This window comes from Siniperca chuatsi, linkage group LG16, assembly GCF_020085105.1.
Source record: "Siniperca chuatsi isolate FFG_IHB_CAS linkage group LG16, ASM2008510v1, whole genome shotgun sequence".
NCBI lineage: Eukaryota > Metazoa > Chordata > Actinopteri > Centrarchiformes > Sinipercidae > Siniperca > Siniperca chuatsi.
This window is the reverse complement of record NC_058057.1, coordinates 11,292,736-12,378,714: the sequence shown is the minus strand read 5'-3', so window position 1 is coordinate 12,378,714 and position 1,085,979 is coordinate 11,292,736. Positions and strand designations below refer to the sequence as shown.

General features: G+C 40.0%; 43 protein-coding genes, 8 long non-coding RNA genes and 10 other non-coding genes across 120 annotated transcripts; 42 read left to right on the top strand and 19 right to left on the bottom strand.

Annotated features, from left to right (window-relative positions):
- Nucleotides 1-21,633: 21,633 nt before the first annotated feature.
- On the top strand, nucleotides 21,634-38,140 carry LOC122863400 (triadin-like). Of its 8 annotated transcripts, none has more exons than XM_044169874.1 (7): nucleotides 21,639-22,100; nucleotides 28,334-28,532; nucleotides 31,627-31,680; nucleotides 33,259-33,276; nucleotides 36,554-36,601; nucleotides 36,898-37,059; nucleotides 37,904-38,140. In XM_044169874.1, the coding sequence occupies exons 2-7, from the start codon at nucleotides 28,346-28,348 to the stop codon at nucleotides 37,924-37,926; spliced, it is 492 nt and encodes a 163-aa protein (XP_044025809.1). In that variant the 5' UTR covers nucleotides 21,639-22,100; nucleotides 28,334-28,345; the 3' UTR covers nucleotides 37,927-38,140. The 8 variants fall into 8 exon arrangements, with proteins under 8 accessions (XP_044025810.1, XP_044025808.1, XP_044025809.1 ...); XM_044169876.1 differs by lacking the exon at nucleotides 31,627-31,680 and adding an exon at nucleotides 30,719-30,760 and having other exon boundaries at nucleotides 21,640-22,100; XM_044169875.1 differs by lacking the exon at nucleotides 33,259-33,276 and having other exon boundaries at nucleotides 21,634-22,100; nucleotides 31,627-31,722; nucleotides 36,898-37,029.
- A 15,208-nt stretch (nucleotides 38,141-53,348) lies between these two features.
- On the top strand, nucleotides 53,349-58,166 carry LOC122862851. 2 transcript variants are annotated; one of them, XM_044168652.1, is made up of 10 exons: nucleotides 53,349-53,556; nucleotides 53,681-53,749; nucleotides 53,956-54,077; nucleotides 54,223-54,283; nucleotides 54,446-54,598; nucleotides 55,315-55,404; nucleotides 55,523-55,591; nucleotides 56,117-56,158; nucleotides 56,437-56,640; nucleotides 56,938-58,166. In XM_044168652.1, the coding sequence occupies exons 2-10, from the start codon at nucleotides 53,689-53,691 to the stop codon at nucleotides 57,282-57,284; spliced, it is 1,149 nt and encodes a 382-aa protein (XP_044024587.1). In that variant the 5' UTR covers nucleotides 53,349-53,556; nucleotides 53,681-53,688; the 3' UTR covers nucleotides 57,285-58,166. The 2 variants fall into 2 exon arrangements, with proteins under 2 accessions (XP_044024587.1, XP_044024588.1); XM_044168653.1 differs by lacking the exon at nucleotides 55,523-55,591 and having other exon boundaries at nucleotides 53,362-53,556.
- A 612-nt stretch (nucleotides 58,167-58,778) lies between these two features.
- Nucleotides 58,779-105,535, top strand: LOC122862850 (A-kinase anchor protein 7-like). Of its 5 annotated transcripts, none has more exons than XM_044168651.1 (11): nucleotides 58,779-59,404; nucleotides 59,636-59,747; nucleotides 61,066-61,224; nucleotides 61,560-61,714; nucleotides 62,257-62,393; nucleotides 64,466-64,626; nucleotides 68,358-68,467; nucleotides 69,662-69,708; nucleotides 70,145-70,245; nucleotides 97,084-97,119; nucleotides 102,406-105,535. In XM_044168651.1, the coding sequence occupies exons 1-11, from the start codon at nucleotides 59,228-59,230 to the stop codon at nucleotides 102,624-102,626; spliced, it is 1,416 nt and encodes a 471-aa protein (XP_044024586.1). In that variant the 5' UTR covers nucleotides 58,779-59,227; the 3' UTR covers nucleotides 102,627-105,535. The 5 variants fall into 5 exon arrangements, with proteins under 5 accessions (XP_044024586.1, XP_044024585.1, XP_044024583.1 ...); XM_044168650.1 differs by having other exon boundaries at nucleotides 61,063-61,224; XM_044168648.1 differs by having other exon boundaries at nucleotides 59,519-59,747.
- A 9,428-nt stretch (nucleotides 105,536-114,963) lies between these two features.
- Nucleotides 114,964-115,036, top strand: trnav-cac. The gene has a single exon. It is a non-coding gene; the product is annotated as a tRNA-Val (tRNA).
- A 1,359-nt stretch (nucleotides 115,037-116,395) lies between these two features.
- trnav-aac lies at nucleotides 116,396-116,468 on the top strand. Its single transcript has one exon. It is a non-coding gene; the product is annotated as a tRNA-Val (tRNA).
- A 1,078-nt stretch (nucleotides 116,469-117,546) lies between these two features.
- On the top strand, nucleotides 117,547-117,619 carry trnav-cac. Its single transcript has one exon. It is a non-coding gene; the product is annotated as a tRNA-Val (tRNA).
- A 1,077-nt stretch (nucleotides 117,620-118,696) lies between these two features.
- Nucleotides 118,697-118,772, top strand: trnav-cac. Its single transcript has one exon. It is a non-coding gene; the product is annotated as a tRNA-Val (tRNA).
- Nucleotides 118,773-120,087: 1,315 nt separating this feature from the next.
- trnav-aac lies at nucleotides 120,088-120,160 on the top strand. Its single transcript has one exon. It is a non-coding gene; the product is annotated as a tRNA-Val (tRNA).
- A 1,076-nt stretch (nucleotides 120,161-121,236) lies between these two features.
- On the top strand, nucleotides 121,237-121,309 carry trnav-aac. Its single transcript has one exon. It is a non-coding gene; the product is annotated as a tRNA-Val (tRNA).
- A 1,077-nt stretch (nucleotides 121,310-122,386) lies between these two features.
- trnav-cac lies at nucleotides 122,387-122,459 on the top strand. Its single transcript has one exon. It is a non-coding gene; the product is annotated as a tRNA-Val (tRNA).
- Nucleotides 122,460-123,534: 1,075 nt separating this feature from the next.
- On the top strand, nucleotides 123,535-123,607 carry trnav-aac. The gene has a single exon. It is a non-coding gene; the product is annotated as a tRNA-Val (tRNA).
- Nucleotides 123,608-124,684: 1,077 nt separating this feature from the next.
- trnav-aac lies at nucleotides 124,685-124,757 on the top strand. Its single transcript has one exon. It is a non-coding gene; the product is annotated as a tRNA-Val (tRNA).
- A 1,077-nt stretch (nucleotides 124,758-125,834) lies between these two features.
- trnav-cac lies at nucleotides 125,835-125,907 on the top strand. The gene has a single exon. It is a non-coding gene; the product is annotated as a tRNA-Val (tRNA).
- A 7,873-nt stretch (nucleotides 125,908-133,780) lies between these two features.
- On the bottom strand, nucleotides 133,781-152,983 carry med23 (mediator complex subunit 23). 3 transcript variants are annotated; one of them, XM_044168350.1, is made up of 31 exons: nucleotides 152,799-152,982; nucleotides 152,229-152,260; nucleotides 152,006-152,093; nucleotides 151,797-151,921; nucleotides 151,315-151,426; nucleotides 150,990-151,088; nucleotides 150,740-150,841; nucleotides 150,551-150,620; nucleotides 150,067-150,179; nucleotides 149,883-149,978; nucleotides 148,971-148,988; nucleotides 144,743-144,949; nucleotides 142,828-142,971; nucleotides 142,465-142,610; nucleotides 142,046-142,291; nucleotides 141,695-141,837; nucleotides 140,222-140,396; nucleotides 139,351-139,514; nucleotides 139,032-139,156; nucleotides 138,709-138,914; nucleotides 138,180-138,360; nucleotides 137,925-138,095; nucleotides 137,539-137,755; nucleotides 137,243-137,352; nucleotides 136,899-137,025; nucleotides 136,354-136,519; nucleotides 136,074-136,146; nucleotides 135,761-135,975; nucleotides 135,526-135,646; nucleotides 135,266-135,397; nucleotides 133,781-134,527 (listed from the first exon to the last, which is right to left on the bottom strand). In XM_044168350.1, the coding sequence occupies exons 1-31, from the start codon at nucleotides 152,847-152,849 to the stop codon at nucleotides 134,321-134,323; spliced, it is 4,182 nt and encodes a 1,393-aa protein (XP_044024285.1). In that variant the 5' UTR covers nucleotides 152,850-152,982; the 3' UTR covers nucleotides 133,781-134,320. The 3 variants fall into 3 exon arrangements, with proteins under 3 accessions (XP_044024285.1, XP_044024286.1, XP_044024287.1); XM_044168352.1 differs by having other exon boundaries at nucleotides 134,305-134,527; nucleotides 135,533-135,646; nucleotides 152,799-152,983; XM_044168351.1 differs by lacking the exon at nucleotides 148,971-148,988.
- Nucleotides 152,984-153,696: 713 nt separating this feature from the next.
- il20ra (interleukin 20 receptor, alpha) lies at nucleotides 153,697-161,447 on the top strand. 2 transcript variants are annotated; one of them, XM_044168348.1, is made up of 7 exons: nucleotides 153,697-154,076; nucleotides 155,110-155,233; nucleotides 155,677-155,885; nucleotides 156,221-156,396; nucleotides 156,493-156,637; nucleotides 156,958-157,094; nucleotides 158,374-161,447. In XM_044168348.1, exons 1-7 carry the CDS (start codon nucleotides 154,028-154,030, stop codon nucleotides 159,550-159,552), a joined length of 2,019 nt encoding a protein of 672 aa, XP_044024283.1. In that variant the 5' UTR covers nucleotides 153,697-154,027; the 3' UTR covers nucleotides 159,553-161,447. The 2 variants fall into 2 exon arrangements, with proteins under 2 accessions (XP_044024283.1, XP_044024284.1); XM_044168349.1 differs by having other exon boundaries at nucleotides 153,698-153,988.
- Nucleotides 161,448-162,395: 948 nt separating this feature from the next.
- Nucleotides 162,396-179,027, top strand: ehd3 (EH-domain containing 3). Of its 2 annotated transcripts, XM_044168346.1 has the most exons (9): nucleotides 162,396-163,796; nucleotides 166,959-167,135; nucleotides 167,800-167,897; nucleotides 170,595-170,642; nucleotides 172,749-172,890; nucleotides 173,064-173,163; nucleotides 173,856-174,026; nucleotides 175,952-176,116; nucleotides 176,224-179,027. In XM_044168346.1, exons 1-9 carry the CDS (start codon nucleotides 163,570-163,572, stop codon nucleotides 176,749-176,751), a joined length of 1,656 nt encoding a protein of 551 aa, XP_044024281.1. In that variant the 5' UTR covers nucleotides 162,396-163,569; the 3' UTR covers nucleotides 176,752-179,027. The 2 variants fall into 2 exon arrangements, with proteins under 2 accessions (XP_044024281.1, XP_044024282.1); XM_044168347.1 differs by lacking the exon at nucleotides 170,595-170,642 and having other exon boundaries at nucleotides 162,403-163,796.
- Nucleotides 179,028-188,390: 9,363 nt separating this feature from the next.
- LOC122863592 (C-C motif chemokine 4-like) lies at nucleotides 188,391-190,260 on the top strand. The gene is made up of 3 exons (XM_044170203.1): nucleotides 188,391-188,828; nucleotides 189,409-189,520; nucleotides 189,889-190,260. The coding sequence occupies exons 1-3, from the start codon at nucleotides 188,744-188,746 to the stop codon at nucleotides 189,992-189,994; spliced, it is 303 nt and encodes a 100-aa protein (XP_044026138.1). The 5' UTR covers nucleotides 188,391-188,743; the 3' UTR covers nucleotides 189,995-190,260.
- Nucleotides 190,261-192,780: 2,520 nt separating this feature from the next.
- On the top strand, nucleotides 192,781-196,279 carry LOC122863590 (piggyBac transposable element-derived protein 3-like). The gene is made up of 2 exons (XM_044170200.1): nucleotides 192,781-193,282; nucleotides 193,747-196,279. Exon 2 carries the CDS (start codon nucleotides 194,345-194,347, stop codon nucleotides 195,329-195,331), a length of 987 nt encoding a protein of 328 aa, XP_044026135.1. The 5' UTR covers nucleotides 192,781-193,282; nucleotides 193,747-194,344; the 3' UTR covers nucleotides 195,332-196,279.
- A 7,668-nt stretch (nucleotides 196,280-203,947) lies between these two features.
- Nucleotides 203,948-206,386, top strand: LOC122863591 (monocyte chemotactic protein 1B-like). 2 transcript variants are annotated; one of them, XM_044170202.1, is made up of 3 exons: nucleotides 203,948-204,176; nucleotides 205,508-205,616; nucleotides 205,984-206,386. In XM_044170202.1, exons 1-3 carry the CDS (start codon nucleotides 204,092-204,094, stop codon nucleotides 206,102-206,104), a joined length of 315 nt encoding a protein of 104 aa, XP_044026137.1. In that variant the 5' UTR covers nucleotides 203,948-204,091; the 3' UTR covers nucleotides 206,105-206,386. The 2 variants fall into 2 exon arrangements, with proteins under 2 accessions (XP_044026137.1, XP_044026136.1); XM_044170201.1 differs by having other exon boundaries at nucleotides 203,958-204,176; nucleotides 205,966-206,386.
- A 2,814-nt stretch (nucleotides 206,387-209,200) lies between these two features.
- On the top strand, nucleotides 209,201-210,918 carry LOC122863589 (C-C motif chemokine 4-like). The gene is made up of 3 exons (XM_044170199.1): nucleotides 209,201-209,426; nucleotides 209,987-210,098; nucleotides 210,504-210,918. Exons 1-3 carry the CDS (start codon nucleotides 209,345-209,347, stop codon nucleotides 210,622-210,624), a joined length of 315 nt encoding a protein of 104 aa, XP_044026134.1. The 5' UTR covers nucleotides 209,201-209,344; the 3' UTR covers nucleotides 210,625-210,918.
- A 4,174-nt stretch (nucleotides 210,919-215,092) lies between these two features.
- LOC122863588 (monocyte chemotactic protein 1B-like) lies at nucleotides 215,093-216,624 on the top strand. The gene is made up of 3 exons (XM_044170198.1): nucleotides 215,093-215,256; nucleotides 215,837-215,948; nucleotides 216,354-216,624. Exons 1-3 carry the CDS (start codon nucleotides 215,175-215,177, stop codon nucleotides 216,472-216,474), a joined length of 315 nt encoding a protein of 104 aa, XP_044026133.1. The 5' UTR covers nucleotides 215,093-215,174; the 3' UTR covers nucleotides 216,475-216,624.
- An 18,891-nt stretch (nucleotides 216,625-235,515) lies between these two features.
- LOC122863585 (collagenase 3-like) lies at nucleotides 235,516-244,458 on the top strand. 3 transcript variants are annotated; one of them, XM_044170195.1, is made up of 8 exons: nucleotides 235,517-235,762; nucleotides 237,577-237,692; nucleotides 237,873-238,000; nucleotides 238,136-238,284; nucleotides 238,515-238,640; nucleotides 238,945-239,106; nucleotides 243,614-243,800; nucleotides 244,088-244,458. In XM_044170195.1, exons 2-8 carry the CDS (start codon nucleotides 237,609-237,611, stop codon nucleotides 244,206-244,208), a joined length of 957 nt encoding a protein of 318 aa, XP_044026130.1. In that variant the 5' UTR covers nucleotides 235,517-235,762; nucleotides 237,577-237,608; the 3' UTR covers nucleotides 244,209-244,458. The 3 variants fall into 3 exon arrangements, with proteins under 3 accessions (XP_044026131.1, XP_044026130.1, XP_044026129.1); XM_044170194.1 differs by having other exon boundaries at nucleotides 235,518-235,762; nucleotides 243,599-243,800; XM_044170196.1 differs by lacking the exon at nucleotides 238,945-239,106 and having other exon boundaries at nucleotides 235,516-235,762; nucleotides 243,599-243,800.
- Nucleotides 244,459-248,245: 3,787 nt separating this feature from the next.
- LOC122863586 lies at nucleotides 248,246-250,028 on the top strand. The gene is made up of 2 exons (XR_006375042.1): nucleotides 248,246-248,661; nucleotides 249,242-250,028. It is a non-coding gene; the product is annotated as an uncharacterized LOC122863586 (long non-coding RNA).
- LOC122863587 lies at nucleotides 249,759-253,217 on the bottom strand. Its single transcript, XR_006375043.1, has 2 exons — nucleotides 251,344-253,217; nucleotides 249,759-251,196 (listed from the first exon to the last, which is right to left on the bottom strand). It is a non-coding gene; the product is annotated as an uncharacterized LOC122863587 (long non-coding RNA).
- A 51-nt stretch (nucleotides 253,218-253,268) lies between these two features.
- Nucleotides 253,269-272,448, top strand: stum (stum, mechanosensory transduction mediator homolog). 2 transcript variants are annotated; one of them, XM_044170192.1, is made up of 4 exons: nucleotides 253,275-255,043; nucleotides 266,181-266,363; nucleotides 268,895-268,903; nucleotides 269,632-272,448. In XM_044170192.1, exons 1-4 carry the CDS (start codon nucleotides 254,833-254,835, stop codon nucleotides 269,664-269,666), a joined length of 438 nt encoding a protein of 145 aa, XP_044026127.1. In that variant the 5' UTR covers nucleotides 253,275-254,832; the 3' UTR covers nucleotides 269,667-272,448. The 2 variants fall into 2 exon arrangements, with proteins under 2 accessions (XP_044026128.1, XP_044026127.1); XM_044170193.1 differs by lacking the exon at nucleotides 268,895-268,903 and having other exon boundaries at nucleotides 253,269-255,043.
- Nucleotides 272,449-275,407: 2,959 nt separating this feature from the next.
- On the bottom strand, nucleotides 275,408-295,782 carry coq8aa (coenzyme Q8A, genome duplicate a). 3 transcript variants are annotated; one of them, XM_044170190.1, is made up of 17 exons: nucleotides 295,215-295,782; nucleotides 289,807-289,906; nucleotides 288,875-288,957; nucleotides 288,459-288,724; nucleotides 288,166-288,361; nucleotides 287,969-288,035; nucleotides 284,489-284,563; nucleotides 283,302-283,430; nucleotides 281,574-281,659; nucleotides 281,154-281,294; nucleotides 280,257-280,338; nucleotides 279,892-279,985; nucleotides 278,731-278,872; nucleotides 278,245-278,352; nucleotides 278,033-278,098; nucleotides 277,667-277,753; nucleotides 275,408-277,504 (listed from the first exon to the last, which is right to left on the bottom strand). In XM_044170190.1, the coding sequence occupies exons 2-17, from the start codon at nucleotides 289,898-289,900 to the stop codon at nucleotides 277,208-277,210; spliced, it is 2,013 nt and encodes a 670-aa protein (XP_044026125.1). In that variant the 5' UTR covers nucleotides 289,901-289,906; nucleotides 295,215-295,782; the 3' UTR covers nucleotides 275,408-277,207. The 3 variants fall into 3 exon arrangements, with proteins under 3 accessions (XP_044026125.1, XP_044026124.1, XP_044026123.1); XM_044170189.1 differs by having other exon boundaries at nucleotides 283,302-283,433; nucleotides 289,807-290,877; nucleotides 295,215-295,781; XM_044170188.1 differs by having other exon boundaries at nucleotides 283,302-283,433; nucleotides 295,215-295,781.
- LOC122863583 lies at nucleotides 284,570-287,863 on the top strand. The gene is made up of 2 exons (XR_006375041.1): nucleotides 284,570-286,183; nucleotides 286,295-287,863. It is a non-coding gene; the product is annotated as an uncharacterized LOC122863583 (long non-coding RNA).
- Nucleotides 295,783-297,940: 2,158 nt separating the features above from the next.
- itpkb (inositol-trisphosphate 3-kinase B) lies at nucleotides 297,941-326,586 on the bottom strand. Of its 4 annotated transcripts, none has more exons than XM_044169832.1 (12): nucleotides 326,079-326,586; nucleotides 321,350-321,549; nucleotides 320,623-320,824; nucleotides 319,795-320,037; nucleotides 317,757-318,704; nucleotides 305,915-306,014; nucleotides 305,051-305,088; nucleotides 304,725-304,900; nucleotides 303,605-303,809; nucleotides 301,779-301,880; nucleotides 301,153-301,224; nucleotides 297,941-300,227 (listed from the first exon to the last, which is right to left on the bottom strand). In XM_044169832.1, exons 2-12 carry the CDS (start codon nucleotides 321,394-321,396, stop codon nucleotides 300,018-300,020), a joined length of 2,343 nt encoding a protein of 780 aa, XP_044025767.1. In that variant the 5' UTR covers nucleotides 321,397-321,549; nucleotides 326,079-326,586; the 3' UTR covers nucleotides 297,941-300,017. The 4 variants fall into 4 exon arrangements, with proteins under 4 accessions (XP_044025767.1, XP_044025764.1, XP_044025766.1 ...); XM_044169829.1 differs by having other exon boundaries at nucleotides 319,753-320,037; nucleotides 326,079-326,585; XM_044169831.1 differs by having other exon boundaries at nucleotides 319,753-320,037; nucleotides 320,623-320,785; nucleotides 326,079-326,585.
- A 7,110-nt stretch (nucleotides 326,587-333,696) lies between these two features.
- On the top strand, nucleotides 333,697-393,345 carry epb41l2 (erythrocyte membrane protein band 4.1 like 2). Of its 15 annotated transcripts, XM_044169806.1 has the most exons (26): nucleotides 349,752-349,986; nucleotides 353,632-353,864; nucleotides 354,000-354,185; nucleotides 357,322-357,579; nucleotides 360,902-361,006; nucleotides 361,180-361,222; nucleotides 365,689-365,764; nucleotides 367,563-367,659; nucleotides 367,825-367,949; nucleotides 368,150-368,237; nucleotides 370,126-370,278; nucleotides 370,420-370,517; nucleotides 371,039-371,211; nucleotides 372,349-372,422; nucleotides 377,630-377,680; nucleotides 378,591-378,623; nucleotides 379,475-379,534; nucleotides 381,858-382,025; nucleotides 382,733-382,948; nucleotides 383,974-384,042; nucleotides 384,444-385,100; nucleotides 386,350-386,478; nucleotides 386,784-386,882; nucleotides 387,345-387,425; nucleotides 389,046-389,160; nucleotides 389,505-393,345. In XM_044169806.1, exons 2-25 carry the CDS (start codon nucleotides 353,646-353,648, stop codon nucleotides 389,148-389,150), a joined length of 3,363 nt encoding a protein of 1,120 aa, XP_044025741.1. In that variant the 5' UTR covers nucleotides 349,752-349,986; nucleotides 353,632-353,645; the 3' UTR covers nucleotides 389,151-389,160; nucleotides 389,505-393,345. The 15 variants fall into 15 exon arrangements, with proteins under 15 accessions (XP_044025753.1, XP_044025742.1, XP_044025743.1 ...); XM_044169807.1 differs by lacking the exons at nucleotides 349,752-349,986; nucleotides 377,630-377,680 and adding an exon at nucleotides 333,923-334,094; XM_044169808.1 differs by lacking the exons at nucleotides 349,752-349,986; nucleotides 379,475-379,534 and adding an exon at nucleotides 333,923-334,094.
- On the bottom strand, nucleotides 390,238-398,280 carry LOC122863378. Its single transcript, XR_006374994.1, has 3 exons — nucleotides 397,683-398,280; nucleotides 396,434-396,621; nucleotides 390,238-393,958 (listed from the first exon to the last, which is right to left on the bottom strand). It is a non-coding gene; the product is annotated as an uncharacterized LOC122863378 (long non-coding RNA).
- Nucleotides 393,975-457,535, top strand: tmem244 (transmembrane protein 244). 2 transcript variants are annotated; one of them, XM_044169828.1, is made up of 8 exons: nucleotides 393,975-394,427; nucleotides 394,765-394,855; nucleotides 452,579-453,083; nucleotides 454,778-454,863; nucleotides 455,035-455,111; nucleotides 455,910-456,035; nucleotides 456,353-456,397; nucleotides 456,668-457,535. In XM_044169828.1, the coding sequence occupies exons 3-8, from the start codon at nucleotides 452,991-452,993 to the stop codon at nucleotides 456,763-456,765; spliced, it is 525 nt and encodes a 174-aa protein (XP_044025763.1). In that variant the 5' UTR covers nucleotides 393,975-394,427; nucleotides 394,765-394,855; nucleotides 452,579-452,990; the 3' UTR covers nucleotides 456,766-457,535. The 2 variants fall into 2 exon arrangements, with proteins under 2 accessions (XP_044025763.1, XP_044025762.1); XM_044169827.1 differs by lacking the exons at nucleotides 393,975-394,427; nucleotides 394,765-394,855; nucleotides 452,579-453,083 and adding an exon at nucleotides 454,103-454,314.
- tmem200a (transmembrane protein 200A) lies at nucleotides 432,099-448,572 on the bottom strand. The gene is made up of 5 exons (XM_044169826.1): nucleotides 447,777-448,572; nucleotides 438,652-438,789; nucleotides 437,407-437,705; nucleotides 437,031-437,194; nucleotides 432,099-435,808 (listed from the first exon to the last, which is right to left on the bottom strand). Exons 2-5 carry the CDS (start codon nucleotides 438,780-438,782, stop codon nucleotides 434,696-434,698), a joined length of 1,707 nt encoding a protein of 568 aa, XP_044025761.1. The 5' UTR covers nucleotides 438,783-438,789; nucleotides 447,777-448,572; the 3' UTR covers nucleotides 432,099-434,695.
- A 603-nt stretch (nucleotides 457,536-458,138) lies between the features above and the next one.
- Nucleotides 458,139-485,706, top strand: LOC122863375 (rho GTPase-activating protein 18-like). 3 transcript variants are annotated; one of them, XM_044169822.1, is made up of 25 exons: nucleotides 458,152-458,549; nucleotides 459,451-459,568; nucleotides 459,686-459,775; nucleotides 459,862-460,064; nucleotides 460,402-460,521; nucleotides 462,070-462,267; nucleotides 462,719-462,828; nucleotides 463,033-463,095; nucleotides 473,459-473,711; nucleotides 474,955-475,093; nucleotides 476,298-476,380; nucleotides 476,640-476,792; nucleotides 478,123-478,186; nucleotides 478,814-478,932; nucleotides 479,754-479,825; nucleotides 480,007-480,100; nucleotides 480,400-480,491; nucleotides 480,765-480,842; nucleotides 480,994-481,153; nucleotides 481,274-481,356; nucleotides 481,467-481,673; nucleotides 481,893-482,027; nucleotides 483,293-483,414; nucleotides 483,547-483,602; nucleotides 483,756-485,706. In XM_044169822.1, exons 1-25 carry the CDS (start codon nucleotides 458,481-458,483, stop codon nucleotides 483,845-483,847), a joined length of 2,973 nt encoding a protein of 990 aa, XP_044025757.1. In that variant the 5' UTR covers nucleotides 458,152-458,480; the 3' UTR covers nucleotides 483,848-485,706. The 3 variants fall into 3 exon arrangements, with proteins under 3 accessions (XP_044025759.1, XP_044025758.1, XP_044025757.1); XM_044169824.1 differs by lacking the exons at nucleotides 473,459-473,711; nucleotides 474,955-475,093; nucleotides 476,298-476,380; ... (12 more) ...; nucleotides 483,547-483,602; nucleotides 483,756-485,706 and adding an exon at nucleotides 463,256-463,553 and having other exon boundaries at nucleotides 458,139-458,549; XM_044169823.1 differs by lacking the exons at nucleotides 473,459-473,711; nucleotides 474,955-475,093; nucleotides 476,298-476,380; ... (12 more) ...; nucleotides 483,547-483,602; nucleotides 483,756-485,706 and adding an exon at nucleotides 463,256-463,553 and having other exon boundaries at nucleotides 458,139-458,549; nucleotides 463,033-463,111.
- Nucleotides 485,707-486,987: 1,281 nt separating this feature from the next.
- On the top strand, nucleotides 486,988-499,261 carry sel1l (SEL1L adaptor subunit of ERAD E3 ubiquitin ligase). The gene is made up of 21 exons (XM_044169563.1): nucleotides 486,988-487,534; nucleotides 487,702-487,739; nucleotides 488,451-488,646; nucleotides 490,674-490,841; nucleotides 491,264-491,369; nucleotides 492,049-492,211; nucleotides 492,353-492,406; nucleotides 492,558-492,617; nucleotides 492,710-492,791; nucleotides 492,919-493,073; nucleotides 493,777-493,833; nucleotides 493,931-493,999; nucleotides 494,410-494,487; nucleotides 494,635-494,697; nucleotides 494,943-495,030; nucleotides 495,324-495,472; nucleotides 495,808-495,973; nucleotides 496,473-496,547; nucleotides 496,733-496,905; nucleotides 497,014-497,142; nucleotides 497,304-499,261. The coding sequence occupies exons 1-21, from the start codon at nucleotides 487,447-487,449 to the stop codon at nucleotides 497,574-497,576; spliced, it is 2,430 nt and encodes an 809-aa protein (XP_044025498.1). The 5' UTR covers nucleotides 486,988-487,446; the 3' UTR covers nucleotides 497,577-499,261.
- A 117-nt stretch (nucleotides 499,262-499,378) lies between these two features.
- LOC122863253 (phospholipase B1, membrane-associated-like) lies at nucleotides 499,379-506,444 on the top strand. The gene is made up of 16 exons (XM_044169564.1): nucleotides 499,379-499,646; nucleotides 499,976-500,040; nucleotides 500,605-500,695; nucleotides 500,812-500,870; nucleotides 501,164-501,231; nucleotides 502,058-502,101; nucleotides 502,256-502,376; nucleotides 502,522-502,573; nucleotides 502,690-502,770; nucleotides 502,876-502,941; nucleotides 503,044-503,135; nucleotides 503,795-503,876; nucleotides 504,099-504,200; nucleotides 504,405-504,500; nucleotides 504,908-504,979; nucleotides 505,720-506,444. The coding sequence occupies exons 1-16, from the start codon at nucleotides 499,589-499,591 to the stop codon at nucleotides 505,855-505,857; spliced, it is 1,287 nt and encodes a 428-aa protein (XP_044025499.1). The 5' UTR covers nucleotides 499,379-499,588; the 3' UTR covers nucleotides 505,858-506,444.
- A 3,411-nt stretch (nucleotides 506,445-509,855) lies between these two features.
- Nucleotides 509,856-519,915, top strand: chga (chromogranin A). The gene is made up of 8 exons (XM_044170165.1): nucleotides 509,856-510,113; nucleotides 510,393-510,442; nucleotides 511,285-511,378; nucleotides 513,089-513,157; nucleotides 513,283-513,369; nucleotides 515,064-515,390; nucleotides 516,207-516,634; nucleotides 519,135-519,915. The coding sequence occupies exons 1-8, from the start codon at nucleotides 510,068-510,070 to the stop codon at nucleotides 519,216-519,218; spliced, it is 1,185 nt and encodes a 394-aa protein (XP_044026100.1). The 5' UTR covers nucleotides 509,856-510,067; the 3' UTR covers nucleotides 519,219-519,915.
- A 1,303-nt stretch (nucleotides 519,916-521,218) lies between these two features.
- ccn2a (cellular communication network factor 2a) lies at nucleotides 521,219-524,296 on the bottom strand. Its single transcript, XM_044170166.1, has 5 exons — nucleotides 523,814-524,296; nucleotides 523,363-523,579; nucleotides 522,983-523,234; nucleotides 522,633-522,844; nucleotides 521,219-522,517 (listed from the first exon to the last, which is right to left on the bottom strand). Exons 1-5 carry the CDS (start codon nucleotides 523,871-523,873, stop codon nucleotides 522,221-522,223), a joined length of 1,038 nt encoding a protein of 345 aa, XP_044026101.1. The 5' UTR covers nucleotides 523,874-524,296; the 3' UTR covers nucleotides 521,219-522,220.
- LOC122863574 lies at nucleotides 524,248-538,024 on the top strand. The gene is made up of 3 exons (XR_006375039.1): nucleotides 524,248-524,385; nucleotides 525,957-535,372; nucleotides 535,800-538,024. It is a non-coding gene; the product is annotated as an uncharacterized LOC122863574 (long non-coding RNA).
- Nucleotides 538,025-538,095: 71 nt separating this feature from the next.
- Nucleotides 538,096-548,321, top strand: LOC122863576. The gene is made up of 4 exons (XR_006375040.1): nucleotides 538,096-544,827; nucleotides 546,205-546,454; nucleotides 547,824-547,901; nucleotides 548,136-548,321. It is a non-coding gene; the product is annotated as an uncharacterized LOC122863576 (long non-coding RNA).
- Nucleotides 548,322-551,176: 2,855 nt separating this feature from the next.
- Nucleotides 551,177-557,243, bottom strand: stx7l (syntaxin 7-like). The gene is made up of 10 exons (XM_044170167.1): nucleotides 557,088-557,243; nucleotides 555,964-556,057; nucleotides 555,717-555,786; nucleotides 555,438-555,528; nucleotides 555,158-555,295; nucleotides 554,017-554,063; nucleotides 553,803-553,893; nucleotides 553,602-553,674; nucleotides 553,083-553,165; nucleotides 551,177-552,593 (listed from the first exon to the last, which is right to left on the bottom strand). Exons 2-10 carry the CDS (start codon nucleotides 556,046-556,048, stop codon nucleotides 552,498-552,500), a joined length of 774 nt encoding a protein of 257 aa, XP_044026102.1. The 5' UTR covers nucleotides 556,049-556,057; nucleotides 557,088-557,243; the 3' UTR covers nucleotides 551,177-552,497.
- Nucleotides 557,244-559,129: 1,886 nt separating this feature from the next.
- LOC122863570 (protein LEG1 homolog) lies at nucleotides 559,130-564,908 on the top strand. The gene is made up of 8 exons (XM_044170164.1): nucleotides 559,130-559,555; nucleotides 559,919-560,005; nucleotides 560,103-560,176; nucleotides 560,936-561,040; nucleotides 561,461-561,579; nucleotides 561,982-562,123; nucleotides 562,221-562,317; nucleotides 562,455-564,908. Exons 1-8 carry the CDS (start codon nucleotides 559,258-559,260, stop codon nucleotides 562,604-562,606), a joined length of 1,074 nt encoding a protein of 357 aa, XP_044026099.1. The 5' UTR covers nucleotides 559,130-559,257; the 3' UTR covers nucleotides 562,607-564,908.
- dpf3 (D4, zinc and double PHD fingers, family 3) lies at nucleotides 564,631-592,989 on the bottom strand. Of its 4 annotated transcripts, none has more exons than XM_044170162.1 (12): nucleotides 592,835-592,989; nucleotides 583,707-583,867; nucleotides 582,026-582,133; nucleotides 575,053-575,186; nucleotides 574,688-574,783; nucleotides 574,476-574,548; nucleotides 573,930-573,971; nucleotides 572,316-572,453; nucleotides 571,967-572,095; nucleotides 568,267-568,379; nucleotides 567,721-567,802; nucleotides 564,631-567,556 (listed from the first exon to the last, which is right to left on the bottom strand). In XM_044170162.1, the coding sequence occupies exons 1-12, from the start codon at nucleotides 592,864-592,866 to the stop codon at nucleotides 567,489-567,491; spliced, it is 1,176 nt and encodes a 391-aa protein (XP_044026097.1). In that variant the 5' UTR covers nucleotides 592,867-592,989; the 3' UTR covers nucleotides 564,631-567,488. The 4 variants fall into 4 exon arrangements, 2 of the variants coding, with proteins under 2 accessions (XP_044026097.1, XP_044026098.1); XR_006375037.1 differs by lacking the exon at nucleotides 564,631-567,556 and adding an exon at nucleotides 569,561-570,283 and having other exon boundaries at nucleotides 567,779-567,802; XM_044170163.1 differs by lacking the exon at nucleotides 573,930-573,971.
- Nucleotides 592,990-593,430: 441 nt separating this feature from the next.
- On the top strand, nucleotides 593,431-598,869 carry wdr21 (WD repeat domain 21). The gene is made up of 13 exons (XM_044168783.1): nucleotides 593,431-593,930; nucleotides 594,059-594,195; nucleotides 594,497-594,654; nucleotides 594,848-594,930; nucleotides 595,358-595,460; nucleotides 595,660-595,803; nucleotides 596,089-596,138; nucleotides 596,245-596,324; nucleotides 596,480-596,572; nucleotides 596,930-597,027; nucleotides 597,167-597,343; nucleotides 597,790-597,904; nucleotides 598,235-598,869. Exons 1-13 carry the CDS (start codon nucleotides 593,818-593,820, stop codon nucleotides 598,465-598,467), a joined length of 1,584 nt encoding a protein of 527 aa, XP_044024718.1. The 5' UTR covers nucleotides 593,431-593,817; the 3' UTR covers nucleotides 598,468-598,869.
- Nucleotides 598,870-598,902: 33 nt separating this feature from the next.
- On the bottom strand, nucleotides 598,903-606,500 carry zfyve1 (zinc finger, FYVE domain containing 1). The gene is made up of 12 exons (XM_044168782.1): nucleotides 605,296-606,500; nucleotides 604,960-605,203; nucleotides 604,592-604,852; nucleotides 604,226-604,440; nucleotides 603,916-604,022; nucleotides 603,442-603,550; nucleotides 603,256-603,353; nucleotides 602,908-603,025; nucleotides 602,396-602,566; nucleotides 601,606-601,786; nucleotides 601,371-601,484; nucleotides 598,903-600,616 (listed from the first exon to the last, which is right to left on the bottom strand). Exons 1-12 carry the CDS (start codon nucleotides 605,782-605,784, stop codon nucleotides 600,384-600,386), a joined length of 2,340 nt encoding a protein of 779 aa, XP_044024717.1. The 5' UTR covers nucleotides 605,785-606,500; the 3' UTR covers nucleotides 598,903-600,383.
- Nucleotides 606,501-606,794: 294 nt separating this feature from the next.
- pigh (phosphatidylinositol glycan anchor biosynthesis, class H) lies at nucleotides 606,795-609,666 on the top strand. Its single transcript, XM_044168784.1, has 4 exons — nucleotides 606,795-607,521; nucleotides 608,118-608,327; nucleotides 608,466-608,549; nucleotides 608,717-609,666. The coding sequence occupies exons 1-4, from the start codon at nucleotides 607,342-607,344 to the stop codon at nucleotides 608,786-608,788; spliced, it is 546 nt and encodes a 181-aa protein (XP_044024719.1). The 5' UTR covers nucleotides 606,795-607,341; the 3' UTR covers nucleotides 608,789-609,666.
- A 12,173-nt stretch (nucleotides 609,667-621,839) lies between these two features.
- On the bottom strand, nucleotides 621,840-624,968 carry rhov (ras homolog family member V). The gene is made up of 3 exons (XM_044170444.1): nucleotides 624,629-624,968; nucleotides 624,215-624,273; nucleotides 621,840-623,829 (listed from the first exon to the last, which is right to left on the bottom strand). The coding sequence occupies exons 1-3, from the start codon at nucleotides 624,831-624,833 to the stop codon at nucleotides 623,383-623,385; spliced, it is 711 nt and encodes a 236-aa protein (XP_044026379.1). The 5' UTR covers nucleotides 624,834-624,968; the 3' UTR covers nucleotides 621,840-623,382.
- A 464-nt stretch (nucleotides 624,969-625,432) lies between these two features.
- On the top strand, nucleotides 625,433-631,284 carry vps18 (VPS18 core subunit of CORVET and HOPS complexes). Its single transcript, XM_044170443.1, has 9 exons — nucleotides 625,433-625,884; nucleotides 626,049-626,190; nucleotides 626,407-626,498; nucleotides 626,981-627,231; nucleotides 627,474-627,827; nucleotides 627,996-629,258; nucleotides 629,425-629,634; nucleotides 629,919-630,155; nucleotides 630,373-631,284. Exons 1-9 carry the CDS (start codon nucleotides 625,782-625,784, stop codon nucleotides 630,667-630,669), a joined length of 2,949 nt encoding a protein of 982 aa, XP_044026378.1. The 5' UTR covers nucleotides 625,433-625,781; the 3' UTR covers nucleotides 630,670-631,284.
- A 705-nt stretch (nucleotides 631,285-631,989) lies between these two features.
- ino80 (INO80 complex ATPase subunit) lies at nucleotides 631,990-671,485 on the top strand. Of its 6 annotated transcripts, none has more exons than XM_044170437.1 (37): nucleotides 631,990-632,142; nucleotides 633,574-633,637; nucleotides 634,022-634,213; nucleotides 634,418-634,569; nucleotides 634,727-634,794; nucleotides 635,051-635,197; nucleotides 635,304-635,424; nucleotides 635,582-635,787; nucleotides 635,920-635,973; nucleotides 636,186-636,389; nucleotides 636,550-636,754; nucleotides 637,175-637,242; nucleotides 637,351-637,572; nucleotides 638,018-638,098; nucleotides 638,532-638,627; nucleotides 639,473-639,532; nucleotides 639,720-639,862; nucleotides 640,513-640,597; nucleotides 640,700-640,817; nucleotides 641,011-641,096; nucleotides 642,401-642,568; nucleotides 642,948-643,081; nucleotides 643,424-643,491; nucleotides 643,704-643,797; nucleotides 644,095-644,311; nucleotides 648,215-648,355; nucleotides 649,002-649,227; nucleotides 657,237-657,364; nucleotides 662,813-662,907; nucleotides 663,512-663,584; nucleotides 663,997-664,155; nucleotides 664,300-664,402; nucleotides 664,513-664,601; nucleotides 665,365-665,520; nucleotides 665,885-666,128; nucleotides 668,323-668,538; nucleotides 669,820-671,485. In XM_044170437.1, exons 3-37 carry the CDS (start codon nucleotides 634,062-634,064, stop codon nucleotides 670,026-670,028), a joined length of 4,788 nt encoding a protein of 1,595 aa, XP_044026372.1. In that variant the 5' UTR covers nucleotides 631,990-632,142; nucleotides 633,574-633,637; nucleotides 634,022-634,061; the 3' UTR covers nucleotides 670,029-671,485. The 6 variants fall into 6 exon arrangements, with proteins under 6 accessions (XP_044026372.1, XP_044026374.1, XP_044026371.1 ...); XM_044170439.1 differs by having other exon boundaries at nucleotides 634,418-634,575; nucleotides 665,957-666,128; nucleotides 669,823-671,485; XM_044170436.1 differs by having other exon boundaries at nucleotides 634,418-634,575; nucleotides 669,823-671,485.
- Nucleotides 671,486-673,736: 2,251 nt separating this feature from the next.
- On the bottom strand, nucleotides 673,737-675,616 carry chac1 (ChaC, cation transport regulator homolog 1 (E. coli)). The gene is made up of 3 exons (XM_044170445.1): nucleotides 674,969-675,616; nucleotides 674,790-674,825; nucleotides 673,737-674,672 (listed from the first exon to the last, which is right to left on the bottom strand). Exons 1-3 carry the CDS (start codon nucleotides 675,137-675,139, stop codon nucleotides 674,268-674,270), a joined length of 612 nt encoding a protein of 203 aa, XP_044026380.1. The 5' UTR covers nucleotides 675,140-675,616; the 3' UTR covers nucleotides 673,737-674,267.
- Nucleotides 675,617-679,491: 3,875 nt separating this feature from the next.
- Nucleotides 679,492-689,446, bottom strand: dll4 (delta-like 4 (Drosophila)). The gene is made up of 11 exons (XM_044169741.1): nucleotides 688,962-689,446; nucleotides 688,537-688,797; nucleotides 688,057-688,114; nucleotides 687,135-687,398; nucleotides 684,975-685,035; nucleotides 683,527-683,657; nucleotides 683,147-683,316; nucleotides 682,816-683,035; nucleotides 681,617-682,355; nucleotides 681,151-681,259; nucleotides 679,492-680,645 (listed from the first exon to the last, which is right to left on the bottom strand). Exons 1-11 carry the CDS (start codon nucleotides 689,013-689,015, stop codon nucleotides 680,640-680,642), a joined length of 2,073 nt encoding a protein of 690 aa, XP_044025676.1. The 5' UTR covers nucleotides 689,016-689,446; the 3' UTR covers nucleotides 679,492-680,639.
- A 162,061-nt stretch (nucleotides 689,447-851,507) lies between these two features.
- On the top strand, nucleotides 851,508-886,540 carry syndig1l (synapse differentiation inducing 1-like). 2 transcript variants are annotated; one of them, XM_044169883.1, is made up of 4 exons: nucleotides 851,508-851,728; nucleotides 858,585-859,281; nucleotides 875,331-875,468; nucleotides 883,606-886,540. In XM_044169883.1, the coding sequence occupies exons 2-4, from the start codon at nucleotides 858,754-858,756 to the stop codon at nucleotides 883,762-883,764; spliced, it is 825 nt and encodes a 274-aa protein (XP_044025818.1). In that variant the 5' UTR covers nucleotides 851,508-851,728; nucleotides 858,585-858,753; the 3' UTR covers nucleotides 883,765-886,540. The 2 variants fall into 2 exon arrangements, with proteins under 2 accessions (XP_044025818.1, XP_044025817.1); XM_044169882.1 differs by having other exon boundaries at nucleotides 851,508-851,951.
- Nucleotides 886,541-926,480: 39,940 nt separating this feature from the next.
- Nucleotides 926,481-930,196, bottom strand: vrtn (vertebrae development associated). The gene is made up of 3 exons (XM_044169886.1): nucleotides 929,965-930,196; nucleotides 928,922-929,253; nucleotides 926,481-928,799 (listed from the first exon to the last, which is right to left on the bottom strand). The coding sequence occupies exons 2-3, from the start codon at nucleotides 929,231-929,233 to the stop codon at nucleotides 927,036-927,038; spliced, it is 2,076 nt and encodes a 691-aa protein (XP_044025821.1). The 5' UTR covers nucleotides 929,234-929,253; nucleotides 929,965-930,196; the 3' UTR covers nucleotides 926,481-927,035.
- A 5,932-nt stretch (nucleotides 930,197-936,128) lies between these two features.
- On the bottom strand, nucleotides 936,129-944,583 carry slc25a29 (solute carrier family 25 member 29). 2 transcript variants are annotated; one of them, XM_044169339.1, is made up of 4 exons: nucleotides 944,108-944,582; nucleotides 941,250-941,293; nucleotides 940,799-940,882; nucleotides 936,129-939,375 (listed from the first exon to the last, which is right to left on the bottom strand). In XM_044169339.1, the coding sequence occupies exons 1-4, from the start codon at nucleotides 944,133-944,135 to the stop codon at nucleotides 938,605-938,607; spliced, it is 927 nt and encodes a 308-aa protein (XP_044025274.1). In that variant the 5' UTR covers nucleotides 944,136-944,582; the 3' UTR covers nucleotides 936,129-938,604. The 2 variants fall into 2 exon arrangements, with proteins under 2 accessions (XP_044025274.1, XP_044025275.1); XM_044169340.1 differs by lacking the exon at nucleotides 940,799-940,882 and having other exon boundaries at nucleotides 944,108-944,583.
- A 511-nt stretch (nucleotides 944,584-945,094) lies between these two features.
- Nucleotides 945,095-950,714, top strand: slc25a47a (solute carrier family 25 member 47a). 3 transcript variants are annotated; one of them, XM_044169335.1, is made up of 6 exons: nucleotides 945,095-945,263; nucleotides 947,515-947,558; nucleotides 947,648-947,719; nucleotides 948,160-948,339; nucleotides 948,627-948,891; nucleotides 949,389-950,714. In XM_044169335.1, exons 1-6 carry the CDS (start codon nucleotides 945,110-945,112, stop codon nucleotides 949,691-949,693), a joined length of 1,020 nt encoding a protein of 339 aa, XP_044025270.1. In that variant the 5' UTR covers nucleotides 945,095-945,109; the 3' UTR covers nucleotides 949,694-950,714. The 3 variants fall into 3 exon arrangements, with proteins under 3 accessions (XP_044025270.1, XP_044025271.1, XP_044025272.1); XM_044169336.1 differs by lacking the exon at nucleotides 945,095-945,263 and adding an exon at nucleotides 945,372-946,897; XM_044169337.1 differs by lacking the exon at nucleotides 945,095-945,263 and having other exon boundaries at nucleotides 947,648-947,726.
- Nucleotides 950,715-985,764: 35,050 nt separating this feature from the next.
- On the bottom strand, nucleotides 985,765-1,003,682 carry LOC122863649. The gene is made up of 3 exons (XR_006375056.1): nucleotides 1,003,281-1,003,682; nucleotides 993,618-993,779; nucleotides 985,765-986,872 (listed from the first exon to the last, which is right to left on the bottom strand). It is a non-coding gene; the product is annotated as an uncharacterized LOC122863649 (long non-coding RNA).
- LOC122863646 (thyroxine 5-deiodinase-like) lies at nucleotides 997,937-999,424 on the top strand. The gene has a single exon (XM_044170321.1). It carries the CDS (start codon nucleotides 998,048-998,050, stop codon nucleotides 998,852-998,854), a length of 807 nt encoding a protein of 268 aa, XP_044026256.1. The 5' UTR covers nucleotides 997,937-998,047; the 3' UTR covers nucleotides 998,855-999,424.
- An 18,888-nt stretch (nucleotides 1,003,683-1,022,570) lies between the features above and the next one.
- Nucleotides 1,022,571-1,055,494, bottom strand: ppp2r5cb (protein phosphatase 2, regulatory subunit B', gamma b). 3 transcript variants are annotated; one of them, XM_044170317.1, is made up of 16 exons: nucleotides 1,055,339-1,055,494; nucleotides 1,054,718-1,054,768; nucleotides 1,051,145-1,051,310; nucleotides 1,035,225-1,035,424; nucleotides 1,029,946-1,030,056; nucleotides 1,029,726-1,029,818; nucleotides 1,029,426-1,029,556; nucleotides 1,029,256-1,029,315; nucleotides 1,028,918-1,029,026; nucleotides 1,028,732-1,028,785; nucleotides 1,027,951-1,028,121; nucleotides 1,027,670-1,027,797; nucleotides 1,027,470-1,027,571; nucleotides 1,027,166-1,027,238; nucleotides 1,026,635-1,026,751; nucleotides 1,022,571-1,025,407 (listed from the first exon to the last, which is right to left on the bottom strand). In XM_044170317.1, exons 1-16 carry the CDS (start codon nucleotides 1,055,363-1,055,365, stop codon nucleotides 1,025,273-1,025,275), a joined length of 1,728 nt encoding a protein of 575 aa, XP_044026252.1. In that variant the 5' UTR covers nucleotides 1,055,366-1,055,494; the 3' UTR covers nucleotides 1,022,571-1,025,272. The 3 variants fall into 3 exon arrangements, with proteins under 3 accessions (XP_044026252.1, XP_044026253.1, XP_044026254.1); XM_044170318.1 differs by having other exon boundaries at nucleotides 1,051,145-1,051,307; XM_044170319.1 differs by lacking the exons at nucleotides 1,051,145-1,051,310; nucleotides 1,054,718-1,054,768; nucleotides 1,055,339-1,055,494 and adding an exon at nucleotides 1,043,798-1,044,018.
- LOC122863648 lies at nucleotides 1,053,711-1,064,277 on the top strand. 2 transcript variants are annotated; one of them, XR_006375055.1, is made up of 6 exons: nucleotides 1,053,899-1,054,549; nucleotides 1,057,891-1,058,097; nucleotides 1,059,251-1,059,347; nucleotides 1,060,248-1,060,374; nucleotides 1,061,054-1,061,183; nucleotides 1,064,110-1,064,277. It is a non-coding gene; the product is annotated as an uncharacterized LOC122863648 (long non-coding RNA). The 2 variants fall into 2 exon arrangements; XR_006375054.1 differs by lacking the exons at nucleotides 1,057,891-1,058,097; nucleotides 1,059,251-1,059,347; nucleotides 1,060,248-1,060,374; nucleotides 1,064,110-1,064,277 and having other exon boundaries at nucleotides 1,053,711-1,054,549; nucleotides 1,061,054-1,062,022.
- Nucleotides 1,056,714-1,067,844, bottom strand: hsp90aa1.2 (heat shock protein 90, alpha (cytosolic), class A member 1, tandem duplicate 2). Of its 3 annotated transcripts, XM_044170312.1 has the most exons (12): nucleotides 1,067,575-1,067,769; nucleotides 1,066,450-1,066,599; nucleotides 1,066,166-1,066,338; nucleotides 1,060,152-1,060,345; nucleotides 1,059,897-1,060,030; nucleotides 1,059,457-1,059,777; nucleotides 1,059,156-1,059,321; nucleotides 1,058,839-1,059,029; nucleotides 1,058,189-1,058,336; nucleotides 1,057,790-1,058,058; nucleotides 1,057,324-1,057,657; nucleotides 1,056,714-1,057,164 (listed from the first exon to the last, which is right to left on the bottom strand). In XM_044170312.1, the coding sequence occupies exons 2-12, from the start codon at nucleotides 1,066,597-1,066,599 to the stop codon at nucleotides 1,057,052-1,057,054; spliced, it is 2,193 nt and encodes a 730-aa protein (XP_044026247.1). In that variant the 5' UTR covers nucleotides 1,067,575-1,067,769; the 3' UTR covers nucleotides 1,056,714-1,057,051. The 3 variants fall into 3 exon arrangements, with proteins under 3 accessions (XP_044026247.1, XP_044026246.1, XP_044026248.1); XM_044170311.1 differs by lacking the exons at nucleotides 1,066,166-1,066,338; nucleotides 1,066,450-1,066,599; nucleotides 1,067,575-1,067,769 and adding exons at nucleotides 1,060,669-1,060,818; nucleotides 1,062,528-1,062,695 and having other exon boundaries at nucleotides 1,060,152-1,060,518; XM_044170313.1 differs by lacking the exons at nucleotides 1,056,714-1,057,164; nucleotides 1,057,324-1,057,657; nucleotides 1,057,790-1,058,058; ... (4 more) ...; nucleotides 1,059,897-1,060,030; nucleotides 1,060,152-1,060,345 and adding exons at nucleotides 1,063,007-1,063,439; nucleotides 1,063,553-1,063,886; nucleotides 1,064,009-1,064,277; ... (3 more) ...; nucleotides 1,065,300-1,065,605; nucleotides 1,065,720-1,065,853 and having other exon boundaries at nucleotides 1,065,972-1,066,338; nucleotides 1,067,575-1,067,844.
- Nucleotides 1,067,845-1,069,428: 1,584 nt separating this feature from the next.
- On the top strand, nucleotides 1,069,429-1,076,453 carry wdr20b (WD repeat domain 20b). Its single transcript, XM_044170316.1, has 4 exons — nucleotides 1,069,429-1,069,951; nucleotides 1,072,605-1,072,787; nucleotides 1,072,943-1,074,376; nucleotides 1,074,660-1,076,453. Exons 1-4 carry the CDS (start codon nucleotides 1,069,703-1,069,705, stop codon nucleotides 1,074,714-1,074,716), a joined length of 1,923 nt encoding a protein of 640 aa, XP_044026251.1. The 5' UTR covers nucleotides 1,069,429-1,069,702; the 3' UTR covers nucleotides 1,074,717-1,076,453.
- Nucleotides 1,076,454-1,081,426: 4,973 nt separating this feature from the next.
- On the bottom strand, nucleotides 1,081,427-1,085,225 carry mgat2 (alpha-1,6-mannosyl-glycoprotein 2-beta-N-acetylglucosaminyltransferase). The gene is made up of 2 exons (XM_044170320.1): nucleotides 1,084,941-1,085,225; nucleotides 1,081,427-1,083,256 (listed from the first exon to the last, which is right to left on the bottom strand). Exon 2 carries the CDS (start codon nucleotides 1,083,000-1,083,002, stop codon nucleotides 1,081,584-1,081,586), a length of 1,419 nt encoding a protein of 472 aa, XP_044026255.1. The 5' UTR covers nucleotides 1,083,003-1,083,256; nucleotides 1,084,941-1,085,225; the 3' UTR covers nucleotides 1,081,427-1,081,583.
- Nucleotides 1,085,226-1,085,979: the final 754 nt, after the last annotated feature.

The window sequence follows — 1,085,979 nt, the reverse complement described above, 5'->3', positions numbered from 1 at the left end:
AAGTTGGCTTGGATCCAATAAACTTTATTCAGTCTAATTGGGTCTGGGTGAGGGTCCTATTGTATTACAGTGGGTCTCTGGTCTATATGTATGTCTGATCAACCTACCCAAGGATTCAAACCACGCTTGCTGCCAGTTCTGATCTTAATCATCACAAGAGAAAAAAAGGATTTTTAACCCAAGATGGCGATTCCGAACTATGAAGTCCAGAGAAAATGTGTTGCATACTCTTTTGGACTGCAGTTGCTTGTCCATTGGTGGTGGTGGTCTCTATTTCTCTTTGTTCAGGTCGACCCTATTTGGACCAGGTCTGACTGTCCTCTGGTCCCCGGTTGAACAGTCACCAGGAGACAGAAGGTACCACAACAGGCTTATTATTTCTTCTTATTTTATAGGTATTTTTCATTCCCATTTTAAGACCAATTTCAGAATATTTCATTCTTTGGACTCTTTTAGGCTGTTATTTTGAAGGCTAAAAGATCTTACTTCCGTCCGTGTTGTAGCTGCCTCTGGCTGACTTGATGAGGCTGATGTTCCGCTCGGCAGGGGAGCGGCGGGGCTCTTTTCACTCACTGAGACACACAAACATAGACAGAGAGATATGTAGCTTTGGTCGGCGTGCAGCTGCTCAAGAACATGGCCTTCAACCATTATTCTGAATGAGTTTCTCTCTCTCTCTCTCTCTCTCTCTCTCTCTCTCTCTCTCTCTCTCTCAGTGGGGAGTCCTGTCAGAGTTGTCAAGATAATCATTTTATCCTCATTTCTCATTCACTTAATAGAAGGCTGAAGGGTTTCCTGATAACCTGCTATTAAGGCTGAATATTGTTTTCTAAATCAAGGGACATAGTGTTTAAAAATTTTATGTAGCATATTAAAATTGCTCACAACTATCCATTCATTATTGGAAAGAGCCTTGGGTTAACACTTCACAGGGTGATTGCCTCATTTATGAATGTCACTTAATTTAGCTCACTTGCTCTGTGTTGTTACCAAAGTGGCCGGAAAACAGCGAAGGTAACAAGGCCGCAGCGAAATTAAGCAACAAAATGCTCCTGAAAACAAGCAGTTTCCCCCCAAATTAAAGGTGGGGAATCTGTGTGTGTGTGTGTGTGTGTGTGTGGTCACTTGTGCCACACCTATAAAATGGCCAGCAGTTTAAACAGACACAGAGGTGTAGAGGCTATCACTGCTTTAGCTATACAACATAATGGCCTGCTTTCCCCTCACCATCAATCTCTGTCACAGTCTATCCCTCCCACACGCACCCAGGAAAACAACACATGCATTCAGATACACACAAACAAATGCATGTACACACACACTCACACATTTGAACCACACGCAGTGCAAAAGGAGTTTAATTATGCCGCTAATCTTGAGTGACAGTGGCATGTATAATGGCTGATTCCCCAGGGGCATGTGTCAAAGCATCCACCCATTCATCCATCCATCCCTTCTTCTATTTATCATCTTACCCACTTAGTCAGCCATCCCATATTTCCACTCAACTTCTCCCTTTCTATCTTCAACTTCCCTCCACCTCTCTTTTTATATAATTTCCTGCTCCTCTTCTTTCTTTCTGTCCCCTTTTTTTGCATTGTCTGTGGCCTTTGTAATAGTCAGCCTCTCTAATTTTCTCTTTGTCACACATCATCTGCTCTCTCACAAAGGTTACTGACCAGGCCAACTGGGTCTGTGCCCGGGGGCCTCTGACCACTGGGGCCTAGGCCTTGGTTTCACCTGAGGGCGAGGCCCCTGGTGGTTAGGGGTTTGTCATCTCAGGGGTGAATATATCACAAAAGCTAATGGCACAATATGAAGTCGGTAGTACTGAGACGATTGAATTAATCACTGTGACAGAAAATGAATCAGCAACAATTCGGCATTTTTTAAAAGGAATATTCGCAACAGTTCACTGGTTCCAGACTCTCTGATTGTTTTCTGTTTTTCTTTGTCTGTCTTTTATGATAGTAAACTTAATATTTTTGTGTTTCGGACTGTTGGTTGGACAAAACAAGACATTTTAAAATGTTACTTTCTGCTCTGGGATCTTGTAATGCGCATTTTTCACTAATTTCTGACATTTTCTACACCAAATGATTAATTGTTTGATCAGGCATTATTTTTAAGAGAAAATATACGGAAAATAATCATTTGTGCTCTTTCAAGAAAGGCACTCAAATATATAGAGAAGCCCCTTTTCTTATGGTCATTGGACTGCGTGTTTGGTTGGTTACTGATCAATTTCAGTTTTATTGGTATAATTAAGCAGTACTGTGTTTAGGTTGTGGAGGGGGGGGGGCTTCAAGGATCCTGTGGCCATCTGTTGGCCTCCTCACCTTTTAATCCATGCATGCACATTCCATCCACCTGTTAGTCCATCCATTTAACGATCCATCCAGTTGTAATTTTGAATTCAGCTGAAACTACAGATTGAATTGGAGGGACAGTGAAAAGAAAAAGAAAGAAATGAGAAAGACAGTATAGAAGACAGGAGGGAAGGAAGCACTTAAGTGAAGTAAGGGCGAAGTCGCAGAAATGAAATATAGCACATTGTATTGTCTATATAATTGTTGATATATGTTAGGTTACTATTTATTCCTTGTTATTAGCTGTTGTTGCAGTCTCTTACCTCATTTGAAAACCTGTACTGCTTTGCCAACATATGCTGCTTTCCTGTCATGTCAATAAACCTTATCTGAATTTGATTTTGACAGAGAGAGAAAGTGACAAAGAGGGAGAGAAGGAGAGAGAGAGAGAGATAGGCTACACCTTCCAGATAGTGAGATAGTACGTGTTTATTACTTTATCTGTCTGAACCAGATGTCACCAGATGCCTGCTGCTGCCAGCCCATCTCAGCCCACACACACATACACGCATACACAAGGGAAACACACAGACCTGCCACTCTTCCATGCTATACCTCCTACACCCTGTCCTATCTGAAAACAATCCAACTGCAGACCCAGGTAGTTGAAAATAGCCTATATGAATATCAGTTACAATGAGTGAACCACTGACGACTCATATTTACTGTTTACGCCAGGCAAAATTGAGGATGGATAGGATTTAGATACGATTTGACATGGACAAAGAGAGAGAGAGTGAGGGGAAACAAGACACAGAAAGAGATGGAGGGAGAAGCAAAATGTCAGAGAGAGAAAAGAGGGGTTAGGAGAGAAAAGAGGAGACATAAGAGCCTACGAGAGGATAATGCGCTGGTGAGAAAAGGGTAACCTCCATGTTGAGGGGTTTTGATGGCAAAATAGAAGAAAAATACAGATCATAGCAACAAAAGTACATACTGAGTTATATTAAAGTGACTAAGGAGCTGTCTGCACACAACTGCAGTAAACAGACCAAATGAAAATACAGTAGAATGTCACACACATTTTGCGTTAAAATGGCTTTGCATCATTGAAACAATGATGAAAATAAATATCAAACAGAGGTGTGGATAAGAATATGAATATTAATAAGAATATTGGACTAAAACAGACTTAAATATTATTATAGATGACTTTTTTTGTATTTCCTTACACCTGCAATAACTGATTTTCTGGCCACTTGGGGGCAGTGCAAACAAGCTGTGAACGGAACACTGACATGCTACTACCTTTTAAGTTGATATGGTGAATTTGTTAGCATACAGTTGCTTATTTACACATCCAACAAGCATGGAGAAACATTAGCGTTAATTTAGAGAGTAGCTGCTAAAAAGTTAGCGGCTAGCTCCACTAGATAGCCTCTAACTTTATCTGTCTGCCGTTTGGTGCTGGTCAGGTAGTGTACTGTGGGTTTATCAGAGCATTTAGCTGAAAACTGGCTGTTGCGGCTGAAAATGACGCTGATGAGAGCTCGGATACTGAACCAAAACAGTAAAGTTGTGTACCAGAAAACCAAAACAATGAGCTGAAAGAAGCTAAAACACTTCGTAGAGCTGAGGGGAACTGCAGAGTTAGGTGATAATTTTCTGTGGGTTCATCACTACAAACAATAACTTTCACTTTACACATCATCATTTGATCCATTGTTATTATAGAGATGGGTATTATAGCAGCTTTAAATAAAAATGCAAAAGTAGCTGCTAAAGGGCCAATAGTGCATCCTGACTGTGACCACTTCAATAATCCAACCAGTTCCTCTCCAATTCACTAATGCCCTCCAGAGTGGAAAACCTTTTCTTCATAAGAAAGAGATTACATCTCACGAGAAAAATGGGGTACAGAGCATTTCAGTGAAATATCCTGCTGACTGGCTGATTGTGGCATAACGGCATAAATGTGGCTACTCTGTAACTCCTGCCTTTTCATAAGCAGCAAAATACTTGAGCACAAATCAATGTAGAACATGCTCAAAAAGTACATTGAAAGGCTACTCAATTACAGTTACAAGACTGCTTGCCTCTGGCTTTCCTCTCCTGATAGATTTACATTCATTTTCATGACTTGCACCCATAAACAAAAATGGGTAGTCATAATGAAATCACAGAAAAGTGTATATCAAAGCAGAGAGAAATGTATTGTTTAGCTGTTTTTGTTTGTTTTGTTTTTTTTTTTGCCTGTGTACAACACTTAAATTCATCTTTGGGATACACTTCCACCTGTCATATGTATATGGATTTCATAATTATGTGATATCAGCTCATCCAATTAATTCAAAGACATAATTGCTTTTTTAAAGGAATAGCAAAACATTTTGGGGAATATGCTTATTTTCTTTCTTGCAGAGAGTTTGATGAGAAGATTGATCCTACGCTTACATCTGAACAGTAAATATGAATCTAACGCCAGCAGCTGGTTAGCTTAGCTTACTTCTGCTGGTTGCCTTGCAATCTTACTTTGACTACAAGACTCCAGGAAGTTACTACGCCCAGCCACAAGCCCCCGTAAAATGGCTTTCTGTTGTTTTTACACATTGGTTTTCGTACAAATGAAACAAAAAATATAACTTGTAAGCTTTAGAGGTGGTGGGACGATTTGGGTACCTTTGGACAGAGCCAGGCTAGCTGTTTCCCCCTGTTTTCAGTCTTTATGCTAAGCTAAGCTAACTGGCTGCTAGTGGTAGCTTCAGATTTACTATACAGACATTATTACTATTGATCTTCTCGTCTAACTGTCACTAAGAAAACTAATAAGTGTATTTCCCAAAATTGTTGAACTTCCTTTAATATGAAAAGAAATGTATTATTTTGACATTGTATGTTTAGTTAGTTTTTTTTTACATGTGCACAGTAAACAACTTGAGTCATCTTTGAGATACACCTCCACATGTCATATTTGGATTTCTCAATCACGTGATATCAGCTTCATATTCAGAATAAAGTGTTTTATTGAAGTGCAATGGTTGTTTGACCTGGTAAATTGAAAATAGTTTTTTTTTTACAGCACATTTAAATAAACTGATTTGCTGTTGCACCTGTTGTTGTAGCGCCCACATTTTAAAAATATTTTGGGGGGAATTTTAATGACTTTGATTTGTTTATGGGGGGTATTCGTAAGTTTAAGAAAGCACAGTTAAGAAGTCTGGTGGAGAGCTTCATTGTTTGGTAACAGCTGAACCATTTGCAGCTTAGTGTCAGCAAGATAAAGACACAGATTTCAGACAGAGCAGGAAGACAGACACCTGTCACCATCTGGGGTGAGGAGGTGGCACAGACACAAACCTTTTCACAGATTCACATCAGCAGTATCAGGTCTGACAGGTCTACATTAGTTCACTGTTCTGCTGTTGTGTACAGGGAGGAGACATAAATATACAGATACATTTAACTACAAATTTTGCATTATTACTAGGCTGACCCAGGACCAACATGGAACTAGTGACAGAAGGAAGAATGAGGTCCAAACTGAGCAACATCTTGGCAGATTTCTCCTAATCTCTTGATGCACTTGTGCAGCAAGAGAGCAGCTTTTATCCGTTGGCTCAGCACCTCCAAGACAGTTTTCAGCATCACAGTCTCCTTGCCAGCAAGCACCTTCAAGTTCATCATGCTTCCCAGCAGAATATAAAAGAAACCCCCTGCACAACTCATGTGCAGATATACATTTTCTGACCATGTACGCCCTTGGGATTAAAGACAATGTTCTTTAAAGATTGATGGTGGATCTATGCAAATTGAAACATGCTTAACTTGTAAAGGACTTCAAAGTCAATACACATCCATGTTAACCATTCAACAACAGAGATCACATTAACTGTGACCACAAAATAAAAGTCCTCCTTGAAATATACAATTGTGTTCTCTAAGAACATGTCCTGATCCCACTAGTACCAACATGAATGCATACATGCTTTTGTGTGCAGCTCAGAAAACAAAGATGCTCCCAACAGATAATGTGCACATGTAGGAACATCTGAGGTATCATTACACCCAGTGTCATTTTAATTAAAACAACAACAACTAGCCTTTATGGCTAATTTGTTGGTGTCCATGCCACTTATGAGTGACATGTCCATCAATTTGTACAAACTAATCACTAATACTGGGATCAATTGAGTAAACAAACGGGAAAAAATAAAAGATAATGGTTAGGTGTTGTAATTTTCTTAAATCATCTTTAAGGGAAGCATCTTTACCTTTTCAGGTTAGAGAAAGATAGTAATATATATATAAATTTCCCCCATCTTTGATTTCCAGACTTGAAATAGTAAATCCATCTGATTAGCATTCCATTTAAATCATTTTAAGGAATTTAATCTACAATGGTAGTGAAGCATTGCTTCAGGCTTTGTGAAATGATTGTCATTAATTTCACAATTAAAGAATTATTTAATTTGCCGTCAAGCATATTCTTGAGTGATCCGACAGCCAAGGTAGCTTTACCCCCTGTAATTGTTTTAGCATAGGGTGATTACAGTAAGCATATTACCACCAACTGTGCTTATGCTAGACTTTTTAACAGTAACAGAGAGAATTTAATTCACTTAAATAATATGGCCCTCAACATTTCATTCAGTTTACGTTGTTCAAGGTAATCAAGGACATGAACATACAACAGAAAACACAACACAATCACCAGCACTAAACACAACTACTACAGAGGTGTCCTTAAGAAACCCATTTTAATGAAGCTCAGCGGTCTTATGCTCACTCATTCATTCACATTTTCTCTCTCTCTCTCTCCCTCTTTTCTGCCTCCAACTCAATCAGCTGACTATGGGCGTCCTCTCTTTCAATTAAACCAACCAGATTATGCTGCGATCTCTGTGAGCCAATCATATTGTTGCTGTCAAACATTAAATCTGTTTTCTCTTCCGTTATTTCACTGTGGAATCGAAGCGACTCTCCCACACCCCATGCACCTCCAGTTCTCAACACATCCATTATGACTCTAAACATTTCTAAACTTTATTATGCACCATGTAAATAATTGTCTTATCATTCTGAAATGAAGTCTCTCCTGACTGAAATCCTCTTACAACACAAATTTGGGTCATCAGCAAGCATACAAAAAAAAAAAAACATGGGTTAGTAGAATGCTTCTACAGGTTACCATGCAAAAAAATAGGCAGCCATACAGTGTGTGTGTGTGTTTTTCTCTGCAGTGTGGATATAGACATGTATGCCATCAATCACACACTAATTCAGCTTTATTTGTGCTCCTTGTCTGAGGAAGAGTTTTTCCTCCTTAACAGGCTGGGCTCAACTCTGTGTGTGTGTGTGTGTGTGTGTGTGTGTGCGAGGGCTCATGTGAGTGCATGTACTCAGTCATGTGTGTGTGTGCCTGGAGGGAGAACTGTAAGTGCTATTAGACCTGGATATTGCAGCAGTAGCTCACGGGAGCTTAATACAATTCACTGTGTTTGTCATTTTTATCAAGAGCGGAGTCTAAATGTATAATATAAATCACAACGAGCTTTGAGTCCCATTATGGAATCCAGCTCCAGGTCAATTTCTGTTCAATGCATTTAATTCTGCAGCTTCTGCATTTTATTTCTAACGACACAAAATATTCTCAAGGGCAGCCTTCCCTCTTACATCCACATCTGTTACCTTCTGTACCTCCACTTTGAAACAAAGCAGAAATTACAGTGGCCGATAAGGGCAAACGCAGTGCAACTTAAGAAAACACGTGCAAATATACAAAGCACAAGCAAATTAAGAAAATGTCTTCATTAATTTGACAACACTTGCACAGCATTTAGAAAACAAGCTGCAAATACAGAAATGCGCTGAAAAAACACACAACACAACCAAATACAGAAACGAGCTGCAAACACAAAACGACAACAGAACAGGTTCATGATAGTATCATCTGTTTATTGTTTTTCCTTTATTTTGTTTTGTACTGTTTCTCCACTGTGCATGCACAGTCTGTTTTGCAGCATGCACTTACCTTGTGGGAGCACGAGGTAAGTGCATTTTTGAAACTGACAATTAAGGTAAATTTCAAGGGATTTGAAGAAAAATGTTGCTAAACTGCTGTTAATCAGAGATAATAACCAGGTTCATCACTGATGACAGACGGACAGTAGCTTGTTAACGTTGAAGCGACCAAGTGCACATAAATAGCATTTCCTTCAGTCTGCAAGGTTTCCTGCATCAAACCCAACGGTGAAATTTGTTGTTTTTAAGCATGGGAGATTAGACAGTTACCCCGTGATGCACTATGAGGAAACAATAAAGCTCCTTGATTTGGCATGCTCAGGTCGTACAGCGGCATCTTGTGAACACGTCGTCAAAGAAGCTTCATTAGTGATTTAAGACCTGTAAGATAACTTGGGGATGTATCCCTCCCCCCTTAAAAAATGTGATACTGTGTGATGTGTAACTTTTTGAACAGTGAAGCTGAGGTTATCTCTTTATCATTACAGTGCTTGGCCTTCTGTAGCCTATATCTTGGGATATTTCAGGTCTAATAATGCCTATATGATTATGATGCAGGCTACTGTCGTCTGTCAACACTGGTGGTAGGATAGTAAAGGTTAATATCTGTAATAAACCCTAAATCTCCTCACAGATCAGTAAAATTAATGATAGAATTCCACTTTTTCGCTCTGCAAGATTTTGCGAGGCACATGCAGCGGTCACTTTCAGCGCATGCAAAGAGTAGTAGCAGTAGCAGAAGTCAGAAACCTACAACCCACATGAACATGAATGGATGATACACGGACCCAACTTCAGTAACTTCATGAGTCACAAACTGTGGCAACTAACTTGACAACAAATGTGTCCAAGCCGTGTTCAGCACTTTTTCCTCTGGAAACACTTCCTTTGTCATTTTGTGTTTTTGCAGCGTATTAAGATGTTTTTTTCAATTTGCTTGTATTTTTTCTATTTGCATGTGTTTTTTTAAGCTGCAGTGCGTTGCCCTGGTCGGCCACCGTAAGACATAACTCTAAGAATACTTCTTAGAGGATGGCCACAAGAAGTCATTCCTGCCTGTGGCCATCAAATGCTTTAACACCTCCCTCTATATGACCTAAGTCATTAAACTGGACATTGATCATTAACATCACTGCAATACTTGACATAACTGTGCAGTATTCTGTATTAACACTGCTGTGCAATATACTCTTTTCAGTTTGATTTATTTTCATACTTCTATTACTACTGTGCAATATCCCCCGTCTCATTATAATCTTAATAGGCTACACTTAATTTGACAGTTCATGCACTATTACTTACTACTTGTATTATTACATTGTATTATTATACCGTACATACTTATCATCAATCGGTAAATCTACTTTGTACTTTACACTTATTTTAAATTTATACTTATACCCACTTGGTAGTTAATTTATCTTGCCTGTATTATAGTGTATTATAAGGTGAGCTGCTGTAACAAAAGAGTTTCCCCTCGGGGATCAATAAAGTATTTCTGATTCTGATTCTGATTCTATCATACCTCCTGCTTCTCTGGTTTGTTAGACAAAGATTTCCCCTGTTAATACATAGTAACCACTAAATTACCCCCAAATGGATATGGCTTTGAGTTCAATAAATCACTGGGTAGTTTTAGCTTTCAGGAGTTTCACCTCTGCGAAAATAAGTACGTCCCTAATAGGCTGACTGAAAGTGTTTGTGTGTCCAAGCCTTATGGAGTATTATACTTTTGTGTGTGCACACAGTGGTGTGTTTCTGCTTGCAAATGCAAACATGCACACTGTGCTACAATGTGTTTAGGGTTAAAAGGTACATTCACCCAAATTAGAGGGGAAAAAATATTTTCCCACTCACTCTTAGTGGCATGTAGGCATGCAGATAGCTGTTTGGTGTGATTTTGAGAAACATCTCAGGATAATGACAGCAGGAAATATAAGTGAGCATGTTTGAGAGGAGTGAATGGCAGAATGGTATGAAAATAATTACACCTTAAGCATGCAGAAGTCGAATCTTCCTGACTGAACCTATGCTAGAGCTTCATTAGTTCCAATAAAAACTGTTCACAGTGTGGGCAGATTGATCCCCAAAGTATCGATACCATCGATGCTAGCGTCACTCAGTTCACATTCTAGGCACTTAAACACTCTTCTTAATGCTCTTTCCTTCTCTGCTGCTGTTGGGCTGCGATCATCTTGTTAGTTCAGAGAAATTACCACAAAAAAACATTTGTTATTTACCATTAAAAGCTGTCTCGCATTATGACATGCATGTGATTCAGTAATGAACAGAGAACAGTAAAAAGAAATGTCTAATGTTTATCAAATTATTCAGTGGTAATTAAAATATATTCAGAAGTTGCCTAGAAATGATGCATTCACCTCGTTAATCGTGACACAATCTTTCTCCCCTGCATGATATTACATTAGCTGCTTTTAAAATGCATTGATATTATAACTGATTTCAGTGATCCTGGCCCTCGCATTACTTGGTGTTGGATCGAAACATCCTTAGTGAATTAGAGTGCACAAGACATTGTTTCAGGGAAGAAGAAAGGTTACTGTGTCTGACTGAGTTTTTTAAATGTCATTTTCAACCTCGCGAGCACCACAAACAGAATCCCATTCCATTTGTATTGCAGTGGCAGAAGAAATTGACCAATATCTTAAAACTTGGACAAATGAAGCCAGAACTATCTGCATGGATAGATACGAGTAGAGGAAAGTGAAAAAATATTTTGTGTTAATGTCTTTGAAATGGTAGCTGTGTGAGTCCCTGCATCTCTCCATGTCTACTCGCTCACTCTGGGGTCTGTGCTGTGACGCTCAGACAGACTCTGTTCTTATTCTAATTAAGACAAAGTAAACTGGGACAGATCATTTCCAAAGTTAGTCAAATGGGGCACGGCATTTACAACCCTAGTCTTTAATAAGGTAATGAAGGAAACAAGACAGGGAGTATGAAGACAGAGAGAACATAGTGATTGGAGCAAAGAAAAACAAAGAGCAATAGAGAGAGAAAGAGTAGCGACTGACTGAGATGAGAAAGATATTGTGGCTAGAGATGGACTGAGAGTACAGACTGAGTGAGATGAGAGAGACAAGACAAATGAATAAACTCGGCAGCAGTTTAAAAAGAAAAGGCAACAGAGAGAGAAGGAAGAAAACAGTTACAGTACATAGAAAAAGTGAGAAAAAGAAGCAAAGAACAGAGAGAGGCAGAGAAAACTGGAGAGATGGAGAAGGAGAAAGAGATGTAGAAAAGAGGATATTGATTGGTTAAAAATGCATGAGGTGTCTGGTGCGCAGCTCTTCATTTCTAATGCCTTCTGACCAGACAGTCTGAAGCAAAAGCATCATCTCCCAGAATAACTGTATTTAATGGCTGTTTTTATATCATTTATCAGTGAGTCAGTAAATCAGTCAGCGAGCTACTCAGACAGCTGAAACGCAGTGGATAATTTGGTTTGTTAGTTTATCAGTGTCTAACACAATCAGTCAGTGAAGAAACGAGTCACACCAAAACCTTCGACTTTACATTCCGAAATGGAAAGTAAACTGTTGCGTATAGACGAGGTTGAAAATGTCAACTCCATGTTTACCTTCTTTGTCTCTGTTGCTGTAGATGGACTGAAAGAGAATCTGGAAATAGGTAAGTAAAGATGTATGCCTGTCTGGCTAAGAGTTCCTTCTAATAGTACCAAGGCCAAAACTGAGGTATTGGACTGACAGAGAGGTCTGTCGTCCTCTTAGGCACCAGGTCAGTGAGTCAGTCACTAAATTGGTTCTTTAAACTATTACTCAGTGAGGTTCTTTACTTCATTCTCCTGTGGTGGTTTCTATTTTTGTTCCTTTGCTCTTTTTTTATATAGGTTTGCTATTAATATCATTGTCACTGACTTATATCAGCTTTGGTCAGACCGTCTTTCACTTTTTTCAACCTATGACCTATCTTTTACTTTCCTGTCTCTGGAAATAAAAGCATTTTATAATACCTTTTAAACAAGACTAAGAGTCTACAGCCATGCTAGTTGCCCTCAGAAATGACTGTATTTCTTAAAGAAACTTCTTGTTAACTTTTACAGAGGAGCAACAGAAAGCATCCTGACTGGAAACATCACAAACTGGCATGGGATGTGCATGGCCCAGGACTGGAGGGCTCTGCAGCAGGTGATTAAAACCGCTCAGAAGATCATTGGTACCAACCTACTGAGCAGCCAGTGATATCAGAGAGGTGAGGTGCCTGCGCAGAGCCCAAAGGATACTAAAAGACAGTACCCACCCCAGCCACAGCCCATTCACCCTGCTGCTGTCTGACAAGAGATACAGAAGTACCCGCTGCCGTACCACCAGACTACAGAGCAGCTTATTCCCTCACGCTGTGAGACTCCTCAACTCCACCTCATCCTCCACACTCCACCATAAATAAATGACATGGAACTTTCTGTTATACTGGTTTTGCATATTACCATACCTATATAACCTGTAATACATATATATAAGTAACTTGGATGTTTTATTAGTCTGCGGTGGCCAGTGCTATCCTGTATGCTGTTGCATGCTGGGGCAGCAGGTTGAGGGTAGCGGATGCTAACAGGCTCAACAAACTGATGTGTAAGGCCTGCGACATTGTGGGGGTGGAGCTGGACTCTCTGTCTGTGGTGTCAGAGAGGAGGATGCTGGCAAAACTACATGCCATCTTGGACAATGTCTCCTAGCTTTTATACTTTATCCACTTTGTACTTAATTTATCTTACCTGTATTATAGTGTAATATGTTTTGATTTGCTTAGAACTTCTATTCCTGTGTGCACTGACGTGATAGTGAGCAGCTGGAACGAAAGAGTTTCCCCTCGGGGATCAATAAAGTATTTCTGATTCTGATTCTGATGTATTATTTTAAATTTTTTCATTCTATTCTAATTTTAAATATTTGTATATATGTTATGTGTGTATAGCGTGAAGGGGGCTACAACTTTAATTTCATTGTGCAGCCTTGTGTTGTAGTAGAATGACAATAAATCTGACATGAATCTTGAACCTAAACTAAGCACAATCCCAGCATGCTAACATGCTCACAATGACAATGCTAACATACTGATGTTTAGGCGGTATGTTTACCATGTTTGCCATCTTAGTTTAGTGTGTTATCATGCTAACACTTGCTGATAGTGCTAGAACAATTACAGCTGAGGCTGATGGGAATGTCATCAGTTTTGCATTTATTTGGTCATAAACTAAAGTATTGGATAGAGGGAAATTTTGACCTGATGATGAAAAGTTAAGCAATCAATCCAACTTGTTGATACTGTATATGCTTTAACACATATATTTATGCCATAGAAATGTATGATTACAAAGACATTAGCCAAAAATAAAACAAAACAAAAGCAAGAGAGCCAAATTTAGTTAAAGCTGGCCGGTGAGATAGCCAAGGCTAGCTGTGGCTAAAGCTAAATTTAGATTTTTACACCCTAGCTGTTTCCTGTAATTGAAATATGACAATTTTGATAAACTAATATGTTGTGGTCAGCTATAATGGCAACTTAACTATTCATGCTAAAAGGCAGGGCAACCAACCTAGCTTAGCAGAGTGGCAGTAACTGCCATCTCAGCTTTGTGGTGTGGATAAGCTACATTTAAATCACATATTTTAATGTATTAAATTGTAAATTAATAAATTGAAATGATTTCAGGGTAATTATTAACAAATGGTAGATGGAAAGCTGAAAGAACACATTTTGTTTGCTAATACTGTTTTTTCCCCCTCACACTCCTTTTAGAGTGCAGTTTTTAGGTCGTATCTCTCATCATCTCGGTCGTCTGTCTATGGCAATTCTTTTTGTTGTAAAATAATCAGTCCAAAAAGACATAAAATTAAGGTAATACATCATATTCCTCTGTTACACAGTTTACCCAGTCAGCCTGAAAACCTTAAACCATTTTTCTCAGCTTCAGCTTCTCTGTAGTTCCTGCTCTCTGCCATGTAGGGCAGAATAAAATACAAGATTTTATTCCAGTCCATGTAGTAGATGTAGAGTTATTTCACTGGATAGGGAAAACTTTGACCTGATGATGGTGCTAGATGAAAAGTCAGGGGATCACCAAAGTCAATAGGCTTCATCATCTTGAAACCATGAATGTCTGTATAAAATTTTGTGCCAATCCATTTAGTAGTTGAAATATTTCAGTCTGGACCAAAATGGTGGAGCGAACAACAGACCAACTTAAAAAATATAGCAGAAATGACATTACATTGTTAATATGATAACTGACCTCATAGTTATTTCCTCTGGTTAATATTCAGTCAGTTGGTTTGCATAAAATAATTCTCCCTGAGCTCTAATTGTCCTTCCTGACACTGTGACTTTAATTTCCACTTCCTCCCTGCTCTCTGCTGTCTTTCCATCTGTCTGGCCTACCTCTGCCAATACTGTTTGAGTGTGTGTGTGCACATGTATGTGCATGTGTGTTTACTGTGTACCCTCCAGTACGTTTCCAGATATGTGATGACAGAAAGAACCGTGCATTTGGCAGATCAGAGTTAAGATGAGAGGAATTTCACTTCCTGGCCAAGCCAAAAAGCCAAAATTACTTCAGAAGCACACACGGGCCGTTCAGGTACTTGTTGGGTACATCCACCTGACCTGCATTCCCATCAGTCTGTTTGCTGTGAAGAGTTGTTCACAGCCAAATATGTTTGTTAAAGCTGGTGTTGAAAACAAAGTGAAGAGCCAACACAAATGTGAATTAGGCTTTTTAGATTTGGGTGGCCAGAAATCTCAAAATGTGTGAATGAAACATTCTGTCTCTATACACTCTTTGCTGTCTGATATGATAAAAATGCATCTGTTAAAATGAACCCCCCCCCCGTCCACTTTGACAAGAGGAGGCGGATATCAAACCACCAAACCTTTGATTACAGGATGCTTAGGTAGAGAGAGTCTTCAAAAATCAATTGTAATTTTATATTTTTGTTTTTAAAAAGTACCTGAAGTGGTAAAAATTTGCATTGTGGGCATTCATTTTCCATTCTATTCTTTTCTTTTCTATTCTGTACTAACGCACTGTCACTCCAAGACAGATATAATAAGCCCCCGGCCTGTTGGATTTAGCAGATTTCATGCTAATATAAAAATCAGCTCCACTGGTTGACATAATTATCTGAAACAGCAAGAAATTTTTCCTGGCCAGCACGCTCGGCCTACAAACAGTGTGTGTGTGTGTGTGTGTGTGTGTGTGTATGTATGTCTTATCCCATCAGTAGTATAGCTTTGGGCTGGTTTACATTTGCATAATGAAGTCAATAACACTGGCCTCTTGGGAGGGAGCATGGTGACATTATTACTAATTTAATATGAAGCTTTGAGTGTGTGTGCTTATGTGTGTGTGTGTGTGTTCGTGTGTTCGGGGAGGGAGAGAAACAAAGATGGCGTGGGAAAGTGTGAGGTAGACAGAGATAGAGATAGATGAGTGCAGGAGGTGAAAAGAGAAAGGAAGATGGAAGGGAAGGAAGAAATTTCAGGTATGGATGAGAGATTAGGGGAGTAGTGTAACTATGATAGGTTGGATAAAAGTAAGGGAAAGGAGGACAAAACAGATGAAAAGGAGACCAAGAGAAAGGAAGAGGGAGATAGAGAGGACCAAGAGGTGAGGGTGAAAGGAGGACATAAAGTTAGAGAGGCAGAGAGGAGGGAGGGAGGAAGGTAAAAGGTGAAAGTAGAGAGAAAGAAAACAGGAAGACAAAACATGTGGGTAGGTGAAGGAGTCAGACAGTAATGAAGAAGAGTGTTATGGAGAGACAGAGATGTATGGTTGATGTGTGACTGTTGTGTTCTTCACTTGTGTTTTAATCACAGACTCGCAGTCCTCTGCTGGTTAAAAGGTTTGCGGGTGTCTGCAAGTCCCAAAACAGGTAACTGTAGCCCTGTGGCAGCATTACTAACAGAACACACAGAGCCAGCCTGTGGGCCCAAAATACATTTGTAATTGAAAGTCACGAAGCAACTGTGCATTTTTAGTCTTTTACAGCTTACTTTATAATATATGTCTTCATTTGAAAAGTAAGGACAAAAAAAGATCTCATCACTGTAAGTGACACTTCATCGTGTACCTGTAGGTTATTACATATTTTTGAATAATCTCACCAGATAATTAATGATACACCAAATTCATTCCCTTATTCTCATGTTACTGTGAAAAAGACAGCTGTAAATGTATACTTGTATGCTTATTGCCTCTTCTGTCTTCTTGCATTTTGACTTGTAATAGCAGGAAAAGCACAGGTGTAACTCATAACATTAATCATGGCTCTATTCCATTGAAAGGCTCTGAAAACCCACACAGGTGTTATTTATTCTGTTTAATTAGACTTGAAGTTGGGTAGAGCTACACTGGAATTACAGCAAACTTCACGAGGCAATAAGAATGATAAATGTGTAATCTCTCCTACTCTAACAGGTACAAGAAAATTAATAGGAGGGTCAGGCAGATGTCAATCATTTACTATCTCTACACACACACACACATGCGCGCGCACACACAAATCCTTGTACTTCTATCTTTGTGAGGACCGTCATTGACATAATGCATTCCCTAGGCCTTTACCCAAACCTTAACCATCACAACTGAATGCCTAACCCTTACTCTCACCCTAACCATAACCTAATTTTAACCTAACCCTGAAAACCAAGTCTTAACCTTCAAACAGCCTTTTGAAGTTGCGAGGACCGGCCAAAATGTGCTCACTTTCAAAAAATGTCCTCAGTGTGTAGGTAAAAAACGTGTTTCAGTCCTCACTATGTAGCAAGTACAAGTACACAAACACACACACACAAACACTCCTACGACAAGCTGTTATCCAACAAAAAAGTGAAAACACGTGTGTTGGTGGACCATGGGTGTTTGAGGCCTTGAAGTGTGCCACTAAGCCTTGCCAGTGTGAAAACATGCACAATACCAGGACCCTGGAGTTGGGACACCTAAGGAATGCATTTGTTGTTAATGTTATTAATTACACCTCATGTCAAAATATGAGCCATTTTAAAGGCCTATATGAAGAAAGGCGAGCCAAATATTGAGAGTTTTGCGTAAATAGTAAATTCTCAATAGATAATAATTATGTAATCTTGTCTGAGAACTATCATTTGGTTGAAAATGTGTTTTCAACCAGTTTTTAATAAATGATTACAGGATGAGTCTGGTGATATTCTATATTTTTTCTTATTGCCAATAAATTCCACGAAAAGACCAAAACCAACAGTGATATGAATCGACTAGTATTGCCTGTGAAGCCAAAGCATGATATGTCCTTTGTGTCTGAGACCTACATTGTTTGCCAAAAACTATTTAAAACACATCAATGAGCCACACTGTTGCACTGGGTGATATGTTCCATCATTATCATAAACATGGGCACTGAAGTTTATTTTGAACCAATTACATGTACACAATCCCTCTTCCATAAATTATCACTAGAGCACCAAATGTGTCGTCATCTGCGGCTGAAAGTAATCCATAACAAATCAACTGAACCATTTACTCCTGTCGGAGTCATTTGCTAAAAACTAGTGTCCAGCTGTTTCAGGAAATTACTTAGCCTTTTTAAAAAATGAAAATATACATTTGTGACCTATTTTTAAAGATTTATGTTAGTTGGAACGAATGGGCTGAATGTCACAGACTATTGAGAGACGGACTAACACTTTGTTGGTTTTGGTCTTTTCATGGGGATTTGTTGACAATAATAAAAATATAGAACAACACCAGCCTCATTCTTTAAAAAGGGCAAGTAAAGGCAAAGTGATTAATTTATATAGCACATTTCATACACAGTGGCAATTCGAAGGGCTTTACAAATTGCATAAAATAAGTGAGACAGGATACGATAAAAATAAAATGACACACAATTAAAATATTACTATGAGATAAATAGTAAATGGTAAAATCAAAGAGGGAACAAAAGTTCAATTATAAACAGTGAACATGTAAGTTCTAAATTTCAAATTAAACATGGCACCATTTGGACAGTACCTAAGTTCTAAGTATGTGTTGCTTAAATGTAGTTTCTCTATGTTTTGTGTTGACCTTGTGTGGGAAGACCCAGCACGCTCAAGTCAGCAGGCCTAGCCTTGTGAGTGAGCGTTGTAGACCAGTATCTGTATTTTAAAATTGATTCTCTGACTTACTAACCAACAAAAGAGCTTTCAATGGACTCAGACCTTCGGACACGACAGTAATTGGAGTCTTGAAGGTATGACTCAAGGTCGTACTATACTGGTAGTGAAAGATAAGTGCAAGGACTTGTGTAACACTAGAACCTTCAAGCTTAACTGTGCTGAATGGCATGAAGGAAGTAGCAGTCAAAAAATGCAGAGCCTTAGGGGTTTGGGTCTACATCAGAACTGAACAGTTCTGCTTCGGGTGTTGGAGTGACGTCTTGGTCCCGATCAGCTCCAGCTGTGTCTCCCAGCCGCCACAGGTGTGTGCTTGTCCTTGTTCACTGTCAGAGGACAGAACACCTCCGTCGCTGTCTGAGGTTCTGAACCTCAGCCGGAGCCCGAGGAACAGAGCAAGCGAGTGTGCTTTGTCCCTGAGAATTTCAAAGAGCCAAAAATATCTTTCAATTTGGAGTGTGATGCTCAGAAGAATAGACTCATAAAACCTTTCAAACTCTCTGTATCTGTGTGTTGTATCTTCAATATGAGTTACAGATGGAAGGAATGTATCTCTCTGTCAAACAAACACACACACTCATGCAGCACACAGTGTGCCGTAGAGGAGACATGAGCGTTGTTCTTGTTGATTGCTGTTAGTTTCATCAGAATGACTTTGGAATTTTTGGTTTCATCAGAACATCTCTCATGGGTGTGCACACTTGTGTGTGCATATAGCAGCTACTGACAAAAAATAAAGGAAATGACAAATAAATAATTAAACCTCAAGACTAAAAATCTAATTTGGCCAACAGTAAACATTTAGGTGGCTGAGATGAAGCCACATAATCAGTACCTGAATTGAGGCTGAATTAACATTAGAGCAACTTGGAACTGTGTGGCTGTCTGTCTTTGTTAGTTTATCTTTCTACATGGCTGATATGCAATATATTGTTTTTGAACTTTGTGTAACAAGGAAACTAACCTTTCGGTGTTTATCAGGAAGCACATTGGATTGTAGTTTAAACACGCTATTTGCTTGTTTAGACAGAAAGCTGGGCTGATAATGGACTGTGTGAAAATTAATGGGGGGGGGGCAGAAACGGAGAGGGATATGTTTTTTTTTCTTTTGGCTGTCTAAGTTTTTCTGGAGAGCAGAGAAGGGTCTTATCATTTTGTGAGATTAATTGTAAAAAAAAAAATTTATAAATAAAAGGTGCACTTTGCCATATGCAGAGGACAACAATCCTGTCTCTGTTTCAGGGCTCTACCCACATCTCCCTCACATGCGTTGTTAGATCAGGGGGTGGAGCACGATAGAGAATTGAATAAATTACACCTCAAACACATCCTTGGGAAATACAAATGTTTTTGCCAACTGAGATCCAAACACACACCTCCTTTTATAATATCACCCTGCTAGCTACTACGACCCACAAGCTAACAATGTGGTTTTATATGAAGGGCACCCCAAGTCACATTTGATTGGATAAATGTATGTATACGCCGCATTTCACTGTGTCTTTAAATGTAATCTCTACCACCAACATTCCCGCCTTCACTTTATTATGCAATACATGGACAAAAGTTAAATGTGTGACATAAAGTTAGCCTATATAATTCAAGTTCTTTTTCTTGTTTAACATATGGAAGTTTCTTGTTATAACAACATACCAACAAATCATGTAATAACAAGAAATGTTTGTTGTTTCACGTTGATTTTGCGAAATAACCAGGAAGTTTAAGATATAATGAGATAAAATCTTAAATTGAAAAGTTTCTTGTAAAAAAATGAATTACAATAATTAGGTATGTAGTAAGAACGAGAACATACTGAAAAGGATCTTGTTAAAATGAGATACATTACAACATGACACTGAGCAGTGATATGCTGTTGTAAAGCACCACACGATACCAACTTATGCTATTTTATTAACATATTAAGATTTAAATTAGGGTACACCATCTTAAATTCTTCATCTTTTGTCTCTTTGAGTTATTGATGGTGAAACGAGTTGTACCAATTCAGTAGTGTTTTGTTATTTAGAGATATGAGGGTGTTGTAGCTGTTTTGTAAGTCAAGGGGAGGGTCCAAAGAAAAAAATAACAATGCTGGGGAAGGTCTTGCTTTTTTAAAAAGTGAAACGTAAAGTTCAACCCCCTCCCCACCCAAATAATTTTCATACAGTCCCTAACTTTTTCTTGTGTATGGTCTTACAGAGGATAGGACCAGAATTTTGTGTGTGTGTGTATGTGTATGTGTGCGTGTGTGTGTGTGTGTTGTGCCCCCCCCCAGTCCTCAGTGCGCCCTACATATAAAGCAGTCCAGTCCAATGTTAACACCAGCTGCTGTCTGTATCTCTAATTATAGCCTCTGCATTGCAGGCTCCCAGGGCAAGACTGGGGGTCAGGTTACTCCTTCCCACTGCTCTCTCACATAGGCACACACACCCTCATTTAAAATGGGCCTCAAAAACAGCTTCTGACGCGGCTTAAGAACATATATGGGGCTCAACTAGATATTTATTCACTTATTTACTCTTCCCTTTGACCTCTGTTTGACAAGGCAGGGCACTTAGGAGGAACTATGTTTCCTGGAGGACTTTTAGGACTGAGTATTTTATTTTTTAAGTGGGTACAAGGGTACAAAATGAATACGTTTGGTCTCCTTTTGTGTTAAAACTACTGGTGCTGGTGTTAGTGGATGATGCATCATTTAATAAGTCATATCAACAATAAAATAAAGCAAAATCAGTGATAGTACTACTTTATTCACATAACAGGTGTAAGGGAATTGTCTTGATATTTTGCAGTGAACAGGTCAGTACAGGGCAGGAACGGGATGGAGTAATTGGCCTCTCAGAGGAGAAAACACAGATGTAACATCAGCTGATAGCTGCCTCTGGCTGCTTCCATCATTATAACATGATTAATAAGCTCCGTGTTTCCGAGACACATATCACAGGAGGACTTTTAGACCTTTATCTCTTTGCTTTATTCTTTCCTCCTCTCTTGTTCTCCTCTCCATCCCTTGATCTTTTGCTCCTACACATCCTGTTTTCTTCCTCTCCACTCTCTCTTCACTCCTCCTCTCCTTCTGAAATCTCCCCTTCCATCTCGTCCTCCCTCCCTCCACCTCCTCTATCTCTCTATTTTGGACCCTCAGAGGGGGCAGGGTGACTCAGTGGGTCAGCCCCTTCCCCCTGCTTCTCTTTATGGCTCACTCTCTCCAGCATTTAACCAGCTAGAAACTCAATCTCAGAAACTTTGACTCAAGAATTTCTTGGACACGAACTGAAACCTTCAAGAGGAACTTTGAAACTAACAAGAACAATAAAACAAACAAAGAATAGTTCACTGAATGTCCTTCCATTTTCTCCTGTGGGGAAGGTTTTAGTGTATTTTTAGACCCGCTGTGATCCAGGTTAACACAATTGCTGTGCGTTTTTTGCTGCCGAATTCGAGTGTTGCCTCCATAGTCTTTTTCTCACAATCAACTGGGGCCAAGGAGGATTTAACGAAGGAGATACATGCATGTTTCTATGGTAACAGTACATTTTCCAAGCCTTTCAAGGACTGAAGGTTATCCCTGAACATCCAGCAAATTCAAAGTCCAAGGTACTGTGAAAATCCATTTCACTCTGGCTGAACTTTATAATAATGATCTGATACTGACGTTACTGAATGCTGGAGGTCTATGCACAGTCCACGCAGTTATTCTTTCTCATCGTCATTTAAAATATCTACTAAAGGTTAGCTGCTACTAAGGATATTCTGTCAAACTTTATAAGGTGGAGCACTGCAACTATAATGGTGTTTAAGGAATTGTGATGTTATGGTCAAATAAGCCAAAATAATGACCATTTGTGTTGTATTTTATAGTACATGTAAGCTACATTTTGAGCTATTACCTCCTGTTAATGTTTCATAATTTCCTCCCTTTGCTTTCCTGACACTTGCCACTTGCAGGTACAATAATAGTAATAGTGCACTTTTTTATTACATTAAATATATGACTACTAACATCTCGAAATTGTACACAAGCGATCAACAAAAAAATGTTTAAATGAGCAGTTTAAAAAGTTGGTTAACTCCCACACACTGTCAGTACAACCTTTTTTGAAAAAGCAACATTTCGCTCATAGACCCTCATCTGGAACTCACAATTCACTCTTCATTCTCCTATACTTATCTGTCAAACCAGTGGTTCCAAACCTGTTTGGCTTGTGACCCCTTAAACGTGTACAGTACTTTAATACAGATTAGGGCCTCATATGAGCAGTTCAACCAAAGAGTAATGCTTTCATGTGAAGGATCTTTAGAGGCTTTAGAGAGTTGAACATATTCAGTATTTCATGAGAACATGATATATTTTTGTCTTTTCCTTTATATCATCATTTTGATCTCTCAGATGTGGCTTGGGATCCGGGGGCTCCAACCCCCAGGTGGGAACAACTGCATTATAAAATATTTGCTTTGATGTTGAAATGATCAATTACCTTTTCTCTCTCTCGTTTTCCTTTTCCCCTCTTCTGACAGTGCCATCATGTGCTAAAATGTAACCAAGAGGAATGGTTGACATGTAAATCACTGCTTTCATGCATGCTATCTGTGCACAAAAGCTGCACATAACACATACAATTCTTTTATCAGCTTATTCTGTTACAAGAAACTTAGTATGCTTCTGTGCTTTTACTCTTAAGTTGATGCCACACTGATATAGATCATAGATTAGTGGCGGTAGAAATATTTTTATCCTTTACTTAAGAAAAACAATGCAAAAATACTCCATTACAAATAAGTCCTGCATTCAAAATCCTACTTCATTACAAGTACATATGTATTATCAGCAAAATATACTTGAAGTATCAAAAGTAAAAGTACTCATTCAACATAGAAACGGCCCCTGTGACTGTTATTTTACTATATATGACATTATTATATTGATGCATCAATGAGTAAGCAGCATTTTACTGTTGTAGCGGGTCAAGGTGGAGCACTTTTTAACTGCTTTACATACTGTTTACACATACATACATACATACATACTGTTTGCAGTTCGGTCCAGTGGTTCCCAACCTAGGGGTTGGACCGCTCAAAAGGATCACAAGATAAAATCTAAGGGGTCATGACATGATTAATGGGAAAGGAAAGGGAAAAAAGGCTTCTGCTAGAGTTCTGCAACACAAATTTATATTTATTATTTGGTTTTCTCTCAACTTTGGTTTTGTGAGATATCAGACAATTTTACCTTTTGGGGCCTTGAAACAGTTATTTAAATGAAGCCATCTGAGAAGTTTCGAGGGGAAATCACTCTGTGATTCACAACGTACACACATCTGAAACACGAAAAGGGCCCCAACTAGACCCAATGTTTTTGTTAGGTGTCACAAGCCAAAAATGTTGGGAACCACTGGTTTAATCTATCACAATGTGATCTATTTTATAAGCTTATCATATGTTTTCTATCATATGTAAAATCTTAATCTGAAAAGTAACTAGGTAACTCTAGGCAGATAAATGTAGTGGAGTGAAAAGTGCAATATTTCCTACTGAAATGTAGCAAAGCAGAAGTATCTCAAAATTGTACTTAGGTTGTAGGTAGTTACTTCTTACCACTGGTAATGACACCAGCAAGATTACTTTATAAGCACTACCATTTGTCATAAAGTTGGTAACAAGGGGGATGCATTTAATGACTCACACTCTCATAAGTGCCTTTGTCGCCCTTCATTTGCCTTCAAATACCGGTTAGTTTCCTGCATGCACATCATTCTAATTCTGTTCATTCCTTTGGTGTAGAGGTGTCTTTGTGTGTGTGTGTGTGTGTGTGTGTGTGTGTGTGTGTGTGTGTGTGTGTGTGTGTGTGTGTGTGTGTGTGTGTGAACATCAGCTCAACACTTGGTGGTAACAACAGGTGGGCTGGGTCATCTGGTTTTGAAAAGAGGACAGACACATACGTACTGTAAAAGGAAAAATGTTTTCAGACTGTGACTCACACTTTGACATAAACTATAAAAGACGGCTATATAAAAGAACTATACTGTAATTGCATGGTTTGGAGGAGAGTGGTGAAGTGGATGATTGCAGAGTGCAGATTTATCTGCTGTAGGATATTTAGACTGTGCTCCAGCCTTCTGTCATTGTAAGATTGTGACTGTTTTACCTGCTGTAGATCAATATGTTGGCCTGACCAGCTGTTGCCAGGGCTTCACTAGATCAATGGTCAGCTTTATATCACACACACTCTCAGCTCTACTTCTGAAATGACACACACACACGCCAGCTGTTGTACACCAGATCAATGGTTAGCTTTCTTGAATCAGACACACACACAAATGCACATTTGAGTGTGTGTGGGCAGAATTATGTTTAATTGATTTTGTAGTTTGTTATCTGAATGCAGCAACCGAAAGGTCAGCCTGAGACCAGCTACTGAATCAAAGCCCATAAATTCTTCACATTACACAACCCGTCCTGGATGACATGTATACATTGTACAGTAGATAGATAAAATAGGTTTCAGCAGTTAGTATACAAGAAATCAACATACTTTACTGTGTTAAACTAACAGGAAATAATACAATACATGTGTCGGTTTTTGATATGCATACAGACTTTCTTGAGTACGTTTTGTCATTTTCTTAAAATTAGTATGTATGGAATTGGGACACGAGTATTGAAAGACATAGGCGTTTACTAGGCAGAGAATGAAAATGAAAGTGAATTGCATTATGGTACATGTAGGATCCAGCGTTTTTGAAACTTGACCCATAAAGCACTAAATGTCTGAATATCCCGACCTTTGCTGCATTCATTTTGTCCATTCTTTCTCTCTCTCTCTCACAAGTCCCCACCTTTATGAAGGTACAAAACTAAACTGCCAGAATAACACTTAAAAATTCAGCCATCATGTAACCTGATAAAGGATAAAGTGATTACTTTCAGCTATATCATTATCAATGAACATCAGTGATGCTGTGAAGAATCTCAGTCTTATGTCAAAATCTTGTTTTAAGACTCTTAATTATTTTAGTTTATATCATGCTCGTATGGTCCATATTCCTAAATAAAGTTGTGTTTGATAAAATTACCACAAACTAATGTACACACAGAAAATCTGGGGCCAGGTAGTATTATTCCAGCATAGGCATACTGGTCTCAGGGCATATCATTTAGCTGCCATGTACAGTATAGTGTGATGCGTGCACTGCCATTGATGGGAACTTGGAGGCAACCAGATACAGGTGCACAGAGGGCGTGTGGTGGGTGGATGGAGGGTTTAATAGGGGCCCAACGTGCTCTTGCTTTTTGCATCAAGCTGTAATCCTTGTCGTTTATTTTAATAGTCCTATGCAGTCGAACACGTCATCTTCTGGGCTTGAGTGCACATGCTACATAATAGGCTACAATGTGGACCAATTTACTCAAGTGATTGGGTTTAACTCAGAAGCAGAAGCATATATATGGAGAAAAGGCCTGAATTGTGCCTTGAGGTGCATTTATGATATAATGAGGAGACAGGGGAACATTGTCACCAATCTACACTCAGCTTTTACTAATTGACAGTGAAGATGAGAACCATTAGAGTCCACACCGCCACATAATTGTGTCAACGGGACTGTCATAATGAATGGTGTTAAATGCTTCAGTTGGACCAACACAGACCCTACAGGACTCACGTGGATCCACATTCTTCAGGGCCTTATTAATAACCTTGAGAAGGGCATATTTCTTCCAAATGAGTCAGTCCTATTTTAATTCACATCTCCACCACAGTGTAACTATCACTTTATATTTGCAGATAAGCTGTGTGAGAGGCAGGCAGAGAAACAGAGGGAAAAATAAATCATCTCAGGCGTTCCTCGCAGCACGCCACATAATGAACACAAACAACCTAACGCGGGTGCGTAATCATGTTATGGCACACAGTCCAAATACCATACAATGATGAAAACTTTCTTTAGAGAAGTAATTTGTCTTGTAGAGCGGATTTTTCAAAGTGAGATGGAATTTAATCTCATCACCTCGGGCGATCTCTGTCTCTCTCTCTCTCTCTCTCTCTCTCTCTCTCTCTCTCTCGTTGCTCTCTCCCACTCTTTCCCTTCCTCATATCTGTCATTATTCATCCTCGCACAAAGAAAAACAGAACATACTTGAATGATTCACTGACATCCATTTGAATAAACAGCTGCTGTGTGCATTAATCAAAAGAACTGGTAACATGAACTCATGTCAAGCACAGATTAAAATTGGGCTCAGTAGTGAATTCATGGTGGGAAGATGTCAACACCGTGCCATATGCTTATAGTACCAACACCAACATGGGCCGCAACCCTGTGTTTTCATACCAATGGCCTCAAGGCAAAGAGGACCCTCCGCCCCCCACAATACTCCCAAGATATCTGTAATTTATTTTGAAGTTTTGTCACAGGTTTGTTTAATTTTAATTTTAATTGTCTTCATTTGTGTCCTCATGGTACAGAAATCTACCACCAAAGCCAGACAATTTGTTGCTTCACCCAGACATCTCTTTTCACCACAGTCTTCTAAACCAGATACTAATTGCATTGCCTTCTAATTCTTATAGATGTTTATAGATACTGACAATTTTAAGGCTTAGGTCAGCAATTCTAGAGACCTTGAAAAAAATACTGTCTGCAAAAAAAGTGGTTACACTGTGAGATCTATATTGTTCCTTGGACAACAGGGACAAGATGATGTTAAAAGGGCATATTGTGGAAATCTGATTTCAAGAGAACACACTCTCCCCACACTTTGAAGCTGCTATAATCAATATTTTATATTAACAACAGCTCAAATAGCTCAAATGCTCCTAGTGACGAACCCACAGAAAACTATCACCAAACTCTGCAGTTCCCTTCAGCTCTACGTAACTTTTTTATGTATCTTTCAACTCATTGTTTTGGTTTTCCGGCCCACAACTTATCTGTGTTGGTTAGCTCCCACGGCTCTCATAAGCGTAGCTTTAAAACACAGTCGACAGTTGTTTTCAGCAAAAAACTCACTGTACGCTACCTGCTCAGCAACAAACATCAGACAGACACAGTTAATGGCTAGCTGGTGAGCATTTAGCAGCTAAAGAGCCAAATATTTTCCTCAGGAGTTGGTGGGCCCCCAAGTGGCCAGAAAATCAGTGAATGCATGTTGAAAGGGGTACTCCACCAATTTTACACATAAAGGTCAATTTACTAACCAATGGGAGTCCCACTTAGCTTATAAAAACAATTGTATGCCTTCTGTGGCTGTGGAGGCGCTTTTGTCAAGTCTGAGAAAATAACGCTGCTGCTGATGTCATCAGGGTCTAATGAAAAGACGTTGCAGTTGGCACAATAGGGAATGTGGGATCGAGGGATTTTTGGAAGCTGACTTTTGGAGCTTGACAGAAAGTTCTGAATATTTCGGCCTCTGCTGCTGCTATTTTTGCCATTCTTTTTAAATTCTGTCCCTTGTGAGTCCTTTATGTACGACTTTAAACATGCTAATCAAAACAAACAAAATTATTATATTCACATTGCTGTAATTTACTTAAATAGGCTTTTAGCTAAGTTAGCTAAGATATTTTATTTTGATGTTATCTCACTCCATTAGCAGACCCTTTTACTGTTCTTTGTCATAGTTTCAACTTGATCTGTTGTTGCATTTTTTTTCTGGCATTTTTTATTGTGATTTGAAAGTATACAATTTCCCTCAGTCATCCAAAAACTGAGCCTCCTACACTCTTCTTCCATACTTCTCTTTATGTCTCGCTTCCTTGCTCTCTTCATTTTGTTCCTTTCCTTTTCATAATTATGTCTTCCTATTTCCAACTTGTCTCTCTCTGCTCTCAGCTCTCTTCCCCAATGAGCAGTCAAACCAACAGCGGGGAGGCGGTCCCTCCAGCTCGGACCAATCAGAGGACATTTTTGGATGATGTCATTTTGACCTTTACTTCACCGATGGCCTGGCTGCTGGTTGTGGCTCTGATCATCACATGGGCGGGAGTTGCCATTGTTCTCTTTGATCTGCTTGACTATAAAACTCTGGCAGGTAACAAGACTTGTTGATTATTTGTTTTAATTGTTGTTTTTAATCTTTTAAGAGATTTTTTTTTTGCCTTTTTTGCATTTTAAGTAAAGCTATCAATTTTACCACTCAACAATGATTGTAATTCCATCATAACGTGATTATAATGTGCTTGTAATGTTTTGTTATACTTTATGACACTTTCCTTCAATTCATTTATACCCATTTTTCACATATCATTTACATATCCATATTTCATCCAAGCATTTTTCAACAACCTTTCAGACATTTTTGAAGCAGACTTCAAAAGTGGATGTGCTCTCATGAAGGTCATCATTTTCAACAACGTCCATATGTCAAGTTAGAGGACACACACCATCTAATTTTTTCTTTCACCACATGTTTATAACAACAGAATTTCTCAGCCTCTGCTGCTTTAAAGTAACACATGGTCTGCTGTGTGTTTCCCTTCACTCGGCAGACAGACGTATTGAAAATGACACACTGTTTTCAGGAGTGCATTTTCTCACACTCACATGTTCACATAGATGCTAACATTAATTAGTCCACCAGCTGACAGTTTATGTACCAGTGTAGTGATACAGCTGTGTACAAACTGAGGTATACCCACTCCTTCTCATTTTCACTTAAACGTCTGACTCATACACTCGTAGAATGGATTGAAAGGGCACTTCTTGGTGTTAACATGTATACTAATAACACAGTCGCAGGGCATAATCAGTCTTCATTTTGATTAAAACATCTAGTTTTTTAAATTAAGGATTTCTCTGGTTTACATGTACTTTTTAAAAATGCTATACATTTCCTGCTGCTGCGCTACAGAAACTGAGAGGCTTTGTTTCCTCACATTCTTAATCCTGTTATCTCCAGCTCATGACTTAATTGTCTTGCGTGATCAAATTTAGTTTCCTGTCATTGCACTTTAATTACTTCATTGTCATGAGATAACAGAAAATGAATTTCCCTGAGATCTCAGCTATGTTACTGATTGATTAAAGTAAATGCAGCAGTCAAGATCTCTCCTTCAAACATTTTCAGTTCTGCTTAAGACTGTGATTCACTGGCACCATGATCAAGCTTGCAAGACTCTGCACACCCATTCATTTATATCTTGAGGTAATGAGAAATGTCTGATTGCAGCATAACAGGAGAAATCAAGAAAGAGCAATCGTGCCACACTCTGCTGCATGTTGTTTTATTTTTGTAAACATAGAATCTGGGTTGTTAACCCCCAGAAATCAAAATACTGAACAAAAAGGTAGCTATGCTAATGTGATTATACTCCAGTTATTATTTACTTTATATGGAAAGCAAAGGTTTGACACTTTGGGAAAAACTGTACAATTATTCACTCATATCTGTCTGTTAAACATAAGGCTACAATGCCCCCTTCAGCTCTTCATGCTAAGCTAAGCTAACAAGCTGCTGGCTGTAGCTTCATACTTAGTGTACAGATACAGGAGTTGTTTCAATCTCGGCAACAAACCAAATATGTGCATTTCCCAAAATGTCTTTAATTTAAAACTGTAATGACATTAATACTGTATATTCCAATGACAATTTAAACGGTTGCTTTAATTGAATTAGGATCAATATATTAGAGTACATGTTAACATTCTCATGATAAACTTGTTGATTAAATTTAAACCATACAATATTAATGCTGATGTGGAAATTAACATTGTTTCAGTTACAATGAGACTTAGAAAGCTTAATGTTGAATTGCATATAATAGTATAACTGAAGTGTTTAGTACAATTATACATTTTCAAATCTCATGTACAGAATCAGTGTTACTTTTGATGGCGACATTTTGATGTATGAAGCATTAGCATTAGAATGCACTGTAGTGATCTAAATAGACCTAACACACAAAGGTCAAACTGCCTCCAATCCTCCAACCACACAACAGGAAGTCAATCACTTTGATTTTGTCACAGGTGTATTCCAGTGTGCAGTTAATTTACTATGATAATGACCTTTCTATCAATTCTACTCATATCTGCTCCTTATCACTCCCACCACTCGCACAGCTACTACACATCACCATGTATTTGGACTATCCTACAGTGTAAGGATAGTCCTGCTACACACTCATCTTTAACTCCTCTCCTCAATCTCCTCCTTCCTTTACCCCTTCACCTTTTCTCCATCGTCATGCTGTTAATCATCTGCCATCCCATCCAAAGAGTACACATCATACTGTGACGACCCCGTGTGTTTATCTCCTGGTAAAAACAATACACAACAAAAACACTAACAGTTTGGCTGCACTGCTTGCTTGTACTAGAGTGCTGCCTGTGACAGACCAGAGAACATCAAAATATACATGATCCCTGTCTAGTATCTGTCCAGTATTTCTAAACGTGGGACTCTGGGTTTGACATGTAAAGGGTAAATCAACACTAAATCAGCACAAAAACTGGTACTCGCTATTGGTTGAAACTTACCCACCAGCAGGTGTTTACCACAAGCTGACAAAAGCTAAACATCTGTTGACCCATGGCACCTCTGATATGGGTGAAGCCACTGGGCTTGAAAGTTTCAAAGAGATAGTTTTCTGCCCTAAGGGGTAATGTCACACATTTGCTGAGGTTTTCAGATATTTCCCACTGAGACTGTGGACAGTTTTTTACTATTTTGTTCCTTTGGTAGAAAATGGTTCTCAAAGAAAACTGTCCACAGCAATGTCTGTGGATTATCCTGAGAAAAACCCTGTAAACAACTTCTGCTGTTTACTCCCTCATGGCATTTTGTTCTCCAGGCTGTACATTTCAAAGAAAGAATTTTATTGAAGAGGGAAAAAACCTCTCAGAGCTAACAAGCTTGCTAACTTATTGTCCCATTAGCAACTGAGCTAACATGCTTGCTAACTGACATTTAGCAAGCACGTTAGTGGGACAATAAGTTAGCAAGCTTGTTTCGCAGTTTATTCAAAAGACGTATTTTGTTCCTTTAACTCCTGTCTCATAACTGTCTGCCAACTATTTCCTTTTTGGGGAGCAGTTTATACTACGACAGAGGAGGGTTAAATAAAAGTTGGTTGTGCAACACAGTTAATAAGCTACATTAGCTTCCTCCATTTTGGACTCTCCAGCTCTCCGTCCAGTCGAAGGTCAGCACTGTCAAGACGGCTTGCTGTTGATCAACGGTACAAATTCGCAGGTCAAAGTTTCTGAAAAGCGACATTTGGGTGACTATTTAAGTAATTGACTGATTTGAGCATGGAAGATCATTCTTGACCTTGGGAATATACAGTAGTGTGTGCTTTCTAGCTATGCAAGCTTAAGTGATTCAGGGTTGATTCGCCCTTTGATTTCCTGATGTAAAACTTTTGTTAACTTATTTGTTGACAAGAATGTATTCTTGTTCTGGTCTACAATCAAATGCAAACAGCCTGTATTTACCAAGCTACGGATGGATGGCAAATTAAAGGAAAAAAACAACATCAAGTCTAGAAAGGTGTTTGGCCACAGCGAGCCTCCAGAACAGCTTCAGTGCTACATCAGTGCTTGTCATAAATTCTCACAAATCTCTGGAACTCTACCAGAGGGATGAACACCATTCTTCCAAATGATATTCCCTCATTTGGTGTTTTTATGATCATGGTGGAGAGCACTGTCTAGTGCTGAGATTTGGTGATTGGAAATGCCATAGTTTGTGATGCTCATCATTTTAATACTAATCAGACCACTCAATGATTCCCTATGTCCTGTGGGGAAACATCTGCATTTGTTATGTTTCACTCATTTATTCAGGTTTTTCTTTAATTTGTCACCAGTCTGTGTATTCTCAATCCCTGTCTTTAGGTGCATGACATCTCAGCACGTGTGCCTGCGTTACTAGTGTGGAATTGCACGTGTACTTGTGTTTCCTCTGGAACTGCTAACAGTTCTCAATGACTAAGAAGCCGTGTGACACACAGGCTTAAAATATACATCTAGGTATAAATCTGTAGGCCTGTTGGGATTTCAAATTGAATCATTTGTGCAATTTAGCAGATTTATTTTCTTGTGACAGCTGACATTGAAAAATATGTTCAAGTCGATGTGGCTAGCATAATAATCCCAGAAAACTTGGAATACAGAGTCCCTGAATGAGACTGATTCATTTATCTCCCATATTTCATGCAGAGTTATCAATAAAAGTTACAAATCTTTTCTCCAAGTCAAGGAAACATTTCTCCAAGGGCTAAGGATAGTCCTGAGCTGAAGAGGAAATGCACACGAGAAGCACGTGTCCCCTGTACGTTGTAGTTATCTTCTATTCTGTGAAGCAAATATTTGCAAGTTGACAAAATGCTGGGTTACATTTTCAATCACAAGGCTTTTCTCCCACCATGACATTTTAGTAAAGGCCAGTGTGTGTAAATGAAACAGCAAGAAGACATTTTTGGACAATAAAGAAGAAATGCAATTCTCCCTGTTGTGAAAGAGCAGAGATAGAGGTGTGTGTATGTGTGTGTGTGTGTGTGTGTGTGTGTGTGTGTGTGTGTGTAGAAAATAGACAAACAAAGTAGCAACAGAAAAGGATACAGATATAAAAAAGGGGAGACAGAGACACACACAGACTTGCATGGACGTATACCATATAGAAAGATACAGTAATTCAGAAGAGATAAAGGCAGAGTATAGAGCAGGAGAGAAGGTGGAGGAGAGACAAAGAAGCAGCACTGCCAACAGTTTAATCAGTCATCTTATCAAAATCCTGTTCTTTCTTTCTCTGACAGAGAGGCAGAGGCAAAAAAGTGAGTAATTCTTAGTGTATGTGATTATTTTTGAAAACGAAAACAATTTAGATTAAGACAGATGGAAATGTTACAAACCTCCAGTGTTATTGATGTGGGTTTTAAACTGTAAAAACTTAAGCATGTTATGTGTCAACAATATCACTCTCCTATGCAATGTCAGTGTCACACCTGTAAAGCAAGCAAGAAAGAAATCAGAATCAGAATCAAAATCAGAAATACTTTATTGATCCCTGAGGGGAAACTCTTTCATTAAAGCTGCTCACTATCACGTCAATGCACACTTGAGAATAGAAGGAATAGAAGTACTAAGCAAATCAAAATCTAATATAAAGAGCTATAAAGAGTTTCCCCTCAGGGATCAATAAATTTTTCGGATTCGGATTCGGATTCTGATAATACAGGTAAGATAAATTAAGTACAAAGTGGATATAAGTATAAAAGCTAAAATGTGTAAAAAAGTGTAAGTACCAAAGTGGAAAGAAAGGCAGAAAGAAAGGAAGGAAGCAAGAATGAAAACAGAAAGAAAGATAGAAAGGATGGTAGGAAGCAGGAATGCAAAAAGGAAAGATTTAAAAAAACTGAGGAGGGAAGGAAAAAGGAAAGAAAGAAGGAAAGAAAAAAGAAACAAACAAAGCTCTGTATCATTTAGCTTTCCTTATCCAGCTCAGATGTGTCTCTTCCAGCTACTTTATGCTCTTTTCTTCTGAGAGATGTTTCAGAGCCCCTTGGGTTTCTTTGTTTTTTTATCTCTGCAGCACAATTTGTATTTTTATTCTCTTTGTGTTTTATCATTTTGATGTGTCTGCTAAACTACACAAAACTAAAAAACAAAGGCAGAAAGGTAGACAGAAGTAGAGAGAAGAAAAGACACACAGGATGAGAACATGAAAGTAAGACAGAGAGAATAAATAGAATAGATTTAAAGAAAGAGTGAGAAAGAAAGAAAGAAAGAAAGAAAGAAAGAAAGAAAGAAAGAAAGAAAGAAAGAAAGAAAGAAAGAAAGAAAGAAAGACAGACAGAGGGTGGAAAAGCAAAGTAGAAGAGAGACTGAAGGAATAAGTAACGTCAATAAAAGGACAACAGAGAGTTAGCAGGAGGGGGGAAATGCTAGCCTTCTATTCCTGGTGTCTCTAGCACTGTGTCTGGAGTGCCAATCAAAGAAATGTCAGTGCATTAATCAGTTGTTTATGAGGCTCCATTATACGACTCCTGCACACTGGGCAACAAACAAAGCTTCTTCCACCTGGGAGAGGGAAAAGTAAAGAGATCCACAGAGAAAATAAAAACAATACATTTAGCACTTTAGAGCCCCCTGTTATCATAATACACACATAGCAGCCATGAATGTGCTAATTCACATCTGCCTCTGACAGACAAATGCAAAACACCTGCACTGCAGCAGCGGCTATATGAGCATGGATTGTTTTAACACCACTAGCGGCCTGAGAACAGAGTCATTATTACAGCCAGAGGAGCTTATACCAAAGTAAAATGATTATCTCGCTTGTTACAGATACAGAGGAGCAGCTAAACATTTTGGCAGCACAACCCGTTACTGTATACTGTACTGTGTGCACAGTAAATCAACTAAATATAAAACCAAAACACTTTGCAAATTAATACAACATGTAACTGATGCAGCAGCAATTCGTTTTTAATGAATTGTTTGAGAAGCTGTGTGACACACAGGCAGACTATTAAGCAAATGACAAAGCATGTATTTCAGAGGCACTGAGAGCAGCCTGAGCCGGGACAAAGCAGTCGTGATTAGCACAGAAAGGTCAATGTACGAAAAAGAAAACTGAAAATAATTAGAGTGAATTTTGGTATAATTGACTAGCTGCATTCCTTTGAAATGCCTTCTGTGCAACATTTGGTACCAAATGATCACTTTTACCAGCTTTGTTAGCAGTTGAACCCTGACATTACCTGTCTCCTGCAGTGTGTGGTCAACACCTGAGGTCACTAATAAGTGTGCAAAATGACCTGTGGAAGAAGCCATCCAAAAAAAAATAAAGAAAATAATAAAAATGTCTGAGTTAGTATGCTGGTACCACTCTCTCATAAGTCACCCTTTATAAAGGGTTTATAAATTGTATTTATAGCATTATTACCAGTTAATAAAGCATTTATTAATGCTGTATAGACGAGTTCCAAACCATTAATTGTAAGAAATTCTGGGTTGCCAGTTTGTTAAAAATCTCTATGTCTGGTGAGACATTAATTGTAAAGTTATTAATAAATCATTAAGGGTAATGAGTGTAACTTTCTAATAAGCCATCAAGTCTGCATTTGTTAATGGTGTTAATAAGTCATCAATGAACATCACAGGTTTCTCACTGTCTAATAAGCCAACAGCAAAAGTTAGTAGTCATTTATAAGTATAAATGTTAAGTTAATAAATTATCTGTATAATTATCCACTAAATCTGCACTTTCAAATTGTTAGAATTTGTTAATAAATGTGTTTTGTTCCGATGTTCTGCCATTGTTTCCCAGAAGGTCAGAGGTCAAACTGTCCATTGAAGTGGTTTACCTAATTATTTAAAGAGCTAAACAGACAAAGCAAAGATCCTGCTGGAGGAGGATAAACACAAACCTGGCAACCCCAAATGAGTTCTTATTATTGGCTTATAGCTGGTCTATAAAGCATTACTAAATGTTTTATTAACCATTAATAAAGGCACTAGTTATCTATGAGCCCTATACAAAGGGTGCCTTTTTAGAAACTGGTACTAATATGTTTTTTGGCTGTGTGTGGAAGTGCCAACTTCAGACTACTGGAGTGGAAACCAAAAGTTAGTGAGTGACATTTCTATATACTGGGACAGTTGATGTCAGCGGTGGAAATACTGATAAAACTGTGTCAGGAATGTTGAAACGCTTTGTTTGTGTTGTTGCTGTTTCTTGCTGTCCTCTCATTCAGCATGTCCTCTGCATGGTCGAGAAACAATTCCTAACATGTTCTGTATGATGTAAAGTTTGTTTTGTGTGTGATGTTTTTATTCCTTTTAATCATGTTTTCCATTATAGCAGCAAAACGATAAATCTAAAGCTGTATGTGGCTGTGAATGACTGAAAACGAAAAATATGCAGTGCAATGAAGGCCACTTATCATTGTTCTTCTGTGTGATTTTATCTCTGTGTAGCTTCTCTCTTCTGTTGTCTCTTTGTTCTTGTCAACGTCTCTTTTTCTTTGTCTCTCTGCAACCTTTTTTTCACTTCACATCATGCTGTCTCTGTTAACTTCATGTTCGTGTGTCTCTCCCCCTCAGGTCTCCCTCCTCCTTCTGCCATCGCTAAGAGAGGTTTGAAGGCTAGAGGCAAGCAGAAACTAAATATATATACAGTATATAGATGCTATACTACCTTTGTGAAGCTTCTTATGTTCATTTTCTGTTAAAACTGTGTGGTTTGTGAAGTGATTTCAACTCTATGGTCATTATTGAGTTTGCAGGTAAGGGTTCCTGATATTTTGTCCACCCCCTGTTTAAGTTTTGTTCAAGTTCAATTTTACTCTTATTTAAAATATCTTAGGTGTAAATATTTCACAATATCTCACTCTACTCTGCTTTACAAGGTGTTGTTCTATTCTATTCCTTTACTCTATTCTATTAAGGTGGCGTTCGTCCAATAAGATCAAGCCCTGCTGGAGTCCCTGGTGAGGTCACAGCTCAGGAGAGCACTGATTGGTTGGCGATGGTATGGACTTTTGCAGCCAGTTTGGTAGCTCCTGATGAGGAGGAGGAAGGTATTCACCAGCTAACTGAAACCCTCACATGTAAGAAAGCATCACCTGACACTAATAAACCATTTAATGACGGAGATGATCAATGACTAATATTGTGAATAAGATGCTCACCCCACCTAACATCTTATTCAGGACATTGCATTTACATGCGCCAGATCATGAATGAAACATTCTAATATTCTGAGTATAGAAGGACTATTAATCAAAATGTAAATGTATTGGAAAATACATCCTGTGTCAAACTCTTCTCATGTACAGTATTTGCTGAAACGAGATGTTTTTAGCTCAAATGCTCATCATGATAATCCAGGTCGTGCAGATAATAGTAATGATGGAGCTGTCAGAACATAATCACTGACTTACTATGATGTCCTTTTAACTTGCTAAATTGTGGAAATACATTAGGCGTAAAATAAACTTCCCGTCTAATCTTCTTTATTCGATTAAAAGAACCAACTGCCCATTATAGATCCTGTTAATTAACTGTACTGAAAACTTGAACTCAAGCACTTGTGTATTTCACAATACTTCAACGACCACGGATGCTCTCATTCAGACTGATAGCGAGTAACAGAAGGATATGTTTGTCAGAGTTATTGTAACATGAACATAAGAAGCAGTTCATTTGGCCAAAACAACAGCAGACAGACAGAAGAATAAGAAAAAATAATTCCTTTAGGCAGCCTAATATTTATTGCTTGCTAGGCAGTCAAGAAACTGCTGTTTTGTTTTTTGTTTGCATGTAAAGAGCTATTCTCTGTGAGAAATACTTACAATCAGTATTTTCATTTTCCTCCCCTAATATTTATAACTGCAATAACTGGGTTTGATCAACTTACTGGGACCGATGAACACTTCTCTTCTTGTCATTCAGCCTTCCACTCTGAGGAGCTCTGAACAAGAGGAGTGGGGAGAGAGGACAAGAATGGACAAGTATGAAGAGCTGGATAGAGGAAGAAAAGGCAAAAAGAGATGGGTGTCTGTCTGAAGTGGAAGAGAGAATGCAAAGAAACAGAAGGAGGAGGAGGACGTACAGTTTATCACAGTTATGTTTATTTCTGTCTGTCTGTTGTTAACTGGAATTCTATGAATAAAAACTGTCAATTTGAAACCTTGGTTTTGGTTTCTTTTCTGAGCGTAATTAAAACGCCATTGTAGTCTTTACCCATAGCTCCATTCTGCACAGTAAATGTAAATCAGTAAATGTAGGTGAGCCTATTTGTGAAAAAAGTACCCATCCTTTAAATCAATAGTGTAATAACATAACATTACAATGTTTCTTTAAGTTCTTCATACTTTTGACAAGCTGTATCCTACACTGTGGAGCCCCAAAGCTGACAAAAGTGAAAATGTCAAAACTGTAACTAAATACATTAGTAAATACTATTCTTAGTTAAATAATTAAAATGGAATGTTATTCTTCACAACCAGCCAGTTAATAAAACTAATTAAAACTTAATTTACATTAGTCGCCTTTTTATGTCTTTCACTCCTTCATTTTCTTTAGTTTTTTTGTTGGCACACATTTAAATTTATATCTATCCCCATGCACCATTTTACATTTTCATCACCTCATTTCCGATTTTCCTAATGGGAAATGAGTATAAAAGAAAATTCTTTATATTTAATATATATATATATATATATATATAATTATATATAATTATTTAACAAAGAGTATCATTTGTTGATGTATTCAGTTACATTTTTGACTTGTCTGATAACTTTTACTGCATTTTGCCAGTTCAGGGGCTCCATACACTACACTGAACTTAACGGTGATATTCATAATGTATATACATTAACCATGTTTTTTTTGCGTGTACAGAAAATATTTCCATATAAACCACCGAACATACAAACACACAAAGTCACAAATACACACACAACTTATTTTTGTTACTTTAGGAGGACTTTGCATTGACTTACATTCACCCCCTGGAGAATTACTCTAACCTCAACCAAACTACAACACTTCCAACCCCAACCCTGACCATACATTTAACCAAGTCTTCACCCTAAAATGTAAATTGTTGCCAGGTTTTTGTCCCTGTACACTTGATTTGATACATCATTTGGAGATAGGCCTTTCCATGAAGTCCCGTTTTGTAATAGAAATACAGTGCACACTGTTAAGCAATGTGGCAGTCAAAAAAAGGCAAATCGTATTGCCCTTCATTTAACTTCCTCCCTCCCTCTCTCGCTCCATCTCCAGTTTCTACCTGTCTGCACAGCAGGTGGTCTGAGTTGGAGATGACCAATGACTAACAAGCCCCCAAATCGACACTAGGCAAGTGATGAGGTACGGTAACAGCAACAATGTGCCAGACAGAAAAATTAACAGTTGTGCCAGGAGGAAGATGACATGGAAGAGATAAGGATCAACTTGCCTGCAGTGGACCCCTCTAGTATCACTGGGTGACTCCAACAGGGCGCTTGAACATCAGATGAAGACGATGGTGGGCGACAGAGAGAAAACACCAGGCTGCAAATTCATAATTCTTCTTGAGATAAAGAGGCCAGACAGTATGACCCACAGTTAAAGAAAACAGGACTGAATAAAGGAGGTGAGAAAATAAGAAAAATGGACTGTAAGCCAGAGCATGAGATCACCAGCAAGATATACCTCATATAGCCTCATACAACCTTAGCAATTCAATATGCAACTGGAGCAAAACCAGGCATTAGAAATACTATGAAGACTTCAAATAATGAGAGGAGGAAATACTGCATTCTGAAACACTGATATGCTTGTTGAAAAGTGCTATTCCTTAAATTGAAATTGTTAAAAATAGATTTTCATAGTTATTTTTGAGTCCACAGAGCAAGGACGAGTACAGTAAATACTTCATAACAAGCAGTTCATACAGTAGTCCCGTATGAAAAATTTTACTTTTAAAAGTACAGAAGTACAGTACTATCAGAAAAATGTGCTTAAAGTAGCAAAAGTAAAAATATTCATTATCCAGAATGGTCTCTGTCAGTGTTGTATTATTATTATATTGTTGGATCATTATTATTGATGCATTAACATGTAAGCAGTACTTCGCTGTTGTATTTTAACTACTTTGTATACTTTTGGGTAGTTTGCTCTATAACAGTGCATCATATTTTAAAAACTGGTCATATGTTTTGTATGTAAAATCTACATGTGAGAAGTAACTGGTGAATATAGCTGTGAAATAAATTTAGTGGATATATAGTACTGTAAGTACAGTACTGGAGTAAATGCACATAGTTACTTTCTACTGCTGTACAAAACATGGGTAGCTTGTGACACATCAAGTTGTGTGCAAAACCAAAGACCATGTCTGAGTTATGTATTCAAGTCTACCCACACACTAATGGAGGCACAGCAGCAAATCAACCAAGAAAAAGACAAAGCCATCCTGACTCAGCTCAGGTCAATGTCTACCGGACGATTGTTGCTCTTCTACAATACATCAGCAAAGATTTCCTATAATTTTAATACTTATCCTCAGTGCTGGAGATGAGAAACCTTCTTCTCAATATTGAAAGGTTCAAACTTCTGCTACCTTTCCAGAGGACGTCTGTGTGAATGACACACAGCAAAACAGACGGAGGAACAGACGGAGAGGAAAGATTTTAAATAGCTTAATTTCAAATTAAATTTCCTCATACATTTGCATATTTAGGGAGGTAGTTTACATGTCTAAACCATAATTGTGGTTGGGATCTTGTACTTATCATTTTCATTATAAGGTTGATATTGTGACGCTAACAGGTGCTTTGCAGTGTAACTTTTTTGCATACAGCTTACATTAAACAGCAGTATTTTTGTCATCTTGTTATTTGATAAAGTGGTCACATAGAGAAAATAAAGCTTTTTGCCATTTTGCAGCAGTGAATTGTTTAATAAACCTTGTTAAAGTTTGAGTTAAGCAGTTGATCCCGCTGAATGTTGAACATTATCGCTCATTCATGTCATTTCCTAGACAAATACATATATCTGCCTGGCTGCTTGTTGTCTACACCCTCAAATGGAATCATTTGTACAATACTTTACAAAATGTAAGTAGGGTACCTTAATGTTTAATTAGAATGAGTCGGCTTGCAATCGGTTTTGTGGGAATGTGTTTCTGGCATAATGAAATTGTCATGAAATTAAAATGAAACCTTAATGAAATCATAACTTTATTACAGCACTAATGGAGCTTTAACCACACTGTAGTGAACATATCAGTGTAGCAGAAAATCTCTATGACTGTACAGGGAGTTGATTCGGTAAATTACATTATCATCTATTCAGATCCTGTTAGCAAGACATTTTAATAAAAATCATATCAGACATTTTTTCTTTTCCAGAACATGTCATTTGTCTCATGACATTAATGGGCTGCTTATAAGAGGTAAAAGTCAAGGTAAAACATAAACCTTAGAACAAGTAAAGTGTAGGCAATTTATTTGTTTTTCTTGATGCAGCCTGAACGGTCTGATAACATGACTGAAAACCTCATAAAACAATACACAGCAGCTCAGATTTTAACATGAAATCACTTTACATGAGCTTATTTTTCCTCTGTGGAGATGTTAATGAAAAGGGCCTTTGATTTGTCAAAGCAAACACTTCATGCTCTCCAACACACACTTACACCACCTCATCACCGTTTAAGTAAATGAACAGCAAATGAACACCGCTTCCACTCTGGTAATGGTTTGTTTGGGAGCTGAGCAGCATCCAGACGATGATTTAGCACAGAATTATAGGTAAAATGATGAACAATCTTTAATTAAACTGTGTGGTTTGATTGTACAAACAAAATTAAACAAAGAGATGCACTATGGGAAATGGGATTGCGTTTTTATACTGTAATGATTACAATTCTATTACTTTAGAATAGAAGAATAGTTTGACATTTTGGGAAATACCAAAATGAATTTTTTTTTAGAGTTTCATGAGAAGAACGATACCACTTGGTACCAGTCTCATGTCTGTAAAGAAGCTACTTTCAGCAGCTTAGCTTAGCACAAAGACTGGGAGCAGCAGCAAACAGTTAGCAATTTCCTGGACTATTGTTGTCATCATGTTTTCTGCACGTTTCTGCACAGATTAAACCCATGAGTTGTAACGCAGATTTTGTTACCTACAGACAGAGCCAGGCTAGCTGTTTCCCCCTGTTTCCAGTTGTTAGCTAAGCTAAGGTAGCCGGCATGACAGACATGAGAGTGGTATTGATCTTCTCATGTAACTCTTTGCAAAAAAGCAAGTAAATGTATTTCCCAAAATGTAGAAGTAATGTTACTAGTAGCAGCAGTAGCAGTAATAGAAGCAAACAGCAGTAATGTCAGAAGCACTTATTTTAAAGCAGTTTACATATTTTTCCATTTCAATATTGGATCTACCACAGACTCACAGTAGAGAAGAGAGAAGCCAGGACGGTGTGGTCATGTGTAAAGAAGGTTACTGTTGGAGATGTACTAACTACATGCTGGGGGAGATCCTTGTACTGCCCAGGACGTGCTGGTAGAATTATAAGTCAGCTGACCTGGAAAAGACTGCTGAAGCTCTCCTGTGCAGAGCTTTTCCCCCAATTACTCATCTCAAATACATGATTTTTGCTTAGAATTTCAACAAAGCATTTAACCTCCAGAAAAATCTTCAAATAAGATTTTAAAGAGAATATATCCACACATGTGCATCATGGTTTTTCAAAGCTTTAAATCATATTCTGCCAGAAATTAAAAAAAATGTAATCACGTAGATAAACAGAGTCCTCCATTCTGTCTTCCTCTGTTAACTGAAAGGTGACTGCTGATGAAAAGGAAAAATGCTGTGTCAGCTTTCAAATGTTTCTTGTACCAGATTGCAACAAGAATCTCTCCATTTGCAGCATGAAGAAACGCGAATCAACATCCATCGTTGTGGTTTTCATTACTGGTATCAAAATGTAAATGGTATTCAATTTCATCAACGAGATAATGTGATGGTGTAAGGTCGGTTAATCTTTGAATAATTGACAAAAAAATACCGACACACACACACACACAGCCTTTCGATTCCCAGCAGTAAAAGCCATGAATAATGGATCTTAGTTTTCCCTGGCCTGAGGGAGAAGCTTTTAAACATAATTTGTTGCTTTAATTTATTTACACAACCTGGCAACCCTGGCCCTCAGGCTAGGTGCATTACACAGAAGTGAACTGCACCAGGAGGGGTGCATGCACACATGTACACACACACACACACGATGAAAAGGTGCATATGACACACACACACACACACACCTGCACCAGGTATGACACATATTCTTGTATGTCTTTTATGCAAATTCCATCTCAGAGACAATCTGTCTGTTTCACACATTCACAAAGAAAAAAGTGTTAATATTTATTAATGGTGCAGTGATAACAGATGTCACCATCAGTCTGCTAGCATCCCATCGAAGCCACCCATCTCCAAGAAGTTTATTTTTCAGAAGTTAATTTTCAGTTGTCACTTAAAAATGGTCAATACTTTTCCAAGAAAAGACAGTGTTTAAGGGGAACATTGTATCTAGAACGCAGCTGCTCTTTACTGCAGGTGTCAGAATGCAACTTTGATTTAATGTAGTTTGACAATATTTAACACTTTCAGTGTTTTATTATGACTGCACAAGAATATGACTATTTATGGATTATACTCAGCAAGTGAAGGAAGAGGTACAAAACTTTGATGGAAGCTGTACTAATGATCCAAAAAACGACCAGTATACTTCCTCCTCTACTTCTTCTGGGTTGCCAGATTTAGTTCTTAAACCCTCCCCCATGCTGACAACATCGGCCATCACCAACTGTAAAGGGTTGGTAGGGATGCCAGGTCCAAACTGTTGTTACAGCAGTGTAATATATGACAACTTCTGATGGGGTTTGTGTGTGGCAGAGTCATCACTGAACTCTGTGAACTCTCTACTAGACACATCATTCATGATTTCCCATCCTTACATGTACATAAAATAACAATTTTACATAAAGGACATTATCATGTAACCCCATAGATCTCTAGTTATGTTTTGATTTCAGATGGCAGCCTTTTGATATATTCTATCCCAGGCATCCTATAAATCCAAAACAGATTTCAGGATCAGCAGTGCCACCAACCTTTGATCACACTCACCCCATGATGAGTTTCATGCTGCCAAAAATCCAGAGTGTGTTTACAGACGGTGTTTACAGCACTCTGGTTAGTCGCCCACGATCCCGCTGAGTAATAATCATAATCACAATAAGCAGTTTAGTCTTCTGCAACATGCATCTTCAGATCCCCATCATTAATAATTCTTGAAGCCGTAATATTAGATAGAAATAAACGCTAAGCACAAAAGCCAACATTTGACTGGATTATGAGTTTGCAGGAGCCTATACACTGGCCAGTGTTACAGTAGCACACTGCTGCTACTGTTATTATTGTCCCAGCAGGTATTTGGGTGCTTTTCAAAACTCAATATTAAACCATTCAATAGAATTATTTAATATTAATGTAAGTGTGAATGGACCCATGGTAATTTGTGCACATTTTTTGCACATGCTTCATGGTAGGGCTTTTTTAAATGGCATGCAAGGGCTTGTGTCCATATAGCGCTTTTTCTGAGTGGCAGCGTCTTTTTGCAATTGTTCCCAATGAGGAGAGCACGTATGCATTCGCCTAGAGAAAAAGCACGGCAACTAGTGTCTTTTTTCAGAGCGCTCTGACTTTTTGGTGCGACCGGTCCGGGCCCTTCTAGTTGAAAATCTCTGAACTTTTCAGAAAGGCGCTTGTGTCGTCACTGTCGCTCCTTTTCAGGCACCCAATTATACATTAGATGGTGAGGGACTCATCACCCTGGTAACCAAGAAAATGGAGGAGAAGCTTGTTCTGGCCATGTCTGTCCAGCCTGAGCTTTAGGATATATCACACAGAAACTACCATGACAGAAACAGAAAAGTGGGAGCAGATACTGAATGTTGCTGGTGAGTGCTTTTATCACCCTACGCGTTGTAGCTCGTTGTTAGCTGTGTAGTCAACCCTCTGTTAACGTTTTTCTCTCACTGCACAAGCGCTTCATCCCAGCACTTTCCTGCCAGGACAAATTGCCAAGCCCTAAGGTCAGTGAAGGTGTAGCTAGTTAAATAAGCACCTTCATTGCTCTAATTGCAATGTAAAAGGAGAGGTTGTGTAAGTTATGAGTAGTGTCTGTTCTAACAGTTCTTTTCAATGTTTTTCTCAAGGTGCTACGGCAGCCAGCATTTGACCGGTATATGGAAGTCTGATAGGTGATTGGTACCAACAAAACCAGTTGTATCAAAGGTTGTAAGTCACTAATTATTGTTCTTACAGGAACTGCAATATGGTTCAATCATTAATGATTCCATAGTTTGACATTTTGGGAAATATGTTCATTTGCTTTCTTGCTGAGAGTTAGATGAGAAGAACGAAACCACTGATGTCTGTACAGTAAATATAGAACTAGAGCTAACAGCCGGTTAGCTTAGCATAAAGACTGGAAACAGCTAGCCTGACTCTGTCTGAAGAATCCACATACCAGCACCTCTAAAGCATTTGTTTAATCTATACAAAAATGTTGTGTAAAAATGACACTTGGTGGTTTTACGGGAGGTTAGTTGCAGGACAGCTTCTTGGCTGAAGTTACTGTGCCAGGCTGAGACATAGTCTGGCACCCCATGTGTGTTAAATGTGTCATTTTACACTCAGGTTTTTGTACAGGTTAAACACGATAAAATGTGTTTAAGTGGCAATATCGAACATTTTCATTTAAATAAATGTCTGTTAAGTCACTTTCTATCTCCAAATGAGGTAGCACAATGGTGATTGAGCCTATGGCCCACTGATGAAAGCCCTTGCATTGGCAGTATTATCGAACTGGGTGTCTGTGGCGACATTCTCAGAAAAAATGCTGTATTAAGTTACTGCTAATGCAAACCAAACATTTCCTACAGCTGCAGCTTCACATTAAAAGCATTTAACTGGCGAAACATGAGTTGGCTTTTATTATAAAGTAGTCACAGGAAATGCAATGTGTTTGTGAGTGAGCTTAGTACTTACTGCAATCGTTCATCAAAAATGCGTCTACAAAACAAGACAACCATCATTTTCGGCATTTTTTGACAGCGGATCAGTTTGAAAAATTGCAGGGAGTAATGGAACAAGAATGAGCAGCCTCAGTGAGCTGTTAGATGAAGAGCTGCAGGCGACAGGTTTGCACACCTCCAACTCCTCAACGAGGTGACCAACTCCTTTCACTGTGCCCTGCTGTTCACAGACTCATACCATGTGCAGCATAAAATGAGATCACGGTTGCTCATAGAATGAGGGAAAATGATCAATTATTGCCTGACTTCTTTATTAAAGCAACAATAGTTTGTTTTGCTGCACTCTGTGACCAGTGCTAAGAAAATTCCACATTTTCAAAAAAGGTTTCTTTGTTCCAACTAGCTCCTGTGAAAGCTTTAATTTAAACTATTCTATCTGTTTCTGTCACGTACCATGTTATTTTAATTTGAAAAGACTGGCAATGCATTGGTAGTATCATATAACCAGCATATTTGTAGGTAATTATATTTTTCCAGCCAACAATATTTGTGCTATACCAATAGTTCCATTTTAATCTTCTCACAGCAAGACAGCCCAGCGCAACACTGCGCCGTACTCTTTATTTTCCAGAAATGGAATGATAAGACAGATATTGTCACACTATTTAGCATTATATTCACAAACAAATTCAATTCAGCTCCCCATACAACTTCTTGTTGCTTGGTGTTTGTCGGTGAAATGAGAAGGATATTAAATTTGCTGGTGAGGTTTGTCAACCTGAAAGCGCTTTTCTGTCATCGCGGCACTGAAAGGTAATCTGTTTCTCCATGCTGCTGTCGTGATCAAAGGAATCACACTCCCATGACTATCACGCACAACAACAACCCACACAGACACATGCACATAGACAGAATGAGGCACATGGATACACCCTGACACATACTGTATGTGCACACACCAACTTACACACCTACAGACATGCAAAGGTACACACTGCATTCAAACACATGTGGACTTACAGTACACTGCGACTTACATTCACACATACAAAGCAAATCTCACCACCGCTTGATGCTGTGTGTTTTCTTTAAGAAGCCTGGCTCCTGCTGTGAGGACGGCAGTGGGAGAATGGACACACACACACACACACACACACACACACACACACATTAGAACATACTCACGCACCAATACTCAAAGCAGCTGCACAGCAGAATCCAACAAGAGAGTAAATGATCAGTCGAAGCTCCCACGCCATTTGAGACTGCAGAGAGAGAGAAATAGTTTTCACTTTCCAACATTTTAGATGTTTCTGTAACCATCCCACATTTAATACAGTACCATAAGACATTTAGTGGCAAGACTTGTAACTCTAATGGTGCTTTTAGTTTCTTTTACTTTGAATAAATGAAGATGTGGCTCATGCTGTGGCTTCAGTACGGTTATAAAATGTGCACAGTTGCAATATTCATTATTTCTACAAATGCTGGATTTTTTGAAGGCATTTTATTCACCAGAGAGGCATTTGAATGATCTGAAGGCGGCAGGTAAGCCATAGAAAATATGAGTCAAATACAGAAGGTGGTTGTTTCATGGATTCTTCTAAAGATGTTCTGTACCACAGTTTATCGTAGATGTGCTGCTGCAGGTTTGCAATCTACACCATCCACTGTATCAGACCCCCTCCCTCACAAGGGACTCTACCCAACCCTCCTTTCATGCTTTAGTCATCTTGCCTAGGCTGCTGCAACATCCCTCCTGGCTCGACTCCCAAAGCACTCTTTAGCCCTTACATCCAGAAGAATCCCCCCCCACCCAAACACACACACACATTCTGCAGTCCCAGCGCTGGCTCCACGAGACTGTTTGTGCCGAATACAAAACTCTGTTGCTCAAACCTCCAGGCCACAGTAAGTGTGCATGTCGGCCTGTGATCTGCATTCTGTCGTTAGCTGCCACTTAGCTTTACTCTCCCTGCGGCAGGTTGGTTATCGCCCCCCCCCCAACTTTACTCCAGTCAGATCAGCAGTCACTCCCTATTTTCCATCATAACTCCAAAATCTGTCTCTTCAGTAAATATATAACAACACCTCTGACTTATATCTCCTATATATATATATATGTAGACAGAGGAGAGAGTAGGTATGATAAATACTGTAGGCAGAACTACAGACTGAACAGTTTGATGTTTTCTGTTCCACTTTGTTTGGATCACAGACAGTCTATGGTTTGGATTTGTTTGGAATGAAATCCATGCTCCTTCTATAAACATAGTTAAACATGATTAAAAAGTATTGCTGGATTGTGTATTTACAGAGCCCCCAAAAGGTCACGGTGAGAATTGCATTGAACCTCATACATCAGGAATTGAGACCGATGCTAGTTGGAAAGCTTTTTGTGTTTTTGCACAGGGTCCTTTGTACTTTACACAAAACATATTAAAGTAACCTTCAATGCTGAAACAGGTTTTGGTAGAAGGCCTGTTACTGTAAGTGTGAAGCAATAATTGATGTTCCTTAAACATACAGCTCCTATCCAGACGTTTGATAATGTTATATCTGATAACTTCTTTGCAATGGACATCAAATAAGGTGTCCATAAACAATGCTTAATGCATTAACTAGAGAATCTCACTACCTTCCATTACAAACAGACATATGGCTCAGAAGGAATGGAAGAAGAAAAATATTGTGAGGGTAGCAGTAAGTAGTCCTCCAAAAAATTCTCGCCATGACCTTTAGGGGGCTCCGTATGTATTACCCTGTGGAGAAATGACAACAGGAAAAAAACAGAGTTAGAATGAGCCGCCTCTGTTTATCTGCTGTTGCCTACTCCACCTCACCCTTCAGGCCCAACTCAGTAAGCGGGGGGGGCTGTTTAATCAAAAAAAGTGTCACATTAATTCAGACAAATTCAAGCAATCTAGTTTTCTAATAAAGCTGTCATATTTGCATCCGGTGACTTACACTCACCATCGTTTTTGATTAATTCCCGTCACAACCTTTTGATTTATGAATGCATAATAACTGAGGACGATGTCTGTGACTGTGAGCAAGAGTGTGTGTGTGTGTGTGTGTGTGTGTGTGTGTGTGTGTGTGTGTGTGTGAGAATTTGTGTCTACAAAACCCTGACTTTTAATCTAACATGTTGCTTGTGCCTAGATGAGAGAAAATCACATTTTGCGATAATTGAGCGTGTTAAGAGGGAAAGATCAGACTCCTGGTGTGAAGGAGCGTGAGTTGCATCATTGGGTCCATGTTTTACAGCAGCGTCTCATCTTGCCTTATCTCACTTCCATTCATATCAAAGGACCAAATGCATAAGAATTTCTCCACTTGACATTGTCTTTCCGTATCCAGTAAAAAATCCACAGGTCAACATCTGCTCTTCCCAGTATGCACAGACAGGAAGAGGCATTTTTTTTTCTGTGATTGTTGCTTAATAGTATTTTTTCTTTTTTTGGCAGCTTTGTGTGGAAATTGCAAGTTCATCTCTAATTTGCATAACTGTGGAGAATGGCAATGTTATTCACAACATTTCTGATTATCTTTTGAAGTTCCTTGACTGTTACAGTGGAATTTCTTTGATATTTTCTTCCAGTTATAAGGATTTTATGCAATAAATGACAGCAAAACAAAATTCCTCCAGTATAGCAACTGGTATGGTTGCCATGGTTCAATAACCAGTCCATTTTATCCTCTATTCCTGTAGCTCCAGTTGTTTTACTGTCTTGCAACTCAATTCCATCTCCCTGAAGGAATATTATATGGTAAACATTTGTCTACTCCATTTTGTCATCTCAGTTGTTGCCAAAAGACTGGAGGTATTGCCTGTATCGAAGGCTGTCACAGAAAAACACCCACACCTGTTACATTATTTGCCTAGATGCTACTGTTTTCACTTCACTGCTGTTGAGTAAAGTAACTGAAGTGCACACAAGAGGCTTCACAATACATACAATCCTGCACTCATGACTCCAAACTAAACAAGAGTCTGATATTTCTGATCATACTGTCGAATTCTGAGCTCATCCACAAACATTTCTGTCAGTGTCAATTTGCTTTGTATTCACCTTTGTGTTCCAGCATCCAAAATCAACTCTGCACTGTAGAATAGGCAATGGCAACAAACAAACAGTGATCCCAAAAGAAGTTTTGCCAGCAGATCTGTGCTCTCAGATGTACGTTGCTGTTTATGTCACTTCATGAAAGTCTTGGCAGATTTGATCGAATGCAAGACTATTTTAATCAGGCACTATACGGGGAAGCCCCTGAGTACATTTATGAATTGTTGTGCCCATATACAGAAGTAAATTAAAGTTTCCCTGTTCAGTGTCTAACTAGATGTTTCCAGAGATCCTAGAGGTCGTACATTTGCTGTCTTTTCCCTGCAAGAAATCTTGGCGTTTTGTTCGATAGTAATTGAGGTTTTGAGCAGCATACCACAAAGCTTGTTCAATTCTGTTTTCATCATCTTAGAAATAGTTCCAAAAATTTGATCTTTTTAAAGTTTTAAAGACGCAGAGACTATTTTACATGCTTTTATCTCCTCATGCTTTGATTATGGCAGCAGCCATAAATCTTAACGTCAGCTGCCTGGCTTTTCAGCAGAACCAAGAACCATGACCACATCAAATCAGACCACCTTAAATCTCTTCTTAAAACTTACTTTTATCAGGGAGCTTATCTGGATTTTACATGAGTTTTTTTTATTTGACCCAAATAGTCTTTGTATTTATTTTTCTTGCATTACTGGAATTGTTTTTTTAAAATCTGTTTTAGCTGCCTTGTGTGGAGCACTTTGAAACTTGAGTTTGGAAAACTGCTGTATAAATTTTGGACCTCTCTCTATTAGATCATCTCAAATGGCTTTTTTTAACTTGTCAAGATTCCTTCAATCTCTTTTCTTTGATGTTATTTCTGTTTTTGTTCAATTTTATTTGTGTTACTGCTTTTTATTGTGAAGCACTAGTTTTGAAAAAGTGCTCTATAAATAAATCTCTACTCACTTATTCAGAATCAAACATGTTTGATATAATCTTGATAGTCGTAAATGAGACCAGCAAGTAAGACCGAGACATCTGTTTGTGTTAACTGTTGGCTCCATCCTTAAATCTGCTGATGCACCGCAGAGTTGGCATGATCTGAAAGTTAGGCTGGAGGCCAAATCATCCCCTGAAACTTCTCTATTAAGATTCCTGCATTTGCTGAATCAAACAGATGGACTTCTGATACCTGATTACCATCTTCTGGCTAAAGTTTGCCACTGCTTGTGAAAATAGGGAAGACCACTGAACCTGCCATTATATGTATGGTTAAGTAATTATTTATTTATTCATTCATTAAAGCTGAAAAGACTGAAAATATCAAAACACTTCAGCTGTACACATTGCAAATAAAGCTTTAATCCTTCTATTGACATAATTAATGTTTGTGTTCTGTTCAAAGATGCCACTGAAGAGGCTTCAAAAAACTGAAGCTAATATCTAAACCAGCTCAGCTGCCCCTCTTAAGCTGTTGGAGTAGTCTCACATTTTCACAGTCTCCAACAGACTTTGCATGTCATTACACAGAGAGCGCTATGTTACACAGTCAGATCCGCAAAAAACTGTCTTTTATTCCACCACCATACATGAAGGAGACTAAGCAAAGCCACCAGGAGCTGTCTCGCCCCCCGCGGAAAGGCACAGGAGAGAAAAACACTTCACCTACTGCCGCTGTCTGCCAACAGGGCTCAGCTTCCAACACCTGCAGACACACACTGGCAAATGGCACTGGACGCACCAGACAAACACAGATCTGCTTTTGGTTTCAAGGGCTCTTATTTCTCAGCTCTCAACGCTATGGCTGACTGTAAAGACAGAACATACAGCTTGTTAGCGTCATGTAAATTCGGAACTGAAGTACCGTGTTGATAGTGTCACTCCCTCTGAGAGGCCCAAAGTTTCTGGTGAGACTGTGGCTGTCCAAACCTGCAGACAAGCAAGCGAGAAACAGATGAATACACACACACACACACACACACACACACTATATACTGTGTCTGTGGAGCAAGGCAATGTGCTTTTACCGTTGTGGACATGTTAACATAATATTGGCAAATATAATGTAATGACAATGTAATCAGTGCTGACTTTAGCCTAGATGGGCCAAAAAGTGGGTTTAAAAAAAAAAAAAAAAGATGATATTAAGCATAACAGCAATTGGAGTTGGGGTGAGCTTCAGTAATACCCAATCACGTCCTGTCATCCTCTTTAACCCTTTAAAAGCAGCAGAAAGTTTAATGAGCAGAGAGAAGATGTTTAAAATGCCCAAAAAGATTCTTATACAATACAGCAACCCAAATTAATCAGCTGGCTTTGGTCCTCTGATTCTTATTTCAGATGATGTCTTGGTTTTTGAAACTGAGGACTGCTGGTGTCCGGCACCCAAAATATTGATACACCCATACAGAGCAGAGAATATCATTTTTCAAAACGCCAACAAGTATGTTGTATGTTGTTGTATGTCACTGAAGTGCATATGACATTGAATTATTTCATCAGGTTAAGAGATGTTGCAGTGTGGTGAGAAAAGCTGTACAGTGCTGCACCCTGCTGGCTTTACATGCTGTGTTACTGAAACATGATGCCACTTTTAGGCTGTGACGCACAGCTGGAAGAATCTATAGTGATAAAGCACTGCTCTAATTAGCAGCAGCCTGGAGCTCAAAAGGAACCGGACTGAACCAACTGGGGAAATCTTGGTCGGATCTGGCAGGCAATAGACAAAATAGTTTCTCCAGCCTATAAAACGATGATGTGAATGTGTTGCTGAGTAAATGTACAGTATAGTATGCTATGCCACTTTTTCTGGGATAAATAAAGATAGCTTAAGATAGATTAACATAGATGAATACTTTATTGATCCCCGAGGGGAAACTCTTTTGCTACAGCAGCTCACTATCACGTCAGTGCACACAGGAATAGAAGTACTAAGCAAAAAATATAATACACTATAATACAGGTAGAAAAAGTAAGACGACGAGACGGAGCTACGGCAACTGGCAGCATGCACGTTGGCGCATGCGCACTAATGTAGGCTATATATTATGCTGAAAAATATAATTTAATATATGTAATGATTAAAATCATATTTTGTACTTTACAATGCATAGCAACACACATTTTTCTTCGTATATCATAGTTTTATTCAGTTTCTTTTTTTTTAAGTCTCAGAGCCGCTTGACGTGGGCGGGACGTCAGATGTGTCACTCTACTCCAGCGACCAATGATCGTTTGAAGCGTCCTCCATGTCACGAAGTGAGGAAACAGTCACTTTCTTTAGCTTTCGCTTTCTGTTGACTGTAAACGGTGAGTATCATTTTTACGAAGGTAGAGTGAAAATATGATCTAGGATATTTTGTTTTGGTTAAATTGACGGCTGACTTAAGCAACGGTGGACACTTTACACCAAATTATTTCAGTCAATCATCTATCGTGTGAATCGACCAGTTCAAAGGTTTGTCTTTATCTTTCTCTTTCCTCCCACCGCATTCTCTCTTGTATATTTATATACACGATATACACTGAAATCCATGTGATAAATCTGCCTTTTTCTGTTTTTATGTCTTCTTTTTCTACAGGTAAAGTCATGTCAGTTTTACTGAAGGAAATAAGGAGCACCGACCCAGAAGCAGCCCGTGTGTTGAAAGGTAAGTGACTATTTTTTAGAGAGGGTGATTGGTCTAACAAATAAACCATGAACATAGTTACAGTATGTGGGTGCAGTTTTATGAGCACAGTTAAGCTTTCCGTCCTCAGAGATACCTGGTGCACATTGGTGCTGGAAACAAAAAAACAACTAGAAAATTAAATGTGGTAAACTGAATATAAATCTGTTATCATTAACCACAATTAGAGGCAGACTTGCACACTGACTCGGATATCCAGTCACTGACTCGAGAAGACCTGCATGAGCTGTTTCCTGGACCTAAGAAACTTAAAATGAGAAGGACCATCTTTGAAATAATTCACAAGCAGGTGAGCTAACAAGTTGAAATGTGTAGGACTGATAAAAGAGATTTGAAAAGAGGTAAATAACTTGGATAGAAACTGGTTACTAGGAATTGTACAATGTACAAGTCAAATGCTCCATTGGGATTTTTCTGTAATATAATATTTTCAGAAGCCAATTGATGTGCTGATAAGAGATCTGAAAGGTTTCATCCCACATGAATCTTTCAGGGGTATGTACTGTACAGCCTTGCCAGCAGTTGCTTTCATTTTCACATGTTACTGCTATTTATTATTTGTGTTTATTGGACCATGTTGGTGGAGGGAACATATGTAACTGTGTGTTATATAGTCATCCAAATTCCAACACGTGCAACCTGATTCTCTCCCTCCAGCTGCTCTAACTAACAGTGGGGTCTTGGTTGATTACCTCCGTATCCTGAAGGACATGAAGACCCAGATGAATTGTGTCCAGAGTTTCCTTGATGCTCATATTGGTCTTCTGGAAGAATTCAGCCAAAATCAGCCAGCTCAGGAATCTGACAAAGGTTATAATGCAGTTTTTGTTTTTGTTTTATTCTAATATCATTATATCTTAAGTGTATAAGAAACCTCATCATTATCATGGAGAAACTGAAACTCAAACAATTTTACAGTCAGTTGTATTTAATCTGATAAATCAAAGCTGATTAAAAGCTTTGACGGAAGGGATTTAGGTGATGTTTTATCCTTTCATTAGAGTACAGTGAGTGCACAGGTTGGCTTTCACTCATGCTGTTGATAGACACACAGTAAAATGCAGAGATCAAATATAAGCATGGAGGTTCATTCTTGACTGGAAGCAAATATCTGTAATAAAATATTCCAAATTCAGGGTTCACTCACTAGCTTCTTTTCCAGAGCATTTGACTGTATCCCACTGCCTTATTCAACGAATGTAACTTGCTCAGGTGTCATCTCAAAATCCACTGCTGTGAGAACATCTAGCACTTACCACAAACATTCACCACCTACGACCACCTGTGCTTTGCTGAAGAAGGCTGTTGGATACAGTCAAAAGCCCTGGAAAAAGCTAGTCAGTGAATCTTGAGTTTAGAATGTGTCATCACAGATTGTGGCCTTCTGGTTGCAGGGTAAACATCTGTCCACCCTGCACCAATTTAGTCTGTTCCTTCTATATTCACAAATAGGTGTTAAGCTAATCAATTTTATTTCATTATTTTATTTGGAGTCAGTAATTTCATTATGCCATTGTACCTAACAGGCTCTTTGTCAGGTACAAGTACCTCAGACAACTGTCGTCCAGGGGAGCCCTACAATTTCCAAACTGGTGGCCATCCACACGGATCTCAAAGTAAATCTAACTTTTTTCCTCCTCACACTTTCATGACATGTTTAATGAGTAGTATTCGCTTAGAGTTATTAGAGTCTTAGAGTCACTAAGTGCATTTATGCTTTTTAATGTGACACAGACACAGATACCTCAGACGCCAGTGGTCCAAAGGTGCCCTATTCTACTGGCCCAACTGGTGGCCATCAAAGTAAATCTAACTTTCTTCCTCTTCATACTTTCATTACACATAATATTATCTCATGTTAATGTTTGTTAATGTCTACAACAGCAGCCCCATTAATGCGCTTCATTTGGTTGAGTACTGTAATTGTCTGACTGAATCTGGTGTCACATATACTGTATGTAATTTGTAGTATTGACTTTTCGATTCTGTTTTAACTCAAAATAAAGCTCTCTATTGCACTATTAAAGCTGAAAATATTTTGAGCTTCAAATGTTTAGTGACCATGTCTGTCAGGCCATTTATCAACAAATTTAAAAACACTTTATCCTACTATTTACTATATCCTTGAATCCAGTAGAGTGAATCATAGACAAAGCCCATAGTGGGGTTAAAGTGTGTGTTGGGGAATCATATCTGACTTTGGACCTTTGCACAACAGCTGCTTGAAGTCAAATTCCAGATTTCTTTTCGTAAACATAAATTAATCTACACTCTGATTGATAAAAAGGTTAAAAGTATGCCATTGACGGTGAATGTCTTTCTCATTAGGAGGTTTCTCCACCGTGTTGTCTACACAGGACCTTTGGGAAGGTGAGTGTTGATAATTAGACAGTTAAAAGTTAGGTTGTGTTAGCTTTGCAGGCTGTCAGTACAGTATCCTAAGAAGAAGGGTTAACTAATAACCTTCCTTATAGCAATATTGTACTCAGTCTATTTCAGTGTGATGATAGTGGGTCTTATGAGATATTGTCACTGTTTGTTTGAAACAGGAGTTGAAATGTATCATTGAACTGGCACAATGAACATGCCTTCAGTTTATGAAAAGATTTTTTTAAAGCCTCATAATTTTTTTCTTTATAAAACTGCAGCGAGGTACCAGATGTTTATTAGCGGTCAAACCTTTGGTGCCCATCAACAGCTGATGGACAAAGTGAAAGATCAAGGTCAGGCTTGGTTTTCTCACCGCTGTAAGTTCACTGAAAGCAGTGAGGATTACCAGATCACTATTGTCTTCTGCCCAATCAGTTCACGCATTGGCTCAGATGTTGAAGCAGCCATGACTGATGTTAAAGGTATGGGAAGGATTTTTCTTATTGAAATGGAACTTGTATATAATTAGTTTGCGATTTGGTTTTTATCTTCAGTTATCATTCTGTGAGTTTGTAATTACATGTTTCTTTCTGACTTAAGTCATTGACATATTGATTTATGGGTAAAAGTGAATCTTTAGGTACCTACAATTTAAAGAAATATAAACCTTTTGATTATGATTTGTGGCCAGTCTCTCAGAATTGCATTCCACACTGCTCTATGCTGCAATTTTCCATCCTCACTATCTCATACTCCTTCCTCTCTTTTGGTGTCCACAGGAGATAAACCTGTCATTCTGGTGTTGATGCACCACACACATGAGGTCAAGTATACAACATCTAGGAGAACATGGAATTATGACACTAAAGTTGTGTTGCATGTCAACGTTTTCTACCACGAGACCGTGCGTGGATTACTGAAGTGTCCAGAAAATGATCATGCTGTCTCTGAGATACGAAACAAATTACTGGAGTACAATGTTAGACGTAAAGATACCAGTGGAAATGCTGTGGGTGTGACTGGTTGGAGTGGTAGTACTGGTAGTACACATGTCAGTGGTGATGGTAACAACAAGGGTTCTAACCATGACAGTAGTGGCGGTTTATTTAATTTCTTCCGAAAGTAGAGTTGGCAGTGTTGTTGGTGGTCATGATGGTATTATTTCAGTTCACATCACAAGTAAACAATATGTAATGGATTGAATCAACAGCAAAAATATAACAGCAAATTTGATTGATTTAGACCATTTACAGATTGCAGAAAACTTTTTATCCTCCATGGTAAAATTAGATCAGCTACTGATAGTGGTTGATTGATGTTAATATTCATGTTAATCATGGGTGTAAATAACTAAACACAGAGTTCTCTACACATGTCAAGCTATTGAATTTCTAAAGCTACATTATGTGACTTGTGTTTTGGCAATTTTGGTGCAATTTTTTGATCTGACTGATAAAATATCAGTCAGACTTTATAGATCAAAGAAAAAAATGTTTTTAATTGCATTGCATTTGAGCTGCCATTGGGCATCAGACTTTATGGAGAGTGTTGGTTTAGTTTAAATGGGACCATCTTATAATAAAACACAATTCTTATAAATGTCCAGTGTTCAGTTCTCCAGTTGCTTCAAACACATCAAGTATATATACTGTTGATAGTGTGCAATGGGTTTGTGCTTTGTAATGAAAACAAGGAATAGAAAACTAAGACGCAAAGCCAGTGTGGTTGTGTACTCACAGCCTTGACTGCTGTGCTGCTGTTTGATCTTTGTAATTTTGTTATTGCTAGTGAGGCTAATATTTACCATTTCTGTATGTTTCTGTATATATTAAGACTTGCAAAGGCCACAAAGCTCATTGTGTATTTATCTAGGATGGCTACTAAACAATTAATTCAAAAATAAATATTAGAAATAAAGATAATATTTGCTTTTTAGCATGAATGTTAAAATCGTGTTGCAGAACGTGTATAAGGCGTGATGATTAATAAACCTAAAACATTCATTAAACTGCAAGTATGGGTGTAATCATTGTGTCTGTGGTCCTTTTTTAATAGCGTTGAATATATTTTTTTTGATGGCATATGTATGACCAAACACCATGAACCTGGCTCATTTATCATTAATTACTCAATGATAATAATAATAATAATAACACTGATAATTAAAGCTTTGAAATTTTAAGTTCACCTCACCACACATAATGTATATTTTATGTCAAACTGCTTTTATACACATAGTAGCCTTTAGACCAAAACATTTGAGGAACAATGAATTATCAAAATAGAAAATAACAACTTGAAATGTTTTTTTTTTTCCTGTGTGGCTGACTGCAAGGGCCTACAATGATATCTCTTACTCAACTTGGATAAACTAGGATAAACTCTGTCATCTCCAAGTTGTTAAATACAGGTGTAGGAAGCTGAACTGTTCAATGTTGAATTTGTGTAAATAAAGTTTGAGTCCAACCGAGTGGGTTACATTTATTAGACACATTTACCAAACTTAATTGAATTATTCAAGTTAATAATTTATTTTGTGCAAGGTTTTTGAATAGGTTAAGTGCCCGATGTTTTTATTCTGGAAAGAGAAAAGCTGTTTTGCTCTGAAAAACCAGGCCGGAAGCTTGACATTGTTTACAAACAGAAACTGCTTCCAGTCGGCATTCCAAGTTAGCGCGTGCCGTGGAGCTAAATGTTATTTTCCGTTATTTGTGTGGACTGTTTTCTGACAAAGATTGCCACCAACGAGCTTTCTGCACCAACAACATAATGACAATGAGAAAAATGATATTCCGGTTAGTTTTGCTAATTAACTACGTTAGAGACAGTTAGCTAACAGTTAGCTAGCCCAACAGATGTTCTGCAGCATGGCTGTGATTCATTTCAACAGGTGTTAGCCACAGGGAGCCACAATATCTCTCGAGGTTTCTCATCGGAAACTATCATGAAGAGAGTTGTAGGTTAATGTCGGCGGCTAGGTTAGCTATAACGTTAATATCTGTTCAACTATAGCCAGCTGTTAATGTCAGTTGAACGTTAGCTAGTTTGTCACACTTGGTTGTGTGTGTCATGCTCCTCGGCCGCTTCTTGTTGAGCCCGGTCAGACCGACGTGTTCAAAAATAGTTGGTTTGCAGAGTGTTTTTGTTGTTAGCGGACTATCAGATCAGAGGCTGTATCCCACATCTACCAGTCACTGTCATAACGTCAGCGCGCTGAAGCCATCCGCACACCGGTTCCGACTGAAGGTAATGAAATGAAAGTATTGAAAAGAAAAGACTCATGCTGTCCTCACCTCAGTTTACAAAAAATACAATATGATGATGGTTGTGACCTGGATATATGATTCCTCTCTGTTTTAGGCACAGTCCTGTCTCTATCAGCTAACACTGTGTGATATGCAGCCAGACAATATCTCGTATGCGGTTGCCTCAGATGATGATGATGATGATGATGATGGTGGTGGTGTGGTTGGACAGGAGAGTCGGACAGAACATGAGAAGTTGAAGAAGATGATTCCTGGTCAGATGCATGCAGTCAGCATGGAGGTCCAGCAAGATGAGACTGACACTGTAGCCTCTACAGTGTCAGGTGAGTACAACTGACTGCCTGAGATGCTGACTGGGTTTGACAAAATTTAATTCAGCACCTGTTTAGCTCTTTGATTGGGTACACTCGAAAACCCAAAGAGCCAGTGCCACTTTCTGCTGGATGGATGCGCCGGATGGAGTACACACTAGTGATGGGGGGATGAAGCCTTATGATGCTTTGGGGATTTCTTTCAAAAACACAAAGCAAGCACAGTGATATTTGGTGTCTTACAAAACTTATAGCAGCCCTTCAAGACTGGGGTCAAAGCACTACAACACCTCTCAAGAAGCCTTCGTGTTACTGTTAAATCTGTGATACTCTTGTTCTGCATTATATGTAGATGTTGCAGCGCCATATATTACAGTAAAATAATTGATACATGTGTTGTCCAAAAAGCCTACATATAAAATATTTTTTTGTGGACACGAAATGTTAATGTACCTTATTGGTGTAGTTTAGGCCCTGTGTAACTGTGGGCTCATGTTTGAACTTCATAGTTGATATTTATGTAAAATTTTGTCACAATGTGATGTGATTGGAGAATACTGATATACATTAAATTATCATTTTACTTTTATTACATTATTAGTTTGTATCAGATGGAAATCTTCTCATACTTATGATTATGTCTTGAATGTACATCACCATATTTCTCAATTATTCTCCTCTCTTTTTTCCCACTGTCTATCACATAATTGAATTTTGAATAAAGATAGAGAGTTGCAAAACTTTCAAAACTCTCTATCTCAATGAAGCGCCTTCTGAAGCACCGGTGACGTTTGAAGCTTTGCACGTCATCACTCACGTGGTATTCTTTTGACACGAGCTCTGATAAAATGTATTGAAACAGCGCGCTTCACAGGAGTAAAACAAGATTCAGAGTTTCGGTATCATCCGCCCATCTTTACACACAATTTAAAATTGGCATACAGAGTTGCACTTGCTGCTCATGTGGCAACAAAACTAATTTCCAGGTGTACCAACAGCATGATAAACAGTAGAGACTGGCAAACACATCTTTCTTATGGATTGGCACGGTTGAATCCAAAATAAAAAAGATATTGTGCTGTCTTTGCCAGCACTTGAAACCTGACCCAAGCTTACATTTTGGCTGGAATAATATTTGCGCGTACCTTAATATGTTTATTATGTTGCGAGTTAGGAGGTTTACTGTGTTCTTGAACCATGCCCATCACCTGTGCATGTACCCCATGTGTATGGGTGCTCTCCTTTGTGTGTATTTAAATTCATATCCATACATATGGATGTATACAGTATGTGTGTTTCTTGTTGTAGTGTAATTTCTTTTTCTTAGCAGCTCCAGCAGGATCAAGTGAGAAGAAGGAAAAGAGGAAGATGAGGAGGGAGAAGAGGAAATTGATGAAGAAGAAGCTCAAGTTAGCTGATACTTCGGACAATTTAATGTCAGAGCTTCCGTTTTCTCTGACCAGCCCCACCACATGGAAAGAGCTAGGATGTGTGTACATTCTTAATATTATTTTTGAATGATTCTTTGAATTACAAGTTAGGGATTTTTTAGAATCTACTGTACAAGGTTAAAGGTAGCAGGTCGGATTTACTGATTTATCGCAGACTGGCCAGATGCCTGTGTTATTTACTCTCTGACTACGACGTGCCTAAGGATTGTGTCGTAAATGTATACTTTCATGATGGTAGGATTTGTTACGGGACTGTTGTATCAGACTGCATTAGTTTTAGCAAGGTTGACCTAATAAACTGGCATCTGAGTGTAGGTCACTAGGGCGAGCTAGCTTTTTTTAAATGTCAAGTATGCTCGTCCTTTCTCTCTAGTCCCCAGCCCAGAGTCAACCCAGAAGAAGAGAAAGAGGAAGAGAGGAGACAGTGTAGAGCAAGTGGGCAGTGAAGAGGATGCAGAGAAGAAGAAAAAAAAGAAAGAGAACCAGCGACCCAACTACTTCGTCTCCATCCCGATCACTAACACAGAGGTAAGGAATTGCTGTACTATTCACTCACGTGTACTTTAAGGGTCATTCTGGAGCAGAGAAGAGAACCTGTTTCAGAAATCCTTTGATTTCTCCTTTTGTGGAGAAGACTTTAACCTTTTCTCCAGGCTATTAATAAATGTAGTAGTAAATTTGGTCATAGTCAGTGTAGCTCAATCTATACTGGGAGAAAATCTCTTACAGGAAAAACGTTCAAGATTCAATTACCTGACAGATGATGACACTGAAATCTTAATTCTTATTGACCAAAAAGCTCCTGTGATTTGACATTGATTAACCCCATGGTCATCATCTATTGACGCCTCATCTGTGATGTTAAACTGCAGAGGTTGCCCCAGTTTCTCCTCCTATCAGTCTCCTCCCCTCACCTCCTTTCCTCTGCTCATCCATACCAAGGTAGTTCTTAGAAAGAGAGGAGTGGTGGTGAAAGGCGAGAGAGAATAAGCAGTCACAGTACGTGACAGCATCTACCTTATCGTAACTGACGGCTGCAGATGATAGAAAGTAAATTTCTCCAATGACAGATCACTTCAGCTGTGATCGAGGTCCAAGAGGCGGTGCTTCAGCAGGAGCCCCGATTGGCCAAAGCCATGATCCCTGTCCCAACTCTCCACATCACGCTATTAGTCACTCATCTCGCCAATCAGGAGCAAGTAGATCTGTGAGTGGATGCACGTGCCCACATAAACACAAACATACAGTTTATCGATGCACTTGTCAGTCACTTATTAACTTAATAATATTTATAAACACTATCACACCCCAAGAAATGTCTGAAGCTACCTGTGCCTATTAACTAATTAAACACAAGCTACAGTTTAAATGCACAACATGAATAACTCAAAAAACATTTTAAATAACTGCAATCAGTAATTGTGCCTTCAACAATTTTGTGTTTAAAAGGTACGATACATTAAATCAAATCCCAAATAATAAAACTTTTTTACAGGAGACATTTTTAATTGTCAGAGGTGTTACTAATAACATTAATGACAAGTCTGTATGGTGACAGTGAGCCTGCATGCACAATACCAGGACCCTGGGACTGGCTCATCTAAAAGGAATGCAGCCATTATAAATGTTAATAATTACACCTGTGCTTTTCCTGCTATGACATGTCAAAAGGTCTGCTGTGAAAAAGGTCTATAAGCCAGAAAATTATCTTTTATTATTATTATAGAGATAATTTTCTCATACTATCACAATATTTTGCACATGATACCAATAACATCACAACACGGGTAATTCCTTTACACACAATACATTGTAAGACCATTGTATACAACACATCACAATATCTGTGTAACCAAAGAGAGAAATGTATCCTGTAATTTGCCAAATTATGTTTTTTCAAAAATCCATTATGAAGAGCTTTCGGTTTTACTGATTTTTCAAGTCAGCTAAGATTAAACCGTGCTTACCAAATTGCATACAATTTGAGCCATACATAAGACACAACAACTTGGACATGTGTCATTATTTGAATTCCAGACAGCCCATTAACTGGTAAAGGCTGAGCTGCCAGAAAGCAGAACAGTTCAAAGTTCAAATATTCAAACAAAACATATGCCAGTTCTGGTGCTAGTGTATCAATAAAAGTGATTGCAGAAGACCATGTGTATTGCAATAATGATTTGTCCCTCCCCTAATGTACACACAGTCATCCATGCAGATGCAGATGAATACTGATCAGCTTTTTGACGTACATGCACACACACAGACCTGTACTGAAACTGCAGTCAGTGATAGTCTCTAATCTGTGATTTAGAGATAAAACAGAATAAAATCTCTCTTTTGTCCTGGTTTCACCATTTTCCTCATTGCTCCCCCAGAATATAACACACTACAGCTAAAATACTGAAACTTCAATCAAACAGAGTACCCCTCAAATTAGATTACTGCCGCAATCATATTTTCTCATGCTATCCCATTCAGTCTCTGTGATGCTGTACCTCATCACAGCATCAGATAGATCAGATAGCCCGATAGTCTCGCTCATGTTTGTTGCAGTAGTGAATGTGCAGACTAAAGACGGGGGATGCAGTGTTCTGCAGTGACTAATTAGCAGCATGTCACGTTAGATGCTGCTTCTGTCTTATCTCTTCCTCTCCGCACTTCCAGGAAAACTGGTTGATAGGTCTATAAATATTTTAGGTTTAGATTCCAATAATGAGGACAGTCACTGAGGCTAGAATGTAGTCTGAGCCTTATATCGCAATTAATAATCACAATAAGACGTCAGTCAGAATAAACATACTCATTCTGACATTAAATATCATCCCATTCCATTGCAATATCTTTGTCATGTGAATGGACATATTGTCTCACTTAAGTTATCATCAGATCGTTTTCGTTCATAATGGTAAAATGGCCCATGTAACGACAGACATTGCTAACTAAGCTAGTGTTATCAATTTGTATTATTTTAGGTAAACTATAAAATACATGAAAAAAAACTCTTAACTGCATTGCTTCCAAAAAGTACATTTCACATTCTTAAGTTATCATTCTAACATTTCATCAGAAAGTGTTACAAATGATCAGGGCTTTTTAGTGACACAATGCGATCCAACTCTGGAGCGCGCCATGTTATGTGATGATATTGATGCTTAATCTTCATCGAGTAGAAGATTGTGTCATTAGTAATCACTAGATTCTTCACTAGGTAGAGAGGGGATTAAGTCGTGAATTTGTGTGTGTGTTGTGCATATTCATGTGTATATTTCCTTTTAGGGCGGCAACCGTGCTGGCTCAGGTCGAGCAGTCATTGGACGAGCTGCTGGGTGGGCGGGATCTGGTTCTGCCCTTCTCTGGGATCGGTCATTTCAGGAAGGAGGTGGTGTTTGTCGGGCTGGCCCCCGGACAGCACAGACACACACTGGACAGTCTGGCAGGTCAGTGACAAACGTTTAGCTCTTCACTCTGTCATTTTGTCCTTCTTTCTTCTTCTGTTCTCCAACACTTCTTTCTGTCTGTCACTGTGTATATATAGAATTCCATTTTTGTTCATCATGTATATGTGTTTCTCGTGCTGTATTTTACTAGGAGATACATTTCATTAGAGGATGTTAATGTGATACTGTACCTTTTGTGTCCCTGTGGAGGGATGTCTGAACTTGGGGTAAGCTGAGGAGCCCTGCAGCTGGTTGGAGGATTTGTTGTCTTTTTTTAAAGACCCTTTAACAGGGTGGATGCTTGCTGTCGTGGGGGCTTCAGTATGGGAGGTCAGAGATTAGACAGCCTTAGGAGAATGTAGGGTATATTCTGGGGGTTGTTATTGTCTTGTTGTTGTTGGTATTGGTGAATATGAGTTGTCACCATCAGGATGGAAGTACAGGGTACCGTCTTTGCGGACTTCCCGCGCCCAGAGATCCTTCATACCTTCCAGTATAGCTCTGTTAAATAAATCCTTGTGATATAAGTGTGTCACTTGCATTTTGTTGTACTTTATTCTTGATTGTTGGTGAGGTTGTTGTGGAGCACTCTGCTGTTTGCTGTCTGTCTTTAACAGCAATGTCTTTTGTTGTGTTTGTATTGAAGTGACAGTGCCACACAAAGGGAATTTCCGAAAGGATAATAAACAAAACTAACTAAGCTGAGTGGGCTGACTCTCACATTCAAAGTTCATAGATGGTCTAAGCCTGACTTTTGACTTGGAGGATATCCTGGGGTGCAGGTTAAACAGTAGAATTCTTGAAATAAATGGCAACTAGTTATCAATAACACTGACTAAAATCTGCCAAAAGTTGGGTGAGCATTTCTACCCAGTATTCATGTTAAATGATGTTTTGACCTGCCATTAGGCCCTGCACTACATGTAGTGTGTAAAATTCGGTTTTGATTAAAACTCATGAACATGTAGTGTGCTGATGGATGTAAACTCTAGTTCTTGAATAGTCAACCACTTGCACTGATTTGATATTCAGTGCAACGACATCCACATCCTCTTTCTTAAAGCAATTTAAGTGGATTTGGTCAAATAATTCGGTATTTGTGATTGATTTTTTTTTTCTTTCTTTCTTTTCTGTTCACTGCAACATGTGTGTGGGTGGGTATTACTTATGTTATGGGGACATAAATCTGTTTAAACAGTCACATTGTGGGAACTCTCCTTCCTTATGGGGACAAAATGCAAGTCCCCATAGCGTAAATCATGAAATTTTAGGGTGAAGACTTGGTTTAAGGTTAGGGTAAGGGTTAGGTTTGGGCAAGTAGTGGTCAACGTAATGTCCCCGAAAGTGATGGAAACATTACTGTGTGTGTGTGTGTGTGTGTGGACGTGCATACTGTATTCACACATGCATCTAGGTTTGTGCATGTCTTCATTTGTCTTCTTACATTTGTCCCTTTGCATCTGTGTACATGTGTGGGGGTGTGTGCAGGAGCATTTGCTTGTATGTTTTGTGTTGTGCCTTTTGGCAACAACATTAATCCAACATTTCTAAGAGGATTCCCGCTCCATTGCTCTTGCGACACCAACACACACACACACACACATTCACAAAGTAAATGAGCTCACATATGCTTAATACCATCCATTTACACTGTAAAATATCAGAAATATGCAGTGATTTCTAAAAGTACATACATTTGTGCACACTCACACAACAGGAAATGAGGGACATTTTGCCTATTAATGTGTATGTGATCCACAAAGGGCTGATTCTTTGTTTCTAGCTCTGGAAGAGTTGTTATATATATCCAGCATGTGCATGCATGTATGCACAGTATTGGAGCAGCATGTTTGGAGTCTGCTTTAGTGTGGATTTCCTAGCTGCTCATCCGGTGTATTAACTGCTCAGATCCAATCAAATACTACATTTGACACATTAGTGATGGCCAAGCTGAGACAAATTCCAAAAGGCATTTCATCTGGGGCGGATTAATAAATGAGAAATGCAATAAATTAGTCTTTTAGAGAGAGCGTGTGACAAGGGCTCAGGTTCTACATAATTACCTCGGCTATCAGGTTTTGCTGTATCTTAAAAAGTTACCTATTGGAATTGCATGAAAGTTTTTTTGTCAATCAGTAAATGAGGAAGTAGTGATGAGTTTTTCATACCAAATGACCAGAAGAGGGCATGGTAGTGATGGAGGGTGTGTCTTCTTACTTAAAGACATATAACATGCAAAAAGTTTTAAATCTGGATTTACATAACTCCATCAAACTGTGCCTCTTGCTGACATAAAAAGAGGCAGACCCTCCATACTTGACCCAGTGAAACACAACCAACCCTAACCCATGAGTGATTGAGTGTGTGCTAAAGCGAGTGTGTGCTTCAGCAAGTGTGTTGAGAAAGTATTAATAGAAACAGTTTTGCTCAATTACTCTTTTAATTGTGACATTTGGGTATGACAGTAGTTAGGCTTTAAAACAGCCAAAAACAACAGAAACACAGCAATACTTCTGTATAGTCTAAACACTTGTGTGACGTGTTAAATAGAGGCAGGCAGGCAGCAGGTCAACACTTGCAGCAAAACACCCTAGAAAGTTAGAGTGTGCTAGTCAAGTCCCTGTGTGCATATATGTTTGAAACAAGCAAATAAGTTGTCAAAACATTACAATGCATGTCAGGTCCATAACGTCTGTATAAAGGAACTTTTATTTGTGAAACATTAGCCTACGGTATGCCATTACCTATTCCCACATAATGAAAAACTCATTTTGCTAGCTGTGATATCTAACACACTAGTTTTGACCCCTTGCTATGGCACTTTTTAAAAAGATTAGAAAAGCCCTGCTTCAATGTATTTTATGTATTGTTCTTAAACTCTGTTCAAAGTGTGACCTTATATGACTATTATTAAATGTTTTAAAATAAAGGACAGTGGTGGCTTTTCAGTATAGAATATAAAGTATAGTTTTGATATTCATGACTTCATATTAGTACCACAACCAAAATGCTGGTGTCACAGTAAAATCTGCTTGTAGATGTGGACTTAAGCTCTTTGTAAGGCCTTACAAGTGGGCCATTTACACAAGTTTCAGAGCGTTTATAAAGAATGGTGCCAAGTAGTTTCATCCTTTCCCAGAGTCAAATATTTTCCTAAGTTTCATTTATAGTTCTGACATGAAAAATGGAACCACAACAACAGAAGATTACAAATAGAAAGTCCATATTGTTATTGTTGGAAAAGCAGGATAAGGCAGGAAGTCAGACTCTTGTGTCTTCTTGTCTGCTCCCTCCCCCACTTTTATTGATTTATATACTAACCTTTCTCTCCCTGTAGAGCTCCGCTTCTAAAAATACCTCTGTGGTTTCCCTTTTAAACCTAATCAGTTGGTGTGTGTGTGTCTTTGTCTGCGAGTGTCCTTGCAGGTTGTCCATGTGTGCCCTTGTTCATGTATCTGCCTTTATCTGCGTGGTCAAATGAAACGCGAGTAAAATGCTTTTTTCCATCTTTTGACACACAGTGGAGACGCAGATGGCAGAGAATATTTGTGTCCTCCGTTAAGGCTTTTACGGAAGTCCATTAAGGGGATTTGGGATGGTTCATTGGGAGGAAATAAAGGTGGAGGTACAGCATACACATGATGTTGTGGGTTTGAATCCATCTAATGAGCTTTGTCACATCTCTCCTTTCTGTATATGATAACATTGTCAACATTGTGTGTGTGTTGCAGAGTTGTTGCAGAGTCGTTTTGTGGAGCAGGGTCTGCAAATTGACAGTTGTGGGTTTGAACCCCACCTCACTATTATGAAGCTGTCCAGAGCATCAAAACTACGATCCCAGGTTTAGACACACGTGCACTCACAAACACACACACATACACACATTCTGGGAAGAGTTAGGTAATTAAAATAGCATATATAGTGTGTGGAGATGCTTTAAAAACACATGATCATCAGTCGAAGATACGTTTTACTGCCAATATTTGACTAATTGTAAATGTGTTTTTATTATCTTCTACAAGTATTGGCAGCGTAATTAATTTATCAAGCTATAGGTGTAGGCAGGTCAGAAGCCTAACACATTAAGTACTTCAGGTTGTACTAAGACCTAACTTTCTAAGTGTAAGGGAAATACAGTGTGTCCCTCCACACTGGGGTGCTAAAAAATTTCCACTAACCTAAAGTTATTGCATTCTGCATACGCATATGTGAAAATAGTTAATTGATTTTCTAACACAAAGCCCAACTAGTGTTTAAGTCACCATATTTATTGAACATTATGTCAACAATTGCTGTAGTTACATAATAAATATATTTAAAAAACAAATAAAAACAGACAACAAAGTTACTCTGGCACATCATGGTTTTGTTTTTGGAGACTGTCAGTATAGATTTGCGTTGTATTACTCACTCCAATTGTGCTTTCATATGCAGTCCCAAGATTGCTTTCTTGTAACAACTGACTCTGAGAGAACTGCCAAACAGCAGCAGTGTTACTCCTCTGTTGCCAGCCATTCTTTTTATTGCCCTCACCTTCCTCTCAGTGGCTGTAAAATGTGTCATCCAATAGGTAAATGCCAAATTATTGCTCTAGCCAGAGCTACTAATGGGAATAACATGCCTGCTGTGGTATTTTAAAAGAAAATGTAATGTGTTTAATTTTATAGTTTATGAACCTTTTATATTGGAATGGATTAGGGGGAGGAATTACCAAGGATTAAGAGAAAGGTATCTGAGGAACGGAAAGAGAAAATGGTGGAGTGATTGTTGGGATTCTTGAAATGGATAAAGATGTAAATAAGAGGGATAAGGGGTTGAAGGGGGGAAAAATAGGCAGAGGTGAGCAGTGGTCAGGAGGGAGGAAACGGAGGAAGGACAGCATCTATCTTTTTTTCCTTTGACACCTGGTGACATCTTATCCTGCCTGCCGTCTGCCAGACGGCATTCTTGTCTTCCCCCAGTCTCTGTGTGTGTCTGTGTCCTAAAAAGTGGGATAAACATAATATAAACAGTGATTTACATTTGTGTTTCTCAGGGTGTAAAGCGTGTGGACCCAGCCCTCTACTCCAGCTATACAAACAGGTAGGTGCTTGGTTTTTCATATAACAGGCAAAGTATTTGGGCAACCAAGTATACTAGGCAATATATAGGCACAGGAAAGAACTACTGCACAGATCCAATTCTAGCTCTTCAGATTTTTGTGACTCACTGGTGTTTTGAAATTGTTCAAGACCCCATAATTTTCTTTGCACTTTAAATGAACATCAGTTTTATTTGAACAGCACCATATTGCATTAGGTTTTGTTTCCAGTTTTGAGGATGAAAATGGACACATTGGACGAGTGTATATAGAACCATGAAGCTTCATTTGGTTGTCACTTTTAATTTGAGTGATCATTGCTGTCAAATGGCTATAATGACTGACATCGGCCTTTACCATCTGCTGGAGGCTTCAACACTCTCTTCTCTGTCTTACACTTTCTCACTGTCACTTTGTCTATCTCACTGCAACACTCAGGTTTTTTGGAGACCAGACAGTTGAGCGGGTGGACCTTTGTTCCATGTTGAAAAAGAAGCAACAAGACGGATATTACCACAGTGAGACTTCACTACAACTTGGTTAGTATGTACATGCACGCACAACCAGAGCCTTGTTGTGTTTTTGTATTCTGTGTATTTGGCTATCAGGTGCAATATTGAGCCACCAGAGGGCACTGTCTGCTCACATACAGGACAATGAGTTTCTCCAATTAGTTGGTTTCCATAGCTGTGGCAGTGGGGCAACATTTGCTTGCAGCAGCATATTTTGGGGTAATAAATTGCTGTAATTGTTGTTTAATTTATTTTTATCTCTGCCAGTGATGTTGGATGAGAGTTGTCTTTTCATTCCGTTCTGTTTGGGACTTTGTCATTCAGTAAGATATCTAAAAGTTGTGTAGATTTGGAAATAACCTTGGAAAGGTTGTTCACGTGGCAAAGATTGCTATTGGTAACTATATTTCATACCAGTTAAGTGTGGTAGTGCTGGTGGTGTGACTGGGAGGTCATTTTTTTGAGTATGTTTATGTAAAGTAACAACATCAAACTTTATGTGCTTGAAGCTAAAAGAGAGGCAAACTGGCCTAATCAAACACTATGTGGCTACTCAAGAGCTAATTTCCATTTTAGACATGGCTGCCCAATTTAGACATTACCACCCTGCCAGTTCTGTTATAAGTTGGCAGCATTGTAGAATAGCAGCTCTAATGGCTGCTGAATGAATGCAATGCTGATTAGCCTGAAGAGGTAGCAGTAATTGGTTGATGTGAGTGGAACATGTATATCTTCTGATGTCCTGAGGTGTAGTGGTGAAGCGTGGAGAAAATAGTTAACTTTTTGTAACAATTTGATGTGGACCTAGTAGATTCATTCTGTCTTTTTTGTGACTGTGTTGACAGAAGTACACATGTTCTGGTTGTCTTAGTTTACAGTTGTTCACTGGATAGAGGAAATGCTCAGTTTAATAGAAAATTCACTGCACAGTGGTTTAAAATATGGAACCAATCAGATTAGTATGTTTGATGAACAGGTTTTTATACTGTGTCATCTGTGCTGCCAAGGCTTGTTATTGAGCAGTTTATGTTACTGTGTAGCCCCACATGAACTCCAGATGGCACTGTTGACCACTGTAGCACTTGGGTTGAAGCCAGACAGGCTGTATCGATGTGCTCCTAGTGTCTATCAGATGCTGGAAGCTTGTAACAGCATGCTAGGAGCTAACAGAGAATTTGATCTCAGAAAACATGATTATTTTATGAATGTATCAGTTTTGTATGTCCACAGATAAAACAATTAGTCAGAATCCGATTTTGAGCAGCCCCTCTTTGTTACACAGCATCTGATCCAGTTTTGCCACAGCAAACAGACCTCACAGGGATGTGAGATGCAATAAGTATGGAGCTTTGTGACTCTTTTAAGCCAAGATCGATTGGCAGTGATAATGGCAAATGCAGTGTCTACTGTTTCCTAATGGCAACTGTCTGGAAGAGATGTAAAAATAATTGTTTGTAATTTCATTTAATCATTTAAACTGCTTTGTTATGATTCGGAGAGGCATACAGGGGAAACGACCTAGGTAGAATTTTGAAGGTAAGAAGGATGCACTGTACAGCAACATAATATAATCAAACCTAATGCATTTCTGCTCCCAGTAAAATAGCCTATTACTTCTGACATAGCTTACCAGTAGTGTAACATGGTTAATCTAGAATGGAGGCTAGTGGTGGCTTTTTCAGGGTCTGTTATGGAGCTTTTTTGCAAAAATGTTAGAAAACAGGAGCTATGTTATCTATTTCAAATTGAGCGTAATGACATGAAATCAGCGATTGCATCTGCCCCCAAAAAAGCCCAACTTGAAGAATCCTGTTTTGAACAACTAGCTAGCGTGGTCTGTGGTTATATTGAAACCAGTCTTCTGATGATCACAACCCTATAAGCCAACAGACAGACCAAAACAAGATTTTTATGCCAGCTTGAGCCAAAAGATAGCTTCTGCATCTAGTGCATCTGCATTTGTCTTTCAGGATCACCAATAACCTTGTATATATTAATTATCACATTGTTACCATGGAATTTACAGAATTAGTGCATGTCTCCAATTACACATAAGCACATGGACACATGCACATATACAGTGATGTTGCTAGGTACGCGTCCTGCGTCTCTGATGCATTAAAATCCGAAAGGACGCAATAAACTCATTATTGATGTGTCCAGGGGATGCACCCTGTTTTTTCCTTGACAATGCTACATTGTGAACAACAAATACATGTTGAAATCATAGAAATAAACTAAAGAAACCTCGCTGTCAAAAAACTTTGTGTAATTTATTATCAGTCTGCAGCCTCTCACCTGCTCTCTGTGTCGGGGCTGAGCACACACGCGCGCGCACACACACACGGAGCGCAGTCAGAACAGCAGAGATGCGGTGGAGACGACAACTACACTCATTACAGTAAATGCAATAAAACCTTTACGAGTAAAAAGCCAATACTTTATCAATACACCTGGTCAACAAGCATAAACACGTAGAAAGCAATATTTTAATCTGCTCTGTCCGCAGTCTGATCCACCAAGGCTAGGTTTACACAAGCACAGTGCACTAGCTCGGCTAATAGCGAATTGTTGCAAACAAGCTAAAACGACAGATGTCTGTATGTAGTCTAACTGTTTAGCTTAGTTTGTCACATATCTTAAAATTTGTAAATTTTTGTAAACTTACTGCTGGCAGAGACAAACCAGCCCGTCCTCTCTCTACCAGCGGTAACTTACCTGCAGTGAATCACAGCAGCAGCAGAGGGAGGAGGACAGAGGACAGGAGGAAGCACTGATACTGACTGACGTCTGTGTTCTTCATTCTTTCTAAACTTTACTCATTATTTTGATGTCAGGAATATGATTTATTGACATTTTAGATTTGTTTTCAGTGAAATATTATTGAGTTTATATAGTGACTTTGCTGTTGGTGCTCTAGAAACAACATTTTGTTATATTTAAAATACTAAATTCTAATCCTTTTCTGAATTGATTCTTTTTTTAAAGAGTATATTTTTTAAAAAGCAATTATTTAGTAATGAAAAGTAACCGATAAGAGTATACTGTAGATATGAGTAGTAGCATCGATAAAATCCTAATGATACCCATCCCTAACATGAGTTTAACACTACAATTTGTCAAAAAACACACATTTTATTAGGGACCCACTCAGTTTTCCTGGGACCCACTCAAATGACCACCTGTGGGTCCCGGGGACTCACTGCATTGAAAACCTATCAACATCACTGTGTATATGATGGATTGACAGGTACTCCCCAAGTCCCACTGTCAAGTAGCTATACTAATTGCTTCGTGTGTGTGCGAGAGTGTGAGTGAGAGAGAGAGCCTGTCAGAGTGGAACTAGGCTGTCACAATGTTTTGTGGATCACTGGGCTGTCTGTGAGAGACAAAGAGCGACAGTGTGTGTGTGGGAGTAAGAGACAGAGCAGGGGGATGTTTACCTCACACTTCTCATCGAAAAGCTTGTGTTTTTGTCAAGTGTTTTTCACAACAATACATACATATTTAAAATGCACTGCACTGAGCACTGCATCCAGTTCTCTGGTATGATAGTGCACTTTCCGCACCACATTGTTGCAGTGTGGAGGGTTTAAATGCTAAAGTTATAATGCTTGCTGTCTGTGAGTGAAGTTGTTGGAATTAAGTGTCTGTCTCCCTCAAGCTTATAAGTTACATAAGCTTTTTAAATCAAGACTATGTAAATATTAAAAGAAGACATAACACAATCGTCTTACAAATGAAAAGTTGAATTCATAAGAAATAAGTAGCTTATGATTGCTAATGTTTGCAACCTCAGATAGATATTGTTGTGTAACTGATGTTCCTGAGTCAGTTTGCTAACTTTGACTCTTCACTGCTTGTGCTTTTGTTACACTATGTTTTAACATGTCCCAGATTTTAAATGGTTTAATCACAAAATAAAAGAAAGTGAACTCAGTGTACATCTCCAGGAAACATGTTTGTTGTTTCCTGCATGTGGTCTAATTCCACTCGCTCTCAGTCAGGTCACCTAATGATGATGTCTTTTAAAGCAAATGACTCAAGAGAGTCTTGGGAAATTAAAGGAAAGTCAATGTGAGATTATCCTGCAGTTGCTACCACAGTGGTTACTGTCCAGCAAAAGTCACATGGTTTTGGTTTAAACATCTTACTTCTCTTTTAGCTTGTTTTGTTTTGTTTATTTGACAATTCATATTAAAAGGACAATTACATGGAAACACCAATGTACATGCACAATTAAAAGAGCATCAAGGATAATAGGTCACAGGACTTATTTCCATTATAGTCCTTGTTGTAGTACTCTAATAGCTCTTTAATAGAGCAATGATTCTCAAAATCACCACCAGGACATTCCTTAAAATATGTAAAAGTTAGTTTTTACACCTCAACTTTTGAAGAAAAAACTATTCAGAGAGATGCTTTTTTTTTTTCCTAAAGATTTTTCTTGGAGGCAGCACCTACTGACCATCAATGGAACTGCAGCTTAAGGCACATGGTGGCTGCTGAACTTAGGTAATTTTGTTACCAGGTCATAGTTGATGTGAAATAAGAAACTGGCTCCTCCAAGGCATTGACATGCACACACAGCATGTTACTAAATCGATGCAGAATAAATTGAGTCTTAGAGGTGTTACCTGGGACATATTGCACTCTCACACACACAGGTGTGGCCACAGCATCAGAGCTAGACCTTTCTGACATGAGACAGAAATCTATATGAAGAGGCGAGGCGATGTGGGGAAAAAACACACCAGCAGGATAGACTTTCACATGCCAATCTCATAGACCTAGATGTATTTTTAGATCATCAATTAACTGACTTCATACAACACTGACTAACAACTTGAAGAGAAACTGGTAGCATCAGTGTGGCCAGTTTAGTCAGATTTACTGGACAGGTTACCTACTATAGATGTTGACTGAGTATGTCAACACACTAGCCTGGACAACTACCAGAGCATACAGAAGTTTTTTACATTTTCAGTTTTACAACTGAAAACAGCAGCTTAATGGAAAACACAATCAATCCAAAAACCTATGGTTTAAGAATGGTAGAGTTGTACATTTCTGTAGTACAAAGCCACGATGAGCAGTAAGTAGCTACTCTAACATTTAGTTCGGTGGCATTGCTTCTTCCATATAAGCAATTACTCAGCCAGCACTCAGCAATCTTATTTCTCAGTGTAGACAATGATGCAGCAGTACATAAAGAATTTACTCCTTACCCAACAATTTAACAGATTCAGAGATCACTAATAATATGAATAATTGAAATTAGGGGACATGAAATATATAGACTGCGTGTGTGGTTGGTAAACAAAATAGTAAATAGAAAATAGTTTAATTTATCGTCTAGATAATACCACTGAGTTTTATATTGCCAAATTGTGTAAATTACACTAGAGAAAGTGATATCTCCCATTAAACTGATTCTTGCTCGGTTTATCGTCTTCTAGATCCCTGTTCCTCACAGGGTGCCACTGACGATAGTGTGCTTTTTCTGGTGGTGTACAGGGGTCAGTGTCTGATTGTGTGTGTATATGTTAATCCCATAATCCACAGTACAACATAATCCACAACACAGCCTGTGATAATAGGGTGTGATTGTGTTTGGGGATGGGGGAGGGGCCAGATACCGTATATAGACAGTGAGAGAAGTGTGAAAAGACAAGAAGGGAGTTTTCGTTGGATGTATGTGATCCTCTCATTGAAGTTATAATCCTTAAAATTTCTATACTGGTGTATTTTGTGACAACTGTGGTTACTGTGGTAACAGCAAGTGCGGTGTATTACTACAGGTCCCACAATTCTGGGGGCAGCAAACACTTATTAAGCAGCTGCTTTGTCAGAAGTACAACAGAGGAGCAACTGGTGTGTTTGTTAACAGCTCAGCCAAACAAACTGATGTTGTTTTTAACATGAACAGCAAAGTGGAAAGCAAAGAGTGAGGCTGATATCAATGATATAGCATCACCTTTTAAGTTCATATGATAACTTGTTAGCAAACTAGTGCTAATTTACACATCCAGCAGTTACCAAGCAACATTAGCATCCATTTGGTGTTGTTTCTGGGCACATGGAAATTTAGGTCCAATATTCACTTATTTAGCTCTGGGTTTGGTCACTACCAACTCCTGAGGGAAATATCTGGCTCTTTAGCTGCTGAATGCTCCACTATGTTCACCAGCTGGTCACTAAATGTGTCTATCTGCTGTTTGGTGCTGAGCAGGAAGTGTACTGTGGGTTTTTAGAGCTTTTTCACTGAAAACAGCTGCTTGCTACTCCTGAAAGCGACGCTATGAGAGCGGAGAGAATCAAAAACAGTAAAGTTGTGAGTCAGACAGCTAAACAATGAGCTGAAACTCACTAAAAAGCTCAGTAAAGGTGAAGGGAGCCGCAGATTTAAGTGATAATTCTCTATAGGTTCATCACTACAAGTGACCCCTTTCACATCGTCTGATACATTGTTATTTGAAAAATATTAATTATAGCTGCTTTAAGGATTGTAACTTTAAGGTGCAATAACTATAACACTGTGGTTGTGAATTAGGATTACAACCATTGTCACACGTTGCTCTCCTTGCTCACTGCATTCAAGTCTTTTCTCTCTCCTCTGAAGAAATGGCATGAAATATTGTGTGATTATTATGTGTCCACTTCTGTTTAGACAGATGGATGAAAGTTTATAACTCAGAGCACGAGTGCTGAAACACACACTTAAACCTCTTCTCATTCTTTTTCCACACTGCTCTGTTGGAACGTGATGTTAATGTAAGCAAAAGAATGGATGTAATTTAAAGAAGTGCGTGTTTGTGAGATAGAAAATGGGACCATGCTGTGGTGACAAGTCTCCTCATCACTCGTCAAGTCACTTCAGAAGATACTTGTTGGGAAAAAGTGAGTAATGTTTAAACTCCTTTCAATTAGCCTGAAAAGATATTTTCCGTGAAAACCCAGTTTGCAGCAAGTGGGTAGTTGAAAGGACAAACAAAGAGAGAGAAATTCCAAAATGTTGTGGCTTTAGTAACACCTTACTTGTTTGTGTACATAAGAACACAAACAAATGGTCAGTGTGACATTTCCAGTTGATCTGTAAAGTGGAGATAATACTCTTTCAGTAGACTGGTAGGTATAGCTCCTTTCATGGCCTTTTGGTATTTACAGTGTAACACACTCACCCACAGCTTTACATACAGAAACGCATCTATACAGGCATAAATATATGCATACAGAAGCCCACAGACACAAACACACACCAACACAAATACACAGCCTTCAAACAGCATGCACTCATAGACAGATGAAGGTGGTTTGTTGCTCTGTGACCTTTCGGTATTTCATTGAGATAAAGTCACTCACTTTTGTACGGACTGTGCTGCTTGGCTTTTCCCTATAAAACGAGTCTTTGGCGGTTCTCATTTCCAGATGGCAGCAATTTGCTAATTTGCATGTAAGTGGGCTAATTTCTTTCTGGAGAAAATTTAATCAGGAAACTGCAGCATTTGAAACACAAATATTTAGGAGTTAAGGGTTCATTGATGCCTTAAATGTAAGGTGTAGTGTAAAGACTGGTAGACACTGTCAAGTCTTGTTGGAGATCGTTGAATTTGTTCAGAGTAAATATACACTAGAGCACAGCAAATGGTCTTAAAATGTAAACCGTAGTATTGATGCCAAACATTGTCAATGTCAACAGTGAAACAGCATTTTCACTTGAATTATGAACATGAACCATGAAGTTGCATGGATAGTTTTGTAGGTTGGAGGGTTTTTTGTACACCTATAGTGTAGTATAGATAACAAGTAAAGATAGATCTACTCTGTTTTTCTAACAATAATAATAAAAAAATTGCTGCTTTGCTTTTAATTTTGAAAGAATCATGGCCAGGAGAAAATTGGATTTAAAAAAAAAATATATCAATTTTATAAAAATCTGCGTGACAAATTGTTTTTAAAATACCATTTTGTAGCGCAAACACTGTCGTGTAACTGTTAATAATTTCGTGGGACTGAGCAGCTCATTTGCAGTTTCCCTTTTTTCTCATTACTTTGTGTTTCCAATAGCATTTTCTAAGCTGTTATATTGTTATATAAGGACCTCTTTTATTGTCAGCAGTGATCGGTGTCCTCTTTCAGCAGGAAGTACAACAACTTTTGTGTGCATGGGAACAAAATTTGGTAAAAAAAAGTCAGCCTGTTTCTGTTTCCCAGCTCTGTTTCTAATAATTAATTGTACTGAATACACTCTGAAACTCCCTCATCCCTTTTCCTTTCCCTCCCTCTCACACTCTCTCCCTCTTCTTTCTAATTCATTATACTGAGACGGCATCTGAATTCCAAATTCATTAGAGTATCTAAATAAGGCCTTTGTTGTAGTATTGCATATATCCATCTCATACCGCAAACCATTACCAAAGTTTGTTTGGTTATAGCAGCATAGCATTTTAACATGCTTGGGCCTTTAGTAATTTCATAACTTCAAAAACACTGCAGAGCATAATAACACAATTAAAGAAAGTGTTCTTTGAGGGGAAGAAATATTAATGGTAATCCAACAGCCAGAGAGCTATTCTTAGATAGAAATTAAAAAGGCTTGATGATGTAGGGTGTCCTGCTTATGCCACATTCACGTCATAATGTTTGGACTGTAATTACAAGCAACCAAGTCGGGAAAATTCAATCAATTATTGAGTCATCTCAGACTCAATAATTGAGTCTGAGATGACTTACAACCTGGAGGCTTTGTGAAAAGAACAGAGGTCTCAACAAACCGTTGGAAAATGGCTGCAAAGCTTCCATCACTGGCATGTTCATCTGCTGCACCAATACAATTGATTTAGCTAATTTAAAAGGATCTATACACTGTTTGTTTGGTTTTACTGGTTAATGAACTGCTCCAAATATATAACAATGCCAAAGTTACAAATTTAGGCTATTTCAATGATGTGACTACGAGGCTAGCATTGGAGGTAACCATGCGTAAACACTCCCCACGTTGGAATAACATGTTTTTATCCCCTGTCGTTTCTATTCTGAAGAAATTGTGTGAATGCTGCATTACAATTAAAACTGTTCAGACTTCGACTGCATTGACCAAGATGTTTCACATTATGCTGCAGTCCGACTGCACGATAATGGCCCGACAGATGTGATTGCATCTTTTATCCCGTGTCATGTGTCATAGTGGACGACAACTGCCACAGCATCTAAAACACTTCAAAATGTCTTGACAAAAACACCTGCATGCCTTTGACAACTTCTTTAAGATGCTACAGAATTCTGACAAGTAAGAGAATAGGGTGCTCTGTCACACACAACTGGAAATATGGCAAAGAAGAAGAACAATGTTGTTGGTGCTGCTAGGTGAACGGTGATGTCGGCCCCTGGCACCTCCTTCCCGATCACCTATGTACTTCACACAGGCCATGAAAGATGGCAAGCTATGATTGGTCTGGGTCCAACGTGTTCTATATCTCTTGACCAAGTCATGACACACTGTCTGAAAAGACACAACTGTCATGTAGTCTGATCCCGGCATTACATGTTGAACGAGAGAACTTGGTTGATGCAGCTGCCAACAGCATCTGCAACAAGGCCCTGCTAGTGCAGGGGCTAGTGCAAATATTGGTAAAGCAAGAACAGTAAAGCTTATGCAGAGTAGTCTAGTATGTTATCTCATGTTGATATCTACAGTAAATCTACACTGAGTACAGCAAACAGGGTAAGCACCTTACAACTTAGTTCTTGCAATAGTGAATGTTAAGAGGATAGAAGAAGGGCTGGACTGTGATTAAGCAGATGAGAGAATAAAGGACAGAAGGGAAAATGAGGTAGGCCAGAGAAGAAGGAGAGAGGAAAAATAAAGCAACAGTGAAGGGAGAGACAATTGTCCCTCAGGTTTTCTGTGTCTGATGCAATGAGAATCAATCAAAACCCACTAAAATATTGTCTGGTTGTCTCTAAACAGTTTTATTCTAGTGTTGATCATTTTGAAGATTTATTTAGGTGAGTATGTCAAACATTTGAATAGAAACTAATTATCCAGGAGTCTAACTTGTTGTGCTGCAGCACATGAAAACTGTAACTTTGAAAAGCAACCAGTTCTATTAGTTCTGTGCAAACTAGATGTTCAAAAACTTAAAAATAATCCAAAATTACCATAGGTTTCTCTTTTCTGATTCAAATAAAATTGCCACAGTGCCACACATTTAATTTTTATTAGCAAATATAATTAAGAAGGCTTTATAAATAATGAAAACAACCTCAAGATGTCATAGAAATACAAACCCACATCAGTGAACGTAACAGAAAAATCCCACAGCCATAAACTATGATAGATTCAGAGAAGCTTTAACAACCAGAACAGTCTGGATGAGCAAATAAAAAATACCACAGAGCAGTCACAATCAACCCAACAACTAATTGAATGGTCAGTTTGTTTGCTGGAGTGTGAGTGAACGCAGACGGAGCATGAATGCATGTAAAAAATGCAACTTTACATTAGGTTAATCAAATAGATTCAACACAATAAACCATGTGTTAATTTAGAGAAGTACAAGAACTTTTAAATGATATTTTTCCACCCAAAGCTACAACGATAACTAAAATATGAATGGCGTTCTAGTTGTCCGGGTACTTTAATGGTAGAGAAGAGCATATATAAGATTTGCACCTCTGTGATAAACAATTGTCAACTGCTCAGAGCGGAATGTTTGAACCAGAAACTAAAGATGAAAAAAAGAAAGTAAAAGAAGAGCAGGGGAGCAATAACACTGGGAGTTTCTTACAGCTTTAACACACATACGTTTCGTACGATACGTGTGTATTGTATGTTCATGTTTGCATGTCTATAGTTAATTATTATAAGTATTATGATAAACAGTAAGCTATATCACCGGAACAGACTGAAGTCCCTGTTATCTGCATGCAGCTGTCTTATTCTCTTTGTCTGTATAACCTGTCTTGTGACTAAGCACTAAGGCACCATGAGTCGACCTTCAGCTAAACAAAGTCAACACTGTTGCAGTGTTTTCTTTAGCCGTCTCTCTCTCTCTCTCTCTCTCTCTCTCTCTCTCTCTCTCTCTCTCTCTCTCTCTCTCTCTCTCTCTCTCTCTCTCTCTCTCTCTCTGCATTGTAAAGCCTTAACGAAAGTGTGCTTTATATGGCTCTTCAACAAGTACTCACGCACATTACAGCATATTGCTGGGTTCTACTGTGTTGATTACTCCCCAAGCTTCATAGCTACGTTTTTATAGTTGAACTTACAGGAAAGAAATGTGTACAAGAGAGTTAAAATATCCATAGGGATATTGGATAATAACAATAACCCTGATTTGTACCTACCATTTAAAAGCACAGATCAATTATATAATGTCTGTGTTCATGGGGGTGATGTGTTCATGTACACATATGGGAACAATAACTGACTTGTAATAGAAATGTGGCCTCGTCAAAGACAACACTTAAGCCCCACAAATAGCGGTCATCACAGTTGCGCGCGCGCGTGCGTGTGTGTGTGAGTGTTTGTGTGTAATGTGGCAGCTGTGAGTTGAATGCTGCTGTTGGAGACAGGGCTCCACTGTCTACTCACACAGCTGAGCTCAGTGCATAATGCAGTACAATGTATGTGGTGTGTGTGTGTGTTTATTTGCCTTAACATCCCCCCTTGCTCTTCACACCCGCATCCCCTTAACCCTCGTTTGTAATCCTCCACGGGTGATGCACTATAAAAAAGCATGCCTGGAAGTGGTGGCAATTCATTGTTTTACTCAAGGGCTTATCAATAGATTGGCTGAAGAGGGGCCTGTTGAGAAAGGCCTTTTGGTTGAAAAGCACTGTCTTTAATCACCTTTCTACCAACCTCATCATTTCATGTAGTACTACATATTGCAACAAAATAAGTATCTTGTAAATGACTGATTTTTAAAGATTTTAAAATATATCTGTAATTTGAGTTGGATGTTATTTTCTTCATATAACAGCTGTTCCAACATTTACTCACAATGGTATTATAGCCCAATCGATACAGGATTTTTGAGGCCGATATTGATTTTTGAGAGTTTTGGCAGATATTAATTTTCTTTACAAAACCTAAAAACAAATAAACATTTAACAAGAAATACACTGGGCGGGACATTTTACAGTTGAAAAAGAATGGTGACACGTTTTTTTTAAAACATATCTTTGACGTTTCTGTACTTCAGTTTCTTGTCAATTGTTGGCTGACATATACGACGATACTGATATATCTGGAGTGAGCTAATATCGAACTGGGATCATTCTTTTATTAATTATTTTGACATAAGACAAAAAAAAAAATCATACTTTGAATATGGCTATGCATGACCTCTCATGCAATTGATAATACATTAATGACCAGCACTGCTTGTACATTTAATATAGTTGACCCATCATTTTTGGAAGAACAAATACACTCCATTTTACTCCCTTACATTAAGCTACAACTGCATTAAATACTGAGTTGCCAGGTGTCCGATCTTACTCTGGTCCTGCTGTCAGGCTCAGTTCGCCTCAGGATGTAAATGCCACACTGGAGTATCTATTATCTATTTGCAGCATTTTCATGACTACAACATACAAAATACTATGAAATATACTGAATATAAATGTGAAACTGCTCTATATTCCCTTGACCCTCCCCTTGGGATATCCATCTTTACTCCTGGCCATCACCTTATCTGTAATCCATACTTAACCTTGAAATTGATCTATTTTTAACAATGAATTTTAATAGCTTTTTTACTATTATTTGGGGATATTTCGCTGGCACAAAATACCATTACAGGTCTCATAAATAACACAGATACATGCAGTAGCATGCCAGCTACTCGACAACCATTTTTCAAGCTACAGTGACGAGGGGAGGTGGAGCCAGGAGTGTGCCCCCCCACACACACACCCACCCACACACACACACACTCAGTAGGGTCTGCTGTCTCCTCATATATACCGCTCCCTTTTCCTCTTCCACACACTTGCCACACTCGTAAGCATGCTCACTCTGTTTCTGTCTTGAATATACACTTACTCAAGCTTACTCACACAACACACCCCTCCTCCTCTGTCCCTTTTCAGACAAACATGCACACACACTTTCTATCTTATACATATCCCTCCTCTGCTTTCCCCACCCCACACACATTTATAAAATTACACTCTTTTTGTCTTTTTGTCTCCTACACACACACTCCAGCTTTCCCATTCTCTCTCCCTCTCCCACTCTCTCTCTCTCTCTCTCTCTGATACACACACGCACACACCCCTCCTCTCTGTGTCAGTGCAAAGTAGAGCAAAAGCAAGGAGCCACTCGTTCATTTTTTTTCCATCGTCTGCTGACTTGTTTGGTCTTTGGGCTGCGTGGAGGGAACGGGAGGGGTTTTTGTTGCCTCCATCCTCACTGGGTCCATTTGTCCTTCGAGGGGGGAGAAAGAGTGACAAAGACGGGGAGGCAGGGAGATAAAGAGTGGGAGAGACAGAGAAAGAAGCAGGACTCTCGCTCCTTCTGTCTGTGTTAGAACAAGGGGAAGAGGAAAAAGACGGGTAACAGCGGGGAGAGGGGAATTGGAGGAGAGGGAAGGAGGCGCCATGGGTCAACTGTGCTGCTTCCCGTTCTCCCAAGCAGAGGAGAAAATCAGTAAGTGTCTCCTGCTCCTGTCTCCATGCGTGGGTGTATGTTGTTGGAGAAACCAATTTGAATTGATATACTCAATGGTGCTGTCTATTGGGAGAGACTGTATGCATGTAGTATAGGAATATACTGTACTGTGTGTGTCGCTTTGTGTCAGCTGTGTGCGCTAAGCTACATCCATTATTGTCTGTGACCTATAGATGGGCAAGGAGTATTTGTGTGAGAGTGTGACCATCGTGTGCAATCTAGTATTGTATATGTGCATGTACTTGTAGAGTAACGGTCATTTTCTAGCTGTGTAATTCATCTCCCATTGCTTAGTGGCTCTGTCTGGCTTATGATTTATGAGCTTCTGCAACAAGATGAAATAGTTGCCTTGTTAAGAGTTACTGATAAATCTCCTTATAGTCATCTTACTGCAAATATCAATATAAGTGTCAGTAATAAACTTAAAAGTATGTTCTTAAACTTTGTACTGATTTAGATCTGATTGATACCTCCAGACAATAAAAACTTAAAGGTGCTCTTTGGAGTTTTCTTGAAAACAAATGACAAAAAGTCATGTTTACATTCAGTGTTCCTCACCAAAACACATTGTGTGTATCCATGAGATTTAACAAACCCTGTTCAATGCATTTCTTTCGTCATAAAACATTTGGCAAACAGAGAAGCGTGAAACCAGCGACTTGTTGTGGATTGCATGTACATGCACGTAGATGCACGTCCTTGTGTGCACAATACATACAAAACAGGGATTCTCGTAAAAACGTTACTCCATAGTAGGGCTGGGCAATATAGCTGAAAAATCTATTCCAATAAAATGTTTCATTTCAGTCTATCGATAATTATTGATCATTTTAATGACCTATTTTTAAAGGTGCAATGTGTAAGAATTTAAGACTTAAGAGTTTAAAACATTCAAAAACAGAAAAATACAACCATACACCTTTTGAATTCAAGATTCTCTATTTTACCGAACTAAGACCAGCTTAATTGCCTTGTTAACTCATTGTAAAACACACTTTGTTCAAGCTCCGACAGAAAGTAAAACTCAATAAAACTGTCTTAGTCTTTCCACTGTTCCAACAATCACCAACTCTGGTTTGGTGGAAATAAATCACAGAGTTTGATGTGAAAAATGTGACTTTTGTTGTCCCCGGAGTCAGAGTCCACTTCAAATCACCTCATTACTGTATTCCATCGTCAAACTGGCCTCGGTCTGTACCCGTGTTCACTGGGAGGCTGCCCGCTCGCTCAGCTCCAGTTTGGGTGCCCATTCACATTCCCCACTGTGTCCCCCATGCCCTGCTCCTGAAAACCTCTTCCTCTCGGCTGTCCAAAGCACCTGTGCTAGAATCGCTAAGTTGGCTGCACAGCTAACTTAGCTAATTTCAACAACAATTTCCTTACCGTCTGCACTCACTTTTTCACTCCACGCTATTTCTGTTGTTGTTGTCATGTGTCGATGGTGCAACTGAACAAGACCTGTTAAATGATTGGCTGTTTGCATGTCACTCATAGCACACTCCATAATAAAAGGATATGATAGGCTGTTCATGAGCTGGGGCGTATTTGTTATGTGCTTTCATGGCGGTTTGCATTTAATACATTTAAGTGAAACTATCGAACATTCTGTTGAACAATTTTCGTATTGCTATTGATGAAGTGTACATATCGCATTAGTTTTATCGCCCAGGTCTTCTCCATACCACTGCTGGTGGTCAAAAACTTCACAGGGTACTTTTTTAAATCATACATCAGTTTTTAAAGAAAAACGATTAATGGAGAACTAAACAAGGGAAGTTGCAAAGTAACTTTCTGTTTTTAGTTTGATGCATTTTGATGCGGTGTAAGTGTTCTTAGCCTGGTTAACAGTATGATAAAGTAGTTCTTTATTGGTAGTAATTATTATTGGTATATTTTTGTGTATGTTTGGAGAACCACTTCCACTTTGTTTATTAGTTCTTTGCTGGATTGCTTCAGCATAAATACTGAATGGCCTGAAAGTTTTAAGATCCCCTCAAGACATATTTTAAGACATATAAAAATTTGTTTGTTTTCAAAACTAATTTGTGTCTGATATGGTTTTCCCACAAAAATGTTGAATCACTTAGCTATACATTTTTTACATCTACTCCTTCTCTGTCATTGGAAAATCCAGAATCTATGAATATACAAATATTTTTCATTTCAAAAGTTTAACTACTGGACACAAGATGTCTCCTACTTCACTGAAGTGCTGTAAGCTTCAAGTTTTCACATCGCACTTGTTTCTAAGTTTCATATCAGACAATGATTAAATTAATCACTTGAAACAGAATGAAACTAGTTGTGATGTCACGAAATCATGCTCATACGAACATGTCTTAAACTCAGACTTATAGTAGACAAAGACAAACTTTCCTCCTTTAACAGATGATTGGGAAAGCATCATTCTTCTTCTTGTCCAAGTGAAGTGGCAATAAGCAAAGCACATTTTTGTGTGGAGGGGGACTTTAAAATGACTATAAACGGCTCCTCATGGGTTATTGTACCACTTTCCTTTTGTACATGACCATGTGCCCCAGATTAGCCAGATATCTCCACATCTCCACAACCACAACCTTTTCTGGATGAGTGTTTAAGCACTGATGTTATCTAACACGTGTTGTTACACAACATCAACGGTCAGTTAAAGGAAAATTAAAATGGATAAATGAAGTAAAGGCACACATTTTCCATGAGATGGCAGTGATAGTGGAAAGTGGCTCCTCTGCTTCATGCTCATATGATGTGATATGAAATGAAATGAAATGAAATGAAGTGAGCCCTAGAGGATAATTACTGATGCAGCTTGTGGTTTGATTACAGCTTTAAACAGCGATTTCTCTCTCATTGTTCTGTAGCAGTGTGGATTAATTTGGGTTTTGGGTGAATCAGTTTTGATGCTAATACATGTTGATGAAGTAGAACTACTCTTACTACTCTATTATTATTTACTTACTACTCTGATATTATCGTAAAAAAGATACACAATCTCTTTAGAGAGGATGATTGTCTTTACTTCCATTGTGTAAGTTAGAACAATTAACAATTTAGAAATTTTATTTCCTAACAACTTGTCTACTACAACCTATTATTATTATTATTATTACAGGGCTCGACAGTAACGCTTGCCAGGTTGCCATTGGCAACCATTCTGAGAAATTGGCAACCAGTTCTTGGCCTTTTCGATTTTGAAATCTCTATCACCGCCTACTTGTACGAGCGTCCGAAGAAAAAACACTTCAAAGAGACAGCCTAGCTTACTGCCGCCTCATCAGGACCGGAGTACAGGAGGTAACGCCAGACTTTCTGGGGCAAATTACAAAGCTGCAACTCTGAAGAGAGCTTTCACTCTGTCTAAATTCTCAGAACTCCAATTCTGCAGAGTAATTGTGGAAACCAAGAAAGTCTCGACTGAGCAGAGAACTTTTGTACATACGGTCAATGGCATAGCCATCAGTGCAGGGGAAAAAAAGTTTAAATCGAATCTTGGATTTGGAGAATTGTGAAACCCTACTTTTTAACATATACAAAAATAGGGACAGCAACAGCAAAACATACACCCCAAAATAAATCATTTTTTAGTGATATTAAAATTTTGCTGTTATAGGCGTAACTGGAACCAGACAATGCTGCACGTGCATTGGTGTGTTTACTCACTTCAGAGAGAGAGAAATAAAATACCACAGTGAATGCTGAAATACATGAAGGGCAAAAACAAAATAAGAGATAATAACAATAAATTAAAAACCGATAAAATAAACAGATAGCTCAGATAAGAAAAATGCATTTTGAGAACAGACTTAAAAGAAGACACTGATTTCCTGATTTCTTCGGGCAGGTCGTTCCAGGGCCTTGGGGCCCTGATGGCAAAAGCTCTGTCCCCCTTAGTTTTCATCCTGGACTCAGCAACAGACAGGACCTCTGCCCGCAGATCTCAAACTACATAAACAACAACAACAATAATAATAACTTTATTTATAGCACCTTTCAAAACAAAGTTAGAATGTGTTTTACAATAAAGGTTCATAAGGGATTAAAATGTCTAAAATATAATCTAGAGCCAGGTCATGAAGAGCCTAAAGTAATTAAAAAGATCTTAAAATCAATCCTAAAACAAACAGGGAGCCATTGTAAAGAGGCTTGGTCCTGGTTAACAGCCTAGCAGCTGAGTTCTGTACAGTCTGCAGTTGTTTCAAAGTTTTTTGATTAAGACAAGTGAACAGGCTGTTACAATAGTCAAGGCGTGAGCAGATAAAAGCATGTACAACAGTTTCTGCATCACTAAGATTTAAAATAGATTGTATTTTTGCAGTATTTCTGAGGTAATTAAAAACATCATTGGATAAGCTTAGTGATATGTTGCTCAAAACATAAATTGCTATCAAACAGGGCACCAAGATTTCTTGCAACAGGCTTGATATGTTGAGACAGGTTACCAGTAGATGCAGTATTTGTTTTGTGATATATAGCTAACATCACAACAACAGCATATCTTGGCAAACTAGAAACTAAGCTGAATGTCCGTGGGCAAGTAATTTAATGTTACCTGACACACAAATCATGGCTGAAATAGTGTTGTGTGGCCCGGTCCGAGCCACTTTGTTTTGCATTTACAGAGCCAAGGCTGTATACAAACACCAGTTTGGTTTTTCAGCGCACACACTGAACAGATAGCTAGCAGACCGTGAGGATATTCGCTGAATTTGACAAAAAGACGTGTAATGGATTAGAATCGCATACCCCACCTTTTAAACCAATAGAAAATCTGCCCAGCACGCAACTGCCAGGAAACAATTGTTAGTAGTAGTAGTTTTCTAATCACTTTTCTGTTTATTAGAGGTAGAAAAGTACAGTATCTTCATATTATCACTGCTGCTAACCTGTTGGTTGGATTAATCATTAAACAGTAATAAAATGATCCAATGATTTACAATGTGTGTTTCTGTGTTCTTGATCATGCTGATCATCCTGTCATAAATGCAGACTTTGACACTGGCTGAAATGGCGATTCTGAAAATACGTGGTGTGTGCGTGGGCACATGTATGCTCTTTAGTAGTACTGTATTGGTAAAGACAGAAATATTAAACTGGGTTGCCTGTACACACATTACCATGTGCCTTCTCTTCCTGTTTCTCTTCTTCCCTCCTGTGTTTTCCCCTATGTGTCCCTCTCTCTCTCCCCACTTGCAGCTGCATTGCTATAAACAGTCGAGCCACTGTGCCCTACTTCTGAGTGGAGAGAGATGGAGGGAGAAGGAGGAAAGAATGATGCAGTGAATGAAGACTAATGAGTGGAAAAGGAGGGAATGAGCTTAAAGGGAAATGGTGATATTGAGACAATGCAGAGGAGAGGGAGGCGGACAGAGGGGGAGTGTGTGTAGGTCAGATGCTACCCCTGTGATGTGATCACCCTCGTGAGCACAGCAAGCAAGGTGTGTGTGTGTGTGTGTGTGTGTGTGTGTGTGTGTGAGAGAATTCAACCATGACCAATATGACAAGGTGTCACAGTGGTGTTTGCAGTCACTGCGGGTGAAAAACATACTCACACACACTACCTCTCACAACCAAGTACTTGATATGCACACAAACAAAATATAGGCAATTGTTTCATTATTTTATCTATTTGTAATTGTTATCTCTGTCAAAGCCACCTAAACAGCTAAACTTATACTGTAAAACTGAAAAGAATTGAAGGGAATACTTACATCCTGGGAACATTAGAGCTTTATGCAAGGATGAATTGTTTAAAATTTCAAGTACGACTCATGACCACTGAGTTACAGCCATGAATGTATCACACTGGTGTAGCATAGTTTTATTGAAGAAATGCCCTGAAATTTTATTGTCTCATACACAGTGAAACTGTGAAATCCGTTCTCTGCATTTAACCCATCCTAAGTGTTAGGAGCATTGGGCAGCCACTGTGCAGCGCCCGGGGACCAACACCAGTTCTACATCAGTGCATCAAGGGCACTGACAAGAATTAATAGAATTATTTTGATGGTTGGGAAGAAACCCATGCAAACACGGAGAGACACAAACACCACACACTTCCGACCAGAAATTGAGCCCAGGACCTTCTTGCTGTGAGGCTACAGTGCTAACCACTGAGCTACCATTCACTGTTGGAGTTGATATGTGCACAAGAATATTACAATTTACTGTAAGTTGAATTAACTTTATTGTCACTACAACAAAAGTTGGCAAGTCAAGGCAAAAAAACTTGGTGGACAGTTATAGGAAAACAGTACAGAATATCAAAAACCAAATACATTTTTTTAAATTATCCAAATATATGACAAACTAGTTGAAGATTGCATTACAGTTGTGGGTTTGGTGTTTGTTGGAATATCTGAGTTTTTTTTTTTTTTTTTAGAGAGAGAGAGAGTGAGTTTTGCTTCTCATGTAGGGCTACAGCTAACAATTATTTTCATTATCAATTAATAATATGAATATGTCAATTATTTTTTGATTAATTTTTTAGTCTATAAAATGTCCAAAAAATTAAAAATGTCCATCACAAGTTCTGAAATCCCCAGGTGTGACATCTTCAGATATTACATTACATTCCATTTGTTTAGCTGATGCTTTTACCCAAAGCGACTTACAGTAAGTGCATTTAACAGATAATGCGTTTACAACCCAAAATCATTTGTTTAAGGTCCAGTCTGAACAGATGACAAATATCTTGTCTATTTCAGCCGACAGCCTAGAAATCCAAAGAGATTCAGTTTAAAATGATATAAAACACATAAAAGCAAGAAATCATCGCATTTGAGAAGCTGAGACCAGAGAATATTTGCCTTTTTTTTTTTTGCTTGATTACACAGCTGTTTACGATTAATCTATTTTTAAAATGGCTGCTGATTGATTATCTGTTGATTGACTAATCAATTAATAGAAGAATTGCTTTTGCTTTTTCCTCTTAACAGTTGAGGAGAAAAACACAAAGCGCTTAATAAAAGACCACATGGGAGTGTGATCTGCACCAAAATCTAATCGGTTTCCACCAAATTTAATTGAAATATGTTTAGGACTTTTTGAGACTTGATACATTATAATTATTCTGTTCCATCATAAAGCTGCTTAAACAGTCCAGTCACTAAATTGTGCTGCAATGAGCAGTTGTCGTTTCACTCACTGCTGCTTTTTGAGAGGTCTTGATTGTTTATGCTCTCTTTTATTGGTAATCACTTCTATTGCCTCAGTCAGTCGGTTCGCAGTTGACTGAACAGATTTTAAACATTTTTGTTTTGAAGGAGTTATTTCTTTGTGCTAATGCACATGGATAGTGTGCAATGTTGCTATTTGTGATCTTTTTAAATGAATGTACAACCAAACAGCACCACTCCTTTCATACTAGTGGTTTGTTTTTTTCTTAACCTTTACGCTTATCATTATGTATTTTCCCCTTCTAATAGCAGTCAAATAAAGGCAGCTTTACCCCTCACAGAGTGACACAGCTTGCTTGGAATAAGCAAATGAAGGGCTCAGCCTCTGGTTGGATGCATGAGCTGTTCACCTGCATTAACAGTGTAGCAACAGAACAGAAATGACCTTGGTCAGATGGGAAGAATGTTAGCTGTCAAGGTTTTCACAACTGTGGTATCACAAAATGAAAATTGTTTTTAAAAAAATCTGCTACTCATATTTAATTTGTATTTGTGGAAGGTTCACAAATACACATAGAAGAGAGAGGGTGATGCACAAAGAAAGGGAGTAACAACCGAGAGCACATGTGAGGAAGAGGGGGGAGAAAGAAGAGAGCAGAATAGGGAGGAGTAGAAAGTCACAAGGAAGGAGCAGAGCGAGGGGAAGAGATGCACACAGCACTGCTTAATTCATCCTTTTTTCTCCCATTCAGTCCTCTCTGCCAAGTTTTCCACTTTCATTCGGGTGCCTCTCTGTATTATTTCTTTCTCGTTGCATTACCATGCAGTCTTTTCTTTCCTACAAAATGTACGAACACTGAAATATTCACCTTCTTTGTTCATGCTCTAACATTCCAGAGGTCTGCGTGTGTCTGTATAAGTGTGTGTGAGTCTGACAGCCAACTACAGCTCAGTGAGTTGGGTCACTGAGCAGAAAACGCCAAACCTGAATACTGACTGACTGCTTTCGCCCCAAGTCAGGTCCTGACACACAGCAGGGAGGCACAGCTGGGTTTGAATTACGGCACACATGCCCTGAATCTTGGCCAGGGGGGAATAAGGGACTCAGGTTTTGTTATGTGAAGACAAATGGAAACAGCGCTGGTTCTGCTTTTTTTAAGGTGCAATCAATAAGAGACATTCACTTCTTCAATGCTGTTTGATTGTGCCAAGGTCTGACTGGATCACAGCCAGTGTCTCTCTTCCAGCTAGACATGTTTCAGAATAATGCCAGACACAGCCAGTGCTCTTTTATAAAGGTGTCCAGCACAAAGCTGCAGTAGGTAGCATTTATGTATTTAAGTAATAAAAATAAGCCAGTTTGGTGTCTAAGACAAGACGTGGATACAGGGGTGATGCTAAGAGGGAGAGGCATGTGATTCCTTGTGTTGCTTTGATTTTCTGAAATGATTAAGAAATGAAAACCCACTGAACCCCCCTACAGAAACCACACCATATCACATTTAGTCACAGTGGGGCTGTGCTGAGCTGATAGAACCAAGACATGCCTTGTTATGCTTTTGTAAGTTAGCTAACGGACTAGGTTGTGATCCTTTGTGCTGTGACACCAGGCTAGAGGACCAAAAGATGTCAAATCAAAGCATATTATGTTTTTTATTGTCCATTTACACTAGAAAGGCCAGGCTGTTTATTTGATCTACAGTCAAGCAGTGTTCACAGGCGACACATCTGTCCAGCTGCACAGCTTTAATGTCTGCATCCACTTTCAAACCTCTGAGCCAAATGTTAAGAGATTCTGTGTCAGTTATTTTCTTGATTTAAAAGAAGCAATGGTGAAACTGTTATTTTTAGCCATTCTAGCCACATGGATCCAGGGATGGCAGTATTGGTTGATCGGTCCACCACTTTGGTCCAAACTGAAATATTTCAACATCTATTTTATGGGTTGCCTTGAAATATTGTAAAGACATTCATGTTTCCCAAAGGAAGAATCCTAATGACTTTGGTGATCCCCTGACTTCCCCTGTAGCACCTCCATCAAGTTGATCTTTATGTAGTTTAGGAGGTAGAGCAGGTCGTCCACTAATCACAGGGTTGGCGGTATATAAGTGCAGTCCTTTTGGTTCAGAAATTTGGCACACACATTCATGTTTTCCTCAGGATACTTTGTAATCATTTTTGTAATCCTCTGACTTTGCATCTTGCGCCACCATCAGATCAAAATTTTATTTGTCCAATACTTGATTATGTTACCAAATTCTTGTGAAATTGTCGATCAGTGCACTGGTGGATGGGGTTGGGTATTGTTTGAATTTTATTCATTCCGGTTCTTATCGATTCCCAGTTTCAGTTCCATAATGGTAAAAAAAAAAGGGGGGGGTCAAATGTATTTTTTTCAACGTTTACTTTGACTTTTATTGTTTCATTAAAATAAGAAATTCTTTGTAAAGTCTTTTTAACTGAACATTCACAAAGTAAATACATACAATAACATAACCTATGATCCACAGTCAGTACACACATTTTTTTGTGGATGCTGTGGTAGCTTTCTCTTTGGTCACCTTTCCCTTTATTGCCAAAGAGAACGGTGTGCTTGGTATCCCTGGCTCTACTGGAGGTGCTAGCGCTGGCTGATGACATACCCTGCATCCCATTCTTCTGGCACATGGGAGACATTGTCAGAAATTTAATAATTTTCCTCTGATGTGGAATTCAAAAAATGCAGGCAAATTAGACCCCATTTTAGGAAGTTGTAGAAAGAGGAGTCTGTTACAGAGCTGCTGAATTCTACTCCTTGAAGCTCAGAGTAATTTTCTTTCTGTAAATAATTCGTTATATGCATTAATAGAGTTCAGTGCAGTTGTGGCTTTAGTGCCTTGCTCAAAGGCCTTTTGATGAGGACAGGGGCACCGTAGGTCTGTCAGCCATTCTCCAGTTTGGTAATGTACACATGTTTTCCTGATCTAAATGAGGTTGGTTTCTTTGATAATGTTAAGTAATGTTTTGTAACCTGAGTATGAGCTTTCTAGAATACAGTGTGAATAACTGTGTGAATATAAATGTGTTGAACTGGGCTGCAGTCAGTACAGTATCTCGTGTCTGAGAGTCTCTGGTATTTCCTCAGGAAACCACTACACCATCAGTACTCTTTACCCCCCAGCTGCACTGCCTCTATGTACCCCCACCGTCCTTGTCTTTTACTTCTTTTTCCAGGTCCATTCTTCCTCATTTCTCCTCCTCCTCATCCCTCCCTTTCTGTCCTTAAATGCACCCTCTCCCTTATTTTTTCCTTGTCATGTTCCTTCTCATTTTTCTGCTTTGAACCTCAAGGAGGTCTTCATGTTGTGCAAATACACCCTCCTCTTCCTTACATCACACACTGTAATGTAGTCTTCCTCCTCCTCTTTGTCCCCATTTCCCCCGGCTTCTCCTCCTCCTCCCATATGCTTTATCCTCGTCTTCTTACCAGATATGCTGCATTAATTTTCTGCCTAAACCCTTGCTAGATCTTTCAGGAAATCAGTTCATTTGGAGTAAGAAGACATCAGTCATAGGAGCAGATTATTATGCTGGATGTAAATATAATCAGTTAGGCTGCTGTATCCAGTGAATTTGATTCAGGTCTTTAATGGGATTATTATGGGTCCTTTTGATACTGCATGTAGATTTGAAGTGCTTGCGTATGGGGAGCATCAACAGAGAGGCTACCCTCAGCTGGAACTGAACATTATGAAGTGGTCCCTTCATCATGGAAAGTACGAAGTATCGTCATTTTGGCAGACTACAGCAGAATGTCAGCTCTGATCCAACCAGGAAGTGGACTCTATTAGTTATCTGGAGGAAGGGGCTGCTAAAGAACAAGATAAATAAGTGTGTAAGGGAGTTTAAAGTAATGGTGTTAAAAGGTTTTTACATGGCACAAAATAAATCATAGCAGAGCAGTGCCCAGGAGAAGAGAGCAGAGCCAAGTAAAGCAGAGCAGAGCGGTGATGCTGGGAATGAAATAAGAACAAAGCAGACACACAGTAGTTGTCACTTGACATTGTACAGTCGTAGCTCGCTGACAGTACAGTCATAATCATAAACACAGCATCCGTATCTGCATCTGCCATGCTAGCATCTCTTTGAGACTGGTAAACATTGACATGAGCTAAGTGATGGACTTTTTTTTTTTTTTTTTTTGGTACTATTTCTGACATTTTATCGACCAAACAACTAATTGATATGTCAAGGGAAATAATCAGCAGATTATTGCAGCCCTAATTGAGATATTTTTGTCTGGACCAAAGTGGTAGACCAACCGACAGACCGACATTGCCATCTCTAGAGCCTTACTGCTAGCATGGCTAAAAAATGTAAGAGAACAATGAAAACACAGTCTGGCATGCTGTTGCTGTTGGACAGAAGACCGCATATCCTGGACTAATCGCATTTCCACTACAGGTTTAACCAGAATCTACTAAGTAGCTTGGTTTGCACCATATGGGCTAAGAGGTTTAGTCTGGCTGTATACAAGTATGAATTAACATCACAGTGAAAGAGGCAGATACTGTGTTTAATGTAATGCATACTGATAAAGAAAGGAAATGCATATGAAATCTGCTACTGCTTATAAATTTTAATGCTTTGGGTTTTCAGTTTGCTCACAACATTTGTTCCACTGTTTTCTGCTTTTCCTTTTCTTATGTCACTGTAAATATACAGCCATGGCTTTTAGAGGGAAAAAAACTCTCAGAGAGACATCAGAAGTGATATTCGAAAACAGGTCTTGAGACACGCCAGTCAATAAATAAGGGAAAGATGAGCCTGAAAGAGAAAGGCAGCGGGGCAAAGAAGAAAGTAAGTCAGATGCTGAGAAAGAGACAAAAAGGTTGAGGAAGAAGAAAAGTCAAACAGATGTAAGAAAAGAGGATACTTGGAGACAAGAGAGAGTGAAACCTGCCAAAAAACAGGTGGAAGTCAGTACAACCTCCTGTGTTGTTTAGAGCTGAAGTGCCTGTCTGGTTCTCATCCCGTCACCATGACAACACTGGCAGCACGAAAAAGTAGATAGAGTGTGGAAAAAAAGGTTTCTAGAGAGAGTGGTTAGGAAAGGTAAAAGCTGAGAAGAAGTTGGAGGCAGAGTCATAGAGATGGAGGGAGTATATAAGCTTAGGAGGAGGATATAAGCTTTGAGAAAATTGTGGGTCTACTGTGTGAGAAAGTGTGTGTGAGATACTGTTGAACATTTGTGTGTGTGAGACAGAGATAAGTTGAGTTGTCCTTGTGTCTGCCAGCCTTGTTGCTGTGGAATTAGTCTATCCGCAGTGAAAAAAGGCTTATCTGTGTCTCTGTTACTGTGTGTGTGTGTGTGTGTGTGTGTATAACAGGTACAGAGGGCAGCTTTACTGCCATCATAAAGGCCTTCAATTTGTCAAGCCAAGATTGAATAGGCAGATAAGAACTGTTTCTCACAAACACGCAACTCTTTAAAAGATACAGACGCAGAACAGACCTTTGACAAGCGAGCAGAAGTCTGTTTTACGTAGGGTCAAAACTACAAGCTAATATTTTCTGGATATTCATAACATGGAGACAAGATGAGGGATTTAGTCCTCATATGTCATTTATCTTCCTAAAATCATCCAACAAAGTGCTGCGTCATCTGAAACACGTTCAGACGTTTGTTCATGTTTGCATTTTATGAAGTTATTTTTTACAATGTACAGACTTGTGAAATAAATTATGCTCTGTTGTTTGGTGTTCTTGCCTTGCAGCCAGACCCAAAAAGTGCACACCTGGGCCCTATTGCCCCTTTTGGCAGTATGACAGTCAGTGGATCTGGATAACTATATTTCTTCAGACTATTTGTGCATCTGTTTTAGTTCTCATGTAGCCCAGGGGTCCAAACCTAATCTTTAAAATCACTGCTGTCTAGCACCAAAAGTATCTCCCTTGTGACAGACAAAGAGGCTTTTATGTGCTGCACTACTTCGTGAGTGTATGAAATCCACGAGACAGTGGATTTCATACAGATGTCTAGTTTTTTTATTTGTGTCTTTATTTCAATATTTGATGTTTGTGCTTGTGTTGCAGATTTGGTTCAGAACCCACTCCGTGCCAGACGCTCAAGTATGTGTCCCTGCTCATATCATATGTCTACAATCAGAGTCAGCAAGGCTCATTTAAAACCTAATCTACATCTGATTACGGGCTAAAATTTCACTCCGTAAAGTAATCCCTCAGAACAATCATATTTGGGATGATTAATGATTCATTTCAGCAACCTCTAGGTTACTGTGATTATATTGATTACAAAAGATCACAATCTAAATGTCTGCTTCTGAGATCACCTGGAGCATATGTAATCACAGTAATGTTTTTTCCAGAAACTAGGACTAATCATCATCAGTTTTTACTCATATTGGGGTAATCCCTTTGCAGCTGATGCGGTGTTCAACAGCCTTTTTATAAGCATTTCCTTTCAGCTGATATTCATATTTCTCATCTATGATGATTTCTTGTCCCTCATCAGTTTAAATTCAGTTAACCTAAATGATCCAAGCAAAAGATGTCTTGTCTGGTTTAAGGAAGCAGGACAGGAAGACATTAAGGAGACTCTACATTAACCATGCTGCCTGCCTTGTGTTAGCAAGCATCCCCCCACCCTACCATAGTAGTTTCCTTGAGCAAGTAGCTGATCAAATACAAGGATATTCTTAGAGATCGCATTATTTCTACTTTAATAAGAAACTATATCCATAAACTTGTATCTACAGCCCTAAAAGTTTTGAGATTGTGATATTTGCCTTTCACATGCTTTGGTATTTGCATACACAGATTTTATTACAGACATTCCTCCGTTTTATGCTGTAATAACTTCCTCCACCAGAGAATGAGTTATGCGTAAATAAAGTATAACTCATGCAAACAGGGTTGAGGCCTTCAGCAACCTTTGCACTTGAAATGTGTTTAGCACATGCACATATTGCTGTGCTCTCATCCTTATGGGAGTTCCCATTGCACTCAGACACAACCTCACAAGAAAGTTACTCGTAATGTAAAACCATTTAAAGCGGCAGATTCCTGTGCACTGTGGTACTGTTTAAATAATCACACCTGCGTTCAATACACTACTTATCTTGACAGCATTCACAGAAATGGAAAAAGACTCTAAACCACAATTTAACCAGCATATATCTTGATGTTTTTTTTTTTTTAAATATTTCCTATAGTGGAACTTCAAATTGCCACCCTCTGGAAAGAAGATAAAGCAACATCAAAATCGTGTTCAAAATTGTTGGTTACACAGACCAGGAGCCAATCATAAATAATCAGCCGCATGCAGTCTAAACAAACAAACTAACTTTCAAATTATGAAAGACGCGTGCTGGGTCCACACCCCAACCGCAATTCCTTAATTGCATAGGTTTGTGACTGTGCGTGCAAGAGCGTGAAGACCGGTGCAAAAACCATTTACACCTGGCATTAACATACTGGATATCCTACCTTGATAAGGAAAAACACATGTTAATGCAGGTGTACATGCACGCAGAACACATTGTGATCGGAATGGGATCGATTCGGCCAGACCGCATCTGGAAAGGTCACAGAACTCCAACTCTTCCTGCTAGCTTAAGGTGTCCGGCAAAACCCACAAATAGTAGCAGTATGGCTAGCGAGCTAATGTATCCAGATAGATGTTAATACCAGGTGTAAATGGGGATATAATTTAAATTAGTCTGAAATGATCTGATAATGCCGGAAGCGCCAGTTTCAGTTGACTCAACTTAATTATAAATGACCAACATCCTTGGAGTTGCACACACTAGTGTCTACAGTTTACTGAGAAAGGCACATTTAAAATCAATTCAGTCAGCTGTAGTCCTGAGGGCAAAAATACCTTATCAAACAGCAGTCAGAGGTGTGAGTCATTCAAACTGACAGGCAGGCTGCAGGTAATCAAATAGCATCTCAGTACAACAGCAGCAGGGCTTCTCAGAAAGCACAACTCAGTAAACCATGAGTTTAGATGTACAACAACAGAACACCGTGTTATGTTCAAATCAGTTCAGCAAAAAATAAGAAAGTGAAGCTGATGTGACCACATGGTGACCATAATTGAATGAGTAACGAGTGTGCATATGCCGGCTGGTCTGACAAAGCCTGGTTTCTGTTTGGCATGCTGTTTAGCAGGCTGAGTATTTGGCATAAATAACACAAATCCATGGATACATAATGCATGTGCCAACAGCTGGTAGTGATGGTGAAATGCTGCGATGACATGCACGTGACAGTGACTGTAATTCATTCCAGTGGCCTGTATAGTAGATATCAACCCACAAGAACACCTGGAGGCTAAAAGGGGGGATGTATAAAATGTCCTCAGCATGGATGTGACAACAATCAATCATCAGTGACTGACACTTTCGTAGCAAGTCGTCATGGACTGAGATCCCTGCAGAGCATTTGTACACCTTATTAAATTCATACCTAGCAGTAGTCTACCCTGTACTGTGTCTTAAAGGTGCCCTATGGAGTTTTGTCTTAAACAAAGTTGCTGTTTACATTCAGTGTGACTCACCAGAACGCATTGTGCCCATTGGCAGGATTGTGTAACGCATGCCCATGTGCTCTCTTGTGTGCACATGAACAAAGAAAACGGGGGCCCACTCATAAAAACATTGCTCCATAGCGCTTCTAGTAAAAACAACTAATAAAAAAATAAAAGGTAACATTAACAGTAACACTAGGTTGGTAAGAAAACTTCTACAGAAAAGAAAAAAAACTATACATTACACTTTATTGATGTGATTCTGACCTCAGCAAACCTTTTCATCCTCATTCGCTGTCTCACTCCTAATGTATGTCCTGTCTCTTCCTATAATGAATAATATAGCACCACTCTGCTTTCAAATATACACAAACCATTTGGGCCCAGTGGGATTTTGTGATATAGAAGATTAGCTTGGGGATTTTACGCTTGGCCTTGATAATCAAATGTTGTGGTGGTTATAGTGTGTTTTTGAATCACTGCAGTAATCTGTAATTTGTGTGTGTTTCAGACCGACTGGATGGTTGAGTGATATTACTCTCTTTTTGAATGGCTCAGGGCAGGCTGTCCATGTTACAGCCTGCCTGCCTAACTGTCATTCTATATGAATTATTGACTTTCTGGCCGTCTTACTTTTTTTTTCTATCTGGCTTTATGTCTGCCTGACTCCTCATGTCTTTTTGTCTGCCATTTTGTCCGCAACTAAAGCAGAACCAACAGTGTGGAAAGAGCTTTGCTTGTTAAATGAATTCTCTTTTCATTCGCTCCAGGAGGTAGATTAAATTCAAAATGCATGTGTGGGAGATGGTTGTTCACTCATCTGTTATTATCTGTTATTAACTCTAACTGTCACATATTGTCCATTGTCGTCACATCCACTCTATTGTTGCTGGATTCAGTCTATGATGAATAGGTGTATACGCGTTTATTATTGTCTGATTAATAGTCATTTTTTATTTTCATTTTGAACATGCTGGAATAAGAATGAAATCAAGACACCCAAACACCACAGGAGGCTTAGAGTTACAATCAAATTCATTGTGGAGTGTAAATGTCATTATAGCTACGATTCTGAATATGTCATTCCTGTCACATACAGTGGAGTAGACCACCAGCTAGTGGCATAATAGTGGGAAATCCACAGTTTGATTAAGGATTTGAAATTCAAAATGTATATTGTTATATTATTGGAAATGGATTACTGTTCCATTGAAGATGCCCTCAGAATTGCTTTTTACAGCAAGTGTTAGGGGCATCAGTACATGACAAGACAGATAAATCTGATTTGGAGTGTAATAACAGCAGTGTCTACAAACACTGTAATACCATAAAGATGTATTGTTCTAGAAACTCTGAAACACAATATGTGACTTAAACCTAAATTAATTAATTTAGTCTAATACGTCATTCAGTATTTAGGTAGAATATTACATATAGCTAATTTCCCAGAGCACTATTATAGGGGAATATTACTTAATTTAATTTAAAGCTGCACTAATCAATATTTTTATATTAATAATGGTAAAAAATAACTAATAAGTAATTTGAAAAGGTGTCACTTGTAGTGATGAACCCACAAAGAATTATCACCCAACCCTACAGGTTCCTTCAGCTCATTGTTTTGGTTTTACAGCCCACAACTTTACTGTTTTGGTTCACTCTCACCGCTCTCATTTTGAGCAGAAAAGCTATGATAAACAGACTGTACACGACCTGCTCAGGACCAAACGGCAGACAAAGTTAGCGACTAGCTGGTGAACATAGTAGAGCATTTAGCAGCTAAAGAGCCAGATATTTCACCCTGAGACCAAAAAAGTGAAAGTTGGACCAGATACACAACTCCAAATAATTGCTAACATTGCTCCATAACTGCTGGATGTGTAAATAGGCAACTGTTTGCTAACACATTATCCATAGCAACTTTAATGGGCAATAATATGTCAATGTTTTGTTTACAGCTTGTTGCTCTTCCCCTAAGTGGAGTTGTTCTTTTTTTTGTTTTTAAATAAACTAACTAAGGGAGGATGATTATGAGCCTGTTGCAAGAAATCTTGGTTTCCTGTTTGATAGCAATTTATGTTTTAAGCTTGTCCAATCATGTTTTTATCACCTCAGAAATATTGCAAAAATACGATCTATTTTAAATCTTAGTGATGCAGAAACTGTTGTACATGCTTTTATCTCCTCACGCCTTGATTATTGTAACAGCCTGTTCACTTGTCTTAATCAAAGAACTCTGAAACGACTGCAGACTGTACAAAACTCAGCTGCTTTGCTGTTAACCAGGACCAAGAAGTACGACCAAATAACACCTGTTTTAGCCTCTTTGCATTGGCTCCCTGTTGGTTTTAGGATTGATTTTAAGATCTTATTGATTACTTTTAAGGCTCTTCATGGCCTGGCCCCAGATTATATTTTAGACCTTGTAATCTCTTATGAACCCTCACGTAGTTTGAGATCTTCAGGCAGGGGTCTCCTGTCTGTTCCTGAGTCCAGGATGAAAACTAAGGGGGACAGAGCTTTTGCTATCAGGGCCCCGAGGCTCTGGAACAACTTGTCCAAAGAAATTAGGTTGTCTGAGTCAGTGTCTTCATTTAAGTCTCATCTCAAAACACATTTTTATCTGAAAGCATATCCTGATTTTATCTGAACTGGTTGTTTATTTTACTGTTTATCTTATTGCTTCTGTGTATTTTATGTATTTTATGTCTTTATATTTCGCCATTCACTGTGGTAGCTTATTTCTCTTGTTGTGAAGCACTTTGTACTCTGTTTTGATCAGTGCTTTATAAATAAAGTTTTATTATTATTATTATTATATTATAATGTATATAATACACTTTTGTTGTGCTTGTTCTAACCAGGCGGGCGTCGCCGGTCTGAGCCCGACGAGGCGGAGCTGCTGAGGGTCAGCAGGCGATTGGTCGAGGATGCTGTCAATCGCGCCTTGCAACAGTACAAACAGGAAACGCTTCAAAATGGGGGTGGGCCTAATGCTACAGCAGTGCAGCCCCCTGGAAACACTGAGGAAACTGCAACAAAGACGGACGCTACAGCTAACTCAACCACAGACAACAGGAAGTGACATCATCAGACTGAGGTACAGAGACTGAAAAACCAGCTGCCCAGAAAACATCAACCTGGCTAACCAGGAGAAGAGTCAGTAAGCCCTGGGCACAAAGCCTGAACCAGCCAACCAGTCAGCCCAGTTTGCTGACTAGCTAACCCAGCTAGCCCAGTCATGCTTGCTACCTGCCCAACTGACCTAGCTTGACACAGTGCTAGTTAAATAGATAATGTAGCTTGAGTTCAGTGCTAGGTGACCGTCTTAACAGGCCAGCTAGCTAAGCCTGTTAGTTAACTCACTAACTCTGGTGTCCTACATCTAACAGCAAAGATATCAACCGTCACTCAACTGTGGGCCTCTGCACGTCAAACCCAGACAACATATGTGAAGCACTCCTCTAGAGACACATGTAGGGTTCACTTTTACCTGTCACTCACAAACTGCCCTTTTAGAATAAGATAAATCACGTTTTGGACAGTTTCGGTTTACCATCACCTGCACTTAAAATGGAACACAATATCCTCAATTTCCCTTTGAAAAAAACTTTTTTCTCCTTCACTTCATTGTTTCAGGTGAAGAAAATATTTTACTTTTCTTTTAGCATACGTTTGTAAAATCAGTGCTGACTTTATTGACAAAGGATTACTCATGGGCTCATCTTTGTGGCTGAAGAGGATATATGAAGAGAGCTGGTTTGACTGACAGAGTCTTCAAACTTAAGTGTGAAATACAGTATGTTGGACTTGGTCTGTGCAAGTTTTTGTTGTATTGTAAATCTGGGTTCAAAGCACTTTCAATTCAGTTTCAGGAAATGGATCTTCTTTAAACTTCCAGCATTTCATTTCACTTTTTCCATAAGATGTCTGTCTGCATTTTTGTCTTTATTCTAAGTTGTTTATAGAAAATGATCTGGCCCCAGCTGTGCTTTAAGTATTATACATTACTGTTGTATTAACCAAGTGTGTCCTAGGCAGTCCCGCGGCAGGACTGAGACAATCATCAATTTAAGATCGGTTATAAGCATTTTATGAAAGCTAAACTAAGTGATACCAGCTTTTCGAAACCCAATCTGGACTCTTCTGTTGAGTCCACAAACACTATGGGAGCATATAGACTGGTATCCCTCTGTCACATTAATTTATTCATACTAATAGCACTCACTTTACAGAAGATGTCAGGTGAATTGGAGAGACTTCATTGGGGATGCTACAAATACAATAACACTCCTACAATACACTACAAGTTGCCAAGAATGCATTTTTACTCCATTAATGCCAAAACCTCCATTAATGACCTGAGTGCTTGTCTCAGTAAGTAATTTTTCTGTTCATTTCATAACTCAGCTTCCTGCCTGATCATATATAAATGTAATCATTTTTTGTTCGTTGTTCACATACTATTGTTCACATGCTAAAATATTTTCAGTTTTTTTCTGTGAAATGTATTTGTAGCAGCAGCAGAGCACACGCAGGATTGATTTTGTGTTTGTCCTTTAAATCCTCCATTCATAAATTACGTGGGTAATAGTCTATAATCACTCAAGTCTATAATACAGACAGAAGCCTGGCTGTTTGAGGCTCCAAGTATATTGGGAGTATTTATGCTGATCTGAGGAGCTTTCATCCTGTTATACTGTACATGTAAGAGCCGTTATGCTGATGTTGGGAAGGTTAACTCAGACAATCGCTGCTGTCAGCTGAAAACCCTCCAGCTCTTAATTTCACTGTCTTCCATCCTTTTTATTTATTTTTTTTCATCTTGTAAATGAAATTGGCCTTTCATGCTCTGCATTTGACCCCACAGCTCATGACATCCATTCAGAAGATGACGATGATGATGATGAAACAGCTATGATAAAGATGATTGGTTTACTCTCTAACATTATATATCTTATTTTATCCTTTTTAACTATTATTTATAATGCTTTGCTGCTGCAGCAGAATAGCTGGCTTCCCTGTTAGAGAAATTAATTTCATGTGAAAAAATTAAGAGACTTAATTTTGAAGCACTCAGAAGGTGCATTCAAAGGTGAAAAAAGCACAAAATTATTAATTAGTTTTTTTGATTGTCTTTGGTTTCACTTTTTAAAGAGCAGGCAAATATATACATGCTGTTAAATCAAATCACCTCTGTTCAAAGTGGCCTTAAGTCACTAAAATAAATTTATGTGATTTTTTAGTTTTACTGGAAGTGATTAAGATGAGAATGCATAGGTAATATTTTTAGCCATTGTCAGTGATGATTGCTCATTTTGCTGTGAGCTTGAGTCTCTTAAGTGTCAACCTGTGGCTAAAGAATTGGATTCTTGAATTAAATGTCAACATCGTCCACCATGAAACACAATTCATGTTTCTATTAGAAAGCAAATCAATATCTTTGTATGTGGATACAGAGAAACTTTTCCAGCTCAGATTTTCAGCCGTATGACGTTTTATTTCCCTCCAGTGCGAACAGGTGTGAGCTGGAAAATATGCTCTCATCCCTGTGAAATCCACTTTAAGTCCTGTCACTGTGGGCTCATTGAAACAACGATAACGGAATGAATTCTGTCTTAAGGTGGACTTTAAACGTTTTCCTTTTGATCTTTTATTGTCACCGGATCCTTAATCTCCTTAACATCCCCTTTAATACACAAGTTGTCCTGTTGGCCTAAATGGTTAGTCTGTTCATCTGTGTGTGTGTGTGTGTGTGTGTGTGTGCGTGTGCGTGCGTGCGTGCGCGTTCACACGTGACTGTAGGATGGTTGATCAATGGTTCCCCAGAGAAATTCTTGTCTCTATCAATCATGGCAACTCGGAACTGTGTGTGTGTGTGTGTGTGTGTGAACGTCTTTCCATTTGTCCATAGGTGTGTTGTTTGTACTGTGTTGTGTATATATTGTTCTGTCATATTTGAACAATAAAACAGGATATGAGATTCAAAACCAATATCCTTCTCTTCTGATTTCAGTCTGGGTGTACGCAGTGGTTAAAGGTTGTGTATGTTGCTATACATCGCAAAAGGATTGTGTTGCCCCCATAAGTCTTCTAACGCAGTAGTATAGGGCTTTGTAAGAAGTGTTGTTGTGGATTTTTGTGGAAGCATTTGGTTCCTAAATGTCATATCCAGTAGGCGATTTGTTCATTTTTAACAGGGGGACAGAGGCTTTCCCGTTTGGTTTTGTTCACCCGCGACTAGTGAACCGACTCATGACCCCAAGATGAAACTGACAGAAGGGCGGGACTCAGAGAAAAAGTCACAATTACAAATCCGTCTGCTACTTCAGCACCATGGACAGCGCCGTGGATTTATTTACACTATCTACATAGTTAGGCTACTGATATTTCAGAGCCATGGTCGGGACCATAGATTCTAACTTGCACAAACCTCAGTCAGATAAAGGATCAATGAATCAGACGGACTAGACTAACATACTCAACTAAACAACTTCTGCCTCTGACATCTCTGTTACTAGGGGATGGAGAGGGGGGATGGCAGGTTAACAAGGGGGATGCATTTTGGTCATTTTGCTAACAAGGGGGATGGCATCCCCCCTCAAATCGCCTACTGGTCATATCCATTTTGGGGGGAAATAGCAGACAGTAAATTCACCAGGCAGTATTTGAAAAACATATTATTGTCCTCAAAAATGTTATGTGATTTTATAAGGTTTTATAAGCAAATGTTTTAAGGTGGATCCTAACTTCAACACTTAGCCACAATGTACACTACTTTAATGCCAGAGAGAGTGCACATTCTGAATATCCCGTTGTTTTTTTACCAAACCTCCTCAAATGAAGAGCAACTAGTGTATTTAATAAAGGAATTTTATCACGATTTTAAAGATTGTAAAACCCACTCCTTTACTTGGAACAGGCTTATATTAGTCTTTTATTTCTAACTGGTTAATGTAAACTCAGCACTTCCTCCATATTTACCCTTTTAATGTTAAATATCTGCAGGTCAATAGGTTAAATTGACATTCTCTTGTGGTCATATTATGCTCATTTTCAGGTTAATAATTTTATTTTGGGGTTGTACCAGAATAGGTTTACATGGTTTAATTTTCAAAAAACACCATGTTTTTTCTCATACTGCACATTGCTGCGGCATCTCTTTTTACCCTGTATCTTGAACACTGTTTTAGCTACTGAGTGAGGCATCTCAGTTCTATTCGATCTTTGTTGGGAGTTGCATGCACAGTACCTAGGTAAGGACTACTAGCCAATCAGAAGCAGAGTAGGGCGGGTCCTGAGAGCTAGGTAGCATGATCCAAAACAAAGCCGCGTCAGCCGGTAAGTATTATTTCATTTCCCAACCAGCTTTCCACCAAGTCCTGCCCCTACTCTGCTTTTGATTGACTATCCCTAACCCTAACCTTAACCAACCTAACCAACAGACACAACGCGTACTAGCCAATCAGAGGGATTGCTGCCGGAAAGCTGGTGGGGAAAAAAATAACGTAACCAGTAATTATGGCTTCTGTTCAGCTATACAACCCGAACCAGCTTCACAACCTAGACTGGAGCAAGACGTTTCAGAGCAGTAAGTTATTAATTTGTAACTAATTTATCTCTCATAGGTGACGTTTTAATTGTGCACTGTCTCTACATCACAGTAACATCTTTATGCCCATTGACTGCCTGGAGGGTATCTAACATTATTTTAATTTCATATTTAGATGTACTTGTGGAAACTGCTCAATTGGTGCATTATAACGTGTGTTACATAGTGATGTAGATACGTTACGGAAGTAAGGGCTGGACTACAATTGAGCTGTTTTCAGGCAGTGGGAGAGGGTAACACCCATTGAGCCTTTTCACTTTGCAAACCTATTACATGCACAAAAAAGATATATAACACAGTAAAGAAAAGGGGGAAAAGCCAAAAAAAAGTATAATATGACCACTTTAACATTAATAGAGAAAATGGCCAAGTGTGAATGAATGGAATTAATTGGTGAATTGAACTAGTATGAAGAGGTGTTTTTACACACAGGTGATATCACTTTGCCTGATTAGACCTGTTGACTGTCCTTGACTGACATCTTCCTCACGCTTCTGCTGTCCAGAATAACTGAAAACACCTGTGTATGCGTGCACTGCAGATCCTTTAATGCCTTGAAGGCCACAGTGTTGCAGTTTTTGTATCTTTCCTTGAGCTTTCTTCCCAATACCCAGATCACCTTTAAATAAATGAAGTAAAAGTCTGTGTGAAACGGGGTCATCAGAACGTTACCAACTTGAAACCCTGCAAGCTCTTTTATTTCACAGCTTCCCTCATAATATGAGAATCTGTTGAATCACGTCGAGTGATGCTGCATAGCTGATACTGTGATTTAGTCATTGGCTGACCTGCCTGTGATACAGTGCCGTGGTATATGCAGATTCGGTGTAATTCATCAGAACTCATAGATAATTAACAGCTTGCCAACTGTGACCGTCAAAGGCATTGTGATTTAATCAGAGACTATAGGCTGAGGATGGGCAGAGGGCAAATTTGTAATCACCTGTCCAACACGATTGAAATGATAGATAGCATCATCTTGATGCTTGTCCTCTTGGAATTTGCTCTCCAGCCATCGCCCATTTACAGCCCTGTCACAGATAGGCCTACATCTCTTGTTCTGCTGCGTTCATGTCACATGGTAGAGTTGGATATTAAATTTCAACCATAAACATTACGTCAGATTTCATGTCAAAGACAGCACTCCACCTTACAAATTCTTGCATCACCTAGTAACAATATCTGCATTTGAGTGTAGATTTATCACATTTGCTAAGCAATCCTAGAAATTTTTAGGGCAGATAAATCAGTTTGTGTGTTAAAATTTCATCACATAATGCATTTTTTGACTATGACTTTTGAAATTGCTTTGAGTTGTCAGATTCATGGTTGACAATGCAACTGCTTTGCTGTAAAATATTAATTAATCAATTTGAGCATTTTATGGGAGTTGTTAGCTTATGTTGTCTCATGATGAGACGCAGCAGGTATGATAGGGTCCACAGACAGTATGACTATTCTTCAGAGAAAACTGTGACTTGGAATAGTATTTATTAAAGCAGAATATTTCAGGTGTTTACTGTCCATTTAACCTTGAATATTTTTATCATAAGAGCCTCCTCTGGTTCACATGCAGAGCATGCCGCCTCAAACTTCAAACATCACAGTGCTTAGTATGTAAAATTCATCTACAAAATGAGGACGCCAGAGTACAATTTAAGGTGCACTTAGTTTATTACTATTCAAGCTTGTGAAAACAGCTGTTTAATGGCATCTGTAGTTCTGCAGGGAGCAGCAGTCTAACAAAATAGCCTTCATGATGTCATCAGGGTCATCTCAATTTACCAAGCAGGAAGACGCTATTGAGGTGCATTGCGGGAAGTGTAGGATCCAGGGTTTTTGGGGATGTGGCCCATACTAGAGAACCATTTAATTTGCACGCAATCTGATATTTACACAGCACAAGAACTTATTTCTATTTTATAGCTTACTTTTATCATACTACACATTAAGAAGCAGACACACTGCTTGTTTGAGGGAACGTGGACAGGACTACATTGTGGCTAGCTGTCAAAATTCAGACCAACTAATGTGATTATTTTAAGCTTTTTTAGAGTAAAAACAACAAAGTAACAAAACTTGGCCAGCGTCCGTATACAACCATGTTGTGTGTGTGTGTGTGTGTGTGTGTGTGTGTGTGCTCTTTGAAGCCCACAGGGTTGTTCTCTGCTTTTGCTCTGAAAGACAAAATATTCTCTTTCCTTTTTACCCTCTTTTCTCTTTCTATTTTAGTCTCAGCTCATGGCACCATCTGCCTTACAGAACGTGTGTGTGTGTCTGTGAGATAGAGAGAGCGCAAGTGAGTAAGTAGGCTCTATATTCTTCATATGTGTGTCTGTCCAGCTTACTATACTTATCACCTCCATGGATCTCACTTTTTTGTCCTGTAAGTGCCAAATCTGCACAATGCGTGCACATACACACTGTAATAATAATACAATTAGAAAATAGAAACCATCTCACTAAGGCTGTGGGCTGAAAGCTGGCAATTATCACAATAATAATTTGAAGAAATTAAAGGGCAGACAGAGAAATCCTTTGTGGTGAAGAGTCTTGGTTGCAAGGTGACTCAAACATGACTGGAATATGAACATGAGCTAACAAGCCCCCCCGCCACCACCACCACCACTCACCCACATACAGATACACAGAATCTATTCAGAAGAACTATTCTCTCTCTCTCTCTCTCTCTCTCTCTCTCTCTCTCTCTCTCTCTCTCTCTCTCTCTCTCTCTCTCTGTGTGTGTGTTACAATTACAGCTCTTTCAACCCCAGCAAAAACCTACATTATTTTCAACTGAAGCTACTCAGCTGGAGTTGTGTACAGTACTTAAAGTAATTTATCTGAGTAATAAGTGTTTCTCACTGGAGAAATGTTTATTAAATGTGTATTTTAACAATAAAAAGTGACAAAACCAACTAATGTGCCTTTCGACTACTTTTTGTGTTTTTCCTGTCCAATACTAACTATTTTTCTCTGTACTGTACATAACCAATGGTGGAATGAGTTTAACCCTTTCATGCATGAATTATGACAACCGCAGTCAGGATCAAGTCTTTTTATTACTCTTTAGGCATGAAGATTTTTTAACTTCATTTTGTTTGAACATGAGTTTTTCACATGTCCACTTGAGTGGACAGCATGTGTTGGGGTTTTCAACTGTATTTTAAAAAACAATGAATAAAATGACATTAATGACATTATGTAAAACATTATAAAATAATATATATTTTTAATGCTGCAAACTAATGTGTTCACATGTTTTATTGTTCAAAAGCATTGAATATACATATATATGTGTATATATATATATATATATATATATATATATGTGTGTATATATTTATATATGTACAGTATATATGTACATGTATGTATGTGTATATATGTATATATATATATATATGTGTATGTGTGTATATATATGTATATCAGAATCAGAAATACTTTATTGATCCCCGTAGGGAAACTCTTTGTTACAGTAGCTCGTCTTTACATCAGTGCACACAGGAGAAAGTACTAGAAAAAATAAACACTATAAAACAGGTCAGAAATAAATTAAGTATCCTGTCGGTATAAGTATAAGATAAACTAAGTGTCAAGTACCAAGTGGGTTTACTGGTTGGTGATGAAAGTACAGTCTAAAATACAATGTAACTCCTTATGTAATAAATAATATTAATAAGCGGAGGTGCATGTACTGTCGAAGAGTAATTGAGGTATATAGTTTCAGTAGCAATAAATAAGAAAAACTAACAAGGGAAAACTAATATTGCACGGAGGTATTACACAGAATATTGCACAATTTATTAATTATGACGGAGATGTAATGCTCAATGTCCAGTTTAGTGACCTAGGGTCAAACAGACTAACCCTTAGAGGGAGGAGTTAAATAGTTTGATGGCCACAGGCAGGAATGACTTCCTGTGGCGCTCTGTGGTGCTTTTTGGTGGGATGAGTCTTCCGCTGAAGGTGCTCCTTTGCTTGGCCAGCACGTCATGGAGCGGGTGGGAGACACTGTCCAAGATGGCATGTAGTTTGGCCAGCATCCTCCTCTCTGACACCACTGCCAGAGAGTCCAGCTCCACCCCCACAATGTCACTGGCCTTGCGGATCAGTTTATTGAGTCTGTTGGCGTCCGCTACCTTTAGCCTGCTGCCCCAGCATGCAACAGCATACAGGATAGCACTGGCCACCACAGACTCATAGAACATCTTCAGCATCGTCCGGCAGATGTTGAAGGACCTCAGCCTCCTCAGAAAATAGAGGCGGCTCTGGCCCTTCCTATAAACAGTGTTCTTGGTCCAGTCCAGTTTGTTGTCTAAGTGTACTCCCAGGTACTTGTAGTCCTCCACAATGTCCACACTGACCCCCTGGATGGAAATCGGGGTCATTGGTGCCTTGGCCCTCCGTAGATCTACAACCAGCTCCTTTGACTTTGTCGCATTGAGCTGCAGATGGTTCTGCTCGCACCATGAAACAAAGTTACCCACCACAGCCCTGTACTCCGTCTCATCACCACCGCTGACACATCCCACCACAGCAGAGTCATCAGAAAACTTCTGAAGGTGGCAGGACTCTGTGTGGTAGCTGAAGTCTGTGGTGTAGATGGTGAAGAGGAAGGGAGAGAGGACGGTCCCCTGAGGGGCCCCAGTATTGCTGACCACGCTGTCTGACACACAGTGCTGCAGGCGCACGTGCTGTGGTCTGCCAGTCAGGTAGTCCACAATCCAGGACACAAGGGGGGCATCCACCAGGCCGGATGGTGTTGAAAGCACTGGAGAAGTCAAAAAACATGATCCTCACCGTGCTTGCCGGCCTGTCCAGGTGGGTGTGGATGCGGTTAAGCAGGTAGATGATGGCGTCCTCAACTCCCAGCCGGGGCTGGTAGGCGAACTGAAGGGGATCCAGGAGGGGTCTGACCATGGGAGTGGTATATATATATATGAGATATATATATATATATGAGATAGATATAGATATATATCTATATCTATATAGATATAGATATATAACTTTTACTCATGGAACTAATCTGCACAAAATATTGTTTACACTACAAAAACTGCAAGTTACATTCTAATAACATAAATCAATTGATTTACAGCCAAAAAGTAACAGCAGATGAGGCATTTTCAAAAACAACAAAGTTGCAGTAATAGTATGAATTGTAGTTGAAATATAGTGAGCAATGCATGATGTCCGATTTAGTGGACAGATGATTATACGTAATTTCCTCTCAATATAAAATCAATACTTGGAAATTTTAACAATTATATTACTCCTTAGTTGTTACTTGAGGTTACCAAATTTTATTTACTTGGAAGGGTCTCCTACTCTATAAGGACTGGCAAGATATTCCTGAGCTGCTCAGCGTTTCTGGCCGTCCGTTGGCCATTGTGGTTTTGAGAAAATTGTGTTGCACTTACAAGAGCTGGCCAGTGGGTGGCAGTGTATGGGATGACACACTAGCGTCCACTGTGGTGGCTGATGTGCAACTATACCATGAAAACCCATGTATATACAAGAAAACGGATTTTGAATAGCTATCCACTGTAGTGACCACTATGCGTGAAAGGGTTAAGTACATTTACTCAGGTTCTGTAAAATATTGAGGTTAGGTGTACTTGAGTATTTCCATTTTATTCTACTTTACACTTCAACTTCATTTTAGAGGCAAATATTGTACTTTTTACATCACTACATTTATCATTTATTAATATCTACCTCTATAGTTGCTATAGATGCTGTTTACCCACTGCTTTCAGTCTTTATGCTAAAGCTAACCAGCTGCTGGCTCACAAGCATACAAACATGAGAGTGGTATTGATCATCTCATTTAACTCGAATAAGCGAATAAGTGTATTTCTTCAAATGTCGAACTATTCAGTTAAAAAATAAGATGCATTGCATAGGTTAAAATACCCAACAAAAAGTTAGCTCCACCTCAACCAGCTACAACAAACCGCTTCCACATGAATGCATCAGGAATAAAAATCTAATAATAACACTATCACGAGTCATTCTGCTGCATAATGTGTACTTTTACTTTTGATACTTTAAATACATTTTGCTGATAGCATAATACTTCTGTACTTAAGTAACATTTTAAAAGCAGGACATTTACTTGTAATGGAGTATTTTTACACTGTGGTGTCCTATTTGCTTATGACAAATGCACAGTACTACAGACAAAGTGGTGGAACAATTTCTCTCACAGCTGCAACTACTCTGTCACCTCACATACAGCACAGCACTGTAAACAATTGACTGAAAAACTGTAATAACACTTTTCTAAATTACCTCAAAAGCCATTTTCTGTTAATTTGCTGTGATGAACACCTGCTGTCAGGTGGGTCTAAAACACAAGCACTGATTCATGGTTTGTAATTCATGTGTTAAATAATGTATCTGGGTAGTTAACATGGGTAGCAAGAGCTACAATGGCTGGGCAAACCAAAAAAGGAGTGGTAGTTAGAAAACATTCAACTCTGCATGTCAACTCCAACCAAATTTTTTACTATCTGAGTTCCCTGACTCTGCTGGATTTACTCTTTCTGGTTTTCTTATCACAGCAGAGGCAGTTTGGTCTATCACACTTCGGAGTATATGTTGTTAAACTGTAACTTGCATTGTGTCTGACACTCCTTTCCAGCAGTTTCCGTAGTGTAGTGGTTATCACGTTCGCGCCTCACGCACGCGAAAGGTCCCCGGCTCGAAACCGGGCGGAAACATCATCGTTTGCTGTTCACTCCGCTAAATACATTACAGTTACTTAGCTGATACTTTTACTGAATAGATCAGTTTCATGTCTAGAGTCATGTGTAGAGTTTCTGCCTTCCTGGTGTCAATGAGGAGCTCATTCCACTATTATAGAGCCAGACTTGATGTTGTTGAACAGTTGCTAGGCCCCCCTCATAGTGATGGATTGGCAAGCTGATTGGCAATAGCAGAGCCTAGTGGATGGGCTCGGGTGTATGCTGTGACTATGTCCTGGATGTAGGATGGGCCTGAGGATGTAGGATGGGCCTCTGTTTCCGCTGGTCTACATCCCAATTCATTTGATACCCGTAAATGCATTTCTTTAGTGCCAATTTTTCAAGAAACTGAGGTGGACTCCTATTTCGGTGCTTTTGAGCATTTTGCTGCTGCTCTCCATTGGCCTCCAGATGTTTGGTCAGTGCTTTTACGGTGTGAAATACATGGCAAAGCTCAAGGGGCAGTATCGGCCCTCCCTCTAGAGTATAGCTTACAGTATGACAGTGTTAAAGCTGCAATCCTGCGTGCTTATGAATTGGTCCCAGAGGCTTCTAGGCAAAAGCTTAGAGGCCACAAGAAAACTTCTACCTAAACCTATGTGGAGGTTGCAAGGGACAAGGAAAGTTTATTTGACAAGCGGTGTACTGCTTGTAAAGTTGAGGGTTTTTCTTCTCTCCGTGGTGGACTATGTATGCCAATTCCGGGAGTATCTGAATCATGCCAGATGCACAGCAAGGAGGCGCTCACTAGTTCCCAGTGTGAAATGAAACGCCAGTTTGATCGTTCCACCCTGTTGTCTGACATTTTGAAGTCGGAGAGAAAGCGTTGGCTCTGTTGCCTATTCCCAATTCTGCCCTCTCTGCTCCTTTTCCCGGTCCATACGATGTGCAACAAAAACGTAGCATTTCAGACTACGTAATCTGTACCCCTAACAGGAAGCGAAAAACACGGGTCTGTCACATCAATACTGCTGAAACTGTATAACAACGAGCGCTGCGGTGATAAACAAACGCAGGAAGGGGTGCATTGTGTCTGACACTCCTTTCCAGCAGTTTCCGTAGTGTAGTGGTTATCACGTTCGCCTCACACGCGAAAGGTCCCCGGCTCGAAACCGGGCGGAAACATCATCGTTTGCTGTTCACTCCGCTAAATACATTACAGTTACTTAGCTGATACTTTTACTGAATAGATCAGTTTCATGTCTAGAGTCATGTGTAGAGTTTCTGCCTTCCTGGTGTCAATGAGGAGCTCATTCCACTATTATAGAGCCAGACTTGATGTTGTTGAACAGTTGCTAGGCCCCCCTCATAGTGATGGATTGGCAAGCTGATTGGCAATAGCAGAGCCTAGTGGATGGGCTCGGGTGTATGCTGTGACTATGTCCTGGATGTAGGATGGGCCTGAGCCATTCGCAGCCACCGGTAGCCAGTGCAGGGTGCGGTGGAACGGTGTAGTGTGGGAGAACTTGGTTCGTTTGAAGAACAGCCAAGCTGCTGGACTCTGGATGTTACCCTGTAGGCCCTATTGAAAGTGCGCTTGGCATGTCTCTAAACGGAGGCCAGAGAAAAGGCACAGGTCAGACAGGCACGTCAAAAGGCTGGAGATAGAAGCAGACAAGGCTGTCAGGCTGCGTCACCTTGAGCTTGACTCACAAAGAGAAGCTCATACACTAGAGGCATCCTCTACATCAGCAAGCGCGCCCTCTGTTTCCGCTGGTCTACATCCCAATTCATTTGATACCCGTAAATGCATTTCTTTAGTGCCAATTTTTCAAGAAACTGAGGTGGACTCCTATTTCGGTGCTTTTGAGCATTTTGCTGCTGCTCTCCATTGGCCTCCAGATGTTTGGTCAGTGCTTTTACGGTGTGAAATACATGGCAAAGCTCAAGGGGCAGTATCGGCCCTCCCTCTAGAGTATAGCTTACAGTATGACAGTGTTAAAGCTGCAATCCTGCGTGCTTATGAATTGGTCCCAGAGGCTTCTAGGCAAAAGCTTAGAGGCCACAAGAAAACTTCTACCTAAACCTATGTGGAGGTTGCAAGGGACAAGGAAAGTTTATTTGACAAGCGGTGTACTGCTTGTAAAGTTGAGGGTTTTTCTTCTCTCCGTGGTGGACTATGTATGCCAATTCCGGGAGTATCTGAATCATGCCAGATGCACAGCAAGGGAGGCGCTCACTAGTTCCCAGTGTGAAATGAAACGCCAGTTTGATCGTTCCACCCTGTTGTCTGACATTTTGAAGTCGGAGAGAAAGCGTTGGCTCTGTTGCCTATTCCTAATTCTGCCCTCTCTGCTCCTTTTCCCGGTCCATACGATGTGCAACAAAAACGTAGCATTTCAGACTACGTAATCTGTACCCCTAACAGGAAGCGAAAAACACGGGTCTGTCACATCAATACTGCTGAAACTGTATAACAACGAGCTCTGCGGTGATAAACAAACGCAGGAACGCGTGCATTGTGTCTGACACTCCTTTCCAGCACTTTCCGTAGTGTAGTGGTTATCACGTTCGCCTAACACGCGAAAGGTCCCCGGCTCGAAACCGGGCGGAAACATCATCGTCTGCTTTTCACTCCGCTAAATACATTACAGTTATTTAGCTGATATTTTTACTGAATAGATCAGTTTCATGTCTAGAGTCATGTGTAGAGTTTCTGCCTTCCTGGTGTCAATGAGGAGCTCATTCCACTATTATAGAGCCAGACTTGATGTTGTTGAACAGTTGCTAGGCCCCCCTCATAGTGATGGATTGGCAAGCTGATTGGCAATAGCAGAGCCTAGTGGATGGGCTCGGGTGTATGCTGTGACTATGTCCTGGATGTAGGATGGGCCTGAGGATGTAGGATGGGCCTCTGTTTCCGCTGGTCTACATCCCAATTCATTTGATACCCGTAAATGCATTTCTTTAGTGCCAATTTTTCAAGAAACTGAGGTGGACTCCTATTTCGGTGCTTTTGAGCATTTTGCTGCTGCTCTCCATTGGCCTCCAGATGTTTGGTCAGTGCTTTTACGGTGTGAAATACATGGCAAAGCTCAAGGGGCAGTATCGGCCCTCCCTCTAGAGTATAGCTTACAGTATGACAGTGTTAAAGCTGCAATCCTGCGTGCTTATGAATTGGTCCCAGAGGCTTCTAGGCAAAAGCTTAGAGGCCACAAGAAAACTTCTACCTAAACCTATGTGGAGGTTGCAAGGGACAAGGAAAGTTTATTTGACAAGCGGTGTACTGCTTGTAAAGTTGAGGGTTTTTCTTCTCTCCGTGGTGGACTATGTATGCCAATTCCGGGAGTATCTGAATCATGCCAGATGCACAGCAAGGGAGGCGCTCACTAGTTCCCAGTGTGAAATGAAACGCCAGTTTGATCGTTCCACCCTGTTGTCTGACATTTTGAAGTCGGAGAGAAAGCGTTGGCTCTGTTGCCTATTCCCAATTCTGCCCTCTCTGCTCCTTTTCCCGGTCCATACGATGTGCAACAAAAAACGTAGCATTTCAGACTACGTAATCTGTACCCCTAACAGGAAGCGAAAAACACGGGTCTGTCACATCAATACTGCTGAAACTGTATAACAACGAGCGCTGCGGTGATAAACAACGCGCAGGAGGGGTGCATTGTGTCTGACGCTCCTTTCCAGCAGTTTCCGTAGTGTAGTGGTTATCACGTTCGCCTCACACGCGAAAGGTCCCCGGCTCGAAACCGGGCGGAAACATCATCGTTTGCTGTTCACTCCGCTAAATACATTACAGTTACTTAGCTGATACTTTTACTGAATAGATCAGTTTCATGTCTAGAGTCATGTGTAGAGTTTCTGCCTTCCTGGTGTCAATGAGGAGCTCATTCCACTATTATAGAGCCAGACTTGATGTTGTTGAACAGTTGCTAGGCCCCCCTCATAGTGATGGATTGGCAAGCTGATTGGCAATAGCAGAGCCTAGTGGATGGGCTCGGGTGTATGCTGTGACTATGTCCTGGATGTAGGATGGGCCTGAGGATGTAGGATGGGCCTCTGTTTCCGCTGGTCTACATCCCAATTCATTTGATACCCGTAAATGCATTTCTTTAGTGCCAATTTTTCAAGAAACTGAGGTGGACTCCTATTTCGGTGCTTTTGAGCATATTGCTGCTGCTCTCCATTGGCCTCCAGATGTTTGGTCAGTGCTTTTACGGTGTGAAATACATGGCAAAGCTCAAGGGGCAGTATCGGCCCTCCCTCTAGAGTATAGCTTACAGTATGACAGTGTTAAAGCTGCAATCCTGCGTGCTTATGAATTGGTCCCAGAGGCTTCTAGGCAAAAGCTTAGAGGCCACAAGAAAACTTCTACCTAAACCTATGTGGAGGTTGCAAGGGACAAGGAAAGTTTATTTGACAAGCGGTGTACTGCTTGTAAAGTTGAGGGTTTTTCTTCTCTCCGTGGTGGACTATGTATGCCAATTCCGGGAGTATCTGAATCATGCCAGATGCACAGCAAGGGAGGCGCTCACTAGTTCCCAGTGTGAAATGAAACGCCAGTTTGATCGTTCCACCCTGTTGTCTGACATTTTGAAGTCGGAGAGAAAGCGTTGGCTCTGTTGCCTATTCCCAATTCTGCCCTCTCTGCTCCTTTTCCCGGTCCATACGATGTGCAACAAAAACGTAGCATTTCAGACTACGTAATCTGTACCCCTAACAGGAAGCGAAAAACACGGGTCTGTCACATCAATACTGCTGAAACTGTATAACAACGAGCGCTGCGGTGATAAACAAACGCAGGAAGGGGTGCATTGTGTCTGACACTCCTTTCCAGCAGTTTCCGTAGTGTAGTGGTTATCACGTTCGCCTCACACGCGAAAGGAAGGTCCCGGCTCGAAACCGGGCGGAAACATCATCGTTTGCTGTTCACTCCGCTAAATACATTACAGTTACTTAGCTGATACTTTTACTGAATAGATCAGTTTCATGTCTAGAGTCATGTGTAGAGTTTCTGCCTTCCTGGTGTCAATGAGGAGCTCATTCCACTATTATAGAGCCAGACTTGATGTTGTTGAACAGTTGCTAGGCCCCCCTCATAGTGATGGATTGGCAAGCTGATTGGCAATAGCAGAGCCTAGTGGATGGGCTCGGGTGTATGCTGTGACTATGTCCTGGAGTAGGATGGGCCTGAGCCATTCGCAGCCACCGGTAGAGTGCAGGGTGGGCGGTGTAGTGTGGGAGAACTTGTTCGTTTGAAGAACAGAGCTGCTGGACTCTGGATGTTACCCTGTAGGCCCTATTGAAAGTGCGCTGGCATGTCTCTAAACGGAGGCCAGAGAAAAGGCACAGGTCAGACAGGCACGTCAAAAGGCTGGAGATAGAAGCCAAGGCTGTCAGGCTGCGTCACCTTGAGCTTGACTCACAAAGAGAAGCTCATACACTAGAGGCATCCTCTACATCAAATGGTCTACATCCCAATTCATTTGATTAAATGCATTTCTTTAGTGCCAATTTTTCAAGAAACTGAGGTGGACTCCTATTTCGGTGCTTTTGAGCATTTGCTGCTGCTCTCCATTGGCCTCCAGATGTTTGGTCGGTGCTTTTTACGGTGTGAAATACATGGCAAAGCTCAAGGGGCAGTATCGGCCCTCCTCTAGAGTATAGCTTACAGTATGACAGTGTTAAAGCTGCAATCCTGCGTGCTTATGAATTGGTCCCAGAGGCTTCTAGGCAAAAGCTTAGAGGCCACAAGAAAACTTCTACCTAAACCTATGTGGAGGTTGCAAGGGACAAGGAAAGTTTATTTGACAAGCGGTGTACTGCTTGTAAAGTTGAGGGTTTTTCTTCTCTCCGTGGTGGACTATGTATGCCAATTCCGGGAGTATCTGAATCATGCCAGATGCACAGCAAGGGAGGCGCTCACTAGTTCCCAGTGTGAAATGAAACGCCAGTTTGATCGTTCCACCCTGTTGTCTGACATTTTGAAGTCGGAGAGAAAGCGTTGGCTCTGTTGCCTATTCCCAATTCTGCCCTCTCTGCTCCTTTTCCCGGTCCATACGATGTGCAACAAAAACGTAGCATTTCAGACTACGTAATCTGTACCCCTAACAGGAAGCGAAAAACACGGGTCTGTCACATCAATACTGCTGAAACTGTATAACAACGAGCTCTGCGGTGATAAACAAACGCAGGAACGCGTGCATTGTGTCTGACGCTCCTTTCCAACAGTTTCCGTAGTGTAGTGGTTATCACGTTCGCCTAACACGCGAAAGGTCCCCGGCTCGAAACCGGGCGGAAACATCATCGTCTGCTGTTCACTCCGCTAAATACATTACAGTTATTTAGCTGATATTTTTACTGAATAGATCAGTTTCATGTCTAGAGTCATGTGTAGAGTTTCTGCCTTCCTGGTGTCAATGAGGAGCTCATTCCACTATTATAGAGCCAGACTTGATGTTGTTGAACAGTTGCTAGGCCCCCCTCATAGTGATGGATTGGCAAGCTGATTGGCAATAGCAGAGCCTAGTGGATGGGCTCGGGTGTATGCTGTGACTATGTCCTGGATGTAGGATGGGCCTGAGGATGTAGGATGGGCCTCTGTTTCCGCTGGTCTACATCCCAATTCATTTGATACCCGTAAATGCATTTCTTTAGTGCCAATTTTTCAAGAAACTGAGGTGGACTCCTATTTCGGTGCTTTTGAGCATATTGCTGCTGCTCTCCATTGGCCTCCAGATGTTTGGTCAGTGCTTTTACGGTGTGAAATACATGGCAAAGCTCAAGGGGCAGTATCGGCCCTCCCTCTAGAGTATAGCTTACAGTATGACAGTGTTAAAGCTGCAATCCTGCGTGCTTATGAATTGGTCCCAGAGGCTTCTAGGCAAAAGCTTAGAGGCCACAAGAAAACTTCTACCTAAACCTATGTGGAGGTTGCAAGGGACAAGGAAAGTTTATTTGACAAGCGGTGTACTGCTTGTAAAGTTGAGGGTTTTTCTTCTCTCCGTGGTGGACTATGTATGCCAATTCGGGAGTATCTGAATCATGCCAGATGCACAGCAAGGGAGGCGCTCACTAGTTCCCAGTGTGAAATGAAACGCCAGTTTGATCGTTCCACCCTGTTGTCTGACATTTTGAAGTCGGAGAGAAAGCGTTGGCTCTGTTGCCTATTCCCAATTCTGCCCTCTCTGCTCCTTTTCCCGGTCCATACGATGTGCAACAAAAACGTAGCATTTCAGACTACGTAATCTGTACCCCTAACAGGAAGCGAAAAACACGGGTCTGTCACATCAATACTGCTGAAACTGTATAACAACGAGCGCTGCGGTGATAAACAAACGCAGGAAGGGGTGCATTGTGTCTGACACTCCTTTCCAGCAGTTTCCGTAGTGTAGTGGTTATCACGTTCGCCTAACACGCGAAAGGTCCCCGGCTCGAAACCGGGCGGAAACATCATCGTCTGCTGTTCACTCCGCTAAATACATTACAGTTATTTAGCTGATACTTTTACTGAATAGATCAGTTTCATGTCTAGAGTCATGTGTAGAGTTTCTGCCTTCCTGGTGTCAATGAGGAGCTCATTCCACTATTATAGAGCCAGACTTGATGTTGTTGAACAGTTGCTAGGCCCCCCTCATAGTGATGGATTGGCAAGCTGATTGGCAATAGCAGAGCCTAGTGGATGGGCTCGGGTGTATGCTGTGACTATGTCCTGGATGTAGGATGGGCCTGAGGATGTAGGATGGGCCTCTGTTTCCGCTGGTCTACATCCCAATTCATTTGATACCCGTAAATGCATTTCTTTAGTGCCAATTTTTCAAGAAACTGAGGTGGACTCCTATTTCGGTGCTTTTGAGCATATTGCTGCTGCTCTCCATTGGCCTCCAGATGTTTGGTCAGTGCTTTTACGGTGTGAAATACATGGCAAAGCTCAAGGGGCAGTATCGGCCCTCCCTCTAGAGTATAGCTTACAGTATGACAGTGTTAAAGCTGCAATCCTGCGTGCTTATGAATTGGTCCCAGAGGCTTCTAGGCAAAAGCTTAGAGGCCACAAGAAAACTTCTACCTAAACCTATGTGGAGGTTGCAAGGGACAAGGAAAGTTTATTTGACAAGCGGTGTACTGCTTGTAAAGTTGAGGGTTTTTCTTCTCTCCGTGGTGGACTATGTATGCCAATTCCGGGAGTATCTGAATCATGCCAGATGCACAGCAAGGGAGGCGCTCACTAGTTCCCAGTGTGAAATGAAACGCCAGTTTGATCGTTCCACCCTGTTGTCTGACATTTTGAAGTCGGAGAGAAAGCGTTGGCTCTGTTGCCTATTCCCAATTCTGCCCTCTCTGCTCCTTTTCCCGGTCCATACGATGTGCAACAAAAACGTAGCATTTCAGACTACGTAATCTGTACCCCTAACAGGAAGCGAAAAACACGGGTCTGTCACATCAATACTGCTGAAACTGTATAACAACGAGCGCTGCGGTGATAAACAAACGCAGGAAGGGGTGCATTGTGTCTGACACTCCTTTCCAGCAGTTTCCGTAGTGTAGTGGTTATCACGTTCGCCTCACACGCGAAAGGTCCCCGGCTCGAAACCGGGCGGAAACATCATCGTTTGCTGTTCACTCCGCTAAATACATTATAGTTACTTAGCTGATACTTTTACTGAATAGATCAGTTTCATGTCTAGAGTCATGTGTAGAGTTTCTGCCTTCCTGGTGTCAATGAGGAGCTCATTCCACTATTATAGAGCCAGACTTGATGTTGTTGAACAGTTGCTAGGCCCCCCTCATAGTGATGGATTGGCAAGCTGATTGGCAATAGCAGAGCCTAGTGGATGGGCTCGGGTGTATGCTGTGACTATGTCCTGGATGTAGGATGGGCCTGAGGATGTAGGATGGGCCTCTGTTTCCGCTGGTCTACATCCCAATTCATTTGATACCCGTAAATGCATTTCTTTAGTGCCAATTTTTCAAGAAACTGAGGTGGACTCCTATTTCGGTGCTTTTGAGCATTTTGCTGCTGCTCTCCATTGGCCTCCAGATGTTTGGTCGGTGCTTTTACGGTGTGAAATACATGGCAAAGCTCAAGGGGCAGTATCGGCCCTCCCTCTAGAGTATAGCTTACAGTATGACAGTGTTAAAGCTGCAATCCTGCGTGCTTATGAATTGGTCCCAGAGGCTTCTAGGCAAAAGCTTAGAGGCCACAAGAAAACTTCTACCTAAACCTATGTGGAGGTTGCAAGGGACAAGGAAAGTTTATTTGACAAGCGGTGTACTGCTTGTAAAGTTGAGGTTTTTCTTCTCTCCGTGGTGGACTATGTATGCCAATTCGGGAGTATCTGAATCATGCCAGATGCACAGCAAGGGAGGCGCTCACTAGTTCCCAGTGTGAAATGAAACGCCAGTTTGATCGTTCCACCCTGTTGTCTGACATTTTGAAGTCGGAGAGAAAGCGTTGGCTCTGTTGCCTATTCCCAATTCTGCCCTCTCTGCTCCTTTTCCCGGTCCATACGATGTGCAACAAAAACGTAGCATTTCAGACTACGTAATCTGTACCCCTAACAGGAAGCGAAAAACACGGGTCTGTCACATCAATACTGCTGAAACTGAATAACAACGAGCTCTGCGGTGATAAACAAACGCAGGAACGGGTGCATTGTGTCTGACGCTCCTTTCCAGCAGTTTCCGTAGTGTAGTGGTTATCACGTTCGCCTAACACGCGAAAGGTCCCCGGCTCGAAACCGGGCGGAAACATCATCGTCTGCTGTTCACTCCGCTAAATACATTACAGTTATTTAGCTGATATTTTTACTGAATAGATCAGTTTCATGTCTAGAGTCATGTGTAGAGTTTCTGCCTTCCTGGTGTCAATGAGGAGCTCATTCCACTATTATAGAGCCAGACTTGATGTTGTTGAACAGTTGCTAGGCCCCCCTCATAGTGATGGATTGGCAAGCTGATTGGCAATAGCAGAGCCTAGTGGATGGGCTCGGGTGTATGCTGTGACTATGTCCTGGATGTAGGATGGGCCTGAGGATGTAGGATGGGCCTCTGTTTCCGCTGGTCTACATCCCAATTCATTTGATACCCGTAAATGCATTTCTTTAGTGCCAATTTTTCAAGAAACTGAGGTGGACTCCTATTTCGGTGCTTTTGAGCATATTGCTGCTGCTCTCCATTGGCCTCCAGATGTTTGGTCAGTGCTTTTACGGTGTGAAATACATGGCAAAGCTCAAGGGGCAGTATTGGCCCTCCCTCTAGAGTATAGCTTACAGTATGACAGTGTTAAAGCTGCAATCCTGCGTGCTTATGAATTGGTCCCAGAGGCTTCTAGGCAAAAGCTTAGAGGCCACAAGAAAACTTCTACCTAAACCTATGTGGAGGTAGCAAGGGACAAGGAAAGTTTATTTGACAAGCGGTGTACTGCTTGTAAAGTTGAGGGTTTTTCTTCTCTCCGTGGTGGACTATGTATGCCAATTCCGGGAGTATCTGAATCATGCCAGATGCACAGCAAGTGAGGCGCTCACTAGTTCCCAGTGTGAAATGAAACGCCAGTTTGATCGTTCCACCCTGTTGTCTGACATTTTGAAGTCGGAGAGAAAGCGTTGGCTCTGTTGCCTATTCCCAATTCTGCCCTCTCTGCTCCTTTTCCCGGTCCATACGATGTGCAACAAAAACGTAGCATTTCAGACTACGTAATCTGTACCCCTAACAGGAAGCGAAAAACACGGGTCTGTCACATCAATACTGCTGAAACTGAATAACAACGAGCTCTGCGGTGATAAACAAACGCAGGAACGCGTGCATTGTGTCTGACGCTCCTTTCCAACAGTTTCCGTAGTGTAGTGGTTATCACGTTCGCCTAACACGCGAAAGGTCCCCGGCTCGAAACCGGGCGGAAACATCATCGTCTGCTTTTCACTCCGCTAAATACATTACAGTTATTTAGCTGATACTTTTACTGAATAGATCAGTTTCATGTCTAGAGTCATGTGTAGAGTTTCTGCCTTCCTGGTGTCAATGAGGAGCTCATTCCACTATTATAGAGCCAGACTTGATGTTGTTGAACAGTTGCTAGGCCCCCCTCATAGTGATGGATTGGCAAGCTGATTGGCAATAGCAGAGCCTAGTGGATGGGCTCGGGTGTATGCTGTGACTATGTCCTGGATGTAGGATGGGCCTGAGGATGTAGGATGGGCCTCTGTTTCCGCTGGTCTACATCCCAATTCATTTGATACCCGTAAATGCATTTCTTTAGTGCCAATTTTTCAAGAAACTGAGGTGGACTCCTATTTCGGTGCTTTTGAGCATATTGCTGCTGCTCTCCATTGGCCTCCAGATGTTTGGTCAGTGCTTTTACGGTGTGAAATACATGGCAAAGCTCAAGGGGCAGTATCGGCCCTCCCTCTAGAGTATAGCTTACAGTATGACAGTGTTAAAGCTGCAATCCTGCGTGCTTATGAATTGGTCCCAGAGGCTTCTAGGCAAAAGCTTAGAGGCCACAAGAAAACTTCTACCTAAACCTATGTGGAGGTTGCAAGGGACAAGGAAAGTTTATTTGACAAGCGGTGTACTGCTTGTAAAGTTGAGGATTTTTCTTCTCTCCGTGGTGGACTATGTATGCCAATTCCGGGAGTATCTGAATCATGCCAGATGCACAGCAAGTGAGGCGCTCACTAGTTCCCAGTGTGAAATGAAACGCCAGTTTGATCGTTCCACCCTGTTGTCTGACATTTTGAAGTCGGAGAGAAAGCGTTGGCTCTGTTGCCTATTCCCAATTCTGCCCTCTCTGCTCCTTTTCCCGGTCCATACGATGTGCAACAAAAACGTAGCATTTCAGACTACGTAATCTGTACCCCTAACAGGAAGCGAAAAACACGGGTCTGTCACATCAATACTGCTGAAACTGTATAACAACGAGCGCTGCGGTGATAAACAAACGCAGGAACGCGTGCATTGTGTCTGACGTGCCTTTCCAGCAGTTTCCGTAGTGTAGTGGTTATCACGTTCGCCTCACACGTGAAAGGTCCCCGGCTCGAAACCTGGCGGAAACATCATTGTTTGCTGTTCACTCTGCTAAATACATTACAGTTATTTAGCTGATACTTTTACTGAAGAGATCAGTTTCATGTCTAGAGTCATGTGTAGAGTTTCTGTCTTCCTGGTGTCAATGAGGAGCTCATTCCACCATTATGGAGCCAGACTTGATGTTGTTGAACAGTTGCTAGGCCCCCCTCATAGTGATGGATTGGCAAGCTGATTGGCAATAGCAGAGCCTAGTGGATGGGCTCGGGTGTATGCTGTGACTATGTCCTGGATGTAGGATGGGCCTGAGCCATTCGCAGCCATCGGTAGCCAGTGCAGGGTGCGGTGGAACGGTGTAGTGTGGGAGAACTTGGTTAGGTTGAAGAACAGCCAAGCTGCTGGATTCTGGATGTTACCCTGTAAGTGCGGTATTAAAATCAACCTGTACTCAGTTAGATTATCAGACAACTGCACAATGTATAGCACTGTATACACAATAGAACAGGACTTGATAATAATAGAGACAAGATACAGGGACTAACACCTTCACTCAGACAGTCACAGTGTGTCACTCAGCCTCTTTTGTTTCTTCTTCTTAATATGGAAGCTAAGCATATCCTCTCTCGGACAGCAGGAACTTGCTCGATGCTGCTATGTTACTTTTGTCCTTCTTGGTGAATTATCAGCAGCTGCTAGAAAACACAACACTCCCTGTCAGGGAATCGAATCCCGGTCTTCCACGTGACAGGCAGAGATACTGTCTTCTATACTAACAAGGACTGTGCCACAATAGCCGTTGGCACGTTTGGGGGAGAGCGCCCCAGTGCTTTAGCCGCACAGGTAGCTCAGGGTGTTGACTTCAAGTTAGAGGGCCGGGTGAAAACGCCCGTCACTCTTCCTCGATATGACCCTTTTTCCACTGCTTCTTTGAGATCCCGCGATGAGGCCCGATTGAAAGTGCGCTTGGCATGTCTCTAAACGGAGGCCAGAGAAAAGGCACAGGTCAGACAGGCACGTCAAAAGGCTGGAGATAGAAGCAGACAAGGCTGTCAGGCTGCGTCACCTTGAGCTTGACTCACAAAGAGAAGCTCATACACTAGAGGCATCCTCTACATCAGCAAGCGCGCCCTCTGTTTCCGCTGGTCTACATCCCAATTCATTTGATACCAGTAAATGCATTTCTTTAGTGCCAATATTTCTCCTATTTCTCCTAGGATCAGCTTCAGGTCAGGTCAGAGTCATGTGTAGAGTTTCTCCCTTCCTGGTGTCAATGGGGAGCTCGTTCCACCATTATGGAGCCAGGGCCGTAAACAGTTGTGATTTTAGCGGTACTGATTACGTAGCCTGTATTACTAAATTTCTGACATGCCTCGTATCGACCGGGAAAACGAGCAGAGAGTGCAGAACTGGGATTAGGCAACAAACCCGACCCTTTCTCTTCAACTTCGAAGCATTGGCTCTGTTCCCTATTCCCAGTTGTGCAGTTTCTGCTCGTTTTCCCGGTATTAGGTTGGATCACAGAATAAACTGAACAATTGATATTTGTGTCCAATTATGTCCATTTCTAATTCATTTATGTAATTTAATTCTGGGTATTTACTCACTAAAGTTTAGATTGGATAATTAGTGTGAATGTTAACACAGTGAGCAAAACCAGACTCCATGTGGTTTCTCATTGAGCCGCAACAACAAATTAAAGGACCATAATGAAGGTTTTGTTTTAGCCCATTAACTACAACTTGAGTATACTTAACATTATTGAATAGATATTCTACCATCAGGGTAGCCTCGGTTTCAGTCCATGCCAGGACAACATTAAGATCAACTTGCAGACAATTGAAATTTGTGCTAGATACAAATATAATCCATCAAAGTGAACATATAACTGCCTTTATTTTTGGTCAAAATTAATCCAGGAGCTGTTTTGAAAACACTTCTTTGTTGGAGTGTTCAGGTGCTCAAGGGAAGCTCTGATATTCAAATTCAAGTGGTAGCAAGATTCCTTCATGACCTAATCAAACCTATTAAACAAACCACAAGTTTTGAGTGTTTGAGTTTCCTATGACCACTGAATTCACAAAGATATAGTTTTGAAACAATCCCTTCAGCTACATCAACAAATCATGATAATGTAACTCACAAAACAACCAAAAACCTGTGCTGTGCTTTGGAAAAAGGTTGGTATTGATGTAAAGTATAAGCGATTTATAATTTACTATCTAAGAAATGTAAAACTACTAGTATGTTCTGCACAGTCATTAGAAACAGGAAGATGGTGACATACAAAGAGGATGCAGAGGATTTACTGATGGTTCACTTTCATGTCTTGTTCTCTGTTGAAGATTGTGTATCTGACAGCCTCGTCTTTGTCCTTCCAGCCTCAAACAGATTTACTGTCTTTGACTGTGTTAATAACCGCTGCAATTTACACTGCAGGGAAATGACACCAGCAAAATGCTCTGTGGACATCCTGTTACTGAACAGGCATGTCTATGGGCAACTGGGTGATACATGTGAATGAGCAAAATAAACACCACAAGTTAAAACAACTGAAAGCAAGAAAAGCTGTGTTGTCCGTCACTCAATTAACACAAAAATTATTTGTGAAAAAATCTTTTTGATGTCGTTTGATCCTGTTAAGAGCTGAAAGTCTGATGTTTTGTTTTCTGTGTAAAACGCAGTTTGCACCATGTTACATTTCCTTTACTTTATGCAGGTGTGTAAGAATGGATTTGAAATAATAATCCTTCCTTTGCTCTGCTTTGCCTCAATCAGGAAAAAGTCACATATTTATAAAAGCTTCTCAAAGAGTTTGTCCTTATTAGCGAGACACACACTTGCAAATGTACCCAAACATTCCCACACACGCAGACTATGCACACGCTTGATCAAGTATCAGCAGATATTAGCTGCTGTCTAACTGTTGACACTGTAGAAGAAACTTCCAAAGCCACAAATAGGCAGAGTGCACCCACAAAGAAGTGTTTACCAGAGTCCAGGCTGCTTCACACACACACCAGCGGCACTGAGGCTCCAACAGACCCAAACCTTTTCTGAACACACCCCGCTCAGGCTGTGGCATGTGTTTCAAGTTTTGTTTTGGCCAGAGAGCAGCTCAGCACCAAAGAACCTCAGGGCAGAGAAGCTGGTGTTTTTTTTTTATCTGCATGTCTGTCTTTGTCATTTCCCACTGTACATACATTCTGACAAATAATCACCATTTCTTCAGAGCAATGTTGCTCATTTCCATTGTTGAAAATGTTCAGCTTTTAACCTAAAAACTCACCTAGCAACAGTAGATGATCGAGGAGGATGTTGTTTTTCCGCTCCCTTAATGATCAGTGATGAAGGTGAGGATGTTGTCCACTCCCTTCATCGTCACAATACAGAGCACCATCTGGCCACACACATACACACATGCTGCTAAGCAGGTGGGACTCCTTCAAAGTGAATTTAAAATGTTTTACAGTCACAGAAATGAGTCACCGGAACTGAGTGAGCCCTGACTAAGCACTGAAAATAAAACAGTTTTAATTCACTTTTAGTATCTGCTCAGCAGAGTGTGTGTATGTGTGTGTCCAGATGGAAATGTGCAGTGAGATGATTAAGGCATTGCGTCAGTCCAACACAAAAATAAAGCTTTCCTTTTGTTCTTGAATCCCTATTCTACTGTATTCATCCTTCGTATTTGTAATTGGGAACATTTAATTCAACATGTTTCAATGTTTTTCAGCAGCATCTACTACTGATAACTGCACGAAGTTATTCTGTGCGTAATGGATTTAAAGTTTTGGAAAACAGCAGCTCAAATCAGCAATCTGCAGAGCACTGAGCAGTTTACACTAGAATACAGCTGCAAAGTGCATTTGCATGGAAATTATAGATTTCAGTCGCTGCTTTGCATATTTAGTGTTTGCACAGGCGAAAACAGTGAAATGGAATCTGTACTAGTGCTGATTGAGAGTTATTCAAATGGAGACCAAAATTTAAAGCCTTATGACTAATCCTTTTGCATTTAGTAAAACATTAAAGGCCCTGAAACCCTGTTTTCAGCGTCTTACTCTGAGTGATGTTGTCCTGCATGAAGACAAATGATGCTGCCAAAGTTTAAACAGTTTTGGTTATTTCACATTAGAGATTTCTGTATTCTGATGTCTTCTATGTACCCATCAGGATTTAGCAAAATTTGAATCAAAATGTGTTGACAGTTGTGGGGTCGTTTGCTCATGTTGCCGGCACAAATCTGATCAAGCCACACTCGTAGTCATGATGAAGCAGAGTTTTTGAGTGTTAAACTGTTAATAGATACAAACTTTTTTTGTTTTGTTATTGTTGCTTATTTAGTCATAAACATTTGTTGTTATACAGGATTTAAAACAAAGTTTTCAGGGGCTTTAATGTAACAAACAACAAAATTAAAAGTCATTCTATGATAAAATCTATTCTCTCTTCCTTTCCTTTCAGGTTCTGCAATTACTTTCAGTCATCTTCATTGCCTGATTATCTTTTTGCAGGACATGCAGGACTCCTGAAGAGTAATGCAGTTAACATTTTCCTCTGAATAAAATGATCAAAATCAGTGGCTTCCATTTGTGTACAGGTAGCATGATGCTTTACGGTGTATAAATGCATTTATTATCCATATATATATATATTTTGATTATTCTCTTTATACAGACAATGTCTATATATTCGTGTCATTTGAGTGCAGTGAAACTAGTGAAACAACCTGATGCTGCTCTCTTTGTCCTTCTCCATCTGTCTCTGTCCTCCACAGTCCTAATTACTGTGCGGTTAATGACAGTTATGTCAGTAATTGCTTCCTCTCTGGCACCATTATACTCCATACTGCATTCTCCAAACACACACACACCTGTCTGCTTGATTTTAAGATGAACCCCATCTTAACCTTATTTCTGCTTTGATTTGAGTGCACCTCCAACATAGAACAGGTGTGTTGTTTCAATTATGTGCCAGGAAGGACAACATTCAACACCAAACAGTGAGAAGAACACCTTCCGCTGTCACTTTTACCAATCTCTTGTCACTCCTCTCTGCTTTTCTCCCATTCCCTTCTCACCTGTTCTTCCCTCATCACCCTCTCTCATCCTTTCCTCTGTCTCTCCGCTCCTTGTCAAATAAATAAGATCATCAAACAAGATTCAGGATGATAGGATTAGGAGATCATCACGCGTGCACACACACTGCTACACTTCAAGTCAGAGAAACAGGCAAACGCTGGGGACACACTCAAGCCCCCCCCCTATGTACCCGGTTACCATGGAAACTCCAGATGAGGAAATGGTGTGCTCTGTGTTTGTGCATGTGTGTTTAGCTCAGAGCTTCCCATTTAGCAATAATTGAATGTGAAGGAAGGAGGGGAGGAAATACTTGAGTGTGCTTACTGTTTGTGACTGTGGTATTGAGTTTACAAGGTAGTGTGTGCATGTGTGTGTGACTTGTTGTGTCCGAGGAGGAAATAAACAAAAAGGGCAAAGATGCTGTTTTTTTTCTTTTTTTGTTCTGTTTTTTTCTTTTTTGCCTTTATTTGATAGTGTAGCTGAAGATAGGAAAGGGGGAGACACCTTACATTTATGATCAATTGCTTACTGATAAGACCACAGTAAACTTTAAATATAACTGGAGCTAGATTTTGGCGTTCACCTAGAAAACAAGACTTGGTGCAAAGTTTTAGATTATGCTAAATGCTTATTGCTTGGAGCTGTGTTGTCTGCCACGTCTTTCCATCCTGCATGTTTGGCTTGATGTATATCTATCTACTTTAACAATGTGGTATGATGAATTACTATCAATTTGTCCTTATAAAAGATTATTGAATGTGTGGCAAGGAACCTACCTAGATGAGTTTGTAAAATAATCGTCTGCTCTTCGCATATATATTATAAATAAAGTGTTGTTTCTAAATAAAAAAAAGGGGAAAAAAACATAACAATAAAACTAAGAGCAGTTCTGTGACTGAAAACAATGAAGATGAGGAGGTTGAGATTACAGGAATGGAGCAAAAGTGATTTTGTGAGTCCACAATCAATACAAGATGACACATTCATGCTGTATACCAGTCCATCTACAGGTCATAAGCCTTACGTATACCACCATGCTATATATAAATCCGGCCTTCCCACACAACGCCAGCAGAGCTGAAACAGAAACACACGTGTGACAACAGCTTTACTTGACCATGCTGTGATATGAAACTCCTGTGCGTCCGCATCCCACAGGCCTACGTGTTGCCACATTACATGTAGGGCCAGAGTTCAATGTGTAAGCCACAGGCCCAACAGCATACGAGGTGACCTACATCTCAGCCGGGCCTTATAGAGCGATCATGTGATGACTCATACACACACAGAAAGCAGACTGGGATTAAATGCCCAGAGTACATGGCATTAGTTGTGATGTGATTACGTCACGGTTGGCCTAGTATACATGAAACTTTAATGAAGAGGATTAATGATATCAAGCTTCATGTCCATAAAACTGAAATAAATATTTCTCAACATGAAGCCGCTCTCCTCTAAAGCCACAAGCGAGGATGACTAGGAGTTAAATTTGCACTGTCATCACAATAAAAATCACAAGAGATGTTCAGGTCTCTAATGTATTTAAGTAACAGCGTGCGTAATGTTCATGTTATTCAGTTACAGCTGACCCGCTGATGATGTAATGTAATTGAGAATGGATGAGTAGGAATGATTATTGGTCTTAACCTTATTGTTTTTCTTCTCAACAAACACTAGCGTTTTATCAGGATTCAAATACTGTGCTGAAGGGAAAAAGAACATGAGGCGAAGGGCTCACAGAGAGACTTCAGCCTCAGGGAAGGGGTTTGCCCTCACATGGGAACCTAACAATGAAATGAGTCTCTCATTCTGGCACCTAGAAGCAGTGAAACATACTTAATCTTGCCTTATCAGAGAACACCAGAAACTGGCATTTAACCTTTTTTGGGCCCCTACTTGAAGTCTACACCTTGATGATTGATGGTGTTAAAACAACTTAAAGCCACAATGCCTGATTTTTGACTGACATTCTAACAGGTTATGGAAAAATAACCAGTTTTGAATACTGACTATACATGGCAGAATGAGACTGCATCATCAATGCCTCAATTCTACAGCTTGCTACAACACCCAAAGGCACCGCTTTAATTATAATTTGATTTAATGACCCAACAAATATACCCCCAGGATTTGGAATCAAGTTGTTCTCTCACCATTAGTTTCATTGCCAATTGTCAAATGGCTAAAATCCCAGATCCAACTCACTGCCAAAATCCTAAGTGTTCTTGGCTCAAAGCTGGGCTTTCCACCAAATATAATCGATATCTGTTTGGATGTTTTAGAGATATCCCTCTGGCAGAAAGACAGGGAAACAATCTAATGGGACCAATAGGGTCAATAATGTCTCTCTTTCTGTGTTCCAATGACAAAGGCTTTATCTGTGAGGAGGAGTGACTGAAGGCATCCATAAATGTTGGACTCCCCCTACTGGTGTCAGGCTACTATGTTATTATATTGTATTTTGTATGACAGCAGCTTAGCTCAGTGTTCTAAGAAATTAGGTTGTCTAGGTCAGGACCTGCCTGAGTGTGGCTCACCAAAAGAAAAGGTGTTTCTCCAGAGTGAGAGATGAGGGTTCGCTGACATGACAGAGACAGTGTGGTATTCACACCCAGCAGGGTAAAGTTATCATGAGTCCAGGGCAACAAGGACAAAATAGCATTTTGAAATGACATAACGAGCCAAGAAAAGACAATTGTGTTAAACAAATTAATAGATTTTGGGTAGATAATTCAAAGACGAAGAAGTGCTTTGCAAAATGCTAACATGGAATGAGTCCACTAGCGGTAGAAAGAAGCATCAATAAAAAGCTAAACCCAGATTACGAAAATCTTTTTTTAATGAAGTAATAATAATGTACAATATAAAAATTGACTGCAAACAAAAATAAAAAAGCCATGATAGTAATAAGAAATGCTGTGTCCTTGTGACACTCCTGAATGCAGCAGTTACTGAGAGCTGCATGTTATTATACAGTTTGATAGAGATGCCTGTTCCGATAACACGCTACATTTTTTGCTACAGATTCTTCACTTCAGTGATACTTTCTAATATATCAGTACCTCTGAATTCTGTCAAAATCAGCCTAGGTTTTTCACATTCCGTTTGCACAAGTTGAGATTTTGGAAATAGGTTTTTTGGGCACGGCTCAGGCTCAAACAATCAGCTCTCCAGGGTTCTTGTTTATAAAAGTACAATAAACATTTTTAATCCTTTGAGCAAAATCCAAGTCAAGGGGAACAACTAATGGCAAAAATGTTTCAAAAACTCTGAAACAAAATATTTAGGTTTATGATGTGGTTATGTGTGTGAAAGTCCATTGTCATGATTGTACCTGTGTGTTTGATTTTGTCTAGGCCACCTACATAGGTGTGTGTGCGTGCTGTGTGGAGGATGGCGAGGCGGCGGCAGAGGATGATGAGAGCGAGGAGGTGGGGGGCTGAGGGGCGGAGGAGGAGGCAGAGGCGACGGTGGCAGCTGATGACGAAGTCTCTATCTTGCTGCTGTGTGTGACGAAGCGCAGTCGCAGCTTCATGGCGGGACGCAAAGTCATGATGATTTTCTCCACCTACAAGAAAGAGAAACAGAAAGATGAAGATGTATAAACCGAAAAACAGACATAAATACATACATTTAGACAGATAGAAAGGCAGTAAAAGTTGGGGAGAAAGAGACTAGATCAGTTTAAGAAAAACAACTAAATGCTACCAACAATATTCTGTTTTGGGTTTAAACAGACATGTACAGTTAATTTTCTGAAGCAGTAGAATGATTACGGTACAGTGTAATTACCAGGTCAACACGTATCACATTCATTTATGTAACAACACTTGTTTTGAATAACAACACCCCCAAAAAAAACCCCACATACAGCTCAGATAAAGACTACTCTGTATTCAATGGCGGCTTTGTCAATTAAATTAATTACTTGAAAAGTAAATTTAAGTACACTTGTCTAAGCCTCAAGCACAAAGCAGAGCTACAGTTCCATCTCTAATTAACTCTGGTGTCAGGTCTGGACACTGGTGGGGAGTCGTCTTGCTGCACAGGAGGTGACAGTTTCAAACTAAAAATGGAAACTGGAAACACAAAACTATATCCTGAGGAGCTGTGAGTTCACAGATGTCATCTTACTTAAGTCTGGGTGACAAAGGTCTTCATTTGTCTTCATTTTTAGATTTTCCTCAGTTTGTTATTTTGTTGTATTATCTTGTTACTGTTTACTGTAGTTTTACAAAAAGCTTAAAAGTCATGTATGGTGAGGTTTATGGTTAATTCTCCATTTTAACAAAAGACAAAATCTCACCTGCTCCTTCACACTGTCTCCAGTGTACATGTATTTAATGTGATAGAGGAAGTCACAGATTGGGTCCATGTAGCTGAGATGTTGGCAGTGTTGGTCCACCGCCTGAAGCATCTCATAGAAGGCCACGCCAATCTGAAATACACACAGATATATTTTAAAAAGTGAACTTAAAACTAAACAAACAAATAAAACTTAAGTTAAAGGAAACATTAATGTGCATAATTTTGTTGCACTTGTCATCTCATAATCTATGGTCAAACCTCTAACATGCATCGTGTCCTCTCTTGCTGGAAGCGCTGCAGGAATGGCCCCACCAGGTGATACACGTAGAGTAACTGGAACTCTGTCTGGACGACGGGCTTCAGTGTCTCTGACAGGAATCTACACACACACACACATTATGATGACATGACAACCGTAAATGATAGAGTGTAAAGAAAGACAGAGAGCGAGAGAAAAGGGTAACAAGACTGAGACTGAGGAAGACTTCCTTACTTGGGAATCAGAGACAGCTGTCCGATGGATGAGTGATGCCAGACAGCGTGCGCTAATGCTAGCACATAACTGCAGTTCATTTCGCTGTAGCTCTGGTGGCAGGCTGTGAAGTCCAGTAAGGCGAAGGGATAACCTGCCCACTCTGTCTCTGAAGTCAGTGCTGGAGAGCCAATCACAGACACGATGCGGTCGTGGAGGACGATCCAGTAGGGCTCCTGGAAGAGGGGAGACGGAGGCAGTCATGGTGAACAAACTATGTGAATTCATCAAATAGTGAAGGACTGTGATGATCTTTTGTAAGTGTTTTTCTTACAGGAAGTGCAGTTATCACAAGTCCAATGGCATTCATCCAAGCTGTGATGTTCTCTCTGGGAACCAGGGGCTGGCTAAAAGGTGAAAGAAAACATGGTCTGACTCATCAGTAATTCACATCAAACAACAAATATGACTATGAACTGAAACATTACTACAACACACTACTCCCAAATGATTATCATTACAAAAAACAGGGTTTTACAGTCATTTATCGAACATCAATCAGAGCCATTAACTGTAAAGAAGATTAAAGATGACACTGTGTTTGTCTATTGTACCTCTTCAACACGACATTGAGCAGAGCGTTGCCGACATCTTTTCCCGGCACGGCCAAAGCCATCAGCTCCACACAGGTGACGTGCAGGGCGTGAGCTGCAGGGTTGGGGAACTCATTGAACCTCCAGTCACAGTTGGGGAAGGGACCGGGTGACTTGCCAGCCATGGGTGAGAGAGAGTTAAGGAGGGTAAAGATCACTGGAGGAGGAAACGAGGTTCGATAGGGACATGAATGTGTGATGGTACTGGTATGCCATAACCTTCAACAGCCACTTCCATCTTGTTTTCAATAACTCTTCTCTGCTGTAACAGCTACATTGTCTGCAATAAAATTACCTCAGATTAAATTAACTACAAATGTAAACGCAATTACTATCTGCCTTTAAAGCAAAGAGACATTAAGGGAGACTAGAAGTATTGGCAGTGAGGTAAATATATTATTCAGGTACCCCAGAGGCCCATGACTTTTTATTAGCCAGTATCAGGGTCAGTTAGAGAGAACAGTGACGGACCCATCTACCAACAGGGGGAGATTAATGAAGGATATTGTCCACCAGGCGTCCAATCAGTTTGCAGTAGTAAGTGTCATCAGGGATCCACACGTTGTCCTCTCTGGGGTTCATGCCACACTTCAGATAGGTTTCACTGAGGCACCAACCTGGGGTACGGTTGTCCTATAAAAAAAAAAAAGAGACAAAAAACACGCTCAATATAACTAATAAAAATAAATAACAGCTGTAATTACACATACAAATGAGAGACCAACAAGGAGTATGACTGCATGCCATAGACATGTATGGTTTTAATAAATAATAAATCCTACAAGTTGTTACATAATGAGGTATTGTCTGGGGTGTGTCTCTTTCTACCACTCCTTCTCCCTCTGCCTACCTTCAGTGAAGACATGATGGCATGCACCAGTTTTCTCTTCAGATTGGTTCTGTCTCTCAGATGTCGTTCGTAGTAGTGAAGTGTGTTGTACAGGTAGGTGACTGGGCGGTCTACTCACAAACAGCAGTAAATACACTTCAGTGTGCACAAACAATGGCCTACACATTTCATTCACATCCAAGGAGATGGCCCTTCTTCTCCGTTTCATCCATTTAATTTACTGCTATTGCTCTTTTTCTTATTCTAAACCTATTTCATCCACACAGTCTTCTTACATTTTAAGATACCTTACTCACCATGGAACTTGTACAGCCCTCCCAGATGGTCCAGCAGCGTTTCCAGTGACTTAGAGACAGGAAGAAGCTCCAGGAAGCGGTGGATGACGATGTCAAAGACAGGCAGGAAGCGCAGGCACACATTGCCAAAGTAGATGGGCAGGTACTGAGGCTGGAGCTGCATGGGAGGGTTGACTTGGTCTGCAAGTCCCTCAAAGTACAGCTTCTCGGGGTATTTCTTGTAAAGGAACAACAAAAATTAAAAGGAATATTGTATCTTCAGACCTGGGTTTCTGTCTTCATTTCAGATTTAGATTGAGGTGTTGTCCCAATCAGATGGATCTACTGTGGTAAGGACGTTAACGTTTTAACTTAACAGCACAAGCCAGTTTTTGTTAAATGTGTACCTTGTGGTAGCTCATGTGCTTGTTGTGCCAGTCACTCTGCAGCCAGTGCTCAGGAGCGTTCTCCTTGACAAAATCGTTGACTCGGTTCCTGAAGTCGTTGGGCTTCAGCAGCAACAGCTGGATTATGAAGTAACAAACCTGAGCCTCGTTTCCCTCATGGCTACGCATCGCCTGGACGTAGAGAAGCAGACAAGTGAGACACACAGACCTTGTCATACAATAGATCTATTTCTCTATATGCAAGTCTATCCTCACCAGACACAGGATGAGTCTGTCCAGGGTGACGATGTTGTATTTCCAGACCATGTCGTTGAGTATTTCGATGCACTTGTTGAGCTGCTGTCCGCCAGCTGATGTTGAGAACTCGTAGACAAGGAAGTCTGCAAATGTTCGCACGTGAGCCACCAGTGCACGAGCCCCGATACGCTCCAAGACCCTGAGGGGCACAAAAATCTGGCTCAAGTTAGCTCATCATCCCACAACACTGTCTTCTCCCACTGGATCAATTAGCTACAGATGCGGTTTAGAGACTTGGGAACACCCCCCTCAGGCCAATTAGTGTAAATTTGGTGAGATGCATCATTACCACATGCTTCATCAAACACACTCAATGGTGAGGTGATGTAAAGAGGTGATGTAAACAAACTTTCACTGGTGTTCAAAAATAAAAGTACACTTTTTTATGCACTGTATGTACAGTGTGTGTGCCTGTACATAGCAAATAAATGTTTGTGTGGATTCTGTAAAAGTGTATCTGTAGAGACACAAAATAATGACACCAAACCTGAAGCCTATCTGGTTAATATGGTCCGTCTCCAGCAGCATCTTCCACAGCAGACAGAGGAACAGTGGGGGTGAGCCCTGCATGGAAAAGTGGGTAATGATGTCATTCTCATTGGCCATGGACTTCCACTTCCTATACTCCTCTTCCACGTTCTTCTTCAGGTTGAATCGAGACTCCTGAGGAACGTTGTTCTGTTTGAAGAACGCCTGAGAGGAAGAGAGAGAGAGAGGTGGGAGTTATTACGACAGGATTAATGCTTCTGATTTGAGATCAAATAAAATTGCCACTCAGTCACTCATGCCTAAATGACCATAGAAGAGCACCTGTAGTGGAGCAGGGAAGCAGGACAGTGTGTGTGAGGCCCAGTTATGAGGCGTGAAGTTCATGATAGTCTGGAGGATGTCTTTACACCAAGTCCCATGTATGGAGTCAGATCCTGTGAAAAAATCTACACACAGACACGAAACTTAAAAAATATATAGTTAAGAGGATATAGGAAACAGGAGCAATTCAATTTACAGGTAACTGGCAGGAAGAAAGGAAGGAAAGAAACCAACAAACAAAGAGAATAGAAATGGAGAATAAGTGAGAGCAACTAAGACCTCAAGAAAATTAAGTAAATCCAGAAAAATGCTACAGTACCAGTGACGTGTGTGGCTCTCGCCAGGGTGAGGATCAAGGCTCGGTTCAGCTCTTCAGACTCAGCTGACAGAACCGTCTTTGGATCGTTGAGGAAGCGGGTGAACTGAGGCTGCACCTCTGAGCTGCCCAAGGCTGTGATCAACCGCAAAGCTGTGCTCTCAACACTGGATGAAGAGACACGAAGACAGCAGCATAGACAACCAAAGACCATTATCATCCTGATATTTTCTTTTTGTGTTTTTTAATTACCTTCAGTTGAGTAGAACACAATAAAAACAATACATGTGCAATTTCATCCAATAACTCTGCAGTGACTAATGGTGTGAAGTTTATAATGTTTGGCTTTTATTCAGACTGTGCTAGTGAGATGTTGATTCAATTGTGTGGTAGTTTCTATGTAGTGTAGGCCAATAACTCTTGAATATGAATTCATATCAGTCCACATAATTATCATTTTCATTATTTGTAGTTGCAGAGACTAACAATAGTAGCTGAAATAATTATATAGTTTATTGCAGAAACAAATGTAAAAGTCTAGCATTCTGTGACTGTGCACAGCTAAAGTTTTACTCCATGCAGATGATGAAAGGAATCCAGAAGCAATATCATTCAAATCAAAGTTAACTGCACACAAGGAGAAGGTGGTTGTTTTAGTTGTTAGAGCAAACAATCTGCTTGTGAATTCCTGTCATCACCAACGTCTTGGAGTGAAACTTAAGCTGCACACACTGCAGTACTGGAGTGGTTGTTTACTTATACAATCCTGTGTGCTGTGAAGTTTGATTTGAGTTTTTTAGTAGTAATAGTAGTGACAGTATCAATAATCTTGTAGTGAGTTATAGTAAGTATGTTGAATATATGTCCACATTACCATAGATGCAGCTGGTTCTGGTTGGTCTGGGGTACAGCAGCCAGACTGTGCAGATGACTCAGTAGCTGGACTCTGTAGTGTGGCTGGATGTGGTGCATCCTGTAGCTGAACATCTCCAGTAACGTGTGAAGGATTCCCCACGCATGAGACTTAAACACGTTAGGCAGCAACTGGCCTGAACAGACGGAGAGTGTCACATTATTCAACATGTGTCTGCTGGCCCCCGAAGAGACAGATTAACATTAAACACAAATGTTCTGAGTTAGTCTGCCCAAAATGCAACCCCAGTGGACAAGCAGCGATGAGTGAATACAAATCGGACTAGGACATGCTGAAAGAGTTTGTAACACTATTACAAATTCTGAAAACGTACTAGATCCCTCATAAAGACAGATGTTTCTTTTTATTGTTTCTTAATCGTGCTCATGTTCATTAGAGACAAGGGTGGGGTATTAGAAACTTAAAGGTCCAGTGTGTAACATTTAGGAGGAGCTATTGGTAGAAATGGAATATAATAATTATAAAGTATCTTTTCATTAGTGTATAATCGCCTGAAAATAAGAATAGTTGTGTTATCCTTACCTTAGAATAAGCCCTTTATAGCTACAGAGGGAGCGGGTCCCCTTCCATGGAGGTCGCCATGTTGCACTGCCATGTTTCTACAGTAGCCCAGAACAGACAAACCAAACACTGGCTCTAGATAGGGCTGTTCGCGTTTTTCACAAGTTTCGCGGCCACTGTAGTTTTTCCTACACGTTTGGAAGGGAGGGTGAGGCGAGCGGTATTCAAATGGTTGCAATCTGCAATTTCACTGCTAGATGCCACTAAATCCTACATACTGGACCTTTAACAGCATAACTGAAGTTATCCTGCTGCACCCTTAAAGACCTCGAAGTGAATTTACATGTATAAATATGCACATTGATGCATGTACACACTGGGAAAACAAATAATCAGGGTAAAATAAACTCAATTAAATTTTAATTGATGGGACCTGAAGTAGGTATATATTATTATTAGTTGAGGTTTTAATAAATAACTTCTAAGGCTTTTTGATCTATTATCTATTTTTCTATTAATGGTGTAGCAGAGTTCCTTTTTAAATAGTTTTTCTCACTGATTTGTTGTCTGACTACTGTTTTGTTGCTGGAGCTTGTCTCAGTAAATATGGGTTCATATTTAATTCTGTGACTGTTTTATCTTAAAGTAGTCTTTAATCTTATGTGTCTGTTATCCTGCTTTATACTGGTTAAAGCTATGAAGGCTAACTGTATACTATATAAATAAGACACTGTGGTTGTGTGTTTCTAAATGCTTAATACTGTGACAGTCAACAATTATCCTTCAGGCAACATAATGATGTGACACTGAAATAAGGTATACTAATCATACTTTGTGCTTTCTGCGTCTGAAGTTAACAACTTTTCAACACAGTGGACATTTTCAGTGAATTAAAATGTTTCTGTAACTTACTGATAAATCCTTTGATACCCAGTGACTCGATCTCCATATAGACCAACAGTCTGCTGTATGTTTCTACCAGTGCAGGGGCCAGGGCAATGCTGGATTTGGCGTGGGCCAACTTTATTACCCGTGTGGCAATACTGTGGATCAGGCTGGAGGCAGGTAGGCAGACAGACATACAGGGACAAAGAAACAGAGTGAGTGAGTGACAGTTAAATGTATTTTTAATAAAAGTATCTGTGTAGCTCTGTGTATAATCCATTGTCTATCATTCTTAAAATCAACAATACATAATTTTTCAAACAAAGCACCTGCTCTATTTGCTATTATTTCATCTATACATCCTTTGCTTTCCCCTACCTCATCTTTGCATGCACTGTGAGTGAATCCAGCAGGTTCATAGGCAGTGGGGTGACAGATCCTGATGCCATACAGTTGGTGCCAGGTAGGTTGATCCTCATAGATCCGTTTCCATAGATGGTCTCTACCAGGACGCCCATTGGCAGAGTGAAACACTCTGAGTTAGTGCTGTAGGCATTACACAGCAGGGCGATCTTGTAGTCGGACATGCCCAGAGTCTTGTTACGCAGCGACTGCTGGAGAAACCTGACAGACAAGAGGGAGGGAAGCAGGAAGATGTTGTATGTTTGCTTGGGTGTTATTTAACTATAACTGGGTGCAGTATTTTGGTGTACAGTTGTTTGGAAGCATGCACAGTTTTGAGGTATTTATTGACCTATAGTACATATTTCAGGGTCCAGGATTTTTAAGATACATACTCATGGTGTAGTTTCAGAGAGTGTGGTATGGGTATCTGTAGTTTGGAGTTGTCGTTCTGCGCTTTACGGTTCAGGTGGATCCAGATGCAGGTCATTGCAAATGAATGAGTCGACTGGGGCTTGTTAATGTCAGGAACTGGAATGCACTGGAGTGAGAGAGAAAACACGGTTAAATCTGATGGTACTACCTATAAGTTACTTGTAGAACAAATTATGATCCCTAGCATAACCACTTCTACTACTGCCAATAAAAAGCTAGATACACAGCAAGATACACATTGCAAAACACAAGAATTAATAAAATAAAATGGAGCACTAGTACTAATCGTAGTCAACCAAAATAATTTCTTGGCAGACATGTACCTCTTTTTCTGGGTAAAGCAGGTCAAAGAGCTTCATAACAGGCAGGAAGTCGGCTAAGGCGTTCTTCTGAATGCTTCCTGATATGAACTGCAGCAAGACCCACATCAAGTGGTCTCTCCCTTTAATGAGACCTCTACCTGCAAGCTAGAGAGAGAGAGAGAGAGAGAGAGAGAGAGAGAGAGACCAACTCAACAACAAGGGTCACAGCAGTTGATTTTGAATTTTGATTCACTAGTTTTAACCTACATTTCCAAGGAGCCACGAAGACCAGAGAGGTGGTATTAACTTATCCCTTTTAGTAGAGGGTTGTACATATGTCTTTAATGGATCCCAACAATTTGTTTTTGACAAGTATGTTACTGCCTAAGCTACCCTCCAATTGCTTGATTTGCATGTGTTTAATTTCACCCTGAAAATGTATTTCCTATGAGCTGTTACATATGTTAGCAAGGGCAAATGCATCATTTGGATTTGACATGACATGGATTTTATGCATTTCTGATTTATGTGACTGCAACTAAATATGGCTTATAAGATTTTCCATGGAAGTGCTGCCAGCTATTTTTACAATTATTTTAAGAAGGGTGAAGAAATTCATAGTCATAACATCAGAGCCAGTGTAGCAAACTTACCCTAAGACGGGTAAGGATTTCTTTCTGCATGTTGGTGCCATGGAATGGAATAAGGAACCTCCTTTAATTAAGGAGGAGTCGAATTCTCCTGCCTTTAAGGCAAAGGCTAAACAATGGCTGCTAGATAGTATTACCATATAGAATGTGGAGATCTTCATGTTTTATATGTTTTACTTCTTAAATCACAAGTTTTTGGACCACCGTTTGAGTTGGTTCAGTCAAACCCGTCGCTGATTGTTTGCCACAGCATGCTTTGGCTGTCAATCACAGTCTGTCAATCCACACAGGAGTCTGGCTGTTTACAAAGGTGAGAAACATGCCATTTAGCTTAACTGTGATCATGGACTGAAAAAAGAACATAGGAAAAGATAGGCTAGCGTATGTTGAATGAACCTGCTTGGCCCACTGACTCCAGCCAAATTTTAAATTAGCTAAAAGTAGGACTGTACTGTTGCCAAAATGCCAAACTCATTTGCGATCGGATAGGATTCGGCTGTGGAGATGGGACATTCGCGAAGGAGCCAAATCAAAGAGTGGGCTCTTTTAAGTGTAACGAGGCTATTAATATTTTGCATTAGCCCTGTTGATTTTATTATTTGGGATGTAGAGGAGGGTAAACGCTCATAAACACAGTTTACCCACCTTTTTCCAATGCAACATAGGGTTTACTCACCTTTTTAGTTTACCATTACCTAACATTGGACAATTATAGTTTACCCACCTTTTATTTCTCCACTACATCCCCTCTGTGATTTCGTCCAATTACTGTTAATATCTCCTGATATATCCTAGAATAGTGTTTCCCAAACCTCTATTAGAACACGCACCCCCTGTCCAGCATGTTTTCCATCCAACCCTGCTTCACCACAACTGGCTCAAATGGGATTTTATGAGTCATGCAGTTACATTCAACAAAGTGGGGAACACACAATCTCATAATGTGTCATTATTATTCATTTAACTAAGACTGAGTAGGGCCTATAAAAAATAATGATTATTTTATGTTTAGGAAATTGTTATTGTTACCATAAGTCAGGTTAGGTGGTGTAGAAATGTAGGAAATAAATGTTTTCAGAATGCCCATTCTCCATTGAGGTTGGTAGACTGTCAGCGAAAAATAAAGTTATGGACTTATTTCCGTCGTTTTAACAAAGCCTGATATGTTGTATTTTATAAATATATTTACGAATATTGTCAACAAACCAAATCTATCAAGCCAAAATCTAATTACCCATTATTAGGATCGTAAACTCTTCCTTCCTCTGCTGTCTCCCTCCTCTTACCTTTTGATGTAATGACAGCACCATGTGCGGGAAGCTTGCAAACTGAAACAATACAAAGAAGATGAGCTGGGAGGAGAGGTGCTGCCACAGCAACTGGCTAGTTCCTCCAATATCAGCGTCAAAGTGTTCCTCGGTCTCAGAGCGCTCCATGGCGTACACCACGAGGTCCACCAGCTGCTCCTCTAACACTGGGCAACGCTGCTTATGCTGGCAGGGGAGGAGGGGAGTGTTAAAGGATAAAGAAAATAGTGGGCAGGAGAGAGGAAGTTAAACAGAGAAAGGGAGGGAAAGACATCCAACGACAGACAGAGACAGAAAAAGAAAAGGGGTGAAGGAAACATGGACAGACATGGGGAAAGGAAGGGAGAAGAAAGACAGAGGGAGGGAGAGAATGAGGGGAAGATCATCATTAAATTACTTCACATACACATTCTCATGTTAATAGATACTCCAACAATTGTTAGAAATTGACTCATAATACATTTTCCCATCCCTTGCATGCAGGACGGCATCTCCTTCCTGCCTGTCAGCTGGGTAAACCTTCCTCTGGCCCCTTTTCCACATTTAATTTTCTCCCCAAATGTTCTGGTAATTGTCCTGTTTTTACATGGAGTGAGAGAACCAATCACAAAAGAAGGTTCATGTGATTGTGGGTAGTTGTGACATTTGAGACTCAAAATACAGCAGCCTATTAGCACTTCTCATAAGCTAATCTGAACAAATCATGAGTAAACATGGACATTATGGGAGGGTAACTGGTTTTAGAACATCCTGCCAAAGGACTGGAGTTGAAAATTAGCCAGCTAGCTGACATCAGCACACTTATGGAATTGGTGATTACTGTGCATTGTCCTTATAAATAAATAAATTAAATTAAAAGAAAACATATTGTAATGTTGATAAAAGTAAAACTGAGCTCAGCAGAAGCCGTGTGCAAGTGTTATCTGTTTTTCTGGAATGATCACATCATGTAGGAACAAAATGTTTCAATATATTTCTGAACCCGAAATGGTGAGACTTTCATATATAAAAGGGGACTTTGATGAAAGACGAGAGAGGGAAAGTGGGAAGGGAATCAAGAAAAAGTCAGAAAAATGGCAGGGAAGGCAGGTTAACAAGATCATGTGGATGACTGTGTAGACATGGCACTATTAAACCAATAATGGATTGAAGCATTATCCTCGGAACTTAATTGATGAGTTTCATGAAAAACATTGACCTGACTATTTCAGACTATATGAAGAACTATTTACAAATAGATATGGAAATATTAAAATCTCCTAATACTGACATTTTCCTATTAAACCAGGGCGGGAAACATAACTTCACCCACTGGTGACAGAGCAGAAGGAGTGTGGATTTCTGCAGGGGCTGTAGGACTTAACAGAGCCCTTTTCACACAACTGGGACACAACATAGCAAGGAACTAAACAGCACAGCACAGCACAGAGCAGTACAATATGACACAGCACAGCACTAAACACCAAACCAAACCAAACAGCGCAACACACATGCAGGCTAACGGGTTTGGGAGAGTTGGGAAGTGGTGTGATTGGGAAGAAGAAGAGGAGCTGTGAGACTGACCATCACTTCTCTTCCTCTGCCACCAAACAAACGCACACACACACACACACACAGAGAAAGAGAGAGGGCAAAAAAAAACTAAGAAAAAGAGAGAGAAAGAGACAGGGATCCACAGGAATATCTTCCTTCTACTGTAGAAAGAAATCAGCCCAATGGCTTACCTAGTTACATCCAACACCGAAACAGTAAAACCATACCAGTGGCTGTGCTACAATCCACCCACAAACATACCTACCTACCAACAACTCAACCAATGGCATACTGATGTGTATCTATAGCAAAAACATTTTAAGGTCATTTCCACCACAATACATTGGGAAGCAATTCAACTGTCAAACCCATGTTTTTCCCCAAATTAGTACAGATCCACCACTGATAGTGATCACTGCTGGTCAACTGTACAAGTAAGCATGTCACTTATCTGTCACTGATTGTTCATTTCAGACCAATATATAAATATAATTAATATACTGGTCAAAGAGTTAAACTTCATCCTTTTCAAGTGGCAATACTAAACAACTCAGTCATTCAGTTCAAACTCTATCAGTCAGTACAAAGTCTATGATTTATTTTTGAGTGTCTGGGTGAAATGTTAATTTCAGCCTGAACTGCTAGAAATAAATGTAATTTCAACATTTTAATTCATTCTCTTAAAAATGGAGAGCTTTCAATTTAGGTCCTCTTCAATAATTCTGATCATTTAAATGATTGGCATATAAAAGTCTAGTTTAAAATAAATGGACACAGAAGCTGTTGCTTGTAGTTCGTTAGGCACTGCAGCTTAGCACCATTAACCAATATTGTTAAACTACGATGCAAAGGTACAAACTGGAGGAGGAAAAACAAAAAGATAAAGTCATCAACCACGCGCATTATCAACCAATGAACACCACACAACACAGGTCAGAGTTCACTCATCCAGTCATATAGCCAATCAGAATCACTCATCAGCCAACCTGGGCCAAACACTGATCAAAAAAGAAAATCAAAAAATTAGAGTATGGAGCATTTGGCCTCGTAGTCCACACTTTGCCATGTCTTCTATATTTGAAGCTGCCAGTGCAATTTAAAGTTATACACTGCTGTCCAAGCTTGGAACTTTGTAATTACAAAAATATCATTCCATCTCTAACCTGGAGAAACAAGAGGTACTCTTTGGAGAATAGAGAGCTTCATGAAGGAATGACAAGGGAAGTTAGCAGAGCATGAACATTACAAATTACAATCTACTAATTTAAGAAGCCTTTGTCATTGACTGGATGGCACAAGTTGCATAGGAATAAGGTTCACTGATGTACTGCAGCTTCAAAGCATCAAAAGTTAGTTTAGACTGGAAGTAGAAGACATGACAATGAGAATATTATTAAGATCCAACTCACAATGCCTATAATGATAAATTGACCTTCTTGATATATAAGTAGAGCTGTTCTTCCTGTGATTATTGCCTGGCTATTGCAGTGCACTTATTCAGTTTTGCTGCTTGGGGTAGCCTTATTTGTTCTTTGCCACTTGGCTAGTAGTCACTTGATTTGCAAAGCATGATAAACTATATTGCTGTATGAGTCAAGATCACTATTCAGTCAAAATGGAGTAGTTTTGCCCAGGTCAGCACCACAGAAAGCAGCAAAAAGTCAGACACGAGAGGACCTCACTAACAACAGGCAAGGACCAGACTACATTCATACATGCAGTGCAGCAGGACTTGAAATGTCAACAGCAGGGTTTTAATCAGAAATACTTAATGTCAGCTTGTTAGCTGGAACCACAGACTGTATATAATGGCTGGGACTAAATACACAGTTTTCTGATGACAAAAACTGCAGTGCAGAGAATCTATAACTGTCTCAGTCTGGAAGGCAAACTCTATGATCAGCATCAGTTAGCTCAGCTGACATTAAGGATAATTCAGGGTTGTAAAATACAATCTTAAATGATGTATGGAAGTAACAAATGAGGTGTATTAAAAATTAACATAACAACCAATGTTGCAAAAACATTACTGAGTATTAATTTAAGCAGTAAAACATCAAGAGGGCTGACTTACTACTCCCTCTCTCTGAGCATTAGTGTTGACCAGTTAGTCAACTGGTCAGTAATGGCTAATGGCTTATTTTCATTAAAAAAAACCTGCACTATTACAACAAGCCAGGAATTTTATTTTGCCGAGAAAATCGTCTAATAAAGAGACTGAGTACTGAATATTAAAAGAAAATATTGGCCATCTGTGGCTTCAATCAATACATTTTATTGCTACTGTATTTATTCTGCTGTATTAACAGCAGAGATAAGGTAGCATGTGAAGCAAATGATGTTACTGAAAATGTGCCACCCTATTAATTGAAAAAAACATCCATGGTTAATGATCCATAAACAGCCTGCCTGTCCATCGATCAACCTTCTGCTGCCTATCTATCATACCAGCATTTATTTGGCCACATCTGTCTCTTTCTACTGAGTATATCTCTACGTAGCCCTGCTGTGACCATCTCAAGCTCTGTAGCATTTCTCTTTACTCCATCTCAAGTTTTCTTTTCTTTTTAGTTTTGTCCACTTTCCCATGGCATCATGTGCCTAAAAAGCTAAGCGTCCACATGGGCTGGTTAGTTGGTAGGTCAGGCGACCAGGAAGAGGAACAACGACATACCTGGGCAATGTTCAGAGTCTAGAGAGTGCATGGCAGAGAAACAGACAAACACAACACACAACCAGAGGACAAAAGAGAGAGAAACAACGAAAGAAGGAGGAAGAAACAGAGAAGGGAAAAAAGAGAGACAGAGAGAGAGAAAGTGGTGACTAAAGAGCTAGGTTGTTCACTGTCCGTTCAGCACAGTTAGCATCAACTCAGCCAATTCAGACAAACTGGATTCTGGGTTATTTGTTCATATTCAAAATATGAAGAAAAATAAAAATCAGAGCTCTTGCCAGTGTTGATTATTGCTTTCTGTTAGCAAGAAACTGTCTGGACAGAAGGAGAGCTCATCAAACTGTGTCTATGGTGCTCAGTGAGCTGGGCTGAGTTGAAACTGCATGAACCCAACAGGAAAAACTAACACCATAGCATTATGGGTCAAGCTCACAGCATTGGCTTGCTTTACATATGGTCTTATATAGATGTATTACCAGGGCAAAAAGGGAAAAAAGGGAGGAGAGGGGTGTCAAAATATTAAAAGGTGGGGAGGAGGAGGAGAAACAAGAAATAAAAATGAAAGAAATATGAAGAAAAGAACCAGGTAAAGATGATCAAAACAAACAAAAAGAGCAGGATGACAAAGAGGACAAACTAAGACATGAACAGGATGAGGCAGAGGAATAAGTCAACGAGAAAAAGAACAACAGACAAGGAGCAGCAGAGAGGAGACAATAATGAAAATGAAGGGATAGAGGAACAGCGAGAGCAGGTAAGGGAAAGAAGGGAGCAGAGAGAGTGAGGTGGCAAAAATTAAAAAGAAAGGGGAGATTCAATGAAGAGAATCAAAAGGTACAGGAAAAGGTGAGGGCAGGTGGAGGGCCTGGTACAGAAGTAAAGGAGCAAAAGTAGAAGAAGAGATTGGTGTACCTGTTTGTTGAGTCCTAACATGTTGCACACCATTTCTCTTGAATATGGCTGTTCTAACACATAGCGCAGCAAGCCCGTCTGTGGCTCAAAGAGGTCCTACATACAAAAAACATACAATTTATTACTGCTTTTGCGTTTACGTGTTTGTGTAAATGTTTGTGTAGTGTATATGTTAATATGTTACCTTGTCAAATGGCAGCATGCCTCTCAGAGGAAAGCGGAGAGTAGTGGGGTCTAATTTCCAGGAGTTGCAGATGGCCCCGCTGTTATTCACTACTGGTAACAAGCTGCAACGACCTGTGGACACACACATTTACACTTGAAATGGCTAAACAGTATAAGTCAGTAATCTGTGGTGTGCAATGTAGCATACATGCATGTGTTGAGTTAGCCACGGAGTGCTCAATAGAAAAAGCTTAAATCTTTATTTGTGTCTTTATAGTTGTACATTTTCTACTGCTTTTCCTCCCTTTAGATCAGACTTCCCCTTTCCTCCTTATGATTATATTGTGGTTTCAAAAAGGAATTGACTTTATTAAAGCTTTGGCAAAGCATGAAGAAGAGAAGCAGTTTGTCAAAAACAAGAAACCTTGAGAACAACAAAACTTGATTTCTTTTTATCGATATTTTGTAAGCTTCCAGTGTGGGTGTGTTTATGTGTCTCTTACCACAGATGGAGTTGATTCTGGCTGTAGGTCTGAAACTGTCCACAAAGTCTGATATCAAACTGCCTAGAAGCTACAGAGACCAAATAAAAGAGAAAATAAAACAGAAAGATTTGTTAGATACACATGACACAGCTGCACACACACACACACACACACACACACACACACACATAAGAAACCCACACTTACCCAGTGTGACAGCTGTCCCTCTGGATACAGTTTTCTGATTTCTGTGACGGCAAAGTAGGCTGGCAGAAGGCAGGCATTTCTGTCCAGGATATACTCTACCACCTGGAATACATATAGAATAAAAAATTTAGAATAAAAAGTGATAGATTTGGTATGCTTAAAAATATCTATTCAAACAAGCCAACAGAGTGAAAAATAAAGAAATAACAAATAATAACATTTACGAAGTGAAAGATGAACAGAAAAATACCTCTCTGGCAGCCAGAAGCTGCTGGACTATAGCTGAGCTCACAGTTGTAGGAATTGTTTGAATTTTATCCAGTACAGCTTTCAACAGGTCTCGAACACCCTGAAACACAAACTTTACATGAAAACATATCCGGGTAACCACTGTCTGCTAAGAGATGAGAAATGCAGAGAAAAAACTGCAATGGTTAAAATGAGGTTGATGTTCTAACAAAAAGTAAACAAATACGGATCATATTAAAAACAATAACGCATAACGTATAATTTTTCTTTCAAGAGCTTCTTATGATTAAGCTTGTTGATGAGCTGTGCTTGTGTGCGTGTAAGACCTTGTAGTCCACCCCTCCAATGATCTTGCGAATCAGTTTGAAAGTTAATGCCCACAGCTGAGTCCTCTCCCACTCCAAACTGTCCGAGCTTATCAGAGCTACACACACCATCCTTCAGACACGCAAAGAGATTCATTAGATGGATGATTAAGACAAATAACAGACATAGTAGATAAGAGTGACAGCACTCAATAGATTAACAGATTAACTACAGATACATTTAATAAGACTTCATGTATCATATAAATGAAAAGCAATACATTTAATAATGGAATTATCATAAACCATAAGGATGATTAATCTATTCTAATTTTATCTTAAGGCAAGAGCTGACAGTGATATTGCGGCCTAAACCAAAATCTCAATAAATCTTAACAAATGAACTAGATAGTATTAGATTCTGTCAAGCCCCAGAGTGTAAATGAATGGATACATTATGTCTGTAGGTAAGTGCGTACAAGAGTGAATGTGTGTGTGTGTACCTGGGCGGTAACAGACTGGTCTCCACAGCCATTGCTAGACAGTCGTATAGGAAGGAGATCCTTTTGGGACTGTGCTGGCTGTGTATAAATCGCACTATCCACTGCACACACTGCTCATGGGACTCCTGCAGAAAGACATGGAGGTAAATGAAAACATCCAGCAAATCAGTTGTCATCTTACGTGTGAGCGTGCGTCTATGTTTAGTGACCTGTGGTAGTGTTCCCCAGTATTGTCTGAAGGCTCCAAGACAACTGATCAGTTTAGTCCTCTCATCCTCTGGAGTATCCATAAACATCCTAAAACACAACACAAGTGATAAAGTGCGTAACAAATCAACATTACATCTTCTACTGTACAAATAGTCAGACCTGTTTAAACTACATAATAACAAAACAACGGGAGGTGTGAGTGTGCGTTTGGAGCAATCTTACCCAGCAAAGGCCTCTTCTATCATCTCAGTTTTCTGAGGAAATGGATAAGAAAAATTGAGAAAAGATTATGTGGTTGGACATAAAATTATATAATTCTTTATCTCTCTTCTGAGGTTTCATCTCACAGCCTTCCACTTCTTTCCTAACAATAGTAATCCCAATAATAACACATATCTGCTCAGTTGCCTCAGTACACACAGAGGTCAGATGACAGAATTTGTTACAGAACAAGTCAAGTCAATTTTATTTATACAGCCCAATATCACAAACCACATTTGTCTCAAGGGGCACAACACCTGATGTTGATAGAGATTAGCTTGTTGTTTTGAAATGTTAACGTACCATTAGAGATGAAAACATTACAGTCTTAACTGTTAGGTCATATATTTATAGTTAGCTATAACGTAAGCGTATTACGCTATCTATCTATCTATCTATCTATCTATCTATCTATCTATCTTGTTGGAATTATTCATTTGCAAAACCACAGCAGGTTCATGAGATGGAAAAGGCTAACGTCTGAAATGCTAACTACTAGCTTTAAAACAAGTAAATAAAAATGCAAATTACCACAACATCTTCAAAGATGCTCTGGAGCTGCGTTTCCATCGAGAGCGCCATGTTTGCATCAAAAAGTGTCAATTTTTAGCGAACCATCACACAAATCAATCCGTTTATTCCTCAGTGGGCGCAGACAAGGCTATCAACAAGCTACATGCTAACAGGTTATGGCGCCGCGAAACGCGCAACTGCAAAAACAATCCGGAGACATATCAGAGACACAAGCTGCACAGTTCCGCTTCATTTTGTCATCACGAGTAATTATAACGTATGATAATTATAATATGATTGTCAGTTTTTACAAATATATACCATACAATTAACAGTCTGCATGTCTTTTTAAAATCTTTATTTAGAAGTCTGACCTTTTTGCTATAATATAGGCTGAATGAATATGAAACAATAAACATGTTGTCCACCAGATGTCACCATTTTTACTGTTTTTATTGGAAAGGTTTCGTGGTTTCAGATTTTATAGCCTATTAGTGAGTTGCAGTGGTGGAAAGTACCTCAATTTACCCAAGTAGGCCATTGTATGATGTACTTGTATTTTCAATTTATGTTATTATACCTGTACTCCAGGTTTGGGAGAAATACTGAACTTTTTCTGCACTACAATTATCTGACAGCTGTAGCTACCTTAAGAATTAAGATTTTACTGTTTATTTATGCATTTGCAGGCAATGATTGTAAAAGATATATTATGTACACAAAGACAGTCACATATATACATACACATCTTTATCTACATATACTCAAATATGCATGAATTTAAAATAAACAAAAGCTTGTGCAGGAGAGGTAGGAAACTGAAAGCTTATACAAAGACTTCTAAAAACCCACACACACACACACACACGCGCGGCCTGTATTAACAAAACACCTGTGCAGGTGTTATGTGAATACAAGTAAGGTCACATTCCTTCCTCATACACGGAAACCTGTCGCAGGGTTTGTTTTACTTTAACTTTAAATCGTTGAGGTTTTACCGGTTGGCGGTCACCCGATATCCAACCACTTCGACTTAATCCACACTTCTTTTTTTTTACTTCCTCCTTGAACATGTATTTGTTTGCTTTTTAGCTGATTTATTTTAATCGTGTCGAGAAATGTCGGGTCGCTGACAGGTGAAAGCTACTGTCGGATCAGCTGACGGAGCCTACAGAGCCGACAAGAGGAGCTGCCGGAAGGTTTAAAATGTTGGTGTTTCTTTTTAAACATGACCACTTCATACAGAGATGTGGACAGTGTTAATTTTTCTCAACCTTGGGGCTCTGCACTGCGCAGGTATGACTGCATCAAACTAACATTACGAGTAGGCTACTATAGTTCTTCTTTCTTTACTCATTCTTTACCTTAGGCATATTACTACAAGTTACGTTATATTAGGCATGTATTACAGTTGTATTAGGCTACTTTTGAGGCTATTTGGTTTTCATGAACGATTGATTCCACCTGTACCTGTGTGTGTGTGTGTGTGTGTGTGTGTGTGTTTAATCACTGGCAACTCTGACACAACCTAAACACTATTTTCAATATGTCATCAAGTGAAATGTTTGCAGATTCATTCAATCACTGCCTTGATCATTGATTTGACTCTCACTGTGGAGCAGATCTGATTTAATATTGTTCCTTGTAAAACAGAGGATCTCTGTTTGTCCAGTTAGTTTTATGATGTGTATCAAAGTTAAATATGCTACCATAACACAAACTGTTTCATCATTGCAACCTGCATTGGAACCATTATGCAAATATTATTAAAAACAAATGAATTGATGGTATCTTCTAGCATAGTTGTATGCATGACACAGTAGCCCAATAAAAACTTCATATATTGATATTAAGTAAACATTAAGTATCAAATGGCAAAGGTTATTATGCACACAGGCTTTGATCACCTTAGTTCTGTACATGGCTTGTCCCTGTGATGGTGTGTCGTGGCCTCTGTAAGGTAGGACCAAGAATGGGTCACAGCCCTATTATTTGGGTGTGTACATGGCATGAAAATGAGTAATGTGTGGAGCTCTACTTTAAGTTCAATTTATCATAGGTTCAGATGTCTGTACGAAACTGGTTCTCAGGACTGTCATCAATGTGTGTGCCACACAGAAACTGTTTAATGAACTCTGGTTTTCCTTTTTAATAACATGTCATGTACAGTATATAGATAACTGTAACAAATTAGTTGACTTGTAATACTTTAGTTATATTATATTGTGTTTTATGACCAGCCAATAGTCTCACAGCAACAAACATACATTCATATTAAATGTCTCTTATCTTTCTCAATCTCAACTTTCTCAATTCTCTTTCTCTTCAGTCTCCTCCGCTCCTCCCAGCCCCATCAATGTCAGCTTCTCCTCAGAGAATCTCAGGAATATTCTGCAGTGGTTACCAGGAAATGGCACACCGGATGACACACTCTTTACAGTGCAGTATGCCATGTAAGTAAAGATTTTAGAGTTTAAATTTTTAAACATGAATTAATAAAATATGTTCTTTTAACAACAGTGGCCCTGAGAACAAAGTTATTGTCTTCAAGTTGCAAATAATTTAAGTTCTTTCCTTTTTGGTGCATTGGTCATGCTGTAACTACTGTGGACTTTACCTAGTTAAAGCGGAAGTTAATGTATTTATATAGGCCTTTTTTCAGCAAGTCTCAAATGAATTTACAGGCAAAAAGAAGCACAGAAAGGAGAGGGGGACAGAAACAAAAGAAAAACATAACTCTAACGAACAGTAAGCTGAAGTTACTTGCTTGAGGGGGAATTGAACAAGGAGAGGGTTGTGTTTCAAGTTCACTCCCTCCATTCTTATTGTCCCAGCTTGTGCAGGGATTCAGAGCAGTCATTGTCTGATGTGTGTGGGTCTATTCTGTCTTTCCCAGCTACGGGGACAGTGCTGAGGGCAGCAAAGGAAGACGGGTGCGCTGGATGGCGGTGCGGCAGTGTACAAAAATAATGCGGAGCTGGTGCGATCTGAGCAATGAGACAAGGGATCTGGAGCAGGGATACTATGCCAGGGTTCGTGCTGCGAGCAGGACAGCATCCTCCACATGGGCCTTGACAGGGAGAAGATTCGATCCAATTTTGGACAGTAAGTTAAAGTGACATTCTGTCTAAAAATGTGAGACATAAATACTAACAGACACACAGGGGGAGGCTGGACAAAAAGAAAAGACATGTTGACATGTCCCTACTTTTAATCATAAGAAATACACTCCCAGTTGGCTTAACTTGAACTTTTTGGTAGCAGAATCTTTTCGGCTTCTTTTAATTTCAGTTTCAAATATTTAAAATCTATCTATCTATCTATCTATCTATCTATCTATCTATCTATCTATCTATCTATCTATCTATCTATCTATCTATCTATCTATCTATCTATCTATCTATCTATCTATCTATCTATCTATCTATCTATCTCTATAGCTTCTTTTGGCCCTCCACTGGTGTCTGTGGAAAGAGAGGACAACACTGCCATCATCACTCTGAAGGGACCAATGAGGTATCAGCCTAACAACCACACCCCAGGGGTTCCCATGGCAACACTCTACCCTCAGATGACTTACAACCTCTCTATCCACAATACCCGTCGCGGCCAGACGGTGAGTAAAAATATATTTAAAGTCCCACCCTCCTGGCAAGGATAGGCTATTAAATCAAGCACACACTGACTAATCTGTGAGCGTGTATGTTTGTAGAGCCATTTCCCAGTGGGCTCCAGTCCGTACATTTATCGCCTGATGGAGTACGATACAGACTACTGCTTCTCTGCCAAGACAAGATTCCTCTCCATGCCTGTCCAATGCCAGTCCTCAGGATGGCACTGCATAACCACTCCTCCAGGTACAACCACATTGCGTGTGTGTGTGAGAGAGTATTTCCTGCCTGATAGATAGAAAGGAATGTGACTAAACCTGATACAGAAGCAAAAAAGAGATTGATGTTTGTACCCGAGACGTCTTTTATTGTTTTTGTATGAGTTTGTACCTTTCCAAAATGTCAGTCAAGAAAAATAGTTTGTTTTCAGCTTGATAACATTTTAAATTTATATTTTATACAATGAGTTCTGATATAGCTTGGTGCTCAGATAGTGTTCTCTATATGTACCTTTATGCACATGTATGTATTTGTGTGACATGTTCCTGATTCCCGTCTCCCTCCAGACCCTGTGATTGGCCAGCTGAAGACGGTGGTTGTGGGTATTGTTGTTTCATCTGTGTGCGTGTGTATGCTGGTGGTGGTTGGCTACCTTCTCTATCACTACCTGACGGGGAAAGGACAGAAGAGCCCATATATACTGGTAATGCAAACACACATATACACTTTTACACACACTGGCTAATTTTGGTCTTTAATGTAATGAATTGTCGACTTGGATTTTTAACCTATTACACCCACTGCTCCACCAGCAGGATGCTAGCACTATGTAGAACTTTCACTGACTGCATTTTTAAGGGAAAGCCTGCATTACAAACTTGGAAATATGTGGGTCTTTACCAGGCATGGTCCAACAAAAGACGGTATTGCGGTGCATTACAGGAAAAGTGGGATGCAGTGATTTTGGAGTTTGACCCATGCCAAGGATGAAAAGTCATGATATCGCTGTCTCTGCTGATACAATTTTGACCCTTTTTTTGCAATATTAATTTTAGTGTCTAACAGTGGTGGAGGACGTATTCAGATCCTTTACTTAGGTAAAAGTACTAATACCACACTGTAAAAATACTCAACTTGTATACTCAAATACAAGTAAAAGTACTGCATGTTACTTAAGTAAAAATGTATAATCAGGAAAATTTAACTATTAAAAGTAAAAGTACTCAGTGTGGAAAAATGTCTGCTCTGACTGTTATATTATTATATATTATATCATCAGATTATTATTACTCATGCATTAATTTAAAAGCAGGATTTTACTGTTATAGTTGTGTATCAGACTGCAACTAATGATTATTTTCAATATGGATTAATCTGCTGATAATTTCCTCCAATACTCGATTGATTGTTTGGTTTGTAAAAATTCAGAAAATAGTGAGAAATGCTGTCACAATTACCCAGAGCCCAAAGTGATACCTTCACAGTGCTTGTTTTGTCCAACCAACAGTCCAAACCTCAAAATTATTAAAAAATATTAAAAGGAAAAGCAGCAAATCCTCATAATTGAGAAGCTGAAACCATGAAATGTTTATTGATGTCAATCGATTAATCAACTACTCGTTTTGGCCGTACATTTTCCTATGTTTTGTGTGCAAAAATCTTAATTTGTAAAGTAACTAGTAACTAAAGATGTCAAATAAATGTAGTGAATAAAAAGTACAATATTTCCCTTTGAAATATAGTGAAGTAGAAGTATAAAGTGGCATGAGAAGAAAATACTCAAGTAAAATACTAGTAATTCAAATTTGTATAAGTATAGTACTCGAGTAGGCTAAATGTATTTAGTTACATTCCACCACTAGTGTCTAAATAAATAATACAGTTTTTCCTGTTGCATGGCATCTCAGAATGTCAAGTTTATTTCAAAAATGTTTCAAAAGCTAACGGTCAGTCTTATAATGCCACACTCCTTCAACTTCCAGAACCCGCCTTCTTTTCATCCGAACACTCTGATCATCCCCCCTGAGAATGTCAGCATCATCCTCTTCACCGTCATTAAGCCATCTGACATCGAAAGCATCATATCAGACCCTACATGCCCAAACCCGTGGCCACACAACGCAGATCCCCCACCAAGCTATGCCCCTCAGAGATCTGAAACACCTGAGCCCGAGGAACCCTGGGATGATTTGTCCATTGACTATGGGTTTATTGGCGTAGCTCCTAAAATAGATGTCAGAGGAGAAGAAGAAAAAAGAGAGAGGAGGCATGACAGAGGAGAAGATGGGAATAATCTGAATCTTGAGGATGGTCACTCTGCTGGAGTTTATGCTCCTCAGGCAAAGTCAACCCACACATGCTCACAAACACACATGCTGATACACACACAGACAGAGATGAGCACACTTGTACAGGCGCACGCATGTTCACAGGTAAATTCAGTGACTCAAACTCAGGCACCATCACTGTCTCTTCAGGGAACAACCAAAGGAGAGGTGGACAGAAAGAAGGAGGATAAAGAGTTTCCAGGTTTATTTATAAATAAAACCCCACAAACTGGCCTCTTCCATATTTCTTTAAATCTACAAACAAAGAAGGAGGGAGGAATGGGGGAAGAGATGGATGGAAAGGTGGGAGTAAGAACAGATGGAAAGATAGATGGAGGTGTGGAGGAAGGAAGCGAGAATGAGGAAGTACCCCTTCTTTCTGCTTATGCCACTCAGAACATCAAAGACATGTTTACCTCCCACGCTGACCAATCAGATTTCTTACCAGATGACTATGGTGTCCTGAGACTGGCTATAGCACATAAAATAGAGGAAGATAAGGATGATGAGGAGGAAGAGGAGGAAACTATTTGTATTAATTGGGATCCCAAGACCAGGAAACTAGTGTTGCCAGAGATGGCGATGGAGTTCAACAAGGAGGGAGGGTTGGATGGGTGGATGCAGGGAAAGAAAGGGAGGGAGAACAGGGTGGGAGGAGAGGAGGAGTATGTGATGAAGGGTGAGTTGAGGTTGGAAAATGTGATTGTCAGACAAACGTCCGAGGAAGAGGAAGAGGCAGAGGCGCAGAGGGAGATGGAGAGAGGTGGGGAAACAATGTGGGAGGCGGATGATATTTTGACCAAATGGAACTTGGTAATCTCGATGGATCAGTAGATGATATTCATCAATATATTTACCCCATTATTACAAAAAATGCTCTTTGTCTGCACTTATACTGTACACTTTACATATTTAACACCATGATAGAAATAAAAATCATGAAAATGTCATTGTACAAAATCAGTTTTATTTAAAATACACGTCAAAATATGAAATTCTTAGGAGCACTTAGTACTGTAGTAGGGTTACTTTTACATCTGTGAATGTTGCTGCTTTATTTTTATTATCATGACTTATGGTTTATTTGATTAACAAATCATGCTAATCAGCATGAACACTTACAAAATAATCAAACTGTGATCAACAAGGAAATGATCTTGCCAATCTTGCCACCTTAATTTTGAGCAAAATGTCCTTTGGAATGCAATTCCTTAATTGATGTATTGTATATTTATTTGTGCTTCATATGAAGTCAAAGTTCTTCTTAGAGATAACCTGCAGCAAAGTATTTCTTCCTGATTAAACGTTGTGTGATGTAAGTGTAAACCATGCACGCCATGGTCACCACCGCATCAGATCTCAACCCAACAAGGCACTAATGGACTGTTTTGGACTGGTGTCTGACACATGGTTTTCCAAAACCATCATCAAAATACCAAATTATAGATTTTTTTGTGGACAGATTGCCAAATCTTTGTGATTGTGATCTTTGTGAGTCTCGCGATTTAGTGGTAGTACAAAAAGCTTTTTCTTTTACTTTTGCAGTTTGTTTTGATATTCTATGTGACCACTGTTTACTGTAGATATTCTGTGACTGTACATATCCGTGTTTATTTGATAATGTTGTCAAACAGTAGTAGTTGTAAGTACTTTTGGTTTTGGTTTAGCATCAGTCTGTTCCTGTTTTAGTTCCTGGTGAAGCACTTAAACTGTTCTTGTTGAGAGACTGTGGGACATTATTTGTTTATATTTTGGTAAATTGGGCTGAATCATAATGTAATTAATTCCTCATTCTGTTCAGTCCGTAATTGCAGCATGCTTTTTAATAATACTAATTAGAAATTTAATTTCATTAACTTAGAAATGCTAATGTTCAGAGGAAAAGGACATGTATGTTTGTTCAAATATGATGAAGTCAAAGCTATAGCACTTTACTCTTGACCTACAGTATGTGTCAATATTATCTGTGCCATTGTACTAAAAAAAGTCATCATTTTGCAATCATCATTTCCTTTCTTTTCTGTTATAATTACTGTCAGCAGTATCACTTTGTCTTGTTTTTTTTTAAGTGAGATGTTCAGAAGCTTGTCAGGATACTTTATGCTGTCTCATCTACAAATGATTAGACTTCATTATTTGCTACTGTCGTAATTATGTAATGATTAAAGCACCTTGAGTAAATATCTTCACTTGCACTTTTGTACCTTTGTTTGTTATTCAGAAGAATGCTACATACATTATTTTCATTAGTTTCATTATGTAATAATCATTACGCTCTTTTGTTAATGTTGTTTCTCTTGCTCTTTGTTTGTTTTCCTGCCAGCATGAAGTCATAACTACTCAAAATGTTATATGAAGGAAATTTTAATGATACATTTTGTACGCTAACCTTCTCCACACAACAGCTACCGGCATTGTGCTATCTCATGGTCTCATTTTGGAAATTTCTGGCAGTGAATTACTGTGACCTGCATGTCTCCCAAGCCACAGTAAGGGGGAATTATGAAACTCCACAGTTACATTTAATTACCGATTCATGTATTTACAAAATATATTATTTAAATATAATATATATATATATTTTGTTGCTGTGCATGAAGTTGTATCCATTTTGTTACAATGGTTTTACTCTGGGAAAGAAGTCAGTGATATTTTTGTCATAGTTTTGTAAGTTGCAAGACATAATTATTGTATATTCAAAATAAATAATAAAGTGAACTTGTTAACTATTCTGCTCTTCTATGGTTCAAAATTTTATTTTATATCACTGCTATAGAGATCAAGACTATAAAAACAAATTAATGTAATAATAATAAAATATTTTTTTCTAATTTACATTTGTGATGTGTAATTGTACCTAATGCATCTTTAGAACCATATTGGTTCTCAAACTGACCACCACCTAGGTTTGACACTGACATCTCCAGCAAAATATGTAAAATTTGACACGTCCATGACACTACAATATACAGTAAATACAGTATATCACCACTCTGACACTAATCTGGCCTAACTGCAGTGTAAACAGTCATGTATGGCAGCCAATACTTCCAAGTTTGATCTAAACTTTAGCAAATGTACCAGGGGCAGTGGTGGAAGAAGTATTCAGACATTTTACTGAAGTAAAAGTAGCAATACCACGCTGTAGAAATACTTTATTACAAGTAAAAGTCCTGCATTGAAAATCTTACTTAAGTAAACGTCTACAAGTATTAATTTACTCAAAGTATCACAAGTAAAAGTACTTCTTATGCAGAAACATTGCCCCTGTGAGTGTTTGATGATTATATGTCACAATATTGGATTGTTGATAATAAAGCATTAAAGTAGCATTTCACTGCTGTAGCAGGTTGAGGTGAAGCTAATACTACCTACATTATATACTGATGGGTGGTTAATCTGTATGCATAATATTTGTTAAGTCATGTTTTGTATGTAAAATCTTAATCTTAAAAGAAACAAAATATATATATTAAATATAGCTGTCAAATGCCGTAGAGCAAAAAGTTAAATATTTGCCTCTGAAATGTAGTGAATTCGAAGTAAAAAGTTGCACCAAATGGAAATATTATAAAATAATAACATAATACCATTAGGTGGCGCGCTGTCATACCACGGCGGGTCCTCCATCTCTCCTCATCCATCATGGCGTCGTCCTGCCCGGCTTCAGCTCCCGCATCACTGGGCGGGACCACGGTTGGTCGGACTGCCAGGCGTTGGGCACTTCCGCCGGGCTCGGGTTTCCTTCGACTCGGCATTTAAATTGAGCTGCAGGCCATCAGCTGCTGCTACATTCAGCGCCGCGCTGTGACAGAAAATAACCCTTAGCGCTAGCAAAACAGGCTACTCATAATTTTTGACACTAAAACCACATAGGTAATTGCTGGTCCTGAAGAGGTTTGGGTTGTTTCGAGGGCAGGAGAGCGGGAGCAGTTGAACAATAACGGTGGTTGCGCTTTGACAGCAGATCGGTGCATCATTTTTGGGATTCCTCTGATAGCTTTTGGACGAAATTGAATAGCGGTAACGTGGTGCGTCGTGCATGAGCAGAATAATTTAGGCTTTTCTGGTCAGTGTTTGTTTACTGAAATAGATTGGTAAACAAAAACAAACGCATTGAATGCAGTGGGGGTTTTTGGCCCAGGAGCAGAAGTGGCCTGGACTTGGGAGGACCGATGGACTCGATGATGAGAGTGCATTTGAAGGGTCAGGTTTAAATTCTGATAAAAACATAACAACAATTTTTTTTTAGTTCTAGACATTACTAGATACAAAATCTTAAAATAACCTTCAACTGGGTTGAATATAGCATCAGGCCAAACCTCCGTATTATCATCAATAACAACAACAGTCACCACCCAGTCAGCTTAGCAGGACAGTCAGACTTTAAATGTTATTTCATCTGTATATATGACTGATGTGAGATAAAATATCTTAGATTTTCAAGATACTTTCATAATTTTTGTTCTCCCAAAACAGACTTTTAAGGAGATTTTATCTCTTGAGAAGATTTCCAGTAAAATAAAACCCAGAGAAAACAACAATATAGATTATTTTTAGTGTGTATATGTCACTAATCATTTTTGTTTAGATTTAAAGCTGGAAGGCAAGTTATTTGTTTTTTTTCTGAAACTGAGTTTTAATTAGCTCTTCTTGTCTTATATGTGAGGAAATCTCACTTTCCGTTTGACTTTAAGACAAGTATTGGATTCCTCAAGGGCATAACAAATTTGTATAGATAACCTGTCAGTCAACACCAGAATAAGCTGACAATAAGCGTCCATCTTATCAGCGTCTTTGACCACTTATATGTGTTGGAGGCTTTACTAGTATAACAATAAGCAACCAACAATGTTCAGCTGGCTTGGAACCGACGACAGAAGGAAGAAGGACCCAGAAGTCTTTCAGACCGTCAGTGAAGGACTTAAGAAGCTCTACAAGACCAAACTCCTGCCGCTGGAGGAGAGCTACAAGTTCCATGAGTTCCACTCTCCGGCTCTGGAGGATGCAGACTTTGACAACAAGCCCATGGTGTTACTGGTGGGACAGTACTCCACTGGCAAGACGAGCTTCATACGGTGAGAAAAACAGCACACACACACTCATACACACACATAAAGACCTTCATATGGAAGGGGGAATCACACACAAACAAGAGGCAGAGGCCACCAGAAAGATAGACAGGGTGAGGTTGACCCAAACTGACTTTTCCCTCTCTCAACTTCACCTGTGAAGCAGTTTGTCATTAAGAGTGTGGAAGAAGAGTTCATGGTCATGCAATGAACTAGAACTGAACCAAACACAACTGACATAAAACGCAGTGCAATGAGATAGAAAGCAATCCAAAAAAAAAGACAGAGAGTAATATGAAAAGAGTAACAAAAAGATCATCCATCACACACACAAATACCCTTGCAGCCTAACTGCTAGGAGCCACTCCTCTGCAAGCTTTATTGAATCCATAAAAAAAGTTTATATGACAGCCAGCATAACACACACTCATGCCAACTTAATACATATGGAGGCAGCACTGCCTGGCACTCCAGCCCTCCCTGACGAGGTGTGTGTATTTCATCAATCATATAAACTCATTTTGGACAAGGGTGCCAAATACATGCCTAACTTTACATAAGTTTGTTTAAGATGTATTACTGCCTTTAATAATTACTCTCTTCTTACGCAAACGTCTTGAGTATAAAAATAATGTTGTATATTCAGAGTTGTGTGAGAGTGAATGACCTGGAGTATCTCTGGTATTGGTATGTGTGACAGCGGGAGATATTAGCAGCTGGGTGTTGGGCCTCTTTTGAACTGCAGGGCAGCTACTAACGACTTGCCCCTCTCACAAACACACACACACTCACAAACACACACACACTTGCAGAGCATAGTAGGTAATTGTGGGGTAAGCCTTCGAACGCCAGAGAGAGGATGCTGTTAGTGACTTCCTGTTTTAGGACAGGACCGTGAAGACATCCCTGCTCTCCCTTCCTCCTCTTCTGTCTCTGATTCTCACTGTCTCTCTCTCTCTCTCTTTTTTACTCTTTCAGAGCTGCTGCACAGCATCTTTTTAAATTTCATATCGCAGGGTCTCAGACTCTGGATGTGGGAGCAGTGCAGGTCTTTTTCAAAACGTTACAAGGAAATAACGTTTTGTTTTTTTAAAATCATATCATTCCTGGATGTGAATTAGAAAAGCTGTCCAGCAGCTAAAAGAAAGAGACAAGAGATGCTGGTGGAGGGTAATATAAGTCCCTCTTCTTGGGCGGTTATTCAGAGGTCAGTAGTCTGACCCTGTCTTCATTTTAGGGCTGAAATGTACTTCCAATTTGTACTTTCTGGGTCTTGGAGCAAATCATCACCTTGAAGTTTTCCTTCAAGGTGATATGAGCTGATATGTGTATGTGAATTGCACATGCATACACACAGTATGTATATAATATCGTACATACAATCTGCTAGGTGCACATGGCTGTGCATATGCACTGCACAACCTCCCCACAGACCGACAGACAGACAGGAGGACTCACACTGCACAGACACGTGTGCAGAGAGATGGCTCTACCAGGCACTGCTGGCTCGTCTGACAAGGTGTGTGTGTGTGTGTTTGTGGAGAAGATGTATAAGGGAATCATCCTTACATCTGGTAGCAGTTAAAACACATCCCACACTCACACTTAAAATTCATGGTCCTTTTTTAGCTATAAATCTTTTGCCTAAATCTTATAATTTATGGCCTGCGTTCATATTTTCGGGGTTGTGAAACTCAAAAGAAACACACTAATCTTCATTTGCAACTCGTGTGATGTCACTGAATTAACAGATGAGGATTTAACCTTTCACACCTAAAACATATGAGTTGTAAGTCAGCTGTGTTGCCATAGCGACGGTTACAGATGAGGTCAAAAGTTTGTCAGTCTGTTGTAAGTTGAACGTGATACCTATTTGCAGCAAAACACATTCACAAATTTGAATTCTTTGGGAGATTTATTGGGGTCTCCTGAAAAATGTGCCTAGTCAAAACCATACATGCATAAAATCTAATGTTTGGTTCTCTGTCCCTTAACCTTTTTCACCCCAGTCAGCTGTTTGTCAACATCAGTAAGCAAAACAAGCATCTGGCAGCTGGTATATTTGACCACTCTTCTTGTCAGCACCAGAAGAGCTCAACCAAATTCTTGTACAGATTTGCCTTCGTAGTTCAGTCTGAATATTCTCTACGTGGTCAACACTTTGAGAATGCCATACCAACATTTTTAGGCACAAGATCAAGTCCAAGAATTACAGCTGTGGCTTGAGAACAATGATGTAATATTTCTTCTTTATTATTATTATTATTATTATTATTATTATTATTATTATTATTATTGTTGTTATTATTATTATTATTAAGACCATTTTGTGCAGTTTCATCAGTTTGCAGCATGTCAGTCCCAGAGTGTGACTGTGTGCTGTCATTGCTACTACAGACAGTAGTCACCATGCTCTTGGGGTTGAATACCTTACTATCTCTCCTGCCAACAGATATTTGGTAATTTAACTCCACTTTGGGCAAAATACCTATGCTTACATTGTCTCAACTAACAATGCAACTCTCATTCAGAAACCTTTGCCTTGCTCCATGTGGGTCAGCAACAAACTGAAATCAAACTTTATGCTGCTGAGTTTGGAGCGGTGGCTTCTTTTGTGCTCTGCAGCTATCCACCCTAAGATGATGTGAAATCCCCCAAATCTTTGTTCCAACAGCTTCTAATTCAAGGCAGACCTGTTTTCTGGTGATTTCTGAACTGCTTCTTACCATCCAGACCAATTTCCTTTCAGCATAATCTCTTTGAAAAGGCCTTGCAGCACTAAGTCAACTCATTGGAATGATATAACTGATACAAGGCCTTTTTAAAAAACCTACAAGCAGTTGTGGAAGTGGTACTCTGTCATGAATGCTTAATATATCTACAGAAACTAATTTTCCCCCCAGACAAATACTTTAAAAAGTGTATGTAATACTTATGCTAATGTTTTATAAAATTATATTAACCTCTTGTAATGTCGCCTTACAGTATGCTAGCTACACAATGTCCTCTACACTATTGTTCATTGTCTCAGGTAGCATCTTCTGAAAGGATTATTCCAATTATAAAGGCCTTTATGTACGGCTGATTTATTCTTACACAGCATGTAGATCAGAAACATCTCGTCTCTTGCCTTGTTTTGTTTAATGCTATGTCGTATCTCACCTAAAGCTACCTGTTGGAGCAGGATTTTCCTGGAATGCGGATTGGCCCTGAACCCACCACAGATTCCTTTATCGCGGTGATGCACGGCGACACAGAAGGAGTCGTCCCCGGCAACGCTTTGGTGGTTGACCCCAAGAAGCCCTTCAGAAAGCTGAACGCATTTGGAAACGCATTCCTCAACAGGTAAATGCGCCCACACACGCACACACACACACACACTAACACCCTTTCACAAAGTGCTAGATGAAATGCACTGATGACAGATGCTGTCAGATATCTTTTTTTTGGGGGGGGGTTCTCAAAATACAAAGTGGTGTACCAAGGTGAAGTATGTGGATTGAGAGGGTGAGAGTACTAGTGAGAGAATCCACACCACAGCTCTACATTCCTGTGTGATTGAATTTCCCTCTGCTCACTGGTCAGGCTTTTCTCTTTTAATGAGAGAGAGAGAGAGAGAGAGAGAGAGAGAGAGAGAGAGAGAGAGAGAGAGAGAGAGAGAGAGAGAGAGAGAGAGAGAGAGACTTTGCAGAGTCAGAGAGAGAGAGAGAGAGAGAGAGAGAGAAAGAGAAAAGTGAGAGAAAACTCTCGCTCTGAGAGGCCCACCACTGAGAGAGAGAGAGAGAGAGGAAGAAACGTTGACTGTCAATGGGGATTAGGCGGGTTCAAAGTGAGGGCGACCGCTAACCTGTTAGTATTTATACAGCTGGAGATAGAGGAGAAGGAGGAGAGAGGGAGAGAGAGGTATGGGATGATGTTTGTTGTTAAACTGTTTTACACTTCTGTCCGGTTTCTTTAACTCGCCTTTCCTTGTGTATGTATGTATGTGTGTGTGCGTGCGTGTTTATAGGTTTGTGTGTGCCCAGCTGCCTAACCCAGTGCTGGAAAGCATCAGTGTGATTGACACACCAGGAATTCTGTCAGGAGAGAAACAGAGAATTAGTCGAGGTAAGACACAAGCTCATGTGCTCACACTTTTAACTTCCTCTGTTTATGTCAGTGAATGAATGAATGTGTGTGTGTGTTGGTGTGTGTGTCAGTGTTCATTCACTGGACCCATTCAGCTGCAGCCCCCTCGTCCCACTGAACTACCATGTCAGCATTTCCTTTGGGGGTGTGTGGGTGTGGGGGTGTGTGTGTGTGTGTTGATTTTAGCTTTTAGCTATCAGGAGGATTATGCTTCATTCATTTCAAAGAGCAGGAAGCAGCGACAAAAAGATGAGTGTGTGTGCTCTCTCACACACACACACACACACACACACACACGCATGCACACAGTTCAGATTTAACATTTTTAACACCGTATAGTTCCGTACTGATTTTAAAACATGAAAAACACAATGTACATTTGCTTGTTCATGCATTAAACGTGTATAGTCAACAAAGATAGCTGCACGTTTAAGAGGACTTGCAGTTTAGTTGAAGTAGTTACATTTGCTTGTTCCTTTGTTTACACTTCATTCTTTTTACGTTTACCGTGGTGAGACTTCCACATACTTAGTGGCTTTATTGATTAAAAAAAATATTATTTGCTATGTATGTCGTTTGCACATTTCAGACAACATTTTGGAAACCCCCCTGCAGCATCACTGGAGACGTGATGCATTAATCATGTTAACTACACTTACTCCTGTTTTTGTGAACAAATGAAGGTAACCTAGATAATATTGGAAAGACAAATAGAAACTGAATCATTTTATAAAATGATGGCAAAGGATACCAGAGGAATGTCTCTGACTGTGATACAGGTGTTTATCTATTGCGCTAGGAGGGGAAATACAGATGTTTTTGGTGACTTGTGTCTTAGCTATTCTTTTAAGTCTAGTATCTCAATATGAATGAAGATGGCACAATATAAGAAGAAGAATTACTTTTAATTATTAATCCCTCGGTTGAAATTCAATTTTTGCACTCCATCGTACAGTTTACACACATAGGCCCAAAATACAGACATGCACACACAGGACCCATAGACATGCAGTTGTGGGGAGAGATGTTAGTTTTGTTTTGAAGAAGTATGTATGTTGAATGTAAAAGAGAGTGTTACATGGCCATTTAATTTGATAATGACACTTTTTCTTGATTCATGTACACAAAAACCCATTCATCTCAACTGCATGTTGCTCTTTGCTTATCTATCACTGCTTAACTCTTGCCACCCAGGTCAGCACATGGGAATGGTCTAAAACTGAAAAGAAATTGCAAGTAAAACACTCTTCAATCCAAAATTGAAAGGCGAGATAATCAAATAAAGTTATATGATTCTTAATTATACTTCTTATCTACATTTAGAAACGAGTGAACCAACAGTGGACAGATCCCACTCGTGGTATTGATCTGAATGTAGAGACTACAGTGTGAAGAGAAGGTGTGAAGGGCTTACAAGAATTCTTCCCAGCTTTCTTACAGTTTGATATGTGTCCGGCATGGCTGGCATTCCCAAAGCGAAATGCTGGCATTGCCATACCAACCGCCAACATTAACAAAAGAGCTGGGATAATTGAAGACCGCTATAATTTAGTCTTTCCCACATTCACTCAGTCCCTCTTTCTCCATTCATCTTTGAATTTCTTTCTTTCCTTTTGTCTGTCTCATTCTTTACTTTTGTTTGTTCACTATTAAAACAACCAGTTAATCTTGCACTGTTTAATGCTTTATGTTGAGTAAGGCCCACATGGTTTGTTTCTCTTTTACCAAAACTCTGTAATATTGACTGTCATCACAGTACATTTAGCATCACACCTCACAGTATCACAAAAAAAGAGATTAGGTAGGGTAGTGAGCTTGAAAAAACATCTTGTTTGTTGAATTCTTGATTAGTAGGGGTTCATCAGCATTCATCATTTTTCACGATAATTTAAGGATGTCCCTATGATGTGATAATGTTATTTTTTCATATATCTTTTTGTATCCCCACCCCTGCTCTAGGCAGTATTTCCTTTGTGTCTCCAAAAAGTTTTCCATGGACTAGATCATGAAATTCAGAGTGCTGACATGATAAAATATATAAACATACTTATGAGGTTCCAAAGGCTAAATAGGAACAAGGAGCATAATCTGGTCATTGAGTTCAGCACATTACTTCATAGCAGGGTTGGGTCTGGATTAATGTTTGTCATGAGAATGTTGATGTCTGCAGCTTTTCTGTTGAGAAACAACAGAGTGTGGACACTCTGTCAGGGCCAACACAATTTCCGATTTTGTTTACAAGTGGAAGTAATTTAATTGAATCAGACCCACATCAGCTCTGTTCTACTTTCTGTTTGTTCAGTCAAAGTGTCTTCTGAATGTGTTGTCAAACCAATTAAACAGCACAGTGAGGTGGGAACCTGCTTTTGTCTGTTGGATATAAAAAAAATTACAGGCTAACATTAACCTCTACTGAGTCAGCACAGCTGTGTTGTCTCTAGGGACAGAGTGTGAGTGAGTGTGCATGGTTGAGCTTTTGTTTGTGTGTCTGTGTGTGTGTGTGTCCATTTTCTTTTCATCCAATTCCATCCATTTGTTTATTACATGTCATGTATATGTTTTCATGTTTCATTTGTATGTATGATATCTGTACGTTGTGTGTCTCATTCTTAATATTGTTACTTTTCTTTCACCGTTTTGCATTGTTTTATCAATGTCGTGTGTGTGTGTGTCCAGATGAGCAGTTGTCAGGCTATAGCTGCCTACATAGATGTCCTTATGGAGGTATTGTAGATGATAAACTAGGCATCACCCATGTGCAAAAATGCTTATTAAAGCAATACTTTGAAGAATTTATGGACTGTTACATGTTCTTCACCAGACTCTTGTCACATGGTTTGGGGGAAAAATATATTTATCCTGGAGTTTACCTTGTTAGCTAGCCAAATTAATATTTTAGTCATATTTATCACATGGACAAACTTAGCCTTAGTGTCTCAAGAACTAATGGATGTATTTTAGTGACATGTTTTGTTGGATACTCATGTTCTCCAGAGGATGAATGATGAAGTTTTTGGCCCTGAGCGTTCTTCTGCCACCAAACTGTAAAGAAAATATACTAATTTGGTTGACTATTTGAAACAAATATTCTTAGTAAGTTCATGCTAACCATGACCTCTTCATTTTTGATACTCGAGCATTACTCTGGTGCGATCCTCAGGCGAAATATTAGCTTTGTACACAAGTTATAAGAAACTGACAGGAGTATCTCTGTAATTGTTTTCTGTGACCTTTACTCTACCGCCACTGTCAGGTAAGGCTCTAAGGATAGTAAAATCATCAGAACACTGCAGGTCCATGGTTGCAATAGTGGAGCTTTAGATTTACAGTCCTGTTTTTCCCCAGACCATGTGAAAAGTGCTTTGTGTAAAGAATAATCCCCTAAAATTCAAAATATCAAAGTATCTCTCTCTTAACCCTTCCATAGCTTTGCTCAAGCAGCAGTGGCCAGCTAAAACCAATTGCCATGTTTTACCTACTTATTGCTACAACTGCTAAACTTTTGCTCCCATCCCAGTGAGGAATGAATGAATATTCAACAACATTAATTTGTTCTGAAAGATGTCCTTTTTTTTTTTACGTTCGCTGGTAAAGTAGTCTTTGAGGCATCATGTCAGTGTTATTATTTCAATCGTTCACCTTGAGTATAAACTATTCCTCTACTGGGAGGAGCAACAGTGCAGCCATAGTAGCAATAGCAGCAGTATGTAAAAAGGGGGATTTTTATCACAGCTATGTCTGTATAGTGAGTCTGCCTCCCTGTAAGCGATGAAGGAGGACCAGTGTGAATCAAATTTAGATACATTCAAAGTGATAACATATGCAAAGCTTGTAGATTTAGTTTGTAATTTGAAGGGAGAACATTTTTCACAAACATAGCTCTTCAGAAAATCCATTTGTCATTCACTTTATTAACATAAAGCTACTATCTACTACCAATTGACAGCAAATGCCTCCGAGTTACTATCCCATAATCTCAGCTCTAACAGGTTCACCATTGACTCTGCATCTCTTGTGTGTCCTTCAGTGTTGGTTGGAAATTTTATCCCACTAATCCTTCGTTCTGTCCTCTGTTCTTTGTTCTCCTCTCATATACTGTGGAATTTCTCCAGGTAAGAGTCAGTTTTGTCCTTGAGTAGGATAGAAAGTCAAAGGAGGCAATGATGTACTCCTGCTGACAGATTTCATCATTGATCCATTTATTCATGCATTATGGAGGCTTTAACTCATTCATTCACTCATCCATGCATTCATGACTGCCTTAATTTAATTAGGGCATGATTGCATTTTACGCATAAAAGGCTCTAAAATGGTTAATTTAGGATGCTGAAAAAGACAATAAATGATCAGTTTTTTACAGTCCAGATGCTTATGAGGTTTTTGGTTAGTTTTAAAACGCCACGTAGTTGAACCCTGGCAGGGCTGCCTTCATCTGTAAACAGACATTCTTCTCTCTCAGCATGTTGTAATATGGGCGTCCTTCTTATTGCCTCCTCTATGACCTGAAGCCATTGTAATTGTTTCCTTTTGCGAATATTGCAACATCACAGTTGAGGTTAATGGCTCAGTTCATGGATTATACATGTGGATTATCAGCATAAAATCTCAGTGGACTGACCTGTACCTCAGCAGTTGCATGAACTGTTTCATTAATGTTCACCACCAATTCAAATGCCTCTCTTTAATGCTATTTTGACAACGGAATGGGATGGGAGCAAAGAAACAAGAAGTAAATGGATGCACTATTAACTATCTCTATTTCTTACATTCTTAATTTCACCTTTTATTTCACACCCCGACCACTTTTTTGGATCCTCCTCCTCCTCTCAGGCTATGACTTTGCGGCTGTCTTGGAGTGGTTTGCAGAGCGAGTGGACAGGATCATATTACTGTTTGATGCCCACAAACTGGACATCTCTGATGAGTTCTCAGAAGTGATAAAGGCCCTGAAGAACCACGAGGACAAGATCAGGTAATGTAGGGTTGCTTGATTTACAGATATCCAATTCTAGACAACAGACACATGAATAGTTGTTCTCTTTGAACATGTATATCAACATGATAGGATGTTTATGCAGTGTTACTGTCAGCACCTCTTTGCTTTCACACAGTCAACGCTGTTCTCTTGTGTCATTTTTTTCACAGGGTTGTGCTGAACAAGGCTGACCAGATAGAGACCCAGCAGTTGATGAGAGTTTATGGTGCTCTGATGTGGTCACTGGGAAAAATAGTCAACACCCCCGAGGTATAGTAAACATGAAGTGTGAAAAACAAACAATGAACTTAGCACTGGTCACCAATCAAAGCCTGGAGTTTGGAGTTTAAAGCTTTCCACCTTGTCTGGTGTTTGTAGTAATGCTAGATGGTGCCTGAGTAAAACTGAGATAGGAAGAGCATGTGGCAATCGACAAGTGTAGTTGTGTCCAGGACACCTTGATGGAGTTGATGTTGAATAAAAATATCAATGAAAATGCAATCTATAGATACCTGAACACTGGAATCACAGCTCCCTCAGGCTTTATTAGCCAAGTTTCAACACCACACTTGTCATCCTGTGGCTTGTTGTGGGTATAATGCACCTCTCTTTATGCCTTTTTATATCTTTATGAAACAATACATTTTAAAATTGACACCTCGGAAATTATCTACTAAAATTGCTCGTAGAAGTTTGTGTTTTTCCCTTTTATGTAAACTTGAGTTTTCTTGGAGTTGGCCTCTAGCTGTCATCTAAAGGCCCATTACATGCTCATGTATATTACGCACATTTGTATTATTGGTTATTCACTAACAAACAGATCAATGCGGTTGCTCTCTTGTTGCCTTAAATTGTCAAAAATGAGATGCTATTAGCTAGATTGTGCCTGTTTTATGTCTTTTCTTTTATCTTGTTTTGGTCCCACCCGCTGTTGATTTTTCGTCTGTCTCCCTCTCTGACAGGTGATCCGCGTCTACATCGGTTCATTCTGGTCCCACCCTCTGTTGATTCCAGACAACAGGAAGCTGTTTGAAGCAGAGGAGCAGGATCTATTTAAGGACATTCAGTCTTTACCGAGAAATGCGGCACTTAGAAAACTCAATGATCTGATCAAGAGGGCTAGACTAGCCAAGGTAAGGTACACACACACACACACACTCACTGATGGAGATTCTAGTTATGGCACAGCTGTAGCTAACAGTAGCAAGAGGTGATGCGTTGTCTGGGGATGTTTTTAATGGTGGATGTGGATATTATAAGCACTGTTATATATTTGTAACCAACATTTCTTACTTCTGCAGAAGGATTATCAGTCTGGTACCTATTCCATATTAAATCCATTTGCCCAAACTGATTTACAATTTTATTATCACCTGCAACTGGCAGAAAAAGCCATTTACAATTATTTTTTGTGATGATTAGAAAAAAAAAAGAAAAAAAAACCCTAATGAAAGTGCATTTCACATCCATCCACAACCCTGAACATGTGCAATAAGCTAAAACAATGCAGCTCTTGCTGTTATTTGACAATGACATGTTTATGGGTGTTTGTGTGTGTGTGTGTGTGTGTGTGTGTGTGTGTGTGTGTGTGTGTGTGTTTCCTTTTTATACTTCCCATCACTCACTTGCTCTCCCCACCCCATCCAGCTGTTAACCTTGACAGAAAAAGCTGTCGCTGTCACATAACCAATAGTATCAGACAAATGTGGCTATTCTCCTCTGAGTGAATTGTTTCCTGTTTCCTCTCTGGACAGGAAGTCAAGTATGAGAAGCGACACTCCGCTGCCTGTTGTAGTTCGAGGAAAAACAGAGGATGTACACGTGCATACACTCAAACACGCACACACACAGATTTATTAAACTGAGAGTAGGACGCTATAGGGTGTGTGTGTGTTTTGTGATGAGCTTCAAGGACACGAGGTGGATTCAGGGAAACACACACACACACACATCACCACAGCAACATAACAAATATGGGTTTTCCCATGTTTACTTTCTGTTGAATATTAAAAACAAATGACAACAAAGGTAATCTGAGAGATTTACTGTATGACTAATCTGGTTAAAGGAGTCTTTAGTGTCCCCAGACTCCAGGGTTGCAACAGTTTTCTGCTTATGATGTTACATTTCAGCCATTTATCAAAAGCTCTTATGCCAAAATTTTTTTATATGAGAATCATAAGAAGGAAAGTGGAGAACGGGACAATGATGAAACACAAATAACCTGCAAGTACAAGTGCAATTGGTCCTAAATTAATTTAATTTCTTCATAAATACTTAATTGATTGTTGAAGAAATTATATGTTTTGCCGCATGTAAAGATGGTTAGCGCAGATATCGGTGTTTGTCTCCTTGCATGTTGTGGTCCAAACATCATATCATATGATTATAAAAAATATTTAAAATACTAGTCATAGTGATAAACTCCTCTAATTAGCTTTTTATTCGCAAAGCTACACAAGTAACAAGATTTTTCTCACCGGGGATGGGGGGCTTTTAAGTTACAATGGTAGTGGGCTCTGCGGTCCATGGCTGTCAGCCATCAGCGATGAACGGTGGAATCGTTCATCGGCCCAACCCTGGTTTGCATTCAGTGGTGGAGTCCGCCATTCCTGTGCTGGATTCAAATGACATGCACAAGGGATTCACAGAAAATGATGCGTGCATGTATTGTATGAAATTTGGAAGACGAGCATATGATACGTAATGACGTAATCCGTAACAGCCGGTCCTGGACATTTTGAAGAGTAAACATATTTGCATGTAAACTGATACACGTGTTGCTTGTCTTTTTCTGTTGTATTTCTGACAGAGTAGCTGCTCAAAGTGTGTTTCCTGCCCCCAGTGATTAATAATTGTCATTTCAAATGGAACTCTGGGACTTGTATTAATAAGACTTTCTCAGCATTACCACCAGTGACCACAGGTGTTGCCAAATAAACCACAACTGAAATCTTAAGGATTATGACTTTAAATACTAGAGCTTTAAAGAGACCGACTTGTTGTTCCAGTAAGTGTGCTGTGTAGTACCTGAGCATCTTTCACTCTCACAATGCAGGTCCATGCCTACATCATCAGCTCACTGAAGAAAGAGATGCCCTCGGTGTTTGGGAAGGAGAACAAGAAGAAAGAACTGATTGGCAGTCTGGGAGATATTTATAAACGCATAGAAAGAGAGCATCAGATATCACCTGGAGATTTTCCTAATCTGAAGAAGATGCAGGTAAACAGGAAAGAGCAAATGAATGTAGATTTACAGATAGAGGTTTAGATAGATAAAATCTAAACTTGTGATGTGGGGGATTTTGTTTTCTGTATTATCTCTTCCAGGACCAACTTCAAGCTCAGGATCTCAACAAATTCCAGCCTCTGAAACCCAAACTCCTGGAGGCAGTGGATGACATGCTGGCCAATGACATTGCTGGCTTAATGGTACTGGTCCGCCAAGAGGAAAACCAGCGTCCCAACGCAGTTGTGAAGGGTGGTGCGTTCGATGGCACTTTGGACGGTCCATTTGGCCACGGGTACGGCGAAGGAGCCGGTGAAGGTATCGACGAAGCAGAGTGGGTCGTTGCACGTGACAAACCTGCTTACGATGAGATTTTCTACACATTATCTCCCGTCAACGGGAAGGTGACGGGAGCCAATGCCAAGAAGGAGATGGTGAAGTCAAAACTGCCCAATACAGTCCTGGGAAAGATTTGGAAGCTGGCAGATATCGATAAGGATGGGATGCTAGATGATGAGGAGTTTGCTTTGGCCAATCACCTGATAAAAGTGAAACTGGAGGGACATGAACTACCATCGGACCTGCCTGCACACCTGGTGCCTCCTTCCAAGAGGAAAATACCTGAGTAAATATAAGATTAGATTACACCATCCCCTGTCCCCCAAAACCTGTAAGTAGCCCTCCCCCCTCCTCCAAACAGAGAAAAATATCCCAATTAAAATAGGAATATTCCTGTAGCATTATAGCAAAAAAAAAAACTAAAAATGAAAAGTATTTCAGCAAAATTAGACCCCATTTCCAACTCCCAGTCCCACTATGTTGCCGCCCTCCCCACATCTGCAGCCTTTCCTTACCTTCAAGAGGCAAATATTAAAGCAAAATATTTAGTTACATTCAAATAAGAATCAAGTTAATGAATGCATAGGCAACCGATACAAATGCTACATTGCTAGTGTGCTGAAATGGCTTTTAATGGAGTAGAAAAACTGGATCTTGATGAGTCCTCCGATTTAAAGTCAGGTCTTTAGTCCAGTGTCCTGATTTGCAGTTGAGTTGTTAGGCAGGACAGGTGTTAGAGATGTTACGACAACTGATATGATAATTATTTAAAAAAATAATAATAATAAGTCTAAAACAAGAAACACTGGAATACAGCAAAATGTAAGTTGATCCAAACTACTGGAAGAAAATGGGAGAGATGCAACAATGTGAAGAAAGAAAATGTTTTTGGAAGGATCATTTTGGATGAAGGAAGACTGGGATATAAAAATACAAATAAACAGTTTACCCCCATTAAAACTTGATCTACAATAGGAACTATTATTGTATTATAATCTGTAAACTGTAGTGTTCAACACGATACTAAAACATTTCACAGTTCTTGTATCTCGAGGTCCTGCATTATTCTTTTGTCTCCTGGCACGGCTGAGTATTGTGTCTTTTGTTTCATGGCGACATATTAAACAGCTACAAAGACTTCCTGGCAAGTGGCTTGAGAATACACACAAACGCATACAAATGTATAGAAGCACATGCACAGAAAATGAACACAATTCTGGTTACATGGTTTGCAACCAGAGGAGAGAATGGAAAGTGTGGAGCACCAATTATCATAAAAAGAAAATGGCCTACATCAACTTTTTTAAAATTTTAAATGTGATATACAGATATTGATGTGTGTGTGTGGGGGGGTAACATCACCATCATTTACTGTAGCACCTGGACTGACCTCCTTTACTGCAGTGAAGGAGGAAGATGTTTCTCTATGATTTTGACATAGTTCTAAATACCATTAACATGTTTGGAAATACTGTGTCTATAATATGAAAACTATATAATGGGTATTGTTTGGACACATGAGTGTGCTGACATTCTCAATATAAAAGTATTGTAAGGACTTTGAATGTTAAATGTGCAGACGTTCATGGTTCTGTGTGGGCACATCCTGATTATTGTATGTATGCATATGACCACATGTATCAGTGTTGTTATTATTTGTAACATATATTTTTATTAAGTCTTAAGCATTTCACAGGCTACTGTGTCGGGAGTATTCCAGTGGGTTATTAATTGAAACGTGATGAATCAGTTATTGCTAATCTAACCTAACCTGGCAGTCCAGAGAGTGAACACACAGCTGTTTGCTTATTTTGTGACGATAACGAAACACTAATCGACACATTTTACAAATGTTTCTTTTTGTTTCTGAATGGAAGTTTGGCTTTGAATTTCATGTGTTTAAATTGTATACATGTAATAAATGTAATCCCTCTTTACAATGATTTACTGTAGCGATATGCCACTATGTATGTATATATACTTAACGTTAGGACCATGTTTGTGGTTTGTTACCAGTGAGAGTTGCTAAACATAAGATGAAACACTAAGCTAACTAATTTTGGGTTCCCATATGATGTTCACTATGTGTTTTATGACTGAGACAGTCTTACCCCAGTTTTAGCTACAGAATTGACTTAAATATTTCCAGTTTATGGCCCTTTTGTGCCCCTCTGTGCGTTACTGTGAATCTACTGTACAGAAAGACTGTTTGCATTCCATGAACACCGATTGGGAAATCATCCGCATCATCTGGGCTGCTTTACGCATCACTAGCTCATATTTCATAAAAGAGCCAGGTCAGATCAACCGAATAATGTTAAAAAGGATGCTTATTGAATGTGGATTCTCTGCAGAACAAAGTCCTTCAGAATCATAAGTTGTTTTCATTTCCTGACGGATTGCAACATGAAGTCCTGTCGATTGGTAGATACACTAAGTGGAAACACTGGCGTTATGGTATTTTTTTCTGTTTAAAGGTGGTTATGCATTGTGAGATCTGTATTTCACTTGTTTTCTGTCAACATAAACAACAGTCCAAAAGTGTAATAAAGCGTCATTTACTCAACTTTTTTGTTGCCCTGTTTGGTTTGTGTTAGGAGCAATCGAAGTGTGTGTGTGTGTGTGTGTGTGTGACTTACCTCACTCACTCTCTTGACTCGTGGGCCGCTAAACCAGTGCCGTAAAGGCCAGAAAAGCTGCGCCAGTTAAAATAGAAACGCTCCGTCAATATATTGAATATTTCTCAACAATTTATCGATATTCTCTACAGCAGACGGGGGGAAAGACAAAGTGCGGCAGTAGCAATGAACAGAGGACGGGACAGAAATTAACAGAACTTGGACCAAACGTGCCTTTGAATGCTCATAATATTTTTTTGTTGATGTTCTCACTTATTTTTTCAAACAAAACAAATCTTTGTGGCACAAAGGAAAAAAAAAAAGAAAGGCACAAGGGAGCCCTTCTCAGCATAATCCTTCATTCCCCCCCCGATTTTTCATTTGGAGAATAATACAGCGGTTATGTGTGAGCATTGTGGTGGTCAGTGTTCAGGAAATGTCCCTAGATCTTAAAACGGACAAAATAAACTAAAATCAAGTAAGCAATAAAAAGTAAGCAGTAAAAAACAGGAAAACTATTTTAAATTTTAGTATTTCCTGGAAATTGTTTAAAAATAAGACAGAGCGATGGAGAGAGACCGGAGACAGACTTGAGAGAAAGACGAATTTGGAGTCAGAGACGTGGAGCCGAAACGTGTTTGTCTCTGGTTTTGGTTGGAATCTTATCTTTTCGGGAGGAAACACGGTATATCTTGAACTGGTTGTCAGTGGTAATAAATGTGGGACGTCTGTCAACAGTGATATATGAACGCGTGTGTGTGATAGATGTGTGTGTTTGTCTGGTGGAGAGGCGCGCATGAGGAAGTTATACATCAGGATTAAACGTATACACCCAGACACGCAGGGAACTGGTATCTCAGAGCTCTGGGTGGGGATGATGCTCTCAAAACACACACGCACGTCACCGCCATCACTGTTGGAAACACAAGCTAACATCATCCTCCAACCACAGCTAAAATATAAGAGAGAGACAATGTTTGACAAAATAATTTGAACTCAATGTCCACTTATTAGCTTTTTTGGAGCTTTCAGCTGCATCTCACATCAAAGGGAGTTGTCATGGACGAGAGAAGAAGAGAAAGTCATTAACAAACTGATTGTATTATAATAAATATATATAATATATGCATTTGCAGTCCTCTAATATACATACACATATACTAGTTTAATTGCTCTTGTATAGTTTTTATTTCTATTCTTGTTTTATATACTTCTAATTATTTCTATTTTTTTATTTTCTCTATTTGTCTGTACTTGTGTCTGTCCTTCTGCACACCTGAACACCTGAATATTTCTTGTGTTCATGTTTTCAATTGATCTTTCTTTTTAAAATGAATTCAAACTTTGGTACCTGTGCAATAAAGTCTTGACCTCTTGAACCCTTGACATCAAAGGCCTGTTTATATGTTAGAGTTAGACAGATTTCAAAGTTAAATGTGGCTCTTCTTCCCAATATTTCCTCCTTTTTTTAAATCACCAGTTCTGTTCATTTCTAAAGCAGTGCAGTTCGACCTGAGAAGGCCTGCAGACAGACACGTGTTACCTCTGGGACAGTTATTGTCGTCAGCTGCTTCTATTCACCTGCCAGCGATGAGCTTCACCAGGAGGACATTACGTTTGGGAAATTGACACTATCGCCCCCAGATTTATCCCCACTGTGCAAGCAGCTCAACCAACCAATAGAAGTCTCCAGTGCAGTGACATGGACATGATCCCTCACCTGCTTCCCATCAGCAAACACTGCCGATTTTGTTTGTTTGAACACACGGCCAAACCAAGGCGGCTCCTCTGCCAGGGAGTGAACCCGACTCAAACCATAGTAGTTAAGTACACTGACACATCTACTTGTGACTCTCTGAGTCACAACTTATCGCTGCTTTGATGAGTGTGTGCGCGACTGAGGGTGAAGTGGTCATAAGGTCGGCTGAGTGGTGACACCCTACTGTTAATTTCCCTCTGTCTCCATGGTGACAGAAAGTGCTAGAGCAGGGCATGATAACAAAACAAAATACAAATTTGAAAAAAATATAGAGGTAGGGCATTCATTGTCTTACTTAAAAATGTGTTATTAGATACAATTATTAGATGCAAGATACAATTCACTCACTTCGCTCAGGACTGTGACTGTACTTACATTTCAACAATGACAACAACAACCTATTAAGTGTCTACCAGCGTTCATTCAAATTAACTCTGAATTTAGTCAGTTAATTTTACGTTAAGTGTTGTTACAAGTATGAATCTGGTAGTAATCTAGTAGTAATTACAAACTGCTACCTGCAATTAGTGAGTGATAATCATTAATGAAAAATGTTCTGTGTTCTGCAAAAATAAACGTTATTTGAGATAACTGTAGGTGACTCAGATCCTGGTACAAACCATCAAAAATAAAGATAATGAATGACATTTCACATGCTGTTTGAACTGGTGTCAGGTCAGCTCTCTCGGCCATGTTTGTATCGTGTGACTGAAGGAAAAAACTAGTGTGTAAAGTGTCTGTAAAAGTAACCCAAAGTCGTTCAAGTTGTTCATTTCTCAGAGAATCTCTTGTGGCTTTTGAGTTCTCTTGCCAAACAAATCTGACCTTTGATCTTTAAAATAACAAGCAGCATTGTTTGGAAACCAGGAAATATTTCAGAAATACACCAACTTTTGACCCGAGAGTGAATTTAACCAAACACTTTTATGATGTTATTTCTGACTATTAGGGGGGACAAATAAAGTTCATTGTTGTTTTAAATTAAGAATTTCTTCCCTAAAGTAATGCTCAACATCTCAAAATACCCTAACATCTCATCATACGCTGCTGTTGTTTCATTTGTCCTAAAGTCTCCTGCCTGTATGTAGATATATCTGGGAAAGAAAACAACTACTAATACTTCCCATTCTTGTTACACAGTATGGTAAGACAACATATCACACTATTGTAGTCTGATATTTCCTCTAATGTATTATGGTATTATGGCACCTGAAAGACCTGGCAGTTAACCTTCAGGATATTGCTGCATGAGAATTTTAGATAAAACGTCAAGCTTTGTTTTTTTTTTTCATTTTTGATTTTTTTTTGTCAAAACAAGACACACCTCAGATATTCTACATTCTCATGAAGCATTTTTTCTTCTTGACACTATCATAAGTCCCGTGACAGTCGCTCTTTACTGTGCTGGTCAAATACGAATTCAAGAAACGGATTTTAATGTTAATGTCCATCAGTTTCTGTACTGTGTCTATTAAGTCAGTTAATGGATGAGAGGAGCTGTACAAACTAATTTAAAGGTATTATTGTGTTAAAACAAACAACACATTTCTATAACACAGGCGTTTATGAAAAGTTTTTAACTCCATTCTCTTCAGGTCATGCCACATTTGGTGATTTTCCTGTATATTTTACATGGGTGGCTACATGTATGTGTGCGCATGCATGTGAGTGGAAGTGTGTGTGCACGGCATGCAGGAACAGAGTTTTCCTCATTGTTGTGTAAGAGTTGTCCAAATGAGGAATTCTCTGATACCTTATCAAGGAACATTCTGTTTTTTAGGGAGAACAGGCACCAGACTGACTCAGCTGTAGACGGCAGAACTCATTTATTCAGGCGCGGACAGTAACAAATCATCACTATTTTTCTTACTGAAGGTGAGTACAGTGAGTTCAAGATACCACTTTGAGTACGTCAGTATTCTGCTGTCACTTAAAGGGGCACTTTACCGATTATATAAATCAAGTTCAGTTCAAATGTGATAATGTAGTACTACTGAACCAGTGGAAACAGTGATGACGTCATCAGAGTTACCTTGGCTTGGGCTTGTAGATAGCACATTTTTAACAGAAAACCTGTTACAAACTAGGGTTGGTGCATTTAAAACGGCTCTCATGAAAGACTCTATCAAGTTGCATCATGGGAAGTGTAGTATCCAGTGTCTTGTCTCATACTAGGGGCTAAGAGTTGGAATACTGTCCTCTGAAGCTTCGATTTTGACCATTCTTGATTTAATTTGTCTCTTGTGAGTTCCCCAACGTAATATAAGTGCAATAGTAAATCGCTGGAATACCCCTTTGGGTGGATTTTGATGCAGTACTGTACTCAAATGCATTTAATTACAGAGTTCCTTACAGTTGTTGCTGTTATAGCACAACCAGTTTTACTTTTTTCAACATTTGATGAAGCATAATTGTAGACGGACTGGCCAAAAAGGAGTTTTTATATTAAAATGGTTGCTGTCAGGATGCTCTTAACCCTAACACGAACTGGGTCTTTAAAAATGTTTGGTAGTAATTTCCAACACAAGTGATCTCACTTATACTTGTAGCTTTTCCTGTCTCCTGAATCTGTATCACTCTTAGATCCTGAATAACCTCTGGATCACTTCCCACCATCAATTCCTGCTCCACTTGTTGTTTAAGTCTGCTTTTATTGAGACTTTTATATGGACGTGTTGTACTGTAATTGTCTAATTTTGCTTTGTTGCCTGTTTGTGTAAGGGCTGAGCATTTTTCCGGCAGGCAGGGTAGTTGTCCCGGAGAGCCAGCACACTGATAGAAAACGCAGGGAACACTGTATCACTTGATGAATGAGCGTCTGTTATCTGAACGGGTCAAGGGCCAGGATGAGGAGAGGATGTGCAGAGAGGAGATGGTGGTTATTGTTTGCTAAAACATTTTCCTCTTTAACAGACGGACAGGATGTATTCTCAGAAAACACAAAGCTTAAATATAAACACGCTGGTAATAAATGCCCAACAGCATTTTTGAAGTTTATAGTCCACTTAAAAAATGACAAAAGCACTTTTACACTCTCTTCATTTCTGACATTTAGAAATTATTTCCCATCCTATTCCAAATCTCCAAAATGATCACTGTGGAATCCACATTTGACACACCCCATCTACACATTTCTGTGAGTGAAAGTACCTGAGCTTTCAAATGTCCCCCTATGATTTATCTAAGACACAATCAGCCTAATCTATTGGCCTTTCTGGTGTTCAGCTTAACACAAATGCAGATACACAAACAAAAATAAGACAAATATACAAAGATCATAAATAAACAGAAAAAAGAGAATCAGCAAAGACTAAATTCCTCTTCACTCTCCTCTCTGTATGTCTCTGCTGCCACCCTGTGGTCACTCACTTACTGTGATGTTTCAGGTGTCATGTTCAAAAATCTACAGCACTTTAGATTGTGATCATTATAGGGTGGATTGATGTTAATATAGTGTAAATCAAGTACCACAAAATTTGCTCTCATTTGTTTGAAGAGATTAATTTTGTATAGTCATATTAGGACAGGACACATTTGAATTTCTATCAATAACATGCAACATTTGTACCTTTATTCGTGATCAAAGTTGATTTTCTGTCATTAGGAAAATATTTAAAATAATTGCAGCTCTCCTTGAGTCCTTTTGAACCAACTTATTGTGTTAACCACCCTGGTGTCACCCTGGGTGAGGTGTCTTCACTGCATGCTGTGGTTAAAGGCACTGGGACACACACTCAATCTTCCTGTTTATATGTGATATGTGCATATATGGAGCCACCCAAGTGTATAGTGTGTTATAATCACGGCCGTATTAACCTACAGTCCCTTTGGGGATCCTGGGGCAAATATGAGCTGTTGGCCCCTAATCTTTTTGCTAACTAGATTAAGCATCAATTTATTTTGTAAAATGCATCATGTAAGAACAATATATATAAAAAATAATAAAGGTCCAAGTGAAGACACATTTTCATCATGAGACCAGAAACCTTCAGGGCGCCCCAGTAGCTCACCTGGTGGAGCGCGTATCATGTACTTTCTTTCTTTCCTGTCTCTATTCAAATAAAGCAGAAATGCCCAAAAAATATATCTTAAAAAAATTAGACCATGAACCTTTATTGACTGAATAACAAGCTGATGAAGAAGAGGATGATAGCAGTCAGTAGCCAGGTCAGTCCCACCAGGGTCGCTGACATTGGCTGTTTGTCAAAATAACACAATCACTGTTTTCAGTGAGTACTTGAATAAGCATGGCAAGAGACTGACCAGGAGAGCAAGTAGCTGATACACGAGGTCAACAAGTAACTGGCCGATCGGTGTGACCACAGGGTGGCTGCTCCAGCTTGCACCATGGTAAACACAGAGAAAACTACAGCTTGCCCTACATCAAGAACAGTAAGAGTTCCTGCATGTGCCGTTGCAAAAACACAGTTAATTAGTGTCCGTGCCATGGTGAAAAGAGAACAAATACCTGCTAGCAAAATGTCAAAAACAAAAAAAAAAAAAAAAAAAAAAAAAAAAAAAAGGCCTGCTCCTGCCATGGATAAAACACCTCCTGTTTTTGATTGTGCTTTAACAGCAGCCACATGTCCACAGCAGCAGCAACCTCCAGCAGATGATGACCTGAGAAGACCTCCCAGTCCTACTGTGAACACCTGCTCCAGGGATGAAGAAGAAGAAACTGTTCCAACTGTAGACTCTACCTTTCCACAATACTCTCAACAAAGGTGGGTGTTGGTGACTCTTAACTCTCTTCATGCTTGACAACAAACGGAATCTGACTGAACAACTTGGTGGTATTTGGTGAAATGAGAGACTGGTTAGTGTATATTATCGTGTTATTAAGATTTTTTCAACATTGACAAACACCACAGAGAATTCCACATTCTAAAATTCTACATTCTCTGAAATGCATGTCAGTAGTTAAAATTTGTCAGTAGTTTGTCTGAAGAAGCCTGTCACTAAAATGAATCTTATTTCTTTTACTTATTTTTTGAACTGGTATGACTGATTGATTCTTATAACTAAATTTAAAAATAAAGAATTCTAGGTTCTAACAGGTACATCAACAGCTATTTGTGCTGATTTATATGATGCAGACGCAATTAGGGATATTTTGTGCAGGTTTGACACATTTTAAACCATTAAAAACACAGAGAGAGCTCAGAGATGAGACTCGTAAATCTTTTTCAGTTGTGATTTTGGCTAGCTAGATATGTCAGTCTATATATCTATCTACCTAGTTGATGTAGAAATAACTTATTTTTACTTTGGAGGTACTTGTACTTTACTTGAGTAGGCTTGCTTAGCTCAGCATAAAGACTGGAAGCAGAGGGAAACCCCTAGCCTGGCTCCAACGGTAACAAAATCCACCTACCAGCAGCTATAAAGCTCATTAATACGTTATATCTAACGCTGAAGCTAAGATTAGCTAATTTGCCGTGAGCCTTGATCAGTGATGCTGGCAGATAACGCCCTCCTCTTCCCACCCCCACCCCCACCGCACCACCCAAATTTGTAAGGCGGACTTTCCATGTCACTTCTTCCAAACCAAACCTCAGTTTACTCAGGTGATGTCATGTGAGCAAATTTCCTAGTCTTTGCAACGATTCTTTGTGAGCCACAGAAGGCTTCATACTACTTTTTATTACATTTTTAGCTCTCCTACCCAAGATCAGTAAACAGACGTTGATTTGTAAAATTGGCAAACTTCCCCTTTGAGAATATTTGGTTTGGTTGGATTTGACACACCTTGAGATTATCTAAGGGTGTTTTCTGTTCATGTTCACTTTTATCTTTGGTCACAAGGTCCTACTAGACATTTTCCTAAAGCTTATAGTTGTAATGAAGCAGTTGTATCTACAGTAAGTATAGTAAACCACGTCTAAACCATGTCTGTGCTAATATAAGGTATAAATAAGTGAAATTTGCTTGCTGAAGGAGATTTTTTACTCTGTTGGTTTTCACACGTCCATATAAGTGCAGTCTTGTTGCATTATACTCCTGCCTCTGTTACAAACCACAGGTTTCAGTGTGAGTTAGCAGAGGGTGGATTTCTGCAGTAGTCAGCCTCCGGGGGTTTTGTGTTTGTGTGTCTGTTTTATTAATATGTATGTCTCCTTAATGTATATCTACAACCAATGACTCATAACCAGAAGAAAATATATTAAAGTTTTTCTTCTCAGTATTTTAGTAGCAGAAGTAACTTTGCACATATATATTCCATTCTGTGAAATTTAAATGCACACTGCAAGCGGTGGTGGAATGTAACTAAGTACATTTACTCAAGTACGGTACTTGAGTACAAGTCTGAGGTATTTCCATTTCATGCTACTTTATACTTCTACTCCACTTCATTTTGGAGACAAATATTGTTCTTTTACTCCACTACATTTATTTGATAGCTTTAGTTACTAGCTACTTTGCAGATTTAGATTATTAATACAATATGTAAATCAACTAATAGATTATGGTATATTATGTTAAGATACCCAGCAGTATATAAAGCAGTTCAAATTATCCCCACCTTTACCAGCTGCAACATTAAAGTGATGTGCACATTAACATCACTAATTAGTATTTTAGGTATATTTTTATGCTAATACTTTTTTACTTTTACTTATGTAAGATTTTGAATGCAGGACTTTTATATGTAACAAAGTAAAAGATGTGAATACTGATTGCAAAACACAGTAACAAATACTGAAAATGATTTCACTATGTGGTAAGTTATGTGTGTTATGCTATGTGGTTGAGAAAATGAAACTATTTTTATTAGAGTACATCTGATTCGAGTGTGTGTCTCACTGTATTCAAATTTAACTGGTGCACAGAGGCGTCCCTGTGGTTTACAGGTTAAGGTGTTGACCATGAACCGCAGCGTGCCCCATTCAAGTCCAGCTGAGGGTCTTCCCCATCTCCGTCCCCTCATTTCCTGTCCTCTCTCGACTGTCAAAAATCTCTAAGATGATGTTTTCATACAAAAAACAAACACATACGTAATATATTTAATGGCATGCGGATCCCCTTAAATTTTATATGCCTGTGTGATTCATGCATAAATGCAGCTTTTGTCCCTCGTTATCCACCACAGATGCAGATTGTTTTTCATTCCACATGCTAACTCCACAAAAACTGCTGTGGAAATATATATACATACAGTAAATAAAAAAACATTTTCATAAAACTCACCAGTCACAGAGCAGATCATAGACTTGTTGTGAACAGACAGTTTTTTGTTTGGCCCCTTGAGCTTCAATGAGTACGCAAGAAGATTTGAAAATAAAACTAATAAAAGTTGAGTTCCTAACCTGCTCTATGTACAGGGTACTTTAAAGTTTGAGAAGAGGGACAGAATTTAATCAGGTTTAGCAACTTCTTCTTAAAATAGACCTTATTTTTGCCAATTTGTTTATACACATTACTCACATTTAAGATAATATAATTTCATTTATCATGTTTCATCATTTTAAACCATATCCTTTAAAAGACCACATGAACCAGCAGCAGGGGGAGGAGCTGAAAACCACAGTGCATCTGCACATTGCACAAACACACATAAAGTGATGTGATGTTTTCATTTTTACGTCCTCTGTCCTTTACCCCTCACTCTTCTTTCCGCTACCTGTCTTTTTACTGAGAAGTGTTGACCACATGACCGCAGTTTCATTGCATGCTGGGTAGTTTCAGGTTATGGTCTTTATTTTGTCATGGAACCTGCAACCCATGCTCACACATGCACACACACACACACACACACACACACACACACACACACACACACACAAACACACACACACAACTAGCAGCATAATAAAAGTGAGGGACTGTGAGTGAAGTGGACAGAAAGAAGACAGACACCTTCAAGACAACAAGATAGACAAGCAGGTCAGATAGACAACAATCAAGATGATGATGATGATGATGAAGAACCCCATCATTCTGGTGACCTGTATCTTGCTTTTCACGTCTCTCACCGTCATGGCATCTCCAAGTAAGCTGACTGCATTCCACCTATTTATTCTCTTAAAGGGCAAATCTATCTTTAGGTTTCTGTAATCATTTCTTAATATCCCTCTTGAGGATCAATTAGGTGTCATCTGATAAAAGGTCAAAATAATTAATAATAATACGGTTCCATCATTTAAAAAGAGATTGGGTTGAAAATAAACAAAAGCTGCTCATTAAAGACGGAGTCGGCCTAACAAGGTTTATACTGTCTCATTTCTGAAAGTTTGGGAGGGAAAAAGACTGAAAGCTTCTCATAAATGAAGCATTATTAACAGTCACTGATTTAAAAAGAATGAAAATATGAAACATTTGCAGTAGATGTATGTGTTTTAATAAATACTGGTAAGTTAAGAGCACTTAAATAAATGATTTAATAGTTTTTGTTATTTAGTAAAATGTTGAATCAGATCAGAATCAAACCAAACCACGGCCTTCTTCAGCAGCTTATCTGTGTTCTCTAAAGGGTACAAAGTGAAATGAGACAACTTTATGCTGATGTAATGGTTTTGTGTTGAATACCACTTTATGTCCATAACATTTCTCTTTCTTTCTTGGTTTCCCAGCCAGCTTTGGTCCAAATGAGTGCTGTTTTGAGTTTTTCTCCAGAAGGTTGCCTAAGAACAGGGTGGTGAGGTACAAACACACAGACAAGCAGTGTCCAAAGACAGCTGTGATGTGAGTGTCTTATCTCCTGCTATTAAACTTCAACCTTACAAGCTCACAATCAACTTTATTGGCCATGTATGTTTAATTATACAAACAAATTGACTCAGGTTTTAATGTATTCATACACAGGAAGATTCACGTATACACATGCTGCTAAACAAAGACAACAAAGCTACACAAAGTTTATCAAACCTAAACATACTGTATAGTTATTATGTACAGGCATGTACGTATGAATATAGATTTACTTATAAACAACAAATGGTAACAAATGCACAGTATCTACATAAGTTCAAATGTTAATATAAATTTATTGGAAACAGACTCTCAATGTTCATTTTTTTAATGAAAACTGACAGTCTTTGTCTCTGTTTCAGTTTTACGATGATGAATGGTGCTGAACTCTGTACCAACCCGTCTGAGCCGTGGGTCCAGAACATCATCGTCGCCAAAGAAAAAGCTCTGGGTGTACAATCTAACTGACCCAACGTGTGTTTTAACACCACACTTTAAAGCTTGCTGAGCCAAGCAGAAGTGGTGGTGTAGTGGTAACCTGTGATATATTTTATACAGAATATTTTTCTATTAGCTTAAAAATAAATGCAAAATAACTTTTTTTATTATCTGTTCTTTTTCCTGTTTTAATGTGGTTTCAAGTGATGTATTGAAAGATTAGATATAAGCTATTTTCCAATAAATCACGTGCTTAAAATGTTTTCTGATATATTATTAAAAAATCATATATGATATTTATTTTCTCTTTGTTTTGATTTACCATGAAAGCCTTTAAGACTTTGATCAGAAAGAATGAAAGTCCACGTTGCTGTCCTCATGAAGTTCAAACACATCATATTTCTGTCAAACAATAGTTAAACATCAGAGCTGATGTGGTTTCTGACAGAGAAAGCCACAGGAAATTCAGATCTGCACCACAAAGGCTTGATAGTCTGGCACAAACAATCAAATTGAACTCTTTAGACAAGCATGAGTAAAACAGGCTTTTGTGAATTAGTTAAAAAATAACATCACTTTCTTTCAATTCTGTGTAAATTAGCGACAGTCTCTACTTCAGCTGCCCTTTATTTGCAGTTTAGTGTGTGATGTACCTCTGTGACCAGCAGATGTGGCTCTTCTCTCTTTTTCACATTCTCTGAGGTCCAAATGCAATGTCACAATCTGCTCCTCAGTGCCCCTTGGTCCGTTTGTTTCCTGTTATATTTTTAAATACTCACCTCTCTTATTGTTTCAGTAACTTCACTTCTGCCTTTGTGTGTTTTCCCACCTGTGTGATTGTCTGCCTCGCCCTGATTAGTTTCACCTGTCCCTGGTACATAACTCCATAACTGACTACACTGCGGTTTAGCTGACAGAAAAAAAGTTGAGTTGAGATACTTCAAACACCATCTCACTGCGCTACTGTTCTCAAGAGTGGAATCACAAATTAGATTAAACAATTCCTCATTTTGCTGCAGTCGACCAAGAGTAATAAAAACCTGGCTTTGGAAACCACTGTGAAACAATCAGTGGTGGAAGAAGTATTCACATGTTTGGCTTTGTTACATATAAAATTTGCATTCAAAATCTTATAATTTAAAAAGTATTAGCATCAAAATATACGTAAGTGATATTTGACTAAACTGTGGCATGGAAAGTCCACTTTACAAATCTGGGTGGTGCGGTGGGGGTGTGGGTGGGAAGAGGAGGACGTTATTTGCCAGCATCACAGATCAAGGCTCACGGCAAATTAGCTAATCTTAGCTTCTGCGTTAGATATAACGTATTAATGAGCTTTATAGCTGCTGGTAGGTGGATTTTGTTACCGTTGGAGCCAGGCTAGGTGTTTTCCCCTGCTTCCAGTCTTTATGCTGAGCTAAGCTAACTGGCTGCTGGCTGTAGCCTTATATTTAGCGTAAACATGAGAGTGGTAGTGGAGGGGCTCCTTGTCACGTTTCAGATGTCTATGAGTTGTTAGCAGTTCCACCAAAGAGAGATTTCCCCTCTAAACTACTGATAGTTTCATTTAAATAATTGTTCAAGGCCCAAACAGGTTAAATGACCCATTATTTCACAAAAAAAGCAAAGATTAGCAAAATCCTTTTTCTTCTTTCCTCCCTCATTAATTAATTATGTCACGACCCCTCAGATTTATCTTGGGACCCTTTGCTGGGGCCTGACCCCGAGGTTGGGAGCCATTGGAGTAAACTACCTAACTATCTATAAAGTAGTAGCTTCACATCAACTGTCTACAACATTAAAATGCTAACAATGCTTTTACTTTTGATACTTAAACTACATTTTGCTGATGAAACTTCTGTACTTTTACTGAAGTAGGATTTTAATGAGGGACTTGTACTTCTAATGGAGTATTTTTACACTAACATGTTGGTACTTTTACCTAAGTAAAGGATCTGAATACTTTGTGGTAGCTGTAAAACCTCAGGCTGCTTGCTTGTGTCCTCATTTCATTCTGCTACAGGTAGGTCTCGCTGACAGACATGCTCAGGGCTCTAGCTAACTTTTCCCCCAAGGAGTACATGTACATGTGCTCCTAAATGAAAAAAAATAGGAGCACACAAAGAAATTTAACAGCACAGTGAAAAATGTTCAAGTAACACAGAGTTTATTAACAAACATTTTATTGCATATATATTTATACTGTGTGTGTGTGTGGTCCTTCTCAAACATTGAAACAGATTGTCTCGAAAATTTGACCAATTGAAAAAACTTTTTAAAACATGGATCACTCATCAGAGTGATGAGACCCCTTTAAGGTCTTTTTGTTTAAGGTCTTAGTATGTGTGCACCGAATTAACATTAACTACAAGTACTGTTAACTTAGTCGTCTGCTTTTTATTATATGTGTGTTGCAGCTAGCTCTCTAGCTAGTTGTCCACCGTATTTCATCAAACAGTGCCCGGGGCCTTTATTGACCTCAAATGCAGAAGGTAACAGGTCTTTATTTCCAATTCCCTCTGTTTGATATGTGTAATTGGTCATATTTTAGTATGACGCCTCGTTTTGATCCGCTCCCGTTTGCCCTGTTAAAGTTACTGCATTGCGCGGTTAATACAAACTCAACACTTCCTGTATTCTTTTCAAATTAAAAGCCCTCTAGCGTTTCAGTGGACACAAACCCTTCATTTCTTAACAAGGCTTTTATTGTGAAACATTTGCAGAAATGTTTGTGGAAAACTCATCGACCTGCAAGGTTCCCACAGCAATTGAAATGTAGCTTCTGCCATCTTGTGACGCTTGTACGTTACTACAAAATACAGTTTGGCTGAGACATTAACACACATACACCCACAGGGGCTGAAATCGGATAATAACACTTAATGGTGGGATATGCGATTCTGGAGAAATCCAACACCATGACAAAGGCCTTGTTATAGAGGGAACAATAACACAGCAAGTAACGTAACTAACGTTAGCTAGGCTGTGGGTTAGCAAACTGTCCCTACAGATGCAGCTGCGAAGCAAACAGCCAGAGAGGAGGAGACGGTTTCCCAGAGCAGCACAGCAGCTGCAGACAGCGATACTCACAACTGTCCTCCTGAGACCCTGCGACCTCATATGAGGACATTACATTTTTGCCTCTTGACACAATGATAGTCAATTTTGTAAATCTTAGACCTGTTGGTCACATTTAGGGACACTGCCCACACCATCTTGTGGTGATATCACAACATTACACCACTGTCAGTGAGAGCAAAATGTCTGGAATATCAGCAAAAAACTTCTACCCCAGTTCCCGAAAGAAAAATGACCCAGGTAAAAAATCTATTCAAATTATATGAATGAAACAAATGTATTTATGTACAATACTGTCTCTATCATCATATGGGGATTAAAATTTTACATATTTTAGTAATAGTATCACTCTAGGACATCAGTAAATGTGAAGCACTCGTTTGAGGACATTGGGACTATATAACGTTATTTTTTCTACCATGTGGTTAGCAAAACATGGGAATATTTAGATGGATCACATTAGCATTGAAAAAACAACAACATTTGTCTGTGTGTGTGTGTGTGTGCGTGTGTGTGTGTGTGTGTGTGTGTGTGTGTGTGAGCAGAGTAAATCATGGTAAATCATAGTAAATAATACTACAATATGGTTTATCAAGGTGAATCATGCTAGAATCCTGGTAAATCATTCTAGTAAATATCAGCTATCGGCAGATAGGCCTACTCAAACCCCAGCTGGATCTCTAATTTTTTTCACGTTATTACAGCGAAACTTTCATTGTCAAGAGCAGAACAATTGCTCATGGCAATTGCAAACAACTCTGAGGTGGAGGACCTCTCAGATGGGGAAGATAATGATCCTGCTGTGGACGAAGTCATTTTACAAGATGTTGACCTCATGGATGAGCATCCTGATTTTTCGCCACCTGATTCAGGAGATGATTCCGGTGAAGAGTACACACCACCTGATGCAGCTGAAGATACTGACTCTGAGAATGAAAGTCAGCCAAATCATCCACAAGTGCACAGACGTGGACGTAAACAACAGCATATTGAGAATGATGAGCTGGATGAGGAAGATCAGAGACATGGAGAGCCCAGACCAGAACCAAGGAATGCTGGACGTGGAGAACGCTGGCGGTCTGCTCCATTTAGACCAAATTTGGTCCAGTTTCAGGATGGAGATGATGGACTGAAAGATGAGCGAACAGGTTGGCAGCCACTGGATTATGTGGAGCAGTACATTGACTCAGACCTGATGAAACTCATTGCTGACTGCACAAATGCCATGTCACTGGGTAACAGTGGGAGATCTCTCTCAACTTCGGTAGATGAGATTTATCACTTTTTGGAGCAGCAATCTTGATGTCTTGCGTGCCTTATCCACAGATAAGGATGTTTTGGTCCAATGCCCTACAAATCCCCGCCATTAGTAACACAATGTCACGTGATCGCTTCTTCAAACTTAGGAGCCATCTGAAAGTAGTTATCGACTATGATGTATCAGAAGATAAGAGGGAAACCGACAAATTCTGGAAGGTGAGGCCTTTTATGGACCGTATACTTACCGGCTGCCGCCTTCAGGTTCGTCCAAAATGCGTCTCAATAGACGAGCAGATGATCCCGTTTACAGGGGCCTGTCCATTCCGACAATACGTGCCACTAAAGCCAAATCCAGTGGGAATGAAGAACTTTGTGCTGGCATCTGTGGATGGACTCGTGCTAGACTTTGAAGTCTATCAAGGTTCAAAAACCCTGGCTTCGAAGGTTCAGGACTCAGATGGATTGGGTCTAGGAACACTAGTCATCAAACGTCTTTCCGAAACCCTCACTGCTGGCACACAAGTGTATTGTGATCGCTTCTTTACCACCATACAAGCAGTTGACCACATGCTGAAGGATGATATTTATCTTACTGGTACAGTGATGAAGGGCCGAGTCAAACAAGCAATGAACAAGTTACCCGATGACAAAACCCTGAAACACCAAGGGAGAGGTGCCGTCTCCACAGTAACCAGGGCAGATGGGAAACTATGCGTGGTCAAGTGGTACGACAACAAGCCAGTTGTGATGCTCTCCACTGTTCACTCAGAGCAGCCAGAAGATACTTGCCAGCGGTGGTCCAAGAAGGGAAAAAAGTATGTGACCGTGACAAGACCAAGCATCGTGCGCGAGTACAACTCAAAGATGGGAGGTGTAGACATGTCAGATAGAATGATGAGCTACTACCGAATGTCTGTGCGGACGAAGAAGTGGACAATTCGCATGCTGATGCATTTCATGGATCTTGCCCTTGCCAACAGCTGGCTGCTGTATCGCAGAGATAACCAGGAAAATGGCACCCCAATTTAGCCATGTTTCTGGCTGTTTACATTTTATGTAGGCTTTACACTCTGATGTTTACATTTTCAAATAAACTGTGAAAATGTGTCAAATTAACTTTTTGTACCAATGGAGTCTATGTGTGTCATACAGTAAGATAGACCCACTGTACTCGTATGAGGACATTCATTTTTGAGAGAACTACTTATTGTATTAAGCTGAAATTTTGAATTTTGACTAATTAGGACCTTCTGGCCCCAACAGCAAATAATATTTCAAAAAGTTATGATAGACCCACTGTCCTCACATGAGGACATCTTTTTCTGCAAAAACTACTTCCTGTACAAAAACAAATTTTAGGTATTATACTTATTAGGTCCTACATATCCCAAATAGCAAGAACAATTATAAAATGCACACCAGGCAAACTCTCGGGTCTCAGGAGGATAACTAACATCACAACAACAGCATAGCTTGGCAAACTAGAAAGTAAGCTGAATGACCGTGGGCAAGTCATTTAACTTTACCTGACACACAAATTATGGCTGGAATAGTGTTAGTTTCCCATTCACAGAAACAGGGCTGTGTACAAACACCGGATTATTTTTCAGCACATACAGAACAGACAGTTAGGGACCATGAGGAGATATTCGCTGAGTTTGACAAAAAAACTTGTATTGGATTAGATTCGCATACCTCACCTTTAAGATGAGTAATTCAGAACAACAAGGTGTTGAAAATAGCATGATTATATATATTGTTGAATTTATTAAATTAAAGCGATGGAAATATATATTATGCTTAGTAGTTGGCATGCACATAATATGACAGCCACCGGGAGTTTGTTTTTTCCCCGGTCTGTATTTGGGCCCCAACAATTATTTTCATAATTTGACTACCTTTGTTCATTTAAGGAAATATGATCATTTTATGGGCAACTAAGCTTACCCAAGTGTTTGTTGTTTTACATCAAGTCAACATTAAACGTCAAGGGAATTATCATATTCAACCACTTAAATTGAAGTTGAATAGCTTTGTACGTGTTCTGTGTGTTGTATTGTATGTATGTATGTTCTTAAGGTAGACTTAACTAACAATTAAACGGAGAAAAGGAGATATTCAATACTTTTTCATGAAGAAGAAACCTCAGGCTCAGTACAGGGACAGTGCAGGTCAGGCTGAGAGCACTGAAAGCAACAGTGAAGGTCAGGGTCAGCCTGAATGCAGCCAGGGACCATCACGTGTTGAACAAAACTTCCAGGGCCAGGCCAGCACCCATGGACCTCCAGGTGAAAATACAGATATGAATAAAATTATTTAAAATGTTGTCATAGTAGGAAAATAGATCATATTTCTCCAATATTAGCCTCTCCTTGTAAAATCCAGAATCAAATTCAAAATGTTCTCACCTACAAAGCTCTTAATGGTCAGGCACCATCGTATCTTAAAGATCTCATAATACCATATTATCCGACTAGAACACTGGGTTCCCAGGATGCAGGGTTACTTGTGGTTTCTAGAGTCTCCAAAAGTAGAACGGAAGCCAGAGCCTTCAGTTATCAAGCTCCTCTCCTGTGGAATCAGGTCCCAGTTTGGGTTCGGGAGGCAGACACCATCTCCACATTTAAGAGTAGGCTTACTTTCCTCTTTGATAAAGCTTATAGTTAGGGCTTGCTCAGGTGAGTCCTGAACCATCCCTTAGTTATGCTGCTATAGGCCTAGACTGCTGGGACACTTCCCATGATGCACCTCTCTCCTCCTTTCTATCTGTATGCATTCTTATCCCATTAATGCATGTTACTAATGCAACATCTTCTCTCTCCCGTAGTTCTGTGCTTTCTGGTTTCTCTCCTCTCTCCTTCTGTCGCTTTCAGCAGGTATTTCTGCCTCCAGAGCTGTAGAGACTGGATCTGTGGTTGTGGGCCGCCTGCTGCCCCCGTGTTCCTGCTCGACAACTGCTACTCCAGTTGTTGTTATTGGCTCTGTTATTAATAGTGTCATTATTCTTCCTATAGCTGTCATTCCTATTATTATTAATTTATTAATATTACCACTACAATTACAATTCTACTATTTTAAAAATTCTAGGTGGTATTTGCATTGTGCCAAAGTAGAATATTAATCAACTCAAAATGTTATTAACCCACCATGTAGCAATATGTGAATTGCTCTTTTGTTTTGCAGTTGTCTCTTAGTACAGTTTGGATGAAAACAGGTAAAGTTTGAACACCTCAGTATGTTATTTCATAATTGTCATTGCTTACCAATGACCTAGTCCTAGACAATTTCAGCATTGACCATGAGTATTAGTTTCCACAGACTCATTTCGAAACTTTATATTTCCAGACATTTCTTAAGCAAGAGCTGCAGGCACTGCAAAACACACTCAGCGTGGATAGGGTGGGATGAGAGCCTTTAACGCCTCCTGGTACGAAGAGTACACTTGGCTGGAGTATTCTCAATGCCAGGATACTGCACATTGTTTCGATTATAGAATTTATTGACTGCTGCTTATTCTGCTTAAGACTGATTACTATACAGAAGAGCTGAGCACTAATTATGGATTAAGAGTGTAGAATATTGTTATGGTTCTCAATTTCCCTGTGAGAATGTATTGAGTGCTGCTTATTATGTGAGAGTTCATATCATAAAGAAGGGAACATGTCCATCAGAATTTTGTCCATAAATATACTGTGTAACTGTAGAATTTAAGAAACGTAATTGTTTCCACTTAGTAGTTTAAATGTTTTAAAGAGAGGTCGGTGGTGGCCTTGATTTTTTGTTTGTTTGTTCCCCCCTGTAACCCCCACCTGAAAATAGTCTGGAACTGCCCCTGCCCTCATTATCCTTCCCTAGTGTATTTAGTCTGTTTGTTCCCTTGTCTCAGTGCCAGTTTGTTTTTTTCCGTGAGTCAAGCATACCAGCCATTTCCCTCGTGTTTGTTTGGACTTCTACTTTGTTTTCTTGGACATCGCCTATTTTAAGAACCTTGGATTTTGCCTGTTCCCTTTGATTTGTTTACCTGTGTTGGACTGCTTCCCGGTATTGACGTTTGCCTGCCTCATCATTCCCGTAAGCCTGCTTGTACATTCACTTTTGTAATAATTCCTTTGAACTGCACAGCTCTGCTCAGTTGTCTGCATTTGGGTCCAATTCCTTGTGTTCCTGGTTACCCTGCTTGAACATTATGACATGCAGGATATTTCACACCTAAAATGCAACAAATGCACAAAAATCCACATCTGTACTGAGCTTAAAGGTCAGACACATATCGATCAGGCTCAATCTACAGTTTGAAATGAAGTGGATGTATAATCACTAAACATTTAGATAAGAATTAAACTATGTAGTGAACTTATTGGTTCAGGATAATCCCACATTTAGGAAGGCATTTCTGTCACAAATTAACCAACTGTCATTATGATCTTTTCTCATGTGAAAATTATTTCACCTACTATGTGGTAAGTTATGTGTGTTATGCTATACAGTATGGTTGAGAAAATGTAACTATTTTATTAGAGTACATCTGATTCTACGAGTGTGTCTCACTGTATTAGAATTTAACTGGTGCACAGGTGCGTCCCTGTGGTTTACAGGTTAAGGTGCTGACCATGAACCACAGCATGCCCCATTCAAGTCCAGCTGGGGGTCCTCCCCATCTCCGTCCCCTCATTTCCTGTCCTCTCTCGACTGTCAAAAATCTCTAAGATGATGTTTTCTTACAAATAATAATAATGTAATATATTTAATGACATGCAGCTCTTTCAGACCCCAAAAATCCCTCTTAATCCTGCATCCCTAAGCCATACCCCAAAATCCTCACAAGGTTAAATTCAGGATTCAAACAATCAATGTAGTCAGTATTAATAACATCAATATAGTCGAAATGCCCTTAAATTTTCTTAAAATGCCTGTGCAGCAACAACTGAAATCAAGCGTTTGCGAAGTCAAAGTCCTGACCTGAATCCTACTGAGATGCTGTGGCATGACTTTAAAAAGGCAGTTCATGCTCGAAAACCCTCCAATGTGGCTGAATTACAACAATTCTGCAAAGATGAGTGAGCCAAAACTCCTCCACAGCGCTGTAAAAGACTCATTGCAAGTTATCGCAAATGCTTGATTGCAGTTGTTGCTGTTAAGGGTGGCCCAACCACTTATTAGGTTTAGGGGGCAATCACTTTTTCACACAGGGCCATGTAAGTTTGGATTTTGTTTTCCCTTAATAATAACAACTGTCATTTAAAAACTGTATTTTGCATTTACTTGTGTTATCTTTGACTAATACTTAAATTTGTTTGACGATCTGAAACATTTAAGTTTGACAAACATGCAAAAAAAATAAGAAATTAGGAGGGGGGCAAACATTTTTGCACACCACTGTATATATACATACAGTAAATAAAAAAACATTGTCATAAAACTCACCAGTCACAGAGCAGATCATTTGTTTGGCCCCTTGAGTTTTAATGAGTACGAAAGAAGATTTGAAAATAAAACTAATAAAAGTTTAAAGTTTGAGAAGAGTGACAGATTTTAATCAGGCTTTGTAACTGCTTCTTAAAATAGGCCTTGTTTTTGCCAGTTTGTTTACACACATTACTCACATTAAAGATAACATCATTTCATTTATCATGTTCAATCATTTCAAACCATATCCTTTAAAAGACCACATGAACCAGCACCAACACACACGGCGCGGGACACAAGGCTGAGCGGGCTGGCTCCCGGAGAGGATAGGCGGTGGCACAACCGGGCTGTGAATGGAGAGGAGATGGCAGAGGGAAGTGACGGATCAAGAAGTGAGTTAGGTGGAATGGAAGTAGGTGGCGGGGAAAATTAAGGTTGGGATACTGTGCAGAGGATTGACGGTAGGCAAAAGCGTAAAAAACAGAGGCAGCAAAATGAAGGTTCACTCTCAGAAGAGACTGATAATGAGCAAAATACAGTAGTAACAGGAGATCGAAATGAAGACTGCAAAGCAATCATTAAACTGGTCCAAGAAGGTTCTTCATTTGGTGAGTGGAACCCGGTTCAACTACCTAAATCAATAAACAAATTGATAGGTGAGGTGAAAAGTGCAAGAGTGCTGCGTAATGGATCACTGTTGGGTCTCTGCAGGGACAGTACTCAACAAGGCAAGGCTATCAGATTAAATAAGATTGATGTTAAGAGAGTGCAAGGAACACTGATTAATGATAAGATGGTTCGAGGCGTAATTTTGGGAATACCCATAAGTGTGCCAACAGATCAGATTAAAGAAAATGTGACAGGAGTAAAAGTGATGCTGTCAGTTATGCTGATTTCTGATGAGGAAAGACTACTGTCCAAAGTATATGTTGGGTTTATGAGCTACGAGGTCAGGCCTTATATCCCCCCACCACTGAGATGTAGTGGCAGTGTGCAAAGGCAAACAAAGATGTGGGAGATGTGCCGGTGAACATGAATACGGAAATTGTGAAAGAGGAACTAAGCTTAAGTGCTGCAACTGTGGAGGGGAACACAGCTCTGCTTACTGGGGGTGCAAGGTCAGTAAGAGAGCAGCAGAAGTACAGCTACTGAAAATTTCTCAAGGAATTACAGGCAGAAGCAGCCAAGAAAGTAGCCGTGCAGACAGACAAATCCAACACTAGGCCAGTTAGTACAGAGGGCAGCAAAATGTTACGTTATGAGTGATGTAGTAAAGTAAAGGAAGACACACTGATTGTGGGGAAAAACGAGTTTATATGGTTCATGGTTGATGTTATAAACTGTTCTGCACAAACAGATAAAGAGACAGAAAAGATCAAAATAATAGTTAAATCAGCAGAAGAATATCTGGGAATCAATGAACTTGGATGGGAAGAAGTTAAGGAAATGTTAAATGGAGGAACATCCAGCTCACAATCACAATCATGGGGTGGTGGATCATCATGGCATTAACTATATTACAATGGAATGCAAGAAGCCTTATTGCAAATGGTCAGGAATTTAAAACAACTGTTTCAAATCTACAAGATAAACCTAATATAATATGCATACAAGAAACATGGCTAAGGCCACAGTGGGATTTCATAATACAGGGTTATGTAGCAATTAGGAATTATTGGAAGACTGTGAAAGGTGGTGGGGTGGCAACATTTGTGCAGGATGGGACAAGGTTTAATCTGATTAATTTAGGGAAGGAACACAAATCAACAGTGGTTAAGATTTGGGCAGGAAAGGATGAATTAGCAATAATTAATTACTGTAACCCATGTAATAGGCTGCGCCCTGATACATTGGACATTGTGGGTGGGCAGGTACAGGGTATGGTGGTATGGAGACTTCAACATGCATAACACTGTGGGGGAGTAAGAAAACTGATGCAAATGGTTTAATCATAGAGGAATTCATAGAGGATAAGGGATTAGTATGTGTGAATGATGGGAGAGGTACCAGGTGTAACAGTGCTCAAAAAAAGGAAAGTGCAATCGATCTAACACTAGCGTCAAATGGAATAGCAGGTATCACAACCTGGGAGGTGTTTAGTAAGTCACCAGCGGGAAGTGATCATTATCCTATAAGCATTAAGGATGGAGTAGAAGTACACCAATAAGAGGAACTGGAGATACCAAGATGGAAATTAGACAAAGCAAATTGGGACACATTGCAAACACTTAGTAAGGGAAGGTGTGAAATTTTACTTAGAGAAGATATATCAGATTGGGATGAATTAAATAAAAAGTTGGTTGCAGTCATTATACAGTCGGCAAAATAAATAATACCTAAGGGTGCAGGGAACAGAGGTAAAGAGAGTTAAAAAACATCATTCATTAGAAACATTAATTCAGTACAAAAGATCACAGGCAGTAGTTCGGAAAACTATAAGAACAACTTAACATGCATACTAGAGGCAATATTGTAATAGGATAGGGAGAGAGAGACAGCTGTCTGGTATATGGGGAATGATCAGAAGAATGAGTGGAATTAGGAGAAGCAAAATAATACCGGTGTTGCTAAACAGCAGTCAGCGATATAGAAAAAGCAGAACTTCTGGCAGAAACATTAGCAAACGTTCACAGTTCAGAAAATATATCAGTAAGCACTAAACAGTGTAGGGACAATATTCTTGCGCAGAATACAAGTGTCAATGTTAAAAAAAAAACTACCACAGGAGAAAGTTTAGACTTACCTTTCAGTTTGTTTGAATTAAAGAGGGCCATTTCAAATACGCAGCAATCAGCACCAGGAAAATATGGCATTTGCTACAGGATGTTAGCTCATATGGAAGACAGTGCACTCCTTGTATTATTAAGATTATTTAATAAAGTTTGGGAAACAGGAAAAATTCCCGTTGCATGGAAACAGTCAATCATTGTACCAATTTTGAAACCCGGTAAAGACCCATCAGACCCTTCAAACTATAGAGCAATAGCACTTAGTTCACAACTAGAGAAAACTATGGAGCGAATGGTAACGGAGAGGCTAATATATTTTCTAGAAAGTAGAGAATTGTTTTCTCCTTTTCAAAGTGGGTTTTGTGAAGGAAGAAATACAATGGACTCTATCTCACGCCTAGAGTCAGAAATTAGGAAAGCCCAAACAATTAAGGAAATGGTGGTAACCATCCTTGTTGATGAAAAGCATACGATATGTTGTGGAAGGAAGGATTACTCATCAAATGAAGTAAGCTAGGGGTGAGTGGCAGGTTCTATGACTGGGTACTGCACTTCTTATTTGGCAGGACAATAGAGGTAAGAGTAGGTACAGAGTACTCAAGAGTATATAGAGTTGAGTGTGGAACACCGCAGTTTTATTTAACATCATGGTTAATGATATCTTTGATCAAGTCGAGAAAGGGACAGGGAAATCGCTGTTTGTGGATGACGGGGGCCTTATGGATAAGGGGTCTAAATCTAAGATATATACAGAAGAAAATGCAGGCTGCAGTTGAGATGGTGGAGCAGTGGGCAAATAAGTGGGGTTTTAAGTTAAAAGTGATTAGGCTTTCCAGCAGTATTGTTTGATGAAAAGCTGACTTGGAGGCAGCACATTGATAAAGTAAAAGACAAGTGTAAAAAGGTCAACAATCTCTTAAGGTGCCTGTCAGGACGAGACTGAGGAGCAACCAGAGCATCGCTGTTGAATGTATACCAGGCCCTTATGAGCGCTACATTAGATTATGGATGTGTATCTTATATGTCACCTTAATAAACTGGATGTGTAGCAGGAGCAAGGACTAAGAATATGCAGGGGAGCATTTAAATCTTCTCCAGTAGCTGCCATACAAGTTGAAATGGGGGAAATGTCATTATGGATAAGAAGAGTGAAACTTCTGCTGGCACACTGGGTTAATCTGCAGGGGCATAGTAGCTCTCACCCTGCTAAGGCCATCCTGCAGGACTGTTGGGAGCACAATGAAACCACTTTTAGAAGCTTTGGATGGATAGGAGATATAAAAGCACAAAGTGTAGGTTAATGCAACATACAATACAGTCCAACAGTCCCATCTTCAGCTATTCCTTCCTGGCTATTTGTGATGCCAAGAGTAGATTTTAATATACAGCAACAACTGAGGGAAAAATCTGATCTGCAAAAATGCAAAAAGTATGGCAAGAATACTGGGACATAAACGATACAGGAAAACGTCGTTATAATATCCAGAAACAGGTTGGGTTGGGAAGAAGGCTGGGCAGGAACCCGTACCCGTACACACACACACACACACACACACACACACACACATACACAGACTGTGAGTGAAGCGGACAGAAAGAAGACAGACACCTTCAAGACAAGATAGACAAGCAGGCCAGATAGACAACAATCAAGATGATGATGATGATGATGAAGAAGCCCATCATTCTGGTGACCTGTATCTTGCTTTTCTCATCTCTCGCTGTTGTGGCATCTGAAAGTAAGCTGACTGCATTCCACCTATTTATTCTCTCAAAACACGGAAATTATTAGTATTGTAGATACTTTAAGTTGTCGCCAATAACTGGAACCGGAAATATAATCGTGACGTTGAGATCTCTGATTTGTTTTGCGGATTTCCACCCGGTTTCCACTTGTAGGCTAAAAAGCTAAACTAAGCGTCCCCGTCTTTATAATCTTATGGATTCCGTGAGATTGTGTTGTGGGAGAGATCCTGACCCCCAGTGCGTTGTGGAAAGCCACACAGACATTGCGAGTTCAAGTTTGTTGCTCAAAATCCCATCACATAATCACCGTCAGTCAACAGCGGGACCTACCCAGCTCTCACTGCCGGAGACGGACGCTGTTTCTGGGGGCCAGTGCTCCGAAGAGCCGGTAGGGAGGACCGAGCGGGTCGCGGCGACTTTTCCACATATTAATTTGTTCTTATATAAGTTGCCAAAGACACTACCTACTACCACATATCTGTTGTTTGCTCGTAACATTGCTGTGTAGGTTGAAGTGTGGGACATTTCTATTGTATTTTGAAAGCCTAGTGTTATCCAGTGAGGCATCTGTTTTGTTGTCAGACACAGAGCAAACGGAGAGAAATGTTGTGGATCACATATTCATTATAAAATTGAGCTGAAGTTACTTTCTCTTCTTTTAAGTAGACTGAGATGCATTTCTCATTGATTATTTTGATTATTTGGCAAAATTATATATTAATTTCATCTGTATCTAAGTAAAAATAGGGTGTGATTATAGCTATGATTTGTTGACAGCAGATGGGGAGAAATGTTGTGGATCACATTCTTGTTGTAAAATTGATCTGAAGTTACTTTATCTTCGTTTATAATCCATTGCATCTCTTATTGATTATTTTGATTGTTTGGCATCATTACAGTTATTCAATTAAATATATTGTAGGATACACCTAAGTAAAAATAGCCTAAATAGGATGTTATTATAGGCTATTATTGGCTCACTTTCAGTACAGTTTGTAGTGACTTGCAGTTTGGATAATCTTCACTGTCACTGATTTAAAAAGAATGTAAATATGAAACATTTGCAGTATGTTTATGTATTTTAATAAATACTGGTCATTTATTTAAGTTAAGAGCACTTAAATAAATGATTTAATAGTTTTTGTTATTTATCAAAATATTGATAGATCAGATCAGAATCAAACCAAATCACGGCCTTCTTCAGCAGCTTATTTGTGTTCTCTAAAGGGTACAAAGTGAAATGAGACAACTTTATGTTGATGTAATGGTTTTATGTTGAATACCACTTGTCCATAACATTCCTGTTTCTTTCTTGGTTTCCCAGCCAGCTCTGGTCCAGAGTGCTGTTTTCAGTTTTTCTCCAGAAGGTTGCCTATGAGGATGGTGGTGAGGTACAAATACACAGACCCGCGGTGTTCAAAGAAAGCTGTGATGTGAGTGTCTTATCTCCTGTTATTAAACTTCAACCTTACAAGTTCACAATCAACTTTATTGGCCATGTATGTTTAATTATACAAACAAATTGACTCAGGTTTGAATGTATTCATACACAGGAAGATTCACGTATACACATGCTGCTAAACAAAGACAACAAAGCTACACAAAGTTTATTAAACCTAAACATACTGTATAGTTATTATGTACAGGCATGTACTTATGAATATAGATGTACATATAAACAACAAATGGTAACAAATGCACAGTATCTACATAAGTTCAAATGTTAATATAAATTTATTGGAAACAGACTCTCAGTGTTAATTTTTTAATGAAAACTGACAGTCTTTGTCTCTGTTTCAGTTTTACGATGATCAGTGGTGCTGAACTCTGTACCAACCCGTCTGAGCCGTGGGTCCAGAATATCATCACCGCCAAAGAGTGGGACCATACCAACACAGCTCTGGGTGTACAATCCAACTGACCCAACGTGTGTTTTAACACCACACTTTAAAGCTCGCTGAGCCAAGCAGAAGTGGTGGTGTAGTGGTAACCTGTGATTTATCTTCAGCTTTCTCTATTTTTATACAGAATATTTTTCTATTAGCTTAAAAATAAATGCCAAATAACTTTTTTTATTATCCATTCTTTTGTCTGTTTTAATGTGGTTTCAAGTGATGCATTGAAAGATTAGATATAAGCTATTTTCCAATAAATCATATGCTTAAAATGTTTTCTGATATATTATTAAAAATCATATATGATATTTATTTTCTCTTTGTTTTGATTTACCATGAAAGCCTTTAAGACTTTGATCAGAAAGAATGAAAGTCCACGTTGCTGTCCTCATGAAGTTCAAACGCATCATATTTCTGTCAAACAATAGTTAAACATCAGAGCTGATGTGGTTTCTGGCAGAGAAAGCCACAGGAAATTCAGATCTGCACCACAAAGGCTTGATAGTCTGGCACAAACAATCAAATTGAACTCTTTAGACAAGCATGAGTAAAACAGGCTTTTGTGAATTAGTTAAAAAATAACATCACTTTCTTTTATTTCTGTGTAAATTAGCGACAATCTCTACTTCAGCTGCCCTTTATTTGCAGTTTAGTGTGTGATGTACCTCTGTGACCAGCAGATGTCGATCTTCTCTCTTTTTCACATTCTCTGAAATCCGAAAATGTTTCACAGTGGTTTCCAAAGCCAGGTTTTTATTGCTCTTGGTCGACTGCAGCAAAATGAGGAATTGTTTAATCTAATTTGTGATTCCACTCTTGAGAACAGCTCAGTGAGATGGTGTCTGAAGTATCTCAACTCTGTTTTAAACCACAGTGTAATCAGTTATGGAGTTATGTACCAAGTCAAACCTTCAAAGCTTATAGTTGTAATGAAGCAGTTGTATCTACAGTAAGTATAGTAAACCATGTCAAAACCATGTCTGTGCTAATATAAGGTATAAATAAGTGAAATTTGTTGGTTATTACATGTCTGTATAAGTGCAGTCTTGTTGCATTATACTCCTGCCTCTGTTACAAACCACAGGTTTCAGTGTGAGTTAGCAGAGGGTGGATTTCCGCAGTAGTCAGCCTCCGGGGGTTTTGTGTTTGTGTGTCTGTTTTATTAATATGTATGTCTCCTTAATGTATATCTACAACCAATGACTCATAACCAGAAGAAAATATATTAAAGTTTTTCTTCTCAGTATTTTAGTAGCAGAAGTAACTTTGCACATATATATTCCATTCTGTGAAATTTAAATGCACACTGCAAGCGGTGGTGGAATGTAACTAAGTACATTTACTCAAGTACGGTACTTGAGTACAAGTCTGAGGTATTTCCATTTCATGCTACTTTATACTTCTACTCCACTTCATTTTGGAGACAAATATTGTTCTTTTTACTCCACTACATTTATTTGATAGCTTTAGTTACTAGCTACTTTGCAGATTTAGATTATTAATACAATATGTAAATCAACTAATAGATTATGGTATATTATGTTAAGATACCCAGCAGTATATAAAGCAGATCAAATTATCCCCACCTTTACCAGCTGCAACATTAAAGTGATGTGCACATTAACATCACTAATTATAATCCAGCAATATAATATTTATGATTCTGAAATGGGCCATTCTGCATAACAAGTACTTTTACTTTTGGCACTTTAAGTATATTTTGATGCTAATATGTTTTTACTTTTATTCAAATAATATTTTCAATGCAGGACTTTTATATGTAACAAAGTAAAAGATCTGAATACTGATTGCAAGACAGTAAAAAACTATTACACACCTTAAATGCAACAAATACACAACCATCCACATCTGTACTGAGCTTATAGGTCAGACACAGATCATTCAGGCCCAGTCTACAGTTTAACATGAAGTGGACGTGTAATCACTAAACATTTAGGTAAGAATTAAACTATGTAGTGAACTTATTGGTTCTGGATAATCAGACATACAGGAAGACATTTCTGTCACAAATGAACCAACTGTCATCTATGGTAAGTTGTGGTAAGTTATGTGTGTTATGCTATGTGGTTGAGAAAATGAAACAATTTTTATTAGAGTACATCTGATTCTACGAGTGTGCATCTCACTGTATTCAAATTTAACTGGTGCACAGAGGCGTCCCTGTGGTTTACAGGTTAAGATGCTGACCATGAACCGCAGCGTGCCCCATTCAAGTCCAGCTGGGATCCTTCTCCATCTCCGTCCCCTCATTTCCTGTCCTCTCTCGACTGTCAAAAATCTCTAAGATGATGTTTTCATACAAAAAACAAACACATACACAATATCCCTAACCTATACCCCAAAATCCTCACATGGTTAAATTCAGGATTCAAACAGAAAAACAATGTATTAATATTGTCAATATAGTCGAAAATGCCCTTAAATTTTCTTAAATTGCCTGTGTGATTCATGTGTAAATGCAGCTTTTGTCCCTCGTTATCCACCACAGATGCAGATTTTTTTTCATTCCACATTTCAACTCCACAAAAACTGCTGTGGACATATATATACATACAGTAAATAAAAAACCATTGTCATAAAACTCACCAGTCAGAGCAGATCATAGACATGTTGTGGACAGACAGTTTTTTGTTTGGCCCACTGAGCTTCAATGAGTACGAAAGAAGAATTGAAAATAAAATTAATAAAAGTTGAGTTCCTAACCTGCTCTATGTACAGGGTACTTTAAAGTTTGAGAAGAGGGACAGAATTTAATCAGGCTTTGTAACTTCTTCTTAAAATAGACCTTATTTTTGCCAATTTGTTTATACACATTACTCACATTTAAGATAATATCATCTCATTTATCATGTTTCATTATTTTAAACCATATCCTTTAAAAGACCACATGAACCAGCAGCAGGGGGAGAAACCACAGGGCGTCTGCAAACTGCACAAACACACATAAAGTGACTGAGGTATAGATGTGATGTTTTCATTTTCACGTCCTCTGTCCTCAACCCTCACTCTTCTTTCCGCTACCTGTCTTTTTACTGACAAGTGTTGACCACATGACTGCAGTTTGATTGCATGCTGGGTAGTTTCAGGTTATGGTCTTATTTTGTCATGGAACCTGCAACCCATGCTCACACATGCACGCACACACACACACACTCACAACTAGCAGCATAATAAAAGTGAGTGAAACGGACAGAAAGAAGACAGACACCTTCAAGACAACAAGATAGGCAAGCAGGTCAATCAAGATGATGATGATGATGAAGAACCCCATCATTCTGGTGACCTGTATCTTGCTTTTCTCATCTCTCACCGTCATGGCATCTCAGGGTAAGCTGACTGCATTCCACCGATTTATTTTCTTAAACGGCAAATCTATCTTTAGGTATCCCTCTTGAGGATCAATTAGGTGTCATCTGATAAAAGGTCAAAATAATTAATAATAATACGGTTCCATCATTTAAAAAGAGATTGGGTTGAAAATAAACAAAAGCTGCTCATTAAAGACGGAGTCGGCATAACAAGGTTTATACTGTCTCATTTCTGAAGGTTTGGGAGGGAAAAAGTCTGAAAGCTTCTCATAAATGAAGCATTATTAACAGTCACTGATTTAAAAAGAATGAAAATATGAAACATTTGCAGTAGATGTATGTGTTTTAATAAATACTGGTAAGTTAAGAGCACTTAAATAAATGATTTAATAGTTTTTGTTATTTAGTAAAATGTTGAATCAGATCAGAATCAAACCAAACCATGGCCTTCTTCAGTAGCTTATTTGTGTTCTCTAAAGGGTACAAATAGAAATGATACAACTTTATGCTGATGTAATGGTTTTGTGTTGAATACCACTTTATGTCCATAACATTTCTCTTTCTTTCTTGGTTTCCCAGCCAGCTCTGGTCCAGATGACTGCTGTTTTGAGTTTTACCCCAAAAGGTTGCCTAAGAACAGGGTGGTGAGGTACAAATACACAGACCCGCGGTGTTCAAAGGAAGCTGTGATGTGAGTGTCTTATCTCCTGCTATTAAACTTCAACCTTACAAGCTCACAATCAACTTTATTGGCCTCGTATGTTTAATTATACAAACAAATTGACTCAGGTTTGAATGTATTCATACACAGGAAGATTCACGTATACACATGCTGCTAAACAAAGACAACAAAGCTACACAAAGTTTATTAAACCTAAACATACTGTATAGTTATTATGTACAGGCATGTACGTATGAATATAGATGTACATATAAACAACAAATGGTAACAAATGCACAGTATCTACATAAGTTCAAATGTTAATATAAATTTATTGGAAACAGACTCTCAGTGTTCATTTTTTAATGAAAAAGAGTATCTGTCACCAAAAACTGACACTGAAAACGGCATCAACAGTCTTTGTCTCTGTTTCAGTTTTACGATGATCAGTGGTGCTAAACTCTGTACCAACCCGTCTGAGCCGTGGGTCCAGAATATCATCACCGCCAAAGAGTGGGACCATACCAACACAGCTCTGGGTGTAAAATCTAACTGACCCAACGTGTGTTTTAACACCACACTTTAAAGCTCGCTGAGCCAAGCAGAAGTGGTGGTGTAGTGGTAACCTGTGATTTATCTACAGCTTTCTCTATTTTTATACAGAATATTTTTCTATTAGCTTAAAAATAAATGCAAAATAACTCAAATAACTTAATTTTTACTATCTGTTCTTTTGCCTGTTTTAATGTGGTTTCAAGTGATGTATTGAAAGATTAGATATAAGCTATTTTCCAATAAATCACGTGCTTAAAATGTTTTCTGATATATTATTAAAAAATCATATATGATATTTATTTTCTCTTTGTTTTGATTTACCATGAAAGCCTTTAAGACTTTGATCAGAAAGAATGAAAGTCCACGTTGCTGTCCTCATGAAGTTCAAACACATCATATTTCTGTCAAACAATAGTTAAACATCAGAGCTGATGTGGTTTCTGGCAGAGAAAGCCACAGGAAATTCAGATCTGCACCACAAAGGCTTGATAGTCTGGCACAAACAATCAAATTGAACTCTTTAGACAAGCATGAGTAAAACAGGCTTTTGTGAATTAGTTAAAAAATAACATCACTTTCTTTTATTTCTGTGTAAATTAGCGACAATCTCTACTTCAGCTGCCCTTTATTTGCAGTTTAGTGTGTGATGTACCTCTGTGACCAGCAGATGTGGCTCTTCTCTCTTTTTCACATTCTCTGAAATCCGAAAATGTTTCACAGTGGTTTCCAAAGCCAGGTTTTTATTGCTCTTGGTAGACTGCAGCAAAATGAGGAATTGTTTAATCTAATTTGTGATTGCACTCTTGAGAACAGCTCAGTGAGATGGTGTCTGAAGTATCTCAACTCAACTTTTCTGTCAGCTAAACCACAGTGTAGTCAGTTATGGAGTTATGTACCAAATCAAACCTCTCAGACGGCTACTGTCTGGGGTCAATGCTGAAATGAAACACACTTGAGGAAAAGTATATGATGAACAAGACCAGACTGTAGGTGGCAAGTTTAACTCCCAGTGCTCTTACTTTGTTAGACTTCCTAGACATTTCTAGATAAAGTGACCTCCTGCTCCAGAACCACACCTCAAATGATGTCAGTGCGGTGACATCATCACCCAGTTTTTCTTTAAATAGTTTCAGACCCATATTTGTATTTTGATGTCCTGCCACCCTCCATGCTACTTCATATGCGTGTCTGTGTGTGTGCGTGTGTGTGTGTACGTATACATACATAGTCTTGTGAGCACAATTACTCAATGAACATGATTTACTGTTGGTTCGGTGAAAATACTCATTCATGGCACAACGAAGGGAGTCTTGGAGATGTCCTATTACATTTGCATATAAGCATGTCTGTCAGCGAGACCTACCTGTAGCAGAAAGAAATAAGGACACAAGCAAGCAGCCTGAGGTTTTACAGCTACCACAAAGTATTCAGATCCTTTACATAGGTAAAAGTACCAACATGTTAGTGTAAAAATACTCCATTAGAAGTACAAGTCCCTCATTAAAATCCTACTTCAGTAAAAATACAGAAGTATTATCAGCAAAATGTAGTTTAAGTATCAAAAGTAAAAGCATTGTTAGCATTTGAATGTTGTAGACAGTTGATGTGAAGCTACTACTTTATAGATAGTTAGGTAGTTTACTCCAATGGCTCCCAACCTCGGGGTCAGGCCCCAGCAAAGGGTCCCAAGATAAATCTGAGGGGTCGTGACATAATTAATTAATGAGGGAGGAAAGAAGAAAAAGGATTTTGCTAATCTTTGCTTTTTTTGTGAAATAATGGGTCATTTAACCTGTTTGGGCCTTGAACAATTATTTAAATGAAACTATCAGAAGTTTAGAGGGGAAATCTCTCTTTGGTGGAACTGCTAACAACTCATAGACATCTGAAACATGACAAGGAGCCCTCCACTACCACTCTCATGTTTACGCTAAATATAAGGCTACAGCCAGCCACCAGTTAGCTTAGCTCAGCATAAAGACTGGAAGCAGAGGAAAACCCATAGCCTGGCTCCAACGGTAACAAAATCCACCTACCAGCAGTCATAAAGCTCATTAATACGTTATATATAACGCAGAAGCTAAGATTAGCTAATTTGCCGTGAGCCTTGATCTGTGATGCTGGCAAATAACGTCCTCCTCTTCCCACCCACACCCCACCGCACCGCCCAAATTTGAAGGCGGACTTTCCATGTCACTTCTTCCAAACCAAACCTTAATTTACTCAGGTGATGTCATTTGAATACATTTCCTAGTCTTTGCAACGATCCTTTGTGAGCCACAGAAGGCTTCATACTACTTTTTATTAAATTTTTAGCTCTCCTACCCAACTTTGTTGGTTATTATTACATGTCCGTATAAGTGCAGTCTTGTTGCATTATACTCCTGCCTCTGTTACAAACCACAGGTTTCAGTGTGAGTTAGCAGAGGGTGGATTTCGCAGTAGTCAGCCTCCGGGGTTTTGTGTTTGTGTGTCTGTTTTATTAATATGTATGTCTCCTTAATGTATATCTACAACCAATGACTCATAACCAGAAGAAAATATATTAAAGTTTTTCTTCTCAGTATTTTAGTAGCAGAAGTAACTTTGCACATATATATTCCATTCTGTGAAATTTAAATGCACACTGCAAGCGGTGGTGGAATGTAACTAAGTACATTTACTCAAGTACGGTACTTGAGTACAAGTCTGAGGTATTTCCATTTCATGCTACTTTATACTTCTACTCCACTTCATTTTGGAGACAAATATTGTTCTTTTTACTCCACTACATTTATTTGATAGCTTTAGTTACTAGCTACTTTGCAGATTTAGATTATTAATACAATATGTAAATCAACTAATAGATTATGGTATATTATGTTAAGATACCCAGCAGTATATAAAGCAGATCAAATTATCCCCACCTTTACCAGCTGCAACATTAAAGTGATGTGCACATTAACATCACTAATTAGTATTTTAGGTATATTTTTATGCTAATACTTTTTTACTTTTACTTATGTAAGATTTTGAATGCAGGACTTTTATATGTAACAAAGTAAAAGATCTGAATGCTGATTGCAAGACAGTAAAAAACTATTACACACCTTAAATGTAACAAATGCAAAACCATCCACATCTGTACTGAGCTTAGAGGTCAGACACAGATCATTCAGGCCCAGTCTACAGTTTAACATGAAGTGGACGTGTAATCACTAAACATTTAGGTAAGAATTAAACTATGTAGTGAACTTATTGGTTCTGGATAATCAGACATACAGGAAGACATTTCTGTCACAAATGAACCAACTGTCATCTATGGTAAGTTGTGGTAAGTTATGTGCGTTATGCTATGTGGTTAAGAAATTGAAACAATTTTTATTAGAGTACATCTGATTCTACGAGTGTGTGTCTCACTGTATTCAAATTTAACTGGTGCACAGAGGCGTCCCTGTGGTTTACAGGTTAAGATGCTGACCCCTCATTTCCTGTCCTCTCTCGACTGTCAAAAATCTCTAAGATGATGTTTTCATACAAAAAACAAACACATACACAATATCCCTAACCTATACCCCAAAATCCTCACATGGTTAAATTCAGGATTCAAACAGAAAAACAATGTAGTCAGTATTAATATTGTCAATATAGTCGAAAATGCCCTTAAATTTTCTTAAATTGCCTGTGTGATTCATGTGTAAATGCAGCTTTTGTCCCTCGTTATCCACCACAGATGCAGATTTTTTTTTCATTCCACATGCTAACTCCACAAAAACTGCTGTGGAAATATATATACATACAGTAAATAAAAAACCATTGTCATAAAACTCACCAGTCACAAGGCAGATCATAGACATGTTGTGAACAGACAGTTTTTTGTTTGGCCCCTTGAGCTTCAATGAGTACGAAAGAAGATTTGAAAATAAAACTAATAAAAGTTGAGTTCCTAACCTGCTCTATGTACAGGGTACTTTAAAGTTTGAGAAGAGGGACAGAATTTAATCAGGCTTTGTAACTTCTTCTTAAAATAGACCTTATTTTTGCCAACATGTTTACACACATTACTCACATTAAAGATAATATCATCTCATTTATCATGTTTCATTATTTTAAACCATATCCTTTAAAAGACCACATGAACCAGCAGCAGGGGGAGAAACCACAGGGCGTCTGCAAACTGCACAAACACACATAAAGTGACTGAGGTATAGATGTGATATTTTAAATTTCGCGGAATCTGCTCTCACCCACAACGTCCTCTGTCCTCCACCCTCACTCTTCTTTCCGCTACCTGTCTTTTTACTGACAAGTGTTGACCACATGACTGCAGTTGGTTTGCATGCTGGGCAGTTTCAGGTTATGGTCTTATTTTGTCATGGAACCTGCAACCCATGCTCACACATGCGCGCACGCACACACACACACACACACACACACATGCACACACAAACAAACACACACACGACTAGCAGGATAATAAAAGTGAGGGACTGTGAGTGAAGCGGACAGAAAGAAGACAGACACCTTCAAGACAACAAGATAGGCAAGCAGGCCAGATAGACAACAATCAAGATGATGATGATGATGAAGAAGCCCATCATTCTGGTGACCTGTATCTTGCTTTTCTCATCTCTCACCATTGTGGCATCTGAAAGTAAGCTGACTGCATTCCACCGATTTATTCTCTTAAAGGGCAAATCTATCTTTAGGTTTCTGTAATCATTTCTAAATATCCCTCTTGAGGATCAATTAGGTGTCATCTGATAAAAGGTCAAAATAATTAATAATAATACGGTTCCATCATTTAAAAAGAGATTGGGTTGAAAATAAACAAAAGCTGCTCATTAAAGACGGAGTCGGCCTAACAAGGTTTATACTGTCTCATTTCTGAAAGTTTGGGAGGGAAAAAGACTGAAAGCTTCTCATAAATGAAGCATTATTAACAGTCACCGATTTAAAAAGAATGAAAATATGAAACATTTGCAGTAGATGTATGTGTTTTAATAAATACTGGTAAGTTAAGAGCACTTAAATAAATGATTTAATAGTTTTTGTTATTTAGTAAAATGTTGAATCAGATCAGAATCAAACCAAACCACGGCCTTCTTCAGCAGCTTATCTGTGTTCTCTAAAGGGTACAAAGTGAAATGAGACAACTTTATGTTGACGTAAAGGTTTTGTGTTGAATACCACTTTATGTCCATAACATTTCTGTTTCTTTCTTGGTTTCCCAGACAGCTCTGGTCCAGATGACTGCTGTTTTCAGTTTTACCCCAAAAGGTTGCCTATAAGGAGGGTGGTGAGCTACAAATACACAGACCCGCGGTGTTCAAAGAAAGCTGTGATGTGAGTGTCTTATCTCCTGTTATTAAACTTCAACCTTACAAGTTCACAATCAACTTTATTGGCCATGTATGTTTAATTATACAAACAAATTGACTCAGGTTTGAATGTATTCATACACAGGAAGATTCACGTATACACATGCTGCTAAACAAAGACAACAAAGCTACACAAAGTTTATTAAACCTAAACATACTGTATAGTTATTATGTACAGGCATGTACTTATGAATATAGATGTACATATAAACAACAAATGGTAACAAATGCACAGTATCTACATAAGTTCAAATGTTAATATAAATTTATTGGAAACAGACTCTCAGTGTTAATTTTTTAATGAAAAAGAGTATCTGTCACCAAAAACTGACACTGAAAACGGCATCAACAGTCTTTGTCTCTGTTTCAGTTTTACGATGATCAGTGGTGCTGAACTCTGTACCAACCCGTCTGAGCCGTGGGTCCAGAATATCATCACCGCCAAAGAGTGGGACCATACCAACACAGCTCTGGGTGTAAAATCTAACTGACCCAACGTGTGTTTTAACACCACACTTTAAAGCTCGCTGAGCCAAGCAGAAGGGGTGGTGTAGTGGTAACCTGCAATCTATCTTCAGCTTTCTCTACTTTTATACAGAATATTTTTCTATTAGCTTAAAAATAAATGCAAAATAACTTTTTTTGTTATCTGTTCTTTTTCCTGTTTTAATGTGGTTTCAAGTGATGCATTGAAAGATTAGATATAAGCTATTTTCCAATAAATCACGTGCTTAAAATGTTTTCCGATATTTTATTAAAAAATCATATAGGATATTTATTTTCTCTTTGTTGATCAAAGGCTTGATAGTCCGGCACAAACAATCAAATTGAACTCTTTAGACAAGCATGAGTAAAACAGGATTTTGTGAATTAGTTAAAAAATAACATCACTTTCTTTTATTTCTGTGTAAATTAGCGACAATCTCTACTTCAGCTGCCCTTTATTTGCAGTTTAGTGTGTGATGTACCTCTGTGACCAGCAGATGTGGCTCTTCTCTCTTTTTCACATTCTCTGAAATCCGAAAATGTTTCACAGTGGTTTCCAAAGCCAGGTTTTTATTGCTCTTGGTCGACTGCAGCAAAATGAGGAATTGTTTAATCTAATTGGTGATTGCACTCTTGAGAACAGCTCAGTGAGATGGTGTCTGAAGTATCTCAACTCAACTTTTCTGTCAGCTAAACCACAGTGTAGTCAGTTATGGAGTTATGTACCAAATCAAACCTCTCAGACGGCTACTGTCTGGGGTCAATGCTGAAATGAAACACACTTGAGGAAAAGTATATGATGAACAAGACCAGACTGTAGGTGGCAAGTTTAACTCCCAATGCTCTTACTTTGTTAGACTTCCTGGACATTTCTAGATAAAGTGAAATCCTGCTCCAGAACCACACCTCAAATGACGTCAGTGCGGTAACATCATCACCCAGTTTTTCTTTAAATAGTTTCAGACCCATATTTGTATTTTGATGTCCTGCCACCCTCCATGCTACTTCATATGTGTGTGTGCGTGTGTGTGTGTGTACATACGCAATCTTGTGAACAAAATTACTCAATGAAAGCTCATGACAAAGGCTTTATACTCACACCACAGAGGAGATGGTCTGATTAGATTTTGGAGGACCTTGCTGCATAGAATCAGGCAGGAGATGGGGCATCTCTTGATGATCAGCAACAATCATGTTAATGAATACAAATGATTAAAGGCCACCACATCTCACTTCAACACTCTGGATTTGCTGTTGGTTCGGTGAAAATACTCATTCATGGCACAATGAAGTTTGCATATAAGCATGTCTGTCAGCGAGACCTACCTGTAGCAGAAAGAAATGAGTACAGCTGTCAGATAAACGTAGTAAAGTACAATATTTCCCACTGAAATGTAGTTTAAAGTACCATAAAATAGAAATTAAGTACAAGAACCTCAAAATTGTAGTATAGTACTTAATAATTTTACTTACTTACTACAGTAAATCTACTTTGTTACTTTCCACCGCTGACAGTCACATTCCTGAAGTATTTCAACCAGCATCACATTGAATTCATTCGTTTTAGCAATCGAAAGACTATTACTTCCTGTACAGAAAGGTGTTAACAATGAGTGTTATATATTTGGTATTTTACACATATATAAGCACATGTAATGATCACTGAATATATAAAATATCTGTGACCTTGCACTGAAAGAGCTCCAGTGTTGGTGAGCACAAAGAACGTTTCTGTCTTTACTGCGTGTTCCTGCTGCTTTATCCTAACAATGAAAGAATGTTTGTTCATAAAAAGCTGAATGAAAACACAATCCGCTGTGATACACTGGTGCAGGGACTTCATGTGGCATTACAGGAGACTGAGAGAAATGAAGAGAAGGGAGAACAAAGATAAAGAAAAGAGAGTGTGTGAACGATACAGTCACTGTGGCGATGATACAGTCTGAGGTGAGGACACAATGGGATGTCATCAGGAGCACACACACACACACACACACCATAAACACACATACGTATATAAATAACCGGTGTGTGATGTCAGCTTTTCCTGACAGATGGGATCAACATAAATTAAACCCTGACAGAACGAGAGAGAGAGAGAGAGAGAGAGAGAAAGTGTGTGTGTGTGTGTGTGTGCTGAAGCAATAAGACAGGCCGGATGGAGAAAAAGTAAAAGAGGTTCACGCAGTCGAATGTACAAGAATATTTTTAGCAACAAAAGTGTGACAGCATGTGGCAAGAAAGACCACTGCCTGTCACTCACTGACACACACACACATACAGACACACACGCATGCACTCCAGGCTCTGCTGCAGGTACCCAAAACAAAAGACAGGCAATGATAGCCGACAGTCAACAAACAAAAGCAAACAACTGACTCCAGAGCAACAGCTACATGTCATATCACATCCTGCTGAGCATTGCCTGTTGACACACAAACACACGCACACGCACACAATTAGAAGGTTATTACGATTCTCATCATTAAGTGCAGATGGGGAAATTAGACTGTAAATCACCTGTCTAATGCTGGTCATTTATCACCAGCCTAACAGACGTAGAGTCACTGGTGTAACTCTCAAAGCCAAAATGTCACTTTAAGATGGCTGCCGTATAACTTTTCCTGTCACGTTGTCATGGTAATAAGCGCATTACACTGCATGCCTTTGGCTGAACAATCCAATGATGATTGAGTTCAGAGTCCAGATTTCACAGAGTCCTGCGCTGTCAGACACATGATACTGTCGCTTTGCATGACAAAAAGTAAAGTAAAGCCACCTTCTATAGCGGCTATCTTGTGTTTTTCAAAGAAGATTAAAAGGAAATTAAAATTGGGAATTGAATAGAAATTAAGAGAGAGAGAGGTACGGGGAGATGAGAAAGAGAAGGGAGCCAAAACCTACAGATCAATATCTTCCGTATAATTACCTACAGCTTCCTGGGTTGCTTGGAGACCAAATAGAGATGAGAGAGAGAGACACACACACATAAAGGCTGAGAATAATCTCAAGGTTGCACTGATTTTCATTGTGTTTTTTGCCACTTGTGTTTAAAGTCATTCTGACAGAGTGGAGAAGATGTGAGGAAGACAAGGGGGTGAAAAAGTGAAATAGAGGGAATGAAATGAAAGTCAGAGATATAGTTGAGAGGGTGGGCAGAAAGATGTGTCTGATCTTTAGGGGACTGGGTTGTATGAATAATCACTGAGATATTGACACTGTGTCTTCATCCCCCCTCCCTACCATTTTCTGTCGTCCATCGCCCTGACCACCCTCAGCTCGTTTCTATCTTTTCTAATCCCACGTCCACTTTGTGTCCTGGCTTCCTTCTACTTCTCCCTTCTTCCTGTCCTGATTTTTTTAAATATGCTTTACAGTATTACATTATCATTAACATCAGCTGTAATTAACTATCATTATAGACATTTGCTAATGTTTCTTTTCACTAGGCCATCATCCCTCTCTGCTCACTTAAATCTCTTGTGACTGTATAAATTAATTAAATAAATGTAAACAAACAGAGCTATAAGCTATTAGCATTAAGCTATAGCAAACATTTTCAAGGAACTTCTTTACGTTCATCCTGTTTAGCATTGTCAAGCATTTAGTCATTCAGTGCATCAACTTTAATCACTTATTCAGTCCAGATGCACTGAATAAAGGCTTGTTAAATGTGATCTCATTAAAACGGTAACACTAGATCGGTGCACTGTTCCTTTAAATGGAGGGAGAGGATGGCGAGTGGAGGGAGGAGGAGACAGGGAGAGAGAAGGAGAGAGGGAGCGAGAGAGAGAGGGAGATGTAGTAGAAAAAGGGGGTTGTTGTGCTTTGTCTTTGTCTTGGAGAGGTGTGTGGGTTGAGCGTAATTTGACTGAAAGAAAGAAAAAAAAGAAAGAAAGACTTCAAAGGAAATCACTGAAAAGAGCTGCACATCTTTCAAGGATTTTTTTTCTGAAGATATTCAAACAATTTTAAGGAGGAACTGTCACTGATTCAACCCTCCTAAAGAACTTGTTGGACATGGAAACAAATGGCTGATATCACTGACCTCTGACGAGACAGTGTGGTCACTTTTAAGGGATTTTAAATGAGGATAAGTCAACAGTCTTGATGAGATTCCTCCAAGAAAAATTCTTGCTTTACTTCAGACTTGTTTCTTGGTGGGACTTGAACAGCTGTGAGGTGACTTTGAAACGCATTTCAGAATCTATCAGAGAAATTACTGGAGATAACTGATCTCCAGGGAAGACTGAAAGTCCGTTGAATATTGCTGAAAAGCTTTTAGGCAGGAGGATATTCCTCGAATAAGCCTGAAGGTTTTTTAAGTTGACTTTGGCAAAATATTGCAGAATTGAATTAAACATTTCAGATTATTCTATTGACATTTGTTTTTTTTTTTTGTTTTTTTTTTACCAATTTACCATAGATTTACGCTACTTTTAGACAACTTGTTTATCTTGTTATTCATAGTGAATGTGACTTGTGAGCCAACTGTTGAGATGTCCTGCTGAATATTTGGTCTAAATCTCAAAGGATACAATCAATCAACATAGATTTTTTTTACCTGTTTATCACCAACTATTTAGTCTTAAGACATAAACCAGAAAGAGGAAAAGACAGAAAGAGAGATGGCACAGAAAGAAGGTGGAACAGAGCAGGGGCGTGTTAAGACCGGAGACAATCTTGGGGCCAAAGCCATGGCCAGGGCCCCTACAGCAGGTGGAGGAGTGGTGGTGGAGGTCAGGAGAAGAAGGGACCTCTGCGGGCTGCGATACCCACAATGCCTTTCCCTCTGGCTGTCATCTGTCTGTTTCTGAACACCTTCATACCCGGACTCGGTAAGTTGGGAATCACACTTTGCTCTTCTCCCCATCAATCAATAATTCATTCTGAACTCATTGTTTCTGCGTAAAGAGGAAGTGAGAAAAAGACAAACAAAGTTAAGAACCAAAGAGAGCAAACGTGAGACACGTGGGCAGTTTAACAGGGGGGGGCAGAGGGTTTCCCGGTTTGTTTCATTCACCTGCGACAAAGAACCGACTCATAATCAATCTGCCTATGTGTGTGGGTGTCTGTGTATTTGTGTGTGGGAAAAAGAAAAATCGTCAGAGACCCCATTCTCACCTTATGTTAAATTAAGAGTGCCGTGGTGTAAATACACACAGCCTGCAGTCTGACAGGTGTTAATGCATACAGTAAATGTGGTGTCTAGATGTCATCACTGCAGGTACAGACATCATCACTGTGGGTGTAAAATCCATCGCAGGTGTCTTCACCACTGTGGGTTGATACATCCACACAGCAGGTAGAGACATCACTGTGGGTAGACTCAACATTTGCATCATTATCACAGGTAGAAACCTTGACACTGTAGTTTTAAGATGTAGCTTAGTAGCTTGTAGCTTATTTTAGATGACATTTTAACAGTATCAGGAAATGTGAATATATAATTCTTCTGACATTTCAGGCATCACTGTTTCCCGCCTATTTCCGTCTCAAAATGATACCCGACATTCTGCTTGTAACTAAGTAAGTTGAACCGAGCCATTTCACTGAATCAGAAGAAACACCCACAACATATACAATATACACAGTGTATACATGTACATGTCATCAAGATCTGGATTGCATTTTACTATATGCTCAGTGTAAATAAGTTGTAGGGAGTGACATGTAAAATTCCCAAGAGACTCTGATTATTATTATCTCTGTGAAGGAAGTTATGTTTTCTGTCTCATTTGTCAAATATTTAGCAGAATATCTCAAAAACAGATTTCAAAGCTATCTAGTAGAAAGCAGCAGAAAGAAAGAACTGATCAGTTGTTGGTTGCAACCACCCCTGCTACCATGTGACCAATTATTACAATTAAAACACTTTTTCTCTTAGGTTTTTTCAAACTAAATATTTGATCCATAACGTACACTCGGTGGCCACTTTATTAGGGACACCTATAAGTTCTAATGCAATCCAATACAAGAGCTCAGCCATAAATTTTACCTTTACAAAGATAATAATGAGAATGACTTCCGGATGGGAGCCGAAACGTCTTGATTCTGAAAACAGTGTCCAGATGACTACGACTGAAACCTTTTCTACGATAATAATGTTCTGTTTTGATTGACACTGTCAGAGAATTTAACTATATGTTTATTACTGAGGTTGTACTTTGCAGTGGTGTTGAATTGGACTGCATTATATTAAGAGGTGTTACTAATGCTTTGCCCACCCCATTTACAAACATGAGGGGAGAAGAATATTAATAATATATTCATCTAAAAATATTAATAATAATAACCTATAAGAATGAATGGCTGAGCTCTTGTTTTGGACTGCATTAGATTTTACAGGTGTACTTAATAAAGTAAGTAAAGTAGTATAAAGTGACCCTGAAAAAAAGTTATTAATTTGCTTTTGTATAACTAACCAAATTTTTGTTGCCAATTTAAAGTTGTGTGTCTTGTGAAGTAAAACCACAAGACACACAAGGAGAGGAACACACTACACAATAAAACAAGAAGTGACAAAACCTTAAACTACAACAATAAGTGGAACAAATTTAGGCTGTTAACTGTTAACTTTTTTGTCCACCTGCCACTGTGGCTGGTGGATTACAAAATCTACTTGCCATTTTCTTCTTTTAACTGGTCTCTGTCAATATGTGCTACCTATTGAGAAGATATTGAGAAATCTTAAATAGAGATATTATAATATAGTATTTCAACACATTCTTACAGTATACATGGAGTGAGTAGTGGTGTAATATAAAATGATTCTGTAGTGGGAGCATCTGCTAGGGGATATTGGTCTATTGTAATACGCTACCCCTGAAATCTTAAAGATATTATAGTAGAGAAATATGCTCCCCATAAATAAAGACGTCATAATACTGTGTGAATTATATATTTATGGGATATAGGCTACACATCTGGAAACATAAGGTAAAATTTTTTGACAAGGCAGCATAAATCGTCAGAACACCGGCAGTCTCTAACTGTATGTGAAAAATAACAACACAAGATCTACTATATTCAAGCAATAGGCTTTTTTTATTTCATAAGGTAAATATTTAAACTCTTAAGGAAAATACTGTCTCTCTCTCTCTCTCTCAGTTCAAATGGGCTTTATTGGTATGGGAAACAAATGTTAACATTTCCAAAGCAAGTGTGAAATAAAAACATAAACAGAAACAATGTGCTATTAGAATATATACAGATAAGTAAGATAATATAGTAATAACAATAATAAATATTGACTTGCAGTTAAAAATACAAATACAAGTGAAAACTACATAAACATTGCAACTTTATTTTAAGTGTGTGTGTGTGTGTGTGGCATGTTGATACATACTGAGCATCAAGCTATGCCCTGTCTCCTTCTCATAGGAGTATTTTTAATTTTGAGAGCTCATTTAGCTCTTTGAAATCTGAGATTACAGAGTTAAACTTGTTAAAGTAAATGTTTTATTTTATTGAATGTTTTACATTGTAGGAGGAAGTGCATCTCTGTCTAAACCTCACCTGTCAAGCAGTAACCACATATTGTTTTCTTTTGGTTGCTATGATTTCTTGTGTATTCCTTTTTCGATTGCCAGTTTGTGGTCCCTGAGCCTGTACTTGGTTAGGATCTGTCTCTGCTTTCTATCTCTGACAGCAGAGAGATATTCTGCCAATTCATAATCTTTTTAGGGCCAGATAACATTCTGATCTACTTTGGTTTTTAGTTTCTTCTCTCCAATGTTCCAAACAGGTTTCTTTACATTGTGTTATAATTTGGTTTACTCTGACTGGTGTTTGGAAAGCAGTGCTGTTGTGGGACTGGTCAGAGTGTGTCTGAGGAGGGGCAGTTAGTCTCATCACCAACTGACATAGGGGACTCTTTTCTTGGCTCTGCTCTTGGGTTTGGATGGCTTTGGAATAAAGGATGTCTATGGGGCTAGACTTAAGGTGATAAAAAAATTTGAGCACTCTCTTTTGAATGTTAATTATCAGTGGGTATCTGCCTAATTCTGCTCTACATGCATTTGTTGGTGTTTTTCTGTGTACGTGTAAAATGTATCTGAAGAATTCTGCATGTAACGATTCTGTTGGATGTTTGTCCCAACGGGTATAGCTATGATAACTGTGGGAGAGGCACATTAATCCAACTTTACAGCAAGTTCATTTATACACACATTAAATAAAGTCAGGCTTAAGTTGCAGCCCTGACGAACACCTCTTCTCTGGGTGAATCTATGTTCCAAATACATTGATTTAACCAGATCATACATTTTTCCCCCTATACCACAATGTAAAAGTCTGTAATAGAGCCCTTCATGCTAAATAGAGTCGAAAGCTTTCTTGAAGTCAATAAAACAGACAAATATCTTACCATCTTTTGTTTGCTGTACATGTTTGCTAATTAAAGTGTGAAGGGTGGTGCAGTGTTTTGGGAGGAAGCCAATTTGATTTTTACTCAAGGTGGTGTGTTTTTCAAGAAAATCTAGTTTTATTTTTTATTTTTTTAATTACTACAGAATAGTTTACGTAGACAACTGCTGACATTGATGCCACGGGAGTTACCAGGGTCTAATTTGTCCCCACTCTTATGAATGGGGGAAATGAGCCCTTTGCACTAGATGTTGGGAAAACATCCTGACTGTAGTACGATATTGAACAACTTCAACACTGCACCCTGCATCTCTGGGGTGCTGCATTTGAACATTTTGTTTTTAATGCTGTCTGGACCACAAGCTTTCTTTGGCTGGAGAGACTTTATCTGTGTGGTCAATTCTTCCCAAGTCATTGGAAGAATTGACCACACAGACAAAGTCTAAATTGTTTCTTCTAAAGTTTGGAGTTTTTTTCTATAATACATTGATCTGAATTAATTAGATTATTTTTGCTTGATAAGGTTAGCTTTAATAGCTTCCTTATGAAATATCATATTGATATCATCAATAGCCTTTTTTACACCATCTCTGGTAGGGACATATTGATTTTGGTTATATACTGATATGTCATTCATCAGATCAGGTGAGTTCAAGGCCACGATGAATTTGTCTCCACTGTCTCCACTGTCATCTATAAGTAAGGTTTAATTTATACAGCTTACTGGGTTCCCTTTTTGTGTCACTCATTTGACCTGAGAGTTTAAAGAATACATTTATTTGGTTGTGGTCTGAAAGGGGCGATTGCTGTCTGACATTGAAAGTGTTATCACTGTCAGTGATAGATGTCAGTGATTGCATATACTAGACCCAAGAGTTGAGGAGTATGTGACTCTCCCTAAAGAATCCCCTCTGAACCTACCGTTAACTATGTACAAGCCTAAGGTCCAACACAGTTGCAGAACCTCCCTGCCACCTTGGTTTATTTCAGAGTCAAGGTTGTTCCGAGGGGTGATGGTTGGTGTGGTAAACAGGGGAGACTGACCAAACACATAGTTGTTGCCCTGTGGGTCGATGACATCAAGTTCAATTCCTGTTTGTCCATTCAGATCTCCAGTTAGAAGCATGTTTCCCTGGGCCTGGAAACAGGTGATTTTTGAGTGGAGAGTTTCAATAATGTCTTCTTCGAAATAAGGAGAATCTACTGGAGGTATGTAAATAGCACCAAGATATAGGTCTCTATCAGTTATGCCCAGGCTTTGATCTAAACTTAACCAAATGTGTGATTTACCCTGTTTAACTGGTGAGATCTTACGGCAAAGGTCTCCTTTATACCACACCAAGATCCCCCCGATGTTCTGCCCTTGCGTATGTTTTTAAATTTTATATAGAGGGCACCATGACTTCATTATATCCTGGAGGACAGTGAGTCAGCAGATCATTTTGACACCATGTTTCTGTTTACACAATTACATCAACATCTTTGATAGATTTCATGAATTCAGGGTTTCCACTCTTCAGCTCAAAGGTTGAGGAGTGGAGACCCTGAATATTCCAGGAGCTTATATAAAAAGAACGCATTAAAACAATCAAAATGAACCTGTATAGTGAGACAAATATAAAAACACCTACAATTATCCATACATTCACAATACTGAATAATAATTTTACATGGATTACAAGGAGGCATGTACTATTTTCACTAATATTATCATTGTACTGACTACTACTATTGCTATCGTTCTGTTTCTCAAGTGAGAAGGAGTATGTGTCTTAGCTGAACAGAAGCCGGGTGCACAGGGTGTGCAGCATGGTGAATGGTAGGACCCGGGAGAGCTGTCGTGTCTCCTCATAGCAGGGGGGGAATGATGATCATGGGATCATCCTCTCTCACACTCACACACAGTAGGTGTAATGCTATTTGTTCAAGTACCAGAGCGCACCTATGACACATGCGTGCAAGGTTAAGTTGTGGCTCGTTTCGAAGGTTATGTAACCGCTGTTCCTAGGGTGGCAACATACATTAGTCAACTCTTACTGACCACACGACTGACTTTATGAATAGTTTCATCATGTTGAGAATATTAGGCCGCATCTAGTAGTTTTAGGCGATACCATGGTAGGTTGTAATTAGCGGAATTAAGCAATAACTTGTAGGCGAATTAACAAAAGTAGTTTGTATTTTGAATGATTTAATTTACTTACTTGTGCCGAGCAAAGGAAGCTGCATTGGAAACATCCATTCTGAGGAAAAGTTGCAGTGTATGCAGAGGTAAGCTCATCTAATAGGCTAGGCTATGAAAATGGAGCTACCGGTAAGCAGGCTTTCATTTCCTGCAGGCGTTGTGGATGCAACACAAGCTGGCAAAGTTGATTCCGTGCAAATGCATTACAAATAAAATGTCAGAAGAATGAATCATGGATGTTTTGCTGTCTTTTCATCTTTCTTAGTAAACGTTAGCTAGCTACAGAGTGCCGCTCAAAGGCTACCACCATCTCCCGACAACTTTTAAGGTGGCATGTTTTCTTGCATGTTACTCAGTGGATGAGTTGACGCTGTTAATCAAATCAACACACCTTAAAATGTAAAACCCTGAGATAAAACACCACATTGTTATTCTGTGTCTCCTTGTTAAAGTGTCCGAGTGAAACAAGCAGACTCGCGATTCAATCTGCGTTGTGGAATGTCACAAATCGCTCTCTTACGCTACTTTCGTTCACCCGCCATCGTGGCTGGTAGGTCGAGCAAATTCACCCGCCACTACACAAAATCACCCACATTTGGCAGGTGGCGGGTGTTAATTTCCAACCCTGATGTAATCTTAAGGTTGGAACAGATGGCAAAACAATATAATCACAGGGCCTCGAGGCCTCCTTTGTAAAACCATACATCACTAATTATACCCATAAACTCCTTAGTCACCCCTAAAATTCTCAAACAGAATTGAGGCAGGCAAAGGTCAAAACCGGGAAACCAGTCCAACAAATCCAAGGGAGCAGGCAGAAAATCCAAAGACCATTAAATAAGCAAAGTCCAAGAAAACACTAGAAACAAACACTGGGGAAATGGTTGGAATGCTTGACATTTGGGACGAGGATGAACTGGCACTGAGACAAAGGAACACACAGACTAAATACACTAGTGAGGAGAGGATAACTAAGGACAGGTAAAACGAATCAGGGTGGGGCAGACAATCACACAGGCCAAACACACAAAGGCAGGAAGTGTAGTTATTCAAGACACAAGAGGAGATGGACTCTTTGAACATAAAACGGGAAATAACTAAACTAAAACCCATGACTATTAACATTAGACATTTGACCAGAAGGAAGTTCACTATATAGCAAACTGTTGTACCCAAGCAACAAATACATTTTAGTATGGAAAAATAATTGGACTGGTGAACAACATTATACATAAGAGTGCTGTATGCACTGTGGAAAACTGACATTTCCACACTGAAAAAGGCATTGAAACTGAATTTATTTGAATGATCCAACCTCAGGTCAACCTCAGGAGCCTGCCGCTCAGGTGGATCAGGAGAGTGCTGCTGTGGGAGGACATGGCGGCTGCAACACAGCAGCACAGAGAGTTCGGGGGATGGTTGCGGCTCAAGCAGGACGTGGCTGCTGCGGCCCAAGGGGGGTGGGACGTGGCTGCTGTGGCCCAGCAGAGGCAGGAATGTGCTGCAGCACAGAGAGTTCAGGGGGCTGTTGCGGCCCAATAGGGAGTTCAGACCGCCATGGCGCAGGAACTGGTGTCGGCCAGGCTGCCGACCGGGAACCAGGCAGGACTGCTGATGGCTCTGGGACGCTGGGCAGCGGTGAAGACGAGCAGCTGGGCAGCGGTGAAGATGAGGAGCGGTGAGGAACGACCTCGCCGGGAGCCATGCTTCCTTCTGGGGGGTTTCCCAGAAGGTGCAATGACAGGAACGGGCTGAGTTTCAAGCTGGTTGGCAGGCTGAGACACAGACTGGAGGCTGGCAGAGGTCCAAATCAGGAAGACAGTCCAAGACAGGCAAACAAATCAAACAAGGAGCAGTCAAGGTATAAAATCCAAAAATCCATGCAAGGTACAAATGGAACAGAAGAAAGGTCCAAGCTGAACATATGGGTAACCACATGCAATGTTCAAATGTGAATGACAAATTGACACTGAACAAAGGAATAACTTAGACTAAATACACTTAGGTAGGGGAAACAACGAGACACAGGTGCAATTAATTAGGGCAGGGTAAACAATCAAAGCTAGAGGGAAAAGCAAACAAAGACAGGAAGTAAAACAGCAAGACATGCGGAGAGGAGAAGACTTCAAAATAAAACAGGTAACAGGACAAAAACCCAAAACTATGGCAGCAGGGGGAAAGGAACCTGCGACAAAAGAAAAACAGACGCAAACAATTGTATGGGTGAAAAAGGAGTTTCCGCCCCAGCCCATGAGTAACCTCAAAAAAATGTTTCTACCGTTCAAGCTGCCAGGTGTCCGTAGGAGAGGAACCCTCGGATTAATTTTTCTTGGAATATTTCAATTCTGAATGGGGGGTGTTTCAGACATCATTAAGTGTGAAACAGCTTTGGACAGATTGTTTTATTCCTACCATTCAACGGTTGCTTCAGTCATGCCATATCCACATGTCTGCATCCACGGCGCTTCCAAGGCCTTACTTCTCAACCTCAAACTGACCAGACTCATTGGAAACAAACTCCTCAGACTGTACGGTTCGCTGATCGAAGAAGACGTTTCCAAGGACGAGGTGATGGAAGCAGCTGTGGACTTTTGAAAGGGAAGTGAAAATTAAGTGAAAATTGATAATTACTGTAGAAAACTTGTCACTTATGTAGAAGAAAATGTAGTCATCTGTCAATTAATTGATGTTTTGGATCAGCTGATTAAATATAGAGTGAGTAATGTCTGTGTAAAGCAATAATAAATATGTGTTCTGGCCTATTAGGTGATACTGCTTTCCGCTTAAGTGGAGTTGAAGAACAGAGCGGAAGAATCTTGGATGTGGTGTTGCCCACAGCAACACTCCTCGTGGCTACCGTAGCTTAAGAACCTGGATAATGTATATGCAAATAATAAATAATAATAATAATAAAACTTTATTTATAGAGCACTTATCAAAACAAAGTGCTTCACAACAAGAGAAATAAAATACCACGAAATAAAGATAGTAATAAGAGTTCTTTATGTATAGTGTTTATATGTGAAAGAGAGGTGGAGCTATGTAAATAGAACAGACTTGTTCAAAAAATGTCTGTACTTCAACCATTTCAGTTGCAAGATTTCATACAGGATGCATTACATTCTGTCTTCAGAACGTTAGCGTACTGAAAGTCTAAATTTAACGCTTACTGTCTGTCTTCAGTGACTAATGAAAGGGTTTAGGTTCTTACCACAGCAGTAACATCAGTGAGGTGCATTCCATGAGTGTGACAGTAGTGTTTTCTTTGAACAACTATATTGTGCATACCTAGAATCGGTCTGTTACCATCACAGACATTCACAAAGACAAACTAAGAACTTGACTTCTCAACCTGTATTCCTTCTGTTGATTAGTGTTCTTTTAGACAATTGTGTGGCCACAGTCCTTTTCCCCACAAAGCAGTCCGTCTGACATCCAACTTCTCTGGTGACTTTCAGCATGTTGTCACATTGGCACTCTGTCTCTCTTGTGGTTGGAAGGGACTGCTTTGTAAACAGGTAACAGTTGTAATTACTTGTCTAATGAGTAAAACATACTGATACATATAAACAAAAGACCTGGTAAAAATGGATACCATTTTTCCAATTATTCATAACCCACCTCCCTTTTCCATTGTGGGGGATAATAACAGCTGAGGAGTAGCTTTAGTTTTGAAATGACTAAAACATGTATGCATGCATAAAATTACATGATAACTCAAATTTTTAACCTGCTTTGGGCAAGTTAAATTAAACTCTCTCTCTCCATGTCTTTCTCTCTCTGTCTCAATTGATTGAATATTTTCACTTCGCGGCTGATGGTCTGGTGCATTTTCTTTTCTTCTACTTTTCCCTATTAAATACTAACTTTACCTGCCAATGTGGCTGGAAGGTTCTTAATTCGACATTCCAAAGCAAAATAATCACCTACTTTTGTTTAGCTAATTTTACACCCTCCCGGGAAGGCACGTCTCCCTTGGTCAATGTTTGCCATCCCGATCTACATATAATTCCTTGCCATAGCTATATTGATGCACATAAAATATTACCCATCATTATTGGATTAGCAGTGTATTTTCCGGTGGATTAACATTACATGCAGTAACATTAGCTAGTTTACATGAAAATTATGTTAGGCTAACGTTACACCATCTAAAATCCTGAGATGAAGGCCGGGGTGGGAAATAGTCGGTCCTGACCGACTATCTCCCACCCAGGCTTTCATCCACCTGTCCTGGTGACATCATGGGCAATAAATTGTCTTGTGTGCTTATGTTATAACTATAGTAGGTAGTCCACAGTAACTCTACTAAGTCCTCGGCGGGAGATAGTCGGTTCGGCCCCATTCACCGGTAACTGCGGATTATCAGTGAATCCCAGTTGTCTCTGATGAAAGTTTGTAAAACTATCAGGTGAAAAATGTTCACTGCAGAGGCAGGTGTTGGTGGTGATCCTCAGCTCTCCATCAAGGTGGCTCTTCACAAAATCCACCTCTTCTTAATCTCATCATTCTTTGGAAATTTAAATAAGGAGACCGAGCTGTTTTGTAAATTCTCGCATCCAGGAAATATGCATTGGCGGGACAAAGACATAGCTAGCCAGCAAACTGGCTAGGCTGTAACTAATGGCCATAACTGTAACTCGCTATTGAGCGGGCAAATCACTGATACTAATGCACTCTAGTTATTATAGTTATTATATAGTGTTAAGGGAGGGGCCATGCTTGGTGGCTCTAGTGCATCATCGAGCCATGATTTCAGCCCCGCCCAAAAAATCCTGAACACAAAAATGGTGAAAAACTGTATAACGCTCTAACTCCACAATTCAGTACGACATAGTTAACAGTCTTTGTAACATGTTTTAAGCAATACATTTCTAACATTTATAATGTGTAAACAAATTTCTGAATTTCCTTTACACAGACTTTAAGTACATTGCAAAGATGATGAGAACTTGTGTAGTGAAGATAGATATATAGAATGATTTTTCCTATCGGGTATTTTGATGAAAGCTAATAATCAAAATAAACTGGTATAAAGAAACTTGTGTCTCACTGTTGTTTAAAAAAAAACCCAGAGTGGGCAGCAGGAAGCATGTCTGAGAAACGTTTCATGAAAAAAGTGTATTATGACACATCTCATCCGGGTATTTTTGGAGAAGTGGATCAACTCAGCAGAGCTGTGGAGGATGAAACGTTGGAAAAAGTCAACGTCGAACAAGTCAAAGGTTTTTTATCTGAGTAGGACGCTTATACCTACCAGGATACATTTTGTCAGAAAGGTTTTTGTATAACGACCTTTAAATTAGTTTCAGACAGATCTTTGCGGTATGCAGGCCTTGGCCGAACACAATGACGGGCTTAATTATTTATTATTAAATAATTATTAATTATTTAACAGTTATCAACGTAGACCCAGACTTGGAGGGTGAGGTCTACCGTCAAAGGTTTAGAGGGTGTTATTACACTACCCTGAATCACCTCAGGGTGTGAGAGAGTGTGAGAATCAAAAACTTAAATTATTAGACTATTATATTAATACCATGTTGAAACTTTTGTACACACATACACACACGCAGGGCATGAGGTTTAACAATTCAAAGTGTTGTCCTGCAGACTTGCTGACTGCAAGGGAAAGTTGATTAGCTGTTGCAAACAGGCTTACATTTATACAAAGAAACAGGGATATCAGAAAGAACATCATGTATTGAAGACAGTATGTATTATAATGGCCCTGAGAGGAGAAGTAGCAGTTGTGAGGAACGAAGCAGAGACTTAGAACAACTTAGAAACAGAGGAAGTGTAGGAATCCTCCACTAGGGCGCTGTCTCCACACAAAGGGTGGAATCGTGTGCCAAGAGGCTGGGACCAGCCTGTGCACCAACGAAGGGAGAGCTCAGTCTAAACCACCACCTCTGTAGAAACCGTAGAAATCAGATAGTTGCACACTCTCATTTAAAACTATGTGTAATGCTAAGGAGAGGATTCTTTTTTAGAATGTTGAAAACAGACTAACAGCTTGCTGACTGTGGTTTTCTGAGTAGAAAATATCCTTGTACAAGATATGTTTTGATCCTGCAATGTTTTAATTAATGCCAAATTAAGGAATAGCTTCTCTCCAGACTTTTCTTTTGCAAATAAACGAACGTGCTGACAATAGCTGGACTCCTTTCTTAGAAAAGTTGACACTGATGTATTTATATACTTTAGCGCCATTCAAAAGAGATTAGAATTTTGGGTGGGAAGTCAATATTATCTACATTTTTCCCGCCCACGGCTTACATGTTGGGCTTCGAACCGGGAAAATTGTTCAAGTTCGAGGACAGGATGGCTCCCTATCCAGCAGACATAAAGGCAGGCGTTTATCACCTCTACAACTATAGTGACGTAGTGCGACATCAGCTTGTTGGCAACGCTAACGCTCCGCTCTTGGTAACCATCGATATACAAGGCATGTACGATGACATCGTCACAAAGTATTTTAACCCCGCCTATTATGTACCTGTGATCAAGAAATACATTGAAAACATTCAGATAGAATTAAAGATGGATCAAAACATGCCTGTGAACTTTACCTTCGGGAGAACTATTCTGAAGCTCCATTTTTGATCTTCAAAAAGCTTTACCTCCTCCGTGAAAACATGATGCACCAGCAGAAGCTTGATCCTCACCAATTTGTGAGTTATTATGAAAATTAAACGGGGTGCTCTCCCAGGTTTTTATGGGGCACCTGTCATGTATGGGAGAGGCATAGGGTCTATATTCTCAAGATTATTTCATTTTGTATCACCTTTGATGAAAAAAGGTTTTGCCATCGCTAGGCCTCATCTTAAATTGGCCACCTAAAACATTGCCTCAGAGGTGATAAGCCACGCTGTTGATAAACAAAGCCGTCAACCGGACCAGGTCAAACCCACCCCATTCTGTATCTCTGTACCGCGCTCAACAGCTTCTATATCGGTGAGATTGGGATGCATCAGATGAACCAAACAGATGGCAAAACACAATTGAATGTCAGGGTTTTGTACGACGTACAGAAAGTGCTTTTTCTTTTTAACAATTTTGCTGTTTAACATTTTTTCCAACATTCTTTTACTGCAGCCACCCTGCTCAATCAGTTTTAGTTCATTGGCTGACATAACGGTCAAGTTGGATTGTACGATGCGAAGCAGGAGATTTTCAAAACCAGACAGATTTGTGATCATCGGTCTGTAAGATGACTGAGACGTTACCATGCAGTTGCTCACCCCTCAACTCCAGTTGTATCACGTCTTCACGTCTTTCCTGTGAGAAGGCTTTTTGTAACAACTCATCTACACGTTGGAATGTACCATTATAATATAAGGCATAGTTATCTACGAAGAAGAGGAGGGAATCTCAAAACTTATTTCGCCGTTGTTAAATCAACTTGACACCACCCTCTGTTGGGAGGAATCGTTGTTGGTGTTTTGATCCGCATCGCGATGGGACCAAGAAGTACGACCACATAACACCTGTTTAAGCCTCTTTACATTGGCTCCCTGTTGGTTTTAGGATAGATTTTAAGATCTTGTTGATTACTTTTAAGGCTCTTCATGGCCTGGCCCCAGATTATATTTTAGACCTTGTAATCCCTTATGAACCCTCACGTAGTTTGAGATCTTCGGGCAGGGGTCTCCTGTCTGCTCCTGAGTCCAGGATGAAAACTAAGGGGGACAGAGCTTTTGCTATCAGGGCCCCGAGGCTCTGGAACAACTTGCCCGAAGAAATTAGGTTGTCTTCGTTTAACACATTTTTATCTGAAAGCATATCCTGATTTTACCTGAACTGGCTATTTATTTTACTGTTTATTTTATTGCTTTTGTGTATTTTATGTATATTATTTCTTTATATTTCATCATTCACTGTGGTATTTTATATCTCTTGTTGTGAAGCACTTTGTACTCTGTTTTGATAAGTGCTCTATAAATAAAGTTTTATTATTATTATTATTATTGTTATTGTTTAAATCTGTGCAAGGCAACTTTGGCAACACTGGTGTCCCAAAACAGCAACAAGAGGTAGCTCCAGCCTCAGTCAGTGGACTTCAGTGTCTAGAAATAAAGTCATGTGACATGAGTTAACTGCCCACACCAAACTCATGTTTACCCACCAAGCTGAACTATGGTCACTGTACATCAAAGGTTAAAAAGCACAAGAGCAAGAATACTGAAAACAACATCCTATCTTCTAGTTGTTCGCTGTTGAGGTAACAGTTTTGTATTTTGTCCTCCCTGTTTTAATTTGCTCAGTACTCTTGCCTAGTTTACTACACTGTGTGCATGTGACAAATGATACAAACATATCAGAAGGTAAATCCTAAAGGTGGAATGAAACACATGAAAACATCTTGTTATAAGAAACACTAAGGTGAGAATAGAACAAAACACAATTAAACTGCTTCACAAATGCTTCATCAGTGAAGTTAAACTCCTCCCACTGTGTTATCAGAGGGGCTCTGTTTACCCCCTCTGGCACAGGGGCTTGTCTAAACTGGAATGCATAAGAGGACTCTGCGTACTCTTATTCAGCTTTTATCAGAACAATACATACCTCAGGTTGTCAATGCTGCCTTCATAAGAGGAGAGTGGATGGAGAGAAGAAAACATTTTAACAAGATGTCTCTCGCTGATTTTTGGATTGTGCTGCTGGGTTGTTTAGCCCTGTGTCACGCAGCACCTACCATTGCTCCAACAGTTTCCCCAGAGGACGAAGACCTGGTTGAGGTAATGCAGTACATATTCTGCATAAATATTAGCAACTAGGAACTGTCTGGACTACGCAGGTGAATACAGGAGAACATCTTGCATTTAAAGCCACTGAAGTGATTAGGAAAGTCATAGGTGAGACAGGTTGCAAAATGAGTGAACTCTTTGAATTCAGATTGTGTAAATAGGAAATAAGCACTGCCATAATCTGATGGAATTAAACATTCAATTAAATTCAATTATATTTATATAGCGCCAATTCATAACAGAAGTTATCTCATTGCACTTTTCCTATAGAGCAGGTCTAAACCGTACTCTTTATAATATTATTTACAGAGACCCAACAAATCCCACCATGAGCAAGCATTTGGTGACAGTGGCAAGAAAAAACTTCCTTTAAGAGGCAGAAACCTTGGACAGAACCAGGCTCAATGGTGGGCGGCCGTCCGCCGCTGCCGTGTTAGGTTTTGAGAGAGAGAGAGAGAGAGAGAGAGAGAGAGAGGCACAATGCAAATACCACCTATAATTATTATTATTATTTTAATAGTAGAATAGTAATTGTAGTGTTAATATTAATAAATTAATAATAATAGGAATGCCAGCTATAGGAAAAATAATGTCAGTATTAGTAACAGAGCCAATAACAACTGTAGTAGCAGATGTCGAGCAGGAACACCAGGGCAGCAGGTGGCCCACAACCACAGATCCAGTCTCTGCAGAGGCAGAAATACCTGCTGAAAGCAACAGAAGGAGAGATGAGAGAAAGCACAAAACTACAGGAGAGAGAAGATGTCGAGTTAGTAACATGCAGTAATGGGATAAAAATGCATACAGATGGAGAGGGAGAGAAGGAAAGAGGAAAGAGGTGCATCATGGGAAGTCTCCCAGCAGTCTAGGCCTATAGCAGCATAACTAAGGGATGGTTCAGGACTCACCCAAGCCAGCCCTAACTATAAGCTTTATCAAAGAGGAAAGTCTTAAGCCTACTCTTAAATGTGGAGATGGTGTCTGCCTCCCGAACCCAAACTGGGATCTGATTCCACAGGAGAGGAGCTTGATAACTGAAGACTCTGGCTCCCATTCTACTTTTGGACATTCTAGGAATCATAAGTAACCCTGCATCCTGGGAGCACAGTGTTCTAGTCAGATAATACGGTATTATGCGATCTTTAAGATACGATGGTGCCAGACCATTAAGAGCTTTGTAGGTGAGGAGAAGGATTATAAATTCTATTCTGGATTTTACAGGGAGCCAGTACAGAGAAGCTAATATTGGAGAAATACAATCTCTTTTCCCAGTTCTTGTCAGTACAGGTGCCGCAGCATTCTGGATAAACTGGAGAGTCTTAAAGGACTTAGTCAGGCAGCCGGATAATAAGGAATCGCAGTAGTCCAACCTAGAACTAACAAATGCATGCACTAATTTTTCGGCATCATTTTGAGACAGGATGTACCTGATTTTTGCAATGGATACGAAAAAATCCTGATCAAAGATAACACCGAGGTTCCGTTCGGTGCTGCTGGAGGCCAGGACAATGCCATCTAGAGTAACTATATCTTTAGATAATGTGTCTCGGAGGTATTTGGGACCAAGTACAATAACTTCAGTTTTGTCTGAGTTTAACATCAGAAAGTTGCAGGTCATCCAGGTCTTTATGTCCTTAAGGAATGCTTGAAGTTTAGTTAACTGGTTAGTTTCATCTGGCTTGATTGATAATTGGGTATCATCTGCATAGCAATGAAAGTTTATGTAGTGTTTCCTAATAATATTGCCTAGAGGAAGCATATATAATCACTTGCCTAATAAAATCATCTTTCTTCTCCTGGTATCAGGATACCTTTTCAGTTCTATGCTGATGTTGGGATGAAAAACTCCTCAATGCGAAGCATCACTGAGAACTCCTTCAGCCAGGATCTACAGGCCATGCAGGCTTTCTTTGGCCTGGAGGTAATTACAGTGAATGAAAGATTTTACTTAAGCTTGCCTTTTTGTAATCATTGGAATTATTAATGCTAATAACTTCAACTCTGACAAAGGATTTATACTAGAAATCATATGGCAAATGGCAAAATGTTAACATTGTTCTAACCTCACTTGGTTTTGTTTGTGATATCATCTGATCACCAGGTGACTGGTGTCTTGAATGAGGAGACTGTTGAGGTGGTGAAGGCACCTAGGTGTGGTGTGCCAGACATCAACCGATATGAACACTTTCCTTTTAAACCCAAATGGGGGAAAAGGCTGATTACATACAGGTAACTGGACGTCACATACATGTTAATATTGTCAATACTTTTGTCACATAATTTTATGTTTGGTGGTTAAATATATAAACATCACCCAAAGATGATTATGATAACAACATAGAGTATATAATATTATTTGAACAGGATCACTCAGTATACTCCAGATCTGACCCAGAGACAGGTGGATGCAACCATTGCTCAGGCCTTCCAGCTCTACAGCGATGTGATCCCATTGGACTTTAAACAGATCTACAACGATACTGCGGACATCATGATCCTCTTCACGGTCAAATGTGAGTCTGGATTAAACAAGAGGTATTTAAACACATCCTAAACATCTACTGGTAAATAAAATAACAAGACAAGACTCTACAGCCATACTAGCGGCTCTGTGAGACAAAGTGGTGGACTGACTGACAAACAGACAGACAATGCCCTTAAACATGGCTACATTAGTGATGCCAGCTATGGGAATCATTTTCTCTGCATTCAATTATAGACTTACACCCTGAAACTATTGCAGATCATGGGGACTTTCAGTCTTTTGACGGACAGGGTGGAGTTTTGGCTCATGCTTACGCTCCTGGAGAGGATGAGGGAGGGGACACACACTTCGATGATGATGAAACCTGGACTCTCACCCAAGGAGGTAAATATATTCTACGTTTTAGTAAAGCTGAAGCTGCCCTGTGTACTGGGGAAGAAGTATATAATCTGTGCAGTCCCATGTATAGCAGTTCAGTTCTGAGTGTGAGGAAGAAATGAAGCCTATATATATTCAGCAGAATTGCCCTAATGATTTAGTTTTTACTTCCTTTTCAACAAGTAGCCTATTTTCTCTAATGCTGTAAATCACATGAATTTGCCCATTGATGAAAATAAATACCTGCATGAAAAAGCAAATGTACTGTAAATAAAATAAAATACATCTGATTAGTAATTGTTTTGTTGAGGTGTGAACCTATTGCTGGTGGCGGCTCATGAGTTTGGCCACGCTCTGGGCCTGGATCACTCCAGGGACAGACATGCACTAATGTACCCCATTTATAAATACGTCAACACAAGCGGATACAGGCTGCCAGATGATGACAGGCATGGGATTCAAGCCCTTTATGGTAAGCAAAAACATCAGATTCTTTATAATGATTCACATTAAAGTTAGAGTAACTTTTTGGCATTTGCTGAAATTGTCACTATATTCCTGACAGTAGTACATGAAATAATCTGTGAAAAAAATCAGGTTGCTCTGGCTCCTCCTAGTACTCCTAATGTAATTTGCAATAATCCGAACCCGAACTAAAACAACCGATAAGAGCCAGGAGTCTCTAACGCAGTGTCAATCACTGCTTGTGCATGTGCACACACTGCGCAGCCCCCGCACACTCTGTGCATGTGCACACACTGCGCAGCCCCCGCACACTCAATCTCAATATCTTCAGCACGCAGCTTCAAGAGAACCTTTGCAAACACAGAATCAACCAGCAATGAAAAGACTGCCCATCCTTCTTTTGCCTACAACAGCGTTTAGTACAAAACACTTGTTTGAACATATCCCGGCTCCGCACGGAGCTTCGGTCTCATTATAGATGCCATGGCGCTCATTTCGACAAGAGGCATGTTGACAAATAGTGGGGGAAAACTTCTGAGGTAGGACTATGGTGTGTGGTGTAACGTTAGCTACTAGCCTTGCAACTTTCACTGGCACAAATCATGCCCAATTTCTTTCTCCGTGTCATTAGAGGTTGGTGTGACAGTCCAATGATACGGCGCTCCACTCCTATAGAAATCTCTGCTGATTCTTGCCCCTTACCTAAGCTTTCCAGCATCAGGATTCAAACCGTTGCCACAGAGTGTGTTAACTCGCACCATGTACTCTAACCACTCTGCTACTGACCATAATGGTAATTGAAATCATTGACAGTTAAAAAGGAGATGTGTGTTAAACACATCTTAAAACAAATCAGACACTGCTGCAGGTGTAATCAATCATCCAATCTAACATGTGGAACTGTATGCAGTTTGGAAAAAAAACTATTCTAAAAGGAATACAGCCAGATACAAACCCCACACCATGTGGTTTTGTACCACATTCAATTAACCATTCTGCCACTAAGCAGCAGCAGCAGCAACTGTGCTGCTGCAAAGCTAACAGCCAGAGAGGACGAGACTGTTTCCCAGAGCCAGCAAACCAGCTCCAGACAGCGATACTCACAACTCTCCTGCTACTTTGACAAAAAGATGTGTATTGGATTAGAATTACATACCCTACCTTTAAGGCAAGTCCTTTGTTTGTTTGTGCCATCCATCCATCCAGCCCACCTCCTCCAGAAGCAGACTTTCTCGTTCTTTATACTAAGTCACCTGACTTCCTCCTTTGCTCCTGTCATAATTACCACGACCACTAGAGGTTGCATCCTACAATAAACGTAAACATGAGTTGTAATAAGCTGCTTGCACAACCTATGTGGACATTTTCTGGTAAGGACAGTCTGAGTAGTAGTAGTAGCAGAAGTAGATGTACAGAAAGCCCTTTGAGCATTTATTCAATATCCTTGATATCAGACGTTGGTTTCCTCCACTAGTTCAGTCTTTGTCAGCACTAGTTGGACATTTGGTCTCACTAGTGGCACACTGGACTGTACTAGTAATGTTGAAAGTCTTACTAGTGAGGCTCAAAATCTTTACTAGTTAACTAGTGAGATCCACAATATCTACTAGTTACACTAGTGAGAGACATTTTAACTTAAATAATAGCTAGCGAGGTCCAAAATGCTCACTAGTTGAACTAGTTAAAGTCTCTTTTGACCTTACTAGTTAACTATTGAGGCTCAAAATGTTTACTAGTTGAACAAGTGAATGTCAAAATGTTAACTAGTTACACTAGTGAAGGCCAAAATGCTGACTAGTTAACTAGGTCACCGTGACAAAGATGGCACATGTAGATGTGGCTGCCAATACCTCCCTCAAACTTTGCTACATTTTTGTTTTAATTTGTTATCTTCTCGCCTTCATTACTGAAGCACGTATTACTTATGACAGTAATACACTCATCAACATCGGAAAAGGAAGTGCAGGGATTGGATTAAGTGCAGTGGACCTTGAGATGATCACTGCTCACAGCAGCTCCTGTCCAGACAACAAGACCAGCCGAGCCAAATGTTATCGCAAGCTTTGTGATCGAACCAGGAAGAGAGGAAAAAGAGCTGGAATAAGAGCTAGACTAACCCAGGTTGGACCTAAGGCTATTCCACTACCCAGCCTACTCCTGGCTAACGTCCGGTCTCAGGAAAATAAAATGGATGAGATAAGACTCAGCAAAAAGGAAATCAGAGACTGCTGTGCCCTCATCTTTGCTGAGACCTTGTTCCACCACAATATCCTGGATCAAGCTATTGCACTCGACGGGCGGAGCGTGTTCCACACTGACAGAACACAAGACTCGAGTAAGACGAGAGGTGGCAGAGTCTGTGTTTACATAAATAATGCTAGTTGCTCAAACACAGTCAAAGTATATGGACAATGTTTGCCAGATGTGGAATTTTTATTGGTAAAATGTCAACCATATTATCTGCCCAGAGAACCACCAGTGTTTTTGTTGCTGCTGTTTCTCCAGATGCAAATTCAAAAAATGCATTACAGGAACTGTATGAGGTCATCAGTAGTCACAAGGCAAAATATGTAAATTTTTATTGTAGCTGGTGATTTTAATCAAACAGACCTCAGAACTATTTTACCTAAATTCCACCAGCATGTCCGCATACCCACCAGGGGAACAAATACACTGGACCATGTGTACACGAACATTCCTGGCCGCTACAAAGCCCTCCCTCACCCCCATTTTAGTCAGTTAGACCATATTTCCCTGCTTCTACTGTCTACTTACACCTAGCTGATAAAATGGTCAAACCATCAGTAAAAACAGTTAAAGTGTGGACAGATGAAGCTACAGCTCTACAGGACTGTTTTGAGTGCACAGACTGGCTCATGTTCAGAGATGCCGGCGTCCAGGGGAACCACATCAACCTTGAGGAATACATACATCATCAGTGACATCATACATCAGCAAATGTGTTGATGATGTGGTGATCACAAAGACAATAAAATCATTCCCCAACCAGAAAGCCTGGATGAATGGAGAGGTGAGGGCTCTACTCAGAGCCAAAAAAGCTGCTTTTCGGTCAGGAGACAAGGAACACCGCCAGAGCAAGACTGAAAGCTGGCATCAAAGAGGCAAAGTTGAGACATCAGGAGAGACTGGAGAGAGACCTCATCACCAACAGCACCAAAGATATGTGGCAGGTGATCAAAAACATCACAGGCTACAAAAGCAGGAGCGCCTTCATCATGTGTGAGGCCACATTACCAGCTGACCTTAACACATTTTATGCTCATTTTGATCTCCCCAACAAAGAGTCAGCTATAAAGTCTACTCTGCGTCCAGAAGGCCGGCCATTGTCAGTATCCACAGCGGATGTGAGAAGAATCCTGCTGAGAGTGAATATAAGTAAAGTTGCTGGGCCTGATAACATCCCTGGCCGTGTACTAAGAACATGTGCCAATCAGCTCGTTGATGTTATTACCACCATGTAAAATATTTTTATTTCTATGACTTATTATTTATTCACTCATCTACTGTATACAATTTTTGTATATAACATTTGTTTTTGAGTAGCAGCAGTAAAGGGAAATACAACTCAAATTGTTATTATCATTATACAACCCTGTGTTGTTAAATGATTAATCAATCCACCTTATACCTTGTAGTTAAGGCCTTTTGGTATTTGTTATGGTATTGGATTTCTCCAGAATCGTATACACCAACTTTAACTAGTAAGAGCCAAAATGTCCACTAGTTAACTAGTTAAATACTTTTTTGACCTTACTAGTTAACTACTGAGGCTCAAATGTTTTACTATTTAACTAGTGACAGTGATGTGTTCTTTACTCCAAACTGTTTCAGTGTATGAACCTGGACTGTGTGTGACCTCTTGGATGTGTAGAAGAACACAGAATATTAATTAACATTAGATCCTGACTGATCATGAGAGATTTAAATAATCAATTAAGTTACTTTGCTGTGCCTTGTGTGTAAATGGGGAAATGTTAATAGGGAGAGCGTCACCCTATTTCACCTACCCGCATCCACTATTAATCAGAATGTTCATTTTTATGATCCGGCCCACCCTATCCGCGGATTATCCACGGTGCCCGTGGATATAACTGTGATCCAGAACATCAAAACATATCAAGCTGTGTGCGTAAACTGTCAAAGTCAAAATCCCTCTCGTAGAGATCCACTGTGGAGGACAGGAAACTGACCGTTTGCCTTTTCAGCTGCTGATACAATGAGGCACTCCAGGGCAGTAGATTTATGTATTTTAATGAATACTTGTAAAGTAAGAGCAATAAATGATTTAATAGTTTTTGTTATTTAGCAAAATGTTGAATCAGATCAGAATCAAACCAAACCACGGCCTTCTTCAGCAGCTTATTTGTGTTCTCTAAAGGGTACAAAGTGAAATGAGACAACTTTATGTTGATGTAAAGGTTTTGTGTTGAATACCACTTTATGTCCATAACATTTCTGTTTCTTTCTTGGTTTCCCAGACAGCTCTGATCCAGTCAGCTCTGATCCAGTCAGCTCTGATCCAGTCAGCTCTGATCCAGGCAGCTCTGATCCAGGCAGCTCTGGTCCAGCCAGCTCTGGTCCAGATGACTGCTGTTTTCAGTTTTACCCCAAAAGGTTGCCTATAAGGAGGGTGGTGAGGTACAGATACACAGACCCGCGGTGTTCAAAGGAAGCTGTGATGTGAGTGTCTTATCTCCTGCTATTAAACTTCAACCTTACAAGTTCACAATCAACTTTATTGGCCATGTATGTTTAATTATACAAACATACTTCCTGTGTATTCATACACAGGAAGATTCACATATAAACAACAAATGGTAACAAATGCACAGTATCTACATAAGTTCAAATGTTAATATAAATTTATTGGAAACAGACTCTCAGTGTTAATTTTTTAATGAAAAAGAGTATCTGTCACCAAAAACTGACACTGAAAACGGCATCAACAGTCTTTGTCTCTGTTTCAGTTTTACGATGATCAGTGGTGCTGAACTCTGTACCAACCCGTCTGAGCCGTGGGTCCAGAATATCATCACCGCCAAAGAGTGGGACCATACCAACACAGCTCTGGGTGTAAAATCTAACTGACCCAACGTGTGTTTTAACACCACACTTTAAAGCTCGCTGAGCCACGCAGAAGGGGTGGTGTAGTGGTAACCTGCAATCTATCTTCAGCTTTCTCTACTTTTATACAGAATATTTTTCTATTAGCTTAAAAATAAATGCAAAATAACTTTTTTTGTTATCTGTTCTTTTGCCTGTTTTAATGTGGTTTCAAGTGATGCATTGAAAGATTAGATATAAGCTATTTTCCAATAAATCACGTGCTTAAAATGTTTTCCGATATTTTATTAAAAATCATATAGGATATTTATTTTCTCTTTGTTGATCAAAGGCTTGATAGTCCGGCACAAACAATCAAATTGAACTCTTTAGACAAGCATGAGTAAAACAGGATTTTGTGAATTAGTTAAAAATAACATCACTTTCTTTTATTTCTGTGTAAATTAGCGACAATCTCTACTTCAGCTGCCCTTTATTTGCAGTTTAGTGTGTGATGTACCTCTGTGACCAGCAGATGTGGCTCTTCTCTCTTTTCACATTCTCTGAAATCCGAAAATGTTTCACAGTGGTTTCCAAAGCCAGGTTTTTATTGCTCTTGGTAGACTGCAGCAAAATGAGGAATTGTTTAATCTAATTGGTGATTGCACTCTTGAGAACAGCTCAGTGAGATGGTGTCTGAAGTATCTCAACTCAACTTTTCTGTCAGCTAAACCACAGTGTAGTCAGTTATGGAGTTATGTACCAAATCAAACCTCTCAGATGGCTACTGTCTGGGGTCAATGCTGAAATGAAACACACTTGAGGAAAAGTATATGATGAACAAGACCAGACTGTAGGTGGCAAGTTTAACTCCCAGTGCTCTTACTTTGTTAGACTTCCTAGACATTTCTAGATAAAGTGACCTCCTGCTCCAGAACCACACCTCAAATGATGTCAGTGCGGTGACATCATCACCCAGTTTTTCTTTAAATAGTTTCAGACCCATATTTGTATTTTGATGTCCTGCCACCCTCCATGCTACTTCATATGCGTGTCTGTGTGTGTGTGTGTGTGTGTGTACGTATACATACATAGTCTTGTGAGCACAATTACTCAATGAACATGATTTACTGTTGGTTCGGTGAAAATACTCATTCATGGCACAACGAAGGGAGTCTTGGAGATGTCCTATTACATTTGCATATAAGCATGTCTGTCAGCGAGACCTACCTGTAGCAGAAAGAAATAAGGACACAAGCAAGCAGCCTGAGGTTTTACAGCTACCACAAAGTATTCAGATCCTTTACATAGGTAAAAGTACCAACATGTTAGTGTAAAAATACTCCATTAGAAGTACAAGTCCCTCATTAAAATCCTACTTCAGTAAAAATACAGAAGTATTATCAGCAAAATGTAGTTTAAGTATCAAAAGTAAAAGCATTGTTAGCATTTGAATGTTGTAGACAGTTGATGTGAAGCTACTACTTTATAGATAGTTAGGTAGTTTACTCCAATGGCTCCCAACCTCGGGGTCAGGCCCCAGCAAAGGGTCCCAAGATAAATCTGAGGGGTCGTGACATAATTAATTAATGAGGGAGGAAAGAAGAAAAAGGATTTTGCTAATCTTTGCTTTTTTGTGAAATAATGGGTCATTTAACCTGTTTGGGCCTTGAACAATTATTTAAATGAAACTATCAGAAGTTTAGAGGGGAAATCTCTCTTTGGTGGAACTGCTAACAACTCATAGACATCTGAAACATGACAAGGAGCCCCTCCACTACCACTCTCATGTTTACGCTAAATATAAGGCTACAGCCAGCCACCAGTTAGCTTAGCTCAGCATAAAGACTGGAAGCAGAGGAAAACCCATAGCCTGGCTCCAACGGTAACAAAATCCACCTACCAGCAGTCATAAAGCTCATTAATACGTTATATATAACGCAGAAGCTAAGATTAGCTAATTTGCCGTGAGCCTTGATCTGTGATGCTGGCAAATAACGTCCTCCTCTTCCCACCCACACCCCACCGCACCGCCCAAATTTGAAGGCGGACTTTCCATGTCACTTCTTCCAAACCAAACCTTAATTTACTCAGGTGATGTCATTTGAATACATTTCCTAGTCTTTGCAACGATCCTTTGTGAGCCACAGAAGGCTTCATACTACTTTTTATTAAATTTTTAGCTCTCCTACCCAACTTTGTTGGTTATTACATGTCCGTATAAGTGCAGTCTTGTTGCATTATACTCCTGCCTCTGTTACAAACCACAGGTTTCAGTGTGAGTTAGCAGAGGGTGGATTTCCGCAGTAGTCAGCCTCCGGGGGTTTTGTGTTTGTGTGTCTGTTTTATTAATATGTATGTCTCCTTAATGTATATCTACAACCAATGACTCATAACCAGAAGAAAATATATTAAAGTTTTTCTTCTCAGTATTTTAGTAGCAGAAGTAACTTTGCACATATATATTCCATTCTGTGAAATTTAAATGCACACTGCAAGCGGTGGTGGAATGTAACTAAGTACATTTACTCAAGTACGGTACTTGAGTACAAGTCTGAGGTATTTCCATTTCATGCTACTTTATACTTCTACTCCACTTCATTTTGGAGACAAATATTGTTCTTTTACTCCACTACATTTATTTGATAGCTTTAGTTACTAGCTACTTTGCAGATTTAGATTATTAATACAATATGTAAATCAACTAATAGATTATGGTATATTATGTTAAGATACCCAGCAGTATATAAAGCAGTTCAAATTATCCCCACCTTTACCAGCTGCAACATTAAAGTGATGTGCACATTAACATCACTAATTAGTATTTTAGGTATATTTTTATGCTAATACTTTTTTACTTTTACTTATGTAAGATTTTGAATGCAGGACTTTTATATGTAACAAAGTAAAAGATCTGAATGCTGATTGCAAGACAGTAAAAAACTATTACACACCTTAAATGTAACAAATGCAAAACCATCCACATCTGTACTGAGCTTAGAGGTCAGACACAGATCATTCAGGCCCAGTCTACAGTTTAACATGAAGTGGACGTGTAATCACTAAACATTTAGGTAAGAATTAAACTATGTAGTGAATTTATTGGTTCTGGATAATCAGACATACAGGAAGACATTTCTGTCACAAATGAACCAACTGTCATCTATGGTAAGTTGTGGTAAGTTATGTGCGTTATGCTATGTGGTTAAGAAATTGAAACAATTTTTATTAGAGTACATCTGATTCTACGAGTGTGTGTCTCACTGTATTCAAATTTAACTGGTGCACAGAGGCGTCCCTGTGGTTTACAGGTTAAGATGCTGACCCCTCATTTCCTGTCCTCTCTCGACTGTCAAAAATCTCTAAGATGATGTTTTCATACAAAAAACAAACACATACACAATATCCCTAACCTATACCCCAAAATCCTCACATGGTTAAATTCAGGATTCAAACAGAAAAACAATGTAGTCAGTATTAATATTGTCAATATAGTTGAAAATGCCCTTAAATTTTCTTAAATTGCCTGTGTGATTCATGTGTAAATGCAGCTTTTGTCCTCGTTATCCACCACAGATGCAGATTTTTTTTTCATTCCACATGCTAACTCCACAAAAACTGCTGTGGAAATATATATACATACAGTAAATAAAAAACCATTGTCATAAAACTCACCAGTCACAGAGCAGATCATAGACATGTTGTGAACAGACAGTTTTTTGTTTGGCCCCTTGAGCTTCAATGAGTACGAAAGAAGATTTGAAAATAAAACTAATAAAAGTTGAGTTCCTAACCTGCTCTATGTACAGGGTACTTTAAAGTTTGAGAAGAGGGACAGAATTTAATCAGGCTTTGTAACTTCTTCTTAAAATAGACCTTATTTTTGCCAACATGTTTACACACATTACTCACATTAAAGATAATATCATCTCATTTATCATGTTTCATTATTTTAAACCATATCCTTTAAAAGACCACATGAACCAGCAGCAGGGGGAGAAACCACAGGGCGTCTGCAAACTGCACAAACACACATAAAGTGACTGAGGTATAGATGTGATATTTTAAATTTCGGAATCTGCTCTCACCCACAACGTCCTCTGTCCTCCACCCTCACTCTTCTTTCCGCTACCTGTCTTTTTACTGACAAGTGTTGACCACATGACTGCAGTTGGTTTGCATGCTGGGCAGTTTCAGGTTATGGTCTTATTTTGTCATGGAACCTGCAACCCATGCTCACACATGCGCACGCACGCACACACACACACACACACACACATGCACACACACAAACAAACACACACACGACTAGCAGGATAATAAAAGTGAGGGACTGTGAGTGAAGCGGACAGAAAGAAGACAGACACCTTCAAGACAACAAGATAGGCAAGCAGGCCAGATAGACAACAATCAAGATGATGATGATGATGATGAAAGCCCATCATTCTGGTGACCTGTATCTTGCTTTTCTCATCTCTCACCATTGTGGCATCTGAAAGTAAGCTGACTGCATTCCACCGATTTATTCTCTTAAAGGGCAAATCTATCTTTAGGTTTCTGTAATCATTTCTAAATATCCCTCTTGAGGATCAATTAGGTGTCATCTGATAAAAGGTCAAAATAATTCATAATAATACGGTTCCATCATTTAAAAAGAGATTGGGTTGAAAATAAACAAAAGCTGCTCATTAAAGACGGAGTCGGCATAACAAGGTTTATACTGTCTCATTTCTGAAAGTTTGGGAGGGAAAAAGACTGAAAGCTTCTCATAAATGAAGCATTATTAACAGTCACCGATTTAAAAAGAATGAAAATATGAAACATTTGCAGTAGATGTATGTGTTTTAATAAATACTGGTAAGTTAAGAGCACTTAAATAAATGATTTAATAGTTTTTGTTATTTAGTAAAATGTTGAATCAGATCAGAATCAAACCAAACCACGGCCTTCTTCAGCAGCTTATCTGTGTTCTCTAAAGGGTACAAAGTGAAATGAGACAACTTTATGTTGACGTAATGGTTTTGTGTTGAATACCACTTTATGTCCATAACATTTCTGTTTCTTTCTTGGTTTCCCAGACAGCTCTGGTCCAGATGACTGCTGTTTTCAGTTTTACCCCAAAAGGTTGCCTATAAGGAGGGTGGTGAGCTACAAATACACAGACCCGCGGTGTTCAAAGAAAGCTGTGATGTGAGTGTCTTATCTCCTGTTATTAAACTTCAACCTTACAAGTTCACAATCAACTTTATTGGCCATGTATGTTTAATTATACAAACAAATTGACTCAGGTTTGAATGTATTCATACACAGGAAGATTCACGTATACACATGCTGCTAAACAAAGACAACAAAGCTACACAAAGTTTATTAAACCTAAACATACTGTATAGTTATTATGTACAGGCATGTACTTATGAATATAGATGTACATATAAACAACAAATGGTAACAAATGCACAGTATCTACATAAGTTCAAATGTTAATATAAATTTATTGGAAACAGACTCTCAGTGTTAATTTTTTAATGAAAAAGAGTATCTGTCACCAAAAACTGACACTGAAAACGGCATCAACAGTCTTTGTCTCTGTTTCAGTTTACGATGATCAGTGGTGCTGAACTCTGTACCAACCCGTCTGAGCCGTGGGTCCAGAATATCATCACCGCCAAAGAGTGGGACCATACCAACACAGCTCTGGGTGTAAAATCTAACTGACCCAACGTGTGTTTTAACACCACACTTTAAAGCTCGCTGAGCCACGCAGAAGGGGTGGTGTAGTGGTAACCTGCAATCTATCTTCAGCTTTCTCTACTTTTATACAGAATATTTTTCTATTAGCTTAAAAATAAATGCAAAATAACTTTTTTGTTATCTGTTCTTTTGCCTGTTTTAATGTGGTTTCAAGTGATGCATTGAAAGATTAGATATAAGCTATTTTCCAATAAATCACGTGCTTAAAATGTTTTCCGATATTTTATTAAAAAATCATATAGGATATTTATTTTCTCTTTGTTGATCAAAGGCTTGATAGTCCGGCACAAACAATCAAATTGAACTCTTTAGACAAGCATGAGTAAAACAGGATTTTGTGAATTAGTTAAAAAATAACATCACTTTCTTTTATTTCTGTGTAAATTAGCGACAGTCTCTACTTCAGCTGCCCTTTATTTGCAGTTTAGTGTGTGATGTACCTCTGTGACCAGCAGATGTGGCTCTTCTCTCTTTTTCACATTCTCTGAAATCCGAAAATGTTTCACAGTGGTTTCCAAAGCCAGGTTTTTATTGCTCTTGGTAGACTGCAGCAAAATGAGGAATTGTTTAATCTAATTGGTGATTGCACTCTTGAGAACAGCTCAGTGAGATGGTGTCTGAAGTATCTCAACTCAACTTTTCTGTCAGCTAAACCACAGTGTAGTCAGTTATGGAGTTATGTACCAAATCAAACCTCTCAGACGGCTACTGTCTGGGGTCAATGCTGAAATGAAACACACTTGAGGAAAAGTATATGATGAACAAGACCAGACTGTAGGTGGCAAGTTTAACTCCCAATGCTCTTACTTTGTTAGACTTCCTGGACATTTCTAGATAAAGTGACCTCCTGCCCCAGAACCACACCTCAAATGACGTCAGTGCGGTAACATCATCACCCAGTTTTTCTTTAAATAGTTTCAGACCCATATTTGTATTTTGATGTCCTGCCACCCTCCATGCTACTTCATATGTGTGTGTGCGTGTGTGTGTGTACATACGCAATCTTGCGAGCAAAATTACTCAATGAAAGCTCATGACAAAGGCTTTATACTCACACCACAGAGGAGATGGTCTGATTAGATTTTGGAGGACCTTGCTGCATAGAATCAGGCAGGAGATGGGGCATCTCTTGATGATCAGCAACAATCATGTTAATGAATACAAATGATTAAAGGCCACCACATCTCACTTCAACACTCTGGATTTGCTGTTGGTTCGGTGAAAATACTCATTCATGGCACAATGAAGTTTGCATATAAGCATGTCTGTCAGCGAGACCTACCTGTAGCAGAAAGAAATGAGTACAGCTGTCAGATAAACGTAGTAAAGTACAATATTTCCCACTGAAATGTAGTTTAAAGTACCATAAAATAGAAATTAAGTACAAGAACCTCAAAATTGTAGTATAGTACTTAATAATTTTACTTACTTACTACAGTAAATCTACTTTGTTACTTTCCACCGCTGACAGTCACATTCCTGAAGTATTTCAACCAGCATCACATTGAATTCATTCGTTTTAGCAATCGAAAGACTATTACTTCCTGTACAGAAAGGTGTTAACAATGAGTGTTATATATTTGGTATTTTACACATATATAAGCACATGTAATGATCACTGAATATATAAAATATCTGTGACCTTGCACTGAAAGAGCTCCAGTGTTGGTGAGCACAAAGAACGTTTCTGTCTTTACTGCGTGTTCCTGCTGCTTTATCCTAACAATGAAAGAATGTTTGTTCATAAAAAGCTGAATGAAAACACAATCCGCTGTGATACACTGGTGCAGGGACTTCATGTGGCATTACAGGAGACTGAGAGAAATGAAGAGAAGGGAGAACAAAGATAAAGAAAAGAGAGTGTGTGAACGATACAGTCACTGTGGCGATGATACAGTCTGAGGTGAGGGACACAATGGGATGTCATCAGGAGCACACACACACACACACACACACATAAACACACATACGTATATAAATAACCGGTGTGTGATGTCAGCTTTTCCTGACAGATGGGATCAACATAAATTAAACCCTGACAGAGCGAGAGAGAGAGAGAGAGAGAGAGAGAAAGAGTGTGTGTGTGTGTGTGCTGAAGCAATAAGACAGGCCGGATGGAGAAAAAGTAAAAGAGGTTCACGCAGTCGAATGTACAAGAATATTTTTAGCAACAAAAGTGTGACAGCATGTGGCAAGAAAGACCACCGCCTGTCACTCACTCACACACACACACACATACACACACACACACACTTTTGTGTTTCTGTACTTGTGAGGACCCTCATTGACATAATGCATTCCCTAGCTCCTTACCCTAACCTTAACCATCACAACTAAATACCTAACTCTAATCCCAACCTAAACCTAATTCTAACCTGAACCTGAAAACCAAGTCCCTCAACCAGAACCCTCAAACACTCCTTTAAACATCTGTCCGAAACTCAGGACCGGCCAAAATGTTCTCACTCTCAAAAAATGTTCTCACACCCAAGGTCTAAAACTCAAATTGGTCCTCACAAAGATAACAGTGTGTGTACGAGTACACACACACACACACACACACACATACAGACACACACGCATACACTCCAGGCTCTGCTGCAGGTACCCAAAACAAAAGACAGGCAATGATAGCCGACAGTCAACAAACAAAAGCAAACAACTGACTCCAGAGCAACAGCTACATGTCATATCACATCCTGCTGAACATTGCCTGTTGACACACAAACACACGCACACAATTAGAAGGTTATTACGATTCTCATCATTAAGTGCAGATGGGGAAATTAGACTGTAAATCACCTGTCTAATGCTGGTCATTTATCACCAGCCTAACAGACGTAGAGTCACTGGTGTAACTCTCAAAGCCAAAATGTCACTTTAAGATGGCTGCCGTGTAACTTTTCCTGTCACGTTGTCATGGTAATAAGCATTAGCGCATTACACTGCATGCCTTTGGCTGAACAATCCAATGATGATTGAGTTCAGAGTCCAGATTTCACAGAGTCCTGCGCTGTCAGACACATGATACTGTCGCTTTGCATGACAAAAAGTAAAGTAAAGCCACCTTCTATAGCGGCTATCTTGTGTTTTTCAAAGAAGATTAAAAGGAAATTAAAATTGGGAATTGAATAGAAATTAAGAGAGAGAGAGGTACGGGGAGATGAGAAAGAGAAGGGAGCCAAAACCTACAGATCAATATCTTCCGTATAATTACCTACAGCTTCCTGGGTTGCTTGGAGACCAAATAGAGATGAGAGAGAGAGACACACACACATAAAGGCTGAGAATAATCTCAAGGTTGCACTGATTTTCATTGTGTTTTTGCCACTTGTGTTTAAAGTCATTCTGACAGAGTGGAGAAGATGTGAGGAAGACAAGGGGGTGAAAAAGTGAAATAGAGGGAATGAAATGAAAGTCAGAGATATAGTTGAGAGGGTGGGCAGAAAGATGTGTCTGATCTTTAGGGGACTGGGTTGTATGAATAATCACTGAGATATTGACACTGTGTCTTCATCCCCCCTCCCTACCATTTTCTGTCGTCCATCGCCCTGACCACCCTCAGCTCGTTTCTATCTTTTCTAATCCCACGTCCACTTTGTGTCCTGGCTTCCTTCTACTTCTCCCTTCTTCCTGTCCTGATTTTTTTAAATATGCTTTACAGTATTACATTATCATTAACATCAGCTGTAATTAACTATCATTATAGACATTTGCTAATGTTTCTTTTCACTAGGCCATCATCCCTCTCTGCTCACTTAAATCTCTTGTGACTGTATAAATTAATTAAATAAATGTAAACAAACAGAGCTATAAGCTATTAGCATTAAGCTATAGCAAACATTTTCAAGGAACTTCTTTACGTTCATCCTGTTTAGCATTGTCAAGCATTTAGTCATTCAGTGCATCAACTTTAATCACTTATTCAGTCCAGATGCACTGAATAAAGGCTTGTTAAATGTGATCTCATTAAAACGGTAACACTAGATCGGTGCACTGTTCCTTTAAATGGAGGGAGAGGATGGCGAGTGGAGGGAGGAGGAGACAGGGAGAGAGAGAAGGAGAGAGGGAGCGAGAGAGAGAGGGAGATGTAGTAGAAAAAGGGGGGTTGTTGTGCTTTGTCTTTGTCTTGGAGAGGTGTGTGGGTTGAGCGTAATTTGACTGAAAGAAAGAAAAAAAAGAAAGAAAGACTTCAAAGGAAATCACTGAAAAGAGCTGCACATCTTTCAAGGATTTTTTTTCTGAAGATATTCAAACAATTTTAAGGAGGAACTGTCACTGATTCAACCCTCCTAAAGAACTTGTTGGACATGGAAACAAATGGCTGATATCACTGACCTCTGACGAGACAGTGTGGTCACTTTTAAGGGATTTTAAATGAGGATAAGTCAACAGTCTTGATGAGATTCCTCCAAGAAAAATTCTTGCTTTACTTCAGACTTGTTTCTTGGTGGGACTTGAACAGCTGTGAGGTGACTTTGAAACGCATTTCAGAATCTATCAGAGAAATTACTGGAGATAACTGATCTCCAGGGAAGACTGAAAGTCCGTTGAATATTGCTGAAAAGCTTTTAGGCAGGAGGATATTCCTCGAATAAGCCTGAAGGTTTTTTAAGTTGACTTTGGCAAAATATTGCAGAATTGAATTAAACATTTCAGATTATTCTATTGACATTTGTTTGGTTTTTTTTGTTTTTTTTTACCAATTTACCATAGATTTACGCTACTTTTAGACAACTTGTTTATCTTGTTATTCATAGTGAATGTGACTTGTGAGCCAACTGTTGAGATGTCCTGCTGAATATTTGGTCTAAATCTCAAAGGATACAATCAATCAATATAGATTTTTTTTACCTGTTTATCACCAACTATTTAGTCTTAAGACATAAACCAGAAAGAGGAAAAGACAGAAAGAGAGATGGCACAGAAAGAAGGTGGAACAGAGCAGGGGCGTGTTAAGACCGGAGACAATCTTGGGGCCAAAGCCATGGCCGGGGCCCCTACAGCAGGTGGAGGAGTGGTGGTGGAGGTCAGGGAGAAGAAGGGACCTCTGCGGGCTGCGATACCCACAATGCCTTTCCCTCTGGCTGTCATCTGTCTGTTTCTGAACACCTTCATACCCGGACTCGGTAAGTTGGGAATCACACTTTGCTCTTCTCCCCATCAATCAATAATTCATTCTGAACTCATTGTTTCTGCGTAAAGAGGAAGTGAGAAAAAGACAAACAAAGTTAAGAACCAAAGAGAGCAAACGTGAGACACGTGGGCAGTTTAACAGGGGGGGGCAGAGGGTTTCCCGGTTTGTTTCATTCACCTGCGACAAAGAACCGACTCATAATCAATCTGCCTATGTGTGTGGGTGTCTGTGTATTTGTGTGTGGGAAAAAGAAAGATCGTCAGAGACCCCATTCTCACCTTATGTTAAATTAAGAGTGCCGTGGTGTAAATACACACAGCCTGCAGTCTGACAGGTGTTAATGCATACAGTAAATGTGGTGTCTAGATGTCATCACTGCAGGTACAGACATCATCACTGTGGGTGTAAAAATCCATCACAGGTGTCTTCACCACTGTGGGTTGATACATCCACACAGCAGGTAGAGACATCACTGTGGGTAGACTCAACATTTGCATCATTATCACAGGTAGAAACCTTGACACTGTAGTTTTAAGATGTAGCTTAGTAGCTTGTAGCTTATTTTAGATGACATTTTAACAGTATCAGGAAATGTGAATATATAATTCTTCTGACATTTCAGGCATCACTGTTTTCCGCCTATTTCCGTCTCAAAATGATACCCGACATTCTGCTTGTAACTAAGTAAGTTGAACCGAGCCATTTCACTGAATCAGAAGAAACACCCACGACATATACAATATACACAGTGTATACATGTACATGTCATCAAGATCTGGATTGCATTTTACTATATGCTCAGTGTAAATAAGTTGTAGGGAGTCACATGTAAAATTTCCAAGAGACTCTGATTATTATTATCTCTGTGAAGGAAGTTATGTTTTCTGTCTCATTTGTCAAATATTTAGCAGAATATCTCAAAAACAGATTTCAAAGCTATCTAGTAGAAAGCAGCAGAAAGAAAGAACTGATCAGTTGTTGGTTGCAACCACCCCTGCTACCATGTGACCAATTATTACAATTAAAACACTTTTTCTCTTAGGTTTTTTCAAACTAAATATTTGATCCATAACGTACACTCGGTGGCCACTTTATTAGGGACACCTATAAGTTCTAATGCAATCCAATACAAGAGCTCAGCCATAAATTCTACCTTTACAAAGATAATAATGTTCTGTTTTGATTGACACTGTCAGAGAATTTAACTATGTTTATTACTGAGGTTGTACTTTGCAGTGGTGTTGAACTGGACTGCATTATACTGAGAGGTGTTACTAATGCTTTGCCCACCCCATTTACAAACATGAGGGGAGAAGAAAATTAATAATATATTCATATATAGTGTATTTTGATGACCCTGAAAAAAAGTTATTAATTTGCTTTTGTATAACTAACCACATTTTTGTTGCCAATTTGAAATTTTTTACCTATAGTGGCACTCCAGCAAGATGATGAATTCAAATGCTACAACTCAAGAGTGCTGAGTCTGACTCACTTTAAACTTTGCACAATTCACCCATGTATAAAGCTCTAATAATCTAAAGAAAATCTGTCTCATTCTTTCACTATGTGTATTTTGATGCAGATCCGGCTGCTACTGCCTTCAGTCCTACCCCTTCCATCTAATTTCCAGCGCTTAATCCTCCACTTGGTTTGAGTCTGTGCATGCATGTCTGTGTATAATAAGATTATGTAACAACATCTGTTAGCTAAAGACACACACAAACAAACACACACACACACAGAATGCAGCATCAGCCTCATCAATTTGTTGATCTTCACTTTGTACATGACAAAGCCTGTGGAGCCAGACTGACACACACACACTGTATACTGTACTGAATGTCCACTGTCACTAAATAACACACATGTTGGTATATAAAATCACTCACATGTAATCAAATCAAGTTTTTATTGTTACCTGCACAATCATACAGAGTATGAAATCCATTCTCTGCATTTAACCATCCTAAGTATTAGGAGCAGTGGGCAGCCACTGTGCACCAGTGCTAAGCCAGTTCTAAGGGCACTGACAGGAGAATTGACCTAAAATACATGTTTTTAATGGTGTATGTAAGTAACACATAGAGGTCAGGCTTATTTAACACTCACACACAGTCATTCACTAATCTAGGTTAGTTCAGTGGTTCAGTTCAAAAGCAGCAGCACTTGATAATAAAGAGGAATTTATTTTAGGAATAGCATATGAATATGGAGTAATTAATGAAATAAAAATCACATTGTGTGAAAGAAGGAACACTGTGTGAAGAGAAAACAGAGAAGAAGAAGAAGAAACAAATACAAAGGGCACAAATCAACAGAGAGAGATACACAAACTCTTTTCTCTGAAGGAATTATGAGACGGATGTCTCCATAGCGATCACTCATAGCTGAGTCCATCACCAAATAACCTATGATGTGTCTTCACCGCCCCTCACCTCGGATCTATTGGCCATAGCTCTCTGGAGACTTATTATGCGTGTGTGTGTGTGTATTTGTGTTTGTCCTTTCCTTTTCATCTCTTTCCCTGATGATGAAGGCTTTAGATACCAAATTCTGAATCTTTTCTCTTGTTCATTCATCCTTTTTCTCACACTTTTACACACATTCAACAGGCTCAACATTTGTTGCAACCTTTCTACAGTAAATGTCGAATCATTGACTGCTTGAAAATGTCACAAACCTGAGTAAGAAAACAAGAAAACAAGGTCAGCAAATACCATGACCCAAATAATCCCTCCCGGCAGGAATATTACCCTCACATTTTGCCTTAAAAATTGTCCCAAACATGGAGGAAAAGCATGGTAACACCTCATCTAGGTGTGTGTGTGTGTACAGTAGGAGTGTGTATGTAGGTTGGCCTGAATGCCTTGACATTTCATTGAATAGCTGTGGCTAGTTGCCATGACAACACTGACTGAAATGCACGTGTGTGTGTGTGTGTGTCAATGCCATTTGGGTCTAATTGACTGAGACTAAAAACAGCAGCTTATTCTATTCATCCTCCAGCCAAAATGAAATTTAGAAATGTGTAATTGAATTTGGACAAGAGTCAGAGCAGAACACAACCTCCTGCAGACATGCACACACAGGTGTATGAATTAATACACACACACAAATGCAAGTACACACACATTAGTAGGGCCTACTGTAAAATGACAAATAATGAAAGAAAACTTTTATAGCACAACTGATCTACAAAGTCAATTCAAGGCATTTTGTGTAACAGCACCTGGCTGCTTGGTATTGTTTTATGTCTGCTACTGTAACATCACAGTGAAAAAGAACCTGTTTTTACTGGATCACTGACACTTAAAAACTCACCTGAACTGGAAATAGTAATTTTCAAAACTCAAGTCACATTTTCTGAAGATAACATTGATAAAATGACATACATGTGTTTGTAATATAACACACTCATTCATGTTTCAGATTGCTCAACATTTGTTCGCTATCATACTTCTTTGCAGCTGCGTCGGAGATACTATATATCTAATAGCCAACAAGTCCTCCAAATTAAATGACAAAGTACGTCGTTGGTCCATGCAGAATGATACATATAAGTGTTTTCTGATTTGACGCCACTATATAGCATCAGGACGACTGTAGAAAACTGTTTCAAAAATAAAACTGATTTCTGATCTTACAACGCTATGGTTAAAGTTTGGTTAGGTTTAGGCACAGAAATGACTTGGTTAGGGTTAGGGATAGATCACGGTTTGGGTTAAAACATCTACTTGGTTAAGATTAGGGGACCATATATTCATGGTTAAAGCAACAGGGTGAAACAGCTAGCCTGGCTCTTTACAAAGGTGACAAAATCGACCTAATAGCACCTTTAAAGTTCACTAATTAAGTTATGTTTCATTTTATAAATCAGTACAAAAACCAAAGTGTAAAAGACAGACCTTGTGGATTTACAGCTAGCCTGCTCCGTCTAAAGTTAAAAAATATTCCTACCAGCACCTCCAAAGTCCATTACCCACATATCTTGTTTGTTTAATCCATACACAGAACAGAATGACAAGTTGAGGTTGTGGGAGTTAAGTGCTACTATTTTTTGGTGAACAACAGCCTAAAGCAGCCAGGAAACCAGAGGAGAGGTACAGAGTCCTGCACAAAGGTCCATGGATGAACAGATAAACTGTTGTTTGACAAGAAGTAGTTAGTGGTAAGCATGTTTTTGAACTTTGGACAGAGCCAGGCTTGCAGTTTCCCCTGATTCCAGTCTTAATGCTAAGCTAAATCAACTCCTAGCTCTATCTCCATACATAAATCACAGACATGAGAGTGGTATCGATCTTCTCATCTAACTCTCAACAAGAAAGCAAATCAGAATATTCCCCCAAATGTCAAATTATTCCTTTAAGATTAGACAACTAAAAGTACTTGATTGGGGTTAGGAAAAGATCGTGGTTATGATTAAAAGAAACACATGTTGACTGTTGAGTTCAGATTACATTTCACATGTTAAAGCAAGAAAAATTCTCCTCCAAACAAACAAAAAACACGGGTACATAAATTTATAATGTATAATCAACAAACAGGTTGGATTTTTCTTAAATGAGCCTCAAATGTGAGAAAAAAAGTGTGTATTTCTACACCATCTATATAAAGAGTCTATGTTCTACACCCAGAGCTCTGCAGCGAGTTGGAGGACTGAATCTGACAACCTCCTTCTCTCAGGTCCGCTTGTTTTAACTTTACATTAATCCTGCCGGACGTTAGGTTGCCTGAACCTTAGACTGTCCCCGCAATGTGATGAAGACAGAGTAAAAATCTATTGGTGAGCACCACAGAAGCTGTTAGTCAGTGCAGTGTAAACTGATTAAAGAGCAGTTGGGTTGTAAATAATTACACATACTTATTGTGAAGGAAATTTCCAGCTCACTATTCTAGTTGTGTTACGATCTTTGCCATAAGAGGATTGGAAAGTGTGAGGCTTTGACACAGAGAGCTAAAGTGAATATATGATTTAACCCTTTTAAGTGTGTGGGTGCGCACGTGTATGTGATACTGGAGACACTGCATCAGTTTACATGCTGATGTTGACATCCTGCCTCTGGATGTTTGTGAGTTTGTGTGTGTGCTTCGGGGACTTCTATCTTTATGAGGACCAAATGGGCTCACCACGAAAGTAAGATGAGGAAGAAACGCCAAAGTGAGGACATTCCTTGACTTTATGGTACCCTGGAAATCACCAACCATATTGTGTATTCTGACTCTAATCAACACTTACATGAATGGCTGTATGGCTTATAAAGGGCTCTACAGCACGACATGACCATATCGTTAATTGAATTGCTGCTGCTGAGAGGCGTCACCAAGACATGCAATCATGTACAAACATTCCCATGTGATGGCAGGATGTGTCTCTCATGACCTGTTCTGTAACATCTCCCACCCTCCATAAACAGATCAAGTACCAGTCCCTGTTTGCAAATATCAGTGAACAAGGATATGAATATAGATTATTGATACTGATATTTGGCAGCCTTGGACACTTTACAATTGGCAGGCTTACCAAAAAATTAAAGAGCTAAACAGCTGGTGAAGTTTTATTCCATCTCTTCCATCTAGGTAGTTGTGTGTTGCTGGTGGTGTTTTCTTTACCCTTCAGTGAATGTAGAAGACCTCTGTAAATATTTAAGTCGTGTAGACAATTGTAGTGTAATTGGTGGATTCAAATAAAACAGCAGTGTAGGGCAGTAACACTTCTTATTATCACTCTATTTCTACAGGTGTTAAATACAGAAGATGCGTGTCTGTAAAGCGAGCACCAGGAACAGTGCTGGGCTGTGAGGCGATTTTGGCGAAGCAGTCACAGTTGTTATTGCTGGACGTGTGACGTACACTTGCCCAATGATTTTTTGCTGTGCACAATTATTACAAAAGGCTAGGCTCAGAGGACGGAGACGGTGAGTGTAGGTTCTGGGCTCGGCTCGTGTAGCGTGATAGGCAGAACTGGCAAGGCAGCTGGCTCGTGTAGCGTGGCAGGCAGGACAGGAAAGCAGTTTTGCAGAGATCAGGGAGGATACGGTGGCTGTTATCACCAGCAGGGAGTAGCTTGGTGTACAGAGACGATCTGGCGCTGGCAGTATGGTAGAGCCAGGTAGATTTACTGGGGAGACTGATTGGATGATGAATGTTACGACTATATGACTATATTATCAGAATTTGATCCTTCTGGTCTAATTTTATTTATTTATTTCAAGTAACTGCCTCATAGTACACCATCATTCTCCTTCAATTTCTCCTTTTTTTTCCATTGCCCCTGCTGTTTTTTTTTGTCTCCTTAAATGTCTCCTTCTCTTTCTTTCTTTCTGTCTTTCACACTCTTACACTCCATCATTAACCTCCCACACTGCCAGTGGGTGCTTTGTAGAGTTCTCTGTGTAATTATAGTCATTAGTCTGGGTAATATCTAGGCACACACACACACACACACACACGCGCAATCTCCCACATGTGACATACAGAGGATCCAAGAGCTTTTCACACATGGAAGATTGTTAGAGTAGTTCTCTCAAACCGAGATGATAAAAGATTCATTAATTAATACATTAATTGTACATTAACAGAAGATTTCCTTCAAATGATTTTGGATATTTCCCTTAACATCCAACAGCTGGCATGCCATGCCATGAACGGCCGGGAGCAGTGGAGCTGTGCTGGCATGGTGTGAGTGTTTTTCCACTGCACAGCAAATCAAGGTAAAGTTGTTTACCTTGATGACGTGTTTGAGGTGTGCTAGTCACGAATCACAGTACGCCCTTTTTCGTTCACTGTGGCTGTTTCTGTTTGTAATATTCCTCCCTGCAACATTTAAACCTGATCCGCCAACCAAATAGCACAGAATACGACAATATTTGGTTGATTAGACCTGTTTTTATTGAGGAATAGCACGCTTGGTGACATTTCCTATAACTTCTTCACAGTAGAAGCAGCCCGCCGGTTTGGAAAGCTTTTAATGTGAAACAGCAACATCACTGCTGATGATAACAATATGGATGAAAGCGGTCAGTAAACAGTAAAACAAGGCAGATATCTGAAAGTACAAACAGGAACACAGGAGTGAAACTAACCACAGAGATGCAGGTAGAAACTACAAAAGTACTGAGAGTTAGAAAAAGAGCTTTCTCTCTGGTCTCCAGCACAGACACAGAGTTAATCTGCTGAGGACACAGCTAAAGGGAGGAGATTGTGGTTGGCCCTGCTATCAAGCAGGACCACAGCAGTGTAATTTGTTGTTATTGTGAATTGCGCCTGTGCAACTTGTATAGGCTTCCATAGTTAGCCTCCGTGTATCTCTTCCAAGTTACCATAGGCCTACTGGAGTGTTAGCAGTGTGTTAGTTGTATGCTAAGAGGCATTAAAGCACCATGGATCAGCATTACTTCAGTCTCTGTCTTTTTCTCAGTCTCTCACACACTCTGTATCTTACAAGCTACGTGTTTGCAGCCCTAATGGACGTGTATGTTGACCATGTTGGCAGTGCATTTCTTCCAACACTAATGATAGAATGATGGGTACCTGAAAAACTGAAAGTAGCCAGACCGTATAAATCCCATGCCAAAGATGGAAGTGATGTGTAACCATTCAGCCACCAGCTTGCTGTCAATCATGGCTCATATCTGGAGGTGGGCAGCTCCATCAGCAGCCAGAGCATCTGCTGGTGGGTGTGGCCTCTGCGACCTGAACGTTTTCTGTCTGATCAGACCATATCGGCTTTGGGTGGAATCTCATTTTAGCCGACTGTTGCTTTTTCTGGGAGATGCTTTGAAATGAGCATCGACTAAAAGCTTGAAAGGAAAAGTAAATATCTAATTCATCTCTCCTCTTCCACATGTAATTTATTGCCTTTTTTTTTTACTTTTCCAGGGCTGCATACTATTCTGGGATTGTGCTTGTACCAGAGTTTGACTTTTTGGAAACCATTCCACATAAGGCCAGTGTAGGCCATGTGAAAGTAAATATTATGGCACACATTCAGATTTGTCAGATTATGGGACAATTTGAGTATATCTGGTATATCTGTGTTTCTATAGAAAGATTAATTATGACAGAGCTCTGCATTTTTAGTTTGCCTGCTAATTTATGGTTAATCAGAAAGAGAGATATGTAAACAGAGAAGCAGGAAGTAAGAAACACAGAGAAGCAGGAAGAGAGAGCAAAAGTGATAAGAAACTAACTGTTACATGAGTCGACTTTGGCCTTTCCTTGCTCCAAGAAACAAGATGCAGCTGGCAGCCCGGCCGTTCTTGTTCCGCCCTCCCCCCACCTGCTTGGCTTGCTCTGTTATTTGAATTCCTCCAATGTGACAAGAAATGGAGCTAGCAGAAAGAGAAGGGCCAAGGCCATGATGCAATGACGCCCACCAGGCATTTCTTGTGTCGCATTCAGTATTCGCAGAATTCAGTTCAGTATTTGCAAAAGGGTGCAAAACGCCTGCAGAGAGAAATTCTAAGCAGCTGATCAGCATCAGCTGATTCTGTGAATAATTTATGAGGATTTAGGATGTAGGATTTAGTGGCATCTAGCAGTGAAATTGCAGTTTGCAACCATTTGAAGACTGCTCGCATCACCCTCCCCTTCCAAGCATGTAAGAGCAAGTACAGTGGCCGCGAAACTCGCAAAAAATGTGAACGGCCCTATCTAGAGCCAGTGTTTGATTTGTCCATTCTGGGCTACTGTGGAAACATGGCGGTGCAACATGGCAACCTCCGAGGAAGGGGACCCACTCCCTCTGTAGATAAAAACGGCTTATTCTAAGGTAATGAAAACACAATGATTCTTTTATTTTCAGGTGATTATACATTAATGAAAACATACTTATTTCTGCCAATAGCTCCTCCTAAATGTTACACACTGGACCTTTAATGACTTCATCACTAAGAAAACTACTTTATACTTAATGGGACTTTCTGGATGAGTACTGACTTAATAAAGACAAGTAGAAATGCTACAGAACCAAAAGACAGACTAATGTCAATCTGTTTAGTGACACTTTTATCAACAATAATTGCTGTAATGCAGTTGAATCACTCTGATAAGGCTGTTTATACAGTTCAACTCCTAGAGATGTTAAATGTAAACTGGCATGCCTCACAAATATGCACAATTATACAAGCACAAGGTCAGTAGATAAGTAACGTAAACTTTGGGGGATGGGAAATGAAGGACGTGAAGTAAAATGACTAGATATTACAGAATGCTGTTGGAATATAAGGTGAATAAAACTGCTGCAGCACCTAAAGATTTGGGTGCATAATTTCATGAACATGATAAATGGGAGAAAATCTAAAACATTTTGTAGCCTGCTGGATAATCAAGGGGAGATGAGGATACATTAGTACATGCATTGTGGACTTTCCCAAAATTCATCAATTCTGGATAATGATTCACTATTATGTTTGTGAACATCACAAGTGTGCAGCTTGTATTCTGTCCAAAACTTTATATTTTAGGAGGTACTGTCTGTTTTTCTGCAATCATTGAAAGACTGGACCCAGATGGCAAAAATGACTGGATGGCAAACAGCCTTGAGAGAGTTAGGAAAAGTTGCTGCATATGAATGAATATCATATAGGATGAATGACAGGATAGAATTGATTTCCATGTGGGAATTATGCTTTTGAACGTCTCTCAGAATTATATTGTTTATTTTCCCTTTTTCTCTTCATTTATAATAAAAATTGTTTATATATCCTATTCCTGAGAGAAATGTTGTCATGGAAACATCCTGTAATTAAATAATCTGATTTGACTGTACAATGAACGGGGCCTGGGAAGGTCCAGGTCTACCGATAACAAGATAAGGAGTGATATTGGATTTCATTCAGGCAGACGCGGATTGTCCACAGAGATAATTCTGTTTTCAGCTCAGCAGATGTGAGCGTCACTATGTCTGCGTCTTTCTGTGCTCTCTTCTAAGGCATAGATCCACTGCTGCCATGGACATAACCCTAACCAATGGCAGCCTCTTAAATACTGACTCACCTTCTCAGGGTCACTGAGTGGACAGTGTGAGATATCACTGTGTCAAGCAGCTTCAGTCTACAATCTGCCTCACTGTGCTGAACCTGTTATTTCTTCTAGGCAGAGGAATTTTGTAGTTTCCCATATTTGTATTTTAGCTCATTTTTAGCTTAAAGCAACTCTCCCATTGTGACTGGCTATGATTGACCATAATTCTTATACTACATACATAGATATCACCTTGTCTAGTGACTCCTCCGGTCATTCACATCGCTATCTACTGTATGATGCCACCTAGGGCTAGGCAACAAAGCGGACAACTTTTCATGAGGTAGATATATTTGGTTTTTAGTGCAATATCTTGACAACTATTGAATGGATTGTCATGAAATTTGGTACAGATATCCATGGTGTCAGGAAGGTGAACCTTTGGTGATCCAATACTTTGGTTATGACCAAATAACTGCAAAACTAATGACTTCCCATGAGTCATTGTGTTTAGTGCTAATTAGCAAATGCTAACACGCTATAAGATGGTGTACATGGTAAACATATCCTGCTAAACACCAGCATGCATATGGTCATTGTGAGCATATTAGCATGCTGACATTAGCTTTTAGCTCAAAGTACTACTGTGAAGTTCACTGGAATTTACTTGTGTCATGTTTTCAGTCGAGGCAAGCATGCATCTCTTCTGGTTTATTTCATTGGAAGGTCTGGTGTCTGGTATACTTTATTAGAAATTAACCAGAGTGGAAAAGCCCTTCAAAGTCTTTGCGTCATGTTGGGCTAAACACATCATGGAGCCAAATACACTGTTGTAACTGCAAAGTGCCACATCAGGTCTGTTAAAAATCAAACCTTTTTAATAAACTGTGTAGTTTTTGTTTATTGCAGAGTGCATAGACACAGAACAGAGGTAGAGACATCAAGTGACAAAATATGACTAGACTATTACCCAACAAAACCCTAAAATCAAAACTAACAAAAACAAAAAAATAATAATAGTGCAAAAATCACCATACTAATAACAAAAATGATAATATATAATAATAATAATATAATAACACCCGGCAGTTACCGCTGCTCCCGGTTGGCTGTTCGGGGCACGTGTGTGTGTAACAGGATGTTTTGCTGTTTTTGTCCCACAGGTACCTTCATCTCAGCGTTCACAGTGCTGTGTGGAGCTCGCAGTGAGCTGATCTCAGAGCGAGGTGTTTGTTGTGTGTTCTGGCTCAACGTGGCAGCAGCCCTCATCCAGATACTGACAGCTGTTATCATGGTTGGATGGATCATGAGCATCTTCTGGGGAATGGACATGGTCATCCTGGCAAGTCAGTACTGCGTTTATCTTTCTGTCTGAGAGTCTTCTCTTCACCTCTCTTTTTTATTTTAGTCTTGTCTTTTGTTTGTCTTTCTCACACGTGACATGCAGTAGGTGGCTGACTTCACAGTCCATCCAAACAACTATACAATTTTCACAACATGAAAATCTAATTACAGTACTTGTGTAACAACTCAGTCTGTAGATTTCCAGTGACACGGTTAGTGAGGGTTCACATTGGTGTCACACAGTGGTCATGGTTAGGGTTACCACAGCCTGTAGAGATGTGGGAAATAGGTCAATGAAACTGTTCACTTTCTCTGACCTACTTTTTCCTCACATGACAATTAAATATGTAAAGTTCACTTTCCAAGTTGGTGTTCTATATTGTTTTAAGTTGATGGTCTATATTTTTCTAGTTTTCAATACATCCCGTGAAAAACCAGCAATTAACTGATCCTACTAACAAGTATTTTCTGTTTAGCCAAAGTTGGATATAAATCTGTGCCATAGAGCTCTACTGTTGTCCAAAAACTATTAAAAACACATCAATCATCCTGGGTGACAAGTTCCTTTATTACAATGAACATGGGCACTGTAGTTTATTTTGACTCAGTCCCACACACACTGTTCTGCAGCCGTAAATACTTACTATGCACCAAAATTAATCCACAGCTGAAAATAGTCCCCAACAAATGCACTATTTACTCCTGTTTAAGTAACATTTGCTGAAAGCTACAGTATCCAGCTGTTTTAGGAAAGGTCAAACCCTGGCTCCTTCCTTACCTCCCCACAGCTGGCCAATCACGGCGTGAAGTGGGTGTGAATGTCGGATTGTCATGTTTTCATTGGATTTGTTGACAGTAAGAAAAATACAGAATAACGCCAGCCTTATCCTAGCAGCTCTGCACAATACAAATTTGTTTAGAGGTTTATATTTTTCTGCTATAAGAAAGAAAGGGAAAGAAAGAAGCAGATGTAGATGTAGAGAGTAACAGAGATGGAGAGGTTGGGTAATTTTACCGCCTTCTCTGTCAGAAAGTAGTGTCTTCCTCAGGCATTGATGCATGAACAAGTGTGGACACACACACAGACACACACACACACACGTTTGTTTCACTATCCCAGTGGGGGACAGTCATTGACATAATGCCCCATGTGTGCATCCAAGTCCTCACCGGGATATAAGAACATGAAACACACACACACACAAAGATTCACTATTCACTCATTGCACTGAGGCAGCCTTTGAATTACCACAGCGCTGTCTCCTTTTTTGTGTATATGTGTTCCTATGTGAGGTAATTGCTGCCTGCGTGTGCAACCAAATGTGTGTTAGTACGTAAACGCCTGCAAGAATCTGTGTGTTTGTGTGTGCGTGTGTGTGTGTGTGTGTGTGTGTGTGAGGTACAGTAATTGTGTGTGTGGGAGTGAGCAGCCCCCCTGTGTGTTTTTGTTCACTGCTCCCCACTGTTTTTCAGGCCTCTGGCACACGTTTTATTCAATTGTTGCTGCTAAAATCTACACTGCTGTTAGCGCTCGCGGCTAGCAGCGTATTGAATATTTATATTGAATATGAGAGCCATTTTCCTGTTAGCACTAAAGGCCAGATTCTCAGGCTGAAATCATGCATGTCTTTTTGCTTCTAAGACCAATTATTATTCAACTATTCATCACCATAATGCATGTCTTTGTAGCTGTAGGGAGTTATGCTCTTATTCAGTTATTCCCTTCTTTCTTCCTCCATGCAATGAATCACTCTGATATGTGGCATATTTATCAGTTCCCTCTCTAATGAGCCTGTGGTGCATATGATCAATGTATTCTTTCTTTCCATATCTCCATCTCTACAAACACCGCTCCTTTCTCTTCTTTCTTCCCTATCTTCTCTTTCTCCATCTATCTAATGATCGTGGTATTATCTTCCTCCCACTGATCGCCTTCCTTCTCTATGTAATGATTGTTCCTATTTGATCTTGCCATATCCTTGCTCCCCTCTCTCTCTCTCTCTCTCTCTCTCTCTCTCTCTCTCTCACATTATTCCTCCCACTCTCTGCCCGCCCCATGCCTCAGTTTCTTCTTCAGTTTTTGCAGTTTTTACTCTGTCCGTCTCTGTATTTCTGCTTATCGATCTGGCAAACCAGGGTTCAGTAATTGTGTTTGTGTTCATTTGATCATGTAATGTATCTGAATTAAAGTGAGGCTTGAAAGTTGCTAGAATGATCTTTGGAAATAGGTCCAAGGAGCCTGCTTATTTAACACTTAACACTTATTTTAGCTTTTATACTTATATCCACTTTGTACTTAATTTATCTTACCTGTATTATAGTGTATTATATTTTGATTTGCTTAGTACTATTATTCCTGTGTGCATTGATGTGATAGTGAGCAGCTGTAACATAAGAGTTTCCCCTCAGGGATCAATAAAGTATTTCTGATTCTGTTTCTGAAATTATTTAACAAAGAAGCTCATGGTTTTCATCTAACTGCCTCTCTCGTCTCTTCTCTCCTCCCTCTGTTCTCCTTCTTCACGAACCAAAGTTTCTGATGGTAGGTGTTTCTCTTTTACTCACTCACTAACAGTCCCACAGCAAGTTGATAAAATTGTGGAGTGACGTAGAAGCATGTCACAGACATAGTGAATAGTCAGCTTGACTTAATTTAACATAGATATCAAGTGAGCCAATACAAAAAACCACATTTCCCAGACTTAGAAATATTTTCAAGCATTCATTTTGAACTTTCCCATGATCTTTCCTAGTTCCTAGTAGTCAAAAACTCCACATGGTAACTTTAAAAACAGGATCTATTGATGGGAGAGATTGCTCTTAATGTTTCCGTAACAGGAGGAGTTGTGCATTTTCTACTTTGCTTTGTGACGCCGTTACACTTACACTGTGTTTTTTAATAAGAGAAGTTTCTTATTTGTCACTGAAAAACCAGACTAGTACTGTTTGCCTCTTTGAGGAAGCTGGCCAAACCTTGTCAGCCAATACTTGATAAAGCGTTGGCTCCTAATGCTGCAGCCTAGCTCCTTTTTGGTTGTTGCCAACCTCTTTGCTTTCAATTAAATGAAATGGAGAAAGGCAATTATTGTCAAACGTTCAAAATAACTGTTTAGTAATTTCATGTAGCTCTTTACACCCTCTTAACTGGGGCCATAAAAGCCAGATAATAGATTTTACAATTGTTATTTCTACAAGCTTTCAAAAGTCTCTCTCTCTCTCTTTTCTTCATCTCCACACCCCCCCTTGTCTGCCTTCCGCACACTTCCTCAGGCTATAGAGACCAGGGTCTTCCTCAGGACGTCTGAGAGAGGTCGCTCCCATGTTTGCTGATTGTTCACACCTGATGGTGACCTTTACCTTTATGACCTGTAGCTGTCTTTCAAATGACAGAGACATGAAAATAAATTAGCTACATGGAGAAAGAAAGAATCAGCTGACTGCTCTGTGAGAAAACCACGGATTGCACGCTGCTGATTGGTTGAGACCAGGCCACGTATACATTTGAAGTTAAAGGAACCGGATGGGCAAAAAGAGACAAAAACTGTACAGTCACAAGAAATACAACAGATAAAAAAAAACCCCAATGTGTTTGTATTTTGTTGAGTAATCATAACAGTGATTTTTGAATTCTGAATTTTGATATTTTTTATTTGATCCACTTGACAAAAACCATAAATCTGTAAAAACATGTTTCCTACATGACAGGATGGAGTATTGGCATGACGGTGTGAGAAAATTAAGATATTGATTTGCAAACTTTATTTCTGTATTTTTGGCTTGTGAATTTTGCCAGCCAAATGAAAAAACAAACAAGCAAAAAAACCTTCAGCAAATGCTGTATATAATATTGTTGCTGTAAAAGGTGTATTCAACTCAATGATGCATTAGATGTTTTTGGGTTCATAACAGTGTAACCAGAGTTTCCACTGCCCCTGAATTGGCTGCCTGGTGCAGCTGCAGTTTATTTCAGTGTTTGATGTCAATGGATTTATTGTCACATGGTCTGTTTCAAAGACCGACTTTAGCGTTAACCTCTAGTGTGCTTTAGTGGCCTTTGCATTGTGATACTGACGCCACATCGCTGCTCTGAAAAGGTACAATATGTTTAACTTTCAGTGTTCAGAATTTTCACAATAAAACATGTTCCACCTTCTCTAAATTCTTCGGAAAAATTGGGTTTACTCATAAAACAGCCAGTACTGTAAAGTAAGATTCACATTAAACAAAATCATGGTGACTTGCCACTAAACCTGACAATCACTGAGCATAGAATCAGCAGTTATTCAAGCAACGACAGTGGAGCAAATGTGTCTTCCACTGGAACGTGTGATCAAACTATAAATGGCTCTGATACTTGATGTTCAGTAGGTACAGATTCAGGTATAGTACTTTTCTGACAATGTTTTACTGTAATGGCAAACACATCTTTAACACACTGTATCTCACTGCTGGTCACAAGATGTCTGTCACCCTAAAATTACAGGGCTGTGTTGAAAATGACTCATGCCTCCTGATAATTATTTGATTTAAATTTTCCACACCTCTTAAATGTGTAAATCAGTGTCAAAGGGATATTACACAATATTAGAACATTATATCTAATTAACAGTTCTCAAAATAGCAGCTCTTAATATTGGCCACTCTGGGGAACCATAGATACAAAGATACAGCTATAGTAATGTCATTTAAGTTTGTGAATGGGGTCCTGAACAGCTATTCTTGACTTCCATTGTAAGTCAAACATTCCCATGAGCAGTCCAAAACACCAGCAGAGATTAATATTAAAATCTGAACATTTTTAGGTTGTTGAATTCACTGTTTTGTGTGTACATTGTGTGTACATTAATGTGTGGGTTATAACGTGCAATATTGGAAATGGAGATTGGAGAATATATGGTATAACTATGTGGGAGGGTCTGCAGGGCATAAGTAAAGATAGACAATTCTATCATGTACAAAACTCAAAAGTTTGAATATTTAACACAACTGCCTTGGAAGTGTGGATGTAAACAAAGCCTTTCCCATGACATCACATCAGCTTCCTCATGCACTGTATCATTGGCTCACTTCCCTGAAACATATCCAAGAGTATCAAAAGTCAAAGAGCCTTAAACAAAAAGAATTAAACCATCCAGCCTTAGCCCCAGCACTAATGGAAAGTGGTGCACTTGAAAACACTGCGAGTGCGTTTGCAGCAAATGAGTGCTTGGCTCAGTTACTGCTGAACAAATTGAATGGGTTCCAACTAATTTGACAAAATGCTTCTTACAGTACACCTGAAAAACAGAAATGCAGATTATTACCTCTCTCATAATATGGGACAAATTCAGCAAATGTCATGCAGCATTTCTGGAAATGTTTTTATTTATGGTGAAATCCCAGTATTAGTTGTGCCACTACAGAAATTCATGTGCATAATTCAAGATGTGATTTTACCCTCTTCTTCTTTTGATTTTCTACTGGTGACGTATTGCTTAGATTTTTTTTTTAATTATCCCTGTAAGTTTTGGTTATCTTCATTATCTTAGCCAGTTGCCTTCATAAAGAGTACTACTGTACTGTGGATGACAACAACAATGTTTCTATGTTTTGACTGTGTATATGTTTTATAGCATTTGTATGTGTGTAAGACAGATGATGATGATGGTGATGATGTATTATGCCTCACTAATGACCAGTGTTCTCCCATAAGTGTTTTTGTAGCAGTGGTGCTGGAGTATATTTGCTTTGTTTGGGTTTGGGTGTAATTTATAGATCTGAAATAATTGTTATTTGGACTATTTATTAACTTTCACCCCTAAACACTGATTCTGCTTTATGTTTCAGGAGGAATATTGACTAATTGTAATGTGTGTTTTTTTTTTATGATGGTGGTGTTGTGCTAGCTTTTGTGATACATACTGCTTTGTACAGTTTTCTGCATGCATAGCATTGGTGTGAAGTCACTGTATAGAGTAACACGCACACACAGACTAACATTACTATTTTAAAATGGTAGCGTAGTTCTGTGACTTTGCATTTATTTTGAGCTGTTTGAGGTGACAAAATCTTGCAATTAAAAAAGTTTTGGTTCTAATTACTGAATAATTGTGACTGAAATGTTTTTGATTTAATAGGAATCAGTATTAGCCTTAATCATTAAGTACAATCAATTTTAAACTAGAGCAGCAGTTTTAGTGCCCTGCTCAAGGACTCCTCAGAAGTCGCTGTGGCAGGAGGGGACAGTATTTCCAGCTAGTTGAGGGATTCAACTCTGAGCCACGCAGACATGAGCAGATTGTTTACCCCGTGGAACTGAGGAATTCTCCACTCACAGTTTTTCATAGCGAAATCACAGAGTAGCGCTTTGGTCAAAACTGAAATATCTCAGCAACTACTGAATGGACTGTCGTGGTCCCCAGAGGAAAAATCTGATTGACATTGGGGATTCCCTGACTTTTAATCTAGCGCCACCATGAGATGGACCTTTGTGGTTTTGAGTGAAATGTCTCAACAGCTGTAGACATTTTTTATAGACATTTTTTACAGACATTCAGACCCCCCCCCCCTAGGCTAAACTGTAAACACTTTGGTGGTCCCTTAGTTTTCCTCTAGTGTCATCATGAGGACAAAATTTTTATTTGTCCAATGCTTTGGTTTATAACCAAACACATGCAAAACTAATGACATTCCCATTAGCATCAGCTGTACTTTGTGTTTAGTTCTAATTAGCAAATGTTAGCATGCTAACATGCTAAACTATGGTGGTAACCTAAACATTATACTAAATATCAGCATGTTAGCATTGTCATTGTGAGCATGTTAGCATGCCGACGTTAGGATTTAGCTCAAAGCACCACCTCACAGTTCCGCTAGCATGTGGTTTTAGTCTTATCAAATGAGGTACATATTTATAATATAACCATTTCTTGGGATGTAATTTATTATCTTTTCATAAAATTGGTAAAATTGGCCTAAGGCTTCTCACTAAAAGACATACAGTAAGATCAACATTCTTCCATCAAACTTGACTAACATCAGAAATGAGAAAAAGTAACACTCCACTGTTTGCAAAATCAAAATCAGACACTTCAGGTTAGACACAATCGCCTGGTCAATTTCCCACAAATAAAGAGGTAGAGGGAAAGCCTCAATGACCACCATTCCAGAAACAATCAGAAGAATGTGTGAAACTCTAGTTAGTCATGAAGCACTGAAAAAAAAAATGCATTTGGTGACACATCTCTCAAGTAAAACTGCCATATTTTGACAATCCCGCAGCTCAGCTGAGAGCCACCTTGTTCAGGTTAGGATGTCAGATTATCTGATTTAGCTTAAAGGCTCAGAAGTCTCTTCTTGAGTACTCCACACTAAAACTGTATAAAATCAGTTTCCATGGCAATAATAAAAATAGTCTCATTAACCATCTTCACGGGGATGCTGGTGATGAGGATAGAAAAGATGCAAATCACACTGAATGAAACTGGTAAAGTTAGTGTTGTGAGAGTGTTTGCCTTTAAGGATTGTGCCCAGGCTTGTTGACTGTCCTCTCTAACCAAATAAGGATTTCTCACTGCTTGCTCTTTCTGACCAGACTAGGTGCACCACATCCCCCTAACACTCCCACCATCCCCTCCGTAGTGTAAACACAACCAGAGTCGAGTTGTTTCCATCTCAGCCCATCAAGTTGCAAGTCAAAACACATTCAGGTCATTAAGATGTAACGCAGTGACAACACCGGTTAGCAAACCCAAACTGGATTAAATGCAGCCATCCACCTTTAAACTATCTCGGGTCCTGACGTTGTGGTTAAGATACTCTGAGGCCAGTGTGTGTTTCTGTCTGGGAGTCAAATGTGGTTTCTAGAATGCAGTTTTGGGAAAACAGCAGATGGTATTTGACTGGAATTAATGAAAGTTCATGAATCTCTTGGAAAGTTAATGCTTCCATAAGTGAATCCTTGCAGTACAAAATATACTTAATAAATGCTGTAGATTAGGTTGGCGGCCACAAAATGAGAGCATTTTGTTTAATTAGCTTGTTCATCCTGAAATATATTGTTTTACCCTGAAGGGTATGTGAGTATACATGTGAAAGCTCTGGTGGCTTAGACACATACTATCCTACAGTATTATCAATATCATATATGAGTCTACATGCACCTAATGCTTTGTGTAATTATTTCTCACTCTTAATTTCTCCCACCTCAGCTTACAGGATATTGTCTAATAAGGCAGAAATTACATATTAGACATCTTAACAGTAAATGCAGCCAGCTGAGATTCATAGCATCCTCTGGCTGGCTTCAGGCTGGTTATGTTTTGTTCTTTTATTGGGATAAAGTCAGTATTTCAGGAATTGCTGGAGCTAAATTCCACGCGACCTGTTAAAGTCAGTGTGTGGAAACACAACAGTGCCACATGCTGGACACTGAGGCAAATTACAACAGGCTGCGAGTTTAACACTGAATTACAATAGTGTTGAATAATAGGGAAAAAGTGTGAATACAGGATTTTCCAAGCACAAACAAAATGTATCCTAGTCGAGAGGGTGACTCAGAGAGGAAAAGGTGGGGAGGGACATGTGTGTCTACGTGTCTATCTACATGCACTCACCCTAAACCACTCGCTCTTCTGTGTATGAGTACTGGCATGATTCATTTGCCAGGATATTTGAGTGCACATGTGTATTTTGTGAATATTTGTGTGTGTGTGTTCTCATTTCCCAGGCTCTCTGCCAGGTCCTTTATTGCTGGCCAAGACATTGCTAAATAAGGAAGACAACCTCTCCCTACTGTATTTTCACACATTTTTTCTCTTCTAAACACACACGACAATATACTGTGTGATAGAGATAGATAGATTATATATACACACACATATATATATACATACACATATATATATATACACATATATACACACACACACACACACACACACACATACATTGAGATCCATGTTTTTTTCACAGACCCACTGCTTGATGTTTCTCTGAAGAGCTACAGTCCTTTGAAATGGACTGAAAGTATCAAGATCACACACACAAAACCACACAGAGCCACATGACAAGTATAGATCAAACATTTAATCTTTTCATACAATGTCTTTATCACAACTTTCAGTAAAGAATGCATTTCTGAGTCTTGATATGAAATATAAAGTCGAGATTTCTAGCTAAAAACCTCCCACTAGAAACTACAGGCACCTCGTTCTCACCCCCCCCCCCCCATTTTTTCAGCTTCACACCAGACTGTTGCAACTATATTCACACAGCAGAGTGGAGAGAACACACACCAGCCAGGTGACGGAGGATTTCACACCTGAGAAGTGCGTGGAGAGATTACCGACACGTGGAAGCAAGGTGAGCCCACGAGCCGAGCTTGTGCGATATCGGGATGAGCTTCTTCCATCCCGGTAGTTCATTAACGTTCATCAACATGACTGAGCACAGGCCCAGTGTTGATGTGGGATGTGCTCAGTCTTTCTGTCAGACCTCATCTCCTTACAGTGAGCAACATGGATCCATACGGTTTCATTTCTATACTTTTTTGATTTTTTTTTTTAAATTTCTTTTTTTTTTTTACAATCTCTTACTAACAGTTGAATAGAAAAAAAATCATGCTTTGGTACTACAAATTCTGAGCCACAATGTTAACACTTTTGTTAGTAATTAACTGGAATTCATGAGCTAAATCTGACTGATATGGACATCGTTTGAAGACAAATCATCAGATGGGACATTAAGGATAAAAATGTAATGCAGAAGCTCTACAGACTTTCATCCCCAGACACAAACTGAGTAAAATCATACTTTAACCCCGAGGTTCATTAACACACATTGATCCTGAATGCCATGTCAATGGTTACTTGAAACAGACTGATAAGTTTAAATCAATGATCTGTCCACAGAATTTCTCCCTAAAAAGCTAAAAGCCATAAACAGCAATTGGAATCTGGGTGGCTACACTGATACACAAAGCACACTACATATACATGAGTTAAAAGTCAGACCTTCTTGTGTGTAAATGCTGACAAATTCCACTTTGTAACATTTTATACAAATGTCAAAATTAATCTTAACTTGATCACTTGGTGACATCTTGACTTGAACACTGAATCTGTCTCCAACAAATGTTCTTATCAAAATTGCTACATTTATTTTGCTGTCTACATTTACACCAATTCTAGTTACTCATATCCAGACAATCTAATCAAACTTGAAAAGCAATAGGAACAGAAATAATTGTGACCCAGACGTGTTGGTCCTGGTCAATACTGCGACTGTGATACTGCCAATATACTGTATTAACCCCATTACTTTGTGACTGTGGGTTTACATTTACAACAAGAGTTCGGTCTCTTCCTTAATACAATCAATGTTCCTTAATACAAGCAACATTTCTGGCAGATAGTGTGAACTGGACAGTTAGTGTGATTTTCCAAAAGTTCAACAAAACACAGCAATACAAAACACAAGAAAACAAGAGATAAAATTCCAACCTTTTTACAGTAATTTTACACCTGAACTACTACACGCAAGGCTGTTTGTCTCCCTCCTTCCATCCACCTCCCACCTCTTCTCAGTCTGTCCTCTCAGGGCCATATATAGAGATTGGCCTTAAAGTACTCCAGATGCCATGTTGCTGCTCCCTCTCAAACTAATGATGGCTGTATGTATGAGTGCTTTTCAAAAATCCATAGTGGGTTGCCCAAAATGGGAAAGATAAGCTGGTGCTCGATGACCAGTTAAGGGCGGATAACCTGGCCTCCGCTCTGCATCTTCACACCCAGACCTCACCATTGACTTGCACTTTGCCATTGGTCCCAGGATCTGTCCATTAAATTGCCTGACACTTGGGATTGGCTTAGGCTGAGTGAGAGGGCGGTGTGCGGCCTTTCCAGTACTTCTGATATGCTGTATGGAACATGTCCTTACACTGCAGCTTTGCATTCAGCCGGGAGCAGATAAGGAACGAGCCGCCCATCTTACGGTGGAGCGAGTACGTCTCTTCAGGAGGCGGGGTGAGCCGGTGTTTGAGCATCACCGGGATGAGGTTGTGGATTCTCTCAGTGGTGGACTGGGAGCCAAATTCGAAAGTGTCTGTGGAGGTGAAGGCCTCACCGAGGATCATCACCGCATCCACATGGGCATTTACCATTGCCTAGGACACAGAGAGGGAAAAACACACAACATATTTAGTCTCCGCTAATGACACTTAAACTTCTGCGAACCAAAAAGGAACATTTGCTGCAGAAACAAATTTTCTCAGATTGGTGCCGATATATTTGCATATTTGTGATGCAGAGTAGACAGAGATATTTACCTTGGACTCATACCCAGTCAGGAACTTCATCTCAATAGATTTCTTCAGCACTCCCTCTCTGTCCCCCTCAGCAGCTGAACGGATTACCTACAATCACAAACAGCTTATGAATTTTACCACCATCACTTCAGTGTCTTTCTCCATCTCGGACACATGTTATATATATATTATGCATGGCAAAAAAAAAAGTATAAAATTCTGTATAATTGGGGTATTTTCACAAATTTTGACTTGACATGAAGTTTACATGAATCTTATGCAAATAAGAACTTTGACGATTCACTGCAAGTATAACCACAGCATACAACATAAATCAACTTTGATTATATAGTAATGAAAAGTAAGAATGAGCCTGACTTGTCTTACCTCTATGTAGACATCTGTAAAACTCTGATCAAATCCTCTTGTGGCTCCAAAGTCCAACAGCGCCACCTAGAGAGACACAATCCAATGATCATTTATCATTTTCATTACTCTCAAATCTCACTGTCAATGCTGTATTATTATTATTGTTGTTATTATTATTATTATTATTAATTGTAGTAGAAGTAACTCTAGTAGCCTGTAGACAGACTCACCCTGTGTGTCTGTGGATCATAGAGGAAGTTGGACCAGTTTGGATCTGTCTGCATGTACCTGAACTCAAACAGCTCTCTGAGGCACAATATCAGGATGTTCTCACAGATCTGAAATAGAAACAACCATATATAAATTCTACTGTTGTTCACTGGTATAATGAATGTCATATTATGTATATTCATTTTTGCGTGTCTTAATACTTGGCCGTGTCTTGCAAATTAAGTTCACTGCACTGAGGTCAACTAAGTGAGGAAAGCAGGGACTTGCAGGAGGAAATAAAAGGAGAGGGGATAAAACTGGGTATAAGGGAAACAGGTGGGGGCAGAAGCAGTTTCCTTTCCTGCCACCAGAGAACCATTCATCTATTTATGTATTTATTGAGAAACTACTCTCCCTCAAACACACACATTAAGTAACGCTTTTCTCCCCAGATGAATGCACACATTAGTCAACTAAATATCATCTGTCTGGTTTGAATGCTGTACCTCGTTCTTCAGCTCCTGAGTAAGGCTCTCAGCCTGGTCCAGGGGAAACCCAGGGACAAGCTCTGTGGTTAGGACATGGCTACTGCTCAGCTCCTCTATCACCTCTGGTACATAGAAGAACGGATGGTCCTTCAATAGCTCCCTGGGTCAGACAGATAAATAGATGCAAAGACACAAAAATTGGTTAAGTAGGCAGGTAGAACATATAGAGTTTAAATCTACGTATAGTAGTCTGGCAGTTGTAGCTGTTCTGACCTTGAACCAAAGAGATGCAAGCTGAATGAGGAAATGGAATAAGCTTACTATAGACTTTTAGATATGAACCTATCTTTGTTTATGTAATGTGAGTGTAACACGAGTCTCTGTACTGCCATGTGTTCTATGAGAGAGACAGAGAGACAGCACATTGCAGTGACCGCAGCAATGGTGCTAGAGTTACATCAAGCCATGGTTTTAACAAGGGTTACAAACCACTAAGTAAAGTTCAAATACTTGGTAAGTGTATCGGGTAGTCAGATTTCTAGAATGCAGTAAGCCCTGCAGATACAGTTGGAGTTCTAGAATTCAGTTGACCCTGGATTTAAGGTAGTTCTAATATGCAACAAGCCCTGGTTTTCTAGAAGAGTTCTAGAACATGACTAGGTAAGGAATCTAGTTATTCTTCTTAAATATAGTTATCGCTAATTTTAAAATGGTTCCAGAAAGTTTATATGCCTGCTTTTAGAAGTGCTCTAGAACACAGCCAACCATGCTTTTAATGGTTTTGGAATGCATTTAATCCAACACAAGACAAAGAATAATCAAGCTACATTCATTTTACAATAATTTTTAATCTTGAATTTCTATCCCTTATATTTCATTTTTGTAGTCCTTATTTTCCATACTCGTATTTTAGCACAACCTTACGATCATGCAACAAGCACTGCATCAATTGCATTTAACTACACATATTAATTTTGTCTATGTCTGAGCTGGCATTGTTCTAGGAATTTCATTTTAAAACATAAACAGTAAGCAATCTCCTTTTCAGCAGTTACAACTGAATATTTGTAAACATTGTATGATATGAATCAATGTGATGGAAAGAAAGGTTTTGTGGGGGCTGACTGTCTAGATTGTGTCAAATACACTTAGATATACTGTATGCTACATACAACTCACCTGAATTTCTTTGCACACTGGGCTTCTCTAATATAATCGCACTCTAGCGCTAGCTCTCTTCTCATCACATCTATCAGGTGCTCTGGAAACAGACCTAAAGAGAGTCAAAGACACCAACAAAAAGGGAGACACTGTAAGAGGAGCCTTCACATGCCAATAAAAATATATATAAAGAGTCAGAAACTCAAAAGTGAAACAGGAGAAAAGATATAGAGGAGCATACAATGTTATAGGAGCAGATAGAGAAGCAAAGAGTGAAGATGCAGAGTAAAGATGAGTGCAATCTTACGTGTGTGTTTGTGTATGAATTAGAAGGTGTGCATGCTTGTGTATACATGCATGACAGAGTTTCTTTACGTGTGTACCTTCAGGCAGGGCGTTGCTCATATTCAGCACAGTCATCAAGTTGTTGACATCACTGTTGATACTCTGAGCCACACCGGGGTACTGGGAAGAAACAGACACAGAGGAAGAAAATTAATTCGTTTTTAAATTTAATTTGATCATAAAATGAGGGTAACTTTTCTGTGGTGTTTTTATTCATAATCTCACTTTAAAAACACTGTAATGCCCCTGTATCATGTTTATGAGTAATCCAAAGATTATTTTTTGGGCTTTTTGCCTATATTTGACAGAACAGCTGAAGAGAGACAGGAAATGTGGGCAAGAGAGAGAGAGGGGGGATGACACGCAGTAAGGGCAGCGGGTTGGATTCAAACCTGGGCCGCTGCAGTAAGGACTCAGCATTGTACATGGGGTGCGCGCTCTACCAGGTGAGCTTCTGGGGCTCCCTCAATAACTATTTTTTAAATATATCTTTATAGTATAATGTAACTGCAGCTTTCACTGGGATTGCAATTATTATAAATTATAAAATTATAATAATACTGTTACGTTTTAATTATTACTGGCAAATCCTCCATAACTTTTTTGAACTTTTTTAAAGACGTCAATTAGACAGATAATCTGTAAATACTGTAAAGGCATAAAATAACTCAGATGTATCAGAGCATAGCTCAGATGTTTCTCGATAAGAAACCACATGCCAAAGTCTGATATCAGATTCTGTATTGTTTCTTTCTGAATGCATGTTTGAGATGCGTTGTTTCTTTCTGAATGCATGTCTGAATGCATGTTTGAGAGAAGTAGAGAGGGCAAACAAATGTGAGACACACGCTCCAGTTACAGTGTTTATCTTAATAACATGAAAATGTACCGTGTACACACACACACACACACACACACACATGTTCACAGCCTACCTGTATTTTCATGGCCACCTCCCTGCCATCCTTCATCTTCGCCAGGTGAACTTGGCCGATGGACGCTGCCGCAAACGGACGCTCCTCAAAAGATTCCAGCTTGTCTCTCCAGTTAGGACCCAAGTCACTGTTCAACGCTTTCTATAGACAGACATCTCAGCTTCACAGCTTGTCATATTCAACTTAAATATATTGTCATTAAAAATTGTCCATATTTAATAAAAGATTTGCAGTTTCCAATCTAATTTTTCCACTGGTGGGGTTAAAAGTGAATTTACAGTGGGCTTGATAATAATAATGTAATACTACCAAAAGTGGAACTGATATTGTTATACTTATTACATCATCAGTTAAAATGTGCGACAGCACTTATCCAATTATAACTGCCAGTCAATGTAAAAAAAATGAAAAGACCCTTACTGTCATTTGTTTAATTGGCATGAAGTCAGCACTCTGTCTTACACGATCAAAGATCTTGGCGAGTTGAGGGTTGATGAATGCATCATCTGAAATACAGAAACACACATGGGTTTGTCTAAACTGGACAGAAATGCAGGTCTGGATCCAGACAGGCCAGCAGATTCACAACAACGAATTTGGTGCATTTCCAATGGCTGTCAAACTGCTGACAAATACAGCTATACAAGCAAATGCCAGTATCTTCACTCCAGGTGTCATTAGAGTTAGAAACTCAAATGACTAATCCTTTAAGAGCTCATGCAGCAACTACTTTTGTTTTTCTTCAGGCACAAATGCACAGTTACAGTAAATCTCTGACCGATCACATTGCTTGAGTACAAAAAACCACAGAGCACAAATATGAAGACCTGTGCATTTTCCCACCTAAAACATCAATATGCAACTGAGCTGTGTTAAACCAGACTTGACTATATAAGCCAGAGAATCTATCTAAAGTCAAGTGAAATCACAAAGATCCCTGGTTTAATTACTATCAATAAGACTTTAATACAATAAAAAGCTAATACTGCTTGGCGGCTACAAAGATGACATTGGCTGACATTACTGATGATATGAGGATCTCATATGAGGATATCAGTATCATAAACTTTATTATCAGTTTTAAAATAGTTTCAGACCCCTCAAGGTTAACACTATTTTGGACTGGTGCTAAAGGGTACAATGGTTGGACGCACAATCATCCGGCCACAACTGCATTCCTGCCCTGACAGATAAATGTCAGCAGCGGGCAAAGACCACTGCAGTGTTTTTTATCCTCCAGATTTACTTGACTCCAGTCGTGTTGTAGTTGTCTCAGTTGACTAACACTGTAAATCTTTTCCAACCTTTTTCATTCTCTGTGGGAAGAGCAATGATGTTACACTATAGAAAACTACTGTGACCTTTTTGTCCATGATTAACAATCAACTTGTCAACACCTCAGAGATAAGAGTAACTAGCTGTGCCAATAAAATAACCACACACATGCACAAAAGGTCAATCCACTGTGATGAAAACACGATTAGCAAACGCCAGGCAGCCAATGTCCTTTGCTCTCCTACTAGTGTTTTATGGCTTATTACATTTACTACACTGTACTGTCAATAAAGTTTACCCTAACATGTTATGAACTCAGTATATGAATGCCAAAGGACAAAGATCACCAGCCAAGGTTAGGCAGCGGGGGCAACAGAAATAAACAAAATTAATAATGTGTTTACCCGACCCGGCTGCACTTGCTCTGTGCAAGGACGTTTACTGCTGCTGGCCTTCCAGTCTTAAACTTTGTCTGGCATATGTGTGCAAAACACAAACCAGCATTAACATACATTATAACTTATTCTCAGCTGCTGCTACCTGTATGTTTGTGTCCACCAGTTGTACATGACTGCAGCATGCCAACAGTTGACCTAAACTGAACTCTTGGCAGTCACTGATCAACAACAACAATCAGATTTATGTGCCAGCTTTCTTTGCTGACAGTTGTCTGTGATCCAGGGTTTCTTGTGCTGTATAATTTTACGTTTAAAAGAAAGGCACAGGAAAGGTATACATCCTAAACATGGATGGCGATCTGCGGCTGGTGGAAAGACTAAATGTGTGTATTTTTTCCTCATCAGATAGTTTGCATTTTAACGCTGTTGCTGCACAGTATCAAAGTGAATGGACGCGTGTTAGTGTGTCGCACACCTTGAATGCTGAGCATCTGTCCCAGTTTTAATGCAGCTCCTCTGACTTTACACAGAGTTCTGACGATGCGTTCAGCATTGGCCTCGGACAGGAAGGGGCTGGAGTCCAGAACACCTTTTTTATTTTCACCTGCTGAAGCACAAAACAGAGAGGACTTTGGTTTCATAGAAAAATGTTTCTTGTTACATACAATGCCTCCTTTTACACCAGTGTCTCAACACTAAAGTCAAACTTTAGAGCCAAAGTTTTATCTACATGTGTTAATTAAGGATCAGTATCAGTAGTTTAAGGTTCAGATTTATATAGAATATGTGCATGTGCTTGTGTACACACCCCAGCAGATGTGTGTGTCTGTGTGTGTGTGTGTGTGTGTGTGTGTGTATATATATATATATGTGTCAGTAGGTCATACCTAGTGTGTTTTACTGTCTCTGAAGCTGTCTTCAAAGGCTTTAAAAGAGATTTACCACACACACACACACACACACACACGTGTGTTCAATGTGATCAACGCACACAGAGATAAACACCCACAAACAGCCGCACAAATGCCACTGATTTACGCCCATATGCTGTCTCAGCTTAGCTCCGTTTTAGGATATGCAGGCTCACGGCGCAGAGCAGGAATGTCTGTTTAAGTGGCAGGTTGGTGAGGGAGGCGGCCCAATTGTGCTCTGTTGGCATACAAAAAGTGTGCGGCATGTAAAAACATGCATGAAGGATTGGTGCTGAAAAATTACGTCAGCTTTTACAGTGGTGCCTCTCAACAGGAACGCAGTCGCAAAATCACAGTATGTTCTTACCACGAGCCAAAGATAGACAGAAACAGACATACCTGTCCTTATAGGCACAAAACTCTGACACATTAATAATTACTTTGTTTGAGCATTTATATTCTACATGTTTCTGTAGACACAAACCCATAGTAGAATGCATTCAGAAAGAAGCAGCTGGTGAAACTGGCCATGTGCATGATTCAGTGTCCCAGACAGTAATGACATATACCTGCTATCAGACTTAAATATTTCAGAATTTCAACACAAAATTTGAAAATCTGATTATCACAAAAATACCTGAATAACAATGCAAAAGCAAACATAACTGTTTACATGTACATCTTAGCTGTTTGGTAAGAAGGCTAACTGTAGATAGTATGTAGAACAAGCGTGGGCGTTAGTCTGTGTTACCTGCCGCACCACTGTGTCTGATGGTCTTCTTGGCAACTTCTGCCAGTGCTCCAATACCCAAACCTACAGCTAGACCTGGTGGAAACACACAGACAGACAGAAACAGACAGAACAACAACACAATGAATGTGGACTGGCTTAATATACAAACAAACACTAATGTAACGGAACATAAAAAGTTGTAAATGATGTTAAACCATAAACTATGTCACACAAAATGAAAGTTGTTCATCATACAGACAAACACACACCCAAACCAACAGAGACATAAAAGCGCAGAGTCATGTAGTGATGCTGTAAAAACACTCTTTCAGTGAGTCAATCGGTGTATTAATGGCACCTTTACCATAAACCTGTCCAATTATTTCACTAGTGTTGAGTGATGTCTCTGTGTCTGTAAATAAACTGACTATATGAAGCCATCTGCTGAATGTTATTCCCATCAAAATAACACATGCAACAGAACATATGACACAAATAAAACAGGGCAGATAAGCCCTTTGATCGACTCAGCAGTGTGCAATGACAGAACTGTAACAGCTGCACTTCTGCCATCCCAACAGAGCACATGGAAATTATATCAGATCACCTAATCATATGAACAATTAAGCTGCTAAAATATTTAATCCTCTAAAAAAGTTTTTTTTTAAGCAGATAATGAAAAGAAAAAAGCAGGCCTGCACGAGTTAGGGACTGTTTATGAGTTCCTCCAAGCCTGGTCTCTACCTTACATAACTCAGCATTGCATAACCAGTTAGTCAGCGGTCTCTGAAGTGGCAAATCCGAGATCCAACAGTAGATAGACAAATCAGGGCACAGTGTGCTTCGGTGTCTTGTATACAAGTTGAATGGGCATTTCTTCATCGGTCAAAAACCTGTCATGACCTCTATTGTTGGAGATAGGTTGGACCAGTGGGAATGAAGATGTGCACCACACTTTGAGAAAATATGGTGAGCTTTGTACTGCATGTGTGTGTGCGTGTTACCTTGTGTAACCTGATGAAGTATTATCTTACTCCCCCCCTGGACGTACTCTGTCATCTAACTGTTTTCGTCTTCCTGCTAAAATAAACCTGAACACATAAATACACTTAGACAGCAGATGCATGCATGTATATATCTGTCTGATCATCTCAATGTGTGCAACTCCCAGCCAAACAGAGATCAGCACTTCCTGCAGCATCGCTGAGTGATGAGCACAAGTGTCTGTCAATCATCTGAATCAGTTTACAGACTGACTGCTGTATACTACTTACAAGCTTTAAAAGATGATTCCTGTTCCTACATTTGGTAATTAGAACCAGCGAAACTCAAATATATAGTCCTGTTTCCTCACAAACCTTAGCAAAATTAGTGATATGCATGGCAACAGCAAGGCGACGTCTAAGCAAGGTTGCTATGATTACTGTTGCCAGGAAACATGCCAACAAATTTATGAAACTATAAATCACTTTGCTACTTGTTCTCAACCTAAACTGCCTAAAACCTGCATTCTTTATCTCTACTTGCTGCTGTGAGTAAAACATGACGAGCTGAAAGAAAATTAATAACTTGTACAACTTTATGTTGTTGCAGGAGAGTGAAGGCCACATTCCTCCACGCTCTCCCCTCCCCTCTCCGACACCTTCTAAATGTTACCACCGTCAACATGCTAAATCAACTCGGCTCTGCCTTTTGCGTCTCGTTGTAGCCTGTGTAAGTCCCATTTGTTTTATATGAGCTGCGGCTAAATTCTGCTGCATATATTTGTGTTGGCAGTCCAGTCTGACTCATCTAACATTCTTTTTTGTACACTTTTGTACACAGGTCTCCCTCACTCTGCACTTCTAAAGCTTCTCTGTCCAACTTTATGCCACCTGTTAACTTATCCATCAGCCATATGAAGAGAAGTTACAAGCTACTGATCTACAAGCTCTCATCTCTCATGTTAAACTACGTCTGAGGCTAGTTGTGAGCTTTTCCCTATCCTTGTGTGAACATTTTAGCCTATCGCTGAAAGAACATCCTGTCTAAATATGAGTTTGAGAATAGAAGAGCCACATTTCTGTACCTGCCTTTATCTGCTATGTCAATATTACATTCAATATTTTACAGTGCTGGTTGACATATAAATAAGACCAAAAATAATAACACATGTACAGTACAACTTTTCAGCAATGTTTACAACTGCTAGAATTTTGGTTTAATAACCATTTGGAGCTTTGCTGTATATTTAAATGTCATTTTCCTCTCACTCCTTTTTAGATTTAATTTTATCGGATTGGCAGTAAATGTGATGTGTTTAAACATGCTACAGCATGTTGCCTGAGAGAACAGGCAACATGGTCAAACATAAGATTAACTAACAACAACAATGTGCAGTGCAAACTCACTCAAATTTTTATTACAACTATGGCTGAAGTGCTGCTGTAATCTCACAATCTGTAGCTGATTATCAAGGAGTGTTTTTATCTGAACAGGAACATGGGTCCGTTAATAAAGGCTAGATACGCTTGACCTAATTTCTAGACGTGTTTGTTTAAGTGCAAGTCCAGGGTCGCAGACTTGACAAACACTTTACGTCACATTACTGTATGTTATGTTTCTCTTATTTCCTTTTACCTGTTTGTTTTTTGTGTTTGTTTGGCATGTACAGTATACACAGGGCTCCAGACTGCGACCATTTAGTTGCATTTTGCAACAGCGCTACTAAATTTTATAACTAGGAGCACCAGTGCAACTTGCAAATATTTCCTCCGTTTTTGTTTTGTTTTTTAAAATCATCATCGTATATCATGTGAAAGAAGCCGTAAGACAGACGACAAGAGGGATAAGATAAGCAAGGTTTGTGTTTGGTTAGTGGGCTATTTAGCTATATCGTCACAGACTTTTGTGGAAACATGTAGGGAGCACTAGTGCTACTAATGAAAAAAGTCTGAGCCCTGATACTTGTCTGTACATCCTGTATATACATTCAGTGGTGGTGTCTTGACAGTATATGTAATACGTTAATCACTGTATAGACCTTGAGAAGTTTGACACCAAGTGCCCTGAACCCAGTGACCCCAGCTTATTGAGGGAGTGGTAGGTTCCAGTTAGACTAAAGATTATAAGGTTAAGACAAGTTTCCAGAACTTTACCAACTCAATTTAATGTCACATTACTAGCACAAACATTTTTTTTTTTTTTTTACACTTTGTGGCATCATGTAGCTAACTAACCAAAGAGATGATTTTCTCTTGTGTTCTCTATTCACAAATATTAACTTAGGGGTAGGTTCAATTAAGACTCATTTGCTCTATATACTAGAATGAGTTTTTTTTTTTTTTATTTACTGACTTTTGCTGAGAAACTGCACAGACTAAACTGAATGTATCCACAGAAAAAGACAGAAAAGTGTACTTGCAGACTTGCACGCAGACACACATACCTACAGATACACTCAGACACACAGCCAATGAATCATCCAAGATTCAGTAACAAAGGGTTGTATTACTGTACCTCCAAAGTTGGCCAGTCTGCCAAGCCGAGTCACTGGCACTTTCCTCTCTCTGGCTCTCTCACTCAACTAAAAAAGACAGACCAGTAAAGATACCTTTCCATTAAAATGTAGAGGTGTTTATGTGGAAAGGTACATGTTTACATCAATATCTATGTGTGTTTGTATTTAAGAATAGGGACTGAGGAGCAGGTATCACCATCTGTTTGTGTGGTTTGATCTCAGCCCTCTTGCTCTGTCTTGCTTTCTCGATGTCTTCGGCCGTCAGCCCTCCAACTGTGGACGGGTCCTGATGGTAGCTCCTGAGCTGACTGACCTGATCTTGACAGTATAGCTGTCTCCACAAATGCCTGTTCAGACTGTGGTTGTAGAGATGATGATGTCCAATGAAACGTCTGCCACAGCCAAAGCAAAAGTGATTATCTATATCCGCCAAAAAGCAGCAAAAACATATATACTGTAGATTGCAATTGAGTAAGAGACTATTTATACCTGACATCTTGGTGGTAAGATCTGGTGTGTCCACTAAACTGTTTGCTGGGATCTTTGTATCCCTCAAACAACGACTGTTTCCCACTGACATGACTTGCTCCTGCTGCTGCGCTGTGATGGGCTCCTGCGTCATCACCACTTCTTGTGTGATTCACTGTAAAGTCCACACCTTCCTCCCTGAACTCTGAAGCTGCGAATGCACTGTCATCCTGAGGGAAGTCAAATTCTGACTCTGATGAAGAGGTCTGCTGTTGGCCAGACAACTCCTGGACAGACACGTACATTAAGTATATTACAAAATGAAATAGTTTTCATAGTTTTTTACATTTTGACATTAAATGTATGCAGTTCTTTATTTAATGCTTAACTATGCTGCTAATTTGCACACTAGTATTTACACATACACCTACACACACCTGGATTTTCATCATAGCGGCAGAGAGGCCTTGCTCAGCAGCCGATTGGACACTTTGGACTGCAGCACCAACTCCTGGGACTCCTAGGTTACAGATAACAAAAAAATACTATTATTAGCTTCATTAGCTCTTCAATACACTACAAATGAACCATACAGCAAAATGATCGATGTTATTGCCCATAATAAGTGCCTGGTAATAAACACATATGATAAGTCACACTCTGTTTAAAACACGCTAAATGATATCTACCAGGAAATCACAATAATGTGGAAGCAAATGTTGTATTACCATTTCTGTATATGTAACTATGGCTTACTAGCTGTGTCACAATTCCTTTTCAAAATCCAATGTGACACTTACAATTTATTCAATAATTTATGGAATAATGGCTTTAATGTACAGTCGAAACGAATTCCTAAATTATCAAGTCTTAAAGCTGAAAAACCGCTTACTAGCATTTTTGCTAACATTACTTTTCAAATCAATGGGTTACGCTAGCTAAATGTTAATGTATTGTATTGGAGTTAGCAGGTTAGCTGCTACTCCTTTTCAAAAACTAATAGCTTACTGTAACATTATTTTTTTTTAATTAAAGCCTTGTATTTGTCTAATAGGCGACAATGTAGAAAAAAATACTGTATTATCACTTCTTTCCGATTGTTATTATTTTTGCAAACATTACTTTTCCACCAATGTGTAAAGCATAGACTTTACAAAAGAAGGTGTAAATCTAATCACAAGTTAGCCTATCATCATGTGAGCTAGTGAGCAATTTAGCTAAACATTTTAATGCAGAACACTGTGAATGCTAACATGGCAGTTAAGGGTAGCGTCATCATATCACAGTGTGTCAGAGAAATAACTAACGAGGAGTGACGGAGTATTTTTCAAATTTAGGAACTAGCGTTAAATGGATATGTTAAACTTACCTGTTCCACTGCGCAGGGTGCTGCTCTGAGTCTCTACAACCGCCTGGCTCAACTTCGCCAAGCCTCGCATCAGTAACATCATATCGCCTGCCATGATGGACTACAGACAGAGACAGAGGGAAGGACAGGAAAATAATAAAAATGAGACAAAATACAAAGAAATGAAGGGTTAATATTCCCTTTAGTTATGCTACATCTCCTTCCATACATAGTAGGTACATACTGTTCACTGACAATAAAAGAGACAAAATGAGAGGTCAGATATTTGTAACATCAACTTGTCTGTAAAGATGAGAGGAACAGAGACAAAGACATACACATGGACAAGGAGGCAAACGGAAAGAGAAATATAACCTGTCGTCAACACACATTCTGCTGCCAAACAGAAACATGCACACACACAGCTGTCACATCTTGAGATGACTCTAATACTTTGTCTAAAAATACTCATGACCTGCAATACCTGTGTGAGGACCACACACACAAGAAAGGGAAGGGGAATGCCGTGCACACATGTATGCTGTGAAGATGTGTATATGTGGTCAGGAACTGGATCTGAAAATGTCACTGGAGGGAGAAGTTGGAGAGCTGCAGGCTGTTGCCTCTTCCAGCTATTTCTGTGCATGAGTGAATGCGGGTGCACGTCTTTGGTTCATGTACAAAGTTTGCGTCACACTTTACCTCTCCCCATTTCTCTCTGCAACTGATAGGACTGCGAGATTGTTTTCTATTAAAAGGCCAAAATATTACACCATTTCTTTCCAAGAATCAATCTGGTGTTTCTTTTACAAATAGTTATGACACGCTGAAACACTTTTACCACACATTTAGCTTAAACTGGGATTTGATAATGCTTGTGAATGTAACTCAAGGTCCATTTAGGACACAAATACAAGTTAAATTCACTCCTCTCATCTCTCCGACTCTTATGTAAACAACAGAGCTCCTGCTGCATTCCTCTCTGTTACAGTCTGGTGTGTTTGTTAGTGTGTTACAGGTGCTGTTTTGTGGGTGTGCCAACATGCTTGAACACAGCTCAGCTGGGATTTGGGCCAATGGAAAAAGCTGTTCCTGAAAGAGAAGAAGCAATATGTGAGCTGTGCTGACTGACACACAAACACACACATACACACACACACACAGAGTCAGTAAGTGGGTCATCCGTACTCCTTTAGGGCTGCTATGTGTGTGCTGGACTGAAGACCAGGGGTGGGCATACTTTGTGACACAAGGAACAGGAACAGCCAGAGCCCCACCAAAAAAAATACTAACAGACATGCAGAAAAGCGAGAGTGGCCACAAACCAGGAAGTCATTTCAAAGCAATACTCTAATGGAATTTGTGTTGAGCTGTATTCTCAAACATCTACAGGTCACCTAAATATCGTGCAATCTTTTTTTGATGACTTTGCTGAGCTGCTGTCTGTCATCTGCATTGACTTTGACTGCGTGGTTATTGTTGGTGATTTTAAGATTCATGTTTACAACCCCCGGTTCAGCAGCACTGAAGAACTGTGTTGTACTGTGGATAACACAGTATAACACACACACACACACACACAGGACTTAAATCATCTCCAAGGGTCTTGACATGTCTAAGGTTGTGATGACTGAAGTTGCTCTTTCTGATCATTACCAGGGAATTATTCAGTCACTGATATTTTCAGTTCTAAAATCACGATATGTTATTGGTGCCATTGCTCCCACTAAGGTGAACGTGTTCTCTGGTAAAAGAAGAGCACCATGCAGAAAAGCCACACTGGTAAAAATGTAAAAAAAACAGTGTCGAAAAGCAGAACCCAGGTGGGGAAAAACAAATCTCCAGGTTTGATAAGACTTCTATAGAGAGAGACTTTGTATTTATAATTTAGAACTGAGAAATGCACAGCAGTCCTGTTGCCTTGATATTCTGCCTACAGACTTTTTAACTGCATGGCATCAGATCTTCTGCAAGCACTTCTCTACTCTCAAGCTATTTCCCACAGGCCTGAAAACTGCTGTTATTAAGGCACTCTTAAAATAGAAAACAATCTAGACAACTCAATAATGAACAATTATAGGCCCATATCAAACCTCGCCTTTTTAAGTAAAAACATTGAAATGGCTGTTTTTCCAACAGCTTAACGCCTTCCTAGCCCTAAACAATTGTTTTGATGTTTTCAAGTCAGGATTTCAACCACAACATATTACTAGACAGACTGGTTCGGACTTTCTGGCACAGTGCTAAACTGGTTTGAATCCCATTTGAAGGACAGGGATTACTTTGTGTTGATCTGTAATGAATTATTAATTATTATTATTATTATTATTATTTATTTATTATTATTTTTAATAGCCTTATAATTATTATTATTCATCTGACACCGGTATGCTTACTGTCCACTGACTAAACAGAGAGGCAGCAGTTAGATTTTACGGATCTCATATCTGGAACAAACGCACAGAAAACTTTAGGTCTGCTCCAACTCTCAGTTCTTTTGAATCAGGGCTTAATCAAACGCAGTGGTAAACAGAAGTCTTAAGTTAAATTTGGGACTATTTATTCATATCTTGCACTGCACTGTAGCTGTACTATACATTTTATTCTACTGTTTAATATGACATTCCATTTTAGCTGTTTTTTACTTTGTTTTAATCATTTTCAATCCTAATTATGAATTTTTATATTGTCTTTTTATATTGCCATGTGTTTATTTTATATCTTGTCTTAATACATTTATGTCTTATGTAAAGCACTTTGAATTGCCTTGTTGTTGGATGGTGCTTTACAACTACTTTTGCCTCATCTTTCCTTTTGTATGCGTCTAAATGCAAACTGAACTATTTGTATAAAGGTTTGCCAACACACAGACTACAGTGTATGACTACAGTAATACTGCAGGTATCTGCATGTTTCAAATATCAAGATAATGAAAGACTGTTCTTCGTACTTCATTGTCATAACATTTATCACAGTACTATGCTGAGTCAACTCAGCAGCAAGATCCTGCAAGACCTTCTAGTAGGCCGGGAATTTAGGTAGAAAGGTTGTACTGAGGCAAAGAAACCTACAAACAACAAAGCTGCACTCAGAGCTGCAGAATGCAAATGTTCACTTATGTTGTTGTTGAGTTGTGAACACTGGTTGAATAAATTTCACTTGCAAAGAGAGACATTACTGTTTATTGCTAAACATAATCTATTGAGAAACTTCCCATTTGTCAATTAGGGTGTGTTGCCTCAGTACGTGCATACAAGCTGCTTTCTTCCTCTGCGTCTGTGCTAACAAGTCAACTACCAGAAACAGAGGAGAGGACACTATAGACATATTAAAACTTGAATAAAAATGTTATGAGGTGAAGAGGAGAGGAAAACTAAGAGGTCAGTTTTGATGCCCAGTGGGCGAGAGGTCACTACAAGGTGTTTATGAAAGCACTGACTGGGATTACACAAGGTATTGTATGGTGAATACACACATACACACCTAAGCCTCAGTTGTTGTCTGGGCTTTGCTGCTGTCCCCATAAACTGTTGACTCACTGCTATGAAAATAGCCAGGCATCGCAGCCTGAGTGCGTGTCTATATCTGAATGCAGTTCAGTACACTTCATGGCTTACTGACAGCCTCCCGTCACAGCCTGTAACTACCGATCCTGAGCCAAAAGTGGGAAATGTTTCCCCCATTACTGTGCAGTGGTGATCCACCGCAGCAGCAGCTTCACCACCACCAGCAGGGGAAACGTGACTAAAACCATGTTTCCTGCATGACTACTTAACAGGAGAGTCTGTGCTTTATATCAATAAACTACCCAATTAAAAACAGTTCTTGTGATGAAGCCTGTACTAAAACCCCAACGAATAACATATAAGGTAGGGATGCAGGATACAGTGTGACAGTGACCGTCCGATCCATTATCCTTCAATGAATAAGAGAACTCAAACAAGTTCCAACAATTGACTTTTTGTCGATAATTGCATCTGATAACATGAAGCCTTAATAACTGAGATTCTTCTGTGACTATAAACACGGAAAGTATAATTTGTCATAAGAAGATAGATTAATTTATATTAATTGCATTGCTGCCTGTTAGCACTAATAAAAATATATATATATATATATATATATATATATATATATATATATATATATATATATATATATATAAGAACGTCAGTAAAAATGGCCTTTCTTGCCCTACTATAATTACTTACAGCAGAGAAGGACTTATTGTCCTTATGCTTTTGCAAGAATGTTGTCAGTTATCATGTCAGTATTGGCCACAACAGAGTGACAATTAGCAGTTTTTGAGGCCAATATCAATATTTGAGAGTTTAAAAAAACCCAATGACAATATCTCGGCCAACAATTGTTTTTTTTGCAATCACATAACATAAACAAACCTTTTTGATATGGAGCCCTGATGACATTACCTCAAACATACTGTGTCTTTGGCAAAACATTCAACCATACTGATACATCTGTGATAAACTTATATCAGCCAATATGTCAGTCAGGCTCCAACACCTGTAGATGTTATACTACACACCAAGATCTCAAGTCATTCATTCACACACACTCTATACATACATGCTGGGTAAATGTACACATGCAGATGTTTAATTACTGCATGTTTATTTAAAAGATATAGTTCACATTAATAAATGTGATTAATTAATAAATGATTTTACACACTCAACTTAAAAGATTGTGCCAATACGCTATGTAAAGGTGAATATACTATTTGTTTACATTTGATTAGTCCTTGAAACTATTACCAATGTTTCCAGGTGAAGATGAATTTAAATTAAATCGAAATGTTAAGATGAATACGAATATTTGATTATCATTTATGCCACAAGGCAAAACATTAGTTTCCAGTAGGACATAGTTTACAAAACAGGTTAGCTAGCTTCTCAGTATATATAGCTAGCTCCTTTCAGACAAAACGTCTTTAATACACCTTCAGTGTAGTTAGGTAGAACAGTTTCCCTTCACTTTATGAGGGTTATGCCACATAAACTCTTCAAACTAACGACAGTGGCCCATTTAAAATCTGTTATTATCAACTTAATCGTGGGCTTGTAGCCACGAGCCTCTACAATAACAAACGCGTGGCACGTTTTTACCTGGTAATTACTTACACCTACAACATCGCAGCTGCTTTAAACGACTGAGATTGAGAAAAAAAAGTAAGCAGCTTTAATAAAAGAGTTTTGAATAAAATGACCGCCATGTTTGTCCTTCGGTAAAGTTTGCAAAATTAGCCATGGGCGGCAGGCACGTCAGCACGCTGCAGAGGATTTCTCATGTTGAACCAGTTGGAGGTCGAAGCAACGGTGAACGGGTTATAAACAGGAAGAAATACCACTTTACTGAGCATATTTATTAGCTAATGCATGTTAATATGTGACAGCATGTCAGATACTCACCAGCAGCTGTCGAGCAACGTCTCCGCTTGTTTCTCCAACTCTGTCAGACGAGGTCAAACTAATCACTCTTTATTTATTTGAGATATAACAGCGGGTTCCTGGGTTTTTTTTCCCTTTTCACAGGACGCTGTTTGCTGGCAGCAGGTATTTCAGGTTGCTTGTTGGTCGCCCTCCTCCTTCTTTAAATCCAGTTTGTCTCTCTCTCTCCACCACGAGGTCAAGCCTTATTTATCAACTTCTCAGCGCAGCCAGAGCCGTGCATTGACGCAACCCTTTCAAACCTGACCCTCACTGTTGTTCAGCACACACAGGCTCTCATGTTCAGACAAACATGCACATTTTGCACAACATCCTGCATAAAGGCTTTATAATAGAGCATTCATTTGAATGATTGAGCTATAATGTTTGTTTTGTTCTGTTTTTTTGCAGATATACATGTAATCATCAGCACTGTTTGTACTCTATTTTATCTTTCAATTTCCTTTCAGTTTCCCCTCTAATCTGACCTAATTTCACCACGTTTAATGAGGCAGTACAGCTTCTCTCTCCGCACAAACATGCACCAAGCTGCCCTGCGTAACTTTATTTATGCACGGCTCTGGTCTTTCATTTCTCTCCCGCCTGTCCTCTGCTCCTATTGGTCCTCGTCGTCTGTTGACAGGAGGTGGGACTGAAACGTGGCTCGTCATTGGCTCGTCACGCGAGAAAAACAAAGTTGTGCTGCGTTGCAAAGCCAACGCCTGACACCGTATTATTGAGAATAAATGTCAGTTTTACAAGGGACACGCGGCCAGTAAAAACTGACACATTTAAACCATAGATTGAATGATTTAAACACGAACGTCACACACAAAAATAGGTGTAAACTCGGCGGTGAAATGGGCCTCTGCTGCCATCTGCTGTTGTTGGCAGGACAGCACCCCAACACTGTTCGATCATTACTAATCAATTGAAAGAAGAAATTATCACATGAAAAATGTACTGATTTGACAATTAAACTGAAATATTAGTCATTACTCTGCTTCCAAATCAAGCAGTTAACGTAAAAAAAATTACAAATAAAAAGCACAACTGCAATAAATATAAATAATTACAAGTTAAAAGTCATCTCCCCAGAAAATTATTAAAAGTATCTTCTAAAACCCTGTCATAATGCAAATTTGGGTCCTGACATTAACTTTTTGAGATGATCGTCTCTGTGCAGTGTCAGTAAAGTGACAGCAGAGTGCGCCACATATCCACACAGCGTGTGTTATATTGTGTTATGTAAAGGTTTTAACTTTTCCCCCAGACTAAATGAACTCACTCGTCCTCTTAAGTGAATACATTTTCTGTCAAACTGAGTGTGGACATAGTCAAATGTGGGTCTATAACAACCCAGTTTTCACGTAAGGGATCTAAACTAGGGGAAATAAACTCAGAAAAAAAGACCCCTCGCTGTAAGGCTCGAGCATACTAAAGCTTATGTCATATATGTCAAATATGTATACCAGATACCAAATGCAAAGAGGATTGTGTGAAGGACATTTGAATGTATAAAAAATGATCACTTCAACAAAGAGGTCCATGTATATGATGATAAAAGTGAGTAAAGCAAAACATTTGTAGGAGCTGCACGTTCAAAAAGACCCTAAAGGGTTCACCTTCCCTGCCACCCTCCATGAAATGAAATCACATCTCTGCCGTGTTTCCCCTTTCACAACCTCTCTGCTCCTGAATCATGTCCTTTCTTTCCCACCAGCTCCGGATGCTGCTGCTGTTGTGGGCAGGTGTGATTTGAATGGCAAATGAGCCCCCATGCAAACACAGCAATTAATGTGGCCAAGGAGCAGCAGCAGCAACATGGGGTCACTGTGGGCTTTCTCAGGTCAGGACGAGAGGTTTTGTCCTTGCGGGTGAAATACATACTCTGAGCTGCGTCGATTCGCTGACTGCAACTGTGATGCCATTTTCCTACAAAGTTTTAGTATCGATTGCTCAAACTCTTGACCAATTATTTGATATTTCCTTGACATATGGCAGATAGATAGATTCACAGAAATCACACATGGAAACAGGATTTTTTTGTTCACCAAATACACACTTTTTTAAAGGAACAATCCAAATAAATACACAAGCCGGCAAAACCAGAACAATATGATACCTACTAACAAACAACCGTAAGTGCACATTGGGGAGCATAAGCAATAGCTAAGACAGTTGGTCTTAAAGGAATAGTTTTACATTTTAGGAAATACGCCATTTGCTTTCTTTTCGAGAGTTAAAAATGACGCTTCAGCCAGCAGCTGGTTACCTTAGCTTAGCATAAAGACTGAAAATAGGGGGAAACAGCTGGCCTCTGTCCAAAGGTAACAAAATCTGCGTACCTAAATCTCACTAATTAACACGTTAAATTCCCCCCCTTTCCAGTCTTTATGCTAAGCTAAGATAACCAGCTGCTGGCAGATGCTTCGTTTTTAGCATACTTACATGACAGTGGTATCGATCTTCTCATCTAACTTTTGGCAAAAAAGCTAATAAGCGTATTTCCCAAAATGTCACACTACTTTTTTAAGAAGGCACTGCATGGAATTACAATCAGTCTCTTTCTCTGTCTACTGTCACTGCAAACATCAACTGAAAACCAAATTACTTTAAATATATGGTAGAGTGGAACTACATACTGTTAAGTTTGTATTGTTCATCAAGAACCTGTTACATTATGAGACATTTTTTTCTCCCTCATCTGCCCAACCAGTTTCTAAGTGACTGTTTGCTTTCCCCATTGAAATAAATGGGTGTCATTATCTAAACATCATCAATCTTTTCTACAGCCATATCCAATGGTTTGAATATGGGATGTCCACAATGTCAGCGACCTGCCCCACATTTTGACTTTCACTCATACTGTAACACATGCTTGAAGACAAAACAACATAACCCAAAATTCAAAATGTCACAGTATCCCATTGACTAAAAAAACAAAACATAATATAATGTTATAAATAAAAACATAATGAAGTTAATCCCAAACTTTAAGAGGATAATAAACATGCACCCATGTAAGGCTAAGCACAGAAACCGACAGTTAAGACTAAGAGAAAATTCCATCATAACATTTAAAAGTAAGAACATATTTTCAGTTGTCTGACTTGGCTTTGTAATGTCAAGGCACTGTATAGCTTAAATATGATTGTTCATGGCTGTAAGTGTTCCACAGGATTTGAGTACACTGAAATAATGTTACAAAAACTACATCAAACATAATAAATCTTACTGTACATTGTGAACAATCCCAATAAAGTGTGAGAAGGGTGATAAGTGTTTGGCCGAAAATATGTTACATATGAAACAATGCCCTACATAACATGCTGAAACTACTGTGAGATGTATAATTTAGCTCCACATAATTGCCAGTTATTGACAGATTACTGTGGAGCAAAGATGGCTGCCACTGAAAACCTCACTGACCAACTCACAGTATCAAAATTCTGTCTACAGCTCTGAGCGTGACTGGTTAAAGATAGGTGAAAAACTGCTAAAAGACTAGTTTTGTTTGCCACTGCAAAACACACCTAAAATCATGTTCTCATGAGTAAAAACACACTCAACTGTACAATCTCTAACAGTGGAAATGTAATTAAGTGCAGTGTAAGTAAGGGCATTTGATGTCAAATATGGGAGTTTCAGACTTTTTTCAAATTAGGCTTATGCTGTATAAGTGCTGGTTTATAGGAAAAGTTAGACAATTACAGTGTCTTATTTGATACTACCACCAGAGAGCGCCAAAGTCAGAAATGTTCAAATTCCACACATAGTGGCTTTAAATCAACAACACATCAATGAGCCACACATTGCACTGGGTGACATATTCATTCATTACAATGAACATGGACACTGTTTTTTTTAATTGATGCCACATACTCATTAGAGCACCAAATGTGTATTAATCTGCCACTGAAAATAGTCCCCAACAAATGCACTATTTCCTCCTGTTTGAGTAATGTTTGCTTAAAAGGTCAGTGCCCAGCTGTTTTAGAAAATGATTTACCCTCTTTAAAAAATTAAACTATATATCCATGATCTGTTTTTAAAGATTTATGTCTTCAGCAGGAACAAATGGGCTTGGGGCTGACAGCCACAGACAGGCTAGGCAAATATTGAAAGACAGACTAACACATTATTGTTTTGGTCTTTTTATAGGATTTGTTTATGATAACATAAATATAGAATACCACCTGCCTTAGCCTTGGATTAGGCAATCTATATTTTTTGCTTTTAATTGGAGAATTCCAATAGTAAAAAAAGTTTGTCTTTCAGGTATAATGCATGTAAAAATAGACCTTTTTTCACAGCAGACATTTCGACATGTCATAGCATAAGAAGCACAGGTGTAACGAATAACAGTAATAGTGCAGATATTGTGCATGCTGGCTCACAGGGATGACTTACTGGGACACTTAATGGAACTGAGTCATCATTAGTGTCATTAGTTCCACCTATGTTTTTCCTGCTATGACAAGTTAACATGTCTGCTGTGAAAAAGGGCTATTACAGCAGGCCCTTGAGGGTATAAGGATCACATTAAAACGGCTATGGATGAAGAAGAGCAAGATACTGAAATCCACTGGATATGAATAGAAATGTTGCACCCATGAATGGATTTGGCCACGCATTGTTATGGGATTCCATCATGAGGACAAATGTCTGTGAAGGAATCTTTGAGGAAGTCCAAAGTGTTCCCCAGAGAAGGGAAGAATGAATGGAAGTGGTTGTTGTGTGTCCAAATGTTCACTTGGATTTTTTTTTCAAATCCTTCAGACTTCAAGTCTCAGAGTCCACCATTGATGAAATGATGTCCACCAAACTATCAAGTCCAAACAGGTAACCATCTTCTCTGTTGCCCTCTACCCACGATGCTCGGTGGGTTAGTTCCTCCCCGTCAGGAAGAGGCGTGGTTTTCCCAAAGTCGATCATCCAGACTTTGGCCCGTCCCTTACTGTCGTGAACGAATAACAAGGAGCTGCCAATCACCTGCAGAGACACAGAAAGACAATGGGATGATTAAGAAAACAGGAAATAATTATTAAAACAGTTTAATTTCTTTTTTTACTCAACATTACGTATTTGGTTGTGTCCCTCAAAAACATTTCACTTCCTGTTTTGTTACACCAACTTCTTATTTATATTTGTGTCTGGTATATTAGTTTGTGTGTTTGTGTGTGTGTGTGTGTGTGAGTGTGAAACTGAATGTGTGGTCAGGGCTGTTGCTGTCCAATTTCCATGACGAGACCTGCTAGGTCTGTGTGTGTACTGGTGTGTTTGCTCGAGTGAGTTAGTGTCACTAAATTACACTTACTTAATTACAATAAATTACAATTTGGATGTACAGTGACACAAAATACATGTTAACCAGGACTGGAACTAATTCACCAATTCAAAATATGTGCTGTTTAATTAAGTTAATATGACTCAAGAACCTCTAGAGAACATGGAATTTCACACATTCTGAACTGAGCCCAGTACTACAAGATAAAGTATTTGCAGCACAAACATGTAAACCCTATCAGGTCCAAATACGCTTAAGGATTTTTCTAAAAAAGATGTGAAAATGCTCAAATATTGGTAAAGATTTGGCAGTAATTTATGGGACATTCCAATAGCTTGACTTGACACAGGCATTATGAAGCCTTAAAATGTGTGTTAACATTTTGTGTACTCACTTTACATGCTAGTAGACAATATATTAACAAATACCCAGTGCAGAAAAAAAAGAAACAAAGGTCAAAATAACCTTGCATTCACTAAAAAACCCCCACACACACAGACTTAGAAGGTCAGAATGCATTTTTCGCATATTTTTCTACAGAATATACATGCTATTACATATTAGATCAGTTTTATGTTAATTATGTATGTCTTGGAGTTGCAGTTTCCGTCACCGGACGTGTGTCTTTACCTCGTGGGTTTTGAAGAATGGGGAGACCTCCAGAGTGTCTCTGATTTCCTCCAGCCTTCTTAGATAACCATTCTGGGGGAAAAACACAAGCTTTTATATTTTGTTCACACAGTTCTGCCCACTTCTGGTGCAGCCAGTTGTTGTCTGTATTAGAACTAGGCTGCTGACGGGCACAAAGTAAACTCCACTCGACATGTATAGCTTTTATAAGCAATTTTTACAATCAAAATTATGGGTGTTGGATTAATTTCAAAATTTAAAGCATCTTGATGTATTTAAATAAAAAAAACAATAAATACACTCACAAGCATACACATGCACAATGCTGTCAAATACTATGAGCGTATGTGTAAAGAGGCCCAAGGAGTTCCAAAGGACTTCCCTTTTCTTCTGACCCAAGAAGCTTAAGGTCACATTGTGTACGTGTGCATCTGTGTGTGTGTACACGTGTGTGTGTGTGTGTGTTTCCCATGGGGTGAAAACAGCACAGAAAAGTTCAACTTAAAATTCCATTCCTTATCTATTTTTTTGTCCCATACAGTGGTCAAGACTATTGACACACACACACACACACACACACACACACACACACACACACACACACAGTTAACTACAAACACACTCACCAGTATGTCCTTATTTCCTTTGACAAAGTCATGGAAGGCTGCAGTAACTTGGTCTCTCGTCTTAGTTTTCTTAAAATCTCTGTTCACTGTCCCGTCCTCCTTCTACAGATGAGAGGGGAGGAGAGGAGGAGAGGGTAGTATAAGACAAAATATCATTTTAGGAATCATTAGGGTGTAAATATATATATAGTACATCTACTCTGTCCTCATAAACTACAACTTCCAGGCTTCTTGTAGAGATGGGAGGGATGGGAGCGTAGCGGAGGACAGGAAGAGAGAAGGGAGGAGCAGCAGAGGAGAGGATGGACAAGAAAAGCAGAACAAACAATGAGGGGAGGAAAGGGAGCTTTAAGATTTAGCCTTAAAGCAGGGAAGGGTCTTTGCCTCTGCTACTGACCAGAGCCATATACAGAAACACTTTCTTTACGCTCACGAACTTCTGTGGCTATTTGACAAATTTCGATACAGCAACTAACACGTATTTTCATAATAAATTTATCTATTGATTATTTTTAATTATTGTTAGTGAATTTATTCATTGTTTAATCTATAAATTTTCAGAAAGTAGTGAAATATGTCCATCCCAGTTTCCCAGAGTCCATGGTGACATACTATGTTTTGTCTGTCCAACAGTCCAAAAGCTAAAGATATTCTTTTTTTTTTAATTAACCAAAAAAATAAAAAATACAATTAATCGATAATCAAAATAGTTTGCTGTCGATTGACTGATTAAGAAATCATTTCAGCCTTTTTGGGTCTGATGGCAGAATTTGACCAGCAGTTCTGACTTTTGCCAATACATGTACATCGATTCGATGCACAGTTCTGTCTCTGGGTTCCTGAGCTTTTAGTTATTTTCTTGTAAAATGTCGTGGAAAATATAAAATCTCATAAACAAGAAATAATCAAGCAAAGTAGCATAGCAAAGCATATTTAATTTACTATGCACCTCTGGCTATAGCAAAGAAAGTGTAAGCACTAGTAGTTACGGTAGCACTAGTTGAAGTAGTGCTGGAACAATATTAGTTGTGGTTGCAGTTGTAGCATTAATATCAGTAGTGCATGTACAGTAGTAACAGAGGTAAAGCAGATTAGTATCAGAAGCAGTACCAGCAGTGATAAACAGCTAGTTGGTTGGTTCAGAGTGGAATAAATGAGCTTTTCTTATTCTGCTGGCTGCTAGGCAACAAGGTACTATTTGGAGCTAAAACAATTTTTCCCTTTATGGTTCAGGTCTGAGTACAGCTAGGGCTCTCACTCTTTCACACATACACACACATCATATCTGATTACCACACACTTTTCACATCCATCAGATCTTATACAATCTATATAATATAGTTACACAGATGCACATTCACATTTACAAAAACAGGTTAAAAGAGGTTAAACTGCACATGAACTGCACATCCACACTTTATATTTCCCCACACACACACACACACACACACACACATCTCTGTTTCTGGGGATAACCCTCAGTGTCATGGCAACAGACCACCGGGAGGCCATGAATGTCCTTATATAGCCACAACCCTCAAATAAATACAACTGAGACAGAGAGATTTGTGTGTGTGTGTGTGTGCAATGTCAGTGCCAGATGCTGAGGCATATAGAGCTGCCACGGACAGGCCGCATGTATGACAAAGAAACTCATGCACAAACATATACTTCAGAGGAAGTTTTTGTTCTAAACAGGAAGTGAGATCATGCCCCTGAAGGACCCGCCGCCCAAACACAGACACACACAAACACACACTGAATACTGGAAGAAAGGCGGGAAGGAAGGCCGAACACACACACACACTTCTCTTTGTGAGTCTTACCTTGACTCCCTCTATCCTAAATCCCAGGGTGGCTGTTGAGCTTATGGTCTCCCTCCACTGCATGTATCTGGGTTTGGTCACCACTTTCTGGTGGTTTTCCTCCAGCGTAGGTGCCTCGGGATCAACCTCGATCATTTTCTGATACATGTCGGGCCTTGGAGAGGGCTTCTTACGAGCCTTGGTCAGCTCTTCCTCAAGGTAGGTCCTGAAGCGTGAGAAAAAAACAAGTGGTGGGTGGTGAAGAAGCCAGAGACGACAGAATCGAGCACAGAGAGGTAGGAGGACGAGGTAGAGATGAGCAGAGAGGGTGAAAGAGTGTGAAGAAGACATCTCTTTCCAAACAGTATGACACAGCTGCTCACAGTAGCCTTCAGTTTGCTATTTGCTGCTTAATGCCTTAATGCCAGGATCATTCTCATTTATTGCAACTTAGGTCTAATTTTTGTAGTTTTGGACACTTTTTCTATTGGTAAATCCATTCTATTCACAAAAATAAGTACTAAGATCTGGGAACACAGCAACATCGTTAAAAAGAAGTGTGGCCGGGCAAGAAACATGAGCAGTGACGATCATGCGGGTTTAAAAGAAAGCAAACTTATTTGGAAGAGAAAACAAAGGTGAATGGTAAAATCATTCGTTTTAAACAGTTTACAGACCGAATTCCTGGCTCAACTTTGACCTGAAGGACTTGCCGTAGTTCACACAGTCTTTGTATGCACTGAGATTACAGACATTTTGGGTGCTCACACTTTCGTTTTTAACTCTGAATAAAGCAGTGAAAGCTTGGGTTTGTTGTAACTTTGTTGGAGCGTTGTCGCCCTATTTCTACATCTTAGCAATTATTTTTCTGAGTACAATTATCAATAGAAATTATGCCAAAACTATGAAAATAAGACCTTAAAATGCACCTTTATTTGTTTATCTCCTTGCAGATTAAAGAAACATATAATTGTTTGTAGTTTGTTATGAAAGTCTGTGGGAGATCACAGCAAAGTACATGAAAGTTAATCTATCATTGTTTTCTGAGGTTAAGTGGCAGTATGCAAAAACCCACCACCCTGCTAGCTAAAGATGTGATGTGATGTGATGTGATGTGATGTCATGTAATGTGTCTTCTCACCTCACTCCCATCTTACAGTCCATCACACACGGGAAGTCAAACTCAGCCAGCAGATCCTCCATCTGGTTGTATTTCTGGCCGTCCTTCTCTACGTCTCCATGGTAACCAGGGACGTACGGGCGCAACACGTCCCTCATCAGGAGGGACAAACAGCGCTGCTCACAATCACAGTGTTTCTAAATGATATCAACAACAAGTTACTGTCATTCTAAACCCTTGACTACGTTGATTCAGTATTAACAAGATGTGGAACCTCTCAAAACCAGAATGTATCAAAGCAACTTTCTGTGCAAAGAAGGTGTGAGTGATGTGAAAGTGCGTCTTACTTTTAGTATACGGCCGTTGGCTCCCGCCTTGAAGCTCCCTGAAAAAGACACACTTTTACTGTGAGCAGCTGCAGAAAGTGTTAAGATACAGTGATTGGGAGTAACTTGGCTTAAGTTAGTCAGGGTTAAAATGAGGTTAGAAGTTGGTCTAAACCACTTCTTTTTTGTCAGTAAACCTTACACTTTACACAAGTGAATTGGTTAAGCGAGGAAGAGCTGCAGGCTCTTATTTTTATTTGGCTGAGCCTCCAACCTCCAAGACACCTATTCGAAGGATAGGTTTCCCAATCCCGTTGCAATCCATCCCCACACACACTTCCCCGTTAGGGCCCTGATCGCAAAGAACTAAGGCCAACAAAGACCGACTAATGTGTTGACTCACATCTTCTTTACAAAATTGCACAAAGATGACGCCGTTTGGCCAGCTGACCATCAACATGCATGTATGTTATGAGCCTGTGTGAGAAGAAATACTTTGCGTTTTCTAAATCCTAAAAACATCCCAGAAATACAAACTAAATCTAGCAAACCATTTTAGGCTACTGTAATCTGATTGGTCTCATCATACTGTAGGCCCAGAAAAGAAATTGAGAATATGAAAAAAAAGTTGCAACTAGGACCAGAAAAACAGCCCCCAATGCTGATTCCATATACTCAATCAGCCAAACAGCTGCTGCCGGACACACCACAAGAACTACAGGACAAGGATATTTAACCACGGTCCAAGTGCCCGCTTGGTGTGTCAGGGCCCCTAGAGTACTGTCTTAGCCACAAGTTCAGCCAGGAAAACCTCTGTTGTGTGACTGAGAGAAACGGAGGCATTCATGTTTTTATTCTTATGAACCATGTAATGTGTCCACATACCTGCGTGCCCAGCCAGTTGTATCCAGGGATATTTCTTCTTGAAGGACATGACGAACGGTGACCAGTGGACCATGTTCTTAATCTTCTTCCAAGACTTGTGCTACAGACACACAAACACACACAACATAAGTGATCATCCTTCAGAATGATGTTTGACCAACAATTCTGAACAAGGAATTTAACAATCATATGCTCCATCAGAATATGCGTTACCGTAATAATGACTTGTTTATTTCAGTAAAGATATTCATGGTCACTGGTCAAAGGTTCACCATCCATAAACATGTTTAAACCAACATTGATGTGAGTCAATGTAATATTAATGTTTGTTTTTACAGGTTATGCAAACTATTTGGACCCTTTTGAAGACATGACATATGGTGATGGTATGAAGCAGAGTTTACCAACTCCGTGCAAACTTTCTAAAACATGAACTTACCAGTCTACTAAATGCTCAATGCCTCAGATAGCAGCATGCAGTCAACTTAAAATCACCCAGGAAACAACAGTATCAGTAGTTTAAGTTCTCCTCTGTAACTTTTGGCTGATCCAGCGCTTTTTTACGGTTTCATTTAGTGGCCATGAGCAAAACAACTCTTTAAAACACGCACGCTCACATTCATGCATACACACACTGTAGGGCATCCCTGACCCTTGAGGAGCTGTTCTCAATCTCTCTCTCACTGCCAGGTTCTCCCACATTTTCCTTTTTTCTTATTTAGCTGTTTTAGAACACTTAAACTAAACTCTGGAGGATCAAGCTGGAGTTTCCCCTGGTAACACACACAAACACACACACACACACACAGTTTGTCAAAGGGCTCTCTCCCTGTCCCTGGCAAGGATACATTAAACTGTGGGACTCCTGCCACACGCACAAACTCATTCACAAACTGAGACATATGCTGTCTCCGACACACAGACAAACACAGCAAGTTGTTTTCAACATCAACAGCTTTTATCTCAGTGACCACAGATGGATTGAAGTCTAGTCCTCCCTTTCTCCAGCTCTCCAGTCCAGTTCTCTGTCTTTGTGATGGAAAGACTTTCCTTCTACAGATAGATCAATATTTAACTGTAGAAGAAAGACAAACTCAAAAACAATTACTGTTATGTTTACTGGATAAATATGTGACAAGTTAAAAAAACATTTGAAGAACAAGAAGTGTGACATATTGAGTTGTGGACCACTCACTATTGTCCCTTAAAGTTTCCACAAAAACTAAATCCCTCTTTTCCCTATGAGCCCTAATATTCTCCTAAATTATCCTGTTAGTAGATTCAAATCTATTATGTGCAAATTTTGCTTCATGTTGCAACACCTCATTTAAGCTACAGTAAATCACACTCTTATTGAATAAAATATTCAAACCAAAGACACCGGTTTTTATGCCTGCAGCATTACATCAGATGGAAAAACTCCAGATGTCTTGTTCTGTGGGTTTAAACAATGCTTGGCTGTGCAACATTGTGACCAAGCTACCAGTGGATGCAGCAGCACAAAAAAATGAGAAATGTTTTGAGGAGTTTTCCCTTAAAAACACATTAAAAATGCTTCATACAGCTTTCATAATTGACTTGAGTACAAAACAGACACTTCAATACAATTCACATTACAATAGATGTAAAATTCACCATTAAATGATCACATCTGGTCAGTAATTGCATCTATAATATTTCTTCTGAAATTTCCTATTTTACACAGGTGCAAAAGATCTGTTCTCTTCATGTTAATGGTGTGATCTCACACACACAGAAGATTTCCTCTGGTCTGCAAATACCAGGAGGAATAATATTATGTCTACAAATAACCAGAGAAAAGAAGAAGAGAGAGGAGAGGATAAGATAAGAGAGAGGAGTACCATAGAAGGAGATATATAACCCATGTCACATAATCTGGACCTGATGAAAATTCATCAGCCAATAACATGACTATCTATGGTTAGATGCACACACACACACACACACACACACACCTTCAGACACACAGTTTCTCATCTCTATCTCTCTCTCGCTGTCTGAAGGAGTGAAGAGTCACATGAAGGGTATTTCTCTGCACCACTGAAGGAGAAAAAGAAACTCACCCTCTACAAAAAGTTAAACACAGACACACACACACACACACATGCACGTGTACAGATCACATGGTGGAAACTAACTGCAAGGTGGGTCAGCTGAAATCGGTCTCAGGGAGAGGCAAGACTCTGGGATATCATAAGGATTATTAGCATTTGCCTTTTGAAAATGCAACAACAGCAAGTTTGGTAGCAAAGTTTAATATTTCTAGAAGTCAACTGAATTGATTTCTTGGATACAAAGCCTCTGAAATGATTCTGTGCTTCAGCTCATGTAAGAACAGAATGCTTTCTAATGGAAAGATTCAACGTGATTTAAAGTAAGATGACAGTGGCCTGGAGGCAAAAGGTAACATCCAGTAGAACTTTGCACTGGGAATCTCCACGTGTCAATGTGTAGGTATTACTAGAAACTAGGGATGAACAATTGTGAAATTCTTGGCCGATACCGATGTTTTTTTGTTGTTGTTTATTTTGTTTTTGTTGTTATTTATTCTCATTTTTGTGCCAAACAAACAAAGAAATCTTCATTATAAGACATAACTGAACTGTTATCAGCCCTTCATTACACTATATTTGAATGAGCATAAATTCAATCATAAAAATGTATGAAACAAACTTTAATATAACCTTCTTTCACATGAAAAAGATTCTTCTTTTTTTAACTGCTTCCAAAGCCTTTTTAGCCTGCTATACAACAAATACAAATAACCTACACAACATTTAGCCAGCGCAAAATTGACGCGACACAATAGATAAACATTGGCTACTGCCATCGGTGAACGTCATCTTATTTGCAGATAGGCCGATAGCAGTCAACAAGGCAAATATCAGCCAATACTGATGTTCGGCCGATATATCAGTGCATCCCTACTAGAAACATATGCACTGTCAGCTTTCTCTGAATAAATAAAGGTTGAAGGTTGAAACAAAAAGGCAAAAACTCAAACACTCTTGCTATTTGAATTTGCCCTTTGATCTATTGTCAGTAGATCTACATTTTGAACAGCAGACAGATTTCAATCATTGTTTCAGGCTTCTAGTGATAGGAAATACAACACTGATTAAGCTTTTTAGACCATCAGAAAGGAACTAATAGGTTAAACTGAATGGTATTCCCCTTCTCATTTTTTCCACCATCTTTAGCCAGTTAGCAAGAGATCAGGCTACAGCTTGGTAAGTAGCCAGGGTCTGCACTTTATCTGTCAACTCAGACTGCCATTCATCTACCATGTTGCCCACTTACAGCCGGTGTGTGTGTGTGCGTGTGTGTGAGCTGTGGAGGGCAAGACAGAGAGAGTGAGAGAAAAAAGAAAGTCTGGACTATCTCAAGTGTGAGTAATAACAGACGTTGTCAGTGTGTAGATTTAGGAGCTTGAGACATTAAAATGCAATCAGAGGAGAGGAGAAGGTTGGTTTATGTGTAATGAAAAGAAAGACCACAACTATTACCAGCGTTATTATTGCTCAATAAAATCTACCTCCAACGGGAGAGCTGTCAAACATCCCTAAACAAGGACTAAATCCAGGTATGAAAAGCATTCTGCGACAGCAAATGCAAGCCTGAAATAAAAGTACCTGAGTGCGGAGGTGGATGATGGTAATGATAAAGATGGCTCCGACTGACACAACAACACTCCACACTGAACACAGCCATGCAGACCACATCATGGCCGATGGGCTTTCTGTTTGACAAGTTGACAAACTGACAAGGCTGGTTATCTGTCTAGCTCTCCTGCAAACGCACCCAAACTCTCTGCCTCTCTCTGCTTTAAAGACTACCACCTCGGGCTCGCATGCTCCTCTTTCTATGTCCCTACAAGATTTACACGCGTGTGTGTCTGAGTGTGTGCAGTGATAAACAATTGTGGATCATTTGATTAGCAAAACAGAGGACAGACATAATCTGGACATGCAAATCTTCACACAGGTCACAACATTTGAAAGACACAGATGGAGCTAAGTGTGCGTGAGTGGGTGTGTAAGTGTGAATGCACACCAAGTACTGGGAAAATGTAGAGGCTTCGTGGAAAAACGAAACCTGTACGTTCATACACGTTTTTCTGCTTATATATGTTTGAGTGTGCATGTATGTTCATGTACGTATATATGTAAACATCTATGTGTTTGTCTTCAGTATGGCTCTCCGTATGTGCGGCAGATTGTGACAGAAGTTGCAACACAAGCTAAAATAGACAAAAGGAAACATTCTAAACAGCAGCTCCCACACACTCTATGGCGGTGCACCTTCAGCCTAGGTGCAACAGTGTACAGTAAACTACATCTGAGGTTTTATGAAGTATAATCTAGCTGCACACATAAAAACAGATAATTTCACAGCTGGCAGATGGCATTCGTCTGTTGTGAGTCTGTAAAAAATATAATTTGCATAAATATTTCCAAATGTGTGACATGTAGGTAAAAAAACTGCTCATGGAAAGTCTAGTTTAAAAAGACTTATCAGAGACGATTTGTGTAGAAAATATTTGCACATGTAGAAACATTATAAGAATGTGTAAATGTATTTTTTTGCCCATGTTATTTCAAGGATACACAAAAGTTTAAACATACACTTTTATAAATATCTGAGTACAGAGTCAAAGCAGGAAACCATGTGTGAAAATCAACAATCCAGAATTTTGCTGAATCCAGCCAGCCAATGAGAGCACTACATATTAAATATCCCATCTGAAGTCAAGTTTTACTATCCAGTTAAAGTAAATCTGTCCAGTCTAATCTTATTATTAGATTATTATACTGCTGTTTTTTAAAATAATCTTCTAGACTGGTGGTTCTGGTGGTCTATGCAGTATAGTCTTGTTGGAGATATTCCTACCTTTACAGGGGTCATTTGCTGCATTTGATTCTTGTACAGTATGAAAACTAACTTTGAGTGACTTGAAAATTGCCTTTCCTCGATGATCCATCTAAATAAACACAAAGCCTTAATTTGGTATTGTCAGTGTCTCTGTTTTAGTGTTTTTCCATATCAGTGCATGCATTATTTTACACTGTGCTGACTGTCAATCATCGGACACCCACAGGAAGAAATGGATGTCTCCAGCAGGAAATAATTCCCTCGAAACATGCTGCTCTGCTCTAAACTCTGCAGCTTTATGGGGTTTAATGTCAGTGTTTAATACTCAGACGCATGTCTTATTATTCAGGCACCTTTGGTTTCTAGCTATTTTTTTAAATGTTATTTGTTATAATGAGTGTTTTAAAATTATGGAAGATTACCAGCTTTCTTAAATGAGCAAAGCTGGACAGGAACCTGAAACTGGAATACAATTCAAGGTGTTTGAACTGGCAAATGTCCACACTCTCTCTGCCTAAAACTTCCCTCAAAGTCGGCCTCTCTGACTCATCTTTTTCTGGCTCATTGCTCTCCAGCGGTCTCTCGGTCTCTCCTATCTCTATCCCCAGACCAGCTGGATGACAAGCGGAGAGCAGGAAAAACAGTAAAGTTTCCATTGAGAGAGAGAGGAAATGGTAAGACAAGGAACTTCTTGCAGACAGGAAGTGGGGGGGGGTTGCCGCTTGCCTCAGCGACAGTATTTTCCACATCCGCCGCTGACTACAAACAAAAGAAAGAAAAAAAAAAGGCCTTGCCCTCTGTAAACAACAGAATGAGCACGGGCGAAAAAGAAGCACCGAAGCAAAGAGTTTCTATTGGTCCCTTCATTATTATCTTCTCAAAATGTACATCATGTTTTTCAACATCTGCAAATGTGTTTTAACGCAACATACATTACATCATACATTACATTGTGCAATTATCACAAGTAGTATTGAAAAGGATGTTGCCCCAGAAAATATGCATAGAGTTAAGGAAATTTAAAGATGTCTTTTTTTCTTTGACCAAGAGAACTAAGGTTACATAGGGCAACCAGATATCATTTGCATGCAGAGAGGAATGACAAGAGGTGGAGAGTGGTGAGAATGGTAAAAAAAAAACTTGGGGCAAAGGGTAACTCTGGGTTACAAATGTGTAATGTGAAGAAGGAGGGGAAACACTGATGCATGCTGATGTTTTCAACGGAGAAGCACTGAGGAAACAACAAGGCTGATATTGCTCACCACAAGGTCCCCTTGCAGATACAAATATTGCAACTGTCTGAGTCTGCAAAGTTTAGACTGAGAGGCACACACACACACACTTCACACACAGACTAAACAACATGCAGTAGATGCTTAGAGAGTGCATGATAAATCTCTTAGCAACCAAGGCTGGCCAGTGGAAAAAAAGCTTAGCAAAAATGATGTGTGCTATATAAAGGCGAGAAAAAGGGACACCTAAACGAAAAAAAGGGTTAGATGTTTGGTTAGATGTGGCTGTTCAGTTATGTTATAACTAAATACTGAAGTCTGATAAGGAAGACTTGTTTCCAAATTGAGGTCACTGTGGAACATTAAAGAGCATATCTGACTAGATCTAGCCTCTACTCTGAATTCAATTAAATTGTACTTTTTTGTACTTTGTACTAAAAAAAAAAAAAAAATATATATATATATATATATATATATATATATATATATATATATATATATATATATGCACATAGTAGCTTAATGTTTGTTTATCTAGTTGAGCTTGTTGTCCTTGTCCTTGTTTTTAACTATATTTATGTCTATTTCTGTGTATGTACATAGAGAGCAACGAAAAACCGGAGTCAAATTCCTTGTATGTGGACACATACCTGGCCAATAAAGCTGATTCTGACAAGCAGAAGTGTTTTTTGGGGGGTTTCTTCGCTCGCTCACTAACCAGCAGAATAACCTATAAAAGCATGGTCATGTTAATATGCAACTATCAAATCTGACATTAAAAACCGCACAGAAATTAACCAAAAATTCTACACAAATGTTGTTAATATAGCCACTACATCTAGAAGTCCAACCTGTGGATCTCCAGTCTATAAGGATTACTATACATCCCTTTTTCTGCACAAACACTTGCATTCATGTTTCACATCCAACAGGGTTTCCCCTGTGTGTGTCTCACAGCTCTGAAACCATGTGAAACCACACTTCACTTCTACACTGGATCCAACAGTAGATACTCTGTCAACCAAAATGGCAGCTTCACTAACTGCAGGACGGCCTGACTCCTCCATGGCCCGGGACTACTTGAACAAGCACACGCATGCACTCTTACCAGCAAGCTCGCACAGAGACACCAAATTAAGGATTGACCGGTGTTTCCCCTCTCACATGTAAACACACACACACACACAAACGGGTTGGACACACACCTATAAACTTACAGACTGTCTGTCACACACACACATACAGCTGTGAGAGGGAAACTCGGTTTGACGTCACACGGTTGCTAGGCAACCGGCCGCCGTGGTAGTGAAGATTTTCCACTGCAGTACAAACACAGTGTGTGTGCGTGTCAGAGTGTGTGTTGTATGCTGATATTTCGTGCCGACCCACTTGACAGTTACAGAACATAAAAATTTGCTTTTGCCCAGTCCAGTCCACCACAAAAAACTTTTTTTTTTTCGTTATTGGAAATTAGGTTCAATACACGGTTGGATAAACAAGAAGAGGTGAAGATTAATGCTTGGGTCAGAGTGTGGCCGCATTTCAAAGCATCATAAAAAAGGGGATGTGAGTCAATGTGACATATGTGACAGTGTGTTTGTGAGAGCAAAACTGTTTCTGTGTGTGTACTGTATTGTGTTGTTGTGCAAAGGGCAACTAGCAAAAGTTGTGTGTGCAGAGGGTGTGTCAGTGTTAGCATGTGAGTGTGTGCTTTACAGTTGAGCAGTATGGGTGCAGTCTGCATTCCCAAAAAAAAAACACATCTGCTTATATAATGGATGTATCTTTTCAAGAACCTCAGGTGTATCGAAATGTGTCCCAAGCTGTAATTACAGTACAGAGAGCGTAACAAACCACCTCCTGCATCATGTATCGTGAGATTTTCATAAGTCCTGCCCCACGTCTTCCGTTCTACTGTAGCTTCTGCTCCACTAGCTTTAGCTTGGTTCATCTTTCTGAAAAGCTGAAACATGATGCTGGGGTTTTCTATACATGGTACAAGTTTAAACACAGCTCCCACAGCTCACAATTTTTTTGTCAGTACAACAGTCCATCCACATGTTATTGTGATATATAACAGAGAATAGCAGTAAATCTTCATATTTAAGGGGAAGAACCTGCAAATATTTGGCATTTCTGCTTAATAAATAAGTTAAACGATTAATTGATTCTTGTTGTTTATTGTTGATTTTTCCATCCCGTTAATGCACATAACCTTCAGTTTCAGTGCTGTTCGGCAGCTGTTTTGATAACGTGGTCGTTTTGCAGTCAAACATTTTTTAACTGTCTTAAATCCTGCAATTGCAAGACACTGGATATGTTATTATGAATGTTAATGTCCAAGTAGTTTGCATTTACATGTATCTCTATCAGGTTTCATCTGTAGCTGTTTAGTTTGAAACTACCCTGATGGGTGTGGAGCTGATTCTTAAAAGTAAATTACACAGTAAAGCAAACAACTGGGTGTCAGCTCACCAAAGATACAACTTTGCTGCAGGCAGATTCTTCTCTTTTCATTCCCCAGATCTCAACAGAAAGTTTGTAGGAAGAAAAAAATACACAGATGCCAATCAAGTGCAGGTGTCCTTTGCTGCCAATTTACTAGAACTAAGAAAACACTGGCAGCACATATGTGCCTTCTAACCTTGGAGAGATGTCCAACAGTCAAAAGATCAGTCAAATAGTGTCTATATTTGGATCTGTTCAGATTCCAGCCATTACCATTTAAGCGTGTACACTCTTAAAAAAACAAGTTGACATAATCCAAAAGCTAATAACCATAACAAAGCAAATGTATTTAACTGTGTTTATACAAAAAATGAAAATGTCATGCTTACTTGGGTGAATAATACAAAGGAGCATTAATTAAAACTACTGTGAAGGGAGAATTCAGTCATCAGAATGGCAAATGCATCCACAATGACCCAGAACTCTTTAACACAAAATATAAAACTATAACTGTGATAAATGTATTCTGCAGAAAGCACTGGTCTTATTCTTTTTTATTTTTCACCAAGCATCCAAGAAATTGTCCTTTCCTGGCACATTTATTTTCTATCTTTCTCTGCAACCTCAGTGTGTGCACTTCTTTAAATGTCCCATAGTATGAGAAATGTTATTAAAGTGTTCTGGATCTGATGTTCATTGTTATATGCCAAATAAAGCCAAGTTCATCCTGCAATAAATAGCCACGAGAAGAGGAGATATGTTTCCCTTAATGTCAGTTTAAAACACCATGGATAATATATAGTAAATATTGTACAACGTTCCCTCTCCTGCTCTCTTTTGTCTCTTTCTGCCAGTCTTAGTCTCAAGCTCACTCTGTTTTTCTCTCTTTCTACCTCTCTCAGTATCACTCCTCTTCTCTCTCTCCCTCTCCTCTTTCCTACATACCTCCCACACAAGCAAGCATGCTTTATGTGTATCTGCATGTTTGCCTCTTGCACACATACACCAGGTTTCCTTAAACTGCGGATCAGGAACTGTGACAGGCTACAGACAAGAACATGAATTACCCACGTGTTTGACATCTTTGTGCTACGATGGGGGGAAATTCAGACTTTTACTAGTAACTATAATCCTTCAGTCAGCTGCAACCGCCAGCAGGAGCGTCGGTCTCTTTCTTTACCAGGATAAAGCAAAAAACAATGTTGGGAAATATGCAAAGAGCAAAACAAACACTATTCAAATCCATCAGCCAAATTCATTTAAACAAATAGTTTGTAATTCGTGTCATCTCCTGGGAGAGCTGGGACTTTGGTTTAGGGATGGGTCATTCGATTATATATGCAAGAAAACTTGCACTGCCATATGTCATTAACAAGAATATTTCATTTTCATCTGTTGCTGCTGCCTCTCATAATGAAAGCAAACATGGAAAATTAGGTTTTAATCGTTAGAGGGACCACAGCTCCAAATTATGTATGGAAATAAGCAGCCACCGTATTGACTGCAGGGTGATGAGTATTCAAATGTTTGCATGGTCAGTAGTCTTGTACACTCACAGAGGGGACACTGCTCAGTTTTAAAGCTTATATATGATTCATGATAGTTCAACTGAAAATAAGTGATTATGAGCACTTCCCTACTTAAGCCACAAACCCAAAAAGAAAAGATTTTTGCAGTGTGAAGTCCTAAAAAAGGGACACTTTTGGGACTGGCGCATTGTTTAAGAAACATGGGTAAAAATCAGTTATACAATCCTTCGTTAAATCGTGTTTCAAAGCAGAAGTGAGATGGCCTCGTGAACTTATCCTGGCTACAAATAAAAACATATCCACCCACCCACCTACACACACACACACACACACACACACATACCCAAACAGGCCTCAGCCTCCTCTTTGAACGGCGTCCAAATGCAGGCAGAGCCTAAGTGTGTGTGACTGGCAAATTCTCATTGCTTTCCCTTTTTCTATCACCCGTGCTCTCTCTCACACACACCCTCACATTACCCACACACTAACAACACACCTACACACACACACCCAGGTCGGGGCACAGAGCTAGCTTTGTTATTGTGAATGTCAACCATTACTCAGGCAGCGAGCTTGGCCAATTTGACACTAGAGCACCCAGCAACATGCACAGGCACATTCAAACACAAATACACTGAAAAACACACATTTTGAGGCACAATCTTCAACAGAGACCCACGTCAAGACAGACTGTTCTCCAGATCTGGCAAGATTAGTTTCAAAATCACCAGTTCTGTACTAGCTAGGTTTTGAGTTTTGATACATGAGCTTTGTCAAACTCCTCAGATTATTTAAATTCATCAAAAATATCATGGTTCCTACAAAGAAAGTTACAGGACTTTTCACTTTTTTTCGCAAACATGAATACTTTGAATGGTTGTCTGTCCTTGTCCTTGTCTGTGTCTGTGTTAGCCCTGCGACGAGTTGGCCACTGTCCAGGGTGTACCCTGCCTAAGGCCCAAAGTCACTGGGATAGGCTTCAGTCACCCGCGACCTCTAACGGGACCAAGCGGTAGAAAATGGATGGATGGATGGATGAATACTTCTGTGACATAAAGTGTTCCTGTTTGTTTTCCAATACAGCTGAAAACTATAATCTAAGGCAATAAATTGATGCAATGAAAAGGAACAAGACTAAGACTCTACAACCATGCTACTGGCCCTGTGTGGCTGTACTTATGGACAGTGGTGCTTTGAGAATGCTAGTATGCTCACAATGACAATGCTAACATGTTGATGTTTATCAGGTATGTTTACCTTTTCACCATCTTACTTTAGCGTGTTAGCACGCTAACATAATGCTAGCATATTTAGTACTGTACCAAAAGCCACGTGATTACCAAAGTAGGCTTCATCCTCTGGGGACCATGAATGTCTGTACAAAATTCCAAGGCAATCTATCTAATAGTTGTTGAGATATTTCAGTATCGAAGTGGTGGACCCACCGACCGACCGACCGACAGACCATTCCTAGAGTCATGTCACTAGCATGGCTTAAAAAATGTTGGTATATTCCTGTAAAGTGACACTGTAAAATTCTCAGATATCCTTTGACTTTCCAGGATAATCCATCTATTTCTCTGACTTTTCCCATGTGGATGATATGTGGCAATCCCGGCGAATGCAGTTTCCAAAGGTCACTGCCAATTAAACCAACAACAAAAGGTCTACAGAATCGCTTGCAGGTTGTAGATACAGGCACACACACTAGCAGACACACTCTCACTTGGCTCTACTTACCGCTTTTTGTTTGGAAGTGAGGAGTGCAGGGTTGAGAAGCTGCTCTCCTTTCTCCGTATCACTGGAAACATCCTCCTCTGACTCTTCCCAAGACGAGGAGAAACCAGCCGAGGAGGCAGAGGAGGACGACAGCTTCCTGAGGGAGCGGTTGGAGGAGTTCGGCCCAGGGACAGGGCTAGAACTGGGGCTAGGGGTGCAGCATAGTCCCTGGTCTGAGCAGGGGCCTTCAGAAGTTTGAGGCTGGCTTTCCAAACCGTGGTCAGTTATTATGACTGCAGGGATGGAGGGAGGGATGGAGGGAGAGTGGTTGGAGGTGTGATCAGTGATGTCCAGCAACCAAGGGAAGCTGTCACTGCTTTGTGTCCGAGGAAAAGCAGGGGTTTCAGGGTTAACCGCCAACCTGTTTGCCTCTGTCTGGAGCAGCATCTCAAGACACAACCGGCCCTCTTTCTCGTCTGTCACTTCTTTCTCTGTCCATTGTCTTTTGTCTCCTAGCATTTGTTTGTTTTCTACCTCCCCTTCGTCTTTTTCTCCCTCCTTATTTCTCAGTCTTTCTCCCTCTTTTTTTTCTCTGTCTGTTGCATCTAGGTTTAATGTCTCAAAGGAGCCCTGAACGACAAACAGTCCATCTAAACAGGGAGTTTGCATTGTTTCTGAATGCTGGCCATTTTGACCAATTGGTGTCTTGTTCTCAGTGTTTGTTTTAGTAGCACTGCTGTCCATCTCACCTTCATTCCTTCCTCCTTCTCTCCTTTCTCCTTCCATTGTTTCTTCCTCCCTTTCTCTTCCATTTTGGACAACAGGGGGAACTTTCCGCTGCTGTGAGTGGGTCATTGGGCATTCAAAGGTTCGTCTTGGAGACCGAGGGCTGCGCTGGAGCTCACTGTTAAGCACCTGGGCACGAATTCCAGAAATGTGGGCCTCGAAAATGCCCACTTTTCCCCTGACCTGAAAGACACAGAGAAAATAAGGATCTAAATGCAGCTACAGTTTGGTTTCCTTGGTCTAACTGTAAAGAAGTATACTTTGATGCATTTTTTCACATTTGGTTTAGGCTGCTTATCATTTCACAGGTGCACTGCTATCAGCAAAACCTTTACTGATGTGACAGATAAACTGACAAAAAATGGCAAAATATCAACATAATATAATGGCAATATTAAGAAAATAAAAAGGAAATGAGCCTCGACCCATGTTTGGCAATAAACAGACTGTCTTGAAAAATGAACTGTTGGCAAGCTACAAATCCATTGTGTGACTGTCTGCAGTTTCAAACTGAGTACAAATGTAGGTTGGCGTTCAACTAAATACAAAGAAGAGAAGGAGTACAAACATTAAACCAATAAACAGTGCTTATGTAAATTCCTGATTAAATTCATGGAGATAACGCAATATTGTAATGCACTATACTGTATATTGATCGTCAAATTTAGTTCCAAATAATCTGTATTGATAATAAACCAGAGAATCACATTTTGGTCTATCATTAGTTTAATTAATGCATATTTATTTACACTTTACAAGTACAAACAGTCCAAGGCAAGTAAACAAAAGATGATGATGGTAAGAAAAGATGACTGGATATGAATTATTATTAAGTATGAAACCGTATGAACCTGAGAAACATTCTTTAAGTTGAAAATATCAAAATAATAGCCTTTCTCAGAATTCCTATCATTAAAAAATAAAAGAAACAGCTGAATGAGCATCAGTCCAAACACTTGTGGTTTACCCGCTTTTCCTTTTGTTCTGCTCAGCTTTCAAAGCTTGAGTAACTGTTGCATTTTTGGATTATCACAGCTGGGTGAGAGTAGTTCTTACTGGCATTGTTCTGACTGACACTGAGTTTGAATACATTGCTCTATATTGCTTAATGATTGCATTCCTAGATAACGACAGACAGAGGGGTAGATGTAGCGAGTAATATAGAGACAAAAAGGACACAGAGGAAGACAGAGATACAGTTAAAGAGACAAAGAAGACAGGCACAAATCACCTCAACGTTCTGCAGCTCTCTGTGTATCTGCAGCTGCTGTACCTGGCGTCTCCTCTCCTCTCGCCCCTCTCCGCCTCTTGTCTCTCCTCCCCTCTCCTCCTGCCCTTCTCTTTCCCCTCTCTCCTCACCGCCGGGTGAGCTCAATCGTCGGACCCGCTGGCCCACATTGACTCCTAGGAGCTCCGGGCTTCGTGGGGAGGGGGAGTGAGCACGAGGGGTGGGGCTGGGGGAGGGCGAGGATGAAGGGGGGAAGACAAAGGTTCGACCCAGGGTCTGAGGGCTCGTCTAGGAGCAGACACACAAGACAGGATTAGGGGAGCCCCCAAAAATGACTCACTCATATTAGCTGATGTTAATATACCGGTTGAGAGACAATGATTTTCAGTTATTTGGCAGAATACTGCAAAACCTACCAGTACAAACGAAAGCAATTACTCATTTTTCTTTCCTTTATTTTTCCAGTTATTTCAGTATTTTCTTTAAAGCGCAGTTATGTAACTTTTACTGAACAGTGGCCACTGTAGCCACACGAGGAAATTACAGCATCATGGTAAATGCTAAAACATAGTGAAACAGTAGCACAAGTGGACAAGAGTTGTATTGTCAGTGAACTGACTCAGTAATGTAAGTTACACAACAAAGTTTGCTGACATTAGCTAATATTAGCCACCATAAGGAAAGCAACCAAGTAAAGCCGTAGCAGCAAAACCACTGAGTGAATTGAATTGAGCAACGGTGCGTTTTATTGCTTATGAGCTCAACTTCAGTCATGACATGGAAAACTGAATGGATTTAAGTCTGTTGTTTTGGTATGTCAGTGTACATGGTGAACTTTTAGAAAACAGAGGTTGGATATGGCAACTGAGTTACCTTAGGGCTGGTTGGGCTGTAGAGACCTCCACCCAAAGCTCCCCCACCCAGTAACTGACAGTAGGTGCTCCGATCTGGAACCGGCAGCACAGGTCGACCGACTGGACTGGTTCTAGCTCCAGAGGTGGTGCTAGAGGAACCTGGCTGGGTGTGAAACTGATTACTGCTGCAGAGAGGAGAGGGTTGGTTGGTTTGTGTGTATCTAATAAAAAAACAAGTGTTACATTTTGTTGCCTCTTTACAGAAAAAAACACCTAAAAATGTCATACTGTAGAAGGTTATATATTAAAAACTTAAGTAATGTTAGTATCATATAATAAAACAACCTACACATTAGGACTGGGAAATAATTACATGGGTAATCTGTAATCTGATTACAACAAACCAATCAATACATTCATAGTGTGGAGCTTGTAAAGCTTAGATTACAGATACAAAGGAATAGAGAAATGGCCTGCTGAATAAAGGGATATTTTATGCATCACTACAAGTGATTTGACAATATTTTCATGTAAATCATCAAAATGTTCGGCAGCAGGATGGCTTTATAAATTGTTCTGTAATGTATTATGAATAAATAGTAATCTTACCAGTCCGGTTTAACAGCTTCTTAGCTGCACTAAACCATACTAACCAAACATGTTTGAAGTATGCAATCTCTCCAGCAAAACGGTGCAGTCTTACAACAATAAAATGTGTGACATGCACTGTAGGAAAAAAAACGGACCTGTTCATGACTCCGAGGCCGTTCAGGTTCAGGGCAGAGGCTGCCATCCCCGCGGCCAGGCCTGGGGCTTTGAGAGCTGGGTACACATCTGACAATCTCCCCTGAAGCAGCAGGGAAGGTCTGGAGAACAGCTTTCAGTGTTTCCTCTGCATTCAGCCAGCAGCAGCAGCTCCACACTGCAGGAAAATCTGCACCCACCACTGAAAAAAGAGGAAAGCTCACTTTACTCTGTCCGACCTTTCTAATTATTAAAAAGCAGAGTACGTATCAAAATGAGAAACATTCAAATCGAAAATAAACACCCTTTTTCAAAAAGGAGAGACGCCGGAAGTTAAATTTTCCATTCCTGGAAAGTGATCCCTAACTGCGTCATGGACAAAGAACATTATTCATGTCATTCTGTTGTCAACTTAAAATAAAAGATAGCATTGTTCGTGCTGGGATTATAACTAATAAATAGAAAAATAAATAGAAAGTAAAAGGGGGAGAAAGGGGGACAGACAGAGAGATAGAAATTAATATTGGAAGAAAATGAGAAAGGCACATGTTTCTCCTGGTAATGTTTCATAGAAGCTGAGATTTGTATAATGCTCATTTGAATCAAACAGCTGTTTTATTACAGGGTACAATGTTTGTCTTGGTTTGTTTGCAATCGTTTTCCTTCTCTCCAACTAAGTAACTAGTAATTCTACACCAGACTGTCTTTAAAACCCTCTTAGAGTTGTACATATTCAACTATATGAACCTTTTCATGCTCTTGTTTCATAGTTGTACCCAACTTTGTTCTAAAAGGAGCAGCAACACGATGGCCAAAGTTCAGGCTTTTGCTCTGCTCGGTCCTGTAGCTCCATACTATCTGTTTGAAATTTGCATCGGTCTAAAACTAAAATAACATTAAGGTAACATTCTTGCAGGGAGAAAATGAGGGAGGCACATGGAAAAGGACAGAAAGATGGAGATATAGAGAAACATGCAGAGAGGGAGAATGAGAAAGGGCAGGAGGCAGAGGGGAAAGTGAGGCAGGGAGGTAGAGAGCAACAGTTCAGCTATGGAATCTCTTCGATTAGAAGTGACGCAGTTAAGATGTGTAGAGACTAGTGTATATAGAGAATTTTTGCTGCAAACGTTTTCGGTCTTGTATTCAGATTTACCAAGATTGTTTCAAGAAACTGTAAGCCATTATCATGCCACTGGAGACTCATTTGATATCTTCTTATGTTCAGATATTTTTATGGATGTCTTGAAACAGGCTTGTCACTAATGGCATGGAACGAGATGGAATTAAAAACATCTGACTGTGTCTGAGGATCATTTGATGTAAAATAAACGTGTTGAGTTTGATTTCAAGAAAGGTCATGTACTGGTCTTTCTATTTTAGCTGTGCAACAGCACAAGTGTCTGGTGCAGCTGTAAGAAACAGGCCTTCGGGAACCAAAACCGGTCATTTTAGTTTCTGAATCAAGACGGTTTGGAGGTGAACCACAGGAAGGGAATCTACTCTAGAATCGTCTTTTTGCCAAGTGAATTAGATGGACACACTCATCATTTTAGTGCTTTATGTGGTCTGAGGCAAAATTATTTTTAAGCTTAAAAATACCAACTGTAGTGATGTCCACAACTCCAGCACTGTGTGTTTGATTCAGACAGATGAGCTGCATGATTATGCAGAGCTGGTTGACTTACTGCTTTGTATAACATGTGAGATAAGCATAAGCACATTACTGGTGTGAAGGACTGTGAACAATAAGTCTGGGCTTCAAATATTTCAGTAAACTGGCAGTGAAATGGGACGTGTGTGTTGCAGAGTAGCACGGCCTAACAGAGGCAGATATTTTTCCCACCATGTAATCGCTTCTGTCTTGCACAACAGTCAGCAAAACTAAACTGAAGCTCCAACATTAAGAAAACAAATCCTTTTCAGTCCGGTTCTGGGGGCTCGTTCAAGCACACCGGTATTTTTGTCACGTGCTGAGCTGCCAGAAACTGCCTTGGGATGTGTTTTGATTCCAGATAACTTAAGACAACAGGTCATGAATACAGGGTAAACATAGGATTTCCTTGTTGCAGAGTGACGCAGTTAGAGAGAGGCAGGAAACAATCTGAATGGCTTGTCACTTGAGTAGCTTACTAACCACCAGTGCAGCTTTTTTCACACTCTTTAATCACTTCTCTCTGCTTATTGGACCCCAACATCCACTAAGTTTCAGTGAAAACAACAGGATTCAGGCCTAGAGTAGATAAAGAGAGAAAGAGGGCGGAAAGGAGACAGTGCAGAACAAGGGCTCAGAGAGCTGGATGAAATGAAAGAGGTGTTTACAGGCTATTTTGGTTTAGTCTATTCTAAATCTTTCATGCAGAAGTAGCGGATTTACTTTCTGTGAAACGGCTCAGTTGCTGTAATGAAGCAGCACTGGGCACCGGGAACCATTTTCACACTACGATGTTGCACATGGTTAACTGCATCCCAAAGACCTTCTTTTCTCATTGCACTAAAGGACAGCTCTGGATTCTCTGAATTCTGTCATCGCCAAAAGGTCCGATTTCCAAACAGGGATCATCAAAGTTTCATGAAAAAGTACAAAAAAGAAAATGGCTCACATTTTAAACCCTGGGTTCAACTCTTAGCTGTGGTCTATCTAACATTTAAAGTTGCTTCACAAGAGAAATGACCTTAACAGTAGGACGACATAAAACCGAGGACATCCTAACCGGGAGAAAACATTCAGCAAAAAAGAAAGCCACTAGCCATAACACAACATATATTTTGTCTCCTCAATCCCACTCTGAGACCCACTTGTCTCCACCTCCCTTACAGATAAAAAAAGATACACATATCTGCAGAAAATATGCTAGACTATCCATGAGCACTATGTTGACATTCCAAACATTTTCAGATATCATATTAGTACCAATTAACAACAGCCAAGAAGCTGGAGAGTGAAGCAAACCATGACCCTGACCCTGACTTTGCACTGTGCTGATATACCACCATCATCATATAAAAAATGCAGCCTTTAGCACACCAAACCTGGCTACTGCAATAAAAGGGGAACAAAATGTAGACAAATACTGGTTGTGATGGTTCTGGTATAACAGCACATGTAAACTACCTCCGAATGTTGTTTGTGTTTCAGCGCAGCCTAATGTCACATTGAGTGGGTCTGTATGAGTATTCAAAGTGTCCACTTGCCTACACAAGTGGGCAATAAACCTACATACAGTGCACTAAAAACAACTCAGCAGACAAAAAGTTTAGAAGATGCTGATAAGCAGATGGTAGGCTGGGGCGATATGACGATATAATACGAGATGACATACGGTCAGATATTTGACGTATTGTTAATATTATTTCAATCCCTTTTATATCTCCGGGTGTATTAGGCCATTGTGGGCAATGTTACACATGAATGAGCATGACTAATTTATGGTAATATTGGATTTTTATATGATTTTTGCATCAATGTGAAGATGTAACTTTATTTGTCAGGTATTTAACCCACTAGATTAGTCCAAAACACACATTCCTATTGTTTTTTTAATCTATAAACAGTTCTCCGATCTAAAATTACTTCACCACAATAGAAGATTTTATCTGCATCAGCCACTCCTAGCAGATAGGACACTCCATGCACACACTTAAAGCTTAATGGCCACCAGAGGGGAAAAGGGCCTTGAGCGGGACCCAAACTGAATTAGAAATATCTACAACTGCAACAATTAATTAATCAGCAACTATTTTGATGATTGATCATTTGTTGAATTCACTTTCTAAGCAAAAATGCCAAACATTTGAAGTTCCATCTTCTCCAATTAATCTCCGATTGTTGGTCGGACAAAACAAGCTGACATTTGATGGCATATAGAAAAATGTGATGGCATTTTCCACTATTTTCTGAAATTTTATAGACCAAACAATGAATTGATTAATCGAGAAAATAATTGGCAGATTAATCAATAATGAAAATAATCATTAGATGCAGCACCAGAAATAACCTCTAATCTAATAATCCAATGCCAATATAAAGTAAGTGTTGGGTTCCTATAGCTTGTCCCATTTTGGATCTGTTTGCCAGCTGGTAAAATAATTTGTTACGCCCCAAGTTTGACAGAGTCTTGTCACACATCTATCTCCTGCAGCTCTCTTTTTATAAGTAAATAGCGATGTACAAAACATTCACATAGTTGTTGAGCTTCAGTTATTTGGATGTCAATATTAAGAGTTTCAGTTCTTCAGCATATGTAAATTTTGTTACATACAGTTGTTGAAAGCTAAACAAATGTATTTTAATAAGGTGTTTGAAATTGATGGATTCAGATGCCACAAAATGCTGTCCAACTCCAACCTTATCCAAGTAATATTGTGGCTGAAAATGAGTATACAGTATTATATAGTGGTGTATATCATTGTAAAGCAGCTGTTATCTAAAAATGAGTGCATCTGTAGTCACAAAACATATATTAAAGGGGAAATGAATAATTCTCAAGAAGACTAAATCAGTTTTAACTTAAACATAAGGATGGAATTGTTTTAAAACTACTAAAATAATAGGGTTTCCCCATTTCCCTATTTACTAAAAAGATTACTAGGCCTATAATCCTGCCAACTTTCACTGTTACCTCTCCAGCTACACTAGAGGTGGTGGTATTAAAGTGTAATAAACTCTATCCAACAACAATAATCTCCTCTAATGGAGGTGCTGACATGACAACAGGCCCTGTGTTATCTTACCTCGGCGCAGTCCCGTCCTCTCTAAGGCTTCTCCGGGACACTTTTATTATCTGAGTAATATTACAACCAGATACCAATAGTTATAGACCGAAGATGATTCTTCTCTGTCTGTGTGTCAGACACTTGGAACACAAAACATGCAAAGATGCCGCTCCTTGTGCACCAAAACAACTCGTTATCTACTCTTTGTGTGTGTTTGCGGTGTCTTCCACAGACGAACTTGTTCGACGCCGCCGCCGGTCCCTTTTGCTTCTTCAGATTTTCACCAAAAAATCCTCCTCCACAGAAGAAGATCTCAAAATGTCTTTTTTCTTCCACGAGTGTTTTCTCTCTGGTTATTTCAGGAAAACTTCAAAGCATTTCACCGGTGAAATCCTCTCACAGTTTGCTCTCAGAATAAATAGTTTCTTTGGAGGTTTCTGTTGTCATGCGTGCTGCTCGAGACCTCTGTGTTCGTAGTAAAGCGCTGTATATCTGTGTGTTTGAAGCCGGAAGCGACAAGACAGCCTCTCTCTCTCTCTCTCTCTCTCTCTCTCTCTCTCTCTCGGTTCACTGGAGGGATAAAAAACTAAAAAGCTGTGCGCTAGCCACCACCTTGTACACGCACGTGGAGTGCGCCACTTTGTACACGCACGTGGAGTGCGGGGAAACCCTCAGAGAAACATAAAGTGTGCGTGCACAAGCGCGTGAGTAAACACTGAGTTAGTATCAAATACTACCGAAACTTCCCATTAACAGTGATAGAGGTTCTCCAGACTTTAAGTGGTGGCCTACTACTAGGTAGAGGTAGCTTTTCCATATAATTCAAATTTTATTGGAACGACGATGATTACGCACATGTAGCTTTTGCCAACACTAGGAATGCAGTGGTGGATGAAGTACATAGATTCTTTATAAAGGTAGTTAATTCCCCAATGTAAAAATACCTAATTACAAGTAAAAGTCCTGCATTCACAATTTCACTTAAGAAAATGTACAGAGGTTATTATCAGTAAAATGTACTTTTGTATGTAATGTAAGTAGGCTATATGTAAGTAAGTAAAGTACTCAGTATGCAGAATGGCCTCCTTCAGAGTGTTGTATTACAATAAATATAATGTAATTATTGTAATGTAGCAGGTTGAGGAAAAGCTGATTTTTACTACATTACTGTGGCAAGTAGTTTGTGAGGGGCCCCTTGTCAAAAATCCAGTTTTAATACCTTTAATATTCCATTTGATGTTATGATTACTATATTCTTAAATAAGTTTGTGTTTAAGCAGCAGTTGCCCACTTTTTGCCTCATGGCTTGAGTGAAATGAGTATAATGAAAGAAAAATCATCACAATCAAGTAATTAAAAAATTCTGAATAACAGAAAATATACGATAGGATGAGATATAGTTTAATAAATTAATGTAATAGTAATGGTGAGAACCATAGAAGAAAATAGATCAAATACAATTCAGAAGGAGGGGGCAGATTTGGAAGGAGCTCAGTACAGTTTCATGTTTTCCTCTGCTGTTTTTTTCCCTCACGTTTTCCTTTATCTGTTAATCCAATAGATACTTGTTATACAGATTTTTTTTTTGTGACAATATATATATCTTCCAAACCAGAAAATGTACTCTCATGGTAAGCTAAAAGACAGCACTTTAATAACACAAGCACAAATCAGTTGTTGTATCATAAAACATAATAAACAAATACAAGTTCCCTCAAAGATATTAATGTAAGGGAAAGCCGTTGAATTTATGTACCTGTGTGTGTTTGTTTTCGTGTGTCCATGAATGACCATCTGTTTACACAGTGTTTGTATGCTGGTATAAAGTACTGCTGGAAATTGTTTTGGAAGCCCACATAATAGGACTTTGGCCTTAAAGAGGTCCTGGTACTGTTTTTATTAGGGTTGGAGAAATGTTGACCACAGGTGTGGATGTAGTCCTCTGGTTCAAGGAACTATCAAGGGCTATCAGGGTTGACACACCTCGTCAATATTGTGCACTGTATATGCGGGATAGTGATTGGTATAGTTGTAGTAGTTCAAATTTTCTTTTAAAGGATGACAAGTAATGTCCTAATCACACTGCAACCAGGCTGTGGTAGATATTAAAACTGCCAGAATCAAGATTCAGTCCTGGTTGTGGAACAATGGATCAGCTTGTTACCATGGATACTGGTGGATGAGATTCTTTCCAGTGTTTCCACTTGAGACAGGAAACACTCACGTCAAGTTTGTCTGAGATGTGTGGGGGCAGAGTCTGGACAACATGATAGGTTGCTGGAAAAATCTGGAGAGCTCCTCCTCAACCTCTAAGATGATTTGGAATAAAACTGATGTGAAACTAAAACGAAACTACTGCTGGAAATATCTTCCCGCTGAAATAAACAGCATTGCACAATTCTCTTACTCTGTTCATCCAAGTATAGTTGGCAATCAGAACAGTTATGTCTACCCTAGTATTGCCTCTGTTTGCAGAATACAAATAAAGCAATCGTAGTGAAACTGAAATCAAACTGAAAGTGATGGAAACTTAAAGAGAAACTCAATTTTTTACTGTAACCAATGTCATCAGAATGAAGGTATAGAAAAGGGAATTTTAAAGATGCCAGTTTAAATTGGTCAGAAAGTTAGAAAGTTGGAAAGTAAAATCTGTTTACCCAGAATTGCCAGATAATGTATTAGCATCCATTACAAAATTGGCAAATACTATGTAATAGAGTCTGCAATGTTTGAACTCATGATATACTGATCATTTTTTTCTTCTCACAATGTGATGTGTGAAGTGTTATACATCACACACAGTGGTGTTATTACATCAAGAGTCAAAGAAGTGTCAAACCCTTATGAAGTAATAATAAGTAACGAATCACTGTAATGTTATGATGTTATTAACAACATTAATGTTTCAAAGATTCCGTTTCGTCACATTTGAAGTCTGTAACAGGGACATTTTATGACATTCATCGGGGTCTCCTATGAGCATAATCAGCTACAGTATTTAGCTGGGGTGAGATGCTTTTCCTCTCATTCCTCTTGGTATGAAATACACAAAATTCCTCAAATTTTTCCAGGAAGTTTTCAGTATGACTGCGTGACTTTGTGTAGAGAGCAAATGAGTGAAAAAAACCAAACAAGACCACATCCAGTGGTCTAGCACTTGAGGAAAACGGGACTCTTCTCACAGACAAATGAATTCCAATTCTTAAATAAAGATCATCTGCTTTGCATTCCTGACATACATCACTATGTTTTCAAGATTATACTTATCACACTTGGCCCTGTGGCGGGGGGCGAGGGGTGGTTGTTCCCCCCACCCACTTTTCTATCATGGATTCAGACGAGACTCTGGTGATGCAAAGAGGAGCTGCTGTCCTCTAGTGGTCTGTCAGTGACGCATCACCACCATTCTTCTTAACCACTGCACAGGGCTTTTGGAAAATTGAGTTAAAAAGTCATGTGAGGAAACAGAAAGAAACTAAGACTTTTTTTTAATTTATTTATTTTTTTTACAGTTTTACAGTCAAAAATCAACATTATACATATAAACATACCATGTAAAATGTAAAGTAGTATGAGTAGGTGTTATTCACCATCAAATAACACTAACCCATTTTAGGAATACGTTAAAGAGAGTCTACCCTTCTCAGACGGCCTATTTACAGAGACAATTTGCATGTCACAGACTATTCTTAAAGTGAACACAACATCTGTTCAGCTCATTTGCTTTAAAGACAGCTTTCAGTGAAGTTTATCAGTCATGTGATGCAAACCTGTCTGTTGTGGTTCATTCAGGTACCAGGACACAACTGGACTATATGTTTACAGCCAGTAAGGCTCACAAAGATACTAGATAGTGAAACCCCTCCAGCTTTCTATAGGCTGTGTTTTATTGTATTTTAGTTGGTGCTTAATTTATTTGTAATGTAGTGTACTATGGTTCTGACTGCTGATTGAGTGCCAGTTCATAGTTTGTGGGTGTGAGGTGCTAGATATTTGCCATTTTCACACACGTGGACATACGAAACAAACACAAACTTTTGTGTATATTCCTGTTTAAGCTTTCTTAATTCAAGACACACCTATGACTGTTAGCTCCATCACACACACACACACACACACTTGTTTTTGTCACTTAGGAGCACACACACACACACACACACACACACACACACACAGAGCTGAAACCTTAAATGAAATGGATACTCTTGTAGCACACGCGTAATGACAACTGAAGAACAAGTTTCAGAGTAAACTAACATTTTATTATCCTGTCCACCTAAGGTAGAGGTGTCACCCATGGGTGCACCCTGCATAAAAGCTCTCTCTCTCTATTTCTTGCCTACTCTTCTCTCAGTATACTGTATTCTTTGCCTTTCTGTCCATCAGGTTATTTCTCTTTAATAATCTTTCTCTCTCTTCCTCTCCTCCTTAGCTGACACTTGATCCTGGAGTTTAGAGTTACCACACACACACACACACACACACACACAAAGAAGTGTAAGAGGAAGAGAGAGAGAGAGAGAGAGCTGGCTGCTGACATTACATAAAACAAACCGATGTATTTGTTCACTGTCTTGGTATTTGTTTGACACATGTGAAGATAGGGAGAGCGAGAGAAGTGGAGTCATACAAAGAAAGAAATACTCAGTCCAGTCAAGCAGCTTCTCCCAGCTGATTGTCAACTGGTTGTCAGGTAAAATACAGTTTGATGTGGGTGTATGCGTGCTCTATTAGTGTGCATTATTTAGTGTTATCATGTTTTTAGCACAGGGGTTAAAGCCTGGGGTGTGTACATTTGTGCTTGTGTATCTATGCATACTGTAGGCATCAGTGTAACATGATATTTTCATTATTATTTCTAAAAATATGTTCAGATAATAGCAGACACTGGCCTTGTCCATACAATTATACTAAATACCACTGAGTTTGCAATTTGTATGATTATTGGCAGTAAAATTACAGAAAAATGAACACCCCCTTCATTGCTGACAACAAATGGTGGTTTGCATTATGAATACTGAGGTATGTGGTGAGAGTTTCAGTGGATTTCTGATGAGCATGATGAACCAGATATGGTTTCCTCCAGCTTAGTGGTGTCTGTTTAAAACTGAAGAATCTTTTTTTAAAGAGATTTACACAATATATTGGTTTTCTAATAATTGCAACCTTCTTCCATGCACATGACATTACTTTGTTTAAAAAAAACAAAACAAAAAAAACAGGCTTCACACACGTGAACTGGCTGATGGGTAGTGAGGATGTGGTGGCGTTTATGTACAGTAGAGTTGTCTAATTGCACTTTAACTTTTTGGCTACAATCAACATAAAACTTTACAAAAATAGTGCAAATCACGCATGACATGCAGCTTTAAGCCATTTAATTTAAGCACGCTTTCATTCACTGTGTAGCTACTGAATGGATAGTTTACAGTTTTAAACATCAGGGTGTAGGGTTGCCTGAGCCATAGTTTACTGTTTTCTTAAACCAGGGTACAGAGTTTCTGTTTCTCAGGGTAGAAAGATGACTGGGCGATGGCTGACTGCACCTCAGATCAGGGCACAGAGTTGGCTGGACTATAGTTAGTCTAGTGGGCAATGTCCAGATGGCTGTGTCAGGGTAATTCCCCTCAGAAGGACTGGCCGCTAATCCTCCAGAGAATCTGTACTGGCTTGATCTCATGCCTGTATGGCAAACCGAACAGCTAACCTACTGTAGCTCCCTGGCTGTAGGACACTGTGTTTCTGCCAAGCCTGTTAGCTTATCGACACTAGCACAATCTGTTGGTATACAGCGGGGACACTGCAAGCGTATAGTTGATCAGCTCCACACTGACTTACTGAGAGCACTGAGAGGTTTCTGCAGGGCAGGAGGTGAGAGAGCGATAGAGAGACCTTCCATCAGGTCAGGCTGATTAGGTGCAGAGTCACTTAGACTCAGTGTGGGAACTATTTCTGCAATATGGAACCTTTGACAATCAGGTACACTTTTCTGACTTTTTTTGTGTGTCATTAGAGATCTAGAAAAACATGGAGGAGTAGCTAATTGCAGCTAATTGTCTTCATTGTGACCTTATCTGTGTTCTAAATGTTATACCTTGGGAACAGGTGGGTAAAATAAACTGCCAGAGAACCGAGAAAACCATCAGAAACGTTCACATCAGGACTGGTGAGTCAAAAGGGTTGAAGACTTCAAGGACAGAGGGAGGTGACTTAAACTCACTGTATTATTTGTGTAATTAAATGTCCCAGTGTGGGTGTGTTTCGTGGGTGAACAAGAATCAGCTGTGTCCCTTTTTGCCTCCCCTCTCACTCTCACCATACTGTAGGGATCATGTAACTATAACTTACCAAATAGCCAGTGAAATCAATTTTATATGTGTAATGCAATCGCATGAAACTCTATTATAAGCTCTCATTATTTGACCTTGATTTTCAACTAAATCAGAGGTATGCAGATGTGGCAGATGCAGCTCATGAAATAAACATGATGACGTGATGTGAAATAAGGCCAAAGCAATGTCTGATTTTCTGTTCTTCTGCTCTTCATTCCTGTGTGTATGTGTGTGTGTGTGCGTGCGCTCTACTCGGCTTGCTGTGCTTCTCTACTCGATACATGCTCTACTAATGGTGAGTCCACTGAAACACACCCCACCTGCCTACTAACTACTAAATTTGGACTCAAAATCAAGCTGCATAATGTGATGACTGACTATCATTCTTTTTGCTGAAAGTCAAATTGTTCTTTTCTGTTGCCAGTTTTTGTCACAAAATATATTAATTAGTTAGTATTATTCACTCATTCAGCTTTCTCTGATTATTATAATTCTACTATACATTGATGTTGTTCTTATGTGGTTGTTTATTCCTCCTCTTTTGTAGATGTTAAATCTCCACGCTGTGTTACACTATAAGCCAATTACTTGACCTTCTCTAATCTGGGTGTGGGTATATATGTAAGAGGTGTAAGTGTGTTTGTGTGTGCAGTGGCAGTAGCCATGCCATTATGTTATGCATTGACAAGTGTGTCCTTTGTGTGTGTGTGTGTGTGAGAGAGAGAGAGAGAGAGAGAGAGAGAGTAAGAATGAGTTGAGAAGAGAAAAAATAACTGTGTGGAGGAAGAAATCAACATAATCAAATCATCAATTATTGTGTCTATCATCGTCATCATAATCAGTTAAGCATCAGTTGTAATTTTCTAAACTATAATCAAACAGTTTTATACTCTGTGACTTACAGAACACCTACCAGTTACAAAAGGTAGCTTCATCAACGGGTTACTGACGACTGACCATAAATATTCATATTACTGCAGTGCGGTGTTTCTCAAACAATGAGTTGGGATCAGGTTAAGATTAAACTGCTTGTGTTAGTGCAATGAAAGCAAGTACTGTAGATAAATCACCAATGTGCCTAATGTGAATTCTGTTAGAGGAATTTGAATTTCTGAAGTGGCTGATAAAATAAGGTTAGCAGAGTCAAAGCAGGCAAAACAATAGATGAGATGAGACTCATCAATTTCTATCAGTAATAAATAAGTAAGATATACAAACTTTTTGTATAAACATACATTCATATTCCAATGGTAGCTACAACAATCGTGGTCTCGAAAAAAAATAATTCTGCACTGAAAAATGTGGACAAAAAGAAAAACAGTGAACTACGTCATCAACATAGTGCAGTGATCCTATTCGTCCTCTAGAGGGAGCTGCCTCGCCACACTAGCACTGACACATCTGGATCGAACGTCCCTCCAAAGCGAATGGACAGCGTGGGCGGCCAATCACATCTCCAGCTCGAATACAGTAACCCATCTGAGCCAATGAGAGACAGCTAAAAGATGTTTTCACTGTATGGGGCGGGTCTTGAGGATGATGGACACGTCTGCGTTGAGCCCTGTCCAGATTTTCGGTGTGGTCTGAAGTGGAGATTTCTGCAGGCTGAGATAGTGGGACATACGTTATTTTTTGGAGGAGAACAGAGTAAGCGGCCACGTTTGGAAAAGTTCTCCATACGCATCGTTGGAAATTACAACAGGTAACGTTTAATTTGACCACCTTTTAAATCACATGATTTATTCATTAGCGACTGTGGTTGGTCCAATGCTTTTCGGGTATTTAGCGTTTTCTGTTGTCGATTTTGTTGCGGTAAATATATAGGTACTCAACCTGCACTAACGACCGCAGTAACCAGAAGCAGTCTTCTGAAATGGCCAAGCAAACAGCACGCTTCTCACTCAAATCCGTTATCTGGAGTTGTAGTCATTACGTTACCTTCGATGTAAGGCGTTTCATGGCGCCTATCTTCTTCCACGTTATCCCTGTTATCATCACCTAAACTACTTTCATGCTCCGCTGTATCTCGCGCGGATGTGTTTGATGTGGTTAGCATCAAAGGTTTCATGGAAACATTTAGCGTATGTAAAACCAGCGTAACTGACATGTCTAAAAGTCATTTTCTAAATGAATAGACCCCGTTAGGATACTGTTGGTGGTTGTATTTCCTGGTGTAGGTGAAGTCTCCCGCTACGTTAAAGGCGAGTTAAGTTAACGTTGGCGGTTGGTTCTTCTAATCATGCTAACGTAATCGTTACGTTTAAAGACTATTCAAACATCCATCTCATCTTTCGTGTAGCTGCTTTTATACCACTAAGTTAACAAGTAGTAGATGGTTGTTTGAAAGCATCACGCGGTTGAGAACAACGACAGCATTTTATTTTATGCCGTTTTATCTGTTGTTGTGTAGCGAAGTTATTCGTGCGTCCGTGCCCTTGTGTTTGGGCACTGCTTCTTCCAGCGGTAGCAACACTAGAACACGTTGTTTCACTATTTCCAAAAAACTCGTCTCATATGGTTTCATGCTGGTTTACAAGGAAGTTTGGGAAATGCAGTCCCGCTTGTTTACGGAATTCAAAAGATGGGTTTAGTCCCATGATGCAGTGGTAAAATAAATAGATAATTAGAGCATCTACTGAAACTGAGGGATAATAGTATTTGTGGAATAGTGTTATCCATTAGCAATTAGTCGGTTATGGCGGACATCGACCATATGAATTATCAGACTTATCAAACTGATGTTATAAAATAGCTTTTAGTCTGACCAACATCCACAAAAGATAGTATTCAGTTTATAAAGATATGAAACAGAGAAAAGGAAGCAAGTCTTTCTTTTTTCAGCTTGTCATCAGCAAATATTCTCCCATTTTTTACTTGACAAGTGGCTCTGTTGTTTAAGCTCTAATTTGATCATGTAACTAGAAGATTATGTTTACCATAACATGCATGGCACATTTCTGCAGTAAAGGTTAATTTTATTGACTTAAAGTGGATTTTAAACACTCAAAAGTTAAGATTTTGTTTCAGTTTTGATGGGTCTGCCCATGACTGCATCACAGTCTCTGTTTTACTTTCTCATCATACTCTTACTACTATTTGTCTCCAGACAGAACTGTGTGTGCGTACAGTACTTAACATGAATGTGTGTTTCCCAGGCAGAGCCTTAAGTCATACTTTGTTTGACAGATGCCAATGGCTCAACTTGTTCATAGACAGAATAGGCAGGCAGGCAGACCGACACACGGACTGACAGACTGGACTCAGCTGAGATTGTGCTGACGTGTAAAGTCAGTGGCAACTGGCAAACATATCTATTACATCAACCTAATTTAATTTTGATGAATGAAATCAATGTCTGTATTGTGCCACAATCAGACGCAATGCAGTTGGCTCCTTCTCAAGCAATTTCTGTTATATTTGGCTCTTTTTGAACAGACATACCTGGCTTTATCAAAAACTATCTAATAGGTGCCTTTTGAAATTCATTGTTTGATGTGTGCTGCAGCATTACCATGACTGAGAACAACACAGTAAGACACTTAGAATGAGGTTTAAGGGTGATTGTTAGTAGCATAGCCTTTATATTAGTCTGCCTAAGTGTCTTCGTGTGTGTCTTCGTGTGTGTGTGTGTGTGTGGCCCACTACTCGTCACCTTAAGCAGCACAACTCAGCTTTGGTGCATACCGCCTTCTTGTCTCTTCTCCTCTAAGGGAAAGGAAAGTAGGTTAGATAGAAATAGAGGACACCAGGGCAAGAACAATATCATGGACAGTAGTAGTGTACAGTATGTGGGTCTTCAGAACTATGTAATATATATGTATTCATGCTTTATTATGTGTCATTGTAACAATTTGCATTGGATTTTTTTCCATGAAGAATGATACACGATAAAATACCCGAGAATGCCTGCTGAAGACTTGACTTTGCATAACTGCTCATTCTAATGTGATGGGCATAAACTAGACTACTGATTTTCCATACATACGTAGGTGTCGTGCCAAATTCTCCCTCTATCATGGTCTTTGTTTTCCATGTTAACCCATATCTCTGTTGGTTAGAAAATGGAGGACACGACTAAAATCTTTGTGCACAAACCTGGTACCACCTGAACCTAAGAGGCGAGTGGAAACCCTGTGGAAATGAACAAATTACATAACAGAGTCATCATCCGTCCAGCCGCACAGCCCGCCAGCTACAGTGCATTAACGAGAGAATGAGTTTCAGAGCTACCCACCCAATCATTTTCTATGGAGACTTCTGTTTTATTGTCTTTAACATATTTCATCTCTTTGTTTTTTATGGTGTATGGATTACTGACTTAGGCATATATTTAACAAACAGGCTTTCTAAGATTTCTATCTATATTTTCTTTTGGCATTACAAATGTGTTCCAACCGATCAGTTTGAAGGTGGAGACAAATAATCCAATCCAATACAACAACAGCCCGGAACGAGGAACCCAAAAAATTACCCTGTTAATTTAACACCTCTTTCAACATAGTCTTAGCAGCTATTGAACATCACATGCTTCACTAAAGTATTACTTTCTGCAGTGCCATTGTGTGGTATTGTATTGTGTTACGGGTGTTGAGGTTATTTAGTACAGCAGCACATGTAGGTGCACTTGCAGTTAAGTACAAGAAAATCCACATCAAGTTAAAGCTTTCATGATATATAGTCACACAGAATAACAAATATGCATTGGAACATTTTTTACTCAACATCAGTGTAAGAAGGAAGGACTCTTGGTTTGGTAAGCTGTAAGGGAAATCCAGCAGTGAGCACGTCTGTCACTTTGGTGTGCTTTTCCTGTCAGGCCCCTCTCTGTGTGTATAGTTTATCTATAATCATCGGGGCCATGTTCATTCTCAGACTCTCAGGATGTGTGGAACAGTGGCGGCTCTGTCAGTCCCACTAATGAGAGAAGCCTTAATTGGTTGTTCTGGTGGGAGAATCTGCTCATTAAAGGTAGCTGGAACTAACTCTGGGTTAGCTGGAATGAGTGCACGATTCCTTTTTTCCTCTCAATATTGCCGTTGTCAGGCAAAAGCTTTTTTGGGATGTGTGTATTTTATGAAATTATGTTACTGAATGTATTTTCAGTGGCTTGTTTCTTCCAGATGTCACAAAACTTGGGTGTCAGAGCTGTAGAAATTAAAATTAAAAGACACATTTCTCACTTTGTCTTAAGGGGGACAGTAAAACTGAATGCTTCTTTTATTTTCCTCTCCTATATATTTTCTAACTTCTTAACAGTTTTTGATGTGTTGTCACTGCTGCATTAGTTTAGAGTACAGACTCACATACTGTACTTTTTTCTCTCTCACCTTGTGAGTGGTAGAAAGGCAAGTTGGAGAGACACAAGGAGACAAAAATAGGAAAATGGGAAAATAGAGATGTAGTGACAAAAGCTAGCAGAGAGGAAGAGAGACTGAGTGAGAGCGACAGAGAGAGTGAGAGACATTGCTTAACCATTCGGAAGGGCTATGGGAACATCTCTGCGAGCATGTATTTGTGTGTGTGTATGTGTGTTTTCATCCTGACCCTGTCGGTTCAACAGGAGGAAAACACTTCACATCAACTCAGGCACACAGAGATAGCCCTACTGTCCCACATCGGATTGAATGACTCAAACTGACTGTGTTTTTAGAAAATGAACCATATACAGAGAACACTTCACTCTCCCTTAAAGTGTCACAAATGTTTCTTTCTTTATAATAATCAGCTAAAAATCAAAATACCAAGATTTCCACTTGGTTACAGTGGAGATTAGCATGTTTTACCACCCTCATCTAGTCTGTCAAAGGGGTTTAATACTGTAAGTCCAAATCGCAATTGAAGGCTTTTATCTCATCCATGATTGTTGCGACATTGGGACAGTCACAACAATTACTAAGGTGGACATATTCTACAGTGTAGCAGTCAGCCATGACCGGCGAGTATTAGCCTCTAGCTCGGCCAGCGGGCACCGCAGGACTCGTATTCACACAGAGAAGATCAGAGAGGCATGGTTGAATGGAAACTGTAATGCAATGTTCAGCTTATTACCGCTACAGAGACAGTGAGGGTAGGAGGGCGGGTGAGGTGGGGAGAGTGAAAGAAGGATAGAGATGTAGAGGATGTGTGTGTGATGGAGGGGACAAAAAGGGAAAGGGAGGTGGGGTAGTTTCTCTGGGTGAAAGGGTCAGCTAAATGCTAAAACATGTAATGTGAAAACTAGAGTGTATAATAGTGAAAAACTGTCACTGTAATTGTAATAGCCTTTAAGTTAAGCATTGATGTTATCTTAATTGTGTTGAACCAACAAGCTTAATAGAGTTAAATAGATTAGAGTTTATATTATTTGACTTGTGGAGATTAGTAGAGTCATTTTTTGTTAAATAAGAGGGTCTATTAGAGGAGAATAGAAAATCCTTGTGTTGAAGGGGAACGTTTTACATCAGAGGCAGAGAAAGAGGGGGCAAACTGCCTTCCCCAGCAAGTGTCCAGCTCTGAAAGAAGCAATAGAATAAAAACCAGTGAGAGAGCATGGGCCTGTGGCTTTGGCAGGGGGCCAAACATAGTTAAAAACAGATTAATCAGCATAGGGTCACATTCTCACAGAGAGAGGCTGAACAGAGCATGGCAGGACGGGGCCCTCATCTTTTAGAAGCCACAACTTAGGGAGCAACAGCAGGAAATGTTGGCACTGAGGTTTATATGAGCAGAAAAATGGATAATATTGTGCTTTAAATACTGATATCTGATCTTAAAACATCCTATATAGTGTGGTGACAAGTCCTTGACACAAGTTCAGAAAATCAAGCAAATTGAGAAAGTTGACATAGTCATAAAGCTTATTTCTTTCCATGCGATCAACAAAGTTAATTTTTCTTAGCAATCACATCATTAATTTTGCCCCCTTATATAATATATTTCATTATCGATTAATCTGCAGGTTATTTCATTTAATTGATAAATCATTTTGTCTATAAAATGACAGAAAATAGTGGAAAATACCCATTATAAATTCCTGTAGCCCAAACCAAAGTATTTCTATAGCTAGTGCTATTTGACCAACAGACCAAAGCCCAAAGATATTCAGATATGACATGAAAAGGCATTAAATCTGTGTATGTATGTTTGGCATTTTTGCTTTAAACAAACAATTAGGCTATTTGCTTATCAAATTAGTTGCTGTCCTGCTGATTAATTTTCAGTCGATCAACATTAGCCTAATTCGCTCATCGTTGCAGCTCTACAAATCCCAAATTCCGCCATATATCTTCAGTAAAAATTTAAGTGATACTATTATTGCATTTTTATATGTGCAGTCAGTCATTGTTTAATCCATATAATGTACAGGTTTATTTGTGTATAATTCCAGTTCGATTTTTAGATTAAATAATAAATATTTTCTACGTTAACCAGCTGTTCATAATTAAGAATATAGGCTTGTTTTACAGTTGTGTTCAAAAATATTACTTATTCATCATCAGAAAACATTAACAGTTTAAATTGAATTCCTAGCCTAATTTTAGTATTAAAATACCTGTCCACCACTTTGGAAGGGATAGTTTCAAATCTGTTTTCATTTTTTGTGGTGGATTGTGTCTTTAAGTCTGCTATCAGCTGGTATTGATAAAGAGTAGAATGAAATGGAATTGTTTTTATTTTCCATCTGGATGTTTTGAGAACCCGTGTTCTGATTAAATAATCTGAAAAGATTAAAACAAGATTTTCTCATTCATTCATTTATTCAGTCATTCATTCTTTGATGGATTCATTCATCATTTAATTCATTTAGCCATTCATTAATTTACGTCATTCATCATGTGTTGATTATATATTCATTCGGGCCGTCAAAAAAGTCAGGGAAGGGCTTGAGAAGAGAGGAGGTGGGATACCAGGGCAGAGCGATAATGAGGACGGGATGAGGGGAGGAAAAGGAAGTGAGAGGAGTGTCTGGGGCAAGAAGGTTGAGAGGGAGTGCAGACCCGCTAACTTGTTCTCATTAGTAGCCTTTGAGAAGCTCTGAAGTTTGTAAAACATTTTGGAAAGAGTGTAAAGAACCCAGTGAACTGTGTATTTGTCTGTGAGGGGGAGATTCAGACAGACGGAAAGCACGGTCAATAGACAGTCTTTCCGACAGGTCAAAAATATACACGTGCAAGGGGGTGGGCTGAGACGAAGGGAGATCCAGGGGGGTGTAGACATCTGTGTAGTATTTCAAATAGATATATTTTACAAATTGATATGACTCAATTTTAACTATCCAGTACAGGAGAAGTTGTCCTTCTAGCTTAGAATATGGAAGGAAAATCCCAGGAGCACATTTCAGCCTTTCAGACAGACTGAATAAAGAAATCCAGTTTCTGTAAGTTACAGGAGTTAGTTGAACAGAAGTTAACTAGGAGAGGGGGTGGGACTGTGGCTCTCTGTGTGGTTGTTCGGCATACCGCAGTATAGCATATGCGTGGGAGAAACTCAAAGATGTGTGAGTTGTCCTTCTGATCAGTCAGAGAACACAAATGTTCAGAGAGAGATACAAAAACATGACTGTATGGATGCTTTGCATTCTGGTCAATTCCTGTTTTTATGTTGATGGGTTCCCAATGAGAGAGACACAGACAGTGATACACAGACATACGTGTGGCTAAAAATACAAATTGAAGATAAAGATGGCGGGATGGTAGATTAACCGAGTGAAACAGGAGAAGGGTTTGAAGTTGCTCCTTTGCCATACTTCCTGTTTCCTGGTTAGGGGTCAGAGGTCACTGGTCTGGGATTAACTGATACTAGGCGCCTAAATAATCTGTCTGGCCATGTCATTGACCTAACACTGATGCCCGAGAAAAGCCAAATTTCACATAATGATGTGTGAGCGTGTGTATGGACTTTAGAGGCAGTAATCGAGAAAACAGGATGATGTCCGAAAAATGAGGACATCTTATGGTGTTCACAAGGGGAATGTCTCATTTTAGGTAGGGCTCAAGGTTAGTAGTTGTGAAATTAATGGCAGACAGCTGTGAGTTGGTGTGTGTGTGAGTCGGCTTTACATACACAAAATTGCATCATTGCAGAATATGTGCTACTGACCAAGCTTGCTACATTATGCATTATATTTACTGATGCGGCTAGTATAGATGCATGGTCACACCCAACAACAACTTCCAAGTCTTTCATATGAATATTCAAGAAATTACATGTGCACAGCTGTTGTGTTAAGAAAAGACTGTCACATAGGACTGCAAAGTATCCAGTTTGCTCTTAGGACAGAAAAATAGCATGTTTTGACAGTGTGCTAACAGATTTCAAAGCTTTCATATTATATTTTAATTCTAATCCACACATATCTATTTCAGCTCTGTGCCAGAGGAGTAGGATGTTATTCACTTCATGTGCATTAACTTGCCACACTAGGCAGCTGTAATAATGAGCCTTGATGCCCATGAAGTCATTTGTTTTGCCAAAGCACCTGTTGTTACCACCCTCTATGGGATGTACGTTGCCCTAGTAACACCACACCCTGCTACTCGGGAGAGACTACATGGAGCTGTGCGTTTTCACCACGAGTTTCGCTGTCTTTCTTTTCCTTTCACTCACTCACCCTTTCTCCCCTCCCAGCTAATGCTTTCTTCCTCTCTCCTTTCCCGTGTTTTTCACTCCCTCTCACAGACACAGTGAACTGCATCTCCTCTCATGTGCACCCGTGTGACCCACCCATACTTTCACTCTTTGTCTCTCTCACACACGCACGATGCATGCGCACACACACACAGTCACTCACACATTCACACAGACAGGACACTTGTGCTTGACTGCTTTAATCGCTGAATAGGGGAGTTTAGCAGCCAACAATAGTAGTTATGAGCTGACCCATTATTCTCACACATACAGAAAGAGAGAGAGAGACTTGCACTAGAAGATAAAATATATATAGATTTTATTTATTATGTTAGTAGTTGCTAATACATTTCTTTTCTTACATCAACAGCCAATTTTTGTTCTTTTTTCAGCATTTCCACCATATAACATTTCCCACATTGTGTGTCTATTTTACATTTCTTACAAATAATGCAAAATGGTGGAATATTATCTCTACTTTGCAAAAAAAGCATTAGCAAAATACCAAAAATGCTAAGTCAAATGGTTATACAGTATAATAGTACCACATAGCATCCATACATCATCATTAAATCAGTGCTTAGTGGGGAAGGACATGCTTGAGTACGCATGCGCCAACGTGCATGCTGCCTGTTGCCATTGCTCCATCTCGTCATCTTACTTTTTTCAACCTTTAGCTTTCCTTTTTCTTTAAAACTTGAGTAACTTTTGTGTAAGTGTAATTTAAACTACGCTCTTTACGAAAATGAGAGTAGAGAGTGTTTTGGTATTTTTTTTCGTCGTGAAACTTCTTCTCCTGCTACTCGGTCAGGGCACTGCTGCAGAACAGCTTTTTGGCCGCATTGTTTACACCAGGGAACAGCTGATCACACTGAAGCCGAGTGGCATATCGCCCAAGACAACTGATGTCCCCACTGAGATCTGGAGGAGGACACACCGAGGATGCAGAGGTGGAACGAAGCGGCGAGGGAAGAGAGAGGGGTCTAGACAAAAGAGACTTAAGAACAAGAGATTTAAGCAGTGTCTGCCTTCTCTTGTCATGGGCAACGTGAGATCACTGGCGAATAAAATGGACGAGCTAATGGCGTTAGCCCGGAGTCAGACGGAGTTCCGTGAGTGTAGTTTGATGTGCTTCTCTGAGACATGGCTGCACCAGGATATCCCGGATCATAACGTTTCCATCGACAGCTTTCAGACTGTTCGGGGTGACAGGGATCACACCGGGAGCGGTAAGCGGAAAGGTGGCAGGCTTGCTGTTCTGGTCAACAACAGATGGTGTAACCCTGGTCACGTTGGTCATATTATTTGCCACGTGAATTCTCACATGCCATTGTTGTGGCTGTTTACATCCCCCCTCTGCATACCCGGCGTCGGCATACAACGTCATTCACATCGCCATAGCGCAATTCCAGACTCAACACCTGAGTGCACTCATATTAATCTCGGGTGACTTCAACCATGTCAGTGTTTCGACAACACTGACTAATTTCACCCAGTATGTGAGTTATCCTACTAGAGAGGAGATGACTCTGGACCTGCTGTATGCTAACGTTAAGGACACATACAGCTCTTCCCCCCTCCCTCGTTGGGTAGGTCAGACCACATCGTCATTCACCTCAAACCCTGCTATGTGCCTCTGGTTAAAAGGCAGCCTGCGACCACAAGGACAGTGAGGAGATGGTCAGAGGAGGCCTATGAGACACTTCAGGGATGTTTTGAGGTGACAAACTGGGATGCACTCAGTGAGCCTAATGGAGAGGACATTGACGGGCTCACTGAGTGCATCACTGGCTACATTAACTTCTGTGTGGACTGCAATGTCCCAACTAAGATGGTCCATTGTTATCCAAATAACAAACCGTGGGTAACAAAGGACATCAAAGACATCCTGAATGCCAAGAGGAGGGCCTTTACCGATGGTAATAGGGAGGAGGTGAGGGCAATCCGGGTTGACCTGAAGGTGAAGATCAGGGAGGCCAAGGAGAAGTACAGGAGGCTGCTGGAGTGGAAACTCCAGCAGAACAACATGAGAGAGGTCTGGAGCGGCATGAAGAGCATCACTGGCTTCAGACCGACTGGCAGCAGAGGAGTTGAAGGCAGCTTGGACAATCTGTTAATCTGTTCTTTAACAGATTTGACACACCGGCTCCTGCTCATCCCCCCTCTAACTCAGCTGCTGTCTGCCCTCAGACTCCTCTGAGTCCACTGCTTCCCCCTCCTCCATCTTCCTGGGAGACTCCTACTCCACCCTCAACTGGCTAACGGCCCTCTCCAGACTGACGACTCCCCCCCTCCCCCGCCTGTAACCTCTGCTGTGTGCCTGACTGCTGACCAGGTGAGAGGACAGCTGATGAAACAAGCCTGCAGGCCCCACTGGTCTTTGCCCTGGGGTTCTAAAAGCCTGTGCTCCCCAGCTATGTGGAGTCCTTCACCATGTCTTCAACCTGAGCCTTCAAATGGTCCTGTGCCGAAGACGCCGCATCCCAGTGGCTCCAAGGACTACAGACCGGTGGCACTGACATAATGAAGACCCTGGAGAGACTGGTGCTGGAACAGCTGCGGCCCATGGTCAGACCCCTCCTGGACCCACTTCAGTTCACCTACCAGCCCCGGCTGGGAGTTGAGGACACCATCATCTTCCTGCTGAACCGCATCTACACCCACCTGGACAAGCTGGCAAGCAGGGTGAGGATCATGTTTTTTGACTTCTCCAGTGCTTTCAACACCATCCGACCAGCCCTGCTGGGTGAGAAGCTGGCAGCGATGCAGGTGGATGCCCCCCTCGTGTCCTGGATTGTTGACTACCTGACTGGCAGACCACAGCATGTGCGTCTGCAGCACTGTGTGTCAGACAGTGTGGTCAGCAACACTGGGGCCCCTCAGGGGACTGTCCTCTCTCCCTTCTTCTTCACCATCTACAGCACAGACTTCAGCTACCACACAGAGTCCTGCCACCTTCAGAAGTTTTCTGATGACTCTGTTGTGGTGGGATGTATCAGCGGTGGTAATGAGACTGAGTGCAAGGCTGTGGTGGGAAACTTTGTCTCATGGTGTGAGCAGAACCATCTGCACCTCAGTGCGACAAAGTCTAAGGAGCTGGTTGTAGATCTACGAAGGCCCAAGGCACCAGTGACCCCAGTTTCCATCCAGGGGGTCAGTGTGGACATTGTAGAGGATTACAAGTACCTGGGGGTACACATGGACAATAAACTAGACTGGGCTAAGAACACTCAAGCTCTTTACAGGAAGGGCCAGAGCCGCCTCTATTATCTGAGGAGGCTGAGGTCCTTCAACATCTGCCGGACAATGCAGTTTTATGAGTCTGTGGTGGCCAGTGCTATCCTGTATGCTGTTGCATACTGGGGCAGCAGGTTGAGGGTAGCGGACGCTAACAGGCTCAACAAACTGATCCGTGAGGCAAGTGACGCTGTGGGGGTGGAGCTGGACTCTGTTGGTGGTGTCAGAGAGGAGGATGCTGGCCAAACTACATGCCATCTTGGACAATGTCTCCCACCCACTCCATGACGTGCTGGTCAAACAAAGGAGTACTTTCAGCAAAAGACTCATCCCCCCAAAATGCACCACAGAGCGCCACAGGAAGTCATTCCTGCCCGTGGCCATCAAACTCTTTAACTACTCCCTCTAACATCACTGCAATACTTGAAATATTGTGCAATATTCTCTGTTCAATACTCCTGTGCAATATTCTCTGTTTTCAGTTTAATATTCCGTATTTATTGATATTTATTCATACTTATATTACTGCTGTGCAATATCCACCGTCTAATAATCTGGTTAATCTGCTACACTTAACTTGACAGTACTCATTATTGCACTATAACTTGTTACTTATATTATTACATTGTATTATACCGTACATACTTATCAACCTGTAAATCTACTTTTTTACTTAAACTCATTTTAGCTTTTATTCTTATATCCACTTAGTACTTAATTTAGCTTAGCAGTATTATAGTGTATTATATTTTGATTTGCTTAGTACTTTTCCTGTGTGCATTGACGTGATACAGCAGCTGTAACGAAAGGGTTTCCCCTCGGTGATCAATAAAGTATTTCTGATTCTGATTGTACAGTTGAATGAGGCAGAACCTGCAGTGTTATTCATTTTGTAAAATGATAGTTATAGTAGCATAGAGCTGAATAGAGTGTTTTGGTGTTGAAGAGTAAAACTCAATGGTTTTACTGCCATATAGTTTGGGAACTGACAATAGCAGTTATGAGCTGACAGTAATAATACGGTAACAAAAGTAATGACATAGTGTTGGTCATTTAAGCATACCGTATGAGCTGACCATTCATTTGCTAAGCTCAAACTGAAGGCAGCAAGGAGACACTAAGGCAGCATTTGTGTCATTGCATGTGTTCCTCGAGGGCAGTGAAATGTTGATATCAGTTGAAGCTGGGAGTAGAAAAGACAGAGAGTAAGATGACGGGATGAATGGACAGACAGGCAGGCAGACAGGCAGACAGACAAACATACACAGGGATTATCCTTTGTGTAATCCTCAGTTTGAGGGTCAGAGTGCAGTGTAAAGGCACAGGCATGTTCCGAATTTTCACACCAGCAGTTGTGTCTGAATGTGTCTGAATGTGTGTGTGTGTGTGTGTGTGTGTGTGTGTGTGTGTGTGTGTGTGTGTGAGTCAGTGATTCTGTGAGTATGTGTTTCCATATGTTTTAGAATGCGTTTATGTGTGTGTGCCTCTGTGTGTTTGGTGTATCCGTGTGTGTATGCATGTGTCATTGCGTGACAGATGGACAGATCGTACAAGAGAACAGCACAGATTAGGATTCTGCACTCTGTGTGTATGTGTGTGGTTATTTCAAAACCAAACTGGGGCTCAGTAACTGTCAGCTGTTGGGCCTGGTGGAATAGTTTGAAAAGCTGTTAGCTTGTTGCACCAGTGCTCAGCATTTGGGATGTCCCAGTGCGATCACACTGCTGCATTGGATTTTTAATTCATTAGTCCCAGCTGTATGATGGCCAATTGATTTCCAGTGCTTAGTTTATTGGAAGCCATTGCACTCAGTATACAGCAGCTGTCTGAAACAGGGTTTCTTAACAAATAGCCATTCGAGCAAGTGACAAACAAACAGCAATTAATGATAATTTCCCAGACAGCAAGCAATGCATCTTTCGGGATAAAATGGTTGTTTTGCACCTATTTCAACTAAATTTAACAGGTAGATTACACCTCTGAAGTACTGCTGTTGTTGGTTAAAAACTGTGATTGAAGTTTAATACAGTTTGCTGTTTTTAGGGTTGGTTGGTCTGTTGGTCCAGACTGAAATATTTCAGCAACCATTTCATGGATTGCCATGACATTTTGTACAAACATTCATGGTCCCCAGATGATGTATCCTACTGACTTTGGTGATCTCAAATTTTTCATGTAGCACCACCAGGAGCCCACATTTTCAATTCAGTTAATTATCTCAACATTGACTTGATGGATTGGCAAACATTTTGTACAAACATTCAAGGTTTCCAGACAATCAATTCAAATGACTCCTCCAGTGCCACCATAAGGTTGACATTTGTGTTTTTGAGTGAAATGTCTGCTATTGGATGGATTGGACGTTTGGTACACAGATTCATGTCCCCCTCAGGATGAATTGTAATAACTTATAAGATAATAAGATGGTAACAAATGATGCCTAAGTATTATTGTCCTAAGTACAACCTCACAGAGCTGGCATGGCTGTAGACTCCATAGAAACACCACAGGGAACAAATAATGAAAAGCTTTGATGCAGGCTATATTGAGGTGGAACTATTCAGTCTTTTTATATCTTGACATAATTGTGTAGTGTCTAAAGTGTGCTATTGTCTAAAATTGTGCAATGTTTATCTTAATTGTGAAAGAAAAAAAACACAATCCCACTTTGTACTGGCAGGTATTTCAATCAGTATTGGGACTGTGGGCATTAAAACTTTAGCAGTACACCCATATTCATTCAGCATTACTATGCTATTATATCATATAAGATGTGATATAATTACAGTACATCTTCAATGTGGGCGGTGTTGTGTGGGTGTGTGTGTGTGACATAAGGTTGAAACCAGCTGGCTCTGACAGCTAATACACTGGATCCACACTGCACACCACCCATGCACACATGTGTACACACACACATGCCTGGATAAGATTTATAATGTTATGATATAATAACACCTGTTACTACTTTCAAACACAGGCTGGTTAGCCTGGTTCCAGACCTCTGAATCACTGCCCACATCTCTGATTTTATGAAATGATACAGAGGTTTGTGTTGCTCTCATTAATGACACCCAAGCCAATCAGAGCCTTTATAGGTGGGACTGAGGTTGGAAATGACATCTAACTGCGCCAGAGCCAGAATCTTTGCCCATTGGCTGTGTGAATATTTTAGCAGTTGGCCCCTCTGGTACTTTGTGAAGTGGGTTGGAAGGATGCAATGATTATAGTTGTTCCTCCCTTGATTGCCTTGATGAAGGATCAAGTAATAGAAGCTAAGAGGCTTGGTTTGATGGTTGTGTATCAACAACTCCCAGTAGTTGCAGCTAACACAGTGTCTCGGTTGGTCGAAAAATGACATAGAGCAGATGGATACAAGTATTATAAGTATCATTAATATGACTGCTGTAAGCGAAGCACCCTTTTTCTAGTGGGTGTGTTGCATCAGCAAGGATGAGAGGAGGGAGGGGAAAGTAGCTCTTGCAGTTCCTGTAGGTCTGTGTAGGCATGTAATATCTGCTGTAAATCTGATGTGGTTTGAAATGGGTTTATGCACGGTAATAATCTCTATTGTCACTTCTATGCTCGTCCACTAATCTGTATTTTTGCTGTGGTAATCTCTTTTCTCCATGGGGATTTTTTGTTGTAGTCCATGAATGTTGTTGCCATGGAAACCAGTTCCTCCCCTCTGCCCCCATTCTGCCCCTTAGAGTTGGGTGTCTGGGTATGTATATGTTTTTTATGTTTTTAATTAGACTGAGAGTTGTCACTTCTGCTTTATCAGATAGTAAAAGATCACAAATGTGAAAACCATTGAAGCCAGAAAGTTAACTCTGTCTTTTCTCTCTCTTGACTTTTGCACTCATTCCGCCTGTCTCTCAAAACTAAAAACCCAGACAGACAGCAACAAAGTAGTAGTCTTAGTGGGAGAGCTGCATTGTTTGTATTTGTGTGACTTGTGCTGCAATATGGTGTTTGTGACAGTGTGAAGGGTAAAAACAGCCACACTCTAAATGTGGAAATGAGGATATGGTCTCATTTGGGGAATCTGGTCAGTAAAAGTGTATATAAAAGTCACCACAGGGATTTTTAGCCAAAATAAAAAAATGTGGTGGGCGGAGCGTCTTCCCTGGTGTTATTGTCTGAGAGGTCTCTGTTCAACTCTTTATTTATTTAGTAACGTTTTCTTTCCTTAGAACGTAATATGTAATTTTGTAAAATATTGCAGGCCAAGAACATAGAACGAGAAGTAATGGCTCGGTGTTGTAGAGATTCTCTGAGAGATTGTCCATGCTAGTATCCAGTTGTAATCTGGCACAGTAGGCATGCACAGTTCTGCTCTCTCCCTCTCTCTCACCCCCTCCTTTCTCCTTCATCCATCCATCGTTCACCTCTCTCCATCTCTCTGTCTTCCTCCAGCACTCCCATTTGCCTCTGCTCTGCTTCTCTCTCTCACACACTCTTCTTCACCATCTCCACCCCCCACCCTCCCTGTTCTCTCTCGTTTTCTGCCCTTGTTTCTCCAAGCGATAGTCTCGAGGGAAGCAGATGCAGAGCTCTGAGGGAGAGAGGAGAGGATGGAGAAGAGAAAATGGCAATGATCCTTTTGTAGGGCAGGCATTTGAACGAAAGTTAAGGAAAGGAAGACAAATAGAAAGATATAGGCAAAAAGAAAGAGGAAAAGGAGGAGGTGAGAAGAGACAAAAGGAAAGGAGTTACAGGGAAAAAGAGAGCAACAGAAGCAGCGATAGGTAAGGCCATTAGTTGTGTCCATCAATTAATTTAACCATTGATTCACCCATTCATTTGAAAAACAGAAACTAACACGACAGGTGTTGGAATGATGGATTTAGTGCCTTGTGTAGTACAGCAGTAAAGCTATTTACTGAGATAAAGGTTAAAGGCTCCAGTCAGCGTCATTGTCAATCCCTTTAAGTTAATTTTTCATCTCTGCTGTGACAGTCATGTGCAACAGCTGTTCATTGAATACTCACAGTTGGCGTAATTTGTGTCAAGAAAATCATATTCTAATCTAATTCAGTCAAGCAAATAATAAGATCAAAAAATACATACTGAAATAAATACTGATAAACTGCTTTCAACAGCAAGAAGCCAGCAAATATGTAAGCTTATATAGATAATGTTTTGAGGAGTAAGAGAGGATAAGTTTAAATATGCTAAGTGAGTGTTAAAGAGAAACAGAACATATGTGCACAAACACAGAAATACCTCGTCTAATTCAACTGGCAAGACTATCTGTGTGTCTTAGTTTGTGTTTATCATGAATCCGCAGGCTTTTCTCTTGCCTATTTGGACAACTGGGTTACTTGAACGCTGCTAATTGACTGTGAAATGAAAAGTTGTACAGTACTTGACTCTAGACCAATTATGCGTGAAGAGATACTTTCTTGATGAAACAACAAAACACATAGCATCTGACAATAGTTCAACTCCTTTCATACAGGAGATGAGTCTATGATGCAGGTCTGCTAAAAGCACGTTTAACCCACGTTTGACCCCATTCATATGAAACTGCAGTCACAGCTCAGTCATATACAATAATACTGTACCATGATGACTGCCAGCTTCCTAATACTAACTTACATTAGATACTATACAGATGGTTTTACTGCCATAAACCATTCAGTGTGTGTATATGTGTATATATGAACAGAGGCTGTAATAATGTCACTGCTATTGTTTATATGGACTGTGGGAAGAAGAGAGAAAGAGAGGGGTTTTGGGGGAGATAATGCGAGTGGACGATTGGAGGGAGTTGAAAGGGGGCCCGGAAGGGATTGAGAGAGGAGAGAGATGTGGTGCAGAGATTTAGTGGAAAAGAGAAAGAGGCACCCTGGGCCGGAGAGTGGAAGAGAAAGATAGAAAGAGATGGAGAGAGGGAGAGGGTGAGTTAGAAAGTTGTGAGAGAGGTAGAACAAGGTTCCCGGTGTTAAACAGTTGTCGAGAGAGAGGGCCAGTTTAAAGCAGGCCTAAGTGGCCGTGACGAACATCTTGCAAAAAGCTGCACTCTCATGCCAACTCACACAAACACACATACCCACACTGCTAGCTATTCCTTTGAGAAACACAGTGTATCAGAGGAGTGGGAACACCAGTAAGTAGGTAGTAACAGACCTGTTTTGATGACTGAAGGAGCAAATTGGGCATGGACTAAATCCCTTGCCTCTTACACAGGGAAAAAAATATGCTTACGTTTGTTCAAAATTTATTTGCACAGATGGCGGCCCGCACACTTCAAACATTTCACAAATTCCTCTTCCTTCCTTGCACATTTAAAACCCACAGTGCATGCATGCATGGTACACAGCTACACTTGGTCAGTGCCAAGGTGCCAAGTGCCAGAGACTGGCTGTACACATACATGTTGTTGATAGCTTTACAGTGTACACTGACCACACCCTGCTTCAGCTAACACAGGTCTGTCTAATGACACTGCCCATGCCTGATATTTTCAGTGAGGAACTGAAATAGCTCTCCCCCATGTTGTAACAAAAGTCAGGTGACTGTTTTTCTTTGAAAACTGATTTATTGACTTAAACTGATATGTCATTTACATAGAATATGCTCCATATTACATCCAAATGACATCCCAATTGTCAGATGTTTTGATAAACAATCTCTCGTATTCTTACTAACCACTATAACTTTGGAGATGCTGGGTTTTTTGAAAATTACTAAGCCTTTTTTTTTTTTTTTACAACACTAGAGTCTCCATCCATGAGCGTCGTCAGCATTCTAACATGTTCAAAATGACAATGTTAACATGCTGATGTTTAGCAGGTATAATGTTTACCATGTTCATCATCTTAGTTTAGCGTGCTAACATTTGCACTAAACATAAAGTGCAGCTGAAGCTGGGACTGCTGGACTGAATGATCCTCTGACCGATATTGCCATCTCTACAGCCACGCCGATAGCATGGCTAAAAAATGGATATGTGACCTGATTTAAAGATTTATGTCTTTTAATAGGAACCAATGGGCTTGGGGCTAAGCTCTGTTTGTTGTGTAATTTCACTGCGATTCCCTCTTCTGAGATATAAGCCAGTTGTATTTGTCTTTTTTCTCCTTATCTGCACAAGCAGTGTTATATTGCATCCCTGCCATTTGCACACACCTACATACACACCTCTGTCTGTCCATCTTCCCTCTTCCTCTCCCTACCTCATTAGCCGATCATGCGTAAGGAGACCTGTTCTATTTTTACTCCCGCCCCCTCCCTACACACCACTGCTGCACTGTGTGTGTGTGTCCTCTCTTATTGAAGGTGGCAGGGCAGAAAAGAGAGTCAGAACTGGTAAGATGGTCAAAAAGTAAAATGAAGACGACTTAATAAATGGAATTGGAGGGAGAGGGACAGAGAAACATAGTGAATGACAATGACTTAATAGTGTATGAATCATGCTTAACCCTCAGCCTGAAGCTGCTCGTGTACAAACACTCCAAAACACACAAACACCAGACCAAAGCAGACTGTATGCAGGTAGACACCCTTAGTGGGTAGGTTTGCACATTCTGACCTTAACTTCCCCTCAAGACCAATGTCATGGTCATCTAGTGTTATCAACAAATTAGTGTCATGCTGAATAACTGTCTGTTGCCGTGATAGGGTGTGTGTGGACAGTGCTGCCAAAGATATTTGGGTTGAAGAGTGTGTGTGTGTGTGTTGACCACAGCTGCAGGGTAAAAACAATGACTCAGATATTAAGACTTAAGTAATTCTCCCTCCTTCACTGTGTGTGTGTGTGTGTGTGTGTGTGTGTGTGTGTGTGCGCACGCAACAGCTTGTAACCAGCTGTTAAGCTGTTGACCCAGATGAAACTCCTTGTGTGACATAATGACATCCTCAACTCTTGTGTTTTTGTGTACTTGTGTAAAAGAGACTTAGATGACTCCAATCCAAAAGCTAATGTTTCAAACAGCTATGAGCTCATGTGCTAACAGCTGTGAGCCAAAGGGCCAGAATCAGCTGACTTGTATAACCCTAATATATTTAATTTTGGTTATGTTTTGTACATGACATGACTAAAGTACCTCATAGCTTTATATTTCGAGAGATATTTTCTTTGTCTATCATTCTGTCTTACTCCGATTGTAAAGAGAAACATTGATCCCTCTCAAAGAAAAAACCATGGGACCATGTGGCTCATTTATAAAAGATACACCAGACTAAAATCCAAGTTGCGTGCCATGAAAAATGTATATTTGTGCCAAATTGAATGAGGTCTGATTTTTTCACCAGTAGCCAGAAAAAATGAATACTACAGAATATCATTTTAATTTGTTTTTTTGGCACATCCTTTAAGATGATCCAATGAAATATGCTCTAAATAAAATCTGTGTATCATATTCATAATAAAAATACTTGCTCTGCAGGTTGACGTGTCACCATGACAACGGAAGCAGGCTCTGAGACAGAGGTGAAGGAGAAAGCAGAGGAGTCAGCCGCTCAGCCGGACCAATTGGAGAAGACTACGGAAAAAACTCAGGAAGTAGCAAACGCTGAGGGAGAGGAGAAGGAAAAGGAGAAGGAGAAAGAGGGGAAAGAGGGAAAAGGAATATCTCGATACCTGCCAACATGGCTTAAGAAGCAGAAGTCTCAGAGCCAGGTAAAATTCTTCTTATAGACTTCTAATATTGTCATAGCTGATTAGAAAACCTTGCTTAGATTATTAAGCAGCAGTCATTTTATGCATAACTGTTTTTAATATCTGTTTTATTTTCATTTTTCCTGACCCATGAAGACCTCCCCGACCAAGGAGGCCCCGCCCACAGAGGAAGCTGTTAGCAAGGTGACACAGGAGGAGGAAGGGCCTGCCCCAGAAGTGAACGGTCACGCAGAGGAAGTGGAAGAGGAGGAGGCAGTGAAGTCGGAGCAAGTGAAGGAAAAAGAAGCAGAATATCATTCCAACGCCAGTGCAGACACAGAGGTATTTTGGGTTATACGTAGCGAAATTTCTCTCCACACCCCATCAGTGCACATGCTGGAAGATAAAGTACACAGGGGGTTTCCTATTAGTCTGCTTGCAGCTTCACATGCAGGTTCACAAATGATGTAAGTTTTGGTTGAGGCGTGATCTCTCCATTTAACACATCCTTTGAGAGAGTATAAAAGAAAGTGTGCAAGCATAAAAACAAACTTAACTTAATTTACTTTGGAAACCTCTGAACTATAGGCATCCACTACCTGGGGCTGACAATACTCAATGCATAAATAAAAAAAGCACCCACCCCTTAAAGCAGTAGTTAAGTAGTTTTTTGGAATGTACCTCTATGCACTTTCTTGCTGAGAGTTTGATGAGATGATTTATGTCACTCTCATATCTATCCGTATGAAGCTACTGGCTAGCTTAGCTTAGCATAAAGACTGGAAGCAGGGGGAAACAGCTAGCCTGGCTTTGTCCAAATGTAACAAAATCCACCAGCACCTCTAAAGCTTTCTTATTTACATGTATTTACATGTAAGTTGTGGCTTTAAGGGGGGTTAGTGCTGGACTGTTTCTTGGCCGTGCGCAGTCACTTCCTGGATTCTTGTCATCACCGTGAGGCAGGGGCGGATCTAGCACTATAAGTTTCAAATGCCTTGCCACCCCAGTTTTGGACAATCTCATATATATATATATATATATATATATATATATATATGAATGAAAAGTTGTGGCTGGCCCGGAAATTTACAAGGGTGAAATTCCAATGTCCGAGTGCAAGTGAATGCAGCAAGAGATGATGCTCTGGTAGACTTCTGGGTTCTACCCAAGGGGCAGCCTTCCTGAAAAATGAAGCCAACGCTGAAGTGCCAAAAACTGAAGTTCCTCGAATGGCCACTTGAGGCTGGCTCCAAAAGCGAGCCAGTCTCCATAAGCCCCCATGTTAAAATGCCCAACTTCACAGCAGAAATAAACATGTTAACAGCCTGGTACAAAAAATGGTTTTGGTCTCTATAGCTAATTTCCCCGATCATGACATCTGTGAAGGAAGGGAGATGTGGAATAGACAGAAGGTCAAAAACAGATTTTATCTCCATAAAATAAGAAACAAACAAACAGCCTTGCCACAGTGTGGTGCCAGGAGCTGCGAGAGCACACAGGGTTGGTAACAGGCCAATTTCACCCAGCTGCCGCTAGCCGTCCCTGCAGCAGGCAGCAGCTCCGTTTTCTCCCGTCCCTGGCAGCTTTCTGTGCAGCTTCTCTTGGTCCCGGCCACACACGACGACTGCTGATGGCTTTTTTTTCCTGCTAAATGTGTGTGTAGCGTTGCCAACTTCCACTAGTAGAAATACAGGACGGGCGCAGATGGATAGTGGCGGGGTTGTTTTGTTGAAGCGTGTTTCGTTTAGTAATAGTAACTCGTGTTTGATTGTGTGAGGGATGGATTAAACCTGACTAAACCCAAATATTCACCGGTGCTTCCGAGTGTCTCCAGGTTTCCTGCCGCTACCAACATCTCTAAAACTGCTCATTCTGCAGGCAAACATGTCCAAATTTCAGATCAGTCATGCAAGTGCAACATACAAAAGCACCCAGTTTAAAAAGCACTAAAATCACTCGCTCCAAGCCCCAAACAAAAAGCCACATTAGTCAGCAGTTCATTCAACGCTTAGTACCTGAGAGTTTGCACTTTCACCACATTTTCAAATTGAAAAAAATAACTTTTGCTGTTTAATCAGCTTTAACGACTGGATATCTTGGATTGTTGGCAACACTAAATGTGTGGCTTCACAAAGTATATGTGACACAATTGGTGAATATCGTCTTTATGTGTAGGTCTCTACCTAGGAGCCAATTTAAACCCTTTAAAGAAAGCTTGCATTGACATAATTACTGATCACTTTGAATCTTATTTAAGAAATCTGTTGGGAATCATTGATGGGCATGCAGGAGGTTGAAACTGTGTGTGTGCGTGTGTGTATATATAATTAATTTAAAAAATGTAAAGTAACGCATGTAATGTAACGATCTGTTCTGGCCACGTTTTGTGATGGGCTTATGTTCAATGAAAAAATGAAGAAAGTATTTGGAAGAATGTCTGTCTGAAGATTTGGAAATAAAACAATTCATTGATTTCTAATGCCACCTTTAGATATTTCTATTCAATGCTTTACTCATGTGCCACGATAATGTAATGTTTTTGAGTTAAAAATCTTCATTTGGGGGCTTTTCCAAGCAAATGTTGATATATGTAATTGTTTACGATTAAATTAGCATATATATATTTCTGCCACCCCTTAAAGTCTCCATGCCACCCTCTTGCCACCCCATGAATATTTCTCTAGATCCGCCCCTGCCGTGAGGTTGCCAGGCAAGCAGCGGAGACTCCAGGAAGTTACTGCTCCCGGCCAAGAAATAGTCCAGCAAACATTAATGTGGTATCGACCTTCTCATCTAACTCTAGGCAAGAAAGGCGAAGAAGTGAATTTCCCAAAATGTCAAACTATTCCTTTAACATAATCATTTGAGTAAGAAGAGGAGCATGACACCTGTGAAAGTATACTACAGTAGTTTGGATCACCTATAATGGCACTGTAAACTTGTCCCTCAACAGTAGTGAAAAGTATTTTGCCTAAACAAATTTCCTCCTTTGCCAGCGACAATGCTCAAACAGTGTAAAGGTACACTGACAATTTACAGCAGTACATGCAGACTGTTGCTGCTGCTCAGCCAAGAGAGAGCAATAGACACACACACAAAGCCATTCTCCCTCATGCACATGCACACACATACACTGTTCTATCCAGTGATCACTGATCACATTAAGCCATCGAGGCACACCCAGTGACATCAACATTTCAGTAAACAGGCCAAAAGAAACGCCTGCCGTTTCTAAGATCAAATGTAGACTAAAAGGGGAATTACAAAAGCACAGTGAACGAAAGAAAGCAGTGTTCCCTCTTAGTTAAGTTGGACAAGTCAGATTTTAGGTTGTTTCTGTCATGTTATTGAACAAATGATGACTTTTTAAAGAAGATCATAAGTTTTTACCCTGACTGCCACAGTGGGGAACACCGTGTGTAACTGTGGTTTGACATAATCTTTCTCCTTTTTTCTGGCACCTCGCAAACTCTGTCAGCCCGCCAAGGAGGAGAAGGTGGAGGAGAGCGCTGAGAAAAGTCCTGAGGTGGCCAAGGTGACAACAGAGGGAGAAGGAGCAGAGGAGCAGAAGAAGGAGCAGGAAGGAGAGGTAGAACGTGAAGAGGAGGGAGGAGGAGGAGAAGGCCAGACCTCCATTTTCCAGTCTCCTCTTCGCCTGGTGAGGAAGACCAAGATGAAGCTGGTGGTGTGTCACGTGACCCTCCTGGATGGGTCCGACTTCACCTGTGAGGTGGAGGTAAGCCTTCGACAAAACAGACGCACACTCCATCGTAGAGTGTGAACATGGGTGTGGAGGGGAAAAGAAGGTGGGGAGAGTAAACAATGAATGCAGGAACATCTGCAGATCCTGAGGTTTTAAATGTCTCAAATGATATTACTTAAATTTAATAAGATACATTTATTTTCATCATGTTTGTAAATTTATTTTATTGACACCCCTATGTTCCAATGTTCTGTCATGCTGCTGCTAATTGTTAAAGCAGCCCTCCCACATTTCCTTTAAATCTGTTTAGATAAGAAAAATAAGTGGATAGAGGTTAGTTCTGTTCTGATCACATGGGATCATACCAATGTGTTAAGTCTGATGTGTACAAAATTACAGAATGCAATAAAACATAGAGAATGTTTGGCGCTTTCCACTGTAATGTTTTCCTGGAAAAGTATCATGGTGCAAGATATCAGCATTTCAGTATTTAATGTGACTACTTCAGTGATTAGACACTGACATACACCATACATGATAATGGGAGAATCAACAAGTTGTTGTCTTTTTGAAAGAGAGAAGTTTCAACTAGCTACTGACGCAGAGGATCGACACATTGTCCGTCTTATGTTCTTCTTCAAGTAGGCCACACGTGCCAGTGTGTCAATGATGTAATCGCTAATAGGATCAGATCTAGTGTGTGTATGTCTGTCTGTGTGTGTGTGTGTGTGTGTGTGTGTGTGTGAGCGTAGGGGTGTTTAACTTTCTGACTCAAAGTGCAGTTATGGCAGAAGCACCCGCTCACATTGTTCGGGCGTGGTTTAGGGGATACGCTACAGGGGCTTGTCTTGTGACCAGAACACACACACGTGCGCGCACACACACACACACACAAAGCTGGCAAATTATGGGGGTCCCACCAGATTAGTTTTCTGCCTCTGCTACTCCCTAATAAGCACGTTCCCTAGATCCCCCCCCCCACACACACTCAACATCACACTTCCTTCGTGCGGGTGTCACAGGCTCTGTTGTAACAACTTATTAGCAATAGTGATTGAAACTATTTCTCTAGTAGAATGTCTATGATTTCTGAGGTCCCTAAAGTAAGTGTGAATGATTTGGTATTTACTTTACTAGAAATTAGTAATTTAGTGTGAGAGAAGTATAAATAATTTGACCAGAAATGTCTCTCCATTGTTGCTTATTATCTGATCGTCCTTTTTATATGTGTGTTTTTCTCATTATTACCACAGCTCATGGTTAAAAACTTGTTTCCCAAGCAGCATGCACTTTTTTAGCAATACCCCTCCTCACATTCCCACACTCACTCACATTCAGTGGGAAGCTGCCCAGAATAGCCACCGTGCAGGTCCACTGGAGCTGTTTACAGTTAAGTGCCTGGTTCAAGGGCCCCTCAACAGAATAGTGAGCATTTTCCATATCTAGATTTTCCCATTTGGTCTGGGGATTTCAACTGGCATCTTTACCATGGCGAGCCCTTATCTACGGTATGCCAACGCCCATCGGCGTGCCTGTGAGTGTCTACGGTAGTTTGAATAGTAGCTGCTTTGTCTCGCAACAGAAAACGCTGATACTGCAACTAACTGCTATTGTCACATTGTGCGCACACACACACACTCACACACATAGCCATCTATCCCTCCCTCCACACACTGGCATAGTTAGGTCGCGAGAGGGAGAGATGCACAATGCATTCCAGAGATTAAATTTTCTGTTTTGCCCAGGAGGCCACACACACACAAACACACACACATACCAGTTTCTACTCTAACTCCATGTCCAGTCTTCTATCATCCTCCTGTCCTATTTATGAACCGATGGCATCACATTTATTCCAGTGTAATAACCTTAATGCATATTTTATTAGTTGTAGTGCCTTGAATGAAAATCTAGTCCAGACCTTTTCTGACTCTCTTTAATAGTGGGTTTCAAAGGAGAGTCTTAGTGTCACATGGTCTTAATGCTGTTTCTAAGAATTTCATTAGTATTGGTTTCAGCAGGATTTTAGTGTCACACGGTTTAAGTACTGTTTCATAGAATTTCATTAGGTTTCAGTCAGACATGAGTTAAGTAGTATTTGCAAATATTAGGTACAGATGCCTTGGGTTTGACACATAGAGCAGTGCATTTACTGCCTCAGAAAAACAAGATACAAGAACACTTTACCTCTCTAGCTCTTATATGATCATTATATGGTTTCATTCTTCCCCATGAGTCATATTTATATGACTCCATTCATCTGACTCTTGCAATTATAACAGTTTGGTACTTGGTGATGTAAGAATTTAAGGTCATTCAACTTTTACAGTCACTTATGTTGCTGGGGATACAAGCTGTAAAATGGGAATGTATTTAAAAGCCATTTTTTGTATATTGCCCATGATCAACAGTTGGCACTATGTAAATAGTCCTTAAAAGGCCTCTCACATCATAATGTCTGTCACATAACATTGTGTGACAGACGTACAGAAATTTGTGGATAAAAGTAAGGTCTGTAACTGTCTGCAGCCATTAGACAATTATTCTTAGGTAGTGCCTTGCTTGGAGGCACGCCGGCACCAACACAGAAAACCTGAAAGGTCACATTCTCACATTCTTTGGGCGTTCAGAATGCAACTACACTGTGCGTGTGTGTATGCGGCGCATGTGCTTGACCAAGTATAGGAAAATACCGCAGATGTTTTCAGCTGTCCCAGGACAAGAAGAAAAAAGCACTCTTTCATCCTCTTTCCTTCTACTTTCACCACGCTCCCTGCCTTGTCTGCGGGCCTGTCTGCGGGCCTGTCTGCATAATGCCACTGCCATTTGGTGTCATAGACTGAGGCTGCGCTGACTAACTGAGAAGAAATGAATATTATTTAATTACTTCATTCTTTCTCGTCTTTTTCCCCCTTTTTCCACCCTCTGTCTGACCTTCTGTCTGTCTAAAGGACACTGTCGTGTGTGTGTGCGCGTGCACGCTCGTGCTTGCATGCATGGATGTGTGCTAAATGTCATTGTCATAGTTGAGTGTGGAGGATTTTATGACTAAGAATCCCATCAGGCCTATGAAGGAATGTGTTGCCCAGAGACAGATGGAGGGACTGAGAAAGAGAGCAAGAGCATAATGGAACAGATGTAGATGAAACAGATGCATTGATAGAAAGGATGGAACAGGGACTTTATAAGTGTCTCACTAGACAACCCAAAATTTGTTTTTAAACTTAAAAATGACATTTGAAGCTTGACCACTGGAAACTGTTTAGCATCTTTTAGTATTGTTTTCCTGTCAAAATTTACAGTAATGTACAAACTTTGATCTTTTGAATCTCTCTCTCACTCTCTCCCGCTGCAGAAACGTGCTAAGGGCCAGTACTTATTCTTTAAGGTGTGTGAGCACCTTAATCTACTGGAAAAAGACTACTTTGGTCTGACATACACGGACAGCCATGAACAGAAGGTATGTATCCATACACACACACAGGGATGTACTGTATGTCAATAAGTCAGTAATGCACACATATAGAAACTCCAGACATGGACATCTGTATAGTGTCTTGTGACACTGTTTCATGATAGAGGTTAACTTTCGTCCTGCTCTGTGTCTCACTACCTCTCACTTGCTCACTCCAGTGTTGGTTGGATCCCACTAAGGAAATCAAGAGACAGATGCGCAGTAAGTTTTATTTTTCAATTCACACACTGCCTTTTGCAAGTCCATCCTTCCATCCATCTCTGTCTCCCTCAGCCTGCCTCCACAAGATGTTTCACGCGATACAAGGGCCCCAACCTCTCAGCCAAAAGGCTATGAATTAAATATAAATATTGAATTAATAAAATAGTTCAAGTATCCCCATATCAAAGGAAAAACTAACAACATCACAATTAAGTCAAACAAAGCAGGAGACATTTGAAACCGAATGACAGCAGTCTTGCCAGAGCTGGCGATGTGGAAGAGGTTACCAAAGTGTGATCACTCTGCTTCATTATTCATCGATCTCTTTATTAACTGTTGTTCATTTATAAATGCGGGGCGAGGCACGGCATCTCATCTTTTGTTGACAGACAGCTATCAAGCGTGTGGAGCAACCAAGCATAGTTAAAGCTTTATTTTATTTTTGAATGCACGCAGGTGCCTGTAACAATTAAAAAGATATCCTAATGTGACGACGTCCGTAATCTGTACGTTTGACATCAGTACAGAGTACGATGACAAACGGGATCTTGTTAGAATTTAGATTAATCAGGTTGCATTTTCTCCAGTTTGTCATTTCATTTGTTGAGGATTTCATTGGAGTTTGTTGTATTTGAGGTTGGGCTGTTTTTTTAAAATTATTTGTTAGTATTAATATTTTTGAAGAATATGCTCATCACATCTTTCATGACAGTCAGCTAGAGTCTTTCTTTCTTTACTTCTTTACATCTAAGTCAAAACAGGCTTTAATACACCGCCTTAAATTTCAAGTTGCACTTTTAAGAGGAAGGCTTAGTAAAAACATATCATTTTGGCTCATAAAGTGTTATTTTAGAATTAGTATGTGTGAGGTAGTTATGTCTGGGTGTGTGCAGACTGTATGTGGTTCCATGTGTATGTTTAAGCAGCACAGTGTGTGTGGTGAACATGCATGCCTGTGTTTTTGTGGCTGTGTTGCTGTGTGTGCCTGTGGTTCATGGATGAGTGGTACGCAACTGGCCGCATGTGTTCATTTGTGTGTGTGTGTGTGTGTGTGTGTGTGTGTGTGTGTGTGTGTGTGTGAATGTTTGTAGTGCGAGAGAGAGACTATCATGTGGGCCTGTGTTCATGTGAGTTGGATACTTCTAACTGTGTGTGTACAGATACAGCGCCACACAAATGACAGGTTTAACACCATTCTGTTCTAAACTACCATCAGTGTATGCTCGGCCATCACAACTCTAGATCACGACATACTGGGCTTGGACCTTGACATTTGTAATTGAAAGTTTTTTAATGGGTCCTTGATTTATTTTGAATAGATCAAAGCTGCTGCATGTGCTGTGCTTTTAAAGCCTTGCTAAACCACCCTGTGATATATAGATCTAAAATAGAGCTGTTGCAATCGTCAACTGTAAGAAGAGGACTTTGACAGGCAAAAAATAACATATGTTCTAACAAAGGTTGGACAACATGTTGTTTGTAGTGTAGTGTGTTGTTGTTTAGTGGTGTGGGTATGAAGGTTCTGTCTATGCTCTCACATCTGGAGAGACTCCTGCCCACAATGCAGCTTATTTTTACCAAAGCTGTGTGGGCGTGTCTGCTTATTGTGTCTGTGGCATCATGGTTTGAGGGTGGGCTACAAAAATGGAGAAAAATCATGTAAAAAATGAGGTAAATCTGGTAAGAATTAAAAAAGATTATGAGCGGCATAGAGGGAAGATGAAGAATAACTTGTTGATTGAAAGTTGGGAAAATGTGACAGCACTTAAGCAAAAAAGCACTTAAGATGGAACATTTACTCCAAGAAGCTGAAGTATTGGTGGAGAGCCAATAACTTTGTAACCAAAAATGGATCTGTCTGCAATCAAATCCATTGTAAAAAACAGCACAAACAAATCAGCCCAGCAATGAAGCCGTCAGTCCTTGAGACCAAAGTAAGTAAAACAAGTGAGCTCCTTCTTAGTTTTCACTTTGACAGATAAAGAGAACAAGATTTCGTCTTACTCTCGAAGTTGACCTGAATGTCACTGGAAGAAAGGCAGAAAGGCTGAAGAGTCTGGATTTAGTCCAGTCAGTAGACCTCTCCGGTGTGGGCGGTTGTTGTTAATATTTAACAGCAACATGGTCTCGCCATAATCAAACAAACTTTTAGAGTGTTTGGTGTCTCACCATGCTGATTCTGTCAGTGCACTGTTATAGTACATTTGCAGCCAATCCAATTTAGATGATGACAACAAACAACAGTTGCCTATGGCCCTGTTTATACCTGGCATTAACATGCGTCTTGGGTGATCTGATCACAAGCGGACAGCTCCAAGCGCGTCAGTTCACACCTGGCATTAGAATGCGTCTCCACATGCCACTCGGATCTCACTTCCCCGCTCTATATGCAAATCAACACGTACATCATTTCCGTTTGCAAAGACCAAATGCGTTGTTGTTGTTTTTAACCTGAATTTGGTGAATTTATTGTTTATCAGACCACAAATAAGACAAGAATTAGGTTGGAAAAACGATAGATGATTCACTGATTACTGTACAAAAACACAACTTTATAACTTTATTCACTGTTGAAGCGATATGGCCCTAAAATAATATCACCACTAGCTAATCGATCGCAGATAGTGCCGTTAATATACCTGTGCGGCCCGAGCAAGTAAAGTCTGTGTGTGGGAAACACTGCTTGATCTTTTGTAACCAAACCACTTCCACTACTGAAGTAGCTCCCCTTTTTGGAACCAACTCCTCCACCGTGGAGCCGGTAGCAATGTTACTTTCGCTTTCAGAGATGCTTGATGTTGCTGCGCATACCAGTACGATGTCAACACGTCACATATCACGTACTTCCACTTAACGCAGATGACGTCATCTGAGTAGGCGGTCCTTCAGTGTGACCCAGGACACATTCGCGTACACACTGCTAAAAGCATGTGGCCATATGCCATACCTCCGAATGTGGTCTGAGTGATCGGATCTCAATGCGTCCTCAATATGTCTTAGATACAGTCACACCTGTACTTAGAGCTGTCCACTTGTGATTGGATCACCCAGGACACATGTTAATGCCAGGTGTAGGGCCTGTGTTAAAGTGATAGGATCATAAGGGCAAGCATATTTTATATTTTATGGTCACATTCCTACATTCCTCTAAGTCATCAATTTACTGTATTACTGTATGTATTTTTGATATCATATAGAAAAATATCCTTTAAAGGAATTGGGTGGGAAAGATCTGTGGACGATGTAGGAAGGAGGAAGGCGGGGGGGCGGGTGCTAATATGAAGGGAGTGGAGGAGAAGTGAGGGATTGTTGCCAGGAAGAATGTAGTGGACCTAGGGAGGTGATAGGATGTGTATATGTATCAGCATATACATATTCTATGTGTCATGGGGCGGCACGTGGTTGTGTAGAAAGATGAAATGGTCAGGAGAGAGTCCCAAAGCACTTAGTGCTGCCAACAACCCATACAAACTCAAGACTTTCTATTTCTGTATGTTAAGTGACAAAAATGAAATCTGTGGAAAGAATAAGAAAAAAACACCTTATCAGCATTAAATGGAAAATTAATGTTTCACCTTGTTTTCACCTCACGTTGCATCTTTTCCTCAGTTAGTTGCAGTGAGAGAGTGTCATTGTTGAGTTTCCTCATGTCATTTCACAGTGTCCCTCATTCTTCCTTCTCCTCTGGGATGCAGCTGCGAAGCCTCTGTGTCTGCACGTGTGTGTTTCTTTCTGTGAGGACTTGTTGCTGCATGTGCGCATGTGCATGTATATGTGGATGTGTATATGACCTTGGAGGAGGAAATGCTCTTGATGTGATGTCAGCTTTTCCCAGATGGAATTTTCCAGACGATGTGATCTCCATCTTATATTGAGTGTGTGTGCATGCGTACGTGTGTGTTGTTGGGTGGAGCCAAGCAATACAGAAGGGGTGGAGATGGAGAAGGTTGCAGGCATGGCCATATGGCCTCCTGTGGGAATGAGAATAGGAAATTGGAGCCAAATGAAGATTGATATAAAATTTGAGCTATCCTAAAGCAAACCATATTATGACACATTGATGAAAATATTATGGTGATATTGCTGGTGTCTTTGTTTCTGATGATGATGATTACAGTTTGGTATTTGGTGAAGCCAGAATGAGGTTACGCAATACCAGATCTGCTGCTGTATTTGTGTGTGTATGCATGCTTGCAAGATGTACCAGGCTTAGTACTGTTTAAAAGCTGTTCTGCATTAGTCACACCCACTTCTCTCACCCTGTCTCTCAAACACACTCACAGATGGGTGAGATGGGCAGAGGGATGGATGGAATTGCATAAAAATACAGACCGCCCTTCTTATAATGCTGATGCAAAAATCAGAGATTCCCATGTTAGACTCTGTTTTGCAATTCTCATATATACATATGTAACTTATAATACATATGCAATGTTATTGTGCTGTAAATCACTCTCTTTCTCCAGGTAACAACTGGCAGTTTGCATTCAATGTCAAGTTCTACCCTCCCGACCCCTCACTGCTCACTGAAGACATTACCAGGTACGCACGCACGCACGCACGCACGCACGCACGCACGCACGCACGCACGCACGCACACACACACACACCCACAGTTGTTAAACAAGTACCAATGTTTACTTAAACCTTCATTAATTGATTTTTTTTATAGCCATTTGGGACAATGGAACAAACAGTTCACACAAAATTGAGATATTATTACCTTTTCAAGTTGTCATAGTGAATTTGTTAGCAAACAGTTAACACATTCAGCAGTCGCAGAGTAACATTTATTTGGAGTTATGTTTCTGTCCACCTAATGAATATAAATCCAGTATTCACTCTTTCTTTTAGCTCCCTTTTTAGTCTTCACTAACTCCTGAGAACAATATCGGACTCTTTCGCTGCTAAATGCCGCGCTATGTTCACCACCTAGTCGCCACCTTTCTCTGCTTTTTGGTGCTGGGCAGGTAGCGTCAATTTATCAGAGTTGGGGTTTTTTTGCGGAAAACAGCTGACAACTGCTGCTGGAAATGCGGTTGATGAGAGCACTGAGAGTGAACTGAAACATTCAAGTTGTTATATCTAAAACCAAAACAACGAGCTGAAAGATGTAGAACTGTGGGGAACTGCAAAACTGGATGATAATTCGCTCTGGGGTCGTTACTATAAGCGATCCCCTTCACATTACACATAATCATGTGACCCATTTTTAATATACAAATATTGATTAGTGCAGCTTTAAAATTAGTTTCACTTTTGAAAATTATTTGCATGTCTAAGGCCTACAATACACAGCACAAATAAAATAACAAAAATAGAATCAAGTTGGCATTTTGCACATTGTTAATTCATTTGTATTTGTACATATGCATGCACACACACACATGGGCATGCTCCAAGCACACAGCATTTAGGTGTGTATGTGTAATGGAGCGAACAACTTCTCTGATGGTTGTAACTAAAGGCTAATCGAGGACACACAAACACTCACTAACATGCATACACTCACATAGACAAGTACCAACAACCGATCTGCATTGAGTGGCTACAGTAACTGCTATGTCTCCTCCAACACTATCGGTGTGTAATTTTGCCTTTTCATTTTCACAGGGTTTGCCACAGACTGTATTATTATGTATATTCATATATAAATAGAAAGAAATAGGTTTAATTTAAGATTTTTTCAATTCTGTAGTTACCCATATTAACACATTACCACATGGTAAAATACAATATTGTGTTGGGGCACTATGTTTGACCAGTGAAGAGAAGCCCTGTAACTGGATGACTGGGGTTTAAGCCTCCATGTCAGCAAGTGTCCTTCCCACTAAAGTGACTTTGAATGACATTTTTCAGCAGCCAGGATGATATATTTACCAGCACCCTGAGGTGTCTGAATTAGTCATCCACACAGAAGCTCCATTCACATAATGAATCCTTCCATAAGGATTTACTGCAGAGGACAGCTTACACTGTCGTAAATCCACACAACCACTGGACAGTTCACTAACTGCAAACGCACATTATGCAGCTGAGTTTGGGTATGTCATGGTGAGGATTAGACATATGGTCATCCCAACAAACCAGCATATCGACATACTAAGAAAATTATACAACAAGCACAGCGCCAACAAAGACATTTAATCCGCAGCTGAGCCTGTGCTTGGGCCTCACAAGAGAAGAGACAATTTGGCTACTGGGATCGCTTTATTGTTATCATGAACAATGGAGCCGGTTCCAATTCAAAGAAGGGTTTATCCTAGTTTGTTTTGTGTTTTTTGTGAGTAGACTTAGTTTCAACTAAAACCCTGCCTGGTTCCCTTTTTCTCTCCCGCAGGTACCTGTTGTGTCTGCAGCTCCGTGAAGATGTGGCTTCGGGTCGACTGCCTTGCTCGTTTGTCACCCACGCTCTGCTGGGGTCATACACATTGCAGGTAGAATATACTATGTGTGGCTATGTACTGTATGTCTGTTCTTGTGTCTGCGCAGGTGGGCAAGGGGCTTGCATGTGTGCAGTTTCCACATGTGACTTTGCCTGCTAATGTGTCTCTGTTTATGTATCCGTATGTATGAATCGGCTGTCTCCTTTTGGTTTACAGGCAGAATTTGGTGACTATGAACCTGACCAGCCTCGCCCTCTCGACTACATCAGTCAGCGGACCTTTGCGCCCAATCAGAACAAAGAGATGGAGGAGAAGATTCTTGAACTCCACAAGTCTCACAGGTCAGATAGAACAGGGTCATGTAGTCAAAGACGAGTATTTGTCTTTTTCTTGTCATTAAAAGCTGTTGATAGATTTGTTTACTTATGTTTGTAACCCTTGTAGTAAAGGAACCATGACTTGATCTTTTTCATGTATAATTCAAACATTATGGATTTCTGCAACTATACTATCGTTAATCTGAGTGTTTCTGTGTGTTTAGGGGAATGACACCAGCACAGGCTGACGCCCAGTTTCTAGAAAATGCCAAGAAACTGTCCATGTATGGGGTGGACCTGCACCATGCTAAGGTCATAATAAATTAATGTCTCCTCTCCTCTCCTCTCCTCTCCATTGTTGTTGACATCTGGGGATTAGCACAGTTTCTTTGATGTGGGAAGAGTGTGTGTCTGCATGTTCATGTCATTGTATCTGTGTGTGTGTGTGTGTGTGTGTGTGTCAGCTGTACAAACACTCAGGGAGGCCATTGCCATGGGAACAGCCGGTCTCTCTCATTGGGATAGCAGGTCATCAGCAGAGTGCGTGCATGTTTCCATGTGTGTCTAGGAACGTTTGTGTGTCTTTGTGCAAGATGGGCAGAAAAAAATGGGGGAAATATGCATGAGAAGGGGGGGGGGTCTGAAAATAGAAAGAGAGGATGTGAGATTGAGGATATAGAGAAGACAAAGACATGACGGACAGAGATAAGGTTAGAGTGAGATGGGGACAGATCCTTGAAAGAGAGAAAGAGGCAAGTCCCCTTTAAGGGCATGCTCCACTTGTTTGCAACACAGTGCGAGAACCAGGGGAAAAGATGAGAGTGTTTCAAAATGTTGAAAATCTCTCTCTTTTTTTTCTGGCATACCAAAGTTGTGGGAATTCAAGGGGCAGATCTATTTCTGTCTTGTGCCATTAATTTGTTGTGCAAGTTTCATGACCCCAAGGCCCACAAAGGCCCCTTTCAAATACTATATGTCAAATTTTAAGAACGCTGAATTATCAGAATCATATTGAACAAACACAAATACACTTTTCTATGTTTAATAAAAATCTAATTTGACACATTTGAACCATTCTGCTAAAATTTGAAAATAAGACTTGTAATGATAAAATGTATATTTCACCCAATAAATCTTGTTCTATATGGCAATATTGGTTTTGCTGGTGGATACATTTGTTGCACAGCAAGAACAAAGTTACTTGTAAAGTATGTGTCTAACAGTGCAAAGACAGTACTGTTATATACAGTTGTAGTGTCATTAACTTATAGTCCACTGGTTATTTTGCTCCTCTGAGAATTGAATTTGAGATTGATAATTCTGACAGCAGCAGGGACAAAAATACCTGAATACAATAGGTGCATTAATAAAGACTTTACTACAGAATCATTGACTGCACTGAATATTGACATCTAACAGTATTCTATGTCTGTATGTCTATTCTTGGATGTTTCAATTCATTTCAGTTGCATTTTTTAAATATTATTTATTAATATAATTTAATATATTAGTATTTATTCAAAGTCAACCTGGATTGTTACACCATAGCTTGCTGCCATCTTTTATTCAGTGTGTCTCACTTGCAAAAGTAATGCCAAATAATTGAACAGAGTGAGTGACTGAGTGATAGCGATCACAAGTAATCCTAGCATCAAACACTTCTTGTTTGCTGCAGTCACTGAAGATTCATTGGTTTCTCACGGAAACCACAAAAAGCAAATGGAAAATTGTTTTCCTTCTACATCCATTTTGTCAGTGTGTCCAAGCCAAAGTGCTAAAGTGTATCTCTACCAGGAGCACAGAGATCGATGACCAGCTGATAGCACGGCAAGGCCATGTGACGTGTTTGCGCCTCCCAGTAAAACTGTCCATTATCAATATATTGCATCCTCCATTAGTCCAACAGATTTTTCCTGTTAATTTACTACTGTAATCAATATGCCCTTACCATTACCAGATGGCCTTGGACTTAAAAGCTTTGCTAGTGAATTAGTCTGTCAGCTAACCATGTTAGAGTTGGTGTTTGTGTGTGTGTGTGTGGTAATTGAGTTTCCTTTAGCAGACTACTTTGGAAATCAGTTGATGTACAGTATGATCTAATTTAGACAGACAGGCAGCATATATAGATGTTTCACAGAGATTAATGAATTATTTCATAATAAAATATATTATTATGTACATTTGAATGTGACTGTTACAGGATTCTGAGGGTGTGGACATCATGCTAGGTGTGTGCGCCAACGGACTCCTGGTTTACAAAGACAGACTTCGGATAAATCGTTTTGCTTGGCCCAAAATACTCAAGATTTCATACAAGAGGAACAACTTCTACATAAAGATCAGACCTGGAGAGGTATGTACCCCCCCCACACACACAAGATATAAATACTGAGACTTACTCAGTCCTACACAAAAGAATGAAACTTATTCTCTATAGTGTTAACAGAGTACTCATAACATACTGTACGTTGTTGCTTATATGTTTCTTTGATAGACGGAGCAGTTTGAGAGCACGGTGGGATTCAAACTCCAGAATCATCGATCTGCCAAAAGGCTGTGGAAAGTCTGTGTGGAGAATCACAGTTTCTTCAGGTAGAAATGCACACACTCAAATACACACCATGAAACAAACATTTACTTGTGTATGCACACGGGTTTCAGAGTTTTCCAGTCTGGAGTTTAGGTTAATTGTAACAGCTTGTTAGATAACGTTCAATGAAGAAATGTGTGCTTTATCAGGCTCAACAAAAAGGCTGGGTCACTTTCCAGACAATAAGTCAAGAGAGTGCAGCTTGTGGTTTTTTAACCAGCCTGATGCCCAGGGCAATACAGACACACACTTATATACACACACACAAAGATGAACCAGGTGCGCATCATTGTTGCATTTGTAGTTGTTGCGAGTGTGTTCTGTGTCTGCATGTTTGTATGTGTGTAAGAGAAGAGAGGAATAAGCTTTAATATCCTGTTGAGGTAAGAGTTGCCTGGAAACATTTTTGCCTCTCTTGCACGTGCACAGTAATAGTTGTGAATACCCCTGAATAAGTTTAAAAATTCACGTCCCCCATTTCCCCACCTTTCTCTCCCTCCCTCCCTCTATCACTTGTCTCTAGGTTAAATGCACCAGAACCTCCTACCAAGCCCCGCTTCTTGACTCTGGGCTCCAAGTTCCGTTACAGCGGGCGGACCCAGGCCCAGACCCGCGTGGCCAGCTCCCTCATAGACCGACCTGCACCAAACTTTGAACGCACCTCATCCAAACGCATCAGCCGCAGTCTGGATGGAGGTAACACACACACACTCACAAAGATACACAGAAAGATGACATTCCAGCTTCACTCTAAACAATATTTAATGAATGGATAAGACAGACGAAAAGAGGAGTGGAAGTAATGACAAGCACATGGAAGTGGGGTCGTGGATGGAGGGTTTGCATGTGGTTGTGTCTGTGTTTCTGCGTGTGTTTGGATGTAAAATGTTAGCGTCTGACCAGATACAGGAAATAGCTGCAGCATATGTTTCCTGTCATACAGTGAGAGACAGACAGGGAGAAAGAACGAAATGGAAAGAAAGAATGTTATGTGTGTCTAAAAGAAAAAAACTGACAATGAAAGAAATACAGCATGTTGATACTTTGCATACATTGTATACAATATATACTCTCATGTAATTTGCATGTCATGACAGAGAAGAAAATGTAAAACTAAACCACAGATCACAGAAATAACTGAGCACTGATCGCATTTAATAATTTAACTATCTTCTTAATTTCTTCATAACCTTGTTGCTTATTCAAATTCTAAATGAGCCATGTTCACATCAGATATACATTTCACTGTCTTTGGAAAACAGTATACACAGTTTTTTTTTGTGGTTTTCCGGATTTGGCTTACAGATCCCATTTCATATGCAGCTGTGCACTTCTGTGCCACATGTGTCAGGTCATTCCACTGTCTTACATTGTCCCCTGCTGGACACATTATCCCACTGCAAGCCAGCATCCTGTTTAAGTTGATGTTGTCTTGTACCTCAGATCAAGTCTTTTTACTATAATACACTTTTTTTTTTTTTTTTTTTTTTTTTTTTTGCAAAACGTCTACTTTACTACAAGACCAAAGTGTGAAAAGTTGAACTGACAATAAAAGCTTTAAAATTTATATCCTGTCCTGCCTAAAGTAGAAGTGACAGTAACTGCAAATTAAAGTTTTCCTTTTTATGGGATTGAATTGAGAGTCGGCTCTGACCTTCATGTGCAGAAAGTGTTTCATGTCTCATGGAGAAAAACAAACCAGTGATCTTGAACCGATCGAGTACAGCTCTCAGCGGAAGAATCAGACAGTTTTTATTGTGTGTTAAAATGTAGAGAAGTTGAAAGTTATGTTTTTATTAATTTATTTTTGTTTGTGTGTTTCTCATTCCTTAGCACCAGTGATCAGCATAACTGAAGCCGGCCGGGACGCAGCTGAGAACGGGCGTGAGCTCCACTCTGACTCTAAGGTGTGTGTGTATCATGTTTTCATCCTGTGTGGTTACGTGTGTTTGTGGAAGGAAAGAGAAAACAAGACAGAAAGAAGAATGCAAGAGCAAGTCTTTTTGTTTCTTTGTTGACATTATATTATCACCTGAGGGTTGTACTACGAAGCAAGTTCAACATAGCCAGGCTTCCTTTGCGTGAGCTGGCTCAGCAAACCCTAAAGCCCCAATCAGACATAACGGGTATCACGGCGGTAGTTATCAATGTAATTTGTTAACCCAGGCTTGAGGCTCTGTGCCAGTTTCCATAAACGAGGGCGTTTGAGCGTCATTTTGACAAAATGGACCAGCCCTGTCTCCTAGAAATTACATTTATATGCATCTAATTTGCAACTATAAATTTGTTTTGAGGGAAACGTAACCGCTGCATTGATTATACCGATCGCGTGCCGCCTACACCGTTTCTCTTGTTGTTATAATGGAGAGCTATGAAGAATAGGCCTATAAAAACTGTTGTTCCAAATAAGAGGAATGCTAGCAGATAAGTTAATATATTTATTTTACCACTCAGTGCACTCTCAATGCCTCAGTTTATTTCTGACGTGGCTGCTGCACATTCAGAGCTCTAAAACTTGATACAACAGATTTAAACATTATATTCAAGAAGTGCATTTAGGTCTTACACTGTCCCAGAATGAAGGAGACATGGAAATTACTTCAGGTTTTAGCCAAATCAAAGTGAAATTAATTTTATTGATTGAATCTTATTTGTGATAAATACCAATAGACTAATAATACATTTTCTAACCGGTATTCTATTAGCTGCATTAGTGTAAAACGGCCCTGGCAGCTGATCAGGACCAAGCATAAAAACATAATCCAAAGCTCTGTAGTTTCTGAGCCTTCATCATTCTTTTTAGTGTAGGGATGATCTGCTGTGCAACATTTGTTAGTGTATGTAAATATTACCAATTTTCTGCATCACCAACTGAATGCATGTAGGTTCCCATGACAACACGATGCATACAGTTTGGGATAGGCCGACTGTAACTGCACGGCTTCGTCCGGTGGCATTACTAACGTACGGCTCAACAAGTTTGCATGATGTATTCCCTCAGCTGAGAATCTATATTGCTCAGAGAGAATATCGTCAGGAAAATAATTAGTGAAAGGGCGGTGCTTTTTACAGCCGATTTGAGCCGAAACTCTGAACATAACGTCCTCCAGAGCAGGTTATGTGTGCAGCATAAGTTACCATGGTGATCTAGCCAGGTTAAAAGAGAGCCACCTTAGTGACACTGAAAACTCTGGCTTAAGGCTCAACATAGCTGGCTAAACCACTAATCTCGCTTCAGTGTACATCCCTCTGGTTGTCCCACAGGAACTTTTTTATGTGTTTGTGTATCAAAGACAGAGACATTATATACGTGGGTGATGAAAAAATCAACACGTTTCTAACTGACATTTTTTAGCTTGTCCCAGTGTGTGTATATATAAGTATCTCTTAAGTTTAATTTTGCATTGTGTCCTTAGTGTGTGTGTGTGTGTGTGTGTGTGTATAAAAGTCAATGTTTTATTCATTATATAACAACATGCATTTTTCCTTGGTTGTTATACTAATATTATAATATATGGAAAACACATATTAAGCCTCATATTAAGCCACTACTATTGGGCCGTGCATAGTACCGGGGTTTTGGGGAGGCTTAAAGTGCTTTTATCTGGTTACTACTGAGACTTAAAATCACCTGTAGATGTAGACGATAAGAGTCCCATGCTAATGTCATTTCTGTTTTCACAGGATCATTTAGATACTTAACTTTGCTTCCTATATGACCCGGAGGCAGCCACATTTTTGCCCCCTTAAGCTGTGTATATGTGTGTGAGTGAGAGACTGACAGAGCGAGTTTCACGTCTTCATTTAATGCTTACCTGATATATATGATTCTATTCATTTTAACGGTTTTCTTTGGATTGTGCTTAGTACTGGAGTATATAGTATATAGAGTATTGCTGTATGTTATGCATGCCTCCTGTCCCCCCCCCCTCACTTTCCCTTTTCTCTCCCTAACCCTCGCTCACACCCCAGCACTGTGGAATTGACCACTGTGTTAGCCTTCGTTCAGTGGTGGCCCCCTGTTGACACTGTTTCCGCTCACAACTGTACTCTGCACTATGCTCAACCCTGCTATGTTCACTGTTAACCTATTTTGGTGTGTTGTTCACTGACTAATGTTATGTCTCTTTCCCTTTCTTTTTTCCTTCACACCCTGCCCCCTTTTTTATGCTTTTATCACTCTCCTCTTGCATGCTCTCATTTTTGTCATCATTTGATGAAATGAAATGATATTTTGAATGCACATTGCGTCGGTTGTTTTGGTTTTTTGTTTAACTTATTTCTTCACTGCTCGCTCCTACACTTTGTGAATGTGTGCGCGCCGGTCTCTCCTTTCTTTTCCCACCCACTCTGTCTCTGTCTCTACTACTACTTGTTTTGTCCTCTATTTTGTTGGGTCTTTCTTTCCATCCTCTTCCTCCTCTTCCCTGTTCTTCTCTCCTGCATTCCACCTCCATCAGTCAATCTTCATGTTTCCTCTCTCCTTCTCCTCCTCATCCTCACTCTCCTCCATCCCCCCTTCCCTCGACTCTATCTCTGAGCTCGACCACGGCCTGTCAGACATTTCTGAAGACGACGACCTTATCGACGACACCACCGCCTCACACACACCGTTGGCCCTTCCCTCAAACACCTCTTCTCCTTTCTCTGATCAGCAGCTGGGCGATCTAGAAAACCTTGCACAAAATCCTCCAGTGTCTTACCCAGTCACAAGCCCCCAAACATACAGTTCAGAGCTTTTGGGAGTTGAGGAGGGCTGCGAGGCTGAAACCAGAGCAACAGCTGGATTACCAAATTGGTGGAGCTGGTTGTCTCTGAGGGGTGTGGTTAAATGTTTTTCTTTCATCCTGTGTTTTCTCTCCCTTTTGGGGAAGAATGGAAACAGGTGTCTGCCCACAAAGCTACTTTCAGGATTAGCGAAGAAACTGAGCTTTTTTACTCCCACTGTGTCCAAGCTCACTTCCACATCTGCAGGGAAATTAAAGATTTTCACTATCAGTGCCCCCAAATTTATCGTTTCCAATATGACTACACCCGGATTACGTCAAATTCTTAACAGTTTGGCATCAAAATGTACTAATTTTAATTTTATTACCAACTATCTGCCAACTAAATGTATTAGTGTGGTTCCTGCTGTTCTTTGGCACCCAACACGACTACATTTACCCTCGGTTTCTTCTCTTACCTGTCCTCCAATTGTTTCCTCCTTTTCCTCCCTGCCCTCTCTCTTTTCTCTGCGCCCTTATTTCTTTTCTATCCTATCTTGCTCCTCTCTCATGACTCTCTCCTCCCTCTCTTGCTCTACCCTAACCCCATCCATACATCGCTACCTCCTAAACCCTTCCCCTCTGTTCCTGCCCTGCCTGCTAGTTGTCTTCCTATTGGTTGTGATGCTGACAGCGAGCCAGTCATTGGTCTTAGCCCTGATTTTAGCCACACCCCTGGGCCTGACCCTGTGTTACCTAGAGAACGTGGTCTCCAGTCAACGGAAGGCAGTTTTGCCAATGTTCATCACTGAAATGGCAAACGATCGGCCTGAGGATCAGTTAAGCTCTGGTTTTAACAAGCAAGCTTCTCCTCTCACACCGACACACACACCTCCACGCGTCAGGCACCACACTCACACGAGTGTTACCTGGACGCAAGAGATGTGCGATCCTGCTGCATAAATACACACAGTACACCTACTCCTCTCTCCTTTTGACCTCATCTATTCACCCCCGCCGCCACCACCTCCTTTACCTAATATTTTCTTTTTCTCACCATCCCTGCCCCCTGCCAACCCCTCTGTATTGTTTATAATAAAGAACAGAGATTAGAATAAGTAAGATTAAACAAAGTATTTAAACTTCAGAGTTGATAAAGTATAAACACGGAGAAAATATTATTATATTATTAGTATAGAAATAGTATATTAAAATATAGGTATATTAAGAGATGTAAATGCTGTACAGAGACTTGGGAAGGAGAATGTTGCAGAATTTAACATTTAGTGATGGGCATTATTAGTTGTCATCCCCTCTGTGCAGTTGCTCTGTGTTTAACACTCAGCAGATTAATGTCACACTCATCAAATGAAGTTACATAATGGTATCAATTCGTAAAATGCGACATAAATAAGCACTAGCGACACAGCAATAAACAATTTTTATTTTTTTAAATAAAACTAACGCTGACTACATTTTCAGTTGCTGCATTTTGCCTTTGTAGTGCAGAGAAAGAACGGCACTGAAGAAATGGTTGTAGATTAGATTGTTATAACTGTACATACAGATAGATGCCCAAGATAGATGTAGTAACCCCCTCAACCCTATAGCACTTAAAGCATATTGGTTTGTATCTTATTGCTAAGGAATGTTAAGAGTAAACAGTGTTACACTTGCCCTGATCCCTGAGGTTCAGGACTCTCTCCTCAACCCCTGTCCCTTGTTCGCTTTGTTTTAAGTCAAACTGTAACTGCATTCTTGTGGTGGCCCTTTGGTGTTTTCTTGGTTGAATGAAGCTGTGGATGCAGATGGAAACAGATATGTGATCAAAAGAAGTCGGAAAGAATACTGGCATATTCTGCTTATTGCCAGAGTAACTAGAAGTCTACTAAAGCAAAAGCTGGCCTCGGGTGGAAAATATCATAGTACCCAGAGAATAGTTCCATAATCTTCCTGTTTGAATAAAAAGATACAGTGAATCTGACTTTGTTTTGGACACATTATAAACAAAGTATTATAGACTCGTTAGCAGTAACACAGTTAACTAGGTCTACTGATTTCCAGAAAGGAATGCTGCACATAAAAAGCTGTTTAGAACGAACATAAATGTATGTGCATCATGTGATAGAAAAATACTTTGACACAGACTGTGAATCTTTTTTTAATATAGGACGAGAGCAGTCAGTAGCACCTGCTGCCTCCCTTTATTAACCGTCTCAGACTCCTTTTATGTTACTGCTGCTGCAGCTTTGGTGCAAAGGTCACATGACCAGTAGCGCTCCCTAACACCATTGGTTGCTGGGGAAGAAACTAGCTTTTCCCATCATCCATTTCACATTTTTCTTTCTTCGTGCCCCTACCCTCCTCATTTTGTCATGACTGCCATCACCATGGCTACGACATTGAAGGTTAAGGAGGTGGACTTAAGCCCTGGTAATGTGGAAGCCACGCCCACCCAGGTCTGTAGGGTCTGTCTTTACCCAGCATGGTTTTCAAATTCTTGGGAGAATAATGTAGGAATAATAAAATATGATATTTAGGGATGGGACGGTATACAATATTATCGCCGATCAGGATAAAAAATAATCAAGAAAAGTTGATCGTGGTGAATTTCCATTATTGTGATAATGGACAATATCCTCACATAAGTGACTTGAAAAAGCTGTCTACCTCACTAACGTACAGTCCTATATTGATTTCTTGATTTATTTTGAATTGCTATGGTTTGGCACGTCTCACATTCTAGGCTGCAATTCTAGCAACACTGGTTCAGGTTTTTGTTTTTTTTTTACTTAAAAGGAGGACAGTTTGACTCTATGCCACAATGCCAGTATTTTTGTTAAAGGATAATTCCTTTATTTCAGGGGTAAATTATATATACTGATGCAACTGATGAAATTGTTGTCTGTATCATTTGACATTATGGTAGAGAAGTGAAAAATAGAGCCTGATTTATAAAATACAGGAATTATTATCAGAACAGACTCACACAATGTTGCTATTTTGTAGTTATTATTTATTTATTCTTTATTTATGCATGGGGACCTTCTGATTTATGATTACCTTATTTACGTTTCTTAACAAAATGTATGATAAAGTAATTCCAGTATGTTTTAGTGCCATTTTAAGAGTTTTAAGCATATTTTGAGGAATTATGGGGATAATATCGTGAATCGCAATTATTTTGGCCAGGACAATTGTGACATGAAATTTTTTATATCGTCCCATGCCTAATGATATTACTTTGCTAAGGACTAATGTAAAGATGGTTTTGGATATTGAATGGAAATGGTTTTATGGTGTAGTGGAGAGCACATGCAGTAAACCTAACCTGTCTTTACTTTCTCCCTGAATTTACACCTACAACAGTCACTTGGAGCCAGTGAGCTTGCCCCCTCTCAGGTTCACACACTGTTATTGGTTATTTGATTGTGTATTTGGTCTGTCAATCATTTGCTCTGCCCGTGTTGGTTGGTTTGTTGGTTTGGTACACTCTTTTAGGGTGAAGTTGCCCTAGCATGATTATACAGAGTCAGTTTTGTCAGCTACTACAGACCCAATCTGGAATTTGTATGAACAAAAAAATAGCTGAATATTTACATCAACAACAGATGATATTTAGTTATCAGTATGTCGCCAATTATACCCTTTGTTTTCAAATTGGGCCTGAGTGTAAAAACTGATCCTGAATGGGCACTTTCACCCAAAATCTTCACTTTCGGTTGCTCTGCTGTGGGTTATGGTTTCACAGTTTCAGTTTGGTTTCTGGGTCTGTGGTTCATCATTCCTTTTGGGTTTCGCTGAAAGCCCATTGGGGGTTTGTTGGTTTTTGTAAGTGTCTGCTGGTGTTGTGATGTTTTGAATGCTTTGAATTTTGTATGTGTTAACATGGGTACGAGTGCTGTTATCATAACATTCAATGCATATTACCAGAATGTTTTTAATTTGTGCTTGTACCCATCTTCCAGCCTTCATCACAGTTTGAGACTTTTGGCCGTGTCACCACATGCCAGTTTTTCTTCTCATTTTTTCCCTGTTTTTTTTTTTTTTTTTTTTAAGTTTTTATTTGATTATAATTTATTTAATGCTTTATCTTTTATTTCATTCAATGGTTATTATTTTTGTTGCAGATTTTGTTTTATTTTGTAGAGTTCAAACAAAGCACATTCATTTAATTTTATTTTTGGTAACTTTATTTAAATTTTTTAATTAATTTTCTCCACTTGATTTTTTGCTGTATGTCTGCCTTACAGAGTCCAATGAGAGTGTATGGGGACAATATTTATGTGAGGCACAGTAATTTAATGTTGGAGGTTGGTACTGGCATCAGCTGATGGCTGAAAATAAGAACTACATGTTTCTGTGTACTCTGACGCCATCAGAACTACAACTTCCTCTGTACTGTACTGTACAAGACTGCTGCCCTCTCGCACTCTCAGGCTCTGTGTGCATGCCTACGTGTATTTATGTGTGTTTAAGCTATTTCAAGAGTAATTCTAGTATTATTGAAAATGTTTTGGTATGAAAAGGTGTCGGTGCTAATTGTCCTAATTCACATGGCAGCCATTTTGAACACATGGGCTAGGAAACTGAGAATGTTGTCATAAATGATATATAAAACAAATGTCACTTAAAGTTGCACTAATCAATATTTTTATGTGAACAATGGATCAAATGACTATGTGTAATGTGAAAGGTATGGTTTTGTATGACGAACCCACAGATAATTATCACCTAATTCTGCTGTTCCCCTCAGCTCTGCAAAGATTTCAGTGTCTTTCAGTTCATTGTTTTGGTTTCACGGCCCGTAACTTGACTGTTTCAATTCAGTCTCACCCTCCTCATCAGCCTTGTTTTCAGCTTTTCAGCAAAAACGCTTTAATAAATCCACCGTACGCTTCCTGCCCAGCACCAAACAGCAGACAGACAAAGTTAGCGAAAGTTAGAATTGGTGGAGACCAAAATAGAGCCAGAAGTAGAGTGAATATTGGATTTAAATTTGTTGGGTACAACAAATGCTAATGTAACATGTTAGCCATATCAACTTTACAAGGCCTTAATATGTCAAACATGGGATTTTTAGCTTGAAGATTAACGCAGCTTTAAACACATTAATTAGAAGGTCTGCTACACTTAACATTACGTTATTAAATGAGCAGCAATCCCAGGAACGACAACCACAGCAACTGCTTGAATTGATTAGATCAGGAAAGTTAACTGAAGGTTGTGCATATAACTGATGTTCCTTGAGGCACTGAAAGTTTTTTACAGAGTGTACTGACCAAAAGAATCTATGAAATGCAAAATATTTATTTGATGTCTATCTTGCTACACAACAGCACAGTAGAGACTTCCAGGAAATTTCCCAAGCTGAGTGTTCAAAATGGCTGCTTTGTGAATAGGGTCCGCGGTGTGTGTGTGTGACTTTTATGCATGCTCCGTGCATGTTGAATGCTGTTTTGTGACCCTTTTTATCGTGTAACATTTCCAATCCTTGATTGATCAAAGAGTTTGATTATTGCCAGGCAGCTGCGTCTAATCTGACTAATCCTGCCTCCCTAACCCATACAAGGAGCTTTCTTCCTGTTTTCTGGTGATTGGCTGCCAGCGTTGAGTGATGCGTGGTTTGATAACGTACTAAAACAACAACAACACATCTTTTTATGAAACATGGGACTGATAGTGATGCATTGCCAGCGAGTATTTGTAGCAGTACAGTAGTCTACATAGCATGATTGTATCCTGTAATATTTGTGAGCGAAAGAGAAGAAGAAAGATAGATGGAGATGAAATGGAAAGACAGACTGAGAAAATGGCAAAGAGATGAGAAAGAAAAAGATAAGAAGAGAAAGAAAAGGACAGAAGTGTTGAATGAGAAAGTGAAGCAAATAGATACTAACTGAAAACAGTTATGTGGGAATGCAGTGAAGGAGGGAGAAAGAGAGCAGGTTAGTGTGATCACCGCTATCAGCTCCATGTTCTGCACTCTGTCCTGCTGTTCCTGGCCTGATTTAAGGAAAAACTCCTCAACAAGATGGAGAAGCCTTGTTTCACTGCAGCCTGTTTAAAAATACACAACTTTACACACACGCACGCACGCTTGAACAAAATACAAGTGATAAACCAAATGCAAGATTTCAGACCCCTTAAACGAGGCTCCAGTGACGCATGGCATCCATCTTGTCTTTCTCCTGATTGACACACTAATGTTCCTGTAACCTGTTGAACCAAATTTTTCCCACCCCCCCATCCCTCTCTCCTTTTATCCTCCTTCCTTCCCTCTTTCTTCCCTCTCTCCTTCCCTTCCTCTACTCTCATTACATTACATTTATCTGTCTTCATCCTGCCATCCGTCCTTTTAACCCTCCTTTTACTTCGGCCTTTACTTCCCTCTATTATCAATCTTTATTTTTTCTTCCTCCTATCTATTTATTTGTCTTTCATCTCTTTCTTCTCACCCTTCCTTCACTCTCCCCTCATCTATCCTGTGTTCAAACCTTCTTGCCCTCCCCACCTCCCATATTTTTATCCCACCTCTCTTATTCCTACTACCCATCATCCCTCATTTATCCATACTTATCTCATTTACTCTCCACCCCGCCCTCCCCCTTCCTCTCCCCTCCACTCCCTCATTAGGACCATGATAAGACCCAAGAAGAGGTTCTGAAACACCAAGCTAGCATTAGCCAGCTAAAACGCTCCTTTATGGAGGCGCCACCTCCCTCTCCTCCTCAACCCAACCAGTGGGAGAAACGTCTCACCTCCTCTCCCGCTACAACAATACGTGTTCAACAGCAACAAGTGGTACGTCTGTCTGGATGTTTCTGTGTCAGCAACTTGAGAAAAGAAGCATGAGTTACAGGTCATTTTACTTACAAAAATGTTCTGGGGAATGCCCTCTTTGCAGAAATTGCAGTGCTTCTGAATTGTTTTACACATTTACTGCAAAGGAACAAAAATGTAGTTTTGATAGCAAGGAAGTACACCTGTTATCACATGTGTGTGCACCTGATTTAAAACTCGAAGTCCTCTCCTCTGCTCCCTTACTCATTTTCATGTGATGCTTTTGCCATGGTGGGGTTGTCATGACCTGTTGTTGTTGTTTAGAGCTCACTTGATGGACTATATGGGTTTTTTTTCTTCTTCTGTTGTTCTGGAGTTCTTCCTACAAAACTGACTTGTCGCTGTTGCACTGCTCCAATTCTTTATCCCTTTTCAGCTGGACTCACATCACATTGTACATTGTATACATTTCCCTGCAGTACAAGGGTTTTATTCTTTTATCTGTCTATTCAAATCTGTTTCATTCTGCTCTGGTTCATATAATCATTACAAGAGGTGGGGATGGCTGTTTATTTAATTTGCGCTATGCTTCCTCTGTATGTGTGTTTTTGTGTCTTGTGTTAATACTATGTTTTGTGCTTAGAGGGATGTCTTTTGTCTCTGTCTTCTCTCAAATGTTCCCATCTTTTCTCTACTGCTCTGTGTTCTGTGTTTGTGTGTTGCTGTAGAGCCTTGAAGAGGAGATAGCTTCTGTACTTTTCAGTCGACACTCTGGCACTGGCTTTGGTTTGGCTGCTGCGTCTGCCTGCAGTGTTCCTGAACCAACACTAGATGCTGTTATAACCACATTCTCATCTACTTCTACTACTTCCACTGCTGTCTGCGGTCCTGCTGCACCGCATGGGCTTCTTATTTCCCCAACTGCTACACTCTCTGTCACTGAGGTGCTGCTGCTACTACTGAACATTTAGGAGTCAGTTTACTTTCAATTCAGTCCAATTTGCATCTGCCTTTTTATTGGTTAACCAGTGATATAGCCATTGTTGCACTGACAGAATATAGGAAACTTTCTGTGGAGAGTTTTCTCCCTCCATAAGTTGGTCATCTTGAAAGTAACCTGACTCTTTTAATGCCTCAGTTAATTAAAGATGCTTGCCAGATGTGTTCACAAACACATGCGATGCGAGCTGTCCATAATGCCTGCTGTGGATGCTGGATGAATGGTAGTAATCCTTGTTTTGTATCAGGGACCATTCATCCTGAATGACGGGCATGTTAAATCTAATCTAAAACAACTAACAGCTGTGAGTGCCATGGATGTCTTTGTGATAATAATGTGTAATAATGTAACAATCATGGAAATCTGCTCTTTACCTGCTCCTTTTAGGAAAAATATTTCTCTGTAAAAAGCAGCAGGTATTGAAGCAGCAGTTTGCATCATGTTTTTAGAAAACAAACAAAACAAAAGCTGTAAGGTGTTGACTTTGTAGCTTTTAAAATGGCACACAAGACATTTAAAGGTCTGGACTTTGAACTAAATTTATTATGGTATGCCATGTTTTCTGTGGTCATCAACATCTCAAAGAAACTGCTGACTTCAATACCATGTTTCTTTTGTCTGTTTATTTTAGTAAAGCTAAGCTTCTGTGTTCATTGATGGGATATTCTCTTTAATCCATCTTCCGTGGATCTTTTTTATTTTCTATTCTTCTTTCAACGCTTTCATCCCATCTCTTTTTACTGCCTGCGGCAATGAACTTGATACTTCATTTTGAAATTATTTTGATTGTGCATGAAAGACCACCAGGGACAGAGAGGGAGAATCAGAGAGGCAGAAAAAAACAAACAAGTAACAAATTCAACCCTTTCCCCTGTGCTGTGGTAACAAGCATCACTGTATTGCTAACAATGATGATGTCGCTACTGGTGTGTGATTGATGACTGTCATGGTAACTTCTCTGTCACGCAGGAGAGTGTGCCCCAAATGGAAGCAGATGCTGCTGATACCGCGATCTCTGATACCAAAGAACCTGCAAAGGTGGTCCTAACTTCCCTCTATTAATCCATCCAGCCTTCCATTCATGACGCCATCGTTTCCTTCATACCTCCAGCTTCAAATTTTGTGTTCTAACTACAGCCATCCATTCTTTGACTGTTCATTTGTTTGTCTTCCTAGCTGTTCTGCTCACTTTCTTACATCTTGGTACCTCTTTGTCCACAGTTGAACATCTTCATGTTCTTTTTATTCCAAATCTTTTGATGTGTATTGTTTTAATTTCATTTAAGGTAGTTTAATTTTTTGATTTATGTTCAATGATCATGTTATGCTTCTTTTTTTTGTCCCCATGCGTTTGTTGTGTATGTGCGTGTACCTCATTGTGTGTGTCTGTGCACTATGTGTGCACGCGTGCGTGTGTGTGTATGTGCGTGTGTGTATAGACAACCGAAGTTGAAATTGAAGAAACTGTTGTCGTCCAAGAGGTTTCCAAAGCACCCAAACCTGGACTTGTCACAGTTACAATCAGCCCCCCTGCTGACTCACCTGCAGAGCAGGAAACGAGAGAGCAGGAAGTGAAAGTCGAAGAGGAAGTAGTGGAGGAAGCAAAAGTGGCGAAGCAGGAGAGCATTTCATCTGAGAGCGAGAGTGAAGAAGAAGCGGAGTACCATCCAAATGTCTCCGTATCCATCTCACATACACAAATACCGGAGGAGAAGGAAGAGGAGGAAGAGCAGGAGAAGAAACAGGAGGATAAGACGGCCGAGCAGGACGTGTCGGCTCCAGATGCTCTTTCCCTTCCAGCTGAAGTCAGCCAACCTGTAGAGGCAACCAGTCGAGAGGGAGAGGAGTCCAGGCAAGAGGATGCAGAGGCAGAGAAGAAGTATGCAGAAGAGGAGAAAGAAGGTGAGAGGGAGACAGAGGAAAGTGCCGATGATCCAATGGGGACACCCGATGAAGCTCCTAATGGTCTCCCCTTGCCTGAGGAGAGCGTGACCGGGATGGTCGCCCCTGCAGAGGAAGAGGAAAAGCCCAAATTGAACGGAGAAGCCTCTCTGGTTGAAGCAGAACCACGGCCACAGGTTATTTGTTGCTCTGAGGTAAAGTCTTCACTGGGCCGACTGCGGAGCTTCCCTGGGCTTTGATCCCTCCCATCAACAGTAGAAACACCCACTTTTTTTCTCCTTCCTGCTTACCACAGTGCCGGTTTCCTTCCTGCTTGTGTGAATATTTAAGCCCCATGTACATCCTCACACTCATGTTTGTCCTGTGAAAACTAGCCTAAATTGAAAGTTAAAACAGACAGAAGAGTCTTTTAATGATACAATTCACCACCAGTGTTTTGGTGTGCTGGTGTCATGTTACCATCCCCTACATAATTAATTTCAGTCTTTATTTTGATTTTCACCATATTAATACATTTTTAATTTCTGTCTTAAATACTATAATCATACTTCATACCATGATCGACATGCACCTTCCCCAACACCTGCCCCAGATAGTGTGGTGTGTTGCTGTCGCTGCCTCCTACTCTGTATTGTAGTGTTGTGAAGTAAATGGGGCCTAAGTGGGAAATGCATGATGCTTTTAGGTGTATATTTGCTTTTTGCGACGCATGCCGTATTTCACCTTTGGTGTGTGTGTGTTTGTGTGTCCTCCATGTGTTTGGCAGTGATGCTTCTCTTTCTGTTAGTGTTTAATTGGCTCGTCACGGTCACCATGGTAACGGTATTGTGGAAATCATCATTGCCAAGCACTTCGGAAAATGCCACCCGCTCATCTGAATGTCATCTTTGCATGCTGTTTACATATCAATTGCCGTTTTGTTTGCCAGTCATTCGAGTGCTGCCTGTTTTATTGGCTCATGTTTTATGCATGTTCGTCCTGTGTGTCGTACTTTGAGTTGCACGTTGACACCAAAGATGTGTTTGTAGTAGTGCTGCTGTTGTAGCTGTTGCTTGTACATTGTCATATTGTGGGTTTCGTGATGTTGACTCGCATGAATTTGGAAGCTCTTGATTTTTTTCCATGAATTTTGCTGCATTTACTCGCATATATTGTTTTTATACATCTACAACTACTGCTATGGGTACCACTGTGTCTGAATCACTTCCCTTTCAATACAATAATGTCATTGGAATCTGCAGTTAATTGGATAATTATTTAGCACACATTTACAGTCACATTTTTTCTGTTAAAAAAACAACTATATAAACTGATTGACTGAATTGAATTTCCAAAGCTAGTGCATAGATACCTACATGTTTCTTTATATTTCCCTAACTGTCTCAGGTTTAATGTATTAACCCTCTTTCCTCCCCCTCACTTCTCTCTCTCCTCCCTCCCCAGCCACCTGTGGTAAAGACAGAAATGGTGACTATATCAGACACGTTTGCAGCCCAGAAAACTGAGATAGCTACAAAAGAAGTGCCCATCGTACATACGGAAACCAAGACCATCACATACGAAGCCGCACAGGTGCACACTTAAGAAACACAGGGAGCTTTTTATTTTTCCGTGTATCAGCATTCGTATTGTATGCGTGAAACATTTAGATTTTATCATTATTTCAAAGCTTATTAGTGTTAATGTTTTGTTTGAAAGCATGTTCCAAAAAGCTTCCTTTCTAGCAACAGTGCATGTCGCCGTGATTCACTCCTTCTTCCCCAGAGAAATCATTTTTTAGAAGACAAAAGAGTTTATTTAGAACATTAAACATCTAACGGGGATATTCTAGTGGTAATGCACAGTTACATTTCTTTTTTTGTCACCTCTGTTATCAGTTGGATGGTAATGGTGACGGCGAGCCTGGAGTGTTGATGACTGCTCAGACAATCACCTCTGAATCTCTGTGTACTACTACAACCACACACATCACCAAGGTACAGACACCCACAAACACATGCTTGTTAATGCATTATGGCATTACATTATGACTGCTCAAGCAATCAACCCCTACTGTTTTTATGTAATATAACTGCCATACACATTAATCTGTAAAATCTGTGCAAACAGAAACACATTTGCTCTGTTTAAAATTGTATTTGTACTATCAGACATTTTATCATGGTTCATACTGTGCATGTGATATCATGGTACCCTACTACAGTATTTGTAATTTGTGTTCCTTGTCCAGATTTACATGTGTTGCACTCTTCTGTCACTTGACTTTTTATGTCAGTCTCTCTCTTGTTGATGTTTCTTTCTAATCTGCGTTGACACGTTGGACTGTCATGACAATGCCAGCCACTTAGCAGTATCCAGCACCCAGGAGGGCCTTAATAGTTCATAATTAACCCAATATAACAGGCATCAAAGCATCGTTGTTGTATATTTTGTTGCAGACATTAAAGGGCGGCCTATCAGAGACAAGGATTGAGAAGCGCATCGTCATTACTGGCGACTGTGACATCGACCACGACGAGGTCAGTTTTCCACCCCTACGCCTTATGTGTTTAAGCAACTTGGTTGATGGGTTGCTTTATTCTGATCAAATGTAGGTATTGTGAAAGTCTCTCCGAGTATCATTTTGCAGTTTTCTGAACTGAAAAACATTGTTAGGGAAATGATGAAGGTCGCTGCTGACGACTGCTGACAGCAAAATCTTCGGCCCCAGCTTACTTTAATTTAGCTTTTTTTTTTTTTTTCTCGTTGCTTAGACTTAAGGGAACAAACAGACGTCTGGTGACATGTCTGTTATGTTGCTCACAGACTGAATGCACAATTTGATTTATTAATCACTTATTAGAGAAGCCCACATGCCATTAGTTAACACTCAGATTCCACTCATTGGCTGTGATCTGCTACATCCGTCTCTTCACTTATTCATTCATACATTTAGAAAATGGTGTCTTAACCTTTTTATTTTTGCCACACTGTGTCTGATTTTGTTGCTCGTCTTGGTTAGTGACTTTTTCTGTCTTTGTCTTTGCTTGTCAAATTTCCACACTGACAGAAAATCAAATTTGTACTTTTTGGTCCCCCAGATGTGACAAATACTACATGCTAAAGCAACACGGAGGAGGTCACATCTGAGTTAGCGCGGTCCAAATGCATATGGACAATGACACTGACATTTTTTGTTGTTGTTGTGTACACAAGCATATTGGATTTTAAATGAAAAAATTACCATCTGGTTTAAGTGCAGACTTGAAGGATTTCTACATCCTGATGAGTTCCCCTATTGGTCCCTTAGTCCTCCAATTTTAGGGGACCGAAGGTAATTGGACCATTCTGCCAGCCCGGTTTTGCAACCATCATCACTGATGCATTGCCCTAAAATTTGAAGAGTTGGTATAAAATGGGGTACAATTCCTACACTGTTCACCCAATATGGGTGCGAACACTCTCAAAACAATATAAAATGTCCGATTGTCCATATACATTCAGATTGCTCTGTAAAATTTGATTTATAAACCCCAGCCTGCAATTGTACGTTTGTTTGAAGACCTGATAAAATACATTTAAAGACATTTTAGATGTTTGAAAGTGATGGGTGATAGATATTTATTTCTCAAATGGGACTCTCTCTGCTGATACTTTCTAATGGGTGGCTTTCACTCGGGCCACAAACTCTACCACAAGTAAAACTAGAGGAAATTTGTAGTTGAAAGGCATGTAGCGCCGTCAAAATATCTCAGATATCTGACAAAGAAAAAAAATCTATTTTGCTCAGGTCTGGATTTTTATGCACGATTCCTCGTCCATTGTTTTTTTTGTCTTTGTCTTGTTTGATACGCTGGATTTACACAAAAGCAAAAGCTTTGTGTCACATTGAGCTGGAAATGGGATTTATTTTTAATATTTTTTTTCCACTTGATGTGTCTGCTCCATCTGAGGCCATTTTACTTAATCTCGTTTACATTCAGTTAACCCAAAGAAGTAAAATAGCACATTGATTGTAAATCCAGCATTATTGTCATTTTCTTTATGCTTCTTATTTAATTTTTCATTTAACTCCTCCCTCCACCTCTCCTCCCTCCACTTTCCCCACCGCCTGCTGTGCTCGGTGTTGCCACTGTGTGGTTGCCCCTCGCTACTGGCAGGCACTGGCCCAGGCCATTAAGGAGGCCAAAGAGCAACATCCTGACATGTCTGTTACCAGAGTGGTGGTTCATAAAGAAACTGAACTGGCTGAGGAGGAGGATTGACTGAACTCAGGTAATAATAATAATAGTAACTCATTATTATTATTATTATTCATGGTGAAAGTAATGTTGGAGGTCTTTATTAACAGTGGGGGGTGCATATAGTGGTTAATTTACCAAAGACAAAAACTGAAAATCAATGAGATGAAGCTCCCACATGTGAAGCTGTTAAAACCAGAAGCCATCATCACACATGCAAAGTTGAAGGAAGAGAAAGGAATATTAAATTTAGGAAGGTAGGCAGTGACTGATGGAGGACTGTGTGGAGTACAAAGGAAGTATTTTGAGTAGGAAACTAATGTTGAGTGCCAATCATCACACCACCCAGGCTGACTGCCTTCACCTCTATTTTCCCAGAGTTGAAGGGTCCATCGTGACTGTTTTCTCTGTTGACGTTGAACGACCTCCATCACCCTACAACAACCCACCCTGACTGACTGAAGAGGAGGAGAACTGAAACACAGGAGGGGAAGGGGTAGACAAATGAATAGAAGTTGCCAATCTTTTCAAAGTCGGTCTCTCTTACATGTCTGTGGTGCATCTAAATCCCTCACTCCAAAACCAAGAAAAAGAAAAATAATATCCTCACTCTTCCTGAGGGAACAAAAAGAACCACTTTGTTAGCTTAACATTTGTAGCGTGTTTTTATTTTATAATAGTGCTTTTTTTCCTTTAACTGTTTGTTTTACAAAAAGAAAGAAGATAGTGTATCTGTCATGTATTGCAAAAATAAATGCTGTAGGGATGCACTGATAACCAATCCTGATGAGATACAAGGCTGAAAATGATTATTGTTTCATTGTACCAGTGACCTTCAAAGCAAATTCTGCTTTTTTCATACGTAGATCTCAACCAGAGAAAGCTTTTATCTTCATAATTTTTGTCAAAAAGTAATTAATTTCAAGTTTTGTACTTTGAATCTGCATCAGCAGCAGTATTGGTGCATTCCTTAAAAAAAAAGGAAAAAAAAAAGTTAAATTACAGCTCCCTCCCTTACTTCATTATGGTGTAAATGGAGAGAAACACAATGTAACAGTAATTTCTATAGTAACAAGCAGGACTGCAGGAAACAGGGAGACACAACTTGGTCTTTTTTTTTTTCTTCTTTTTTTTTTACTTTTCGAAGTGTAATAAAATCAGTCTCACTCATTAAAACTCAGTCAGATGAATGGTAGAACCAACCTTGTGACATTATCATATTTTAATACTAATGATTACAGGAAATAGGGAGCTGTAACTTAAAATATTGCAGTAAAAACCAATCAACCAGGTTTATGAATTGTTATGATTCTGTCTTTTTTTCTCTGTAAGTATAGTTATTAATCATCCACAGTGCTTGTGTGTTGACTAGCGGCTGAGTGAGTTCGTTTTCAGTTCAATTCACTTTTTACTCACCTCTAAGCAGAGAAGACATTTTGCCATTCACAGTAGGTGGCAATGGAAGGAATCCTAATTGGGTCAGTGGGTTTGACATTAATTAAGCTCGAGAAGCCAAATGGTGCAGGTGGAATTAATTCCTTGTGATATATTTGAAAGTTTTACTGTGTTCTTAGAATTTTTACGAAATGGAAATTAATTTGAACTGAAAATGGACTGACTTTAAAGCTGGAGTATACGACTTTCTGTACAGTAAAACATTAAGGTTATTAGATGGGAGCAGTAATGCCGCTTTTCATTAGCTAAATGCTCTCCCTTGGCCCGCCCACTATACGACACTAGCCATTCCTATAGGGCCACAGGGAAGCAAGGGAGCAGACTTTTGATTTAAAAAAAAAAACAACTGAAGGATAATTGGGAGATAGAGGTGGCGCTGTGTGGTGCCAAACTAACAATTTGGGAGTTAAAAAGAATTTGAACATCGATGTATGTTGGCCTATTTTGCATCCTGCAGTGAGTTAAAGCCATTTTAACATTCTTAAGACAATGCTTAATACATAATCTGCAATTTAAATTATTCAAAAAGAGTTTTGTGCTACAACCAGCACAGGTACCAAAACAAGGACATACACTTGAAACCAGGTCTGTCCAAAATTCAGAATAATGGAACTTCTACCAGTTTGCTAACTCTGCATCAGAGCCTGTTTATCGCCATAGTTCAGCACTTAATTTCACTCCCAGCTTCTTTTCATACCAGACTACAGACTAGACTACTAACAAAACCTGCTAGATATAATGAGATCTGGGATTAAATTCAGCATGTCTTCACACATTTTTATCTTGCAAGAGTATCTTGAGCGAATCTAGATAGAAGGCTACTGTGTTGATTGGTTTGAGAGTGTGTAGAGAGCAGATTATCTCGGCTCATACAGTACGTCTAGAGAAGATTATCTTTGACCTGACGCTGGCTTCGTTGTAACTGTTTCACTGCAACCAAATGTTCTTCAGCATTAAAGTGATTTTATATGTTTTTGACCCGTTTCAGTTTCAAAATTACATTCAGTTGTATTCTACATTATTCTACTACACAAAAACCTGTCAGTACACTACGAACAGGCATGGAAACAGTTACAACATAGCAGTAAAATGCAGCTTAAAGGGAAGTGTATCCGAGGGTTTGAAGTGCTCTTGAAACCCCTAAATGGAATATTGTGATGTTATTATTCATTTTCTGTGTCCTTTTATCCAAATGTTCAGCAGAATTCCACAAAAATGTGACTTTGTTTAAAAATTGGTGTCATTAAATGGATTAGAACAAGGAGCAATGGTCTAATGCATTTAGTAGACACAAAAAAACAACCACATTTTCCTGAAATTTAACTGATTGTAAGCAAAGTGCCACAGATTAATATAAAAAACATTCCATCTGTACCTGCCTAGATTTGTCTTAACCCTCCAGTCTGACTGGACATAGTGGCATTTTGAATGGACTCAATATAATTTTTTATTTTATTTTAAGGTAGAAATATTGACACACATTCTCCACATTTGAAATAGTATGTGCCTCTTAATTTAACCCCTGTTTAAAACTTTTCTTTCTGGACTGAGGCATGTCCAGACGATGGAGTGGTAATGACTGTCTAGACTTTCTATTGGGAAATACTGGTCTGACCTCTACTATGCAGTTAAAAGACATTCCAGATGAGGGGGAAGCTTTAACCTCTAACCCTCTTGCAAAGAGACAAAGCAGCAGAAAAACATGAAAAACAAACAAACCGTGCAACACTAGGCAGCTTTGGAAGCTTTCACTGTTCAAAAAAAAAAAAAGAAAAGAAAAGAAAAATCTTTTAAACAACATCGGTTATATCACAACAGCTATATTTGTAGATTTTCTCATCATTTGTTGTCTTTTCTCTGTGAAACTGATCTAGTTGTTGAAAGATGGGATTTTTTGTGTGCCCTCTTTGATATTTTTAATATTGTCACACTTTTTGACTTTGAAGGAACACCACTACAAATCAAAATTTCTGCCACCATTTCCCTTTTGTACTTTTAGCCCCAGGTTTAACCTCTTTTCCGGGGGTCTGTGCTCTGTTTGAACCAATCACAGGAGCTTTGGGGGCTGCGAGGTCTGGTTTTCCAAAATGTTGGCAGCGCTTTTCTCGTGAATTTTATTTGAGGCTATTCAAAAAAAAAAAAAAAATGCTACCACAAAAGAATGTCTTGCCATCAGGAACTTTTATTATATATAAAAAATCAACACAGACAAGTGAAAGTGTTCAGTGGTTACCATAGCAACTCCATAATGTCACTCCAAGCAACTGGTGATGATGATTCAACGCCAGCTGATTTTTTAGAAAGTGTCAGGGATCTCAAGATTGTAACATTATGGAGGGCAATGTTACACAGAAAAACCAACAATATACTGCCATTAGATTAGATTTAATTCATACAATAACGTCTCTTTCTGTATGAGGCTGATGAAGCAGATGTTTTAAAAGACAAATGATAATTGGACTACGTTCTTTAGTTATATCTCAGGCTTTGTATTACAGTTTGGACAGATGAGACAGTGTACGGTCAATTAATACCAGCACAATTTTGTATTTTAACTACTTAAAACTCACATTCAACAAAACTTTTTAAAGAAACAAATTTTGGAGAACCAACCACAGCTGCCTCATCGTTCCCTGTTAGCCAAACAGTGATCACCGGTAGGGTTTTTCTGTCTAGCAGCTTAATTGTTTTGTGTCTCCCCACACACACAGCCACTCCTCCCCTGTGTAACACTGTTTAAATAAAGGATTGTTATACTCTGAAATCTGTTGGTCATATCATTTCTGCATTCATCCATTGGTTAATTTATTAAAATTTAAGTCCTGTATGTTGATGTACATAAAACTAAAATTCTGGTCATGTAGTATACTAATAATGAATAATAAGTGTATAATTACAACCCAATATGAAAAATAATAAATACAGCTCTAAAAGACGCCTTTAGCTTCATGATGATGTCAATAGTCTCTTCAGATAATGTGGTAACGTCCAGATTTCCGTGGGTGTTTTAAAGATGTATAACAGACAAGTAATTTTGACAGATCTTCTATGGCAGTTGATGATTTTCTTTACAGGCTTCAACATTCATCTTCTTAAGGCACCTTCATTTTGCCTGAGATATGTCCCTCCCAGGTCCCTTCTGGTGTTGACATTGGTCACATTGCACTGCAGAGATACTCTGAACTTATTTTGACTGGCAGGACTGCCCGAAACAATCAGGAAAGTGTCCAGTTTAGCAGGTTTGAAGTGTCTGGGCTGTTGATGAAGTCAGGTGTGCGAGTGCTACCCAACACTCCTCCTCCTCAGGTGTGTACCTCTGTATATCTGCCTGTAGATGGCGCTTCTGTTTTGCGGAACCTCCGACAGATCAGCTTCAACTGTGGATGAAAGAAAAAATGCAGAGCAATGTTTGAAACATTGTCTGGATGAAATGGGCCACAAAATACAAACTACATGGATAATAGTCTTAACACTACACTTGTTGCCAGGTTTTTTTGTTGTTGGTCGTTAAGCTAGCCAAGATTTGGGAACATAGGCAACATGGAAGTATTAACCGCCTTAGTTATATAGTATGTTTTAGCTGTTTTTATGCCACTTTTGCCAATTAATTTAGACTTTTTAAAATGACTAATTAGGAGCGATTTAGGTGGTCATCGTCATAGTATATATGCAGTCACCTTTTAGGTCTGCAACGATGTTTACAGTAATTTGGTTTTAATTACTTAGGAAAGCCCTAAATACAACGGTGAAAAATAGCTTTAATTTACTGTGTGCGCATGCGCCGTGAGAGCCATCACTCGACTCGCCCTCCTCCAGCTTTAGTGACGGTTACAGGTGTGACAGCAGGTATGCTAATGAAATGTTTAAACCTTCTTTTGTAGCGTTAGGTAAAAAACAAAAAAGACATAGGAATGGCTCCCCTTTGAAAGCTTCCACAGAAGCTCGAGCTACCTAACTTACTTTAATAGATATAACTGTTGGCATTGATAGCAGACGTCCACAACTAGCTCATAAACTAGCTACTCTAAACAATATTGAATATAGTAATTAATTTGTCGTATACAACCTATTGTTTTTTTACTTTGCACATTTTACTAAAATTCTGTCACTTTTTGTTGCTAGAATTAGGCATGTTTTATTAACGTTAGAAACATGAAAGAATGGCTTAATGTTTTACAAGCAGTAGAGTTGCCCCTGTGGTTTGGTGAAGGTTGGATGTCTCCTCACAAAAATCAACCGGGGAAAAGCCGCAAGGAGGACCACCACATCACTGAGTGAGTTTATTCTTATTTTCAGGTGATTATACACAAATGAAAACATACTTATAAATATTATATTCCGTTTCTGCCAATAGCTCCTCCTAAATGTTACACGCTGGACCTTTAAAGGTGCATTATTGTGGTAGTGAACACATCAGTTACCCACCTAAAATGCAACTCTAGCATCTGTTTTCTACTGATTTAATCACTGGAGGACCGATGCAGATAGAAGTATTTCTCATCAAGTCAGTAAAACACCGAAACTCTTAAATAGAAAGTAATTTTCTTTAGTTTGAGTACCAGTGACAAACAGTAAACTGCAGGTGTACTGTAAGTATAGTCGTGATTGATCATAATTAGCCTCAGAATAAACAGCAGATGATGCAAACCGCATATTGACACACACACACACACACACACACAGGCTTTTCAACCTTGTCCATTGATTCAGGCCCATTCATTCCACAAAGTAATTGTTATTTTTGAAAAATGCTAAGTCATTTCTTAAAACAGTGGGGCACTGTAGTTTTTAGCAAATATTACTCAAACAGGAGTAAATTCATGTTACTCAACGGTGTTTCTCATTGATGTGTTTTTAATAGTTTGTGGACAACAATGGAGGTCTGTGGTACAGAGAAGCTATATCAGGCTTTGGATACACAGATGATACTTGTGAAGACCAATTCATTTACTGGTTTTGTAAATGGTTTCTTTTTATGAGATTTGTTGACAGTAACAAAAATATATATCACCAGACTCGTCCTTTAAGTTTAGATTTAAATTGCCAGCTTGTCTTGATAATGACCTCATCCCAAAATCAAAAATGTCGTCACACATCGAACTGTGAATTGAAGGCTGTAATTAGTTTTTAATCACAAATTGGGACTAAAGAAAGAGTAATCCACTAAGAGTGGGGGTAGATGATGAAAGTGGATCCATGATCTTTGCTGGATGTGTGTATGACTGTGTCTGTCTATAAGGGTCAGGTTCACCAGAGCACACACACACATTCACAGATGAAAGTAAAGCCATGTTTCCAAGGTTTTCATGCTTTGAGGCCACTAAAACCTGCAGTAACCTTCTCTAACACACACTGTATCTCTCACACATTCACATATGAACACATACACACCAACTAAGCCAGCATACTTAATCATCTCAGTAATCAGTATCTTCACAGTCAAATGTAGTTTCATCCTAAAAATGTCACTTTGCCAAGTTTTTAGTATTTTTTTTTTCTTGTAGCCTCTTTTGGATGTTTTTCATTATTTAGAGTGTAGCTTAGCTTCGGGGCCCATAGTAATTTTTTCTACCTGGGTGTGGCATGAGCCGTCAGGTATTGTTTAAAAGACAATGTGAATATGAGACTTGTGGTAGCTTTAGCGATTGATAGCATTGAGATGCAGTAAAATCTTCCCTTTGGTGTACAGTTTTTGCAGAAATCCTTACAGTGTGGTGGTGAGTGTATGTATTTATAGTATGTGTGGCCCTGGAGAAAGGCATCTACAGTATCCACCACAGCACCACAGTAAATAAAACACCGCAAAAGGTTCTGGACATGGGCTGGACATGAAAAGTTAATAACATGCCTACCCTGTCTGAGTTTCCAGCTGAGGTAGATAATCAGTTGCAGCAGCAGCAGACAGACAGACAAGAACAGCAGCAGACCGAACAGCCAGAGAGGAAGAAAGCTGTCTGTCTCTCTGTCTGTCTGCGTGATGGTCTGTCGAAGGAGCAGAGCCAGATCAGCCCAGGGGCCACTCAGCACCTCCATACTGCTCCTGCATGGGAGGAAGCAAATGGTGAAATCAGGATTAATGTAATAATAGTAATAGAGATGTGTTCAAAAGACATCTAGACACCAAGATTAAAACTGGGTTAAAAATGATTGAAAAGTAGAACTTTTTTAGACTTCTATGTTACATGTAACAGTTGTTTTAATAGCATACAAATGACTATATTTCAAAGTGAAGCAGGTCCTTCCTACATGTTGAGATATCATAATTGAAAAGGTCAATAGGTAACTTCAGTCAAGTAAACTTAATACAAAGTGTTTGGAAGAATATACTGTAGCAAGAGGTTACTAAGCAAACACTTTTGAGTGTATTTTATGATTCAGATTTGTGAGGCAGGGGAAATAATGTAGTAGTAGTAGTTTCACTTTAGCATACAATTAAGTGTAGAAAAATCTAGGTGCCATCTCTATTATGTTGATCTGAATTATAGTGAATAATTTATGTGGAATCCAGGTAGGAATTGACAAAAAATCATCAGGTGATTGGTTTTCAGTGGTGATGGCACGTATTTTTTATGTCTTTTAAAATGTGTAGTAATTTTCATTTTTGTTTTGAAGTCACCTAAAATCAACATGCAGTTCAGTACAATGAACATCAGTTTGATGTTACTATGTGGTTTTCCATACATGAAACATATTGTGACATTGCTTTTGAGTAAAGATGTTTATCATGATATTCATTTCAACCATTTCACCCAGCCCTAATTCAAACAGCAAGTCAGATTTTGAGGACGAAGCACTGTAGTAGTCGTTGTTGTAGTTTTTGTTAATGGTAAAGACATGTGTGTAATTTCCAAATTGTTTGAATGGCAGCACGCATTAAAATGTAGTCAGCTAGCCTGTGAGACTTTGTGTGCAATTTCGTACATATGCAAAATCTGTTGACCTGCTAAATTTCTTAATACCAGCCACTAAAGCTAAAAGCAGAGTAAATACAGAGGAAGAATCATATAGAAATAACACACAGAAAATAATCAGGCTGGTGCAGGGTGTTCCAAAACAACTACCTACACTCACAGGAAACAAAGTTTCAAAACATTTACTTACAGTTTTTCAGGTTCCCCAAAAAGGCAGGTTTGAATAGATGCAGGTGGAAATGACTTGCAGATGGCTGCCAAATATTATCAGTGAGCTAAAACATTGTCCTGACAGTTTTCCTTACTGATGAGAAGTTGTCTTCAGTGGCCAGGATTTGAGTAAAAAAAAAAAAAAGAAAATTCAGAAAGTGTCAGTGTGTCACATCAGTTCAGGTTTCACTGCCGAAGGTTGTGAGATAATCCGCAGAATAATTCATCAAGGAGAAAACATGGTCAGTTCAGTCCAGAGGTAAAAGTTGTGATTCTGTTTATGTTCTCTCTGTCTCTTCTTATGTTTTGTCTTTTTCTTTTTTATCTGTCTCTGTAGGTTTTCTTTTTCTCCCCGTCTCTCTCTCATTGGTAGCAATACCACCTCTGTTGTTGTTGACGATGTGAACTTTGTTCTGTTCCAACAGTCAAGCCTTGCAATTGCTAAGAAGATTAGCTATACAGGCTAGGCCTGTGTGTGTGTGTGTGTGTGTGTGTGTGTGTGTGTTTGTCTGTGTCTGTATGTGTGTGAGATATGGAGTGTAGTGTTGGGGGAGGGGGGTTACTGCAGGTTTCAGTGTCCTCAAAACATGAAAATGGGGAAAAACTGTTCCTCTTTTATGCTGTTTGCATGTGTGCATTGGGGCCTCCAGTAATGTTTTGATCACTGAACCTTAGACCTTTGTGCTCACTGTGTCATAAAACACACACTACTCACTGACACACACACCTTTTTTTTAAGTTGCTCCCTCTCAACAGACACTTGTAACAGAACTGATAGCATCAACCTTGACTGTATTGTTATAACAAAAGAGGAGAGACAACAGTCAGTTTAAAACAAAAGCTTAACTCAAACTGTAGTATAGCGCCCCCTGTTGGAAGGACACACACATGTCTGTTTTTAGTTTGATAAACACATGACTTTCAAGGTGGGTGACAATATTTTGTTAATGCATGCAGATATGAGATGGCTCTAAATGTGAGTTTTACACATTTTACACATTTTACACAACAGACATTGAGCAACATTAGCATTCATTTGGAGTCATGTTTCTGTCCAATATTCACTCTCCTTTTCTGGCTCTTCTCCACTATGTTTACCAGATAGTTGCTAACTTTGTCTGTCTACCATTTGGTACTATACAGTGAGTTTTAGATGTTTTTTTGTCGAAAACAGCTGCCTGCTGCGGCTGAAAGTGATGCTATGAGAGCGGTGAGAGAGAACCTAAACAGTAAATTTGCGGGCCGGCAAACCAAAACAGTGAGCTGAAAGACGCTATAAAGGTCTGTAGAGCTGAGGGGAATTGCATTGTAGGGTGATAATTCTCTGTAGCTCGTCACTATGAGCGACCCTTTTCACATTACACATAGTCAATTGAGGCATTGTTTTAAAAAAGTTGTGCAGCTGTAACCTAAGTGTATGAACACTGATGTAAATTTCAGCTGTATTTTATTTCAATCTTAAAGATTTTATAAAGCTAATTAAAAAAAATGTTTCATTGCACGTTTGCATTGCACTTTTCATTTTTCGTTTGCACAGTAACTTCTTTGAACAGGCTAAGACCTTAATGTTAAAATGTAGCTAAAAGTCTCTGGATATGTGTTTGCTCTGAAGTCCCCAGGAACGTCAGGAGACTGTTGTTTAATATTTGCAGCAAACACATATTGTTCTTATTTGGAAAAGCAGCATGTATCCTTGCCCTTGGTGTAGTTTGATACTCTCTTACTCAGATCTCAGCATCAGTACTCTTGTCATGTGGAGACTCATTTAAACACACCAGTACTCTTGTCTCATGGTAGGCTTTAGGTGATAAAATCACAAGCGTAATGTGGCTCTGGCCGGTGAGAAGTGCTGACTTATTGAGTGATGCTGTCATCAACATCAATAGAATTGATCAGCTTTGTTGTTTCTCTGATTGATCAGGAGATAATGGATTTATTTTTGGAGAAGTGTATGTGTGTTTTAGCCTTTTTGTGTGTTTATGTGCCTGAGTGCTTGTTTTCTGATTGACTGGGGCACAACGGAGCTATTTCTGGAGAGTTCACACACAATGCTCTGTTTGTGTGTGTGTGTGTGTGTGTCTGCTCTCTTATTGATCAGTTTGTGTAGGCATGTGAGAGAAAGACAGAGGCATCTTTGATGTTTTTATGTATTGATTTGATTTGAAGATTTATTTATTTATTTAGTTTACTTTATATTCCAAAATGGCACGTTTACTTAAAAAAAGAAAGAAAAGGAAAAAGAATAAGAAACACACAAAAAGACAAACTGCAACTGTTCATTATTTATTCTACATGACTGATTAAACATTTAAGTGGCTCTTGTGGAAAGAGGAAGTGAAACTCTGGTTTAAAATCTCTTGGAAAATCTCCCGTGAGCAGCCATAACTCTGACTAAATGTTTCCTCTAGATCCGATTAGACCGCTCCCCTGATGCCCAGAAGGAATTTTGGATCATTTTGCAACCGTCCTCTAGTTAGGGGTGGGTCTATGAAATTTTTGATGGGGGGTCCAGGCTGGGGCACAGACTCAGAGAAGGGTGGCGCATTTAAATATAATGTAAAAAGCAAAACAGTAAAAAATTATAGCCCTAGATTCTAGGTAATAATAAACTATACATTATATTAATAACAGAATTGTTTATTTTGTGTAAAAGGGAATGCAAAATAAGCAAGTTGACGTGATATGAAGTAGCAATAACAAATAGCTTATATTTGTAGAAGCACATTGCATATGGTAGATGCAATGCAACAAGCATAGAATAGAACAACTTCATTGATAATGGTAGAAATTGGCTCTTGAGCCCAGTAAGAAGCTGTAGCAGAGTGTTTATTCCTCATTTCTACAGCTAAACTAGCAGCCAAATTGTTTGAAACACTACTACTAATAGGTACCTTGTACAAATTTATATGATAGGCAGCATTCATAATTTAACATAATAGAGGCAAAAAATTACTGTTAATCTTAAAGGATAAGTTGACCATTTTTAAAGTGTTGATTTTTTCTTATTAACCCTTCAAACGTTCATATTTATGACAGGTTTTTCTAAACCTAAAGAATTTGTCCATTATGATGCATCTTTCCTCATTATAGGATCAGGGTTTAAAAGGTAATTTATTTTTATTATTTTTATAAAACACTATAATACCGATACACTTGTTAACTTCTCTTTTTGTGTTCACATCATGTGAATACTGCATGAACATTTTTTTACAGGTTTACAAAGTCAGATTTGAAACATTGACCAATGAAATATTATTTTTTATTAAATGGCAGGCAGCTTTTAAAATTATGTGTTATATATTACATTTCAAGATGAACAGTATGGCATACACAGTGTTTAGAAATTGTAAAAAAAAAAAAAAAGAATAACCTTTGAGCCTGCCTGACGTCAGTGCCTAGAACATTTGTTGTTAACACAAGTTGTTAGTCAATAAGATTTACATCACAATAACATTAAGGAGTTATAAAGCTGGATACGCCTGTTATGGTGACGGCGGGCAAAGCATCCAACAAAATCATCCAGGTTCAGTGATCTTGCTCTCCTCCTCCCCTCAATTCTCAGTACTCCAATATTACTAAACCTCTCATCGCTCATAGTTATAAATGATTGTTTTTAAGCTTAAGCACTGAGAGGCTGCACTCACAACTATCACTGCTAACAGGGCAAGGATATAGCTATTCGACACGAGCGGAAAAGCTGAAAAAACACTTCTGTATGGTTCAATAAAAGTGGTAGTAACTCCACGGCACTGGACAGTTTTCCTTTTTTTTTTTTTACCTTCCTTGCCTGATACAGCTCATGTTTGATATTTTCATGATCACATTAATACAGACTGGCCAAACTTAAAACTGTTTCTTCTACCAAAAAGCTTTTAGTCTTGGGGTTCAGTGCTTGTATACCCCTCATAAGATCACAGTTTGTTTTGCTGAAAAGCCTCTTCTGGCTTGCCGCCGCTATCATGCTATCTTTTTACTTAACTGCTGGCGTTAGCTGCCCCAGGACTGTCTCCTGAGCAATGTTAGACAGTCACAGTGGGGCTTTCATGCTGCATGCATTCATTAAAATAATTTGGCCAACATCAAAGCACTATAAAATGTTAGTTTTGGTTAAGAAAAATTCAACTACTACTACTTGTAGACAATTAATACTGTTTAGAGCCCGACCGATATGGGATTTTTGAGGCCGATACAGATTTTAGAGGGGAAACGTTCACTGATTACTGATATGGCAGCCGATATAGTGAATTTTTGAGTTGGAATGAAAATAGACCTTTTCTATGTGCATCGATTTTGCACCAACATGCCTATGCAAAGGTATTCAGAAGGCTGCTTTCTCAAACAAATAACTTTATTAAAGAATATTTAATTTAAATATTCTTTAAGGTGTTAAAAAAAACATATACATTGTCAACCACTTCTAAAAAATGAACACTGATAAAATAAAGAGTAAGAATAAGTAAAATAAATAGCACATAAACATCAGTACTTTTCAGTATCAGTGAGTTGCTGAAGTAGCAGTAAATGCCATGGAAACAATCAAGTAAAGTACAAGTACCTCTAAACTGTACTAAAGTACAGTACTACTAAATGTGCTTAGTTACATTCCACCACTGCTCTCTACTAAACCACATATCACCATCCATGGCAATGGCTGCGGCAAGTAGCTCCCTCAAACTTCGCTACATTTTTGTTTTAATTTGTTATTTTCTCGCCTTCATTACTGAAGCACGTATTACTTATGACAGTAATACACTCATCAACATCGGAAAAGGAAGTGCAGGGATTGGATTAAGTGCAGTGGACCTTGAGATGATCACTGCTCACAGCATCTCTCGTCCAGACAACCAGACCAGCTGGGCCAAACTTCACTGCAAGCGTTGTGATCAAAACAGGAAGAGAGGAAAGAGAGCCGGGTTAAAAACTAAGCTAACCCAGATCTCAATGTGGAATTTTTATTGGTAAGATGTCGACCATATTATCTGCCCAGAGAATTCACCAATGTTTTTGTTGCTGCTGTTTACATTCCTCGAGATACAAATTCAAAAAACGCACTTCAGGAACTATATGAGGTCATCAGCAGTCACATGTCAAAACAACCTGATGGTGTTTTTATTGTAGCTGGTGATTTTAATCAAACAGACCTCAGAACTATTTTACCTAAATTTCACCAACATGTCCGCATACCCACCAGGGGAACAAATACACTGGACCATGTGTACACGAACATTCCTGGCCGCTACAAAGCCCTCCCTCACCCCCATTTTAGTAAGTTAGACCATATTTCCCTGCTTCTACTGTCTACTTACACCTAGCTGATAAAATGGTCAAACCATCAGTAAAAACAGTTAAAGTGTGGACAGATGAAGCTACAGCTCTACAGGACTGTTTTGAGTGCACAGACTGGCTCATGTTCAGAGATGCCGGCGTCCAGGGGAACCACATCAACCTTGAGGAATACATACATCATCAGTGACATCATACATCAGCAAATGTGTTGATGATGTGGTGATCACAAAAACAATAAAATCATTCCCCAACCAGAAAGCCTGGATGAATGGAGAGGTGAGGGCTCTACTCAGAGCCAAAAAAAGCTGCTTTTCGGTCAGGAGACAAGGAAGCTTACAACACCGCCAGAGCAAGACTGACAGCTGGCATCAAAGAGGCAAAGTTGAGACATCAGGAGAGACTGGAGAGAGACCTCATCACCAACAGCACCAAAGATATGTGGCAGGTGATCAGAAACATCACAGGCTACAAAAGCAGTAGTATTAGTGGTACGATGCAAGGGCTTGAGAGCTGATTCATCTCTGTCATTTTACACTGCTTGCCACTGTAGTGACAGTGTACTCTGCTGGACTTTATAGTGATATCAATATATTAACAAAGGTCATGTTTTCTGCTTATAATTCTGAAAAGGAAGCAGTTTTATATTGGCTCATATTAGATAACATATGCGCTGATACCAATGTATCTGCAATAGTCCGATATTGGATGATAATATCGGCTGTAATACTGTCATGCCCAACAACCTATCGCATTCCAACTATGATGGGAGTGGCACTTGGGGTGGCCATTTAATATTCTAGGGTGGCCAGTGCCAACCCTGGACACCCCTCTGGCCCCACCCCTGCCTCTAGTCTGGGACAAACTACAAAATAGAAAAAAATGGGATTGTTTTTAGGTTCTTTGCAGCACCAGCGCGTCTGTCGGGCTAACAGGCCCTTCAGTCAGTTTACTTTCTCTCTCATTATCTCTCATTTTCTCATGTGTACTGTTGCTGCCAAAGCGCTCATGGATATTTGTAAGAATTACAGAAAAGGTATACAAGCACAAAACAGGAACAAAGTTGAATCAATACAAGCAGTCAGGAAGCTGCTGCATCAGGGTTGCCTGGTTATGATTATGAGGCAGCATCCACTTTGATAAGTGTAGTTGTCTGTATGTGTGTGTGTGTTTCTGTGGTCTGACGTGTGGGTGTGTGGTTGTCTGTGTGTGTCGTCAGTACTGTGGGAACGGATCCTGTGTTTCATTGATTGTACAGTGAGATGAAACCAACTCAACTCTCTCTGCTTCTTTCTCATAGTACCAAGTAAAGAGAAACCTCCTTGTTGCAAATACATATCTATCAGAAGATGGGACAATCCATAAGCCTTTCTGACCTGGGTTATGTTAGATGTTTGTGTGTGTGTTTGAAAATGATTTTTGTTAGTGATATGTAGCTTCCAAAACCACAAATGCACATTATTGCACTAAACAAATTGTCTGTTTAAGAAATATGTTTAGAATGCTGTTTAATCGTGTGAGAAATGTCACATTTTATCTCCCACAGGACTTGTTCTTTTGTTCTTTCTTACATTCTGAAAAGTACAACATTTCTAACCCAAACTTGCTTTACATAGAGTACAGAGGAATTCCCACTTTGACTTATTCTCTGTACTATCTGTACTTGATGACAAGCCAATTTGGACTCAAAATGTTGTACTTGTCCTAATGTAATAAAGGAAATTTTAAAGGGAGCAGATAACAGTGTTGCGAGTCCTTTGGGAGATAGAAATCACAGTTTTTTGGACTCAGCCCATGGACAAGATAGATGTGCATGTGCTTTTCACACAGATTGTTTAGAAATATTACATTTTCCTTTTGCAGACTCCAGCCACCTGTAAATACTATTTACTTGGAGAAGGCGGCAGTACGTTGCAGGAAAAGTTATGGATTTCAGCTTTAAAGTGCAAATAAGTTCTGTGTTTAGTAGCTTTAGTAATTTTTTCCATGCCTCTGGCTATTGTTTCAATAAATAGTCTAGTCATTTAGTATTCCTATTAAGAATCAAGTATTTATTTATCATGAGACAGTAGAACAGTTTGTTTTTGAAAAAGGCAGAAGTGCGATATTTTGGTTAGCAGTCTCTGTCTTACTGCCTGTCTTTCCATCCATTTGTCTATCTATTCAACTATTGAGCTGAAACAATTAGTTGATTAATCAATTAGTTGATTAGTCGATCAACAAAAAAGTAATTTGCAACTATTTTGATGATTGATTAATAATTGCTTTTCTCTGTGATGCTGTGAATTAAATCTTTGAGGACTGGACTGTTGGTCGGACAAAACAAACAATTTATAAATGTCACCTTTAGCATAGGGGAAAAAATACTGGGCATTTTTACTGCTTTTGAAAAAATTATTGGCAGATTAATCAGTAATGACTAATCATTTGGTGCTGGCCTTTATTGATCCATCCATCCATATAATATTATATTTTGAAAAAGGAGAAAAAGGAGCAAAACTACACTTTCAGTGCTTGAGACTATGAGGTCACCCCACCAATTGTAAACTGAATGTACAAAGATAAGATTTGCAACAAAGGATTTATCTAAGAAGTTCTGAAAGTTGTTGAGTTGAATACATTGGATGCTTCTGTATATACCTGTATGTATACACATGCAGTAAAACACAGGGGAAAGTGTCTAATTGTAATTAGACTCTAATAATGTTTGACCTCAAATGACCTCTCTCTTATCCGTGTATCTATTATTTTTATTTGAGACTGAATCAATTAATTTACATCCAGCCATCCATTTTCTAAATTCACTTATCCTAATTCATTTACATCTCTTAGTCTCTTAACTTGATATCATCTGTTTTTATAAGAGGAGCCTCTCCTGGGTTTTGGCTTGTGCCTGGTTTATGTCCTCCTCTGCAGCAAATTTGAATTATTTTTCTCTTTAGTTGTGCATATGCCTCACATGTATTTGAATTCATGCTTGAGCAGCTAAAGTTAGTGTTGTTGGTTTCATTGGGTAGTTGTTTCAGTCTGGATATAACAATATAATACCTTGCTCTATGGCAGTCCGTTATTAAAAGATGAGGGGAGACACTCCTCTCACCGCTTTATCTTCTAATTAGCACACACGGTTGGCAGGAGGCTGTCAGATGTTTAAGCACAGACAGGCCGAAGGGAAAAGACAGTCTCCTGGATGGTCTATGATACATGCAATAAAAAACAGGTGAAGCACAGACATTACAGAGAGCACAAGTCAAGTCACACATTGCAGTGCATTTTTGCTCAGTAGAAAACATCAACCATAAAGATGTTAGAGATGGAGTGCTATACAGATGGCACAGAAATCAAAAGAGGAAATTAAACCTCCACTTTCTGAAATGACAGGATGGAACATGTTCTTTCACAGCAGAACAAAATGTTCAGATATTCCTAATCAACATTCATGTGAATTTGCTCTAACAAGCTGTCACTACAGTTTGTGTGTGTGACAGTATACATGCTGAGGGATGGACCTAGAGCAGAGATGATGATGATAGAAAGGGAATGGAAGTAGAAAACTAACATGTTAATTGTCTTTTTTTTTTCTTTACATAAATTAATATCTGCCTATTGTTTTGTTTTTGTGCCTAGAGGTGTTTTTGTGAGTGTGTGTGTGTGTGTGTAAATGTTTGCAGGCTTCAAGAAACCAGCTCCAACTTTCTCCCTCTCTGTCTTGTTTTCCTTCCAGTTGTCATAGCAACCTCTTGGCCTTTTTAGCATAAGTTACATCAGGGGTCGCCAAATAATGCTCATTGCCATGGTTACGGGGGCTTTGTTAATGAGATTTGGTGCTTACAGCATTATGTAAGATGTGTGACATTTACCTACAATCACAGACACTCTACTTGAGTGTACATTCACAAAGATATTGATGGGTATTGATGCACACACAAAGGAGAGCTGGGTGGACACTACAAATACCTACAGTATAGCTGCTGTCAGTAAATGCCTCAGAGGTTTAAGGTGGATTTATGCTTCTGCGTCAGGGTGTTATGGTGGTCTCTCTGTGGAAGCTTCCGGCGTAGGAACTGATTTATAGATCAGAATTTAACCTGTTGACTGTTGTATTATCACTGCAGAATGTGACATTATATATTCTAAATAATTATTTTGTATTCATTTTCTCTTACATCACAGGAAATATAGCAGATTACTGAGCCTTTCTTTAGCTTGCTCCATAGAGTTAGATTAAATGATGATATATGCTGTGGCAATATAAATTTGTCAACCAATCAGAGATTTTGCCATACTGTCTATCTGGTTGTGTCATTGTGAGCAATGTTGCAAATCAATGAGCAGGACTGAAGACTCTTGCATCAATTTGATGAATTTGTGCCTTGATTTCTCAGGTTTTTAGTGTGCTGGTTTAACCAAAAACAGACAATCCTGTTTGTTATTTTATCCATAAAAAGTTCCTCAGTTGATTCTCCAGACAATGTACTACATCACAATATATATCTATTGCAATTACCTATACTGTGATTTTTCCATTATCCTTTTTGTCCACTCGTATTGCTCCATGTTGTCTATCAACAGTCTCTTCTGGCATCAGAAATTTCTTGATGAAAATACAAAGTGCCCACACTGATCAATCACAGTTCTTGCTGTCTCCATTTTGTATCTCGGTGTTACCTCCAAACCTTGATTACATTTTTGAGGAATTGAACATCAGCTCCAGTATATCTATAGAGCCTTGAATTGCTTCTGCATCATAATGTTACCGAGGCTACATAGAAGACAGTGTGTAGACACTGAGGATATTGCAGCTATGAAATGTCTTTTATTGAGTGTTGTTTTCTTGTTGTCAAGCGATCAAATTACATCAAAGTAAGTATATTTATTTCAGTACTTAGAGATGGTGATATATTCTCTCTATACTAGACATGTTGTAATCACTTAAAGTTTCATCATCCATGGAGGGTTCAACTTTTTTCGGAGCTGACTGCAGGCGTGCTAACACGGCTGCTGCGGGGGACTTGGCTTTCATGCTATCAAACGCGGTACACTCTTCAGCTTTTAGATATATTTTGTGTTTGACCAGGTGTTTCCACAGGTTAGACGTGTTGCCCTGGCCAGGTTTACATTTCACATTACAGCGAGTGTTGTCTGTGTCTCTCAGGTACCGAAATTTGGCACCGATTGATTTAACATAAATCAGTACTCGGTAGTACAGACGTAATTTGGTCCGAGTTTGGTACCCAACTGCGTAGTGTACTAAATACCTCTTTACTGTAAGAAATTAAATTGGCACAGACTTGCTTCTTTCACTTGTGAGAAATGGTCAAAATTTAGTTTTTTCCATCATTATTCTTTGTTCTTTTTTATTCTGGCATTCATCGGAAGTCTCTCTCATCCCAAACGTGTTAAACTGCCAACAGCAAGAGTTTTAAGTGCTACAAACAGCTCTTAGTACATTTTCACCTGTTTACATGTAAGTGTAGTGATCAGAATGACTAAATCTATAATGACAAATTGTTGTTTTTTTCAAGGTCTCTATTATAGCAAATACAGTGGCTCTCTCTCAGTTTGCTCTTGTCCAAGCTATTTCTGCCTAACTTCTGTAGAGCATAACAAAGGAAAGAGCAGAGGCGAGAAGAGCAAATTTCAGGACTGAAAAGAGCAAAATGGAAAAGAACAGTGAGGAGAGTAAGCGGTCAGACAAAGACAAGCAGTGAGAGGAGAGTAACAGAAAGCAGAAAATCAGTACATACTGTTCATTACTGCTCAGTTGCTCTTTCTCTCAGACAGGCATCCACGTCCTGATGCTTGAAGTTAAAGTTGGCATGAAGGAGAGATACAAAAGACAGTGAGATAATGACAAATTAAATTGAATGGTAATTAGCCTGCAGTTAGTGAGATATGAGATTGGCAGGTCCGAGGGTGAGGGAAAGAGGAATGCAAAATAGGAAAAGGAAGAAAATTAGGAAAATCATCTATTATATATTAACCTGTCCATGATTGATCTATTGGTAATGGCAAAGAAGAAAGAGAAGGTGTGTTCAGAGAAATTAGAGCTGCTGAGAGACTAATAGCGAGACAAAAAACAAGAAAGTATGGTGGGTGGAAGTGTGAGACAGAGGGAGAGGAAAAAGTGATGGAAGTAAAGAAAGACAGAATTGAAAACTGGCAGAAAAATATTTGGCATTTTGTGTCCTGTTAATTAAATGTATCACATTGTCAGTCAGGGAGATTGAGAGAGGGATTGACAGGGACGGGGGAAAGAGAGAGCTGAGAAGAGGCAAAAACTGTTAGAAATAATTAATCTGTTAATTACGCTGTTGTTCAAAGAGAGATGGATTGACAGGGAGGAGACAGACAAGCAACAGGGAAAGAGAGGACCAGACAGTGAGAGAGGACGGGGAACATGAGTGGTAGAGAGACCTGGTGGGCGGATGTGAGAGAGAGAGAGAGAGAGAGAGATGTGATGAAAGAGACCTGAGGGTATGAGACATGGGGGAGGAGAGAGAAAGCAGTTGGACAACAGGAAAGTACTGGAGGGGAAGAAAAGAGGGAGAGAATGTACTTGCATATTTAATTTCAGCGAAGCCCATTTATATTGAATTTAAACCAAGAGGGAAGGAGGACAGGGTGAGGAACAAAGGTGAGGACAGAGAATAATAATGCAGATAGAGAGAGAAAAAGGCAGAGAGAGACTGACGGGGGTGGGGTGGGGGGTGGGCCTTGCAGTAGCTAATTCTGTTGCTATGGCGACGATTTAGCATCAGGGCTGACAGAGTTGTTACATAAGAGTGGCCAGTAGCGTCCTTTATTATGTTTACACACACAGACATGCACACAGCAAGGGCCCTCATCAGCCAGTCACTGCTGTGTGTGTGTGCGTGTGTGTATGAGTTGTAACTGTGGAGGCATTTAAACACACTGCACACACACACGCTCCCTCACTGCAGAGATGAAGGTAAAAATTTCATAACGCAGGTTTCATCCTTTAATCTCCAGTTCCCAGACACAGATCTGCTTGCAGTAATCCCTGTGATTAATTACAGTCGTGGTGGAGATGAACAGTAATAATATTCCAGCTGGAAATGTGAAAATTTGAAGTACACAATATTGCCCTAAGCAGAGATATGGATGAGCCGGTGTCTTAAATGGATCAACACGGGCTGATATGAGAAACAAAAATTTGATTAAAAATGACTGTTTGTCTTAAAGCCTGTTGATGACATGATGCAGGACATAAAGGCATTTATCACATAAATCACTGTGTGACTTTTCTTAATTGGTAACAGGTCATCACTCATGTTGCTCCAGAAATGTCTCCCAGTATACATAATATAATTATTGACTAAACTGCCCATTTTCAGTGATTTTTAATATCTACTAGTAACTAACGATGAGGCACAACTCACTCTGTAGAGGAAGAGATCTGTTAATCAGGAGTGAGCGATATGGATTCAATTTTCTATCACGGTTTATGTCATTTTTAATCATAATATTGATACATATCATGACAGTATATTTCTGAAAAGTCCATTGAGGAACCATTTATAGATTAAATTGCCAGATGGGAATGTTTATTTCTGGATAATCCATCACATTGATCGATTGATTGATTACAACAATCCTGTAAATCCAATATTATCATAAGAGATATTAAATAGATATCTACCTGGGTATAAACAATATAGAAAAATCATGACAGCTGAATCATGATGTATATTGTTATTTTGTCCAATTTTATTGTTGATCATTGTTCTGTATATTTCATTAAAACCTGATGTTTTGGCAAAACAAGATGCTTCATCAGGTCATGGTAATAGCATGGCAGGGCTTTAAAATGGTGTATGCTCTCTTAATTTCTGTCACTTAAATCGTCTGTTCAAGACTTGTAACACTGGCACGCTGGCAGCCTGCCAGCTGTCAATCAAGCATAGACATGCCCCTCCAGCTGTCACAGTCTGTCTTGTTCTCTCCAGTCACTCCCTTTCACTCTGCACTCCCTCACCTGAGTATTAATTCCCAGCACCTGTCACCCATCGCACACCTGCACGTAATCAGCCACTCCACTCACCTATATAACCCAGCTCCTCACTACAGTCAGTGTCTGGTCTCGTTAATGCCACAGGACAGAACGCTAGTTCCTCTGACTTTGTTAACGCCTTGGACTCTATCTACCTGTACGGATTATACCACATACCCCCAGTACCCAGTATCTCTTCTCCGGTTCCTACGTGCTCCTGTCCTCCGAGTCATTCTCTTCGGCTCCAGTCTCCGTGTGTCTCCAGGCCTCCGTGAGTTCTTCTCTCCAGCTCTGGGTCCCTTGTGTCTCTCTTCAGCCGTGAGTGTTTCTCCAGTCTCCAAACCCATGTGGATCTTCTCCTCTGTGCTCCGCCACCTCCATTCAAGAGACTGTATACTTCCCTCCATTCCCGATCTTCGCACCTGTGTTAAAACGCAACAATGCTACATCTCATCAGCACTCAATTCAATGCATACAGCTGAGGCTCAGAAAATGAGTTTTGACTGATGAAAGGTGAGCCAAGTCTGACAATGCCGAGCCTGACAAACTGACAATTTGTCCTTAGATGCCCACTGTACAGAAAATAAATGTTGCTTTCTTTATCACACCACCCTCAGGCCAGACATTTTTGCCCCACTAGTGGAAAGATCTAAGGAGTGTGAAGTTGTCAGTTCATTTTACATCCATCCATCAATTTAGTTTTCTGGTGTATAAAGATATTTACACAGCCACTGGTGTGGCTTCAGACTAGGGCTGCACAATATGGTAAAAAAAAATATCATATTGCGGTTATTTTGACAGATATTATTATGATTGTGATATGATTCACGATTAGTGGGAATGATCATTTTTGCATCACAATTTTCATTTTCTCTGAAAGTAAGGTGGAGTTATATTGCAATCTTTTGTGTCACCATGAGGGGAATAGTTGCAGGAGAACAGAGTGGTGCATGAATGAGTGTGTGTGTCCAATGGGGAGAGGGGGGCGTTGAACTGTGCACACTGATCACACCAGGGAGCTGACCCAACAGTCCAGCAGAACAACCACAGTCTTGTACTGCTGCCCAGAGACGAGCAGATGATGAGCTCCAACAAGGATCGCAATAATTCAAATATTTTTCTGACACAAGCCCTTTGCTGAGGCACCTCGCACCTGCGTGACCAGGAGCTACAATCTCTTTGAGGAGGAGAGGGAGAATGCAGGGAGAGGAGGTGAAGGAAAAAAGCTTTTACTTACAAGTTTAATGTAATATTCACGAACAATAATTTGTCTCAAAGAGAGAGAGAGCAGAGGTGTGAAAGGGTGGCTTGTAATTGAAGTCTCTTCTATTAGTTTGAAATTTAAATCTGCTGCACAACCACACACAGGCCGGCAGGGACTGGAGAGACTGATGGAGAAGAGAGAGGGATGGCGGGAGACAGAAATACATACATACATACAAAGAGGATGTGTGTGTGGGAGAGAGATTAAAAGGATGGACTAAAAGGTTATCTATTCCACCGGATGATGCTCTTGTACTGAGTGGGGTCATTTAACCTCAGACAAAAGGGAGGACAGGGGGGTGTTAAGAGAGAGGGGGAGAAATGGGAGAGAGAGGAAGGGTTTGATGGCTAGGCTGGGGAGGTTACATTGAAAAAGAGTATAGATAGAAGGGAGTGAGGAAGAGATGGAAAATGGGATTATTTCTCCCTGGTCTCAGTTTCCCCCTCTTATCCACATTCTGAATCCTCTCTTCTTTTTTTTTTGTCCTTTCATCTCCCTAGTCCGCATGACACTTTGAAATTCACAGACAAGTGCTACGCTTACTGCATGGATTTTTATGGAAGCTGTAATGTCAAGTTTCAGCCAGGATTTTAACAATACTATACAGTATACAGCCACACCAGCAGCTCTTTGAGGATGTATTTATGTACAGCGGTGCTTTGAGCTAAATGCTAAGATTAGCATGCTGACAATGCTAACAAGCTAATACTACGAAGACAATCATTTGGTCCATAGTGTGTTTCATTTCAAGTGACCTGCGCCTGTACAATGTTGTGGATAACAATGGGTTTCACTGGTACTCTCATTGCAGCAGAGAGGCTGTTTTCCACTGCTGGAGACGTGAAGTTAGTAACAGCACAGCAGAGCGCTCTGCTTCTTTCCCCACTTACTCCACAACACATAGACCAACTTCTGTTTTACAAAAGACCTTTAGCCAGTGATGTTGGTCAGTGAATTACATTTTCATTTCATTATTCTCGTACAGGCAGAAGACTAAACGATTGCATCTAACTTAAAAAAAAAAGAAGCTGCATAGCTACTCTCACACACCTTTCTCAGTGACCTTCATCTAGACCAGTTAGGTTAACTGCAATTCATAGTGCAGTTAAGTGAGCAAAACACACAAGTGAATGGTTTGGCACATTGACTTGGAGTAAGAGTCTGAAAATAGTATCCCCACTAAATCATGAGATTCCCAACGATTCCCCATATAATGTCATTCGGTTTGCAGGTATGGTATGGTTTCGTCATAAACCAAAGTATTAAACAAATTAAAATTTTTACCTCATGATGGCACAAAATGAAACGTTAAAACTCATTACAATTTATCCCATGGGGGACATTTATGTCTGTACAAAACTTCATAGCAATCCATCCAATAGTTGTTGAGAGTTCAGTGTGGACCAACCGACCGACATTGCCATCCATACACCCAAAAGCTTAATAACAAAACACACGCTGCCTCCTAAACAGTAGCAAGTGAAGGCTGAGGCCAGATGCACAAATCTCTATTGATCAAAAGTAAAGCCTGTGAAACTGCAACATCCACGAGCCATAAATAGATGTTGGTGTGGGCCTGTTTAACCTCATTTGCTTGTAGAAGCAATCATTCGATTGTAGAACAAATGTCATTAGTCTAATAAATAAAAGTTTCTGTGTGGAAAGTGCACATGAGTTCTTTTTGTGTGTGCGTCATCTTGCCTCTAGACTGTTACAGTACATTTGTTGCCTCTCTCATCCCTTTGGTATCTTTAAATCATCACAGACCAGGCAGTTTTCCAAGTTATTTCTTGCTGCTATTTGGAGCAGTGTGTATGAAAAGCTTTGTGTAGTTTTACAGCAAACAGTTGCTTGTGTCTGGCCAATGATGAAGGTATCCAGTGAAAGAATGACTTTGAGTTTAAGCCATCTCACACACACACACACACTGAGAAATTTACAGTTGTCCTTTTATTTTTGGAAAATGGTTTGCTTGCATTTAGTTTCTCTTTGATGAAAAGTGAATGAAAATATATGAAGGTATCCCCGTAATGGATGGAATACCTTCTGTTGAGGCCTGTGTGGTCCCTTTAAGAATAAACTGAGGATTAAAGAGTAGATCACAGTGTCTCTAATCCTCTGTTTCATTTATTAGTAATTTGGGAGAGGACTTACATAGGAGTGATAGAGAATTTTTAGGAAGGAAAGAGATGAGAGGAGCAGACCCAGTGGGATGGAGATAAAGTGAAAAGGAGAGAAGCAAAGAAGAGAAGAAAGAAATTCTTTGAAGGTGAATATGTTGAAAAAACTAACAAAATGTACAGGGAACAAGGTGCAGAGGCAGATGTGATGGAGATGGTGGGGACTGCAGAGGAAAGATGAAGGAAGAAATGCAAAGGGAAAAAAAAAAGACGATATTTGCACTTTTAAGTAAAATGTTGATTATTGGATGGATTGTCATAAAATTTGGTACACACATTTATGGTGTCCTCAGGTGGATTGTTATTACTTTGGCGATTCTCTGACTTTTCATCTAGTGCCCTCATCAGGTCAAAATTTTAATTTCACAAATACTTTGTTTTGTTTATGATTATATACTTCCCATCAGCCTCAGCTGTACTTTGAGTTTAGTGCTAATTAGCAAATGTTAGCATACTAACATGCTGACAACATATTGTAGCTCCACTAACAGCTACAATAATGTCATTGGCATAGGCAGAGAGATGCATGGGGACACATTTTGCTGCTAGCCTAATGCCTCTTAACTCCCTTCTGATTTTACACAACTTAGGTTCAACAGCTAGAGAATAAAGCTTGCCAGACAATGCACATCCTTGCCTAATTCCCCGCTTAAGCACTTAAGCCACTATAGACTTTCAGAATGCTTTCAGTATCCCTATAGAGGACTTTGATCATGGCTAGAAAACCAGAGGGGAAACCAAAAGCACCAAAAACATTGGAGAGGTACTGATGTCCCACGTGGTAAAAAGCCTTTCATGGTCCAGAGAAATAAGACCAAGTTTAAGACCCAGTGAACTAGAGACTTCCAAATAATCAAAAATCATGGATAAATTATCCCTCATAGATCTGACAGGAATACAGTAAGTTTGACCAAAATGTACGATTTGGTCCATACTTTTTTATTTGTTCAGAGTCCCTTATTGGGCAGCAAGGCGAGTACGTGTCTCCTGCAGCTCTCCTGCAGCTCAGTGGTAAGCTTCCTCTTTTCACAATGTCATTAAGAACAATAAGTACATCCTCCCCCAATGAGGACCAAAAAGCTTTATAAAAATCCACGGGGAGACCATTAATGCCAGGAGCTTTTGCATTCCCTATACATGAGAGGGCCACCTATAATTCTTCAAGAGATAGTGAGCGTTCCTATTTGGAGCAGGAATATTTACAAAAACTATAGTTGATCACTCATATTTTGCAGTAACCTTAAGCATGTGTCCTTTATTGACCTCTTCAAACTAGTAATACGTTGGTGAAAAGTTCTTAGAGAATAAAATTGCAACTCCTCCACTAATTGTGATTGTTATGACTCAAAATAACATTACCTTCCCATTTCCTCTGCCACTCAACTTCATTATCAACACTACAAGTCTCTTGAGCAAAAGCACACACATTTGGTTTTATCTTCTCATAGTGCATCATTCTTTTTTAACATCTCTTGCACCATTGAGATTTAAGGGAAAAATTTTAAAACGATGAATAGAAAGCTAATAACAAATAAACATACACTGCAACCAAAAAAAAAAAAACAGTTTTGTAATTATTGGACGCTTCTCTTGTATCTTGGGCTTGTAGCTTTTGTACTGTTTTCCTGAGCCTATACACCTCTGTGTGTAATCAATGGCCAACCCGTTCCTCATTCCCTTTAGCGTTTGTATGTGACATCTTCAGAAACTACTTGGTTAGGTAGTAGGAAGTTAACGTTGAGTTAACTTTCTCGCTCTTTATGTTGCTTGTTATACTGTGTCACCTGACTTCCTTTAAGCTTTCTGGCAGCTCTGCGTCTCCTACAGACACTAAAGGGTACCTTGTGGGTCTGTATACAACGCCGAGGGTGGGGAAAAAACGTCGGTATTTGACACCCTGGGAATGAGAACGGGCTGGGGTGGATGGATGGATGGGTCAAACAACACAGTACTTTCACCCAGGAGACCGGGATTTGTGTCAGGTGTGACACCAAAAGTTGAGTTACTTAAAGTTTTGAGTCATCTTACGTGACTTCCTACTACCTAACCAAGGCGTCTCATACAAACGCTAAAGGGTGTCTGTATACAACGCCGAGGGGGCGTCAAAACATCATGATTGACAGCTGAGGTCGGCTCGCGGTGTATTGGCGGGACCTTGATTTAACTGCACAGACTCCAAATGACGTCACCAGCGCAAGATGGCAGTGCCATCAGTGGGAGGAAGTGGAGACGCGTCGTCCATCTATAATATACAGTCTATGGTCATAGCTTACTGGGACACTTGAATAGAACAGAGCCATTGTTAATGTTATTAGAAACACCCATGCTTTTCCTATCACAAGTCAAAATGTCTGCTGTGAAAAAAGCGTGTTGTCACAACAGGAACCTGGACATCGTTAACGTCATTAGTAACACCTGTCCTTCTGGGTGCTTGTTTAAGTTATGAAATGGGATTTCCCTAGTTTGATCTGAAAAAATACAGACATAACCTTGTGCTGGGCTACTGCTGCAACTACTGACTACTACAACAGTATAGCTACTAGCATATTACTGTTAGATACAGTAAATTACTACCTGTGGGTTATTTGTCTGCTGTTGTCTTCATTTGTTTTGCCCCGTTTCCACACTCCCTTACCGAAGGAAATATTACCTTCTTATCTTTTTTATCCTTCTGTCTTTATTGCCTAAACTTGTTCCTGAACCCCTGTTTCATCATGATGCCTAATAATATCATTGTCCTGCAGAAACCTTATTCTGTATGTACAAAGAGCTTTCACTTGTCTCGCATTAGATTGAGGAACATTTTGCTTATGGGTGCCTTATGCACAATTCAAGCTTTGTCAGGGTTGTTGATCATTATCATGGAGCTTGTTCACTCAATTTCTTGTTATTGCTTTTCACTGAAGGGGCAGCAGAGGCAGGGAAGGAAGCAACAGTCAGCTAATGGGAGGATTATCAGCCTGGCTTTTCTTTAAATGAGGAAAGCTTATTTGAATCGTTATTTATTTTTTAATTTGCAATATAACTCTTTTGAATTTTGTAATTGGCAAATAAATAACTGGTATATATGTTTTCCATTAATAAACAGTATTCCAAAGCCTCAGTGGAACCTTTTATACAGTCTATGAGTGGAACAGTACCAACACAGCATACTCATTGATTTCTACTCTTCATGTCTATAAACATCAGTTTTCATTTACAGTAAATTAAGTTTTAATTCCTTTATTGGATAGTTCACAGTGACGCTAGTGTGAGCTTGGAGTCAGAGGGATGGATGACATGCTGGGATTTGAACCTGGACATTTTGCTTCTACAGTATGCTGTTCACCTGAACCAGCTGAGCCAACAGGGCACAAACTCTGTCCATCAGTTGTCAGAATCAAAGACTTTAGCCTGCTGTGTATATGTCAGTTTCTTTCTCTGTTCCCTTTTTTCTCCCTCACACACACACAGCTTTTAGGTTCTGTGTAGGCTGCTCTGTGTATAATTCATAACTCTGTTACTTCAGATCAAATATACATTATTTTACCAGTGGAAATTTAATGGTGTGTTTGCTTGTGTGTGTGTGTGTGTGTGTGTGTGTGTGAAAGTTGAGTGTATGGAAAGGGATGTAGACAGAGAGAGCATGCAGAGGGAGAAAGGGAAGAAAGGACAGGATTACAGTTAGCGTGTGCTGGACAGGTGGCGTACAGTGGGTTTTTAGAGCTTTTCGCTGAAGACAGCTGCCTGCTGTGGTTGGAAACAGCACTAAGAGCATTCAGAGTGAACCAAAACAGTAGGTGTTGCGGGCCGTAAAACCAAAACAATGAGCTCAAACACGCTGAAAAGCTATGCAGCTGAAGGGAACTGCAGATGGGTGATAATTCTCTGTGGGTTCTTCATTACAAGCGACCCTTTTCACATACACAAAGTCATGTCATCCATTGTTAATATAAAAATATTGATTATAGCTGTAGCTTATAGCTTTTAATATCTTTTTTGCCATTGGAAATCCACATTAGATCATTTTTGTGAAAGGGTTACCAACTGCTGAAAGAAAACAGGAAAGCAATGCATACTTAATTCTCTCTAAAGCTTCGGTCATCTTTTATGGTTAGATGTGTAGCAAATACAAGAAATCCATGGATCCACTTCCTAATTTTATATATGGAGAATGTCTTGTGTTTTCAGAGATCATCGTGTTTAGAACAGGAGAGGAATCACAAAAGAAGGTTATTTCTCAGCAGTGTTTTATAATAAATGCCTCTCTGGTGTAACCTTATGTCTGTTCTTTTCAAAAGAAATTAGAAATGTAGTCTGTTATATAGCTTATATAACTGTATGCACTGTATGTTTGTGTGTATATGTATGTCCATGTTCCCCATATGTTTTGTATTGGGTTTTCTGTTCCACATCTGTTCCCACTTTGCTGCACCTCTCTGATGTAGATCAAAGTGCAAATTATCATGATTGCATCCCATTGTAAACACTTGGAATGAGCCGTTGTTATTTTTCCTTGTACATAATGTTGTAGCTGTGGTAACTAATGCTGCTGAATGACTATTGAGCAAACATGGGATGGATATACTCTGTGTGTGGATGTGGATGCGAGAGGCATGTTGCAGAAATCTAACTGTAGCTTTCCACCTAAGGACATCTCTGTTAACATTTAGAGGCACTTGTGGTTATTGTAATGTGTGTGTGTGTGTGTGTGTGTATGTGTGTGCATACCATTGGGTGAACAGTCATTGTCCCAAGTGAACCAATTATTGCAGACAGCTGGAGACATTACTGATGTCTCTCGCTCTCTCACTGTTTAACTAATTGAGACTAATTCAATCCAGTCTCGTCCTCTAACTCTCCCTGCCTTTTTCTGTCAGCTCAAAGACAAACTTGGCTTCAGCTCTACATCCATGCTAAATCATATCACATATTCAATATTTTTATTTCCATGCATTATCGTCACACTCTGATGAAGTTATATTGAACTCCCTCTGATTTTTGAAAGAAAAGAACTATTCCATGGAGCTCGCTTGCCTCTCAAATTCTAAATGTGGTCAAGAACAGGGTGACAAACCGTATAATATTTAAAAACCTTTTCCTTATTTTCTTTTAGCTTCTTGAACAGCATTGCAAAGTGCCATTGCTTTCGCATGTCCTCCTTTCTAAACAGCTGTGATTTGTGTATGATAGAGTAATGATATGCCTGAGTCATCGTTGGTCGTTCGCTTGCTATGTTGGTTTAAAAGTCCAGTTGGGAATAAGGAGCAGCACAGCCTCTAGGAGTCCCCCATGAAGCTTTTAGACTAGTCCTCATTAAATATATATAATGGCTCCTCTCTGATCTGGAGCACAACATTTGATCTGGATTCCTAGTGACAAAATCAGATGTTGTGTAGTTTCTTCCACAAGAAACACTACAGATGTTTTTTGCATGTAGAATGGAAACTAATTTACTGGCAAATTGTTTGGTAATTTGCTAAACATAGTTTGTCATAATTGTTTGTCATCATGAGCTGAGATACTTAACAAAAGCTTTCAAATATACATAAACCAAGCATAATATCCTCCCTGTCCTCAGTCATTGACTGACTTGAAATCATGGTTCAGTTTCTGCAGATTTTGGTGGCTCATGTTTCAAAGATCATGTCCATGTTCCTATCCTAATGTGCTCTGTTCTGTTGACATCTAACTGCTGAAGACACTGGAGGAGTTGCTGTCATGTTCCTTTGCCTGGTCAGCAACAATCTTTAGGTACGCTGTGGTGTTCAAATGATATTGCCAGGCCTAGTGTGTGTCAGTACATGTTATTTATGCCAATTTCTCAACCCACTATCAGCATGTTAGGATTCGTCAGTCAGTGTGGACCTTCAGTCATCTGATTCTTTGTTTTTGTCTCATTATCTTATTCTTAGTTGTCAAGCTTGGTCTTCTACTGCTGTCCATCTGCTTCAATATGCGAAGAGATGATCTGTTCAATGTCACTGAGAGATGTTGTTTGCAGACTTGTTCCCCACCTGTTGGGCGGAATAAATCTTGCCCTTCTTCTCTGATCTCCCTCATTACGAAAGCATTTTTGCCCTTATGGTGGAAGCTGACTGGCTGTTTTTTGGCTCTTTGCACGGTTGTAGGTGAACACCAGGCATTGTGGTCAGTGATAATTCCAGATTGAATGTCTCTCAGATGCTTGAACCAATATGTCTCCAACAATTCTGTAAACCTTACAGGTGACATATTGAAGGAGAAACCAGAATGTAGATACAAGGCACGAGGGGTGACTGAATGAGCATAAAAAGGAAATTAATTTATGACCATCATAGTCACCAGATCTGAACCCAACTGAACACCTAAGGGGTAGACGGCTCTCTCCACCACCATTATCAGGGACTGTCTCTTGGAAGAATGGTGTTTCATCCCTCAAGCAGGGTTTTAGAGACTTGAACAATCTGTGCCAGGAAGCCTTGAAGCTGCTCTGGCAGCGTTTTTCATTTAATTTCATCTATATATATCATACATGAAACCACACTCAAAGTTGAGGAATTCATCTTACCTTTTTTTTAACTTAGTTGAAAAGTAAAAGAACTTCTTGACCAACAGCGGGGTGTACCCAGTCATCAGAATCAGAAATACTTTATTGATCCCTGAGGGGAAACTCTTTTGTAACAGCAGCTCGCCTTTACGTCAGTGCACACAGGAATAGAAGATACTGTAATAGCCACCTAATGTACTTCATGTGCAGTACATACACAAGCAGAGGTTGAAATACAATTTAAAAAATGTGGTTAGAAAGATAGATATCCACCACCTTGTGCAGGTGAGCACCCACAAATTCTCTATTCATAATGACACACTTCATAACATGCTGTGTTCAAACACTTTATTCCTTGAAGAAACCACAAATTTGTTTTCACAAAATTGATTCTTTGTTCAGTTGTTTAGACCAGTTCAGTCACATTAGATCAATGGTTTCTTCCAGAAAGGAAAATTAGGAAGGATGCAATTTAATGACATCCAAACAGATTCCCAGTATGTACATATTATATATTTTTTCTTTTTTTTTGAGGCTTATACTATACTGATTTTAGGGGAGAACAATTTAACTATTTGAGATATGGTGGTAGATATATTAAATTTCTGAGCTGTATTTCTGAGTACAAAGGTACTTAGTTTTGCTGTGCTTTCCCACCTCACATCACTCTACATCAATGTTGTAAACAATGGGGTCAGAGCACTTTCGACTGGACAATGTAATTTTAAACTACTTTAAACACATTTTCTGTACTGCAGATTATTTTTTACATATATGCCAATACCAATATCAATATCCCTCCTCTCCCTCTCTTTCTTTTTCTTAAACCTTTCCTTTCTGTGCATTGCACTACAATCAGCAGATAATCAAAATGAATTATGGACATGTTTATCATTAGGTCTCTCAAATACAAATGAAAAGCCTAGACCTGGACCAAAATACCAGCAACGAGATTATATTATCCATATTATCCATACCCATCATTCATACAATAACAGTGAAGTTGCAGCAAACTTTGTAGCATAGTAAACCTTGTTTCCATCATTTTGTTGGTAATTTATTTTCCTTAAACAATTTTAATTATATTAAATAAATAACTGAATGAAAATATTATTAATTAAATTGCATTTAATTAGTCAAAACTAAATGTAAATGCTTGTAATGAAGCAACAATAAAAAATGTGAGTAAAGCAATAATCTTTTAAGCTGTTTAGCTACATGATGGTTTAAACTGTTAACTCCTCATTATTCTGACTTCAGTAGACTAACCTATTATTCACATTTCCAGAGAGAAATGCACGCTTGTTTCCGGTCCGCTACAATCACATTTAACCAAAACAATGACAGCCATGTATCTGCTCTACCACACCGTATTTATCACAGCCACAGGCCTTTCTCTGTTGGAAATAAAAGCATCATGCTTCAAGAGCTACTTTTAGGAGACCTGTTAGAAAGGAGAGGACGTTTTTGGATGAAGATGCAGAGTGACGTCTGATGATGTTTAAACTTCAAGTTACAGCTGACCAGTTTGGTGTGTACAAAATCAAAGAAGTCTGTGTACAACTACAAGAACCTGGTGCTGGTGGCATATGATTGAATTTAAGTATCCACTCTGGATAACGCGTACATAATTGCACATTGCTTTGAAAATGCGCACCACTTCCTCAAACAAGATAGAATGACATACCAGTCCTGCTGCCTTCAGATGGCTGTAGAAATGTAATTAACCATAAGAGAAGGCTGTCATACATCCTACAGGCAGCTGTGGATGACAGATATAGGTAAGCCCTTAATCTAACCCAGTACAGACTCAAATTCACATATTATTTTTGATATTTTCGATGGAATATTTTTGACGTTTCTACTGTCTGAAGAATACAGTATCTGTGTGAAATAAGCACGCAAAACATTAAAGAAGGCATTCATGTGATTTTGAAGAGGTGTGTGCCTGGGTGCAACCGTCAAATAATGGCAAGAAAATAACACAGCGCACATCGCTTTCCCTAAGACCGGCTTTTGGCAAAAGCGATATTTAACACCAGAATGGTACCAAAATTGCACAGAGCCACTGATATGCATGACAAACACACCCAGCTGAGCCACTTCACCCGGCACTGGCAAGTTCAGTTTAGACCACAAAAATCCCAACCCGGCAAAAATGTCCCAAAGCTCGTTTAATGACAAATAAAAGTTGCAAGGAGCAAGGACCCTAGTTTTGAGTTTTGTTGATACTAGTGTACCTTTCCCTCATTATATTCATTGAAAAATAACAATAGTAGCCTAATACAATTAACTCCAGTCAAGAGGGCACTTGTCAAGTCAAAAGGACAGGTGCACAAGCCCCCTTTGGGGTCAATCTGTGCATGTCCCAGGTCCTGATGATGTAGATTAGATGTGCATTTACTCATGGAGTCTGTCCAGCTGACATATCTAAGTCATATTCAGTCTGCTTTTAGTTCTCTTTTGGTTTCCAGAAACTCCTGAGGGAAATAGCTGTCTTTTTAACAGCTAAACGCTCCACGATGTTCACCAGCTAGCTGCTAACTTTGTCTGCTGTATGTTGCTGGGCAGGTAACGTACACTGGGTTTTTAGAGCTTTTTTGCTGAAAACTGCTGCCAGATACGCTGCTAATGAAAGCAGTGACCCCAAACGGTAAAGTTTCCTGACATCCAAAACAATGAGCTGCAAGATGTTGAAAAGCTCTGTAGAGCAGAGGGGAACTATAGCGTTTGGCGATAATTATGTGTGGGTTCGTCACAACAAACAACTTCTTTCACATTAGACATAATCATTTGATCCATCATTCATTTTAGAATATTGATCAGAGCAGCTTTACATCTGTAACTACCACTTTGTGACCAACTGGTCCTTTTATTTTGATCACATAAAAGAGCACTTTGTAAAATCTGTGTGTGTGTGTGTGTTTGCATCTCATATTTCCAATCTATAATATATCTCTTTAACGAGATAGATGACTGATGAGCCTAATTAAACTGGTCAAAGTAAGAATGGATGAGGGACACAAGGGCAGAATAACTTGAGAGAAAAGGAGAGAAACAAAGAATGAAGGACAGAGACAAGACGAAAGGAAGGAAAGACAAACAGCTAGAGAGCCACAGATGGGAAGATGCTAGAGAGAGGGGGAATAGCAATTAAAGAGAGAGAGAAGGCTAGAGAAAAGCAGAAAGAGGAGGGGGAGCGTTAGTGCCCTGAGGTCGTTCCTTTCAGCAGCACTAATTTAATTGGTTCGTTAAGAGAGATGTGGGATGCTTCCTCTTGATTGGTTGAGTAGGCAGATGATGCCTGCAGAGACAGGAGGGGGGCGTTTAAACTTTTAACACACGCACACACACACACACACGCAGAGGGACATGCACACACAGAGTTGTACTTGTTCTTAATAGAGATACAGTAAATTTGCTCAGTTGCACACACACACATAGGCATACACATACAAGTTCATATGCACATGTATGAATGTGTATGTGTGCGCACACACACACACACACACACACACACACACACACACACACACACACACACACACACACACAGATTAGCTCATTCATGCATTCACTGTAGTTTATTAATGAGGATAGAGACCAACCATCTTCCTGCAGCGACTATAACATGAGCTGTGAGTGTATGTTTGCGTGTGTGTGTGTGTGCTGCACACTACAGTGTACAGTACTTATGTACACTGTGTGTCATAAAGAAATGCAGACATGAAGGTGTGTGTGTTGTGAAAAAGCTTTTAGTTTGCTGACTCTTAAGAGTCAGATAAGTCCCAGTTGGAGACCACAAACACGCACACAAAGCACAAAACACACACACACAGCTAGTTGTGTAACTTGTGTGACCTCTCTGTCAATCTACCCACACTCGCTCACTCTCTACCCATGGATGCATCCATCCACAAACCTCCAGAATGTCTTAATTTCCCACGAGTCTGTCTTTCTCCCTGTCTGTCTCTCTGCTCCTCCTGTCCTCCACTTTCCATCGCCTGCAAACACTTGAACATCTAATGCTACTGAATGTATTGTTATTTCCCTCCTTATCCATTTAATATTTATACTCATGTATGCTTGATTGAAACTGAAACGTGGCCACACAAAGTACTTCTAGGAGACCTCATAAAATAAATATTATTTGTAGAGCACACCTGATTGTACCTAAACATTTCTGTCTAGCACAAGAATCCTATAAAATCTCTAATTGAACTGATTAAAATTCTGCTACCAATCTTAAAATGGAATGAAATGATAATGTTGTGATATCATGATGAATATCTGTCAACACCAAGCTAATTCTATTTTGAAACTGATTAAAATGATTATACCATGCAGTTAATGGCCACATAATGATATCACATCATGTAGTTAATGATACTGTATATACTGTATACTGCTATAAAAAACATACTAAATGCCTCCATGTGTTTATTGGTGTCTTTATCTTTGGTATGTTATCTGGATATTAACATTTTACATGGGCCTTAGCATTTACACCTGCTAGAAATAAGCTTTTTTGTCATCTCGATTATGCCCGTGTTGTGATTAGATCTCAGTTTGCAAAATTAGGTAGGCAGACCTTGCAGACTTGTCAAAAAACATGTTGTGTGTTTAACAGATCACACCTTGCATTAAAGGGGAACGCCACTGAAAACAGCTGTATAATGTGTCCTGTGGCTCTGGGGGGCTTTCTAAATTCTGAAAAAAAACCCAACCTTGTCATCAGGGTTATCTCAGATTAGGTTGGGAGACTACGTGTTACAAACTGGAGGCGTGGAGTTTGAAAGACGTGCACATTTACCAGGCATGGAGGGACTAAGGAAAGATGCTGTTGAGATGCATTATTGGAAATGTAGGATCCAGCATTTTTGGAGCTTGAGCAATCCAAGAGACTAAAAGTCAGGACATCTCGGCCTTTGCTGCATCGATTTTGATCATTTCCCTCTAAAAGTTTTGGAAGTGCAATACTGACAAATAGCAGGTATAAATGGGGTCTTTAATTTGATTAGATAAAATTGATATCATTTGCCTGAACAGAGATGTAGCAGTGGCAGATAAACAAGAGAAAACACTAACATGAACAACAAATAACTGAGATGGTATTGCACTGACAGTTTTATCTATTTCTCTCAGAACATTTTAAACTTATAAAGTGTCTCACATTAGCAGCTCTCTCCACCTGCATGTCTGAGTAGCACTCACTGAAGAGCGTGTGAAATATTAACACAGTCGGCCTCTTAGCTCACAGTTCGTGTCAGAGCTATCTGTGTCTACTGTAATGTTCTTACAAAGGAGGGAGAGTACAGAGAGACAGGAGGATACTAGTGGGGGAGAAGGAGGGGATCAGAGATGTACAGTAGAGGGAGAAGACAGAAACCGGGGCAAGGGAGCAGGCAGGACATGGAGAGAGGAACTAAAAGGCAGAGAGGAAGAGAGGAGATGGGATGATGAAGGTGGTGACTGAGCATGGGGAGAATAAGAAGGAAAGAAAGAAGAGACCATGAGAGAGAAAAGAAACTGAAGGGTGGAGAAATAGAGAGACAGAGACTGTATTTAGAAAGGAATATGGAGCAGATGCAAAGCCCACTGGTGACTCACCTGGTGCTGGCTGTGTGTCTGTGTGTGTGTGTGTGTGTGTGTGTGTGTGTGTGTCTAATGAGTATCGCTGCAGAGGCCTTGGGTTTCCTACTAAGCACCATTAAAGCATTTTTAGACATCCCTATATCACTGTCAAATTAATTTGATACTCAGGCATAAAAGACCATTAAACAGTAGGTAGCCTCCACCTCACTCCAGTGTTACTGTTTCATATATTTAAGTCCTGATGCAAAGGGGATATCCGCTTTAATGATCAATGTTTGCTTTTTACTGAAGAGAACAAACGAGTTGGTGGTGGTTTTTTTCTCCTGGCATTTCACTTGTTCCAGCCTCTGCCATCTTGAAAAGTTTTGGCTTGTTTGCACAGCAAGAGCAGGCGCCTTTTTCCTGTTTTGTACCATGAAGCAATCCAGTAGATCTCCCATAAAATTCAGTGAAGAAAACACAGTGTAGGTGCTAGTAGGGGTAGCCGCTACTAGCATAACACACCCAAATTATGACTAATGTAGGCGCCAGGTTTTAACAAGGAAGAAGAATGTGTGAAATCAGTTAGATCGATTTCGTCGCTTTTTTTGTGAGGTCGATAACGTTTTAGGAGTGCAATGCTAATTTGGTGGAGTACTCTTTATACTCCATACCTCCAGTTTTTAGCGTAGGCTTTCTGTTAAAAATGTGTCAAACTAAATCCCAAATGACATCACATTTGAGTAATTTTCTCAGACTAGCAGACTACTGCACAGAATACAGTATAGGACTGTGTAGAGCACACAGGCCGCGTTGTTCTCCCTGTTAGTAATTTTACATGTAAAAGCACTTATCGAGTCACCAGGAATCCTGCACCAAAAAGCCCATAATTCTCTTGGAAAGTTGCTAGAATATGGCACATAAAACAAACACAATGTAATGAGCCTTTTCTAAGTTTAGACACTAAATGTCAGGGTTCAGCAGTATCTCTCTCACTGGTTCCTAGTGTCTCCGTTGTATTTTCCCCATTCCCTGTGTTTCTTTTCGGTCCCCTGTCTACCTGTCTTTGGGAGTGTGCACGTGTGTGTGTGTGTGTGTGGTTGTGGGCGTGGCGTTCCAGTCTCCCTCCTGCTGCTGTGATCACCGGCACACCTGCTGCTCATCTACAAGACGCACAGTATATCTACCCGGCTCACCTCTCCAGTCTTCTCGTCGCACTTGTTTGTTCACAGTGATTGTTTTTCGCCGGTGATCTCAGCCAGCTCTACTCTCCGGTTCCCATTCAGTCTTCAGCCTCCTGTTCCTCACTTCATGCCGACCACGTTGAGACTACCAACTCTGCCTGCTCTGCTCTCCCAGGAACCTAGTTACCTACCGGGGAACCCACCTGCTAGTCACCACGCTTGGATCCTCGCAGAAAGGACTTCACTCACCAGGACTCTCAGATCTGGACTTCTGGTTTTGCTTTGAACTTTGTAAAACTCCCTGTGTTGTAAACTGTCAAATCCTGCTCTGTGTGCTGCTTTTGGGTCCTAAGATCATACATTATAACACTAAAAGCCTTGAAGATGATGCTGAAAAGGTCAAAGCCACTTTTAGAACTTGAAAGCTGTGATTAATACAACAGGCTTATTTGCATATTGCTGTTATCACTGAGTACATGTTGATCTCCTCTGCACTTCTGCTTCCACCATCACATCACCACAATGCCAGTGGAAGGAGTCTCCAGGCCTACATTACGTCTTACATTATTACTACAGCCTGCACTGTATCATTCTTTACTGCTGTAGCTTTTTCAGAACAGTTCCTCTTGAAACTGATGGCAGCGGTGGAGCAGGTATGGAAGAGAGAGGCCTCCCCTTTGCCTATATTTAGAACAGAATGCATTTCTTTAATATATTCATACAGTACGCTACAACGTTTTTACTCCCCGCCAGCAGAGACTGGACAAATCTAGGTCAAGTGCATCAGATAAATTGTGCTGACCTTACCTGATCTGTTCATTATCACTGTTGGACAGAGCAGCAGCCAATTGGATTAACCCCAGGATTACAGCTCTATTTTACTGTTTAGATTTGGGGTTTTTTGGCTTCATTTAATGTCTTGCTGTTAGGGAGTTATTTTGTTTTTAAAAGCTCAGTTTGTGTGTGTGTACGTGTGTGAGTGCGTTTACTCCTCAGGCAGAGGTCCAGAGCACATCTCAGGCTGCTATGGCAACGAGGCTGGCACCCCCACTGCTGCCTCATGGCAAGTGCACAAACACACTCGCACACTGGAACTATCGGCACAAGGCTCTTTCAGTGACACACACTGCAGGGAGACTCAGTTTTTTGCTTAATTACACAGAAGTCAGTGCAAAGGGATGTGGAAAGACTGGGAGAGGGGTCAACATGACATAATGACAACATGGCAGTAACTGAGGGCACCTTCAGTCAGCTGAACCTGTAGCCATGTTTGGAAAGGAAATGACCTTTGATGCTACAGATTCCCCTCTAGCAGTGATTATGGAAACACATAAAGGCACTTCCTCCTCAATATCTGTTGATATGAGCTGAGTCTGAAAGTGATTTAGACTAATCTACTATTTCAATCAGTACTGTACAACTTGCAGTACAATATGCTGTAAGGTAATAAGAAATCCAGTTTGTTAAAATAAACATTTAATGTTCTTTTCCTTATCAGAAAAAAATACATAATAGAGCATTCACCGCTCTAGAAACCAATATGTTACTGACTGGATGACTCACTTCCATTACTAATTCAGCACTGCTCATCTCAAACCACGATGCGTTGTTATTATCCGTGGCAGCTGTGCTAATGCAGTTCGCCCTCCTGTCAGCCATTCTCCTCGGCTAATCTGCAAACCGTTCAGTTTACCCTCCAGATGTGTCACAGTAATTAGTCTGTTTATTAGCTGATTATGTCAGTAAACTGCCCACATCTCTGCTGTTGTTACTGGCAAAAACACAAGGGCATAATATACACACACACGCACACACAATGTTGTCGTCCCTGTTTTTCACAATCTCCAAACACACATGCACAAAAGCTTAGAAAAAAACACAAACAAACAAAATGAACTCTTGTTATTACCGTGAGAGAAGAAAGAAATTAATGAATGTATGAAAAATCACTCCTCAGTCTGTCTCCTCTAACCAGGGAGAGCTCACCTGTGCCTCAGGTCTTAAAAGTCATTCTTTTCTATTGATGTGGATATAAATATGTGATCTGCAGCAGGTGGATTTAGTGATGGTCATTTTCATCTGTGTGCCTGTGTGTATGCACTTTTCTGCACATGTGCCAGCCACATTGGTGTGGCTTTCACTGCTCAGTGTACTACCCAGTTCTTATTCTGGTTATTGCCAACTGCTGCTGCTGCTCTGGGAAATATGAAAAGAGTCACTCTGTGCATGTTTTCTTGGAGAAAGACACTCGAAAGCAGGTGTCTAGAATAACAAGAGCTCTCATGACATGAGTAAAGGTTGAATAACAAATGGCCTTTTGCAAGTTAAAAGGTAAGGCTGCTGTTATTCTATATTTGTCATATTGCCAACAAATCCCATGAAAAAAACAAAACCAACAATGTGTTAGTCTATCTCTCTATACTTTCCGACCTCCATACCCTGTCTTTGGCATTCAGCTACAAGCGCATTCATTCCTACTGAAGACATAAATCTTTAAAAACTGGACACAAATATAAAGTTTCACTTTTAGCCAAACTAGCGGCGTAGCTCTAGGGATGGCAATGTCAGTCTGTTGGTCTGTTGATTGGTTGGTTGGGCCACCACTTTGATCCAGACTGAAATAGATCAATAACTATTGGATGGATTTTGTACAGATATTCATGATGCCCAGAGGATGAATCTTACTGACTTTGGTGATTCCCTTACATGCCCTCTAGCACCACCAGCAGGTCAAGGTTTTCACTTATCCAGTCATTTGGTCGGTCAGTCTGATTTAGTCCAGGCTGAACTATCTCAACATCTGCTTGATGGATTGGCTTTTTTTCTTTTTTCTTTTTTTTACAATATCCCCAGACAATGAATTATGACTTTGGTGTTCCATAAATTCATTGTTGGTTTTGATTATATCATATTAACAATAGGAAAAATATATCTTAGTGCCAGCCTTATCCTTTAATAGATGTTACAGTCCATCAATAGAATATGTTAAGACATATCTGTAGCCTCATGCACATCATGTAAATTTAGAGCAAGACTGTGAGTCTCTCCTAAACAGACTCACAGTCCCTCAGCTAGCTGATATGCGTGACACAGCCGAGGAGGTGAGAACGAGCGAGCTGTCTCTCCGTAACACATCGGCTCGGGATTGAACAAATACCCAGATGATCCACAGTGATGGAGCACATGCCCTGCTCTGTTTGGTCACAATGTCCTCAGAAAGAGGAAATTGAGATTTGGATAAACCGCCTGTCAAGGCATCAAGGATTACAGAGAGAAGGAACTTGCATTTAGAGTCTCTGGATTTATTTTGGTGCACAGAGTAAAACAGTTGGAACATTTAATTCAGTTGCTTTAGCCATCTGTCTAAATGGGAAATGCACTTAGCAACCAAAATGTAGTTACAGGAAGTTCTGTATCCCAATTGCCTTTGTGCTCTTGCTAATTTGACTTCAATGCTACTTTCAGGGAAACAAGTCTTGTTTTCGATCAAACATGTAAGGTCTATATGGTCACACTTCAGCCTTTAATTTCATATTCACATTAAAATAGAAAAAAAAGATAGTGAAGGAAAGTCTCAACAGGACAAGGATTTCTTTTGTTTACTTGCTTAATGTTAATTGGATGCGACATCATCCATCTCTGCTGCCTAAATATGTTTCTTGCCTTCAGAAAGGGTTAGGATTATCATCTGTGCCCTCGGTAACACAGAGGATGAGACAGCATCATCAGACTTCTGCTTTTGAATTGCATCGTAACTTTGTTTGTGTGTGTGTTTCGTGTTCTTTTATTTTGGTGGGGACTTTAACCTGAATGCACAACAATTGAGGTCTCCACAGGTAGAGACTGCTTTTTGAGGGTTAAGACTTGGTTTTAGGGTACAGGTTACCACGGGGACGTGAAACAAACGTGTGTGTGTGTGTGTGCATATTTATGCTTTTGTGTGTCTATTTGCATTTGAGGAGGAATATGTATCCATGCTTTCATGTAAGTAAAATCGTTGGTCCTTGCATGTGTGCATGTTTGTTTCTGTGTGTGTGTGTGTGTGTGTGTTGTTCCCACAGAGCTGCAGAGCATATGATAATTGATGGTGACTCATCCAGACCTTTGCTTATTTCATATGCAGGAGACGACGAGAGAAGGAGAAAGAAAGAGAGAGAAAAATAGGAATTTGAAGATTGTATTTGGGAAGTTGTGTTAAGGTGTGGAGTCAGACGGTGTGTTGGTACGTTTTGTGTGTGTGTGTGTGTGTGTGTGTGTGTGTGTGTACATGTACCCAAGAGATGCTGTTGCCTCCAACTGACCCCTGAGAAAGGCTCTAGAAGAGCTCCTATGTGTGAATCCATGTGTAGGAAGCATATGGGTTAAACACACTCATTAGGACAAAACACCTTTCAGTGAAAATACTGTTTATTTTGAGAGAGGATAAAATTGGACATTGACTCATAAACTGCAGGGAACCAGTTAATGAAGCTCTGGCAAGATTCCTGCACTCTTAAAAAGGGCTCTGTCTATTTCAACACACATGTGGTGTTGATGTTTTATTGTTCACATGTGTTGCATTAAAAGTAGCACAGAAGATGTTTTGATGACATTAATAAATGTGTTACGGTATTGTTATGGTAGCTGAGAAACCAAACAAAACCTGAAACAGAAATACTGAGCAATATGGAGGCAACATATCAGCTCATATACTGACGACAGACAAGAGCAATGTCTTGTCACCTTGTCAACATGTTAATAACAAAATATGCTGAGACATTATTACTATGTTGCTCAGTGGCTGAATTCCTGAAACCTGCAATCATCATCACATGGCGAATATTGTCAAATATTCACCATGTGAAATAAATAAATAAATAAAAAACAACACAGAATGTGTCGTCAACGGGGACTGTAGCAGAAAACAGCATGGCTCACATTTTAAAGTCCAACTGAAATCACGTTTTGTCATCCCTTTTTGTAGTCAAAAAAAATATCAACATGTTTTTTAAATGTATTGTTAATAGTTTTTTATTATTAAAAGTAAGAAATAAGGTCTTTGGGAAAAGATCATAAATGTGGTTTTGAAGAGTAAGGAGCACACCAGTTTCTAACCAGGCTGAAGTGATATTTGCGGGTATGTTTACATGCTGTTTAATGTGCTGCAGCTGAATAGCTAGTTGGCGATATAGCCTGCAAGCTGATGTTAGCAGTCCACTTTTCGAATGTTTGTTTGGTCGCTCGTTCAACAAGCTTGACAATACGTGTGTTCATGTTTGCAGATAACAAGGAGACTTTAGCAGGAAAGCTAATGTGGGTTGTTGTTCAGAGTCTGTGGCTCTTGTGTTGCGTAGCTGCTGTCTGGCTCAGTTTGACCATGTGCTCTGTCTGTGATAGAACGCTGACGTTAACTGCTTTATTCAAGATTAGATTGGCTGTATCGAAATAAGGTCTACGTACAGTAGAGGGGCACTATCATGAAACCAGAAAATATGAAAAAGGCATTTCTTCCTTTTGGTTTCTGATTTTTTTCTCAAAGAACACAAGACAAGTGATTTACAGAGCAGATATGTATGCTGTAGCAGATAAAAAAAAATGCTATTTAATTTCAGATGGACTTTAATATTACAGCTCCCATAGTACAAGATAAGTCTGTACATGGTGATTTACTCGATTGGCTCGAGTGCAATGTCAGTACATCACGCTCTCTTTTATACTGATTTTTGTTTCAAATATTGTTTTTTCAATAGTCCAGAGCCAAAATATGATGACAGACTGCATATCCTGAGTGAAGTCAATGTTTTCTAGTAAAAAATAAACTTAAATGCCTGTAGCAGAGCCAGAGACAGAGATTGTTACTTATGGTTTACAGTAGCGGACACACAAAACTTCTCACTATAGTTCTTGGGAAAGGGCAGCAATATTGTGACTGCAGGGCAATATGGACTCCATTATTGTATTTCACAGCCTAGCATCTTGATTTAACTCATTCTGTGCTGTAGCGTATTGACATTAATAGTAACTGAGTTGGTCTGACTTTGCTCTTTGTGTGGATCTCTACATCTGCTACAATCTGAGGATCAGACAGACACACAAACACACATAAACCACCTTTAAAACAAATACTTTACCACTAATATCTATAACTTTTGGATTTTAGAGCCTTGTCGCTGCAGTATGCCATTACGTATTCTTATATAGGTTTACACCAAGGCTATAAGTTACAAGCTGATTCTGGATGAGTTTAATTTTCATATGTTTTTGTGTCAAGACCGGTAGATTAGCCTCTATACAACCCTATTGAACACTTTGTAACTTTGTTTTCAAAGGTGCCATACAAGCTAAAATCATTAATATTACTATTATTGTATTGTAATATTGTCTATGAAGCTTCTTCTCTTGCTCATTTCTCGGGTTGTGTCTACACCTTTTTATTAAAGATTTGACTTTGTGTCACTGCTAACCTGAGGAAGAAACATGCTCAAAGTGCTTCCAGTGTGTCCTTGATTTCACCAGCAGAAAAGCAAGTTTCAAAACCTGTTATATTGAAACAGTATCGCTCCTAAAGCGTTGTCTCAGGGTTGAGATCCTGTTAAAACTTTATTAGAACTATGTATGTATAAAGCAGACAGATAATGTAATGTGATTTATTTTTTATTGATCCCTGTAGGGAACTTCTTTTTTCAATTGTCTCCCTCCACAGAGGTCAGAGGTCAGGGTCAGCTACAGCACCCCTGGACCTGGTACAGTAGGCATTTAGTGTCTTGCTGACATGAGACCTGAACCTTTTACCTTGCAAGATGGTCCATTACTAACTTCTCTCCAGCCTGCTGCTCAAAAAAGTAAAGTGTCTTTGAAACCACATTTGAGCTTCCTCTCTTCAGGGTGCAGCTGTTAAACTCATCAGTTTCCGTCTGACACAAACGCACTGTACGCTCTGTCACTACTGTCTGGAAAGGATACTACAGAACAGGACAGAACTGTCTTCAACCTTTAGTTCATGGTCTTCAGAATCGAGTCTCAGAGCTGCCCCTCTTCAGTGTGCTGCTGTTAAACTCGTCATGCTCAAAGCTCAGATTATTATGCGACCTCGATATCATTAGCAGCTTCTCCCGCTTACTGTAGTCGCGCCTCACTGTCACGGACGGTGACACATCTAACAGCCGCTCCCCTTGCTCTTCCCTGTCCTCCAGCCGCATGTAGCCTTTGCTGCTGCCCCGGTTGCCACCGGTACTGCGGCTGCTGTTGCTACGGTCGAGGCGGGGCCAGCTGGGGTGCTTCCGCTGCTCCGGGTGCACACTGAGCATGCTCGGTCTGCGCTCCAGGTCCAGAGATTTGGAGTGGCTGCTGAGCATGTGCAGAGAGGAGTTGGAGCCAAAGTCACTCCTTGCTGCTCCCGGGGAGAGCCAGCAGCCTGAGGTAGAGGAGGGAGCTGGGGAGAGGGAGGAAGAGGAGACCGAGGAGCAGTGGGAAGAGGAGGAGGCAGAGTTACTCCGTTGTAAGCCCGGTGGTTTGGAGGCCTTAGCAACAGATGCTACAGGAACAACCAGAGACTCCATGGAGCTGAGAGGCTGTGACCTTTCTCCGTCTCTTCTGCCTCCTCCTCTGTCCTCCTCAGTAATCGCCTCCATCTCTGGTTCATCAATAACGCAGTTGTTGAGTTTTATAACAGGGAGAGTAAATGCAGAGATAGAGGAGGAGACAATAAAGCGTGCATGGTGTCCTCCCTTCTCCCCATCTCCGTCCACCGACCACTGGTGGCGCACCGAATCCGAGCGAGCCAACCCGAGCCCCGGGCCGCAGAAAGGGCGATCCTTGTAGAGCGGCGCCAGCAGCCCCGCAAAGTTACAATCCAACTTAGCCTGCTCCCTGTGTCTGTGAAACTCCTCGTCCCCTAACAGCACCTCCTCCTCCTCTGTGGACCCTCCACCTCCGGCCCGAGAGGAGAACGCGAGGAGGGAGTTGCTGGCCAACCGTGCTGCGTTATCAGCTCCAAAGGCTCGAAGATCCCCAACTTCTCTTGCATAGGTGCTGTTGCGGTGATGGTGTTGTTTGTGCTCTCTCTGCCTGAGGCGATGGATGTCAATGACTGTGGAGTACATGTCTCTCATATGGATTATCTAGTGCAGCAGAGAAATATATTATTAGTAGTAGCAGTAGTATTCATATTTGGATTACCAGAGAATATGTTTAATTTTCCATAATAACATATTATTCTATAGTTTCACATTTGTGTGGATGTTTGTGACCTTGGAATTAGGGCTGAGCGATATATCGAATATATTCGATATATTCGAATATTAATGTCATATTCGAGTTTTCAGTGTTTCTGCTGCTCGCTGCTGAGGGGTAGTTATGTTACTTTAGTCAGTCATAAAGTGTGTAGATTAGCTCAAGTTGCAATATAATAGTTAGTGAAATGCTGTGTGTTGTGTTTGCTAGCACAGAAAATAAATAAAAAGTCCCTGTTTATGTAACATTACTAAAGCGTCTTCTGCTCTTTACAGCAGCTGGTCCAGACTGCGAATAACTAGCTAGTCTGATCGCTCTGATTACTATTTTACTATTATATATGATAATATTACTGTTGCATTAATGTGTATGTTGCATTTTACTGCTGTAGATGTTTAAGGTTAAGCTAATTTTAACTACTTAATATACAGCAATGCATCATATTCTACAAGATCATCATATGTTTGCACTATTTGAGAATTTATTTTAGAGAAAATGTGTATATCGAGATATATATCGTACATCGCGGCATAGACTAAAACTATCGAGATATTATTTATAAGCCACATCGCCCAGCCCTACTTGGAATACATGTTTCTCACATGGATTACCTGGAAGGGGGGAGGAGAGGAAGCAAAGGAGAGGGCATAAAAGCAGAGGAAATGTGATCAGAGGAAAATTGCCGAGATAATAATGGAAGGAGGTTGGCAGAAATATGATTTGCATGTTAGCTATGTTGATGAATATGGATGACTGCAGTATGCATGCCCTTCATTTTGTAGAGAATGTAGGAAGAACAGAAATGAGAATACAGGGTTGGGAAGGAATATTAAATACATATTCTATCAACTAAGGTTTTGTGTCTTAGAATTTAAATATCTGTTTGAAATATTCCTTCATAATCTTTTCTAGAACCAATTTCTGCACAAATCAGTTTCAAACCTTGCAAGGCAATATCATTTCTGTTTATATTTCCTGTTACAGCTTGTTGGCTAGCATCTAGACCTTAAACATCCACCCGCAACTCTAGTTTTAATTTCTCCGGTGCAAGGTAGACATTGATGCATGATCCAGTATTTGAGTGTGTGGATTTGCTGATTTCAGCCCTACCTTAGTTTCCCTGTCTCTGTTTTCATGAAGAATGGCATTAGCACAGATGAAGATGAAAATCCCAATGCCCATGGTGAAGGGCCCGAGCATCTTCATCCTCTCAGAGTGAAGATGCTGTTCCAGGAACCGCGTCAGAGCGCCCCCAGTCTGCTTGGAGGGTGTATCTACATGCAGAACACATGGAGGGTGTGAGCCATTTCATATTAGGAGTTTGAGTTTACAAACCATGGAGCAGAAAAAAGGAGTTGTTTAGAGACAGTCCAGAGAAACTGACTCCAGTTCCCATCTCAGGTATTTCTGGAACAGATACAACAGTTTCTTTAGTGTTTCAATTTAAGAAAATCCTGGTTAACTTTTCTGTCCTTTGTTCACTTACCTTGCACATTATGACTCGTGCTGGAGTTACCCACGTCCACCTCTGTGACGGCCATCTTGGCTTCATTTCCTTCGCCTGTGGCAGATGTTTTAGCTCCTCCAGCAGTTGCTGTCTTAGATCCTCCTCCAGTCGGCAATTTGGCCGAGGGCATTGTTTCACCGTGCGGCCAGTAACCCAGTGTTGCCATGCCGATCCCGATGGCCAAGATGACTAGTCCCAGGAGGAGAAAAAACCCAGAGGCGGAGTAGAGGCGGAGCCTACCGCGTACTACCACAACATCGGTGCGTCGTTTGCGCTTTCTAAATGAAAAGTATGGAAAGAAAACAGAATTCATAGTTTTTGGAGACATATATTTAGTGTATGGAAACCCTGAGAGACAAGTGAGAAAAAACAATGTTGGTGATCCATTTTCTAAGTCTGATCTAAATTCTTTTCTCTCCTGTGTTTATGACTTAAGAACAGGTGAAAAAAAAGACTGTTCCTTATTTTTTTTTCCATCTGTGGGGGAAAAGTTTTGCCAGGATAATTAGCTGTACTTTTTAGTAGTTACTTTTTATTCATCTTTTTATTTTTGTCAAGATCATTTTTCTGTTTGTTGCTATAATACTCATTTTGGCTGAAGTGCACCACTACCCCATGTTCTAATAGGACTAAAAGCATTCATGTTTTCTTCCAGGTGAAGCGCAGATTAAAATACATTTCTAGCCAAAAGAAAGACATGACAGTAATGTTACATAACTTGCTAAAACATAATATATGTACCTTGTGTTTAGAGTGCATGGAGAAATTAAAACTCACCTGGAAGAAAACATGAATGCTTTTAATCCTTTTTATAACAACAAAACGTTTTTTTCACCTGTTCTTAAGTCATAAACACAGGAGAGAAAACAATTTAAATCAGACTTTTTCTCACTTGCCTCACAGGGCTTCCATATTAGAGACATCTACAATGATGTAAAGCCAGCTTACATCATTACAGCCACCATACAAAAAAGAAGAGAGAGCATAGAGCGTAACACTTGGCCACATTATGTTTTTTGTGAAGTGTCAATGCTGGCTTTTTGTAACATTAAATCCAGTGTCGCTCATGAATCACATAGAAATTAAACTGCCACCAGCTTCCTGTTGCCCAATGTAGTTGATGAAAAAGCTCATTTACAATTACAGGTCCTAGGCATCTTTGTATTAATCTTGGTATTAGTCTTCTTTTCATTGAATTTATGAAAAGAAGACTAAGATAATCACCTGGGGGCAGCCTCTGGGGTGGGGTTTCCCAGGCCTGGCGATGTAGGTGGTATGGGCCGGTGCTGAGAGCGGGCAGAGTCTTGGCGTTTTAGCTTAGCCAAGCCAGTTAGCACACCTGCTGCTGCAGTCATACTTAACCTGCAGAAACAAATTAGTAATGAGTTTAACAGGTACCATGTGTCCAGCATGTGTCGTGTGTGTGTGTTTGTACTGCCATGTCGCTAAACAACCACTGATGTAGAGCTGTTTCCTGCCAGTTAGTTTGGTCTTTCGTACATACTCTCAAAAAGATGCAACTGGAAAAAAAAACAACTGTAAACATCGATTAGGTAGAGGCACAGATGCACATGAAAAAAAAACATTACTAACAGCCATATTTAGGAACAGGTCTAGGGATGCACATATGTATTTCTGCATAGCCAAAGTCTCCCAGATGCTCTGAATATAGGAGGCGTGAGACACTTAATATTCAGAGTGCAGCATTACTCACAATAGAGCAGATTGAACCAGTCCCAGGGATCACAGCTCTGTTAGTCTTATTTGAAGCAGGTGTCTCACCTCACGTACAGCAGTCACTTTTGAAAAGCTGCAGGTGACAGTTTTTATCTAAGCAGTTTTTAGTTAGTTATATTTAATGTTTGACTACGTACAGTATCTTAGCTGTCAATGACGCTTAGATACTGTACGTAGTCAAACATTTACCCCTGCAGGATGTTTGTTTGTGTACTGCATTCTTCCTGTGTGTATGAGAGAGAAACTCTTGTGTATTTTAACTGGATAGTTTATATTAATTTTCACTTAAATCTGCCATTTATTGTATTTATATTTGTATTGTTGCCATTATTGGCGTTATTTACATCGTAGCAGTTATAAAACTGGAAATACAGTGCTGCAATTCTGACAGAATATTCAAATGAATCATAGTCTCTCTGCTCACCAGCTGCTCAGATGTCTATTAATAGTTATTAAAAGGAAGAGGGCTTAAAACAAACACAGGCTTATTCTGGGAGCCTTCATTTGGGTTTAAATGCCTGTTAATCTGGGCGCACATGAACATTAGCATTGTCCTGTTTAGTACTAAGAGGATTAAACCGACTATATTTGATCTTGAATTACCAAGGTACAGAATTCAATGAAAATTTCAAGTATTCCCCTTCAGATCAAATTCTGGCAAAGCAACTTCATTGCTACAGATTAACTGACTGTTTTTGTTGGGTGCCATGTTGGTACTTCTGCTCTAGAACTTTTCTAGAAATTTTGGATAAAAATATGAAATTACATGTTACCACAGTGATCCCCAGCAGTTGAGGGTCAGGCAGCATACAGAAGAACCAGTTAAAAGCCGTGGAGGAGCCTTGGACAGTCGTAACATTGTTTTCATCATCACCTCAGCTTGAGCACCACCTTCACATGGAATTTTACTGGTGCTGAAATTTTAAACCTTTTTACACATTACATTTTCTTGCTCCCACTCACATTTAACATACTCAGGCTAAACCTGAGACATAAACTGTATAGTAAAAAGAGTAATAAGCAGTTAGTAGCAAAAAAGTGGTTCTGAGTTACTCTTATAATATCGTCAGAAGGGTTGTTTTAAGACACTGGTGGGACTTTAAATTATGATGTGATTGCGATGCATTATTCAGATTTTGAATGCAATTGTGGCGTAATCCTTTCAGTGTTACTGTAATGTGACTTTGGTATTACTTCTTTTTCTAAACAGTACTGTAGTTGTCCATTCCAAAGTTACTGTGGTACAATTTTCATAATCAGTGTATTTATTTGGTTATCAGTTTTCTGCGCCGTGTGCAAGTTTGTGTGTATGTGTATATATAAGAGCATAAAACAGATTTAGCATGGGAACAGGAACACACCCATGACCTTTGTCAGTCTATTTTTTTTATTTCTCTCTCCCTCCTTGCTTCCACATCTCTCTCTATCCCTCTTTCTTCCTCCAAGAACGCGCTATCTGTAAATCTCTCCCCCTCTCTTCCATTTTCACCCTCAGCCTGTCGGCTAATGCATTCTGGTTGTGACCCTGAATAATCTTTTCCTTTCCCTTCCCTTTTCCTCCACCCCAGCTTTCTTATCTCTCTCTGTTTGTCTTTCTCCTCCCCCTACTCTCTGTCCTCTCAGATCTATTTTTAATCTGTCTCTAATTTTAATTTTCTTTTATTTGGTCACTTTCCTCTTCCTCTCTCCCTTCCTTTCTTTTCTTCGACATATCTCAAAGCAATAAAGTCTGCTTTAAGATTCGGAGTTAGACAAAGCTTTTAGTATTCAAAGTAACTGTGAATCACACACAAGACCAGACATTCTCTCCTCCTACCCTCTTTTCTCCTTCTCACATCTTAATGTATTTTTCATGTCAATCATCTTATTGGTAATACTGCTGTAGGAAAGTGCTTCACCACAGATGGTGAATCACACAAGGACAAACACAACCGGCCTCTTTTCTCAGGTTTTCTGTGCTTCCTCTCACTCTGTCTCTCTCTACTTTCTCCTTTCACTCCTTGGTGTGCGTCAAACAGGAACCCACACAATGTTTCAAGAGCAGGGGGAGAGATTTCCTCCGTTTACTGAAAGACGAGAAAGGGGTGGATGGGAGTACAGGGAAACGTTAGAGGAAAGGAGACAGGGAAGACACAAAATGAGAGAAAAGATGAACAGGAATACGGGAGCAGGAGGAGAAAGGGGGGTATGAAGGCAAGATGAAGGGAGGGAGAGGAATGTAGAATCACTTATTTACATCAGTGCACCAACTCATGACCGGAAACTGAAAGCCTGTTCAAAGGGCTGAACAGTAACAAACCATGATGGAGACAAAGTAGGGGTGATGAGCAGATAGATAGGACTGACAATAAAGGACAGGAGAGTGCTTTTCCTGCCAGTGATGACAGGACAGAGACAGAAAACAAGCCAAGTGCATCTGTCATTTTAACAAGGCAGGAGTACGAAACAAGTGGGGCAGAGAGAACGAAATGCTGTTGTAACAGACACAACAGCAGCTTAATGAGAAACCGCTCAGGCTCTGACACAACTAGGCTTTCTACCATGGAGAACGTGTCAACCTGTGCAGTGACCACATGGAATGACAAATTAATATTCAGTAACTCAGTGCTCAACACCTAACACCCAATCGGTGGGTCGGTGCTGGGTGTTCATACTGTATGTAAAACCTTTTTTTTGCATGCAGAATATATATAAAGAAATCATTCAGTGTGTTGGGTTTTAGTCTTTTAAGAGAGAGACATTTCCTCTGTTTTCTGCAACAACTAAACCTTTTTTTGGTGAATTTATCATGGTAATCATACACAGACTGTATGAATATTAATGTTAGTTTTTTCCTCCTCCTATCAGATAAAACTTATAAATAATGCGAAACCCACTGCTCCATTTTTCATTTCACTGCCTTAATAAGCCATTCTCTAAATTAGTGTTGAATGAATCATGAATTAGCCTCCATGTGATCACCTTAATAATGACTAAATTGCTTCCGCTGTTTATTTAGATTTTAAGAAAACTATTTAATCTACCTCAACCTTTAGGGAGCAGATTTATTCTGTTAATTGAGACATTTAAACATTTCAAGACACTCATACACAAGTTCCATTTTAAAAACATCATGTCTTTCAGAGCAGAGATTTCTGCCTCTACACTGTCACACTTCCTCTGTGATTTTCCTCTGCATGTGTCGCGTACTTGAGCGAGGAGATGCCGTTTGTAGCATAACGACAAGTTATCTATCTATAGGAGACCTCATGTGATGTAGAGTCCCTATAGCAACTACATGTGCTGCTGCCAGGTGACACATTTCTATAGCAACTGCCAGCTGTGTGCACAGGAACGACAGGTATATCATTAACACTATATTCTATTAACAAAGGGGCATTTTACCATGGATCATCTTGATATATATTTTTATTTTTATGTGCAGATATTAGTCAAAAACAAACATTTACATCACAACACATGGTTTGGAATGAGTTCACTCCACCTCTCCATCAATTTTAAAGAGGTGTGATCGATGGGGGGAATGGATAGAGACATGGATAGAGATAGGGAATTGGCAAGTGGGATGAAATGAGAAGAGAAAGGGAGACACCAGAGATGAAGAGAGAGAGAGAGACTCACTTCAACAGTGTTAGCAACTGTGAACTGTACGCCAACACGTCATGGGGAAAGGCATGTAATATGGACACAAATAGAGTAAGAAGGAAGCGGCAAGAAGAGATGTAATGAGGGAGTATTGAGCAGGAGGATAAAAAGAGAGTGTGGTATGAAAAATTTGCATCCATTATGTCTCCCAATACAGTTACAATGGGTCACTTGTTTTTGTTTCTGTCATAAACTGTTCTGGTGAGGTTAACTGAGACCATATTGCTCTAATAAATGTGAAAAAAAAAAAAAATACTGTATCAGTGGAGTGGCTCTTTTTTTCACCTGAACTGGATTTAAATGGACAGACAGACAACCCCTGCTGTAGTTAAGATCCGCTGCCATAATATCATGGATCTGGGAGTCAAACATGGAAGGCTACCCTCAAATCAACAGTAGTAAGTACTATTTCTAAGTACTAGTCTTTCCAGCGTGTTAGGAAGCTTACTTTCTTACCTGCATGAGTCAAGGGCAAATATGCAGTGAACAATATCTGATCTTTGTTCAAACTTAAGTACTTCATTTCAAAGAACACCTACACCACTGTCAAGCACATTTAAAACAGAGTTCAGGTTGGTTGAAAAGAGCATGTTCAAAGGCTGATTTTAATAGGTAAGAATGAATTTAGTTTAGTTATTCAAGTAAAATCTCAAAACACACCTAACTTATTCAGTGGGACAGCTGCCATATCTGCCATTTCATGTTGGGTCAAATAAATTTATAGTATAGTATATTATAATATAGTACAATACAGTATAGAATAATATATAGTACAGTGTAGTATAATGTAGTACAGTATAGTATAATATAGTACAATGTATTATATATTATATATAATATATTATAATTTAGGATAAGATAGTGGACTAACTGACTAAAGACAGATTTTTTATGCTTTTTGGCAGCAGAGTCTTGAATGTCGAATGGCCCTAAAGCTTCCAAAAACACACTAACATGGAGGAGTATTCAAAACTCACCTTTACCCTATAATTACATTACTACACAATGATAACAGAAATGTGAGGGATAATCTTCACCAGAAGACAGTAAACAGGAATTGTAGTTATAATGGGCTGCCACATGCAAGACCACTATTAGTATGGTTTTCTGCTTCACCCGGCACTATGTAACAGGAAAGGTATAACAGAGAGGTGAGATGACACAAAGCTGTGACGTGGATTACAACGCATGAAGTGTCTTACAGAAGGAGCAGATCTGTTTTTACAGCCACACATTTCACTAATTACTTTGGTGATCCCTGAGGTGGAATTCTCTGTTGGCTTTTCCAGAGAGGTCAGAGGTCAGAAGCACCCCACAGCGAGCACCAGCCGATGCCCCCTACGTCCAGGCACCCTGACCTACTACTACTACTACTAAGAGTAGCTAGTGCAGCCATAAGGACACGAACCCTGAGGAGGACCCACCAGCTTGTATTCTGAACCTTGGGGTCTGCGGTGGTGGGCGAGTGTTTTGCCACAGCACAGCCTGTGTCTCTGGGTAGTGATTTCTTATTGGGATCATTTTGATCAGCAGTCTATAACTGCTTATGTTATTTCAGAAACATCCAATTGTTTGGTAAAATAAAATAAAGTTGTTGTTTTTTTTAAAGAAATGTGACACTCTCATTGACTTCATGTTCATGTCAAATGAAAATCCCTGCTAACCAGAGAAAACTAAAGGTAGCTTTAGACAGAAGACGATTTCCATCATACATTCCATAGACTACAGCATGGCATGTGCCATAGTTAAACCGTACCGTAGTTAAACCTGACATTTTGGAAACTACAGTCCTATGCCAATACCCCTAACTGAAAACTTCATACAATCATAGCCACGTGCTGTGTTCTTTGAGCCGAAAGTCATTAAACCCTACGTCGAACCCTAATCTGCACAGACACACAGGTGCTTTCAGTTATTCTGGTTGATTATGTTCACGTCATATGGGATGGATGGTAGAGACGGGAAGAATTTGCATGTTTTTGATGTCATGTCATCGGACAATTGTTGGTTATGCGAGAGTTAAAAATACTGTGCATTGATCATATAGCACTATATTCATACATTCTGGATGTCATTTTCTTAAACGACAGACTTTGGCTGATATGAGGCACGTATATTTATCTGCTTTTTATGGCATTTCCATATTAAAAGTGCCAAATTGGAAATATTGGAGCTCTAAGGAAAATCCAGCTTTCCCAGTCGTAACTGCAACTTGAATGCTGACTTGAACATGATCAACAAATTAGAAACTTGTGATTACAATAACTCTGATGAGACATGATCATGCCATTAGCTCTCTTCTCAGGTTGAAGGTGGGTGAAACTATGCTGGGAGTTATATGAGGTCACCATATAACACCCTAAAAAGTGCAACAGGAAAGTGAGGAAGATGTAAATTAAGCTCAGTCAGTACACACCCGGTCCTGAGAAGAGGTCAAATCAGGCAAAAAGCACCTGTGCAGTTGGAGTTGGGCCACGCAGGGGCTTTTGTGATATAACATGAGAAAAGGGCCTTTTTTTAAAACTTGCAGTTATCACATTTTCCACTGTTGAGTTGGTTCACAATGTTCTACGGCTGGTTTTCTACCGTGACACTGATTAGAACTGAGTCACAGAATCGACTGAAATTAAATATGATACCTGTAAGTTTGGGTCTGGCTGAGTAATCAGACCTCTACATGAGCCTGATACAGTATCCGGACTGAAGTCTCTGTCCTTCTTATAGCTCTTTAAAGAAGCAGACTGCTAATTTGGGGGGCGGGGATTAAAACAGTGTTTCATGTCCATTTTATTTAATCACAAGTTCCTAAGGAAACTGGCTATCATTAGATAAGACCGGAGGGATGAAAGGACCACTGAGAACACTGAGCAGGAAAGAAGAAAAGGAGGAATCTGTTTCAGAGGAAGAAGAATGAGCCAAGGATAAACAGATAGCGAGCGTGTGTTTGTGCACTGCTTTACTCCTACAGACTCACGGTCAAGGGTGAGTCATCTGTCTGGAGAATATGTCACTTTGTGTTTTCCCGCTGACCTTTCGGCAGCACATTTCCTGATGCAAGCACTCGCGTGTCAAATCCTGCACCCTCTTCACCATCTTATTTGTGGTTTTTGTCCTTCATTATTTTGATGATACACATACTGTTTTTAAGTCTCGCATCCTTCACACTGCATCAGTGTCATTGCATCCTGTGATCAATTCAGCTCTACTCAATTTAATTAAGTTTTGAATTGAATCATCAGATGCTCATGCCAAGCATGTGTGTGTGTGTGTGTGTGTGTGTGTGTGTGTGTGTGTGTGTGTGTGTGTGTGTACTGGAGTGAGACCCCTGTTGATTCCAGCAAAATGACTCACTCTGTCTTCCTCACAGTCCCGGTTTTTCAGTCAGTCACCCACACTCATCCTGAGGCACGAGCTGTCCCCAACTACCCAGGTGCAGTGGTGCCCAAACTGGAGTCCTGGGACCTTTATGGGGTCCATGATTGGATTCCAGAGGCCCACTCTCCACAGCTTAAGAAATCATTTAATTCCACTAATGTTTTGTTTTCCATAAGCTAACAGTTCTTATTGAATTTGGCCTTTAAAACATTCTCAGTGGAAATTATGTCTCAAATCAGATAAACCAGAATATTTGCCTCAGATGAGGGTCTATTGGATGAAGTCGTATTATCAGGTGGTGCTTTGTGGGCTTGCACATCTCGCTATGGGAGTCTTGGGAGCAACAAAGTGAAGGAACTGCTGACGTAGGGGTATTTAAACAGGATTATCCAGTTTGTGGATATCTGTGAAGGAGGATTAGCTCATGTGTCGCCTGACTTCTTAATGATTCTCAAATTAAACTCAGATGCATTTCTGTGTAAAATGTTTGGCAATGAACGATGTCTCACTATGAGCCATTTGGCTCAGTGAGTTACCCTAGTTCTTTAAAAGCTCTCAAGGTGACAGTTACTCTTAATTCACCACCATCATTTAAATCACACTAAAAACAATAAAACCAGTGACAGAGCATCTCTTATTAAAGCCCCCCTCCACTCAAAAATGTGTTTTGCTTATTGCCACCTCACTGTGATGTTTGCCCGTCACATTAATGTTTGCCCATCACTGTGCAGAATGATGTACGTGCAGAGTTTGACACTAGACGGCTGTTTTCACATTCATCACCTTTCTCTGTGCTCACCTTAAATCTGACTTCAAAACGTGTCCATAGGAGCAGGATTTTGTGACATCACAACTGGAAGCCAATCATGGTCTAATATGCAACTAGCACAAGTGTGATGTGGAAACTTGAAACCTCCACAGTGCGCACACACACATACTGAGAATGGACTACAATAAAGTAATAGACATCTCTCATTTTTAACGAGGTAAATTAACTTTTTTTGCAGAAAAAAACATCAGACACAAAGTTTTATTCTAACCATTGTATTTTATACATCTTAAAACATATCTGGAGGCGATCTTTACATATTGTTTTTAGGGTTATGACTGAAGGTTCACTGAAAATGACCACTGACCCTTTAATGATGACCTTTGAAGGCATGGATACACCATGCCTTGTTAGGCTACTAAGAAGTTAATTATAATAAAGAGATAGCATGAGGGCATAGAGAAGTGATAATCTCAAGCTTGGCACAATGAACAGGTCATAGTATTCCCTCCCTAATAAATCAGTAAATCAATAAAACAGAGAGACACATACACACATCATCATCATCAACAACAACAACATCAACAACAACAACAACATACTGGACTATCTTACACAAAATCAAAGCTTATCCTGTCCAATGAACACCATCAATTACAGTAGGGTGATGGCAAAGAGATGTAGCCACCATGTTAAACTTCCTTCTTTATCAAATATTAAACAAAACGTCATTAAATATGGATGGAAATAAACAGATACACTGTGGGGATGTCAACTTGAATTATTTCAGAGTTAGAGAGGTCAAACACAGCTCAGTTCTTACCTTTGCAAAAAGCCGAGTTTTCTCAGTCACTGTGCCCTTAGGCATGGAGGGGGGTTAGGCTGTAACCTGGGGGAAAGTAAAAAGCCATCTTCCACTTTGAAGGCTACTTCCGAAGAAATGCCATGCCGGAGAAAATGAAGATGACAGGAGACAGTTCAGCTCCCATGCAGGGTTTGGAAAACAACCGCACAGTCTTTACTCACAACCAAGGTCCTTAATGGAGACGATGCAATGTCATTATTACAGTTTGTCTGGGTCGAGTTGGGTTTGCGACCTTTTTAAAGTGTCTATTTGACTTTATTCAGCGCGGAACACGTTTTACGCCATATGGAGAGAATGTGCGCTCAGGACAATGAGGGCGGTGAAACACGCTCCTTATTACGACCGAGGGAAAATCCTTTAAAACATTCCGCCTATTTAAAGTCGTAAACACTCAGGTTGTAATTCCCCAGCGGAAAAACAGCCCTTGTTTCATTGGGGAAAAGGCTGCAAAAGCCGCTGATGTGAGGTCCCTCCTGGCTGTAACGCGTAAAACTCTCGCTACCCCGATGTTCGCGTCCAAAAACTTGATTTCACCTCAAAGAAAGGACAAAAAAAAATCTCCTTTTAGAAAATCTCAGCAGCAAGATTTAAGAAAAACGGTGAGCAGTGTAAACCGGCGTGTAAAGCGTGTCTTTATTCCTCTGATCCGGAGAAAGACGAGGCAGCCAATTCCTCCAAAGCGCTTCTACGCTTGTGGGAATGTGAGAGGCTTTCACTGAGGTGTGTGAGTGTTTGTGAGTGTGAGTGTGAGAGAGAGACAAAGACAGACAGACAGATAGATGGATAGATAGGGTGTGTGTGTGGGGGCGATGGGGTGAAGCACTGGGTATGTAAGCTATTGTGTGTTTTATGGAGTGTGTGCTCCTGTGTATGGAAGACAAGGCACTGTGCCATGCATTTCTTGCATGTGCAGGGCGCAGAGGAGAAGGGGATGACTGGTTTTGAGGAAAGACAGAGGGAGAAGCCTCGGTGATGCTCAGCAAGGAGATAAATGGATCAGTCTGTGATGTTAAATGTCTCTCTGTGGGAGCAACAAGCAGCAGGATTGGGAATACAGTATTAACACACAAAGGTCAGGAAATAAAACATTCCAGTAGCAACAAATGCAATGTGGAAAAGGGTGGGGAAAGTGTCCGACAGCTGTGGCATGTGTGACTCCTTGTGTGTCAGTGTAAGACCCAGAGCACCATGTTTTCGTTCAACTTTTCAGTCTCCACACACACACAGAGAGAAAGAGAGGGCAGTAAAAACGTTGCAGATGTTGGCATGTGTGTCATTTCCTGTATTTACATGCTGGAAGTGATTCAATGAAAATACACCAGCTGGGTCGAGGTGAAGAGAATGTAAGACAGAAGTTTGGGCAGATATTTTGAACAATAAGCCTGAAGTGTGTGTGAGTCTGTGAGAGAGAGAGAGAGAGAGAGAGAGAGAGAGAGAGAGAGAGAGAGAGAGAGAGAGGCCATTATTTGTTCAGATGGCTGAGAAAAGAAACATCCCAAGGGCAGCGTGGCACAGCTGAACATGTGCACACTGAATACACATTTGTGCACAATGATTAGGGCGTTTTTTTTTAGTCCTCTGGTGCAATCCTCGACCTTAAACCCGACCATGACATGCCTGACCTTAGCCCCAACCTTAACTCTCATTGTAAAACCCTCTCTGCACCACACACACCAAAAATAACCCTTCGGGGTCCCTCAAGCATGACCACTTAGCTCTTGTGGAGGCATCTGGAGCCTGTAAGATCATAAAAAAGCCTCATCTTGTTGACACACAAACCTGCTGTAAAACTGTAAGAGCGCTAGTTGAGATTCTCGTCGAAGTCATATCCCTGGTGCAGTGGTCAGTCACTTGCTGTATTTACATTCCACGAGAGATCGAAATGAAAACATGCTGTAGAGGGGCAGAGAGAACCAGAGCAGGAGGGAGACAGCGAGAACCGAGATGTGGAGAGTGTGGGAGAAGAAGGAGAGGAAAAACAAAGCCTTACATTGTTGACTGTTACATTTCTTGTTTACAAGCCCACTTGGGATTAAGGGATTTACAAAATGTGTTAACTTTTTGTGTTACTGTGAGCAGCTGTGGACAGGAGTCTGTAGTTAAATAATTAAAAGGGAAGCTGTAACTGAGAGGAGAGGATTTTTGGAAAGAAAAGCATTATGCAGAGAGGAGGAGATGAAATGGGGGTAATGGAGGGACAGGAGGAGGCATGGGGAAAGAGGGAGGAATAGGGGAGGAAGTAGAGTACAGGAGGTGAAAAGAAGAGAGGGGTGAGGGGAGAAAAGGAGTGGAAGAGAGACAGGAGAACATTTTTATCATTTGAAATGAGAATATCTCAGTGGATCAAAGTATGACTGACAGTCAGGGGGACTGGTGAAAGCCAACAGGAGACATGCAAGGGTTATTTCAGTTCAGCTCAGTGATTGGATAATTGGCTGGAAGGGGGAGGGACATGTAGACAAATGGTTTTGGGCGGCAACAAGCACTTATTTTCGATACCGATTAATCATTTGTTCTATAAAATGTCAGAACATAATTTTAAAAATGGCCATCCCAGAAACCCAAGGGGATGTCAGATGATTCAGATCTTGTTTTGTCCGACCAACACTTTAAAACCAAAAATAGATTAAATTTACAATGATATAAAATCGAGAAAAGCAGCACCGCATTTGGGAAGCTGGAACCAGATGTTTGCCATTTTTGCCTGAAAAATGTCTTAAACGATTATCAAAATACGTCTTTTTCTTTCTTTGTTTGTTTGTTTCTGTCTTTCTTCCTTTTCCCCACTTGTCTTCCAAACCCATTCCTCACTTCCCTCCTAGTTACTGCTGTTGTTTCCTATCTTTGTGTATCTTGAACGAATTATGATTCAAAACTGTGTGTTTGTGTGACGTCAAAATCTGTACTACACACACACACTGAATCATAATTACAGCATCTCTGCTCCAACACGCCATGTTGACATGTAGGTCAATGAGCCTCAGTGTTCTCAGTATCTCTCCCCCTCTCTGTGTGTTGAACTGATTTTCAAAGATTTTAAAAACTGATCCAGAGAACAGTGGACAAAACAGTGTGTTCATTTCTCTGCTTCTGTGGATACAACACAGATTGTTTAAACTCACTCATGTAGTGTAAACACTTCCTCTAGATACTCTGTTGAGTTGTCTATAGTCCCATTTTTCATACTCTATTATACTTTTTATATTGTATCCAGTCTGGAACTGGTAACATGCTTCATAATCTAAATGTCTTGCAACTTGAAAAACAGGCTACCAGAATTATACATCTGTTTTATCGTCACTGTGCTTGTGAAAGAAATGCCTGTTTGTCGATTGAGGTTTAGTATGCGCTTAATAATTCAAAAGTGCCTTGAAATCCATTTAAAATGCTTTTCGGCTTTTCACTGTTGTTGTTATTGAACCACCGCTAAGATTTAGCTGTGTTGGGCTGAAACAAGGATTTAGGGTCACCTTGGTGATAATGTGTTTTTTTAAATGATCAAATTTAGTTCACAGCCCTGATGTTGAGGCTTTATGAACGCCATCAAAGACAAATGTCACACACATACAGTACCTGCAGTTAAGGCCAAACACCTACTGTTAAAGAATTAGTTCAACATTTTGGGAAATACGCATATTCGCTTTCTCGCCAAGTGTTAGATGAGCAGATCAGCACTCTCATGTCTGTATGGTAAGGATGAAGCTGGAGCCAGGGAGCCGGTTAGCCTAGCTTAATAGGAAGACTAGAAACAGAGGGAAACTGCTAGCCTGGTTCTGTCCAAATGTAAAAAAAAATCCACCTACCGGCACTTCTAAAGCTCCACGCTTTATGGGGGGTTATGTACCTGACTATTTCATGGCCAGGACCAGTAACTTCCTGGAGTAAAATGATGAATTGTCGTTTTAAACTCCGATTTTTGTACCAATTGTTGCTTTTACACTTATTTATCAAACAAACAAGATATAATGTGTTAATTTGTGAGCTTTAGAGGTCTTGCTAAGCAGATTTTATTGCCCTTGGACAAAGCCAGGCTAGCTGTTTCTCCCTGCTTCCAGTCTTTATACTGAGCCAAGCTAATCATCTGCTCGCGGTGGCTTCACCGTTAGTATGTAAACATGAGAGCACGATCAATCTTCTAACTAAATGTACCACTACACACACACACACAGGGGGATGAATAGTTATGACGCCTACCTTGCTACCCCCCCTGCTCGCCATCACTATGGTTACAATGATGCAGGTTACCATGACAGCCAAGTAAACCCCACACTCACACAAAGGCGCACGTGCATGTGCTTTACCACACACACGCAGGCTGTGACGCTGAAGAGTTGAATATAGAGTTTCTTCAGCTATTTCTGGAGGGAGACGGGGATGTTGATCCGTCGTCGTCATTTCTGCATTCACCTCTGCCTCTTTTCTTTCTTATCTGTCTTTTCATGAACAGATGATGGGTGAACAGATCCTCCCTCTCTGATCTGTTCTCATTCAAAATCTCAAAGTTAAATAAAACATGGAGCAAAATGCTTTATGACAGCCATTATCAGAAATCTATACATATGAATGATGCATCAGGAAGCATCTTATCTGCTGCTGCCAGTCTTGTGCACGCGGCTCACATCATGTCTTGTTGCTGTGTTGGTTCTTCATTGGTGGATTAAGTTCTCTCTGTGCGCGTGAGGCTACGCTACCACCTAGTGCTCATGTTAAGAACTGCCAGAAAAGACTGTAATCGTGTCTCTCTTTCTGTTTTGTTGCAGATTTCTCAAAAGCTGGACTTCCAGGATGAATCACAAATCAAGCAAGCAAGATTCACCCAGTCACACCTTCAAAATATATGTAAAGGTTTAGAAATGAAGTAATGGAGGGATGAACAAAGAAGGGACAAAAACAAAGAGTAAAGGAAGAGAAACAGACCTGAAGGGAAGTAAAATAATAATAATAATCCTGAAGTATTAAGTCTCAAAACCAGCTTCCTTCTTTTGAGTAATGTGTATGTGTGCATGCCTATACTAGAGTATGTTCACCATTATCCCTTTTGGGATTTACTCAGACTTCTTAGTAGTAATCCCATTTCTTCTAATCCAATACCCCCCTCCCCAAACACACACACACACACACACACAGAGAGACATGTAACCTACATTCTCCCATTTAGACCAGCAGCCATTCATGTTGTTGGACTACTGCTGTCGTTGTTGTGGATTCACACTCATAAAGCGCCATGGACCCTTCTCCCTCAAGACTACACCCAGTGATACCTGGGTAAGGACACTGTATGATGTGGGAAAGTGTGCTAGAATAGAGATTTAAGGACTGTCTGGAAGGAGTCTCGGTGTACAGCCAGGTGTTTATCAATATGTCTAACAGAGCGAATTGGTACTTATAATCAAGTGTACTGTCAGTTTTCATAAATTAGATTTTTATTCCAGCTTTATTGTTGGCACAAGAACGACTAACTCACTTACTTTATCTGCTACATGCAGTTTTATACAACAAATGTATTCCAATTTATTCAATGTCATTTGAATTATGCCATCCTCATTACAGTCATAATCAACATTTAACTGAGTAGTTTATGTCCTAATGTCACAATTAGACTGCTGTTTACCCTTTTTAAGCAGAGGCACATAATGGGAACATGACAAAGGGGACGACATAGATACGCTCTCCTGTACTTGTAGCTAAATGCTAACGTCGGCATGCTAACATTCTCGCAATGACAATGTTAACACGCTGATATTTAGCAGCTTTTAGCACGTTAACCATCTTAGTTTAACATGTTAGCATGCTAACATCTGCTAATTAGCACTAGACACAAAGCACATTTGAGGCTGGTGGGAATGTCGTTAGTTTTGCAGGTATTTGGTCATAAACCAAAGTGTCAGCGGATCACCAAAGTCAGCAGGATTAATAAACAATAAACACATAACTATATCACTCCAGTGCAACTGATTTAGACAGATTTACATTCCTTTTAACAGACAGTGTAGTGAAAGTTGTTATTCATCTTACATGTGTTCCGTAGCAGCAGACGTGTGACTTGTCACAGCAGAAAAATCACAGGTGTAACTAATAAAATTACCGATGGCTCCATTCCATTAAGGTGTGCAAGTAAGCCAGCAGGCCAACATGCAGGGCCCTGGCACCAGCACACCTGACTGGAATGCAGCCAGTTATTAATGTAATTAGTCACACCTGTGTTTGACAAACTGAAATGTCAGCTGTGAGAAAAGGTCTTTTGTTGTTGTGTTGTGTAACCCATTTCCTGTAAAGGCTGCAGTTAATCTAGGAAAGGAGACTTTAGCAAGCAAGCAGTGACTGCCTGCTGCTATCTTCTGTCATGAGTGTTAGTTTTCTGGGTCATGAAGGAGAGGAAGAGGGATTTTCTGTTAGCTTTGGGACACACACAAGGCATCAAATAATGATGACGTCTTTCCAGTACATATCTCCACATGTAGAGTTTTCTGGTCAGATTAAAATCACTGACATAAAGGTTTATGTTTCTCTTGGTATTTATAGTCTTGTTTCTCTGTTATTACCTTGTTTATTTGATGGTGGCCAATGGAAGATGTTTCAAAAGCCAGAAGGTGTAAAATTCCATCCACTTATTGATTAATGGCTTGCACGTATGTAATTGATTTTGGTGTTTAACCTCGCCCAGGGTTGTAATTTCAGATTTTTTCAGCAGTCAAATGAAGGAAAAATGACATAACTATGTAAACATGCTGGCAGGAAGATACAGTATGCAGTAGTAGGATATAGATCAAGTATTATTCAATATCAGTAATTGAAATTACAGATAAGACCCTGTCTGTTCCTCACTCTCACTCAGAAAGAAAACCTTTTAACTACAAGGAATCTGCTGCTTTTAAAAATACAGCAGGTTTTAATTTAAACCCTCACACCCTCAGGGCATTACTAGCAGGTCTAATGTAACTGTTTCGTCTTCTCCTCAGGTCGTCCTGCAGAATCTGTTGATGTGCATGGTGTGCTTCTACTCTCTCTACTACATCGCAGTCAGTCTCTGCATCGGAGTGCTCAGGTACACACACAAGTACTGAGACCCACTGCAATAACACAGTGTGACGTTGGATACGCCCTGAAAATTTGCTCCAAAGATAAAGTTCATTTCAAACAGAATAAATATCAACTGAAGTGAACTTTTGCTGTTTATAGTTTGTGCACATCTTTATCATCTTCTGTGTCTCTCCAGGGTTCATGAGATCAACAGCTTGTTGGCTCCATTTGACTACACAACACAACCGTCATGGCAGAACCCCAAATACCTGGGTGAGTAGCATTGCTGCAGTGTAACTAAGTGCATTCACTCAAACTGTACTTAAGTACAATTTTAAGGTTTACTTGAGTATTTATGTTTCATGCTACTTTGAGTTTTTTCTTCACTACATTCATTTGACAGTTATATTTATTAGTTACTTTGCAGATTTAGGTTTTACATACAAAACGTGTTATCACCTTATGGAATATGAAGCTGTTATTAAACTGAAGTAATAGCCGCTTCCCCTCCAGCAGCAACAACATGAAAAAGCTGCTTACACATTAATCCATCAGTAATAATAATCCAATTGTATAATATGGATTATTATATATTACTAATGAGGGCCATTCTGCTGCATCATGACTAATTTACATTTGAGGACATTTTTCTAATAAGTGTGTACTTTTCCTGAAGTAAGATTTTTCCACCCCTGGCATGAAGAATTTTCACATTGTTTGTTTTTCTCTGTCCTCAATCGGCGCATTTACACACGTTGCAGTAGGAAAAGCACACGTGTAAATAATAAAATGAATGACGGCTGAACTTCCATTTGGCTGCCTCAAGTTTATGAAGGTATTATTGGAGCAAAACAACTGAGCACCTGTGACAGTGGAATCTGTAGTTGCACAAAATAGTCCCAAATGTGTAAATGTGTCTAGCACAAACACAAGTCAATAACTACAGCTGCTTGAATCTGCTGCTACGAGTCACAAATGGTGTTGTAGCGCTCTCACTTTTGCACCATATATCTCAGTGAAATGTGTTGCAAATGCTCGTTCATGTGTTGTTTTCTCTCTTCCTCCCTCCAGTTGGTGTAATTTCCACAGAAGTGACCTATGTTTTGGGAGGGCTGGTATTCGCCTGGATTGTAGAGGAGTGGGTTTGGGATTACGCCATAACTGTCACACTGCTGCATGTCGCGATGACTGTAGCAGGTAAACACACACACACACACACACACACACACACACACACAAAGTTGATCAATAGAGCGGAACAGCTGATAGGATTGGAGGCCTGGTTATGTAACTGGATAGGCTGTAGTTCAGAGATGTGTAGACACATACACAGGCGCCATCCATTTGTGTGTCATTTTAATTCACTTTGGCCTTTTGACCAAATTGAATTTCAAAACATCCTCAACTTGCATTCTTTTTTCTACATATTTCACTTGTAAATAAAGTGAATATGTGCAGTATTTGTATGTACAGGTAGTTCTAACATTTTACACACAGTTTCCATATTTCCACAGTGATGTCAGACTTCCCTTCAGCTGAGCACTGGTGGATAGCTCTAGGTAAGATTTCTTCTTTTCTTCTTGCACCCCATCATGTGTATCCTTATCTGTCTCCAATCCCATTGGCAGAACATAAAAAACCCTCCACTCTCTATGTATCTCGGTCTCCTTCTCTATCTAGCCAAGATATTACTTTTGCCTGTTCCTGGACTCTCTATAGCTCACTTCCAACATCCCTTCTGATTCAGGCTTCTTAAGGACAGCTGCTGGCCTCCAAACCATCCTTTGATTGATCTCTTTTTCTTATTTATTTAATCCCTCTCTCTGCAGGTTCGGGCCTGGTGATGATGATATTTGGAGGACAGCTCCTGGCCTATAAACTCTTCAGAAGCAACTTTGTCTATCCAGCTGAACTACAAAACTTCTAATGAACACAACGAGGAAAGCTTTTAACTGGCTTACTGGTTAATCTCAGATCCGGATACATCCCGATGGGTTCACTTGTCAAAGATTTTACTGCAAGGTCATGTTAACATTGGTATGATCAACTACAGTATGTCTATTAAGAACATACTGTATATATATATATATATATATATATATATATATATATATATATATATATATATATATATATATATATATTCTATAAAGAAACACTTTCTCTACTAGATAACTTTGTTGATTAGCTAACAGTCAGATCCCTCCTTGTACAAATGGCCCAACTTTGTCTATTTAACTACTGTGTTTTTTAAAATATAAGCTGTACAGTTTAACTATTGTTTTGTATTGTTTCTTTACAAACTCCACACTATAAGCTAAAGGAAATAACATAGATGACACCTGTAGCATTCTGTAAAAGACTGGACGGACAGCTGCTAAATATGACCAACTGAAAAGAAATCTACGGACTGATTTTTGCAATGGTGAGTTAAGTCAGCAATATTTCTGTTGTAATGCTAGTGTTATATTTAGGTGTCACATACCTGATTTTTAGAGTGTATAGTGCAGTAGCTTGGGCAGCAAAATGATATCAAATCATATCTGTGCATGTGGTGACAAAATAGTGCTTGCAGAGAGAAAATCTACATCCTTTGGAATATGAGATGAGATTGACGCCACAAACACGTAATGATTTTAATGCTGGTTGTATATATTAGTTCAAACTGGATTTACATTAAATACCTAAAGCAAAATATTTTTTTGTGTCTGTTTGTGTGCGCATGCATGCATGTGTGTGCCAGTGTATTGACTCCCTGTTTGAAACTTGAAGAGCCAAAGTGGCACTTTTGCCTGAATAACAGACAGATCCATAGGTCCCATCTCCACTGTCTGGAGAAACAACACAAAGGAACACATATAATAGTGGTTCAAAAGGGAAAACAGGGTGGTACCTGCAGCAGGCAAGCCTCCTCACTGTCTTGGGTCGGGGTGGCCCAAGACAGTGACACCTGTTGAGCCCTCACTCAATAAATAAAATGAAAAAATAAACAGAAAGTCTGGGCTGACCCTCCTTTTAGGCCCTCCTCTGGAGCTCCCTCTGCTGCTTGGGGCCTGGACTGAGAGGCCTCTCCGCCCCACCTCATTGTGCTGCTGGGTATTATCAGTATTAATGATAGTTGTTATTTTTAATGTTGCTTTTTCTTCTTCTTTCATTATGTAGTGCAGCTCAGTTCTCATATTTTAATGCAAAACCCATAGTTTACTTTGCACATCTCGTTTTTTTTTTACCTTTTATGTCACACTTTTGTCACATTTAAATTAATTTAAATAAAGGTGGGGAGGGGGATATCTCCCAAAGTCACAGATACATGAAAAAGACAATTTGGGTTCAGAACAGTTGGTGTGTAGACTACAGAAAATGCATGTCTTGTTTTGAAGCATCATATATTTTATTTAAAATTGTTTTTTGTTGTATTGTGTTGATGATGATGATGACTGTAGCAGTAGAAGTCAGTAAACTGGATACTGCAGGATACTTTTCGGACCTCTGGCCTGCCTACCGTTGAGTCTCATTTGTCACCTGACTCTTAATTGAGCGACCCTGACCTGAGCGCCAAAACAAAGCTAGAAACTATTTTTACTATCAGTGAAGCCACCAGTTTAACTACGCTAAAATAAACCTGCCTTGTCCACCAACTAAATGTCAGGAAACGGGTTAATATCCAGTCTCCGGAGGTTAATAAACGCTGAGGAGCGGCTGAGGACTCCGGTAAGTAAACATGCTGAAGGCGCTCAGCGTGGCTAAGTTAGCTAAGTGGCTAAGTGCTAGTTCGGTTTATGTCGGTGTTAAAAAGATGGACACACTTTGACTGAGTGGGAGCGACAGTTGTGACACTGTCGTTTAAAAATTCCCATTAGTCCAGACCTGCCAGTTCATTTGAGGTCATTACTCACAAGTTAAGTCAGCGTCAGTCTTTTCTAAAGTTAAGAAATGAGCCTTGTCATTGTCAGTGTTCACTATTTATTTAAGTGAGGCTTAAGTATGATGATACCTGTTAAGAGTTTAAGTTAAGTAAGTGTGATATAGGTCAGAATCCATTGTCAACAGATGCTATTTTTTTTAACCCAGTGAATTCAGTGCAACAACATTAACTCTTTAAGCTTGAATGTTAAAGTCATAAGGAGTTGAGGTCTTTGACATACTGTAAAACCAATAGTTATATGAAGGTCTTCTGAGGCTGCTTAGGTGTACATATTATACATGTGTACCAAATAAATATTGGAAAGTAATAATCCATGTAGCACAGTAGCATCAGTCTTGTCACACAAACAACCAAACAAAAGCTAAATTAATAATAAGAGGTGACAAAAGAATAAAAAGCTCCAGTTTTCCCTGTGTAATGCTGTTGTTGATGTTTTTTTAGATTGCATTGTAGCAGTTTTCTCATCACTGTAGATGTCTTTGTTTCAATCTGCCCTTTTGTGAATGTGAAACTAACTTTCCTCTGGACTTACAGTTGTATCTATATGCTTTGATAATAACAAAGGATAATACCAGACATACACTAATAGCTAATGTACTGGTTAATGCTCACAATTTTACACCCAGATTGAATTGATTGGGATAATATTGTGGAGTTATTTCAAGGCTTATTTCTTGCCATTTGTAGTGTCCATTTGAACAGCTCAGCCAGCAGATGAATGATGTCTTGGGAGATGGAGGGATCCTAAAAGAGGTGGTCCAACCTGGAGATGGCCCACCTGTCCCCCAAAACGCTTCAGTATTGAGTATTTACAAGAGCAGTTTTGTTCAAAAATCTCCTTATTATTATTATTATTATTACTACTATTTTGCTAAATGATTTTGCTCTGCCATAACCTCTCCTTATTCTCTTTCCTCCACAGTGAATTACTCTGGTTTCCTGGAATATTCTGACCACCCTTTTGAAACTACCACAAACCTCAAGTACCCCCCGATGATGAAGTTAGGGAGAGGTCAGTAGTTCTTTGTGCAGATTCAACAGCCTGTTAACCTATAAAGATTGTGGCCTAGCAGGAGAACTATATTATCGTTCAAACAGATGTGACGCTGGCCGGACTGGAGCTGGGTCTGTTGACCATGCAGAAAGGAGAGTTCTCTCGTTTCCTCTTCCAGCCCCAGTATGCATACGGGGACATGGGTTGTCCTCCGTTCATTCCCGCTGCTGCCGTGGTTCTGTATGAGGTTCAGATCCTCGACTTCCTCGACTCGGGACAAGTGGACGACTTTCTCGCAATGAGTCCGGTAGGCTTCAGGTGCCCTGTTGTTGTCACAGTCTGAGAGTCCTGAGAAGTACTTCTTCCACTTGACATCGAATGAATGCTAATGTCACGCTACTAGCAGGAGATTTATTTTTATTTTCATCTACTTATTCTTGCATTTGCATTCGTGCAGTTATGGAGAACTGAGGAACCTTGGAAGCCACAGCCAAGTATATATGATTATGCACCTTATCCTTTTCTGCACATGCTTTATAGCTTATAATCTGTTGAAATTATTATTTTATTTTAGAATTGAAAAATAGCCTTTGGAGGATTTCTGTTTGTATTGTTGGCTACTTTGCATCCTTTTTTGCCTTCAGGAAGAGCAGATCACAGTTCCTCTGTCCACGCTTCTTGAAGTTGTCAACACACTACGCAGCTTTGGCAACCGCTGCTTCAACCAGAGCCGTTATGACAATGCCAAAGATCGATATAAACAGGTAAATCTTCAAGTGTTAAAGATCAAGAAACCATGCTCTTTATTTTTCATTACATTTCAATTAATGAGGTGCCGTGCCGCTGTGCAGGCCTGGAATTTCATCATTTTAGGGGCAAGGCCACTTGGCCTTTGGTGTTGTCAATTTTTTGAGAGCACAGAGGCCAGTTGCCAGGGCAGCAAGGCCATCAAATAAAACAATGGTTTTAAGTCCACAGAAATAATGAATTTAACTTGAGGGTTAAGGATGATTTTATCTTTAATACATAACACTTCTTAGGCCACTGGGCAGGGATGCTGGAGGTCAGTCACAGTGCAGTGGGGGTGTTGAGAGAAGGTCAGTCTATATAATGATGTCATACTAAATGGTGCGCTGTATTCATGTTTTTTGTATTAATTTGAATGGCCAGGATAAGTTATATCTAATAATTATTAACAACAAATTCCACCAATTTGAGAACGTTTTACACTACATACTGTATGTCGAAGCAGCCACAGCAACTACACAGTCAACAACAGGAAGTAATGCATGAGAACTGCAAGGAGATGAAGAGGGAGAGACAGCGTCTGGACGCGGGCGAGCGAAGTGACCCACGACCAGTTCATCATAGTTTATAGTAATGCAGCGCAGTGAGGATACAGACATTTCATAGAGGAGACGAGCAGATGTGATGCGGATCTGACTGTCTGTCTGTCACTAACAGAGACTCCAGTCTGCAGTGTAGTTCATACTCTTCACTGGTAAAAACAGGATTGTGGAGTAACATTAGGCTTCATGATCCTGAAAAAGTTTTTATATCATGTCCACACTTCTGTTCATATTTGCACGCTCCCTCTCTCTTGCTCGTCCACATGAGCTCTCTCTCTCTGTCTACTGCAAGTCTGCATCACACTTTTTTATCAGTTGATGGTTTTTATAATGCCTGGTTTTAGGGGGTTCAGCAGCACCCCTGCCTCCCGCGTCCATTGGGTCAGCTAAGTCAACGTTGCAGCGATATACGAGCAATGCATCAACATTATATGTTGAGTTTCTTGTCTTATTCGTTGGCTAATTTATCAAACTTTCTTACCTCAGCTCAGTCGAACTTCTCTCCTCAGAAGTTCACTCAGTCACAGCTTGGCGGCATTGGCACATCAGGATGAGTTCGATTAAGTCTCTTGATTGGCCAGTGCTACATTCGCATCAAACTGTTGTCATGAATAGCCCGGTTCGAACCAGGCTCAAAATGGAACCCACCGCCGGTTATATGTGCAGCGTTTCACTTGATGTTGCCCAGTAAGAATTCAGACTCTCAACAAAAGACACTGGTATCTAAAAACCGTATTGACAGGAAAGAGGCAGAGGAGAAAACGGCGAAATCAGCTAGGGCAGTACGGGCAGGGCATCAAGGCCACTGTGGCCGCAGGACATATAATTTTTTGAGGGGCATAAGGCCAAACTGAGGGGGCATGGCCGCCGTACCCCTGTGAAATTCCTGCCCTGCCGCTGTGTATATGTGTACTGGTAAAGGTGAAAATGTATTTTGTAATGGGTTCTATGTTTGGCCAACAGGCAATGAGGCTGCTGTGGAACAGGGAAACACAGAGCGATGCCGAGAAGCAGAGGATCATGACAGCGCTGCTTCCCCTCTATCTGAACCTTTCTCTCACTGAGCTCCGTCTGGAGAGCCCGCACAAAGCCCTGAAATATGGCAACAAAGCCTTGGAGATAGACTCCGCCAACACAAAGGCTCTTTACTGCTGCGGAAAGGTCAGACGGGGGCTTTTGTTTGTTTGTTTTCCAAACCATCAGCTAAGGCTATTAAATGTTTTGTTTCTTTACAGAAAGTTTCCCAAGAAGGTTAAATATAGGGATGTCGACAGCACAGGCAGGATCAGACGCCATAGATGTTCAATCCTTGGAGAGTTTTATTACGTTTATGTTAAATGAAGAACATTTTTATCACTTTTGTTACATTACTCCGCAACATGACCTGAGATCATAATTTTTGACCATTTTAGCTTGAATTGACTGAACACCAGGTATTTTGGTTTAGCATTTAGCTATATTTGTTTTTAACATTAGACACTGTGTGAGCCACAAATGCCAGAAGGGATCCATGGACAGCTTTTCCTTCACCTCCAGGGTCCCTATGTTGCTAATATGCTTACACTCTAGATAACAATTGGTCCATTATTCAGACCGGTGTCATCTCTGTCAGGCATATCTGGAGCTGCATGAGTACAAGAACGCCCAGGGTTGCGTCATAACTGCTCAAGCAAAGAAGCCCTTTGACACTGACATTAACAACCTGCTGAGGAAGGTGGCAATGTAAGATAAACTTTTGTTGACACATTCAAAAAGTTTAGAATGAGTATGGACAGTATGGTCCAGTTGGTTGATCTGAGGCTACTAGAAGCCCTCAAATTGTATTAGTTTCAAGGTAACAGAATTATTAAGCTTATATTTTCATTTATATGTTATACATATACACTCTGAAGATAACCAGGTATATAAATGGTTTTCATGTTTCAGATGCTATAAAAACAGCTTGGACAAAGAGAAAGACATGTACTCCAAGATGTTCAGAGACTTGAGGTAAATTAGTAAAACGGTAAGACCCCCCGGATTTAATATCTGCTAATCCCTCTATATTCATCCAGTTTCCTTAGTCTTTTAATGTCCTGATAAACACTCATATGTCCTATGTTTGAGCTTTTCAGAAAGACTGATATCATTAAATGTTTGTGTGTTGCAGATAAAGAGCACATTTTCTCTCCAGTACTGAAAATTCTGAAAGTTAAACCTTTTGTGTTTTTGCATATGTTATGAAAGGAATAATATTGAACAGATGTATTGTTTGTGTGCTTAAGTTCTTTAAAATTCTTCAAATGTTTGTTAATAATGTAGCTCAACAGTCGTGTTTTTGTTTGAAGATATGCTTTGCAGAATTTGCTTTCACCTCAAATGACTAAATATGAAGAACATTTGCATGAACCATCACAGGGAATCTTGAGTGGCTGCATTTTCTATAAAGTTGCTACCTCTCCTCCTTAGACACTTGTCGCTGGAGTGTTAAATATTTGCATGGGGTTTGATCACTCTTGAGGTGATAATAATAAAAAAAATCTTTTTCACTAACAAGAAATCTTTTCTTTGTTGTAGATAAATTGGAAATTAACGTTTTCATGATCTTAAATTTGTCAGAGTTTAGCATCATGGTCAAATGTGCTGTGCTCGGCTTTATTCTTGAAATGAATATTTACACTAAAATACCTCGGTTATACAAACTGATTATCAGTGTAAGCTCAACTGGTTTTTAAGGAGTGAATGTGTAAATTTGAAATCGCTGTTTTTGGCAGAAAATATCAGAAGACATGATCACAAAGTTAGCATCAATTTTGTCAATTATTATTATTTATTTATTTTTACAGTTAGTGTATTTAACATGCTGACTTAAAAGATTGGTTTTGTGACATGGACTTCATTAATGCACCTTAGTGGTGTGGATAATAAATAGCTGCAGTTCTCTTCAGTCTCTGTTGTCCCTGAGGGAGATTTGACTTGCAGCACGGCAAAAACTATCAACTGAGAGCAAAGTGTGATGCAGTTCTAGTTTCAGAGAATTTGTGTCTGTGGGTTAAGTGCTTGTAGATCATTTGCATTTTGATTCAAGGGCTGCTAGTTGTTATGTGTACCAACAAACACCAGGGGGCATACTTGAATTCATTTATAAAATGTGATTTAAGAAAGCATGGAATTTAAGTTGAAATATTAAAGTCCAGCTTTGGCAGAAAAACTCCAAACACAACTAAGATGTGAGATATATTCAACCATTAACTGTAACTAGCCATCTGTCCTCCATATCAGCAAGCGCACATGCTGTCTCTCTCTATATTACTCATTTGTTTTTGTGTGTGTGTGTGTGTGTGTGTGTGACTGCTCTCCCTGCCACATGCATGTTGCTGTTTGAGTGTGTCCAGATTTTTACAAAAAAAAAGACAAGACATTTGTCCCACATTCAGGTGCCAGTACTTCTCCATTCTGACCTCAACATTCATTCTAGCTAAATTGTCAGCAACACCTGGAAGTGTGTAGTATCAAATGTTAAAATGTCATTGAGTCATTCAGTTTTAAGTATGTTGAAACACTAAATGGTATCACTAAACATTTCCTGAGATATATGTATAGTTATGGGAATGATTGATTATGGTTTTTAGTTCAAGGGTGTGATATACCCTGCTGAAAGTTTGCTGTGATGACTGATGCTGAACACTATCCAGAGCTTTGGTTTCAAAACAAGAGGTGCATGTAAGTACAAAGTATCTGCACGCATGTAGACAATGAAAATAATTTTGAGGTGATGGTTTTTCAGGTTTTTATGTACTTTACAATATTTTACCTGCAAGATATATGACAAACTCATACAATATGATGCATGGCAATGTTTTAAATGAGCCAAACAGCAAATGAGGTAGTCAGACCAAGCACCACCTGGACCATCTATTAAAATGAGACCTCCATGTAACACATTACTAATTTAAGACCCTAAAAAGAACCATTCTTCACAATGAGGAGTACCTTGGATGATTAAGTACATTTTACTGTTGACGCAGTAAGTAACAATGTCATGTTTCATATTGTAGTATTGCTACTTTTATATTGAAAGCCAGAAGCTGATACTTTGAGTCAAAAAAAAAAGAAAAGAAAATGGGGAAAAGGGTCGTATCACATCACGCAATTTTAGGAGAGCATTAAGATCATGTAAAATTATCATGTACTGTTTGATTGCAGTCCATAGATCTCAGCGCTTGGTATCATCCCTGTTGAGGCCTTCACTTCCTGCTTGTTTTGGGGGCTGTTTGCCTTCTGTCTGGCCTTCAGCAAATCATTTGGACAGTCAGGGACATTTTACTTTGTTTGACCTTAAACTTAATTGTTTGTTTTTGGCTGTATGTTTATGATAGCTGTCCAAAAAGTGGGGGAGTGTGTTTAAAAAGGGCTATGATTCCTACACTGCTCAACTAATTGGTACATAGGCACCCTTAAATAGTTTAAAATTGTAATATCAACACTTTAATTTAATAGTTAAATTCAAAACGTGTCACTGTCCAAATACAGTACAGAGCACATTGCATGCATCAGCTTATGAAGTGGGTGTGCACTTAATGAAGAGATGCATTATGTTAAGTGATTTGTTGATGATTTATGGAAACACCCTCCAAACATCCTAAATCAGTTCTTTTCTTGATTAACCTCCATTGAAACATGGCACCAGAAAGTAGTCAGTGCACACTCTGAGCAGAAGGGGGCGCCACCAGCTATGAAACTTTGCCCTGCGGTTTCAGCCAATCCCTGTGCTGTGCTGTATCTGTAATCCAGCCCCTGTTCTGCAGTGCCTCTCAAACACAGCACACACACACACACACACACGCACACAAGTTGTAGAGAAAGACGAGAACAAGAGGGAGAAGGAGGGTCAGAAGGAGAGTTTGATGTCAGAATGAGTCGGCAACATAACAGTCCAGCGATGGTAAGCATTAATAGATAGACAGGTGAATACATAGATCACTTATCAGTCAGTGAGTGGATGTCAGCTGTGTGGAAAGCAGAAGACGAACGAAGAAAAGGAGGAGAAACATGAGTCGGCAGCAGCAGCAGTCCCAGGGAGTGGTTTTAACGGGTTACCACAGCAACGCGGAACTGTTAACGAATGCTGGACCTTGTGCTCCCAGCTGTCCGTCAGCACAGGACCCCGAGGCCACCGTGCCCAGGTGGGACACATGAGTGTGTGTAGTGTCACGCTTTCAATTGAGGGCAGTAGCGGCTAAAGGTGACTGTGTGTGTGTGTGTGAGAGAGAGAGCGTGAGCAAAGGTCACAAGTGTTATTTTAGTGTTATTTTTTGAACTTGAGAGCTGTTGAGAACATGTTGGAGGAAACCCACCAGCCTTCAGCGTGTTAACCGCATCCTGCTGGAGAACCAGACCCCAGCAGGAACTTCACAGCAGAACCTGGTCCACTGCACCCAGACAGGCTTCTTTATTTCCATGATGGGGCTCAACTCCGCCCATGTCCTTGAGTTATGCTTTTCCTTTACCACATTCCTAATCAGCGGATCAGCAGGTTGATTTTGACTTTGTTAAACTAGCCCAGATTTTGCAAGGTTGCCTGTCTAACTCCTCTGCACCACTGTAGGTCTGAGGATAATCTTTTTCCAAGAGTGTGCAATATAAAACCCATTGCTCTGAATCAGTGTTTACATTATAAAATAGCCAGTTAGTTGTTAAGATAAAGGATTATTTGATTGGTCAATCAACAGAATATTTATCAGCAACTAATTTGATAATTGATCAATCATTTAAGGCATTTCTCAATCAAAAAAGCCAAATATTGCATATTTCTGGCTCCCAAATGTGAGGATTTGCTACTTTTGTCTGTTATGTCACTTTAGGCTCTGGGAAATTAAGGGCCTTTATCACTATTTTCTGATATTTTAATGATCAAATGATTAATTGATTGAGAAAATAAACAACAATAATAAAAAAGTTAGTTGCAGCCCTAAACTTGTGGGAAAACAGAAACAGCACAGTATACAATGTAGCAGCAGTACCACCAGGGTAAAAGGAGTTTGATTCACACTGATGTCACTTGATGCAGTAAAATATACCAGGGCTGCAAGTGCTCCTTATTTTCGTCATCATTTATTGCAATTAATCGTTTAGTCTATTAAAATGTCATAAAATAGAATGCCCATCACAAGTTCTCACAGCCCACTGTGACGTGTCTTGCTCTGTCTGACTAAACATCCAAAGATATTCAGCTTTCAGCGATATAAAACGGAGAAAAGCAGCAAGTCACCACATTAGAGAAGCTAAAACCAGCAAATGTTTGGATTTTTTGCTTGGTAAATGACTTGAAAGTTTAACAGATTATCAGAATTGTTGACGATTACATTTCTGTTGATTGGTTTATTGTTTTAGCACGAAAGTATACAGATGGGTACAAATGAAAGGAAAAGGCAACGTGAAGTGTCTTAATAACGTGTTGGGAACGCCATTCTTCAAAAAGATATTCCCTCATTTTTGTAAGATGGTGGTGAAGAGCGCTGTCACATTGGTTCACACATAGGTGTTTTCATGGCATGATAACCTCCTTGTCAGCTTACATTGAGGAAAAGACACATTTTGAGGTGCTGTCACAGAAAAAAAAAAACACTGAACAGGAACTAGGCTCATATGGAAGCGACTGTACAGTTACAGTCTTTTATTAATAACAGAGCACATTTGTTTATTCGTCTACGCCGAACTGGCTGTGTGTGTCCAGTACATGTTTAGATCAGCAAACAGCTGCTGTCAACAACCGTGGTGTGGTGGGAGTAAACAATTCTCAGAGCGAACAGCTCAGCGGGCATTCAGATGGACACACCTGCCTCTGTGGGTATGTGTGTGTATATACTGTATGTATGTATGTGTGTGTGTGTTCCAGATGGCTTTCCAGCTAGCTAGAAAAAACAGCATCACGTTACAGCCTGCCTTTGTCTCACCTCCCACAGCAGTGTGTGTGTGTGTGTGTGTGTGTGTGTGTGTGTGTGTGTGTGTGCTGTCTAGGCTGACGTGAAGGCTTAGTTTTGTGGTCATTGTTTCCCCTAGTCAGGAAATGAGAGACACAGACAGACAGACAGTCAGAAAGCTTCTGGCCTTTCACCAGCAGTGGACATCCGACCTAAGGAGCCTAAGGTAACGTGCCTGCTGGGAGTCTTGCACGTGGATGTCTTTTCTTTTTTTTTTTTTTTTTGGTCAGTCAAATAGAAGGAGAAGGAGACGTTCGGCTTTTAGCTACGAGGAAGAGTGTTTCTGTTTTGTTTTCCATTGTCGTGTAGGAACCAGCACTTCCCCGAGCAACTATGTAGTGTTGGTAAAAAAAAAAAGTAGTCAGTGGACACACATGGTTTTAATCAATTGGCTGTGTGATGCAACAGACAGCCTAACCCCACAGTAGAAGTGCAATGCTGCGCAGAAAATGCAGAAATCTGCAGAAAGGGACAACAAACTGTGAAAGGTTAGAAGACGTCAGACAAGCATGGACTGCAAGAAAAACTCAAGTGAAATTTGGTTAACAAAAATTACAATCACACTTATTGCTGTGCTATAGTGTACTGTCACTCACGTTTCTTGATGAGCAGGACTCATAATAAAACCATAAATAATTGAAAAATTACATAATTCAGAGAAACAGAAGAGACGCAGACAGCCCCAAAAACAGCAGAAATATGTTGCGAGACAGAGACATCGACAAAGACAAACTGTAAACCAACTGATTCAGACTTCCATCAAAAAGAGAGGGACAGATTATATTGTGTAGATTCATCAGAACTAAAGGAAGATGATTTATTCAACCAGTGTGTCACTGCTGAGACCAGTAACTGTGAGAGGGGGAACAGAGGCAGCCTCTGTTTTCCACAGAGGGCAGCTGGCACCTGTTGATTTCAATGGGAATACCACACACACACACACACACACACACACACACACACACACACACACACACACACACAGTTCTCTTTCCCCTTCTTATGTTGGCTGCAAAACATCCTCAGCTGTCCATTGTTCACTTTTTGAAGCTGCCAAATCATAAAAATATAACTGATCCTCTACCACATCCATCTCCAGTGGTGGAAGAATTACTCAGATCCTTTAAAAGATCATTTTCCACATTTTGGGAAATACGCATGCTTTCTTGCTGAGAGTTAGATGAAGACTGATACCAGATACTCACTAATGTATACCACTCATGTCTGTAAGATATGAAGCTAAAATATAAAATATAAATATGAAGCTAAAACCACAACGTGCCGTTTTTACACTTTGGTTTATGTATGGATAAACAACCGAAATGTAACTTGTTAATTAGTAAGCTTTAGATTTTGTTACCTTAGTTCGGAGAGAGCCAGGCTAGCTGTTTTCCCCCTGTTTTCAGTCTTTGTGCTACGCTAAGCTAACCAGCTCCTGGCTGTAGCTTCATATTTATCGTACATATATGAGTGGTATCAATCCTCTCATCTAACTCTCAGCAAGAAGGTGAATAAGTGTATTTCCACAAAAAAGTATTCCTGTAAGTAAAAGTAATACCATGGCATAAAAATACTCACTACTTACAATTAATGCATTTGAAATTTCACTTAAAAAAAAAAAATTGTTATCAGCAAAATATACCTGTTAAACTTACTGAACACCAAGAATGGCCTTTTCCAGAGTGTTAAGTTATTATATATTAAGTTAGTATTTATATTATACTATTAGAGCATTATTGATGCATTAACATATAAGCAGTATTTTAATGTTGCAGCTGGTCAAGATGAGACTAATGTTAGCTGCTTTATATACTGTTTGGTAGTTAATCTATAACAGTACATCATATTTTACAAGTTGATAGTATGTTTTGCATGTAAAATCTCAGCAAAGTAACTTCAGCTGTCCACGTTAATGCAGTGGAGTAAAAAGTACAATATTTCCCTCTGAAATCTAGTAGAGTAGAAGTATAGAACTACATAAAATGGAAATACTCAAGTAAATTATAAGTACTTCAAATTTCCACTGTCCATCTCTCAAAAATCTAATTTGTCATGATATTTTATATAAATCATGCAGTATTGTGTCATGCTGCATCTGTGAAAACTGTCTCAGTTTAGGTAGGAGCTTTGTCGCTGAGTGATATTCTATAAACACTCTCAGGTCATGTGGGCTCAAATAGTCAGAGTTCACTTCCTCAGATGTTGACTCATATTGAACTCATCAGTGCTGTACTTGCTCTTTGCTGTGTGGTGCTGTTTCCTTCTTTTTTTGCAGTTTGCATCTTGCAGTGTGTGATTTACTTTTGCAAGCTGTTTTCTTTCCACACACACACACACACACGCACTCACACTCCATTTTTGTTGGCAGCTCTAAGCAGGTGATAAACGGTGTGTCGATAAAGGTACAAAGAGTAGAACAATTACACACACAGTTGCGGCACTGTTTTTCTTTAAAGGTCATTTGTGTGTATGAAAGTGTGCCAAAGAAGGAATGTGTTTGTTTTACTCATGAGGGCAGCCCACCTGAGCTTGTGTGTAGGAGAACAAAGTCATGTGTACAATATGTAAAGCTTTGAATAATTAGTTTGCATTATTGTGAGTGTTTATCTGCGCTTTCACAGCTTATGAACTGGGATAGCCGCACTCAAAAAACACACACAAAAATCTCGGTATCATGATCGAGTCACTCAGAGGAAGCATGCCTTGCTTTTGCTTTTGAGGCTGACAAATCACTGAGTGGTCAACACTTGGTAAGCTGGTATGCATATGTACTGTAAATATACTGTAGCTGAATTAACCACTGCTTAATGTCATCAATAATTTGATGAACTATGAACACTGTCAAACTAATATGTGCGTTACTATGTTTGTTTGTGTATGTGTGTGTGTGTGTGTGTGTGTGTTTGCTTGCTAATCTCTGATTCGTGTTTTAGTCAAAGTGTTCTTCATACTGTAGCTCTGGATGAAGGTAAATGATTAACTCAACCTGTGAGTTCACATGCATGTCTGCCTGGTTTCAATCTGCTTCCAAGGTAAACAAATCCTCTCAAGTATATCAGAAAACAAGGGCATTTTTGCCGTTCCTCACAAAAGAAAACATTTCAATTGGTAAGGCATTGAACATACGTCAGGGGAATGACCTGCTAAGTTTGCTGTTATTAAAACAAAGAGGGACAGAGAGGAGTAACACAGCATGTTTCTGCATGTGTTATCATAGTGCTCAGACTAAATCCTACTGGGAGGAGGGGAGATGGTACCATAAGGAGAGAGACATATAGGACAACAGGGAAGAATGCAGGGGTAAACTACAGAGTACCAAGTGGACAGGAAAAGGAGACACATAAGTCTCAGGCGAGGTGTAGGAGGAGAGGAAATACATGACAAGAGGAGGAGGAGGAAGGGAGAAGAGTGGGAAAGGAAAGAGATTAGCGGAAGGAAGGAGAGGGGGAGGTCAGTTGTTGGTAAAATACATAAAAAAATATTCTTTGTTAAAACATCAAAGTGTGTGTGTCTATCTTTAAGTGTTTTTATCGCTTTATTAGTATGTACAAAGTATGTGGGTGTGTGTGTCAGGAAGTCTGCTGTGGTATGTGGCCTTGGCTCAGCATGAACCCTCAGTTTAATACTCTGCTGATTGATTCCAAATTAATGAATACAGCACATCAACTCGATGCTGTTCAGTCTGACTTCCCATTTTTTCTCTTTACTTCATTTCAACTTTCTTGGCCTAATAATTTTGTAGTCTGTTATTCAAAAGTTATCAGATTTGGTGGCTAAATATTTGAAAAATCATTATTTTTGCCTGAATTGCAGCCATTTCCTAGTTACTGGGTAGTCTGCTTTAATTTCAGTGTGATATAATCAAATCAACTTGCAGGGACCTGAAACAGTTACTGTGGTAGGGCTCAACTTTTTAACAGCCCCGCTGACAAACATACAGCTCTGTATGCCTCCCCGAGCGTGTTTGCATAGGTGAGACTAGACTGATGATTGTTGAGTAGATGGATGAATGACAACTGTGTTGACAGCAACTGTTCAGCTTGATCGGCAGCTACACCATCAGTCAGTTGTCCTATAACTGTAGCTGCTCGCTCCATGATAGCTCTGTAGCTCGAAGTGGAAGAGAAACAGAGAGAGAGAGAGAGAGAGAGAACGTGCTGTGTTAGATAATGTAACTTCCTGTCACAACAAAGGGGACATTCAGTCGGACATCAACAAAGCCAAAAAAAAAACCAGACCCATATTAAAACATACATATTTTATGTTATGATTTACCAACAGCTTTTTATTTTTTTTATTTTGCCAGGATTGTGTGCAACTCCGCCAAATGCCCTGAGGTTATGCATTTTGACCAATTTCTTTGCTGTCACTCTTTCAGATGTTTTAATTATACGATACAATACAAATTAGTAGGAGTTCTACTAATGGTAGTGTTAGCAGCAGTAGTGTCGCCCTGTTTTGAAGCACTGGCTGTGTGGGCAGGTTTGTGGACACTGTACAGAATGAGTGAATTAGAAAATATGTTAAAGGCCATTGTTAAGGCCTCCCATGCAACAAATATTAAAGCCATGACATTTGCCTCACCATTTCCATTACCGCACATAACATTATTGAGTTGTGTATTGATTGTCATAAGGGTGGCTGCGTCACATGAGGTCGTCCCCTACCATAATTCGCACTAATGGTTCACACTGTCTTAGCTAGGCTAGGCTAAACAACACTAGTATAGTGTATGCTGAGATGAGCTGACTGTGTTGAGCTAGGAAAGAGCTGTGTGCTGTGTGAGAGCTGCTATTCTTAGTCCCTGCTGAGGTTGTCCTCATTAGCTGACTGGCTGGGAATTCAACATACAGCTGGCTCGTCTTTATTTAAAGTCTTTGGCCGACTTCTGTCTGTCTGACTCACTGACCGACTTGTGTTAAAAGCTGTCTCTCTCTTGTCCTGCCATTAAAGGCATACTAGCATCCACTGCAAAATGAATCTAAATCCAAGCAAAGACAAAACCTGCCTTTTGAAACATGCCTGCATACACACCTCTTTACAGAGCACAACAAACACAATCAGTTCTCCGACAATCCAACATTTGTAATCCAGGAATGTTTTTATGATAGGTTCTGGTACGAGGCATTAATCATAACATCACTGGTAAACAAGGTGTAAAGTGCACGGCTAGAAGTGAAGCCGTTGTGGCTGATAGCAAGTTTCACTCTAGGGCTTGTGAGCGACAGATTCTTTTAAATCAAGATTAATAGTTTTGTTGGGACATGTCCACCACGGTTTGATGCATCTTAGCAAGGATTGTGCCAACTGATCAACAGATTTTGTGTCTTTCTAACAGTTTATCTTACCTGTCTCTGTCCCCCACCTGTCTGTGTCTGTCTCTCTTGTAGCCGCAGAACAGGCCACTACACTATTCAACAGAACCAGAACACACATCATGTAGACAGATATGGGCCTTCTACTACCACCAGTAGTACAAAAACCACCAGCACTGACCCATCGTCACTCCCCAACCCAAGCGCTGCCGCTTGCCCCAAGTCTCAGCCCTCCTCCAGCCCTAAGTCAGGCTCCAGCCCCATCCCCAGGCACAGTCCCAACTCCAGATTCAGACTGCGGCCCACATGTCAGCGCTGCAACTCTCAGGTAGGCTGTGAATGATGATGTGATAAATGTGTGGCAGTACTTCACTCGTGAGCAGATTTGCTTAACATTCAACTATTGGGATTCTTGTTTTGGGGGGTGAAGAGCTAAGTTGGCAATGAAACAGTGTACACTGTACTGTGATGATGTTCTGCTGTCTTTAGTCTCTCAAAGTTTGGATTTTTGTAAGTTACATGGCTGCTGTATATGATTTACAGTGACAGAGACTTGCGTTTACTGTAGTCTTGCCTCTATGGGAAAGAGAGAGAGGTAGCAAGTAAAATGAGCTCTGAATTAGGACGATTCCTTTTGTTTGTTTCCTAGTCCCACACCACTGCAGACTGCTGCTGTGGGCTGCCATTCATAAAATGTGATTCACCCACATGTGGACCAAAGGAGGGTTTCAGGGCTTTTCCAAACTCATATTGGCATGCAAAATAGTTTGCTCAGTGGAGGCAGCGCCGTGTTAAATCACACGCTTTTAGGTCAAGAAGTTAAAGGGACAGGTCAGACTTTTTGACATTAGGTGCTTGCATTATCCAGAGATAATTCATTGATTCACTAGCTCAGGATACAGATCTTGCAGATGGAGATGTTCCAGCAAGCTTGTCAAAAAAGAAATAAACAGCAGCTAATGCGGCCAGTTAACATAAACAACAAAAAAGCACTAAAAAAAGTGGCAACAACCTTTTTTTTTTTACTGTTGTACTAACTCAGGATAAGAATGTCTGCTATAAATGTCTAAATTGTAACTGTTAAAATTTTACAGGGGGTTTGGTTGGCAGGCATACAGTTGTCCGTCATATGTTTTAAGTAATCTGTAGCTTTCAGGGAGGATGTATTTACAGTCTCTCTGGTGATTAAATGAGTGTTGGCTCAACACCAGCGCGGAGATAAACCAGAAAATTAATTCAAGTTAAATGCCTTTTTAGGAAAAACAGAGTGAACTGGAGAAACATGCTCTGAAGTCTGTTGAAATTTGGGGTGTTTTATGTAAAATGTGTGTGTGTGTTTGGTGTGTGTGTGTGTGTGTATATCTGAAAGAAGCTGCACAGCCAGTTACAGTCACTTTTGAGACTTGTTCAGACTGGCTGTGAGTCTTGTGCTCTTATTTCTTATCTCTTTTCATCATATCTGTCTTTTTTTTTCTTTTTTTTTCACCTAATCAGCAAAAACCACTGTTCAGGACAGAAACAAGATGTAAAAGGTATGAGAACTTGAAACTGTGCCTTCACATGTCACGCAGGACTCTCTGGACGAGCTTGAGATGGACGACTATTGGAAGGAAGTGGAGAATATCACTCGCTCAGGAGAAGGAGCAGGGAGGGGAGAAGGTGGAGGAGAAGGAGAAGTACAAGAGGAGGAGCAGCCAAAAATTCCTGAGGGTAGGATACACCGTGTCCATGGATAGACCTGAAAGAGACATGAATGTCCTCTTTTCTTACATCTGCTAGTGTTCACATTGTGCGTTTTTATTCTTGATTTATATCATTCTACTTACAGAAGAGATAATGCAGTGGCAGAGTTTGATCATAGGCTCGTTTGGGCATGTGTGTGGTTTCAGACATGGACGGATTATGAGACAATGGGCCCCCCATCCCTCCTACATAGGAGAAAGATCTTTTTCCATCTATATGTTGTGGCTTTGCGTCTCGTTGTGGTACCCCTCCTACATCGGAGAGAGACACCCACAAACCACACACAAAACAACTACAAACGACGTGGCTGTGTGTCTCTTTGTAGTTGTTTTGCATCCCTTTTTTCTTTTTGCGTTTCTTTGTGGTCATTTTGTGTCTCTCTGTAGATGTTTGGCGTCTCTTCGTGGTTGTTTTGCGTCTCTCTGTAGTCGTTTGATTAACTGTCACTTCATACTTAGGTTCTGGTCCAAGGGGCCCCTTGCCTGGTATGTCTGTTCAGTAATCCATCCATAGTTCCAGACATGTGAAAATTAACAACTCAACTATTTTTGAAAATATTAAAGTTCATACTGAGACCAGAAACACATGCAGTGACGCAGTAAAAGTTTTACTGGCACACATACAAAAGCCAATTTGAAAATGAAGTTGAAAAGAAAGGTTGGACAAACACCATAATCTAGTTATCTACATAACTTGAGAAGTATTTTAGTGCCACATGTTTTGAAGCAGAATGATTTGGAGATACTGTTATTAAATGTAAATGTTTGTCAAAATCACACTGCCAGCTCAGACTTGTGCAGACCAGCTCTGCGTCGCCATGCATAAGAGGTATGCAATTCTTGTGTGTATTTCTGTGAGTCTTATTTAGCCTGTTTATGAAGACTATTGTTCTCTGGAGCAAACACACACTTCCTTTATTGTATGTGTGTCCAATTGTTTCTGTAGTTACTCCTTTCCCTTTCCTGTACCTGTAGAGTGTCTTACACAGGGATAAATAGAGGCTTCTGTCCTCATTTGTTTCTAATCTTTTTACATACCAGTCTCCCGCTTTCCCTCATTTTGAGTCACAAAATGGTGGTAGTAATAGTAGTACCATCTCAGGAACTAAATTAAAAAGAAAAATCCTTTATCTTTATCCTTTATTATTTTTCCCTCTCATTTTCTCTTTCAGAAGGCGAACAGGAGGAGGCGTGGCTTACAGAGGCAGGGCTAGCACGGCTGTTTGATGATTCACTGGCAGCTGACCTGGATCAGGTGTCAACCTAATCTATCCTTTATTTAAATAGTTAGATCTGACTTCAGGTTGAGTCATAGTTTATAAATAGTTAGATCAGTTTCCTATTTGCAGTATACATCTTTCAGTGAGCATATACTATAGTGTTTACTTATGCCTGCTTATATGAGTAAGAAATGTGTTTGACAAAAAAAGACAGACTGCCTTAAGGCATTAGATGGATATGGATGTACTGTATACCTATTGACTCATGTTTGAGTCTGATTGATTGATTGACAGGAAGAAGACAGTGCGGTGTTCCTGTCCACTCTGACCAGAACTCAGGTGGCAGCTGTAGAACGTCGCGTGACGTCACTACAGCAGACGTTGCTACGGCGACGCAACCGGCAACACGTTCCTGATGTTAGGGATATATTCAGACCTCCTGAAAAGGTTAGGGGATGCACACACGCATGAACACAAACTAATTTTATTGTGTCAACATGGAAAAAGTATCTGAGAGTGTAAACTTGGAACGCCAGAGAAATTATATTTACAGGTGTTTAGCTGCTTTGCTTCATTTGCTTTAAACTGTGACACTGGCTAGAATTAATTTATCAAACAAAACTGTTTTATCAAACATTTTCATCTGTGTAAGTAAAAAATTTAAGACCTCATTAAAGAAATAGTTCTACATTTTGGAAAATGTGCTTATACGCTTGAGTTTGTTGAGAAGATTGATACAACTCGCATGTGCTAAAGATGAAGCTACACAGCCAGCGGCAAGTTAGCTTAGTTTAAGTTTGAAAAAGGTAGCCTGGCTCTGTCCAAAGCTAACAAAATCCAGCACCTCTAAAGCTCACTAATTGGCATGTTATATCGCATTTGTTTAATCCGTACAAACAGAATTACAAGTTGTGGTTTTGTAGGGGGCTATGTGCTGGAGTATTTCGTGGCTAAGTGTAGTAACTTAAGGATAAACAGCTTGCTATGCTAGCTGCTTCCCCCTGCTTAGCTTAGTCTTTATGCTAAGCTAAGTTACCCAGCTGCTGGTTGTAGCCTTACATTTACTTTCTAGACATGAGAGTGGTATCGATCTTTGCATGTAACTCTTGGGAAGAAAGCGCATAAGTGTATTTCCCAAAATGTCGATTGGTTTTAAAGCTTTTTATTATTATTTTCTTTTCTTGTGTTAATTGAGGTCTGTCACAGTAATCAGTGCTAATGAGGAACATGAAATCATGCTGGATAAGTGACATGAAAAACAAATTGATATTGCATTAATACTGTTTTTCCTTCGTGATCTCTTCCCTCGTTGATAGCACGAATTGAACATCCCACCACAACACACAGTTAAACATTTCCTTTTTTTTTTTACCACAAAGGAAGTGGTCACAACTTTGCTAACCTGGCATTTGTTGTTACTTCTCCAGTCTGGTGGTATCCGTAACCAATTACAAAGCTGTTTGTTTCACCACCAAATCCAACTCTCTCACTGCAAAATCAAGTCCCTTCAATACACTGGACTGACTGGATTCATATTCAATACTTGGAAAATATGAAACTGCTACTCCAAATACTCCAGTCAGCAGAATAAACAGCTTTGAACCAAGAGTCTTGCACTTTTTTTCACTTAGGCATACAGTTTGTCCACTAATTAACGAACAAGATAATATGTAACATGAAAAATTTTAATAGGGAGGGGGAGGTCTGTGTGAATTTGTGACTAGTTGAACTTTACACTGTGTGCTGTACAGTTATGTGTCTCTGTGTTGTGCTGCAGGATGAGGAGCCTAGTAAACTCAAAGGGGGAAGCGAGAATGGACAAAAAGATATCACTTCAGCTGGTATGTGCGTCATACACACAGACCTACAGTATGAGTCAGCATGGAGAATGACGAACTGAGGTCCAAATAAACTTCTGCCTAGCAACTCACACACACATCTTGGAAATTATAGAATAGAATAGAAAAGAAAATGATACAATGTGATACAATAGAGTAGAAAACAATACAACACAACAGCACTTTTTTTGTTTGCAGAGCTCAGCAGATGTTTATAGGTGCTATAAAATAAAAGTAATAAAAACATTGAGTGGAAATATATGCTAAAACAATACAATAAAACTTTTATTTACTTCATTTGATTGCACAAGATTAGAATGATTCATAAATACTGATTTATTATAAACTTTTCTATATTGTACATCCTTGTAGAATGGGTGGTCAGGTAAAGCCTAAAAATGTGGATTCATTCACCAACAGAGTAGTTATAGGTACTTAAAAGGCAGAGGGCCTCTCTTTCTTCTTCTTTCTGCTGCAGTGACTTAAACAGTGTGGCATTAACTACAGAAAAACATATTTAATTATCTGTCTGTGTATATACAACTGCACTTTACCTACATAAACACTTTTGTACTTCACTGCTTGTGCGGTCGTGTCTTTTATTTCCTTTTTTTGTCTGTGTCTCAACAGAAACAGAGACAGAACTGAACGTTGAAGTGGCGTTTTCAGAGCAGGCGCTCACTTACAGGGACAACCACCAAAGGTTAAAAGTCACGACTATCCCTAACTCACCTGACGACAAACTACCGGTGAGTCACATACCTGTACTCACACACACACACACACACACACACACACACACACACACACACACACAAAGGCTATATATGCACATTCACTTCCTCAGCAGTATGTTTCTGTACTGATACACTGAGCGTGTCTGTGCTTGTGGAAGAGCCAATGGTGCAATGAATAAACCGTGTGCACTGATTTAATGCATTGGCATGCAAACATATACAATGCTACTTCAAATTGCTCTCTTGCTGTAAGCATTCTTTAGATATGTTAGAGCCTGTATTGAACTTTTTAATTGTTGTGGGTCAGTGATTACCAGAGAAAGCAGAAACAGTGATCTGATAATACAAACTTAAGAAACTCACAGCATACAGTAGTTTCTTTACTGCTCACTGTGCATTTTTAGGTGAGACAAAATGTTTTTTCATTGCCTTGTAATGTCATAAAAACAGGATATAGAGTGGAAAATGAAATGTAAAATCCAATAACATACATTAGAATATAGTATTTATAGTTACAGTATGGCATACAGGCTGCTTTGCATATCAGCAGAAAGCAGCATAGTGTGTGAGCAGTTTTAGGGCTGGTCTGTATTGCCATCTGGTGGTTGAAGCTGGTATATCAGATTATTTCCGCTGTTCTATGTGTTCATAAAAGGTCTATAGTCACTTCTCATACAATTCAGTCTATTCAATATTACACGGTCCACATTCAGTGTGCAATGTAAAAGTAAATACAGTCAGAAATTAATTTGGCACGGTGTTTACTCTTAACATTTTCTCCCACAGTCACTGACGCCCCTTTGGCTCCCTCTCTCTTTGTTTTTCTTCTTTAGAACTTTAAGCTGCTCCGAGATAAAACAGGTCAGACCAGAATAGGGGATCTGTCTCCTCTGGATATGAAAAAGGTAATGTCATGCAACAGGATGATCTGTGGATGCATGTGTGTACCTGTCATGTTTATTTTATGATAAGCCTTTGTGAGACAAATTGCCCTATGAGAGATTAGTTAATTGAGTTGTTTCTAAATGCAGTTACTATTCAAAATCATTGTCTTATACATTTTGTCTGTTTGTGATGTTCTGTCAGGTGCATAGACTGGTGTTGGTGGAGATGACTGCTCTGTTTGACACTGCTGGGATAGACGTCAAGGCTCAAAAAGCTGTCAAAGTTAAGACTAAAGGTGTATACACACACACAAACACACTCACTATATTTACACAGACATATAAATCTGGGGAAAACCCTGAAGGCTAAACAAAACTGCAAACTGCAAACACCCTTTAGTAAAAACAACAAATAAGAGCATTTACACACACACAAACGGATATGCACAAACACTGACACACACACACACACACAAAGTCATTAAAAATAACTAAAATGAGTACAAATTACTATCTATTTCTTCCAGGTAAACATGTATGGTTAATGTACCGTATGAAGATATTTCTGTTTTACTAAATATTTGTGTTTCTGCAGAAAGTGGCCTATTTGGTGTTCCTCTTGCCACTTTATTGGATCAGGACCAGAGGCGGATTGCTGGGACCAAAGTGCCAATCATACTGCAGAGAGTGAGCACACAGAGACATGGACAGTTCAACATTACACATGATGAGAGGGAGTCTTATAATAGTAATTGATCAAACAGCAGCAATATATCAGTGCATGTTACAGCATTTCCCATATGAATCTCACAATGTACATTACACACAGCACAACCTGAATCTAAAGTAGATGGGACTGGCACTGTGATCGCAGTGATCATTATTGCCAGTATGTCCAACTTAAATTGTAGTTTATACGCTTTCTACTTGTGATGTTTTACCTCTCTCTCTTAATCTTAGCTTATTAGTCATATTGAGGAGGAAGGATTAGACACAGAGGGACTGCTACGGATCCCTGGAGCGGCCACTAGAGTCAAGGTTGGTTAAAGTATTTGACTGCCACCATTACAGACACATTGTAAAATGGTCAAGTTGTGATAGAGTAATGATACCAACATTAACATGACTTTGCCTTGAGGTTGATAAAGTAGTGAAACAAGCTTTTCTGTGTGTATCTGTGTCTGTCCAGTCACTGTGCCAGGAGCTCGAGTCCTCTTTCTATGACAGGATGTTCCCATGGCAACAGTTGAAACAGCACGATGCTGCTAGCCTTTTGAAGCTGTTCATCAGGGAGTTACCCCATCCGTTACTGACTGTGGAGTACCTCAACGCATTTATTGCTGTCAACAGTATGTGTACCATCTGGTCATGAAGTATTCTGCTTAATCACGAGGGCTTTACAGCCACGTTATGAGACAATGAACTGAAAAACTTGTGTGTGTGTGTGTGTGTGTGTGTTTTGTTTACAGAGCTCCCCACAAAGAAGCAGCAGCTGCAGGCTTTGAACCTGCTAGTCCTTTTGTTACCTGAGGCCAACCGGGATACTTTGAAGGTGGATGCACACTTCGCTTGAAAGATGCTTCATGTGGCATTTTCACTTGAAAAAATGAGAAAATCTTGACTATTTTTATTCTAAGTTAGATTTCTGTTTGCTTCCTCCAGGCACTAGTGGAGTTTTTCCAGCGTGTCATTGACCATCAGGCCAAGAATAAAATGACCCTCAACAATGTCTCTGTTGTCATGGCACCCAACATCTTCATGTTCAAAGGCTTCCGCTCCAAGGTGACAGAACAACAGGAGTTCTCCATGGCAACCAGCACAGCCAACATCGTCCGGCTGCTGATTAGATACCAGAATCTTCTATGGACAGTAAGGATTAAAAAGAGCCCTCTAGCTTGTTATATTCTGCCATTCAAATCACCACTATAAACAAACTATAAATGGAGAACACTACTACTCAGTGCATCCTGGTTAGGCATAGTTACTCACCAAAGCATCTAGATTTATTTTTCCATGGAGTATGGAGGAGGGTATATTGGTGTACTAAGGGTACAATCAAATCTCACTGTGTGTGTCTCTTGTCTCCAGATACCCAAGTTCATCGTGACCCAGGTCAGAGAACAAAACATGGAAGGTCAGCGGAAACAAAATAAAGAGAGAGCTGTAAGAAAGCTGCTGAAGAAGATAACCACAGACAAACCATCTGATAAAGCTGTCTCAGAGGTAAGAGTATGAATCTCATGGTTATATAGCTGGCAGTGACCTGTTTCGAGAAATCACAGTTAATCCTACTAAGAAATGTGCCAATGAGAAACTATCATTCTAAATATATTTCACAGTAGTTTTTTGATTATTTAAACAACCTAACACCTACTACACATTTTTGTCTACACTGTTGTGTAAACTAACTATTCCAATTTTTCTGGACTACATTATAATATGCCATGATTGGAATCTAGTCATTTAGTTGACACACATCTCCATATACACTATATAGACTCCAATATCACTAGTAAACAACCAGTAAAGGTGGCGAGCATCAGAGCCACAGCAAAGGTTTCCCTACATCTTGTGAGCACTGACCATGTATCGCAGTGCTAAATAAATGAATTATAGCTGAGGTGAAATATTAAGACACAATAAAAACCTCAATAGTCACACCAATCATCCTGTGCTGGTCATAATGTACAGTGCTGCTCTGAGTAGATCGTATATATATATATATATATACTGTCTATTGAGAAATAGTGACATCTAGTGGTGATTGTATAGGAATGTTGTTCCTATGTGGGTATATTTTTCCCATGGTGCAACATGTGGGCATCAGGAGCCAAATACAGGACTGTCATTCAGTCAGTGAGTGATAAGATACTATATAAATGTATGTAATGATTTGCACCATTCCATATATACAGTATATTTATTTTATTTTTAATTTATTTATTATTATTTCTATTTCTATTCTATTAAGTAATTATTTCACCTGGCTGTGCCATTTCTGAAACTCAACGTAATGGTCACCAATCTGATGCTCACCCATTGGGATTTTGCATTTTCTAGAATACAGTTCCACTAATCAATTCCCTTGGTATTTTTCTCCATGGCACTAAATAAATAAACAATCAAGGTCTTTGGCAAACAGGCTACTATGTTATAATACTGAAGGACAGCAAAGCGAGCAGAGTAAAGCAGCATATTACAGAGTACTTTTCCTCTTGACAGTATAGTGGTGAATGCCTAACTACAGCGACACTTCACCCTGCATGCTCAGCTAAGTGCTGTGAGACCAGACAGTGTTTGGAGTTTGTTAAACAGAAGAGCAGGAATTTATCCAAGTCCACATTCTTATTGTCTGAAGTCCGTGTCTCAAGTGAGTGTTTCTGTGTGATAAGGACAGTGTTTTGGACCTCGTTAAGTGTTTATTGGCTGTGTGATTTACTGTATGTTTCTCTTTGTCACTCTCTGTTTGTCTCTGTGTTTACAACCAGGAGAGTTCGCAGGGATTTATTCGAGTTCAGGCACCACAGTTCAGTAAAGTGTCTATGGCAGTTCAGCTGACTGAAGAGCTGCAAGCTGCTGATGTATTAACACGCTTCCTCAGCCAGGACAGGTAACATGTATACAAACAGCACTGCATACACACTCATACAAATACATGTGCAGTATTTGTCTTGGCTATATAAGGCCCATCCTTTCCTCTTACTTTCTTTCGCTCTTGTGCTTTCTCTCTTTGTCCTCCCAGTTCAGTGGCAGTGAAACGAGAAGAGCTGTGTCTCTATGAGATTGGTGGAAACATCAGTAAGTCCTGCTCCTACTGAAAACGGATTAATTACAATGTTTGTATTCTCTGCTGATAACCCAGCTAGTGAGCCAACAGGCCAAAAAGTAATCCATCATGTGTTTCTCCTCTCTCTGCCTGTTTGCCTCTCCTCGTTATCTGTCGTCCCTCAGGGGAGAGATGTCTAGATGGGGAAACATATATGAAAGACCTCTTCCAGCTCAACCCTACCGCAGACTGGGTCATCAAAGCTGTGCAGCGATAAACTCCTACCATCATGCCCTGCTGCATGCTGGACTGCTCCAAATTTTCACTGTGTCTGTGTCCTACTGAGAAGAGACGTCACCTGGTTCTCTGTGGTTTTTGCTGGTTGTGGATGTACATGTTCACTTGTAGCAAAGAGATTTCTGAACACAGGTGGTTGCATGGTTTCACACAATTGGTTGGCCCTGAAAACTGTCAAATTACAAGTAGTCCAATGGCAGTTTTAAAACTTAATGAAACTCGTGACATCTGTGTGGAAATACTTCTCCTCTTAGTTGAACAACCAGATTGTCAGACAAGAAAACAGGAAAATGATATGCTTGGATTTACAGTAACACAGACTTTTCCATTTTTCCCACCCTGCCTTATGCTACATATTGATTTTGGGCCTCAGGTACAGCTAGCCTAAAGTATCAGACAGTTGCGCAGGTGAAAGAAGACCTTGTCATCTCTAGAGTCTTGACAGACCACTGTTGTACTGTGGTGGAAATATACCATTTCTCCCACTTTGTCACAGCACTTGAGCCACAATATTGTGATTCTTAATATAATGTAATACTGTAAGTATTGCAGTTGTATACTGTGATTTATTGCCACTAATCACATTGTTGTGTCTAATAAGCTGAATTAGTATAGTTTGGGGCAATAAAATATCAAAATTCTGTTAAATCATGAATCCATAACACAACAGAGATAAATGTAAGATATATTTTCTGTGTAACTCATTTTGAGAATATTGGCTTTTATTTATTTACATTTTAATTAAACGCCCTAAAACGTAAATATATGGTCACAATATTGAATGTTTATATATGAAAGCACTTCACTGTAACCAGGAGGGAATGAACATGGGAGTTAATGGTCGTACTTTAGGGGGTCCAAAGCTGGAAGTGGACTTCAGAGAGAGGGGAGGTGATGAAGTACTACTGTACTGTGAGATATATGAGAGGGAGGGGCATTTTATATGGCACACTTCAACAGTGACCCCAAAACTTTTCATAAAAATGTCACCACTGACTGCTAACCAGGGCACGCAATGATGACATCACTGTTTTTATGGTACATTAATATTCCTGTACATTAGAACTTTTTAAACCGTTGATGTTTGAGTGTGTTAATGTGTGAATCCATCTTCAAAAACTGCTACTCACCAGTGTACAAATGTGAACAAACACATTTTAAGATTTTTATATATATATATATATATAGAAGCCTGTAAGTTTGCATGGAATTCATCGTCAATTGACTTACAAGTTGTGTACCAAAGACTTAATCATTTTAAAGATATGTTGAACTCTTAAGTGATCATTTTAAAGAAATAAATTGTTGACTGTATAAATGGCCTTCTTCAATGATACATTCTCACATGATGGGTTGCAAAAGTATCTGGACACTGATACTTTTGGCTTTTGCTGTTCTGATTTTTGGCTCTGTACTCTTCACAGTCTGGATATCAAGTGATGTAGTACACTGACAAAAGTCGTATTAGTCCAGGAATATAAAATCTCCATTTTATGTTGTTGGCACATAGATGTACTTCTCCTGGCTTTCAACAGAAGTCTAATCTGATTCTCTGCGGTTTCTCACAGTTACGACAGCCTGTGGAGGATCCTATCTGCACCACAAAGTCAAACATTGCAGGTGTTTCTTTTGTGGAAAGCTGTGGAGTTTTAACAACAAGTAATGTGTCACTGTTCAAAATTTTTTTGTGAATTGAGTCACTCCCTGCCTTGTATTATCTTGTTTACTGTGAATGTTTTTTTTTTTTTTTTCTCCAAATAATGATATCTTTGTATTATTACTGCCTCTCAAATGACCACTGCAACAGCCTGTAAATAAACATGCAGTTATTAATTACCACATCTGCTGGTATGAGTGCTTAGGCATGCAAAGGACCAAACATTGTGCATGCACACTGGACTGGAAAAATCTTTTGTTAGAGACTGCTCTGTGCTCTGGATATTAATAGAGTTTGTCATTTGAGAGAAATTTGAATACAATTGTGTGGGGGCAGTCCAATCTGCCATTGTGTGTATTTGTATTTGAGAATCTCCACTGTTAAATGTGCAGACTTCCTTACAGTAACTTCCCTCTCTTCATCAGGTGGCTGACAGCCCTGACCAGGTACCGTTTCATTCAACTAATTTCCTGTAAGAATCAACATCCCCAGTTAGTCAAATGGTCAAAGTGCTAATGGCTTTAGTGGGGCGAACAGGGCCTGAGTGCACTGGTTTACTATGGGTCAGAGACAGACACCAAACCTAACAGAGCATAGTCACCTCTCCTTTATGGTAACAGAAGTCAATCCTGACTGCAATAATATCCAAGTGTGGTTGTACAGTGTTTTGGATTGAAATGGAAATCTAATATTCTGATGCTGCTGAAACCATTGGACAACAGAACAATATTACTGCCAATTCAGTAAGGACAAGATTTTTTTTTTTAAAAGAACAAGTTATGATTGGTTGATAAAATAAATTAGTATCAACCATTGATAGAGCCATTTGGGACAACTTTATAAACCCTTTCTACAGCTTGCCTTGAATATGGTAACAGTGGCATCACAATTAAAGATTCAGGATTCTATTTTAACATAGCTCATAGGAATTTGCTTTGGTGAGTTCACATAAAAAAAGCAAAATAGAACCCTTGGGAGACATAAAACAAGTGGTAAAAACATGAAAATTACTACAACTATAATATATAAAAACAATTTTGGACCTTTTTACTTCCTTGAAGCTCTTCAAGATCCCATAACGTGTTTGCATAGTAACCAAATGTTTAGGTGTCATGGAGAGAATTGATAGTAATGTAGAGTAAAGCATTCATTGCATAATTCATAGGGTGTCCTGGCAAGACATATTTCTTTCACGTTTGATGCACCTTATATTTTTGTTTATTTATAGCAGTTTATATATGTAACTCAGATTTTACTAGTTACTGGTTATGGTGCTTCTAATGATATGTACAATGCAACCACCTTTACCTTCCAGATTATAATTATCTTCATGATGTGTTTTGGTGTCGTGGACAAACCCATCGACTAGAAACATAACTGTGTACGCACCTGATTCGCTGACACATCTTTGGCCCCCGCTCATTGGCTACTGTCAAACTAAACGCGCTGTGATTGGTCGAATTGCGAGAATAGGAAGTGTCTGTCAGTAGTAGGTGCTTAACATGGATAGCTAAGTAGATATATCTGGTTAATATAAATCGAAGGCTAAAGATTTTGCATCTCACCGTTAAACTCGGATGTTCTGAAGTACCAAGAGGTACTCGGCAACCAATTTTGAGACCGAGGAGTTGCGTCTCTTGCAAATATTGCGCTGTTTGGTTGGTCTTTTGTGTGGCTGTGTGACGTCAATTCAACCAGTTACTACTCTGCTCGTAGCTTCGCATTGGAATTTGTTAGCTTGTTTGACAGCTAACGTTACAGTAGCTAAAATTAAATAAATTATTAATTAGTTGTTATCCAGAGAGAAATCGGCTCCGTTTTGTTGATTTATGCTACGTATCATAGTGTGACTCAACTGTAACTGAATGTTTGGTGATAGAAATAGCAGCAGCTACAGCTAGCAGATTGTTAGCTTGTCAACAATGGGTTATAAGAGGTATTTAAAGACGGCAAGAACGTTTTATTTTTTGACCATTCTGCTGGTAGTCTTCGTCAAAGGAATAACAGCTGGTAAGTATGTCAGTTTCGTTGTGTAACGTTAACTGTCTAATACCTTCGCGGACAGAAGTGGCTGTACGTTTCTTAAACTGTTGCAAGCAGCTGTTTTTACTTGGCGAACAGCTTTGTCCTTCCCAAATTATCACAGTCTTTACTGCTGCCATATGAATACTTTTCAGATGAAGAGCGACACGGGAATGACGGACCAGAGCTAAAGGTACGTCATGAGCTATTTGATATTGGTCTTCAAGTTAGCACATCAAACGCTGATGATGATTGACTTGATTTCTAGTTATAAATGTCACTGTGATGGAAGCTACCCACTATCTTTTATGGGTTGATTCTGACTCAGTTTACTGCCTTACCCTGTGTGTTATTTCAGGGTTTGATTTGTCTACATGATGTGGATTCATTTATGCAAATCCAAGCTACTGGCTAAAATCCATTTTAAATCTACTCCACCTTGGTGTTAACCAGATGCTTTAGTAGGAAGAAAGTACTTAATCACAAGTTAGCATTGTTAAGTTTAAACTTATCAGTTAGCAAAACTGATCTATCTTGTCCAGGTGCTGACTGTAACTTTGATTTCTGTTTTCCAACACTGTTATCTGCTCCTATAAAAAAATCTTCTTATTGCATTGGGAAAAGTACAATGTTTTTGGCCCAAATTGGCTGTTCATCAGGTATAGAGGAATCAAAACATTTCTATTCCATCATTGTTTTTCTAATGCAATAAAAAAAAATTTAAAGTGAGCAGATAACAGTAATGCAAGACTTTTGGGAGATAGAAATCACTGTTAAGTTTACAAATAATCCATATCACAAATGTTCTGTAAGATAGCCATCCATAGCATTTGCCTTATGCAGCTGTATTCAACCTATTTTATTCATTAGTTAATTTACAATCATTTCTTGTTCATCCTTCTAGTCTTACCATGACCCAGACTCTGAAGAGGAAGACGTCCGTCTGGCATCAGGAATTGTGGCTAGTGCTTCTGTGACCTCTGGTCATGAAGTCTCCCAACCAGAAGAGGAGAAACAGTCACCTGGGGGTGGACTGGAGGGAGAGGAGAAGGAAGACCTGCCTGAGCAGCCGCCTCCAGTTGAGGAGAAACCTAAAGAGGGTAAGGACAAAGATTTTAGCTCAAATGGTAAATACTTCATGCAGTGCAGCCAGAAAAAAAGATTGGGGGAGGGAAGGATAACTGGTTAGTTAGTTAACTTTGAGCATGCGCTCCAATCAGGTACTTGAAATCCTCAAACATGACTTATTGATGAGTTGAATGTATTGAATGTTATGAATTGAGTTTTGAGCTTCTCTGTTTTAAGTACCGAACACACACTCTGCTTTTTCTGGCCATGGTTTGTTTTCTTGGCTTATGTATGTGTCTCCAAATGTCTGTGTGAGACTGAACTCATGCGCTGGCATACTTTCTGTCACTGGTAGCAGGCTGACATTTTGAGTAGTTTGCCTGTCCAATTAAAGCCAGGAATGGATGGAATAGTGGAATAGCTATGAGACTTTACACTAGAAAATATGGCTCTGGTTCCAGCCATCTAAGCAATGAGGATTTCATGTTTTCTTAACGCTCTAAAATAAGCAGTTGCATGTGGACACCCACTAGGACAACTCTAAAATGGTAGTCTATCCTGTAAGGCTTCACATAGCTGTGTTGACGAGGGTTATGTGGTTATAACCTTGTAATGAAGTAAGATTTGAGGTTGAGGACTTTGTTATTTCAAATATATTAGCTGACTATTGTGAACTAATTTAAATGCTTTGATGTTCAAAAAGTACAGAGTTTAGCTTAATAACAATTTAAGACCTTAAAATTCTCATCAATGTGTAGGACATTTTAGTGGTAAATTTCAGTAAATCTCTAGTCTTAACCTTCAGTAACATTTTAGCTCTTATATAAGCTTTCGTGGCTAACGTGGCTGGCCTGTAGCAGTGATAGTCTGTCAGTAGCTTTACTGACTCCTCAATGCCCTCAGGTTTTCTCCTTGTCTTACATCTGCTTTTGCGAATGAAGACTGTCATGTCTTATTTTGTAAGCATTGTTGAGTCTTGATGTGTTAACCTGTTTTCACTTTTGCTGACTCTGAGCAAACACGTGTGTGGTTTCAGGGCAGCGCCAGATTGGATAAACGGTTAAACCCCATGAGAAAATAACAGCGCCCTGCACCTGTTGCTCCTCTTGCAGACAGTTACATCATTTTACTTGGGGATTGTTAATTTTCTTGCTGCCATCTTGCACAAGTATAATATTGAGCTTGTATGAAGATGGAGATTTACTGACATTTATTAAAATTAACAGACTTTGTATGTTTAATATGAAGTTGTAAATCCGGAACTGTTGTTTCATAGAAAAAAGAGATCACAATGGACATGGTAACATTTTCTATATGTTATCATCAGGGTGTCCGTGGGGTCTTAAAGTATTAAAAGTTGATAAATCAATTCAGCTACAATTTAAGGCCCTTAAAAAGTCTTAAACGCCATTTTCAGAGGTATTAAATTTTGTGGCTTGTTTTCAGTATCAGGGATGTGATTTTTTTAAATTTTTTTTCCAAATGCAGAATTCCGTATTTTTCCGACCTGAAAATGTGACCCACGTGAATCATGCAGATACAGATCCTTTAAAAATATTTTATGATTGTGCTAGCTTCTCTGTCCTCTCCTCTGCGTGTTTGACCGAGTGCGGAGCTCCTACACACGCACACAGTAGAGCAGAGAGGCTGCGGTAATGTTTGATGACAACTTGAGGAAAAAGTCAGAAAGTGATTTTTTTCAATATTTAAATAATAATAATAATAATAATAATTATATAAATCAATTCTAATCCTGTTCTGAATGTATTCTTTTTTAAATTTTTTTAATGATCATTTAAAAAAAAAAACAATTCTTTGGTAATGAAAAAGAACCGCTAAGAGTATTGATAAGTAACAGGGCCGATAAGATAAAGATACAATCCTAACGATATCCACCCCTACAGCTGGTTAGTGGCTTCACCCTGACTTTCGGAGGATGAGTGAATCTCAGTTCAGATCCCTTCACTATAAGCCTTGTTTAACCAGTGTTGTTTTGTGATTGTTATTTGTTATCTATTATCTGATATAACTATATGTTGTTGTTTTTTTTTTCATACAGTTCCTGTGGTGAATGGAGGTACAGCCCATGGAGAGCCCTGCATTTTCCCATTCCTCTTCCAGGGGAAGGAATACTTGGACTGTACCACTGATGGACGGGGGGATGGACGGCTGTGGTGCGCCACAACCTACGACTATGACCAGGAGAAGAAGTGGGGTTTCTGTGAGAGTAAGTCTTCAGCTTAATACCTTGACTGTCATAAGGTAAACACGTCCCCAAAGCAAATGTGACAAACTTATAACTACATTGAGTGTCTTCTTTTGAAGCCAAAATGCAGCCATTCAGCAGCCTCAAATAGTAGTTTATTGGCTTAAATGGTTGGATGAACATTTCCCAGTGTGGTTGGCTCATTTCCCACACAAAGCCAATAAAAAAAGATAAACGTTATAGAATTTGTTTACTGATTATTATTAGCTTATCAAAATAAAAGCCTTTAAAAAGCTCAACGGCTACTGAAACTGGTGACGGAAACCAGCCTGAGAACACATCATGGTTTCATTTCTAAAATGAATATTGCCCCCTCTGCTGCCAAAATGATTTTTTTTTTGCCATCTGTATGTTCTTATTGGCTTCTCCTCTCTTGCCCTTAGCGGAGGAGCAGGCACAGCAGAGACTGCAGGCAGAGGAGGCTGAGGAGCAGTATCAGACTGTCCTGCGCATGCTCAATGGCACCACCAGGAGGACCCAGAAGAAAGAGTGAGTGTCCTACTGTTGATTTATTCTTTTGGTTTGTATCAACTTGCTTTTTAATCTTCTGTCTTGAAGACATCTGTATTGTTGAAAGAAGCATTTGGTAATTTGATAACAGATGATGTTATGACAAAAATTGTGTCATTTTGTTCATGGAAAAAAAATCACTTTATCTTAGGCTTTATCTTTTATAAATATGGCTGCGAGATAAACTTCCCAGTTCTCTCCTGGACTTGATAGTTAGAGTTAATTCAACCAATTAATCCAACCACAGTGACAATCGCATATCTTTGCTCTATTTTAATTTAAGCCATCAGGCCTGCTGGAAGACCAGGAAGCTCACCCAAGCTGAGAAAATAGATGTGTCATTGTTTCTTTTGAAACACCGTAAATTAAAACTTATCTACAGCCAATCAAGCCTTCTGTTTATGAACAATCACCTTGTCATGTGGCCTGAAGCTTCTTGTTTACCAAGCAGACAACATTATTTGATCTGATTGTAAATTTGGTTTTGGTATGGCTATATCTATTTTATGTGTGCTTTATTTCCATGTGACTTTGCTCAGCACATCCTTATTTGCATTAGGTGTCATAGTACTGTTTGTTATGTATACATCATTTTTATTATGCCTGTGTCAATCCGACTTCACCCGTGCCACATCTGCTTATCCAACCACTCTCTCAGTTTATACGAAAAGCTGCTGAAAGTAGCAGAGAAAGGCCACCAGAAAGCCATGGAGAAGGTGGCGTACGCCATGCTGTTTGGAGACTACATGAACCAGAACGTCACCAAGGCCAAAGAAATGTTTGAGAAGCTTGCCATAGAGGGCTCGCCTAAAGCTCAGACGGTAAAGATCTCATCCAAAATGTTAATGTGTCACTTGAGAAAAGTGTGGAAACCATTTTGACCTGACATCTTATTAAACATGATTATTTGTGTTTAGAGAATCAGTTGTGAAACACTGTTTACATTGTTTACTTTTCAATAGGCTCTTGGCTTTCTGTATGCAGCAGGACTTGGAGTTAACTCAAGTCAGGCTAAGGTACTTTCTTAATCTGTATGATTGTTATCATGAAGTTATGTCTGACTGTAAATTACTTGCTTTGGACAAAAACACATGCAAAAATAATGTTATGTAATGTCTGTCTCTTTTCCCAACAATTATTCACATATTACCCCCATTTTCTATTCAGGCCTTGGTTTACTACACCTTCGGCGCACTGGGTGGAAACTTGGTAGCTCATATGATTCTGGTGAGTTGATTTGTCTGTCATTGGAGCAATGACACGGTCATGTTATTTCTAAAGTATAAAAAAAATTATATTGCCTCTTATTGTTTCATTAGGGATACAGATACTGGGGAGGTGTGGGTGTTCCCCAGAGCTGTGAGTCAGCACTAACACACTATAGGCTTGTGGCTAATCAGGGTGAGCATTTACTGCAATTTGATGTTCTCATTCTTCTTGAACAAATAACTGATGAAAATGAATGAATGAAAATTCTCTTTTCTTCCATCTGCTTTTTCTCCGCTGTACTCTCCGTCACCACCCGTAGTGGCCAGTGATGTGTCCCTGACAGGGGGCTCAGCGGTGCAGAGGATCAGGCTGCTGGATGAGGTGGAGAACCCGGGATCTACCAGTGGGATGCTGGAGGAGGACTTGATCCAGTACTATCAGTTTCTAGCTGAGAAAGGAGATGTACAAGCTCAGGTAAAATAGTTTCATCATCAATCAGTGTCCTTTGCTCAGTGCAGCAAAAAAAGCATTACAACCCATTTGTTTATAATAATAATAATAATAATAATATATTATTATTATTATTATTATGAGGTGATATTACCTTCCCAATACAGGACATTTGATTCAGATACATGAATCAAATGTGTTAATCATATCAGGGACAGTTTTACAAAACAATTACTATACAAAATCTAACAATTTGTTGAAATTCAGTATAAAAAGTGTTTATTATGTCAACAACATGGCAAACAACAGCATGCTTTCCTTGTCAAATAGACCTCATTGTGCTGCCTTTTGTGACTGACAGCCAAATGTTAGGTGAGAATGCAATTCCACTGGTAGTTATGACTTGGTTACAGCGTATCTTCTGCTAAGTTTAACAGTGTTTGTCCTTAAATCCGTCTTGTGGTCAGGAAGTTAATAATAGACATGGAGAAAGCAACAGTTGTCAATGGTCAGTCATAATCACAGTTTACAGTGTGAGAATTTACTCTTTTTTTTAAACATTTCTTATAATGCATGCAAATATTTCAACTGTACTACATTTACGTAATTAGAGGAAACCAATACATCATTGTGTGAACGGTAAGTATCAATCGGAAATTGTTTTCATCTTTTGTAATACTAATTATGTGTCATTGAAGTTAACTAGGTTCTTTGTTTCCCCTCATAGGTGGGATTAGGTCAGCTACACCTGCATGGAGGACGTGGAGTAGAACAGAATCACCAGGTGACTCTTTTTTTTCAAAGATTCTTTTTAAGTATTGTATTCTTGTGATTTGTAATTTGCACAGGTAAATGTATTTCTTATGCCTCTTATCCAACAGAGGGCGTATGACTACTTCAACCAGGCTGCAAATGCAGGGAATACACACGCTATGGCTTTCCTCGGCAAGGTGTGTGATGTCTTTCGTGGACCATTTGTCTCCTATTAGCCTGTGGGAACAGTGGTGGAAACTGATACATTTGGTTGTAAAGAGATACTTTTATTACAGTTATTTCTTCTTTTTGCACTGATAAGCTTGCTGGACATTGTCCCTGACCTATAAAAACAAATACTTCAGTATATTCAGATTTCACTTCGGTGTTAGTAAACATTATAAATATGTAGCCCATACTGTGTGAGAACTTGGGAGAAGCAGTCAGCGAGTTGGAGAGGAGAGATATGGTCTAAATTGAATCCAAAATAAATAAAGCCAATGATTTGGCATTGCTATTTTAACAGAGGACACTGCAGTGCATTTGTATTTGAGGCACTGCATCAAAATTTTCATTTCTAAGACATATGACTCCTTCTTTCCTTCAGATGTACTCAGAAGGTAGCGAGTTTATCCCTCAGAACAACGAGACCGCCCTGCAGTACTTCAAGAAGGCCTCTGACTTGGTAAGAATGAAGCTGTAGACTAATGTTTTTATCTCTATCTGAACTACATAATTTACCCTTTAGTGTTTGTATCAGTGTTATTCAGTTGACATTCACTGTGATTAATTGCTTTGATGCAATCCTTTTCATTTACTTTTTTGCATCCAGGGTAATCCAGTGGGACAGAGTGGCCTGGGCATGGCCTATCTATATGGAAGAGGTGTCCCAGTGGTAAGAAACCTTTACACATTACAATCCTTTTCAAATCATGTCTAAGTTTAAGATGCACCCTCTCAGATCCAATTTAATTTGCAGCTTTACTCTGTGCTGCTAACCTGGCAGCTACAGTTTTTGGCACTAGGAATAGGAATACGGTGACATTTAAATGTCAGTTAAGTCGTTTGGTGTACGAGGTTTTCAGTGTCACTCATGCTGAAATCAGAGCAGCCATTTGAAAGTTGTGTTTGTGCCTACAGAACTATGAGCTGGCACTGAAATACTTCCAGAAGGCAGCAGAGCAGGGCTGGGTGGATGGACAACTCCAGCTGGGCACCATGTATTACAGTGAGTGTTCAGGGCTAAGTGTCTGTGTACTGTATGTATGTATGTGTATGTACAGCTGTGCACGGTGTGTGCTTGTGGTACACAGCGTCTGTCAATGTGTCGTGGCCTCATAGCTTTTCCTTGTTGTCTGTCTGGTAAATTGTTACTGCATCTGAAGATTTGAATAATCTGTTTACTAGCCCTCAGTCTCTCTTTCTCTGTTTTCTTCACATCATTTTCATTTCTGTTGCCTAAAATATGTCTTTTCTCAATGTGATTCACTGTTTTTCTCTCTTCTTCCCGTCATACCTCAGATGGCATTGGTGTGAAGCGCGATTACAAGCAGGCACTTAAATTCTTCAACCTGGCCTCACAGGCAGGCCACATCCTGGCCTTCTACAACTTGGCCCAGATGCATGCTACTGGTACTGGTGTGATGCGCTCCTGCCACACTGCTGTGGAGGTGAGGCACCCTAAAGCTGCTGCTCCATTCTCTGTACTATGTTGAAATGAGGAGAATTGAGAGCGTCTCTCTGCTGTGTCAATCACTCATCTATTAAAGCCTATATCCTGGCTCTCCTATTACTTAGCTCCTCATTTGAGCGAAACAGTTATCACTCATTCAAGTCTTCTGCCAGTGGTCTTTCTTTACACTCTTGTATCGAATTGTAAGTTGGAAAGTGATACAATTTACAAGTCACAAACCTTAGAAACCGCTACATTCACATCACTGTGCGGCACTATTACATAGCCCAGTTTTCTGGTGTGTCACGCTGTGTGCCTGTGTCTTCGTTGCAGCTTTTCAAGAACGTGTGTGAGCGCGGTCGATGGTCAGAGCGTCTCATGACGGCCTACGGCAGCTTTAAGGAGGGTGAGACAGATGCTGCACTGGTCCAGTATCTGCTGCTGGCTGAGCAGGGCTACGAGGTGGCCCAGAGCAACGTGGCCTTCGTTCTCGACCAGAGTAAGAAAATCCACGACATTAGTGTCATGATGGGAAGGACAGAAAGTGTGTTTAAGTGAAAAGCACATCAGGTTAAAATGCCATGAAACATGAAAAAAGTGAAATTTAACTCTTTGTAGTCTTAGCATCACTATTAGCAAACTCTCTGACCCTGTGGAAGACAGTTACCTGTATGTGTGTCTAGTTATATTGTTCTGCTGTGTGACAAGTGGTGATCTAATAATGAATATTTATCTTATTTGCCTCAAATAAATCAAATGGTAGTTGGCACCGTTCACATTTATCAAGTTGGTCTTCGCCTTAGTTTAATCACAGTTGGTTAGCTTCTTGGTAAACAATAGCAAAATTGATTAAGTGAAACAAATTTGGGGGGGGGCGAATGTTTTTATTATGCAAATCTTCCAAAGGCATTAACATCAACTTTGGGGAAATTAACATCCTCACCTTTGAATGTTTTTTTTGTTGTTTTTTTGGTCTTTGTATGGATTGTAACAAACAGAAGGAGCAAAGATCTTCAGTGAGAATGAGACCTACCCTCGTGCTTTGCTCCACTGGACAAGAGCTGCAGCACAAGGTGAGTCCATGCACACTCTGTCCCTCATCCATTTTCCATCTGTGCTAGATTTATTTTTATTTTTTTCTTCTTTATCTGGAAGCCATCTATGAATGCTTTACATAAAGAAAAGTAGTTGAGTTTGGCTGCTCAAAACCAAACCTCTGCTTAGAATGAACGTTGACGCATGTAATTGTCATTCCCAGGTTACACTGTGGCAAGGATAAAACTAGGGGACTACCACTTCTATGGCTACGGGACAGATGTGGACTATGAGACAGCTGTCATCCACTACAGGCTGGCATCAGAGCAGCAGCACAGTGCCCAGGCCATGTTTAACCTGGGTTACATGCATGAGAAAGGCCTAGGCATCAAACAGGTGGGCATAGAGTTTCACTAGTGAATATTGTTAATGTAGTCATTGGTCTCAAATTCAAAGATGCACAGAATGATTTGCGATTCAGAATTGTTTCTTGTCGTTCTGCAGGACATCCATTTAGCCAAGCGTTTCTATGATATGGCAGCTGAAGCCAGTCCTGATGCCCAGGTCCCAGTTTTCCTGGCCCTGTGCAAGCTGGGCCTGATTTACACTCTGCACTACCTGCAGGATATTAACGTGAGTACTTCCTCTTAAATTCTCAAGCTGGAGCCGTGACAATTTGGCTTTCAAATAGAAACTCAGAATTGTGAGTTAAAAGCTTCATTAGAGGGAAGTGAAATGAATCATGTGCCTCTTTGTCCTCTGTCCTCTCCCTATTTGGCTTTGGCTCCTATCAGTTGAAGGAGCTGATTTCTCAGGTGGACCTGGACCAACTTTTGGGCCCAGAGTGGGACCTCTACCTCATGACCGTTATCGCCCTGCTGTTAGGCACAGTCATCGCCTACAGACAGCGGCAACACCAAATCATAGTTCCCCCTCGCCCACCTGCTCCTGCCCCAGCGCCCCCCCCTAGACCACCTCAGGAACAGTCACAAGCCCAGGCCGAGCCCCAGGATCAGGGAGAGACACAAGCCCAGGGCCCGGCCCAGGAGGAAGAGGAGCAGCAGTGAGAGGAAGCCAGATGGAGTGAGGGCAGTAAAAGACAGACAAGAGGCTCTGCCAGCCCGCCTGATGGAGCAGCTGGCGCTTACCAGCTGAATACCTGCAAGTTTGAGCACCTCTCCCACTCTGCCCGCTCCCCTCCACATGCTAAAAGAAGACTGAGATGGCTGCTGAACTGTGCAGTCTCACAACTCCCTTCCTCCATTTCAAATATGCTGGTCCTGTGCCGAAGAAAGACAGTGGGGGTGTTTATGGACAGTGTTACAGAACAGAAGAAGACTGTTGAGAGGATAACACAGACTTGGGACTTGCTAGTCTGTGACTCAGGATACTGCCAGAAGCACCCGTGTCCTCACCATGGAAATAGCCTTGCGGTTGCCAGATCAAAGGCATTTTGGACTCATCAGCATAGTCATCATAGTTGGAATCTGATATGTGCATTAGTTTCTTCTCACTTACCCTTTTTTGAGAGAATTACACTCAGTTGAACTGCTTCAGCCCTAATTTTGAGCCGTATTTAGAAAAAAATTCCAGCAGGAAAATGTGAACTCAAATAATTTTATTTGCTAACCCCGGTCTAGTTGCTAAAGAAAGTAATGTTTTGGCATGTTTTCTCTGATTGTTTTGCAGACTTTAATTTTAGCCACCTTTTTTCAGATGCTTAATGAGTGAACAAATGTTACATTCATTTTTGCATTTATTAGTTATATGTTTAGTTGATATGTCAGGTCAGTGCATTTGCATACCTGCAATTCACAGAGAAAGACATTCAACATTAGTGACAGTGCTAAAATGTACTAAAGCCATGTTGTGTCAGTAGTATAAGAACAAGAAACCTGTTAAACGGTTTACTTTAATTTGATAGAAAAGCTGGACTGGATAGATAAGTTAAGCACATGATGATGTTTTTTTACATTTTCAACATGGCAGACACACAGAGAAAGAATGCTTAGCTGCTGAAGTCAGTCAAACCTAAGCACTGACCGAAATGAAAGAAAGCAGAGAACAGTTTTTAAAGGTGATATTTTTCCATCAACAGGCTTTGATTTCATTCTAGTGGTTGGTTTTTAGAAGGCACTTCAATAGTTCCCACATGCCCAGTTTTTTGTTAAGTCTTGTGTTAGCTGAGGCAGAAATTGGAGCAGCCTTAAAGATAGCAGCGCCTCAAACTCTGGTTTCTACATTAGAGGAAGTGTGTGTGTGTGTGTGTGTGTGTGTGTGTGTGTGTGTTTGGTTACACAACTTCAGCTGTTGTGAGAATTTCCACCCCCTCACCAAAAGTCCAAGTTGGACCTTTGTGCTCCGCCTACAGTTTTCGGCTCAGATGGACCTAAATCTGAGAAACGAAGCCACATGGGTTAGGCCACACAGTATTTATCAAAACAAGTTGGTTTTTTTTTCTCTAATGTCCATTTGTTCAGTTCCACAATATGTGCTTGTTGCTAGAATTATTAATTAGTCATCTGCCAACACATCTGCATGAAGTGTATGAAGTCAAAAAGGACAGTAAAATGTTATTTGCAGGTGGATAAGAAATGATTCCAAACTATTTCCTGCAGTCACACATTGATACCCACACAACTCACAATTTGTCTAAAATGAAACACTGGTCAAGATTGTTGAGAAGACTGCATTTTTACCATCGCAAATACAAGTTTATAAAGAAATTAATAAATGATATATGGATATTTAATGGTTGTGTTGAATGTTGCATTTATTGCCTAAATGTTTAATATCAAAAGGTTATTTGTAAGTCACAAACCTTTTAATGTGAAAAACATGTGAAATCATGTTATCAATACAATGATTGATTGTGGCTTAATTTGCTTTGAGATCAAACCTTATGTGAGGTGTTGTATTGCTGACATCGATTGAACAGTCCGAATGGCTCTCACTGGACCTGCAGGTTGTCACTCAGCTTTAGAGTATGGGCGAGAGACAAAGTGACAGTGCTGTTAAACTCAGCATCACATTGTGCAGTCTGTAGGGGTGACCCATTGACTGGCCCATACGCACTACTATGGAGTGGCTTTGGATCGCCGTGGCAACATGTATGCTCACGTCCCAGTCTGTCAAAGGTAAGTGCTAGAACAAGCAGGAGGGCAGGCCACACGTGAGGCTGTGTGCCTATATTTATTGTTACAACAGCCTCTGAAACCTTTTTTTTTTTTTTTTTAGACCGATTGTTTGTGGTGCATATAATGTTATGACCTAGTAAAAAAAAAAAATGTATATAGAGATATACTGATGTACCTTTCTGAAAGTGACTTGAGAGCCTATTTTTGTGCTGTAAATGACAATGTCAAAGGGAAACTGCTTGTTTGATCGATAAACGCGTGTTCAGAAGTGGCTTATTGGGATATTAGAAAAGTTTCAAATGGACATTTTGGAAATAATCCTCTTTAAGGCAATGACTGGTGGTGGGAGTATGAGGAGGGGATACGACACTACAGCAAAGAGGACCTCAACAAGGTACTGTTTACATCTGATTTTACCACTTAACGCATAAATGCAGTTATTGTTCGACACAGGACAAGATAAACAATTTAAGTCTTACGGCAAAACATATGATTTTAATTTTGGCAGGTCATCGTATGACTAACTATGACCAAAAGGCCATGATTGACATATTTATTAAAAAGACAAACAATTATACAAAATGAAAACAACAAAAAACTAAATGAGTATATGACAATGGGTAACCTACTTTTAACATAAGTGGCAGGTTACCATGGGAGGACAACTGACTACACCACATGGACCAGCAGGCATTCTGAGCATGTGCACAACACGCATGGCTGCATCAGACTAAAGAAAAGATAATGTAGTTGCACAGGGTTTCGAAGGAAACAAGTTATAGGAGAAATAAGGAAGGAAAAAAAATCTAAATAGACAGGTTTCATCTCAAGGCTGTGTCTCTAAAAAAAAATACTGCCTCTTGTGCGGAGGACTGTCCCACATTGGACACAAATTTTAATCTGTATCTGAAAATAAAAGGTTTAGACCTGGCAGTGAGGTCTCTCTTTTCTTTCTCAGGAGTTTCCAGAGAAAACCAGACCGGTGAACTTCAAACATCCTGTGTTCCAGTGCCCAGACATGAGTCCTTCTCCCTCTGTCCCCTCCTCAGGTCTGTCAAGATCCTTCCCCCACCCCCAAATCAATCCGTTATCCCAGAGTTGAAACTTGAGATTCATGTCTTTCATTGTCTTTCATCTCCATCTTTCCTCTTACCCTTTGGTGTAGTTGAATTTGTGAAGGCGGCAGATATCAAAGTCATCGCTGCCTTGGGGGATTCACTGACAGTAGGTGTTATTTGTTGGTTTTTTGACTTCAGCTGTAATGGTAATACAGTGTAAGTAATATATGACAAAAATACTACTGTCGCACCATTAATGTGCAATTAAAATGTTGCAGTGACAGTGTGTAGTCAGATTACTACTTATTAAATGCAAATGGGTGTAATTTAAATGACAGAATCACCTCCTCAAAACACACGCACACACACACACACACACACACACACACAATGAAAATGTCCTTATTTTTATGGGGTTCTGATCAGATTTTCCTCAGATGTTGTGTCTTTCCTTTTCAGACGGCCATAGGTGCCAACGCCACCACTGTCCTCGGGATTCCTATTGAGTTTCGTCATGTGTCGTGGAGGTGACAGAAATCACGTGTGAAACCTGTAATGGATCTCTTGTACCGATAATAACCCTGCTGTAGAGGTCCTGCATATAGACAGCATATAATTAATAGTCATGTGTCACAACCTTTTCAACAATAAGGCATACTTTCGTTACGCTAAATAGTTTCAAAATGTCAAACATTTGTGTTTTTATGTTAGAAATGGAATTTCTTCAATTCATCAGACTGTTTAAGGTCGTCTTAAATTAGCATTAATTGTAAATAAACCTAAGTTTTGGTCAGTGGTGGAGGAACTGACTTTTACTGAAGTAAAAGTATTAATAAAAATACTACGTTAAAAGTCCATTTTAAGTCCTTTTACATGTAAAAGTCCTGCATTGCTATGTAGGTATAATCAAGAAAATGTTAATATAATATTATAAGTGATTAGAAGTGAAGTGAAGTCTGAATGCAGAAAAATGTCCACTGTGACTGATATATTATTATATTTTAAATCATTAGATTATTATTACTCATACTGTAAAATCAGCATTTTACTTAATGATTAGTGATTAATGATGATTAATGATTATTTTCAATATGGACTCATCTGCTTTGATTATTTTCTAAAGTTTAATTTATAAAGTAACTAGTAACTAAAGCTGTCAAAGAATTGTAGTGGAGTGAAAAGTACAATATTTCCATCTGAAGTGAAGTGGAGTGGATGTACAAAGTGAAATGAGAAAAAAATACTAAAGTAAAGTACAAGTACAAAATGTGTACTTAAGTACAGTACTTGAGTATATTCCACCACTGGTTTTGGTACTAATACTATTTTCTTTGAAATTTCTTCATCTTGCAGCATTGGAGGCTACAGGTCATTTCAGGATGCCATTACTTTGGCAAGTAAGATGTTTTAATCAACGATGATAACTCAGCTATCTCTTAACATTGTTGTTTTGCGTATATGTTCCACATAAACCGCAGTCAGCTAAAGAAAAGAAAAAATCGCACAATACAAATCGTCTTTACACATTTCTTTTCTAATTGTGCTTTTTAGACATCATCAAGCTGTTCAATCCCACTCTGCTGGGTGCTGCTCCTGGCAAGACGGTCCATGGGATGCATGCTCATATCAGTGAAACAGGCTTCAACCTGGCTGTGACTGGACACAACACCTTGTAGGTGTTTGGCTTTAGCCTTTAGCTCAGTTTGAGCTTCAGGCTACTTCCAATCAGAAATAGTATTTTCATACAAAAATGTGCTCTGTGACCTTCTGTTTTATTTTCAAATAATGCTTAGATAGATGTTATTCTGTCTTTCTAGCAACCTCCCCGGCCAGACGAGACATTTGATTGACACACTGAGAGGTTATGAGGTACAGTAATGCTCCGTTTTCTCTGAAATGTAACAACAGAGGGATGAAAGAGTTAACAGTCTGCTTTTTGTGGACCAAATTTACACTCTGACCCACTCTGTTGTCTCTTCCTTTAGGGCCTGAACTTCGAGGAGGACTGGAAGCTTTTGACCATTCTCATGGGCATGAATGACATCTGTGATTACTGCAAAGATAAGGTCTGGTCTTGTGTGTTTTTTATGAGTGTAGTTCAATAAAAATGTGCTTTTTACAGAATGACAAACATGTCATTAATCTCTGCAGAGTCTCCATGTTCTCTCTAGGCTCTGTTTTCAGTGGATAACTTCATTCACTATATGACCGTCTCCTTAGAAATGCTTATGAATGAGGTAAAGTGAAAGAAAAAGAGACAAGACATTTGGATGAGTGGGGCGTCAGTATAGTGCTGGAATTCACCACAGCGTGGGTGTCTTCTCCGTGTTGGGCTGCAGGTTCCTCGTATGATCGTTAACGTCGTCCAGATCCTGCCCATGCAGACTCTGAGGGAGGTGCAGAAGCCCACCCCAGGGTGCCTGCTCCAACGGTGAGCCACTCTTTCTCAACATGAACGTTTACGTGAGCCTTAACGCCCCCCTCCACTTGCGTGCTGTTCATTCACTGTGATGTTTGAGCTTCACTGTGCAGAACGATGCATGTGCATGTGAAAGTTTCTCTGTGCTCGAAGCTCAGTGCTCAGTTTAACACTTACAAGCAGGATTTTGTGACATCACAACTACTTTGTAAGCCAATCATATGTTGTCTAACATACAACTTATACAAGTGTGAGGGTGAGAATGGACTTTTCAGTGACGTAAGAGACATCTTGTGTCCAGTATTTTAAGTTCTGAGAAGAACTTGACTTTATTGTGGATTAACCATCAGACAGAAATTGTTGTTCTATGCAGAGTAGTTTTATGTCTTGAAACATGTCTGGAGGGGATCTTTAAAGTAGCTAAATCCTGCAGCAGAAGCATAAACTACTGTATTGACATGTGGCCCTGGTTCTTTTTGTGCTCTTGCAATGTATTAGAAATTAATCACAGGAATCTTGCCAGTTATTTTGAATATCATACACCATTTTTATTTGTTTTGCACCTGATTTTTCTGTCTGAAAAAGTTATATATATATTTTTTTAAATCTCTATACAATCACTGACACCCCCCTTACTCCTTTTGGGGTTTTTTTTTTTAACTCTAATTCAGGTCTTTCTGCTCGTGCCTGATAGAGCCAGTAGCCAGGTCTCCTGAACTTCTGGAGCTGGTAGAAGTCAATCTGGAGTTTCAGGTGCAGTTTATACCTTTCAATTTATGGAATGTTCTTTTTGTCCATAATGGGAAACAACATTTTAAATCGGTATTAACCATGCTGGTGCAAACTGGTGCATTGACCCAAAACATTACATGTTGATTTCATGTTAACAACTCTCTGTAGGATCATGCGAATCACTGTTGTTATAAATCAGGAAAACGGCAGATAAATTGATTTTCATGTTACTTCCGTCCACAGAAAAGACTTGAGGAGCTGCTATACAGCGACCATTTCTTCAGGGACGACTTTGCTGTCGTTCTTCAGCCCTTTCTGAAACATGCTGACCCTCCCCGCCTGCCGGTAATCTATCTTCACTCCAAAGGCCACAACAATATCACCGTGGCAGGAGATGAATCAATGTGTAACATTACACAGTAACAACACGAGTGTGACAGCTTTTGGCTTTGTTAACACGACGCTGAAAATGAAAGAGAAGTCACGTTTCACCAACAACACACCCCATCAGTTAATCTGCACTTGGTTATGTTTTGTCTCTCTGAGCAGAATGGGAAGATCGATATGACCTTCTTCACTCACGACTGCTTCCACTTCACCATAAAGGGGCACGAGGAGCTGGCCAAGGGGCTGTGGAACAACATGGTGAACAATGAGTCGCACGACTTGTATTTAATGGCACAGGAGGTTAAAGGTCAACAATCACCCCCATTACCATTCAGAAGGTTTTAGTATGTGAATAAATGTCATGTGACATCTGTGCTCACAAAAGGATGAAAAATTATGAATAATCTAATAGAAAAAAGCTGTAGATCACAAGAGTTGGAAAATGAAGGACACAGCTTTTTAAAATCATTTTTCAAAAGCAAGAACTATTACTACAGCTTCTTTTGGAAGAAAAAAAACCCATCAACATATTTCAAGATACAGTACATATTTTTTGAATGTGCACAGTGACTTTTTCCGCAGTGTGCTTTTTTAGAAAGACTGAAAATAGTCCACTGTGATGCCATAAATGAATTCCTCCTCGTCTCTCTGTCTTCTGCTCACAGTTTCAGCCTGAGGGAGGAAAGACGATTGTGAGCAGTTTCTCTGATCCCATCAGCCTCATCTGTCCACCGATGGTAGGACGATGTTGTTACTACACCAGAGCAGCACATGTTACCTGTGTCTTAAACCCTGAAAGGTTTCAGGCATTTTTGATGAAACAGCTAAACCAAACAAGAACATTCTTGAATCATTCTTAATAATGTTTTATATTGAGGAAACATGGACTAGAGCCAGCTGCGTTTTCCAAAGGACATTGTTGGTTTTTATAGTAATTTCGTACCTTTGAGGGGACAAATTAATTCTACTAATTTTAGCATGAGAAAATAATCTTGCAGAGGTTTGAAACTTTCTTAAGATACACAATCAGTCCCAGTTTAGATTTTATAGCCGTTATGGTTTTGTGAAAATTTGTTACTGTTACTGCAAGTCGAGGAAGCTCAGACCTCTGACACTTTAGAGTCAGTTGTTCAACAGCAAACGTTTTATTGCTCGAATTGACCAATTACACTATCATTTTCACTATGTTTGCTTACTGTCTGTCTTCTGGGTTTGTTTTTCCAACAATTCTTTTGTGTCTGACTCAGTTGTCAGAACATCTTAAGTACACCAATAAATAAATTTCAGAGCAGTCCCTGTTTGCAACTGCTTTACCATGTAACAATAAATGAGTTAAATGAAATATTCATTTGAATTTGCAAGTCTGCAATGTAAAAAGCTAAAACATGCAAAACCATAAATATGATCCTTCATATGCTTTGAAATGCACAACTCAAAGTGATTATAACATTGCATATTCTCTGTGTCTCATCTGTAGGAACACCCATTTATCTTCACCCGACCGATTGCAGCCAAGTCAGGCCAGCCGCAACTGCAGTCTGATGCTCTATCGCAGGCAGTCGTCTTCCTGCTGCTCTCGCTCCTTGTGGGTTTGGGATGTCTTGAACTTCTGTAGCTTTCACTTTGCTGGACTATTTCACAAGCACGTCACTGCTACATTGGTTACTGGTGTTGGTGATACAGTGGATCACCTGCAATGGAGAGTTTGTGAGCCACTCTTTGCAACTTTACATGTCTGTGGCCCCAAATAGCAGCATAGAGGAAATGACTGCAGTTTTAAGATCTGAAACTCCAGAGATAATGTGATAGTGAATCCTGCAACCTAAATATTTAATTTTTAGAGGCAGTTGGAGGTGGCAAAGACTTTTAGTCGTTGTTGGTGAGCAGCTTTCTTTGGATGAAACAATTGCTGCTCTTAACAGAAAGTTTTTACTTTTTAATTCATCATTCCTGCGCCAAGATGATTTACCTGCTCTGATCACACACTAACTGGGACGATCTTCTATGTTTATCCCACATTTGTAATTAAAATAATATACTGTAGGTATTTTTAAGGAAAAGTCTTGCCAAGTGCTGCTTGAACTATACTGTATTATCTAATATAAATTTCAGATTTTGTAACTAGTGAAGCATGAAGTAACAATTTTTGAATTGTTCATGTGACATTTATACATTCATATATAAAACATTAAACTAATTAGACTTTGCTCCAAACCAAAGTGAATGTCTGATGAATCTGTTGTGTTTTCTTTAATGGTTGATCAGTCTCTCAGTAACTTTTCTGATATTATCAAAGTGCATTATGTTGACAATGAAAAGGTGTGGATTTTCTAGACAAAATTACAACCTGGATCAATCACCACATTAAAATTAATTTACATTGGAGGTCGACGGAGCTTAAATTCTCATTTCCAGCAGCATGCAGTGTGCATGCACAGTCACGCAGAGGGGCCCTACAGGGTCCTGATCAGCCCACTGAAATAATTTAAAGATGGAAAAGAGTTTGCCATCCATATCACCCACTGTACATATTCCCAGAAAGCTGTGGCTTTTCAAACCAGAGACAATTTAGTCACACGTCTGTTCCTCAGATCTCTAGGCTGCTGTTGGCCCACTTTCACTTCTCTGTCCTCCAGTACCTCCATTATTATGCGCTGAGCACTAGAGGAGGCAAAGTAACCCACCACAGTGAGCACACCGAACAAAAACATTAAATATCGTGCATGCTACTAGATGGTGAGCAGAGGAGCCATTGTTGTTTATCTGCACACGAATGATCACCATTCAACATAAATAGCTGTGGTACATGACCATCTACTACAGATGAGTTCCCTATTAATCTGCTTTCTGGTTAAGCATACAGTACAGTATGTATTGACTCTGTTTAATCAGTATAATAACATGGGCAGGTGGAAGCTATATTAAGCGCAGCTCAGGTTACTTGGGTTCGCTCAGAAATGTTCATTTAGCTCTTTAATTGAAATGAAAACTACACAGTATGTAGTTGAGTTGTATAGAGCAGAATGGGATGGGTTTCTAAAATTAGTTTCAAGCTAAACATGGCTCACAGCACATAGTGCAGACAAAACCTTTTGAACATTGACTTTGAATGGGAGAGGTCCATTTTAATGTGTTTATTTAGTAAAACATTTTCAAGGATAAAGACTTGAGTTGTTTTCATCCAGTATGTGCTTTAGTTAACCATGCACTTTAAGATCTAAAATATAGACCTATATTTCCTGTGTCCCCATTTTCTACCATTTCTCTTGGATGTTGCAGTGGGCTGCATTTCAATCAGTCCTTGTAGCTGTTGAATTTCATAATAACCTTATTATTGCATTCAAATAAAAACCTCTTCATGTTTAAACAAAGCTGTCGCCAGTTTATGCGGGACAAATATGGATGACGTAAATTGGCCTTTATTGTCTCTGTAAAAGCATAATGAGATCTTTGGGATCTCAGTGGACGATGCAGTAGGACATTTGAAACAGCAAACAGTCCAACCCACACCTCGGAAACCGCTTTGTCTGTCGTTTTTTAAGTGAATGTGTCAGTAACAAAAGAGAAAATGACCTCATAGGCATATGTGCATCTGGGACTCAGTGCTTATGAGGTAAAAGAGAGCAAACAATTTTACGATGTTCTATAGGCTGGTTGTATATACAATGAGTCTGTTCCTAATAAATAGAAAGAGCTTTATGTAATGATACTTTAAAACATAAAATGAATTGTGCATTATGTGTTTTGTTTAACTTAAGGACTTTCATGAAATTGCTGTAGGCCATTTGGTAGCACTTTATAATAGGTTCCAAAACACATACTTATATAATAATAAAATAATGCAGAATCATCAGGTAATGACTGTTAACTTACAGTAATGTACATTTATTTATTTTCCACCAAATTAGATGGAATCCAGTTATACAGAAAAAGGCATTTCAGATGCAAACATCTACATGTTGCTGTGTGAGCCAATGCTCAAAAGAATCAATCTCTAGTAATGTTGACAAGTCACAATCAGATTCCTGACACAACATCTATACCCAGTCTTTCTTTCTCACGTCATTACAATAATGTATGCTTAAACATGTCTCTCCATTCTCCCTTGATTTGTCAACTGGCACCTGCTTAATGTTTCTGGTTTCAGTGCATCATTCTTTTCCATGCTACACACTTATTTAAAAAAACTAACAAAATATATAATAATAACATTTTAAAAAACTCACAATCTTGTAAATGTGACACAAACAAAGACCTTTGTGTCATGCCACAGCATGTAGATGTTTGCAACTGACCTCCAGTTTGAGTCTACAGCCATGCTAACGGCACTATGAGGCTGTGCTTTGAGCTAATGGCTAATGTCTGCATGCTAACATGCTGATGCTAAGCAGGTATAATGTTTATACCATGTTCACCATCTTAGTTAAGCATAGCATGCTAGCATTTGCTAATTAGCAATAAACACAAAGTACAGCTGAGGCTGATGGGAATGCCATTAGTTTTATTGGACAAAATAAAATTTGAACCTGATGGTGGCGCTACAGGAAAAGTCAGGGGATCACCAAAGTGATTGCAATTTATCCTGAGGGGGACAGAGAATGTGTATAGCAGATTTCATGGCAATCCATCCAACAGTTGTTGAGACATTTCACTCATAACCACAAATGTTAACCTCATGTTGGTGCTAGAGGAAAATGTCATGGCAATCTCATAGTGGTTGAGATATTTCAGTCTGGACCAAAATGATGGACTGACCGACAAGAGGTAGGCTACTGGTGGACTGAGGCTGATCAAATGCATGGCCCTGAAATTACCTTCCATCTAAATTGGTGGTGTATAAGTAAATGTATGAAATACATAGTGTTCTTTAAGTATCCATTAAGTGTTTAATCTATACATCTTAAATGGTCCTAACAATGGACTGTCCGGGAGAAATCCACCTATAACCACTTTCAAAATGGTCATGTCTGTGGCAGAACATCTTGGAGCTCACTATATCCAATGTATGAATTATATTTATTAAGTATTTATTCAAGAAGAAGGGTAAATGCTGCATTGTCTTGGGTTATGAAATGTGAAAAAAGGTCTCTTTTTTTTCTTAGCCCTATTCAGGCCACCTGCTCACATGATCAAAGCAGGCACTGTAACAGCTATTACAGCAATCATGTTCAATAAACTGTCACCTAGCAACACATTCAGGTAGTCAAGAGACATGATCAGCAAATACAGTATGAGGAAACAGCTTTGTCCTTTAAGGGAACACAACATAATGGAGACAAAGGCATCAGATCTGTGCATTTTACACACCTGTTTGATCAGATTACATTTCCCAGTGATACAAATATAGTGTCTTTAAGTTTTAGTTTTATAAGCAGGGTCACTGCAGAATACTCTAGACCTTTGCAAGTCTTTTGGAAGTCGTTAGGCCAAAACTTGTATATAAAATAAAATGAAATAAAGTAAAATGCTGAAATCTCTAAACCTACTCTAGTAGTACACTGACCTGTACACGCCCTGAAAACCAACGAGGTATGATCAGGTACAACAGTAATAACTTGTCCAATGGATGATGTCACTTCCTTTCTCCACCGTGTCTTATAAAAGCGGGTGCTGTTGAGGCGAGGTGTTGGTGGAGAGACCGGAGACCGGAGAGGACGGATGCTGCAGGAGATTTAGCTCTCCAGAAATACCGAAAGGCGACTAAGTTTAGTTCAGAATGCGTCCGTAATCCACCGACTGTCTTCAAAGAGGTGAAATCAAACCTTCTGATATAAGCTTCGCTATTTTTCTATTCCTGGAGAGCTTAATGCGCCTCGTCTCCAACAATGATCGAGAGAGGACTGTTCATTCTGACAATACTGTCCAACTGCGGTGCGTACACCTTATTGAACTTAATTGATATGATGATTATAGTCGGTTTGTTGAGAGAAACCTGCATTAGGAGATGTGACTGGCTGGGTTCAGCACCAAGGACAGCGGCTAACACATCGTTAATTGCGGCGTAAGATGGAGTGAATTCACCTGCACCTTTGGCACATTTAGTCCCCTGTTACTGAAGCAGTCGGTGTGTTTTAGTAACAGTGATAATAACATTAGAGCTTTAGGGATTAGAGAAATGATGGGATGATTCATGTTTTTCTTTTCTTGCAGTTCTGTCATTGCCACTGACTCCAAGTCAGCTGGAGAATGAGGATGTACAGGTAAAGACTGTTATTATTAGCAGCATTTGCACAATTATTTGTATTAATATTAGTATTATTGTAGTTGTAGAAATAGCAGTAGTATACAGTAACCTATTATTGTATGTATTTGAAAATTTAAATTCAATAAATGATATACACTGACAAAATATACCAAATAAATCTTCATTACAGTGAGTCGAGTCTTAGTCCAGTGATCAGAGATACTTAATCCAAGCACATTAACTCACTTATGTACCTTCCCCACTGGGGGCAATCTCAGTATGACCTTGTTCAATTCAATTCTGAGAGCAATGGACCTTGACCTCCATGATTTGGTATTTCTTGATCCATTTCATATCTTGATAGAGAGAGAGGGGTAATTTCTAGAATAGGGTTTGGAGAGATGAGAATATAAAGGGGAGATGTGGATAATGTGTGAAAGCGGAATGAGAGTTGTGAAATGGGACTGGGTAACATTCAAAGATCTAGCAGGCAGAAGAAAAAAAATTAGTCCAAAATCATCAGGCATGTGGGACTGGCTTGACATTGAAAGCACAATGGGAGTGGAAATGATCTCTCATCTAAGGGTTTCTCACCTTTGAATCAGTGGGCGAGTTAGCACAAGAGCTGCATTCAAAGAGAAGCAGTCGAGTGAAGAACAGTTTTTTTTTTCTTTTACCAGAACATCCTTACTTCATTCTGACTGTAGCATCCTAGTTTACTGTATAACACTGACTCACCGAAGCTGACAATTCAGACAAATTCTTTGATGTTCTGATTATACAGGCACTATCCAGGTAAATAGCAGAATGTAACAGCAAAGGTTTTTGGGTCATTTTGTGCACTGTCTGTGTCTGCAGGTGATGAAATGCATTGTGGAGGCGTTGGCAGATGTGCTATCAAGGCCCCACCCCATGCCTGTCAGTCAAGAGTGTTTGGTCACACTGAAGACAGGTAAGCCCCACCCAAAGGACGACAGCTGGGCGATTTTGATAAAATTGAATCTCACAGTATTTTTGACCAAATACCTCAAATTCTCGATAATGTTAACATCATTTTGGGTATGACTGTTAATGCTCTCATATATTTATTTTATTTGTTTATTTAATGTTTATTTTTATAGGGATAAGTATATAGCATGGACCAATGACACATACCACAGCATTTATAGCCTAATTTGGTTTATAATACCCGTCACTTTTATACAAATACACAAAAAAAGACATACAAAACAGCACAAAACACAAACCATGGATACCACTACGTCACTGAGCACCTTACAAGCCTGTTTATTTAGTGTTTAATATTAGCGAATTTAATGAAATGATCACAACTTAACATATTTAATTTTAGAATAAGGCAGTGGTGGGATCGGCTTGATTGTTGTAGATGCTGCTTGTGACTAAGAAGTTACACAATAACTTGGAATACATTAAAGTATTTTGCAGCATAAAATTATGAAATGATGAAATAAAAAGTTTTCATTTCTTTTCTTTTGCAGATTTGTTGAGTGTTTTGGGCCATTTTTGTTCATGTGATTCACCTCAAACTGTTAATAAATGCAAAATTGTATCACTGTGAGACCAAGAAAGGAAAACATTTAATTAATTATCTTGTCTCGTATCACAACATTAATAACATGTGGATATACTGTATTACCCAGCTCCACCACCCCGAGTTCTTACAGTCCAAATTATGTTAAATGCATTCTTCTTGACTAAAAGATGATGTCATCCTCTTTATTTATTTATTTTCCTTAATGTCCTTATATCTTAAATAAGCTGCTGAAACACAGTGATAGCTGTAGAGCAACACAGCAATACTTTTTTATGTAACATGAATTCTAAATGTGCAATTATTTTAAAAATTCTGCAACCTTAGCTTTACTTTGACTATATTAATCATTATCATCACCATCATCATCATCATGCTCCTAGAAACTAGAAACCAGGACTGAAACAAATCAGTCCTCACTGGAACAACACTACCTTTCTAAGAGAGCCAGTACGTGCTCTCCTTTTTTATCGACATCATAAGGTTAATGGATTGATGCAATGGCTGCTGGGTGATATATACAGTGGGGTCACTAACTATTTAGTTATATAGCCAGTGTGTTACCTTGATGCTGTCCTTGTTGTAAAAAAATCAATCAGAGCATTACTCAGAGAGCGCTTGTTTCTGAGCGGGCGCTGTGAGAGAGGGAAACTGTACACCACCAGAGGGATGGAAAGAGAAGAGGGGGGGAAGGGGAGTCAAAGTCATGGAGAAAGATCCCAAACTAATATTAGAGCACAGCTCTGTACAGTAGATGTCTTTTTTGTGCTTGCTGCGTACAGTGTGCAGTGCTGTTTGTGGGTCAGCAGAAAGTCCAGTGCTCACTGCTGCTGTAATTCACTGGGGGAGTCTCCGTGGGCCAAATGATTAATTGTGCTCTTGCTTTAAAAGCAGTAAATTTCAGGGCAATTAACTCTGATGAACCACTGAAGCAAATTGCTGAGTCCTGTGCAAAAGTGAAGGGGAAAGACATATACCTGTGTTTTACCTCCTGTAGGATCTCATTACTGCCTTTTGTCTGTTCTTTTATTTCTTGGCTGAGGTATTTAACCACTCATTTGCATGCATTCTGATGATGTGTTTGTATATATGTGTGTGTGTCACACGCAGATGACAGGCTTGTTTCTATCCTTCGCCATCATAACTTTCTGAAGGAGCTGCAGGAGATCGCTGCCCAAGGTGAGTCACAGATCACACACAGCGGATGTCTGTTTGGGTGCTGTCTGAACACGCCTGTTTACATGTATATGAAGACAAGAAAGATGGTGCAGACAGAAAGCTTGAATTACTCATTTTCATTTTAGGTGGTCAAGAGAGAGCTCAGCTGCAGAGAGATGCTGGGACACCCGATCCAACGACACAAACTCCTCAGACTGCAGATGCTGTTGCTGGTGAGTTTCTTCAGATTCATGGGAAAATGTCCTGAGCAAAGAGTCAGGCATATCCACAGTTCAACAACATTTCAGTTGGCTCCATTTTGAGGAATACCTAATCAACATTTTAAAATGCACCAGCTGTCAAAATGATGTATCACTTCCATTATTTCCTTTTTTATGTTGTCAGCAAAGCAGGGCTGACAAACAGAGGAGATATGCTGAGGTGAATTTCGACTCTGCTGATGCTTTCTCTGAACAGAATGAGGACATACACGAGGTCCTTCCACCTGACAGCACACCTGTCTTTTTTAAGCCAGTGCCAGACTCCCTGTAAAGCACATAGACGAGTAGCAAAGCAAGAACGAGTACAGTAATGACAAAAAATTCTATTAAATAAGGCGTTTTTACCAACCCTGACCAACTATATGCTGTCTGGCAGCCAGCCTGAAGGGCTTCTGAGCTCTATGAGAACAGCAAAACCGATAAAATGGTATTAAAAGAGTTAAGGTATACATTTGACATTGCAGCAAACTTTATACATGTGTCTCAAACATCAGAGGTAAAAGCAGTGCAGTGCAAATAATGTAGTGATTTAAGTGGGCTGAATGTTTGTGTGTTATTTAGCTCTACATCACATTTCAGTATGTAAATAATGAATACATGATTATATTTTAAGCAAATGGTAATGCATATTTAAAATGTATATTTAAATACACTTTCACCCATACTGACCTACTATATGTGTCTAATCAAGGATGTATCAGGAATAATTACCTTAAATTCTGTCTCAGTTCTATTAGAAGTACTGAAATAGAAGTACTGATAAAAAGTGGCATATATCAGTGTCATAAACATCTGAGCCAAAAGTTTAAAAGATGAACACATATTATTATTATTTTAAAATTATGTAATGATTTAAATGGACTGAATCTGTGTGTTTAATAACAGTACATGAAATCTTATTATATTACATTATAATAAATGTATAACTTATTATTATGTATAAATTATATTATATTCTTAAGACCAGTAGCACTTTTACCTGTCATGCTAATGAAGGCCATTCAGAGTCTGATTATTGCCACTAATTTACATAATGTCAGATAGCTTTACCTAGTTAGGGTGCAAATAACAGTTATTTCCATTATTGATTAACCTGTTGATTACTTTCTTGATTAATCCATTAATTGTTTGGTCTAAAAATGTCAGAAAATAGTGAAAAAGGGCCATTACAATTTCCCAGAGCCAAAGCTGAGGTCTTCAAATCACTTGCTTTGTCCGACTAACAGTCCAAAACCCAAAGATATTTAATTTACAATGATACAAAACAGAGAAAAATAGCAAACATATACATTTGAGAAGCTGGAAATATAATTTTTTTCAGTTCTAATATTAGTACCACCTTTCTGTTGATTTTTTTCTGCAAAAGCAGAAAAATATGGATCATGGCATGTTCTTATGAGCTTTTGTTGAGAAAATTACAAAGACAGACACATTTAACCATCACGTGATGCACAATTTTATTATTGTCACATAAAATCTGACATACTGACCCAGTCCATTAAGCAAAAACACAGAAATTTGACAGTTACGACACAAAATGACCCCGGTAATAAACTGCCGTGCTTTTGTGTAAGCACCTTCTTTTAACATCACGGGAAAATCAATGCCCTCTAGTAAATTAAATTTCTACCGCTCCCCGTTTTCAGATCGATCCATGTTGGAAGCTTTAGGAGGCCCCGGTGAAAGATCCATCCTGTCCCAGAAGAGGAAGACAGGAAATGGGGACGGAGGAGAAGAAAAGGATGAGAGCCTGGGGGATGGAGAGTCACAAGAGGACAATGGCATCGCTGAAGAGGTGCAAGTGAAGAGGGAAAATGACGAGAGCCTAGGAAGTCACACCTCTGAGTCTGTCGATGAGTGGAGCGAGGGCAAGGCTGAAAAGAGGGAGGATGAAGAAGAAGAAGAGTATGAAGAGAAGAGAGCAAATTCAGTGGAGAATTTAGAGGAGGAAAGCATGACCAAGGATAAGAAAGGCAAGTAGATAGTCTTTTGTTTGCAATTAATTTTAGTTACAATTACAAAAACACCAAAAGAAAGAAACTAAGACAACAGGGAAAATGCATATTCCAATTTAGAGTTTGATATTTAAAAGGCCCAGTCAAGTCATATTTATTTTGATTCAAGAAATAAAGGACATCCAAGAAAATTAGAATATGGAATAAAGTTGACGAAAGGCAGATAGCAGAATCTTAAGATAGGGAGAGTGCAAAAAACAAACAAACTGCCTTGTAGATGAAACCGCCTGCTGCCAAGGGACTGGGTGATTGATGGAAGTGCTTCCATCTACATGATGAATTTCAGTCCCCCCCCCACCACACAGGGGAGTGAGGCCAACATGGCTGGCATACTGACAGCAAACCAAAAGAAATGATTAAATGTCTCCATGTCCCAGAATTCAAATGAGCTGATGTGCATGGTTACAGCTGGAATCATTCGCCATAATCTCTACCTTTTGATCAAGACTGCAACTCAAGATTTAGCTTTTTCTCTCTCCAAACCTTTCAACAGATTATCAGAGAAATTATTTTTTTCTGAGCTAAAATGGCAAAGTACAATGAAATATGCATACCTATTCTACAAAAGCAAGCTTCAGCCAAGTCATCTGATTGCTCCAGCCATACTGTTAATTCCCATAAAGCATAGCTAGCAGTACTGGGGGCAAAGCTGCCAGCTGGCACGAAATATTTCATTATAAGAAGTGGAATCTTGCTGATGTATTCTGTCGGTGGTCTGGTAGAGGTCTTTCAGTAGAAAAAAAAATAGGCCTCATTCTTTATTTATGTTCCCAGGTGCTGGATCTGGTGAAAAGAGAGATGTACCCAGAAACAAATCAAAAGAGAAGAAGTCTGATGAAGAAGATGAAGAGGAGAAAAACAAGAGATCTGCACTTTTCTCACATAAACGAGAGGAGGAACAGGAGGAACAGGAGGAAGAAGGGGAGATGAAGAGAGGAAATAAGCAGAGCCTAAAGCGATGGACCAAGAGGGGCAAAGCGTTGCCATTGAAGAAGAAAGCAGTCGGAAAGGAGGGGCAGCAGCTCAACAGCCAGCAGGAAGTGCCACATCATTCAAAAGAGTTTACAGAGGAAAAGGAGGAGAAGAAGAAAAGAGACACGCAGAGGAGTCCAGAGGAGAAGGAGCTGCAGATGATTGCTAGAAGGGTACCCGAGGAGAGGAGAGGGTCGGAGGAAGAGGGGAGCGCCAGCCGGAAGTCAGAGGTGTGCTGTCCATCCCTTTATAATAATAATAATAATAATATCTTTATTTATATAGCACTTCAAAACAAAGTTGCCTCACATAGCAAGCAAAAAACACATAAAACATAAATTTAACAAATAAAAGACAGCAGTAATGGAATAAAAATATTAAACGAACAGTAATGAATAATAAAAACTAGAATCAGATAAAATCAGGGAAAGCGGTACAATAAAAGTACATTTTAAGCAGCCTGACGTATTTCCTCGGGCAGGGAGTTCCAGAGTCTTGGGCTTTTATTTCAAAAGCTCTGTCCCCCTTAATCTTCAGAGTCTGGAATACATAAAAGGCCCCTGTCAGAGGATCTCAAGGTGCGAGCAGGGTCGTACAGGGATAAAATATCTGAGATATACTGAGGAGTCAGACCATTAAGTGGCTTGTAAGTAATTAAAAGCACCTTAAAATCAGTTCTAAAACGTACCGGAAGCCAGTGTAAAGAGGCTTAAACCGGGTGTGTGTGACCAAACCTGTTTACTCTGGTTAAAAACCTGGCAGCTGAGTTCTGTACTGTCTGTAGGCAGTGTACAGTTAGTACTAGTTTTTCTATTTAGGCATGTAAAAAGGCTGTTACAGTAATCCAGGCGTCATGAATTAAAAGCATGTAAAATAGCTTCTGTGTCTTAACATAGTACGAATTCTGACAATGTTCCTTAGTTGATAAAAGCAAGTTTGTACAAGTGCTGCTCAAAGCTTAAATTACAGTCAAACAAGACACCAAGATTTCTAGCAGCAGACTTTATGTCCTCAGACAGGTACCCAGTAGATGGCAGTATTTGACTGTTTGTGTTACTGGAGCCAGTGACAATAATTTCTGTTTTGGCTGAGTTCAGTTGAAGAAAGTTATTGGACACCCAGTTTCTTACATCTACTAGGCACTCCTGTAAAGAACTCAGCATACTTAGGTCAGTTGGCTTAATGTACAACTGTGTATCGTCAGCATAACAGCGAAATGAAATACCATGTATATGAACTATGTTACCTAGGGGGAGCATATAAAGACAGAATAAAATTGGTTCCAAAATTTACCCTTGAAGTACCCCATACTTAACAGTTGCAAATGATGACCTACGGTTGTTAATGGACACACAGAATTTTCTGTCTAAAAGGTAAGATTTGATCCAACTCAGTGCAGTGCCCGATATGCCCACCTATTGCCTCAATCCGTCCAATAAAATACTATGATCAATCGTCTCGAAAGCAGCACTCAAATCGAGCAGTACGAGAATGGAACACATGCCAGCATCATTGGTCATTAAAAGGTCATAAGTGACTTTTAGAAAGGCAGTCTCTGTGCTGTGATGCTGATGAAATCCAGATTGGAAGGTTTCAAAGATATTGTTATATTCCACAGCAGCAAGCATTTTAACTCTCTAGCCATGGTACCAGCCAAGGATAGAGAGTTGTTAAAAATTGATAGCAACCAGGGCCCAATCGTTTCAGTTGCATTAATTTGCTTTGTTGGCATTACATCCAATGGACAAAAGGACACTTTCATGTGAGCTACTATATAAAAAATTTTGGTAATGGAAACCGGGATGAAGTGGCTGAGGGTAACTTGATCTGGGGACTCAACATCACCTTTATCTCCTAAAAAGTGAAAAACACAGTCTTACATGTTGGGAAAAAAGTTTATTTGCTTTCTTGCGAAGATCGATACCACTCTCATGTCTGTATGATAAATATAAGCCTACACCCAGCAGCTGGTTAGCCTAGCTTAGCATAAAGACTGGGAACAGGGGAAAGCAGCTAGCCTGGCTCTGTCCAAGGGTAACAAAATCTATCACTTTTAAAGCTCACTAATTAACATGTTATATCTTGTTTGTTACTGCGTACGGGCAAGAAATAGTCTGGCACATAAGCCCCACGCAAAACTGCAATTTGTAGTTCTTACAATTCAGTTTTTGTACAGATTAAACAAACTAGATATGCCATGTTAATTAGTGAGCTTTAGCGGTGCTGGTAGGGGGATTTTGGTCAGAGTCAGGCTAGCTGTTTCCCCCTGTTTCCAGTCTTTACACTAAGCTAAAAATCTCTTTAGCATACAGGTAAGAAGTGGTTTTGATCTTTTCATCAAACTCATGACAAGAAAGTGAATTAATGTATTTCCCAAGATGATAAACTATTCCTTTAAATAATGACTTTATGCATTATGTTATTTTCTACACAACAAGGCTAACTTTTACTTGCTGTGTTGTCTGGTTGGCCAGCTCAAGGCCAAAAAATCTTCAGTTTCTGTGTTTTACTGTAACTGCTTGGCAGAATGTTCAAAGGAAGCTCTTCAGACTGTGATAGCCTTAATTCACTTCATAATGTGTCCTTGCTAACAGCCAAAACACAGCAATGCATGGACACTGATTGTGTCCAGATATTTTTTAGAGCTGAAAGGTTTGCATATATATATATATGATTGTTTGCACTCTAAGTATCTTTTTCCTACTTGCTGTCCTCTCATTATATCTGCAGGAGCCAGAAATTGAAAGCCTGGCAGCCATCGAGTCAGAGCTTGAAAACGTTGCCCAGAAGCTCCATGAGCTGCAGCGAGGCTGAGAGAAATTGGTAAAAAATAAAGTTGACACCGCAACCTCCGCTGTCTCCTCGTCCTCCTCCACTTTACCAGCTGCCTGGTTTCCAAACACAGACTGTGTGAATATGTGACAAGATTTTATCTTTTGCTAAGGATGTCCCCTTTGCACCACACTGCTGCAGCCTCCCTTGTGACATTCTGTCCCTCACATAGATTAGCATACAGTAGATGCACATTGCAGCTAGACATGCATAAAAATATACTAATTCTGTGCATTCAAACACATGCATATGAACACACAGCAAGGCTGCTAAAGGAAAAATCTTTGTCTGCGAAGGTTGACAGCTTGTTTTCCTTTATTTTCTCTGACAATCATCTCTCTCTTTCTGCAAATGTAACTCTCCTGCTTTTCAAATGATTTCAACGCTGCACATTGATTTATGTGAGGATTATGTTAGGTTGAGGCAGATCCAGGTATACACACACACTAACAAGGTGAAGTTGTACAAAACGGCATGTATACATGTACAAAGCTCTTTCTTGGATGCTTACTTACTTATGAGGAAGCAGAAGAAGAATACAAATATGCTTACCTATTACAGTTGACTCAAATCAAGCCAAGGCAATAAGTGAACATTTTTAGCAGATTAATGGCTGGATTGTAATCTTAAACTGTACTTAATTTATGTAAGAAAACCAATAAATTGAATTGAAATCACAGTTCTGGTAAGTCCTTTTAATGCCTCTTAAATCAAATAAATATTTGCATAAGAGATTTAATTCAATACATTCTGCAAACTAACAAACTGTGTAAGTATCTCAATGGATTGTTTAACTGGTACAGTTGATGAATTTTGCATCACTTTCATCAGCACCTAATTAAATATAAGTGAAACTGGTAAAGACAAGGGAATTACCACAGTGAGGATTCATTCAATACCATATAATATATTCATATATGGTATTTTTTCTCACACAGTCCGTAGTGAACCTAGTTTCTCACTGTAAAGAGAAACTATTCACACTGTAGATGCAGTCTGTACTTGGTTATGTTTGTGGGTGAAGAAGCTGAGAACATGAATCATCACTCTGACACACAAGCTGTTCATACAGTATATTCAATTCCAAGACAAAATTTTAACCCTTCGGTTTTTTTTGGCATCAGCATGACATTATACTTTGGTTGCTACTATCAAGATGAAACAGCCAATGTAGATCTGAATCATACAGTGCTGTATTTGGACGGCAATACATTGAGAGCTCTTGAGCAACTGTAAAAGAAAATTGATTGAAGGGAGACAAGAATAGGATGTGGGCAGAGGCATAACCGAAAATGCAAAAAGTAAATGTAGCTGCTGTAGACAGAGCTGAAAACTGAAACTATTAAGAATATCTGCATCTGTAAATGTACTACCCAGCACCAGTATATGCAAATACAGAGAGTCTTAAAAAGACAGAATACCAGGAGAATATTTTAAATGTATTACGTTTTTCCCTGCATGAGAAGCTAAACAAACTTTTACAATTTTAAGTTAACAAAGAAAGAAGAAAAGCAGATTACAACCAGGTTTGACTTTTTTTGTTTACCATTGGACAATTCAACACAACAGTGGTTACAGTACTTGTTAGACATATATTTAGAACTTTCTGCAGCAAAACAGTATGCTGTTTGACCAACTATTACAACTAGAGATCAGGCAGGCTGTAGATCTCCTCCTTTTAAGATGTATGTATATGGATGCCAAAATAAGATGAAAGCGTTATTAAAAATTTGTGACAACAAAATGAAAAGGGCACCAGATGGCGATATTAGACTGTCTCAGCCTTCGTTTCCAAAGTTGAGTGCTGTCAGCAAGGGGGATTTGAAAGGCATCGTACTCACGTTAGGACATTTCCTTTTTGTTCTTTGGAACCTAGGTTTATTTATTTCCATCTTGTCTTATTAAAAAAAAAAAATTGCAGAATATATATACACACAAACACACTCATCAAAATTGAAGACAGAAAAACTGGAGAACTCATGTTTGTATAAAAATATAACATTTTATTTCCAGCTATAAAGTGAAACATGTAACATTTTTGTCACACTTCTCAATAAAATAAAAAATACTGTCATACACTATCGATACACTTCGAAGCACAGAACACATTTGCCTTTTAAATTAACTTAAACTGTACAAATATATACATAATTTACACATCAACAATAAAAAAGGAATGAAATTACAATTCTTCCAGTCTTTTCTTCTATTTTTGTACAAAATAGACACTTTTGTTCTTATAGACACTTGGTTTCTTCCTTCTGACCTGAATCAATAATAGTCAACATGTCGTTTTTTTCTTTTTTTCTCAGTGCCGTGGCAAAGCCCACCATGTTCCATATCTAACCTAAACTCAGCACTCTGCTTGCTTTCTCATCCACATGCTGGGCGGAAACTCTGACCTTTCCTCTACTCTATGAGCAGAGTGAACAACGTGTAGCCACAGAGACAAGGCCGACATTCAGGCCTGCGCTGACATACACACACACACACACACACACAAGGACACATTCAGACCTGTTTGTACAGGGGAACACTGGCCTGCTGTGGTTCTGCGTGCTCCATCTACAGCTGCTTAGAGTTTGCAGGTCTGGTCTGGGCTCGAAGGGTGGGGGGAGTTATTAGACACCTCATTAGAGAGGAGGTCATGGTTTAGATAAGGTATAAAAATGCATACAGTAAAATGGACGGGTCTGTAAGCGGGATTTCAAGGGGAATGGGCGGAAACCTGACAGTAGGTTTGTCAAAAATAGAAGTTATAGTGCAGGAATCTCGTGGAGCTGCTATGCAACCCTCTGTCTGAGTCTATATGGCTGATGTGCACCAGCCCTATAAAACACACAGACACTTAGACAAGTGTCTGGACTACTTTTACAATGAGAAAACGACAAAATAAAACATAAAAAAACATATATAATGAGCTGCAAAATGAGATGGAGTTCTGTTTGTTTTCAAGTCATAAGCTGTGATCGTCCTTCAGTGGCTCACGCCATGTCTCCCATCATCTTCTTGTAATACATGGACTCGAAGATGTCATTCTCGCCAGGGCAGTTGTGGTGGCAGGCACAGGACTTGATGAACATCATGTGCTTCTTCATGACCTGTCCGTCAGGGCATTTGAACTCCATGGGCAGGGTGGTGGTTCTGTGGGGGGTGCAGCAGCGGCCATCCAGGCAGACACCACAGAACTTTGGCCTGTAGGACTTGGTGGTGGTGCAGCCAGAGATCTCAAACTTCATGGGCTTGGAGAGTCTGGGAGTACGGATGCATTTTTTTCCTTTCTGTAGGAGGAAAATTATAAGAAAAACAAACTTCATTAAACATTCTTTAGCTATTTAAATGCTGATGCTGTGTCTGTAGAGTTCATGAAAGCAGTGCAGTTTAACAAAAACTCACCCTAATGCTCTGCTCCAGCTGTGACTCGCATGGTCGCACCATACACAACCGGGTCTGTTTCTCCAGGCGGCATTCGCGGTTATCATTGGTGACCCTGGTGGAGATCCCAAGGCCACAAGTCTTAGAGCACGCGCTCCATTCAGTAGTCTGGACCAGGCAGTTCTCCCTCATCATGGAGGGATCTGGGCCATAGGTCTCTTCCTCTCTGTAGGCTGTAAACACAGGAGTAAACACTGGATTAGAAAGACCATCGTGATTATGGCTCATTTCTGTATGAAGACCAACAAAGAAACTACAGTCGCATGTGCTTAAAAAACTACCTTGTGATACAGAATAGGAGACTAACTTACCGGCCAAAGCAGAGCCCATGAAACTGTGTCTGTAGGGAGAATCGCACTCCCACTCCTCGCAGCACTTCCCTGGCACCTTGACCCGTCTCGGCATGGGGCAGTCAGGGCTGGGCAGCCTGATGTCCATGGAGCAAAGAGGGACACAGCCCACAGCTCCATCCAGACAGGTACACTGGTACTTGCAGCTGCTTTGGAAAGTCTCTCCGCTCTTGTACACCATGCCTCCGAACACACATGTGGCTCCCTCTCGAGCTGTGGGGGAAATAAAGGGAAAGGTCACGATTTGGTTCATGTATTAAGGACTTTTAAGGCAGACTTCTGTAATGGTGCACAGCAGGACATCACAGAAAAAGTCCTTATTTCACTTTTCAGTGGCTCACCTGTGCACACTCCAATGCGTCTGTTGATGGGGGCTCCGAAGTCACAGTAGAGGCCTTTGTGTGGGTCACAGAGGTCTTTCTCAGTGCAGAGCTCGCCCATCTGTTTGGCGCACACCCTGCAGCATCCGCAGCCGTCCAGCACCAGGCTCACTCCTGGGGGGCACTGAGGGGGAGTGGAGGGGCACGAACACTGGTTGCTGCACTCCTGACCTGCAGCCTGAGCACAAGACACACACAGACACATGCTTAGTTAAATATCATCTCCACAAAGTGTATTATGGCTACAGTTATACATCCAGCACATGGAGAACACATTGTATTTCAAGGTTAGAGTTCATGTCATGTTTTGACAAGAGTCAGGTTTAAAGATTCAAAGCATAGCCGGTATATTTAAAGCTACACCTAAAACAACTACAGCAGTATAGTCATTTTAAGTGTTTTTTTGACTTACCATGTGTGAGAGCATGATGCACAGGAAAGGCAGCAAAATCATTTTCTTCATTCCAGACATCTTTTCTTCCTTGTAGAAACAGATTCTAGTTTTTCCTTAAGTCTTGTTGAGAAAGTTTTCCTTTAGTCTCAGAGTTTGAGCTTGAGAAACCTTTTCTGATCAAGTTGATCTCTTGTCTCGCTGTAGCGTTTCTCTGCTGCTCCGGTCACAGTCTTTCCTTTCCTTTCTTGGTGAAAGCTAGAGTTTAGCTTCAGTAGAGGAGTTGATCTGAGTTCTGACTGCAGAGCCGTGCTCCCTTTATACTCGCTGGCCCTGGAAGCACGTCACTGGGGGCTGAATGGAGAGCCAGCCCTGGACAAACATGGACATGCTTGGCATTCTTTCCTCGCTTCCTGACCCCCACTCCAGACATCCCACATTCCTGCTGTCTGAAGGCAAGGCTCTGCTGCTCGGCCAAACAACACTGTCTCTCTCAGAGCGGCTTTCATCTGGAATGGGAGGTTAAGTCTGGTTAGAGGCCTGGGACCCCACACTGGGAATTCCTGAAGACTGACTTCACAAACAGACAGCCGGTACCTATAAATATTAATTTTTATTAAATGTGTAGAGTTCAAAAGTGAAGGCACAAAGAAGAATAGTTAAAAGACAACAGGTAGAAACTCGTAAAAATGCATCAACATGAAATGATTAAACAAACTGATTGATGTGTAACGGGTGGTTAAGACTTTAAGCCCACAACAGCATTCCTCAGTTTTGGCTTCAAAGGCACACAGACAGCCTCTACTTTAGTAAATTAACAGCTGTTAGGGAAAGGAAATTCATTTGGGTCATTAGCTTGAGCTGGTTATCTATCAAGGTGCTTAATCCGACACGGAGACTTGGCAACTGCTGCAGTCTTGTAACTTTGTCTTCTGTACTGGTGTGGTTACATCTGGGACACTGCAGTGGCATTTTTGTGCACTGACATCAGTGGCTGAGCTGCAGCTTTAATCACTACCCCATTAAAACACATTATGAGAACAATATGATCTCTCATGCATGACTGAAGCACTTTGATCACTAATACTTCCTCCAATCCCGTTGCATGATACACATGATATACAGATTATTTTGTCATCATCTTATTCCCTTGTGACCTAGCATGTGTACACCAGATACAGACTCATTTAAAAGTGGCTGTGGTGGAAGAAGAAGCATTCCACTCCTTTACTGAAGTAACATTAACAATACCACAATATAAAAATACTCCATTAAAAGTAAAAGTCCAGTATTTAAAATCCTACTTAAGTAAAAGTATGTAAGCTAAATGTGGTTATGGTATCAAAAATGACTGATATATGCATATCTAATACATCATTAGATTGTTAATACTGTTGCATCAATGCATAAGTAGCATTTTACTATTGTAGTTGGTCGAGGTGTAATAGTTAGCTGGTTTAGTCCAGAGGTTCCCAACCTAGGGGGCGAGTCCCCTCCAAAGGGTCAGAAGATAAATGTGAGGGGTCGTTAGATGATTAACAGGGTAGAAAAGAAGAAAGAAAAAAGTTCTGCTCTGCAAATTTGTATGAATTATTTTGGAAATTTAAAATTTTTGCCCTTTTGTGAAATCCTCTTTGGGCTTCAAACAATTATTTAAGTTTAGAGGGGAAATGTCTCTTTGGTGGAACTGCTAATAACTTATCAGACAAGTCAAAAAGGTTGGGAAACACTGATTTAATCTTTAACAATACATTGCATTATGTAGGCTTATATTTTTAAGGTAAAATCTTAATCTGAAAAGTAACTTATAACTAGTGTAGTAAAAAGTACAATATTTCCATCCAAATGTAGTGGAGGAAAACTAGAAAGTAGCATAAAATGTATATACCTAAAAATTGTACTTAAGTACAATACTTGAGTAAATGTACTTTGTTACTTTCCACCACTGCAAACAAGGGCCGACCAGTCTAACTTTCATGATTACAATAATGCAAGTTACTAGTCTGGAAATAACTTCAGCATCTAATCATACCCACTTCACTCAGATTTCCTCATTTGTGATGCAAATAAATGATCGACACTCCAGTTGAGTTAATATTCAACAGATTTGACAGGTGGTTAATAGAATATGTGCCATGTATATTTCTGTTATTTATTTCTGCAGTTGAATACAAGGTGATCCTGATGGTCTGTTTCCTGAGTTACCTGAGCTGAATGTGCCACTCTGCCAAGGAATGCAGGACAGGTATTACTAAAGTTCTCAGTTAATGACACTTCCCGAAATGGATGTTTGTTGACTTGAGCATTAGGCTGCTTTTCTTACTTCCTGAAAAGGCTTAGAGGATTCTGTTGAAAACAAAGGCTGGGGATTTTATTTCACACTTGACAGGACATTTTGACTCCACTGGGCCCTTAGTCAGGACAAATCATGATTAAAAATCCTGAGCCAACATTAGTGAAAGTGCAGCCCTGCCCATGATGGCATAAGGGGCAGATATGGGAACAAAGGCTACATGTTCTCTGGCTTCTTACCTGCCTAATGAGGTTTAGTCTATGACAAACTTAAAAAGGCCAGGTGTGCCCTGTCCCTGGCCAGGCTTATTTTACTACATCAAACCCCAGAGTGGAGGGTTGCAGGAAAGAGGCTAGACAGAGGTTTGTGTATTTTTTTTTTTTAAAAAGGGGATCACACATCAGGCCAGACTCTTATGAAAGGCGGCCCTGCTCCTTCTCCAGCCATTGAATCGGAAATGAAAAACTCCCAAAGAAACCTGGAGCTGAAGGAATGTGAGGGAGAAGCCAGTAGACAGGGCTGTTACTACAGAGGAAGCTTCCCCATATAAGGAAGTCTGCTCTTTTCCTAATATGGATATGTTCTTTCTCTATGCTGTCTCAGTATAGTAGGGACTCCTGACCATCTGAGCGAGGAAAAACACAGCCGTGAGTGAAAGTGGTGTGTGTGTGTGTGTGTGTATGTCTGTGTGTGGAGTATTCTGTCTCTCAGAACAGACCCGAGAAAGTGTGTGTGTGTGCTGTCAGTCATTACAGCCTCAGGGCCCAAACTCCATAATATCTAAAGGAAACAGCTTGATGGAGGAACGTACTCTGGCCACGCTGCAAAACAACACTCAAACTTGGCTGACATTTGTATCTTACGTGCGGAGTACTGCAACTTCTGTCAGGTTGTTTATTAAGTCAATTTATCTTACATCATAAGCAATTTTATGAATGGTTGTAAGGAATGTCATTTGAAAATAAAGTGAAAATCTTGTTGTAATTGTCATGATTTGGCTGATTTAACTCATTTTAATGCCTTTTAAAGACTGCAAGACATTTTCTTTTTATCAGATAGCATTACGTCTGACAGAGTGATGTATTAAAGGTACTGTATATCTGAGTGGTATACTCTGACAACTGAGTCTATAAATTGCAAGATTATCAGAAAACAAAGTAAATGTTATATGTTCAGGATCATTTTAAGGTCAACAGAAAGCTATTCCTGATTGGTTCATCTTGGACAGTCATCGCATTATTGTAACTGAAAGTTAGGAAACTGGATGCTGTTATGATGCTGGTTGTTTTGCTGTCAGACTGTAATGTTCACTGAGCTCTGTCTATCAGTCTCAGGGTTTCCTGTGCTGAATATCAGTAGGCTGACTGGCCACATGCTCTCTGTTCTGCAGATCTGGATGTGTGGATGGGTTGACTGTGGTGGCCAAAGGAAACATATGGCTCTGTGTGTGGTAGAACCAGATATGTCAAGGCTAAGTATAGACCAAGCTATTTGTCTAAGAGTAGCTGTGGGTTTAAATCAGTAATGGAACTGTGCTGGCGATATGTCAGGGGAGTCCGTTCAGCTTTGTGCTTGTTGGCATCGTGTTGTTAAACATACCTGCGTGCAAGCTGTCTGACCTTATATCTTCTACACTTTTACACGTTGGAAAAATGAATGTTCTTTGAGCTAACCAACGCACTGATACTGTTATGGTCACAATGAAGTTGTTAGATAACTTTATGTGTTTTAATAATAAGATTTAACAGTAAAAGCCAAAACATGTTCAGCTTTAAATTTATTTTTAAACTGGTGGACCTTTTGTTGTTATGTACCAGTGGACGTGAATAAAAACTCCAACCAATAAAACCATCACAATATAAGGCCCCTCCACCTCCCCCATAAAATAAAATGCCCTTTATTTCCTTTAAACTCCAATAACTAGGATTTTTAGCTGTAAACAGTGTTTGTGTCTACCTGATGAATGTAAGTCCAATATTGACTTGATATTTTTAGCTCTGTTTTGGTCTACACCAGCTTCTGAGAAATATCTGACTCATTAGCTAAATACTACGCTATGTTCACCAGCTGATCACTAACTTTGTCTATCTATAATTTTGGGCTGGACAGGTAGTGTATAGTAGATTTTCAGAGCTTCATCACTGAAAACAGCTGCCTGCTGTGGCCAAAAATGTTGTTGATGAGTGCGGTGAGAGTCAACCAAAACAATGAATTTGTGGGCCAGAAAACCAAAATAATGAAAGATGCTAAATTGATCCGAAGAGCTGAGGGAAGCTGCAGAGTGGTGTGATAATTCTCGGTGGGTTCTTCACTACAATCAACCCCTTTCACATACAAGTAGTCATGTGATCTAATATAAAAATATTGATTATAGCCACTTTAAAGACTGTTTAATAATCTCACCCTGTACTGACGTATTGCAACAATGTGTTTCTAGAGGAAGTACGTCAAGTAAAAGTCACAACTTGATGCCTAGCATGCTCTTAAAATTGATTTGTGTTGCCATCATTGGTCTAGAGAAGCCTTTTATCAACAATGTAAAAGTGTAAATATGGGCAAACTAGGTGACAGATGACAGAAACTGTAACAGCAATAACTGATTTCTGGCTTTAGTCATTCCAGCATTGCAGTAACAGGGGGAAGAGTTGACATACTGTATACAGTAACACTGAACACTGGGATCGTGCATCATGCTGATGTATTGTTTCACAGTTTAATATTTTTCCAAATGAAAATGTACCCCCGAAGACTACGAAGAGAATGAACTGATGGAGTGACGTTCCTAAATTAGCTCTGAAGTCATACTGATTTAAGGTTATGTGACTCGTGTAGGAATTCCAGGTCAAGGCCTGCCGTCTATCCTAGTCTGGATTTACGCACATTACTTCTTGCTGCTTATAGCCGCATTACTTCACTGCTTGTTTCATAGCTACTGTGTGACATCACGAGGCTACAGAAGCGTGTCAGCTGGGAAGTTTCCAACTTTAGGATCTGTGGAGATGACAGACTCAGTGCCTGACCAGGCTACATTTTTATATGCCCACATCAGGCTCTGATGACGACACTGTCCTCGTTTAGTCTCTCCTTCAGGCGTGGAAAGTGGATATTGTTCCCAGTTTTCATCAACACCTCATGTGTGTGCAGTTCCATCACACTGTGGGTGATGATGTCATACCTGATGCTGATGTCACAGAGGAGGCCTCTGTGTCCTGTGGGACCTCTTTTAGCTGTTTCCATGGTTCCCACACACTGCTCGTATTCAGTACAGTGAATACGAGCAGTGCAGTCATACCTTCCCATCACTTTTAAAGCTAAATAGAAAGATAAACATCAACAGTAAAAACGGCCAGTCTGTCACACCAAACACTAGACTTTAATTTCACAGTGAACATTTTTAGCAGATGTAGCATTTCAGTCTTTAATTTGCTTTTGTGTACTTTTTATTTTATGCCAGTTAGAAAAAAATGTGTGGATACATTTATCCAAACCATACTGCAGATTTAGCGAACTTTATATGTACACTTAGTTTATTAGATAAACCTAGTTAAAATGTAGTCTAATGCAACAGCCCTACAATGAATCCCATATTCATAAAAAATATTCAGTTAATTTAAATTTTGTGTCATTTTGGAGGCTGTAGTTTAAACTGGCAACTAAGTGTATATGTACATGTATATGTATATATGTATATGTATATGTAGGCTAACCCAGAGTGTTCTTTCCCAAATCGGGTCCATATTTGAATCTTTGGTTGTGTTATCTGCACTCAGCTGTCCATTTAACTAAATTACATAAGTGGTAGCTGGCAGCCTATTTGAGGAATGTTCCTTGGCTTTAGCCTTCAAACCAACCATCATATGCCACTGTGTAAACTGCACATGAAACCAACATCTCAAAATGATTTTCCTGCCTGTATATTTCTGCTTCTTTGAACTCCTGGGCTGCCTGCAGAGAGATGGTGAGGGTGGAGAAGCTGAAAACAACATGGTGTGGCAAACAGGAGGGAAAATACTTTTATTTTGTAATTTATTGACATTTTAGGCATTTCAGTCGACTTTCAACTAGCGCAATGGAAAAATAAGCACATATTTTTATGTCAGCATTGCACACAGCCACAAATAAGGAATGCAGAACAAGGGAACAACTCTGCCAAGACAGTAGAATAAGTGCATAACATTACAGTGTCATCTGCAGTATGTGTTTCATCAGCGAAGCAAACAGGCTAATATAGACATGCTGGGAAAGTAAATCGCTGCTTTCTTTTACAATTTGGAGCCTGTCTGCAAAAACACTTAGAGGGAAAATTTTTAATGGATGGGATGATGATCTGTTGACATTTAACAATGGAGAAGGAACAGGTCAATTACTGAGAGATGGAAGAGTTGGAAACTGATGGAAACGTTTTGAAGCCTGCCTTTGAAGAGCCAAGCAGTGGAAACTAATAATGCATTTGGAGCCTGGGATGATTAGTTGAGATTTAACAATGGAGTTGGTGGGCAGATGAACTGTCAAGATGGAAACTGTGTCTATTTAAAGCCTAGAGTGGTGGAAAATGTTCAGACTGGAAACATGCATGAGACCCAATCTTTTTCAGGCACAGCCAGCACGAAATAGTTGAGTCTAGGATTACTTGGGCTAATGGGCCGAGGTATAATATATTGACCGTTAGGTGCCAGAGGGGCATAGTTGGGAGGTGGATTGCATTTTTTGGTCAAATTTTCTCATAAATCATTTAGTTAGGGTCATCTAGGGGAATGCATTTGCCAGTCTGTGTTAACAAGGGAGAAGATATTTCTTTCATGTGCCTTGGACAAAGCATTTTTGACTGGCTGAAGCTCACAGGTGGAAACTAGCACTGGGTTGAGTGCATGGGAACATTTGTACAGATATAACAAGGGGGGATCGTAGGGTGGCTGAATTGTCAAATGCAGAGAGAGAGTGGAAAGTGCCTTTTTAAAAACCTGTGTCCTGGAAAGTGTTTAGACTAGAGACACTGATGAGAATTTGGCCTGTAACTCTTTCAACAAACAGCAGAAACTCATCTCAGCTGTAGATTTACTGCCACACACATGGATATGGAAGTCAGGTGGTCTTAACTTAAACACAGCTCCATGTGCGTCCAGGATGGCCTTTGTTATGTTTCGGTGACCTGTCAGCTGGAGGTTGAGGGGGTTTCTAATCTTAGACATCATGTCTGACACACTTAGTTAGTAATGACCAAGGGCTTCCTCCTCTCGAAGTCATATTGAACCATGATGGTCAGAGGAAACCAGGCAAAGTCTTGGGGCAACCTGACTTCAATTCTGCCCATTGTGCCAGCTCTCCATCATCACAAAGCCATCGCCAGTAAAATCTAAATCAACTGCCTTTTTCAAATTTAAAGATACCAGTACTGAATCAAACAGTGAGGATCATATAGTGTCTATGACCCTAAAGATGGTCTGCCCTTCACAGGTGATGGTTTCTAAATATAGTGTGGGTCCGGCCACACACAGTGCTACAGCTACAATAGAAGCATTTAACTGGAGCACATTGAGAATGACTAAGCTTGTTAGTTTGTTGAAGGTCTGTTCGTTTAAAGGAATAGTTCAACATTTTTGGGAAATACGCTTATTTGTGTCTTCCCGGGATTTAGATGAGAAGATCAATACCACTCTCATGGCCGCTCATTAAGTATGGAGCTAGAGCCAGGAGGTGATTAGCCTAGCTTAGCATGAAGACTGGAAGTAGGGGGAAACAGCTAGCCTAGCTCTGTTCAAAGCTAAAAAATGTGCCTACCAGCAACCCTAAAACTCACTAAATAACATGTTATATTCTGTTTGTTTAATCGATGCACTAACAGAAATGAAAAATGAAAACAAGTTTTATGTGGTGGAATACATTTTGAGATGTCACAGTAGAAAAATCACAGTGTCAAATGTTTTTCATCAGAAAAAAACAGAAAAGGCATACTCGTCTACTTGCAATGTGAAAGGAGTCCATTGCCTATTTTTAGTAGGTTTACCCACGGTTAAAAAACCTGCACATACGTGCTAATTTTGGTGTAAAAGGGTATTATAAAACAGAGCCATCCTTAATGTTATCAGTAACACCTGTGCTTTGAGTCAAAATGTCTGCTGTGAAAAAGGTCTTGTAACTAGAGGTGGACGGAGAAACTGTTGTTCGTCAAGAAATAGTTAGAGCATATCACTCCAAGATACAAAGTGTTAATTAGTGAGTTTCAGAGGGCCAGGCTAGCTGTTTCCCCCTGCTGCCAGTCTTTGTGCTAAGGTAGGCCCACAACCAATCACATGGCAAAACTGGAGGTGAAGATGTATTGCAAGCTGATAAATTAACATTTTGACAAGTTCAGCTGTGTACACTGTAGCAGCTAAAATCAAATGCAGTGCTTCTTTTTGGTCAAATTCTAGTTGTTTTACCTGTGTGAACCTAGAAAATTCAATCTTGTTCACCAACAGCAGGAGGTGGTGCATTGAGTGGAAATGCCATTAAATTTTGCCATCCAGCCTACACTCAGTGTTGGAAGAAGCCATTCTTTTTGCCATAAACCTGCCATTTTGCCTTTGTAAATATGCCAAATTTAAAAGCTTTTGGGGATCACATTACATTACATTCATGTTTATATGCAATTGTGAAATGCGGCTTACAATATGTGCATTTAACCTCCATAGGAATGAACGCTAAATGTCATCAAATTACTGCCTTAAGAGACACATTGCTGAAAACACAATGCCTGCAAACCACTGTTTTTTAAAGGTACAGCACAATCTGCAAGTGCTTTTCTCTTGCACTTTCATGGCATCAGGCACATTACACTGTTTTGCCTGATGAGGTCCAAGCCAACTAGCCATTTTTGAAGTGGACGCATCTGCAGCAGTGAGTCTCTGAAGCACCACAATCAGTCACTGTTGCTTTTTCGATTTCAAAGTGACTTTTATCATCTAGTTACGGCAGGACAAATAAACTCGGCAGGTTTTCAGTGTTCTCAAATTTACTCACCTTGTGGTTCACTGAGCCAGACCACATCCTAACTTTTTTCAATATTTGAATTTTGAAAAAATATTGACAATATTTGAAAAAATCCATGTTGTGAACTTGAATTGAAAATCTTGTGGCTCACACAGAGTAATGTAAATACATATTCTGTAGCTTTCTGAGGCCACCGCGTCTCTGCAGGAATGTCAGCTTCCCCCTATTAGCTTGGCACACGTCTGCATACCTCAGCTAATTAGCTTCCTGTAAAAGCCTTGAATAAAAACATCGGCTTTAATCACACGCTGCTGCTTTGTCTCATTCACTGCCAAGGTAAATGTTACTTCAAGCAGAGAAAAAAACGGACATTTTGCTTTGTGGGTTTCTGTTTCCCAGACAGGTGTTTCAATCCGTGATGTGCAGTTATCCAGGTCAAGACTTCACCTTAACATTCCTCAACATCAAATAAACTCAGACTGTTTTTCTATCGTTAGCTTTTTTTTTAAAGTCCTTCATTTAAATTCATGTGCTGTTTTTCTGAGGTTGCCTGAGATGTCAAACTGGTCTTAAAAGTGTGTGTACTTAATGTTTTACTGGATGGTTATTTACTGGCTTTCAGCAGGAGAACTGTGCTCTCATACAGTATCATATAAAGCTTAGTAGCTGTTTTTACAGTTTGTTTGTTTACTGTCAGAAACAGAGTGTTCCTGCGACAGAGCTTGTTGACTATAGTTTCTGATTATTTAGCAGATGCCTGCCAGTAACACAAATCTCAATATACTGTACCTCAATCAAACATACCAATTATTTACAAGCTACTTGTTTACCTCATATATGAACATATACCCTCTCACAGACCTTTGTTGATTTAGAGGGGGGGAAATTACAGCAACGGCTAAGTCATGGACATTTTTATGTGTTTTTGTTGGATGATTCCCTATAGTCATAATGGATAATGGTTCAAAGTTCATTCTTGATCTTGGAAACAATCTCACTTCAAGGTCCAGTTGGTAGCTGTTGCTGAGCTTTTGATCATATCACATGATCATATGATGATACGATATGGCAAACTTGTCTGCAAACTCCAGCAACATTAGCATTAATTTGGAGTCGTGTTTCTGGCTGCCTGATGAGTCCAATATTCACTCTCCTTTTAGCTCTGATTGGTCTCCTCCTGAAGGAAATATCTAGCTCTATAGCTGCTAAATGCTCCACTATGTTCAACAGCTAGTCACTGTGTCTACCTGCTGTTTGGTGCTGGGCAGGTAGTTAGTGTGAGTAGTACAGTGAGTTTATTAGGGCTTTTTTGCTGAAAAAGTTGCTGAGGAAACTCCTTCTGCTGATGAAGATCATATTATATATATGAAAGATCCAGAACAGCTACAAAATGGAGTTAAGATTGTTTTATTGACACTGTCATATTAATGGATGATTAATAATAGAAAGGGATAATAAGTGTTTTTGTACACTGTCTAATGTAATCAAAATAGTAGCACTGTATGACTCTAGCAACTGTATGAATAATGGCATAAATTCATAAACTTCAAACCTGTGGTTTAAACACAAAACCTGCCCACAGATTCTGCTGCCCATGCTGGCACTAACATCAACGCAAAGAAAAAAACCTTCGATTTGACGGAATAATGTTCAAGCCACAAACGCTCTTATTAGGGAAGTGTGCAATGAGTCCCTTTCATCACTGCTGGAGCTTTGGCTTTACAGATGAAAACCCAGTTGGACGCTTTGGCATCGACAACCAAAAAAAAAACAGCGTCTGTGTGGTGTCAGGACCGAAAGAACATTGAAAGTCAACAACAGAACTGTCCTCTGATGGAGATGTTAGTGCTGAACACTGCAAAAAGGGAACACCGTTTTGAGATGACTAATCGGAAAGAACAAAAGGTGAATGATTAGCGCGAGGAGGACTGTTCCTTCATAAACAGCTGTGAAAATATTGCTCTTCGAGGGCTTTCCCTTTTGCTAGGCTCTCAATGTGAACACACAAATGTGTTCTTAACTCAATAAAGGATTGAAAAACAATATTATTAGCTGCTGCTTCATAAGATGATGATGGAATAATGAACTGTGCTTTTGTGACTGGTGGTTTTGGTGAGCAAACTGTTCCCAATAAACTTGATACTTGATAAACTTGATAGAACTGCGCTGTGCCTTATAGAAACAGCCTGGCCAGGGTTCCCATCTGCTCTAATTGTTTCCAGATATGCAGTTTCTGCACAGTGGCTAGCAGGACCCCTCCCCGTCTGTCTGTGTGTCTGGAGCGAAAGGCCTCTCCCCATCTGTCTGCGAGCTGCAAGGTCAGACTGCAGCCTACACCCACGCCCTATGTCTGTCTGTCTGTTTGTCTGTCTGTCTGGTGGCAATCTGACCCCTTTGTGCTGGTCTATGTGTCTGTTAGCTGGAAGGTCACAGCTGGCCTCTTGTTACTCACTGTTTTCTCTCTCCTTTGCTAAAAGTAGCTCTCACAGTATGTTTTCTGTGGATCCCAAGTAGAATGATTGCTGCTTTTTCTGAAGCTATTGATAACCAAGAGAGAGTAATGCATTTTTCTTAAACTTAGTAATTCTGTAAAGGAGGGACAGGAAAATGACCATTTGTTGTACATGATGCAGGTTAGAAAATGGGTAAGAAACTAAATAGAGGACAGTGTGATACCTCAGCATCCCCAAATAAATAAGTAAAAAATCCAACTTTGTCCTATGCTGACTTTTATTTACTTTGCAGCATACCTGCCCACTCCACACTGACAGTGGAAAATATTATGCTCATCCTCTTCACAACAACATGGAATATTCCCCAGCTGGAACAGTGGAAGGTGGATTCTACAGCAAAGTGAAGAGGAAGTGATGACGGAGGAAGGAGTCATCGCTCAGCTAGCTGTCAAACCGACAGCAGACAACCCAAGTTTCACATGTTTCTCCTACCTCAGCACAGACAGCAAGAAATGTTTTCCACTCTAAACTGCAGTGAATCAGAACATAAAGCAAAAGTTATAAAATAGTGTAGTGTGATTATAATGTGGATAACAGCCAATCTAAGCAAGGCTGTTTCCTCAACAAAAACATTTCTATTTCTTTCTTAAAAATCAGAATATTATATATCTGACATCAGCTTAAAGGAATAGTTTGACATTTTGGGAAACACTTTTATTTGCTTTCTTGCTGAGAGTGAGATGATAAGATGGATACCACTCTCACATCTGTACGCTAAATATGAAGCTACTGCCAGGAGATGTTAGCTTAGCTTAGCAAGATAAGATGCCAGGAAGTCACTGTGCCCAGCCAAGAAATAGTCCAACACATACCCTTCTGTAAAACCGTGACTTGTCGGTTGACACTTTTTGTACGGATTTAACAGACAAGATGTAACACATTAACTTTAGAAGTTCTGGTAGGCAGATTTTACTTTTGGACAGAGCCAGGTTAGCCCTTGTTTTCAAACTTTATGCTAAGCTAACTGTCTCCTGACTCCTGCTTCATAGAGAGTGGTGTCAAGTTGTTAATCTAACGCTTAGCAAGAAAGCAAGTAAGTGTATTTCCCAAAATGCCGAATTATTCCTTTAAGTCTCCACAAATGTACTTCATATAGGTTGTCAGCTTTCAAATAAAATGTGCAAAATACAACTAAAACTCAGTTTACCCTTCAGTACATCTTTGGTTGAAGTAATGACAGCAGTCTTAATCAAGAGCCAAAATGCAACACAGCAACATGCTGTAATGTCTGCTTTAAGGATTATTAGTTTGTCAGATTTACAGATCTTAATCCAGTTATGGCTCATGCATCATCAACTGTGAGTTCACTGCTATTTTTCCAGCTGTATCTAGTCCTGCATAGTGTATAAATTCATCTGCAGCTGAGGAGGAGGAGGCGATGACGCAGGAAGAAACTAACACTCGGGTATCTGTCAAATCAGTGGCAGCAAACTAGGATTTTTTACAACTCATGTAATGCATTTTGTAGACGTGACATACTGACCGGGTATTACCAGAATGTATAGTATTTTCATTGCTAGATTGAATTATAGCATTCTTGCTTCAACTTCTGTTCCTGTTTCCCCCAGCCCACATGTGTCCTTGGACAAGACACTGAACCCTAAATTGAATGAATAGTTAGTTTCTTTGGACTGATGAGCAGTTAGCATCTGCCATCAGTTAATGAATGGGGTGAATGTGACATGTAGTGTGTGAAGCGCTTTGAGTGGTCGGAAGACTAGAAAGGCGCTATACAAGTACAGTCCATTTATCATTTAGCTAAACAGGAAAAACCAGGTACCAAACCCAGATGGGGGTCACCAGACATTTATTACTCACTCCTCATATTTCTAAATTTAGCAAACAAGATTTAAAAGCTGGACTAAATCACTTCTTAAGGACATTTTTACAGTTTAGACTCCTCCAGGATCAAATATGGAGGCTCCGTTAACTAAAACTGAGCCCCTTCACTTACAGTACAATGATTGAAGGGTGCGACAGTTGCGTAACTACAAGGTGTCATGTGATGCTGTGTGAATATGAAGCCTTGTCCCACTGAGGACAGCCTTTCCAGGGCACGTCTGACAGGTAGGTGTTCTGTCATAGCGTTCCAATACACAGCCTGTCTCGGAGGCCCGTTTTTCACTCTCTCTGGTCCTAACACATTTTTCCTTTTACCCTTCATATGCTCATTTTAGTTAATTATCCTTGAAGTTTCCAAATAGTTTTTCTCACCTAATCTGATTTCAGTTTTGACATTTTTTCCTTTTCTTTGTCTCCTCCACCCATCTGGTTTCTCTTTTTTCTCCCCTTGCGTCTGATAGCCAAAGATCTTTTACTAGCTCTTTGTTTTATATCACACATACAGTACGTAGTGTTCTTTATTTTGCTACCAGGTATGTTTTGTGTGTACATGCAAAACTTAAATCTTACTTTGCACTTTCACTAAGCATGTATAAACTGAAGGTTGCACCTTCCTTGCCGTGCCTTTTGACTGCAACCTTTTGTGGTTAACTGTATTCTGCTTTACCTTTGCTTCTCACGGTAACTGTACCCAGGTATGTTATTCTCCTGCCTTTTGGACATGTGGTTTAGCGTGCCTGGCAGGGCGGCAGGCAGTTCTTCTGGTTCTGTGTGTTTATGCAGGTGCAGGACATTCAGGACACACCGCCCTCCTGAGTATTTTGGAGGGGCTTTTCAGAGCAGCCTACCCTGCAGTATTTGAAGGGGCCGCCTATATGTGGCATTTAGTGGGACAGCCCAGAAAAGGCATTTCCTCAGGTTACTGGAAATGGAGCAGTAAAGGGTTTGAAACTAAGTTAAACATACCAGAGTGAGAAATGTTTTAATGACAGGCGAAAGATGGATGCTCAGAAATACACTGTAAGATAACAGCATCATGAACAACACTGCATTAGACCATTCACCACATTTTCTGAACTTTTATCATAAGCTATGTACTGTATGTACTAAAAATGTATGGGTCAAAGAAGTTTCTTGAACATACTATGGACTAGACATTGAAGACTCTTTTTCAAGACTAGACTCTTTTTCTCACAGTGCAAAAACATTTTCATGCTCCTGGAACTAATATTAATAATGATCTGGAGGAGATAGCAGTGGTGTGTCCAGATGTTTTTGACTGGGTTGACCCAAGTGGGGCACTGACTTACGCAGGGGTGGCATGAAGTACATCCGTGCATGCGTGAATACACACACACACACACACACACACACACACACATCAGAAAAGCATTCATTTACCATTTCTCATATCTACTTTAATTACTAACATTACAGTTTCTTTGAAGCACAATACAAATGTAATATAAAGCTTCCATACTTTCTTCTTTAAGTCCTCAAAAAGAAGTTCTCTAAAAGTAGGCTACATACAAAAGAAAACAATGCACATTCAAAAATACTCGTTAAATAGCTGGTTTGAACTAAGGTCCCACCTCTGACTGGGTAGATAGCCAATGATAGCTTAGGATAATGGGGTGGCACCTGGGATGGCCAATCAGATTGCTAACCCTAAGCCACCCTAGGCCACTCCCTGGACAAGCACCTGGAAGATAAACCTCCTTCATGACTGCAAATGAGAGGAATGACCTAATAATATTTGTTAAATATCTCAGTTGAATGAAACGAGATTACAGGCTTCTTGTTTGATATTATTGGAAAAGGCACCTAGACAAAGGAGAGACTGCTAATGATGCAAGTACCAGGAGGGATAATTTTAATGATCTCTGATTTGGACTAATTCAACTGCAGGAAATGTTCGCATATGCAATGCTTAACAACAGCAAGGCAAGACATAATACAGTACACATCAGTGGTAACAGGCTTTATTGAGACATGAGCATATCATCTGCATAACAATTGAAGTCAATATTATGTCAGCTGATGATATGCCCCAAGGGTAGCATGTCGATAGAGTATAAAATTAGTTGAATTGAACAACCTCACCAACTAGTTGTTTTAACCAGTTGCTGAGTTGCTCGAGTACCGGAGACAGGGAATACCAACAACAAACAATCCCAAATAGTAACAGACTGCATAAATGTACAATCTCTGTATTTTTACACCTCCAGGACAAATTGTTGTATAACATCCCATTCTTTTTTATATGTCGTCATGTAATATGTATAAGTTTGTCAAATGTAAACCCACCCCTTGTATCTCTTATTGACCAACCTACTTTGGGGGCGTTTCTGTGTGGAGTTCTCCCCCATGTCTGTGCATGTTTCCTTCCAAAGTCCAAAGACATGCAGGTTACGTGAATTAGCAACTCTAAATTGCCCATAGGTGTGAATATGAGTGTGAATGGTTGCCTGTCTATATACAGAGTGTACACTGCCTCTTGCCCAGTGTGAGCTGAGATAGGCTCCAGCTCCCCACAACCCTGCAAAGCATTAGTGGGCATAGATAGTGGATGGATATGGAAAACAAGGTTTCTTATTTCCAGATATAATTTTTGTCTCATTGAGATTGAACTGACCACTGTTGACCCAACTGTTGTTGAGATGACTGCAACATTTTCACATCATTTAGTTACTTTGCCATACCAAAATACCTATGAAAAAGTCATCTTTCCAACACAAATTAAATCCCTATAGAGAAATGTCATTGTTTATACTGAGATATACAAAGTCATTTTGAGTACTCTCAACTTTTGTAAAGATGACTGGTCAAAGTTCAGATGGTATCTTCACTATTAGAGCAAAGTTGTGATGTACTTGATATTTTCCTTACACAAAGTATCAGATCCCAGTTGCCTCCGTATAAATAGAACCAGACTGTTCAGGATAAAAACAGGGCTTCCAGATAGCCAGGGTCACAGTTCATCTGGCAAAAGAACATTGGTCAGCAGCAGCAGTAATAATAGGTGGACTATGCCATGGATTCATTGTCAGGAAGGCAGGAAAGAAGAATAGCCTTGCCCTGCTTGGCTCACCCTGTTCTGCAAAAAGTTTCCGGGATAATGAATTCCTCTGGTTTGGTCAGCTAACAGGAGAAATGAGGAGAAAGGGTTAGGAGGACTAAAAGTATGAGAGGGAAGGTCTGGGGAGTTTATCCAGTAAGCACTTAGAGCGTTAACAAGCCCTCTGTATTGTGGATAATTGCAGATTACTGGTTAGATAAGTGGATTGACTAGAAACGGGGTAGTCCAGAAATGCATATGCATAAAATAACAGATTCAAGTTCAAGGTTTTATCTTGTCCCTGAATGTAGAGGAAATTCAACATGTACAAGTCTTCAGGAATCCTGGTATTTCAATCAGATAAACACGTTAAAATACCAGAGGAAACTCTGTTAAAGAAAATCCTGCATTGACTGAATTTAATGTGAATTAAAAACCAGGCCTGTTGGCTACAGAAAGCAGAGTTTGATCCAATAGGCATCTATCTGTAACTCTTCACATTAACAACCTACATTGGGGCTGGCTGGATTTACACAGGCTCAAAGTTTATAATTTTTTAACCCTCCAGTATGTTCCACTTTAAAGCTTGTGAACTTTGGCACCAGCTTAAAATGAGCACATGCTCAATAAGCTATACTGTTGCTGCATGAGTACAAACACAGATGCACACTTAGCGCACACCTTAAAACACAGTATGCACACACACACACACGATACACTGCGCTTCCACATCGGAGTGAACTAGGTTGAGAAATTTGAAAGAAAACAAACAGGATTCCAGAGCGGTGCGGTGTGGCGTGAGGCTGCTGGACTGAAGCACAAAGAGAGGCCTGTTCGCAGCGTACAGGAGCATTCCAGCTAACAGAACAGGCTCTGGGACACTGTTGACCTAAGCTACTTTAGAATGTTTGTGCAATACCTTTTGACCACTTGATTAAAAATATCGTTTGATGCTGGAGCGGCCGTGTCCTAGCAAAGGGCAGTTCAGACTGGTCTGAGCAGAGCAACATGTTGCTGCATGAAGGGAAGGCTCTTATGAATAGGTGAGCACTGAGCCGTTTGCCTGGAACAGTGAGCCACAGTTGAAACCACTGAGGATGACCATCCTGCTGTCTGGCACTTGATTTTGTAATTATATAATATCAATGCTGCTGAAAGACAGGTGTCATGTTAGACATTGTGCCAACTTTTTGAACATAATGGGCTATCTAGGGATGGCGGTACATCAGTTTGTCCACCACTTTGGTCTAAACTGAAATATTTCTATTGTAACTATTGGATTGGTTGCCATTAAATTGTGTACAGACATTAATGGTTCCCAGACCATTGGTGGACCATGGTTCCAAGCCTCTGCTGTACTTTGTGTTTTGTGTTAATTAACTAATGTTAGCATGCTAACACGCTAAACTACGAAGGTGAACATGGTAAAGATTATTCCATCTAAACATCAACATGTTAGCATTGTCATTGTGGCAATGTAGCATGCTGATTTTGATGCATTTAGCTTAGTCCTGTATCTCACAGAGCCTGGCAGGGCTGTTGACTCTAAGTCGTATTTCTTCACAGAATCCAACTAAAAGGAAACAAAACCTTGAACAACACTAAAACTAATTTCCACATATAATAAGTAAACTGATAATATGATAATAAAGAATGTCACTCAAAAGCCATTATGTTTTAATTGAGCTGCTTTGAAAATTTGGATAGGGACTATAACCTGGATCAGAGAATACATAAAATGGCTTTAGAGAGACAGGTAGTGTTTGTTGATTTGCTGCCAAAGGTTTCCAAAATCTTTTCACCAAATGCTGAATTGTTTCTTCTAAATGTCTTTCATCATACAAAGGGTCTAGTTCCAATATGTGCAGGGCTTATGTTTAGACAAGTGGGCTGATGAGAAGATTGAGATTTTGGATTACTGATTTGCCAAGAAAATGTAGATCAGGGAAGTGAATGCGACCTGCTCTCCTCTCCTTCAGCTAATACCATAGAAATGTCCTTGAGCAAATTTCTTAACGTCCAAATTGCTTTGGTGGAGCTGCCCAGTGAACCGACACTAGAAGACTGTGGTTGCACTGGGCAGCTGCCAGGTATGAATGTGTGTAACTTTGTATGTGTGAAGAAGGGTGTTGATGAAAGAGAGTATGTGTGCTTGGCAAATATTCCCAGGATAAATGAAGTCAAAAAGCAAAAGTCTATACTGAGATCTAAAAAGAAAATGTTTGATGTGGTGGCATATTTGTGCTTTGAGGATGGAGTTAGCTGAAGTCTTGCCCGAGCCTGTTTAGCTTGTTGTGTATCTTTTGGTTGAGAAGATGCTGCCTGAGCCCACAGAGAAAATCTAAAGACAAATAATCAATGTTTCCACAAAACTGCACCAATTGATCTTGTTGTCAAAGCCCTAATAACGATGATGATGTATGTAATCTCTTATGGTATTGTCTCTCTCATCTTGTCTCTTTTCATCTCATTAATAAAGTTCATCTCATCTCATCAGTGAAGTTTTAATCTTACCTAGCCTTACCTCTTCTTATCTTGTCTCATCTTATAACGTATCTAATTTTACCTCCTCTATAAAGACCATGTTATCACTTTTTTCACCTCATTAGTAAAGTTTATCTTGTCTCGTTTTGTCTTAATTTTCGTTTCTCATCGTATCTCAGTATATCTCATCTCATCAATAAAGTTTGTCATCTCATTTTATCTTATCTCATTACATCTCACCTCATAAATAAATTTCATCTTATCTCATGAGTAAAGCTAATTTAATTTCATCTCATCAAACCTCACCTCTTCTCATCTTGTTTCATATCATCTCATCTTGCCTCCTCATTAAAGTTCATCTTAACTATATATCTAGATATCTTTTTATCTTGCCATTTCGTATTTCTTTTTTTCTCTCGCTATTATCAATTTTTTCTCATCTTATTAGTGAAGGTCATCTTGTCTCTTTTCATCTCATCAGCATGGCTTTTCATTTAATTTCACCTCATCTAACCTCATCTCTTCTCCTCTTATCACATATTATATTATTTCATCTTTTCCATAAAAGTTAGTTATCTCTTAATGCATCTCATTAGTAAATTTCATCTAGTCTCAACTCTTGCCATATAATGAATGTTATCTTGTTTTTTCCTTATCTCATTAAAGTAATCTCATCTCTTCACATGCATGTAAAGCAATATGATGTAATCTAATCTCCTCTCTTATTTTATTTTTTTGTCTAATTTTGTATTGTCTCCTTTCTTCTCATCAACAAAATTAATCTGATCTAATCAATAAAATTCATCTCACATCTCATCTCACCAATAATGTTCATTTTGTCTCATCTAACCTCACCTCTTCTTATCTTGTCTCATCTCATTTCATATCATCTCATCTTGCCTCATAAATTCCTGTTATCTATTTTTTTCCTCATGTCTTGTCTCATTTCATCTCAATTTCATCTCATCACTAAAGCTAATATCATGTCATCTCATCTAACCTCACCTTTTCTCATCTTGTCTCATCTTTTATCATGTGATCTCATCTTGCCTCCTTATTAAAGTTATAAAGTCATCTTGTAGGTCATCTTCTCTTATTTCATCTCAGTTTCATCTCATCAGTATAGTTCATCTCATGTAATGTAATGAAATCTCATTTTGTATTATCTCTATATCACCATTGTTGTCTCATTTCATCAATTAAGTTAATCTCGTTAAGTTAATTTAATTTCAACTCATCTATTCTCACCTCTTTCATATGTCATTACATATATCATCTCATACATACTTATATACATATATCATTATCTCTTTTTTTCATCTAATTTTATCTCAGTCCCATCTAATCTGTGTCTCATCTTGTCTGGTCTCGTATCAGCTATATCTTGACAGTTGAAGGTAAATGCCAGACAGTGAAATGGAAACAAGCAGTCTTAGAATCCCCCTGGTGTGAAAACATGACGAACATATCACAACACTGTGAGTAAACCGAGGGCCTCCCTCCTTCACTCTTTCCCTCACGTGAGCTCTCTATCTACCTCTTTGCTTTCCTCTCACATACATATCCTTCCTCTCTCACAGACGTATCACTATTCATATATCTGGTGTGTTTGTGACAGCAAGCTGTGTTTGCTGAATAGCTTTCACCCGACCACCATTGCCCCACCCATCAACCCCTCTTAACCTTTGCACTCGACAGTCCCACCTGTCTACTCAAACACACTCACACACACACTCTTCACACCTCTTGTTCTGTTTGCTTTGTCCACCTCTGACGTCAAACGCCTTTCAATACAGCTGATTAACAGGTATAATTCGCTCAGGGCCAGGATCTGTAAAATAATGGGTGTTCATTCCTGCTTGTGTGGTGTTGTCTGGTAAGTCGACCTCATTGAGGAAATTAACTGAAAAATAATCTATCCCAACAAGTGTTTTAAATCTCAACTTTAAATCTTCCTTTGTGCAAACAAAGAACACGTATCTTTAAAATCTATGAATGTGTCAAATTTTTGAGGAATTAATCATTCAGCAAAGTCTGCAATGCTAACACTTTTAACAATCGTTATTATTATATTACTGTCACCAGAGTGATATTTGAGTTGATATTTGATAACCAAAAAGTACTTCTTCAAGTATACCATAAATACTCCAGTACCACCAGGGAAAAAGTTAAAGGCCCTGAAAACCTATTTTCTCAATCTGCTTCTTATTATCAATAATAGGATCCTACATGAACACAAAATTTTCTGCAAAAGTTTGAACAGTTTCGATTATTTCATGAGAAATATTTGTACTTTTGTTTTTGGCCTGGTTTTTGTCACTGGTTCAGAGTGGGCGGAGCTCAGTTGAAAAAAGGTGATGTCATGTATTTCTGTGCACCAATCAAGATTTTGCAATATATTTGAATTGAAATGTGTTGACAGTTGTGTGGTTGTTTCTTCATGTAGCCATCACTGTTAAACAAATCTGGTCGAACCACACCCAGACTGTCTTGATGAAGCAGATTAGTTGAGTTTTGAGTGTTAAATTCTTGATAAATAATAAATATTTTTCCAAAGTTTAACTTGATGATATTTAATTTTATAGACAAATGCTTAAGAATTAAAACCAAGAGCTAAAGCTTTGCAATGATGCCCCAGCAATGCATTGACCGGACATGACTGTCCCATGTAGCTGTGCATCAGTGACTTAAAGTTTTGTTTTTAGTTTTTTAAAATCACATCTATCATGTGTTCTGTCCAGCAAGTTCTGTTACAATTACATTTTATAGTCTACTATCAGTCTAAAGAGTCAAATACGTTAGGCTGCACGTAGCCATCACCATGGAAGAACAACAAACATAGAAAATGATGTAGATCTGGTTCCCTAATTACCTCAAATATGTTGTTTGGATGGGAAGCCGTCTAGCTTACTCTGCTGGCAAGTTTTTCCTGCTTCATCCAGATCCTCAAAGTGTAACTGTAGTTCAACAGGAACTTCTAACCCAGAGCCAAATTCCTCCAGTCCCACCATGACAAACACCCACAATTTATTACCTACCATTATAGAAACTGGGAATCAAATACCTACCAGTGTACTAACCCAGACTCTAATTCCTATGGTCCCACCATGGTTAAGCCCCAGAGTTAAAGCCTTACCACTGCATAACAATAACTACAGCTGAAGCTTGACAAGGCCTTGCTACTAGTGTGCGTATGTGTGTCTCTATTTGTGTGTATGTGTGTGTGGTCTGACCAGTGCCCACATCCTTCCAGAGCAACACCATGGCCACCTAGGAGACACACATCCAATACCTCCATGCCTTCTACACATCCATTACCTCCATGCCTTCCTCCATCCCTACCTTCATCCTTCATTCTTCATTCCCACCAACGGCGTGGCAGCTGGAGGTTATGACGTCTGTTACGTTATACAAGGTCACCGTAGTTTGTCTTCCTGCATTTTTTCTCCTGGTTACATTCCTCCATACAAACAGTCCCCTACAAATATGGGGGATGATTTGAGGTGAGCAAACCAGGATGGTATTTAACTTGTTCACACAAGATGTAGCAATAAATATTTGAGGTGGAGGTTTATGAAAGGCTCCCTTACTTTTTCCTTTGTTACAAATGAATAGATCAATTTGTGCTGTAATCAGAGATGTCTGCAGGATGAGAAAGCAGGAGTTCAGGAAATTGAACACAAATCACCCTCAGCCCACACCTAAGCTACAACTCTCGGTTTTAAAGTCAGCATTTAAACCACAACGCTGAACTATATGGAACAAGTAGTTATAGAAAACAAAACAAAAAATCTGAAAACCGGGAGGTGTTTTTCATTATGCAACCCACCCAGACTCATGAAAATAACGGTATCCCTGTGATGCAGAGATGTGGAACACATAGGCATGTGAGATATTTACAGTAATAGCTTGAGAAACTGCAGGGTAGGAGACAGGGACAAGTGGCTAGAGCTAAAAGTAGTACAGCTATATGACAACAGCCACAACTGAACGAGTCTCAAACTGGAAAATTATATTTCAAACTGCAAGAGGTAATAAGGTTATGGCCTACCTAGTGTAGTCTTCCAGATTTTTAAGATGTTTAAACCTGCAAAAAGTTATTTTTTAGCCACTTGGGGGGCAACGCAACATGCTGTGAACACAACACTGACATATTATTACTTTATGAAGTTGATGTTGTGTTAGCCAGTTGCTAACTTCTGCTGTTCTGCTGGGCGAAAAAGATTACTGTGGGATTTTTTGTTGAGAACAGCTGCATACAGCAGCGGTGAGACTGTATGAAAACAGTGCAGTAGAAGGACGAAAAATCAAAACCATGAGCTGAAAGAAGTTAAAAAGCTCTGTAGGGCTGAGGGGAACTGCAGTCGAGTGATAATTCTCTTTGTCATTTGATCCATTGTTTCAATAAAAAATTAGTGCAGCTTTAAAGATACTTTATCAGAACTGACAAACTCATATTTGTGGTGACACACTGCTAGATATCGCATGAGGCAGGAATTGAGGATGAAAGAGAACACGGTCCTACTCCCACCAATAAAGACTCTATTAATTTGTCTTTTTCGCAAATGCAATGTGGGACTGACTTATGTGTTACTAAGGGTAACATAAATAGATGTTTTGACTTTCTTGTCCCTTTGGTGTCCTTTGGTATGAAAAGACCAGCCACTTTGGTAAACATGAGTATGCTGCATGCTGTTTACTGACATCACATCACATGTTTTCTGGTTTTTGAAGTTTTCTAGGCATTTACCACTAGCTCCCACTTGCAGCCACGAGCATATTAAGTTACCCGCTGTAGGCTTAAATATGAGAGGCTGTCCAAGTTCAAAAACACAATATCTACTTGAAGTTAGTTATTTGTTTGTTTTTCAGTGCAGAGGGAATAAACTGTTCTGCGCAGGTGTACTAAGGTTTTCTTCAGAGCCTGGAATTTTAACTTTGAAACGGCAGGTGAGTGCAGCGGTTTCCTCTCAGCGTAGAACATCCTGTCACATACCTGAGAGCTACTTCCTCTTCAGAAAAACATCAATATTTACCAGAATACACAGAAGCCTCTAAATCTAAAAAACCCCTTACCTGCTTAGCATGTTTTTCTGTTCTAGTGCCAGTTGTCATCCCACCAGTGCCAGCTCTACCACATCTTTATTTATGACTTTTTTCTTCTTTCTAAATATTCCTTTTCAGAAAGAGTACACCTCAAGGAGAACATTTTAACAGCAAACACTCTGCATTCCTCCTGCCGGACCGTAGCTGGACTCCAAAGTAAAGTTTACATTCCTGGGCTGCTGGGAGGAATGCTGCCCTCTGGGGCTCTGGACCAGACCTGAGGATTACAAGTCAGGGATCACAGATGGAGACTGGGATGCTCAGTTAGAGGTACGTTTTGAAGATGTCAACAACACAGGCTCATTTATACAGACTTTAATGGTTTGACTTTTAACTTTGTGTGGCATTGATCAGATCTGCAGACTTGAGGAGGAAAATGCATAAATAGCTAATTCTTTATCATAACTGTTGATACTTTATCGATCATTTTGAGTTACTTTGTCACTCATGGGAACTATGGCTCTGGAGTGGCTGTGAAAAATGTAAAATATATTATATGAACACTGGCATAATATCTATTTTAATTCTCAGAGCTTATGATTTTATATGAAGTCTGACTAAATGTTGATACAGGTGTGATAATGATGAAACGGCTCAGTCAAGTCTTCAGCGAGCCAACAAATGAGACTAAATTTAACAGACACACACTCAAAATGTTCTACTATTTAATTAACTGACTTCTCAACCTTCATATCACATATCAGTACTCAGGATAATGTGCTCTACAGCATTGAAATTGTGTCATTCAAGTTTTAGTAACCCTTCAAAATACATGTTGAATTAACATTACCCTAAGGTAAATGGAGTTTCTATTAACATGATTGTCCTGAAAGAGAGCTGACATCCTGTGGGCTTTAGCTAGCCCTAAAAATAGTTAGGGCACCTGCAGCCATAAATACAGTACTGTAGATGTGCTGTGATGGAGAGGAAAGGACAGGAGAGAGGAGAGGAGAGTGAAAAATTGGGATGCAGTTACAACACCGACAAGGCGATTTCAGCTGAAAAAATAATGAACTGCTCTATAGCTATTACTGCTCCATCTGATGATAATTATTATTAGCTGATCTGATCTGCACCCCAGAGCAGAGCAGGGATTCATTGTCTCACTGAAGGACACTTCTGCATGATGGTTGCTGAAGGGCTTGAAACCGAGCAGCCACTTTGAAGGACAGTCTGGACTTTGATCTGAGCTAATTAACATGGATCAGACCATGAAATTCTCACACGGGAGAGATCTGATGGAGTTAGCAGAGCTTGGTTTCATTCTATTAGTGTATAATATCAGATGTATTATTCTAATCACACATTTATGCCTTGCATGTGTTTACAGTTATAAATAGTGGGCAATGACAGTATACTGTGTGGCTATTGTATTATTGTACCTACAATAATACCAATGCAAGGTAATAGCATTACATAGTGGCATGTTGTGGACTTTCACAATATGATGGTTATGTTAAGCAGTTCAGCACTGCCCCCTGCTGACAGCAATAATTACTTACTTTTATCTGATGCAAAGAGATTTTTTTTTAACAAAATTTAAACATTAGAAGTGCATTGAGAGTTTTAGAAAACAATTGCGTATTTACTGTGTACAACTGGCACATTAAACATTACTCACATTTGTGAATCCAAATTTAATCGACCTACAACTAAAATACCAATACAAATTACAATACACATTTTCATTATGTCAAAAATATTTCTGTTTCTTTAATGAAAGAGTTGTGTCTCTTCCTATTGTTTACAGTTTATAGGATCCCTATTAGCCTCTGCTAATGTGGTTGCTAGTCTTCCTGGGGTCAAAAAATACACACAAATGAAATAAAAAGAAACAGAAATTAATTGAAAACAAAATTGAATTGGTACTTAACCCTGTGTCTTTGCCCCAGAGAGTCGCCTTCACTGTTATAATGTTAATTATATTTTTAGAAGAGCTTCTTTCAGCTTACTAATGGAAAGGAAAACTAATAGCAACTTGTTATGTCCTCCAATTCTTTTTCTAATGACACACCTAAAAGACCTGACTTCAGTGAGCTCAGCTCACCTTATTATTTCCTATGTGTCTATCCATCTCAACCCAAACACCCCCCTGCTTTCTTTGCCCTAACTTTGCACCCAGTCAAACTTTCCTCATCCTCCTCAGCTGTGACATTTCTGTTTGGAAGGAAAATCCTGCTCAGCTCTTTGCAGCAAGCTGCTACTTTCTGTGTGTGTAACCAGCCCAAAATACTCCCTGTCCTTCTGACGCAGAGTTCAACCCATTTTCTGCCCCAGTGGTGTATTTACAACACTGTGTCCAAATCTTCCTCATTTCTCACTCTGCCAAGGAAACTTGCTTTCTGCGTCACAGCAGTCTGTTACTTCCACATCCCGATCCAACTCCAACACTGTCTGTTCTGAAATATACAAGCCAACTCCTGTCTGCTCCTTGATCTCACCGCCGCTGAAACTTACTTTCTTACGTCTATGGGGTAAATGAGGAGACAACATTTAATGTGGTTTTTAACTCTTTTCAGACCAGATTTTATGTTTCAAAACAAAAGGTGTACCACAGTGAGTACCTCTTATTTATATATTTTTTAATGTTTCTATATTAAAAATGTTGTTTGTCACATGGAAAGTGTAGATTTTCACTTTTATGCAGATGACACCTTGTCATGTTTGGCTCAGCCCCAACAATTAATGAGGCATTTACTCAGCTGCAGAGTTAATAAGGTTCAATCTTATAGCCTTGAGAACGGAAAATACTGAGTTAATGCTGTTCTCAAGAAACAGGAACATGCTCTTGCATCACAGGCAGATACAATTGATAACTGTATTAAATGAACAGCTGTTGCCAACATCATGCTAAGTATCAATACTTTGCACTGACATTCCCTATTATGCAACAAAGTTCAGCCAGTACGCCACTGATGTTGACAAAAGAGGGTAATAACATCCAATCTTTGTTTTCTGAAGTCACTTGTACCTTAATAAGTAAGGAGTCCTTTAGACTAGAGTTAAAAATAGAATGAACTTTAAGTGGTAAATTTGAATTTCATTCAAAATAATTACATCATTTTTGTCTTCAGTAAAAAAAAAAAAAAAAAAAAAAAAAAATCACTTCTCATTTCAGGTTCAGCACATTCAGGTAATTTATTCAGCACATGGTAGGCAGCTAAATATCAGTATTAAAAATATACATGCAATCATAATTTTACATTTGGGTTAAATAGTTAGCAAATAATTATTAGTGTTTGCTTTAATTTACTTTACTTTGGGTTACTACAAGTTTGGTTTCTTCATATTAGGAACATAGAGATAAAGACAGGTATTGTGGGTTGTCAGTCACAAAAAAATTGTGATAACAGACTGTCAGTACTTTTCTATGAGTACAGCCCCCACACGCAAACTGTTAACCCACACAGATGTTCTCACTTAATTTGACTGATTAGACCTCTCCTCTGGACCATGACTGACATAGCTATGGCCACCTTTAACGTGTACTAATCAACAAAATGATTAAAATCACCTGTGTGGTGCGCAGGGCCTTTACAAGAAACATACCTTTTCTACGATTGTCTAGCCAAAGGAAACACACCGCCTACTTACAGCAACAACAAAATCTTATTATTTGGAATGATTGGTTAATAGTGGAGTGTAATATACTGTCCTAACCCCAACATTTAGGGTGTGTATGCACAGTACTTCTTGATTTATCCATAGAATACAACAATGTGAATTTGAATAGAAATTAACGATTTATTTAAAATACATGAGATAATAGATTAAAAAAAAAAAAAAAAAAAAAACAGGGTATTGTCTCTCATGGCACTGCATTACAATTTGCTGACTATAGTTTGGCTATATTGTAATATGAACCAAGGCTGGCTTTTGTTTATTCCCAAATTTACATAGTGCACTTGATTCATAGTTTAATTGCTGAGAAATGTTTAGCATGTGGGCTTTTCATATATAACCTGATAAAACAAAGTAGCTGCAGCAATATGGCATTTTGAAGAGGTTTTCTGAAGGTTAATCCCATCTTACCTGCCTACAGCAACTTGCTGCTTCTTTGCACCCAGAAGCATTGTCTGTACTGTATTTTAACATTCGGGGCTGGTTTACACCTCCCTCTGACAATCAGGTGAGGACTAAAAACCTTTACGCTTTCCTGTCAAAGTAAATCATGCCTCAATCAGACACTAAGAATTCAATTAAAGCTGATTATAAAAACAAAGCTACCAGCGCTAGTTTTGTTTTCACAGTGAAGGAGTGTGCAGTCCTGTCAATGAGTACTGCAATATCTTAAAAATATAATCAAGTCAAAGAAAGACAGACAGACAGTCTCAATGACCTCCCTCATGAGGGGGGTGAGAAGAGGATGAGGAAGGAAGGTGCTTCATCCTTTGTCCAGGCTGATGACTAAAACAGGAAGGGGAGAGGAGGAAGAAGCTCTCACTGTTTGACAGCACCCCAGATGATGAGTCCAATAATAACAGCAACCACAGCCAACACTATCACCAGGATGCATATCTTCCTCCGGGAGCTCCGCTGGGGTGGGGGGAAAGCACAAAGTGTTTGTTCGTGTAATAAATAAGTATAAGAGTCTGAATTTTAAAAAGGATATATTTTAATCTGATTGTTTAATTGAGGCTAGCTAATGGTTTGAAGTGACTCACAGCCACAGCATGAATCAAATCACCTTGTGACTCAGCTTTTTCTTTTATTTTCTCCTTTACGCCTCGTTCTCTACGTCTTATTTACCAAAGCAAACTGACTAAGAACTTGTTACATAAGGGAGTCCTTGTGCAGGGATGTGGAGGAGTCATATATGCACACATACTGCTCTGACTACCTCTGAAACCTCTAGAGCAACCAGTCTTAGATTTCTTCATTGATCCACCACTTACAAGCGAACTTCTTTTAACATTTATACATTTGAATGCCTCTCCTCTCCTCATTCCTTTCCTTAAGCCCTTCTTTGTGTATCTGCCTTTCCCCTCTTCTGTTCATCATCCTCTCTGTCCGATCGAGTTTTACCTGGTAGTCTGCAGCACGTGCCAGCTGCTGTGTGGCGCTCTGGACATTCACATCTGCATTCTCCACATTGGCTTCTATACTGTCTGCAGAACATACAGGAAACACACACATTTTACATGCAGCAGGTGGGAAGAAGGGGGAAGCACATGTGGCACAAATCTACACACTTGTATTTGCACATTTGTATTTGTCAGATAAATAAATACAGAATATCACTTGGACATGGTCATGGTCATATTCTTCATGTATGTTTGCTCATTATTTGTCTGTCTTTCTGTTTCTCCATATTGTTTACTATTATTTTTGTTCTATATACTAATGCCCACATTAGTAATCAGTGCTATTCTCTAGACATGTTCTGGGCAACATCTTATTACATTGAATAAATGGTGGCATATATGTGAGATAAGACTGTTGACCCAGCCCATATTCCTGTTATTAAGTAGATGCTTCAGTTGTAAGTTGTTACATTATTAGAGGAACAGACAAGTAATCTACGAGCAGGTGACAAAAGCTCACCTATCATGTCTCCCTGCTCGTGGACCATCAATCCCAGGTCCTTGAAGATGTCATTGATATCTGTGATGTCAGCCTGAATCAAGCAACATAAAGAGAGGTGGTTCATGTGAAAGGGGAACTCAGACACAAGAACACAGAGCCGATGAGATACTATACATATTAGTGGCCATGCTGGTATAGACATTTGATTCTTATTTGTACCTCCAACTGCCTGATGGACGACTCTCTCTCCTGGATGAGCCTCAGGTCTTCTTCAGTGATGGCCTCAGTCTGAGCCTGGAGCTGGGAATCACTGCAGGAACAAATGCAGATAAAATAAAAATAATAATAATAATAATAATAATAATAATAACAGAAATAATAATAATAATAAAATAATAATAATAATAAATAAATAAATAAATAGTGGACCTACCTAGGGAAAGGAGGCACATTTCCAAAGGTGTCTTCAGGCTGTCCTCCCTGTTACAGGAAATTAAGAGGTTTAAATAAACATACTGTGCTTGTTATGGCAAATATACTGCAGAGGACATTCTTTACTGTGATTATGGGTACACCAATGATTCAGTATGAACAGAGTGCTATAAAACCCACAGTAATAAACATAATACCTCAAATATAATTTGATTAAGTATCAGCAGAACCGTTCATTGTCAAAAACGAATGCGTGGTGAGATAGAGCAAATAAAACCCATAGCTTTTAGTTCCCCAGCCAAGATATGTTCCTTACCAATCATTTAAAGCAATAAGAAACTGTTCCTGCTTATCAGCATGAATACATGGTACTTTTATGTGCAGTGAGATAAGCGGTGAGGGTACAGAGTTGCCAAGCAAGCAGGCTCTCCCGAGGGAATCAGTGTCTTACTACCAGCCTTTAGTTGAGACTAAAACAGTTGCAACTAAAAGCACTGTCTGTGGCACAGTAATGCGAAAGCTACATCCTGTGAAACTTCTCTTGTAAACTCTCATTTCAAATAAATATGAACACACAACTTAAGTAGAGAAACCAACAACAGAAAATACAGGCTGAACAGCACCCAACATAGTGGACATCAGTTTTAACCAGTTTTGGCGGGATGCCCTGCATCTTCTCCTTTGTTGAACACTGCTTTCAACAGTCTTTATTATCTCCGCCAGGCGGAAGGCTGGAGGGCATCTTGTGTTTGGTCATGCTTGTGTGTATCTGTTCGCAGCTAATCTCACATACTACTGGACCCATCAGCCTAATATTTTTTTGTGCACATTTATGACTGTATGCTCAAGGACCTCTCGTGGTTGCGGTGATTCACAATTTTTGATAACACACGAAAATGACTTAAGACATTGCCGTGTAATTCATAAGCCATTTGGTGATACCAAGCCTGGTGGAGATCTGCACTCTACTGAGTGCACTCTTCTAGTGAAGAAGAGACTCTTCTTCTGAGCTATATAGCAGAGTGGTCAGAAAAAAGCCGCTTTTGACTAACAAAGGAAAAGCAAAAAGTGATTGAATCACTGTCCCTTTTATTGGTCTACACCCTGACCTTGTGACCTTGCAGGCACAGCAGGTTACTCACCGACACCCTGGAGCCGGCTCTGACTCTGGCCACAAACTCTCTCTCTTTGTCTGCTGCCTGCCGCTGGGTCTTTTGGAAGCTGTTCAGGGCGGCGGAGAAGTCATTCAATAGACGCTCTTTCTGTATCTTTCTCTGCCGCTAAAAACACATATAGAATAAAAATGTTAACGAAAAGACCACAAAATTCAAACATTTGTGAAACAAACAGTGTGGTACTAAACTGGTATTAACAAGCAGGGAATTTATGAATTTGAACAATAGTTAAGAAGATGTTTAGTACCTGATCGGGGCCAACAGGAAGTGCACTGAATGACTTGATCAGTCTGTCAGTCTCCTTCGCTAGCTGGTTGCCTTGCTGCTGTTTCTGTTGCCTGGTGACCAAAGACACATTTAAAATGCAATATCAGTATTGGCCCAAAATATTTTTTATGATTGATCACTTGACAACTTTAAGGCAGGCATGGTTCAAAAGTTTAACCTTTTCTCCAACTGCATTTGTACTAAGATGTTCACCATAATAGGCCAATTATGCAAACCCAACCGAGCCCCCATAACTCACAGCGCGTGCCGCAGCTGGCTGCTGTCCTGCTCTGTTCCCAGCAGAGAAACTGCCCTTTGCAGCTCAGAGGCTGGTGAGGAAGAAAGAGTGCAGACATTGTTTATCTCCACATGTCTGCACATGATTCAAATACTGGAGTCAGTAAAGTGGGTGTAATCTGAATTTTACAGCTGATGATGAGGACTTCTTCTGTGCTTGTGTATGTTTGAGAGTGTGTGTGTGTGTGTGTGTAAGGTGTGTGCATTACTCAGCAGTGTCAGCTTCTGGATGTTGGAGCTGATGTTTTGAACCAAAGCTCTGGGTTCCTCTAGAATCCCAGCCTGGTAGGCCATGATGGAGATCTGTGAGGACACACAACACAGTCGGTCACTTCATTCGCGATTTACTCCCATTCCGCCACAAGATCTTTAGTGAGGTCGGCCACTGATGTTGCCCTGGTTCCCAGTCGGCGTTCCATTTCAACCCAAAGGGTTGAGCTCAGGGCTCCATGAAGACCTGTCAAGATCTTCTACACCAAACTGAGAAAACCATTTCTTTATGGATCTCACTTTGTACAGGGTCACTGTCATGTTAAAACTATTGTCTAAAAATATTATTATATGCTGTAGCATTAAAATATTTCCCTTAACTGGGACTAAGGGGATAGCCGAAACCATTAAAAACAGCCCCATGTACCCCTAAAGTACACGTTTTCTAAAGTAAGTAAGTAAGGCATATATAAAGCTTGATATGTAACAGGGCTGGGTCAGGAATGTTTATTGTAGGCCAGTCATGCAGGCTTCCTGTACTGTTGACTTAAGAGGACTGAAACCATGGCCAGTATGCAAAAAAACATCTGCTAAGACCTTCTCAACGGATACTATCCAGCCTTGTTATTGCTATGAGCGGGAATCATTTTAAACCTTATTACTTAAACAAAGTTATACATTGAATCTTTCTGCTTTAATAAACGTGTTGCGGCCTCCCTGTCCACCTGTTTGTGTGACTGTATTTGTCCCTTGGCTTCATTAACTGCCAGCGAGAAAAATGCGGAAATCACAAGAGCTTTCCGATGACAACAAAAGACAGGCATAAATGACCACTGTTCAGGCCTAGTCATGAGCCACTTATTATTATCTGGGTTAAAGTTATTGTTATAGGAATTTTATTCCACGGTTGACTCAAACAGAAGTCATGCAGTTACAATCAAAGTCGCAGCACAATTTGAAGATTTGTTTTTCTCTCTCTCGTTTTGCGGAGAACGAAGTATTTTAATTAATGTGTTTCTAAAGATGAAACAGCGTCATAAGATAGCGTTTATCGTGCTAATGCGTCTGCGTTGTTAATCCTTCCCATATGTCCAGCTCAGTTGTGTAAAATGTTTGACTTTACCTTTCTCGTGACTTGCAGCAGCGGTGTGTTGTTTCCTGCTTCTCTGCCACTCCCCCGTCACATGATGTGCGGAGTTTAAAGCATAGCTGTGAAGGCAAATCTTCTTCTTCTTCTTCTTCTTCTTCTTCTTCTTATTTGGGGTTAAATTACGGCAGTTGCATTACTGCCTCCTTCTGGCTTTAATCGTCAACCATTACATCTTTGGAATGTTCTCCCCTCCCCCCGTGTCCCTGCATTTAAACACATCTTGAATCCCATTCCCTGTAGTCCTGTAATCATTTAGTCCTCTTCATACTTCCTGCATGGAATCAGGACTTGTTCCAGTGTCTCTTTTTCTTGACACTGACAACAATGACCAGTTGGATGTTTCCCTATGACAAAAAGTGTGCTATTCAAGTTGTTGTGACAAATTTTTAATCTTCAGCTGTTTCCTGCTGAGCCACAGAGGCATTTCTCCTGCTTGAATAATGGATTCAGCATTTCTCCACCAGAATTTTACTCCTGGCAGTGTGGAGGAAGATGTGAAACTGCATTTAGACTTTTGCGGTGATATAATATAATATAGATAAAATATAATTGAACAGTTAACTGAATAAATAAAATATGAAAAAGACTACGCATTACTTCTTCTTTTTTTTTATCTTGGCTACAGCCCTGTATATCAAACCTGCAAACATAAAACAACAACTTAAACATGTTCACATGTTGAAAAGCAACTTGAATGTGTGCAGTCCAGAAAACGCAGAGATGTGAGTGCACTGCAGTAAGTGATTAAAGTTCAGTTTAGGTAACAGATGTAGGATTTTATTGGACATCTGCTGTCATGTGTAAGCCCAGCAGGACACAGTGTTTGCGTATCGAGGTTCACACAGGTTAACCACACAGCTACTGTGACAGACTCCAGTTCCTGGTAATCCAATCTTTCACATACATCTGCTCAGTGTTAGTTTGGAGACCAAAAGCCTGTCAGGATCACAGTTGCTGGGGGATGGGGATTGCTAATTGGGGATTGGTGAAAACAGTATGCAAAAGTAAGATCATACTGACCATAGGAGGACTGAAGCATATCAGCTGGTCTGTACTGTCACATACCGTGCTGTCTCATATCAATTGACCTTTTGTTTTGTAACTGGAGCGTTGTGATGATGAAAGTCACATGGAACATATGTGAGTTGGCTGTACTCACCCTGGCCTGAGTTTCCAAGTACAAAATGAGGGCCAGACCCTGTATTATCATGGTCTGTTGATCTATGGTGGCCTAATAATCTGCACACCTCTCTCTCAGAGACTATTGGCAAACAGTACATGGTGGTTATCCAACATCTGCACATAAGGTAATTCACCGCTGTTGACCGACAGGACAGAGCTCTTATCAGTCTGCAGAGCAGTTTTTGAGAGTGTGTGCTATGAAGGGATTGAATCAGTTCAAAAGACTGATCAAATGATAACAAATCATTTTTACTTATAGATTGAATCATATATATATATATATATATATATATATATATATATATATATATATATATATATATATATATATATATATATATATACAGTACAGTTTATATTAAGACAGAAATAACAAGTAAGAACAAACAATAACAAGGGGATCTTGAGCATTATATTACATGGATCATTGTGAATAGCATTAGAGTCTTTTGCTAATCACTTTTAAATGTAAATCCAGTGTACCATCGATTCAACTTAACTTGTTGATTGGTTCAGATGTGAAAAGCCTAAATGTCAGTGATTGAATCATGGTGAAGGTCTGCTTCTTGAGTTGACTAATTCTGAAACTCTTTAATGTTGTCTTCATTCAACTTCACACTGTATCACATTCTCTTTGTTTCTGTGTGTGTGTGTGTGTGTGTGTTTATCTGTGTGTGAGAGAGAGAGACCTTCTGTTTCTGAGTATTTGGATAGTATTGCCCACACATTATCTTATTTGTCTGTCATTGAGGGTCTACTGAACCACATGACGTGGACTAACTCGAGTGTGTGTGTGTGTGTGTGTGTGTGTGTGTGTGTGTGTGTGTGTGTGTGTTTGCTTGCGTGGGTCAGAACAATTGAATGTGAACAGAGTACATAAGCCTTGTATTTATGTGACAGCTCTCAGTCCAGAGTAGAAGCTCTTGACTCCATCCCTCTCTGCAGTCCCAGCTCCTCAGTCATGCACCGTCCGACGGCCCTCGGCCTCCTCCTGGCATGTGCAGTGTCTCTCAGCAGCTCTGCTGTATTTCTGGAAAATGGCATGCCCATACTGTGGGCCCAAACAGCCGGCCAAGTGACTGACCTGCCGATACAGAATGGCATCTTGACTCCCAACCCCTGGCACTTCCTTCACCGCATGAGTCTTTACCGGCTGATGATAGCTGCTACAGACCCGTTTATGGGATCCATGGGGACAAATGCCACAGACAGTCCTCTGTGGGGACTGCCACTGCAGCTTGGATGGATGCTAACGTCAGGTAAGATTCAAATGCTTTTCTTCTTCTTTATTTTTTATCAATAGCAATGTTTCCCTAAAAAGCTAAGAATGAAGAATTACTTCATAGTTTGTCTCCTTCTCTGAAATGATAGTTGGTGCAAAAGTGCACAGTGTATCAATTTAGAGCAGTTACATGCTCTAGATATGAAAATCAAACTCTCAGCAGTGACTTCTTTATAATGACTCAATACGCAACTTTTACTGTGAGTCCCAGAGTCAACATGAGAAACATGCTCGTCCCTTGTAGTCCTAAACTGAGTGAACATAACATTATAACGCCACCAGCTACCAAACAATTGAGACACAAACTGATAGCGTTATGCACAATGTGTTGTTTCTGCAGGGCGTCTTGCTGACCCAACCGGTGCTACAACCTGCGGCCTGCAAACAGGAGATACTATGTGTGTTTCTACCCAAAGCTGGTGGGGCTGTAAGTACACAAGACACACACACACACACACACACACACACACAAACAAATAGAACACTAAACACTAAAACATTATCAAAATTTCTTTCTCTTCCAGGTGTGAACTACTTTGCCTCTGCACTGCCATTCCTGTCTGCCGCACAGCAGGGCTTCATGGGAGAAGGAGTTCAGGTACATGCAGTTAGACATCTCAAACTGAAAGTTAGATAGTTGAAAACATGACAGAGGGTCTACAGCCATGCTGGCGGCTCTGTGAAGCACAGCAGTGCTTTGAGCAAAATGCTAACATCAACATGCTAAAATGCTCACAATGCCAATGCTAACATTATAATGTTAAGCAGGTTTGATGTTTACCATGTTCACCATCATAGTTTAGCACGTTAGCATGCTAACATTAGTTAATTAGCACAAAACACTGAGTAGAGCTGAGGCTGATGGGAATGTCATTAGTTTTGCAAGTATCTGGTCATAAACCAAAGTATTTGATAAACTGAAACTTTGACAAAAAGTTAAGGGATCATTAAAGTGATTGCAATTCATCCTGAGGGGGGCATTAATGTGTGTCGTAAACATCATGACAGTCCATCCAACAGTTGTTAAAACATTTTACTAAAAACCACAAGTTTCAACCTTATGATGTTGCTAGAGGAAATGAAGGATTTATCCTATAGGCACCATGAATGCCTGTACCAAACTTCATGGAAATCCATCCAATAGTTGTTGAGACATTTCGGTCTGGATCAGCGTGGTGGACCAACTGACCGATGCCACTCTTTTGCCTCTTGCTTGGCTAAAAAAACAATAAAAGCTGCACTCATAAAATATTTTTATGTTTTCACACAAAGGTTAAGCCTGCTAATTGTTATGGTTTTTGATGATGATGATGATGATGAGGATGATTGTAATGATGACTGATATTGATATTATTAGGTCCAGATGCTAGTGCCTGAAGGTTTAGCAGACCATTGCACCACATATGCTGACTGTGCAGCTCATTACCCTGATGCCATGTCTAAGTGGGATGCCTTTTTTCAGGTACGTGCAGTGCACACACACACACACACACAAACAAAACCAAATACCCACTACTGATTTTGCTATAGCAACACACTAGTGGACACTGTTTCATATATTAACCATTTTGAATGAATACACACACACACACACACACACACACAACTGCACTGATTTTACACATCAACATCAGTTCACTTGTCATGGGGAGCACTACTCAGCCTGTGAAAACAGTTGTATAATGTCCTCTTTTAACAGAAAGCCTGTTATACACTGGGGGTTTGGAGTTTGAAAAACGTGGGCAAGTCTAAAAGTCAGGATATCTCGGCCTCTGCTGCTTCTATTTTAATCTGTCTCTTATGCATCCCCCAACTTTATGGAGGTGCAATACTAAATTGCTGGAGCACCTCCATAATGTTCTATGTTTGTCTATGATTCAAGGGTCTGAAGTCTGCCACTGAGTCTCCTCTCCCTGAAAATGAGAAGAAAGACGCTCTCCTCGGTCTCTACTGGGCGGCCCAAATGGCTTCAACTTATGCCTCTGCTGCATGCAACGCCAAGTAATCTATCTATCTATCTATCTATCTATCTATCTATCTATCTATCTATCTATCTATCTATCTATCTATCTATCTATCTATCTATCTATCTATCTATCTATCTATCTATCTATCTATCTATCTATCTATCTATCTATCTATCAATAGCTTCACATTTTTGGAAATACACTTACTTGTTTTCATGCTGAGAAGATTGATAATAAGATTGATAGGGAAACAGCTAGCCTGGCTTCATCCACTCAGTACTCATTTAAATAGGGAGTGATTTTGAAAACTGTTTCCCCTGTTTCCCATCTTTATGCTAAGCTAACCAGCTGTTGGCTGTAGCTTCACATTTGACAGACAGAGTGGTAGTGGTAGCGAATTTACCATAATGTTGAACGGTCCTCTCCTCTCCTTCAGGCAGAGCCACTACTCCTCTGTAGAGGTGTCATTTGCAAACAGCTGGCTGAACTCAGCAGAGTACGTTTCAGCGGCACATTTCCAATCCAATTTGGACAAATCTGCAAAGTTCATATCTCCTCTCCCAAGCAGAGTTTTACAGGTACGTGCCCACAGCATTCATTTCTGGACCTCATCACATTTTTACAACCTGTGTATTTATCTAATTTTTGTTCTGTCTGTCATATCCATATGTCTAGGAGGGAGACAGTGCACCTAACATTGCCGATCTCAGTCAGGAGGAGAACCACACACTGTCTGTCTTCTCCTGGATGAATAGCATCAACAATCTACTGGGTAGGGCAGACACACACACACACACACACACACACACACACACACACACACACACATACACACAAATATCTTAATATAGATTTTTTTTGATTAGTGAGCTTTTAATGATGGATGATCATGATCATGTCACATGCCAGGTGGGACGTTGGTTCGTCTGTGGAGAAGTTCCATGTGTTCAGTGAACACAAGAGAGAAAGGCAGAGAGATGTTGGAGCAGCTCCTACTGAATCCCAGCTTTGCCACAAACACTTTCATGTCCATCGTCACTGGAATGACTACGAGCTGCTGAGACAAACACACACGCACATACACACACAGACAGAGACAGATAGCAACTTCAGTTATATAACTGTAGTCCCTTTCTCATCTGAAAGTTAAAGATAAATGCAAAAAATAATCAGATTTTTCATAGGGAGGTTTCACTAAGAGAAATCATTTGCAATACAAAAAGACCAGATTTATTTGCATAGAACATCTTAAATCTTACAACTGCCATCAACTAGGGTCTCAGGACAACTACAGTATGTCATAATGTGTGGGGCAGATGGCAGTGGGGGAGTGTAACTAAGAACTAAATATTCACTCAAATACTGTACTTCACTACAGTTTTTAGGTACTTTAACTTTAATTGAGTGCTACTCCACTACATTTCATATGGAACATGTACTTTTTACTCCACTATATTTATCTGACAGCTGTTGTTACTAAGAGATCAGTTTCTAAAATATGATACATTGTTACGCCCCACCCTTAGGCAGCCCTATGTGGCGAACAACACTCTACCACTGACCTAAATCAATCAGACACCTTTATAACAACCAAATCCATGGGCTTTATTAACATAAAGACATACAAACAACCAAGACACGAAATCAAGACTATCAAAAGGCACAAAGTCAAAACACAACAGCAACACAAAATCCCAGGCTGAGATGCCGTAAGACCAGTAGTCCCCCAGGATCTTTTTAGCACTTCATTCCCAGGCCAGGTAAACTGCACTGAGCAGTCAGATGTAGCACACCTGGGCAGAGCTAGAGAGGACAGAAGAGGAAAGGGACAAACAGAACAGGGAAACACATACAGCCGTAACAACTGTCACAGATTGAAATACCTAACAGTATATAAAGTAGTTTTACAGCGCCACCTCGACCAACTAGTACATTAAAATCTTTCTTACACATTTATGCATCAGTAATAGCAATCCAATTATATGACATATATAATAATATTCTGACAGAGTCCATTCTGCATAATACATAAAATTTGATACTTTTAAGTTTTGATACTTAAAGTACATTTTACAGATAAGACTTTTGTATTTTTACTTGAGTAAGACTTTGAATTCAGGACATTTACTTGTAATAGTGTATTTTTACACTGCACTACAGGTATTTTTACTTCAGTAAAGGATCTAAATACTTCTTTCATCACTGACAGATGGGTTTAAAGGTTAAAGGACTGTTGCCATCAAGTACAACTGAGACAAGATGCCATAGTAGCTCTCAGTGATGAATGCCTACATTTTTTAAAAATTTGTCATGATTTACATGATTGTAAAGACAATCAGTCTACTAACATATGCTCATATAGCACCATATTGATTGAAAAATCAATCTATAGACTGTATGAAACATTTTTCAGCCCCGGAGGTTGCCGCTTGGTAAAATCATGTAGTGAATGTCATCCAGAGCTCTACTACAGTCTAATAGTGCCCCCTAGTGGTAATTTGATGTAAGTACTAACCTATCATGAGTTGCCAAAGTGCAAATCACAAATCATGTAACATTTCCAATAATGCGATGACATTGATATTTTAAATAATACTTATAATAACATAAAATAAAATGTATTCTTTGGAAAATGGTGAGCAAATCTATGAGGGTTTCGACCCATTACATTAGATGATTAGTGTTACACATACATGTTAATACTGAGAAAGAAAGTCACATGCTTGTAACCTCTTGCAAAGTTTATTCTGTCTCCCTTTTGTGGTCACAGGAGAGAGCAGCCATACAAGCAGAAAGGCAGCCATATCTTTTGGGAAAATGATGGCTTATCTGCCCATTAGATTCTAATGGATTCATATCAGACGCAGCCATTTTGGCCAGAGTCATTTAAACACTCAATGCTTATTTTCAATTTGTATATTTGGCATTAGGTTTTCCTGATAATGGATTATTGAAAGGGCACAGAAACACATGAAAGAGTATTTATGTGATTGACAGGCAAAATGTGAAACAAGTGGACTGAAGCTAAGGGGGAAACCATTTTATAGATGACATGCAAGGAAATTATGAAAGTAAGAAATAAAGATTTATGGAAAAGTCTTTATTTCAACACAAAACATTTACTTTAACAAAATACAACACACATTTTGAATCACTGTAGGGGATGGCATCAAATAAGAATGACATCCAAGACATTTTTAAAAGGAAGACACAAAGGGCCATTATTCCCGCCATGGAAAAGCACAATAAAACCTTCAGCATATTATTAACATCATGTATTGTATCTATGCTAGCTCATGATTGTCTGTGGAAAAGCAATATCAAATACAAACTCAAAATAAAAAACACAAATGCAGATTGTGATATCCTGTCAAGGTGTGCACACTATGTGTACTGTAAGGGCTTTTTTATTGTAGTTTTGAGCTTATTTTTGGTGTTTCTTCCTATTAATTCTTCCTTGTTTTTAGACAGCATTAGGTTAGTGCTACCAAATTTTGCTCAGTACAAAAACAAAAATTACATTGATGGGGCTTTCAAGATTTTAGTATTCAATTTTACGTGAAATCAATTTAATATATTAACATTACTCACATTGTAATACAAAAGCAGACTATCCAGAATATATTCTGGTTATAACTGCATAAAAACACCCTGTAAATTCTAACCTGTGCCAACTTGCAGACAGGACTCACGAGTAAATACTGCTTCCTCAGGACATGTATATGATTTGACACACAGCCTGTTTAAAGTAGTCAAGAATCAAGGTTTGATTATACACACATTGCACTCAGTGGTTCCCAAACTGTGGGGTTGGTCCCTCTGGAGGGGCACAGAAGTATTGCAGGGGACACACATTGGGTAAAGTGTACAGTGAAACCCCAAATGTAAATAAACCTTTTTCACAGCAGATTATTTTGAAATGTCCAACACAGGTCTAACTAATAATAATGTAGCAGTATTAATTGACCCTTCACTAAACCCCTTCCCCAACCAGCGAATGTCCAATCACAGCTCAGCAACTGTTACTAGGCATGGCTGACCTGTGGCGTTTTAGATTTTGTCCACATGCTAAAGCTATGTGCAATGGGGCATGTGTAAGGGCGATACTCAGTACCTAAAGAGCTCAGAGTAAGGAGTTAAACTGCGTGTTAATGCAAACGTTAGCATGCTCAGATAACTATCTTACTACTACCAACAGCTGAAATCTAGAGTTAAGATAACACTACTATTATTATGTGTGAGTACTTGGGAGCCAGTTACATCACATCTGTACTATAAAACCTGGGCTAACTAGCTTAACTTCAGCTTTATCATGTATGTAGCCATCATGTGCATATTGATCCCGAGTCAGCTGGAGATTGAGTTTTTTTCAACCAACTCACAGAGTTAGGCTAATTAGCTAGCTAGCTGCAGTTGATAAAATCCTGTGCTTCTCCTGCTATGCCAAGCCAAACTGTCTGCTGTGAAAAAGGTCTATGAATCAGATCAATTCATTTGGGAGGAACAACAAAACAAGAGTGCTCTGATGCTAGCAAGATTCAGATTAGCAAGATTTAGTCAGGAATCAAAACGACAACAAGATGAATAGACTTGAGAGGAAAGAAAAGAATAACTTGTGAGGCTCATTAACCTGTCAGTCAAATCCAAAATATTAAGAATCTTGATCATGAGTTCACTGTTAATATAGTAGGTGAACCTATCTTTTGTGTGTAAAGTTGAATTTATATTTTTCAGTTGAACACAAGAACAGTATGAGAAAATTCAAGAAAATGCAGTTTGTTATTAATTCAATTCAATTCAATTTTATTTATATAGCGCCAATTCATAATAGAAGTTATCTCATTGCGCTTTTCCTATAGAGCAGGTCTAGACTGTACTCTTTATAATATTATTTACAGAGACCCAACAAATCCCCAGTATACTCCCCTGTATTGTTATTAGTTGATAAAAATGTAATCAATTTACATGTTTGTGTGTGGAGGAAGAGGGGGCCAGTCATTTTTCGGCTTCCAAAGGGGGGCATGACAGGAAAAGTTTGAGAACCATTGATTTACAGTAACAATGATCTCCTTGACAGTAACTTTGGACCATTATTATTACTATAAATAAATAAGCGTTTGTGAAGACATGTTGTAATTTTTGTAAAGTGTCAGATTGAGCACCATGGTATCCTAGTAACCGCAAGGATACAAAAAACAGACGTGGATTAAAAATGTCACCACGCTCTAACAGGAATTATAGTCAAGGCTGTTTTATCGCCCCATTTCCTCTTAGCACTGGATATAGCTACATTTCACCGCGCTTGACAAAACCTGTGAAAGATGGCATAACTAACACTGAGTCTGTCCAGATATAAAATAGGAATGTCACTGTAAAGTCTAAACACAGGAGAGGAGTAGAGCTGGAAGGAGACATTTTAAACAAACATTACTCAAACCCACTCAGGTTCCCCCACTGTAGAGCTTGAGCAGCAAGGGAAGCAAGCGAAACAGCTTCAGCAAAAGCTCTGGGACAAAGGTCTTCCAAATCATACTCAAATAAATTTAAATCAGCATGTATTTCACATACACATGTACTACACAGTATTGGCCATTATCTTGCTTTGGCTTCTTGCCGTTTGCTGAGTGACGAGGTAGAGAAATGACTGAATGGCAGGCCTACTGTTAGCTGACTTATGGTCGAGATTGCATGTTGATAGCATTTGCATCTTGAGTGTTGCGTGGCTACATGAGCGGCTGAGGATCTCTGCGCCTCGCACAGGAAGCTGCCCTGAGCCTGCTAATGCACTGCAGTGTGTATGTGTGAAAGAGTGTCTGTATCTGTGCATGTTCAATTCAATGTGAGAGAAAGTTTTTGCTAATGTATGTCAAACAGTTAATGTATAGGTACAAATATACTGTATATAGTGTGTGTACGTGTGTGTTGAGAAGAATGTCCAAGGAGTTATGCTTCTTCGTAGGCTGAGGCCTTGTCTTTTAACAGGTCCAGACACAAGTGACAGCTCCAGCTCCCTATGGAGAGAGAGAGACGGAGAAAGAGAGGCTGAAATCTTTGTCCTCTGTGGTCTTTTCCATATATAGCCTTTGCTTGTAGCTTCTCTCAAATATACAGCACATGACATATATAGTTTCAAGCCGCTGATGTATAATAAAACCAGTGGGAGTGCCTGTTGTACCTTCTGGAGGCTGGGTCATTGGAGGCTTCAGGCAGTACATGTGGTATCCTCTGTCACAGTCATCACAGAATAGCAGCTGGTCCTACATTGGCAGCACACAATCAACATCTTAAATATATAATACCTATAAAATATGTACAGGGGGCAGAAGAATAAATATGAACGCTGCCTGGAAAAGGATATAAATGCTGAAGTAAGTAAATCAGAGTTATGGCTATCCCATGAAATTATGATAATTTACATCTTTTTTCCAAAAGAGCAAAGCATTTATTTTCACTCTTAGAAAACATATTACAGAGCCAGTCACTGATGTAAAAAACCACACCACAGATTCACATCAGGGGTGATTTATCAAGTATAATATCTGCTTGGCAAGTGTGCGTTGCCTATGACTGTGGAAAGGTCACACCATTAAAAGGAAAACAAATCAAATTTGGTGCGCTTCAAAGCAAATTCCAAGGGAAATCTAGTAATAGCATTCGAACACTGACATTTCTGGGGCCACAGAGGATCGTACAAGACTTCCCTTTCCTACAGTATACATACATCATTCTCTGAGGTGCCACAGATGCTGCAGGACTTGCACTCTATGCACTGCCACTGGTACGTCCTCACTGCCTGCATCATGTTGTCAGTGAACTGCAGACATGTGGGGTGACCTGCAGGGGGGACGAGAAAAGTGAAGAAGGGGTGACAGAGTGGACTGCCAGAAGAGTTTACAAAGCAAAGTCAGTGGTGTTTTCTTATGTAACAGTTTAGAGACACATGGCAGAAGCTCTGAGTTGGAGCTGACAGCAGACGCAGACAAAGGCCGACACACATCTGAACATATTTACATAATCCGTAAAAAGCTGATTTACATTATCTGCAGCTGTATCTGATTGCCCCACTGCCTGCTTCAGGCTTTGAGGTGCAGCAATGATGCATTTTCTATGTCAATGAAAATGAATAAATAGATTATTTAATAGAGTATTTCCACTGTGCTCAGATTTTGTAATTCTGATGCATTTAATTTTAATTCATTTTTTTAATGCTGTAGATTAAAAATGGTCGTCTGATGTAAAAATAGTTTTCAATATATTTTTAACAAAATGTTTTGCCCTGGTTGAGATAAAAGAGACATCCATTCAGACAACATTATGTCTCCCTACAAAATGCTATGTCTTCATAAGAGCCAGCGGTAAGTGTTTACTTTGTCTGTGATTCAGACAACTGTAATTGCACCCCATAGTGTTGACAGTGCATACAGCTGGATGAAAAGTAGCATCAAAAGCAATCTAGCCACAAAAGACAAGTGATTATATGTCTGGAAAATAAAACACAAGCAGTGATGGGTGTACAGGAACAGCCGAGCCGTATTCATCTTCCCATATACCTACAGCTGTGACAACACAAAAAGAATGATATTTGGTTCCCTGTCTTAATAACTGTCTTTTAGAGCCTCCCCACAGCTTCACAGTGCTGTCAGCATCTCGTCTCTCACACACTTATCTGCATCACCCTGGTATCAATGGGATATCAATGAGCCATGAATGAGCCATGATCACGGATGAAGTGATTTATATCTGGACTGGGAAAGCAGCCAGAAACATTGAAAACATTCCCTATTAGCCTGTGATGGGTGAACAAAGAGAAACGTGACCTGAATAAAATTTCAAGCAGAAATGCTTAAGCTGCTGCCTGCTTTAAACTGGGAATACAGTGAGGGAGAAATTAGCTGTGGCAGTTTAAATCATCTTAAATGAATACCACTTAGCAGCAGACAGGAGAAAAAGCATTTCTACTGAGCGTCTACTGATAAAAGACAGAGAGGAGCAATGGAGTGCCGATTGGCTCTTACCTCTCGGCTACCTGTCCTCTTTAGCCAATGGAGTGACTCATGAGTCCATGTTCATCCCTGCCCCTGCCACATTAGCAGCCACTTACGTAATTTATTCCTTTTTCTGTGGTCCACCGTGTCTGCTATTAACCTTTTCAGTCCAGAATTAAATAGGACGTAGCCGTGAAGTTTAGTCTATGATCTTGATTATCTTACGCAAGCAAAGGCAAACATAAAGAGATTACTGTTTGTTTATGAAAAATGGAAAATGTCTTAACGTGTTGAACAGTAAAATCCACATGAGCATGGGTAAATATAATGCCATTGTATCCATCCAGGACAAAGTTTTCATTAGACAAAATTTCCAAGAAAAAGATGTCTTTGAAAGGAATTAATGTCCTTCATACTCTATCTTGTTCAAAATAAATCTGGAGATTTTTCTGGCAGAAGTGCCTTCAAGGGGAGCCACTGTATTCCATTCTGCGCCTTCAAAGTCTTTCAGTGTTCCCTCAATGAAAACGTTTAATCAGAAAAAATATTTTTATTGCCACGAGGTCCAGCTGGTCAAGAAGTCCCGTTATCAGCTGTCAGCCACAGCATCATCATCATCTGAAAACAAAATGTCTTCCAGCTCTGCGTCTTCAAAGCCATGAAACGTGGAGGCCTCGCTGTCTGATGCGCTGCCGAACAATTCTTCTAGAGCACTCAGCTTCCTCCCATCCTTCTTCACTCCTCCTCTTCCAGCTACCATGAAAACATCAGCATCAGAGCAACACAGACAAGGCCAAACACTCTCGCAGCTGTTCTAACAAACTCTACCGTAGCAAGAAAACATCTCACTTGCTGAAATGAATACTCTGCTGCTCTCTTATTGCATAAGACGATTGAGCTGATTCGAGAAAAGGTTTGTCCGTGATATCCAGCAGAGGCGGCTTTGGCTAGTGTGGGGGGAAAAAAGGGGGAAAAAGAAGCAAAAATGCAGCCAAATGTGCCATAAGGTAATGCATGAAAACTGAGCAACAAAAGAGTGAATGCATGTCGTCTAAAGGCAGAAGTTCTTACTAATGGACGAGGCTGACATGGAGAAGCATGCGTGATGGAAGCAAGCAGCGGAGCCTATGAATCAATATAATTTTTTAGAAGGGAACTTACAAAGATTTCCTGCAATTGGTTCTCACTTCTCGTGGTCTACAAGGCTCATTGATAACCCATTGAAAAGACACTGTAGCAACATGAAAGCTCAATTCACTGCACACCATAAATATATAATCAGATCTACATCATCAGGTAAAGGCAGGCTGATCTGAACAAAGATGACTTGGAATAACAACTGACATGAGGCTGTCCTTTGTATTTTAGTGATTAGACATTTAGTGAACTAAAATGAACTGTGCGAACTTTACTGTAAACTTATTACTAGTATTGGTTTCCAAAAGATATTTCCCAAAGAAATTATGTAATTATTAATCTAAATAGATATTTAATGCAAAGTGTTAAACTGCATTTGTGGCCATTAGGGAAGCACCATTTTAGTCCATGTAATAAAAATAAACATCGCAAGGAAGCGAGGAATAGACATGAACAAGATTGTGGATAAAAAGGAAGTAAAGGGAAATAAAAATGAGATGTGTAGTAGACACACATTAAAGTGTGAAACCAGCAAACAAATAATTTTCCTGCTGAGAGCTAGAAGAGAAGGTCGATACCACTCTCACATCTGTGCGTTAAATATGAAGCTACAGCCAGAAGACGGTTAGCTTAGCTTAGCTTAAACACTGGGAACAGGGTGAAACAGCTAGCTCTGTCCAAAGGTAACAAACTCTGCCTACCAGCACCTCTAAAGCGCACTAATTACACATCACATCTTGTTTGTTTAATCTGTACAAGAACCTCACAGTGACAACAAGACTCCAGGAAGTCACTGCATGTAGACGTAGACCAGCACATAACCTCCTGTAAAACCACATCTTGTCGTTTTTCCCCTTACGGTTTTGTACAGACTAAACAAACAAGATATAACGTGTTATTTAGTGAGTTGTAGAAGTGTTGTTAGGTGGATTTTGTTACCCTTGGACAGAGCCAGGCTAGCTGTTTCCCCCTGTTTCCAGTCTTTATGCTAAGATAAGCTAATTGTCTGCTGACTATAGCTTCTTATTTATCGTACAGTCATGAGAGCGGTATCGATCTTCTCATCTCGTTCTTTGCAGGAAAGCATATTTACCACATTTACCCTTGATTAGCATGGGATTATTAAGAGTAGTTTTCTTGCTGTGCTACTGAAGTCACTCATATGACATTCTGTAAAATCCACTAATTTGACTGGCAGGAAAACAAAGCCATTACTTGTTGTCTACATTAATGCTGACATCAACAAAGAACCTGAAGCTTTAATGGAAACCCTCCATGTTGTGGGGACTGGGGACTCACCAGAGCGTCCACAGTCAGAGCAGGACACCAGCTCTTCGGCCTGGCCTGTCTTCCTGTTGGAGTCCTGGTCTCCCAGGCAGAAGTCACAGTAGTCGTTGGGGATGATGGCACCATCTGGGCCCTTCTGAGCTGTCGGAAGGAACAGACAAGGACACGTGACCTGCCATTCACTTTCTGCCATCTGGGCTATCATAAATGGATCATAAAAGTGATTTGGAAAATTTCTTTGCTTATGAGTGTGTGACTGTGCATTGAGTTTCTTTCAGAAAAAGCATTAGGATATTTCTGAGCTAGCACTTACTGAAACCTTCTGTTGTTCTATGTAATTAAATGCTAACCAGCATCTTACGTTTGTGGTTGTCCGAGCTACGTGGAGGAGACGGGCTCATCTCTGTTTCCTTCTCCTCCTCGCCTTCTTCCTCTGCCAAGTGAGTGTGGGTGTAATGGTAGCTCAGGCCGGGCCGGTTCTTGTAGCGCTTTCCACAGACTACAGATAAAACATCACAGGTCCATTAGACACGCGTAAAACCTTGTGCAACATACTGTAGAGTCTGCTCAAAATCAACTGTCATCCCTGCCTAAACTGGAATATGACAGATTTTATGGAAGGCGTCTGAGACAATTTTCAGGAACTTCAACTTGCTGTCAGCATTCATGTTTGATGGTTTGCACTCTGCTGAATCAAAATCATATGTGCTGCAGAAAACGGACTCTTCCAATACATCCTCCCCAAGCTGCCATACGCACAATTCGTTTCACAAAAAAAAGTGTTTTGTGTTTCTTCTCGATTTTGCTTGAGACATAAAAACATTGCCACTACTTGTGCTGTTACAATATATGAGAGTATAAAATGTCACCTATATTGACAAAAAAAAACGCACAAAAACTACAACATATAAATAGGTGGACTTTTTGACCATAACAACCTTAACACCTAACACAAGTACATTATGGGATGTAACCATTAGTTTAAGAAAGTGTTGTTGAGAGGATTTGTTATGCCTGCTGAGACAGTGAGAAAGAGGCTTTATCTGCTACATATTTAATGAAATATTTAAAGAAAGAATATGACTAGCTACGGTAAAATCAGGCATTTAATTGATATGAAAATCCACAGACATATTGATAAGTCTTTCACAAGGAAATGAGTAATAGATATGGTGACAGAGGTGTATCAAAGGTACAGTATCTGCCTATAACAAACCAACATAAGGTTATAGCGTGACAGGCACCTTGTTACTCTGCTGTTGCTGTACTGTGAAGCCATGGAAGTCACAATTCTAATATATAAAATCAGGATTGGTATGGAAGCATTTTGTGCATGAAAACTAGGCTCTATAATGTAATATTGTAGTAGTTCTTGGTTATGGAAAGCTTAATGAGCACATTAGAGCTGTAGCCATCATAGAAGTTTCTTATTATACTGAATATTTCTGCTGCTTTCCTTGCTACAGCCAATATTCTGCAGCCATTTCTGTCTAAACTTTACTGTAACCAAATTTGCATATTTTACCACAAAGCTGCCAAGCTGTACTGTCTCCCTGTGAACTCACTGCCAATCCAATTTGTGGTTAAAAACTGATCCATATGAAAAGTTTTAAAGAAATTCCACCCAGTGTAAACATCCTTCTACAATGGCTACATCTGTGAATCACATGACAGCTAGTGTGGCGTTAAGATACATGCATCCCTCAGTGCGACATTAGTTGAGCTGCTGCTTAAGCATCATTTGGTGCATGCCTTGCAATGAGCAAGCATTAAGGCACATAGCATAGCGTTAGTGTCATGCAATTCTTGTACTGAATTCAGGAACGGGAAGTCTGGAAAAGCACAAAGCATTTAAAGCATTAGATTCAGCATTCAGTCAGCCACTCCCACAGCAGATGCCCATGAGCAAAAAGGCCAATCATAAAGACAGTTCATGGAGCCCCTAGAATGACAAGATGGCGACAGGTTCAGATACCTTCTTCAGCCTTTTTTGAGTTATGCTTTTGTTTGTATCTATCTGGAACAGAGAAGACACAAAAGCAAATAATAAAGGAAAGACAGAACAAGACAACACAAAATGAGGATGAGATTCATTTGTTTAAGCATGGCTATCTCTGTCCACATCCCCATGGCAATCCATTCCTGGGAGATTCTGAGTACGTAAGTGGCATGCTAGTCAGGTCTGGATTAACAGCAAACTCTTTCTTCATGCTGCAGAGGACTGCTCTCAGAACAGAAGGAGAGGGGGCTATCATTAAAAGGTGGATTTTTGCTGGATCTTTCTGTTTTCTAAACATATAACCTGAGAATTTGGAGCAGGCATGTAGAGAAAGGTTTCCTGACAAAACATCATAAAGAAATTAACTTCAAAGATAAGTCTTTTGTAATAGCCAGATCTAAGGAGAAGAGAGTTTCTCCACTTCCTTGAGCGTAAGGAAACACTGTGATTCTGAATTTATTAATGACACTGATCACATGATGGCCCATGATGTACATAGAATGACGTTTTCTTTTCCCTTACTGTCACAGACATATGGTTTGTCCTGGTCATCCATGTTAACGGGTTCTGTCCTTCTGCGACTGGATCCTCTGTTCTGAAAGGAAGTTTAACAGAAACATGCTGTAGAAATAAGTGTCATTTAATACACTTAATAGATTTTGTATTGATGAAAATGTGTTACTATTCTCTTTTACACCACACACACAAATAAGTATGCCTGTGTACACACTCACTTTGCCTCTGTTTCTGTTCTTTCTCTTTGGAGTATCCAGTTCAAAGTCTTCATCATCGTGGAAACCGTCCCCATTTTCATCCGCCTCCAGAACTCTCTATAGAGCACAAACACACACATACAGAAAGAGAGAGGGTTCGATAAAGTAAAAATGTGCGTGAAGAGGTTAGAAAGGAGGGTGAAGAGTAAAACAAGGAGGATATGGGTTCTTATTTTGATCAGTTCATACCTCTCAGTTGCAAGCTCTCATTTATATCCTCACTGCTTTATTTGTTTGTAATACCAAACATTTCTTGCATCTACCAAAACAGAACAAAAGACCTTAATAATGTATGATGCTGTACATAATGCACACTAATAAAATACCTGTATTTCCAGCAACGTCTCCTCTTCCTTACAGAGGTTGTTTTTTTTCTCCAGCAGGCTGTCCGCCCTCAAGAGGGCCTCCAAGGCTGTGGCCTCCCCTGGGGGAACCTCACGCTTTGGGGCCAGCTCGGCTTCTGAGGAGGTGGTGAGAATAGGAGACAGAAAAGAACATTTGAGATGTGTGGCAAGTGTGTGCGTGTGTGTGCGTGTGTGTGTCTGAGCCGATGTCCTCATTACTTTTTTCTAAAAGGTTGTTGACCATGTTAAACACAAAAGTCAAATAAGTTATATTTCCTCTACTGGCTATCTGCAGGCCACTTTAGTAACCAGCTTTGTGCCAGAGCCTATTGATCAGAAGTTATCCTATTTAGAAAGTATTTTCAGAAAGCTCAGTTTTATGGGATGGATATCATGTCATTTTTCGAAACTGGAAAAAAAAGCTCTAAAAGGTTGAAACTCAGCTTGAAATCTAATAAAAAAGGTTCTACAAAATCTGTGCTGTCTGGCTGTCCCATAGTAGTGCTTGTGGCATGCATGGACGTCGAATAAAATCTGCAGTAGATAACCAGTTAACTTAGTTAACTAGTGTCTGCCACAGGCACTGCTCGGGGAAAGCCAGACAGCACAAAAAATCGTGCATCCTGTGCACGTCCATCATTGGCAGAGAAGTCTGTGAATCTCACCTAACGCTGTATTCAGACCAAATCAGGCATTGCGCAGGGTTGTGCAGTGGTGTGTGGGCGTGAAACAAATAACGCTTTATTTCTCTGATTCACCGGCTTTCTCGCTACCACCGCTCCCTCTCTTCATTTACTTTCTAGCTCACTCGACCACCGCTGCTCTCTCTCTCTCTCTCTCTCTCTTTCATTTCAATTCACTTTAATAGGCTTTATGGGCATGACATCTGACATGTGTTGCTAAAGCACAGTTCTCAACTCCGTCTCTCTTCCATCTCCACAGTTGCTCGTTTTTCCAAAAGTTGATATGTTTAAACTTTTCACTACAGGGCTGCTGCGTTTTTTTCCGGCATCCTCTGCAGTCCTCACCACCACAGCCTAAACGCACTACTTCAGATCTCTGAAAAGTGGGTGTTGTAAACTCAGCTCTGAAAGAACATTACTTTAAAATAAAGATTTGCCCTTTTGAAGTTCCAACATTTCAAACCTTTTTCCCCCAACATATGTGCACCAGTTTTACTTTTTTCAGCCTATCAAAACATTATGCAAGCCTTCAAATCTTAGTTTCAATCTTGCAAAACCTTTTTTTATTAGATTTCAAGCTTTCAAACACTGACTTTCAACCTTTCAAAGCTTTTTCCCCCCCAGTTTCGAAATATGACATGATATTCATCCCATACCAGATTCAACATCAATAAAAAAACGAAGGTGCACCAGGTGCACAGTAAGAGAAGAGGAAATAATGAACCAAAAATAAAAAAAACACTGTTAAATTACATCTCCAGTAAGTCACTCTCGCTTTCTCGCCTCTACTTTATCTGTCTTTGATTTGTCCTCATCTTTGAACTCTGATACCAGGATGAAAACAGAATTAAAGTAGGGATGTGATATGCGCCAATGTGCATGCTGCCTGTTGCCGTTGCTCCGTCTCGCCGTATTACTTTTTCCAACTTTTAGCTTTCCTTTTTCTTTAAAACCTGAGTAACTTTTGTGTAAGTGTAATTTAAACTATGCTCTTTATGAAAATGAGAGTAGAGAGTGTTTTGGTATTTTTTTTCGTCGTGAAACTTCTTCTCCTGCTACTCGGTCAGGGCACCGCTGCAGAACAGCTGTTTGGACGCATTGTTTACACCAGGGAACAGCTGATCACGCTGAAGCTGAGCGGCATGGCACCCAAGAAACTGATGTCCCCACTGAGATCTGGAGGAGGACACACTGAGGATGCAGAGGTGGAACGAAGCGGCGAGAGAAGAGAGAGGGTTCCAGACAAAAGAGACTTAAGAACAAGAGATTTAAGCCGTGTCTGCCTTCTCTCATCATGGGCAACGTGAGATCACTGGGGAATATAATGGACGAGCTAATGGCGTTAGCCCGGAGTCACACGGAGTTCCGTGAGTGTAGTTTGATGTGCTTCTCAGAGACATGGCTACACCAGGATATCCCGGATCATAACGTTTCCATCGACAGCTTTCAGACTGTTCGGGGCGACAGGGATCACACCGGGAGCGGTAAGTGAAAGGTGGCGGGCTTGCTGTTCTGGTCAACAACAGATGGTGTAACCCTCACGTTGGTCATTATTTGCCACATGAATTCTCACATGCCATTGTTGTGGCTATTTACATCCCCCCCTCTGCTAACCCGGCATCGGCATGCAACGCCATTCACACCGCCATAGCACAACTCCAGACTCAACACCCGAGTGCACTCATATTAATCTCGGGTAGAGGTAGATAGGATAACTTCAACCGTGTCAATGTTTCAACAACACTAATTACACTAATTTCACCCAGTATGTGAGTTGTCCTACTAGAGAGGAGAGACACTGGACCTGTTGTATGCTAACGTTAAGGACGCATACAGCTCTTCCCCCCTCCCCCCTTGGGTAGGTCAGACCACAACCTGGTTCACCTCAAACCCTGCTATATGCCTCTGGTTAAAAGGCAGCCTGCGACCACAAGGACAGTGAGGAGATGGTCAGAGGAGGCCTGTGAGACACTTCAGGGATGTTTTGAGCTGACAAACTGGGATGCACTCTGTGAGCCTCATGGAGAGGACATTGACATTGAGTGCATCACTAGCTACATTAACTTCTGTGTGGACTGCAATGTCCCAACTAAGATGGTCCATTGTTATCCAATTAACAGACTGTGGGTAACAAAGGACATCAAAGACATCCTGAATGCCAAGAGGAGGGCCTTTACCAATGGTAATAGGGAGGAGGTGAGGGCAATCCAGGTTGACCTGCAGGTGAAGATCAGGGAGGCCAAGGAGAAGTACAAGAAGCTGGAAGCTGGAGTGGAAACTCCAGCAGAACAACATGAGAGAGGTCTGGAGCGGCATCACTGGCTTCAGACTGACTGGCAGCAGAGGAGTTGAAAGCAGCTTGGACAGGGCACACAAACTTAATCTGTTCTTTAACAGATTCAACACACCGGCTCCTGCTCATCCCCCCTCTAACTCAGCTGCTGTCTGCCCTCAGACTCCTCTGAGTCCACTGCTCCACCCTCATCCATCTTCCTGGGGAAGTCCTACTCCCTCCTCAACTGGCTCTCAGGCTAACGGCCCTCTCCAGACTGACGACTCCCCCCTTCCCCGCCTGTAACCTCTACTGTGTGCCTGACTACTGACCAGGTGAGAGGACAGCTGATGAAACTCCACTCAAACAAGGCTGCAGGCCCCAATGGCATTTGCCTCAGGGTGCTAAAAGCCTGTGCCCCCCAGCTATGAGGAGGCCTTGACCATGTCTTCAACCTGAGCCTGAGTCTTCAAAGGGTCCCTGTTCTGTGGAAGACATCTTGCCTCGTTCTTGTGCCGCGTCCCAGTGGCTCCAAGGACTAAAGACTGGTGGCACTGACATCCCACATAATGAAGACCCTGGAGAGACTGGTGCTAGAACAGCTGCGGCCCATGGTCAGACCCCTCCTGGACCCCCTTCAGTTCACCTACCAGCCCCGGCTGGGAGTTGAGGACCCCATCATCTTCCTGCTGAACCGCATCTACACCCACATGAACAAGCCAGCAAGCATGGTGAGGATCATGTTTTTTGACTTCTCCAGTGCTTTCAACACCATCCGGCCAGCCCTGCTGGGTGAGAAGCTGGCAGCAATGCAGGTGGATGCCCCCCTCGTGTCCTGGATTGTTGACTACCTGACTGTCAGACCACAGCATGTGCGTCTGCAGCACTGTGTGTCGGACAGTGTGGTCAGCAACACTGGGGCCCCTCAGGGGACTGTCCTCTCTCCCTTCTTCTTCACCATCTACAGCACAGACTTCAGCTACCACACAGAGTGCTGCCACCTTCAGAAGTTTTCTGATGACTCTGCTGTGGTGGGATGTATCAGCGGTGGTGATGAGACTGAGTACAGGGCTGTGGTGGGTAACTTTGTCTCATGGTGTGAGCAGAACCATCTGCAGCTCAATGCGACAAAGTCTAAGGAGCTGGTTGTAGATTTACAAAGGGCCAAGGCACCAGTGACCCCGGTTTCCATCCAGGGGGTCAGTGTGGACATTGTAGAGGATTACAAGTACCAGGGAGTACACATGGACAATAAACTGGACTGGGCTAAGAACACTCAAGCTCTTTATAGGAAGGGCCATAGCCGCCTCTATTATCTGAGGAGGCTGACATCCTTCAACATCTGCCACACAATGCTGAGGATGTTTTATGAGTCTGTGGTGGCCAGTGCTATCCTGTATGCTGTTGCATGCTGGGGCAGCAGGTTGAGGGTAGCGGACGCTAACAGGCTCAACAAACTGATCCATAAGGCCGGTGACATTGTGGGGGTGGAGCTGGACTCTCTGTCAGTGATGTCAGAGAGGAGGATGCTGGCCAAACTACATGCCATCTTGGACAATGTCTCCCACCCACTCCATGACGTGCTGGTCAAACAAAGGAGTACCTTCAGCGGAAGACTCATGCCCCCAAAATGCACCACAGAGCGCCACAGGAAGTCATTCCTGCCTGTGGCCATCAAACTCTTTAACTACTCCCTCTAACATCACTGCAATACTTGAAATATTGTACAATATTCTCTGTTTAATTCTCCTGTGCAATATACTCTGTTTTCAGTTTAATGTTCCCTATTTATTGATATTTATTCATAAATATATTACTGCTGTGCAATATCCACCGTCTAATACTTTGTACTTAATTTATCTTAGCTTTGATTTGCTTAGTACTTCTATTCCTGTGTGCATTGACGTGATAGTGAGCAGCTATAACGAACGAGTTTCCCATTGGAGATCAATAAAGTATTTCTGATTCTGATTCTGATAAGCAAGGCGGGAGTGGGAGTGAGCAGGTCTTTCCTCTCCCCCATTTTCTTTGCCCTCATCCATCTTCCTTCTCCTCTATAACCTTCTCACTACTCCCTTGAATCTCCAGGGCAAACATGGTGGAGAGAATGACGAGCTTAATATTCTGCTCTGCCAGCAAAAAAGCAAAAAAGCGCCCTCCACCGCCAAACCCATACAAACAAACATCCATACACGCTCACACAAATCATATTGATCTGAATCCACTGCTAACCACTGCACTCCACCCATTTTACACATGAAGTTCGGTTTACTCATTATGAGGAGTAATACTCAGCCTGTGAAAGCAGTTGTATGGTGTCTTCTGTGGCTCTGGAGGAGCTTTCCAAAGTTTGAAAAATTAACCCTGATGATGTCATAGTGAGTTCAGCGGGGTTATCTGGGCTTGGGCTTGAGAATCTTTAACAGACAGCCTGCGTTTTACACTGGAGGTATGGGGTTTGAAAGAAGTGGACATTTAGGAGGCAGTGGGGTCTAATGTAATATGCCATTTAGTTGCATTATGGGAAATGTAGGATCCAGAGCTTGACCCATACTAGGAACTATAAATCATGTTATAACTTTATGGAAATGCAATACTGAATCGCTGGAGTGACCTTCTGACGTAAATTAGCCAATGCCATTGCTCCCCTGACATCAAAAGTCGGGTAAGACAAATGAACTATGTTAAACATGAGAAAATAATTACTAAGTAAAATAGGTGAACTTAAACTGCATGCTTATTGCTTTTTGTACATCTTAAAATGAATGTATCACAGAAATATCTAAAAATATCTCAATCTTATGCATTTGCCTTGTTTTTTAACCCTCATCAGATTAAACAGGGAGATTATACTGAGTCAAGCAAAATATCTGCTGAGGCATGGCCACTAACATGTTAAGCTGTGACATGAAGATCAAAACAAGGAATTCAATTCTGGTTTCAAACTATTTCAAAGTAGCCTCGTGACAGAGCCTCTGTGTATCTTCATGCACACACAGACAAACCTCAGGAAGCATTAAATAAACATAAAGCATTTCCAAATGCTTGAACGAGGAGCGCTTGCATTCCTCTGTCGTGTTATGATAGATATCTGGGCCAAACTGCAGAATCGGATCTCTGAAAAAGAAAACTTCTACTCTTTCACCCTCATCAACATAGGCTTTCCTGCTCTTGTTAACTACAGTGTATCGCTAGTTTTCTTTCCCTTCACATGCTATGGTTGGTTGGTTTCTGCTCTGGGGAGTTTCTTCTCTTTTTTTCTCTGAAAATGATTCTGTCCTCTGCTTAAAGCTCAATCGTTCTTGGTGGAAAACTCCAGAGTATTATATTGCGTCTGGACGGCAGCGAGGGGGAAACAACGGTGTGGCAAAGCCGAAACAAAGACTTGCCTTTATTTCTCCTCCTTATCAAGTTCCTGGGGCATTCCTTTGCTAAAATCCCCTATAACACACACATATGCATGCATGGATGCACACACACACACACGTACAAAAAGCACACACTCCCATCTCATACGACTCACTTACATTCTAATGCCTCATGGACAAATGATTATAGAGGCCCAGTTAGGGTGCTTCTGTGCTGCAACGAGAGTCATGTGTGGGGGTGTTTGTGCGCTTATGTTTGTGTGTGTGTGTGTGTGTATCTGTGTGTGTTTCCACTGCCAGAGAACAGAGAGAGGAGGCATTGATTCGGGGGAGAGAATGAACCTGGAGACCTGGCGAGAGACGGGCTAACCAGAGCCAGATGGTCAGATAGCGAACATTAACGCCACTCAGCATGCCTGAAGCTCTGTGCAGAAGGCACAAACACAACGTATATGTGCATTTAGGTAGGAACGTAGTGTAAATACAAAAATGAGTGGATGCACCAGTTAAAGTGGCTTTCATTGTATAACTGTGGGTCAATACTGCCGTGGCCATGGCACTCACTGTGCGTGCATGTCAATGTGCTGCATGGCAGTGTGTATGTGTGTGTGTGTGTGTGTTGTTTGTCTTACCTAGTCGAAGCTCACACAGGCGGAGCTGGGGATCCAGGGGCGGGTGGAGTCGCCTCTTCTTTCTCCAGCAACGAGCAGGGTAGGTATACATCTGTCCTGCCGCCTGGCCTGGACACACACACACACACATTCATATATATAGACGTACACACATGCAGAGACACAGGCACACAGGAAGAATTTTAACAACCACTGGCAAGCTTACCATTAACAAAACTTGCATTGAGCCACCGACACTGACACACACACACACACACACACGCACGCACGCACACGCACACACACACACACACACACACACACACACACACACACACAGTGGACTGGTCTTGTTTTCCTGACACTTAATATGTCCCGCTTTCAGTGCTCAGGCTAATGGTCCATGTATTCAAAAAAATCCTGCTCTTATGGTCAGATTCCAGATTGTCCCAAAACCTGAAATTTAGTCAACCAAGTTTAAGGTGCTTTATCAGACATATCAGTGTAGAAATGTTACTTAATGTTTAGGATGGTTATATTTAGTTTTAGTCCAATGAACAGTTTAAATAACTTTGCTTTCACTATTTCAACAAAGCAGACTTGAATACTTTGGTCTCTGCCCTTGTGTCTAATCATATTTCGCCATTAGCTCAGCAGTCGACTGTGATGGATGGAAAGAAGTGTTTTTTTTCTGTCAACATGAGCAGAGAAAAAAATAAAGAGAAGGAGGGGGGGGGAGACAAACCCAGAATAAACGCATATAATGTGAGTAAGGTCTGCCACAAAGTATAGGGTGTGGCCTGAAGGGCTTTGCATACAAGATGGAGAGCAGGCTATTTGTGTCCAGCTCTCAGTAAAGAGCAGATTGTTCCCTTTGGCTGTACAGGCGACCCAGATGTGCATAAAGCATTTTGACTGCTCGTCTCAGCATAAATCAGCAATGGGTAACTCATAAATATACAAAAGAGGGGCTGGCTTGCTTTTTTATTGAGGGAGGAGATCTATAAATTCATCCTTTCCATCCATATTTATGCATTTCTACTCTATTCGCTTTCCTGCTGAGAGCTAGATATCAAGATTGATACCACTCTCTGTGCACTCAATATAAGGGTACAGCCAGCAGCTAGTTAGCGTAGCTTAGCATAAGGACTGGAAGCAGGGGGAAACAGCTAGCCTGTCCTCTGTCCAAAGGCAACAAAATCTACCTACATCTCTAAAGCTCAGCTAATTAACACGTTAGATTTCGCAGTGACGTCATGGAGTCTACATTGGTTGCCTGGCAATCATGGTCTCCAAGACACCAGGAAATCACTATAAGTAGTCTGGCACATAACCCCTCCGTAAAACTACAACCTGATGTTTTTACAGTACAGTTCGGTTTTCGTATGGATTAAAAAAACAGATTTTTGATTGAGTTTCCAGTCTTTATGCTAAGCTAAGCTAACCAGCTGCTGGCTGTAGCTACATATTTAGCGTACAGATATAAGAGTGGTCTCAATCTTCTGATCTAACTCTTCGCAAGATTGTGATTGGCATATTTTCCAAAATGTCAAACGATTCCTTTAAAAAAAAAGTGGGAATGGTAACTTATAATCTGGACAAAAACGAGATCTACAGTATTTAGAACATAAACATTTATATATATATGAAAAGCCATGTCAGTAGCATGAATTTGTTCAGTGAATCAGATGGTGTTTCCCACCTGGCTGGCGGTGGCGCTTTTCCATCCAAATGTAGCAGTTGTTCTGTGCCACACCAGTTTGCGAGTCCAGGAAGGGCATGCGCACGCTGCGTTCGGCACAGAGGCGGGCATTGTAGCTGCGACAGTGTTCGATAGCCTCCCTATAGAACTGGTCACCGAGCCTGAACACAGACAGACAGTCAGAGAACGTGGCAGGTAAACAGTCAGATAGACAGACGAGAAGAAAGGAGATCAGCTCATTATATTATTTACTTCTACAACAACTGCCCCATTCATTCAAAATCTGAAGTAAATTGAAAAAATATCTCCTTAAAGAGCTCATGTTACCCACAAGTAACATTAAAGTCCTATTTCTGCCATTGATCTAAGCTATTTGCAGCATGCTGCTTCGATTTCTGCTTTCTGTGTGCTGAGTCATTCCTGCTGTTGATGTCCTATCAGCTTAAATTAATATTATAAAGAGTACGGTCTAGACCTGCTCTATAGGAAAAGTGCAATGAGATAACTTCTGTTATGAATTGGCGCTATATAAATAAAATTGAAGTGAATTGAATTGAATAAAATGCAATTTTTGGACGGTTAATGGCAATAACATGTGCTGGGCGGCTGACGATTTGGTACAGTCTGCAAATCAAGTATGAGCGGGCCTGTTCAGTCCTGGTTAACTTTAAGCTCAATATAACACACCCAGACTTCTCTCCACATTTTGGCTCAGTTTGTTGTGTAAAGTCTGGATTTGCTGCATACATCAGATGCAGCATGAAGACAGCTGAGCTGAAAAGGGACATCTACACAGGCTGAGCACAATAACAAGGAATACAGGAAGCAATGATGAACCATAAGAATAGAAGAAATGTTTCATCCTGTCAAACTGATAGATAAGTGAGAGTGTCGGATCTAAGTCCACACAACAGATGAGCTACACACATATACACACACACACACACATACACACACACACACACATCGGCCGACATGATGGTATAAATCAGGATGTGAGCCATCAATAATCTCCACAGTCTCTGTCTAGAGGCAAGATTTCTGCAGCTGAGATCATTAAAGACAGACAGAACAAACCAAGATGAACTCACTTTTGTCAAAGATAAAATATGCACATTGAGTAGGTTATTATTTACTTAATCACATAGCTGAAATCCAGAAAGGACAATAGAGGAAAGATAGTTCTAATGGGGACTGATCTTTAGCCAGCAGGGACACACGTGGAACTAGTCAACCATCCTTTTGCACAGTTATACTGTTTAGTTACTTTTATTGAATGAGACGGCCATGAAGGAGAATTTGCTGTTAGTATCGAGTTTCCCCTCGGGGATCAATAAAGTATTTCTGATTCTGATTCTATATATGATTTCCAGACATCGTCTTCATTTAAGCCAATATAATCAGTGACAGGGAGATTGGTTAAGTTTAAAAAAGGAAAAATGCCACTAGGATCTCTTGCTCTTGGGGATTTTTTCAAATCAGCAAGATTCATACATGTCTGTCTGCCCGCCTGTCATCCTGTCTCTCTGACTGGCTGAGCAGAGATGGGCGCTCTGTGGATTCTCTACACAGATGTCTAAAGAATGCCAAGCTGGACAAAGATCAGCACTCACACTGGATCTCACAAAGATGTGCAGTGTTTGGAGGTGGAGGGAGCGGAGGGTGGATGGAGGAGGAAGAGGATGAGGGGGGGAGGGAGAAGGGTGAGTAGCAACAGGGGGTGAACCAGGTGTTGCATGTACAGATGAAGGAGAAAGGGGGACAGTACAGGGGAGGAGACAGGTATGAAGAAGGTACTTGATTTGTGGTTGAAAAGAGGAAACGAAAATATGAATAAAAAATGGGAATATTGGACATGTGGAGTACAGATGAAGGTTCATATCTCACAGCTACGTTCTTCAAACTTGTGATATGTAAATTACACCTTAGCGTTGGCTACTGCCGCATCTGGACAAGGATCAGAGATGAATGGGAGATTTGCTTTTGACATTTGGATAGTTGATGAGTTAGGGCTCAAGATGAACAACGTGGAGAGAAAAACAGAGTAGGTACATATTTTGTGCTGTACGATAAACATTATTGCTTTTCATCATATGACAGCAGCTCACAAAAATGATCGCTGACTAAAGGAGAGGCAACAAAGTAATGATGAAGAGAACAAAAAACTGATATTATCTTTGATGGAGAAAATTGATTTGAAATCATGACTTTTTTTAATCTAAAGAAATTACTCTACACCTTATTGAAGTGTGGTTATGACTCAAAAATATGCTCATCATATGTGGCTGTATTTTTTCTACTGGACAAAAATTTGATATAATAGGACCGTACAGCTACCTTGGTCATGGCATACTATCTACGCAACCAGCGGAGATTCCAGGAAGTCATTGTCCAGCACATAACCCCCCGTAAAACCACAAATGGTTGTTTTTACTCTTTGGCTTTTGTGCGGATTTAAAAAAACAAGATATAACATGTTAGTGAATTAGTGAACTTTAGAAGTGATGGTAGGCAGATTTTTTACCTTTGGACAGAGCCAGGCTAGCTGTTTCCCCCTGCTTGCAGTCTTTATGCTAAGATAAGCTAACCATCTCCTGGCTCCAGCTTCATATTTACCGTACAGATACTGTATGATAGTGGTATCTATCTTCCCATCTAACACACAAGAAAGCTTATTTCCCAAAGTGTTAAACTATTGCTTTAAAGGCATAGATCTCTTTCTCTCACTCAAATACCATTTTTGAGAGGGTTAACAGAGAAATTAGCACTAGCACTACCCCGGAAGCCATCAAACTCAGTGATATATCTAGTCACATAACTTATCACAGTGGTGAGGACTGGAGGAAGCTGAAACAGCAGCACAGCGAGCATGTAAAAAGTGAAACCTCTATAGTTGCTCTGTGTGCACCTTCAGTGCCACAGTGTGTGTACAGTATAACGTCTGGGCTTAAACACACGTGGCGGTTGCTGGCTGATGTTTTTGTCAGGAGACCAACAGATGAGGAATGCAGCTGGTGTTTTTTCGGTGACTCGTGTTTTTACAGTATGACACACCAGCAGTCACAGTGATCCAGACAAATCCAGATCTCCAGAAGAGACTTCCTGTCACATAACTCACATTCCCAGAAATAAAGCGTTGGCTCTTCTTTCACTATTTGTTGCCTGAACTGAAATGTGTGTGCGTGCGTGTGTATGTGTGGACCTACAGACATTTCTCCTCATCCATCTTCCCCATTCTTCTTCCTCCCCGTATCATCCCACATTGCCTGTATGTTTCTGTCCCATTTCCAACAACAAAGCGTCCATATAACGTCCCCGGGCGCGCTCCATAAACTCTTTCATAAGCTAGTGTGCCTGCTGTGCATTTATTTGAGAGGTGTGTTCATGTGTTTAGTTAAGTGACAGTGTGTATCTGTATGCCTCCAAGACCATCTGTCTGTGGGTTGCGTGTCCTGAGAGATCCTCCCCCACCCCCTGAACCCGATTCAACCATCAGAGATTGTACTGTGCTCCTGTTTGCTCCCATTAGTTGACTGTATGGCTGATCCTAGTGATGGTGCTTATGTAAGTCGAGTTTTGCATGTCAGGGAACGCATTCCTTTCGGTCAACAGCTTCCTGGATACTGATGGAATCTGCAGTTGCTCTGTGTGTGTGTGTGTGTGTGTGTGTGTGTGTGTGTGTGTGTGTATGTGGATGTGTATACCACTGTGATTGTCTCAATTGCTCCCATACTAGCACAGAGGAGCTTTGTGTGTGACGGTCAGTCTTATCACCGCCAAGAAGAGAAGTGGCAGAGCGCCATTTTATCAGCTCTCGATAAACGTTTACAGGTCACTGTTTCCAGGTAAAAGCTTACAGAGACATGGGCTTACGGACATTATAAATATTCAAACTTTCACTTAATCCTTAGCCGAGGGGGAGAGGAAGCTCTGTAAATCAGCCTTTCTGTTTGGATGTCTGCTGTTACTCCTCTCCATCAATCTTCTTATCTGCCATCTATTTCTGTCAGTTATATATTTCTCGCAGCACCTTCTCTTCCTCCTCGCTAAATAGAATAATTAATCACTGAAAGAACTCATCAGTGGCATAATAAATCATTGTCATACTTCTCTCCACATTCATTTCTCTCCACTCTCATCTACCCTGTTTCCTTCCCGTTCCAACATGTGCTGAAAAGCTTAACGTGACACATCTTAGTTTCCTACGCTGTAACACTTGCTGAAACGATTAGTCGATTATTTGATTTGTCAATCGACAGAAAATTAAACAATTTTCAGTCATATTTCAAGCAAAAAAAAAAGCTAAACATTCATTGGTTCCAGCTTCCATTTTCTAAACCAAATAATTCTTCAATTAAGTGAGAAAATACTCTGCAATTTAATTGATGATGAAAATAATTGTTAGTTGAATTTCTATTTTATTTAGAATTATATTTATCATGGGTATCATAATTGTTGTTTTTCTTTATTGGGTTAAAGCAACAACAACAAAAATTAGCCTACCATTTTCCCTTGACGCAGGAGGTGTTTTGTCAGGCTTGTCCTCCTCGCCTCAGTTGACCTTAATCACACCTTTGTCAATCATTTTAATGAGCTCTCTGCTTTGAAGCAGCATCTAGGCTGATGGCTGAGGTTATAGCATCCATGAGACCACCAGAGACAGACAGACAGAGACGACCGACCCACACAACTGTAGAATTAAAAACATATTTTATTTATGTTTTGTTATTATAATGCGAAAATGTAATGCTTAAGACGTTTAGGTGTTCATCTCAGAAAATAAAGGGAACATAAAAGTGAAATACTAACATCAGCCTCTGGTGATCTGCAAAAGGTTTTAAGTTGGATTGCACTCCAACAACCCACCAACTCATTTAGTTTCATTTCTTCACCACAAAAAGGAAAACCCTAATTAGATCAACTGGTCAGACTCTGCATGCTGGCATTCTTGCAGGTGTGTGTGCAGTTAATATGACATTTGAGGGAGATGATTTATAACAGTAGTTCTTCTGTGTGTTTCAATATCTTTTCAATGTCTTTTACTAAAAATAAAACAGCAACAGCAGCTGTTTTGAGCCATACAGACATCGTTAAAACAGATCACCTACAATGTTACTGCATTTAAGGATTCAGTTTATATATTTTACTGTTGTTGTTTTCATGCCCTCTGATTAATTACTTTACAAACTCTGGTTTTAGATAAATGACGTATAATTTAGAAACTGAGCAAACTCTGTCAGAAGACCGCGAGATGCAGTTGAAAGCTCTGGAAAAATCTAGCACATGGTGCTTTGTTCAACATTTAGAAGAAGATAACTTTGATTCATATTCATTCATACTAATATTGTAGAAGCAGTTCTGGGAGTAGTACTTGTAGTAGTATATTGCATTTAGTGATAACTACACCATCAGTAATGGTAGTTTTTGACAGTGTTTATGCACTGTTTACTCAGTTGGAAAGCAGTAAATCACATTTACATATGATGTTGTACAAAATATACTGTGCCTTTGACATACGGTAATTTTGAAATATACAAAACTGAAAAATCCCACTGGTGAGCTGATAATAGCCTGTAAAACAGACTTTACAGGCGCAGCCTTTCTCAGCATGTAGAACTGTATAAATGTTGTTTGCATGACCTCATTCTGAGTCAGAGGTAATAGGAAACTGTATAGGCGACTAACTCTTTCACAATACAAACCTCTTTAACAATCAGCCTGACAGACACATCTTTCTAATAAAGCTTCTGCCCACTAGAACATATGTACATAGTCTCCAAGGAAACGTTTAAACACAACTAATAGTATCAGGGAATGATGGGGGCTTACCACTAATTAGGCAAAAGATAGTGAGGGGAGTGGAAGTCTACTTTTGCTGGGAATACTATAAGAGGCCCCCAAAGGAAGTGCAGGGCAGGGCAACAGCATGTGGGCACTGATAGGCGTCTTTGTGGCACTTTGTAGGCCGAGCAGCGCGGTGAAGCAGAGAGGAGGGAGACGAAGAGGAGGAGGAGCCAAGGTGGCAGAATGGGAGGGAAGAGGAGCAGTCCGATATGTCCCAGGGCACACGTGTTCCCTTTCAAACCCTGTCACACTCATTTTCTCTCAAACACACGGATGTGTGTACGCACAAGCGCTCTCACACACACACACACACACTTGTCTGTGCGCAAACAGATACACAAAGGGAATGAAAGGGAAAGGTGCAGAGTGCAGTCGGAGTGTGTGTGTGTGTGTGTGTGTGTGTGTGGGGGTTGAGCAAGCAGCAGCAAAGAGGAAAGGGTGTTGCAAAGGGGAAACCCTGATTCAGATGCGGCTGCTGCTGTTGTTTTGCTCTGGGGGTTGTAGAGACCCTGCAGACTGGTGAGGTGAAGGAGTGGAAGCTGGAGACATGGGCTCCAGTGATCAGCATGGGATCAGTGAAGACACTTTTTAATATGTAAAGAACAACATACATCCATATCTCATCTCTCTTAGAAATCTCACACACACACAAAAAACATAAGAATAGGAAACATGTGCCAGTTCCATGTGCAGAACAGGGGGGAAAAGGGTGGGGTGGGGGGGATTGATCACTGCGTGGAGCTTTCTATGAAAAAATTTAATTCACCATGCCTGGAAACCATTCCCGGACATTCCCATTCCCTGGGCTCAGATAGACAAAGGCCAGAGTTCGCCCCTGTGCTGAGGGTGTAGTATATGCAGTAAATGTAGCCAGACAGACCCCCCCCCAACCTCCATCACTCACGCTCCCTCTCGCACAAATTGGGGGAGGGGCAGGTAGTTACACAACTACCCACGCATGCAACAACCACACACAATAAAAACACAACCCCACACACATTGACGCCCCCTCCCAATATCCTTTACATTTCCCTAAATCTCAGCCCACGTCCTTTCTATCGTTATGCAAACACAGCCAAACCGCTGCCCACCTGAGCTCTTTTGTTCAGTATGATAAGAAAGAAGGTAAAAGAACACATAATATGCACATAAACACATCTCTGCATGTGAATTACATCGCTCATTAGAATCCTTCTCATGTCAGCTCTTCATTAAGTTCCATCTCACACACGGCCTCCCAGGTTTTAATCACAAAGAAGCCTTTGTAGAAATGAGAGTTTAAATAAAGTAAATGTGCACGGCTAAACATGACCAAATGAGTCTAGAGAGCCAGACATATTTACTGCTGGCTGATGACGGTTGTAATTCATCTTTCAGAGCTGAGCACTGGCAGGAGAGCGGGCAAGATTATTACCACGTCCCTACTGAGTTCATATGATTTACCAGCCACATCCTGAGGACAGATGACATGCTTGCCCTATTGTTTCAAACAGACAGTGGACTCAAACAGCTGCGCTGCCTGAAAAGTACACCACAACAGTACTGCCCATAATAACTCATATGTTACTTGATATTAGCTCTTACACTCCTACAGTCATTTCACATACATTTTAGACCGTTTTTCTCTTGTATTATGGTGTGGGCTTATATCTGTTTTGGTAGGTGGTAACCTACACATACATACACGCATTGTTTTCCCTTTTTGCAGATATTGGATGGTGTGGGGTGGCGGTGGTGTGTGTGTGTGTGGGGGGGGGGTATGTCTGAGAAAGTCCTGCCATATCGTTCCATCTCCCCTTCTGCCCCAGCATCAGTCTGTCTGTCTTTACATGTACGACACCCTCTCTCAACAGATGGACCCAGGAGAGTGGGACGCCCCTAATCTGCTGCTCTACATGTACAACTGCACACACACACACACACACACACACACACACACACACACACACACACACACATATATTCTCTACAGCCTAATGTGTTACAGCAGCTTAAAGTCTTTTTTCAAGTGCTGGTTGTAGGATATGTTTTGGTTGTCAACAAAGAGCTCTACAAAACAAGAGTATCATGAGTTCTCTCTCTGTTCTTATTTCATTCTCCTTTCCTTTCCTCTGAATATTTGATACAGAAAATGCTGTGAAGCACATTAATGGTTCTGTAAAAGAAAAAGGCGTAAGAGGAGCTGATGACTGACTATATTTGACAGTTGAAAAGATTTCATTATCACATCATTACAACATTGCCTTAAGTGAAAGCAAATAGATGGCATATACCCTCACTTATCTACACCATCAGATCAAAGTTTGTAAAGTTTCTTTTATTCCTGTTTAAAACATCGATATGGCCTCTTGCACAACAGATTTTGGGATAACTGTCTGACTCTCTGTACATTCCACAGGACCAGTGGTAAACATCTGCTGTGAGCCAGCAGGAAGACAGACATGCATTCAGTAATATAGCCAGAGTTGAAAGTTATGGGTGCACTTCATGCAGGGCAGACTTATTAATATTCCATTAATAACTCTGTAATAAGGTAAACTAGTTTTCTTTTTCATATTTGACGATTTATGCATATTGTCTCAGTGTTAACATAATGTTTGCTGCTCAATGGTAGATGTTTCTACAAATCAGAAATTGTTCATGCGCCCATTCTTAATATCAGACACTGGCACCATTAAGTGATCCGCTTTAAAATCTAAAACTTCAGGGAAACTGCACGCCCCCTAAATCTGTATCACATTGCAGGTTTCCTCTACATGCACGAAAGGAGGTTAATACTGTATTATAACATAATCATCTGCTATACATTGTGTACATGCATTTGACAGTCGCAGCAAAAGCAAGAGCATCGCAGTGAGCATGAGTCGCCCTCTCAGTGTGCGCGTTGTGACATTAATTGCGTGAAATTATCTATGCAAATTCTCCCTTCTGGCACTGACAAAGAGCCCCTGCATGCAAACTTCTGTCAACCGTGTTTATAAAGCAGAATGTGGACAATGGCAACTTTCTGTCTAAGTGAAACCAAGTGCACGAGAGTGAGTGCGGACATTACCGCGCGGGTTGGAGATGTTCTCTGCAGATTGTGCATGAGTGCATGCTTTTATATTAATATTACACAACACAGCAAGCAAGCAACGGTACCTGCAGATAACACACACACACGGAGAATGCCCAAGTACATTTTGTGATTCTTACTTAAACGCGCGTTTAACCCTATATACACCAACTACTGCATGCAATCAAACTATGCATTCATTTCATAACATTTTTTAGATTCTACTTACGATTTTAGAGGGTTATGAATGACAGTCGCCATTTTCCTGCTGGACTGTAGCGTAATATTCCAAATCTCGGTGTAGTTTGGGACCCTTATGAAAAAAACACAACAGCCAATGCGGTCCTGGGCACTGTGCTCCCTACCAATACAACACCAGCATCAAGACATTAGGCGTGGCTTCAGAGAAATCTGTCAACATCAATGTCCCAGTCCTCAGGGTAGTAATAATTTCATGAAATGAAATTCATTTGTCTTTACTTTAGTGAAAACATCACAATTTGAAATATGAATATTAAACATGAGCTCTGACATGATGTCCTCTATAGTTTTGGTTGTATTAGGGGTTTTGATGGCACAATAATCCACCGGCCTGTAATACAACCATTGATTTTTAATTCATCAGAATTAATAGGGGGCAAAATGAAATGCACGGACTTTGGGATGTACACATTTTGTGTTAGTACTTTAGAGTATTTTGAATGTGCATCGTCCGTCAATCAAATGAATAAAAAACATTCCTACATTATTATTTCAATGCGCGGCTGATACCTTCACAAAGAAAACAACCAATGAATGCCTGTGACGTCAGGCACCATTGTTAGCAATAAGCCAATTAATGGCATTTGGAGGCGGGACAACATGGCAGGAACTCACTGTACAACAGTTAGCTCTTGAGGTGTTAAAACTGTAACGTTACATCAGTTTAATAAGAAAATAAACATTGTTTGCCTTCAACGGAAGACGTGTTTATTGACATATTAAAACCTTCTTTACTTTTACTCATGTTTAATATGCAGCGTCGATATAAAGGTGTCGAGAAAGATGTTTAGCTAACGTTAGCTCAAGAATGCTAATGATTACAACTTGCTAACTTAACTTAGCTGACAAGTAAACATGCTACATCAGCTAACCTTACACAGTTGTACACATAGAGGCGACTGAAAGACAACGTGGTGTGAGGATCTTTACTTTTGGGCCCAGACAGCAGGGATGAGCAAGTGGAACAGGCGAGAAGGGCAGCCACCGCACAGGCGACAAGGTGCTGGTCAACGCCACGGCTGGTACAGAGACAACCGGCGAAGATCAACACAGGACGAACAGTGGTATGGTAAATTAAATATTGGCACACATTTGAGGTACTTAATCGAAGAATGTGATATGACATACAAGAAGTGTTTGTAACGTTATCTGCCGTTCATCGTCAGGTTAATATCAAGTGTTCTGTTAACAGGTCTGAACATAATAATGCAGGGTCATCATTTAGAGCATCTCAGAGGAGATATGAAAACCAGTCCGCCTCTTCCTCGTCCTCGTCCTCATCCTCCTCACCTTCCTCATCCTCCTCTAAGGCCAGCAGTGCTGCACCAGGTCAGTACCAGACACCAACCCTTACCATAATTGAATATTTGTTCTTTGGTGTTCAGTCATGAGCCATAACACATAACAAGCACAGTCTACTTGTTAGTGACTGTAAGCTGTCAGAGTAACTAATTTCAGTTGCTTCATATTGATTCTTCCCATGAACGCTGGTATCAAGTTCCCACATGAAGACCCACAGAAAACACAAAATCTGGTTATTCCTACCGTATACCAGATAATCAAGGATGCAACTTAAATAGCAAGAACAAAATATGCTCATGCTTAATTTTACCACCTGTTCTGTTGCCAGAGCTGCCTGGTTTCTACTTTGACCCGGAGAAAAATCGTTACTTCCGCCTGTTACCCGGACACAACAACTGTAACCCACTGACCAGAGAGCAGTTGAAGGAGAAAGAGAGAGAGAAAGAGAGAAACAAGATGCTTGCGGAGGATGAAAAGCCCAGAAAAGTGCGTCTGTTGTGGTGACAATTAATTTCAATCCTCGTCTAGCTTTTAGCGGCATGATGTAGTTTCTTGTGCTTGAAGCTTTAAATGCCGAAATTGTCATTGAGCCTTGGTCTCTAACATGTACACACGCTCTGTGGGCCTGGACAGGTTCCACGCTTGTTTAATGAAGGGACATTTATTATCTTCTCTGTAGAAAGCACCAAGAACAGGACTGAACACTTCGCTGCTGCTGCAGAAAAGACACCTTGGCTTGTTACCTGAGAACTCCTATTGCAGGTGCTGTATCACAATGAATGTGTGCATGCATACATGGACATAGAGCTGTTCTCCTTGTACCCTATACACATTACACTACCCACAGCTGTAATACATTACAGAAAACAACCCCAGCGAAACATAGTCTAACTTTAATGATAATCAGTTCTGTATGTGTAGAGTGAGTTTTCTTTGGAGCATTATTGGCCACTAACAATGATGCTAATACATTTTGACATGGGTTTGAAAACAGTCAGAAAAAAAGAAACAAAAAACATGCTACAACATAGTCAAAATATTGTACTGCCTGACAGTTTGAATTATATGAATTTAATTCGCATACATTTGCAAATGATTTATATTCATCCTATTGGCAAACATTTCTATGAAATGAATACACGGGCAGATGGGACTAGTCGGTGTAACCGTGGTTATTGTGTGTTTCCAGGCTGGTCCATGAGGTGAAGGTCAGTGGGATGAGACGCCACAAACTAGAGATCCAGAGCACGGACAACAGCAACCCCAATACTGACAACTTCAGACTCATAGTGGTGAGAACAGACACACAAAACACGCTACAGCTAATACCAAACATCATCCTGATGCCTAATATTGCAGTTGTAATAGATGCACTGTAGAAACACATTTTTCTACATTAATTGTTCTGCAAAATAATTTGTCCTAGTGTACTTGCTGGTGTGCGTATCCTCTTTAAACACAATCCTCCCTCTTCTTCCTTGTCTCTCTCAGGGGGACTCGGCATGCGAGCGAGTGTTCACAGTCAATGATGTCTCGCACGGAGGCTGCAAGTACGGCATCATGAACTTCAGCAGCAGCAGCCGGGGATCTCTGTCTGTGGAAATGTGTGACAACCTCTACTTCACCAATCGCAAGGTGGGAGTGTTTCACAGGAGCTGGAGCAGTGACTCTGAATATGTAGACATTTTATGTACTTCACTGTTCCACCCTACATTTTAAGGAAACCTTGTTAGTATGGTGTACTGTGCCTCTTTTGAACATTAATTAAATACTTAGATTAGTCTCATAAGCTAAAGGTGTCAACAACCCCTTGAATCCCCTTCAAAGCCCATTGTATACATAGAAAAATCACTTTTGTCAGTAAAAATTAAAATGTTGGAAATGTGTGTGACAGCTCTGCTCTGGCTAAATGTGTTTCAGGTGAATTCCATCTGCTGGGCCTCAGTCAACTACCCAGACTCCCACGTCTTGTATCCTTCTTCAGCTTTAATAGTGGTCTTAGCCAGTCTACATGTCTTAAAACTCAAGTGCTGCTTGGACACTGCCTGTATTTTCCTTGACTGAGCTGACTGTCAGGCTGTGTCTGGTAGGAGTGGCAGACACCCCTGGCTGCGTCAGTTTACTTCCTGCTTCCCTCTTCAGCAACTCTAACCCAGGTTGTATCAAATAGAATCTTCTTAGGCTTCTCACACTATTTAAGACATTCACATCAGCCTACTATATTTTATTATTCTTAAAGGTAGATTGCAGTTACTTTGCAAGATTTGTTGTTTGTTTATGCCCCATTTTAACTTTTCTCCTCTCTCCTCAGACCAGCCCGGGATGCTGTGCAGCTTTAAGATATCCTCTGCCTGGTCTTGTGCTTGGTGTCTCAACCCCCAGTTTGACAAGACCTTCAGCACTGGTCTGTCCAGCCATCATCCTTTGTCTTGCAACTCATGATTAAATATGACATTAATAATCAATCATAATCAGATAATCCTAATTGCTGGCTTCTGTAGAGTCACTTGGCTATAGTTTTGTGGTGTTAAACTTTCTTAAATCATACTCAGTTTGATTGGGCAGAATAAAAGCTACAGCAAAACATGTTGGAATCAAATCAAAGAATTTTCAGTTATTTTTCAAAATCTACTTGCACAGAAAAGCAAACACGACGATGACGTCCATCTTGGGGTTAAAATTTGCTTTGGAATACAGAGTAACCTAGTAGCTGATTATTGTTGTAGATAATTAAAATAATGACACGGTTACTTGTTGGCAGGCCTGTCTCGCAGGGTGATAGTGAAAGATGCAGAGACGGGGCGAACGCAGACGTACAGCACTGGCAGCGATGTCTTGGCTCAGCAGTTTGCGCTTAGGGTAAGTCATTTATTACTTTTAAGTGATTTAAAGCATATTTGAGTTCACTTGTAACATGCTGTAGTATAGTATATAGAAGGACAATGTAAGACAGAAAAGAAAGACCAAGAAAGTAGAATACCTCCTTTTTTTTTCCTAGGTCCCTGTGCTGTTTAATGGTTGCCGATCAGGGGAGATCTTCAGCATTGACCTGCGGCAGCGCAGCCGCAGGGATCAAAGCTGGAAAGCCAGCCGCTTCCATCAAGAATCAGCCATCACCTCTGTACACGTCCTGCAGGACGAGAACTACCTGCTTGCTGCTGACATGCTGGGCCAGGTCAGGTCATTGGCTTGAAAACATTATTTTATTAAACAGTACTTCGGGTCCTGTTATAAACATAGAGTTCTAAATTACTAGTATGTTGACTATGTTTTGGTCCTGAGAGGAGACTAATGTCCCAAGTGGGAAAATGTGGCAGCTGTCACATGTTTGTCACTTCAGGGCAAGTATGGTGTTGGAACAACTTTGTGGTTAGAATAATACACAGCACTGTTTATTGTTTATTTGAAACTGTAATCCAGTTACAAACTTTGTAAACTCTTTAAAAAGCTGTTCTATTTTACAGCCATTAACCTACACAACCGATTATGAGTAATTAGCTCGTATTTACCCAAATTCAGAGTAAAACATTGGGATTCTTCAGAGGATAATTAAAAAAAATATTAGCCCACATAGATGCTATTATTGCTTTAACTTTGTGTGTTTTCTTGATTTATGTGCAGATTAAGCTGTGGGATGTGCGTGTGACAAAACCAGTGCAGGAGTACAAAGGGCACTACAATGAGCATGCCTACCTTCCCATCCACGTCAATGAGCCTGAGGGGCTTTTGTTGGCAGGTAAGAGATGACAAAACATGCTCTGTCAAACATAGTGACAACTGTGAAACTATTTGGTTTTCAAAGGTTTCACTGTTAAACTGACTTAATCAGAGAGACACCAGGTTTACATCTACTATGCTCTGACATACTCAGTGTAAGTTGACACGAGCTTCAAGATTGAGCCATCACACAGTTGCAGATAAAAATACACTATGGTGATAGTTTGAGAGAACCGAAGCCTGCCAAAGACATCTCATGTCTCTCTCATGTCTCTCCCAAGGTGCTTTCCAACTCTGATAGGAAAAACAAAACACTCATTTTGCATTTCCTCCTCTGTTCCTTCCTCAGTTGGTCAGGATTGCTACACAAGGTTATGGAGCCTAAAAGACGGTCACCTACTGAGGACTATCCCATCACCCCACCCGGCTGCAAACGACCTGATCCCGAGCGTGGTCTTCTCCTCCAAGTTGGGTGGTTGCAGGGGGCTCCCCGGCCTGCTCATGGCTGTCAAACACGACCTTTACTACTTCCCGTACAACACCGACTACCAGGAAGGAGGAGAGCAGCAGGCTGGCTTTTAGGAAAAGACTGAACATGCTTCATCTCACAAATCATTTCTTAAAACAAGGACAGCATAATTTTGTTGCCAAATGTATAAATGGAGTTATATTCATATACAAAATAGGTATTTTATAAATGAAAGGATTTGGCCAGTATGCAGTTCATTTCCACAAGACCTCAGAAGCGTTACAGTCTCAGGGGAATGTTATTTTTGACTTGTTTGTGCCAAAAAGAAATACAATTACTACAGTTAAGATAGTGCTTTCTGTAACCTTTACAAAAAAGTGCACTTATTTATGACATGATTGTCTAATTTAGGATGTCTCTGATCTGAATTTGAAAAGGACGATACTACATTCATACTGTAAATCAACACATTTTCTAATTGAAAAAAAAAATCAATAAAACAGTGATATATTGCATTGTATTTGCTCCTAAATGACACACACACAGACTGAGTTTCTGCAGTTTAATACATACTGTATGAGCATACATGAGCATAAAGGTATTGATTTGTTCCTTGTGATATTCATATTCATTGAACATCTCTCTCTGAGATGAGGAAAGTGATGAGATAGTTCACTGATTCAGGTCAAAGTGTTATTTCAGCTTATTTAAAGACATCATAACCAAACCAACTCTCCCAGTCAGTTACTGAAAAAGAAAATCCCAGGTTAACCATCACTACAGTCAATCTCAGAAAGCCTAACTGCATCATGTGTTATATTTTTCAGATAATTGTCAAGTACAGTCTTGTTGCAATAAAGGCAACCTCAGATGTTGCTCACTTGGTGCTCCTAGCTAACTAGCTACACAGCCTGAGTTTAATTATCTCCTGTTTTGAGGGGCCAGCCTCAAAGATGATTTGAAGTCTTCTCTGTACCATATTGCCACTGTGAGCCAGCCACTCTATAAAAGCAGTTTCTGTTGCATTTCATCCCACTGCAGTCAGATCTGTGTTATTAACAGATAGTAGTTTTGACATTTTAAAAACAAACACGAGGCCATTTAAAAATGTCCCTATTAAAGTAAACATTTTTTTTACCCATATATGTATATTCTATGTAAAATTTAAAACAGGCAATGTGGACAGCATTATAAAGGCTGTTCTATTATCTGCCCATTTAAATGCACAAACAACCACAAAGGATCAAGGGATTATGTAAGTAGTTATTACTAAGTATATAAGTTGGAATGCATCTCGGTGCTACAGTACATCATTGGCTTCTGTTCGAATCCTCCTGAAGCCAAAGAGGTGCAGGATAGCTAAAGCTTGCAGGGCTGAAGCAGAGGAAACTACTGTGCATCCATTCAAACAAACATCAGAATTAATTGTGGTGGATAATTGTTCAGGTTTTCCATCATTTCCTCTAAAGCCAGCCCTGAATGCTATATCCGGGACTTCTACAGAAAACAACCTTAGAATAAAAGTGCTTACCTGGAATCAGTTTAAGATGTTCAGTCAGTACTTCTATTAATAAATGGTATACACATGTAGCCCCAGACTACTAAAAAGGTGCTAATAGTACTAGTGTGTCACACTGGGAGGGGTTTCATGTGCATCAATATAGATTTTAAAGGATCAAAGGGGTACATGGAAATTTACCTGAACTGAATTGAAAGCAAGCATGTACAATACTCACTTTCATAAAACGTTGTCAGGTTGTTTTATCTCTCCTACCTTCGTGATATTCAAGTCTCACTCTGACTGGTATTGTTCACAGTGTAAAATATAGGCATATTAAAGTGAAATAGCATCAAGGGACTGAAGTGACATGTTAAAAAACAAAAAACAGTCCAACCTGCCACAGACAGTCTAGCGGCAGCCGAGAAATGCCATTAAAAAGACAACAGGGAACTGAAGCCTTTTAGTCAAAATGTTGTCAATTCCAGTTTTCGCAGAGGCCGGCATCCTTAACTCCCGCTCCTCGTCCTGCTAGAGCTCTCCAGGTTTCTGGTTGCAGCCCTTGCAGACCCTCACTGGGTGGTCCCAGCCGCGGGAGGGCACGGCGCGTCGATCCTGAGAGCACTCGTCACACACGCCCTGGCCACAGGCGCGACAGTGGTGGATGGAGAGACGTGGGGAGAACTCCCTCTGGCACTCGGTGCAGGAGTGGATGTCCTGATCCGGGACCCAGTAGGCTGGGCGAGCTGCGTCCTTCACCAGGCCTGCACGCAGACGAGAGGGAGCAGCAGTTGTTATTGTGACAAATGTGCCTGCAATTTGTGCCTTCTAAAATCAGGGGAATAACAGACAACTCTGCTTCGCCTTTGGTACTGTGTAAAACCAGCACTACCCAATTGCTTTAGCTTTGCATCGGGGCTGACAGATATCATTTAAGCATCAATGCAAAGGAAGCTCATGCTGCCTGATAGAAACAACAAACTAGTAATGTTTTATTGGTCATAACTAAACTAAAGTTTTTCCAACTGATAAATAAGTCACATTTGGAGCTGAAACGATTAGTTGATTAATCGATGAGTCGACAGACAAAAAAATTATCAGCATGACCATTGATTATTCATAAGTAATGTGTAAAGGCAAAACGCTCGTTAGTTGTACCCTAGCCAAATTTAATAACTTAATCCTGATTACTGGTCTTGCATACATGTCCGACATGCATCTAATCAAAGATGATATATTTCATTCTCAGTGGATGGGTGATGTTCAGCTGAATACTACAGTCATTCTGTGTCACAAGCACGTTCATCAAGTGGCCTCCTCAGAAATGCTGTCCAAATGAACCCACTGAAGGTAAAAGTGATACATGGGGTAAACTACCACAATCTTCTCCCATATTTCACAGTATCAGGAGTTAACAGACTGTTCACTGTTGAACCATAGCTGGATAGAGTGATAGTTTCAGTTAGAAGAGATCTTTATCAGCACTGTTTTGATAATGTAGACAGATCTAATGCTCACCGAGAGGTATGTCGATAGCACCGACTACAGCTCCTAAAGTGTTCTGAACTGCCTCTCCAACCTTCCTGGCTATCAGGGTGCCTCCCTCCTCCTCCAACGCAGCATCCAGCAACTCTGCAGCAGGGAAACATACACACATGAAATCAGGCACTAAACACACCGTTAAGAATCACATCCATAACAGGAAGGAGGGCCGAAAAGTGTTTAATTCAAAATGAGGGATTCATTTGCATACCAGTCGGGATTCCCCTGTTGTGGAAGCATGCGTCGCAGACTCGGACAGGCGCGAGGCCCCAGCCCCTCTCCGGAACCGGGCGGGTTTTTGAGGAGCAGGAATCACAGAAGCCCTCTCCACAGGCTCGACAGTGGTGCTTGGTGTCATTGGGCTGGAACTCTTCCCCACATTTATAGCATTTCTGCAACACACAACATGAGAATGACACGAGTCTACCACCAGCTGTCACACTGTAGATATAATCCCAGTATGAGAAGTAAGTATAGGATTTTGGAGATATGTTTTCACTTCATAATGATGAAACACACTGTTGACATCACCATCAAATCCTGTCCATATAGGAACACCATGTAGGGTTTAACAGGTGTGTAATAAACAGCCTGGGTATCTACTAGATGTAGAAGTATTGTCGGAAACCCTGTTTCTTAATGGAAGTATGATCTCTCTCTCTCTCAACCGTCTGTCTTCATTCCCCCTCACCACTGTTGCATCTAATCAACAAATGTTCCTCATGAAAATCAAACCTTCGTTTTAAAATGCTGCATCATTGCTATCAATTGTCAATTCTGCAGAAATCACGATTAAACTGTTACAAATTCCAAATAACTAGTAAAAAGGTTAAACCCAAGTGAACAAGCTGTGTACCAAGTTGAATTTTATGGAAATTATTGACAGCGTGGAATCTATAGCACCTTATTTGCTCTTGTGGGATCTGGGGTTGGTTGAATTGTGAATTTCACTCTCAGTGTTTGTATTTCTTCTGGTTTTAGTCCAGTTTTTAGTTACGTACCAGGATAAGGGAGTTGGGTTTCCAGTAGGTGGGAGCAATCTGGTCAGTAAGCCAGGAGGTGACTGCTTTGGCAGGCTTGACACTGAGTTCAGACACAGACTGAGAAATGTATTTGACTCCATCCAGCAGCCTCTGGGCAGCGTTGTTGTTGTCTTTCAAAAAACCATCAGACTGAAAGAAAAGCAAAAAGAGAACAACAGAGTCTGAGAGAGAGACTTCTGTTGTGTATACGTATCATACTGTATCTGATGATTTATGCTTGGCATTTACGCTTCTGTACTCAGCACTTTTGACTAAGTGTGCTTCGATCAACATGTTAAGGTCATAAACAACATTTTGCATTAGCTTCCTGGGCATCTACATACAACCAACTGGCAAGAATGTACTGCAGATGCAGCTCACAGTGGACGTGACAACATTCATTCGACTTAAAACCTTTGAAATCTTGGCTTCTAACTTTGTTTAATTGGTTTAAGCAGAATCTCATTTAGGCTGTTCCACTGTGGCCTTACCCCAGGCCAGATGTGCTGAATTTCTGTTCGGACCACTGTTTCCACTGGGTCCTGGTTTCCATACCAGTACTGCCTGCTTCTGTAGATCACTGCACAATTGGGGCACTCGATTACATACCTGGACGAAGACAGAAAAGATCTCGGTTCCAATATGAAGGGGACAGATTATGTTGCCTCTCGGTCTTGGTCTGTATTGCAGAGCTGCAATGCATTTGTCTTTGCAATTTCTGCTGTTATAATTGTGAACGGGCAAATAGTTCCAATTTAACAAGTGGGTTGAGCACACTGTGCTTGCATGGAAGCCATTTCCAATAATTTTCCAAATGGTCCTGTGGCAGCTGGACTCACCCAGACCAAGCGTAGATGGCCAAGCCAAACCACGGTGAGTCAGACGAGGCCGTCGTTTTGGGAACCACTATTACCTCCTTCCCTCCCTCATAGCACTCCTGAGAAGTTCAGCACAGACACTCAGAACCTCGTCAAGCAGGCATAATTCAACACATTGCACGTGTGGCACTTCGGGTTTGTACTTGCCTTGCAAGTGTAGATGCGGTTGTCATACTGAGCTGAGTAGCGGCAGCGATGTTTGGCTTCGTGGTCGAGTCCTTCCTTCAGGTGATTCATGCTTCTCTTACAGCCTGAACTGAGAGTGGGAGCACACCAAGTCAGAGACAAAGGCCAAAATTTGTTTGCAAATATTTAAGGGATATACTAACATTGATTCTTTGAGTTGACTGTCATCAAACATTATCAATCATAATTTAAAAAAACAAATACTGTTGCATTACATTTAATAATTATAATATTAACAATATTGTCATTTTTAGATCCATCTGAAAATTACAAATGCAAATTAAATGTGCACTGCCCAGTAGTGTACTGTGAGAAGCTCCTTCATTGTACCTCAGAATGCTGCTGTGACATCTGAGATTGTTTTATGACACCTGTTCCGTCATATTCATTTTGTTAATGAACTGCAAAAGTTGCAGTGAGGAGAGACAGACGTACCCACAGCTGAGGCAGAGGCTAGAGCACGTAAAGTACTCATCTGGAAAGAATGAGTTACTGGTCATGTGCTCATCTGGAATCTCCCCACTGAAGCTCTCGCTCAGGGCCTGAAGGAAGGATCCAGGAGGAGATGGAAGGACAGGAAGAGTCAATAACATTCACTGTCAGTAATTCTGGCTAATTCAGTTAGCCAAATTAGCACAACATTAACACATTAATGGTGTATACATGCAAAAGTGTTCTGTCTACATCACATTATAAAAGCATGAGTATGTAGTACACACTTCTTCATACGTTCAAGCATCATTACCTGCAGAGCCTTGTAGATGACGCTGGCAGAACGTGGCGAGCGGGTGGTGTTGTTATCCAGCTGTTGCTCCAGGCTGCGCAGCAGACCGCTGAAGTCCGTGGGAGGGTTGTAGGTCCGAGTTCCACGGTACTGGATGGAGCTGAATGCTTCTGGAAACAGACCCAGCTTCCTGAAACGCTCCTGGAGAAGACGCTCGGCCGATTCAGACGGTTTGTCTAGAAATGGAAAACAAAACAGAGTCAGAGACATACAGACAGTGAAGTAGAGAGAACATTAGCACCTTTAAACAATCTTATGCCAGTCTTGCTCATTAAATTCCTACAAAATACAGCCCAAAGAAGAAAAGAGGGTGACTTATTTAAATACCTGATCCTAGCAGCTTGGTGTGGACGGTCTCATGGAAGATGATTACCGCAGGACCCAGAGTGGACAACGGGACGTCCAGACCACAGCGGGTGGTAGTCGCTTTCAGCTCCCTGGTGAAATGTTTCAGGTAGGCATCTGATGCATCGCCAAGGAACTTGAAGAGATCGTCATGGAGACGGTCAGCATGGGTTCGATAGATGACCACATCAGAGACAGCTAGGACTTTAAGGAGCAGCCGGGTTCGCTGACCCTGATTGGCTCCTGATGAGTGAAAACATAGGAGCAAATGCCTGTAAATTGAGAAAAACAGCCTCCCACTACCCGTGTTTATTTCATGATATTAAGCAAATCCATTGTTTGTCCCATACCAGCCCCAAGCAGTCCTTCTGTGTCGATGACTACCACCCGGTGCACAGGGTCCATAGCTGCCCACACACCCACGGTGCAGGACTCTTGGGTGGGTGAGGTCTTGAACACTTCTCGTCCAAGAAAAAATGTATGGTTCAGGGTGTGGGACTTGCCCTCCCCAGTGTTTCCAAAGATGGAGACCACCTTGAGGAGCTCATCTGGCCTGCAGCCCAGTTTGCTCACAAAATCCTCCTCACCCTTCACCTGAGAATCCACACAAGATCAGCCCCATCGTCATAACATCACATTATTGAGGTGCTATCAAAAAAGATTAAAACATGCTCTTGAGCGTTTACCTGCATCTCCTCCCTCTCGTCCACCAAAAGGAAGTTGCACACCTTCTCCAGCTCGGCTTTCAGGATCTCCATCTCTGACTCCCCAGCAGTCACACTGTTATCCTGGAGAGCTTTGACAGGGGGGTAAGGTGTCAGAGGGTGCTTCCTCTTGTTGACTCCACTGTGGGTGCGTTTCTGGCAGTCCAAACACAGGTTGATCTTACAACCCTGGCAGCGCACCACTGCTCTGAGCCGTCCACCGTTGACAGAGCAGCTGCTGTCACCTTTACACGAGTCACAGAAAGGAACGTGGCCCGGTGCAATCCGAACCCGGTCGTGATTCCTCATCCGCTCCTGGCGATGGAGCTCCAGTTCACAGCGAGCACACTGCAAGCTGCCGCATTCGTCACATTCAAACGCAGCCTCGTCTGAACCCCCACAGGCGTAGCTCTCCTGACATCCGAGGACTGTGTTCATTCCTTTATCTACAGCTGGACCTTGACCACTCATCTCAAACCTAACCCTCGGTTACTGAGAGTAACTAAGATTGCAAAAGCAATGCCGTGGAATAAAGTTATTTTTCTGTTAAGCAAATCTCTGACCAGATGTGATGTAACCTGTTTTGTTCAAATTATCCAAAAACCCACTTCACTCATGTGCAATACTGTCAGAAGGTACAATGAAATGTTCACCTAAAGACCTTATTACTGCTTACTATTAATGAGGGTATTGTAACTGTAGCAAAACAAGTCCAGACTAGTAATTACTTTATGTTTTGGCACAACAGTTTGCTAGCTAACATTAGCTGCCCTGCATCTCTTGTCTTGTTTTAGTAGTGTTGCAGCTCACCTGACGATGCCAAGTTGCTATTTAAAAGTAGCCCAGTATGCTCGTCATAATGTCTAAAAGATACGTTCTGAAACTCAGTAATAAATAGTTTATCTATCATTAAGCGACATAAAGAGACACACTTCTGAAGAAACAAACAACCTTCGTTTCAAACGACTGACCTAGTCCGACGGACGACGACTGACTCGCTGACTAAAATGCTGCCTCATCAGTCTAAAACTGGACACGTACACTGTCTAACATCATACCGCCGACTGCAACATATGGCTAACGTTGGTTAAAAAGTTAGCTAGCTGAGCTATTTTGTATCAGACCTCTGTAGATGTTGTTGCTTTTACATCAGCTGATCGGCTTGTTTTTATCCAGAGGTCAAAAGTCATAAAAACACAATGCATTTTGGGAAATGAAGGATTTGGGAGTTGGATAGAAAGGCGAGGATTAAATTTGGCTAAATCAGTGCTTTTATTCTATTTATAAACTACGCTCTTCGAATTTACAGTACATTATAACTTAAACTCCTGACATGGTTTTACAATAGCTACCTGGCTACGTAAACAAATAACGCGGAGATACCGAAAAGATACTAAACGTTTCCCATAAAGCTTTGCACCTTCCAGCTGCTGTAGGGTCCACTTTTATTTACAACCGGCGTACACCGAAGTTTACACAGTTACACGGAGACAGCAACTGATATTAGTATACACACACCATGTTAATTACAATTGCTGCGTCATATATGTTTTATTATTAAGTGTACAAAATATTTAAATGCCTCTGGTTGTTGTGAAGCACGCACACACAGTGCCCGCCCGCTTCCCTTTATACTTTATTTTAGCCTACGCTACGCTAACAACATAGCCCGAACAACCCGGTGTAAGTACCGAGATGCAGCCAATGTGATAATTGGTTTTGGCATCAATTCAGTTGTAGTTGTCCCGGGAATATTATTTTTTGCCTTTAGGTTGTTTCCTATTTTATATTTAATTGGAGAAACCTAGCATCGTATGTATACGTGTCGCTATAATTAGCCTTTTCCCGTCTAAGAAACCACCACTTTATGTCTTCATATGCGGCTGACCTGACTCGACCTTGTCTACAGATAGCCAAAACTAGCTCAATGCTAACCTGCCGTCACTGTGATAGCTAGCTAAGCTAACTGTTTGTGTCTCCCAGAGATCACTTTATGTTCGCATTTCCTCGACTGTTTTTGTTGCGTTCATGATGGAAGATGAAGCTTTCACTGACATTCGTGGCAAAGCGATATCTCTGGACTGTCAGAGTCACTCCGACTTTTGTAGAGAGTTCACTGTCAGCTCCCCCAAAGTGTCCATCGGCAAGGTGATGGTGTTCACCTGCTCTGTTTGGATTGTGGCATACGCCGTGTTCTTCTTCACAGAGGTAAGACAGATGAGTCGCAGCTCTGAACTTTACAGCAGTCATTTCTGACTGAATCACTGCCCGTATCGCTAAATAGTGACTAGACCAACAATCACGTCAATGTACTTTACTCTATAATCGAGATGTACTGTTTCTAAGGTAGTTTGTAATAGATATAAAGGTAGCCTTAAGTAAAAGTAAGTTATACAATTTTTAAACTTAACTTTATTTCTGTTCTACTTGCTTTCATGTCATATTATCTTTACTTGACAATATTATACACCTCATACCTTTTACTACCTATTGTATGAGAGCACCAACAGTCATCTTGTCACATTATTGATGTTGAGGCATTCAATCAAATATATCGCATTATTTGTTTTTTGTCAGTATTGTCCAGCTCCAATAGCAATATTAGCTGCCCTATGAATATTTTGATTGTGGTAAACCAGACCAAGACACTTCTAATGGACAACATATTGGTGATCCTTCTTGTGATCCTTGTGATCTGTAAATTGAAATGATCAGAGTATTCTTTTTGTTTTTGAGTGAGATATAATCATTCATATAAGCACCATACACAAGACCTGCATGTGAATGTCTCCCCTCTCTCGCAGAACACAGCTGTTCTGTCCAGTGCTATATTCATCACCCTGGTCGGCATGATGCTTCACATCCACTTTGTGAAGGTGGACCACGAGTCCCTGCTTGTCATTGGCTCCTTAGGCATTCAGGTGTCTGCCAGCTACGCCTCGGGCCGTGAGAGCACCACATTCATTGAGATGAGCAAGATCAAGGATATTGTCATCAATGAAGCTATTTATATGGTGAATAAGGAAATTTATGTCTCTGTCTATCGCTTGTGTGCACTTTTCCATTATTCATATCATTATTCTGTATTATTCATACTACAGTTGTGTCAGTTTATAAGATGAGTGGATTGACGTCTAATGCTTTTATTTCAGCATCAAATCATCTACTACCTTTGCGTACTGTTGAAGGACCCCTCAGACCCTAATGCAGTGTCAAGTGTTGTGCCATTGTTTCAGGTGAGGTTGAATGCAAGGTGTACGCAGATCTCATAAAGCAACTTGCTTTTTGGCAAGTTACTATTGGTGTTTTGTTTATTGTTTACCTCCTGTATAAAGGCTTTTAATACACACAGTGTCGTTCAAAATAACCTGTTTCCAATGAACGTCCTTTCCTCATTTTTCAGAGTTCAAAGCCAAGGCTGAACTGCTTGGTGAAAGTTTACAAAAGCTGTCAGGAGATTCTTTCAAAGTGCTGATGACACACGAGTCATACATTAGCAATGTTTCTGGTCATGCTGCATGCATTTAATATTTCTTTGCTTAAGTAATGTTCTTTTCAATGGATGAAAGCAGGTAGTTTAATAGTTGATTTTGATTTGACTTGATGTACATCTTCATGTTTTTTCTTCCTTTTCTCACCTGTATGAATACACACGCATAATGTGAATGTAATGTAAGTGCTGCCACTTTTAAAGACCAATATTAGTGTCATTACTGACTTTATGTCTTACTTTGTTGTGTAGTTACTTGAATTACTTTATAGCACTGGTCCTAGACTACTTGTCTAAACCTAAAGAGCCAAACCTTTTAACTGACATTGTATTGAAAGAGAAATTACCTTTTAACAATTTTGCTTTTATACTTATTTATGCATTTAGATTTGAATTGACCGATTATGCCAATTTCTGTATTTTATAAGCATTACCACACTGTATTTTTAATTAAAAATAAATGTGATATAACATTAAAAAAATCAATGTTGTTCTTAAATGATTTGCCATCACTAGTAGGTAGTGTATGTCTGCTGGTTAATGTTTTTGAGGAGCTTTACTCTCCTTCTCCAGTAGGGGGCAGTACCACACTTATTCAAGCTCATATTAATCAAACTTTTATTAATTAGATTCATGAATCAGTTGAGACAAAAGCACTTGAAAAAGATGTACAGACAATTTATCCTATTCTTTGTTTGTCGATGGTGTCAATTACATAAGCAAACTGCTTTTGAATTTACCCTGTATGTACGCAGAAAGCTTTAGAAAAGACTTATTAAAGGAGGTGTATAAATGTGTAGTGTCAGATGTGCTGTATGCACACTACATTTCTATAAATAAACATTCATGCCTTCTTTGTCAAATATATTTTCATTTCCTCATAACTACGTTATACCTTCATCTCCTAGAAGCAGTTGGTCACGTTTACCTCAGTTGTCTTGTCACCTTACTTGACTGGTGATATACCAGACCTGTTTTCAGAAATGTTACTAAAGGTTACCTCACACACCAAGTGACAATGACAGTGTATGCATGAAAAGGTTAAGCATGAACTTTGTTGCAGTGGAAGGACAGTTTGATAAGGCCTTAACTCCTGGTTAGAATTTACAATAAAGTGTTAAACTTTTTTTTTTTTAAATTGTAACCATGTTAAATTGTAAGTGCAATAATTATTATCCCAGTTGTAACCATCACTATAAGAAGTATGATACACTGGAACACATCTCAAGTTCTAAGAAGTTTATTTTTTAACTCTATTAATGTCAAAACCAGTGCGCAGTAGTGCTTACTGTAACACACTTTGTAATGCTGTTTGAATAAATTACTGTATAAATATATTCAACCGAGATTGATATAAACACAGAGGATGTGTTCATTAGTTTCTGCAAGGAGAAAAACGTTTTTCTCCTCAAATGCCTCCTGGGTGTAACTAATCTATAACAATATAGTTGAAAGTTTAATGTGTCTCTGTTGCCAACAGTTTAAAGTTCAGAGCACTTGTTTTCACCACCACTCAGCCTGTGTTTCCCCTTCTGGCCTTGTTTTTTTCCATCCATTTTAATTCTTGATGACCATCTGCAGCTCGCGGTCAGACCTGTGTGTGAACTCCATCCTCCACAGGCCAACATAACAAGCAGAAGGGTGTGATTTTCACAGGGTGAAGCGTTTACACTGCTGTGAAGAGTGGCCCTCTGACAGGATAATAGTCCCTCCTGGAGGTGCGAAACAGCCAGAAACCAGGCAGAGGAGAAACCTGGGAGTGACCGGGAGTGACACCTCAGGGCTCCCGAATAGACCTCATAAACCAGTAACCCCCCTGTGTAAATCATAAGTAGTGTAGAGGTTTGGCAGGTTAAAAACACAGTGAGGCTTTCTTCAGCCAGAGGTGTGGACTGTTAATTGCCCTGTTTACAATAGGGCAGTAATTGTCCAATTATTTTAGTGGTTCACCTCTAGTATTCCTGTGGATGTATTAAACTTAAAAAATACACAGCAATAAATACTGAACTCCTGTTGCCTGTCCTTTTGCTGCTGGTTTTCATTAAATATGTGTTTTTATGTAATTCTTCTTTATGTAGTTCTCTGTTATCTGAACGGTGGATGTGTGGAATCAGCTTACAGTGTTTTGGGTGTAGGAACCTCGTGGTTTAATGGGAGAGGAGGGATTGGACTCCCCTACTGAGATGGGGAGTTGCCCCTTTACCACCTGCTGTGCACACACACACACGCACACACACGTGCACACATTCAAATCTACTCACATCAAAACATAATCATGACACATTCAGAGGTTGTGAGGTAAGTTAGAGGAATAGTTCACTATTCTGGTAAATATGGTTATTCACTTTCTTGCAGAGAGTTAGATGAGAAGATTAATACTGCTGTACATTTGTCTGTTAAATATGTAGCATCAGCCAGCAGCCGGTTAGCTTAGCCTAGCATAAGGACTGGAAACAGGGGGAAACATCTACCCTGGCTCTGTCCAAAGGAAACAAAATCCACTTCCAGCACCTCTAGAGCTCACTAATTAACATATATATATATATATATCACGTATTTCATTTGTACAGAAATCGAAGTATAAAAAGAGAGTTCGCTAAAGATTATTTCTGGGCCGGCACCACTCCTTGTAAGAAAATCGTTGTTTTTACACTTTTGTTTTTGTATGTATTAAACAAACAAGGTATAACATGTTAATTTTAGACTTTAATTTTAGCTTTAGACGTGCTGGTAGGCGGATTTTGTCACCTCACCTTCCCACAGGGCCAGGCTAGCTGTTTCCACCTGTTTCCAGTTTTTATACTAAGCTAAGCTAACTGCTGTCTCCAGCTGCATATTTACAGTATAGCCATGAGACTGATATCAATCTTCTCATCAAACTCCCAAAATGTCAAACTAAGTCACATATTTACTGTATATAACTTCTACTCCAAGGTACACGAGAGGTCCAACAAAATGAATATAACAGAAAATATATACGTACACCAATAAAGTTTACAGAAATGAATAGTGTGCAAAAGCTTGTCATTTGGCACAAGAGAAACTGTTTTCATATAATGCCATGATTCTATGTAGTGTTGTGTCTTTGTATTGTTTTTCTTGTATATTGAGTTCCTGGCTGACAGATGCGGAAGGGAGAAAGTGTCCTGGTATTGTTAGAAATTTGTCAGTTTATCCACTCTACCTACCGGTCCATACAGGCAGGTGTAACTCGATGTCTGTTTGGATTTGAATCTCAAAAAATCCCTTCCTGCCTCATTTCATTCTCCCTCTACTGAACACATGTAGACAGTGCTGTGGTCTCACATGGAAGTGTATCCTCCTGTGGGACGTGCATTTACATATTACCCTGCCAGCCATTTTCTCCATGGACAATTTTACTCTGTCTGTCTGAAAATTAAAGAGGGTTTTTTTCTAGTTGTTAGTGGAGAAAATCTATTTTAAATCTATTTCTATAGTTTTTTTGCATTTTGAGCAGGTAATAATGTGAGGTTCCATATCAGTTTACCCTGACTGTTTGTCATTAGAGCTTACCTTGGGGACTCCAACTAAAGAACCTTTTTATTCTTCTCCCTAACGTTCAAAACGTACCTGATTACCTCTCCAAACAACTGCGTCTTTTTATATTATGTGCACCTAGCAAGGACAGGCTAATGCAGCCTATAAGAAGAGAAAGCAAGCTATAAGACAATAAAATACTAAGAAAAGATTTGGTTATACAAAATATAGTAAAAACAACTGTCTATGGACCTTTTTATAGATTTTCACTAACTGACGCATAACAATACACACTGGTATTTACAGATTTGCAAATTTACAGAAAAATCTATTCATGCTCAACATTGCTCAGCCTCCTCCGCACTACTCTAGATTGTGTTCACATTAATGACAACAGAAGGGCAGATAAGACTGAGCTGCAGGTTGGAGGATAAGACTGGTCTGCTGGGTGACATTGCAGAACCGGTCTTGGCACAAAGGAACATTTATCAAACTCTCTGGAACCTTTTTGGTAACATGATCTACTGATAAAAAGGAACATTGTAGCTGCTATAGTTCATCATGGAAAAAGTCCATGATAGGAAACCAAACGTGCAATTTCTAATCCTCTGCTCTTTTTAGATTGTAGTCTTAGGGTCTTTGAGCTGCAGGCTTGCACATACTGTGCACCACATACAGTATTATCATATTGTCTCTGAGTGATTTTTCACCTCCCAAAAAACTCCCTTCTATCTCCAAATGTTATAACTGCTGCTTTGTGTCCTCAAATTAATGCTGGGTCCTAAATGGGTAGTTTGAACAAATATCTGTAGAATATTAATTTCAGTTGACTATATAACCCCGATAAACCACTGTGAGGCTGTTTGACGAGGATCTTGAGGAAAAAAGTCTCATTTATTGTTATATATCGATATATTATTGAAAGACTTTGACATTTATGTAATCCATCAACCCTGTAACTAAAAGCAGTGGCTTTGTATTGCTTTGGATGTCTGCAGCCATTGTGATTCATTGTGTTTTTCTTCAGGGGAAGAGTTGCTCTTATTTGCTCAGAGAGCAGTTTCCTCTCTGGACAGGAAAGTCCAGTGCTGCTCTCCTTCTGTCCTCTCACAGGCGACGATGTTGAACCTCAGTGTTAAGCCTGCCAAAATGTGTTTACCCAAGCTTTATTCACCTCAACCAGCCTGCTGCATCTGCCACTCAGTAAAACTTTTAATGATACTGTTAATATGACTCGATGATCCTGTTGAATCTTTGGCAAAGTGACAGCCAAGCTTCTGAGTTTTTTAAGCTGCCAGTCAGTTTAAATGCAAATTGTTTTAAAAAGTACAATGGAACAAATGAGACCGACTCATCTCAGGCCACGCCCTTGCATCTTACCTCACCTGGTAGATGTGAGGTAAGTTAGACAATCTTCTAGACAGACCAGCTGGCAGCAGATGAGAGAGCGAGAAGCCTGCTCTACAGGTCTGTCAGGGGAGCTACCTGCAAATACACATCCGTTTTCTCAGTTTGTCTCTGGAGAAAAAAGCCAAGCCATTGTAACGAGTGTGTATGGGCATGTGGTTTTGTGTATGTATGAAGGCAGGTCTTAACTGCCATATTCAAATCCTCTGACCATATTTGTGCTTTTATTGGTCTGGAAATAAGTGATTTGATTGCCCCTCTGTTGTGTGTGTGTATGTGTATCCTCATTATGTTGCTCTATTCCCACTCTCGTATCATTCATATACCATTGCTGTGTGATGACAGCTCCTCAGTTTCTTCCCTTTGAGTGGTGCCGCAGTGTCTGTGACCAGCGATTGAGTCAGAAATAATGTGGTTTGCATAAAACTTTAAAGGCAATAAATTTAAAAAGGGTCATTAATAAACAAACGTGACGTTAGAGAGGTTCTTCAAATTCATGGAGTGTTTGTTTGGTTTATTTTAATTATAAATCATGCTGGAGAAGCAGACCGCAAACAAACCCGCCATGATTTTGGTGATGTCATTTTATGCTATAATGCTTTTTCTCAAGCCTGGTGGTGATTCTCATTAACTTTTGTATCAATTCTAACTGCGAATAATCCCAACGCTGAAAGCTCCCCTTAGACAGCTACTAATGTAATGACAGAGCTGTTTCCACCATGTCTGATAATAGATAGTCACGCACAGATATGTGTGTCATGGATAAGTACAGCATGCCTGCTCAGTAATCAGCTGTTGCAGAGATGCGAATTTTGAAGATGCTATGTCACTTGTTCAAAAATACCCCCATGGTTAGTACATACCAATAGCGCTCCACACGCAAAATGACATCACATGTAACAGACAATGGACGAGATGAGTGAGTGAGGATTAGAGTACAATCACAACGAAGAGGAAAGATAGGAGTATTGTACTGTAACTTGTGTTCTTTTGAAAATCTGAATTTCTCATTTATTTCTACATTGTCATGGTTACAATGAATAAATGTGCTCCTTCATTGTTAAATGCAACATGAAAATTGGTGCGTCCACCAATAGTAGAGCAAATATGTTCTGTTAATTTAAAGGAAAATCATTCTAAATTGACACATATGGGTTGAGGAAACACTCAGACTTTTCTTTAACCTCTCTTACAGCTCATGAACAAACTAGATTTTTTGGAGATACAAGGTTTAACATGAAAATGACTTTATATGATGTGATTATCATTGAGTAGGGGTTAAGTCAACGGTGAAGACCACATTCTCTGGAAAATCACTCTTGGGAAGCCCCGCATTAATCTCACAGGAATGGAAACCATGCATCTGAACTGCTTTGCTATCAAATCCAAGGACTTCTCACCAGATAATGAGCATGGTAAAAAAAAAAAAAAAAAAAGGAAGGCCAGCTATAAAACAGTGCAGGAGTGTTGCTGGTCTGAAACTGTCAGTATTAATCTACAGCTTCTTCCTGTTTTGGTCTGAGGTTGTGGTGAACAGGCCTGGTTTATGTCACCGCAGTTGTGTTGACATGGAATAAATTAATGCTGTTTGTCTAATGTCACAACATGTACACAATGTTCTGTAGAGATGTGACTGTATACCCTCTTTATTTGAGTTGCCTGCTAGTCTTTTAGCATCTTTGGGGGGAAACAGACCTTAAATACATGAAAATCCCACCCCATCCTATCCTATCATATCCAACTATATCCTATTTTGGTTACATATGTTCCAAATTTGTGATCTTCACCTCTATAACTAGAGGATGAGAAGTTAAAGTAAAAAGTGATGATTTCTGGGAATCAGAACGTCTTGTAGGACTAGCCAACAGTGGTGGAAAGTAACTAAGTAGATTTACTCAAGTCCTGTGCTTCAGTACAGTTTTGAGGTACTAGTACTTTACTTAGGTATTTTTATTGTATGCTACTTTACATTCCTACTCCACTACATTTCAGAGGAAAAGGCTTTTTACACTGACAGCTATATTATTACTTTGCATATTTTGCATATTATTTATCATACAAAACATATAATCAGCTTCTAAACTTTGAAAAATAAATCTGCTAGTTTGCAATGAAAATCAACTTTTTTTATGATGCTACTGCAGCAATCTGCCTTATTCTTTCATGTTTCAAGATACGGACACTTTTTTTAAACAAGTTGCTTTAAATTAGAAACAGGTTGAAATATTCTTATTTCACTGCAAAACAAGGTTTTTCAGAATCAGAATCAGCTTTATTGGCCAAGTATGTGTGAACATACAAGGAATTTTTATTTATTTATAAGATTGAGGTGACAATTGAAGGTAAAGTCAATTGAGGTTTTTGAAGATTAAACTGCCCAACAGTTAATAAAGAAGTTAAACAGCTCCACGTTGACTGGTTACAACAATATTGCTAACACATTTATACAGGGTTAATAATCCTATAACATATATATAACACTATTAAAGGGTCCATTCTGTATAATGAGTGATTTCATTTTGTTACTTTAAGCGCATTTTCCTCATAACACTTTTGTACTTTTACTTGAGCAAAAATACAAAATTCTCATTTGAATTTTTACTTTGTAGTATTGCTACTTTTACTAAAATTAATAGTTTGACATTTGGGGAAATAAGCTTATTCAATACATACATTACATGTAACATAGGCTATTTGTGTCGACAGCAGTGGCATGTATGATCCATGTAGTTTACAATTGCTGCGGAAAAAATGTAGACGCAATGTTAGTTAAGGTGAGTGCTAGCAACTGCCTGTCTTTGACTGTGTCAGTGATCAAATCAAACAGCCAATCAAAGGTCATGGTCAGTATTCAAAGTGACCAATCAAAGGAGCGGCAACATCAGCCACTGTCTATTCCATCCCCACCTCCAAAGTCTCAAAAGTCAACTTGAGTAGCAAGCGAGTGTTGAGCAGTTGCGAGGGAGGGTCTAGCTTGCGCTTGTCACAGCCCCGTGCACGCAGGACTGTATTTGTGTGGTATTAACAACTGCAGGGAGAGTGTGCATTTTTGGAGCAATGGGCCTTCGGAGCAGTGGGCTTTCGGTCCCAGCACCTCTATAGCTCACTAATTAACACGGTGTACCTTTGGACAAAACCAGGCTGGCTGTTTCCTCTTGTTTCGAGTCTTTATGCTAAGCTAAGCTAACTGGATGTCCAAATGTTTTGAGCTAATGTGATGTTCAAAAATACTGATTCATATGAATGTGAACCTATCTCTTTTTTTTCTTCCAGATAAAGCCGCCCCTACACACAGACACACTCCTTTGGTGGTGACACAAACAGGCTGAGTAAGTCGATTTACTCTGAGTAACCGGACAGCAACCAGTCACTCTCTGCTGAACAAGTGCAGGCATGCCTTATCACTCTCTCAGAAAGTTGACTGAAACGCATAATATCTATTGTCATTAACCCATCAGACTATATCATGTGTTGGCAAATAGTCATCAATGTCTGCCTGTCCCGAATTTTGGGGAAAGTGTGTGTATGAGTATGTACATATGTACCTTTTACCCACTGTACTGCAATAATCCTATTGTTGTGTATCGTTTAACTGTGTACGTGTGTATATTGGTACCAGTATGCGTGCGCATGTGTATCCACATACATATAGGAGAGGGTACGTGGAACAATAAGGGTTGTGTAGCCTTGCATCATGCCCTCACTTGCTTTACTGCCACCATGTGTGTTGTGTGGATGTCACAACACCCACTGCCTCCCTCCTCTCCTTACCCCCTAAACGCCACTGTGAGAACACCTCACCCCCTTGATTCCCAGACGTGGACACACCCAATGTACAGACTCGCACAACCAACCAAATCACACACTTCCCATATGCAATTGACACTCAGTATTAGCTCCTGAACATGGTTAACTGTCACTTTTCAAAACACTGACACAGTTGTGCTTTATCTGTTTATCTGTCCATCGCTTCTCCAGTTTGGCTACAGATTAAGATGCAGCTTGATAAACAGCATGAATCTAATCTCAGTGTTACTGCTTGAGGTGCCATCTTTACTTTTTTTATTTACTGTACCTTTGACATTACAAAATATACCTCTTTGGGACAATAGAGAACCAAATACTCACCCACATCAGCCAGCACATCTTAAGTGTAACCTGAATATATTTCAATATGCCATATTAGGCTGGATTACCCTACCAAAGCAATTTTATATTACTTATTTAGATTTTTCTTTTTTATTATCTTATTTTTCATAGAAATTCCTGGTCCTTTTGGTTAGTTAAAACATGAATATAGGCAATTTGAATTGGCCAAAAATCACTCCCAGGATAACATTATTCTTGCAAAAAATGGTATGCACCTCCACCAGTCTAAATTTGCATTTGGACTGCTGTCACAAAAGCAAATACCGTTTGGAGCTGTATTTTTAAAATTCACAACCAATGTGTATCTCACACTTGATAATGATGCCTAGTTGTGTCACTCCCCACAGCCCTCAACCAAGACTTCCAGGGCTTCTCACAACACTCTTTTATTTCAAATCAGTAGGAAGGTGTTAGGATCTGACATAGATCACTCCTACTCTCTATTCTGGAAAGAAGATACAGTCGTTTACTGGTGCTCTTCAAGAGAATGGCTTGTCAGATTTGTGCTGCAGAGAGGACATGTGTTGATTAGATTGTGACACCTTTAGTGAGTAAACCATCACTCAGACTTTCGGCAGATTAAGTCTGTTGTTCATCATAGAGGCAAGCTTGCACTTCCAATAGACAGGATGATTTCACAACATACTGTACAGTATGTACAAGTGCTGAGCAAAAATGAAGAAATTACAATATAATCTAATAGAAGTATTTTTAAAAAGTACTCTTGGATGTATTTTTTTAATGTGTCTATTAGAATATGTACACTAAAAGAAGAATTTAAGAATTTAAGACAGCTTTAATTGTCAACATTAAATCTCTATTTTCATCCCAGCAGTTAACTAGTAGCTGTTGCCGCAACTGTACTGTACCAGTCTTACAAATACCTATTAATAATTTGTTATAATTTTGTAACACACATGCATGACTTGCAGCACTGGTGCCCACTCTATTTAGCTATTTAGCACATGATTTTTTAAGTACTGTTATTAGCCTGTATCACATACTGCTTATGGCTGCATTCTATCATTTACACCTATGTTAATATTAGTACTTGTATAAACACTGCAGGTTCATGCGGCACATCCGTTGTTTTTTTTTGCCCATATTGGGGCGTCATGCGTTGACTCTGTCTGTGACTTGTTTTTAATGTGTATTTTCCTTTTATGTGCCTCCACTGCCAATCCACTTGGGATAATAAAATTAATCAACAAAGAAGTGTCACAATATGATTGTGAATTCAGTGAAAGCTGCAGACATTACACACCACTCTTAGTCATTTACACCACAAAACATTTCACATCTGAGCTGTGGAGAGCTGGTAGTTTCCTGATTGTCTTTGGGTCGTCGGTGACGTGATGAGCCCTGAGACAGCCTTTTTTGAAGTGCTAATCACCTCATCGTTAACCAAGTGCTAAACTAGCTCTTCGGTTGGTTCATCTCAAAAGCTGCATGCACTTAAGCTGTGCACGACTTTGATCATGTGTGGTCATTGACGGTCACTCTGAAGTCATTATGTCCCTTGATGACTGCAGATTAACATAAAGGGAAAAACTGACAACATACAGTAGAAAGACGTGTATCTGATAATGTCTTCAATGACCCAGGTGTATTTCAAACCCTTAGAAATCACATTAAAGTGTCCTGCATTACTCGACTTTGTTTTTCAAGTGTTGGAGGTTCTTTGCATATTAACCTCCCCGTGTATTACTCAACTGCATGAATGACAAGCCAAGCAGATTCATGGAGGTGAACTAAAGCTGTTGACTGTGGGACAGAATTAATCGTTGTTGCCTCCAGGCACAGTCACTGTTAGGAAGTGGGACGATTCTTACTCGACACCGAAACTGACAGTTTATGTTTTGACATAAACATATGAGAAATGATGGCAGTTTCTTTTTACTTGCACAGTTAATATCACTGACAGGTTGGCTTTTGATATGCAAATGAACTCAATAAGTAAATTGCATGAGAAATAGGGAAATAGTAATTAGTGTGCAATTTAAATGTTTTATTGCCACAATTAGATTTTTAGCTCTGGGTAAGTATTAAGTCGCTAATCAATAAATAGCTAAATGAAGACCATTTTTCATGTTTGTTTCTGCCTTCCACCTTAATTTTGAACACTACCACCCAATATTAATGTCACATACACAACTGTCACAGATACCAGCCAGTAAAGGTGAAATACAATAACAAAAACTAATCACAACAGAGAGTTTTTTGTCTGTGTGAAAGAGACGCTGTGAGCCACGCCAAGTCTTCCCCAAAGCATAACAGTTCAAACTGCCAATTTGGATGACCGAGAAGCAGCAGTAGTGAGCCAACAGGCTTTGTCCTCGGCCAGGCAGACCTGTCGGTGCACCTGCTGATTCCCAGGCCTCCTTGCCAATCTTCGACTACAGTGAAACCCAGCAAGAGTGAAACTGGCCCTGAGCCAGAGGAAGAGCTGGTTGACTACTTCTGACACAATTGCTACGAGCAGGGGATCCTGGGAGAAGGACCAGCCCTGTGTGGAGATGAGAAAAAATACATGACTAACCATGAGAAGAGAAAGAGGAGGAGGAGGAGGAGGAACAGTTCACTTAACACCTGGGAACCTAAAACCTGTCCTACATGGCCTTTACGATTGCTCAATGAGTGTACTATGACTGCACAACCTGTACAAGTCTGTGTTTGCATTATGTGTATAAACATATGACATTTTTCACATTTGATTTTTTTTGTATTGTTTTGCCTTGACAGGAACAGTTAACAGCTAACTTTGACTACCATTTGTGTAGCGTACAGTGGGTTTTTAGAGCTTTTTCACTAAAACAGCTGCCTGAAAACAGTGAACCAGAATGGTAAAGTTGCAGGCCGTAAAACCAGAACCATGACTTAAACAGCTCCATGGAGCTAATAGGAACTGTGGAGTTGGGTGATAATTCTCACATCACTATGAGCGACCCCTTTTACTCTATACATAGTCATTTCATCCACTGTTAATATAAAAATGTTGAGCTTTAAATCCTTATATACTTTTGATATCCCTCTTGTTTAAGCTTTCCAAACCGTTGTGGCTAGCATAAACTGCTCCCTGAGGGTCAAATCAAAGTTCATCATGACTAGCATTTGTGTCAGCGGTGTCACATGACACTAACTCCTCTCTGTGACCTCTCCATACGAGGTCATTTGGCGAAGACGAAGGATGTCCTGCTTTAACCCACTGATAACAGCCGTTCAAACAGAACCCTGACACATGTCCACATGATCGACGGCACACTGACTAATGGCGAACAGATTGCTGATGTATTGGGGTGAGTGTGTGTTTTTTATCCTCTCGCTCATCTGTGACTCATCCACCCTGCTCTGAACAAATGCACTGCAGAGCTGTCAGGTCCACAAGTGTTTTATAACCCCTCTCTGCTCTGTCTTTATATCTTTCCCTGTCATTTTTACTTCAGTTTGCTGTACAAATAATCCTCTGTCCTGTGTATTTTCCTCAAACTCAGGCTAAAAACAGGAATAAAAGCCCCTTTTTGTGCCGTTTTCATAGTCACACCTTTCAGACAAATGTTAATGATGCTGTTGAGTGAATTTGACTCAATCACACTCTTGTGAATGCCATTCTCCCATGTATCTAGCCCTTTCGAAAAGGCACAATCAGACACAGCAATCAGTCACAGCATGGCACTGCCAAACCCCATCAGCAGTCATGTGGATTGCATTAAAATTGGTCGACCCGAGGCACAGCTAGAGGCCCGAGGTTACTTATCATATCCATGGACAAAGAGATGGTTCAGGAAAAGTACCTGATGTGGTGAGTAGGATTATTCAGACTCCCTGCAGAGTGCTTGCTGCTTTTTAGTGATTTTGGTGACTCTTTTAAAAACTCTTCCTTCAATGTAAAGTCACTAATATCAGACTTGATAAGTGATTGGTTGTGAATTGCAATCATAACAATGTCTGCAAGCTGTTCTAAAAATATATATAACACAGAAGCTACAATTTGCACTTCATTTATTTGCATCACATCACTCCAACATGTAAAAAAGACATACAGGTTAGAGAAGGGGGGGGTTTAGTAACAGTGATTCAAAATGTAACAAAAAATAGTTTGTGGAGTACATTAATGCATTTAAAATCCATGTCTTATCTAATATTTCATATACATAAACATGACAAATGACCTGTTTTAACAAACAGAATAGCATAAAAATAGCATATTAAGCTGACTTCCACAAGAAGCATAGTAAAGCCTAGCCCTGGTCACTTGTATATCCATCAAAATATGACTTTCTTTTGCACATACATCACCGACACAAGGCTTTTTTTTTTAAGTGTATTACTTTACACTGACATTCAAGCAGAGGCAGTTTAACATCCTATAACTCTGTACACAGTGGGCTATTAAGGAGATAAGGAGTGTATTGAGCATATAAACAAAGAGGGGTGAATAAAAAAAGCCAGGCTGACGGTGGTGGTGGGAGGATCCGCAGGGTGGAAGTTAAGACTCCTGCGGTGCTTGCTTTTACAGATGCAGATTGATGGGAGACAGGGACAAAAAGCCAAAGGCTACTGCTCCCATTCAGCCTTTCACCTCAAACAAGAGGATTTTCAAACAAGTTCCTGTGCATATCTGAGAATTAAGATAGATGAATTACATTTGTCTCTGATTTGTCACAAACAAGTCATCCTGCTGTGTTTCTTTCTCACAGATGTTAAATCAGTTGATATTATTCCCATTAAATGTAAATGTCAGGGGTGATGAGATTGTCAGTTGATTAACTTGAAGACAAGAGACTGCCAACCCAAACCGGCCAGGGGAACTTTCTCACACAGGTAAGAATGTGGCATCTTGCACTGCAACATGAACTTGCAGCTGCTGCATATAAATAGGCTGGTGTAGCCAGACAACAGGAACACAACAGAAAAGTGACTAACGCCCATCTGCTCAAACACAGCCCCGACACTTTCTGTTTCTCTCTCGCTTACATTAAAGGCTGCAGCTGGTAGCAAAGCACACCATGCAAATTCACAACATTTACATGATGGCCTGTCCTTTCTCTCTGTGGATATATGTTGAGCAACTTGATGTGTTTGCCTCTTTTAGTCTCAATCCACTGCCCTTCTCCCTGAAGTGACTCACGAGTGATGCATACACATTTAAGCATACACACACTTTGATTTTTCTATGTAAGGTATGTTTTTTTCTATTGCCCTGGAACATCAAAACATTTGAGTTTAATGTGAGCAACACTGCAGTCCCGAGTCGGTCTGCTGGACTGTGAAACCAGACCCTGGCTGAGAATGACCCAGAATCCTCTCTGCTGTCTCCACAGATGTTGGTTCCCAATCCTCACTGTGTGCTCATGTTTTGTTTCCCTTGCACCATTTGGCATCCCAGAGTAAAATACGCCAAATACTTAACAGGGAAGGATGCTAAACTACCACAGATCAGAGCTGTGACATCAAGCAAAAGTAAAGGATTTAAATAAATTAGAGTTTTGTCCACAACCCACAGGGTTAACAGTCAGTTTATGAGTTCAGATGAAGCAGAAGAATTTCTTCCAGCTGCACCTGGAGAAAGCTTTAGTGCGCCTGTCAGAAAACCTCCTCTTCTTGGTCTTGCGGGCTTTGTTCTTAATGGCAGCAAAGATGGCCGCATCAAACGCCTCCTTCAAATTCTTTTGCGTGAGTGACGAACACTCTATGTAGTCTGTAGCCCTGATCTTGTCCGCCATGCTCCGGGCCCGGGAGCTCAGAATTGGCTTGACATTAGATCGGTCCAGGTTGATGAGGACGTTCACGTCCAGTAAGAGGTCCGACTGAGTCCCAACAAGAACGATGGGCGAGGATGGGTTATAAGACCGGATCTCTGACACCCACTTCTTGGTGATGTTGTGAAATGAGGTGGGGTTGACCATGCTGAAGCACAGGAGAAAGACGTCCGTGTGGGCATAGGACAGAGCCCTGAATTCATCAAACTCCTCCTGAATGGAACATAAAGACACGGGTTAGTGTCAATCAAATTATGTGCGGACATGATAAAAAAATGAGTGAGAGACTGACTCACTCAAGTGCCAGGAAAAGTTGTTACTGAGTCACATATTAAGCAAGGATGTGACAGTTTGTACCTCCATAGTTCATCTCTCATAGCATTAAAAAAAATCAGTATATTATATTAACGATGGGGATTTGATCATATATATTTTGTGTAAAAAAAAAAAAAGAAATGATCACTTTACACAATTAACTCAACATCAGAAAACAGATAAGAAATTGGGACTACAGATTAAATATTAAAAATCAACCTGTAAAAATAATTTAAAAAGTATATGTCTATGTACTAATATAATAATGAACTAATAGTCTTACCTGTCCAGCAGTGTCCAGAAGCTGAACTTTGACCGGAGATCCTTCTACTTGGACCTGACCTGTTTGAAACCAGTAACATGAATCAGTCAGTATCAACATCAAAATCACAATTACTTACTACAGTACCTAACATGCATGCACACACTAAAATCTCTTCAGAATAGCATATTCACACTTGTATAACTATAAACTGTATGGCATATTAACTTGTAAGCAGTGACACATAATTGCTTATAAGTCCATAATTCAAACTATATTACCTCCATACTGAACCAAAGCAAACACACCAACATTCATGCAAATGTATGCAATTCTTACTCTGAATAAAACTAGTCACTCTTTATTATTATATTGTCAAAAAAAAATCTAATTAGAAAAATAGTGAAAGGCAAAATAAAAGTTCAGATCACTCACCGGAGAAGACATCAAAGCCAGTCTGTTTGTATTCTGTCGGGTATCCATTGGAGGTGTAGCTGACAATCATGCTGGTCTTCCCGACGGCTCCGTCTCCGACCAGCATACAGCTGATGACGCCTGGCTCCAGCTCGTCCTCCCGGGTCAGCCCGCAAGCGGAAGGGACTCGGGACTCGTGGTAAAAGTAATCCATGTGAGGTGGCATGTCGAGCCGCACATTCACCTTCTGAATGCAGACTCTCCTCCTGTCCGATCTCCGTGACACTGATACTTAGCTGAGGAGCTCTCACATACCGCCAGCCTGCCTGTCCAGTTGTGACTGACGGGCGACATGTGCGGGGCGGGACGTTTGTAGGGCAAGCTTGTGCTCTGACAGGTTGTGATTTGCATAGACACTCCCACCGTGGAAAGAAAGAAAGAGAACTTCCTAGATTTATTATTCTTTCTTATGTGTGTTTGTTTATTTATTTATTTAAGTTTAATTTTATTTTATGATACTTGTATTTTTTTCTTGAATGTTGTTGGTGTTTTTCTTTTATTTTTTTTGCCATGTAATGCCATGCTTATACAGACTTGTTTCAACAACAATTCATTGTTTACTAAAAGCATACAAACGATAGATTAGGAAAATAATTGGGGAAATTAAAAAAACTTTTATATACATAGCCTTTACAATCAATGATAACATAAAATAACACTATAGTGCACTAAAACTATGCTGAGTGAAAAAATGTATTGTCACAGAGACACGTAGGAGTTTAAATTTGGACGAACTGCGCCCCCAGTGTCAAAGATAAGCACTACACCAAATGTGATCACATGACTCCATGTCACCTGATTCTCCGTGTTCACTCTGTGTTGTGTAGTCGGAAGCTAAACTAGCTGTTATGATAGCGTGAATGGTTGAAGTTTTACATATTCCTATGTTTACTGCAGCGTAAGACACTATATTCCACATCATGCTTCTCAAATTAGACGCATGCGTAAGTTAGAGAGTTACGTTTGTGTGCCCTCAACGGGTGGAAGTTGTGATAGCTAGCTAACGTTAGCTGTTTAGCCATGTCGTCTTAGGATTGTTTCTTCGCCAGTCTCTTTATCTGTAGAGAATTCATTTACAGGTAGTCAAATAAGGTGCAGTAAGGTACATTTAACCATGGCTTCAATTCTTGATGAGTACGAGGACTCGCAAAACACCAGGCAAAGTGCGCAGCAGCACAGCCGCTTGTCAACTGCCAACATCGGGATAACCCATTCAGGTAGGTCTCCCTCCTCTCTGGAGATGCTTCTTCTGCGAGGATGCTATAACGTTATTATTATTCTTTAGAAATGTTCAAGCACGCACTTAAATATTGCAGTCATTTTGTTGACTCCAGGGTTTCGCTGACATTACGCTGTAACGTTACTTGTTCCCTAACGCCAGGCTTTGTGAATGTGAGACTTGAGGAAGAGAAGCCGATATTCAACAAGCAGAGGATCGATTTTACACCGCCTGAGAAGATTAACCATCTTGCAGTCTGCAACAATCAGCTATGCATGAGTCTGGGAAAGGACACCCTGCTGAGGCAAATAACACTATCATAAGCACTTAAAACACTGTGTTAATGATCACTAGTGTTTGTATGGTTTTGATTGGATTACTTTGATTTAATGGCTGTTCTCCATTGTGATTAGTACTCATCTGTTGTTAGCTATTGCTGTTTATTGGAGCGTCTTAAAGAGTTGTTAATGCAGCTTATACAAGATGTTGATACTAATGTTTCATGTTCTGTTCTACACAGGATTGACTTGGCCAAGCCAGATCAACCTAATCAGATTGAATTAGGAAGGAAAGATGAAAGTAAAGTGCACAGACTGTTCCTGGACCCCACTGGTGAGAAAAACCACAATCCTTATTCAGATTTTCCTTTGAAAACACTGCCCATAATTAGACAACTAAATTACAGATTGTGTATTTTGTTGAGACTGTCTTTGAGTCTGCCTTCTATCGTATTATTATCTGCAGATTTGCTTCAGGGTTTTTAAATGTATATTGATTTTGAACACTGCATTCTTTAGCCAGTGGACCTTATTTTTTGGGTTTCTGTAGTAACTTTTGAGGTGCAACGACATGGGACTATTGCCAGTCACAAGACTTGTGCCTAGTATGGCTTAGCTTGGACTAATGGAAAATTCTTTCAGACAGCATTTTTATGTGATTAAATAAAAATGTCTCAGAGACTGCAGTAACACCTCAAGCCCTCGAAATTAAACGCCAGATGCTGCTACATCAATTATAAGATTACTGTGGCAGTGTCATGGTTATGACTTATTAACTGCAGCAGCTATATCCTCCTCCATATTTTCCCATGGCAGGCTCCCATCTGCTGATCAGCCTGAGCACCAGCGAGTGTCTGTACCTCAACAGGAACACGCAGAAGGTGCGCAGTCTGTCCCGCTGGAGAGGCCACCTCCTTGAGAGCGTAGGCTGGAACAAGCTGCTGGGCAATGAGACCAACACAGGACCCATCCTGGTTGGCACAAGTCAAGGCATCATATTTGAGGCTGAGATCTCTGCAACTGAGGGCAGCCTGTTCAACACCAATCCAGATCAATACTTCAGACAGGTCAGAGCATGTGTGGTCATCCATTATGTATGGTGTTTAGTATGCGTTATCCAATTTCAACACACAGTTAGATCAATATCAAGTGCTATACTTTGCCATAAGAATGTACATTTTGTATATATATTAAGTGTGTTGGTACTTTTAGGTTTGTAATCAAAAACTGTAGAAAATACTGACCTACATATTTTATTTCTTCCTCTTGTTATGCCTCTTAACACTAACGTATTCTCTTCCTGAGACAGGTCCACTCCCTGGAGGAGGATGGGAAGCCTGCACCAGTCTGCTGCCTGGAGGTGGAGCGGGGCCTGGAGAACAAGTACTTCATCATCGCCACCACCCGCAAACGCCTGTTCCAGTTTGTGGGTAAGGTGGCCGAGGGGTCAGAGCAGCAAGGCTTCAGCTCCATCTTCAGCCAGAATCAGGACCTACTGCCCAGTTTCCAGGAGTTCCCAGCCAACATGGGGTACAGCGAGATCACCTTCTACACCTCGAAGCTTCGCACCTCCCCTAAGGCGTTCGCCTGGATGATGGGTAATGGAGTTCTTTATGGTCAGCTGGACTATGTCAGGCCTGATTCCCTGCTGAGTGATGTGCAGGTAAGTGTCTGTGTGTTTGAGAATATTTTTCTTTCAATAGGTCTTGTGTTCTTCAGCAGCTTAAACGCTTCTCTTAATAATGTTTAGTTCTACTCTCTCCACGTTCACCGTTGTTCTCTTTGTCTTTGTGTTTCACATCTCCATATTTCCTCCCTTGCAATCAAACAGGTATGGGAGTACACCCAGGAAATTGACCTTTGTGTCAACAAGCCCATCTCCATTGTGTTGACACAGTTCCACTTCCTGCTGCTGCTCCATGACCGAGTTAAAGCCATCTGCACTCTGAATGGACAGGTGGTATATGAGGATGTGTTCCCAGATAAGTTTGGCACCCTTAAGAAGATGATCAAGGACCCAGTTGGTGGGTTGGTGTGGATCTACACTGAGCGGGCAGTTTTCCGGTACCACGTCCAGCGCGAGGCCAGGGACGTCTGGCAGATGTACATGAGCATGAATAAATTTGATCTGGCCAAGGAGTACTGCCGTGACCGGCCTGAGTGCATGGACATGGTGCTGGCCAAAGAGGCTGAGCACTGCTTCCAGAACAAGCGTTACCTTGAGAGTGCCAAGTGCTATGCGCTGACACAGAACTACTTTGAAGAGATAGCACTCAAGTTCATCGAAGCCAAACAAGAGGAAGCCCTGAAGGAGTTCTTACTGAAGAAACTAAATAATTTGAAACAGAGCGAGAGAACGCAGATCACCTTACTGGTCACCTGGCTAGCCGAGCTCTACCTGAACCGGCTTGGCCAGCTGGAGAGTGATGGAAACAGTATCATCTTTCAGGAGACCCGTGATGAGTTTCGCAACTTCCTCAGCAACTCCAAGCACAAGGAGTGCCTGTACAACAACCGCAGCACCATCTACGACCTGTTGGCCAGCCACGGCAATGTGGATGACATGGTTTACTTCTCAGTTGTCATGCAAGACTATGAGAGAGTGATATCTCACTACTGCCAACATGACGACTACAGTGCTGCTCTGGATGTGCTCTCGAAGCACTGTGATCAGAAGCTTTTTTACAAGTTCTCCCCTGTCCTCATGCAGCATATTCCCAAAAAAGTGGTAGCTGCGTGGATTCAGATGGGCAAGCGGCTGGACCCAAAGAAGCTCATCCCAGCTCTGATGAACTACAGCCAGATGGGCAGCACCCAGCAGATCAGTGAAACCATCCGCTACATGGAGTTCTGTGTGTACGAGCTGACCGTGACCGAGGAGGCCATCCATAACTACCTGCTGTCGCTCTATGCCAAGTATAAGCCGGACTCTCTGCTGTGGTATCTGGAGCAGGCAGGTACACACGCCTCAGAGATCCACTATGACTTGAAGTACGCCCTCAGACTGTGTGCAGAACATGGCTACCTCCGGGCCTGTGTCCTGGTTTACAGGATTATGGAACTTTATGAGGAGGCAGTGGATCTTGCTTTACAAGTAAGTGATGGATGGTTTTGGTTCACTCAGTCACAAAACATATCCATCTGTAATTTTATAATTATGTATACAGAATTATCCAGATTATTGTCAAGACTCTTAGTTTTGTAGTCTTTGACAGAATTTGACCAATGCCACTAACATGCAATGTATTTGTCGTCCATAGGTGGATGTAGACTTGGCCAAGTCATGTGCAGATCTGCCTGAAGATGACGAGGAGCTGAGGAAAAAGCTTTGGCTGAAGATCGCCCGGCATGTGGTGCAGGAGGAGAAAGACGTGAAGAAAGCCATGAACTGTCTGTCCAGCTGCAACCTGCTCAAGATTGAAGACATCCTGCCCTTCTTCCCAGACTTTGTCACCATTGACCACTTTAAGGTCTGTAACAAAGTATTTCCTTTCTTGTTTTTGACATTAAGAAGAAATACACATTCAGTAAATAATACATTAATGCTACTATTTTTTTTCCCTATTTCATTGACTGTGGAGGTGAACCTGGGTGTCATCCATAATCCCTTAATGATATGTATTAAATTCCATTTCAGTCATTAAGTAATGATGGATGTAAAGTATGCTCAGTGCATGGTTAACGTACAAACATAAAATACAGTATATTGCTTTAACTGAATGTACTTTATCCTCTGTTCATTATGGTTTCTCAGGAGGCCATCTGCAGCTCCCTGGAGGAGTACAACCAGCACATCGAGGAGCTGAAACAGGAAATGGAGGAGGCCACAGAGAGTGCTAAACGCATCAGAGAAGACATCCAGGAAATGAGGAACAAATATGGTGTAGTGGATTCTCAAGAAAAGTGTGCTGCTTGTGACTTCCCATTGCTCAACAGGCCCTTCTATCTGTTCCTATGTGGACACATGTTCCACTATGACTGCCTGTTCCAGGTACTCTCCAAGGCTGCTTCCATACTCAATGTCAATATGTGCCACTGCACACACAATTTGTTCTCTTTTGCTTTTCTTTAATTTTTTTAAGTAACTATCATATTAAAAATGATCATGTTTGAAACTTATTTCAAATGGTAAACTTCAAAGATGCCTAAACAACTCTTGTGTAGTAATAATTTCTATGTGTCCCTTTTTTTTCCCTTCTACCTTCTAGGAAGTGACCCCTCACCTGACGGCCTATAAGCAGAGTCGTTTGGAGGAGCTGCAGAAAAAGCTGGCTGCAACCACGCAATCCTCCAAGTCACGCCACCGCCCGGTTACCAAGGACGAAGGAGACACTTCCAGCCTGGGAAAGGGTAATACGGGCACAAGCCGTGAGCAGATAAAATCCGACATCGATGACATTATTGCGTCTGAATGCGTGTACTGTGGCGACCTGATGATCAAGTCCATCGACAAGCCTTTCATTGATCAACAGAAATTTGAGGAGGAGAAATCCAGCTGGCTATGAATGAGGCCTCCTCTTCTCTCATTGTGAAAAGACATGACAGCCCACCATCTATATGTCAATGAAACTGCACCATCCGTAGGACTGGCCCATTCAGTGGATACAGACATTCACCTGATTGCCTGTTGGTAGTGCCTACTGCTGAAAACTGCATCAGCTTCAGTTGTTCTCTACAGAATACACTTATTTTGTTGGCAATATTTGAAGCTGATTTAAAGACCTTTGCACTTTGTATGGGAGCGTGTAGTAAAAAGTGGACATTGTGGGTAATGATACAAGATGATGTGGTGATGTAAAATATTGCCAGGGCTGTACAGTGCATACAATGTGCCTGATCCTCTGATTATAATGGTAGAAAATGATTCAAAAGCTAGAATCAGATATAACTGCCCTATACATATATTAACTACATTAAGTCTTGCACTTGTTTTGTCTATTGGAAACATAACCTGCACTTAGACAATATCTGTGATTCTTTAGCTCAGTTCAGCCACTCCTGCTCTACAGCTCTGTGTTCATCTAACAGTTAATGTGGGGCAGATTAACAAACTGTTATTTCATGTATTCACTGTTTTGCAATTCAGTTGTGGCACATTAAAGCTTGTCAGTACTGATGGACTGATTATATTCTCATTGTTTAAAGTGTAATAAATATTTAACAAATGAGTTTAACGATCAGCTGTACTGAGAAAAATCACTACCCTTCATCACAGTTCCTCAGGAGGGTATCAACAGCTCCCTGGAGAAGTACCTAAAAATCTGCACATCGGGCATGGATACTTACATAAGAGGAAAATATGTATCTTGTGGTTCGGGTGTAAGCTTTGGTTTAACAGGAAGATTTCAGTTTAGGCCACTGTGACAGCAAGCATCATTGTTTGGATCCCTACCAGCCCCATGATGAAAATGAATAATCATTATCACTATAAATTTACTATAAATGTTAATACATTTATACATAAACATACATTTTTTATTTAAATTTTGGAGTTCACATTTTATTGTGGATATCCAACTGTCTCACCATGCCTAAAACGGAGTTCCCTTCTGATGACGTAAGACGTAGCTCGGTAATCTTCGCAGTGAGCAGACGCTATTAATCAACATCGGAAATTCATCGATACATTTGTATTAGTTGTGCATATACGGCCCAAAACGGCATACACGGTGGACGAGTATCTCGTCTTATTAGCGAAAGATACCGCTGGAATTTCTTCTCACGGTCACGTCCTCGGAGACAGCGACGGGCGAGCGTCCCTCTATCTGCGATTGATTAAAATGCCTGCTCCTTGCTGTACCCTCGCCATGGCGTCGTGTCTCTGCTCTCTCAGTAACAGAAAGTGGCCGCCTCTCTGCTGTTGCTGCCGACTCAAAGCTCACAGACTCGCTCGGCGCCTCAAACCGCCATTTTGGAGTCAGAGAACCGAGAGTCGGCAGCAGCGGAAAGAGAGACGAAAAGGGGGACACGGGGCCGAGGTGAGAGACTCCATGGTGGCTGTTATGGCGAAGGAGCAATGGGGGAAGATGGCCGGGAGGGAGAAATAATTAAAACATGGGGATCATTCGTTCACCAGGCAACCGAGTCCCCGCTCGCGTCCGCAACAAGGGTACGAGAGGCGCGGGCGGAGGGCCTTGCTGTCGCTGCACCGCGACTAGCCTGTTAAAGAATTGCCATTAAACCAATATCATATCTTAATACATTGTTTAGGCAGGGAGGTGGTGGCCTTAAAGAGACAGAACCGATTTGAATACTTCATATTAATGGTGTGAGAGGACGTCTGTGTCAAAACGCCTTATTAGTATTTGATAAGCTAACGTCTATGATGAAAAGCTACATTAGACGAGATAGCAAGGAGACAGTCGCCCTGTAACAAAGGCTAGATGTTTAGGAAATAAACTACCAACGCTAACTGATATTTTTATTGTGGCTTACTTAATTCAGTAAGCTGTCAGTGTGTGTAAACCAGCACCTTGACCCTTTACTATCATTGATCGGAGGCAATGCTGCTTGTGCTTACACTGCAAGGCAGCTAACGGTCGTTAGCTGGCAAGCTACCACCCAGTGCACTATCCAAGGTTAGCTAGCAAACCCTGGCTAACGCTTGCTTGGATTTGCTAGCTAGCTAGCTAATCATAACATAACGACGCGATAGCAAAGGAAGATACATATTATTTAGAATAACACAGCTCTCAGTTTTTCATTGAAAATGAAGACCAGTTTCTTGCTTGGCTTTAGTTATTGTCATCCACCCGCACGCGGGGCTATGAACTTGTCTCAGACAGTCAAGTGAGTATGTAAGGAGTAGTAATTACAGAGGACAACTGAATGAAGTTTACGATACAATCGTCACTGTCAAAACAATCACTTGCTCACTCAAAAATGAAAAGATAACTTAAACAACATTGTAATAGTTGGCTAAGTCACATCAGTAGTAGGATTGGTGAAGTGTAACTATTCAAATGTATCCAGTCTGGCCTTTTAATAAACGGAATTGACTGATATGAAAATAGTATTCCATATAATGGCGTTGTGTGTTATACAAACAAGGGGAAACAACTCTTCTTGAAAAAGTAGAGATGATCCAACCAGTACATTTACCTTAATTATTTACATTATAAGCACGAAAGCAAATCGTGTACAATTGAAATACATAGTATTGCAGGAGCTGTCATTTCCTTTTATTTGTATTTATTTATTGACATTTTTGAACAACATATGTTTATATGGAGAAGTTCATTATTTGAAAATCATGAGCACTCGTGCAATACTCATATTGCCAATTTTGCACAATAAAACAAACTCCCTATAAACAGAACACAACATGTGAAAGAGCACTAGCTCCTCATAAAAACACTTTATTATTGTCTTGTGGATATCAGTGTGTGACTGGGTTTCTTCTTTTGTAGGGTTTTCACCTTTGTCTGATCATTAATTTTACAATCAAGAACAATGGCATCCCTTACTGAGAAGGTAGGTACATTGTTCATACTGTATTTTGTTCAACAAACCATGTGCTGGCACCATACTGCATGCCCAGCCATTGGAGGAGAGTAGTCTGATATTTGGACTAAATGGCCATTCTGTTACCATGACAAAATTTGAGATGTAGCGATTGAGGTGTGGAACGAGGCTAGAAGGAGAGTATCTTCCATATCCCAGACTAGCTGGGAAAATCTGGATTGGGAAAATGAAGGCTGAACTCAGCCGCTGCTTATGAACTTCTCTTAAGCAATTACAATAAACAGCAGAGCCTTACTCATCCCATAGTTAGCAGTGTCCTTTGCTGCTCATTCTGACCTTGAGCCATCTGCTTATCCCTTTCCTTCTCTCTCCTCTCTACTTCTCTATCTCCAGTAAAAGTTGCTGCCCTGCTGGGCAGAGGTGTCTGTGCTGCATGGCGTCAGGGCAGGGTGGCCGGCTGGAGGTTGGGGCATCAGGGAACTCTGGCCTGGCCAAACCTCTCTACCTGCAGCGCTTGGAAAGATCCCTGAGGTTAGACAGTTTCCTGCGCCAGACCGCTGCCATCTTTAATGGAGACGTAACCAGGTAAAGGCAAAGTGAAGTTGGGGTGGGCATACACTTTTCGCTCTCAGACTCAGGTTTGTTCCTGAGTACATTATTGGATCAATTTCAGCAGGTGTTGCAGTTTAAAGATGGCTCATGCTTGGATGTAGAGAGTAGTGCTGTAAATGCAGTTTTGTTGTTATGGGCAAATGGTGGGCTTACAGCTACATATTTCTCATGTTCTAGTGATGACAGCGATGACAGTGATGGTGCATTGGGGACAGGGCTGTCACTGGACCCCTCCACTCAGCATACAGCTTTGACAGTGAAGAGTGAGCCGTGTGAAGAAGGGGATGGATTTGCAGAGGGAAAGCCCCTCAACGGAATTCTGCTGCAAGGTAAAGGTAAGATACATACAGAAACACTAATGTTTATGTTATTCACATATTACTACACATGCACACCCTCACTGGTGTCATTTAACTGTTCCTGGAAGATATAGTTTATGCACATTTATATCATGTGATGTTTTTTCTCTCTCTGTAAACTCCACAGACCAAAAGGCAGATAAAACCAGCTTCTACAATTTCTCCAAGCTGAAGAAGAACAGGAAATGGCTAAAGGTATTTTATAGACACATTATCCATTGTACCACAGATTTAAGCATTCAGTTGATTAATATATTATACAAATATCTAATAGATCAATACGTAAAGATTATTAGTTGCAACCCTACTACCGATGTTGTCCCTCCCTGTACCCCCATGTTCAGAACATTTCACTGCTATGTCTACCTCCTTTCTTCCGCACTATACATCTATATATACATATGCGCGCTGTCAGCTTCCTTTAACCATGTTCCTCCTCTGTCTCCTGCAGAATATCCTGTTGAGTGACGACACCACAGACTCGGACACAGACTCAGATGACTCTGACTTTAGTTTGTCTCGGGAGGAGCTGCATGACATGCTGAGGCTACATCGCTTCACCAGGCAGCATCAGAGCAAGTTCCACTCTGACCGAGAGGTACAAACACACACACACATAAATACAGTGCCTAGTAATAATTAGAGTACCTCTGACATATGTTTTTGTAATATCATCATTGTATTTTTTCCATCTGTTCTTGCAGCTTCACCAATATCAGTACTACAGCACTGGACTCCTCTCTACTCATGACCCCTTCTATGAGCAACAGCGCCACCTACTGGGCCCAAAGAAGAAGAAAATCAAAGATGAGAAGAAATTCAAGGGTAAAGACGAAAAAAGAAATCTCTGTAATCTGTCGGAATTCCTGATTGTGTCAATGCCACAAGGCAAAAATAACTGAATAATTCCTGGAATAGCTGACAAGATTTCAAATTGATCATTCACAAGCTTTTTTTTTTCAATTTTATTTTATTTTTTTAGCCAAACTGAAAAAGGTGAAGAAAAAGAAGAAACGGGGAGAGGGAGAGTTTCTGGATGATGGGCGTCCTTATGTGACCAAGATCTTCGCAAAGTTTTCCCATGATGCGCCCTTGCCCGTGGTGAAGAAGAAACATCTCACCATTGAGCAGCTGAATGCACGCCGACGTAAGGTCTGGCTCACTATCGCTAAAAAGGAGATCCCCAAGGTTAGTATGCATGACACTGATAAAAAATATGGTAAAAATGAATGCTTATTCATTTTCTGTTTTTTTGGTGAAATGTTGTTGTGAAATGTAAGGGCATTAGTCCTAATTATCCTGTTTATACCTATTTTGCAGTCTTTCAAGCAGAAGACCTCTGCTAAGAACTTAGTATTGACCAATGCTAAAAAGGTAAGTAAAATGTACACACTACTACGTTGTTAAAATTAACTTTTAAGGGTGTTATTCTGAAATACTGTAAAATGATTTTGTTAAATATACTTGGTTTGTTACACAGTTTTCTGTTGCTGGTTGACTAATGACACTAACTCTTCATTTCCAGATTGTGCAAGTATAAATTGTAGATTAAGTACAACATTTAACCTCTGTTTTGTTTGTCCCAGTTGGCTCATCAGTGCATGAGAGAGGTTAGGCGTGCAGCCATCCAGGCCCAGAAGAACTGCAAGGAAACATTACCTCGGGCTCGCCGCCTCACCAAGGAGATGATGCTTTACTGGAAGAAATACGACAAAGTAGAGAAGGAGCACAGGAAGAGGGCAGAGAAGGAGGCCCTGGAGCAACGTAAACTGGATGAAGAGATGAGAGAAGTAGGTGGAATGGAAATTGTTGTCTTTAGAGGTGCATGAACATGAAAAAAACACAAGTTTTAAATTGTAAAGATTTAGAATATACTTCTCTGGACATCTTGAGTGGTGATATAAAAGCATGTTTTTTTTTTTCTCTCTGCTTTTTCTCTGTCTCTCGCAGGCCAAGCGTCAGCAGCGTAAACTGAATTTCCTCATCACGCAGACAGAGCTGTATGCTCATTTCATGAGCGGTAAAGCCAGCATGGGGGGTCCAGAAGGAGATACAGCTCAGGAGGAAATTCTGAGAAAGCTGGAAGACACTGCGGCGCAGAGACAGATTGACATTGGAGGAGGCATAATGGTCAACATGGGACAGGAGGACTATGGTATGAACGGCTCAGTCAAGTTAATTCTGTTACTGGATCAGTCAGTTAGTAACTGAAACTCAATATTGATGGTTGCCATTTGTATATCTTGAGTCACTTTGAGGAACTGTTGACCAAGTACCCCAAAATATGTCAGTATCAAATTAAATGCCAAATGGATCAGTAATCATTATATTTATTACCTCTTAAGCCTCTTTTCTAACTGTAGATTATATTTTATGTTTTTCCCTCCCCACAGTTTTAATGTGAATTCTACAATACATTTTCTGATTAATTAGAAAATACATGGTAATATTTATTTTTACAATTGTTTTAGACTTTGCTGTGTTTTTGGCAGCATGCTCTTGTGTATGGGAAAGAAATGTGGGATTGAATTGGATTCTTTTATTTTATGCACAAACTGATTGTATGCGATTTCAGATAGTGAACACTACAAATCCCAGGCCTTGAGGAATGCCAAAGAAGCCTACCAGATTCACCAAGAGAGAGTACGTAGATGCATGCACACCCTCAGAGGTGCACTCATCCCACACACACACACACACACACACACTACCCTGTCTATACTGTGCTAATCTCCATCTCTCTCCCTGTAGACACGAATGTTTGATGAGGAGGCTAAGGACAGTCGCAGTGCGTCGCTACACACAGCTTGTGGCTCATCCTCGGGCGCCGGCTCTGGGTTTGGAGAGAGCTACAGCCTTTCCAACCCATCCATCCATGCAGGTGAAGACATTCCTCAGCCCACCATCTTCAACGGCAAACTCAAGGGTTACCAGCTCAAGGGTATGAACTGGCTGGCCAACCTCTATGAACAGGTACCCACGTCTGTCTCTGACATTGGAGACCTGTCTGGATTTGCAGGGATTTTCTGTCACACTCAGTGTTTCTCTCAGTCCTTTCAGTTGCTATTATGTTTGAAATATAAAATTTGTATCTGCTTATTTTGTGGCTAGAGGTATGAATTGCTAAATGTGCTCAATGCTAATGTTTTTGTAAGGGTATACTAACATTCTGGAATTAGAATAACATGGAGTTGTAAGAATTATCTTCACTCACATGGTGTGAAACCACTAACATAATACATTAGTTCCAGTGTCCTTTTTCGACACAGTTTTGAGGGGTTTTTTTTTTGTTTTTTTGTTTTTTTTTTACAGTCATTGCAGTTTGTTTTTTGGCATTGAAATGATTCCATATTATTACATGCTTATTTATACCCATTGAATGATTTATTTTCTCCTCTGTTTTCTTCTCTCTCTGCAGGGAATCAATGGAATCCTGGCAGATGAGATGGGACTGGGGAAGACAGTCCAGAGTATCGCCCTGCTGGCACACCTAGCAGAGGTGAAAGAGAGCACCAGGCCAACGGGTTTCATTCACCAAACACTTCAAAAAGCTTTGTGGAATATTCAATTGTCTCTTCTGTTGTTACTGACTTAGGAAACATCTAACATCCAGCTTCTTTGTACACCTGCATCCTTTAAAGAGTCCCTTTTTTCTGGCTGTGCCTTTCATTGAATGACTCATATGACTTATTTCATTGTTGTGAATTGCTGATTTGCCAGCTCTTTAGATTGTTTGGTCTCATAACACCAAAAGGAGAAAAGGTGGAATTTAGGGAAAATGTGTGCTTTTCAGTGTTGGACTATCGCTGACAGGAAGATACATGCCATGTTCCTCCAGGGCTTCCTGTTATTGGGTGCTCACACATGCACATACAAAGGCCACCCGTTGTGGCGGATATTGACGATGTATTCTCTTTTCTGTTCCTGCACAGAGAGACAACATCTGGGGCCCATTCCTGATCATCTCTCCTGCATCCACACTCAACAACTGGCACCAGGAGTTCTCCCGCTTTGTGTCCAAATTCAAGGTGAGAATCTGCGACGCTGCTGTGTGAGCACGTCAGCGGAAGCACCTGCAGGAATCCTGGCATCCTCATTTCTACTGTTCCCTTTAGTCGTTTTCACTCCTCTAATGAACCCAGCTTCGTGTTGTGCTTGTGAGAAATCCTGTCAAACATCTGAGAACAAACAAGGATGAAGGGCTCAAAGCTGCAAGCATATCTAGAACTATTCATTAGGGGGCAGTATTGTACTAGGACATTGGTAGCATTGCCTGTGTTAACACATGACTTCAAAGCCGTTAATACTATGATTGTTGAGTGGATGTACTGTGTCTTACCCGGCCTCTGACAGGCTGTGTGAATTCTTGAATGTTAAAAAAACATTTATCAAACACATCAATATGTTGGCTATGCTTGTGTGCGCACACACACACACACACACACACGCACACACACATACACTATAATATGCTTAACTCTTTGTGGTGCTCAACACTCAACTATGCCCATTTTCAATTCCTGTCTGTTTTGCTAATGAGGTGTGAAAAGACCCTATTACACAATCTGAAGATAAGCTTCCTGAACACTCAAAAGCAAGACTGACTGAAAACAATGGAATACCAGCATGCGTTGAGTGATGTAATGATGTGTAAATCTTTTCACATCACATTCTACATCACCAACTCAATGACTGAAGCAGTGATTCATACATTATGCTATGCCTAAATGTTCTCCTCTGGGAACATCACTGTAGCTCTGTTTTGTTTTGTTTTTTACATTGCAGGTTGAATATAGGTTAGGTGAATTGGATTCACACACAACTCACGACTCACTATTTCCCCGTGTTTGAACTTTACTGATTTGTCTGCCAGGTGTTGCCATACTGGGGGAATCCTCATGATCGCAAGGTGATTCGGAAATTTTGGAGCCAGGTAAGGAAGAGATGATGAGGATGATGGTTATGAACACAGAGTTGTGAAGGTACAATGCTATGAAATGCTTTATTGTATTGTTTGGTCAATAAATGCTGTACTCCAGTTCTTTTTTTTTTGTTCTTGTTCTTCTTCATCTTCTAGTCTAAAACCCTGTCTCTACCTATGTTTGTCTATGTTTGAATAGAAAACCCTTTACACACAAAACGCGCCATTCCATGTCGTGATCACAAGCTACCAGCTGGTGGTCCAGGACGTCAAGTACTTTCAGAGGGTCAAGTGGCAGTACATGGTTCTGGATGAGGCCCAGGCACTGAAAAGCAGCACCAGGTAAAGCATTAACATGGTTGCTGTGTCATCATGTAATACTGTATTACCAAACACATCACAGGGTTCCTGTGTGTTAAAATGTGTTGATATCCAACACTAGATTTCTTTTACTTGTATGTTGATACTTTTTTTAGAGTCTAATAGACATTGGAAAATGTATATTAAATGTATCAAAGTTTCTCGTAGTTTTATAGATAGATTTCCCTCCCAGATTCACCCACTAGTTTCAGCAGATACACACACCATCCAGAAGACTTTACCATATAGACTTAGTTTTCTACTGCTTTACTACCTACACAAGAAAAATATAGTAATATATATATAATGTAGCTGTGAGTTTCAAGTCTCTGCAAGTTGATTTGTTTACAGTGCTAACATGAACAGAACCCAGTAGTTCTTTTAGGTAGGTTCGATATGCAATTTGTAATAAATTGGCTAGAACATGCACAATAGTGATATTAAAAAAATACAGTTGTGTTTATCTCCACAACTACATAAGTAGTTTCACGTCTACTACATTCAAATGGTGTACCACAGTTTGAGTAATTGGTGTGATTACTGTACAGGTAAGTGTTAAATAAAGATGATAAACTCATGTTGTTGTTGCACTAGATCACCAGCTGTTCACCGTTTCCCCTCTGTGTTTTCAGCGTTCGGTGGAAAATCCTGCTGCAGTTCCAGTGTCGAAACAGACTGCTGCTAACCGGGACGCCCATCCAGAACACGATGGCTGAGGTGAGCAGCTTGTGTGTGTGTGTGTGTGTGTGTTGGCGAGCGTGTGTGTTGGTGTGAGCAAGACAGAACTGTTGACGACTGTGTGTTATTACTGTCTCTCAGCTGTGGGCCCTGCTGCACTTCATCATGCCTACATTGTTCGATTCCCATGACGAGTTTAACGAGTGGTTCTCCAAGGACATCGAGAGCCATGCTGAAAACAAGTCTGCCATTGATGAGAGTGAGTACAAAGTTCCTCTCAGCTGCTTTTTCAAGTGTTTTCCTATTTTCCAGCTGACATCACATAATATTTTTCAGCTCATTTGTACAGAAATTCTATCATTTGTGTGCCAGCATTTAACTTCGATTTCTGCTCAGTGTTGCATGTGATATGTTCGATAGCTAAACACGATTGTTTGATGTTTGTGTTTCAGACCAACTTTCCAGACTGCACATGATCCTTAAACCTTTCATGCTGCGCCGAATCAAGAAGGATGTGGAAAACGAGCTCTCAGACAAGGTAGGGGAGCGAACTTTCCTCTCTGTGTTTGCTGATGCTTCTTGACCAGAAGCTGCACATTTAATCGGACAGACATGTGACATTGGAGTAATATTACTAGTACTATATTTTGAGGGAAAGGTTTTCCACATGGTGTCCTCTCGAAGGGATTCGGGAAGATTCTGGTGAATGATTAGACAAAATTGTAAATCTCGCCTGTCAGTCTGAGCACATCAAAACAGCACAAAAAACAACAACAAATATGTCCATTGTATTATGTTCAAAGTAGTGCTCATTTTTCAGAGAAAGTCCAAATTTATCACAGTTTATGTAATAATATAAAATTTTAAGAAATGCAGTATTGTATTTTACACAATACCCTGTAGCCCTTATTCTTTCCTCTCCTCTTTAATTCTGCACCCTTCCTCCATCTGTCTCCCTGTACACCTCATTGACACAGAAAGTGTTGTAATAAGCTTGTGAGTGATGCTTGCGCTGGCAGATCCTCTTGACAGATGTCGGACTCGGGGTCTCTTGCTATCACACACATACTCACTCATACAGCTGTGGGAGTCTCGATACACAAGAGTCAGAGGAATGGCAGAGTTCACCGCTCCCTCCCAGCCCACTTCCTTTGCTTCGCCACTTTTGTTGGTTTCTCTTGTTTTGCTGGTGTAAGTTCACTCGTGGTTCATGGTTGGGTTTCGTGGTTTGTTGTTGTTCAGTTTCACTGCTTTCATCAAAGCATGACACTAGATAAAACCAGAGACTTTCGATGTGTGTTTAAAGAATGTGGGTCAAGCTGGGGATGAAGTCTGCACCCATAAATTAAGGTCTTGTTAAGCCCATGTGAAAATACTGTGTGTGTTCTAATGGAGGCATAGCATGGTAGTAATGCTGAGTAATTTGTCTTTACCATAGCCACATGTTATATATGCAGCCAACTATTATTTTGTAAATCAATCTTTTTACTAACTAACTAACAGGTCCAATTGAGAACATTCAGGCAACTGCAGTAATTTAGTCTTCACTCTTAAAGCCCTGAACTTCATAAAACAATTTCAAGACAGAGAGACAGTTTACAATGTCATTGGCAGTGAAAATGTAAGATGAGTAGGGATCTGAAATCCTACTGCACATACAGGAACATCTCAATAAGCTCTCTTTTACTCAACTAAGAGAAACAAGATAATAGTAATGATGATGCTTTAGTCGCACAGTTTTAGTAGCTCCTTTTTTTGGCCTCTACAGGCAGGTTTGTGTTTATCTGAATGTTAATTGGTTCAAGACATTTCACACCCACTCGTTCTACTCTCCCTCTACAGATTGAGATTTTGACCTACTGTCAGCTGACGTCCCGGCAAAGGTTGCTCTACCAGGCTCTGAGGAACAAGATCTCTATTGAGGATCTGCTGCAGTCCTCCATGGGCACGGCCCAGCAGTCCCACAGCACCACCTCCTCCCTCATGAACCTGGTCATGCAGTTCAGAAAGGTCTGAGCTGGGGTTAAATTGTCCTTTTCGTTTCAAGTGCAAAAATAAAGTACAACTAGATGATTACAGCTATAAAGCATTTTGATTATTTTGTCAGATGCAGCAGTCGTGATGATTGATCACTGTTATTAGTCCTAATGATTTGAGGATCATTTTAAGTGTCATGTTATCAAAACTCTGTTTTTCTCTACAGTGGATTTTTTGAGGAGTTTCAATGTTCCAGTAGGAATAATGCCGCTACATTTTATGAGTGGGAACAAAATTCGAGATGTGCAATTAAACAATGAATTGGCAGTCTTAGAACCAGCATAAGCATGAGTAGTGGTGGTTCGTTTGCCTATTTTTCTAAATACACTGTCTGTGTTATGCTTGTGCGTAGGTGTGTAACCACCCTGACTTGTTTGAGCGCCAGGAGACACGCTCTCCTTTCCACATGTCCCTCAAGCCCTACATCATGTCTAAGTTCCTCTATCGTCATGGCCTCATCCACGCACACAACCAGGCCAAAAACAAGTAAGTTCTTCCACACAGACACACTTGATCTTGACAAGTATGCCCCAAATCCAATGAAAACAGGTCTATCAACATTTCGGCAAGTGTTGTTTTGAATAGGATTAGGTTTACATTTGAAATTACTGTGTAAAACACTGTCAAATATATACTTTTTCTTAGCAAATTTTCATTCTTGTGCACATTTGCTGACTTGGGACTCTCAAAAGGCAATTATCCCAATAATAGCTATTAATACTCAGGAATGTTGTGGATCGGACTGGGATCAGTTTATCTTCCCAAATTCAGTCTCTTTTGCTTTTTCTCACTTTAAGTGGTGTAACTCTGTCTTTACATCCTCCTCAGATTACTTCAAGTACAGTTGTCTCCCTTCTCCCCAAATCACATCCAGCAGTCTCTTTTTCACAGAAAAGGTGAGCATGTAGTAAGCTTGGAATTCAGACGCACACAAAGCTGAGATGATCGCTTTCATTCAAACCTCAGTTTCACCCCACTTCCTCTCTACCTCCTTTGATGTTTCCATCATTCCTGCCTATTCTTCCTGTTTATTTCCACATTTTCTCTTATTTTCTTTCATTGTTTAATCTCATATTCTTCATTATGTATTCTGTTTTTACTGTTCCAGGTGATGACAAAGGAAGCTGTTTCTCGTTCCTGCGCTTCATCGACGTGTCACCAGCTGAGATGTCCAATCTCATGCTGCAAGGCACCTTAGTGAGGTGGGCTTTAAGTTCCCTTCTCCAGATCTGTTTCTCTCCTTGTCTTTGATTGAAAGGAGTGAGAAAAGGTGGGATAGTGAGTAAAGAGATTGCCCTTCAACAAGACCAAATGTCCAACAGCTCCAGAGGTGCTATGCTGTAGTCGACTCTGCACTCTGGAAGTTTGATAATTAATAATGGCCAACTTTATACAGTAGTTATGGTGATAGCAGAATTCTTTATTCTGACATATTTCTATGAAAATTCCTTTTGTAATTTCATTTTTCCTCTCCTGCTTCCTGCTATTTTCTTTCACAGATGGTTAGCCCTTTTTCTGTCCCTCAAAGCTGCATATCGGCTCCACTATCAACGCCTGTTCGGCCTTGAAGAAGAGGGTCAGGAGGAAACCAGAGAGTGGGAGGGGGAGAGAGAGAGGTTACAGCCCAGGAGTAAGTGTCTGTCTCACAAGGACCTAATTCTGTGGCTGAACAGACCCACCACTTTCCCAAACACGCATACCAGCCCTGTCCTACAGGTAGGAAACATACAAGACACACACACTCAGACTAAAATCTATGTACAAGAACTCCTTGAATAGCCATCTGCAGTAGTGGTCAACCGATATGGCTTTTTCAATGGCCGATGCCGATATTTAGAGATGGCCAATATATATAATGCCGATATCAAAACAAAGAAAAGTCATGTATAATTCTCTTATTCCATGCACATTACGATCTAATATACATTTTTATCTTAGCCAGTAACATGTTGTTTTAGATGGAATTTTTATTAATTAATGAAAGAGAAAAATACATGACTTATTTAAGGGAAAGCGATGTCAGAAGCGACGTCATTCGACTGCATTATTCTATACATTATAACATAATATATATATTTAACGCTAGCCAGTAACGGTTTCAGATTAGATTTGGATGGGAGAAACATGTTAACATTTAGAAAAGACGATGGTGACTGAGGAAATTTAGGCAAACGTTTACAGCAGGATTCATGAGAGTTATAGTACAGGGCTCAAAACTAACTTTTTCACAACCTTCCCAAAACTCAAAAGGGGGAGCGCTAACATCGTTCCACAGCAGCCACACTGACAAGGCTGCCTGCAGATGTGAGCGCAGGCATTGGCCGATGCCGATCATCTCAGAATGCCAGATAAACAGTAGTGAAGCATGTGCTGCTGACGATGCTGAAATTTTACCCAGAGCATCAGTCAGTGTTTGACCACACAGCTTGCTCTCTGCCCCAGCCTTCCTCTCCCTCCTCTGGGATCCAGTGTGGAACCCAATCCCTCTGTAGCCCTGTGACCCAGTAACACTGTCCTCCCTCCAACTATATGTCTCCTCATCTGTGCATCTGTGCAGACCAGCATCTTTCTGTACTTTACTGTCAGACTGTGTAGAGGAAAGTCACATTTTCAAGATAAAAAAAATAGGTGTCTTGACTAAAGGCCAATATACGTTAACAGTATTTCCTGAAACATTTTTTGGTAATCTTCCAGAACATTTATGCACATACACATCTGTTTCTGCAAATTTATCAAGCCACACCTACTGGTTCACATCAATATGGAACGCTTACAGGAAAGCTGAATCTGAGGACAATGATGGTCATAACAGAAGTTGGAGTTGGTGTGGTGTTAGTTAAACGGTAGCTCAGCACCAGTGTGCTGCTGCTGGTTTATGGACACTGTAAGATTTGGAAATGAGTTCTACACTGTTTTTGTTCCATCAAACTATTCTGGTAGCTTAGCAGTCTGTAATGTTTGTCAGTTACGTTTCTCAGAGGATAAATGTAGCACTCCGCAGTTCTTTTCAACTGCACTCAAATGCTTTCATATGTGTTGGATTCTGCAACTGAGAACTGCAGGGCTACATTGAGACAGCACATATTTTCTCAATTTGTTGTATTATTTGGCAATATGGAAACCTAATTTGTGTTAGTGGGGAAGAGACAGTATAAAGCATAGATGCCAGTTAAAATAGACAGACCACCTCAAAAAAATGTGAACAGCTGCAGCCTGAAGATACACGACTAGGTCAGTGCTGCAAGAGTGTTTTAGTCATTCTGCTAGAAAAGCATTAAAAACATATCCCTTCAAATCTTTCACCCAGCGAAAAAGCGATCAGTTACCCATTGGCAGATGTGTATCACAGTACCATCCTCTAACTAAACTTGTTGGGTGCAAAATGCTGTTGGGGTAATTCCATCCTTCTCTTACTCTCTTGGCCTCATCACACTGAGCCAGGCAGCTGCCTAGCGTCTTAGGTTCCCCCCCTGGAGTGGCTTAAGGAATGAAAGAGCAGAAAAATATAAGAAGCAAGTTCAAATATGAGAGAAAGAGAGAAACTTGCAGACACCTGGAGAGCTAATACTATATGTATACTATATGATCAAGGTGACCCCAGACACCCACTTGAGCTTCTAGAAATTACTCACTTACACAGTGTATGCCAACTTCTTTCAGCTCCTCATTTTTCTTTTGAAGCTGTGTGTAGCTGACACACAGTGCCTCTTCTCTCTGCTTGGCTCATCGATCTCTGGCTGCGTACTTGTGGTCAGTGTTGCTTTCAGCTTTCCTGCTGCTCCTGTTGAAAAAGTGAGAGAACCAGGCAACTCTGAATACCTCCTTAACATGTTTTACTCATATATAGCTTTGGGGCACTGCTTCAAATGGGCTCTCTGTCCCTCTGTGTCAGTCTCTCCCTCCGTCCATCCCAATATGAAACACATCTATCAGCTATATGTTGGGAAATCAAAACTTAATTTTACATTTGTAATATATACTAACTGTAATTGTTTAGTAGATGGCATGTATGCCATTCAGTAATTGTATGTGTGTGTTACTCTCATCTCTATTTCTACCTTTGTCTTTTTTCAGTCAGCCTGTAGCTCCAACACAGTAGACCACTCAGACCTTAAGTAGACCTTTGTGTCTCATCTGATTCAGAATAACAATCTGATCAGTTACCATTTATGAACAATTTACTCATGAAAACTTACATTAAAAAAATCATTTTATTTGTCCAAAGGGGAAAAACTTTAATTGCTTCACTTTGCAAAATACTAATAACCTATTTTGGCCACCCATTGGCTTCAGAAAACAGTATCTGCACTGGTGCATTGCTGTTGTCAAATCCAATGAAGTAGATAAATAAGTATTTGCTAAGCCATGGTGGAGATGACCTGAGCCCGGCTAGAAAGGATGTCATTTTATAAACTCTGCCATTAGATGGCACTGTGTATCCACCATTTTTGTGGTGTCACACAACACACAGTAACATATGCATAACTTTTCTATATTCCTTTAACACTGCATTATACTTGAATTATTCATCATTATCTCTTCAGCATTAACCTTTGTTCAAATTTTATGTATAATTTATGGCTGGCCTATTCATTTGCTGGCCTGCGGGGCCACATCTGGCCCAGAAGCAACCTCGGAGTGGCCCACATACATAAATCTGATATATGACAAAATAAGTAAACTACATATATAGTGTATGGAAGTAGCTAACGAGTGAGCCATCTCGGTTCCTTTTCATCTCTGTTGAGAGTTGCACATGCGCAGTACCGATCGGGCAGGATGTTTACTGATGTAGCGACACCGCCAATCATATCTTTCACAAATCAACATTTTCTCATGTGAGTTCTGACTGAGCTTAGTAGCTTTTCAAAACATCTGGCTATTGACAGTCACAAGTAGGGAAGTGCTCTACTGAAAATATGTCAATATATTAATAATTTGTACAATAAACATTCACTACATTCATTTGCTTTTGTTTAAAATTTGACATTACCAAAAGCTAAAAAAAAAAGGGTTTTAAATAGGCTGCTGAAAATGTCTGGCCCATCTACATTTCCTGGTTTTAAAATCTGGCCCAGTTGAATTTGGAATTGAATAGCCCTGATGTATGGCTTGCCCAAAAGGTCTTTGCAGAAAAGATTACATGATCAGGCATGCAGTTTATCCTGTGTCATACGCAACAAAAATCATATAAGCCACATAATCATACATTTTACATAACATTTTAAGCATTTTGCTGAAAGTTTATATAACATTTCAGGCATGCAACCAATGAAACTTAAATATACTGAGAAGTTTATAAAAAAACATGAGCGCTGAGCCCAGTGGCCACTGTAGGTTTCAATTTATTTACCTGTTTTGCAGCACCTCTTACTTTTGCTGCTTATTTTTTATATTTCCTATAATTTGAAGATAATGATTACTTCAGTCTCCCCACTTTATCACAAAGCAAAGCAGGAATCAGTTCAGTAGAAGGCACAACATCAATTGTGATGTTTTTGAAATTGCTAGCAATTTAATACATTTCACCACTCGGATATAATCCCTGTATTTGTGAAGTTTTAACCTTAATGAAACAGGATAGTAATGTAGATTTTTGTGTGTGTGTGTGTGTTTCAGGACCTGGTGTTCACAGCCTTCAGGCCCGGCATGGTGGGACACACAGATGTGATGATCCACAGTCGAAACTCTGCCACCTACTCGCTGTGGCCCTGCCAGCCCACACTGCCACCCAAGTTCCTGCTAGCCGCCACGCCCAGAGTATGTGTGTGTATGTGTGTGAGAGAGATAAAGGCACTCTTGCAAGTCCTCTGTCTGTGTGTTTGCTGTCCCGTGTAAGACAGACAAGCATTTGGGTGGTCGTGGAAAGGGAAGAGGGAAGCGCTGTGCACATTGCCTTTGTTGCCTTTCAACAATGAGCAACTCTTATCTGTGAAATGTGTGTGTGACTGTGTGTGGTTGGGGTGTGGGGGTAACCGCTGTGGCTTCCAGCTGCATTTAAAACAAACAGAGCCTCTAAAAAAGGGCTTCTTACTCGGGTTATTCACCAGTTGTTAAGCTTCCTCTTGCCCTCCTCCTACACACATACACACACACACACACACACACACACACACAGAGAACTTGCTGATTCAGTGAAACCAGCCTTCATGCAGTGGTTTTCCCTCTTTAGGTGGTAAATTTGTCATATGTGTTTATATAATTAATAGTTTCATTTAATTTTTTTTTTTTAAAAGCCACATGCAAATAAAAGCAAATGTTTTGAATAGCAAAAATGTATTGCATTAGAAAAAGTAATAACGTACATGTCAACTCACATTATCCTAAAATCGTCCTTCTCTCCAACACACAATATTATCTTTTGTTTCAAATGTAGAAAACCTTTTCTTTCTTTTTGGTTTCCTAGGTGACAGCAGTTCCCATGGAGCGTTATTGTGACGACCGTAGTGCAGAGTACGAGTGGCGGGTGACACGCAGTGGAGGGGGCACAATCTTCAAACAGTGTTTCCTCTACGGCTCCCCTGAACTTGCCTCAGACTGGTGTATGAGGGCCAATGCCTTCCACCCACAATGCCCTGGGGGTGTGATGGCCCTCTGCCCACGACATGGATGGTCCTTCATACGGATACCTGGTAAGGACTTTGTGTTTGTGTGTTATGGTTCTATTTTCCTCTTTGGAGTGTTGTTGCTATACTTGGAACTGAGTTCCTGGCATGGTGTCTTCATCGGTCAGATGTGCAGCTCTGCTGTAGCTCACACTGGCTAACCTGATGCTATCTAGCTAAGGGGTAATAAATAAATGAGCGTCCACTAGTGAATAACTATCAGGACAGCCAATAAATGATTATCTAAGTCCATCAGTAAACACCACAATTTGTGACTGTTAGTCCACAGCAGCAGTCTGCTTTGCCGTGGGAAAAAGTGATGCTTGATAAAACTAAGTTGACCATGTTTAAAAAATACAGATGACGCTGTTGATAAAAAATGTGTTTTGTACACTTATAACTTCTGTAATAATAACCCTTAGTTTGCTTTAGCTTCATTTGTTTGAGTCATATTTTAACTGACAGTTTTATCAAATGGTGGATATCCAGTTTTTGACTGAAGGATTAAATAGGGGCCCGTGGGAGAATCTACTGAGGCCAACCCAGGGTCAGCCGGGCAGAGTCACCGATCTCTGTCACTGCCTGTCTGGCTGCCAGGCAGCCAATCCCTCACAATCTAATGGAACTGCTGAGATAAAGGGCTTCTGCAGAAGTTAACTCACATAAACACATACCGGCTATTTCCACGAAGGTGTGAATACAGGGTTGTGTGTGTACGTGGGTGTACGTGTGCTTACAAGCGCTTTATCAGAATAGCTTGGCTTTTTTGAGTTAAGGGTCAGCTGGAGCAAAGTGGGAGCTGATTCGCTGCCAGGGTTCAGATAACTGATGGATGTCCAGGGTGAGAGAGGCCATTACAGTTTTACAGACAACACTTCCCTTCTCACTGACCTGCTCAGCCCCTCTACCTATGATAAACTGTCTCTGTCATGGATTATGATGACTGCTCTCTTTCTGTTTTTATTGGTAACAGAGGTTCCTGGCACAGAAAATAGACATGTGTGTCCTTTCATACTTGTTTGATAAGGCTTGCTTACTTTAAGACACATTGTTACATAATATTGTAATGAATTTACTATCACCTCTTTTACTAAAACAGTATATAGACACTCTCTCACAGATTGCAATATTGTAATGCCTGATTTTTTTCCCTTTACCCATCTGTGTATACATGTGCTTGTGAGAGTGTTTGTGTGTAAAAGTGACAAACAAAACAAGTATTTGTGTGTCTGTGTGAGAACAGTCTGAAAGCTCTTGTGAAGTTATACGGGGGCAGACAAAGCGAGGAAGTTTAGCTACTGGTCATTGTTCAAGTGCTTAGTTAGGTAACACTAATAGATGGTCCGTCTGTGGGTGTGTGTGTGTGTGTGTGTGTGTGTGTGTGTGTGTGTGTGTGTGTGAGTGTGTATATGTGTGTGTCTGTGTACCATTCGGGTCCATTCAGGGAACTGTGCAGCGCTCACACGGGGCCTGAGGTGTCTCTCACATCTCCCCTCACACTCTCCCACGCTCAGCGGCCTTGCCTTTTCTTCACACACAGACCCGAGGACAAGCTTCACCTCTGTCTCTACCGCTAACAGACAGGGCCGCGCACTGATCTGAAATCAGTATCGGGCCACAGCCTTTCAGTCCGTCTGGTCTCCCACTTCTTTCTCAGCCTCAGTAGGAAGGAAGTGACCCAACACTCCGGCACCCGTCCTCCGCTGAACACATTGTTGCCACATCAAGGCCCAGATATGTACAGTAGCCCAGCTGAAGTTTCCCACCCTCCCTCTCCTCCTCAATCCCAGCCCCACACCTTTTAGAACAAATGGCAGAGCTGAATAACTGTTTGTTTTGAGCGCCATGGCGTGAGTACAGCTACCCACTGATATCGACGGAGGAATCTAATCAGAGGGCTTATTAGGAATCAGGCCTTAGAGGAGGAAAAAACAATCGAGGCTGTAATGTCTTGGGCTTCAGATTTTTTGGTTTTTGATGTTATTGTCATGGCAGAATTTCCCTGTAGGAAAGATATTTTTCATTCAAAAAAGAATGAATTATCTACTATGTTAATAATGTTAGTATTGACGATGACGTGATACTGCTGCACCTTTCTGATACCAGTGGTGATTAGAGAGAAAGCAAGATGCACGCAGGGTACTGTCAGCCATGAATTGAACCCATGCAGTAATCTAGTCTGAGCCACCAGGATGCAACAGGAGAAGAGGTTTTGACTATAATTAGAGAGGCATTCCGATCTTGTTTGTTTGCTAAATTGCTGCAGTTCTGCGGTCACCTCTCCTTCACTTTCCGGAAACTTCACATATAGATAAATGTCATGCTGACAGATGTTATGCGTCAGGTTAAAAATCTGTTTGAAAGGGAATAGTTTTGAACTTGCGTGCTGTGGGATCATTTGCAGAACATTCCAGTGTGACACAGAAATAACCTTCCTCCCTGTCTGTGTGGCCCCTGTGTCGCTTTTACTAATTAGAAGGAACTGTTCCACAAAATGATGGCCTTCTCACTATAGCGCCAACTCTTGACTCTTTTTCTAGCTTTAACGTGAGCTGGGAATTGACTGTCACTGCTGTGGAGGAGTGTACGTGTGTGAAGGAGATGTTAAAGGACTTATGCGTGTCTTCTTGTGCAACTTGTTTTTAATGACTGTATTTGAATGCATGTCTGTGTGTGTGTCTATGTATCAATCGGACAGAGAGAGAGAGAGAGAGAGAGAGAGAGGGGCCAGTCAGGTCTGGCCCAGCAGCCCACATCAGGCTGTGGGAAATGCAGTTCTGCTTTCCTGTCCCTTCAAAGAAACTCTGCTCTCCAGCAAAATGGCAGGAAGCTTCCCCCGGCCCTCAGATAGACAGGCACAAAACAACACAGACTGCCAGCCTCACCACATCACCGTCTGACTCTGCCCCTCTCAATCTGCATTAAACTGGCACCGGTAACCGTCTGCGGAATTCAGCGTTTTTTGCCAGAAGAGAAAAAACAAAACAAAACATCAAGCCAAGTGTGTAAAGGGACAGAGATGTTTTGATTTCATAGTCCAATTTATGGCTATTAATGTGTCACAAGAAGAAAAAAGCGTGTCCATTGCTTCTTAAGAAACTTAAATCCCAAAGTAGACTGAAGGGGGAGACATTAGCCACATTCTACCTCTATTTTGAGATCTTTGAACATGGAAGCCAAGTAGTATCTAGCTCACTCTGTCCCTTAGCCAGCTAGCTTTCATCTGTGGTGTGTGTCGAGTTAGTGCTGGCCAGGGGTAACTAGCAGTAATCTATCTTAATGACAGAGTTCACAGTGGGCTGCTGTGGTGTGGTGAGATTCACCCACGAAACTCTGAGTCCTCATCAGACTGTCTGTCTCTTCCTGCTTAACGAGACCAAGAGAAGTGCTCTTCTTGCATGTTAGAGGGGAGACAGTGATGTATTTGCAAACATGTTCCACATATACACACAAAAACGCAGTCCATCACTCACTTTCTGTCACGAGTTCTTTCTCCCCACTACGACAAGTGGTCACGCAGACACATTTTTGGGCTTTCAGGAATGTATGTTTGTCATTTTGCTCTGCTTCAGAGTGTAGATACTGTGTTGTAGATGCAGACAGATTTTGGGGTAGTGTCTGTAAAACTTCACTGAGCCAGGACGGGAAACTAAAAGTTCCTGTTTTCTGACAGTCACTTCACTCCCAGCTTGCAAAACCTCCCGCTGGCATCTGGCTCTTAGCTATACTGATGCTGTGGCTGCGAGAAAATTAAGTTTAAGTCCACAGCAAAGTAGTGTCAGGCTAATATTTCCATCATCAGCAGTGCTGAACAAGTGTTGCCCATTGACTTATTGATTCCACAGTGTAATGTATCATTATACAGTGAGGGGCTGACGCTCGGTTCGATCGTTGATTCGACCTGCTCTGTGGCCCCCCATCTGTCTCTCTTTCTCACATAACAATCCATCCATCTTCTTTCATCAGCTCCTTTTATATATATTTTTTTTTTCATTCTGCAGTCTCACTGCTGTTCATCTCCTTCTTTTCGATCGCATCTGGCCCACTTCCCTCCCTGGTTAGGGCGGCTCCGCTCTTGGCTTTGGCAGCAGAGGGGAAGGGGACAGGACAGAAGATTGTAGTGGCGTTTTAATGAAATTAGCGCCGTAGTTGGTTTGGGAGTATCAGGCGCCAGGCACCAGGGCTGGGCCGGGGTTAATTAGCTGGCAGCAGGCCTCTAATTGGGTCAGGACCGTGTCAGGCCCCTGGCTCTGGCCCTACAGGGATTGGATTACACCGTTGGGGGACAGACAGTAGGGGAGGGAGGGAGGGTGTGTAGGAGGGAACGGGAGCGGGAGGGACAGTTTCTAGAAGCAGAGGAGGGAAGGTTCGAGAGGGAGCTGGAGGGTGCAGTGGATGTGGTAGAAAGGGGGAGAGAGGAGGGACAGGGGAGTGTAGCCTAATCTGCCAGCAGGAGGTAAGAATAGGAGGAGATGGGGAGGGCTGGCTGGGTGAATACCGCTGTTGACTGGATTGGATTTAGGCTGGGGGGGGTTGCTATGAAAGGGGGGCAGGGCAGGTGGTGAAGCTTGATATGTGTATCCATAGCAACGGCAGAGTGGTGTGACACCACATGGGATTTGCTTGTGTTTTGGGGTGTGGTCTTAACGCAGTCCTTGTCCTTGTCAGTCCACAATTAGAAAGTTGTTTTGTGTCCATTTCAGTGCTTTTTAATCAAAATTTTCTTTTTGCCACTCATGTATTCAGAAAGAAATTTGTCATCCCAAATGTCCTGCTGTTTGGTTTTTGCGAGAGGTGATCTAAGGCTCCTTTTGTTTTGCCATCAGCTATATACGATATACTGTATGTGATGCTGTTACTATGTAAACAGATTTTGACTGAATTTTAACTTAACAAACCTTGCAGACCACTTCATTTAAAGCACCAGTCGACATATCCATTTGAGTCCCTCTAAGCCCTCCACAATTCATGTTACATGCATGGTTACAACATCCAGTTTGCTCACATTTATGACATATGGTCATGCATTTCACTGCAGCCACATGTAGCTTATAATGTAAGCCATAAGTGTTATGTTGGAATGAGACAGACCGCCAAAGTCCTTCCAAATCGCAATTATTCATTTTCTGGGCTTGACTTTATAGGGTATGGCAGCGATATTTTAAAATAGGGATTTTCTGTATGCACACTAAATGTTTTGAACTCGGCCACCTCTCTCTGTAAGCCACATCGCTGGGCTTTAGAGAGTTTGAATAGTTGCAGGGGAGGGTTTTTTTTTTAAAACATTCTCGTCATTTCTGTTGGACATCTGTTTCCCTGCTTTCCTTTGATTATTGAGCGTCTTGTTTTGTACATTGTCATTTCTCTGTAGGTTGAATGTCAACGAGTTTCAAATATGTTAGTGATCAGATGGTACATAAAGATAAAAATGTATGTATCATCAGTGTAGTCAAATATCAGAAGGTGGCTTTCTGAAGCAGCAGAGCAGCTCTCTTGGTAATGGCCACCTTCATAATCCAGGCATAAACAAAAGGATCACCCTGAATGACATGTCTCTTTATACAAAAATAATAGTATCCAACTGCTTAATATGGGATTTTCAGATTTACAGTTTATGCCCTTCAAGAATCAGTTTAAATACATACCACATTTAGACCTGTTTGGCCACAAAAATCCTCAGATAGGGGCTTTAACCCATCTTCAAACATGACATTGGAGTCTGGAGGCTTAAGTATAATCTGCTAAACAGAAACAGATTGGTGGCAGGGGTTGAGCAATATTGCCTTATATGAGCATTTTCGTCTTTGCCAAGTGGTGGTTTGCGTCTGGGTGGTTGGCAGTGTGGCTCGCAGCGCTGGTTGGTGCCCTTGACTGAGCAGCGGCCCTGGTTAGACTGGCACCTGCGGTGAGGAGGCCCTGTCTCATCTTAACCACAACATCACCACCGCCACCACCATGCTAATACCGCCACACTGTAGCCGGAGCCACCACAGACCCCCTTCATTCTCCTTCCTGTCTGGACCCTTTTTTTTTTTTTGCACATGTCTAATCCTCTACACATCTCACTCTCTCTTTAACTTTTCAATTCATCCACTTTTTTGACGCCAAGGCCAATTACAGACCTTTGATGGCAGGATACAGTGCTTGTGTATCTCAGGGATTGCGGTGTGCTGGTCTCTCGGTACGAAACTGAATTGAGCCACAGCAATGTGTAACAACTGCCTACCTTCCAATAAATCTAGAGTTAAGTTGGATCTGCTTCAGATTTAGTTTGTCTCTTGCTTTTTCTGTATTATGAGTATCTTTTATTATCCTCCTATGTCCCTTTTCCCTTCTCTTTCTCCATTTCTTGTACTTCTACCCCTTTCTCCATCTCGCTGTCTTCCTTCCTAGTGAAAAGCATATATATATACTTTGCCCACAATGCACCAGCTGTCTGCAGGAAAACCAAACAAGTAAAACTAAAGACATGAATATAACTTTGAACTCATCCTGTCAACACTTGCCCAGGAGTTCTAGGACTGACCAGGGCTGAATGTATTTGACAGGCTGACACCACTCCACAGTGACCTGTAGGTAGGCTCTCCAATACCTCCCCAGAGTGGTTCCCCTGTTCATCTGTTCTATTAGTTCCTCTTTAACACCTCTACACGGCCTGACCTTTTTTGGGGAGCTATACTAAAGGGTCACAGGTCAGGGTTCAGCCTGAGTACACATTAGCATACAATCCTACTGGTTAAAAATGGAGAAAGATCCAGTTGGTTTTGTGAGTCTTGTTGGATCTTCAAGCGTACTTTAGCGCATGCATGTGATTGTCTTTAAGCAGTGACCTCATATCTGGGTTTTACAGATACTGTGTCAGGACATTGTCGTATGCATGTATTATCACAGCCTCAGTTTAAATTTTCTGACCTTGTGTTTTGGATTAATGGAATGTAATTTTAACACAGTTGGTTACAATACATTGACAAAGCAAGGAAATAAGACTGGGAAATATTTATAAGCCCTGGTTTTCACTGTACAAAAGGTCTTGGGAACAAGTGTCCAACTCGAGTGTAAGAAGGCCAAGCCTGACTCTCCCATAGGGACTCTCTTGTAACCCTGGCCCGACCCTGTCGCCTGACCCTGGATCTGGCCTTAGGTTCTCCCCACTCAGGGTCACGACCCCTTGGTCAAACACCATAGTGTGCCTGTCACTGGGTCGATGGCAGCCCCGGCCCTTTTCTCATTCTGCCATTGTTCCCGGTGACGTTAATTCCTCATCAGCTGGACATGGAGGGGAGCACTTCAACAGCAGACCCAGGGTCAGATTGCTCCCCATTTGCTCTCTGTGGTCAGTCATTTGACAACCGAAGAACACCTGATGTGGTGTTGGCAGTAACGTGACCAAGACCAACTGCCAGCCCCTATTTGTTCGTCTTTTGTGCCATTGTGTGACATGGAGTGTAAATCACTTTTTCTCACAATTTCTCTTTCTTTCTTGTTCTCTCTCTCTCTCTCTTTCATTCTCACTCTTTCTGCTGTCTCTCATCAGCAGTCCAGTCAATAAGGGCACACGCTTTATTTAAACAATCACCAGATCAGGGACAGATTTCAGGGAGGACTGATCCCCGGGCTGATCCACTCTGGTGAAAGGATCCTTATCCCAGAGAATACAGTCTTATCGAAGACTTGTATTGATTAGGGAAGAGTTAATGACCTCTGAATTGATTGGGCTGCTTTTCTGTAATCTGCCAGTAAGCAGATGTATTACATTATGATATTATGTTAACACTAAATATTTACAATAAGGGGGGAGAGTGACATGCTTTGATTGTTGATTTCTTTACATGAGAAAGTTCATTCTGGTAAATGATACGTGATATACAGGTGTTTTTCAGGTTTTGCTAATAACCCTCACCTAAATGTACATATCATGGAAGCACACCTCCAAAAAGGCACATTCTGACTGTGTTAAATGAGAGTATACTGGAAGCATCAGTCTCTCACTACGCAGGTAGTTTGGGTTTTCACTTCTTTGTCTCTCCCTCTTTTAGATAAGGAGAGCCTGATCACGGAAAGTGGCAAGCTCCACACCTTGGATATCCTGTTGAGTCGGCTAAAGGCCCAGGGACACAGAGTCCTCATCTACTCCCAAATGACCCGCATGATAGACCTGCTGGAGGTATAAACACACACACACACACAGTACAGTTATTGTGATTTGTTTCCTAAACTCTTGCTCTACTGAAATGAATTATTCATCATGCGTACCAACCACCAAGAATAATAAAAAAGGGGGTAATCTTGTTCGCTGGAAACACACCTTTAATGTGTCATTCGCATGTATGTCTGTGTTGTTCCAAGCCAACTGGTTCACTTCCACTGGCAAGGTATTGAGCTCCAGTACCTCTAATCAGCCTGCCTGTCCCTCGTTAGTGCACTCATTAGACGGCTAATTAACAGGTCAGGACTAATTAGTTGGGTCTCATCTGCAGGGGAGGCAGCCAGATGGGAGGGATGACTGGAAGGAGTGAGGAAAGGGGAGAGGTGGAGGGGAGAGGGGAGATGGGAGTGTCAAGGGCCTTTGGGTTAGAAGAGAAAGAAATTCTGCAGAAAATTGGAGACAAAGGTAGTTGACGAGGCAGAGGGGGGAAAAGAGATGGGAACACATAAGGAAATATTACACAAAGCCAGAAATGAGAAATGCCAGGGTGATTTTTAGCAACCCTTATTACTTTTATCTACACAGGATAAGTGCTTTAAGCTGCTTGTATGGGCACAGAGTCAATGCAAATACGTCATCATATCGTTTAAGTCATTTCTGAGCAAGGGCTGTTAAATTCAAGAGACACTTTCTCTGCATTTAAGCGTTTTGGTTAGCTGTAATCTGTTGGTCCGGAGCAATCAGGGTTGAAGTAAAGCCTGCGTCACTGCTCTCCATAAGAAAACAATAGCGCAAAGCAATTCTGCCGGCGGTCGTGTGTCTACAGCCTTGGTGCAATGCTCTACTGTTGCCTCCATATTTGTTGCAAACATCACTATGGAGCCAAAAGCCTTTGGCATGATGTCATTGGGAATTCCTTCCCCATTCACACAGTGCAGTGCTGTTTCCACAGCCAACTCTTTTGATGGCAGATGGACCCAGCCCAGGTGGTTAAGGACTGTCTTCCTGTTCGTCTGGAAAAGAGTGGGAATTCCTTGTGTTTAAGGCCGAAGGAAAACAGCAGTGGTGAGAATGCTCAAGATGGCTTAGATAATGCAGGCTAGTCATTCTGTGTTAATGTTCTTCTCACCAACGTTCCCACCTGTAGTCGTCTCTCCCAAGCTATGATTTCCAGGTCTAATTAGGCAATATTACAGGGCCTTTTATTACAGCCGCGGTCTGAGGCATTATGTTTTCAGGTTGTCCATCCATCCCATTCTCGTGAACGCGATATCTCAGAAACGCCTTGAGGGAATTTCTTCAAATTTGGCACAAACGTCCACTTGGATTCAAGGATGAACTGCTTAGATTTTGGTGGTCAAAGGTCAAGGTCACTGTGACCACACAAAACACGTTTTTGGCCATAACAAAGAATTACGCTATTATGACACAATTTCACACAAATGTCTAAAAGGATAAAATGAAGTGATGACATTTTATATCCCAAAGGTCAACTTCACTGTAACATCATAATGTTCTACAAAAACACTTTCACGCTCTCTTTCAGTCCTCTGTGCTCCTCTGTAAAATAAAATAGTCTCTAAGTGAAGACGGCATGTTTCTCACTGGAAATGATTCACTGGAATCATACATGTCAATATGGTGATAACCTCGCTTTCTCCAAAAAATACACCTTTTATCAAATTCCTTCAAAGTCTTCACTGCATTATATTATTTAAGTCTGGACAGACATGGATGTAAATTGCAGCTTGACTGGTAGGCAGAGGCATAATACAACGGGGGGGCGGTGATTCTAGTTTACAGTATAAGTGATCTCATACAGTAATGGGAGGCTGTGACAGCGTCTCCTCTACTAATCCACAAGAGATCATGGATAAGAGATCCACAAATGAAATCATATATTCACCCAATCTGGCTTCACTTTTCCTAGACCATATTATCTTTCTCATTGGTTGGGGATAAAAATTCTGCAGATGGAGTTGATTTCCTGAACATGAGACTGTGACTAAGAGAGAGAGTGAAGGAGAGGCTGATGCTAATCTCTGTCATTACTGTCATTGTTCTCGTCGCCGGCCGGCTGCCGGTTCTTCTGGTGATCACGCCATCGGGTGATGAATCGTTGAGATCCAGGTGGCCTGAAGAAAAATAACATTGTTGGCTTTCTCTGGCAGCAGCCGACAGTGAAGCAGGACCGCCAAGTCACTGGCCTCCTGCTTGAGTTGTGTGTCTGTGGCTGCTTAGACGGCACTTTACTGTACTGCAAGTCTGCGGCTTAGATTACAGTGCTGGCGGGAATGCCCACACTGACGCTTAGGTATTGCAGCCAGAAAATCAGCAGCGGATTTTTCTCAGCTTTTTGCTCAGATACACAGCTCTGACTAAATTTGCCAGTTTGTCAGTTCCTCTTTTTCATTATTAACCAACATAAAGTGGGATACAGTGACCCATTCCACTATAGAAAGCACAGATTAAATTTTCATTATTTTATAATCCATTTATGATACATTCTGACTATTTCATATATATTTCTGCTACATTGTGATTATACAAGTGTAACTTGTGACAACGAATGACGAGCTATGTTATAGGATCATGGGTAGTAGAGTTTTTTTGTGGTTAGTTAACTTTAAAGCTCAGACGGATGGATGCATAGCGTTTGTCCACGTTCATGCAATAGTCTGAACTGAGACGCTGTTCTTAGGTGTGACTGGCCCAGAAGCTACTGTAAGTCCATGTGCATGTTTACTGATATGTAATCCCTTAAAAGAGTGCTCCACCAGTTTAGCATTGTGCTCCTGTAATATTGCGGGACTCATGATGGACAGTTTAAAACAAAAAGGATCAAAATCGATGCAGCGCAACCAAAGATATCGTCTTTTGTATTCCACACATTCTTCTTCCTGCCGTACATTACCCACAATGCAACGCGACCGCAGGCAGTTCATTAGGAGATTTGGGTGTGTTATGCTAGTAGCGACTAATGTAGTCTCAAGCCGCAAGCCTCAAGCAGAGATGAAGAGCGGGCTACAGGGGTCTGGTGAGCTCACTTCTACCTCAACTCCACAGCACCAGATTTTTTTTATTTTAATACTTGTAGTCTTCAGCCCCAACTGACGCTGACTCAAGTGACATCACTTGAGGTAATTTATCAGACTTAGCGCAGCTCACTCTGGATTTACAAAAAGCTCAAAACTCAAGACAAGTTAGCAGAACAAGATAGCTTTTCCAGTCTCAGGCTGGTAGAATATATTGGTGCTGTATGTATTATGGCACTGAAAGCAGTTATGACATACTGGTGTGAATTGCAACTCAACCCTAATGAAGACTTCTGTTACAATGTTGGCATTCTACGCTGTTCACTGACAAAAATTATTTATAGTGCCACTACTTCATGTTCTTTTCTTTTCTAAGTAGTATTTTTTGTGGTTGTTGGGTTGGGAACAGACTGACCATGCACACTCTGTTCCCAACCTAAGAAATGCAATAAATACACAATGTGACCATGTACTTCTGGGGACTTATTATTCTTTGGGAAGTTGAGAACAACCTGGCTGCCACTCCTTGCTTTTTTTAAGCGGTGGTTTTCATGCACATGCAAGTGCCAACTCTGAAGATTCAAAGTAAAAATGCAATTTGAGCAGAGACAGAAATATTAGACAGGAAAGAGGAAATTTCATCATGCTTTTGAACTAATTTCTGCTCTCCCTTGCCTCTCTCCTCCCATACATCATGTCAAGTTTGTTTGTCAGATATCACAACCATAAAGATTTACTAATTATGATCCATAATAAGCTGCTGACAGTTAGTTGAACAAGATTAACATTTTGTCCAGTTAAAGGTTGACCTGAACCAACAACTTAATTTATAACATTTGCAGTGGAACACATTACAAAACCAGTGAAAACCTGCAGAAATATAGCAGCGTCACTTATGATTAACACCAGCTCAAACAAAATATGAAAGAAAATTGCCAGCTGTTGAGGTATAGATTTCAGTGTGGCAGCACTCTTGGAGAAAGTCCACGGCGGGACTCAACAAGCTTTAAAACAACAGCAGTTGAAGGTTGCAGAGATTTTAACAGATTAAGTCTGAGGGATCTCAGATGATCTTCTTCTGAAGGTTTTTTCTGATGATTTAGACATACAGTAGATTAATCGTTAAGATTGAGTAAGGCTTTCCGTAAGAGCAACAATATCTGTAACATCCTGCCGGCAAGCTATCAAACCCCAATTCAACAAGGTCAGCAGCAGTTTGGCGAGCACCTGGCTAATGGTCCCTAATGTAGTGTTCACTCAGAGCAGATGGGGCTGTTGGGAACAGAGCCAGACACACGGAAAGAGGAGGGCAGGCCCTGCCGGCACCGAGGCACCAAGTGTCATGATAGGGGTTTTGGGGGTCACAGAAAACATAGTGTCAAATCATTTCTATCGTTGGTAATGATTGTGAGAGGTGAGTTGTGATGTGTGCCAGTAATTGTGACTGGTTCATTGGTTCGGGGGCACTGACATGTTTGAGTGAGGAGGTCGAGGGTTCAGTGCAGTGCTTAAAATGAGATCAACGTGTCACCTCATGACTGCTGTTGCACTTAAGAACCCCTCCCATCAGACCTAACACACACACACACACACACACAAACACACACAGTTACACAGAACAGCTTAGCAGACATTTGGGGGTATTGAATATCAAATTCTGCATTTCTCAATGTCTCCCTCAGCTGGGATTGAGGTTTCAACTCCAGCAAATGCGCATAAGAAATGTGGGATTTTGATATTTTGGACACGAAGTTACTGTCTGACAGAAATTCTAACATTAAAGATTAGTATTTCTTGACCCTTGGAACTTAACAAGTAGACCTGCAGGGCTTAGCTGCTCCTCAGAGAAAGACTTAAATAGCACTGCATATTTGAGAACTTATTAAATTCAGAAAAACTGTTTGAGGTTCCAGTTTCATCAAGTTCAAGAGTCCGTAAGTTTGTTGGTTTCAAAATCAGTAATGAAGATGATCCAGGAAGGTTTAGTTGCACAAATCCATGAATTCAAAAACCTTAGGCATGATTTCCATGCAGGACTGGATCCAGTTTGTTTCATTAAAGCAGTTCAAGAAGTAAGAACTGCAATTCCTTTGATAATCAGCAAATATTCACTAATTTCTTAACTAATGCTATAGTAGGGCTGCACAGTTAATCCAAATATTACCGAAATCGCAATATGGCCAAGTGCAATTCAATCGTGAATCATATCGCAACATCTGTCAAAATCATCGCAATATGATATATTTTTTACCATATCGTGCAGCCCAATGCTGTAGCAAACATTTTTTAATATTTGAATTTCTGGAGACAATCCACTGAACTGGGACTGTATTAAACCAAGTTCTGGCAAACAAAAGAATTAACAGGGCTAAGTACAACACCACATTATTGTCTCATCAGTTTTCTTAATTATTTTGTCCCATCTCTCCAGGAGTACATGGTTTATCGTAAGCACACCTACATGCGCCTCGATGGTTCCTCCAAGATTTCTGAGCGCAGAGACATGGTGGCTGACTTCCAGAGCCGGTGGGTAAAGATAGATATGATCTACTGTGTGTGTGTGTGTGTGTGTGTGTGTGTGTGTGTGTGAGAGTGTGTGCATGAAACCAAACACCCCTTTTTGCCAATATCAAACTGTAAATCTGCCTTTTTGTATATTGCAGCAATCAGTGAACAGTTTAATCTTACATGTGTACATCCAAATATGTGTGTGCGTATACTATATGATTCCACATGCTCTGGTTTACATTAGTGTGCAGCTCTGAGGCACCGGTGTTACTCTGGTTCTTGTTGTAGGGGGTGTAGGTGAGAGAGTTTGTGGTTTATTGAAACAGCTTTATTTTGCGGCACTCTACCATTGGTATCAAGTACATGTTTAATTTCGCATGCCTCTCTTCTCTTAAAGTTTTAATAGGCTATAGCATGTCATTGTGAATCATGCCCAGTTTTGCTGCTAGGCTTAAGTTTGATTTGCCACTTTTTAAGTATGGTTCTTAACTTACATTGTAACTTAATTTTATGCCATGATACTGTATATGGATATTTGTCCTGTACAGTTGTAAATGATATCTTTCGATTTGGTGTGTCTCTCCCTCCCCTCCTCCCCCTCCTCCCCCACTGCCCTCTGTAGGACGGATATCTTTGTCTTTCTGCTGAGTACGAGGGCTGGAGGGCTTGGCATTAACCTGACTGCTGCTGACACTGTGAGTCACTGACACACTGAAGGAAAAACACTTCACTGATACAACATCAAAGCTTAACCAGCATTTATATATCAAAAGCCAATGCAGTGTACATTTTCTGCAATGTGTTTTACAGTCAGTCAGTCTCTCTCTCTGTTTAATTAACATCTATCAGCATAATCTCCCTTTGTGATTAGTTTTCATGACAATTAGTTTGTAGTGACTGTTAACACAGCACATCTGTCATGTTAATCCCTCCCATCCCTGTAATTAGTCTCAGAGAAAGAAGTGTCTGCGTCATGTTCGTGCTGTCATCACACAAATTGACCCAATAATAATATGACCTGATTAAATACTTGACTAATGGTGACCATGACATCTTGGGTCGTTCTTTATTGTAGAAAAATAACAGTTATTTTTTGTTTTCCTCCAGGTTATCTTCTATGACAGTGACTGGAACCCCACAGTGGACCAGCAGGCCATGGACAGAGCTCACAGGCTGGGTCAGACCAAGCAGGTCACTGTCTATCGCCTCATCTGTCAGGGTACCATCGAGGAGAGGATCCTGCAGCGGGCCAAGGAGAAAAGCGAGGTCTGAAACTCAGGCACTCACTCATACAAGGCACAATATACCCATACATAAACAACACAAGTGACAGAGTGACAGTGTTAATCATACTGCAAATAAGAATTAATTACAGAGTTGATTAATGCTTTATTGTTTTTGTGTAATAAGATCCAAAGGGTGGTGATCTCTGGAGGCAACTTCAAACCAGACACACTCAAACCCAAAGAGGTGGTCAGCCTGCTATTGGAAGATGATGAGCTGGAGAATAAATGTGAGTGTGACACATCTTTGTCTTGATTTAATTTTGTTTTCTTTGCACAAAAGCCAATCTCTTACCATAACTTCTTAAAAATAAGAAATACGTCACGTCTTCTCCTGTAGTGCGTCAGAGACAGGAGGAGAAGAGGCAGCAGGAGGAGAGCAGCAAGGTGAAAGAGCGCAAGAGAAAGAGGGAGAAGTACGCCGAGAAGGTACAGTACAACATGATCAGCAGGAACCTCAAACGTCTGCAGTCATTCAGTCTCAGTCTGCAGCTGCATGGTTGGTAGAGCATAGAGAAGGATGTGTAGAATAGAAAAGGAAAACGAATAACAAATGTGGGATGTAAAATAGAAAGTAATGAGATGAGAAGGGAAGGAATGACACCTTGCCAGTATTGACTCCAAACATGTTCATTTTGTCCCGAGGAGAGACCAGGGGGTCATTCAAATCAAAAAGGTTCGTCCTTTTGTGAGCATGACTGTGCTCATGAAATTTCATGATGATCTCCAGATTAGATTATGAAATATCTTGTGTGCAAAGTTGACATTTTGGCCTGAGAGTGTCCAAAATGGAAAGGGTTCATCCTCTGGGCAGCATGAATTTGCTCAGCAAATATAATTGCATGGAAATATATATCATGGAAATCCAACCATTTGTTTGAGATACCTTGTCATGGATTTAAGTAGTGCTAGACGTGAGGTCAGGGGGGTTACCAAAACCATTAGATTTCATCCTCTGGGGGCCGTATCCATACCAGGTTTCATGACAATCTGGCCCCTACTTGTTGTTGCTCTGGACTCAAACGGACAGGCGAACCAACTGAACACTCGACATAGACGTCCTTAGGCCTTAAAGAGGAGACTAAAGGATGTGAGATTTAGCTACAACAAGGAATGGAATGGGTGTAAAATGTATGAAGCCTAACTAACCCTCCACCCTCTCCCGCTCCCCTTTTCTGTTTCTAACCTGCAGAAGAAGAACGAGGAGTCTGAGAACAAGAGGAAAAAGGAGGTGAACCTGGTCATCTCTCATGCGCCCTCAGCCGACAACTCCAACCTCTCTGCAGATGGAGATGACTCCTTCATCAGCGTTGAGATGGACTCGGCCATGCCCAGTCCCTTTAGTGAGGTGAGGGAATCCAGGGGAAAAACAGAGGGGAGTGAGTGTCCTTACTCATACTGTATATGACTGATTTATGTTACAGAGGATGGTAATGGCTGCTCCATCAGCTCACTTTGATTGATTCCACAAACTGTCTCTATTTACTCCTTATGTGTTACTTTCTTCTTTCATTCTATCCTTCTGTCACCTCTGCTTTCCTCTCTCAATTCCTTACTCCCTTCTTTACTTCCCTTATTTATTACTTTCTATATCCTATCTATTCCGTCCTTCCTTCTCTTCCTGTGCCTCCTGTCCTTCTATTGCTCCCTTCCTCTTCCTCGTTGTTCCTTACTTCATTCCTCTATTGTTTTCCTTTGCTGTACCGGCCCAGTTCCCTCTTGTTCCCTGTGGTGCTGACTCCCAGCCTGTGTGTATGTCTGTGTGTGCTCCTGTGCACGGCCAGATCTCCCTGAGCAGCGAGCTCCAGCCCGGCTCGTTACCCCCGGATGCCGACGCAGACGAGAGCAGCAGCGACATGCTGGTCATCGTGGATGATCCGGTGTCCTCGGCGCCGCAGTCTCGTGCCACCAACTCCCCTTCCTCTGTGTCTGGATCAGTCTCCGACAACATGAACGGTGAGAGAGCAAATACATTTTAGCCGATCTTCAACCTTGATGTTTGAGTGAGTGGACCAATACACTGTATAGTTGCCATTACCTTATTTCAGGATTGTAGCGGAATGAAAATGGGATGTTGGCTCCCTGAAATATGTTGGCGTTGAAGACCTGATTTTACTTCAGCCAGCTTCAGCCATTGCAGTCTGTAAAACTTGAAATGAAATGTTCTCATCCTTCCTTATGAAACTCCTAAATATCACTAACATTTGGTATGTCCCATTGCCTTATTGATGTTTGATAACACTACACAATAATATTATGAGGTAAACCGAAAAATTAATACTTTCAAATTTTTATTTCTGTCATAAAAATGGCCAAATATAAACTAGTAGTGGAAAGTAACTATGTACAGTTACTCAAGTACAGTAATTAAGTACAATTTTGAGGTACTTGTACTCATACATGTACATATATCCATTTTATGCAACTTTATACTTTACTCCCCTACATTTATCTGACAGCTATAGTTACTGTTTCATTTGCAGATTAAACTTTTATATACAAAAAACATGTCCAGTTTATAAAATATGATGATTTATTACAGAATAAAGTGCCCCACAGGATATAAAGTAGTTCAAATAAGCTCCACCTCAACTATTACGACAATAAAATGCTGCTTACACGTTAATGGATCTGTATAAATAATCTAGTATTGTAATATATACAAGTCTACCACTGTGAATGTGGCCATTTTACATAATGAGCACTTTCACTTTTGATATTAGTATATATCATTGATAGTATATTTTGCTGATAGTATCTCTGTAAAATTTGTAGTATTTATACTTTTACTTAAGTAAAGGATCGAAGTACTTCTTCCACCACTGAATTTTAATATATAAGTCTGCATTAAGAGTGATAGCAGCAGCTAAAATCCAAAGTATCCAAATCGTTATGGTGCTTCAAAAACTTTAATTCAACCCCAAAGTGTAGGATATTGTAAATGTATTTAGTGCATAAAACAATTTTGCCTCCCATAGGGACATTCTTTTTATCCTCTGTCAAGTGGTATGACACACACTGTCAAAATGTTCATATTTGATGGTTTCCTAATTTCAGGTAATCTTGGTACATCCAATCTGTGCAGCTGCCCTTCACTCTAAAAGCTCCAAACGTGCCAAATAAAATGGAACCTGTGTTATCTATGAGACTGTACTATCACGTTAGAACGATGTTGGATAATCAAATCAGTGTGACTCACATGAAGGTCATTACTGCGCACAGAAGTCTGGCTTGTTATGTTCCCTTCACTATCAGGACTTGTATTTTAATAGGCTTGTGTCCACTGAGACAAGTAGTCTGTTACCTCATATGTATTATGCAGCTGATTATTTAGATTTATGAGGGTTTTATTTTGCCTTGGCTGCAATGTTTCAGTATGTTCCGATCTAGATAGATAGTGAGTCTATAGTTTATATTGCTTATACAGTATATCTGAACTTTGGATCTGTTGCAATAAGGTAATCCCTCCTAAATACATGCTGCTTCAATGAAACCCCTTTGGGATTTTTGCTGCCATGCTAAGAGGCTCCTGCCAGAGAGATTATTAATGTACGCTGGTGAAAAGGCCCAGCGAGCTTGTAGAAAGTTGGTGCTTTCACAGATGTGAATGACATTGTAATGAAAGGTTTGAAAGACAGAATGAAGGTTAGAATGAGGGAGCAATTGGTAAACTTGGACAAGTGAGTGAAAAGGGAGGAAGAGTGAGTTTAAGGCCGGAAGGGACTGAAAGTGTGAGGGATTTGTGGAGGGGGTTTTTTTCATCTGGGAGAAAGTACTGGAAGGATTAGGCACATTACCAGTGAGGCAGACACTGGCTCTAATTCTGCAAACTGTATGGAAAATGAGAGCAACATTCCAGTTTTTGCCTGAACCTATACTTAGGGTAATGATGAGTAATGATTAATGTATAATAAGTCTTCTTTACTACAGTAAAACTACAATTTCAGTATATTTGAAGGACTGGGTTAAGGCCAAGCCAGAAAGAACATTTGTCTTACAGTGCTGTGTATTCCTGCCTAACTTCATTTCTGTAACGTCTGTCTATGGGTATCCATCCATCCTTGTGCCAAAGCAATTATAAAAAAGAATAGGATAAAAACATTTTCCTGATTTTTGTTTTTCCGTTCATGTGTTTGCCTACCTTCTTCAGGTGTTTCAGCCTTGGACACAATCAGTCCGGGCAGAGGCAGGTCTGGGCGGAGTCGTGGGCGGCCTAAGGGATCAGGAGGCGGGGCGAAGTCTGTAGGGAAAGGGCGTGGGCGCAAGTCAACAGCGGGCAGTGCGGCAGCTATGGCAGGAGCGATGGCTGGTGCGGCAGCTGCATCTGCAGCAGCTTATGCTGCTTACGGTTACAGTGTTTCTAAAGGTCAGTGAATATTGTTTACAATTCCACTCAAATACATGCACACTGGCGGGGCCACATCTGTCCTGCACAGCAATCAAAAAGAAAGAACTTTTATGTTTCATTTCTTAGTCAAACATCAGTTTTCTTCTCCATTGTTTCACATTTTGGGGAAAACTTGTTTTCAGACAAAAACACCTTTTGCCTCTAACTGTAATAAAAACCGGCCAAACTAGCCTTGTTTCACTAAACCAACTGAAGAGAAAGGGCTTTGTTAGCTTGCTTGTAGGAACAGTATTTGTCAACTACATAGCAGTGTGTGTGTGTGTGTGTGTGTGTGTGTGTGCGTGTGCTGACCTGGCCTACCATCATTCTCTTTGTTGATCTGGCTAAGGGCTACAATACCACAGAGATATTTCTAAACTAACATTGTCAAAATTTGAATATAAAAAAGTCACACTGGCAGTGATACAAACTACTGTCAGTGTCAATTGTACATTAGCCCAGCCATAAGCTGCTCCATACTACATGCTCTCCTGTTAGTATATAAAAAATATCAACACACTAAATTTTATACTAACTGCCAAAACACGATGCTGAGACAATTACATATCAGAAATTCTCATATATAAGCTGGTATTCAAATAATGGCCAGGGGCATGGCCAGCATGAACAAATATATGTTGGGGCAAAAATATATATATCAAGGGGGGTGGAATAAACTGTAGCCTACTCCAACAGCTCACACAGTAAATTCAGTATAATGTACATTTCCACAACACAAATCACATCAGTACAAAAACACAGTCATGTTATACTCACCAGTTTCTCTTTTTCAACAGAAATAATGTTTTCATACTCTAATTAATTCTACTCGTTTCGTACCATCAACAAAACTCAACACCTCTCAATGTGTTTTTCACAATAAACGCCTACCTATAAAAGGGATGGCTGTAATGCTTTTAATATGAGAATTCTGGAGGGTTGAGTTTCACTCAGGGAAAAAGGCAAAGTGGAACGCCCGACATTACTCATGTTGTACTGATGGAATTAGTGCTGTGGAAATGGACATTATACTGAATGTATTAAGACAACAGATAAACATAGAGGGAGTTTGCATTAGCTGGGGAACAGGGGAAATTAGAAACAAAGGCCTGGTTCTCTCTGCCACTGAGGAAAATAAAGGCCGCTATTTGACATTTTATGGTTTTATATATTGTTCACAATTAGAATGTAGTATTGAATAGGGACATAGTGCTAGTTTAATTGAAGAGTAACCATGCCGATGTCTGTCCCTCCTTCCAGCAGGCCTCTCTGCGTCCAGCCCCCTGCAGCCCTCCCTGGGCCGGTCTGGTACCAGCCCCGCCTTCAACCCCAGCAGAAGCTCCTCTCCCCAGGCCAAAGGGGGCACCTCCACCCCAAGCCCCCACAAACAGCTGGCTCACAGCCACCACCACAGCAGCCACAGTGCAGTCAGGAAGGGCAAGGGCCCTGGTGGTCCTGGGGCTCGATAATGCACTGTACACACATGAATGTGCCCTCACACACGCACAACTGTCTCAGTATAGAATACACACACACACACACACACACACTCACACATAACTGACCTACTCTCACTGTGACAGGCACCCTACCACTAGACTAATAAAAAGATAATACAGTATATATAGTAACTGAGGTTCACTACCTGGAAGACCATGCTGTGTCTGCTGGCTCAGCAACTAAAAGGACCCTTTTCTCACACACACACACACACACACACACACACACACACACACACAGACAGTCGTTTGAAGGTACAGTCTCTACCAGCCTCCACATTTCTTGGTTCAGTTTTATTTTAATGTGTCCGGGTCAGTGGACGAAATCTGCCTTGAGTATTTTTGTTTGCATTGTGACAAGAGTATTTCCAAGTGCTTTTTGAGGAGACAGACTGTACTTTTCTATTACTAAGACAGGAAACTGTTGTGATTGGCTACCTAGCTGTGATGTTACAACAAAGACGTGAACCAACACATGTAGCGTAAAGGGCTTTCAAATTCTTGTGTTTGCCAGGGTAGAAGGGCAAAGGAGTTTCTGTCAAATGCACTGAGCCATGTCTTCCATTTTTTGGTGTTATTGATTCTCATACATGTACATTAGGTTATTTAATTGTTCTGTAGATACGCTCAGTGCAAACTGATGGATGATTCTGCATTTCACAGAGCTAAATGTGAACCCATACCTTTACCAACCCACTCTTAACCAAACAATGTCTACAGCTTTTCTACTAAAGCTCTTATTTTTGTAATAAAAGATGAGTACCCATACAAACATGGCAGGTCTTAGAATTTTGAACATTTTTTGTCCATAAAATGTATTCCCGTACAGACTGAAATGAAAATCGATTATATATTTTTTGCCCAATGGGGAAAATGAATGAATGGATGATGTAAAAAACAAAAACAAAAAAAAAACCCATTATATTCCAAAATGAGGGGTACTGGTTGATCCGGCAACGCTGCTAACAGTAAATTTATGAATTCACTCATATTATTTGGTTGTCTAATATTTAAATTATTTGAGTTATGTTAAAAATGGTAATTCTTGATAATTGCGAATGGGATATTCACCTGTAAATCAGTGTAATTTGTATTGAAGCCATTTTTATTTTACAGAAATCGTTTGTTTGTGATGAGGAGTCTGTGGTTCTCTTTGATGTCATTGATGTTTTAGGGGAAAAAAAGGTTTGCATCAGTGTCCTAAGTTGAGCACTACATCTGTTATAGGTTTGTTTGTTTTGTGTTAATAGTGTGATTAAAATATGATGTTCTATATTGATGTACATAATGATGAGAGCGACATTTCCTCTGGCTTTCCCCTCATTTGCCTGTCTATTTTTATAGGTCATGTGTACATATGAAGAAATGCATCTGCCATTTTACTAACAGGAGGAGCCAACTAAAAATAAAAGAGTGCTGAATCAGTCTTTCTGCTTCTTTTGAATAATTTTGTATTTTTGTAGTGCTCACATAAATCTGCATTGTTGTTCTAGACAATAGTTTGGTATGTAAACTTGGATCCATCATTCACCCAGAAAGGATGGATAAAATAATGCAAACATGAACAATACGCGAATATAAAGAACCTAAAGGGGAGCAAGGCCGAAGCAGATTTGGGAGGCCACAAGTTGGGATATTGACTTAATCCTGATATTCATGAAGCAGCTGTGACCAGCGCTGTAACTTGGCTTCATATTCCACGGCTGTTGTATAAACATACAGAGCCGTCAACAGTGCTAATGATTCCTGAAAATGAATGCTCATATATCAGAGGACCTTGGGTTAAAAAACCACCTTGTCAGCTAAACGGCATGCTTTGGCTTTCCTGAAAGCATGCAACGCACGAGTGAAAAACACTTCATCAGACCATATTGCTTTCTTCTATTGCGCTTGGGTCCAGGTTTTGTGTTTAAATCATTTTGACTCCTGACACCCAATACACCTGCAATTGTAGATTTTTAGAAATGTTTACACACTAAAATTGGAGAAAATTGTGAAACAAACACTGAAACCGTGAAGGTCATTCCAAATCAATCTCTTCACCAAGTCTGCAAACTACAACCACATTTTTCGCTTTGCAGTCAGTTTACAATTCAAAATCACACTTTTTTTGCAAAATACTGCACACAGTTTTCTATATTAGACACCATTCAAAAATAAAATCTCATTTGGAAGGCCTCCCAGTGCATCTGCTGGTCACATCCAGTCCCAATTTCATTTGCTCTCAGCATTCAAAAATCACATTTTAAAAAATTCAACTGTAGTCTTCCCAGAAGCAATGTCCCTGTCACTCAGGATTATCTGCAGACCTTGCTGTGGACGGTTTTCATTGGAACTACTTTCTACTGAAGAAATAGTGCCTATGAAAACGGTTTTCTTTGTGACCTCAGTAATTGGGACATTGTTTTGGAAAGACATGTTGCTGTTGAGTTTTCCAAATGTAGTTTTTTAGTGCTTTGAGCAGCATAAACCAAATTCCATTCCATCCTCCGTTGTATTGGGGATGGAGGTGGTGAGTTTGTGAGAAAGATTTTTTTTTTTTGCAATGTGGGTGAACTGACCGGTTAAATACACTGTACATAATGAGGTCTTGACCTGAATAAAATGTACAGAAACAACCCAATCAAGGCAATGTATTTGAAATGTTGTGGGTTGCATAGGTATGAGAAGTCAATACTCTGAAGTGCACCTGAATTCATGTGAGTATATTTTCACATGGTTTGGTGTGGGGCCAGGAAGATTTCATCTCGATGAGCGCCTCGGCAGCATGTTCTTCCTGGTGCACTCTGACATGACCACGGAGCAGACTGTAAACACAGGGCTTCCAGGTCTGGGCTTGTTCCCGGCCAGTGGTTATATAAGCCTCTGCACCTAGACAGACTCTTGATTTGAATCCCGTCCAAGGTACAAGCTGCTCTGACCAATGGTTTGGGAGTGGCCGCTGTATGTTTGTTTATGTGTGTAGTGTTCCAAAAAGCAGGTTTGCCGATTATCTGGGTAATGTTGCTGAGTACAATCTGCAACCCAGTCATCTAGCTAACTGTAACTCAGTAACCTTGCTGCTTGGAACAAGCCTCAGGCCTTGTATGGTTGTCAAATATGGCCTGTACATATGCAGTTGACATATCTGTATATGTAAAATCTGCAATAATAATTTTGTGTCGGTGGTTCCCAGCCTTTTTAGCGTGTGACCCTTAAAACAAATCAGTCTCCCTCATCACAGGTTATGACCTTGGTGTGGATGTGTGTTATGAACAGTTTCAACAAGTGAATTTTCCTTCTCAGACTGTTTTATTCTGATTTTAAAAAAGGCCTCAGGAATCCTTAAAAAAAAAAAAAATCATGCTTTTTGTTAACCCCTTAATCACATGCCTTTCAGATTTATCAAAGGGAGCCTTTAAGGATTTTTGTCTAGGTTGGCCTTTGTGGCCTTTACACAGATGGATGTAGACACGTCACACTGCTCTGTTTTCCAGATGCATAGTACCATCCCCCCCCCCCCACAAAAGAAGTGGTAATATATGAAGTTTAACTCGAGTGATCCATGGCTGTGAATCACATGCCATGGGATTTTTTTTGTCCACATCAGCAAATATACTGTTGGATGGCATTAAGTTCATGTTATGAAGAAAAACATCCCACTTGCTCATATCAGAGTTACTGTAAGGCACAAACAAGTTCTTTCAACTTTTTATTAGTGTTTGCTTCTACACTGGATGGAAAAAGTTGCCACAAGCAACTTTAAAGAAAAAAAAAAAAAACAAACAAAACAGGTCTATACCATCAAAACACATCACAGCAGCTATTTTGGTGAACTGCAAACAGGTTCAACTACCACAATGAATTGCTGTACCGTCTGAATTGATTGGACGGAATTTAACTGTGCAAAAAAAAAAAAAAAAAAAAAAACGTTAGTGTGCTATATAGCGATAGATATAACAGATGTTTTCAATCAACAATTCAGTGATCATACATTTTGTAACAGGCGGTACAAACATGCACCAGGTTAACATTATAATGTTAACATGCTTCAGAAATACCCCCCAAACAAACACTTAATGCTTCCTTTTTGTTATCACTTCAGTAGCATTCAATGGCTTCAAGTACAGTGGATAGTAGTGTGAAACTAGAGTTCACAACATAAACATAGGTGGACTGCATGACAGGTGAAAAGCCTCTGTGTGTGTGTGTCTTCATCCACTATATAAGCTAGTGAGAGAGGGTAGGAGCTACTGGGCTGCTCAACATCACTGACACTACGGTCAGTGCTGCTGCCTCGATGGAGAACAGGTGATGGTCTTCCACTTGCGGGCAGCTGCTCCTCATGAACGCAGCCAGCCGGAGCAGATACTCCAGGTTGTGGCCCGTCTTCCCTCTGCACACAGCGATCTGGAAGCCGATCTCCTGTGAGGTGGCCGGCCCCAGGTACAGGGGGTTGTCCGAGGTGGCGATGTACACCAGCGCCTGAACCGGAGGCTCGTTCTCCCCCTCGGGGAAGAAATCCACCATTTTGGTGACGTAGCCGCCACAGACCGTCTCGCGCACGTTGAGGTACTTCAGGGACTCCTCGACTTGAGAGCCCGTTACCTCGAACGCCACACCCCAAGTGCTCGCCTATGAGAAGAGCAAAACGTGGTGAGTTATGCAGTGGGAGATTGCAGTGAAGACGTCAGTGCAGTTTCTACAGCGTCACTAGCAAACCAAGAGGATGTAGAACTTTTCCCCACTTACGTCATCATCCTCAATCAGCGTCACCACTCTTCCGGGCTGCAGAGAGAGGGAGGAAGAGAAATGGGGTCACGTCATGGACAACGCCTGATGCAGTCTGAGCCACGCAGCATCAAAGCAGCCAGCTGTGCCGACACAAGCGAACTAGCGTCATGTGGCAAAGTAAACATTAAGCATCTTACCAACTCGTCGTTCCCCCGATGGAAGTTGTCTCCGTGCCAGAAACGTCTCTTGTAGCCTTGTATGTAACCGACATTGCTCCTCTTGTACTTGAAGTCAGGCTTCCACACTAGTGACCCGTACCCGAAGATCCACATGCTGGTCTTCCCGGCGACGATATCTTGAGGCTTCATTTTGATCGATAGTGTTGACGACGTTCGGATGAATCGATGGATCGCTCTTTGATGCGATTAGCTAAGATGACTAGCTAGCTAGCGTTAGCTTCCTCCGGTCCAGGAGCAGTGGTACCGGTTGGCTCACAGGTATACCGCGGACGGTATTTGAGCCCAACTGCTTGGCAGTTGCGAAGATGGAATTTCGCAGTTGATTTTGCCTTGCACTATGCATTGCCGTTGCATTAGAGGTGCCGCATTATGCCTTAAAAATCCATGGCAGCCGCTTTGGCCTTCAAATCAATGGGGGGAAAAAAACAGAAACCGCTTTGGCCAGCTGCTTCGCTGGGCGGTGACACTACGCATTTAAAGCTAACGAATGAAAAGATCGAAGTTTGATTTAGTGATGTTGGCGTTTCAAACACCTTGCGGTTAATCTTCTCCCGGGCCAAGTAGCCGCGGCGATTCGAAGCGTTTCCTCGTTAGCATGTCGAAGCGCCGCTCACGTACTTATACAATCCAGGGCAGGTGGGCGATTCCATGCCAGTGGTTTTGACCAATAATATTTAAGGAAAATTTGCCCTCATCACATTTTACCCAATCAGATTTCGGTGCGCCGAATAAGGCGGGACTTCAAACCAAACAGACTATTCTATTGGCTCAAATTTGACTTGAGACGCACACTCATCTTTCAACGTGATTGGCCGATGAAGTGTAAGTCCAACTGACTCAATTTTTGATTGGCCGCCTGTGTTGTCATTCTCAGAATATATTTCCATATGGTTCAGACTTGATCTGGCTGATGCAACTTCCCACAGCATTTCAGGGCCATAGCAGCAACCAGGCAACGTACCAAGACATTGCATCAGACTTGATGTAGGAGGGGGGCCTAGATAAGGCGATGTATTGTATTTCACAAGATATGCCACTAAGAAAATATAGGAAAACAACATAAAATGATATGTGAAGTTAAACACAACACAAATTAAACAAATAATTCTGCCTGTGGGAATGAACACATGAACACAGTATGGAAATCGCTCTTGACATGTGATTTAATAAGCACCCTACATGGATGTTTAAATGAGCCAGGGCAAGTCAAAGATCCAATGGCACGACAAAGGTCACTGAGGATCCCTCACCACCACCACATTCGTCTCGGCCCAGGCTCTTGAACAGAATGGGTGATTTCTGAGTTTGATAACCACCCCAGGTTTAGACTGTGTGTGGACAACCCATGTGCACTTCTAATAAACCAAACAGCAAAAGTCATAAAAAGCCAACAGTGAATGAAAACTGCCAAAACACTGCCCACAGCGGAGACACGACAAAACAGAACGATGATCAGAAAGATGGAAGACCTGATCGAATGTACAGAAATGCCCACCGCTCCTGCTGGGTCTGATATACTGTAATAGCAGAGGCTCATCGGGGCTCAATAGATAGCTTATCTATAAATAGCTGGTATTATCTGCCTTGATAAGAGGCCAGACAACTGTATCAGCTCTTCATAAATCTAAAGCACCACACAATCCAGGCCTTTGAGCGACCCTGTGTCATGCACAAGCTTCCATCCCATTATGCTGCAGCCTTTCATGTCCATCCACCCCTCGAGCCAGCTGCCACAGTATCTCTGGGCTGCTCTAAGCACAGGCCTCTGAAGGCTTGGCTAAGCCACACTGACAGCACTGCCTGCAATCTAATCTAGCGCACTGATTCAGTGTTTGGACTAGTCGATTAATCAAATATTTACCTGTCTACTTGTCTTTGCTGTCAAACTAATGTATTTAAAAGAGATCAACAGTCAAGCCCCAGACTAAAACATTAACTTCTGTAGTAACTTGGGTGGACTTTGTCATTATATCCCTGTGTTTCTACCTGTTTTTCTGGCCCACAAGATATGAAGTACATGTAGACAAACAAGATAGACTACATATATCACGCCTGCAACAGTGAAGGCGGAGGTCTTTTGTTGTTGTTTTTTTATGTATGATGTAAACATTCTTTAGTAGGTCAGGAGCTCGTGGCTGGGTTGCTGGGACCGGTCAGCGGCATCAAAAAGTAGATCATACAGAATGTGACTGTAAGAAAACATCCACATCCATAAACACAGATTTGTTTATGCTTCAGATTCCGTCTCAAATTCTTCAGTAGGTTTGTCTGATTTATTGGATGCACCATGTATTTAATATTTATGGTTGAATTCAACATAAGCCTGTTTCATGCTCTAAAGTGTTTAGGTCATGTTTAGGCTGCTGTTTGAATTATGTTGCTTTAAACTTGAATTTGAGTGTACCTGGGGTTTTATTTTGGCATGCACTGACCACTTACTTCCTGTGTGTGGGTTTCTTACTGACACCTAGTGTTAATTAATGAGATGACTCCAGTGCAGGGCGAGGTTACAGAACATTGGGTTATACAGCATCACAATGTGTCAGTATAATCTGCCTATGCACGTGTGTACAAAAACATGCACGGTCAGGAGCCAGATAGGGCATTAAATGAATTGACAAAGAGTTGCAGCTTTGAAAGAAAACTTCCACATTCCTCATAACAAGATAGGAAGATTTCAAATCTGCTTCCTGATTCTCCATTCATGACATCAATATCACCGATTTCCCATCTTCCTTCTTCAGAATAAATAGTGCTGATTAGCATGTTTGTGTGCGCTCTCGCTTGCTTTGAGGTTGTTTTCCTGAAAACCAGACTCATCTGTGCAGATTGGAGAAAGCGATGCGTGAGAAAAACCATTGGCCCGCGCCGGCATGTTCTGCATTTTTTAATCAGGGAGGAAACAGGAACTGATGTCACTGGGTCACAAACAGGATGCTGTGATTATAACACAATGAAAATGCCTGGCCATGCTATGGAGACCCAGAGGCCAAAGAGCAAAGCCCTAGCATGTGTTTGCCACGGCAAGCAAGTGTGAATGAGGGTGTGTGTCTGTTTATAGGTGTGAGTATGATGATGGTGGGAAGAAACTCTTAAGTCAGGCTGGGTCAGGTAACAGGGCAAAGCGTGGGGGGCTTTAAACTAGATGATTAATCCTTGTGATAACATGTATGTTTTTGTTGAGCCAGGCCAGAAGCACCCTTTTCCAAACTTGTTTTACGCACACACAAGCCCTTAGATGAGGATGCCTAGGTCGACAGGCTAACAGGATGCGTGTGAGGGAAAAGCCATCCAGATTCTCCGCAGAGTGTTGATTGCTGCTGATTAGGAGGTGTTGACTGTCGCAGGATTTCTGTTAACTGGAGGCAGGATAGGTTTGCATTTGATAATGCGGATGACACATTTCCTAAAATGGATTTTCAGACACACTGGAACTGATCCATTTGGTGATAGCCCTCCTACATCAAAGAATGGTGGTATATTGAGAAGAAACTGTATGGGACAACAGCATTTTCCCCCCAAAAGAAAACAACAACAAAAAAACAAAAACAAGAAGGGCTAAGGGCAATGAGATTGACCAGACTGCTCTGATAAGTCAACTTTTCTACCATAGAGATCTTGTTATTTATGTGGATTCATAGCAGATCCACTGGCTCCCATCTGGTTTCCCCCTCCCCTCTGGTGACAGCCCCAGTGCCAGGCCCTCTCCCCAGCTTTGTTTGCAGGCGCGGGTAGTACAGAACCGGGCATTGAAATATTGCTCTTAACCCTGAAGGGGAGGCAGGCAGTTGGGGAGCCTGTAAGTGCTCGAGTGTGTTTTTTTATGGGAGGAGGTCTGTGCACTCTGTGTGTCATGCACACGGGGCGAGAGGCCTGGCATATGCTGCTGTTTTTATGGCACTACAGACTCACTCCATGCTCCCCCCACGGCATCTGTTTGGTTGGCTGTGTATGTGTGTGTGTGTGTGTGTACGCGTGTGTGCGAGCATTATGAGGGGTGGGGTGAGGGGGGCGTTCCCCTTTGCCCTGCGCCTGGCTTTGTTTCGCCATTTCCAGCTCGAGGGGGTGGTATCCGTGGAAACGGATTTGAATTTCAAGCCAATTTAGGGCCGGAGAGAGAACGAGGGGTGGGTGAGTGGGGTGGCAGCCAAAGGCGTTTCCAGGAATTACTCGAAGTAGTGATGCTGCAGTCAGGGGGCTTTATGCCTCTACCTAATGCCCAAAACATTTAATATGATGTGTGAATGTAGGAGCTTTCATATTCATAAACCTGCTCACAATTTAAGAGGTCTAGCTGAGCAATATGGGTATAAGTTGAGCACAGGATGAGATTTTTAAGCTTCAACAATCTCCCCTTAAATGAAGCCCAGATACAAAACAAATGCAAGACACATTTCATCATCATTTGTACTCAATTTCATTATTTAAAAACAACCTCAAAAATAAATTTCCTTTTCCATTAACTGACATCAAATTAAAAACAGTTTTCAAGGAAGTTTTATTCTTCAGAAGTTTGGTCCTTATAAATATGCATTATATACAAAATAATATTATAAAACATATAAAGAGCAGTGTGTCATATTTAAATTAAACTCTGGAAATAATCATTTTAAAAAATTACATTATTGGTTCTGTATTTTTGTAATTTATTATAGGCAGGCAGTGGTGTGACAGTCTTTTCTTCTTGTTTTGAGTCTCCTTGTTTTTCTCAGTTGGGTTGCATAAAAAACATTTTTCTATGCAAACTTTTCCTTTCTCTTGGATCTTGCTGGCACAGCATTGACTATTGCGCTCCTGTGGCTTTTTCTTCAAATCCCTGTTGATTAAAAAATATTTTTCCCTTTTTTTTTTTTTTTTTTTGTAGTGCAAATGATCCAAGAACAGACAAGGGCACAAATTTAGCAGTCAAACCCCCTCTTTTAAGGCTTCTAGTGAATTTGGGCTGCATACAATCTTCACCGTTGCATGGAAAAGTCCAACCAGTCATTTTCACGTGATTGACAGTTGAAGATTAGTTTCAGACATTCATAACTCTCAGTGTTTGTGAGGTTGGATTGTGACAGTGGGTGAGTTCACTCGTCTCGACCCTGAGTCTTGCATAGCAGGCGAAGATGGCTGGAGTGAGTGTGTGTGTGTGTGGGTGGGGGGGTTTGAAGGGGTCAAATCTTAGGCACCTTTTTTTTCTGATTGGTTGGCTGTCAAAGTCATTATGATTATCACACAAGGCCGGGTCAGATACGAGGGGCAATGATCCACCTTCGCCTCCTTCTCCTGTCCAGGATGGCCGACATCATAAATTAATATTTCACTGATGCTCTGTCAGTCTTCACACCTGGTGTAGTCAGTCTATTCGCCAGTACGTTTAACCATTGTCACAACTGAGAGAGGTCCTTCACTGTACATGGTTTGCATACAAACACTCTGTCAACATAAAGTTTCTCAGTTCTGTTCTTTTTTTTTTGCAGAGCAGAGGTTTCTGCCCTCTCCAGTTCTCAAGTGTTCCAGAGCAGCAGTGGACATCTTAAACAATCTCCAGTCTCTTCTCAGCATTTGTAAACAATCCAGAATATTAAATTCTGCCTCGATTGTGTCTTTTTCCTCATTCCCTCGCCTTCAGACCCCTCACAGTTTATACCTGTGGGTAAAAAGGAGAGGGCAAAATTGTAGTACAAATACAACACAATAAAATAACACAATAAGCTAAAGACTCTCTTTAAGTGTTTTTACAGCGCTTTTTGAACTGTTACAGGTCAAATGCTCCAGTATCAACATTATATTTTCCTTGGAAATAAACATCTTAAAAATTCCACTAAATGCCACAGCAGTAAAACATAGCACCTCTGAGACCAAGCTGAGCCAAACATGTGTGAGGAATCAGTATACTGTAAGTTTGGACTTTAGGTCATCACATGGTCAAGATAAAGAATGGCCAGTGTAATTTACAGAAACCAATAATGCAGATGATTGGGCTTTCCCCAGCTTAGGCCCAAATACCAGAATACAGTCTTTCTACGAATAGCACCATCCCCTGTCATAAATGTTGGTGCACTAGTGAGGGATAGGGCATTTGGGACGACATGATGCATTTCAAGTTTAGGATCTGCGGAAATGCTGATGAAGATGTGATTTTGTTGGCTTACCTCAGTTGCTATGACGCATTCCCTCCTCTCCTCTGCTATAACAAATACCGACTGGTACATGGAGTCTCTTGAGGAACATATCGTTGATATCCTACACTCTGGCTTTTCACTGCAAACACAAATCACACTTTGTGTTAACACAAACTAGAAGCACATGGCAGAGCTATGCATTAGGTGCGCACATATACATTGAGGCAGCAGAGAGGATAGGGGCGGTGTGTAGCAAGGCAATTGTCAAATATGTATAAACTCTGTGTAAATGACGATTGTATGATTTCCAAGTTTGGAAAAACAATAAACAATTGGAGCTCCTTGTAGTAATTTCCACTCAGCAGGGCTCCAAATATATACCGCTGCATGAACACAATAAATAGAGACCTATGGAAATTTCCTAGTACTTTGACACAGATTATCATATGCCCACATGATAGTTTAATACAAGTAATGTGAATATGGTTCCTCTTACCTGTACATTCTACTCAAGGGCATTTTGTCTTCTAAACATTTGTCATAAATAAGACTTTTATCCTCTTGTGACTTGTCATCCTTGAACTCTTTTGAGTTAGAGTTGTAAGAGTCCAAGTGATAGTTTTTGTGGATAAAGTTCGATTTCTCTGAATCACAGTCCACCTCCAGGCCGATTTTCTGGTTGGTGTTTTTCAGCTGGGACTCTGGAATCAGGTTATCTCTCTGAACATTGGACAGGTTATTCATAGTCTCTGTGTCTGCCCTCTCTCTTTGGGCCTGCCTGTGGATGTGCCTCAAAGCCAAGCCCACCATACACAACAGCACTAACAGCGCCACCAGCCCCACAGCCAGAGAAACTGCCGCCCACTGGAAGCCATCTTGAATCTCTCCATCCGTCACGGGAGAGGTGACAGCGGCGAAGAACTCGCAGCGAGGCCCGGTGAAGCCTGATGTGCAGATGCAGGTTGCTGGAGGCTTGCCAGGCCCACCGCCACCAGTGCAAAGACCCCCATTGAGGCAGGGGCGAAGGGAACACTCATCCAGGACTCTGTCGCAGTTGCGTCCGCCGTAGCCCGCAGGACAGACGCAGGTGTAGTCGTTGATCCGGTCTTGGCAGGTGCCACCGTTGAGGCAGGGGTCACCGGCGCACTCATTGATGTTGATTTCGCAGCGCTGGCCGGTAAATCCTGCACGACAGCTACACACACGCATTCCACCGTGGATCAGACACAAACCACCTACAGAAGAGGAGAGGAGGATGGTTAGTATCAACAAATACAGCTCACATTAGCATTCAAAGTGACAGGCATTACAAAATCAGAAAGAACATGATCTCTATAAACCTTCCAATGAGGCTCCTTCAGTTCACACATCTCCATCAAATCCACAGCATGACCACAGCCACTGTGTATTGTTCTCCCAACACACACCAACCCCAGAGCCCTCCATGTTTACAAGAAGACAGAAATTGAGCTGCCCTGGATATTTGTCCCCTTTCATCAACAACCGCAGCGAGCTGTGGCGACATTTACAAGCTGCTGCTCTGAGCTGCAGAGTGTTTATATGGAGGACAATAGACACCAAGTTCCCACCAATTCCTGTTGTTCCACACTGCTTCCAGTTGCAGGAATTTGAAGGGGGGAGAAAGAGCGAGGGGAAGTTCAGAAAAGGGGGGCAAAGAGGGGAGGAAGACTGTACCATTAGCGCAGGGAAGCGACGTGCATTTGTCCACTCTCTTCTCACAGTTGAGTCCGGTGTAGCCGCGGGGACACTCGCACATGTAGCTGCGGCCATTGTCCTTCTCCCAGCATTTGCCACTGTGGAAACAGGGGGAGTCGGCGCACGTCAGCAGGCTGTGCTCACAGTGGGAGCCCTCGAAACCTTGGGGACATGTGCACATGTAGCCGCTTTCCAAATTCTGGGGAAATTGAAAAAGGAAGGAAAAGTTAGTCGGACAGTTAAAACCTAGAGAATTAGACAAAACAATTGTGAATATTAGAATATAAAGATGTATCTGTTTCCGACTTACTGTGCATATCCCTCCATTCCTGCAGGGGTTGCTGTCACACTCCTGCATCTCCAGCTCACAGTTGACCCCTGTGAAACCAGGCAGGCAAGTACATGTATAGCTGCCCTGTCCTGTGTTCATACAGGTGGCGCCGTTCACGCAGGGATGATGATGGGTGCAGAAGTTCAGATCTGGGGGAGAGAAGAGTGTTTGTTTACAGGGAGCCTGCAGGGTGGGGGGGCTATTTACCCCGGATGTGCACAAAGCTATCAATGGAACACTTCAGAGGAAACCTCATTTACTAATGCTTTCAAGTTAATTCAAATGAAAACAGTGTACAAGTAATGTGAGAACATCTTCTAAAAAGGAACAGCAGCAGTGGTCCAAGTTGTGTGGTGTACCTTGGTCACATAATAGGCCTCCCCAGCCCTCCTGACAGTTACACTGCCATGGCAGCTGGCAGGTACCGTGCTTACAGGCCGGGTACTTCTTACACTCGTCACAGAATGTGCCTTGCCAGCCGTCTCTGCATCTGCAAAAGGACAAAATAAGTTCTCTGATTAATCACTTATTCCTCATATTGTATATCTTGTAATTGCCATGAATAACATATCTGAAACTGGTACTTAAAACTGCCAGTTTCAGTTCTATTAAACATGCAATCAGTCGACTTAAATTAAATGAGAGCAGACATCTGTGCTTTATAGCCCCGTCACGGATTAGCTGGCGGTTACATTAAGAAATCAGTCATCAATCATGTAAGAAGACATAATAGCTGCAGCACTGTTGGATACAATCATTAAATGCTTATATAAATCCATCACGAAATGAATGAAAAGCATTTTTTCAGAAGGCATGTGGTAAGTGCAAAGTGAAATCACACATCAGCACTGGTATGTTTTTTCCCCCCAACCTTATTACATCATTACACATCCGTTATTACATACAAGCAACATTGTTTTTTGTGTAACCATGGTGAATAATGATATAAGCATTACAAACAATGTGAATGCAGTAACTACAGAATAAACAGAGGCCAAACAGTCATGACGTATGTACAGTATATTAAGGATAAATAATGATAATGTAATAATACAAAAGGTGAAATGTTGCTTTAAAGATTTCTGGCAAGCAGCCAACAGTCAAAGCATTTTTTTTCTTGTTTCCCATGAATATCTCTTTCTCAGCACTGTGTGCAGCAACCTTTTCAAGCCATGAGATTGGGGGACTTAAGATGTACTTTTAAGGTTCCAACATTTTTTGCTGAGTGAGCAGAGGCATGGGCGCAGCTTTACGGTGTTGGGTATCTAAAAGGTTTAACCTCAATTTGGATCAGTTTTAGTGGTGGGAATAATGGATTTGTGTCTAAAAAAGAGGGCAAAATAGGATTCAGGAGGAATTTCTCACAGTGAGTGGGTGAGTGTGTGTGTGAATTATCCTTGCTGGTGAGTGAGTGAGTGAGTGAGTGAGAGAGTGAGTGAGAGAGACAGGGTAGTGACAAGAACTGAAAATGGGAAGCAGAGAAGCCAGTGAGTGACGCAGGGATACTAGACAGGGAGACTGAAATTTTGTTGATTTACAGAACTTCAACCTCTCTTAATAAATGCTATGGAGGCAAGAATAGCCTATGTTCAAAGAATGAAATATCCCGCTCTGATTAGTTGTATATAAACATAATTTACAGTGTCGCTGATGTTAACATGACAATTCACTTGAAAATGAAAGTGGATTTTAAGAGAAACACGACCAAAGCCCTCCACGTGGATGCAGCTCTTACTGTTCCCATATGTGTTCCTTCCAACACAACAGCCAACACCCATTTCAACACTTAATAATTATTAATACTTACACACACTCGCCAGGTTTGGAGCAGTTTCCATTCCTCTCGCTGCAGCCCTCCAGACAGATAGCTAAAGCAAAGAGAAAAACACAAACATACAGTCAATCTGCTGCTCTTTTTTTTTTTTTTTTTGCTAGTGCTCCCACCTGGTTGTTTTAGCATAACTGTGCCTGGTGACACAATGTATCAAGCACTGAATATTAAGTTCCACAGCTTTCAAACTGTTAAAAAGAAATAACAAGGAGGAGGGCCTAACTAAAAATCTTTAAAATAACACTGTAGGACTCTATAACAACCAAGGCTACAGGGCCCTCATGTTCTTGTAATAGCCAACTGTGAGCCTGTATGTTGAAGTACATGAGGCCTAAATCTGTCTCAACTTTCCTTAGAAGCCTTCATTTGATCTAAACTTGTCCGCCACACCCCCAGCTGCCATGAGGGAAATCGGTTGAGGGTTTGTTTGTCCTGTTTTAAGTGTACCGGTCTTGCATGATACTGATTCGCAGAACGGCATAGCAGGCGACTGACGGTAAGCGGCCGGTTTAGTCCAGAACAGATGCTTGCTCTCAATAGCAGACAGCTGTCACTATTGTTGTTTGTGGTCTGCCAGAACCATATTTGCAGCTGCTACTACCGCGCGCCCAACAATGGAAGGGACTAAACATCGATGGCGCGTGGCGGATAATAATGCCGCGATTAACCTTGGCGCGTGCAGCCGGCCGGGCTCCTCCTCTGTCAATGCCCGCGCACCCCCCGCCTGCGGATTATATTACCGGGCACGCGCGGTACAGTAGGCCTACTACATGAAGGTACAAAAAATATGTTGTTTTTTTTATAAACACAATTTCTCAGTTAGTTGGATGTGACTTCCTTTAGACACAAACTGTTGCCAGGTAAAGGCACACCTGTGTAAGCTAATTTGCATATTAACGAGCTAAAGGAAATCATCATTTAGCCCTTTGTGTTCATTAGCCATTTGTTCCCAGTTAATTAGGATGATTTCGACTACTGCTTGCCTCTCTTTATCAAAAATGCACAACGTGTATGTTTATGTTTGTTTATGAGTTTCTTCAACCTCCTAAAATGCGTAGGTCCAAATGACCAGGCTTGTTTAAATTGATGTAGGTGAGTGTGTGAGAGAGAGGGGAAATTATGGTGTCTGAAAGATGCCTAATCTATCTTTCTCATGTATATTTTCTGTAGTCACCAGCGATTGATGTGTCTGTAATTGCAACACGTAAGCCCATCTGGTTAGAATTTGGCGCCACAGTCAAAATAGCACATGCCAATTTCTCTTTCACCACCAAGTGACATGGATGACAGATCCGCTGTCACCCATGTGGTCACATATCCAGCACATGGTAACTATTACTCTCAAGGTGCCTCCTCCCAGTCTACTCTTTGATTAATTTGTTTTGGTGAAAGAGCCCTTGGTATTGTGGAGCCAAATGGCATTGGGTCTCCTCATAGGCCCATTCAGAGCTGTCCAAATCATGGGAGTGTTGGTCTATGATTTGGCCAAGTGGGTTTGCACAAGTATAATGTGTCTGTTGTCATGCTAAGCCATCTGTCCCTCTACTCAACTCATATTCACAAACCCACAACCAATTACACATCAGAATTATATGATTACAAATTATATGAGGCAGATATCTCTGAAAAATGCATTCTAAACCAAAATTGCCTATCAGACTTGCCAGACATCATTATGTCATGTCTTGTTATAGTACTCAACATCACGTGGCCTTAATGATGATGACCTATGGGTTATCTTACAGCTTAATGACTACTGATATCTGGAACTGCCTGCTCACATATCTGTTTTCTCTCTTGGACCTTAACCATAATGATGAAGGGCAAAGGTCATACACCATGAGGAGACCTCGCAGAAGTAACAATTCTTTTGAGGTAAGGCATATCCACCCAATCCTACAAAGAGTTCTTATCATACCAAGCTTCACAGCTAGGCCAAAACAGTATCTATAAGTCATTTGCAAACATCTGGATGACCCTTTCATGCTAAACAAATACACAGACACAAGCTCAGAGCAACACTGAACAATACAACTCCAGTGTCAACTGACAGATATGCTAAAATAGAGCAAGACCAGATTGCTGATCAGCCAGGTGTGAACAGGCCCAATAGAAGATATTTTGTTGATTGCTTACGTTCTTCGCAGTATTTCCCCTTCCAGCCAGGCAGACAGGATAACTGCCCGTCACGGTTGCAGGTGTAGTGGCCAAATCGGTCGTCCCTGGGTGTGCATTTTTTGGAACAACTTTCTCCGTAGTAACTTTCGTTGCAGATGAACCGGTAAGAATATCTTAGCTCTGTCTGCTTTCCGGTCTGCATGTCCTGAGACCAATCAGTTCCTACACCCAGCTGTCTTTGGATGGCAAAAAAGCTAATCAAAAAGTCTGGGTTGCTGGTATCTGCAAGAGGAAAAAAAGAGAAGGAGGAGGAAGTCAGAATGAATGTAGGATATCTAAGCTTGTTTATGTCCTTGGATGATTATGGTTTTATGTCAAGGACTGCATCATAAACGGCTTGTGGGTTCAAAAGTCATTCACTTTCGCTTTAATAATCTGCCCAGTACCAAGCTGCATCCCTTATCAAATCCCATACAGCTTAGATGAAAGATAAACTCAGGTTGAAATTTCCTCTTTCTTTCCGTCAGCAAAAACATTCCCAGGCCCAGTCCCCTCTTCCAAAGGGCGGAACAGAGTAAGGTGTAAAATACAGGAAGATGTAGTCAGGGGCTTTTGGCAGGCACTGTGTATTCTCACCAAAGCCCACAGCTCTTTCCCACGCCAAAAATAAACCAGAGGAAGTTCAATTGTATTGGGTATAAGAATGAAAAAGGTGTTCTGAAGTTCATAACAAAGGAGTGAATAGGCTGAAAATGTGTGAAATTATGAACAATTAACAAGAGGTGGAGAGGGACATGTTGAGTGGCTGAGCTGTATTTAATAGCCTAAATGTTGCTTTTTGTGCATGTATTTGTGCAAAAAACGGTAAACTAGTTGGAGAGCCTCATGTGTTAAATGTACAGACAGAGCTCCCTCCTGTGGTAAAAAATGTTGCACTTACCTACAGGTAGATTTTCATAAGGTGAATGCCAGGCTTCAATTATTAATGAAAACGACCCCTGAGAAGAAAACACATGCAGTTAATTAATATTCAATTTACTATATATATATATATATATATATTATATATATATATATATATATATATATATTACAGAGCTCATAATTTAAGGAGGAAAGCTTCCATCGTTTCTTTTTCTATTGTATGTGATAGACTGCTGGTTGTTGAACAGAGCTATTTCAATTACACTTAAGGCTTCCTGAAGAAATATGTGTTACAGTGATCATTGCATGGCCTTCTGGATTTTGAAATGAACGACGTCGTAGCAGTCCAGTGTGTTTGTCGACAGAGTATTACCTAATGATATGGATTAGATGAGCTGCCCAATAACCGGTGCGCTCCCAAAATGCATAGCACTTCCCTGAAACAACATAATAGTGGTCGCTGTAATAAAACAAATAAAGTGCTCCACGTTCTTACCGGCCATCCAAAGTTGAACGGTATTTGAATCGGTCTAGGTAAAGTGCCACTGTCCTTGGCGCTGAAAGAGTTTGTCCCCAGCACTGCTGTCATTGTACTTCCAAAGATGCAGTCACCTGGCGAGACCACTGCCTGATAGTTCTTCAAGCAAATTCTAAAATAAGTCCTGCAGTTGGGTTTGCATGCGTTTCCGTTTGCCAGCAAACCTTTGTGATTTTTAAATTCGTGAAGATCGAGCTCAAAAACACCGGAGCCACATACCTAAAAGAGAAGGAAATATGATTTAGGAAAACGTCGGTGCGGTTACATATCTAGCTTATTCTTAAAAAAAAACAAAAACAAAAACATGAAAACAAGTGGCTCTCCATCTGTTTTCGCCGAGGTCTCTCAGGACCACCGGTGAGATGTGTTATCCTCCTTCATACCTGTGATATCAACGTGGTGCTGAATGCGATGGTAAAGGTGAACCAGGCTGCCATCCTTCTCGCTTCTCCAGGGCAGCCGCGTCACCAGCCAATAAAAGCAGCAAAACCTTCCTATTCCAAAGTATTTACACCGAGGTAAACAAATAGAGGGGGGTGGGGGTGGGGGGAATAAAAATCTCTAAAACACGTATAAATCCTTCTTCACTCCCAGGGAGTTTTCCCGTAGCTCCTTGTCGCTGTGCGTCAAAAAGCGTCCAGAGAAAGCGCTTCCAATCTCCAAGTTATCCAAAGGTGAGGGAAGACCAATATCCACAGCCGTGCTTCTTTCTGTCAGCAGGCGTCCCCTCCTTGCATGCTACTGTACTCCACAATGGTCACTCCGCTGTGTGTGCGCGGCTCAGAGCTTGTTTTGGTGCTGAACTTGGTGCGTCAGTGCGCCACGGATGTTCATCACTCGTCTTATTACTCGTGAATGAACCGTAGTGTGTCTCCTCCCAGATATATGGACTTGCACTGCGCTGCTCATTACATAAACTGTCAATCAATCCACTGACACCGCCCACCTCACATATTCAGCCCCCTTCCCTTCCAGCCCAACAACAATTATCCAGATTTAATACCCACTGGCACTGTGCTGACTGACCACCATGGATACTGGGCGATTATTAACAAGCCCTAACATCTGTTGACTTATTTTTAGCGCACAATACGCCGGACGCACATTTACACATGATGCCCAGTGAGTAAGGACAATGAAGGAGAGCCGAAACTTCGAGAACAGAAAGCACGAATTCAGTTACTGTCTTACTCCTTGCACCCTTTTGCCCTTGGTTCCACTCAATTGCACGCCTAATTAGCCCTCACTACAGCGTTGGAGCCGTACGCACTGTTTCCTCTCAGACCGTTCACTCTCTGTGGGGTCATATGTGTCTCTCCCTCGGGCTTTATCACAAACAATGCAACTAGAAATGCGATTAAAAGAAAGCTTTTTTTGAAATTGCTGTTGATATTGAGATTCACTTTCGGTATTGTTTCTTTGTTAGGCATTTAGAGGCAAAACAGATCCCCAGCCTCTACCAGATGCTATGTGCAGAGCAAATGTCCTAATGTACCAAAATGAACCTGCAAAGCAGGCTTACGTATTTTGACTTAACTCCTAATACAAATACATATAGTCTGCTCTTTCCTTTTACGCACGGATACACAGGCCTACATTGTGTCACATTGTTTTTTTCTAACATGTTATTTTGGGTGTGTTTCATCTTGTTGGTGGCGTGTGCCCCTTCATGCCCACCCATGTGTTTTACGGTTTAGTGGCAGCGTGCCTCCTATTGTTGCGACGCGTGTCCCCCCTGTAGCCCTCATGCGGGTGTAATGTGCGGGACAGGAGACATAACTATTCAGCTGTATGCAAATGAGCTCTCTCTCTCTCTCTCTCTCTCTCTCTCTCTCTCTGCGAGAAGATTTAATTTGATGGCCTGAAATTGACAGTGGTGATGCGCGCGACTAATAAACTGACAGTTTCTCCCTCCCTAAATCAGTTTGCCACGACAACAAATAACTTTACACACTCTTAAATATTGAAGGATATTACCGCTGCTAGTACGCAAAATGATTAATTAAAGTCTCTCTGTATATACCCTCTTAAATTAATACATTTTATTTAACTGACAAATTAATAGCTATAAGGCGGAACTGCCCTAAAAGAAATAGTCCCTAAAGAAATTAAAGTAGAAATGAAAGACATTTAAAAAAAATCCCATATGCACAAATTAAATGTGTGGTTAGGAGTTTTAATTGTATGAATATTTGGCGAATAATTGCTTTTCCTCCTTTTCTCTTTATACATGGGTTGTTTTTGATAATCTGATGGGTTGTATTTGTTATTCGATCGCCCGTGTCTCTCTCATTTACCATCTGGTGGGAGACTGGCAGCCCGACGCACCGTTTTGTATCGTCTGTTCACGGAGGGGACAAGCCAATTTTCTCCAACCTGTTCATCTAAATTCTGTTTGGCATCAGTTGTGCGTTTGTGAAAAAGAACTACAGTAATCCCGTAATAACATTTAGAAGGATGTGTTATTTCCCATGTTGGAGAAAGTGGAAATATCAAATCAAACCTAATGCTAAGCAGCAACACGATTTGTCCACAATTATGCCACATGCAGAGGGTACAGTCATTGGAGACAATTTTAAGTACCAAAACACTGTCATTTTTATTCGTGCTGTGAACTGTGCAATTGTGCATCAAATGGTTTATGTAAATGATACTTAAAAAGTAGCATACAATGATATAAAAACCTATTCTATTCTATAAGTAAGAGTCATTTCACTCAGTTGCAATTGCTACTAATTTGTGGTTTGAAATTAGTTTGAACTGTGTGATTAGAATCTGTTAAAATTAAGATGGTCTGGAAAGCTAACACAGCTTTCCTTGAAAAAAAAAGGCAAGTGTGTCTCACAAAAAAAAAGTTTTAACAGACATGCAAACTCTATCGCTTTCCCTCCTCATGGTATGTATTATCTATGAATTAATGCATGATATAATGCTGAGGGAGTTGATGTTAAACCTATTGTTTCTTAAGAGAAAATTAGTTAGCATGCTTTCCCGTCTGTGATTTTCCCTTGAACTCTACATGATCTCTGAATGTTTGCGTCTCATCTGTTGTTTTCATATGGTAGCTGCTGAGAGTGAAAATGGAAAGCATCTATATTTATTCAGTGTTTATATGAGGCAGACACAGTGGATTGGTTGAATGCTTGTCATATTGACACACCTGTTGTGTCTCCAATGGGTCCACAGAGACACAATGGCATTGGCTCGGCGAGGCTGTATGCCATACAGCTCCTCTCTGTGTCTATATGCCCTCGGCTGCTAATTCTGTTACTTGTTGACAGTGCAGCGTTGATGATTCTTTGTGATTGGGTGCAGTCAGGTTTTGGTCTACTCTTCATAGAATAACAGTCTGTCTGTGTACTAAACAGCAACATTATTCATCTGCACATAACATGTTTGTTTTTTGTCCTGGATGGGTGAATCGAGTTGTGATTTCAGGTTTGCCCTCATTATTGCACCGCCTGTCCTGCCAGTAATGGTTTTTAATGGGGAATATTACCTAGCTTATCTCCTTTTATAGCCATATATCTCCAGTGAGTCTGCCATAAAAAAAAAAAGGTGACAATTGCAGTTTATAGCAGGTTTAACAGGTGAGCACAGCTGATAACACAAAACTCTCTTCACTATGAAGGATAGTGAATGACATGTGAGTCGTATGTTCTTTTCCAGCTGAAACAAACCATACACACCGGTTATACTTTATCATAATGCTGTCAGATGGTCTCTGCTTTTATTCTACTGCTTGCGCTAGACACACATCTCACATATTGATTTATTGATTTACAGCCTATTCATTCTTGGAGAACTATGTATTTTGCCAAAAATAAACAAAAATAGTTTAGGGTAAAGTAGTCGAGAATCCTTTATTTGAATTATAGTGAGGGAAAATCAAAAGCAAGCAAATATTAATGCACAGTTTATGAACTTTAAACACATGTCGCATGATGTCTACTGAGGGAGAGCTGAGCTGCTGTCAACAGATGCTTTCTGTGGTTTTATTTATAACATGCCTCGCTGCAAAAGCATTGTATTATTACACTCTTATGCAATGCCAGGCAGCAACTGGAGCCTACAACAAACCAACTGCTCTGGTGCGGCTGATACCGAGGCTATTTGGACCCATTCACTAAACCACAAGCTGGGACCCTGCATATATAAAGATGTCGCATCAAAGCTCTTTGCTTTCCAGCAACACCGCAGGGTATGACTGACCAGACTTTAGTTCATACTCAAGTCTTCATCCGAAAGCTTTGATGTTGGCGTGTGTGTGTGTGTGTGTGTGTGCACGAGCTTGTATGTGGGTGTCGTGGAAGATGACTCGTGTCTCCTCTGCTTCCTCTGGCCTTCAGAAAGAAAACTTGTGGCTTTGCAGGGCTACTTCAGATTGTTCCGTCTGCTTGACGGATGCCTTCCCAATTGTTTGTGGATTTGAGGGACGCTGTCGAGAAAGCAACAGTTCCTGTTCTCACCATTCTGGCCAGTTTTCATGAATAAACCGTGATCTTCTGACAAGGAAGCGTAAACAGGTTGATTGGTCAGAGAGCGGACGCGAGAATATCTATTGTTGTCGATGGAATGTGGAGAATGCTGCTGTATTAAATATGAAGCAAGAATGCCGCCATGACGTCAGCCTCTCATTTTATCACCTGCTTTTTTATGAGTCATCTGAAAAAGAAGAGCAAAAGCTACTGGATATGTGACCACATCGGTAATGCAACTTGAAATGAATAACAAACTTTTAGATAAATATAAAAAAGGGCTTTACAAACTGACCCTTGATTATGATAAGGAAAAACTAAAACCAACTTAAGAAGAGGTTCAACGGCTGCAGTCTTAAAACTAACTAGTGATAAATATTCAGCAATGTAGGTCTCAGAAATGGCCAGAGATATTTTGGCAAGAAGAATTTAGCTGCTAGGGGTCGAGGAGGCAGGTCGTGGGTTTAGACAATAGTCTCATAATTTGTGGGAGCAGGGACTATTTAGGGCTCATTCTTCAAATTTGGCAATACGGGGTCTGTAGAGTAAACTGATGATTAAGAACTTATTTTATCTGTTATTCTGCAAAAGAAATGTAAAAAAATATCTTGTGTAACAAGAAGATCAGTATCAGTCCTATCTCTGCTTGTCCATCTTTGGAGTTGTTCTTGTTGTTGCTTCTTAAAAGCAACATGTGACACAAAATACTTCACAAAAAGATCAAATTACAACTAATGTTCTAATAGCAAAATGAAATAAAAGAAAAAAAAGGTGTTCTGTATTCACTTAAGCATTTGTTTGTTTGTATTGCTCTTCTTTCATAACACATAATCTAATTCTCTAGACATATATAAACTCTTTTTCATGTCGACATAAAGCCGTAACAGAAGAAGAAAGTAACAGATTCTGCTGTCATCAGATAACACATGGATTCATTTAAAGCCTTGACAGTTTTTACACGTCTTAACTGCAGACATGACGTGGACGCATGTTATGGAACAGTAACAGAAGCACAGCAGGTGAAATAGATTTAGACTTCACTTTATGGGAATATGACAACAGATTGACTTGGTGCTATATACTACATGTCTGTGCGGTCGGCCTTATTTATCTGATCCTGGCCACCTGTTATATTGATCACGAGGCCCCGGTGATATTTGTTTTCCTTAATGCAGCTTATGTTTGAAGTCCAGCTGGGTTTTATCGTAGAAGTATTATAAATCTTGCTTTAAGTGAAGGGAGGCCAATATGTTGCAGCAGATTGACAGTGATGTCGGCAGTAAGACCAGAGGAGGAAGGCAGATTTATGACCTGCTCAGGTTCAGGTCCCGGCTGTTAGGCCGGGTCCCTCTGAGCCACACCTGAAAGAGCTCCCTTAAAGAAGTCACTGGTGACCTGCATAAAAGAAAGTCAGAGAAAATCAGTCATCCGATTGGAGCCTCTCTGGAATTCTCATTTGCTCCAGTTGCAGGTGAAGGAAATGACCTGCAGAGGTCGAGTAGTTAAGATTTGTTGGTCTCTTTGATGAAAGCCAAGTGAATGTGGAAGTTAAATATTGTAAAGCGTTCTAAAACCTGAAGTCCTTTATGTTGTATTTGATCTGATAAAAAACATGTTTCTAGTTTTCTGTTATGGGGACCCGACATAAAAAGGTCCTGTCATTTTAATTTAAGAAACTGAAGTATACTGTAAATAATTTCATGAATTAGTATTTTAATACAAATACAGACGTTATATGACCTGTTACATACTAAAACAAGGAACAATTCTCAAGTTCAATAGTTTCCTATTGACATTTGGGCTTCACAGTTGAATAATGCCCCTTAAACCTCATCTGTCTGCCTTGATAATGTTCTCCACCATGCTCTGTTTTGGAACTTTCTTTTCCTTTCTCTGACTTTTTGGTGTTTACTACAAACAGCAGCGTACCAGCACTGACCTGACCTGGCCTTTTGACGAGTACACTGGCAACATGAACCAACAGGGTTGTTTAGCTGTGCTGCGAACTACAGGGAAGGTGTCGTCATCATCATCAAAACTCACCTCTTCTGGGAACATCGTGATCTGGAGGAGGGTGTCGAGGTCAACTTGGTACACATGGATGTTTTAAAGTGTAATGTTATCTTTTAGTTTGGTAATGCAAAGCACAATAAGGGTTAGGTAAGAATTAAAGTTGTCTTAGTTGTCAGGCTATACATAATGGAGTGGATTTGAGTGTAACTGAAGAGGGGCTTTGCAAAATTCACTCAGCCCACTTTTAGTGAAAATCAAACCAAGCATAGAGCACTCATGTCTGTAGTGAACTGTAAAAAGACTATCCCATTTTTATGGATTTAAATAAAACTTAACGTTTCAACTGCAGTCTATTTAGAATAAAAAATATGTGGCTGAGAGAATTCTGGAAGGCCCCTCTTCACTCAAATCCAATTCATTATGTATAGCCCAACAACTAAGGCAACTTTAATTCTTTCTTTCTTAATATTAAATTGGCTGCAGTATGCAGGTAAATTAGTGACATTTAGGTGGGATCATATTATGGGACCCAGGTGGAAATGAGTCAGAAGTCAGACACATGCTGTGATTACTGACATGATCTCAGAGTATATAGATTGTATAAATTTGCTGCCTTCACCACACTTCAACTCTTGTAGCCATGGAAACACAGGCTATATAGGCTAAATTTAGTGACAGCAGCTCCTGAAGTTGCTAAAAGCATTGAATATCATTCACCATGAACAGAGAACCTTCATTATCCATTCAGATAAGTGGAAGGACTCCCACCACTCTCTGATAATTAATGCTCAGAATGAATTTATGAGCATGTAGTCCAGGATCAAGACCATAGTGTAGTGATGATGATCATGTAGTGAATAAAAAATAACACAGTTAATACCACATCTTTTTAGCATGTGTTCATTTGTATTCTTTTTAGCTTAAATGGTAGTTTTTCAAGAGTATCAGTCATTTAAAAATCAAATCAAACCAGCCATAAGATGAGCAGTGAGTGAGAGAATCCACTACACAAATCCCTCCTCGGGCATAAATGTCCCAGCGGATTGGTGCCACAAATGCGAGTGTTTAGGAGTGAGAGTGAAGTGGGTGTACATAGTCTCTCCAAAGCCTTCACCACAATGAGATTAGTGTCAGTCGGCAGCATTAATCCCAATAGTGTCCCAGCAGCACCACCAAGCTGGCCCACCGTTAGGCGAGGAAAACACCACAGGGAGACTGAAGGGAGTGGGCTGTAGCGACTTAACCAAATAATGGATTAATCAGATACAGCTACAGGAGGAGATGTCCTTTTGTATAATACGTAAAGCAAAACAAATGCTGGGATGTCAGTGATACAATAGTGTCAATTGGGGCAGGCTGAGTGATATTATGGTGGAAGATTTGGTAAAATGCTGGCTTTTAATTAGGGTCCAGTTTCGATGGGCGTGACCCAAAAATAGGCTTACACAAATACTTCGAACACCCAGAAATGGTGGTTTTGAGATGTGTGTCTGATCTGTGGCCTGTTGACGGGGGAGTGTTTTTTGTTCCACATCCTGCAACGATTAGTTGATCATTCGATCGGCAGAAAATTAATCAGCAACTAATTTGATAAGTGATTTATTGTTTTAGTCATTTTCGAGCAAAAATGCCAAACAGTCATTGATTTCAGCTTCTCAAATGTCAAGATTTGCTGCTTGTCTTTGTCATATATGACAGTAAACTGAATATCTTTGGGTTTTGGAGCGTTGGTCAAATAAAACAAGAGAGTTGAATATGTCTGCTTGGGCTGTATGAAATTATAATGGGCAATTTTTTCACACATTTCATAGACAAAACAAAACATTTAATCAATTAATCAAGAAAATGATAAACAGATTAATTGATAATGAAAATAAGTTAGTTGCAGCCCTAAAGGCATCTATTTAGTCTTTTATGTGTCTGATTCTTTGCTTTGAATAGCAATAATTACTATTTAATATACAGTGTTAACATTTGTATGCTGAAGAGGACCATAAGATGTGGTTGAAAGCTCAGAAAAGCTAGTTGGTGAAAGTTTGAGGTTGCACTTCCATGCTCAAATATATTAATACTCTATATTATTAGTAGATCATCGTACGATCGTATGCTTATGAAAAGTGTTTTAGCCAGTGTTGTTGACCCACACCTTAGTAACAGATAGGTGTATCTGTTTTTTCAGTGATTGCTTCTGTTCTGCTTTTTTGGCAAAGCTGTAATTCTTTTGCAAAAACTCTGTTCTTACCACTGATTCCCCACCAGAGACATCCCCAGGCGCCCGTCCCCTCCCTTCCCCTCCGACGTTGGTACGATCCAAAAGCCCGGTGGTTTGTTTGCTTGGGAAAGGAGAATATCCTCTGAGGTCAAGTCAAACAGGATGTGCTAAGAGTGTGGTCCTTCGCTCCTATTGGCTCTTTGTAATAACGCTCTCAGTGGGGCTAACACACACACAAACATGTATGAACATGTGCACGTGTGTGTGCACATCTGAAATGCCATACCTAACAACCACAAACTTACTTTTGTGAAATACCTATCTGACAGGCTATCCATTTGTATTTACCTTAAAAGAGGAGTTTGTGATTAAAGCAGCGTGCTCGGAGCAGGCTTGTTTGAATAAGACGTTGCGTTGGGAAAATGTCAAACACTAAAACTAATAAACAGAAACTGCTGCAGATGAAGACGCCACTTAGTGAGAGCAAGACCCACACAGCGCAATGAGAGAAATTGCTGCATCAGCAACTGGTCATGGCTTACTTGAAGTCACAGATTTTTGTTTCTTTTTCGCCAGAGTTAATCAGCAACCCTGGAAATGTTTGTTAACTCCAGTGTATCTAAGCAAACATGAGATTTAGTTATTTCATAAAACATCCCCTGAACTGTTATTTCTAAAACCCAGAAATTCTTTCGCCCACTTCAGGCTGAGTGCCAATTGTGTAGGAGAAAGAAAGAACAAGCAAATTAAAATAGTTGTTTTTTTTTGACAACAGTGTTTTTGCCAAACAGCAGTACAGCAAACAAGTTTTGCTGATGAAGTTATTTTTCATGGATGATTATCTGCGTCAGTGTACTTTTATTAATGCCTACGGTTTGCCAAATTGTATGAACATTTTTTCAGTCATACTGATTAGGTGAAACAAAAGACCTGATAAAAACCATAGAATGAAACTTTATCCGATAGTGCTAAAAGCGAAGTTCAGGAATGCAATGATGAAATCGCTCATCCAAATTTCAAAATGCAATCCATGTTGTTTGAGTCATATTGACTTGCAAATGCAAACCGAAACACCCCACCTTGGGCCATGTTATGCAATTCTCAAGTGCAGAGGTGGGATGTATTCTCTACATCAGAGGTTTTGTCGAATTCGATCAGTGGTCGCATAAACAAACAAATGTACAAAGTAAATGAATGAATAAACAGACATAAGAACAAACAGAAGGAGACCAATCTGGAGTCCTCATAACTAGTTTAATTACCCTGATGTCATATTGTGTTTACATGCATACAGAAACGGGTCTGACTTGGGTTGAGTTGTTAATGGATGTTAACACCCATCTGACACATTTCCTTTATACATCTCTCAGTATTTTCATCATGGAGACTGACCTACTGCGGGACATGACAACCAGTGACAGATACGATAATGTGCGCATCTTCATCAAGTTGTCACAATCAGGAAAATGAATTAGCATCATTAATGGGATGTAACTGTTAAGTGCACGTAACCATGTGTGGACGTTTCTGATGAAGCAGTGCTGTTATCTACCTGGTGCTTGTCTTGTGCAGCATACAGCCTGGAGCCTTGAACAGACAGCGCCTGAAGGCAAAATAGTGGTCACGTGGTGCCTGCCACTGAATTGTCTGCAACATATGACACAGGCTTTGGTGGGGAAATGATCAAATGTAAGTTTACAGTAATATGTTTACATAAGAAAGCATGGATGAAATTCATAACATAGTGGGAAAAATACTGCAGTTTTATAACTGATACTTTGAAATGTACATTTAACTTCTTAACATTTCAAAGACATGTTTAAAATATGTCCTTTTTATAATATTTTGGAAATATTACTTGATATTAGTCCCATGCTAATCATGACACAACTAATATTACAGGCTATACATTTTAATAAATTACCTTCCTAATTTACTTAATCTTTGATATAATTGTTAAGGCAGTTAAGTAGTAAATATTAAATGCCAGATATATACATTTGCAGTACAGTATAGCAGTATTAAAATATTTTAATATTACAGTCCTGAATAAGACCCCCACCAGATAGATATATATGCTGTAAACCAACTGCCATGGACTCTTGTCTTTTTTGGTTGTTAATTCAGCTAATGAGAGGGAGATTTTCAGGTGTAAACACAAAGCAGTTGAATCTCCTGTAAGACACTTTTAAGAGATTCTGGCCGGACATTGTTCCTGTATGTTGTCATTTTGCTCAGGTAAACTGGAGATGACTCAATCACCACATGTTTCATTTCCTCCACCATTTGCAGTCCCACATCTACAGCGTTCTGCTTGAGTTCAACAGATGATGTCACTATGTCACTGAAAGGTTAATTATGTCATTTAAAGGTTATTGGCATTTTCAGAGTTGGGAACAAACGAGAAGGGATGGAATTGTGCATTTAACTGACATCACATGTGGATAGGATGACAAAGTTTAGTAACACAAAGTGGACAGCATGAAAAGGTGTCCTTTTTTGGAGACAAAGGAAGGCAATATTGAAAAGGAGGCATGGGTCTATTAGAACTTCCTAATAGGAGACCAATGGCTAGGAAATTGAATCAATTAGGAAGAAGAGGTCAGAGGAAATGACCTCAGGGTCAGTGAACTCCACCTCTTAGCTACAGGAAGGACTCTGTCACGGTGCTGTCCACCGGATCTGACAACCTGGTTAACGTATATCTGCTGAAAGTAGCAGATCATTATGAAAAGCTTACATTAACTTACATCTAGTAGGTCCATAATGGAAGGTCCAGCCTTTCTAATGAAGTTTTACACCCCAAAGATCACTCTTGTTTCCATATATAAATTACTTGCTGACACATTTCAGAAGGAGCATCAGATTGCAGCTCTCACCCTGCTTGTGTGACTGTGGTGCAATGCATAACCATATTACACCATTTTAGGAAGCTAAAGGAGAATGGAAAGTAAGAGGGTACAACATGTGAGGGATTGGACTCATCCCCCACCAATAGGGAGAACCGCGCTGCCTGGGGGTTTCAGGTCTGCTGTTGAAGGACTCAGCAGCTCCACCTAACACTGGTTAGCTCAGGGCCTAATGAGTTTCATAGTTAGACTTTCTGCAGGAGTAGAGGATGAGATGAAGGAAGTATGTAAGGAAAACTGTCCAGAGCTAGAGGATGAGAGTAATGATATTTCTGTTTATCTGCGGAGATGGTCCTGAGGTATTTTTGGATGGCCGTTGTTTTTTCCTCCGTAAATTCCAGGTTCCGGCTGTTTTTCCTTCTCCTTGTTCCCAGCCTGTGAATGCAGGGCCGCTTCCTCTCCCTCCTTCCTATTCTGAGCCTCTGATTGCATGGAGGTGGGGGTGGTTAACAGGATAGTGTGTATATGTGTGTGAGAGCAGGCGGATAGTTGTGCGTATGTGTGTGTTGTGATTCTGGGGGAAGGAATGTTGCAATATGTATTTTTTTCTGTCAGTCGGTTTAAACTAATGAAAGCGTGTGTGTCTGAGTGTCTCGGGTGTTGGGGCGTGGAGGATGTAACCATTAAAGAGATCAGCGTGTCAACTGTTCCCCAAGTGCTGCTTTCTCCGATCCAGCTGGTGATGCGAGGTGTGTGTGTGTGTGTGTGTGTGTGCACTCTATGCCCCACACGCTCCTCTCAGCAAGAAACAGACAGATGGATCATTGCTTTGGCCAATGTTGTCTGAGTCTGGCTTCTGCTCTAACTGTACAGGCCTGCTGCAGGCCAAATTACTCTGCATCTTTCCCTGGAAATGAACCTGCTTTTATCTAAACGAGCAGAGAGCTGCAAACGCCCAGAGAGGAAAAGAAGAATGCATATAAATGCTTTCATTTATACTGCATAGTTATATGATAAATTGTTTGTAATTGCATTTGAGCATCATGATATTTACTTTGCATTTATTTCATGTGGTCGCATATCAAGCATAAAAACATCACATAAACATGCTGCATTTGTTTTCTTGGCTTTTGGTTGCCATCTAGTCACACATGTTGATACAACATTAATCTCAGTAAAGCATTTTTCTTTTGACACTTTGGAACAGGGTTATTGGACTGTTGTCTTATCTGCTGATGTTTTCATTTTGTGCTTTTTACTAGTTTATAAACTTGGAACATTTAGAAAAATGGGGGTAAATATCTGTATTTGGCTGCAAGGTCAAAGAACAAAAAATCTTGTTGGGTTATTTTGTGATTTTCTTCCAAATGGAAATGTTTACATATTTACATTTGCTATTTCATCCAGCCATTGCTGTGTGACATTGATTTCTACATGTTATTGTAAACATGAATCAAGTCTTGCGCACAGAAACACATTTCTAGTCCAAAACTGTGAGCTTGTCACATCAGTTCAGCCCCCTGTTTGTATAATTTTACAGCATAGAAACAAAGAATGATATACTGTATTGTATCCTATTGCATGACCCAATGAGAGTAATACATGACTCATGTTGTACATTACACAGGACAAAGTATAATTTAATCTGAATTTGAGCTTCAGGGAAATAAACCTGAAGTGCAACTGAAAAAGGGAGAAGTAATCTTAGTCATAACGCTATGCCTAATCCATTGTTCTTCCAAATCTATGCTTTCTGTTTAACTAATTCATTTAAAAAAACTGTATTACATTGTATTCTAAAAGTAGAAGATTGCTGTCAGTTTGCTTTCTCTTGTGAAATTTTTTTAAATAAATGTAACTGAAAAAATGTATAGGTTCATTTAACCACATTTAAAATGCTAATTTAAAGTGTTGTGGGGAGAATGCTTAGGTATCAATCTTCTCATTTAACTCTCAGCAACAGTGAGTAATGACTTTAAAGTCAGTGTAAAGCAATAATAAATATGTGTTCTGAGTTTGTCACACCACAGAAAAATGTGTTATTACCCACCCAGCCAAATCTGAATGATTAAAAAACGGCAGTATTGTCTGCTCTCAAATGCTGGGGGCGTTTGCCGGACAAAGGCATAGCTAGCTAGCAACCTGTAGGCTGTAGTAACTAACAGCAATGACAGTAACCCTCGATTGAGCGGGCAAACCACTGATGCTAATGCGCTCTAGTTATTCTAGTGTTAGGGGAGGGGCCATACTCGGTGGCTCCACAATACAGTACTAGATAGTTCACAGTCTTTGTAACGTGTTTTCAGCAATACATTTGTAACATTTATAATGTGTTAACAAATCTCAGAATTTCTTTTACACGGACTTTAATGACTTTAATGACAGTGATTTCCCAAAATGTCAAACTATTCCTTTATTATTCCTACTAGTGTCACACAGGTGGCATACAATAGTAGGTAAAAGGGGAAAGACAAAAAGATGTGTGTGTGTGTGTGTGTGTGTGTGTGTTCTCTGGTTCTCTGGATGAACAGCTTAGTGTTGACATAAAAACAAAGTCACACTGCAGCCTGCTCCTGTGTTTATTCCACAACAAGCAACCCAAACCACCGTATATTTGGATTTATTATCACCGTATATATTGGATTTTTCCTCTGTCTGCAGTTTTAAGCTTCATGACCAAGCCGTATTGTTTAATGTAGGGTGTAAACACACTGACATGCAAATGAAAAGCACTGTCAGACTTTCTTTCACTGTGGGGGTCTCCCATTTATCTTCTCATTTCTCCAAACTGCACTTGAGTGTTTTATGCAGCCTGATTTATCAGATTTATAGTTTGATGAATCACTCCAGCACTTTCAAAGAGAATGTTTTCCCCTGAAGACTTGTGAGGTGAACTGCGCAGTGGTGTTTCCCCAGTTCTCCTTTTACTACCATTTAGCGGTCATGTCCAGAAAAGTGCACGGTAAATTTGTGAAATTATTGTTTGTATCTTTCCCACCTATCTCACACAATCAATCATATATTTTGCTCTTTGTCTGCTTCCTCTCAGGGACTTTCAGGGATATTTGGGCCAACAGCTGAGACGCTTGAACTCATTTTCATTCCAGTTATATCTTGACGAGAGATAGACGCTGTAGCATTTGCTGGGGATTATGAAAAATGTTTCTTCCCTGTAGACAGGCACTAGCTTTCTGGTTCAAAGATATGTTGTTATCCTCTTTCCCTATTGGACGGTTGTCTGGAATTTCCAGCTGAAAGCAAAGTGATAGGGGTGTTATCTGTGTTTAGACTATAAATGTTTATGAGGGATATATTTTGGAGTGTAGCAAAAAACAGACCTTGTGTGTGAGTGTGTTTGTGTGTGTTTTCTGTATGTAAGTGTGCATGAAGGCCAGAGTTACACAGCCATGTTAGAAATGGATACATAGGCAACTCACCACTGCTAAGGTTTGTTTCACAGGGATAGAAGGAATTTGTCTTTTCCTGGACTCGTACATCAATATGGCAGATGTTTCCTAAAGGATGGATCATGAGGCCTTTCAAACTGATTCACAAACTACCTTAATTGCTGTTTGTTTTGTCTCCCTCCCACCCACCCCCGCCTCTCTTTCGGTCTTGCGTCAAACATTTGAGGAGCATTTTCAAGAACAAAAAAGAACTCATATTGGCGGTGCATATTTGGCTGCCGGACACACGAGGAACTGGGTATTGTTTCCAAGCTTTTATCCATCCACTATTTGATCTCTGCTCCCATCCACAGTCCAAAATGTGCTCAGCCTGCTCCAGCTCTCTCATTTTAACTGAATAGCGAATCCCATTCATGTTGTTTTTCCATGGGATGGGTATTGGGTGCTGATAGGATATCAAGCACACCTAAGTGCTTCCCTTTCCTCCCTCTCTTTATTTTCTTTCCTTTTCTCATCGGCCTCTGCCTCTCTATCAGGCCCCCCACACATGCTCTGTGTCACGTCCTGTAGCGAACAACAGCCCTACCTTCCCTGGAAGGCACGGTGATCGCTGCCATAGATCAATCCTCTACATGTGTACATGGTTGATGGAAGGCTTGGAGAAAGATTTACTGGGGTCGTATTTTTTTGTGAAGACAGCAAGATTAGTCATGTTTTATCCTTCCAACCTTTTACTTCTGATTCACACATACAATGACACACTTATCTTTTTTTTTCCATTCTTGCTTTCCCATCCCCCAGTAATTCACACTGAAATTAATGCAAGGATTCTAAGCATTTGAAGCTCACTCTCATTTCACCTCTTTCTGTGTGTTTATCGACCAGCAGCCATCTTTCAGCCCCCACCACCATCAGGTAGGGCTATGTTTGTTGATGTTGTCTTGGTAACAACATGGATTGCCAAGAGGAGTCGTCCAACCACTGCTGAAAACCAGCAAAACCCCAAAGCTTTGTGTTTTAAAATACCCTCAATTCTAGAACAATCTGTTTATTTTTTATCATAGAAGATTCATCTTAAACCTATGGAAATTGAAGGAATTTTCCAATTGCAAGCTTTGGTGAACACTCTTGAGGTTGTACAGACATATCCAGGACTAAGATAAACATTGTCATCACTCAAGCTCAGTGAATGACACAGTAACCTGAGCTATTTTTTTTTAAATCCTGGCAAATGCTGTTTGCTGTGAGACAGAAGTTGTTAAGGCTTGCCAAGGATGTACGAACAGGACAAGCTCCATCCTGACTGGCATCTTGGTTTCACATCCAACAGGGAAGGGGAGGAATGACTTCATGTTCAAATGACTCATTTGTCTCAAGTAGTACTCTACGTGCACAGGAACATCAGTGAACGCAGCACGATAATCAAATAGTCCTGAATGATGCGGTGATGCATGCGACTAACTGGCATTGCTTTACATGCCATCGAGGGGAAGAAATGAGCTCACTGTACAGTAAAAACTGTACTGAGTAATTTGACTATACGTGAGTTAGGAGTGTAGTTTATAGCTTCTTCCAGCCCCTCGCCCTCTCTGTGGCAGCGGTGATTCATGTGACTGCGAAGAGTGTGGGAGGGGAAGTGGGGTGGAAGGGGAGGAAGAGAGGCAGGAAGTAAGGGGGAAAAGCTGGTCTATCAACGAGGCCTGATAATGGAGACCCACAGGAAACCGCTGAGGAGGATTTTCCACGATGTCGCACAGGAGCCCTGGCACTAGAGCCGAATAACACACACACACACACACACACACACAAATTATTTTACCCCTTCCCCACCCCCACCCCCACCCCACCTCTAATCCCACACAAACAGGGCCACCCACGCCCACATGGGTGTCGTGTAATACAGCAGCAGTGTCCACTCAGCCAAAAAGTAGCCTCGCATCAACCGTCTCAATCACTGTTTTTAAGTTGATCGGCAGATCTGTCAGCATGTTCTCCTTATCTCTTATTCTGGCTGCACCTGCTCCAGCGGGGCACCGTGCCAGCTCCCATCCCGGGCCTGTCATTGGCTGGCAGCTCTCAGGTCCACAGGGCATGTTGGCCAATAAACAAGATGAAAAGCGAGTGTACACAGAGATAGACGTGGCCCTTATCTTCCTCCTAATTTGAAACTTAAAGCTTAGGACTGATCCAGCATCAAAACATATTCTTCAAATATGAGACGTAGCCAACTAAGCACACTAAGAGAAAGGTGTCCAAAAGGAACTTGGCTTCCCTCCAGATCAGCCTGAAAGGAGAGCGAGGATTCATGTGTGTTAATGTGTGTGTCTAACATGTTTGTCCCATACTTGGACAGGGAGGGGTCCTTGTTTTCCTTCTGCTCTTCCCTTTGGTTACACTGTTGTTTCCCAGGCCCCCCCCTGTATACAACACATCCCATTAGGAAGGCTGCTGCTGCTGAGACCTCCTTCACACACACACACACACACAGCATGGACCCAGGAGGAAAATCAATGCTGAGAAGACCTTGCTTCTCTTCCTATGGAGCAGTCGTTAGGGAAATGGAGAGGCAGTTCCATCTGCGTACGCCTGCTGCTAATGACATCTTTAGGCCCTCCGATGCTGTTTAGCTACTGCTACTGTTTTTCCAACCACTGGTCATGGTTAAAGCATCAGCCGTAGTATACTTTCCCCTCATTAACATAAACAGCTGCTTTTTGATTATCTGCCAGATGAAGATTTAACTGCTACAATGCCCTCGTTGTTAACTTTTTGATATTTGATGTCTGTTTTGATGGATGGGACATTTTTCCTTTCATTTTCTCATCAGCTGTCATGCTGTTATGCCTTTGGGTTTTTTTTTCATAATCATTTGTATTGTGTGTGAACCCTGTTTTCTGTGTATATGGCTTTGACGTGGTGTGCGGCTTGTTTCAGAAGCTCGCCATTCTCAGGACGTCCTGTAGAGTAGCCCCCCTCCCCCTCCTCAGAAAAAAAAGAAAAACACACACACAAACAGACACAAACAGACACACACATTCTTCATCCGAGCGACCCCCCTCCTTCTCTCTCACAGCTCCAGCTCCTTATCTTCAGCGTCCAGGCAGCTGCGTGTTTGTCTGTGTGTGTGTGTGTGTGTGTAAAAGAGGGGAGACAGACGAAGTGTGTGTGTGTGTGTGTGTGCGTGCATCCATGTGTGTAAGGCAGAGAAATAGGTGTGAAGTACAGTCACAGAGGTTGCCTTTCAAGTTCTCCTTCCCCCCTGTGACTGTGGTCAGTAGTTGGAGTTGGGAGGGAACAGGATTAACAGCTGCACAGGCTTGGTGAGTCTGTCGGCCACAGATGAAGGAAGGTCGAGTCCAGTGAGCAGTATCATAACCAGAGTTCATCCTAGGACTTTGTCTGCCAGCAGAAGACAGCATGATGTCATTTTAGAGACATTTGAAAAAGCTGACTATGTACAATCATTGTAGGGCTTCAGAGACTTGATCATATATTAGAAATTTTTTTTAAATGAAATTCTTCATGATAGACATGCTTCTCAAATGTATTTATTTTTTTCTCCATATGGCTGTTTATTGTATTTTTTTTATCTTCCTCCTTGAATGTCCTTATCTTGTTTTAATGACTTATGTGACTCATGCGATTTCCCACTGGCATTCATTAGGGCTGGGTATCGTTTGAAATTGGTCTACACTGTTGCCAATATGATATCTGAGTGTCAGAAGAGATACCAAAGCAAGACTTTTTTTTTCTTGGGCTGAAGACTATAAATTTAAATCACAATCGCTAATTGAAAAGTTAAGGGATCACCAACGTTATTACTATTACTATTATTATATAATTCATCACGACAATACATCCAATAGTTGTTGAGACCTTTCACTCCAGAACCAGAAATGTCAGCCTGATGCTGTGCTAAAGAAATATTCAAGAGATCACCAAAGTCATTAGGATTCAGCCTTAAAATGTCATGGTTATCTATCGCATATAAGATATTTCAGTCTGGTTTAATGTGGTGGAAAGACTGACTGCCATCCAGCAGGCCAAATAGTAAGCCTAAAAGAAAGGTTGTTTTTACCTACATACAGCCAGACTTGGCATAATCTACAATTCATTAATTTCAATTTTATATGTTAGCTGTACGTTAAACTGCATGCACAGTTTGTGAGACTATTTCATATTTCCGAGATAAAGAGGAGATGAAGACGTGGCACTAATCATAACAAGTGCCGAGAGAAATTGTGCAGATGGTTTATTTCAGTTTGTTGTCGTCCTCAGGGCGGAGCAAGTCAGGGAATCCCTACAGTATGTTCCTGTCTGTGTGTTTGTAGCGCATTAAAACTGCTTGGCTCCAGCTGTTTACAGGAGATTCATAGTGGATTTATGAAGCCTTCACAGATCGGGTGGCAGAAGAGGGAGTCGTGCTGTTGAAATGAAGCACAGAGGCAGTCCTCGCTGCTATTAGCTTCTAACAGTATAGAAATGTGATGCTCCAATTTGTTAATCAAGTATGATAAATTGGAGCATCACTCTTGCAAGTCTAATGTAAAAGATGTGATGTTGGCTCGCAGTTAGTTCTACAATGTTTGTCACACTATCCTTTGTTTACGCCTGTTTGTTTCCTTCTACGCACACAACTCTAGTTCTTTCTACATGTTGAGTGAGTCTCTGTTTACGGGATTGTTTGGGTTTACAAGTCTTTGATTTTGTAAATTGGTGCATTTGATGTTCTCTTTTCTAGCTGTGAGGCCCTCTGCGTGAATGTGGGTTTTTTGTATTTCTCCAGCACATTTCTTTTGGGGTTGTTGTAAGTTTGTGCAGAGATTCGGGATCGCTTGTCTGTGTTATCTGTCACTTTGTGTCTTGCTGTGATTTGGGATTGTTTGTCTGTGTTTTTGTCTTGATTATTATGGGATGCAGCTTGCTGCTGAGCCACTTCCTGTTTATTGTCCTCATCCTGGCCCCGGGATCATCACTGACATCACAAGGTTGTTTACGGTGTGGGAACCAAGGTAAGCTATATTTACCAGGAGTGTGAAGCCATTTCTCAACCCTTGACCTTATAAAAATCAGCTGTAGTATTTTTATATTAAAGTGGGGCTGTGGGAGAGAGGAAAAGCATATATTCGGCAGATATGGTCTGCAGTTTGTCATATATCAGTGGATCTAAACACCGATCAGCCTCATTCAGTATGGATCAGACATTGACTAAAGCTAGACTAGTTGGTTCCTTTCATCATTTACTCATTACTTGCACTTGTAGCCAAGTGACTGCATGTCAATCTGTTGAATTTCTTTGGAACATAGTTAAATTTATGAGATGTCCCAGAGCAACATATTTCACATGTCTGAATCCTGTTCAGACACTGTCTCTGTCTGGTGTCTGCAACCCTCTCATAAACTGTAGTACAGCATTAAACAATAAGTTTGTCTACTTAGCACACTTCAGTACAGTTGATTGACCTTTGACCACATCCTCTTTTGGTAAAGAGATAATAATGTACTTTGCATAAGTAGCCCACTAGCCACTGTAAAACCAGGCTTGTACATATTATTTTGATGAGGGTCAGTCTTCTTAGAATCTATATGAGCGTTCTCCAAAAATGTGAAGGGAGGCACAAGAAAATTTACAGCCCAAGTGTGTCAGGACACAAGCATACAACTTGCCGTCAACCCTAAGAGAAATATAGTTGATCACTTTTGACCTATACTGTCCTGTATGGATATTTAGTGCAATTAACCAACATAAAGGAATAGTTTGTTGTTTTGGGGTAATACGCTTATTTGCTTTCTTGCTGAGAGTTAGATGAGAAAATCGATACCACTCTCATGTCTGTACACTAAATATTTAGCTACTGCCAGCAGCTGATTAGCTTAGCTTAGCACAAAGGGAAATTGGGAAAAGGGGAAAACAGCTACCCTGACGGTGTTGAAGTGTAACAAAAGAACCTCTAAAGCTTACTAATTAGCACGTTAAATCTTGTTTGACAACATGTTATGGTTTTACAGGGTGTTATGTGCTGGACTATTTCTTGGCCGGGGCGCAGTAACTTCCTGGAGTCTCTGCTTGTTGCCTGACAATAGCCCGGCATGTAAAACCACAACCTGTTGTTTTTTACACTTTTTTGTATGCATGTAATAAACAAGATATGACAAATTATTTAAGGGGCTTTAGAGGTACTTTGAATTTTATTTCCTTTTGACAGAGCCAGGCTAGCTATTTCCTCCTGTTTCAAGTCTTTGTGCTAAGCTAAGCTAACTGGCTGCTGGCAGTAGTTCATATTTACCGCACAGACATGAGAGTGGTATCAATCTTGTCATCTAAGTCTCGGCAAGAAAGCAAATAAGCTTATTTTTTTTCTAAAATGTCGAACAACTCCTTTGAAGAATAAAACAAAATAGGACAGATGAACCATATGAATCAATGCTAAATCAACAAATATCCCAGTTCAGTGATTAGATAGATAGACAAAAGATTTGATACCATACACATAGAAAAGCAAGTACAGCTGTGCAGTTGTAAAAGATAGGATGAGAGTGGAGTGCAGCAGAGGAAAGACAGACAGAGGTAATGAGAGAAAGTTTGGCAGTGCAGCGTTCATTCTGAGGCTCCAGCAGGGTGAGTCACTTTGCAGGGTGGAGACTCATTGCTGCCTCAGTGCCAACCAGGCCGAGCGCTGTGCTGCCAACTTCTGTTAAAACAAAACAGAGGAGGGGGGCGCAGGCTGCCCCCCATTTTCCTCCTCTCCCACCTCCAATGTCCTGCTTTCATTCCTCACCCCATTTCCTCTAAGATCGCAGCCAGCTTCCTCTTTCATCTCTTGCCTCGTCCTGATCTCATCCACCTCTGCTGTTCACCCCGACGTCTGTGTGTAAAGCACGGGGAGGAAGAACAAATCTCTGCTCAGCTAGTTAATTGATCTTTTGGAAGATTTGTCTTGTGGCTCAGTGTGATAACAATGGAGCTGGAGTGATGAGCTTAAGATGTTTTATCACATCAGTAGAACTTCCCTTTCATTATCAGTCATCCTTGAATTTAAAGATTCAATGTTCAACAAATCAAAATACCAAGTCAACCTCTTCCATTTCTTGAGTGTGCTGCCCTTATTACCCATATTATTGTCCTAATCAGCATGTTTCGTTGTCTGCCTCTGAAGCATATCTTTCAAGTGATGGACGCCAAACTCATAGTGGCTGTTCTACCCCTGTTGTTCAGGTCACTTTCACCATGGAAAAGTAAACACAGAGGTATTGATTTTGATGCAGCATAGAGTAAACTATACTTAGTAATGTTAGTACAAATAACAGATTTACTTTACCTTATTTCTTTCCAACTCCCTGTAGTAACTCCGCACAGCACGGGATTGAAAACAAAACTTCATTCTACATAAGTCACTATAAATTTCTTCAAATCATATTTTTAATCTTTGTCTAGAATGCATGTTATGATGCCAAATCTTCCCCTAGAGAGCCGTGAACGTGCAGTGCCACGTTTTCTCGGCAATCTTTACGATATTTCTACAAGATCAGCACAGATTTTACTGGAGTTTTATGCAAACACTCGAGGCTAACAAGGCCATATAAAATGGTTATTGCGTGAAGCAAGCAGCAAATTCTGCACTAGGGGTATACCGTTACTGGCAAGGCTGTTAAAGCAGCACATAGCATAGTTTTGTGGCTGCTGTAAATGAATTATTGCCTAATGCTTTCTACCTTCCCTCTCTGCAGTGACATGAATCAGCTGCTATAGTTTAGACTTTATGTTAAATTTAAAATTCATTTGCTTAACAGGAGATAAGGAATCAATACATTTAGATGACACTGGCCTCCAGTGAAGGGACCTCAAGGTTCTGTTAATTCCAGAGTTGGAAAAAGTGCTGATGGTTTGTCTCAGTTTCTCGTGGAATTCATACATGACGAATTACACAGGAGTGCAATTCTTGAAAATCTGACATTAAAGGGAAATCTGGTATAATCTAATTCACTTTAGCATAATATACAACTTCTTTTGAGGTATGGCTTGTGTAGTCTGGATGCCTGGTATCCTCTTGAAGGATAATTCTAGTTCTACTTAAGTCTTATTTTTTGTAGTTTAAGGGCAAGAAACACACGGGTTCAGACGATCAGCCAAATGCCAAAAGTTTAGCCAGATCATCAAAACGACTATTTGGAGGTAAAATTAAAAGTGATTGCAGTAAGAAGTCTGTTAGCTCTGATGGGATGTTTACAATGGATAGTTAGTTTATACTAATTATTTTATCTTTCGTTCTTGTTTTTCTCTTCTACATAAGTTTGAAAGAGAAGAAATCAGTGGCCAAACATATTTTTCCCTACTCATTTCCAAAACCTTACTTTATAAAAGTTAGTAACTAACAGCTAATAGCTTGCCAGGAGGCCGCCCTGGTCCCTCCCTGCTGGATTCTGCCGATGTGGGCCAACCACGTTACTGGCTTGCAGAGCCCAACATCCACAACAGTAGGAGAGCAGCTAACTACTTTGCGGTGGCTCTTTTAGTTTTACTTCCCTAATGTGGCTCTTTTAGGCCACTTTAGGGAAGCAAAGCTTTGCGTGCCAATATCACATCTTCTATTACATCAGCTGATTAGTCTGATTAGTTTTTATACAAAGAGCGGGAAGGGGCAACAATGTAGTAATTGGCAGGGGAGTGAAGTGAAACAAGCCTGGGAGTGAAGGGGGCGGTACTGTGACAATGCAAGAAGTTGAAGCTGTAGTTTACTACAGTTCCCCAGTTTGTACTCCCAGCTAGATGATGTGACTGGCTGTTAGGACGCGTGATTTAAGGCCACGCCTCCTTTTCCTCTATTTAACTAATCAGCTTCAGGAGCCGTAGCTTAGGTCACCATGGCTACAAATGCTCCTAGTAGTATAGGTTTCCTCTCCCCTCTTACCTTCCCTGACATCCCTGTCTCTCTCTCCCTCCCTCCCTGCTCTTGGCCTTATACCTCCAAGCCTGGGAGCGGAATTCTGGGAACATTTTTCCATGTGAAACAGTGAGGGTCAGTGCAGGGGTGTGACGCCACGGCATTGTTCCCGCTGCGAGGAGAGGAACCGTGCGCCGTGAGGCCAATTCCTGTCGGCTCCAAAAAAACAGCCACTTTCTCACACCGCTTTCCTTCCTCCGCCAGACAGCTCAAAACAATCCCAGAGTGTTTGTGGGTACGAGGTATGGCAACACAGGCCAGAGAACAAGCGAACAGAGGGAGTGGGAGAGGGAGATGCAGAAAAATTTAATTAAAAGAGGAGGAGAAAGAGGTCTTTTTTCTGTTGGTTTATCCAGACTGTTTATGGGCCATTGAAAACAAACAAAGTGGAAAAAAGATCCCACTGTGCCCAACTGACACTCGCTCAAACAAACGGCGGGCTGACATTATATCACTCTAAGTGGGCCTGAACAGACGGCTGTTAGCCCGCCCGCCTGGGTCTCAGCATAATCTGTTTTGTTGTAAAAACAATGAAACATTCTTGTCATAAATAATTATTGCTGCTCCCTTGGCCATGAGTTTTTAATTTTTTCCTGTCACCCACATTCTCAGAAATTCATCTGCGTATTTTCGAATGGTTCCTCTTGGTATTTAATGTGCATTGGAGAGTTTGTGCATGCATGGGAGTGTGTAAGAGAATATTTAAATGAAGCTTTCCAGAGCATCTTCAGCTTCTTTGACTTGTGGCCAAACCCATTTTGCCCCATTTCACCATAAATGGTCCCTGGGGAGCCAAACGAGTGGCTGTAATCATATCTTAGAGACATCACCATAATCCTATGACCAAGCTCTATTTCTGTCAAGAGCAAAGCTACTATTAAAATTGTGGGATGACACACTGACAAAAGGATGCACTTCTGTTATCATATATAATTAGTTATTTGCTATGATTTGGTAAATTGCAGCATGGGTTTTTTTCAAGCTTCCACAGAGTTTTAGTGAAGCCAGGGAGACGTCTAGCCCAGTTTAGGTCAGAATGAGCAGTTACTCGTCTGTGGTTGCAGCCCTCCTCAAGTCAGAAGTTTAATAAGTTCCAAATGTGTGCATATGTGCGTGTGCATATGTGCGCTGTGTATTTAATAGGGGACGCAACCTCGCATACGTGCACCTCACAGCACTGACTCAGACTATCCCCCTTCCTCCCTATTCTCATCCCTAACCCCAGCCGTCCCCTCTCACAACCCCCTTGAGAGCTGTGATGGTCCCATTGTTTTATTCCGCTATACAATCTGCACGTATGGACACCTCACAAGCCACATTCCTCCCTGCCTTATCATACTTCATTCATGGTATAGAGCTTCTTCAGAGCGGCCTGACAGGAGTCCCTAACTCTGTATTCGATGTATGCTTTCCTGTAGACTGCAAGGAGGAAACATGATAGGAAGGATGAGCCATCCAAATCCCTCTCATATGTAAAACAGGAGACATTCCTATTTTGGTGCTCAGTTTCCTTTTAATACATTCTTCAAGGTTTATTTGACTTTTTCATAGTGCCCCTGTTTACCTTTTTTTTTTTTGCATGACTGTTGTTTTCTTTCCTACCTGTTTTGTCAAAAATGGAAACCGAGAGCATGGAGAAGAAGAGGAAATAGCTGGGGCTGCTCTCTAGAGTTTCCTGCCTGTTGTCAGGCTTGTCTGCGTGCGTGCCCTGTCCTTCGTCCTCCTTGGCCTGCTTGTCCTCCCCACCCTGCCCCCTCCTGTCTGAGGATGCATGTGTGTGTGTGTGCGTTGGCTGGATGTCTGGGAAAGCCTCTGACACAGCTGAGGGAGGAGATGAGCAACAAGCCTAATATAGTTTGCAAGTGTGTATGTGTGTATTTGTATTTGTGTGTATGTGCGAGTGTGATGTGTATCATTAAGGAAGCACCTGTCCCGTGTGACCGTCAGTTCTGTTGCGTTTATCTGACCCCTCTCACATCAGGTGGCTTCCTGGTTTGCGTCAGATGCTGCTCCCCAAGGCCTGCTGTGATTGGTTGACATAAACTCCTCCTGTTTCTTTGCTGCTGTTCATTGATCTTTAGAGGGCCGTTGCCTCCTTCACACTTCTTCCAAGGCCCAACATTAGACACAGCTTTTTTTTCATTCATCCTTCACAGTATTGAAACTGTTGTATAAATGGAACATGGTTAGATTTAATGCATTTAGCTAAAGCCATGATTTTCTAGTGTCTGAATATAAATTCAGCAAAATAGTTTAAAAGTTTAAATTATAATAGAAAATTGATTTCTGATTTTATACAAGATCTCATGACTTGAACCCCAAACAGCGATTGTCTAATCATAGCTTAGCAACTGTAACTGGGCACGGCTGGTCTGTCAAGCTTTGGATTTCTCAACGTGTTGAAGTGGTGTGAATGAGGCTGTAGTTAGGACGATACTCTGTATTTAAAGAGTATGGAGGGCCTCTCTTTGTAGCTTTCCCAAAACCTAAAACACAAGAAGCCTAAGTTGCAGTTGAGGGTTACTTCCAAGGCAAAGGAGCACATCATTAACGCTAACTAACCTACAGTAGTTTGTGGGGTTACAAAGGCCCCAATCGTGACTAGCACATCCACTGTGTGGAAGCTAATCCTGGATGATATCAGAGTTCAGAAAGGGTACTATCAGAGAGGGTAATGTTAGCAACTCTGTCCTGCTCTTTATTGAATTTGGGAAAGTTTATACTCCTACCACCCCAGCCAACGTTACCTGAGATAGTGTTATGTTTGTCAAAGATATCGGATAGTCCTCATCCTAAACACCTTACTCTTGTGGTATTAAAATGCTACATGTTTGAAAATATGAACATGTAAGCTAAGCAGCCAAATGGTTATGTTTTAATGAAATAGCAGTCTGATCTTAGATTTTTCCTTATCATACTTACAATACTAGGACAAACAAGCTCAACACTGTAATACAAGAACAGTGCTGCTCGTTTATTTTCATATTTTCTATGTGGATCATCAACTAGTGCCAGGCTGCCGACTTTTTGCCTGGGACATGAAGGCTTGAGCCTCAGTGTTAGCGTAATATCATGTATGTAACCATCAAGTGCATATTTATGGCCCGTTTTTCAGGAGTCTTGTTTTAAAACTAGTCAGCTGAAAACATTAGATACATTTCCTGAGACAGTTTTCAACAAAGTCATAGAGCCATGAGCGTAATTGCCATGGGGGACCGGGGACCGGGGGACTGGGGGACACATCCCCCCCAATGTATGAAAGAAGGAAATTTGACCCACCCAAAAAATTGTTATCCATTGATAAACGTTAAAGCTCATACTTTTCTGTGTTTAATTACTCGCATAGCAATATTGTTGCATGTCGTGTGCTGTATTCAGTAGGCTATTTGTTAATTGTTAATTTTCAAACTCTTACATGTTCAATCTTCCCACACGCAGTTCAAAACCAGCATGTCTCATATGTTCCAAGACCCTGGCGATTATTAAAAGCAGCAATGTGAAGCACCTCTATGAGACAAAGCACAGAGCATCTTTTAGCAGGTTCACAAGGGGGACGGATTTTGGTCATTTTGCAAAGGGGGATGGCATCCCTCCTCAAATCACCTACTGGTTGTGTTGAAGTTCATTATTTCAGAGTTTGTCTGGGGTGAGAAAAAAAAGTTTGTAAAACCTGGGTCTCTGTCTCTCTTTGGGATACTACTTAACACACACACACACACACACACACACTCTCTCTCTCTCTCTCTCTCTCTCTCTCTCTCTCACACACTCACTCCCCACTTGGTCCCCCCCAAAGTCTGGATTTTGCCCTTGCTTAGAACCAATGTTAGCTTAATAAACTAGCTAGCTACAGCTTATGAACTCTGTTAGCAACAACAGCTGGGAAAATCGATGGTCGCCGGCTAGAAATGAGAAGCCAGCTTTTGTCTGTTTAATCAATCAAGGACCCATTGCTTCAAAAATTTAAAAACTTCTTGAGTGGTAAATCTACCACCATTATCAATGTAAACTGCGTATGTGGTGTCTGAGAACAGAAAGCTTAGTATCAAAGGGGGGCTGGGCTTAGCAAATGGTCAATTGCTGGCACCCACAAATGCTTGGTTTTTAGTCCTATATTTTATGTATTTATATTTCTTGCAGCATATATTTCTGCAAACTAAATGGCAATATTGAAATATTGCACACACTTAACAGTCTTTCTCTAACTATAGTCACTTTAAAACCAAGACACAGCAGAGACTTCCTTGACCCCTGTGCTCACTGAATCTTTACAACCTTCATCAAAGTCTGTCTTCACCTAGTAAACAGGACACTTGTGTCCTATCCTCATCCTACTGTTGATTACTCTGCTGTCTGCCCCGCTGGCTCGTTCCCATATTATGCCTTTCTGATCCCCTAGAGTACTGTTTCCCATAACGGATGTAAGGATCTACTGTACTGTATTTAGTCTTCTGAACCATCTAATGCAGAAAACAGTTTATTTGAGGATATTGTCTTGTTTTTGTACTGATTGGATTTTTTTATATTTAATATTAGAAATGTAGTTATAAGTGTGTCTCTGATCAAGCAAGTGGAAGGCCTAGTGCTATCTTTCCTTCACACTCTTTGTTTCTGTTGTGTTATGCACCATGTGCACTCTTTCTTAGTTACTTTTCTTTTTTCTTTCTCTCCCTCTCTGTGTCTGCCTTATTGTTATATTGGTCCTATACTGTACACATTGATCTATGAAAACCACCAGAGCTTTTTAAATTAGTCCTGCTTACAATAAATCTACCATGTTTTTTAACCTCCAGCCAGCAAGGTTTTGAACTCTGTTTGTTTACCAGCAGGAGTCTTTTCCTTGATCCCTTCAAAGGTGGCCTACTGTATTCTCTGATCCAAGCCCAGGACGAGACCAGCTGGGTTACTGCACACATCATTTGGGCAGTTAAATGATGGTGGGAGCACAGAAACAGCAAACAGACTCAGCAGACCCCCCGCACCCCACAGTGCCTTCACTGGCTCTCACAATAAATAAATATTAACCTCAGCCCTCAAGTTCTTGTACACTTGAGCTGTACAAAGAGCTTCAAACTGTTTGTGATGCATGGTTTTCAAGCAGGCGCTGTAGCTTGAACCTGTCATCATGTTAACGTCAAGGTCAGACTAGGAGAGAGGAGCAGTAATAATAGGCAGAAATAATAATTTGGTTGACAAAGCACTTTTTCTTTACTGTCCTTGGCTGGACAAGGACAAATCCTCCCCTTCACCAACTAGCAATGTATAAAACGCCACTGTGATACTGTATTTTGACAATAACTGTTCACTGACAACCCTCGTTGCTAAATTATACCTACTGTTATTCCTTTAGAGCATTCTGACTGCAGCTCTGACTTGATAAATGGACCCATAGGACAGCTAACCTAAGTGCATTTATGAGTGGCAGTAATCGAATATGGCTTAAAGGAAGTGATTCAATTACTTTTGTGCGTGACACGGCGTGCCCTCTCTTTTTTTTTCTCTTAGTCTAATGGTATGGTGCCTTTAAAGAATGCAGTCCGAATAGCTCTGTCATTGCACTTAAGGAGAGCAGTGGGATCTATATTTGGGTACCGCAGAGTGCTTTTCAATAGTCTAAAGTGCCCTCAACCCTGTTTCTCCCTTTAAAGATGAGTAAATGCTAATTCGTGATGATTATTGATCATGACATATTGGCACATTATATGTGTTTAGAATACCCTTATAACTATTACTCTTTAAGTGAATCAGTTGCAGCTTGTGTGACTCATTGATACTGCCAACCCATTGGTAGATGCAACATAAAAATACTGTATTTTTCCCAGGAGCAGATTGAATATACCAATAGGCATTTAGTATTTATTCCATTACATTAAGTATTTCTTAGAGCATTTTAGCCTTTATTTGACAGCGAATAGTAAAGTGGTGACTGGAAATGAGGGGTGAGAGGGGGGAGACAACATGCAACAGCTGAGCTATTTATATTTTAAAATAGTTGTTGAAATACTGCAATATATCTTAAAAATGTATGCAAATATATTTTTGTTCCATACAAGAAAATGTGATGAATGTACGTATAAAATGAAATCATTTAACTTCAGACTAGTAACTGGGCTGAAAGCTAACTAAGCAGTGAGTAAGAAGCTATGTGACGTAATATCGTAAAATTACATTGTAATATTGTGTCCCGCTTATACTGTTAAACATAATTAAAAGTATTGTAATTATAAATTACACTGCTAGGCATTTTGTAAATCACATTTTCTAAATTGTATACAAGACTTACACAGAATAGTGTAGATTGAAGGAACAGTTCAACATTATGGGAAATACGCTTATTTGCTTTCTTGTTGATAGTTACATGAGAATGATCAATCAATGTCACTCTTATGTCTGTACAATAAATCTAAAGCTACAGCCAGGAGACAGTTAGCTTAGGTAAGCATAAAGACTGGAAACAGAGGAAAACTGGTAGTCTGGCTTCAAAGCTGAAAAAAAAAAATCTGCCTACCAACACCTAAATCTCACTAATTAACACATTATATCTCGCGTGTTTAATCTGTACAAAAACTGAAGTGTAAAAACTACAAATTTTGATTTTATTTTGATGTTATGTGTTGGCCTTTTTCTTGGCCGGAAGCAGTGACTTCCTGATAGAGCCAAGCTCGCTGTTTCCCCCTGCTTCTAGTCTTTATGCTAACCTAAGCTAACCAGCTGTAGCTTCATATTTAGTGTACAGACATGAGAGTGGTATTGATCTTGTCATCTAATTCTTGGCAAGAAAGCCAATAAACGTATTTCCCAAAATATCAAACTATTCCTTTAAGGAGGTAGGACTGTGCACCTCAGTCTTAATATTTCCTTTTTTGTATTTGAGTTTTTTGTATTGCTGCATGCAGTACAGGAAACAAATATATAAAGTATAATAATACTGACCCCAGACAGCCTGTTGTAGCAGATAACAGACACGAGAGTACGACGTGTTCAGAGCAGAGACCGAGCTGAGCCTTATCACATCTAGATAGATTCTGATGTCACTACAGTCTGGTCTGTAACAAAGACTCACAAAATCTCCCACCACAATCACAGCAGATCTGAGCTTTGTCAACATGTTGCTTTCTGTTTCTAATCAACAACACGGATACCTTGTGCAACAACAAGCAGGTTGCTTCCTTCTTGTAAACCGGCCTGTTTTCTGGCACTTTCCACAGCATTCAGGGTTGTGTCCGTGTTTGTTATCCAGCAGGTGTTTCAACCCCCCCCACAATCCTCCTATTTTGACCTCTGTGACACACTGACTGAAACAAATAACTGTTATAGGTGGCTGGTTCCCTCATGGTACCCCATCCCCCCAATGCTGAAGGAAAAATAATGAGCCTAATTGACTTGGGGGTAATTTTCGAGTAATTTCCTTTTTAATGGGCAACGGTTTGATGCCATTTGTTTGGTAAATGGCATGTGCCCTTAATGGTCTCTCTGTGTGAACCCTCCCCCTTTCTCTCAAGTCCCAAGTGATCTTCAGATCCTGAGACGGCTTAAGTAAAAAAATAAAAAAAGTCTAATTTAAAGCTGGGCTGTATACCCAAGTGGGACAACAACAAATGTCGCAGTGACTGCTAATTGTGTGCGTAGAGTTGGCTTTGGATCAGATTTCAATGCAAGCTGATTAGGAGTCAAGGTGGTCACCTCTGCATCTGATGCTTTGTGTTGTCTATGACGAGTCTTAATTGCAGATGAAGTGAGGTTTGGACTGCCTCTGATTGATCTCCTTGTCGAGTTTGACATTATGAAACCAAGAATTGTGACACTTATGTTTTTGCACAGATGTGTTTTTGTCTCTGTGACATTTGGTACAAGGTTTTGGGTTGTGTGTATACATGTGTGAGTTTAGTTGTGGAGGTTTTCTCATCAGGGGCTTGGTTCCCAGGGATATTTGCTCCCTGAGGCAGAGGAGTGACATTGGCCAGAGTGTGATTTGGTGGGAGAAACACGGCCCCTACATCATACAGTGGAACACAGAGCCTCTCATACACACACAGTCACACACACACAGCCATCTGGGCAAGGCAAACGTCAATTATAGCCAATTCACCTCATGTCACTTTGGAATTTAAGTCATAGTGTAGTATCATTCAAGCAATCATGTATACTGTAGTGCAGTAATATATTGTGGAGACAAATGAGCAATAAGTTTCTTATCAGCTTACCTGCAATACATGAAAGACGCCTCCTCTAACACTAACAGAAAAACATGAAAATGTGATGATTATTGGTCCACTTAGATGAATGGCGCGTCAGTCTTCGGCCTCGCCTCTGTACTTCAGTGGAGAAACTGCATTTGCTGATGAATTGGCTCAGTTATCTCAGAATGATCCAGCTGTGAGAAACAAATATTTCACCAGCTTCATGATGTCAGAATTATGTATGCAGAGGTAAACGCGCGTTTCCTTGAGTGTTCTGGGAAATGTACATCTAGAGGAGCTGAAGGTTTTGGAGTTGTTGAGACCCGCAGCCTTCTTGTTCATGGGTAATTTGGCAACACAAATTAATTTGAATTGTGTCAGTGGAGATCAAACAAACCTGTAAGCAGTGGAGGCCTGTGTGATGAATGCCACTTAGGAGCAGTTTCCTTATAAATGGCCGCTCAATGAGTTTCGAACAGGGAAGTGATGTCATCTGAACTCCACAGACTCTGCAAACTGTAGCAGGCCTATTTTTAATCTGAATATTAATCTTGAAAATAAATTAAAGTCTTAAACTGTGCTTTAACTTCAGCGTCTACATATTTCTTTCCTCAATCAAAGATAAAGCTGAGGCTCAGGACTCCATACTTTATGCACTACTTGGCTTTTTATACGGAAAATATATATATATATTTTTAAATACAGGAAACGTAGACTCCTATTTAGATACAATATTTGTGCATTGTTGCACAGTATCTTTTTTAGGTATGTTTAAGGGCATTGTGTGCCTTTATTAGACAGACAGGAATTGAGGGGAAAGAGAGATGGAGAATGCAACAAAAGTGGACACATGCCTGGTGGACTTTTCAGTTGCATCCCAGGCCACAGGTTACAGTTTAGGTTGTGTTTACAATATTTAGCACATAACTATGGGGTTCTGTTTTCCTACTAACATGTGTGCCAGTATGCCATAACATCACAATGTGATTTGTCAGTTGTGATCCTCTGCAAATTCAAATTTCATCCAGGCAATTTTATGGGCACTTTTTAATTTGTATCATTGTCTTGTTTAAATCATTTTAAAAGGAACTAAAATCATCCAGTAATTCAAAAGAAGAGCAAAGATTGGATAAAGTCTGAACAAATGTACATGATTTTGTGTACTTTTCTATCTTTCTTTCTTAGATTTAACATCCGGACCCCCTGGTTGGGGACCAGTGACTTAAATAATAATTTAAAAAAGTGGTCGCACGTCTTCCAGCAGTATGCAGCTGACTCAGGTGCTTCTCAGTTCGAGGACAGCAAACTTCCAAGGAAAAAAAGAAGGACTGGAGAACACTGATTTATTTGCAGCCTTTAATGGCAAACAGACATTTTGATATTACTGTCTTTATCTGAGTCAAAATGGAGCAACATATATAGTCAACCTAAAACAGGTGTACAATTATCATTGGATAACCACTGACCTAAACATAATTACTAATCCCAGGGCACAACATAATATCTGTAAAATCAAATGATTTAAATATTGAGCAATGTAATGTATTGTATTGTAGTTTTGAAATCACTAATAGTTTCATATGCACATACTGTATATGCACATATATCATCATACTCTGAGTTTTGCACGAGGGTACAGATGCACACACTCTTGATTCTCTAATTCCAGCAAAGAACTCTTTCGATCTCATCATTAAAAGCCCTGCTTCACTCCAGACCATTTTTCTTCTTTCACCAACAGTTCCAACATCACAGCGACCATCCTGCACTGACTTGCACTGCGTCTGCATGTTAGAATCACATCAGGTCGTTTCTACCTGATTGATCATAGATCAGTGTCAGGGTACTTTATGGACACTCTCCTTATCTCCTGCGTGTGCTGTCTCGTTTTGGAACATTCTTATCTGTGCCTCCCAAACCATGTACTGCGCAGATCTGCAATCTGCACACAGCTTGAGGGATTTTGCAGAGTTTGATGTATTTTTACAAGAAGAAAATTCAATTAAGTGCATGGACAGCACTGCGTTGTTTGACTTAGCAATGCATGTCCCCTTGAGACCTGGCATGACAGAAAGATTGATAGTTTGTTTATTTCATCTGGTTTGCTGCAGTGCCACACTTTAGAGAGCTTAGATAGTATTATAAGCCTCACACAAACAAAATACATGCAAATACAAAACACCTGTATTTGCCCATACACATAAACATTTGGTAGATATGTTATTGTCTTGAACTTCTGCCAGTGGAGACATTCAAACATAGACAGCCTTGAAATGAATGTTATCCATCATTTTTGCCAGGCATTGATTTGTGATGTGTGTTCACGATTTTCTAGGCTTGCAGTGGGAAAGTAGTATGTCACAGCAGCAGCCTGAATGAAAAAGTGTAAATGAATCGTGTGTGGCAGCAGACCCTCGTCTGCAGTCCCATAGTGCTGCCTCTGGCCCGAATCAGCCAAAGTCAAAGCGATAAGTCCCCTTCCTGTCTCCCACTGTGTTTTTTGTAGCGGTATTTCACACAGTAATGCGGATGACATCGCCTCCTAATCAATCTGAGCCATAACTCCTAACTGGAGTCCATTTGAGTCAACGCCAAAAAGTCACAAACAAAGCTATGCCATTTTCTTTCCTCTCCCTCTCCCTCAACCTTTTTTTTTTTAACGTGTGAAATCAACAGGAGGTTTTCAGACATTCCAGAGGCTGGAAGAATGACAGCTCGCCTGGTGATTGTCTGGATCTGGATTTTAAGTGGAGGAGAGAGAAAAACATAGCAGGCCAAAAGAGCAACAAGGGAGGAACCTTCAAAATGCAGATTTTTCATTAGACCAAGAGATCGAGGAGAGAAAAAAGCTTGCTGCTTTTGGAAATTCACAGTCGCATGCAATATAAAGCATACTTTAGATGCATTTGAGGCACAGAAAGGTTAAACATTACTCCTTTGAGATAAATTAATAAAATGACTTTGATGAATTTGTGAATGTCCTTTTTCCTGCCTGACAATAAATGGTATTACAAACAAGTAATACACAACATGTCGCTCTCTGTAGAGGCATTAGAACAATGGAACCATCCATTTAAATAGCTTTTTCAGCCTGAATCTATTATCACTGGCCAAAATATTTCACATGCTTGGAGAAATATTAAAGGAATTTCCTCGTAGGCGAACACAGCTGCCCAGAGCTCCTGAGTGGGTTTTGGCTCAAATATTCATTAATATTTTTAGGGGCTACTTTTTTATTGGTGAGGTGAAAATTGTGAGTTGGTGTTTACAGTATACACGTTATCCAAACCACATAACAGCACTGTGGCTCAGACCCTGAATCCGTGCAGTGCGGTACCTTGTTCTGGCCACTGAATACTCACTGATACTCACTGGTTTCCAGTGGCTGATAAAAAATAAACAAACCCTCAAACTAGTTTGACACAGTTAACATGCTGTATGCTGCTTTGTGAGCTAAGAACATCAGTTGACATTACTGTATGGATGCATGTTTATTGAGAACAGTCCAAATAGTTTACATTGTCCCTTATCGAAATATCGCATGCACATTTTCTCTCATAAACTGTTCTCTGCCACTTGTGTTCCCTCATGCATTGTCGTTCTTATCTTCCTGACACCATGCCCCTGTAACAAACAGACCATGGCACAATGAGAATTTTAAAAAAACAAAGTGGAAACAAATGTGATCTTTGGGTGCCCTTGAAAATTGTTTGTGTGTGTGTGTGTGTGTGTGTGCATCCTAGCCTTTTCCGTGTACAGCATATATTACAGCGTGTACAGCATATATTACAGCGTGTGCACGTGTGTGTGTGTATCTACGTGTGTACTGTACACCTGTCCCCTCATGGCAGGAGTAGAAAGGCTCAACCTGTTGACGGTGATGACAAAATGACAGGTCAAAGCAGAGTTTATTTTTCCACTATTTTATCATAAATACAGCTCGGGGCTGCAGAGAACGCACTCTGCTCGTACTTAGAAAGTGAAAACACAGGCAGGCACCTGGAAGAAAAAAACGGGAGGGGGTGGGTGGGACTGGGGAGGATGAAGCGTGAAAATGTTCCGCTCCATCAAACAGCCACGATGCAACTCCTCAGTCAAATGAGAGTTTTTGGCAAACACCAGGCTACAGCACAGATGATTGGGTTTCAACTTATTGGGCATTCTCAGCAGCTCTGTGAGGTGGATTAAAATCTTAACAATATACACACATCATAAAATCTTTCCCTTAAACACCTTTTTATTGCACTTCCTGTCTCTTTACAGAACGGCTGAAGTTCTTGAGTAAAACTGAGCTCATTTACTCTCTGGTTCCTACTCTTTTCTGGGTCCACAATGCGGTAGCACGACTGAAACACCTTCTCTACTTCAGGTGGCTCTCCTTCTGTTTAAACCATTAGTCTAGAAATGGGGTAGAGCACAATAAGCGCAGGGAGACACAATGGTGCCGACACATGTAGACAATAATGGAGTGAATTTATATAGCGCTTTTCGAGCCCCTTGAAGCTCTCTACATTGTAAAAGGGGGGAACTCACACATGGAAAGCTTAGTAAAAAGGAGCTCACGTGGCTTATAGAGCTAGACATACAGCATTGTTTGATCCTACAGACTAAAGCTGACGTCTGGAAATCATAAGCCTTTTAGAGCTGTTTTAATGTTACAGCACAGGTTTATATTCTCCATTGGATGAGGCCACTTCCTTTTAAGATCAGTGACTTATTTTTAGGGAAAGTAGGAAATTGTAGTTTTAAGTTTGATGGTCATACAGTAAGAAAAGTCTGCTTCTTGTCTTGCTGAACCTAAAAATAAAAGGTACCGACTTGACTTTTGCACATCACACTGAGGCGAGTGCTGCAGTGTTTGAGATGTAACCTGTGCCTGACCTGAATGACCTGCCCAGCTGTAATGTGATACGCCAGCACGCGGTTCAGCTCTCATCGCATGTTAAGCAACCTGGCCCAATAGGAGACGCAGCAACTCAGGCATCAAAAGCTGTCTTAAATAACAAGCTGAGCAAGGGAAAATGGTTTGCATTTAGAAAGCCCCCAGAGGTCAATCAGTCATAGGAGAGAGTGAGGAACATTTGGAAGAGGATCACTCGACGTGTCTGTTTTTCAGTTGATGTGTTTGAGTTTGGAAAGTGTTTTATAATTTTGTCATCTCCAAAGCAAATAAAGAAAACTCCTGATACTGCAACTTTCTTCTTAATTTTTCATTTCCATGTCTCTTGCCTGTTTCACTAGTAGCACCCAACTGCTTTTTTTAGCCATGCTAGCTGCATGGCTCTAGGGATGTCAGTGGGTCCACAACTTTGGTGTGGACTGAAATATCTTATGGGATGGATTGCCATGAAACTTTGTTGTAGAACATTCATGGTCTTCAGAAGATGAAGCCTATAGACTTTGGTGATCCCCCAACTTTTCCTCTAGCGCCACCGTGAGGTTGACTTTTGTGGTTTTGAGTGAAATGTCGCTGGATAGATTGTCATGAAAGTTGGAGCATACATTCACATCCCCCTCAGTATGATTAATAATCACTTTGGTGATCCTCTGAATTTTCATTTTGCGCCATCATCAGGTCAAAATTTCAATTTGGTTCATAACTAGATACTCGCAAAACCTCAGCCTCAGCTGTACTTTGTGTTTGGTACTAATAAGAAAAATGTTAGCATGCTAACAAACTAAGGTAAACATGGTAAATATTATACCTGCATAACAAGCATGTTCATTTTGTCATTGTGAGCACGTTAGCATGGTGATGTTAACATTAAGCTCAAAGTAGCGCTGTACCTAAATACAGCACCTTACAGAGCTGCTTGTATGATTGTAGACTCTTAGTCTTGTCATCTAAACAGTTCAAAACAAAACATATACCTCACACAGACAAACATATTCTATCTGAGAACTTCAGTTGGTTCCTAATAACCACAATAATAACTCTGCGTGGTCTTCCTAAAAAAAGGCATTCAAACAGAAACTCCTCTGTTTTGAAGTTTTATGATAGATGCATGGAAGCAGCAAACAGAAAACACGCTCTCAAGTGTTTTCCGTCGGTCATGACCCAGGCAAACTAGCTTTGCTAAAAGCATTTTCCAAAATGAGTGTGATTAGCACACACTCCCACTTTCTTACAACCGCTCACCCAGTATGTTCTGGTACTTTCCTTACCCGTGGTTGGGCGTTTTCAGAGGTGGGTAAATAGAAAACAGATGTCGGCTAACACACAGGAAGCATTTTAAAGGTTTGGATCTAACTATTTCTGACACACTGTGTCGATGCAGCGGGCCAGCTGAGCCAGCGGTGTGCTTTTGTTGGGGCGTAGTCGGTGACACTGTGTATATCTTCACCTGTGTCCAATATAAGGATGAAGTCTTAGATGAGAACATCTTGTTGCAAACAAGCCGTGACCAAAACCAGACCACTGAACTAAAGGAATCAAGCTTAAAATGATTGGTTTTGCTGGAAGGAAGGAATACTATGTGTATAGTTCAAGTTATTAAAATGTGGACAAAAGGTTTTTAAAGTTTATTAAAGTTATTCTCTGGGGAGGGAGGGGGTGGGATACAGTGTGTGTGTGCTGAGAGAGATGTCTGTGATGTCTATGTCTGTGTTATTGTGTTTGCATATTTAGCTCTGTGTGTCACTGCAAATGTGTGTTTATAACTCAGCTTTTATGTTCTTTTTTTTGGGTGAGGAGGTCAGATTACAATTTGGGTGTTCTTCACTGGCCACATAGAACAGTGCTATCATCAAACAGAGATACACATTGTTCTCATTTAGCTTTGCATGGGAGAGTAGAGGCTTGGCAGAAAGCAGTGGAGGCCCCTTCTACTTATACAATAAGGTCATTTAACATAAGTAAGTGACGTTTAACTGGAAACATTTGTCAAAAGACTTATCAGTGTCTGTACGTGATGAGTTGAATAATAAATATGACATTTTTTTTTGTTAAATTTGCAGCATACTAAATAATGATATGCAGCTTAGCCCAATCAAATTATTTTACTCTTGATCTAATCCTAGAAACAATTAGTTTTCAATATTTGTTTGACTCATGGACGAATGAAAACACGTGTCCCCCAGAAAGTTTCTTTATCTCATAATCAGTGACAGCAGCCTCATGTTGACTTTTACCAGATGTAATTCCAGTTTTTCATTTAGAAAATATGTTTAAAGAAAGACTGCTTTAATGAATTGACAGTTGTCCAAAAATCACATATACAAGAATTTTCCTGTAATTTATCTTCTTAGGTAAAACGGAAGCTACATAGGAATCAACCAGCGGTCTGAAATGGATATTAATAGCTAATAGTTGGGCACTGTGGTGGCCTAGTAGGTCTAAGATGTATACCATGTAAGTGCAGCATGCCTGGTTCAAATCCAGACGAGGGTGTCTCTCTCCACATTTCCTGTCTTTCTCCACTAACTACTACAGTGTCAAATTAAGGCAAAAAAACCCCAAATAAATACTTAAAAAAGACTACTAGGTAACAGCTAAATATGTCCATATTGCACATAATATGATGGAACCAAGCAGGGCTTTTTTTTTAAAGAAATGACCATGGTTACCATGGTACTACTGCAACAGAACCATGGTTAAATTTTGAAAATGTATATTTCAGTGTAAATGTATATTGCACACATTAAAACTTAAATGGAACTCTTTGAAGGGGCACTTCTGTGAATTTGGCAATTGACAGATTAAAAAAAGAGTGGTCAAAATCGATGCAGCACAGGCCAAGATATCCTGACATTTAGTAACTTTTATGGGTCAATCTACATCTTTCAAACTCCATGTCCCTGCAGTAGTTCCTAATACAGCCTTTCTGTTAAACATTTGAAGTCTCAAGCTCAATCTAAAGTAACCCTGATGTCATCGTCACAGTTTTTAAAACTTTGGAAAGCTCCGGCCACAGGGTGAATAGCACTCCTTGTGACAAGTAAAATAACTGTTATGTGTAAAATTGCCGGTGTCCCTTTAATTCTTTACTATCTCCCTGCTCTTTTCCTCTCTCTTTATTCTTGTTCTTTATCCATTGTCTGTACTCAAGCAGCATGAAAACCGAAGCTGAAATAAAGACAACAGCGATTTGTTAATTTTAGAGGTACCCCGTGGAGTGTTTGACCACTACTAGTGCTATGAAGCAATGTTTTTACAAATGGGTTGCCATTATGTTTGTACTGTGCTCGAGGAGACACATGGCACGCAGGCAACGCCATACACATTCCTTCTGCTGGTTTTGTGCTATTTCGCTGATCAACAGTTGGTGTCGGTAACATGCAAAGAAGAGTAGCAATGTACCCACAAAGACAGTGAAGAAGAAGAATGCCAGCAAGTGAACATGGATGTAAACAATCCACGATTTAAAATATAAAAAAAAAAAAATTGGCTTTGCACATGTTTTATGAGGAATTAAATGCATTAGACCTCAAGGATAGCCACAATGAATTTTGGTTTGTTTACAAGAAAACTCCGGTCATCTTTAAATTTGCCAATAATTTTGGCTTCCCCCTCTCATGTTCTTCTGTTTCTCATATTAACTGTTGCATTATAATAATTTAGTAAAATGTGTCCAAGGCTGTGTATTGCATCAGTGGTGTAGTGTAGCCCTCTGTCCTCATCTCTGTATGAGTTACCATAGAGCAGCCCCTTACACATCGCCCTGTTATTCTGACTCAAAGGTAATCTACTCATTCACATACGAAGGCACGCCTGGAGGCTGAGATTACAAACGAGCTGCGTAATCCTTCTGTGATTACAGTTCTGTGTGTGTAAATGTGAGAGAGTGGTTTGAATCTTAAGTAACAGTGACAGTAATGGTGTGGTCTGGAGATAGCTGGCATACAGTCTCTCCTCTGACTCACTGAAAAGAATGCCCTTGTGGTGGTGCTCCAAACATTTAATACTTTTAAAGTTTTAGAACACTGAAATGTTGGATGTTTTAATCTACATATCTGCACCTGGATATTTTGAAGTTCATTTCCTAACATGATTCTTACCTGGATGTTTCACTGCGTTTGGCTGGAGTGATGGCTGAAAAAGTTAACAACAAAAAGATGAGGGTCAAGTTGAGTGTTTGCCAATATGTAGAGTAGTGGTCCATTAAATTGGTAGCTAACAGTGGCAGGCACTACAGGGCCACTGAGTGTAATTAAGTGGAAAAACTGGTTCATGCACTAGTGTGTTTGTGGTGTGCTGACAGGTGAGAACAGCAGGAGTTTAGCTGCCACTCAGGCTCAACTCTTTTAACAGGTATTAGTGCCCCACTGCTACGTCTACACCTGTTCCTGCAGTGGAAAACAATCACAACAAAGTGTTTGGTAAATACTGACTCATACACTGTTCTGTTTGTGGTGCAGCTGAACCTCTCAGTTAATTCATTTTAGAAACATGTTCATCATCAGCAGACAAAAAGGTATGTTATTTTAAATACTATAAGATGTAGGTATGGTTCCACATTTTTGGAAATGCTATATGCTTATTCGGTTTCTTGCTGAGAGTAAGATGATTATATCAGTTTCATGTCTGTACGATAAATAAGAAACTACAGCCACCGAACAGTTATCTTAGCTTGGCATAAAGACTGGATTAAGGGGGAAACAGATAGCCTGTCTCTGTCTAAAGGTAACAAAATCTGCCTGACCCCAGATAAAACCACAACATTTAATTTACACTTCGGTTTTAGCACAAACCGATATTAAACAACCAATATTACATGTTTGTTAGTGAGCTTTAGAGGTGCTGGTAGCTGGATTTTATTACCTTTGGACAGAATCAGGCTAGCTGTTTTCCCTTTTTCCAGTCTGTATGCTAAGCTAAGCTAAATGGCTGCTGGCTGTAGCTTCATATTTAGCTTCACATGACACTCAACAAGAATGTAAAATGTATTTCCAAAGTGTCAAACTATTCCTTTAAGAATTTAATTACACAGTCTATCCAACAGACACTTCTCGTTACAATCACATCCCATTGTAGTAAAATGTCTCATTGTTTCTGCTGCCCAGAGGGCAGAAACAGATCTCTGCCTGTTGACTAACGAGTCTTGCCCCAAGGGCCAATCTGTGAGCTGTTGATGGAAGAAGTCGTCTTTACTGCAGTGTGCAGATTTTACACATCACGCACAATTAAATATTAGCCTAATGCAATCAAACTAAATAGTTAACCAGCTCCTAGAGCTCTGCTGACAGAACTGCTTCTTCATACATTCATATCGCAAACATGCTGTATGCTCGGATTAAACAAACATATACCTTGTTAATAAGTGATCTTTAGAGGTGCTGGACAGAGCCAGGCTAGCCATTTCACCCTGTTTAGTCTTTGCGCTAAGCTAAGCTAACCTAAGCTAAATGGCTGCAGGCAGTAGCTTCATATTTAGTGTACAGATATCAGAGCAGTATTGATCTTCTATTCTAATTCTTGACAAGAAAGCAAATAAACATATTTCCCAAAATTTGACTATTCTTTTAATGTGTCCTGCTCAAACCAAAATCTCAATTCAAGCAGAGTTTCTAGTGTGAGTTGAATCTGCTGTAACAGACCAGTGATGCTGGCCAAGAAGAGGAATAGCAGGGTAGATGGAGTGATGGCAGAGGGGAATTTTGTTGAAAGCATGTGAAAGAGTGTACAGAAAGATCTCCGAGGTGATGAAACATAGAAGATTAAAACTTCAAACATCCAAGTCATGCCGAAACATTCAAATGTCTTCTATCATCGAGCTCTGTTCTGTTATATAAACATGGCCCTGTCAATAAATGTCTCTCTGAATCTTGCCGCACATATTCTAAGGAGTGCCCCAAAATTGTTTGGTACTTTTTGTTGAGCAACTGGCAGACAACATTTGGCACTCCAGACCCACAATAGCACAATCTGTCCTATCCCAGTAAACCATGGAGAGGTCACAGTGAGGGCACAGAGGGCCAGAAAGACATAGGCTGCTTTCTCACTTATCATCTTTGCATTACACCCACCATTTTCCGTTATGGTGTGATTTAAAACTATTGTGTGGGAATGAGCTTTTACTGGTCACAATAATGTCATTATATGTTTTGCAGCTCGAGAGCGAGTACGGTGTGTAGTCGCTAACGCTCCCATTCTGTGGAACTGTTGTGCTTGGATTCACAGGGGAGCTGTTTACTGTGGCACCACTCATTCTAGCCATTGTTTCTGCACTCTTAATGACAGACTCAGCCACAATGGAAATCAAAATGGAGACCCTGTGCCAATGTGATATGCATGAAACTGAAAGTTCATGGGGCCAGAGGTGAGGAATGGGCCTCGATGAGGAATCAGAAAAGTCATTGAAGCTGAGTGATTCACATTTGAGTAGATTCAGAGGGATTTGGTGCCTTATTACATGTAACATACTGTATAAATATTATGAAATGACATTCACCTCCTTAGCTTTAAACCCGGTTTCATTTATTTATAGATCACAAAATATTTTTCCACTGCTTTATTTCATTAAATGTGTGGTAACAGATGTATACTTTCTTCCACTGAGTGATGACTATAATTAGCCAGAGCACTGATGTCTGGATTGTCCACGTAATCTGCTCTGTTCAGTCTCTGGGATATTTATAAGTGAATCAGTCAGCACATCTGCAAATTAATGAGGCATGCTGCGTACAATTTCATGGTTTCCTCGCAGATGCAGACAATCCGGAGTGATTTCTAATGAAAATTTGTCATAGATGATGATTGAGGGCTTTGTCTTGAAAGAAACGTAACTGACATATCTACATATTGCTACAATGTGTGAGGCAGGTTGTCAAACTTGGAACATGTGTCTTTGTATTGTTAAGTTCAGCCGGTGCAGTGCCAAGTTCCACTGCAGTTTACATGCTGTCACTTTGCGCACTGAGTTATTATTACATTTTCAATCACTGTCTTGTTTGCCTGTCATGCCAAGGCCAAGTAATGCAGTCTGAGGTGTGACTTTCTGTGAGGAGTTCCTCTATTTTAAGGCTATTAAATCATTGGTCTGACAGGCAGTTTGTCCCTGTAGGGCTTCTCAGTTGCCCGGTCATGTTCTCCAGCTGCTGATGTACCGCCAAAGCTTACAGAAAACACGTGGTGATTTTGTAAGACAGATTCCAGTGACCCTCTGTCCTGTGTTTACTGGTAAATCCAAGTTTGGTTTTCACCTAGACTGAGTTTTAAAGACAGACAGAGCGGAGGGAGGCAGAGCGGGGAGGAGGTGCGACTGCTAGCCAGCTAGATAAAGGCTTGTGCCAAGGCCTGAGCAAATAAACAAGGGGATGATTATTTCAGCACACACGACTCGGCTGATTCAGAATGAATTAAGAGTGCCCCAGCTCACAGCGCCGATAAGCCAAACCCCTGACGCTCTAGGCCCTCGCCTCTGTTTTCTTAACTAATGCCCTCCTCGCTCCCTCCCCGGGCCTGTTTAATCAGTTTAAGATCTGCGTAGGATCTACTCACCATTTAGGAATGAAAATGTCAAAGCAAATTATCTGAATGAGCCAATTCACACATCCTATGTGTGTTTTCAGACCAGATCAGTGTGTTCGATCTCGTGTATTTATTGTAGCTTTCTTGGTGCTAATCTGCTATGCTGTCACTTTATTTGCTAATACCCAAACCTGCAACAGGAGCTGACGACACACTGTCTTGGACAAGCTGAGTCTCCCCCTCTTCAACTCTAGACAGTATGAGATTTTTGAGTATTCACAGCCAGTTTCTACGCTTGAAGCCAAACTTTTACTCGCTGTCAAAGTGACATTATATTTTATACACACTCCTGGCAAGCAGGATTGGGATTGACTAAATGAGATAATACATTGCAGCCCTGCCTTTCTTGCTCAATATAAATAATGATTCACTTAATGACTACAGCAAACAACTGCTCCTTGAAATAATCCAATTAATCCTCCTCTTTTTGGGCAAGCGCCCCTTATTTTGATACTCATTCCAAGTAGATGGTTTGCAGATGTTTCCTTGCTGAGACTCATCAGTGAACTTCACCCCAGCTCACTGCTGTACTAGGGCTTGGATTACACTCTTTTGATTTTTCTCATGGTAAGATGGAGCTGAAGGTAGATAAAAGAAGGAGTGTTATTCTATGATTAGAGCTGGAGCAGCTCCTTAATGACTCCCCCCCTCCTCCCAGATCAGTCATCAGCCGTCTGGTCTCTCTGGCCAGCATCACGTAGAGCACAGACCTCTGGTCCCCATTAGTGCCCCCCCCGTACAGTATCTCTGAGTCCGATGGTTAAAAGACCCAGGCGGGTTCCGTTCCACATTAGTTTTGGCCTGGTATCTGGCCTCAGCAGCGTGTTTGTGGCGCTGCCCTGCAGCACTACGTGATGATTGAGCGGCGCTGAGTTTCCCCTGCTTTGATGCCCAAAAAGTCCCCAGATAGAGAAAAGATAGATTGTGACATTTATTTCTGACCATTTGAGCTGGTTTCTTCAGTTTCAGATGGAGGCCGATACAAATACAGGTTGTTGGAAGAGTTAGTGTGTACATTCATATGTGCTTATGCATTAACAAGGGGGTGAATCTGTGTGTATTCTTGTGTCTTGCTCTCATGGTCCAAAGGCACTGAGTCAGAGGAAACAGAGCACAGGGAAAATGAGACTGTTAGTCAGGTCCTGTTCCTGTTGTCGATGTTGTCACCATGACCAAAAAGAAGCAATTAGGAAGTCATGACTTCATGCACAGGAGCTGAGTTTACACCTTGACAGGATCTGGATCAGTATTACAACCTTGATCTAGACATGATCATTCATTTTCTCGTAATTGTAATATTGTTCAGCACTAAAGACAGCCAGCTAAGACACATGATTTGACATTTTATACATTTTTTAAATATACTTTTTTTGGGCATTTTGCCTTTATAGAGCAGTTAAAAGTAGAGCCAACATTGAGCCAGGGGACATTGCACATATACACTATACAGACCATTAGGCCACACAGATGCCTCCCGAACTGATTATTTTATTTCCCAAATTTTACGTGCAGCAAAAATCAGATGTTAATCACTGACCATGATTATTTAAAAAAAAAGTATTACAAACAGCACAAAACCAATATTTGTTCAGTTCACTGGAATTGTTGTGATCCAAGAATAAATGTGGAATTGCTCTTGGCAGCACACATTTTTGGAAGCTTCAAATTTCTATATTCTTTTAGGATATTGTGTCCACATTTATTTTTTTTAATTTAGATGGTAAATAATGTTGAAAAAAGTATACTCACTGTGTTCTGTATAGTTTTTCTTTGGTGCCTTAGTACTGTGGTACACTTAAATGTTTTTCTCTGGTTATCCCCCTTGCAAAAGACAAGGTTTTGGCTGAGAGAAGTAGATATCTTATCAGCTGCTTTTGACAACACATGTCTGATTGTTTGTCAAGTGGAAAACCTCACTGTGTGTGGTATCGAGTGCTGGTGACATTTCATTCTCTCTTCCTCTATGTCTCCGCATGTCTGTTTCCCCTGTATCTCTAACTGAGCTTCTGAGTGGAACTCAGGTGTTTTTTCCTTCATACTTACCAAACTTTTGGCACTTTAAGAGGAAATACCCTCCAGACATAATATTGTTTTTGCTTCTTTTTGTCTCCCTTAAAAGCAACGCAACACTGCAAAACATAGTATGTCAATCTTTCTCCGTCACAGAAAAACATCTCTTCTTTAAGTGGATTTTTTTTTCCTGCTCTAACATAAAAATTCTCCCCTTTTACTTATACTTTCACAGATCATATGAGGGAGTACATGGTGTTAATTCATGGTTTATCTGATATGCAAACAAGGGAGGGATACTACAATTTGCCTCCAACCACTTTTGCTGACATGCTTCCAATTTAACAAGTAAGACCAGCCAGTACTCACAAATGTGCATATTCTAATTGTTCAGTTGCATAACAACAGTATCTGTGATTGTTGTGAATACTGCTCCTGTCTCTGTTGGTCAAAATAGTACAACAACCAATCAGAGAGCTCTCTGTATCTCTTTCCATTCTTGGAAATCTGCTGAGTGACAGTGGCCATGGCAACAGCCCGGCTCTGTGCGGCTCCCTTGAACCCCTGCTGTGCAGCGTTTGATGGCAGTTAAATGTGTTGTGGAGTAATTGAGTTGTGGACCGGATGAGATATGTCCCCTAAGGTGTGACAGAATGTGAGAAATGGAGCAGGTGGTGGAAGCCCAGAGGCTCTCCCATACCCATCGCAACGTTCAAGCCAATGGTTGTTTCCTTACCAGGTGTAAACCACTCCGCTCTGTCATCCTGTCTGTGTGACAGCATGGAGTGTGCGCAGGTCTTGAAAATTCAAAACTCCAGAGATCTAAAATCAGTTTGTTGGAGATGTTCAGACATTTGCTTTTTATCTGTATGAGGACATTTCCATCTAGACATTGTCATTCTTCAATTCAGTTTTTAAAAACAGAACAATCTCAACTCAAGGTCCATTTTCTCATTTGTTCTGTAGCTTTTGACCGGAACACACTCTTCATCAGCAGATAACATTTGCTTAGTTGTCATGCAGTTGTAGATGTTTAAACTTCTTATTCTGAGCATTTCTAGGACTTCTTGTCCATGTTTGCTTGGAACTTGAAAACACAGTGCTTGCACACTGTAAAGGGGGAATAAATAAGGAATTCTGTACTATAGTCACTGTTTGTTTTCTTCTCGCTTTGTTAAAAATATCACAAGTGTATAGAACTTTGAACTGTGAGCTGGCTGTATTGTTTTACTCCTAGTGTTGGAACTTGCTGCAAGTGTGGCAAGTTTCATGACATTTGCTGCATGAATTAAAGTGATGAATGAGCCACGTCTTCTAAGCAATACGTTGTATCTCCAAAATGCACACCTGAGCCAACTCAATTGACAGAAGTGATTCAAATGGATCTGCGTTTCCTGTGTCCTGGCAAGTGAAGAGTGCTGTAACTGAGTAGCACAAGCCCATCAGCGTGTGCAGAGACGACATCAGACGGATGCCATGTGAAAGGAACGAGCTGTCACATTACACTTGTACCAACATCCATGAACAGGCCATGCCAAACATGATCGGGTGTCACAGTGGCAGCAGAGCCTGGCCAGGTGCGTGACATCACCCGGTATCACAGCCCAGAGGGGGGGATGCCAGCCAGGCTGCCATGTGGCGCAGCAGGAAGCATGCAGGAAGGAGGGTTTCTCCTCTTTTTATTTTAGGGAAAGTTCTAAAACGACGATGTGAGAATTTCAAAAGAAATTATTTATTTTCTGTATTTTTTTTCATATTGGTATTTAATATTTTAGAGTAGTTTGGCCATTCCATTTTATCCCACTTTATACCTCTACTCCATTACATTTCACAGGGAAATAATTTATGTTTTACTGGTTAGGTTATTTTGCATTTAAAGGTTTTTCATGTAACGCATAATAATCAGCTTGTAAAATGTAATGCAATATTGTAGATTAAACAATCTAGCAGTACATTAAAGCTAACATGTGTCAATAATGATAGTCTAACAATTCATATATATATATATATATATATATATATATATATATATATATATATACATACATATATATAAATATATATATATATATATATATATATATATATACATACATATATATATATATATATATATATATATATATATCTTTTACATTTACAGTACATAAACCATTTTCACACACACGTATGGAGCCACAGTTAAGGCATACAAAGGCAAAAAATTGATAAACAAAAGACTCCCAGTTCCTGTGCTTGGCACCATAAATCTAGAGTGTCCAGAGCATGAAGGAAGTATGTTTAAATCATCAGTGAAGTGCTGTTGGTCATTCATAGGGAAAAATGCATTTCCATAATACCATTAAGGATAAACATAACTACCGGACTGAGTGGGATACAATGGTGTGAAATTGTACCCTGGTGCAGGACATCTAGCACCGTGTGCCAGTCAGAGGGATTAAGTTGTTTTGAAGCCACAGTTGATTGTACAGCAGATAGTGAGGGAGGGAGCCGGCCCATACAGCCAGATAATGGTGTGAGATAGCCACCCACAAAGCTGCATAGCCAAGAGCCTGGCAATACTGGGAAGTGTGTTTGTATTTGTGTGTGTGTACTTTACACAGAAGAGCGTACGTGTGCTTACGTACGCGCTTCCATCTGTTTGTATACACATGGTAATCTGAATCAACCGTGAAACTTGAGCAGGCTCACCCACCACATGTTTAATTATTCAAGGTGCTTTGGCTGAAAACTTGATCACCTGGAGGATCCGTTCTACCGCCACGACCCCCCACCCCCCACGCTCGATGCACTGTGAGAGAGGGTAGGAGGGACAGAAAAGGAGACTGCTGGAAAGGAAAGAAGATACCACACTTGCTCTCTGTGGTATGTTCACCTAAACAGGCAGAATGAATTATCCAAAGATGGTGTATAATACTTAAGGAGCTGTCTGCAAAGCTGTCGTTGTCGTGTAGAGGATTTTGAGGAATTTTTGGACACAGTGAGAGATTGCTAGGGTATTACATACTGCAAGGCTCTTAATTTTCTTTATGTTTTCATAAGTTGAATTTTCCTATAGTTTTTCTAGAAATTGGTGTGTCCCTGATGGTTTGAATCAAAACATGTCAACTTCCAGTATCCTCCTAATCCCCCATGGTTCTCCAGCAGCTGGCTTGATTTCATCCAACCTAATTTGCAGAGGAAAGCAAATTGTGGGCATTTGACCATCTGGTCCTACGCCTATCCCCAAAAATAAAGTCTTTTCCTGCCCAGTCAGAGGTCTCAATTTTATTAACAGCATTGGGCAAAAGACAACCGGGAATTAACCCTCTCCCTAAGTATACCATGGGGGCAAGAGCCCCAGCTCTGGAGGGGAAGTCAAGCCATGAAAATAGTGATTTGTCAGTGTTATAGCTGTGAAAGGCGTCTTCCCAGGGAGCAGAGTTGCTCTATAAGCCTCCAACTGGCAGGGAATTACTTGGTTCAGTAGAGCAGGGTGCTGAAGCTGTTCAACATCCCTGTGCCATCCAAGCCTGTAGGATCATGAAGCCCCATGAGGGCCAAAAAGGCCCAGAGCTACTTATTCTGGTTCCTGTCAAGCCAGCCAGCTCCCACCATGGTTTTGATGAAATTCTGTGGTGAACTTTTCCAGGATAATTTAGGCATAGTATGTGCACATACTCTGCAATATTATCATAATGTTAGCTATGCCTGGCAATTCAAGGTTTTCTTCCTAATTTTCCTTTACACAACATCCCAGGGGCACAGAGAAAATTTGCAATGAGTCAATATCCTGTGGTATGATGTACTATTATTTAATGATTTCACTAAAACAATGATATAGTGCTCATAAGAGACATATCCTAAAAACATGTTATATTGTTTGCTGGCAATAAACGGAACCTCATGTGTTTGAATGGGCCCCTCAGCCCCCATATAAACCCCTCAGGCAGCAACACAAACACCGGTGAGCCTTTATAATTATGTGTCCAGCTATATGAATATTCACACTCAGCAGACTGACTGTGAAGCTGAGATAGCAGCTGGGGCCCGGGGCCCGGGGCCTGGGGCCCAGACACTCTACAACTGCTCGTTGGAACGGCCACAATTCATCTGGATGAGGAGATGGCCACTGCAGCCAAGCTCCCCAACTGTTGCCAGAACAGTATTGGACAGGCAACTCCAAGGACAGGGAGGACCAGACAGAGATAAGGTTGGACATTTTGGTGTGACTAAACAAAAATAAATTATCATTATATTGAAAAATTGGTAGTGACAGAATGACTATACCATGTCTTAGCTTTTCCCACTAGTAATCTCTAGCAGATGGCATGTTTTAATCAGACAGCAGTGGCCACAGAATGGTTTGATGTTTATTAAAGTGATATAGCATGTAATATTGCCACCCAAGTCAATAAAATCAAACTATGAAATTTGCTCCCACTGAAACAGATACAGTAGCTCAGGGATTCTGCCATTACCTTGTTCAGGATCCCCATTATGTAGCTTCTGTATTATAATGTTTTTTCTGGAGAACAGATTTATAACCTACAAAGAGGTATTTCAAAAAGCACCAATTAAAGGTCTTTACTGATATTTTGAATGAATGTTTAGTTTTAACCCACATTTTATTAGTGGGCAAATTCCTGCCTGGTTTGATTTTTTTGGCCTAAAATTAGTTTGTGAATGGGGTAAAGCCAGATTACCCATACTAAATTGTCATGTGATAAATAAGACAAAAAACATGTAGTTTTCATAGACTGTATAAAACATGGATGCAGTGTCTAGGTTTCTGAAGAGCCATTGTGAAGCTCAAAGTGGGTGGCTCCAGTGGCTTCTGCGTTGGCTTCATTTTTCAGCCTAGGAGGTTGCCGCTTGGTAGTTATCCAAAAAAAAATTGCCCGTTTTTAAATTTTCACAATATCAAAACAACATATATACATACACATGTACAAGAGCAACAGTTAGACCACACAAAAACAAAAAAACAAACACAAAAATGCAAAACAAAACAAAAACAATGAGACAAACAAGCAAACAAACCATAAAAATAGAAACATAGACACTTTTCATATGATGTTATTTTACCCAACATTTTTTTTCTTTTTTCCTAACTTAAACTTTTTTTCTAGACAAATTATAAATGTAATAACAAAGCAGACAATTCCATTATAACTCATGACTGCAACACTAGCGTATGTATGGACACATACACACGCGCGCACACACACACACACACTCACACACACACAGACATTTCACATAGACACAGAAATGATGGGTTCGGGGGCTTAAAAGTTTATTTGCAGCACTTGACCAAATGACTCATATTGATGTAATTTCCTATTTTATATTATCACTGAGGTCAGACCAGGACAAAGATGATCTTGTTTTGCAGTCAATAACTTGTTGTTGTTTTTTTACTTACACAAATCACACAAATTCACCTCAGAGGAATTTACAACTATCAATTGCAACACATTTGTTTTTTTAAAGATTAGTTTTAAGTTTCATATTAGTGTGGCAATTAACCAATTCAGTAATGGATTGCAGTTTTGTCATTTGAGCCTCCTGTAAATCCACTGATTTGGCACAGAACAGAAGTGAGTCATCTGCATAATGCAGCTTTGTCTCCATTTTAGTCTCCATTTTATTTTTACCATGCATGGTAACTAAGTCCGTGTGTGACTCCACAGGAAATATATTTATTCCTGTTTAAAAATAAGCTGCTAGAGAAGAAAAAACACACTGATCTTACATGTGTGTTAATGAAGTGCTGATATCTATATGCACATCATACAAGACATCATGAATATCCTATTTATGCTAATTTAAAAGGAAACTACATATTTCTGAGTATTTCATGAAGCAAAGAGAGTGTGCAAATGGGCCTAAAATTTTAATCAGTAAAATAATTTTATTTGAATTTAGAATCATTTTCTATTATTTTGTGAAGTTGTGAAGATCCCACTGATCTACCCTCTTCTTAGAATATTGTATATCTGCTGAGATTCAAATTTAGGACTGATAATATCTGAATGTTAACTGAAATAGAGTATAGAAAACACTTAATTTTATGGTTGAAGAAGCTTAGTTTCGCCTTTCCATTTTTTTATTGTTGTGACTGTCACTTGTTCAGTAAAATAATGACCAGCGATGCAGACATAATGAAACACCTGTCATGTCTCTCACAATAATGATATAAAATGGCATGACCAAAACCAACAGCAGTGATCACTCTAGGCTTTAATTGCTACCTGGAAAAACACACAGGTGTGCTTTAACTGCACACTCAAGCCATAAAACAACTGTGTCTGCTGGTGTCTGCCTCTCATAATGGCCTTTATTAGATGTTTTATTAGTGTTTGGTATTGATAGTCATCCATTAAACAGTTACTGGCCATATGCTCCTTTTGACATTGGAACAAGACAAAAATAGAGCTTTTTTTATTGTACCTTTTCTTGATTGTGTTTTTATAGTGAGTGGTTAGATGGCCATTATACAAAGAATAGGGTGTAAATTCAAGCAAAAAAAAAAATCCAAGCTTATATAGGCTTGCTGTAGATGTATGGGGTAAGATGCTCCAGTAATGGGATGTGATGAAGGCAGGTTTCATACAGGAGGTGGCCTGGAAATCTGATACTCTATTTCTCAACTAGTTATGGGCTGAACATGCCTTATAAGTCATTACAAATATGGATTAATTCATAAAATAATTACATTACAAAAGCCACCCATTTTCTGCTGCTTTGACACACCTTTGTGTGAGTATTTTTGTCTGTATTAAATAATGCATCAAACACTCCACTAACGCTGGACTACAGTAGCAAAGCTCATTTGCTATGTCATGCATCTTTTTGTTAATCAGTGTAAGTAAAGTGCTCCTGGGTTCCCTTCTGTATCTAATGATGCGATCCTCTGCCCCAGTACCAAACAAAGCTGTAAATATCCCTTCGCTGTTTGATCCCTGAGAAAAGGAAGAGGCTTTGATCACTTTTCCTGGAACTCACAGCATACCAAGTTGCACAGAATCAGGGTGTTTTTTCCTCACTGACAAAGATTTAGTAGTGTAGAGGTAATGAGCATCAACTCAGAAACAATAGCAGGTTTCACAGATATCAAAAGAGATAATATACAAATGAATGAAATTATACTGATTCATCAAATGTAATCTTGGGGGGAAAAGCAAGTACAATTTTACTATGGGGTTAAAAACAAAGGTCAATATTGATATCATCACTGCCACGCCTGAGATGATAATAACCCCTTACTTTGGAACCAGTGCAACGATTTCAGTCGTCTATCTGCAGAAAATTTGAAGGCACGAAGAAGGTCAGGCTTTGCTCTCAGTCACTACATAAATAAGTAAATATCGCTCTTAAATTTGTCATAAAAAACCCATATGCCCAATTGGCTTTATTCTTGCATTTAACATGAGTAGTGTATAGTACATTAAGGTTTAGTAAGGTATAGTATATAATAGTATAGTATATTAAGGTATAATATAGTATGATACGGTACAGTATATTAAGATATAATATAGTATAGTATAGTATATTAAGGTATAATATAATATAGTATAATCATAGTATAGCATTGTATCCTATAGTATTGGATCACAGTGTATGTCATTTAAAAGATGAAAACTATCTTCCACTAAAATTATAAATGTCTGCTTATGCCTTTAATATGTTTTGGCTGACCTGCTGTCTACATGAAGTGGCTCAATAGACAGTCCACTGCAAAGGGTCAAATAACAGCTGGAGTAACCAGGTCTCCAGGTCATTCAGTACAACCTGTAATGAACAGGTTGTGTAAAATAGAATCCTATCCAATTACAGTACATACATACAGTATAGTAATGCAGCGCACACACACACACACACACACACACACACACACACAAGGCCTCATCCCAGAGGAGCAGTAGAGGATCAGAGAGCAGAGACAAGAGGATATCCATTAGGAAGTCTCTGTAATTGGGGTGCAGTGGGGGGCAAAGACTCATGCAGAGCAGCAGTGCAGAAAACACTGGTTTTAAAACAAAATTGGAGCATGCTGTCTACACATTTAAGATAGCTGCACAAAATGTATAGGATTCCTCCATGCTCAGCTTCTAATGATCATATTAATCTGTCTGAATAGTTAATTCTATCCAATATGTCTCTCATAAATCTTTTCAGTCAGCATAAAAGGTGGATGTTCCACAGATGTTGCCTTTTTATTTATGCTGAGGCTCGTCGGTGATAAAGAGAGATCTGTGAGAGTGACAGCAGGAAATTGACTCATCTTGAGTTGTCACGTTATCCAACTCAGCTGTCATCAAAGCCTGCGTTTTATACTTGTTGGACTGCTGCTGCTGTGCTGGTACTTCACACCATGCAGAATTATTTGTAAGGTGAGGGGGCTGCATTTGTGACATGCTTTTTCTTCTCTGTCCAATTTAAAGAGGTCTACAACAAATACAGAAAGGATGTTTGACTTGTTACTTGTTTTTAGTATGGCTTTGAAGAGTTACACAGATTTGCTTAATCACACCTCTGTCCTTCATTCTATTATCTGTTAGCCATTACTCATTCACTAGGGAATTCAGCAGGGGTTCAAGTGTGAGGTATTGTTATTAAATATTACAGTATCAGAATCTCTGCTACACTCTGCCAAGTCATGACGTTTTTATTTCCAGCTGAGCATAGGTTGCACACTCTCCTTTTTTCCCTTCTTTTTATTTGTCTTTCTCCATCTCTTCCTATCTCTCTTTGTCTCGTTTCCTTCTTTTTTGTATCTATTCATCTCTCTCTTTGTCTTTGGTCTTTGTCCATTAAACTCTGGCGGCTATTATTCTCTTTTCCGTATTTTTTTATCGCTCCCCTGCCCTGTCTCCATCCATCCATCCTCCCTGCTGTTTGACAGGGCGTATGTGTTGTTTTTATCCGAGTGACATCGGGTCTCTTCCCAGGGCACGTCCCGGGAACAGCGAGTTCAGCCTGATGGCTCCCCTGGGTCCTGCCCCTTCATGAGCCTCCATGTTCCCTTGCTAAATTACAACCTGTCCCATGCACACGCAAGCATCCATGGGCATACACACACACACACACACACACACACACACACACACACTAACACACATTCGAAGCAGTACATACAGTATGCATGTGAGCAGCAACAGACCCTCATACTGTGTACATAGATATGCACACACGCATACACTTACACAGACATGAAAACAGGACAACTACTGTTTGCAGGAATGTGTGGGCTATGCATGTGCATGTGTGCACACTCACGTATATACACACAGTGCATGTTTATTCAGATATATCCTTCCTGACTATGCCAGTAAACCTGTTGTTATCTCTCAACCTTTGTGAGAAAGAAAAAAAGACAAAGAAAAAGGGGGAAAAAAGACAGACAGAAAGAAAAGACACATGTCAAACTGCCAGGGTCACAGGTTCCTTTTTAAATGGACGTCTGCATGGTTTTTGTGAGACTCTTTGGACGAATATGACTGTCTGAGAGAATGAAAATGAAAGATGCAGAGAGTTGGGTCATTGAAATGAAAGAGAAAGCGATCTTCACAGATTATTTGTCTAGAGTGAGCGACAGATAGAGAGATTGCCACAGGCTCTGTGATAGCAGGGCTCTAATTAATAGGTTGTAGAAGCAGATGAGCATGGAGGATGCAGGATGTCAGTGTCATTGTACACACACTTACACACACACACACATGCACTTAGCAAGCCTGTCCATTAGAGATAAACACAGCCATTCTGTGGTAAAGCCGGAGTCATCCTTCTTGATTTTATGCAGAACGCTCCCATAACAAACTAGAACATCTCTATGGGCTTCAACAAAGCAGGAACCAGTGTGAATGTTGAAACATCTGAAAAACTCACACCATATTGACACTTCTGATTCAGTTCCTGAATATTACCTAACAGACATTCTAACTATCCATAATCATGATGATGGATTGACTGTCCACAGTGTATACTCTACTAGCCCATTAGCCCAGATTCAAAACCTTGCTAATAAACAAACACACAAGACACACTCACACAAGTGGACAGAACAGCAGGCCTGCAGTTTATCTGTGGTGCTGTCAGGCTATTTTACGTCTGTACTTTGACCCTTGGCAGCTTTACTACTTCTCAGTAAATACACACATGCACAACTTGTTTTTTGCACCACAAATGACCCCTAACTGGACCCTAAGGCCCAACCATCAGAATTTTTTCTTAGATCAGTTGATCTCTCTCTTCAATGTTTCTTGTTTTATTTGTAAAGCTGAATCTTAATTTATTATTATTCATGTGTGCGCCTGCTGTTTTGCTGCAACATCCTCCTTCACTGACACACACATCCACTCTTTGTCATTTGGTATGACACTAAGAGTTTTTCTCACAAGCACAGTGACAGCAGAGAAGAGTGGTACTCATTTCCTGCTACTGTGGCATCTTTCAACTCATTGTCCCTTAGAATGGTTTTCTTCCTGTGTACGAAATCGGCAGTTATTTGTTTCCATCACTGACAAAGTGTCTGATTGTGCTCTGACCTGTGGAGTTCCTCAAGGGTCAATCCTGGGGCCTGTCTTATTCTCCCATGCGCCCTTTTTTTAATCCATCAGTTTGCTGTGTTTCTTGTTGAGGCTGTCCTCCCAAGAAGAACAACGGCATCACTTGTTTGAGCCCCAAAACGATATATGTTAACGTTCAAGTGACAAAGCCCTTTAGCGACCGTAGCAATTATGACGGAAGCAAAGGAGAATGTCAGGTGATGTTCTTATAGAGTGACAAAGTCTGCGTAGGGAGGTCAGGGTGGATGGATGAGTCAACAAAACATCAGACTTTCACACAGGAGTCTGCTGATTGTTTCCCGTTTCCAACCGACAGTCAATGTGGTGTTTATTATTGTCTCTATGACGACGAAGGTCCCCTAACCTTCTGTATTTCTATTTATTCTATTGTCTTACAGACTGTCTTAGTTAACAAAAGCAGTACTAATTCTGTTGTTTTCAGCAGCTGGTCATTTCAGCATTGTGTTCCTCCTCTGTTTGGACCATCAGCTTTACACACACACAAACATTTGCATACCTTAATGAATAAACTTGATAGGGACCTGCGTGTCTGAGTCTTACAACCCTTTTTTTCTTCAGCCCCGCTCCCTTATATAGATCTTAGTGTGTGTATGATCCTTGCAATCGCCAAGTACTCATAACAAGACGCCAGCATATTATTGAGTGTGTGTGTGTGTGTTTGGATGAGACCAGGAAAGAGGGGGGTTTGAAGGAGTTATGGCGGGGGTCATAGGAGGAAAATGATACTGCAGCACTCCACCTCTCCTTTCACCTCCCTCCTCTATTTTCTATTGACAGCCGCCGCTCTTTTTTGCCTCCCTCCTTTTATGCATCTCCCGCTTATACCACACATACTGGTATCCATTTCTTTCCGTTACTTCCTCCACACCCCCCCTTCTTTCTTTCTCTCTTTTCTCCATTTCTATTAATTTGTGTAATCTTTTAGACACTTCCTGAACACTATTTGGTGTTTTATGCTATTTCAGAAATAGTGAAAACATAATGACATGACATGAACAGCATTACCAGCTGTACTGTTCCACAGCTTCTTACGCTTAAATATCACAGCTGTCATGTCAAAACCTACAATATATATCATCTTTTTAGGAAAACATAGAATTTACTGAAATGGAGTTGTAAGGTTTGCCCATGACAACATGGATATGCAACTTAAGTTTTTTTTCTGTTTTACACATCTTTCTTTTTCAGCTTCTTTGTGAGCTTCGTACCATTCTCCTTACCCATAATGCCAATGTTAAAACATATTTTAGACATGTCTCTGTGTTTCCATAGTAACGGATTGTAGTGCTAGAGGATAGACAACTTGAAAAATGATACCATTGCACATTAGTATATCTTCTATCTATCCATCTATCTATCTATGCTCTTCTCAAGGCCATGATCCTTCACCCTCTACCATGATCCTACACCCTCTGCCCACAGTGGCTGTTGCATTTTGTAAGACTTTGTGATGGTCATTGACCCCTACTGGTCACCTCCAGAACAGCATCTTACTGTGTAAATTATGCAAGGTTAATCACTGAGGCCATGATAGAAAGTACTCAAATTGTCATGCTTTATGCATGTGTGCAAAATGTTCGTTCTAGTGTAAGATGTTGAAGTTAACTATCTCAGTCCCTAGTCACAGATGTAAACATGGATTTGAGAGTGTTTTTAAAAGCTAGTCTTGCTTTTTAGATTCAGCTTGAAATAAGGAATAAAGGACAGTTTTCTCTCCTGGCTGGTCCCTTTGTCCAGATCTGCTTTCAGCTCCATCCCTCCCTCTCGCTCCCTCTCTCTTCGGCCCACTCAAACTCCTACGCACCGCTCATCTACCTCTCACCTACATCCTCCTCTCTTCTTTTGCCTCTCTTTCTAACTCTCTCCCTATCTGTTAATACACACACGCTTTTCTAAACCCCTCTCACCAGCCAATCATTGATGCTTCTATGCCAACATCCAGAACAACGTTGTCCTGTTATAACTTCATAGCATATAAAAAAAAAGATAAACAGAGAGAAACTGGGCGAATTTTCCTTCTGACCCATGTCATTTGGACTTATGATGGATGATCTGGCTTGGATGCAGAACTGTAAGTGACAGTATTCAGTATTTTCTTTTTCACTGAAAATAATAATAAGGAAATGAGAAAAATTGAAAATCAAGAAATGTATGCATAGTGATAAGCTTATTATTGAATGAATTAATTAATGAATAAATATTTTATTTTTGTGTCTGGTCATTTACATGACCCATCTCTCATGGAATTATTCAGACACATTAACCAACAACAATCCAAACATTCTGGCATGTTAACCCACCACCATACATCAACATCATCCAAACATAGACATAAACATAAACCTCCCACAAATAACGCTCCAGGAGATATCCCACAATGGAAATACAACAAATATACAAACACACAAACACAGCCTCCTAACACAAACACTGTATATTTGATCCAGTTCATAAACCAATAGTCAGTGCCATAGAGTCATTATATGTTACTTTTCTCCTCCTATCCCATACTTTAGAAAGATATTCAGAAATTGCAAAAACATTATCAGAAAGGTATTCAATTAAAGCTCCATTCTCAATACCTATCAAATCTAAATTAGGAACATGAATTTTTAAAGCAATTTTTGTCGTAAATCATGATATAAAGGACAGTATAAAATGAAATGAATTTCGTTCTCCACCTCCTTTAGCTCACAATATTCAGATTATTATTAGACTGAGATATGTTTGCATAGAAACCTTTAAAAATTGCATTTTACCTTATAAATATCATCCACTATTCACACCACTCGAGATGATAGCTGTGTGCATAAATGCATATAATTTGCATGTGGACACACACATTCACATACACACACACACACACACACACACACACACACACACACACACACACACTGAGAGTAAGGCAGTGGAGTGGCTACCATTTACACACGATTGTAAATTACCCAACACTTCTCAATCAATTATTCATAATCTGTAATTAATTATGAAACGATCAGTAATCCAACACCAGTCCACTCGGCTTGTGGTTGCCTAGTAACCATGACCCATATTAAATGCCACCATTGTTGCCCGTAACCAGAGCACCATTTTTTTTCCCCATAGGGCTTCGGGCCTCGGGGTATTATAGTGGAGAGTAAATAACGTGTGCGTATGTGTGTGTTTGTACAGACAGAATGAATACTTGGATACCCAGATGTATGAGTGTGGCCATATCATACTGGTTGCTTTGAAGGTTGATCACACAGGGTAAACAAGCGAGGCTGATTAATAATGCAGTATTTTGGCTCATGCCGGCAATGAGTTGTGGCCTGCTAGAGACCACTACTGGGACACGCCACAGGGAGCACGAGCAAAGAGCACAGCGTTCAGCCAGACAATGATGCTATAACACGTCTACAGGGACACATAACCGCACAGCGCACTACTTTGTTGGCACTTGTTCTGGAACTGCATCAGCCAGTTCCCATATGGTGCTCTGGAGGCCTGAATGAATGATTTCTAAAAAAAAGTTCTACGGTCTTGAGTGGCCATTTTTAGGAGGAGTTTGTATAGTAGATCACTTTCCCTGTACTTTACCACAACAGCACTTTGAAAAATTGACTGTCTGTGTCCTTTTCTTTCACTCTAGCTCTATTCCCTCTCATTATCTCTCTCTCCACTGATGGCTGTAGTCCTTTCCTATTCCAAAGTCTCCATCGCTGTCTTGTTAAATACAACTTCCACATCCTTTTTCCACACCAGGAGATAAACACAGCCTGTAAATATAGAAGCTGTGTTTTTTACTTTCAAACCATGTCAGTGACATGTAAAAATATCCTTCGATCTGGGGAACATCCTGCCTCCAGTAAGAAAATGCAGTGTGTTTGTTTGTGTGTGTCCCTTCTCCTGCAAGAGGTAGTCATCTTTTATTTCTACAGTGTGAATCTGTGTGGGCCTGTGTGGGAGGTGAAGGGAGACAAAGGTGAGAGAAGTAAGGAAGAAGTCAATGACATAAGACAGCTAGAGAGTGAGAGGGAAAAACTGAAAGACAGAGAGAAGTGTGAAGAATGGCGAGAGGGAGGGAGAGTGGGGTGGAGGTAAGGGGGAAGCGGTGAGCACCGTGTGACCAGACTGTGGTTCCTTCCTCGCCAGCCTGAGAACCAGGAAGTAGAGCTGCTTGTTCTTGCATTATTGGGACTAACAGGAAATGCAGAGGTCTTCAGGAGCGGTTAAGTGTGTGTGACTGTGTGTGTGCAGACAGTAGCTTATTGTTGTTTCAGCTAATAATCATTTTATTAATTCAGTTATTTTGAACAGGCCAATGCACCTTATTTCAAATATAAATTAAAGCTGCTGGGATCAGTATTTTTATATTAACAATGGATCATATTGCTATGTGTATTTTAAAAGGGGTCCTTTGTAGTGACAAACTCACAAACGACAAACTCACTTTGTAGTGACTCACAAATAATTATTAGCTAACTCTGCAATTCCCCTCAGCACTTGAGCTCATTATTGTTTTGGTTTTCTGGCAACTTAACTGTTTTGATTCACTCTCACGGCTCTCATCAGAGTCTTTTCCGGAAGCAAGAAGCTGTTATTAGCAAAAAAATGTTCTGATAAACACACTGTATGCTACCTGCCCAGCACAATATGGCTAAGTTAGCAACTAGCTGGTGAAAATAGTGGTTCATTTAGCAGCTAAGAAGCCAGATATTTCTCTCAGGAGTTGGTGGAGCGCTAAAAGAAGAGTGAATATTGGACTTAGATTCATAAGGGGACAGAAACACATCTTGAAATGAATGCTAATGTTGATCTGTATGAATGTATTAATAAGCAACTCTTTGCTATTAAGTTAGCCATATTGATTTAGAACATGATCATTTGTGTTAGTGTTGTTTTCACTGTCCCCAAGTGGCCAAAAATTAGTTAATGCAAGAAGATCTCATTGTTTGCAGCAAAATAGCCCAAGGCACTTTTGTAGTTTACAGTATTTCATATGGCAATAACAAATGGAAAATGGATGGAAAATTTGTCTGACTGTGACTCAGCTGTTACTAGCTACTAGTTATTCAAAGAGCACTTGTCTATGCTTCTAAACCCCACTGCAGCCATCTTTCCCTTCAGTCGTGCAATATAATTGTTATTTATAGACTTTTTATGTTTTTTAAATAGTTTGATAAAATACTCCAGGGACGGCTGTGCTCTTATTCCCCTTTCAGACCAGCACAGAAACATACAGCCAGTGATTCAGTGGCCTAATGTTCAATAGTTTGATTTTTGCCCCACTTTTATACTGTGACCCACCAGATGCTGTCAATGCTTTCACATCCTCCAACATGTCATCGACTCAAATCCATCTAAGGTTAGCCAAGTTCCCACTGAGATTCCCTACTCTGATGAGAGTGTAGAAATTAGGCTGCAACACATCACTGGGGATCCATCGCTTAAGGCTATGCCAAGCATGTCGCAACCGTATGTGCTCTGTGCGGATTCAGGGTCTGCTCTGATTGTTTCTCTACTCCCGGGCCGGGTCTTTTTGTCTGTGCGTATATGGCATTTCCTCAACACATTTCCAGCTGAATAAATGAATGACATCTAGAGGGAGATGTTAGATCAGTGGATATGGCCTGCGATGTGGGCTTCTAGCAAGCCAAGAGATCATCAAAATAATCACTGTTGCCTGTGCAAACAGTGTGCAGGTGCTCAGGCACAACACAAGATGAGACAGGGCCCCCCACGCCAGCTCGCCGGGGCCAGGGAGCAGCAGGTTGCCTTGGGAACCCACGGCTCCCTCTTTCTTGTCTTTACTCCTTTGCACACTCCCCCTTTTTAATCTGCACCATGCTTTCAGTCACAACCCCCATCCCCCTTGATATATACACACAATACATGCATGCACACACTCATGTATAAAGAAGCTCTGACACACAAGTAGGCAAGCAAAAATATGAGTACATGCGTGCGCACGCACACACACACACACACACATATGCATGAACATCAGGCCTATAAAGATAGCCATGCTATTATATCCATCATTGAGCCTGTAAACCTTCCTCTGGCGTTCTATTTGGATTTCTGGCAGGAATTAAATAAAGCCATTGTAAAGGAGTATTTCTCTTACATACTTTATTAATCATACAGTACAGAATACTGCTTTGGATCAGCTTTAGAAATGCAAAGTTCTCTGTTCTAAATCATTATTTTATCATGACTCTATACTCATCTATTCATGTAATTGCATTTTTCTTGGATTTGTCTATATTTAATATTTATCCTAAGAGGCATACCCACCCTTGTCTTTCTTGCTCTCAACCCTTCCCTTCACTATAACATAATCAAAGCCTTGAACAACGCCTCAACCCCTTAGCTCCTCCTCCTTTTGTCAAACCACACATTTATTTATGTATACATAATATATACAACATTCAGGTCACCAGTCTGAGGATGTGACCTGTGTTTAGTGTAAAGCTCGCTCTGATTGCCCATTCAAGAACATAGGGAGTGGGGTGACATGATGTTGGCAACCTCCGGCAAAGTGTCCTGGCTCATCACCAAGTGAAATGACTGCACTTGAGCCCTCAAGCTGAAACTGTTCACATAGTAAATCTTCATGAAATAATGAAAAGCAACCTGTTATCGTTCCAAGGTATGGCTGTAAATCAAAACATGAGTGTAAGATTTTGACAAAGTGTGTGTTTTTCTTTTGATAGAAATATTCTTTTTATGTACTGTGAATGTAGGCTTGGAATATTATGGTGATATATCAGCACTGTTCTGCAGCCTTTGGTATGCTGTGTTTTTTTTAGTTGAATTTTGGGCTTGATTAAATATGGTTTGGCCTGCAGTATATCAAGAAATATTAAATGTGTTTATGATATGCTTGGCTCCAGGCATAGGCAGCACTTGGACTGTATGGGTGGTGTGCTTAACACTGGAACTCTACTGCCTCTCAGTGGGCAGTGGCAGACTCAGAGGTAGAATACTTTGATCTCACATCTGGAGCTAAGAACAGATTTGACAAAATACAAAACTTCTAAAAACGACAGAATGAAGGAAATAAGAAAAAGCTTGTCAACAATATTACTACTGGATTAGTTAAAATTGGCAACCATCTTGATAACAGATTTATTGTGTAAATCGATTTTCAAGTAAAAATTCTCTGGTTCCAGCTTCTTAAATGTGAGCATTTGCTGCTAGTTTTCCTGTCCTGTGTGACAGTAAACTGAATATCTTTGGGTTTAAGACTGTTGGTCGGACAAAAAAGCTGTTTTGAAGATGACAACTTTAGCTCTGGGATATTGCGATGGGCATTTTTTCACTATTTTTCTGACGTTTGCTAAAATTGCCAATAGGCTTTGAAGATTAATTTCCAAAAATTGGTAACATTTCGTAGTGGCCCTGCTGCTGTGGAGGTGTGTTTCACCTTTATTAGTATCCCTTAGTCTAAATCTCCTGCAAGGTTATTTCTATGGGAGGTGCCAGCTGTAGTCTAAACTCATGCAGGGAGTTGGCTGGGTCAACACACGACACTCCTGGTTATCTGGCTGACACTGAACACACACCTACACACATACACACTCATACACATCCAGTCATTTTGGGTCATGGGAACGCGACGGTGCGCTCACACTGTGTTTATTCTGTATGGTTTCCTATTTGAATGTGTCCTTCTCACGGGACTGTTAATGGCTTCCCCTTTCCCAGGGCAGGGCAGTGCGATCAGACCTTATCCAGGTCATGCCAGGAGGGCAGGAGGTATCAGGAAGAATGAAGTCCTCAAGGACTCCTTCTTTCAAGGTTTATCCAGGAATTGAAAGAGCAGACCTGCCTCAAGAAATATGAACTGTGATTCCTGAGAGCCTGAGCACTTGTTGGAGAGGGTTTCGTGGCCTGTTGTTGTTGGAGTTATTGTATGAACTCATAGGTTATGTCTGTTTTTGCTGAGATAGCTTAGCAGACTATTGAAAGCAGAAAATCTCAGTGGCTCTAACAGTGGATCTACAACCAAACAGGAAATAAAGACAAGCTTGCCTCCATTTGTAGTCACATCAGGTTTGGTTCACTTTTGATGCAGATGAATCCTGAATGATTTTAGTATAGAATTCACTTCATAGCCTTACTGAAGATTTATTGACTAAGGTTTTCTGTGGCGAGAGGCCTTATCCCTTCAAATGTCTAGCCTGAAGGTAAAAGGATGTATCTTAGCAGAGAGCTGCAGGGGAATTGGCTCTCCAGAAGAATGCAAATGTGACATTTTGGGTTGAATAATCTTCAGTGGTCTGGACAAATGTTGACATTTTGTGAAAGTGATCCAACTTCAGACACAGTAAGCTGTGCTCGTATCCTGCTTTAGTTTCAGCTGGAACTTTTAACAAACACGAAAAAAGATAAAACTCCATCCTGTGGAATACAAATTCGGAGACATGTATATCAGAGTAGGGGAGTAGGCGTAGAGGAGCTTTTCACCACATGAGGGAGCTATTGTTAGATGATTGCCACTTTGTCAAACAATGGACAGATTCCACAGCAGCAGATGTCACACAACTTTAAAACATGTTTAAATAACCAGTACTCATGACATTATAATGTATGAATCATAGCCTTAGAGGCTGAAAATAAAAACAGTCCAACTTACAGAGGAGGTCAATGGAATTTATCTTGAATATATCAGTCCTGTATATATACATACACACACACACACACACACACACACACACACACACACACACACACACACACACACATATCTACTCACATAGCTCAGAGCACAGGATTGCTTATATAAATTCACATAGGGCCCTTGAGGGAATTTGGTATTCAGCATTGTTGCATAAAGGAATGATAATGGCCTTAGACACCATAGATTAGAATACCTCACACCCAGTAAATTGACTGAAATGTTAAATTCCATATTTGCAGCTGCCCCCGGGATTCAGAGGTGCCCGAGGTTGAAATGGCAGTGAAATGAAACATGATAGGCACTTTAACTAGAGAAGTGAGGTGAAAAACTGCCATTGGTATCTCATTAAAAAGCCAATGTTTAGTATTGGCTATATTATGGCTGGTATTGATCTGACTGAGCTGTGCACCTGGATCGATCCGTTCAGTGAGGTGCCTGCTGGGTAATATCCCTGCCCTGTAGGTGCTGAGAGTAAAGGTCATACCCCCTCCTGCTTTTGTTCCTTTCCTCCTGCCATCCATCTATTTTTTCATCTACACATGTCTGAATCCAAATGTCTTCTTCTAGGTCTCATTCAGAGTGCATTTTACTATTCACAGCTGCCTCTTATTCTCCACAGACAGATATCCTGATGCCACAGAAAGAAGAATCATTATCATTGATTGTGCTGGCCAGATAATCTACACTGTTATATTGTTTGTAAATGGCAATCAGAGGTATTGTCACACTTGCTAAGTATCAGATTAAGTAGTAAATGGGGAGCGCGTTGACGGTTATGTGAACAATCCAGCTACTGATAGACCTGTTTTTATTTCTCTTTTCTTCATACCTCTTAAATCTAGCCCATATATTTTGATAAAACAACTATAATCAATATTTTTATAATAACAATGGATCAAATGACTATTTGTAATGACAGGGGTCGTTTGTAGTCACCTGTAGAGAATTATCACTTAACTCTGCAGTTCCCCTCAGCTCTACAGAGCTTTTTAGCATCTTTCAGCTCATTGCTTTGGTTTTACGGCTGCAACGTTGCTGATTTAGTTCACTCTCACCACTTTCATAGAATGAAAAAGCTCTGTACACTACATGCTCAGCACCAAACAGCAGTCAGACAAAGACTGTGTCCGAAATCAATCCCTATTTGCTATACAGTGCACTATATTTACTGTCCACCATTTTATTTGAGTGTCCGAAGTCTGAAATGCATGCACTGTTCTGTATAGTCGCCACAAAAACTACAACAACTACTCAAAAAAGTAGCATTTATTTGTTTGCTTGTTTGTTTTTTTGGTCGCTAACACTTCTGCCATATAAACTTAAAAGGTGATGGATAGGATATGTCAGTGTTGTGTTTATAGCTTGTTTCTGCAGCCCCCAAGTGGCTAAAAATGAGTTACTGTAGGTTGAAATGAAGAAATACAAAGTTGGCAAGCAGAAATGTAGGCTAATAGTTTTATCCATGTAAAATAAGAGGGGGAAGACATCTTCATTAGAGACCCTGGCTAGCTCCTAGCTCTGATTTCCAGTTTGTGGTGTGTGACTGCAAGGCTCCCAGCCAAGCCATTAACATAACTGACATGGTGCTATACTGACTCTGCTACTAATGAAATGTCGATTCAGACCACCATCTTCCCTAATCAAATGTTAACTGAGGAAGTGATGGATTGTGGCTGAAAGGTTTGGTCCCTATATATCTTTCCTTCCCTGTCTGAGTGTCTCTCCTGCCTTTCTCTGTGCTTGTGTGGGAGAATGAAAAAAGTGTCAAAGCATGACAAGACTGTGTTGGGCTTTTAATGCTTGTTCTAACGCTGCCATACACTTCCTACAAGCTACATCAAATGTAGAGTGTCTTCATGATGTTTTTAAAGCTCTCTTCTGATTTGCACCTTCCATGCATACTTCAGAGCACAGCCTACTGTGCCACTGTTGAAGAATACGACACAGGGGTTAGCACATAAAGTTTGACACCATCTATGTGAAAAATGAGAAACATAAAAAAATGATCAGACGGGCTGGCAGTAAGTCCACATGGGTGAGTAGTTCACCTCTAGATGTAATCTTCATGGAAGCCCCTGGTAGGTGGCTGTGCCCTTTAAGACAATAAACAGAACCACAACTATATTCATCTTCCTCCTCATGATTGCTGCCACATTAACTCCGGCTCCAGGCGTAGAAATAAACTCACTTGTGTCTTTGGATAGGAAGGATAAAGATAAGTAGCAGAGCACACTGGGGTCATTAGTGGTATGGAGCAGAAATGGAAAAAGTTAGTAATTCTTGCTTGTGTTAATTGGCTATCAGCATTAATGAGATGCAGCGGCTGCAGAGAAGAAGAGGGAGGTTTAAGAGTCGGGTGCAAAATGTCACGAGCAAGGTCACTTCACCTCCAGAATGGAAATGTCAGATCACTTTTTTGTGTACATATGACTAATGGTGTGTCTGAGTGTGTGTGTGTGTGTGTGTGCGTGTCCTCACAGCCTGCGGTCTGTGTGCAGATTCATATCTAGTGAGAAATTAGATACTCTGTCTTGTTAACATCGACCTTTAGTCTAATTACTATAACTGCTAATTACGACCTCCCTCCCCTCCCCTGTCCTGCAACACACACACACACACACACACACACACACACACACACACACACACACACAATTGCCGCTCTTGCCACAGGGTATAAAATAATGCATGTCTTATACGCTGCCTCAGTTAATAAGGAGTTGTACATTTGCAGACACTACACGTGTTGCAAACATGGGATTCATATATCAGTGATAACATAACACTATGGAAATGCGTGTCAGGAAAAGATGTTTTGGCCCAAACCAAAGTCACTTCACAAAAATGGCAATTTAGTGGAGAGAATGAAGAGTGTGAGCGTTCATCATTCCCATTTCCATTTTAACCATGAAATTTTATTTGTGTTCCACTTAGGAAACATTTAAATGCAGTATATCTAACAGTTCTGTGTGTTTATCACCATGTGTTTTACACATAGCTGTTCATACAATAAACATATGTAAACATAGCAGCTGCTTAGGGTCCTGCAGGGGCCCCTAAACGAGTGAATTATTTATAGATTATCATATGTTTTCTGTACTACTTTTGCATTTGACATTCCAAATGTCACTCGTGTTACTTTTCACTTCATCACAATGATTAACAGTTCCTTCTTAAATGTTTAAGGGTGGGGGTGTGTGTGTGTGTGTGTGTGTGTGTGTGGGGGACGACGACTGATTCTGCTTCAGGCCCTGCACACATGCCTGGGCCAGCACTGATGTTACAACACATGCACTTTCTATGTCCAAAATGAATCATATTGCAGACCTTTTGTCTGCTTCAGCAGCACAGTATGTTGTAGTTCTCTGCAGAGTCAGTGGGGGGCAGTGAATATCAGCATGTCAGTATTACTCTACTGTAAATGTATGTATAAGACTGTGAGAGCATTAAATGGAAATATAAGAATGAATGCTGTTTCCTTTCCTCCCGATCTGGGGTTGAATGGTGATGGCAGGTCATTTACAGTAGATTTAAATTTGACGGCCGGTTTGATGATGACAAGTCCAGTCTCTGGGGCCCTCTGCATCGTGAATGACGGTGTGATGAAATAGCAGAGGAGTGGGAGCAGGGAGACACAATCAGGCAGCTAAGACTCAGAGTGCTGGAGAATGTGAGTGGATGAAGGATGTGCAGCCTGGATAATCCAGGTGTTTGAGTGTGTGTGTGTATGTGTTGTGTATTGTTCATGTGTGCTTTGTCCTGTCTGTTTTGATTTGTACAGAGTTCTGACCTCCATCAATCACTGCTGAGCCTGCCAGTTTGGGTTGAATGGCCAGAACAGAACGGTCCTAGCCCAGCTGTCTGGTACAGTAGCTGACAAAACACACACACAGACACACACACACACACACACACACACACACACACACACACACACACACACACACACGACCAACAGCAGACCCATAAATCAGCCCCTTTTCATAGTCCTGAAGGACAAAGAGGATAAAATAAAATTCTTCACTCATATTTTTCCCTCACTTGTCACATTCTGTGTTGTGTAAGAAACATAAATTTGTTTACTTGTTCTGGCTGATTTACCGAAGAGCACTACATAACATCATATGAATCATTTTCATCTTTTATTCCCCCCGCGGTGGCTGCTGCTGACAGCTCTGTGGGTACATTGTGGGGAGGTGTTAGCAGTGCAGGCTTTCTGTACTGCTAGGCAGTACTGAAGAAAGATTTAGTACAATGTGCACTATTGTGTACCATCACTGGGGAGGAGGATACTGACTCTGTAGGTAGGGGTTTGCATCTAAAGATGGAGGCACTCTATTGGGACTACACTGCTATTTGCAGCAGAAAATTTTAACCTTTAAATGTATTGTTCAAAACATTTCTGATTTCTTGTGGAGGTTAAACACTTCAAAAAGACGGGGTCATGGAAGATAACAAAGCTGCTTTACCAATACTACCTCTGACCTTTTCATTGTCTCTGTTTTTTTATTTTTGGATATAATGAAGTTTCATTTCATAACTTCACTCTTAATTAAATGTTTGGGATGAAAAGCAGCTATCAGGACCCTTGTCACCTGACTTGATAAGAGTAAGCATGCTTGTCTTTCAAGTTTTTAATTTTTTTTAAATTCTAAAAATATAAATTCTAAAATATAAAAACACCATTTAGCATAATTCGATATCAACTGTTTATAATTAACATTAATTATCTGACTGATGTGTGTATCAATTAATGGAAGGTGCCTTTTGATATGAAGGCGGGATTTGGGTAAATAAAACCTCAAGATCAAACTGAAATTAACATATCAAATGTAGATTTTATTAACAAAATAGTAGAGATATACTTTAGAGAACTCTAACTGTGGACAATTTATTTGGACCTAGTAGAAGGCAGTAAGGTGGCTTCATGGTTGGACATACTCTTTCAAAACTCAAACTCTGCAGAATTTTGACTTTGCTGTGTTGTCCGCAGCTCACTCAACACAAGTCACACTAAGCATCAGCCAAATGCCTGAAATTTGATGTAAATGCAAAGCACCTTGGTAGAGATGGTCGATGTGCTCTGGGATGGAGAAATAGTCAAATCGAGATGATTATTCAATAAAACAGCAAAGGAGGAAGTGGCTGGGGAGCAACTGAGAGGACAAAATGGAGGACAAAATAATAAAGGCTGGTCTACTATCTATATCTACTAAAAGCTCTTCAAAAATACCTGTCTAAGGGGACACTTTAAGTATCTAAAAATAGAAAATCATCGTGCCTACGCCCCCCCTCCTCTTCCCCCATCCTCCAGAGACTGTATCACAGATAGCAATGGTAATTAATTCTGAGAGTTTTTGCACCAGCACCTTTTAAATGAATTCTTAATTTGTGAGGCAAACATTTGTGGCACCCCCTGAGGAAAGTGAGTCTTTGTGTAGGAGCTTTCCTGCCTTAACCTCGGGCTCTGCTGGCTTCAGCTGCCTCCAGCTGTCTCCCTGTCATCAAAGGTGAAATGCATATACATCAGCCATTCAGCCCATAGCACAGCCAGCCAGACAGAAGGAGAAAGATTTCTGTTTGGGGGAATGCGGCGCAGAGTATTTAGAGGCAGTTAATACACCACAATGAGTACACAGACATTTTACCTTTCCTAAACTTTTGGGATTTTTGGTGTAGGGCTAGAGAAGGCTTAGGCTGGGTTACCAATGAAGCAGAACAATGAGCAGGGGATTAAATATGAGAACAACTATAAGCTTTCATGACATGGCCGCACCAGATAACGTTTAATCCACACCATAAAGAATTGTGACGCACATTTTTTACAGTACCAATTGAATTGTTTCTTCAAAATATCATAGTACCATACCAGTAGTATACTACTGTTATACTCTCTATAGAGAGTCTGTGAGATCAGCAATATGAGATAGATACAATCACATCGGCATGCTGTTACTTTAATAATTGTCCATTGTGGGTAATTTTGACTTCAGATAAACTGACATACTATGTAACAAATTTAGGAATAACACCAACCAGAACAATTGCCTGAACTTTGCTGCTATGTTAGCCAGTTTACTAGCCAATAGGCTACTAGCCAGCTTACTAGCCAATAACTAAGCATCCTAGTAGATAGCTATAATGAGCTAAGCATTGAGCAAAACTGCCAAAATTTTACAGTGAAATCCATTCATTTTAATGGAACCACCTCAATCTGTGGATTTGCTTGCAGGGGCAAAGTATATCTGCACATTGTTTTTGTGTCAAGTTCAACTTTGGTGAACTTTGACACGCAAATTTGCGCTGTTGACCAATAGAAAACTGTCTTGACAGTACTGACATTTGAGGGAATGGAAAGAGTCCAAAATGGAAGCTATCATAGCTTATTTTTTATCATAGCTTATCATAGCTTTTATTTAAGTATGTATAAACTTCTCCACAAAAGCGGCATGGTTTGCATACAGTTTTGAGACAGAAGTTGATGCTACAAATACGTCTTTTGAATAAAATGCGACTCATATTGATCTTAATCTACAAGCACAAGTAGAGCCCTCTTACAGGCGATAAGGGTTGAGGCCTGTAGAGGTTGTATGACGGTGAATCCTCTGGGAAGTATATATCATAACATGAGGCATGATTACACTGTTAGTGTGAAATTGATTTTTATGTCAGTGTTACAAATGATCTGCTGGTATTAAAATACAATACTACAGTGAGATGCACCTTACTGTTGCAAAATACAGTATCTGATATGAAGTTGTTGTATGTATGTGTCACTGCAGATTCTTGAGATCCATTCATTTCTAATGTGTTTTCCCATCTATGAAAGGATAATGTTTGTATGATGTGCATCATGCTACACAACAGTAGGACATGATTCCTACCTCTGCTGTGACATCAGTTGTAGACAGACACAGTTGGTGCAGCGTCTATAGATAAACTGCTTTCTTTCTGACAATTACAATTCAGAACAACACAATCTGTCAGGAAAAGCAGAACAGGGTATCTCTGCAGACCGGAGACTTTGAATGGGAGCGGTAACTGTCAGTGATTTTTTAATTTAGCCAATCAAAGGCTTACAATCCTCTGTCAATCAAAAACTAATTTCACCAATACGCCACCTGAACCAGTTGTCAATCACTTTTTAATTTGGCTAATCATCTTTCTCATATGGAGAAGGGGAGGTTCGACACGAAGAAACAAACTTACCTCATTTCTCAATGCTTAGCTCCTAAGTGTTCAGCTCTAGTTGAAGGATCAAAGTATCAACAGACAGCAACGTTTTTAATCAACATTTTAAAGAGGAAGTAGAGAACTTTTGATCATAACAGAATATAGTAACTTTCACTACTGCTCATTTTAGAAATCACATGTTGCAAGTTTTGTTGGAAAGCTAGACGCTGGTGGCTAATGAGCTACCGCAGGCTGTATGCAATAAACTGCAAGCTAATGTTAGCTAACTCGCTAACCTCTATGGGAAATTACAGTAGTAAGCTAACAGGCTAGAAAAGCAGTAGAAACCGGAAGTGCAGTAGTGCGGTTGCCTTACAAAAGTCAGAACAAACTTTTGATTTAATACGAGTGAAGATTCAGCAACTGGACTGCTTATTTCTCATCTCAGATGTGTTCAGAAACAGATTTTGGTGGACTGCTGCAGTCATACAACGGAACCCTACTGAGCATGCCACTGGCCTCACGAAGGAGGACTGTAGTTGGACCCTTCTCCGCCCACTGGGCAAGATCCTGGGAAAATGAAGGCTTGCTAGCTAATGCTGGAAGCCAGAAACAAACATCTATAATCCATTGTCCGTTTGGTAATCTAATCAAAGAACACGTTTTCTTGCAGTGGTCTTTCTAAAATGAGTAGTGGTAAAAGTTACTATATTCTAACAGCAGCACTGAGCAGGACTGAGGACAGAGGGAATATCTGCAGTGAGGAAATGTAGCAATTCTTTCTAATAATCAATTTAGGCAAGCATGCTGCTGAAGGAAGCAACGGACTAAGGAGAATCAAAATGCTCTTTAACCCTTCTGACAGCTTGTCCGTCTGCCAGCCTGCATCTGTACTCATTAGTTTGCAACACACTAACACACATACACAAGCACACAGACACACACCTTTATATATATGTATAATATATATGTCTCGAGAGTCTGCTCTTTCTCACTGTACACAGTGCAGAACTATGTACTGTACTGTTTCTACAGAACTATAACATCACATTTTTGAAATGTTTCTCCAATTCTCTCCTGCCCTCTTTTCCTATTCCCATAATTGGTGTTACCTGAGGTAGAGGGGAAAGGTGAGAGAAAGAGAGACTGACTAGTTGAGAGGCAGAGTGAGAGAAGCAATGTCAAGTGCATTGGCTGCATGTGCTGTATATAAAAAAATAAAACCTTAATTTATACCAAGTACCTCCACCTGAAAGCCTTTTCTGAAAGGATTTTCTTTACAGTGCTCCAGCAGCTCAGAATCCTCAAGTGTAAAGTAAATGAAAATGAGGGTGGGAGGCTGGATTTCACTCAGCCTCATTATGCCAGATACAGTAAGGCCTTTGTCAAACAGTGCAAAGTTTTCTGTTTTGAGATGTTTTTCTGCCAGAAGAGATTTGATTCTGACAAAAATGTTGCAATTAAAGATTAAAGCCCACTTTGTGATATTTTCTTCTACAACAGATAAAAGACTGAAGTTCTTGTAGGGCAGTATCTTTTCTGCTTGTCATGCTTTCCAAGGAGGAATACGAATGGTTTGAATTACTGTTATTTCTCTTTCAGCAGGGTGGTGTTAGAGCTGAAATCATTTGCCACTTTCATACCACTTTACTTCGCCACAGTTTTTCCCTTTTAAAGCCAGGGGACTTTTAGAGCCTGACTACCCTTTGGACTTTCAGATAACAGAGTTGATTTATTATACACACACATACACACACATGCACACACCAAATTGAAAACATATTTTCTCAAGTCCTCATCGACCACTATTTTATACCATACTGCGGTGCACTACACACTATTGACTACCAGACTTTTTATCTCTGGAGTTTACCACAGCACAAATTCCAATGTTACAGTCTGAAAATATAAAAGAATAAAGATGATCTCCAAGTGAACTATTCTCCTTCCTTTGTTTTGACAGTCGACCGTAAAATGGATTTTTGAGAGAAGACAAGCTTTGATGTGAGTTGGTAATTGTCTTTTTAAACTTTTTGGTTGAACTACAAATTATTTATTAGGATCCACCTAATGGGCGAGTTTATTAAAAAAAGAACAATTGAAATACATGTTAACAAAGTGTCAAGCTCATTATTAGAGAGTTGTTTATTGCAGCAACAAAACAACAGCTTTTGACGACGCAGAGTACTCAGTTTAAACATTAAAGGCGTTTCATAACTAAAAAAAAAACAAGATTAAATCTCATGTTATGCTATGAGCAAGAATGCAAGTGCTATTTAGAACCATGCTACAAGAACATTTACACTTACTGTGATGATGTTCTGCCTTCCTTCACACTTCCTCGGTGTACTGCTGAGAAAAACAGAATGTTTCTTCATCTTTTTACTGACTGCTCACTTGTTGGCTCGGCCTCAGAAATGTTGTGTTGGCCATTTCCCAGAAACAAGCCGCATAATCAAAAAGTGAGAGAGGACATATGCTTTAATATTTCCAGTGACAAATTGACAACGTAAAAATTATAATTCACAGATGATATTGTTGCAGTTTTCACAGCCAGTATACAGCACCACATGTCATGCAGCAGCTGCCTATTTGTTTGCAGTGTTTCATTGCAGTTTCTCTTTCAATTATGGGTAAGTGAAACATACAGCATTTATTTTTCAACTGAGAAAAATTCACAGATCTGCGGCTACAAATACTGTAGTTTGTGATTGTATTGTCCTTGATTTTTTGAATGAGTATGTAGTTTGTCTTCATGATCAGAAAACAAAAGTCCATATCAGCAGGGGAACATTATTTATCTAAAAACAGTTTCTAATAAATAAAGTACACATAAGTACAGTGCACATACCTGGCATAATATAAAACTTTAAACGTTTTTTATTTAATTTAACCATGAGTAAAAGACTGATTGATATTAAAAATCTCTTTCAAGAGCTTCCTGGCCAAGACAGGCTGCAGCACAAATAACACGGTTGCAGACATAAAACAAGCATGAAAACAAAAAACAAATTACAGAATTAAATGATATCAAAACATTTTTCAACATTCAAAACATCTACAGCCAGATGTACCTGCTTCCCAGACAATTAGAATCACTTTAAACGCATCAAATGAGACCAGCTCCCGAAGATTCAAGTGATTTTGCAACTGATTCCAAGCTGAGGAAGCAGCATACTTAAACGCCCTTTTTCCCAGTTCAGTACGGACAGTTAGTAGAAATAAGTCCTGTGAGCGAAGACTTCTCATTCTTTTTTCTTAGGATGTAGATCCACAGGTAAGAAGGAAGCGAAAGATCATTTTGAAATAAACCCAACAAGACTTTGACGCCGAAACATTAAAAGTAAAAAACAAACAAAAATAAGTACCCACAAACAACAAAGGAATCATACCTATGTCCTAAAGGGACACAATACACATTATTCACAATTTTATAAAACTAAAAGCAATTTTCTCACAAATTATTCAAAATACAAAGGAACTAAAGAAATCCCCCCTATGTTCACTTTCAGAAACCAATCTAAATGGAGAGGTATATAATGGTATATATTGGTGCAAAACTAACCTAACATTCTGCCACAAAGTGGCACTGTGAAGTCTGTCTTAACACTGTGAAGTCCTCTTACCAAATTACTATTTCCATACATGTTATTTACCTATTAATATTTACCTATTCTATTAAATATAGTTATCATTTACTTTATACTGTATGTTTTGCATGATATTTGTTATTTCTCTATTTTTACATTGTTGAACAGCTGCTTTGGAAAAGGGTATTAAAACCTGCCAGAAAAGCTTCGATAACACAGCCAGATACTGTAAACAAGAAAGTATAAAACATATTGTGAGCTTCACTCTAAGTCCTCCTTTGTGAATGATTAATACTGGTAGTGGGGCAGCCTAAAAAAAATACAAAGACAGAACATAAGGATCGCAATGCCAGATGACAAGAGAACTACTGCCAAGTATAAGTGAAACCTTCAGCTATAGGCAGATAAACAAACCTATTTAGAAGAGAAAAACAAACTCTGTGCCTCCCTCCTTGCTGGTACAGAAGTACAGTAAACATAAACATCATTTGCCTTTGGCACTGCTACACTGCTGTGCAATTGTTGTGAAAGGGAACTGTGTTTAGTATAGTATTTTTGTATGTAAATCCTCTCCGGAATTTAGGCTGTATAATATTTATATAACCCGTATAACAAGAAATGTAGTTGGTTTTATTCCCTGCTATAAAAAAATCCTGGCACTGACTGATGACAATCACTTGACTCCACAAAAGGGTCACAACCTCCCCAACTGAATCACACAGCACAGGACTCCCTACAGTAATCCACTACTGTCTCGACAAAGCATTGGACCATTAGTAAAGGAACAAGCACACAAATGGCAAAAGGTTCATAAAGACTGAACAATAACAAAGACATACAATGATCTACATTTCAGCCAGAGACACTGGGTCATACAGTTAGATTTTTGTCAGGAAAGGCTCTGCACTTACATATACAGTATGCGGTTGACACAGTTCATTGCTGCAATTCAATCAATGGCTGCCTGAGTGTCAAAGATGTTATTGACACACTGCATGGCACAGCTCAGCAGGCCTGGCTGTGTCTACTTAAGTAAATTCATGTAGTCTATTATCTGTAGTATGTTTTCTGTTTGGAAACCAACTCAGAATCAACATGCATCTTTCTCTGTGTGCTGGAAAAAAATGTGTTCAGAGTTTTTCGGTTGGCTGAATTGGAAATGTCTCGGTTGCATGGTATATGTCTTCACACTCAACCACCAGGATGCCCCCAGTGGGACACCAGCAGATGATGTTAGAAACTGCCTTTATGAATCTCTACAATTTCTTTGTTTTGTGTTAAAATTGTTCTTGCTTGTGCCTTGCAACCTATACAGTAAGCTATACCGGTAACTCCATGTCTACGATGCCCCAGAAATGAGCAATTTGATGTGGTTTTCCTCCATGCCATGCTCAAAAGTTAATAATTGGTTGGTGAACCATTTGAAATCAAACATTAGTGGATGGTTGGTGTCCACTCTCCTCATTAGGAGGACTGACAAAGTCGGAAGAGATGACCCCTGACTGCTTCACTTTAAAGAGGGGGCGCTAGTCAGAAAAAACACAAGGTCCTCATTACTGACTCTGTTGTTTAAAAGCAACTTTTTCTCTCTAAGGTTGTCCCTAAAAGCCAAGAAAGACCAGGAGAGTTTTGATTATCCAGTCAGCGGTGAAGAGTGCGAAGCAAAAAGAACAAAGTGTCAGCGGAGTCTGATCTGAAGGCAAATGGGTCTCAGGATGAGCTGTTTGAGATCAAGCAGTAGATTCTCAGCACAGATGTGTGTGTTATTTTAGATATATATAGAGAGAGAGAGATAAAGGGAGCGAGAGAGCAGATTAAGCTAGAAAGAAAGAGAGAGAGAGACTATTGTTGACAGAGACTGAGAAGACAGGAAAAAAGAGACATACATGGAAATGAAGTTTGTCCAATGTTTCACCATTTTTATGCCTCCTTTCTTCAGGCAGAATGACCTGTTGCTATGGAAACAACACCATATGTGTGAATAAAGATAAATTTCACCCTGTGATTACTGTTGAAGCCTAAATTGCCGTCTGATTCTTTTATGCTCCTTCCAGACAAGATCTCCTCATGTAAAAAAATATTTGAAGCCTAATTTAAATCCTACTACACAACAAATCTTTATTCTTTACTGCTTTAAATGCATATTAGCATCTGCAAGTTAGAGTTAAACCCCATAACAAGCGGTGGCTGTCGGTTGGCCAGTCATTAAACTCATGCTGTGCGGCCAAATATTGTTCAAACCCACATAACTTAATTTTATATTCTATCAGAGATCCAAAGGTTTCCAAGGACACAAAATATTACAAGTTAAGTTTGCATAAATGTGTATAAAATGATAGACAAGACGTGTTGAGTATTTTCATTTGATGGAATGGTGCCATAAAAAAACATGGAGTCTTGGGGTTTAATGTTTCACTGAGTGTAATGATCATATTGCTTCAATTAAGAGCTGCAACAAGCTAGCCTGATAGCCGGACTGAATTTCATTTCACTTCATTCATTCAGCCTTGCATTGTGTTCACGTTAGCCGATTTCTTGTTGGGGCTAGGTAGCTACAGTAGCTAGCTATGTAGGAAGATGACGTCCCCATTCTTATTCCCGCCTACAAAGATCTGATTGTGCTGCTGGGAAAAGTTGACGATGACGATGACAAAGCTACTTCTGTAAGTCAATTACAAAAACTCGCTATTTTATGGTTATTTTTCTGTCCCTATATTTCATGGATGCAGCTATTTCTATGGCAATGGCACAGAAAGGAGGACCCCATTCTTAACAGCTGTCTATGAGCACCAGACTTATTTGAATCGTGGAAAACAATTGGAGATGTGGACAGCGAGTCAGAGTTCTGGAATCAGGCCCACACAGAACATACTTGAGTTGATACTACCACACAGTGTGGAATTACAGAAAAACAGGGGAAAACTGGATGTTAAGGGGTTGCTGATTAAGTTCCTTGCTCAAGAGAATGTCAAAGGAATTGATGGGATGACAATAACATCTTGAGTCTGCACACACCAATGTTCTTTATTGGTTGGGGATTTCAGGCGGCACCTTTTTGGTCACAAGCTTCGCCCTGAGCCCGAAGTTGAGGCTGCCCCACTTGGCCTTCATTGCACTTACTCTGTTTGATCTAGCTGTGCTCTCCATCTAAGCTTTTCAGCTCAATAATGCCAGAGACTCACCTGGGACCTATAGCTACGTCTTCATACTTATCAGCAGTCTTGGTCCAGCTGTAAGGAGCTCTACTGTGAAGTCAGCTCTGACCTTTCTAAAGCAGTGTGTTAAGGAGGCAGGCTGAGTTGCAGGCAGCACGACAGGTCTCAGAGGGGAAAACACCAACTTGGCATGGAACAGTGTGTACCCACAGCAGCATATTGAATGAGTCCAGAACTCCAACCAGTCCTCTGTGTCTCTCTCTTTCCTTCCTTTCCACAACCTACCTCATTGACTAATCCTCTCTGACTTTTTCTTCGCACTCGGTCTCCCCAAATTTCCCCTTTTCTTTCACTCAAAAACAATATTGCATAGCTGTATTTGGAAGTGAATGTACTAAAGTCCTCTGTGTACAAAGTCAGTGGGAGGGAGTGGGTTATGTAAGTAGGAAGAAGAACTTTATCATGTTGATTTCCTGGTGACACTGCAGAAACGCTGTAGGGTCCACAGGATTCAATTTAGCTAGTGTTTGGACAGCTTGTGCACACTTTTTTCTTAGACATAGGAATGTGTTTTACAACACTTCATTATCATTATTTTCATGTCTTTTCCACTTTATTAGATGCATTGGAGAGGGCTTGGCATAACAAAGGGGAAATTAAACACATGTCAGGAGTAAATTATATGCAGTTTAATTTGCTTATTAGGACCACAAACACCTATTTTGTCTCACCAAAATACTGGGTGAATTTACATCCACATTACATTACATCATGTACATTAGTGCATCATCATGCCTGATTTCCACACAACTTCTGTACACAAATTCAGTATAATTACAGCAGAGGTCCAGATAACCAAAGTCAGTGTAATGACATAACTGCGTGCATTTTGGAGGTACAGCTTCCATCTTACTTGCTACACCCAATTGTATCAACAATTAAACGTACTGTATATTTTGTCAGTGGAGCGGAAGTGACGTTGAGGTGCTTCATCCATTGCACTTTGTCGCATTTTTATTGATACACCAACCTTTCCACCTCAGCCAAGCGTAAAAAAGTTTTTGTAATATTTTGACTTTTTTTTTCTCGGAATTTCTCAACTTGAAAATGTGCTTAAAAACAGGTGGTTGGAAACGCACTTAAAGTGAGTGTATTAATTTTTTCATTCATTTTACTCCTTGGACAATACAAGTTATAACAGCAATTCAAAACACTTGGATAAATAGTTTATTCTATTTATAAAGGCTGTTGTTTGAGTCGCTCAATGCAAACCCACAGCACCAATAATTGCTGTACTGTGCTGTGCTGTTCCCATCAGTGACAGGCAAAAAAAAAAACCCTTAAAGCTGATGAATGCTTCAAAATCAAACAACAGCACAGCTATTTCCATAGAGAATATATTGCTGTGCAGGGGGACCATAGATTAAGACCAGGGATGCCCATGTTCCCTGAGTACAATGTGTTGGTACACCTGTATACTATTTCCATATAGATTGCCTGTCCATCATTTCCATTTTGATACTGCAGGAGAGACGGGACTGATATAACAGACTGTGAAAAGAGCAGGGAGTGGGGAGACTTAGAGGCGACGATATGTGTTGGTATGTGATAGAGAGAGAGAGAGAGAGAGAGAAGAAGAAGAAGAAGAGAGTGAGCATGCATAGGCTATAATATCTACTTAGAGTGGAAGCTACAGTTGCATATTTTTTGCTGTAGGCTACCTCAGATATTCTGTCTCAGTATGAATTCCAACTAGCTGGCAAAGAAAGAGGAACAAGTCTAAATGTGTTCAGGTGTCAAAGTTCTCAATGACCCCGTACATCTCAGCAGAAAAACCTCACAGAGCACTAGCATGTTGGCTGGTGTCACTGAGGTCACTGATGTTGATTTTAATCTGCAGGTGAATGTGATAATGTACAGTGTCTGAGAAAAAAAATCTATTTAATCTATCTAAGTCAAACTGAAATTTGAAGTCTTACTTTTTGTGGAAGGAAATATAAACTAATGATATGTTGCTATTGTGCATAATCGATTTTTCCATTTTTCAAAAGAGCATGAAACCATTTTTGGACATATTCATGGAAACAGCATCTACAGTAAGCTTCAGGCCTCTAACTGAGCATTTCACATGGCAGCAGTTGACTGAAATTTGAGAGCTAGCATTGCTGGAAGATGCGCTGTCAACATCAGTGGTGCCTTGCTGACTAGAGAACATCATAGTTCTGTAGCCTACGTATGAAGCACTGGCTATGTACCGTGATTCGTCTCTCCCTTTACAACATTCAACATTTGTCAGGACCCGTCGTGCTGTTATGTTTGCATTTCACATGGATAGTGGAAGCTAGCAAGCTAGGCTAACTAGCTGTCACTCGGAAAGTTGAAGCTTGTTAACCTAGCTAGCTAAAGTTAAAACTGATTCCCACTAGACGTTATATTTCCCATGTTATTTCAACACCTGCTGATTCATTGTCCGCTCATGCACACTCACACTCACTGTGTTCATTATTGAAATGAGTTTGTCTAGTTAGCATTTGCTGTCTCTCTTTCATGGGTGCAGACATGGTTACGACACTGTTAAAACTCACAGCTACGGGAAGTCCTGTAACCTCAGCCTTCAGCACATTACCCCGTGACTCGAATCGCGACATGGAACAATGTAAGCTACAGACTAACATACCTGCTAATAGGGAGTGATCAAACACAGAAGGGATGAACAACAGCTACCAACGTCAACCACTTAGCTTGTTAACTGCCTGTGCAGCTGTTGGATTTTATTTTATTTTTTTATTTTGTGCCCGCCCAGACAGACCAAAAATTCACACCACCTGAAAAACACTAATGTACATAAAACTTACATTTTTTTCTTTTTTGTAATTATAATTTTGACCAAATAAGTACACAAGTCAAAACAAACACCAAGGATATGTATATGAATTACTCGGCAGAAATACATTTTAATTTTAGTTTAAGATAAAATAGCAATATTATCCTGTCACAAGTGAAATCCCACCATATTTTGTACTTTGCTTTCTACTGTGCAGTGTCTTGGAAGCTCACATTACTCTCACTAAAATAAAGAGCTATTCCCATTACGTTTGAAGCCCATAATGTGGCTTTTATGTCTGCTTTACATGTTATTTTTCACAGATACTGCCTAAACTCTGCTCAGCTTGATAGTGAAGGTAAAAACCTGGATCCCACTGGGCACGGCTGTGTCGTCCGATGGAATCCCGGCGTAAAACATGTTGGTTCACGTGTGTCATTCATGAGAGGGCACCTTGTCCCCTGAACCAAGAGCCTCATTAAGAATCCAGCATTGACCCTCCATCACCCCAATTATTGCATACATTAATCCCATCACTCTTCCCTGCTGAAAATCCAACCCCCGTACACACACACACACACACACACACACACACACACACACACACACACACACACAACAAAGCTTCCCTGCATTGATGGCTTGATGGTTGTCTTTTGTGCTAAAATCAATCAGGGCACAGGGTTTATTTGCAGCTTCCACTAAAGACATACTCAGTTAATTAGAGGTTGCTAATGAATGGTATTGTGACTGTCATACGTGCCCATGAAGAAATACACATGACCATCAATGCACACAACAAACCCTCTCAATATAATAGTTCTTACTGGACCGACGTACTGAATATCACCAGAAACAGAGCACCTCTTCCTTCGTTCAGTTTATTTGTGCCGTGCTTCTCTTCCTGCTGAGTTGCACTGCTTTTAATCTCCATTTCATGCCACTCAAACTCCTGTTGATAGGAGAGTTGTGTGCTGCTTCACACCCACTAAAGAGGTGAGAGTGTGTATGAACATGATGTGCCCAAGGTTAAAAAAGTCATCTAAGCGTCTTTCCCCCACACTTTTAGCTCATAAAAGCCCATCTGTCTCCCCTCTCTCTGATTCACATCTCTCTCGACAGTCACCAGGAAGACAGATTTTCAGTCCAAAAAATGAGAAGGAGAGAGACTTTCTCTTCAGAGGGTTTCAGAGTGCACAGTGGATGTACTGGCTGCCAAATACTTCAGAGTAAATGGATCAAATTCTTATCTTGGAGGTTGGATAATTGTTAACACTCCCCACTCTCTCCTTTGGGTCACTCCTCAGCAAGCCTGTTGGAGATAATTGGCCTTTCTCTGTCTAAGAGGAGAATGAGGAGTTGTATGTGCACATACAAATAAACACAGAGTCATTCATCCAGTAACAGTTTTACATTAGATCTACATTACTGGAAACATTATTTTAATTTGTAAAAACATAATTTGAAAGCATTCTCATTATACCTGTGTATTTGTATTTGAAGTTAGCTTTAATAATGGATTATAAAAGGTTTCACTGCCTTTTCTTTAACACAAAGAGGAAATAATGTATTCATGTAACTACTATTTGAAAGCAGATAATAGAAGCTGCAGAATTTTGTTATAATGGTTGTCCTCACACAATGCAGTATAATTTTATACTATTATTTTATTATATTTTATACTCATACTACATTTGAGAACATAAATTCTACTTATTATTCCTCCCGTGTTTGAGCAAAGAGATACAATGGCCTGGTTATGCTGTGGTATAGAACTCTACTATGTCCATGGGGACACACACGATGGTGTGTTGGTTTGCAGATAGAAAAGTCACGTAAAGGTCACCGCTTCACTGAACCTGCTGGACAGAATACATCTAGGAAACGTTGCTAACAAACTGAAGAGAGACATCAGGCAGTGTTAGGACGAACTGCAGGAAGACCATGAATGGATGTAGACAGCTGACTCTCACTCTTGCACAGTGCTGCTTTTACTTGCTTTTAGAGCAACTATTAGAACTCCACACCATTAACATTAATTGCTTAATTTGTCTTCATTCTTGTTGGAGACTAAGTAGCTGAAAAGGTCACCTGTCGGAGCATGAATGAACAATTTCATTTATGGAAAAGATCATCCACAGTTAAAAGGAAATGCTGTTCCTCTTGAGTCTTTTCTAACAGTTAAAAATTAAAAAAGGCATCATTTACATTGTGTAACTTTGTAACTTTTGATGGTAAATGCATATTTTATTAATGCTTTATAGATCAATTAACAGCCATTAATAAGAACAGCTTTTGGGTTGCCAGGCTGTGAAAAAGCAGTTGTTGTCAGAGTGGTGGACAGACATGCAGCATGTTTGACTTTCATGCAGGAGCATTGTAGAAAGTGAGAATTTGACATAAAGAAAGTTTTCATAGAACGTAATCTGAGGTTTTGCAGAATCGTCCAATACTTTTTTTAGCATGTTAGCAGGCTGATGTTAGCATTTAGCTGAAAGCACGGCTGTGCCTAAGTACAGCCTTAAAGAGCTGCTAGCATGGCTGTAGACTCTTGGCTGTGTACGAAATCTTTCCCTCGTTCACTCATTCACTACTCCCTTTATAACAGACAATCAATAGTTTACTCAAGTAAGCAGTGAGCAGTAAATTGAGATTGCAGACAGTTTTAGAGTCATTCAACGGTAATTTTAGCATCTATAAAATGCAATCCATTGCTTTGTGGGATTGTTAGCAGAAAGTTTGGACACTACTTTTTTTGGGGCATTATATAGTGGAATTACAAACTCAGAGTTTGGACACTCAAATAAAATGGCGGAGAGTAATTATAGTGTTACTATATATTAAAAAGGGAGTGATTTTGGACACAGCTTCTTGTCTTGTTTTGTTGCACCAAATCTCCATTGAATAGACACCGTCTGTTGCTGTATTTACTCATTTTGCCTAATGCGGTGTTTATTCAGTGCTGAAGCATAAAAATATGAACAGATTTCCACAAACCATTCCCCTCTGTCACTTTCTCTCTCACTAATTACAGACACAAGTAACAGGAAATAAACCTTGCATATTTTGTGAGGTCTTGTACACAAACTCATTGTCTTACCTGTTTTCGTCTTGGCACATCACACATCCCCTCATGTATGTAACTAAATACTCACTCGACTGTAGCAATAAAAGGAGGCCTACTTCTGGAACATGATAGGCGGCGACGCAAAACTCGGAGAAAAACAAAACATTAGGCATTTTTTCCGATCCAAATTTGTCATGGTAAGAGGGAGCAGAGGAAGAAGGGGAGTGCCGCCAGTGGACTGTAAAGTGAACGGGTGAAAGGAAGTGTGAGGGATCTGTTCGGCTGTGACATGATGACTAGTTGTGTCAGAAATCGCAGCTGTTGGTCCTAATTACCAAATTGTTACGGCAAAGCAAGCGAGGAACTTTGGGGATTGTGTGTGTGGGAGGAAAGAGTATCTGGTGAATAGATGGAGCATAGAGATCCATTATTCACATTAAGCTCCCTTTCTAAAAACATGTCTGGCTCTCTTGAAGGAAAAATGCAATTATTCAATATCGCAGATTCATCCAAAATTCAACAAAGCTGCTGACCCGTGCAGTGCAGCTCTGTTTTTAGGGGCTTCGCGAGAGAAAAATAAAACAGCTTTTTTAGTGGTTCCACTTGTAGTTTCATCCTTAGAACACTGTGCCACGAAACATTTCTTCCTGTCTGAATGCGATGTGCGTCAGTTTCATATCTGGGAGTTTACACGTTGAAGGCGATATGATTCCACACATGATTACCTTTGGCTGTTTGAGTGAGAGCCCAAAAGCGAGAGAGGCCTATCACCTCAGATCAAGAAGAAGCAGTGAGGGGTGGTCTTAAGGGAAGCCTTAGTGTTGGAGGCTGATAAGGTGACACGTTGTGGTACCCTCAGGAGCTTCCTCTCTGCCGCCTCTTCTCCTCATACACACACTCGCACAAACGCACCCACACACTCAATGTTCGTGCTTATCTCAGAGGAACGAGAGCCCCCCTCTCCAACAACACAATCGTTCTGCCTTTCCCCTCTCTTTATCACCTCACAGTCATTTATTTGGGAGATGGAATCAGAGCAGCTCCCACCGCCAACATGCTGTAGCTCTGGAGACAGGCCGGAACTTTGCAGGCTCAGAGGTAAAAAGAGTAAAATACTCCCCCCCCCCTCCCACTTTTGCTCTTTCCACAGTTAAATTTAGGACTGAGGAGAGGTGAGACAACATGCACGGCAAAAAGGGCTTATACAGGGATGAGGTGAAAGGAGTGAGGCAGAGGAAAAAATCTGAATAAGAGGAGGAAAGGAGCTGCAGCATTAAACTTCAGGAAAGGGGGTTGACACAGTAAAAGTAAGGAGAGAAAATGCAGTGTAATAATAGAGTCACACCAGAGGACAATGGCACATGGGAGAAGACACCATGCTCAATCTGTCTGTGGGTGCACATGGGGGCAAAGAGGTGGAATTGGTTTGAAAAAATGTAATTTATGAGAGGCTGATTCTGAGGAGAATTGGGCTTTCTCCAGGAAATACAACCCAGACTGATATCAGAGTTGGCTGTCATTTTTTCCCTCTTTGGCCCATAATTTTGGGCAGACTAACCTCCCTTAGGCAGCCTTTGAGGCCAGATGCAATCACACACTTCTGTCATTGGCTGACAGAAGGTTACTAGAGAATAAGAAGGGCCTGAAGAAGCTATGAGAAGCTAACAGATGCATGCTAAATCAGAGGAATTCAATTTCAATGGTTATATTGTTGTTGTACAGGTATTACTATGTTGTACTATAGATTTAATTTAACAATGTAAGGCCCCCAACTACCTGCAGACACTAAATACTGGACTCTCAAGACTCATTAAACAGTTCGGTTCGCTATTTATTGATATTGTGTAGTTAAAGGAATAGTTTGGCATTTTGGAAATAATATAAATAATACAATATGAGAGGATTGATTGATCTGTATGATAAGCCAGGCCAAGAAATACTACAGCACATAACCCTCCATAAGACCACAACTTGTCATTTTTACAACAAACAAGATATAACATGTTAATTAGTGAATTTTAGAAGTGCTGGTAGGTGGATTCCCAGCTCTTTGAGCTAAGCTAAGCTAACCGGCTGCTGGGTGTAGCTTTATATTTACTGTACAAACCTAACTCATCTAACTGGCTGCAAAAAAGTGAAAAGGCATATTTTCCAAAATGTTGAACTATTCCTTTCCCGTTGTGCCCTTGAGATCTTGCAGACGACCTTAATGACTTTACTGAACGTGAACACATCTGGTCGTATGCAACAGTATGTGCAACTGATTTGGGCATGTGTTGCACCATCTCAATTTTTGGCACAAGCCGATGAAAGTCAGAGCAGATCCTCCTACTAGCTCAGAGGAGGGTTTTACTCAGATGGTGCAGTAGTCTCTGTGGCACCAAAGCATAGCTATGACTAAATAACTTGATGGGTTTTCTGAAATTAAAGAAGATCAAATGCACAGTGGGGGGCCCATTAATTATATAAACCATGGGACCAAATGTCTCTCTCTTCCACCTAATAATGCAAATGTGAGCTTTTAAAACAGCTTTCAGAAGTGTTTTATTTTTAGGCAAATATCCATTAGTTTTAAATGTTAAAAACAAAAGGTATTATCTAAGATTCTTGCTATTCTTACCTTCATCTTCCAATCTTTGTTGTGTTGCTTATCTTACTGTATTTTCTTGCCAAATCATTATTTTCTTCTGGTTTTGTAGTTTTGTAAAAATAATGGAACCTTGTGCTTTATGTGTCAGTGATTGGTTGTTAAGAAGAAACAGCTGATAAATTCTTAGAGTTGGTGGGAAGATGAGGGAGAAATAAAAGGGTCTTCTCATACATATTGGTTTACCACCTCAAAAGTGGAAAATTCCACTTCTTAATGAGGCTCAGTATCTTTGGGAACTTTTTTGGCTCCACCGCTGCCTTTGGTGCTTTTCTTTTAAAACACCATATTTCCTCTAAAGTATCTTTTCAGTGCCATGGTTTGCCTTAGTGAAACACTAAGAGAGCCTTTCTTGCTTATTCTGCTCAGCTCTTATCAAAACCGCTATGAACCTTATTTTAAGGGCACAGAATTTGGGCCTTAATTATCTTTTGGATTTATTTTTTCATGAATAGCAGTGGTGGGATCATAAGTCAGATATTATGCTGTCTGTCTGAAAGGAATGGGCACTAATAGGTCACTGAGACCGATGTTACACCAAGGTTAGTCTTTTTATTTTTTATAATTCATGAAAGTAGTGAAAAAAACCCACAAAAAGTGATTTTGTATCCCCAATTGATAATTACATGCTTGTGATAATGTGGAATAGCTGATTACAATTAAAAACTGATGAGCTGTTGATTAGGATTTGTTTGATTAATGCGAAATGATGTAATTAAAGTTGTAATAATTGCTGTGGTGATAAACAGTAGCTAGAGTGTAATAGAGCAAGCAACGAGTGATGCAACAAACTACAACAACAGAACAAATCGCATTGAGAAAACAACAAGAAGTGAATACACAGCATCTTTGTTGAGCAATATGTTCATAAGCAGTTTGCTGTTTGCAGATCAGATCTACAGATCTACACTGTTCAGTACAAAATATGCACCGTGTGCAAATGTGTTGTGTTGCCTCGCCACATTATTAGATTTAGTGGGAAGATATGCAAGTTTACATAAATAGCTCTTCATGGTGGCAAGTATCGAGATATAATGTTTGATTTTTGCAGTTAAAACAGACAGAAAGTTTAGACCTTCAAAACTGCTTTTCTTAAAGGGGAAGTCTTCACTAAACAAACAAATAAGAAGCCACAGTCTCACATATGTTACCTGTTTTGCTGGAACAGCCACATAGCAAATATTCAAAGCATTGTCATAAAATGACAGGAGTGACCTGCCTTGACAAAGGGTCTAGTTACAACCTATAAAACACAAGGCTGTGAGGTAAGTTATGTGCACAGACCAGGATACCATATTTTCTGTAATGCATGCATATGACATTTTGTATTCCCTGGTTTATTAGTCTTTATGACTTCCCATCAAGAACCGCTTCTAGTGTCTGAGAAAAATAATTAGATAATTCAATCTCCCCTTTATGAATTAAAAATCCATTGAGGCATAATGAGCTGCATGTTTTCAGAATGTGCTTACGATACACAAAGGCCATGTTAAAATGATGTGCATTATGCGTAATGTACACTTTATACTATATGTGAAAGTCTTTAAAAGTCAAACAATCATGTAGAATGTGTGAAACATTTGCATATTTGTACATTCATGACTTACTTTTGCAACCTTGAAAGAAGTTACAGCTTGTTTTTATGGTAATCGCACCCTCTTGCACACATATCAAGGGGAAAGTCACATACGCATAAACACTTACAAACAAACACACACTCCATAAGTTCTGACTGACAGCAGAAAGGTTATGAATCTAGGCACTGAAGGAAGCATGCCTATTTTTTTTTTACTCCTGCAGGGTAGAAAGAAGGAATGATGAAAGGAGAGTCGTGTACCTGTGGGAGGTCAATATCGACATAACCGCAGCTCAGAAAATGACTGGCCTGAGGAGCAGAGTAGTTGTTCAGGGAGAAGCCAGACTGAGTACATGGCAGCACTGTAACAGTAATACTGTTCCAAGCCTGAAGGCTCTTGGTCACTGCCATCACTCCTCCAATGATCCCTGCTGAAGGTGCTTTGCTGTTTCATGGGGCAGCAGAAATGCAACTATGATAGCTGTTTACAGATCTGAGTTGGCGACAGATAGGTACAGAAAAGTTAGAGCTAGAAGATGAACAAAAACAAACAAACTAACAAACAAACAAACTCTTGCATTCTTGTTGCAGGTATTGTTCTGTCACCATGCTGCTGGCCAGACCTGGCATCAACCAGCTGAGCAATCACAGTGCAGGAGGGTTCGTCTGAAGGTAGCAAATCTGAACCTGCCCATTAGCTCTGACACCAGGAACACAAGACGAGTCAAAGTGCCTTAAGACAGTGTTCTGACCAAAATGCTTGCAAAGAAGAAACACAGCCAACCATGCTGCTGTATGCAAACTAGCTGCAGTTTGTATGTTTACACCAATGAGGGCAATTGCATATTGAATTAATCAAACAAGACCACAAAAAAGAAGTGAAAATACGCTTTGAAAACAGCACAAAGGTTCCAGTAAAAGGCAACTCACTCTGGTGCGTTTGCCTGTTTGGTTCGGTTACTTGGGGCTGGTGTGAAAGCTGTCAATCACACTCTTGTGTGGACTAAACAACTTGGTCCACTTCCAAGTGGTCCGTTTGTGGTGTGAAAGCAAACGGACCAACCGCAGGATTTTGTGATTGTAGATAGCCTATGTGATTTTAGCATGATTTCAAAAGTTCAACTACTATTAAATCCATCTTCTGTCTGTCAATAAGTGTCAGCACGTGACTGCAGGGATTTTCCATGTTCAATCAGAAACTAACAAGACTAAGTCTACAGCCATGCTAGCGGCTCTGTGAGGCTGTACTTAGGTACAATGATTTAAGCTAAATGCTGAACATTTTCACAATGACAATGCTAATATGATGATGCTAAGCAGGTATAATGTTTACCATGTTCATGATCTTAGTTTAGCATGTTAGCATGCTAACACATATAATTAGCACTAAACAAAGTAGAGCTGATGGGAATGGGAATTAGATTTGCAGGTATTTGGTCATAAACCAAAGTATTTGACAGATTGTAATTTTGACCAGCGCTAGATGAAAAGGCAGGGGAACCCCCTAGTGATTGCAATTCATACTGAGGGGAACATGAGTGTCTGAACCAAATTTCATGGCCATTCAATAGTTGTCACAACATTTAATTTAAAACCATAAATATCAAGCTCCCAGTGGCGCTAGAGGAAAAGTCAGGGGATAACCAAAGTCATTAGGATACATCGTCTGGAAGCCATGGATGTGTGTGTGTACTGATGCACCGCCTGACCAACAGATCGACAGGCCGACAGTGAAACCCAATGGCCAATCAGTAACTATCTCTGAGGATGCAGGATGACAGAGTTACCTGTCAGTCCATATGACTTCAAGCTTAAAGCTCTTGCTTTGGTTATAAAATGTTAGTGCGAACATGAACCAAACCAGTTAAAGGCAGCAATGTATCCTTTTTTCCCCTTGGTCCAGACAAATGTACCAAAATAAAGGCGTGAAAACAACCTTAGAATATGAATAATGGTGCAGATGCTCTATCTCAGCAAGCTATATTCTTTAAAAATAGTTTACCATAAGATGACATCAAAGAGATAAAAACAAATAAATGAATCAAAAAATGGGGGGGGGGAGAAAAATGTCCACAAAAACTGTTCAGAAGTATTTCATTATTGCAACACATGAACTAAGTGAAGCATTCTTATAAACCTATTTTAGCCACTCATCCACCCAGCTCATTTTTCTTGTCTGCTGCCCACAGTCATAGTGTAATTTGAAATTATTTGCCAAAGTGAAATATCTCTTTAATCCAGTCCATCCAGTGGGGAGGAACTTGTGAAACAACATGACATTCTATAAAAACCTCAGGGTATCATATTTATTATTTTACTGCTGCAGAAAAAAATATGCTAGACACCTCAGTATATTTCAGTTACTCGGTAGGGCGTGTTTTTGGTCAGATGTATCCATTAAAAAGCACTGCATGTTCTCCACTTCTCTATACCACACACACTGACACACTCACTGAGATGATGCAGGGGTAACAGGTCAGCCTTAAAGTGGACGCTGCTGGTTGTTCACTAGTACCACAACACTGTCTGAGTGTGTATCGTGTCCACAGAGGGAAACCAATCAATTCACAGGATGCTGCTGTTGCTGCGCCAGGCATCAGCAGACACAAATTCAAAAACACACACACACTTAATAAAAATACAAAGAAATACATGCAAAACAATGCTTTAGAAAATATGTCAAAATGAGCACAAGAGGAGGAGAACATGCATGTTACACTGTAATTAAAATGTAACCCAATATGACTCCCCTGGCTTGTACTGAGTCTTTCTATTGTCTTTAATGACCATCTAATGAAGTGATGGTGTATCCTGCTTATATATCTATACCTCCACGCCTATAATACTGATTTTTATGGTCCTTGCTGTTTGTTGAGCATTCATGATATTGATCAGACTGACAGAGGGAGAGAAAGCTACAGCCGAGTATGATCCCCGCTATTGATCAGCAACAGCAGCAACATAAAAAAAACATTCCTGTAAATGTCAAAAAGGAATCATTCAGAGTCTCTAAAGACTGTACTGTATGTGGGAGTGATGTAGAAGATGTCCAAACATTACTTTCCAAAAAACTTTTCTGCTTGCATGTGTGTAAGTGTGTATGTTATTGGATGCTTGGTGTGCACGTATGTGTAAGTTTGTTTTGTGTGTGTGCACACAGTATACATGGAATGCAAGATTTTTTTTAATGTTTGGCTCTCTGTGTGTGTGTGTGTGTGTTTGTGTGTGCGGCTTCCCTGAATTCATGAATTCAGAATGAAGGCTGGAGCCCACCCACCCAGCGCCTTCAAGTTAGTGTGCAACTCAACATGTTTACTTACACAAATATACAGGACAGTCTGCATCACTGGAATACTTAATGTGAAATATAGAGTTTACTTGAGTTCAGATTATAAACATAGAAATATAAACTACACTTTTAATTACTATTTTTTAACATTATACAAAGAGACACACTCAAACACACAGTTGATGTGGTTGGTAATGGCTTGACATCATGAATAAAACACGTTCCCATAAATGGGCAGAAACACAACCAAAGCCTCATACATTTGCTTCTCCCTTAAATCATTACAGCAAGTTCATGTACCCGAAGACATCTAAAAATGTGAATTCCTGTTGCATTATCAATGATGTTGCCACTATAAGAGGCACAGATCACCAATAGGCATGCCTATACAGCTACTGTTGCCATGGCAAAATATTGAGCTTTACGAACTGTAATGGGGGCTATGGAGGACAGAGGACGAGGTAGTGATGTTATTCTGAGAAGCCAGTATCAGATTCCAGAGTGATGTCACTATATCAAAGTGATGATGTCTGGCCTAGCAATACATAAGTGGTATGCCAAATCGTTCTTGATATTAGTGCCACTTTTGATACAGTAGACCATAAGATTCTTTTAAACCATCTCAGGGATTGGTGTGGTGTCTCAGGCCCTGCCCTCAAATGATTTAAATCTACAACCTTCTGAGCTCTTCATCCTTTACTGTTCACATCCTTCTTCTGAGGAATGCGACAAGGTTCCCTTCTGGGTCCAGTCCTTTTCTCTCTTAATATGCTCCCACTGGGTCACATAATGAACAAATATAATGTTTCTTATCACTGTTATGCAAATGACACCCAGTTATACATACCCATCATCCCTAATGACCCCAATAGCCTAACCCCACTGCATAATTGTCTAACTGAAATGAAAGTGTTATGTGTCAAAACTACCTGCAGCTCAACAACAACCCACTGGGCCCATAAGTGTACCACACTGTACCACTCAAACACCACACGGTCTCTATAGCTGCTTATGTTTAACCCCCTCCTTGAAACCAGGGCGTCGTCTTTGACTTGAGCCTTATCCTTCAAGAACAGGTCAAGAAAGTTGTTAGAGCATGTTTTCTGCAGCTAATTAAGAACCATCTTCAAAATACAATCTTTCCTGTCTTTCAGCGACATGGAGAAAGCCAAACATGCTTTTCTTTTCCACACTTGACAGCTGCAACACTCTGTACTCCAACTTGTTCAGAATTCAGGTGGCAGGCCTTTCACAGGCATGACAAAGATACCACATCACACCTGTCCTAGTGTCATTGCATTGGTTTCCTATATATTTGATATTTTAACCAATTTTAAAATTGTATTATTTACATTTGAAGCACATCTTGGACTGGCCCTGGAATATTTAATAGGTCTCTTACCACTATATGAGCCTGATCATGGTCTTAGATCCTCTAAATATATGCATATGTACATGTATACATGTAGGATATAATATACATCATACAATAAGCCTGTGTCTGTGAGCTCATAGCATCAAAAATAATTTTGTAAGAAAAAAAAGCTCAGTGGAGAAAGAGCCTTCACTTGAGCCCAGAATTATATAAATTGTTCTGATCTGAGCACAGTAGTGAAATACTGAATAATAATTAGAAAATGTACCTGCATAAAGTAACACTCAAAGACAGTTGATATGTGCAAAACTGGAAAATAAATTAAAACCTTTAATTTTCACATTCACAAATGTTGCCACACGGCATGATGGTGCTATTGAAGGTCAGAGGGAGGAGACGTCATTCAGAGCTGGCTTGTGTAGCTCGAGACAGAAAGAATTTTACCCAATTAATTATGCTTTTCATGTCGAAAGCGAGTGGTGCAACATTATCCTAAAGATTTCATCAAACAACATGTCAAGGTAAGTGTACATCTGAGTTGGTGGAGGGCAGGAATTCAATACAGTGTCTCAATGGCGACATCATTCAATATTTAACATATGGTATGTGGTTGTTGTCAGATTGAATATTAATATACTTTATTACTTTTAATATACATGAATTTTGAACCGCCACCTTAACGTGGTGGAGGGGTTTGAGTACCCGAATGACCCTGGGAGCTATGTTGTCTGGGGCTTTATGCCCCTGGTAGGGTCACCCATGGCAAACAGGTCCAGGGTGACGGGTCAGACTAAGAGCGGTTCAGAAGCCCCCTATGAATTGTCAACCAAGGCCAGTTACGTCGCCCGGATTGGCGCTACCGGGGCCCCACCCTGGAGCCAGGCCTGGGGTGGGTGCTCGACGGTGAGCGCCTGGTGGCCGGGCCTTTCCCCACGGGGCCCGGCCGGGCACAGCCCGAAGGAGCGACGTGGGGCCGTCCTCCCGTGGACCCACCACCCGCAGGAGGATCCGTAAGGGGCCGGTGCAGAGAGATCTGGGCGGCAGTCGAAGGCAGGGGCTTCGGCGACCAGATCTCCGGACACAGAAACTGGCTCTAGGGACATGGAATGTCACTTCGCTGGGGGGGAAGGAGCCTGAGCTTGTGCGGGAGGTTGAGCGTTACCGGCTAGATATAGTCGGCCTCGCCTCCACGCACAGCCTGGGCTCTGGAACCCGTCTCCTCGAGAGGGGCTGGACGCTCCATTTCTCTGGCGTTGCCTGCGGGGGAGAGGCGGCGGGCTGGTGTGGGCCTGCTCATAGCCCCACAGCTCAGCCGTCACGTGTTGGAGTTTACCCGGTGAACGAGAGGGTCGCGTCCCTCCGCCGCCGGGTGGGGGACAGGTCTCTCACTGTTGTGGCGGCCTATGGGCCGAACGGCAGTGCAGAGTACCAGGCCTTCTTGGGGTCCCTGGGAGGGGTACTAGACAGTGCACCGCCCGGGGACTCCGTTGTTCTACTGGGGGACTTCAACGCCCACGTGGGCAACGACAGTGACACCTGGAGAGGGGTAATCGGAAGGAACGGCCCCCCTGATCTGAACCCAAGTGGTGTTCAGTTGTTGGACTTCTGTGCTAGTTGCAGTTTGTCCATAACTAACACCATGTTCAAGCACAAGGGTGTCCATCAGTGCACGTGGCACCAGGACACCCTAGGCCGGAGGTCGATGATCGACTTTGTTGTCGTATCATCTGACCTCCGCCGCGTGTCTTGGACACTCGGGTGAAGAGAGGGGCGGAGCTGTCAACCGATCACCACCTGGTGGTGAGTTGGATCCGCTGGCAGGGGAGGAAGCCGGACAGACTTGGCAGGCCCAAGCGTATCGTGAGGGTCTGCTGGGAGCGTCTGGCGGAGCCCGCTGTCAGCAGGGTCTACAACTCACACCTCCGGGAGAGCTTCTCCCAGATCCCGGGAGGCTGGGGACATTGAGTCCGAGTGGACCATGTTTTCCACCTCCATTGTCGATCGGCGGCTCGTAGCTGTGGTCGCAAGGTTTCTGGTGCCTGTCGCGCGGCAATCCCGAACCCGGTGGTGGACGCCGGAAGTAAGGGATGCCGTCAGGCTGAAGAAGGAGTCCTATCGGGCCTTGTTGGCTCGTGGGACTCCCGAGGCAGCTGACAGGTACCGGCAGGCTAAGCGTGCTGCAGCCCGTGCGGTCACAGAGGCAAAAACTCAGGATTGGGAGAGGTTCGAGAGGCCATGGAGGAGGACTATCGGTCGGCCTCAAAGAAATTCTGGCAAACCGTCCGGACGGCTCAGGAGGGGGAAGCAGTGCTTCACCAACACCGCACGGTGCGGGTGGAGAGCTGTTGACCTCGACTGGGGATGTTGTCGGACGGTGGAAGGAATACTTTGAGGATCTCCTCAATCCCGCTGTCACGTCTTCCGAAGAGGAAGCGGAGGCTGGGGACCCGGAGGCGGACTCATCCATCACCCTGGCCGAAGTCACTGAGGTTGTTGGCAAGCTCCTTGGTGGCAAGGCTTCAGGGGTGGATGAGATCCGTCCTGAGTATCTTAAGTCTCTGGATGTTGTGGGACTGTCTTGGCTGACACGTCTCTGCAACATCGCGTGGCGGTCTGGGACAGTGCCTCTGGACTGGCAGACCGGGGTGGTGGTCCTCTGTATATAAGAAGGGGACCGGAGGGTGTGTTCCAATCACAGAGGATCACACTTCTCAGCCTCCCGGTAAGGTCTACTCCAGGGTACTGGAGAGGAGAATTCGTCCGATAGTCGAACCTCGGATTCAGGAGGAGCAGAGTGGTTTTCGTCCCGGTCGTGGAACACTGGACCAGCTCTACACTCTCCATCGGGTGCTCGAGGGTTCATGGGAGTTTGCCCAACCAGTCCACATGTGCTTTGTGGATCTGGAGAAGGCATTCGACCGTGTGCCCCGGGCGCTTTGTGGGGAGTGCTCTGGGAGTATGGGGTCCGGGGCCCTTTGCTAAGGGCTGTCCGGTCCCTGTATAACCGGAGCAGGAGCTGTGTTCGCATTGCCGGCAGTAAGTCAGACCTGTTCCCGGTGCATGTTGGACTCCGCCAGGGCTGCCCTTTGTCACCGGTTCTGTTCATAATTTATATGGACAGAATTTCTAGGCGCAGTCAGGGGCCGGAGGGTGTCCGGTTTGGGAACCACAGGATCTCATCTCTGCTGTTTGCAGATGATGTCGTTCTGATGGCTTCTTCAAACCAGGACCTGCAGCATGCACTGGGACGGTTTGCAGCCGAGTGTGAAGCAGCTGGGATGAGAATCAGCTCTTCCAAATCTGAGGCCATGGTTCTTGACCGGAAAAAGGTGGTTTGCTCTCTTCGGGTAGGTGGGGAGTCCTTGGCTCAAGTGGAGGAGTTCAAGTATCTCGGGGTCTTGTTCACGAGTGAGGGACGGATGGGCGTGAGATTGACAGGCGGATCGGTACAGCGCCTGCAGTGATGCGGGCGCTGTATCGGACCGTTGTGGTGAAGAAGGAGCTGAGTCGAAAGACAAAGCTCTCGATTTATCGGTCAATCCACGCTCCTGCCCTCACCTATGGTCATGAGCTCTGGGTAGTGACCGAAAGGACAAGATCGCGGATACAAGCGGCCGAAATGGGCTTCCTCCGCCGAGTGGCTGGGCGCTCCCTTAGAGATAGGGTGAGGAGCTCAGTCACACGGGGAGCTCGGAGTAGAGCCGCTGCTCCTCCACGCCGAGAGGAGCCAGCTGAGGTGGCTAGGGCATCTGATCCGGATGCCTCCTGGACGCCTCCTCGGGAGGTGTTCTGGGCATGTCCCACCGGGAGGCGGCCCCGGGGAAGACCCAGGACACGCTGGAGGGACTATGTCTCTCGGCTGGCCTGGGAACGCCTCGGGATCCCCCCGGAGGAGCTGGAGGAAGTGTCTGGAGCGAAGGAAGTCTGGGAGTCCCTGCTTAGACTGCTGCCCCCGCGACCCGGCCCCGGATAAGCGGAAGAAAATGGATGGATGGATGGATGGATGAATTTTGGATTAAAGAAAGTCTTCCGAAAGTGACTTGAGACGACTATACTCTTATTCAGTCTCAGTGACTTTGTGCGTGTCTTTCTCTCTTGTGTGTCTTTCACACACACACACACACACACACACACACACACACACACTGAACAGACTCAAAAACAAAGTTTAAAGGGACAGTTCACTCCAAAATCAAAACTACATATTTTCCCTCTTACCTGTAGTGCTATTTATCCATCTAGATTATTTTGGTATGAGTTGCTGAGTTTTGGAGATATTGGCTGTAGAGATGTCTGCATTTTTTGAATATAATGGGACTATATGGAATTCGGCTTGTGGTGCTCAAAGTGGCAAAAAAAAAAACATTTGAAAAACGCAAAAGCAACGTCTCTTTCCAGACTTTTCAGATCATGACCTGGATACTCAAGATAATCCACAGACCATGTCATGATCAGTTTCATGTAGGAACTATCGGTAGAAAGAAAAGATGGATAAATCACACTACAGGTAAGAGGAAAAACATGTATTTTTGATTTTGGGGTGAACTGTTCCTTTAAAGAAACATTTCAACTTCACAGCACATTCTTATTTGACAGTACGTTCAATAAAAAAGTAGTCTAAATTTCGTCCCTCATTATCTATAATTGAAAAACAAATAAAAGCAATATTACTTCTTCATAGACAACACAAAAAATTATATTTCCTTGGTCCAAATTGCTGTAAGGTTCAGCACATCGTGCATCTATTACAATTGCCTCGGGAGTTTGGGCATACACAGTGTAAACAGGCAATCACGGGCAGAGTGTTCTCAGGTAATTTACAGAAGCTATTTGTCTTGGTGCAAAGGCTACAGAGAGTTTGGTGTCTGAGTGAGAGGGCAGGGGAATGGCAACAAGCCAGGAAAAGCTGGTTTCCGACTTAAGGTGGGAGTTTGGATTTACTTAAAGCAGCACTGCAGACACAGAATGTGTTAAACTGATTCACTTATCACCCGTATGTAAATGCCGTTTACCCACCACTCAAAGTGTGATTTAGCATTTGCACACATCCCTCGGGGGTGTTTATGCAGAATTTACTCAGGTCAGTATGCTGTCTCACACTTTTCTCTCCTGTAAATCCTGGGGTCGCTTGTTTGGTCGCTAATGAATCGTCCTTGTGTGAGCACAGAGCATCCATCATCCTAACACCTACTCATGCTAGGCAGAACAAAAAGAAATGAATCCTCTGCATGGAAAAATGACTGAATGTTGCTGATTGAGGGGCAGGCAGAAAGAATAGACAGAATAGGTTTCCAACAGTTTTAGAAACCTGATACATCAACAACAATTACAAAGTTAGTACAAATGAATAGCTAACAATCAGTTTCTGATAATCTGTCAATCAAGGACTTAAGTATATAGTAGATAATTATACGTTAATTGAAACAGACTGCTAGATAATAAACCTTCTTAGGATCTTAGGGATGTGGATCTAAAAATGTATTTAAGTATGACACACACGACTGAGGTCTAATGTTTAAAACAAGACTGTGAGTGTACAGCCATGCTACCAGCTCTGTAGGATGTATTTGAGCAAAATGCTACCTGCACCATGCGAACACAGTCAGTGAAAATGTTACAATGATGTTCAGCAGGACTTTTGTCCTTTTGTCCTTCTGTTTCCAAGGTCAAGAACCTAACTTTTTTAGCCAACATGGATGATATATCAGGGAAAAATGGAAATTTGAACAATTTCTCAAATGTTTTCCATGGTTGCCATTGTACATTTGCTAATTTGCACTAAACACAGAGTACAGTGGAGGCTGTTAGGAATGTCACTAGTTTTGCAGGTCTTTGGTCATAAACTAAAGTATTGGACAAACCACTGTCTATTAACTAATTATGACCTGATGATGGCACTAGATGAAAATTTAGATCACCAAAGCCATTTCAATTCATTCTGAGGGGGACTTGAATGTCTGTACAAATTTCCATTAAATCTGAATGTGAATCCAAAACAGCACAGAAATGGACCACGTCTTCTGTTCAGAGATAAAATCATCTGATCACAGCTACTGTTGCTCAAGAGCTGCAGGCTTCCATCCTCCTTCCATGCTGCGTCACCTTAGAGATCTCTATTCTGATCAGATGAGCAGGCTTTTCTGCTCAAAAGAAAAGAAAGATTAGAAATTGCATTCTCTTAGCTCTATATAACCTTGTTTTTTTGCTTAGACCTACAACACAGTCTGGGTGAATGCTTTTGTAAACAAAACAAATTTGTGTGGTACGTAAAGAAAGGTCAGCGCCACTGTATGGCTGTCAGTAGTCCCAGCCTAAAGCCTTATTCTCAAAGCGAATATAAATCAAAGATGTCACTGCAGTGGCTCAGTACTGATCTGTATGTGTACCTGTATATGTGTAAACTCTTTGAGGAATCCCCCTCTTTTAGTAACAAATTTTGTTTGTCCTGCTCCTTACATTCCAAATATATAAGAGTATATAAAAGTATTCTTGATGCATAATCCCAAAAGGTCTCCTTTTGATGCACATGATGATCAGGACGATGATAAACTGCCTGACTTTCGCTGGTTGAGCAAAGAGCTGAATCTCAAGTAGCAAAAGGTTCTGTGTTGTGAATGCAAATGTGAGAAATAAGCTTATATATAACAGAGATATTGTGTTGGCAGGAAGTATTTTAGCTGTAAATAAAGAACTCAAACATCTGTGCCCTATCCCTCTTAGTGAAGTCTAGATAACAGACAATCGGCCATTTTTGTCTTGAAATGTAATCATAATATGATGATTGAGGGGGAGCTGTCATGCTGAATACTGATTTTTCATTAATACCTGCCACAACCATCTCTGCAGGCTCTGGCAGTCAGCAGTGGTGGAAACGACTAATCTCCAAGACCCACATTTTATTAATAGGTCTCATTTTATGAAATACTGGAATAAAATGACATGCGTTCACAGTGTCTAATCATGGCTTTCCCAAAAAGGTCTGCAGGGGAATTTAAGAATATCACATTTAATGGAAATTGGATTACCTTTTAGCTTTCATGTCCTTTCCATGCATGGTTCATTTAATTTAACTATCTCTCTGGTGAAATAAATAGTTTTTTTTAGCCCTTACACAGAACAAAACACATCAAAACTAAAAAGTCAAAAGAAAGGGAAGTTTCTTCTAAACATATGTCTCAGAGGAAGCAGTCAAATCACTTCAAATATGCAAAAAGGTACAGAGAGCAATTTCATGTGAAAAAATATTTGGTATAATGAGTTGTTGATAGACAGTAATTTAAATGGAAAAACTAATTTAATGAAAATTTGCTCAAGGCTACAGCAATCCTAGAATATGAAATGCAATCTGTTGGCAAAAACCGTTTCTTCATATTTAACCAGCTCTTTTTTGTGTCTGGTGTAATTCTGTCAGACCTGTTTTATATTGAGAAAACACACAATGCTGATGGAGTCTTTTTTCCACAAAGTTGCCATTTCTCAACTGCAGTGGCAAGCCTCCCTCCGAGTCAATTATAATATTACTGTACGTACAGTAGATCAGCAGGAAGAGGCTTTGTAGTCCGCTACAGGCAGAATTAAGAGAGAAAAAAACCCCAGTAAGTTGGTTTATTATCTAAAACAACATGAAATCTTGTGTAACTAAATCCCCACCTCCCTGCCCTCTTCTGTGCTTGTTTACTCAGCTCGGTGTCGACTGAAAACGATTTCCTAATCAATTAACTTTGAGAAACACAATGAGGCCTGAGGTGCAGCAAAACCAGTGGCATTGATGATGAGAGGCGGACAGGCAATTTGCCACTTGCGTGGACTTTAATAGTGAAGTCTAATGTTTATAAGGGGAAATGAGGCTATTTGGATTCCCTGTCAAACTAAGGAGGAGGGCCCGCCTTTGGCTGTAGTTTCATGATTGCTGCAACATGTAAAGCTATATATATATATATATATATATATATATATATATACTTTTTTTTTTTAACAACTGATTAGAACTAATTAGGTGGTGACTGAATCAGAGGCCTACAGATAGTCATTCAAAACAAATTCTACGTACTTTACAGTGTATACCGTAGCTTACATGTACTGTTGTGAGATCCACTGTGCATTTTGTGTTTGTCTTCATCAATATTTCTATTGCTTACTCACACATATGCTAACCATCTGGTTGGATCATTTATCTTCTCTTTGCTACTTTTATCCTCACACATTTGGCACAGCCACAGAGGCAAACAACACATGATCTATACACATAAACAAATGATTTTAAACAGTGGAACTGTTTTGGTGCTATATATTACAGTCATCCCTAAAGGCTTAAAGCTGCACTAATTAATATTCAAGCAAAGGAATACATGACTATGTGTAATGTGAAAGGGATCGCTCATTGTGACAAACCATGGATAGTAAAAAACCTGGGCTATAGCGTCTTTGAGCTCATTATTTTGGTTTTCTGGCCCGAAACTTTATTGTTTTGGTTGACTCTCACCGCTCTCACCAACAGTGTTTCCAGCCGCAGCAGGCTGTTGTTTTCAGCAAAAAGTTCTTAGAAACCCTCTGTACGCTACCTGTCCAGCGCCAAGGGGAAGATAAACAAAGTTAGCGATTAGCTGGTGAACATAGTGGAACATTTAGCAGCTAAACAGCCAGATATTTTTCTCAGGAGTTGGTGGAGACCAAAACAAAGTTAAAAGAAGGGTGAATATTATAGTTAAATTCATTGGGTGGACAGAAACATGACTCCAAATGAATGCTAATGTTGTGCCTGCTGGATATGTAAATTAGCAACTACTTGCTAACACATTTGCCATGTCAACTTTATAAGGTAATAATATGTCAATGTTGTGATTAAAGCTTGTTGTGCTTCCCCCAAGCAGCCAAAAAATGGATTAAAGCAGATTTAAATTAGCAATAGCAGCCAACAACCTATGACAAACATTATGAAATTAGCACAAGATGTGAGAGACATTTTAAAATTAATGTTACTGAAACTGGACATTTAGGGAATTGATACCATGGAGCATTTGAACAACATGAATACCTGTTAAATATAATGAAATCCCATGCAGTAGTCATTCAATTAATTGTATTAAGAAGCGTATACTGTAATATAAATTAAATGTTGACAGAGTTACAGAGAGATATTAATACAACTATACAGTGTCTTATGATAATGTATTTTAATATTATTAGGTGCTGTAAGGTGGTAACACCTCACAATATAATGTATTAGAACAAGTACGCATCACTGAGTCTCATAACCAAAAGCTTTTGTATTGCATGGCTATTGCACTAGGGTACACTTTATTGTATAGGCATTCAAGCTGTTCCATCCACCTACTGTATATTCATCCACATATAGCATATGGCTACAGATACACACATACACTGAAAAGTAAAAAAAAAAAATGATATGATAAAAAATGTTAAGGTTAGCATTTAAAAGAGCAAAGAACAAAGAGCAGGGTTATAAAACACAGCACGATCCACATGGCAACACATGGTATCTGCATGCTTACACACAGACCCAGAAACTCAAACAATAACACAAAGCACTTTGGGAATAGTCTTAAGTTTGCCTGTGGCGACAATAACATTTGTTAAACAGAAAAGTCTCTTTTGCACATAATGATTATTTCCCATCCTGTCTGAAGAGAAAAAAAACCCAGTTCCCTTCTTCCCAGCCTCCTTTTCTCCACTGTTTTCTTAGTTTTTCTCACTAATTAGAGCTACAGGTGAAAGGACCTGTGTAATAGCGAAGGCTGTTGTGTTGAGGCAAATAGTACAAATCAACTGGCTTGTCTGTTTTTGTCTGATATTCTCACATGTGTTTTGCTGTCTCTGTATTTCACACAAATGTGTGCATAGACAAACTCTCTCTTTTGCACACACACACACACACACACACACACGCTGAGGTAGTTCATTGTAAAGCTACACACACAAACAGAGTGGAGAGGGATATAAGGAAACTGCATCAGGTAGGGTAGAATGGCAGGTCATTAACTGAACCAGTGAAACATGCATCCAGGCTCTGCTGCTCTGACCTGTCTTGACAGAGGAGCAGTGTTATCACATACTCCATTGCCCAACCTTACTAGGACCATCTGGGGACTGCATGCATGTGTATTTGTGTTTGTGTGGCATTGTGTTGGCCTTAAGGCATACGCACACACAAACACACACACATACACAGACACACACACACACACACACACACACACACACACACACACACACACACACACACACACACACACACACACACACACACAGTTACCTTGTTTGGTGACTGTGGAGAGGAAAGGGCAGGAATGGAGTGTTAGTCTTGACCTTGGTGGTTCTCAGTTGAGTTTTATTATGAACAGGGCTTCAGTGCTCATACAGTGTGATGCTTCTCAACCTCTGTGTTATGACCTTCGTGCATGTGAATGCTGCAGATGAAAAGCAAAAGTGGAGAATTGGTGCACAGTGTGTGATTACAGATGAAAAGGGCTTTAGCTTTGTTTTTTAGACCTTTGGCAATGATCTTCATGTGTAAGGAAAACAGCTTAAAGGATCCCATAATATGTTACGATAATTAATAAGCCTCAAAGAGACACCAAAATTATATAGCGTTAACACATTAATCGGTACAAAAAGAAGTGGAGTGATTGCTTTCACTTCGGGCTGTCAGAAATAATCAGTATTTATATTAAATAATTTAATTTAACTAACATTAAATTCACCTCGGGGCACCACCCTTAAAGAAGGGAAAACGATAGTCAATTAATTAATTCAGTCTCATCAAATATACTAAACTATAAATTTGGAACTCTGATTTATAATTAAATTAATACAACCAACATTACCCTCAATAGTTAATAAAGGTTGACGGGTTTTGGAGTTCTGAATAGTAGAGGTTGGCAGCATTTACTCTTGTGCAACATTAAATAGAACAGCATGTATACTCAAAAGCATTTATTTACAAGATAATAAAAGCAAAACACATAATATGTAAGCTAAATCTAACTGTACTTAACTAAAACTACAGAACAAAGGGCATGGGTGTACACATCTGTATGTGAGAAAGAGAGCAGTGAGTCTGTGCGCATGTCGGGTGCATGCCAGAAAGAATGTGTATGTTTCTTTGTTCTGCCTCCATATGTTCCGCGTGCACGAGCATGAACACGTGTGTTAGGTCAGAAACAAAGAAAGTATGTGAAGCAGGAGCTGTGAGTTTCCTCTCCATGTGTGTGGCTATGTTTATGGCCAATATGAGGTATGCAGTGGTGCGAAAAAGTGTTTGCCCCCTTCCTGATTTCTTTTTTTTTTTTTGCATGTTTGTCGCACTTAAATGTTTCAGATCATCAAACAAATTTAAATATTAGTAAAAAATAACACAAGTAAAAACAAAATGCAGTTTTTAAATGAAGGTTATTATTATTAAGGGAAAACAAAATCCAAACCTACATGGCCCTGTGTGAAATAATGATTGCCCCTAAACCTAATAACTGGTTGGGCCACCCTTAACAGCAACAACTGCAATCAAGTGTTTGCGATAACTTGCAATGAGTCTTATACAGCGCTGTGGAGGAATTTTGGCCCACTCATCTTTGTAGAATTGTTGTAATTCAGTCACATTGGAGGGTTTTCATGCATGAACTGCCTTTTTAAGGTCATGCCACAGCATCTCAATAGGATTCAGGTCAGGACTTTGACTAGGCCACTCCAAAGTCTTCATTTTGTTCTTCTTTGACCCAGTCGGGGCGTACTCCAGGGATATCACGTAAGTTACAGGAAATGATTGGAGGAGAGGCGCTCACAACAAATCTGTGGAATATCTTGAGATACCAGGTCATGATTCTGAAAAGAGATATTGCTGTTGAGTTTTTCAAATGTATTTTTTGGCACTTTAACCACCACAAGTTGAGTATCATACAGTCCCATTATAATAAATTATATTAATAAATATTCCTTTAAGCTTTTATTAGCGATGTTTCAACCCAACACAGGTCTTCCTCAGGCAAAGAGTTAGGGTCAAAACATTGAAGCTTCAGTGAGCGCTGATTCCAGTGTGTACCACTGCTGAACTAGTCCCTTACTGTAACATCCTCAGGACTGGTGGGGTTCCTCGTTCTAAAATTTTCTAGATTCTATGCCAACACATACCATATGTACATAACTATGTAATCTTATTTACTTTATAATTAGGCTTGGGTATCCTGTCCTATCACGATCCTTTAAAACGGGCACATGATCATTATTTTGTGTATGCAAGTCAGCATGACACCATTAAACAACATAATCATATTCCACAACCACACCTATTTTGTTCTAGCTGACTGTATTTGAATATTTATTAAAGGATGATAAATGACAAAGAAACAGTCGGGAGAGTGTGTGGGTATGAAGCAAAAACAAAAGAAACAAAAAGAGAAAAAGAAAAAACAAAGAAAGTTGTGAAGAAGCTGCACAGATGAAGGGATAAAAGCTGTTAAACTCTCATTTCTCTCTGCTCTCTCCATGACTAAGCACAACTTTGAAGATGATGGTGCTGATCTCACGTTCAGAATAAAATAGTCTCTCTGTTGCTTGAGAGGAGAGAGAGATTTTGAATATAGTTATGAAGACAAGACAGTGGAAAATTGGTGTTCTTAAGTTACAAGAAGGGTTGCAAAACTGCACAGCGAGGGTTCGTTTCAGCAGAGGTTGTTTTTATAACTATTTTCTGCTCACATTTGAAAGAACAGAACATTCAATTTATCAAGCAATGACCTTTTCTAAATGTAAAATGATTGGATGCTTTTTCGGGTGGTTAAGTTTTTGCTACACCTTATCACACAGGAAAATACTAGCAGAAACAAATTGGTGGGATAAGACAGATTGCTTTTTCAGTCGCTTTCATAAGATGGTGCTCAAAATTACCAACTAAAAACTACAGATAAATTTCAATTTCAGCCACTTGGGTCAGTAGCAAAAATGGGTTGAATCAGTCTTGTACTGTGTATCCTACTTTGGCTGCTTTCGAAATCAAATTAGCTAGCTGAAAAATATGAAATATATAATGTATGTTTCAATACTGTTATTATTTGTCACCTGCTAAATTTTTCTGTTACATTTGTGTAAATTTGCTAATATACACTTAAGCAGTAAGCAATATGAAAGAAAATTGCAAAGTGGTTTCTTATTAATATCATTCACAACATAAAAGCAGTGTGCCTCTGAAACAATTGCACCTGCATCTGATTGAAAGAAATGAAAGAAGTAGAGCTTGCTGCATGAAACTGTTTCTGATTGGAAATGCAATCATCAGTTAATTCATAATTGCATTTTCATTCAAATCAAAATAGAATAATGTGTATCACTGTGTGCATACATTAAGGCTAAATTACCTTTAGAGCTGCTGTAGCTCACCACCAGGTAAAGTGTTAATTACAGGGAAATGACAGAAATGCTCCCAGGGGCTCCTGCTGAATGGATTTTCATGGTGCGAATTAGTGGGCTGGATAGGGGATTCATTTCCTCTCTCTCTGTCCTTGCAGTCACAGCTGTCACGAAGCTTTGGTTTCGACCCTTTGCTTTTAGGCCACTGTGTGCTCCCTTTCAATTTCAGTCGCCCCGCAGTGGATACAAGCCATTTTGAAAACTGCTGAGTATATCGAACTTTTCTGCGTGGCTTTCGTGGGAGAAAAATCAGCTCATCAGAAAAAGCTCTCTGGGGCTTTTAGACAGGCTGAGACAAAGATTGGTCAATTTGCACCTCGAGAAGGTGTTTCACACTCATGTTGGAAGGTTGTCTCTGCAGGGTGTCTTTGCAGTGTGAGAGCTTACTGTCGCTAAATTGCTCCCTTAAGAACAACATGGATGGGTCATTTACATTCCATATTAATTACAGTGCATGTAAGTGGTGCAAAAGAAGGTAATAAATTGGATGACTCTGATATACACGATGGTTGATGATCTCTTCAGCAGCTTGTTGTTCATTTAGATATGTTTTTCCTTTATGACTCAAGATGAATTGCCATGACTTTATGTACAGATGTTCATGGGTCCCCAGAAGATGAATCCTACTGACTTTAGTGATTCCCTGACTTTTCCTTTAGTGTCACCAGCAGGTTGCAGTTTTCACTTATCCAGTGAAATACTGTAGCTCAAAATCTACCAGATGGATTAGCACTTTTTTTAGCACAGACATTCATGGTTTCAAGATGATAAATCCGACTGACTTTGGCATTTGTGGTTTTTATGGTGGAATGTCACGATCACTATCAGATGGCTTGCCATAAAATTAGGTACAGACATTCATGTCCCCCTCAGGATGAATTGTAATAACTATTCCAACAATATAAATATATATATATAGTTATATTTAACTAACGTTTAATATTTATACGTTTGTACTTTTTCTTTGTTTCTTTGTCACAAAACACAGTAGGGACTGTTTGCAAAGCAAAAACTGGTCTGAATCTCACTTTTCCATTTTAATCAGTTCAGCTGCTGAAACTATTACAGCAGATTTGCTCTTTCATCACTGTTTGCTTTTCTCTCTTCCTCATACCACTATTCCCCGTCTTCGCCTATCAGTCACTAGAGATCACCTATTTCTACCCCCAGCTGCTTCATGATTATATTTTCACTCATAACCCTCCCACATCCCCCCCCCACACACATATATCTCTCCTTTCCCATGCCTATCTTAGATTTTGATTTGGCATGTTTGCTCTCTTCCTTGTGCTTAGCAGCCAATACAGAAAAAGAGCAGGATGGTTGATTACTGTTTGCAAGATGTGTGTGTGTGGGAAGAAAGAGTATGGGATGCAGAGATTGTGAGGATTTATTGCATAGACAGAACCTCTTGATGGGATATGTGGTGTTCAGCTTTTCTGTCTCTGGCAGGAGGGTTCATGGCCTCACTGTGCTGCTCCAGACTGAAGGAGGTGAAACACTCATCTACTCATCAACCTTTCACTTGTTCTCCATGTGGTCAGTACCCTTACTGTGGCACCAGACAGTGTGAACAGACTATGATTTTTGGGGGGTTTAGCTATCACTGACATTGCAACATCTTAAGACATTTTTGAGTGACATGAAAAATCCATTTATGTGTGTTGGTTGGGAAAGAGAGTTCAAAGTGTTTGAAACAGCTGGTAAAGCATGTCAGAGTTTCAAAAAGGCTACCAAAAACAGCAAAAGGTACCAGAGATTAGAGAGACAATTTAACTATTTAAATAAGGAAAGTCAGAAAAACAAAACACAATGCTTTGGGATTTGGGAATTGTGTTGCTAGGGGCTGCACAACAAGCCCTACACAAAAGGTTTTGACACATCACTTTTATTATGTGCAGTGACACAATGTTGTAACAAAACTCTGGATGCATGGTCAAGGCTATCATTTAGATCAGTGCTCAAGGCCATGTTTTTTTAAGAAATAATTTTGCTTGCTTAAATTTGCCAAGAAAGCGGTGACTGTTGTGGTAAGGTCATGTGCCCAGTTGTTTAGAAAAACAACATCTTAAGCCAAATTGGAATTTGAGCTTTCAGACCCCCCAAAAGCCTGTTATCGTTGCAGTTGTTGTAATTCCACTATCATTCAAACAATCTTTTTGAAAAGATAAACTGTATCAGAACACTGAGCAAAAGCAACCACACAAACCCATTTTCTTCCTCTTTTCTTCCCAACCTCCAGAACCGATCAGGCAGAGAGTGGTCCGGTGGGGCCGCCGTCTTTTTCTGTGTGTCTGCCAGAGTGCTGTTGCCCTTTTCGCCTACAATTGCACTTTCATTTGAAGCAACTGATTGTTGTAGCCATGCCCAGGGGTCCAGTAGAAGTGACATTCAAAGCCAGGCCCTTCTGCTCATTTTACGGCCCACAGACCATGGCACCATTGGTCGAACCCTTGTGCCAACTCGAATTGGACATTGCAGCCCTATGACTCAAGCGCTACCACCTTTTTTGACTCCACCAGCCGATGAGACAAAAGAACCAAAGCAGAGCCAGCATGTGCCCCCAATCTGGGTTTATCTGGCATGGCAGGGAGAAGCATTTCAGAGTAATAGCATAAACCTGGCTGAACTAAGCTTGTTTAGACAGTCGCTTTGTATAAAGTAACTTCTTCTTCTGTTTTTACTATTTGTCATGGGCTTTGCGCTTATCTTACCAAGATGGTAGAAGAGAGAGAGGAGAGAGATAAAGATGTAGGGACATTGCTTCAAGCAGTGGAAAACAAAGAGCAAAATCATACTGTGAAAAAAACGCATAATTACTGTGACCATTATTGCTTTCCATCCTCGTCGTTATCGCACATGAAGATGGAAGCCAAGATTTACTGAGAGGCTAACCAACATCTCTGCAATGGTGTAAATGAAGAAAGAAAGACAGAAAGGAAGGAAGAAAGAAATAAAAACCTGAAAGATTTAACTACTGTTTCGCTGTGGGAGCTCTGTGGTAAAGTCCTTGTCTTTCTGAAGCTTTGTGTGACACTCCGGGACATGCTAGATTTAAATATGATCTGGGAGCGCTTGTTACGCCTTGTGGTAAAGGACTCGGTGTCCTAAGACACACCACAGCAAGAGAGAAAGACAGAGACAGAGGAAGATAAAAGGAGGAAGAGCAAGTGGAAGATTAGAGTAGCAGAGAGAAATTCTGAGAGTGTTGGAAAAGGGGAAAATGAGTGAAAAAGAAAGTTGAAAGAGAAAGATAACACTCAATAGAATATTCATGAATGTTGCCTCATATTCATTCATGCTCGGCTGCTGGTGATGATGGGACCTTGACACCAGAGTCCTTGCTTTCTGATAAGCATGCTTTCACATGCTCCCACCCACCCCATAGCTCCCCTATGGCCCTGGCATCCTGGCCCCCTGCACCCAGCTAATCCTCAACCTCCGTTTGGTTCCTCAGCTATAGGGACCAAACCGTCTCCTTACCCAGAAGCCTCCGAGGCTTCTGAGCAGTAGCACTTACTGTGTGTAATATGATCAGGCTGGAGCAGAGCCCTCCACCACTGAGGGCAGCTTGCTGTGGAGATAATTTGGACTGAAGAAAGTTAAATTTTTCATCACTTGCTGGATCAGGGGGTGCACCCAAAGAGAAGTGGATGAAACACAGCAGTTAACCTGTAGAAACCATGACCAAACCCATGTGTATAAAACACAGGAGTACTTACTGTAGTGGCAGAGAATTTTTTTTTAATCATGAATATTTGTTGTGTGCTTTTTGAGCAGGAATTATATTGTGTTTGTGTTTGTAGGTGCGGATGTGACCTTGACTTTTGACTGTCTCCACTCTTCTTAACAGTTTGCAATGCAAAGTATCTATATCAGCATCATCTAGAAACAGAAGCTAGAGTCAATATTCCATAAAGCAGCCACATTTCCAAATGCAGGGTGCAAAAGGTTGCACACTGGTCTCAGCTACCAAGACGACTCTATCTCTGGTCAGGGTCAGAGTCAGGGTTGTTCGTAAATGAAAATCATGGCCTATAAAAAAAAAGAAAAAAATCAACATTGCCTCATTTGAAGATACTTCTGGTATGCTGATGTCACTGGTTTCATCAGTCACATTCGTTTGATGGTGCTTTGGTGGAGGTATATAACAGAGGTGCTGCAGTATGCAGTACACACAGTATAACATAAAACAGCATACATGCACGCAGCTTCAATGATATTTCACAGCATACAATCAAATCTGATTTTACAAGAGCATACTGTCAGCAAACAGTTTATGCTAAAACATACTGACATAAGCAAAGCAACACACATCTATAGGCAACTATTGGACTGAGTGCAAAATGAGAGAGGCAGCACATTTTCCAAGATATTATGTTCTCTTATATTTGATAAATAATGAGAGACTTTTACATTTTAAAATCCTTCAACCCTGATAATTCAGATGCTATTTTTCTATGGTGCCCTTATTTCAGCCCAGTATCCCTGGGAATTATGTCCAAATTGGACGATTCCACACCTCACAAATTATATCAAATGGCAACGTTCAATGCTGTGACACGAAAGTAAGGGTGTGGAGGTCTGGGTGTTGGATGGGTGTGTAGCATAGCAGACAGTCATTCAGGAGACTGACACACTTGAATTATTGGTTGCCTTTTTATTAACCACAGTCCCTAAACAAGAGTTTCAGTTGCCTAACCCTCACCACACCTTTGCCATATCCACCATTTTCCCCCAACCTCAAATAAACTGTAGTGCCAGGAGCAGATGTTGTGGAAAGTAAGCATACCGTTGTGAATGTAATCCAAGGTTTTGCAGAAACAACCAATATCAACCCTCTTGTCTGGTGATGTGGTCGCCTTATTTTCATCACTGTTTTCGACCAGTACTTTCATCTGCGCTCAGTATTAGAAAAAGACTTGATGCACGAGGCATGACTAAATTTAAGGTGGGCTACACATGCAACAACTGCCACTACACTTAGGTTAGGGTAAGGGTTACAGATGTGCTGTTGCTCCTCATGTGTAGCCACAACCCCAGTTTCATCTTACACCCAGGGGCTTTTCAGTTAGTTTGGAATGTCATGATGTCTGGAAAGAGACTGGTTAACACATTTATGTTTGTGTCAACACCAAAAGCTATTACCATAACTGCATAACTGAACCTCTGTACAATGTTGCAGGTGCCACTTGTGAAAGTAGACACTTATCCCTTCGATGACATCTCCTCTTTACAAAACACTATCCTATTCAACATCACTTCTCTCTTTCATTCCCATTTTATGCACTGTCTGACTCTAGCATTCACTCTTACTCAGTTCCTCTCCTCTTTCTATGCTGCCAGCGCCATTCATGCTGCTTCATGTACATGTGTAACCATGGCGACTGGCAAATTGAGCTGTATAGCATCATTCAACTTCTGCAGGAGACATTTTTGGCAAATGTGCAGGCTCTTGACAGAAGCAAAAAGGCATCTTTACACAACCCTATATTTTTTACCTGGTCTTCTAGATGTTCTAATAAATAAATTTTGAAGTTTGATGAAAAGTCTTCAGACTCCTTTTGGTGTTTAATCTGCCATTTTACTATCTGTTCAATCATTAAATGTGTGTATCAAGTTTTAGAAGCAAGACAAATACATGTAGCATATTAAAAAGCTCTGTGCTTATTGTCCTTGATCCCCACACCCACTCAACTACATTCAGTTTGCTGGAATTTGCATGTGTTTAAATGTATGGTGACGTATGACGTCATTCAATTTTGTTTTGGTCCTTGAATTTTATTTTGAAATATGTCCACATGCCCACTACCATTCCAGCGACTCAAACTACATCTCCAATCTCTCCATATTTTTGAATCATAAACATAGGGAATAGTTTATGGGAATGATTGACGCATCCAGATATTTCATTTAACTGTCTGCTGATGAGCTACCTGCAGTATGATGTATGTTCTTTGATGCATCAGGTCTGTGCAAGTACAAACTATTCCTCTTTTTACTGTCTGAGTTTCATCCATAACAGTGACAGCTCCTAAACATGAGGGTCTGCATGGTTGGAAAGCTGATGAGCTGAAGTTCAGTGTTTATCAGACATTTTTATTTTTTAGGCTAATGGCCTTCATAAAGTTACACTGCTGGTGTACAAGAAATGCAATTACTAAACAAGAGTCTACAGCCATGCCAGACTCTGTGAGGCTGTACTTAGGCACAGCGGTGCTTTGAGCTAAATGCTAACACCAGCATGCTAACATGCTTTCAGTGACAATATTTACCATGTTCACCATCTTAGTTTAGTGTGTTAGCATGCTAACATTAGCTAATTCGTTTTGCAGGTATTATTACAAATCTAAATTATAATAGTATAGCATTATCTCTCCCACAAATAAACACACACACACACAGCCACACTCACTGCATTTTCTAGTTAGCGCATTGCACAATTTAACCCTCAACTCTGGCTTGCAGTATCAATACCAGTCTGATCTAAAACATAATAATAATTGTAGGCTTTATGTCCAGTTGACATATTGTTGCAAAGGGCTCAATTGACATTACAGCCTGTGGCACAGATGTAATTGATTTGCACCTGCGAACAACATCCATCACAAAGTTCAAGCTTGTGAGTCTTTCATCAAACTCAGACGTCTGTGCAGGCTTACCAGGCTGAAACCTCCCTGTACTATGCCACCTTTTACAACCACCTCATGTGACTCCTCTGTGTTGACATGCATCTGAGACGTCAGGGTTTCACCCTCATTTAAGCTCCATGTCTGACAGAAGCCCTCCCTTCACTCATCATCTGTCTCCCTCAATGAAGTTCATGTGATCGCAGGCAAACTGGCCCATTGCTGTTGAGGCTGATTAAAGCGGCATCAAAGTCTCTGCCTCTGGCTTTGAATACATCACATGTCAGCTTATATGAGAGTTGTATTGAATAATAACCCTAGCTTAAACATGCCTCTGCAATCTAAGATGGAAAATGCATCTTTACCAACAACATCCTCTTTTCGCAATATAATCTCTCTGAGTCCAACCCAATTAATTTCTCCTATTAAACTTTGAAGAAAGTTTGTAGCTAATTTGTATTCCAAGTCTATTCATTAGCTGGATTGAGTGGTTTGAAAACACTCTTCTTTTAATTGTTTCTGTTTGATTCCTAATAAAGCAGGGCCTGTAATTAAAACAGAAACAGACAAAGCGGAGATAAATTGATAGTTAAACTGCCAAAGTGATCTTCAAAGTGCCCAAACAAGCAGAGGAAGTAAAGGCTAGGAAGTGACTTCCAGGCCTCTTAGCTGATAGTAATTTTGTTTGTTCAAAAGTACACAATAATGACTTGCAAGGCTACATGAAATTCATGCACATAATTTCATATTCATGTTAACAGAAACATTAAGGGGAAAGTAATTCACCCAGACTGAATGCTTGTCAACAGGGCAACAAAACAACAACATAAAATCTGTTCTTTCTTTCCCCTGCAGCCTGGAAATAACCTGTCGTCAAAACTTTTCCACTGGGACAGCAAAGCTTGATGCAGCCTGTGATCATCAAGTAATGAAAACACACTGGAACTGTACATGAACTGTTGCAACTGTAGCAAAAATATTTTAGATCAACTTAAACTGTATTTTAATCCTATTTTATCTTTATGTGTCGCTGCAGTAAATTCATATAATACAGTATTAAATCTGACATCACTATCGTCAGGCAGGGTGCCACCGGCACAGGTCCATTTTCCATGTTACACAGATAATCATGAACACACAGTGACAATATCCTGTTACACATATTGCTGCCCACCACCATCAAAGCAGCATTATCTCTCCGTTGACCCACAGGGTGACCTGCTCTGTTAAGGGGTTATGCTGAAAAAGTGCTGAGTGGACGTTTCCTACAAATGGGATTTCCTTATCTCTAGTCTGAGAGTATTCTGTCATCAGCAATGGATGACTCTCTCCGTTTTGCTCTTTAATTCATTTCCGGGACTTTCTCTTTGCCTCACATTCTTCCTCTCTGACAGGTGAGATAGATAAAATAGCGTGAGCCAGTTGTTTGCTGGTGGCTGTGGAGGTTCTGAACTTCACAAGGATAGATAATGTAAATGCAACAAGCTTGTGTTCTGAAAAAGCTAAGTTGGAAACAGAAATGAGGATTACAGATAGCATCCAAATTTGATTAAAAATTGATACACACATTCAATTATTTAACATGCAAATGAGGAAGATAAGTTTTAATTTTTTAATTCTAAAATGAGCCTCTGCAGTGCTATCAGCTCAACTGATTTATGCTTGTATGCTAATCTGCTGTGTTTATATCTAACATTTGCATTCTGCAAGAATTACACTTATCAAGTACCACACACACACACACACACACACACACACTGTTATTGGCTTTAGTATGGGGGCCCTGTGCCAGCAGAGTGCCATCTTATTATCTCAAGTTACACAAATGCTGTAGAACTGGTGAGAAATGTGCAATTCATTGCAACAGTTGTAAGTGACTGGTGAAGTCAGGACACACTCAGCAGCCAGCACCGAATGGCAGAAAGAATGGCAATGCAAGCTGTGGTAAATGTCCATTTTTCTTTCTCAGAACTCAGCATTTACAATCCATGTGTTTTGGGGAAATATCTGACTAAGAGTGTAGGAAATATCTGGTTTGAGATTTTTTTTTAAACTGGATGACAGGAAACCTTGAGGATGGATGAAAGATATTACACGGTGAACAAAGAATATGTCCTTGTTTTGAGATCCAGGTTGACAGGAGAAAGAAAATAAGTAGTCATGGATGAACATAGAGTGCTTTAATGGATAATTCTGTTCTTTCCTCACTCATGTCCTTGGCAGTATTGCATTTAATCATGTTGACACTCCTCTTGCTGCCCAGGTAGCAGCAGACAAGAGCCCCCTTTGCTAAAGTTGCCGGTCAAGGTTATTAGTGAGTCATTACAACCTCCTCCTCGCACATTTCTCAACTCTTTAATGATGCGTGCATACGCCTGCCAACAGACAGAGAGAGAAGAGTGAAAAATCATCCATCTCTTTTTCTGACCTCCTCCCATGCTCTCGCTCTTTAAACTCCCCGTCTCCACCCATCTATTAATGCCACCTCTCCTCTCCTCTCTGCTCTGTAATGTTGAATAGGTGCAATATCTTTTCTCTCCTCCTTGACATTGATTCCAGTGATTTAAATGCTGCAACTCATGACACAAATTACCTGTAATTTACTGCTGCCCCTCCATTTCACTCATAATATGCTCCGGTGAGAATTCAACGTTCCTTCTGTCTCTTTCTCTTGTTTTTTCTCCTCTCTGTTCCCTGCTCTTTGTTTCTCTCTCTCTCTCTCTCTCTCTCTCTCTCTCTCTCTCTCTCTCTCTCTTTCTCACTCTCCTTGCACTAACACCTTTACTGCACTACAATTTATAGCCTCAGCTGCTCCTTGTAGCAAAAAGAAAGCCTATGTAAGCACAGAGTGAACTCTGACAAAGTCTAACACCTTCCTTTTCAATGGGTGCTGGGATGTAAAGCTGAAAATGAAGTCTCAGCCCTGCCACTTAAATAGACAAAGGCTGGATCCATCAATACTCAGCAAAAAGATAATGTTGGCATACATCACAAGAGAGGCCTATTTTACTTTAATACCGAGGGTATTTGTTCATTCTCTGGTTTGAAAAACTCCCTAAATTGATCAGCTTCTCCTCAAAGGCTCTTCAGCTGGAGACAAAAAGAGAAAATGTTTTAACTTGGCACTTGCTGAGGGATACTGTCAAGTTTTGGGGGGAGGGTTTAAAAAAAAATCCTTTTTCTGCCATTTGCTGAAAAGCTAAAACCAAATTCGCTGGTGACAGCATAAATCCTGTCTATTGTTTTCCCCAAGGAGAAAATATAAGAGTACATCAAAAAGCATCACATCAGATGCGTTTTCCCTCAAACTTGGGCTCTCTCTTGGAAAGGAAAAAGGGTGTTGGACTGTGTCACAAACCAGTGAGTGGAAAATGTCCTTTGTCATTTAATGTCTGCAGGTAGAGGCCTTGCAGATATGGCACTTCAAGAATGGAGGTTCCAATCACCTCTGAAATGGAATTATGGAGCACTTCACAGCTCAGTGGCATTTGAACGCTTTCAGCAATATGCTATGAAGGGGACATGGCATAGCTAGACAGCTAGAAAATGATACAGACAGATGAACTATAGATGCAGAAAAACTGAAGAATGCACATTAAGTATTCTTGCTACCTTTTCTTTGTATCTAACCCTTCTCTGTTGTTCTCAACCTTTTTTTCTTCTTTTTGTCTCATATTTTTTTTCTCTTTCACCAAATTGCAGTATCTCTAACCCGGATTGTGATTGAGACCTTATGAACTTCCAAGTTATGGTGTCAATAGTGTGCTGAGGGAGTTGAATACAGATATCTGGGGAAAAACTGAGGAGAGAAACTTCTGTGATGGAGTGTATAGATTTGTTTGTCTAGGCGACCATTGTGAGTCTGTAAAATAAAGTTTTTTGTCAGAAAATGTTCAAGCTACAGAATATTCAATATGTGTTCAACGTTTCCTTTGACTGATGAAAAAACTATAAATATCCTCCAGGTGATGGCAATTCTCTGACCTTCAAGTAGGCTACTGATTAAAAGAAAATATGTCTCCTAAGAGAGTAAAAGAATTACAGTGCAAGAGATGGAGACACAGCAAAGATGGCGAGGTATGATCAAAGATGAGCAGAAGATAAGTGAAATGGCTCAGTTAAATAAACTATCCATCGGGGTTACAGACTGGGAACAATACAATGAATCTAATGGCCCCATTTAAATGATAATGAAATTGGGAAATGTAGTCTGGCTTGGCTCACAAAGTCCACAAAAACAATCTTGAGAGAATTTAACTCATGTTAAAGTCGTGTGCAGAGGGAGTTTTGCCAGTAAACAAAACGCTTGACATTTCTATTTTCATTTTGTGTTGACCTGTAATTTCCTGCCAAACAACATAATTAAGAAAAAAGACAGAAGAGGCTACATTATGTCTGTATTCAGTCAATGCAGACCATATTTAAGACAACAGAGATACTATAAGCGCAAACACTTAAACATTTCTCTCATTAAAGTTTCATCAGGGTGATGTCTTTTGTATATGCTTCTATTAGTTTTTGTTATTTCATTATTCCTTCCATTTGGTTGTTTTTTTTACCTATAGAAGTTGGTTTTGACTTATTAAGATTGATTTGATGTGTAGTTAAAAGCATTAAAGTGATGAAACGTCTCAGATCAATAGCTGGCAGACCTGCACTTTCATTGCACTTAAAATATGGCCACAATACTACAGATCAGGATTTCACCTTTTACGTCTGACAACTCAAATAGCTTTCTGCTTGAATAGTGCCTGATTGAATTGCTGATGTGTTACACACACGCATACACAAACACAACTTTATTCTCCATCGAACACTTTGCTCCTGCCTGATATTGTTATGCTTTACAACCAGCAATCAATCCGTGGTGAGCCAGAGCTGGTTTCAGCACCAAAGGGATTAAAGTGAGCATCCAGTTTAAGTTTTAGTATTCTTCTGTCATGTCCAAAGGTAACAGCTCCGTGCCAATGCCATTTTTATTTGACCTTTCTACTATATGTTTCCAAATGAGCCATAACACTTTCTCCTTAACCCATTTGTAAAATCATTCCTTTGTAAATCATTATATCTCTTATTGCAGCTGATCTAGAAGCCAATATTAAACCACCCTCGTGCTCTCATTTACTTTCTGTCAATTCAGTTAAATTCAAAAATACTTAATTTGTGCAAGAGTGCAAACAAAGTAGACATAAACAATTAATTTACACAAATACAAAACTAAAAAGATACAAATATAAACACATGTAAGAAGAAGACATACACAAGGATTAGGATATGGTCAAAGTGCAGGTACATTAGTGTATACACAAAATAAACTGACCATTTCTTGTACTGTCACTGTTTACAAGTCTAATGGCTTTTGGAATAAAACCAAATGTCCTTCTATTTGTTTTACATACAGATGATTTAAAACGCATTCCTGATGGCAGCAGCTCAAAGCAGTCACAGAGGACATGTGTGGGATCGTTGATAGCTTTTTTGAGGACTTGTTCAGTATGAAGCTGAATTAGGGTTCTTTGTGTTTTGCCAATAATTTTAGAGCTGACGTTAACAATACCTTGCAGTTGGTTCTTGTCCTTTTGACAAAGGGATGCAAATAAATGAAAAAGTTAAAGTATTTCCAATAAAAAAGAATAAAACATTGTCAATATTCTTTGATCTACTCCAATGCAGTTTAGTTTACGCAGACAGTATAGACACTGCTGAGTCTTTTTCACAATCACATTGTATTTTCATCAAACACACTTCCCAAGTATTTGTAGGACTGGACAATTTCTACATTTGTGCTATGAATGACAGTTTGAAAACTGTCTATGTTTTTTGGTGTTTGGTTTGTCCTTACTTTTTCGCTTGCAGATGTCTCATCCAAAACAAGTGCCCTGTTGAATTCCATCCTCATTCTTTCACCACTCCAGTGTAGGAGTGATAGAGGAAGCAGCAAGTCTCCTTAGAGCTGACTCATCCGAAGCTTGTCCCAACCGCGTGCTCCGACTGCTCTTCACTTCGCCCCTTGACTGACTTTAATTACTCAGTGTCATGGATTCTCTCAGGTGAGACATGTGGTGACCCATCAGGAAGACTTATTGAGAGGCGAGAGGGTGAGAGAGGTACGAGGAGGTTTGGGGTTATGGAGGTGTCATCCAATGAGAGTGAGAAGTCAGAGAGTGAAACATGCCAATGAGCTGGAACTTCACCACAGAGCTGCTGTAGATGCAAAGGACGGTGGTGTGGATCCACAGAGATGCATTGTAAATGCAGCATACAGAGGTGAGAGGAGTAAGTTTTTCTGTGCAACAAAACTGGAGGGGCCTTTTTTCACTGATGTGTCTATTTAGTGATGGAATGCAAGTTCAGTCAGAGACAGTTGCGTGAGAAGTTTCAGGTTGTAATAGCTGAACTGTACACCTGCATGGATATAAGTTGACATGAGTCAGCTGAAAACAACCATGATTTTGAGGCATGAATGAAAAAGCTAATAGCAATCAGCTAATCGTTACTATTCCATGAAAAACATGTATCTCTAAAATGTCGACTTTTCATTAGCTAACAAAAACAGCTCTGATTTTAGCTTTGTGACAATGCATTTTTCAGATAATCCAGTGGTTTTAAATTGCTTATGTATGTAACGGCCCAGAGCCCTGTGCCTTGGTCCTGTGCACTGTGTGTGTTTTGTGTGTCTTGCAGGTTCTTGGCTGGGTGGAGCTGAGTGCCATTAAGTTAACTGAGAACACCTGGCCAGTGTTCCTGAGTTACTTAAGCCCACCTGCCTAGATGCCAGTATCGGCCCCTTCACTCATCACCAAGCTCTGCTGCTGCTTCTTACAGCCTTTATTGTTCTTTACTTTAATACATTTCAGTTTGTTATTGTTAAGGCTGGTATCCATCTTCTTTGTTGAGCCAGTCGTAATAATGCAGCATAAGAATTAGGATAATTATCTCAGCCCTTAAAGGAGCACTCAATCATTCAGATTATTTTACGCACATAGCCACCATAGGTATGTAGTAACCCCTTAATATATAAGTATTAATTAAGCTTAACGCTAGTACTAGCCTGGTTACAGACCTCAGAATTGCCAACCGCATCTCATATTTCAAAAAGGTTTGCCGTTGTGCGCATTGACGACTGTTTCCTCCAGTAGGAGAATCAATCAATCAATCACAGCTCAGTTAAAAATTAAGAATGGAGACATCATCTTCCTACAGATCTAGCTAGCTACTTCTTACATGAATGAAAAAGAGCAACAGTAAAAAGACGATAAGCTTGGATAAGATTGATGCAGCTGTACAAGTTGTCGTAAGTTACCTTACAGCAATAGAAACTTAGATTGACATATTTAGTTGGTCAACTGCTCCTAGCAAGCGGTACTGTAGCTTCCACGTCAACTGAAAATGACGTCAGCGGGATGGATACATCACTCACCACTTATTGGTTAGGGCAGAACAAAATGACTCCCCTCTCAACAAGAAATTGGCCAACATGAACACAATGTCACGGCTGAATAAATGAAGTCAAACAAATGGCAAATCAGTCTGATTATCAGGCTACATTAGTACAATATCTTAAAGGTGAAATCCACCCTGAAACATTTGCAACATGCAGCATGCAGGAAAACTGATCATTCAGTTCATTTATGTGTTGCTTGCAGGGATGTTGGATGTAGTTTTCAGTTAATATGTTGGCAAGTGTGGTATGGTTTAGCCCAAGCCAAGGCAGGGAATTATGGTACAATCGGACCAAGTGCCCATGCTGTAACTTTATGCAGAGCAGCCAGACATGATATCCATTCTGAGGAAGCACAAAATGTTGAGCCGAACTTTCGGTTGTCAGAATGGTAAATGCCTCTGTCAGACTATAGAATTCCATTATAGTTGTAATATCTGTTCATGATGTCAAACCCAGAAAGGTAAGGGGCCCCTGGCATTACCCAAGGTGCATCTGACTTCATTTTCACCTCAGAAACACAAATGGGGCATTTCCTCTCCAGAGAAACAAAAAGAAGGCACAGCAGTGTGGAGAATATAAAGTACCTGAACAGGAGATGGCATTAAACTGAAGACTACGCTGTCAACAGTAGATGTCCAATCCTCCAAATAATGTGTCTCCATTTTTATGAGAATAGTCATAAAATATTAACACATTTGTCAAATTAACCTTATTTCGGACATCTGAACTTTTGCCAAATATCTTTTTTTGTTACAAACATATTTTCTATATGTTCACTTTACTCAAGTTATTCCTCTGTTGTTGCTCAAACGAACAAAAACATGAACCTTGCTAAAATGAGGGAGGTCTGGAGCGGCATGAAGAGCATCACTGGCTTCAGACCGACTGGCAGCAGAGGAGTTGAAGGCAGCGTGGACAAGGCCAACGAACTTAATCTGTTCTTTAACAGATTCGACACACCGGCTCCTGCTCATCCCCCTCTAACTCAGCTGCAGTCGGCCCTCAAGCTCCTCTGAGTACTCTGCTCCCGCCTCCCCATCAGGCTAACAGCCCTCTCCAGACTGACGACTCCCCACCTCCCCCACATGTAACCTCTGCTGTGTGCCTGACTGCTGACCAGGTGAGAGGACAGCTGATGAAACTCCACTCAAACAAGGCTGCAGGCCCTGATGGCGTTAGCCCCGGGGTGCTAAAAGCCTGTGCCCCCCAGCTATGTGGAGTTCTTCAACATGTCTTCAACCTGACCCTGAGTCTCCAGAGGGTCCCTGTTCTGTGGAAGACATCTTGCCTCGTTCCTGTGCCTGTGGCTCCAAGGACTACAGACTGGTGGCACTGACCTCCCACATAATGAAGACCCTTGAGAGACTAGTGCTGGAACAGCTGCGGCCAATGGTCAGACCCCTCCTAGACCCCCTTCAGTTCGCCTACCAGCCCCGGCTGGGAGTTGAGGACGCCATCATTTTCCTGCTTAACTGCATCCACACCCACCTGGACAAGCCGGCTAGCACGGTGAGGATCATGTTTTTTGACTTCTCCAGTGCTTTCAACACCATCCGGCCTGCCCTGCTGGGGGAGAAGCTGGCATGTAGGTGGATGCCCCCCTCATGTCCTGGATTGTGGACTACGTGTCTGGCAGACCACAGCATGTGCGTCTGTAGCACTGTGTGTCGGACAGCGTGGTCAGCAACACTGGGGCCCCTCAGGGGACTGTCCTCTCTCCCTTCCTCTTCACCATCTACACCACAGACTTCAGCTACCACACAGAGTCCTGCCACCTTCAGAAGTTTTCTGATGACTCTGCTGTGGTGGGATGTATCAGCGGTGGTGATGAGACGGAGTACAGGGCTGTGGTGGGGAACTTTGTCTCATGGTGTGAGCAGAACCATCTGCAGCTCAATGCGACAAAGTCTAAGGAGCTGGTTGTAGATCTACAAAGGGCCAAGGCACCAGTGACCCCGGTTTCCATCCAGGGGGTCAGTGTGGACATTGTAGAGGACTACAAGTACCTGGGAGTACACTTAGACAATAAACTGGACTGGGCTAAGAACACCCAAGCTGTTTACAGGAAGGGCCAGAGCCGCCTCTATTTTCTAAGGAGGCTGAGGTCCTTCAACATCTGCCAGACAATGCTGAAGATGTTTTATGAGTCTGTGGTGGCCAGTGCTATTCTGCATGCTGTTGCATGCTGGGGCAGCAGGTTAAGGATAGCGGACGCCAACAGATTCAACAAACTGATCCATAAGGCCAGTGACATTGTGGGGGTGGAGCTGGACTCTCTGGCGGTGGTGTCAGAGAGGAGGATGCTGGCCAAACTACACGCCATCTTGGACAGTGTCTCCCACCCGCTCCATGACGTACTGGTCAAGCAAAGGAGCACCTTCAGTGGAAGACTCATCCCCCCAAAATGCACCACAGAGCGCCACAGGAAGTCATTCCTGCCTGTGGCCATCAAACTCTTTAACTCCTCCCTCTAACTCCTCCCACCCTAGGTCACTAAACTGGACATTGATCACTACATCTCTGCAATACTTGAATAACTGTGCAATATCCGTGTAATACTCATGTGCAATATTTCGTTTTTTTTTTCCTATATATTATTCATACCTCCATTACTGCTGCTGCAATACACTTATTACTTATATTATTACATTGCATTTATACCATATTATCATCATCAACTGGTAAACCCACTTGGTACTTCACACTTACTTTATTTGATACTTTTTCCCACTTGGTACTTAATTTATTTTCTGACCTGTTTTTTATAGTTTTTATAGTGTATGGTATTATATATTTCTTGCTAGTACTTTCTCCTGTGTGCACTGACGTAAAGACGAGCTGCTGTAACAAAGAGTTTCCCTTCGGGGATCAATAAAGTATTTCTGATTCTGATGCTGATTCCGATTCTGAAAATCCTCATAGGATATCGAACATGCTCCTTTTCACAAAGTGCACAACCAATATCTTTTGGTGAACAGCAAAAAGGAGTAATACAGGTGCTCATGGGCATGAAGAATACAGAAAATGCTTGGAAGAGGAAGAGCGCCAGGCTTGAAATGTGTTGCAACCAGTGTAATTGCCAATCCATGCTTTTTCTGTGTGTTCTTTATGCCATTGAGTGCCTGTATTTTTGCACAAATTTAGCATATTAAATGTTTTCACTTTTCTGTATTCGACGGCTCTCCTTCCACTGTTTTCTGTGGATTCTTGACCAAACATTTTTAGCCTCGCTAACAGCATGGCTCTATGGCATGTCAGTCAGTTGGTCAAATATTTTAGTTTATGACTAAATATCTACAAAACTAATGACATTCCCATCAGCCTCAGTTGTACTCTGTGTCTTTAAGTCCCTCGTTAGCTGCCTGTTTTTACAGGAAATACGTAAATATGCGGAAGCAAATATTACTCCGATAGCCATTTCATTTAGGACTTTAATGCTTACAATTAGCGCCTTTGCTTATAAAACCTTGAAATTCCTGGTTGTGACTCCTGGGCTCCAGAGGCTTGTACTCTGTTATGTCTAGCTTGTAGAACAAGGTATTTCCACAGTATCAAAAAAGGCATTTATTTGCTTTTGTAGGAATGCTCTGTGCACGATGCAATTATCTATGCATAATTACCTCCTGCAATATGATGGATTTCACAGCTTGCATTTTACAGCGTGTGGGCTAATGCAAGTCGACAGGAACAATTCCTCTTCATTAGACCGTTCCAACGTCCTCAGTGACACGAGATTCCCATGTTCACACGATTAGAGAGAATACATGAACACCACTGCCATATGCACTCTTCTTCTGTCTGCAGTCTTCATTAACACTGAGAAAGATATTCCAGTGTAGAAACACCTTCTTCTTACCTGCCAGCAGTATCCCTCCAAAACAGAGGACTGCAGACTTTCATCAGAGGGACAGATGTTGGCAGGCGGCTTCTTTAATCCAATCACAGTGAAGCATATTTGCCAAAATGTTTCATTGGTGTATATGTTGGCAAATGTGACAACAAACCTTACTGTCATAGTAGGTGCATCTGTGAAGCTGCGGCAGTGGGCACACTGCTCCCTGAAGATAAGTGATAGTCACAGTCCCTTTATAGAACAAAAACACAGCCTCTTGGAAGTGTGGTGTACGTGTACATGACAAAACAGAAATCCAAACAGGAATTTGTAACATTTAGGGTTCCAGTTTAAATATGTAAACATATGTAAAAGTCACACAGTATGCACACACACTGTGCGACAAGGTTGTCTGTATCTTTATGTGAATTATTTTAAAATGCCACCAAAATTCTAGAAAGAATGTGTCTGCTCTACAGTTAACATATTAATGCCATACACGAAAATACATGTTTGATAAAAAAATAAAATATTTACCCAATTATGTCTTCATGCTGTCTTGGACAAATCAAGCAAAGGAGCATTCAATTTATATGCAAAACCAACATTATGTGAGCGCTACATTAACTTTAAAATTAAAATTAAAGGACACCACGCCAACATTACACCTACGCTACTGGTGTTCAGCACCTCTATTTCCGATATAAGTCTGTGAGAACTTGGTATAATCTTAGAGCTTTATACAGACCTGTATATGGGCATGTCCGTATACATACATTAGTGTGGATTAGAACTGGATACCAAACAAAACCAGCACAGCTGCAGCCTTTTCCCATAGCACCACTACCAACTGCATCCATGGTGTGAACATTTCTGCTTTCTGTGTGTGTCTGAACAGGTGAGTTCAACATAACATGGTTAGTTATATTAGAGCTTGTGAGGATGGTAGAGCGTATTCACTGTGAAATATATTTCTGTTGCTGAACCCTTTTTCTTAGCTCATCCTTGCAGTGTGGCGGCCATCTGGGGGCCTGTTGGTGGGTTGGTAATTGAGGATGTGGAGGTTAGAGACAAGGCCCCTTCGGAAATCCCCAGCAGATCAGCCATTATCCCGCGCTGAGGATTGGGTAGCTGCTCCACTGCTGACATTTCCATTTATATCTGTCACATTTGGATCCTGAGAAAACGAGACAGAGAGAGAAAGGAAGGAGGAGACAGTTGATGTAAGGCTTGTTTATGACTGTAAACAAAAGTTTGAAGCATCTGTGTGTGTGCCACAACAATAGATTGGGGTCTTGGTATAAGTGACTGCTGGTGGAGTGTGTGTCTCGAGAGGCTGACTGGTAAGATAAATAAGAAGCACATGTGTGCACTCATTGGAGTCAACAGTAAAGGCCCAGTGAGACGAGGGAATTTAATTAATAGCCTTGTATGTTGTTGTTTTTGTCCTTTTGTTGACAGTGTTTTAATGTGAAATAAAACCAGTTTTGATGAGGGTTTCCATAGAAAAACCCAATGTCATCTCTGATTTTCTTACAGTATCTGCTGTCATCTGGACATACATTAGCTAAAGAGAAATGATCTCTATTAGTGCTGCATAGTTCAAGGCATGGATTATATCAGTTGAAAATGTGTTCAGGAACAGAAATGAAGGTAGGCTCAGTTGATGTTTACAACTTTTGATTTTGATTGTGAAATACTTGAAAAGCTGCATCCGTCATGTATGCTCCAACTGCTGCTACACTCTTTCTCAGTGTGTTGAGTTGTGACAAACCACTTTAGAATAATGATTGGAATGAAAGATGCTGTCATTGCCACCATTATAAAACATTACCCAAAGCGTATGTGGGTTTACAGCAGTTATGCTTCAAAAAGCTAATGGAGTTGCATAATGTTAATTTATATCTTTAGGTGCTGCATTACCTGCTGTTCCTCTCTGAGGCCTCCTATACCTACCTGTCAATTTTCCTACATTACGTCAATGTATAATTTCTTTACATTTACGTAAAGTGCTCCCACAGAGACTTCTAACAGCACTGTCTAACTATTTGTAAAATCCTTTTCAGTCGGCGAGATAATTGTGAACTTCAAGGTGACAAGCAATCATGAGTATAGAGGAAACAATTAAATGAAGGAAGAGGAGGAGGAGAGGAAGAGAAATCTATGCAGTGACATTATTTTGAGATGTACCAATATATTTTAAAGTAAACTAAAATGATGCACTCAGGGCATACCTTAGTCCTTCTTTGAAAATGGAGCTTGTCTATAAAAAGAATGTTTTTTCCATAACCACAACAAATTATGAATAACAAATCCCTTCCTAAGAATACCCAAACGTCTACAGCATTTCTGCCCTGTAAAACACATACACATATGGAGTATTACATTAAATTTGACTTGTTTGCAGCCTTCTCCCTTCAATAATCTTAGCCAGTCTGGAGGCAATGGGATAGAGGGAAGATCACTCTGCCTCCCAAAGGAAGCAAAGGAGGTGAGAGGTCTCATACAGGTAAAAAAATTGCATCCCAACCAAAAACTGTTGCAATTTATATGTGCCAGACACCTGCAGGTCCTGAACGGCAGGATCTATCTACTTGTCTTGGAGTAAAAGGCCCATGGGATCAGCTCAATGGTAGGATGAATGAGGTGTTGTGCCTGACACCAAGAGATTCGAGTTAATAAATGGTGTGCTTGATCTGGGGCTGGCTGTGCAATTGTATTTGGACAGTCTGATGAATTGGGGACCGGGAGCTGTCCTCACTTTTTTCCTGAACAGAGGTGATAATTCATGTTGAAAAGCTTGGTGTCGTCTTTAAACTGTAGGTTTTTCTGTTAGAACGGTAACAGATAGCCCTGACACCACTGACTGGAATACAGATTAGTGTTAATTTGTTAATGAAGACTATGATGAAAAATATTCATTAACAACTTTTTCCCCACAATGGAAATGAGACAATAACTAGATAAAAAGTAACTTTTGTAAATTAAGAAATATGAAAGATGGGGAAATTCCATTAAAAAATAATTCACTTTTCAAATCTGTAAAGCATTTCATAGTTCTGATCGTATTCTGATAGTATCTCCCCTTTGGAATTTAATTTAGCTTTATACTTGACAAGCAGCATCTTGTGTTTCAGTGGCATTGTGTCTCGTCTAGTAATATTACCTACCTGTCCTTGCAAGAAAACAATACACAACAACCATCCTCTACAATCCTGCTGAAAATAAGACAATAAAAACACAGCAACGAAACAGCTGGGCAAAACCCTGATAAGTGGCAGTAACTACAGTGAGTGATGCGCCAGCTGTAGCCATAGAAAATTGTGAGAAGAAACTGGAAATACAAAATGGAATTTAGACTAAATTGCATAAAATGTCCCTGACTAAAACTAGACTAAACAGTCTTAAGTTTTTGTTGACTAAAGCTGCACTAAATCAGACCCATATTACATAACCATATGTAAAATGTAAATCTAAAGAATATTTTCATCAAAAGGCTGAAACTAAAAATAATTTATTTATTTAAATAATTTAAAAGGTGCAAAATTAAATTTAGTGAGGAATACTCTTGGGACGAGAACATGTGGTGATTGGTATTGCCACTCAGAGATCAGAGACCATTTATTAACAAGCAAAGTCTGCAGGATTGTAGTGTTATATACAGAGACCATGAAGGGCTCAAAATGTCTTACTTTATCAGGAACATGCATAAACTTCTGTGAGTCAGTGAGGGCAGGCACTGAGATTGGGTAACTGACTTAGTCCCACTCTGCCATGCTGCTGAACTGTATAGAATGGCTTCGGACGCATGCAACTGTGTGAGGTTATTGCTTTAAGGCACATGCTAGAAGAGACCAGATTGGCCTCTGTTGCTACATTGCCTGAAACAACAAACCACATATCTCTGTTTCATTTCTCTCCAGCAGGGACAAGGTGTATGTGAAGGACAAGGTGTACTGGTCCAGGTATAGTCTCCACTAAGGAAATAAAAAAATGTATAAATCAATGTGTGACTGTGTGAACATTATTGTTTAGCATTTATATACAGTATGTGTCCTGTCTGCATGGTTGCCAGAGAAAGAAATTCAAGGTTGGGATATTTCTCCAACTTCTGACCTCTTTTTTCCAACAGTCTACAACAACAAATATTTTATATGTTACAGTACGAGCTACAAACTGCATCCAACATTTTTTAAATTACCTTCAATGTTGCATAAGAGACACATCTATAATTTTGCCAAACCATACATGGGCACAGCTTAATTTTTGTATTCAGATGCACGCCCCAGTCATTCTCTGTGCCCAGAATAGTTCGTGAATGGGTGCTAGACAGATCTCAGTATGACTATGGCTATGCCAAATTACTACTTGCTTACATGGAGACAAAACATAAAACAGTGTTGCTTGATTTGCGTGTGTCTCATACCGGATGCATAATGCATCAAGAGCATGAATAATTTACATAAACAAGTAGAGGGAATCTGTTTGGTGCTCTGCCAACGCTTTCCTCTTCTACTTCCACTAAAAAAGGCTGTTTTTGTCTTTTGTAAAAAACCAAAACAAACCTCCATATTGGAGAGACAGATGGCAGACAGGGTGAATTGAGTCTCCTATCCAAATTCACACTGTGATGGAAATGGAGGTTGCCATGGAAATCAGGAAGTGGAGCAATTTGTTGGATTCTCCTGAGAGGACATGGTGGTCACTTGGCGGACTCATTCAAAGTCACATCTATATTCACATCTGTAAAAATGTCTGTACTTTGAAGCAGTGAGGTGATTTTAATGTGTTTTATGTGTTTAACCTGATTAGTGTGAGCCTGTTGTTACTCCATTTTTACCACGCTATTATTGAAATTGTTTTTTTTTATTGAAATGTTCTGCATCATTGTTGCCTTGAGATGTTTTTGCCCATTATTACCAAAATATTACCAAGCTATCCCCTCTGCAATAAAATGTATTATCCCACAATATTATTACAATATTTTAAAGGAATAGTTTGACATTTTGGGAAATATGCTTATTTTTTTGCTTTCTTGCTGAGAGTTAAATGAGAAGACTGGTACCACGTTCACATCTGTATGGTAAATATGTAGCTGGAGCCAGCACCCAGTTAGCTTAGCATAAAGACTGAAGTAAAAACTAACTGAACTGAACTAACTTTGAACTCTGTCCAATGGTAATGAAATATGTCTACCACTACCCTCAAAGCTCATTAATTAACACGTTATATCTTGTTTGTTTAATCTGTAAAAAAAAACAAAGCACAAAAACTAAATGGTTCGGGCCAAGAAATAGTCTGTCAAATAACTCCCCGTAAAAATAGTTAATACACTTCGGCTTTGTACAAATTAAACAAACCATATATAATGTGTTAATTAATGAGCTTTATAAGGTGCTGAGTTCCTTTTCCTTAACTGTGTTATATATCTTTTTTGTGCATGGAATAGGTTTGCAAAGTGAAAAAGCCCAAAGTCCACCCCAAAGGGAGTTACCCTCTCCCACAGAAAGCACTGCTCCTGAACTGCCTGAAAACAAACTTGTAGTCCAGCCTTTACTTCTGTAACATATCTACATCACCATGTAACACACGTCATAATGCACCAATTGAGCAGTTTCTACAAGTACACCTAAATATGAAAGAAAAATAATGTTGGATACCCTCCAGGCAGTCAATGGGCATAAAGTTGTTACTGTGATGTAGAGACAGTTCACAGTTAAAACGTCACCTATGAGAGATAAATTAGTTACAAATTAATAAATTAGTTCTCTGAAACGTCTTGCTCCAGTCTACATTGTGAAGCTGGTTCGGGTTGTTCTGCCTGTGTTTCGGTATCAGACTCAGGCTCCAACATGTACAGCTGAACCAAAGCCATAGTTACTGGCTGAAGCGGCTTTGTTTTGGCACTACCTGGCTTGTCAGGACCTGCTCTACTCTGCTTCTGATTGGCTAGTAGTCCTTACCTGGGTACTGCGCGATGCCTCACTCGGTAGCTAAAACGGAGCATTCAAGACACAAGGTGAAAAAAGGTGCTGCAGCAATGTGCAGTATGAGAAAAATATGGTGTTTTTTGAAAATTAAACCATGTAAACCTTTTCTGGTACAACCCCAAAATAAAATTATGAACTTGAAAATGAGCATAATATGACCACTTTATCATGTACAGCATATGATTGGGCAAGACTGAGTTCATAAGAGAAATAATTTTGCACATCTGCACTTTACAACACTGTCAGCTTCCTTCACTCTCGCAAGACCTTGGTTTGCCTGGCAATGAAAATATAAACTTGTAAAGACCAAACCCACAATGATGACGCTGGGACCTGCAGGTTAGACACCCCTTCTTAAGATCCACTCACGGCTCTTTTCTTTCCTAACCTGTGATACTGATTTTCTGTTCGTACAGAAAGTCATGCTCAAATGTGGTACTAGACTGTCAGGGGAGTGGTGGGAGTGGTGGGGGTGGTGGTGATGGTGGAGACAAATTTCACATTGGGTGTATTTTTAGTAGAGAACACATAAGACACATGTTGTTTTCCCTCCCTAGTCTGAAGTGCCATGTAGTGTCTGATTTTAATCAGAGGCTGGTTTGCTGCTGGTCCTGTAGTCATCAGCTCCCATTAAGAAAAAACAAAGAAGAAGACTGTTGAATGTTCTGTTGCTAGGAAACTGAAACATCATTATGACGACACTGTGTTTCAACATATTCGGTATACAGAGCGTGAAGGTTTATGTTGATTTATGTTCACACCACGCCTGTTTATTCGATTACATTTAGCTAAATGGAAATGGTCACCGTGTAATGTCCCAAATTGGATACATTTTCATTTTGATTGTGTGATGATTAAATTGATTGCCGCGGTGCCGCACGGTAATGTCACTCTTAATTGCTTCACAGGTGCAAAGTTAGGCAAATTAAGAGCAATAAATACTCATTAAACTTGCAAATATCATCAATCATTAATTACCGACAAATATTTTCAAATCAGTGTTTTAGCTCCAGTGTGACTTATCTGAATTTTAATGCTCCAGTCAACCCACACTTCATCCCACTTCTGTCAATATTTGCTTTAATGTTATAGTCTGTACACTCTCTATATTTGCACCGCATGCAATCTATTTATTTAGTAACTGTCAACATTAGATTTTCGCCACCCACATCGACAAAAGCCGAAACATGTGTTGTTGAACTGAACTGCTTTTCTGCAGTAAATGCTTTGGCTCCAGCCTCAGCCCTCTTTAAGATGCCTGTGTTATTGTCGGGTATATATGTATATATGTATATCTGTACTGCCTACCTTCATTATTAGTGGTTCCAAAATATGAGGACATAGGAAGCCATAGGCAGACCACATTAATAATACTTTGGAATAGAAAATGAATGCAGCTGTGGTTTAATAGGAAACCGGATTGTGTCAAAATTAAAGGAAGATGTAGAGGATAAAAATGAGCTTCAAATGTTTTTGTGTGTCTGTGTTTGCTGCTTATGACTCACCAATCATTCACAGTAACATCCTTGTGGACAATGGTCCATTTAATACCAACGAGAATATCTGTCTGGGATTTTACTGTGGCAAACTTCCATGCAGGTAATAATATTTTAAGATTAAACAAAGATGACATTGTAAGGTTTTTCCTTTCAAAGTTGAAGAAATCCATGTGCATTTTCACGGCCTCAAAGATTATTGTGCACTCTTTCATCCTGCTGCCTTCGTACTTGTCCTCAGAAGCCTTGATGCTTTTTAAGTGTGAGGTTCACCACATCTGCCAGGAAGCAGCATGTCTGACTGTCTCTCTCAATCATCTTCCTTTAACGATTCAATTTGTTGTGGATTGACAGCATGCAGACACACCCGGAATGCTGAATGGCCTGCTATGCTTCCAGTTTACCAGATTACCTCCTTATTTCTCTGCAGAAACCGATAGTCATAGACTCATATATGGGTCTTATCATCCGGTTATAGTGAAGAACACTGTATGAGCATGAAATCTGGCATGATGGGTCATCTATTTCTTGGACAATCAGCTTCATAAGCCTTGCCAGGAGCAATGAGCTTCAGAGAGCCTCAGTATCACCGCTGGAGATGTTCTAAATTCCTCCTGCAGCTTGGGGATAATGGATGTACTGTACTTTATACATTTATCTGATTAGATATGCAAAGCATATGATCATACTGCACATTTGGCTCCAGTGGGTTTCTCAGAACTCTGCTCTGCTGCTAGACTCATCAAAGAAAACCTCTTGCTCAAGTGTTTAGAGAATTCACGGATGGTTGGAGCTCTGGGTCACACTTGTACTTTCATTCCTGTCTCTGACGTCCATCTGGTGCCTACTGATGTGAGAACTGTGGGTGTGTACTCTGCAGGTGCATGTCTGAGTGCCAGTTTGGACAAATCACGGCAGGTACATTGCAGCCACTTGTCTGCTTGTTAGACGGCGGCATGATGGGACAGCCCACAAGTCCAGTTCAGTGTTGCTTCCAAATGTCGCTCATTCCAGGCCGCCACATTGGAAGGGATAAAGTGGATACAAATGGCCAGCTGACACATTGCTGACACATGGCTTCATGTTCAATTTATATATTGGCACACACAGACATGCAGTCTCATGCACACACACATTCCCACCTGCCACTTCACACCTACATAAATCCATTTATTTTGTGATCTTCTTCTTTGTCCACAGTTGACAGGTTAACATTAGGCATGTGGTTTTCCTGCCCAGTATCCCTAAGATTTACGTCCATATTGGAAGATTCTGCACCTCACAATGTTCAGTGCCTATGCAGGAAGTGGTGTGCTTTTTATATCGAGATGAAAAGTAAGTAACCATACCATACTGTGGTTGCCATGTGCATATATTGCAGAAAGCAAGGATTAAAAACAACAATTGCAACATAATCTGGGATTTTGCAGAATCATCAGATCAATGTTCTTTTCTGGCGATAGGATTTTCAATTTTGTTTTCATATGTTGTGAAGCTGTTTGAAATATATAATATCATAATATCACCCCATCAAAAATAAAAATGTCTTCTTCGTCACCTACTTTTACAAATAAATAAAGAAGAAAGAAAGAAAACATCCATGTGGTCAATGTTTGGTGGGACAGTAGGACAACCAAGTGTACCATCCATCCATCCATCAAAAAAATCGATTAATCAATCACCTTATAATAAAATACACTTTTAATTTTTATTCCAAATACATCGTTTTCATTTTGTATCACACGATTCATTGTGTGGCATAAAGAGAGACACTTGGCATCCCAGGGCACATCTTGTCTACAAAATGCATCATGTAAAAGGAACATGGCTCCAAATTGGACAATGCCATGGTGCTGTCCATGTCTATCAAGCTGCATTTGTCCCCATGAGAGGTTGAAACAACAGAGATATAATTAAGCTCTTGTCCAAAATGAGCCCTGAGAGTGATGAAAAGAACTTTAAAATCAATCCTATGCCGCACTGGAAGCTAATTTGCTGTTGCTTAGCAGCATTACAGACTAACCAGTGGGCAGATATGTTCTGATGGGTACGACAGGTGTTCAGGGCGCAACGGCAGTCAAGGAGTGAAAACACAGGAATCAGTTACAGTTGCCAGGTTATTAAGGACAAAAGAGCTCTATTCTCAGAAAATCATATTTCACTGCTGCACAGCTCTTTTTAACCCTCCAGACTACTCAATAATAAAGTAAGTATGTATGGGATAACATACTCCATTCTAGTGATCTGAAATTCCTCTTGTATTATGCTTTTAAACTGTTTAAATATTGTTAGTCCAGAAAACAGGAGGAAAAACATTCCACATCCCATTTTTTTCATGCAGGCAGCAGAGAAGACACAGTATTTGAGAATAAAATGACACCAGGCCACAGAGTGGACTCAAAAGGAGAAAAAAATACAAGAACAGATCTCATGAATGAGAGATGAGATGAGTTGGAATGAGTGAAGAAAAACACTTGTGACAGACACAAAGAGAAATAAACAGACAGAGATGGTAAATGGAAAGACTTCATACACACCGAACAGAGAGACTAAAACAAATGCTAAGTTCGTCAGTCTAGTTGCCTGTGAGAGAGTCATGGGAGGAAGCATCTCAGGGTTAATTAAAGCCTCTAATTGCATTAAGAGGTAGAGGTTGAGGGGCTGACACCAGGACTGAATCTGCCACTTTACACTCATAGGGGTGTGCTCATTTACATCCCTCTCTGAGTCAATCAAGCTGTCATTGTTCTCTCTCACTGGGGCAGACTGGCCTGTCCATCACCTCAACATCAGGTGCTGCAGCCGGAGCGACTGTCTCCCAATGTGTGTTTGTGGATGTAGACTCAAGCAAGAGAAGCACTGAACATCCTATGCTACAGCTGGTACAACAGCAAAGTTTACAAGGAACCTGATTGGAAGAACTAACCCAAATTGACAGTTTGCTAAACCCCCCCCCCCCCAACAGTGACTGTCCAATCGTAGCTTAGCAACTGTAACTGGACAAGTTTGTCAAGCTCTGGATTTATCATTTTCATGTTAAATCGGCATGAATGGAGCAGTAGTAAAAGTGATACTCTGTGTATAAAAAGTTTGGATGTTGGCTTTTTTTATACCCTCTCCGTAACCAAAAATGCAAGAGCTAAAATGTAAGGAATTGAAAATAAACAGTGTGATTGTCTGCTCTAAAGTAAGCTGCAAACGTTAACATGTCCAGCTAACTAGCTACTTACAGCAGTAAATCAGCATTACTTCCAAGGACAAGGCACATTTCAGACAGGTTACAATAAAAAAGCTAGCACATTCACTGCACTGGGTAGTATTTTCCCACTGTGTGGGAGCTGATTCTGGATGCATCCTGATGAAGGCACGATAGCTGTTTGATGAATAAAGAATGGTGTACTGGAGAAGATTTGTGCGACGATGTAGCTTTTATACCATATGCAAGCACACACACATGCATATTTAAAATGTAAAGCTGTGTCTTTGGTGGATGCAATTTTTAGATTGACACCCACAATGCAAAGCACAACAGAAATAGTTACTCCCAGCTGGGAAAAACAATTGTGGACAGTGGAATGACAGCTCTAGTGACAAAACATACAAAGAGAAAGACATTTTTGGAAGAAAAAAGGTCAGCTTTTGAAATGTGAAATTGGCACTAGTGGTCTTAGGTTGCAGTTTGATTTATGTTTTTTGGTTTGCATAATAATAATAATTGTAATAGTGCTCTGTCAACATACAGTATGTCAATAGTATATACTGTAGTAGAGAACTGGAACACAGGGTCTTTGAGGATGAGATATAAAAAAACAACACAAGCCATTACAAAATGAATGGTGAATGGGTTAAAAGGAGTGAGGTATGACACAAAGATAAAATACGAGCAAAAAGGTTTCCAGGATGGTGGGCAGGAGGTGTAAAAGCTTCAAAAGAAGAATGAAAAGTAAAAAAAAAAAAAAAAAAAAAAAAACATGTTACTTGTCATATCTTTTCAAAAGAGAGAAACCTGCTCAGAATCAATAAGTCAAAACTGACTGAGAACTTTTTTTAGGGATCTGAATTTCCTCCAAATGCATCAAAAATGAAACAGTTGTAGAGCTGAACAAAGTGTCTGTCCACCCAGAGGCTTTCATTTGCCTCAGTTCAATTCTGGAAATCAGCTTTGTATTATGAAGTATAGAGAAAGAAATAAAACCCTGTGAGGTGGTGTTGCAGGATTAGTCCTTTCTTTTCACATGTCTCCAAATAGGTCTTAGCTGTCTAAGGCAGCCCATTGAAATGCTTTATATTCCTCTTAGGATGGACCACATATCCACCTATAAAATGGACTGGTGTTTTGCAACTCGCACTTTATCACTGACAGACCAGACAGCTTTAACTTAATAAAAGCTTTCATGACAAAACCAAGAGAATACAAAAAGCACTGCAGTTTTGATAATGAAAATTGTCTGTGCAAATAAGAAAATTCCAGAGGTGCTATTTCAGTATCAAATATCATTTCTCAAGACATATGAAAAGGACTAAAAGGAATATTAACTCATCATAAGACCAAGGCAGTCATCCTTCAAACAAATCACTAATATTGATTTTCTTTTTCAAATGTCAGTCTCCTTGTTCATGTCTTCAAGAAACCTTAACAGCATTGGGATTAACTGAGAAAGTCGAGGGGCAAATGTGGAACTTTTCCCTTTTAATGCCACAGGTGTCTGGCAAAGAAAACATCCTCTAAAGGTTCAGATTTTGCTTCTGCACAATCTCATGAAAACCTTGAGCACAAGTCCTGTGAAGGACAAAAAAGAAAAGCATTGTGTTAAAATATTTCTTCTTGTTGTTGTTTTGATGACTGAAAATACATAGGACTGGTCATCGGCCTGCAATGCTCCCACAATGAGTAAACTGATCTTTATGTGTAAAATTTTACAACATAATGTAGAGAGTAAATCCTTTGCAGGCACTATATGGACAATAATATGTACTATTGACTATGTACTATGACAACATTAATAGAAAAACTGTTCTAAAAAATCTACTGTATATAGACGTCAGTCTTATGCCAGGCCAGTTGTGGTTTTCTAGCTGGGTTTGCCTCCTGGGATCCCAGGGCTGAGTCAGCTAGTTAATAGCATGGCTGGCTGCACAGGTCTAATTAGCTAACAGCAGCTAACAGTTACTATTAGCAGCAGTTAGTGGTTATATTAATAACAATAATGGATTACATTTGTATTACATTAATATTTTATCTTGATACCCAAAGTGCTTTACAGCGAAGGGGGTAAACTCACCCGTACCACCACCAATGTGGTTAGGTTAGCTTAACATTAGGTTAATGTTACTTTAGCAACAAGTAAAGCTATCTGTCCATCAGGAAACTCCATAAATCACCTTGGTACTGTACTCTGTAGTCAAACTGCCCAAATGGTTCCATTTTACTTGAGGTCAAAGGAATAATTCATGACACAATTATAATGGTCTCACGACAGTTGTTGTCAAAACCAAGCACATATGGCACATAAAGATAAATAGTTTCTTAAAGTTTGATAATTAGGCCTGCTATGGCATGTTTATGACATGGTTATGTTTTTTTGGTTAATATCAAGTTGTTATGACAAAGACATCTCAAACAATGTCAACTTACTTGCATAGTCACATAATTGACCGAATGAGACTTAATGACAACAGTCATAAACCTTCATAAAGACTCCTTAATTTTCTTGACAGGTGTTATGTCATGCTTATGACGGTGTCATGTCAGTCTTATGAACCCACTTTCAAATAGAGTGTTTCCAAATGTAGTCTGCTAAAAAAAGTTCTTGTTGCAAGTTCTACTCTAAAAGTATCTCTGGCCTGAGAATGTAAATGTCAGCTGGTTTGTGTGAACTAAATTTTCTCCTCTAAAAGGACCAGTTCACACCTCCAGTCGTTCCCAGAGGCATCAGTTTAAATGTGCACGGTGAGACAGTAAAGAGAGGAAACGAGCGAGAGGGCTGATGATGCTTCATCTCATCTGAGAGGGAAGGTTTCAAAGGTGACAGAAAGATAAAGACAGGTAGTAGAAAGAATTAAACAAATTAAAATAATGTAATTAAATAATGTTGAGCTTGTTTCTTTAAAGGCGGACCACAAAATAGTCAGTATTATGTACAGTGCAGATTTCAGTTGATTTTCTTTGAATAAGGCAAAATTTCCCCTTATTGTTTGGCAGTGACTGTATATGATACTGTGCATACACTGAGGGAAATATACTTGAGATGATGTTTATATGGCTTTTTATCACTTGTCTTGAATAAAATTTTATACTAATTTCCACACATCCTTGGGCTCTCCACTCAAATTTAATAAAATGTTCTGTGGTTATGAACAATGAATGATTGCACAACATGAGTTTGTAAATGGATGGAGATGGAGCCATCAGTGAGTATGATTGAGTTTAAAACATGCTGATTCCAAAATATGTTTTATTCCCAGCCACATACCACAAGACTGTATTCAATTTTCAGTTTTCTGGCAATTCAGGAGCACAGTGTGTATATATATATTGTTATGGTACAGTGTAATCTCAAGGTTCAAGGTGATACTTACAGCATGCATACCCAAGACCACAACTATTCCAAACATCTTTCAGTAAATCACCGTTGTTGGTGTCTATCAATGAGCACATTAAAAATGAAAAAACACAAAAATCTCAACATGCTGAGAATTTGTATGAACTGCTAAGCCCAAGGAAATGCTGAGGGCTTTGATCAACAGAAAATGAAAGCATGTCCTTCAACAAATGTATTGGCCACCACACTGTCGAGAGGCTAGCTCACAAACAAAACGCAAGTACCATGGAAAGAAGACGAAATACAAAGACAGAGAGAGATCACCTTCCTTTCTTGGGTGTGAATGATTAGTTTCTTTCAACTGATGAGCAGTTGGCACCTGCCATCAGTGTATGAATGTGTCTGAATGGAGTGATGTGATATGTAGTTAAAGTCCTCTGAGTAGTCAGAAAGACCAGAAAGGCGCTATATAAGTACAGTCCATTTAACCTTTCTTCTTCTCCGATGGGAGCAGGTGATTTTGTGGGCATGCGGGCCTTAGGGAGCATCTCTGGGGACTCAATATGACAGCTTCAAGGAGTGAAAAGTGACTTTAAAGCGATGAAGTAGAAACCACAGTATTAGTTTACATTTTACTGCTGGTCACCAAGAGATGGCACATTTGAAAGTAGAATAATGACTAAAGGTCATTCTTTACCTTAGACATAGACTATTATAGTAACAATGGTCCCTCAGCGACTGTGAAATAGTCACATGGTTGTTGTGGATTGTTTGGAAGTCACCTTGGAATATGTCAGTGCCACCCTGCCTCCTCATTTACCCACTGCCATGTGATTTTTAGCTCGATTTTAGCTTGACATTTAGTTTGATACTTAGCTTGACTTCAGCTTGATTTTAGCTTGAATTTAGCTTGATTTTAGCCTGATTTTTAGCTTGACTTTAGCTGGATTTTTAGCTTGATAAAGACATACAAACATGCATTTGACTACCTTTACCTTTTTCTGATGCATTATACAGGTTCCCTTTACTTCCTTGTCATGACGATTGAAATTGTTGGCATTTTGTCATGGTATTCCTCAAAGCACAGTTGCAAACACTGAGTTTGGTTTAATTCATACATTTGTAATTCATATTTGAGTGCAGACGAATATTTTCTGCAGGGCATTTACAGTACAGTAAGACAAATCATTCATGGTTGGTTTGTACCATTTTCATTGCAAGCACATTTTAGCTGCATTTCCACTATCCCTGAAGTAATCTTGTCATACTCTGTAATTATATTTCTGGCACAATGTATGCTAACTCCTTTTTTTATATACTAGCTTAAATACAGTGTTTTAATTGTGGGCTTATTTGTCCCATTTGGATGTCTAATGTGTTTATCTCTCAAGGTCAATGAAACAAGTTGAAAAGCAAAAGCATTTTGCTGCTGGATGCCACTAATCTCTGCCAGATAAAAGCAAAGAGCCCCAGTGGCTGAATTTGCGGTCAAGATTTAATGTAATGAAGTGTGCTATGCATCTGCCGTTTTGCTGTACCTCTCTTTTCTGGTGCCCCCTAACCTTCATTTTGTCTTTGTATTTTGGTGGACTTGCTAATTTAGTCTTTTAAATAGATTTTTAAAACACTGAGTGAAAAGATTTTTTAAAAATACTTAATTTTATAATTAATTTAGTTTGACATGAATTAATCAGTTTTATAAGTTGCAAAATACTTCTGACGTTGATCTGTGTCCTGTTTTGAATTAGAGCCGGTGGGATTTTTTTCCCAGGGATACTGTGCTACATTCTACAAGGGCTGAACTACTGCAAAATGGAAGAAAAAAAATCTGGTGCACAGACATGTTGAAGCAAAGAAGCTTTTTTTTGGCAAATCTTGTTGTATGTTCTTCTAATTTTTTCGGGGTCATTGGCAGGTTAGCCAGTATGAAACAGTGATGGGCATCCACAGCTGGATATAAACTTGTATTTAGTTTGTCATTTGGAGTTAACTGAATGATTCATTATCTTGGAGTTGAGCTTTGAGAAACACACAGAGCTTGATAAGTAAAAAAACAAATTTGCGTGTGTGCGTTTCTCTGTGTTTGGGAGCATGACAGTAACAGAGAACCTAGTTTAGTGTGGTGGATTTGTGGCTGCAAACTGTTCTGCTAATCTGGCAAAACTGCTGATGTAATTAGTTAAGTTGTTGACAGTGATGGTGGTATATTTTGTTGCTGGTTTTACAGAATAAAATCTTGTTTATTGATAAATTCAGACTTGTGCGCTCTCCTTGATACTGAAGTGATGTTGATGTTGTTGCCGTTTGGCAGATTACTGTCTTGCATGGCCTCTTGTTTCTTAGGGGTAAACTAGTAGTAATGGCTGGTAACGCTAGGCTGGCTGTGGTGATCCTGATGTGGGTGCTTTATGAATATTCTGCCTACTTCAGCTGGCCTATTTAAATATAAACCATATAAAACCAGAAAAGAGGACAAAACAATGCAACAAAAATGACCAACAATAAATAAAAAGTCTATGGACACCATGGAGGGTGCAACAAGCATTATCAGACTACAGAAATTAAATAACCTGCCACTGAACAATAAGAACTCCAGCCACAAACACACATATTACACACACACACACACACACACATATATATATATATATATATATATATATATATATATATACAAGTTTGTATCACAGCTGCTGCACAACAATTTCCCCCGGGATAAATTAAGTTCTATCTTATCTTATCTAATCTTAAAGCAAAGGAGAGACTGAACAGTTTTTACACACCACATATAGCGTGCACACACAAAGCTACGATGCTACACAACACGGTTACAATGATCAAGAGTTTGTCATTGTACTCACCTGCCTGAACAGCATTCTGGTTCAACTTCTTAGCTCTTTTATTCTCAAAGCTTAATATAACCAGTCCACTCAGCCTCTCTAAAAAGATACGCTTTTAGCAGTCTACAACACTATATAAGGCCGATTCAAACATAAAATAGACACAGCGGTCTACATCACAACAAGGTCTGTTCAAGTATAAAATAGATAAGCTACAACAGCACAGGCAGTGACACAGACAGGTGCCGAGATGTGGTAAACATGAAGTTAAACAACAGATTAATCTAACATTCTGACCGATTTCTTCATAACCAACATTTAAGTTAAGACTAATTATGGATGTTTCACTCACCAACTGTTGTCCCTGCTCAGCCTGCTGTAGGCCTAGCTTAGTGTAGGCCAGGGCAATTCAATTACAAATTCAATTGGGCCAGATTTCAAATCCAGGAAATTTAGACGGGGGGCCAGACATTTTCAGCAGCCTATTTAAAACCTTTTTTTTAGTTTTTGGTAATGACAAATTTTAAACAAATGCAAATAAATGTAACAAAAAATAGCAGGCGTTTGGAAAGGATAGTAAAATTAACAAACACTTGCCAGTCCAGGCAGGATTAAACTGACAGTTTTCATTGTCAAATTTACGTTTCAGGGTTGACAGAGACATATTTTCAGTAGAGCATTTCCCTACTTGTGACTGTCAATAGCCAGATGTTTTGAAAAGCATGGTCGGAACTCACTCACACGCACTTCACAAAACGTTTATTTGTGAAAGATATGATTGGCGGTGTCGCTACATCCATAAACATCCTGCCCGATCAGTACTGCGCATGTGCAACTCTCAACAGCGATGAGAAGGAAGTGAGATGGCTCACTCGTTAGCTACTTCCATACACTATATATGTAGTTTACTTATTTTGTCATATATCAGATTTATGTATGCTGGGCCACTCCGAGGTTGCTTCTGGGCCGGATGCGGCCCATGGGCCAGCAATTGATTAGGCCTGGTGTAGGCTAACGTTAAACCATTTGTGTATTCCACAACCCTCCATAGAACAAAATAATCCGAACAGGTTAACGAACTTTGTACATATCACGGCCCCTTAAAACTTCATACTCCTCTCCTTCATAGTGGCAAACCTGCCAACCACTTTGTCTTTGTCAATGTATATGTCCCACTCAACACATAGCATTTTAATGCCTAGCAAGATTAAGAAAACATCAACAGCAAACAGGAGCAGATCAAAACGAGGCTTCATACTAAAATATTGTAGTGACGGCCCACATTTCCCATCTTGCCTAGTGCTGGACTGAGTAGTTGGTTAGGTTTGCTGATTTATGTCCCAAATTGCAAATGTTACTTTTTTGTTAGTAATGTGTCTGTTCAGAACATGGTGGTTTATGTTAGTAGTTGTCATTTTTGTGCTGGTTTCTAGTTTTAACCATTAGTGAGGTGGCTGTTACATTTCTTAACACCAGCTGCATATTAAAACAGCCTTAAGAGTTACCATAACCTGTGTTTAATACTGTTAAAGAGCTCACATAATAGAGAACTTTTTCTTATCTCTAACTTATTGTTTTTATCTTCAACAATTTGACTAGATGAGGGAGTTAGAGATAAAAGCTTGCCTCAACCTCTAACACAAGCCTGTTTCGAACAAAAGCGTGTTACCTTCTGCTGTGGAGAGAAACAAAGGTGCGGACCTGGTCCCTATATGAGGAAATAAGATAGCTTTGTAGGGGCCCTTACTGAACATGGTCCCTGGGGGTTGCTCTACTTATGGTAGCTACAAAAGAACATATGATGCTATACGATATGATAAATTAACATTAAGGTAATATCTAGTGTACCACAATACAAGGTGTAAATACAACAGAGCAAACACATGAGTGATATGACATGCTAGAATGTGGTACTTTAAGTACTGCAGTATTCATGGTAAGTTACTAAACTGTACCAGACAGAGATATGATTAAAGAATATTATAGTAAAATTATACAGGACTTAAAAGGATCAACTGTGAATTAGTGTTCTGATTTTTTTTAACATAATTTTGACAATTTCTATAATGTGTTTATGTACTTCATGATTGTATTACGCTGTGAACTGGGGAAGAGGGCCCACAAACAGCTCCGCCACCCTTTCGTCAGTAGGCCTGTGCTGCCCCTGTTACTGCCTGTATCTTGATTCAAAATGTCACACTGCCCCTGGCTGCCAGCATCCCATTTGGCACTGCATGTGTCCAGAGTGGCTGTAGGGACAAGCTAAAATAGGGTGGACACTTTTCAGAGAAGTCAAAGAACTATAAAAATTGCGTTATACATGCATCAGTACTGGTGCTGGAGCTTTTAAACCCTCTGACAGGATGTTCCAAGGTTACACAGAGTCAGCCAGAAATTCAGCTCTGAAGTGGTATGACGGTCTCCTCGAGCTCTTTAAAGGTGATGATGGACATTAGAGGGAGCCGTTAAGGTAAAAGAACACCTACATTTAATCTCAGCAAGCATTTTTACAACAATAAAACGTTAACAGGGTCCAGGTCATTGTGATCATCCATTATCCATCCACAATATATACTTTCTGTACAAATAGAGAAAAAGATTTTTTTGTCCTATTCTTAAGATGGCAAAGACTTCAGACAGATAGTGCTGTACAAGAGGTCTGAGTTGTTTCCTATTAGCTCTGTCAAGGAGGAGTTGTTTTCAGTTCTGTTTGTCTGTTTGTTGTTTAGCAGGACATCTGAGGTCAACAGATTGCAAAGGCATTTGTGGAAAGTTAAGCCTTCGATTCCTTTTGTGTGTGGACATTTTTAAAAAGATTTCTTAGGATTGCTTAGGAGGTACAGCCAGAAAACAATAGGCCTGATTACTGATTACTGGGCCATCATGGAAACAATTAGTTCAGTTTCAGGTGAAACTAGGCAGAGTAATCAACAGATACTCAGGTAGACTCCTTCCTGTGGGCAGGGCATATGTAACACAGAGTAGCTTAAATTTCTGAGTTCCCGGTCCATTTTGAGAATGACTTCCGGATGGGAGCCGAAACGTCTTGATTCTGAAAACAGTGTCCAGATGACTACGACTGAAACCTTTTCTACGGTGGACCACTCCTGGACGAATGAGGGACTACACCGTCTTATTTCTTAGGATTGTGAGATTAGTATTTTCTTATGAACTACTGACTGAATATAATTTTAAGTCTTGGGCATCAGCAGCATGGGCATCAAGTTAGGAACGTGTCTTCTCCAATTCATGTTAAAGAAAATGGAACTTGAACTTGAGGAGTATTTTTTTTACTTATGTTGTGATTTCTCTTTTGCTGAATCCACTTTCTTTCGACCTGCTTCACTTGCTCCTCTTTAGATAGTGACTTCCTACATTTTCCACAATGGTTTTCAGGGGATGTGAACCATTCCAGACACTTTCAGTTATATATAGCAGAGAGACAGGGTGAACTATAACAGTTAAACAAAGAAACCTGACTCAGGTTGTACCATATAGCCACCATAGCTTTGCATTATGGTCTATTGAGTGTTTTGACATTAAAAGTGAAATGAAAATTGGTAACTAGCCACAATTGCACTAAGCACCTAAAGGACTTCTGTGACTATGTGGCACTATAGTCATTACATTAGGTGGAAGGTCTGCATGTGCACAAATCAGACTCAGACCCACTTTTAACTGCCAAACCACTTGGTGAGGTGCCAAGCTCACACTGAGATTAGAATTACTGGTGGTCTGGTCAGACCGCTTAAAACACTTTTAGTGTCTGCTCAGCAAGATTCATAATTGAGATCTCAGTCAGAATCTGTGATGTGATGAACATTAGGTCCTGCAGAACAGAGGGGCTGCTGACATTCAAACTTTTTATACTCTAACATTCCTGTTCTTACCTTGATCTTACAGATTTAAGCCTGTTTCACATCTGCTCTCCTTTGCTTTGCTCTGATGAAGATATATTGAAGGCATTGCTCCCGTGGAGCATTTCAAAGTGATCTGCACACAACAAAGAGCCCCAGGCATGGCAAGTACATTTAATCAAGTACTGTACTTAATTACAATGATCTCTTACTTGTACTTTACTTTAGTATTATAATTTTATGCTAATTTTACTCCACTACATTATTTGACAGCTGTACTTACCAGTTACTTTGCAGATGACGATTTTATGCTCTAATGAGCATATTGATACAATGCATTGTTATACATTAAATTAAACCACACAACATTATATTAAATGAGTAAAAATGGGCTCTACTGAAGTCAGCTACAACATTAAAAAAATAAATCAATAATAACAATGGCTGCAGAGTGAGTAACACTTCTATACTTCAAGTACATTTTTCTAATAATACTTATAATAAAACTGATAATACTTTTACTTACATACTTTTTGAATGCAGTACTTTTAATTGTAACGGAGTATTTTTAAATTGTGGTATTGTTAGTACAATCTAAATACTTCTTCCTCCTCTGAAGAGCACCAAAAAGTCACATTTAGCTTTAGACTAGTTTTTCTTGAGTAAGTTAGCCCTTTGTGGCTAACCTCAGTCAACACTTAGAACCTGCAGCTGCTTCACGTTAAAGACCCTTCCAGTTATGTGTTTGCTGCCTTTATTTTCATTTCCAACATTCTGAGAAATGTGAATAGGACTTAAACTGATTCAGATGTGATATAAAATGACTGGTCCAACAGTAGCATCTGTCTCTTCTTTGGCCTCCTCCTTATGTTAATGATTGTTGAATGCTGATTAAAAATCATGAATGCAAGCTGAAGCTCTACCGTTTTTAGAGGCTAATACGTCTCAGAATCAAAAATGTTTTGAAATGTTGGAGATTTTTCAGCTGTCAGCTCTGTTATAGCCATAAAGAAAACAGTGTATTTATTAGACGTTGCATCATTAAGTTGTGGGGGTTATCCCTGAGAATAAGAAAAATACACCTCAAAACAACAAAATAGACCAAGAAACACAAAGTGCATACGCAATAGCTGTGTTAAATTATTTTGATCTTCTCTCCTATGAATAAGCCACACACCCTGAATAATAATGAACCAGTAATAAAACAATAGAACACAATGTTAACAAAGTATTTGACAAAGTGAGAGTGAATGTGCGAGTTTGTTGTCTTTGCCATGCCTTAATAATGGCCACTGGGAGCAGATAAGCTCTGGGTGAGTGACAGAAGAGTCATGCTACCCCTGGATCCATAAAGTGCTTTGCATCTAAAAACCAATCCTTCTTACAGTACGAAGCACAAGCCTCTATCTTTTCCTCTCTAAAATATCACTGAAGAATAAAAAATACTATAGACCCATGTGGCAGCTGATAATGTACTTGCACTTAATAGTGCATGTCTATCCAAACCTATTACTGGTACAGCACATAGACATGCAGCAAAGAGAGTTCAGATCCCTCACCTGGGAAGCTCTTATGACCTTAGAAGTGGATGGCCAGTCTCTCTGCAACTATAAAAAGATTTCAGTGAAGCTACACTTGTTTGGCTGAGATAGTAAGCGGGGGGGAGTCACAGCTGTGAGCCCCCGACTCTGCACACTATACCATGGGGGTCAGGCAGCAGCCGCAGAGTCCATTAGCACATTACACGGCCCTCTCAGCCAGGAAACGAGAAAAAGCCATTGAACATCCCATTCCACCCTGCCACACAGATTAGAGTGGTCCTAATGCAGCTGCAGTAAGGTATGCTACTCATGAGAGGGAGAAAGGAGAGGGTGAGAGCAACAGAGAGTGAGCAAGTGAGGGGAAGAGGGAGGCAAAGAGAATATAAGGAAGAGAAATGAGGAAGTAAATGAAGTGTGCACCACTGATGATCATTCTCTTTGATGGTGTATCGGTGTGGCATCCAACAGACCGCACACTCATTAGGGGCAGAGAACAGAGTGCAATTTCCCTCCATATGCCTGGTGAAAGCAGGCCAAAAGTTAAGATAATAAAACCTAACGCAGAGCACATCACCATTAATCCTGTTTTATCAGCACAATAGTGCCATTCTAAAAAGTGTCAAGCTTGTCTTCTTATTTAAAGTCCCTCCAATGAAAAAGGAAAAAATATAACATGTTACATCTCCCCATGGGAAAACAGTGTTGAACATGTCCCCTCTATACTTGAGTTGAATGGTAAGACATACTGTATATTGTATACGTATGATACTTGTTGTTACAGTTTGTGGGTTTCTGGGCCACAGCAATGATGAATTGTCCAACTCCCCTGGTTGTAGGAGTTTGGAGTGAGGATACAAAAGCCTGGTCCATGCTAAAGGAGAGGCTTCTAAATGACTCTAAAGTGCTGTATTCATTTGTTGTATGCCACATATCACCGCTACCGCTACCATCATCAAGTTATTCTCCTCTTCCTATTTCGTCCTCTGGGTTTAGTTTGTCCTTTGATTTGTTTTCCTTTCACACACTGTAATGAACATTTGTGAGAACACATAAAAGGGTAGTTGCATACCTTCATCAGCCAGAGGCAGTCTAATATCAGCCAGAGGTTTGGTATTATCATGCCTACGATAATGCAAACGGCCTCAGAGGCAAATGAAACCAATCCATTTAATAAACTTTTTCAGGGTTTCAGAGCTTTCAGAGTGTGTGCCGCCTTTATAATTTGCTTGTAATCATTAAACAAATATCACACTTGTTCTTCTTGCTTCTCGTCCTCTCATATCAGATGGTGCTGAAGGAGGGGTGGTGGTTGGGGGAGACTTAGAAATAGCAATGGAAGTGTGTCGACAACTTATCTCTCTTGCATTTATTTTTGAAAAGCATTATAAGAGGAGGAGGAGTGAAAAAACTGAAAGCGGCAGAAGGGAGGGGTCTGGGTGCACAGCGATTCATTAAAAAATGATTTGTAAGCTTGGTCGAATGTCTTGCTATCTGCCCCTGCAGACATGAAATACCTTCGGGGATATTACAGACACAGTGGGAGGATGTGATATATTGGAGGCCCTGTCCAATGGATCCACAGATGGACAAACAGATAGAAGGGAAGCACCAACAATCTATAATCACTTTGAATACACCCCTGCCTGTCCATGATATGAAAACCTGGAGTACATGCAGAGCGGACTTTACTGTGTGAAAATATCCATTATTGGGAAATGTGCAAGCATACAAACATCAAAGGGGGCTATATTCCTTGACCTTTTGCCCAGCCTCTCATAAATAATCCTTTTTGTGATGTGCTAAAAATAATGTTAATCATAATGTTTGTCTTTAATAGTTTTATGAGTCCAGTGAGACCTCACTGTTTAATCATTGAGGAAAACATATTTGGCCACTGTGTCACGCCAGTAATTTCATCCAGGGACATTGCCACCATCTTTATGCTAATATTCCATTAAACTAATCAGTGTGCTGTATTATGTGCAAGGAGACTGTTGGTATGAAAATAACTCCTGTCACAATGTGTTGCTATAGTGACTAGCTTGTCTTACCTGATTTGTGGATAGCATGGTTATTTTTCGAATGGATATGTCAAATGTAATTCTCTGCCTCTTTGTCCTAGCACTAAGAAGAAAGTGTCCTCTCATGATTAGCTAATTGATTGATTAGCTAATGAATGAATAGCAGTCACTGCAGGCAAATACCTTTAACTGCACCTCATCAAAACTGCAAATATCTGAAGTTAGTTTGAGAATGTCCTTGCAGATTTACAATTATCTAACAATTAAAACACTAGTTCACATCTTTTAAAGAATTATTACAAAATGAATAGCTTTTTTTTTTTTTAACAACACTGCCGGAAGAATCAAACACTGTGAAAACCTTGTAGAAGGTTCTTTCTTTCTTGGTGAGTTTGTGTATATGTGTGTGTGTGGGTGCGTTTGCGCATGCTTAACCAAGAGAAGTTGCTCTAGCCTCACCTTCACATCTCCGGTGCATTTCAAATCTAGCACACAACAGAAGTTGACATTTTCTCTCCTAAATTTATCTCTCTGCACAGAGACTCCCGCCTCTTGTTCCAGACACAGAACACTGGAGGCTCATTCATTTCTGCAGAAGTCTGTCAGTTCCCATAACATGCCCCCTATGACTTAGTTGAAATGCCAAACGATGGCAAAGGTATTGCAGAAACAACTCCTTTGTTTTAATCATAGACTTGTCAGATGGAGAAAATTAAAATGAAACTTTAAGGCTCTCTCAGTGATCCTACAGTATGTCCAGCTGGGCTGTAGAGGACTTCACAGGAAAATTTATTGAAAATATGTCAGTAAGTTTAGCATATGAGGCTCATGCAAATGAGTCTATAATTATCTCCTGTGAAAGATTTATTCCCTGAATCGTACTCGAAGTAAACAGAACATCTGTTTAATAGGAAAATAAAAATGTTTACTAAAATGAATGGTGTTTCATATAAGATGACAGCTTATACACAACCAGCTACAAATTTGAGTCTTTTGACAACTGTAACGTATCTGCAGTAAAATATAGATTTTTATTCCTGCAATTATCTTTTGATTTATTGCTGAAATTACAATTCATAAAATACCCCTGATTGTTTTGCATTCAAATGGACGCTAGTTTCATGCCAACAAGTGTGTACTGTTTGTATTTAATATACGTTATTAGTGTTGTAATATGCTCAAATGGGCAAAATCATTGATTCAATTATTCATTTACTTGCCCTGCATTTAAAAAATCTGTATTCAAAATACGCATAGAATGAGACAGATTATTGTGAAGAACAAGGCAAAGACAAAGAAGACATGTGACATCACTGACAGGTGAATGACTGCGAATAGCTTGCATCAGTAGCAATTCCTTTGAGAAATGTCTGTTTGTTATGAAAAAGCATCTCTTAGAAAAAAGGCAGGCTCTGCAAAGTCACAAAGACCCCGACAGGAGGGATAGACAAGAAAACAAAACACATCAAACCCTGATGCCAAAAGTAATGCCTCTCATAACATCGTATTCTAACCAGATTCTAACAGACACTGTCAATCTCTATCTGTCACTCAGAAAAGCCTGCATTTTGTGCCTTTTACAGGCTATTGTGATTATTTTGGCGAGAGAGAGTGAGAAAACACAGCATTTGAGGTGAAGGCTAGGTGTGCTTATATCCTCATGTGCATTTGCAGCCTATACGCACACTGGTAAAATACAGTGTGAGAAGACAACAAGCTGATTTAAACAGCCAATTTGGTCGACAATGTTGTGCTGTTTTAAAAATAGCCTTACATATATAGCCATTTAAATGGCTTGGCTTGTTCTGAGCTTGTTCATTTAGCCTGTTCAGCTTTTCACAGCATAATGGAGCGAAAATTGCCTCTGCCTGCTCAGGGATGAGGATTTTGGAAGGCAGGAGCAGAGTGGGACGGTGTTGACATAAACAAATCATGCTATTTTTGGCCGGATTTTTCAATATCAGTATTGTGCTGATTTGGGAAATACTATATATAACTCCAGTGTCTGAAAAATATGAACACACACATATAAAGCTTAAGCCCAAGTCATTTTTTCGCAAGTCTGGCACAAAAACTGCCCAGTATGGTGTAACAGCTGTATATAATATGCAACACTGAAAGTAGATTAAATGTTTGGATCACATTTTTGATAAACCCAAATGGTTTTACTTAGTGGACAAAATTGAGATGCCAAGAGACACTGTGAATGAAGGGAACATGGGGTATATGTAGCATCATAAATATTAGCCTTGTTTGTATGTATATCCTGCTCTCTCATACACCAAATTAGACAGGGTGTGAGTCACTCCCTGCATGTGTTGTCAGAAATAATGTTGGAGCACTCAACATCATTTCAGTGATTATCTACGACGTACATGAAGCTAGGTGGTGCTGGAATACTGATAACCTCTGACTGTTTTCTAACAAGAAAAAAACAACACAGATCAATAACTCTCCCCATGACAGGACTAATGGTTTGGCAGCTGTATTAATCAATCCTTGTCTGTAAAAATGATGGCAGATTTATAATATTCACAAAGAGCTGTGCTTTGTCTGTCTGTCTGTCTACTGAACCGAAGATATGTAAAAAATTGCAATTGATTTGGTTTTGTACACAACATGCAGACTTCCTAATTACTGATTAGTTACCTTGCATGAACTCTTCTGATGTGTTTAATTATGATACTAGTAAGTAAGTAAATAAGCTAAATATGTCATCAGTTTATCTGCCTGCCTAGATATTTTTATATGTCATTTCTTAATAGTTGAGGGATAGGACTGCAAATGACAAATAAATAATGACACACAAGGATTAACCTGCAACAAAGGTCATTAGCTCCAAGAACTATGTGCTCTTTAGTCTAATAAACAATTTGCACTTTTAGTACAAATATGTCTTAATCAAATCATGCTCTTTTTTAATAAATCTTCCCAAAGAAAAAACCTCTATGGTAACAGTCCAGCACATTGTGAGAAATCAACCAAACTTTCATTCAACTTCCTGGCTGCTATCCCATATTTCTGAGGACCTTGTTGCAAGCTGCTTTATAGAAAAAGTAATTTACTTACAGGGCAACCATTCGAATCTCCAACCTTCTCACCTGCTCGCTCTACTCCTCTGTCTCAGAAAATATATAATACACCCCGGTGTTATGCATGGACCAACACAAAGTCTGACATTTTAATTGAATTTACAGAGAAAAGGCCTTGACAGCCCCATTCTCTGAGCATGGTATAGTAACTCCAAGTTAAGTTTTATTTCCAATATCCACCTCTGGCTGAGTCATTCAGTCATAATCTTAGTAGCTGGAGGGTGTCATCACTTTCTGCAAAGTGAGAGGAAATTTATTGCTCCATCCATAACACCCTTTAGTCGTCAATATCTTTTACAAAGAGATTAGGCTGTATGAGACATGCTAAATGAGGCTTTAATTGAATTGGGGCATTAACAACAAGCATATGTCCACAAACCTATTCCTTCCTATCAATCCCATATTTGATTTCATTCAGTTGTGAGTACGTGCTGTTATAACTGTGGCCCACAAAATCAGAGTGCAGTGAAGAGATACAAATGTGCCACTATATAAATGAACAAGTCCCCATATTTGAATAAACATCAGGGTGATAACTCTGCAATACTTAACACATTGGTTTTCACCAGAGCAATTAATTATTAACAAGCCATTATATATTAAAGCAAACACTGAAAAAAGGGGGAAAATTAGTAACTGTAATATGTTCTGATCTACTTTGTCAGCACAACATCATCATAACTACAGCAGTGCAGTCATACAAATTACTAATTGCAGACATGCCTTTAATGTTTTAATATATTGGACATATATATTTGGAACTATTTCTTTCAAATATATATTCATAAAGACTTCCATTTATAGATGTAGCTAAAATGTTGCTTAAATAAGTAAACTGTTAGTTATAGAGCAAGTAAAGCTCACATACATTTTGTATTAATGTCAGAATAAGCTCAGCGCTAGAACAGTTTGAGCCAGAGACCAGTGAAACATGGTCCTGATTCTGTGCCTTGTTTTGTTGTAATTCTGGTCTCTCCAGGTGTATGTGTGTGTGCATGTGTCTTTGTGTGTCTTTCAGAACTCAGTCTTGGCTGGTGATTAGACTCCCTTGCCTCCTTCAGCACACAGCTGTAAATATTCCTCCTGCAGTCCCTCATTGTGCATTCTGACTCATCCAGCGATTTCTTCAGATGTCTGCCCACCATGAAGGTGCCTCCAATAACCACCTTTCTGTGCAAGTAAGGCAGGTTTACATTGCCTCTTAAAGAGCTGAGGATGCTAAAAATATGCAGGCATGTTTCAAGCCCCTTTAATTTGACTTCATTGTTGACTGCAACTCAATACTCAATACTCAATACTGCGCTTAGACTCCGCGGGCAGATTTTGGTGATGAAGGGCGTCTGCCCTGAGCAGCAGCAGCAGAATAAATCCTCCATGGAGTCCAGTCACTGGTGGTGGTGGTGGTTGCTGATGATTCTGCTGAAGCTGATGGCTGAAGAGGTTGATAGAATGATGAGCTGCTGGATCTACTGGGCAGTGATGGGGAGGTGGAGGGGCGCACAACAGTTACATGAACGTACTGAAGGCAGAGAGAGAATCATATTTAAACTAAACGATAGGTTAACAATCTAGGTTGAATAGGCTAGGCTTCATTTGTTGACTCATACTTTCAGTTTTTACCCAAAATATACTCTGATTGTTAAAAATGAGCTAATTAGTTTGAAACCAAATTTCATGTGGATTTCATGTCTTCTAGTTTTTGTTTCTTACTGCAAAGGGAGACTTTTCACCTTAGTTTTCAGTAATCAAATGTTGAACGCCCAAAAATGCTTATGTGGTTATAGAAAGAGAAGAGAACAATGGGGAAAGAAATGCAATTGAATTGATGATTCTGCACCAGAGTCCCTCTAAGTAAATATATAAATTAAAAGAACAATAGTAACCTGGTTAACCTACAGGGTGTTTGCACTGCAAAAATCTAGAAAATTTGAATGTGAGCTTGAAAGCCAGAGAAAGAAGAGCAGCACAAGATCCTGGAAGCAATCCCTGAGAGGTGGAAGCAAACAGGTCACACAGCTCTGAGCAATCATTAGGACTAAAGGCAGCATACAGATGAATGTAGTTGAGCATGGGGGGATATATATGTAATATGGAGAGATTAACTGCTATTTAACTATTATATATAAATATCTATTAACTCTTTTTTTAGGTAAGACTTAAATAACAACAGTGCTAAGTTGCTGACACCTATTTAATTTTTACGTTGATTAAGTAAGCTATTATGATTGATGGCATGAAAAACTGTGCTTGGATCAAGGAGAATTAAAACTGAGCTTTCAGAGGAGTAGTGAGGAGTAGATTGTCAGCCACTTTGCTTTGGTTAAGGACGATTTCAGGCAGTTTCAGTGAGTCTCAGAGCCTAATTTGACTGAAAAAGATCAAAAAGTTTATTAGAAGCTATCTTGCAGTTGATTTTCTACAAAACATTGAAGGATTTTTAGGATGAATGGATGATGAGAATTTGATTTGATGTTATTCATACTGGGTCTGTAGTTGGATTTTGAAAGGAAGGGGTAGAATGTAATAATATTTACTAAACTCAGGAAGAATATTGGGCGTAACACCTGTCATCTTCCAAATCTAGGTGCGATACTTGACAGCCTTCTCTCCTACCAGGCCAGCATTGCAGCAACTGTCTTGATTCCTTTACCTATGGCAACCTGGATATCACCTTGTCCAGACTACTCAGACTACTGTCTCTCATGACTCCCACCACGATTCTATAGCAATGAACACGATGTTCCAATTTCTGCTAGAACTGCAGTCTCTTTGTTTTCTAGTGCAAGCTGAAAATATATCTGTATGTCACTCCTGATCAAAGAAAAGAAAAGAAAAGAAAAACATAAAGTCAGCAAGGTTGTTGAAATGTGTGATAAATATTAGGAGGGCATCAATAAATACAATGCTATCACAGCATATGTTCCAGCCACTTACGCAGAGCAGACATCACCCCAGAGAAATAATGTCTAAAAGTTTGAACTGATGATTCAAATTTTCCACAGGGAGCTGCATGAAATATCAATCATGCCCTTTGACTGGCATTTGGACACACTGGTCTACTGATTACCCAGGGAAGCCAGGACTGTAGTCTCTGCTAATAGGGCAAAACTGACATGCTGTTCATTAGTGGGGCCTAGTAATCAAAGGTACACATGCCCTCAATTAACAGTTGCCAATCATGTATCCAGGATCAAGTCAGGGACAGCCACAGGAGCCTATGCTGAGTGCTAAGGGAGGGTGAAATTAAGCCTGGTATTCTGACAGACATTATTTATGACACCATGTCAGCTGAAAGATGCAACTGTATATGGGTTTGAGTTTGATTTTGCTTCCATGCTGATTCTTAACCCCTGAAGAAGCAGGTTTTCCTTCCCTCAAAATATGTTGTAAGTTAATATACTGTATATCAGTTATATCTGAAAAAATGTTAGACTTTTAAAAATAATAATAACAGAGGCACATTCTTCCTAGCTGCACAACTGCTTTTGCAATATGTTTCCATTAAGATAATTAAATTTACAGTTTAATTAATTGCTAAGGAGACTGTGCTGCTACAGTCATTATATTGCACACCGGAGCAATTGTTGCTGAGATTCTTTTTTAAACATTGATGGCTCAGTTTGTTTGTTCAGTATTCACTGGTGGTTGGGTCATGTGATTGTAAATCCATGGTCACACAAGCAGAGATGCTGACTGGTTGGTGGCATGGTCAGGCACAGCACAACAAGTGCAGGCAGGTGGTGGAATCAGAGAGAGATGCTTAATAGGACACCCAAAGCCTGGCATTGATGCTGCAGAGATGGAGAGGGTCCTGATCAAAGAGGAGGATGAGCTGAGAGAAAGTGCCATAGTATTTTGCGTTGTGTATGGTGTGGTGGTATATGGCTTAATATTAATGCAAAATGCAGGCAAAATACCATTCAGACTAATATGTGCAGTACATTGGCCATTTTAACACTCAGGAAGAGAATACAGGCTTAATTCTCAGAACATTGCATTCAAAGGCTTTTATTATTTCTCTTAGTATGTGCAAACACACATATACACACACACACACACATTGTCAGACCCACATGGCCAACCCTGCCCTATTTTTCCTCTCTTTTTCTAACATTAAAGGGATCTCCGTGCCAACACTTTATTGTATATTCATCTTCCTGATTAGCATAATGCAAGAGACTGGCTACTTTACCCATGTCTGTCATGACACTACGAAACTGTCCAGCGTGTTGCTCACTGGAACGGTTGTGACAGAACAAATCTGTGAGTACTTAATTCTCTAATCTTGAAAACTATTCTTTAAAACAACTGACAGTGAAAAATTACAATGCACAGTTGAAACGACCAAATCATGTTCACTTTGCGCTGACAAAAGACTTTTTGGTAAAAGATTAATCTCAGTCTGAGTAGGTCTATATGCCTGAATTAACTCTGCTCGTTCTTTCTGCTTTTATTGTCTACTTCCACTTGTATGCACCAGGATTCATTCATCTGAACAATTTTGAAAAATATATTAAAATTTGAATAACTTACTTATACTAATACTACTTTCTGTGGTTAACAGAAAAAGGAATTTCCTCCATATGGGGCAATTTTAGAAGTGAAAATTACGATACAACATGAAAACTATGATGGTATTAGCAATTAACAATTACTTTTAAATGCACAAATGAGTATTTATCCTTCTTTCTTCCAGAGGTGTGATGTTACGCAGATGAAAGACAGAAGAGTGAAGAGGATTTTTTGTTTTTAGCAGAAGAAAAAATGGATCTCTGGTGAAAAATGAAATACTGCTGCATGATTTTTAAAAGGCAATAAGTGGGCAAAATGTCAATCTCAACAAGGAACCGAGAAACTATTAAAATGAGAGGCTTGATGGATTCCCAGGGAAGCCTATTAGTAACAGGCCAGTTACTATAAACAGAAGGGTGCTTACAAGCGTAAAAAACAATTAATGTTTGACATGGGGGTGGGCAAGAAAGAAAGCCTCTAAATCAAACGGTGGCCATGAATGTACATTAAAAACATAGCTGGAGTGGAGAGATATGTCTAGACAAAGTCTGTTATGACAGTCTCAGTGCTTTCTCCAATAATCTGCTATGACTGCTCTCTTCATATTCAAACGAGAACAAAATTCAAAAAAGATCTTCAAAGTCCTTTTGGAGCAGTGTTTGTTCAGCACCATAGATGGGTCTACTTCTAGCTTGATTATTCTCAGACCTTTTCTTTGGTCTCTATTTAGTTTGGTGGGGAGAACACAAAGCTTGGTTTGTTTGTGATCTGCTCTCATTCTGAATGTAAAATCCTATGAATGTGTAAACAAAGTTAGCGCAACCTCTAAAAATGAATGGGATTTAATTTAAATCATTGAGGCAAGTGCCTTGCATTTTAACAGACTTCAAAATATGAAACAACAAATAAGAATGACTGGTTTTCTTTGTGTTCAGATGGATGACAATGGTGTGTTGATAGTATGCAGGCACCAATTCTGTCTCTCTTCACGACTTGAAATTGTCTTAGGAACTGCAGCACTGGTGTGTAGGCTCTGTGCTATAGCTGAGTGTATGTGACTGATGTTCTTACCTACTGATCTTACCTTCTGCAGAGGGCGTAAAGGGATATGGAGCCCACAAAAACACATCTTTTGTGTTTAGTATGCTGCATGCAAACCTTCAGCTCTTCTGCAATAGCCACATTAAACACACGAAACAAAGGTTAGACTCTACCCACCTTGCAGCTATTACCATGAGACGACACTTTAGCCTGAGGGTCGTGAATATATTCTGGTGGAATTTGACTTTTGGCAGATTCTTGGTAACTTCTGCCATGTATATATAGATTATTATACGCATCATTGATTTTGATATTTGAAATGTTCCTTACCACAAAGTAACTCTCCTCGATGCATACATTATCACAGAGAAATTACACTTGTTATATATTTTTGGTATTATTGTTGTTGTTGTTTTTAGTGCTTCCCTAGGTACTCTTTTGTGTGTTGTGTGTTAAAGAGAATTTTAGGAAATAAGCTTATTCACTTTCTTGTCGAGAGTTCGATGAGAAGATCATCTTAATATGTAGCTGGAGCCAGCTGTACAAACAGCTTAGATTAGCATTAAGACTGGAAGCAGGTGGGACAGCTAGCCTGGCTCTGTCTGAAGGTAAAACATCCAAATACCAATACCTCTGAAGCTAATTAAGCTAATTAATACGTTATATCTCTTTTGTTTAATCCTATTTCTTGGCCAGGAACAGTTTCCAGGCCAGTTGTCATTTTTACGCTATGGTTTTTGTACGGATTAAACAAACAAGATATAACACATTCATTGGGGAGTTTTAGTGGTGCTGGTAGGTAATCGAAGGATTTTGTTACCTTCGGACAGAGCCAAGTTAGCTGGTTTTCTCTCTTCCCAGTCTTAATGCTAAGCTAAGCTAACGTGCTGCTTGTTCCAGCTTCATACTTACCATACAGATGTGAGAGAGGTATCGATCTTCTCATCTAACTCTCAGTAAGAAAGTGAAAAGTACCCGAAATGTCAAACTATTCCTTAAGTGTACAGTAAAGAAGCATAATCAATGTTTAGGTTCAAGTACAGATGGCACCAGTATTGCCAGCAGCACATTTCTCCTGTTGTGACTATGACTATGACACACAAATGTGTTTTACAGGGAAGAAATGAGAAAAATTAATACAACATACCGTACACACACATTGAGCACTAAATCCATTGAATAAATACTGTATAATACATGATAATATACATGTAAAACTCACCATCTTCTGGTTCAGCTGTATAGAAGTTATGGCTTCTCAAAACTTTATTTTCACATCATTTGTATTCCCTTCTGTTCCTCCCTGTGAGTGTCTGCTGAGAGGTAAGAGTGACTGTAGATGTTGTAACTCGGAGCACGACACTGTAGATGAAACCTTCTAAACTCATTTTGGAGAAGGTCTCTAAAGGTGACAGATGAAACCATGAGGGAAAAGCAAGAAAAAAGGTGGGAGGGGAGAACAAGGGTTTATAAAGACAAGATACCTCAGGCCTTAAAGAATTCTCTCCATGCATCTGCCATTATCCCAGTGTGCCTGTCTCCTGTCTCGAAACAGACCTGTGAGCTGCTGAGCCCAGGGGATATTAATTTGCAGCCCTAATGTTCTGTGGCAAAGGAATTGGAGTCCTCTCAACACAAACAAATTGGATCTTGCAGCTCATCTGTAATGCAAAGCATTCCTGCAGGTATGGCGGCTGGCTGAAAGACGCCCTCCAACAACCAGAGGAGGATACGGCTAAATTCTCTGGCGTGACAGCGGTTCAGTGGTCAAGCTGGGTTCAAAATAAGAGGAGTGAAGAAAAGCTGTGTCTGATATCTATGATTGATAGGTTTCTGATGAGGTCCTGAGTGCAGCTGGCCAGTGGATCTGAATCTATTTGTCAGATATGATTGCAGTGATATTGAGGTAGGAGGGGAAATAAGACAGTAGATGACAGTATGGGGAACAGAAACAGAAATACTGAGAGAGTGAGAAAGAGAAATAACAAGCAACACTGCAGGGTAAGAGCAGAGGTTGGTTTGGGGAAAATGTTGTAATGGAAGTGTGATCAGTGTTTCAGAACACTCAAGCTATTACACAGCCTGTTCAGAGCCACCTCCCTTTGTGCTTACCCTCTTTTCTCGTCCATCCCCTGGTCATCCTCAGCAACAATCAGTGCAGCTACAAGACTTGATCCTCTCACTTTCTGGCTATTTGTTGACCTTTTTGTCCATCTTGCTCTGTAGTGCACACGTTCAAATGCCAAACGCACAATATGTTGTACATAAAAGGAAGGAAGCATCAATACCGCAGATCCCTCGCTGAAAACGTAGGATCTTCTTCTTGAAAGATCAAAATGACAAGATTGTGGTCAGGACTCCTCTTACATGCTGTTAAAGGAGATTTAGATCCCAGATAATGAGATGGGATTTCAGACCTGGTGCCTTTGAAGTTTATTCACTGAAATGAGCTACTTGAGCTACGCATTAACCCTGTGGAGGCTGTCTTGAACTTTAAATAATGACCTTCATTTAACAGTAGGAACATAAACCACACCTATTTAATAGTTACAGCCTATAAATCAGAAAGTATTTATATTTCTACATATATATTAACACTATATGAACATTCAACATCGTCAGAATATTAAGATATACAGTATGTTTTCATCTTCGATCGTAACAGTGATGTCTGGCCCAGCGTTTTATAATCACATCACATTTCTAAATATAAAAACACCAGTGAAAATGACACTACATTTATGGAGCAGTGTGCTCTGAACACAGAACATGAAGTCTGACAGAATTTGGATTTGTCAGACAATAGTTCTTCTCCTCACATCCTGTGGTGTGTGTGTGTTTTTGTGTGTATGTATGCTAGGGAACCCACAGTGTACAGTACACTTGCTTACCAACTTTTTTTCCTTTTTTTTCTATACCAACAACAAGAGGACATTCAAGACAAGAAGACAGCTAGCTATATATAGAAAATATTGATGTTAGAGTGCATGTGTGCATCAAAGCATGGCTTTTCAAAATAATAATCTTAATAATATCTCTTACAAGGGGTAGGAGGAGATTTAAAGTGAATGATCAGGCATGAGCTTCTCCTATAGTGAAGATGAAATGTGCAAAGTTTGCATAAAGCTTGCTGCATGGTGTTGATTAGTGTTCATAGATTTTTCTTTGTGATGTCCAGTGCGACAGATCTTTCCAGTTAAGTAATTGCTGGAAGTGAATTATATGTTCAGCCCTGATCTTGAGTTGTGTTAGTGAATATCGATATTGGTAGCAGATATTTGATTATTATTATTTATTTGTTATTATTATTATTATTATTATCATTATATGGCTGGTTTCATATCTTACGTTTTTCTTGATTACAAAACCCAACTAATCTGAGTCATCAGGACTGTGTTGGTGTGGTTTGATCCAAGTTGATTGATAGAGGTCTGGCAACATAAGAAAACAAACCCCCAACTAAAATCTGTTTGGTGCACCGAAATATGTGACATCACCTTAATCCAGCTGAGCCCTGCCCACTTCAAACCAGTGAGAACAGCAAGGACAAACACACAAATACAGAAAATGTAAATCATGTCAAATAAATAAGAATGATGTAACAGAAAATGTTGTGATCGTGTGGGGCCCCATTGCTCACAACCAGAAGCTGATTGAAAAAATAGGTTTTCGGGGCCTTTAAAGACTACCATTCATTAGTTTTGGTAACTAGAGAGTGCATTCTCTGACATTATTGTCGCCCACTTGAACTAATCAAATCAGTAGGCTCACAACAGACATCCCTGGTCCACTCAGAGTAGTGGCTGTTTATAAAAGGTACTTTTGTGCTATCTGCCCTGAAAGACTTTAACTCATGAGAGATGGCAGACCACCACTCAATCATAATCCTGTTCGCTTGATGATGACTATGTGGTATTTGTTCGTACTTTACTACCACTTGTATAGCCTTTTTTTAATAGTTTACAGGCTTGCCACCTGCTTCCAAACTGTAGCTCCTACTGTAGGGTTTCAATAACTGATTTATCTATATAAATATAATAATGTCTGAAATTATTTGTAATTGTCCAGTTCTCCAAGATGGAGCTTTGGATACTGCTGCCTGGTGATGATTTGCAGGAAAAAGCGTCCGCTCTAAGAGAAGATTAACCTCGTTCTCACAATGGAAGTACTCAGTAAAAGTAAACGCATGCATGCTTGAAGGGTGGACGCTGTTTTCTCCCTCTGCGCTCATTGCGAAGCGTATCGGACTGCTCTCCTCATCCCTCCATCCGCGCCTGTGTCTCTGAACCTCCTCGCACCAGGACTCTCTCTCTCTCTCTCTCTCTCTCTCTCTCTCTCTCTCGCAAGGTGTTTCAACTTTCCGAAGGCGACAACATTTCAGTCGACTCTTAAGGTAAACAGTTTATTTGGGAAGGGAGACCTTCATATTTATAGAGGAGAGCGATAACGAGAGTGTGTGGCGTTTTGCCGAGAGGAGACCCGTTCGCCCGAAATGATTGGCTATTTCTTCAAATGAGAAAGTCTAAGAAATGTCTTTTTCCCCTGGGCGACACCGTCAGCATCCCAGCCATAATGTACAGGCGGAAACAAATATGTGGATTGTCAAGAACTCAAAGGTAGGAAATGAATTCATGCATTAAAGCTAAATAGCTTTTTTTTTTTATTCACAGTTTGCCTTTAATAGCGCGCGTTATGCTTTGTTTTAAAGCTGTAAAACATGTGATCATAATTGTCTAATTATGGGGAGTAAATTGGCTTTACGCAAAGTATGTTTTTACACTAACGCACATGATCAAATCTCAGTAGAAATAAGTGGAGAAGTGTCGCATTCCAACGTGTCTGTTGTGATGGAGGATGTTGCTGATAAGGAACTCTGCACACAGTTTCCACCTGCGACTGCTGGAGCATAAATCCCATCCCCTTGTCTTTGTGTGTGTTATGATTGAGATGTACTTTTGACATGAAGTCGTCACGTCAGTCTGTGGGCTCTGTGCTGCAAAAAAAACAACAACCTTTTTCTGTATAGAGATTGGTCACAACACTTGGCCAGAGAGTGCACTCAAGAGTATGTTTCAGCCTGTAAACAAAGAAAGCCAAGAAAAAATAACAAAGAGCATAACAAGGAGTGGTGCGGTGTCAACATTCAGGATATTTTATTATTATTATCTTAATTTTTATGCATGCAAGAAGTAGTTGTTTAAGGGGATAATAGGGATGATTGTTTCAGCCAAGATTTAGCAACTTGGGCAAAATAAAGAGGCAAGGAGCTTATGCCCTCTCTTTCTAACACACACACACACACACACACACACACACACACACACACAGAGCTATCAATCCCCACCTTTTCTTTCTAATCTTCCCAAGTTGCCTGCAACAATTGGAACGGCACAAGTGATGTCAGGTCTGATCGCAGCTTGACCTGCAGTCCTAACAGCCTGAAAAACCTTAACCAAACAACTCACAGTTCCCGCAGTATCTTTTGGGAAAACCGATGTTTCAGACTTAATCCACAACACATTTATTTCACTGTAATGTCTGATTTTAAGTGATTTGTTTGTTGCTGTGGAACTCTATCTATCTACAAAACACATTTGGTGTCTGGCCATCGGCTACTGGAGACCATGATCAATAGGCAATGAAGGCAACTTAGCCAGAGCCTGCCTCTCTCTAACAACAAACCACTCTTGCACCAGTGTTCATGGCTGCTATTGACAGCAACATTGAATTATTCAAACACATGTGGCTGAGATTTTCAATGGAGGATTTACATATCAAGGAACACTTATGATCATCTGACGGAGGTGTGGAAAACATTTAGCCAAGTGATAAGAGCGTAGTGGTACACGAGAGGAGACAAGGGTCCAGAGGAGTGCTGACTCCTCTGTGGAAGGTTCCTTGCTGAGGGTTTCATATTTTATCAGCTCCACAGATAGACATGTAGACAGAGGGGGGCAGACTATCAGCAGTGGCTGCTGACACAGGAATAGGATTCAGATTAATTTCAAGTGGATTATGACATTTTACACAGTCTCCTTTGATGATAATAGTTCATAAAAGGATCAGTCAACACGGTTTTGAGCCCATTACTCACTTCATCCTTTTCTGTTGCTTTAATCTGTCAGTGGACTTTCATGTCCTGAGGCCAGGGGTAAGGTTCACTGACAAATGTGGTTTGGGACGCATTTGCATTTTCTGCAATGAGCTCTCATGCATTTTCCCGATCTGTGATCATCAATAACTACCTGACGTTACCTTATTATGCATATTATACGCCAGCCACTGCTTTCCAAAATGAAATTACAGAAAGATGAAGTTGTTGTTGTCGAGCGCAGCGAGCAGTGAGCAGATCTCCACATGCGGTATCCAGGAAAAGCTGTGAGAGACACAGGCTGGATGAAACGGGTGGGTAAACATGGCCGGCAGATAAGACACATTGGTATTCAGCTGCATCAAGCCACGCTGGCCTCGAGGCCCTGGCTGATAATACCCGCTCTCGGCTTCAGGGTCAGAGGTCTGAGGTTGATTGGCAACAGGCTGACACAGGGAAATAGAGTGTGCTGACTGGAGTCTAATGGGGTTGAAGCGCACAGATATATCAGCGTGGCTGGCATGTTAGCAATGCCACAGTCTCATTGTTACCCTCGTGCACCTGAATGCTTACAGGTTGTTCACTAATCTATTAGCCCCTTGTCAGACACCTCTGGGCTCCCCTACACAGCAGCACTGCAGCACACAGACCTGTGCTTGTGCCATCTCTGTCATGCTGAATTGTTTTCCTCGCAACAGCGTTTTGCTCTGCCTCATTCGCTTTCAGCTGTACCTCCCAGCTCTTTATACCTCCCGGCCGCTGCTGTCTACCAACATGCCCAAATGCACTCAAACACACATTTAAGTATGGTCTCTCTCTTTCTTTCTCTGTCTCTTTGTTGCTCTCCCTTTCTCTCCCAAACACATCCACCCACTCATACACACGTATATTTACTCACAGCCGCACACGCACGAAACACAAACGCCCACAAACAAATGTGCACACACGGAAACACACAGTTATTCCTACCACATTTATCTTCACTGATTCTGAGGTGTCCTACTTCGCTCAGCTTGCACCGAAATAGCTTATTCACACTTAAATTCCTATTAACTGAAAAAAATGCCCGTCTGCACCAACAACACAGCAGACAATGTATTTGGAAGCTTGACAACACCAAAAAGATTTCTCAGAGCATCCCTAAGTAATGACACGAAAAGTAATCCGCTGTCAGCTTGCAGCATTTGTGCAGAGTAGGAGTGTTACAGTGGCAGAAACAGGGAAGTACTTAGAAGAATCCTTACTATGGCTATATGCATGATAGCCATTGTATCTGGTTTCTTAAACCATGTCAGAGAGAATGAGTTCATTAGCATTGGTCTGTTTGCAATACCTGATGCACTGGTCTGTTTGGAAAACCTTACTGAAGAGAAAACAAAATGGGCATTTTTGTCTGAGGCTCCACCATCTGCCACTGTGAGAAACTCTGAAATCTTTAGCTCTTTTTGGAAGAGTAACATCCTGTTTTGTGTCGTCGAGGCAATATCTCTTTGAGCTGCAAAACTCCACCATCGAATCTAAACTGTGGCCTAGGAGCCAGTAGAAGTAGCTTGTCCTCTTGCAAAATGTCTCATGTGATTATGCTAATCACAGCGGCGCTTCAGTATTAATGCAGCAGTGATTTATTGATGTTAAAATGCTATTTGTAGCCCCTTTAACTTAAGTGGCAATCCTTTGATTTGAAAAAAATGCTTTCTGACATTTTATAAACTCAGGGACACAGGGGCGTGTTATGTAAAAGTTGGAACCGATAAATAGGAAGTAGTACAAATAAAAAATCAAAAAAAGAAATAGATGCAGATCATGTCTACAGAATCAGTTTAGATTATTCATCAGCCCCACCCAGGAGGTCACACCCACGAGTTGGCAGGGGTGCAGTATTTTAAGGACACTTTAGCAAGGCAGAGACCGGAGACCATCCTGCCCCAGAAAAGCAGTAGTGTATGCAGGAATAGCATCCTAAGTAGACAGCAACCTCAGCACCTGCTCATCTTTAGTTTTTCATGAGAATTTGTTCAGAACGTAAAGTACTCACATTTTCAGTCAACTGACTCAAGAACTGCATGAGTGTGTGATCCCTGGAGCTATACGTGGACCAAAGGGTGCACTGATGTGGAACAACAATGTCAGCACATTCAGACGCAGGAGGTCCAACGGGGAGGAACCATGAAATCTTTGTTGGCTGTCCAGTGTTTGCTGAGCTTCAGGAAGCCCAGGAGCATACGGCTTGTATTTTATTCATGGGGCAGAAAACATGAAAAGTACCGCAAAGAAAAACTCTTCATTATGAGGAGAGAAAGAGAGATTTAGAGAGAGTGAAAGAACTACAACATAAAAAAAGGGAATCTAAGAAGCAAGTGATGATTACAGTGCAAATTTTTGAAATTGAAAATAGTTATTGGCCAGTGAAGTCTCTTCCTCAGGACACTGATGTAGTGGGACTCTGTCCTGTCCGACAGGAGACTATTCTAGAGAACAGTTCCATAACATCCTATAATATGGATGAATGGAAGAAGTTGTAATGTTGGAAATAAGGAGGAAAGAGAAATACATACATTGGAAATATTGTCTGTTCTTTTTAAACAAATATATGACACAGAATGTAAAGGTTAAGCAAATATAATATAATATTACAATTTTGCTTGCTGAATGTGAATCAGCAGAGGCTTCTGACCATGATAAACCAAGTTATTAACCTGTGCACCAACAAGCTATTATCCATATCCCATCGCCACAATGCATTATGTGTAATCTTGTTGTCTTCATTTGGAAATATCTTCTCTTTAAGCATTTGGAAAGAGTGCAGTAAGACAGCCATACACGATTGAGGTCAGGACCCCAAAAAATAATCTGCTTTTGGCATTTCTATTTTAAACGCAGATTAATCAGGCAAAGGTCAGGGGTGACAACTGAGAAGCAGAGAATTCTGGGTAATATTTCGCATTGTGGAAATAGCTGGGAGGGAAAGAAGTTTATAATTTGGTTTTGATATTTTCGATAGTTAAATGTAGAGTAGATGCATCATTTTACAGCTGATTTAGACCTCTTAATCAGGCTGTCTGCTGTGGTAGCAACACCCAGAGCAAATATTAGCATTCCATTGTATGGTTGGCATCAGTATTATAAAAAGTGATCAATGGTGGCTTATTTATACAAGTTCTGAAGGCTCTAGGCATCTATTTAATTTTATTTTAGAAGAGGGATATGTATGGAAGCAGATAATGGCCATAAATATGTACATTTTGTAAGCAACTGAATACCTAATTATGAAAATGAATCACTAGTGATTACTTACAGTTTTTTGCAATTGGTAACACACGTCTCTATACTGAGTTCACTTTTTCAAAACTGTTCAGACACTTCTCTTTAGCAACATGCAGCTCAGCACAACAGTTAATCTCACATACAAAATGCTCTAATGCAACCAAAACACTACTATACAGATTATCTCTCAGAAATGCTGCAATATGCTTCATTAGGCTTTAATTTTCACTATACATACTTGTATAGGACAGCTACAGATATAGAAGTACAACAGTGCTGGTCAACCCTGTCTTCTGCATTTGGCCACAAGTTCTCATCCACATCACACCTCATGTCTCTTGCAAAACACCTGGCAAAAAATCTTTTTGCATGTGTGATCCATCCTTGGCAATCTTTCTGCAGATTTGTCCAGACATCCAGCATTCATTGTGTCCAAGAGGGACATCTGATTATGTGGCTGGTGGTGATTTAAACTTTCCACCTCCATGAGGCAAATATTTCCTCTACGTGGTTGAGGAATGGAGAGTAAGGTGGAAGGGAAAGTGACATAATCCAGGGATGGGCTGTAAACCACTCTGTGACTGCAAGAGATGGTGAAACGCCACATCGTCCCATGTGATTACAAAACGTTCTGGATTCTGCCTCACTTCCCTCATTTCCTCACCTGGCACAAGTCTTTCATGGAGGTCATCAAGGAATGAAAACAGATGCTCAGTGTCCCAGTTAGAAGTTCATGCATTTTAATTTTTTAAAATTTCTTTTTAGATGTAGATGTGGCAGAATGCAGCCAAATGCAGTCTAATTTGCAGTAGTTTTGTGTTATGATGGTGGTTCTGAATGTACATTTAACAGTTTTGACAACATGGTCTGTAAGTACACAGAGTTTTGGTGGAGTTTGAGTGAGAAAACAGTTCATGAATTTTGAAAGATGTGGTCACTGAATGCATTTTGTGTCAAAGCAATAAAAAGTGATCCACAGTTTAGTCGACACTGAGAAAGAGTTTTGAAAAAGTGAACTCAGTATTGAGAAATGAGTGTTACCAATTATAAAAAACTCCAATTGAAATTTAAATACCACTGAATTTATAGCACTTTGAAATTTTTACTAGCCAATTGCAAGTTGTGCAATTTCAAAACCTTTATATTTCCAGTATAAATAGTTTTTAGGGTTCACAAATTCAGATAAAATTAGTGCCCAATATTAAAAAACTATATTCAAATGGCTCAAATTCAATAAGATCAATTCAGATCTAAAAATGAGCTAACTAATAAAGTTACAGGTTAGTTGTATAGAATATATTTTATCCCTTCCAACTGTGTTCTTGATTCCCATCTTCAACCTATTTTTTTTTTCATTTTATCATATATTCACATAGTAAAGAATATTTGCAACCAATGTCAAATTAGTATTAGAATAAATGTCAGCCATAGAGTCACAAAGATGTGGAAGATTACAGCCCTCAGCTTACAGCTTTATAGGTGTAGGACGCCTCAACTGATCCATATCAGAAAGTGAGGCTGATAAGACCCAAACAATGGAGCAATAACAATGAAATTATATTATAGTAGATGGCAATGCTTTGATGTATTGCTGTTACTATTCTGGTATGTATATGTGTGTGTGTGTGTGTGTGTGTCTTTTACTTTATGTGTCTAGAGTGAGGAACCAAATTAAATTTAATTGAATCATCTACAGGGTGCAGCTCTTGACAAGCGGGATGCTGTAAAAGTTGTTGCTGCTGAGGGAACGGCAGCTAAACTTTGATCTAATGTGAGCAAATGTTTGGTAAACTGTCTCCTGCTGGCAGATGTCAAAATAAAAATGTCCTTCCAGTTTTTTTTTATTGAATCTAAAAACTTCCCCTTTCTCTGTTGCTGTTTGTTTCCTCTCTAGATCTCAAGAGTGCTGAATGCTGAATGCCATTAACACCTTAACACCTGGCATCAATTTGCGCCATTGAGGAGCACGTCTGGTCTTATTTCACCTGTCACCTTCCCATCTCCTTGCGAGAGCTAACATCACTGAGAAGCTCCACCCACTCACCTTTTTGACCCCTGTTGCTATGGAGAATCTCAGTGAGCTCCAGAACCCCTTGCTGGACAAAAACAGTAAGCACATGGTCAACGGCTATGGGGGCGACTTCCCTAACAACCAGTACCAGGAAAACATTATTAATTACTTTGCTGGAGGAGGAGGTGGAGGTGGAGGTGGAGGTGAGGGAGGAGGAGGAGGAGGAGGTAAGGTGAATAACAGCAACGTAGTGAGCGGAGGTAGTTACAACACCAACGGGAAGATGAAATCTCAGCAGCTTTTGGATGCCACATCGCTGCATCTGGCAGTAGAGGCCTTCTACAGACCCAACTTCATCCTGTACAAAGAGGACAGTGGCAGCATCAAGGCTAAGGAATACAAAAGCGAGTGCTGTGAGACCACCTTCACAGAGAAGAAAGCGAAGGAGGCGTCCAACACAGCAGGAGCGGACACTCCTGGCACGGAGGACCCCCAGGCGAAGCTGCTGGAAGAGGGCGAACACATCAAAATCCAAACTGTTTCCTATGAGGTTGAGGAGGAGGAGTATGTGGAGTATGAGGTAAGAGAGAATAAAGGAAGAAACCAAGAAAGCTTGCATTTGGCCAGAATGTTGGGGTTTTTTTTAAGCTGATAAGATCAGCTGTGAATAGCCAGATTTTGTGATATTCACTGTCAAATTTCAATCAAAGTACCTGTGTTTGTGGTAAATGAGAGAAAGAGCGAGCATGCTTGTATCCCTGTGGTGTATCACAACATGATTGGGCTAGATGCCTGGACATTTTACGAACCTCAAATCCCATTTGATCCAGTGACCTTGGTCTCAGTTCCCAACTCTAGTAAAATTCATCGTTAGATAATAATAAATCACCCATGCCTGCCTCACCCAGGGATATTAGGTGCTACAGTACTACAGCATTAGCCATGGTATTTTCACTCACAACTGGCACGGCCAATAGCATAAAGCACTCCAAAAGGATTTAGGGGATTGGACAGGTGGAACCAGTTTCCTGCAAAGACCTAATGGACTGACTGCCACACACCCGTGAGTCTACTAGAATTAACCTGCATTGCTGTGATAAACATGTAGCTGCTGAAATGCAACGTGACATGGGTACATATAGCTTAGGGGCTCACTCTGCAGAAAGAGATAGACAAAAAAAAAAAAAAACACGGTTCTTCACTAACTTCACTCAGAGAAAGAGATAAGAAAAACATTAATGTGCAGATGCCAAAGAGCAAATCACCTGCACATTTTCTGATGTGATATATTTTCTTCAGTCTTACTTTTTCACTTGTAAACTTAGGTGGATGCACACAAAAAGGGAACAGATGAGTTAGAAACAATGTTATACACCAACTGGAGGCTCCTCTTAGCCATTCAAAGGTTAAGTGAACACATTACCATATTGTTCATATTTTTCCACATGCTTCCTGTTCACAAATGAACAAGCACATAAAAAAGCATCATCAGACTCCACAGCCAGTTTCGAGTTATAAAGAGGAAAATACACAATGGGACTTATTATGTAGCCTCCCAGCAGTAGACCATTGACACAACAAAGTGCAGGGTGTCTTCGCCACCCACAGTCCACAGTCTGACACAATGCGAAGAACTCACAAACAAGAAAGCCCTTCCGCTGACACACACAGACTAGTTTGCATTCTAACTGTCAGCATTTAACAAGACACCAAGATGTACTTATTATGTAACCGAACTCCCAACCATTTCTGTTATTCATTATTTATTTACTTTTGTGGTTCTTTGATAAAAAGTCGAAGGTACAAGCCTGGGTACATAAAAACGTTGAAGTAGACATTAACTATGACTCCCACGGTGCATTTCACCAAGCTTAAAATGCTGTTCTGTGCGCCACTAATGGCGGGTAGAAGCTAAAGATTACGCTGTTGAGAAAACAAAGACACAATCTGCAGCTAAAATCAATTCACTTTTAAATTCTGCTTAATTAAGCATGTATGGTGCAGTGTTTTGCTCAAAACTAAAACTTTTGAATTTTCTACTGCTCTGATTCATGCCTTTTCTCCATGGCAATGGCGGTTGAGGCTCCTTGCTATTGGAGTATTTAGACCCGTTCGCCATGCCAAAATGACAGACATAACATGATTTCTCAGAAAAAAAGCTGAAATAATTAAAACTGGTGGTTATAACATAAACCTTTAGGATCGTTACATCATCCGGGAGTGTCTCATGTTTCTATGTTAAGTAACATTGAAGATGTCATTTAAAGAAAATGGGAATACTGAATGGGGAAAAACACTTCCAGAACCATTTCACAACTCTATTGGACATGAATTAAATGTAGATATTCTAATAGCTGTATAAAATGATACAGGACAGTTAACACTTAGCAATCTGTTCATTTTTTAACTGTCAAATGGTCACGCTCTTTTTCTGCACTGTATATGAGTAATTATTAATTAATTAACTTAATTCTTAAGTTTTGTCTAATTTAATTTAATTTAATTTAAATCAGTTGGTTCACGTAAATGCCAAGTGTAATATGGGTGTTTATTTGTATGCGTATGTGTTTGTGTTTACACATACCGTACATTCAGCATATTATTATTATTATTATTATTAATGGAATAAACTCTGGATTCTATTTCAATTCAGTTGTACTTCTCTTTATGAAGAGGTACAAAGAAGAAGAAAAGTTTAGGGAGTGGAGGCTTCCTCTGAGGAGGTTGGGATTGGGAGTGTGACAAAGTGATGGAACATGATACCTTTATATCCAGACATTTTTCTTCAATTTCTGAATTGTTCAGTTCTTCATAGTTACACAGCGGTTGTGTGTGTCTGTTCTGTTAGATGGAGGAATTTTAAGAAGCCCTCTCTTTGGGGAAAAGATGGATATTGCATAGCATGATTTCTCATGTTTTTATTTTGATTATGGCACTGTCAGCTCGAGACAACATGAACAGTAAAAGAACATCTTTAAAGGTGCTGCTGATCATTATGTCCTTCCACATATGCACTGCTGAAAGTTTTCGTCAAAGTGACACTAAATCTACAAAATATTATGGCCTGGTCACACCAGCATTTATAACAGCTAAATCAATTCACAAATTGCCACAATTAGCAGAGTTGTTCGTGTTGGTGAAATAAGTCTGCATAAATATTTTGCGTCAAGTTCAACTTTGGGGAACTTTGACCTGTGATTTTGCACTGTTGACCATTAGCAAGCCATCTTTACAGTGCCGACTTTTTAGGGAACTGAGAGCTGGAACATCCAAAATGGAGGGAAACTAATTTATCTTATTAGCTGTGTTACTCCTCAGTTGAAGTATAAACTGCTCCACGAAATGAAATGGTTTACAGACAGTTAGAGGACAGGAGTCGAAGGTACAAATATGGACCAACTCTTGAAAAACTGTGTGAACTTGTTGTCCCAATAGCCACAGAGGTAACTACTTGCTAACTGACAGTTAGCTGTACTATGTTTTGCTGTGACCAGGCCTATATGAACATCTTTCAGGGATTGAACTGCTGCTCCTTTTTCACAGTCCACATCTCAACTGTGTCTATAAAATTTTAAATCCCTGTCACGTCTGTTTCTCTTTATATGCAGCTCCTCCTTTGTGAGTTGTATTGATTTAATAAAGGAATCAGTAAGGTGTAATGGCTTTTGCCTGATTCAGCTGAAAAGTGTTCAGCAAGAAAAGAGTTTGTGTCTCTAATAATCATGTTTTTCACCGATCATGTTGCTTAACTGAATCTTGTACGATGTCTAATCCATAATCATCATAATCCCGTGATGTGGAATGACATTACAAATGCATATTACACATATTATCTGAAAAGTTTTCATCAGCACTTTTTAACTAGATGACAATGCCATAAAGCTGATTAACTACTGTAGCTTTCTTTCAAATTAGCAGACTTTTCTTACTGTAAACCAAATCACATCTCTCACAGGTAGATACAGCGGCAAATATGTCAAAACAGTAGGCTACCTGCTATACTAGAATGATTACAGAGTTATTATTGTCAACTCCGCTAAGAATTGGAGGAAGACTTGGCTTGAGGAAGTGACAAAAGGATTTTTAGAGGTACAGACTGTTATAGGAGAATTCCAACGTTCAGCAGGTGTTGCATTCAAAACGGGAAACAGTGTAAAATAATAAGCTTTAAATCCTCACCAATTCATAAAAGGTCATTAACTCCAGGCGGTACAAGATGTGCTCGTTTTGCTTTCCCTTTAACTTGCAGATATTAAAAGCTGGTGTTTTCAGGACTCATAACAAAACAAAACAAAGGGGAAACTGCTACAGTGGAATAAAGAGTTCTGTATTTTATTTGTAATTATTAAATACAGCACAAATTCTTCAAAGTGTGTGAGTAAATTACAGATAGCCTCTGAGGATGATCAGTAAAGTAGAAGAGAAATTTCATCAAGAAGATTTAAATGAAATGTTCCTTTGTTTTAATTTCCCTACCTGTCAAACTTTAAATGCTTTTTAAGAAGCTGTTAATGATATTACTTGAGAAATTTGCCATCCTCCCATTATTATTCTCACTTCAGTAATAGCTGCAGAGGACTTTTTATTAGGGAAACTTTTTATTCAAGCACCAAAAACATCCAGTTATCAGTTCTTGGTAAGATTCACTGAAAGTGTTTCTACAAAATGTATTCTCTTTGTCAAAGGCCCTTTCATGCCTTACATCTCCACATAACAATCGTCTTTATTAGTTGTTGGCTTTATTACTTTTAATCATACAAGGCTTGTGATAATAAGCACTAGCCCTGCTGAAGTGCCCCAAAGCAAGACACTTAATCCCTCTCAGCTGCAAGGTTGCAGTTGTGCACTCTGCCCTCCATGTAGAAGATTAAAGCAAAGAGAATTTTGCCTTCAGTGGCCGACAAGCCTAACACAGAGCTAAAGTCTTTCCATGTTAGATGTCTCTGTGCCGGACAACCAAGAAAATCTCATCTGTCTTCTCTTATCAGCTCCAGCCTTAATAAGTGTACGGTAAGCACTGGTGATCTGCCAAGCGGAACCCCTCTGTCTTTGCCTCCCTCCCAGTCTCACTGCTCACTGGCAAATACGATCATGTCCACACTCAGCAAGCTACATTTGAAAAAGATTCTCTGTTTTAGCCTTCCATCCACAACCTGAAAACACTTTTGAATGCCAATACAGCAGATCACACAAGAGAAGCAAACCTGTATTTATATAATGCTGTCTCAGGCATGAATCAGTGATTTGAATGACATTGTCAGTGCTGCAGTGCCCAAATTACTTATTGTTAACAGGTAGCATTTATAAGCCATAGACAAATTACTGATTTGCTTTATACCCATTCAGTTGTCTGACAACAGAATCAGAAAAAATGTCAGTGACAACAACTAAGTTGTGTGCATTGTTGTACAATTAAAGTGATCATGGAGAGGATAGTTTGTCAAAACTGAAGAGGAGGAAGAATACATTTAAATTCAAATTTTGCCATTTTCTGTTTTGTGTGTCAGTGCTGACAGAGAACTTTTTGAAAATGACCTGGAGGTGCTGGTGTTACAGGTTTTTTTTTAGATTTACCTGCCTTAGATGGATGTTGTTAGATGCAGTGACACAGTTCTGACTGAGAGGAGACAGCATACTGTTGCTCCTTGCTAAACCATAATAAACTGGGAGGCTCGTCACTGTGGACCTGTGGGTCTGTTAGTTCTGGCAGGTAGATCTTCTGTATTCTACATGTGGACACACACACCTGGCAAAGTTAATGCGTCTAACAATGTATTGAAGTTCCAGGAAGAATAAGGTTGAACAAGACAGGCCAAGGTCTAGGCATTAGTTTAAACCACTTATCCCCGGGAATAGTGGTGGTCGCCTCAGATTGAGGAGCTAACTGGGGTTAATGAACCAGCAGGAATTGATTTACCTTGATCTTAACCAGATTCCATTGCTGCACTTCTTCCTCAGTTGTGTCTAGGTTTGCAGACCACACATTTTTCAATATCATGAAGACATTGGTGTTTGTAACTCTTGACGCCTGTGGTTACTGGTGGTAATGCTAAGAACGTCTTAATATTACAAGCTCCATTTGAAACGTTTATTGATCACTTGGGGCAGGAAGCGCGCTTTGAGGAGCTACTCTGTCAGAAATACAACAGAAAAGATGAGCAACTCATGCAACATGTGTTAGTTATACTGTAAATCTCTGTAGCTATACTTGTACCAAGCTAAATATGCTTCCTCTTCAAAATGACCGGATGCACCACTGACAATGCAAACCACTATATAGAAAGGTAGTACTAGTGGAAATGCATTTAATCGCTATAGCAGAATGACTACCATAAATAAATAGTATCAAAATTTGGGTTTGATATGATGATAATTTAAGGGATTATAACTTTAAGAACAATGCTCCACTGCTAATCGGACCCTGGATATCTTTGACCTTGCAGTCATGCATTTGGTCCATTAAAAATTTCATGTATTTTCACCTGCATAAAAAAATAGCACTTGAGCTAGGGATAAGACCCGCCGTTTCTATTTGTCTGCCATCTGTTACACCATCTCATCTTCACATAATAATTTGAACATGTGGTAGTCCTACCCCTGTGAAACATTCAAATAAAAATGGCCTCTTCTCAGCTTTTCAGATTCTACCCTTTTTTCAGTACAGGCATTGGAGTGCTGAAAGCATGGTCGTGGGTGTGAAATCAATAGAGAGATGAGTTTTAAAATAAGCATATTTCTAACTGTCCTCCGCCTCACCTCTGTTGCATTTTAAATCAGACCAGGTTTGATTGGAGGGATTATCTATTCTCACTAAATCTGAGGGGACATGACCGCTCATGTCGTCATTAAATCGAAAATCGAAAATCATGCTGCACTTCAGTGCACACATACTGTTCCTTTCCTGAAGGGTCCGGCACCCAATATGAGCCTATGTCATATATATTCTAGTGAAATTTTTAGAGATTTCCCATTTCTCATTTAGCAGTAAATGCCAGCCCGATCTCTTGGATCATTTCAATTCAGCAATAAATGAGTTTGTCCAACGGATTTTAAACCTTGCTCTCCTCTGCTAACTGGGGATATTTATCCAGTGGTTTGGTGCGTCTCTCTGAGCTATAGAAATCGTAAGCTGCAGGCTCCAGAATAGTAATGGAAATTGTGACATGTCAAAGAATATAACTTTATTGCTGAACAACTTCTGTAAATGTACCAAGGAGAAATACACCGCATATCCTTGTTTCCAGATGCCATAAATCACAGGTTTCACATGGGATGACTAAAACAAACAAATCAAATTAAAGTAAACAAGCAAAAAGACATAGCCTTCATTAAATAAATTAAGGAAATTACCACTTGTACCTTTTGGTGTTTTCTCCCATACTGTGATGTCACAATAAGCTGAATTGTCGAGCATCCAGTCAGGCATCTCAAACCTTAATTTCTTTTTTCTTTGTGCAACTCTTACATGTTCAATCGTGTTTGAAATGTCAACTATTTTACTTGAGCAGCCTTGGTGAGAATTCCAGACAAAATTACATATTATTCTCTAAATTTTAAATTCTGTTTGGTGCAGGATAAGGGCCAAATGTTTTTTGTTTAATGTTTTTTTTAAAGCTGCTTAAAAAACAAAAATGTTATGATGTCTCTCTTCCTGCGACTGCCTTTTCACATAGCTTGCAGATGTGACAAGTCGAATCTCACGGCTCAGCCAGTGAAAAAGGAGAGCTAGACAGAGAGGTTCAAACCCTGGCTCCTCTCTCACCTTGAGGAGGTCTGATTAATGAATGATGATTAAAATCAATTTTCATAAATATGGAAACAGCAAAGTTTTTTAAACAGCATTTAAAGTTTTTTAAACTTTAAATGCTGTTTGCTTACAAAGCTCACAGTGCATATAATGCCATTGGAATGACCATCATTGATCGCTCTCTTCCTTGACCCTTGAATCTCAAATTTTCACAGTTTTGAAACATCACTTAAGATTTGATCCTTAATGAAGAGTGTCTGACAGTTCAATGTTCAAATATGTGCAAATTCAACCAGTCACCAAATTCAGATGATTTAGCACACTACATATATATGCACCAAAATGTTGGGTGTTGGGAAAAAGCACTCACCCACCACTGCAGAGACCTTGGTTTAATCACCAGAAGCAGTTATTTAACTGTGGACCACAGTTGGCAATGTTCCCAGTCCCCAGGTGGGAAACTGCGTGTGATTTGTGTCACAATTATAGTGATTGGTACAGGTTGATTGGTTGTCGACACTCTCCTTCTGCCTACACCATCCCTTCCCAGAGTGAGTGGGAGTTAGCAACAGTGGCGTAGCACAAAAATCTGGGCCCCATTCCCCTTTTACAACATCCACTGTCACACCTGTACAAATAACTGAATCAACACATATATCTGTAGCAGGTATTAGGGTATTCAGTAATGAAGTGTTTGTAACAAATTTGAGAATGTCTGTACAATATGAATACATACTGTAATTACTGTGTGAAGCTTTCACTTTGAGGTTTTAAAGAACAATATTTTTGTCATAGTTTTTTTAGGTTATCATTAAACCCAGAGTGTAAGATAAAGGTGGAAAGCCACCTCACTCTCGTCACTACACTGAGAATGTATGTATTAGCATGAATTACTGTATTACATAATAAAAACAAATGCCCGGTGGACTGGAAAGCCGACCACCATGGAGAGGGGGGAGACGTGATACCATTTAAATATGGGGGATAATGGCGCAAATTTTCCAACAGTCTCTCCTGGAAGACATTCATAGTGTTGCACTTGGTTGTTCAAATGAAAAGTGACCGAAATAGTTGTGTCAAGAATGAAAAAAGACAGCTAGAGAGAGAAGTTCAAACCCTGGCTCCTCTCTCACCTCCACACAGTCGGCCAATCACAGTGAGAAGTGGGTGTGAATGTCGGATTGTCGGACACAGTCCCCCCAATTGACCGGAAAGGTGGTGGTGGAGTGGGAGTGCTCTTCGACCATCCGACAAGCAGTTCTGGCCCCTTAAGACTTCCCTGGAGTGCTAGTTATTTTATTCGCTCCTGGGTAGCAACAACAGATTGGCAGAACTGGTCATCCCAAATTGTGAGAAACATTGTTTACACCATTGTTTACACTGTAGGTTTATTTTGGTCACTAGGGGTAAAATATTGTAGTTGTAAATGGACAAATGGTGGGGTTACAAAAAGAGACTTGCAAGAAATAGCACTGATAATAGTAATGACATTGCATATGGTCTTATAAAGAGCTTCTGTGAACTATTTTTGTACATGGTAGCATGGTTGCCTCAGTTTCTCACTGGTCACACATTGCCAGATACAACCCCTGAATTGCGGCGCAGCTTATATGTTGCGATACATAAAGAAAAGCTACATTCAAATGCTGCCCCACATTCAATACTACACACTTTGTATTGAATGGAATTCTGGGATATGTGTTATAAAACACAATGTGACCACAGTGACCACCAGTCACAATGCAGTGTCACGAAATCCACTTAAGAAATGTTAGGGTTGCTGTATTCTCTCTGTATTTTAAGACATGTATCATGTATGTGTTTTTCAGGAATATCAGTATTAGTATACAGAATGAACATAAGTTTTAAATTTGAAATGCAAAAATGAATGCCAAAATGGCCGGTCTGATTAACTGGTCGAACAGTTTGTAAAGAAAATGATATATGATTAGATTAATTAGAAAATAAGAAATAAAAAAATCTCCTCATTCTTGGTTTTGAATGAAGTTCCTGAAAAATAAATAAAGAAGCAGAGTATTGTGTCTCTGCCAAACTTCACTGGTGCTTCCTTAATCCTTGCCTGAATGACAGCTCAGAGTATTAAAAAGTGAATAATGAGAAAGATGCTTCCGTAATGCAATGAGTTTTGAGTAATATCAGCCCTTCGGGGATGATTACATGTTACAAATCTGAGCAGTTTTTTTTGGAGACAGACATGTAATGATTGTCCAACAGTCTGTTGGATTTAGATGGATTTAGATTTTTTATTGAAAAATAAACTAAAGGGAGATAAAGCTCTTTTTGCAATGTACATATAATTGGTTGGCAGTTTCAAAACTTTAGGGCTTTTCAGCCTTATATCCACTCTGTCGCTCTCCATTAGTCTGGTGGGGGTGTGAATATGTAATACAGCCTTGTTATATCCCATATTAAACGGCCATGCTAGCTGCTTCACTGCAATGCAACTGTAATCTCAGTCCGAGTGGCACTTATCTCAACTTTGGTTTTGTCTGTACTGTAGCTGAAATCTTTAGTTTGGATCTTCGGATCTGGTTTTTGTTGTGTGGAAGGGTATGAATGCATGAGTATGTACACACAGTCCTTTCGCTAATATTTAGATTGTTTAATCCATTCCCATCTGCAGCTTTTGGGTGAAGTGTTGGTGAGTTTCTTTCATTTGTTTGATGCAGGCACATGATCCTCCTTGTTGAAACACTGTTGCTATCTGTATGTATTTATATGCATTTCCTTGCTTCAAACTTAACCCTTCTCAAACCCAAAGTCAATGCAAAGACGTGAATTTGCTCCGGGCGGCGCAAATAGGCGCAAGTACCCATCAGTGCGAGTTGAAAATATTTCAACTTGAGCCAAAAATTCTCGTGTTGGTGGAAATAAATGTTGCTAAGGTATGTAGTATCTATGGAGGTATATTACGAATATTCGTGGGTTACGAAATACTCCAAAAAACACTCCAGCTGCCATATTCGTGCGAGTAATGCCAGGTGAAAATTCGCTTCACGTTTAGTGTGAACACACCTGCAACAGTAGAGAGGTGATAAGAAATGAGGGGAGAAAGATGTGGGGAGTGACATGCAAGAAAAGTCCCAGGCTGGACTCAAACCGGGCACGTTGTGGTTCATGGTCGGCACCTATTTAAGGTTTTAGGCCATAAGGGCTCCCGAACAACTGTTTTTCTAATACCATGGAATATATGAGAGGTATTCTAGTTTCATAGGACAAGAATTCCTTGTTATTTTTGACAGATTTAATCACTGATTTCTTTGCTCTACAATACAGTTTTGCTTTTGCATTTCCACCTGTTTACAGAGCACGATGTGAATGCTAAGCGTGTGTAGTGTAGTGATTCCCTGTTGTAGCCTCATTACACCATCCTAAATTGCACACCTGTCAACAAGAGGCCACGGGGCAATGGAAAGAAAAAATTACAAATATGTAGTTCATTAATTCTCTGCAGGTATCTCTGCATCCCCCCAATGACTGTAATGTTTGGAAGGACTGCATCATGACAAGGCTCTTATCATTGTGATCACACACTCTGTGACTGAGTGTCCCTCTGAGGTTATTGAGTGTGGTGGACCTCATAGGGCTGCTGAGCCCAGCCACTGTGTAAATCACAAGGTCTTATTAACTGTGCGGTAAAGCTTGCATTTCTTTTTACCAGCCACCCCCTTTGGTAGCACTCTATCACACTGCCTGATGAATTACAAATCCTTAAAACACCACCCTAGCCACATCTGGGGCCATGGGGCTCCTACCTTGGAATAACTTAACATGACCATCTGGGGCATGGATGCAGGCTGAGTGTATGTTGCACTGATGGTGCATTAGGATGCAGAGGGTGCGACTGAATGTTGTTTTGGCTAGAACTGCCTCACGACAGACAGGGAGGCCAGATGACCTGCAGATGACTCGAACATGCACCGTCTTTTGTAGAAATATAATTAAATGAGAGGGAACTATTAAGAAGGCACAGATCCTAATGACTTCTGTCTGCTCCCTTTTCAAATGGCACGTTTTCTCGTGGACACAGGACACCGTTGCAAGAGCATTCATAAGATAACGTCATATATAGCTTTTGTGATTTCCAATGAACACCTATTCTGTATCAGGATCGTAAATGTGCTGAAAATGTAATTTTTGTGCTGTATTGCATCTTTAATGGCACTCACTCATTAACTTTGCTTATGCATTCAGCCAAGTAATTGAATGCCCTTTGGTTGTGGTAGTTTTATGCATCTAAACCTCTCTCTATACTTCACCTTTATGTAGCTGCATTGTAAAGCAATTAATTTGTGTAATCTCAACTGCTGGATTTTGCTTTATAAAATGGTTGAAAAGACAACATTCATTTCTGTGGGTGCTTTAATTTGATTCAGTGTGGTCAGTGTATTTTAATTTGTGATGTGTTTGTCATTTGTAGTTTCCTTTTCCTCTCTTGTACATTCAGGCAAGCAGCTGCATTGCTCAGATTCATTTTTTCCAGCATACAACCTTGGATTGTGCAGTTTTTATGGACTCACTGACTATGTGGGATGTATTGCATAGCATGGCAATGGGAAATGACGTATTCACTTTTTCCCTATAGAGGCCTGTGGTATCTAATTTAAGTCGGCTCTCATGACATGAATCTGCATTCAAAAGCATATCAAAGAAACATATATAAAGCAAACTGTGGCTGTTTGATTTTGATATATCCTTAAGGACAATGAGCTTTAGACATATTTTCTATTATTGTTTTATTTGTAGGGAAACAGAAATAATATGATGAAAGAGCCAAGAATAGGTAGTGTTCTTTTACTAAAGTAGCCAAAATATACTGTTAAAATGTAACAAATGTACTATAACAGTGCGTTTACAGTGTGTTCTGTGCGCAACGCCTATATTTATTAATTTATTTTACTGTCATGAGTAAATCATGAACAGGGATCATCTCTGTAGTGCTTAGTTTGAATGTGTAGACATGTTAGCACCTGACAAATGAAAAAGAAAATCACATAAACGTGACAAACCTGTGACACACTTTGTCACACAGACTAGTTCAATTCAAAGATACATTAAAGTTCATGTTTTCCCTCATGCCATCTTCATATGATTACCTGCCTTCCAAGTACACACAGGAGTATGAGACATTCACTTGACATGAAAAAAAACACATTTCCTGTATGTTGTGGAGACAATTTGGCAACAAATAAATTACACAAGCCCTCCTCTTGGTTATGCTGTCATGGCAGAGTGGTGAAACCATCCATTAGCTCTTCATTACCTGTCAGCCTGTTGCCTCATGTTGACAGGATTTACGCCCCACAAGACATATCTGAGCGTAGCTAGCAGCACCGGCATGCATAGTCATTAGGATTTTCTAGTATAGGGGAGGTGGTGAACGAATGACACCCCACGCACACATACACACACACACACACAAACACACAAACACACACACACAGATGCTCATTAAAAGTCAGGTAGAAAATTAGTAAACAATATTCTGTTTAATTTAAATCAAATACAGCTTCTCAGTAAATCCAAAGCCTATCAGTGATGGAGTGGTTTTGTGACCTGTAACTTCTAGCGTGTAATAATTTTAAATCATGGATGACGTGGATTTGAGGAAAAATAAAAGATAATGGTGTGATAACACTCTAATAATTGCTCCATGAGACAGCTTTGCAGAGGGATTGGTGGCCTGTATTAATTTGCTTTGGATCTCCTGATATGATTAATTGCCCTCCTGTACATCCAGACAGGTCTGCATGTTCCTGTCTGCAGGTCTGCACTGACTCCAGCCGACCTCATTGTTGGCTTGCTTGACTGACTTCCTCTGCTTCTTCATCTTCTCTCTCCCTCTTCCCTGGTAACCTAAAAAAAAAACAAATAGCTAGCATCCCTGGGTGATGTGTGTTTTTGTTCTCCAAACAGCCAGAAGGCTGTGCAGATATTGTCAGTAAGCTCTAAGGCACAGAGCAGAGCAGGGCTGGCTCTGCAGAGATTGCACCATAGCGCCTGCTTAAGGCCATGAAGGCAGAATGACATTAGGCATAATGTAGGCTGCATTACGTTCATGTGCTGTGACCTTTTTTCCCTTCAGCATTGTATTATGAAAAGAATGAGAACATATTGATCCTCTCAGCAGGGGCCTGTGTTCACAGCTTTTAACAGATTCATAAAGTACAGCTTGACATCGCTGAGTGGCATTGTCTGAGGTTGCTGAGACAGATTAGAAAGGTTTTGCTTTCTCAGTCACTTTTGGAGTTTAATATACTTGTTTTGTCTTCCAGAGGTCTAGTTCTGGATCAAATTAATCCAGTGTTGCCCCTGCCATTAGTGGGCAGGGCCCCCACACATTTCTACCACCCACCCACTAATCCCCACCATTAATCAGGCAACATGACTGTGAGGGCTGCATGTTATTAAAACTAATTGAAAACTGTTTCATCCCTCAAAGCAAATGCATTCCCAATACTCTCACCAAGTTACAGTAATTTAACTTTTAATACAAAGCAAACACCGGGGTACTGCACTCTTGCTTACTGAAATAAAACTGTACTGTACACAAGAAAATTTCATTGTTTTTTTTTCATTCACAAAAATATACCTTTGTATTAAGCTGATACTAATATTTTTTTTTCAGTAGTAGTTTTCCTAAAATATAGCTTTAAATTTAACAAGATAAAAGTCATGTCGTTTCCCATCCCTTTACTGTCCACTCTGTAATAAAGGAATAAAAGGCCCAAAATGTAAAAACAAAACCAGGGATTTTACGGCACACAGTTAACCCAGAGAAGTCTGAAAATTCAGGAGTAAAGGGAGTCATGAGGCAGATGCAAGTCAAAAATGTCTTGTTATTTAGAGCAGCAACACCAGCCCCAGAAAAACCAACAACTCAATCTAATATTGCCAAGGGCGACCCGAGTCCAGGCCTGAGGCCAACACACCACACACCAGGCTGCAGCTGTGCTGGCAGACTCAAAATACGGTGGCTCTATATCGGCATTGGTAAGATATCACTGTAATCTTAGTGTTTGAAATAAAAGTCCAAATTCCTTACCACAACCACAAAAACACATGCAGGGATTAAGATTTATAAACCCACTGATAATACTTACAAATATAAGGATTGCATAGTGACATAGTGTCAGATTGCTAAATGAAATTAAAGGAAAAGCATTTCCTTTGTCATAACCATCTTAAATGTGATAATTTGACTTTTGAGAACAGCTCAATGCTCCACGTCCTCCATGTTTTACCTGATATCCCCCATCTCTTATTGAAATATTCAGCTTGATATTAAACTCAATTTCTTTGACACAACAGTATATTGTTAGCCTTGATTTCTTTCATTTATTTCTCATGTTCCACCCTCATGCTGGATCATCCTTCAAACAGGATGATGTGTGAAGGATGCAGTTTAATGGCTCATATAGAAACTGTGGCCTCAATCTGCGATTTCTTTTCATTACAGGCACCATGGAAAATAAATCTCTGTTCTTAGTCTTGCCTTTGTTGTGGAGGAAGACACACTGTATATGTGTGTTGAAGGTTGTTTGACCAAATGTGGTCATAACAAACCGACTTTAATTTTCTGCTGTGGATCAGGTGAGAATCTGTAAGCCCCTAAACAGTATGCAGATGTATGAACGTCTATTCGCTTTTGCTGAAGGTATTTCAGTTCCATGTGAGGAATGTTGTGTGGAGCGTGAAATAGTTTCATAAAGCTTGAGGGAGGAGGTGTGTTTGATTCATAACTATTTCGCATCTGAAATGAAGAGTACTTTCAACCGTGGCTTTTTTTATGCCATCTGTTGTTTAGATGCCAAAATGTAGGAATCTGCATATCTCAAAACTAATGAGAAACTAATGGGCCATCACAAGAAGTCTATGAATACGAACTGTGACATTACGTGGAAGCAAATGAGCCTGCATGGAGTGACTCGTCTATGCTTTGTTTCCCATCACACAAATGCCTTTTTCCTCTTCAATGAATGCCGATTCTTTCTCCAACCAGTCGACTTAAAAAGCACCTCTACTACCTGTGCACAGATTGTTGTACTGTGTAAAGGCAAACTTTTTCTTTCATCTCTTACAGTGAAATCTGCCTCAATCCACCTGTCTGAGTGCACACCTGCTTCACCAAATGTCAAACTTCCAAACATTCCAGGAAATGGATGCACTGACCAGTCGAAAGAGGGCACTACAACTTTTGTTTACTTATTCTGATTGGCAGAAAGTTGTGCTTCTAATATTTGTGAGGATATGACATGTCAGGGATGGAGGGAAGAATAAAATGCCAAACTATCTACTGTATGTTGGATGAGGGTCTTTTCTGAAGTTGCAATTAATTATATATTGTTGGAAAATATGCCTATTCACTTTCTTGGCATGAGCTAGATGAGAAGATTGATACCACTCTCATGTTTGTATGCTAAATATGAAGCTTCAGCCAGTAGCCAGTTAGCTTAGCTTAGCACAAAGACTGCAAACAGGGGGAAACAGCTAGCCTGGCTCTGTCCAACATGTTAATTAGTGAGCTTTAAAGGTGCTGATAGGCGGATTTTGAGCTAGGCTAGCTGTTTTCCTATTTCTAGTCTTTATTTTAAGCTAAGCTAAGCTAACCAGCTGCTGGCTGTAGCCTTGACTTTAAAGTAAAAACATGAAAGAGGTATCAATCTTCTTATCAACTTGTGTCAAGAAAGCAAATAAGCATATTTCCCAAAATGTCAAACTTTTTCTTTAACATAGTTGTATGAACAAATGTATTATTAATATTTAACTGTTTGTTCACCAATCATGAATTGTAACATTTGTCCATGTACAGGCCACAAAACGGGTTTATGCTTTGACCTGAGTTGCTGTTCTCTGTGCAGACAGACTGCTCCAGCGACAGTGAGAGTGAGGACAACTTCATAGTCGTTCCTCCACGAGATCACCTGGGCCTGGCCATCTTCTCCATGCTCTGCTGTTTCTGGCCTCTGGGGATTGCAGCATTTTACTTCTCACAGGGGGTGAGGACACACACACATACATACACCCATGCATGCAATGCACGCGCCTCCAAAGTTGTGGTCTATCATAAAACAGGTGCATGTTTTCACACAAACAACACACACACACACACACACATTTTGATGAATTCGTAGACATGTGAACACACAAACACACATGCACATACCCAGCTCTATGTATGACTCATCACCAAAAGATAAAGGGCTATCACACACAAAAAAAGGACTGATTCTCTTACTGCCGATGCAAGGCCACGTTTTATTGAGCTACCATCAATGACTCAAGGCAAATCTGTAATAGCTGTTTGATGCTCTGTAAACAGGCTGAAAGCCTCCTTTAGGAAGAGTATATAAATCATTTTCAAGGCTCTATCTGTAAACTCCAAGAAAGGAGGTGCTCAAAATACTAAGATGAGAGATGGCCTTTGGATGAGTGGCGTTTTCAAGAGGATTGAAGATGAACCCAATTACAGGTGTGCCGACCTATTAAAGGTGATGAGCTCTCAGACACATTAAACAGGCTTGTCTGAGCTGTAATTTGGAAAGCAGAATTTATGGAAATAAATGCATGAAAACACACAAAAAAATCCCTCAGAAAATGTAAGGACAGTTTTTTGCTTAAACGGTACGTCTAAAAAGTAGTTGTCTTTCTGGGATTATTTATCTTTCTAGCTTCCATGCACAAACATACTGTTGAATGAAAACTGAAGGAGTGTCTTTACGATTAAAATATCAGATCTCATATCCAGAGCTTGGGTGTTAAATCCCTTATTGGGTAATAGACTGGCATTCAACAGTATACATTTACAAAGGCAAAAAATAATATTGCCAGAGATATTGACTATGACGTAAAGATAAAGCCACATTATTATGAACTGTAAAGACAGCTGTTATTTCCAAAGAGAACAAGCCGGTGTGAGTGTGATCTGTCAAGGTGTGACGAGACAACACTGTTACTTTTGAAGCTTTTGCCAATATGTTCTTAGTTGAAGACATCGGCAAACTTCACAAAATGATTGGTTAATGGATTCCAACTGGCGTTCCTTCCTCCCTCTTTTCAATTCTGCAGGAAACTACTCCAATGATGGTGTGTCAGTCAAACAAAGAGCAGAGGGATTGCTACTTGTCTTGCCTCTAATCAATTCTGTCTCTCTTACATGCACCATCAACAAGAAAAGCCAAAACACACTAAATGGCAATCAGAAGCACACACACATGTTTAAAGGCTCATGCAAACACACACACACTGTACACACATGTGCTGGAGACAGGCAAGCTTTTCAGTGAATTGTTCCGCCTTGGACTATAAATTATTACAAAAGCTCAAGCATTTAGCTGTCTTATCTGTGGGCACGAGTAGTCCAAGGCAGATTAAGGCAGTCAGTGAATTATCTTGTCAGGAGCTAATTTGATTCTTCCTGGGTAATTATGGGGAAGTGATGGCTGTGTTTAGGGATGGATGGCTTTTCTGCCAATCTCCCTCCTTTAGAAGGTGCCGTCCAGAAGAGCTGTCAGGAAAAGATATGGTGGGCGTCTGGGATCGCTTCATGTTATAGCTCAGTAACCCACTTCACTGGTCTTCATTTCATTCAATCGTTCAGGGAGCACCCTAACTAAATGAATTAATTCTGGAATTAGCGTGAGGATATTGTAAGTTTTTAGCAGAACACGGTCTGGAATTTGATTATCTGTGTGAACCTCCATGTCTCTGCACCATCTGTAAAAATTATTATGCCTTAGGAGTGTGTAAAGTTTGAAAAAACACGCAAAATTTGCAGGAACTACAGTTAAAGCAAGAGAGTTCTTTTAAGCTAAAGCTAGCATGTGAGGAAGCCACAGCTACCCCTAGCTGAAGCTAAATACCTATGTCATCCTACCTGTGTTCTGTAAGTAAATAATACATTTTTTATCTGATATGTTTGTTACTCCACATAACATCCCTTCATGATGGAGAAGAAAGTAACAGCAGTTGTACTAGTCCTGCTACAGGTAACTAGCCTAGCTTAGCAGAGTAGCAGTGTCACTTTAGCCTCTTGCTGCATCCATGCAATTTTGGCAGAAGAGGAAGATCAGAAAAATATCCCATTACTCTGATTTGGGAGCATTAACAATTTATTCCAAAATGGTTACCCTTTTTCACTGTTGTTGTAGTTACTGCTCTCTGCCTTTGTAGGACATTGGAAGCAGATGCATTATGGGATAAGACAAGGGCAAGAGAATGAGCCGAGGAGAAAAGTTTAGAAATGATAGCACATCAGCTTCGTCACTGACTCCGAGGACATTTACAAACAAACAGGTTAGCGACTGTAATAGAGTCTGTGAACGGCAGATCAATAGTACTTTTTGTTTTTGTCCCACTTGAAGGTCAGGCCCAGTCAAACAGAGAGAGCCACTGCATGGCTTCCTAAGGAGAGCAGCTGAGTGAGGGCATCAACAAACATACACACACACACACACACACACACACACACACACACACACACACACACACACACACACAGAGAGAAACAGACATGCATTCATTTATTGCTTTAAATTGCTCATATCCTATTTGCCAAAGACTACATATTTAATTCTGTGTAATGTCTTTATGGTAAATAGTGCCTTACAGTTTCAGGATTCAGCGTTAACCACCCACACACACAACTGATAATGACTAAAACACCATGAATATCTGGGGGAAATTAGCAACGAGCATTTGATTGGGAAGCAGAATTGAGTTTCAATTATTGCCACTAATAGGGTGAGTGTTTTGTTTGGAGATGCTGATAAATATTTCTCTCAGCTCTGAGACATCTGTGCTGGAAAGTGCAGAGTTGAGGAGCTGCAGCCATAATGGATGAAAATGAATGAGCTAATTATTGCAAAACAGTTAATGTTATGTTGAGAGAGAAAGAGAGAGATTGGGGCTTGTATTGTGTTGTTCATTTGGAAGAAAAACGTGTTATGGGTACTGGATCGACTTCTGAGAGTGCATCGCAATATTAGTCTCCATGCAGCTAAGTCTGAGATGTTATCTTTTTTTCTATGACACTACATTTCAATCATTTTGTCAAGGTTGTGGAGATAAAGCCTTAATGCTTCTAACCATTTTCCTCTCAAGGGGATTCAAGGAAAAATCCTCACATTGACATACACGGTATGTTATACGCAGAGAAGAGGGCACACACACTTCCAACCTACTGTACTCATCTCTTTTGTCCACATTATAGCAATATTATATTTTGTCTTTCACAGTCGTGTTTTTCAGGGAGAGCCACAACATGCTTTTATTAAATTATTTGTGTGAAGTGGGGAAAAAGATTGTTAAGTCAATTACAGTATTTAACAAATGCTTTAACTGGAGCATGGAACAAGCATGTGCCCTTCCTGCCAGTGACAGAAAGAATTAAACTGTCCATCGTCACATTATGACTCTTTTGAGGATTCTCTCCTCCTGGAGATGTTGCTGGGGGGGGGGGCAAAGCAAACTCAAACCTAATTTCCCATAAGGCCTCCATAACGGTGCTTTTGTTTCAATAATTACTGTATTGACATGGAAGCTAAAGGCCCTGCCTTGAGTACATGCCCTTTGTGTAGATTTGCTTCCTGTCCTTTCGAGGCTTTTGTCTAAAGAGTCTTTCTCTCTGGCTCTCATCTGGCTCTCTTTGTCTTGGACTATTAGCCATTGTCTTCTAAAACCTTCTTGGCACTAATGACACATGGTGCACAGTAGAAACACCCCATGTTTATTTTTTTTCAGTAGTAAAAACAGTCACTGATGAATAGTAAATTCAGTTTTTTATATTTATTTATTACTCTGTAGATAAAGGTGCTGTGAGATGCAAAGCTGGCTGCTGCATAAGGAGAAACAGTTCAACCACACAAATCACTGTGCAGAGTAAGAGGTGCACTGAGTCTGTGCAGGGCTGCCTCCTGAAGTCAAATATTCAAATAACCACTTTTTTTCTGCCACTTTAACTGCACTGGATAAAGTTTTGCAAACCTGATCAACCTGTTTCAATAAATGTCTCAAAAACATTTCCCTAACCTAAAGAAAGCCCTAACATGGTGATATACAATGTTGTAATCAGGAACTTGATTCTCAGAAGAAAAAGTACTGTAACAAATCACTTGAGTAAGTGTCCATTATGCAGTTTTGCTTCCTAAACAAATGCAGGAAGGACAGATACTAATTAGCTGGTATCTATCCTTTCTTTTTGCTTTGCTTAGCTGTAATTTGCAGTGATATACATGTGTCACCTCTGTTTTATTATTCTGATATTAGAGGCAAAAGCTGGGCTTAACACATCACACTTTGTGTCAAATGAAATTTGCCCCTGTCTCACTTAACTGACTTACTGAGAGATTGCAGGCAGAAAGATCTGGAATGCCGAGGCAAACAGGGAAAAGCAGAAAGTAGATGGGAGTTCACTGTCTGAGGCGGCTGCTCTGGCTCTGTTTGTACGACTGTAGTGCAGATGTGCAGAGGCTATGAATAATACAATATTTTTCATAATTCTAGGTACAATGTATAGATTAAAAGGAGAGAGTAAATATTAAGTATTAATAAAAAACAAAAAGCTTCTGTATAGAAAACTAAAAACGTACATTTATAAAAGTCTGACATTTAGTGAACTGATTTTTATTACCATTTTCAATTGTATTTAATAATTCTAGACTTGATTTTTAGTTCCTAACTTGCTGCAAGATTCACTAACTGTTACACTCCCATTTGATTTTCACAAGTTTTGTGAAGCACGCAAACAGTTGATTAAAATTCACCCCCTTATACTTTAAAAGTAATCCATCAGTTTTTTTAGCTGCTTATCTGGGTCTGGCTCACAATGTGAAAGGCGTAACATCCTTCAGCTCCTCTGGGGGAATGTCGATGTGCTCCAGTAGGGAGTTTTAGTCTGTTTATGTTGCATTTACCTCAGGCTCTACCTTCAGTTAGCCATGCAGAGCACATCTAAAAAGAAAGGAGCCACGGGGGCTAGGTACCTGAACCAGCTGGCTCCTGCCAATGAGGAAAAGCAGTGGCTCGGTTCCAAAGTAGTCCCAGATTGCTGAGCTTCTCATTCTTTTATGATGAGTAAGGTTAGGTATCCTCCAAAGAAACCAAATCTGAGCCACTTTTAACCACCATCTGAGAGCTTGGGAGCAAAGTCAAAGGTCAAAACATGGATCTGTGTAAAGCTTGCTTTGGTGCTGAGTTTTCTATTCACTGCCACTGTCAGATAAAAAATCACTGCAGACGCTGCATCTAACTAGCAGTCACCATCCCTCTTAGCCCCAGTCTTGAATAAGAAGCGTCGACCTCGTCGACTTAAAGCTGCGGCTCACTTCCAAAATGAATGGGACACATTTTTTATAAGAGATGACCGTGTTATCGCTCATAAAAAAGGGAGGTAGCAACGCTGATGCCAGCTTCATCACATTCACACACATGACTCATCAGTTTACATTAGAATTAATTCAACAGAATGGTAGGTAATTTCACACACTCACGTGCTGCATTTCGAACTGTGCTGGCATACATTCAGCACAATAGTGTGACCAATGTTTTGTGTTATTGTGTTATAGGTAAAATAAATTATAGTTATGATTCAGCCATATGCTGAACTGTTGACACAAGTGAATCTCATCAAATAGGAAAAAAAAAAAGATTAATATGTGATGGCATTTGGAGTAAAATAGAACAGAAATTAGTTTAGAGGAAGACAATGGAGATGGAAAATGGAAAAGCCAATACAAAGTCCAAACAATGCTACTGTAACACAGTCTACTCTTGTCTGTGTGTGTAATTTCTGCTTCGGTGCTGACCTCTATTCAGCTATATGAATGAAAACAACAAATCAAAATAGGCGTCTCTCTTCCCTCCATTTCCCTCCTGGCAAGTTCATTCAAATAGTAAGCTAGCTAGAGGATACCCAGCACATGCAGCACTGTAAACACATCAACAATAGCAGGATGTACAAGAGAAACCATTATTCAACCACTATTCATTGTTGTTTTTATCTGTTATCCACATAGTATGGAATGATACAAGAAGTAAGAACCCCTTTTAGCATCACTTACATAGCTGATGTTACTTATCAGGCTAATTAATAAACGTCAGTCCAGTAGGATAGCGTTTACTTTGTCTCACTTAACAGGGCCTCCCACTGATGCTGTATATAACTGTCTTAGTAATACTGAGAATAGACTGTTGAATATGGACCAAGCTTTTTTCATTTCTGTTTAAAATAATTTGTTATTAAGCAATATAAACATCAGGTCCAAACTTATATTCATGATTATTTAAATACACACACACACACACACACAATGCATGTGGGTGATGAATGTAAACATAACTGTTTACAAGAAAACTATATCTTTAAGTTTTTAACTTAAGTGACAAATTATTTAAAGCTGCTGTCATCAATGTTTTTACATAAGCAATGGATCAAAAGTCTACATGAAATGCTCATAGTGACAAAATTATTACCTGACCCAGCAGTTCCCCTCAGCTCTACAGAGCTTTGAAGCATTTTTGAGTTCATTGTCTTGGTTTTATGGTCCGCTACTTTAGTGTTTTGATTCATTCTCACTGCAAGTTAACGACTAGCTGGAGAACTTAGCGCAGCATTTAGCTGCCAAAAAAAAAAGGATTAACGCAGCTTTAAATAATTATATTTTCCATGACATTTTTAACTTATGTAACAAATTGTTACCCAACTAGTTCAAAATCATGAATGAACAATTGAACAAATTAATATTAATTTAGTTGTCATCAATATACCATTTAAATATTGCACATTATATTGACTTGTACTTTACACTTATTTTAATTTTATAATTATATCCACTTTGTACTTAATTTATCTTACCTGTACTATAGTGTATTATATTCTAATAAAGTTGCTTAGAACTTCTATCCCTGTGTGCACTGACGTGATAGTGAGCAGCTGTAACAAAAGAGTTTCCCCTCGGGGATCAATAAAGTATTTCTGATTCTGATTCTGATTCTGACACTATCAAAAAAGGATATGAACAAGTCATTAATTAAGTACCTCCTCATTAGTGTTTGTTATTCAGCGTACTGATTCTTCTGTGGTGAAAGCTTGTGCAGGTGGGGCTCTGTGCCTTTTTGAAGCACCGACCATTTCTAAGAGAATCATCAGAGGAGGGAGGCGGCAGGGCAAAGGGCCACCAGCATAATGAGCCAAGAAAGAAAACATAGTGACCCGGGTCTTGTTGACGAGCCTGATTCTAGTGTTGTTTAGATGAGGTTTTTAGTTCAGATGGCTCACGTGATTAAAAACTTGTTTTCGTAGAGCCAAAACAATTGTCAGTACATTTCATGCAGACAAAGTCATGTCAGAGGGCAAAATGATTTATTTACCATCTCAAGACTGCTATTTGACTGAGAAAAATGTCTTTGACTAGCTGCTGTTTAACAAGAAAGATTTCTGTTTTATGTTTTTCAGTTACACTCACGCTGCAGTAGTATTCGGAAACAAAGGTTATTTAAGCAGAATGGTTAGCACAACACCAGACAGAGGTTCTATATGTGCCTGTAGTGGGTTGTAAAAACGCCCTAGCTTAAATACATGGTAACTGGGTCATACTGATGGGAGTTGTTGTCTGGAAAAATAAGTATAAAAATCCTCATGCAGTAAAGCAATGTGGACACATGAAGACCCTGCTGTTTAATGATCAATTTCAATAAAAGTCCTTAATGTTGTAATGTAATGTTGTTTTCCAAACAATAGTAGCACTGTCAAAATGTCTTGAAAGATGTTGTTTTATAGCTTAATCTCTGTTGTGTTTTTTTGTTTACTGAGAAATTATGATAAATCTGCTTTTCTCATGTGTCATTTATCATTCAGTGCTAGCAGCTGATATGACCATAACCTCCTGTCCTTGACATTTTCACACTAATTGCCATTTTTTAGTCTTGCCATCCACGATGAGCTCTCCTGGGTTATGCTGAGCCGCTCGGTCAATGAGCACATCCTCCAATTGCATTCCCTTTTTTTTTTCACTCCGCCACAGAAATAATAGGCAGCCTCTGTAATTACGGTTCTTTTGAAAAATGGGTCACTCCTTTCTTGAGGTCTCTCCAAACTGTATCTGACTTTCTTCATCTCTTGCATTTTCTCCTTTCCAGACCACCAAGGCAGTGAACAAAGGTGACTTCCCACTAGCCAACATCGCCTCCAGACGGGCTTTGTTCCTCGCTGCCCTCTCCATCACTATAGGCACTGGTGTGTATGTCGGGGTGGTGGTAGCTCTCATTGCCTACCTGTCTAAACCAGGACACATATAGCAGCCGCAAACTTTCCTCCACACACCTCTGGGGAGCCCAGGAGGAGAACAACCCCCTCTTGGGAACAGCATTGCTCCTGCAGACTTCGAAGGAAAGTTTTTCGGGGATGTACAGTTTTTCCCTCCACCTTCCTTTCTTTCCAGCCTTCTCTCCCTACAGGCCCTCTGTCAGCCAAGATTAGCCACAGTGACTGGAGAGAGGTCAAGCTGGAGGGTGAGAAGAGGGGGAATTGGGGATAGGCAAGGTTTTTTTGTTGAGACAGGGAGAGGGTTTGAGTAATGGAAGTATTCCATGTTGGAGTCCAGTTTGAATCCCATTGACTTAAAGCCCTGTTGGTTTCATCCTCTTTTGGCTGGTTTTTAACTTCCAATACCCCTACAGAAACATTGAGGAGAAAAGACTGAGACGATAACTCCTTGAACATACGCAATTATTAAAGAGCAGAGGTTGAGGAGGGTTATAAAGCAACAAAAAATCCTAAACCAACTCTATGTTGTTATTTGAACTGCAGTTAAAATTGGAGCCCCTCCGTGGAGTCCTGTCTCCTCCTGTCTCCTGTCATCTCAGTTTGCCACCCAGGACTGTCTTTAATAGACCGTGAGCTTCCCTCATCAACTCAAAATACCAAGACTCCATTTGTCTCTGGGCTGAGTGCCTCACAGTATATGATCACACTCACAGATACTTAAATCATGACAAAGGACGGCTTTCATTTCCGGAGAAAACTTTAGAAAAGAATACAGACCTACTGATGATAATTTTGATCAATGAAGAATAAAAGTCTGAGAGAAAAAAACAATCAAATATGATCAGACGCAGTTTCTTTTTTCTTATTGAACAATATGCACTGGCATGAATAACAAGAATCTGAATGGGCCCTCAGGCCTGTATTTAACCTCTGAGAAGGTGTCCATCCATCAAAGACATGCCTTGACATCTATCAAAATCTGTTCATGCCAGATATGGTTTGCCTCCGCACATGCAAATGTGCTTTGTTTTTGTGTTTTTCTTTTTGTGTTCCCTGCTGTCTAAAGGCACCTTGATCAATCTCGCTTTAAGGAATGTTCATTTATAGCCTTTGAAGTAAAGCACAGAAGTGTGGTGTCCAGATGGTCAGAAATTCAGGGGAAACGGTGTACAGTGACTCCCAAAAAACACGCATCTGGTAACACAATGTGAAATGAAACATCAGCCATTCACAATTGGCGAGGAAGTTATATATCAGGTAGAAAATGTCATTAAAAGGCAGGCCTTACATATCCTCCAGGGCTGCACATATGAACAAAGTGTCGCAGTCTCACAGCTTTGAATGACCGTGATCAATTATTCTTTGCATGACTCTAGCTATGCCAGCAGTATACTGCTACGCATGATTGATTGGATTTAGAAGTTGTTTTTGTCACATCATAAAAAAGCTTATATTAAAATTGATCAGGCAGTGAAGGGGCTCATATTTTGTCCGATACTTTAACCCACATTCCCCATTCGGCTATTAAAACAGAGGGCAGTTTAGTGTAATAAACCATTGAGACATTTTAATTTGTACCTTCACAATTTCAAGAACTCTTACTCAAGTTGGAAAACAGACACTCAACAAATTCCCTGATTCTCTTTGTATGAAGGGCTTATTAATTACTGAAATTTTTGTTTGTGTTTTTATATTATTATAAGCCAGCCAGATACTAGTTCAAGCAGTGGAGCCTCAAGAGGTGACATTATACACTTAGTTTCCCTGCACAGGTCCTGCATTAGTCATACCTGACATTTATGGTACACAATTAGCTCCCTGTAATGGCTTTTTCTGAAGGAATGTGTACTCTCTGGAGCATAGCCCTAAAATAGCACAACCACATTAATTTCACTAATAAGCCACTTTTGGCATCGCTGGCTGCTGTCAAACCCTGCAAGTAAACAATCCATTTACACATCCTCGGCTCTGTGAACATTTTAAAATAAACATGTAAGTCAGTTCTGTGTGCTAATGAAGAGTGAATATTTTACATATTCTCCACGAGGATAAGTTTCTTGTGTGCTTTGCTTAAATAAAACCGCAGCTGCAAGACTCCAAGCTTTTCTTAGAATTTTATTTTTGGCTGCCTGTATGAGTAAACATCCAGTTGTATTTTGATTAAATGCAGTCAGGTAATAATAAACTGAATGCTGATTGATTTCTAGGTATTTGTTTGAAGCCCTAAGATTCCCCTCATTGAGTTTCTGGTCATCTGAAAAGCCAGTTATTACACTGTATATGTTAGGCCTTATAAGCTCTGACCCCCTCTCACCACCTGTTCCAGTGGTATCTCACACATCATGACCATCACTGTAACTATACTAAAAGACTCTGTACATTTGCTTTCATCTCTTGGAGAAAGTTTTATTGCTGATAATGATGAACATGCTTTGTGTTCTGTAGCGTGTCATTCAAATGATGTGTTTTCATCTGGCTTCTCTGGCAACCTGGTATTGTGCAATGTGTTACAGCAGTATGTGGGTTTCAATGCTGTTGTTATTTTCTTCTCATCGTGATGAGCTGATGTACACATCCACTCAACAAATACGTTTGCTGAATACATTCCTCAATGCCAGGGTGATAGTGCTCTCTTTGTGTCGTGCTCTTAAGCCAAATTAAAGAAGATGACTTTTTTTATTACATTTATGTTTTGGGGATTTTCTTTTTTTGTGTGAAGGCAACATGTACATAGTGCAAATAAAGACATGTTCAAATGTAATGACAAATAAATCAGAAAGGAAGGATAGCCTTTCTTAAAAGCAAAAATTGTTTTTCTCTGTGATTTATATAACGTGAAACTCTATAGTCGGATTCATATCCGAAAAACCCTCCACAACCTTAGAGAACTGTCTGAGTAATTGAGATGCTTGAGTTGTCCTTAAAGCAAAAGCAAACACCGACTGAGTCATGGAGTGTAGGTGGTTTTGCCAGAAAGAGACGGAGGAGCAGCTCTGAAATTTGTAGCTGCAGTTGCATAGTTGCGTGCAGGAAAGTACATCTTTCTTTGTGCTGTCACCATCATGGCTGTTGATCAGCTCAACATTTCACATACTGAACAATACAGGTGCAGGACAAACTGATGTTTCACACTGTCTATATTATTTTGATAGTCACATTAATGCAGCCTAACAGGGCAGCGATTATGTTTTAGTGGGTTGGGATTATCAGGTATGTGGCTTATTATCTACAACAGTGGTTCCTAACCTTTTTTGTCTGACGTACCCCCACTATATCAAATGCCTTCATCAGCACCACACAAATATATACTTACGAAGGGATTATAAACCAGATGAACTATTTCAACTGTTTATTATTTATTTTTACTAACTATTCCAAATCCTTATTCATTACTTTTAGCTATTTCAACTGTTTATTTACTTTTAGATATTTCAACAGTTTATTTATTACTTAACGTTATAACTATTTCAACAGTCTATCCATTCTATGTAGCTATTTCAAACTGCCATTCATTACTTTTAGCTAACATTTTCAAAACTGTTTATTCATTACTTTTAGCTAACTATTTCAACTATTTATTAATTTAATTAATAAGCAGTTGAAATAGTAGTTAAGTATAACCTACTTAACATTAGAGCTAACTATTTCAACTGCTTATCCATTCCTTTTAGCTATTTCAACGGTTAAACTGTTATTTTGTGCTCTGTTTCTTCATTAGGCTACGTTAAGCTAACTATTTCATGTAATGTATGTTTATTCATACATTTAGCTAACAATTTCAACAGCTTATTCATTACTTTTAGCTAATTATTTCAACTGTTTATTCATTACTTTAACAATTTCAGTCCATTAGTTTAGCCATTTCAACCATCCATTACTTTTATCTATTTCAACTGATTATTTATTACTTTAAGCTAACTATTTAAACTGTATGTTTCATTATTTTAGGTAATTTCAACTGTTTATTTATTACTTAATGTTATAGCTTATCCATTCCTTTTAGCTATTTCAGTGGTTAAACTGTTATTTATTACTTTTAGCTAACTACATTTCAACCATTAATCCATTACTTTTAGCTAACTATTTCAACTGTTTATTTATTACTTTAGGCTAACTATTCCAACTGAACTGTTTATTCATACATTTAGTTAACAATTTCAACAGTTTATCCAATAGGTCTACTTTGAGCTATTTCAGCTAAACTGAAAAGTTTATTATTTTTGCTAACATTTCAAAGCTGTTTGTCCAGTAGCTAACTATTTCAACTGATTATCCATAACTTCAAATATTTCATATTTTGAGCCATGTACCCATTACTTTTAGCTAACTATTTCAGCTTCTCTACTTGCTTGCAGTTTTCATGCACTCTCAATTACAACACATGTTACAACTGAGACTGATGGGCTGGTTTACTGGTTATTGTTAATCTACTAAAGATCAAAATTACACCAATTTGTAATCCTATGTGGCTGTTTAGTTTCCTCCTTAACACAAATATAAATACATAAAATACATTTTTAACCAGATCACATTTTCTGTTTTTTAGTTGAGTTAGTTGAGTTTGAGGTACCCCCCTGGGGTTCAATACCCTGGTTGGGAATCCACAACAGTGAATAACTCTTCACAAAATCATCCCATGTAGGTAGGAACTAAACCCTACATGCAGCCATATCCTTTTGTGTCAGAGCTGATTCTGAGGTATTTTAGGTTTAACATGACTGTGTTGTACTAGTGTACATGCAACAACTGTGGGCGTGACTGCAGCACCAGCTGGGGAAGAGCTCTCATTAAAGGAGTGAATAAGGAGTGAGTCACAAACTGATGTATTTATCAGTGAACACGCTGCAGCACAATAGACAGTGTTGAGATGCTTGCCTAATCATCAGGGGTGAAAAATGCTCATATAAAACAAAACAAAGAGCATGATCCACTTTTTTTTTTTTTTACCAGGATATACTAAACAGGCTAGGCTCAAAACCAGACACACAGATTGAATTAATAAGCGCTATAGATCAAACGAAGACTGTTGTGTTTCCCAGCGTTCAGTCAGTTTGCCTGAGCAAACAAGACAGTGAGGAGGAAAATATTTTGCTTGTCCTCTGGTGTTCTGTCTGATTTGTGCAAGAGGGATTTCATATGCTCCCTTTAAAAATAATTTGTGAAGTTATAAGTTCTTCAGGAAATAGGCCTGTTATTATGAAGTTACAAATAGAATCACAAGCTTTCAGTCATTACAGAGTGTTTTTTAGATTGGACTCAAAAAAGCAGTGCTAGGCATCTGACTCCCCCAGTTCCTTTCATCTGTGGATGAGTCAGTTTTCATCATTTCAACAACCATTTCTAGCCTGCATTAGTGGATCATGCCAAATATTACAGTGGGAGCGAAGTGAGCCTGGTTTTATTTGCTCTCCTCGTGTTTCTAACTGGAAGCTACAGCACTAACGTCTTTTTCTGCAAGTACAGTTCTTGAGACTGGTTATTGTATTTCACTCAAGGATGGTGCAATACCCTAGAAACCTCCACTTTATGAGCTTTCACACTTGCCCACACATGACAAAAACTGCAAGTCAGTGGAGTTTTACAGCTTCCAGTTATATTGTTCACAGGTGGATTAGGCAAAACGAGGTGTGGAACAGCTTCCACACTGTGGTACAATTTGTGTTTTAATTACAGCTTGCATGGCACATGTCCCTCACTGATTGTTTTCTGAGTCTGATTCTTTTCTTAGCTACCGTTGTTTTCACTGCAGTAAACATTCACTCCGTTTTTTCCCTACAGAGGTGGAGACGACAGCCTTTTTAAACCAGAAGACAGAAACAGGAATGGGAAGAGACTGAATTTGATTGCAAATCAGAATGTTTTGCTGGCAATCATATTGTTTTCCCAACCTGCCAGAAGATTGAGGGGTGTAATACATAGTTCCAAACTCCTCTTAAATCTTTTTGAGGTTTGTTTGGGGAGATAAAGTGCCTTCAAGGCACCTTATAAAGATTTCATACCATGGTAGAAAGCTTAGGAAAATGGAAAATAAAAAGCTAGCTTCCTCCCACTAAGGTCATTCCCTGTGATATTTCCTTACAGCTGTAAAATAAGAAACAATGCAAATAATATTTCAAATATCCATACTTGAGTTTTGTGTAGTTCATGATGTTGCCTTAGTTTTTCACTGATTTGGTAAAAAGAAATAGAAAAGATACGCTAATTTGAGGTCTTTAATGAAATTGCTTGGGGCATTAAAAGGGTTTTTGGACAGATTGCAACCTCAGATAAAGAGGCTCATTTAGCTTATGTGACTCAGGCACTTTATAAACATAGCACAATGAACAGGTGCTGGTTTTGAACATACCTTGTGAATTTGTAATGCAAGACTATTTGGGAAAAAAGAAGCTTAGAAGAGTGGGCACTGCCTTTTCTACTGCGAGGAAACTGAATGTTTCAAAAGCTCCAAGCCATGAGGAAAACAAAAGCCACACAGATGTTTTGCGTTCTCTAAATGTTCTCATCTTGGATGACAGGAATAGCCAGGCCCCAGGCTGTTTTGGCTCCATTTCCATAGCAGTCCCTAAGGCTATTGCTATAGATCACAAAAGCACTGGTCATGAAAAAACCCTTTGTTACAAACTTATTCAAACTGAACACTGCTGTAGAGCTTTACCTATCCATCCATATCCAGTCTCTATATTTAGACTGGATATTCTTTGTGGGTATATTTGCTTTTACTTAACTCTTTCAATAAGGAAACCTCGGTGGAAAGGAGAAAATTGTAGTCCTACTGAATAACACTGATGAGAAGACTGTGCTGTATTTATCAGTTATTCATGATTTTTTCAGTTATTCATGAGAAATTGTTGGTAATATCTACACTAGATTGAGAGATGCACATTAAAATCCTCACTATTTAGTTTGGCAGTTAAGATTGAAGCAAATGTGGACTAAGCACTGTTTTTTGTGCTGAAGTCAGCAAAACACTAAAATACTGTACACACAAAGACAAATCTAATCATCACCTGAGTCATAAAACCAAGAATTACCCCTATAATTTTGATTTCAGGCATCATAAGAAATAATGTGGAAGCTAGTTTATTGTGAGGCTGGACATTTCTATTACATCATGCTTGTACAATAATGAACTGAATGCATGAAAGAGCTCTTGAATTAAATTGTGCAGTTATTATGTTTACTGTCTGTTTCTCAGTGCAGCATCAGGATCATTGTTTATCTTGCAGCAGCAGTGTCTTTATGCAGGTGGATATCCAGGCTGTTACTGCTGTTGAAGAGCCATTGAATATTGCAGGTCTGACTGAGAACCTCTCATACAGAGAAAAACCTCTTTTTGTAAGTACAGCCTAAACCCTACTGCTGCTTCACTGCTGGGCTCCATCCATGACTCTGCAGACCTCTTGTAGAGTACAGGCGGTGCGTTTCCAGGAAAGCCCTTTCAAATGCAATGTAAGTGAGGGATTTCATGTTTTCACATAACTCCAGCTTTTATCTTGTTTCTGCACTTGTCGGTTTGTCTGTAAGCAAAAGAAAAAAAGGGGGCGAGATGGAACTAATTTTATGGATTTTGAAGCCCTCCGGAGACAGCCAGATACCTCTGTAAAGATTTATTTATCAACTCAAAAGCAAGCAAGGGAAAGCGGAGTCAGAGAGGGGGAAACATGAGATTGTACAGATGAATCTATGTATGTACCGCTATTCAAAGTCGGTCAGAGCAGCAGCTGGGCGGCTGAGAGGAACACATCTTTTTTTGGTAAAAAGCCGACAAAGCAGTTATAAGAGTGAATAAGATTGATACAACATGGTATATTATTCAGCTTTACAGGCCTGCAAACTGTTACGACTGAACATTTGTGAAACCATTGCTTTATTTAGGAATAGTTCAACATTTTGGGAAATATGCTTATTCTTAATGAAGCTACAGCAAGCAGCCGGTTATCTTAGCTTAGCATAAAGACTGGAAACTGGGCCGAATCAGCTAGCCTGACTCTGACCAAAGGTAACAAAATGCACCTGCTAGCAACTACAGCTCAAACCACAACTTATGATTTTTACATCACAGTTTTTATATGAGATAAATAAGATATAATGTGTTAATTAGTGAAATGTTCGTGAAATTTCTTTCTGCTAAGCTAAGCTAAACAGCTACTGGCTGTAGCTTCATATTTAGTGCATAGACATGAGAGTGGTATCAATCTTCTCATCTAACTCTGGTCAAGAAAGCGAATGAGCTTATTCTAGGTCTTCTCTTAGACAACAAATGTGATGCTTAACCCCTGCATGACAAGCCTTAATAATCTTGTACTTTTTATTAGTACTGAATTTAAGTACAAATAAAAAGTACAAGATTATTGTACTTATTCTTATTTAATCTATAATCTATACAGCCAGCAGTTGGTTAGCTTAGCATAAAGACTGGAAATGGGGAAACAGCAGCACCTTTGAAGCTCACTAATTAACACGTTATATCTCATTTGTTTCTCTACTGCAGCTTTTGTATGAATTAAACAAATGAGAGACAACTTGTTAATTTGTGAGCTTTAGAGGTGCTGGTAAGCGGATTTTGTTACCTTCGGACAGAACCAGGCTAGCTGTTTACCCTTGTTTCTAGTCTTTGTGCTAAGCTAGGCTAAACAGCTGCTGGCTATGGCTTTGTATTTACCGTATAGACATGAGACTGGCATACACCGAATAAGCATATTTCCCAAAATGTGAAACAATTAAAATTCAGACATTCAATAAATGAAGTCCTCCGTCACATGGGGCACCAGTAATGAACACATTTCATGAATCTGCACCCTAGTATATACATTGCCTTCCTCACAACAGTAACAGTAAGTATTAAGATGCTACAAGATGTGAGTACAGACTTCTTTAGATAATTCATGTCTCAAATACAACTGATTAACATTCTGACACCGCTGTGCACGCACACAAACAAGAAAAGCACACACAGCCATTTAAATCTGTTGCCTGTGGCAAAAGCACATCAGTTCATGTTTTAGCAGAAGTAAAAACTAATCTCTTTTTCTCTCCATATTGGCTTTGTGTTCAGGATTGTCTGCCTAATAAACATTTACGCTCCAAGCAGAGTCACAACTGTCTATGAAATTCAAAAGCTAAAATCCTCAGGACAAAGATGAGCAGGATACAGATGAAACATAATAAAAATGAACAACTCAAAGCGACCGGCTCAGAGTAGTGCTATGGGTGTCTGGTGACAGATGCCGGTCCTGAGGAACTGCCTTCAAAAGCATCTATTTTTCTTCCACATTGGTGATAAAAAAGCACAGAATTTAGACTCTGTCCCCAAAATGAATGCTTTTCATGCCAGCAGGGGTGACAGACGCACCAGTCTCGGTGTGTCACAAGTTGGATTAAAATGCTATTTCATTAACTGAAACATTAAAAAGGAATCAGCACAGCAGTTAAAGGGGCTTAGACCTTTCACACTGACAGAGGTATGGCAGAACTGCTGCTAATCAAAACCAGCGGTTTTGCAAGCAGCGAGACACTGCAGGGGAAATATGGGCATCCATTGCTTTTATGACTGTATAGTGTCAATTTGCACGTGTTAATTGAGAGCCATTAAATGTCTACAAGGCAAAACTGACTTTCGATTGCCAAGGTTGCAGGAATACGACTCCCAGCTGAGTGAAGACAAGTCAATTATTTCATTCCTTTTCCTTTTCTCACAGGACTTTCGCAGATCTGCACATACAGTACATGTAATCATTAAATGCCACTGTGGTGTGTGAGCCAATTAGATTAGAGATCATGCTAGATAGTCTCGTCTCTACAATAAAGTAGTCATAAAATGTCACTAAATGGTAAGAATGATGACATGCAAAGCTCTCGAGTGATAAATCTGTCCACCTCCTATACCTCCAGCCAGACAACTGTCACATTAATGATTCCTAAAAGATTACAGCATTTCAGACGAAGTACATCTGGACCTCACTGCCTTCAGTGCTCTCATGCTTGATTGAGTTAACAGCATCTCAGCGGGGGTTTTAATACAGTTTATCTCTGCAGACTAGATGAGGCTTACATTAGCATGCAGCTATAGGCAACATGAAATGGAAACAGTAACACTTTGAATAATTTGCCAGCCAATCCCACACACTTGCTACTGTCATTACCTTTAACAATACACCCAGTTCTGTAGCAACATCCCCTGCAGCCGCCACTCGCATCTTCTCTTGTTCCTTTGCACTTGAGTCTTAGTTTCTTCTTTCAAACATGAGTCTTCCTGTAGTGTTGACAAGTTTCAGATGGCCAACTCCATCATCTCAGCCTCGGCTGGTGAACTGGTACACAGAGTTTCTTAAGATTAGTTTCATGTGAGATTTCTCTCTTTTATTAAAATGGAAGTGTCGTTGTCCCAGTTTATAGCTCAAGAAACAAGAGATTGTTTGCAGGAAGCTGCACTTAACACTCTCAATTTTTCCAGCTGGAATCAACAGTCTGATTATGAGCCTGGCTAATTGTTTCAGCGCTAGAGCCTCTTTGATTAGCAGCAGCGCTCCATTCTAAACAAATTAGGACTCTAACGACACACAAAACTGAAGAATTTGCTGCCTTGTGTGCAAAAGCAAACTATGTAAAATTTCTGGTCAAACTTAATTTCTGCGAGACATACTGTACCGTAGGTTTGTAACAGCTGAAGTGCATAAACTGGTCTATTTGAATAGCTCTTAAATTTATTGACTGCTTCACAGCATTGTGTTTATGCTTGTAAGCACAGACAAAAGCCAGCAACTCAATAGAGCTTACCAGGATAAATGCCGCTTCAGTGCCACGAGCTCGCTCAGATCTCACAATGACGAGATAAAAGGGGGTTAGCCACATACATGAGTCAATGTGGGTAACCTGGGGAATGTTACTGAGACTGTTTGGCCTTTAAGCGAAGCAAGACGTGAGTGGCAACAATCAGCTGGTGTCAGGGGGAGACCTTTAAAACGGGGACCACTCACTCAGTTGTCTTGACACAGTAAATGGAGCGATCACTCCTCGGAAAGGTCGCGAGGAGAAACAAAATGGCGCTGTACGGACTGTAAATACCATCAGGGGGAGCGGCATGAGACCGTGTGAGAGGAAGTGAAAGAGCAGGACACTTCAGAGTGAAATAGAGACAGAGAGTGAAGGGAATGAAGACGAGACCGGGGCAGCTGAGGCCGCCTGACAGACAGGTAGTGATTTACTGCCGTCCTGCTGACTCTCACGTTGTTGTCTCTGTCCTTAATTGACAGTCAATTATCTCCCGATGACAGCCCCATCCAATGGCGAACCAGTCAGTGTGAAGGCTTTGTTGACATCCCTAGGGCACGACCAAGTTTATGAGTCTCGACTCCAGTGACAAATCAATCCTGCTTGTCGACATTCCTCCTCTCCCCCTCGAGAATCAGGAAAAAGGCCCATTGTAGACATGTGAGTGATGTCCGGGGAACATACACACAGATGAAAAAGGTGCTTTTAAATTAGTAAAAGAGGCTGATTGCAGGGTGGATGATTGTGCTTGAATATTATGTTTTACAAGAATGGATAATGACGATGATGAGGATGAGAATGGATGTGCTCTTTAAAAAATGTCAGGTCATGCTGTGTTTGTAGGTGGACCATGCAGCTGTGTCGAGTGAGACTCTAGGTTGGACATAATGGACATTAATATAGCTGTAGTGTTTCTAAATTAAAATATACACACTCTTAGACTCTGTAGGCTCTGAAAGTTCTGAAATGGACAAAAAAAAAAAAAAAAACACAGATGGAGAGCTGCTGAAAGCTCCCGACCCTGTGGTTTTGAGCATGATGCATTAGCAGATCAGTTGGCTGCTAATCAATTCTTAATTATGTTGTGGGCAGAGGAATCCAGCTGTTAGGGGTATTGTAGAAAAACTCTTAGCCCGGGTCAAAGGGTGCCTGTGAAGCAGGGCGGCAGCAGAATCGATGTATTGATGATGTTGCAGCAGCAGGATCACATCAGTATACAACACAACTGGATATTAGAGAGACTCAGAAGCTTTGCTTTACTTTGTGTGTGTGTTTTTTATGTGCTGTGCGTCTTTTTGTGGTCCTTGAGACACAGCTCAGGTCCCAAGGTTTCCTTCAATCACAGCCGTTGTTGTAGATGGCTTTTTAATGTGAGGTCTCATCTCCCATCATCGATGAAAACAGCTTGATAAGGGTGTGTACTTGGCTCAGTAATGAAAAGATGCGCTGTTCTGCCAGGCAAAGAGAGCGGTTTCAAACACCCCCAAACACCTGTCCAATCAGCCCACACGACCCAGCCTTAAATGTTTTCCATCAGTGCTGCTGGTGTTCAGGAGCTCTGAGCTCACAGGGAAACACGAGTAATTGGTTTCTGTTTGTTCATGGCCTTATCAATGTATTACTTTCATGGATAACTTGGAACTAATTAATCAGGCTATGGAGGGAGGGATGGGATTTGCCTTTCTCTCTCTCTCGCTCTCTTTCATTTTCTTTTTATTTTCTTTCAAACACCAATTCTTCTCACAGCTTTCTGCACACCCTTTTGGAACAGTTGGAATACAGATATGGACTCGGAGAAGTGGTAGAAAAAAACACTTTGAGTATTTACCAATTTAATAGGCTTTGTTTTTACATGCCTAATCCTATGTTTTTGTCTCACACTGTCACCATCGTTTTGTTTTAATGTTTACAATATGTGTCTGATGGATGCCCCGCAGCATCTCACACTCATTTGAATGCAAAATAACTCGATTTCATTTTTTAAAAACATCACACTGTGTTCAAATAATTGCTTTGATAGAATCTAGATATTTCATTTATTAATGCCCCAGGAAGTTCTTTAATGGAAACCAACCGAGTGTTGTTGAACAATGATGCTGGAATCAACATTGTAACATGAAAAATATGACTAGCACATCCTTGAAACAGCAGAGATATGATCAACTTTGGTGCTTTATTATAATTGCACAAATATCAACAAGCAGACGTGAATCTCATTACTCTTATTATCATTTCTTGTGATGATTAATAAAATCAAGGCATGTTTTTTTGTGTGTGTGCCATATACTGTGAGACATAGGGCTATATAAAACTTGCCTTAGTAAGTACATATACTCTCTAAACAAAAATTCTACTGTCATCACAGGCTCTACAGGCATGACCACGGTAGAAATGTGTACTTGCTGAGCAAATCAGACGTGCCTAGTCTTTTCCTGCAGTGCTGACCCTATAAGGAACACCATGACCTCCACTCTGCATCCACAAACCGAGGGCCTGTGATGTCACAAGGTCTTACACAGGAATCAATATGGACACAATGTGACCCATGTGAATGTCCAATCAGGGATAAACCACAACACCTGACTTTCTAGCCACAAGCTAATTAGATTAGTAGGGGCAATCGAGCAGCTTAGAAATATTCTCTTAATGTCTGCAGTGCCACAATTTATCATGGACCCTCAGAAAGATCCATTAAATGTCATCTGATAGTAACAGATTACAGAGCAAGACAAAGACCAAGACGCTGCCACACAGATGTCTTCTATCGCTGTTGCATTGAACAGAGCCTCTGAAGTTGCCATACTCTTGGCAGAAAGCCCTCCCTCCTGGCTACGCAACGCCTTCACATAGCCATATACGAGCTGTTGTTTGCATAGACGAACAGCTGCTGTGAGCTTCCCAAGGATGCTTTATGTTTTACATAACATGCCAAAGTACGCACAAGACAAAAGTGATGCATTTCCTCCAGCATGGGTTGGAGAGAAAAAGGCACTGAGGAGCACAACTCTGTTGCCAGACAAGAACATCGATATTGGACAGTTCTGCACAACCCTGAATTCTGTTCAATGCCAAGGTTTTTTTTATCCAATGCCAAAGTTTTTATAATTCTCACTTTCTACCATATAAGAGCATGCCAACTAAGATATGGTGAAGGTTAGGGAAAGATTGATAAACTATGGTTAAAGTAAACTTGGTTAATATTTGGAAAAGATAGTGGTTACAGTTAATAAAAAGGCTAAGGTTAATTTAAGCTCTGTGATAGGATAAAACTCTGGTCTCCTGCGTAACAGTTGGACTTGCTACATGCCCAACCACCACCCAGACCTCCACAACCTCACATTGGCTCTATAAAGGACACACTACTTCCTACAGTGGTCTTCTTCTTTTCCTTTCGGCTGTTCCCTTTCAGGGGTCGCCACAGCGAATCATGTGCCTCCATCTAACCCTGTCCTCTGCATCCTCTTCACTCACGCCAATTAACTTCATGTCCTCTCTCACTACATCCATAAATCTCCTCTTTGGTCTTCCTCTAGACCTCCTGCCTGGCAGCTCCAACCTCAGCATCCTTCTACCAATATATTCACAGTCTCTCCTCTGAACATGTCCAAACCACCTCAATCTGGCCTCTCTGACTTTATCTCCAAAACATCTAACATGAGCTGTCCCTCTGATGTACTCATTCCTGATCCTGTCCATCGTCGTCACTCCCAAAGAGAACCTCAACACCTTAAGCTCTGCTATCTCCAGCTCTGTCTCTTGTCTTTTCTTCAGTGCCACTGTCTCTAAGCTGTACAACATCGCTGGTCTCACCACCGTCTTGAACACATTTCCTTTCATTCTTGCTGATACTCTTTTATCACACAACACACCTGACACTTTTCTCCACCCGTTCCAACCTGCTTGCACTCGCCTCTTCACCTCTTTTCCACAGTCTCCATTGCTCTGAACCGTTGACCCTAAGTACTTAAAGTTCTGCTCCTTCTTCACCTCTGCACCTCTGCACACCTTCCTCCTCTCCTTCTTCGTCTTTGACCAACAGTAGTCCAATTTCCGCCTGTAGGTCAACAGTACTGGTGGCGGTCGTTGTTAACCCGGGCCCCGACCGATCCGGGATGGAAGTCATTTTCACGATTCGCATTTTTTATTTGGCATCTGTTTTACGTCGGATGCCCTTCCTGACACAACCCTCTGCATTTATCCAGGGGGCACAAAGGGGGCACAAATGCAACCATGTGGTACTGAACGATATTGGACGCAAATCATGGGGTGCGGAATCATCCAATATGGATGTAATTGCTAGGATTTTGGGCTGAAGCTGCGCCATCTTAGTCCTCAAATCAACATCTGATGCTCTTAGGCTCAAACAATGGATTTCACCCGTTTGTTTGTCTATTTAACCTGAATCAACATGAAACTTGGCTTAAGCAATTAGGCTAATATATTGTCTACCTGTTTCCTTGAGGTCAGTATGAACAACAAAGCCATCTTAATAGAAAACTTTTGTCTGAGAGAGGGCCACTGGAAAATGGTCATCCAACTAATCCAAAGCTTATTGCTGAATGGGAAACAAACGTCAGCTGTGTGAGTTCCCATTGACACCTTGATGACCTCAGAAGCTAGCATCTGTGAAGAGTCATGGGTTTTTGGCAAAAGGGCTAAGTCAGCCTGCTTCTTACTCCATCGGATGGTAGCAAAGAATGCAGAAAAGCAGGTTTATTGCTCAAGTGATGAATCTCTTACTGCCCGGCAGGGAAGCCTGCAGACGATCCATTAAGTGGAGGAAACAGGGGGAACGTGCATCATTAAGAATGAAAAACATGTGACCGGACTTTCAATATTTCCACAAATGTAAAGTCAGTTTACAGGCACATCATCTGCATTTGGCTTCATACTTCTATGTGGGGTGCTGTATGTGCCATTCTTAACTTCAAGGACAATTTTTTTCCCCAATAGAAGCTGTCTCCCCTCTCCATTTGGCGAGCCATTTTTGTCATGCTCCTCCTTGACTCCTTGACCAACTCTTTTGGGCATAGCACACTGCAATGAAGAAATGGGTTATAGAATTTGATTCAGTACCCACTAAGTTTGCAGGCAGTGTGAGAAGACTAATTCATTTTTACCTGCATTCTGGGTTGGGGTGGTCATTTCAAGCCCTCAACATGCAGTATATAAAACATACATTATACATAAGGCAGTATATGTCAAATAATGACAAGACTAAATACAGTGGTGTTAGATACTATTCGCAAAGAAGATATTTTTTTAGTTTCTAGTCACTGTGAATCTAATGCCATTTCCAAATAACTGCATTTGAGTATTCTTTCATGCTTCATTATCAAGAGGGAATTCAAGCCTTACGGAGGTCTTCTATTATTTAAGAAACAGCAGGGATCGTATTTGGGGTATAAAGCACTTTGACACATTTCTTTGGTGATAAAATGTATCCTTATGCCTTATCGACTGGGGATGTGTGTTCATTTCATTTGCTTGATATCAAACTCGGAAGGAGGGATGGGAAGTGTGAGGATTAGCAGGCAGACAGACACACAGCATGGAAGTCTGTCTGGCTCTGTTGACTCTGTGGGATCCCAATAGACTCTGTGCACACATACACGGGGGCTAGAGGGTAGCAACGAGGCGGCTGTTGATGTTTGAACACATACACATGCCGATATGTGGATATGTAGGGCCTACACACACTCACACACAGATAAATGTTAATACATACTTGTATTTACTAATGCCTGTATGAGCACACAAATTGCATTTCATTTGGATGTACTGCTGTTATAATAGGCTCCTTTAATTTTAGAAGTAGCACAATGTCACATTTTTCATGTCTTCCCTGATATTAAATAGATTGGAACAGAAGCTTCAGGAAAGGAGATTGACTCCCACCTACATAAAGCTCAGTGAAAACTCTCAGCACACTGTGTATGTCGCAATTAAACACACATTATTACAGCATTTGTATGACAAGCAGGAAGTTTGTTTTTGCAAATGCTTTTGATTGCATATGTTTATGTGTATGCTGATGTATGCATTTCTTTATTCATCAATCTTTGATGTGCTTGCCTTTATTTGATTGCAATTAGAGCTTAAACTATTAGTTTATTTATCAATTAGTCCATCTACTGAAAATGATTCAGTAATTATTTTGGTATTTAAGTAATTTTTCAAGCAAAAGTGCCAAATATTGTATAGATTGTGAGGACTTGCTGCTTTGAACTGATCATCTCTGGGTTTTAGAATGTTGGTCAGACAAAACAAGTGATTTGAAGACGTGATTGTGAAGAAATATATTTTTTACTATTTTCTGACATTAAATAGAGAAATTGATTAACCGATTAATCGAAAAAATATTCAGCAGATATAGAACATATTCGTTAGTCAAAGCATTTACTGACTAATGTATTACAACATCCACTTTGACATTTAAAGCTGCATAAATCAATATTTTTATAGCAACAATGGATCACTTGATGACTAATGTGTAATGTGAAAGGTGTCACTCATAGTGACAAACCCACAGAGAATTATCACCTGACTCTGCAGTTCCTCTCAGCTTTACAGAGCATCTTTCAGCTCATTGTTTTGATTTTCCCACCCTCAACTTTACTGTTTTGGTTCACTCTCACCACTCTCACAGCCTTGTTTTTTTCACCCACAGCAGGCAGCTGTTTTCAGCAAAAAAGCTCTACAAACCTAGTATATGCTACCTACCCAGCACCAAATGGCAGACGGACACAGTTAGCGACTAGCTGGTGAACATAGCTGCGCATTTAGCAGCTGAAGTGCCAGATATTTCCCTCAGGAGTTTGTTGTTTAGCAAAACAGAGCTAAAAGGAGAGTGAATATTGGGCTTAGATTCACCATGTGGCCAGAAACACAACAAATGAAATGCGATGTTGCTACGTGTCGGCTGGATGTGTAAGGCAAGTTAGCCATATCAACTTGAAAGGTGATCATTTTGTGTTTAGTTTTTTTCTGCTGCCCCCAAGTTGCCAAAAAAATCAGCTAATGCAGGTTTAACATCCTTTTGGTAAAATTCAACATTCTAATTGGCTTAACATGTTTGTGTTAGTTAGCATATTACCGTCAGCAATAAATGCAGAAAATGAAAAAGCAAGTACATGAATACATATCAACATATGCTTTTTCATGAGCTTAAGCAAAAAGATACTATGTTTTTAAGCCTCTGAGTGCCTCATTTAACAGCCATGCAGTGAATTAAGTGCAGGGAAAGAAAAAGCTGGAATGCAATTTCACCACCAGTTGACCTTTGACAGCATACCTCAATTTTCATAAATGTGTGTGTTTGTATATGAGTGCATCCATGTGTGGGCTTGTGTGTGTGAAGAGTGCAGCTGTGATGGTGTGTGATCCATGTGGGTGCAGATGGCACATACTGGCCAGCTTTGCGTGAATATGTATGTGTGTGTGAGCCTGTGATCCTGAGCACAGCTGTGATACGGCAGTATACTCAGCATCAAGATCAGCTCAGGCTATTCATACATCATTCCCACAGTTGGAAGACACACATACTGCAGTCATTTGTGAAGATGTGCTTTGGTAACCAGCTCATCTTCAGAGCCACTTGTCATCTGTGCACTCAACAAAATACTGAAATCGATGTCTCTGGGGCCCTTTGAATTAAAAGTGTGACCATTTTTTGCAACACCTTAACAAAAATTCATACATTTTTAATCTCTTCATGGATGTGTGGTTAGGTTTTACTTGTCCACTCACAATCCTTTCTTTAGTTTATTAAAAGTTGATCGATAGCTTTCTTTTGAGTGGTGTGTGTATATGTGTGACTGTGGTGCGTCAGGGTACATGTGTGATTGTGGTACTTGATTCTGTGCATCTAAGTATGTGTGAGTGTCAGTGCAGCTGTGTGATTGCTTGGGTGTTTTTCAGAGCTAAGATGAAAAGCTTTGAGATGGGAAGAACAAGCCCTTTATTATTTTCTCACAGAGATTTATGTGCAATCTTCCACTGTGGCTCAGTGGGGCCTGATATCGGAAGCCAGTAATCTCAGCCATGGATTTAATGCCAGAGTGGAAGGGTCAACAACCTCTCCATCCACACAGAACACTCAACATGTGATGGATAACCTAGACCGCAGCAGGACACTGCAAATCTCAAGCCTGTCAGTACTGTCTGTCAGTACTGACAGCTGCCATGTAAGCACCTTAAATGTTCACTTATGTGCCTGTTTTCTCAGAGATTTAGACATACTGCTGTGACAGCTGCTAACTAGTTGGCACTTGCTCTGAGAAGCTTTCATGTTCTCCTCTTCAAGTTTTCCACTTTCCAAAAGACATGTTTGTTGACCCAAATGGACTGGCAAAATATCACTGAAAGCTATTGTTAGGATTTGTAAAAAGTATGTAATAGTTGCCTGTAATGAACTAACTTTGATACAATGAGTGATGACAAAGGTTATTTCAGAATGGGATTGTGTCTCACATATTTAGTGGTCTGAATCAGTTTTTGGTGAATGAATACTAATTTTAGGTACACACTTTAACAGAGCCAAATTGCAGTTTTCCTCAGATAATCCCCATGCACAAACAACAGATGGTTCACAGAGGAAATTTGTTTCTTGATTGTAAAAGACAACATCACAAGAGAACAGCCACATACTGTTAGTTTCAAACAATAAGTCACTGTCCCACTCGTGGTCTCCAATCTGAACAACATTTGCCACTTATTCAAACTTAATGAGAGCTCCTTTTGAACTGATAAAAGCAAAAAGAGGATATTGATGATAATATAAACAAAGGCTACCTGCAGTAAATAACTTTCTGTATGCAATTTCTCTACACACACATCCTTATTCTGATCCTGTCTCTCTGAACGCTCTTTCAGCCATATACTTTGAAAGCCACTGGGACAATTACTGAGACACATTGACACGAAAATGTAATTATAATGTCATTAAATGATAATCAGAAACGCAGCCGTCATAATCCCAGCGGGGCCACTACCTCCACATTTGCCATCAGCATAGTCAGCTCAGTGGTCTACAGGGCCTGTGAGACACATGCAGTCACTGAGAACTGTCTGGCAGGAAGTAAAGTCCTTCTACACACAAACCCACACATACAACATGGCATTTAATCACTCATGCCAGACCACTGTCACAGGTGTTCACATACACAGTTCTATGCACATTTCTGCTAAATCATAGCATTATACCAGACACATGCATGTATTTGTTAAATGAAGTGACCACGTTTCAGTTCATTACTAGTGCCCACAGCAATATTTAAATGTACAGTACTTTATTTGCATGAAGGTCACTAAATACATAAAAACAAATATCTGCACCAGCAATTTAACATGGTGATCCACGCAAAGTATAAAGTGAAACATTAAAGGCCCAGAAAACACATTGTCTCAATTAGCTTCTTCCTATGAGAGTTGCCTTCCTACATGAATGCAACCTACATGGTTATTTCACATGCAAGATTTCTGCATTTGTGTTTTTGTCTTTGCTCTTCTCACTGGTTTGAATTGGGCAGGAAAAATGGCACACTCAGACACACCTGCCTTCAATCAGAACCTGAATCGCTGCCAATGGCTCACATCAAATGTCCCTCTACCCCACACACATGCACACTCAAAACCACTCCCACTTAAGAGTCAATAAGTGTGAAGGTGAATCAGTGTGAAGGTGATGATACAGGTCTACCCTGTTACCAAATGTTGATTTTGATATTCTAAAACAATGGTGATGAATTTCTGCAGTTGAGTACAGCCAAATGTTGCTGCCAGTCTCTACTGCAGGGTTATAGCAATCTTGGAATCAGCAAACATACAATAACCCTATCTTTATTAAAGAAAACCATGTTCACCCTTTTCTATCAAAGACCCACATTAAAGCAGAGCTGTAGAGCTAGGTTGGATATTGTTTGTTGACCCACTCGTTTTTTATTTTATTTTAAGGTTTATCAGGCATTCATTTTTCTTGTTACTGAAGCAAATTTTATAAGTATTGCATGGCTTGAAAAGCAGTTTTATTGTTCTCTTCTGCAGGTCGGCTCTGAACCTTCAACCTACCAGCCAACAGAAGTATAGCAGGCTGCCCATAAACTGCAGCAGACAGTGATCCTGCTCTAAAGAGCAAACCCTTTCTCCAAACATTGGTCTGCCCTGTGCTAGCAGGCTTTTTTTTATGTGCAGTGGGTCCATTTGGATTGCTGTAGATATCAAACCTTAGATGTGCTACTTCTTTGATGAAGATGAGAGAAAAGCAATTCAGCCAGGGAGGAGGCAATTCTCTCTCAATACTTTGCTCACACCGATTCTCCAGCAGCAGTTTGAAAGCTTGCCTAACAACAGGGTTGGCAGAGGTGTGAAAGCGCAGACCAGTGGAGATTTTTCTTGAGTGACTATATAGCATATGAAATAATAAACACCAACCAATTCTAAGGATCCAAGTTGTTCTTGGTTTGCATCACTGTACCTCAGACAGTTCAGCCCAGACATTGGCTGATAATACAGAATACAATGTGTAAACAGAGGAATATGATTTATTTTTCAATCATACAAAATGCGCTTATAGGTACAGTATAAAAATCCTTCCTTGTTGTGTTTCATTCTTCTCTGAGCCACCCACATTCCTTAACCTCTCCAAAGAATCAGAATCAGAATCAAAAATACAGATTCTGACAGGTCTATTTACCAAACAAGTCCCACGTGCATGCTAGTTAGCCAAAAGCCACCAGCTAGGTGTCTCATTACTGCATTAGTAAGTTAACAGAAATGTTAGAGACAGACCGTTTCGTCTCCTTGGCTCAACAACGGACTTTTCTTGGACTCTGCGGGATGTTGTGTCGACAGCCAGGCCTTGAGTTATGGTAGAAAGTAATCCTTTCAACTCCGTTGTGAGCACTTTTTTTATCTGGGTAATTGCCATAAGAGTGTGCCACACATATGGGCACAAGCTCAGCGAGGAGAGAAGTGTGTAGAGGATATTGGCCGTTGTGTAGCTCAGCTGGGATTGTTTGTAGTTTGTACCACAACATCAAGTCACTGCCACTTACCTGCTCCATTGACTGTTAAACAACAGACCGCAGTAACAGTGGACCTTGGAGTGGGGAACAGCTCCTGGTCTGCCCATTTGGTAATAAACAGTATCTGGCTCATTTCATCCGATCATTCTCCTGGCTCCTCCAGCCTCCTATAGCTGCTACAAACAGGAGACAACAAAAACTCCACACATGCAGAAATGTTCATGTGCGATGACTTAAAAACTAGGGCTGGAATTGATTGTTTTTATGAATTAATATGTTGATGATGTTTTAAAATTGATCAGTCCAAAAGTGGTGAAAAATGCTCATCATAATTTCTCAAAGCCAAAAGTGACGTCTTTAAATAGCTCTGACCAACGTTTCAAAACCAAAAGATGATCAGTTTACAATGACAGAGAATAGAGATTTGAGAAGCAACAAACGTATGGCATTTTGCTTGATAAATTACTTAAATGATAAAACGATCATGAAAACTGTTGTCGATTGATTGTGTAAAGGGCTAATCCATTTTGGCCACTCGGGGGCAGTGGAAACAAGCTGTAAACAACAAAACTGACATACTGGCTGTGTCCGAAATCACTCCCTCGTTCACTCATTCACTACTCCCTATAATAATAGACACTCAATAGTGAGCAGTAAAAAGAAAATAGCTGGTCTCTAGCTGCTTAATGCTCCACTATGTTCACCAGCTAGCTCCTCACTGTGTCTGCCCTTTGGTGCTGAGCAGGTAGCATACAGTGAGTTTATAGAGCTGAAAACATCTGCCCATTGTGGCTGAAAAACGACGCTATGAGAGCGGTAAGAGTGTACTAAAAAAAATTGTGGGACAGAAAACCAAGATGATAACTTGTAAAACGTTGTAAAGCTCGGTAGAGCTAAGGCTAACTGTAGAGTCGGGTGATAATTCAATGTGGCTTCATCCGTACGAGCCACCCCTCTCACATACAAGTAGTGATGTGATGCACTGTTAATATATGTTAAAGATATTGATTATAGCTGCTTTAACTATAACCTGAATGTATTATGAAAAACTGACCCTGGAACTGGTGTAAATGATACAATCACATTGCAGAGATGTTAGTCACTGTGGCCACTGACAACCTTCATTAAATCGTTTGTGACTGTGTTTCCCAGGTTTTTTTTTTAGTTCAAACCTTTTCATTTGGTATGGATCTCCTCAAGTTTTGTTCGGTTTATGCCTGTTTTCTGACACATTAGGATGAATAGTGTGTCCTGCAGCCTGCATTAAAAAGCACTGACTTATCGTCGGAGCCCATTGTAGTCAATTTGGTGAACTCATGGATGTATTGTGAACCACGGTGCAGCCTGTGACACATGTGCACACACACACTCATAGAACTGCATAATCATGTATAGATGACTCTAAGTTTATCCCCCCCCAAAAATACAATAACTTCTTCTACAGTGTCAGTAGCTAGAATTTCTAGACTGGCTGCAGAGAGCATCGTCTCACGAACTTGATGGATGTGTGGAAGAATAACTCAGGCAAATGGAAAGGTAAACAGCCGCGGGTGGTGAGAGTATTAGAGGAGATTATACAGGTGGCGGGCTGCGGGGCTGCCCCAGCCCCATTAGCATCAATACCATCCTGGCTTTAGAGCAGATGCGGCGTGCTGCTCCTAAGCCCTGCTTCTGGGGCCCCTCACTCCACTCCAGGTGTGTGTCTCCGCTAAGCTCTCCTATCTCCAACAAGGGGTGATAGAGGCTTAGCATATCACTTTTAATGCTGGAAATGGGGGGTTGCGTTAGTGGCAGCAAGATCATAAAATTAAAGTTGTGTGTTTATCTCACAATTCATCGTGTGTGAAATACACATTCACTGCTGATGCTTATAAAGTGGAAATTTGGGGCAACTAAACTTTCAGCAGCTTCTCCTCAACCCGGTGCTTGATTTCTTGTACAAAATTGTTGTATCAGGTGAATGCCAAATGTCACATGAGCATTTGCGAGCATTTGCTGACACAATGCACTGCTATAGCTGAGAGCAGCGTGTTATATTGACTTGTTTATGTCAAAACAATGTGACGCTAATTATTTAGCACAAGTCAGTTTTAATAGCGCTCTCATTGTTTATGCTGTGCCTCTATTTTACCACTGGCATCTAAATACAATCACATGGAGGAGCAAAGAAAAAAGGAAAGGAAGTCTTCGATTTTCAAGATTTCTGTGTATGTAGATTGATTGCCAATTAGACAGGCAGACAGCACTCTCTTGGTTCAGGTTTAGGGACAGGTATTGACGCCCCAGGCCCTCTCGCTGTGCCTTTGTCTGGGATTTTTTGATAGGGTGCATTTGTGTTACCATGGGGGCATAGAAATGAACCGTTCTCTTATTTGCACTCCTCTGTTCTCTCAGAGGGAGCTGCTTTTTGAATGCTAAACAGTGTTGCTGTATCTTCAAAAGGCGACATTGGATTGATCCCCTTGAGCAACAGAGGACTTTTCCATCAAATCTGGGATCAATTTACCTCTGTGCCCCACCCAGCTTTCACCATCTGAAAGTGAAACCGCAGACCTAATTTCAGATCAGGATCCAGACTCTTGGGGTGTTTACTTTTGTCCAATTCTTTAGAGGCCAGAGACTGTCCATTCAGAACATATGCACCTGCATACCTCTTTTTCTATTTTAAATTCAGAGATATCTCAAGTTTATCAGGATACAAATACCTATTACTATAAGCTATAAGAAGTTTACAGTGTGTTAACTGGCAACGTTAAAGAACCAAACCAATTACAGACACAATATACAGACTATAGAAGTATCTTAGGTCTAACTAACTTATCTATCTTGAAACATTAATTGGGCATGCAGCATACATTTTCCAAGTATTTTTATATTCCCTGTCTTCGCTCCTCAGCAGTGAAAGGCTAGACCAACATTATTGCTATTTCCTCCACTAAAAGTGCTTCCAGCAGCTGTCAATCTGCATTAAACAAATGGCTTCATCATATCTTTAAGTGCTCCACAGCTGGAGTTTAAACAGTTTAGGGAAAAGGTGCTGCAGCTACCTAATGTCAGTCAGTTTCTATTGACTGATCAAATTGAGGAGGGTGGAATATTCAAGTGTCTCTTGAATTTGAAGCCTACCCCTTCTCTAAGAGGTTGATGAACTATGTTTTCTAAACCTCCCTCAGAGGAGTGGGCTCAAGTGGGTTTTTCAGGGGCTAGTGTGTCAAATTGTTTTCATGTAGCGCACCCAACTTTTGGAGAGGGGTGCAAAGTCGCATTTAGCTTGTTGTACTTGTTAAGAGTTGCACAGTCGAAAGGGTATGTCACCTGCAGTGGGTTAACAATGTGATGTGACCAATTGTGCATTTTACACATGAGCTTTGGGTGGATGTTTACCCATTGTTTACTGTATGCTTCCACATCGGGTACATGCAGTGCTCCCTAAATGCTCAAGGGTTTACAAGGATGTTGTAGTGATTATTTGCATTATGCATCCTCCATTGCATTCACAATGCACAGCAACATCATGCATAATGGTAATAGTTTCTGTACATTCTACAATCGTAGTCGAAGTACCTGTACTTGCTCCCACTACTGCACCTTAAAGGGAACTGGGAAAAGATGATTATCATATGTATGTAGCACAGCATGTACAGAAACCTGCAATTATCATATGTTTGGGCTTGGGTTGTTAAATTCCTCAGGTGTGATCATGTGATCTCTGGATGGGGACATCTGAGAGGCGTATTGTGTCATGTGGTATGACATTCTGTCATATCGTATTGTATCATAATGTATCATAATTTATTGTATGACAATGTATCATAATATATCATAATGTATCGTAAACTATCGTAAAAAACGTATCTTTTCTTATCGTAATGTATCATATCGTGTCATGTTATATTACGCTGCTACGAGTTCAGGCCAAGTTGTCATCCTGTAACAGCATAAAAGCATCACTGTAAGTGGAGGAAGACGGGAACACTTTCAAACTCTCTTACACTTCCCCATTTTTTGCCATGAGAGGGATGAAGCAAGGCCTTGTGGGATAGATGAGGAAGGGATCCTCCTGCTTATCTTTCACACATTCTTCTCTTCCTTTTGGTTGTTTGGTTTACTCATGAGGAGGCATTGTGATGGACTGTATTGTAGCTCAGATTGTAACAATAGACTCGTTTACCATTCAAGTGCTCCTTTTCTCTTTTGATGCTCTCTGCAGCTTTGTATGTATGTCTCTCCTCACCCTCCTCAGTGACATTTGGAGGATGCTATTCCAGGCAAAATTGAATCTCGTGGTACAGAGACACTGGAATCTGATAGTTATTTGAAGTTCAGAGTTTGAGATGATAAAAAAATATTTCAAGACTCATTTGACAGGCAAAGTAATTACTGTTTTTTCCTTTTTTATTTGAGTGTATCTCAAGCCATTTCTTTGTTCTTCCTCACTGTTGTTTGGAAGACAATGATGCCTTGGTGGATATGCAGCACAAATAAATCATACTTTCTCAGTGTAAACAAAGACACTAGATAGGCATAGTCATGAGACAGAAAACAAACTGGATGAAAGAAAACTTTACCCTGTTTTTATGTTTGAAATTCTTGAGAGTGCTTCATGGCACACATACCCAGACTTTGAATGTTTATTTAGTTCAACAGGTAAAAGACGAGACAATGATTTCTGTGGGGAAATCATCAAATGTAAATACAGGCAACAGATGTATTACATCCCATTAAGGATCAGATTCTAAATGTGTCGTGTCTGTATTAAAAGCTGAACAAAGGGATTTTAGGAAAGACTTTTGAAAGGCAGAGAAAGGTTTACAATACAGTACTTAATTTAAAAAAATATTCTGAACTAGAGCCCAGAAGGCTAGAAAGAATGTTTTGCTAACACCACAGCAGTGTTATAGTGATTAAGACAATACTTCAACATTTTGACACATACGCTCATTCACTTTCATGCCGAGAGTTAAATGAGAAGATCGATACCACTGTTATATGTTTACGGTAAATATGAGACTACAGCCAGCAGCCAGTTAGCTTAGCAAGTTACCAATTTATAAAATGAGATGTAACATGTTAATTAGTGATCTTGAGAGGTGCTGGTAGGCAACTTTTGTTACCTTTGGACAGAGCCAGGCTAGCAGTTTTTCTCTCTGTTTCCAGTCTTTATGTTAGCACTTATCATATAGACACGTGAGTGGCATTGATCTTCTCATCTAACTCTCGGTAAGGAAGCAAATAAGTACATTTTCCAAAATGCCAAACTATTCCTATTCAAACTATAAGGCTGTCTTTTCTCAAAAGATGAAGTTCGACCTATTACGTCTCGATCTGTCAATACTAAATTACTTCTTGCTGTAAGTATATTACATGTATAGACTTGCTTCAAGTGTTTATTATTTTTCTTGGTTAGAGTCATCTTTATTGGAATGGAGTGATACATTTGTTTCTAAGGGCTCTGAAGTTGATGTCCTCATCTTGTTTTCCCTCGCCCTCCGCCTATCGAAGAGCAGTGAGCAGCGGTGGGAAGTTGATTAAAAAGCTATAAAGCTACAGAGGGTGTGACAGACAGAGAGAGGCAGCGACAGATTGTTTAAGACTGAGGAAGAGAGACAGAGAGAGATGTATGATTGTGCTGGGATCATCTCCTTGTGGCCAGACATACTCTTGAGTATTGCTTTTGATAGCTGACTTCATTGAGTGTGAGTTTACTAGCAGAGACACTCTTGGCTGATAATGAGTAATGCAGTCAATATTCTCCTGACAGATAAGACCCGTTCGGATTGGACACATAGCAGCGCAGCGCTTGCTTCAAATGAAGCACCTGGCCCAGGGGATCTGTTGGTCATCTGTTGCACGGCTCCCAGAGTTTGTTTCCAAAGCTAATAAATCAGGACAGATTGACGTTCCAGCCTGCAGGGGAAATGCCATTTAATTTACAGTTAATGAAAAAATAGCAACACTCTCCTCTTCAATGTTCTCTCCTCATCACCTGGAGCTATAGTGACTGTATTTATACAGAGAACAAGTAATTGTTTTTCAGCCCCAAAGAAAGTTTGGATACAGCTGTAAGTGCAGGTATACAGTAGATCACTAAAATACAACTGTGGTGCAAATTCAGGTTAATTATAATATTGTTTGAAATATTGCTCCTTCTATCAAAGAGCAAAGCAAGCCTTAAATAAAAATTCTTAAATGAAAGAAATGTGTCCATGCAGTGGTTTTCTACATACTTTAATGGTACAAAAAAAGGCATCTTTGTGTACAAAAGCCAACATCAGCAGAAAGGTATACTGAAAAATGGAGGAATCCTCGGCTGTGACTTCCTTGGTTGGTTCAGTTTGTTTCAAATCTATCTCGAGATCAATTTGATGAGTCAATTTGCCTACCCATTCTGCATCCTGCATTAAATCCACCTCACTGTGTATGTTTGTACACAGGCCTACAATCTGTGCAGCAGTTGGGAGGTTTGGAAAATTACAATCTTCTTGTTTACTGTCTACACCAAGGCCACATTTTTCATCAAGAGTACCAGACCCCACAAACAGGTGCAACATTATCCCAGAAACATGCTGATTGCATCCTGAACAGTCTGCATACAGAACTGTAAAGTTGTATCTCTCCACACTACACTGCTACCACAGTATTTACCCTCAAATGTCAAATATTGCTAAGCCCTACCCCCCTTAGTTACTGTTGCTATGCCTGTGAAGTTTTCCATTTACCCTGATAGCCCGTGACAGATTGACCACCCGCAATTCATAGAAGTTTATGAAACAATGAGTCCTTGATTTCAGACAGAGGCAGATAAAAACAGGCTGTAGCTGAAGCTAGCTAACTTGAAAATACTGTCTTTAGCTGACTTTTTAATGTTTTTAGCTGATTTGTTTTAAAACAAAAAACCTGTCAAGTGGTATTAAAGCTAGAGTGCAGTACTTTTACACATAAATGAACGTCCGTTCAAGTTCACACAATGCTGATTAAGCCTATCACCGCCAGGTAAATCTCTGTATTTGGCAGTATACCAGAGTTTTTAAATCTGGTGTCTGTAGTGACATTCCCGCGCTGGCGCACCGGTAATGATGCATTTTATGCCAACCAGCAATGATTTGTTTGCTAGAATGGAAGCAGGAAGCAGCTGAGAGCCATGATGAGAGCTCTGCGATCCGCCATTGCTGTAAAAGAAAAAGGTCCATTGGAAAGAATGTTTATTTTTGAGAACTGTTTGTTGTTTATTTTGTTTATTTTTATTGTATAGTTTGTGTTAATATGCTTTGGCAATGTTGTATTGTATGCACTCACGCCAATAAAGCCACTTGAATTGAAATTGAATGGAGATGATGCAGCTGTCTCTACATGGCTCTAGAGCAACCGTAGCGACAGAGTAGGCTACATCAACTAGAAGTAAAACCTAAGAAGTGTCCAGGAAAAGTTTCTGATGCTCCAGATAAAAAAGAAACTCAGTGTTCAGAGGAAGGATTGCTGAATCAGAGGAAGGATTAAAGCAATTGACGGCGAGGACAAACATGGATAACCATTGGTGTAGCTTTAGCTTTTCCTTGTTGGAGAGCGCTGAGAGAACGGACTGAGGGCCGACACAGATGTCAAGTTACTGTTCTTGGACAGTTGGTAAAATATTTGGAGTATGTAGCTATCACATTTACTCTACCTAAATAATGGATTATTGTCTTGGAACTGTGGAAATTTCTCTGTATTTTTGTAACTATTTCTGAACACGAGCCTGGGGCAGCTCACTGTAGGCATGCATCATAAGCAAGGTCAACAGTGTTTGTGTAATTACTCTCACTGCCAGAAGGGGGAGACAAAAGTTCTGCACTTCACCTTTAAATATACAGTTTATGGCTAAAGACTAAAGCTGCATGTCCTAGGCAAAATGTCAGCATCCTTTTTTTTTACGTAACCTGTAACCTGACAAAATAATGAAAGTATGAGTATTAGTGCTCCTTGGAAGTAACACTCGGTTACTACTGTAGGTAGTAGGCTAGTTAGCCAGACATGCTAGCAGCATGTAGCTTACATTAATAGAATATCAGAATCAGAAATACTTTGTTGATCCCCGATGGGAAACTCTTTCGTTACAGCGGCTCACTATCACGTCAATGCACACAGGAATAGAAGTACTAATGAAATAGAAATAGAAATAATAATAAAATAAGTCCGCAACGAGACAATTATTTCTAGTAAGAAATAAGAGATGTGCAAATCAAAATATAATACACTATAATACAGCTAAGATAAATTAAGTACAAAAGTTGATATAAAGTATAAAGCTAAAATAAGTGTTTAGTACCAAAGTGGATTTACAGGTTGATAAGTATGTACAGTATAATACAATGTAATAATATAAGTAATAAGTACTGTCAAATTAAGTGTAGCAGATTAACTAGATTATTAGACGGTGAATATACAGTAGACTAGACAAACACACAGTGTCAAATCCTTATATGTTTGCTCTTGTATTTTTGGTTTTGGAAAGGCGAAAAAGTACACCACCCTCCAAACTCTTGATATAAGGAGCATTGCTCTTCCTATAGTCACATGCGCACGGCTTTAACATGTGGAGAAATTGTGTGCTTTGTGAACACTTCCTCATTCTGTGGCATCTTGTGGTAGAAGTATAATTTGAAACATCAAACTCATCATCACCATCATCATCATTGTGCAATCCTGTATTGTGTAATGACAATAAAGCTGAACCTTGAACCTTTTTAGTTGAACGACCATGAGTTTTGCCCAATTTTAATCCCAATACGTGGTGTCCAGTACAGGAAGTTAATGGAACACTGCATTGATGTTAGCAAACCCAGCAGCCCTAGCATCTTTATCAGCTACATACACCATCTTTTCTTTCTCTTACTCCTCTCCCTCTTTGCACGCAGTACAATACCACAATGAATTCACCTTACCTTGATCTCTGTATAGACCACCTCAGCAGGTGTCCTAACCAACAGGAATCCTGACTTTTATCTTTTAATATTTTGAGTTGTCAGCCCACACTTGCAGCACCTACATATTCTGCCCAAACCTGCTCAGAGTGAGTTCTCCATCCCAAAGCACATTTTTAATACATTAAAAGCATCAGAGGCTCTCCTAAGGGTGATATTATATCCATATCTACCTGTACTACATAAAAAAGTAATTTTTTCCTCCTTTGCAATATGGTCCAATTCTCCAGATACAATCAAAGATTGATTGATTGATTGATTGATTGATTGATTGATTGATTGATTGATTGATTGATTGATTGATTGATTTGAGTGTCCTGAACTTTATGGTGCCCAACCAGGATGGCCACATGACCAGTCACAACATACAGTTCCACAAATTGTGGAATCATGTCAGAACATTCACTTTCCATAATAAATAAGGTCTTATAATGATGGATATAGTGTCCTCTGTCTTAGTTTCCTTGCATTTTCTATCACTCTTGCTAAAGCAAAAACCTCCTCATTAAAGAGCCAACTCAACATATTACCTTCAGACAGCCAGATCAGGGTTCTTCAACTGCATTTTTTCATACAAATGATTCCTCAAGCCGCTGTACATGGGGCAGTGGAATACAAAATGAAATTCATCCTCAACAACACTAAGATCACAAAAAACGCATAAGCGCTGCTCTTCAGGAATACCTTTATATCTGCCTACCTCAATTGCCAGAGGCAAAGTGCCAGTTCTTAACTGAGCACACAGGGACCTCTGCCCTCTCTGTAAATTTAATTGTATATAAGGCTCAGTGTAGTAATCCTCTTTGATTTGAACAAAGTTTCTGAACTTTGGCTTATTCCAAATCTCGTTCGTCCATTGTTCCTTATGGACCTTTTGTAGTTTTTTTGACTATATATATGTTACACTGTAAATTATTGCTGAAAATAAAATGTAAATCAGAGAGAGAAAATATTAGAGACCTCCTTGTCCAAGGGTAACCGTGTGCTCTGTCTCAGTTCAAAATTATTTTGGTTAGCCTTTCCTCTGGCAACTGGACCAGGCGGTTCCACAGCAGAACTATTTCACATCTCTGCTTTACAAGACATGAGACCCATCCCATGTCCCCTTCAATAGCCCGCTTAGCCGTATATTCATGCACCCCAAGAAAACACCTCATGGCGCGACTCTGGATAGCATCACTGTCAGGGATATCCTTAAAACCCCACACTCCTGTAGCATAAAAGTTGAGCCAACCATTAAATCATAGAGTTTTGAAAATGTTGAAAAACCAAGATCAGGACACAGTTTAATTTTTTTCATCACAAACCCTAACGTTCTTCCTGCTGACTCTAACAATGCTTTATATCCCCCTGAAAAACATATATTTTCATTAAAGACAAAATCAAGATATTTATAAGAACTGGTGTACTTTATTGATCTAAACTGAAATGTATGGTTGCTTTGCTTCTCACATTGCTTTCTAAAATGTATAACCTGTGTTAATAGCAGGTCTCCATTTACTACACCATAAACTCATAATATCTAAAATTTTTTGTAAATTAATCTCTTTCCCTGCAACCAACACAATGTCATCAACATATAACAGAATACTAAAGTTCATAGTATCAATTGGTATACTTAGATCGGACTGCTTGATTTCTTGAGCTAAATCATTTATATAGAGGGCAAATAAAGTGGGGGAGACACATCTCCCTGCTTCACCCCAAATGGAGTAGGAAACCAACCAGTCCTGCAATGATTTAACTGTAACATGCAACTGGGGCTTTGTACAAGGTTTTGATAGCATTGTAAAAATTTACCATCAATACCAGAGCAAATTAACTTATACTCCAAAAGATTGCTATTGATCCAATCAAAGGCTTTCTTGAAAACCACAAAACAAGCAAACATGTGTTTTGCCCTCTTGTAGTCTAGCTCTCACCACTGAGGATATGGCATAAATATGTTCAGTACATGCCCTGTTTTTCCTGAAACCATTCTGCTCATCTATCAACACTGCATGAGACTCTAGGTAATTATTAAGTCTATTACTGAGGACACCTGAATACAATTTATAAACTGTACTGATCAGGCTGATACCTCTAGCGTCAGTTTTTGCAGATTTAGGGATAGGTTTGATTATAGATTTGTTCCACACTGATGGAATAATGCCATTCTGAAAGCACATTTGACATAGACAATGTAAAATATTCAACATATTAGGGGCTTTAAGGACCTCATTAGGGATGTCCTCCACACCCACAGCTTTATTTAATTTCACTTTATCTATTACCCTCTGCACCTCCTTCAGTGTAATCTCACTGTTCAGCATATGGTTTGAGCAATATGCTGTATTACTCATCCTATTTTCAAGATCACGTTTTTATGGTGATCATTTAAAAATTGATCATTAAATAGAGAAGGGCTATTGCATGCATATAAATTACTATACTATACCCACTTTTTTAATATCTGGTTAGTCTCAAATGAAGATTCACCATTTTCCATTAGAATCTCAGGGATCAGCTTGCTCTTTTTTGGACCCAGTTAATGTATTTCCCTCCAAAACTGCTAGCTGTTAAAGAAAAGCACTGAGTGGTCAGGAAGTCTACCACCATCATCAATCAAATGAATACCTTCATATCCAACCCTGTCCACAAGATCAGAGGGTATGTAAATGTTAAATTCAAGACATGTTTTTAGATCAACATGTGGTGTCACTACAACAACTTTACCCCACACAGAAATAGATGTAAAGTTATCATTTTCTGGATTTAACCTCCCATTAAGCACACAGCATTTAGAATCTTTTTAAAATTCAATAAGGGTCTCCCTGTGCTTATTTACACCCAAAACAACTCTAGGAGAAATATCATCTACATCATCATAATCTCTCAAGTCTGCAATATGACTATTCAAGTCACCACAAATATAAACAGAGTCTACATCTGCGGAGTACATCAGCGCCAATAAATGGCTAAAGAAAAGATCTGCATTCCATCTCCATGTTGAGGCTTCAATCAAAGAGTTCTCCTTTTAGAGCGAGCAGATGAACAAATGCACTCAGACAGAGGGATTTGGGACTCCTCTGCCTTTGTGTGAAATATTACAGACCTGATTGGAAGTGACACAGCTATAATTCAGCATGGTGAGAAGGACCAGCCTTTGCTCCAGCACAATCATACACTCTCTCTCTCACACACACACACACACACACACACACACACACGCACACACACACGTACACACACACATACGTACACACACACACACACGCACACACACACGCACACACGCACACGTACACGTACACACACACAGAGACTGTATGTGTACTTATAAGGTATAGCTAATTTTCTCACAATTTCATCAGTATATCTTTATGCTTATTAGAGCTGCAAAATCATATCATCTGTAATTTTACAGCCTGCTGGCATGGTGACGAAAATAAGAACTGATATACAGCTAATGTTTTAGACAAACAAAAGCACAAGATGATGTTTCCATAGATGCTTAGACAGGTTCAGTGCTGATGTAAAAACACCTGAGTTAGATGGAAATAGTCTGGACGTTTGGACATACAGTAGAGGAATGTTTGTTTTACTCTTTTAGCTTCACCTTTACTTCAACACTCTAATATCTGTGTTGTGGTGCACAAATCTTACAAATTATAAGTCAAAGTTTCTTAACCTTAAAGGTGATTTTTACTTGATTTAGTTGATGCACCTATTAATAAGTAAAGATTTTAGATTAAATGAGAATGTCCTAATTAAAAAGGACTAAATTACATGCCCAGAAACCAGGCATAGATTCTCTTTTTTCTCTGTTTAAGAGCAATACGTGCCAACCTTTTTGATGGGATCAATGCAATAAATGTACTTTGCAAGTCTTTGGGCATATGTCAGTTTATCTTCATTATTAGCAATGCAGAAAAATACTTAATGTTCTTCTAATCTTCTAAACCTCCCATACACACAGTCTCACACACATCACTTTAGGAATAAAGCTCTCACAAGAGCAGTTGTGTAGAATGCTTAGCTTGTAGGTGAAATGTATTTCCCCAAGCACCCATCTAAGATCTTCTTAGTTCGGTAAATTTCTTTAATTGTTACAATCCCGAAGCGGTCTGACTGAAGCTTGAAACGTTGCATGACTAAAACAGCTGCAATAATTCAACCTAATATGCTCAGCAAAGGCTTTAAATTATCACAAGGGACGATTTGATTCATCCGACAAGTCAGTATTTTATTTCATCTAAAATGTTGCTGCACAGTCATTGTTAAAGCTTTACATTTTACTGCATTCTGGTGAAACAGGATGATCTCAGAACAACACACATCGCTATCAACTACCTGAAAACATCTGTCCTTATTACAGGACTTGATCTTTGCTCTAAACAGAGCAGAGGTGGTACATATATTCATATATAATATAACACACACACATATATATATATATATATATATATATATATATATATATACATATAACCCATAATCTAGGTCACATGTACTGTTATTGTCTGGCTGTGAAGAGTAGGTTCGCCTGACATACCCTCCTCTGTCATAAAGAAAAAGAATCTCTAATATTCTGGATTATTTCACATTTTCTACTTTCCATTATAAGGACACAAGGGAAGTAATATTAACAAGTATGAAGTTGTGTAGACACTGGCAATCAAAACTCTGCTGTCAAAAATGCAAACGCTCCCACTTAAAGTGTTTGCTGGGAGTTACTAATGCAGACAGCCAGTTATTACCCGAACTCTAATTTCCAGTCCTTATGCTTCAGAGTTATTCCCCTGTATGTCACTCTGCTTTTCTTGTGCTGAAACAAAATCTAGCAATTAGCCCTTATCGTCTCATTCTGCAGACAATAGCTCTAACTGAAATGAGTTCATGGTTCATGGTCGCAGTGCTTTTAATCACAACCCTGGACATTAGCCATTAGGGGAACCAACAGCTGTGCTTACACCCACCCAGCTCACAATAGAGCCCACATCGTCATTATGGGAGGTTACTAATAAGGCTGTCTTATTAACATGAGGAATCAAAAGAGGGCATTAGCAGAAGATATGAGGGATAGTTTTTCCATCATTTTGACAAGCAGGATTATCTGGCCTTCAGCCTTCACCCAGGAGGACACACTAACTGCTGAGGGCAAGTACATGTCATAAAATGGTCATGCTTGTACTTACTCTGCCTTTTTAACAATATTTAACCACGAAAGTCAGTGCTCAGGTAAGAGTAAAGGCCTCATTAAAAGCTGAGTCAGTTAAAGTTAAAGCACTTGTTCGACATTCTGAGAAATACACTTATTCGTATTCTTATATCTATGAGGTAGATAAGAACATCAATACTACTCTTATGAAAATGATAATTATTAAGCTATTAGCTTAGCTCAGCATAAACAATGGAAACAGGGGGAAACTGCTAGCTTGGATCTGTCCAAAGGAAACAAAATCCACCTATATGCACCTTTAAAGCTCATTAGCTAACATGTTAAATCTCCATTGTTTAATATGTACAAAAACTGAAGTGTAAAAATGACAATTTGTGTTTTTTCTTGGCCAGGAGCAATGACTTCCTGGAGTCTCAGCTGGTTGCCTGGCAACCTCACGTGAAGTCACATACTTTTTTGTGCAAATTAAACAAATGAGATATAATTAGTGAGCTTTAGAGGTGCTAGGTTTTCTTACCTGGCTTTGGCAGTTTCTCCCTTTTTCCAGTCTCTATGCTAAGCTAAGCTACAAGGCTACCGGCTGTATCTTTGAAATGAACGGAATGATAGGTAAGTAGTATCAAGCTTATCTTACTGTCGACAAGAAAGTAAATAAGCGTAGGCTATTTCCAAAAATGTCAAGCTATTTATTTAAGATTGAACATACTATAAAGAGTTACAGTTGATGTTTAACCACATGAGGTTTAGTGAACACACATGATATATAGCAACCAAGTAAAGAAAAGTGTAATACTGGTTTAGTTTTTTCATCAAAAAATGTTTGAAAAATAGGTAATTGTCTCCCTTTTGCCTTAACTCTACTCCAACTTGGTTTTCCCAAGAGCTCTATGGGTAAGACTTGAGATGGATGGATGGATGGATGAACAGGTGGATAACAGATGTTTCCTTCCTCCTTCTTATCTTTAGATCCAACTTTATTGAACTTCCCAGTCTGGCAGTTCTGCTCTCTGACTCGCATTGAGGGATCAAGCTTTTGGCTCTCACCAGCTCGTGTTGAATCAAAATTTAACAGGTGGTATCCTTGTACAAGACCCCAAAACAAACATACACAAAGGATTACATGACCGCAAACATGGATTACCCATCAAGGCCTTCATTTACCTGACCTTTAGCCCTGATTATCATCTGTCGACATGTGGTCTGGTGCAATAGCAGCAACTGGGATCAGAGTTGTAATAACTCCTCTTAACACACTGAGAATCCCTCATGTCTCTCTTTCTCTCTCTCTCTCTCACACACACACACACACTCTCTCTGTATCCCCATTCATCAGCAACAAAAGCATCACAGAACTATTGATTCAGTGCAAACAAAAAGTGAAACAATTGACGCAGGAAAAATAAGTCAGGAGTTGTCACTCATTGATTTACTTGTCAGTGCTGGCCTCTGATCAGCAGCTGTACTGTGTGTATGTGTGTGTGTTTCTATACTAGCTGAGAGATTAAATGGGAGGTGCTGGACGCAACAACAACAGCAAACCTACAGTAAATCACTTTAGAATAAATGTGAGAGGAAACTGATCGGAGCAATATGAGGCAGCAGTAAGTAAAGAATACTTTCTTATTGAATTAACTGATGCTTTCCTTCTCAGATTTGCATTAATAAAACCCTCCTTGCCATGCCTTGAAGGTCTGAGCATGCCCATGGGCACAACATAATGCATAATTAAGCATACAAATTGCACATTACTCATGGAAAATTCACAAAAAGCTTCTTGTCTCCTCGACTGACATGAACAATTCAGAACCCCATTTCACAAGCAGACGTATACCTTGAGAAAAATTAATTCATATCAACCTAATTTTTAAGTCAAATATAGTCACATTGTCCCTCTGTGATTGCCCTGGTTTAAACTCAGCAAAACATCTTTGCTTTTTTCACCATAAAATCTTGAGAAAATATGCATCTGCTTCTGCTCACAAAACCCTAGTTGCACTGTGTTCTGTTTTTTGCCACCTAATGATGCTGAATCACATTAAGCTGTGCCAGCTGGTAATGACAAAAATATGGATATTATTTGTGGTGACTGAAACTTGAGTGTTTAGAAAATGGGAGTCTCAGACCATGAGCAAGCCATTGAAGTTCCACAGGTAAAACTGCCCTTAAAATAGAAACAAAAATGTAAACGTGTCATTACATGAAAGGACTTGCTCCTCCAACAACACGGTCCTCTGCCTTACATAGATATGAATCATTTTGCATGCTTGTTATTTGGACATGAAACAACACTATTTAGGCTTCGCTGCTGTAACGAATGTTAATAACTTTGATGGCATGCAAAGTTTTTACTGAGGCTAAATAAACATACTGACACAATAGCACAAAACAAATTTTGTTTGTGAGATGGAAAACAAAATATAGGTGGGGGTTATGAGGTAAATGGTCCTCCTGGTGGTTTGGTGGGCTGCTTCACATCATTTTTGAGTTTTTTGCATTTAATAACCACAAAAATAACATATATCGGGAAAGAAGAGTGTTCTGGCACAAAATAATCCATAACTAGGGCTCATAGATGCTCTCCTCTCTTCTTCTTCTCTTCTCTTCTTCCAGTCCTGTTTAATCTGTCATTAAGCAAGTTGTTTCCCAGACGTTATCTGGTTTATGCATTACTTGCTGCAATGTTGGATTATGTATATTAATGGAGTTATCACCAGAGAAATCTCCACTACACACCCTGAGCCATGCAGTAACACATTGATTTTGTGTCCAAATCAAAGTGTGCCTGAACTGAGCCTTTTTACGAAGGCAAACAAAACCATGGAAACTGTCTTATGAAGCAATCCACTGCCACCTAGTGGACAAACTGTCCACATGCCTGGATATACTGTAGGCATGCATGTGTTTGAAACTCAGAAACTTTCTGGGGCCATGTCTTATATGAAACACACTTAAACCAATGTTCTGAAATACATGTGGGATTAGTACATTTCTGGTAATTTTTATTACATTTTTACTGGCTTGGTTGAAATCCTCTTCACTCGGGCCAAGTTGAAGCCCGGTTGCCTCAAAATCTCTTCTAACATTTTATTAGATGGGTCTTCTGCACCCTGTGATGCATCAGGAAAAGATTTTGACACTTTAGTATGAAACATGTTTCTTATAGACTCAGCATGTGGAGTGAGGAGGTGCAATCATTTTGAGTGCATGTGTTGATTTGAAAACGTCACCTGATTTCAAAATCGGAAATTGCTTTGGTTTTTCACTTCTCTTCTTCCTCACTTTAACCACACTAAGGTCAGATTTCAGAATTCTTCTTAATTCATACCACTGCCCCTATCAGAGGGTAATTGGCAGCAAACTGCAAGCCTAAAGAGTCCCTAAGGTCTGTTTTGTTTACTGAGAAAATTTGGCATCCTTGAGATGCCTCTCTGTCTTTCTGAACCAACTGCAGTATGCTAATCCTTGAAGACTTCCGCTTCCACCTGCCAACCCTCATTATTTTCATGCTATTTTTGAGATAAACAATGTAGAGTAGCACGGTGCCAGTGAGATTTCCTCCTATTATACAGCAATGAAGATAGAGATGGTAAACAGACCCGCAAGCAAAGAAACAGACTTAGACTTCATCAAATATGTGCTTATGCCAAGGTCATTTACCTCGGTGATTCTTAGACACTGATCACATGACTCTTTAAAATTAAAATAAACATTTAAAATGTTGTTAATTGCCTGTCAGATGTCCATGTTCATCCATGTGGAATAACAAACATATTACCTTCAGCAAACATATGGCCATTAAATGTTCCACTTTTATGACAAATAATGTGTACTTCATATCAAATCTTACTCCATATGTTAGCTCTAAACTTCACCAAAGCATTTAGAGGATAGATTCACATTTTTTCAAGTCTGTCTTAGAACAATATTCACATGCCCATATGTACATTAAAAGAGATATTGGTAGCTGTAATCATTCCTCCTGTTCATACTGGCTGTGAAGTGATCCCTTCCTAACATGACTACACTGTAAGGCTGCCTTCAGACCAACTTTAGCCCTGTGTGATAAACACATATGCTTAATTTGAATGGAGCCAGTCCATTGAAGCCATGGGAGTGTCAATGCAGGGGGCTCTGACAAAACAACGCAGGGTCGTCTGTCAAAAAAGTTGTACAAGGCTCAACTTTAGCAGCAACGCAACCCGGCAAGGCGCCACATTGGCCAATCAGATACATACAAGCAAGGATTTACTACTCTAACTCGACTTCCTGGATTATATTTCATGTCTTTCCATAACTGAAGCATCACCCACCCACTAACGCTCCTCACTTTGAGCAAAAGTGTACTCCAAAGTTCAGCTGAAACTAATACGAACCTTCAGCAGTCTGAGTTACACACATCAAAGCTCAAGTCTTTTTAGTACAAAATTCAACACAATTGTTTGTGTTACTATCCCTCAGCAAGTAAACACTGTCTGGCGAAACAAAGGGAGAACATTTCACATTAAAAAGACAGGAACTTTGGAAGATACCCATTAAATTTGACTAACTCAGACTGCTGGACTGTGGATTGTCCCCCATTTCTTACACTGGAATCACGTTAGGAAGGGATCTCCTCACGGCCAGTATGGACAGGAGGCACGATTACAGCCACCAATAACTCTTGTACCAATGCAAGGCATGTGAGTGCTGATATAAGACAAACTTGAAAAATGGAAAACTATCCATTAAATCAGATAGATAGAAAAATACAAAACTTTTGATGCTAGCAAAATTTAATTTTCAAGTTTGAAGAAATTGTGTTTATCTGATTATTTGTCGCAATTAAATTTTGCTCAGAATTCATATAAAAAACTTGAAATCAGGCCATTAAGTCTGACTCTAACTGGAGCTGACATTGCTGAAGTGTAGGTGGAAGGAAAACTGACACTGTAGTCAAGCTGATAAAATACCAGTTGAGTTCAGTGCAGGCTAAACTTAAAATTAAAAATATAAGAATGGTTATTGTGAATTTGCACATGCTCCACAACTCTCACCTTAAAAAAAACAACCTCACCTGGAATACTGAATTGCTTTGATTGACCCTTAGACTTGATGGGCCAATGTCAGGACTAGGTTTTCTGTTAAAGGCATATATAATCACACAGATTTCTTTTGTCCCTAAACATAAGACAGTTGGAATACACTAAATACAGAACCATTAAAAACAATGAAGACTCAAAGAAATATTTTGGGAAAATTCTACTCAAATACAACATGTAGTGCCATCACTGGTATCACTTGATCAAAACAATGCTTTCAATACTGATTTTTAAGACAATAAAGTCTATATCACAGATCCCTCCCTTCCTTCTCACTACACCTCTAGCCCTCCCCCAGACTCTTGTATGTTCTTGGCCTTATCTCAAACACCTCTATCCCCATGCATACAATTAACCCCTCCCCCCTCTCTCTGTACTCCATCCCACCCACTCTTGACCATTACCTTCATTAGCATAAGCACAATAGCTAAATGGAGAAAAGGCAGTGAGCAAAAACCACAAAACCAGTCCCAAAGCTCACTTCTATTCTTTAGCCACTGGCTTGGTTTGATCTGCTTGTATGCACATTTGGATGTGGTTACACAGAGTGATTTTGCTCCTTTTTTCCTTTATCTTTTGTACAGCACACGGATTGTCAACATGAATTAGCTTGGCATGGACTGACATGTCTTTTGGGTCATGACATACTGTAGAACGCTGCCACTAATGTGGGATGTATTAAGCGTTCCAATTTATCCCACCAGAGAATCAAGATGCAGCTGATGGGGCATTAGATTAGAAGTGCTTAGAAGGGGGTTATTGGTATCACTTCAGCCAGAACAAGGGATCACTGACTTGGAGGGAAGACCAATTGAACAGTTTTACTGTTGCCTGACTTACTGCAACGACTGTTTTTAGGTATTGTGGAGCATTAAACTACTTTTATAGTGGCTAACGGCCTTAATAATTTGCCAGGTATAGCCTGTGTTAATGAGCTAACATGATGAAGCACCACTTACGGTCATATACAATACATAGCACCAAAAATGCAGGGGGTTGATGCTGGTCGATAGTTTATTGATATACAGCCTAACAGCACAGATGTCTTACCTACTGACTTGACTATAATGCAGACTGCCAGTATAAACAGTACCAATTTCAGACATGAAATGAAGAAGAAAAATAAATACATTAAGTACAAACGTAAACTGAACTCTATTATTCAGGGATGTTAACAGTGGCAGTTCTGCAAAACGCGCTTGCCTGTGAGAGAGGAGGAACTGGAAGTAAATTTATGAAAAATAGCAGACATTTATTGAAAAAAAAAAAGGCAGACAAACATAGCTTATAAAAGGCAAATATTCCCCAATATTACAAGGAAATAGGTAGTTTTGAAATGAAGGAATGAAGGATCGTACAAAAAATAATATATCTTCATTTATATTCAGTTTTCAAGTAAAGAAACCACGTAAACATTTTTCAAAAATAGAATTGTTGGAAAATTCAAACCAAAAACGGTGCATGGTGGCTAAGACAATACATTCAACAGTGTGATGGGCATTATTTTAGTGCAAAGTGTGAAAAAACTCATTTTATATAATGTTCATTTCCAGAGGAAAGAGTAGCATTTTAAAAGGTAGGTCATTAAACCACCTAAAACTCTGGTGCACAAAGTGAATCCCTGAGGTGTGTATATTCAATAATCTAAAGGTGAAATATGAAAAAGGACTGGGACCCCGTTTACAGAGGATGTCTGAACACGGAGGAGTAAACTCATCTCTGAAAACAAATACTGGCAGCTCTCTACATTCAAAGAAAAAAAAAAAAAAAAAAAAAAAAAAAAAAACACACATTAAACCACCAGGAATCTCCCTGATCAATATTACATGCATCAACAAAAAAGCATACATTTAAGCATTAACATCTTACTACAATGAAAACTGAAAAAATAAAGAACCCCAAGTACAACGCTTAGCAAGGATTAGAAGGGAATGGAGGAGAAACGGCTTCAAACAAAATGCCACTAAACAACAGCTTTGAACTGCCTGTTGCCTGGAGGGCAACATGCAGGGTTTAAACGGATCCACGACTCAGTTTCTTTTCACACACGTGCAAATGTCCGCGAGGGAGGAATGAGCTGTGGTGGTGGGGCAGAGGAAGGACACAATGCATTTAGATGCTAAGCCAGTGTACTTAACAGTCTTTTAGAACATGAAAACACGAGGTCAACAATGTGTAGGTAGTATGTTTAGAATAAAATGCACAGGCAGAGGGAAGAATGTGAAGTTTTTGGGGCCAAGAAGTTCTTTAACAGAGCTCTCATGTTGCTCCTGAAAGCCCATTTTTAAATGAGATAAAAGCGTCGTACATTTACCCATGAACCAGTGACACCCCATGATGCAAAGCTCGCTTCCACATGTAGTACGTCGAGCGTGGCGTGAAGGGGAAGTAAGACCTGAATTCTTTAAATGTGGGGAAGGATTTCTCCTCAAAGCGTTGCTGCAGGAACAACTTGGCCTTGGCCTTGAAGTTGGCCAGAGCCACAACATCCATCGCAAACATCTGCTCATCTATGGGTGCCTTGCCTTGAATGGTGTGCTTTGAATGTGGGGCATTAAAGGAGGGCATGAGGGAACTTTCTAGATATTTAGGACTCTCAACAAATGGGAGCACATGCTGACTATCCATCCTCCTCTCCATAATCTTGTTTTCTGTAGAAGTGTTCTCCAGACTCTCGGGGAGGTTGATCACTGCACTCTGCGTGACCATCTTCTTCTTGTGGTTCTGACCATTACGCCACAGCCAGTAGAAACAAGGGGACATGGAAGGGAACTTGAGCTTGAACTTTGTCAGGGACCATTTGGACCTCTGGACATACAGCTTTGCAGCATCTCGGAGCTGTTTTTTACTTGTGTATGCCAGCCTGAAACTTCTGTGTTTTCGCCCGCAGATCCTCATTCTGGCCACGACAGGCTGGTTGGCGTTAGGCAGGACTGGAGACAGACTTTTTGGACTTTGGCTCTTGTCTGCATCTGAGCTGTCCTCACTGCTGCCAACACTGCCTTTGTAACCCCCGTTAAACAGCATGGCCTCTCTCCTCCAGTTGTAATAGGTTGATCTGGAGATCCCTGGGAAATTTCTTTTGAAGATCCTGAAGGGGAGGGAGGCATTCATGGCGATGCAATTTTGCAGACAGCGCTTAGCTTCCTGCATATTAGCGACATTCTGGGCCCGTTCCAGGTCCAGCTTGCCGAGACTGAGGCCAAACATACTGGCCACACTGTCATGGTGGTCTGGCTCGTCCTGCTTTGCTTCAGGTGAAGACCAAGCCTCCTGTTCCGTGCTCTCTCCAGGACTAATCTCCCCGGTCGACGACGAGGTGGAGAAGGTTCCTCCGGATTTCAGGAGCTCATGCTTCCAGTTGTAGTAAGACGACCTTGAGATCTCAGGGAAAAACTCTTTAAACTGGTGCAGAGGGATGAGCTTGCCCTCCAAGTAGCAGGCCTGCAAGAAATACTTTGCCTCGTACCTGGCTGCTGACTTTTTGCAGTGCTCCTGCGTCTGCCTCTTCCAGCGGTAGAAGGTCCTCTTGGTGATGTTGTACTTGTCCTTCAGACTTGGGTAAGAAAGTTGCGAGTCCTGGTTCAGCAGTTCCTCGCTCTTGATCGGCGACTCCCTCTGCTCACTATCAGGGCTTCCGAACGTGAGGTCACTTGTCTTGACTAGTGCCACAAAATGATTCGGCCTGAACAAAGACTCAGACTGCAGCTCGCCTGACCACATGATGTGGAGGGTTAATGTCTCAGAGTCTTTAGGCCAGGTCCTTGGACGTATGACACGGTTGAAATAGGGTCGGATCTTGAGGTTGAACATGGGGTAGATGGAGTAGATGTTAAACTGTAGGACTGATGACAGGGCATACACATGCCACATGTTGGCGTAGGAGCCAGGGAAGCAGGATGCTTTGACATCTGCATCAAAGATGGCCTCCAAGACTGTTACAGGCAGGTTGAGCATATCCTCAGACTCCTCAGCACAGAGACTGAAGCGAACGGCCTGAAGCATCATTTTTGAATCGATCATCCCAGACAGGTAGTATCTCTTCCACAGCACCATTTCCACTACTGTCCGGACCTGTGGGGGACAATATTAATGCAATTAATGTCACATTAAGTGCACATCTAAACAGCTAGAAAAAGTCTGTATTGATGTGCAACAGACCATAGAGACCAAGATTATAAACCATTACTGCTCACCTGTAGCTCCAAACTAAGTCCAGTGTTGCCCACTAGCAGCATGCTAACTGCATCAAACAGTACGTTGCCCTCTCCTTTGCAGTTTAGAGGCAGGAGGTCCACGGGTGCATCGGCTGGGTACAGGCCATGAGCCGTGTCATCCACGCCTGCCCACTCAGGGAAATCCTGACAGGGGGTCCTGGGGAGCTGGAAGGGAGTGAGGATCTGGTCCACCTCCAGGGCCACTCTTGTCAGAGCGTCCAGGCCAGTGCTCTCTGTGGCCTCCTGGAGCTCCCCAAGCACAGACAGCACAACCTCCTTCCTCTGAATCATACCTGGGGATCTGAAGAGAGCTGGGGAGGGGAATCAGTAAAAACAGATGGTTTAGTGGTATAAAACTCTGAAAACAATAGGGAATAGGTGAAATAAGAAATGTGTTCATGCCTTTGTTACCAGTAGACTAGATTATGTAGATTACTGTGGTCTATTCAACAGCTTTAATAAAAAAACTGCACTCAGAACAACATAAACACATCTCATGCTAATTTATAGCACTGGATTAATTCCTGCAAAATGAAGTTCTCTGCCACTCACCTGGTTGAGCCAACCTTTTCTTTACAAATGCAACACCATGGCTGTGTTTAAGGTTAGGTCTTCTACAAATTACATTTAAACAAAAGTAAAAAAAAAAAAATCTATAATGGTGTGTTTTACAGTGATTTTTTTTTTCTAATTGCAAAGTAGCTGCAAAATTTGACAAAATAGGCCAATTTGACTCATTGCTTTAATTGAAACTAAGTCACATTATATCCAAACTCATCACATACGGCGGCGCCATAACGTTACGTGTTGTTTTAGGCTCTCTGTGATTTACTTGCCTGTTTCTGTAATTTCAAATAGTTAATTGAACTTGCGAAGTTTAAATCACTTTAAGTGAAGTTCGTATCATTTAGTCCCTCCACTTAAACAGAACATAAAACGCGTATCTTGATTAAAAAGCAAATAACAACTGACTCCGCATTAATCGCAACTCAAAACATTATTGGAAACAATTGTTTTCTTACCTGAAAGTCCAGAGACTAAAAAAAGGGACTCAAAGAAAGTCGCTTGTAGCGGAGGGGTTCACAGCTGATAATGTTGATCTCTCTGAGGGAGCTTTAGTCCATTGTGTGCGTGCAGCTCCAGAGTGTCCTGTCCTCCGGTGAGCACTGGAGATTTGGGGAGTGATAAGAAGCACCTCCCTTCAGGAAATTGTTAATCGTCGATTCGCTTTTTTGTCTCTGAGTCGAGAAACACCTCCTTCCTTCCACCCTCCCCTTCCCATCCTCCTCTTCCCTCCCCAAGTAGACTACAGCCAGGGTGATGGTCAATTTCAATGTGAAGTGTTAACAAAAGCCAATGTGTCATGGGGCCGTAAGAACACAGAGGCAGCCTTGTAAACAGGTATCGGTGCTTTTAGGTTTTTATCAACACGTTTTTTGCTTTTCGTTTGTCAAAGCCAATTCCAGATCTCAACAGTTCACTTTCAAGGTTATTTGTCAAGTGCAGAAGAACAATCAGGGTGATTTTTTTTTGCCTCATAAATAAACTGCACTTATTCTTATGTGGTTGCACGCAAAAATTAATTTGTGGGGAAGTTTACTTTTATTTCTTGTTAAACTTGGTTAAATTCTTCCACAATGCAAAAATATAGAAAAGAAACAGAACCTTTGCAGCAATGAACTTGCTCTTTCTTTCACATTTTGTATTTATTCTTCAATCTGTACTCCAGAGACTAGTTTAAAGGCCGGTTTGTGGATTAGAGTGGATATGTGCAGACAGGGTGTGGGCATGAGCTTTATGAGAGGAGAGGAGGGCTCCTGAGCTCCAGGTCTGCTTGTTTCTCCACTGTTTCACTTTTAACACCTCCTCTCCTGCCTTTTGCAGGATTTCAGTAATCAAGGCCTTTTGTTCCACACACGCACAACAATCCCAGCGACTGTTCCCAACCCCCACTGCCCCTACTGTAGACCCTAACTCTGTGGCTTTTTACCCCATACACACACACACACACACTCTCACACACCAGGGGACAGCAGCATTTGGCCCCCACTGATCTGTCCACTCCAAGCACTTGGCAGACAAGCTGGTGCCTGAGTTCACTGGGGTTCAAGGCTTTGACCTGAAGCTTATCAGCTACTTGGACAATGTGTGAGTGTGTGTGTGGCGTCTTGTGTGGGGGTTTAGAAAAGAACAGGCACGATTTCACCGCTTTGGTTTATATTTCTGACATTGCAAGCTGAGATAATGCATGTAGACACCCACTTGTTAAAAGGTATGGTAATATGTAAAAAGGTTCCTCTCCTGATAAAGAGCTTCCTTCACTTTGACCTAAAATGTTTTAGAAGTCACTGTTTGTTGAATTTCTTGAAGCAGTGAGGTTACCTTATATTTACTGTATATTTTGAAACGAAGATGATGGTGACATGTTTTGTAAGGAAAAGGTTAAAGGAAGTGTCTGAAAATCAAAGCAGTGGAGCATGAGAGAGGTCAGACTGGAACCATTTGTGCACCCATTCATTTTAAAAGCCACTTCTTAAATAGTCAGTTATTTCATTAAGAAGGCCCAAGAGACACCCAGTAGCACAGCCATTTGGACAATTTATTATGAATCCAGAGATGATTCAATATAAGTTCATTACATTGACCTTGTAGAAGTGCCTCATTGCTGAAATATGCAGTAGTCTCATACTGAATTTCCCAAATTATCCCCAGATCTTCTGCTTTGAGTGTGACTTCAGGGACATTTTATGTACTTTGATATCCTTTATAGCATATAAAATCTTACTCGTGGCTGTTTCTCTCTTACATTCCCTCTTTGCCTTCATCTTCAATTCACTTTAATGCCTCAAATAAATCCTTTGCATCCTGTTTTTGAAAGATTAAATCAAGAAAATGAACATTTCCAGAAGCTGATCCACATATTTGCTTCCATTTCATGTGATATGTAACAAGGGCATCTAACCTATCCTGGTACCGCTTCTCGACTTTATTCATCTCCCCCCTTTCTTGTCAATGTTTGTGTCTTCACCAGCTCTTCAACCCCCTCAGACTCTTGGCTGTAGCCAATCACACACCTTAGGTGTGTAGATTAGCTGTGCTGCACTGCACTGTGAACACAGTAGTGGGCTGGCTGCAAGCATTTAAAATGCAAATAGGGCAACACTGGGACCGGCTCCGGCAGTCTCTCACCTGCTGTGGCTGTGTGTGTCTGCGTGTATGTAATTATGTGTGTGCAGGTGTGACTGTGTGTGTACTGGCAGGGGAAAGTAGAAAGAGCTGAAGACTGAAGGCAGCTCCAAACAAAATTAAATTCACTAAGTTTACACAGGCAAAGTAGCAGGTTTGCTGCATTTGGTTGTGCAGCTTGGCCACCTGAAATTATTGGACTGGATGCTAATCCACTATCACATGCAAAAATACCATGGCACCAAACAATACTATTCAAAAATACTCTGTGGCTGGTTCAACCATGCCGCCTGCCACCACATCTTGCAAGTTCCTCCACCTGGTTTGTTTTATAAAATTACTGCAGACTAAATAGCCAAGTTTGTCATCTTTTTATTTATTATAGACTTGAACACAGTTTTGCAAAGAAAACAATAAGAAACACCATAAATGACAATTAATGTTGATTTCAGTAAATACACCCTCTGTATAATTCTACATGTGATAAGATCTTCAGGAAATACATGCAGTCAAATGTAAGTAAAATGTATTGAGGTAAAATCATGTGACATTTTTCTACAGTTAAAATGCAAAACGGAGTCAAACGGCAAACTACTTGTTAGGTTCCCAATGACTATTAAGTGCCAACTACAGTTACAGTACAGGGATTTGGTGTGGAGCAACTACTTGTATCGGACACAGGCATATTCAGTGGACTCACACTCGTGGACCCACGCGCTGTCAGAGCCAGCGGGTAGAGTAATGTCAGCGTAGATCACATCATCTGCGTTCATAACCTAAATGCAGACAGACACACACTCATTAACTTTCAAAGTGGTCAGAAGTCCAAAAGATTTTGCTCTGTATGTTTTTGAAAGAGAATGGACTTACATCGTTGGTACTGGTCATGTTACAAGACTCATCAGGCAGCTGGTTGTCTAATATAAAGATACAAATGCGCACGTTCATATTTTACGACAAATTGTTTTTATAACCACTAAATATAATGACATGATGTTCAGTGCTGTGCAGATGGATGTAGATTTCTCAAGCTTTTTCTCACAGTTATGTGATCAGATTAATACAGTATGTATCTGATTATAATAAGTATCTGATAACTACACAGGTTACATTAGAAAGCCTGTGACATGTGACACACATTTGCAAAACAATTACCATCATGTGGGGAACAGTGAAAACAGAACTTGAAGACGCATCTCACGTAAGTGATTGCCTCAAAGACCACAAAGTGCAGTTGTGCAAGATGACATGTACATGTGGACCCATGTTTGGAAGTGACTGTGCACATGTATGGGCTAATCCGCGCACAGGTAGGCTATGTGACAATGTTCCATTGTAGCGATTTCAACAGACCCTTTCTATAGGTTCAGGAGGTTAAGAAGAACTTACTTGTTCTTCTTCTGTTCACAACAAACATTGCAACCAGCGCTGCCAAAACCACACATCCCACCACTCCCACAGTGGCGCCGATCATGTCCTGGTTGCCATCTGAAAATGCAAATTACATCTTTTGTCTACATTTAATGTGTGAAATAATGTTGTGTATGACTGAAACACATCCTCCAAATGCATATATAACCTTAAAGGAATAGTCTGAGAGTTAGATGAGAAGATTGATACCACTTTCATTTTCGGACGCTAAACATGAAGCCACATGTCTGACCTCTACTGATGTCTGGACTTGTTCATCCACAGTCGCCTGGCACCTAAACTTCTTGTTTGCAGGACTTTGAAGGGTGACAGTCAGAGTTACATCACAAGAAGACCCGTATTTTATAAGATGTTGTGAGTCCTCTTGTATCTCAGCGCCGGATTCATCCACCCACATCAGGCTGACCTGTTGTGTATCACAGTGTCCCTGCTCTACGTAGGTGAGGAGAATACACTGCAGTGACAGCGTTTTGCCAGGCATGAGGTTTAACTCTGGGGTAGCTGAGGGGGCTGAAAGAAAGAAAAACAAATTGTTTTATTTATTTATTTGTTTATGGCACAGATTTCTCCTTTTTCCCCCTATCAGCTTTCTCATGATAAGGTGAAATAAACTCTGTATCAACCCACACAGGGATAAGACTTTAATCTTGCCAGTACTCACTATTGTGAGGAGAGAAGATATCTGGCCTTTGCTGGCAGCGATGACGTCCAACATCCTCCGCTGTGAGATCTTTGATTTGCAGAGTGCATTTTGAGTCCTCGGCCTCTGATTTAGCTGTCTGGATCCGTCCATTACTGACTATGGCAATGTAATCACTTGTTTTACTTGTGCTGAGCTGCCACATATGAAAGCAGACTAAATCTTCTTCACATGGAAATGTAATATCGTAACCCCATTGAGGAAATATCAGACCATCTTCTCCATTCACACCTGTGGAAAGAAGATAAAGAGGGTCAGCTTTTCTACTATATGTTGAAGATAAGATTATAAAACTAAGATTACAGGATAAGATTGTGCTAATGTTTCACTTACCTGTGATAAAAGAAATCAGCAGCAGCAGCTTCATCACAATGTGAACGATTCTGTGAAAAGGTCACTGTTGTTACCCTTAACGTTAGTCAACAGAAATGTCACTTCTGGCGTTTGCCAACATCCTCAATCTGCTGATGTGGAAAACCTTAACAGCTATTGGTCCGACTGTGTTTGTGAGCACAAGGTGTCGTCCAGTTAGGAGTGAAAATGTAGAAACTGTCTCAACTGAGAGGAGAACTACATTTTAGAATTTATTTTTTCGCTTTGCAAATCAGTATGTAATAACACTGCTGAATTAGGTTAACACATCTAATAAAATTCCAACATTGGGACACACCATCAAAACAAAAGCCATTCAGATGTACATATTCCGCTTAGTAATCCATTTGAGGTTTGTAGGGCTGTCTGATATACAGCGTATCGTGTGCTTAGCATAGTGGATTTGTTAAATGATGTCTAACTCAAAACTGTTTTGACCTTCAACAGTGCTGATTTGTATTCCATCTTTTGTTTTAGGTTGACAGCCAACTGTTTTCACAAAATCTGTAAAGACGTTTATTGATGAGGACAGACTGTTTTCTCTCCTGTGTGTCCTGTGAGGAGAGATGACCTTACACAACTAAATATGGAGAAGATAAATGGATAAAGGAGGGTTTTACTAAATAGCATATTCCAATAGCAGATGTGCAAGACTGTAATTGTAATTTTGATGAGCTCTTATTCTAACATAGAAAAACAAGTAACACTTTTTGTAAGTAAAACTCACCAAAACTTGTTTGAGGTGGTCTCACCATTAAAAATTTGGAAAACTCAACAGCAGCAATTTTGTAAATACTGAAAACAATCTACTTGGAAGAGTACAGTTAGTGGTATTTTCTTTCTGTCTGTCTTTCTATTAATTTGGATGAACTGACCATTTAACATGCTGTTGCAGTTACCACTGCCCATCAGCAGATAGCGCTTGGGTTGACTCCTTATGTGACAATATTTTCCAGTGCATTTACTCTGTGATTATGTCTTTCTCACTTCAAATAGCAGCTACGCTGAAGGTTGCTTTCGTCATCTTCTACTCTACTATCATGAAAAGCTGTTTCAAAGACATTCAAAGGCTTTCAGCAGGCAATGCATTTGAAAATGCAATCTTCATTTCATAGAACCAAGTGGCCCATCAGTGCTCATGTTGAAATCTGTTTTGTGCTGAGTGGCCTGAAGGTTCCCTCTTCTTCAAATTTCATTATTTTTAGCCAGGATCCAGATGTCCAGTGATTTTGAACTTAAGAAGATGGATCCTAAAGAGGTATACAGTTTATGGTACAATGATTTCATCGGTGTGTGGTTCACTCAACAGATGTAAAGCTTGACCCTGAACAGTGAGAGCAGCACCTACTGTCTGCTTTGTGAGGCACCCATTGGATGTTAACATTGTTAATTATGGGAACTATTGTCATAACCCACAAGAACATGTGGTTATCAAAAATGTGAAATGCTATATTCATCAGTACAAGTGTAGAGAGGGTTGGATTGAAAACAAACAGCTGCTGAATTATTTTTATTTGCCCATTTGTACAGATCCTCAGTGACAAATAGGATATGAATGACTATATTACAAAAATATCATGTCTCAATTTTTCAGTTAAAATCTCTTCAGTGTGACAGCTGACTCTGACTTTACAAACTGCTCAAACAATCAAGGTATCACACCACTACTTTAGACTGAAAAAAAAAACGATAGATAGATCGATAACCACTTCAAAACAATCTCACATGAATAGTTACATCCTGTACATATTGCATCTTCCACATCAGCTGGAGGAACTATTAGCTGTCAAATGGCAAGTTTCAGATGTCAGATCTACCTTCTAGTCAGAGGTAACAGTCAGTGCTCAAGAAGTGGAATTATTGATTTAACACAAGCAACTTCTACAGGCACACCAAATATCCCTTTGTACCTTTTCCACTTTCATTTGTCATCATCACCCAACATCAAACCACAATACAGCCATGGAGATTTTCAAGTTTCTCAGCAGCACTGAATATTTCAAGCTAGTGACATTTAAATTTAAAGAAGAGGATTCCCAGAAATCACCTTGTCCTTCAACTCTTTTGAGTTACAGTCTGAAGGTTTTAGTGCATCTGTGACTTCCTGCTCTCCAACACAGCCTTCTCTTACTATACAAATGACAACAGTAGTTTGATTTGTTGCTAGTTTTGCAACTTGAGACAGAGCTCCGAAATGCATTTAGGGGGAACAGATTAACAGCTGAACTGACGATTTTCTGCTTTGATGGGAACTGACACAGTAGCCTATTTGTAGAGGAGAAACTTTGATTGCTTTAAAGCAAGACATTCAACATTCAGGCATAAAATACAGACAAAATCATCTGATACTGACCACACACATGCAGAAAACAGACAATTCCCACTCATTAAAAATACCTGTACATTATTAAGCTAATATAGTAATTTAATAAATAAATAAGTCCAAATAAAGCCCCAATCCAGATTAGGTACAGTGTATCAACTATTGGTACACAGAAATACGCATTTCTCAAATGTAGGGAAACTATAACTTTAAAATCGTCCACGGGGACACAGAAATTAACTGTATTCAGAGGGAATCTTTCTGCATCCTTTAAGAGGCATTTTACAGGCTTTCTAAAAAGCTCTGTCCTCAAAATCTTTCACTCCTCACATTAGTTTTTGTATTATTAGAACATTTTGTTTTTTTTGTTGAAGCAGTAGTTGGCCTTTTCTCATACTGCAGGTTGTTTAATACCAAAATGTTCTAGTGCTTCTGGGTACAAATGTGGTTGTGACCACTGGGGGGCAGTGGTCCCAGTTACACATGAATATTTGACAAGTAGTTAAATATGACCAGAGTGAAATTAATAAATATTGAGACATTTGTTGGCCTCTCAGTTGTCACTTTTTCCAAACCTTTGAAGGGAGCCCCTAGCATTAATTTCAGATTCTGCAATAACAACATCATGTACAGATTTAAAATATATTTAAAAAATAAACTGATAACTGAAATGTCCAAACTAGGGTTAGGGTTAGGTTAAAATAGTGGGAGCAGTACGGTGCCACATGTAGCGCCATGTTCCACTTCCAGATCAGGCCTTTAGTAAAGTTACAATGATAAAACTTCACATTATTTGGTAAAACACAACATGCCAAACAGACAACCAAACAAGACAAAACATAATGTCATCTACAATCCTGATTCACACACAGACACTTTGCTTTTGGTCCCTGAAGAGCCCTTCAGATGGACTAATAGTGCTTTAGTGATGATCAGCTTACAGCTGCAATATCCTTTTTGGTTTGAAAGCAGACACAAGTGATAAGTTATGCCCACTTATCAAATGCTACATTCCATCTCTCTTGCTTGCTGGGCTCTTCAGAGAATACAGTTCAGGTACAAACAGGTGCTTCAATTTCCTTACGCAAAATAAAAGTATTCATATTATAAAGGCAGGAAAAATGTTTCCAACATACATTAAAAAAATAAGTTAATCAAAACCAATGATATATACAGGTGCAGTTAAACACCGCACATTTCAAGATATATGTAATAGAGATATAAACGTTCAGAGTCTACACTTTACACACTACCTAGCCACACCATCAGTTTTGTAGCTCAGTAATAAGTCTAGATCAGTGTCATACAAGAGATTTCTCACAGATAAAAGCGGCTGTTAAGAACTTGAATGAACATGAATCTCATTGCTCAAATTCTTCTTCCAATCTTATTAGAGGTATACAAGTCTGCATCTTCAGAGGCAAACCTGAAACTTAAGTTATAGCTAAAAATAAATAAGTTTTTCCTTTGTTTCCTTTTTGACATGAAAGTAAAAACAAGTGTTTATATAAACCACGTATATTCTCAAAACTGGGAATGACTGGTCCGATGTGAAACTGAGTCAGACAGTAAGGTAGGTAGGGTTAGTATGTATATTCACTCTCTATGCTCTTATAAAGTGCCCAGGTTAAGGGTGAGACCTTTGTGCTGTCACAGGCTGGAGGGTTGGGCCTGCTGCTGTATCTGTGCGTGGTGGCTTGGCTGAGCTGGCTCACAGTCTTTAGGTCCTTCCTCCACCCCCCGAGCGTACATGAGGACGAGGGTGACGGTAGCAAAGGTAGCTGCATTCACAGGGAAGGCTCGTAGCAGCGTGGAGGTGAGGCCTCGTGTGAACACCATGTAGCCCTCTCTCCTGACACTTTGTCGAACACAGTCAGCGATGCTGCTGTACTGGTTGACCCCACCCACCCCATCTGCCTGCAGTCGCGATTTGATCACATCCACAGGATAGGTGGAAAGCCAGGAGGCGATGCCGGCCATGCCCCCGGCAAACAGCAGTTTGGGGATCATGTAGCGGTCGTCTGGCTCACAGCCAAGGCTGCGCGTCAGCACGTCATAGGCCAGAAAATACACTCCGAAGCCAGGTGTCTCGCGGATAAGTGTGGTCACCATGCCTCTGTTTACGCCCCGCAGACCCTCCCGATTGTAGATGCGTACCAAACAGTCCAGGGAGTTCTTGTACAGCTTCCTAGAGGACTTCTTCTCTCCAGTACCCTGCATTTGCATGCGGGTTTTAGCCAGCTCCATGGGGCAGCAGATGACACACTGGATGGCACCTGCTGCTGCACCAGCAAGGAACTGGTTCATGGGGGTGTCATGTGCCAGCAGCCGCATAGTGTTTCCCTGAACCCCAAACACTATGGCATTGATGAATGTAAGGCCCATCATGGGGGATCCAATGCCTTTATACAAACCAAATACCTGTGGAGAGGGTCAGAGACATCACATTAGACAAGGTGTGTTCTATAAAATTAAAATCACCATTACCCAGGGGCTGATTTTTCTTTTAAATAAAACAAAAACATTTAGGGTATTATTTTAACTGTATCATCAACTTTAGATTAAATTAACTCTCTACTTTAACTTTGTGTTCTAGTTACATAAATAAATAAATAAACCTCAAATACATCGAGTCATTATCCCATTAGGGTCACACTGGTCGCATTTTGTGCTCATAATTTGAAAAAGCAGGTAACCGGGGATGCAGTATTTTCAGAACAACCAGCTAGAGAGCTGCCACTATCAGACACAAAAGATTGAAATATAACTATTGTATGTGTAAAAAAACTCTCACAACATGGTTCACCTGTGTTCCAATCACAATAAGAAACTCCTTTGCAACTTTCCTATCATGACCTCTATTTTATTTTTGTTCCTGTATATAGTGTGAGATCAGCCTCTTCTCTTTGTGAGAACTAGCAGGTCAAAAAAGCAACACTACCTAGCAAGCTTGCTCCTCCTGAAAGCCTAAAATGTGTGCAGGCTTTACAATGTGTTATATTGTAAAAGACACCAGCTACATCATCTTTTCAGGACAGCTATTTTTGTGTTCCTGGCTAATAATTATACTGTAATTAAAAAGGTGCCTGCAGTAAAAGTGAAAAAATGTGAAGGTTACATAAATAATGATCCTGGAACAAAAATGTTACAGTGAGTGATCTGCTAGGATTTACTTCTGAATAACTACCCCTGTGATGTAAATTTGTTTTTTTAAAATACACTTCTCAAGGTGAAAATAGTTCCTAGTTGCTTGGGAGAAAATATGATAAAAAACAAATCACAATGATAACACTAAAAGCAAAGAGCCAAGATTATTCAGGTCAACAGGGGGCCACAAAACTCTACGGAGCCTGAAAATAACCAAACCAAAGAATTCTGACCCCATTCAACACAACAACACTTATCCCAACTCAAAGCATCCCCCACTTTGGCCTCACAACTTAATGTGCCCCATTCAGTCATAAGACCAACTCAACTATCAGGTTGCTCTGACCTCACTGACTTTAAACTACAGACAATAACAGCTACAGCCATGATGGCTGGATCTCGCTAAAGACAGGTTCTGTCAAACATAAATATTGCATAGGTGTCATCGTGAGCAGCAGGCTCACAGCTTTACAGCCCAGAAAGACAGGACACATAGCAACAAATCACCTAAAAAAAAACCCCAAAAAACAAAAACACTTATATCAATCAATTACAAAGACTGGAAAACCTTCACATACATCTGAGGCAGGCTACCCATGCAAACATACAGTACATAACATACCCTTAATCACATATCAGTAATATTACTGCATGCATATATTAGCATTAGATTTGTATGGGAAGTAAATCCACGTACTGACTCCTGCCGTATGATGGACTGGAAACAGTGATAAGTCCCACGGTACAGAGGCTTATCAACACTCTGGACCTGCAGTCTCACCTGGAAAAGAAGACACTCTTTAGTGATCAGTTAAACCCTGGAAAACCAATCACTTTCCCCACTGACATACAATCCATCTTAACAGAGGAAAGGAGTAAATGGTAAATGGACTGTATTTGTATATAACTCAAAGCACTTCACACTACATATCACATTCACCCCATACACATACACACACACACATACATTCATACATAAAATACATTAAATAAATAATCTGGAAACATAGTGAGATTTCTGTTTACCAGTTAATAAAAAGTTTTAACTTTGTTGGTATTTATAAAAAAAAGTGCAGCATTTAAACAGAATTGCCTAAAAAGACCCATGACGTTGTTAGAAAACTCTAAACTGTAATTACATTGCCCACCTTAACTGTGTCAAATGGGTGTCCAACCAATACTCCAGCAGCACCTGGAGACAAAGGAAACAAACAGTGAGAAAAATACAGTGGGCAATGATAATCTATCATCATTTGATCTGTCTTGATTAAGTGTGTTTTAGTCTATGAAGGTATTGTTTTTGTACTATACAAATCATATACAGCATGTATGTATCAAATTCAATCACATTTGATTTTAGCTCAGAGTGTAGTCTACTCATAGACCGTCCAAACTTCATAATCATAAAAGCGTTGGCAATATTACCCAATGTTGTTTTAATTATCACAAGAAGACCATGCACCCTCGTTATCTCGTCCCTTATGTCATTCTTACAGAACAAGACTTATGTGATTTGTAGGTTTTTCAGACATCTATGCACACATTAACATTGGTTGTGTTACACCTCTGTTACTAAGTGTATTGGTTATTGAACTGAATGCTAACTTTGCCTTCTCACACAGCAAAAAAATCATCATTGGCCTTCCAGCGTTTGTCTCTGTTCTGTACATGTAGGGCCAATGAAGTCATAACCTGACAGTTACTGTACACATGCCATTTTGTCTGATTATTTTAAGAAATATGGACCCACTGACACATCAGGCCTATTTAACTAGTTTTTGGCCTATTTCACTAGTCTTTGAAGGCCAAAACTCCTGGTGCTAGCACTGTTGTGTAATTTTAGAGTCCTCCAGGGTAACACTGCCTTATCGAGCCAGAGCCAACTCACTGGGCATCATCACCCTTAAAAACTTTCTTTAGGGCTCCTTTGAAAGTTACATAACCTAGGCTTGTGCAGCACATGCCCATGTTCTGATGCCAGTTTTGGCTTCTCATCTGACTCTATGTTGAAATCTGATAACAGTTCCCAGACTGACCACAAACAATATTAAGAGTTAACACAGAAAGGAAGAAAGTACCTATACTACAATCCCACATATGGCTGCATTAGGTTTTTACAGGCAATGAAATGATTGCAAATTCGTCTCCCCTTAGACATTTTGCCATACTGTTTATACTGTGGTAGCTATATCTTTAATATCTATGGGTGTGCTAGATCATTGGGGGCAATGTTGCTGTTAAATGTGTAACACAGCTTTATGACAGTATTGGATTTTTATATAATTTCTGCATCAATGTGATGAAGTACTTTGATTTGTCAGGTATTTAATTTTCTGCATTACTGAAAAACAGACATTTCAGCCTGGTTATATTATCAGTAAGCAGTTTTTCTGTGGATTTTTCAGAAAATTATCATGATATATATCAATATTGTGGATACATGATTGTATCCTTATCTTCCACTCTAAAATGTTAATATAATCTAAATGTTCACATTAATGCTGCAATTAGCAACTATTTTCATTACTGATTGATCTATCGATTATATTTTTTGATTAATCCTTTAGTCAATAACAAAAGCCAATCACAAGTTGTCAAACAAACAGCCTAGTTGTTTTGAATTTATTGCTGATTGTTTTGTTTGTTTTAGCAAAAAACATGTAAATTCAAGAATTACACTTTTTTTTTAAGTCCTAATAATACTAATGAAGAAAATATCGAAAAACATAGACCTGAAGTTACTGGCCAACCTGTGTTGCCGCAGTAAACAAACCACAGCAAGCTAATCCGACATAAGCACTTATCACCTGACCCATTTGTAAAAAGAGCCAATCAGGAATCAGTCCCAGCTGTAAGCCAGCAAAACAACACAAGCAGGCGTGTGCTTGACACAGTGACGAGCGGTCATTGACCTCAGTGCACTGATATGATCTGAGTACAAGAAAAACAAGCAGAGGAAGGTGTTGCATCATTGTTGTTATAACAAGTCTCTCCAGTGTCACACCCCGTCTTCTAATGTCTGAGGATGCAGGCTTGAATGTAAACTTCACTAGTTTCAAAACCTATGCCACTTAGCTAACCTCATTTTGAGTTTTGAGCTAAGCAACAAACTAGGCCATCCTTAGACAGCAGCAACCATCTTCCCATTTGACTGTAGACAGTTCCCTGAAATCTACCACACTGTGAGAGGGGGGAAACCACATGGCCTCCCATGTCAGTCACTGTTAAGTAAAGAAAGCATGGGATTGGTCTGTTAAGGGGTGTGTACTGATTCGTGCAATCTGCATATGGTGTGTGTGGAAACTTTAAACAGCCAAGCCATCCTAGCTTGAAAGCTTGGGTTGCGCTTGTGTAGTGTTTGCATGCTTTCAATTCTCAACAGGATTTACGAGTGACACAAGGGTGAAATGCAGAAGGTTGGGGCACCCTTTGTGTGCAAGCACTTCTCTGAAACAGACAAACATTTCTTTCCCATGTACACCTTGTAATATGCTGTAAATTACCAGAGACCTGGTAGATTCAATTAAATTCAAATTCTGTCTTTGAAGGTTAACTTATTTAACCTAACCTTGTGTATGAAGTTTTTAAGCAACCACAAAAACTACTGTAGATAAAATAACGACTGATAAAAAGGAATTAACTGTGAAGCGCTTAAGAATAATGAACTTCACATTCTCATTTTCTCCTGCAGCTAACGCAGAATAAGCCACTCACAACTTTACACTAACTCAAAGTCTGCCACCAGGTCAAATGCAATCAGCGGCATTTAGCGAAATGACAGGATTGGCTTTAGTGAGCCGACCTGCGGCTGAATTTTCGAAAATGCACTCATAATCTTGTGTCACGTTAGTAAGGGTGGTGCTGGGCAGATGTGTGGTTTGCTACTGTTAAAAGAGCAACAGAGGGGCATTTCACCCTAGCTAGGTCAAGCTATACTGTCTCAAATCAAGGTGGCTCTTTGGCAACTGCGCTCATCCAACATAAAGTGCAGCTGCCACTGACTTACCTCCGATGCATCCAGCAAGGAAGTCCATCACTGCTCTTCAACGTCACCTAGCTGAAGGAGTAAATATTACCTAACGCTAACTGAAGAGGCTCTCAACTATTCTAAGAAACGTTGTTTTTGCCTAAACTGTTTACTTCGCTGTACAGCTGACAGTCACTGTCCCTAGCTGTTTAATCTAGCTAATGGTCTAATGTTAATTGACACTTTCAGTTAGCTAGCACTGGCTAGCTAGTTGCGAGTTCTACTCTAAGAACCTTACAATCCACAAATGCTGACAATTTTTTTTCACTGACTGGTTATTTATCTTGTTCTCTATTTAGTCTAACAACACTCTTCTGCTGACCTACACGACCTCCATAAACCGGTGTGGCATTTAAAGACAATGCGGACGCCGTCTCCTCTGTCTGTATCAAGGAGGTTTATTTCTGTAGCAAGCAAGCTAGCGTCGCAGGAAGTAACTAGTAGGGGGCGGGAATTACCGGTTTCGGTAGAGTTTCTATCCAATCCGAGCGAAGATATAACGCCGACACCCAATTTAAATCGTAATCCTCGTCATTCATTGGCTGCATACCGCAAGCTCCCAAAGTTGAAATGCGACAGTAGTGCCGTGTGATATTTTGCTTTTTAGTGGACTGTAGTGTCAGTCATGGATGTTCTATAATACATCCATGGTGTCAGTGAATGGACGCAGTTTCATTATTAACAAACTTCATCAGATTAGTCACCACATCAATACAGAAATGATAGACTGTGAAATAAGGGAGGGTATAATATCAACTGTAGTAAGTTCTATTCCTAAAAGCACAGGGTGAGGAAAAAAAATAGTACATTGGTGGGATGATAAGTGCTAACAAGCAGTAAAGAGTAGAAACAAAGCATTTAAATTGGTCAAAAGATCCCATAATGTTCAGCATTTGGTGCAGTACAAACAAGCCAAAGCAACGGTTAGAAAAACAATAAGACAGGCACAGAGGACATATTGGAGGAAGTTTTGTGGGGAGGATGAAGGAAATGGGAGGGGATAGGAGGGAGTGGAACTACCCTGTTCTGAGTGCTGGAAATGAAGTGGCGATAATAAACAAAAAGGCTGAGCTCATAGTAAATACTTTTTTTGCTGTACACAGCTCCAATAATCTAACCGAGGAAGGAAAACAAGGTAGGGAAAAAACTAAAGCCGGAAATATGGAGGCACTAAGGATAGTAGTGAGAGTGAAGTAGATATCCCATTTACTGTTGAAGTGGGCATTAGCCAAAACAGGAAAGAGTGCACCGGGAAAAAGCACAATATGTTATAAAATGATTAAACATCAAATTAATGGAACGGATGGTTAACAGAGGCTCATGTACTTCCTGGAAATGTTTGGTGAATGCGTATCAAAGTGGATTTAGGAGATGCAGGAGCACAACGGACCCAGTTCAGGGCTCAGAGGATGAGGTCAGAAAAGCCCAGGTTAATAAAGGAACAGTGGCTGCAGTGTTTTTTGACGTGGAAAAGGCATATGATATGTTACGGAGAGAAGGGTTGTTGATCAAGTTACATCGAATGGGAACTGAGGGAAATATCTTCAATTGGATTATTTCTAAGTGGAAGGACTATTCAGGTTAAAACAGGGTCAGAGCTCTCAGAAATTCATGTTTTAGAAAATGGTACGTGCCAGGGGAGTGTTATGAATCCTATTTTATTCTCAGTTATGATAAATGATATATTTGAAAGTATAAAGTATGGGAAGATCTCTGTTTGCAGATGACGGGGCTATGTGGAAGGGGGGAGGAGATGTAGAACATATAGTTAAGAAACTACAAGAAGGGATAAATCAAGTGGAAAGATGGGCGACAGAATGGGGCTTTAAGTTCTCTGTGGAAAAAACTAAAGTTATGTTCTTCACAAATGAAAAAATCAGGGACGGAATGAATCTGAACGTTGGTGTTTGTTGGGACGTTCATGTTGGTTCCAGCACAGTCAGGAATCCCAGAAAATGAAAAAGTAGACAAGTTAGCAAAGGAGGCGGTCAAGAGAGAATATGTGGAAATGAATATTAAACTGTCAAAATTGGAGTGGAAAAGCATAGTTTGGAGAGAAATAATTACACAGTGGCAACAGCTTTGGGATAGTGTGACAAAAGGAAGACATGCGAAATACAGAATAAAGTTGGAGGGGTAAGAAATGGTGGAAATAACAGAAAAGAGCAAGTAACTCTGAATAGGTTAAGAAATGGTCACAGCAACTTGAATGGCACACTGTTTATCATAGGAAAACATCCAGCTGGTCATTGTTGTCAGTGTCAAGAGAAGAGTGGAGCCAGTCCTGATTTCATGCAGAAAATACCAGAGAAGGGCTCTGATGACAGGGCTTCAGAGGATAGGACGAGGGGAGGCAATAAAAATAAAGCATGTGCTTGAATGTGGGGACGCGGTAGAGGGGAGAAAGTGGATATTTCAGTTTTTGAAGGCTACCGGACTAAAAACAAGGCTGTAATTGTGATAGGATATTAGTGGACGTTTAATGCCAGAAGGTGGCAGTAATGCAACAACTCAAAGGATATCAACTGCCGTAAAAACTAGAAGAAGAAGAAGAAGAAGAAGAAGAAGAAGAAGAAGAAGAAGAAGAAGGAGGATAATTTAGTGAGACACGCCTCTGCTGCACGTCACGTAACAGCAACATATTACTCAAGGTTACGGTGATGCAGCGCGTGCTGGAGGAAGAATGGGCTCACATCTGAAAAGTATCTGTTGGTCTGTCACAGTCTGACAGGATGCATATCGCTGATTTTGTGTCTGGGTCATTTGCAGGTAAAAGCTAACGCTAGCCCATCCTGTTTGTAATTTAACGTTAGCATGAGTTGGCTGGAGTGTTATGGAGCTAAATACTGTAGCTAGCTACTGTATGTGCATGGTGAGATTACAATATGACAGCATATGAGAAGATTAGATTGACCCGGACGTTAACTTGCGTGTGTGTTGTAAGACTGTTGTGTGTGTCTTGTTGCTGTTGCTTGCCCTCTTATACATGGTATATCTGTAACCTCAAGCAAATTTAACCTGAAGAATTAAGTGGTAGTAGAAATGACTTAATACGTTACACAGGTTACTTAATAAGTTACAGGCCAGCTACATAAATGTATATAAATTAGTAATATAGAAAACGGTTGAACGGTTTCATTGGCAACTTAGAGAAAAAATGTGTTCTCCTCAGCACAATAATAATACTTTTAATAATAAATGTGCTAATCTGTCATCTGTGCTCTCAATCAGTTTTATCCATCTAATACCTTTACTGAGAGCAGGAGAAAGAAGTACTACATTTCAAAAAATTGGGAAAACATGGTTTGCGGTCGAAACCCATAACCTTGAGCATCGCTGTGTTTCTGTTGTGTCCTTGATGCTCTCTTTTCTCTGGAAACACACAGGGGCATGTGGCGTTGCAGTGGGCTACCCTCTGGACACTGTGAAGGTACAACAAGTGGCATGTGTCTGAAACAATCAAGATGGCTATATAACAAATGGACATATTTTTTTACATCATGTTCTTTATCTTTCTAGGTCCGGATCCAAACCCAGAAACAGTTCACTGGAATATGGCAGTGCGCAGTGGCAACATTTTCTAAAGAAGGGGTAAATGGTACTGGTGTAGTCGTCGTGATACCAGGTTTTTTAGTACGCCTGATACAAAATGTTCTCAGATGATTCTGTTGAGAAGCAAAGTGAGTGTGTAGAGAGTGTCCTGTAAGCCAAGAAACTGAGGCTGCCAACAAAGAGAACAATGTGAGAAGAGCAGGTGTGTGGTAAATGTGTCACTATTGGATAGGTAACCATGTCAGAGGTGTAACAACATGTGAACTACATATTTTCACCAACTTTCTTAGGCAAAACTTATTCAGGATATCTGCACATCGTCAGCGTGGATTTGGCCTTTGGATGCCAATTAGCCTACTTCAGAATATAAAGATAATTTAATGGCTGAAAAAAAAGTGAAGTGATAGATGAGGAGTAGGGTGCTTTGTTCGCTACTTCTCAGTGGTTTATCATTTGGTTTCTCTCACTTGTGTCATCAGGTGCATGGCTTCTTCAAAGGCATGTCCTTACCCATTACCACAATCTCTATGACTTCCTCAGTGGTGTTTGGCACATACAGGAACTGCCTGCAATGTCTGAGCCAGGCGCGAGGAGCTGGTTGCGGTCCAAACACCAAACCAGAAGTCTTCCTGTCTGGTATGGCGGCGGGTATAGCTCAGGTAACGGATACAGTTTTACAAACCTGAGGCTCCCATGTGCCTCAAAAATCTGCTTCATTTAATCTGCAGTTTAGACTGTAAAGGGTAATGCAATGCATAGCTTACATCCATGTGTATATATGACATGTGGAAAGAAAGGGCTGCTTCACCTAAGACACAAAAAATACAATTTTCCTCTTGTCCCCACAATGTGTATAGCCTCGCAAATAGTTTTTATTTGCCCAGGTTTTGAGATATCCGCTTCTGAGACTTCTGCTGCTGAGTGTCTCCTTATCTGCCTCCAACAGGTATCAGTGATGTCTCCAGGTGACATAGTGAAAGTACGTCTGCAGTGTCAGACAGAGTCCAAGCGTGGACAAACCAACATGCCCAAACCCAAGTACCATGGTGCAGTTCACTGTCTGCTCAGCATTATCAAAGAGGAGGGGTTCAGGGGGCTCTACAGAGGAACGCTCCCGCTTATGCTAAGAGATGGGCCGTCATACGCCCTGTACTTTTTAACTTACAAGACTGTCTGTGAATGGCTGACAGACAGCAGCAAGAAAAGACCAGGTGAGTGAAGTCAACTCTGCATTATTTATTTTTTTTCTGGTTTTTGCGTGTGTGTTGCTTAAAGAGTTGACATTGACTCTTCTTGTATGTATCGTCACTGTAAATGTATCTTTATACATGTTTTCATATTTTCAGTCACAGCCTGAGACATGTGATGATTTTTGCTGTTAAATAAACTCAACAACGTCACATTCATAGTTATAAAATATCTGATAAACGTGTGACGGCATACCTGACTATTGAATTATTCAATCACAGCTCTTTTTGTGCCTCAGTCAGCATTTTGTGTTACAGTAAATATGAATTTAAAGTGTTGCATAAGCTGTAAACCAGCTCATATCCTTGAGGCTAGCATGACCGTCCGATGAGGAACACTACCAAGACCAACAAGCACTTCATAGGGCAGCTTAAGGGCAGATGCCAAAACTCTTTCCCCTTTATGTCACTTTCTATTAGAATCATCCCATTTCACATTAGCATATTTTAATTTCCCCCAGATTGGAGTGCTGTGATGCTGGCTGGTGGAATAGCAGGAATGGCAGGATGGACTGTAGGAACGCCCATGGATGTGATCAAAGCCCGTCTGCAGATGGATGGAGGTCGGGAGACGAAGCGATACAAGGGTTTTTATCACTGCGTCACTGAGACAGTGAGGGCGGAGGGAGCAGGAGTGTTCTTCAAGAGCTTAGGCATCAACTGCCTGCGTGCATTCCCCGTCAACATGGTGGTGTTTGTTACATACGAGGTTCTCACCAGTTTCCTCCGAGCCAGACCTGACAGCGTTGATTCATTTAGGGTTTGACTACCTCATATTCTGTTTGTCTGCCTGTGTTTAATGCTGATTGTTTTTACACACGTGACAAAATGACTGTTGCATTGCAATATTTTTAAGAAATGATTGCCATCATTTGAGCCGCCTGTTACTTGTATAATATTCAGTGAGGTAGGGTAATGTAATATCCTAATATGCTCAGAGGTAATTTGTGAGTAAGGCACTGTTGGTACCACCAGCAACCCTCTGTCCACTAGATGGCCCCCCTGGCCAGCTTCTTACCTTTTTTTTCTTCTTTTGCTCTATGTTCATGAGAAGAAAACCGTCGGGAAGACAGCTGTAGTTTTTCACCAGAAGAACAGTGCATCAAGAAATTTCAACAGTTTTGAGATTGCTAAAACTGAAGTTATATTTGACTGTATTCAAGACCTTTTAAGGCCTTGAGTATGATACCCGTCCAGGCTCACACTGCATGTTTACATATCATAACATCTGTGGCTCATTCCCAGCTCAGTAGCAAAATGGTGAAGCTGGACAATCTAAACAAATTATTCATTATTTATTGATATTTTAAACTTTGATGATATGGATTTATGAAAGGATTATTCTATAAATAGAATTATAATTAGGAACAGCTTCAGGATAATCAGGTTCTGGCTAAATGTTTGTATATCATAGCTGCTGTTATAACATTGAAATCCTCAAAGCAAACTGTCTGTAATTACATACATGGAGCACATCAATAAACTAATTTGTTTTATTCCATCTTCCTCTTAAACATTTAGAGAAATGCTTTTTTCCAGAATACAAAGCACATTTTAAGTACTGCTACTGACATGTGTAGACTTTTTAAGGGCATAGGTTCGGTTTCAGAGTGGGGGAGACAGAGAAATCAGGGTTTTCATCGACCAGGGGAAAAATATGTGAATGATATTTCTTGTAAATCATTTGTATAATAAGTTTCCCCTCTGGGATCAATAAAGTATTTCTGATTCTGATGATGACCAACGCTTATTGTGCCTTCCATAATAAAGGCAGTTCAACAAAATGATTAAATGCTGTATTAATCTGTTTTATTACTGCACGAACGCTACTAACCCACCCAACACATGTAGTTTCACTGATAGAGACCTAAAACATGCAAACAGACAGAAAATGTATTATTGTATCGAGAGCACACCCCTTTACGATCTTAGCTTTCATTAATATTAAATTCCAGCATCTTTGTATGAGTATATTATAAGTACACATGGTGGGGCACCAAATGAATTTATATATGAATATGAAATGTGTACTGCTGTATATGTAACATGATGTCAATCATAATGATAAAGTGCCAGTTAAGGGAACATGGGACACACATACAGTACACAATTATAAAGTGAAGTGAATAAATGAGCTTTACTGTACTAGTGTGGTACTGGAGCTTAAGCTGCACTTTTTTTAAAACTTTTATCTGAAATGAATGATTCACCTGTATTAAATAACTTTGCTGAGTTGCTCAAGATGGGGTGAAAAATGTATATGGCCATCTAGATTTTAGCTGCGCTAGTTTACATGTTTCCAGGTAAAGCAGGCACTGTTGAAATGTGTCCTGTATGATTGTACAGATCAAATGTTGCCATGTGCACGGTGCTGCTCTGTGGGGTTGTACCACCATCTAGTGTTTGAGTAGGACACCATCTTGATAATGTCATCCACGTCAGTGTCTGCAAACCTACGTAACCAAAATCATTACATGACATGCACAGGCTTTGCTCTAACCAAGACCATGTTCATGTATGTTTCCATTTAAAATGTCTCTAAAAGATGCTCTTGATATTTCAGGATACTGGAAATGATATTGTTACATTTACTTTGGATATTGCTGCAAAATGCAAACCTTTAATGATACTCTAAATTTCTTTTTTGTGACATCTACAGAGGGCTGCGGGGAATAAGATTGACTTGGATGTTTACTTGAAAATATAATCCACATCCTCTGTAACCCGTAACTAGAAAATCCATCCAATCATAATGAATTATAATGGAATGCGTGCAATGTAATGTGTATAATGTAACTTTTAAATGTACTTTGATTTGTTGTGAGGAACCTTAATCAAAAATCTATGTACAGATGTACAAATTTTAAAATTAAAAAGTGTCAAAAGGTATCTTACGTCGACTATTATTTTAAAGATATGAAAAAATGGACAGTATAACCTCAGACACCTCAATAGATACCTTAAATCCTTAAACTGTTTTGAAGGTGAGTAGTTCAAAAAATAGATTCAATTCTTTTTCATCTCTGTGAATTTGAAGGGATGCCTGTATTACAGTAATTAATGGTTTACAGTTATGTTTGTGATCAGATCAGACTGCAGTGTAAGAGTCAGTGGAACCTGTTACTTCTTCAAATCTGAACAAACTTTCTCCAGTGTATTAAATAAAATCCCATATTACAGTATTTCTTCCATTGGTCCAGTGTGCAAAAACATTGTTCTAAATTTGAAACAGGGCTATGCTAAAATGTACACAACTGCAAACTAAACTCAGCCAGATTCAGACTGTTTTGTCTGACTTGAGGTGGACCATGCAGGAACAATTTGTGGCACAGTTTCTTCCCATGTAGCCTAAAACCTAACTTGCCCCCAAACAGATTTCCAACAAGGAACCACTGGTGAAGCTGACTTTAATGCTTCACGTAAAGCCTCCGAACCCATAGATTGGTACTGTAACTGCACAATAAATGAATGTAGGTATAAAGGTGTGCTTGAGTTTTAGTTGGAAGTGGTGTGTGAGGGAAGGAAAATAAAGGGGAGGTAGGAGTCACCATCTGCCCGAAATGTCCCTGGGTTACATCCCTTGCAAAAGCTTCTCGAAAGTAGCAACCACCTCTTACATTCCCATCCAAATTGTAAGAGAGACAAAGCCTATTGTTCAATGAAATAATTAACTGAATCAGATTATCCCACAAGCAATATCAAGTGGAATCCATGAAACATTTTAAGAGCTGAACCGCCACCGCTCCGACCAGCCCACAGACATTACTACTGTAATAACGCCATCTCTCCCTCTCTCTCTCACTCTGGGTTCTTGTTGTGTGAACTGACAATCATGAACTCTATGTGAGATACAGTATGTGTTAAATGAATGTTTTTAACTGTTTTACATGTGTAATTGGCTCATGCTTATCCCACCACGTGTGCAATAAAGACCTATTATAAAGAACTCAACTGTAATGATTTAATTGCCTTACGAATAACAGATTTACTCAGTGGGGTCATGTTGGGTGAGACCTCAAGAGATCTGTTTTTAGTCAGTTCCGTGGCAGGCCTTTGAATTACAAGCTGTAAACAACAACAAAATAAACACAAAAGCAGTGTCTGTATAGTTTGTTGTTGTGCATCTGCAAAGCCACTTTTACAGAACTTACTCAGAGGCAACTTTTTAGACTAACCACAAAGTCTTAAACATGTTTCCTAACTTGAAAAGATATTAGTTGGTGTTAATTAATTTATAGTGACTGAACAGAACAATTATGAGAGGTTCTGTGTAGTTCAGAGCCTTTGGTATACAATAGTTAACTGTTTGGCCATACATAAAACGGTGCAGAGTTTGCTGAATCTGTACGCCTTTATTTCAGTTCCAAGCCAGTGCTGAGCTTCATAAACCAGGCTTCTCGATAATGGGATACTTGCTGAAATTCTAGGAACTGCAGTTTGTACTGTGAAACAACAAAACCCCTGAATGTTGCCCTTGTTAGCTGCTTTTAATTAAACCCTGCGTGTCTTTTCCCCTTATGCAACAATAACCCACAATTATGCAAGCATCTAAAGATCTCATTGAATGAAGTTACAGGCTGGTTGGTCGTGAAATGACTAGAGTTGAGTGACACCTTTTCACAGTTATTTTTAATTCATTTCCAACATATCTGCAATGCTTCGAAGTTGTTGTGTTTGGTCACACGACATGTTCCTGGGTATAAAGCAACAGTTTCACAAGAGAGATGACCTTTTGTAGTATTTGTCAGTGATGAAAAAAGATTTGGATTATTACATTTGCGGATGATCTTCAGACAATTTAAATAAGTTAGGCAACAATATAGTATCACTTGTGTTACACAAAGCAGATCATGCAACAGATTATTATCCTAATCGTGAATATTGTGCATTTTAATAAGCAAATCGCTGGATGAGTTCTAGCACATGACTCACATCAGATCATGTCTTTCAGCTGTATCACAGTATATGTTTCTGTGTTGTTCTATGTTGTATATCCAGGGATCACAGAGAAGCCTGCATTGCCCTCATCACAAGTCCCTAATTATTAAGAGGCACGTGGACAGTTCAAATTCTGAATAATTGTTTCAAAATAAAATCTTAGGAACTTTCAATGGCTGTCCAAAGAAGTGCTGAAACACATGATAAATCAACCAGCAGGGTTTGTGTGGGTGACTCATTAAAGGATGGGTGTTCACATGATGTTTGGAAAGCTTCATTTTGTTGTCAGAATCAGTCCTTGGTAACAACCACTTGGGCCCCCTTTCACCAATTGCTGTTTGGGCTATTTTGGGAGCTCTGCGCTCCCTTGTTAGTGACGTGTGCTGCTGGGTAAATTTGCAGCTCCGGCGGCCTGGGCCTGCAACCTCAGATGGCATCAATTGAGAGAACGTTGGGGGGGGGGGAGCGAAGATGCTAGACAGAGAGGAAGGAGAAGAACTGGACAGAAAACATGACACAAGGACATTCGTGGGGTTTGAATAAGAAGAGATGTTGTTCAAAATGGCAAAATAATAAAACTAAAAAACTAATCTAATAGAAACAGTTTAAGTGAATCTGAAGAGGGAAATCTGTTTGCATCAGATGAGAAAGACGAAGGAAAAATTAACTCATTCTCACTGATGACTAACAAGTGCAGGGAAGAGAGGTGATGATGGTGATGATGGAGATGGAGGAGTGGGGGCGCTATTGTACTTCATACTCAACTGGAACTAACTGTGGCAAAGGGAAGGAGGAAAGGATATACTGAATAAATCTTTTTGATGCTCAGTGCAAATGCTGCCTTAAATGCTGTGCTTGGTAATATGTTTGTGTTACACTTGTTTTGTTTCGTGCATTGAAGACTGCCTAATGACAAGCAGAAGTGCTTTTGAATGGAAATGTTTTCAGTATTCGATTGCAAAAACAAAAAGAACACAAAGAAATCATCATTGTCCACCACTGCTACATCAAGTAATTCCTTATTTTTTAATTCATCCAGTACAGTTTATTTATTTGGAAAATATAACTGAGATCAGTATTAGCCATCTCTCTCTCTCTCTCTCTCTCTCACACACACACACACACACACACCCACACACACACGCAGAGATGCACTGATGAATACAATCACAGATATTATTTAAAATATCAGATTTAAAACAACTCATTCCAGTATCTGGTTGCATACTACTGCAAACCAGTTGAGTGTTAGTATGTTATCATCTGCTGAGTTATTAACCTTTGAAATTAAATCTGTCTAATCAAGGTGTAAAATTAAGTTTGAAAACTAATGCAGAGTAAGTAATTGCAAAGCATCATCCATCCTGTGGAGGAGGTCAAAAGTGATAACGTTAATGATGTATTTTCTCCCAAACCAATTTTAGACTGCTGGGGGTTTTTTTTCTATATATATTTGGTCCATATTCACAATGAATCACTTGGTAGAGTGTTGCTTTTAATTTTTCTAGTGTTCTAACACCAGAAGCAGAGGGTGATTTGTTTCTCATAATAAGATCTATTAAGACAGATTTAGCAAGATTCTTCATTTCATTGGTCTGCTTGATTTGGAGAGAACAGAGGTCTTTCAGCTTGTCTGAGTTCCTGGAAAACCAGTTGAGGTTAAGCTCACCCATAATAAGCAGCTCAGAGGATCTATAAGTTGACCATAAATTCCTTATCTTCTCCAGAGCTTCGCTAATTGCAGAGGTGTGGCAGTAAACACCCATAACAGTGATGAAGGCACTCCACCCCCCACCCCCCATGTGTCAGGAGGAAGAGTAGTGAGTAGGTATGAGATTCCTGCCTCCTTGAAATTTTGTTTATATACTACTAATTCTCAACAGTAAATACATTTGAAGAGAAATGTAGTTCCGTCTGAATTATGTTTTTTATCAATGTAATGAAGAAACGCTTGTGATGAACATATCTGCAAATTCACAAAATGTTCGCATTTAATTTGTTTATTTAATATGGTTATGTTTAGTCACTCAGAACACATGGTTAAGGTTCAACACTGACTTAAAGCACAAGACAGGACATGCTTAACTGAAACCACAATCTCTCCCTAACCTAAAGGGATCCGTATGCAGCATTCAAACAAAGCGTTTGGATCATCAAACAGAGTCAGCAACTCCCCCACCCACATGTTTAGAAGAAATAACGGGGACTGCGTCCAACAAATTTTTTAACTTTCTGAAATCAACAATCAGACATTCAAACCCACTTCAGGCAGCGATTGGCCAGGTGAGAAAGTGAAGGCAGGAATTGAACTTCTCTCAAATGCTCTTTTTTTCATTCGTCACACAATTACTTCTGTCACTTCTCATAAACAAGTGCAACACCATGAATGCCCTCACTATAACCTTTAGGAACAGCTAAATCCCCCCCCCACTGTCACTTCAAAGCAGCCTTAATGGATAAGGCAGTAAGCCGCGTGTTTGTTTGGCTTCAGTTTGGTAAGGGTCAAGTCAATCTTGAGAAGATGCAGACGTAAGGTACGCTAGTTTAGTTCTGACTTGTTATGCCTCCTTAACAGAGGGCAGCTGAGGGGCCAGCAATAATGCAGCACTTAAGAATGAAAGACGGTGGTGACATGTAATCCTCTTTTAGCTTTTATGATTGCTGTAGCCTAATGTCATTCGATCCGGTATATAAGATGACAGATGGTGCACAGGCTGGACAGCGTCCTGCAGTCTAAGTGTGACGGGGCAGCAGGGGAGACCCCATGTAGCAGAATTAGAATGCTCCCAAACAGGGCCCAGATAGGTCAGGATTTATCATATGGAGAGAAATAAAATAAGGTACACACTGATTGTGAAATTGTGTCAAATAGAATCTTTATTAGGAGCAGAGGGACATGTAACAAACTGGCCGTGCGTATGTGACGAAAAGGACAGGTCACACGTGGATCAGGGTCCAAGTGAAGTTAAGCTAAAATAATGTGGTATGTTAATCAGGGTTAATCAGGTCAGTGGATGCCTGGAAGGTAGTGAAGAGAGAAAGTTTAGTAGCAAAGCCACTTAAATTGGCTCGAGGCCTGCACTACTCTGGTGAAGAACATGAACATTGTCTGTTACTTGTTGCATAGGCTTTTGAACCAGGAAGCCAGACCACCCCTAACAGCATGCACAGAGCGAAGGAATCCAAACTGCCCCTCGCCTAAAATATTATCTATTTATTATATTATATACCTGTAATTTTGATTGAGAAGTGTCAAAATAGCAGCCGCTACAGCATCATTAACTTCCAGTCTATGTTTAAAGGAGCAATAACAGGCCACAGGAAGTGCTCGAGAAAGTGAACTGAATTGAACCAAGTAAGGGTCTGCAGAGTGCATGAAGAAACACGGAGAAAATTAGTGAGAAAGAAGAATGCTTTGCGGGGGAAACGATAATGAGCAGGCACAGAGAGAACAGAGAAAGCAGGAACAGAGAAACACAGCAGCAAGCAAAGGACACACATGACTGGGAGAGGGATGAAGAAAGAGGAGGAAAAGCAAGGAGAAAAACAGAAAGAAGAGACATAAGAATGGGAGAGAGGTGAACGGAGGGAGCCGTCACGCAATGCTGGGAGCGAGCCTTTCAGCAGCCTTGATGTTGTTATCTCTGATCTCCTACTCACTCTGACAGCCTGGTGCAACGGTGGAAGGTTCAGACCAGGTCAGTCGCACACAAACACGCAGGAGATTCTTGACTCTGACGACACTTTGGCAGAAGAGACCAAGGGGAAGGAAACCCAAAATATTCAAACCATGTGTCAAGCCAGATATTGGCTGTAGATAATTTCGACATTTCTCCCATTAGTTAGGACATACTTTGCAACATAACAGTTTAAAGCGTGCTCAAACTTTATAAGATGATGAAATTATTACATCTTCTCTGCAGTGAAAACTCAGTGGCATCAGACTGTGGATTTACATCGTCAAACCAAGCTTGGTAAAGTTGCAGAATAACAGAAACATTATGCATAATTGGTAACATGAAAATGAGAATAAAGAGGGTTTGTTTTCTTGTTTTCCATTTCCATCTAATTAATAGAACACTAAGATCATTAGCTGCAAGCTTCATTGGATTTTACCACGAGTGTGCAGCTCAGAGAGGAAACAACTGGGATAAGGGTATGTAGGGGCACTGCAATATCAGAGGTAACTTTGTCAGAGGGATGTTACTCATTGATTTTTTTGAGGTGGAAAACTGAAAATCAAAGCAATTTTATCTCTTGAGGCAACATACTTAAAATGACCTATGTTCACATTTATCTGACAAGGACCTCCGGCTTTGTAAACTGTGACTCTTGTCGGTAAAGAACAAAGATGGAAGTAGGGTGTTTCTAAACCTCTTAGGGAGAAGAGTGAGGTGGGTAACAAAGCATGTGACGTGGACGTGGGAGACCGCTGTTTGTTTCCAATTTCCTATAAACTGGGAAGGATCTGGTGGGAGCCCTGGAGGTGTGTGGGGATGGGGCCGGTTTGCTGCACTCACATGAACCCTGTAGTTCCAACAGAGCTCAGGAGGACATCGGGCTTCTTGACAAACACAGTCAGCATTGGTTTCTTTCAACTATGATCTTAACCAAGTAATTCTTCTTTTAACCATGACCACAATTGTTTCCTAAGTCTTAACCTTAACCACTAATTTTTTTTTGTACCACAATCTACGCCAAGTAGCTGCTGTGCCTAAACCCACTTTAACCATAGCGGTGGCAGATCAGAAAAAGGTCATGTGAATCATTTTTGAAATGGTCATTTGTAAAGGTTTTGTAAGGCACTGACAAACAACGTTGTCCTTCCAATTGGGCCATCAGATCAGAGAATTATATGGGTCGATTCTATGTGACCTCAGGCATACCTGCACTTGTATGATCATTAAAAGGAAAATGAAATGTGAGCAAAACAAAACTTATTTCTAGTCATATTGTTTGTAATGTGACATTTACCAGAGACTGGGCTGCAAGAAAATGTCTTTATTCTCTTGCCTTGTAGGTAGTTCTGAATGAGCTTTGATTCTTCTGCTCTTACATTGAAATACAGAGATGGGTGCTCTATATGAAATTATCACTTCCTGAATACTTCACCTGAATACTGCAAAAACATATTGTCCCACCTAATGTAAGAGGAATGGTAACTCTGCTGCATCCACCATGAAAACATTTGCAAAACGGATTTCTTGATTTATTAAAAAATAAAAATGTCTTTGCTCAGAAAATGATATTTCTTTTATATTTTGTATGTGACTATTTCATATTTGAATAATATATATAGTCTACATAGTCAAGTTGACCAGCTCACAAGAATTTCCTTCACATTTATAATCTTCTCATTAAGCAGATTTATATATTTTACATGTTTGTCCTGAGCTATAAAAGTGCTTTTGTTATATCATGGCAGAACAATGGAAACCCTCTTATACAAGCTACATTTATGTTTCTCTGGGTTGAACCCTGTAGTCTGTACTGGTTCCTGTACTGTCACGTCTGACTCATAAGGTGTGGCTGTACAAAGTGCACAGAAAATGTATATAGCATATTTTGTTGACATGGTGACAGGAGCTCAGACAAGTGCCCCGGGTAATAATTACAAATTTGAAAGTTGACTACGACAAAATCGTTACAAATATGTCCTTAATAAGCCTTAGGTTTAATAAACAGATTGTGGGTTGGGCGTTATCTCCAAGAGCACAGTCCTCTGAGGAAAAGGCAAAAAAATATAAATGTCTCGCACAACTATATGATCAGGTGCCACAGACAGAGCCAGATCTACATTATATATATATATATATATATATATATATATATATATATATATATATATATATATATATATATATATATATATATATACACATATATACACTAAATCAATACAGTTTAGGGATGCAAGTATTATTGATTAATCTGCCGTTTATTTCCTTGATTAATCGTTTAGTCTATAAAATGTAAAAAAAAAAGTAAAATAAATAAAATCCATCACAAGTAGAATCCAATGTGACGTCTTCAAATGACTTGTTTTATCTGACCAGCAGTCCAAAACCAAAAACATATTCAGTTTACGATCAAAGAAGGCTGAGAAAACTGAGAAGCTGGAACCATTTAATGTCAATCGAGTAATTGATTAATCAACTAATCATATCAGTTCTAAATGGTATTGAAAACATTGCACATTATCTCAAATGTTTCTAGTTTGAGGCTTAACACTACAGCCGAGTCAAGCCAAGTTTATTTGTATAGCTCAATGTTACATATTGCAACATCGTAACAATTGCATACAATGAGCCCATCTGAATCTGTCAGATTCAGCTAAGCAGGTAATTGATTGCAGCATGTTGTAAAGTCAGGGAAAAGGGAAAATATTTGAAGGTATTTAAGGTAGTTAGGAAAGGTAAAGACAAACAGCTCAGTAAGTCACAGTCAGGCTCAAGTTAGTTTGATAATCACCAGCTGGACACACGTTTTATCCAACAGCGTCTGCATTGAGTTAAAGTTGGTTTAAGGTTGGATAAGGAACAGCTGGATTAGCTTGGATTAGCATTGCGTTATCAGACAGAGAGCTAATTTAAAGAAGCATTCGGCCTCATCCTGCGGCTGAAATTCACAGTCCAGTTTGTGATTGCATTAAAATATGCACCTGCTCATTTACAAACCATTCCCTCTGCACTCTGAAATACAGTAAGAGCTCCCACGCAGTAGCATAAACTTGTCTAAGCCCAATCAATATAGTGCATGCTGTGCTGAGACACTGTGTCCTCATCAGTGGCAGTATTCCCCTTATTCATCTTGACTGACATTATTGTTAACGTCGTAGTTGGCTGCGGTAGCGGTGTCGTTTTGGGAGTCATTGGCAAACCTGTTCTGTCATTTAGGTATGAGGATATGTTGGCATTAATGTGGTGACTGTCAGATGTGCAATAAATATCCTACAGTTGAATCAACGTTGCACAGTGTTATACTCACAGTGAAAAAAGGTGTGGAATCTGGTGGGAGCCCTGGAGGTGTGAGGTGATTGGGGAGGTTTGCTGCACTCACATGAACCCCGTAGTTCCGACAGAGCTCAGGAGGACATTAGGCTTCTTGACAAAGAAGCCTTGTGTTCTTTTTGAAGACCGCATGAGGCCACAACCTTTTGTTTCCCTCGGCGTGGCTTCAAACTTCTGTTTGAAGCAGACCTCCACTCAACGTCAAAATAAAACTCTGGACCCAGTTAATTACAGAATATATCCAATCTTCTGCAAATGCTTCCATTTCGTTGTGATGCTCAACTATACATTGTTGGCACTGGCAGCATTAGTTTAGCTTCTTGTGAGGTCATTATGTGGTTGTACATTCCCATGCCTTTTTTGTTGCCAAGCCAATGGTGAATAGTCTTCTTGTTAAACTGAGTGTGATGATTGTTGTTATAATTTACCTCTTTCCTGGACTTAAAACCTTTATTATGTTGTAGCTGATATTCTTTTTGATTAAAAAAATCTTAGAATACAAGTACCTGATTTCCTTTAGTCAGTTATTAATTGATGATCATCCTTAAAGCCCTCAAATAATTTAGCACAAAGCATTTTATAATTGACTGGAGAAAAAAACAAATTTTGATTCCACCAAAAAATCATCATGGCTCATGAAGTACTGGACATATAGAGGATGTAAACTGGCAAGTTGGCAAGGTTCCTCGGCAGATGGCTTTGATTATCAGATAACGGCACCCTGATTATAAATCAGACATTTTCCCTCGCTTGTGTCTTGTGGTCCAGTTGACCTACTCACAGAATAAAGTGGAAAATGAAGCGAGACAAATGAATGAGAACTAAACTCTGTGATCATTTAGAGTGTTATCACATCAAATAATGAAAAACAACGTCACAACATTTAGAGATATGTCAAAACAACATAAAAAGCTTTTTCTGCAGTTTTTTGTTTCAAGGTCCTTTTAAACAGGCTTAAAAGGTTGTTTGACCCATAAAAACCTGTGAAGTGAAACTATGAAAATTAAACGCATGCTACGTATTTCATTCAGACAATGGGATAATATATGTATCCATGGACCTTTTGATTAATTTATAGTTATCTCACAATACAACTTTTTAAAAAATGTTAAATTGTACAACTCATGGGATAATGTTGACCAGCATGCATTCCTGCAATTAATTCTGGGAAAATCTGATGATGTAATTGCTTTGTAGTGTTGTACTTTAGTCTGCAAAATACTGTCTGATGACCCACAGTTGCTGTGCAGTTGTGATTCGCTCTGTTCTGTGTATTTGAGTAACACACCTGTGTGGGTGTGTGTAGACGGCTAAGGCTGATTTGCAGGGAGCATGGGAGCGGCTGGAGTGTTTGCTTTCCATTGGTTCATCACCTCTGTAGACTTCCTTGAGTGTTGATTTGGGTTGATAATAGATAGAGGAGTTTGCTCTTTAATCTCCAAAATGGTTGTGTTGGTTGTGTTTTATGTTATTTGTTTGTCATTGGTCTCTGAGAATTGTGCTCAAATCACATTTCCACTTTTTGTTCAAATTTGAGGGAGTCACATCAGTCTTTTTAAAAAAAATTTAAATCGAACCTCCCAGAACATAAAAGCATAATTTCCACAGTTACTTACTTGTAATGAAGAAAGTTGCAAAGCTGCAAAAAACTAAAATTAGAGCAAGAGAAGACAAAATGATTGAACTCGTTTTTTGACCTTGTTCTGACACTATCCAGACCTACCTGTTACAGCAGCAGATAGTGTAGAAAGACTCTTTTCTTCTGTCAGTCAGATAAAAACTGGCATCAGAACATCAGCGGAGACACGCAGACTGAAGTCTTTGTCCTTTTGTCCCTGTTATCCTTTAAAAGAGAAGTGACTGACAATAATTAAATAATTTAATATATAATGAAATTATTTCAACACCGAGCCTGGGTCAGCTCTTGCTGTGATCACCAGGGGTGAACTATGCTCATTTTGAGACTGTAGTTAGTATTGCCTAGTAGTGTTCAGTTGGGCATAGTGTTTGTTTGAGACCTAATGGGTGTGCTGTTGAATATTATGCTGCTGTTTCTGAGTCTGCCAGTTGTGTGTGTGTGTGTGTGTGTGTGTGTGTGTGTGTGCCACTGTGCCAGGTTTTTAGGCAGTTGTGTCTTGTACACTATATAACAGGTGTCATGTACATTTCCTGTTTGTTTGTTTTAGTGGCTGTACCATTACTTCTAATGTGTAGGGCTAAATTGTGGTTCATAGGCATGTACAGCTTAGTAGTATTTTAGTTAAGAGTATTTCAAAAGTGAATTATGTTGGGGGGGAAAGACCCAATGATTTTCTCAGTTCTCACCAAGATTATTTCTGGCCACACTAGGGGATCTGATGTGAAACAGGGAAGACAACAAAGGACCTTGTCTGGCATAAGTCGGCACATTTTCGTCATCAAAAGAGGAATATGTTAATGAGTGTCGCTTGTGGTCATGCGTCCCTTTATTATATGTTTATAATTGAGGTCATAGTTAAAGGTAGTGTTGTACTGGACTGCATTATATTCAGAGGTGTTTCTCTCATGTATGTAAATAGGGAGAATTTATACATTTCCAATTATGTCAACAAAAACTGAGCAGTATACATTTCGTGAAGGTAAAATTTATGGCTGAACTGTTGTGTTGAATTGCAATAGATTGTGCAGGTGTATCTAATGAAGTGGCCACTGAGTGTATTATATATATATTTTGTGTATTGCCTTAGTAACCCAGTATCCATTTTTTATCAAGATTCATGAGACTAATAAAATGATTGCATTCAAAAGTACATGATACAAGTATTAGCAGCAGTATTTAAAGTATAAAAATAAAGTGGCCATTATAAAGAATGGATATGTTCCAAGTGTTAAATTGGGCAAGACCTATATATTGTTGAATAGTTTAATCTAAATCAGTGCATCACATTTTGTGGTTATCATATGCTTGGTAGTGGAGTAAAAAGTATAATATTTACCTGTGAAATAATGTAGAGTAGGAGGGCAAAATGCAGATATTCACATAAAGTACAAGTACCCCAAATGCTACACTACTTGATTAAATGTTTAGGTTGTTATTGAAGCAAGCTAACTCAGTTCAGTGATATAAGATCACTTATTTGATCTAAGAATGAAAGGATGGCAGGTGCCTGGCAGACAAAGACAGGATTACAGCTGGGTTTCAGGACGATTTGAAAGAGGTCAAGGCCCTGTGACAGCTGGAGGAGCACTGAGCTGAAGGAAATGACAGACATGTCAGAAGAAGGCGAGCCAGCAGAAAGAGCAACTCAAGGAAAAGGACAATATGACCAGCGCAGCCAGGAAGGAAATAAAGCCTCGAACGGAAGAGCATGCAGAGACCTTGTCTGAGCTCAGCCACAAACAGGCTGAACTGAACTACAAAGAAAATGTGATGCTCTGGAAGAAGTTCAGAAAGAAGCTGACTGAGAAGGGGGATAGCTGAGAAAAGGAGATCAAAGAGGAAATTACTAGAGAAGGTGTGAGGATGAAGAAGGTGTGTACAGCAGAGAAGGAGCTCAGCTTGACTGGCTCATGGGGGACCTCTGGTCTCATAAGTACCTTCATGGTACCTTCCTAACTTCCCAAAGACCCAAAGCTGTGCATAGTGTTGTGGCACTGCAGTTCCACCAAAACATCCAAGCTGGAGAAGGAAGTGTGGAACGTAGCAAGTTTCTGACAAAAACATCAGTAGCTATGTCGTCATTACTGGTGCTAAAGAAAAGTACCAGGGTAGCTGCTGCTTTTTCAAATGTTGAATGAGCTCATTCTGATAAGCAGACCACATATGGCTACAGAGTCCCATCAAATGGCAAAGCAAATAAGTTTTTTTCCAATTTTCTTTCCAATTTAAATAATAGGTCATGTGAATTTTTAGGTAAGTGTTGTTACTGTGACTGTGTACATTTGAAACCATCACTTTTAACACCACCACAACCACATTTGAAACCACCACTAATAATGTACACTATGTTCTTTCTGTTCCCATTTGACAATGCTGAAGCCTAGCCTTCAGTGAGGCCCACTGAGTTAACATACCAAAGAGTAAAGAGGTCACACAATCAAACATTTCACTTATACAAAGGCTTGACACAGATGCTGGTGTTATTTGCATGTCAGCAAACAGGCAGTAAATGCTCCAAAACCTTCTCTGCTCCACTTAACACTTTCAACTGTTGCCTCTGTGAAACCAGGCCCAACTGTGATTTTAGTTTGAGAGATTCAGCCAGCAGTATCTCCAGTTTTACCCCTTACAGGGACGTGAGAACAAATGGAGGGGCCTTATTATTCCTAATTGTCACCGTCATTCTGTTTTGGCACAGCCAAACACAAATAGCAACGTTGATTGACTTTGACTAAATGAATTTGTTTTGCGGGTTAGTCCCACTTGCATTAGACTCGCTCAGTGAACCTTCGTTTCGCTGACCTGATTCAACCTCTGTTGCATTGCTCAATTTGCCTGTTTGTCTAACTGCTGTATTTGAACATACCAGGCTTTATTTTGTAAGTAACACTCAGCAACAGGCCTTCTACATTTTTTTCATTAGGAGACCACCAACCCAAACCTCATTAGGGAAGAAACACACAGAACCCATAAATTGCAGAGAATTGGAGCTCCATTAAATTACCACATATACTCGTGTGGAAAAAACTCAAAGCAGAATACACAGGAGAAGGGATGATGGAGCATCATTCAAAAGATTTATCAGTGATTATTTTTCAGTTTGTTTCATTTAAAGCTTTGAAACAAATTTGCATTTTCTCTGGAGTGCAGCGTTTTCAACAGATTCCACATTCCACCACGTTAACATATATTAACATGTTTACAGCTTGCAAAATTATTCTTACATATTGTTTTGTTATTAATGGTGAAGCCCTTTACCTTGGCTCAATAGCTTCAGCCACTTCTATATGTGTAAAGCCACACTGGAAAATGACATGTACATGTATATGCTTGGCCAATACGGATGAAACACCTTATTCAATCCTATAGGAGCGTTCCCTGTAAAAATCCAGTTATCATCTCAGTCCTCACTCCCCAAGTCTCCAGAGACTAGTAAAATGGCAAAGTGACTTGTCAAAAGGATTAGCCTGTGTTCACTGTGTTAAGGCACATTACCATTATTCTATTTCACACAGCCTTCATATTGTAATGCTGCACTAAACTGGTGAGTCAGTTGCGGTGGGCAGCACTATGCTCGACAAAAGGCTGAATAATGGGTCAACTAGAATAATCACCAAACAAAAAAAAATTATGCTCAAAATAAAACATTTATGTACGTGCATTCTTAAATGCTCTATAGTTAAGTAGGTTCATTGTCAAGAATATGTCAATATTGTGTATCGATCAAAAGAATGTATTTCAACTTCAAACGTGTCCACTGAGTTATAGCTGATCAAAAGTAAATAAAATTAAATAAATCAATTTCTCACTTGATATAGAAGTTGTCATTGTCTTTTGTTATCGGTATGGTAGGACCTCTTTCATATCATGGAATTAGTCTCTGATACTAAGGTTAAACCAGGACACGAGTGGACCTCATAATTCTGATTTGTCAAACTGAATATTTTACATCAAAGAACATGTAAAGACAGATAATCAGAAAAGAAAAGGGCTCGCACCCATACAAACATCAGAGGGAGAAAGGAGACTGAAAAGCAGGACATGTTGCAATATCGAGGGAGCATCAGTACAACAACAAAAGGGTAAGATATGGGTTAAACTCTGCCTTTGAATTTCATCAAAAGTACTTTGCTTTGGAATTTCACCTATATGGAATTATATGCTTACAGCTCATCTAACAGCTGCATTTCATATTATACTGTAAATCCTTTGTAAGTCTCTTTTAGGATTATCAAATTTGAGGTCAATAAACACATGATTCAGTAAGCAAATTTATAATGAAATATATTAACAAATAAAGCACCTGCTAATATTGGACAGATATTTCAAACTGTCTGTCATACTCAAGGTCTGCAGATCAGATATGAATAATCAAAATCTGGTCCAATATTGTCAGTTTATTCACATTAAATTACAGCTACATTAAATTGTAAAATTTAATGCAGCTGTAATTTAATCAGTTAAAATACAATACGATTTCTTCTCCCCGCAAACATGCTTTTAAACACAGTTTAGTATAACTTATCCCAATGATGACAGAATTATTTGTTGTGAATTATAAATAAAAAATCTGTGTGTTTTATTTGGTATATGTGGTTTGAAAAAAAATCATGCTGAGTCTGTTGAATATTACAATAATCGGGTCAGACAAAGCTGATTAAATCCCAGTCGCTAACACTTGTCAGCACACTCAGGACAGACCAAAGGCCGCGACTATGAATGAGTGGCTGCAGCTCCATGCAAACTGATTGCTTTTCCTTTATCTTCACCATCTGTAAATTATTTGATATTTATCTCGCATACACAGTTCCATTCTTGTGTCACTCATCTGTAAATATGTTTTATCCTGTATTAGTCATATTTTTGTGTGTATACAGTTGGTGTACATGAGTGAGAGAAAGAGGGAGAGTGAGGTCATGAAGGACAGCAACAGCAAGGTTGGGTTTTTTCCAACCACAGAGCCACTACTAATTGCATCAACAATTAATTGGAAATTGAAAACAGTTGACAGTGGCCAAGCTGATCTTCTTGGACGTATCATTTTGACACAAATGATATTTTGACATTTTGAGACCAAATCAGATTTCTGTTATTTCTCTGCTGATATTTTACACTACTATTTCACACAGAAAAAGGTCTTGGTTGCCAACTGAAAGTACTCTGTACATTTCCAGAAAAACGTAGACTTTATGTGTGCCTTTCCACATACAAATTGTAAGATTTTATGGAAACGTATATGTATATATGTAAGAATTTTTAGCCTAGCCACATAAATTCTTCATGGAACTCGTAATGCATGATGGGTTCCCATGAAAGTTTACCTCAAGTGGAGAGAGGTATTCCAGCTATAAACTATTTCCTGAGGGTCAAATTTATGTGGCTTGAAGATGAAAACATGTGTACCATATGTGTCCAGTATAAGTTTTAGTGGATGCAGTTGTGTCAATATTATTAGGTATGCTATGATAATGGAATCATGAAACTAAATGGGAACAAATTGTACTATAGCATATAGTCAGTTAGGGTTTTCTGGCGGCAACGATAAAAAGGTCAGACAGGCTAGAGTCAAGGTCAGCCCACCAACCAACTCGTGAATACTTCATACTACATAATACTTCATATTTCAAATTTATGGATGAATAGCTTTGAATATCACATTACAGTCTACATAAAGTATCATATTATGGAAGTCGTTTCTCATGCCACCTGTTATCTTCAGTACACTTGCAGTGATAACAGTGCTAACATATGGATGGGGGCTGAGCACTGACATCTTCACATTTTGGTTTCACACAAAAGAAATCACTACTATCATTTCTGTCTAATAAATCATATAAAATAATAATAAAATATGTCCAGAGTTACTTAACATTTAATACTACAATTACACAAATCATAAGCACACTGTTGTTACTTTCTGGTGGCTTTTTGGAAGTTCTACATATTTGTCAATGGCATTGTCCACTCCCTATTTACTATCCACCATTTTAGTTGAGTGTTCAAATTCTGTGTATTGTATGCACCATATACAACAATAAAAAAATTCTGCTTCTCATAAAAGTTGTGTCATGTACACTGCTATAAATGAGGGAATTACATTGCCGGATTAACATGCTAGGGGCCCCAGGGCAAAAATTTGCTCATGGGGCCCCATTAACCCCCCTTACTCCCACTCTCTGTGCAAATAGTAGGCCTACCATTTGATTAAACATATTAGTTTAGAAATATGCACCAAGTAAGCACAAAACTGAAATAATTAAAGTCTCAACACTGGCCCCTCTTCAAGACCGGGCCTCAGGATTAGGAAATAAAGCCAGCACCTTGAGGTCCTGTCAGTTGGCACTGTGCTTTAATGGTCCATATTCCCAAACAAATTTTAATTAGAGTAAGATCTGTAGCCCTGGTTGGTAATCCAGTTCAATGAGGCAGTGATTTTGGACACGGCCAATATGCGTCATAACTGTGTGAAGCGCATATTGACACAATTAGTCGCACTGTTCTTCAATTCCAGCAGAGGGCAGTCACCACTCAACAGCCAGTGGCGTACACTTCACTCTCATGTTACGATGTCCTAAACATCAATGAAATCTTTACCACATTGTTGGTTGACAGTTCAATCAAAACATGGCTCAAGCTCTAGAGTTTCATTTACTGTACCCCTCAGTGGAGTGTAACAATATGTAACTACAAATGATGTTAAATGTATTGTCTTAAAGCATAATTTTTAGGGATGTATTTGCCCTAAAACAGCATTACAGAGATACGAGTGTTTTCCCATTGCTGTTGTTTGTGTACTTTTCAGGGTCAGTTCAGGTGAATTGATTGACCGCTGTGGTGACACTGCTCGAAAGCCACATCAATAGACTTCACCATCAACAAAGGAATTAACACTGGGGTCATGTCCCCACTGCTGGCTCAAAGAGTCCATTTTGGGTCCAATAACTCTGGCCTGTGAGTGAGATTTGGAAGAGTGGGGAAAGACCAGCAGAGAGGGGTCATGAGAGACAACAAATGATGGGATACCACTACAAGCGCAAGCATGTTTTTGAGAGAATGTCCTGATTGTAGCTGTAATAGACCATCACATATTTTAATGACTCTGTTGTTTACATGGGGATTGTTCTGGCAGAAGCACAGGCAGTGAAATGTAAAACGTATAAGAAAATACCTCCATATAACGTTTTATTGCTGCACAGACGTATAGTACATATAATATTGTATCACAACAAAATGTTATATGGAATCCATTATTCATTAACCAAATTTTATGTGTTCTTTAATAAAGGATTTCCTATGAAGCGGAGCAAGTGGTTCAACCATCTGTGGGGCTGAAGCCAAGAGGAAGGAGAGGAGAGGAGAGGAGAGGAAAGGAAAGGGTTAAAGAGGACAAGACATGAAAAAAAAAATAATAGAGGATGTGACAGAAAATGAAAGCAGACGAGAGTTGAGAGTTGCAAGGAGGACAGAGGAAGAGAAAGGAGGACAGGAAAAGCAAGCGCATGTTCGCTTCGTAAATGATCACAGGGTGTCCGTGGATTCACGGTTGTTGCAGCTGAGTAATTTTCCAGTGCATTTGCAGGCCACCTGGCATAACACCCCCTACCCCCCATCTCCCCAGGACTATTACATAATGTGAGAGAATGACACATGCACCTAAACTGTGTTGGTAATTAGTTTGTTACAGTAGCTGAACAACAATGAATTGAGACATCAGCTCACTCTGGATGACCTCAATCATTTAACAGTCATCTTTTTTCTTCTTTTTTTTGCTTTAACCTTGTTATTCTTGCAAATCACACCATTACTACCCTATGGATTCTGTCCAGCAGTATGGAGATTTACTGCACAGTTGGTGTTAACAGTTGTGGTTGGGTGGAGGAGGATGAGTCGTTCAGTGTGGGCCCGAGCTCAGGGGATCCATAAAGTTCAAATGAGGTGACAGATTTACTCTCAGCAGATGGAGTGAGCTGAGGTCAAGTGGTGATACTGAATAAGCACACGTCTCACGTCGTCAAAACCAGGACAGTCTGTTCTCATAAACATCACAACAAAAACCGGGGCAGAGGGTGTTGTAATGTGTGTGTGATGCATGCCATGACTCATATTCTGCCTTATTTTCAAAACACCTTTTTGTACACTGCAGGAAAAGTTGGATATCTGACAGTTCTGCAATTGAAATTAAGTTTTTCAATCCAACTCAAATGGTTATTACGTAACATACAGTTAGTGAGCACATAAGCATACCTTTTTGCCTCTAGGGAAGTCTGAATTCCTCATGGCAGGGATCCAAGAAAGAACAAAGATTGTGACAGGTTAGAATTTAATCTCAGTGACAGGTCACAATTCTGAAATTAATCTAATAATCTCTAAATAAGGATATACTACTGTAAATATAGGATGTATATTCTATAAATATGATGTGTTTTATTTACAGTACATACTTGTGACCCAGCAGTTTCTGTTTATAGAAGGTGTAAAAGTCTGGCCATTTTCCTCTTATCTCTTCCATCATCAAGGGCCGCTGCTTACAAGATGTTTATTTAATGCTTCTTATCGTTAGGTAATGATTACTTCATAAATATCTGTGAATTGACATACAGACCACTTTCTTCATGAGTCGTTCCTGATTAAAGATGGGGTATACGATTCTGGAGAAATCCAATACCATGACAAATACCATGATATTGAGCGAACAATGACACAGCAAGTAATGTAACTAAAGTTAGCTAAGTTGTGAGTTTGTTTAGCTAGGTTGTGGGTTATCAAACTGTCCCTACAGTTGCTGCTGCGAAGATAACATGCAGAGAGGACGAGACGGTTTCCCAGAGCCAGAAAACCAGCTCCAGACAGCGATACATAGATATTCACTGAATTTGACAAAAAGATGTGTATTGTATTAAAATCGTTTACCCCACCTTTAACTTTGAACCAGCCGGTGAATGGCACAAAACTAGTAACGACTCATACATTACTAATTACTTAGACGTTAGTTCCTGTTTTTGTGTCCCCTAAAGCACCACCATAAGGAACCTCGGAGTTATCTTTGATCAGGATTTATCCTTTAACTCCCGCATGAAACAAACTTCACGGACTTCCTTTTTTCACCTACATAACATTGCAAAAATGTGGTTCCTAGAGTCTCCAAAAGTAGAACAGGAGCCAGAGCCTTCAGTTATCAAGCTCCTCTCCTGTGAATCAGATCCCAGTTTGGGTTCGGGAGTCAGACACCATCTCCACATTTAAGAGTAGGCTTAAGAGTTTGCTCTTTGATAAAGCTTATAGTTAGGGCTGGCCCAGGTGAGGCCTTAAACTATCCCTTAGTTATGCTGCTATAGGCCTAGACTGTCGGGAGATTTCCCATGATGCACCTCTCTCCTCCTCTCTGTCTGTATACATTCTTATCCCATTAATGCATGTTACTAATACAAAATCTTCTCTCTCCTTCTTTATGCTTTCTCATCTCTCTCCTCTATCCATCTGTCGCTTTCAGCAGGTATTTCTGCCTCCTGAACTGCAGAGTCTGGATCTGTGATTGTGGACCACCTGCTGCCCCCGTGTTCCTGCTCAACAACCGCTTCTACAATTATTATTGTTATTATCATTATTATTTTATTAATGTTAATATTACCACTACAATTACATTATTATTATTTTAAAATTCTATGTGGAATTTGTATTGTGCTACTGTATGCTCTCTTACCTCCTGCTGTCTCTCTCTCTCTCTCTCTCTCTCTCTCAACCTAACACAGCAGTGGTAGATGGCCACCCACCCTGAGTCTGGTTCTGCTTGAGATTTCGAAGTTTTTCCTTACCACTGTCGCCAAGTGCTTGCTCATGGTGGGAATTGTTGGGTCTCTGTAAATAATATTAAAGTAAAGACTACGGTCTAGACATGCTCTATAGGAAAAGTGCAGTGAGATAACTTCTGTTATGAATTGGCGCTATATAGATAAAATTCAATTGTGGTGCATCATACTGAGTGGTTACTGAGTACTGAACCCTTACTTAATTATTACCTGTCCATTAGTTAAACATTTCAGCAGTAAGCAAGACAGTGTGTGGGAGTTCTTCTCATTGTTTTCAGATACACTGAACATCTGCCACTATACACACATTTGGTTCCACAACTATTTATTTATCTGCAAAATATTAATGTGCAAAATACAACGTTTGTGTGCTTCAGCAGGAGACATGAGACGAGGGCTGCTGGTAGTCAAAGGGGTAAACACACTAGTCTCTACTGCCTGCAGTTCAGTGTGCCCACCCGTTTCATCTGATAAACACGGTGAAAAAGAATAAACATTACATTTTGTCTCACTACGGCAACATTAACACAATATCATTATGTATGATCGATTTAGGCCTTGCCTTGCGAACACCACAATTCTACACCATTGGTGGTTAGCATTAGCAGTTGGCGTTAGCATGTAGTTAACATTAGCTTTTGGTTAGGGTAACAATAACATGATGCTATGGTGTCTTCCACCATAGCTTCCAGCAGTGCAGTAGTTGAGTCTTTGTTGTTGCCGCTGCACCAGAGAAAACAGGTGTCGTGCAAGGGTAATTCTCTAATTTCACAATGTAGTGTGACGTTTTACGAACTACACATCAGTTTACTTCCTGTCAAGTCTACAGTAACGTTACCTTTGCCTCCAACCTTAGTGATCACCCTATAGTGCTATTTCATCATTAAGTTAGTTACTTCACTTTTCACAGTTAGCTTTGTACATATTATTAATAGTATTTACCATTAATTTTTGCATATAGTTTTTTTGATCATTTTGATGATCACCTCAGTGTCTTACATAACTGTTAGCGACATTAGCTAGTCACTCAGTGTAGCCCCAACGTTAGCCTGATTTTCACAGCTTAGTAAACGTTAGGTCGCTATGGCTCTTTGTTTACACTCGGTACTTGGAAGAGCTGCTCGCAATCAAACATTTTTCCTTGTAAAGCAAACCCTTTTTTATAATAATTTGACAATGTTATAATTTACCACAGAGTCGATTACTTGGTCATCCTATGTTACCTGTCTTCTCTGGCGCCAAAAGCTAACTAGTCTAGATTAGACAATTGTGTTTACCCCTGCAACCACCAGCAGCCCTCGTCTCATGTCTCCTGCTGAAGCACACAAACGTTGCATTTTGCACATTAATATTTTGCAGATAAATAAATAGTTGTGGAACTAAATGTGTGTATAGTGGCTGTTCTTGTATCTGAAAACAATGAGAGGAACTCCCACACACTGTCTCGCTTACTGCTGAAATGTTTAATTAATGGACAGGTAATAATTAAGTAATGATTCAGTACTCAGTAACCACTCAGTATGATGCACCACTTTACTTTAGGGGACACAACAACAGTAACTAATGTTTAAATTTAAGTGATTAGTAATAAGTGAGTCGTTACTAGTTTTGTGCCATTCACCAGCTGGTTCAGAGTTAATCAGGAACGACTTGTGAAGAACGTGGTCAATATGATCAATTCACAGATATTTATGAAGTAATCACTACCTGATGATTCATTAATATAGTATATCCGAGGCAGTTCTCTAGTAAATCATCATTATCTACAATATAGTCCTCCATTCAAAGTTATTCACTAACTACTTATCAACGATTCATTAATTATCAGTTTGTTCCTGATTAGTTCCTCACTTGTTCCTTAGTAACTACTCAGTTTTGTGTACTGTATTGTAAAGTGTTACCCATTATTCTTAGCCAGACACTGAGGTACATTAAAACCCAGGAGGCCAGCTGTTCCTGAGATAACCAGTGTGTCTCCAGCGAGATGTCATACAGTATTCAGCATCACTTGAATCATGCGCAACGTTTGATGACTTGGTCGTTCTCGTAAACAGTGTCTAAATGTTTCAGCCATGTGTACTTGGCTACACTGTGTATATTAGTGGCAAAAATCTTTTTCTTACATGAGAATGCATGAATATGGTATTTGCATAGAACGTGAGCCAGCTGGACATGCACAAGTACAATATACATTTCAATCATCTCTTGGCACTCTACAACATAAGCAAACAGAGAGACATAGAGATGTCTGCCAAACATGTTATGTGTCCCTGCAGAATATGTTTTATGTTGATTTACATCTCGCAGGATATGTGTGTACCTTCTGGGCCACCCAAGACCAAATCAATAGTGGGACAAGCCACCTCTGCAAAAGAGCAAATTGTTCTCAGTCAGTCTGGCCTGTATGAGTGACTGTGAAAGGAATAGTTCAACCTTTTGCAAAATACACTTATTTGCTTTCTTGCAGACAGTTAGAGGAGAAGACTGATACCACTCTGCTATCAGTCCATCCAATATGAAGCTGGAGCCAGCAGCTGGTTATCTTAAAATGAACACGTAATTTCTGCAGATTAAACAAACAAGACATAACATGTTAAACAAATGTTTACGCTAAGCTAAGATAACCGTCTGCTGGCTTTGGCGTCATATTGAACATATAAGCGTGGTATCATTCTTCTCATCTAACTCTCAGCAAGACAGCAAATAAATGTATTTCCCAAAATCTCAAACTATTCCCTAATGAATGGCTTACTTTAAAGTCCTTGAAAAGAGAGATGGGAGTCAATCTCTACACGTGTCTTGACCACATGGGTCAGAAAAAAAAAGTTTACAGGGATCACCAATTTCTTAAAGGAGCATGTGATCCTCATAAAATATCACTGCAAACAGGGCTGCTGTTGTGGCAGAATTTACTGTATATGTATATTTTAACTTACAGAAACAAGGGCTTTCACAAGAACAAGCTGAAATGTAAAACTCAAGAGATATGGGTGTCTGTGGAAGGTGACACCTTATTGGGTTGAACTTGTTCTTAATCTAACAGAGCAGACTTTGTATATTACACCATTTCCTTTAATCTCAACTTTGTGTTGATCTCTGACTCTGTACAGTAAGTGTACCCTTGTTACATTTTTTTTCTTTCTTTATGATTTGGAACCTGTCATAATCTCGATATGGGTTTTGCCTGCTCTGCATATTAAGACTGTGTACTATATGTGCTGCACGCTGATAAGATACATTTTTACGCAGCGGCATGTCTGTAAACGGCTGAGAAACAAGGTTAAGAGAGGTAAAGTTAAGATAGACCCAGGTCATGAGCATCAACTGTGTTAGGTGACTGCCACGCCCTCATTTGTTCAAATGGTGAAATAATATGCTGCTAACAGACAGGACAAATAGAACAAAATGAAAAAAACATCACCTCTCAACTGACAGAGGTAACACACCTACAAAGGAAACATTGTGCATGTACAATATGCTAATTCCATATGTTGTCTGTATGCTTCTTCCTCTCTCTGTTCCTGCTGAGCAAGTTGTTGCTCATTTGCAAATTAGCAAGAGACAGTAGTAAATATTAGAAAAGAACGAGTTGAATGTGTTTTGATGTAAGCTGTGAGTTTACATCTCTCTGTTCTCTGTGAGAACCCTCTAAGCTACTGTGGACATTTTTTAGTTTGACACATCATTCTACTGTACATATATTCAAATCAGTAATGTTTAGAAGAACTAAAATGGAGCACAGCACTGGTTATTAATTTTTTTTTTATTTCAGGTGCTCTTTAAGGCCAGGTGAGAATTAAAAAAGATTCAGAGGCAGTCGAAAGCCATAAAAAATGTTTAAAACCCTTGATATTTGGCAAGAAACCAACATGTTTCATCCTGAAAACATTTTACATCAGATGCCTCGGATTTTTCCTCTGTCCTGGTAATGTTATGCTTATGACTCAAATGTTGGTTGGGAAAATTACTATCAGAAGGCATTTCCAGTCAACCTTTGGGACATTAAGTTACATGATAGCATCACAGACTTAACTGACATGTTGTGCAGATAGTGAAGGGAGCTACTTCAGAGACTTATGATGAATGATGAATTACCAGTTGACAAAGATTGCGTAACGCACATCAACAAACACAAAATGTACTCGCTGAGGTTGTTCAAACATAGGGTGGATGTTCAGAATGGGCAAACACAGCACAGACACACACACACACTAATCTTGAAAGTGAAATAATGAAAGAAATCATATGACCAGTCACACACAGGGATGAATCAAAACACTTGCAACAGCTGTTTGTGTTAGAAAAAGCACGTACACACACACACACACACACACACACACACACACACACACAAACATTCCAGGTTGCGTATCATGACACACTTGACAGGTTGGCAGCATTTCAAAAGGGAAATCCAGGGCACTGTGGGGCATACTGCTTTTATCATGCCCTTATATAAAGACTCAACTCAGATGAACTAGGTATTACCTCATTCTCTGAGGTGCATTCATCTGTTTTTACTTTGTGTTTCTTTAATTCTCTCTGACATACATACAGTATATGAATATATGAATTAGTTTGAATGAGCAATGAATTGTGCATCACACAGTTCTAATTAAAAGCATTTTAATGCGTTTTTCATAGAGCTCTGTGACCCTGTGTGTGCACCTATGAACAGTTTGTCCAAACTATGTTTTGCAGTTCTAGGTGCTTGTTGTTTTTAGCTATAGCTACTAGCGGCATGGCTGTAGATATGGCAATGTTGGTCCACCACTTTGGTCCGGACTGTAATATCTAAACTGGATGGATTTCCATGAAATTTGGTACGGCCATAAACAGCTCATGTCACTCCACTTTATTCACATATTCTTTACTCTTCACTTGCTCCCTGTTGCGGCTCACATTAAAGCTAGGGTAGGTAACGTTGGGAAAACGACCAAGAGACTAGATTTTGAAAGCATCCAACTGAAAAAAAATCCCACCCTGTCCCTTCAGGCCTCCTTCCAAAGCCACTCCCCCAAAACACTTTTTCAAGGGCAATGAGTGCGCGTGCAGAGTAGGGAGGGGTTGGCAGGTAGGCCAGCCAATCATTTCTTTCAGGCTTATTACAGGCCTGCAACAGCCACAGACACTGCATCTTTTTCATTTTTTTTCAGAGCATTTGATTTATTATTATTAAATCGGAATGTGAATTTCAACAAATGTAACACAAAATGCTTTTGAAATAAATTACCTACCCTCAGTAGGTGATTCATTCATATTTAACATGAGGGATGGCCCAATGGGAACTCCCCCAACCTATGAAGTGGCCACTAGCACCCACCTACCTAAACTCCCTCATTCAGGTTTATGAGCCTTCTTGTTCACTATGATCTGCAAATGAATGACAACTAGATGACAACTTCTCTCTCCATCTGTCTAAAAACAAAATGCAACTTATGTGTTACCTCGTGCACATGCAATCCTTGCGTCTGCAAGAAACATGGAACTGAGTGTTGCAGCACTTACGTACCTTAAAGAGGTACAAATGTAAATATAAATGTAAATGGATTTCCATTAAATTTGGTACAGACGTGTCATGTCCCCCTCAGGATGAATGATAATCACTTAAAGCTGGAGTGCAGGACTACATATAAATGAACGTCTGTTACATTCAAGCCCTTGCCAAAGGAGTTCACACAATGCTGATTAAGCCTATCACCGCCATGTAAATCTCTCTGTATTTTGCAGTACACTGAAGTTTTTAAATCTGTCTGTGGCGACATTCCCACACTGGCGCACTGGTAATGATGTGTTTTATGTCATCCAGCAGTGATTGATACCACTCTCATGTCCCTAGAATATAATAATAATAATAGTAATAATAATAATAGTAATTTTATTTATAGAGCACTTTTCAAGCAATAAGCACAAAGTGCTTTCCAAGGTGAGGAAATTCAAAACATAAGCAACATTATGGACAATTGCAAGAGGTAAATAATGAAACATATGCATACCGTAGCAACGGAGTATGCAACAGCAACTGGGAGTATGGTTGAGCCTCTGGCGGAAGAAACTAAGAAGCATCCAAGAGACGTTTCTGATGCTCCAGATAAAAAAGTAACTCGGAGTTCAAAGGAAGGAATACTGTCAAAAAAAGAAAGGGATCAACGGCGAGGACAAACACGGATAACCACTGATGTAGCTTCTCCACATTAGAGAGCGCTGAAAGAAGAGAAGGGACTGAGGCCAGACACGGATGTTGCGTTACTGCTCTTGGACAGGTTGGTATTTGTAAAATCTTTGGAGTAGACTATGTAGCTATTACATATTATGTAGCTATTTCTGTATTTACTATTTCTGAACAAGAGCCTGGGACTTTCCAGGGCTATGATTGTTATGTAACGTTAATGCGCTAGGTAGTGTCGGTAACAGTTTTTCAAAACCGTTTTGAGAAAACAGGTAACTCTGATTACTCAAAAACCCCAACCTGTACCAGCTGCCTGACAGCACCAGGTCTCTCCCTGGTGGATACATAAGTACAACCTGTAGGCATAAGTAATAAGCACGTGTCAACAGTGATTGTGTAATTGCTCTCACTGCCAAAAGGGGGAGCCAAACTTTCTCAATGAAGGTTTAACTCCATCTATCAGCATCATCAGGTCAAAATTTGGTAACTAAATACTTGCAAAACCAATAATTCCCATCAGCCTCGACTGGACTTTGTGTTTTGTGCTAATTATCAGATGTTATTGTGCATGCTGATGTTATCTTTTAGCTCAAAGCACCACTGTGCCTAAGCACAGCCTCACGGCTATTTTTAAAAACATGGGGAAAAAATTTCTCCAGTTCATCAGAAAACAGACCTGTTTGTCTGTTTCATGCCAGAGCACCTTGCCCTACCTCTGTCAAATGCTGGCTGACAATCGCACTGGATTGTTGATGCCTCTGGTAGGAATGTGCGCGATTACTCGACTAGTCGATTAAACGTTGTATGGAGTCAGATCAGTCTCATAAATAATGAATGCACACAGAAGGATTCACAAATGTATTTTGGGATTTATATATGACTCTCTCCACATAAATATTCTTCAATGCAAACAATAATAATTATCGCAGTATCTAAATAAAAACAAATCCACATATAAAAAGATAAGGTTCACAAATGTATTTCTGATGCACACACACAATGCACACACAGTATATATGTATTAAAAAGTATTTGCACTTTTCTTCAAAAACATATTTGGATGTTGTTAAATTTATATACAAACTGTGAAACCTGCATTTACAAACTGCTTGACATTTGTGAACTTCCCTGCATTTGTGTGTGGGTTTTTTGAGACTGTATTTTTTTCAACAGGGAAGTATCTGTAGCCAAAGGCACCTTCCTTTTCAGCCAACTGTTCCAGGCGTCTGCTAACACTACCACTGAATGGTAAATGGACTGTACTTGGTATGGTAAAATGACTATTCCAACTTCTCAAAGCCCTTCAGCTACATATCACATTCATACCAATAGCAGAATTGCTCATCAAAGTAACTAATCACTCACACACCAAAGGCACAATTTGGGGTTCAGAGTCTTGCCTAAGGACACTTCAACATGGGGAAGCCGCGATCGAACCGCCGCTCTTCCGATTGGTGGACGACCCGCTCTACCACTAAACCACAGTCGGCCCTATTAATTTTAGTTTATATTTAAGGAAACCCGTCAACTGGGAAATAAGCCTCTTTTGTACGAGACCGGGCTCCTGAGAGAGCTCCAACCAGCGCACAGTGGGGTCTGTGAACATGACTGGCCAGCCAATCAGCTTTGTGGAGAAAATGAAATCTAGGTTGTATGTAGGTTGTGTCAGAATAAACTGGCAGATAACGCAGCTCATCATCAGTGTTTCCTTACTTTTAGACTAGTTGACTAGTCTAAATTTAAATTTCCGTTTAATCGTCAGGGAAATTAGTTGTTAGGAACATCCCTAGCCTCTGTCACGGATACGCCAGCCTCGACAGTCTACTAATCATCCACACCTGCTCCCTATCACACTCCTGCTCCCCATTAGCTCCCAATCACAGCCTGCATGAAAACCCTGCACCCACCTCAGTCTGTGTCCGACCTCGTTTGTGACAAGGATTCCCTATGCTGCGCAGCATAAGACTTGTCTCCAGCGGTCTCCTGTCTCCAGCAATCTCCCTCTCCAGCGAGTCTTTCCTCCTACAGACTTCCCTCTCTCCATACCTACACACCTACACTATCTGGCAGTAATCCAATAAAGAACATTCTGGTTCCATCTCAGTGTTCCCTGCCTGTCTGTTTGTAACAGCCTCAAGGAGTTCAAAGATTAGAGAAGCCACCTTTGTTTTTCAGTTAGCTTTCTGTCTAGTGGACTACACTGTATATGGAATATGTAACTAGGGAAAGATAGTCTTATACAGTAGAGAAAGGAAGATTACATATGTAACCATGATTCTTTGAGAAGAGACTAACTCCTCCTCAAGGCCGCTCTTTCCATCAACATGGTGACTGGTGAGGAGCACATGTGCTTTTATGCTATGCGAAAACATCCCCCTGTTGGTTTGTCTTCAAATTAATATTAATATATTAATATTAATCTAGGTCACCTGATGTCACTCCCCTTGCATATGGCATATGTAACTAGGTGGAGAAGTAGTCTTTTCATGTAGAGAACCTTTTGATCTGTTTCCTTACACTTAAGGTGGCCAACTGCCAATCCTGGCAGCATTACGTATTTACAGTAGGAGCAGGCAGGACGGCAGAATTGCCTAGGCTATTTCTGCTGTCTTCATCAGGCTTATAGTTGCTGACTGTATGTTGAACTTGAACTGGAACTTAATGGTATGTTTACCTTGCTTGCCTTAATACAATCTGTTTAAGTTACATGAGGAAGGATTTGGGCTTGGATGGATGGATGGATTTGTTTTTATACAGCGTTTTTCTGGTCTACCTACCACTCAAAGCGCTTTACTTTTACTTGTCACATTCACCCATTCACACACACATTCATACAGTGGTCCTTGCCCAAGGACCAACAATTGAACCAGCGACCCTCCGATTACTAGACGACCCACTCTACCACCTGAGCCACAGCCACCTTTAACACGATAAGAATTCAGCGTGATGAGTTACTTCACATTTCCCTACTGTGTCATATAAATTTTACTACATGGAACAGTTTGCATCATGCTCTGAGACTTAAAATCAGTGACAACCCCATTCCCAATATCTATTTATATTGGCCTAGTTTCAGATGGTACAGTATGTATTTAGCTACACACTAGTACCAAGCAACAAATCCAACAGAGATATTATTCCTGGCTTTGCTTTTGTTAAAACTGTAGAGCTTTGTATGCTTGTCCCTATAATTAGTTTTCTTGTATAGATGGTCCACTCGTGTCCTAGTTGTGTCCTTTTCTTGGTTACGGAAACATATTAACAGTTCAACAATGTGACTATTCACACAAGAAGGACAGGTCTGTTATTGCAAATGTGCTCATAAAACATCACATGGCTCACATATTCCTATAGTGTAAAGATTATAATGCAAAGACTGAACAATGTTCAGCCAAATTAATGTAAATGAATGAAAATATATAAAAATGTAATAGTAACCTACCAGATACTCCTATTCTTTATATCTTGAGAATACATATTCATAAGGTTGTTTTGTTGTTGTTTATTTAATTTGAGAAGGAGGACATTAAATCACTAAAACTTATTTCCATTGTGGTCCTTAATATAAATATGGCAAAGAAGAAGAAATCTATGTGACTGAGAACTATCATATTACCAACAAACCAACATAATAAATATCTACATATATCATCATCAATAAAACCACTCCAAGTCACACATCCAAAAAATAAATCGTAAAAAACTTACACAAATTATAAGTAGGATGATACTATGCTCAGAAGGGCACTTTGCACTAGCTGGAGATACTAGAGTATCGACTTTGATATGACCCTGATTCGTCACTAATCTCTCTGTATTTACCAGTATATGTCTGGTATTGTTGCTGAAGGACTGCACTGGACATGTGCTCCATTTATTCCTATCTCTTTCATCTTCCTTGTATCATTCAGTTAATGCTATCTTCAGTCATCTTGTCTTATTCCTCTAGATATATAATGTAACACCAGTGTTACGTCATGCCATGCAATAGGCCAAATAAATTAATCTGTACTCTGACAAGTGTCGTGTTTGTCTAATTTTATCAATGCTCATAAATAACCACAACTTATCAACCATCGTTCCTGTGATGCTGCTCCCTGCTATGCGTATGGAGTATGTGTGTGTGTGTGTGTGTGTGTGAGTGTGTGAGTGTGTGCGTGCGCGTGCGTGCAGTCCTCATGCTCCTGAGCTCCACACACTCTTAAGGCGTATGAAATACGTCACTGCTGCTGGCAGCAGGGTTGGAACTTTCCTTCAGATAATATCTGGGGTTGTAAGTCACAACCCGCTTTCTTCCCCATGGAAGGCTAGTAACCTCTTCTGTGACTCATGCTGTCTCACCTGCTCCCCTCTTTTAACCTCATTCTACCCACATCCCCATCAGTTTTTTCACAAGTCACCCATCCCGTCCACGTGCCCAGGCTGTGCCTTGTACCCTGCCGCTGTTCCTCTGAGACACCCTGGCCTCGTGTGACCCTGGTCCTTCTGCGCAATTTCTAATTCCATTCCTCTTCCCTCCTGCTGCTTCTCCCGAGTATCAGAGTGAGAGCCTGCTGTTAGAGAAAAAGGCTCTCTCCCGGTAACCCCACCTCTGTTTAACACATTTCCCACTGCTGTGCAGCTAGGCTTAAACCCAGAGTGATGGTGTGGGGGAAACAAAGATGGAGAATAAGAAACAGGGAAAGATTTTTTTTTTTTTTTAGGCTTGTCCTCATTTCATCTCCCTTTTAGTAGTTCATCACTGAAAAGAACATGAATCAATAATTTATTCCCTAGAGCACTGATGAGTGATCCTTCTTTAACCCTTTCCCATGTGGAACAGTTGTTCAATAGCTTTTAAATGACGCCAGTAGCCACTCTTTGAAATGTGATAATGTGTGTCATAGTATTTGTGAAAACACACGGCCCTCTGTTTAACATATAGTAATTCAGACCACCAGACTGCAACAGCCAACATGTTTTGATGAAAATACAACAAATGCTGATTTGAGAAAACCTCCAACCAAATGAAAAAGTAGAAATGATTTGGTGAGCATATCACCCGGATGATATTTTTTTGATGGATACTACATGAGTGCTTTAAAGTTACCCTGTGAAATTTTTGACCACCAGTGGTGCTATGGAGCAATATTTTAATATTTTGCAGCTCCATGTTTTGTTTGTATACCTTACTTCATGTACTAAGATGGTTACCCCCACTGCTAGCCTGGGAGTCACACCATTAAACAGCCTACTTTTGTTGTGATCCATATTTCTAGCACTTCTGTAACAAGTGAAACCTGATACAAACAAACGGTGTGTAACACCAAACTAGCTCGCAGTATTACTTCAGGTCCTGCTCTGTCTCTCCCCTCTCCCCCTCTATCTTTCTCTCTCAACGCATGACTGCCCACCCAGAGCCTGGTTCTGCTTGAGGTGTCTGTCTATTAAAAGGGAGTTTTTCCTTGCCACTGTCGCCAAGTGCTTGCTCATGGTGTGAATTGGTCTCTGTAAATAATATTATAAAGAGTATGGTCTAGACCTGCTCTATAGGAAAATTGCCATGAGAAACTTCTATTATGATTTGGAGCTATATAAATAAAATGAATGGCACCGGACTGGAGACTTATCTCAATGAACCAACTCCTAATATTCGCATAACAGTAGGTGAAACATGCATTAATTCGCAATTTCTTTATCATATTTTCTGGAAATTTGATTACAATTTGCACAACATTTGGATGGAAACCTGGCTATCGTAGCTTCCAAATATTTGAATTACAAGTAGGAGACTAACGTGAAGAGTTTTTTCCATTCGGCTGCTCGTAAATACAGTCTGAAGAATATGACATGAATGCATTATGAAGATGCACGGATCGACAATTGGAAGCAGTAAGAAACAAAGCAATGCGCCTGTAGAATGCAGTGAAGAAGAAGTAAACAATGCAGGTTTTAAAATATTTAAAAAACCATCTTTGAAAAATCTGTAAAAAACTGGCTTTGCAAATGTTTGAGGAAGGATACACAGAATGCCTTTGTGAAAAACACTGAATGTAAAAATAGCTGTGTTCATTTACAAGAAGTACTAGACCAAAAAAATGTAACTGAGCAAATGATTTGTATACTAAGCTAATTCTCTTGCCACCTTAACTAACTGTATTACTATGAATCTGGTGGCTCTGCTATCGAACAATAGCTCTAATTATCAGTTTGTAATGGCAAAGAGAGGTGACATTATAGTGATGAAATCAGAGGAGGATAGGCTGATGGTGGGGCATCACAGTGGCTTGGTGATCTAATACGCATGACGCTAGACGTCTGTTTCTCCACTGTAAAAACAAGCAAACAAAAAAGGTAGGCTGTTGGTTCCAGGCAGGGGCTTTTAAAAGAACATCAAATACTCAACCAATGTAGGTATTGTGCTGCAGAATGTTGAGTACTTAATATTCAATAGACAAATATTTGGTATTCTTCCATCTAGCAACAGGAAATGATAAAAGTACAGTCTATTGTTGGTCCTAATTTGTTTGCAGCTACTGATTTTTTTGTCTTCATCCTTATCAGATACACTAGCCTTAAACATATGTACATTATTTTTCAATGTGGCATGCTGTAGATTTTGTGGACCATCATGAAACATCAATGAACTGTGAAAAACAAATTAATTGGTGATAATGAACTTGAAAACAAGTTATTAGAATCCTCAAGGTTGTTTAGATCATGAACAACCTTAATGGCTACAAGAACACTTTTGTTAACACTTTCTAAATCTCTCTCTCTAAGGGTTTGAGGCTCACTGTTCTTTCATCTTCAGAAAAATGAATTTTAAAACTTTATTACATAACAGAAAGTGGAGAGGCATATCTCCATAGTAACAGCAGTATAAACACCCCTCTGGCTCGATGTTGTGGTAACTGAAGCTGTTCAGCATTCAGCCCTCCTCTCATTTCATAAAGGCACTGAACCTCTAAAGACGCAGCAGCCTGTCAGGGATGCCCCACTGAGGGTCAGAAACACAGGATGATCATAAGAAATGCATGCGAAAGTCCAATCAAAGATTTTCTGATGAAAAGAATTGAAATCAAAAAGAGAGGATGACACTGTTTTATGTAATTACCTTAAGCGACTCACTCTTTGCTTTAGCACAATATGTGCTAGTGTAGGTACTTTTCCTTGAAGCATAATTAAATAAAGCAAAAAGAGGACTGTTTGAAGAATGAAATGTATATTTTCATGAATTCCAACTTCAAAAAGAAAGAAGAAATAGAAAACAGTAGTGAAATCGAATTTCTTGCAGACCAGAAAATGAGTACAACAAAAGGAGAGAGGCTAGAGTAATGGAAAAGAAAGGTCACACTATAATAAATTATTACATAAATCATAACTTTGCATCAAACAATGCCTCAAATAAGTGGTATAAATAGATAATTAATAAACATTGTTCTGGAATAGTGTGTTAAAATGGTCATTTTGTCATTTTAAGCAGCTGAATCAACATACTGTTTTGTAACAGGTTTCTTGAACTTTATGCTTTCTATTGTGCACCTGCATCATTATACCAGTATCATTACCCATTCTGTCAGTGATTTAATATTACAGTATAACAAAAAAAAGACCAATTTTTAACTTTCCTTACAGCTGTGACATATGTAAATTTTCCATTTTTACATTGCAAACGCCCTGGGTCCATATACACTCTAGCATTTCAATACTTATTTTACATATATTTATAATTTTTCTATCTTTGAAATGTTATCCTTTATGTGTCTTTCTTAGTTTTATTCTTACTTTTATTCTTTTTGATATTATTCTATTGCACACTAGGCTTTGTAGCACAGCCTCAAGAGTACGACATGCATTTTACTGCGAGTATTGCATGAGCATGTGACAAGTAAAATATTTGAATCTTGAACGTATAGTATGCTATGATATATGTCCACAACCCAGAAATAGTAGGGGTCTCCTGTACCTGTGGTTGCTGTGATGAATGGTAGCCAGGTTCAGACTAAACAAGCTCTGACAACAATAGCACGTTAGCAATAACAGATGTGCAGTGAACATGGCAGTCTGCAGGTAGCTAACTGGTACTTCATTACTGATGAACTTCAACAACTCTTCCCCACATCATTAAGCAGCAGATCAAGAATCTCATCTACTTTTGTACTGAGGGAGTTAACAGACAGCTATTTCAAGCCAGTATATCCCTATGTGTGCAATATGTGAAGCATGCCAATCATCAATCAATCAAGCAGGTGTGTGTATGTATAAATATCAACCTCCCGTGGAGGCTCTGTCATTTCATTTCTCTTCTTCATGTGCTGGTGTCGTGTTGGTTTCCACGGTTCGTCAAATGGCTCCACGTGCCTGCACTTGTTCCACTGCGTCATCATGGCCTCATTGTTGTCTTCAAGTAGATAACAAATAACAATTCAGAGCCCAGTTAGAGCATCAGCCAGATGGCCACTGTGAAAAGATCTTTTAGAAAATAGGACCCACCTGTGACTGTGGGAATATATCAGTTAAAACCTGGTCACACTGAAAGGTGCAATTAATCTGTGCATCTTCGTGAAATATTTGGTTCTAGAAGCTTGGTGAAGTAGTGACTACTGACTGGGCCAGTTGGTGAACCACTATAGCTGGCGAGCTAACTGCGCACTGGCTTGCCAGGAACATGCTAGCTGCGGCACAATAAGTTCACACAGTTTCCTCAATATTTGTACCATCGACTCCTATCTCATAACTGTCTGTAAACTGTGTCTCTTATGTGAAGCAGTTTATACTGAGGAGGGTTAAATAAAGTTAAAGTTAAATAAAAGTGTATGATGTAAAAGCAGTTAAGCTATGATAGCTTCCTGCATTTTGGACTCTCCAGTTCTCTGTCCCCTCAAAGGTCAGAATCGACAAGACGGCTTGCTATTGATCAATATCGCAAATTTGCACTTCAAAGTTCACCAAAGTTGAACTTGACGTGAAAAATCGCAGATTTACTTCGTCCCCTTGAGCAAATCCACTGATTGCATCAATTTCATTGAAATTAACTAATTTTGCCATAAATGTTGCTGTTTTAAAGAATGGTGTGCTGGGCCTTTAATCAAGGAGGCCTGCCAATTCTGCTTTGCTTTGCCTCGGTTCTGTCTTGCTTCTTGCTGAGTAAAGGAACTTTTCTCTTGTGTATATTGTTTTTGGGAAACAGGATTACTGAGTGCTCCACCCATGTCTTAAAGGATAAGGCTGGTGTCATTCTATATTTTTTATACTATCAACAAAAAGACCAAGACCAACAGTGCATTAGAGGGTTTCTCAATACTTCCCAAATTCCCCAGCCTGTCTGTGGCTTTCAGCACCGAGCGCATTTGTTCCTACGAAACATGTAAATCTTAAAACAAAAACACAAATATATACTTCATTTTAAAAAGCGCCAAATTATTTCCCAAAAACAGCTGGGCACTGTAGTTTTTCACAAATGTTACTCAAACAGGAGGAAATATTGTGGTTTTAGCTGTGGATTTGGTGCTCTACTAAGTATTTGTAGCAGCAGGACGGTGTATGTGGGATGGATTCAAAACAAAGTTTAGATTTTCCTTTCAGTCAGTGACTGCAGTTGTACTGATACCAGTGGTTCATAGAAACCTTCTTCCCTTCTGCACACTTTAACCTTGAGTGTCTCACATGCTTAAACTATCACTCTCCCTTGCAGTACTTCCAATGGTGTTTCCAGACCCGTGGTAGCACGTTAATGTTAGCATGGTCATACCCCTGTCCATGGCCAGCTTCCAGCGTCTTTTGTATTTCCTGAGTAGTCCCTTATAACTATAACTTTTAATATTTCAATTCTGTAAAACAAAGTGACTAAACACAAATTCTGTTTATTGTAAAAATGCCATAATCTCTTTACAGTCCTGTCTGAGTTGATGGAAACCCCCGTGCTTTGGTGCCTTGGTATGTAAGAGTATTTAAGACTGTATTATTTTGGGGGAAAGTCCCAAAGTGGTCTTGTTCTATTTGGCCTTAAACAAGACTTAGTCTTTAGTCTAGTCGGTAAAGTCTTTATACCGTCTCTGTCAAAACAGGCAGTGAATTTGATAGTGACAAAAGGAGCATAAACAAGTTTGAATTAATATTTTTTTAAAAATCAGATTGTGTTTAAAAGCTATTATCAAGAAGCAGCTGTAATAACACCCCCTATTTAAAATTTTTGATGAAAGACAATATTGCTTCAATAAAAACTTTATATTCATGCAAGAGGGAATCCCAAGTGATGTGTGTGTGTGCTCATGCAAGATGCGTGTATGTAGAGCTGAGTGCACATGTTTTCTTGGAGATCTTCATTAAAATGTGATATAATGATTAAAAATAGGCAAAGACATGCTGTAAGAAAGATGAAAGCATACATGAGATATACTACTACCTGTGTACTAGATGTATTCCCTTCTGTTTACTCTGCCACATAAACCGGCCTTCAGGTCATGTGAGGTGAAAACAGCTCATGAGGGAACAGTAAAGTGTTCTCTAAATTATACAAAACTTTGCTCAGCTCCACTACTTAAATAAATTCATATCAGCTTTTAAACTACAAATGTTTCTGGGAGCACTTTTAGCCATGTGTTGCTAATTGACAGTTTAGGGCTTTCACATGGTCAGTTGCAGTCATTGTAATTTACCTGACAGATAACAGTACTGTAGGTTAAGCTGATACTGGATGGGCCGGACACACATAAGCAAGGATTTCAGAGTAAAACCAATGAGACATTGTAGAAAGCCAAAACCTTTTTTGTTCCATCTTACATTAAAGGTGGGGTATGTGATTCAAATCCAATACACATATTTTGCTCTGTAACAAGCCACACAACACTATTCCAGCAATTTCAGCCATGATTTGTGTGTCAGGTAACGTTAAATTACTTGCCCATGGACATTCAGCTTACTTTCTAGGTTACTTTCTAGGAGTATCATTGTCTGGAGCTGGTTTGCTTGCTGGGAAACTGTCTCGTCCTCTCGGGCTGTTAGCTTCGCAGCAACCGTTTGCTAACCCACAACCTAGCTAACGTTAGTTACATTACTTGCTGTGTCGTTTTTCGCTTTATATCATGATATTTGTCATGGTATTGGATTTCTCCAGAATCGCATACCCCACCTTTAAAGGAATGAACTGTATATTTAGAGGTAAACTGAATTCAAAAGAAACAGGCAAAGCCAAAAAAAACCTGATTGCACTGAAAATGAGAAGTAATGTAAAGTAATGTAATGTTGCATTATGATAAAGTTAATACTTATATTAACAACACAAATTAATGACAATGACATTTAATACAGCCTGATTTCAAAATCAATCCCCAAAAGTCAGGAGAATGTGGCACATTAATAGTTGTACAAAAAACTGGTTTTTAGAAGCACAGGTTACTGTACTTTCTACAATTATGTTAAAACTAAAAGCTGTATTGTGTTACATTGGCATTCTACAAATTGTATTCTTTTATAGCCAACAAACTTTGTTACATTATAGTACTGGGTTGTATAGTATAACAAAGTTTTTAAAGTAAAATATATTGAAGGTATTCCACTTTTTTAACTATGTTGAATGTATTTCAGTATTTTCAAATATTGCCAGCTTTGATATGAAACTATACAGTGGCCTTTCTGTTCTTACTTTATCAAATAACCTGTAAAAGTACAATTACTTTTAATGCACAGGTGAGCATATACAGGCTCACCGTTCATTTCACAGACTGCACAGAAATATAGTTTCCTATTTTAAATATCTTGTGTTTAGATAAGTGAGGCCCCTAAAGCCTGTTTCCAGTGTGGTCTCAGGAGTAGTGGAAATAATCAAGACTGACCTATAAATCAGGTCACTTTACAGGAAAAGCCCACAGAAGGGAAAATATAAAAAGAATCCATATTTTTCATTTTGGCAATGAACATGTTACATGCTACTACTAGCTGCTAGCAGTAGCTGCGGTAGTGGGCCAATCACAGAAGCTTGTGGTGATTGGTTGTGAGCAAAACCAGATCTGGGTACAAAAAGGATTGAATGCAGGTATCGTTTGACTGGAGAAGTTTCAATACTACTTGGTACTGGGTTATTCCGGTCGATACCTTAAAAGTATCGAGTACTGATACCAAGCCCTATCATTCATGTAAATAGGCTATTGATTCTATTGTATAACACTACAATATCAATATGAACATCTCAAACTGCAAAACGACTTAAATAATGCACAGATTGAAGGTTAATTTGTCTCTGTGTATAATAAGGTCAACTGGAAGTGTATTCTTTTGGATGCTTTAGCGCGTCAGGCCTTTGGAAGAGAGTGTGTCTTTAGACAGTGTACTGATATATTGGCAGAGAAAGATGACTGGTTGTTGTCACGGTTTAGATTACCATGCGCTGTGCTTCTACAAATGTGTTAAAACTTGTTAGAGCTGCAACTCCGCAGACAGACACACCAATCCAACCATATTCCCTTAATTCCACTGCTGATGCTGCTAAAAATGATTGACTTTCCTTTTTGGCTCACCGAAAGCAGGACTTCAATATCTGAACTCGTAAAATTATTCTTTTAACTCTTCAATGTCATTTTCATAAATAAACACTTCCTGACATATGAGGTAGGATGTGTAGCCTTATATGGTATTATTGGGGTATTAATTATGCTAATTTACAATTCTCATGAATGCGCGCTCAACTGCACACAGAAGGCATTCATTGTTGTCTGAAGTTAGCAGCGTTTGCTGAAACTGATGTGGCACACTCGTACGAGTCTGCCGTTTGAAAAAAAGTAAGAGAAAGTTAAGATAAGATTACGAAAATGTTCTTGCATTGATACCACTCTAATGACTGTACAGTAAATATGAAGCTACAACCAGCAGCCGGTTACACAATTCTATGACAAGCCAAGTGGACCATAAATGCCTCAGAAATGTAGTGTACCATACAACAGGCACGTTACAAAAATGCCTGCAGAGGCTACAATGAACCCTTGGCCAGTCTACAATTGTTGCCTGGGCAGTCTACAATTGTTGCCTCTGCAGATTGTTGCCTTGGCAGGCTTCAATTGTCACCTGGGCATGCTACAATTGTTGCCTGCTGAGGCAACAATTGTAGCCTACCGAGGCAACAATTATAGCCTCGCCAAGGCGCAAAGAAATAACTGCCCTATGTGGGACTCTAACCCTAGTCACCAGCACCAAAGGCCAGTGCTCTACCACTGAGCTATCTGTATTGAGGAAATGTAAGGGGAGATATCACTGGGGAGAGTGAAACCTGTGCTCAAAGACAAATGTACATTAAACACAACAAAAAAAACTAATTTACCACTCAATGTTTTGTTTTCGTTGATGGGTGTGCTTTCAACATCCCCTTGCTTCTCATTGACTAGTGGGCTCCATCCATTGCACTGTACTCTTAAAAATAAAGATTCTACCTCTTTGCCTTGTCAACATATATATATATATATATATATATATATATATATATATATATATATATATATATATATACAGACAGGCAGGCAGACAAGGCTGCACTATAACCTTACAATATAATTTGCATTTAATCTTGCACTATGTCTACCTCACATGTAGGCTACTGTATGTACAATATCTTTAGCCTTTATGATTATAATTGAATAATAATTTATTATTATGCTATATGTTATTGAGAGGTGCCACACATAATTTTGTTTTATGACCTACAATGACAATAAAAATGTTTTTAATATTCATTTTCAAATGTTCTGTTGTTAGTGCATGGATTGCAAAGTAATGAAACAACGTTTTATTGTATTACCTGTTCAGGCAACAATTGTCACCTGGGCAGGCGACAAGTGTAGCCTCAGCAGGTGGCAATTGTCGCCTGCCAAGGCAGCAATTGTAACAATTGGGGTTCATTGTAGTCTCTGCAGGCATTTTTGTAACGTGACTGTTGGATGGTACACTACAGTTCTGTGGTTATGGTCCACTTGGCTTTCCATACCCTCCATGTTCCAGGCAGAAATCGTAACCATTATCTGCATAGTAATCCGTACACAAAGCAAAGTTGTGGTTGTACCGAGCTATTTCTTGGCAGAGAGCAGTGATGTCTCACGGTGACGACAAGACTCCTTGTAAAACCACAACGTGCGATTTTTACATTTCTGTTTTTCTACAGATTAAACACATAATGTAATGTGTTAATTAGTGAGCTTTAGAGGTTCTGGTAGGGAGATTTTGGCTAGGTAGGCTAGCTGTTTCCCCCTGTTTCCAGTCTTTATACTAAGCTAGAAGTAGGCCAAGGCAAATCTGTACTGCAAATAATCTAGACACACAGCACTTATTTTTAAAATTGTTACTTCACCTTTGTCTTCATAAGATGTAACATGGTGACAAAAAACAGCACATATGGGTGGATGAATGAAAATGTCCCAAACCACTTTATACCCAGGATATTAACAGTTAAAGCAGCACTATATACTGTATATATGCATTTTATGTTGAGGGAGCCTGTAGATAAGTGGGCCATGCAGTGTATAGACTTCATGACACATAGGGGTTTGCTTTTGTTGACTGTCCAACATTAAAAGAATAACACATGAATTCTGTTTTGGGGATTCTGTTCTCATTAATAGTTTTTATTTTCCAAGTGGGTCAAATAAAAACTCAATTCCAGGAAGACCTATCCCAGGACAGCCTCTGTTATCATGCCCTAATGACAAGCAATTTTCGAAACACACTAAAGACTGTCTTGGGGAACTGGTTGGAAATGAACAAAACATGAGTGAAATTCCGTGCAGTTTGGTATATCAGCGCTGGTCTTGTGGACAAAGGACGCTGGTGATCCAAGGTGATGTATCAGTGTGTACAGAAGGCTCCATGCAGCCTCAGCGGCCTAGACAGATTAGCCTGAGAGGGTCTACATGATGGTTGCTTAGTAACTACAAACCTACTCAAATGCTTGACGAACATAAGGGACAGGGGCTGTATTTTGACCATGAATCAGTCAGAAGTGCTTTATATTGCAACCTTACCTAACCTTAAACTACATACAACATGATATATAATGTATGTCATTACAATCACGTGAAAGCCCTAAAACTAGTGTTGCAACAATGGGTATTTGTGTGTGTGTGTGTGTTTGTGTGTATGTGTGTGTGTGTGTGTGTGTATCCTACCTGAGACGTGTGTATTCAATGATTCTCCAGTGGCCAGTGTACCAATAGAGGTTTATGCTGGATTCCTGCCACTCTTAGTGCTTTGCTGCAGGCTCTGTCCGGGCTGTTTTTCCTATTCTGGGCTGTCCTTGTATGACCCACACTCCCATGCCAAGATCCAGGCTGTGTTTAATGAAAGTAAGGTTCCAGCAGTTTATTTCAGAAAAAAAAAAAGTGTTTCATTGAGCCATACTTGTCAAACCAGCAGTTGAGAATGTAAAAAGTAGCAGTAACTGTGAGACAGTGGTGACAGACTATAAAGTTTAAACAGAAAGAGGTATTTACACAATGAATTCTAGGAAATTATGTGGTAACAGTAATCAGAAAAACCCTAATGAGATACACAAAATAATACATTTTCATCTTTGTTTTTCTCTTGCACTTGTTCTATTTGTTATGTTATGTTGAATTTATATGGTATTGTTGTGTGTATGCATGTTCACACTGTATAAATTATACTTAAATATCATTATTCTAATTTGGATGTAAAAAGCTTTATGACTTTTATGAGACTTACTAAAAATGGCAAAACATCCCTGATAAACTGAGTTAATGAGCTTAGGAGTATTTCTGTGATGACCTCTCAGACCGTTGGGTCACACGAGGCTGAACCTGAGCTGATCTTAGAAGCCCTAATGATTCTAGGAAAATCAGATTCAGCCCAAGAAACAAACACTGGCCAGACGTTCTCTGCGAGCCAGCACACATGCTCTTTTCTCCCTTTTCCTTTGTTGGGTGTAAACAACCGAAAGACGCCAGTGGTCCAATCCAGATCGCAGCAGCAGTTTAATAGACTGGTGTGGAGAAACCAAATTCACAGGAACACCTGATTATAGAGCGTTAAGTGTTTAGATGGTTTTTCTATTACAGACTAAGATCAGAAGCTCTTTGAATGATGTTTCTTACTTTTATGATAAACACCTTGTTTGGCAGCGTCTTGACCTCCAAGACAAATGACATCAGCAGTATGATATTACATCTGAAAATAAACTGGTAATCTGTAGGCTTATTTTTTTCTTTCAATATTTTGCAACTTCTTGTTTAAATTCCACATGCAAAGCTTCTGAACACGGAGAGTGCGTCATCTTGTAAATCCAGGTCATGTTAAGACGGGATGAAATAAATGGAGTTTGCATGTTAGAGTAAGAATGATAGGCTTCATGAGACAAAACAGTGTGTCATCAGTTAGCTGGATTTTTTTTGGTGCCCGAGGGCGGTCCGTTTGATCAGCATCTGAGTCACATCCATTTCAATGGAAAATATTCAGTTTGACCATTTTTTTTTACAGTCTGCCTTTTTGAGTTGCACAATGTGAAATGCATTTCAGACATATCAGAAAACATTTTCTGCAAGCTCAGGCACAAAGTTCTTATTTTAAGATGTCAGAATTTGTTTTGTTCCATCCTGTCACAGGACAACAGCTAAACCACTTTGGCAGTGACCAATTCGTGACATTGAGAAGATTTCATTCAGGAGAGTGCCATTTTCTGAATGACATCAAAATATTGAATTATATTATTATTTTCTTTTTTTAATGTGTTTATACGTAAATCCAATGGGCTGGTAGTGACAGTGTTTTGATGAAAAGTAAGCTATAATCTCATTTTAAGCTTCTAAATGTTACTTATTTTTTTATTTCTTATATATTGTCCAATATCTTTTTTAACATAATCATATTGTGACAGTGTGAAAAGGACAAACTGACAATGTTTTGGTTTTCATGTATAGACATGCCAAGACATTATATAAGTAAGATATAAAGTATAGTACACCGTGTTTTTTGTTAAATCCAAAGCGATGGGTGGTAAAAAACTGACATCTCAGCTTCTTTTGTGTGAAACACATGTAGCTAACTTTCTGATGCAGCGTCTCCCGTTGGGCGTTGAGTAAATGTTGCCAGTTAATGGCCTTTCGCAGTGGAATGGCGCCTGGCATCCCGTTCTAATAACCTACTTTGTTTACTAAACAAACCAGCTTCACACTTGCAGATGTTTGTGTAAAAGAAGCTGAGACGTCAGACGTGTAGCTTTTGCACATCTGGTTCGTTACGGCCATTTCTCAACAGGTTGTCTGCTGTTCTCTTTAGAGTTCTCCGAACACCATCAGAGGCCTCCAGTGCAACAGCTGCTGTACAGTTCCAGGTGCCTCCTGTCAGCCTGGACATCTGTGCTGTGATCGCAGGGGTAGTTCTCAGAGAAATACATTTCAGTTTGTCACAACTTGAATCCTATTTTCTTGACTTTGGTCATTGGTTCTATCACCGAGTTCATTTCTGAGATCATGGTGACATCGCTAAAAATAAGTCAAACAGGACAAGAAAGACAAGCAGTCTGACGATCAGACAGGTTTTAAACAAACCCCCAGGGTAAGCCACACTCATGTGGGAGAGAAAACAAAGGCCAACAGTAAAATTATATCCCAAGCTGTCTGTTGTAAAAAATGGTATGTTAATCGTTCCTGGTTCAACTTTGACCTACTTGCTGTAGTTTTCCACGAATACAGTTTTCTTGTGCAATCCAGGATTCAAACTGGCATTTACGGCACTCACTTTTAGTTTCACCTTCAAATAAAGTGGAAGAAAACATGACTAAACTGTTAGCTGTCTGATCATCTTACCACATGTTTCTGACTTTTACTTTCATTTCAGCGTTATCTTAACAAATAGAAATGATGGCCATAGCTACAAAAATAAGACCCCAGTTGAGATAAATCAGAATTATCCTTTAACTCCTCGTTTATTTTCAACTCTCCTCACTGTATCGACTGTTGATTTATGTTGAATGAATCTCATTGTTATGTATATGAAATAATAAAGGATAAGTTAGTCGTCAAAGGAAATGGTAGTTGATTTCAAGCTGTTCAGATCTGACATTTCCAATGATGTAGCTTAAAGGCAACACATTTTACATTTTAAAGGAATAGTGTGACATTTAGGGAAATAACATTTATTCACTTTTTTTGCCAAGAGTTAGATAAGGAGATTAACACTCTCGTGTCTGTAATGTAAATATGAAGTTACAGCCAGCAGCCAGTTTAGCTTAGCTTAGCATAAAGACTGAGAACAGGGGGAAACAGCTAGCCTGGCTCTGCCCAAAGGTAACAAAATCTGCCTAACAGCACCTCAAAAGCTCACCATTATTAACACGTATCTTAGTTGTTTAATCCATACAAACCCGAGGTGTAAAAAGACATTGTGGTTCTACAGGGGGTTATGTGCCGGACTAAATTCCTTGAGTCTCTGCTGGTTGCCTGGCAACCTCACAATAATGACAAGACAAGACTAATTAGTGAGCTGTAGAGGTGCTGGTAGATGTTTTGATAGTTGGGGGAGAGGTGACGAGACTGACATTCAGATCACACTCTGCTTGGAGTCAGATGTGAACTGTTATCTATTTGTATCTTAGCGGATAGGACAAGCTTGAAAAAAGGAAAGTGATATTTTATTTTATTTAACCTTTTATTTACCAGATATGTCCCACTGAGGCTGAAAACCTTTTTTTTGCAATATTTTTTGAGATATCAGACTCTTCAATTCAATTTAGCATTGAAACAGTAATTATAACTCAGCTGCAAATGAACTTGGCTCTTCCAAAGCCTTAACTGGTGTCACTAAAATAAAATATAATCCAATAAAGTAGGTCATAAATGCTACCTTTGTACAGGTATGATGCCCATTTTTGTTTAGATTTTGTCAGAGGGGTTAAATAGGCAATAAATATACAGAAAATGGGTTCATTTCTTTACAAAAAAATGGTCATAAGAAAACTTATATCTTTCAGTGTTGGGATTATACTGCCTCTATTCCCCACAAGGTGTTCAGGGGCCCTGGCAGATCAGTGAATGAATCATCCAGCCTTTTACAGTCTGTATGAATCCATCGCCGTCTAGTGGTTACAGAGGCGACTGCGGTCATTACACGGAGATCTGAGTCCACAGGCAGAGTGAAGTGAAGTCAAATGGTTTTTGTTTTTGTTTTGTTTTTTCTTTTTCCGACTTTCTGGGCCAACCATGCGTTCAGCTACAGCCAATTAAAACTAATCCAAGTGTCTCACAATGATTAAAAAACATCCATCCACGGTCATGTTTTATCTGCACACGTGTCTTTCAGGCAGTTTCGAGCACCTCTCTCTCTCTCTCTCTCTCTCTCTCTCTCTCTGGATCTTGAAGCCCGGAGTGGACGGGAGGTAATACCCACCATGTGAGTGGGCGGTGCGGGTACCGGAGGCGTGTTTTTTTTTTTTTTTTTTTTTTTTCCTCCATTATTCAAATGCTGCTGTACCTATAAAAACAGTGCCTGCGTGCGTCAGATAGTTTTCTCCAATGGGTAAAGGTGACTAAATACTAGTTGGCTCTTTCGCCGGCCCACTCGCATCCTATCGGCAGGGGAAGAGATGTTGCACGATTCTGGCGGTGTCCAAATGGCGAGGGCGCTGAAGCATGCAGCCCTGTGCCTGATGCTGCTGCCCCGGTTCCTCCTGGCCGCCGTCATGCTGTGGTTCCTAGATTTCTTGTGCATTAGGAAAAAAGTGCTGCTGAAAATGGGAGAGACGCAGGACAGCCCGGACGACCCACCTGTGTGCGTCTCTGACTCTAATAAGATGTTCACCTCGGAGTCCCTCAGGGCTGTGTGGTACGGCCAGAAATTGGACTTTCTCAAATCTGCGCACCTCGGGCGCGCTGCGCCCAACACCGAGGTGATGCTGGTCCAGGAGCGGAGGCAGGTCCGGATCTTGGACTGCATGAAAGGGAAAAGACCGCTCATCCTTAACTTTGGCAGCTGCTCCTGACCGCCATTCATGACGCGCCTGGCGGCGTTTCAACGCGTCGTGAGCCAGTACGCAGACATTGCGGACTTTTTAGTTGTATATATCGAAGAGGCGCATCCGTCAGACGGCTGGGTGAGCTCAGACGCGCCGTATCAGATCCCCATGCACCGCTGCTTGGAGGACAGACTGAGAGCCGCTCAGCTGATGCTCGCCGAGGTGCCCGGGAGCAACGTGGTGGTGGATAATATGGACAACTCATCCAACGCCGCGTACGGAGCCTACTTTGAGAGACTTTACATCGTGAGGGATGAGAGAGTGGTGTACCAGGGGGGCAGAGGTCCGGAGGGTTACCGGATTTCCGAGCTTAGAAACTGGCTGGAGCAATACAGGAACGATCTGATGAATTCCCAAACAGCCGTGCTCCATGTGTAGTTAAAGATGCTGAATTGCCTGATGCTCGGCCCATTCTGCTTAAGTGACCAACTCACAGTGCAAAATATTCAGATGCTGCTATCAAATGTTCACACACGGCACATGATGTTGTTTTTCTTGCGTAAAGATATTCAGGACTCTTTGACAAATAGCCTAAAGTCATGTTCAAGCCTACATCTAGGCTGTAGGCTGGTATATTGTGCTTGTCTCGACCTTAATTGATTGCTTATAGCAATTGTCAATATTTTTTGTATGGAAAAGTCTTGAATCAGTTGAAACTGGATTCAATTAGTGATCACTCTATTTTTCTACAATACTGGTGCGTGTGTGTGTGTGCGCGCGCGCGCGTGTGCATGTGTGTGTGCGTTCAGGCTAATATCTCACTCTGGTGTTTCTGTGAAGTTCGGTTTTTAAAAGGCGAAGCCAGAAAACCGACACTGATGTTTCTGACACCGGGAGCGGGTCCTTATGCCTTCGGATGCCTTCCTCAATGATCGATTGCCAAACGATGTAATGTTGAAACAATGTAACTGAACAAATGTTTTTAATAAATGTCAGATCACACACTGATGATTTGCTGTCGACTGTGGAACAAACACCTGAAAGTTCTGTCTTTAGTCATTTGGTTGAGGGGTTTTTTATTTTATTCATTTGATACACAAGAAAACAGGATGAATGTATGTTTAAATTCTCAGGTTTCAGGCCAATTACAAAAACCTGTGTGTGTGTGACTGTCAGTCCTGTGTTTGCCCCAAAATCTGATGACGTCATACCTGCTTCTTGTGCAGATTTTCAGGATGTTTCATGATTGTTTGCAGCCAGAATGTATCTTCATATGATTGTTTATCTCTCTTCGTTTGTTTTTTTTTTTCAGACTTATCTCCTCTGACTCCTGCTCCAATAATCAGGCCTATTCAGGTCAAAGTGATTCCTCCCCCCCCACCCCATTAGCATAGTATTCTACAGCAGAGTGCAAATACTGTGCCCTTGTGACTGATTAGTAAACCATTCACTCTTCATTACCCCACTTTCAACAATGACATATAAAATAAATAAAAAACTAGGCTAGAAAACACGTTTTTACGTGTGGGGAAAGAGGAAACAGAAGTCAAGACGGTTTTATTTGTACAGTTCAATAGAAGTGGGCTGTTGCATAACACAGTTAATCAGAAATGAATGAATCATGAAACTTTGTGATGATCAAGTAAAAGGTGAATGTAAGAAAATGTAATAATTTAATATTATTCTCTCTACTGAATTTAAATATTCCCTTGTTTGGCTGCTAATTTGGGGAACTGAGTCAAGTCACTACTGATTCAGGTACTGATTCAAAATTGAAAGCTATATACTCTCATCAAAAACAGCTGTATCATCTCTCACGCCCACAAACAGTAGATCAAAGTTAACATGCTTGTTAGAAAAAAAAAATCCTATCTAACGTCTTTTGTGTTAACAGAGCTGTGACATTCTCTATATGTGGATCAGTCTAAAGAAACAAAGAGAGCTGAGCTGATGTTGGGGGGGCTTATTTAATCCATTTATCGTTATCTCTTTCTCATGTTCTCATTATTTCTGGAATCTCTCACGTTTTCATATATATATACATATATATACATATATATATATGTGCACACACACATGCACACAAGCAGAACTTCACACACAGACACACTGCCACGTGTAATTAGGATTAGAAAGTAATGTAATTACCGTAGATCCCACATGGCCATGGATGCGGGAAGGGGTGCTGAGGGGGCGGCAGCACCCCCTACTGCCAGGCATTATAACACAAGCAGTTTAGAATAAATACGTTTTCAAATAAGTTTGGTATTTTGGACAAAGTGTATGCTTAGGAATGTTTGTGGCAAATATAGCTTTTATTTCTTTTAATTTGGTCGATCAGCTCTATGTTAGCCAGTCAGTTTTTTTTTTTGTTTGTTTTTTTATTTTAACTACCCACTTTTCATAATGTCACAGAAAAGGATTTGTGGGTTCTTTCAAGAGTCCGGTCCCATCAAATCTAAATTACCAACGTTCACCGGCTCAGTCGTTTCCCATGATCCTCCCGTCCACCCTTTCAACCCAAGCACCTCTGAGAGAGACACGATATTGATCCAGCTAGCTAGAGATAGCTGTAAGGCGTTGCGAATCTGCTCCTGCCGAGCGGGAGCTGATCCCAGTCCAGCTATCCAACGTTAGCCCGACTGTGTCTAACAAAAGGACAGTTTTGGAGCTGGCTTTCAGGTCAATCAAATTTTAGCCCGTGAAGGACTACCTCTGAGAGGCCGTTCCTATCGCGATGGTGTGTGATGACATTCACTGCCAGCAGCTCGTGAGTGGCTGCTCAGGAGAGACAACTGGTTGTCTGATATGACCTTGCACATGCTGTTCAGCGCAACATTATCTAGTGAGCATCTGACTGTAAATATTACGGGCTCACTGCTGACGGAGGCACTTTTTGGTCCTAGCGAGGCCGTGGCAAGAAGCCTTCCGAGTGAGCAAGCAACTGTAGCCGGTGCGCTTCAATGCGTAAAAGTGCTAAAAGAACAAAAGACCTTTTGTTATACTGTTGTATAGAATATTCTATAACGGATATACATCATAAATAGTGAAAAACACGAGGTTTGTGCAATGTTTTGTGTGACTTCATTAAGCGAGTAGGCCACAGTTTCAGCACCCCCAACTCCAATCACCTTCCAGCGCCTCTGCACGTAGGCCAAGACTCTACTGTGTGGTTTTAACGTATTCAGGTTCCTTCATGCGTCCTGTACTGTGTGGCTGTGCGCATAAGTGGAGGGGTGAACTGAGGGAAGGGAAATTGACATGCTCCCTCACCTCTGTCCTGAAAACTCCTTCACTGTTTCTATGGTAAAAAGGAAAAAAACAAAACAAAACATCTGTCCCCATTTAAACCTCACTTTTAAAATCAATTACAGCCCTTCAGGCGCAAACACTGCGATAAGGGGGTCAGTCAATCAGAGATGTCTGACCAAAGAGCTTTTTAAAGTTACAGTGGTGACCTGAGACTGACTGATAACACAAAAGTCAGGGAAGGCTATCACTGTCAAGCAGGACAAACCGCTGATTCTCTGCAGAAAACATCTGTCTTGACAGCAGATGCTGGAAGGTGATTGTATTGACTGTAGACTACTTGCTTAATGACATCATACAAAATGCTGCGCAAATGTTTTTTCATGTTTTTTTTTTTTCATTAGTCTGGATGCTTAGGATACTTTACATCACATAACAATTATTTATGATGTACATCCGTTATAGAATATTCTATACAACAGTATAACAAAAGGTCCGATCTTAACAAATATCACAAAGTAGCGGCCAGAGTCATCACACACATCAAGAAGGCTGTTAATACAACACGCACGACAGAGCTAGACTCCCAGTCAGAAAGCAGTCAAACTTCCACAGCGTCTGGTAAAGCAACTGCTAACACAGACAAACACCAAACCTGGTTATAATAATTCATGCAGTCCTAATCTGCCAAACCTCTAAACCGAACCCGTAAAAAGAGTCCCCTTGTTTGTGGATGCAGGTTTGACATAAAGTCTCCAATTTCACTGTTTGGACCTTTTCCGGTTTAGTGAGGTCACGCTGCACCCTCAGTTGGAGGTGTAAAGATGCTCCGTCAGTGTTGCTCCGAAGCTGAACGGAGCTCAGGTCGGCCTCAGTTACAGCTGTGCTCCTCATGGAAACCACGAGAGTTTGTTCCCTCTGTCCCCACTTTGATCAAACCTGCACTCGATTACTGACCTCACAAGGTCGAGCGCCTCATAAACTTCTCTTCTGCACAGTCTTTTCCTGCAACAACGTCCTAAGATGTGCAGCAGGACATTCCCTGGTGTTTGCCAAAATGTTTTCCACCGTTTCCTCCTGTCTTAGTGCATGTACGCGTTCTTTTAGCACTTTTACGCATTGAAGCGCACCGGCTACAGTTGCTTGCTCACTCAGAAGGCTTCTTGCCACGGCCTCGCTAGGACCAAAAAGTGCCTCACCATCGCGATAGGAACGGCCTCTCAGAGGTAGTCCTTCACGGGCTAAAATTTGATTGACCTGAAAGCCAGCTCCAAAACTGTCCTTTTGTTAGACACAGTCGGGCTAACGTTGAACGTTGCATTCTGCAGCCGTCTTACAGCTAACTCTAGCTAGCTGGATGGTTGTAGCTTCAAAAAAAGACAACACGTGATTTGAGAACAAATCTTGAAACCTGAGATTTGTAGTGGAAACAGGTGAAATATTGTCAATCTAACCCAACTTCTTTTAAGAAAATCACATTTTAGAATAGAAATACGTGAAAAACTGAACACACGCCAGTTTAATGTAACAGCTTTGGGACATGTAATGTGGCCTGCATAAGGAGCCAGACTAAAGGTTCAAACACTGACGACATACTACCGGCAGTACATCTTACCTTGGAGTTTTATCAGATCATGCCACCGTGTGCATCAGACAACATGGTCGAAGCTGATTCTCCTCCTCACTGATCACGGACATCTTGACCTTTCAGTTAATTTTCACTGGCACAAAATGATTGATGTAGTCCTCAGTTGATGTGCTAAATACATAGTGAATAGGAGACAGGTCTAAAGACGAGGTGTGTGGTGTGAAAGGTTACTGGTTTCTCCTTCATCGGTGACTCCTGAGTCACAAAATGTGACTGACGTGCCAGTTCCTTATAGTTTGTGGTCTGTGCCACCCTGCATTTCAGAAATATCATCCTGCCTTTGGCAAAATGAACTGCCAACATCTAATGGAGTAAATATCACACGTTTACGTTGTTAAATAGCTTCAAATTCAGGCTTTAACTCATAGTTTGTCACTATATGAATCCACTTTTGAAAATGAAGCATACTTTTAATCACTCTTTTTTTATATATATATCTTTCTAGAAGGCACATAGTTGTTTTATAGTTATGAAACAAAATCAATGTTAACATTGTTTTGGAGGCAGCTTGAAGGTTAAAGGTCAAACTCACTATAAGTTTCTGTTGCAATAATCAGCAAAGCCACAAAAACAGCTGACCTTCTACGTACATATTATATGCTGAACTGAAAAGAACAACTGAAGTTCATCAAAATGGAATGAAATGGAATATATTTGAAAAACTATGGTGACATTTGTTTGTTAGATGTAGCCAGTTCTGCTGCTTAATTTCTACATTTATCTTGCAGACATACAGGCACCAGGCAAAAGTAAGAAGAACGTCCTTTTTGACATTTACTGTGTTATAAAATGTGATTTGATTTAGACCAAACAGTTTCTATACTGTCTTGGGCTACACAGCACACAAAAGATTTTGAATCTTTATGAGGCATTTCCTGGTTAGATAAAGTTGTTAACTGTTGAATAACGCACAAAAATAGTCTCAACTCATAATCCCTCTTGTAGCATGCTGGGAAATTCCAAGGAGGGACAACCTGGGAATTTCAATTATAACAAAATGCCCGTTCTTGCCACATAGCTGTTCATCTTTTATGCTATAATATTATAGCATCTTCTGATCCAAAATCCTATAACATCCTGTGTCGCCACACTGGATGTAAGTATATTTTATGTCTATTTAAAGCTGCACTAATTAATATTTTTATATCAACAATGGATCAAATGACTACGTGTAATGAGAAAGTGGTCACTCGTAGAGATAAACCCATAGAGAATTAAAACCCAACCCAGTTCCCCTCAGCGCTACAAAGTGTTACAGCGCCTTTCAGCTTTCTTCAGACATACACACATTTTCTTCTTACATACATATATAATATTAAATGCTCATGAGAGCAAATGTATGAATGTGTGAGTGAAAATATATCAATATGAGTGTGAAAATGTGCGGGTGTAAGAATGAAAATAAATAAATGAACGTGAGAGTGAAAATATATGTATGTGAAAGAAGAATGTCTGTATGTGAGAGGGCCAGAATGTATTATGGTTTGTACGGGCCCCCATATATATTTATTGGCATTTATTTTTATTTATTGTTTTCTGTAGGTTGCACTGTAGATTGAGTATGCACATATTCCATGTCTGGATTTGTTTTTCTTTGTTGTTGTTGTTGTTGTTATTGCAATCACTCAGCTCCCCCCATGACTCCACCCTCTGCATGCTGGATTAACCATTTGGGTCACATTTTGGTGCAACTACCCCCCCACTCTGAATCAAGTTCTGACTTGGCACTGGTACGTGTCAAAAACTATTCCCATGCTCTACTGCTATGCTGTTTGAGACAAGGTACGGCCTGGCAGGACATAAAATATTTTGTTAAAATCATATCGCTTCATCTAGCCAATCCCATGACTTTCCATTTAGCTGCAAGCCCTTGAAGTCATATGATGTAGAAAACAAGGTTTGTAACCATGGGATCGTGTATCCATGCAGAGACTCTCTATGACACACTTTACAATTTTACATCTCGTGAACTCAGTGACCCTCACAGTAACTTAACCTATCTTTTTATTTGGCATAAGACTGAAGACAGGAAATTCGTCTGTTTATCAGAGACAGGTTCACCTTATTCTAAAGGTATAATAAATGGCATACACGTGAAGGAAGCCATTAAGAAAACACGTGGCATGCAGTGGCTTCTATAGCTGTTAGACTACAGCAGGACAACACAGGACAACTGTACTGAACAGGACAGCATTTTAATGGAATCAAGTCTGAGCCTTGTGGAGCAGGGATATTAGTTCCTGAGATGGAAGTCTCATATAGTGTATAGAAATGTGCAGACAATATAACTTGTGAAAACAACATATACTAATAATAAATAGAATGGACTAGACAATAACAATAGGGGATTAGAGACAGTTTCATAAACTATGCACACAGCATAAGCAATAATAATATGATTGATAGAATTAAAGAGAGGAGTCATTTCCAGTGGGGAGTTGACCAGACATGGCAGCATGCTGGTATTTGACTTTTCTATAAGTTCATATAAGTTTAATAATGTATGAAAGGTACATGATCAGTGTTCAGTTCTTGACTGTTATTTCACATTTGCATTGATGCATTTCATTAAAAGATGGCTTCACAATGTTTCAGTCTGTCTTGAAACAATACTCACGTGTACAATTTAACATCTGAGTATGGATAATGGACGCTGTTATGTTTCCGTCTCGGCCGTGAAGAGATCCCTCACTAATGCAGTTTTAAGAGATGAGGGACAACATCCGCAGTCCTCGTTAAGGATTTACCTGTTTCATTCAGACAGTCAAGCCAGGTTTCCATCCAAATTTAGTGCAAATTTTAACCACATTTCCAGAAAATCAGCAAAATAAAATGTGAATTAATGCACTTATCTATCCACTACTGTTATGCAAAAATTAGGAGTTGGGCACATGAAGGTAAACAGTTGGTGGCGCTAATTTTGTATTCCGGTGCCATTAAAACATTGCACAAGAATAGATGCGCAACAAGATGACGTAATTAAAAGAACACCAGTCAAACCTCAAACAATGGAAAACCACGTGGAGAACGTGATGGAAACATGCTATTTATTTTTATTTCAAACAAAGGTCAAACAAAGGAGTACCTTCAGCGGAAGACTCATCCCCCCAAAAAGCACCACAGAGCGCCACAGGAAGTCATTCCTGCCTGTGGCCATGAAACTCTTTAACTCCTCCCTCTAAGTGTTAGTCTATATGACCCTAAGTCATTAAACTGGACATTGATCATTAACATCTCTGCAATACTTGATACTCCTGTGCAATATACTCTTTTCAGTTTAAAATTCCTTATTAATTGATATTTATTCATACTTCTATTACTGCTGTGCAATGTCCCCCGTCTCATTATAATCTTAATAAGCTACACTTAACTTGACAGTTCATGCACTATTACCTTATATTGTATTATTATCATCAACCGGTAAACCCACTTTATACTTCACACTTATTTTATACTTGGTTCTTAATTTATTTTCTGACCTGTATTATAGTGTATTATTTTTTTTGCTTAGAACTTCTATTCCTGTGTGCACTGACGTGAGAGTGAGCTGCTGTAACAAAAGAGTTTCCCCTCGGGGATCAATGAAGTATTTCTGATTCTGATTCTGATTCTTGAGGAACTTGAGGAAGGTCACAGTCCCCTCATCGCTCCACGCAGATCTGATGTTTTCATCTGCCACCATCTTTTGTCTTTTTAGTGGAATAGAAGCTTCAGTGGACGTTTAAGTCACATGCTTCATGTTCGTCACGATTTATCCTGTAAGTCGGTTTCCATGGCACTTTGTTTTTCTTGATATGTCAGCTTTTTCACCTCAGTCAAGCATAAAAACGTATTAGTCCTATTAGCTTCAGGTGAACTTTAGAAAGAATTTTTGTACAGAATGAGGTCTGTGGATTTTGTCCTCCATCTCTCACATTGGAGTTTCACTAGAAAGGGATCTCTTCATGGACAGTATAGTGGCTTTCCAATAAGTCACTGAGGTGCTGCAATGTCGGCGAACTTAACTGACGTGTGTAAACCAATTACAATGTCCAGACATTTACCTTTGCTTTTTGCTGCTTCATTTATTGCCTACAGATATTTGCAAAGTTTCTTGCATGAAGGTAGAACATCATCAATCACACAGTTAGTTAGCTTAACCAAATTTGAGCCACTGCTACTCTACATGCAGACGCCATGGCCGCGGTCCAAAAAACTGTATGCCTCACCTGTCATGCAACACACCTGGCTGCATTACCCTTCCTGTAAAAATGCAGTCCCATTATAGGTAATTGCCACCCAGTGTACAAAAAGTGTATTACACCAAAAGAAACACAAAAGCAAACAAATTGATAGATGGCTCTTACAGACAGTATGGAGAGAATGAATGTTTACGCCAATGACACTTTCAACATACGTACATGTGAGAATTGTTTTAAGACAGACTTTAAAAAATACGAACCCCCTCCTTTAATTGGTATTTCAATTTATTCACATCCAGAAAAATATATTTAGAATAATCGATAAATTAGTTGTTTGATTTATCGACTAATCGAAGAAATAATCGTTAGATTAATCGATAAAAAAATAATCATTAGGTGCAGCCCTAATATTTTCCGATAATAGAGTTTAGTCCTTAGGTCCTTAAAGCTGAAGTGCAGAACTTTTGTCTCCCCCTTCTGGCAGTGAGAGTAATTACACAAACACTGTTGACCTTGCTTATGATGCATGCCTACAGTGAGCTGCCCCAGGCTCGTGTTCAGAAATAGTTACAAAAATACAGAGAAATTTCCACAGTTCCAAGACAATAATCCATTATTTAGGTAGAGTAAATGTGATAGCTACATACTCCAAATATTTTACCAACTGTCCAAGAACAGTAACTTGACATCTGTGTCGGCCCTCAGGAAAAGCTAAAGCTACACCAATGGTTATCCATGTTTGTCCTCGCTGTCGATCGCGTTCTTTTTCTTTTTCTTTTTTTTGACAGTAATCCTTCCTCTGAACACTGAGTTTCTTTTTTATCTGGAGCATCAGAAACTTTTCTTGGACACATATTAGGTTTTACTCCTAGTTGCTGTAGCCTACTCCATCAATTCAAGTGGCTTTATTGGTGTGAGTGTGTACAATACCAACGCTGTCAAAGCATATTAACACAAACTAACACAAACTATACAGGCTGCTGAATGTGGCAATGTCTGGGGGTGTGTGATTTAATATCCTCGCTCATCCCCGACTCCGGCTGCTTAAAGTAGAGATTTAGAGTTTATTGCGTTTGGCGAGATTTTTATATAGCAGTGGCGCTAATCATTTAGTATCGATAATTTATCAGTGGCACTGCACCATTGTTGAATGTATATAGGGGAAACACTGTGTTCATATTGACTGAGAAATGTAATGATACCACTTAAACTGAAACAAATTTTCTTTTTATCTTAATTCATTTGTATGAAGATCTTAAATTGCAAGAATAAAGAACTTACAAATGTTACCTGTACCAACTTTTACAAACAATGATCCATATTACTGATCCATATTGAAGAGGAACATCAATCATGATGAGAGGAGGCTGCTTTGGAGAAATGGTAAAAAGTAATTAGAGTAAGAAGAATAGGCAGGAAATGGTGGGAGGGCAATGATGCAGACAATAATTTAGGGATGGAAACTAGATGAATCATTCAGTTATGTTTTTTTCTTTTGGAAAAAGTGTCAGTCTAGAAGGCACTCGCTCTGTATATATCCTCAGCATGGCATCTGTATCCCGGTTGCCATGGCAATGCAGTTGCTATGAGATCAATTTATCTGGAGATCTGGCTGTTGCAGATGTCACTGGGCGCTGCTCTCGATAACAAAGCCTCGGTCAAATTACAGACAGTTAAGGCTCACACTCATTTCTTATTCTGACCCCGACTGACAGAAAAGATCTTAAAAAAAAACCTTGAAAATATTCTTGACAGAAAACTGTCAACTATCAGACATTTTGGATATCTTTGTGTGGCGAATCCTTCACAGTTTATTGTTGCAATGGCATCTTCCCTCTTCTGATCATTCTGTCAAACATACTGAACCAAATGCACACTGTGAAGTATCCAGTTTATCAGATGAATACCATAAGATGCCATTCAAGATCAAAGTGCAGCTTGACATAGTCCCCCCCCCTCCAACCTCACTCTTCTCTCCCATCCTCCACTTCAGAGGCTCAGTGCTGTGTGGTACATCGCGGCCCCTGCATGACGCATGTCTCTGCACCTCTGACGTGTGGATCTGTGCAGAAGTGGGAATACCACCTACTTGCTTTCCAGTAGTTAATAGCCTACCCCTGAGCAGCATATGAAATTCTGTTCACAAAATGTCTATCTGAATCATCGCATCTGGGGTCTCAACTCCTATCTAGGGAGAAAAATCGGGTCTGCGCAAGGTTAAATATTTATTACATTAGGATTAAGACTTTGTTTGGGTTGAAGAACTATGACAAGCATAAGGATGCCATGGCTAAGGTTAGCATTCGCCTCTAGGAAGTTTAAGACAGTACAATGTCCTCACAAGTATAGTAGTACAACTTTGAGTGTGAAAAGAGAGAGCAGTAGCTCAGGTTTTAAAGTCTTGAGCACACCAGGTCCATTAGTGTTGATGACCCTCTTAACACTGCCCACCTGTTGCCTGTGAATAGAAGCTGAGTTCAATTTAGCCATGTTAGCCTGTATCACATAATGGCAAAGGTGTGTAAAAATGGAGTGCAACCTATAGGTATAATGTTGTGTAGGTGGAAAGGCTGAAGCTGTGGGAACGCTGCTTGTTGAGGAAGAAATGTATGGTGTGTCAGTAAGTAAAAATTAAAAGTAAAAATTCAGGTATGGAAACATGTCACATGTTAAAGTTTTTATTTCAGTTAAAACTTCAGATTTTTAATCAGCTGTATGGTTGAGTGTTGTAAAGTTGTGTTCACAAAACTCACTTTTACTTTTTGTCATTCGCACAAATTTGACTACTGGACTGTTTTTGCAGTCCCTGTTCATTCACCCCAAACAGCTAATGTATATTAGCTGTAGTTAGCTGCCAACCACTTTATGAAGTGGAGTCATTAAGTCTCGGGGTGAATTTTTTGGTCAAGCTGAGACATTTTCAACTTGTTTGTTTACGTATTCTCCTCAATTCTTGCCGCTCAGGGCGAATTTGCATCCACTCGTGTCTTTATATATATGCAGTGGTACCGCCTCTAAAATTTGCTTCACATTTGTTCTGAACATACCTTTAGACTTTAAGACTGGCACTTGGTTTGCACCACTATTGCTCAGGGCAGTAGCCTGCTATTTTTCTGACAGAAAATGCGAATGGTAGGCTTTAACACAATCTGCACCAGATATAGAAGGAACACGCGACAGCACAGAATCCAAGAGTAAGAGATTGAAATCAGAAATTGTTCCAAAACTACATTTAATGGTCGTTTAGAAACCTTTGCTAACAACAAGCTAAGAGAGGATAAGGCATTTAAAGACCATGCCACTCCTCCAGTAATGTAATGTACTAGATAATAATAAAATACATAGCTAGCTAAAGTACCATCATTTTGCAATAAATATACTAGCAATATGTGCGTGTACATGGTGCGGTCCACTAGCCACTTCATCCAACAGTAAATAATATTATGTGAAATCACCAAAATAAAGAAATGTATCTATTTTTATGGAAGGATACGTACATTTTGCACATTGTGTGAAGTCTAAAGTAAGTTGAGGCTAAACCCTTGCCGAAGCCAGCTACTGATCTGGCCAATGATAAGCCTGCACTGGTAACTGAGAGGCCAGCGGTTGGAAATGAGAAGCCGAGTATTGATTCAGTAGCGGAGTAACTCGCTGGGTAGCAACTCATGCGTCTAACCCATACACTGTATATAAAGATGGACGACAGGACAGCTCTCGAAAAATGAAGCCAAAACATATTGATCGCCCCGTGGTGGCTAGCTACAGTATAGATCATGAACCCCGCCCCCTCCATGTTAGCGGACGGGACATGAGCCAAACTAAAAAGGTAAAGTACATGTCAAATAAATTTTTCCCAAAGATGGTTTCTGTCATTTTAGGTAGTTCTTACCACGCAGATGTATATTCAAGTGTTCATTTTTCTGGAAAGTTTGGTTCTAATTAGTTATTTGATGCTATAAAAAAGGGGGTTTCACGTCATGACAGCCGAGCCCGACTTGCGATTGAGACGGTTGTGTGTATGGGTGGGACCTGGATACCACGGCTCCAACCCCGATCCCTACTGCGCAGACTCTGGCTCCAAATGACGTCACCAGCGCAAGATGGCAGCGCCCGTGATCCGGGATATTTTGGCTTCATTTTTGTACAGTGGAAGGAAGTGGTGACGCGGCGTCCATCTTTATATACACTGGATTGGTTACTGGCTTGGCTGGTAACTAGCATGCCGAGGCTATCTAGATTAGCTACTGATTTGGCTGCTCACTTTCTTCTTTTGTATTTTATTGGCGGATTGGAGACAACGCGTTACAACCACCAACTGTAGACAAATAGGACTTTTTTTTTGTCCCCCCCCCCAAAAAAAAGTATTCTTTCTCCTCCGTTTCCGGCAGCATCGTCACCGACTTTCCTTTGCTGACAATCTTTGTGCGGCATTGCTGCTCAGAATGTGCATGTGCAGAAAAATATCTTGACTTTAAAATATGTTGAACTGTAGGCGACCATACAACTGCCGAGAAAATGTTATGTTAATAAAGACCATTAGACAATACAATTAAACCTACCATTACAATAATCACCCATTATATTTAAACCTACACCAGTTAGTTTACCCAGTCAAGCCCAGCTGTCAAGTTGCCTTTTCCTTTTCTGTGGGATATGAATATGAATATGAATGTGAATGTAGTCCATCTGATTATGTCTGAGAAAGATCTGGTACAGCAGGTTTTGCCTAGATGGATAGTGTAATAGCTTCATGTAGACAGGCCATTAGATCTGTTCGTCTAACTGCCAATAGATGTCACCATAAACACAGTAAGTCTATCGAGCCGGTCAACAACCGGCACAGCTTCTGGGGCATCTCAGACAAAACTTATTAACAGAGGTGGAAAGACTAGGAGAATGTCCTACTCAAGTACTGTTACTCTGCTGATATTTTTCCTATGAAGAAGTAAAAGTAATGGTGTAAAAATCTACTTAAGTAAAAAGCAACTCCATTTAAAATGCACTCAGACTAAAAGTGACTTTTTACAATGTTACAAGTTTACAATGGTTCAGTTACTCTTGCTTATGAGAGCCACAAAATGTGTACTCTGTAATGGATGTGATTTAAAACGTAGTGAGGTGTAGTACAAAAATACTGACTTTGAAAAATACTCCAAAGTACACCAAAAAAAAAAGCTGCTCAATTACAGTAAAGTGAGTAAATGTAGTTTTTTATAGTTATTATTTCCACCCTTATAAAGACATGTGTTTTAACTTTTTTAATGCACACAACATACTGTAACATGACAGGAGAGCTGGGCTCAGTTCTGGCACACCATCTACCTTTTGTAACCAGTGGGCAGGGCTTGGGAATAAATCAATATTTTATTTCCTCATTCTATCAGTGGCATGCATCCTCTCTAAACCAAACACAATAAGTTAAATTGTGGAATTACTTTAAAATGTGTTTGATATTGCATTTCAATCCAACATAACCATTTAACATGACTTTCGATATAGCATATATTTGTAGATAATCCCAAAAGTTCCCCGATTCAAATAATTTTCAGTTTTGCCAAGCTGCACCAAAAGTCAACACTAAGTGGCTGACTCCGCACTCAACACAAGATGGACTGATATGACAGAATGTTGGTCAAAGGCTCATTGTATTTGTTTTGGTTTTTTTTGTTTGTTTTTTTTACATAAATGCATGGAGGTATACCAAGAACAAATAAAACCCATAGGATAACAGCATTTCACTGTAGTTGCTTAAACCCCCCCAACAAATCATTGAAACTGACTCAATGCCCATTTTGAATTTGAGGACAATTTATTATTATTATTTCTATTTGTCTACAGTTGGTGGCGGTAATGCGTAGCATTTGGCTGCAATCCGCCAGTATAAAATACAAAAGAAGAAAGTGAGCATCCAAATCAGTAGCTAATCTAGCTATCCTCGGCATGCTAGTGACCAGCCAAGCCAGTAGCCAGTCCAGCCAATCATTTCATTCAGGCCGAATGAAATGATGAGGCCTGCGACCGCCACAGACACTGGATTTTTTTTCATTTTCTTTTTCAGAGCATTTGACTTAATGATTGCTGTCGGGATGTAGAGAATTTCAACAAATATAACAAAAATTGCTTCTGAAATACATTACCTTCCCTAGCTTTAAGAAGAAATTTAAAAGGGGTCACTGATTCTGCTGACCTGCTTTCCTCAGGCAGCTTGTTCCATAGCTTCTAGTGATGTGTCGGTCGTGAACGGCTCTTTTTAAGTGAACGAGCCGGCTCTGAGAGCCAATTTAGATAATAACAGAGAAGAAACCGGATCAGTCCCTCTACGCTGAGGCACTTAGTCTTTCCTAATGCCAATCTGCCCTAATAAATGAGTGACATGGTTAAAGAGGCCATGTGGGACTGGCTGTTTGAGATGCTTCAATTGTGGAGGATTGGTGGTTGTTTCATAAGTATAACAAATAAATTCAGTTTTATAGGCCGCCTGCTTAGTTTCCTCTGGGCTTGGTTAAAGCTATTGCATTAACATGGTTCTGTATCAAGAATGACATATTTTGCTTAACTGTTAATAAGTGGGTTGAAGGCTTCTGGTTGAGTGATGTCATACTGGTCAGGTACAATGAACATAATAGTAGAATCTATTTGAAATAGTTTATTCACAGTTGTTAAATGACTCCGATTATTAACACAATCAAACCACAATCACCCACACAATGGGACCCGGGCGCCATCTTTCAGCTGATGTAGTGCAGGTGATGGGGTCAGCCCGCTAGTCCATGCCGAGATTCTCAGCATGGTGAAATGGACGTTATATTGACTTAGCTGAGATTGTTCACATTTTTTTTCTGTTGACGTTGGATTTAATCATCTCATCTCGTAATAACAAATTGATTTATTAGAGCCAGTGTGTGGAAGGACTAAAGTGGAACTGACTGTGTCACAGGGGGAGGTTTCATCTGATCAATGGATTTACTGTTGTGTTGCATGCGTGCAAGTGGTAGTCCAGCATTTGACTTCATTTCTAAATTCAAACAACATCAACAAAATGTTCAAAAACAAAATCTATATTTAGACCACATCACACAAATCGAAATCCAACAAAGCTGTGCAGTTCTTGCTTTGTTGGATTTCATTTTCAGTCACTCTTCTTGCCTGTTTAACAATGTCGTTATTTGAAACAACCGTGTTGTCAGTGTGCACAGATTCTTCTGCACGGGAACTCCCGATCCGTACACACATCCAAATGGACCCCATCCTAGTGTACTACTAATCTTATCTGCTACACACCCAGTAAAGCGCTGCTTCCATTAGATATCCTTGTAAAATACCCTGCTTACTGTAGTCTTAAACGTATGGGCAATACGGCAAATCACAGTGCTGTGTACCCGGCTTACCCTGGGTTTAAAGGAATGACCCTACGCCTCTGCAAGATGCAAGTAAGCACGCAAACGGTGGGGGTAGTAAATCCGGATGTGAAGTAAGGTCGGCAGCAGACTCTGAACAAACACTAATAACAATCGTGGGAAGCTTTAAAAAAAACAACAACAAAAAACAAAAAACAATAGAGCTTTTCACTGCTGCCAGCATCTCAACATTAACCAAATACAGTAGTAACCTCCTTGAGTGTTGTCATTGTGTTCTTCTAGAAATCTATAGTTTACACAATCAGTAAAAAATTATTTATTATTACATCAAATCTCCCGACGCCGCACTGGACACTCTCCAGACCTCATAGGCGCAGCGCTCGCTCTTGAGTGCACAGGGACCATCAGCCGTGGCCCCACATGCCTGTACAGCTCCTCTCGTAAGATTCCTTAGTTAACCTGAGGCAACAAGTGCTTTTCCAAGCCTACACAACACATGTAGACTGGGGTAGCAAGTGACCATGACCTATGAATTATCTTGAGAGGGTAAAAAGTTAGTCCAAGCAGTGTGACTTTCATGGACAGAATCACTGGCAAATCGTTGCAGAACGTACCCGGTATAATCATGTTTGTCACGTCCGAAGTATGAAAGCTCATGTGAACAACAAGCCCTGGAAAGGAGCTTGAAATTGGGTCTGCAGAGTACACGTGTGCTCACAGCTTGTCGGAGTGGAACTTGAGGGGGATTAGATGAGGTGGAATCCCCATTTTGTATAAATCATTGCAATACATAGTTAGTGAAAAATGCGCCCGGACACAATTTACCTGCTACGCATACCCCTTGTTACACAGTAAGTCCAAAACACCCACAGCACATAAATGCATCCATGCACATGCTGATACAAATCATTCACCCATGCTGTTTAGATAAAGCCTCTCATCTGAAAGGTCACTTTCTGCACATCCGTCCATCGCTCAGCTGAGTGGAAAAAGAGCAAAAGTGTGAATGACCTCTGCGTGTCTCTCTCTCTGCTTGTCTGTTTTTCCGTCCACTTCCCTCTGTCTTCCTCGTCTTATTTCCAAATACAAACCAGTGCTCTGCTCTCAGTTTTCTGCCCTTCATGTCCCCCAAGTGTGTTCTGACCTTGTGTGCTGAGAGTAGCGAGGCTCCAGACGGTCAGGTGAGGCCGCTGTGTCTACACTGTTCCTGTTCATCTGCCCCGCATATAGTCAGACAGCTACCTGTGCCCCTTGTACAGACTAAGGCTTATGTGTCTGCATGGCTGCAGACAATGGGGTTGTCCCCAGGTGGCCCAGATATTAGAAGATAATAAAGGGCTGTGTGTGTGTGTGTGTTCCAGACAGTCACAGTGGAAGAGCATCCAGGTACGACTCTGTTGTGCTGACAGGCAGCAGGATTACTGCTGAAGTGGTTACCGCAGTTTTATCTCCCAAACGCATATACACAAAGCACGTGCATACACGCACATGTGGAGCACGTACACAAACACACGTTTTTGGTTGAACGGACTAACCAACTTTTACTCTATTTATACTTTTAATGCTATTTTTGATCGGGAGGGGATTTTGCAGAAAATTTGTAAATGTACACAACAAACAATGTCTTCCAATTACATTTCCCAAGATAGGAGTTAGCAATTGACAAAGGTTACACTTGTCAGGAATATTCATATCAGTACTGACCCTACTGAGCATTTGGGCTAATCAAAACTCCAGAAATGAAATAGTGCTGCAACTAACGCTAATTTTTCCAATTAACTGTTTAATCATTTGGTTTTTAAAATGTCAGAAGACCCTACCACCCCCCCACACAGCTGCCTCCAGTGACTGAACATTTGCACTATGACCGTCTCTTCCTCACTTACTACTGCCACACTTACATGCACTATATTTGATCTCACGTACCCATACATTTCTATTCTAGTCTCTACTGTATATATCTGATCTATAGTGTATACACTGTCTTTATATCATACCCCCAGCTGTTTATTCTGTATATAATGTCTCACTATTGCAATTACCTGTACTTATACCTGCACTGTATATCTTTTTGTTCACACTGTATATATCTTAGCATATTAATTTCACTGTTTATACTGTTAATACTATTGATAGATACGAATATGCTAAGATATATACAGATATATCTCAGCGTATTCATATCTACCCCTCACTGTTATTTATATAGTACTGTACATATTACATATGTACAGTACTCTGCACTTTACTGCTTTTTGCACTTCTGGTTAGATGCTAAACTGCATTTCGTTGTCTCAGTGCCTGTACTGTACTGTGCAATGACAATACAGTTGAATCTAATCTAATCTAAAAATGCCTAGCACATTTTCCCAGAGCCCAAGGTGACGCCTTCAAATGTCTTATTTTGTCCAGCCAACACTCAGAGATTAAATTTACTACCACTGAACATTAAGCAAACAAGCAAATATTCACATCCGAGAAGCGGGAACCAGTGATTTTTTTTATTTTTTTTGTGCCGTTTTTGGTTAAAAATGAAATGAAACGATTAATTAATTATCAAAATGGCTGCTGATTAGTTCTCTGTCGATTGACTAATAACTGAACTGACTTGTCGTTTCAGAGCCGAATAAACTGTACATAAAATCCCATAAAGTTCAGCTGCTGTCATGTCTAAGAGCAGTTTCATTGAACAGTGTCACCAGGATACTCTGGAGCTTAACACCTCGAATGTATATCATTATCATGTTTAAACTCCGCTGTGAATACAAAAGCCACAGAAACACTCTACTTTGATTCTCCCCTTAACAGGTTTTTCTTTATACATGGCAGGATGTTGACAGTTTTCACCTTTTAAACTTGTTTTCTTTGGGTTACCAACTGTCCTCCCTTTGACTCGGACTCCCTGGACCAGAGGCAGAAGCTTAGAACCTTTGGCATTTTAGAGAGGAGTCATGTTTACATGGTTTCTTCTTGAATTTGCTACATATCTCTCTAAAGAATTAACACTGTGCGAAGAATGTGCTGTGAATGAGACAGCAGGAATTTGAAAATGTTTTGGGTTACTGTGTTGCTTTTTCAAAGGGTCTCATGGCCTCAAGAGTTAGGTGGATCACAGATCACTCACAGTAAGTCCACAGCCCTCTTTCCAAGTCGACCAAGGGCTAACTGCTTCATCGTGCTCATGGAGTCTTGTAACCTCTGCAGCTCTTTGGGTAACATCTATAAACAATAAAAAAAAATATATGAAATGTTCAACAAGCAACATGTATAATTATATCTGAAAATAAATGAGAGCTGAAATTATTAGTCAAATATTTCATTAGTTGACAGAAAATGAATGTGCAACTGTTTTGATGATCGATTTATCATTTAAGTCCATTTTTAAGCAAAAGTGTCAAACATTCATTGGTTCTGACTTGTGAGTATTTCCTGGTTTTCTCTGACAGTAAAAAAGGTTTCAGTCGTAGTCACCTGGACACTGTTTTCAGAATCAAGATGTTTCGGCTCCCATCCGGAAGTCATTCTCAATTGTGAAAAAATTGGACGGGAACTGGAAATTTAAGCTAATCTGAGTTACATAAGCCCTGCCCTCAGGAAGGAATCTGCCTGAGTATCTGTTAATAGCTAGTTTCACCTGAAACTGACCTAATGGTTCCAAGATGGCCCAGTAATCAGTAATCAGGCCTATTGTTTTCTGGCTGCATCTACTACATCACTGTTAAGTACCTGATTAGCATGTGATTGGCGTGACCAAGCTGATAATACACTCTGATAGACTTTGGGCAGATTAAATCTCAGACCACCATTTCTGTTCAAAGAGGGGTTCTCTTTTTTCACAAAAATGGCTTCCTTGACGCCCCGTTCAAACCAACTCTTCTCTCTACTTAGAATCTTCACCTCGCTGTCTTCAAATGTGTGGTTTGTAGCTTTTAGATGCAAATGGACGGCGCTCTGTAATCCTGAGTTAGCGTGTCGTCTGTGCTGATAAAGTCTAAAAGAGCCAAAAAAACAGGACAAAAGTGTAACAGAACCAAGAAGGAACGGTGTCTCCATTCCTTATGTATCTGGACTGTCTGAAAAACTACGAAGGATCTTTAGACAGCACGATGTTCCTGTTTTCTTTAAACCAGGCAACACTTTAAGACAGAAACTCACAATTGAGAATGACTTCTGGATGGGAGCCGAAATGTCTTGATTCTGAAAACAGTGTCCAGATGACTACGACTGAAACCTTTTCTACGGTGGACCACTCCTGGACGAATGAGGGACTACACCGTCTCTATGACAGTAAATTGAATATCTGGTTTTTGGACTGTTGGTCGACAAGAGATGTTATTCTGGACTATGCAAAACTGATGGACATTTTTCACAAATTTCATTTCACTAAAAATGTATATAATGCATTTCAAAATGACTTGGTAATGTTTCTTTTCTTAACTGCACATACAGTACATATTTATTAGCCTTTTACTAATATAGCAGAATATACTAGAAATTAGTGTTTCCTACTATTTCTTAGGTACATTTATATAGGTGCAACTCCATTCACTTACAGTATGCACTTGAGACCCTGATGCAAACACATCTACCACAATACAATAGCTGTGGTAATTAATCCACCTTGCTGTACTTTTAATGGTTTTTACAAATTAACTTTATAGCTTATTTACATTTTCTATCTTTATTACATTTTTTGTGGTTTTGTATAGCTTCGTTTCTTATTATTCCCCTGAGAAAAATACTTTCAGCATGCTTTAAGCTCCATTTTTTTTAGTCCTAAAGTGTGTTTTCATCCACTGTGTCTTGTTGTGTCCCCTGTAAGGAAGTTAGCCTTGTTAAAGCCGGATGAACCTAAAGGGAAGACGGCTCTATCCTGTCTGTCCCTCGTGTGTGTGTGTGTGTGTGTGTGTGTAAGGCAGGATACCGGGCCGCTGCCAGGCCTGATCCCAAGTCCCCGGCTTTGATGCCGAAGACTTTGAAGCCGAGTGTCAAGCATCAAAGAAACTTGGACTGGGCTGCACTCCAACCCTCCATTCTCGGGGTGGGGATGGGGGGTGACTCGTCACTTTGCTCAAGAGGACTACAGGTGCTACAGAGGTTCAGTGTGTGAGGAAAGATATAGACGTGGATACAAGACAACGAAGCTTAGTCGGATCTCAGACCCCTGGGGTGGTGTGATGAGTCACTTTCTGGCTCCTAAATCTCAAACACCACCAACACCCGCACACACACACACATAATCCACCAACCAGCATTGAAAACACACACACACACAGAATCAGGTCCACACAGATGTACCCACACCGCATTTCAGAGTAAAGTAAAGCAGCGCTGAAAGCTTTTCCTAAAATCTGATTGGATGTAGTCACAATGGGGATCAATGCTCCAAACTTTTGAGCACTGTTTCCATGGCGATATGTTCTGACACCTCCTGTCGTGACAAGATGTTTTTTGGTTGCAAGGGCCAGGGGGGGTTTGCACAGTAAGAGTTGAACACTAACAGTCAAAGAAGGCTGTCAGAACATCCTGAAAAAAAAAAAGGTAACACACCATATTTCAAGTCAAGAACGACAGTACAGCACTCCGACTGCAGGCAAGAACAATGAACCCAAGTGACCTCATCTGAGAGCAGAGAGAGGTACACAGTCTTTTAACCACACACAAAAACCACTGACGTATTTTGATTTTGAATGGCGCATCCAGCCCAGAGGAATATTTCCTCTTAGATAATTACAGTACAATGTGTTGATAATGAGGCAAATTGGGTTTTTTGTGGGAGACAATTTGCATCCTCATTAGGGCAGTCATTTAGAGACAAAGGCTATTATGCTACAATATTGTGTTCTCTTAGAGTAAATACATACATACGTACATTTATGTTTGACCCTGAAAAATGGCATCTGTGGAGTTCAGTGAGGGTGAATCCATCAAATAGTAATAAAACAATAAGTTCCAAAGGGAACTGTGTCATCATCACTGTCATGGCAGCAGCTCAACATTTGTGTTTTAGAGGCGAATAATGTGCACGTCTATTTGTTTTCTAAATCCCTGCAGGTTCATTTGGGTTCAGCTTTCAGATCCCAGCAGGGGTGCTAGACACAAGAGGGTGGGCGGGTGCCAAACCTCACTGTTGTCTTCAAATGAATAGAGGAACTTAAGTGACCTCAGACACACCAGTGTTCTCAGGTCTGTGAATTTCTGATGGCAGCACCTAGCAACATCTAAAGAAAAGCAAGGAGTGTCCTTCAAATTATACTGTATGAAAATATGACTGCTTATGAATGAAACCAGTGCCAATGCCAGTTTAGTCAGCAATGCATGAATTAACTGTTAATGTGTCCTAATTCAGCACTGCAGCATGATAAAATAACTGATTTCAAACAAAAGCAGACACATAAGACAACACTCCCTATTTCAACAAGAAGCAACATGTCAGATCATTCAGAGAAAATGCAACCAGGCTTATTCTTATAATAGAGTCACATGGTAAATTATCATTATTATTTAAACAACGTAATAGCAAATGAGATTTGTTTTTAAACTACCAAGTAAACTGCATGAAACCTTCATTATTCATTGTGAGGTAGAAATTGTAGTCTATGTTTAATATACAGAGATGTATAAACACTGAATTTACACCTTTTGGTAAAATTAGTATAGTAGTAAAACAGTAATAATGTAAGTCAACACTGCAGTGATCATAAATATTCATGATCATCTGGTTTTCAAGGGTGTTGAAGTTTACCAATGTTGTCCAGCAGGTGGAAGCAAAGGACTGCATTTACATTTAAATTTGTCAAATCCAACAGCGATTACAAGTATGGTGAAGTGGGATTAGGAGATTTGGTTCCTTTCTTAAAGGTTTTTATTTTGTTTTATTACTCATGACTAATGAGTGTTAGCTTCCATGGTTGAAGGAGCTTTCAACAAAAATGTGATATTTCATAAATACGAAGAGCAACTTTTTTTATTATATAATTTATATGAATGCTTGTACAACAATTTCAAAGGCCTAAAAGGTGAATGAATAAACTGTCCTTTCTGTATTCCCCATCTTCATATTTAAATTTTGTGCCTGACTTGCTTATCCAATGTAAAATTAGTGCACATATGTTTACAATAGTTATGTTACATTATCTTGAATAGCTTCCGATGTTACTTCTTGGGTAAAAAGTTGGATGGAGCAAATGATGGAACAAACTCTGGAGACTTATGTCATATGACCTGAACTCAAGTCACAATTTTGTTAATTTGAGATTTCAACCTGCATGAAACCACTACCAGAGCTTTGTCTAACTGCATTAGCTTGCATCAAGTCTTGGTTGGTTACCATTAACATAACACAGACACCTCTGGATGCTAACGCCATCCACAGTATCATGAAGTGGTTGCAGAGAAAAAATACTAAGACATTTTTATAAACTAGAAACACATAGCTACACCACCTCCTCTCTTCTGACATCAAAACTGATGTTCATGCTAACCTGACAATAAAGACACGAAAAGCTGGTCACTTCTCCAGAAAGAAATGTGTGGTTGTTTGATTAAAAGCCCCCCGAACAGGACTCCTGGGCCGGAGGTGGGCTGGTGTTCGCCAAGAGCACTGCACGGGGAAAAAGAAATACGACTCATAGCATTTTTTTTAGGATGAAAATATAAAACTCACATGTTCTCTTTATTTGCTGTATATAGATAGATGTACACCACTGGAGATTTGGATAAAAGCACACACAAAAAGCTCATGTTTGTAGAATCTCAACACATGTCTGGAGATGAAAAACAAAAACGGAAAAGATGTCTGTTTACAAATAGATAAAAAAACTATCCAAATCCTATACGGTTTCTAAATGTAAATAGTCACATGTGTTGACGTCTGTGCCACTTACCAACTCTTCAGTTGCTAATAACCTCTGTATTCTGTACACGGGGTATTTTGTACAAAATATGAAATCTACCATTTAATAATAGTTATAACATAAAATAAAAGTACATTATATGTACAATATTAGATGAAGCCGTTTAGTATGAGACATATACTAAAGGACACTTCATTCTTTTCAAAGAAAAAGAAAACAAAGCTTATGTAAAAGGAAGAGCTCCAAAGAAGCCAATATTAAAGCCATTTCATGAAGAACAACAGTGACCAATGGGACTCCTGCATGACAACCCAGACAAATCATAGGACAATCAGAGGATGTAGATTACTTAAGGGATGGAATCACTTTCCATTCATCAAATCCACTGTAATACCCAGGGTAGAAGGGGATGAGGTTTTTGTAAAAGCCTTTGGTGAATGTTGTTCTTCAAGACAAACATGGAGAGAACGGAACAGCGTGACTGCAGTATTATTTACAATTTGCACATTCAGTAGAAATACTGACAAGAGGTTCTGCAGGCAAAGGAAGAATAAAACCTCAACAAAAAGAACTTGCAAGCATCCAGAAGCAGATCAAATAGATGTCCAAATAACGAGCCCTACAGGCTAGTAGGTTTTTACTGGGGGGGTGTTATAGCAAGTGTGCACATCTGGGCAGAAGGGGTCAAACAATGGTACAAATCTCAAGTGGAATGGGACAGTGGGGGCACAGAATGGAAAAGTCCTGATGGGAAGTGATTTCTTCTCCTGTGGAGGCTAGCTCTTATCGACTGGCACCCGGGGGAGGTGACCCCACACACCAAGACAGACAGCATCAAGGATTTCAACTCTTTACCAGTTTGTTTTTTCAGTTGTTCTATTTTCTTTCAAGTTTTATCAGGAAGTGCTTCATTGCTCTCTAGCTTGTAACTACAAAATCAACTTTGTAGCTTCTACAAGGCATGTGCTGGAGTCCAAGTGGCTGGAGGTGTGCCAAGTGCAGATCTGTTTTTGGAAACCAATGTTACAGGGGTTTTTTTTTTAACGATCTGGCATTTTAGTTCACGCTACTACTCGATTCTCGGTTGAGCAAATATCCCCTTAGACTATAAAAGGCACTGTGAAAAGAAAGGCTTATGTTTGACCTCTTCAAACCAAACATACCTCATCTATGAAGCAGTCTAATCTCGAACAAGTGTTTTATAAATAAAAGGGTCTTGCTTTAGAAGAGTAGAAAAAGCGATTACAATCAGCACAGTTTCTGCCCCCGTTTGACTTCTCTCAACACACAGCAACATCGTGTAAATCCCAGACGAGCAACTGCATCTCTCTGAGCTCTTGTAAGCCTCACATGAATGACAGCGACTTGTACTGAATGCTAATGACCATGTTAAACACACTCCTACAATGGCTGGATATGAACAGGCAACCAAAAATAAATCCCACAATCCCCTCTCATGTAACTGGTGCAGCAATCCAGGCTCAGGCTGGACTCATCCCAAGGACCAATCAAATGGATCTAAACATGTAATAACAAATTATCTGACCATTGTTTGAGCCACCGACACACACTGCAACCTGTGTTATCTTATTGCCTACACAATTAAAAAGATCATTTTTAAGAAAGGAACTAAATTAATGAGAGAAGAAAGGAAGAAAGATCTGGAACCTGGATCTTTGTCAGGCCAGCACTGTTTGATGAACAGGACTGTGTTGTAACGCTTTTAATCCAGACACTCCGCTGGGAGTCCCAGATGACCCTGTCCTGATTAACAGAAGGATCAATGAATCTTCACAGCTAATGGAAAATTAACTGAGAAAAAATAGCAAGCTCCAAACAGAAGAGTTATACAGATAGGAAGTGTGTTTTACTCTGAGAAGAGCTCCTAAAATACTATGTAGGAAAAAATATAAACAGCTGTTTAGTTTAAATGTTATGAGAAAAATAGCTAATTTTAAATATATAGAAACAACTGACATTTTCTCATCAACAGATGCTTTTTAAAAAAATGAAACTAAAGAAGTCCTCTGTGGAGGTTACAGTTGGGAGCTCATATTATTTGTACAAGCACCTGACATCTATAAAGAAGAGGCAAGAAGAGACGACAGCTCACACACAGAACAGAACACCTGAGAAAAATGACCAGAAGGGGGCAGCACAGCACCCCGATAATACAACAAGGACAGGAAAAGAGAAAAACAAGGGACGAAAAATGAGACAACACAACAGTATCTAGGGTGAAGTTCAGGGCACGGTGCATGTCGTGGTCATGCAGGACCGTCCAGCACCACAGACGTCTCTGCTGGACAACAACCAGGTGGGTAAAAGACGGAGGGGGGGCGGGGATCAGTAGGGACCGAGCACCGCTTGTCCCGAAAAGCTGAACCAGGCTTAGATGTGTGGTTTGAGACATTTCCTGTGTCAGGTGGAGCTGGGACTGTTCAGTTCTGTGTTGTGCTGGGCTGGACTGAGATACCAGAGTTCTTTTGTTGTGCTGGCCTCTGTGGACCTGTGGCTCCTCTGTGGATGCTGCTGCTGGCTTAAGGTGGATCTGGGGTGGTCTCTTAGTGGCCGTCGTGCGTTGTCAACATTTCCTCGGCTCTCCGGTGCAACTCCAGGGCTGTGACAGTGCAGATGTCCCTTGGGAGTTCTGATTTCCTCCGCATCAATGGGCGCTCTCTACGCTGATCTTTTTGGATCTGGACACATGGAGACAGTGGGACAGACTGTGATCAGTAACATATAGCACTAAAACATACTCCAAACCTACTTCATAGTCATTTCACTTCTGTACAGTAGGTTGTCTACAAAAGGTGAACAGAAAATGTCTCACGCTTATTTCTGTCATTTTTCTACCTCTGAAATTTGATCCAGACAAAAACACGTCTGCCTTCCCAACCAACCTGTTCTCACACTTTCAACAAGCACCAAAAAATTTATTTTCAGTGCGATCCAAATGTCTCACTATAGCTGCACATCCAAAGCAAAACATTTTTATGAAGAGTAAATAATTGCATGGCATGACAGGATAAGTGCCAAGATGAGCAAGCCTCATGAGGCAATGAAAAGTTAAAATATAAAATTTTTAAAAAGCATGCAAAAGAGCATGACCACTTGCAAAGGCAAACAAATGACTTTAATGCAAATAATTTAGTTCTTAAATTCTCACAGTTTGTCCCCTATTCCACTTGGAAGTCGGAAGACAGCTGGGATACTTTGTGAATCACGTCACCCATGTCTGTTAGCTTTGAATAATCACTTTCACAGAAGAAATTATTTATGATATAGAGTGAAGGAGACAGTTTTTCTTCCTAGTGTGTAACATTACCTGAAATGGCCTCAAATGTTTTAGCTGTGGCTGGTTTCAAAGTGAATTTGTGTCCAATCACATGTACATTGAGCATACACACACTATATACTGTAGAAACTAAACATACTAAAATATGAAGGGCTGCTGAAAGGGTATGTAGTAGGACACAGTGGCTTTTTGTACAAGTTTGTCAAACCCACGAGGCAGCTTCCAGTCTTTATTATAAACAAATCTTCACTGTGTTTGAAAGGCAAACTTAAGTAAAATTGCGGTCATTTACACATGAAACGAGAATAATATGCTGAGAATTGATTGAAATATATATATATATATATATATATATATATATATAAACAAAAGATAAAAGCATAGCTGTGTTTTTCCAAACTAACAAAATACAATAGTGAGTATATTGTTCTAAATGTATTTTAGTGGGAAACCCTTTCAACCAGTCTATTAAAACATTGATTTAGTAGGTTTACACAAAGCAATCACATGGCACATGGAGTTTGGTGTATTTGGGCATAAACCACCAAGCCCTGCCACAGCACCTGCCTCACACAAAAACACATGAATATTCACTGCTACATTACACTATACACGCACACTCCATTACCTGTGTGGCTTCCTCCTCTACTGTTTTCTTTAGCATGTTGACATCGTCTAGCAGCGGCCCGTCTGTCTCCATGTCCATCGGACCGTCTGAGCCTGCCGAGTCAATGTACGTCAGAAACTGTACAGGGAGAAGAGAAGAGGAGGAACGGTTAAAAGGCACCACACTTTGATATAATCTTTCTGGTGTGTTTAATTATTCCTGCTTTTGACTTTAAATCTTTGATGAACTTTAAGAACCTTTTCGTTTTCACATTCAGACTCATTTTGGACACTCAATGACATTTTATCTAGTGCCACCATGAACATATATGGAGCCTCTATCTGCTTTTTTTTTCTTGGTGCACGGTGAATACTCAAAGACTGTAATTGGACAAGTGCAACTGAAGCACTTGTACCATACTGCGTGATTATTGTAGTCACAGAAACATTAAATTCCCATACAAGACTATAGTTACTGAGGCAATCCTGCAATACACCATCAGCCACTAAGAGGTCTGCAGTATTAATATATTACTAGGTTAAAATCTCTCACCTGTGGGTTTGACTTTGCAAGATTCTCAATCTTCAGCCACGCTTCTTCTCTCTCTTTCCATTTGGCTTTCTCTCTGACACATCAAAAGGAAATATTTACTCAAAGATACACTGACTTCACAAATCTGTTATATATTTTCAAAGCATTTCAGGAGTTTGTGGTGACATTTCTGGTTTACTTACCTGCTTAGTCCTTTTTTCCCTATTTCTAATGATGTTTGTATGATGTTTATGACAGTGTAATAAGACCAAGAGAGCTGTAGCTGCACTGGAAATTCGGATGTGACGTCTCACTTGTGACTTACTTGCTTTTCTCTGCCCTGAACTGTTGGGTGCAGTCATCAAACAGTTTCTGGTTCATCTCCATGAAGAGTTTCAGAGCATTGTAAATCAACCCATGGATTGTCCTGGCAGACAGATAAAAATTACCACGGGTCACTTGATTTACGTACTTAGTAGAGAAACACAGAGATAGACACAAAGGAAAGCCTGCGCAGTGACTCACTTGTTCCAGTGGGTCTTGGAGTTGCGGTAGAGGGATGGGAACATGATGGGCAGGATCTTGGCGGCGTTGTCACTGATCAGGCTCATGATGTACTCATTGTTCCAGTAGTACAGAGCTCGTTCTGCCACCTAACAGCACATTAGTTCATAACAAGGTTACATATGTAGACAGACAACTTTTGATGGGGAAAAAAAAAAGAAAGTGTACCCACATAACCTCTGCACATGTGTATAACAAACATACTAAATCACATTATACGTGTACTGGGATGGACGTCAGACCTGAAAGTGTGGGCTGGACACACACTTGGCCAACTGCCTGAAGAGGGGCTCCATGACTTTGACAAACTCCGAAGGCTCAATGACATCCAGGATCTCCTCCAGTTCATTGAGGAACATCACCTCTTTTGGACTGTGGGTCTTTGGCCAATACTTTAACAAAGCCATCACCGTCTGCACACAAAAGGACAACAGGCTGATTAAAGGAGAAGAAGAATGTATGGACGGTTGATCTGTCCAACTAATAATCTGTTGATTATTAGTTGGACATATTGAAGTACTACAGGAGCTAGGACTTAGAAAAGTTTGACAGACACATATGTAGAGAGATAAGCACAGATAGCTATGTATATACTTTGTTTGTATATCAGTGTATTTGTCGTCCGGGATCGAGGACCTTTAAATCCACTAAAATCAGATTAAGTTTGTTTTCCTATTTCTTGTACTGAAATCACACAGGCTAAGCAAGCAAATGTTTTCTGTCTTTTTATCCCCTTTTATTTTTATCGAAATAATTCCAATGCATTTCCTCTGTTCTTTACTAAGATTTTAAAATAATACAACCACTCAATCCTGAAAGCATAATGAAAGACTGCTTAACATGTTTTTCTTGGTGGCCAGCCAAATATACTATAGTGAGTCCCTGACAAATTACATTGCAACTAAGCATAGTAAGGTAATATCAAAAACTAGACTTTGGAAACTAATCATGAGCAGACAGGATACTAAAAGGATAATTCAATCAACACTATTAATGACATAACATTAATAAATCATGTCTTACCGGTTCTGTGAGGGTGCTATCCTTCTCTAAGAACTGTACCACACAGTAGGCCAGCTAAGGGAGAAAGACAACACGTTACCACTTCTAACAAACTGCAGTATTGTAAACACTGATGTGTTATAAGGGTTTGGATTTTTTTGGCAGAGCAAAGCATAACACAATATTAAAGATTGACAAAGTGGTTACCTGTGGGTGGTATACACTAAGAGACTTGACTTTGTGTAAAGGCAGCAGAACTTTCAGCAGGAATATCTTGTGCTCTTCTTTCAATGGTAATGCAAACCCATTGATTATGCTGTAAGGAGAAATAAGCGCTAGAGCTGTACTTAAGACTCTAATGGACTCTAGAAACAACAGAGAGATAAGACAAAGGCTATACATGTACGTATCAATAAGAATGTGCCCATTTAATCATTTTTTCTACTGAAAACCGTTTTTGGAAATAAACCAAAAACAAAACTACACCCCGAAACCAAAACATCTACAAAGTTTTATGGGTGCACCACCTCTCAAAAACATCTTACCTGCCTAATATTTCCAGTAATTCTGCTATTCCATTATGATGTTCAGTCTCATAAATGAACCTGAAAAACAGCAACACAGTGATACATCATGGTGGTACATTTAACAAAATACACTGCATTAGTCACAAACACAAGTGTCAGTAATGTACCCCACTCAACTACTCACTCACCTATAAAATATGTTATTAATATGTTTCCTAATGTACGCTCGCAGGCCCAGGAACTTGCCATAGATGCGATGAAGTGTGGTCTTTAAAAAATCTCTTTCCCTGGGGTCTTCACTGTCAAACAGGTCTAAGAGCTGTGCATAAAAAAAAATGTTACTGAGAGCAAATTCAACTGAGCACCAAATACCAAAATCTATGAAAGAGAAAGAAAAATACACTTAAGCATCATTAAAATGCACACGATTGCCCTTTCTCTCAAATATTTATAACCATGCACACAAACTTGTATCATTATGTGCTCACCTGCATTACAAACCTCTGGTCAATATACTTTTTGGCTATGTTTGGTTGAAAGTCAGGTGACTCTAAGAACCGTAGGAAGAATTCATAGACAATCTGTGGAAAGAAGAACAGAGGTTAAAAGAGTTGAAAGTAACAGCTGAATGGATTTATTCTCATCAGTTTACAGTGAATATGCAAGACTTTGTCTGAGTGTGTGTGTATTTGTGTGTGTACTGTGTACCTGTAGATGTGGCCATGCAGCCTCTAGCGTGGGCTCATCTTCCTCTGGGTCAAACTCGGCACCCGTGGGGTTGGATGATGGCGGCAATGTCCTAAACATATTCCCAGAAAACTGGGGGGGGACAGAGAAAGGTAGGTCAGCTCAACAATCCACTGAAAATTCAATGTCACTCAATCAACACAAGAGATTCATGATACCATGCTTCAACACTCGACACAGACATCAATTACAGATTCAATCAGTTTATTTAAAAAAACAATGTATCAGGGCTCCAGACTAACTTTTTCCACTAGTAGCACTAGTGCTCTCTACTGAAAATTTTAGGAGCACCAGCACAAAATTTAGGAGCACCGCTTGAAATCGATATGCAGCGCAGATGCACTATTCACAACCTGGATGAGTAACTAGCATAAATTAGTGTATTAGTGTAATATTATAAACATTAAATAAATAGTATAATGTTAATATGATAGTATGTCAGTACTACATTGATATTCATTATAATTTCATATAATAGTACACTATTTAGCCTACCACTAGTATTAATTCCAGTTGGACAATACAGCAGTTAAAGAAATACACAACCAACATTTAGAATATTTGTAGGTTTTGTTTTGCATTAAAGCCTTGCGCAAGAATGGATTGAGGAACTAGTATAAATCAGTGTAAAGTATAATCATATACAATTAAATAAAAAGTATAATGTTAGTATAATATAAATATATTAATTATATAATGTTACTATATTCATAATTTTGTATAATAGTATACTATATAGCCTACCACTAGTATAATATTAATTCCAGTTGGACAATACAGCAGTTAAAGAAATACACAACCAACATTTATAATATTTGTAGGTTTTGTTTTGCATTAAATCCTTGCGCAAGAAAAATGGTCTACATCGGCGGTTAGTTTATAATTTGTTAATGCTAAGTACTAACTTGTCAATAATCATAACCATCCGTGCATAACAATGAGTACAACATTTGAAAGTTTACTGTAGCACATCAACCTTTTTTTTAATGTCCCACCCCATCCAGGCTGTGATTGGTCGGTTCACGAAAAATTACATTTACGAGTGCATCGACTTTATGAAAAGTTGAACATCAACAAAAGGCACCCGCTATAGCGAAACAGCCAGCTAGCCAAACCCAGACCTTGCTTATCTTATCCCTGTTGTCTTCTGCCTTAAGGCTTCAGCGGTATAACCTTGCCTAAAGGTACTTGGCGTTTTTTAACGCGAGGGGTCGCGCCGCTTCCCAGCATTGGACGCTTGATAGGCGTGCCACTAGTAGTCCCGATAGACGATTGAAACACAACAGGAAACACTTCCTGGCTGCACCCGATTGGCCGAATGCTTTCACTCGTGGGCTGTCTGCTCCTGGATTTCAAACCGGACAAACATGACAGCTCGTTTGGAAACTCTTATATTGCGGAAATAGTTCACCGAATAGTGTTTCTGAGAATATTTTAGGCGTGAATTAAGCCATGCAGTTGCTGAATCTGTCTTCATTTTAGATCGACAAGGTTTAGTTCAAACATTTATCGAGAGTTTTCCAGAGGCGGCGAGTCGCGCTGGGCCTAAATTGCATAAAGTAGCCTAGATTATGCAAATGAGAAACGGCCAACACGACGGTCCGTCTCTCGAAAAGCTATGCATTGCAGGGCTTTCTACATAGACAATGAATGGAAAGCGTGGAAATGGCGGATCCTGAGAAGAAGTACCATAACAGTTGAGCTGGTATTGAGGATATGGGCTGATGCGTTTCTCTCGCTCTTGTTTTTCTACAATGGGCTGCTCAAGCGGCTCACAAAGCGACCGGCCCTGATGGCCAGTCCGACTATGGGAGGGTCTGAATGATCTTTTCTTTTGAAAAGTGAATCAATAATTTATGTACTCACAGCATGAGTAATACACGCTCACACAAACACACACAAATTCTCGCTCCCTCCTGGTGTTTCACATGATAGATGATGATTTAAAGAAAACAAAACAAAAACGGGGAGAATATTTACAAGTTGCACTGGTGCTCCTAGTTATACAATTTTGTAGCACTGTCTCCAAAATGTAGTCTGGAGCCCCGTATATACAAAAATAAAATGGAATCACTGGACAACAGGAAGAGTCAAATTCTCTTCAAACTCTGGTATCCAAAGGCTGAGCGTGCCTGAAAAAGGCAGAAAAAGTAAGCCATCTGACTACACTTACTGTGATTTAACATGCACATCGTGATATGTGTTTCAGTCCAGCATTGGCCTGATATCAAATAATAAGTGTGGTTTTTGGCTTACTAATTAAATCCAATGAAAGAAAGTCAAAATAAATTGAGAGATAAATTAAATTATCTGAAATACAATTACGTTCCAGTTGACACTTGGCTCACTTAAAAATGAATAACAAATAACACTGAAGAAAAACATGTCAAACTCAAGTCTGGAAATTGTTGCTTTCTATAAATGCTGGTGGACGGATCAGATCAGTGATCTGAAGACATGGTCTCTACAGAAACTGAATGCACACACTGGAAGCAGTGGACATTCACACAGGATGCTCAACAGGTGACTGAGCATCATTAGTATTTGTTTTAGTAAACACACCTCTTTTACCCACAATGGGCAATGACATACAATCACCTTTTATACTCCATTTAGCCAGTGTGAAAACATAACAGCTGCTATTGCCAAACCCTAGTAAACATTAGCTCAGGCTGTTAAGTTTGGCTACTCAACATGCCAGTTTGAAAACCGATGACTGAACGTTTGTTTCTAAAACACACCTGAAATCATGACCCTGATGAGGGAATTCAGAAATCCATCAGCCACAGTATTTGACAAGCAAACAAGGTTGTTTACAATCAGTAACTTATCCCACAATACCACAACAAATAACCAATAGGTTGTTGGGGGAGTTGACTGCTAAGAGGAAAACAAGCCTCTTATAAACAACTTTGCTAAGCAAAAATAAACTGAAACAGTGAGATATGTTATATGCTATTTTAAGGCACAGATCACAGTAAAAATACATGTTCAAACACTGGTACAATGTTATGTAGCCTCTGCAAACGGGTTTATCTTCAGGTTTAATTTTGCTTTTGAGAAACAACTTAGCTGTCTTCTAAAAACTTTACTCAACCCAAAATGATTTCCAGTACTTTACTTATTGTCCAAAAGTGTCCCAAAAGACAAGTCAATAGAAACACTGTTTGTCAAATTAAGTTTACATTATGTTAATCCATATTCATAATCTGCCTTCAAAATGTTAAATGAGAAAATGTTGTATTTTCTTTATGAAAAAGAATGAATGGAAATTTGTATTGATGGTTGAATATTCCCTCTTGTGCTTGTGTGAGATAGCAGCCTGTTTCGCTGACAATACCATTCCCCAAACTGTGAAGCATCCATCTATTTTCCCTCTTAGTCTATTCTCACTTTCCAGACAGCACACTTAGAGAGTCCCTCCAGAGTGCAGTCGACCAGTGGTCAAAACACACTCACTCACCATCATGTTTATAGTCTTAACAGAAACCATTTCTTACTTCCCCCCAGAGAATGGGACTAATGGAACAACCACTGTCATGTCATCCAAAGGTCTGCCAAAAGCTTGAACGCCGAGGCATCAAACGCACCCTGAAAGAGGGCTTATAGAAGAAAATAATATGTACAGGCTTAACATAAGAATACACTCTTTATGGCTATAAAAAGGAGTTTGTCGTGTCAATCTCCATACTTTGATGATGAAAGCCATCAGTGGACTTCAAAGAGTCTTTGTCTTAAAGGGGGCAGGGGAAAGAGGCTGCAAGGAATAAGAGTATATTTTCATGCTGATTTGGCAGCTCTGTTGCATTTTCTGCTGCACTGATCAAATAAAGGCACGACAAGGAGGATGGGGGTAAATTTGCACCTTGATCATCTGCAGTTTACCATGTGGCATTGAGGCAGGGCTTTGATTAACATCAAAGGTTTTTTAATTTGGCTTGGGAAAGCAAACCTGGCACCATAAACACATCCAGGCCACAACCTCACATTTCTAATAAATATACAGTAGGAGCTCAATAATAGCCCCACTGACTACAGCCCAACTGAATGAACAGGTTCAGACCTGCAGAGGAAGGAGCTACAGACAATTTAGGTTTAGTGACCTCATATGGGTTAACTTTCTTGGCCATCTTTAGACAAACTCCACTAAGTTCCCACTTGAGGGAATCTAAATAAATGGATCACTTAATGGATTATCAGTGATTTTAAGGACAACAGTTAAGTTAGTTTATGTGATACAGATCACTGGGTTCAAACTGAGGTCAGCGATGCTCATGTGAGTTTCCTATGACTCTGTGAGGAGCTAGAAAAGACTAAATGTGTCTGAAACCAGAAAGTATGGCTGGCAGTAGAAATCACAGTACATTCTCTTCACGTGGTGCAGAAATAAAGTCCACATGAAAAAGAAAGATCTAGCTTCTTAAAAAATAGCATATTCTTATACAGAAGTTAATGGAATAAGAAAATAGACAGGAGAAAGGCATGATATGTTTAATGGAGCTTAATAATATGGGTTTATTATATAAAATAGGCTTATGGAAGCTGCAGAATAACATCACTAGGTAGGGTAGGCCTATGTTATCCATCATAGGTGATTATGGGTACCAATTTACCATTTTAAAAACAGGAGAGGCTTTCATTTGTGGGAAACAGTGATGATGTGATTAATGTTCCTGATGAATAACAGGAACTTCACATAAAACTATTCTATGTTTTATGTATATCATCAAACTATCTGATACTATATGAGATGCAATGATACACTAAAACCCACAAAAATAGTACTCTATGCAGGCCCAAATAGATACTAGGGATTGAAGAAAAAGACCATGACTTGTGACATCATAATGACTTGTGAATCAATATTTCACTCTGTCTAATTATAAAATATAACCAGAATCTCACATCTGCTTTAAAGAACAACTTTAAAACATATTTTAAAACAGCAGCAAATACAAATTTATTGTAACTTCTACACAATAATCTGAAACTCACCAACCCACAACAGTAACTTAAAAACAAAGTCCATCAGCACAGAACTGCACTGCCTTATATAAAGGGACTTTTAGTCTTCCCTGGGAGTTGAATAATGTACAGTACTAAAACAGCTAACCTGAGTATGTTCACTGCTCAAACTCCGAACGTTTGATTGCTCAAAATAAAATATTAACTGTTAACTTTGTTTGATGTGAATGTCAATGACAAATCCAAGCTGTAATTCAATCTATTTAAATACTGACCATGTGAACCACCTCTGGGTAGATGGGTTCGGTGATGACGTTCCTGTTGTGGGTGATGTACTCCACCATCTCGCTCAGTGCCGCCCGTTTCACCTCCTTCCATTTCAGGTCACTCAGTGGGTCTGAGACAAAATCGAAGAGGACACAGCACTGCCGCAACTTCTGGATGAACAGCTTCTCCTGCTCTGCAGGGGGAACATCTACAAGACAGAAATTAAAGGAAGGTGGGAATTAACACGTCTGCCATTGTGTGTGAAGATTTCACCTTTAACAGAATCGAAGAGGAACAAATTCTCTTTACAAGACACAATGTTGATTCTATTTAACAACAGACAGAACAGCACTGAAGTATAACTACACATTCAAGATAGTAACACTATCTGACAAATTGTCTCTCACACTATTGGAGCTGTCACAGACCAACATCTTACCAGTGATGTTGCTAGGTACGCGTCCTGCGTCCCTGACGCATTCAAATCGGAAAGGACACAGTGAGATATCATTGAATTTATATAGTAAATTGGCTGTTTTACTGTTGCTGCTCTGGAAAAAAATAAGTAATATTTAAAATATTACAAATTCTAATAGAATTCTAATTTTCTTAATTTATTCTTAGTTTATTTTCTTTATTAAATTCTTTATTCTAAGAATTTTTTTTAAAAAAAAAGCAACTATTTAGTAATAAAAAAGAACCAATAAGAGTATAGATAAGAGTAGTAATAGCGATAAAATCCTAATGATACCCATCCCTAAACACTACAATTTGTCAAAAAAATTATTTATTGGGGACCCACTCCAATGACTACCTGTGGGTCCCGAGGACTCACTACATTGAAAACCTATCGACATCACTGTCTTGCTATTGCATAGTTTGCCCAACAGTCACTGTCTGATCGACTACTAATGTTGTATCCCACTATCATTATCATGGATAATGGATACTGTCTATTATAAACAATGCAAAAGCAGTCCATGTTGTTTGTTGCCATGGTAATCAGTGCCAACAATCATTGTTCAAATGTGTTTGGGTTTTTTTTTTCTCCCCCAATCCTCTCTCTCTCTCGCAGTCAGTGATAATTTGTACCAAAGCTTCATGAGTTATTCAGGTTCAGTACAGCTGTAATTTGCTACTGTGGAGTTCATGCGGTGACATGTGGATACTTTATTTAAAGACTTCCTGAAATCAATAATTTAGCCTTTCAAAGACGGTGTCATCACCACATCAATGATACAGAGGCTCTAAATCAGCCTCCAGGGACATTGAGCCACACCTGTCTGTGTATAATCATTAACTTGCAATTTAAAAATCATTACACGTTTTGTAGATATTAAGCTACTGCACACTCACTGTCAATGAGCAAACCTCCATTCTGTGCCAGCGTGCATGCATTATCGCCATGCAACAGCTGCCTCAAATAAATAAATTTCAATCAGATTAGCACAAATCATCCACAATACTCTTACTTTAAAAAATAGGCAATAAATTAATCAAGCAAAAAAATTATAAAATAAAAAAACATTGAATATAACATACAATATATAATATAATGTCTACTCAAAAGTTGTGCCCAAAAGGTAAGTTTTGAGCTCATGTTAAAATATTTCAGCAACCCCCACAATACTCTGTGGCTGTGCCAGAAGCTAGCAGCACAGGAGCTAAATGCAGATTTACGAAGGATTTTTGTTCTGCACTTCGGAACCGCTACAAGTCTGCTCCCAGAGGACCTGAAGGGTTTTCCCAACACGTACACACAAAAAAGGTTTCAGACACATAAGGTGTGAGGAGATGTACAGTGAGGAAAATAAGTATTTGAACACCCTGCTATTTTGCAAGTTCTCCCACCTAGAAATCATGGAGGGGTCTGAAATTGTCATCGTAGGTGCATGTCCACTGTGAGAGACATAATCTAAAAGAAAAAATCCAGAAATCACAATGTATGATTTTTTAACTATTTATTTGTATGATACAGCTGCAAATAAGTATTTGAACACTTGAGAAAATCAATGTTAATATTTGGTACAGTAGCCTTTGTTTGCAATTACAGAGGTCAAACGTTTCCTGTAGTTTTTCCACCAGGTTTGCACACACTGCAGGAGGGATTTTGGCCCACTCCTCCACACAGATCTTCTCTAGATCAGTCAGGTTTCTGGCCTGTCGCTGAGAAACACAGAGTTTGAGCTCCCTCCCTCAGTCTGGAGACTGGCTAGGCCACGCCAGAACCTTGATATGCTTCTTACAGTGCCACTCCTTGGTTATCCTGGCTGTGTGCTTCGGGTCATTGTCATGTTGGAAGACCGAGCCTCGACCCATCTTCAGTGATCTAACTGAGGGAAGGAGGTTGTTCCCCAAAATCTCGCAATACATGGCCCCGGTCATCCTCTCCTTAATACAGTGCAGTCGCCCTGTCCCATGTGCACCCCCAAAGCATGATGCTACCACCCCCATGCTTCACAGTAGGGATGGTGTTCTTTGGATGGTACTCATCATTCTTCTTCCTCCTCATGTTTAGTGGAATTATGACCAAAAAGTTCTATTTTGGTCTCATCTGACCACATGACTTTCTCCCATGACTCCTCTGGATCATCCAAATGGTCATTGGCAAACTTAAGACGGGCCTGGACATGTGCTGGTTTAAGCAGGGGAACCTTCCGTGCCATGCATAATTTCAAACCATGACGTCTTAGTGTATTACCAACAGTAACCTTGGAAACGGTGGTCCCAGCTCTTTTCAGGTAATTGACCAGCTCCTCCCGTGTAGTTCTGGGCTGATTTCTCACCTTTCTTAGGATCATTGAGACTCCACGAGATGAGATCTTGCATGGAGCCCCAGTCCGAGGGAGATTGACAGTCCTGTTTAGCTTCTTCCATTTTCTAATGATTGCTCCAACAGTGGACCTTTTTTCACCAAGTTGCTTGGCAATTTCCCCGTAGCCCTTTCCAGCCTTGTGGAGGTGTACAATTTTGTCTCTAGTGTCTTTGGACAGCTCTTTGGTCTTGGCCATGTTAGTAGTTGGATTCTTACTGATTGTATGGGGTGGACAGGTGTCTTTATGCAGCTAACGACCTCAAACAGGTCCATCTAATTTAGGATAATAAATGGAGTGGAGGTGGACATTTTAAAGGCAGACTAACAGGTCTTTGAGGGTCAGAATTGTAGCTGATAGACAGGTGTTCAAATACGTATTTGCAGCTGTATCATACAAATAAATAGTTAAAAAATCATACATTGTGATTTCTGTTTTTTTTTTTTTAGATTATGTCTCTCACAGTGGACATGCACCTACGATGACAATTTCAGACCCCTCCATGATTTCTAGGTGGGAGAACTTGCAAAATAGCAGGGTGTTCAAATACTTATTTTCCTCACTGCAAGTGCTTTATACAACGTAAAAGGACTTTAGAACTATGCTAAAACTACAGATAACCATTGTATTTGAAAATAGCTATTATGAGTGCTCTCCCTCTGGTTCTTGTCAGTACTCAGGCAGCACAGTTCTGGATCAAGTTTTACTGACTTACAACTTTTGGGAAGACCAGATAGGACACCATTACTTTTCCATATATTGCACTAGTGAGTAAGTAATAATAATATACTGTATATGATGTACTGCGATGGGACATGCCACTTTCACCAAGGGAATAACTATTTTGTTTTCAAATTGACAAAATGTCAGTAGCAGCCTGTAAGAAATGACAATAGAGAAACAGCTTCTCCCGCAAATCATTTAGCCTCAGTTGGACAGATTCCCAAGATACAAAAAGTAAACAATTTACAAAAATAACGTGTTGCTCTTAGGAGGAGGCTGGCTAGAAGGAGCACTTGTTGGCACAATGGCATTGGTAACCTGGCTCTGGCTAAATTTACTTCTGTCCACTGCAGATGCACAATTCACAACCTGGATGAGTAACTAGTATAAATCAGTGTAAAGTATAATCATATACAATTAAATAAAAAGTATAATGTTAGTATAATATAAATATATTAATTATATAATGTTACTATATTCATAATTTTGTATAATAGTATACTATATAGCCTACCACTAGTATAATAATTCCAGTTGGACAATACAGCAGTTTAAGAAATACACAACCAACATTTATAATAATTGTAGGTTTTGTTCCTTCATTAAATCCTTGTGCAAGAAAAATGGTTCACATCGGCTGTTTGGCTCTAATTTGTTAATGCATAAAGTACTAACTTGTCAATAATAATAATAATAACCATTCATGCATATCAATGAGTACAACATTTGAAAGTTTACTGTAGCATGTCAACCTTTTTTTAATCTCTCGCCCCATCCAGGCTGTGATTGGTCTGTTCACGAAAAGTGACTGACGAGCACATCGACTTTATGAAAACGTGTTTCAACAAAAGGCAGTGACGATATAGCAAAATAGCCAGCTAGCCAAACCCAAACCTTGCTTATCCCTACTGCCTTCTGTCTTACCGCTTCAGCTGCAAAACCTTGACTAACAGTTGAACTAGTATTGAGCATCTTGAGGAGGATGTGGGCTGGTGCATAATCAAAGTGGGCCAAGGCCATGTCTCAATTCAATGGCTTTATTGGCATGCAAGTTTTGAAAAAACAATTTTGCCAAAGCATCCAAGTACAAATAGATCAAATATTTGGACAATACACAAACCAGTAATAAAAATAAAAACACACACACAAAAATATTAATACTGAAAAAACAAATACACATTAACAGTAATATTAGCAATAACACAACATAGATAAAATACAGTATATATAACATCAAAACCATATATACAACCAAAATGTATGTGTATATGTAACTTTGTGTGTGTGTGTAACTTTGTGTGTGTGTGTGTGTGTGTGTGTGTGTGTGTGTGTGTGTGTGTGTGTGTGTGTGTGTTAGGCCATGTCAAGATAGTTATTTGTCATATTCTCTCTTGCTCTTGTTTTTAAATGGGCTGCTCAAGCGGTCCACAGAGCGACCGGCCCACCTGGATTTCTTCCCAGTGTTCCCAATGGCCAGTCCGATTATGGGAGGGTCTGAATGATCTTTTTAAATGAATCAATAGTTTGTTTCTTTAGCACCAAAGGGCCATGCGAAAGCACTTACAGAACAGACACAGGTACACACACACACACACACGCAGAAGGCAAGTCCCCACAACGTGACTGTGTAAACAGATTTATGTCCCCACAACATGAGTAATACACACTCACACAAACACACACCAATTATCACTCCCTCCTGGTGTTTCACATGATATACGATGATGATTTTAAAAAACAAACAAACAAACAAAAACGGGGAGCAAATTTACAAGTCGCACTGGTGCTTTTCGTTATAAAATTTAGTAGCATTGTCACCAAAAATGGTCGCAGTCTAGAGCCCTGCTGAAACCAAAAAGAAGTGCACTGGTGCTCATTCAGTTTTGACTAAGATGGAGATTAGAGACTTAAAACTAAATGTCACCTTATAAAACCTACCTATAGGGCAGCATTCATTTGTTCATCACAGCCTGTGATTTATGAGTCAGTCTTGTCTCCCCATTAACAATCTATAGGTCACCATGGTGACCACGGGCAGAGATAGGACTTTGGGACCAGGGGTTACAGCTGCTAATCAAAGATGCATGCTGCTGCTGCTACACTGGAATCATATGCTGCTGATTTGCTGAGCCCATCAGCTGCGGCCAAGAGACGTGCCAGCCAAACTGACCTTATCCAAAACATGGATAATACCAACTGGGAGTCAAGAGAATACCCAACACCAAACACTTTCTGGGTAGGTATGCAACAGGTAGAGCCTAAAACACAGCTTTATCATTGTGACAAGAAATTCCCAGTCTACGCCTACGAAAAGAGACAGTACAATAAGTTTTCAGATTCCAGAGACGTGTTTTACCACAAACACCAACAACACAGCAGAAAACAAAAGAAGGAAAGAAAAAAACTTCTCATACTTATTCTATGAACCTTCAAAGCAAGTAAGTAATTTCTCATAACAGGAAACATAATTGGCACATCCATAAATCACATACACTCATACTTCGTATGTAGACACACACAGAAAATGACCTTAGTCTTAGTGACATTTTTTCAAGTAACATTTTGTATCCGTTATTTGTATAATGTCTTTTTTTTTTTTAAATCACTTACTCGACATTGTGTCAACAAGAAGATATTTGCAGGTGACACGCAAACTTATCTAGCAGCTGTGCAATGAGGAAGCAGCCAATTTGTAATTATTAATTTGCAGTATTTACGGCAGCACTATTTTGAATATTGCCTCTACAGCATGTAGGGGCACTGGTACAAACATCAGTATTGATACCAATCAAAAACGTAATTATTTGGCACTGGTGAAATAAGTCAATTCTAAGAGATCCAGCACTGCAGGTTGTGCACAGTCCCACACAGGCTGGAACCTGAACATGGGACTGGCAGCAAAAACAGACAGACTTTCCGTACACCTCCACGTTTCTGAGTCACAGCTGGTATTCCACACACAACACGAAATGCAGCTACCTATGTGCTACCTGTAAATGACATATTTTCTTATCTCAAGCCTATTTATTGAATTCTTGAACCAAATATACTTCTGCATTATATTTCCCCCCAAACTGAGCACTCGGTGGAAGTGGCGGACGAGGCGTCGTCCGACTTGTTCTTTGAGTGTGTATCATCCTTTAAGGCTTGCTTGTGCAGTACAGTACCTTGAAATATAGAGTCAAGCCAAATGATAACAAAACCTTTTTGAGACTATATTCAGACACAGTGTAGAATAGTGAAGTCTGTAAGTAGCTTTGCAGTAACATCATACTTCATTCCCTCTATCCAAACTACTGACCACAAACAGGATCTAATCAACCGCATCAAAAGGTCAAACAGCTGGCAATTTACTTCACCCCTGAGCTTTGGCTACCACATCCGTGGAGAACCCTAATGGGAATCTGTTTTATGTTTCCACACTGTGTTTATGTAAGACACAGCTGAGTATATTCTTTTGTTCTGTCTTCCTTTCCAACAAGCTGCAATTTAAACTGTGAAGCTGCTGCCACTGAGCAACATAACTTCTGGAGAAAGCTTGCTACCACTTTCTGTGTCCATTAATGCCCTTTCCCTGCTCCCTCTCTAGCAGGTACAATACCTACAAAAAGTATTCAGCCCTTTTAGGACACTGAACAGGAAAATACAAGACATTAATGTCAAAGCGCAAACAAATCTCTTCACATTTAGCTAAATTAATTTAAAATAAAAAAACACAAATCGATGCAAAAGTGTTCAGCCCTTTAACTATGACACCCCTAAAATTAATGGAGATTATCTGTTCATAATCAAAGTGTAACAACTGATTTTAGGTTTAATTCACCAGTACCTGGAAGGTTGGTGCCTGTTACTAACGAGCTGAAACATGGGTCCACCCATGGACACCTCATCTCATCAACCCCTGAGTGCCAAGAGGTCTACCAGCTCCTGTTACACAACAGCACTAGGGTTTCTGAACAGGCCTAAAATATTAAGAGACATGCTGTGCAACTGCAGACTTCACACACAGGCCTCTCTGCATGGATGGGCAAATAACCTTTACTCATCTAAAGGCTCCAGCGTGCACACAGGATACCAGTCATGGACACAAATTGCTCCCAAGTACAAATCTCAAATCCGACAATATCAACTGGTGAATATAATGACCTGATTAATAAACTGGAACCAATGGCAAATACTTGGTACATATTCTATGTCAAAGCAGACATAGGCCAACCAATGCAAATTAGGACAGGTGGCTATGTGCTATTATGTGGCTACAATTATCCCTATGCTTTTAAAAGTCATGAGGCCATTTTAACACCCTCGCAAGTCACAACATGAGACTAACATCTCGCTAATAGTAGCACGTGTGTGGAAGGCATGTTAAATGTACACTGCCACATCTGTTTCTGAAGAAAGGCTGATTGCAAAGAAAGCAAAGAAAGTAATATATGAACAAATATTAGGCCTTGAATTTATTACACTAAAACACTTCAGAGGTACTCTTAGCATTCATCTAGAGTCAGTTTCTGTTTTCCATGCTCAACACTGGCTGTAGGTCCAAGCTTCAAGCTTGCCTGGTTAGACAGTAACACAGAAGCCTACTGGAGATTCAGCAACCACAAGCAAAGCACTTAAACGTACACGTGTGTCAACTGACACCAGATACCGATATACATTGCAATACAGACGCACACACTGACAACAAGCTTTGACCTCACTTCCTATGACATCACTAGTCTTGATGGGGGATGGGAGACTCAAAACTAGCACTCCTTCTCACTCTCTCGCCCTGCCTCCCTGACTGAAGCTAAGCTATGCAATGTCTTGGCAAGCCCCTTCCTCGTTGACATACAAACAAAATCACCTTCCTCTTCCAAAAATACTCGTGCCACCAACATTAAGAGGATAAATCCTCTCTCTCTTGCAGAAACTTTTAGAAAAGTCACAAATATTTTCTTTTACAAAATCAAAATTTGCAGCTTGAGTTGAAAATGGTAACAACATTCCATCTCCCCCCTGAAACACAGAAACAGCAGAGGAGGCAAATTTCCTATTCTCACCTCTAAAATGCATGAGGGCCACAGGCTGGAAAGGCCCATTGGAGCTCGGTGCATCCAGAACCATCCCACTGGCAGCTCTAGTACATGCCAACATCAGTGAGCTGAGGCAGGAGACAGGGGAGAAGAGGGCAGCCCAGGCTAAGGAGAGGAGCCAGCCTCCATTTTAGCACGAACACTCGGAGCAGAAAATGAAGCTCCCCTGCTGCTGGAGGGAACCAGCTAGTTAGTGATGTCATCCCCCACTGCAGCTGCCCGGTTGGCTGGCTGTAATCACATGGGCTGGCTTGTCAGAATATATAAACATGAGGGAAGGGATTGGCTGGTGGGCTGAGGGGGAAGGGGTGGGGCTGTTACTGTGATTGGAGAGAGAGCAGCTACATCTGTCATCAAGAGTTTTAAAGCACCAACTACAGAGCTGCCAGCAGTTTAGCCCGTTTTGTTACTCACATACAAGAATGAGGGGTAAAGTGACACTACTCATTTTTCATTCACAGCCTAACACCCAACAACAAACCCCAATACCACAACTGACATAAGAAATTACAATACCCAAGTCCAACAAAAGTTCAATACACTAACACATGAAACCACAAGCGTTAAGAGTACTCACCACGGGGCAGGTTTACATGATGTTTACTACATAAAACAGCTACAAGATATAACAGGAACACTTGATATCAACTATAGGCTGAGGTCTGCACAAGACAAGAGTGTGTCTAATCACCGTTTGTCAGAAAAAAGCCCTTTTGTATGTGTGTGTGCTGTCTGTGTGTGTATGTGTGTGAGTTTTTGCATGACAGATGGCTCTCCAGGAGCACAGCCTGAGCCCAGGTGTATGTGACAGAGAAACAGGAAGGCAGGAAGTCTCAATGTGAGCAACACAGGATGTGCATATGCAGTGAGCAGCACTCTTGACTGTCTCAGCAGCACTGGGGACAAAACCCTGCACTGTAAAGCTGTGCAGGAAAAGGGCAAATCCACAGTGACGCAGACAGTTAAATGCACTAAAATCCTACTCACAAACAAAGTGTAACTAAACGAGCCCTTCAAATACAGCAAATACAGTAACAAGATAATTATTCTCCCAATCAGACATTGCACTCTAAAATCCTGTAATCACTACACCCTATTTAGGTAGAAAGGTTGAGTCATCGTATGCAGCCACCAATTGCATTATTATGACATATTCTTTACTAACACCAATCCGTATGTGTGGGTGTCCTCATGCTGCAAGGATTGTGGGCATACATACAAACAGACATATGCCTTTTGCATCCCCAACTACTGTACCATGCAAAACCATGCAAATGCAATGCAGGAGGTGTTCTTTGCATTTCTGAGTAGGAAAACATATAGTCCAAAATTTTTAATTTGCTAATGTTTGCTGCACTATCACATATTTCAGGAGGGGTACTCCGTGAAAAATAGCAAGCGAGAAACTACTCCTGGAAAAAGTTATTTCCTGTGCAATCTGAAATTCACTTTTATATAATATTGTTGGGGAACTTTTCCAGATCAAAGCAGTGTGTTTTTAGGTCAAAGACCCACTATGTCTACAGTTACTTTATGTAATGTATAACGTGTGTGCATAAATTCAGTTTTTGCTGGGTACAACTGTTTTACACATTATAGCATGTCACAGCTCCTCCCTGTGGGTTTGTACTTCTGCTTTGGAGGTGTTGGGGTGGTTCAAGTCAGGATGTCGCATTTGGCTAGAGCACCTGATTTCTATGGTCTGTTTGCGTCTGCTAGTATAGCTTCTCATCTTCTGCTGAGCAGTGTTGTTTTAGTGTTATAGTATATTTGACAGCTGAGTGCAGAAGAAAAGTTTACATTCTTTCTCAAAGATTGTTACGGTCTGTGCTGCTGTTTTAATTAAGGATCATCAGATGGCGGGTGACATCAGCTAACAGTTGATCTGATAAAATATTTTGTACGGGGAAAAAGAATGAATGAATACACCCCCAGCATAATGATCTAGTCACCAAAGACAATTTAGCAGTGCGACAGAACTCTAACATCAAGTCTGGCTGGTCCTAATATATACAATAGTGGGTTATTTCAGCAGCAGAGTTTAGTCTGAGCATATAAAGGGCTCTTTCTTGCCATCCTGTTCCCTAGTCACGGGGCAAATCAGAAGATCTGTTGTTCTGACCAAGACAAGACAACGCTAAACACACCCACATGTTACAAATACTCTCCAAACACTCCTTTGGCACATGCATTCATCAGGCTTGAGCTTTTTGCTGTGTCTGTGCTATTTTTGGTAGTGGAAAGAGAGTGAACTTGTGAGACATCATGACTCTGGGCCTGGATGGGATGAAGAGTGTGCTTATTTGTGTTACAGCAGAGCTTTCTCTAAATTCATCATTGATAGCAGCAGGTCAGCCTAAAATACACAGTTGAGTGGTTCATTTACAGGTCTGCTGATCTTCAATGTCATGGTCCTCTGTAATAAGCACTTAAGGCGCAAATCTATTTGGAGAAACAGACTAATCAACACAGCTGAGGCTCTTTTAACAGTAGCTGAACTTAATTTTCCCCTTAAGCAGCTTCCAGTGATAGAAGCACAGATCTATCGGTATCCTTGATCAATTCTCATTTATCTGCTTACTCTAACACTTTTAGAAAGTGATCTATTCAAATTAGAGATGACATGTTCATTATGGCTGCTCTGCATTACTTTCACATAAAGACAGAACATATGAAGGGAAAAACAGCTCACATTCTTAGCTGCAATTATATTTGGAGTATTACTTTGGGACACAGCAAATCACAAATGTTGTACAGTACATGCTAAGTGTAAACACCTGTGGCTGCATGACTGAAAGCCGAATACACTCAATAGAAATCAACATAAATAGTGCCTACTAAAACTGTTACATTACTAGGGAACATTTTATCATTTATCATTAATAATTATACCCAAAAGTTGACACTTTCCTTTTGTTGGCTGTAGTTGATGGTGACTGGGTTGGTCTGTCTGTATGTGTGTTTGTATATAAAGTCTGTTGGTCTGTCTGTAAAAATATACAATTTACAATTTTAATATATTGCAGCCTGTTCTAGATTACAGACTACCTACCTATCCGGACCCATAGGGAGAACTATTGTTTACAAATACCTTTATAAACACGACATTATGCCAAAAAGTGTTATTGTAGGCACAAACTTTCCTCTGTAGGTAAAGCAGATAATGTGTTTGCATTTGAGACACTATACGATCAAATATTATGTCAACATTTGTGTTTCTTTATTTCGACTTCTTTTTATTACTCAAGGCGGGTCTTTAAAATAACAGCTTCAACAGCCTGATCGCAGCTAGTGAGTTGTGTGTTTGTTTTCGGATTTTTATGCGAGATGACCAGGGAAGTCTGTCTCGTGAGGTGTGGGAGTCTTTTCCTCTACCACTTGCATTCCCTGAAACCTACCGTTCCCTTTTGCATCCTGCTTCAAGTATCTGCCAGCCATGTTAAAAAAAATATCTGCATGAGTTTCAGTGCCACTTTCTACCCTGCCAAGTTTTAACCTGGCTGTTAAAAAAAACAAACAATACATTGTAAAAATAAAAACATACAAAAGAACTTTATGATGGTGGGATTAACGTTAATCATTCTTGTCCAACAGGTTTGACTGTGCTTTTGTGTCACCTGCACATATTAGTCTTACACATTAAGGAAACACTATAGCATACTCACTGTCTTAAGCAAACAATATTACAAACACTCTGTTTCTATATTAAGTGATGTAACGTCTGTAGTAACTAATGTTACATATGGATTGTTTCCTAAGTTTCCTTTAGTATTCATTCAAATGAAAACCACTGTAGAAACTAGATTTTCATCTCTTTCTTCCCTTGGTGGAGAACGTGTCTGGAATAGGTCAACAGCTGACAAAAGTTGCATATTTGGGTGGAATAGAGGAAATGTGTCATGTTCCTGTTATCTATCATCATATTACAAGCCAGAGACTCATCTACCTACATTCTACAGAACTCTGTACCTTTCAGATTATAACCTGCAATCTTAGAACAATCTTGGAACACTAATCCTTTTACTGTGTCCTCATAATACAGTTTAAAATTTTACAAAACTAGATGCACAATATTATGTACCCAGTACATGGATTGAATAATTATTCTAGCTTATCCAAAGACTTAAAATAAATGTGCCACGCTAAAATAGAATTTGTTTAAAAAAGTTTGTAGAGCCTATTATAGAACTAGAATAGAAATAGAATAGTTACTTGGCACACAGACAATATGCCTTTTTCTGCAAAAACACTGAATTGAGCAGAATCAGTGTATTTGTTTGTTTTGTGTTGCTAAAATATCAGGGGTAGGTTATATAACATTACTGTCCTGACAACTGAAATGTTTGTTCCAGTTAACCAACATTACAGTAACTCATATTTGAAACTATAAACCAGCAGATGGCGACAAACCCTATGAAAGATTCTCCATGCAGCATAGCGCCTGCTTTAAAAAGAACACATACAGAGGCAACAACTGTTGTTGTTCTGTGCTTTTTGGCAGATACATTTACGAGATCACAATGACATAAACAGGCACCTGTAAAGCATTTATCTTCTGTTTACGAGCTGCAGTCAGAAAGATCTCAGGCAAACACTGATCCAAAAGACACATTTTTTGATTTGTGTACTTTTGTATTACTTCATAAAAACAAAAAGCTCACCATATCAGGTCTTCAACACAGGGAACATTTAATCTGCTGTGCTACCAAATGCAAATGCCGGGACAATTAAAACGTTCTCTGGAGTCACAACTAGCACACTTGTTTTTGGGACAGGTCATGGGAAGGGCCTGCTTCTGATTAGGCCTGTCGCGTTAATTACGTTATCGACTTATTGTACGATATATGGACGTGACCGGAATAATTTTTCCTGACCTCGATATTGCCCGTTGTGTTTACATGCGTGTTTGATTACATAAGACTGTCACCAATATTTTAGCCAACATGATGCCAGAATAAACAGCAGGGTTTTCCCTACCATTATAAGACCTGGAGCACAGCGATTAAGCATTATTTTCACAGCGCCTAAACCGAATGAACAGAAAAATGCTGAGACACATTTTGATCTTGTAAATATTTAAGTAGTTTTTTTGATCTTCTCCCTCCCTTTGTAGATTTTTAAAAAACTTTTTTACTTCAAATATACAATGTCCCTGTAGTAAATTTGTGATTATTTGGCTAAAGATTTCTCTATCGCTCCCTTGCTGCAACCCCTATGCTTTATGCAAATTAATGCGATGGAATGTCGTGCAAATGCCCTTAAAATTACCATAATATTGTTTATCTAAATTATTGCTGGGACAATATATCATCCAACAAAAGTAGTTATCTTGACAGGCCTACTTCTGGTTAGGGTTTTCAGTCTCGCCTCAACCTCTGCAGGACAAGTTCTCTGACATGTGTTTCCATCAGGAGATGGTGAACATGCCTGGAGTAAAAACAGGCGAAGCGAGGAGCCTGTTTGGACAGGACTAAGTGATAACATCTACCGGGCCACTATGGGATAATGTTTTGCAGAATGTTATCAACGCTCTCATTGGGGTATGGGAAGTGAGTAGCCTTTATCAGAAATTAAGTTATTCTTACTGGTTTCTTGACACAGTACAAGGGTAATGGCTAATCAAGATAAAGATACAGGTATATTTTATGGTAGAATCAACTCCTTTGTGGGTCCAATAATTCTAATCTTACAGAAAAGACTGAATGGTGAAACAAATGGCACACAATAACACAATAACTGCTGTCGCCTTTAGTCACAGAGAGTAACTCCACTCCACTTTGCCCTATTAGCCAAGTCTTCCAAAGAGAGAAATAACATTTGTAAATTCTCCCTGAAGAGGAATGCTGCCTTTGCTCTAGTGTGTTGTAGCTAGGTGCTCACTGCCAGTAGAGTATTCAGACTCTTTTCTAATAAATAAATAAAATCATATTAAAAAGGCCTTTGTTTTAGAGGCTAAAACCAAAAACTGTCATGCTAAAAGTTACTTCTCTCAAGTGGCATCTTAGGTTTATAACTCAAAGGAAAAGGCTCGTCTCTCTTTAAATGGGGAAATTGTAAATCTTAGCCCCATACCTTTTATTGCCGTATCTAAACAATTTTACAATCCAAAAAATATCTGTGTTTGAGAGGAGATGTATAATTCAGCTTAGCAACACCTCCAATGTACAAACGTTTTAAGAACTTTGTTTCGCTTATCAAAATGTAGTCCCCAGGTGATATTGTACTTGCTACTAAAAGGATTTTAACTTTTTTCAATGAGAAATGGATTGTTTTTTTCTACATATCTTCTGAGTTTTGATCATTTCTAGACATATAACTATTAGAACTTTCTATTTTGCAGTGATTAGCAACCTTTTATTGTATTCCACAAAGTAACTGACTGTCTTGCTGTCAGTCTTATTTCCAGTATCATCTGTAAAATCTGTTTATTTAAAAATGTTTATTTGCACAGGTACTTAATAACCTATAACCCAGTTATAGCTGTTTGTTATTAGTACACAGACAAGTTATATAATTATTTTTTTAAAGGCAGTAGACAACATTGCTGTGTGTATTCATGCATGCATACACAGAATCATGCATTGACAATACGCCCAGAGGCCTAAAGGCAGTGTTCATTCCTTGCTTTTCCATCTGAGTTTAGCCATTAAAGTAAACATCAATATACATCTGCAAAGATCTGCCAATTTCTCTCCTACTAGGGGAGGAAGAGAGAAGGGAAAGTATAGCTGGCAGACATTGCTGGTCACTGGCAACATCCTGAACACAAGGACCATGGAATTAAAGCTTTATCTCTGGATTACCACTAAATATAGACGCTTGGGTTAAATCCAGCGCAAAGTCCATGCCATGTATGTCCTCTGTTTGTTTCCATGTATTGCATAATGTCATTCTCAGCTTGGTATTAAAATGAGGGTGATGCAGCAGGGGATGTTTCATAGATATTCAGCGTGGAAAAAGTGAGTAAATAACCGAGTGTGTGCTTGTAAGTATGCATGTGTCAAGATTACAGAAAATCCTTACCCCACCTGCCTAAAGGAAAATTCTGCTCCATGTTTAGCTTCTGGGTGATTTCTTAAGTCTTGAATTCAGGCTTTAAAACATTTTAAATTCATTATTTTTACCCACAAAAAAGGCAAATTGTCTACAATTCCACAACCAAGTGCAAAACCTTCCAGCCTCAAAACAGCAGCTCTGTTAAATGCACTTGTGTGTGTATAAATGTATATGCAACAACTCCAAAATATAGAGCACTGGATAGTTAGTTAACTATGTGATTAGATGACAGTATTTAGTCATTGTACCAGTAAATACCTTTGAAAGCAGGCAGTTTCTGCAGCTCCCTGTTGTTGCTCAAGCTGAAGCGAGAGGAGCTTTGCCTCTTGTCCTTTTTGACAGGTGCCTGGGAACCTGGCTGCTTCCCCTTTAGCAGCTGAGTGGTGGGAGGAACACTATTGCTAGCCTTCCTGTTAGAGCTCTGCTGAAACAAGAGAAAAACCCACATTAATGACACTGAGGTACAGCAAGCACATTGGTGCAGAATGTGAAAGAGAGTGCAAGTACCTATTCAGGAATCTGATACAACTGTGTGCATGTAGCCACTAGCCAAGCGGTTTAACTGCCATATTTTCAAGATGGGACCTTTTAACTACAGTATGTCGCCATTTACTTAACAAGACAGTGTCGTGCATTGTAACTAAGGTCATAAATCACTCTTTACCCAATGTACAGATACTATATATAAACAGTACATTTATGTGGGGACTCTTCAAGTTCAAATGGAAAAAACAAACTACTATGGTTTTCTTATCCACTCGCCAAGCCACCCAGCTGTGTTTCAGATGACTTAAAAAAAAGAAAACAGAAGGCTTTGTAGGGCTGGATCTAATCCTAATGTGGGATCAACTGAATGTGGCAAGTTTCTCACAGCTTGTCCCACCTGCCTGCTGGAATCCCTTCATCAACACACACCTGATGGCACAGAGCTTACTACCAGATGCAGCTGTGGAGCTGTGTCAGTCTGAGTCACGGGGGAATTATTAAATTCATTTAAGACCCAGCTAGAGTTGGCCACAGTCTGCAGTACTACAAGACAGGAGCTTAGGAGCTGGGCCACGAGCAAGCTGTCTAGTAAAGTGGGAAATAAAGCAGAGCTGGCCTCTATTATGAACTACAGTAGTTTACATATTCATGTAATACAATGATAGGAATTAACTCTGACAGAAACATCTGTCATCTATGATTTCCAAATGTAATGCTTTGAGAGTGCCTCCTCACTCACTGATATGTCTGATACCAAGACAGTAAATAAAGCTTCCTATATCTTATAAACATTCCCTTCTGTCTTAACCACTTCTGGTTACCAAGTATATGGGGCAAAGGGGGGTAACAACAACAGCTTGCAGCAATTTCAATTTGACACAAGGCTGGTGCAGTAGTAGATCGCCTACATGGCTGCTGACACACAAAAGAAATCCTGCTTGCTGCTATTGCTTGCTATTATCCAGCAAGAGACGGCTAGGAGGCTGGTTGACAGTGGAGGAACATATATTTAAATTCTTCATAACTAATTGCCATTAAGAGTAGAAAATATATGTTTAGGGCAAGGGCAATACATTGAGAAGTGAGATTTAAACTAAACTATAAACTGTTTCATCTTGAATGAGTTACAAAATAGGAAGCAGATAACTTCTTTAAGCCTTATAACTAACAAGTGTGCAATTTTATATACCAACGAAATGGACAGTGTATTACAGCAGCCACTAAAATACAAACAGGTGGTGAACAGCCCTCACAATATGAATACTGAATGCCTAGTAAAGAGGAGGACCACCTTTTGCTTTTCAAACTGCACAAACAGATGGCAGCTGTCGTCCCAGCCCTGAAATGAGTGCATCAAGATTTCTGACTTCCCGTGAAAAAGAAAAGCCTCTAGTTCTTTGAAGACTGAAGGACGCTAAAATCTTTCCAGAATGATGTTTAGATATGGTGACTGCTGAGGTCATGTAAGAAGTTTGACTTAAATCTGTTGTTTGTTGAATTTATTAACACATGCATTTTATCTTGGAATAGAGGAAAGTCATGAGAATAGTGTTTGAAACCATACTGTGAGCCTGGTCCCACTGAATGCCCTCATAAAGTTTTCCCAAATACAGTACAAGACCATGCGGTGCAGTAATGTGACATAATGATTCACACCAGATGCCTATGCTATTAGAGGATCAACACACTGTTTAACAGTTTGTAATGTAGGATTAAAAGGTACCCCTTTGGCCTTTCCAGATGTGATGCAATCCGTAAGCAAAAAAGTAAATGGCTAATCAGACCATATTACCATTTTTTCACAGTTTGGTTGGACAGATTGGTGCATTCGCTTTTGATACAAATGGTTTCTGACAATGTTATGACAAATTCCAGCCTTAAGATGCTCACAACAAACTGTTTTTGTTGAGTTTATGACAGAGGCGTCGATTCACTTCTGTGGTTATTTCTGAGGCACAAATCCTCAATTCGTTTGCCTTTCCAATTTGGTGACTTAACGACAACCAATCCTTTTTGCCAGTGCAATTTGTTCACATTTCTTTCTGAGACTATTCTCCTTTCCACATTATACATCAATTTCTTTTGAAACCAATGGACATGAAAGTATGACAAGGACTATTAAGTCTCCTTGGAACTATATTGATTGCCTCGTGTTATGCAAAATGTCTCATAAAAGTAGCAATAGGATCATACTAGGTGACACATACTGCTAGCTGGCACTGAACTTGATGACATGCTCATCCAGCTGCCTTTATAATTATGATTAGCTTAGTACAAAGTACTTTTGTCTGTCCCCTGGATTATGGGTGGGTACTAAAGTAGTATAGAAGGCATGCATTTTTACAACACTACATTCAATTTTATTTTATTGATTTTATTGAATATCAACATTTTAACAGCATATTGCAAGATATTACTAATTGTACATGGCAGCAGTATTAGATTTGGAAAGTACATTAATACTGAATGAAGGCTTGACATTTTTTTTAAAATCATATTGGAGAAACCTTGATGAACTCTACTGATCTGCTGGTGCCCTAAACTCATGTCATGTGCAAGCAATTAGCACCAGGTTATCAACAAAGATCAGCATGAGTCATGAGAGGGGCTACCAAGATCCAGGTACAACCAAGTCCTGTCAATGAACGCTCTATTCACCAACACAAGCCGGCTAACCAGTCAATCACAGATCCACAGCAGATTGCATTTATATGAGATTCTGATTTAGAGGGGTTCAGTCACAATTCCACAAATGGTAGCTTTGCACCACTGGCTCCTCAACTAAGCCAGTACATCAAATGTCTAAACCTGCGATTCATTTCTCACTGCACACGATTACAGCTGTTACAAGACATGAGCAGGGTATACAAACATATCTCACCACAGTCTGAACCTGACTCACATTAAATATTAGTATGTGAGAAAAGCTTGTTATCACAAAAATCGGAAGCGTTGCTTGCTATGCGACAAAACTTGGCCGCAAGAAGAATTCTGATGCCACTTAATTACGATCAAAGAATCATGAAGCGTAAATCAAGCAGGCGTTTCTCCTTCCACTACACAGGACATTTTCTGTCCATGTGGGTGCCTGCTTTACTACAGGACAGGTGTACCACCTCCCTCCCCGGAGCAAGCAATTTAACAGAAGGGAGGGTCCACTCCGGGCTCGCTGTTTGGGTAAGTGGAATACAGTTTCGAGGTTTAGCTTGTTGATTATCATTATGTTACCGATAATGCACTTTCAAACAGTGACTATGTAATATCAGTGGCATTTGAACTTGTGTCAGACAAAGTCCTACTGTCTTCCAGGAAGTTTTTCTACTTAAGTGTCCTTTGATAGCCTACCTCATGTTCTGAATTCTCTTGTCCTCCACTCTTGCCCACTTTGCCAGACTCCTGAAAAAAAACGTTGAAGTACTTAAGTCAACTTGACATTACCAGACACGTAGGTTGACAACAACAGTGAGCAGTTTATCAATGAATGCCGCCATGTAAAAATCGTAGCTAAATTTAGCATGCCTGCCCACCCAGTCTCACACTCCTGCTTGAATACATTGGTAAGTCTGCTGCTAGCTAACAAACGTTACTTCAGACTTAATAGCATTCACACGACCCCGGCTTTCATCTTTAAAAAAAGATACAAAGCGCTTACATTTACACTTAAAAACAGACACACATTGTCTGGGAAAGCATACGCATTCAAAGTATACTAACCTATCTCACTTTTGGATAACGGCGCTTTTACGTTATTTAAATAAGGCAGCACAGCGTACCAAGTGCTAACATGTTGGCAAATAGCGGCTAGCTGGTGATGATCGCTGGCTGGCTAACGTTAATGTGATGGGACAATGCGCTGATAGCTACATTTCTTGTTATGAGGCCGGTCAATCAATAAATACACTGAAATGCACCTCATGCAAAATGTATTTCCAACCGTCATAACCTCTTGGCAATTCTCAAACTCACCTTATCTTTTTTCGTTTTATTCGGCATTGTACAACCGTAGCCGCCCTTGCTCCCCTCTCGGATACTCCACAATCAAAACCTTGACAACTCTCAGGGCACCACACTGCAAGGCGGTTCAGCCTGTCCTCACCCTGTGATTGGTTGCTGTCTGTCAGATGACTCCAACGTCTCAGATTACCGCGCTGAGCATTGCGAGACAGTGGGAGCCCCCTGCCGGTGGCAGGTCGGCTATTACAACACATGAGACAGCAGGCATCGTCATGTTCTCCTTCACGATGTCTGGCATGCTGGGCTCGTCATGTCTTCTCTGTTTGTTACTTTCAAATCCTATCCCATAATTCCCGAACTATAACTCCCCCAACATTCACTTTTAAAAAAGTGAATGTTGTAAAATGCACGATTGATAACCTTGAGTATAAAAAAAATCAGCAAAAATATAAAAGAAAAAGCATGAGAAAAAGCATGTTTAGCTAATCTACTAACTTCATTGTGTGCAGTAGTTTATTTAATTTTCCGTTTTTACCCATATATATTTTCCTCTAGCTGGTGAACACCCCTATGCCACACAGGTTTCTAGAACAGTTTAGTAGAACCTTCTTTCAAAACAGCAGCTGGTATCTCAGTGTTGCATTGCCGCCATCTACTGGAATTTTACTGTCACTTACTATTTTTTACACCTGAATTGTATTAATAAATTTCCATTTTTCCCAAATATCTAATAATTTTTTGTCTGTAAATAGGTCAGTATACCCCCACCCCTATAAAAGGCCCTTTTCACTTAAGACACTTTGACATGTCAGAGAAGGGAAAAGCACAGGTGTAAATAATAAAATGAATTATGTCTGAATTCTTCAATTGTGCATGCTGGCTCGCTGTCACACTGTCATACTTACTGGGACAATTGAATAGAACAGAGCCACCATTAAGGTTATGAGTAACACATGTGCTTTTCCTACTATGACAAGCCAAAATGTCTGCTGTGAAAAAGTCCTATCTAGGCCTAAGGTGCTATAAAGTGACTACAGACCTTCTGTAATCTTGACATCATGGCCTCTCCCTGCCTCTTGCTCATCTTCTCGTTATGTCAACCCTTTCTTGTAATTACTTTTCATTTTCTGTCTATGGCACTATTGCCATTCTTGCATCACCCCTTCAGACTATTGTCAATGCTATTAGAATGATCTAGTGGCTGACTGTGAGGCAATGTCCTTTAAAATAAGTCTTAAAAAAAAGTATCAGTATTGTAATATTTGTTTATCAACCACCATTCATGTCCTTGAATATGCCTTTGCAATCCTGTCCTAATCTAGCCATTTGTGTTGGGTGACTCATCTGTGACTTAAAGAATCAGTAAGGATGAACAAAACAAGACTTGTTAACATGGTAATTCTTTATTTGTGTCCCACCCATTTCAAATAACCATATCAGTTTTGATATATATTTACAGTTCACGTAAGAACACACAAAATGACATTGGAATGTCAATAAATTAAAGAAGAATTGATAACTCAAGATACAAAAAGTGACAACTTCAAAAAGTAAAAAAAGAAAAAGGAATGAATCTGAACTGCATATGGTCCTTGCAAGGGGAAATAAAGTGAACTTGGTCAAAAAGGGGTTAAGAAGGGGGGACATTCCAGGCTCATTTACAACATTAAACTTTGAATTTTATGTAACACTACAGCTAAAAGCTAGCAGGCAATAGAAACAGGCCTAATCCACCTCCTCCATCCTGGATGTGTCGTCATCGTCCCCTTCAAGTGGGGGCATGTCCTCAGTGGGAGCAGAGGTGGCTTCATCTGGTGTCAGATCATCTTCATCAATACCTAAAAGAGGAAGGAAGCCGATTATAAGATGATGAAGCCAGGTTTGTTTTAAATCATTTTATTGGCAGACGTGTAGCACAGTAAAAGCATGTCGCTGCTGTCATTTATAGCTCAATGTCATGAAAGCTTTACATTGAGTAGATAAACACAGATACTCACCAAGTCCCAGCTTGATCATTCTGTAGATGCGGTTGGAGTGGGTCTGGGGGTCATCCAAGGTGAATCCTGAAGACAGCAGGGCAGTCTCAAAGAGCAGGATGACCAGATCCTTCACAGACTTGTCATTCTTGTCAACCTCTGCCTTTTGCCTCAGGGTCTCCACGATGGGGTGGTCAGGGTTGATCTCAAGGTGCTTCTTAGCAGCCATATAGCCCATGGTGGAGTTATCTCTCAGGGCCTGGGCCTTCATGATCCTCTCCATGTTGGCCGTCCAGCCATAGGTGCTGGTGACGATGCAGCAGGGGGAAGAGACCAGGCGGTTGGAGACTGTGACCTGTGGAGATAAACAAGAATTAATACCATTTTCTTTTTTGCCTTATTTGTACAACAGTTGATTATACACAATGGGAAGTTATACAACACCTCTTGTTTTGTTTTATGCTTTTAAACTGATTCATCTGCTCACCTTCTCCACCTTCTTCTCCAAAATGTCCTTCATGATCTTGCACAGGTTCTCAAACTGAGCCTTCTTCTCCTCCTGCTTCTTTTTCTCTTCCTCATCCTCAGGCAGCTCCAGGCCTTCCTTGGTCACTGAAACCAAGTTCTTGCCCTCAAATTCCTTCAGCTGCTGGACACAGTACTCATCGATGGGCTCGATCATGTAAATGACCTCCAGGCCGGCTTTGCGAAGGCGCTCCACGAAGGCAGAGTTTGCCACCTGGTCTTTGGTCTCACCTGTGAAATACAGACATGGCAATGCTGTCACACATTTATGTAATATCACATTAATTAACTCACTTCACCTAATTTTAGAAAGCTTGTTCATTTACATTAACAGTTTATTATAGATGAAAAGCATCCTCACCAGTGATGTAGTAGATGTGTTTCTGGTTGTCTTTCATGCGTGTAACATAGTCCTTCAGGGAAACCATCTCATCTCCAGAAGCTGAGGTGTAGTATCGCAGCAGCTCAGACAGTTTCTTTCTGTTTTGAGAATCCTCATGGATGCCAAGCTGAAAGACAAATTAAACTAAATGTCAGTAACATGCAGTTGACAACAAAATTGCATCAGTAGACATCAATTCACTTGACATTTAATTTTGGTAAAAATTACATCTTCTCTTCATTCTGATACTGGTCTATAAGGTGTAACCATTGATAACCAGAGTGCCTCCATTTAAACAGAAGATGGCAGTAAGGAGCTCCAAACAAGGCTCTAAGCAGCTTTATATTGGGACAATATGGCAAAAGGTTCAGGCAGATGGCTACTGCGTGAAAAGGTCAGAGGAACAAACAGTAATATTTAACTACAATTCCAAAAGGTGCTTGTTAAGCTTTGCACTTTGAGCAACAGTAAGCTCCATCCGGCTAAAATTCAGATCAATTGTCTTGATTTGAGATGACATTAACATAGTATCAAAAACAGGGTTTTAACACAAGGTGGCTGCCAAAAGGGTGGATGTGACAAGTTTAGGAAAACTCGCAGCTTGCACGGTGCGAGGTGAGGACACTAACCTTGATGTTCTTTGAGAAATGCTCGTAGTACTTTTTGTAGTTGTCCTTGTCCTCAGCGAGTTCAGTGAACAGTTCCAGGCACTTCTTAACCAGGTTCTTGCGGATGACTTTCAGGATCTTGCTCTGCTGCAGCATCTCTCTGGAGATGTTCAGGGGCAGATCCTCAGAGTCCACCACACCCTTGATGAAATCTGATAGGATGGATAAAGACAACCTGGTCAGCAATATATTTAATTTTCTAAGATGATATATTATAATTATTTGATTTATGAGCAAACTGTATAAGCTAGTAATTCCACATTTGGGTTAATACTCACTGAGGTACTCTGGAATCAGCTCATCGCAGTTGTCCATGATGAAGACCCTGCGCACATACAGCTTAATGTTGTTCTTCTTCTTCTTGTTCTCAAAGAGGTCGAAGGGAGCGCGACGAGGCACAAAGAGCAGGGCGCGGAATTCCAGCTGACCCTCTACTGAAAAGTGCTGTGGCGGGAAAAAGGGTTGATTAGGTCAGTTATAGGGTCAGTTTTCAAATTTGATTATATAATTTATTAAAATATGCCCAATATGGAGAACTTACACATTTTCAAATTTTTAAAAAAACATTAAGGGACCTACCTTGACAGCCAGGTGGTCTTCCCAGTCATTGGTAAGACTCTTGTAGAACTCTCCATACTCCTCATTAGTGATGTCATCTGGGTTACGGGTCCACAGGGGTTTGGTCTTGTTCAGCTCTTCCTGGTCAATGTACTTCTCCTTGATCTTCTTCTTCTTCTTCTTCTTCTTGTCACTAGACTTGTCGTGGTCGTGCTCCTCATCTGACCCAATGTCCTCAATCTCGGGCTTGTCCTCGTCCTTCTCCTCTTCTTCATCCTTGTCTTTCTCCTTCTCCTCCTCCGCCTCATCGTCACTCACCTCCTTGTCACGCTCTTTTTCCACCTGAATAAGAACATGACTCGGTCACTGGCCATGATTTTTGGAGGACTTTGTTAACCCAGGTTAACTGATGTGAATTAATTTCGCAATTTACTACACAATTCAAATGCTTAAGTGCTTACAAAGAGTGTGATGGGATAGCCAATGAACTGTGAGTGCTTTTTCACAATCTCTTTGACTCTTCGCTCCTCGAGGTATTCTGACTGGTCTTCTTTCAAGTGCAGGATCACCTTGGTGCCACGCCCTATGGGCTCAGCTGTATGGGGAAAGAATCGGTCAAAAGTTACAGATAACCCTGGCACCTCTTATAGGTACCCCTTTACCGATAAAATTTAATTGTTAAATAGCAATAAAGCAATGGCCTTTACATTACTTACAGCTGTCCACTTTAACTGTGAATGAGCCTCCAGCAGACGATTCCCAGGCGTACTGCTCGTCATCATTGTGCTTGGTTATGACTGTCACCTTCTCAGCCACCAGGTAGGCGGAGTAGAACCCCACACCAAACTGACCGATCATGGAGATGTCGGCTCCAGCCTGCAGAGCCTCCATGAAAGCCTTGGTGCCAGACTTGGCGATTGTGCCCAGATTGTTGATCAGGTCAGCCTTGGTCATGCCGATACCTGTGTCAATCAGGGTCAGGGTGCGTTCCTCTTTGTTGGGAATGACTTCGATTTTGAGGTCCTTGCCACTGTCTAGCTTGGAGGGGTCAGTGAGACTCTCATAGCGGATTTTGTCCAAGGCCTGGTCGGGGATTAATTAAAAGGTTTGACAGAAATGTAAACGATTGCCTTTAAATTATTCAGTATTTGTCAAAAAACAAGCTCAATAAGCATCTTTGACACAACATGAGATTAAGTAAACAGCTGTAGACTAACACTAAGACAAACTTACATCTGAAGAGTTGGAGATAAGCTCCCTAAGGAAGATCTCTTTGTTGGAATAGAAAGTGTTGATGATCAGGGACATCAGCTGAGCAATCTCAGCCTGGAATGCAAAGGTCTCAGCCTCCTCCTCCATTGGTTGGTCATGTGATTCAGGCATCTAAGCAGAGGGGACAAATGAATATTGGTTTTTAGAACATGCATACATCATGGATTACACTTGCAATGCGCACACACATAATAAATGGTATGTCCTGACAGCTGGCACCATCTGCATTCCTAAAGCAGGCCTACACAATTATTTGAATTAGATTACAGAACTGAATGCATTGCCACAAGGAATAATGTTGTACTTTTTTGTACGACTAAACTTTGTCCCATTTGTTTTCATCTAGATTGTGCAGTTATACACAGACATGTTATGGACCTGTGTGCGCAATCATGTTCATTGGTCTGTGGACTGGCTGCAGCACAGTGAATCCCTACGCTGTCACACCTACAACAAGCACTGTAAATCACCCACAGGTAAGTAGGCTAATTAAAGTTACACCTAATACAATAGAATTATACACCACCACAAACCACCAGTCTCAATGACTACATTAGAGCACATCCAATACCTTTGACACAATCTCAGTCTTTATTACATGGCTATTATGTTACACAATGTGTATCAAATGATATCTTCCATTATCTGTAAGTGCCATTATCAAAACGCTGACCTAACAATCAGCTGACAGTTAACATCAGTTTTATGAAGTAGAAGTATGGTATGCATAAGGACAGCTTATGTGTGAGCATGTATCACTTGTGCAGGCAGGTGGTGTGTGACAGACTGTCCAGCTCTGCTCACTGCACCACCTGCCTATGATCCATCTTTGGCAAATTTAACATTATTTTATTATTGCAGTTTTTAAGATTCCAGATCCAAGACCTCAATAGAAAAGGGAAACAGTGATGAATTACTGTATTTCAGCCCACAAATGTAGATAAATAATGACATAAATAATTATAAGCTTAATTACATGAGCTGTGATCCTCTCCTACTGCAATTGACATGATCGGTTATTGGTTTATCAGAGAGCACGTGGCTAGAATCACATATCAGCATGAACAGCATCAGCAGAAATGGCTCCACCTGCCGGTTTCGCAGGCGAAATGCAAGTTTCTAGAAGGTACCAAGAGGCTAGCAGAACTCTCTAGCAGTTTCCATAGGAATCGAAAGCTCCTCCTCTTAACCATCTGAGGAGGTTCTGTGAATAATGTCCCTGTACTTCACCGATCTTGCACTGAATCAGTGTGTCGGCAGTGGATGGCACAAACTGACAAAAATCTCTCTGCTCGGGAAATCTGATTGTGGTTCATTAAATTGTGCGCCTACTTAACGTAATCCCTGCCTGCCAAGCGCATCATGTGGCTGCAGTCACCAAGCTTTGAGCGATGCAAAGGTAATGTGGGCGGTATAGTAGCCGAGATAGTGTTGGAAAAAGTTTTGACATGTGCAAATAACGCCGATATGCCAGGGGAATCACGTTGACACGACCGTTACAAACCTTGATTTGTAGGAATGTCAACCAAAAATATTAATAAATAAATAAATCACACGCCTGTGGTTGTTGTATTGGCATAATCTGATTATAACACGATGTACATTAACTCCATGTTATGCTACCTTCACTTAAGTCATCACCATTTCATCTCATGTTATAAAATATCAGCTTTTATGGAAAACGGCTAAGCTATAGCTATATAACAATTAAGCTAATTAACGTTAGCTAATATGAATGTCAAAGTGTGTAATATTATATTTTAGCAGTTGGCATCTCCATTGAAACGTTATCATTATATAAAAATATTTAATTTATTTACCTTGGTCCTTAGTGTATCGAAAACCCCGGTGTGAAACGTGTGGTAGTCGTTTCTAAGTCGCAGAGAACCCGGCTACTGAAATGTGCCTTGCAGGGTAGCAGTGCAGCTTTTGTACCCTTTCCGAGTGTTCGAGAAATCCCGACCTGAGCTTCCAGAACCATCTGGAATCTTCCTCGCTACAGCTCGGTGGTGGGCGCTGACTGGCCCAGTGGGCTGTCAGTCATGATGGGTGCACACGCCTCTCTGTGCATTCTTGGCTGGAGGAGGCGGGACTAAAAGAGGAGGAGGCTGAGCCGGGCGAGGAAGGCGTGCGGAAGTGAAAACTAGAATGAACCATGCAGTGTTCACTGAAAATTCCAGAACATCGAGTAACACAAGTGAAGTTGATATATGAAAGTTGCTTCACCTTCCCCTTTCAACCGATTTTAGCTTGAAGGAACTAAACAAAGTGATGAAATTCAGCATGCAGTAGACTCAAGCGAGATTGCAGGTTTTATTTCGAAATAAATTTTATTACAAATTTGAATGCATTTCATAGAAAACGTAATACTTACAAAAAGAGACATAAGCCAAATCCCCAGTGGCTTTATATTACTCTTAATGGTTGTGAGTAGTTAAGCAGCTGATACAGTGTAGACTAAGCCACACTGTGGCCTACATTAATTCCATTAATTAACTTGTATTGACTAGTTAATACTGATTAAGAGATGAGAGTTGTATTAGAATGAAATGTCTATTTGACGAAGCAATATAACTTACAAAAATAAAAATTAAGAAAGCAGGAAAGAGTCTACTAAGTATTTTAGTCAACTTCCTCCATCCTGGATGTATCATCATCTCCTTCCAAGACTGGCATATCTTCATCAGCAGGCTGAATGAGGTCCTCAACTGCAGAATCATCATCATCAATGCCTGTGAATAAGAATGCAATCATTAGCAACCCAAGCCACTTATTAATGTATAATAAGCAGACTAATACCTGTAATGTCTCTAATGTCAGTAATCAGGTAGAAAAAAAAACGTACCAAGTCCCAGCTTGATCATTCTGTAGATGCGGTTGGCATGTGTCTGTGGGTCCTCCAGTGTGAACCCTGAAGACAGCAGGGCAGTCTCAAACAGGAGGATGACCAGGTCCTTCACAGCCTTATCGTTCTTGTCAGCCTCTGCCTTTTGCCTCAGGGTCTCCACGATGGGGTGGTCAGGGTTGATCTCAAGGTGCTTCTTAGCTGTCATGTAGCCCATGGTGGAGTTATCTCTCAGAGCCTGAGACTTCATGATCCTCTCCATGTTAGCTGTCCATCCGTAAGTGCTGGTGACAATGCAGCATGGGGAAGCCACCAGGCGGTTGGAGACTACAACCTGTCAATAATGAAATGTTGCATTATAGTCAAGATCAAACTAAATTGACCATACATACATATAAGCATATTTGTAAGGGAATGTTAAAACAGATTAGATCATGTTTCTGCCTCTTCCAATACCTTTTCAATCTTCTTATCAAGGATGTCCTTCATGATCTTGCAAAGGTTTTCAAATTTATTTTTGAGCTCCTCCTGCTTCTTTTTCTCTTCCTCATCCTCAGGCAGCTCCAGGCCTTCCTTGGTCACTGAAACCAAGTTCTTGCCATCAAACTCCTTCAGCTGCTGGACACAGTACTCATCGATGGGCTCGATCATGTAAATGACCTCCAGGCCGGCTTTGCGAAGGCGCTCCACGAAGGCAGAGTTCGCCACCTGGTCTTTGGTCTCACCTGTGAAAGTTAATGTGAATTAATTTCATCCATATGCTAATTACTTAATCACTTTTGAGAAAACTTTAAAGCAAAAGTATAAAAGGAAAAGAATGGAAATTGAGTTGAATAGCTAACCTGTGATGTAGTAGATGTGTTTCTGGTTGTCCTTCATGCGTGAAACATAGTCTTTCAGGGAAACTAAATCATCTCCAGAGGCTGAGGTGTAGTAGCGCAGCAGCTCAGACAGCTTCTTCCTGTTCTGAGAGTCTTCATGGATGCCAAGCTGAAACATGAAATGATGTGTTACTCATACTGAACATTAAACATGTGAAATTCAAATTTTCTATCTGAAGGGTTGCAGTTATTAAGAAATAAAATCAGATGGATCAACCTACCTTGATGTTCTTTGAGAACTGCTCGTAGTACTTTTTGTAGTTGTCCTTGTCCTCAGCGAGTTCAGTGAACAGTTCCAGGCACTTCTTAACCAGGTTCTTGCGGATGACTTTCAGGATCTTGCTCTGCTGCAGCATCTCTCTGGAGATGTTCAGGGGCAGATCCTCAGAGTCCACCACACCCTTGATGAAATCTGAATAGAGAAGATAAAGACTGCTTAGCCTTCCAAATTTGAATTTCTGAAAATTAAAGACACAATAATCCTACTAATAATTATGACCTATGACTGTTAGAACGCATAGTTTTAAGGCCGTTAATATCTTAGATTGGACTAAGAATTTGTAAGTGAATAATTAGTAATAATGTAACTTACTGAGATACTCTGGAATCAGCTCATCGCAGTTGTCCATGATGAAGACCCTGCGCACGTACAGCTTGATGTTGTTTTTCTTTTTCTTGTTTTCAAAGAGGTCGAATGCAGCCCTTCTGGGTACGAAGAGCAGGGCACGGAACTCCAGCTGACCCTCCACTGAGAAATGCTACAGAGACAGGAATGAAGTATGCATTTATTAGCTTACAAAACATTTTGCAAAAAGATAGTTTGGTGTCACTGTTCGGCATGTTTATCATCAGTAGACTTAGCTTACCTTGACAGCCAGGTGGTCCTCCCAATCGTTGGTGAGACTCTTGTAGAACTCTCCATACTCTTCATTGGTGATGTCATCAGGGTTACGGGTCCAGATTGGCTTGGTCTTGTTCAGCTCCTGAGCATCAATGTACTTTTCCTTGACCTTCTTCTTCCTCTTGTTCTTGCCATCCTTTGTGTCCTCATCCTCATCGGAGCCCACATCCTCAATCTTAGGCTTGTCCTTGTTCTCAGCAGCATCTTTCTCAACTTCCTCTTCCTTCTCTCCCTCTTCAAGGTCCATTTCCTTCTCCCTTGTCTTCTCCACCTTGAATACATGAAAAGATTGGTGGTTTAGGAATTGTTATGTTAAAGTTTGTCAATATCATTGGTTATTATCAGGTTTTAAGATGGCCAGTTCTTATTAGTAATGGAAGCTTACATAAAGTGTAATAGGGTAGCCAATGAACTGCGAGTGCTTCTTCACAACTTCCTTGATGCGCTTCTCCTCACAGTATTCTGTCTGATCTTCTTTGAGGTGAAGGATCACTTTTGTGCCTCTGCCAATGGACTCTCCTAAAAGTAGCAATAAAATCAATGATGAGAGCAGTGCCCGGTAATGAGTCAAATTATATTTATCATTCATCATTAGTATTATTAATAGTGTTATATCAATGAGGGAAAAAAAACGTACCAGGGTCAGATTTGACTGTGAACGAGCCTCCAGCTGCAGACTCCCACACATACTGCTCGTCATCATTGTGCTTGGTTATGACTGTCACCTTGTCAGCCACCAGGTAGGCGGAGTAGAACCCCACACCAAACTGACCGATCATGGAGATGTCGGCTCCAGCCTGCAGAGCCTCCATGAAAGCCTTGGTGCCAGACTTGGCGATTGTGCCCAGATTGTTGATCAGGTCAGCCTTGGTCATGCCGATACCTGTGTCAATCAGGGTCAGGGTGCGAGCGTGCAGGTCGGGCCTGACTTCAATCTTCAGCTCCTTGCAGGACTCCAGTCTGCTGGGGTCTGTCAAGCTTTCATATCTGATTTTGTCCAAGGCCTGTCAGGAAGGGGTACGCTTGTTAAAATAGGGATGTTTGTACACATGTATGGGCTGCTTTCTTTTGAAAAACAAAGGAACATATGGTGATAGAGTGCTGATTTTACTTACATCTGAGGCGTTGGAGATGAGCTCTCTAAGGAAGATCTCTTTGTTTGAGTAGAAGGTATTGATAATAAGAGACATAAGCTGAGCAATCTCAGCCTGGAAGGCAAAGGTCTCCACTTCCTCCTCCATAACTTGTCCAGCTTTCTCAGGCATCTAAAGTAAAGCACACGTTATATTATGTTTAATAAAATCTGGATTCATACTTATGCTTCTCGTGCTTAAACATACTTCTTTTCTCAAAAAAAAATTATTTATGTGTTAGATATCTAGGAAATAATTTCCTGCTGTTATATTTGAAATCCCTTCCTCCCCCCTCATGGCTTGAGGAGGGTCGCTATTGCTGATGGTGGATGAACACATGTTCCTTCTGTCAATCAAGGACTTGCCATTTGGAAAATGGGTGGAGTTCTGATGCTTTCCCCAACCCCGAAAGGCTTCACCATGCGTCATTCAACACCTTTAAGTTAAAGGAAGGAATAGCAGCAAGATGGAAGAAAAACTAAATCTGTTTTTTTCTTCTATAGAGCAGTAATGATCTATTGTATTTTTTCACGAGTGAGGCATTTGTATTGAGAACAAAAGAAAACTGCCTCGTAGTAACATTTCTTCAGGTCCTTATTCAGAAACGTTCATGATTAAAATAGGCCATACAAAAGTTGGCATCTATGTGATTCCATTGCATTCAAACACTTCCCCTGCTACTGGAATGTTTTTTGATACTTTTCTGCACCAAGGTGTGAAACTGCTGTATCTGCTCTTTGTGCCAACTGGTCTTCCTACTCATCCGCCATTGCTCTCACACTCAGGGTCACCCTGTTTGCCATGTGCTCCATGCATGTTACAGTCTCACTAGGATACTAATGGTAAAGACGCTATTCTGCCACGCTGCAAATAACTGATATTAAACATCTAAATTAAGTGTACTACTTTAAGTTATATTTGTGTAATTTTATCAGTTAATTGTTTCATTTTTATTTATTTTAATTTGTAGCAAGTATTCTTCCTGTTCTGCCTGTGCTCCTACCATATAAGGACCCAATATACTGTAAATTTTACAATTGCAATTTCTTCTCATCTAAATTGCAAAGCAAAAACATAGCTGTATTTGATTTTGTGTTCCAGTCTTACCTTGAAAATAATCTTCTTCTACTGTCACTTCTTGAAGATAGTCGTCAAATGTATCACTGAGCTTGTCTTCTCTTGCTTCGCCGCTGCTGCTCCTGTGGGCCGTTAAGTCTCTCTTGGTGAGTTCAAGTGAGTATCTTTTTCGATGCAGACCCCACGACATGCCGGTGTCTTTTTATACTTAAGGGGGTGGCTTCTCGAAGCTCCCATTCAGAAGCTTCCAGAAGATACGTTCACTACAGTTAGGGGGGTGTTAAGGAAAAGCTGGGAAGGGGTGGTGGCGAGTGAGACACCAGAGTCCTAAAGGTTATGTGCCCTTATAGGGCTGCAGAGTCACAAGGAGTGCCTGTCACTCACAGTGAGAGCACTCCTGATAGCTTGTCTAGCTCTTAGGCCCCATACCCCCCTGTAAGCGTCACAGCTGTGCAGTGCCTTTGCTATCAGCTGCTGTCGCGGTGCCTTATTGGACACACACACACACATACCATAGGGCTTCCTATGGACAGCAGGCCCATTTCTTTTTTTGGTGTGCAAGATTGGGGTGAATCTCAAAGGTTTCACATATTTGAAGCAGTAAGACAGCATATCTCAGAGAAGCCGAGATAAACATGAAAAGAATTTGCTTCTGAGATTCTTTGTGAGTGTACATGAGTTTAGGTCAGATTTTAAAACATAGTTCACATTAATAAACTTTATTATAGCAGCACCAGATCCACCAACTGGAAATTTTCCAGACCTTTCAGGCGGATCTTGTGGCCTTCATCACCGGATGGACTTTGCAAACAGAATCAGAAGCCTTTACATGAAGATGTCAGAGTTTATTGGCCACAACTGCAAAAGTTTTTGTTGGGATAATTAGCAGGCCCTGGTCTGATGACCAAAGACAACGTTATGGGGATTTTGGACTGAAAAGTTCAGCAATGTAGGCCCTGCTCTGGGGCTTTGACATGTATGTCTTATGGCTAATTATAACAATTAAAAAATTGCTTCTAAGATCTACTAAGAGCACAGGGAACAGTAATTACACACAATTCTGGTTAGCAAATTTGAAAAACATAGGCTACAGTGTGTTGACAAGGGCCGTCAGAGCCACTAGAGAAGGGAAAAGCTTCAGGCTCACTAGCATACTGTAGTTTGACCCCTCGCCCTCCATAGCACTTGCAATATACCATAAAAAACTCAGACAGATGTTTTTAAATGTGGAACTACACAGTAAATACAAGCCCATATAAAATTAAAGACTAGTATTCTCTGGTCCAGTGTGAGTGTTAATGGCTTCAGCTGACCAGAGGATGGCAGTATGTTACACTCGCTACAGATCTGTTATGTAATCACAATGTTGCCAGTTGATAACAGACACTACTAGAAGCTGACTGTCCATGTAACTGAGAAACATGTCGCAATCACTGCAAGATGATATTTTCTGAAGCAGAGAGCCAGATTCCCCATAGTTTAAATAGTTTGCTAGAACAAGATGGTGAGTCCACGCATGTGTAAAATGAAGAGTGATACAGGAGTAATACAGTAATTCTGGAATTTAGAGCTGGATGGTGGAGGTGTATATACTGGGGTGCCCATGATATGACATCCTTATTTTAATAATTTGATTAAAGCATAGTCCATGAGTTTGTTTTTTTTTAAGATATAGTCTACTAGACAAGTGTTTATTTTGTCCATGCAAAGGATAGCTACTTTATACAGCGTTTTCTCTAGTAAAGAGAAATATACAATTTCCGTAAATCTAAACATATCCTGTTTGCCTTATACTTATAATAGAGACGTATTGTTTGTATTTTTTCTATACAGATGCGACTTTATATTGACCTTAAATTAAGTTGTATCTGCGTTGGTAATATCCAGTATTCTAATACACATTCTGTATTTTATTATATAATTACAGCTGTTTTAGTAAGAAACGGCATTTAATAGGTACAATTTATCTGTCAGGCGTCTTCATTACTAGTCTGTTAGGTGCGGGTTATTGTGTTTGAAGACGGTTTCTACACTTACGCACTGGTTATTTTTCTAAGGTTGCCTCACATGACTTTACACTTCCCTGTACGCATGGCTGCAGGACTTGCGCTGTTGGTAACATCCGGGTATCGGACAAGGATGAACGCCAATTTCCAAGATGGCGGCGGAGGGAGGAGGGAAGGAGATGAACGAAATTAAAACTCAATTCACCACACGAGAAGGTGTCTACAAACTCCTCACTCACTCCGAATACAGCCGCCCGAACAGGGTGCCGTTCAACTCGCAGGGCTCCAATCCCGTCAAGGTCTCCTTCGTCAATGTAAACGACCAGTCCGGCAACGGCGACAGGATCTGTTTCAATGTGGGCCGGGAACTGTACTTTTATATCTACAAAGGCGTGAGAAAGGTAAACAATATTGACTGCAGCAACGAAGCCCGCGCTGTCCAGGAGCAGCCCATTGATATGGCATCTTCAAACGTGTTGCACCCCGGCTGTCAACTCTCTTAGCTTCTGTCATTGAAGTGCGCAGGTTGTCAAGACAAGGCCATGTAGCAGACCAAGCTAAGTTAGGAGCTAATTAGCATTCTTCGCTAACATCGCCACAGTAACGTTAGTTGTTTAATTGCCTCGATGAGACTTGTGTGCACTTCAGAGTCCGCCAGTTGTTTGAGTTCTCAGTCAGTGAGAAGCTGCGGCATTAGATTTCCCAGTGAACTGGATAAGTTAAGTGAGAAAAGGCTTGTCATGTCTTATGATGTGTTTGTTTATCCCTGTTCTCTACATGGTGAAGCTATATATGGGTGGCAAGTTGTCAACAGTGCTCACCAGCAGGGTCAACTTTGGCGTTTCTATTACAGAACTAAGTGCTCACATTGTACACTATTGGAGTGGTAGTGAGGGGTGTTTGTTATTCGTGATGTAATGATGTGTGTGCACACTACTGTCAGGGTTTGGATGTGATGCAATGTGATCCGCTGTTTGGTTGCACACAGTGATGTCATTGCAGCAAGCCACGTTTGGTCTTGTTAGCAGGAATGGTGACTGTGACAGTGGTGATCATGCTGATGATGTGGTTGTCCCTGAGGCAGCTACTGAATATGCAATCTAACAACAGCAGCAGCCTAGCCTCCCAATGAGAATGCTGCTATTCCTCCAATTCAGGTGCTCTCAGTGGTCTCTCACAATCTCACAGCATAGTATAAACTATGAGAAGATGTAGCACTTATTTAACTCTTTTTTTCTGTAGACTCAACCCAGCCAAAGACAGGGTAACTGGTAATGCAGATAATACCCGAGTATGATGGAAGTATTTTTGTATTTTTAATTATTAATTTCTTGGACAATATGAGATCATCCCATTCTTGGAATCCAGGCGTGGTACAGCCCATATGACAGAAACAGCACAACAAAAAGGTGATGTTTTGGAGGTTCTCCCAAATTGTAATGAGCTCTTGCTCCCTGCAGCTCTTGATTTAACTAACTCACTGTGACTGCATCTTATTTTACCCTTCCTGAAATGATAGCGGGTCAGAAAACAGGGAGATCTGTTAGATGAAAGTCAGTGAAGGAAATATAAGTAAAACAAGTCATGCTTCCTGATTGGTGATGGGGATTATCGGACAAGTTGTCAACATTAGTGTGTGGCCCAAGCACTAAATAGGTGGGAAAACACTGCATATCTATTAATTCAGCCCGTCTCATCTTATATTTATTTTAATGTTGTGTCTTGCCTTTAATTCTGATGTTAGACAATCACTTCCCCCACTGAGTTGACCTACAAAATTGTACTGTTTGTACATACAAACAGTAGTCTAGATCCAGCTTGTGTTTGATTTAATTACTGTTTTGTGGCTTTTCATTGAGTAGCTGAACTTTAACTGGCAATATGCCAACCATTTCTAACCAAAAGGGCACAGAGTAAAGCCACATCTAGACTGAACAAGTCTTGGGTTGTTTATACCCCTCACTCACCCTCACATTTAGATTAATGTTCGAGCAGTCTCTCTCTTGTGTCTAGGACACTGTTATGGAATTGTTATTGTTATTTTTATGAAGTCTCGAAGCTGTGTAAAATATTTTGGTAGCCAATAGGGCAAACTTAGCATCATTGTAATACTTGACCTTTCAAAGTCTGCCAAAGATCCTTATTTTATTTAGAGCTTCCTCGCTTTGACGACACTGACAGATTTATAGTTACATCCCCTAAGCTTTCTGTCTTCCTCCTTATATTGCATGAAAACAGACCACAAGAGAGTTGCAGACTCTTTCGGTCATGAATAGGGTCCGTTTTGGGTGTAAACTTGTACAACGAGTAATGTTCTACTTACTTGTGTCACATGGTATGGGAAAATAGACTTAAAATACCACATTTTAAGTTCATTGAAACTTCATTGTCACGTTTGGTTTAAAATGAGTTGTGTTGTCAACCACTTATTGGAAGACAAACTAAACAGTTAACCTATATTGTCTGGCTGGGCGGGTCTTCCTGTTTATTTTTGTAAAGACTTTCCATGTTTCACAATTTATTATCATGCACCAGGAACATTTGGTTGGCACTTCGTAGACATCAACAGAGAGTAGATAGCAGCCAACAATTCTCTTGAGATATTTTCCCCCAGCAAGTATTGAGCGATTTTAGTTTTAAAAAGTGGTATTTTTCTGTCGACTAAAAGTTGAATTGACCCCATTTCTGGCGTTCTGATCTGGGGTAAGCTGTCCCCTGGTGGTATTTGAGAGAATCAAATGTAATTTATAGGATTGATTTTCTTTACTGTGACTGAAGTATAAATGGATTATGTGTCCATCGTCCTATACAAGAAATCTTTAGAGAAAAGCTGTGAGATACAAGTGCTGAGTTGTGGAGTTAAGTATTGGAGGTCACCTTGGAGGAGAAGCAATGTCTGAAGTATAGTTAATACGCAGTTAGGTTTTATTTTGAACAAAATAAATAGTAGTGTGTAAATAAGTTAGTGTCCATCACAATCACAGCTTTTTGTCTTTTCTAAGCAGTGTCAAAACTACTTTAAAAAAAATACGTGTGTATTTCTCATTGTTCTAGGCTGCCGATCTTAGTAAGCCCATAGACAAGAGGATATACAAAGGAACGCAGCCCACGTGTCATGACTTCAACCCCCTCACAGCTACAGCAGAGAGTGTCTCCCTGCTGGTGGGCTTCTCAGCAGGCCAGGTGCAGCTCATAGACCCAATAAAGAAGGAAACCAGCAAACTCTTCAATGAAGAGGTGGGTTCCGATCTCAACTAAAAGATATTGAAGACAACTTTAATCACACTGCTAACATTTAGTTTCAGTTGTCCACTGTTAGTAAAATAATGGAATAACTAGCTGACCAGTGTCTGTTTTTCTCTTTCTCTGTTTCTTTGTCCCTCTCCCCCCAGAGACTTATAGACAAGTCACGAGTAACGTGTGTACGATGGGTTCCTGGTTCAGAGAGCCTGTTTTTGGTGGCTCACTCCAGTGGCAGCATGTATTTATACAACGTGGAAAACACCTGTGGCACCACGGCACCCCACTACCAGCTCCTTAAGCAGGGTGAAAACTATGCTGTGCATACCTGCAAGAGCAAGTCAGCTCGCAACCCGTTACTGCGATGGACAGTGGGTGAAGGGGCGCTCAATGAGTTTGCCTTCTCCCCAGATGGCAAGTTTCTGGCTTGTGCGAGCCAGGATGGCTTCCTGCGGGTGTTTGGCTTCGACGCTGCAGAGCTCCATGGAACAATGAAGAGCTACTTTGGTGGCTTACTGTGTGTGTGCTGGAGCCCAGATGGACGATATATTGTGGCAGGAGGGGAGGACGACCTGGTGACGGTGTGGTCATTTTCAGACTGCAGAGTGATTGCACGGGGGCATGGTCACAAGTCGTGGGTGAGTGTGGTGGCATTTGACCACTGTACCACCAGTGTGGAGGATGGTGACCCCCCTGCTGAGTTCAGTGGTAGTGATGAGGAATTCCATGAGCAGACTCACTTTGGTGCAGGCAGAGACAGAGCCAACAGCGCTCATTCTCGGCTTTCTAAGAGAAACTCTACAGACAGTAGGCCTGTTAGTGTGACCTACAGATTTGGCTCAGTGGGCCAGGATACCCAGATGTGTCTGTGGGACCTAACGGAGGACATTCTCTTCCCTCACCTCCCTTTGTCCCGCACTAGGACTCACACAAATGTTATGAGTGCCACAAGCCCTCCAGCCACTGGACAAACTACTACTACTACTGCTACTACTACTACTACTACTGTATCCACCACTGTATCCACCACTGTATCCACAACTAATCCCAGTGGCACCAATGGTACAGACAATGCGAGCAATAGTAGCACCAGTGGCAACCCAGCTAATTCCCTCCCCAGCACCCTGCCTCGGTCCAACAGCTTGCCACACTCCTCCAACCCGACAGGGGGCAGCACCCCCAACAGCCACACAGGCAGCAACAGCAGCAGCACCAAGGGCAACAGCATCATTGACAGTGCTTTCATTGCCACTGGCGTCAGCAAGTTTGCTACTCTGTCGTTACATGACTCACGCAAGGAGCGCCACGAGAAGGACCACAAGCGAAACCACAGCATGGGTCACATCAGCAGCAAGAGCAGTGACAAGCTGAACCAGCTCAGCTCATCACGGACGGCAAAAGCTGAAGCAGCTAAGACTCTGGGCACTATGCTGTGCCCGCGCATGGAGGACGTGCCGCTGCTCGAGCCGCTGGTGTGCAAGAAGATCGCTCACGAGAGACTCACTGTGTTAATCTTCCTTGAGGACTGTCTGGTAACAGCCTGTCAGGAGGGTTTCGTTTGCACATGGGCTAGGCCTGGGAAAGTGGTGAGTGACAGGCCTCTCGAGGACACTGTCATGTGACACCTCTTAACTTACATTGTCCCGAGTACAGGCATTTTCTCGCTGCATTCAGAAGCTGTTAACGCCACTGTGCAGCCAACGGTTTTGGTTATTTCATGCAAGATTTATACTAAACCCTCAGCATTTTGATGGTTAATAGCACATCTTCCCCGACAGTAAACCTCATGGCCTCACTATTCTGCCTCTTTTAATACATTCAAGTAACACTGTTGTTTGTTATCAATGTGTGTTATCTGTCTCTCCACAGGGATTGCTATCATCTCAAAACAACCCAGCCAACTCCCCCAGTGGAACAGTAGTATAGCCCCAGTGCTGGTGCTGCTAATGACAGCTCCATGCAACAGAGACGGGGATGACCAAGGCCAAGTCCCTGCAGCGCTTCTTCACACACTGTCACACACCACATGACCTCCAGTGTTACCTTCATTCTCATCACTACAACCACCCAAATGCTCTCTTTGTGTTACTGCTCATGTTTTGATAACCGATGTTGGCCAAGCCAGGGTTAGAAACTTGACCCCCTTTTTGTCTGGGTGTTCAAAAGGGCGCTATTGGTAGTAAGAGGGCAAGCTTTAAATTGTCCAGGAGGTTTATGGGAGGGGTTGACTGGCTCATTGTTCCATCTATGGTCATATCAAGTTGCATCTAGTCTGAAAATAACAAACTCTAGTATCCAATCCTTTGTGCCTGTAGATCTTCAAAGACTAGACATGCTGTAAGCATTGTGGTGATGCCTCAACCTAACCTCTTGTATGGGTTTAATTTAGACATTTTTCCAATATTTTCCTATATTTTGTTTCTTCAAATGTAGTTACAGATAAAGGGAATAAGATGAGGGATTGTTTTGGAGCAGCAGCATATCCCCAATGCCAAGTCTCTTTCATTTGTCACTTCCTGGGCAATCCCTTGTGCAGCCCCTGTCTTCGACACCTATTCAAGAGAGACTGGAGCTTTTTTACTTCCTTTAGAAATATTTTAATCAGAGGTATAACACTTTAAAGTGTATTTGCACAGATTTTCTTTCATTGTTTCTTTTGCCCCCCTCCCCACCCCCATTTTGAATTCATGACGGTGGAACACAAGCGAAATATTTTGAAGACAGCTTTGGAAGCACTTGGGGAAACAGCTTGTTATTGCCCTCTGTCTCAACGCTGGATGCTGCAATCGTAGTTTTTTATATGGAAAAAAATTGTTTGCACTTAATAGTTTGTTAGAGGAGAATGGCTTTACATTTTTGGAGTGTGTAAGGACTCCTTGACAAGGTTGAAATATAAATAGAATTTAAAAAAAACTTTGTATCTATTGAACATTTATTTTAATATTGTTTCAGATTAAATGGGCTCTGTATTATATGTAAATATTGTACTTCAATGATTTATGGGTGAAATGATCATTATTACATTAGTTCAAAGATCCTCATTTCAGAAAATAGTGATATTTCTAATACAGAAAATCTATACATAATATTAAAATGAATCTTGAATATGCAGGTGAAAATGTTTCTTTTCTGTTGTACATAAAGAGAATTCAGGTGTATTTTTATTAATGAAACGTTTGGTATAGGAGATGTCTATGAAATCCTCTTATCTAACAGGTAGTGCTGAACGCTAGCTAGCCTGTCGCTGCAGATTGATTTTACAACATAGGCAGGCGCAGACGCAGCGGCCTAATTCAGCCATCACTCCGAGCTCAGGTAAACCACAGGAGGACTAACACTGGCATAGATCCCCTCACTAGTCCCACCCATCAACATGTGTGTGAATTCACATTAACTAACAAGCAAGACTGACAACCATGTTCTGCAGACAGGGCTGGAATCTATGAGTCCTTTTATTATGAGTAATAATTACAAAACTGCTGCTGAACTTGTGAACAAACATTTGACACTGTGTTGAATACCAACTGACTACTGTCAGCACTTGATCGTGTGAGTGCTTGAGGTGAGCGTGTTTTTTTCAAGCACCCACGTAGGAAGACTGAGGATTTTAACAGTGGGAGCCATTTCCTCCATGTGACGCCTATTAAAACAGCTTTGACAGAGCACATGTTCCATTTGTGTTACTTTGTTATATAAGTGTACGCACTCATCACGTGAATCAATGTCTTCATTGTAATCTATTGTGAGTGTGATACTTCCTTAGTTGGGAATATACCTTAATGCTTCCATCCACATGAGGTCAGAGGTCAGGCTCAACACACAACATGCATTTCTTAGGTATTCTTCTGACTCATACCACTAGCTCTTCCATTGTAGTGCCGTTTAGCTCAGCCTGTTTATGCTAGCAGAACATTTTACCTGTAATTATATACCACGAGGAAGTGGAAAGATTATGCGTGAGACTTATAAGATAATACTGGTATTAAATCAGATCTGGCAGGTCATGTCCTGACATGATCACCATCAGGAATTACGGGAATTGAAATATAGAGCTTCCACACACCATGTGAGGTATATTCTACAGTATGTATGAGCAAAGGAGCTCATCAACAGGAGTTGGGTATATATCATAATGTGTTAGTCCAGAGTCCGTTCTTTCATGCAGGCCAGTGTAAACAGGTAAATATGTTGAGCACGTTCATGAGCAGTTGTTGGTTTTTTTGTCACACTAGGAGGTAGCAGAGTTATTAAAAGCCCTGCCACACATTTGTTTTCAGTTATGAGCTAATTAGACCTCCTTTCTGCCATGCGGTAAATTACGTGAGGTATTAAACCAAAGTGTATTAAAGACCCTGCACACCCACACAGGTGTTTTCACTTATGATGCCTGATTAGGCCTCTGCTCTGATTGCTTTTGGGTGAAACTATGTTGGGAATTACCTGAGATCACCAAAATCCATATACTAATAAAAAAAAGGTAATGTGGTGTAATTTGTCCCACCCGAACAGGAACATGTAGGTGCAAGAAAACTGACTGAGGGCGATGTCAGTCAAGCACAGTTAAACCTATACACAGCCCTGAGCAGAGGCCTAATCAGGCATCATAAGTGAAAATACCTGTGTGTGTGGACCAATGGTGTGGGCCTTTAATACAAAATGGTAACGGTGCTGCATGTACAACAAGCAGGAGAGTGATGAAGACGTTGAGGCTTTTTTCCCAGCAGACGCTTTGACATGTCACAATAGGAGAAGCGCATGTGTAAATAATAAAATTAATGACGGCTGAATTCCATTTAGTTATGGATTTTATAAGTGGAAAACAGTATGTAGGCCCACAGCTGTATGCTACTTACACAACAAGATGTCAACCCACTACAAATGTATATGGGTTGTAAATGCTCCGTCTGCGATCAAGTCAATAACAAGTAAGGGGAATTATTTTCATTATCAAAATTGTTATAAATGAGGTCCTTGTTACTCTTCCACATAAATGTCTCTCTTGCTATTTGTACCCGTAGGCCAATTACAAGTTTCTGGCATATTTGGGTTACAGTTGGCCAGTAAGGGGCAGTATTGCACAGACAAAGGAGAGCTTGAGAATTCCTCATAACCATGAAGTGAACTTGCATTTGATAACAGCCATCACTTGATCAAACGAGGGAAACATAGTCTATATATGTATATCCTATTGTCTCTCTGTCTCTTTACAAATGTATTCCTACTAGGACTACTTCATCCTACTACTTCATAAATATTCTATATTCCAAGTGGGGAATAAAACTGCTCCTCCATAATTCATGAGTCACTTTTAGAAGAAATATGAGCACTCGCAGCCATTAAACCAGCAGCCTGTGGCATCACGGTGAAGAAAGGGGTGGGGAGTGTGATCAGCAGGCTGGAGAGGCCCTATTATCCTGTCAGGGTGTCAATCAACACACGAGGGCTCTGACTGACCCCCCCGCTCTTATGTTGTTTTCTGTCTCTAAACTACATGTGCTGTCAACCACATTTATTCGTTATATAGGCCTACAAACCCAACCGCCCACCATCTAACTGGCCATTTGAATAGCAATCAAAACACTGTAGCACAGTAAGAGCTTGGAAAACAGGTCCCACTTGATAGGAATTCAATAGATTGAGAAAGAATCCCATTGCATCTGTAACGTCCTGCTTTAATCATCTTCTCAGTGATGCAGTTCCCTCCTCTGCATGCTTCTATATTTATATTGACCCAGAGTTTTGTTTACCTGGCAATGTGAGCAACAGCTATGAATGATTAATATAGGCTCTCAGAGCTATAGGCCTGTAAAGAATGAGCAGCAGTCGATGTGTTGCACAAACTTTACAGTTTAAGATGGAGTGAGAAAATGAAAGCATACAATTAAGTTTGCAGAATGACACACACCTTCTAGTTACGTCTGTGATGGATTTCCTTTGAACAAACAGGTCTAATCACTAGTCAGATTAGGGAAATGATCAAATTAACCTAGTTTTTTCACAAATTCCACAGGGATGTTTATTTAGCCCATTGTTGCGACCTGTAGTGACTTCAGAAATGAAGGAATGAGTTATGACGAGAAGTAGGGATAATGCATCGGTTGATAAATTAAATTAAACTCTGGAATCCAAGCTCCTTCTTTAAAATGGCTGTATTGGCATTTGGCAAGTGGGGAGCTTGGAGTCCAGTGTAGGCCTGTAGGTAGTTTTCTACTCAGCACCGTGTTGATTAAAAATTTAAACTAACCACCTGTGTATCTGGGAATTAGGGACGGGACTAAACATAGGTACAAACCTATTGCTAACCTTCAGGAGGTGCTAATAAACTAATGACATACTCACACTCAACTCTTTTTTGGCTACTTGGGGGCAGCAGAAACAAGCTGTGAATACCTCACTGTCACATACAACCTTTTAAATGGAGCAAACTTATTAGCAAACACTTGCCAATGTTACAGAGCAACATAAGCATTTATTTGGAGTCGTCTTTCTGGCCACCTAGTATATTTAAATCCAATATTCACTCTCCTTTGTGCTCTGTTGTTGGTCACTCCTGAACAAAATATCATACTCTTTAGCAGCTAAATGCTCCACTGTTGTTGCCAACTATGTCTGTCTGTCGTTTGGTGCTGAGCAGGGAGCACGCAGTCGATTTTCAAGCTTTTTTGCTAGCAGGTTGCTAGCAGTTAGCATTTCAGCTAACACCTCCCTGCCGTCAACAATGCTGTGAGGTTGAACCAAAAGAAGTTGCGGCTGTAAAAAAAAAACAAAACAATAAGTTGAAAGACACTAAAACGCTCCATAGAGCTGAGGGGAACTGTAGAGTCAGGGGATAATTCTCTACGGATTCATCAATATTAATGCCTCTTCATATTACATGTAGTCATTCAATGGGTAACACAAAAATAGAAACCACTTACAGTGTGACAAATTCTAGGTTCATGATTTGCACCCAATGAGGACTGTATTTTAACTGCATGCTCCAGCAGCTGATTATTCCACACCTGAGTATTGGTGAAGAGGAAGAAAAATCCACACACTTTCTACTTTTACAATAATTCATTCAGAGGAGTGATTAGCCCTGTGGTTACATCAAGGCACATCACAAGTCAGTTATTACATTTAAATTATAACAGATCATAGGTCATCTGTTCATACAGCTCTTTTTTCAGCCTGGCTGTTAGATACAAATATATGGTTCCTATTTTTGTTTATCTTATACTGAATTTAGACCTCTTGCTCAACTGAATTTGTGATTTTATGCTTAAATTCTGTTATATCTATTCATTGATCAATCTGTCCCCAGATAAAAAGATTTCATGCACAACTTAAGTGTTTTTTTCTTTTTCACTCTTGCCCTCAAATATTAAACTCAGTAGAGGCAACAGTACATTACAGTTTCAGAGGCTCCAGCATCAGTTCACCATTAGTCACCAAGAATCCAGAGCACAGTGCCACTTCCTCCTATTCTCAATTCTATTCTAAGCCGTGTTTCCCTTGAGATGTGTGCCCAATAATTGTGTCTCCACCGTGGGAGCAGCTGCACAATTTGCTAGTCACATGACCTCAGCACAGCAGTCCCGGAGTCACATGTCTTACACTGCACTAGGAATTAAAGTTCACACATCTTCTTACCCTGCAGAGATTGTGCAGTCTGTTTGTCACAGAGGAATCTTTGTTAGGCTTCATCAGTGTTACTCAGCCTTGAACGTTTGTCTTACTGAACAGCTGTGCTGAGGATATATGCCTTACATTTAGTATATTTGCCTTACATTTAGCATATTTAATTCATGCAATGTTTAGGGATTTTATGTTGAGAGCCGGATCTCGGAAAGGCCTCCAGCAAAGCAGAAAAGCCACCCAGCTTGGGCCTCAGCGGAAACCATCAATACTGAGCTGTGGTCTAAGCACTTAAAATGTAAATGCATCTTCCGCAGCCACAACACGAAGGAGAAAGTTGTATCAGTGTCTTGGGATCTCTGCAGGTGCATCGTGTGCATTTATCTGTGAAATCAAAATCTCTGCACAAAGACACAGGTGCCTGAATTGGCATATTGTACCAGTGTTAAACTGGACAGTGAAGCATAAAACAAATGCCCTGCACTGAACACTCACTCCCTCTGTCAAACACGGCTTGACGGAAAACACTGTAGTTTCTACTATGTGCCCTATCATGTAAGTATAAGTGGCATGTTTATTAATGCTGTGTACCTTTGGTTACATCCTTTCTGCAGTCACAGGAGTAATAAGACTTGAGTGTGTGTGGGATGTGCTCTAGAAACCTGTTGAAAATAAGTTAAGTAGGGGATTATTTAAATGGAACAAGGTGTCTCAAAGGATGTCCTTTTGATCTCAGCAAATTTATGCGATATAAATATCTTCAAATTAATTATGCATGCACAGCGGGATTGCTAAATCCACAGATTCACCAAATTCATGACTGCCCTGATGAGCCTGCTCTTCCCAGTTTACCACTATTTAGAGACGTTCTATATTTTTGGTAACTCAAAAGTAACCATTTCAAAAGCCTGGTTAGAGAAAACAATATATTGTGAGTATATTATTGTTAATTACAACTTACAAAACAAAGCAGACTTGCCAGGAATCACTTAAATAATTCAATATAAAGACATACTGTATTTGTGTTAAAGAAGCCAAAAATCCAACATTCGTCTTTATTTGGAACAGTCCAATAAAACAAGCAATATGAAGAATAGTCCATAAAGATTTACTTTTGAAAGGCTTTTTTATAGAGGATGCAAAAGAGACAATAATATATAATAGTAGCAATTAAGGTCACTGTAATCGAACATAACTCTTGCAGAGTTCATGGTCCCTGATATCCCCCCAGCCCCCGTTTTTGACATGTGGGGCCACCCCTCCGGCCCCGTTGGCTGGCAGTCTCTTTGTTATCAGGAGGTTCTTTGGGAACAGCTGGTTCCCGCTGCTCTGTAGGATGTTTTCTATCTTGGTTTTCTGGCTGATTGGCATGCAAGAAGCCTTCTTGTGGTGCATGCCACAGTCTCCGGCGTGGAAAATCCGTGGCGCCTCACTCACCATGACCTTCCAGTAGGAGGGCAGGCAGGACACAGTCAGGTGTTGTAAGGACCAGTCCCAGTTGTAGTCGTCATAGGTGCAGAATGTGTCTGTGCATTGGATGAGCTTCTGGTACGTCTCTCTACTCACAGCCATCCCCATGTTGTGCTCAGTGGACTTCCAGGCCTTTACCTCCACCTTATTTGCTTTGCTGGAGTAGCTGATGTGGCTGTAGCTCCCCAACGAGAGGATGTCGCAGTCAGTGCACTGCTCCCTTTTGAGAGCTGACATCAGCTTTAAGAGATGGATAAAGTCTGGCGACAAGAAGTGGTCCTCCTCGATCAGCAGGACCAGACCCTTATGGTCCTTCAGAACCCGGACTCTGTCCCATACAAAGTGCAGCTTCCACCACCAGTGGTGTTTGGTCTGGGAGAACTTCGCCTCACGGTAGTGGCCAAACGAGTCAGGGTAATCTGCATTGATGCAACCCAGCTTTAAGGCATCTTTTTTGGGAATGTCTCTGGGGCAGTCCCTGGGGTCGTGCCCGGGGAACTCGTGGGGGTACAGCTGGATGCTGAAGGGGAAGAAAATCTGAAGTACCTGACAAAAGTCAACAGAGGCCACCACTGTATTTATCTCAGGGGACCAGAAGTCATGGCTGAATATCAGCAGTATGCTTTCCACACCTCTGGCCTTCCGCAAACTGTCCACTAATAGCTTAAGGTAGTCTGGTCGGTTATGGACCTGAACCACCACTACCAGATCGTCCTTATGCCGCGCTGCCTTAAACTTTTCCTCATTTCTTATTGTCTGGTCAAAGTTGAGCTGGAAAACAATGCCACGGTAGACTAAAGTGGCGTTATCTACCTCTGGCTTGGGTATCTTCTCTTTGTCCTTTGCTTTTTCCTGGTGTGTGTCATTTGCTTGTATAATAATAGGAGGTGGAACAGGTGCCCGGCTGACTGCAGGTGTTGCTTGCACCTGGATAAGATTGTTGTTGATGCTACTGCTGCTGCTGCTGCTGCTAACGCTGCTGCTTCTCCTCACCGTCTCCACTTCCTTGGGGAGCGATCCACTGTCGTTCTTCTTCTGCCTTCCGCTGCTCCAAAAAGCTAGGCCACAGATGACAACCACCAGAGTCAGTATCACCACCTTCCTCTTGTAGATTCGGAATCTCATGATAGGGGGTCAGCCTCTTGCGGAGGCAGAGAAATTGATTGTAGTGAAACAAAAAGCACAGGTTTGCAGTTGTGATGGCGTGCTTTGCAAAGGGAGCAAGCTTGATTTAAAAAGCTGTTATGAGGCTAACTGTTGGCAAAATGAACTGTTGTTGTAAACATGGATCCCGCTGGAATGTCACTGACAGTGGATGAGTATTCCATAAGGCATGACGGTTGCTGGGAGGCAGCAGGGTAGCAGTGTGCATGTACCACCTAAATGAAAAATAAATCAATAAATAAAGTTAGGTGCATCATGGCAGTTAGGGCTGAGCGATATGGTTAAAATCACTATCATAATCCTAATAACGATAATTTCCGATACCAATATGCAGTATATTACAATACAATACAATACAATATGACAAACGTATGCAGAAAAGCCTATCACAAGTTCTGAGAGCCCAAAGTCTTGTTTTTGTCCGACAGTCCACAACCAGAAGATATTCCATTTAAAATAATATAAGCCAGAGAAAAGAAGCAAATCCTTATTTTTTCAGAAGCTGGAACTATCAAATGCTTGGCATTTTTGTTTGAAAAACAAATGATGCAATTAATCAATTATCAAAATTGCCACTGATTCATTTTCTGTGTATCAATTAACTGAATGATTAATTGCTCCACAACTGAGCAAACTCCATTTGCTGATGAAGACCTTGAGATGCGGTGGAAAGCTATGAAACAGGCTACGAAGCTTGTGGGACCAAAACAAATTCAATAACTAATTTAGTTAGATTTTGTTGGACAGCAGGAATCTGTAAAATGATATCATGATAATATCATTATCATAGGATTTCCGCTGAATCGCCCAGCTCTAATAGAAGCACACTTACAACAATAGCAATGATTTCATTTCACATAAGGGGACACTGATCAGTATGAAAAAGTACCACCACAAACACAAACAAACATTCGTTTCTCATACATGCCTCACTCTGCCTGGTGCTTATTCCTCTGTTCCTCCTCTCTCCTTATATTAACAGTTGATCATTGCTCCATGCTTCTATATTTTCCTCTGCATAAATTTGTCCTGAACTGCATTATCAATATTGATTAGCCCTTTCTGCTCAGATCTGCTGAACAGACCTCCATCTTTTATTTGTTATTAAATCAGTGGTGTCTCTGGCTTCCTACCTGACCCTTTCATCTATCTTCTCCTCAGATGAATGGTCACTGTGTGGCACTAACACTGCCTGGGTTAGGCATTTGATAACGTTACTTATTAGAGTCTGTGATAATATTTATGAATACGTTCCTCGTAGCTACTATAAAACGAAACAAACCAAATGCTACCAGTAAACATGTACTTCAACATAGTAAGATTTGATTTATACTTGAAGGGCAGGAGTTTATAGCTGATGAAATGGCAAAGCAATCTAACCCATATAATGCTACTTCATACGGTTGCAATGTGCATTTCCTTACACGGCTTTTTCATGTTCACTGGTTTCCATACAGTTGCAGCTTGCCAAATCAAGTGAAACGTTTGCTCTGCAGCTAAAAGTACTGCAGTTTTTATCCCCTGTATTTATGTTACTATAACCTGAACCGCTTGCTCGTGTAAATATGCAATGTTTCACTTGAAGCCTACTAACCGTTAGTTTTTCTGTCCTGAATTGGCCGCTATCAGGTAGCCTACACCAAACCAGGGCCAGCTTTCATCGATTTTGAACATACGATTACCGTTATTTCGCCGACTGACATGAAATGCTCCCGCAGCAATTAAAAACAACAGTTGGCGTTGCAGCTTCGGTCGCTTTATGACAGCGAGCATCCGGGAAATGCTAACAGTAAGTTAGCAATGGCTTCAGCTAGCAACTTACAAGCAGCCCGTCCAGACCGAACCTCGTCAACAACAGCGTCCATGGCGAACCAGAACAACCATATTCACAGCACTTACCTAAAACTTGAGTATCTGTGCGGTCCTTTCAGCGAGAAACATCGGTACGGTGGCGTCCCATTCTCCTCCGTACGTTCCAGTAGGATGCATGGAAACGCAACTAACAGCTAGCTGTGAAAATCCCAAATACGGAACCACTGCCTGCCGCTGTCCCACAATGCACTGGTCCAGCGGAGGGCACCCAAGACACCCTAAATGTAATGTAGCCCTGCTGCTGACAGTCTGTCTTTGGCTCATCAGAGGCGGAGGTAAGTACTTCACAAGTTCATACCAAGGCTTAATGCATACGTACATTTAAATGGAAAATCCACCCTAAAACTGAATTTTGCCTACGTTGTGCTCTATCAGTTATAGTGATCATTACACACAAACGACAGTCTCCCTAAGATAGAAGTCAGAGCATCAGTACTTTAAATGATCTTACACAGTTTTATTTGAATATAGCTGTGAATGATAAAATACAGCCTATTCTAGTTAAATCACCATGGGTGCTGTCACAGTGATCGACTGTAGGAGTTGTTCCATTACTCACTGTCTTTGGAGCAGCTCCAGGTGTTTTAATAATTTCCAGCAGTATTTTTTTTTAATGAAATCCTTCATAACAACAATATAGATAGAAACCATCTGTTATTCTTTAGGACATTATAAACCGAAGTCGTGTCATGATACACACAAGTGTCTAAAAATGTTGATTTTGCCTGGACAATTATAGATATTATAATTTGCTACTGTTGATTTCAAAGTGGTACAAAAATAAATAAGAAATATGAACAAATAATGAATGTGCCCATAAATGTATAGCTTCTTCTACTTCTAGCAACATTTTCTTAAAAGTGTTCTCATGTCAGTCACAAATAAATGTATGTCCAAATTACGCCTACTCAAGATCTGCCCGTTTGAAAAATATTCATATTGAACCTGTAGTTCCTAAAATGCATTTTATTTATTCAGCTACCCAATTTTGATACTTACAGCTTCAGTATATGCCATAAATTGTTGTCCACTTAAATGCCTGACAGGCTTTAATATAGTGCCACCA

Excerpts from the sequence above, each read along its gene's own strand:
- LOC122863400 (XM_044169873.1), top strand. The coding sequence starts at position 28,346 with ATGAGCAGTCAAACCAACAGCGGGGAGGCGGTCCCTCCAGCTCGGACC. Across the intron at positions 36,602-36,897 it reads GAGAGGTTTGAAGGCTAGAG|GTGGCGTTCGTCCAATAAGA; the intron begins GCAAGCAGAAAC and ends TATTCTATTAAG. Across the intron at positions 37,060-37,903 it reads GCTAACTGAAACCCTCACAT|CCTTCCACTCTGAGGAGCTC; the intron begins GTAAGAAAGCAT and ends CTTGTCATTCAG.
- LOC122862851 (XM_044168652.1), top strand. The coding sequence starts at position 53,689 with ATGTCAGTTTTACTGAAGGAAATAAGGAGCACCGACCCAGAAGCAGCC. Across the intron at positions 53,750-53,955 it reads AGCAGCCCGTGTGTTGAAAG|AGGCAGACTTGCACACTGAC; the intron begins GTAAGTGACTAT and ends AACCACAATTAG. Across the intron at positions 56,641-56,937 it reads AGCCATGACTGATGTTAAAG|GAGATAAACCTGTCATTCTG; the intron begins GTATGGGAAGGA and ends TGGTGTCCACAG.
- LOC122862850 (XM_044168647.1), top strand. The coding sequence starts at position 59,228 with ATGCTCCTCGGCCGCTTCTTGTTGAGCCCGGTCAGACCGACGTGTTCA. Across the intron at positions 68,468-69,661 it reads CATCAAAACTACGATCCCAG|GGTGTAAAGCGTGTGGACCC; the intron begins GTTTAGACACAC and ends TGTGTTTCTCAG. Across the intron at positions 69,709-70,144 it reads TACTCCAGCTATACAAACAG|GTTTTTTGGAGACCAGACAG; the intron begins GTAGGTGCTTGG and ends TGCAACACTCAG.
- med23 (XM_044168350.1), bottom strand. The coding sequence starts at position 152,849 with ATGGCGCTCTCGATGGAAACGCAGCTCCAGAGCATCTTTGAAGATGTT. Across the intron at positions 149,979-150,066 it reads GCATGCTGCCATTTGACAAG|GACCTCTTTGAGCCACAGAC; the intron begins GTAACATATTAA and ends TTTTGTATGTAG. Across the intron at positions 137,026-137,242 it reads CCATCATGTCTTCACTGAAG|GACAACCGTACCCCAGGTTG; the intron begins GTAGGCAGAGGG and ends TTTTTTTTATAG.
- il20ra (XM_044168348.1), top strand. The coding sequence starts at position 154,028 with ATGTGGACAGTGTTAATTTTTCTCAACCTTGGGGCTCTGCACTGCGCA. Across the intron at positions 156,397-156,492 it reads ATACCCGTCGCGGCCAGACG|AGCCATTTCCCAGTGGGCTC; the intron begins GTGAGTAAAAAT and ends GTATGTTTGTAG. Across the intron at positions 157,095-158,373 it reads AGAAGAGCCCATATATACTG|AACCCGCCTTCTTTTCATCC; the intron begins GTAATGCAAACA and ends TTCAACTTCCAG.
- ehd3 (XM_044168346.1), top strand. The coding sequence starts at position 163,570 with ATGTTCAGCTGGCTTGGAACCGACGACAGAAGGAAGAAGGACCCAGAA. Across the intron at positions 170,643-172,748 it reads ACATAGATGTCCTTATGGAG|GCTATGACTTTGCGGCTGTC; the intron begins GTATTGTAGATG and ends TCCTCCTCTCAG. Across the intron at positions 173,164-173,855 it reads AAATAGTCAACACCCCCGAG|GTGATCCGCGTCTACATCGG; the intron begins GTATAGTAAACA and ends CCTCTCTGACAG.
- LOC122863592 (XM_044170203.1), top strand. The coding sequence starts at position 188,744 with ATGATGATGATGATGATGAAGAACCCCATCATTCTGGTGACCTGTATC. Across the intron at positions 188,829-189,408 it reads CACCGTCATGGCATCTCCAA|CCAGCTTTGGTCCAAATGAG; the intron begins GTAAGCTGACTG and ends TTGGTTTCCCAG. Across the intron at positions 189,521-189,888 it reads TGTCCAAAGACAGCTGTGAT|TTTTACGATGATGAATGGTG; the intron begins GTGAGTGTCTTA and ends TCTCTGTTTCAG.
- LOC122863590 (XM_044170200.1), top strand. The coding sequence starts at position 194,345 with ATGTCTTGCGTGCCTTATCCACAGATAAGGATGTTTTGGTCCAATGCC.
- LOC122863591 (XM_044170201.1), top strand. The coding sequence starts at position 204,092 with ATGATGATGATGATGATGAAGAAGCCCATCATTCTGGTGACCTGTATC. Across the intron at positions 204,177-205,507 it reads CGCTGTTGTGGCATCTGAAA|CCAGCTCTGGTCCAGAGTGC; the intron begins GTAAGCTGACTG and ends TTGGTTTCCCAG. Across the intron at positions 205,617-205,965 it reads TGTTCAAAGAAAGCTGTGAT|TCTTTGTCTCTGTTTCAGTT; the intron begins GTGAGTGTCTTA and ends GAAAACTGACAG.
- LOC122863589 (XM_044170199.1), top strand. The coding sequence starts at position 209,345 with ATGATGATGATGATGAAGAACCCCATCATTCTGGTGACCTGTATCTTG. Across the intron at positions 209,427-209,986 it reads CACCGTCATGGCATCTCAGG|CCAGCTCTGGTCCAGATGAC; the intron begins GTAAGCTGACTG and ends TTGGTTTCCCAG. Across the intron at positions 210,099-210,503 it reads TGTTCAAAGGAAGCTGTGAT|TTTTACGATGATCAGTGGTG; the intron begins GTGAGTGTCTTA and ends TCTCTGTTTCAG.
- LOC122863588 (XM_044170198.1), top strand. The coding sequence starts at position 215,175 with ATGATGATGATGATGAAGAAGCCCATCATTCTGGTGACCTGTATCTTG. Across the intron at positions 215,257-215,836 it reads CACCATTGTGGCATCTGAAA|ACAGCTCTGGTCCAGATGAC; the intron begins GTAAGCTGACTG and ends TTGGTTTCCCAG. Across the intron at positions 215,949-216,353 it reads TGTTCAAAGAAAGCTGTGAT|TTTTACGATGATCAGTGGTG; the intron begins GTGAGTGTCTTA and ends TCTCTGTTTCAG.
- LOC122863585 (XM_044170194.1), top strand. The coding sequence starts at position 237,609 with ATGAAAAACTCCTCAATGCGAAGCATCACTGAGAACTCCTTCAGCCAG. Across the intron at positions 239,107-243,598 it reads TGGGATTCAAGCCCTTTATG|ACAGCTCTGATCCAGTCAGC; the intron begins GTAAGCAAAAAC and ends TTGGTTTCCCAG. Across the intron at positions 243,801-244,087 it reads TGTTCAAAGGAAGCTGTGAT|TTTTACGATGATCAGTGGTG; the intron begins GTGAGTGTCTTA and ends TCTCTGTTTCAG.
- stum (XM_044170192.1), top strand. The coding sequence starts at position 254,833 with ATGGCACAGAAAGAAGGTGGAACAGAGCAGGGGCGTGTTAAGACCGGA. Across the intron at positions 255,044-266,180 it reads CACCTTCATACCCGGACTCG|GTACCTTCATCTCAGCGTTC; the intron begins GTAAGTTGGGAA and ends TTTGTCCCACAG.
- coq8aa (XM_044170189.1), bottom strand. The coding sequence starts at position 289,900 with ATGGCAGGCGATATGATGTTACTGATGCGAGGCTTGGCGAAGTTGAGC. Across the intron at positions 288,958-289,806 it reads CACCCTGCGCAGTGGAACAG|GAGTCCCAGGAGTTGGTGCT; the intron begins GTAAGTTTAACA and ends TCTGTAACCTAG. Across the intron at positions 281,295-281,573 it reads TGCCAATTAAACAAATGACA|AAAGCGTTGAACAGTGACTT; the intron begins GTAAGGGTCTTT and ends GTCTGTCTATAG.
- itpkb (XM_044169829.1), bottom strand. The coding sequence starts at position 321,396 with ATGGCAGCCTCTGCCCTGAACCTGAACGGCCTCGGAGTCATGAACAG. Across the intron at positions 306,015-317,756 it reads TCACTTCCAAACAAAAAGCG|CACAAGTCTTGGAAGAAGAT; the intron begins GTAAGTAGAGCC and ends GTGTGTCTGTAG. Across the intron at positions 305,089-305,914 it reads ACAACTGGCTGGGCACGCAG|GGAGCTTCAAGGCGGGAGCC; the intron begins GTATGTGGACAC and ends TGTCTTTTTCAG.
- epb41l2 (XM_044169806.1), top strand. The coding sequence starts at position 353,646 with ATGACAACGGAAGCAGGCTCTGAGACAGAGGTGAAGGAGAAAGCAGAG. Across the intron at positions 370,279-370,419 it reads TAAAGATCAGACCTGGAGAG|ACGGAGCAGTTTGAGAGCAC; the intron begins GTATGTACCCCC and ends TTTCTTTGATAG. Across the intron at positions 370,518-371,038 it reads GAGAATCACAGTTTCTTCAG|GTTAAATGCACCAGAACCTC; the intron begins GTAGAAATGCAC and ends ACTTGTCTCTAG.
- tmem200a (XM_044169826.1), bottom strand. The coding sequence starts at position 438,782 with ATGACTGCAGCAGCAGGTGTGCTAACTGGCTTGGCTAAGCTAAAACGC. Across the intron at positions 437,195-437,406 it reads CACGAGTCATAATGTGCAAG|ATACACCCTCCAAGCAGACT; the intron begins GTAAGTGAACAA and ends TTCTGCATGTAG. Across the intron at positions 435,809-437,030 it reads ACAGAGACAGGGAAACTAAG|ATAATCCATATGAGAGACAT; the intron begins GTAGGGCTGAAA and ends CTGCTGCACTAG.
- tmem244 (XM_044169827.1), top strand. The coding sequence starts at position 454,162 with ATGAGTGTTAGTTTTCTGGGTCATGAAGGAGAGGAAGAGGGATTTTCT. Across the intron at positions 454,864-455,034 it reads CTCTGCATCGGAGTGCTCAG|GGTTCATGAGATCAACAGCT; the intron begins GTACACACACAA and ends GTGTCTCTCCAG. Across the intron at positions 456,398-456,667 it reads GCACTGGTGGATAGCTCTAG|GTTCGGGCCTGGTGATGATG; the intron begins GTAAGATTTCTT and ends CTCTCTCTGCAG.
- LOC122863375 (XM_044169822.1), top strand. The coding sequence starts at position 458,481 with ATGTCAGGAAACGGGTTAATATCCAGTCTCCGGAGGTTAATAAACGCT. Across the intron at positions 458,550-459,450 it reads AGGAGCGGCTGAGGACTCCG|TGTCCATTTGAACAGCTCAG; the intron begins GTAAGTAAACAT and ends TGCCATTTGTAG. Across the intron at positions 463,096-473,458 it reads AAGATGTTCAGAGACTTGAG|CCGCAGAACAGGCCACTACA; the intron begins GTAAATTAGTAA and ends TCTCTCTTGTAG.
- sel1l (XM_044169563.1), top strand. The coding sequence starts at position 487,447 with ATGGGTTATAAGAGGTATTTAAAGACGGCAAGAACGTTTTATTTTTTG. Across the intron at positions 494,000-494,409 it reads CTATGGCTTTCCTCGGCAAG|ATGTACTCAGAAGGTAGCGA; the intron begins GTGTGTGATGTC and ends TCTTTCCTTCAG. Across the intron at positions 495,031-495,323 it reads GCTGGGCACCATGTATTACA|ATGGCATTGGTGTGAAGCGC; the intron begins GTGAGTGTTCAG and ends GTCATACCTCAG.
- LOC122863253 (XM_044169564.1), top strand. The coding sequence starts at position 499,589 with ATGGAGTGGCTTTGGATCGCCGTGGCAACATGTATGCTCACGTCCCAG. Across the intron at positions 500,696-500,811 it reads TCCCTCTGTCCCCTCCTCAG|TTGAATTTGTGAAGGCGGCA; the intron begins GTCTGTCAAGAT and ends CCTTTGGTGTAG. Across the intron at positions 502,771-502,875 it reads GTGATTACTGCAAAGATAAG|GCTCTGTTTTCAGTGGATAA; the intron begins GTCTGGTCTTGT and ends TGTTCTCTCTAG.
- chga (XM_044170165.1), top strand. The coding sequence starts at position 510,068 with ATGATCGAGAGAGGACTGTTCATTCTGACAATACTGTCCAACTGCG. Across the intron at positions 513,370-515,063 it reads GACTGCAGATGCTGTTGCTG|ATCGATCCATGTTGGAAGCT; the intron begins GTGAGTTTCTTC and ends CCCCGTTTTCAG. Across the intron at positions 515,391-516,206 it reads CATGACCAAGGATAAGAAAG|GTGCTGGATCTGGTGAAAAG; the intron begins GCAAGTAGATAG and ends TTATGTTCCCAG.
- ccn2a (XM_044170166.1), bottom strand. The coding sequence starts at position 523,873 with ATGTCTGGAATGAAGAAAATGATTTTGCTGCCTTTCCTGTGCATCATG. Across the intron at positions 522,845-522,982 it reads CATGGGCTCTGCTTTGGCCG|CCTACAGAGAGGAAGAGACC; the intron begins GTAAGTTAGTCT and ends CTGTGTTTACAG. Across the intron at positions 522,518-522,632 it reads AGCTGGAGCAGAGCATTAGG|AAAGGAAAAAAATGCATCCG; the intron begins GTGAGTTTTTGT and ends TTCCTCCTACAG.
- stx7l (XM_044170167.1), bottom strand. The coding sequence starts at position 556,048 with ATGGCCTACCAGGCTGGGATTCTAGAGGAACCCAGAGCTTTGGTTCAA. Across the intron at positions 555,529-555,716 it reads AGCCAGCTGCGGCACGCGCT|GCAACAGAAACAGCAGCAAG; the intron begins GTGAGTTATGGG and ends TTTGGTCACCAG. Across the intron at positions 555,296-555,437 it reads TTCCTGTTGGCCCCGATCAG|CGGCAGAGAAAGATACAGAA; the intron begins GTACTAAACATC and ends ATGTGTTTTTAG.
- LOC122863570 (XM_044170164.1), top strand. The coding sequence starts at position 559,258 with ATGCACCGTCCGACGGCCCTCGGCCTCCTCCTGGCATGTGCAGTGTCT. Across the intron at positions 561,580-561,981 it reads TCTGCTGCATGCAACGCCAA|GCAGAGCCACTACTCCTCTG; the intron begins GTAATCTATCTA and ends CCTCTCCTTCAG. Across the intron at positions 562,318-562,454 it reads TAGCATCAACAATCTACTGG|GTGGGACGTTGGTTCGTCTG; the intron begins GTAGGGCAGACA and ends GTCACATGCCAG.
- dpf3 (XM_044170162.1), bottom strand. The coding sequence starts at position 592,866 with ATGGCGACTGTCATTCATAACCCTCTAAAATC. Across the intron at positions 582,134-583,706 it reads AAAGCGCCACCGCCAGCCAG|GCCAGGCGGCAGGACAGATG; the intron begins GTGGGAAACACC and ends GTGTGTGTCCAG. Across the intron at positions 574,549-574,687 it reads AGAACAGAAACAGAGGCAAA|AACAGAGGATCCAGTCGCAG; the intron begins GTGAGTGTGTAC and ends ACTTCCTTTCAG.
- wdr21 (XM_044168783.1), top strand. The coding sequence starts at position 593,818 with ATGAGCAAGTGGAACAGGCGAGAAGGGCAGCCACCGCACAGGCGACAA. Across the intron at positions 595,804-596,088 it reads TCTACTTCACCAATCGCAAG|GTGAATTCCATCTGCTGGGC; the intron begins GTGGGAGTGTTT and ends AATGTGTTTCAG. Across the intron at positions 597,028-597,166 it reads CTCAGCAGTTTGCGCTTAGG|GTCCCTGTGCTGTTTAATGG; the intron begins GTAAGTCATTTA and ends TTTTTTTCCTAG.
- zfyve1 (XM_044168782.1), bottom strand. The coding sequence starts at position 605,784 with ATGAGTGGTCAAGGTCCAGCTGTAGATAAAGGAATGAACACAGTCCTC. Across the intron at positions 604,441-604,591 it reads CACCAAGCTGCTAGGATCAG|ACAAACCGTCTGAATCGGCC; the intron begins GTATTTAAATAA and ends TTCCATTTCTAG. Across the intron at positions 601,787-602,395 it reads AACCCAACTCCCTTATCCTG|AAATGCTATAAATGTGGGGA; the intron begins GTACGTAACTAA and ends TGTGTGTTGCAG.
- pigh (XM_044168784.1), top strand. The coding sequence starts at position 607,342 with ATGATGGAAGATGAAGCTTTCACTGACATTCGTGGCAAAGCGATATCT. Across the intron at positions 608,328-608,465 it reads TCAATGAAGCTATTTATATG|CATCAAATCATCTACTACCT; the intron begins GTGAATAAGGAA and ends CTTTTATTTCAG. Across the intron at positions 608,550-608,716 it reads GTGTTGTGCCATTGTTTCAG|AGTTCAAAGCCAAGGCTGAA; the intron begins GTGAGGTTGAAT and ends CTCATTTTTCAG.
- rhov (XM_044170444.1), bottom strand. The coding sequence starts at position 624,833 with ATGCCACCTCACATGGATTACTTTTACCACGAGTCCCGAGTCCCTTCC. Across the intron at positions 624,274-624,628 it reads TGGCTTTGATGTCTTCTCCG|GTCAGGTCCAAGTAGAAGGA; the intron begins GTGAGTGATCTG and ends GGTTTCAAACAG. Across the intron at positions 623,830-624,214 it reads TTCTGGACACTGCTGGACAG|GAGGAGTTTGATGAATTCAG; the intron begins GTAAGACTATTA and ends TGTTCCATTCAG.
- vps18 (XM_044170443.1), top strand. The coding sequence starts at position 625,782 with ATGGCTTCAATTCTTGATGAGTACGAGGACTCGCAAAACACCAGGCAA. Across the intron at positions 627,828-627,995 it reads CCCTGCTGAGTGATGTGCAG|GTATGGGAGTACACCCAGGA; the intron begins GTAAGTGTCTGT and ends GCAATCAAACAG. Across the intron at positions 629,259-629,424 it reads CAGTGGATCTTGCTTTACAA|GTGGATGTAGACTTGGCCAA; the intron begins GTAAGTGATGGA and ends TGTCGTCCATAG.
- ino80 (XM_044170435.1), top strand. The coding sequence starts at position 634,062 with ATGGCGTCAGGGCAGGGTGGCCGGCTGGAGGTTGGGGCATCAGGGAAC. Across the intron at positions 638,628-639,472 it reads GCTTTGTGTCCAAATTCAAG|GTGTTGCCATACTGGGGGAA; the intron begins GTGAGAATCTGC and ends TTTGTCTGCCAG. Across the intron at positions 639,533-639,719 it reads TTCGGAAATTTTGGAGCCAG|AAAACCCTTTACACACAAAA; the intron begins GTAAGGAAGAGA and ends ATGTTTGAATAG.
- chac1 (XM_044170445.1), bottom strand. The coding sequence starts at position 675,139 with ATGAAGCCTCAAGATATCGTCGCCGGGAAGACCAGCATGTGGATCTTC. Across the intron at positions 674,826-674,968 it reads ATCGGGGGAACGACGAGTTG|CCCGGAAGAGTGGTGACGCT; the intron begins GTAAGATGCTTA and ends CTCTCTCTGCAG. Across the intron at positions 674,673-674,789 it reads CGCTGATTGAGGATGATGAC|GCGAGCACTTGGGGTGTGGC; the intron begins GTAAGTGGGGAA and ends CTCTTCTCATAG.
- dll4 (XM_044169741.1), bottom strand. The coding sequence starts at position 689,015 with ATGGCAGCCTGGTTCACCTTTACCATCGCATTCAGCACCACGTTGATA. Across the intron at positions 688,798-688,961 it reads GCACCACGTTGATATCACAG|GTATGTGGCTCCGGTGTTTT; the intron begins GTATGAAGGAGG and ends CTTCTCTTTTAG. Across the intron at positions 683,658-684,974 it reads TCCAAACCTGGCGAGTGTGT|ATGCAGAGACGGCTGGCAAG; the intron begins GTAAGTATTAAT and ends GTCCTTTTGCAG.
- syndig1l (XM_044169883.1), top strand. The coding sequence starts at position 858,754 with ATGGAGAATCTCAGTGAGCTCCAGAACCCCTTGCTGGACAAAAACAGT. Across the intron at positions 859,282-875,330 it reads AGGAGTATGTGGAGTATGAG|ACAGACTGCTCCAGCGACAG; the intron begins GTAAGAGAGAAT and ends TTCTCTGTGCAG. Across the intron at positions 875,469-883,605 it reads CATTTTACTTCTCACAGGGG|ACCACCAAGGCAGTGAACAA; the intron begins GTGAGGACACAC and ends TCTCCTTTCCAG.
- vrtn (XM_044169886.1), bottom strand. The coding sequence starts at position 929,233 with ATGATTCAGAGGAAGGAGGTTGTGCTGTCTGTGCTTGGGGAGCTCCAG. Across the intron at positions 928,800-928,921 it reads GACTTAGTTTGGAGCTACAG|GTCCGGACAGTAGTGGAAAT; the intron begins GTGAGCAGTAAT and ends TGTCCCCCACAG.
- slc25a29 (XM_044169339.1), bottom strand. The coding sequence starts at position 944,135 with ATGGACTTCCTTGCTGGATGCATCGGAG. Across the intron at positions 941,294-944,107 it reads CCTTGCTGGATGCATCGGAG|GTGCTGCTGGAGTATTGGTT; the intron begins GTAAGTCAGTGG and ends CTTTGTCTCCAG. Across the intron at positions 939,376-940,798 it reads CCATCATACGGCAGGAGTCA|GTATTTGGTTTGTATAAAGG; the intron begins GTACGTGGATTT and ends CCCTCTCCACAG.
- slc25a47a (XM_044169335.1), top strand. The coding sequence starts at position 945,110 with ATGAAGGAAATGGGAGGGGATAGGAGGGAGTGGAACTACCCTGTTCTG. Across the intron at positions 947,559-947,647 it reads ACCCTCTGGACACTGTGAAG|GTCCGGATCCAAACCCAGAA; the intron begins GTACAACAAGTG and ends TTATCTTTCTAG. Across the intron at positions 948,340-948,626 it reads TGGCGGCGGGTATAGCTCAG|GTATCAGTGATGTCTCCAGG; the intron begins GTAACGGATACA and ends TGCCTCCAACAG.
- ppp2r5cb (XM_044170317.1), bottom strand. The coding sequence starts at position 1,055,365 with ATGCCGAATAAAACGAAAAAAGATAAG. Across the intron at positions 1,029,819-1,029,945 it reads CTGCATGGCCACATCTACAG|ATTGTCTATGAATTCTTCCT; the intron begins GTACACAGTACA and ends TTCTTTCCACAG. Across the intron at positions 1,028,786-1,028,917 it reads TTAGTGTATACCACCCACAG|CTGGCCTACTGTGTGGTACA; the intron begins GTAACCACTTTG and ends TTTCTCCCTTAG.
- hsp90aa1.2 (XM_044170312.1), bottom strand. The coding sequence starts at position 1,066,599 with ATGCCTGAGAAAGCTGGACAAGTTATGGAGGAGGAAGTGGAGACCTTT. Across the intron at positions 1,066,339-1,066,449 it reads TCATCTCCAACGCCTCAGAT|GCCTTGGACAAAATCAGATA; the intron begins GTAAGTAAAATC and ends CCTTCCTGACAG. Across the intron at positions 1,059,322-1,059,456 it reads AAGACCACCTGGCTGTCAAG|CACTTTTCAGTAGAGGGTCA; the intron begins GTAGGTCCCTTA and ends TTCCCGCCACAG.
- wdr20b (XM_044170316.1), top strand. The coding sequence starts at position 1,069,703 with ATGGCGGCGGAGGGAGGAGGGAAGGAGATGAACGAAATTAAAACTCAA. Across the intron at positions 1,072,788-1,072,942 it reads GCAAACTCTTCAATGAAGAG|AGACTTATAGACAAGTCACG; the intron begins GTGGGTTCCGAT and ends CTCTCCCCCCAG. Across the intron at positions 1,074,377-1,074,659 it reads GGGCTAGGCCTGGGAAAGTG|GGATTGCTATCATCTCAAAA; the intron begins GTGAGTGACAGG and ends GTCTCTCCACAG.
- mgat2 (XM_044170320.1), bottom strand. The coding sequence starts at position 1,083,002 with ATGAGATTCCGAATCTACAAGAGGAAGGTGGTGATACTGACTCTGGTG.